Source organism: Pinus tabuliformis, chromosome 1_1, assembly GCF_031772625.1.
Source record: "Pinus tabuliformis cultivar Carrire ecotype Pingquan chromosome 1_1, CPIR1, whole genome shotgun sequence".
NCBI classification, from domain to species: Eukaryota; Viridiplantae; Streptophyta; class Pinopsida; order Pinales; family Pinaceae; genus Pinus; species Pinus tabuliformis.
The window spans coordinates 582,854,107-584,007,539 of NC_142297.1; the positions used below are offsets into that span (position 1 = coordinate 582,854,107).

The following is a 1,153,433-nucleotide window of genomic DNA, read 5'->3' on the forward strand; positions in this document are numbered from 1 at the left end:
TCATGGTTCATCCGTGATGCCAAAGCCATCAACTCTAAATCTCCTAGCTTCGAATTAGGGTCCCATACATTCATGTCTGTTAAGGCCATGTTGTGCAAATAAAACTCAGGCATCTTGGCCCTATCTTCTAGTGTGCTATGATAACAAAGATCAATGAATTTCTTGTAGTCCTAAAATGGCATGGTGCCTCTCTGTGCTAGGGTCTTGATTTGGAACTGTAGCCACTGTTCCTTGAGGTATAGGGCATAAGATTTAGCTAGCATCCTACACTGGATTGCTTCCAAAGAGAGACTAGCCATACATGCCAATTGATTCTCTCTTTCTTGCAATTGTCCTCTCAACCATGCATTTTCTGTTTCTAGTTGATTTTTCATTATGGCCTCTCTGTCTCTCAAGCTACTTAGATCTCTGCCCATCTCCTTGATCTTCTCCTCCATGTACCCAACATCTTCTACCCCCTTGGATTTGGAAATTTTCATCCATCAGTGAGTTTTGGCTCTCTCCTTCTCAAGCTCGAAGAACAGTGGAATAGAAATTTTTTTAGGTATTACCCTGCCTCCTTGAATAAACCTGTAGTAGTAGACAAGGTTAGGTTGGGGGCTAGGTTCTTTTGACTCTGGGTCCTCTTCTTTAGTTCCTTATTGTTGGCTTACCTCCTTTTCCAATTTTTGTGTCTCCTGTAGGTTCAGCAGAGTATCTTGTACGATTATTTCTACTTCCTGTAGATTCTGCTCTGTATCCTATAGGATTGCTTTTCCCTTAGAGGAGGTTGATCTAGTCATAGGCCTTCTCACATAGGTGACAAGAGACTTAGGGGAAGGAATTTTCTCCTTTTTTTTAGGTGATTCTTCAATCACAATGGGAATTTTGGTTGGTGTTTGGGGTTTCCCCTGCCTTATTCTTGTGCTTTTCCTTGTCCTGAAATATAAGGGTGTCTGCCTCTATCTTTTACCTTTTTTCTTGTTGTGGGTGCTAAGAGCAGTGAGGGCAGTTGCTGCCTCTCTCTCAATGGGTTCTGGAGACACCCTAGGTGACTCCTCCTTGTTTTCTTCCCCCTATTTTCCATTACTTTCTTCACCTATGTCTTTCCTTTCTTCTTCCTCTTGTAGATCCTCATCATCTTTATCAGTTTCCTCCTTAACATTATCCTTTGTTTCTTCATCACTCTCCTTCTCTTTCTCCTCTTCTTCTTCATCTTCCTCATTTTATTCTATTTCATCATCTTCTTCATCCATCTCATCTTCATCTCCTTCTGTTTCTTCTTTTTCTTGCTCTACTTCTTCTTCCTCTGCTTTAGTCTCTTCCTCTTCCTCTTCTTCAGTCTCTCCCTCTTCCTCTTCACTGATAGTAGGACTAACATCATATGTAAGAGCTTTGATGTCTTCCTCTGCTTGCATGTCTCTAAAAACTAACCATTGTATGGGAATTATGAGATTTTGGAGGGAGTCTTCCATAAGGATTCTAATTAACCCATGGTGAGCTAAATTTTGGGAATTTCCCTCTTGCACTTTGATGCTTGAGTCTATTAGTGATTGCAGCAGGAATTATGGTATGTTGAGCCTGTGGTCAGGGGGTGCTTCTGCTCCAATTCTCAATTCTTCAAGAAGCCTAAAATGATAGCCATAGACCATGCTATACCTACCCTCACATGAAATGTATTTGATAATTTGGTAGCTTACCTTATTCCAAGGATATGGAAGACTTGCTATCCTTACTCCATTTTTTTCCTCATTGGGTTCCTCACCTTCTAAAAAAAATTTCCTTTTGGCAACCTGGCTATCACCTTTATCTTCCTTCCTCCATGGTATTCCTAGGGGAAGTGTGGTAACTCTGTCATGAGTTCAGGGGTGAGTTCTATGGAGAGGCCTCTTGCCACAACAGTGGCATGGACTTTGGTGAGTGGAATGAGGGAGAGAGAAAAATCTCGGGCCACCTTATCATCATACCCACTTAATTTTTTGAAAAACCCCATCCAATTATGCCTTGTGAAGATTTCTAGTAACTGAGGGTGTTGTTGGATTCTCACAGTGTTCGTGGGATCCCTCTTATTAAACCCTCCTTTCACATTGGTTGGTGAGGTTTTGAGGAGGTGATATGGTTGATACAATTTTCAAATGTAGAAGTAAAAAACTGAGATGACTGTGTGGACAATTCTCTTGTATAGCTGCCAAATTCACTCAAACTAGAGGAGTTTTTGATCAATTTACTTGGAAATAGGAATGTAATTACAAAGCCTACCTCTTCATAATGTTTGTTGTGTTCAAACCCTGAGTTTTACCCTCTAAAATGCCTCTCAGCCTATCCTGTAGACTGTCTCTGTGTATCTTGTAGGAATCCTGTGTGCAATCCTGTAGGATTCCCTATGTAATCATGTAGGAATTTGGTGCAGAAAAATGATGGTGTCTTCCTTGCTGTAGGTTTCCTGGGTATGAGAGTGACTTGTGAGAGCGAGCCTCAAGGAAGTGAATGCATGAATGCATGGGGATGACGATTATTTCCTCTTATGGTCATTTGGGTTGAGGTGGTGTGCTAGCAGCTGAGGTATGGTTTCCATTTTTGGACCGTTGGTCCCCACTACCACCTCATCATTCCCCACTTCCTTATAATCAACTCCAACTTCATGCTTCCGTAGCCTTAACTGCTTTTGTCCTTCTCCTTTTTGTTTTTGAGTTGACTGTTGCCACATGTCAGAGGACAAATTCTTTTGTCTTTGTTGACTAATTGAAGGTGGCCAAGTTAACTGGCTGCCTTTCGCTTATAAACCAACATACTCATAACCTTTACATATCTTGACTACGTTATGCACATGAGAGAGTGAGCGGGATACTTACCTGTGGTGCTTAATACGTTGCTGCAGTGGTTGAAGACCAGAGGTGCTTGTTGTGTGTATTGGCTGCATGCTATTCTTCTTCCCTTTTCTGTTGTTCTCTGATGATTCTTTTTGTGGTGCAGGTACTTGGTGTTGAAGATGATGGTGGTGTTGTTGCTTTGGAGTCCGTTCTGTTCTTGGATCATCATGCTGGAAGCTTGTTGTTCTTATGATTTGTATTATGTGGGATAGGTTGCTACAGGATTTCCTACAGGATGTCCTGTAGCTGCTTCTCCCTCAGAACTCTTAATCATACCTTCTGCTGGGAGTTTGAGGATGGTGACATGGATGGAGAGGGAGACTAGGAGTGTGGAGAATGAGGAATACTCAGGTGATGCTCCCTATTGCTCTCTGTTTCCTTCTTTTTTGAAGACTGTGATTTTTTTTTTGAAACTGATTTTTTTTAAAGGGTGAATGCAGGGGTGATGAAGGTGGACATAGGTATGGTCATGGAATGATGATGTAGGGGTGTTATTTCATTGACATAGCAGGTATTTTTTTCCTTTAGGGTCGCTTCCTGTAGGATTACTGGGTCACTATGATTCCTACAGGATCATCTTGTAGTTTTTTAGGGGATCTTGTAGAAAATACAGTCCCCTTGTAAAATGAAGGAAAGGAGTGGAAAAAATGAGAGAAATGGTAGAGTGATGAATGAAAATGAGTGAAAAAAAAATGTGAGTGAAACAGGTCTCTTAGTGATCCTCCTTTTCTCTCTGATCGTCCTTCTTGCTGACCTGCAAAATAGAAATTTTCATGATTTTTCTCTTTTTTTTTTTTTTTTTAAACAATTAGGCTGCCTCTGAGGGCGTTTCATCCTAGCTATTTACCCTCAGTGCCTCAAGAGAGGTTTTCACCCAGGGATCTTTTTATTCTCTTTTTTTTTTTATGTTGACACCATTGGGCTGCCCTAAGAGGTTTTCAACCTGATAGTGGGACTCAGGCACCTCATGGAGGTTTTCACTTGAGTCCTTTTTTTTGTCTCTCAATGATTTGACAATGTAGGAGCTGAAATTTACTCCACTACCATCACTATTTTGTTGATATCATCAATGAATTCTTGTTTTGACAATGGTCTCTTGTAAATGTTCAGTCGGTGTCCATTTACAAGTAAATGAATGGCCTCTTCATCTATGGTTCTGATTTGTACTGAACCATTATCATGGCATCTTTCTACAACATAAGGTCATAGCCATCTTGTCCTTAACTTTCCCTTGAAGTTTTTATACCTAGAATCATATAACAAAGCCCAATCACCTTCTTGAAATTGCTTTTCCTTGATGTTATTATCATGCCAGCTCTTCCTCTAAAGTTGAATTACCTCTATATGTAGGAAGGTCTGCATTCTGAACTCATCCAAACCATTCAACTGGAACAATCTCTCTTTTTGTGCACTGCTAAGATCTAGATCTAGTTGGGTTGCCATCCTTGATGTGTTATACTCAAATTCAATGGAAAACAAGGCCTTTTTCCCATAGGCCAGCTCATAGGGTGTGAATCCATTGGTGGTATTCCAGGTGGTATTATAGGCCCAGGTGGCCTTAACTAATCTATATCCCCAATCCTTCCTGCTGCTGCTTACCAATTTGGTTAAGATGCCCTCCGGCACTCTATTGGTCACCTCTACTTGTCCATTAGCTTGTGGATGATAGGGAGTATATGTTCTATTCTTGATTTTGTGCTAGCTAAGCAAGTCTTCAATCATGTTGGAGGTAAACTGGTGCCTTGGTTTGTGACCAGCTTCCTTGGGTAACCAAATTTGTAAAATACATTCTCCCTTAGGAACTCAGCTACCTTCTCTTATGTTGTTGCCTTAATTGCCTTGGTTTCATCCCACTTAGTCAGATAGTCAGTGCACACAATGCTGTACTTCTTTTGTTTGTAAGGAGGGTTAATAGGTCCAATGAATTCCATGCCCCACTTGTCAAATGGCTCGAAAGTCACCTGAGGCTGTAGAGGCATTTCATCTCTTGGAGTAGGCCTTCCCATCCTTTGGCACTGATCACACTAGCTAATATATCTTTTCACATCTTGATGAAAAGTGGGCCAATAATAGCCTGCGTGTAACACTTTGAATGTTGTCCTCTTTGCTGCAAAGTGACCTCCACAAGGCCCATTGATGAGCCTCGGTATTGCAACAAGAATGTTGCAACTCCCAAGGCTACCGACTTTAATTATGAACCTGGGGTTCGTACAAACTTAAGAGGCGTCGAAACTATATGTGCAGCTACAATGTGTCCTTCCTTCACTGTAATGATGTAATGGAGTGCATGTATTGAAGTCAAATCCTAAACTAATTGCAGAAAATGAAATTTTTGAAATTGAGATTTAACCTATTGCAAGAAAGAAAGTACAAGGAAAGAGACGAAAATTCAATGCTAAATCACACCATTTCCTAATTAACTACCAAGAAACTATTCTTTGAAATAATGATAAATTATCATGAACCAAATGCTACTATCTAAGCATGCAAGAAGCATCAAACATCACTAATGTGCAAGTAAAGGGACTGAAATAAATATGTTTTTGTCTTTTTGTCTTTTCATGCAAAATCAAATATGCAAACTAATTTCCTTTGGCGATGTGGTAGGTGAATTAAGGATGTTGGAGGTTGTATGGAAAGGTTAGGAGATGGTTGGATGGTTTGGGATACCCTTGGGAGGATTTTGGTGACTTTCTAGAGGTTTTCCCTCAATTTGGCCTCAAAACAGGCTATTTCAGGAAAACCTACAGGATGTACTAGAAACCTACAAGATGATCCTGTAGGAATTACAGTGAGCCTACAAGATATAGCCGAGAGAAAAATGTGAGGTGTTGGAGGTGATGGGAGGCCTAGGAAAGGTTTGTGATGGGTGGAATGGAGTGAGAAAATTCATAGGATCACTTAAAACTCAAAACCAAAGTTGGGAGATGGATGGATTTGCTCAAAAAGCTTGGAGAAGTTTCCTTGTGAAATGATGAAATTGGTGAGGGTTTAATGACAATGAAAATCAAATCCAAATTGGATGGGATATTTTTTTTTATTAACTAGGATGTCTTAAGTCCCTATTCCAATTGGAATCACTCAAAAAGACCTATGTTAACCCATGCAAAAAAAATAAAAAACATTACTAGTCGAAAATCTAGAAATTTGAGAACTAGTGAGCTAGTAAATCTAAAAAATGCCTAACCAAATCAAGTGCAAATGCAATGGGGTAATTTTTGTTATGAACTAGAATGTTTTTTTATCTAATGCAACTAGAATCAATTTGATTGAAGCTCGTTAACATGCTCTAAAAAATAGCAGAAATTTACTGTTCTTTGCTAAAAAAAGGTCCAACAATCTAAATTTGGGAATAAGAAGACTAATCAAAGCAGCTCAATGATTACTATGAACTTCCAAAGCTTTTTCAAGGATTAAATAATGATTTTTATCCTGAAAAATAACTTACATCAACCATTTACTCAATCCTACAACAAGAAATCATTAACACTAAATCCAGAAATAAAAAGAAATAAAAACTAAAGATGCATGTGAATAAGCAATGAAAAGAAGGAAAGAAAATGATACAAAAGGGCTTTGAGGTTCCTGGGATGGCCAAGCCCAAAGAAAATTAGAGACCTATGGAGGAGAACAAGATTTAGAAGCTGAACATGACACCAATCTTCATTATTTTCATCAATAGAATTACATCCCTGCAAGAAAATACAATGGAGCTACAAGAATACAAGCTCTCTCCACAATAACACTAATGAAAATCTCCCCCTAGAGGAAAATTCAACTTGGTACTTATAAAAAATGATTAGGAATCATTCCCCATGAATGGAGGAAGCTTTCCCCACCAAAATCCCTTGATTAGTGGATCTAGTCCCCAATACTAGGAATTTGCATTAAATGACAGGGAACACATTCCTAGATTTTCTCAATCATTCCCTAGATGCAAATTTGACTTGGTGCTTATAAAAAATGATTAAGAATCATTCCCCATGGATGGAGGAATCTTTCCCCACCGAAATCCCTTGATTAGTGGATCTTCTCCCTTGATTGGTGGATCTGCTCCCTTGATTAGTGGAACACATTCCTAGATTTTCTCAATCATCGGAGTTCCACAATTTGTGCCATAATTCCATAATATCCTGTTGACTTATTATTTATTAGTGATCCTCTAGTAGTAGGGAAAAAGTCCCTAAATTATCTCCTCCTCCAACTCTTCATAATCTGCCCAATATTCTCATAATATTCCACAAAAAAAAATAATATTAGGCATAAATATTCAATTATTCATAAACATTCCTAATGAATATATTAAAGTTAAAAATAAATTATATAATGCAAAAAGAGAGGTTTAATGTGCTGAAGGATGGCCATAGGCCTTAATTTATGTTTTAAATTAAAGGCATGGGCCTTAATTTATGTCTAATTTAGAGGCCTATCATACCTCGTCGTTGAAAGTGTTTCTCATCCTCTGAGCAACTTAGTGACCTCATTGTGCCTCATCCATGGCCCTGGTGGCCTCTCCCTTGTGCATTAAGAATCTTGGTTGTAAGCTTTGCAAGGACAAGCCAAAAAACATATTTGTGCAAAGAAAAATCTTTGTTTCTTGAGACCATTAGTTTTCCTTCTTCCCCTTATTCAAGATGGTTCTTGATTGTTTTTTCAGTTTGGCAAGGTCTTACACACCCTTATCAACATTCTGCTACCTTTTTCTGCTATTTATTTGCCTTAGGACTGCCTCCTATAGGATTTTTGGGTCACTATAATTCCTACAGGATCATCCCGTAGAAAACACAGTCCCTTTGTAAACTGAAGTAGAGTGTAAAAAATGACATAAATGGTGGAGGAATGAATGGTAATGAGTGGTAAAATAAAAATGTGAGTGACATGGGTCTCTTTGTGATTCTCCTTTGCTCATTGACCGTCCTTCTTGCTCACCTGCAAATGGAAATTTCATGAAAATGGAGAGGATGCGAGCTCTCTTATTTTTTTTTTCAAGAATGAAATGGGATGGATGAATGATGAATAGATAGTGAATATGAAGTGGATGGAGGCCTTGGAGTGTTGTGGTGACCTTGGCCTTTGCAAAAATTTCTTCTTTTAACTACTGTCCTCATTCCTTAAAATGATCACCCTTCATAATTTGACTTTTCAACATTGCATGAGTGAAGGAATGAGTTGAAATTAACTAGCTGAAGGCGATTGAGATTGCTGACCAATCCTTAGCTTATAAAACCTCATCTCTCATGCATTGATAACAAATTTTTAGCTATAATATGCTCAAGAGAAGAGGTCAAGAATATTGCATACCTGTACCTACCTGATGGTTGTTGGAGAGACATGCATGCTACTACTTGTTATAGACATTTTTGGGCACTACAACCCCAAGCATAAATGTCCATAAACCAAGGGCTCCTAAGTCCGTAAAGGTGTTGTTCCAACCCCTAAAAGAACAAGGTCAACTGATTACAGCATCTCCCAGAAGTTCTCCATGAAAAACTACTCAGAACTGATCAAAACTAGACCATTTCACCTACTCCATAGTCAAAGTGCATTGCATCCCACCTGAATACACACAGTAGGTGCGATGCATGTTGAAAAACCCTTCTATGGGGTGCGATGGGCGAGAGTGGACAAATGGCAGGGTCAATCCGCAAGGTGGAGAAGCATGGAATCTTCCAGAAACTTCTCCTGTGACACTTGCCTCTCTGCATTTGACCAGGGATGAGTAAGAGATCATCAATCTCCAAGTGGAATCAAGAACTATCAGAGAGAGGACACTAATCAAATCTCAAAAGCTGACTCATTCCCCTTGCAAACATCTATATATGGATCCCTCATCCCAGAGATCCAGAGGCTGGAATTTTGTATCTTGTAAGGAAGTGTTGTTGGTTTCTTGGTGCAACATCATAGTATTGGGTGATTTGAGCTTTTCATGAGGTGAAGAAGGGCTTTCTTGCTGAGAGGATGATGCTAGGTCAGAACAATTGGTTGAAATCCTCTTTGCTCTTTCTTGATTATCAATAAAGCTATTCAAGTTTTCCTCCACATTCTTGTATGATTGATGATTTATGCATTTGTGTGGTCAATATACATCTGGTCCTATATTGTTTATGATAATAGATCTATGTTCTTGGATAGTGTTATGCTACTTTGATTCTACAGGTACTCTTTGAAGCTGGGTAGACAAGGAAGCGAGTGGCAAAGACCTACCAGAAGAGAGAAGAATCGAGCAAGGAACCAAGCGCAAGATAGAGGTTGGTCTCCTTATTCTTCTCTTATCTATTTCTCATAAAGGAAAACGAAAGTAGTTTTTAGTTTGTTTGTTTCTAAGGTAGCTACCAGCCTTAGTGGGACTAGCAGCTCTGCATAGACACTAGTTTTCCCGATAACAAAATGGTGACTCCAATGGGGAGCAAATAGATTGTTTGTTTATCTACATTTGTTTACTCTATAAACTTACAGACGGAGCCTGAAGTCAAGCCAGCTAGCCTTCGAACTGCATTTGCTATGCAAGTTCAAAGTAGATCAATGTTGCTTCAGTCTATCTCCGGGTTTTGTTTATGAATTAAACGATTGATTTACAAGCTCTCTAATTGCCCTCATGGTGGCTCTAGTAACCTCTTTAGATCTACCAGTGTGATTGATTTACTGCTCGGAACCCAGTCAAAGTCTCGTCCCTGGTCCAGCGCACTGTCTGTTATGTGAACTCCAAATGCATTGCACTTCCCGAGTGTAGTAGGTGCGTTTCATTTCAAATTCACTGTGTTACAGGTGCACTGATCAGACAAGGCCTTGTTCCTAAATTTTGGTTTCTGTGTTCATGCTTTTCAGCTATATTCAGGAGTTTTGCTGCGTCAATACACCTCTGTTTGAAACCCCTTTCCTTGTTGTTATTCCACCTCCATTGTGCAAAGAACTGTAAATGTTTTTATGTATTTTTGATTCATTTTCAGTTCTCCTTTACAAATAAGTAGCATAATTGTACTGTCGTTTCTTGATTTGAAAGTGTCACAAGTGTCGTTTTCAGTCATAGAAGAGAATTTGATTGTTCTTGATAGTCGATTACACTATTACTCTTGTATTTGATTTGAATTAATAGTTTTTCAAGTGTCGAAATCAAGTTTTCAATTCCAAATAACAAAGTGTCGTCATTGTCCTCATTTTGTTTTTGAAAAGAAGCTTGTTAGTAATTGTCGCTTTGAAAAATAATTCAGATTTGCGCTTAGCTTTCTTTTTATCATTCACACATTAAGAAGGCTGAAAACAAATACATGCACGTTCATTTGAATTTAGACTGTTTGTTGGTTTGATTTAGGATAGTGCATATAGTGCGTGCTCTTTGCTCTTTGTTGAAAGAAAATCATCTCTCTTTCCTTAGTAGCTAGGATTTTCATTGCAAAAAGAAGATTAAATGACTGTTTATCATCTTAGATTGAATTTTAGGAATTGTACATCTACATCACGCGGTGAACCTGAAAGGAAAATTTCTTAAGCAAGATCAACTATAAAATAAATTTAATGAATCTAAAAACGCTTTGGAAGCTAATGCACAACATCTAGAAGTCTAGGCTAGAGACATATTCCGGCATCGTAAAGCCTGGTAACTGTTGTTTTCACTGTTGGTTGGGTGATTCCTCCACTTTGAGACGACAAGCACCAGTACGGACTTGTGCTCCACGTATTGTCGAGTATATTTTGGGAGAGCACAATAGGCTTTATCCTTTATCCATAGGAAGCCATGTCTGCCACCCTATTGATCGCAATGCACTGAACACAACATTCGGGAAGATTGACTGCCGTACCGTAAAAAGTATTCTGCAGTTTTGCGATTGGTTTGGTAATCCCTCTGTCTAGATTCCCAGAGTAGTCCCTTTCGTTCCTTTTCAGACTCCTTAACGGAAAAGGTCCATCTGAGCACTTGTCACTTTAGGCTCATTAAAAATCAAAGGCAACTAGAGTCATCTTTTGTTTTTTCTCGACTCTTAAAAATTGAAAAAAGAAGTTGTGTCAAAGCGTCTAAAATTTATTTTAAACGGAATACACATCACCTTTCTTACGTTGATCTTAAGTTGAGAAAAATGGAGTCCACCAACCAAGGAGTTCCCCTTGGAGGAAATCCTATTCCTTCTCCTCTTGGGGAGATGTTGGTGCACCCCATATGGCCACATTGTCTCTTCCAAGATTGACAATTGACTTTTCCGTATGGCTCTTCTCAACTTCTTTCGTTCAGAACACCCTGATTCCTGAACAATCAAGTTATCAACTAAACGATATTAGAGTTACCCCCCAACCCTCTACTTCGTCCAATTCTTCCTCTCCTCCTTCCTCTTTGCTTGGTGAAGCTGGTAAAGCCCAAAATCAAGTAACTGAGAAGAAGAAGGAGAAGAAGAAGAAAGAGAAGAAGAAGAAAGAGCCAAAGGTGAAAAGGGGCAACCAAGAATCGTCTAGTGAAAATCCACACACTGCATTGACCAGGCCTAAATCGCTATGTGTCATTTGCAAAGGAGACTAATATCATCGAGATTTTCCTTGCATCCCTTAGATCTTAAGGGACTGGTCTCCTCGTTTGCACAATCTAGTGTCATCAACCTCTGATGATTATGTTGAGCATACATCGTCAACTAGTGAAAGTGAAGCCCCTAGACAAAAAGGAAAATATAAATTTCCTTGTAAATTGTGTGAAGGCGATCACGCCATCCACCGTTGTCCTTTCTTAGATGAAGCTAAAAGAGTTTTGGACGATCGTCCAGTTTCACCGTTACAGCTTCCTCCCGGATATAAGAAACTCTTGTCGAGTCCGTCACTAGTTGAAAATCCGGCTGACACACCCTTGTGGTTGGCTGAAACGTCTATCATTGAAGATAAAACATCTGAATCCACACCAGACGAAAGTCAAAAGGTCGAGGCGACAGTTGACCTGGTCGTGCCTTCAGAGGATCAATCTTCAGATGATACAATCACCGAAAAGAACAAGAATGACACCTTTTCAAATTCTCTTCATAAGCACAGACTCCGATGAACATGGGGGCAGTCCACCCATTCCTTTACCATAGGAAGGAAGTTCGTTAGAGTCGTATCCGACCGTCTATTCGGTTCCACCTCCAAGCAACCTGGTTGTTTCCTTTGACTAGAATCTACTAGGCAGACCCCATTTACCGGCTAGTGTACCATTTCGAATCATTGCTCAAATATGTAGAATGGTCATGGCCGGTACCATCATAGATGAAGGGGCTTCTGTGAGTATCCTTTCCTCAACTTCTTGGAAAGCGCTTGGTTCGCCATCGCTTTTTCCTGAGATGAGAAATCTAACAGGCTTTGACAAAGGAACCAGTCGACCATTAGGGATCCTTCTCGATGCGCCGATAACATTGAGAAGGAAAACCGTTCACATGAACGTAATGGTAGCCCAAGGACCCCTGGATTATAATCTACTCCTTGGATGAGACTATATTTATTGCATGGGAGCTGTCATCTCCTCACTCTCTAGAGTAATGTGTTTTCCGCACGAAGGAAGAGTGGTCAAGCTCGTAGACCAGCTTTCATTTCCTGGTTCACACATAGAAAATAGTCATATACCAACCCTGAATGGTCTTTTCACGCAAGGAATGTCTCATCAATCCCCAGTCCATCCTCCTGATGAGTGCGAGTGATTCGGAGGACATGATTGAAACCCAGGGGGCATGCACCCTGGTATGCTTCGGCAGGAAAACCTTGGGTATAGTGTAGGTTTCTGCAGAGGATATATGACTAGTCTGACACACGTCCATTTAGGAAAATGGGATTAGGCTGGAATAAGATTCACTCGTCAAAGTTATGTGAGTGGAGGCGTATTCACCACTCACCTTTTTCTATTTCGGTAGACATCGCCGAGGAAGTGTTTTGTCTGTGACACGGATGGAACAATCTTTGGTAACCTGGAAATTTTTCGCTATACCTGGGGGCATGCAAACCTTTTGGCATGCAAGCGAAGAGCGACCATTTATTTTTTAAATTTATAGGTCCTCTAACCCTTTAAACTCGTAGGATTGGTCGTTTCCTAACTTGCATAAAGAAAGGATGCGGAGCAAAGCTTTGTAAGGTGCAAGCTTCTGAAAAATGGCATCTTAGATGAGACAACTTTATTATACGACTGGATCGAGCAGTTTTAACGCGGAATTCAAGCTTGTTAAAAAATAAACATAAGCAATGAGCAAGTGTTTCCCCCAGTGTTTAAGCTCATTAAAAAATGAATCAATTCCTAGTAAATAGCCATCGTGAATGTATTACTTCAGCCTTTGAAGCCTTGGTCGTGTTCTCATCATCACCTCCACTTTGTATTGGCCGATCATTTACCTCCACTTGATTGTTTACCCCTTTTGAGGAACATTTGTGAAGAGTGATCTTGTTAGCCATCCTTGTGACACTGCCATGATTGGAAAATTCCAAACCTTACCTAGAATCAGTTGCTACCCGAATCTATCACTCATTCCTAAAAAACAAGTCTCCTTTAAGCTCTTTTCAACTGACTCGTAAAATATGAAAAGATTGCTGAGCCATTGGCCTCTCCAGCTCGTTAAAGTGACCAGAAGTGCTATCCCTCCTTTAGATTTTAATCTTTTTTGGACCTGAGGGATTATTACACAAAAAGATCGAGCGCTTGTTTTGTTCGGCTCGTTAAAATTACCGAACATTTATCCCTTTTGTATTATTTTATACTTTTTTGGACTTAAGGGATTAGATGACAAAAAAGGATTTTTGGAGTTTCCTTTACGTCCATTTTCAAACTCTCTAAAATTGAAAAGGACTGAGTTATCTTTGTCGTTAAACTCGTTAAAACCGAATAGCAACAAACTTGTCCATAACAGACAAGAATGAGTTTCAGTATCGCTAGGCTCGTTAAAACATAGTGATGGGTTTGCCTGAAGGGAAAATTATAGAACAAGCATATGTTATCCTCCTCAAGCTTGACAAAAATAAAGAGGTACTGGTCAGCAATGACTGGGGAAAAATTGGGAAGAAAACTTGAAGAAACTTTGTTGGTAGCAAGTCGCTCTTGAACATGACACTTTCACTCCGCGTCCGAGTCGAGTTGGGTTGTTCCATTCATTTGTCACATCACCATGGTTCCATCACACCATCCACATTTGGGGTTAATGCTACCAATCCATCATGTCAGTGTCGCCGATATGTTCAAGAGAAGTTGCTCAGAGAATTCACCTGTGTCTCACCCACTGCAATACATTTACGCTCCATTCTTTCATGACCGCCACCCTGAACCTTATATCACCAAATCATTTTCACCTCCATTAAAATCATTTGCTCTGTTTCGTGTCATTGATGTGGGATTCACTAAGGCCCTCCTATGACGGATCGCTTCTTGTCGATGTCAGCGCATTATCCAAGAAGTCGATCTAGGAACAACCCTTTCAGTACTTTGAAGATTGCATGCCTCAATGGCAAGTTTCTCACTTCCAGCGATAGGTTTACATCAATGGCCTTTGACCGAAAGATTTCGCGTGGTGTTCGACACCAAGTACCTTATTCACACCACATGAATTGTACTGTACTACCTTGAGGGTCGTCATCATTATCGGTGATTCCTCTCGCGTCTGTTAACAACTTACATCATTGGCTGGTAATCAGGTGATGTCTTTCCATGTTCGACTCTAGAACATCTCTCACATAGATCGACTTGTACTTTGAGTGAAGATAGAATGAGATTGAAGACCCCGGATCTAGTTTCATCCATCTGGGTTGTGATATATATTCAGGAAAATAAAGACATCAAATGTACATCATTGCTGCACAGATAATCATCCAATCCAAGGGATGATGGCTCTATCAGAATCATCAGTCTACACTCAGACGATTGTATGTCCTATGTACATGAAAATGAATTTATAAAGCTGAGCATGGGAATGCCCGCATCAGCTAGATCATGAAAATATTATGAAGATAATGTATTGTATTGTATCTTATTAAAGGTCACCTTCCAACTTGAAAAAACTTTGAATCCTCATGATAAATCATTTCACCCGACATCAAAAGATTAACGACCTCATGCTTTAGGGGGCAACTGTTATAGACATTTTTGGGCACTAGAACCCCAAGCATAAATTTCCATAAACCAAGGGCTCCTAAGTCCCTAAAGGTGTTGTTCCAACCCCTAAAAGAACAAGGTCAACTGATTACAGCATCTCCCAGAAGTTCTCCATGAAAAACTACTCAGAACTGGTCAAAACTGGACCATTTCACCTGCTCCATAGTCAAAGTGCGTTGCATCCCACCTGAATACACACAGTAGGTGCGATGCATGTTGAAAAACCCTTCTATGGGGTGCGATGGGTGAGAGTGGACAAATGGCAGGGTCAATCCGCAAGGTGGAGAAGCATGGAATCTTCCAGAAACTTCTCCTGTGACACTTGCCATCTGCATTTGACCAGGGATGAGTAATAGATCATTAATCTCCAAGTGGAATCAAGAACTATCAGAGAGAGGACACTAATCAAATCTCAAAAGTTGACTCATTCCCCTTGCAAACATCTATATATGGATCCCTCATCCCAGAGATCCAGAGGCTGGAATTTTGTATCTTGTAAGGAAGTGCTGTTGGTTTCTTGGTGCAACATCATAGTGTTGGGTGATTTGAGCTTTTCATGAGGTGAAGAAGGGTTTTTTTGCTGAGAGGATGATGTTGGGTCAGAACAATTGGTTGTAATCCTCTTTGCTCTTTCTTGATTATCGATAAATCTATTCAAGTTTTCGTCCACATTCTTGTATGGTTGATTATTTATGCATTTGTGTGGTCAATATACATCTAGTCCTATATTGTTTATGATAATAGATCTATGTTCTTGGATAGTGTTATGCTGCTTTGATTCTATAGGTACTCTTTGAAGTTGGGTAGACAAGGAAGCGAGTGGCAAAGACCTACCAGAAGAGAGAGGAATCGAGCAAGGAACCAAGCACAAGACAGAGGTTGGTCTCCTTATTCTTCTCTTATCTATTTATCATACAGGAAAATGAAAGTAGTTTTTAGTTTGTCTGTTTCTAAGGTAGCTACCAGCCTTAGTGGGACTAGCAGCTTTGCATAGACACTAGTTTTCCTGATAACACTGCTGACTTGATGTTGATGTGCAGGTGTTGGATGGTGATGCTAATGATCATGATGTCGCTGCTAAGCTCTAGAGGAGCTTTTTTGACCTCTGGATCTCCTTTAAAACTGCTCACTGCCAATCCTGTAGGTGTTGGTTTGTATCTTGTAGGTTTACCGAACAGTGACTTGTTTTTTCCATATCTCCCAAACAGTAGACTGGATTGAGCTGAAACGTTTTGAGCATGTTGTCATCATCATTATGCACCTCCCCATAGAAAAATTTTGTTCAATGGATGTACATATCTCGAGAAAAACTAAAAATGGCTGAAGGTGATGGAGGTTGATTTCTTGGAAACCATGCACATGAATTTTCTGAAAATTCTTGGGCATGTTACCATCATCCATATGCATCTCCTCATGAAAAAAAAATTTAAATCGATGTATGGATATTGAGAAAATGAAAAAATGGCAGAAGGTTATGCAGGCTAATTTCTTGGAAACCATGTACTAGAATTTGCTGAAATTGCTTGAGCATGTTACCATCATCCATATGCATCTCCCCTTGAAACAACTTGGCAATTGGATGCATGGTTTTCAATTTATGACAAAGACAAATTTATGCTCTATGTATTTTTGTATCCTGTAGTAAAAATAGAGCATCTTGTAGTTTTTTAGGATAGTAAGGAAAATGAGTTGTAGAAGCATGAGAATCATGGGTGGATGGTGAAAATAGATGAGGGTGATCGATTCGCATGGCCTTGGCCTTGTTGGAGCATTTGAGCGACGTAGGAGTGTAGGTTTTAACCCCGTACAGAAATTACCTACATACGAATTATAAAACACATAAAATAAACAATGCGAGAGCATAACACATAAAACACATATACATAGAGATTTTCCCCTGGATCCAAAAACCGGGACTACTAGCTTGATTTTTCATTATGTTCCTTTCAATGTTATAATACATATTTATACATGCCGAATCATCCAATACCATGGACTGAAAACCATCGCATCCAAAACCATGGACCGAAAACCATCGCGTCCAAAAACATGTGCAAAAATCATGCACAAAACCATAGGTGGGTCCACCCAACCTAACATAGGTTACAAAACCAAAATTTTTTGGGGCGCTACCCCGGACCCCATAGAGTGGGGTTACCTGCACCCCTCAAACTCCCTGTTACCCCCTCACTACGCAATCGGTGCAACGAAGGGGGGGCTCTGCCCTCCCTCTAACGTCCCGGTTAACTATGTGGGCTAGTTGTGGAAAGAATATAACACAACCCAACAAGGAGAAAGTCCAAATTTGACTTCTTTTGACTAAGCTTAACCAATTGTCCTTTTTGGTACTAACTTATTCTTGTTGCTTGTAGATGTTGGAGAGTACATGCATGCAAGGACACTGATTCCTTTATTTTTTATTTTTTAATTTTTTTTTATTTTTTCTTCTAGGTCTACTAGCCGCCTCAATGAGGTTTTCAACTAGTATGTTTGCCTAGGCGCCTCAAAGGAGGTTTTCACCTAGGATCTTTTATTTTTTCCAACCCATTAACAGCTTCATGGATATTTTCAATCAATGAGCCAATCTGAGGTGCCTCCAAGGAGATTTTCACTTGAGATTTTTATTTTTTCTTTTATTTTTCATTTTTTTTCTACCATACCCTATTTGAAAAACAAAATCACTTTCAAGTATAAGAATATTTCAATGGAGCCATGTGCACATCAAAATGATAGAAAAAATGATGTGAAGGCTTGAAATGTATGCTTTGACATGTACCTGGACTTTAGAGACCAAATGATTTGACCTTGAAAGGATCAAGCATAGTTGAAGAAGAGAGTGATGCTCCATCTTGTTGATTTTTTGAAATCAAACCTAAATATAACTTTGATGTCCTTGGTTTTCTTGCTTATTTGAATCATCCTTCATGTCTTCTTCTACCATGACCTTGAAATCTTCCTTTTTCTGTTGATTGATCTCTTAAATACATGGAGGATTTGATATTAACCATGAGGGAGATTTCTCGATCTTTGATTTTGATGTCTGATCTTCATCAAGTGCATCCCATGATTTCGTGGTATTCTCATTTGAATCTTCTTCTTCTGGATGTGTTCCTTCAATGATATCAAGATAATATCCTTTTTTCAATACTCTTCTTGAGATATGGTGAATACCATTGATCTCAAGAGGAGATGTTTGGAAGTGTTGTACCTCAGCATTGTAAGTGGGTTGAGCTACTTCAATGTGTGGGTTTGGAAATGGTGGTACAAGTAGTTGAGTGGGAGTGTATATTTGAGATGGATGTGGATGGGGTTGTGGTTGTGGTGGAGGTGAATGGTAAGGATAACATGGAGATTGGTATGGAGGATATTGAGGAAAATACTGAGGATATTGTAGATGACTCCCATAAGTTCCTTGCCAACCTTGTTACCAAGATTGGTTTTGGGGTTGATATGGCCAATGTTGCCAAGGATAGGGTGTGTTCCAAATACTTTGAGGTGGATATGCATAACCTTGAAATTTTGAATTAGGCTCTTGCACCATATCAGGCTAAATAGGCTACCATGGTCCTCTTAGAGCTACATAACATAGTTGCATTGGTGATTGATTTGCTCCATTGTCCTCTTGGTGAACTTCCTTCAAACTTTGATAATGATGGACAATGTTTAACATCATGTGATTCTGCAACACAAATATCAAAATTTTCTTTTTCTTTCATCTTGCATTCTTAACATTTCTACTTGTTTTGTTAGATTGCTAAGAATTTCTGTTTTAAAATTATCCAACAAATTTCAAAGTTTAGCTTTACTTACCGATCTTGATGTTGATTTACCTACTCTTGCTTTTCCTCTTGCTATGTATTTGCATGTTTCAAAAATTTCCTCAAATGATACTTTATATACATCACCTCTGCTCATGAGATTAAAGAGATCAATCCACTCATCCCTAATTGTTCTAAGTAAGAGGGTTTTTAGTGTGTCGAATCCTAAATGATGTAGTTTTGCCCTATTAACATTATACATGAACCTCTCTATTAGATCCTCAAGACTCTAATATTCTCTTTGATTCATTCTAAAGATTTATTCTTTAAGATCACGATCTTTATATTTTTCTATAAATATATTTTGCATATAATTCCATGATCTTATTGAATTAGTCCCTAAACTCATGAACCATCTAATAGCTCTATCCTTCAATGTTGCTGGAAACAATTTTAGTTTTTGAGTTTTTAATAAGTAACCATAAGATCTACAAACAATCTCAAATTCAAAGAGAAAGGTTTCTGGATCCTCTGACCTTAAACCATGAAATTTGGAAGAAAATATGGAGGGTTGTTATAGATCTGACCTGCAAATATATGAAATGATACCAATATACCCAATAACTATAAATAATCACCAGACATAACAAGATCTGAATATAGATAGAAATGCTTCACTTTATTAATCAAAACCCTTAAGGTAGGGCAACACCATACATTCACTCCTTAAGGAAAGAGAACACTCCACAAGCCATATGCTCATTCATACAATATTCCTTGACATCTCTCAATGGGGAGTCTCTAGCCTCTACATAGGTCTCATACATACAGTACCATGGGGCATTACTATGGTTCCTACAATAACATCTATCTAATACAATGGGCTTATTACATTATTGCTAACTACTTGCGGTCCCTTACATGATACGGGTTAACCACTTTATTTATTAGTATGGCCCATCCCACTATTACATAATTCCCTTGGGTACCTCCCTCTGTACCCCATACTATCCCCCCTAGGTATACTACATTCCACCCCCCTTAAACATGTTTCGTCCTCGAAACATAAAAAGAACACAAATAACAATATCTACTAAAAAGAGTAGTCCATTGGTACCATGCATGTGAATCTAGCCATCCAAGAGAAAGGTGAACCCTCGATCTAGCTGGTGCCTTGCTCGCTTGAGATGGAAGTTGACCCTGACAGCTCTTTTGTGTTGCTGTGTTGTGGGTGGATTGTCACCCCTCTCTATCTATCATGCGGGGGTTGTTGTCCTTGTTGCTGATTTGTTGCCATCTTGTTGGTTGTTTTCTTGCGGGGTGATGTTGGTGGTAATATGTTGAAGTTTAAACCAATGGTGTATCTTTCTTTAATTCACCACCTATTGGAGCCTGATTGGTATCTGATACATGTTTTGGTGCCTACTATTGTTGCTTATATTCCAATATTACTTCAACCGTAGATTCCAAATCTGATGTATCAGTATGTGTAACATTTTTTGCTTCAGCCTCCTTGGACTCTACCTGTTTTTCTGGTACCTAGTCTGATTTTTTTGTTTGGTTGTCGACCATCAAGGGCTCGTCATCTGATGTGTCAGTTCTTGGAACATCTTTTGCTCCAGCCTCCTTGGACTCTACCTGTTTATTGATGGAAATATCCTGTAATGTAATTTTCTTCTTTTTATACCAGAGCTTCAGGAATTTCTTCTGCACATTAATATTGATAGTACCCACCGATTCCATCCAAGGGTATCCCAAAACAACATCCACATTATCCATATCTGAAGCATAAAAATCAGAATGCAACACATACTTGTCCATAGAAATCTTCAAATCTTTATAAACTTGCACCTCATCATTATTAACTTATGTGTGCTCCATTTGTTTTGCTAGAAATTGCAATTTTTTTCCAAATTGACATTTATAAGATTTGGCTTGCAACTAGGATTTATAGACACAATGATCTTCTCCTTATGAATATATCCATGAAACTGTAATAAGCAGATACCAATAGAAAACAACCCCACATATTTCTCATTATATTGTTTTCTAGCATGAGACCATCTGTCTAAAAGGAATTTTTCAAATTCTTCATCTGGCAGGTTGGAACACTTCTTTTTGTTAAGTAATTCCCACCATGTGGCCGCCTCATCTTTAAATTTAGCCACTGCCCAAAATTTCCAATGTTTTACCCATAATGCCTTTTGTTCTTTTATGTATTCTTCAATAGTAGGGCCATTATATTTTCCTATAAAATATAGAACCGCCATGAAGAGGGTTTTGAAAAAAAAATCACTTGGCGAAAATTTGAAATGGCCACAATTTAGTCAATATTGATCAGAATCCCTATTATGACCTGTTTTTTAAATTAGCGCTATCTCCCTCATCCGAACTCCGATTCGATCGATTTTTTTTTGAAATTGGGAATTTTTTGCAAAAAACACAGATTTGCAATTATACTATGCAAATGTTGCCCCAGAACATACAGATCTAATCTGCAAAATCATCACCCCGGAAAATGTCTACAACACAGCTGATTTTTAAATCAGAAATATCTCCCTCATCCGAACTCTGATTCAGTTGATTTTTTTTTTCAAATTGGGTATTTTCACAAAAAACCCAGGTCTGCTATTAGATTCTGCAAATATTTGCCCAGCACGTACAGATCTGATCTGTAAACTCGCCAACTCGAAAAATATCTGCAACACAGCTGATTTTTTAAATCAGCAATATCTCCCTCATCTGGACTCTGATTCGACTGATTTTTTTTTCAAATTGGGTATTTTTTCACAAAGAACCCAGATCTACAATTAGATTCTACAAATATTTCCCTAGAATGTATAGATCTGATCTGCAAACTCACCGCCCCGAAAAATGTCTGCAACACAGCTGATTTTTAAATCAATGATATCTCCCTCATCCATACTCTGATTCGGCTGATTTTTTATTTTTTTTTCAAATTGGGTTTTTTTTCACAAAAAACCTAGATCTGAAATTATATTCTGCAAATTTTTCATGAAAATGTATAGATATAATCTGCAAACTCGCCGCCCCAAAAAGTTCCTGCACAAATAAAAAAAATCTGCTTTGTCCAAGAAAGTGCTCTGATACCACTTATTATAGATCTGACCTGCAAATATATGAAATGATACCAATATACCCAAAACTGTAAATAATCACCAGAAATAACAAGATTTGAATATAGATAGAAATGCTTCACTTTATTAATCAAAACCCTTAAGGTATGGCAACACCATACATTCACTCCTTAAGGAAGGAGGACACTCCACAAGTCATATGCTCGTTCATACAATATACCTTGACATCTTTCAATGGAGTGTCTCTAGCCTTTATATAGGCCTCATACATACAATACCATGGGTCATTACCATGGTTCCCTCAATACCATCTATCTAATACAATGGGCTTATTACATTATTGCTAACTACTGGTGGTCCCTTACATGATACGTGTTAACCACTTTATTTATTACTATGGTCCATCGCATTGTTACATTATTCCCTTGGGTACCTCCCTCTGTACCCCATACTATCCCCCATAGATATACTACAGATGTTCTTCATGTGCACTTTGATATCAGTATCTTTAATGGGAAATCCGAGAGGATATTCCTCATTGTCATCATCTCCATCCATTTCTTCTACGTTCTTTGACATCTTCTTCTTCTACCTGCAAAAGTGAATGGTGATATGGCTCTTACTGCACCATATGATCAAATTGGGGGGGGTGGGGGCGGTTGCGTTGGTGTTGGATATTTTTTTTGTCTTTGTATGTATGATTGAATGAAAACTATAATGCAATGCAATTTTCTACTTTTGAAATTAAATATGTCTAATGCAAATATTTTTTGTTTTTGCAAAAAGTAAAAAGAATGAATCAACTAGGGAAGAAAAAAATGCATACTTTGACACCTCCTTGGCAATGACACAAAAAAGTGATGAGACTCGGTATTGCAACAAGAATGCTGCAACTTCCAAGGCTACCTACTTTAATTATCAACCGGGGTTCGTACAAACTTAAGAGTTGTCGGTACTATATGTGCAACATACAATGTGTCCTTCCTTTGTTGTCATGATGTAATTGAGCACATGTACTGAAGTCAAATCCTAAACTAATTGCAAAAAATGAAATGTTTGAAATGGAAATTTAATCTATTTCAAGAAAGAAAGTACAAGGAAAGAGACGAAAATTCAATGCTAAATCACACCATTTCCTAATGAACTGCCAAGAAACTATGCTTTGCAATAATGCTAAATTATCATGAACCAAATGCTACTATCTAAGCATGGAAGTAAGAAGCATAAAACATCATTAATGTGCAAGTAAAGGGACTGAAATAAATCTATTTTTATCTTTTTGTTTTTTCATGCAAAACCAAATATGAAAATAATTTCCTTTGGTGATGTGGCAGGTGAATTAAGGATGTTGGAGGCTGTATAGAAATGTTAGGATATGGTTAGATGGTGTAGGATACCCTTTGGAGGCTTTTGGTGACTTCCTAGAGGTTTTCCCTCAATTCGGCCTCAAAACAAGCCATTTCAAGAAAACCTACAGGATGTACTAGAAACCTACACGTTGATCCTATTGGAATTATAGTGAACCTATAGGATATAACCAAGAGAAAAATGTGAGGCGTTGGAGGCGATGGGAGGCCTAGGAAAGGTGTGTGATGGATGAAATGGAATGGGAAAATTCATAGAATCGCTCAGAACTTAAAACCAAAGTTGGGAGATGGATGGATTTGCTCAAAAAGCTTGGAGAAGTTTTCTTGTGAAACGATGAAATTGGCGAGGGTTTAATGACCAAGAAAATCAAATCAAAATTGGATGGGACAGATTTTGTTATTAAATAGGATGTCTTAGATCCCTATTCCAATTGGAATCACTCAAAAATACCTATGTTAACCCATTCAAAAAAAATAAAAAACATTACTAGTCGAAAATCTAGAAATTTTAGAACTAGTGAGCTAGTAAATCTAAAAAATTCCTAACCAAATCAAGTGAAAATGCAATGGGGTGATTTTTGTTATGAACTAGAATGTTTTTATGATCTAATGCAAGTAGAATCAATTCAATTGAAGCTCGTTATCATGCTCTAAAAAATAGCATAAATTTACTGTTCTTTGCTAAAAAGGAGTTCCAACAATCTAGATTTGGGAATAAGAAGATTAATCGAAGCAGCTCAATGATTACTATGAACTTCCAAAGCTTTTCCAAGGATGAAATAACGTTTTTGATCTTGCAAAGGAACTTACATCAACCATTTACTCAATCCTACAACAAGAAATCATTAACACTAAATGTAGAAATAAAAATAAATAAAAACTAGAGATGCATGTGAATAAGTAATGAAAAGAAGGAAAGAAGATGATACAAAAGGGCTCTGAGGTTCTTGGGATGGCCAAGCCCAAGGAAAATTGGATACCTATGGATAAGAACAATATTTAGAAGCTGAACATGACACCAATCTTCATTATTTTCGTCAATAGAATTATATCCCTACAAGAAAATACAATGGAGCTATAAGAATACACGCTGTCTCCACAATAACACTGATGAAAATCTCCCCCTAGAGGAAAATTCAACTTGGTACTTATAAAAAATGATTGGGAATCATTCCCTATGAATGGAGGAAGCTTTCCCCACCAAAATCCCTTGATTAGTGGATCTAGTCCCCAATACTAGGAATTTGTGTTAAATGGTAGGGAACACATTCCTAGATTTTCTCATTTATTCCCTAGAGGCAAATTCGACTTGGTACTTATAAAAAATTATTAATAATAATTCCCCATGGATGGAGGAATCTTTCACCACCAAAATCCCTTGATTAGTGGATCTTCTCTCTTGATTGATGGATCTGCTCCCTTGATTAGTGGAACACATTCCTAGATTTTCTCAATCATTGGAATTCCACAATTTGTGCCATAATTCCATAATATATTGTTGAATTATTATTTATTATTGATCCTCCAGTAGTAGGGAACAAGTACCTAAATTATCTCCTCCTCCAACTCTTCATAATCTGCCCAATATTCTCATAATATTCCACAAAAAAAAAAATAATACTAGGCACAAATATTCAATTATTCATAAACCTTCCTAATGAATATATTAAAGTTAAAAATAAATTATCTAGTGCAAAAAGAAAGGTTTAATGTGCTGAAAGATGGTCATAGGCCTTAATTTATGTTTTAAATTAGAGGTATGGGCCTAAATTTATGTCTAATTTAGAGCCCATCACCCATCATGACAGGTCAGAAGGATGTCAAAGACTTCCTCCTCCTTGACACATCTTCTCAAGATTTGATCTGAGCCAATTTTGAAGAGATTTCCCCCAATCCAAGTGAAGGGGGAGCCCTACCTCACTACCTTTCTCTTCTCTTTGGAGGACAAGTTCAGTGGACACTGTGCAGATACCAAATAGTTTGCTATATCAGCAAACCATGGAGAGAGAACTAAAATAGTAAATAAGTGCTCATCCGGTAATTGGTCATCAAATATTCCTTCTTCACCTACAGGAAAATTTAATCTGGACAAAAATTCTGCAACAATGTTTTCCTTACCAGGCTTATCAATAATGGTTAGATCAAACTACTGTAATAAAAGTAACCATCTTATAATCTGTGCATTCACATCTGGTTTATTCATTAAATATTTGATTGCAGCATGGTCAGTATCCCCAAATGTTTGATAAATTGTAATATAATGCCTAAATTTGTTCAATGAATGCACAACGGCCAGGAGTTCCTTTTCGGTCACTGTGTAATTTAGTTCAGCGTTTGATAGATTCTTACTAATAAAGTAGATAGCATAAGGCAATTTTTCATCTATCTGCCCTAGGGCTGCTCCTATGGCTTTGTGTGAGGCATTAGCATGAATATGAAAGGGAAGGGCCCAATTTGGGCATCGGAGAATCGGTGCAGTGGTTAACTTGTCCTTTAGTGTGTCTAAGGCCTCTTGACAAATTTTTGACCATATAAATTCAGAGTCCTTCGCCAACAAACAAAATAAAGGAGAGGCCAACTTGCTGAAGTCCTTTATGAATCTTCGGTAGTATCCAGCTAACCCTAGGAAACTTTTGACATCTCTCTGCTTTTGAGGAGGTGGGACCCTTTGGATGATAGCTATTTTGTTTGGGTCCACCTACAGTCCTTGCTGAGATATTGAATGACCTAGCACGGTCCCTACAGTCATCAAGAATTCACATTTTTCGGGACTGAGAGACAGGTTCATTTCAATGTATTTGTGTAGTACTTTTCCTAGGTTGGACAGAGCCTCTTGAAAATCACAACCATAAAGTGTAAAATCATCCATATAAATTTCCATCGCATCATGGACTAACTCAGCGAAAATGCTTAGGACTGCTCTCTGGAAAGTGGCAGGAGCATTGCATAGGCAAAAAGGAAGGAACCTATAGGCAAAAGTACCCCAAGGACAAGCGAAGGTGGTTTTATCCTGGTCTTTCAGGATTATCTGGATTTGGTTGTACCCGTTGAATCCATCTAGGAAAGAGAAATTTTTTTTCCTTGCCAGGCCATCTAGCACTTAGTCAATGAAGGGTAGAGGGAAATGGTCCTTCTTTGTGGCTTTGTTCAACTCCCTGTAATCAACACAAATCCTCCACTTACCATTTTTCTTTGGAACTAACACCAAAGGAGAGACCCACTCACTATCGGAGATAGGGTAAATGAATCCTGCATCTAGAAATTTTTGCAGTTCTTCTTTGATTATATCTTTAAGAGATGAATTCATCCTCGTTTGGGGCTGCCAGACTAGCTTGCAACCCTCTTTGATGTATATGTGGTGAGTACACACTAAGGGGTGTACTCCCTTCATTTCTTTGTAACTCCAAGCGAAGGCTTCTAGATGTTCCTTTAGCATGTTGCATAACTTCTCTTCTTGGAGAGAAGAAAGAGATGGATTGATTTTCAAGGTTCTCTCAGGGCCGAATTATACGGTTTTGACATGGAGGGGGTTGGAATCGGCCAAGTATAGGTCAATTAGATGATTGTTTTGGGTTTCCTTTACTACATATTCTAAGGGAAATGTATTGAGAGTCAGAATTTGAAGTAGGTGTTCAATCAAATCATCTTCATCCTATTTTCCTCCTCCCATGGTTGTCTCTAAAGTATAAAGTTGGATAGAATAAACTTCATCTTCCTCCTCCTCCTCCAACCATAAAGGTAAATCATGCTCTAGAGATGGCTGAGCAGGAGGGTATAGGACTAACTTCTTAGAAATATGCCCATTCTTGATGGTCATATTCCTAGCTTTGCAGCTAATGTAAGCATAGGCAGTGGCCAACTAGGGTCTCCCAAGTATGAGAGGATAACTAGTAAGCTTAGCCTTAGGCTGGAGAACTAGGAACTCTGCAGGGTACTCCCAAGAGTCAATGGAGACCATCACATCCTCCAAAATCCCCTCAGGGTTTACTGTGGAGCGGTTTACAAGTTGTAGAACTGTTGTGGTCTTCCTCAATGAACCTTGGAGGTTGAGATTGAGCATGGTGTCCTTGGTCATCACATTAATGGCAGCCCCAAGATCAATCAAAGTGTGTGGGACAATTGTGCCATTGATGTGCACATCTTCTACATGGCTTCTAGGGTCCAAATACTTTGGACAGATTACCTGCCCCAGCATTAAGATGGAAAACTGTCCATTGTCATTAATGGTAGGGGCATCCCTTCTTCACCTCCCTGGATGCTTGAAGCACTTCTCCTAAATAAAATTATTGTAAATAGAAACATATTTTATTGCTTGGAGAAGTGGAATCTTTACACATGGATTTTTCAATTCTCCCAGAAGTCCAGTCTCTTCTGGGGTAGGCTAGAGTGGTTCAGTTAATCTCTCAGGAAAGGGTGGATTCAATTTAAGAATTCTTTCCTCTCTTTCTTCCTCAACCTCCCTAGGTGGAGGTGGAGGTTGGTTGACTACCCCTACCCTTTTTCCTAGTTGCCCTAGAATGGTTTCTAAAGACAGTCTTGATATCCTCATAGGGTAATTGGTAGATATCCCCTCTTGTTAACAAGTGTAGGGTATCCAGAAGATCTTCCCTTACTCCCCTAAGCAGGACCAACTTTAGTGACTCAGGGTCAAGTGTGCACTTGACCCTTTGTAACTAAGTTGGAATCTTTCTTCGTAATCCTCTAGGGATTCATCATTGCCTATGACCATCCTAAAACTTTCCTCTTTAGTATCCTTTGACCGGCAGTAGTCTCGATACTTGTTGTTAAAGGCTTGCTACATCTGAGCCCAATTTGTGATGCTATCCCTAGGTAAACCCATGAACCAGTGCAATGTCGCATCCTTAAGGGTAGATGGAAATAGTTTTAGCTTCTACTCATCATATGTATAGTCATAGGTTCGACATATAACAACAAAATAAAATAGGAAAGTTTCAAGGTCTTATGTGGTCAAGCCGTGGAAATGAGGTAGGGCAGATGGCTTATATTTTTCATCTTAGTGTCCCCATTGGTTTCTCTAATGGGGAAGGCACCCTCAACTCTCTCTCTATTCCCTCTGTCATTTCTGTTTTCAGCCATTGTTTCAGTAGGAATGGGTTCTTCTTCTTCTTCTTCCCCTGTAAGTTCTTCAAATATGTTAGGTTGATCCCTTAAGGGTTCCTCCAGTTCACAGACACCGAAGAAGAGGGAAGGTTGGTTGTCTGATGCAGTGGGGGTATTTGGTAAAAATTTCCCTAAGTTATCCCTATTCCTACGAGGCATGAAAGGAAATGTTTGTGGGTTGGTTTTGTGTTTTTTTCAAACTTGGAAAGTACTTTGAAGAATTGAAATTGTTGATTAAATTAAAACTACTGACTGAGTGAAAAACTACTTGCTGAATTGAAATCTTGCTTTCAAAAATGGAAAGGAAAGTAGAAAAAGTAGAATGAAAATTAGAGACAAGAAATAGAAGAAAGAAGCAGTATTCACATATTACTCAGAAACCTCCCCAGCAACAGTGCCAAAAAGTGATGAGTGCTAGTATTATAGCAAGAATTCTGCAACCCCTTGGCTACCAACTTTACTTTATCAACTCGGGATCCGTACAAACTTGGAGGTGACAGTGTTGTATACATAAGTAACAGTGATGGTTCTGCTTTTTTTCATGGTTTAACTGGCGAGAGACCACTAGGGTTTTCAAGCTAGACTTCTATGGAGTTATAAGAAGCTTGGTTTCTTGATGGAAGAAAGGGAAATGTGCTCTAAGGGAGAGCTACTCTACTACAATAATGGAGAAGATTGAAATTCAATGCTAAATCACACCATTTCCTAATTAACTGCGAAGAAACTATGCTTTGCAATAATGCTAAATTATCATGAACCAAATGCTACTATCTAAGCATGGAAGTAAGAAGCATCAAACATCACTAATGTGCAAGTAAAGGGACTAAAATAAATCTGTTTCAAATGTCTTTTCATGCAAAATCAAGTATGCAAACCAATTTCTTTTGGTGATGTGGTAGGTGAATTAAGGATGTTGGAGGATGGCTGGAAGGGTTAGGAGATGGTTGGATGGTGTGGGAGACCCTTGGGAGGATTTTGGTGACTTCCTATAGGTTTTCCCTCAATTCAGCCTCAAAACAGGCCATTTCAGGAAAACCTACAAGATTCCCTGTAAACCTACAGGATACAACCGAGAGAAAAATGGAAGGTGTTGGAGGTGATGGAAGGCTTAGGGAAGGTGGTATATGGGTGGAATGAAGTGAGGAAAGGTCTAGGATCACTTAGAAATCAACAACAAAGATAGAGGATGGATGGATTCGCTCAATGTGCTTGGAAGAATTTATAAGAAAAATGATGAAAACTAGTGGAGGTGATGGTGAAAACAAGGAATGACTATGGTGGATGGAGTGGAAGGTGGTTGTTGTCTATAAAGTATTTGTCTCCTCCGAAAGCACCTGCTCTGCATAAAACATGTATAATTCCCCCAAAGCTATGCAAACAAGAAGCATTCTCATAAGCTAGAAAAGCAGAATTAATGAACTAACTTCCTACATTATGCATGAGGAAAGTTGCTAAAAGGAATGAAATCATGGATGAGATCTACTGTAGGAGTGAAGATAGAATATATGGAAATGAAATCCTACTTTGCAAAACTCATAAAATGCTAACTTAAATACAGTAACCTCTAAAGCTTATGCAAGAAATAGAAATCTATGTTTTTGGGATTGCATAAGGGTCCCTTCCTCAAATCATGATCCCAAATGGAGGAAATGAGGCCAAGACACCCATTGACAACCTTTTGGTACTCCTTTTATCCCTTCTAACCTACTACTGAAGTAAAGCACATATGGAAGCAAACTAATAAACAACCAATCCAATCTACACCACTGCAATGAAAACACATATAAAAGCAAATTAACAATGAAGCTATGAGACTAATCTAAACATACAGATACAAGAAAGAGGAGTCTTGGCTGCTAGGGATGGGCCCTAACCCAAGAGCTTCAACCCTCTAAATTAACTCAGTGTTGGCTCAAAACAAAACTCATTCTTATTACCAAAACATAAAATTACATCAATAAAACTTTCACATGTTTGGAGCTCGAAAATAGCTTATAGTTTTACAACAAAAATTTGAATCCTAATGAGGCTCTAGGCCTCTCTACTTATACAACTGAAATCCCCAGCGACATCCTTAAAATCAGGGAGGCTCGGCTCCCAAACTCGAGATAAACTAGCTCTTTGTCTCTCACTTGCTCGACTGCCTTCTAATCCTCATGGATTGGTTGCTTGCAATCCCAGCTGGTGTGATGGATGGAGGAATATTCAAATGGGGGATAAGTAAATGAGGAGGATTGACCTCCTACAATCCCTCTCCCTTGTTCCATTCAAGTTTTAACCTTAGTATTTGCAAATATTCCTTGATTTTCTGCTTCAATCCTGCATTCAATGCATATTAGTCCACTAGGCATAATATCCAACTCCAACTCATCTCATAAACAAAATATAATCAAAAACATGTAATAAGTTGTGAGAAAAGTTGGTTTGACTAAGCTAGGAGGTGAATTAAGGCCCATATAATTACCCAATGATGAGGCTCATAACTTAGGGCTAATAGTCCAAAATTAATTCTTCCCGTAGAAGATGAGTTTTCAATTAGCAAGCAACCTTGAAAACAAAATAGAAATGCATACAACCACATGTTACTATCATTCATGACTATCTAACACATGTGCATATGACTACACTAATCAACTAACATTTATCATACATGTAACCATAATAATACTATAATGACAAGCATATCAATAACCCTAATGCTTATAACAAACATTAACCAACACACCTGCATGCCCACCATACAAACCAGTATGACGATATGCTCTTAACCCGAAGTCCATTATTGCAATTTCACTTTAATGATCTGCATCTTCTGCTCTATCTCAACCAACACATTAGTATCATAACATACCAATATAATCATGATGACCTAATTTCATACAATGACCTTATGCACAACAACCTTCACCATGAAAATGCATGCATAACAACATATACACATCGACATGCATAACAAATGCATATACAACCATACACTCATGACGACACATCCCACAACAACACCATCAACTTTCACATGGTGACATCACTATAACAATGATCAACATCATGTTAGTTTTTTGTAGCATCAGATGTGCTCTAGCCATGAAAATTGGTGGAGAGGCTAACGAACATGACTTCTAAAGAACCCAGAAACCGTTTGGTGAAATTCCACCCGGATTGTATTTTATTAAAATAACTAATATTTTTAATGAGTTTCCTAAGTCTAACTTAGGAAAATTAAAGTATTAATGGGTATTAATCAAAATATGGGTGAAAATGTTTTAGAAAACGGATTAATTCAAGTTTTTAACCTTAGACGTTGATTAGAGACTTAATCTTGGCCATTGAAGTCTCAGTGAGAAAAGTATAAGGAGGCTTGGTTTTCATTTAGAAACACACAGAGAGAATGAATTAATTTATAGTTCGAAATTTCTGGGGCTAGGAAACAAAGAAATTCGAATTAAGTGATCAGTTTGCAGTAGAGGTGTTACACAAAAATATCGTCACCATGATTATTTGCAGTCAGTATGGGTCTATCATCACTTGTACTGACCTCCTAAGCAAGTCTCAGACCTCAGCTCTTCAAGTCAAGCTTTGAAAATGAGAGAAAGACATTGAAAATCAACAAAGCTCTGGTTCCGCACTTTCTCTCACTGTTGCCTGTGGTCCCGCACCTCCTGTTTACAAAAACTGCGAACCTACCCACTCTGTCCCTAAAGGAGTGGGTGCGAACCCCTGTGAAAGTCAAAAAGGCACAAGTTTATTCTAAAAAACTCACTTTGGGTTAATTCTAGATGATTCTAGAAGGAATTTTGACGTGGATTGGTCACTCTTAGGTGGTTCATGCATCCCAAAAGAGAAGGAGCTAATCCCTTGATGAGAGGAGCTATCCCTTTGAAGGAGGGCTTTATCCCTTTGAAGGAGGACCTAGTAACTTCCCTCCATTGCACTATAAATTAAGGCATTGGGCTGGTTGCTAAGGAGGTTAGAAGTTGAACATTTTTGAGGGTAAATGCTAGTGGAATTGAGACTTCCTAGTTAAGCTTGAGAGGAGAGATCACATACCTTTTTGGCTTCATTGGGAAGAGAGTGAAACTTGTCAAAGTAGAGGAGACTTCTTGTTGGACCCTGGGAGGAGCTTGTACAACATCAAGGCACAGGTTGTAAAGTTCTTCTTTGATTTGAATTAATACAATCAGATTCATTTTTCTCAACAAATTGTCTTATGTCATTTGTTTCATGAATTCCTTGATCATCATGTTAAGTATGCTTTATGATATTGGATTTTCAGGTGCTATTTAATTTGTTTGCTTGTTTGTGTTTGCAGATTCGCAACAAGGGAACTCATTTGGATCAAAGGAGCGAGGCTTCCACAAACTTTCATTGGACCCAAGGTAGGTCTAAAACACTTGTTTGCCTCTGTTTATAAATGCATATTTAGAGAAAGATAGTTTTTGATTGGCTTGCTTGTCACTAGATATCGTTAGATTCTAGGAAGGTCTATCTTGTCTGCAAGATCGACTCATTCCGCGTGACAAGAGGGGAAGGGATAGTTTGAGAATATTGGGAAGAGAGGCAGAGATCCATTAATGGAGGCAACAAAACACCTAGAGGGACTGATGCTAGGCTAGTATAGGTCCACATAGGCTTGACACTGAACCAGGGAGAGCCAACGTAGAGGAGAAGTTTCCCTCATGCAGAAATTTGGAACTCTCGGGTAATTGTCGGAATAGCCGGGAGAGGTTGACGCAGAATCTCCAGGAGGTAGAAGAGACAACGCAGAGCTAATGCAGAGGCTGTAATGCTGACGCAGGGTTCTTTGCTCAGTTTCTTTTTGCGTGTAATCAAATTAAATTGGTGTAGGATGTAGAAGTGATTTACTTCAATATTTTTCAGCAAATAACTTGATAATGTATATTAAAATCAAGTAGGAGAAGTAAATTCAATTTTGCTACAGTACGGGTTCCTTGAGGATAGGAATTTTCACATGGTATCAGAGGATTTATTTTGAAATAGGAAGAGCAGATCCAACACTGAGCAGAGAGGCCAATAGCTGCATTTGGAAGCAATTTGAATCCCCTTGAAGGGATTGTGCAGTCCTTGCTGGGAAAGCAAAGATTCCGATAAGAGTGTTGATAGAGAGGGATGATTTCCAGTTTGTGATCTTGTAGAGGCAGAGGGAGTAATGTAGAGCCTCAATGTAGTGCTTGAAGGGCATGGTTTCTACGAGGGAAGAAATCCATCGAAAAAGAGAAAAGACACATAGAAGGGGAATTTTCTTCTCAGAGGACTTTTCTAGACAAAAGTTTGAATTTTTCACTTATCGGATAGTAGACTAGTGCTGTGTAGTGACTAGAGGAGTCAATTCGACAGTTTAGGTGAGATGGCATCACATAGCTTAGAGATCAAGACAGGTTGGAAGAATCTTCCAACTATGCCATATGGAAGATGAGAATCTTAGTTTTTCTGGAGGAGAACGATCTCGAAGCTTATGTTAAGAGTGTTATGGCTATTCCCGCAGAAAATGATATAGAGGAAAACGTATAAGGCCGAGTAGAGAAAGGTGAAGAGTTTCATACTCGATGGAGTTCGAGATCATGTGGTCTCACACTTACAAGGAAAAGATATGGCCCGAGAAATGTTGGAAGTTTTGTCTTCATTGTATGAAGGTTCTTCCAAACAACGAAAGATGTACTTAGAACAAAAGTTGTAGCGAACAATGATGCAGAAGGGAGAAGGGGTTAAATCCTATCTTCAACGTCTTAAGGACGCCTGAGACTAACTTGTTGTAGTGGGGTCTACTTTTTAGTCTACCACGATGGTAAGGACGACCCTGAATGGAGTCTCAGATGAATGGAAAGTCTTCGTCCAAAGTATATTGGGTAGGGAAAGACTACCTACATGGGAGGAGATGTGGGCAACCCTTCAACAGGAAGAATTAAGGAGGGATCTAGTAAAGGTCAATCTCAATGGAAGTAATGGGAGTGGCACAATGAGCAATGAAGAGGAGGAGAACACAACTCTATCATCAAAGGAACAATAGAAGCAGAAGCAGAAGAAGGACAATTCGGAGGTGAAATGTTTTAGATGTGGTGAGATGGGCCACTTTGCATCCCAGTGCCCTTTGAAGTAAAAGGATAAGGATGAGAAACATGATCCTAAGGCTTCTCCATAAAAAAATGACGAAGATGAGTTTTCCATAAGTGCCCACACATCTCCAAGAAGGAAATGGGAATATAGAACTATAGTCGAGAGGACTACATGTGGGCAAGATCCTTGACGAACCCACCTCTTGGATAAATTCCTTGCTATGGGAGCTCGATATTTAGCAGTAGCGAGATGGACTTTATGTTAGATGATGCAGTTGGTTGGTTGGAGAGATAGATGCAGTAGCCTGAGACCAGAGAATGATCAATGCAGAGTAAGGTTGGTAGTAGTGCAAATGGCATAGTGCAGAAGTCAGCAACAACGCAGAAGATTCAGAGGGTCAGAGACTAGTAGCAGTCAGATTCCAACATTCACATGGTATTATGATGAATACAGTTAGTTCAGTAATTTTGGATGTTTTTTAGTTGCTTCTCTTAGAAACTGAGTTGTAGTACAGATGTAGCATTAGCAGTGGCAGTGCTAGTAGCATAGCAGATGCAACATTTGAGAGGGAGCTGTAGTACAAATGTAGCAGTGGCAGTGGCAGTGTCATGGGTCGCAGTATAGTAGCAATAGTAGCACATTGTTGGTGGAAGTAATAGTGCAGAAAAGAGATGCTTTAGAGACAAAGCAACATGTAGTTGGACATTGTTGCTAGAGCACATTCCTCGCTAAGAAGGAGTGTTAGTTTTTGGTAGCATCAGATATGATCTAGCAATGAAAATTGGTGGAGAAACTAAGGCACATGGTTCCTAAAGAACCCCAAAACCATTTGGTGAAATTCCACTTGGATTGTATTTTATTAAAATAATTAATATTTTTATTGGGGTTCCTAAGTATAAACTTAGGAAAATTAAAGTATTAATGGGTATTAATCAAAATATGGGTGAGAATGTTCTCGAAAGTGGATTAAGTCAAGTTTTTAATCTTAGTCTTTGATTAGAGACTTAATCTCAGCCATTGAAGTCTCAATGAGAAAAGTATAAGAAGGAGGCTTGGTGTTCATTTAGAAACACACTGAGAGAATGAATTGATCTAGAGTTTGAAATTTCTAGGGTGAAGAAGCTCACAAATTCGAACTAAGTGATCAATTTGCAACAGAGGGGTAGGGATAGTTTGGGAATATTAGGCAGAGAGGCGGAGAACCACTAGCGGAGGAAATGAAACACCTAGAGGGACTAACACTGGGCCAGTCTAGGCCCATGCATGCCTAACGCTAAACCGAGGAGAGCCAACGCAGAGGAGAAGTTTCCCTCACACAGAAATCCAGAACTATTGGGGAGCTGCCAGAACAGCCAGGAGAGGTTGATGCAGAAGCTCCAAGAGGATGAAGAGACAACATAGAGCTGACACAGAGCCTGTAAGGATAGCATAGGGCCTACGCAGGGCCAATGCAGAGATAACCGAGGTTAGCTAGTTCTGCTACCAGATCAATTGGAAACTGCCAGGTGAAGTGAGGTAATCTCACTCAGTTTTCTGCCATTATATTTTTCTCTATAACTATATTTCTGGGAGGACATCCAACATTGTATTTATAACTACTTCCTAATAATATAAAACCCTCAGAGTTGTTGCACGGTTTTCCCGCATTGGGTTTTTCTAGGGACTATTTTGTCCAAAAATGACGGTGTTCTATGTATCTTGTTCTTTGCTCAGTTTCTTGTTTCATGTAATCAAATTAAATTGGTGTAGGCTACAGTAATTTACTTCAGTATTTTTCAGAAAATAACTTGATAATGTATATTAAAATCAAGTAGGAGAAGTAAATTTAGTTTTTCTATAGTAGAGGTTCCTTGGGGATAGGAATTTTCACACATCATGCAAATGCAACAAGCACATGGACTACAAGCATAAGGAACACATATGCAATTGACATGAATGCATGACCAATACACCCCCCATCCATTCTGAGGGGTGAACCATGTCTTGATACCACTCTGTAAAGACTCCTCCCCTCATATCTACCCACTTACATTGGCTTATCTAGGGTAAACATGAGATGAGGGGAAAATATGACAAGGCTTTACCTCCTAGGTGACCTTAAGGAAGTGGAATCGACGGAAAAATCACAACACAGACCTTCTATACCTGCTACGGGACTCCCAAAAGCCTTCCCAATCATCCCCATGACCAATCCCTGGGTCCACTGAGATTTTTAAACCATTAAACCTCTGGAAGCTCCCTTGATATGGACAAGAGTATGTTTGGGAGGCTAAACCGAGGAGAGCCAACGCAGAGGAGAAGTTTCCCTCACACAGAAATCCAGAACTATTGGGGAGCTGCCAGAAAAGCCAGGAGAGGTTGATGCAGAAGCTCCAAGAGGATGAAGAGACAACATAGAGCTGACACAGAGCCTGTAAGGATAGCATAGGGCCTACGCAGGGCTAATGCAGAGATAACCGAGGTTAGCCAGTTCTGCTACCAGATCAATTGGAAACTGCCAGGTGAAGTGAGGTAATCTCACTCAGTTTTCTGCCATTATATTTTTCTCTATACTATATTTCTGGGAGGACATCAAACATTGTATTTATAACTACTTCCTAATAATATAAAACCCTCAGAGTTGTTGCACGGTTTTCCCGCATTGGGTTTTTCTATGGACTATTTTGTCCAAAAATAACGGTGTTCTATGTATCTTGTTCTTTGCTCAGTTTCTTGTTTCATGTAATCAAATTAAATTGGTGTAGGCTACAGTAATTTACTTTAGTATTTTTCAGAAAATAACTTGATAATGTATATTAAAATCAAGTAGGAGAAGTAAATTTAGTTTTTCTATAGTAGAGGTTCCTTGAGGATAGGAATTTTCACACATCATGCAAATGCAACAAGCACATGGACTACAAGCATAAGGAACACATATGCAATTGACATGAATGCATGACCAATACACCTCCCATCCATTATGAGGGGTGAACCATGTCTTGATACCACTCTGTAAAGACTCCTCCCCTCATATCTACCCACTTACATTGGCTTACCTAGGGTAAACATGAGATGAGGGGAAAATATGACAAGGCTTTACCTCCTAGGTGACCTTAAGGAAGTGGAATCGACGGAAAAATCACAACACAGACCTTCTATACCTGCTACGGGACTCCCAAAAGCCTTCCCAATCATCCCCATGACCAATCCCTGGGTCCACTGAGATTTTTAAACCATTAAACCTCTGGAAGCTCCCTTGATATGGACAAGAGTATGTTTGGGAGGCTCCAGACACTCCCACAACAAGGCATGTCTACGTCTGGGGACTTTTCTCATCAGACTTGTGCCTGCGACTCTAGGATTTGTCCACTTTTCAAGCCCATAATCTAGGCCACTTCTCGGAAACCCCTGGAGCTTTCAAAATCCATAATTTACATGAAAACAAGACTTGCAAGCTAAATATGGCTCTAGGACTAGGCTTGACCATTCCCAACGAGGACTAACATTTTGTCAAACATTCAGCATCAATGCAATCTACATGACATGAATACAAGATAGAGCATAAATGACTGATAACTCATATGAGACTTAGTAAGCATGTCTTTCAGAATAATCACATAAGTATTATTTGGTCGATGTTTCGAACCAGCTAATGTGGTTCATCCTCAAGACAAAGGTGAAAAAATCTATAGATCATAATGAATAAATAACAAGGATGCATCATAGTCCAGAATTAGCCGTTAGAAACTATCCGTTTTAATTATTCAATAATAATATTAAAATTATTGTATAATAATTAAATAAGATATTATTTATAATACTAAATTATTATATATAACTAATTTTTACTTCAAAAAAAAGGTAAATAAATATATATAAATAACCCTATTTCTATTTCATAAATAAATAAATAAAATAGAAATATAATTATTTATTAATATGTTGCATACCTAAGACACAATCGATCTCGCTCATAAGCTCTTGCAGAGCATGCAGAGAAATATAAGCACCATGTTTGCATTGAGGATGCGAAGGTCATTGCCATGGTTGATCATTTCCACCCTAGGAAGCTTAGAGAGGCTATTGAGATTGAACAACATGCCATCAATCTCAATAGGGATGATGGGTGGAAATTAAGTAAGAGTTGGATTCAAACTCTTTTATCTTAATTAATTCCTTTTTTTTTCCAAAGTAATTTCATGTGTTAATATTATATTACATTTTTATTTTTTGCATATTACATTTTTATTTCTGGTATTCTAATTATTGGTTATGTATGGAATAGAAACAAGGTTAGTCAATATTATTAACTTAATTTTATTTGGCTATGGTCAATTTATAAATAAAAATGGTTATTAAAATCAATACTAATAAATTAATAAATAATTTAATATTGTTGATAAATAATAAATAATTTCTTATATGATTAATAATAATATTAGTAAATAATTCTATTTCTATTTTATTTATTTGTTTATGAAATAGAAATAGGGTTATTTATATATATTTATTTACATTTTTTTAAAAGTAAAAATTGGTTATATATAGTAATTTAGTATTATAAATAATATCTTATTTAATAATTATACAATAATTTTAATATTATTAATAAATAATTAAAATGGCTACTTTATAACAACTAAAAAAAGAATAATAATTAAAAAAACTAATTTCCTAACGATTAATTTTGGACTTTGATGCATCCTTGCTATTTATTCATTAAGATCTATAAATTTTTTCACCTTTGTCCTGAGGATGAACCACATTAGCTGGTTCGAAACGTCAACCAAATAATACTGATGTGATTAATTCAAAATACATGCTTACTACATTATGGGTCATAAAAGCCTAAGATCTAAAATCATATGAGACTTGACAAGAAGAATCACCACCCTACTCCCTTAACTATTTTAACATCAATTAGGTTTTGTATCCATTATCCCTTAAGTTAAAAGTAAAAACATGAAATAACCATGACTATAACTAGTTATATAACCATGCTTATAACCAATATTAAACCATGTTCTCACCAAAACCGACATTGAGATCAAAAAACCAAACCGAGCTTAGAATGCCTCCGGACTCCATCACTATCCTTAAGGATTTTTCCATCTCCTTGCCTCTCAGGCTTTACCGCAATCCACACTGGATCATTAGGCTCTAAACCAAGACTCCACCCTTAGGCTTTACCTTGTATCTTGCCAAAATTGGTCAAGGGATTCCTAGGCCTTTGGGAATTTTCCTGAGACCACCTCCACCCCAAATTCTGAAACCATCTGACAATTCCAAAGCTCAAAACCGAGAAACAATCCCATCACACCATGACTATCCAGAAAAAGGCAAGGCAAGGCTAAAAACCATTGTCATAACTTGGCAATACCATGCCACCGACAACCAGAGAACCAAATACCAACATGCAAAGCCATGCATGTTAAAACCAGCTAGGAAATCACACATGCAATATGTCACTTGCAATTATTCCTGCTACAACTACTTGATCATGTTCTTCCTTGGTTGCTCTTTGCTTTCCTTTAATTTCCTTGTCCTTCATTTTCTTTCTTTTCCCTTCCTTGCTCCAAAGCTAGTGAGAGAGAGAGATAATAATGAGAGAGCTCCAAAACTGAACTAACAAAAGGTTACACTGGCCAAACCTGAGAAAAAGCTTTCCAACTGATCCTTAGAATCCCTTTTATCAATGAGGCCTCTATTATTTTCATTTTCAATTATTTTCCTTCATTTTTATCCTCACATGAAACTTGTGACCTTTCACCTTCATTTTCTCCTAATTTCCATTATTTTCATAAATAAAACGCCAATTAATGCCTCTTGCCTTTCCAAAGCCTTTGGCATTGCCTTTGCCAATTTCCTTTGGCCATAAACACATCTAGTGATTCCCACTAGGATATTTTTCCCAAAATTCAACTTGGAATACATGCCCCATGACATTTGTCTTATTTTTTCCTTTATTAACTTTTATTACATGAAATTTTAACCAGGGGTTACACATATTTTTTAGGAATCACAAAAATTATTTTTTTCTATATTCAGAAAAATGCCTAATCAAATTTCAGTTGGAGAGCCACCTCATAAATTCAACTTGTGAATCATATCTTATCTCCTCCTTGATTTTTTCATTCAGTTTGCTAAAGATGGGATCAATTAAAAAAGTAAAAAGACTTATCCATTGGAATGGAAGAGAGCCAAAGCAATAGGTTCTAATTTTTGGGCTAAAAAGTAGGGTGTTGTTTCCAGATTCCAAGGAGAAAGATCAAACCAAAGTTCAGTAGACATTTGTTTAACAAACTCAACCATTCAAGATTTCTTTGCAACCAATTCTAGCTTTTGTTCATATTTATTTATTATTTGATTTTGTTATGAGTTGTATTATTTTATTTATTTTTTATTTTGAAAAAGATATTTTATTCAAAATTAGGCCTTGTAATTTTCCTAGTTATTGAACAGTTTGAAACAATTGAAGGATTGGAAATTTTTGGAAAAACATTGTGTATTGCTGTAAATTGTGAGATTAATATACTTCAGTATAAATAGTCTTATTTTCCCAGTTTTCAAAGATTCGTGTATGAATGATTTCATGCCTATTTTCCACTGTGTTTAAACTTCTAATTAGTCACACCTTTTGAACATTTTTCTTCAATATTTGGATAAAGTTGAATGGATTAGAATTCATGTGTAGTTGCTCAAATTTATGTTATCTAAAATTTTAATTTGTTTTTTTCACTTAACTATCACTGCAAAAATATCAGTGCTCTCTTTTGATGTTTATCTTCTATAATCTTCTACACACCTTGATGATAACTTGTCAAATAAATTGTAATTTTTCTTGCCTTTGTGTATAACAGTTCATGTAATCTCTGTTTAGCACGTATTTGTCAAAGACTCCATGCCCAATGGTCCCTTACATTTCTTTCCAAACCAAATTCATTTATATCAAACCAAATCTGGCCAATGAACTTAATGATCTGCTGCTAAAGTGACTTTGAGTAGTAGAGATAAGGAGAAATCCCTCTCCAGATTGAAGGGACAACTTTCAATCCAAAACAGTTTAAAGGTTTCCTCAGTGAGTTTACTTCCACAACAAAGGAAAAATTCTGAGTGATGACAGCTTGGCGCCGTTGGCGGGGAACGATGGTTAAATCATCATTGGGAAAGAACGATAAAGTTTCAGATCTGATTGTTGAAGGTGAACAACAATGAATTATGTATCATTCACCCCGCGACTCCATTTTGCAGAATCCAAAATTCAAAGTGTCATGGTGACTCCACTCTCAAAAGGATTCATTGCTCAAAAATTTTACTAGTGACTCCATCGATTGTTGGATGAGGAGCTCAACTACTGATTTAGTTTCTTTATCAGTCAAGATGGTAGCGTATGTGGCATACCTTGTTTCTCTTCAATATTTTAGAGAATGGACTGGTGTTTTTTCGGATGATGAATGGTACAAATATATTCATTTTTCTTTATTTTCTTATTTATACTCACGCAACATATTTAATCTAGAGGACATAATTAATTGTTTAGAGATGTTTGCTGAAGAAATTGAGATATAACAAGAAGCATAAAAAATGTCCCAAGACTTGTCCCATCAAACTAATTTGTTTGAAAACTCCTATTATCAACAAGAAGAAGACTATGAGTCAAGAGTAGATGAATCATTACTAATTCATTCAGAACAATATAAAAAAGGATACGAGGCTACAATGGATGACTTTCAAAGGCACTATGACCTTAGGCTTACGGTTAATGGTCCAAAATTAATTATTCTTGTAGAATATGAGTTTTAAATTAGCAAACAACCTTCAAATCAAAATAGATATGTTATTCAGAACTTTTCACCCCTTGAAGTGACAGATTCAGAAATTATGGAAAGCCATTCTTTTGAAAATTCTTATCATGAACAATATGAAAATGTTTTCAAGATGGGATTTTGTTGAATTAAAATGAAGGTTACTTTTTAACATTCGTATCATGCATGACGTGGCTATATCATTTGACAATGTTCAGACAACACAAAGCTTCTCCCTATCGTGAATGAAGATACTATTGAGCATAAAGTTATCTTTCCGATTGGAAAAGTTCAGCATGATGAAATAGAATAGGAAACACCCAAATATGAAAGATGCTATTTACTTTTGTTGATTAGCGAATTATATTTTTCCATACTCTCAATGTAATAACCCTGGTGAAAATTCCATGTAATAAAAGTTAATAAAGGAAAAATAATAACCATGGTTGATGGGACACTTATTCCAAGCTGAATGTTGGGAAAAATTCTAGTGATGGGGATCACTTGTGTTTGTTTAATGGCTAAGGAAATTGGAAAAGACAATGACTAAGGCTTTGGAAAGGAAAAACGACATTTTCGGCACATTTATTTATGAAAATAATGGAAATTTGGAGAATAGGGAGGTGAAAGGTCAAAGGTTGCATGTGAGGAGGAAAATGCAGGAAAATGCAGGAAAATGGAGAAAATAGAGGCCTCATTCATAAAAAGGCTTCTCAGGATTAGTTGGTAACCTTTTGTTAGTTCAGCTTTAGATCTCTCTCATTATTCTCTCTTTCTCTCTCATATTCTTGGAGACTTAGAGTTTTCTCGGAGCACTCTTGGAGGGTGTGGCATACTTGGATTTTTGGAACAAGAAGGCAAAGGAGGAGTAGGAAAGCACAAGAGGACATCGGGATCAACAACTACAACGATATTTTCTTGTAGGTATCGAGTTGCATGTTTTTTTCCTCACTAGTTTTGGCATGCATGGCATATTCATGTGGTTTGTTGATTGTGATCTGTCATGGGCATGGAGGATGGTCAAGATTGACAATAGATTGCCCAGCGTTGCCATTTCCTGGATAGCCATGGAGATTGAGGGTTTATTTTCATTATTTTGTTTTGGTTGGTTCTCATGTTTCCTTAGATTAGGTTGAGTTACTAGTCCCGTAGACTTGGTTGGACAAACACTCTGGAGCCCTTGGTGGGTTGAGTTACTAGTCTTGGAGCCTTAGTTGGAAAAATGATCTGGAGCCTGACAAAAGCTGTGGGTTGAGTTACTAGTCCTGCAACCTTGGTCAGACAAATGCTCTGGAGCCCTAGAAGGCTTGGATAGAGACTGATCTAATGATGGTTTCATGATTTCTGACTATGAGGTGGAATCACTGTTTGATGGGTTGAGGTTGATGGCCTCTGGATCTAGATGGTTTTGGGTTGATGTGTTTTATGAGATCCCACATTCATGCTTGGAATATGGCACGGGGGTGAATGGTTGAAGAGATATTTGGCTAAGCCATTCTATGGTCGGGTAGAACGTGGAAGTCCCATCTTGGTTTTGGATATTTCTTCATCAATTACGAGGTTATTTCTACTTGTATTTATATGAGTATTATACTGGCTTATATGTGGTTTATAAGGTTATGATTTCATTGGTATATATAATGCTATTATGCTGGTTATGTATTTGTTTTATGACAATAGCTATGTATGACTCTCATCATGTTTTTACATGTAAATGAATGAAAAATGTATCTATGACCTAATGGATGAAATGGCAGTTGATGTGTTGAGGCATCAATGCTACTTAGCGATTCTCGGCTAAGTATGAGACCCCTATGATCAGATATGTTATTTACACTTGTAGATTACATATTTGTGATATGTTTGACGAAATGGATGTCATGGCTAGTAGGGATCTAGTCAAAGTCTCATTCAAGTGATTGCATTTATACTGTAATTTCCTTGTTTTGTTTTATTGTTATGAAGTTATGATTCAATTTTGGGCAGTGACCTGGGATCTCGGCTTGAAAAAGTGGATCAAATCCTAGGGACACTGGCACAACACTAACAAAAAGAGTCCCTGGACATTGGTTTGGAGTCCTATGAGAGCATCCAGAGGTCCCTAGATGCTGGCATGCCCATAGCATGAGAGCATCTAGAGCTCAAGTGGTCCAGAAAATTAGTGGGGCCTAGGGGTTGGTTGGCAGAAAGGTTGGATTGGTTCTTGAGGGTCCTAATGCTGATGTTGAATGTCTATATGGTGTGTTTCTATCGGTTCCACTTCCTTAACGTGACTTCGGAGGTCGAATCATATCATAGTGGCCTATCATCGCATGTTTACCCTGGTTGGCTGGTTTCTTGTGTAGATGTGCGAGGAGGATATTACAGAGTGGTATCAAAGCATGGTTCACCCCTTAGACTGAATGGGATGTGTGTTGGTCATGCATGCATGCCAGTTGCATGTGTGTCTATTACACTTGCATTTCATGTGATTATTGCATTGCATGATGTTGATCATTGTCATAGTAATGCCACCACGTGGAAGTTGATGTTGTTATTGTGGTATGCATCGTCATGAGTGTATGACTGGTTACTATTGTTATATATCACTTACTTGCATCATTTTGTATTCTTGGTTACGTTCTTGTATGTTTGGTTACATTCTTGTATACTTGTCTACATGTATCATTCGTGTAAGCTTGGTTTCAAGAATTGATTGTTTATGCTTTATTATGTGTTTATGCATGTGTTTGGCTGGTTACGCATTGCTTATGCATGTTAATGTTTGCATGTAGTCAAGTGTACAATGATGTAGTGGTTGTTGTCATGCGTGAGGTCTTGGTATGCATTGTTAATGAGGTCATGCATGGATGACTGGACCCTGTAGAATGATTGGTTTCATAGTTATATGCTTATGTATTATGTTTATATATGTTGTCATGATTATGTTATACATGTATCACGCTGATTTGTTAATCTTGTAGACAAGGTATCCTCCCTAAGTTATAATAAGTTACTTTGGTGTATTGTGATTTGGTTTAGCTAACATGATATACTTTGCAAGAAGAAATATCAAATGGCTAGCAAGATGGTAGACTACAAAGACTCTCCCTATGAATTAGAAGAGCAGTATGGTGTTGGGAACTCTTCTGATTTTGCAGATTCATTGAGAAGCTTAAAGGAAGAAATACAGAGTTGTAAGGAAGACAGCGACAAAATCATATAGGCACAAGAGAAGCTAGCAAAGGTAAATGTAGTGATACTTTAGAGTTTTTTAGATTTGCAGCGATAGGGACCATTTCAGATTAGGCATGAGTAGGAGGACAAAACTAATGGGGCATATGGTAGTAGGTCGCATGGTGGTCACAGTCAGATGGTGGTGACACGGCCAGAGATGGAAGATTTTTGGACACTCCAGATAAGAGGAGGGATAGACACAGGTACCATTCTATTTCTGGTTCTAGTAGACATGATGATCGGTATCATTATCATCCTTATAGGAGGAGTGATAGGGGATACTTGCCAGATGAGTTTAAGGAAGAAAAGCCACCTACTTTTGATGGAGAGATGAAGAAATCGTAGGATGCAGAGGCATGGTTACTTGGTATGAATAAATTCTTTAGGTTGCATGATTACTCAGAGAACATGAAAGCCAAAGTAGATACATTTAGTCACAAAGGTAAAGCAGATATTTGGTGGGAAGGTGTGAAGAATGTCAGAGGCATACATAAAGAAGATTTGACTTGGATTGAGTTTGAGTGGCTATTCAAGAATATGTATTTGTCAGAGAGATACTTTGATGACAGGGAAAAATAATTCTATGATCTAAACATGGGGTCTATGATAGATGATGAGTACACTATCAAGTTCTTGGAGCTACTGAGGTATGTACCTTACCTCAAGGAGAAGGCCAAGATTCATAGATTCACTAGTGGGTTACCAATGAAATTCAAAGATAGGATTGAGTTTGATGAGCCTAGATCATTGGAGGATGCCATCCGATGACTCGTAAACCACCATGGATATTCCATTGGACAGTTCATCACAACATATTTGATAATATTATTATAAAATCTGAGATTCTACACCATTATAGTTTTATTTAATTTCGAGATTTCTAAAATTAACTGTAATTAGTGCATGCACGTAAAAGTAAATAAAGCAGAAAAGTAGAGAATGAAAAAATAAGCTCACACACACATAGTACACAAGATATGCTCTTTGGGAAACCCTTTCGGGAGAAAAGCCAGATGGAAGGTGAGTCTGCTTCACTCTCTTTCTCTATCTGGAAATATGATGCAGAAACAAAGAAGTAATGTTTGTGGCACATGGGATGCTACAGTGCACATATCCTCTCTATGTGCTCTAACTCCTACCTCTCCTGGATATATTTGCTCAACTATGGAACAAAATTCTCTCGAAACAATGGAATGCCTCTTCCTCGTAATGGCTCGATTATAACACAACCCGATAGCCTACTAATGGTTAAGTTTGACCACATCAAATCTTAACTAGAGTTACAAAATAGAATCTTGTAGAGTATTTTACATCACAAACATGTGGCTAGTCCCTTTTCCATGAATGATGGAGGATGATGTGACATCCTCCCGAACTATAGGTGTGAAAACAAGAAGGTCAACTTCTGAGTGGCTTAACTATTGCATATAGACTTTGATTGATGCAATTCTTGTGTTGTTGGAAATATATATGTGTGTAGAATAGCATGATTATAGTGCTATGCTAAAGCGACAAATTTTTACCGCCAAAAAATGTCATTTTATGCCTCAAAACACTCTCGAAAAGTTTTAGACCTTGTTTCGCCAAATTGGGCCCCACTGGTAAAAACAGTCCGATGAGTTGATTCCTCCACTTTTTCCACTCCAAATGAATCGAGATGGATGAAAAACAATATAATGATCTAATTCAGATCACACCTCCCCATTTTTGGAGGAGTATGGTCCCAAAAATCTTTTATTGAATGAGGTGAGGAAATTTTTCCTTCACCTCTCTGGTGTACCATTTAGCTTTGCCTGTAAGTTGTCCCTTCAACCCAATTTGCCAAAGGTCTTGTTGCCCTTGTCTTGTAGTTCTAAACCTCTTCTACAAAAATGTATCTTCTGTCAACTCTACCTGAGAATCTAGTGCCAAATCCTCCATAGAAGGTATGACCTGTTCCTCTTCCTGATCTATCATGGTGCTATAGGGATTAATGCACGGGTGTTTGGTGATGTAGAAAACCCTCAAGGATCTTCCTGAGATCCTTGACAGATAGTAATATTAGTTGCAGTTGTCACAAAGATACATGAATATCTATGTTTAACAAACAAATATCAAAGAGAGAAGGAATTATTACCTCAAATCTTAGTGTGGTGTTGCTGGAGAGCACATTGCAGCTAGGCGGAAGACCCCTAAGCCAGCTCCTGATCAAAACCTACACATAACAAAGGCAAGCATAATATCACAACATAAAACCTTAATAAACAAATGAATGAACATATAAAAGATATCTAGTTGCATATAACTAAGCCACTCATGCTAGAAGATATTAGATTAGCATATAAACAAGTTTATACTACCAACATCATGGAGTGGACAACACAATTGTAGTTCTATATTGATGTAGAAAGAGTGATTACAACCATCAGTGGCATCAACCTTACCTTACCCCTCTAGCTCCTCTCTCTCTCTCCCTTCTTAACCTCTCTTAATGCCTTAGTCTAAGACTCTTCTTGACGGTCAAATAGGAAATCCTTTCAAATGTTTTGACCTCTTTCATAATGGCCCAAGCGTTGCATATATAGCATGTACGTTTAGGGTTGCCAAGTCCTTCATGAGTTCCATTAGGCAAAAGTAGTGATGTTTCTTGCTTTAGTGCTCTTTCCCATTTGCATACTCCATCAGGAATTAGTAATTCCCCCAAACAGGTCGAGTTTTGATGTTTCCTTGCTTTTATGAGCTAACATAGGAGAGAATCTAGGGATATTTTCTCAGTCAATTCGCTCCTTTGACCCATAGAACTTGATGTAGGTTCACTAACATTGTTCCCAAGGTAGCAACTAGAGTTACCATAGGCACTAACGCACCCTTAAGCTTGTTGAGAAGCTTTATAAAGTAGGTTGATAGTGTCTAAACAATGTTAGCTTGACAATTAGGCCTGTGAACTTGGTCAGTCCTTCAGTCATCATGTATTTGTCCTATGAGTTGGTAAGGACATCATTTTCCTGTATAACAGATGCCCACTAAAGTGTGAGATCAGTGGCTACGACAATGGCCAAAATACTTTATATTTAACTATCCTTTTCTTTGGAAAAAAGAGAGAGAGGATCGGAGCTTCAGGTGGTACGGGAAACTTGATACAACACATATATATATAAAACAATTAAAATCATGTCCTGAGTCGGGCATTCCCACACTCAATAGCTATGTCAGAGTGATTTTATCATAAAAGAGATATGACGATTCTCGCCATCGATAAGCACAATGTGGAACCGGTGTCATAATAGTATCATTACAATGAGCTATCTCCAAAAAATAATAACCGCAACTTGGGAGAGGAAACAAGGCTGAGTGATGCAAGCCTCTACCTAAGGTCTTGATTTCCTCTTCACCGAACAACATATATCGATACATGTGAATATATGCATTGACGTCAAACATGCATGAAATCATTTGATTACTAGTCAATAATGGAGACCGTTAATAGACACGAGGATGGCCACCGATAATGGTGATGGTCTCCAGATGCACAGTGCAATCTAGCGAGTGCGAAAAATGTTTTTTTCTACGAACGCTCATAGAATCATTTAACCAGGAGCCAATAATGAAAACCCTTGATCAAACACAAGGTGACCTACAACTGATGTCTACAAGTACCAAGGCACTGAAGTGTTTCCGGTTCTTCTTCTTAGATAGAGTGTTGAGGTCAATAGGAAGAGATCTGTCGAAAGGTAGGCAATAAGGTGTCCTACATCAGCCGACACGAAACGGGACAAGAATGATTGTTTTTTGAGGAATCTTTTGAGCATTGGGTCAAAGCGAGAGAGGGCATGATGGTAGGATATGCTTGATGGGTTGATGAAGGAAACAGAAGATAAAGGTTTTCCCTTGAACAATAGAAGGCACAATAATGGTTTTAACCATGCAACACTAGACCCATGAACACAAAAGAGTGTTATGATATAGAGATGAAAGAACATCGGGGTATATAGGCTAAACTCATAGGATGGTAAGATTCATATTGAGAGACCTTCATAAGAAAGGTTTATCTGAGGGAGTTCCATGTTCAAGGGAGCGACTGCTGCCAAAAAACTCTTTCAAAATACGAAACATAACACAGTTGTATTGTCCACTTTCCCCATTTGATTAGTTTAGTGAGTCCAGACGGGTAAACTCATCGATCTTTTCATGTTTTAAGAGTCTGAAAAGGATCGTAAAAAGAGAGACTTTATGCCCTATCTGATTAGTTTAACGAGTCCAGACAGGCAAACTCGTCGATCTTTTCATGTTTTAAGAGTTTTAAAAGGATTGTAAAATGAGCGACTCTATACTTCATCTGTGTAATTTAATGTGTCTAGATGAGATAACTCGGTGGTCTTTTCATATTTAGAGAGTCTAAAAAGATAGTAAAGAATGACTCCAGGGTGGTCCCTTTGTCATAGTTTTTAACCGGGTGCGACAAAAGTTTAATAGTATACCTGGAAAAATTCCTTTTCTATGAGTTAATCTACCGAGTCTGGATAAAGATAAACCTATGCTCAATAGATGTTTGCCTCATTTTGTTACGAGTATGAGAAGATGGAGTAAACTCGATTTTCATCGTGAAATTTTAATGAGTCATGTGACGATAAACTCAATACCTTCATCAAATTTTAACGAGTCAAATGAAGAAAACTCAGGGTATCTTTTTTAGTTTAGTGAGCGAGGAAAAAGGAGGTAAAAGAACTTCTCATTCCTTCTTCGTAGATTTAATGAGCACGAAGAAGGGAAAAACTCAGGGATTTTTCAATTTAAGAGCAAGAAATAGTCCCAAAAAAGAAAGCGCTCATATCGTCACCGTAAATGTTTAACAAGCCCAATGATGAAAACTCAGGGTTTTTTCAATTTAATGAATGAGAAAAGTTCCTAAAAAGAATGCTCAGATCCTCTTCATAAGTTTTTAACGAGCATGAAGAAGGAACTTGGGGTTTTTTCGATTTTATGAGCAAGAAAAAAGTCCCAAAAAAGAATTCTCAATCGATCTTTTTCAATTTAATGAGCTAGAAAAAGAGGGAAAAAGAGTTGCTCAGACCATCATCATAAGTGTTTAACGAGCTAGACGATGAAAAACTCGGGGATTTTTCAGTTAAAAGAGCGAGAAAATATCCCATAAAAGAACATGCTCATAGCTTCTTTGTAGTAGTTTAACGAGCCCAAAGAAGGAGACTTGAAGTTTTTCAGGTTAGCAAGAAAGAAAAATACCATAAAAAGAACGCTCTCTCTTCTTTGTGGTAGTTTAACTAGCCCGAAGAAGGAGACTCGAGGATTTTTTGGATTAATGAGCAAGAAAAATATCATAAAAAGAATGCTCAGACCTTCTTGATCTCATGCTTGACAATAGAAGGTTTTATCCCATGCATTTCCTCATAAGACCAAGGGAAAATATCGCAGAAGTCCTTAAAATGGTAGGTGAAGCTAAGAATTTCCTCAAGATTGCAGTGGGCTCCAATCGGTATGTTTTCCACGATCTCTATCTTGACTGAAATATTGATGAGAAATGTCTTTGAAAGATTGCCCATGTTCCCTTGCGAGTCCAAATTTTTTATAGTCGTATAAGGCAAGGGAACGATTCCAAGTGTGTCATAAGACAGGATTTGAGGAGGAATCATGTCTGAATCAGATATCAAAACATGATGGTGCGAGTCCTCCTAAGGTCACTCTTCTAAACACATGATATCTCTGATAGCTTCATCTGTAGGTATGACTTGATTGAGGAGATTGAAAGAAGGAGAAATTATGGGAGGGGAAGTGGTACCATTGGCTGTGACCAAAGTGACTAGAGATTTAGATGCAGATTGAATGGCCTGGTAGGCCAATTCAACTGGTGACAGTGACATTTATTCTCCATAAGTGTCAATGTCTGAAGGGGCCGGTAGGATCCAAGGATCAGTCGGTTCGTGAGGAATGGATGAAACCATATTGACCGTCTATGGAACCGCAGGCAGAAGAAGAGGGAAACAACCCATCAGGGAAGAGCCCTTCAATAGACTGGTACTGATACTAACGTAAGAGTTAGGTACACCACCCACTAAGGGTACAGAGCCACTGGGTAACGGGGAATAATCAAGGGTGCAAAAGGACAACTGGTCCACTGTGACTATCTTTCCATCCAATGGAAATAGGATGATGTGAAAGACAGTAGACACAATGGAAATCATGGCGTAAGTCCAACTGTGACCCAACAATAGATTATAGTCGATCTTTCTATCTATGACTTCAATGTCCATTGTTACTATTTTCCCATTCAAGGTGATGGGGTAGCTAGCTAGGTAACCTTTTGGGATGAAAGTGTGGCTGTCGAAAGCTTTAAGGGATTTCGATGGCGGGGATAGGGTTGGAGAACCCAAAGCGAGCCATCATGAACCCAACATGACACAGGTTGAAGCACCTTCGACAATGACAGTTCTATGTATTCCTCGCCCTTTCGAAGATATTTGCACCTAAAATGAAAGCTGCTATGAAAGGGGAGGTTTACATTTTTCCATGTCAAAAATTGCAAGCATGGAATCCTGAGGGTCGATACCACCAATTGCTAAAAGCAAAGCTTTCTTTTGTGCCAAACAGGTTTGTAATACTTCAAGCATTGACATAGCAGATGGCGCTTGCACCAAATCTTCTACAATACTATAGTTTTAGGCAACACGTGCATATGTATTGTGCGTCGTGCGACAAAGTGCCCCTTTTGGGGGGGAAATCATAAGATCAGCAATCGGATTTTCGATATGAAGATCATTAGGCGACGATGGGTTTTGACTCGAGGAGGCTTCCTCAGCATTAGCGACTAGAGCTCCATAATATTTGGCTCTGGTTTTTAGATCTACCATTTCAAAGGTGTAAACGGTAAATGGTCCTTCACCAGCTGAAGGATGATGCAAACCATCGTTTCCCCCTTGTGGGGGTTGGGGTTGATTTGTAACAAGGTGTTGTTGCTGCTGAGCGGGGAAAGGATTATTTAGGACCGTAGGGGTCTTTCCGATGTCCTTTTTAGCAATGAAATCTGTGCATTCCTGAAGACGTGGACACATATATGTCATGTGATCTTGTGCACAAATTTTGCACGGGAATCAGGAGGAAGGATTGTATGGAGGAAGAAATCCTTTAGAAAAGAAATCCTCCGGTAAGCTTGAATCGTGGGATGTCCAAACTGATTCTGTGTGAGATCTTGGAGATTGATTTCCCGAAGATGGGGAATCTAGTTCACTGGAGCTCGGCAGATCCTCCACAGTGAGTGGGGGAAGTCCTAACAACCATCTAGATTGACGATGAGGGTCGGATGTAGCCATAGTGGATGATAATTTTTATTAGTAAATTTTACAGTGATGTTTATTAAAGTCTCTGTGATAACACTCTGGAAATCAACAAGCAGAGGAAATGACCCTGTCTGATAAGCACCGATCACTAGAGATGAAACCTAGTATCACAATGAATAAGAGAGAGAGTTGGCCAAATGTATAGTTACAATTACTCTAAAGCTTTGCCCGAACCTCAGATTAAGGGGCCAAGTACTCTTATGAAGACGAGCACCCACCCAAAAACCAAAGACAGAGTAGGTCTGTCTGTGTTAGGTATCAGGGCATCCCACCCCAGTCACCTTGTGTTAGTCCCTAAAAGTATGGCCACTAAGGATACCTCAGATCATAGACATTACCAGGGGGGACATAGTCACAAACAGTACGTTGTGTGGGTAGGATACCTGAGTCCCCGAATCAGCTCCGATATCCCTGAAGGGATCCTCAATACACAGAATACCCAAACAAGATGTAAGCAAAGGCAGACTACCTTCACTTACAGTCCGATGTTGTCTCGTATTTAGCTCTGCTTTTACTAGAGTGGTCCCAGATAGTATGAGTGCAGAAGGATTTCTCTCTTTTAATGACACTAGTTTCGGTGTATGATCTTGGGCAGTTAAATCACACTGTCTATCCCAAGATCCTAGCCTAAAATAAAGTTTGTTTACTCTAAAAAGAGTTGCTGATTAATTTTACTAGGTAGATTTTAAACATACTTCATTAGAGTCTTCGGTAGGGGTGTCGACATATGAAATTATATGGGAATTTGACTCAAATCATGCAAAAACAATGCTTGTAAATTTTCGCTTTCGATGAATAAGTTGCTTCTACAAAGGGAGAGTCATTCATATATCAATATTGATTCCATGCATCCTATTCAGTACAACACTAACATAACTGATAGAACTTCAATGCTTACTAACAACTATTGAAACCAAATAATGCAGAACTTAACCAGCTAAGCAGAAAACAGTAAAAAAATTGTATTTTTTCTTTTAATGATAACAAAACTTTAAGAAGTAAAGCTATTTTCTTTTTAAAAAAGTTTTTTCAAGACACAAATCAGTCAAAAAAGTGAAGCTACAAATCCCTTATCAGTATGTAAGCAGATTTCCCAACCCATGAGTTCACAAGGTAGGCTATTGATCAAGAAATGGTTGACTAATGCTCTGTACTAGAGGCTACAGAGAGTTAGTTTCAGCATTAACGCTCTGTTTGTGAGGGCACATAGCTTTATAAAGAACTCTTTTCATTGGTAACCTATGTTAGTGAGGGAAAACACTCAAAAATTAGGTTTTGGGGATTAGATCTAGGGTTGAGCACTAAAAGAAGGGTGTTGTATGGTCCTGAGTGGTCGAAAAGGGAATGAAGAAGTATAGGAAGGCCTGGAAGAAAGAGAGATCTAGGAACTTTCTGGGAAAAACCGGGAACTAAGTGTAGTCCCCAGTGGAGTCGCCAATTATGCTATAGGGATTAATGCACGGGTGTTTGGTGATGTAGAAAACCCTCAAGGATCTTCCTAAGATCCTTGACAGATAGTCAGATTAGCTATAGTTGTCACAAAGATACATGCATATCTATGTTTAACAAACGAATATCAAAATAAGAAGGAATTATTACCTCAAGTCTTAGTGTGGTGTTGCTGAAGAGCGCAATGCAACTAGGCGGAAGACCCTTGATTCGGTTCCAAATCAAAACTTTCACATAGCAAAGACAAGCATAATATAATAGCATAAAACCTTGATAAACAAATGCATGAACATATAAAAGATATCTAGTTGCATATAACTAAGCCACTTATGCTAGAAGATATTAGATCAGCATATAAACAAGTTTATACTACCAACATCACAGAGTGGACAACACTATTGCAGTTCTATATTGATGTAGAAATAGTGGTTACAACCATCAGTTTCATCAACCTTCCCTTACCCCTCCAGCCCCTCTCTCTCTCTCCCTTCTTAACCTCTTCTAATGCCTTAGTCTAAGACTTTGCTTGACAATCAAATAGGAAATCCTTTCAAATGTCTCGACCTCTTTCACAATGGCTCAAGCCTTGCATATATAGCGTGTAGGTAGGGTTACGAAGTCCTTCATGAGTTCCATTAGGCAAAAGCAGTGATGTTTATTGCTTTATTGCTTTTTCTCATTTGCATACTCCATCAGTAATTAGTAATTCCCCCAAACAGGTCGAGTTTCAATGATTCCCTACTTTTATGAGATGACATAGGAGAGAATCTAGGGATATTTTCTCATTCAATTTGCTCCTTTGACCCATAGAACTTGATGTAGGTTCACTAACTCTATTCCCAAGGTAGCAACTAGAGTTACCCTAGGCACTAACGCACCCTTAAGCTTGCTGAGAAGCTTTATAAAGTAGGTTGATAGTGTCTAGAAATCATTAGCTTGATAACTAGGCCTATGAACTTGGTTAGTCCTTCAGTCATCATGTCTTTGTCCTCTGAGTTGATGAGGAGGTCATTTTCCTATATAACACATGGAAGGCTCATAGAGCTTCAAATTCTCTACATTTACAACTGAGTAAATGTGCATATATGGTGGTAAACTGAGTCAATAGGATTTATCACCAAACTTTTCTAGTATCTCAAATGGACCATACCTTAGAGCCTTGAATTTCTTACTAGGACCCTACAAACTCTCATTATTCAACTATAGCCATACTTTTTCTCCCACCTTGATTGATTTCTTTATTCTATGCTGATCATTCTTGGCCTTATACTTCACCAGTGACATCTTCATTTTTTCCTATACCTGTAGATGGATCTACCTAATCTTCTCTATAAATTTTTCAGCCCTCAAAACATATCCTGTATGACTTCCTTCACTCCTCCTTGCTGCCCATATGCAATATCCAAAGGTGAATGTGGAAAATATCCAAAACAAGTTTCAAATGGCGACTTTCATGTAGAAGTGTGGATTTATCTATTATAAGAATGTTGTATATATACCAGATTTTCATCCCAGGTCTTCGGATGCTTCTGGTTGTAACCCCTCAGAAGTCGCACCAAATTCTTGTTGACTACTTCTCTCTTCCCATATGTTTGTAGATGGAATGTTGTAGATCTCTTCAACTTCATGTCCATTTTATCCCAGAATGTAGTCCAGAATGAAATGAGAAATATTGTATCCCTATCTGAAATAATGCTCCTTGGTATCCCAAAGTGTACCCATACCTGTCCAAAGAACAATTTTGTTGCTTCTTGTCTGCTGATGGTCTTTTTACAAGGAATCATAACATACATCTTGTTGAACCTATCAACTACCATGAACATGTAGTCATGTCCCTTCCTAGTTGTCAGTAAACCTCCCACAAAGTCCATGGAAATTCTTTCCCAAGGACAAGTAGGTAGAAGTAAGGGATGATACATACCCTGTTTCCTATTGCTAGGCTTGATGGTACAACAAAACATGCATCCTCTTATGAACCTAGCTACCTGCTCTTCCATCTTAGGCCAATACACATACCTCTGCAAGTTAGCCATGATCTTCCCTACACCAAAGTGCCCTACAACCTTAGAGTTGTGAACCTTTCTAATCAGCTACAAACGATCGCGTTTAGGAACACATAGCTTATCCAACCTGTAAAGTAACCCATCCTGGAGATGGAAGTCAAGGGTTTTGTTGCCATCGTGCACATGACTCTGTAACTGTTGATACACCTACTTGAATTCCTCATCTTCTAAATATTCCTTTCTGTATGCATCATGGGTGAATGGATCCATGTGCATAAGAGTCCACAAAGCTGTAATATTTGATGTGGGTGGACTTGAAAGCATATTGGCCAACTTGTTTATGTTTTCCTTTTTATACTTGATCACCAAATGAAATTGTTGTAAAAATTCCATCCACTTGTAATGCCTGGTCTGTTGTAGCTTACTATGGGCTTGCAAGTACTGTAACGGCTGGTGATCTGTGTGGATTATTGTCTCCTTTCCCATAAGATAGTGCTTCCACTTCTTCACAACTTGCACCATGGCATAGAGCTCCTTATCATAGGTAGGTTAGTTAAGAACTCACCCATGAAACACTTCAAAATGGTAGCAAACGGGCCTTCCTCCTTGCATCAAGACAACTCCCATAACATACCCACTCGCATCTATCTCCACTTCAAAGGGTCGTTGTAACTTTTTGTTAGTGCCAGAACTGGTGCTTCACTGATATGCTTCTTTAGCTCATCAAAATCCTTTTGTTGTCCTTTTCCCCACTAGAAACTCTTGCCACTTGTTTTTATGGCATGGAGCAGTGCTGCTACTGTTGAAAATGAGGCTATGAATTTCCTCAGGTACTATGCTGCCCCAATGAAACTCCTAACCTCAGTAACATTAGTAGGCACCGACCTATTCATGATGGCCTTCATCTTGGAAGGATCTATCTTCAATTCTCCTCCACCAATCACATGTCCCAAATACACCAAAGGCTACCGTGCAAACTCACACTTCTTGAGATTTTTTAGCAGCCGATGCTTCTTCAATGTTTCCAACACCTGCATCAAATGTGAAATATGCTCCTCCCAGGTAGCACTATGTAACAGTATATCATCCAAATAGACAATAACAAATGAATCTATAAAAGGGTGTAGTACATCATTCATTAATCTCATAAATATAGTTTATGCATTACATAGGCCAAAAGGCATAACTAACCACTCATACAAACCTCGCCTGGTTTTGAAGGCGGTCTTCGATGTATCTTCTTCTTTGAATCAAACTTGGTGATATCCAGACTTCACGTATAGCTTGGTGAAATACTTTTCTTGTTGCAACTGATCTAGCAGATTGTCTATCTTAGGCAGGGGGTATCTGTTCTTGAGTGTGATTTTATTTAACGCCTTGTAATCTATACACATCCTCCAAGTCCCATCCTTCTTTGGCACAGTGATGATGGGTGACCCACATGGTGATGTACTCGGTCGAATGACACCCTGTTCCAACAGCTACTGCAACTATTTCTTCACCTCACTTGCTTCTATAACAAACTACCTATACAACCCAATATTTTGTAATGGGGAGCCTGGTAATAGCTGGATCTCATGCTCCACTTCTCTCTTAGGGGGTAACCCTTTAGGCTCTCAGAACATGTCCTTGTATGCCTATAACAATTCCAATTTTTGTTTTTGTTTCTTATTAGACCCCTCTAGGGATGCCTTGCCTCTTATTGACTCCTTTATATACTGACCTTCTCTTAAAAACAATAAATCATACTTCTTGCTGTAACTGATCAATTTCTTGGCCTGGTTGGCACTTACCAGTGAAATTTTCAACTTGCATTTGTGCGCGTTGATGATGAACGATTTTCCATCCTTGATGAGCCAGTACTTGTTATCTCTCCTCATGAATATTGCATCACACATGTACATGTATGGACTCCCAAGCATGACTCCACATACATCAAGGGAAACCACATCCATATCTACTTCATCAAGAAAATCAGCACTAATAGCAAATCTAATTTGCATTGTTTTATTACCTTTAGCTCTACATCCTTATGTACCCATCCCAGTGGATATGGGTTTGGATGATCACACACTTCTAGCCCTAAATTCTTGAATAGATCTGTTGCAATGAGATTTTCCTACGATCCTGAGTCAAACAGAGCATCAATCTTTGTCTTCTTGACCAGTATCTTTACATGGAAGAGTTTGGTCATTTCTTTCTGTTCCTGTTGATGACGGCTACTCATATTCACCTCCTTCTGCACTGATGTATAGACGATCTTCTCATCCATGCCTGAGCTGATTTCAACTTGGTTGCTTGAATCAGTGGCCATGAGATTCTTCTTCTTATTATATTTCTTCTTGTTCTTTGAGTTTACCTCTGGATGAAACTTCTAGGACTTATCCTCTATATGGCCATCAACGTTGCAGTGGTTGATAGGATATTTTCATTGGTGTGTTGTGGCTACCATATTTTTATCTTTCCCCCTTTTTGCTTCTTCTTCCCCTCCTTAGAAACATCTTGTTGCTCCTTTTCCACTTGATTGCGCTCTTTTCAGGCCTATGTTCTCTAGGTACTATGCCTGTACACAAGCCTCGTCCATTGTTTTGGGCTTTAACAACATCACTTTCTCATGTAGATGGTGATGTAGACCCTCTAAATACTTGAGGATTACATCTGATTTCTTTGGAGAGATACCCAACATTATAGCCATCTTTCTGAATTTTGTGGTGTACTCCCGCACGCTTTAGCCCAACTTTTGCCTAAAGTAATGCCATGGATCCACTGGTCTTCCACGTACCCAATGGGATAAAAATATGACTTAATGAGGGTTTTTAAATCCTCCCACTTAATCACTGGAGGTTCTCCCTCCAACCTCAGGGTTTTCGTGTGGCTCTCCCACCAACTAAGTTCATAGCCCTCCAATTTCAGTGATGCAAATGAGATCTTCTGCCCTTTCTTGATCTAATGGACATTGAAATAAACTTCCAGTTGTTGCAACTAGTGGTTCAACTTCAGAGAATCAATCTCACCATGATATGGCTTGATATCAACTTTTTCTTCCACTTTAAACAGGGATTGGTTCACGACACTCGAACTGGGTTGATCTTTTCTGGGCTCTTTCTTTAGTTGGTTATCTGCATCTTCTCGATCTCCCGATCCCCCTTTTGATTTTTCCTCTGTATTCAAACTCCCTTCTTCTCCAAATATCCCCATCTTATTTCTTAGGGATTCCATGAGGAGGTTTACATTGCGGTTTATATTTGCGACTTGTTCTTTGAGCCACGAAAATGTCACGTTTGCAGGATCATGAGGTTCACTTACAGATTCATCACCCATGATTAGGGTTTTACGATTTTCGGCCTCGTCGATCTAGATCCCTGAAATCTCCACAAAATACCCAAAGAAACCGACTCTGACACCAAATGATCCGTAAACCGCTGTGGATATTCCACTTGACAGTTCCTCACAACAGATCTGATAATATTATATTATAAAATTTGAGATTCTACATTATTACTGTTTTATTTAACTTCTAGATTTGTAAAATTAATTGTAATTAGTGCATGCATGTAAAAGTAAATCAAGTGAGAGATTTTTATTTTGGGCGAAAGCGGAGGGAGTGACTAGGGTTTTGAACAGGGGGCGATAGAAGCGAGCTGGTAACGATGGAGGGGCATGGAGGAGGGAGCTCCACTCCCTCCTACAGTAACGTGGTTTCAAACAAAAGCAAAGAGACGAGTCTGAACAATTTCAGGAAACCAATGGAGGCAAAGACAAAGACAACCGGCACTCAAAAGCCAGAAAGTAGCAAATCCCTAGAAAAGGAAGGGACCCACAAGGAGGCGAGGAAGGAAGCGAAATATGGAGACAACAGTCAGAGAATGGAGAATATATCTATGACGGGACCCTGCAAGCCCAAGTCTAACATCAAACCCCGGGTGGTCTTAAATGATCCTGCATTACAGGTGCACAGGGATCACATGGCAACTTATGTGGTCATATGCAAGTTTATGGGTATATGGCCCACGGAGAAAGCGCTTTACACATGGATAAGAAACAACTGGAAACCAAAGGGAGAAATAAACCTACATCTTGGGTTTGAGGGTTTTTCATAGTGGTTTTCACTAACCTGGAGGACAAAGACAGAGTTTTCGAAGGAGGACCCTACTTCTATGCTACTGTTGGCCTCTACATGCGACCTTGGATGATGAACTTTTTTCTGGAGCAAGAAACATTCACATCGGTCCCGGTATGGATTAGATTATACTCCTTACCTTTAGATTATTGGTTGCTGGAATCCTTAAAAGCTATAGGTAATAAATTAGGGCATTTTATAAAGATATCAGAGGCAACTCTGCGTGGTAAATGTACCTCCTTCACTTGCATATGTGTAGAAATGGACTTACTGGGAGCACTCTCAGATGAAGTCATCCTAGAAGTTTATGATGAGGAATGGGTACAGGCGGTTGACTATGAACACATCCCATTCAGATGTCGTAAATGTCATGAACATGGGAACCTCTTCAAAGACTGCCCACTCAACAAAAGGGAGGACAACCTGAAAACCAACACAGGAAAAGACCCTGAAGGTTTCACCAAAGTGGGAGGTAGAGGGAAAGGAGGGGGAAAAAGTACCAAAAGAAACTTAGCAAGAACAAGATACCAAGTCATAATAGTTTCAAGATTTTAGAAGAAGAGGGGGGGAAAATGGAATGAATAAGGAACTGAAGGACATTCATACAGAGAAAGAAAAAGAGGATAGCATGGAAATCATACAGGAATACAATGAACAAAAGGAGAACCCACCAAGCACTATGGAACTTGGCAAGGACCATGAGATGACCCCAAGCGAAGGAGGTACGGAGGACCAAGACCTACAGGAGATTCTCGAGAGGGAGAACCTTGAACTAGAAAAGTTTCTAGAGTAGGGAACCAACAAAGGGATTGACTCTTTGCCACAAGAGGAGTTTGATAGAGTACAATAGCTATTCCTCTGAAGGTCTCAAACAAAGGCTGCAGGAGTCAAAAGGAACTACAACAACCAAGAGAACATAGGGGTTAAATCAATGGAGATAACTTCAGGACACTCCTCCAAAAACCCAGGCAAGAAAAGAGGAAGAAAGAGACAGAATGAACTTCTGTCAGAGTGTGGGAAACTCATGATTAATTTAGGTAAGATGAAAGATCTCACCAGTTACTCTTTCACAAACCCATCATTATGAAGCTTACAACCTGGAACATTAGAGGACTAGGAAGTAAAAGAAAACAAAGAAATCTCAGCAACAAAATAAAAGAAGAAAAACCAGACAAGGTGTTTATACAGGAAACAAAATGCTTAGTAGGCAAGATCAGAGAAATACATAGCAAATGGAATTTCAAATATGATTACCTAGAAGTCAAAGCAAATAACACAATGGGGGGGATTCTTACTTGTTGACACCTAATCCGAAACGGATGAGGTGAAGTCGGACAGTCATCTAGAAGATGAACTGATCCGTTTTGTATTTGTATAAATAATAATAGTTGAATGAATAATACTCATCCAGTTGTTTCTTGCGCTCATTAATTTCTGAGCTAACCTGGCCTGACATGGTATCAGAGCACAGGTCCCAGAAATAGCTCCTGCCTCTGCCAGGTTTCTACAGCCTCATGAAACCTACCTCTGTCCTGAGACTGCGTGCTTCTGGCGGTGATCTGAGCGCCTCTGGCTCTGACATGGAATGCGTGGAATGCGCTGTTGAATACTGCGTTGAAAACTGAGGTATCATTTTTGTGTGGCATAGACTGCGTTTTTTATCATTTTTGTGGATTGAAGAAACGCTGCATATAGAAGAACCCTGCGCTGTGGACTGCGTTTTTAATGGATGGACGTTTATAACCGTTCAAATCTCATGCGGAACCTGTTTGAAGACTGACTGCGTTTTTTTCTTATTGACTGCCTTTCTTATTGAAGACTCTCGGCATGAGTGGGATTTGATTTGATTGTGATAAGAAGCGTTCATTTATTTTATTCATACTTTACGGATTTGATCATTTTCGAGTTATGAGAGCAATGGGCTGCCTTTGTCGTGGACATTTATGGCTATTGAATATGCATTTTGCATTTCTAGCACCTAGATCTTGATTTACAGCAACTTCCCATTCTCCTTACGACGCTTCTTGTTATGGATTTGTTTTACTCTGACTATGTATGGTTATGCTCACGGCTCCCCCTGTGTTGATGGCGGATTTTCAAATAGATTTTCAGTGTGTATTCATTGCGTTGTATTGATTAACGCAGTTGTTATATTGACACCGGTTTGAGTAGTGTATAGCCATCCGTTTTTGTGCTGGCGGTTTGAATATACGTGCTATATCCATTCAATTGATCTCGGTCTCTGTCTATATAACCCTCGGCATGACAAAACAAGGTCAGGTCATCGCATGCAAAGTTGCTGTTGCATGTGGATATGGATGTAGGTATGACTGAGGTTTAACCTGGCCTGACAAAGCATTTCGCATTTTCACATGTCGCAGTTTTCAAAAGCAGTCAGAGTGATATATATATATCAGAATGTTTATTTCCTGAGGTTTAATTTTCACATTTCGCAGTTTTCAAAAGCAGTCAGAGTGATATATATATCAGAATCATTATATCAGTCAGAGTATCAAAGCTTATGTAGTATTGCAGTGATTTTCAAAGCATATGTAGTATTGCAGTGATTTTCAAAGCATATGTAGTATTGCAGTGATTTGAGCGCCCTTGTTTTGATTGAACAGTGATATATATATGTGAGCAGTGATATATATATGCTGATGGAATGTTAGAAGAAAATGCATAAGGCTATCACATAAGGATTTTTTCTCTTAGCAGAAATTTTTTTTTATCAACAGAAGTTTTTGGCAGAATTTTTTTTTTACAGAATGCATTCAATCATTTCAATGGTCGGAATAGTTCTCACTGGCAAGGAGAACTATTCTGAATGGTCTCGGATGGTGAAACACACCCTCATCTACAATGAGCTGTGGAAAGGTGTGTGTGTCGGAGAAGAAGACAGAGACCCTGTGCAGCCCACATCAGACAAAGAACTCGCCATTTGGGAAAACAAGAACAGCAAAGCCTTTGCATTGATCGCAGCATCTGTCAATGAGGAAGTAAGTCGTCATATTTCCTGCTATTCCACTGCCTTTGAAGCTATACAAAAGCTGAAAGAACTCTATGATACACATTCTGCACTTGAAGTTGTTCAGCTCATGATTAAACTCTTCACTCTTGAACTGAAAAATAATGATCCTCTTGCTCTTGCATCTGAAATAAAGTCTATAATGCATGATATAAAATCCACTAAGGTTGAGCTGGATCTATCTCTTATTTCCTTTCTCAAAGCACTCTATCCTACCTACTCCAATTATCTTGAGTCTTTACAAGCAAATGGAAACCTTAAAGATATAACCTTTGACTCTCTTGTGAAAAAGTTTGCTGAAAGAGAGAAAGCCTTTGGAAAGAAAACAGTCCCTGAATCTTCTGAAGAGACTGTTTGCCTTGCTCACAAAGAAAAGCATCCTGCTCAAGATTCTACAAGAGGAAGAGGTGGACGAAGAGGAAGAGGAAGATACTTCAGAGGTAGGGGGGGCAGACATTCTCAAGCAGAAAAGGCAGATCTCCATTGCATTCGCTGCAAACGAAATGGATCACATGATGCTTCTACATGCAAGCTACCATGGGACAAAGTTGAGCAGAGAAGAAATCAGCAGAAAGGTAAAACTGATGACTCAGACAAAGGTAAAGCACCTGAATCTGCACACTATATTGAGGCACAATGTAATATTGGAGTAAATGAAGATTTGTTTAATGCTTCACTTGCTTCTTCGAAAAATGACTGGTTGCTTGATTCAGGAGCAACCTGTCATATGACTCATAGGAGAGATTTCTTTGAAGATTTCACTAACAATGTTGATGGAGCAGTATACTTTGCAGATCAGTCAAAAATCAAGCCATCAGGGCTTGGCACAATCAGGCTTAAACTGCCTGGTCTTCCAGACTTTCTTCTGGATCATGTTCTATATCTCCCACATCTGAAGAGAAACTTGCTGTCCCTGGTCCACATCCGCCAGCAAGGTCACTCCATTCACATGTTTGATGGCAAGCTTGAGGTAAGAAAGGCATCTGACCACTCACTTGTCATGAGGGGTATAGAAGAAGAAAGACTCCTTAAACTGCAAGGAACCTCTGCTCATGCACAGCATTTCTCATATATTTCTCATCATGAAGAATGTACACTTCCATCAAGTTTATTATGGCATGCTAGATTTGGGCATTTAAACTATGATAGTCTCCGCTTGTTGAAGAAAAATGGTGTTGCTGGTCTGCCTACAATTCCTAGAAAACATAAACAATGTGATGCTTGCATTCTAGGAAAGCATAGCAAACAGTCTTTTCATGATTCACATTCAAGAGCACATAGGAAGCTTGAACTTATTCATTCAGATTTATGTGGTCCAATGCCTGTTCCTTCTGCAAATGGAAATAAATATATCATGACATTTATTGATGATTACACCAGAATGTGTTGGGTTTACTTATTGAAGAACAAATCTGATGCTTTTCAAACATTTAAGAATTTTCATAAGTGGATTGAAAATGATGCACAATCTCATATTGGGTCTATTCGCACTGATAATGGAAAAGAATATACATCAAATGAATTTGAACACTATCTTCGCCAACATGGGATTAAACATCAAACAACTGTGCCTTATAATCCTCAACAGAATGGTGTAGCTGAAAGAATGAACAGAACAATTTTGAATATGGTACGATCCATGCTTTTCTTCAAAAATGTAAAGACAATGTTTTGGGCTGATGTTGTTCTATGTGCTGCATATATAAAGAATAGATGTCCATCTAGTGCTATAAGAAACAAGACTCCTTATGAATTGTGGTATGGACATGTTCCTTCGGTCAAACATCTCAGGATATTTGGTTCCACCTGTTATGCTTTAATACCAAAGGTACATAGAAACAAACTTGGTGCAAGAAGTCGTAAGTGTATCTTCCTGGGGTATTCAAACACATCTAAAGCATACCGCCTTTATGATGAAGTAAATAAAAAGTTTGTTTTATCTAGAGATGTCATTTTTCTTGAATCATCCAAATCTGACAATGTTGTTGAGCGGCAACTTGATCGCTTGGATAGATTCACAAAACCGAAATCATTTCAAGAGTTTGATAATCAGATTCCACATCTTGAAGGGGGGATTCCTATACTAGATCAACATGTGGAATCTTCTTCTGAAGAACAATCTCCCCTGCATGACACTCCAACAACGGATGATGCTTTAAGTGATGTAATTGATAGAATTGGGAGACTCAATCTTGATTCAGACCCAACTCAATCAACAGAACAGCCTGGACCATCTCAGAAAGGTCCCCCAAAGTGGCTGACAAAGACACTTGAAAGTGTTCATCCTGATGAAATTGGAAAAACAGGAACCCGAAATTCAAACCGACAAGATGGAGGTGATGTAGATAACTCTAATTCACCTGTTGATATGGATGTTACTTATGATTGTGAATTGAACTTGTCTACAGATTTTGAACCAACTTCCTTCAAAGAAGCTGCTTCTCATGATGAATGGAAAGAAGCAATGCAGAAGGAGTATGATGCCCTCATAAAGAATGGCACTTGGAAGCTGGTTGATCCTCCATTTGGAACCAAACCAATTGGCTGCAAGTGGGTCTACAAGAACAAGTACAAAGCTGATGGCTCACTTGACAAGCACAAAGCTAGGCTTGTGGCAAAAGGTTTTGCACAGAAGGAAGGGGTCGATTATGAGGAAACTTTTGCTCCCACAGCAAAATGGGCCACCATCCGGACACTCTTTGCACTAGCTGCTTAGAACGGTTGGAAAGTCCATCAAATGGATGTAAAAACTGCATTCTTGAATGGAGATCTAAAAGAGAATGTTTTTATGTCCCAGCCTGAAGGATTTGCTGTGAAAGGACATGAACACAAAGTATGCAAACTTGTGAAGTCCTTGTATGGCCTCAAACAAGCACCACGAGCCTGGTATGAAAAACTAACTGAGCATCTTCTGAAACTCAACTTCAAACATTTTGATCTTGATGATGCAACTTTATTTGTCAAGAAAGTTGGCAAAACAGTTGTATATCTTGTGGTATATGTAGATGATCTTTTAATGACAGGGAACAATGAAAGCTATATTGCATCCATAAAGAAAGAATTAGGAAATTTTTTTGAAATGACTGATTTGGGCTATGTTCATTACTATCTTGGCATTGAAGTAACCCAACATCCAAAGTCCATATTTCTTTCTCAAAAGAAATACATTGGAGATTTGTTATACAGATTTGGCATGACAGAGTGCAATCCCCTTTCTACTCCAATGGAACAAAACTTGAAGCTCACATCTACTGAAGGAAAGGAATTTGAGGATGCAACAAGGTATAGACAGCTTGTAGGAAGTCTCATCTACCTCACTACTACCAGACCAGACATTTCATTTGCTGTTGGAATCCTCTCCAGGTTTATGCAAAAGCCTTGTGAGGGACATTGGTCTGCTGCAAAAAGAGTTCTAAGGTACTTGAAGGGAACTCAAGACCTTGGAATCAAGTATACACAGGTGGACGACTTCAACTTGATTGGATACTCTGATTCAGACTTCGATGGAGACAAAGAAACTAGGGTATCTACTTCAGGATATGCTATGAGTCTTGGATCAGGAGCTGTCTCCTGGAGATCACGCAAACAATCAGTACCAGCAGATTCCACAACAGAAGCAGAATACGTGGCAGCAGCTGAAGCAACGAAAGAAATTGTGTGGCTCAGGAAAATTCTTGAAGATTTGCAAGTAAAACAAATACAATCTACTCCACTCATGATTGATAACACATCTGCAATAAAGTTGGCCAAGAATCCAAAATTCCATGATCGTACTAAGCACATCAATACTAAATATCATCTGATCCGACATCATGTTGAGGCCAAAACAATCCATCTCCGTCATTGTTCCACAAACGAGCAAATTGCAGACATCTTCACCAAAGCGCTTGGAAGAGAAAAGCTTGAAAGATTCAGAACGATGCTTGGACTCACCAACATCCCTTCAGATTAAGGGGGGGAATGTTGACACCTAATCCGAAACGGATGAGGTGAAGTCGGACAGTCATCTAGAAGATGAACTGATCCGTTTTGTATTTGTATAAATAATAATAGTTGAATGAATAATACTCATCCAGTTGTTTCTTGTGCTCATTAATTTCTGAGCTAACCTGGCCTGACATTACTCTATGGAATCCTTAGAAATTTGAGATCTTGGATGCTGAGGCATCCAGAAACCACCTATCAATGGTTATCCAACCTTTGGGGGACAAGGATTGTTACATGATCACAAATGTTTATGTTCCACAACTTCTTGAAGACAAACTCAGGCTCCTCACCTCGCTAGAGGAGCTGAGAGAGAGACACCCAGTAATCCCCTGGATTCCGAGAGGGGATTTTAACATGATCAGATCACTCACAGAGAAAAATAAAGGGACCAAAATGCTTGGATGAGACACAATAGCCTTCCAGAACTTCTTAAACAACATGAGACTAGTGGATATGGACACAATAAATGGTACCTTCACATGGAATAACAAGAGAGGAGGAACCTCCCAAGTTGCCTTGAAATTAGACAGATTCATAATCTTGGAGGATCTCCTTCTCTCTGGTCATATCATGACAACTTTTATCCTTCCTTTCGGAGGCTCGGACCACTGGCCCATCCAGTTGGAAGCCTCATTTATTGGCACCCCGAGGAACAGACCTTTTAGGTTCGAAAATGTCTGGCTCACTCACCCTGACTTCATCACTAATATTGGAAAATGGTGGGTGGAAGACATGCCCACCCAAGGCACAAAAATGTTCCTCCTGCAACAGAGACTCAAACACATAAAGCTAAGGCTCAAAGAATGGAACAAAAATGAGTTTGGCAATATTTTTGAAGCCAAAAGAGAAGTGGAGAAAAAATTATAGGAAACTAATCAAATCCTCATCACATAAGGCTTCACAGAGGAGAGGAAAATGCAAGCTAAATCTCTACAACAAGAATGGGACAATAGATGCCAGCAGGAGGAAATATTCTGGAGACAAAAATCAAGAGTACAATTGATTAAAGAATGGGAGAGAAATACCAGGTTCTTTCACAAGTCTACCATGAAACACAGGGCAAATAATCGGATCACAAAACTCATAGATCCTCAAGGGAAAGAACTAAATACTCACAAGGAAATGGAATCTGTTCTGGTACAACATTTTCAAAACATAGTAGAGGAGACCATGTCAGACAAATCTCAATTCATCAAGAGCTTCACTCAGCATATTCCAAAACTAGTTACCAGGGAAGATAATTATAACCTCAACAGGCTAGTAATGGAAGAAGAGGTCAAGGAATTAATCAAAGAGATGCACAACGGGAAATCTCTAGGTTCATATGGTTTCAATGTAGATTTCTACAAAACATGCTGGGAAACTATCAAACAAGACATTCTTGATGTGGTGGAGGACTCAAGAAAATCAAGAACTGTTTTGAGAGCGCTTAATGAATCCTTCGTAGCATTAATCCCTAAATAGGAAAAAGCCATGACACCAAATAGATTCAGACGCATAGCTTTATGCAATGTGGTGTACAAAATCATTTCCAAAGTTGTTGCTAACATACTCAAACCTCTTCTTCCAACGCTAGTATCTAAGGAGCAGACTGGATATGTGGAAGGTAGACAAATTTTCAATAATATCATTCAAGCTCACAAATTGGTTCATTCCCTCAAGATCAACAAGCAAGTAGGTATGATAATGCAGCTGGACATGGCGAAATCTTATGATAAGCTAAGCTAGTATTACATCAGGGAAGTTCTTAAAGCTTATGGCTTTGACCACAACTGGATAAAGTGGATCATGGCTCTGGTTATCACAGCTAGTTGTTCAATCCTTCTTAATGGCTCTCCATCCAGAACCTTTAGGCCATCGAGAGGCTTCAGGCAAGGAGATCCTCTCTCCCCATTCCTCTTCATTCTCATGATGGAAGGATTGGGCAAAGAAATCAATACTGCCAAGGAGGAAGGAAGAATCTAGGGACTCAAACTTACTCAGAATGGGGACACATTGAATCATCAGCAATTTGTGGATGATACTATGCTGTAGGGCATACCCATAGTCAAGGAAGCCAAAGCTTTCAAACAAATCCTGCATGATTTCACAATGGCTGCTGGCACTAAGGTAAGCCTCACAAAATCGAAAGTTTTCTTTTTCAATACTGATATTTCTATTCAAAGAAATCTCTCCAGAATTCTCAGCTTTCAAAGAGATCATCTTCCCTCCAAATATCTGGGAATGCCTCTCACTGATAAACCTCTGAGTAAGGAAGTTTGGGAGTCAGTTACAAATAAACTGAAGGACAAAGTCAACAACTGGACTAGCAGATCCTTGAATTTAGCAGGAAGGCTAATTCTTACAAAGGTTGTTCTACAAACCATTCCAATGTTCATGTTTTCAGCCCTTCTTGTCCCAATAGGAGTTTTACAGCAAATCAGGAATATCCAAAGAAAATTTCTTTGGGGTAAAGGAGAAGAGAAAAAGAAATGGGCTCTAGTTGCGTGGGATAGTCTTTGCAAACCTAAAATACATGGTGGCTTGGGTCTCCATGACCCGGACACTCCAAGAAAATTTTTTGGGGAAAAAATTTGGTGGAGATGGCTAAAGGAAATGAGAAACCCCTGGTCTAAGCTTTGGAAAAAAAAATATGCAACAGACTGGCAGGAAAAGGACCACATTCGAATGACAGGACACATAAGGGGTTCCCATATTTGGAACAATGCTTGGGAGAATAGAGCCTTAGTTCAAAAACATAGTTTCTGGGAGATCAGAAATGGGAATCTAGCCTGGTTCTAGGAGGACAACTGGCAGCAGGAACACAACCTCTGTAGAGAAGGACTGGACATCATCAAAAATGATACCATTAATAAAGGACTGAAAAGGGTAAGTGACTTTTGGGATCAGTCAAGAGACACAGGTAAATGGAGAATTTGGAAGGTACCAGATTACAGTGAAGAGACCCCTTTGAAGGCCCAACACTAGACAAAGTTTCGAACCACTAAAGACTTTCGCAGGTCTATCACTGAATTCAATCTCACCTAAGAATACTCAAAACTCTTAGCTTTGTTCATGTGCGTAGAGATGCCAACAGAGTGGCGGACCGGCTTGCTAATGAAGGGGTGCTTTGTACAAGAGGCAACAAGTGTTGCTCATGGGAGTTGGTTCCTGCAGGACAACTGCGTGAGGACTGCTACACTCTGGCGTGTGCAGACAGGGAGCAGCACCAATACATGAAGGGGAAGCAGCCAGTTGAAAATTAAGAAGATGGTTGTTAAGGGTTTAACAAATAGGCTACATGAGAATTGGTATTTTTGGGCCTCGCAGATGGACGGAAGGCAGAGGAGAAAGAGCGCGAAACCAAAAGGAGGCACCAACAGCTTTGCTAAAGTACATGGTGGTTTTGCTACAGTTATAGTGGTTATCGAGCATCTGCATTACCATAAGTGGTTTTACAAAAATGCTTCCGATGCCACTAACCATTCTACACGTGGCCCAAGGAGGAGAGAGAATACCACCTTCATTGGGCGGGTATTCCTCACTCTTCTTTCCAGCTCGATTTCCTTCATAGCCATTGGATCTAGTGGTTGCAGATCTACGGTTGAGGTTTTTTGTTCTTGTTGGTTGGTGGGAACGGGATATCTTCCTTGCACGTTCCTGCTCAGGAGCGGGTTAAGGGATTTTGGGCAGAACAACTGCTCGATGGTTATCCACCTTGCGGATTCAAACTATTTTCACTGTGGTCTCTATTTCCGTATCGGGTCCACTTATTGGTATTTTTGGGCCCCGCAGATGGATGGTAGGTAGAGGAGAAAGAGCGCGAAACCAAAAGGAGGCACCAACAACTTTGCTAAAGTACATGGTGGTTTTGCTATAGTAACAATGGTTATCGGGCATCCACATTACCATAAATGGTTTTACAGAAATTCTTCTGATGCCACTAACCATTCTACACGTGGCCCAAGGAGGAGAGAGAATACTACCTTCATCGGGTGGGTATTCCTCGCTCTTCTTTCCAGCCCGATATCCTTCACAGCCATTGGATCTAGTGGTTGTAGATCTACGGCTGAGGTTTGTTGTGCTTGTTGGTTGGTGGGACCGGGTTATCTTCCTTGCACGTTCCTGCTCAGGAGCGGGTTAAGGGATTTTGGGCAGAACAACTACTTGATGGTTATCCACCTTACGAATTTGAAATATTTTCACTGTGGTCTCTATTTCCGCATCGGGACTACTTATTGACTTTTTGAAGGTTTGGTTTAGAAGGTTGCTCAGTTGTGTGGGTCCTTAGGCTGGTTCTTCAGCAATTGGCTCAGATCCCATTGCACAAGGTGCCAATTGTATTTTATGTAACCATTTGTTTAGCTTCATATGAATAGAAGGTCCTTTCTTGCTTCAACAAAAAAAAAAGTAAATCAAGTGGAAAAGTAGATAAAAAAAAATAAGCTCACACACACATAATACACGATATATTCTCTCTGGGAAACCCTTTCGGGAGAAAACCCAACGAGAATGTGAGGTTGATTCGCTCTCTTTCTCTGTCTGGAAATATGGCTGCAAATACAAAGGAGTAATGTCTGTGGCTCGTGGGCTACTACAGTGCACAAATCCTCTTTGTGTGCTCTATCTCCTATCTCTCTTGGCTATCTTTGCTCAACTATGGAAAAAAATGCTCTCGAAAGAATGGAATGCCTCTTCCTCCTAGTGGTCTTGTTATAACATAGCCTGATAACCTACTTGTTGGAAATAATACTGAGAGGGGGGGTGAATCAGTATTATCAAATCAAACACCTTTTCATTTTCATACTCAGATATATATACGCTACTTCAGTTATGGGAACCTACGTATATACGCAACTATGTCTAAAGCAACTAGCGTATATCCAGTAAACTTATGATTCAGTTAAACCATTAAAAGTTGATCTTTAATCAGTGCATCAGAACTTCATTAGCCATAAGAACAGTAAACAAGTGCAGTAAAACAAAACAGATCATCACACACATGAACACAAGATATAAGGTGGAAACCCAATGTGGGTGAAAACCACCTACTACAAGTCGTCTCTATCTTCTTTTAATAAGAAACTTCTTTTTACAATATTTTTGTACTGGTGCAGTCTTATACCAGTACGCAGGCTTCTACCTACAGAAGGCTACAACCTTCTCTTGTTATCCAGCTTCTCGTGGAAGGGAGCTACAACCCCCTTAGCTATTGTACTAGCTGATGTACTAGTACATAGGTGCTGACCTACAGAAGGCTAAGACCTTCTCTTTTCTTCAGGGACCACGTTTCATAAATTTTCAGATTGGATCCATCAATAACATCAATCAAACATCAAATATATCTGCATCAATCAAACTCCTTTCAACCAAAACTGAATCACACAATCACTTCTTTGAATGTTGTAACCAGAATGCAGTAACAGTAACTAGAAACCAATCCTGAACCCAGAACACTGCAGCAATAAACAAAAGTAGCTAAAACATATTTTGTGAGACGTACGCTACTTCAATATGTATAACTAGCATGCATACGCTTCTGTATTAAGGACAACCTGCGTATACGTTGTTTTGAATTACCCAACTAGTGTGCATACGCGCCTTTGCTATGCCGAACCTATGTATAGATCTATAAAAGATAATTTACCCTTTTCAATTGTTCAGACATCAATTATACCCAGATTATCAGATTCATAGATCAAGTTATGTACCAAATATAACAGATCAAAATTACACAAAGATACTTCTCTTCAAGCCTTGAGATCTTGACCCATCTATAGAACTTATCCATCTTCTAGTGCTCAAGTTCCTCCTTGATTCAGATCCACCTATGCACCACAACCCAATCACTAGTATTCTAGATCTTGGTCTTCATTAGATATTCAATACTTAAGTGAATGCCTTTGCCTAATGATCTCCTTCCCCTTTTATAGTCTTAGGCCTTACTCAATACCATGGTCCAAAACCATAGGTCCAAATACTAAGGACCAAATACCAAGGACCAAATACCATGGACTAAAATAAGTTTTCCCACGTGTATGCACTTTTTCGTGCATGAAAGTGTGTGCATATGCATACATGACTTTTGATCAGCAATCCTACGTGTATACGCGACTTTGTTAAGAGGAACTTGCGTATATCTCTTTTTCCTTCATTCTGAGATCTGTCATTTGAGTGAGTTGCCATCAAGGACAAAACCTGTGTCATAATGCCAAACTTGTGTCATAATGACAACAATCTCCCCCTTTGGACTTGATGGCAACCCCAAGTCACTCAAAGTCATTCTCTCCCTTTGTCATCAAGGGCAAAGGGCTATGCTCCCCCTGAGTACATGCTGAAATCTCTACTCTGCTGTGCTATCCATGCTCCCATTGACTGTAGGCAAGGTCTACAAAAGGATGTTCTACATGAAAGAACATGACTTTATACATCATAAATGACCTTCCTGTCACCAAAGATTCATACATACATCCATCTCCCAACCAAGTGGGGATACACAAAAAGTTTATACATGATAAAACAAGAACATTACATCATCCATACCAGACATAGTGGGGAAACCAAAATAGGATGTTACATGACCTTGATAATAAAATAAATACATGACATAGAGACAAAGTATCAACAACTATTATCAACAGCATCTGTCAATCATCATTTAGACCAGCAACCATGTTCTCCCTTTGCACCTATTCCACCTGAAACCAAAAACAACTGTGAATTTGAACTAACATCTTCTAAGATAATGCCAATAATGCATTATTAGAAGTATATATGCTCCCCCTGAACCTGTGCCAGATGGTCTTTGGCAGACCCATATCAGACTCTTTTCATCTTGAGCTTGGCCACTGTTTGTCTTCAAACCAACACATATGCGACTGTATCCACAGAAACCGGCGTATGTACGCGGATGTTTCTCATGAAACTCATGTACAACCACTTTTCTCTGAAACAAATAAATTTCAACAACAAGATGATGCATCAACTACTCCCAGCTTCTGTCTAAGGTATTCAAATGTCTCCCTGGGTAGTGGTTTGGTGAGTATATCAACAAGCTATTCCTTGGAGGGAACATACTCTAATTTGACCTTTTGTTCAAGCACTTGTTCCCGAAGAAAATGATATTTGATAGGTATATGCTTGGTCTTTGAATGCATGACATGATTCTTTTAAATACTAATTGCACTTGTATTATCACATAAAATGGAGATAGGTGGAGTACAAGTGATTTTAAAATCTTGCAAAGTTTGCATCATCCAAAGGAGTTGTGTGCAGCAAGATGCAACAACCACATATTCTACTTCAGCTATAGACAATGCAATTGAACTTTGTTTCTTGCTGAACTAAGATACTAATCTAGACCCCATAAAGAATGCATCACCATTAGTGCTTTTTCTGTCATCCATGCTTCCTGCCCAATCTGCATCTGTATATGCATGAAGTGTGAGATCTGTATCTCTAGGATACCATAAGCCATAGTTTTGTGTTCCTTGAAAATATTTGAAAATCCTTTTAACCGCATGAAGGTGTGATTCTTTTGGATTTGCCTGGAATCTTCCAACTATTCCCACTGTATGCATGATGTCTGGTTGGGTACCTCTCGGATAGAGCAGACTACCAATCATGGATCTATAGGTTGGTTGATGTACTGTTGTTGAATCATCATTTGCATTGAGGTTGCATCCTGTCACCATAGGGGTACATACTGGTTTCGAATCTTCCATGCCATATTTCTTCAAGATCTGTTTGAGGTACTTGGTTTGTGATAGAAAGATACCGTCTTTATTTTGTTGGACTTGTAAACCAAGAAAATGTGTCAGCTCACCAAGCAGGGACATTTCATATTCTTTCTGCATCACCAAAGCAAAGTTTTCACTCATGGCTTCTTCATTGCTACCAAAGATGATATCATCAACATACACAAAAAGTATTAGCAATTTATCATTATCAATTTTTAGATATAGATTGCTATCTGCTAATCTTTTTGAAAAAGCTTGTTGATGGAGGTATTTGTCCATATGATAATACCAAGCCCTTCGAGCCTGTTTAAGACCATAGAGTGCCTTCTTAAGTCTGCATACAAGTTTTGGATCATTTCCAAGGATGAATCCATCTGGTTGCTCAATATACACTTCTTCTTCTAAGTTTCCATTTAAAAAGGCAAATTTCACATCCATTTGATATACTTTGAACTTCTGAAAGCTAGAAAGAGCAAGGAACATTCTTATGGCTTCAAGTCTGGCAACCGGTGCAAAAGTTTCTTCAAATTCTATACCTTCTTGTTGAGTATATCCTTTACAAACAAGTCTGGCCTTGTTTCTAATAACATCTCTATTTTCATTCAACTTGTTTTTGAATATCTATTTTGTCCCTATGGCATTCTTATCATTTGGTCTAGGAACCAACTCCCAAGTGTTATTCTTTTCAATCTTCTCAAGTTCTTCATTCATGGCCTTGACCCAACATTCATCTTTGCATGCTTCACTTACATTTTGTGGTTCAACGGAGGAAAGAAATGCTAGATAACTTGAAGCTTCTGTAATTCTTTTTTGTACACCTGCCTCTTTCTACCCCAAAATTTTTGTCTCTGGATGGTTCTTCTTGACATACTTGGATGGAGTCTTTTCTTCTACCCTTATCTATTCCTCTGGTGCCTCATAGGTTTCTTCTTCATCAATAGTCTGATTTGATGTTGAAGGATAGTCCTCATCATCTTCAAAATATTGGATTTTATCTATTTTGAATTGTTGTCTGCTTCATCAACCACCACATCAATACTTTCAAAAAAAATTCCAAGTCTTTTATTGTAACACTTATATCCTTTACTTCGGGATGAGTAACCAAGGAGAATGCCTTCATCTACTCTAGGTTCAAACTTGCCAAGGTTTTCATCAGTCCTTTTGATGTAACATTTGCTTCCAAAAACTTTGAAGTATTTTACCGTAGAATTCTTACCATACCAAAGTTCGTGACGAGTTTGAGTGCTTTTCACCCAGACATTTGTTTTGTTGAGAATAGTAACGGTAGAAAATGTAGCTTCACCCCAAAAGGTTGCAGGAGTTCCAGACTCATCAAGCATAGCACAAGCCATTTGTTGAACCATTATGTTCATCCTTTCCACTACTCCATTTTGCTGAGGAGTCCTTGCAATAGAGAATTCCTTTCTTATTCCATGTTCTTCACAAAAATCGGAAAATTCATCCGAGGTAAATTCCCCTCCTCGATCAAACCTAAGGAATTTGATTCTGCGATCTGATTCATTTTCAACCAAGGCTTTGAGTGCTTTGAATTTTTCGAAAGCTTTGTCTTTATGCTTCAGAAGTCCTATCCAACACATCCTTGAAAAGTCGTCAATGAACAATATAAAGTATTCTTCTCCTCAAGGTGATTTTTTCCTTGATGTACCACATAAATCAGTATGGACAAATTCAAGTGGCTTACTAGCTGATCCTTCCTTCTCAGGGAAATTAGTTCTAGTTTTCTTACCAAACCGACATGATTTTCATATTGTATTGTCTAGAATTCTGATGTCAGGGAGATCATGAACCACCTGATATTTGCATCCTTTCCTTATCTGCGAGAAGCTAAGATGCCCCAATCTTCTGTGCCATAACTAATGTTCATCATTTTTTCTTATATAGCATTGTTGCTATCCTCCCTTGAGCATGTATAAATTATTTGGAGTTCTTATGCCTTTGATCATTGTTTCTCCTGTATCAAGCTCACAAACAATACATCCGTTTGATCGAAATATTACCTCATTTCCTTGATCACACATTTAACTAACACTCAATAGATTCTACTTTAGTCCATCAACATACATAACATTTCCAGCTTTGACCTTTTCTTTCAAAAGAACAGAGCCTTTACCTTTTATGAGAGCAGGGGTGTCATTTCCAAATGAGACATTCCTTTCCTTTTCTAAGGCACTATATGACTAAAGCTTTTCTTTATCACCTGTCATATGTTTTGAGAATCCACTGTCGATGTACCACTGATTTTCCTATCCTTCTACATATAAGGCTATACCACATATTTCTGGTTGTGGTTCTTTCTTTCTCCATGTTTTGGGACCTAATGAAGCTGGCTCCTTCTGAGATGTTTGTCGAAACTGACTCTTGCATTCAAAATCTTCATGACCGAAGTTGTTACAAATAGAGCATTCTATTTCATTTTCAAGAACAGAAAAGTTATTGTAGGTTATTTTTATGATCCCAGTCACACTCCTTTTATTTCGTGCTTCTCGAGTCATGATGGTCTTGTAGGCAACACATTGAGCGGCTTTGTGTCCAAAATTGTGACATGAAAAACATTGGCCATTAAAGAAATTCCCGCGATTATCAAATCTTCCATCCAGGTGATTGTAGTTTCCATTGATATTCATTCTTGAGGAAAATTGAGAATGATTTACCTAAGGTTGGTTGTAGCTTTTGTTCATCCTTGAAGTAGATTGACCTGGTTCCTTACCTTTATCAAGATTATCTTTATGAGGACATTTGGTTGCATAGTGACCGATTCCACAAGCAAAGCATTTGAAAGGTAGCTTACCTCTGAATCTTCCAGAACCCCGTTGAAGGTTCTTGATGAAGTTTGATTCTTCCTCTCCTTCTAACGTATGCCCTGACTCATTGTATTCTCCTTTGAATGCGGCTTCTCTGCTATCTGATGGCCCCCATTTTCTCATTTCAAAAGCAGTTAGGATTCTGTGTAGTTGTGACATAGTAATACTCTGAAGATTCTGCTTTTATTCTATGGCCAAAACTTTTGATTCAAACTTAGAAGACAAAGATATTAGAAAATTTTCAACTAAAGTAACTTCTTTTATCTCTTCACCCAATCTTTTCATGCGATTAACAATCTCATCTATACAGGAAATAATTAGCTACACTTTCATCATTGTGCATTTTTAGAGTTTCATATTGAATTCTGAGAGCTTGCAGTTTTGCACGTTTTACCTGATCATCTCCCTCATAGCTTAGAACGATCTTGTCCCATATTTCTTTGGCAATTTTGATCTGCATAACCTTGACAAATTTTGATTGAGATAGAGTCCCTAATAGAGTATTGACAGCCTTTGCATTTGTTTCATACTGCTTTTTACCAGCCATATCTGTAGGAGTTGCTGATGGAAATGTGTATTCTCCTTCCACGATATCCCAAACTTCTGTGCCAAGAGATTGAAGATAGGCTGTGGTTCTTACCTTCCAATAGACGAAGTTGCTCCTGTCAAAGATTGCTAGCCTAATGGATGCCTCTTTTTCGTAGTTGCTCATGATGATAGATCTTCCTTCAAGCAATCAAGCTTCTTCTGAAGGACCTGCTCTGATCCCAATTGCTAGAAATCATACTGAGAGGGGGGTTGAATTAGTATTATCAAATCAAACACTTTTTCATTTTCATACTCAGATATATATACGCTACTTCAGTTATGGGAACCTACGTATATACGCAACTGTGTCTAAAGCCAATAGTGTATATCCAGTAAACTTATGATTCAGTTAAACCATTTAAAGTTGATCTTTAATCAGTGCATCAGAACTTCATTAACCATAAGAACAGTAAACAGGTGCAGTAAAATAGAACAGATCATCACACACATGAACACAATATATAAGGTGGAAACCCAATGTGGGTGAAAACCACCTGCTGCAATTTGTCTCTATCTTCTTTTAATAAGAAACTTCTTTTTACAATATTTTTGTACGGGTGCAGTCTTATACCAGTACGCAGGCTTCTACCTGTAGAAGGCTACAACCTTCTCTCGTTCTCCAGCTTCTCCTGGAAGGGAGCTACAACCCCCTTAGCTTTTGTACTAGTTGATGTACTAGTATGTAGGTGCTGACCTACAGAAGGCTACAACCTTCTCTTTTCTTCAGGGACCACATTTCATAAATTTTCAGATTGGATCCATCAATAACATCAATCAAACTCCTTTCAACCAAAACTGAATCAAACAATCACTTCTTTGAATGTCGTAACCAGAATGCAGTAACAGTAACTAGAAACCAATCCTCAACCCATAACACTGCAACAATAAATAGAAGTAGCTAAAATATATTTTATGAGACATATGCTACTTCAATATGTATAACTAGCATGCATATGCTTCTATATTAAGGACAACCTGCATATATGTTGTTTTGAATTACCCAACCACTGTGAATATGCACCTTTGCTATGTTGAACATGTGTACAGATCTATAAAAGATAATTTACCCTTTTCAATTATTCAGACATCAGTTATACCCAGATTATCAGATTTATAGATCAAGTTATGCGCCAAATATAACAGATCAAAATCACACAAAGATACTTCTCTTCAAGCCTTGAGATCTTGACCCATCAATAGAACTTATCCATCTTCTAGCGCTCAGGTTCCTCCTTGATTCAGATCCAGCTATGCACCACAACCCAATCACCAGTATTCTAGATCTTGCTCTTCATTAGATATTCAATACTTGAGTGAATGCCTTTGCCTAATGATCTCCTTCCCCTTTTATAGTCTTAGGCCTTACTCAATACCATGGTCCAAAACCACTTAGAACCAATACTTGGGGTGCAATACCTGGGTTCAATACTTTTGGACGAAATACCATGGTCCAAATACCAAGGACTAAATACCATGGACTAAAATAAGTTTTCCCACATGTATGCGCTTTTCCGTGCATGAAAGGGAATGCATACACATACGCGACTTTTGATCGGCAATCCTGCATGTATATGCGACTTTATTAAGAGGAACCTGCGTATATCTCTTTTTCCTTCATTCTGAGATCTGTCATCTGAGTGAGTTGCCATCAAGGACAACACCTGTGTCATAATGCCAACACTACTAGTGGTTAAGTCTGACTACATAAAATCTTAGTAGAGTTACAAAATAAAACATTCTAGAGTATTTTACATCACAAACATGTGGCTAGCCCCATTTCCATGAATAATGGGGTTTGACACGACATCCTCCCAAACTATAGGTGTGAAAACAAGAAGGTCAACTTCTGAGTGGCATAACATTTGCATATGGACTCTAATTGATGTGATTATTGCACCGTTGGAAAGTTTTTTGTGTGTAGAATAGCATGAAAAGATGTTGTACTCAGGCAACAAAGTTTTACCCCCAAAAAAAATTGTTTGATGCCTCAAAATTCTCCTAGAAGTTTTTAGACCCCATTTCACCAAAATAGGTCCTCCGGTAAAAACGATTCGATGAGTTGATTCCTCCACTTTTTCCACTCCAAATGCATCAGATGGATGAAAAATAATATAATGATCCAATTTAGATCATCCTAAAACTAAAGCATTGCTATGAACAATTGAAGCACAAGTTTGAGACTAAACCAGATTGGAAAGGTAATGCCAAGAACAAAGGAAAATGGGACAAGAAGTGAGTAAGACCACATAATTCAGGTAATAAAGAGAATGTTGCACCACCTAAGAGGTTCAATGTATCAGATAGAGGACATGGACATCGATCTGAGGAGAAAAATAAGGAGCCCATCTAGTGTTGGAATTGTGGAGGTGATCATTGTAGGAGGGATTGTCCACAATACTAGGATGTTAGGCCTAAGATATACAGTGCACAAGTCGTGTAGACTGTTGGGGATGTGGGGAAGATTATTCCTTGTATTTATGCAGTCATGGACAACTGACAGGCAGAGCACCAGACATCTATTATTGAGATGGATGGTAAGCTTTGTGATCAAGTTATTTCTATTTTGATTGACCTTAGATATAATTATAAGTATATTAGTTATAATTATGGATCACAAAAGGCTCAATTCAACATCTATGTTAGTCCTAACTTGGTGGATATGTGTGGTTTGATTAAGGAATTGCATGCAAAATCTTGGTTACTACAGTTGGCTACAAGTATAAAGAAGTGAGTTCATCATTGGGTAACAGCTTGTGCATTTGATTTGAATGGTATGCCTACCACAACACATTTGAATGTATTACCGTTGGGATCATAAAGTATGTTGTTGGACATGGATTGGTTGTGTCTTCATAGATCCAAGGTAGAATGTTATGACAAAGCTATTGAGGGCTTGGATGATAATGGGCAACCAAGAATTTTGCAAGGAAAGAATAAATCCACATCAGTTAGCATGGTGACAACTATGCAATCAAAGCATAGCCCCAAGAAAGGGTGTAAGTTATTTTTAGTGGACATTTCTAGTGATAAAGGTAAGGAAGTTGAGGATGCAGATATTTTGAGCAGGTACACAACTCTACAACAATTCAAGGATGTATTTCCTGAGGACATTACAAAGTTACCACCTCATAGGGAGGTATACTTTTCTATTGAGTTGGTTCCAGGGGCAGCTCCAACATCAAAAGAACCTCACAGGATGAGCACACCTGAGTTGGTTGAGTTGAAGCTACAATTGAAGTAAATGTTGGACAAGGGGTACATTAGGCCAAGTGTGTCACCATGGGGTGCGCCGATATTGCTTGTGAAGAAGAAAGATGGTACTCTCAGATTGTGCATTGACTACGGGTAGTTGAACAAAGTGACCATCAAGAACATGTATTTGTTGCTGAGGATTGATGACTTGTTCGATCAGTTGAAGGGAGAAGTAGTATTCTCAAAGATTGATATGAGATCCAGATATCATCATGTACACATCAAAGAAGAGGACATTTACAAGACAAATTTGGCTTAACTAATGCTCCAGCTACATTTATGTGCTTGATGAATAGTGTGTTGCGTCTGTATTTGGATAAGTTTGTTATTGTGTTCATTGATGACATATTTGTATATTCTAAAAATGAGGAAGAGAATGTCAAGCATTTAGCAACAGTGTCGAGGTTTTTGAGAGAACATAAGTTGTATGCTAAGCTCAGAAAGTATATTTTCTTTCAGATGAAGGTACACTACTTGGGGCATGTTGTCTCCAAGGAGGGCATTGCAGTAGATCCAGAAACAATAAGGGCCATCATGGACTGGGTAGCTCTTAAGAATGTGGATGCAGTGATATATTTATGAGGTTGGCAGGCTATTATAGGAGGTTCATCACGAACTTCTCAAAGATTGATTATCCTATCACATCGTTGTAGAGGAAAGGCAAGAAGTTCAAATGGAAAAAGGAGTGCGAGGCTAGTTTTGAGTAGCTCAAGAAGTTGTTGGCACGTGCACTAGTATTAATGATTTCAGATCCAAACAAAGAGTTTGTCGTGTGCACATATGCTTGCAAGAAAGGACTTGGTGGAGTCCTTATGCAAGATGGATAGGTGGTATTCCATGAGTTGCAGAAACTGAATGAGCATGAGAAGAACTATCCCACGCATAATCTTGAGTTGGTAGCGATTATACATGCATTGAAGATGTGGAGACACTATCTTCTGGGTAGAAGATTTATGTTGATGAGTGATCATAGTGGCTTACGGTATCTATTTGACCAACCAAACCTGAATGGTAGGCAGACTCGGTGGTTGGTCACGATCAGTGAGTTCAATTTTGAGATTAGGTACATCAAAGGCAAAGAGAACAGAGTGATAGATTCCCTTAGCAGGTGAATATAGGTAAATCACTTAGCAGCTATGAGCTCCTATGGGACATACTTATAGGATAGTATCTTACAAGCAGGTCAACAAGATGTCATATATATGGAGATTATGCATAAGTTGTAGCAGAGTACATGGACAAGTACATGTGACAGTATAGATACATGTACAAATGTAGGTCCAAATGATGTGGACTATTGCCTTACAACATACATATTGGTCAAATTCAGAGACATGATATATGCGTTGGATAGTAGTGAGCTCAAGAAGGTGATTTAGGTCACCCAGGTTATCAGAAGACTGACCATAGTGAAGAGATTTTATTATTGGCCGAACTTGAAGAGGAATGTAGTAGAGTTTGTGGCTAGGTGTTTTGATTGTCAGCGTGTGAAGGAATAATGTAAGCACCCAGGTGGACTGCTATAGCTAATTGAGATTCTAAAGTGGAAATGGGAGGTAATTTCCATGGAATTTATCACAGGGTTGCCAAGGATAGTGAGACAACATGATTCATTTATGGCTATTCTGGACAAGTTGACAAAGTTTGCGCACGTCATTCAAATGAAGTCTACATTCTCAGCTAGCGATGTAGCACAAGTATTCATGAGAGATGTAGTCAGATTGCATGGTGTTCCAAAGAGGAATGTGTCAGACAAGGATTCAAAGTTCACTTCCAAGAATTGGAAGGAGTTGTTTGCAGTTTTGGGCACCAAGTTGGCCTTCAGTACAACATATAATTCATAGACAAATGGACAGATTGAGAGGGTCAACAGGATATTGGAGGACATGTTGAGGATGTATGTGATGCATCAACAATGAAAGTGGGAAGAGTATGTTCCACTGGTAGAGTTCGCTTACAACAATGAGTATCAAGAATCTTTGAAGATGAGTCTGTTTAAGGCATTGTATGGGCGGAGTTGCAATACTCCTATTAGTTGGAGTGATCAAGTTAACAAGGTGTTGATTGTACCAGACATGTTGGCATGCATGGAACATGAGATGCATGTTATAAAGAAAAATCTAAAGGAAACACAGGATAGGCATAAGATCTATGCAGACCAAAATAGGTTGTTCAAGGAGTTCCAGGTTGGGGAACATGTGTACTTGCATATCAAACCGAAGAAGATATCCTTGTAGATTGGATCATGTGCCATGTTGGCACCATGATTTTGTGGACCCTTCAACATTATTGAGAGGATTGGGCCAGTAGCATATCGACTTGCACTACCTCTGACAGCGAAAGTCCATGAATTTTTCCATGTGTCATTGCTTAAGAATTATGTTAGATATGTTGATCATGTGATTAACTAGTCTATATTGCAGCAAAACCAAATGGAGAATTCTAGTCGAAGTCCCAGTGTATATTGTAGAAAAAGGTTCTCATGCTCACGAATTGAGAAATATAGCAAGTTAAAGTGTAATGGAAGCACTTTTGGCCCAATGAAACTACATGGGAGATGGTGGATCAAATGCGGGCTATGTATCCTTCCTTGTTTGTCAGTTGAGGCAAAGTGGTTTTGGCATGGTGTTTTGGTATGGTGTTTTGGTATATGTATTGGTATATGTTCAGTGATGTTTTGGTATATGTACATACGTATATGGATGTAAATACCACCATGAGCTATGCTATAAAGCTCCAATAAGAGGTATGGGCGTCATGTCATTATGATGTTATGTTTGTTATGTTTTCATGTTGGTTTTCTTCTCAGCAGGTTGATCATTGTAAATATTGCATCGAATTAAGTTATAAAGCTCCATCGGCAACATATCTTGCTTATAGTAATTTTGTGGCTATAGGTGTTGTTGAAAATTGAGGACGGTGTTCCCCCAAGGGGGAGGGTTTTGGAATAGCCCAAGTGAAAATTCCATGTAATAAAAGTTAAAAAAGGCAAAATAATAACCACAGTTGATGGGACACTTATTCCAAGCCGAATGTTGGGAAAAATCCTAGTGATGGGGATCACTTGTGATTGTTTAATGTCTAAGGAAATTGGCAAAGGAAATGACTAAGGCTTTGGAAATGAAAAATGGCATTTTTGGCACATTTATTTATGAAAATAATGGAAATTAGGAGAAAAGGGAGGTGAAAGGTCACAAGTTGCATGTGAGGAGGAAAATGAAGGAAAATAATGGAAAATGGAGAAAATAGAGGCCTCATTCATAAACAGGTTTATGAGGATTAGTTGGTAACCTTTTGTCAGTTCAATTTTGGAGCTCTCTCATTATTCTATCTCTCTCTCTCATATTGTTTGAGACTTATAGTTTACTTGGAGCACTCTTGGAGGGTGTGGCATACTTGGATTTTTGGAGCAAAAAGGCAAAGGAAGAGCAGGAAAGCAAAGGAAGACATCGAGATCAACAACTACAACGGGATTTTCTTGTAGGTACCGAGTTGCATGTTTACTTTCCTACTAGTTTTGGCATGCATGGCATATACATGTGGTTTATTGATTGTGATCTATCTTGGGCATGGAGGATGATTGGGATTAACAGTGGATTTCCTAGCCTTGCCATTTCTTGGATAGCCATGGAGATTGTGGGTTTATTTTCATTGTTTTGTTTTGGTTAGTTCTCATGTTTCCTTAGCTTGGGTTGAGTTACTCATCATGGAGTCTTGGTTGGACAAACACTCTGAAGCCCTGTAACAACTTGGGTTGAGTTACTAGTCCCGTAGTCTTGGTTCAACAAAAATTCTGGAGCTTGGTAAAAGTTGTGGGTTGAGTTACTAGTCCTGGAGCCTTGGTTGGAAAAACGCTCTAGAAACTGGTAAAAGTTGTGGGTTGAGTTACTAGTCTTGGAGCCTTGGCTGGAAAAATGCTCTAGAACCATGGAAGGCTTGGATATAGACCGATTTGATGATGGTTGTGTGATGTCCGACAGTGAGGTGGGATCACTATTTGAGGGTTGAGTTGGGTGGCCTTTGGAAGCTCTAGATGGTTTTGGATTGATGTGTTTTATGAGATGCCACATTCATGCTTGGAATATGGCATGGGGGTGAATGACTGAAGAGATATTGGATCAGCCATTCTACGGATGGGTGGAATGTGGAAGTCCCATCCTGGGTTTGGATTTTTCTTCATCAATATGAGGTTATTTCACCTTGTATTTATATAAGTATTATACTACATTATATGTGGTTTATATGGCTATGATTTCATTGGTATTTATGTTGCTATTATGCTGGTTATGTATGTGTTTTATGACAATAGCTATGTATGGCTCTCATCATGTTTTTACCTATAAATGAATGAAAAATGTATCTATGACCTAATTGATGAAATGATAGTTGATGTGTTGAGGCATAAATGCTACTTAGTGATTCTCAGCTAAGTATGAGACCCATATGCTCAGATATCTTATTTGCACCTGTAAATTACATATTCGTGATATGTTTGACAAAATGTCTGTCATGGCTAGTAGGGGTCCAGTCAAGGTCTCATTTAAGTGATTGCATTTATATTGTCATTTCCTTTTTATTTTATGATTATGAAGATATGATTCAATTATGGGCAGTGACCTGGCCCTGAAAAATTGGCTCAAATCCCAGGGGCGTTGGCACAACACTGAAAAAAGTGTCCCTCAACACTGGCTTGCAGGTCTATGAGAGCATCTAGAGGTCCCTAGACGCTGACATGCCCATAGCATGAGAGCGTCCAAAGGTCAAGTGGTCCAAAATCTTAGTGGGACCCAGGGGCTAGTTGGCAGAAAGGTTGGATTGGTTCCTAAGGGTCTTAATGTTGATGTTGAATGTTTGTATGGTGTTTTTTTGTTGGTTTCACTTCCTTAATGTGACTTAGGAGGTTGAATCATATCATAGTTTCCTCTCGTCGCATGTTTACCTCGACTGGACAATTGCTTGGGTAGATGTGAGAGGAGGGTGTTACACTCAAGGACCCTTTTGTAATCATTGGGGAAGGTGGATTTTGCAACATTCATGAACTATGGAGATATTTTTGGATGGAATGATAAGTTGCCACATTTTAAGTTTTTCATTTTGCTTGGAGAAGATGAATGCATGATTCAGTAAATTATCAAAATCCTTCATTGGTTGCATTGGTAATTTTGTATCACTTGATTCAGTAATTTTTTTTGATGGGTTAGAGTAGGACTGTGTGCAACTAAGCTTGAAGATCAAGCATCCCTTTCATTTTTTAGTTTGTAGTTTCAACAATGAATTTCTAGTTTGTACAAAGTATGCAGTATTAATTAGTTTTTAGTTTTCAGAAAGTGGATGGATTTACAGCAATGTTTTCAATTAGTTTGGTTTCAATTGGAGAATATGTACAGGTTGCAGGTTGTTTGTCTCAAAGCTTGGGAATGGACTAGGAATCTAGTCTACGGGGGCTTCTTGCTGCCTCTTAAGGTGAAAACATACTTATTAGAGCCAGTTGTTATCACATTTTAGTTTTAGGATAAAGGGTTCAAAGATAATGACTTGAAACTGTTGTTTTAAATTTTCATAAAAATTTCAAGTGCGCTGACAATTAATTTGTCAACATTGGTTCGAAAAATTTAAAATGTGAGCATTGGAAAATCATATTTCCACCAAGCCTATCATCATTTCAAATATGGAATTGAAAAGTCAATTGGTATCATAGCCCATTATCATTCTACAGGTGGCACCAACAAATCAAATGGCAACACTCTATTTTACTCTATTTTTTCCTATAAAAGATAGTAACTTTGGGTGCGGTTTTCAAACATTTGGAAATGAAGTTTTGAAAACCAAAAGAGGTTTTTGTTGGGAACAGACTCGTTAAAAAACACCTCTTTCTATTTTTACACAACTATTACGGTTTGAGCGATTCAAATGGATATTTGAAGCCAATTTTCCTGGAGTTAAACAAAATTATTTTTTTCCTATATTTAGAAAAATGACTAATCAACTTTCATTTGGAGAGCCACCTCATAAATTCGACTTTTGAATCAAATATTATCTCTTACTTGATTTTTTGATTTAGTAAGACAAAATTGGGATCAATTAAAAATGTAAAAATACTTATCTATTGGGATGGAAAAGATCTAAAGCAATAGGTTCTGATTTTTGGGCTACAGGGGCTTGTTTCTAGATTCTAAGGAGAAAGATCAGGGCAAAGTTCAGTAAACAGTTGTCCAAAAAAATGAACCATTCGGTATTTCTTTGCAACCAATTTTATCTTTTGTTCATATTTATTTATTATTTGATTTTGTTATGAGTTGTATTATTTTATTCTATTTTTTATTTTACAAAAGATATTTTATTCAAAAATAGGCCTTGTAAAAGCCCCACAGGGGTAGGCGAGTTGGTAATCATAATGCGGTGAAATTCGTTAGAAAGGTGGGCTCCGTACTGAAAGTCACGAGTTCAAATCCCCCAGACTTACCCTGGAGCTATATAGAGGGGTGGGCGCAGTTTCCAGTGGTTATAGAGGTAACAATCAAAATCGACCCCGTGTAAATGAGTCGCGAGGCTGCCCCGATTGCCGATTCCACTGTAATTAAAAAAAAAATAGTCCTTGTAATTTGCCTATTTATTGAAGATTTTGTAACAATTGAAGGGTTGGATTTTTTGGAAAAACCTTGTGTGTTGCTGTAAATTTTGAGATTAATATACTTCACTATAAACAATGCTATTTCCCCAGTTTTCAGAGATTCAGGTATGAATGATTTCCTGTTTGTTTTCTACTTGTTTAAACTTCTCATTAGTCACACCTCTTAAACATTTGTCTTCAATATTTGAATAAAGATAAATGGATTATAATTCACGTGCAGTTTCTTAGATTCATGTTATCTGAATGCTTTATTGTTTTTTCAACTTAAATATTGTTGGGTGTGTGTTATATAGAGTTTGATCTGAAGGAGAAAGAATCAAACTCTACAACAGAACAGGAATCAGAAGAGGAAGAGCCACAAACTCCATCTTTGAGAAGATTAATTCGAGAAAGAAGGTAGCCAAAAAGGTATAGTCCATCTTCTTTATGTTCAATTTTTTCTTTATCTATTACTGATGATCATCCCAGAACTGTCATGGAGGAAGTGAATTCAGAGGATGGAAAACTATAGAAGGAGGCCATGGTTGATGAAATGGCATCTTTGGACAAAAATTAGGCTTGGGATCTAGTGGCATTGTCGGCTGGAAGGAAACCATTTGAAAAAAACGTGTTTAGGGAAAATATGAATGCATAAGGAAAGGTAGAGAAATACAATGCGTGGTTTGTAGCAAAAGGTTATTCCCAGGTGCCGGGAGTTGATTTTGGTGATATTTTTTCTCATGTTTCCAAGTAAGATCCTATTGGATTACTTTTATCTATTGTTGTTGCTTTTGATTTTGAGGTAGAATATATGGATGTGAAGACAACATTTCTTCATGGGGATCTGGAAGAAGAGATCTACATGAAGCAACCTGAAGGCTTTGCGGTGAAGGGTAAGAAAGAACTGTTATGTAGGTTAAAAAGTCTCTGTATGGGTTAAAACAGTTATGAAGGATCTGGTATCATAAATTTGATACATATATATGAGGACTTGGCTTCACACGAAGCAAAGGAGATCACTATGTGTATTTTAAATTAATTGGAGATCGTGTTATTTATTTGGTCTTATATGTGGATGATATGTTGCTGATTGGAAATAAAAAAGAAATTATCCAGGATTTGAAGACCCGATTGTCCTCCAAATTCGACATGAAGGATGTTGGTGCTGAAAACTATATTTTGGACATGGAAATAAAATGAGATCAGACAAAGAGAAAGTTGTAAGCAGAACTTCAGCGAAAATCACATGAGGAAAGACCTTTGTCGACGCGTTTTGAACCAGTGTGGTTCATCGACAAGTTGTTCTGACGATGAACCACACTGGTTGGTTCGAAACGCGTCGACAAACTCATGTGATTTTCGCCGAAGTTCTGCTTACAAATTATGGATCAAAAGCATCAATTCAATAAAATAGAAAGTTCTCGTTAAACTAGAGGAAATATGCTGATATAATATTATAGACGTTTAAAATACATGATAGTAAACCGATGAAGGTTCCTATTCATGTAAGTGTAAAGTTATCTGTTGAACAATGTCCCAAGACACAATTAGAGGAAGAGGACATGTCTTGTGTTCCATTTGCAAGTGCAGTCGATATCTTGATGTATTGCAATGATCTGTACTAGACCAGACGTTGCACATACAGTGGGAGTATTGAGCAGGTTTATGTCAAAACCAGGGAAGGTGCATTGGACAACACTGAAGCAGGTTTTCAGGTATTTGCGTGGCACTAGTGATTATGGTCTGTGCTACCAAGGAAGATCAAGATTGGATAGAGTTTTGGACTTTTGTGGCTTTGTTGATGCAGACTGGGCTAGAGATATAGATCGGAGAATATCTACAAGTCGATATCTGATTAACCTACTTGGAGGAGCAGTTAGTTGGATGAGAAAAATATAGTTTGTAGTGGCTCTTTCAACTATAGAGGCTGAATACAGGCATCCACTCATGTAAGAAAGGAAGAAGTTTGGTTTCAGAGATTGTGTTCAAGTATGGGGTTGGTATAATGAGCTCTAAGGATAGACTGTGACGACCAAAGCTCAATTTTCTTGGCAAAGAATCTTGCTTATCATTCAAAGACAAAGCACATTTATGTTCAGTATCACTTTGTGAAGGATATGTTTGAGGACAAAAAGGTGGTGCTGGTAAAGGTGGACACTTTGAAGAATGTTGCAGATGCATTGACGAAGTCTATGAGCACTAAGAAGTTTTCTTGGTGTAGAGAAACAATTGGTGTTGCAGGCATGCACTAATGACAAAGCTCTCTTATGACCCCCTATGTGGAAAGAACACAACAAGTGGGAGAATGTTGGGTTTTTGTTATATTTTATGTGAACCCAAGGATGGGGAGAGGACCCAAATATGGTGGGTGGACCTACCCATGGTTTTTTGCATGGGTTTTACACATGGTTTTGGGCATGATAGTTTTTGGCCGATGGTATTTTGTAGATTCGGTCAAGGGAACTAAGGCTATGTTCTAATCTAGGGTTAATGTACTGGGGCTTATGAATGATTCAACATGTATATAAATGTATTATAACATTGAAAGGAACATAATGAAAATCAATCTAGTAGTCCCAGTTTTGGGATCTAGGGGAAAATCCTTGTATATATTTATTTTATGTTTTATGTTCTCGCCATTTTTTATTTTTTGTTTTAAGAATATGTTTGTAGGTAATTTATGTACAGGGTTAAAACCTACATTTTGTATCAAAGTTATTTCAGCTTCAAGGGGATGCCTTTGCTGCTGAGGGGTTTTTATCGGGCCTATGGTAGACCATGTTCAGTGGGAGATCTGTGAGATCAATTATCACGGCGAGAGAAGATGGAAAACAATGGAAAGATAGATATCAAGAAATTTTATTTCTCGGAGTTTTGAGCTAAGGAAGCTCAAGATGGAGGATCCGTTGGTGGACCAAGATCAGTGGATTGATGTCAATCCAAGCACAACAACAACATGAATGTTGATAGAATACTAGGGGAAGTTAGATCGGAAGGCAAAGAGAAAAATATGATTGTGTCTCCTAGATTTATTATTGTTGAATGTACTTGGGGAAGATACGACGAAGGCTTTGTGGGACAAGTTAGGGAATTTGTACCAATCTAAGTCTATGGTGAACAAATTGTTCCCACCGAAAAAGTTGTATAAGCAGAGGATGAAGGATGGAGACTCAGTGATAGAGCATATGAATGCCTTTAATACTATGGTAAGCCAAATGTTATTTGTTGATATAAAACTTTTAGATGAAGATAAGTGCATCAGTTTGTTGTGCTCTCTACTAGATTCATGGGACAGTTTGGTTGTTGCAATAGGTAGCAATACAAATACCTTGATATTTGAGGAAATAGTATCATCCTTGCTATCGTAGGATATGCGACAGAAAAATATGGAGAGCTAGAATGGAGATGCCTTGTCTATACAAGGATGGTCCCAAAACATAAACAAAAATAATTCCTTGAGTGGGATATCTAAATCTAGAGGGAGATCTAAATCTCCGGGAGACCTGTAAAGGTGTGCTAGAAATGCGAAAGGGAAGGGCACTAAAAAAAAGATTGTATATCTAAACCTCCTGAGAAATGAATGGGATCTGATGATGCTCCTTCTGCAGAGGAGTAAACCACCTCATATGAAGGTGGGGACGTGTACTTGCCTTCTTCTTCAAGTACACATGTAGATCACGAGGCATTGTTGATTGACTTAGGTGCATCCTTTCACTTCACTCCTCATAGGAAGTGGTTATATGATTATGAGAAATGTGATGGTGGTGATGTTTTATTATGGAATGATAGGAAGGCCAGAATCATCAAATGTAGAAAATTCAAGTTGAAGTTGCAAGGTGGAAGGTTTAGAACACTTCTTAGTATTCTGCATATTCCTGCATTGGACAGAAATCTAATTTATGTAAGCAAGATGGATGATGGATGTGTAAAAATGGTATTCGAGAAATATACATGCAAGATGGTTCAAGGAGAGTCGATATTGATGCAGGGATTTCAGATTGGAACTCTGTACAAGCTTCTGGGTAGAACTGTTATTGATGGGTGCAACAGTTTTGTGGTTCCTGGAAGTGGAGCAGAAAATCTAGTGGTCTCTGGAGAAAAGACCATGCTATGGCATCAAAGTCTAGGACATATTGGAGAGAATGACCTTCAAATACTACATGGTATTTTTATGGTAGAAGGTATGTCTAATTTCTACTCGGATTTCAATTTCTGTGAACATTTTGTATATGGGAAGCAAAAGCGAGTGAGCTTCCCATATTGTGCTAAGAGGGAAAAAGGGATATTAGAGTTTATGCATAGTGATGTGTTTTTTCCTGTGTTGATTCCATCATCGGGTAAGTTTGTGTATTATGTCTCATTTATAGATGACTTCTTGAGGAATACATGTATATATTTCCTCAGGAAGAAGTTTGAAGTCTTTGACAAGTTTAAATAATTTAAGGCTCTGTTGGAAAATCAAACATAGAAGAAGATCAAGGTGTTGAGGACATATAATGGTGGAGGGTTTTGCAAGAAAGAATTTGAAGAGTTATGTAATAAGTGTGGTATAGCACGACAGAACGCTACTCCATACACACCTCAACAAAATGGAGTTGTAGAAAGAATGAACAGGGCATTGATGGAAAAGGCAAGAAGCATGCTTAGTGGTGTTGGGTTAGGACAATAATTTTGGACAGAGGCAATGCATAATTCATGTTAACTTGGTTAACAATCACCTTCATCAACATTGGAGGATAAGACCCCACATGAGATATGGATTGGTAAGAAGCCTTCTCTTTCACATCTGAGGGTCTTTGGTTGTGATGCATATGTATACGTTCCAAAGGTGAAAAGAACCAAGTTGGATAGTAAATTTGAAAGGTGCATCTTTATTGGGTATAAGGATGGTTTAAAATGTTATTAGCTTTGGAACCCATAAACAAGGAAGGTTGTGTACAACCGAGATGTGGTGTTTAGAGAGGTGAAAGATGTTGCTAAACATAATTTCCTACCAAAGGAACCTGAGAAGATAGAGTTTGAACTAAATGAGGAAGAATCGGACTCTACAACAGAACAAGAATCAAAAGAGGAAGAGCCACAAACTCTAGTTTTGAGAATGTCAGTTCGAGGAAGAAGGAAACTAGAAAGGTATAGTCCATATGATTTTTGTTCAAATTTTACTTTATCTATTATTGATGATGATCCCAAAACTGTCAGAGAGATAGTGGATTCAAAGGATGGTAAACTCTTAAGGCATCCATGGTTGATGAAATGGCATCTTCGGACAAGAATGAGGTTTGGGATCTAGTGGAGTTGCAAGCTGGAAGGAAACCAATTGGCAACAAATACGTGTTTAAGAAGAAGATAAATGCAGAAGGCAAGGTGGAGTAAAAATCTTGGTTGGTAGAAAAAGGTTATTCCGAGGTGTCAAGAATTTATTTTGGTGATATTTTATCTCTTGTTTCCAAGTTAGCTTCTATTATATTACTTTTATCAGTTGTTGTTGCTTTTGATTTTGAGGTAGAACAGATGGAGGTGAAGACAACATTTCTTCATGGGGATCTGGAAGAAGAGCTCTACATGAAGCAACCTAAAGGCTTTATGGTGAAGGGTAAGAAAGAACTAGTATGTAGGTTAAAAAATTATTTGTATGATTTAAAACAATCACCAAGGATGTCGTATCTGAAATTTGGTACATATATATGGGGACTTGGATTCACAAGAAGAAAGTCATATCACTGTGTGTATTTTAAATTAATTGCTGCCCATGTTATTTATTTGTTCTTGTATGTGGATGATATGTGGTTGATTAGAAATAACAAAGAAATTATCCAGGATTTGAAGACCCAATTGTCCTCCAAATTCAACATGAAGGATGTTGGTTCTATAAACTATATTTTGGGCATGGAAATTAAATGAGATCGAGCAACGAGGAAGCTCTGGTTAAACCAAAGGAAGTATGTTGAGACAATATTGTAGAGGTTTAATATCCAGAATAGTAAATCGATGAAGGTTCCTATTCATGTAGGTGTAAATTTATATGTTGAACAGTGTCCCAAGACACAAGAAGAGGAAGAGGAAATGTCTCATGTTCCATATGCAAGTGTAGTTGGTAGCCTGATGTATGAAATGGTCTATACTAGACCTGAAATTTCACATGCAGTGGGAGTATTGATCAAGTTTATGTCAAAACCAGGGTTGGAGCATTGGACAATAGTGAAGCAGGTTTTAAGGTATTTTCATGGCAGTAGTGATTATAGTTTGTGCTACCAAGGAAGACCAAGATTGGACAGAGTTTTGGACATTCGTGGCTTTGTTGATGCAGACTGGGTTGTAGATCTAGATCAAAGAATATCTACAAGTGGGTGTGTGTTTAACCTATTTGGAGGAGCACACAGTTGAATGAGAAAAATATGGTCTGTACTGGCTCTTTCAACTATAGAGGCCGAATACATGGTAGCCACTCATGTAAGCAAGGAAGTTGTTTGGTTGCAAAGATTGTGTTCAAGTATGGGGTTGGTACAATGAGCTATAAGGATAGACTGTGATAGCCAAAGTGCAATTTTCTTGGAAAGGAACCTTGCTTATCATTCAAACACAAAGAACATTGATGTTCAATATCATTTTGTGAGGGACAAGGTTGAGATAAAAAGGTGTTGATGGTAAAGATGGACACTTTGAAGAATGTTGCAGATGCATTGACGAAGTTTGTGAGCATTGAGAAGTTTTCTTGGCGTAGAGAAACAATGGGCGTTGCATGCCTAGACTAATGACTAAGCTCTCCTGTGACCCCCTGTGTGGAAAGAAAACAACAAGTGGGAGAATGTTGGGTGTTTGTTATATTTTATGTGTAAAAATAACAATAAGAAATTCTAATTTAATTTGTCCTTGAATTAAATCGAAATTTTATTATCATAACAACTTGTAATAGTGAATTAAGTTAAATTGACTTAGTTAACTTAGGAAATTCGAGTTGGAAGTCTATCTAGAGTCATGTAGAGTGATCCCTAAATTTTAGGGGCCTAGGTCAAGTTCTTTTGAGTTGTAATTAATTAACCCAATCTAACTGAGTTATAGTCAGTTAAAATGGTTCTAACTGTTGGGGGAACTAGTAGGAGTCTAGTAGTGGGGAATTGCACCAATGCATCCTTAGTACCACATAAATTAAATGAGGATTCACTCATAAATAATTCATGCATCTCAGTTTAGAGGAAGACCCAGTTGAGATTAGAGTTTAGGGACAATGTGCTATCAGTTGTATAATTTTCTAAGTTGTACAAATGGTGCATTTAATTAGTTGAGGGAATATGGATGGATTGCATAGTTATGGAGAGTGGATTTCCCAAGTAAATATAAGCTAATTCTCTTAGGAATTACGCAAGGAAGTAGGGGCTTGGAAGGAAACAGAATTGGCTAAGTGTTGGCTTGAGCTGGCTTGTGAGGCAGAGAGTTATATTGTACTAGTGCAGGAAATTTTCAAGTTGAACAAGAATTGTATTTTCTTCTTAGATCTTCTGATTAATGCAATATATAGTCAAGGTTTTTAGTAGTTGATTTACCTAGAGAAATAATGTGTTATGTGAGATTGATATTTTTCCTTTTCTGCTTATTATTTTCATCGATCAATTTTGGTTTTTGCTGAAGAATAGAGTAGATTCTTATCTTTTGTTTTAGCATATCACATAAGCTATTGAATATCCAGTAAAAATCTACATGGTATCAGAGCTGAAGACAATATAGAAGAGGGGAATTCGAGTTGTTGTGCAAGTGAAATTGAATTTTCAAGTTCATACTTCAAAGTCAGCAATATGTCATTCTACTATTTGAGACTTGAGTATGCCCTGGGGGAAGATTGAATTATATAGCTTGGAAGGACAAGATGGAGGGAATGCTAGAAGACAATGGCCTCAAGGAATTCATAGATCATGATATTCCTAAGCCTCCAAAATTTGATGCTAAAGATCCGGCTGAATGGAGAAAGTGTGTGGAAAAAGTGAGAAGGATTATCTCGGAAGGAGTTTGAGATCACATTTTATTGAGTCTCCATGGTAAGGACACTCCATACACAATGTGGAAGGCATTGACAAACCTGTTTGAAAATAGAAGTGACCATAGAAAATTGGCACTAAAGGAAAAACTCATAAAGATTAAGATGGAGAAGGGTGACTCAATTCCAAAGTACTTGACCAATTTCACTCATTGTTGGGATGAGCTTGGAAGTGTCGGGATTACTGTTGTCGAAGATGATATGGTGAGCCTAGCTCTACTAGGACTTAGTTAATGGGAGGGAGAAACTACCAGATTGGGAGCGCTTGTGGTCTGACTTGGTATAGGAAGAGATTCAGTGAAACACCAGAGATAGATCCTCACCAAAGGATGATTATGAGAAGAATTGTGCCTTAGTGGGTAAGCAAAAGAAATGGAAGGGGAATTCATCCCATTCCAAATCATATTCTTGTCAGGGCAGCAAGAAGAAGGACATGTCAAAAGTCAATTGCTTTCACTGTCACAAGCTGGGAAATTTTTCCACAAAATGTCCACTAAAGAAGGTTATTAAGAAGCCCTCAAGAGGAGCGGAATGTAAGGCTCTTGCCTCACAATTTGAACTAGACTTTATGATCATCTTTTGTATGGTATCATTGATGATGGGTAGTGTGTGGTACCTGGAAAGTTGAGCTTCTTTCCACATGACTGGTAACAAAGACCTCTTTAGTAACTTGGAGGAGAAGGATCTCCAAATGCATATCAATATGGTGGATGACGGGAGGTATAGCGCTACTGGGATTGGTACAGTTACCTTTCAAAGGGAGTCAGGTTCTCCCCTCATTTTGCGAGATGTTATGTTCCTAGTTTGAAGAAGAACTTGATATTTGTTTCCATGTTGGAGGATAGAGGCTATGATGTGATATTTAGTAAGGGAAAGGCATTCCTTCGTCACATAGTCACATGATAGGCGAAGAGAATAGGGGTTCGAGTGAAGAATCTCTACAAGTTTGAGGTAGAATATTGTGTTTCCTTGAGCACGAAAGTAGAGAAGGTGTAGAACCGAGACATTAGTGAGTTGTGGCACAAGAGGTTGAGTCACTTGCACCATGGTGCTTTGAAGATCATGAAAAAAAATCTATTGATATTCCCAAGGGTACACTAGAGCAGGTAGACACATGCAAAGGGTGTACATTGGGAAAATACACCAAAGATTCCTTTCATGAAAAAGACAGTCAAGCACAAGTGATCCTCGATCAAGTTCACTCAGATGTGTGGGGACCGTTCTCGACAACATCCACGACCAAGAAAATGTATTAATTATGTTATATTTGTTGATGATTTTTCTCGTAAGTGTTGGATCTTATTCATTTAGAAGAAAGATCAAACTTTTACAAACTTTTGTGAATTTAAACCATTGGTCAAGAAATATACTGGCAGGAAGGTTCAAGCTCTCAGGAATGATAACAATGGAGAGTATGTTTCGAATGAGTTCAAAAACTTATGTGCATCAGAAGGAATTCGACAGGAGTTGATAGCGCCTCATACCCCACAACAAAATCAAGTGGTTGAAAGGAAAAGCAGAAGCATTATAGGAGCGACACAGGCGATGTTGCATGATCAAGGCCTATCACTAAACTTGTGGGAAAAGGCATGCAACACAAATGTTTATTTGTAGAACAAAATCCTCATCGAATTCTTGGGATGAGTATACCATAATAGGCTTTTTCAGGGAAGAAACTAGATGTGGGAACTTCAGGACTTTTGGTTCATCAGTCTACTGCCATGTAAATAAAGATGCATGGAAGAAGTTTGATCCAACAACAAAGTTAAGGATATTTGTGGGGTACATTGATACACCTCACAACTATCAGGTGTACCTTCCAACCAATAGCATGAAAGTGGTTCGAAGAGATGTAGAATTCAATGAAGAGAAGGCCATGAGATATTCCCTTGAGAGGGAGCTTCAACTACATCTGGTTGAGGAGCTTCTAGCTCCTAAGGAGGAACCTCAAGATGATGTGGAGGAACCACATGTAGAGGATCAGGGAGTGGAGACACGTCCCACTCATGCAGAGTCTTCCAAAGATGGGAGAAAGCACACCAGAGAGGCTAACAAGTTATTGCATGATGCTAGAGAGAATGTGGGAGAAGCCACATCACATCGCAGGCAGAGGAGGTCACCAAAGAGGTACAATGGTTGATTGGCTCTGATGAACGGATGTGTAGAGACTGAGCCAAAATATTTTAAGGAAGCAGTGCAACAATCAATTTGGGTTGATTCCATGGTTAAGGAGTATGACTCCATTGTCTGGAACAATGTTTGGGATGTGGTCCCAAGATTGACAGACAAGTCAGTGGTGAGTTCTAGATGGATATACACGGTAAAGCAAGCAACGAATGGCAGTGTGGAGAAAATCAAGGCCATGTTTGTGGCTAAAGGTTTTTCTTAATTGGAGGGGATTGACTACGATGATATTTTTTCTCTTGTTGCAAGGTACTCATCAATAAGATCCATTTTGGCACTTTCAGTGTAGATGGGGTGGAAGATACATCATATGGATGTAAAGATAAGATTCCTCAATGACATGATTGAGGAAGAGGTGTATATTGAGTAGCATGAAGGATTTGAGACTTTCAATAGAGAGTCGCATGTGTGCCGATTCAAGCGAGTGTTGTATGGGCTGAAATAAGCACCCTGTGATTAGTACACTAGGATCAACAACTACTTCAACGAGTTGGGCTTCACCAAAAGTGAAGTAGATGCAAACCTTTACCATATTGTGGTTGAAGGTAAATTGTTGATTATTGTTTTACATGTTGACGATTTGATTATGATATGTGATGATAAGCTGATGAAGAGGATCTTGCAAGAGATATCGAAATGAAGGACTTGGGCTTATTCAATACTTTCTAGATATGGAACTAATCCAGGTGGATCTTCAATAAAGTACCAGTGGCATGGTAGAAACACTCAAAACTCAAAGTGGCAGCATCAGATTGAAGTGCTCATCGCCCCGATTCCAATGGTGTGAATGACACTCAAATATAAGTCCAAATGACAAAGTTAGAGCAAGTCAAAGTTTGAGTTTGACTGGTCTAGGTGACCAGAAGAAGACGACGTGGAAAAGCTTCAGCGAATGAGGGTGCGCCACATGGTAGGTCCACTCGGCCTCACATATCGTTTATTGACAAAAAGGAGTAGCGCTTAAGGAAGAATCAGACCTTGGCATTCCCAGTTGTGATTGCGATATCACATATAGTAGGCCGGAGGAAGAACATAAAGGTAAATCAACCCCGATAAGACTTTGTGGTGATGCAATATCACATATCACGATCGTAGATTGGAGGAGGTTATAAATTGGCCATGTTAGGACTTTGTTGCGATGTGATATCACATATCGCAATTATAGATAAAGAGAGGTTTTGGATTGGCCCCGACAAGACTTCGTTGTGATGTGATACATATTGCATATCGCAACCGCATAAAAAATTTTGTGTTTGTGAAGCGGTTCGGTTGTAATCACCGATTATGATTTGTGATAGGACTGCTCGGATGTGATATTTATAAATTGTATTCAATAAACTCGGTGGGTCCATGTTATGCAGACTTGGGTCTATCCATCGATGGAAGCCACCGATTGTGAGTTGCGATGGACTGTTGGATGCAAAATTTCATAAGTGTGTTTTATAATCCTGACAGGTCTGCCATATCATAGAGCACTGAAGCATGGGTTGGTCTATACACCAATGGTTCCTGCTGATTACGATTGTGATGGGGACTGCTAGATGTGATATGTTATATGTCATATTTTATAAGTCCGGTGGGTCCATGTATCACAGAGTGCTGTTGTTTGGGCTTGGTCTGTTTGCCGATATGAAAATCATTGATTCTCTGTTAAAGTTGCTGGGTTTGGAGAAATGTCGATTCTTTGTATTGTCTACCTTTTTCAGTTTTCAAATGAACGGTCTATTTTGATTGTTCGATGGAGTTTTCCCTATTTGAAAAGGTTTGTTGTCATGCCTTATTCGGGCCCGAGAACCTCTATTGGAAAGCACTCTTTTTCTTAACTTGGCATATGGTTAGAACTGCCGAGGTTTTGAGGGATTTTTCCACTAGCTTATTTAAAGGACCATTTGAGTCAGAGGAAAGGGGTAAAGAAGATAGCAACATAGGTTTTTAGAGCACAACAATGGTGCCTGCTCTTGGCAAGTGGCTAAAACCATTCCTCAACAATTTTGGAGATTCTGAGAAGGTTACAGAAGGCCCGATTATCTAAATGGAGTGTTCAGATAGGCATTTTTGCACTATTTTTTCTCCAAGAAGTCAGTGGTGCTATCTGTTTCTAGAGTTGGGCTCTCCATTTTCCAGCTATCTTTTAGATTGGAGGTATAAGGATGTTTATGTAGAAATATGCTTGTACTTCTCTCTTTTCATGCAACTTAATAAAAGAAGGCCTCCCCACTATTGGGCAGGACTCGAAGATGTAGTCCAAATTAGACAAACTTCGTAATAAAATATCTGTGTCATGATATTTTGTGATGATGTCTCTTTGTCTTCATTTTTCATGCTTATGGTTTTATGGTTTTTAAGCGCCGCAACTCATTTCAATTTTGATGCATCTATAAGTGAAAAAAAAATCTGGGATCAAGTGGTATTAGAGAAGGGCTTAAGTGATGTGAATTGCATGAGTGTGCTAACCAGAGATAGGCTTTAGAGGAAGAGAATCTTAAAAACGAGACATTGCAAGTATTGAGGCATGGGGGAGAGATACAATACAATTGTTGTTAGAGTGTGCGTGAATGATAGAGTTGTGCATGAATGATTAAGTGTGCAGCCATGGAGCGTGATAAGGTAATGCATGAGGATTTCCTGCGTATGTCCAAAATGGTGGATATTATGTATGCAACATCTGAGAGGCGCAAAGAGGAAGAGACTCAGGGACCAGAGAGAGATATATCATCTACCTCTTTCAGTTCTTTTCAATCATCACCTTTCTCGAATGGGGAAATTAACCGGAGGCTTCAAGAGGATAATGTTTAATTAAGAAAGCTCCTGCGAAAAGCGAATGAGGAGAGGCAGCAATTGCAGCTTCAGCTATGAGCCACAGATGAGGTCTTGGAAGAACCGAAGCACAATGAAAAAAGTCTTCGAGTAGATATCACTGGATTAAGGAGGCTTCTACAGAAAGAGGAGGATGAGACACAGAGGTTGCTATGCTAGCTACGAGCTAAGGACGAGGTCATGGAATAGCTACAACATGACTCTTGTGAGGTAAAAAGTCACTCTATGACTTCATTTGTGTTTCCTGATGACGAATTCACTTCTTTTGAAAATTATACCATATGAATTGGCACCAAATTATTGAATAAAATGGGGTATGGAGGAAAAGGCTTGGGCATTAATGGCCAAGGAATTGTCGTCCCATCAAAGTAGAAGAATTACCCTATCGAGCAGGACTTTGGTATGTTAGGAGGGAAGCTGAGAAATGCACTATTACAACTAGTGAACCATCAATGACAGATGATGAGAATCCCTCATCAGATTTTTCAAAATCGACGATGGAGGTAAAAGATGTTGAAATCCCTTTTGTGTCATCTTCACCTAGTTTTATTTCTATTGGAAATGGGGAGATACCAATTTCAGGGTCAAACATGAGACTCCTTACCAGATGAGGTACAAGGAAGAAGAAGGACTTGGTGTTAATATCCAAGGCATAAATCAGCCATTGGAAGTCATGCAAAGAGCTCGATTTGTAGGCTTGGGATACACCGAAGGAGAATTCTCAAGGGTGTCGGATACTTCTGAGACATTGTTGAGATAGTCAAGAAAGAGAATGATGGAAACACATCACCATCATCCCATGTAAGTATGCATTACAGAGAAAGAGATGAGGCAAGCTCTTATTCCCATGATCATACCAGAGACCAACACGAGAGGTATAACTAGTTTTGATATTCTAATGTTCATTTTGATTACAACCATATTGTTAATAATGAACAAAAATAATGGAATAAAACAAATTCTAGTTTTTGTGGTTTACATAACTATATGTTTGCTGAGTGTTGGAAAAGAATAGAAGCACGGAAAAAGATGAGGCATGAAAGAACCTCTCAACAACAGGAAAAGAAGAAGGTCAAGCAGATGGAGGAAGAAGGCTTATTGTAGTCATTGTGATAGAGGTGGTCATCAAAGGGCCACATGTTGGAGGGTCCATCCAGAGCAGTGTCACAAGGACAAAGCATCCATGCATGAACCAGGTGAAACAGTTGTTTGACCAATGAATAAACCACAAGGAGGCGATCCCTTCACTTTGATAAGTGAGAGATGGTTTTCTAGGTGTGGTAGAATGTCATGGTCTTATTTTTTCCAATCATGTGTTGCATTTTAAATTGTAAAAGTGATGATGTGTTTTCCATCACTTATTGCATCAACAATTATGTCTAGCCTTATTTTGTGTTGCATTTTAAATTGTGAAAGTGATGATGTGTTTCCATCACTTGTTAAAGCAATAATACTGTCTGGACTTATTTTTGTAAATCATGTGTTGTAGTTTACATTGTAAAAGTGATGATGTGTTTTCCATCACTTGTTGAAGCAACAATGATACTTTGGACTTGTTTTCATAGCTGAGGTATTATTTCCATTTTGATATAAACTTGACCACACAGTATGTGTTATAAACTTGTGGCAAGTCTGGGATGCTTGGCTTATTTTGGTCATAGAGCTAAACATGTATTTTGCAAGATATTGTACTACAAGTTTGTAGGGGATGCAGGTGATGGCTCAACACTTATGGCTCTGAAGGAAAAATTTGAAGGAGAAGGAAAGATGACTTGTTAGGATACTTGCAGTGTAGACAAAGTACATAATAGTTGTAGATTAATTAATGCTTTTGGAGGACCAAAATCTTCTCTTATTGGCAAGGATTGATCTAGGTGGATCTTTAGTAAAGTACCAGTGGCATGGTAGAAAGGCTCAAAACTCAAAGTGGTAGATTCTGGATGAACTCGGCATCAGATTAAAGTGCTCATCACCCTGATTCCAACGGTGTGAATGACATTCAAATCTGAGTCCAGATGACAAAGTTAGAGCAAGTCAAAGTTTGAGTTTGACTTGTCCAGGTGGCAAGAAGAAGATGGCATGGAAAAGCTTTAGTGAATGAGGATGCACCATGTAGCAGGTCCATTGGGCTCCGCATATCACTTATCAATGAAAAGGAGGAGTGCTTAAGGGAGAATCAGCCCCTGGCATTCCTGGTTGTGATTGCAATATCGCATATCGCAGGCCGGAGGAAGAACAAAAAGGTAAATCGACCCCGTCAGGACTTTGTTATGATGCAATATCACATATCGTGATCATAGATCAGAGGAGGTTCTGAATCGGCCCCAGTAGGACTCTATTGTGATGTGATGTCACATATCTCAATCATAGATCGAGAGAGGTTTTGGATCGGACCCAACAGGAATTAGTTGTGATGTGATACATATTGCATATCACAACCGCTTTAAAAGGTTTTTGTTTGCAAAGCAGTCTGACTGTAATCACCAATTGTGATTTGTGAAAGGACTACCCAGATGCGATATTTATAAACTACATTCAATAAACCTAGTGCTTTCGCGTTATTCAGACTTGGGTCTGTCCATTGATGGAAGCTGTCGATTGTGAATTGTGGTGGACTGCCAGATGCGAAATTTCATATATTGTGTTTTATAATCTCGACGGGTCCGCCATATCACAAAGTGCTGAAGCATGGGTTGGTTTGTATGCTGATGTTTCTCGCCAATTGTGATTGCGATGGGGACTACTGGATGCGATGTGTTATATGATTTGATAAGTTCGACGGGTCTATCTATTGCAGAGTGCTTTTTTTTGGGCTTAGTCTATCCATCGATATGAAAAACACCGATTCACTGTTAAAGCCGTCGAGTTTGGAGAAACGATGATTCTTTGTATTATCTACCATTTTGAGTTTTCAAATGAACAATATGCTTTTACTGTTTGATAGAGTTTTCCCCTATTTGAAAAGGTTTTTTTCCGTGCCTTATTCAGGCCCAAGAACCTCTGTTGGAAAACTCCCTTTTGCTTAACTTGGCCTATGGTTAGAACTGCTGAGGTTTTGAGGGATTTTTCCACCAGCGTATTTAAAGGACCATTTGAGTAAGAGGAAAAGGGGAAAGTAGAGAGCAGCGCAGGTTTGCAGAGCACGACAGTGGCACCTACTCTTGGTAGGAGTCTAGAATCGTTCCTCGACAATTCAGGAGGTTCTGAGAAGGTTGTAGAAGGCCCAATTACCGGAATGGGGTGTTTAGATAGGCTTTTTTACACTATTTTTCCACCAAGAAGTCAATGGTGATGTCTGTTTCCAGAGTTGGCCTCTCCATTTTCTAGCTATATTCCAGGTTGGAGGTATAAGGATGTTTATGTAGAAATATGCTTGTACTTCTCTCTTTTCATGCCACTTAATAAAAGAAGGCCTCCCCACTATTGAGCAGGGCCCGGAGATCTAGTCCAAATTGGACGAACTCTGTAATCAAATATTTGTGTCATGATATTTTGTGATGATGTTTCTTTGTATTCATTTTTCATGCTTATGTTTTTATGGTTTTTAAGCACTGTAACTCATGTCAATTCTGATGCATCTATAAGCGAGAAAAAAAAACTTGGATCAGGAAGTATGGCAAGGTGATGAGGAAATTTTTGTCTCTTAGGGAAAGTATGCCAATGAGATACTCAAAATGTTCCACAAGGAGAGCAGTAAATCCATGGAGACTCCTCTAGCAGGTAACTGGAGGAAGGAGGATGCTACTTTCGGTGAAGTAGTGGAGGCTATTATTTACAGGCAGCTTGTGGGTTCACTCATGTATTTGGTGAACACACAACCGAACTTGTGTTATGAATTTAACGAACTTATTCAAGTGATGGTTAAGCCGACCAAGCAATATTGAAAGGTAGCCAAACATGCATTAAGATACCTCAGAGGTAGTAATCAATAAGGTTTATGGTACAAACAGACAAAGGGAGTGAAGCTTCAAGGCTTCACCGATGTAGATTGAACAAGGAGTCCATCTGACAGGAAGAGAACATTAGGTGGGATCTTAAGTATTGGGTCAGCAGTTGTTTCTCAGTACAATAGGAAACAGAGATCCGTTTCACTCAATTCAGTTGAAGCAGAGTACATGGATGTTAGTCAAGCAACTTGTGAGGCTATCTGGATGGGGAAGATTCTTGTTGGTTTGTTTGGTCAATGGATGGATCCAACTATGATTTACTGTGATAGCCAGATTTGTATCAAACTCTCTAAGAATCTAGTTTTTTATGGTCGGTCCAAGCATATTGATATCTGGTATCATCATCTTCGAGGTTGTGCGTAGAGGAGAATTATGTTGTTGGAGTACATTCCCACAGAGGAGCAAGATGCAGATATTTTGACAAAGCCTTTGTCAAGAAGCAAATTCGACTTTCACAGAGGCGAGATCGAGGTAGTAGATAATCCCTCTCTTGTTGAGATGGAGTGTTAAAAATAGCAACAACAAATTCCAATTTGATTTTTCATTAAATTAATTTGTGAACTAAATCGAAATTCTATTCTCATGGGAACTTGTAATAATTAATTAAGTTAAATTGACTAAATTGACATAGGAAATATGAGTTGGAAGTCTAATTAGAGTCATGTAGAGTGATCCCTAAATTTTAGGGGCCCAGGTTGAGTTCTTTTGAGTTGTAATTAATTAACTTAGTCTACATGAGTTATTAATAAGTTAAACTAGTTCTAACTATTGGAGGAACTAGTAGGAGCCTAGTAGTGGGAAGTGCACCAGTGCATCCTCAGTGCTACATCTGTTAATTGAATATTCACTCATAAATAACTCATGCATGTCATTTCAGACGAATACCCAATTGATATTAGAGTTCAGGGACAATGCACTATCGATTGTATAATTTTCCAAGTTGTACAAATGGTGCAAGAAATTAGTTGAGAGCCTATGGATGGATTACACAGTTATGGAGAGTGGATTTCCCAATTAAATATATTTTAATTATCTTATGAATTACGCAAGGAAGTAGGGACTTGGAAGGCAACAAAATTGGCTTGAGATGGATTGTGAGGCAGAGAGTTAGATTTTACTAGTACATGAATCGTTCGGCTTGAACAAGCATTGTATTTTCTTTTTAGATCTTCTAGTTAATGCAATATAGATATTCAGGATTTTTAGCAGTTTCTTTCCCCAGAGAAATATTGTGTTATATGTGATAGATATTCTTCCTTTTATGCTTATTGTTAAACAAGTTCTAACTGTTGGAGGAAATAGTAGAAGTCTAGTACGAGGAAGTGCACCAGTGCATCCTTAGTGCCACACGAGTTAATTGAAGATTCACTCGTAAATGAATCATTCATGTTAGTTCAGATGAAGACCTAGTTGAGATTAGAGTTTAGGGACAGTGTACTATCAGTTGTATAATTTTCCAAGTTGTACAGATGGTGCATGCAATCAGTTGAGGGCCTATGGATGGATTACATAGTTATGGAGAGTGGATTTACTAATTAAGTATAGGCTAATTATATCAGGAATTACGCAAGGAAGTAGGGGCTTGGAAGGAAATAAAATTGGCTAATTGTTGGCTTGATCTAGCTTTTGAGGTAGGGAGTTAGATTGTACTAGTGCAAGAATTGTTTGGGTTGAACAAACATTGTATTTTCTTCTCAGATCTTCTGGTTAATGCAATATAGAAAATTGGGGTTTTTAGCAGTTGCTTTCCCTAGAGAAATTGTTTTGTTATGTGTGATTGATATTCTTCCTTTTATACTTATTTTTTTCATCGATAAATTTTGGTTTCCGCTGAAGAGTAGAGTATATTCTTGTCTTGTGTTTTAGCATATCACATAAGCTATTGAATCTACAGTAAAAATATACATGGTATCAGAGTTGAAGGTAGTATAGAAGAGGATAATTCGAGGTTTGTTTTGCAGATGAAATAGAATTTGCAAGTTCATACTTTAGCGTTAACAATATGTCATTCTACGGTTTGAGACTTAAGTATGTCCTGGAGGGAAACTCGAATTACATAGCTTGGAAAGACAATATGGAGGCAGTGATGGAAGGCAATGGTCTCAAGGGATTCATAGATCATGACATTCCTAAGCCTCCAACATCTCATGCTAAAGATCTGGCTGAATGGAGAAAGTGTATGGAAAAAGTGAGAAGGATTAACCTAGAAGGAGTTCAAGATCACATTGTCTTGAGTCTCCACAGTAACGAAACTCCATACACAATGTGGAAGGGATTGACAGACCTATTTCAAAATAACAGTGACCATAGGAAGTTGTCATTGAAGGACAAACTCAGAAAGATCAAAATGTAGAAGGGCGACTCAATTCCGAAGTACTTGACCAAGTTCACCCATTGTCGAGATGATCTTGGAAGTGTAAGGATTACTATTGCCAAAGATGATATGGTGAGCCTAGCTCTTCTAGGAATTCCCAAGAGATGGCACAGTTACCACAACTCAGTTAATGGAGGGAGAAGCCACCAGATTGGGAGCGATTGTGCTCTGACTTGGTACAAGAAGATATTCAGTGGAACACCGGATACAAATCCTCATCAAAGCCTGATGATGAGGAGAATTTTGCCTTAGTGGGTAAGGCAAAGAAAGGGAAGGGGAAGTCATCCCATTCAAAATCAGATTCTTGTCAGGGCGGAAAGAAGAAGGACATGTTGAAATTCAAGTGCTTTCACTATCACAAGCTAGGAAATTTTGCCACAAAGTGTCTGCTAAAGAAGGCTGATCAGAAGCCCTCAGGAGGAGCGGTAGGTGAGGCTCTTGCCTCACAATTCAAACTAGACTTTATCCTCATCACTTCTATGGTTTCATCGATGTTGGGTAGTGTTGTTGAAAATAGCAACAAGAAATGATAAAAATAGAATCAAGAATATTTCAATTTTAAGTTTTCCTTAAATTAAAATTGTGAATTAAAATTCGAATTTAGTCTCACCAGCTACTTGAAAAATAATTAATTAATTCATATTGAGTTAATTAGTTGGAGAAATTCAAGTTAGAAGTCTTTCTGAAGTCATGCAACAGTTATCCCTTAAATTAAGAAGATTATCCCTTAATTAAGGAGATAAGATTGAGTTATATTTTAGTTGTAATTAGTTAGCTTAGTTTACTGAGTTAAGTCTAGTTAAATTAGTTCCAAACTGATTGAGGAACTAATTGTGAGTTATCAATCAGCTAATGCATGCATGCACTCAACAAGTGTAGTCGAGATAACTGAAGATTATCTCATCATAAACTCATGCATGTCTATTATGAGAAAGACCCAATTGAGCTAAATGTCAAGGACATGTTACTACCAGTTGCATGTGTTTTCCTATAAAGGAAACTCATCCATGCAGTCAAGGTAAGGTTCGTTAAGTATTGCGTAGTTCTGGCAGGGTGTAGGATCAGTGTGAGTGATCAGTGTTACACTTGGGAATAGTAGGATCACCCGGGAAAAACAACGCAAGGAAATAGGAGGCTTGGAGGGTAGAGGAGAAGGTTTGTGAGAAGCCTTGTTTGCTTGTGAGCATCTAGGAGGATTGTACTGAGAGCTGGCTAGCTATGAGAGCTAAAGATTTGTATAATTCTGATGTATTTCACCTTGTATGATAATACAAATAGTGGGATTTTTAGCTGAGGTTTTCACCCAAGTATTTTTTGTGTTTCATGTGTATTTATTCTTCTTCTTATGGTTATATGTGTTCAGCTCTGATTCAACTCGATCTTTAAGCTTCCACAACTTTGATAGTAGAAGTAGATTATAGTATTTTGCTTTGATATATTGCATTATCGGGTTAATCTACAGTCATATTTTCTACATAGATCTCAGAGGTAGATTTGTAGAGAATTTGTAGGAAATTCTACATGGTATCGGAGCCTAGTTTATCGGAGCAGTGAACAATATACGGAGAAGAGAATTTGAAGTTTGAAGTTCGGGGTTGCAGGTGCAAATCAAATTCATCTCATACTTTAAGGTTGGTCAATGGCATTCTTTGGCTTGAGACTCGAGTATGCCTTCGAAGGCAGCTCGAATTACATAGCATGGAAAGATCACATGGAGGTTTTATTAGAAGACAACAACTTGAAGGATTTCATTGATCAAGAAATCCAAAATACAGCTTCAACTAATGCACAAGAGTTGGTTGAGTGGAAGAAGTGTGTGGCGAGGGCGAGATGGATCAACCTTGAGGGAGTTTCGAGACCATATTGTCTCGAGTCTCCATGGGAAGGATACTCCATATTCAATGTGGAAGACATTGAAGGACCTCTACCAGAGCAGTAACGACCATAGGAAATTGGCGCTCAAGGATAAGCTTCGAAGAATCAAGATGGAGAATGGAAATACTATTTCCACATATCTGAACAAGCTCACCACTTGCAAAGATGAGCTTGGAAGTGTGGGAATAAATATTGTCGATGATGATATGGTGAGCCTCGCTCTCCTTGGACTTCCAAAGAGTTGGAATAGCTACTAGGACTCTGTGAATGGAAGGGAGAAACTATCAGATTGGGAACGACTGTGGTCGGATCTCATACAAGAGGAGCACACGAGATGGTTCTTCATCTAAGGATGATTATGAAGAAAATCTGACCTTAGCAAGTAAGGCAAGGAAAGGGAAGGGAAAGGCATCCCATTCCAAATCAAATTCTTCTCATGGAGGGAATAAGGTTGACAAGTATAAAATGAGATGCTTTAATTGTCATGAAATGGGTCATTATGCAACTAATTTCCCATCGAAGAAGTCCAATAAGGGATCCTCGGAAGGATCTGAAGGTGAGGCATTAGCCTCTCAGTTGGAGATGAAATTTACCCGCATCACATGCATGGTGTCATCGATGATGGGTTGTGGTTGGTATCTTGACAGTGGAGCCTCATTCCAAATGACCGGCGATAAAAGTTTATTCAATACCTTGGAGGATAAAGACCTGAATATGCACATAGAGATGGGTGACGATGAAAGGTATAGTGTTTCAGGAGTGGGCACGATTGATTTTCAGAGGGAGCATGTACCTCTTATCACCTTGATAAATGTGAATTATGTGCCTGGACTAAAGAGGAACTTGGTATCGATCACGATGTTGGAGGACAAAAGCTACAATGTTTTTTTTAGTAAGGGAAAGGTTTTCCTTAGACACATCACCACGAGATAGGTGAAATAGATCAGTTCACGAGTTAAGAACCAGTATTCTCTTGAGGTTCAAGATGCATGCAAATCTTGAGGAGAAAGGAAAATGTTAAGATGTGGTTGAGAGGGAGATTAAATTACCTCTCAACATGCAGCCCCAGAAGAAGTCTCAGACAATTGTGGAGGAGCCATAATTGGAGATGCTAGGAGGAGACCGAGTGGAGGCATCCACTCATGTAGAGACCTCTAGTAGGGTGAAATTTTGAGCCAAGTGGGTAGAGGGATCACATGCAACCATACCTCTAGGTGTGAGGTGGCGCGATGTAAAGTGATAGTCCCAAGAATGCTGAAATTGGGTAGGGTCCACTGAGAGGTTTTATCTCATGGATCGTACCTTGCTACGAGAGCCCAAAGTACATAGTAATGGGAGGAATCAGTGGGATTGATGCAGTCAGAGATCAAAGTGACAGAGGCTAGAGTAGTCAGATACTAAAGAGCGCAGAGAAGGATTGACAACAATGCAGAAAGGTTGAGTCAGCAGAAGCGCAAAGTTTTCAGTTGATAGAGGCAATAACAGTCAGAGACTTTGATGACATATGCATCATACTGATTCAAGTTGGATGTTTTTTTTGTTTCTGGAGTTGCTGGAGCAACAACACTAGAGAGAAGTGTTGCATGCAGAACATTCTAAAGGTTTAGGATCGGGATCGAGTTGAATTCCTTTCTTGTTGAGAGGGAGTGTTGAAAATAGAAACAAGAAATGATAAAAATAGAATCAAGAATATTCCAATTTTAATTTGTCCTTGAATTAAAATTCGAATTTAGTCTCACCAGCTGCTTGAAAAATAATTAATTAATTTATCTTGAGTTAATTAGTTGGAGAAATTCAAGTTAGAAGTCTTTCTGAAGTCATGCAACAGTTATCCCTTAATTAAGGAGATAAGATCGAGTTATATTTGAGTTGTAATGAGTTAGCTCAATTTACTGAGTTAAGTCCAATTAAATTAGTTTCAAACTGTTTGAGTAACTAATTGTGAGTTATCAGTCAATTGATGCATGCATGCACTCAACAAGTTTACTCCAGATAACTAAATATTCTCTTATTAGAAACTCATGCAAGTTTATTCTGAGAAAGACCCAGTTGAGCTAAATGTCAAGGACATGTTACTACTAGTTGCATGTGTTTTCCTATAAAGGAAACTCATCCATGCAGTCAAGGTAAGTTTCATTGAGGATTGCGTAGTTCTGGCAGAGTGTAGGATCAGTGTGAGTGATAAGTGTTACACTTGGGAATAGTAGGATCACCCAGGAAAAACAACGCAAGGAAATAGAAGGCTTGGAGGGTAGAGGAGAAGGCTTGTGAGAAGCCTTGTTTGCCTATGAGCATCCAGGAGGATTGTACTGAGAGTTGGCTAGCTGTGAGAGCTAAAGATTTGTATAATTATGATGTATTTCCACCTTGTATGATAATATAGATAGTGGGGTTTTTAGCTAAGGCTTTCCCCTGAGTATTTTCTATGTTTCATGTGTATTGATTCTTCTTCTTATGGTTATATGTGTTCAGCTCTGATTCAACTCGATCTTTAAGCTTCCACAACTTTGATAGTAGAAGTGGATTATAGTATTTTTCTTTTGTATATTGCATTATTAGGTTAATCTACAGTCATTTTTCCACATAGATCTCAGAGGTAGATTTGTAGAGAATTTTCAGGAAATTCTACAAGTGTGTGGTACCTAGACAATGGATCTTCTTTCAACATGACTGGTAACAAAGAGCTATTTAGTAACTTGGAGGAGATGGATTTCCATATGCATATTGAGATGGGTGATGACGGGAGGCATAATGCTACCAGGATCGGTACAATTACCTTTCAGAGGGAGTTAGGTTCTCCCCTCATTTTGTGAGATGTTATGTATGTTACTGGTTTGAAGAAAAAATTGGTATATGTTTCCATGTTGGAGGATAGAGGCTATGATGTGATATTTAGTAAGGGAAAGGCATTCCTTTATCACATAGCCACAATACAGGTGAAGAGGATAGGGGTTCGAGTGAAGAATCTCTACAAGTTGGAGGTAGAATATTGTGCTGCCTTGAGTACAAAAGCAGAGAAGGTGTGAGCTGAGACATCAGTGAGTTGTGGCATAGGTGGTTGGGTCACTTGCACCATAACGCTTTGAAGATCATGCAAACAAATTCTACCAGTCTTCCCAAGGGTACACTAGAGTAGGTAGACACATGCTAAGGGTTTACATTGGGAAAATACACCAAATCTTCCTTTCATGACAAAGACAGTTGAACACAGACAATCCTTGATCCAGTTCACTCAGATGTGTGTGGACCATTTTCAACATCATCCACAGGCAAGCACATGTATTATGTTATATTTATTGATGGTTTTTCTCGTAAGTGTTGGATCTTCTTCTTGCAAAAGAAAGATCAAACTTTTGCAAAGTTTTGTGAATTTAAGGCACTGGTCGAGAAAGATACTAGAAGGAAGATTAAAGCTCTCAGGAGTGATAACGGTGGAGAGTATGTGTTGAATGTGTTCAAAAACTTCTGTGCATCAGAAGGCATTCAACGAGGGTTGATAACACCTCATAACCCATAGAATAATGGGGTGGATGAAAGGAAAAATAGAAGCATTGTAGGAGCGAGAGCGACACAGACGATGTTGCATGATCAGGGCCTGCCACTACACTTATGGGTTGAGGCATGCAATACAACTGTTTATTTGTAGAACAAAACCCCTCATCGAATTCTTGGGATCAGTACACCAGAAGAGTATTTTTTAGGGAAGAAACTAGATGTGGGACACTTCATGATTTTTGGTTCATCAGACTACTACCACGTAACCAAAGATGCACCGAAGAAGTTTGAGCCAACCACAGAGTAGGGGATATTTGTGGGGTACACTGATACACCTCAAAAATATCTAGTGTACTTGCCAACAAACAGGATGACAATGGTTCGTAGAGATGTAAATTTCGATGAAGAGAAGGCCATGAAATTTTCCCTTGAGAGGAAGCTTCAGCTACGTGCAGATGAGGAGATTCTAACTCCTAAGGAGGAACCTCAGGATGATGTGGAGCAGTCACATGCAGAGGATTAGGGAGTGGAGATGTCCACTCATGCAGAGTCTTCTACAGATGGGAGAAAACGCATAAGAGACAATGACAGGTTGTTGCATGATGCTAGAGAGAGTGTGGGAGCACCCACATCACAATGTAGACAGAGGAGGTCACCAAAGAGGTACATTGACTACATGTCTTTGAGACTGATCCATCCTCTTTTGAGGAAGCAGTGTAGCAACCAGTTTGAGTTGATTCCATGGTTCAGAAGTGTGACTCCATTGTCAGGAACAATGTTTGGGATGTGGTCCCAAGACTAATAGACGAGTCAGTGGTGAGTTCCAAATGGCTTTATAAGGTAAAGCAAGCAGCAGATGGTAGTGTGGAGAAACACAAAGCCGGGTTTGTGGCTAGAGGTTTTTCTCAAGTGGAGGGGATTGATTACGATGAGAATTTTTCTCCTATTGCAAGGTAATCTCAATCAGATCTATTTTGGCACTTTTTGCACAGATGGGATGGAAGCTACATCAAATGGATGTAAATACAACATTCCTCAATGAAATGATTGAGGAAAAGGTGTATATTGAGCAGCTTGGAGGATTTGAGACCTTCAACAAAGAGTCGCATGTGTGTTGACTCAAGAAAGCATTGTATGGGCTGAAACAAGCACCTCGTGATTGGTACACCAAGATCGATAGCTACTTCACTTGGTTGGGCTTCACTAAAAGTGAAGTAGATTCAAACCTTTACCATATTATGGTTGAAGTTAAATTGTTTATTATTTTTTATATGTCGACGATTTGATTATGACAAGTGATGATAAGTTGATCAATTCTTTCAAAGAGGATTTTTCAAGAGAGTTCGAAATGAAGGACTTGGGGCTCATGCACTACTTTCTGGGTATGGAAGTATGGCAAGGTGATGAGGAACATTTTGTCTCTCAGGATAAGTATGCTAACGAGATACTCGAAAGGTTCCACATGTAGAGCAGTATACCCATGTAGACTCTCTGAGAAATATTTTTTGGTAAAAATGACATAAAGATTCATTTGTCAATGCGTTTTGAACTAGCCAGTGTAGTTCATTGTCAGGACAAGATGAAGAATCAGATCATGGAAGCAATTTAAATAAATTTACAAGTCATTCCAACAGTTAAATTAAAACAACTACATTTGACTGGGTCAGAAATTGGGTAAAGGATTAATTACATAGTAATACCATTAATCAAATAAAATATATTTAAGATATTATTTTAATATATAAATTATGTTTGACATAAACTAAGGGATATGAAAAAACTAATAACCACAAAAATAAAATAAGATTAAGGAATAATGATGGGAAATAAAAATAAATATATTTAAGATATTATATTGATATACAAATTGTGAAAGATTTGGACTAAGGGATAGGAAGAAGTTAATAACCAAATAAATAAAATATAGAAAAGGGGGGACTAAGGACTAAAGAAGGGATTCTACCCAATCCTCAAAATGAGGCATGGGATATATAAAAGATAAATTACCAATGGTAAAAGATATAAAAATAAAAACTAAAGACAAAGGGACAAATAATTTAATAGAAATGATTAATAAAATAAAAACTCAAAAAATATATAAAATCAAAATTCCATCCAAAGGTAAAAGGTTGAAAATAAAAATAAATAAAATTAAAGGAAAAACAGCTAAAGGGACAAAAACTATAACAAAGGAAAGGGGACCAAAGACGAGATCCTAAATCCTCGGGGCAGAGATATAAAATAATATTAAAACCATTCAACCAAAAATTAAAAATAAAAATAAAATACAAATGGAAAACAAAGAGATAAAAAAATCCACAAGGATAAAGAAATGTTAAGAGGAAAGGGCAAGGATCCAATAGCTGCTGATTTTCCAACCGTCATCCCTATTAAGATTGCTAGGCCTCCTTTCAATTTCAATGGCCTCCCTAAATTTCCGGTGATGAAAGTGAGCAATCTTCACAATAACCTGGGCCTCCTCAATGCATATGTGATGCTTTGCCTTATCTACATGTTCCTCCAAATCCGAAGAGAGAGTCCTCCCATGCTTGATGTCAGTTCTGTGCTCATTAATCCTTTGATTTATAGAGCGGTCTGTTTCACCAATGTATGGAGTTCCACAAAAACAAGGGATAACATAAACACCCTTAATATCCTTGGGGTCTATCAGGTCCTTTACAGACTTTAAGGAACTACATATTGTGCTAAGAGGCCTAAAGGATGAGGGAACATTATGCTTCCTTAGGAGTCTCACAATCCTTTCAGTGGTCCCTTGGATGAAAGGGAGATGAAACCTTGAAATTTGATCAGAGGGGTCTTTCTTAACCTTAGGACCTTGGCTAGCTTTAAGGAAAGCTTTAGACCCTTGATGTCTAATATATCCATTATTAACAAAAACATTAAGGAGATGGTCTTTCTCTTTGTGATATTTCCCAGCTCAAAAGTTAGGTGTTCTCAACATGCTAGCTACTCGTGCACTAAGGATTTCTGACGAAAGCCACCTCTCCAAAGAGAAATACCATCTACTTAATTTTTTCATTAATAATGGATATAGTAGACATTAAGGGCGTAAAGCTTTCCTTAAAGATAGCTAAGGTCTTAAGGTTAAGAAAGACCCCTCTGATCAGATTTCAAGGGTGCATCTCCCTTTCATCCAAGGGACCACTGACAGGATTGTGAAAATCCTAAGGAAGCATAATGTTCCCTCATCCTTTAGGCCTCTTAGCACCATTTGTAGTTCCTTAAAGTCTGTAAAGGACCCAGTAGACCCAAAGGATATGAAGGGTGTTTATGTTATCCCTTGTTCTTGTGGAACCCCATACATTGGTGAAACAAGCCGCTCTATAAATCAAAGGATTAACTAGCACACAACTGACATCAAGCTCGGGAAGACCTGCTCTTCATCTTTGGTAGAACATGTGGATAAGACGAAGAATCACATATGCATTGAGGAGGCCCAGGTTATTGTGAAGATTGCTCTCTTTCATCATCGTAAATTTAGGGAGGCCATTGAAATTGAAAGGAGGCCTAGCAATCTTAATAAGGATGACAGCTAGAAAATCAGTAGTTGTTGGATCCCTAACCTTTCCTCTTAGCCTTTCTTTATCCTTGTGGTTTTTTTGATCTCTTTGTTTTCCCTTTGTATTTTATTATTTTATTTTTTTATTTTTGATTGAATGGTTTTAATATTATTTTTAGATTTATGCCCCCAGGATTTAGGATTTAAGATCTCATCTTTAGTCCCCTTTCCTTTGTTATAGTTTTTGTCCCTTTAGTTGTTTTTCCTTTAATTTTATTTATTTTTATTTTCAACCTTTTACCTTTGGATGGAATTTTGATTTTATATATATTTTTGAGTTTTATTTTATTAATCATTTCTATTAAATTATTTATGTCCCTTTGGCTTTAGTTTATATTTTTGTATTTTTTACCATTGGTAATTTATCTTTTATATATCCCATGCCTCATTTTGAGGATTGGGTAGAATCCCTTCTTTAGTCCTTAGTCCCCTTTTTTATATTTTATTTATTTGGTTATTAGCTTGTTCCTATCACTTAGTCCAAATATTTCATAATTTGTATATCAATATAATATAGTAAATATATTTCTTTTTCTTTTCCATAGTTATTCCTTAATCTTATTTTATTTTTGTGGTTATTAGTTTTTTCCTATCCCTTAGTTTAAGTCAAACATAATTTATATATTAAATATATGTTATTTGATTAAGGGTATTAATATGTAATTAATCCTTTACCCAATTTATGACCCAGTCAAATGTAGTTGTTTCAATTTAGCTATTGGAATGACTTGCACCTCTATTTAACTTGCTGCCATGATCTGATTCTTCATCTTGTCGCGACAATGAACCCCACTGGCTGGTTCGAAAGGCTTCAACAAATGAATCTTTATGTGATTTTCACCAAAAATGATTTCTTAGAAACTAGATATGGATCACAAAAGCCTAAATTTGACCATGGAGACTCCTCTAGCAAGAAACTAGAGGAAGGAGGATGCTACTTTTAGTGAAGTAATGGAGGCTACTTTTTACAGACAGCTTGTGGGTTCACTCATGTATTTGGTGAACACATGATCGGCCATGTATTATGAAATTAAACAGCTTAGTCAAGCGATGATTAAGCTGACCAAGCTGTATTGGAAGGCAACCAAACATGTGTTGAGATATCTCATAGGCACCACTGAATATGGTTTATGGTACAAATAGACAGAGGGAGTGAAGCTTCAAGACTTCATTGATGCAGATTGGGTAGGGAGTCCATCCAACAGGAAGAGCACATTAGGTGGGATCTTCAGTATTGAGTCAATAGATGTTTCTTGGAACAACAAGAAGCGTAGATCAATTGCCCTCAGTTAAGAAGAAGCATAGTACATGGTTGCTAGTCAAGTAGATTATGAGGCTATCTAGATGAGGAAGATTCTTGTTGGTTCATTTGGTCAATAGATGGATCCAAATGTGATTTAGTGTGACTACCAGAAGTGTATCAACTCTCTGAGAATCCAGTTTTTCATGATCGGTCCAAGCATATTGATATATGGTATCATCATCTTCAAGATTGTGTGCAGAGGAGAATTATGTTGTTGGAGTACATTCCCACAAAGGAGTAGGATGCAGATATTTTGATAAAGATTTTGTTAAGATGAAAATTCGAGTTTCACAGAGGCAGGACTGGAGTAGGAGATAATCCCTTTATTGTTGAGAGGGGGTGTTAAAAATAGTAACAAGAAATTCTAATTTAATTTGTCCTTGAATTAAATTGTGAATTAAATCAAAATTCTATTCTCATAGTGACTTGTAATAGAGTAGATTCTTGTCTTGTGTTTATCATATCACACAAGCTATTGAATCTATAGCAAAAATATACATTATGCATACCCAATAATAGTTGGGCGTACCCAAGGATGGCGGGTGGACCCAAAGATGGTGGGGGGACCTAGCCATGGTTTTTTGTATGGGGTTTGCACATGGTTTTGGGTATGATGATTTTCTGTCCATGGTATTTTGTAGATTCGGTCAAGGGAACTACGGTTGTGTTCTAATCCAGTGTTAATGGATTGGGGTTTATGAATGCTTCAACATGTATATATATGTATTGTAACACTGAAAGGAACATAATGAAAAATTAATCTGGTAGTCCTGGTTTTGGGATTCAGGGGAAAATATTTGTGTATAATTGTTTTATGGTTTATGTTCTTGCCATTATTTATTTTCTATTTTAATAAATTGTTTGCTGATAATTTTTGTATAGGGTTAAAACCCACAAATATCATTGCAGAAATATCAGTGCTCTATTTCGATGTTTATCTTATATAATCTTCTACACACCGTGATGATAACTTGTCAAAAAAATTGTGAGTTATCTTGCCTTTGTGTATAATTTTTCATGTAATCGACGTTTAGAAAGTATTTATCTTTTGTGAAAGACTCCATGCCCAATGGTCCCTTGCATTTATTTCCAAACCAAATTCATTTTTATCAAACCAAATCTGGCCAATGAGTTTAATGACCCACTGCTAAAGTGACCTTGAGTAGTAGAGTTAAGGAGAAATCCCTCTCCAGATTGAAGGACCAACTTTCAATCCAAAGTGGTTTAAAGGTTTCCTCAATGATTTTCCTTCCACAATAAAGGAAAACTTCTCAGTGATAAAAAACATTATGACTAAATTTCTTCACATGGTTACAAAGAAATATATAAACTATCATCGATCAATACAGTCTGAAGAACAAGGAAAAGTGTTATAACTAATTAACTAATCTTTACAAAATTTGGAAATAGGTGGCATTGTCTAACTATTACTTTAAAAACTCATTCTAAATAAAAACTCGGGTAATACGAAGAAGTTGACAAAAGAATAGTTGCTTTGACTACGTTTGTCTTTGTCAAAAGTATCCAAGTTGGCATGTGAACTTGCATTGCATTCTTTCCTCCCGTAGTTGTCTAGGATGGCTTTTTATGGTAGATATGATGTAGCACATAATTTTTTAACCAGTGGTCATTCCCACTAGGACTTAAGGAAAAAGGAGAGTGCAATGCGTCAAAATCATTAGATAAGTGAATTTATTGAAATACATTACAAATTAGCAAGGAAAGGCACAAACAAATAATAATCACCATTCTATATTCGATTAAAGGCACAAAATGGCAATAAATAATAGTAAAGTATAAGGAAATGTGAGGCGAGGCTTAGGGATATGAGTCACATAATACATTTAGGGAGTGCTTTGAACAAGTTTAATTTGGGGTTCATAATCTCCCCCACACTAAGATGGTCGGATGTCCTTCTGCTCAATCCCCTTAGCAGATTAACTGAGATGGTTCATCTTCTCTAGAATCTCTTCATGTTTCCTATGAGAGTATTTATTTTTCATTCTTTGAAAATGTTGCATTAGGTGAGTCACCTTAGTCTACTAGAGTTGGTCTTGCTTAACCAGTAGAAATTTTTGAACAACCAACTAGTCTCAAGATCTTCTCAAACGGTCATTACTTTGAATTATACCTTGATTCTCTAGTTCCAGTTGAATAAACTTATCCTTAAATTTATTAACCTTCCTCCAAAGTTTCTTTACCTTTAGATGATTCACTGAGCATATTTGATCCTTTGACGGCTCCATGTCTACTGATATCTTCATATCAACATCTAGAAACTCCTTGATAGTCTTGGCCTCTTCTAACTGAGGAGCATTCAACAATTCCCCCTTTCCAATAATTTTTGCCTTTATTATCAACAAAGGTATATTCAACTCTATGAGTTCACCCAGTAGAGACTCCACATATTCCTTTTAGGCCTCCATCTCTGAGGTCAATTCTGCAATCCTAACAAACCTTTCCAATTCAAGGCTATCATAAACTCCTACCTCTTCCTATACATTAGCTTTAGGTAACTTCAATACTGGAACCATTTCCATAAATTTATCCTCTAAGGAACTTGGTGCTTGAGCTTTCTTTTCCACTTCAATGTCAGGACAATCTAGGGGTGAGACATCATCAGTGTTTTCATATTCAAAAACATATTCCTTGACATTATTCCCATGCTTTTCCAATTCATATTTTGAAACAAGGCTCCAACTCCCTCTCCTTCAGAGTCAGAATATGGTAAATTAAGAAAGCTTTGACTAATGTCGTGACATACCTACGATACCATTTTAAAAAAAATTGACTCCTTGTTGAGGTTGATGCAGGTTCCGTTTTTCATTCCCGACTTGCATATTACCTAACTAATGAATGAGTGTGGGGCCAAAGAGGCAAGATCTTCACAACCACCACCTCATTTGAATTTCCTCCAAAATCAGATTTATTTTCCAAATTCAAATCATCAAGTTCAATCGTAGGAGATGTAGCTTTTAACCCCGTACAGAAATTACCTGCATATGAATTCGAAAACAAAAAAAATAAACAATGCGAAAGCATAACACATAAAACACATATACATAGAGATTTTTCCCTAGATCCCAAAACCGGCACTACCAGCTTGATTTTTTCATTATGTTCCTTTCAATGTTACAATACATACTTATACATACTGAAGCATCCAATGCCATGGACTGAAAACCATTGCGCCCGAAACCATGTGCTAAAACCATGCACAAAACCATAGGTAGGTTCGCCCAACCTAATATAGGGTCCCAAAAAATTTTCCCTAGGGCGCTGCCCCAGACCCCATAGAGAAGGGCTACTTGCCCCCCTCAAACCCCCTGGAAAGGAGGGGTTACCACTCCCCTACTACAAAATTAGTGCAACGAAGGGGGGGCTCTGACCCCCCGTTTAACTAGGGCAGCTAGTCATGGAAAGAATATAACTCAACCCAACAGGAGAGGTTTCCTTCGACATTTTTCTACTTTTCTCTTTCTCTTGCATTAACGCCTTTCTTTGTTTTTGCTGATGACTTTTCCCTTTAGGATTTTTCTTATTTGCAACTGGGATTTCCTCCTCCTCAGACGAAGGTTCTTTTTCCTTCTCATCCATTGCTTCCTCTTCATTTTCAAACAAGGGACCATTTAGGGTTTATTCCTCAATACTATCCTATGTTTCTTGCTATAGAGTTTTAATTTTCTTGGAGACAAGTGTGTCTATAGCACCGTTGGAGTCTTGTTCATTTCCTCCATACACTAGGTCTTCATACAAATACTCATCTTTTGAAAGCCATTTCCTCTTTAGCACAGATAATTGCCCCTTTAAGGGACGTGACAAAGATGTATGCTAGATCCACCCCAAAAAAGGAACGCTTCCCATGTCATTCCTTTTCTTTGTAATCATTCTTCTACCAATATGTTTATCGAGCCATGGTGAAACATACTGGTCTTAGCATTAGCAGGCTCAGCCTGAACATTTTTAGCCATTTTGGTTAAACTTTTCAATATGTAGAAATGGAGATTCATTTTATGCTTATCTTTAAAACAAATCATAAATTTAAGGTGATACCGAAAGTAACAATATATCTACCTTCACAAGTAATCTATTTATGGAACAAATACAAAGGTTTGTGTTCTTCACCCAAGCTTGTAGGATGCCCTTGCTCCAATTTAGGATTTTCTTCTTAGGTATAAGAAATTGGTCACATACAAACTCCTCCATTACACCTTTGAACCAACATTCACCTCCCTCCAGAAGGCTTGTACACTATGCAATAGATTCCTCTGAGATGAATAACTCCAAAAAGTTGAAGCGAGCCACTCTCTTGTTAAATTTCTCTACAAAGGCTCTCATCGTGTTAAAATTATAGATTTGAAATTTCTGATAGAACTAGAGCCATCCCGCCTCCTCAAAGTATTTACCACCCTGAGGAAATTTATTAAGGAATCCATAACTAGCAGGCTCAAATCGCGACATTGGAGGTTTTGGTGCCATGCCATCCTATGTGGGGGAAGAATTAGATACCTCAACTTTGTGTAAGGTTAGGTGAAAAAAAGCTAATACTAAAAGGGTTGAAGCAAAAGGTTTCTATTATGGGGAATATCACGTAGAAAGGGAAATTTAACTTAAATAATCAGATTGCATGGGGAAACTATGCATGCGAGATCCACCATGACAGGATAAGGTAACAACACAATAAATCAAGATCTTGAGTAAGGTAATATGTTAACAAATAGGGAATCTGACCTAATTAATTGATGCATTAAAGTAAAAATGTCATACTATGATTAGCTTACGTACCTTGGGAGTCTCGCCTACCGATGTATCTTCTCTGGTAAGTTTGTATCATGATAATTGTTACCACAAACCTTGAGATTTTGTCCACTTGTCAACCTATTATGGGAATATACTATCTTGATTATACAATTCCAACTCTTTGTTACTAGAAAATATGGACGATCCAAAACCAATTCTTCATCTGGTGAACTTTATATCCTAAAGAAAGTCTAGACTTGATAACTTCAACAATTAACTTATCACTGCGTTGGACTTTTTCTAGTAACTCTGCTTCTTTGTTCTTACGCTGTCTATCACTAATAACTTTTACAGGATAAAATGTTTCTATAAGTAGAGGATTTTGTTGCAATTCTCACAACAAATTATGGTAACTTCCCTAATTAGCCACAAGTCTAGTTGTTGACTTATTGAACATAATCACAAGTCTTCACATGTTCCACCACTTTGGTTATAATCTCCCCTCATGCGAATAAAAGAGTTGAAGTTGAGCATGTGAGAGAATCATTAGTGATGAGCCCTATTATTGCAACAAGAATGTTGCAACTCCCAAGGCTACCAACTTAATTTTTTAACTCGGGGTTTTTACAAACTTAAGAGGTGTTGGAACTATATGTGCAACATGCAATGTGTCCTTCTTTCGTCGATAAGATGCAATTAAGTGAATATAGTTGAATCATGCCTAAAATAATTGAATAAATGGAAATTCTTATCTATTTGCAGGAATGGAATTGTTACTCTACTTTGCATAAATGTAAAGGTTAACTGTTAGGCCCCTATACTACTAGTGTAACCCCTTATTGTTATTAGTATAACCCACTTATTATATTGTTGTACCCATGTAGTGCCCATATTGTTACTATTGTGCCCCATAGAAGCCCACTATTGTTATTATTGTACCCTTACATTATTATTGTTATGTCAGCTTTGATTATGTTATGACCCCTTAGACTCCTATATATAGAAAGGAGGTCTTTTCATTTGTATCATCCAAGAATTGTTCATTTATGTAATGTAAAGGAGGTTTCCCCCTCGAAGAGGCTGAATTCTAAGGCGTTGATCTATCTTTTCTATCTTTTCTTGAGCTGGTTTCATAACATTAACCTACTTGGATGAATGTAAATTCTATTCTATTTGCAAAATGTAATTGTTGCATCAAAAGGAACCTAGTCTATGAGATAGAAATAAAAATGTTGGAAAAGGAAACCCTTGATGAGCCTCATAAATGGGTAATTATATGGGCTCATTTTACCTCCTAACCTAGTCAAATCAACCATTATCTTAGCTTATTGTATGATTTTCTGATTATATTTATGCTTATAGGGTGAGTTGAGTTAGTTATTATGCCATGTGGTCTAACATGTATTTAATGCAGATTATTGATGGATTTTGTGGTCAAATTCAAGGATCTAGTGGTCAAATTGTAGCAATAACTCAAAGTAGACAAAGGAGAGGACTTATAGGAGGGAATCCCCATCATTTATTGCTCCTCACTTCAAATTCCCCTTCATTCAGCTCGGAGTACAAGCAGCCGAATCATGCACTAGAAGGCAACCGAGCAAGAGGGAGATGATTGATAGTTATCTCGAGTTTTTGGAGCCAAGCCTCCCTGATTTTAAGGAATATATTGGTAGCTTCAGATGGATAAGTAGAGAGGCCTAGGGCGTCACTAGGGTCGACTTTTTCTTGCTTGTGTAAGCTCTGCTCAAATTTCGAGCTTACTATTTTATGACAGTTTTATGTAATCTTGCTATTTTTTGATAATGAAAATGGAATCCTTTTTGAGCTAGCACTGAGTTACCTCAAAGGGCTAAAGCTCTTGGGTTAGGGCCCAATCCGAGAAACCAAGCTTCTCTTTACTTGTATTTCTATTCTTTACTTTAGTTTGTAGATTAGTTTGTTGTTAGATGTATTTCTCTTATGGTTAAGAATAGTTTGTTTTTGATGATTTAGTAGCTTTCTTCCTTTTGTGCTTTTTGTAGCAAGTTAAGCAGTGATTAGAGAAGATTTAAAAGCCTAGCAACAGTGCCTTGGCCTATCTTTCTCCCTCTGGGCTCCCAAAAACATAGATTTTCCTCATTCCTAGGACTTCTAGTGTTTGCAGCTCTCTAGTAGGTTGATAGTCCAGTTTTTTTTTGCTTTAGATCTTCTTTATCATGTTCACTTCCTGATTTTCAATAGTACTTTTGCATGCTTTCCTTTCTTACAGCATTTCCTAGCATTTCCTTCTATACATCATAGTTTAGACCATTTTAATGAAAAACTTTATTTTTCCTAAGATGCACTCATTTCATTGGTTTCTTGATTTTCTTTGTTGACTGTCAGTTTCTATGTAGAATATCTCTTACAGCAGTAGGCCAGCTTACCAGAAATCACACCTTCCATCTGATCCATGCCCTATAGGTCTCCCAGACCTCACTTCAATTCTGTCCTAGTTTCCTTCATTTTTCATAGAACTTCTTCCTCTCTCCTTGAGCAAACCCAATCATCTTTCTCTCTCCTGGTGATTCATGGTAGACCTTAGGCACCCTAACACCTCATTCCAACCTTCATCCACCTTTTCCACCCACTCTCACACCCTCAAAACAACGAAAATTTCTCTCGGCCTCCTCCTGTAGGCCTCTTGTAGTTTCCCTGTTTTCCTCCTGTAGTTTTCCTGTGTCCTCCTGTAGTTTTTCTTGTAGGCTTTATTTTGAAGGCCGAGTGTGGGAAAAGCCTCCAGAAGGCCACCTAAGACCTCCTAGGACCCATCCACACCATCCTACATCCTCCCAAGCTCCAAAACCGCCCTCTAACGCCACCTGTTCACTACCACACTCACACACAATAAATTAGATGCATGTTAAATTCACATAAAAATCCAAAAATATATTTTTTTCTTATTTACTTCCAAAAATAGCATGGTTAGATGTTGTTTAATTCCTTGAGTAGGTAATGGCATTTCTTTCATGGTTTTCATAGTGTTTTTGGCAAAAGTAGAATTAGCTTGTTAATTAGGGTTTACTAGGTTTTTCTTTACATTCCAATCTTTCTCCTTTTTGCAGTTAGAGTAGCATCTGTAGAGTAATCTTTCTTTCCTTTCATCACACATAGAGCTTCTTCTAAAATCTATAGAAGATGGCTTGAGCTCCTAGTGATCTCGCACCAGCTGACCAAGTGATAACATGTAGTGAGAACTAGTACTTGTGCATATAGCACCGACGTTTCCAAGTTTGTTACGAACTACCGAGTTAATAAAAGTAAAGTTGGTAGCCCAAGAGTTGCAACATTCTTGCTGCAATATTGGCGCTCACCACTTTTTTTCGCCGTTGCAGGGGAAGCGTCAGAGTATTATGTGATTACTTCTTTCTTCTATTTCCTATTGCAACATTCTGCTAATAGTTTATTTCGGAAAAAGTAGACTAGTCATTTCTTTTCTTTAAGTGTTGCATTTCCTTGCTTTCATTTTCAATTCAACAAATTTCCATTCAGCAAGTTCATTTCAGCTAGTTGCAATTTGTTTCATTCAATCACAATTTCAGTTTCTACAGGTACTTTCAGTGTGGGGAAAAAGAAACAAAAAACCAACCAAAAATATTTCCTTTCATGCCTCGTAGGAGTAGAGATAACTTAGGAAAATTTTTGCCCAACACCCCCACTGCTTCACACAACCAACCTTCTCTCTTCTTCGGTGACTGCAATAAAGAAGAACCCTTAGGTGAACATCTAGACATATTTGAAGAACCTATAGGGGAAGAAGAAGAAGAAAACATTCCTCTAGAGCCAATGGCTGAAAACAGAAATTCTAGGGGAAATGGAGAGAGAATAGAGGGTACCTTCCCCATTCGGGAGACCAATGGGGACACCAAAATGAAGAATATAAGTCCTTTAGCCCTACCTCACTTCCATGGTCTGAATACAGAAGATCCTTACACCTTGTTCGAGTTTTTTGTCATTTTTCGAACTTAAGACTATACAGAAGACAAGAAAAAGTTGAAACTGTTCCCTTCTACTCTCAAGGATGCAGCACTGCGCTGGTTCATGGGATTACATAGAAACAACATCAAAACTTGGGCTCAGATGTAGTAGGCCTTTAAAAACAAGTACTGAGACTATTGTAGGTCAAAAGATACTAAAGAAGAAATCTTTTGAATGACCATAGAAAGTGATGAGTCCCTGGAAGACTATGAAGAGAGGTTCCAACTTAGTTACAAAAGGCCAGGTGTTCACCTGACCCTGAGTCTCTGAAGTCGGTCCTGCTTAGGGGAATTTGAGAAGAACTTCTCACACATCATAAGATCAAGCATAGGACTTCCACCCCTTACCATCCACAAGCCAATGGGCAAGTGGAGGTCAGTTACAAAGCATTGGAAGGGATCCTAACCAAGGTAGTGAGCAACAATAGAAAAGACTGGGCGGACAGATTAGTTGAGGCCACTTAGGCCTACAACACAACATGGAAGACCACCACCCAGTTCACACCCTATGAACTGGTCTATGGGAAGAAGGCTTTGTTGTCAATAGAGTTTGAATTCAATACCCTAAGGATGGCAGCTCAGCTAGACCTATATCTCAACCATGCACAAAAGGAGAGATTACTTCAACTCAATGGATTGGATGAATACAGATTGCAAGCCCTTCTCCATACAGAGGTAGTTCATCTTTAGAGAAAGATATGGCATGACAGAAATATCAGGGAGAAGCAATTCAAAGAGGGAGATTGAGCACTACTCTATGATTCAAGATACAAGGATTTCAAAGGCAAGCTGAGGACAAGATGGTTGGGACCCTACACTGTGGAGAAATGTAATGAAAATGGTTCAGTTCTGATCAGAACCATTGATGATGAAGCCATCCCCATGCTTGTCAATGGACATCGTTTGAAAGTATACAAGAAACCCATCTCCAAGGTAGAGTTTATTGAATATTTGAATAAAACAGTGATGGTAGTGGAGCATGTCTTAGCTTCAACTTCACCCACCCACTAAAGAAAAAGAGAAAAAAATAAGGACTCAAGTGAAAACCTCCATGAGGCGCTCGAATCCCATCATTGGGTTGAAAACCTCTTCTAAGGTGGCCCAGTGATGTCAAAAAAAATGGAAAAGAATAAGATCTCTGGGTGAAAACCTCCCTTGGAGGAGCCCAGGGCAGGAAATTAAGGTGAAAACCTCTTTGAGGCACCCTAGTTGTTTTCAAAAAAAAAGAGAGAGAAAAAATGAATTTTTATTGCATTGTAGGTTTGCAAGAGGACTACAGGGATCAGAAGAAGGTGCCAAGGGGACCCTAACATTCATACTAGCATCCATCTCATTTTCTCCACACCTTCCTCCATCATTTTTGGCATCTCTTTCACCCCACTGTACCTCTTCTTCCAAATATGTGTTTTCTACAGGAGGCTCTGTTTTTTCTACAGGAGGATCCTATAGGAATTACAGAGAGCCAAAAGTGTCTACAGGAGGCAGTTTGAGGGACAAGAAAAGATTCATGAGGAAACTATAATCCTCCTTACCATATTCAAACCTCCTTTCCATCATTTCAAAGCCTGCATCACACTCCAAGCATCATTATTATTTTTTTTCCTTTCCAAGAAAAAAACAAAAAAACTGTTTTTCAGTTTTGAAAAAAAAAACAAAAATAAAAGGAGGAAAAGGCACCATTAACTTTACCTGAAGCTTACCTACTATCCCTCCATCATTCATCTCCACCTCTGGCATCATTCTCGAGCTCCAAGCATAGGGAAATAGCTAAAGTTTCAAGGGGAGAAACAACTACATGAGCCCCTGTAGGAATTACTGTAGCAACTGATCCCATAGAAGTCCAGCACCAACAACAAGGTACAACACATCTGCAGGTTGAAAAGGCACATGTAGCTCAGCTCCAGCAAAAGAAGAACTTGCAAAAAAACACAACAACACATTAGCAAGCAAAGACAACATGCATGAAGGAAAATGAAGGCATGCAACAGAGAAAGCCACATCACCTCACAGTCGATGACAACAAATACACTTGGATTACAAGTAAGTAGCTAAGTCACTCCTCTATCTGAATTTGTGTAATTAGGAATCATATGAAGGCAACGAGATGGTTGAAATCAAAAGAGGGAAAGGTGTCCAGTTAACTTGGCCACCTTCATTGATTTGACTCCACTTAATCGAGATATCACCCACATGTGCACACAGTTAACTCAAGAACAAGATGTGAAGGACAGGTAGTGGGAGGAAGAGTTAACTCCAATGCAGTAATGAGGGGATGATTACGAGGGGGGTCATGATGAACAAGAAGGTAGGGACCAATGGTCCTAATATGGGCAACGTATACCTTGTTAGCTCAACACTCATAACTGAAAACAACAATAAAAGGTAATGAGCACTCCTCCCCGCGCATTCTCACCATCTTTCTTCAGTTTCTCCTCGTAACTCAACCACACAAAAATATTTTTATGCCCCCACAGCCTCATATCCACCATCCTCCATCAATTTCCTCCATATTTTTTCTCTCGGCATCTTCTACAGGAGCACCTACAGAAAATCTACAAGAGGGACAACGGGCTTCTACAGTAGGCGAAGTGAGTCATTTTGAAGGGAGGAAGCATGATTTTTGGCATGAATTTCAGTATGAAGAGGTAGGGTTCATGAATTCCCTTTGTTGAATATCAAAATGTGAAAGATTTGGTCTCAAACTGAAGATAAAATGAGTCTTTAAGAGGGTAGAAATACATAAAAAAAAAAATCTGTTTTAAAAAAAAAACACAGTCCCCTCTGTTTTTCTATTTCACTCAAAATTATTTGTCTCCGCCTCCATATCTGGTTTTTCAAAATAAGTATAGGCAGTATGACAGGGGGGTTTATGAGAAAAGAGCCCACTAACTCCACTAGAATCCATGCACATCCTCAAGTGGTGGAAATATTTACAAGGGAAAACTGGATGAATTTCTTTGAGAAGTTTAGAGGGTTTAATGATGAAATTTCCCATGAATTTTCTCTCTCTCTAGTCCCTCAAACAAGAACTCATGCTACTATAACCATTAGAGGCCTCTTCATTAAAATAACCCCTGAATTCATCAGTAGGGTCACTACCCTTCCTCTTGGGCTGCCTTGGAGTAAAGATGAGAAAATAATTCGCCAGGCTGCCAAGAGGAAATTTTTCCAAGATAATGAAACCCCGTTACCCCTGTTGAAGAAAAAAATGGAATTAGGAGGGCTAGTGTACCATATCCCTGGGATGAGGTGAGCTACCAAGTGATCAAATACATTTCTTGTGAGGGGAGGCACACCATTTTTTATGGATATCATTTCATAATCCTCCAAGAATTGAGATATGGCATAGATTCCCCAACACATCAAAAGTTTAGTATCCCTTACTTTCTCCTTCAGTCCCTCATTGACACCAGCACCAAGGTACAAGAAGGAAATTCACACCAGCTAGCTCACCATGGCCTAATCAAGATCCTAGTAGAAGAAACCCTCCATACCCTTACAATCCCTATAGCATGGGAAGTTTTTAGAAATATGACAGCTGAGGATGGCATCAAGGTATTAACCTATGATGTCAATCTTGCTGTCAGTGAGGAGGGAGAACAACAAGGAGGAGAAGATCAAGCAAGTGGTGACATAGTAGAGCAAGAGAGGAAGGAGGAAAGAAAAGAAATAGAGGAGGGGAGAGTTGAAGAGATATAACAGGAGGTAGAAAAGGAAATAGAGCAGGAGGAGGAAAAAGAGACAGAAGAGGGAGAAAAGGAGGCAGCGAGCACAGAGAAAAGAGAAGAGTCCCCTAAAACTTGTGAAAGAGAAGCAGCAACTTCCCTCACTTCCCTCAGTACATTAGTCAAGCAGAAGCAGAAGAGGAAAAGAAAAACCTCCATGTATTTCAGGGCAAGGAAGAGTACCAGAATTAAAGCAGGCAAACCTCAGCCCTCATCAAAGACTCCCATTAACATTGAAGATTCACCATCTACCAAGGTGAAATAATCTCCTTCTAATACACCCATAACCTATGAAAGGAGGACTACAAGATCTTCTACATGGAAGGGAAAGGAAATTCTACAGGACCCCAAACCAAACCTACAGAAGGCTAAAACAGTCCTACGGGAGACACTGTCCAAACTATAGGAGACACAAAAACTTGAGGAAAAGATAGGAGGACATCCAGAGGTGAAAGCGAAAGCACAAGAGCTACAAGAACCTAACCCCAAGCCTAATCTTGAATCCTATTACAGACTACTTGAGGGAGGCAAGATAATCCCACAGAAATTTGCAATTCCACTGTTTTTCGAATTGGAAAAAGAGAGAGTGAGAACACATAGGTGGATGTAGATAGCCAAGTCCAAAGGAGATGAGGATGTTGGCCACATGGAATACAAACTCAGGGAAATGGCTAGGGAATTGAGTGCTCTTAGAGATAGAGAAGCCATTACAAGAAGCCACCTTGAGAATGATAATGAATTACCGAGGCAACTGTAGGAGAAAGATACTCATTTGGAATACATGGCCAGCTTATCCATAGAAGCATTACAATGCAGAACACCAGCCAAATCTTATGGCTTCTATCTGAAGGATCAATGGCTTCAATTCCAAATAAAAACTTTGGCACAAAGAGGCATAATGCCTTTCCAAGACTACAAGCAGTTCATGGATTTTTGTGACCAAAGCACCTTTGAGGACAAAGCAAAGATGGGAGAGTTCTATTTACACAACATGGACCTCACAGACCTAAATGTGTGGGACCCCAATGCCAAGCTAGGGGATCTACAATTAATGGCCATGGCGTCATGGATGAACCATGAAGAATTGAGGGCAACAGAAATGAAAATATTGTTAATAAAAGAGCATAATGAACCATTGATGATAAGAGTTGAGCCATCAGATCCTATGGCACTCATCAACACACACAACCTGCTTTCCAATGACCCTCAAATTGCCCCTAAATATCTATCCAATCAGGAACAAGCCATTGCACACTTTGAAGATATGCTTAGGATACTTGGGGATGACTATGTGCATGCATGCATGAGAAGATGGAACACCCTACCCCACAGCTTGCAGATCATATAATACCATTCCCCCATGAGGCTGAAGGAGGCATTGAAAAGAGTGCCAATGTACAAGTGCTCCATGCAAAGGCTGAAGGTCAATTGGATTGGCCTCAAACTGAGTCCTCCACTCATATTAGGCATGCTGGAAGGCATAAGAGAAGAAGAAGAGAAGGAGAAATGGAAGGATATAGACAAAAAGGCGGGATTTTATGGAGAACATGAGAAGACCACATCAGAAGCCTGGAATGCTCAGGAGGCCACCAAGGCCATGAAAGACTAAGAGATTAACTAGGCTGCTCAGAGGATGAGCAACACCTTCAGTAGGGGGGTGATGATGAGCCTCATAAATGGGTAATTATATGGGCTCATTTTACCTCCTAACCTAGTCAAATCAACCATTATCTTATCTTATTGTATGATTTTCTAATTATATTTATGCTCATAGGGTGAGTTGAGTTAGTTATTATGCCATGTGGTCTAACATGTATTTAATGCAAATTATTGATGGATTTCAAGGTCAAAGTAAAGGATCTAGTGGTCAAACTGCAGCAATAAATCGAAGTAGATAGAGGAGAGGAATTATAGGAGGGAATCCCCCTCATTTATTGATCCTCACTTCGAATTCCCCTTCATTCAGCTCAGAGTACAAGCAACTGAATCATGCACTAGAAGGCAGCCGAGCAAGTGGAAGATTATTGATAGTTATCTCAAGTTTTGGGAGCCAAGACTCCTTGATTTTAAGGAATCTATTGGTAGCTTCAGATGTATAAGTAGAGAGGCCTAGGGCCTCACTAGGGTCAAATTCTTTTTGCTTGTGTAAACTCTGCTCAAATTTCGAGCTTACTATTTTATGATAGTTTTATGTAATCTTGCTATTTTTTGATAATGAAGATGGAATCATTTTGAGCTAGCATTGAGTTACCTCAGAGGGCTGAAGCTCTTGGGTTAGGGCCCAATCCAAGCAGCCAAGCTTCTATTTACTTTTATTTTTATGCTTTACTTCAGTTTGTAGATTAGTTTGTTGTTAGATGTATTTCTATTATGGTTAAGAATAGGTTGCTTTTGATGATTTAGTAGCTTGCTTCCATTTGTGCTTTCTGTAGTAGGTTAAGCAGTGATCAAAGAAGATTCAAAAGGCTAGCAATAGTGCCTTGTCCTCTCTTCCTCCCTCTGGGACCATGATTTGAGGCAAAGACTCTCTTGCTGCCCCAAAAATATAGATTTTCCTCATTCCTAGGACTTCTAGTGTTTGTAGCTCTCTAGTAGGTTGGTAATCCAGTTTTGCTTTGCTTTAGATCTTATTTATCATGTTCACTTCCTGATTTGTAATAGTCCTTTTGCATGCTTTCCTTTCTTACAACATTTCCCGGCATTTCCTTCTATACATCATAGTTTAGGCCACTTTAATGCAAAACTCTGTTTTTCCTAAGATGCATTCATTACATTGGTTTCTTGATTTTCATGGTTGACTATCAGTTTCTATGCAATAGACCTATTCCAGCAGTAGAACAGCTTACCAGCAATCACACCCTCCATCTGATCCATGCCCTATAGGTCTCCCAAATCTCACCTCAATTATGCCCTAGTTTCCTTCATTTTTCATAGAACTTCTTCCTCTCTCCTTGAGCAAACCCAGCCATATTTCTCTCTCCTGGTGATTCATGGTAGATCTTCGGCGCCCTAACACCTCATTCCAACCTTCATCCACATTTTCCACCCACTCTTACAACCTCAAAATAGCGAAAATTTCTCTCGACCTCCTCCTATAGGCCTCCTATAGTTTCCCTATTTTCCTCATGTAATTTTCCTGTGTCCTCCTGTAGTTTTTCCTGTAGGCTTTCTTTTGAATTCTGAGTGTGGGAAAAGCCTCTAGAAGGCCACCTAAGACCTCCTAGGACCCATCCACACCATCCTACATCCTCCCAAGCTCCAAAACTTCCCTCTAACGCCACATGTTCGCTACCACACTCACACACAATAAATTAGATGCATGTTAAATTCACATAAAAACACATAAAAATCCAAAAATATGTTTTTTGCTTATTTACTTCCATAAATAGCATGGTTAGATGTTGTTTACTTCCTTGAGTAGGTAATGGAATTTCTTTCATGGTTTTCATAGTGTTTTTGGCAAAAGTATAATTAGCTTGTTAATTAGGGTTTACTATGTTTTTCTTTACATTCTAGTCTTTCGCCTTTTTTCAATTAGAATAGCATCTGTAGAGTAATCTTTATTTCCTTTCATCAGACGTAGAGCTTCTTCTGAAATCTATAGAAGATGGCTTGAGCTCAAGTGATCTCGCAGAGGCTAACCAAGTGACAACCTGTAGTGAGAACTAGTACTTATGCATATAGAACGGACGCTTCCAAGTTTGTTGCGAACTACCGGGTTGATAAAAGTAAAGTTGGCAGCCCAAGGGTTGCAAAATTCTTGCTGCAATACTGGCGCTCACCAACCCTAGCTTAAGATGTATGAAAAAAACTTAACTATTAAATCATTCTTCAATCACTGCAATCAAAATATATTTTGTCAACAGAGTTCATAAGGTAATCATGAAAATCATCATTATGTTCTTCAAGTCATGAATTTGTCCACTAACCATAACTGTAGAGGCGAATTTGAATGAAGAGGAGACAAGGAATAAGAGGTTTTTGGTATTACTAAATCATGGTTTTGGAGCCTAGGGGTCATTATTCAAGCCTAAGGGACAAAATCCAAGATTTTTGAGCAGATCTAGTTAAGTCTACATGTGCTACATGAGTGTTACATGAGGTGCTACAGGAGGCCCTATTTTGCAACAAGAGGATATAAATTGTCGAATTCCCAAGTAAATCAAATGAAAATGGTATGGGAATTTTTTATTTATTAAGTAAGATGTCTTAGGACTCCATTTCAAGTGGAATCACTCCAAAATACCCATGTTAACATGTGCTAAAAAATAGCAAAAAATTACTACTCTAAAAACTGGAAATTCAAGAACTAGTGAGCTAGTTAACCTACCAAATGCCTAACCTAATCAAGTGAAAATTATATGGGGTGAATTTTTTTATTAACTTGAATTTTTTTATGACCCAATTCAATTTGAATCAACTCAAATGAAGTTCATTAACATGTTCTAAAAAATAGCAGAAAATTACTACTATTTTGCTACAAGGGACTTCCAGAAATTCTAGATTTGTGAACTAGTAAATAAATTCAAGTAGCTCAATGATGAATATGATTTTCCAAATTTGTTATAAAGATGAATCATTCTTGTGCCTCTGTCAATAACATGTAAACAAACTCACTTCAATCATTTAACCAATATGACCTACAACAAAAGAAGCATGAATAGTAAATGCATAAATAAGAGATGCAAGTGAAAAAGACATTCAAAGGACATAAAGAAATTGTACAAGAGGGCTCTAGGGCTCCTGAGATGGCCTATCCCAAGGAGACTCAGAGTTATATGAAGGAAACCAAACTTTAGAAGCTAAAAATGGCATCAAACTACATCCCTGCTAGAAATGAAAGTGGAGCTGCTAAACAACAAGTTTTCTCCACAAGAAGACTAAGAAATACATGCCCCTAGAGGAAAATTCGAATTGGTACTTATAAAAATTTATGGGGAAGAATTCTAATTTAAAGGAGGAAGTTTTCCCCTCCAAAATCCCTCAAATAGTGGATCTAGTTCCCAACACTAGGAATTTGCATTAAATGACACAGAACACATTCCTAGTTTTTCTCAATCACTGGAGCTCCAAAATTTGTCATTAATTTCATGATATTTTGTTCAGTTATTATCCATCCTTGATCCTCCTATAGTAGGGAAAGTCCCTAGATTATCTCCTCCAAATCCTCATAATCTGTCCAATATTCTCACAATATTCTACAAAAATAAATAATATTAGAGACAAATATGAAATTATCTCTAAACCTTCCTAATGAACATACTAAAGCTAAAAATATGTCATATAATTAAAAAACAAGAGGTTTAATGTGCTAAAGGATGGTTAGATAGGCCTTAATTTATGTCTAATTTGGAGGCCCATCATACCCATATGCTGAAAGTATTACTCATCCTTTGAGCAACTTAGTGACCTAATTGTGCCTCGTTCATGGCCCTGGTGGCCTCCTTAACATCCCAAGTGTTAGAAAATTATATATTACAGAGAAGTGGAACACATTAAATATGGCAAAAACATAAACAAAGAAAAAACATAAAACAAGGGAGAGACATAGATATACGTGGTTCACCCAATTTGGTCTATGTCCATAGAGAAACAACCAATCCGTCCTTTATACTATCCAACAAAATGAAGAGATACAACCTACAACAAATCCACTGTAATTTCCTCTTCACTCTCACACAAAATCCTTTCTCTTTTGTCACTTAGAATACACATCTACATAGTCGCAATACAATTCCCTTTTATATAGTGATGGGTTGCCTTCTAGGGCAAAAAACCATAAATCAAACATAACTTCTACTATCAGATCATCTGCCTAATGAACGACTCATATTGACTACAAAATTACAATATTTTATAAGGAAATTTTACATCTAATTTTAGCACCCCAAACCCCACTAGGGGGGGCTCATACAAATCGTCGTTGCCCCCCTCGATGGCATTTTCGACCCATTACGAACTAGGGTCCAATGCAATGATACCTCTGAATAAAGAAGATAATCAGGCTCCACACCCAACAATATCCCACTTGGAGACTGATTATAGAAACTCCATCGTTGCTTCATTTGTTGGAAAATGACTCCACTTTGGACCTGGTTGTTTCTCATCTTCATCATCATACTTGAAGACCAATTGAAACTGAGCAGAACCTCAATTTCTCCCTCGTTACAACTTTTGTTAACATATCTGCAGGATTCTCACTATTGTATATCTTTTCCAACTTCAACTGTCCATCTTCCAACACTGACCATATGAAATGGTACTTGAGATGTATATGTTTAGTCTTGGAATGAAATTCTGAGTTCTTTGCAAGATGAATGGCACTTTGGTTGTCACTGTATAATCTGCCCAACTCCTACTTCTTACCCAATTCATCCAGAAAGCTTTGTAACTAAATCATTTCTTTGATAGCCTTTGTAGTAGCAACATGCTCTACTTCCATCGTTGAGAGTGCAACAACACTTTGTAGTTTTGAAACCCAACTGACAATTCTTCCACCTACAGTAAACACATACCATGTGGCACTCCTCCTGTTATCTCCATCACATACCATATCTACACCAACATATCCATGTAGATCAATGTTTGAACCACCAAAGCATAATGCTTGATATGTGGTACCTCTCAAATACCCGAGAATCCACTTTGTTGCCATCAAATGTTCTTTTCCTGGATTGTTCATGTACTTGCTTACAACTCCCACTACATGTGCAATATCAGGCCTTGTGCAGCCCATTTCATACATTAAGCTTCCAACTGCTAATGCATATGGAAATTTAGAAATATAATCTGTCTCTTCATGAGACTTGGGACACATCTCCTTACTTAGTTTGAAATGGCTAGTCAAAGGTGTAGTAATTGGTTTTTCATTCTGCATATTAAATCTTTTCAACACCTTTTGTATGTACTCATTCTGAGACAATGTTAATTTTCAATTTTTCCCGTCTCCAGTTATTTTCATACCGAGGATTTGTTTTGTAGCACCCAAATCATTCATTGCAAATGAATTTTCCAATTTTCCTTTGAGCACATTTATTTCCTATATGTTAGACCCTGCAACAAGCATTTCATCTACATACAATAACAATACAATATATTTTACATCATTTTTCCTTTTGAGATAAACAAAATGATCAGAGTGACATCTAGTATAACCTTGTTCAGACAAAAACCTGTCAAATTTTAGATACCAATACCTTGGATCCTGTTTTAAGCCATACAAGCTCTTCTTCAACCTACACACTAGTTTCTCCTTCCCTTTGACCTCATATCCTTGTGGCTGTTGCATATAGATCTCTTCCTCAAAATCCCCATGGAGAAAGGCCATATTTACATCTAGCTGCTCAAGATGTAAATCTTCAGTTGCTAATAGACTTAAAATAGTTATGATTGAAGTCATTTTAACAACAAAAGAAAATATTTCATCAAAGTCTATACCTTTTTTCTGTGTAAATCCCTTCACCACAAGTCTAGATTTATACCTTTTTCTACCTCGATCTTCTTCCTTCAACCTATAAACCCATTTATTTTGCAATGTTGTTTTACTTGCAGGAAACTTGACTAAATCCCAAGTCTGGTTATGTACCAAGGAGTCCATCTCTTCTTTCATGGCTAGCTCCCACTTCTTCCTAGTTTCTACCTGCATTGCTTCTTCATAAAATTATGGTTCACTAGAATCATTCAACAATACATAATATAATGAATGAAAGTATCATTTAGGGGGTCTACTTATCCTGGTATATCTTCTAACACCACTTTCAGGTGTTTGAGGTGACTATTGCTATTGTGGTTTCTATTGTTGTTCTGGATGTTGATCATTATGATTTTTAGGCACCTTTACTTTTTCCATGATCTCATCAAGCACTATGTATTCTATATTTTCTTTTTCCTATTTCTTTTCCTACATTTGATCCTTATACAAAACCTTTTCATTGAATATGATATCTCTGCTCCTAATGATTTTATGTTTTTCATAATCATAAAGCGATAACTAAAACCATTAACACCATATCCAATAAAGGTACATTTCTTTGATTTTGCCTCGAGATTTGTTCTATTTTCTTTATTAATGTGGACAAAGGCTTCACAATTGAAAGTCTTTAAAAATGAATAGTTTACCTTTTTACCTGTCCATGCCTCCTCTAGAACACCACCATCAAAGGAACTTTAAGGCCCTCTATTTATTAGATAAACAACAATATCTATAGCATTTTCCCAAAGTTGTAAAGGTAATCCTGTATGCAATCTCATGCACCGTGCACGCTCCATATTGTCTTGTTCATCCTTTCTGACACACCATTTTCTTGTGGTGTTCTTAGAACTATCTTTTCTCTGCAAATTCCATGCTATGAACAATACTTATCAAACTCTGTGCTGCAATATTCACCTCCATTGTTTGATCTAAGACACTTCAAACTTTTTCCTGTCTCATTCTCAACCAAAGCTTTCCATTTCTTTAAAGTATCAAATACATCAAATTTATTTCAAATATAATAAATCCAGGTTTTTTTGGTTGCATCATCAATAAAAGTAACATAATAGCGAGAGCCACCAAGAGATGATACCTGAGAAGGTTCCCATACATTTGTATGCAATAGCTCTAATTTTTCACTCTTATTTTCTTTCCCAACTCTGAGGAATCTGACTCTCTTCTATTTTCCATAAACACAATTCTCATCGAATTCCAAATCAACATGCTTCAAACCTGGCAATAAATTTCTTGACTGAAGAATCTGCATCCCCTTCTCACTCATGTTCTCGAGCCTATGATGCCACAATGTTGTATCTACTCCTGTAGAGGTTAAAGAATTAATATAATTAGAAATACCATTGCATAAATACAATGTACCAACCTTTTTTCCTTTTTCTATTACTGAGGCTCCTTTACTGACCTTGCAGGTTTTATCTGTAAAAGTAGTTACACAAAATTCACCTCCCAACTACCCTATTGAAATTATATTTTTCTTCAGATCTGGAACATGATTTATCTCCTTCAATATGCATTGGTCTCCATTCTATTGTTTTATGAAAACTTTACCCATTCCAATGATTTTACAGGGTTTAGCGTCACCCAAACGAACCTATCCAAAATCTCCTCGAACATAATCATGAAAATGTTTCCTATCAGGTGTAGCATGGAATGAGGCCCCTGAATCTACCACACAGACATCACTAATATTTTCTAAATAAATAATCAAAGCATCTTGCAATGCATCACCTACCACATTTGCTTCATGATTATTTTCTTGCTGCATGTCTCCTTTTTTCCCTTCTGAGACTTACAATCTTTCTTCAAGTGTGCTTTCTTCCCGCATTTCCAGCAAACTATCCCTGATCTAGAATTGGATCTGCCTTTCCTTGACTTAATATCCTAGGCTCTTTCCCCTTTCCATTTTTCTTCCCCTAGCCTCTACAATCAAAGCATTACTTGATGTCTCACCTGAGCTTTTGCATCGCATTTTCTTGCTAAGGATTGCACCAACAACATCATCAAACTTTAAAGTACTAGATCTAGAGACAAATTTACTAATTGCCATAACTAAACCATTCCAACTTTCTGGAAATGAGCACAAAAATAACAGAGCACTAACTTCATCATCAAAATTTACCCCTATAGATCTTAACTGACTAGTAACCGTATTAAATTCATTTAAATGATTAGCAATAGATCCACCTTCTAACATCTTCATATTAAATAAACACCTCATAAGAAATACCTTAATTGAGGCTGAGTTCTTTTCATATAATTTAGCCAATACTGACATTAAACAATCTGTTTTCGTTTCCTTTGAAATATTAAAGGCTATCGACACTGCTACAAACAACCATATTGTTCCAAGTTCCTTTCTGTCGAGAATATCCCATTATGTGTCTGTCATAATCGTCAGCTTCTTTGTCTTTCTGCTCAATGGTGGGTACAAATATTTCTGATATAGATAATATTCCATCTGCATCTTCCATAGATGGTAGTTTTGGCCGTTAAATTTTTCGACCCTAAAATTACCATCTTTTGCCATTTCACCCACTCGAACCAGGAACCCTTCTCTCCTACAAGTTTATCAACCAAATACACCTTCGGCTCTGATACCAGTTGTTAGAAAATTATATATTACAAAGCAATGGAACATATTAAATATTGCAAAAATATAAACATAGAAAACACATAAAACAAGAGAGAGATAATGATATATATGGTTCACCCAATTTAGGCTACGTCCACAGAGAAACAACCAGTCCTTACTTTATATTTTCCAACAAAATGAAGAGATACAACCTACAACAAATCTACTGTAATTTCCTTTTCTCTCTCACGCAACATCCTCTCTATTTTGTCACCCAGAATACACATCTACATAGCCACAATAGAATTCCCTCATATATAGCAAGGGGTTTCCTTCTAGGGAAAAAAACCCTAGATTAAACATAACTTCTATTGTCAGATCATTCGCCTAATGAACGACTCATATTGACTACGAAATTACAATATTTTGCAAGGAAATTTTACATTTATTTTTAGCTTTAGTGGCACTGCCCCTGAACCCCCACTAAGGAGGATCTCATAAAAATCGTCATCGCCCCCTGGCGGTAAACAAACGGGTGACGTTTCCACCCCATTATGAACTGGGGTACAATGCAGCAATACCTCTCAATAAAGAAGATAATTAGGCTCCACACCCAACACCATGCTACCTCAGAAGGAATTTTTGCAAATATTCTCTTACTCCAGCCTCTTCCTCTTCTTTTCCAACTCCATCTTCTATATATCCATCCTCTTCTCCAAGTTCTAATTAGGCTTGTGCTTGTGTATGAAGAAACGTCTCCCTGTTAATGTCCACAATATTTTTCCATGATACAATTTTTCGAACATTCTCCATAGCATATGTGATACTTAGCATCCTTGATGAGTCTGTGGACTCTCTTTAATTGAAACTACTCCCCCCATTATTTGTCACTATGATTTTCCAAAGTTTGGCAAACCAATACTCCCAATCTTCTATATGGGTAAAAGTGCAGTTTTATCCATACTGTTTAGAGGGAGGAAAACCTCATACTCAACTAAAAAACAATTATATTTCCTTTCTTATCTTGCTTAACTCAAAATAAACATTCTCATGCAATTTTTTTATTCTCAAAATGTTATCATAATTTTGGTTGAAGGAATGAGAGGTTTTGCAGGTTTCTTATCCACAGATGGCAGAGAAAAAATTGTACTTACCCTTCTCTTAGATGTACCTCTTCAAATCTATGGTAAAGTTTCTTAAAATCAGGCTCTTTGCAACTCTCTAGACCTTCCTATAGTACACGGTCTTCTCCTGTAGCAAATTTGTTTCTCTTGTAGAATCCTTGATTCTCCTATAACAACTATGCCTGATCCTATAACACCTGCAAATCGACTCTGTATCTCTTTTGTAGCACCTTGGGCAGAGTTTGGTAGCATCTAGCTCATCCTTTTGTACCTTAATGGGTTTCTCCAACTATTTCTTGAGAATGAGTAACTGTGCAAGTGAATTTGAGCCTCGTACTTTTATTCCCTTTTGTGGTAATGGCTGAGAGTGCTTCAGTGACTTGGTCTTTGCACAAAGTTTCTCTTTTAATCGTTGTCCCCACTCCTCTTAATCATCACCCTTCTTAATTTTGATTTTCCACATTTCATGAGTGAGGGAGTTAAATGCACTTAACTAGTTGAAGGTGGATGAGACTGCTGACCCATCCTTAGCTTATAAAAGCTCATATCTTATGCATTGACAAAAAATTTCTAACCATAAAACACTCAAGAGAAGATTTGAAGAATATTGCATAACTATACCTACTTGATGGTTGTTGGAGAGGCATGCATGTCACTGCTAAGTTGATGATCGATCCATGGTTCTATGGAGGTGCTAATTTCCATTTTTTTCTTGTGCAAAGGTATTCACATGATGTACTTGGTTCATGGAACCTTTGTTTCTTACAAGTATCTCTGTAGTTTTTGGTCTATTGTTGTTGGAGTGGATGGATTATCTGATGGTGTGCTCCTTCTCACTCTAGAAATGGCTTCATGATGCTCAAGGTGGCTAGATATTTTGCTCTGTTGGTGAAAAAAATTGATTATGGGATTTGATGTGACTGTACAGGAGGAATTTCCCTCTTGTAGCAGTGACTTAATTCTTATTTGAGACCTTATATTGCATGTGGAATTGAGGGCATGTTAGAAAAGGTACAAGGACAAGACTGAAATCATGAGGAGGTGGTGTAGGTGGTGGAAAAATTGAAAGTGGAGGCAAATTTCTCAAAAAGTGTGCACTGGCATTTGCTGAAATTGCTTTAGCATGTTACCATCATCCATATGCATCTCAAAATGAAACATATCGGCTAATGGACGCACGGTTTTTAAGATATGGTAAAAACAATTTCTTCCCTCTGTATTTTAGCCTCCTGTAGCATTTTAGGATAACGAGGAAAATGAATGGGAAAGGCTTGAAAATGATGGGTGGATATTCAAAATGGATGAGCATGATGGATTGACATGGCATTGGTCCTATTGTGGCATCTAAGAAAATGGGGAGAAAGCCCGAGTTTGACTTACGTGGACTATATTTTTGACGAATTTTTTTCTTTTGGGTGTTAAATTGTTCTTGTTGCTTGCAAAGGTTGGAGATCATCTGCATTCATCAGAGAGAGATACATCGAGCAAATTACTTTTTCCTTTTCCTTTCTCATTTTTTTTTTCCTAGGCCTATTAGCTGCCTCAATGAGGTTTTCAACTAGTAGGTTTGCCTAGGTGCCCTGTTATCTCTTAGAGGAAACCCAACTTTGGGAAAACCTTTAAGGTAACCTCTAGCCTCTTTGAGGTTGAAAGATGGCCCTTCAACCTAGAGAGGGATCTCTCCCTAAAACACAACTACTCTAGGTCACTGTAGTAGTAGATTTTACTTTAAGCTCTATGGCCAGATTTGTCTATGGAATGATGAACATTTGGTTGGGTTGTATAGAAAATAAACCATTGGGCATGGCGTCTAGGTTTATCAGATGGTGCTACAAATTTAATGAGAAAGACACAAAAAGGAGGGTAGCAATAAATCCTTTGAAAATTTGAGAAATTTGGAAGAAGAGAACTGAAGAAAACAATATTTTACCTAACTAAACAACAAGTAATAATATCTAATAGATAATGAAACTAGAGCATAATGAATCCCAATTTCAAATACTAAGTTTTCCAGACAAGAAGAAAGATTTTTAAAATAGAGAAAAAATGGACAAGGAACTACAACACAAGAATTTTCTGCAAATTCTCATCAAACACTCTATATATTTAAGATCTGCTCAAATAATACACCAAAATGTTATCTTTTTAAGTAAAAGCCAACCTCATTTCATTCTTTAGAAATTGTCTTTATAGACTTTACAACAACTATTCATAATATTATAGCTTCAGAGTTAATTGCAATAACAAAAAAATAGTAAAGTCTTCTAAGTTCATGTCTCTAAAGATCATGTTGTTTCTCAAGTCATGGCTGGAGATAAGGATCAACAAGTCGAATTTGGTGAGGTGGCATCCAAGTCAACAACTGTCCATGAGATTTTTCCTCGCGAAATCCTGAAAAATAGGACCCATTGATCCCTTTGAAATGGGTCTGTTGTGGAAAAAAACCTCTTTTGGTTTTGAAAACTTCATTCTCATTTGTCTAGAAAGTGTGCCCAAAATTACTATGTTGTACAAGAAAAACAGAGTTTTAACTGGCCATTTTTATAGAAATGTGTTGCTACTCCCATTTTCAGTGCGTTTTCCTTTTTAATTTAAATGATGATTTTTTTTTGCTGATGTGGAATGTGTCAGTGCATTTCAAAAATTGAAATTGAAATTGAAATTTTTTGTGATGATATTCCCATTATCAACGAATACCTGATAACATTGCCACTCTCGTTGTTAGCATGTTCCAGTTAATCACTTTTCTGTAGCTGATAAACATTGGTAACCCTATTATCAACACTCTCTTGTTTATTACAAATCAACACTGACACTCCTGTTGTCATTGCTTTAACATTGTTTTATTTACAAATCAACGCTGACACTGAAACTGTCAGTGCTTTTAAAAATTAACAACTAAAATTGTGATAACAATTGGCTTCACAGGGATGTTGTTGATTGTAATGGCAACAAGAACCCCTATAGACTAGAGGCCTGATCCATTGGGTTGATCCCAAATCAGCAATTGCAACTTACAACCTGCATTGTAACTTGACTTGCAACCAACTGAAATCAAACTATACAAACTAAAAATCACAATTGCACATTGTCGAAACTGAAAACTGTACTGTAAGATTCACTGCTGAAAATCAAACTGAAAAATGTTGAAAATTGAACTCAAATTTTTTGAAATAAATGCTCAAAAGGACGCTCAAAGTGTTGATCTTATTCAAAAACATCCTACTCCATGCTACTAAGATCCATTTCTAAATGAAGTGATATGAGAACTCCAATCTAACCACGAAAGTAGTGAACCTCTTAATTGTATCATATATCCATTTTTGTGGAAAAATAGGATAGGAAAAATGACTAAGGATAATAAAAAAAAATTAATTGGTAGCTCATATATACAATCCTTGGATCATGTTTCTATGAAGGTAAAGGCATCTGATGTTTTAATAAAAATTAACTCCATGTAAACTGCCACAGGATCCTGGAAAGAAAAAGAAAACTCTTTTTGGTCAAATACAGGCCCAATGCTTTCTTGAAACTGATGACGAATATTTTCTTGTAGAGAAAACATAGTTGATCGATCTATTAACTTATTATGATCTTCTTCGCTACCCTCCTATGAGTTTGTTTGATAGTTGTCATACAATGGTTCATTGTTTTCATAAGGTTGATGCAAATGAATACTTCAATATAAAGGGAATTCTACTTGTTGCTTGTGTTGATCATCCTCATCATACTTATCATATATGGGTTAATCAAAATCCTTTATCTAATAAAAAATAACCTCTTGATCTTCTATTGCTACTCCTTCAAAGACTGTGTGTGAATGATTTTTAACAAGACATTGTTCTTCATAGGAATTTGTAATAGTCAATCCTTCATCAAGTTGACAACTCAAATCATAACAAAAAGTATGTGAAGTATATAGAAAACTATCACATACATTTTCAACCTCACTGTTTAGGATAATATCTTCATTTTGATGTTGATTAGAATTTCCTATAGAATGACTCCAATAAGACAAATCCTGATGCTTTCTCTGAATCAACAAGGCTTCTTGTTCTAACTAAAATTCTTCAACAATTCTCTCTAAACAATTAATCTTATCTTCTTGATTAAAAATGTTACATGAATCGAAAAAATAAGATATAAATGAAGAGAAATATTCATGCAATTCATCATTGGAGAACATATTAATCCATTCCTTAAAACCTTGAAGAGAACCAGGGTGTGGCACATACTCTATTATATGAATTGATGAAGTACCTAGATCAGTAGCTGAGCTCACCATTCTAGAATAAATGGAGTCACTAGTGAGACTCTTGAACTACGAATCCTATTGACAATAGAGTCACCATGGAAGCTTCTAACTCTGGATTCTTGAAAATGGAGTCGCCAGAGAAAAATGTCGCAGCCAAAACTGATGTCCAAATCTCCGTTTGTCGTCAGAGATCTGATCTTCAACAATAAAATCATTTGGGGAAAGGTATGCCTTTTGTTCCCTAGCAAGGATGCCAAAATGTTATCTCTTAAATAAAACCCGTCTACGGGAAAACCTCTAAGGTAACCTCTAACCTCTTTGAGGTTGAAAGTTGGCCCTTCAACCTAGAGAGGGATATCTCCCTAAAACACAACTACTCTAGGTCACTATAGTAGTAGGTTTTACTTTAAGCTCCATGGCCAAATTTGTCTACGGAATGATGAAAATTTGGCTGGGCTGTATATAAAATAAACCATTGGGCATGAAGCCTAGGGTTATCAAATGATGCTACAAATTTAATTAAAAAGACGCAAAAAGAAAGGTAGCAATACCTCCTTTGACAATTTGAGAAATTTGGAAGAAGAGAACTGAAGAAAACAATATTTTATCTAACTGAACAAAAAGCACTAATTTCTGAGAAATAACGAAACTAGGTTATAATGAATCCCAATTTCAGATACTAAGCTTTCTAGACATGAAGAAATCTTTTTAAAACAGAGAAAAAAAGGACAAGGAACTACAACACAAAAATTCTATGCAAATGTTCATCAAACACTGTATATATTTAAGATCTTCTCAAATAATAAACCAGAAAGCTCTCTTTTAGAGTAAAATCCAACCTCATTTCATTCTTTAGAAATTTTCTTTATAAACTTTACATCAACTATTCACAAGATTATAACTTCAGACTTAATTACAATAATAAAAAAATAGTAAGGTATTCTAAGTTCATGTATCGAAAGATCATGCTATTGTTGGAGTCATGGTTGGAGATAAGGATCAACAAGTCAAATTTGGTGAGGTGGAATCTAAGTCAAAAATTGTCCATGAGCTTTTTCCTCATGAAATCCTGAAAAATAGGGTCCAATGACCTCTTCAAAATCCAAAACTATGATAGATTTTAGAAAATCGAGAGATGTTTTTCTAAATGGGTTTGTTGCAGACAAAAACCTCTTTCGATTTTAAAAAATTAGTTCTCATTTGTCTGGAAAGCATGCCCAAAATTACTCTGTTGTACAAGAAAAATAAAGTTTTAACTAGTCATTTTAACAGTGTCAACACATTTTCCTTTTTAATTTAAATAATGATTATTTTGTTGCTGACGTGGAATGTGTTAGCACATTTCAAAAGTTTTATTTTATTTTATTTTTGGCGTTGATATTCCCGCTATCAACCAATACCTGATAACACTAACACTCTCGTTGTCAGCGTATTCATGTTAATCATTTTTATGCAGCTGATAAATGTTGATAATCCCATTATCAAAATTATCCTGTTTATTACAAATCGGCGTTGACACTCCCGTTGTCAGCACTTTAACATTGTTTTATTTACAAATCAACGTTGACACTGAAACTATCAGCGCTTTTAAAAATTAACAACTAAAATTGTGATAACACAGCGGAAAGGGGGTTTTCACCTATGATATTTTTTTTTCTATTTTTGCCAACCCATTGATCGCCTCTTGGAGGTTTTCAATCAATGATCCAATCTAGGTGCCTCAAAGGAGGTTTTCGCTTGAGATTTTATTATTATTATTATTATTTTTTTTTTTTTTCATTTTTTTTTCTTTCTATCCTACTCTACTTAAAAAAACAAAATCTCTTTCAAGTATAGGTATACTTCCAATGGAGCCATGTGCACATCAAAATGACAGATAGAATCATGTGTATGCTTGAAATATATGCTTTGACAATGTGAGAGACCAACTGTTTTGACTAAGATGAGATCAAGAATTGTTGAAGAAGAGTGTGTTGTTGCAACTTAATGATTGTCTAGAACTATATTTCAATATATTTGTGATGCCCTTGGTCCACTTGCTGATTTGTAACATCTTGGATGTATTCTTCTTCCATGAAATTCATATCTTCTTCTTTTTGATGATTATTCTCTTGAACACATAGATGATCTGATGGTGAATATGATGTAACTTCCTCAATCTTTGATTATGATGTCTTCTCTCCATCAAGTGCAACCCATGATCCTTTGGTCTCCTCATTTGAATATCCTTCTTCTAGATATTGTCCTTCAATGACATTAAGATAATCTCTTTGTTGCAATACCTTTCCTGATCTAAGATGAATACCATTCATATAAAGAGGAGTTGTTTGGAATTATTGTGCCTCAACATTGTAAGTGGGTTGAGCTACTTCCTTGTGTGGGTTTGGAAATGGTGGTACAGGTAGTTGAGTGGGAGTTGATATTTGAGATGGATGTGGTTGAGGTTGTGGTTGTGGTGGAGGTGGATGGTAGGGATAGCATGGAGTTTGGTATGGAGGATATTGAGGAAAATATTGAGGACACTGTGGATCGGTCACATAAGTTCCTTTCCAACCTTTTTGTCAAGATCTGTTTTGAGGTTGAGATGGCCAAGGTTGCCAAGGAAAGAGTGCATTCCAATTACGTTGAGATGGATGTGAATAAGATTGAAATTGTGAATTAGGTTCTTGCATCATATCAGGTTGACTAGTTTGTCATGGTCTTCTTAGAGCTACATAACATAGTTACTTTGGTGATTGAATTGCTCCATTATCATCTTGGTAAACTTCCTTCAACCTCAGTAATGATGGGAAATATTTAATAGCATGTGATTCTGCACAGACAACAAAAATATCAACATCTTCGTTTTTATCATCATCATTCTTAACATTTCTTCTTGTTCGCTTAGATGGCTAAGAATTTATGTTTTAAAGCTATCAAGAAAATTTCCAAGTTCATCTTGACTTACTAATCTTGATGTTGATTTACTTACTCTTGCCCTTCCTCTTGATATGCACTTGCATGTTTCACAAATGTTTTCAAATGATAATTGATATACATCACCTCTACTTATGAGATGAAGGAGATCAATCCACTTATCTCTAATTGTTCTAAGAGTGTTTTTAGCGTGTCAGATCCTTAATGATGTAAATTTCCCCTCTTAACATTATACATGAACCTCTCTATTAGATCCTCAAGGCTATCATCTTCTTTATGGTTCATTCTAAAGGTTTCTTATTTAAGATCATGAGATTTATATTTTTATAGAAATATCTTTTGCATATTATTCCATGATCTTATTGAATTAGTCCCTAAACTCATAAACCATTTAAGAGATTTATCCTTCAATGTTGCCGAAAACAATCTATATTTTTGAGTGTTTGGTAAGTAGCCATAAGATCTACAAAGGATTTCAAATTCAAAGAGAGTTTTTCGGATCCTCTAACCTCATACCATGGAAATTGGGAAGGAAAGATGGAGGGATGTTCTTCATATGCACACCGACATCAATATTTTGAATGGCAAATCCAAGAGGATCTTCTTCATTGTCATCAACTCCATCCATTTATTCTACCTTCTCCTCCACCTCTTCTTCTTCTACCTCTAAAAGTGGATGGTGATGTGGCTCTTACTGCACCACATGATCAAGTGGGGGGGTTTGGTGTTGGAGAAGTTTTTTTTTTAATTATTTTTGAATAAGAATGCTAATGCAATGCAATTTTTATGAAATGAAATATGCCTAATGCAATTTTTTTGTTGTTGCAGAAATGGATCGATTAGGGAGGAAAACAATGCATACTTTGAAACCTCCCTAGCAACGACACCAAAAAGAGATGAGCCCCAACAAGAATGCCAAAAATCCCAAGGCTACCAACTTACATTATCTACCCAGGGTTTGTACAAACTTAAGAGGTGTCGGCACTATATGTGCAACATGAAATGTGTCCTTCTTTCATTGATATGATGCAGTGAAGTGAATATCATGGAATCAAGCCTAAAACAATTGTAGAAATGAAAATCCTTATCTATTTGTAGGAATGTAAATGTTACTCTACATTGCACAAATGTAAAGGGTAACCTACTTGCATGAATGTAAATGTTATTATATTTGCAAAATGTAATTGTTGTATCAAAAGGAAATCTAGTCTATGCAATGGAAATAACAATGCTGGAAATGGAAAGCCTAGCTTAAGATACATGAAACAAAGCCTAACTATGAAATCATTCTTCAATCACTACATTCAAAATAGATTTTTTCAACAGATTTCATAAGGTAATTATGAAAATCATCATTATGTTCTGCAAGTAATGAATTTGTCCACTAAATATAACTACAGAGGTGAATTGCAATGGAGAAGATGCAAGGATTAAGAGGTTTTTGGTATTACTAAATCATTTTTTTGTAGCCTAGCGGTCATTATTCAAGCCTAAGGGACAAAAACCAAGGTTTTGGAGCAGATATGGCTAAGTTTACACGTGATACAGGAGTGCTACAAGAGGTGCTACAGGAGGCCATGTTTCGCTATAGGAGGAGATAAGTTTCCAAATGCCCAAGTAAATCAAATGAAAATGGGATGGGAAAATTTTTTTATTAAGTAGGATTTATTAAGACTCCATTCCAAATGGAATCACTCCAAAATACCCTTATTTGCTAAAAAATAGCAAAAAAATACTACTCTATAAACTGGAAATTCAAGCACTAGTGAGCTAGTTAACCTACCAAACGTCTAACCTAATCAGGAGAAAATCACGGGTAATTTTTTTTATTAACTTTAATGTTGTTATGATCCAATGCAAGTGGAATCAACTCAAATAAATCTCATTAACAAGTTCTAAAAAATAGCATAAAATTGCTACTATTTTTTGTTAGCATTATGATACAGGTGTTGTCCTTGATGGCAACTCAATCAGAGGTATGATACAAGTGTTGTCCTTGGTGGAAACTCACTCAAATGACAGATCATAGTGCAAAAGGTCAAGAGAAAGGTATACAGAGGTTAACCTTGATGAAAGTGCGTATACACGCGGGTTATCAGAACAAAAGGCACGTATATGTACACACGCAGGTTCATAGAAGGAAAGGTGTGTACATGTTGGAAAACTAAGTTTTGGTCCGCGGTATTTGGTCTGTGGTATTTGGTCCATGGTATTTTGGTATTGGTCCATGGTATTTGGTCCAAAGTGTTGACCCTAGATATTGGGTCCAAGGTATTGGTCCTACATGGTTTTGGACCATGGTATTGAGAGAGGCCTAAACCTATATAAGGAGAAGATCATTAGGCCAAGAGGGGCAAGTGTGCAAGGATTGAATATCTGATGAAGTGTGAGATCTAGTATGCTAGTTATGGGTTTGTGATGCTTTGCTTGATCTGAATCATGGATGCACCTATGCGGTTGATGATGGATGATGGATCGGGATCATAAGGCTTGGAATGTATTATCTTTATGTGGTTTGATCATGGATAGACTAGATCTGAATTATTGACGCGTGTTTTATTGTATGAATGTTATGATCTAGGTATGACTGATGTCTGGAATAGTTGCAAGGTCATGAGTAAATATTTGTAGATCTGTACGCAGGTTGGCCTTGGTAAAAGCACGTATGTACACCGGTTTGGTTCATCATAGTAGCATATACATTATGAGATATGATATTTAAAGTTGCAGTTGGATCTGGTTATTGTTGTAGAGTTTTGTGTTCTACTCTGTGTTCTAGTGACTATGTTTTGTTGACAGGGTTTCAGTGATTCGGTGTTGGGTGATTCAGAAATGAATGATGCATGTGTAGTTGATGGTTGTTTTGTAGTGGTTATTGATTTTGTGCTTCAATGTTGTTGATGGGTCCAGTATGAAAATTGGATGAAACGTGGCCTTTAGATTATGGTGTTGTGCTTCAGGAGTATCCAATATGAAAATTTATGAAACATGGTCCCTGGAGGAAGAAAGAAGATCGTAGCCTTTAGTAGGCCGGCGCCTATGTACTGGTAAACATATCGGCCAATACAAGAGTCAGGGGATTGGAGCCCCTTCCAGTAGCAACTGGAAAACGAGTGAAGGTTGGAGCCTTCAGTAGGCCAACGCCTACGTACTAGTAAATGGATCAGCTAGTACAAGAGCTAAGGGGGTTGTAGCTCCCTTCCAGTGGAAACTAGAAAACGAGAGAAGGTTGTAGCCTTCTGTAGGTAGAAGCCTGCATACTAGTATAAGACTACACCAATACATAAATATTGTAAAAATAAGTTTCTTATTAAAGGAAGATAGAGACGAATTGTAGCAGGTGGTTTTCACCCACATTGGGTTTCAACCTTACATCATGGTGTTCATGTGTGCTTCTTCTGTGTGATGATTTGTTTTGTTTTACTGCACCTATTTACTATTCTTATGGCTTATGAAGTTTTGATGCACTAATTAAAGATCAACATTTAATGGATTAACTAAATCATAAGTTTACTGGATATACGATAGTTACATTAGACACAGTTGCATATACACGCGGGTTCCCTTAACTAAAGTAGCGTATATGAATCTGACTATGGAAATGAAAAAGTGGTTGATTTGCTAATACTGATTCACCCCCACCCCCCTCTCAGTATTTCCAATAGTTGGGATTAGAGCAGGTCCTTCGGTAGAAGCTTGATCGCTTGAAGGAGATCTGTATAACAATGGGAAAGAAAGCGCGCCAGAAGAGGAAGACAACTCAAAGGAACAATGACAGCCTACTGTTAAGTGGAAGCAAGTATTTAGATTCTGAATCACCTCAGATTGAAGATGAACAAGAAAATGAAGCATAAAATAAAATCATAGATAAACAAGATCTACTTAGCAAAAGGGAGAGTGCCCTCAAAGAAGAAATTATCAGCTTAAAAGCTCAGCTGGAATGTGCCTTCAGAGTTCGTCAAATGCTGCAGGAGCTGAATATAGAACAAGAAAAAGAGATTCTCAAACTAAGGCAACAAGAGGAAGAAGGAAGAAAGTCTGAAGAAATTTTGAAGAAGCAATGTCTAGAAAAGGAAGAACAACATTAGGTTGAGGTAAATATCTTGAAAGGTAAATTAGAAGAAAAGGATAAACTATTACGATTTCAAGACAGTACTAAGATTTTGGATGATATTCTTAGTAGTCAAAGGTTGCCTGCTATCAAAACTGGTCTTGGTGTTTATGAATCTGTTGAAGGTGAATCTAGCTTACAAGGTGAGGCGAGGAACTTTAATGAGAAATCTAAAATGATCAACAAGGAGATGAGAGGACAACCCCATCAACAGCCAAGGAAAGAAATTCCTCAAAGAAAATATTTTGCTCCTAATTTTGGAAGTGATAAACGATTATTTCCTCCAATGAATAATATGGAATGTTATGTATGTCATAATCTTGGACATGTTTCAGCCAGATGCAGAAGTAGAATGGTTCAAGACCATCACACAGAAAGATCATCACGTTCCAGGTACTTTAAGGGATATTTTTTTTCTTGCAATATGTTTGGTCACAAAGCTGTTGATTGCTACAGAAATAATATGAAACATGTAAGATGTTATGCATGTAGAAATCTTGGACATATAGCAAAGGAATGCAGGAGAAGACTTTGGACACCATACCAAAAGGAGAAAACATCATCACAGTTGAAGATATGGAAGAAAAAGGAAGTACAGCCAAAAAGATGTGGCATAGCAGAGTACACAGACATGACAGACTCAGAGGAAGATGAAAGTGTGGAACATTAGTGTTCTAAATCTCATACACAGGTTTCATGAAGACAAGTCGCATATATACGCGAGTTAGATGTTGCATAGTCGCGTATATGATGTTCTGAAGAAAAGCAGCAGTACAAAAGTCTGATATGGTTCAGTCATTATTTGATGATGGCATGGCACAGGCTCAGGGGGAGCATATACTTCAAATAATGCATTGTTGGCATTATGGTTAGAAGTCTTTGGTGATGATGCTTATGTGGCTAAATAATACATCTTGCTGGTTGGTCAAAAGAATGGTATTGCAGGTTACCGAACTGAATGCTGATGCTTATGGTGTAGATCATATGGTGTATGATAGTTGCTGATAACTATCATGGTCTTGTTTAGGTCCTTGGTATTTGTGAGTCATATGATGTATTTTGTTACCCCACTATGCATGGGATGGATGATGTAATGTTTCTTGTTTTTGAGTCATGTATAAACATTTGATATATCCCCACTTGGTTGGGTGGATGAGTCAAAAATGGTGTATTCCCACTTGGTTGGGAGATTGACGTATGTATAGAGTCATGTTATGCTATTGTAGACCTTGCATGTGCTTAGGGGGAGCATGGATGGATTGGTACATCTTGGCATATACAAAGGGGGTGCTCAATCAAAGATTTCAACAGGTACTCAGGGGGAGTATGGACACCAAAAGGTATACCAAGGGAGAGAACTTGTTGGTCTGCCTTTTTCCCTTAATGTCAAAGGGGGAGAGTGACTTGGAGTGGTGGTTTCCATCAAGTCCAAAGGGGGAGATTGTTGGCATTATGATATAGGTGTTGTCCTTGATGGCAACTCACTCAAAGGTATGATACAGGTGTTGTCCTTGGTGGCAACTCACTCATATGACAGATCATAGTGCAACAAGTCAAGGGAAAGGTATACGCAGGTTAACCGTGATGAAAGTGCATATACACGTGGGTTATCAGAAAAAAAAAAGGCCCGTATATGTACACATGTAGGTTCACAGAAGGAAAGGCACGTACATGTTGGAAAACTAAGTTTTGGTCCGTGGTATTTGGTCCATGGTATTTTGGTATTGATCCATGGTATTTGGTCCAAAGTGTTGATCCTAGATATTGGGTCCAAGGTATTGGTCCTACATGGCTTTGGACCATGGTATTGAGAGAGGCCTAAACCTATATAAGGAGAAGATTATTAGGCCAAGAGGGGCAAGTGTGCAAGGATTGAATATCTGATGAAGTGTGAGATCTAGTATGCTGGTTATGGGTTTGTGATGCTTTGCTTGATCTGAATCATGGATGCATCTATACGGTTGATGATGGATGATGGATCGGGATCATAAGGCTTGGAATTTATTATAATTATGTGGTTTGATCATGGATATACTAGATCTGAATTATTGACACATGTTTTATTGTATGAATGTTATGATTTGGGTATGACTGATGTTTGGAACAGCTGCAAGGTTATGAGTAAATATTTGTAGATCTGTATGCAAGTTGGCCTTGGTAAAAGCACGTATGTACACTGGTTTGGTTCGTCATAGTAGTGTATACATTATGAGATATGATATTTAAAGTTGCAGTTGGATCTGGTTATTGTTGCAGAGTTCTGTGTTCTACTCTATGTTCTGGTGGCTATGTTTTGTTGACAGGGTTCCAATGATTTAGTGTTGGGTGATTCAGAGATGAATGATGCAAGTGTAGTTGATGGTTGTTTTGCAGTGGTGATTGATTTTGTGCTTCAATGTTGTTGATGGGTCCAGTATGAAAATTGGATGAAACATGGCCTTCAGATTATGGTGTTGTGCTTCAGGAGTATCCAGTATGAAAATTTATGAAACGTGGTCCATGGAGGAAGAAAGAAGATCGTAGCCTTTAGTAGGCTAGTGCCTATGTACTGGTAAACATATCGGCCAATACAAGAGCCATGGGGTTGGAGCTCCCTTCCAATAGCAACTAGAAAACGAGTGAAGGTTGGAGCCTTCAGTAGGCCGGTGTCTACGTACTAGTAAATGGATCAACTAGTACAAGAGCTAAGGGGGTTCTAGCTCCCTTCCAGTGGAAACTGGAAAATGAGAGAAGGTTGTAGCCTTCCGCAGGTAGAAGCCTGCGTACTGGTATAAGACTGCACCAATACATAAATATTGTAAAAAGAAGTTTCTTATTAAAGGAAGACAGAGACGAATTGCAATAGGTGGTTTTCACCCACATTAGGTTTCAACCTTACATCATGGTGTTCATGTGTGCTTCTTGTGTGTGATGATCTGTTTTGTTTTACTGCACATGTTTACTGTTCTTATGGCTAATGAAGTTCTGATGCACTAATTAAAGATCAACATTTAATGGATTAACTGAATCATAAGTTTATTGGATATACACTAGTTGCATTAGACATAGTTGCATATACATGTGGGTTCCCTTAACAGAAGTAGCGTATATGAATCTAACTATGGAAATGAAAAGTGGTTGATTTGCTAATATTGATTCACCCCCCCAGTATTTCCAACATTTTCTATAAGGGACTTATAGAAATTCTAGATTTGTGAACTAGTAAACCAATCCAAGTAGCTCAATGATTAATATGACTTTTCAAATCTGTTCTAAGGATTAATCATGCTTGTGACTCTGTAAATAACTTGCAAAAGAATTCAATTCAGTCATTTAACCAATATGACCTACAACAAAGGAAGCATGAATAGTAAATCCATAAATAAGAGATGTGTTGGGCCTGGGATCCCCCAAGGGAAGTTTGGGGTTTAGAGCCCAGATTTTGGTCAATTTGGTAATTCCAATGTAAAGACTCCACATTTTGTGGGTGTAAAGCGTGTAGTTTGTTAAAGAGTCATATGGTTGTCCGCCCTTATTTTGATAATATAATGTCGGATGTAGAAGATCTACCCATGGTCCGCAGACCATGGGATTGTATAAATAGAGCGAAGCTCTAAGTAGTTAAGGCACCTAATCATAGAATATCTAAGGAAGAATGAGGTATGTGAGATAATTCTAAAGTGAAAAGTATTGTTTTGAGTCATAGCGTAGGAAGAGGCTTTGCAACTGAGTGCGCAAAGGCCTAGTAATCCGCAGCTAAGTGCGCAGGGCGAGTCGAGTTTGTAAATAGTGGAAGTATTAATAAAGAGAAGTTTCTATCAATTCTACGTCTTTATTTCTTGTCTTATGCATCTATCATATTGGGTATGAATTTCACTTTTAATTCTTATATGATGCGCGAATGTGTATAATTGTATTGGCTAAGTGAACGCAAGATAGAATATCTGTTTACGTGAAGATAATCAAGACTTGTTAATAAGATAAGTAAGATACTTGGAGTAGTTTAGGAGATATTGCAGTTCATTGCCTTAGTAGCGTGAAAGGATTTCAGCCCCTAGTTAGGGCTGCATGAAAGTCGATTATAACAAATCGCAAAGGTATTGAAGGGTAGAACAGTGCACGAAGCGACCTGTGTGAAGGAAGGTTTAGTTGGACTAAATCGACATCACATCCATCTCAAGGGTGTAGAAACTTGGTTCCAGCATCCCCCCATACTGCTTCAGGTGAGACTTTAGTCCACGCTTAGTGGGTTGATGCCAAAAGGGCCAGTAGTGTAGGGATTTGTTTGGCGAAATAACTCTGAACTTGGGTCAGGCCCCCATAAGCCAACAAATGTGTAGAAGACTTCCACCATGTCTTCATCAGGGCACGAATGGACCCTACGAATATGTGGCATGAGCTATGTTACTTAATGACTAATGATGTAAATTTCGTGGTCCTTGAGTCTTGGCCACCGAAGTAGCGCACTCTAGTTGGCTCCTTGGTGGAAGTAGAGAAGTCCGCCGCACAACAGAAGAAGGAAGAAATGAAATTGCGGATGGCGCAGCTAGCTGAAAAACGCAGGAAGGAAGAAGCAGTGGCTAGGGCCCAGGTGACGCGCGACACTATGAATTTGGGTGAGGAACAACAAAAGATAGCAGAAGAAGAGCGTGAAGGACAGAAGTCACCTTCGCTGGAGCCAGAAACAGACACAGAACAAGGTGGCGTGGACCTGCAGACAATGTCCACCCAGCTAAAACATCTGCGCCAAGAGATCAGGTAGGGCTATGAAAGAAGACAAAGGACTCAAAAACTTCATTTAACCCAATCACCCTCACTAAGGGGGATCTACATGATATTGGTGAAACAATGTGGGATGTCACCGCAAAGGTCCTCCAATAGTTTGAGGAGCAACACCAAATGGTATTGGGGGCTCTCCGGAAGCAAATACAGTAGTTGCAGTTGCGCACTCTGTAGGCTGGAAAAGTGTCAACCAGCCTCGTAGTTGGCACATCCATGACCAAGGAAATGTTGTGCACTGGATGACCAATGCAATAGTGCTACTAGATGGAGCACTCATTACGGAAAATGAGGCTGATAGGCCTATGGTCAGCAGCTTGAAAGGAGTTGGGTTAAACATGGTTGCGCTCCCTCGGGAGACACTATATTTTGCAGGATGGAGTCACTGCAGAACTATGCGCCAAGTAGAGTCGCACACTATAGGTAATGAGTGAGCAGTGCATGAACATTGAGCAGTTGAGCCTGCAGTGCAAGGAGGTAGTGGCGCAAAATAGACAGATAGTATAGGTGGTGGAGGAAGCCCGCCAGATGGTCCCAGAGTTGGCCATCCAAGTAGAGGAATCGGTGGAGGCGCACGTCTGAAAGTTAGCAGCAGGGGCACACGACGCCAGAGTAGAAATGGCTAGGGTTCAGCTGAAGCTGAACCTTTAGATAGCAGAATTGTAGTTGAAGACGCAGCCTTCAACTCCGCTAGAGGTTAAGGAATAGCGCACCACTGCGATCACAACAACAATGGTGACGGTTAACAATGCAGTGATAGACTGTACAAAGCTATTCGAGTAGTCGTTCAAGGTCCTCACCACCCTGTAGGAGGAATTGAACATAGAGCACTTGGAGACAAAGGCGTACGAGCTGCAGCAGAGAAACGACGAGGTAAAAGGGACCGTGCAGAAAATTTCCCTTACACAGACACTCGCAAGGATGTAGCGGGTAAAGGTGCTCAAGGAGCAGGTGGATGCTGCTCAACATAAAGAGGCAATTTTGAAAGCTTTCCTATAGCCGTGCATTGATGAGGCATATACCATTATAGCCTTTATTGAAGCAAAGCTCACGTAGCTGCAAGAAACTCAAGAAAGGATTCAAGGCAGTAGTTCGACAACAGTAGTCACCGAACAACACGTAGAGGAAGTTCAGTAGACAGCCGCTCAGTGCATTGCCAAACTTGCAACAATCCAATTAGGGTTGGGAGGTGTTCACGCAAATATCTCTGCACCTATAGAGTGTCTCTATGGTGAGTCACGATATTTGTGCTGGGGGCCTTTTGGTCCGGGATCCCCTAAGGGAAGTTTTGGGGCTTAGAGCCCAAATTTTGGTCAATTTTGTAATTCCAATGTAAAGACTCCGCATTTTGTGGGCGTAGAGCGCATAGTTTGTTAAATATTCATAGGGTTTTCCACCCTTATTTTGATAATATAATGTCAGCTATAGAAGTTCTACCCATGGTCCGCGGACCATGGGATTGTATAAACAGAGAGAAGCACTAAGTAGTTAAGGCAGTTAATCACATAATATATAAGGAAGAAGGATGTATGTGAGATAGTTATGAAGTGAAAAGTCTAGTTTTGGGTCGTAGCATAGGAAGAGGCTCTGCAGCTGAGTTCGCAGAGATCTAGTAGTCTGCAGCTGAGTCCACAGACCCCTACAACTGAGTGCGCAGGGTGAGTCAAGTCTATAAACAGTGGAAGTATTAATAAAGAGAAGTTTCTATCAATTTTGCATCCTTATTTCCTGTTTTATGCATCTGTTATATTGGGTATGAATTTCACTTTTAATGCTTATATGGTGCACAAATGTGTATAATTGTATTGGCTGAGTGAACACAAGATAGAATATCTGTTTATGCGAAGATAAGCAAGACATGTTAATAAGATAATTAAGATACTTGGCGTAGTTTAGGAGATATCAAATTTTGTTGCCTTAGCAGTGTGAAAGGACTTCAGCCCCTGGTTAGCGCTGCGCAAAAGTCAATTATAAAAAATCACGAAGGTACTGAAGGGTAGAAGAGTGCGCAAAGTGACCTACGCAAAGGTAGGTTTAGTTGGACAAAACGGACATCACATCCATCTCAAGGGTGTGGAAACTTGGTTCCAACATCCCCCCTACTACTTCGGGTGAGACTTCAGTCCATGCTCCACAGGCTGATGCCGAAAGGGCGAGTAGTGTAGGGATTTGTTTGGCTAAATAACTCTAAACCTGGGTCAGGTCCCCATAATCCAACAAGATGCAAGTGAAAAAGACATTCAAAGGACATAAATAAATTGTAAAAGAGGGATCTGAGGCTCCTCAGATGGCCAAGTCCAAAGATACTCAAATTCCTATGAAGGAAATCAAACTTTAGAATCTAAAAATGGCACCAAACATCACTATTTGAATCAATCCAAGTATACCCCTGCTAGAAATTAAAGTTGAGCTGCTAAATAACAAGTTTTCTCCACAATAAGATTAAGAAATAAATTCCCCTAGAGGTGAATTCAAATTGGTACTTATACAAATTGATGGGGAATAATTCTCCTTGAAAGGGGGAAGATTTCCCCTCCAAATCCCTCAAATAATGGATCCAGTTCCCAACACTAGGAATCTGCATTAAATGATAGGGAACACATTCCTAGATTTTCTCAATCACTAGAGCTCTAGAATTTTTCAAAAATTTCATGATATTTTGTTAATTTATTATCCAATAGTGATCCTCCTGTAGCAGGGAGAAAGTCCCTATATTATATTCTCCTCCAAATCTTCATAATATGCCCAATATTCTCAAAATATTCTACAAAAATAAATAATATTAGACACAAATATGAAAGTATCTCTGAACCTTCCTAATGAACATATTAAAGCTAAAAATATGTCGTCTAATGCAAAAAAGAGAGGTTTCATGTGTTGAAGGATGGTTAGATGGCCCTTAATTTATGCCTAATTTGGAGGCTCATCAATTGGACTACCAACCATTGATGTATGTTGCTAACCAACATGAGGTTATCCAAATTTAATGTCAATGGAAGCCAAGGTACCTTAGTACATATTGCGACGTATGAGTAAATATGTTGAGGTCGAGTCACCTGCAAGATATGGTAACTAGGAGACATTGATGTATTCCCACTAATTCCTAGTGAGAGAACATGCCATTGATGCATGTGAGTCTCAAGGTATTGTAATAATCGCTAGTCCTCCTCCCTTGATAATGTGCTAAAGTCAACGGGGGAGGAATCATTAGGAGGAGGGTCTTAGGAAACCCCTCATCAACTAACATGAGACACAAAATAAATTTCAAATATTTATGATTAGAAAATAAAAATGATAACATCTTAACAACCTAGTCATGCCACATGGTGGTTCATAATTAGGCCCTAATACTTTATTTTATTTTATTTTTATTTTTCAAATTGATTTTATTTTATTTATTATTATTATCATCATATTCTTCTTTTTTTGAAACAAGAAGAGAATAGTTAAGAAGAGGAAATAGTGGAAGGAAGATAATTTCCCTTCTTTACCTCCTTCATCCCATTGTCCTTGCAGATTTCAACTACAAATTCTTCCTTGAAGATTGACTTCAAGTAGAACTTCAACCTATGTCCATTCACACGAGAAGACATACATTGTTCATCTATGGTTTCGAATCTTGATTTGAACTAACCCATTTTCAAAAACAATATCCACTTCATATGGTCCTAGCAAGCAAGTCATGAATTTCCCTTTAAAATCCTTAAAACTAGAATAAAAGATGAGAGCCTAGCCTCCCTGCTGGTATTGCTTATGTTGAATGAATTTATTGTGCCACTTCTTTTGATGTTCCTATACCTGCACTTTCTACTAGAATTCACCCTTCTTTATTTCATCATGTTGATTTAGCTGTAACAATCTATGTATCTATGCTTCATTTAAATCCAATCCCAACTGAGCAACAATTTGAAAGGTATGAATTTGGAACTCAATTGGTAGTAAGACCTGTTTCTCGTAGACTAACTCATATGGTGTGCATCTTGTAGTACTCCTCCAAATTATTTTGTGGGCCCAAAGAGCTTCAACTAATCGGTCTACCCTATATTTATGATGGATTTGAACGGTCTTAGTGATAATGGTCGCCAATACTTTATTCATGGAATCTACTTTCCCATTCATCTAAGGGTGATAAGGAATTAGATTTAGGTGACTAATCTGGTACTGTTCCATAATAGAATTGATCAATTTAGATGTGAACTACATCCCTTGGTCTATAATGATCTCACGTGGCACACCAAACCTGGTAAAACTATCCTCATGAAGAAACATTGCAACTACCTATTCATTTGTTTGAGTTAACACCTTGGCCTCGACCCATTTCGTAACATAATCTGTGCACACCAAAATATATTTCTTCTTCCAAGGCATTGGCGTTATTGAACCTACAAAATCCAATGCCCACCTCTCTAATGGTTCGACCATTACCTATGGTTGTCATGAAATTTCATCTGCCTGAACTGGCCTCCCTATCCTTTGGAACCTATTACACTAGAACACATATTTCTTTGTTTCTTTAAATAGGTTGGGCTAGTAATACACAACTTGAAAAACATTGTAGGTAGCGCACTTAGGAAATCTCTTAAAATTTCATGCACTTCATCCTCCTGTATGCATCGTCTAATGATAAGATATGCACTTGTATAAAAAATTCATTGTTAATCCAGTAATAATAGGCACTTATATTTATAATATTATGCTTTGAATTTGTATGGGATAAATAGGTTATGGTAAGACTATCTAGGGATTTGTCTTGTTATAGGAATGATGGATGTGTCACCAACATGTTTCTCCTCACCCTGGATGGTTTTGATGGTTTTTGGAGTGGCACGATGATGCCCTTCTCAACTCTAGTCCAAAGTAGAGTATCTCATGGACCTTTGGATGCAAGACTTTGGCTATCCTTATGCGTCAGTGTGCCAAAAGAGATGGGTGAGGGCTATGTTGTTAGCTCTGGATAGTTTCTATTTTTCAGGGCTCTCTGTTTTGGTCACATCTTATCCCAAAAAGAGGAAAATGCAAAAACCATCTACTCAGTTGTTTTGGAACGATCGTGACAGGGGAGGCTTTGGTATTGAAAGTTTGAATACTTTTCATTTCTATTTGGGCTTTACATCATATACATAAGTTGGTGCTATCAGTTAAGCGGGATGGACCAGGTAAATTTACTTCTATATTTCTCCCCAATATGTATAAATATCTATGTTTTGGCTTTCGAACAACCAGAGGATATAATAGACCCCTCTTTGTTTTCTTAGGGCATGACTATGGGAGTGTCAAAGTGAATGAAGGTTAGCATCTCTAGCTCCTATTGGGCTATAAACCTAAATAAAATGGAAAATCACACTCTCTGGATGGAGGTTGTCATTCCTCTGTCTTTAAAGGGATCTATTTCTTTCCAGGTTTTCATTAAGAGCATACATGGGAAGATAGATTTTTTTTGGATAAAAGCTATAAACACCATTCATGACCTGGAACATAGTATCAAGAATAAATGGTATATCCGTGTTGAATATAAAAACCTCATTTATGTGGGGATTTTACTCCAATACTATACACAGATCAAAGACAATGGGATCTACATGAATTTGTCCATTATTTTTAATTTGTGGTTGTGTGGTGGTGCTCCAAGATACACATCTCAAAATGGATCAGTTTCGTGCAAGGAAGTTGCCAAGGGAAAGTCTTCCCTTCCTACAGGGATACCCTAAAACAACATTGGACCTTAGATAAAAAACAATCATGGTCCCTACATAGTTGAACAAATGGAGAATTCTCCCAACATGGATGTAAATATTTTAGAGGTAAACATATTATTTTATGCTCTTCAATTAAAGATTGTCATTTGTATATTTCATGGTTTTTGGCCCAAACTTGAGGCTCTCCACCAATAGATATTAATCCTTTAGACACCAAACTGTGATAGTTTACTTATGATCCAAGGGTTTTTCATTGTACAATTTGACATACAAAAGAAATGGATATTGTTTTGAATGATGGGTCATGGTTTTGGGGGTAATGCGAACCTCTTCATTACACCACGGTTCCCATAATTTGATGTTAAAACTATGGTTGTTTATGATATGTCAGTTTGGGTGAGAATCCCAAATCTCCCTGTTCCATTCTGCCACCCTAGGATCATAGAGGATATTGGGAACACACTTGGGAAATTCAAGAAAATGGACAATGAAAGGAAAAATAAAGGCGTCTTTACATTTGCTAGAATATGTGTAGAGATTGACCTCAACAAAGACATTCCAAGCCATATATGAATGAATCATAAAGTCTTCAGTTGGACACAATTTTTATATTATGATAACATGACTTTTATATGTCAAGAATGTTTTCAAACTGGCCATTTACGGAACACATTTCCCCAATGTTATAGCTCCAAATCTCACTCTTATGGTTTGTGATGCTGCACTCATGGCCTAGGGCAACCCCTCCTTCCAGACCTGGTCCTAAAATTTAAAAAACAATGTTTTATCCCTTATACACGAAATTTCCCTGAGTTAAACGCGTGTACACGCGGGTCTGTGTATACCCAACCTGCGTGTATGTATTAAAACACTTAAAAAAATAAATAATTCCTTATTTTCGGGCGGAGATCGCGGGTTTTACCTGCTGATCACCTGTTAGTGCCCGTGGCCCAACTGTTCCCAACCAACTCCTAACTAAAAAAACTACTTTGGAGATGGTATAAAAAGACATCAAAGGGAAGGCCTAAGGGAGAGAGAAAGGAGAGCAAGATTATTATGCTGAGATTTTCCCCTTAGACCAGGTCTGAACTCCTTGGTGCCTTCTGCACTTCCCCCATTTTGCATAGGAAACCCTTGTTTCCATGTGTATTTGTGATCATTCATTCTTTATATCACCATTGAGTAAGACTTGGAAGGAGCTCTTGTTGGAGGCTTGAGGCTGGAACGAATCCGGGAGGAAGCTTTGCTTGGAGCCTACTGAAGGTGTTTCAGGTGAAATCTTTCCGTTATATGTACTTTACTTGCCTTTATATAAAGAAACATGTCTTGGTTCCCGAAACAATCTTTCTTTGTGCTTATGAGATTCTTGTTTTGAATTCTTATGCAAGTAGTTACTTAAAGATTTTTATAACTAACTTTATAGCATGAAGATGGTTTATGTATAAGTATTTGTCTATGTACTGTTGTGTTCTTTGATTTGTTTGTTTTACAGGTCAAAGGAGAAGAAGGGAACTCCAAGAAGGGTTTGGACCCTAAAGGCCTTCTCGAACGTAGGACCTTAGGTACGTACCCTCAACATTATAATTTGCTTACAGTAAAGATAATGGTTGTGTGTGTGTTTCTTTGAATAAGCAATTTTCAGTCTGGTAGAGTCTTAACCCAAAGGACCCTAGGGGTACTTTCCCCTCAACCAGAATTGGTGACTCCGCTGGGGAACAACACTCTTGTTGTTCCTAGTTTGGGTAGTCTTCAAGCCAATCAAGGCTCAGCCCCTCTGTTTGCTGGCTGTGACTGTCTGATCTGTTCTTGAACTCTAAGCTTTTCCAGTTTTTTCAGTCTGTATTTTTTATTTTTCTTGAAAATCTTCAGATACGCTGTTTTGCTGGATTACAAAAGGTATATACGCAAGTTTAACTAAGTGAACCCGCGTATACACAGGTTTCCTCAGTTACAGTCGTGTGTACACGCACTCTGCATATCATTGCAGGCGCGTATATTATATAATTTTCAAGATTTATAAATTTTCTTTTTGCTGAATGTTTGTCTGGTGGTTTGGGTCAGTTTGAAGCAGTCATTTTCCAGTAACAGTCCTTTGTTTAACAGGGGGCATATTGTTCTGAACTCTCTCTAATTATAAGGAGTATTAGTCTTGTTTTCGTTGATTGCAAGCGTCATTGTTTTTTGACACACAAGATTTCTGGTTAAGAATCTTGACTGCTCTGTTTTGGCAGAGTAGGAAGGTTGGATTCAATCTTTGTGTTCATTTTGTTTTGGTGACCCTTTTGTTTGCTTAACGAAACCATTTTTGTGACCATTTGCTCCTTCGTTTTGGGAAAGTTGTTTGTTATCACTTTCTTGAGACTTGTCTTTTGATCTTTTGGACTTTCATTGCTACTTTTGATTGTCAAGAGCGATTTCAAACACATTTATTTTTGTTGGGTTTTCATCATTGTAAGGTGTCAATTCGCAAAAGTGTTTGGTTTCCTATTCTTCAATCATTAGTGTCAGTATTTTTGAGAGCATTCCTTGAAAAAGACTTCTTTGTTGTTTGAAAGAGAATCTTTTGAAAGTTTTAAGTTTCGCTTTCTTAAACTTGCTTTTCATTTGATTTCCTTTTTTGCGAAGTGAAAGTGCTTTATGTTTATCTTAGAACTTGTTTTTATTGTTTGGACGAAATGATTGGTAGCACATCATCTTCTATCTAAGCATTTTAGTGGCAAGACAAATTTGATAAGTGAGCAACTTTCCTTCTTTTTTTTTAGAGTGGTCTTAAAATCTTGCATTCACATATAGTTCTTGCATTAGCATAGCTTTGCATCCCCTTTTAGGCATGCATAGTTTTGTTAGCTTTTGTGAGTGTGGAGTTTGAAAAGAAAGAAAAAAAATTTGTTTTATTAGAAGTACCTCTAAACCTCATAGAAATTGCTCTTCATCGAAAAAAAAAAGTGCATATGCATGTAGCTAAGTTTTATTAATTTCTTTTGCGTCAAAAAACACCACTAGTTTCACTTCCGTTACCTTGTGACTTAAAGAACAGCCTAATAAAATCAAGCGCTAATTAAAATCCACTAGAACTTTTTGTTTTAGTCAGTTACACCAACAAGTTTAGGATTTTAGGGCCTTGGATTAGGCGAGTGGAGAGTCAACTCTCCAAGGCCACATAAAACGTCAAACATAAGAGTCTGAATAACGAGAGAAAATCCAATAGCGTTAGGAAGACCAGGAAAGCTCTGGATCTGGGAGTTAAGCACGAGGGTTTGTGAAGATAGGGAAGAGAGATACCCCCTCTCCTACTTGTCCGAACTTACCTCACGACTGTTCTGCCTGGCTTCTGCGACGAGTTGGTGTCCATAGTTGCCTCTCCTAGGGATCTACACAGGTGGCTGCGGAGGGGAATCCCGTGGCACCTCAGGTTGACGTTGCATCACTCTCGACAGTACTACTGGAGGGCACCCTTGCGAAACTTGGGGGCTTGCACCGGCGCAGGTTGTTGTTAGGAGGTCAGCGTAACTTCCTCTGTTACCTTTGCTGATAGGACTGGGCCGTCATTATCCCAAACTATCTTCAGAAGGCCCCTGACTCCACTTTCTTGTATTTTGGTGTCCGGTCCTCACCACCCGGAGCGGAAATACTTGGAAGTTGTTTGACTGGCTGTATCTTTAGGGACTTTATAGTGAGTGCTCTTTGCTCCTTGTATATAGTTGGCTTTAGGTATTTTTGTCTAGTCACATTTGGACTTTGTGTTCTGAGTGACTGGCTTACCACTCTACCGATCTTGAAAGGCTTTTGGTTGTTCTTTCAGAAGTTGTGGAGTTGCCTCCTCAAGGGCAAAGGTTTTGATTGCTTATCCATATTCCTTGAAAGGTTGTTTCTATATTCCCGTAGGGGAAGGGTCTTTGGATCAGTTAGATATGGCCAATATTCCTGTGGAAACCAACCAAGGTGCCCTCCCGAAAGGGGATCCTTGTGCTTTTCCTTCCTTTGGAAACGTTGGTACTCCCTTGATGGCCACTTTGAATATTCCTGGGTTGAATGTTGGACTACCCGTTTGGCTCTGGTCCACTCCGAATATTCCAAATGCTCTTGAAGCCTCTCAGTTGAATGCTTTATTTCAAGGGCATCACATGGGTGCTAATTGTTCATCTTCTTTCAAAGAGAAATCTGGGATTCCTTCTTCTCCTCCTTCTTATAACAAGAAATCTAAAAAAAGGAGAAAAAGTAAGTCAAAGAAGAAGAATAAGTCTAGCACTTCATCTTCAACATCTGCGAGTCATGTTGGAGATGAGTCTTCAGTTGTTGCAAGTCATGCTGGGGGCACAAGTCTAGTCACTGCAAGTCATACTAGCACTGCATCTTCAACCTCTGCAAGTCATGTTGGAGATGAGCCTTCAGCCACTGCAAGTCATGCTGGGGGCACAAGTCTAGTCACTGCAAGTCACACTAGCACTTCATCTTCAACCTCTGCAAGTCATGTTGGAGATGAGCCTTCAGCCACTGCAAGTCATGCTGGGGGCACAAGTCTAGTCACTGCAAGTCACACTAGCACTTCATCATCAACCTCTATGAGTCATGTTGAAGATGAGCCTTCAGCCACTGCTAGTCATGCTGGGGGCACAAGTCTAGTCACTGCGAGTCACACTAACACTTCATCATCAACCTCTGCGAGTCATGTTGAAGATGAGTCTTCAGCCGCTGCAAGTCATGCTGGGGGCATGAGTCTAGTCACTGTAGGTCATACTAGCAAAGAGTCACCGACCTCTGCAAGTCATGTTCAGGACTCTCCGCAAACCACTGCTAGTCATGTTGGTGGAATGGAGGTTGATAAGAAACCTGGACGTAGAAGTTTTAAACCTAAGTTCCCTTGTAAGATATGCAAGGGAGACCATCTTACTCATTTATGCCCTGGTATTCCAGAGGTTCAAAGGATATGGTCCGAGTCTGAAAATACTTCTGCTCCTAGATCCGATATGGTTTCTCATCAATCCCATCAACCATTGGTTGATAATGTGGTAAAGCCAGTGCAATCGCTGGCCGATTACACTCCTCTTTTGGGGGGTGAAGTGCCTAACAAAAGAGTTTGTTTGATCTCTAGTACAGAGTCTTCTAGTATAGGGGGCATTCCGGTTTCTTCGAATGTTCCCCCTCCAAGTTCTAAGAGTGTTTCCTTTGATTGGGATAGTCTTGTTGAGCCTCGTCTTCCTTCCACTGCACCTTTCCAAATAAAGGTCAGAGTGAATTCCACAAATGTCTATCGATGTATGGTGGATGAAGGATCCTCTGCAAGTATTATATCCTCTTTGACTTGGAAAGCTTTGGGTTCCCCAAAGTTGTTGACAGCTCAGAGTCAGTTGTTAGCCTATGATAGAAGGCCTGGTGAATCTATGGGTGTTCTTCCTCAATTGCCTATCACTTTAGGTGGGAAGACTGTCTTAATCGATATGATGGTGGTTGATAGCCCTTTAGACTTTAATATGCTACTTGGGCGTGATTATGTCTATGCTATGAATGCTGTGGTGTCTTCACTCTTTCGAGTAATGTGCTTTCCTCATAACGGGAATATTGTCACTATTGATCAGCTTGCATCTGATAATCACCACCCTAATTCGACTTTACTGCAGAATGCCCCTTGGTTTGTTCCAAGTGTTCAAGTAGACTCTACCCCGCCACGGGTTAATTATGTGGCATTGAGTCCTCAATGTTCAATTGCTTCTAAGAAGGATCCTTTGACTTATTATTCTCCTTCTTGGGACTTGGTCCCGGCAGTTGACCGAGAGATTCTTCCTATAGGGACATGGGACCCTTTAATTCCCTCTTTTAATACTTGTAGTTCTCATGATTTCTCAGATCTTATTTTGCCTTCACAGGAGGAACTCTTTGAAGCCATGAGTTATGACTACCAAAGGAGTCCTTGGTCCGATCCCTGCAAGGGGTTTGTCCAGAAGAACTATTATGCGTAAGCTGCAAGGCTGCGTGGTTCCCTGTACCATATTGTATATATGAGGTACGCATTTTCAAGTTTTGTATTCTATAACACAAGATCTTATATGAAGTTTATATGTGGGATGTATTAACTTCGTGTCTAGTGTTCCTATTTATGTTTACAGAACTTGGAAGATTTCTCCTTTGGAAGTTTATGGTTGGTCCGTTCTGACAGGTATTGGTTCTCGAAACTGGCATATAGGTTAGGTTTTTCCACCTGCATTGTGCATTTATCAGTTTCCTTTCCCATTTTGCCTTAGGATCGACCCCACCAAGTTATGGTGCAGAACCTTCTCATTGCTTAGAAGTATCATGACTTGTGTGGTAGAGCCTACCTTATCATGGGTGCCCTAGTTAGTACCTTTTTGTCGCTTGGCACTCATGCTGATTTTTCATCCCTAGGCTCGGGAGTCCTCTTTAGTCCCGCCATGACTTATGCGTTGAAGACTCATTCCTCTTTTCTTCTTCGCTTTGTTCTGGCCTTATACCCTAGAGGCTCCTATGTGTGTCGAGTTGTACTTCTGCATTGCATGTTGACCATTTGCACCTTTTGGCCTAGAGCCGGCTTCACTTGGACTCGTGTTTAAGCCAACTTTTGACCATGACGTCTGCAAAATCAACCTTGCATACCTTTGACTTCTGCAGCTTGACATACCCTGATCCGTGGAAGGAACATATCTCTGAGTGTCACTGACCAATTTTCACCTCCCTGCATTGAGCATAGGAACGTTCCTTTCCCAAGAACTAGATCATCTGTTTCACTGACACTCGTTCTTTCCACTGTACCATAGCAATCTTTTATTCTTTTTCCGGCTTAACAAAAAAAGACAAAAAAATTAAATATTCCAAAAAAGAGCGGGAACAGGGACATTATTTCCATTTATTGTTGGCAGCTAGAGTCAGTCGTGTCGCCCTTGAATAAAGCACTCAAAACAAAGTCTCCTCCGCATGGGTGGGATTTAGTTTGACTTAGGTATGCCATAACCTTGTTATTGAGTCAGTTCTCCCCCGATTGGTTATCTCTTCCAATCATATGGAGGGTTCGTTCGTGCCTCCTGCATGGCGAACTTATACAGAGTCATCATATGTTGCCGCATAGTCACATTGAGTCGTGCTTTTGTTCAAGGGAAGTTAGCCTAAGTCGACCTCTCTGCGGTGTCTCTTGACTCATTTTTCAGTCGGCCATCCCTGGTTGTCAGTATCATGTCTATCATCACATCAGTTATATTGGTCCTTTACTCGTGCCGGTTTGAGAAGGTCCCCATTGACTTCTTGCTGGCGGGTCTTGTCCTTATCGACGACGACACCTTGCTCTGAGGACAGGCCTAGAGCCGCACCCTGGCCCTATTTTCATTATTGATAGGTCACCTTGTGCTCAGCATCGATCAGTATCATGGGTCTTTGACTAAGTGGTTTCCCTTGTGTTCGACATCAGCATACATTATCACACATTGGGATTCGTGCAGTACCTTGGTTTCCATTTGACCCTATTGGTGGATACCTCGCCTCTATGTCAGCTTTCATTATTGGTTGGTTCAGAGGGTTTCTGCCGTGCGCTAGCCACATCTTGTGTACGCCGGAAACGTACTTCGGTTGGGTTACTACATCTTTTTCATCCGATTCCTTCCACATTATTGGCCTACGGGTTACACTCGCGCTAGATTGATGGAGGATGCCTTAATGCCTTCCTTCTAGCGGATCTTTCCCTATTGACTCCGACTCATTGCTCTGGGGCAAAGATCTAGAGTCCATTTGGCAGTACCTTGGGGTTTGCAGTCATTAGTGGCAGATCCTTCGCTATCGACAGTGGGAAACCATCATTGTCTCCTGATCGATAGATTCTTACAGGTGTTCGACTTCAGCTCATCTATTCACACTTGTTAGATTGTACTGGGTACCTTGACGCTCATTATCATTATCGGTGAGTAGTATCGTGTTTGTTAACGGTATACATCAATGACCGGTAATCAAACGATTTCTCACATGGCCGACTTCAGATCATTTATTCCCATGGTGTAGAAATGTACCACGACGGTCGGTGAAGACCTCAGGTTGTATCAGCATTCATTGGTTCACTTGACAGTTGCTCCTGTTGCAGCTAGTTGATACCACTCCACCTTATATGTTGCAGTCAGTCATGGCGACATTCTATATGCTGGCACCTGAGTTTGCAGTGTAGTACCATCCTATTCCATCATGTTCAGTTGGTACCTTTTGGGATCATTCTTTGATATCAGTGATCCGTTGCACCTTCCAGCATCATTGACAGTCTTATATGTGATATTCAGACATGTACTTGCTCATTATGATCAGATGATCCATTATGTATCTTCCAGTCATTTATACTTGTATACTTAGTGGATCCGCTTGTACTTGATATGCGGACATGCTTTACTTTTTCTGAGCATGGGTATGCCCGCCTTAGATAGTGTTTCTTTCTGATCTCCTTTTGGTGGCTTGGCAGGCTGAATTCTGGTGAAGTCCTCCTCGGTTTCTCGACAGACTTCCTTTCCATGTACTTACATAATATATTTCGGCCATCATGTTCCCCTTCTGACCTCATATATTAGGGGGCATCTGTTATAGCTCCAAATCTCACTCTTATCGTTTGTGATGCTGCACTCATGGCCTAGGGCAACCCCTCCTTCCAGACCTGGTCCTAAAATTTAAAAAATAGTGTTTTATCCCTTATACGCGACATTTCCCTGAGTTAAACGCGTGTACACGTGGGTCTGTGTATACCCAACCCGCGTGTATGTATTAAAACACTTAAAAAAATAAATAATTCCTTATTTTTGGGCGGAGATCGCAGGTTTTACCTGCTGATCACCTGTTAGTGCCCGTGGCCTAACTGTTCCCAACCAACTCCTAACTAAAAAAACTACTTTGGAGATGGTATAAAAAGACATCAAAGGGAAGGCCTAAGGGAGAGAGAAAGGAGAGCAAGATTATTATGCTGAGATTTTCCCCTTAGACCAGGTCTGAAGTCCTTGGTGTGTTCTGCACTTCCCCCATTTTGCATAGGAAACCCTTGTTTCCATGTGTATTGGTGATCATTCATTCTTTATATCACCATTGAGTAAGACTTGGAAGGAGCTCTTGTTGGAGGCTTGAGGCTGGAACGAATCCGGGAGGAAGCTTTGCTTGGAGCCTGCTGAAGGTGTTTCAGGTGAAATCTTTCCGTTATATGTACTTTACTTGCCTTTATATAAAGAAACACGTCTTGGTTCCCGAAACAATCTTTCTTTGTGCTTATGAGATTCTTGTTTTGAATTCTTATGCAAGTAGTTACTTAAAGATTTTTATAACTAACTTTATAGCATGAAGATGGTTTATGTATAAGTATTTGTCTATGTATTGTTGTGTTCTTTGATTTGTTTGTTCTACAGGTCAAAGGAGAAGAAGGGAACTCCAAGAAGGGTTTGGACCCTAAAGGCCTTCTCGAACGTAGGACCTTAGGTACGTACCCTCAACATTAGAATTTGATTACAGTAAAGATAATGGCTGTGTGTGTGTTTCTTTGAATAAGCAATTTTCAGTCTGGTAGAGTCTTAACCCAAAGGACCCTAGGGGTACTTTCCCCTCAACCACCCAAGCCAAGAAGTACACAACAAGAAGGGACTGACCCAAAAATTAAAAGGTTGGCAATATATTGATCCTCACCTCTCAGATGTTGAGGTTGAGGAAATATCGAGAAACCAACCAATCCAATAAGAAGAGGAGGCTGTAACACATCATGTATTACACTTAGATGGGGTTATAGTTGCTCATGGTGTTTTTTCTCCAAAACAAAACTTGGTAGAATCTGAAATGCTCACGGTTTCTGAACATTAGACTAATGAGACACATATGAAGGATGGTTTGTGGGGAACAAAACGTGTCCATGTATCTAAAATCTCCAAACTGGAAAAGGATAATCCTCCAGATATATCTGAGTTTTCTTTGTCTTTGGTTCAATTTGGTACCAACATGGGGGTCTGGCAGTAGGTCTAGAAAATGAAAGGTGTTAGGTCCCTTTAATACTACTGTATTTCCCCATTATTATTTTCATTGTATCCTTTATTGTTATTAGTGTGCCCATGTTGTCCCCATATTATTATTATTGTTCTCCATAGAAGCCCACTATTGTTATTGTTGTGCCGTTACATTGTTATTATTATGTCGGCTATGATTATATTGTGACCCCTTAGACTTCTATATATAGAAAGGAGGTTTTGTCATATTAATCATCCAATAATTGTTCATTTGTGTAATGTAAAGTAGGTTTCCCCCTTGCAAGGGTTATTTTGAAGTCATTGATCTATATTTTCTATCTTTTCGTGAGTTGGTTGCATAACATTTGGTATCAGAGCTTTGGATTCTAGGATTTCATTGCTTCAAACAGGTCCTCGTGGAATTTTCGCTAATTTTTTTTTCTACGAAGCTTCAGAAGCTTAAACAAAAACATATTTGATAAGAACTCTTGATAAATGTTTTTTTTTTGAATTTCAGATCTTGTCTCGCTATATTTTCGGAGATATAATCCAAGTAAGTTAGGGTTTTTGTAGGCTCCCGAATTCCATCTCAAACAGGTGATCTTGGGAAAATCATCATAATGTTCTCTATGAGCATCATATTCGAATTTCGTAAGAAGTGACCAAATGTGGATGGAATTTAGTTTTTTGGTTATAGATTTCAGGTCTGAAGGTTGAACTAGTGACACGTGGCACTTAGTACAAGTTCGCTCTATTGAACTAGTCTATAATCAGCTCATTGTGGGAGATTGGGCATAATGATTTCTTGGAGAATCAAATCTCAATCATAATTATGGGGTTGGAAAGAGGACTCAGAGGGATACCACTGGATGAAATTTTAGGCCTTGGAGATCGACCATTACAAAGATAAAATAGATTCAATATTGAGCTCCTACAAAGAAAAAAACGGTTTGTATTTTTTTAAATTTACATAAGTTTTGTTTGAAAATAAAATTTGAAATGATTCTAAGGGCATAGTGAAGCATAATACTCGTTAATTGATGCCCTGAAGAAAGAAAATGGAAACACCTAGTAAGCAACCCGAAATTTCTACTATGACACATGAAGAAGAAGAATAAATGCAACATGATATATCAAAATTACGAGACCAAATGCAATAATTTTCACCCTCACAAAGAGTAACCAAAAATGAAATGGATGCTAAGATGGATGGTTTGAATAATAGCCTAAAATTAGACATGGAAGGATTGAATAATGGCATGAAAGCTAATATGGATGACATGATATGGTTGACATGAAAGATAATATGGAATATTTTAAGAATGGTTTAAAAGAAGAAATGGAAGGTTTCAAGGAAGGTTTAACAAGGTTGCTACAAGAAATGCTTCCTAATGGTGAAAAGGTATTAGATGAAACTCACGACGAGATCAAAAGAAATGTTAATCATGATTTCATAGACTTTAACATTGAATCGAAGACCCACCATGTTCCAAAGATCGATATGAGGAAGTTTGATGGGAAGGATCCCGTAACATGGATACTATAGATGGAGAAATATTTCGATCTCCATAATGTGAAAAACACACAAAAGGTATGCATTGTAGCTTTATATTTGGAACCCAATCAGTTTTTATGGTATCGATGGCTTTGCTCTCGTAAAAAAATTGTCACTTGATCAATTTTTACAGAGGAAATGATGGCACATTATGAGGATATAAAGAGAAATGCCTTCTTTAGTCAATTGATAAATCTCAAACAAAGGGTTCAATGGTGGAGCAAATTGAGGACTTCCAAAATTGAATATAAGGGTAAATGATATTCCAAAAGAGCATATGATTGATGTGTTCATAGGGACCTTAAAGGATAACATCCAACATGAGGTTCACCTTTGGGAACCTGATTCATTGGAAAAGGCATTCAAGTTCGCAAGAAAAATTATGGCAACAAGGAATCCTACCACTCACAACTATAAATATGGAAGTGTTGTTTCCCCTAGCCTTCCACAACCTATAAGGTTGACACCACAAAAAAAGGAAGAAAAATGAGCAAAAGGGCTTTGTTATAGTTGTGATAGAAAATACACTAAAGGTCATAAGTGTGTTGAGAAGAAATTATTTTACATAGATTGTGAAGAGGAGGAAGAAAAGGAACAAGAAATGTCAAAATAAGAGGATATACACTAGGAACCAACCCTAGAGAAATAAGAAATGAATCCGACCATATCTTGTAACGCATTGGCAGGAACTACCACTCAAACTCTGAAGATAGAAGGACATATCAAGAAGAAAAAGGTACTAGTGTTGATTAATTCAGGTAGTACACATAACTTTATTCATTGTAAGATAGCCAAGGAATTGAATTGCTTCCTATATCCAACACTAGAGTGTTAAGTGATGGTTGCAAATGGAGGAACCATAAATTTCTTTGGAAAGTGCCATAATATCAAGTTATCCATGGGAGAATATGTATTGAATATTCCAATGTTTTCCATTCCAATGGGTGGTGCTAATGTTGTATAAGGAGTCCAATGGCTACAATCTTTGGGTACAATAGATTTTAATTTTCAAGAACTTTTCTTGAAATTTTTTGGGGAAGCAAAGGAAGTTGAATTAAGGGGTATCACAGGGAAACCGGGAAAGATAATCATCTCTAACGACATAAAAAAGCTTCTAAATAAAGAACATCGGAGCATAATTTCACAATTATGTTCACTAGAGGTTCCCACATCGAAATCATCTATTTCTCCAGATCTCGAAAAAGCCTTGGACAATCATTCCAAGATATTTTAGACTCCCAAAGGTGTAGAAATTCTGACTGTAGATTAACCTGATAATGCAATATAACTAAAGAAAAATGTTCTAGTCTACTTCTATACTCAAACTTGCGGAAGCTTAAAAGATTTGAGCAAGATCAAGCTAAACACAGATAACCAGAAGAATACTCAGGGGAAAGCCTCAGCTAAAAACCCCAATATCTGTATTATCATATAAGTTGGAAATATCTCATAATTACACAAAGCTTTAGCTCTCACAGCTAGCCAGCTCTCAGTACAATCCTCACATATGCTCACAGGCAAAATAGACTTCTCATAAGTCTTCCACACTACCCTCCAAGCTCCTATTTCCTTGTGCAGTTTCTCCTAGGTGATTCTCCTATTACCAAGTGTAACACTAATCATTCACACTTATCTCACACCCTGTAAAACTGTGCAATCCTCAAGGAATGAATTCCTTCTACATGCATCAGTTTTCCTTATAGGAAAATACATGCGACTGATAGTACACTGTCCCTATATTTAATCTCAACTAGGTCTTTCTCATAATAGACATGCATGAGTTAATGCTGAGATAACCTTTAGTTATATGGAGTACTTAGTTGGATGCATGCATGCATTAATTGACTAAACTCACAATTAGTTCCTCAAATAGTTTGTAACTAATTTAACTGGACTTAACTCAGTAAACTGAGCTAACTAATTACAACTCAAATATAACTCAACCTTATCTCCTTAATTAAGGGATAATCTCCTTAATTTAAGGGATAACTATTGCATGACTTCAGAAAGACTTCTAACTTGAACTTCTCCAACTAATTAACTCAAGATGAATTAATTAATTATTTTTCAAGTAGCTGGTCAGACTTAATTCAAATTTTCATTCACAATTTTAATTCAAGGACAAATTAAAATTGGAATATCCTTGTTGCCACATTTCAACACTCCCTCTCAACAAGAAAGGGATTATCTGCCACCCAATCTTGTTTCTATGGAACTCGAATTTACACTTTGAAAATGCCTTTGTCAAAATGTCAGTTTCTTGTTCCTCGGTTGAAATATACTGCAGCAACGTGATCCTCCTCGCTACACAGTCTCTGAGATGATGATACCGGATATCGATGTGCTTGGACCTATCATGAAATACTAGATTCTCAGAGAGTTTGATACAACTCTGATTATCACAATAGATCACAGTTGGATCCATCCTCTGATCAAACAAACCGATTAGAATTTCCCCATCTAGATGGCCTCACATGTTGCCTGACTTGCAGCCATGTATTTGGCCTCTACGGTGCTGAGTGCAACTGACCTATGTTTCCTACTGTACCAAGAAACTATCACCGACCCAAGGTTGAAAATCCCTCCTGATGTGCTCTTCCGATCTAATGGACTACCTGCCCAATATACATCAATGAAGCCCTATAGCTTCACTCCCTCTATCCATCTATACCATAATCCATACTGAGATGTGCCTTTGAGGTATCTTAATACATGCTTTTCCACCTTCCAAAACATCTTGGTAAGTTGAACCATAGCTTGACTCAGCTGGTTCACAGCATAGCACAAAATCTAGTCGTGTGTTCACTAAGTACATCAGTGAACCCACAAGCTGCCTGTACACAGTAGCATTTACTAATTCTCTTGAAGTAGCATCCTCCTTCCTCTAGTTACCTGCTAGAGGAGTCTACATGGGCTTGCACTTCTCCATGTGGAATCTTCTGAGTATCTCGTTGGCATACTTGCCCTGAGTCACAAACAACTCCCCATCCTTTTGCCACACTTCCATGCCAAGGAAGTAATGCATGAGACCCATGTCTTTCATCTCAAATTCTCTTGCAAGGTCCTCGTTGAAAGACATGATCAACTGATCATCACCTGTCAATATGAGATCATCAACATAAAGTACAATTATCAACGACTTACCTTTCACCATGATGTGGTACAAGTTTGCATCCACTTCTCTTTGTGAAGCCCAACTTGGTGAAGTAGTTGTCTATCCTAGTGTACCAAGCACGAGGTACTTGCTTCAGCATATACAAAGCTCTCTTGAGTCAACACACATGTGACTCACAATCGAAGGTCTCAAAACCTTCCGGCTGCTCTATGTACACCTCTTCCTCAATATTGTCATTGAGGAATGCAGTCTTCACATCCATCGGATGGATCTTCCAACCCATCTGTGCTGATAGTGCCAACATTGATCTGATAGATGAGTACCTTATGACAGGAGAAAAAGTCTCATCATAGTCAATCCCCTCTACCTGTGAGAAACCACAGCCAACAAATCTTGCCTTATGCTTCTCCACACTACCATCAGCAACTTGCTTTACCTTGTAAAGCCAATGGGAACTCACAACTGACTTGTTCTCCAGTCTCAGAACCACGTTCCAAACACTGTTACGAAGTATGGAGTCATACTCCTCCACCATAGCATCAACCTAAATCGGTTGTTGCACTGCTTCCTCAAAGGAATACGGCTCGGTCTCAACACATTCCCCAACAAGGGCCATGTATCCAGTGTACCTCTCAGGTAACCTCCTCTATCTGTGCTGAGAAGATGGTTCTCCCACATTCTCTCTCGCATCCAACAATAGTCTGTTAGCTTCTCTTCTACGTTTCTGTCCAACAGTTCCTCCACAGCTTGTAGTTGGAGCTCCCTCTCAAGGGAAACGCATGGCCTTCTGCTCATCAAACTTGAGATCTCTGCAAACCACTCTCCTTCGACTAGTAGGCAAATACACCCGATAGTTGTGGGGTGTATTAGTGTACCCCACAAGTATCCCCAACTCGGATGTTGCATCAAACTTCTTCCGTGCATCCTTTGTCACATGGCAATATATCGATGAGCCAAAGATCTTGAAGTGACCCACATCTGGTCTCTTACCGTAGAAAGCTTCCTTTGGTGTCTTCATCCCAAGTATGTGATTTGGGCTTCTATTCTGCAAATAGACTGCTATGTTGCATGCCTTAGCCCACAAGTGAAGTGGTAGGCCTTAGTCATGTAGCATCGCCCGTGTTGCCCCTACAATCATTATGTTCTCCTCTCAGCCACCCCATTCTGTTGTGGGTTATGAGGTGCTGTCAACTCTCATTTAATTCCTTCCGCTGCACAGAAGTCCTTAAACTCTCGAGAGACATATTCTCCACCATTGGCACTTCTCAAGGCCTTGATCTTCTTCCCTGACTCTTTCTCGACCAAAGCTTTGAACTCACAAAACTTTGAGAAGGTTTGGTCCTTCTTCAGCATGAAATAAATCTAGAATTTACGAGAATAATCATCAATTAAAATCACATAATACCTTTGCTTCATTGTGGATGCTGTCAAGAATGGTCCACACACATCAATATGAACTCACTCTAAGATTTCTTATGCTGGACTGTCTCGATCATGAAAGGAAGACTTAGTGTACTTTCCTAAGGTACAACCTTTGCATGTGTCAACTTGCTCAAGTTTACCTTTGGGAAGTCCTGTAGATATCTATTGCATTATCTTCAAGGCCCCTTGATGCAAATGGCCTAATCGCCTATGCCACAACTCGCCAATGTCTTGGCTTTGCACCAATTCTGCTTTTGAACTCTATGTTGCACAATCATCTACCTCTAATTTATAGAGATTCTTCACCTGAATCCCTATCCTCTTGGTCTAACCCATGGCTATGTGTCTTAGGAATGCCTTTCCTTTACTGAAGACAACATCGTAGCCTTTGTCCTTCTTCAATCCAGGCACATAATTCACATCTGTCAAGGTGAGAGGAGCTCCATTCTCCCTCTGAAAAGCAACCATGCCAAATCCTAAAACATTATACTTTCCGTCACTACCCATCTCTATGTGCATCTTGAGGTCTTTCTCCTCCAAGGTACTGAATAAACTTTTATTACTAGTCATGTGGAATGAGGCTCCACTGTCAAGATACCAAACACAACCCACCATCAATGAAACCATGCATGCGATGAGGGTAAAGTCCATTTTGAACTGAGAGGCTAATGCCTCATCTTCCGATCCTTTCAAGGATCCCTTCTTGGACTTCTTCGATGGGAAATTAGTCACATAATGTCCCATCTCGTGGAAATTAAAGCATCTCACTTTAGACTTGTCAAACTTCTTCCCTCCATGAGAAGAATTCGATTTGGAATGGGAAGCCTTCCCTTTCCCTTTCCTTGCCTTACTTGCTAAGGCCAAATTTTCTTCATCATCATTCTTGGATGAAGAACCATCTTGTGTGCTCCTCCTGATCTCCTCATGCATGAGATCCGACCACAATCATTCCAAATCCAACAGTTTCTCCCTTCCATTCATAGATTCTTGGTAGCTATTCCAGCTCTTTGGAAGGCCGAGGAGAGCGAAGCTCACCATATCATCATCGGCAGTAGTTATTCCCACACTACCAAGCTCATATCTATAAGTGGTGAGCTTGTTCAGATATGTGGAAATAGTATCACCCTTCTCCATATTGATTTTCCAAATCTTATCCTTGAGTGCCAATTTCCTCTGGTCACTACTATTCTGGTAGAGGTCCTTCAATATCTTCCACATTGAAAATGGAGTATCCTTCCCATGGAGACTCAATAAAATATGGTCTCAAACTCCCTCTAGGATGATCCATCTCACCTTCACCACACACTTCTTCCACTCAGCCAACTCTTGTTCATTAGCTGTAGCTAGCTTTGGGATTTCCTGATCAATGAAATCCTTCAAGCCATTGTCTTCTAATACAAATTCCATTCTATCTTTCCATTCTATGTAATTCGAGCTGCCTTCCAAGGCATACTCGAGTCTCAAGCCATAGAACACCATTGACCAACCTGAAGTATGATATGAATTCGATTTGCACCTGCAACCCCGAACTTCAAACTTCGAATTGTCTTCTCAGTATACTGTTCACAGCTCCAATAACCTTTGCTCCGATACCATGTAGAAGTTATGGCTATAGATTAACCTGTTAATGCAATATAACTAAAGAAAAATGCTTTAATCTACTTCTACAATCAAACTTGCAGAAGCTTAAAAGATTTGACCAAGATCAAGCTGAACACATATAACGAAAAGAAGAATCAATTCACATGAAACACAAAAGAATACTCAGGGGAAAGCCTCAGCTAAAAACCCCACTATCTGTATTATCATAGAAGTTGGAAATATCTCATAATTACACAAAGCTTTAGCTCTCACAGCTAGCCAGCTCTCAGTAAAATCCTCACAGATGCTCACAGGCAAAATAGACTTCTCATAAGTCTTCCACACTACCCTCCAAGCTCCTATTTCCTTACGCAGTTTCTCCTGGGTGATCCTCCTATTACCAAGTGTGACATTGATCACTCACATTGATCTCACACCCTGTAAAACTGTGCAATCCTCAAGGAATGAATTCCTTCTGCATGCATGAGTTTTCCTCATAGGAAAATACATGCAACTGATAGTACATTGTACCTGTCTTTAATCTCAACTGGGTCTTTCTCAGAATAGACATGCATGAGTTAATGATGAGAAAATCTTTCGTTATCTGGAGTACACTAGTTGGATACATGCATGCATTAACTGACTGAAATCACAATTAGTTCCTCAAATAGTTTGGAACTAATTTAATTGGACTTAACTCAATAAACTGAGCTAAATAATTACAACTCAAATATAACTCAATCTTATCTCCTTAATTAAGAGATAATCTCCTTAATTTAAGGGATAACTATTGCATGACTTTAGAAAGACTTCTAACTTGAATTTCTCTAACTAATTAACTCAAGATGAATTAATTAATTATTTTTCAAGCAGCTGGTGAGACTAAATTCGAATTTTAATTCATAATTTTAATTCAAGGACAAATTAAAATTGGAATATTCTTGTTTCCACATTCGTGATCATGACCATGCTATTCATTTGATTCCAGGAAGTGTTCCTCCAAACATTAGGCCTTACAAATATCCCTATGCCCAAAAGAGTGAAATTGAATGTATGATTGTAGAAATGCTAGAGGCTAGTATAATTCAACCTAGTCAAAGTTCTTTCTCTACTCCAATAGTATTGGTGCACAAGAAGGATGGATCATGACGCATGTGTCCAGATTATAGGGAGCTCAACAAGCTCACTATTAGATAAGTTTCCCGTTCCAGTCATTGATGAATTATTTAATGAATTTCATGGAGCAATTTACTTCACCAAGTTGGATGTTCATTTGGGACATCATCAAATCATAATGAAGACGAAAGACATTCTGAAAACAACATTTAGAACTCATTAGGGTCATTATGAATTCTTGGTCATGCCTTTTGGCCTTACCAATGCACCCTCTACATTTCAAGGTTTGATGAATTCCATTTTCAATCCCTTCCTTAGAAAATTTTTGTTAGTATTTTTTGATGATATACTAATCTACAACGGGTCTTGAATGGATCATGTTGACAGGTGCTCAAACTATTGGAGGAGAAACAATTATATGAAAAATCCTCCAAATGTTTCTTTGGAGTACAAGAGGTGGAATATCTAGGTCATTTTATATCTATCCTTTCTATCTTTTTGTGAGCTGGTTGCATAATAAAAGGTAAGAAGGGGAACATTAGTGCTTTGTGATCTTCCCCAATATTTACTTATTATTTGTTGTATTATTACTACTTTGTATTTACCTTCTAACCATTTGGTCTTTTTTTGTTATGCCTTTTTCATATACTTTTGACTTATGTTTTGTCACTGATGGATGGGTTGATCCATGGAGAATGTACACTTTTTAGTGTGTGTATATATAAAATGTATTTTATATCACTTATTTAATTACAATGTGGGTTTCTTTTCGTAGGAAAAAAAATAATATTGCACTTTTCACAAGAAGGCATCTTTTCCAGTAGTTTCCTTGTAGCTAGATAATTTCCAATAGCTCCAAACCAAGGCAGGTAAGTAGAAACCACAAATAATTGTTCATCAAGAAAATCTACATTTACAAGAACATTATTTCTCCATGTTGAAACCTAGAAAAGAAATTAGCTATTAAATTGTCTTTACCAGGCCAATCTACAATTGTAACATTAAATTCCTGTAATAACAGAATCCATCTCGTGATCCAAATGTTACTTACAGGTTTTTTCATGAGGTACCAGATAGTTTCATCGTCTATATGAATGAAGACCTCATAACCTGTAATATAATTCCTAAATGTATTTATAGAGTGCACCACTGTGAGGAACTTCTTCTTTATCACAGTATAATTCAATTCAATAGGGGTTAGATTTTTAATAATGTATAAATTGCATAATAACATAAGTCATGTTTTTTCCCAAGGACAACTCCCAAATCTATGTTTGAGGCGTCCATGGAAATATGAAATGATAGAGCCCAATTGGGACCCCTCAAAATAGGAGCGACTGAGAGTTTTTCTTTCAAAGTATTAAACATGTAATGACACTAGTCAATCCATAAGAAAATGATATATTTAGATAATAATTTCAACAAAGGTATAATGATATTCATAAAACCTTTAATGAAGCATCAATAATATCCTACAAAACCAAGGAAACTTCTCACCTATTTCTACGTGGTAGGAACTGATGATTGGGATAAGTCCTTGATCTTGGCGGGATCAACCCCGATACCTACAATAGAAACAACATGAATGAGCACAACATACTTAGTTAGAATCATCCTACATTTTATATTAATCAAGGCAAGATATGCTTCTTGGCATCTAATTAATACTTTTTAATATTTTCTAAAGCTTCCTTGAAGGAATCCTCGTAAAAAGTAAATTCGTCCATCTGTACATCGACATAGTCATGGATAAAATCTTAAAAAAAATGCCCAATACCTCTATTTGAAAGGTTGTCAGAGTGTTAGATGACCCAAAAGGTAAAACTCGATAAGCAAAAGTTCCTCAGGGACAAGTGAAAGTATTTTTCTTGTGATCTGCTGGAGATATCTAAATCTAGTTCTATCCACTAAACCCATATAAGAATGAGAAATATGTTTTCCTTGCTAAGGTGTCTATGACCTTATTTATTAATGGAAGAGGGAAATAATTCTTCATATTAGCTTTGTTCAATTCATTGGAATTCTACACACACACATCACTTCCCTAAAGATTTAGGAACTAGAACTATGAAGAAAACCCATTTGCTATCAAATATCGGGTAGATTAAGTTTGCATCAAGGAGATTTTACCACTCTTATTTTACCATCTCCTTGGGTGTTGGATTCATACACCTTTGAGTGATATGTCAAACAAGATGGCATCAACCTGCGTATAAATATAATGAGAATAGACTATAGGATCGATCCCCTTCATGTCCCCATAACCCCATGCAAAGGATTTTATTTGTGCCTATAGAACCTGCATTAGTTATTTTTTCTCCTCATTAGTAAGTTCACTATTGATATTCAATAATTGACTAGGACTTACTTCAATAGAAATGCAACATGGTTATATTTCTTGAGATGGTGTTTTATAGTGTTTCATAATGAGGACAAAGCTATCAAATCATTTTTTTCTTGCACATCACTTTTTAAAACTTACTCAAATGGATGATTATCAGATTCATAAAAAGCTAAATTACATAAAACAAAATTAAGTTGAATTTATTCATAACATTCCTAAAATTTCTTTACCTGATTGATCGTACACATGGGTTGGACTATTTTTTTGTCGCTTATTGAGTCATCAAACCATGGAGCTTTCTCTAATTCCATGAGAAACTATGCAGGTGGATACAAGATAATTTGTTTTACAGCTCCAATGTTGGAAATGAACATGCTACCAAACATGCATCCTATGAATGCAATTGCAATAGAAAGCCATGACCTCCCAAGGATTATCAGATGCCCTTCAGTTGTAGATTTATTTTGCACAACCATGAAGTTCATTAGATATTCGCATGAATAAAGGGAAACAATTACATCATCCAAAACTCCTTCCAAAGGATTAATCATGCATTGGTCTACCAGTTTGAGAATAGTTGGGGTAGGACGACGATCAATTCACTAAAGAAACTCCATGGTATGTGTAGTCATGATATTCATGGTAGCTCCAAGGTCAATCAAAATATTAGGAATATATACTCAATTATTATGCACTAAAACAATAGGATTTCCAACATCAAGACATTTCTTCTCTAAATTCTTTCGAGTAATTGCATCAATGCACTCCCCAACAACAGGAATAGTTGGTGGATCTTTTGTTTCCTCCCAGGCTTCTTCCTGCACAACTCCCTCACTGTTTTAACATAAATGGGTATATCCCAAATAGCTTGCAACATGGGAATTTCACCCCAAAAAATAATAATTCATTAATCACATAATGTTCAGGAGGTTTTATTGGTTTATTCTCATTCAAACTCTTATGAAAAGGGGGATTTGATGGTTGTTTTGAGGACATGTTCTCTTATTAAGGGGGTGTAGGTCTACTAGTTCTTTCTATAGGGGTATGTACTTCTTCCTCTCTTTCTTCCTCTACAATATTGGGGCCATAATTTAGAAGCACCTTTCGGGACCGTAAATGAATGTCATACACTTCTACAAGAGTAATAGCATAGGTTGGGAAGGGTTACTACTCATATTTCAAGACATGTTGGGCTTCTTTATTATTCGATTTATTGATAGGTTGAATAGGCAATTAGTTTTGCCTAGAATATTGGGTAGAAGGACATTGTAATTAAGTATTTCAAGGTTGTTGTTAAGATGCTTGCATATACTAGTTTTGCAAGAAAGTTTGAGACAGTGGATGATACTGGGGATATAGTGGATAGGGATATGGGGGTAGAGGTCCATAAAATGTTCCTTGCAAACCTTGTTGACAATATTGGCTTTAAGGTGGATGTTGTGGCCAAATTTTCCATGGTGTGGCAACATTCCAAGTTGCATACTGTAAATTAGAAAAATGTGAAAAACACATGGACATAAGATCAAAAGACATATCTTGAGGCCTAGGCTGCCACAACTTCATGGTTTCTAATGAATACAGTTGCCCAATTGTAGGCTCATCCTCATGGTATATCGATTTAAGTCTTAGTAGAGAAGTAAAATTGTAAGTAGAGTGATCTTCTACACAGAGAGTGCGGACAATGAGATTATCAAGAGAACAATATTTTCTAAGGTGTTTCGTTTGATATCTAGCACAAAAAATAGCAAGGGAGACGTGCTCTTCTTCCAATTTCTTCTTGAAACTCAAAGTTTCAAGTTGTAGACTCAAACTACTTAATATATGTGCTTTAAAATCTTCGAAAACATTCCCTAATTCCATCTTGGTTACCCCACTAGGAGTCAACTTCCAATTCTTAAGGAGATCACGAGATATTTTCATTGTTCACTCTTGTCCACGTGAAAATCTCTTGCAAAATTTAGTTATATCATCAAAAATAAATACCAATATATCTCTTATTCCCAATAAATTTAGCACTTTCATTAATTCTTCTGTCACACCCTTTAAGAAAATAATCTTCTTCATTTCAGGATCCAAGTTATGTTGCCTCGCACATTGAATATTATATAAAAATCTCTTCATATAGTCTTCTAAACTTTCATCTTCCTTGTGCACTATTAGCACTCTATATTTTTCCTAATCTGAGGAGGAAACTTACAAAGGTAACCGCAAACCACTTTTAAATTTGGGATCTAACCCTTCCAGCTTTAGGGGGGGCTCTCTCTATATGATTTATTTTCTTCTTTCAAGGTCTTATGCCTGATTTTAAAGTTTGAGATGGATTTTTCAAAATTTTGGTTGTAAAATGTGGGAAAAATCTGTTGGGCATGGAGTCATTAAAATTCTCAGTAATCAATCACAAATTAACAGAGTAGCTGAAACAGGGCGAGGTAGGAAAACTCCTGGATCTTAAGATATTTTATGGTGTGGCTGAGATGATAAAGTAGATGATCAATTAAATATAAAGCATACTCAAATGGACTTTATATTTAATCTCAGAAGGAAAACATTAAGATTGTTTAAACAAGCCAGAGTAGAGTACAATAAGTAAATTCACCTCTTAATCTTCTTACAACAATCAGGAAGGGAAATCCATATGAAAACTCAGAAAGAAGAACAAATCAACATGAGGATAAACATCACCATCGGTTTTAAACAAGAATCTTGGAACAAAACAACCTCTGCATTTCTGAAATCAATTACTTCAAGTAAAAATCCACAGCTTACATTAAGGTAGAGCTCTTTTATTCATACATAATCCAATCCTTACTAAGTCTTTTTTCAAAATATTTATAGAGTTCCTATGGAACTAACTTCAAATCTAAAAAATAAATCAATTAAAAATAATATATATTAGAAGATGTAGATATTTCTAAAATAGAACTAAGAAATAGGAATTCTAGACAAATTCAGTTGTTCTTTTGACACTTTTGAGGAAAGTTGTTGCCGAATGTAGCTACATTTCTGCTCCTTCTATTTTCCTATTCCCAAAACTATAGGATTTCTATTTGTCTTTATTCAACTAGGTCCAACAATTGATCCCATCGCTCTTCACTAGGAATTGAAAAATTTACCATTCTCTGAAATCTCTCATCTAATTTTGTGTAGGTTTGGAAAGTTGGTTTGTTTAAAAATAGATGATGGATTTGATGTTAAATGAAGAGATCATGATGTAGTCCTTCCATGGAAACTTTTTCACTTATTGTTCCTCTTATTTTAATAAACTTGGATGTATCTGCAACTATATTACATAATTGATCTTGATAATTTTCTAATGGAATCAATTTTCCATTAGAAGCTCTTAAGGTTGGGAGTCCTTTCTCCTGCAATAAAGAAATATTTTGGTTAAATATTTAACCTGCAATTCCAATTCTTTGCATTTATTTTCTAGTTGCACCATGAGATTCCTCTTTGTTAATACTCTTTCTACTTCCATAATTGTACCTATTATGTCTTGAATTTGGAGTTCTTCAATCTCTTCCTTAGTTTTAGAATTCAACATTTTAATAATTCTATTTTCTTCTGATGCCCTATGCTCTATTTCAATCTTTGTTTGTTCAATTGTTGCCTTGACATTCTGCACTAACTCCTCTTGCTCAAATATGATCTGAATGGATGACCATAATTCTGTGATATTTGCATTTATATTATGCCATATACTCCTTTTAGCCTTTGCCAACATCTGAGCTTCTAGAGACTAATTCTCATACTTTTGAATTTGTTGTGTCAGTATGAAGTTCTTTTGTACCTATGTTAGGTATGCATTATTTGTTTTATCTTGTTTTCCTCCATATTTGAGAATGTTGCCATTAACTTCTCATTTTCCTTATTTGTTAATGATAATTCTTCCAAAGCCTGGAATAGCTTCTCAGAAGAATTTGAAGTTGATGCTTGTATTGTTTGATGTACTTCATGTTGTGATAATATACCTATTGCTACCAACTATTCATTTTCCTTCAATTGTGCTTCCATGTCCTTTTCCATATTCTGGATTTGAACATTCTGTTCAACTATTAATTTGAACAACTTTTCTTTCTCTATTTCCAGATTGGTTACTTCTTTGGCCTGTGGGTGCTTTGTGGTTGGAAGCTTAATTTGTTTCCTAAGGGCTTGAATATCTAAATTTTTATTTTTAACTATCTCCTCGGCTGCCTTGACATTACTATAGGATCATATCCTAGTTTGATTATTAAATCTTCTAAAGCTTTAGTTCTAGTGTCATTGGCTAGAGAAGGCATTTGTTCTATCTTCAATTGTGAATTCATATTATTCAGAGAGGCTTGCAACTTTGAGGTAGCCATGGCTGAACTGGTCAGTGTTGAATAAATCATCTCACCTGCTTGCTTATGCAAATCGATTTGATTGATTACAAGACCTTTTTGGTATCAACAGAAAATATTGAAGCTTTGTAGTGTTCTGCACTTTTGGGGACTCAAATTGTAGGTTCTCGGAAAGCTAAATGAAATTGTCCCTTTTATGTGTCAAATGTAGACAACAACTTGTGTTGAGTGGTAGCAGTTTGTTTCCAGAATTCTGAATATGTTGAAGCCTTCAATGCTTCATTCTTCTTCTTGATCTCCCTGTATCTGGAAAAAATATTATGCTTTTTTCCCATCTGAGATGTAGAAGATACAGGTGACTGTGTTATATCTTCAACATTTAAAAAAGGAGTGACTGGAAAACCTGTTAGAACAATTGTAGCTTGATCTCGTGACTCCTTCTCTTGTGATGATTCTCCTTGAATTTTTATTATGTGAGAATTAATTTTAGTATTAATCGTTGGATCCTTCTTTCTCCTCTTAAAAACATGAAAGTATGCAACTTGAGATTTTGAATATGCAGGGGACATTCTTTCCCTTAGTCTCATGATTTCTTTGTCCTTTGGAAGAGGAGTTTGTAGAGATGATTGACTAACAATTTTTTCTTCAACCTCCTAAAGTGTGTTCTCTATCCACTGCTCCTTATTGGTATTCTTCTCTATCTCTAGTCTAGGTGTATTTGCATATGGAGTGGTCTTATTCTCAACTCTCAGCTTTGAAATTATCCCTAATGGATCATAAGACCATGTCAAGCTGAGCTTAAAATTCGTTTGTTTTAGTAATTCATAAACTTCCTTGAATGTTGCTCTAGTATTCACAATGTATGGTCCAACATGTGATTTCAATTTGAATTGTGCATTATTTTTTCTTGATACAAAATGTAAGTTATCCATATTTAGCATCTATCTAATGTACTCCAGGGTAAAAATCCTTACTGACACAAACACTGGCAATCTGCAGTGATGAAGTTCACACCCATAGATTGAATCTCTATGTAATTCTAGTAACAATACCAGTCTCCAACCTTTGCTTGTTTTGTAAGATTCATAACTCCTTTGATTTCTATTGATATTATTGGAATGATCGTGTTTTTTAGAAGGCATAAAGACATATGTAAAGATTGATCAACAAATTCACTATATGAAAAATCCTCTAAATTATTTCTGAGAAAGGGAGTCTAGTGAACAACTAATAATGGTCTTCCCCGTTCATCCACCTTCTATAGCTAAAACTTGAAACTACCTTCTTGATAGAATAACATTAGATAAACAAGGACTAACTGGTGCTTGAACGCACCTTCAAAATTAAATTTGAGAAACTGATCATGTATAACATATGATAAGTATTGACTGTAATTGAACAGAACTGAAGGCTTCTAACCAACTTAAAATACTAATAAAACCCTAACACTACCTCATCTACCCACTGGTATGTTTGATAACCTAATAGGCAAGTAACCATGGAGATGAATTGCCTTGAAATCGCGGGAAACATAGAAGCAGAGTAAGGGGGATTATTTATGGGTAATTATAAATTCTCAGGTAGGAAACATTCAAAAATATGGGCTCACTAGGGAAAAGTAATATTTTGGTATATTTCCATGAGTGCATCAGTGGAAAATGGGTGCAAAGAGGCCTGGGGATTTATCTGAAGGGCTTGACAAATTCTTTCTAGGGTAATTGAAAACAAGACTTGAGCGTTTTGGGAAACTATCACTTTGTGGCTGGGGAGGTATCTCAGATGACACCATGTAATGAATTTTGGGAAAGAATGAGTCTAGAGAAAGATAAATTAAGGCAAGAGTGATTCCCAGATACTTAGATCATCACTGTTATCCAAGAACTTTTGATTTTCCCAATTTCAAAGGTCATATAAATCAAATTTGCATTGGGCTTTTGCTATCTTGTACAAGGTATCAACCAAAGGGAACCTATCTAAATCAGGGAGAAGAGATAACCTAGGATTCCCATAGGTCATTTTTCCCTTTCCTTTGTGCGAAGACATTTTTAACTTCAATGGCTAATTTCCAAAAACAGTGTTACCCGGTCATAATTTGATCAGATGTGGAAGGGGAAAAATTTACAGAAGGCGTTGAAAAACTTGGAAATATTCAATCTAAAATTGTGTGGATGAAATAACTAGCAAAATGGGATAATGCAGGTTGATACGGGATTTTTATAACGGGAATTGAGGGTGACTAACAAAACTTTTATCATTTTGGAGCTTAGCATTCATGAATTTTATACGTTGGCGAGAGAAAATTTAAAGGCCAACGACTACATGAATGTTGGTGGAAGATTTGAAAGCTAACGAATATATTATGTGGAGTATGGGTGACATGGATAGAGTGATGGATGATGGGTGGCGAGGATGGAGTGGGAGAAAATGGGTGAAAAGAGCATCGAATGGTGGATTTTTATTTTTTTTTGGGGGGGGGAGCAGGAGTGGTAGGCGGTAAAGGGAAGGGACCCCATTAAATGAATGTGGAGTCACCACATTATCTTGGGTGGTTTTATTGTAAACAACATTTCGTACCCCCACTCGTTAAGTCCCGAAAGCTCGGGGGGTGGGGCGTCTGAACATTGTCCCCTGTCGTTGATCTAGGTGGGGATGATCTCAGCCCTTCAAAAGAGAAAGCGCTTTATGGAAAGTGACAAAACATCAAGTCACCTTTATTCCAATCCTTTAAAACAAAATTTAATATAATTTGACAATTGGCGGCATTTCAACTAGCGCACCCCTTTGGGGTTTTATTTTTTTTATATATTTTTTTTCTTTATTCTTGTTGAAAACAACAAAAATAAATGGTAAAAATAGAATCCAGCATATTCTAATTTTAATTTTTCCTTGAATTATAATTGTGAATTAAAATTAAAATTTAGTCTCACCAGCTACTTGAAAAATAATTAATTAATTCATATTTGATTAATTAGTTGGAGAAATTCAAGCTCGAAGTCTTTGTGAATTCATGCAATAGTTATCCCTTAAATTAAGGAGATTATCCCTTAATTAAGGAGATAAGGTTGAGTTGTATTTGAGTTGTAATTAGTTAGCTCAGTTAACTAAGTTAAGTCCAGTTAAATTAGTTCCAAACTATTTGAGGAACTAATTGTGAGTTCAGTCAGTTAATGCATGCATGCATCCAACTAGTGTACTCTAGATAACTTAACATTCTCTCATCCTTAAGTCATGCATGTCTATTCTAAGAAAGACCCAGTTGAGCTAAATGTCAAGGACATTTTACTATCAGTTGCATGTATTTTCCTATAAAGGAAACTCGTCCATGCAGTCAAGGTAAGGTTCCTTGAGGATTGCACAGTTTTACAGGGTGTGAGATCAGTGTGAGTGATCAGTGTTACACTTGGTAACAGTAGGATCACCCAGGAGAAACAGCGCAAGGAAATAGGAGGCTTGGAGGGCTGAGGAGAAGGTTTGTGAGAAGCCTTGCTTGCCTGTGAGCATCCAGGAGCATTGTACTGAGAGATGGCTAGCTGTGAGAGCTAAAGCTTTGTGTAATTCTGACATATTTCCACCTTGTATGATAATACAGATAGTGGGGTTTTCAGCTAAGGCTTTGCCCTGAGTATTCTTCTGTGTTTCATGTGCAATAATTCTTCTTCTAGTTATATGTGTTCAGCTTGATCTTGCTCAAATATTTTAAGCTTCCACAAATTGATTGTAGAGGTAGATTAAAGTATTTGCTTTAGTTATATTGCATTATCAGGTTAATCTACATTCAAAACTTCCTCATGGTATTGGAGCAAAGGTTATCAGAGCTATGAACAGTATACTGAGAAGAGAATTCAAAGTTTGAAGTTCGGGGTTGCAGGTACAAAGTGAATTCATCTCATACTTCAGGTTGGTCAATGGCATTCTATGGCTTGAGACTTGAGTATGCCTTGGATGGCAGCTCAAATTACATAGCATGGAAAGATCGCATGGAGGCTGTATTAGAAGACAACGGCTTGAAGGATTTCATTGATTGAGAAATTCCAAAGCCAGCTTCAACTAATGCATAAGAGTTGGCTGAGTGGAAGAAGTGTGTGGTGAGGGCATGAGAGATCATCCTTGAGGGAGTTCGAGACCATATTGTCTCAAGTCTCCATGGGAAGGATACTCCATATTCAATGTGGAAGACATTAAAGGACCTCTACCAGAATAATAGCAACCAGAGGAAATTGACACTCAAGGATAAGCTTCGAAGAATCAAGATGGAGAATTGCAATACTATTTCCACATATCTAAACAAGCTCACCACTTGTAGAGATGAGCTTAGCAGTGTGGGAATAATTACTGCTGATGATGATATGGAAAGCCTTGCTCTCCTCGGCCTTCCAAAGAGCTAGGATATCTACCAGGACTATGTGAATGGAAGGGAGAAACTGTCGGATTGGGAACGACTATGGTCAGATCTCATGCAGGAGGAGCACACGAGATGGTTCTTCATCCAAGGATGATGAAGAAAATCTGGCCTTAGCAAGTAAGGCAAGGAAAGGGAAGGAGAAGGATTCTCATTCCAAATCAAATTCTTCTCATGGAGGTAAGAAGGTTGAAAAGTATAAAGTGAGATGCTTTAATTGTCACGAGATGGGTTATTATGTGACTAATTGCCCATTGAAGAAGTCTAAGAAGGGCTCCTTGGAAGGATCTGAAGGTCAGGAATTGGCCTCTCAGTTTGAAATGGATTTTACTCTCATTGCATGCATGGTGTCATCAATGATGGGTTGTGGTTGGTATCTTGACAGTGGAGCCTCATTCCACATGACCGGCGATAAAAGTTTATTCAGTTCCTTGGAGGAGAAAGACCTCAAGATTTGTATAGAGATGTGTGACGATGAAAGGTATAGTGTTTCAGGAGTGGGCGCGGTTGCTTTTCAGAGGGAGCATGGAGCTCTTATCACCTTGACAGATGTGAAGTATGCGCCTAGACTGAAGAAGAATTTGGTATCGATCACAATGTTGGAGGGAAAAGGCTATGATGTTGTCTTCAGTAAGGGAAAGGTTTTCCTTAGACACATCACCACGAGACAAATGAAGTAGATCGGTTCACGAGTCAAGAACATGTATGCTCTTGAGGTTCAAGATGCCTGCAAATCCTTGAGGAGCAAGGAAAATGTTAGAGACTTGGTGGTTGAGAGGGAGAGAAAATTACCTCTCAACATGCAGGCCCAGAAGAAGTCTCACACAATTGTGGAGGAGCCACAATTGGAGATGTTGAGAGGAGACTGAGTGGAGGCATCCACTCATGCATAGACCTCTAGTAGAGAGAAATTTCGAGTAGAGTGGGAAAAGGGATCACATGTAGCCATACCTCCAGGTGTGAGGTGGGGCAATGTGAAGTGATAGTCCCAAGAAGGCTGAAATTGGGTAGGGTCCATTGAGAATTTTTATCTCATGGATCATACCTTGCTACGGAAGCCCAAAGTACATAATAGCGAGAGCTATCAATGGGATTGATGTAGTGAGAGATCAAAGTGATAGATGCTAGAGCAGTCATATATTGAAGAGTGCAAAGAATGATTGACAACAGTGCAGAAAGGTAGAGTTAGCAGAAGCGCAAAGTTTTTAGTTGACAAAGGCAATAGCATTCACAGACTTTGATGACAAATGCATCATACTGATTCAAGTTGGATGTTTTTTTTGTTTCTAGAGTTGCTGGAGCAACAACACTAGAGAGAAGTGTTGCATGTAGAACATTCCAAAGGTTCAAGATCGGGATCGAGCTGAATCCTTTCTTGTTGAGAGGGAGTGTTGAAAATAGAAACAAGAAATGATAAAAATAGAGTCCAGAATATTCCAATTTTAATTTGTCCTTGAATAAAAATTTTGAATTAAAATTTGAATTTAGTCTCATGAAGTGCTTGAAAAATAATTAATTAATTCATCTTGGATTAATTATTTGGAGAAATTCAAGCTAGAAGTCTTTGTGAAGTCATGCAATAGTTATCCCTTAAATTGAGGAGATTATCCCTTAATTAAGGAGATAAGGTTGAGTTGTATTTGAGTTGTAATTAGTTAGCTCAGTTAACTGAGTTAAGTCTAGTTAAATTAGTTCCAAACTGTTTGAGGAACTAATTGTGAGTTCAGTCAGTTAATGCATGCATGCATCCAACTAGTGTACTCCAGATAACTTAAGATTCTCTCATCCTTAACTCATGCATGTCTATTCTGAGAAAGACCCAGTTGAGCTAAATTTCAAGGACATTGTACTATCAGTTGCATGTATTTTCCTATAAAGGAAACTCATCCATGCAGTCAAGGTAAGGTTCCTTTAGGATTGCACAGTTTTACAGGGTGTGAGATCAATGTGAGTGATCAGTGTTACACTTGGTAACAGTAGGATCACCCAAGAGAAACAACACAAGGGAATAGGAGGCTTGGAGGGCTAAGGAGAAGGTTTGTGAGAAGCCTTGTTTGACTGTGAGCATCCAAGAGGATTGTACTGAGAGCTAAAGCTTTGTGTAATTCAGATATATTTCCACCTTATATGATAATACAGATAGTGGGGTTTTTAGCTGAGGCTTTCCCCTGATTATTCTTCTGTGTTTCATGTGCATTGATGCTTCTTCTGGTTATATTTGTTCAACTTGATCTTGCTCAAATCTTTTAAGCTTCCACAACTTGATTGTAGAAGTATATTAAAGTATTTTTCTTTAGTTATATTGCATTATCAAGTTAATCTACAGTTAGAATTTCTAGAATTCCTCTTTTTTTTTTTGTAAGCTTGGTAATACTCTCTAATTTTCGAGTTTAAATGTCCATTATTCACCCCTCTACGGGGGAAGGGTAGCACAAGATTCGAACCCAAGATCTCTGGTTCGGGGATACTTCATTCCACGACCATTTCCACTTGAGCTACCCCAAACAGACACCCTTTATTTTTATTTTTATTTTTCTTTGTTTTTTCTTTTCTCTTTCAATTTTTCCTATTTTTTCTTTTTCAATTTTAATACTAAAAATAATTTGAAATGGGAAAAATAAATTACAATATCCCATTGGATAAATATCTAGATAATCATCAATTGATCACTATATTTATAGGACTCTAACAATGGCTCCAATGGGGATGGCATCCTCCCTATGAGGTGCCAAGAACACCATAGATTAGTAGCCTTCTCCAATGGGCAGTCATTTGACCTGTCATGTGCTGAAACTGAATTTACCAATCGCAACTTTATATACATAGTAGAAAAATCATTAGAAACTTAGGGCCTTCACCGCGGGCTTCAATTTCTGATGGTAACTACCCACACTTGCAATATCTAAAGAAATAAAATGATATTTATAATGTTGTGTTTTGTAACCAGCTGAACTCAGGTGAAGTAGTGCTTGAGAAACCTGCCATTAACAGGCCCTCCTGGCAGTGTTTCTCCTGTCAAATATTCTAATAGAAATGCATTGGTTCCATAGAAAGCTTCAATCTTGTAAGGGTCGTTCCATAAACTATCAAAATTTCCATGTTTTCCCTTTTCTCATCTCTGGCATCCCATTTTAAAACTAGGTCATTTAGCTGAAAATCGTCTGCTTTCACCCTCCTATGATGAATCCTTTTGATCTTGTCCTGAATTATCTGTGTGTTGTTATAGACTTATTCTCTAGTCTGTTGCAACTGTATCATTTGGTTCATCCTTCTTTGTACATCAATTGCTTCTACTTCTATTTCTTGCAATAGTTTTACTACTAGAATTCCTAGGGAAGTAGGGAAAATGGAATCAATTCGATAAACAAATTGGAAAGGTGACATTCCAATTGACTTCTTAGTACTTACCCTATCAACCCATAGAGAATTTATCAATTTATTGTGTCGGGACTTTTTGTTCTCCTGCAAAAACTTCTTAATTATATTGACTAAGATCTTGTTAGAAGATTCTGCTAACCCATTTCCTCAAGGATAATAAGCAGTAGAATTTCCTAACACTATATCATATATTTATTGTAGAAATCAACCATTTTTTAGATTTATAAGTAGCAACATTGCCTGTGATGATTTTTTGAGGACAACCAAACCTAGAAAGAATATTACCTTCCATGAATTGGATGATTACTGAATCTGTGGCCTACCTAGTTGGAACTGCTTCTATCCATTTAGTGAAGTAATATGTGGTTGTAAGAATCCACTTGTGTTGGGCCAAACAACTAGGATGAATCTCCCCAAAAAAATATAAACCCCACCGTTGACAAGGTACTTCTACTGAAATAGGCTTCAAAGGAAAAGGTAAGAGTTTCCTTTTCCCTTACAAATTCTAACACTGATGACAAGTAGAAACCCTTTTATGTACATCAACAAATAACGTAAGCCAATAGAAACCAACTCTCAATATTTTATTTGTTATAGTTCCCCATAATAGGTGTCCTCCACAATCACCTTTATGAAAATCTTCCATCATCTTATCAGCTTCATCCTCTAACAAACAATTCAATACAATCCCTCGAGCATCCTTCCAATACAAAGCCTAGTCTAGAAAGTAGAATTTGACAGCTTTTAATGTAAGAAATATTGCTTTAGTCCAGGTCATACCTAGTAGAGCTTGTAAATGTTGTAAAACATAAACAATGTTTGTGTACCAAGGGGAATTAACAAAACTCTCATATCTATTGGACAAATTCTTCTTTACCATCTAGAGCAGTAATAAAATTGATGTCCAATGCATGCAAATTTGACTCAACCATTAATTTGGCTAACCCTTGACCCTTAATAAGCTTTGTAGGCTTAATCTCAATATCATATTCTAAAATAACAACTATCCACTTGCCTCTTCTTCCTTCAGGATCATTCTGAGTAAGGATACCCTTTACTACTACATTGGGAACAAATGAAATTATATGAGAATGAAACATATACTCTGAAATATTTCAAAGCTTTTACCACGGAAAAAGCTTGCTTTTCCATAATACTGTATTTTGAATAAGAATCTCTTAATCCTCTACTGAAGAAGGCTATGGGCTTCTCATATCCCTCCTTGTTTTTCTTCATTAGTACTGTTGCAATAGTATGTTTTGAAGCAACAGAAAAAAATAATGAAATCCTTAGTGAAATCAGGACTGGCTAAGACATGAGCATTAGTCAAGCTTGATTTTACCTCACTGAATGACCTTTTTGCTTATGCATTCCATTTTATTTCACTATCCTTTCTCAGCATGTTGATGATAACTTTTAAGGTCTCAACTAAATTTGGGATAAACCTCCTCATAAAATTCATTCTACCAAAGAAATACTGTACTTCCTTTTTGTTTCTTGGGGAGATCAATTTTCATGATAGCCTCAATTCTACTTGGGTCAATTCGAATACCATCTTTGGAAATTATATGACCTAGTATTTTACCTTCTTCCCGACCAAACATAGACTTTTTATTATTCAAAGAAATACAAAATTTTCTACATTTTTCAAAGACAATTTTTAAATGAAACAAATGATCTTCATCAATTTTAGAAAACACAATGATGTCATCTAGATATATCACAATAAATCTGTCATTTTCATCTACAAAAGCAATATCCATTGCTCTCTGAAAATTTTCCCCTGCATTCATAAGCCCAAAAGGCATCTTCACATACATGAAAGTTCCCCATGGTGTTGTGAAGGTTGTTTTGTCTTGATCATCTGGATGCACTAAAATCTGGTTGTAACCCAAAAAACCATCAAGCAATGAAATTCTACTAGAACCAACTACCCTCTACAGAACATGATCCATCTTTGGTAAGGGATAATTATCTTTGAGAGAAACTTTAATAATGTTTATGAAATCCACAAATAACCTTTTTTCTCCAGTCTTTTTCCTCACTCGTACTAGATTTGATAACCATTTAGAAAATCTCAAAGTTACAATAATCTTGGCATCAAAAAGATTCCTTAATTATTTTTCAATTAAAGGTAGCAGAACTGGGTTCACTCTCCTTAGTTTCTATTTGAAAGGTTTATGGTCCTCTTTGATAGGAATAATATGTTGAATAATACTGATATCATAGGCCTTCAAATCTTCGTATCCCCATGAAAAAACGTCAGAGTATTCTTTCAATAAATAAATTTATTTATGTTTCTATTTACGAGGTAAAGATTGAAAGAGCTTCGAAATATTTGGATTGTCTTTGGTCCCTATGCTACAATCCTCTACTTCGGCTCCCACTAGCCACATTTTGGGCTTTTGAGCCACATCATTGAAATCAAATAATTCTTCAAGTGGTACCAAACCTCTTGGTATTACATTATCTTTTAATTGTAGGACTTCAAGCTCTGCTTCATGCTCATCAAAATTTTCATTGATTTGATTTAAAATAGTTTTTTCACTATCATATTCAACACTTCTTTCTATATCAATATGTAAATTTTTAAACTCTCCCTTTAAATATTAAAAATTTTCTAACTGTTTTTCATTTTCAAACACTTTCCAGTACCTTATGTTATCCGAGACAAAAATTCTATGTTTCACCTCAATTTCATATTTCTTATTTGGGTGGAAGGGAATTTTACATGTACTTGCTGAGGTAGCCAATGCATCAGCAAACACATTTTGACTTCTAGGAATTAAAGACAACCGATACTCTAGAAAACACTGTAAAAAATATAAAACAACATATATGTATTCCCTCAATATAAGATTCTTAGTTGAATACTCACCTTTAATTTGATTTATTATGAGTTCTGAATCTCCATGGATTGACATTCTTTTCACTCCTGATTTCTTTAATAACTGCAACCCAAAATAAGAGCCTTATATTCAACTACATTGTTGGTGTATTGGAAAGAAAGCTTGTAGGAATATGTATTTGATATGCCAAAGTTTGTGTCTAAGATCCATAAACCAACTCCTACTACTTCCTTGCTGACTTCCATATCAAAATTGATATGCCAAAGACCTTCATTATTATCATTTTCTGTTTTGATTTTTAACTTTGCATCCTCTGTTTTTTGTGATTGACTTTCCATATTTGACATTTCCTCCTCTAAACATATGTCATTATATAAAATGAAAGAATCCATGTGTGAATGTACAGAATAAAGTGGGTAATTATTGGGCTTGTACTGATTGCTTACCATGTATTTCATTAGAGTCTCCCTGTACAACCTTCTTTGTTTCTTGAAAACAAGAATAGTTTCATATGTCATATCCATCTGTAAAGTTCCCTGCAACTTTTCTCCCTAAGATCTTGATAAGAGAATTCCATATTTTGGAGGTATATCATCCACAACGATATCCATGACTACACTTTTTGCTGGGATCTGTGCAAGGGTTACACATAAATCCTTGATCAAACCTAAGAATCTTACTCTACTTGAATCAAAAGAGAAAAGGTCTTTATATGGTCTAGTTATATCTAATCCAAGTTTCTCCATAATCACTTTGGGCATGAGATTATGTGAAGCACCTGAATATATCATGACATCATGCAAAATAAAATCATGAATATTAAGACTAACATAAAATGGTGGCACATTTTTATCTTGTGGTTTTCCCTCAACTTCTGGTCCAAACAACAATTTAGGTTGGTCATCACTTAAGTTCACAGTATTTGTTCCCTCCTCTATCTTTAGTTATTTTATAGATTGACTTCTATATACATCCTTTTTCATTAATTCAGTCAGAGAAACATAAATTTTAACCTTTGATAACTCATTTTCAATGTTGAAAGAAGGTTGAGGCTTTTCTACCTCTTTCTGAGTTGTTTCTTGTTTTTGAGGGGTTTCCTTTGGAGGATCTACCTTTGTTTGACTTGTATAAGGTGTATCAATTTGGATCTTTTTAGGAGGATCTACTGCAGCTTTCTTACTTCTCAAATTATATTGTTTATGTACTTCCATAATGTCATTTTGATAACCCTTTTTGTAGTCCTCTGATTCTATAGGCATCACATATTGTTGTGCTAATAAAAACAAATCTTGTTCCTCTTTGGTTAAGAAAACATTATCCATTTCTCCTTCACCAAAGATATTTATCTGATTCTCCTCTGGATCATCTATTGTCTCATTTTCTTCCTCTACATAATTTTACTGAAAAGGAGGTATGATTTGTTGTTGATCTGGTGGGTTTCTTGGCTCGCTTTGTTTAATTTGGGGTTGCTATCTTCTGAAATTTGGATTCCTGATCTGAGGAGCCCCTTGTGGTTCCTTTGGTGGAGCTCTCTTTGTTAGAGCCATTCTTTCCATCATCCTTTCCATAGTTTTCACTAAAGTGTCTAGTTTCACATCTAATGAAGAAGAATACTCTTCTTTAATGGTCACTCTTTTCTCAACTTTTAACTTTTCTCTCTTAGCCAACAAATTTGCCTCTACACTAACAAAATTTCTTTTCATCTCTTCCAGGGTAGCTGGATTTCTTTCTCAATTGATAAGCCATATCATCATCAAATCCATCTAGAAGTTGAATTAATGCTAGTCCTGGTGGAGGTTTTATTGTTGTTGGAATGGAATTATAAAGGTTGTTAAACCTATTTGAATAATCCCGAATTGATTCACCTGGAGCTCTCCTTAAACTTTCATAATCTGCAAGAATATGAAGTGGATTCTTTTTTACTTCCCATCTAGAGAGAAAATTTTGATGAAACTATTGTAGATCTGCAATACTGCCTGTTGGAAATCCTCTGTACCATTTTCTAACTTACTCTACTAAACTTTGTGCAAAGAGCTTCATTTCCACATCATCGTCATCAACTTCTTCTAAATCTATGAAATCATCCATTTTTTCTATGTGTTGTTGTGTTGTGGTAGGCTCAGTGCCATCAAATTGGGGTATGCGTTGTCCATAATTCTGTGGCATGAAATTCAATGGTGCTTGTAAGGACAAAGAGGCATAATGGGTTGCCATGACTGGAGTATGAGCGATATATGAAATTGCAGTTGTACTTGATGAGGGGAGTGGGAGAGGTGATGGGATTGTACCCTGTGAAGTTGGTATATGAAAAGTAGGAGTAACTGATGCAAATAGGACAGTGGAAAGAGGAGTAATCAATGGGGAGGTAAATCATGGAGTATAAGAACAATAGTGTCGTGATTTATGAATGGTTTTTCATCAGTTTTATTTAATTTAGTTACCAAATCCTCAAGCTTTTCAAACTGTTGTAAGATGTCCTTATCAGATTGTGAAATCACGGGTTTTTGTACTGAGATATATGGCCTCAATTTGGTCTCATATACAACTGTTTCAAGGACAGAGATTTCTGATTGTTTCTAAAAATACTATGACCAAAGGGTAAATCAAACTCAATATCCTCAATTGTTATAAAATTTTTAGGGAGTGAATTAGATCTCGACAGAGGATTATTTCTTGCTCCACTTTTGTAAAGTTTTTTTTCTAATCAACCTCTCAAGATCTGGATGGGATCAAGTGTAAATCTTTATAGAAGCTAGATCTTCAAATAATTTATTTACAGATGGGAATTTATACAAATTTTGGGTAGAAAATTCAGCCTAATAGCTTCTATTGTCACCCACAAGAAATAGTTTTAAGACTCTCGAATCAATATTTTACTAGGGACATATTTTGTTTTTGAAAAGCTTCCCTATTATGGTCACCAAAATGTTAACACTCTGTATTTTTCCTAGGATGGGGAGGAAAATTGCAAAGGTAACCACAAACCACTTTTAAAGTTGGGATCTAGCCCTTCTAGCTTTAGAGAGGGCTCTCTCTATATGATTTATTTTCTGTGTTCAAGGTCTTAGGCTAGATATTAAAGTTTGAGATATATTTTCCAAAATTTTGGTTGTAAAATGTAGAAAACGTCCATTGGGCATGGAGTCATTGTTGGAAATAATACTGAGAGGGGGGGTGAGTCAGTATTAGGAACTTAACAATATTTAATTTCCATAAACGGATTTATATACGCTACTTCTGTTAATGCAACTCGCATATATACACAAATGTGTTTAGAGCAACTAGTGTATACCTTGTAAACTTATTATTTAGTCAGTTGATCTTTAATCTGTGTATCAGAACCATATAAGCAGTAACAAGTACAATAAAAACAGAGCAGACAATCACACACAAGAACACAAGATATAAGGTGGAAACCCAATGTGGGTGAAAACCACCTGCTGCAATTCGTCTCTATCTTCTTTTAATAAGAAACTTCTTTTTACAACATTTCTATACTGGTGCAGTCTTAAACTAGTACGCAGGCTTCTACTTGCAGAAGGAAACAACCTTCTCTCGTTCTACAGCTTCTCTTGGAAGGGAGCTACAACCCCCTTATCTCTTGTACTAGCTGATGTACTATTACGTAGGTGCTGATCTATAGAAGGCCACAACCTTCTCTTTTCTTCCAGGGACCACGTTTCATAAATTTTCAGACTGGATCCATCAATAGCATCAATCAATCTCCCTTGTACTAACCAAAACTGAATCAAACTATCACTTCTCTGAATATTGTAACCAAAATACAGTAACAATACCAGAACCCAGAACATTGCAATAGTAAACAAAAGTAGCTAAAACATATTTTATGAGACATACGCTACTTCAATATGTCGAACATGCGTGCATACGTTGTTATATGAAGGCAAACCTGCATATACGTTGTTTTGAATTTTTGAACTAGTGTGTATACACGCCTTTTCTATACTAAACCTGCGTACAGATCTGTAAAAGACGATTTACCCTTTTCAATTGTTCAAACATCAGTTATACCTGGATCATCATATTTACAGATCAAGACATGCACCAAATATAAAAGATCAAAAACCACATAAAGATACTTCTCTCCATGCCATAAGATCTTGACCCATAAATAGAAGTTATCCTTCTTCAAGCGCTCAGGTTCCTCCTTGATTCAGATCCAGCTATGCACCATAACCTAATCACCAGTATTCTAGATCTTTCTCTTCATTAGATATTCAATACTTGAGTGCCTTTGCCTAATGATCTCCTCCTCCTTTTATAGTCTTAGGCCTTACTCAATACCATGGTCCAAAACCACTTAGAAGCAATACCTTTGACCAAATACCTGGGGTCAATACTTTGGTCAAGATACCTTGGATCAATACCACGGACCAAAACCAAGTTTTCCAACATGTATGCACTTTTCCTTGCGTGAAAGTGCGTGTATACGCATACGCGCCTTTTGGTCTGCAATCCTGCGTGTATACGCAGTTTGGTCAAGGGGAACCTGCGTATACCTCTTTTTCTTTCATTCTGTGATCTTGAACTGTGATCTGTCATCTAAGTGAGTTGCCATCAAGGACAACACTTGTGTCAGAGCACCAAACCTATGTTCATAATGCTAACAAACTCCCCCTTTGGACTTGATGGCAACCCCAAGTTACTCTCACCCTTTGTCATCAAGGGCAAAGGGTTATGTTCCCCGTGAGTGCATGTTGAATTCTTTGATATGCTGAAGTGAGCTGATCATTCTCCCCCTAACTATAAGAAAGGTCTGCAAAAATATTTTCTTTAAGAATAACATGACTCTATACATCATAAATGACCTTCCTATCACCAAAGACTCATACATACATCCATCTCCCAACCAAGTGGGGATATGCCAAGATTGACTCATCCACCCAACCAAGCGGGGATACACCAAAAGTTTATACATGGTAAAACAAGAACATTACATCATCCATCCCAGGCATAATGGGGAAACAAAATAGGTCATTACATGACCTTAATAATAAAAGATATACATGAAATAGAGACATAATATCTAAAACAAGACTATGATAATCATCAGCGACTATCATCAGCAGCATCTGTCAATCACCATCCAGACCAGCAACCATGATACATGTTCCACCTGAAACAAAAAATAGCTATGAAATTGTACCAAGATCTTCTAAGATAATGCCAACAATGCATTATTAGAAGTATATGCTCCCCCTAAACCCGTGCCAGATGATCAAACCCATGTCAAACTCTTTTCATCCTAAGTCTATCCCACTGATATTCTTCAAACCAACATATACGCAACTGTATCCACCGCAACCTGTGTATGTACGTGGATACACTTCATGAAACTCGTGTACAACCACTTTTCTCTGAAATAGATAAGTATCAATGGCAAGAAGATGCATCAACTACTCCCAGCTTATGTCTGAGGTATTCAAATGTCTCTCTGGGCAGTGGTTTGGTGAATATATCAGCAACCTGTTCTTTGGAGGGAACATACTCCAATTTGACCTTTTGTTCAAGCACTTGTTCCCGGAGAAAATGATATTTGATAGGTATGTGCTTGGTCTTGGAATGCATGATAGGATTCTTTGAAATACTAATTGCACTTGTATTATCACATAGAATGGAGATGGGTGGAGTACAAGTGATTTGAATGTCTTGCAATGTTTGCATCATCCAAAGAAGTTGTGTGCAGCAAGATGCAGCAGCCACATATTCTGCTTCAGCTGTAGATAATGCAATTGAACTTTGTTTCTTGCTGAACCAAGACACTAATCTCAAACCCATGAAGAATGCACCACCGCTAGAGCCTTTTCTGTCATCCACGCTTCCTGCCCAATTTGCATCTATATATGCATGAAGTGTAAGATCTGTATCTCTCGGATACCATAAACCAAAGTTTTGTGTCCCTTGAAGGTATTTAAAAATCCTTTTGACTACCTAAAGGTGTGCTTCCTTTGGATTTGCTTGGAATCTTCCAAGTATTCCCACCGCATGCATGATGTCTGGTCGGGTACCTGTTAGATAGAGTAGACTACCAATCATAGATCTGTAGGTTGGTTGATGCACTACTACTGATTCATCATTTGCGCTGAGGCTGCATCTTGTTACCATAGGAGTACATACTCGTTTATAATCTTCCATCCCATATTTCTTCAAGATTTGCTTGAGTTACTTGGTTTGTGATAGAAAAATATCATCTTTATTTTGTTGAACTTGTAAACTAAGAAAATATGTGAGCTCACCAAGAAGGGACATTTCAAATTCTTTTTGCATTACCAAAGCAAAGTTTTGACTCATGGCTTCTTCATTACTCCCAAAAATGATATCATTAACATACACAAGAAGTATTAGCAATTTATCATTGTTAATTTTTATATATAGATTGCTATCAGTGGATCCTTTTGAAAAACCTTGTTGATGAAGGTATTTGTCAAGATGATAATACCAGGCCCTTGGAGCTTGTTTTAGACCATAGAGCGCCTTTCTGAGTCTGCATACAAGTTTTGGATCATTTCCAAGGATGAATCCATCTGGTTGCTCAATATATACCTCCTCTTCTAGATCTCCATTAAGAAAGGCAGATTTCACATCCATTTGATATACCTTGAACTTTTGAAAGCTAGAAAGAGAAAGGAACATTCTTATGGCTTCAAGTCTAGCAATAGGTGCAAAAGTTTCTTCAAAGTCCATACCTTCTTGTTGAGCATATCCTTTACACACAAGTCTAGCCTTGTTTCTAACAACTTCCCCATTTTCATTCAACTTGTTTTTGAATATCCTTTTGGTTCCAATGATATTCTTATCATGAGGTCTAGGAACTAATTCCCAAGTATTGTTCTTTTCAATTTGCTCAAGCTCTTCATTCATGGCCTTGATCCAACATTCATCTTTGCATGCCTCATGAACATTTTGCAGTTCGATGGAGGAAAGCAATGCTAGATAGCTTGAAGCTTCTGTAATAGTTATTCTTGTCTATACACCTGCCTCTTTTTGACCCAAAATTTAAGTCTCTGGATGGTTTTTTTGAACGTATCTGGATGGAGCATTTTCTTCTGCCGTTATTTGCTCTTCTGGTGCTTCATTGGTTTATTCTTCTTCATCATTAGTATGATTTGATGTGGAAGGATAATCCTCATCTTCTTCCCACTCTTCAGTTTTTACCTGCTTTGGATTTTCGCCTGCTTCATCAACCACAACATCAATACTTTCAACAATTTTCCCTAGTCTTTTATTATAACACTTGTATCCTTTACTTCGGGAAGAGTAACTAAGGAGAATGCCTTCATCTGCTCTAGGTTCAAACTTTCCAAGTTTTTCATCAGTCCTTTTGATGTAACATTTGCTTCCAAAAAGTTTGAAGTATTTTATAGTAGGAGTCTTACCATACCAAAGTTCATGAGGAGTTTGAGTGTTGTTTACCCAAACATTTGTTTTGTTGAGAATAGTGGTGGTAGCAAATGCAGCTTCACCCCAAAAGGTTGCAGGAGTTCCAGACTCATCTAGCATAGCACAAGCCATATGTTGAATAGTTATGTTCATCCTTTCTACCACTCCATTTTGCTGAGGAGCCCTTGCAGTAGAGAATTCCCTTCTTATTCCATGTTCTTCACATAAGTAGAAAAATTCATCTGAGGTAAATTCCCCTCCTCGATTAGACCTGAGGCATTTGATTTTGCAATTTGATTAATTTTCAACCAAAACCTTGAATGCTTTGAAATTTTCAAGTGCTTCGTCTTTATGCTTTAGAAGTCCTATCCAACACATTCTGGAAAAGTCGTCAATGAACAATATAAAGTATTCTTCTCCGTGAGGTGACTTTTTCCTTGATGGACCACATAAATCAGTATGGATAAGTTCAAGCGGCTTACTAGCTGATCGTTCCTTCTCAGGGAAATGTGTTTTGGTTTGCTTACCAAATTGACATGATTTGCATATTGTATTTTATGGAATTCTGATGCGAGGAAGATCGCGAACAACCTGGTATTTGCATGCTTTCCTTATCTGAGGGAAGCTTAGATGCCCCAATCTTCTGTGCCATAGCCAGTGTTCATAATTTTTGTTTAGATAGCATTGTTGCTATCCTCCCTTGAGTATGTATAAATTATTTGAAGTTCTTATGCCTTTGATCACTGTTTCTCCTGTATCAAGCTCACGAGAAACACATCCATTTGATCAAAATACTACCTCATTTCCTTGATCACACATTTGACTAACACTCAATAGAATATGCTTTAAACCATCAACATACATAACATTCCCAGCTGTTACAGGGAAAAGTGTCTATTTAGAACTACTCTATCCCACTAAGGTGTGACAGCTACCTTAGAAACAAACAGATAAAAGCTACTTTTGTTTTTCCTTTATGAATTATAGATAGAGAGGAACAGGAAGACCAACCTCTGTCTTGCGCCAATCTCTTGATTTGATCCCTTTCTTCTTTGATAGTCCTTAGCTACCTGCTCCCTTGCACACCCAGCTTCACAAAGTACCTGTAAGATCACAGAAGCATAGCACTATACAAAGACATGGATCTATAATCATAAACAATCTAGGGTCAGATGTAAATTGACCATACAAATGTAACAAGCATCAATGACACAAAAGCATGGAGGAAAACTCAAATAGTTTTTATTGATAAACAAGAAAAGAGCCAAGAGGAGTTACAACCGGTTGTTTTGACCCAGCATCAACCTCCCAGCAAAGAATCCCCTCTTCACCTCAAACAAAGCTTAGATCACCCAACAATCTAATGTTTTTCTCAGGAAACCAACACAATTCCTTACAATATGAAAAATTCCAGCCTCTGGATCTCTGGGATGAGGGATCCATATATAGATATCTGTAAGGGGGATGAGTCAGCTTGTGATTTGATTAGTGTCTTCTCTCTGATAGTTCTTACTTCCACTTGGAGACTGATGACCTCTTACTCATCCTTGGTCGAATTCAGTGAGGCAAGTGTCACAGGAGAAGATTCTGGAAGCTTCCATTGCCTCTCCACCTCGCGGAATGACACTACCATTTGTCATTTCTCGCCCATCGCACCCCACAGAAGGGACTTTTGAAATACAACGCATCCTCACAGTGTATTTGGGTGAGATGCAACGCACCTAGCTAGTGGAGCAGCTGCAATGATCCTATTTTGACCAATTCTGAGCAGTTTCTCATGGAGAACTTCTAGGAGAAGCTGTAATCTGTTGACCTTGTTCCTTTAGGGGTTAGAACAACACTTTTAGGGACTTAGGAGCCCTTGGTTTATGGACATTTAATGCTTGGGGTTGTAGGGCCCAAAATTGTCTATAACAGTTGCCCCCCAAAGTATGAGGCCGTTAATCTTTTGGTGTCGGGTGAAATGCTTTATTATGAGGATCTGAAGTTCTTTCAATGCTGGGAGGAGACCTGTAATAAGATACCATACAATACATTATCTTCATACTATTTTCATGATCTAGCTGAGGCGGACATTCCCATGCTCAGCTTTATAAATTCATTTTCATGTACATAGGACAGACAATCGTCTGAGTGTAGACTGATGATTCTGATAGAGCCATCATCCTTTTGAGTGGATGATTATCTGTGTAGCAATGATGTACATTTAATGTCTTTATTTCCCTGAATATATATCACAGCCCGGATGGATGAAACTAGATCTGGGGTCTTCAATCTCATTCGATCTTCACTCAAAGTACAAGTCGATCCATGTGAGAAATGTTCTGAAGTCGAACATGGAAAGACATCGCTTGATTACCAGTCAATGATGTAAACTGTTAACAAGTGCGAGAGGAATCATCGATAATGATAATGACCCTCAAGGTACTGTAGTACAATTTACGTGGTGTGAATAAAGGACTTGGCGTCGAACACCACACAAAATCTTTCAGTTGAAGGCCATTGATGTAAACCTATCGCCGGAAGTGAGAAACTTGTCATTGAGGCATGCAAGCTTCAAAGTACTGAATGGGGTGTTCCTAGATCAACTTCTTGGATAATGAGCTGATGTCGACAAGAAGTGATCTATCACAGGAGGGCCTTAATGAATCCCACATCAATGACACGGAACGAAGCAAATGATTTTAATGGAGGTGAAAACGATCTGGTGATATAAGGCTCAGGGTGGTGGTCATGAAAGAATGGAGTATAATGTATGGTAGTGGGTGAGACACAGGTGAATTCTCTGAATGAATTCTCTTGAACATATCGGCGACACTGATGTGATGGATTGGTAGCATTAACCCCAAATGTGGATGGTATGGCGTGACCATGGTGATGTGACCGGTGAATGAAACAACCCAACCCGACTCGAACACGGAGTGGAAGTGTCATGTTCAAGAGCGACTTGCTACCAACAAAGTTTCTTCAAGTTTTCTTCCCAATTTTCCCCAGTCATTGCTGACCAGTACCTCTTTATTTTTGTCAAGCTTGAGGAGGATAACATATGCTTGTTCTATAATTTTCCCTTCGGGCAAACCCATCACTATGTTTTAACGAGCCTAGCGATAGTGAAACTCGTTCTCGTCTACAGACAAGTTTGTCGCTATTAATATTTTAATGAGTTTAACGACAAAGATAACTTGGTCCTTTTCAATTTTAGAGAGTCTGAAAAGGAACGTAAAGATAACTCCAAAATTCCTTTTTCGTCATCTAATCCCTTAAGTCCGAAAAAGTATAAAACAATATAGAAGGGATGGATTTTCGATACTTTTAACGAGCCGAACAAAACAAGTGCTCGATCTTTTTGTGTAATAATCCCTCAGGTCCAAAAAGATTAAAATCTAGAGGAGGGATGGCACTTCCTATCCCTTTAACGAGCTGGAGAGGCCAATGGCTCGGAAATCTTTTCATATTTTACGAGTCAGTTGAAAAGAGCTTAAAGGAGACTCGTCTTTTGAGGAATGAGTGATAAAATGGGAAGTAGCTGATTCCAGGTAAGGGTTGGAATTTTCCAATCACGGCAGTGTCACAAGGATTGCTAGTGAAATCACTCTTCGCAATTGTTCCTCAAAATGGGTAAACAATCAAATGGAGGTGAATGATCGGCCAATGAAAAAGTGGAAGTGACGGTGCAAACACGACCAAGGCTTTAACGGTTGAAGTACTACATTCACGATGATTTACCAAGAAATAGTTCATTTTTTAACGAGCTTAAACGCGGGGGGAAACATTTGCTCATGTCTTATGTTTATTTTTTAACGAGCTTGAACTATGTGCTAAAACTTCTCGATTGAATGGTTCCATTTTTATTTTACCATAAATAGCTTTGTTCTTTCAAAGATTGTACTGTATTTTCAAAAGCTTCATCAAATTAGTCAGAAATGAACAATATATGTTTGAAAACGAGTTAGAACACTAATATTTTACTTTGAACTACGTAAAAAGTAATGAAAAAGTGTTTTTACCTCTCATTTTACCATTTCATTTGAACTTTGGTTTGTTGGAGCTTTGGAGGTGCTTTCCCCCTTTAATTTTCATCAGCTAATTTTGGGAGATTCTGTGGACGATTCTCGGCACCGTCTGGACCAGGTAGGAGCTAAACCTGAGCTCTTCCATTTCATGGTTTCCATTTTACATTCTGAGCTTGATTCCCCTAGGGTTTGAAAAACTCGTTCTGCTTTCAGTGCACCCTCTGTGTATCGAAAGGTGCATTGAATGTTGGCCTGTCTAAAGGCTATCTGACATGCAATGCACCCATAACACTGTTGTAGGTGCGTTGGGCACAGAAAAGGAATTCAATGCACAATTTTTTATGGAAATTTTGCCTGTTTCTTACCAAAATCAGGATCTAACTCTTCTCTTGTTTGTTTTTCAAAGATCTTTGGAGTAAGATGACCATTACATGGCGAGAACGTGAGCATGAAGAAGAGGACATGCTTTCCCTACATGATCCGGTTACAGTAAACGCACTGTGGAACTGTGGCTTGCTGAAGTTCTTCCGCATTTCTAGCATGAGACAACATATCAAATTACTGCAGTATTTGCTCGATGCTTGGGATCCTATCAACCAGGTTTTCCAGATCAGGGGCAAATCTATCCCCTTGACTGTAGTAGACATCTATTTCTTAATTGGATTATCGAGGTGGGGTGCCCCCATCTCTTTATCAGGTTCGGCCCGAGGATGTGACTCCGTGAGAGATTATGTTCGCCGGTACTGTAGAGAGGGATCTCAGCCGAGTAAAGATGGCAAGATCATCATCCGTGATGTCACTGACAGGTCCCTCAGGACTATTCTGTTTACTTTTGGTAGGATGGCCAGTGGTGCGGCTCTTCATGTAGCCAACCGATCTTATATGCAGTATGCCTTGGAATGCCTCCAACCAAAGGTGTTCAACTGGTGCGACGCAGTACTTCTTGTGATGAAAGAACAGTTGACCAAGATAAAGAGTGGGAGGTTGAAGAACTTTGGGTATGGTTCTATTTTGACCGCCTTTGCCTTGGAGAAGATACCACTAATGCAACCGCAGTATATTGCACTCGATTTACCTTCATCTACTGAACCACGTATGCAGAGATGGGTTGACCATATGTCTAGGCATGCTGGTCAGTCTCAGATTTCATTTTCTGATACCTTCTTCAGGTGGTTTGATCGTCAGGAGATGGTTTATTCTGAGTATCCATATGCTGGCATGGACTTCCGAGGTGATCCAGATTTAGTACTGCCGGATGGCGAACAGTGGGGCGCCATTGGTAAAATATTTGACCATATTCCTGTTTATCGTTTTTCATTTATAATGTTCTTGTGCTTTATTCTATCAAGACTTTAATCAAACTCATGTGTACATGCAGATGTTGGTCCTCTTCATCCAGTAGTTCGCCTGAGAGTTCCTATCGCCGCCCTAGCAGGAGAGGCTGTCGGAAGGGCTATCCTTCCTGACCTTGATGTGGTCGAGACTCTCACAGCGTTACAGGAGCAGGTTGAGGGCCTCACTCTTGGTATTCCAGATGTGAGGACTGACGAGCTACCTTTGAGGCTACAGTGGCATACTACTGGTGTGCCAAGACGATGGACTCGTCTCTTACACATGATCGCACAGGTTGTGACTTGCTATCACGAGCATCATTAGACTAGGGTGCCCCCTAGCATTTTTAGTTTTTGGGGTCATTTGACCGATTTTGTCTTGGTTATAGAACATTATGTGTAAACCGTAAATAGTTATATATATTTTTGATTTTTGGAGTTTTATTTTGGTTAAGTTACATGATCCACATGCAAACATTGATGGTATGTTTCCTTTTATAAATGTTGCAAATGTCTATCTAACACATAATTTGCTAATGAGTCAGTTAATGTGTTTAAGTTTCTGGAAATGTGTTGATATTGAATAAAATCAAATTGTCTTTCCAAAATCTTAATCCTTAAGAACATGCAATAAATAGCTGGGTTTCGGACGGAATATATACCATCGAGTTGTAGTATTACGAGTTGTGAGTCTAGCCTGACAATTAGTTGGCGTATACCATGCATGATGGCATCACAGAGAAGTTCTATCAACGCGCTATATTCAGCAATGTTATTTGTTGATCGACCAATACATACCCCTCTGAAACTTACTAACTCGCCGCTTGGCTCAAAAATAGCCCAGGCTGCGAAAGATAGGTTCCGCGAACTATGACTCGCTCCGTCGACATATCCAACACATGGCTCCAATAGGTTTGACATCTACAATAAATGTAAAAAGTGGATTACTTGACCAAAATAAACACTTTAGCGAAAACAAAAACATAACAAAAGCATACAGGTTACCATTACGCATAGTAACGCTTGAGGTACAACCCATTATGAGGTTGTGCCAATGGAATTCCGTCATAATCCATTAACTCGTAGGTCCTTTTGCTAACACTCGTTTAACAATATAGGGTCCCATCCATAAAGACTTAAATTTACCTGCCCCCAATTTATCGGATTCTTGGTCGTAAAGCAAGACCAAGTCACCTTCTGAGAAGACACGGGGTTTGACATTTTTGTCGAATTGCGCCTTGACTCGTTTCTTATGGGCTTCGTTAGCCAAAGCGGAATCACAACGGGTTTCATCCAATTGGATTAATTCCAAGAAACGAGCTTCTTCTTCTGAAGTTCCGGGGAGGAGATCAATTGCGAGTTTGAGAGACGAGATTTTGCACTGGATTGGTAAGACTGCTTCCAGGCCATATACTAGTTGGAAAGGTGTAAACCCGGTTGCATTACTTACCGATGTTCGGTAAGCCCAAAAAGCTGAGTACAGGATTAGGTGCCATCTTCTTTTGTGAACTCTAATCATCCTTTGCAGCATGCGCTTTAGGACCTTGTTGATTGCTTCAACTTGTCCGTTGGCTTGCGGATAATATGGAGTAGAGCTATCGTGAGACAACCCTAGTTTGGCAGCTAATTCGACCATCATGTGATTGTGAAAATGCGATCCATGATCTTTGACTATAGCCTGTGGTACACCGAATCTGGCGACTACATGATTGAAAAAGAAGAGGGCAGCTTTTTCACTAGTATTATCTAATGTAGGCATCGCCTCGGCCCATTTGGTAAAATAGTCAACTGCGACTATGATATACCCATGCCCCCCGGTCAAGGTGGGGTTACATGTCATGAAATCGGTGCCCCATTTGGCGAATGGCCCAACAACCACTATTGGCTGCAGAGGTGCGGGTGGTCTTCTGGTTTTGCTATCGAAAATTTGACAAGCATGGCAACTTCTGACTGCGGTTATGCAATCTTTGAACATTGTTGGCCAGAAGTATCCTACTCGTAAGATTTTTTGCGCTGTAGCATATCCAGATTGATGTCCCCCACACGCGCCTGAATGACAATCATTCAGGACTTTTTCGGCCTCCTCATGGGTGAGACACCTTCTCAGAACTGTATCAATACCACGACGGTAAAGTGTATCACCGATGATCATGTAGTCTTTTGCTTGGTATCGAATACGTTTTTGTTTGGAGTGGGAGGTGTTTGGCCTGTATTTTTGGGTTTGGAGATAAATTATTATATCTCCATACCACTCATTGCTTGAAGATATCAGAAACAAACTTTCGTCCACGATTGTTTCTTCGGATGTTTCATCGTTGGACGACGATGGGAGATCGCATAATAATTCTGCGAATACTAGAGCTTTCTTCAACTTGGATTTTACAAATTCCAGATCAAACTCTTGTAGGATTGCTATCCATTTTGAATATTTGCCCCCCAGCAACTGTCGCGAAAATATATAAGTCATGGGGTTGCAATCTGACAGAATGGTAGTTTTCCGAAAGAGGACATAGTGTCGAAATCTCTGTATCGCTTGAACAGCTACAAGTGCTAGCTTTTCAACGTAAGAATATTTGCTTTCTATATCATTTAAGTTTTTACTTAAATAATATATAGGATGTTCAATTCCATCGACTTCTTGAACTAAAACCATTGCGATGGTCGTATCCGCTGCAGCCAGATACAGATTAAAATCTTTTTGATAATCAGGAGCGTACATTAATGATGCTTTCGTTAGTGATTCTTTTAAAGCATCAAAGGAAGCTTGCGCAACCTGATCCCAGACAAAGGGCACTTCCTTTTTCAAAAGACGTGTATAACCTTTAGCAAGTTCGGCATAATTTGGAATGAACCTCCTCAGAAAGTTCGCTTTCCCTTGGAGTTTCTGAATCTAAAGCAAGTTCGAAGGTGGAGGCAAATTTATGATTGCCTGGACCTTACATGGGTCGAGACAAATCCCGTCCTTCGAGACTACAAAGCCAAGTAAACGACCAGAACTAACGCAAAATACACATTTGTGTGGATTGATTCGTATCTTGTAGTGTCGACAACGTAGAAATATCACTCTTAAATGCTGCGGGTGATCAGTCCGCTTTCGCAAATGAGCCAGAAGGTCATCGAGGTATGGTTGAACGATGTTTTTGATGTCATGGAAGGTGTTTGGTCAATTTAGTGATGTCTAAATTGCAACTTTTAAATGTCAACCCGGGGCTCGTAGGCTGATGAAGTGATGTGTACTGTATGTACTTAGGAAACTATTTCTTAAGTTTTTGTCGTTTTTAACTTTTTAAGTTTGTTTTCAATTCTATTTCTCCTACAGTGATGTGATGGAAATGAAATAAAATGAGTGAAGTGTGTGTGATTGTGATGAGTCCTAAATGATTTCTTAAAACTTAAAAGTGATCTACCAGAAAGCTTTGAATAACAACTGAAATGAAATTAACTCTTGAAGGAAAATGAAAGCATCAAATAAAAGACCAATGGCATTGGCCCAGTACCTCTACTGCTGATAAAAATGAGATTGAAAATGACATCTATATTAACTCAATTAAAAACAAGAACAACTACTTTAACTCTTCAATCAAATCTTAAGCAATGTACAATCTAAGTGACAAATCACACTACTTAATTTTCCTTTAACCTTTCTGCCTTCAGCTGGATTGATCATATAAGAAAGAGTTATGAGCAAGTTAGCAATGTGAGTCTTAAAACAAAGTAAACCAAGCTGCACTTAAGTGATATTCTGGCTCCATCAAAAGTTAGTTGATTATGATAAAAAGAGCCATCAAAAGATAAACAACTTGATAAGCTACGAGCAGAAAATAAAGTGCAAACTAAAGCAATGATACTAATGGAAATAAAAAATAAAGATCAGCAGTCTAGATAAGACGATCACAAATGCCACTAGCTGTAAAAAGGGAAGTAAGAAAACTGTCCCGGGCACCTAAGAAATCTGCAAAAACACACTGATCAGTCATGGAAAAGTGCAGAAATATAAATGAGCAGAATTCAAAGTTATATAAAGCTATTGTACATGATCAAAACATAGCAATCAAAAGCATTCTGTACAACTATTATACATAAACTGATAAGAAGAAATGCAGGAAACGAAAAGCACTGTACAGGCCCTAGTAAACAGGGGCCCTCTGCCTACTCCAGCCAACTCAAAAGATCAGTTACACGCTTAGAAACAGAACGGTCTTCTCATATATTATGTAGAAAAATAAAGAGTACAGTGGGGTTCAAAATTACATATTAGCAGCTAACTAATCAGCGTTCAGATACGCTTTATTTATAGCAAAAAAACAAAACTAACTTAATCACAAACTACGCTATTCTAACAGCTGTGTGAAAAACATGTAATCTAGCACAGTCCACGGATTTAGGCAACGGTCGAGGTGGGCATTAAATCTCCTGTTGGATTCGTGTTCCCCATCATCTGCGTGGCTGAGGAAGAGGCCAACTGTGCTTCACGTGCTCCAAAACCGAACACGTAGAGCCATGCCACCGCCAATGACCTTTTTTGACCATAGTTTCCCCCTCGTTGACCATGGGTGTTTATAACTAATTTGGCTGAGCTGGAAGGACACACACCATGTCCTTGGTTCCACGCACTTGCCCATGTGGCTCTTCTGACCAGAGGACACCTGGATCATGCCGTTTAAGAAAACAGCTGCGGAAACTGGGATCAGCTGCGGAAACCCTGTGTGAGCTATGGAAAGTGCAGGTCTTGAACCAAAATTCTAATCCAACAACGCAGTCATTAGCATAATTAATAAACCATGTGAAAGTCCTAAAATACAATGATTTAAGCAATTTGATGGAGGAAATGAGTGACAAATGAGGGAAATGAATGAAAAAGGAGGCTGAGAGGATGTGAAAAGAAGTGCAGGTCTGAGGCTCAACAGAAGGCATAATTCATTGCCCTCTGAAACGTCGCCCCTGTGTTCTTCAAACCAAAGGGTAATTTTCGATATGCGAACATGCCCCACAGACAAATAAATGCAGTCTTTGACTAGTCCTGTGGGCGGATATTTATTTGATTATACCCGGAGAATCCATCCATGAATGAAAATATTTCATATCCAGCGCATTCATCAATTATCTGGTCAATGAAGGGTGTAGGGTATTTGTCTTTTGGACAAGCTTGATTTACATCCCTATAATCGACGCACACTCTAATTGTTCCTTGTTTTTTCATAATAGGGACAATATTCGATACCCAATCGGTTAGAGGAACTGGGTAGAGGAAACAAGCATGGAGAAGTTTTTCAACTTCTACCTTAATGGCAGTGGCTTTCTTGGGGTGCACCTACCTTAGCCGTTGTCGTACTGGTTTGACATCTGGATACATCTTAATTTCGTGTTCAACGATACTCGAGTCAATGCCTGGCATTTCACTGTATGACCAAGCAAAGACATCTCTGAATTCGCGAAAAAGAGCGTTATATATTTCCAGTTCTGAAGGAGAACAACATTTGCCAACATAAATATTCTCTACAACATCTGTTTTGGTTGATATATTTATGGCGATAGTCTCTTCAATGTTGGACAAGTTTCGCTCGGAATCCACCGTGTTTACAGTATTTGATAGGAAATCAAAGACTGAAGGATGATAAAGGTCATCTTGAGTATCTTCTCCACAATCCGGAAGAAGGGAACGATGGTGGGAATCATTCCATGGTGCCCCTTCAATTACCATTGATTGGACAATTCCTTCGTCGATGACATGCACTCGTGACCAAGGATCTGAAGGGGTACCATATTCTTTAGACCTATCTATCCAAACGCTTGATGAGCGTTGATTTGGGTTTGCCTCCTATACTAGGAACATTGATTGCTACAATATTTCCGTTGGGCTTGGGGGAAAAACCATTGCATGATCCATGTCGATATCGTTTTCTGAGATCTTTTTAGAAGATATCATATTGCAGGTTCCCACCGATGCTACTTCCGCCAGGTTGATTGGAGGTGGAAGGGCGAAAGTTCCCATTAGTATAGGATCTTTTAGTAGGCCTACTCTGATATTTTAAAGCGAATGGGGGCTTCCATGGATCATGGGAATGCTTCCTGTAACTTGAGAACCATTGGGGAGGAAGTTTTGTTGATCGACGATTGTAATCCCTCCTTGAAAGGGAAATGCAATCTTCCTAAAATAGGTCGACACAATAGCCGCCATAGCATATATCCATGGTCTTCCTAGTAGGATGTTGTAATCAAGATTTTCATCGATGACTTCAACATCTATTTCTACCGTTTTCCCTCCTAGTTCTACTTTCAAGTTACTTAGGATACCATATGGGGTATATTTCCTTCCGTCGAATGCTTTTAATGTCGTCGAAGATCGCAACAAGGTTGGAGATCCTAAAGTTTTCCAGCAACTCATCGACATAATGCATGTAGATACCCCCTCATCAATAATTGTTCGATGAACAGTTTTGTTGAGGGCTTTCACTTGAACAAGGAAATCTAGTTGAGCTGGTAATTGAGGATCGTATCCTTTATGGTCGAAGGATACAAGATTGGAATCCTTTGGGTCTATCCCACCAATTGCTGATAATAAAGCCTGCCTTTGGGATGGGCAATTTTGTAGTACTTCAAGAGTCGACATAGCGGATGGCGATTGGGCCAAATCTTCCACTATATTATAATGATGTGTCGCTCTAGCGCGGGGATTAAATGTCGACTTGTGTACTACTCCTTTTGGCGGTTTTATTGTCAATTCAGGAATGATGGGCAACGCAACTTCTGTCGAAGTTGTTGTCGAAATACTAGGTTGATCTTTATCCTTGTTGTTCGACAGCTGTGGATTCCCATAATCTTTATTCCTTGTCGATATCAAAGCATCATTTTGCTGTTTTGAAACCGACAACATTAGCACTTGAGACGGGGAAGCATTTCCACTTTCAACCAGATTTGTTCCTGGATTTGGAAATGGATCAGTTAACACTGCGGAGGTTTTCGAATTCTTGAAGAATTTCTTAAGCTCAGCCCTGTGTGGACAATTTGCGGTCCAATGATCCTCATCGCATATAAAGCATGGATTTTTTGGTTTCCTATCTCCAGGAGGGTTTGAAGAAGATTTTTCAGGTGATGATTCCTCCTGTTTCTTCTTCTTCCCTTTGCCTTTTTTCTTGCTCCCTGGTTGTTTGGTTTCTTTGCCTTTATCTATTGATACGACATTTACTTCCGAAGCAAGAAGTTCATCTTTTGCATTTTGACTTGAAATCTTACGGGCCTTTTTGGATGTAGCCTTTGTCGATTTCGTGTCTGTTGTGCCAATCACGCCATCGCCAGCATGAGAGTCATTGTTCGATTTAGGAGGAGGAGGAATTGAGAATTCCGGTCTAGGGGTGTCAGGTATTTTATCGTAGAGTGTGCCGGACTGAGTGTAAATCAAGTCCAGATATTGCGCACGAGCAATAACTTTATCTTCTATTACGACTCCCCCCTTTGCCACATCTTCCGTGATGGAAGGTAGTAATGACTTGATAAACCATTCAGCTAGGAGCTGATCGGGGACATATGTTTTTACCATTCTACGACGACGTCGCCACTCATGTATATGATCGGATATGTGAGTGGTCGTTGTCTGTTTGAAATTGGTAAGAAGTTCTGTTACCGTTTCGTACCTTATTGGTAACTGAAAATGGGTTAAAAAGGTTGTGGCTAAGGTACTGAAGTTGTCGAACGAAGCTCTAGGCAATTCAATGTACCATTTTGCTGCCGAACCCGTTAACGTCCTCTGAAAGAGGCAAAGTCTTATTGAATCATCATTTAGGGTGTTTGATGAACACCATAAATGAAAGGTCATCATGTGATTCAATGGATCTTCACCCGAATTTCCTTTAAATTTAGGAATATATGATGGAAGTTTATGCGGAATCGCTGGCCACCAAGGGGCGTAAGCGATTGGATCGTTTGTTAACCTATTTAAATCAGGTAACTCTAAAGTTGCCACAAAGGGTAACTACTGATTCAGGTTAAGTGAAGCATACCCAGGAGAAGATGGGATTGCCTGAGCAGTTGGTCTTTGCATACCGGCATAATGCATTTGATGCTAGTAACTTTGGTAAGGTTGGTGGGCATGACCATTGTAAAATGGTTGATTCTGACCGTTTTGAATGTACAGCTGTCCACTATTAGCAAAGATTTGTTGCTCAGAACCTTGGTATACTTGTTGGAATTGCGGTTGTTGGTATTGCACTAGCCATGGTTGTGAAGCCATGTGTTGTTGCCCGATACTAACAGTTTGACCAATGTGAGGGGTAACTGTACCCGTCTGAACCTGTGTCATTCCACCAGTCGGCGATTGTGGTTGAGTCGCAGGGTCAAGGGGCTGTTACATTGCAACCTGAGAAACCTGAGGTAGGCATACGACAGGCAGCACTTGAACTTGCGACACCGTCACAATAGCTGGCGTAGTTGGTATATTTGACATAGGTAAGCATTGTTGCATCGAATATACAACTCTTGGTTGTTGAGGTAGTATAGGTACCCAACCGCTTGAGGTAATTCCAGTATAACCTGAATGTTGTTGTGAACTCCCGTATGGATATCCTCCCAGAGGGGATAATGAAAGGGTATACTGCCCCCCGTACGGTGGTAATCCAGAACTCAAGGGAATTGTTTGCCCTTGGGGGCCGGACTGCCCAAATTGACCTCCAAATGGATCAATTTGTTGAGACTCAACATAAGAGTTTCCGGATATTACTCCAAATGAACAAACATGAATAGACCATACTGTCGAAATGGCCCCTGAGTGGGCTCCTTCTAGCGGTTGAGAGCTAGTCAAGACAAATGGTATACCAGCGAACATTGTCGGAGTGATAACAGGGAGTTCTGTCGTCGCTGTGTCAGATGACACAGTCCTAGATGTTGATGGTTTTTTAGACATTTGTAGTCTATCCAAAATATTACCTAGCGATTCTACAGGAGCTTCCGCTGGTGGTAGACTAACTTCTGATGAAGAAGGATATAGAGTGATCCTGACTCCAAATTGGGATGGAGTACTTGTTGGAGGATCTTCCACAATTTCTTCTATGGCAATCAGACCAGGTGGAAGGGGAAGACCGTCAGGTCCGTAGAATATTTCTGGTGCCGAAGAAGGTATGGAATCGGCAGCAACAGATGTTTGAAGAGCAAGACTCTCTGAACTGGTTGAAAATGGAACTGGTTTGGTAACACAAGTGTTTACTCTCAGACTAGGATCAATACCAATGTCCTTCTGTGGCTGCTGAACTTCTTCTGTAGAGGCAGGGATTCCAGAAATGTTTGGAGTAACCGGAGTCTTTGATGTTGTTGGAACACTTGTTCTAACTTTAACAGGAGATTTGGAACCAGTTAAACGAGTTCGCTTTGTCTGTACTGGCTTCGATTCCAGAGACAAAGACAGTTGACTCGTAAGCCTCCGCGAATGATGGGGTTTCAATTGACTTTCTCCCATGATTGCGGATTACTTGATCAACTAAAATAAAGGGGAAGTATGTTTCCAAATTAAATGAATTTTAGACGCTTTGACACAACTTGTTTTTTCAATTTTTAAGAGTCGAGAAAAAACAAAAGATGACTCTAGTCTCCTTCGATTTTTAATGAGCCTGAAGTGACAAGTGCTCAGATGGACCTTTTCCGTTAAGGAGTTTGAAAAGGAACAAAAGGGACTGCTCTGGAAATCTAGGTAGAGGGATTACCAAACCAATCGCAAAACTGCAGAATACTTTTTACGGTATGGTAGTCAATCTTCCCGAATGCTGTGTTCAGTGCATTGCGATCGATAGGGCGGCAGACACGGCTTCCTATGGATAAAGGATTAAGCCTATTGGGGTCTCCCAAAATATACTCGACGGTACATGGGAGCACAAGTCCGTACTGGCACTTATCATCTCAAAGTGGAGGAATCACCCAACCATCAGTGAGAACAACAGTTACCAGGCTTTACGACGCTGGAATACGTCTCTAGCCAAGACTTCTAAATGTTGTGCGTTAAGTTCCAAAGCGTTGTTAGATTCATTGAATTTATTTTAAGTTGATCTTGTTTATGAAGTTTGCCCTTCGGGTTCACCACGAGATGTATATGTAATTCCTAAAATGCAATCTAAGATGATAAACAAACTTTTTATCTCCTTTATGCAATGAAAATCCTAGCTACTAGGGAAAAGAAAGACAAAATCTTTTCACAAAGAGCAAAGAGCACACTCTAAATGCACTTTCCTAAACCAAGCCAATCAGACTGTCTATATGCAAATGCACATGCATGTATTTGTTTTCGACTTTCTTAGTATATGAATGCTAAAAAGAAAGTTGATGCACAAATCTGAATTTCTTTTCAAGCGACAGATATCAACAAGTTTCTTTTCGAAATCAAAAAATGGAGACGATCACAACACCTTACAATTTTGAAATGAATACTTGTTCTCGACACTAGAAAATTACAAATTCAGACCAAAAACAATAGTAAGAGGATAATCTACCATCAACAGCAATCAAACTCTTTCCTACGATTGAAATCGACACTTGCGACAAATTCAAATCAAAGGATGACAGTACGATTACGCTACTTTTACAAAGGAGAACTGTAAACGACTCAACAAACACACAAAAACATCTACAGTTCTTTTGTACAAAGGAGGCGGAATAATAGCAAGGAAAAGGGGTTTCAAACAGACATGTACTGATCATACGCAGCAAAATTCAAGAATAGAACTGGAAAGAATGAACCACAGAAGCCAAAACTGCACAGAGCTAGTCTGATCAGCGCACTTGTAACATAGAGAATCTGAAATGCAGCGCAGGTTGTCCACTCGGGAAGTGTGCTGAAATTCAGAATCTCTGAACAGTACCTGCGCTGGGCCAGAAATGAGACTTTGTTCGGGTTCGGGGTCACAGTTTGCAGTTCATTTCTTGGGTTTTGGCCGAGAAAAAAGCAATCAGTAATGCAACAATCAGGGGTAGATCTAAGGAGGATCCAAGAGCTATCACAAGGGCAATCAGATAGTTTGTGAATCAGTTGTTTAAATCATAAACAGATCCAGTGGATGGATTGAAGCAGCAGTTATCTACTTTGCATTTGTTATGGAAAATGCAGTTTGAATGCTACTTGTAAGTTTATGAAACAAACAACAAAGAATGATAAACAAACAAACTAATTATATCCCCAGTGGAGTCACCATTTTGTTACAGGGAAAAGTGTCTATTTAGAACTGCTCTATCTCACTAAGGTGTGACAGCTGCCTTAGAAACAAACAGAGAAAATCTACTTTTTTTTTTCCTTTATGAATTATAGATAGAGAGGAACAGGAAGACCAACCTATGTCTTGCACCAATCTCCTAATTTGATCCCTCTCTTCTTTGATAGTCCTCAGCTACCTGCTCCCTTGCATGCCCAGCTTCACAAAGTACCTGTAAGATCACAGAAGCATAGCACTATACAAAGACATGGATCTATAATCATAAACAATCTAGGGTCAGATGTAAATTGACCGTACAAATGTAACAAGCATCAATGACACAAAAGCATGGAGGAAAACTCAAATAGCTTTTATTGATAAACAAGAAAAGAGCCAAGAGGAGTTACAACCGATTGTTCTGACCCAGCATCAACCTCCCAGCAAAGAAGCCCCTCTTCACCTTAAACAAAGCTTAGATCACCCAACAATCTGATGTTTGTCTCAGGAAACCAACAACAATTCCTTACAATATGCAAAATTCCAGCCTCTGGATCTCTGGGATGAGGGATCCATATATAGATATCTGTAAGGGAGATGAGTCAGCTTGTGATTTGATTAGTGTCATCTCTCTGATAGTTCTTGCTTCCACTTGGAGACTGATGGCCTATTACTCATCCTTGGTCGAATTCAGTGAGGCAAGTGTCACAGGAGAAGACTCTGGAAGCTTCCATTGCCTCTCCACCTCGTGAAATGACACTGCCATTTGTCATTTCTCGCCCATCACACCCCACAGAAGGGAATTTTGAAATGCAACGCACCCTCACAGTGTATTTGGGTGAGATGCAATGCACCTAGCCAGTGGAGCAGCTGCAATGATCTTGTTTTGACCAATTCTGAGCAGTTTCTCATGGAGAACTTCTGGGAGAAGCTGTAATATGTTCACCTTGTTCCTTAGGGGTTAGAACAACACTTTTAGGGACTTAGGAGCCCTTGGTTTATGGACATTTCATGCTTGGTGTTGTAGGGCCCAAAAATGTCTATAACACCAGCTTTGACCTTTTCTTTTAAAAGAACAAAGCCTTTACCTTTTATGACTGTAGGGGTGTCATTTCCAAATGAGACCTTCCTTTCCTTTTCTAAGGCATTATATGACTGAAGTTTTTCTTTATCACCTGTCATGTGTTTCGAGCATCCACTGTCGATGTACCATTGATTTTTTTGTCCTTCTGCATATAAGGCTATACCACATCTTTCAGTTTGCAGTTCTTTCTTTTTCCATGTTTTGGGACCCAATGAAGCTTGCTCCTTCTGAGGTGTTTGCCGAAATTTACTCCTGCATTCAGAGTCTTCATGACTGAAGTTGTTACAAATAGAGCATTCTATTTTATTTTCAAGAGCAGTAAAGTTATTGTAGGTCCTTTTCATGATCCAAGTCATATTTCTTTGATTTTGTGCTTCTCTATTCATGATGGTCTTGTAAGCAACACATTGAGTAGCTTTGTGTCCAAATTTATGACATGAAAAACATTGGCCATTAAAGAAATTCCTGCGATTATCAGATCTACTGACCTGATGATTGTAGTTTCCATTGACATTCATTCTTGAAGAAAATTGAGAATGATTTACATGTGGTTGGTTATAGCTTCTGTTCATCCTTGAAGTAGATTGAACTCGAATTACCTGGTGATCTCCTTTAAGCATTTGCTGACAATTTTCAACCTATTCACTTCTCCTTGCTGCATCAAGATAGCTTTTGGAGGTTGATGGCTTATGTGCTTGAGATGGTTCTTCAATATATCCAAGACCTATCTTTATCAGAAGAGAACGCTGCACTTTGATAATTTCATCTAAAGTTTTTGATCCTTTAGCAAACCTAAGATTGAGAGCTTTTGTTTTCTCAATTTCTTTTCTTAGACCCACAATTTCACATTCTAACTTTTCATTGTGTTTTTCCCTTTCAGCAAGTTGGAATGTCAAAGTATCTATAATCATACTCTTTTCTTCTAAACAAATTTTAAGTTTAGAAATTTCTTCATAGAGACCATCTTCATCTAAAGCATCCAAGAAATCATCATCTTCAAAAGCCATCAGAAGTCTATAATCATTACTATTTTCATCTTCATCACTATTTGATAAACCATCACTATCTTCATGCGTATAGTAGCTCTTCTTATTTACATTTTTTTTTTCTATTCCATTTTTTTGATTCCTTACCTTTATCAATCTTATCTTAGTGAGGACATTTGGCAGCATAATGGCCTACTCTTCCACAAGAAAAACATTTGAAAGGTAGTTTACCGCTGAATCTTCTAGAACCCCATTGATGGTTCTTGACAAAGTTTAATTCTTCCTCTCCTTCTGACATATGTCCTAACTCATCGAGTTCTCCTTTACCTGAAGCTTTGAATGTGGCTTCTCTCATATCTGATGGACCCCCTTTTCTCATTTCGAAAGCAGTTAGAATTCCGTGTAGCTGTGACATAGTAATACTCTAAAGATCCTGCTTTTCTTCTATGGCAGAAACTTTTGATTCAAACTTAGAAGACAAGGATCTTAGAACCTTTTCAACTGTATTAAATTATTTTATCTCTTCACCCAATTTTTTCATGCAATTAACAATATCATCTATCGTAAGAAATAATTAGCTACAGTTTCATCATTGTGCATTCTGAGAGTTTCATATTGAATTCTGAGAGATTGTAGTTTTTCACATTTTACCTGATCCTCTCCTTCATAGCTTAGAATTATCTTGTCCCATATTTCTTTGGCAGTTTTGAACTTCATAACCTTGACGAATTCTGATTGTGACAGACTCCCCAATAGAGTATTGACAGCCTTTGCATTTGTTTCATACTGCTTTTTACCTACTGCATCTGTAGGAGTTGCTGATGGAAATGTGTATCCTCCTTCCACAATATCCCAAACTTCTGTTCCAAGAGATTGACAATAGGTTGTGGTTCTTACCTTCCAATAGACAAAGTTGCTCCCATAAAAGATTGGTGGCCTGATGGATGCCTCTCTTTTGTAGTTGCTCCTGGTGATAAATCTTCCTTCAAGCGATCAAGCTTCTTCTGAAGGACTTGCTCTGATACCAATTGTTGGAAATAATACTGAGAGGGGGGTGAATCATTATTAGCAACTTAACAATATTTCATTTCCATAATAGATTTATATACGCTACTTCTGTTAATGTAACTCACGTATGTATGCAACTGTGTTTAGAGCAACTAGTGTATACCTTGTAAACTTATTATTTAGTCAATTGATCTTTAATCTGTGTATCAGAACCATATAAGCAGTAACAGATACAGTAAAAATAGAGCAGACAATCACACACAAGAACACAAGTGATCCAGGTGGATATTGGTGGCCACCTGCCAAGTCCACCTGGACCCCCACCATTGTCTTTCTCTGCATTTTCAGTTTCCTTAATTGTAGCACAACTTACTATTTTTAGCAGTTTTTCGGGTCCTGAACTTCCAGAGCCATTTTGAGGCCCTAAACGACGTTTTTTGGGGAATCCGAGGGCAACATGGGTCCATGGAATGGACTGATGTTGCTCGTTCCAACAATGATAGTGCTCGGATAGATCTTTCTAATGAGCTATTTTACGCGTCAAACGGAGATCATATGCCAAAGTTACGACCCCGGGAAGTTGATGTACCAATTTACCCCAAACGGGGCCCACAGTTTGGCGTTTCATCTCCTAGGGTTAGGTTTTGGAATGTTAAGGGTTTTTCCATTGTTTCTCAACAATAAATAGGCCTTCGAGCCTCATTGTAATACAGTTAAGAGGCATGTAGCCATCACATCTCTTCTCAGAGATAAGCTACCATCGCCCTAGCTGGTTTATTTCCATTTCTGGTTGTAAGCATATTTCAGTATTTTCCATTAATGAAATGAAGTATTATTTCCGTTGCATCTTTGTGTATATGGTTATCTCTGTAATTTGTTGCATTCCTGTTTAAATCCGGATCAGTGGTATCAGAGCGGTCTGCTTTTTCTCTGTTTTTCTTTGCATGTCCCCAACAAGGTCGGGATATAAGGAGTTAGGGCTTGAACTGGTTGAACCTTTGCAAGACCAGCCTCACAAATCCTGACGGCCTCCCATGGCGGACGAGAAGAAAGACGAGGGGGCATGAGATCCCACCAAAATCTTGCTCGAAGAAGCCCTCGAGCGACAACGGAACGCGATGATGGACAGCTTTGCCCAGATCCTTCAGCGGCTACCCAGAAGCAGCGCATCGGCTTCCAACAGCTCCTCTGGAAACGCCACACCCTTTAAGGTACAAGTTAATTTTGAAATCCCCATATTCGAGGGTCAGATAGACGCCGATGACGTAGATAAATGGTTAAATCTGCTAGAGGGTTATTTTTCTGTTCATGAATTTTCGAGTCGGGAAAAGATTGTTTTTGCTCTTCTCAAAGTAGCCCCCCACGTCAAGGACTGGTGGGAAACCTACTGCGAGCAGAAGGATGAAAGTACTGGCTCACTATTTTCAGCTGCACCCACCTGGGATTCGTTTCGGGATGCCATCAAGGAGCAGTACTACCCTGTCGGAAGCTATGAGGATGAATACATAAAGTGGACCACGCTGCGGCAGGGAAGGGACCAACACGTGCTGGAGTTCACCAATCTTTTCCATACCCTTCGCACAAAGTTGGGTATCAAGGATTCGGAGCAACATTTGATACTCAAATACCGTGGCTGCCTGCACAAGTACATCCAGGAAGAAATACAATTCCTAAACATCCCCTCGCTCGGCGCAGCATACCGATATGCCGTCAAGGTCGAGCAGAAGTTTAAACAAAAGAAGCGAGACTTTGGATCTGCGAATTCAAAGCAGGGGAAAGGTGCCCCTAAACCACAGAACAAAGGACAGAGCCAAGGCGGGACAGCCCAAGACAACCAGCCGATGCTGCAAGCAAAGAACAATGCCGCGAAGCCGAGAAAGGACACTGGAAAATGGTGCGAGTTCCATAAGAGCTCCACTCACAACACAAGTGAGTGTCGGGCCAAACAGTCACTGGTGGCTGAGCTAAAGGTTTCAAAATTAGATGCATGTTCCGACTCTGAGTCAAAACCCGATAAGGGGTATGAAAAAGGGAAGCAGATCATTGATGCGGATCCCAGCGCCACTGTTGCTACCGCAAAGATCCAGAAAAATGAACCCCAATATCCAGAGGAGGAGGAGCGTCTCTTCCACTCCCAGATGTGGGTAAAGGGCTCGCCAATACAGTTCATTGTTGATAGCGGGAGTCAAAAGAACCTCATTTCGGCAGAGGTCATGAAGCGGTTGGGCTTACCAACCACAGCACATCCACAACCATACACCATTGGGTGGCTTCACCAAGGGCGAGATCTTCGCGTGAGCCAGCAGTGTCGCCTTCCATACAACATCAAGCCCTTCACGGATGAGGTATTGTGTGACATTTCTCCCCTTGAAGTTTGTGATGTATTACTAGGACAACCATACTTGTGGAAGCGACATGTTGTGTATGAATCAAGGCCCCGTGCTGTTATTATTACATTGGGAAAAAAGTTGTTCAGGATACCAGAGGTAGCACCACCTGCCGCCATCTCTTTTATTACTGCAAAACAATGCAGTAAGATCATTTCAAAAACCAGGAAATTTGTTTTCCTGATGATACGCCCTCAAGGGAAGAAGAAGACAGTGGCCGCGGCCTCCAAACGGGGTCCCTTTGCACGACAGCTACAGATGGACAAGATTGTGGAGGAGTACGAAGACATCTTCACCTCCCCGGCAGGGGTTCCTCTACACTGTCAAGTCAAGCACTCCATCGATCTGACCCCAGGTGTGCCGCTACTCAATGGACCAATTTATCGGCGCTCCGTTCTAGAGAACAATGAAATCAAGAGGCAGATTCAGGAACTCCTGTAGAAAGGTCACATCCGTCCGAGTTCATCACCCTGTGGGAGCCCGATCGTGCTGGTACAGAAGAAGGATGGGACGTGGAGACTCTGTATTGACTATCGGGCACTGAACAAGATCACTGTCCATAATAGGTACCCAATCCCGCGGATTGATGACCTCCTAGACCAACTAAAGGGGGCGAAATATTTCAGCAAGATCGATCTGAAGTCAGGATATGACCAGGTACCAATCGAACCCTCAGATGTGTGGAAGACTGCCTTCAAATCCAAGGAGGGCCTCTTCGAATGGTTGTTCATGCCTTTCGGATTGACGAATGCTCCTGCAGCCTTTATGAGGCTAATGGATGACATCTTACGGCCATTCACCAACTCCTTTGTAGTAGTATACTTGGATGACATTCTGATCTTCAGCCAGAGTTGGAAAGAGCACCTCCACCACATCCGACAGGTTCTCCAAACACTGTGGTAACACAAGCTATGTGCCAATTTGGAGAAATGCACTTTTGGCATGACCGAGGTTCAGTATCTGGGATACATCATTGATGAACAGGGGGTGCATGTCGATCCAGCCAAGGTCCAAGTCATTCAGGATTGGCCCTCTCCAACCACTCTAATAGAGCTCTGCACCTTTCTAGGTCTTGCCAACTTCTACCGCAGGTTTGTGCTGGGGTTTTCTCATATTTCTTGGCCCTTGAGTCAAGTCACCAAGGGAGGGGCGAAAGCCAAATTCTTTTGGTCTGAATCTCAACACAGACAGTTGAAGGATCGCCTCTGCACGGCACCAGTGCTCGCGTTACCAGATTTAAAACAACCATTTGAGGTCGAGATAGATGCCTCTGACTATGCTATTGGGGCAGTCCTTACTCAACATGGACATCCAGTGGCATATCACAGTGAAACGCTTTCATACACAGTCCGGAAGTACCCCACTTATGATAAAGAGATGTATTCCATTGTACAGGCCTGCCGACAATGGAAGCATTACATTTTGGGGAAGGAAACGGTCATCCACACAGACCACCGAACCCTGCAGTTCATACAGACCCAAGGGAAATTGCAGAATGATCGCCATCAGAAGTGGTCTACATACCTGCAACAGTTTCACTTGAATATCAAGTATAAAAAGGGCAGCACCAATAATGTTGCAGATTGCCTCAATCGACCACCGATCATGGCGCTGACCACCGTGCTCAACTCTTGTGGGCACGAGACTTCTGATTGGCCACTTCTCTACAAAAGCGACCCAGAATTCGGCCACACATACCAGACACTCTTGGAGGGTCAGCATGTTGCAGATTTTAACCTCCAGGATGCCCTATTATGCCACCTCGGTCACCTTTGTGTTCCTTCAAGCGAGCGTGCCAAGATGATTTGGGAAGCACACTACAGTCGGGCTGCTGGGCATTTCGGGGTCGAGAAAACAGTGGCAGTACTGCAAAATTATTTCTATTTGCCAAATCTTCGACAGGATGTTGGGAAGTACATCCAATCATGTACTGCCTGTGCCATTGCCAAACCGACCATTAAGAAGCAAGGCCTCTATACCCCGTTGCCTACCCCTAGTCGACCTTGGGAATCCATCTCCATGGATTACATGTCAGGCCTTCCTTCCACTAAGCATGGAAATGACTGTGTTTTTGTGGTCGTCGACAAGTTCTCGAAGATGGCCATTATGGTGGCCTGCAAGAAGAATATCACAGTAGAAGCCACTGCTAAACTCTTCTTTGAATGAGTGTGGGTGAACTTTGGGATCCCACAGTCTATCATCTCAGATCGGGACAGTCGGTTTCTCAGCACATTTTGGTCCAGTCTCTGGTCAATGTTGGACACCAAACTCACGAAGTCCACAGCCTTCCATCCTCAAACTGATGGCCAGACAGAGGTTGTCAATAGGATGATTGTGCACATCCTGCGCATGTATAACTCAAAGCATCCACGCACATGGGACGAGAGCCTCCCCTATGTTCAGCACAGCTACAACCGAGCTCTTCACAGCTCCACTGGCCATAGCCCTTTTCAGGTGGGTTTGGGATTCCAGCCACTATGCCCCATTGATGTGGCCATGCCACTTGCAACTACTCACATGAATTCAGCTCATGTCCAGTTCGAAACAGATAAGGCCACCAACTTCATTGAGCGCATCCAACATATTCGCTAGCAGGTCCATGACATTCTTGAGAAATCAAATTCCAAGTACAAGCAGCGACATGATCAACATCGGGTACCACACAAGTTTCAGGTGGGCGAAAAAGTTTGGTTGCATTTGCAAAAGGAACTCCTTACTAGAGCCTATCGGAAATTAAGACCACTCCGATATGGTCCTTACACCATTACTAAGGCTATGGGAGACAATGCATTTGAGCTCAGCATTCCCCCATTCCTTGGCCTGCACCCAGTGTTCAATGTGGACCGCCTTCGGCCATACTTTCCACCATTGCTAGACACATCCGACATTGCAGAATAGCTCAAAACCACAGAATTCAATCCAGATTGCATGGAACAAGCTGCAACTGATCGAATCATGGACACACAGATCAAGAACACTCGCCAACATAATATCCAACTGTATCAAGTTGTCAAAGCAGGCCAACTCCTTCAGCAGGGCAAGTGGCTCACCAGGGAACAAGTTCAGCAGAAGTTCCCTCATCTCATGGAGGAGCTCAGCGCAATGGGGACCATTGCTTCCTAAGGGGGGAGGAATGATCCAGGTGGATATTGGTGGCCACCTGCCAAGTCCACCTGGACCCCCACCATTGTCTTTCTCTCCATTTTCAGTTTCCTTAATTGTAGCACAACTTACTATTTTTAGCAATTTTTTGGGTCTTGAACTTCCGGAGCCATTTTGAGGCCCTAAACGACGTTTTTTGGGGAATTCGAGGGAAACATGGGTCCATGGAATGGACCGATGTTGCCCATTCCAACAATGATAGTGCTCGGATATATCTTTCTAATGAGCTATTGTACGCATCAAACGGAGATCATATGCCAAAGTTACGACCCCGGGAAGTTGATGTACCAATTTACCCCAAACAGGGCCCACAGTTTGGCGTTTCATCTCCTAGGGTTAGGTTTTGGAATGTTAAGGGTTTTTCCATTGTTTCTCAACAATAAATAGGCCTTCGAGCCTCATTGTAATACAGTTCAGAGGCATGTAGCCACCACATCTCTTCTCAGAGATAAGCTACCATCGCCCTAGCTGGTTTATTTCCGTTCTGGTTGTAAGCATATTTCATTATTTTCCATTAATGAAATGAAGTATTATTTCCGCTGCATCTTTGTGTATATGGTTATCTCTGTAATTTGTTGCGTTCCTGTTTAAATCCGGATCAACAAGATATAAGGTGGAAACCCAATGTGGGTGACAACCACCTGCTGCAATTCGTCTCTATCTTCTTTTAATAAGAAACTTCTTTTTACAATATTTCTATACTTGTGCAGTCTTATACCAGTACACAGGCTTCTACCTATAAAAGGCTACAACCTTCTCTCGTTCTCTAGCTTCTCCTGGAAGGGAGCTACAACCCCCTTATCTCTTGTACTAGCTGATGTACTAGTACGTAGGTGTTGACCTACAGAAGGCTACAACCTTCTCTTTTCTTCCAGGGACCACGTTTCATAAATTTTTAGACTGGATCCATCAATAGCATCAATCAAACATCAAAATATATTTGCATTAGTCAATCTCCCTTGTACTAACCAAAACTGAATCAAACAATCACTTCTCTGAATGTTATAACCAGAATACAGTAACAGTACCAGAACCCAACTAAAACCCAGAACATTGCAACAGTAAACAAAAGTAGCTAAAACATATTTTATGAGACGTACGCTACTTCAATATGTCGAACATGTGTGCATACGATGTTATATGAAGGCAAACATGTGTATACGTTGTTTTGAATTGCTGAACTAGCATGTATACGCACCTTTTCTATATTGAACCTGCATACAGATCTGTAAAAGATGATTTACCCTTTTCAACTATTCAGACATCATTTATACCCAGATCATTAGATTTACAAATCAATACATGTTCCAAATATAAAATATCAAAAAACCACATAAAGATACTTCTCTCTACGCCATAAGATCTTGAACCATAAATAGAAGTTATCCTTCTTCAAGCACTCAAGTTCCTCCTTGATTCAGATCCAGCTATGCACCATAACCCAATCACTAGTATTCTAGATCTTGCTCTTCATTAGATATTCAATACTTGAGTGCCTTTGCCTAATTATCTCCTCCTCCTTTTATAGTCTTAGGCCTTACTCAATACCATGGTCCAAAACCACTTAGAAGCAATACCTTGGACCAAATACCTGGGGTCAATACTTTGGTCAAGATATCTTGGATCAATACCACGGGTCAAAATACCACAGACCAAAACCAAGTTTTCCAACATGTACGTGCTTTTCCTTGCATGAAAGTGCATGTATACGCATACGTGCCTTTTGGTCTGCAATCCTGCGTGTATACGCAGTTTGGTCAAGGGGAACCTGCGTATACCTCTTTTTCTTTCATTCTGTGATCCTAAACTGTGATCTGTCATCTGAGTGATTTGCCATCAAGGACAACACCTGTGTCATAGCACCAAACCTGTGTTCATAATGCCAAAAGTCATTAAAATGGTCGGTAATCAATTACAAATTAATAGAGTAGCTGAAACATTGGGAGGTAGGTAAACTCCTAAACCTTAAGATATTTGATGGTGTGGATGAGCTGATAAAGCAAATGATCAATTCAATATAGATCATACTCAAATGAATTTTATATTAATCTCAGAAGGAAAACATTAAGAATGTTTAAACAAGCCAAAGTAGAGTACAATAAGTAAATTCAGCTCTTAATCTTCTTGCAACAACCAGGAAGGGACATCAAATATGAAAACTTAGAAATAAGAACACATCAACATGAGGATAAACATAACCATTTTTTTGACACAAGAATCCTGGAACAAAATTTCCTTTGTATTTCTGAAATTGATTACTTCAAGTAAAAATCCACAGCTTACATCAAGGTAGATCTCTTTTCTTCATACATAATCCAACCCTTACTAAGTATTTTTACAAAATATTTATAGAGTTCATATGGAACTAACTTCAAATCTAAAACAGAGATCAATTACAAAATAATATCTATCAGAAGATGTAGATATTTCTAAAATAGAACTAAGAAATAGGAATTCTAGACAAATTCCGCTAATCTGTTGACACTTTTGAGGAAAGTTGTTGTTGACTATAACTACATCTCTTATCCTTCTATTTGTCTATTCCCAAAACTGTAGGATTTGTGTTTGTCTTTATTCAACTAGCTCTAGCAATTGATCCCATCGCTCTTCTCTAGGAAAGTAGGTTTGTTTAAAAATAGATGATCGATCTGATGTTAAATGAAGAGATCATGATGTAGTCCTTCAATGGAAACTTCTCCAATTATTGTTCCTCTTACTTTAGTAAAATTGTATGTATCTGCAGCTATATTACATAATTGATCTTGATAATTTTCTAATGGAATCAATTTTCCATTAAAAGCTCTTAAGGCTGGGAGTCTTTTCTCCTGCAATAAAGCAAATTTTTGGTTAAATAGTTTAACCTACAATTCCAATTCTTTGCATTTATTTTGTAGTTGCACCATGAGATTCCTCTTTGTTAATACTCTTTACTTCAATCATTGTACCTATTATGTCTTGAATTTGGAGTTCTACAAGCCCTTAGTTTTAGAATTAAACATTTTAATAATTCTATTTTCTTCTGATGAATTGTGCTCTATTTCAATCTTTGTTTGTTCAATTGTTGCCTTGCCATTCTACACTAACTCCTCCTGCTCAAATATGATATGAATGGATGACCATAATTCTATGATATTTGCATTTATATTATGCCATATACTCCTTTTAGCCTCTGCCAACATCTGAGTTGTTAGAGACTAGTTCTCATACTTTTGAATTTGTTGTGTCAGTTTGAAGTTCTTTTGCACCTCTAATAGGTATGCATTATCTATTTTATCTTGTTTTTCTCCATCTTTGAGAGTGTTTCCATTAACTTCTCATTTTCATTATTTGTTAATGATAATTCTTCCAAATCTTGGAATAGATTCTCAGAAGAATTTGAAGATGATGCTTGTGTTGTTTGATGTACTTCATGTTGTGCTGATGTACCTACTGCTGCCAACTGTTCATTTTCCTTCAACAATGCTTCCATGTCCTTTTCCATCTTCTGGATTTGAACATTTTGTTCAAATATTAATTTGAACAACTTTTCTTTTTCTATTTCCAGATTGGTTACTTCTTTGGCCTGCAAGTGTTCTATGGTTGGAAGCTTAATTTTTTTCCTGAGGGCTTCAATATATATATTTTTATTTTTAATTATCTCCTCGGATGCCTTGACATTACTATAGGATCATATCCTATTTTGATTATTAAATATACTAAAGCTTTAGTTCTAGTGTATTTTGCCAAAGAAGAAATCCGTTCTATCTTCAATTGTGAATGCATATTATTCAGAGAGGCTTGCAACTTTGAGATAGCCATGGATGAACTGGTGAGTTTTGAATAAATCATCTCACCTTCTTCCTTATGAAAATCGATTTGATTGATTGCATGCAACTTTTTGGTATCAACAGAAAATATTGAAGCTTTGTAGTCTTCTGCATTTTTGGGGACTGGAACTGTAGGTTCTAGGAAAGCTAATTGAAATTGTCCCTTTTATGTGTTAAATGCAAACAACAGCCTGTGTTGAGTGGTAGTAGTTTGTTTCCAGAATTATGAATATGTTGAAGCCTTCAATAATTCATTCTTCTTCTTGATCTCCTTGTATCTGGAAAAAATATTATGCTTTGTTCCCATCTAAGATGTAGAAGATACAGGTGACTTTTTTATATCTTCAACGTTTGAAAAAGGAGTGGCTGGAAAACCTATTAGAACAATTGTAGCTTGATCTCGTGACTCCTTGTCTTGTGATGATTCTGCTTGAATTTTTATTATCTGAGCATTAATTTTAGTATTAGTCTTTGGATCCTTCTTTCTCCTCTTAAAAACATGAAAGTATGCAACTTGAGCTTTTGAATATGTAGGGGACATTCTTTCCCTTAGTCTCATGATTTCTTTGTCCTTTGGAAGAGGAGTCTGTAGAGATGATTAATTGACAATTTTTTCTTCAGCCTCCTGTAGTGTGTTCTCTATCCACTTCTCCTTATTGGTATACTTCTCTATCTCCAGTCTAGGTGTATTTGCAAATGGAGTGGTCTTATTCTCAACTATCATATTTGAAATTATCCCTAATGGATCATAATACCATGTGAAGCTGAGCTTAAACTTCATTTGTTTTAGTAATTCATAAAATTCCTTGGATGTTGCTCTGGTATTCACAATGTATGGTCCAAATGGGTCAGGTTCACTTACTTCTCCTCTGTTTTTTCCACTTCTTTTGAAGACTGGTAATTTGAAATTACCAGGTATCCATAATACCTCTGATCAGGCCAGATAGTACGAGCCGTGAAAGCCCTTACAAGACAAGACAAGATTGTATATCTATCCACTATCCATAAGCGGGGTTGATTGTTAGGGTATGTAGTAGCTGATACAAAATGTAAGTCATCCATATTTAGCATCTGTCTAATGTATTCCAGAGAAAAAATCCTTACTGACTCAAACACTGGAAATCTGCAGTGATGAAGTTCACACCCATAGATTCGAATCTCTATGTAATTCTGGTAATGATACCAGTATCCAACCTTTGCTTGTTCTGTAAGATGCAAAACTCCTTTAATTTCTGTTGATATTCTTGGAATGATAGTGTTGTTTAGAAGGCATAAAGACATATGTAAAAGATTGATCAACAAAATCATTGTACGAATAATCCTCTGAATTCTTTCTAAGAAAGGGAGTCCAGTGAAAAACTAGTAATGGTCTTCCATGTTCATCCACGTTCTATAGCTAAAACTTGAAACTGTTTACTTGATAGAATAAAATTAGATAAAAAGGGACTAATTGGTGCTTGAACGCACCTTCAACATTAAATTTGAGAAACTACTCATGTATAACATATGATAAGTATTGACTGTAATTGAAACGATTTGAAGGATTCTGACCAACTTAAAATACTGATAAAACCCTAACACTAACTCATCTACCCACTGGTCTGTGTGGTAACCTAATAGGCAAGTAACCATGGAGATGAATTGCCTTGAAATCGCGGGAAAAAAAGAAGTAGAGTAAGGGGGGTAATTTACGGGTAATTTAGAATTCTCACATATGAAACATTCCAAAATATGGTTTCGCTAGGGAAAAGTAGTATTTTGGTATATTTCCATGATTGCATCAGTGGAAAATGGGTGCAAAGAAGCTCGGGGATTTATTTGAAGGGCTTGACAAATGCTTTCTTGGGTAATTGAAAACAAGACTTAAGCATTTTGGGCAACTATCGCTTTGTGGATGGGGAGTTATCTCAAATGACACCATGTAATTAATTTTGGGAAATAATGAGTTTGCAGAAAGGTAAAGTAAGGCAAGAGTGATTCCCAGATACTTAGATCATCATTGTTATCCAAGAACTTTTGACTTTACCAATTTCAAAGCTCATATAAATTAAATTCGCATTGGGTTTCTGCTATCTTGTACATGGTATCAACCAAAGGGGACCTATCTAAATCAGGGACAAGAGGTAACGCAAAATTCTCATCAGTCATTTTTCCAAGAGGTAACGCAAGATTTTCATCAGTCATTTTTCCCTTTCCTTTGTGTGTAGACATTTTAATTTCAATGGCTAATTTGAAAAAACAGTGTTAAGAGGTCGTAATTTGATCGGTTGCAGAAGGGGGAAACTTTACAGAAGGTGCTAGCGAACTTGGAAATCTTGAATCTGAAATTGCATGGATGAAATAACTAGTAGAAGGGGATAATGCAGGTTGATACATGATTTTTATAACGGGAATTGAGGGTGATTAACGAAATTGTTATCGTTTTAGAGCTTAGCATTAATAAATTTTATACGTTGGTAGGAGAAAATTTAATGGCCAACGACAACATGACTGTTGGCGGGAGATTTGAAATCTAACAGCTATATGACATGGAGGATGGGTGACATGGACAAAGCGATGGATGATGGGTGGCGAGGATGGAGCGGGAGAAAACGGGTGAAAAGATCGTCAAATGATGTTTTTTTTGGGGGGGTAGAAGTGGTAGGTGGTAATGGGAAGGGACTCCCCTAAATGAATGTGGAGTTGCCACATTATATTGGGTGGTTTTATTGTAAACAAAATTTCATACCCCTTCCCTCATGAAGTCCCGAAAGGTGGGGGGGGGGGTCCGAACATTGTCCCCTATCGTTGATCTAGGTGGGGATGATCTCAGCCCTTCAAAAGCGAAAGCGGTTTATGGAAATTGAAAATACATCAAGTCACCTTTATTCCAAACCTTTAAAACAAAATTTAATATAATTTGACAATTGGCGGAATTTGAACTAGCGCTCCCCTTTGGGGTTTTAGTTTATATATATATATATATATATATATATATATATATATATATATATATATATATATATATATATATATATATATATATATATATATATATTTTTTTTTTTTTTTTTTTTTCTTTATTCCTCTTTATTTTTTATTTTTATTTTTCTTTGTATTTTTCTTTTCTCTTTCAAATTTTCCTATTTTTTCTTTTTCAATTTTAATACTAAAAATAATTTGAAATGGGAAAAATAAATTACAATATCCCATTGGATAAATATCTAGATAATCATCAATTGATCACTATATTTATAGGACTCTAATATGAACCATTTTTTAAATTTCCTCTTTCATTTCGTGGGCCTTGCAATAATTCTGATACTCCTTAAGGAAACCATGTCTCATTCCTTCGCAAGTGTTAATTCTCTTTTTCAGTAGTCCAATGAAACATCGCAAAAAAATTCTTTAAGGGTAGTGTTGACGATGCTGGACCCGCCAACATTCAGGGGATCTCCCCAGTATGAAGTCCCAACTAGACCTCACACCGTTTGGTGTAGGAGTCCCATCTGGTATGATGGCCCGATTTCCATTATCTTAAATGTTTGCCTTAACTCTTTCTTGTCAGCACGAGAGAGTGGTCGCTTTTTCTTCGAATAGCGAGGTTCGCGTGCCTAGTGAGTGCTAGTGTTACATGTGTTAAGATTCTTTCATAGCAGAGAGAGAGGATGGGAGTGAGTTTCCAGTCGGAAGGGAGGAAGTCGCAAGTCTGTTAGAGACATGTAACAAAACACAAAGGAAGATAGCATGTACAACACCCAGCAGGGTAGTTCGCACAAGTGCAACAATCATTATAACAAGTTTACGTGAAAGGTGTTGTCTGATGTCCGGGGAGGTAACCAACACTAGAAGGAAAACATTAACAACTTTTACAACACATTTTCATAAATATATGTATTAGAACAACTGAATGAGTTCAATTTTTTAACACAGGTTAAGGAAACATGTATTACAAGCGTTCAAGGTTAATCTTACAAATAGTTACAACACATGTGTGAAAACATGTTGACATGTTAGCAGGCTTCTGAATTAAGCGAAATTTCCAAGACACATCGATACACCATACATCACTAACCCCGTAGGTGGGGCATTGGAGCCACTACTCGCTCCTCAAAGAAAATATTATAGACTCTCAAGGCTATGTGGGAGGAGCCAAGGTGAAAAGTCCTTTGCATTTACAAATGAGGTGGTACTTATAGCCAAGGGTAAAACTAGCCCTTGTGATTGTTTGAATTCCCTCATGAATGTTTGACTTATCAACTCTACACGACTCTTCAGATTACAAGTGGGTCTCTTGTAATTCCACATTACATTACATTGATTGACACAGTATGGCCCACAGTAGTGATGTATCCGACAAGACTCATGACATGACTCGACATGACAGTGATGGTATATTCATGTTGCTGCTGGTGTGCATGTCGAGCTGAAATGCTACTGAGTGATGGATTTCCTCTTGGTGTATCACAACTTCACCTCTACATGGAAAGGTGTGTGGAATCCTCGATGGTCATTGGGTTTGCTTGATGTTACATGTGCACGTTGATCCTTTGCTTGTACTTTGGCATGCTTGACATGATCTGAAATTGGGCACCTAAAGGCTTCTTTTCATGCTTACAAGAATCTCTCCCACTCCAAAGCTTATATATTCCCAAGATCTAAGCTTATATTGACAATTTGCAAAATAAATAACTTGAAATAGGTGTATGCTTGTGTTTGTACTTTAACTATTAAGTGCTTTAATTTTATTTGCTTGAACTGATATAAAACATATAACAACAAATACAATGCAACAATAAGCAATCACACATAACAACAATATAATATGGAGTTCACCCAAACCTCTTGGGCTACGTCTCGAGCTCTAATCAACTCGATTAGGCTCTTTGGAATTATGGCTGAATTCTTTTACCAGTTCCACACTCAACTCCAATAGGTTACAACTAAACATTGGGCTTAGAATACCATTTTTATCCCTAGCCATTTGGCTCTCTGGCTCTCAGCTCTTGGCTCTGGCTCTCAGCTCTAGCTCTGGCTCTCGGATCTAGCTCTCGGCTCTAGCTCTGGCTCTGGCTCTGGCTCTAGCTCTAGCTCTCATCTCTGGCTCTTGCTCTCGCTCTCGCTCTCGCTCTCGGCTCTGGCTCTGGCTCTGGCTCTCGGCTCTGACTCTGGCTCTGGCTCTGGCTCTGGCTCTGGCTCTGGCTTTAGCTCTGGCTTTCTAGGCTCTGCATCTCTGATGTGCTCAACTCTGTAGGAAACCACCCCTTTGCCAATGCCCCAACCTCTAGTGGCTTCTCATCTTTCACGAGCTTCTAGTTTCGCTCGACCTCCAAGCGACCCTCTGCTTCTGAGTCACCCCGACTCCGCAGAACATCTCCTCTACGCTTACACTTAAAATTCAAGCATCTCTAAGCCTCTTGGGCTTCTTTGCACTTCTCCTAAGCATAAATCTGCCTCTCTGTGTTATTAGTGGTTCGCTCGACCTCCAAGCGAATCTTAGCAACCTTTTTTTTCGCCCTGTCAATTGAGCTCCCTGTGGTTTTTTGTAATACATCAGTTATAGTTGCCCACCATTGAAGACTGACTATTTCATTACAAGAATCTATTTACAAATGGAAAGGAATGGGCGGGCACAGGAAACCCATTCGTTTTTCCTTCCTCTGGCCTTCACTCCTGAAATAGCCAAATAACGGAAATACACAGGAAAAGCACAAAAACACACCATGGGCTTTAAGCTCGAACTTCAAATGGCCTTCAATCGCAGCTATATCCCCCTCGGGTCCATCCTGTCATTGCAAATCACGACCGCACAGGCGTATGGCCAAAAAACCCAATACATGGAAAATACACAGAAAATATGAAAATCTGGATTTCAAACTTTATGCAATCGCATTCATAAATCTCATCGGGTCCGTGCATCGATCACATATCGCAATCACAACCCTTTGTACCAGGGATCCTTCGATCGCTGATCATCGACGTCGATTGCAATCACATACCGCATTATCAGCATCGCATGACCCCTTTGCATTGTGGTTCCCTGATCGTTGATCTCTAATCAATTGGCGCTTTCGCTTATCGACGCCATCGCATGTCGACAAGTCACATGGTCACGGGTCTTTTAAACACTCCACTTGACTTTCTCCGATGTGACAATAATGCTCCATTATAACATATATGCGATACGATGAAGGAATGCGATGCGATGAACTTTAAGGGATTTTATGTTTAAAAACACATTTTCCCTTAAGTCTCATTTAATAAGAAATTGCCTCCTTTTCAAAGGACAATGGGCCAACTTCTTTCTAAAATAACTCCTTCATCCGAAGTCCATTTTGGTCCATTCAAATTGTAGTAGATTTAGATTGAAAAGATCTATACAATGAGACTATTCTCAAAATCATCCAATGACTTTCATTTTTCCTCTGTGAGGAGAATTCATGGACTTAGAAGTCTATGTTAGATCCATTTTGGATCACGCTTTCCCACTAAAAAGCTTTTGGACTCCAAAAGACTGATATACTGATCTGAACAGTAAATGAGAGTACATCACCCTCTTCTTTCAGCCTTCATACACTTGCCTTGCATAGTGCCTCTGAACCAAAGCCTTTGAAGACTCCCTTCCTGGATGTGCTTGTCCTCCTGGGAAGAACTATCTTCCTCCTTGACTTCCTGCAGAACTCCTACTGAGAAGGTCACAAAAGGTAGTTTGAACTTTTCTGCCTTGATCATTGATCCAAGGTGGCTCAAACCAATGTGAAGTTACATCTGTTTCACAAAATTTTCATTTGTATCTGTTTGTCATACTGTCAACAACAATTGTTAACAACAACAAGATAACAGACAACAATTGGATGGCCTCAACTCTTGCTTCATGAAAAGAAATAGATTTCACATCTTGTGAATTACCTCCATGTCTTACATATGCATACAAATGATTGACTAGATAAAAAGACAATAAAACATGCCTTTAAACAATTGACCCTTCAAGTCAAGCATGTAGAAAAAGAACTTTAGGATTCTTTTTCAAAGATGAAACACTTCATCATTATCTCCATCTTGGAGACCAAATCAACTTTTTGCAAGTCAATATTACATTACATGCATGTTTAAAAACAAAGTAATCAACCCTTCAAGTTAATCACACATACATGTTCAAATACAAGGAAATCATAAACATCCTTATGTTCATGCACATCATGCTTATGCATGCATTTCATCTTTCAAATTTCGCTTAAGCACACTATACTTTCAAAGCTGAAATGAATATAAGGTTGCAACAATAAAGTGAGTCTCCTACTCAACTTTTCCATTCACCTTCCTGTTAAAACCCTGCAACTTGCATTCCATCAACAAATAAATGCAAATAGATTCATTATATCAATAGGCATGCAATCTTAATTGGATAATAATTCTAACCATTTCTTACCAATCCATTTCAAAGGCGCTTCCTTTGTCTGCACATCAGCATCAACATGTGAATCATCCTGAAACACATCATTCATGAAATCTTTCTTTCCATTCCTGCCATTCTCTCTTTCCACCCTCTTCAAGTTTTGTGGAAGCATTGTTGGATTCAGAGTCCAACATTTTGCAGCAATATGTCCTTGCTTATGGTAGTAAGTGCAACACATGTGCATCCTCTTGACAACATGATTTGCCTTGTCCAATGGACCTTTAGCTTCTTGCTTTCTTTCCTTCAAAAGTTTCTTGTATGTGGCCATTCTCTTCCAACATCTGGAAACACTATGGTTATCCAAACCACAAAAGGAACCTGCAATTCTTTTCCCATGCTTATATGGAAATTTATCATGCTTTACATAATCAAAATGAATATGATTAGAACTAGATTTATACCTTTCCCTTTCACCTTTATTACCTTCATGAGGAGGTGAATTGAATGAAGAAGTAGCTCCCTTTGGAACACCATCAACCTCTTCAATGGTTTCAGAGTTTCCACAACTCTCTGGTTCAAGTGTATGCTTATGAACACCTTCTTCCTGAAAGTGATGTTTCAAGCAATTGCATTCCCCCTGAATACAATCTTTACACTTTTGAGGTAGAAGACCTGAAATGAAACTCCTTCTTGGAACTATTTCAACTGTTTTCATGGCAACTTTGGAACTTTCTCCATAAGATTTCACATAGCCATGACCCAAATACTTAAGCCTTTCCTCAACCATTATTGGCTCAACAATACCCTGTGCATGTTTTCCCAAGCCTTTTCCTTCATAGCCCATCTTGGACATTAACTTGGAACCTACGCCTCTGGTATGTTTTTCAAAAGAACCAATATAATCATTCTTAGAGGAAATTGAAGACAAACTGGAATTATTTACCTCTTCTTCAAGCTGATACTTGACTAAGGATTCTTTGGCAACAAGGAGCTGTGTCTCCAACTCATGCATCCTTTCCAGGTTCATATTTGTAATATGAAGTTGTCTTTTTATCTCTTGCAATTTTTCAGAAAGAAATTGATTCTCTTCCTTCATGGAATTCAACTGCTCTCGAAGTATGATACTCTTCCTTCCATCCTCATACATTTCTCTCACCATATCCATCATGATGAACAAGTCTTGCTTCATGTCTTCATCAAAGAATCTTGTGATGAAGGAAGAATTTGAGGACTCACTTGTAGAAGTAGTCATTATCAAAATGAACAAAAGAACTTCAAACAAGATTAACAAAGAGCTTATTCAAGCAACCTTTTGCAATGAACCTCTTTTGCTTCCAGGATTGCTTTGAGGTCCTTTGGGATAAGAATAATGCCTTCAGCCCTTCTTCCTTCTTGTCCTCTCCTGGACTTAGCTATCAATAGCTTTCACCTCTGCAAACTCAAACAACAGTCAGTTTACAAACAATCAAACAGCTAAATTCTTTCTACTGTTTGAACACCTTTCAAGTCAAACAGGCATATAGATTTCTCTATTGATCAAGATTCCTGATCTGATATCACCTGCATCATGATATAACTTGCTCTGTTATAACTTAACTCTGATATCACCTTCTTTGAAGGTGGGGTTAATTAACCTGGTGCTCTAATATAACCAGCTCTGATACCACTTGATTTGAAATGGGGCACCTAAAGGCTTCTTGTCATGCTTACAAGAACCTCTCCCAATCCAAAGCTTATATATTCCCAAGATCTAAGCTTATATTGATAATTTTCGGAATAAATAAATTGAAATAGGTGTATGCTTGTGTTTGTACTTTAAATGTTAAGTGCTTTAAGTTTATTTGCTTGAACTGATATAAAACATATAACAACAAATACAATGCAACAATAAGCAATCACCCATAACAAAAATATAATATGGAGTTCACCCAAACCTCTTGGGCTACGTCTCGTTGAGCTCTAATCAACTCGATTAGGTTCTTTAGGATTATGGCTGAATTATTTTACCAGTTCCACACTCAACTCCAATAGGTTACGACTGAACCATTGGGCTTAGAATACCATTTTTATCCCTGGACCTTTGGCTCTCTAGCTCTCATCTCTTGGATCTGGCTCTCGGCTCTAGCTCTGGCTCTGTCTCTGGCTCTTAGCTCTGGCTCTGGCTCTCACTCTGGCTCTAGCTCTCGGCTCTAGCTCTGGCTTTGGCTCTGGCTCTTGGCTCTAGCTCTCGCTCTGGCTCTCGACTCTGACTCTCACTCTGGCTCTCACTCTAGCTCTCGCTCTGGCTCTGGATCTTACTCTAGCTTTCTGTGCTTTCCAACTCTAATGTGCTTAGCTCTCTGGGAGATCACCCCTTTGCCATTGCCCCAACCTCTGGTGGCTTCTTGGCTTTCACGAGCTTCTGGATTCGCTCGACCTCCAAGCGACCCTCTGCTTCTGAGTCACCCTGATTCTGCAAACCATCTCCTCTAGGCTTACACTCAGCATTCAAGCATCTTTGAGCCCCTTGGGCTTCTCTGCACTTCTCCTGAGCATAAATCTGCCTCTCTTTGTTATCAGTGGTTCGCTCAACCTACAAGCAAATCTCAGCAACCTTTTTGCCACCCTGTCAATTGAGATCCCTGTGCCTTTTTTGTAATACATCAGTTACAGTCACCTCCATCATTGAAGATCGACTGTTTCATTACAAGAATCCATTTACAAATGGAAAGGAACCACTGGGCATGGGCAACCCAGCCGTTTTGCCTTCCTCTGGACTTCACTCCCGAAATAGCCAAATAACGGAAATACACAGTAAATGCAAGAAAACACATCATGCGCTTTAAGCTCAGACTTCAAATGGCCTTCAATCACATCTATATCCCTCTCGGGTCCATACTGTCATCTTAAATCATGATTGCACAGGCATATGGCCAAAAAACCCAATACATGGAAAATACACAGGAAATCTGAAAATTCGGATTTCAAAATTTATGCAATCGCATTCATAAACCTCATTGGGTCCATGCCTTGATCGCATATCACAATCGCAACAGGCATATTTCAATGGCCCTTTATATGGTTGTGATCCCAATCACCAATCGCCGATCACCGATATCGTCGATCGCATATCGCAATTGCAACAGCCCAATGGACTATGCTGGCTGATATATATATTGCCGATCTGATCCATCGACCCGATACATATCGTCGATGCCGATTTCTGACCCCACTTTATCACAATTGAAAGTTGCAACGTCCCTTTGTACTGGGGTTCCACCGATCGTCAATCGCCAACGTCGATCGCAATCACATATTGCATTATCGGCATCGCATGACCCCTTTGCATTGTGGTTCCCCGATCACCGATCTCCGATCAATCGGCGCTTTCTCTTATCGACACCATCGCATGTCAGCAAGTCACATGGTCATGGGTCTTTTAAACACTTCGCTTGACTTTCTCCAATGCGACAATAATGCTCCATTATAACATATATGTGATACGATGAAGGAATGCGATGCGATGAATTTTAAGGGATTTTATGTTTAAAAACACAGTTTCCCTTAAGTCCCATTTAATAAGAAATTGCTTCCTTTTCAAAGGACAATGGGCCAACTTCTTTCTGCAATAACTCCTTCATCCGAAGTCCGTTTTGGTCCATTCAAATTGCAGTAGATTCAGATTGAAAATATCTATGCAATGAGACTATTCTCAAAATAATCCAATGACTTTCCTCTTTTCTCTATGAGGAGAATTCATGGACTTGGAATTCTATGTTAGATCCATTTTGGATCATGACTTTTTTGTTAGTTCGCGAAATATCTCCTTGTATGTTCGCTAATCCATCCGTCTTTGAACACATCCTTGCATGTTCATCTATTCGTTCGTCTACAAACACATCTTTGCATGGTCATCCATTTGTGAATACATCTCCTTGCATGCATTGTTCATTCATCTGTTCAAGAACACATCCTTTTGCATGTACTCTCCTTGTTCGTCCCATCTATCGTCGCGTCATGTTTATTCATGTACCTATATCTGTAGTCCCTCATGACGAGACAACATCAAATCCATAAATCTCCTAGTCTACCATGATGCATGATCGTTCTCTTTCGGATGCAGGTGACCGGGAGAGAGGATAAGGTTGCGAAACTACACGCAGCACATTTCAAGTTGGGATGTGAACTCCAGACACTTCTGGTGAAAATTGCATAGAGGTCACAGGGAGAATGAGATGGATGATCTAGATCATCAGTGACTGTCTGGAATATCTAACTCGGCTAGATGGAATATTTGCACAATTTCTAGAGGGAAGCAGTTTGGGCAGCAAAGGACCTTGGCAACAAAAACTGTGCAATTCCTAGAGGGAGCTAGCAGTGGGTTACGGGATGGCTTGGCATAAAAAACTATGCAATTCTTGGAGGGAGATGGCAGCAAGCTGCTGGGTTGCTGGAGACAAAAACTACACAATTTCTGGGAGGTTGACCTGCTGAACACCTCTGCACAGTTTCTGAGATGAGCGAGATGCTGGGTTATTGAGGGCTTGCTCAGAAATCTGCACATTTTTCTAGATGAGCAACCGGTTGGCTGAATGGGTGGCCGGATAGACAAACTACACAATTTTTTATGGGAGACAGGAATGGCCAATTGGTGTCTGCCCGCCCTGTTTGTGCAGTTTCCTCAATCAGCCAGAGTGGGAAAGGTCTACATCTTCTGTGTAATTTTTTAGGGGAGTGAGTCCTGGGGTCACTGCCCTATCAAACTCTCTGGTTGACTAGCAGGAGGGTTGGTTGATCCACTTTCAGTCAGTGCATATTGAAATGGATTGTTGGACATGTCTACTCTGTTCTGGGTGACAGTGGATTGAGTCTATGGTAGGGTGAAGATCTGGTTGTTAGAGGGTGATCCAGTCATCCGAACTGCAACAAAATTACTAAGTGTGTGAGTGAGTGAGTTTCTGCATACACGACCTTGTGAACACACACTCAACACAACTTGACAACAAGACACCTCAAACCAACAAGACATCATATGCTCAACACGACTAACCGATGGTGCAAGCGACAAGCGCGATGCTTGTGATGGATCATTGAACAACCATGACGACACTTGCGTGACAGTGTATAAAACTTCATGTGTGAGTGCGACAAATGTTTACATAGCGAATACAACATGTACACATGAAGCGAAAACCTTGTGCAAAACCAGAACATGGTTGCAAGCATGACATTGTGACTAACATGCAAAAATATGTCCATTGAATGATCAAGCAAAGAGGGTGCATAGACTCAACACGAGCCCACGAGGTGAGCCCGTGTGTTTGCAAACATCAAGTAAAAACTCAAGGGAGGCTCCAAAATTGGATGCGGGCCAAAATTTTGGAGGGTGTTACAGTTGCTACAACACTTGGCAACACACTAGTAGAATTCTAGCTTCTTTGTTTTGGTTCATTAACATCACAGGGCCTTGATCTTTCAGGGAGTATTGAACCATTGTGTGGGTTACTTCAACTTGCCCACTTACCCCATGGACAAACACGGTTCACCTTTTTCCACCTCAGTCAAACACAACAAAAAGTTTCAGCTTGATCACAGTGTTTCGAAATCGGGAAGGGTAGTTTGGCTCGTGAGTTAAAAAAATTCAAAGTATAAGTTTTCATCTATGGTGCTACTCTACTGCCAGCAGGCCTTGACAATACCCCATCGAAGTCATGCAGGAACACATGCATTTCTCCATTTCCAACGATCCTGGATAGTACCCCGGTGGAGGTACATGCTTCACCTCTCTGCGCATGAAACCTTTCTCTTCTTTTGCCTTTGTATTTTTTCAAAAGGACTATGCAAAGGCACTTATTTATTTTTGGGGTGGAAGAGGGATCCCGACTTATTGCAAGCAGAAGAGGTTGTTCCTTCAGAGAAGCATGTAAGACCCCTGACATTAGGTTTGCTCATTTAGATTTTCCCCTTCTTCGTTTCTACTAGTTGGATGAGCTTGAACACACAGAGCAGAAGACTGAGTACAATCATGGGGTTTCCCAGTGTGGACACAGGTTCATGGTTGGACCCAAGCTCCCCTTTTAGACGGTCATATTTTCTGTCAAGACTTCATCGGCTGAAGGTTATAACCAGGCATAGAGAAGACTAACACAGGACTGGCCAAGAGTTGCAGTGTCACAAGTCTCTTTAGATCTCAGCCACATACTCATGCAAAAGCCAAAACTCAGTAGAGGGTAGCACTTATTTAAGAAATTAAAAATAGCATGATAATAAGAAAACAAAACAAAATGAAACAAAAATAGTATCAAAAGCGCAAAAAATAAAAACAAGCAATAAGAAGTAAGAAGACTATGTACATGGCGCAGGGCACGGCCCAACCTATTGAAAATAGTGCTTGAGATCTTTCCCGTTGACAGGAACATTGCCAATCCTCCTGTCAATTGATTGTATATGGTACATGTGAGGCAAGATTCTCGTGAACCAGTATCAGACTATCGTGTTCCACTACCAGAACCTGGTGGTATCCCAAAAGACCTTTAGGTGAATACAACATTCTCGATTCAGATACTGCGTGTAACATAGGTTCCGATGATGGCACGGGGAAGTTGTTTTTGTTCCGAGAATGGTTCAGGTTTCTAAAATCAAAGCATAAGCAAATCTCCCTATATTTCTTACGTATAAAACTTAAATTAGAAACCCATGTAAAATAACAGAATTTGTAAGTGATCCGAACATCCAACAACTTAGTCAGTTCTTTCTGTATAAGGGGTTTAAGTGATAGATGTGTTTTACCCAGTTTTTGTTGCAATGGATTGGATCCTTCTTTACTTGGAATCCTGTGTTGGATTATTCACGTGTCATATGTACTCAGGTCATCATATGCCCATGCAGACACATCCCAATACTATTTGAACAAGCGAACAAAGGCTTGCCATTGTTGCGGTGTGCAGTACGTACCGAGACTGACTAACTTCGGATCGTGGTCTATTCTCAGGTTGATATGTTCATTCCTCATGGTGGAAATGTGGGTTTTGTTGTTTCTTGACCCTTGACAGTGGTTCTTCAAGTCATAGAGCCTATTGAGAGAAACCACACCTTTGGGGATGGGATTGCCTTTCTTTCCATCAACTGCAGCTTACAGGGGCTGCTTATGCTCATCTTCATCAGCTTCTACATACTTAAAGGCATCAACATTTTCCATGAAGTGAAACATCTTTTGACCATCACTAGAAATGCGTAGCTTAGTTATGTTATCGGGGATAAAAGGATTATACAAAATTTCAATAGTAAATCTATCCTTAAGTGGTGACATGCTAGCAAATGCGTTTTCCAGGGCATCGATGACTGTAATACGCATTATTGGCACAATAATGATATTAAATGCTTGGAATTTAGAGATTAGTCGTCATACTTCTTGCTAGTAACTTTTGCGATGAGGTGATAAACAGTGAATGGTGTTATGCGCCTGTCATACCACTATTTCTGAATTACCTACCACTTTGAGCGCGACCATGTTGAGGCTAATAGACCTTTTCAAGCCCAACACAAGTGCTTTGTATTCAAAAACTTTGTTTGTGCACTCGAACTCCAAGTGGCTTGAAATCAAGTGTTTTTTGTTGTTTGATTCGATCAAGACACACCTGGCTCTAGAGCCATCCTATGTCTTTGATCCATCGAAATACATGGTCCACAACTTGTCTGTACACAGACCGTTTGATGTGCATGCACTACTACTATTGTTATCACTACTACTACTGTTACTATTGTTACAATGCAATGTATAGGTTTCATTTCCATCAGTTGGGCAAGGAAGGAGACCCAATTGTGTGTCTGTTGGAGTTGACGCTAGCCATGCAAGATAACACCCCAATGTTGTTTCCAAGAGGTAGTTGCCAAACATGAGCTCTGCGAAGGCCAATGGTTCATTCTCACCATTGATGGGAGTGACATTGTGCTTCATGTATCTCTCGAATAACACCTGGATTTGATTGTTTTTGCCCTTGTACAGAAGCCACAAGTGTGACCAGTCTGTAGCAAAGTATCCATTCATCATGCTAGACCAGTCTCTGCTGAGAAGTAAGCCATATGATTTTGGTATGTGCACAACAACGATTTTTATGCACTTGTCAACGTGGTCGTCATGGGATAGTCTGATGATCACATCGCGAAGTTCACCAATGGATGGAATGCACATGCAATCGAGTTGGATGATCTACACGGATGTCTTGCTCCATTGCATATTGATCTTCTTAGCAATGGAGAGCGGCATGATGTTGGCTGACGTGCTAGAATAAACCAAAAAATTGTGAGCATTACAGTTAAATATTTCAAATGATAACAACGTTCACTTCTTCCATCCGGAGTGTGTTTAGCACAGTTGTGAGTGATCTGGGAGATGTGCTTGCTCCCTTACTGGTAGAGGTTGCGCTTTCTGTAGATGACTGTCCTATTACGAGAAACAAGATGTCCCACTTTCCTTGAATCTTATCCAACTCGAACAAACTGATGTTTGCTCAAGTCTTCTTCATATCTTCCACAATGTTGTAATCAAGGGAGGGTAGACTCACCGAGATGTACGGGGTAAGACTGGTGTTTGTGTTTTCCAATGGAGTGTTCTGCAACTTTCTTCTCGTGGATGTACTCTTGTCTTCCACTGTCTTCGCAAGCTTTCTTTTTGTTTTCTTCTTTGGGACGACTGGTGGATCAACCTTCCTCATCAACATTTTCATCTTTTCTCGCATTTCCCCAATTGTAGGGGAAGCCCTTTGACTTCTGAGATTGTGTTGATCATTTTTATTTTTTGGTTGCTTCTCGATGTTTGTCTTATGTACTGCTTGTGAGCACTGATATATGTTGATCACCTGCCCAACACTTGATGCCTCATCAGATACAACATCTTCGTCATTGTTTGTGCCTCCCGACTAGACCTGCATACTGTTCACTACATTGAGTGTGTGGTTGCATATTGAGCCTGCAACTTGTTTCCAATCTGAACAAGACTCTTCTGGGTGAGCGTCTTCATGGAATGAGAAAAATTCATCATACATGCATTGTTCTAACTCGAACACTGAGCTGAATCTCTACACAGTTTTAGCTAGGAAAAAACTGCTGCCTGATGACATGCTTCCTTGTTGTTGTCGAGGCGGCAAGCTACTCGCAGATGTGTCGATTGTTCGTTGTTTGAGCTTAGACAATTTTGTTATCAAGTTCTTGACAAGACGAGTAAGGATTTAAATATCACTTGCTTCCTTGCCTTTACCCTTTCTCGCGGTAGCCTAGGATTTCTTCCTCGCGTCTCTAGAGTCCTTCGCTGGTTCATCATCCTTGATGAATCCAATTGCACACAGGTCCTTCTCTACAATGATTGCCTCTTCGCAGTTTTCTAGTAATGTTGGTTTCACAACTCGCTTGATGAACTGCGCAATGCTGGTTGGAAGTGTGGACGTGTAGTAGTCGACAATGATGGAGTCATGAGGTTTTGTGTCCACTGCAAAATTATTCAATATGTGAAAAAACCTTTGAGTGAAATATTTTACCTTTTCTTTCGACTCCATTTTCAGACTGCCCAACTCTTTGAGCAATAAGGCTGGGGTCTTGTCATTAATGAAATTTTCTAAAAATACCTGTTTGAACATAACCCAGTTATGGATGGAGTTGACAGGAAGGTTGTGATACCATACTACTACGTGGCCATCCAAGGTACATGGAAACAATCTACATGCAACGTCGTCATGCCGCACCTCGAGTGTCTGCAGCTATAGGTAGAAGTTTTCCAAGTGGTCTTCTGCCTTCAATGTGTTGTCTGGGTCATACTTTATGAGAATTCTCTCGGAATGCTTTGGCATCTTGTGCAAAGAACCTGTGAGAGCCAATGGTCCCTGAGTCATCCATTCCAAGTTTTGGTCACCCATGTTTTCTTCTTCTTCGTTCTCCTCCTCTTCTTCAGAATCTAACTATTCTAGCTCTGAGTCTATTGGTTTGTCTCCGCCCCTGCCTCCTCTGCTACCTTCCCCTCCGTCTCCTGTACTAGAATCTGAGCCCAAGATCATGAGGGTGTCTCGTTCTCCCTGTCGAAAGACTGGAGGTTCCTCTCTGTTCTCAACAGCTTCTGCCAGACCTTCAAGTGTGATAAGAACTGCTTCTTCCACTGATGATACAACAACCCCTGTGGGACTGGTTTTTGGATTTTATGATGCGTATGGAAGGTGTTGTATTCCTAGGATCAGTTCGAATGATTTTGTGAACTGACAGGTGATGGGACAAATAGAGCGGAAGTGTTGATACAGAATTTTGTGTTCACTTCTGGGAGGTGAGGAGTAACCAACTTCAGAGTCGCGCGTAGGTGAGAGGGAGTCGAGTTATTGCCTTGACCAGATGATTGATGAGTGGGGGTGAGAGGACATTCAACCATAATAGCTGGCGGCCCTCCTTCTAGCGCTAGAAATGTTGATGGTGCTGGACTCGCCAACATTCAGGGAATATCCCTAGTATGAAGTCCCCATTAGACCTCACATTTTTTGGCGTAGGAGTCACATCCGGTATGATGACTCAGTTTCCATTATCTTAAATGTTTGCCTTAGCTCTTGCTTGTCAGTACGAGAGAGTGGTCTGCTTTGTCTTCGAATAGAGAGGTTCGTGTGCCTATTGAGTGCTAGTGTTACTTGTGTCAAGGTTCTTTCACAACATAGAGAGAGGGTGGGAGTGAATCTCTAGTCGGAAGGGAGGAAGTCCCAACTATGTCAGAGACACACAACATAACAGGACATGCACAACTTTCAGAAGAGTAATCCACACGGATGTGGCAGTCACAACACACAAAGGAAGATATCATGTGCAACACCTAGCGGGGCAGTCCATGCGAGTGCAGTGGTCATTATAACAAGTTTACGTGAAAGGTTTTGTCTGATGTCCGGGGAGGTAACCAACACTAGCAGGGCAATGTTAACAGGTTGTAAAACACATTTTCATAATTATATGTATTTGAACAACTGAATGAGTTCAATTGTTTAACACAGGTTAAAGCAACATGTATTACAAGTGTTCAATATTAATCTTACAAACAATTACAACACATGTGTGAAAACGTTAGTAGGCTTCTAAATGAAGCAAAAGTTCTAAGACACATCGATACACCATACATCACTAACCCCGTAGGAGAGGTGTTGGAGCCATTACTCACTCCTCAAAGAAAGGATTACAGACTCTCAAGGCTATGTGGGAGGAGCCAAGGTGAAAATTCCTTTGCATGTACAAATGAGGGGGTATTTATAGCCAAGGGTAAAACTGGCCCTTGTGATTGTTTGACTTCCCTCATGATTGTTTGACTTATCAACTCTACATGACTCTTCAGATTACAAATGGGTCTCTTGGACTTCTATGTTACATTACAATGATTGACATAGTATGGCCCACAATAGTGATGTGACCAACAAGACTCATGACACGACTCGACATGACAGTGCTGGTATGTTCATGCTGCTGGTGGTGTGCATGTCGAGTTGCAGTGCTGCTGAGTGATGGATGTCCACTTGGTGTATCATAACTTCACCTATGCATGGCAAGGTGTGGAGATTCCTTGATGTTCATTGGGTTCGCTTGATGTTGCATGTGCATTTTTCTCCTTTACTTGTACTTTGGCATGCTTGACATGTTCGTCCGTTCGTGAAAATATCTCCTCGCATGTTCATTCGTCCGTTTGTTCATCTGTCTACGAACACATCTCCTTGCATGCATCGTTTGTTCACCTATTCACGAACACATCTTTGCATGGCCATCCGATCGCGAACACATCTCCTTACATGCATTATTCGTTCATCCATTCACGAACACATCCTTTTGCATGTACTCTCCTTGTTCATCCCATCTATCGTCACGTCATGTTTATTCATGTACCTGTATCTGCAGTCACTCATGATGAGACAACATCAAATCCATAAATCTCCTAGTCTACCATGATGCATGATCGTTCGCTTTTAGATGCAGGTGACCAGGAGAGAAGATAAGGTTGTGAAACTGTGCGGGGCAAGTTTCAAGCTGAGATGTGAGCTCTAGGCACTGTTGGTGAAAATTGTGCAGAGGTCGCTATGAGACTGAGATGGACGATCTGGATCAGCAGTGACTGTCTGCTGGATCTGGTTCGACTGGAGGGCAGATCTGCACAATTTCAGGAGGGAAGCAGTTTTGGCAGCAGAGGGCCTTGGCAGCAAAAACTGTGCAACTCCTAGAGGGAGTTGGCAGCAGGCTGCGGGATGGCTTGGCAACAAAAACTACACAATTCCTGGAGGGAGCTGGCAGCAGGTTACAAGGTTGCTGGAGACAAAAAATGTGTAATTTATGGGAGGGTGATCCGGATTTAAACAGGAATGCAACAAATTACAGAGATAACCATAAACACAAAGATGCAATGGAAATAATACTTCATTTCATTAATGTAAAATACTGAGATATGCTTACAAACAGAAAATGGAAATAAACAGTTAGGGCGATGGTAGCTTATCTTTGAGGAGAAATGTGGTGGCTACATGCCTCTGAATTGTGTTACAATGAGGCTCGAAGGCCTATTTATTGTTGAGAAACAATGGAAAACTCTAAACATCCAAAAACCTAACCCTAGAAGATGAAACGCCAAATTGTGGGCCCCGTTTGGTAAATTGGTACATCAACTTCCCGGGGTCCTAACTTTGGCATACGATCTCCATTTGACGCGTACAATATCTCGTTAGAAATATCTATCCGAGAACTACAACTTTGGGAAGAGCAACATCGGTCCTTAGACCCATGTTGCTCCCAGATTTCCCAAAAAACGTCATTTAGGGCCTCAAAATGGCTCCGGAAGTTCAGGACCCAAAAAATTGCTAAAAATAGTAAATTGTGCTACAGTTAAGGAAACTGAAAAGCTGATAGAAACCATGGTGGGGGTCCAAGTGGACTTGGCGAGTGGCCACCAATATCCACCTGGATCATTCCTTCCCCCCTAGGAAGCAATGGTCCCCATTGCGTTGAGTTCCTCGATGAGATGAGGAAACTTCTGCTGAACTTGGTCCCTGGTGAGCCACTTGCCCTAATGAAGGAGTTGGCCTGATTTGACAACTCGATATAGTTGGATGTTCTGTTGGTGAGTGTGCTTGATCTGTGTGTCCATGATCCAATCAGTTGCAGCTTGTTCCATGCAATATGGATTTAACTCTATGGGTGTGAGTTGTTCTGCAATGTCGGATGTGTCTAGTAATGGTGGAAAGTATGGCCAAAGGTGGTCCACATTAAACACTGGGTGCAGACCAAGGAATGGGGGAATGCTGAGCTCAAATGAATTGTCTCCCATAGCCTTTGTAATGGTGTAAGGACCATATAATAGAGGTCTGAGTTTCTGATAGGCTCCGGTAAGGCGTTCCTTTTGCAAATGCAACCAGACTTTGTCACCCACCTGAAACTTGTGTGGCACCTAATGTTGATCATATCGCTGCTTGTACTTGGCATTTGATTTTTCCAGAATGTCATGGACTTGCTAGCGAATATGTTGGATGTGCTCAATGAAGCTATTTGCCTTATTTGTTTCGAACTGGACATGAGCCAAACCTGCGTGAGTAGCTACAAATGGCATGGCCACATCAATGGGACATAGTGGTTGGAATCCCAAGCCCACCTGAAAAGGGTTATGGCAATTCGAGTTGTGGAGAGCCCAGTTGTAGTTGTGCTGAACATAGGGGAGGCTCTCGTCCCATGTGTGTGGATGCTTCATGTTGTACATGCGCAGAATGTGTACAACCATCCTGTTGACAACCTCTGTTTGGCCATCATTTTGAGGATGGAAGGCTATGGACTTAGTGAGTTTGGTGTCTAGCGTCGACCAGAGACTGGACCAAAATGTACTGAGGAACTTTCTGTCCTGATCTAATATGATAGACTGTGAGATCCCAAAGTGTACCCACACTCGTTCAAAGAAGAGCTTAGTTGTGGCTTTTGCCGTGATATTCTTCTTGCAGGCCGCCAAAATGGCCATCTTTGAGAACCTGTCAATGACCACAAAAACACAGTCGTTTCCATGCTTAGTGTAAGGAAGGCCGGACATGTAATCCATGGAGATGGATTCCCAAGGTCGAATAGGGGTAGGAAGCAGGGTCCAGAGGCATTCCTTTTTGACTGTCGGTTTTGAAATGGTACAAGCAGTGCATGATCTGATATACTTCTTGACATCCTGTCGAAGATTCAGCCAATAGAAATACTTCTGCAATACTGCCACCATTTTCTTGACCCCGAAATGCTCAACAGCCCGACTATAGTTTGCTTCCCAAATCATCTTGGCACGCTCGCTTGAAGGAAAACAAAGGTGACCCAAGTGGCATAACAGGGCATCCTGGAGGTGAAAATCTGGAACATGCCGACCCTCCAAGAGTGTCTGGTATGTGTGGTCGAATTCTGGGTCGCTTTTGTAGAGAAGTGTCTAATTAGCAGTCTCGTGCCCACAAGAGTTGAGCACGGTGGTTAATGACATGATTGGTGGCCGACTGAGGCAATCTGCAACATTATTGGTGTTGCCCTTCTTATACTTGATATTCAAATGGAACTATTGCAGGTATGTGGACCACTTCTAATGGCGATCATTCTACAATTTCCCTAGAAGATGAAACACCAAATTGTGGGCCCCGTTTGGGTAAATTGGTACATCAACTTCCCGGGGTCCTAACTTTGGTATACGATCTCCATTTGACGCGTACAATATCTCGTTAGAAATATCTATCCGAGAACTACAACTTTGGGAAGAGAAACATCGGTCCTTGGACCCATGTTGCTCCCAGATTTCCCAAAAAACGTCGTTTAGGGCCTCAAAATGGCTCCGGAAGTTTAGGACCCAAAAAATTGCTAAAAATAGTAAATTGTGCTACAGTTAAGGAAACTGAAAAGCTGACAGAAACCATGGTGGGCGTCCAAGTGGACTTGGCGAGTGGCCACCAATATCCACTTGGACCATTCCTTCCCCCTTAGGAAGCAATGGTCCCCATTGCGTTGAGTTCCTCGATGAGATGAGGAAAATTCTGCTGAACTTGGTCCCTGGTGAGCCACTTGCCATAATGAAGGAGTTGGCCTGATTTGACAACTCGATATAGTTGGATGTTCTGTTGGCGAGTGTGCTTGATCTATGTGTCCATGATCCAATCAGTTGCAGCTTGTTCCATGCAATATGGATTTAACTCTATGGGTGTGAGTTGTTCTGCAATGTCGGATGTGTCTAGTAATGGTGGAAAGTATGGCCAAAGGTGGTCCACATTAAACACTGGGTGCGGACCAAGGAATGGGGGAATGCTGAGCTCAAATGAATTGTCTCCCACAGCCTTTGTAATGGTGTAAGGACCATATAATAGAGGTCTGAGTTTCCGATAGGCTCCGGTAAGGCGTTCCTTTTGCAAATGCAACCAGACTTTGTCACCCACCTGAAACTTGTGTGGCACCTGATGTTGATCATATCGCTGCTTGTACTTGGCATTTGATTTTTCCAGAATGTCATGGACTTGCTAGCGAATATGTTGGATGTGCTCAATGAAGCTATTTGCCTTATCTGTTTCGAACTGGACATGAGCCAAACCTGCGTGAGTAGCTGCAAATGGCATGGCCACATCAATGGGACATAGTGGTTGGAATCCCAAGCCCACCTGAAAAGGGTTATGGCAATTCGAGTTGTGGAGAGCCCAGTTGTAGTTGTGCTGAACATAGGGGAGGCTCTCGTCCCATGTGTGTGGATGCTTCATGTTGTACATGCGCATAATGTGTACAACCATCCTGTTGACAACCTCTGTTTGGCCATCATTTTGAGGATGGAAGGCTATGGACTTGGTGAGTTTGGTGTCTAGCGTCGACCAGAGACTGGACCAAAATGTACTGAGGAACTTTCTATCCTGATCTGATATGATAGACTGTGAGATCCCAAAGTGTACCCACACTCGTTCAAAGAAGAGCTTAGTTGTGGCTTTTGCCGTGATATTCTTCTTGCAGGCCGCCAAAATGGCCATCTTTGAGAACCTGTCAACGACCACAAAAACACAGTCGTTTCCATGCTTAGTGTAAGGAACGCCGGATATGTAATCCATGGAGATGGATTCCCAAGGTCGACTAGGGGTAGGAAGCAGGGTCTAGAGGCCTTCCTTTTTTACTGTCGGTTTGGAAATGGTACAGGCAGTGCATGATCTGATATACTTCCTGACATCCTGTCGAAGATTCAGCCAATAGAAATACTTCTGCAATACTGCCACCATTTTCTTGACCCCGAAATGCCCAACAGCCCGACTATAGTTTGCTTCCCAAATCATCTTGGCACGCTCGCTTGAAGGAAAACAAAGGTGACCCAAGTGGCATAACAGGGCATCCTGGAGGTGAAAATCTGGAACATGCCGACCCTCCAAGAGTGTCTGGTATGTGTGGTCGAATTCTGGGTCGCTTTTGTAGAGAAGTGTCTAATTAGCAGTCTCGTGCCCACAAGAGTTGAGCACGGTGGTTAATGACATGATTGGTGGCCGACTGAGGCAATCTACAACATTATTGGTGTTGCCCTTCTTATACTTGATATTCAAATGGAACTATTGCAGGTATGTGGACCACTTCTAATGGCGATCATTCTACAATTTCCCTTGGGTCTGTATGAACTGGAGGGGTCAATGGTCTGTGTGGATGACCGTTTCCTTCCCCAAAATGTAATGTTTCCATTGTCGGCATGCCTCTACAATGGAATACATCTCTTTGTCATAAGTGGGGTACTTCCTGACTATGTCGGGAATTGTTTCACTGTGATATGCCACCGGATGCCCGTGTTGAGTAAGGACTACCTCAATAGCATAGTTAGAGGCATTTGTTTTTACCACAAATGGTTGTTGCAAGTCTGGTAATGCGAGCACTGGTGCGGAGCAGAGGAAATATTTAAACTCTGTGAATGCCTTTTGTTGAGATTCAGACCAAAAGAATTTTGATTTTTCTCCTCCCTTAGTGACTTGACTAAAGGGCCAAATGATATGAGAAAATCCCAACACAAACCTGCGGTAGAAGTTGGCAAGACCTAGAAAGCTACGGAGCTCTGTTAGAGTGGTTGAAGAGGGCCAATCCCGAATGACTTGGATATTGGTTGGATCCACATGCACCCCTTGTTCATCAATAATGTATCCCAGCTACTGAACCTAGGTCATGCCAAAAGTGCATTTCTCCAAATTGGCACATAACTTGTGTTGCCGCAATGTTTGGAGAACCTGTCGAATGTGGTGGAGGTGCTCTTCCCAACTCTGGCTAAAGATCAGGATGCCATCCAAGTATAACACTACAAATGAGTTGGTGAATGGCCGCAAGATGTCATCCATTAGCCTCATGAAGGTTGCAGGAGTATTCGTCAATCCAAAACGCATAACCAACCATTCGAAAAGGCCCTCCTTGGCTTTGAAGGTAGTCTTCCACACATCGGAGGGTTCGATTGGTACCTAGTGATATCCTGACTTCAAATCACTCTTGCTGAAATATTTTGCCCCCTTCAGTTGGTCTAGGAGGTCATCAATCCGTGGGATCGGGTACCTATTACGGACAGTGATCTTGTTCAGTTCCCGATAGTCAATACAGAGTCTCCAAGTCCCATCCTTCTTCTGTACCAACACGATTGGGCTTCCAGAGGGTGATGAACTCAACGGATGTGACCTTTCTGTTGCAGCTCCTGAATCTGCCTCTTGATTTCATTGTTCTCCAAAACGGAGCACCGATAGATTGGTCCATTGGGCAGCGGTGCACCTGGGGTCATATCGATGGAGTGCTTGACCTGATAGTGTAGAGGAACCCCTAGGGGGGAGGTGAAGATGTCCTCGTACTCCTCCACGACCTTGTCCGTCTGTAGTTGTCGTGCGGAGGGGCCTTGTCTGGAGGTCATGGCCACCATCTTCTTCTTTTCTTGAGGGCATATCATCAGGAAAACAAATTTCCCGGTTTTGGAAATGAGCTTACTACATTTTTTTGCAGTAACCAAAGAGATGGCGGTAGGCGGTGCTACCTCTAGTATCTTGTACAACTTATTTCCCAAAGTAATAATAACAGCACGAGGCCTTGATTCATACACAGCATGTTGCTTCCACAAGTATGGTTGTCCTAATAATACATCCAAACTTCAAGGGGAGCAATGTCACACAATACCTCATCCATGAAGGGCTTGATGTTTTATGGAAGGCGACACTGCTGGCTCACGCGAAGATCCTGTCCTTGGTGAAGCCACCGATGGTGTCCAGTTGTGGATGTGTTGCGGTTGGTAAGCCCAGCTGCTTCACAACCTCTGTTGAAATGAGGTTCTTTTGGCTCCCGCTGTCGACAATGAACTATAGTAGGGATCCCTTTACCCACATTTGGGAGTGGAAGAGACGCTCCTCCTCCTCTGGATCTTCGGGTTCCTCTTTCTGGATCTTCGTCGTGGCAATGGTGGCATTGGGCTCCACATCGATAATCTGCTTCCCTTAGTCATTCCCCTTCTCGGGTTCTGACTTAGAGTCAGAACATGCATCTCATTCTGAAAGCTTTAGCTCAGCCACTAGTGACTGCTTGGCCCAACACTCACTTGTGTTGTGAGTAGAGCTCTTATGGAACTCACACCATTTTCCTATGTCCTTTTTTGCCTTCGTGGCGCTATTCTTTTCTTGCAGCTTTGGCGGGTTGTCTTGGGCCACCCCGCCTTAGTTTTGTCCTTTGTTTTGTGGTTTGGGGGCACCTTTCCTTTGCTTTGAATTCGTAGATCCAAAGTCTCTCTTCTTCTATTTAAACTTTTGCTCGATCTTGATGGCATATCGGTATGCCTTGCCGAGCGAGGAGATGTTCAGGAATTCTATTTCTTCCTAGATGTACTTGTGCAGGCAGCTCTGGTATTTGAGTATCAAATGCTGCTCTGAATCCTTGATACCCAACTTTGTGCGAAGGGTATGGAAAATATTGGTAAACACCGACATGTCTTGGTCCCTTCCCTGTCGCAGCGTGGTCCACTTTATGTATTGATCCTCATAGCTTTCGACAGGGTAGTACTGCTCTTTGATGGCATCCCGGAATAAATTCCAGGTGGGTGCGGCTGAAAATAGTGAGCCATTATTTTCATCCTTCTGCTCGTAGTAGGTTTCCCACCAGTCCTTGACGTGGGGGGCTGCTTTGAGAAGAGCGAAAATAATCTTTTCCCGACTGGAAAAATCATGAACAAAAAAATAACCCTCTACTAAATTTAACCATTTATGGATGGAATATGTGTCTATCTGACCCTCAAATATGGGGATTTCAAAATTAACTTGTACCTTAAACGATGTGACGTTTCCAGAGTAGTTGTGGGAAGCCGATGCGTCGCCCCTAGGTAGCCGCTGAAGGATCTGGGCAAAGTTGTCCATCATCGCGTTCCTTTGTCACTTGAGGGCTTCTTCAAACAATATTTTTATAGGATCTCCTACCCCTTCATCTTTATTTTCATCTGCCATGGGAGGCCGTCGAGTTTTGCGAGGCTAGTCATGCAAAGGTTCGACTAGTTCAAGCCCTAACTCCTTATATCCCGACCTCATTGGGGACATGCAAAGAAAAATAGAGAAAGAGCAAACCGCTCTGATACCACTGATCTAGATTTAAACAAGAATGCAAAAAATTATAGAGGTAACTATAAACAAAAAGGTGCAATGGAAATAATACTTCATTTCATTAATGTAAAATACGTAGATATCCTTACAAACAGAAAATGGAAATAAATAGCTAGGGCAATGGTAGCTTATCTCTGAGAAGAGATGTGGTGGCTACATGCCTCTAAACTATGTTACAATGAGGCTTGAAGGCCTATTTATTATTGAGAAACAATGGAAAACCCTAAACATCCAAAAACCTAACCCTAGAAGATGAAACGCCAAACTGTGGGCCCCGTTTGGGTAAATTGGTACATCAACTTCACGGGGTTGTAACTTTGGCATACAATCTTCGTTTGACGCGTACAATATCTCGTTAGAAAGATCTATCCGAGAAATACAACTTTAGTAAGAGAAACATCGGTCCATGGACCCATGTTGCTCCCAGATTTCCCAAAAAACGTCGTTTAGGGCCTCAAAACAGCTCCAAAAGTTCAGGACCCGAAAACTGCTAAAAATAGTAAACTGTACTACAATTAAGGAAACTGAAAAGCTGAAAGAAACCATGGAGGGGTTCCAAGTGGACTTGGCAGGTGGCCACCAATATCCACCTGGATCAGAGGGGTGACCTGCTGAACACCTCTGCGCAATTTTTGAGTTGAGTGGGATGCTAGGTTGCTGAGGGTTTGCTTAGAAATCTACGCAGTTTTCTGGGTGAGAATCCTCCCGACTGATTGGGTGGGTGGCTGGAAAAACTGTGCAAATTTTGAGGAGAGACAAGGATGGGTACTTGGTGTCTATCTGGCCTGTCTGTACAGTTTCCTTAATCAACAGAGCATGCAAGGTTTGCAGCTTCTGTTCAATTTTTGAGGGGAGTGAGTCACAAGGTCACTGCCTGGTCAAACTCTCTAGTTGACCAACAGGAGGGTTGATTGATTAGCTTGCAGTCAATGCAGATTGAAATGGCTTCTTAGACACTTCTATGCTGTTTTAGGTGACAATCGGTCGAGTCAATTGTAGGGTGAAGGTCCAGTTGGTAGAGGGTGACGCAGTCGTCAGAACTGTAGCAAAATGACTAAGTGTGTGAGCGAGTGATTTTGTGCATACACTACCTTGTAAACACACACTCAACATAACTTGACAAAAATATGCCTCAAACCATCAAGACAACATATGCTCAACATGATTGACTGATGGTACGAGCGACAAGAGTGACACTTGTGATGGATCGTTGAATGACTGTGATGATGCTTGTACGATAGTGCATACAACTTCATGTGCGAGTGCGACAGATGTTTACATAGTGAATACAACATGTACACACGAAGTGGAAACCTTGTGCATGACCAGAACATGGTTGCAAGCGTGACATTGTGACCAACACGCAAAAAGTTGTCTGTTGAATGGTCAAGAAAAGAGGGCATAAAGACTCAACACAAGCCAACGGGGTGAGTGCATGTGTTTGCAAACATCAAGTAAAAACTCAAGGGAGGCTCCGAAATTGGATGCAGGCCAAAATTTTGGAGGGTGTTGCAGCCGCTACAACAAGTAGCTAGAAATAACTTCAAATTTTATGCATTAGTCCATATTATGACATAAGACATTGAATTGAAATAAAAAAGTGCCAAGATCCTCACTTACCAACCCTTGAAAGGAAAGCGTGAAAGTATTACTAGGGAAATTTTCTTCAATTATACATTAGCAGTTAGATCAACAATTGGAAAATCAAAATTTATCTCCTTGTCCTTCTTTGGTTGGTTCATCTCACCTTCTCCTTTAGCCATTTTATTATATCTGACAAAGCAGAATTCAGATTCCAAGGGCAGAAGTCCAATATTTGGCTAATTTTGAAGTAGTAGCCCCACTCCTCTTCCCAATATTATTTCAATAGTATGACCATTAGAGAAAGTAGTGGAGTGATCTACTCTCCCAGCTACCAATGCTTTTCCTAAATTCTCTAGCACTTCAACTTCTCTTCTCCTATTAGTGTCATTACCTACCAAGTTAGTAACAGGGCTCTTTATATTTTATCTTTACTAATTGGAGTATCAAAATTTACCTTACCTCTACATTTCCTACCTCTCCCTCAACTCATACAAGACCAACATCATCTATATCCAGTGAAGCAAGCAACCCAAAAAACATGGATGTGCCAGTTCTTACCTCTCATCTTACTGCTCCTACCACTATGTGACCTAGGATGCTCAGGTATTGCGGATGAGGGAATCTAATCAAATATTTAGCCAATAAAAACCTATTCCCTTGGAACCTCCCGACAATGATGCCAAAATTGACAGAAAATTTAATTTCTTAATTTGTGAGTTCATTAAATTATCAATCGAGGCTTGTAAGTTGATGAGGCACCCATACAATATATGCAGGATTAAATCTGAATGGTAAATTCTATTACACATTGCAACATTCAACTGAAAATTATGTTCTACTGAACATAATTTACAATTCACTTGATAAGTAGATATTCAATATTCACCAACCTTCGAAAGCAATTTTTATCCATCAATTTATAATAAAGCCCAATGACAGTAACAACTAACAACCAATTCACACTTATGTTGAAAAAATAAACAAACCATTCAAATTAAGAGGACTATAGGTCTAAGTCCTGGGGGTATCTCTCAACCCTTCAGTAGATCCCTGAGTTAATAGTCTCTTAGTATACACGAGATCAGGTCACTTAACACACAGTAACAATCCAACTCATTCAAATCAAAATGTGATACACAAAAAGGAGTCTATAATATTAACCAATTGAGTTACAAAGGAAATATGGGATAGAAATTTACAACATTAAAAAGCATCACATTAAATCTACTAAGCACATGTAACAAATGTAAGTTCATTCCAGACCAAGGGACCTTGTCTGGCTGGAAGCACTGTAGGTAAAAGAACTTTTTACTCCAACAAGTGAAACACCAAAAATGCAAATTATATTATATAGTCATCAAAATGTGATTGAGAGTTAAGAACTTAGTCTAGTCACTTCAACAATCTCACAGTAATATTATGGCTAAATTTCTTCTACTAGTTACAAAGAAATGTATAAACTATCATTGACCAATCTAGCCCAAAGAACAAGGAAAAACGGTATAACGAAGTAACTAATATTTACAAAATACAACAATGGATGAAACCATCTAACTATTACCGAATAATCTCATTCTAAAAAAAAACTCATTTAATGCAAAGAAGATAACGAAATAACCAATGCTTTGACTATGATAGTCATAGTCAGAAGTATCCAAGCTGTCATGTGAACTTAACATTGCATTCTTTCGTCCCATAATTGTCCAAAATGGCTTATTCTTGTAGATATGATGTACCGCTTAGTTTGGTAACCAACGTTCATTCCCCTTAGGACTTAAGCAAAAAGGACACTGCAATGGCTAACAATCATTAGATAAGTGAATTTACTAAAATGTAGACTAGTTTAGCAAGGAAACACATAAAAAAGTAATAATCACCTTTGTTATTCGAGATTCAATTAAAGACACATAATGACATGAAATAATAGTAAAGTGTAAGGAAATTTGAGGCAAGTCTTAGGGATATGATTCAAAAAATATTTATGGGGAGTTCTTTGAACAAGTTGAATTTGAGGTTCTTCAGTTACTGCAAAATTTAGCACCTTAGTGCAAAGCCTCACTAAGACTCCTAGATTTAGGGCAATAATGGAAGAAAAGAGATGGATGTGAATTCAAAGAGAATGAAGAAGAAAAACATGTGTTCCTCACACCTTTAACCATAGCATCCTTCTATCTTCTTGGGAGATTTAAAGGTAGGAAGCTAAACCTAGGTTCCTCAATATAAACTTGATGAAAATATTGTGGAAGGAAATTTTAGAGCCATAAAACATCAACAAATCCTTGGTGTAAATTTAATTAAAATCTAAATTTTCAACAAGAACAATATGCAATACAGAAGGAGATAAATTACATGAAAATATCATATATCATCAAATAATCACCATTGACCAATAATTATCCAAGAGAGAGAACCATCCAACAATCATCCTCCAAGAGAAATTTGCTACATTAGTACTCCATGGTGCATAAGATAGAAGAGACAAGTAGCTAGTGCATATTAATATCCAAGTGTAACAATGATCCTATAAATTCAATTTCCATTATTTATATGAGGGTAACTGTTATCACCCCAAGAAACTCTCCTAGGTTGTAGCTCGGAGATGCTCGGGAACATTACAAACTCAACTTAATGCTGGAAATGGATTAATGGAAGGAATGATGCTTGTTCAAGCCAGATAACCACTTCTACTATGCTTAACTCCAGACATGCGTGAACACCCCCAGACTACAAGGCTTTAGACCACCAATTACTCATAGTTTAAGGATTGGGTGAATATGAAGAATATTGACCACACCAGTAGATGCACAAGACCATGTGATGGCCAATTGTAGCCAGTAAAAAGGTCTGCAAATCTATTTTCTAATGAACAAACAAGATGACAATTTTCTGGCATTAGGTGACAAAAACCTGGATAACACATTCACTAATACATACAAGATTTTAACACAGAGGTAGGATGACAGCTCCTCTAATGCTAAACATTAAGAGTTCAAGAAAATTGTATAACAGGCACAACCTAAAACAAAATAGGAATGGAAAGTGAGCAATTAACAACAAAAGAAGCTTGTATTAGCTGAAAATGAAGATGAGACGCTGCAAGTATCAAAGTAGTTACAGTCTCTAGAAGTTAAACCTTACATCAAAACAACAACCATCAACCTTGATTACATCTGACTTTTGGGTATATATAGAGTTTCATTACAAAGACATTCTGCTACTCTAGGCGTGGAGGGGTCATAATTGACCACCAACTGCTTTAACTGCTTGATGGCGTTTCTGGTGCAATTTTCCTACTTCAGTGAACAAATCCGATCTTCTCAGGCGCTCTATTGTACCTTTAGGTGGCTGGTGTTATCACTCAGGTTGTCCCTTGACTCCTTAAGGGATACGACCGAGGTAACCACAAACCAATCTTTGGACTGCAGGTCCTAGCCTACCAGCAGTCAGAGAAGGCTCTCTCTTTAGGGTTTAGCTTTGTTGATGATGATTTTAGGCTAGTTATTGAGTACAAGGGGTTTTTATTTTAGTTTTGGTGGGAAGGATGATGCTTTCAAGTAAAGAGGCAGGGATAGCATGAAAGTTTTAGAACCATTGGGCGTGGAGTCAAGGAGTAGAACTGTTGGTGCGTTTTATTGGTCACAAGAGGGAATATGGAGCAAGCTAGCTACACATGAAAGAATGATTCAAGCTAAAAGGATGGAATGAAGGCTAGGAATGAGAGGCAGTTAAGAATCTCTCATTCAGCTTAGCAGAGGGAAGGTGAATGATCTCTATCTAGGAGCAGTGAAGAATCCCTAGATAACTGTCAAACATGGGTGAATTAGGGTAAATATGAGCCACAGGGAATTCATATTCATTACTAATTCTCATGAAAACATAAAGAAACAGCAGAAATTGAGCATAGAGGGCAATTAAACCAAGTCTAAACTATTCATTCTTTCTGCTATTTTAGATGGTACATCAATGGAAAACAAAGGTAAGAAACACTTATTGAATCATGTTGCAGCATAAGAATTCCACATTCAATTCTTTAAAACATTAATACACAGCACATAGTCATTCCTCCAAGCTTTTCAGCAGTCTTTGATTAAGTAAAACATCAGGTATACAGAGCGAGTCTCTCTTGGAGCTATACAACCAACCAACCCTTTAAACAGTGAATTAGGGTGGTTTTATAGATAAAATATCTACAAAATCAGATCCCAGTCAGATCCACTGTAATAAGTGTCTTTAACCTAACACATGTCTGAAATAAATGCGGGAAAATATCTTCGAGCTGCGCTGGGTGCAGCTGTATCAAAAAAGAATTTAAAGTGTTGTCTTTATGGCTCTGTGCTGACCACTTAGCCATAACTGTGCTTTGGGTTTTGATCCATGCTCCTGAGTGGTTCTGATGTGCATTAACTGTGATGGGAGAGCCTTGATTAAAGCTCCACCGTTTTCTTTGACTTTTTTGGAGGTCATTCAATGTTCACCTTCATTGGGAATTAAAGTTTTTCATTAAAAACATTCGACTAATACTCTTTTCCGCTTCCGTGATATGCTTTGGCACTGAATGTGCGCCTTTCTCACTTCTGATACTCTTTAAATTGTTGCATCTACCTTTCATGGCTACTGTCTGGCCCTCTGCTACTTTATAAACTATCTTTGCCCCTTTCTGAATGCTGCATGAAGAAATTCTGGTCATTTTGCAACTTTCGAGCCTGCTGGAGGCCGAGCCATGAAAGGGATTTCCATTTTGGCCTATTTCCCTTAGCGATGCGCGATTAGCGCTAGGCGCTAATCGCGCATCAAAAATGCCTCAGCGCTAGGCGCTAATCGCGCATCAAAAATGCCTCAGATTTTCATTCCGGGCTCTCTAGGCTGCGATTTGCGCCCTTCGCGCTTTTTGATGATGACGTCAGCATGATGTCAGCGGTGGGTCCCAATACGGCAGTGATGTGGTAGGGTGACGTCAGCAGGGTGACGTCAGCAGTACGACCAGATGATGTGGCAGTACGATGGAGGAGATGACGTGGTAGTACAGTGGCAACTACGTGGCAAGGACACGGTGGCAGGAGGCCGACGCAGGATGATGACGTCAGCATGACGTATTGCTGACGCATGAGGGGGGAAAGCGGTTTCAGGCGCACCACTTTTGTGCGCAAGCGGTTTTGAAGGAGGGGGCTCCGCCGCAGCCGAGAGGGTGACGCGTGGCGGGAGTACGACGGGAAAATCACCTATCTCCTGGGCGTTAACCCTCGGCATGTCGGGGCACAAAAAGGCCCGCCCACCATAGATCTCGAGCGTGCCATATCTAACGGTCGGCGGCACTGATAATGCGGCAGATGGTTAGATACGGGGCCCGCGGCGTTTTTTATTTAATTGTTTTAATCCGGCGAGGGGGAAAACTTTAGGAAAGTGGGTTTTTGGGTTGCATACAAGCAGGGTTAAATATTTACAAGCATGACCTTAGGATAAGGGCGGGAAACGAGTGTTGTAGGGTTAGGACTTAGGGGAAATGGTTTTTAGAGTGACCAGATGTCAGACTAGCTCCAGGTTAGGACACAGAAGGGTTAGTAGTAGCCCCAGATGGACTACTATTTCCCGAAATTAGGAAATATGGCTATAGTGCCAAAGGGAGGGGTTATTTAATATTTTTGAGGAATTTCATAGCTTTTTTGTATAATAGGGGATAAGGAAATGATACAGGGAGCTAGATAATAGGGTTAGGAGTTAATATGATACTGCGATGAAGTGTAGCGGGGAGGCTAAGTTTGTGAACTAAAACTTAGACATAGGAAGTGAATGGACTGTGAAGACATGATTTTACACAAGAAATGTGGCTTCCTTTCACAGAAGAAAGTCAAAGCTTGACTTGGTGCTGTTACAAAAATAAAGTGATAACAGGACTGGTTGGGCAGATCCTAAGGTCCTCAAGGGGATGTTAGTGAGTGATTTGGGGAATGAGAAGAAGGGGGAGTTAGACATGCCTCACTTGAGCTCCTCCAAAAGGGAATTGCCTTACCTTGTGATCTGAATAGATATAACACTTTGAAAAGATGAAATGGATCACACATCTTGATTCTGCAACCACAAAACTACTTAACCAGCCTACTTACCTAGCATTTTTTCTTCTTTTTGCATAGGTGCACTTGGACTTGCAGACCCTGATTATCCTTTTTTCTTTTGTCTGTCCTCCTATCTAAATCTACACTTATTTCTTTCAAGGGCCTAGATTAAGAAGTTGGGCTCCTTTTTTTCTCTACCTATCTACAAATCTACCAAGATTAAACTGTTTGGACATATAATGATTCTCTATATTCTAAAACAAGAAATTGAAACCTAGGGAAGCCAAGATTAGGCTGTTTGGACTTCCCTTAACAAAAAATTCTTCAAAAATGGTTAGTTTATCAAAATTGGAATACAGTAGTGGCATTTAGACTGGCACACTTTCATGGCCTCTTATTTGGCCTCTTTTAGGAAATATGGAGCATTGCAACATGCAAAGTATGACATATTTCGCATGTAAAAATGTCAATCATGAAAGATGAACACCTATTACAACAAGAGGCTAACAGTGGCTCCACTTGGGGATGGAATTTCCTTGTGAAAAGCCAAGAACAGCAGGTCAGACTGCCTTGATCTTCTATTGTGGTTGTGGACTGAAAAATTTCCTTGTGCTAGCTGCTAAAAATGTGAAACTCTGAAATAGGAGCAACCATCTCGTTCATTGAAATATTGTGAAATACATAACACTGCCTGCTTTCTTCTCTATGCTTGATATTATATACCATGTTTCTTGAGCATTGCCTTTGAAATAGATCCAAAATATGGATCAAAACTGATGTATTTCCCTTAGCTTCTGGTCTAGAAACAGTTGCTGATGTGAAACTAAACAATGCTCCTCTCTTATTGATACTGTTTGACTGAAGACTGCAAGCTGCAAACAGTTTCTTTTTACCATGAATTGTTGTGATATGACAACGCTACTCTTGCTGTTTTGCTGAGATTAATGCAGAGACAGAGCTTTTTAGAAATGGAATACTTGCATTGGTTGTGTCTTAGCAAACTTTGCTGCTGCTCCTCTAACACTCAGACTGCTTAAAAAAAAAAAAACAAAGTGCTGATATATACAAATATCAATGTACAAAGAGATATGTACAGAGCTGCATTGTACCCCTTAAAAGGGATCATGGTAATGTTTTAGCATTCGGCCATTAACAGGGCCCTCTTCAGCAGTGCTGCCCTCTACAGTTTTGAGGAAATATCTGTTATTTCCCTGAACAACAGAAATAACAAATGGCCGTTTCCATAAAAAATCAAATTTTGCATGTTTGCCCTTGTCTTCTGTTCGTGAGTCCCACCTTAGAAATTTGTCGCCAATGTAGAAATCCTCAGCCTTAGCTCTCTTATCAAACATCTTTTTGAGTTTCTCTTGCAAAATTTGAGCTCTATTATAAACTTGCTCTCTGGTTTGCTGAAGATGAATGGTCTGATTCATTCTTCTTTGAATATCATTTGGTTCTGCTTGGATCTCTTGTAACATTTTGATGATAGGAGTGCCCAAAGAAGATGGAAATCTGGCCTCCATGCCATACACCAGCTCATAAGGGCTCATCCCAATGGATTTCTTTGTTGAGAGTCTCTCTGCCCATAGGGCATTTGTGAGCTTTTTATGCTAGTTCTTCTTGTTTTCTTCTAAGACCTTCTTGATAATGTTAATTATGTTCTTGTTAGATGACTCGGCCAAGCCATTACCTTGGGGGTAATAGGTTGTGGAGTGGCCCAAGGTAATGTGAAATTTATGGCAAAAATTGATCATCTTTTTGGATTTGAAAGCAGCAGCGTTGTCAGTGATGATCTTCTCAGGGCAGCCAAATCTAGAAAGGATATTGCACTCAAGGAATTGGATAATAATGGAGTCATTGGCCTGTCTGCATGGGATGGCTTCAATCCATTTAGTGAAATAGTCGGTGGCTGTTAAAATCCACTTGTGCTAGCCTGAGGAAGAGGGGTGGATTTCTCCAATGAAGTCAAGACCCCATTGTTGAAAAGGTTTCTCGGTTGAGATGGGCTTAAGGGGCAAGGGTAACAGCTTTCTTTTGCCCTCAAAGATTTGGCATTTATGACATGAGATAGCAAACTTCTTTATATCTGCAAATAAAGAGGGCCAATAGAAACCAACCCTTAAAATTTTATCAACAGTGGACTTCCAATATAGATGTCCTCCATAGTCCCCTGCATGGAATTCTTTCATGACTTTGTTAGTTTCATTCATGGTTAAACAATTAAGCAATATACCTTCATGATTTTTCCAAAATAATGCACCATCTATGACACAAAACTTTGAAGCCTTCATTTTTAAAAATCTTTTCTTGGTTCTGGACAATCCTGTGGGAGCAAACAAGTTTAACAATACACAGCATATATCAGCATACCATGGGGATTGCAAAAAGGTTTCACTGATCTGTGGAGTCGCCAGCTCCTGTTCATTGTCCAGTTGGTTAATGTCTAAGGCTTGAAAGTTTGTTTTGGACATCAGTTTGGCTAAACCTTTTCCCTTTATGAGCTTGGTTGGTTTTATTTCTATGTCATACTCAAAGATGTTATCAATCCACTTGCCTCTTTTTCCCTCTAACCCCTCTTCGGTTAATATGTCTTTACAATAACATTTGGGACATAGGCAATCACATGTGAATATAAAATGTAAACTCGGAAATATTTGATTGCTTTAACAAGGGCATAGGCCTGCTTCTCCATGATTTGGTATTTCAAAGGGGCATCTCTTAAGGCTCGGCTGAAAAATGCAATTGGCTTTTCAGCTCCCTGATCATCCTTTTGCAAAAGGACAGCATCTATGGTGTGCTCAGATGAAAATGAAAATATGATGAAATCTTTGTCAAATTGTGGACTAGTGAGGACAGGGGCTTGGGTTAAGGCAGTTTTGATACTCTCAAAGGTTTGCTTGGTCTCAAGAGACCATTTTACCTTAGCATCCTTTTTTAACATGTTGCTTAAAATTCTTATTAGCTCGACTAGATTTGGAATAAATCTCCTCAGGAAGTTGATTTTTCCAAGGAATGCTTGCAACTATTTTATGTTTCTTGGATATGGGATTTGGAGGATGGCTTGGATCCTTTCCGGATCTATTCTAATACCGTCTTTTGAGATGATATGGCCAAGGAGTTTGCCTTCTTCAAGGCCAAAGAGGGACTTCTTGGGGTTCAAGGAAATGCCATATTTCCTACATGTCATGAATATTTGCCTTAGGTGTTTGAGGTGCTCTTGATCAGATTTGGAGAAAGGGGTTAAGTCATCAAGGTAGACAACTAGGAAATCATGTATTTCCTTGGCAAATGCAATATTCATTGCCCTTTGAAAGGTGGCACCAGCATTTCTAAGTCCGAAAGGCATCTTCACATACTTAAATGTTCCCCACAGTGTGGTAAAGGCTGTCTTGTCTTGGTCATCCGGGTGAACCAGTATTTGATTGAAACCTGAAAAGCCATCTAGCAAAGATATTCTAGATGATCCCACTACTCTTTGTAGAATGTGGTCCATTTTTTGCAAAGGGTAGTGGTCTTTCAGGGAGACTTGGTTTAAATTTCTTAGGTCTACACATAGCCTAATCTCACCTATCTTTTTTCTTATGGGAACAAGATTGGATACCCATTCAGAGAATCTGATGGGTGCTATGACACCTACTTCAAACATCCTTTTCACTTCCTTTTCAATCAAAGGAAGGAGTACGGGATTGATTCTTCTAAGTTTCTATTTGAAGGGCTTTTGGTTTGGTTTTAAAGGAATGGTGTGTTGGATCACTGAGGTTTCATAGGACTTCAAGTCCTCATAACTCCAAGCAAATACATCTTGGAATTCTTTGAACAAATCAACATATTTGGTTTTTTGATTGGGTGGTAAGGATTGAGATAGTTTGATCATTTTGGGCTTGTTTGTTGTCCCAATGTTGTGTTCTTCTATAGCAGTGTTTAGGGGCTATATTTTTGGCTTTTTGGGAACATCATTGGCATCAAACATATCTTCTAATGGAGTGAGGCCAGCAGGGAGAAAGTTATCTTTTAGATCAACGATCACGGCCTCTGTTTCTGCTATTTCCTCCAAATACATCTGTTTCAGCTCTTCTATGTTTTCATTGTCAAAAACAGTTGGGTTCAACATTTGTTTGGCTGTTCCAGCGGTTACAGCCTGCTGATTTTCATTTGTTTGATGTTGTTCATCCGTCATAGCATCCATGTCAATGTTAATATTTGAAAACTCATGCTCAAGAGTGAGGAAGATGTTAATCTGGGCATCACTTTCAAACACTTGCCAATCTTTAACATTATTTGGGATAGCAGGTCTATGTTTTATCTCAGCAGTAAAATGGTATTGGCTCAAAGGGAAGCTTGCATGTACTAGCAAAAGTGGCTAGGCTGTGTGCATGAATGTTATGATCTCTTGAAATCTTGGCAAGCTTGGATTCAATGAATGCATTGAGTATATTAGTAGCAGCAGCCTATAGGCCCTCATTCTATGGTCATTCGTAACAAAGTTTCCTTTCATTTGTTGTATGATTAAATCAAAGTCACCTAGAATAGACACTTTTGCAGATCCTAGAGCTTTGAGCAGTTTAAGGCCTAAAAGGAGAGCCTCATACTCTGCCATGTTATTGGTGCATTTGAAATTTAGTCTGTAGGCATGACCTTCTGCATGATTGTTATGTGTATTTTGAATCTAGACACCTGCCCCTGCTCCTAACTTGTTAACGGAGCCATCAAACTCTAAGTATCATGTGATTTCTTGCTTGTGGTTAGTATCAAGAGTTTCAGTCACTTTAGGATTGGGCAGATTTAACATTTCTGATTGGGGAGGTTTTTCTTGTATGCTGGTTGCCTTGATTGTTTTGATAGTTTCATCAGTATGGGCAACCAATTCTTCATCAGTGTGTGTGCTCAGTTCTAAAGCCAAGGGCTTGTCATCAGTGAGAGTATTTGTTTCATCATTTAAAAATAGAATAAAAGAATCCATATCATAATGGATTGAGTGAATAGGAAAATTTTGGGGCTTGTCCTCACTAGTTACCACATACTTCATCAGTGTTTCTCTATATAGTCTCTTTGGTTGCCCAAAGACAGATATAGTGACATAAGAGAGGTCTAATTGGAGGGATCCTTAGAGTTTTGCTCCCCAAGATCTTGATAATAGCATGCCATACTTTGGTGGAATGTCAGCAACCACCACATCCATGAGGATTGTCTTGTTGGTATATTGGACTAAGGAGACACACAAGTCTTTGATGAGGCCTAAACACTTGACTTGACTTGAGTCAAAGGAAAATAGATCTTTGTAGGGTCTTGTAACATCAAGGTTCAGTTTTTCCATTACATCTTTGGGCATAAGGTTGTGTGAGGCACCTGAGTCAAACATAGCATTGTGCAAGACTTTGTCATGTATGTTCAAACTGACATAAAAAGGTAGAACAGATCCATATGTTGATTTTCCATTAACTTCTAGACCGAACAATAGTTCAGGCTGATCATCAAGAACATTCACATCATCCTTAACCTCTGGAATTTGAAGTGATCTTTGAATTTGTTGCCTATACACATCATGTTTGGCAAGTTCAGATAAGGGGATGGATATCTTCAGTTTACCTATTTCTGCCTCTAAGTCAAATGATTTTTCAGATTGGGTTTTAGTATTTTGAGAGGCAGGCTTCCCTTTTTCTATTGGAGTATCACCATTTTGGTCTTGTTTATCGGCATTAAGGGAAGTAATTTCTTGCGGTTTTATAGTTTTAGGAGGGCTTTTTGGAACGCTGTTCAAATTTTCTTTCGAGGAAGAAGGTGGCAGAGGCTGATCATTAGAGGACTGCATGTCCGTGACATCCTCTATGGTGACATCCTTTGGATTAGGGACTGTTTTACCAGCAGTTTCTATGAGGGCAACCTTTTCTTTGATCTTCTTTGGCTGCTTGGTATCATTTGGTTTAACCTTTTCAGGCACATCTATGGTTCTTGTCCTTAGCTTATATTGTTTGTGGACCTCATACACAGCAGTATCATAGCCTTGTTTAAAATCAAAAGACTCACCAGATTTAGTTTGAAATCGATTAAAGTCATGCTCATCTTGGTCTTGTTGAGTTAGGAAAATTTGTTGCTCAGCCTTCAAATCCACCAAGTTCATGTGAGTGTCTTCCGTCTGTTCACTAGATGTAGATGCTTCAGCGTAATTTTCATGAAAAGGAGGCCTTACATCATGGTCTGGGCTAGACCTACCAGCATTTGTATTCTGAGTTTTCTGGAAATTTGGGTTCCTTATGGTATTAGGTTGTTGTCCTTCCCATGATGATTTCCTCTCAACACTCTCTACTCTGTCTCCCAGCCTGTGCATGCCACTGATAATAGCATCCAGCTTTTGATCTAAGGCTGAGGGTTCCTCTTTAAAGGTGGTTCTTCTCTCAGTTCTAGCTCTGTTTCTTTTGGCAATTAGATTTGCCTCTATGCTAACAGCAACATTTTTCATGTCTGCAAGGGTTTGAGGGGCTCTTTCCCTTAACTGATAATCCATGTCAGTGTCAAAACCATCAGGGAATTTATACAAAGCAAGATCAGGTGGAGGTCTTAAGTTCTGTGGTATTGCATTATAAACATTATTAAATCTTGCACAATAGTCCAAGACAGATTCTTGAGGGCCTCTTTTGATGGTGTCATATTTAGATAATATGTGCAAGGGGTCTTTCTTTTTCTCCCATCTGTTGATAAATGACTGGTATAAGGCTTCTGGGTCTGCTATGGAATTGGCTGTGAGTGCTCTAAACCAAGTTCTAACATCACCTGTCAAACTTTGGACGAAAATCTTCATTCTCACACTATTGTCATCTATCTCGTAGTTCTCAAAATAGTCTTGCATCTTCTTTGTATGCTGAAGGGCTGTGCAAGAACCAGTCCCATCAAAATATGTGATTTTAGTTTGATAATCCTGAGGCATAGCCCCTGGATTAGCAGGTAATTGCAGGGGTGCATATCTATTAGCCATGTTTACGGGGATAAGTGGGACAACAGGAATAGCTGGAACAGCTGTAACAACAACGGTAATGGGAGTATGTGTAGTAAATGGAGGTGTGGAAGGAGTGCTTTGAGAGGTGGATGATGAACAAGGGGAAGTGGGGATTGAACGAAATAAAACCTTGACAGGGGTTGGAACACAGCTTGGCTGAACTGTTTCAAGGCTAAAGTCAACAAAATCTTCTCTTTGCTCTAGCTTCCTGAGGTTCCTTGGTATTAAATTGGGATTTTTCAAAAATAGCTGGGGGGTTTGGGTCTGGATTTGACCTTGTGTACCGTAAATTCCTTTTGGGAGCCAGATTCTGAACTTGTTTTGGTATTTTCTGTAAACTCTTTTTAGAATTAGCAAGGAACTGATCAAATTTTGAAATAGATATCTATAACTTAAAACTAGCATGAGGATTGACTGAAGAAGCATTTATTTACTCCTGTAAATGCAAAGCAAGAACAGTTTCAAAGGCTTCCTGGCTGACATTCAGGCTTCATCTGTAGTTTTAAGGAATATGCAGCAATTGGAAAATTCATTGTTTTCCCCAATGGAGCTTTTCAACTTGATTTGTGAGATTAACTAAGGATGTCCCTAGCGTAGTCGCCATTATGTTATCACTCAGGTTGTCCCTTGGCTCCTTAAGGGATACGGCCGAGGTAACCACAAACCAATCTTTGGATTACAGGTCCTAGCCTACCAGCAGTCAGAGAGGGCTCTCTCTTTAGGGTTTAGCTTTGTTGATGATTATTTTAGGCTAGTTATTGAGTACAAGGGGTTTTTGTTTTAGTTTTGGTGGGAAGGATGATGCTTTCAAGTAAAGAGGCAGGGATAACATGAAAGTTTTAGAACCATTGGGCGTGGAGTCAAGGAGTAGAACTGCTGGTGCGTTTTCTTGGTCACAAGAGGGAATATGGAGCAAGCTAGCTGCACATGAAACAATGATTCAAGCTAAAAGGATGGAATGAAGGCTAGGAATGAGAGGCAGTTATAAATCTCTCGTTCAGCTTAGCAGAGGGAAGGTGAATGAGCTCTATCTAGAAGAAATGAAGTATCCTTAGATAACTGTCAAAAATGGGTGAATTAGGGTAATATGAGCCACAGGGAATTCATATTCATTACTAATTCTAATGAAAACATAAAGAAACAGCAGAAATTGAGCATAGAGGGCAATTAAACCAAGTCTAAACTATTTATTGTTTCTGCTATTTTAGATGGTACATCAATGGAGAACAAAGGTAAGAAACAATTATTGAGTCATGTTGCATCACAAGAATTCCACATTCAATTCTTCAAAACATTAATACACAACACACAGTCATTCCTCCAAGCTTTTCAACAGTCTTTGATTAAGTAAAACATCAGGTATACAAAGCGAGTCTCTCTTGGAGCTATACAACCAACCAACCCTTTAAACAGTGAATTAGGGTGGTTTTATAGATAAAATATCTACAAAATCATATCCCAGTCAGATCTACTGTAATAAGTGTCTTTAATCTAACACATGTCTGAAATAAATGCGGGAAAATATCCTCGAGCTGTGCTGGGTGCAACTGTATCAAAAAAGAATTTAAAGTGTTGTCTTTATGGCTCTGTGCTGACCACTTAGCCATAACTGTGCTTTGGGTTTTGATCCATGCTCCTGAGTGGTTCTGAGGTGCATTAAATGTGATGGGAGAGCCTTGATTAAAGCTCCACCATTTTCTTTGACTTTGTTGGAGGTCATTCAATGTTCACCTGCATTCGGAATTAAAGTTTTTCATTAAAAACATTCAACTGATACTCTTTGCCGCTTCCGTGATATGCTTTGGCACTGAATGTGCGCCTTTCTCACTTCTGATACTCTTTAAACTGTTGCATCGACCTTTCATGGCTGTTGTCCAGCCCTCTACTACTTTACAAATTGTCTTTGCCCCTTTCTGAATGCTGCGCGAAGAAATTCTGGTCTTTTTGCAACTTTCGGGCCTACTGGAGGCTGAGCCATGAAAGGGCTTTCCATTTTGGCTTATTTCCCTTAGCGATGAGCGATTAGCGATGAGCGATTAGCGCTAAGCGCTAATCGCGCATCAAAAAATGCCTCAGATTTTCATTCCAGGCTCTCTAGGCTTCGATTTGCACCCTTCGCGCTTTTTGACGATGACGTCAGCGGTGGGTCCCAGTACGGCGGTGACGTGGCAGGGTGACGTTAGCAGGGTGATGTCAGCAGTAGGGCCGGTGACATGGTGGTATGGTGGAGGAGATGACATGGTAGTACGGTGGTAGATACATGGCAAGGACACGGTGGTACGAGGCCGACGCAGGATGATGACGTCAGCATGACATATTGCTGACGCAGGAGGGGGGAAAGTGGTTTCAGGCGCACCGCTTTTGTGCGCAAGTGGTTTCGGAGGAGGGGGCTCTACCACAGCCGAGAGGGTGATGCGTGGCGGGAGTACGACGGGAAAACCGCCTATCTCCCGGGAGTTAACCCTCGGCATGTCGAGGCACAAAAAGGCCCGCCCACTGTAAATCTCGAGCGCGCCAGATCTGACGGTTAGCGGCATTGATAACGTGGCATATGGTTAGATACGGGGCCCGCGGCGTTTTTTATTTAATTGTTTTAATTCGGCGGGGGGGAAAACTTTAGGAAAGTGGGTTTTTGGGTTGCTTACAAGCGGGGTTAAATATTTACAAGCATGACCTTAGGATAAGGGCGTGAAAAGAGTGTTGTAGGGTTAGGACTTAGGGGAAATGGTTGTTAGGGTGACCAGATGTCAGACTAGCTCCAGGTTAGGACACGGAAGGGTTAGTAGTAGCCCCAGATGGACTACTATTTCCCGGACTTAGGAAATATGGCTATAGTGCCAAAGGGAGGGGGGGGGGGAACTTTAGGAAAGTGGGTTTTTGGGTTGCATACAAGCGGGGTTAAATATTTACAAGCATGACCTTAGGATAAGGGCGGGAAACGAGTGTTGTAGGGTTAGGACTTAGGGGAAATGGTTGTTAGGGTGACCAGATGTCAGACTAGCTCCAGGTTAGGACACAGAAGGGTTAGTAGTAGCCCCAGATGGACTACTATTTCCCGGACTTAGGAAATATGGCTATAGTGCCAAAGGGAGGGGTTATTTAATATTTTTGAGGAATTTCATAGCTTTTTTGTATAATAGGAGATAAGGAAATGATACAGGGATCTAGATAATAGAGTTAGGAGTTAATATGATAATGCGGTAAAGTGTAGGGGGGACGCTAAGTTTGTGAACTAAAACTTAGACATAGGAAGTGAATGGACTGTGGAGACATGATTTTACACAAGAAATGTGGCTTATTTTCACAAAAGAAAGTCAAAGCTTGACTTGATGCTGTTACAAAAATAAAGTGATAATAGGACTGGTTGGGTAGATCCCAAGGTCCTCAAGGGGATGTTAGTGAGTGATTTGGGGAATGAGAAGAAGGGGGAGTTATACATGCCTCACTTGAGCTCCTCCAAAGGGGAATTGCCTTACCTTGTGATATGAATACTTTGAAAAGATGAAATGGATCACACAGCTTGATTCTGCAACCACAAAACTACTTACCTAGCATTTTTTCTTCTTTTTGCATAGGTGCACTTGGACTTGCAGACCCTGATTATCCTTTTTTCTTTTTTCTATCCTCCTATCTAAATCTACACTTATTTCTTCCAAGGGCCCAGATTAAGCAGTTGAGATCCTTTGTTTCTCTACCTATCTACAAATCTGTCAAGATTAAACTGTTTGGACAGATAATGATTCTCTATATTCTAAAACAAGAAATTGAAACCTAGGGAAGCCAAGATTAGGCTGTTTAGACTTCCCTTAACAAAAAATTCTTCAAAAATGGTTAATTTATCAAAATTGGAATACAGTAGTGGCATTTAGACTGGCACACTTTCATGGCCTCTTCTTTGGCCTCTTTTAGGAAATATGGAGCATTACAGCATGCAAAGTATGACATATTTGGCATGTAAAAATTTCAATCATGAAAGATGAACACTTGTTGCAATAGGAGGCTAACAGCTGGAGTGTCGTAAATGATAAAATTTCATACCTGCTAAATGTAAGTTTCTACTCTGCTCTCGTCCTTCTTCCTCTTGGGTACACAGTGCGTTGAATGTGGTGGTTGAAGTGGAAATACACCAAGCACTGATAGACGGTCTTCTTCGTCCTTCGTGCGCACGGGATGATCAAGGCAAGAGGACTGCATGGCAGATGTATGAGTAGGACGGGGGATGGATATCAGTTGTTGGATCAAACGAATGGACGACAAAGATCTCTCGGCATGAGGTATCGGGCGGAAGCGGGAGCAGACAATCGTGAGCCGTTGGATCTCGGGCGAACAGATCCAATGGTCATCGGGCAAAGGACATGTAGGGGGGGTAACGAGCGGGGACGGAGGATGGGCGGTAAGCAGTATTTATCGCACCACCTTCAAACAATGAGCGGTATAGCTACAAGGGCAAGCGATGCCAGTCAACGTATGACGGGTGGTGGCGGGGAATAAACGAAACCACTTTTATTGTAAATTAACATCTGGGCAGTTAGAAGATGTGGGGGAAGCGACTGTCGTCTGATCGCAGAATGATCAGACGATAGTGATTTAGCCATGCAGGTTTTTCTTGATGTGATAGGGAAACAACGGATTGGGGGTGGCAGGTAGCAATGGTTAGGTTACGGCAGGGTTTTTGCGAAGGCATGCGGTTATATGGGTTTTGGGGTTTTAACACCTGGGACTTTGAAAAGAGATTTTAATGTGATTTTCAACAAAAAAAACGGGAAGCTAATACAAATGAAGGGTGAGAGAGGTAGAGGGGAAGATGAGGGTAACCATTGTAAGGCCCCCTTTTGAGCATGACCAAGGACAAAGTGGCCTCCAGCTTTAAAAAATCATGATTATAGTGCAGAGCTAACAATGGCTCCTTCTGGGGATGAGATCCTCCTTGTGAGGTCTCAAGAACTGCAGTTCAATTCCTTTCCTATGACAACCAATTAGCAAAATTTCCTAGTGTTCCATTGGGCATGGAATCTAATTGAACCTATACTAAAATAGAAAAAACAACATATTTACAATTTTAAGCCAAAAGACCTTAAATATCATAAATTTTCAGAAAGCACCAATTTATTGGGCCATTAAAAAATTCTTCTCCTCCCATACTTTTCAGCATGAAGGTATTGCTCCCTTGAATCTGAGAAATGATAAAAGGCCCTATCTAGAAAGCATCAAACTTCCCATGGTTGCCCTTTTTCTCTTTCAGTGCATCCCACTTAAGAACCAAGTCTCCAACCTGAAAATTAACTGATTTTGTCCTTCGGTCAAAAGCATCCTTGATCTTCTTCCGATGTGCTACAGACTTTTCAACCAGTTGTTCTCTGCTTTGGTGTACCTCTGCTAAATCAGTGATCCTTTTTGCCATGTCTTCTTCCTCGTTCTGCTCTTCTTGTAAGAACTTCACCACAGGGAGAGTTAACTGAATTGGGAATACAGCCTCAGTGCCATACACTAGCTTGAATGGAGAATTCCCTGTGGATTTCTTCATGGTCACCCTGTCGGCCCACAGTGTGTATTTGAGCTGAGAATCCAAATTCTTTTGTTGTCTTTCAGCAGCTTTTTAATTATCCTTATGAGGCTTTTGTTGGAAGATTTTGCTAGACCATTGCCTTGAGGGTAGTATGAGGTGGAATGAACCAGCTTAATGCCCTTTGAGTCACACATATCCACCAATTCTTTTGCCTTGAAGGCTACTGCATTGTCTGTAACTAATTTATGTGGACAACCAAATCTAGTGAAGATATGCTTTGTCAAAAACTTCATGACCACATTATGATCAGCCCTTCTAGTAGGGATTGCTTCAATCCATTTAGTGAAATAATCAGTGGCTACTAAGATTCATCTGTGTTGGCCACTGGAATGTGGATTGATTTCTCCAATGAAATCCAAGCCTCACTGCTGAAAAGGGCCACTAGCATGAATGGGTTTTAAGGGCAGGGACTTCAATTGTTGTTTCCCCTCAAATATTTGGCACCTGTCACAAGATTTAACAAATGAAAAGACATTAGAAAATAAGGTGGGCCAATAGTACCGAGCTCTGAGGATCTTGTCGGTTGTAGTTTTCCAATAGTGGTGCCCTCCACACATATTGGAATGAAACTGCTGCATGATTTCAATGGATTGTTCTTTGTCCAGACACCTCAAAAGCATTTCAGATGGGTCCCTTCAGTAGAGCAGATTTTTATGAATGCAATATTTAGCTGCCCTGAGCTTAACAGTTATAGCTTGGCTTGAACTGAGGCTTGGAGGGATTTCTAGCTTCAGCAAGAATTGAGCCACCACATAATACCATTCACAAGAAGCTAGATTTTCTGCTAGTGACTGCTTTCTCTCTGATTCAATTTCTTCTTCTTGTGTTTGACCATTTTTTGAAATTGAGCCCATGAGGTTTATGTCTAGCATTCTGCAATTTTCTTCAGCCAATAGTCTAGCAAGGCCCTGACCTCTGACAAGCTTGGTAGGCTTCAATTCTATATTAAATTCAATCAGCTTTGCAATCCAATTAGCCCTTCTTCCATCAGCGTCAGGCTGCGTTAGGACATATTTTATTAAAGCAGAGGGCACATATGCATTATCTTGGAATGGAGAATATAAATTCTGAAAGCTTTCAAGGACTTGATAAGAGCATATGCTTGTTTCTCAATGATATCATACCTCAGCTCAGCATCCCTTAAGGCTTTGCTAAAGAATACCACTGGATGCTCTGAACCTTTCTCATCTTCTTGCAATAAAACTGCTGCAAGGGTGTCATTAGAGGCGAAAGAAAACATGTGGAACTCCTTTCTGTAATCTGGGCTGATTAAAATAGGAGCTTCCATATCAACTTTCTTAATGGACTCAAAGGAGCTTCTTGCTGAATTAGTCCATTTGATCTCTGACCCCTTTCAACTTGGAGGTAATATGCTTCACAAGTTCTGAAAAATTTGGGATAAACCTCCTTACAAAATTTATCTTGCCCAGAAAGGACTGGATATCCTTCTTTGATCTCGGGACAAACAAGGTCTGTATTTCTCTTACTCTTTCTGAGTCAATTTTGACACCTGCAACGGAAACCACATGTCCTAACAGCTTGCTTCTTCTAAAGCAAACTGTGACGTTTTAGGATTGACTGAAATCCCAAACCTTATGCACTTCAGGAACACTTTCCTCAAATGTTGCAAATGGTCTTGATGGCTGCTGTAGTACACTATTATATCATCAAGGTAGATGAGGACAAATTTATCCTTCTCTCCCACAAATTTTATATCCATAGCTCTTTGAAAGGTGGCTCCAACATTCATCAATCCAAAAGGCATCTTGGAATACATAAAAGTGCCCCAAGGAGTGGTGAATGCAGTGTTCTCTTGATCATTTGGATTCACATCAAACTGATTAAACCCTAAAAATCCATCTAAGAAAGACATCCCTTTGGCTCCTGAGACATTTTGCAGCAAATGCTCCATCTTGGGTAGAGGATGTGGAGCACCTGGAAGGTATGCTTTTGACTAGCAATCTAGTGGTTTTTCAATAATAGTTGTAACCTTTTCTGCATTATGAGTTCAAAGAAGATAAAGGGTTTTGATAAAATGTGCAACAATCGATAAAGGAAGCTTAAGTGTTAATGATTGACGTTTTCTATGCAGGAAGACGTGAAAACAAAGGATCGGTGATTGAAAGCAAGAAGCAAAGAGAAAATAACTACTGTCCCGCCAACAGGGAACCGGATGCGGACAAGATCAAGTAAAATTAGAGCCGAATAGCCCAAAGAAAGAAGGCGGGATACTGAGACGGAGAACGCAAGAAGGGAAAGAGAAGAATCGAACGATTATCGAATCCCTCAGGATCCTTGATCCTGAGGGATCGCTGCTTTAAGTTATCTTTTGATTATCTAGATACCTCCGTCATTTCTGTTATATAAAGGCACCACGCCATTGAACGGGGGAGGACTGTCTTTGTAATTTTCAACTCCAGAACCAACTGTAATTATTGAGTCTCTCTGAGACCTGACTTTGTTATACTTTTGTTGATGCAATTAATATAAAAGACTTGGTGTTCATTTTGTCTCTGCATCTGGAGTAACTTCAGGCAGTGTTCCATTGACAGCCAAGGGCCCAGCTCCGAATGACACTTGCTTTTGTACTATTATACTGTGTGGTTTGTTTATTTCCATTATTTCAGTAATCTGATACATCTTCTATATGATATGCTATGTTTCGTTATAACTGACATCTGAATGAGTTCTTTTATCTCATGTCTCTGCATTGTATAAGTGGATCCATTCGAATTACGTCCTTCAGCTATTTCTGTAGCGGAATGTTTGTATGAATATTATTGTTATCAGATCCATGTGAAACAGTATTTGCAAGACTCGAAAGCAATATTACCTCGTTCAGGAACATAGTCGTATCATTCATTATTCTCAGATTGTTGTAGTAGTAGAGAACGTGTACATACGGTTGAGGATTGATGTTCCATTATTGCTGTTCCATGATTGCTGTTCCATTGTTGCTGTTCCATTTATTATTGTTGTTCCATTTACTCTTGTTGTTCCATTTCCAGATTGCTGTTCCATTTTACTTTTCGCTGCTTGATTTACCTGCCTTTATTGTTTTAGTGTGAGAGCAGGCCTAAGGCTGTCGTGAGCCTCAGCAAGACGCTGCTTCGCCCCACACCTATAAGTCCATGCTCTGATTTCCTTTCTTTATCAGTTTCTAAAGGGATAGGTTATTGTTTCCATACCCTTGACTGATCAACTGCCTTGCGTGATTTTATCTTTTGGGTTAGTTTCGTTACAGCTTAGCATCTGTTTCCTTTCAAACCATTAGGACACTATACTACCGAGCATTACTCGGACAAACAGCCTCGGATTGAGTTACTCCTTGCAATAACAACACGTTCCCGGATTGACTTATTAATGTAGGATAATTAGCGGTGTGAGAGACCCTAGTTACAGCTCTACATTTTGGCGCCGTTGCCGAGGAGGAGTAATAGCCATTTTCCCTTTACAGAGTAGTGCGCAAATCTGCTAGGGGGGAGTTGGATTTTAAAAACGGAAGGTAAGAACCTGCGTACGGAGCACGTAAAAGCCCTGCTCCACCGTCCGCTCTCTTATTAGAATTGTTGGTTGATAGGATTTAGTAGTTTTTAGAGTGCATGACTAAGCAGAAAAAGTTAGAAAAGAATACCAAAACCCCAGCCAAACTTGAGAAAGCCAAAGGACCGGTGACCCTTGGCCGAACGACCTTTATAGACGAAATCTACAAGAAAACTGAATCTCAGCCGTCAGTAGGCCTCAGAAAGACTTATTCTAAGCAGCCTACCAATTCCCTTCAGGCTACAGCATCACCATCTGGAGCCTACGCTGAGGTGCAGAGTCAGACTGTTGAACAGGACTTCCAAGAAATCGAAAATCCTGTGTCTGAACGGCTGCAAGAAGGGAACTCAAGCAACCTTTGTGAAGGAGAGGGGGAAACAGGGGAAATAGAGGAACCGAAATCTCCCTCCAGGATAATCCAGGGGTTAAATAGCCCAGATAAGGGAAGCGCAGCCAGAATTAATACTGAAAGCACCCGATTCCTTCAGATAGAAATCCCGGATAAAGGAAGTGTCATCAAGACAGCCCCTGCCAAGGCCGCCCCTTCTCAACCTAGGAACACCCTCCTAGAAATCCTGGAAGGTTACTGGCACATATTCGATCCCATGGCGCAGAATCAGCCAAATGCCCAAACTTCTACATTGCAATATCCGATAGTAGATTCTGCTGCAAATGCCCCCATGAAGGCAATTCCTCTTCTGCACATCCCAACGTTTCACGGACTGACATCAGAGGATCCTGATGTGTTCTTATTTGAATTCGATGTGTTATGTAGAGGGTATGATTACACCACTGATCCTCAGAAATTAAAGTTGTTTCCCTCTACTTTGAAGGGAGCGGCTTTGAGATGGTTTATGGGTCTAGGTGGTGGAGTCATAAACAATTAGGAGCAAATGAAAGAGTCCTTTCTCAAGAAATATCAGGATTACTGTAGGTCAAGGGAACTGAAAGATTAAATCTTCCAAATGACGGCCAGACCAAATGAAACTCTAGAGGAATATGTAGAACGCTTCCAGTATAATTTACAGAGATCCCCTTATGCATCATTACCTCTGCCTGACAATGTGTTGAAAACTACATTAATTAGAGGTATGAAAGAACAGTGGATCGAAACATTGAATATCATGGGAAAAGGAGATATTTACCAAGAGAATTTTGTCGATATCATTAATTTATGTATTAGGAGTTCAAGGGGTAGCACAAGGATAAAACCAACAGAATATGATAGGTTTGTTAGAGATAACAAAATATCAACAGAAGGGGTAACACGGGTAGAACTTGGGAATTTACTAGAAAATTTTAAAACTGATATCCTAGGGACATTAACTACTCAGCTTGATATTGTGCAGGCTAAACAAAAGCAAATGGAGGCAGAGAAAAATCTGGCAATTTTCTGCCCCAGATGCAGAAAAAAACACAGCCACAAAGAATGTCTGCTAGATACAGTTCAAGCCTGTGCTATCTGTACGAAAGACCACCTTACTGAAAGCTGCCCCTCACTTCCTGGATTGAAGGCTGTATACAAAGAAGCAGAAGAAGAATCAGAACCAGCATACTTTGTTAACCAACGCCGCCAATGGCAACCAAGGCAATCAAGTATGTTTTCGGATCCAGCTTCTTCTTTTCAACCTCCACAATACAATGCTCAGCAATATGGTATGTGGCAAAATCAACCCACACCCCCAGTCCCGAATTGGTCATCACAGCCATTTCCTTCTCCAAATCCATGGATGAATCAGACAAACCAATTCGGATGGCCAAATTTTCCCTACACCCCACCATATTGGCAGAACAATTCATACCCTCCGCAATGGATTCCCCCCACATCCCAAGGTTCACCCTGGCAGACCAATTGGCCAAGATCGACATATCAGTCAACAGTGACTATTCCACTCCCTCAACCAACTCTGCCAGCCTTACAACAAAACCCCCAGTCTAATTTAAGGCCACAACTCCCAGCCCAACCCAACCCTAATCCTAATAATCGACCAGTCCAATCCATCCAAATCATAGACACATCAGAAACTGGACTTGACTTAAGGGAGTGCAATGACCTTCAGTTACGATCTAGACGTATCATAGAAACAGAGGGAGACAAAATAGGTCATATTGAAGATCAGTTACCAATAGAACAACCGCTACAACAAAAGGATGTAAATAAGGAACAAACCCATCAACAAACAAATACATCCTCTCCTCCTTTCCCGGAACGATTAGTCATACCGCGACCAGTGCAACATCCAGACTTCGACATTCTGGGAGAGTTACAAAACCTGTATATAAAAATTCCATTCCTCCAGGCCATTCAAGATATTCCCATATACGCAAAGACCATAAAAGAACTGTGCATAAAAAAATCAATGAGGAATATAACTACTAACCCTAGAGTCCAAGTAGTTGGAACTTTATCCGACCTGTTATCAGGAAAAGAGACACCTATCAAATACGAAGATCCCGGGAACCCAATTGTAACTGTCCAAATCTATGGACAAACCCTGCCTAATGCTTTAGTCGACTTGGGAGCTGCAATCAATATTTTGACAACTTCCACCTGCCAAAAGCTTGGCATCACATCGGTAGAACCTACTTCTACCTTGTTAGAATTGGCAGATCGATCTGTAGTTCGACCCGAAGGTACTCTATATGATGTCATGGTTTCCGTAGATTCCTGGGAGTATCCAACCGATTTCCTGGTAATTAATCCAAAAACCTGACTAGATGGACATCCGCTAATATTAGGAAGACCTTGGCTTGCTACTGCCGATGCCTACATTGGTTGCCGGCAGGGAAACATGACTATAACTAAAGGACCAGATGTTAAAAATCTCGTTCTATATCTTCCAGCACAACCAAGCCTGCCAATGATCAAAACCAATCAGTATCATGTGGCATACCTTACTAACAATATCAGAGCCCCATTAACTGTACAGAAGGCTTTAGATTTTAAAGATCAAATAGAAGATGATGCTATCAATAACTTCATCAGTCAAACCAAATCTAGCTCTCACTATGATAGAAGCATCATTTGATAGTGAGCTAGAAGAAGACCCCTTAAAAGATCCACATGACCAAACAATACCTGTAACTGTTGTTGCCAATAGTAAAGTAGTGGAAATCGAACCTGGTAAGACTCTAAATATTAACGTCAACCTGACACCAGATCAAGAAATGAAGCTTGTTAGTCTGTTACAAAAATATAAGGGAGCATTTGCGTGGGATTACCCTGATATGAAGTGGATTGATCCTCAATTATGCACCCACCACATCTATATAGAGAAGGATGCAAGACCTGTTCGCCAGCCACAAAGAAGACTCAACCCCCATCTAAAAGAAATAGTAAAAACCGAACTTCAGAAACTTTTAGATGTTAATTTTATTTACCCCATCTCCGACAGTAAGTGGGTCTCTCCCTTAGTGGTGGTACCCAAGAAAAATGGGAAATGGAGGATCTGCGTGGATTAAAGGGAGTTAAATAAGGCCACACAGAAGGATCACTTTCCCCTCCCATTTATAGATCAAGTACTGGACACTTTAGCAGGGAAGAAATTTTTCTCTTTCCTGGATGGCTTCAGCGGATATAACCAAATCCAAATCACCCCTGAAGATCAGGATAAAACTACCTTTACTTGCCCTTGGGGAACGTTTTCCTATCGAGTACTACCCTTCGGCCTATGCAATGCCCCTGCTACATTTCAAAGAGATGTTCTCAGCATCTTTGCAGACCTAATAAATGACGGACTTGAGGTGTATATGGATGACTTTACACCATATGGAGATGATTTTGACCCAGCTCTGGATACCCTGGAGAAAGTCCTACAACGTTGTATCGCTACCAGACTTTGCCTGAGTCACGAAAAGTGCTACATGATGATGACAGAAGGGCTCATTCTAGGGCACTACATCTCAGCAGCTGGCATCCAGGTAGACCCGGCTAAAATTCATATTCTTTTACTCATCCCTACTCCCACTACTCAAACAGAGGTACGCAGTTTCCTTGGATTTTCTGGGTATTACAGACGATTTATAGAACATTACTCACGTATTGCTGCACCTCTATATGCTTTAACTGGAAATGTTGATTTCTTGTGGACAGAAAAATGCGACCAGGCTTTTAAGGAATTGAAGAACCTGTTATCAACAGCTCCAGTCCTTCGAGGACCCAACTGGAATTTGCCATTTCAAATCTCAACTGATGCCTCGGACACAGCAATTGGTGCAGTCCTGGGACAAGAAGAGGATAAGAAGCCATATGCTATTTACTATATCAGCAAAAATTTATCCTCTGCCGAACTTAATTATACTGTTACTGAAAAGGAATTCCTAGCTATAATACATGCTGTTAACAAATTTAGACATTATATTACAGGCTATCCTGTTGTGTTATATACAGATCATTCTGCTATCAAATATTTGGAAAATAAACCTGTTACGAATGCTAGAATAACCAGGTGGTTGATCTTATTGCAGGAGTTCGATATCACAATTAAGGATCGACCTGGCAAGGAGAACCCTGTAGCCGATTTCCTCTCACGGATGCCGAAAGTAGTCGAAACAACAGCAGTAGACGATCAATTCCCTGACGAGCACCTTTTTGCTGTTGCTGTTCGAACACCCTGGTATGCCGATGTCGCCAATTACCTCGCAGTCCATAAGTTACCAAAACACTTAACCCCTCAGGAACGCAAGCAGATTGTTCAGAAAAGCACTCGCTTTTCATGGATTGGAGGCCATTTGCTCCATACAAGGGCAGACATGCAAATCAGAAGGTGTATTCGAGAAGACGAAATCTTCGACATCCTAAAAGCTTGCCATGATGGGCCATGCGGGGGACATTTCGCTGAAAAAAGAACAGCACATAAAGTATTGCAGACCGGATACTATTGGCCTACAATCTTCAAGGATGCGAAAAAGTTTGCACAAGCCTGTGACAGCTGCCAGCGAGCAGGAAAACCTGGCCAAGCCGATGAAATGCCTCTGAGACCACAATTGGTCATTGAGCCATTCGAACGATGGGCTCTGGACTTTGTTGGGCCCATCAATCCATCATCAAATCAGAGGACATACATTCTGGTGGCGACAGACTATGTTACTAAATGGGTCGAGGCCGAATCATTACCTAGGGCTACAGAAGACTCTATGATACAATTCTTGTTCCATTTGTTTGTACGTTATGGACTTCCGAGAGAATTAATCACCGATGGTGGACCACAATCTGTTGGAAATAAATTAGCTGCAACACTTAACAATTACCATGTCCAACATAAGATTACTACCCCATACCATCCGCAAGCAAATGGGCAAGTAGAAAGTAGTAATAAGGTAATAGAATCAATTTTAACAAAAACCATTGCATCGCATCGGCGAGATTAGGCCGCTCGATTACCTGAGGCACTGTGGGCCTACAGAACCACATGGAGAAGCACTACAGGCTATTCACCCTATCAATTAGTGTTTGGAAAGCATCCAATTTTCCCCATAGAATTCGAAATCTGAACGCTACGAACTGCACAGGAAGTCGGCCTAGATATGAGTGAGGCACAAATCAATCGATTACAGCAGATTAATGAATTAGACGAAATCAGGCTCTCTGCATTACAGAATACAGCATTGATTCAACAGCAGCGGGCTAAATGGAACGATGCACTGATCAAGAATAAAGTCTTTCATGAAGGAGACTGGGCTCTGTTATACGACTCTCGGTTTCAGGATTTCCCGGGGAAACTCCAGACTCGATGGCTCGGACCATACGAAATCCAGAAGGTACACGATAATGGGACCCTTACCTTGGTCACAATTGACGGTTCTGGATATGCATTCAAAGTAAATGGCCACCGAGTTCGCCTTTATCGAAAGCCACTCAATTGGGAATCCTTCTGTCAACAGCTGCGACAAGATACTGATATGAAAATTTTGGGGGAGGAAGCGCAATCTTCCTCACCTATAGCTTAAGAAATTCATTTCATAACTTGTACATAACATCTTGTATATATGTTTCCTTGATTTTTTTTTTCCAAGTGTTCTTGCTGTTCCTTTGCGAAAAGGAACAGCACTGGTGTGTTCTTGCTGTTCCTTTGCGAAAAGGAACAGCACTGGTGTGTTTTTGCTGTTCCTTTGCGAAAAGGAACAGCACTGGTGTGTTTTTGCTGTTCCTTTGCGAAAAGGAACAGCACTTGCGTGTTCTTGCTGTTCCTTTGCAAAAAGGAACAGCACTGGAGTGTTTTTGCTGTTCCTTTGCGAAAAGGAACAGCATTTGTGTGTTTTGCTGTTCCTTTGCGAAAAGGAACAACATTTGTGTGTTTTGCTGTTCCTTTGCGAAAAGGAACAGCATTTGTGTGTTTTGTTGTTCCTTTGCGAAAAGGAACAACACTTGTGTGTTTTGTTGTTCCTTTGTGAAAAGGAACAGCATTTGTGTGTTTTGTTGTTCCTTTGCGAAAAGGAACAGCATTTGTGTGTTTTGCTGTTCCTTTGCGAAAAGGAACAGCACTTGTGTGTTTTGTTGTTCCTTTGCGAAAAGGAACAGCACTTGTGTGTTTTGTTGTTCCTTTGCGAAAAGGAACAGCATTTGTGTGTTTTGCTGTTCCTTTGCGAAAAGGAACAGCATTTGTGTGTTTTGCTGTTCCTTTGCGAAAAGGAACAGCACTTGTGTGTTTTGCTGTTCCTTTGCGAAAAGGAACAGCATTTGTGTGTTCTGTTGTTCCTTTGCGAAAAGGAACAGCACTTGTGTGTTTTGTTGTTCCTTTGTGAAAAGGAACAGCACTTGTGTGTTTTGTTGTTCCTTTGCGAAAAGGAACAGCATTTGTGTGTTTTGCTGTTCCTTTGCGAAAAGGAACAACATTTGTGTGTTTTGCTGTTCCTTTGCGAAAAGGAACAACACTTGTGTGTTTTGCTGTTCCTTTGCGAAAAGGAACAACATTTGTGTGTTTTGCTGTTCCTTTGCGAAAAGGAACAGCATTTGTGTGTTTTGTTGTTCCTTTGCAAAAAGGAACAACATTTGTGTGTCTTGTTGTTCCTTTGCGAAAAGGAACAGCACTTGCGTGTCTTGTTGTTCCTTTGCGAAAAGGAACAGCACTTATGTGTTCTGTTGTTCCTTTGCAAAAAGGAACAGCACTTGCGTGTCTTGCTGTTCCTTTGCGAAAAGGAACAGCACTTGTGTCTCTCGTTGTTCCTTTGCGAAAAGGAACAGCACTTGTGTGTTTTGTTGTTCCTTTGCGAAAAGGAACAGCACTTGAGTGTGTCTGCTGTTCCTTGTCAAAAGGAACAGCATTTGAGTGATTTTGCTGTTCCTTTCTCAAAAGGAACAGCATTTGCGATTTTCAGTGCCTCCTCTCAAAGAAATGGTATCCTATGAATGCCATTGTCATGTTTTCGTCCTTATGGAGGATGCTTTGTGACCATGGTTTCCTCAATCTTTTAGATACAGCAATGAACTTATGCCGTGAACATAAATCATGAGATACCGAAATCAACACATCATAAATCGCTATCACTATGAAGCCAGTATGCATAAAAGAACAGGAGGAGGGACGTGAACTTTTAATCTTCACTGTCATTGTCATTTACCGGTACCATTGTTATTGGTGATCTTTATTTCCCTAAAATCTTTTTTGATCACTACTTGGGAGTAAGAACGAATGATTTATATCTATCTGTTGGGATCGTAAGACTTCTTCCACCATTCCCCGCTCTTAAGGAGTGCGGAACCACCCTGATGTGAAAAAAAAAAACAAGAGAGATGCTCTGCAAAAGAAAACAAAAACAAAATATGAAAGTTGTCAAATGCAGGATAGGAGGTCTCATTCAAAGCCGGCCTACCATGATCATAAGGGTGGAAGTGAAGTGGCATTCCCATAATGGCCACCACACCAGGGATATGGTCCAAAAATAAATTAACAAGCAAATCTTGGAACAGGTGGTCTCATCGCGAGCCGGCCTGACCACGTTTCGCGCCTACCTTGTGAATGGCATTATGACTATCTGGTCACCAAGCTAGCATAATGGCCTGCATTTTGACAAAGCACTCTTCAAAATATACACAAAGGATCATGGTTCCGAAGGGTGAGATAAACAACTCTGCCAAGGTTATGAACACCTGTTGGCAGCAGAGCTCTGTTAATGGCATCGAAGTCGTAATATTTACACCAACAGGTATGATATTAAAATCTTTCTGTCTCTTATATCCTTCGCATGTATCATATGTCACACCCTGATATATTTATCGCATGAACATTACCACCAATCATGGAAACGGAACTGACAATGACTACTGGAGACTTCGTACAGTTTCCAGACGTCCAATCCCTCGGTTCCTCATTATATCACGCAGGCTTATATAAAACACGATCCACCTTTTTGCCTCGGTTTCGGCATTTCATTGTTCTTTTACAACATGGCATACTTTCATATGATGTACTTGATGATTGCACTCCCGACTGGCTGCTGCTCCTCCCTTTGACGGCTGTGGGCAGCCTATCAGATCCCGGGGGGGAAGTAACCTCATTACTCCATGGATTACGTGGCTGCATACCATTCGGGCAAAATAATGTAAAAGGAAATGGCATGATTTAACGGTATGATGCTTCCATCTCACGGAGACTGTCGTCCACGATCTCTTATTTTTGTTGCATGCCCTGTGAAGTCCTTTCCTAAATTGGCATCGATCATCCTTTTTGCGTCGTAAATACCGCAAAAAGTTGATGTTCCATTTCTGAGTCCATTTCTGAGTTGAATCATGGGCGGAAGGACGGTCCGGAGCGAACCTCACAAGCTGACAGTCTCCAATGCTGCTCGCAAAATCCTGGAAAACGCAGGATGGTTGAATTACTTCAACCGCCTGCAAGAATCAAACGAAGCAATAGCGTTGGAATTCCTGCAGAATTTGTAGGAAAACTACTCCGTAGTAGGAGGAAAGTGGATAGAGGTTACAGAGGATATCATCGCAGAAGTCTCAGGATTACCAGCTGTTGGACCCAAATGGGGGCCGAAGAAGGAGAGATTACAAAAAGCTATGGAAACTTTCCAGGACGAAGGCCAAAGCTTGACAGTCAAAGGGAAAGGAGTTCTGCCGGCAGCACTAGGGGAACCCTGGACCGAGCTAGCAAAGACAATACAAAGCTATATCACCTGCGAAGGGAGAAAAGACGTGGTAAGACCTCGTCATCTGAAACTCTTAGTTGTTTTAAAAGGAAAATGTTCTGTAAATCTCCCTGCACTTTTAAATTCGTTACTGCATGGCGCGACCCAAAGCCTGAAAAAGGCCCAGCATATAGAAACAGTCGTTAGCCACCATGGGCTGATTCGGTTGATAGTGAGCCACGGTCTCACTCAACAGCAAAGCTCTTGGGAGGAATTGGTCGCAATAGTCGAAGGGGGAGTGGCTGTACCACCCCCAAAACCTGAACAATCCTCTGGCACGCCGTAACGATTAGAGAAACGCAAGAAGTCAGCAGCAGAGAGACATGTCGCTTCAAAACGGAAGCAACCTCCCGATACGCCAGAGCAACCAGAGACACCCGCAGAACCTACTGATACTCCCGACCAACTTGAGAGGCCAAGGAAGTCAGCTCGGCTGGCCCTGATATGAGGAAGGTTGGAAATAATTCAGGGAACAACAGCCCAGCCAATTGAAATTGCAGATGAACCTCCAGAATCAGAGGGAAGACCCTCCGAAAGAAATGCTGAGCAATCGGAGGCCGAGACTGACCAGCCGGAAGGAGAAATTGAAAAAGGACATGAACCCTCTGAGGGAGAAGAGGCCACCAAACAGGGCAATCAGGAAGAAGAAATTGCACAGCCAGGGGGTAGCCCATTGCAAGACCCTCCAAGTGAGGAGGAATTGGCAGCAGTTCTGGCCAATATGGGAGAATATGGCCAGGACTCCAGCACAGGAGGTGTCCCTGACGGTCCCACAGAAAGAGAATTACCCGAGGAAATGCATGCAGAAGAGGCAGGGGGAGAAAACCTGCCTGGCTATGATAATGAAATGGAAGATAACAATCGGGGACAATCTGTCCCCAGGATGCCGGAAGATATCACAGAAGACGCAAGCCTGAAAACCAAACCCTCTGCCGAAACAAGGGAAATTGCGAAATTGAGAAAGAAGCAGCAGAGGTTGCTGGGCACTATAGCCAGACTCCGACAGCAAATTCGAATGCTGAAAGCCAGTCTGAGGATACAAAAGACTGCAGGGAAAAGGAAGAGGACCACGGTAGCAAGAACCCCAAGGACAAGAATTCGCTTTGATGGACGAAACCCCATCAGGAGACCTACTGCCGAGGAACAGTCTGCTGTTCCAAATAATAATGAGGAACAGGGTGCTGTTCCAAATGATATGGAGGAACAAACTGTTGTTCCAAATAGCGTGGAGGGACAGACTGCTGTTCCATCTGGCCTTGAAGAACGAATGGATGTCCCAATGGAACAGCAAGAGGCTCTGATGGCAGGAAGACCACAGCAATCCTTCGTTCGCATTAAGAAGGAAACATAAAACAAAGAAGTCCAAACAGAAGCACCACCCTCGGGCGTAATTCGGGTCCGAAACTCAAAGCAACGTAATAGGAAGGTCCAGGTTAAACTCCCAGCCTCTACGGCTGTGTGGAAGAAGGACCCAAAAACCAGAACCTTGCATAAAATGATGAAGGAAGCCCAGCAGGAAGCCGAGCAATTGCGAGAACAGACAGTCCCCAAGGAAAGATACGAAGAGCTCCAACAGCAACTTCGAGACATCAGTCAGTCCGAGAGCCAGGCCTTTGAAGGATGGCAGAAGGAGCAGGAAAAGGTTGCTAAGGTAACTCGTCGATTAGATAGTGTTGTTAAGCAAATGGACACCGTGTGTTCCTTATATAATGATGTTTTGACTTGTAGGGCCCCTGCTAAAAATTATGCTTTATTTTTGCTTGAACGATATCTGAGATTAAAAATAAAAGCCGTTAGGGCAGGAGCACCTATCCACATCAACACTGTTAATGATTTTATGGACTGTTGCAAGCACTATGGAGTTAGAGTTCAGAGGTTATTATGCGAGTTTTACCTGCACAATCTTGTGCTAGACCAGGAAACTGATTTAAATCCTGGCCCTTTTGTTGGTGATGTACAATTCCAAGCCTTCATCTCATTTGGGGTTAATCAGGTGAAATGGCTCAGAGCTTATAACACCTTTCAGAGACAAGAGAATAGCCTAGACTTGTGGATACGAGCTGAACCTAGAGACCCAGTGACGCTATGGAGAAAGCATAGGAGTCTCATAAGGACCCCAGGAGTCATTGAGATAATAGGGCCCATGCACGAAGACTTGATCCGAAATGGTCTGGAATATTTCCTGACTATTAAAGATCTTGCCCTCGATGCTGCAAAATTTCGATACTGGACTTCTAGTCCAAGCATCCAGCTCAGGGAACCATTCAAATATGAGAATTTTGAGCTGGCTGCCAGCCGGTTGAACCTTTATGGGGAACGGATTCTGCAAGCAGGGCCATCCTGGTTAGGGTATCGATTTCGCAGTCCAATTATTTGGCACCCTACACCCGGATATCAGGCCTTATATGAGATGCCCGCAGATCAAATAGACCAGTTCTTTGACCATCTAGTTGCTCATCACGATTGCCGGCCTCCTCACGAGATCCCTTCTCCGGCCTATTCTCTCACCGCCTTGCATCTCAACTACAATGTTTTCATGAGGCCATGAAACAGGGTAAGCAGGGGGGTGTGTGGAGCACCTGGAAGGTATGCTTTTGACTAGCAATCTAGTGGTTTTTCAATAATAGTTGTAACCTTTTCTGCATTATGAGTTCAAATAAGATAAAGGGTTTTGATAAAATGTGCAACAATCGATAAAGGAAGCTTAAGTGTTAATGATTGACGTTTTCTATGCAGGAAGACGTGAAAACAAAGGATCGGCGATTGAAAGCAAGAAGCAAAGAGAAAATAACTACTGTCCTGCCAATAGGGAACCGGATGCGGACAAGATCAAGTAAAATTAGAGCCGAATAGCCCAAAGAAAGAAGGCGGGATACTGAGATGGAGAACGCAAGAAGGGAAAGAGAAGAATCGAACGATTAGCGAATCCCTCAGGATCCTTGATCCTGAGGGATCGCTGCTTTAAGTTATCTTTTGATTATCTAGATACCTCCATCATTTCTGTTATATAAAGGCACCACGCCATTGAACGGGGGAGGACTGTCTTTGTAATTTTCAATTCCAGAATCAACTGTAATTATTGAGTCTCTCTGAGACCTGACTTTGTTATACTTTTGTTGATGCAATTAATATAAAAGACTTGTTGTTCATTTCGTCTCTGCATCTGGAGTAACTTCAGGCAGTGTTCCATTGGCAGCCAAGGGCCCAGCTCCGAAGGACACTTGCTTTTGTACTATTATACTGTGTGGTTTGTTTATTTCCATTATTTCAGTAATCTGATACATCTTCTATATGATATGCTATGTTTCGTTATAACTGACATCTGAATGAGTTCTTTTATCTCATGTCTCTGCATTGTATAAGTGGATCCATTCGAATTACGTCCTTCAGCTATTTCTGTAGCGGAATGTTTGTATGAATATTATTGTTATCAGATCCATGTGAAACAGTATTTGCAAGACTCGAAAGCAATATTACCTCGTTCAGGAACATAGTCGTATCATCCATTATTCTCAGATTGCTGTAGTAGTAGAGAACGTGTACATACGGTTGAGGATTGTTGTTCCATTATTGTTGTTCCATGATTGTTGTTCCATTGTTGTTGTTCCATTTATTATTGCTGTTCCATTTACTCTTGCTGTTCCATTTCCTTACTGTTGTTCCATTTCTTTACTGCTGTTCCATTTCCAGATTGCTGTTCCATTTTACTTTTCGCTGCTTGATTTACCTGCCTTTATTGTTTTAGTGTGAGAGCAGGCCTAAGGCTGTCGTGAGCCTCAGCAAGACGCTGCTTAGCCCCAGACCTATAAGTCCATGCTCTGATTTCCTTTCTTTATCAGTTTCTAAAGGGATAGGTTATTGTTTCCATACCCTTGACTGATCAACTGCCTTGCGTGATTTTATCTTTTGGGTTAGTTTCGTTACAACTTAGCATCTGTTTCCTTTCATACCATTAGGACACTATACTACCGAGCATTACTCGGACAAACAGCCTCGGATTGAGTTACTCCTTGCAATAACAACACGTTCCCGGATTGACTTATTAATGTAGGATAATTAGCGGTGTGAGAGACCCTAGTTACAGCTCTACAGAGGATAGTTGTCTTTCTTAGAGCATTTGTTTAAGTTTCTGAAATCAACACAGAGTCTGATTTCTCCACTTTTCTTCCTCACCACAACCAAATTGGGTACCCATTTTGAATATATGAGAGGGACTATGATTTTGGCAACCAATGATTTCTTGATTTCTTTTTCAATCAGAGGAAGGAGCAAAGGGTTTATTGGTTTGAGCTTCTGCTTGAAAGGTATGGTGTCTTTCTCTAAAGGGATTTTATGCTGGATGATCTTTTTGTCATATGTTTTCAGGTCACTATATTCCCAGGCAAAGACATCAGAAAATTGCATCATTAAATTGTAATACTCAGAACTTTGGTCAGCAGATAGATGGGTGGACATATTTATGTATCTTGGCTGACCTGGACTCCCTATATTATGCTTACATACTGTAGATTGACTTTCTTTTTGGGAAGCCTTATAAGGCACATCATTCTGGTCAAACAGTCTTTCTAGAGGAATTAAACCTTTAGGTATATGATTGTTGGGAAGCTGGACAATGCTATCATTGCCAATTTTGTTTCTAAGTTGGGATTGGGGGTCTTCTTCCAAGGCTTGATTTTCTTGGTCAATTTGCATTTCGGCAAATTCATCAATGTCTTGCAAGAATCTATTCACTTCATCATCATCTTCAAAAACTTTCCAATACTGGACATTATCAGGCAAGGATGGTCTATATTTCATTTGGACTTCATAAATTAGTCTGGGACGCATGGGAGAAATAAACATGCTAGCAGACACAGTAAGGGAATCAGCAATCTAATTTTTGGCTCTAGGGATGTATGAGATACAAAAATTGTCAAAAGTTTCTTTGAGTCTCCATACCTCATCTCTATATGCTTTCAGCCTCGGGTGCTTTGCTTAAAATGTTCTGTTTACTTGCTGAATGATCAGATCAGTATCTCCAACACCTTTATGTTTCTGATCCCTTTGTCTTTTGTTGCGTTGAGGCCCAATATCAAAGCCTCACGTTCTGCTATATTGTTAGTGACTTGAAAAGCTAGCGTAAAAGACAGATGTATGCTTTGTTGTTTAGGAGATATCAGCACCACCCCTACTCCTGCAGTCTCCCTGGAAGATGCTCCATCAAAGAACATCTCCCAAACCTAACTTCCTTTCTCTCCCTCAGCCTGAACTATTTGTTTTTTAGCTATAATAAGGCCTTCTGGGATTCTTCTATTTGGAAGACACATGCTCCAAAATCAGTTTCCCGCATAAATAGGATGATTAGAAGGATTCTTCTCATCACCGATGATGTATGCCAACTTTGCTTCTCTGTACAGTCTCCTACTTTCCCCTCCAAAAACTGGGACAATGGCATAATATAGATCATTCTGCAATGTCCCACCTAGTCTCTTAACCCATCCTCTTGACAACAACATGCCAAACTTAGGAGGGACATCTGCTACCACAATATCCATCATCATACTCTTCATGGGTAGCTGAGTTAGGGTAATAGCTAGGTCTTTGATTAATCCTAGGCATTTTACCTTCCTTGAATCAAACGAAAATAAATCATGATATGGTCTGGTGATATCAAGGCCTAACTCTTCCATGAAATCTTTAGGCATCAGATTGTGGCTGGCCCCTGTGTCTAGCAGGCAGTTATGGAGGATTTTATCATGAATGGTAAAGGAGACAAAAAAAGATGGAGAAGTATCGTCAGCGGGTTCGGTCATCAAGCTAAGCACAACTGCAGGTTTATCATCTTGCAAATTGACAGAGTCAGTGGAGGTTCGTATGGCTTCCAGCTCAAGAGCTTCAAGGATAGGCTTTCTAAACACTTCACTCTTTACAAGTTCTATCAGAGGCACAGATATTTTTAACTTCTAAACTTCTGATTAAAAGCTGAAAGGGGAAGGGGACTTGTCAGTACCTCTTACCTCTTGAGTTGGTGCCTTGAGGATAACTGGTACAGCTGCTGTTGGAAATAATACTGAGAGGGGGGGGGTGAATCAGTATTATCACATTAATAAAACTTTTTCATTTCCATAATCAGATTCATACATGCTACTTCCACAACTTCTTATGATTAAGTTAATTGATCTTCAATGAGTGCATTAGAACATTATCAACCATATTATCAATTAACAGATGCAGTAACATAGAATAGATCATCACACATAAGGCACACACATGAACACCATGATATAAGGTGGAAACCCAATGCGGGAGAAAACCACCTGCTGCAAGTCATTTCAATCTTCTTCTTAATAAGAAAATCCTTTTACAATATTTGTACTGGTGCAGTCTTATACCAGTATGGGAGCTACAACCCCCTTTGCTCTTGTACTAGCTGATCCATTTACTAGTACGCAGGCTACTACCTGCTACAATGCTCCAAAGATTTCCTTTAGCTCTTGTACTAGCTTAGATACTAGTACGTAGGCGCCGGCCTACAATCTTCTCTCCTCCAGGTACCACATTTCATCAATTTTCATACTGGATACATTGAAGCACAACACATAATCTGAAAGGCCACATTTCATCCAATTTTCATACTGGACCCAACAACAACATTGAAGCACATAATCAAACAATCTTCTGAATCACCCAATCACCAGATCCATACACATACAATGATATTATGAGAGTTATCAACCAGATCTAGTACATAAAGATAAGTCATTAATCATGCTGCTATCTGAACTCAATACCAGTAACCAAACATCAGTTATGCACCCAAAACCCTGCAGAATAGTCAAAGGCAGTTAAAACAAATTTCAAGCAGGGACCGCAACTTCACTGGTATAGATCTGCGGATATCCGCACTTCCACTTGCTCCGAGCCTGCGGATCTCCGCACCTGTACCTTCTACCTATCTGCGCACCTCCGCACTGCCTCTTCTGCTTCTCTGTGCATCCTTGTGCAGATCCGCAGCTGCGCCTTCTGTGGCGCCGCGCACCTCCGCACCTGCGCCTTCCGTGGCGCCGCGTACCTCCGCAGCTTCGCCTTCCGTGGCACCGCATACCTCCGCAGATGCACCTTTTGTGGTGCCGCGCACCTCCGCAGCTGCACCTTCTGTGGCGCCGCGGACCTCCGCAGCTGCGCCTTCTGTGGCGCCACGTACCTCCGTAGCTGTGCCTTCTGTGGTGCCACGTACCTCCGCAGCTATGCCTTCTGTGGCGTCGCGAACCTCCGCACCTGCAGCGCTTCTTCGCCTGTGTACCTACGCACTTTTCCTTCACTGTACTTGCGTACCTGCGAATATAGATAATTTCAAGACTTCAAGATTAACCCAGACTGTCAGATCTACAGATCTGATCATGCGCCGAAGTGATCTCAATCCATCAGTAGATTCGCCTTATTTAGATCTAGACATTACTCCCAAGAGATCATAGTATTTCAAATCTAGCTCCCATAAGATGTTCAACCCAAAACCTACACAAGCCAAATGATCTCCTTTGCTTTATATAGGCAAGCTCTTCCTCAAATCATGGATCAATACCACAAGCCAAAACCATAATAACACAATATCGTCGGCTAAATACCAAGGGTTAAACATAAGAAACCCCACGTGTGCTTTTCTCTGCCTTGAATTAAGTGAATTGGGGGTACGCACCTCCTGAAAAGAATAACTGTGGATATGTACGCACTTTATGTAACACTGGCCTGCGTGTACGCTCCTTCTGTAAGGTGTACCTGTGTACCCCTTATTTTCTTCAATATTTGATAGCTGATCATCAATATCTGCTGTTGACTTGAAGTACTATGATCTATCACTTGAATGGGTTGCCATCAAGGACAACACTTTAGCCATAATGCCAACAATCTCCCCCTTTGGACTTGATGGCAAAGCTTACTTGTGAACTGTCATTTGATCCCTTTGTGCTGTCCGGTAACCCATGCACTCTGTCACATCTGATATTTCTTCTGTAGATTCATCTGAATGTATACAAGTGAGATGATCTTCTATGAGAGGGTTGCCTTCAAGTACAACACATGTATCATAATGCCAACAATCTCCCCCTTTGGACTTGATGGCAACAACACCAAATCACTCTCCCCCTTTGACATCAAGGGCAAAGGGTTATGCTCCCCCTAAGAACATGCTCTCCTTGACAATAAACCAGATCTGCTGAAGTCTCTAAATGAACTCCCCCTTTGTATATGCCATGGTGCTCCAATCTGATAATGCTCTTTCTGAGAACAAGCTGAAATATCTGCTCTGCTATATAGTGCTGCTCATGCTCAAGCTCCCCCTGACTGTAAGCAAGGTCTGCAAAAAGATTTTCTACAAGAAGAACATGACTCTATATATCATAAATGACCTTCCTATCACCAAAAGACTCAATACATACATTCATCACAATGGTGATACAAAAATTTACATATGATAACATCATTCATCCCAGGCATAGTGGGGAAACATAGGCCGTTACATGACCTGAAGAGATAACTACAATAGAGACACACTATTACATAAAGACCAATCAGCTAAGATAAACATCAACAACAACACTGCATGATCTGCTTCATAGTATTTGTCAACAGCAAGGTACGTCTGCATCAACTCATTCATAACCATCCAGATCTACATGAACCAAGAGTCATCAAATGGAAGCATCTGCATCAATCAACAGATGTACGAAACAACCTATCATCATATAGGTAAGATCTCATCATCATCATGTCTCCAACAATGCAACTTTGAATAGTCAATCATGAATCCAGCCAACAATCCTCATCCATATATGTGCCAAGAACAATAACGACTCCATGCAAGCATCATTAGAGAATCAACCACAAATCTGATCCAAGAACCATGTGAACAACTCATAACCATAGCAAGATGAATCATAAGCATCATCACTAAGGACCATAATGCCAACAATGCATTAAGAACATATGATCCCCCTAAACTGGTGCCATCTGTCAGATCTTATCAAAAAGTCAGCCAATAAATGCCTTAAGACAGGTACACAGTTTTTCTTTATCTGTCCTGCGTCGCTACGCACTTCACCTTCTGCTCCCTTGCGTACACCCGCAGATATCCTTCTGCTGCACTACGTATATACGCAGAAAATATTCTATTACAGTGCGTACACACACACCTGTTCCATCAGTTGCGCCGCGTACCACACGTACCTTTTCTTCTATCGCACTGCGTAATTCTACTGTAGCCACGCAATTCTTCTTCTTCTGCTTTACGTACTTCTAATTAGGGCCGAATTGGCAGTTCACCAGTGTGCCACAGTTAGTCAGATGCCCAGATCTGATCAGATTCATTTCCAACTTCACTTTGCCAACTGCCTTTCTTCAAATAATCATATACGCGATTGTGCAGTATCCAACTCGCGTATATACGCGACTTCCCTTTATGGAGTTTGCATATGAGATTCAGGACACTGAAGTTTTGTACTTTCAGCTCCCTCTGATTCTGGTACATCTGTACGTTGTGTTGTGCCGCCTTTTTCTAACTGTACTTCCTTTTTCCTCCATATCTTCAAGCGTGATGATGACATTTTCTCCTTTTGATATGGTGCCCACACTTTGTTCCTGCATTCCTTAGCTATATGTCCAAGCTTGTCACATGCATAACATCTTACATGTTTTATATTCCTCCTGTAACAATTAGCAGCTTTGTGACCAAACATATTGCAAGCAAAGCAATATCCATAAAAGTACCTTGATTGAGATGACCTTTCTGCATAATGGTCTTGAACTCTTCTTCTTCTACATCTAGCTGCAACATGTCCAAGATTATGACATACATAACATTCAACATTATTCATAGGAGGAGTAAAGGATTTTCTTGAGGAATCTATTTCCTTGGTTGATGATGAGATGGATCTTTCATTTCTTCGTTGATCACTTTATATTTCTCTTTAGAGTTCCTTGCTTCACCTTGTGAACTAGATTCACCTTCAACCGATTCATGGAAACCAAGACCAGTCTTTATAGCAGGAGACCTTTGACTACTAAGAATATCATCCAAGACTTTAGAGCTATCTTGAAATCGTAAAATCTTATCCTTTTCTTCTATTTTACCTTTCAAGATATTTACCTCAACCTAAAGTTGTTCTTCCTTTTCAAGAGATTTCTTTTTCAAATGTTCTTCAACTTTTCTTCCTTCTTCCATTTGTTCCCTTAGTTTGAGAATCTCCTTTTCTTGTTCTTCATTCAGATCCTGCTGCATTTGATGAACTTGGAAGGCATATTCCAGCTGGGATTTTAAGTTGATGACTTCGTTGTCTTGTTTTTCAATTGCTTGATGTAGATCTTCATTCTGCTTCTTTGATTCTTCAAGATCTCCCTTTAGTGAGAGGATTGTAGCTTCAAGAGTTCCATAGTAGCTGGATCTATCTTTGAGTTTCTTGATGGTTGTGCTTCTTTCGTTGACTTCTTTTCTTAATGATGTCACTTCATGCTGCAATTTTTGACATTGGTCTTCCTTGTCCTTGAGTAGTTTTCTTACCTTGTTTCCTTCTTCTAGTTGGGCCTTTAGTTTGGTAGCTTCTTCTTTGAAGTCACATTCCCTTTTGTTCAATAGATCTTGTTGATCTCTAATTTTGTCTGTCAACCTTTTAAATTCTGCCTCTATTTGATATCTTTCTTGTTCACCCATAAGAGCAAGTTCAGTAGTTTCACTATCACTTCCATCTCTTTCACAAGGAAATATAGCTGGAACATCAGAGGATAACACATTCATACCTGATAATGATTCTGAATCTGAAGAGCTTCTTATGCCTAATCCCCAATCGATTCTTCCACTGTCATAGTTCTTCTGAGATGACTTCTTTTTCTTAGATGCTTTCTTCTTAAGCTTCTTTCCCATTGTTCCACGGATCTCCTTCAAGCGATCAAGCTTCTATCAAAGGACCTGCTCTGATACCAATTGTTGGAAATAATACTGAGAGGGGGGGGGGTGAATCAGTATTATCACATTAATAAAACTTTTTCATTTCCATAATCAGATTCATACATGCTACTTCCACAACTTCTTATGATTAAGTTAATTGATCTTCAATGAGTGCATTAGAACATTATCAACCATATTATCAATTAACAGATGCAGTAACATAGAATAGATCATCACACATAAGGCACACACATGAACACCATGATATAAGGTGGAAACCCAATGCGGGAGAAAACCACCTGCTGCAAGTCATTTCAATCTTCTTCTTAATAAGAAAATCCTTTTACAATATTTGTACTGGTGCAGTCTTATACCAGTACGGGAGCTACAACCCCCTTTGCTCTTGTACTAGCCGATCCATTTACTAGTACGCAGGCTACTACCTGCTACAATGCTCCAAAGATTTCCTTTAGCTCTTGTACTAGCTTAGATACTAGTACGTAGGCGCCGACCTACAATCTTCTCTCCTCCAGGTACCACGTTTCATCAATTTTCATACTGGATACATTGAAGCACAACAAATAATATGAAAGGCCACGTTTCATCCAATTTTCATACTCGACCCAACAACAACATTGAAGCACATAATCAAACAATCTTCTGAATCACCAAATCACCAGATCCATACACATACAATGATATTATGAGAGTTATCAACCAGATCTAGTACATAAAGATAAGTCATTAATCATGCTGCTATCTGAACTCAATACCAGTAACCAAACATCAGTTGTGCACCCAAAACCCTGCAGAATAGGCAAAGGCAGTTAAAACAAATTTCAAGCAGGGACCGCAACTTCACTAGTATAGATCTACGGATATCCGCACTTCCACTTGCTCCGAGCCTGCGGATCTCCGCACCTGTACCTTCTACCTATCTGCGCACCTCTGCACTGCCTCTTCTACTTCTCTGTGCATCCTTGTGCAGATCCACAGCTGTGCCTTCTGTGGCGCCACGCACCTCCGCAGCTGCACCTTCTGTGGCGTCGCGCACCTCCGCAGCTGCGCCTTCTGTGGTGCCGCGAACCTCCGCACCTGCGCCTTCTGTGGCGCCGCGTACCTCCGCAACTGCGCCTTTTGTGGCACCGCATACCTCCGCAGCTGCACCTTCTGTGGTGCCGCGCACCTCCGCAGCTGCGCCTTCTGTGGCGCCGCGGACCTCCGCAGCTGCGCCTTCTGTGGCGCCGCCTACCTCCGCAGCTGTGCCTTCTGTGGTGCCGCGTACCTCCGCAGCTGCGCCTTCTGTGGCGCCGCGGACCTCCGCACCTACAGCGCTTCTGCGCCTGTGTACCTACGCACTTTTCCTTCACTATACTTGCGTACCTGCGAATATAGATAATTTCAAGACTTCAAGATTAACCCAGACTGTCAGATCTACAGATCTGATCATGCGCCGAAGTGATCTCAATCCATCAGTAGATTCGCCTTATTTAGATCTAGACATTACTCCCAAGAGATCATAGTATTTCAGATCTAGCTCCCATAAGATGTTCAACCCAAAACCTACACAAGCCAAATGATCTCCTTTGCTTTATATAGGAAAGCTCTTCCTCAAATCATGGATCAATACCACGAGCCAAAACCATAATAACACAATACCATCGGCTAAATACCAAGGGTTAAACATAAGAAACCCCACGTGTGCTTTTCTCTGCCTTGAAGTAAGTGAACTGGGGGTACGCACCTCCTGAACGGGATAACTGTGGATATGTACGCACTTTATGTAACACCGGCCTGTGTGTACGCTCCTTCTGTAAGGTGTACCTTCGTACCCCTTATTTTCTTCAATATTTGATAGCTGATCATCAATCTCTGCTGCTGACTTGAAGTACTGTGATCTATCACTTGAATGGGTTGCCATCAAGGACAACACTTTAGCCATAATGCCAACAATCTCCCCCTTTGGACTTGATGGCAAAGCTTACTTGTGAGCTGTCATCTGATCCCTTTGTGCTGTCCAGTAACCCATGCACTCTGTCACATCTGATATTTCTTCTGTAGATTCATCTGAATGTATACAAGTGAGATGATCTTCTATGAGAGGGTTGCCATCAAGTACAACACATGCATCATAATGCCAACAGCTGCTAGTCTTCTCTGTTTGATATTCTATGACTCTGTTGGGATAGCAGCTTTTGGGGCAGGATACTCCTTGACATTGTTTGCTTTTGACCTCAGATTATATCTTTGCAACTCCTCAATTTGTAGAACAGCCTCTCTGTCCCACCTTTGACTGTTTTGGTCCTGCAGCAATGACTCTTCATATGCAGCCAATGTCAAAAAGGCAGCATTGCCTTTATCTTCCATGCAATGGATTTCATCCTCCTCTTCAAACTGTTCCTCCTCCATGACTACATTTTGAAAAGGAGCTTTAACCTTTTGTTCTTCGTTAGCTTCTTTCCCCTTCTGAATGATTTTCAATTGTTTATTTGCTCTTCTGAATGGATTTGGATTTCTTGAAGCAAATGTGTTCGGAAGCCTTGTCTTTCCTGAGTTCTAATCATTATTTAGCTTATACATCTCAGCAGCCAATGACTCTATCATTCTAGTCATTTTGTCTAATTTAGGTTCTGAAGATGAAGCAGAGGAAGAAGAAGCCTCGCCTCTCTGCCTCCTTCTATCAGCATGGCTTTTAAGCTTTTCTGCAGCCATGATATTAGACTCTACTTCTAGGGCTGCATCTTGCATATCCGCCAGAGTGGCACATCTTCTTTCTCTCAATAGTAGGCAGAAATTAGAGTCAAAAGAATTGGCATAGGTAAGTTTGGCAAAGGTGGGGGTAGGCTTTACTTCAGCTGGTATCTTATTATACATACAATTGAATCTTTTATTAAAATCAGGCAATGATTCCCCATTTTCCCTCTTCAGGTTACCAAACTCAGTATGATAGTATAACAGGTCCTTCTTATCCCCCCAATGCTTCAAGAATGCATCATCTAAGGATTCAATGTCTATTATAGACCTAGAGGTCAATTATATGAACCACTTTCTAGCCTCTCCATCAAGGCTCTGGACAAAAACTCTCATCCACACATCATCTTCACTGATGTCTAAGTTACCAACATAACTATAAAAAGACTCAAGGTGTTCTTCAGCTGTTACTCCCTCTGTACCAGTGAACTTGGGTATGTATTTCTGATATTCTCTTGCAGGCATGGCATTCAAAGGAACAAGCAAGACCATGGGTCCATACCTAGCAACTATAATTCTTTCCATCTTTGTAGGTGCTTGTTGGCCTGCCATGATTGGGGTAGGTGAAAGGATACTAGTAGATTGAGTGGTATGGAACAATGCAATGGATGATAGAGACAAAGGGATGTGATGGACTGTATGGGATGCTTTCTCTGGACTGAGATCTAAAGGGGAACTTAATGAACAGGGAGCCTTGTGAATCTCTGTTGATATTTCTTCACTAGCAATGCTAGGCTGTAGATATTCAAACTGTATATTCTCAACTATAACCTTATCTTGCAGAGATATATGAGTTTTTTTGGGCTTACCTGATCCTGATGCTCCTTTCTTCAATGTTCTTCCAGTAGAGTGGCCAAATAGATGATTACAACTAGAAATGTGCCCAGACTTTGTCTATCATCAAAATCTGGAACTGTGTTGTTCTCCCAGGGAAGCTGAGCTTCAATCTCCTCTTCCCAGCAATGGCGCCAATTAATGTTATCACCCCAAGAAACTCTCCTAGGTTGTAGCTCAGAGATGCTCGGGAACATTACAAACTCAACTTAATGTTGGAAATGGATGAATGGAAGGAATGATGCTTGTTAAAGCCAGATAACCACTTCTATTATGCTTAACTCCAGACATGTGTGAACACCCCCAGACTACAAGGCTTTAGACCACCAATTACTCACAGTTTAAGGATTGGGTGAATATGAAGAATACTGACCACACCAGTAGATGCACAAGACCGTGTGATGGCCGGCTGCAGCCAGTAAAGAGGTCTACGAATCTATTTCCTAATGCACAGACAGGATGACAACTTTCCGGCATTAGGTGATAGAAACCTGAATAACACATTCACTGATACATACAAGATTTTAACACAGAGCTAGGATGACAGCTCCTCTAATTCTAAACATAAAGAGTTCGAGAAAACTATATAACAGGCATAGCCTAGAACAGAATAGGAATGGAAAGTGAGCAATTAACAACAAAAGAAGCTTGTATTAGCTAAAAATGAAGACGAGATGCTGCAAGTATCAAAGTAGTTACAGTCTCCAGAAGTTGAACCTTACATCAAAACAACAACCATCAACCTTGATTACATCTGGCTTTTGGGTATATATAGAGTTTCATTACAAATACATTCTGCTACTCTAGGAGTGGAGGGGTCATAATTGACCACCAACTGCTTTAACTACTTGATGGAGTTTCTGGTGCAATTTGCCTGATTCAGTGAACAAATCCAATCTTCTAAGGCGCTCTGTTGTACCTTCAATTTGCTGGAGTGTCATAAAGGATAAAATTCCATAACTGCTAAATGTAAGTTTCTACTCTACCCTCGTCCTTCTTCCTCTCGGGTACATAGTGCGTTGAATGTGGTCGTTGAAGTGGAAATGTAGCAAGCATTGATAGATGGTCTTCTTCGTCCTTCGTGCACACGAGATGATCAGGGTGAGAGGACTGCATGGCGTACGTACGAGCAGGATGGGGATGGATATCAGCTGTTGGATCAAATGAATGGATGGCGGAGATTTCTCGGCGGGAGGTATCGGGAGGAAGCGGAAGCAGACAATCGTGAGCCATTGGATCTTGGGCAGACAGATCCAACGGTCATCTAGCGGAGGACATGCAGGGGGGGGTAACGAGCGGGGATGGAGGATGGGCGATAAGTAGTATTTATCACACCTCCTTCGAACGATGAGCGGAATAGGTACAAGGGAAACTGATGCCAGTCAACGTATGACGCGTGGCGGCAGGGAATAAACGAAACCACTTTTATCGCACATTAACATCCGGGCGGTTTGAAGACGCAGGGGAAGCGACTGCCATCTAATCATAGAATGATCAGATGGTAGTGATTTAGCCATGCAGGTTTTGTTTGATGTGATAGGGAAACAACGGATTGCGGGTGGCGGGTAGCAATGGTTAGGTTACAGCAGGGTTTTTGCGAAGGCGTGTTGTTGTATAGCTTTTGGGGTTTTAATTCCTGGGACTTTGAAAAGAGATTTTAATGTGATTTTCAACAAAAAACACAGGAAGCTAAGACAAAAGGAGAGTGAGAGAGGTAGAGGGGAAGAGAGGGTAACCATTGCAAGCCCGCCTTTTGAGCATGACCAAGGACAAAGTGGCATCCAGCTTTAAAGAATCTTGATTGTATAGTAGAGCTAACACTAACCACGTCGATTTTCTCCAAATTTAGCCTAAAATCCATGAACTAATGTTAAATTATGATTACAAGTTAGATAGGTCATAATTTGACCTCCAAAAAATAGCTAAATTAATTATATAACATAAAATTAGTAACCCACATGTGTGAGTTAAATTCCCTTCAAGGGTGACATTATCCTCCAAAAGGTGTAATGGATGGCTCCAACGGTTGCATCCCATCCCAAAATTCATATCTCCTTATCAAATGGATTCCCAATCATCAAGCAAGGATCCCTCAACCAAACTTCATACACAAATGTGCCTATGTCATCCTCCAAGGCATCAAGAGGAGGATGTCATAATTTTAAGGCTTTTAATTCCATCCAAAGGCATCCCATATCATCCTTTCCATCAAATATCCTCAAATAAAGGCAACATACATCAATTAGGTGTAATGATGGCCCGAGAACATCATACCATTTTAGGGGCACATTTTCACTCAAGGAAACATCCTATCTTGGAGGGCAACATTCAAGGTCCTAGAGATAGGAGAGAGTATCATCAAATATATCAAGGTATCCCAAGATCAACACTTCTCAATAAGTAGCTAACCTCCTCTATCAAAGTGCACTAAATCATCACCCAGTGGGGTTGGACATCCTCTTTGAAGTGTTGGAGAAGCATCATGCAATCCCATAAAAGATAGTAGTTGTAATTGGGAGAAAAAAATTACATGTACTCAAGTAATCAAGTAAGATCAACATCATGGGTTCAAGAACCATAAGAGTATTAGAGTGGTCCATATTTAATGTTAAAATTCATTAAGGTACTTCATACAAAAATCATCTTCGAATTCCTTCCATGTTTAAGATTTATACACAAGTTGTCATGCTTAGGTATGGGAGTGTTATTACAATAGTTCCTAGGCTTATATTTTCAAAATATAGGTGAAAGTGATGGTGAAATGCACTGGGGTATACTTCATGAATGGAGACATAATCTTATGCTAGGTTATATCAAACCATTTTCCATGAGTACCTTTGTAAAGGGAGTTATTAGCATTTCTTGAGTTACCTTCCTTGCCTTTTTTTTTCAAGCTCCCATACTTACATTTTTATTTTCTTTAGATGGATTGTTTAACAAGTTTTATTGATTATCATGTAATAATGAAATAACCCCTTTTTGTGATGAGCATTTTATCACTTCATCAAGGTCGAGATGCTCAAAAAGATTTCCTTTTACTTTGACAAGAGTGATATGCATGATACTCTTGGGGAAGAGTGGATGTATAAGAAGTGGTATAACTCATGCTACAACTTGGATTTTACTTTCTTTTCATCTATTTCCATGCTTTTTCATTTAACATTTGACTTATGCTCTTTGTTTTCTTACAACTGCATCAACCTTCGGTATATAACACCGCTTCTTCTCATAGGACAAGTTCGATAGTGAACCAACATGAGAAGCTAACAAATAACAATCAAAATATGGGACAAAAAAGTAGGGAAATATGAAAAATATTAAGTATGGATAACATGGAATGCTACCATCATGAAAGCATATTATTTGTTCCCCTCCAAGACAACGAAATAAAGGCCTCAAGGAAGGTCACACTTGACTAGGGGAAAGTGATAACCACCAAGGCAAAGCAAGGGAATCAATATAGAACCATTAATGTTTTATCGTCCAATTCAACCTAAAATTCATACTAGAATTCCATTAAAATATTAAATGAAAGAAATTGAATAGAAAAATGGATAATCTACCTTCACAATAGATGATCCACCTTCATTGAATGAGCAAGCTAGGTTAAAAAAAACACTAAATTGAGAATGAATGAAAGGAATATGACGATGGCTATTTGTGGGTCATGATAGGGCTGCTAGATACCTGCAAACTACATCAAAGGAGAAAAAATTTCTTCTAGTGTTATTAATACATGTGGATGGGTAACATGGATGAACTAGCCAAACAATGAAACAACCAACAACATTGGCTAAAACAAGTTGAACTAACCCTATGAAATTAAATTAGAAAACCAACATTTTCAACCTTCAAAAATAGGTCTAAAAGTGGTTGCCTCATATACCAAAAATGTTATAGAAGATTTCTAGCCTATATCCCCTTGTTAGGAAAGTAAGGAAAACTCTTGAGGTTATTCAAAACATGATCAAGTCCCTATATAGTTCACATTGTATCCTATGTCTGCAATAGCCTTTTCTCCCAACCATACCTCGTGCCTTTCATAGGTAACCCAAAGGGACTAAATATGATTTAAACTTGAGACCTCATTGGCTTCCATGTAAGTGCATATACAAATCACGCTAAACCTTGGGGCTTAAAAATAAACTATTCATAAAATATAGTTTCAGCCCTAAAAAATAGCCTATAAAGGGTTACATCATATATTCAAAATCTATAACAGTTTATAGACTATCTCCCTACATAAAGAAAGTAGGGATAACTTCCAACGTTAGTGCAAACATGCACGAGTCCCTAAATAATTCATGTTAGAGGCTTTCCAAATTTCTGTTAGAACGACCATGCTTGAACCAACCATGTGCCTTTCATATATATATCCAAGGGACTCAATTGGACTTGATCCTAAGACATCCATGAACTTTCTCAAAATAATATCGACAATTGAGTTCAATCTTAGTGCTATATATATATATATATATATATATATATATATATACATATATAGTTGTTGTTGGTACGAGGAGCCTCCATAATCAATCAATCGAACCTTCATGTTGTGCATGGAAATATGCAACAGCATATATACAAATAACTATAATATTTTCCATTTCCTTTTCAACAACTCGCAATTTGCTTACTTGTTTTCACAATTTTCATACTATTACACACCATAACTATGATTGAATCTACTCTGACCAAAAGGAAAATTTATTTCTATCTTTCCTTAGATTTAATATTTGGAATAAAATAGATATTCAAAAAAAGATATTTACTTATAGATTATATTTTCCTTGTCCTCTCTAGATATTTTTTGCCACATGCATCTACTTATCATGTCTTCATAGGTTTGTACATCAATTCCATAGGGCAGGGTTACAAACCGCTATATGATTCCATCTTACAAATTCATGACGAACCCAAAATGTCCCACACAAACCATGGTGTTTAGAAACAAATTTAAACAATGAGGCACAAATACATAAGAAGATCCAAAAAAACACAATGCATAATGTGTCTCTAATAAGACTAAAATCCCATCAAGAAATAGGCTTAGAGTTTGTTATATTGTAGCAAGAAAATATTTCATTTGAATTGTGCCTTAGTCAAATGGAGAAATTTGAATTTCCACTTCAACAAGATGAGTTAGCAAGTAGTTAGCAGGAGTGACATGGACAAATCACTTAGTTAAGTCAGTCAATTCATGTTTTGGACTAGAAGTAGAATTGTGTGCAAGTTGGTGGCTAAGATTTAGCTATCTAGAGGTGTTATCTTTAGTGAAAGTCAATTATTTGAGCTCTATTCTAGAATAGATTCAGTATGAGTTCATTTGAGTAGTTGTAACTATTGTTAACTCATTGATCTCTTAGTTAACTAGTCAAATTACTAAAAATAGCCCTAGTCATGCACACAATTCGAATTGCCTAGTGAAGTGAAAGAAAAAGGCATAATTGTAATCATTATTGTATATTAGTGAGTGTACAAAGTTTTCATGTAGTAGGTGATCCATTTCTCTTGGGATTTTCATAAGGAAATAGGAGATTCTCTATTCTTTAGGAGCAGGAATTGCACAAGGAAATAGTAGGAAGTAGGAGGCCTATTTTGGCTAAGTATTGGCTAGAGCAGACTCAGGATGAGATCAGTATTGCAGTACAAGTTGAATTTGAGCATTGAAGCTATCATTGTTCTCATTTGATATAATACAAATAGAGGAGGGGGTTTTCCTCGTTGGGTTCCCCGGTAAAAGTTGTGTTCATTGTGATTGAATGATTGCATGTTTTCCCTTCCACCGATTGAGAAAACAAAATTTGTCTATCGTTTTCATTCTAAATTCATTAGAAGCTACAAATTTCGAGTTATTTCTACATGGTATCACAACTATTGAAAACTACATAGAAACCAGGTTCCTAATAAACTCTCATAGAAATTTCAAATACCAAATTTGTGGAGTAGGTATTTCTTCAGTGCAGGAACAATGCCTTTCAAAGGATTGAGGCTTGAGTATGCAATGGAGGGAACTTCAAATTTTTGTGCGTGGAAAGATAGAAATGAAGCTATGCTTGATGAAAATGGAGTATTAGAAAACACAAAATAGATATTCCAAAACCAGGAACATCATATGCACAACAGTTGGCTTAGTGGAAGAAAGATACTACAAAATCTAGGAGGATTATCCTTGAGGGAGTCAAAGACCATGTGGTTTTGAATTTGAATCGAAAGGAGACTGATTTTTCAATATGGAAAACTCTCACAGACTTGTTCGAAAGCAACAGTGATGCCAAGAAACTGGCATTGAGATATAAGCTCAGGAACATTTCGAATGAATAAAAATGAAACTATTGTTCAATACCTATCCATATTCACTCAGGTGAGATATGAACTTGGAGGAGTTTGATAGATTATGCCATCATGTGTACTTGTGAACTTAACACTCCTTGGTCTTCTAAAGTCCTAGCACAGTTATCAAGATTTAATTAATGGAAGATACAAACTCCCAAATTAGGAGAGAGTTTGGTCTAACTTGGTGTAGGAGGAGATCAGAAGAAACACTAGAGATGGAGTCGCATCCAAAACTGACGAGGAAGAAAAATTTTCCTTAGCTGGAAAAGGAAATAAATACAAAGGCAAGAAGGTCCAAGACAAGGAAGAATCCATCCAGAACCATGGTAAGAAGAAATATCTTACTAAAATTAAATGCTTTCATTGTCATGAGTACAGACACTATGCAACCAAGTGTCCACACAAGAAATCCAATAATAAGCTTGCAACAAGAGTAGAAGGAGATGCTCTCACATCATAATTTGAGTTGGATTTCAGCCTCATTGCTTGCATGGCAAGTATTGTATGAGGTAGAGTATGGTACTTAGACTTGGGTGCTTCATTTAATATGACAGGAAATAAGGATTTCTTCAACAACTTAGAGGAGAAGGATCTACAATTACACATAGATCTTGGAGATGATGGAAGGTATAGTATAAAAGGAATTAACACTAACACCTTTAAGAGGGAGTCAGGCTCCCATCTTCACCTAAAGAATATAATGTATGTGCCTAGCCTAAAGAATAACATAGTTTATGTAGTTGTACTTGAAGATAAATGATATGATGTGGTGTTCAGTACAGGGAAGGCATATATGAAGCATGCTGTTATTGGACAAGTAAAACAAATTTGTGTTCAGGTTAAAAATCTCTACAAGCTAGAGGTGGATTCATGTGTCGCATTTAGTATCAAGGCAGAACATGTTCAGGGCCGAGATGTTTTAGAGATCTAGCATAGGTGCATGGGACACCTACACCATGGAGCTTTGAAAATAATGCAACAAATCACCACTAGAATTCCAAATGCACCCTTGATAAACATGTATTTTTGGAATTATTTATACATTGATACTTTTCTAGTTGAATAATATCCTTGTGTGCATGTGGTACCTACTGGGTTGTAGGAAAAAGCACCATCATTATCATTTGTAAACCTACCATTAGCACCCTGTTGAAGCCTCAGATTTCTACTACTCCAACATGGGTGATAACCACCCAGTCCGGACCTTATAAAGCAACTCCTTTTCCATTTGGTATGGTGGCTACGACTAGGGATGATGGGACTAGTTTCCCAATGTGGCTTTGAAAATGATGATGGGTGGTTTTCAAGTGATTGCAATAAGAATAATGATAACTAAATGATCTATTATGACATGCAAATCTCTAATTAACTTAATCTAATATAAGCCAGGGGTATTTTGTGTGATATGCAATCTAGAAAGATATTTGTTTGGTACGTGGTAATAAAGATCATTGACGTGTTAAACAAAGATGATAAAATGTAAAGATAATTTCTTTGACTTGATATTTAGTCAAAGAAATGTGGAAATTATATCGCATATATTTAATGATCATATATGAAATTAAAACGCTTTCAGCTATATAATAGTGCAATTAACACATTACAGAAAGAACATACTCCATATATAATTCATGAAACGAAACGTTATCACTAATTTAGTAAAACAGAACTGATCATACAAAATAAAAGTACCATATGTGTGAGGTTTGCTCATTTGACTAGTGACATAGATCAACTCCTTTCTTCAATCAAATTATTCTCCAAGCATACAGAAGTGCATCATCAATAGAAAACAATTTGATATTCAAAAGTAATGACCATGTTCCATAATTTTATCAAAGCATCTACAAACTTACAAAAGTGCATTCTTTGCAAATGTTTTTTGATAAAATCCTGGACCCTTTTCTAAATGCATAAGGGTACAAATACTATCTAACGAAAGTTTAAAAATAAATTACACAAAACATCTGAGGAGGTTTCAAAAAACCTTCCTCGTAACTAGTAACTAACTCTAAAAATAAAATTGATTTGATGACTCGAGGTTATGAAAATGTCTCGCTATCTGCCAACTTTTCCTTGAGGTCGCCTATGTCGAACATTGGTTTTACTTGAGGAGGTGCTCTGAATTGCGTTTGGACTTGTCTTGCAAAGATGACATCTATATGTGGTGGCAAAATTATTTTCATTGAATTGAGTGAAAAATTCAGTGTCATAATTTGGCTGTGAGGTTTGACAAGCAATTTCCAATATGCCTCCCAGTCGGTCTTTGATAATTTCGTGATTGCCTCTCTTTGGATTTTCGTCTTTGCTTTCCAGTTTTTATCCAAGTCTTTCAAATCTGGCAGTGACTTTGGATCAGCTTATTTTATCAAGTTGGTGGTGTTCAAGGTATGGTTGACTGCCTTTATTACATTCTTTGTCGCTCCTGCTGCTCTTGCTACTGTCAATTCTGACTGCTTAATCCGCACATCCCAATCCGTGAATAATATGTCTTTGTGTGTTTCTTCAATCTCTAGCATATTAGCGCGTCTTCCTTCTTCAGATTCTTACCATTCAATATCATCAGAGATATTAGTATTTAATTCATTAAACTCAGTTCTCAGATCAATTGCCTTTTCTATTAATTGATCACTATTATTCAAATAAGGGGTGATATTGGATATCTTCTAGTAAAATAGATCTTGTTGTTTTGACAGAACGGAGTTAGCTCCAATGCCTTTTTTATGAACTCATCAATAGTGGGGAAATCTTTATATTTTTCCATAGTCTCTTGCAACTCTTGGATTTGCATATTTTTTGCTGAGATATCTGCTTCGTGGCTTATCCTAAGTACTTCCATACTTTGCTGCAATTGGACTATTTCTTTTGTGGCTTGTTTGTTCACATTTGTTTTCTTGATTTCCAGTTGTTGTTAAAGATATGCTATCCTTTCTTCTCTTTCTCTTAACAAAACAGATACTTCAGTGGCCTCATCAATGGTGGCAATAACATATGCCCCTGCAAATTGTGACAACCTGGTTAAATTTTCAGTTGGATTTGAAGGAATATCCTTGTAGACTATATCCAATGGTTCATTCCCTGGTGGGATTTCATTCATTTCCACTCTCCTTCTCTTCCCATGTATTCTTACTATAGCCTTATGAACTGGACTATATAATACATCTAAAGGAGGTATTTCTGTAAACTTTAGGATAATCTCAGATGTCGAAAATGTAGGTATGATTTTCGTATTTTGTGAACTTGTCCCTTGATCATCCATTGTTTTAGACTCTGAAACTTTTTGAGTTTGTTGTGGAGTATGATATCATGTAGTTTCTTGGACATCTATTATTTTGGCAGTATCTTGGAGTTTTTTATTAAACTGGTCCCATTCTACTCCATATCACTATTTTTTCCTTTGGGATCGGTATCCTGCGTTAGGTCACTTTTGACCTGTTTCTCAGCTGACTTTTTGCTAGATTCTATCATAGCCTCTGTTTCCTGTTTCTTCCCTATGTTTTGGGATGCATTCACCTGAGTTTCTATTCAAGAATTTCGTTCCTCATTATTAATGGTCACAGTGGGCATAAGTTTGTTATTAGTTCTTAACAAATCCAAAGGGATTGTTTCAAGCCTCTGATTTATAAATTCCTGAAACCTTTTGAAGTCATTAGGATTAAAATTTACCTTTGCCCGTTGAATTCTTGTTCAAATGACTCAGTTGATTGTAATAGATCTTCAAATTCATGAACTTGATGAATAAAGGGTTTGACCTTTACTGACATAGTAAACCAGTGTGCTACTTTCTTTGGGTCAAATTACTTGGTTGGCAGAGTAGCCAACCTGAGCCTCTCTAAGTTTTGTAATTCTTTGACTACATGGTTGAAGTTCGCCAATGAAAAATCACCACATTGGATGGGAAAGGTTGGCCATAGTGATTTTTTCATATCTTTCAAAGTCTTGGTTAGGCCTTTTCCACAATTTGGTGAGCTATTTCTCTGGCTAACAGCTTGTCGGGGACATACAAAGGAAGTACATGTGGTTCTGGTGTACTACCATAAACTCTGATATATGTGAACCATTGCTCAAGAAAGTGCTTTCCTACTACAAGAATATCTATGGCGACTCCCTTAGAAAATATCAAGGCCCTTTTATCAAAAATCATTTGGTGTAATGGTAGCATAACACCATTGCATATCTTGTAAAAATGGGGTATAAAATGGGATTCTCACATTGTTTATGACTGATATGGATGACGTATGTGTCTTGAAAAGTCCATTTCCAATCCCATAATTGGAAACTTAGTACAAAAATAGATAGAGTCCATGATATAAGCACTCATAAAAAATGGAGGAAATATTTCTGTGGAGGTGGATCTATTTTGATGATATTTAGAAATAGTCGTAGCTAAGTTGTTAGATAGGATGGTAGCCCAATTCATTATATGAAAATTGATACATGCATCGATTAAAGGGACACATTCTATAGAGAACTTGGTATTATCAGGCATTCCATACAATCTACATAACATGGATGCTACATAGTTATGGGGATTTTCTAAAGAAGCTATGGGGTACATACCCATCTTGTTGTATTTGAATTTGTTTTCTAGCACTCTCCACCCCTGAATTACCTTAAAGGGTTCTTCACTCTCTTTCGCGAACATGGTCAGGAATGATCTATCATATATATCCTGAGGGTCGAGAAGATGATACATTTGTTTCAAATCTTTGGCTTTAAATGATCCCATTAGCTCCATATTTGAATTCTTGAATTGTCTGTCTTCAATATTGACATTATCCACTACCCATCTCACCATATCCGTGTATGGTAGTATCTTGGCTCTTGCTCCTATTCTGTGAAGAAAAGAGCAAGAATCATCTCTGAATTGAGCTGACAAGGGTAGTATTGAATCTATCGTTGCCTTGGTAACAATAAATTCAGGCCACTCATTTTCAAGTCTATTGTAGATAACTTCCCACGCCATTGCTCCTCCATCAGCACTGCAAACCATATCAGGAAATATGGGCGACATCTCTGTAACCTCAGATTTTGAAACACTCTATTGTTTCTGTTTTTGCATAACTTTCTGTAAGGACATCTCTTTTGAATCTTTCCTGAAATGAAAGAGAGATATATCAGAGTAAACAATAGAGGGAAATTAAGGTTGACGAGCTCTTTGAAATGACTTGAATCATGGGAAGATTTTGAACGCAATCTCTATATTAACTAGCCATAACTTGAAAATATTAACTTCTCTCCTTGAGCTGCTAAACAGTAATTACTCTGTTAACCCACTTGATATTTCATTAAAAACTCAATAAATTCCCACACTTTACGTCTAATCTACCGTATCACTACTTTCAAATGCTACAACATAGCGTTGTTTGTAGATAATGCAAAATGCGATTGAAAAACATCGCAATATCGCATTTTGAAATTTTTTAAGGGACAACACAATGGCATGGCTTGTTAAATTTCGATTTGCGAAGTGCAATCGCATATTCTTAGATTTTTGCAATCAGGAAATTGCAGTGGAGACTTTATCGGATATCGCATTTCAGGATTTTCTTTAGGATGTTAACAATTTATACATGGAAAACTGCGAGATGTGATTTGCGATGACAAGAGTTTAAGTCTAGGTTCTTTTCTAAAGGTTTAAGGCAAATTTTAGAGTTAGTGCTTATTTTCAAAAGTTAAAAAATTTAAAAGGGTCCCCATTTATATGTCAAATGTTAACTATTACTCCCTATAAATGGGGAGGTTGTTACATAGTACAAAAATTGGCGATTCACTTGGGAAAACCAGCTATTAAGGAATTTAGACTTCTGTGATCCATAACATTGTATAGAAATCTTCGGCAAAATCACATAACCAATATTTCGTCGACGCGTTTCGAACCAACCAGTGTGGTTCATCGTCAGGACAAGATGAAGAACTGATCTGGCGTAGCGAGAATAAATAGAGTGTGCAGAGATTCCAACAGCTAAATCCTAACGGCTAATTTTGACCCGGTCAAACCACTAAATTAGTTAGTTAAAACCAGCTATCTCTGATTGGTCTTTTTAAATCTCTAAAACTTTCAAAATTAGAAGAGTTATAGGAATAATAATTACATGAGATACAAACCAAACAACAATTTTCTGAAATCATAATCACTCACTTAATTTAATTATTAAACTACTTTACTCTTGTAATGATAAAAATATAAATGTTTGCATCAGTCTATACTAATATTTAACGAGATATAGTAGGTGTCTTCTACAGATTAATCTTATTGTTTACTCATTTATCATAGATAGATCCTCTACTACCAGCAAACATTAATAGCCTCGACAGGGTTATCTTTTAACCAACAATGATTCATTATCCCATCCGAAGCAATTTTCAGAATTCAAAAATGATATTCATTCGCTTTCTTTCTCATTTGGATCTTGTTTTTTCCTTTTATGTAATTTTTCTTTTTAAGTTTCTTAAAAGACATTGTCTAGGCTTGCTAACCCAATAATGACAACGCCATTCACTGGTTGTAATTAAATTGAACAAGATAGCTCTTGATGAGACCCCTTGTCCTTTGATTGATTAGATCATTGGCTATTACCCTGTTTTGATATGCAGTATTGGTAATATCAGTTTAATTATTCCCATGTGATCATGGTAAACAAGCTTGTAATGAGACTTATTATCTTTTACATTTTGCATATTTTTGAATTACACTGAAAAAAAAGAAATTTTTATCAAATGGGGTGAATCATTGGCTCTTTTTAAGTGTTTTGGATGATAATAATAGAGTTTTGATATACTCATATGTAGAAAGTCCTTACTAGGTTAAATATTATTTTCTTGATTGATAACAAAACATCTATACTTTATAAAGATAAGAGCTTGTTCATAGAATAAGTGTTTTTAGCAAGGTCGAGTTTTTCCAAAGAAGGGTTCATTTTGATACTCAAATGCTCTAATTATTTCTTTAACTTTTCCTATTTATAGAAGCGAAAAATTGAAATATTCTCGGAGACTTTATTTTGAGAAGTCAAAAGTAAATACTATTTAAATTTTATTTTCCTAAGAATCTTAAAGACAATATGATACAAAATTAGAAGAGGTTGTTTTCTAGGAAACGTATTTTTTCAAAATTTTCCCGTTAACAGGAAAAGAATCTATTCTACCTGACAAGTCTCGTAAAATAAATTTTGATGGATCAATTTTCTCAATGATTTGGAATGGTCCAAGCCACAATCTTTGGAATTTGGTTTGTTTGCATTTTTCCTCGTGTTCTTTGCCCCATTTTAAAACCAGATCACCTACTTCAAAGGTTTAATGACTGGCAGAGGTTGTATCAAAAGAGGCTTTGACTAATTGTTGATGATGGGAATGGGTGGCTTTAGCTTTTTCTCTTTATTCTTCAAACTTAAGGATCTAAAATTGTCTTGCTTGAAGAGAAGAGGAAGGACTTTCATTAATAAATTTCACTAGGGCGAGAGATGGGATTGCTATGTTTGTGGGGAGAACTGCTTATTTTCCATAAACTAAAGCAAAAGGAGAAGAATCGATTGAGGCCTTTTGTGTTATTCTATCTTCCCAAAGAGAAAATGTCAATGCCTTGTGCCAATTCCTATGATTTTGGTCTATAGTCCGCTTGATGATTCTGATAAGGTTTTTGTTTGTTGATTCGGCTAATCCATTACCTTGTGGATAATAGTTGGCTGAATATTTCAATTTGAAACCTCTTTTTAAGGAAAATTCTACCATAGAATTTCCAGAAAAATAAGATGCATTATCAAACATTAAATATGTAAGCAAGCCAAACCTGGTGATTATGTACTGATCAATAAATTCTTTAATACTTTCTGTGTTAGCTACCTTTAATGGGATAGCTTCTACCCATTTGGTGAAATAATCAGTAGCTATAAGGATGTCCTCGTGTTGCTTGGAAGAGTTAGGAACAATCTCACCAATTATATCTAATCCCCATTGTTCACATGGTTGCTGGATATTCACTGGCTGTAATGGGAATGTTGGTTTCCTTTCTCTTCCAGTTGCAGTCTGACAAGTTTTGTATTTTCTTGCATATTCATGTGCATCCTTGAATAGTGTTGACCAATAATAACATACATGCAGTATTTTGTGAGTTATGGTATTTCCTCTGAAATGACCTCTAGCTGGTCCATCATGTAACTCCTACATAACCTTTTCAGCTTCAGGTTTTTCTAGGAATCTTAATAATAATGAATCATAATTTTTTCTAAATAATACATCATCAATTAATTCATACTGATTTGATTTCAGCCTTAAAGCATGCTTTGTTTTGTAATTGAGATGCATAGGAGCATATACATTCTTTAAATAAAATTCCAAATCAACATATTGTGATTGTGCATCGTTGAGGCTTACCTCTGATATTTGCACTTCATTACCTTAGTCTTCTTATGTTGATAAATGGGAAGCTCCAGTTAGCATTTTGCAAAAACCTTGGCCCCTAACAATTCTAGCTGGTTAAATTTCTACATCGTACTCTTGAAGTGCAGTGACCCAATTTGCTCTTTTCTCCCCCACTTCTCTTTGAATCAATAATTTCCTTATTGCAGGGTAAGGTACTACTATTTTTGTATGAGTTTTGAGGAGAAAAGGTATGAAATGTTTTAAGGCTTTAAAGACAACAAAAGCTTGTTTTTCAATAGCTAAGTAGTTTAGCTCGACACCCTGTAAATTGGAACTGAAAAAAGAGATAGGTTCCTCGATGTTTTGATCATTTAGTTGTGTTAAAACTACTGCATATGATGTATCAGATGAAAATGTGTATAATACAAAAGGTTTAAGAAAGTCTGGAGTTGTTAAAGAAGGAGCATTGATAATAGCTTTTTTGATTAACTCAAATGACTCTCTTTCATTTTTACCCCATTTGAAGACTACATTCTTTCTTATCATTGATTGAAGGGGTAAAACAATCTGTGAAAAATCGGGAACAAATCTTTTTACAAAATTAATCTGGCCTAGGAATGATTGCATGGTCTTTTTTTTATGTGGGAGAGGAATCTTTTCAATTTCTTGGATTCTATCAGGATCAATATAAATTCCTTTCTTGGACACTGTGAGTCTGAAAAGTTTTCCTTCTACTAATGCAAAGTATGACTTTTTGGGATTTAGAAAAATGCCATAATTCTTGCATCTTTCAAAAATATGCTTTATGTCATTCACATGATTGTTTTTGTTCCTAGAGTAGACTGTAATGTCATCTAGGTAAATAACAACTAATTTATTAATCAGGCCTTTAAAATCAATAGTCATGGTGCGTTGAAAAGTAGCACCTGCATTGATAAGTCCAAAAGGCATCTACTGATAAGTGTATGCCCCCCACTTGGTCCTGAATGTTGTCTTTAGTCTGTCATTTGGATGTACAAGAATCTCATTGTATCCTGAAAATCCATCTAGAAAAGACATTAACTCAGAGCTTGCAACTGATTGCAATATTTGCTCCATGGTAGGCAAAGGAAATTTATCCTTTTGACAAGCTCTATTTAAGTTCCTAAAGTCAATACAAATCCTAATATCTCCATTCTTTTTCCTAATAGGGACCATATTTGATACACATTTTGAGTGTCTAACGGGAAATATTATCTTTGCTTTTAAAAGTTTGTTTAATTTAGATTTGATTTGGCTTTCAAGGTTTGGATGAATCTTTCTAAGCTTTTGTTGAACCGGTTTCTCATTGGAGGTCATTGGTATAGTGTGTTGAATTACAGAGGTGTCATAAGTCATAAGATCTAAATAATCCCAGGCAAAGATGCCTTTATATGTTTTCAGAAATTTGATGAGTGCTATCCTTTCTTTGGATGATAAACCAAAACCTAGGTTGACGTTTTGAGGCTTTTTAGATGTGCCTAGGTTTACCACTTCAAATCTCAAGGCAAAACTCTGAGTTTTGGAATTGGTAATCTTTTTAAATCTGCCTTTGAAATCATAGAGATATTCCATTTTGACTACAGACTTTGGAATTGGATTTTGATCTTGTTTATGGTTGATTTACAAGTCATATTCATGTTCATATATGATTTCTTCCTCATAAGATCCTTCCAATGTAAGCAAATCAATTATATCAGCATCGTTATTAAACACTCAAATTTGTTATATTATCAGGGATGGATGGTCTAAAAATTAACTCTATAGAAAATCTATCTGGACTAAATTCCTTTGAAGGTATAAGCTTAGATGCTACATTGGCAAGTAAATCAACACTTGCATTTTGTAATCTGGGGACTGAAGAAATGTTAAAAGAAGTGAAGTAAGAAGTAAGATTCTGGGCTAGGGATTGATAATGTTTGAGATGCCTAAACACACAATGGATTGTGTTTCTTACCTGTTTAATAACTATCTCAGAGTCTCCATATACTTGCAAATACTTGACATCAAGGCCAATGGCTTTGTATAGCCCTTGAATTAATGCTTCATATTCTACAGTATTGTTAGTGCATTGAAATTCAAGCCTGCAGGCTAGCATGGTTTTCTCTCCTTGTGGGCTGATTAAGATACATCCATCACCTGCAACATCTTCAGACTTGGAACTATCAAAATAAAGAGTCTTGAATAATGAATTATCTACAATTTTACCAACTACATCTATACACTTTGAAGCATCTATTTGCGAAAAATTTTCTATCTGAGATACTGCAACATTATCTAAAAAGGGATATCTTTGAGCATTAAAGGATCCTAAGAATGACTCAGCTAAGTAGTTTTCAATGATATTATTGGTGAAAGATACTAGCTCATTGATCCCCTCAAGATCAGTGACTGTGTACTTCATGAATTTCTCACGGTCTACTATGATTTGGTTAGGTTTACCATTATATGGCAACCACATATGAGACCAATAAATTTCAAAGTATTTGTGTAACTTTTCAGATCAATCCCTACTTAGAATTAAACCATAGAATTCAGGGATATCAGCCACTAGAATATCGATTACCTGTGAAAATTTTAGGTTGGAGGAAACCCTGATTGAAACTGACATCATTTCTCTAAGTACCTCTACTTTTGTCCTGTCCAGTTGAACTATGTACAACAGATTTTTGACATGTAATATTCAATTTAGTGCACACAGTTCTTGGCATGATGTTTGAAGAGGCCCTTGAATCAATAAGGCAATTATGGACGTTTTTGTTAAAATATCATAAGTAAGAAGAAATGGAGGAGTATGAGAGATAGATTTGTCACCTATTAGAACTAGATCTGTGGAATTTACTTTGTTTGAAGATGAAGGAGGATTTCCCATATCTTTAGCAGCTTGAGTAACTATAGTGGCCAGTAAAGGAGCTACAGGAACTACTTTTAACTCTCTAAGTAAGATTTTATGTTGTTGTTTGAGTTTAGTCAATTCATGTAATGAAATATTTGCTCTCGTGTTTTTCATATCTTCGACTATATTGTATTCCACTGTATCCGAGATTACTAAATTTTTAGAAGCAGTTGGAGGATATAATGGAATAGAATCGGTTTGAGTAGTCTTGGATTTCTTGCTTACTATTTTCTCCTTTACAAGAGTAGCAACTTTTTGTTTCTGATTTGATGTTGACATATCAGTAGAGCTTTTACTTCTTGTAGTTACTAGCATAGCTTCTGCTTCCTCTTCAGTTGGTAGAATAAAATCCCAGATTCCATTTAACTCAACTTCTTCCTCAGTTTCTGCTTCTTCTTCAGCTGATGAAGCTTCTTCTGGTTCTTGATCGAATTCAGCGTTTGAAATAGTATTTGGTGGTTGGGATGTAGAAGAAGGATTTCTTTTAAATGAGCGAAAATCTTTCTTGGGAGAAGATGATTCTGCAACCTATTTCTTGATTTTGACCATTTCATTTGACATGGTCTTTAGCACCTTTTGAAGGCCTTCAAGGTCGAAAGGGTCCTTTGGAGCTTTCTTTTTTGAATCTTCCTTGAATGTCACTTTCTTTGGTTTCCTTTATTCTATCGGCGATCTCTTTTCTAAGGAAGTGATTCTCCTTTCTACAGACAATGCTTCTTTCATGTTTTCTACAAGGGTAGCCTTATTGGCTCTATCTACAAAAATTGTGATATTAGAGGGAAGGGAGGATATGTACCACTCTATTTGTACATCTACTGCAGGTCTAGAGGCAGCTGGGATTTTGTTCAGTAACTTGTTGAATTTGGAGTTGAAGTATTTGATCCTTTCATCTGAACTTGCTTTTAGATTGGAAAGATCATTGAGTAAATATGCCATAGTCTTATCATCACCAAATTTTGCAAGAAATATTTCTTCAAAAGCATCCCAGGTTCTTATTGAGCCTGCTGAAAGGGAAAAGTACCAGGATCCTACAGATCCCTGGAGAGTATAAGGAAATAATCTGATAACAACATCATCATGCACAACTCCATTAAGGTTCATGGATAACATAAAGCTATTTAGATGTTCTTCAGTGGGAAGACCATCATCAAGATTATACCTAGGTAACCATTTTTCTGGGTTTGTTGGAAGAGAATTTGGATTAGTAACCAATGCAGCACCAGGGTTTTTCCAAGGTTGAGCAGGTTGATTGGCCATAACTTGTGTTTAGGGTTGTGAAGATAAGGAGGCAGGTCCAAAAGCAAATAGGGATGGTGAAGAACTTACTACTGGACTAGTTACTGGTAGCAACACTAATTGTTTGAGTCAAAAAAATGGATAGTTGAGAAGAGTTGGATTGAGTAGAAGTGAATGGGGGAGTATATGGAGGGGAAGATGATGTGATCTTGCTGGTATCTAATTCAGATTCTAATGTGGTAGCTTTCTTAAATCGTGAATGAATGGAAACTCAAAAGGAGTTACTCCAAGTTTTTCATTTTGTAATCGAGTTAATACACCAGTATCTTATAATAGGGAAGTGACACTTTCTTCATAAGCTTTGGGTTTTTCATATTTCTCAGTAGAAATTGATATCTATTCCAATTTATGTATTAAGGATTGAACTTCGGGAGACTCTGGAGTGTAACCTGAAGAAGGTACTTGTCTTAATACTTCAGGAGATGAGGCAGAAGTTTTTACACTTCAGATTTGTGATTTGGAGATTTTGAATGAGATCTAGAAGATGTACAAGTTCTGAAGGGGATTTGACTCTTATGAATGTTTTTCAATTGATATTTAGATTTATATGCCATTCATAGTCGGATGCCCCCCTTCTAGCGCCAAAATGTTGAAGCCTCAGATTTTTGATGCTCCAACATGGGGGATAACCACTCGGTTCGGACCTTAGAAAGCAGCTCCTTTTCTGTTTGATATGGTGGCTCTGACTGGGGATGATGGGACTAGATTCCCAATGTGGGTTTGAAAATGATGATGGGTGGTTTTCAGCCATAAGAATAATGATACTAAATGACCTATTCTGACATGCAAATCTCTAATTAACTTAATATAATATAAACCTGGGGTATTCTGTGTGATATGCGATCTAGAAAGATATTTTTTTGGTACATGGTAATAAATATCATTGACGTGTTAAATAGAGATGATAAAATGTAAAGATAATTTCTTTGACTAAATAGTTAGTCAAATAAATGTGGAAATTATATCGCATATATTTATTGATCATATATGAAATTAAAATGCTTTCAGTTAAGTATTATACAATAGTGCAACTAACACATAACAGAAAGAACATACTCCATATATAATTCATGAAACAAAATGTTATCACTAATTTAGTAAAACAAAACTAATCATACAAGATAAAAGTGTTGAAATAATACTGAGAGGGGGGTGAATCAGTATTATTATATCAATAATTTTATTTCCCAAACAGATCTATATACGCTACTTCAATGAAGTGAACTAGCGTGTACACGCAATTGTGATTAGAGAAACCACTGTATATCCAAAGAACTTGTGATTTAGACCATTTATCATGTGTTGATCTTAAACCAGTACATCAGTAACTTATTAGACATTGCAGTAAAAATAGAATAAAGAATCACACATAAGCAACACACATGAACACCAAGATTTGAGGTGGAAACCCAATGTGGGTGAAAACCACCTACTACTGTTGTCTCTGTCTTCTTTTAATAATAAAAAAATCTATTTGCAATCTTGTACTGGTGCAGACTCATGCCAGTATGCAGGCACCTACCTGCAGAAGGCTACAACCTTCTCTCATTTTCCAGCTTCTACTGGAAGGGAGCTACAACCCCCTAGCTCTTGTACTAGCCAATTCGTTTACTAGTATGTAGGCACCGACCTACAAAAGGCTATGACCTTATTTCTTCCTTTAGGGAGCATGTTTCATGAATTTTCAAACTGGATACTCTTGGATCACAACACCACAATCTAAAGGCAACGTTTCATCCAATTTTTATATTGGACCCATTAAAAACTTTTAAACTTAAACTGCATTAACCAACATTAAGTTAATTTGAACAATCAGATCACTGACACCAAAACATTGTGCTGAACCCAGAAACCTACATCATCTTTCAGAACCATCTGTAACCTCAAAAACCATGCATTAAAATGTATATGCTACTTGGCTGAACCCAAACTATGTGTATACGCTACTTCTGTTAATCAAACCTGCATATACCTTCAAAACTACGACAAACATAAACTTTTGAATCAAATCTGTACCAACTAGCAATATATTGAACATCTACTGTCAACTTACAAATCTTTACACAGATAGCAATAAAGATCACTTCTTCTCACTTATACAATCAATCAATCAAATACTAGCCTCCTTATACATTAAGTTTTACATTCATATCTAAGAAGACTTCATTGACACACAATAGTAAAAACAACAAAATTTGATCAGATAGATCAGTCAGATCTGAAAAAGAAGCTTGTCTTTTGTATACATTATTTCGAAGAGCATAACCTGCGTGTACACGTGCTTTTGAAGAGATGAACCAGTGTACAGATATGAAAATATAAAATCATAACTTTGCTGCACTTCTGAACTTCAAACAAACCTAGATCACGACATTTAAAAAATAAAACAAGTGTACACAGTCAGATCTAGCACAACCAATATCAGATCATCCAATAATAAGTAATTTTAGGTCTTATGATCCTGATCCAACATTGAATTCAAGGCGCACAAAGTATTTCAGATCAAATAAAAAACATAGCCACTGCAACATAAAATATACTTCAGATATAAGTATTCCTTAGAAACCCATACACTTGCACATAACACTTCATTAAATATTTATTCCTTGTGTACTTAGCCCTTTAATCTTCTCCTCCTTATATACTTAGATCCTTTATCAATACTTTGGACCAAAACCACTTAGGACCAATACCTTGGACCAAATACCTAGGGTCAATACCTTGGACCAAATATCTTGGACCAAATACCTAGGGTCAATACCATGGACCAAAAACTTGGTTTTCCAACATGTACGCACTTTTCTTCCTGTGGGAGTGTGTGTATACGTATATGATCTTTTTGTTTTGTCGACCAGCGTGTATATGTCTTTTTTACTAAGTGGACCTACGGATACTCTTTAAATTGGTTTTCATCAGCCTTTTCCTTTACCTTCTTTATTCTGATCAGTATACCTTACTTCCATCTTCCTGTTCTTCTATACCATTGCCCTGTAACCTTTGAATATACCTGTTTACTGTGAGTTGGATTTTACCAAAACTAAATTGACCTGTGAGTGAGTTGTCATCAAGGACAACACTTGTATCATAATTCCAATAATCTCCCCCTTTGGACTTGATGGCAACCATGATGGTGTTGATTACTGCAAGATGTAGAAACTGTTAGAGATAACAAGCAACACCAAAATTCTCTCCCCCTTTAACATCAAGGGCAAAGGGAAAAACCAAGATACTCTTCATATTTGAAAAGCTGAATATGATCATGCTCCCCCTAGGCACATGCTAAATTCTCTGATTAAACTCCCTCTTTGTACATGTTCTAATATCATTTTACATGCTATGATGCACTAACCGTCCATGTTCCCGTTAAGCGCATGCAAAGTCTGCAAAAATATTTTCCAAAAGAATAACATGACTCTATAACTCAACTATGTGAGTTTGACCTTCCTATCACCAATGACTCATACACACATCAATCTCCCAATTAAGTGGGGATATACCAAATTTGACTCATCCACCCAACCAAGTGGGGATATACCAATTGTTTATACATGACAGAAATACAATAAATATTACATCATCCATCCCATGCAAAGTGGGGATACAAATTACATCATTTTTCCAATAGGACTCATTCAAATGTATGAGAAGTCATATCACACCCTAGACTTTTACATGACTTAAGAAACAAATGGTATAAATATCTGAAGCCATAGCTAGACTCAGTAACCATAATTCCAACAATGCAGAATGCATGTGAAGGCTAATGCTCCCCCTAAGCCTGTGCTACCTGTGCATTGTTAACAAGTCATTCATCAAGGCATATTTTTCAGTCAGATAAAATTAATGAACAAAACATATCGTCAGACTGTAATCATCAACATCAGACAGAGCACCCATATCAGAGTCTGACCCACTATTTTTCCTTTCAGAAAAACATATACGCTTCTTCAGCCACATAAACCCACATGTATACGTGACTATACTTCATGAAACCTGCGTATAATAACCTTCATCTAAAAAACCGCATTTAACAGCAGGATGATGTAGCAACTACTCCCAGCTTTTGTCTAAGATATTCAAATGTTTATTTGGGTAGTGGTTTAGTAAATATATCAGCAACCTATTCTTTTGAGAGAACATACTCCAATTTTACCTTTTGTTCAAGCACTTTTTCTCGTAGAAAATAGTACTTGATGGGTATGTGCTTGGTCTTAGAGTGCATGACTGGATTTTTTGAAATATTTATGGCACTTGTATTATCACATAAAATTGAGATGGGTGTAGTACATGTGATATGAATGTCTTGCAAAGTTTGCATCATCCAAAGTAGTTGTGTGCAGAAAGATGCAGCAGCCACATTTTCAGCTTCACCTGTAGATAAGGCAATCGAACTTTGTTTCTTGTTGAACAAAGACACTAACCGAGAACCCATTTAGAATGCCCCACCACTAGTTCTCTTTTGATCATCAACACTTCCCGCCAAATCTGCATCTGTATATGTATGAAGAGTAAGGTCTATATCTTTAGGATACCATAGTCCAAAGTCCTGATTTCCTTGAAGATATTTGAAAATTCTTTTGACTGCCTGGAGATGTGATTCCTTTGGATTTGCTTGAAACCTTCCAACAATTCCTACTGCATGCATGATGTCAGGTCTGGTACCTGTAAGATAAAGAAGATTTCTAATCATATATTTGTAAGTTGGTTGGTTTACTACTGGTGATTCATCATTAGAACTGAGACTGAAGCCTGTTACCATTGGAGTACATACTGGTTTAGAATCTTCCATTCCGTACTTTTTCAAGATCTACTTGAGATATTTGGTTTGTGAAATAAAGATACCATCTTTTGTTTGTTGAACTTGTAGACCAAGAAATTAAGTAAGTTCACCAAGTAAGGACATTTCAAATTCTTGTTGCATTACTGAAGCAAAATTCTGACTCGTGGATTCTTCATTACTACCAAAAATGATATCATCAACATAAACAACAATAATTAGCAATTTATCATTTTCAATCTTTGTGTATAAATTGCTATCCGCGGAACCTTTTGTAAAGCCTTGTTGTTGTAGATATTTGTTAAGGCGGTAATACCAAGCCCTTGGAGCCTGTTTCAGACCATAGAGAGCCTTTTTGAGTCTGCATACAAGTTTTGCATCATTTCTAAGAATGAATCCTTCTAGCTGTTCAATATAAAATTCTTCTCCTAAATCTCCATTAAGAAAGGCTGATTTTACATCCATTGATATACTTTGAATTTTCAAAAACTAGAAAGAGCAAGAAACATCCTTATGGTTTCAAGTCTGGCAACAAGTGAAAAAGTTTCTTCAAAATCTATACCTTCTTCTTGGTATTACCCTTTGAAAACAATTCTTGCCTTATTTCTAATAACTTCCCCATTTTCATTCAGCTTATTCTTAAATATCCATTTTGTTCCTATAACATTTTTATCATGAGGTCTAGGAACTAACTCCCAAGTATCATTCTTTTCAATTTTATATAATTCTTCATCCATGGCCTTGACCCAACATTCATATTTGCAGGCTTCATTTACATTCTGAGGTTTTGTGGAGGATAGTAATGCTAGATAACTTGAGGTTCCTGTAAGAGTTCTTCTTGTCTGTACCCCAGACACTTTTTCTCCTAGAATTTGAGATTCTGGATGATTTTTCTTAACATACATGGATGGATTCTTTCCCTATCTATTGTATCTTCTTGTGGTGCTTCATTCTTTTCTTCTTCAATATCATTTTGATTTGATGCAGGAAAGTAATACCCATCTTCCTCATTGTCATATTCCTCTATTGATTTCATCTGTTCTGGATTTCTGCATGCTTCATCAACTACAACATCAATGCTTTCAACAATTTTCTAAAGTCTTTTATTATAACATTTGTATCCTTTACTTCTGGAAGAATAACCAAGAAGAATACCTTCGTCTACTTTGGGTTCAAACTTACCAAGTTTTTCATCAGTCCTTTTGATAAAACATTTTCTTCCAAAAACTTTAAAGTATTTTACAATAGGAGGCTTACCATACCAAAGTTCATGTGGAGTTTGAGTGCTATTTACCTGAACATTTTCTTTGTTGAGAATAGTCATGGCAGCAAATGCAGCTTCAACCCAGAAGGTTGCAAGAGTTCTAGATTCATCTAGCATAGCTCGAGCCATTTGTTGAACTATTATGTTCATCCTTTCTACCACACCATTTTCCTGAGGAGTTCTTGTGGTGGAGAATTGCCTTTTTCTTCCATGTTTCTCACAAAAGTCAAAGAATTCATCTGCTATGAATTCTCCCCCTCGATCAAATATGAGACATTTTATTTTTCAATCTGATTCATTTTCAACCAAAGCTTTTAAGGATTTAAACCTTTCAAATGCTTCATATTTATGCTTTAGAAGACCTATCCAACACATTCTGAAAAAATCATCAATAATCAAAATAAAGTGTTCTTCTCAACGAGGTGACTTTTTCCTTGTTGGTCCACATAAATCAGTATGGATAAGTTCAATAGGCTTACTTGTTGACCCTTCCTTTTCAATGAAGTGAACTCTGGTTTTCTTACCGATTTGACATGGTTTGCATATGGTATTTTCTGGGAAGCTGATATCTGGAAGATCATGAACTACCTTGAGCTGCATGCTTTTCTTGTTTGAGAAAAGCTTATATGTCCCAATCTTCTATGCCACAACCTGTTTTATTCTGCTTTGCTTAGATAGAATTGTTGTTGTCCTCCTTTGAGTATGTATAAGTTGTTTGGAGTTCTTGTACCTTTGATCATGGTCTTTCATGTATCAAGCTCACGAACAACACATCCATTTAATCAAAACACCACTTCATTTCCTTAATCACACATTTGACTAACACTCAACAAGTTATGCTTTAAACCATCTACATACATAACATTTCCAGCTTTAACCTTTTATTTCAACAAAACATAAACTTTAATTTAATGACAATGGGAGTGTCATTTCTAAATGAGACATTCTTTTCTTTTTCTAAAGCATTATATGGGTGAAGTTTCTCTTTATCACTTGCATGTGTTTGGATCATCCACTGTCAATGTACCACTGATTTTCTTATCCTTCTGCATATAAGGCTATACCAAATATTTCTGATTGAGATTCCTTCCTTCTCCATATCTTGGGATTTAATGGCATTTTATCCTTTTGAAGTGTTGGCCGAAATTTTCTCATGCATTCAGATTCTTCATGACCAAAGTTGTTAAAAATCGAGCATTCTATTTCATTTTCAAGAGGAGAAAAGTTAATATAGGAACTTTTCTTGATTCCTACTACACTCCTTTGATTTTGTGCTTCTCTAGTCATGATGGTTTTGTAAGAAACGCATTGAGCAGCCTTGTGCCCAAAGTTATGACATGAAAAAAATTGCCCATTAAAGAAGTTTCTGCGACCATCGAATCTTTTGACATTGTTTACCTGTTGGTTACGGCTTCTATTGATGTTCATCCTTGGAGTAAATTGAGTATGATTTACCTGATAATTAGTTTTAGGCCTTTTCTTACGATTGACATACTTTTCACTGGTCTTTGTTGCATCAAGATAGCTTCTGGTGGAGGTTGATGGCTTCTGTGATTGAGATGGTTCTTCAGTATATCCAAGACCTGTCTTTATCAGGGGAGAATGCTGAACTTTGATAATTTCGTTTAAAGTTTCTTATCCTTTAGCAATTCTAAGATTGAGGGATTTTGTCTTCTTAAGATCTTTTCTTAGACCCACATTTTCACATTCTAGATTTTCATTGTGTTTTTCTCTTTCAGCAAGTTGGTGTGTCAAAGTATCTATGATCATATTCTTTTCTTCTAAACATATTTTTAGTTTAGTGATTGCTTCATGAAAGTATTCCTCTTCTAATGCATCCAAAAAATCATCATTGTCATAAGCCATGAGAAGTCTATAATCTTGTTCAGTTTCATCTTCATCACTATTATCTTCATGTGTATAGTAACTCCTTTTATTCACAACCTGTTTCCTATTTCCTTTTGCATGTTCCTTCCCTTTTTCATATTATCTATATGAGGACATTTGGTAGCATAATGACCGACTCTCCCACAAGCAAAGAATTTGAAAGATAACTTACCTCTGAACCTTCCAGAACCCCGTTGAAGCTTCTTGACAAAATTTACCACATCTTCTTCTTCAGAAATGTGTCCTAATTCATTGTTCTCTTCCTTATCTTTTCCCTTTGTTGATGCTTTAAATATGGCTTCTCTCATATCTAATGGACCTCCTTTTCTCCTTTCAAAGGGAGTTAGGATTCCATGAAGTTGAGTCACAGTGATAGTCTGAAGATTTTGTTTTTCTTCTATGGCAGACACTTTTGACTCAAATTTAGAAGACAAAGATCTCAAAATTTTCTCAACTAAAGTAGCTTCATTTATTTCTTCACCCAGGTTCTTCATGCAATTAACAATCTCATCTATACATACAAAGTAACTAGCTACACTCTCATCATTATGCATCTTAAGAGTTTCATACTGAATTCTGAGAGTTTGAAGCTTATCACGTTTTACCTAAGAGTCTCCTTCGTAGCTCTGAATGATTTTGTCCCATATTTCTTTGGCTGTCTTGATATGGATGACCTTGACAAATTCTGATTCTGACAGACGTCCCAGTAATGTATTGACAACTTTGAAATTAGTTTCGTATATCTTCTTACCTGCAACATCTGTAGGAATTGTTGCTGGAAACTAATATCCTCCTTCCACAATTTCCCAAACATCGGTTCCAAGCGATTGTAGATAGGTTATGATTCTTATTTTCCAATATACTAAGTTTCTCCCATTGAAGATTGGTGGTCTGATGGATCCCATGTCTTCGTGATTATTCATCTTGAAAGATCTACCTTCAAGCGATCAAGCTTCTTCTCAAGGACCTTCTCTGATACCAATTGTTGGAAATAATATTGAGAGGGGGGTGAATCAGTATTATTAGATCAATAATTTTAGTTCCCAAACAGATTTATATACGCTACTTCAGTGAAGTGAACTAGTGTGTACATGCAACTGTGATTAGAGAAACCAATGTATATCTAGAGAACTTGTGATTTAGACAATTTATCATGTGTTGATCTTAAACCAGTACATCAGTAACTTATTAGACATTGCAATAAAAATAGAATAAAGAATCACACATAAGCAACACACATGAACGCCAACATTTAAGGTGGAAACCCAATGTGGGTGAAAACCACCTGCTACTGTTGTCTCTGTCTTCTTTTAATAATAAAAAAATCTATTTGCAATCTTGTACTGGTGCAGACTCATGCCAATACGCAGGCACCCACCTGCAGAAGGCTACAACCTTCTCTCATTTTTTCCAGCTTCTACTGGAAGGGAGCTGCAACCCCCTAGCTCTTGTACTAGCCAATTTGTTTACTAGTACGTAGGCACCGACCTACAGAAGGCTACGACCTTCTTTCTTCCTCCAGGGACCACGTTTCATGAATTTTCAGACTGGATACTCCTGGATCACAACACCACAATCTGAAGGCCATGTTTCATCCAATTTTCATACTAGACCCATCAAAAACTTTTAAACTTAAACTGCATCAACCAACATTCAGTTAATCTGAACAATCAGATCACTGACACCAGAACACTGTGTTGAACCCAAAAACCTGCATCATCATTCAGAACCAGCTGTAACCTCAAAAACCATGCATCAGAATGTATACGCTACTTGGCTGAACCCAAACTGCGTGTATACGCTACTTCCGTTAATCAAACCTGCATATACCTTCAAAACCACTGCAAACATAAACTTTTGAATGAATTTTGTACCAACCAGCAATATACTGAACATCTACTATCAACTTACAAAAATTTACACAGGCAACAATAGATATCACTTCTTCTCACTTATACAATCAATCAATCAAATACCAGCCTCCTTATGCATTCAATTTTACATTCAGATCTAAGAAGGCTTCATTAATTGACAACAGTAAAACAACAGAATTTGATCAGATAGGTAAGTCAGATCTAAAAAAGAAGCTTTTCTTTTGTATACACTATTTCGAAGAGTATAACATACGTGTACATGCGCTTTTGAAGAGACGAACCGGCGTACAGATTTGCAAATATCAACTCATAACTTTGTTGCGCTTCTGAACTTCAGAAAAACCCAGATCATGACATTTAAAGAATAAAACAGGTGTACACATACAGATCTAGACCAACCAATATCAGTTCATCCAATAATAAGTCATTTTAGGTCTCATGACCCTAATCCAACATTGAATTCAATGTGCACAAAGTATTTCAGATCAAATCACAAACATAGCCCCTGCAACATAAAATATACTTTAGATAGAAGTATTCCTTAGAAACCCATACACTTGCACATAACACTTCAGAATATATTCATTCCTTGTGTACTTAGCCCTTTGATCTTCTCCTCCTTATATACTTAGATCCTTTATCAATACCTCAGACCAAAACCACTAAGGACCAATACCTTGGACCAAATACCTAGGGTTAATACCTCAGACCAAATACCTCAGACCAAATATGTAGGGTCAATACCATGAACCAAAAGCTTGGTTTTCCAACATGTACGTGCTTTTCTTCCTGTGGGAGTGCGTGTATATGTATACAGGTGTACATAGACAGATCTAGCCCAACCAATATCAATTCATCCAATAATAAGTCATTTTAGGTCTCATGATCCTGATCCAACGTTGAATTCAAGGTGCACAAAGTATTTCAGATCAAATCACAAACATAGCCCCTGCAACATAAAATATACTTCAGATAGAAGTATTCCTTAGAAACCCATACACTTGCACATAACACTTCATAAGATATTAATTCCTTGTCTAATTAGCCCTTTGATCTTCTCCTCCTTATATACTTAGATCCTTTATCAATACCTCGGACCAAAACCACTAAGGACAATACCTTGGACCAAATACCTAGGGTCAATACCTCGGACCAAATACCTCAGACCAAATATGTAGGGTCAATACCATGGACCAAAAGCTTGGTTTTCCAACATGTAAGCGTTTTTCTTCCTGTGGTAGTGCATGTATACGCATACGCTCTTTTTTTCTGTGGAACAGCGTGTATACACTATTTTTACTAAGTGGAACTACATATACTCTTTAAATTTCTTTTCATCAGCCTTTTCCTTTACCTTCTTTATTCTGATCAATAGACCTTAGTTCCATGATCCATGGAAAATTTTAGGGGCTAATCTTCGCCCAGTGGGCTAATTTTCCATGATTTTTCCAAAAAAATATTCGCCAATTTCCAATTTTTATAAAAGACGATTCGCCCAAATTTTAGAATATAAAATTATTTTACTTAAAAAATCGCCAACATTATATAGAGACTATATATAAATCATTAAAAATTTGAATAATTTTACAAATATATCAATAAACATTTTATAATTTGTATATTAGGATTAGTGAGATTCGCCAATGTTTCTAAACTTCAATAAAATTTTCCATCCTTAAAATTTTCCTTGGAACTTCCATCTTCATGTTCTTTTGTACCATTGCCCTGTAACCTCTGAATATACCTATTGTACTGTGACTTGCCTTTTACAAAAATTGAATTGACTTGTGAGTGAGTTTCCATCAAGAACAACACTTGTATCATAATGCGAACAATCTCGCCCTTTGGACTTGATGGCAACCATGACACTGTTGATTACTGCAAGCTGTAGAAATTGTTAGAGATAACAAGCAACACCAAAATTCTCTCCCCCTTTGACATCAAGGGAAAAGGGAAAAAACAATATACTCTTCATATCTGAACAACTAAATATGATCATGCTCCCCTAGGCACATGCTGAATTCTCTGATTAAACTCCCTCTTTGTACATGTTCTGATATCATTGCACATGCTATGATGCACTAACCTTCCATGTTCCCCCTGAGCACATGTAGAGTCTACAAAAATATTTTCCAAAAGAATAACATGACTCTATAACTCAACTATGTGAGTTTGACCTTCCTATCACCAATGACTCATACATACATCATATCCCAATCAAGTGGGGATATACCAAATGTGACTCATCCACCCAACCAAGTGGGGATATACCAATTGTTTGTATATGATAGAAATACAATAAATATTACATCATCCATCCCATGCAAAGTAGGGATTCAAATTACATCATTTGTCCAATATGACTCATTCAAATGTATGAGAAGTCATATCACACCCTAGACTTTTACATGACTTAAGAAACAAATGGTATAAATATCTGAAGCCATAGTTGGACTCAACAACAATAATGGCAAAAATGTAGAATGTGTGTGAAGGCTAATGCTCCCCCTAAACCTGTGCTACCTGTGCATTGTTAACAAGTCATTCATCAAGGCATCTTTGTCAGTTAGATAAAAATTAATGAACAAAACATATCGTCAGACTGTAATCATCAACATCAGGCAGAGCACCAATATCAGAGTCTGACCCACTATTTCTCCTGTTAGAAAAACGTATACGCTTCTTCAGCCACAGAAACCTGTGTGTATACGCAACTATACTTCATGAAACCCGCGTATAATAACCTTCCTCTGAAAAACTGGATTTAATAACAGGATGATGCAGTAACTACTCCCAGCTTTTGTCTGAGATATTCAAATGTTTCTTTGGGTAGTATACTCCAATTTGACCTTTTGTTCAAGAACTTGTTCTCGTAGGAAATGGAACTTGATGGGTATGTGCTTGGTCTTGGATTAAATGACTGGATTTTTTGAAATACTGATGAAATTTGTGTTAGTGTCAGTATCTTCATCACTCTGTCAGAGATCAAATCCTCTTGTTGCATTGCATATTAGGTGTCCCACCCAGTCAGCTGCATTCCATTAGGTGCATGGATCATCTTACGGTAGTGGCTTCTCCTACTTTTTCCCTCATTTCATTTACCTGCTGGCTCATGTTTATTCATCAAAAAGCACATTTAGTCACCCTTTTGTCTTTAAGATTGCAAAAGTCTTTTTAGGACTTCATTGTCATTAGGTCTAGGGTTTCATTAGGGTTTCATCAAAAAGTGTTTCAAAATGTCCAATAATGACTAGCAAGCACATGAGGAGGCTCCAACATCAATAAATTTCATTATCAAGTGCTCAGAGATGTGTCTTTCCTCAAAACCCTATTTTGAGGAAAAACAAAGTATTTTTGCTCTTATTGTATAAATTTATGTAATTTTATTTCCTCCACATGTAAATAATTTCATCTGTAACCCTGGTCACTTTCCCTAGCCCTAGTAGCTCCAATCACCTGCAAAACAATCAAAATACAGGTCATTCAGTCCATCACAAGTTATAATAAAGTGAAAAAGCTCAAAACAAAATTCAAAATAAAGTCGTTTTCAGAACATTGTAAAAGTGGGTTTTGCAAACCAAAAATTTAAAGGCTCCTTGTATATAAGTCTTCTCTTCAATTGAAAGGTTCATTGGCATTTCAAAAACAAATTTGAAGCAAGGCAAAGTCGTGTTGGTGAGAAAGTAAGAGAAAGTGGGAGAAATCAACCAAAAAATAGGGGCGCGACGCATTGGGTAACAAGCGCAGCGCACTGGGCTACAACCTCCAGTTCAAAATTGCATGGGTGTGACGCACACACTCGACGCGACACATTGGGTTTGATGCGCGGCGCATACATGCAAGCCCGAAAACTTCAAAAACTTGATCCAAATCACTCAAAATGCGTGGATCTTCACTTGACCAAGTAGGTTGAGTCTCTATCACTATTTTTCATCCAATTTTGGTGGTTGTTTCATGGTGGTTGATGTATGGTGATTGTTTAAAAGAAATCAAACCCTATCTCTTCAAAATTTTCAAAGGAAATTGTTGCCTAGGGTTAGTATTGACTGTTTTGGCTACCAAGTCCACTTACCACTCCCTTACTCCATTTTTCCTTTGATTTCCCTATTCCCTAAATCCACACACCCCTAACTTCACTAATCCCATATCCCAAATCCCATTTCCCAAAATCCCACATGCAAATTCCCAAACCCTAGTCCTATACTAAAAACTCCCAAACTACTCTCTAATTCCCTATTCCCTTAACTAAACCCTACCCCAATAGTCCCTAAATCCCTCATTGTTTTCTCCCTCCACAGTCCCTCATATCACTGTTTTCCTTGGTGGCAAGAATCAAAACACATCACAGCTCACCTATTTCTCATCAAGGCAGCTCCAAGACAATTCATCCACTAGGAGAGATGGCATCTGATCCCTCATATGATTATGAAGAGGAGACACACAGTGACTCACCTACAGAGGTACATGCACCCAGGAGGCCTCAAAGAGGTGGCAAACATATTATAGAAGAACCAACCTCTCTTGCTGAATTACAGGCCTGCCCTCTTGCCATCTCTTGTTTCCAACACCAGTCCTGCTATGAATTTTGTGAGAAGGTTGCTAGCATTCAGTTTCATCATGAGTTGGCTCGTTTGTTTGTGCTGCATTTACATGATAATCAAGCCACTCTAGCTGGTGTCACTTTCACATTAACACCAGAATCTATTTCACTGGCAACCGGTATTCCCAACATTGGAGAGCACTAGAACAAGAGGCAGCAAATTGACGGCAACATTATGAACCATACATCAAACCTAGTTTTTTGAGATAGCTCAAGAGAGTTTTTCCTTTTCGGTACCTCAAAGACTCATATGCTCCTTTAATGAAATTGATTATGAAGTATTTCAGCTGTGAGGGATGGTTCTCCCGTTTATATGCTTATCATATCAAGCTGCTGATGCATTTTACCAAGGTGAGGATGATGAACATCTGTTACTTCATGTGCCAAAATGTTGAGAAGATTACCACTCTAGTGTAGCACAAGACTCCTCAGCAGCAGTTCAATAGTATATATCATTTTGCTCTCATAAAATTGTGGTCATCCATCAGCTTGGCTTGCAGGGCATCACTTGGGAGGACTTCATTTCTCGTGAGTTTTTCAGAGCTCCTCAGGGACCTTCAGAGGCTTTGCATGAGACAAGTGGACCTTCTTATCAGCATGAGGGTCATGAGACACAGACCGTTAGTATGTCGGTGTTCATCACTTATCAGAAGGGCACTAGACGGTTGTTCACAGCAGCCAAGCGAGTATTATCTCCATCTGGGATGGAAGGGGTCTCGCTTCCGTCATTAGCACCACAGGTTCAGGACAAAGGCAAGAGGCCATTACAAGATGAGGGGCCTTCAGGTGAGCGGGAATTTATTCTCATTGAGGATGATGATACAGATATGGGCCCACAAAGCACAAATCTCAAAGAAATCATCCAAGAGCAGCAGGCAGACATCAAAGCCTTGTCCCTCAACTTGGAGAGGGCTAAGTGGATTATAAAATACTTGGAGCAAAGGAATAAGCAACTTGAATATCAGCAGGTGATTATGGAGTTGCAAAACATTCGGGAGAATTGCCAAGCTGCCCAAAGGAGGAGGGTGGAGTTCACTTCACTTGAGCAAGAGATCAATGCCGATCGGGAGTCTTGGCTCGAGAGAGTCAATATCCACTTAGAGAGATTGTTGGAGAAGGCCAACAAGGAGAAAGACTTGTTGAGACACATGGCTTTTCATTACATGGCGAGGAACAAAGTTTGCAAGGCGAGAATCAGGAGCTTAAAGGCAAAATTGAAGAAGGCATCAAAGAGGAGAAAGGAGCATGATCGACTTTAGATATTGGCTGAGGCTTCCTTGGCCCAACAACATGCTTGATGGAGAAGACTCAGCCCAAATTTCAAAAAAATTGGGGCATTTTTTGCATTTTTGAAAATTTTGGCACAAAAGACAGGATTTTCTGGCCTATGCGCCGTGCCATGTGGCGCTCGCTTTTGCTAGGAGCCTCCAAAGCACAAAAAATCAACATTTTTGGATTTGGAATGGAAAAATATGCTTGCCTACCCATGGCCAAGAAATTTGGATAGGTTTTGAGCCCTCAAAAAGGTCAAAAACACTCAAAAAATGACCTTACTGCCCCTATTTTGACACACAGGAAGCAGTATTGGGAGATTGATTTTTGACAGAACAAATGGAGGCCAAATTAAAAAAATCCACCTGGGTTGGAAAGTAGATAGGCAGACCTTTCCAACAAGCATACTTGGAGTTAATTTGGACACCATGAAGGCCTCCAAAAGTGGGTCCAAACAGGTGCTATGCATAGAGAATCAGGCGTGGCGCATAGAGGAAATTTTGCCAGTTTGACCAAGTATTGCTCTGTTTTTCGCCCAACTTTGGCCAGTTTGACTTTTTCACTTTCTTAATGTCAAATTTGTGATGTAATTTCATGTACATTGATGGATCATGATGTAAATATGTCAAATTTTCACTTTTGTAGGTAGATTCATCAATTAAAAACTTGTTTTAAACTGAATGAATCAGTTTCCTTGTTTCTAGAGGCATGTTGTTCCACTGCCTGATTTCTAGTTCCTAGTTTAGAATTAGTTGGAACAGCTCCTAAACATGTGAGCTCGACCTCTAGAGGCTAGGATGAGCTATGTTTTGTCTATATTATGTATTTTTTCAGTCATTAGCATGGTTGGACTCTTGAGAAAGCAAGGAGCTTCATTGTACACTCATATCAGCATTTTGGCTAAGGAATTGAGACCAGGGTTTGCAGCACTCTTTGGGATCCCTGTGGCATTTTGTTTTGGTATAGTGCTTTCTTATGTATTTGTGAATTTTCTTGTGTATTATGTATGTCATTTTCCCTCTTATTTCTTCTCAGCTAAATCAAACAAGAGTGTAAGTAGAATACATTGAAATTACAGTGTTCTACTTGAAGTTTGCTTTAGTTTCTTGATGTTTTCAACTGTTTGGAGAGGATCCATGGCTTCTCTTGCCCTCTTCAACTCCTCCTTTGTCTAAATCATCCATCTCATTTGATTTAGAGTGCCAAATACAGTTGCCTACCTTGCCCCATTGAGCCCTCTGCAAGACTGAGCCTCATTCCTTGCACCCAAAATTTGTTTTTCCATTAGAGCCCACAAACACATCATTTATTCATTCAAACTTATATACATCTATACCTAGCCTAAGATCAGTAGTTAAATCAGTCATCCCAAGCCCTTAGTGATCATAATTTGCTGAGATTGACTCGGAGAGAGCCCTCTCCTAACCTGGTAGGGCTAGCTACCAGGTTGATCGTGGTTTGATGTTGGCCCTGGATGCTACCTTTTCAGCCCAAGGTAAATCTAGGCACTAACAACTTGTATTATCACATAGAATGGAGATGGGTGGAGTATATGTGATATGAATGTCTTGCAAATTTTGCATCATCCAAAGTAGTTGTGTGTAGCAAGATGTTGCAGCCACATATTCAACTTTAGCTATAGCTAAGGCAATCGAACTTTGTTTCTTGTTGAACCAAGACACTAACTTGGAACCCATATAGAATGCACCACCACTAGTGCTCTTTCAATCATCAACACTTCCTACCCAAACTGCATCCATATATGCATGAAGATTAAGGTCTGTATCTTTAGGATACCATAGTCCAAAGTCCTTAGTTCCTTGAAGATATTTGAAAATCCTTTTAACTACCTAGAGATGTGATTCCTTTGGATTTGATTGAAACCATCCAACAATTGCTACTACATGCATTATGTCAGATCTGGTACCTGTTAGATAAATAAGACTTCCAATCATAGATTTGTAAGTTGGTTGGTTTACTGTTGGTGATTCATCATTAGAGCTGAGACTGCATCCTATTACCATTGGAGTACATACCAGCTTAGAATCTTCCATTCTGTACTTTTTCAAGAACTGCTTGAGATATTTGGTTTGTGAAATAAAGATACCATCTTTTGTTTGCTAAACTTGTAGACTAATAAAGTAAGTTCACCAAGTAAGGAAATTTCAAATTCTTGTTGCATTACTGAAGAAAAATTCTGACTCATGAATTCTTCATTGCTACCAAAAATTATATCATCAACATAAACAACAATAATTAGCAATTTATCATTTTCAATCTTTGTGCATAAATTTCTATCTGCAAAACCTTTTGTAAATCCTTGTTGTTGTAGATATTTGTCAAGGCGGTTATACCAAGCCATTGGAGCCTGTTTCAGACCATAGAGAGCCTTTTTGAGTTTGCATACAATTTTTGCATCATTTCCAAGAATGAATCCTGCTGACTGTTCAATATAAACTTCTTTTTCTAAATCTCCATTAAGAAAGGCTGATTTTACATCCATTTGATATACTTTGAATTTTCGAAACCTAGAAAGAGAAAGAAACATCCTTATGGCTTCAAGTCTAGCAACAGGTGCAAAAGTTTCTTCAAAATATATACCTTCTTATTGGGCATACCCTTTGCAAACAAGTCTTGCCTTGTTTCTAATAAAATTCTCCATTTTCATTCAGCTTATTCTTAAATATTTGATCTAATTCTTCATCCATGGCCTTGACCCAACATTCATCTTTGCAGGTTTCATTTACATTCTGAGGTTCTGTGGAGGATAGTAATGCTAGATAACTGTAAGAGTTCTTATTGTCTATACTCTAGACCCTTTTTCTTCTAGAATTTGAGATACTGGATGATTTTTCTGAACATACATGGATGGAGACTTTTCCCTATCTATTGTATCTTCTTTTGGTGCTTCATTGGTTTCTTCTTAAATATCATTTTAATTTGATGTGGGAAAGTAATCCCCATATTCCTTATTGTCATATTCCTCTGTTGATTTCATCTGTTATGGATTTCTGCATGCTTCATCAACTATAACATCAATGCTTTCAACAATTTTCCAAAGTGTTTTATTATAACATTTGTATCCTTTACTTCTGGAAGAATAACCAAGAATAATACTTTTGTCTTCTCTGTGTTCAAACTTACCAAGTTTTTCATCAGTCCTTTTGATAAAACATTTGCTTCCAAAAACTTTAAATTATTTTACAGTAGGAGGCTTACCATACCAAAGTTCATGTCGAGTTTGAGTGCTATTTACTTGAACATTTTCTTTATTGAGAATAGTCATGGCAGCAAATGTAGCTTCACCCAAGAAGGTTGCAGGAGTTCCATATTCATCTAGCATAACTCGAGCCATTTTTTTAATTGTTTTGTTCATCCTTTCTACCACACCATTTTGCTTAGGAATTCTTGCGATGGAGAATTTCCTTTTTATTCCATGTTTTTCACAAAAGGCAATGAATTTATCTGATATGAATTCTCCCCCTCGATCAGATTTGAGACATGTGATTTTTCGATCTGATTCATTTTCAACCAAAGCTTTGAAGGCTTTAAACTTTTCAAATGCTTCATCTTTATGCTTTAGAAGACCTATCCAACACATTCTGGAAAAATCATCAATAAACAAAATAAACTATTCTTCTCCACAAGGTGACTTTTTCCTTGTTGATCCACATAAATTAGTATGGATAAGTTCAAGAGGCTTACTTGCTGACCCTTCCTTTTCAATTAAGTGAACTCTGGTTCGCTTACCGATTTGACATGGTTTGCATATGGTATTTTCTAGGATACTGATATCTGGAAGATCATGAACTGCCTTGAGCCGGCATGCTTTTCATATTTGAGAAAATCTTAAATGTCTTAATCTTCTATGCCACTATTAGTTTTCATCTGTTTTTCTTAGATAGCATTGTTGTTGTCCTCCTTTGAGTATGTATAAGTTGTTTGGAGTTCTTTTACCTTTTATCACGGTCTTTCCTGTATCAAGCTCACAAACAACAGATCCGTTTGATCGAAACACCACTTCATTTCCTTGATCACACATTTTTCTGACACTCGATAGGTTATGCTTTAAACCATCTACGTACATAACATTTCCAGCTTTAACCTTTTCTTTCAAGAAAACAGAACCTTTACCTTTAATGACAGCTAGAGTGTCATTTCCAAATGAGACATTCTTTTGTTTTTCTAAAGCATTATATGAGTGAAGTTCTCTTTATCACCTATCATGTATTTGGAGCATCCACTGTCAATGTACCACTTATTTCTTGTCCTTCTGAATACAAGGCTATATCACATATTTCTGATTGAGATTCCTTCCTTCTCCATATCTTGGAACTTAATGGCATTTGCTCCTTTTGAAGTGTTGGCTGAAATTTTCTTCGGCGTTCAGATTCTTCCTGACAAAAGTTGTTACAAATCAAGCATTCTATTTCATTTTCAAGAGGAGAAAAGTTATTATATGAACTTTTCTTGATTCCTGTTACACGCCTTTGATTTCATGCTTTTCTAGTCATGATGGTTTTGTAAGCAACGTATTAAGCAGCCTTGTGCCCAAAGTTATTACATGAAAAGCATTTCCCTTTAAAGAAGTTTCTGCGACCATTGAATCTTTTAACATTTTTTACCTATTGGTTGCAGATTCTATTGATTTTCATCCTTGGAGTAAATTGAGTATGATTTACCTGATAATTAGTTTTAGGCCTTTACTGACGATTGACATACTGTTCACTGGTCTTTGCTCAATCAAGATAGCTTCTGGTGGAGGTTGACGCTTCTGTGATTGAGATGGTTCTTCAGTATATTCAAGACCTGTCTTTATCATAGGAGAACACTGAAGTTTGATAATTTCATTTAAATTTTCTAATCCTTTAGCAAATCTAAGATTGCGAGATTTTGTCTTCTCAAGATCTTTTCTTAGACCCATAATTTCACATTCTAGATTTTCATTGTGATTTTCTCTTTCAGCAAGTTTGTGTGTCAAAGTATCTATGATCATATTCTTTTCTTCTAAACATATTTTGAGTTTAGTGATTTATTCATGAAAGTCTTCCTCTTTTAATGCATCCAAAAAATCATCATTGTCATAAGCCATGAGAAGTCTATAATCTTGTTCAGTTTCATCTTCATCACTATTAGATAAACCATCACTATCTTCATGTGTATAGTAACTCCTTCTATTCACAACCTGTTTCCTATTGCCTTTTGCATTTTCCTTCCCTCTTTCATAAGTATCTTTATGAGGACATTTGGCAGCATAATGACCGACTCTACCACAAGCAAAGCATTTCAAAGGTAACTTACCTCTGAACCTTCCAGAACCCCGTTGAAGCTTCTTGACAAAATTTACCTTATCTTCTTCTTCGAGAATGTGTCCTGATTCATTGTTCTCTTCCTTATATTTTCCCTTTGTTGATGCTTTAAATGTGGCTTCTCTCATATCTGATGGACCTCCTTTTCTCATTTCAAAGGCAGTTAGGATTCCATGAAGTTGAGTCACAGTGATAGTCTGAAGATCTTGTTTTTCTTCTATGGCAGACACTTTTGACTCAAATTTAGAAGACAAAGATCTCAAAATTTTCTCAACTAAAGTAACTTCCTTTATTTCTTCACCCAGATTCTTCATACAATTAACAATCTCATCTATACTTAAAAAGTAACTAGATACACTCTCATCATTATGCATCTTAAAAGTTTCATACTAAATTCAGAGAGTTTGAAGCTTAGCACGTTTTACCTAAGAGTCTCCTTCATAGCTCTGAATGATTTTGTCCCATATTTCTTTGGCTGTCTTGACCTACATGACCTTGAAAAATTCTAATTCTGACAGACTTCCCAGTAATGTATTGACAGCTTTGGCATTAGTTGCATATAACTTCTTACCTGCAGCGTCTGTAGGAATTGTTGCTAGAAATTGATATCCTACTTCCACAATTTTCCAAACATCAGTTCCAAGTGATTGTAGATAGGCTCTAGTTCCTATTGTTCAATATACTAAGTTGATCCCATTGAAGATTGGTCATCTGATGGATCCCATGCCTTCGTGATTATTCATCTTGAAAGATCTACCTTCAAATGATCAAGCTTCTTCTGAAGGACCTGCTCTGATACCAATTGTTGGAAATAATACTAAGAGGGGGGTGAATCAGTATTATCAGATCAATAATTTTATTTCCCAAATAGATTTATATACGCTAATTCAATGAAGTGAACTAGCATGTACACGCAACTATGATTAGAGAAAGCGGTGTATATTGAGAGAACTTGTGATTTAGACAATTTATCATGTGTTGATCTCAAACCAATACATCAGTAACTTATTAGACAGTGCAGTCAAAACAAAATAAAGCATCACACAGAAGCAACACACATGAACACCAAGATTTAAGGTGGAAACCCAATGTGGGTGAAAAACACCTGTTGTTGTTATCTCTGTCTTCTTTTAATAATAATAAAATTTGTTTACAATCTTGTACTAGTGTAGATTCATACCCGTACATAGGCACCCACTTGTAGAAGCCTACAACCTTCTCTCGTTTTCTAGCTTCTACTAGAAAGAAGCTTCAACCCCCTAACTCTTGTACTAGCTAATTCGCTTACTAGTACGTAGGCACCGACCTACAGAAGGCTACGACTTTCTTTCTTCCTCCAGGGACGATGTTTCATAAATTTTCAGATTGGATACTCTTGGATGACAACATCACAATCTGAAGGCAACGTTTCATCCAATTTTCATACTGGATCCATCAAAAACTTTAAAATTTAAATCGCATCAACCAACATTTAGTTAATATGAACAATCAGATCACTGACACCATAACACTGTGTTGAACCCAAAAACCTGCATCATCATTTAGCACCAGCTGTAACCTCAAAAACCATGCATCAGAATGTATACGCTACTTGGATGAACCCAAACTGCGTGTATACGATACTTTCGTTAATCAAATCTATGTATACCTTCAAAACTACTGCAAACATAAACTTTTGAACCAAGTCTATACCAACCAACAATATACTGAATATCTATTGTCAACTTATAGAGCATTACACAGGCAACAGCGGAGATCACTTCTTCTCACTTATACAATCAATCAATCAAATACCAGCCTCCTTATGCATTCAGTTTTACATTCAGATCTAAGAAGACTTCATTGACAGAAAACAGTAAAACAAAAGAATTTGATCGGATAGATCAGTCAAATCTGAAAAATAAGCTTTTCTTTTGTATACGCTATTTCAAAGAGTATAATCTGTGTGTACACACGCTTTTGAAGAGACGAACCAACGTACAAATATGCAAATATCAAATCATAACTTTCTTATACTTTTGAACTTCAAAAAAACCCAAATCATGACATTTAAAGAATAAAACAAGTGTACACAGTCAGATCTAGCCCAACCAATATCATATCATCCAATAATAAGTCATTTTAGGTCTCATGACCCTGATCCAACATTAAATTCAAGGTGCACAAAGTATTTCAGATTAAATCACAAACATAGCCCCTACAATATAAAATATACTTCATATAGAAGTATTTCTTAGAAACCCATACACTTGCACATAACACTTCATAAGATATTCATTGCTTGTGTACTTAGCCCTTTGATCTTCTCCTCCTTATATGCGTAGATCCTTTATCAATAACTCATACCAAAACCACTTAGGACCAATACCTTGGACCAAATACCTAGGGTCAATACCTCAGACCAAATACCTCAGACCAAATACCTCAGACCGAATACATAGGGTCAATACCACGGACCAAAACCCTTGGTTTTCCAACATGTACACGCTTTTCTTCATGTGGGAGTGCGTGTATATGTATACGCTCTTTTTGTTCTGTGGACCAGTGTGTATATGTTGTTTTGACTAAGTGGACCCGTGTATACTCTTTAAATTACTTTTCATCAACCTTTTCCTTTACCTTCTTTATTCTGATTAGTAGACCTTAGTTCCATCTCCCTGTTCTTTTGTACCATTTCCCTGTAACCTCTGAATATACCTGTTGTACTGTGAGTTGCCTTTTACCAAAAAGGAATTGACCTGTGAGTGAATTTCCATCAAGGACAACACTTGTACCATAATTCCAACAAAAAGTACCATATGTGTGATATTCTACTCATTTGACTAGTGACATTGATCAGCTCCTTTCTTCAATCAAATTATTCTCCAAGCATACAAAAGTGCATCAACAATAGACAATAATTTGATATTCAAAATTAATGACCATGTTCCATAATTTTATCAAAGCATCTACAAACTTACAAAAGTGCATTCTTTGCAAATGTTTTTGATAAAATCTTGGACCCTTCTCTAAGTGCATGAGAAGGATATAAATACTATCTAACTAAAGCTTAAAAATAGATTATACAAAATATCTGAGGAGGTTTCAAACAACCTTCCTCCTAACTAGTAACTAACTCTAAAAATAAAATTGATTTGATGACTCGAGGTTATAAAAATGTCTTGCTGTCTGCCAACTTTTCCTTTAGGTCGCATATGTCAGACATTGGTTTTACTTGAGGAGGTGCTTTGAATTGCGTTATGACCTGTCCTACAAAGATGGCATCTATAAGAGGTGGTAGCATTCTTTGCGTTGAATTGAGTGAAAAATTCAGTGTCATAATTTGGCTGTGAGGTTTGACAAGAAATTTTCAATATGCCTCCCAGTCAGTCTTTGATAGTTTCGTGATTGTCTCTCTTTGGATTTTCATCTTTGCTTTCCAGTTTTTATCCAAATCTGGAAATGACTTTGGATCACCTTATTTTATCAAGTTGGTGGTGTGCAAGGTAAGATTGACTACCTTTATTATATTCTTTGCCACTCCTGTTGCTCTTGCTACTTCCAATTCTACCTGCTTAATCCACGCATCCCAATCTGTGAATAATATGTCTTTGTGTGTTTCTTCAATCTCTGGCATATTAGTGTGTCTTCCTTCTTCAGATTCTTTCCATTCAATATAGTCAGAGATCTTAGTATTTAAGTCATTAAACTCGGTTCTCTGATCAATTTCCTTATTTGTTAATTGATCATTGGTATTCAAATAAGGGGTTGTATTGGACATCTCTTGGCAGAATAAATCTTGTTGTTTTGACAAAATGGAGTTTAACTCCAATGCCTCTTTAATGAACTCATCAATAGTGGAGACATATTTATATTTTGCCATAATCTCTTGTAACTCTTGGATTTGCATATTTTTTGTTACTGCTTCATGGCTTACCCTAAGTAGTTCCATACTTTGCTGCAATTGGACTATTTCTTCTGTGGCTTGTTTGTTCACATTTTTTTTCTCGATTTCTAGTTGTTGTTCAAGATATGCTATCCTTTCTTCTCTTTATCTTAACAAAACAGATACTTCAGTGGCCTTATCAATGGTGGCAGTAGCATATGCCCCTGTAAATTGTGACAACCTGGTTAAATTCTCAGTTGGATTTGAAGGAATATCCTTCCAGACTATATCCATTGGTTCATTCCCTGGTGGGATTTCAAACATTTCAACTCTCCTTCTCTTCCTCTGTCTTCTTACTACAACGTTATGCAATAGATTGTAGAATACATTTAAAGGATGTATTTTTGTAACCTTTAGGATAATCTCAGATGTCGGAAATGTAGGTATGATTTCCGCATTTTGTGAACTTGTCCCTTGATCATCCATTTTTTCAGACTCTGAAACTTTCTGAGTTTGTTGTGGAGTATGATATCCTGTAGTTTCTTGGACATCTACTATTTTGGAAATATCTTGGAGTTTTTTTATTAAACTGGCCCTGCTCCATATGCATTCATTCATTATATATGTCATTACGCATCAAAACCTCCGCCAAGTTAGCTGTAGGGTAGGGTATCTATCAGTCCTTCTATGTAAGTGTATGTCTTTCGGACCGGTATCCTGCATTAGGTCACTTTGGACCTATTTCTCAGCTAGCTTTTTGCTAGATTCTGTCGTAGCCTCTGTTTCCTGTTTCTTCCCTATGTTCTGGGCTACGTTCAATTGAGATTCTGTTTGAGAATTTGGTTCCTCATTGTTAATGGTCACAGTGGGCGTAGGTTTGTTATCAGTTTTTAACAAATCCAAAGGGATTGTTTCAAACCTCTGATTTCTAAATTCCTGAAACCTTTCAAAGTCATCAAGATTCAAATTTACCTTTGCCCAATTGAATGCGTGTTCAAATGACTCAGCTGATTGTAGTAGATCTTCAAATTCATGAACTTGATGGATAAAGGGTTTGACCTTTACTGACATAGTAAACCAGTGTGCTACTTTCTCTAGGTCAAATTTCCTGGTTGGTAGAGTATCCAGCCTGAGCCTCTCTAAGTTCTATAATTCTTTGACTGCATGGTTGAAGTTTGGCAATGAAAAAGCACCACACTGGATGGGAAGGGGTGGCCATAATTATTTTTTCATATCTTTCAAAGTCTTGGTTAGGCCTTTTCCAACAATTTGGTGAGCTATTTCTCTGGCTAACAGCTTGCTGGGGACATACAAAGGAAGTACATGTGGTTCTGTTGCATTGTCATAAACTCTAATATATGTGAACCATTGCTCAGCAAAGTGCTTGCCTACTACAAGAAGATTTATGGAAGCTTCCTTAGAAAATCTTTGAGCCCTTTTATCAATAATCATTTGATGTAATGGTAGCATAACACCATTGCATATCTTGTAAAAACAGGGTATAAAATGGGATTCCCACAATTGTTTGTGACTGAGATGGATGGGGTATGGGTCTTGCAAATTACATTTCCAATCCCATAATTGTACGATAGAGTCCATGATATAAGCACTCATAAACAATGGAGGAAATATTTCTGTGGAGGTGGATCTCTTTTGACAATGTTTAGAAATAGTCGTAGCTAAGTTGTCAGATATGATGGTAGCCCAATTCATTATATGAGAATTGATACATGTATCAATTAAAGGGACCCATTCTATAGAGAACTTGGTATTATCAGGCATTCCAGAAAATCTACATAACATGGAGGCCTCATAGTTATTGGGATTTTCTAAAGAAGCTATGGGGTACATACCCGTCTTGTCGAATTTGAATTTGTTTTCTAGGACTCTCCACCCCTGAATCATCTTAAAGGGTTCTTCATTGTCTTTTGAAAACTTGGTCAGGAATGATCTATCATATATATCCTAAGGGTCGGGAAGGTGATACATTTGTTTCAAATCTTCGACTTTAAATGATCCCATTAACTCCATCTTTGATGATCCAGATCTTGGGGGAGGCCCCCAAGATCTGAAAAATTGAAATGGACCTTGGGGGGAAGGCCCCCAAGATCTGAAAAATTGCAATGCCAGAAATAAAATGAGAGAACATACAGTAAATAAAACCATAGAAAAACTTTTTATTAAAATGGAGAATAACTGTAAAAGCTACATTGTGACGAACAAACTGTCCTTTTACAAAATGCAACTTGTTACTTATAGTATTTTTCGGTTACAATTCCACGGGTAAATTCCATGGGTGAATGAATACCATGGGTGGATGTCACAATACCATGGGTAAATACCATGCGTAAATACCATGGGTGAATGAATACCATGGGTGGATGTCACTTACAATACCATGGGTGGATGCCACTTACAATACCATGGGTAAATTCCATGGGTGGATGAATAACATGGGTGGATAAATACCATGGGTTTATGCCGTTTTCCATTCAGATCATTCCTCCCTCCTTAAGAAGAAATGGTCCCCATTGCGTGAAGTTCCTTCCTGCGAAGCCTTTGTTGAATATGAAGAGCCACTGAAGAGAAAGGTTTTATGTGGTTAACCCATAACCATGATGAACGAAGATCTAAGGATAGAGATACCCTGTAATGCCTATGACCAAATATGATACTGACAGTGTACGGACTAGCAAATGGACTTCGATGAAGTGTGGGTTTGTGGATGACCCATAACAATGATGAACAAAGATCTGATGATAGAGATACCTTGTAATGCTTGTGACCAACTATGATACTGATAGTGTGCAGCTTAGAAAATGGATTTCGATGAAGTATGGTTTTGTGGATGACTCATAACCATGACAAACAAAGATCCAAGGATAGAGATACCCTATAATGCTTGTGACCAACTATGATACTAACAATGTGCAGCTTAGCAAATGGACTTCGATGACAAGAATTTTGTGCGGTTGACCCATAACTGTGATGTTGGATGTTGATGAAGTGGCAGTTGCCTACATAGCTTGGGGTGGGAGAGAACGTCTCCAAAGAACCCAAGCTGTATGCTGCTATGCTGAAAATGATGAAAGTGAAGTAGGTGCCTACTAAAGAGGGGTGGGAGGGCACATCTCCAAAGGGAAACTCCTCTAAATGCTGCTCCAGAATTAAAATGGACATAATTCGATCATTATAACTCAAAATATTTATCATAACCTAATTTTGAAAATAGAAGGACCATTTTTCATCTTCCCATGTGTTGAAAATCCTTATTTGGATGCTCTAGAATCTCAAATTTTCATTGCAACTTTTCCGCCATTACAAAAGTTATGAAAAAATAGTTGATTTTAAATCAATGATATCTCCCACATTCGAACTCTGATTCAAGCCATTCTTTTTTTAAATTGAGCGATTTTTCGAGAGGAGCTAAGATCTGCAATCACTTTTCAAAAATTATACACCAAAATTGCAAAAAAATTATAGGAGATTTTCCGTCCACGAATTGTCGTCAAAAACATTTCTACAACATAGCTGACTTTAAATCAGTGATATCTCCCTCATCCAGACTCCGATTAGACCGATATTTTTTTTGAATTTGGGTATTTTTTTGTAAGGAATCCAGATATATTATTTGTTTTTGTAAATTTTTCACCAAAATTCAAACCTGATCTGCAAAACTCGTCGCCCAAAAAAATTCCTATAACAAATGAAAAAAGAAATATTCTTCCTGCTTAGCCCAAGAAAGTGCTCTGTGAAGAGTGCAGCACGTGCCTGAAGTTTGTTGAATATTGCTACAAAATTCTGAAACTAAAATATGCATTAAACCCTCATTCCCATGGAATTGTAACCTTCTCTGATACCACTAATCTGAATCTTGGGGGTAAGCCCCCAAGATCTGAAAAATTGAAATGGATCTTGGGGGCGAGGCCCTTAAGATCTGAAAAATTGCAATGCCAGAAATAAAATGAGAGAACACAAAATAAATAAAATCACAAAGAAAATTTTTATTAAAATGGAGAATAATTGTAAAAGCTACATTGTGGGGGACAAACTGTCATTTTACAAAATGCGACTTGTTACTTATAGTATTTTTTGGTTACAAAACAACGGGTAAATTCCATGGGTGTATGAATACCTTGGGTGGATGTCACAATACCATCAGTCAATACCATGGGTGAATGAATACCATGGGTGGATGTCACAATACCATCGTTCAATACCATGGGTGAATGAATACCATGGGTGGATGTCACTTACAATACCATGGGTGGATAAATACCATGGGTGGATGGCATTTACAATACCATGGGTAAATTCCATAGGTGGATGAATAACATGGGTGGATGAATACCATGGGTTGATGTCATTTTCCATTCGGATCATTTGAATTCTTGAATTGTATGTCTTCAATATTGACATTCTACATTACCCATCTAACCATATCCGTGTATGGTAGTATCTTGGCTCTTGCTCCTATTCTGTGAAGAAAAGAGCAAGCAGCATCTCTGAATTGAGCCGACGAGGGTAGTATTGAATCTATTTTTGCCTTGGTATCAATAACTTCAGGCCGCTCATTTTCAAGTATATTGTAGATAACTTCCCACGTTGTTGCTCCTCCATCAACACTACAAACCGTATCAGAAAATATGGGTGGCATCTCTGTAACCTCAGATTCTGAAACACTCTATTGTTTCTGTTTTTGCATTACTTTTCGTAAGGACATATCTTTTGAATCTTTCCTGAAATGGAAGAGAGATATATCAGAGTAAATGGTAGAGGGTAATTAAGGCTGAAGAGCTCTTTGAAATGACTTTAAGCATGGGAATATTTTGAACACAATCTCTATATTAACTAGCCATAACTTAAAAATATTAACTTCTCTCCTTGAGCTGCTAAACAATAATTACTCTGTAAACCCACTTGATATTTCATTAAAAACTTAATAACTTCCCACGCTTTATGTCTAATCTTCCACATAGCGACTTTCAAATGTTGCAACATAGCATTGTTCGTAGATAATGCGATTGCGAAACATCACAATATCGCATTTCACAATTTTTTAAGGGACAACACAGTGGCATGACTTGTTAAATTTCGATTTACGAAGTGCGATTGCATATTCTTAGAGTGTCATGATTGGAAAATCACAGTGGATTCTTTATCGCATATCACATTTCAGGATTTTCTTTAGGATGTTAACAATTGTTACATGGAAAACTGCAAGATGCGATTTGCAATGACAAGAGTTTAAGTATAGGTTCTTTTCTAAAGGTTTAAGGCATTTAGAGTTAGCGCTTATTTACAAAAGTTAAAATATTTAAAAGGGTCCCCATTTATATGTCAAATATTAACTATTACTCCCTATAAATGGGGGAGTTGTTACATAGTACAACACACCCTCCTCCCATTCTCATCCATTTCTTCAAGTGGCCTGTACACATAAAATACATTACAAATTTGTTAGATTCTATTTGGTTTGTATTCTCCTGTTGTGAAAGATGGGATCCTAAGGAGTACTAGGCTTGAAAAGGTCTCCCATACCCTTCTCCAACATTCTACCATCTTTCCTCACCTTCAGATCAATTTTTACGCCCTTGGAACGCTCTTGGATGCAATCTTGTAGCAATCATGTAGCATCCTATAACATTGCATAGAAACCATCAAAACATGACCAAAATTTCTCCTTAAGCCTATTTTTTGCTTCTTAACCCTTCAAAACATCTTCTAGGCCTTGGGAACAAACATGAAGAAGATTAGAGACCTCTTAGAACTCTTCTTTTCATCGTTGCAATTTATTTATGCAATTAGTGTTAGTTGTTTTGAGCATGAATTCAATAACATAGGGGTAGTTTACATTAATATTCCTTGAAATATTTGTTCGATTTTGTAGTTAGAATAGGATTTAATTTGAATGTAATAGTTTAGGATTGATTTTATGGTATTTAATTCATTCAACTAGAATAGATTTATTTTCCTATCATTTTTTCTGCAACAGATTAGTTTTCCATTTCCAAGTATTTCTTACCTTGCAAGTAGAAAAAAGTTTTCTCTTATACAATAGGACAAGAAATATTTTCCTTTCTTGCAAAGATAGGTTCAGTAAAAATCCTTCTTCAATCTTACAAAAGCGTCTATGTACACTTTAAATTGATTCACTGCCTCATAGTAGCTTAGGTAGAATTGTGTTTATTGTGCATACAACACTATCACCTCTTAAGTTTGTACAAACCCCAAATTGATAAATTAACCCTGAGAGGTTCAACATTCTTGTTGTAATACTAGATCTCATCACTTTTTGGTGTCATTTTTGTGGAGGTGTCAAAGTAGGTGTTGTTTCTAATTTGATTTGCTTTATCTTTTCATTTTATTTCCTGAAAATCAACAACTTTTTTCTTTTGCATCAATTTTTTGTCTATCTAAAAATATTAAAAAAAAACAAAACAAAACGAAACAAAAACAAAAAAAAAAAAAAAAACATTTATTTCATGCCTCATAGGGTTAGGGAAAACTTAGGGAAATTCCTGCCTAAAACCCCCACTCCTACAAGCATTCAACCATCACTTTGTTTTAGTGACTATAGACCTCCTACTCTGACCACGAAGGATTTGGAGAACCCTTTAGTTGAGAAACTAAAGATCTTTGAATAACCTACATCACCTACCCAAGAGATGGTTGGAAATAGGCAGCTTATGCTCTTTCTTATCAGAGAAACCAATGGGGAGGCCAGAATGAAGAACATAAGCCCCACCACTCTCATGCATTTCCATGACCTAGCTTCTGAGGATCCTGATACATTCATGTTTGAGTTTGTAGAACCTATGATTACACTTCTGATGAAAAAAGCTAAATTTAGTTCCTTCCATTGTCAAGGATGCAACCTTACACTGGTTCATGAGTTTACAAGGAAGCAACTTCACCACTTAGACTCAAATGCAATGAGCCTTCAATAAAAAATACAAATATTATTCTAGATTCAAGGACACTAAAGAGGAAATATTTAGAATGACTCAGTGGATAGGTGAGTCCCTAAAGGACTATGAAGAAATGTTTCAACTGAGCTCTAGGAGAGCTAACTACACCCTTGGCCCAGATTCAGAAAGCTTGTATTACTCAGAGGGCTTAGAGATGAGTTGATGGAGACCCTTCACATGTTGTCTAATTGATCCAAGATCTTTCACTTACACATGCATCGACATTACATATAACATAGTTAAATAACCATGGAACTTAAAATCCCATAAACAATATGGAAATAATCAGAAGAACACAAAAACCATGACACAATGATTTGATTATGGAGTTCGACCAATTTGGACTATGTCTCCAGGCCTTGCTCAATAGTGGGGAGGCATTCTTTTTATTAGTGGCATAAAAGAGATAAAAGTACAACAACAATAAATTTCAACTCTTATACCTCCAAGCTGATAGATGGGCAGAAAATGGAGAGCCCAACTTTGAAAATAGATAGAACCACTGAACTGCTAGCAAAAAATAGTGAGAAAACGCCTATCCAAATTCTCAATTTGGACAATCAGACCGTCTGCAACTTTCTCAGAATCTCCCTGCTGCTGAAGGCAAGGTTTCGACCTACTACGAGGGTCAGGGTTTTCTGTATACAATAAAATCTTTGTATTCAGCCAGTCCTCTCCTCCTTTATCTGACAAAATAGTCATATATATATAAGATCACGGTGGCATCCCTCAAAATTGGGGCAGTTTCAACATAATACCCAAGGTTATCAGGCATGAGTGGGCCTGAAGGATTCACGACGACCACCCTTCCACAATAGTAAGCCACTATCTAGCAACCCATTTCAACGACGTACGACTCTTGACAACGGGTTCATCGACGGTTCCAACTTATCGACAAATAGTCCAATGCCTAGACACATCATCCTGTGATAACTATGGACCCGACAGGAATATTCACCATATAACATAATGTCTTCGCGTCCAACACTCCTGTTGCATTATTGCAATCAGCGTGGAACCATTGGCGGAATGGTTAGCACTCTGCAATACCTGCGGACTGTTGGGCTTATTAATCACATTGTACAACATTTCGGGTCTGGGCCCCTTATCGCAGTATTACAATCGGCGCCTACGGCAAAATCGCAATCGACACTTTTCCCCTCAACCATATCGCAAGCACCAGCACTTTCATGCAATTGCGATATGCGATGTATATCAAATCGCAACTAAGCCCTGCAAAGGGCCGATTCGTAACTCCTATGGCCTGCGATATGCAATATCACAATCGCAATCGGGAATGCCAGGGTCTGATTCTTCCTCAAGTGCTCCTCCTTTTCACTGATATGCAATATACGGGGTCCAGCAGCATCCTGCCACGTGGCTCTCCCTTATTCACTGAAACTATGCCATGCCATCTTCTCCCTGCTACCTGGACAAGTCAAAATAAAACTTTGACTTGCTCTAACTTTGTCATCTGGACTCGGATTTAAGTGGCGTTCACACCATTGGAATCAAGATGATGAGCACTTCAATCTGATGCTAAGCTTATCTAGATTCTGCCACTTTGAGTTTTGATCCTTTTGTCATGTCACTGGTACTTTTCTGAAGATCCACTTGGATCAATCCTCCCCACTAAGAGAAGCTTTTGGTCCTCCAAAAACATTAATTAATATGCAACTATTTTGTATTCTATCTACACAACAAGTGTTCTAATAGGTCATCCTTCCTTCTCCTTCACCTTTGTCCTTCGGAGCCATAAGCGATGAGATGACACCTGCATCCCTTGTAAACATGTAGTACAATATCTTGCAAACTACATGTTTATCTCTATGACCAAAATGAGTCAAGCATCCCATACTTGCCACTAGTTTATAACACATACTATGTGGTCAAGTTTACATAAAAATGGAAACAATACTCCAACTATAAAGACAAGCCAAACATCCTTGTTGCTTCAACAAGTGATGGAAAACACATCATCACTGCAACACATGATTTACACAAACAAGGCCAAACACTATTGTTGCTTCAACAAGTGATGGAAACACATCATCACTTTCACAGTTCAAAAAGAAACACAAAATAAGGCCAAACATCATTGTTGCTACAACAAGTGATGGAAAACACATCATCACTTTTACAATTTAAAATGCAACATATGAAAAAATAAGGCCATGACATTCTACCACACCTAGAAGAACCATATCTCACTTATCAAAGTGAATAGATCATCTTCCATGTGGTGCATTTGTTGGTCAAACAATTGTTTCATATGGTTCATGTTCAGATTCTTTGTCCTTGCGACGTTGTTCAGGATGGAGCCCCCAACATGTGGCTCTACGATGACTACCTCTATCGCAATGACTACAATGAGTCTTCACTTTCCAGATCTGCTTGATTTTCTTCTTCTTTGGTTGTTGTTGTGGAAATCCAAGAAATCAACCTTAGGTCTGGGAAGGTACTTGTAGATGCTCACTCACCTTCTCCATCATAATATCTTGAAGAAGAGAAGTAAGATAGTACCCCTCAAGCCATTGTACCTCCCTATGTTGAAAGGTTGGTCCAACCTAAGCAACACACCCTAGAAGAGGCTGAAATTCTAGGAGAACTGAAGAACCTGTGTTAAAATGTCCCTCATCCAAACCATCAAAGATGTTCCCATCTATAACAAGATCATCATGGAAGAATGTTTCAAGAGGGCCAAAAGGAGGAAAAGAGATGTCCCCACTATCAATGTTGTTGGACAAATAGTTGTTCTAATGCTTGTGAAGGTCATCTTTGTAAAGTATTTGGATTCTGGTATCCCGATAGTGGATGTACATATTAACAATATTGTAGTCCCCAAAACATTGATTGACCTTGGGGTTAAAATCAATTTCATGACCAGGGAAACTATGTTTAAGCTCAACCTCCATGGATCCCTAAGGAAAACCACCATTGTGCTGCAACTTGTAGACAAATCCACATTAGCCTTCAAGGGTGTTATTGAGGATGTGATGGTTTCCATCGAGTCCTTGGAGTACCCCACTAATTTCCTTGTACTCCAACTCAAGACCAAGTTCAATGGTTACCCTCTCATATTAGGGAGACCTTGGTTAGCTACTATTGATGCTTATATCAACTATAGAGATGGAAACATGACAATAAAAAATGGGCAACTCACAAAGAAACTTGTATTTGTTGAAAATATTGATAGCGGGCGAATCAATATTTCTTCTCAATTAGTATATTTTTTAACTTCATATACCATTAATTGTTATTAGCATCAGATAAACATAAACATTCATCAACACCATTCAACAATGCATAACAATAGAGACAGTAGACACAAATATTTTTAGGTGGAAACCCCCTCCGAGAAAAAAACCACCGAATGCTTCTTAATACTTGTCTTCAAAACATTTACACCAATTTTTCATCTTCAACTGAAGGAGGCTCCAACCCCCTGATTTATAGTCTCCAACCTGTAGGACATTCCAACGCCCTGTTTACCAACCGTAACTGGGAGGATGCTCCAATGCCCTTGTTTACAGTCTCAAACCTGAAGGATGCTCCAATACCCTATTTACCAACTACAACCAGAAGGATGCTCCAATGCTTTGTGTCGAGCACCAACCTACCCTAGAACCACCCTGTCACCCTGAAGTGTTCTCAGGCTCCAACCTGAAGGAGACTTAACTCTCCTACCCTTGCACCACCCTTATAAGTCGGCATACCACATTTCATAATTGTCATACTAGATCCACTAGTTCTCGATATCAATAAATACAAACTTTGCTAAAAATTTATATCTACTTATGCTCAATATCTCTACATCACTATATTGTTATTCCTACAATCATACAATTTGTAATATACAACCATAGCCTGCAACTACAATCATCGTCACAATAAATGAAACCTGCATAAGTATCTCTCCTCAAAATATATTATTTTCTTCTTCCAATCCTCTGATCACTCTATATGCTCAGAAGTATATTAAACAACTAACCTTGTTCAATACAATAGTGTTGTAACACCCTCCTTCCACACTTACCCAAGCTTATCGGTCCATTGGGGTAAATATATGACAAATAATTATTATGATATGATTCAACCTCCTAGATCACATTAATAAGTGGAACCGACGAACCAACACTTTACAAACCTCCCTCGAGTGCTATAAGACCCCTAGGATCCAAGTATAAGAAGGGTGAGATCAAGGCCAAGAAGATCATCATTGATTCTATCAAAGATCATATTATTACTTATGTGTCCAAGCTAGAGAATTCAAAAGAGATGTATGAAAAATTGATTGGGATGTATGACATCAACAATCTCAACCACATCATTGTCTTGAAGAAAACTTTGTGACATAAAGATATCGAAGTTGAAACTATAACCAGCTACTTTATGAGAATATCTCAAATAAGAGATCGACTTCTCTCCATTGGAGAAATCATACCTGATAAAGAGCTTGTGCAGATGACCCTAAGAGGAATTCAGAGACAAGAAGAAGGAGAACCTACAATATTTGCAACCAATGCCAAGAAAGGAAAAGGGAAAGGAAGACCTTCCAAATGGAAGTCAAAGAAGCAAGCTCCAACACTCAACAATAAAAGAAGGGACTTGTCCAAAGTCCAATGCTATAAATGAGACAAATCTAGCCACATAACCCGAGATTTTCCTAAAAGAAGAAGTGATTCAAGGCCCAATACCAACAACAATGGGTATAATAACAACTTCAACAATAGAAGGAGAGGAAGAGGTCACATTTCCCATGGAAGTGTTGAAGAGACTCAACGCCCTCAAAATAAGTACAAAAATGCAAGGTATGTTGATAATGTTGCTAATACTCAATCTAAATATTTTCTCATTTTTTCTCTTTCTATCTCATCTTCAAATAACATTGACAGCTGACTAGTGGATAGTGGGGCATCTAGACACTTGATTGGGTATCATGAAATCCTCTCAAATTTGATTGATAGGGAGACAAATTTGAATATTGTACTTGGTGATAATTCTATTTATACTGTCAAAGGGATTGGATTTGTTTCTTTTCGTCTAGATTCTGGTCAAACCATTCATCTGTAGGATGTGTTATATGTGTCGGTCATGACGAAGAATCTTGTATCCATTTTAGCTATGGAAGGAAAAGGTATTAGCCTTGCATTCATTGATGGAAAATTCCTTTCATGGCCAAGGAAATCTTGCTTAAAGGAAACCTTCAAACTTGGTGTAAGAAATGAAGGCCTATATAGAATGTGTTGTTGACCATTTCATGCATTGATCCATGATAACACAAATCAAAGTGATCTTTGGCATCAAAGCTTTGCTCACCTTTATTATAGGGTCTTGCTTGGTTTTAGCAAAATGGTTATAAGAATTCCAGAGACTCAGATAGATCAAGAAGGTGTATGTTAGGGATGTGCTAGCGGAAAGAATGTCAAGGGACCATTCACTTCTAGTAGCAGCAAATCTAATGAGATTATTCAAATTATTCATTTAGACCTTTGTGGGCCCATGATGGTGACATCTCTTGGAGAATATTTATACTATGTGATCTTTGTTGATGACTTCTCCTGTAAAACTTGGATCTTCTTATTGAAGGAAAAGTATCATGTTTTTAGCATGTTCAGGGACTTCAAATCTCTAGTGGAAAATCAAACTGGAAAGAATATCAAGATCCCGAGGAAAGATAATGGAGGAGAATAAACTTCAAATGACTTCAAGTAATTTTGTAAATATGTCGGTATTAAGAGGGAATTTTCTGTTCCAAACAACCATCAACAAAATGGAGTTACTGAGAGGAAGAACAAGACCATCTTAGAAGCAACCAAATCCACGATTTATGATCAGAAGCTTTTTATGTTTTATGGGGAGAAGCAAAAAATACTATATTATATCTCCAAAATAGAAACCCGCATCAAGTATTGGGAACAAGACTCTTGAAGAATCATTTACTATTATGAAACTGGAAGTTGGACATTTGAGAATATTTGGTTTCCTTGTCAACATTCATGTACTGAAAGAGAAGAGGTAAAATCTAGAGGCTTCAGGAAAGAAAGTTACATTTTTTGGTTATTGTGAAAATTCTAAAGCTTATAGGATATATGTGCTAGGATAAAGGAACATTGAGTTTAGCTGGGATGTTACCTTTCATGAAGATGCTTCCCTTGGAAAAGAAAGGGACTCTTTTGTCCCTGCCAACACTGAGAGTAGAGATGATACTATGGATGTAGATGCAGAGCCATCCATGCTAGAGCCTTACCTTCCACATGATCCTATGGAACCATTGGATCCTTTAGATCCTCCTCCTTTTGATCATTCTTCTTCTAGTAAGAGACCTTTATGGTTTTGTGATATATTATAGGATGTAGAGAAACATTCATCCCCTAGAGGCACCTTGAGAGAAAGAAAGAAGCCTTGCCGATATTAGGGGTATGTTGCATTGATAAGCAACATCATACAATCTAAACCTATTAGTTATGAAGAAGCAGTGAAGGAACAAGTTTGGAGAGATGTCACGACAAAGGAATATTAGTCTGTTATGAAAAATGATGTATGGGAGGTTGTTTAGAGACCCGAGGGGAAGTATGTAGTGACTTCCAAGTGAATATACAAAATCAAACATGCAACTGATGGTATTAAAAAGTTCAAAGAAAGGTTCATGGCTAGAGGATTCTCTTGAAAAGAGGGAGAAGATTATGATGAGATATTTTCTCTTGCTTCCAGATACACTACCACCTGGTCTATCATTTCTCTATATGCTAATCAGGGTTGAAGTCTTCGTCAGATGGATGTGAATACAACTTTTCTTCATGGCATACTCAAGGAAGAAGTGTACTTTGAACAACCTCAAGGCTTTGAGGAACATGACAGGGAAACCCATGCTTGCAGATTGAAGAAATCCCTCTATGGATTAAAGCAAGCCCCAGGTCTTTGTATGCTTAGATCGATGGATATTTGATAAATTAGGGATTCAGTAGAAGAAATGACAACCCAAACCTCTATTTCAAGGTTTTCCAAGGTATGCCTTTGATTTTGGTTTTATAGGTTAATGATTTGTTTATGAAAGGAGCAAAGTCTTTGAGAATCCAATGTAAGAGGGAGTTTTCCTCCAAATTTGAGATGAAATATCTTGGGTTGATGCACTATTTCTTGGGCTTAGAAGTGTGGTAGAAACCTAGAGAGATTTTCCTCAGCCAAGGAAAATACGTTTTCAAATGCTTAGAGAGATTTGGGATGGTGGATTGCAAATCCATGGCTATACCAATGGAGGAAAATTTCAAGAAGTTATGTGGGAAGATATGGCACAAGATCTAGTGGATCCTTCTATGTACTAACAATTGATTGGAGCTTTAATGTTTTTGGTCAACACTAGACCAAATATATGTTTTTCCATTAACACCTTGAGCCAGTTCATGGTGGAACCTTTGCATGCTCATTGGGTGGTCGTAAAACATGTGTTAAGATATCTACATGGGACGATCAATTATCGACGGAGATATGCCTCCATTGATGATTTGAGACTACATGGATATACAAATGTTGATTTGGTTGGGAGTGCTACTGACATGAAGAGCACATCAAGGTACTACTTTAGCCTGGGATCTGTCATGATTTCATGGATGAGTAGGAAGCAAAGATTTGTTGCTCCCAGTACAACTGAGGAAAAGTATATTGCAGCTAGTATAGCTTGCTGTAAGGTAGTATGGTTGTAGAATTTCTTTGTAGAGTTGTTTGATCATGTGCCAAATATGACTGTGATATACAAATGTTTATTGGGTTGGGAGTGTTACTGACATGAAGAGAAAATCAAGGTACTACTTTATCTTGGGATCTATCATGATTTCTTGGATGAGTAGGAAGCAAAGATTTGTCTCTCTCTGTACAACTAAGGAAAAGTATATTGCATCTAGTATGGCTAGCTATAAGGTAGCATGGTTGCAGAATTTCTTTGTAGAGTTGTTTGATCATGTGCCACATACGACTGTGATATACTATGAAAATAAAGCAGGATCATACTTTTAGAGAATGCAGTATTACATGACAGGTCAAAGCACATCAAGATTAAGTACCACTACATTAGAGATATGGTACAAAGAGCAGCGGTGAGGCTCCAACACATCTCGACATATAAGCAGGTTGTAGGCATTGTCACCAAGCCTTTGTAGAAAGTGATGTTCTTATTCTTTAGATAGTAGCTTGGAGTGTAGGAGAATGTATCCCTCCTTGTGAGAGAACACTGTTGATTGAGAACATTGAGCATATGCTCTTCCCCCCATCTTTTGACCAACCATGGGCTTGGTGGGGGGGATGAGAAATGAGGCTCTTGGGTGTGAGGGTACTCCTTGGAGCCATGGACATGGCTAAGTACATACCCCAGTATGCATCCTACTCGCAATTCACCTTTGTGTCATTATTGACCAAGGGCCATATTGAGATGATTAAGCTTGTTGGAATTGCCACACATTTGGCTAGTGGGTGAGGAGACTTATGTGTGTGTGACCTATTGTAGTTGTTGCAACAACCCCTCCAAAAATTCAGAAATATTTAAAATTTTCAGAGCCCCTGTATTGCACGAGAGTTCCCGCACCCTAGGGATTTGTTCAAAAGCTCACCACACCATAAAAGCCTTGTAAGAACTTAAGTTTTCCTGCTAAGTCGAGCTAAGAGACAAAATCCAATTTAAGAAAGTCAGTGGCAATTTCGAAATGCGACTTTGGCAAAAAATTATGACCCTTGCAACTATTACAACCCAGGCGACCCACAGGTTGCAAAGGTTGCAAAGGTCACAAGCAATACCTATCACGACCATGTGACCCCGCGACCAACAAGTCGCAAGGTCGTATAGGTCGCACTTGGAACTCATTGCAACCATGTGACCCTTGCAACCTCGCAACAAACAAGTCGCAAGGTCGCACTTGCGACCCATGTGACCTTTGAATGTGCGACCAAAATTATAAATAGGTAGGTCACCCCTATTCATTTGTAATGACTCCTTTGGTCGCACGAGAGATGAAGAGGGCTTGCGACTTGGGCACCCTCACGTTTTCTCTAGGCAGGCGACCTTTCACCTTCTTGGTAGTCACTTTTTTTGACCAAGTGTCATTCCCTACCACCATGAAATTCCACATTCCACTCTAAGGGTATTTTTAGCTCCTTTTTCTTAGGTTTTTCACCTTAGACCAAAGAAGCAATTTCTTTCGCCATGTTCAGTCTTTCCTTCCCCCCTCATGATCATTCCCCGACCTTAACCATTCCTGTTTTCACTAGTAATCTTGACCATCTTTCCAGGAAGAATTCCAAGCCTCCCCTAAGCCTCAAATATTCCTCCTTAGCCCACCCAAAACTTAGGTCACACAGCCCACGACCGTGCTACAACTTTTTCCACGACTATAGTGACCTAACGACTATAGCAACCTACCGACTCCACGACCTCACGACTTCGCAACTTCGCAACCTCGTGACCCCGCGACCTAGTGACCTTGTGACTTTGCGACCTGTGACCCATACACCAAGTCGCTAAGTCAAACTCTTTTCCTTGCAACTATGCGACCTATATTCCTATGTGACCTACCATAAAGACCTCCTAGCAACTTTTTAAATTGATTTCATTTAGGCAGTTTTGGTTTAATTTTCATGACATCACTCTCATCATGGGATTGTATGTTTTACATGCTAGATGATGTGGACCTCGAGTGCATCTCCATCTCCTCCTTCGAAGACAAGATGGTGCCCCCAACTACTAAGGCCAATCACAAAAGCTCGGGAAGAAGTTCATTGGAGATCTACCAGGACGAGGAGCCACCCATCTATGGGGACATAGCTTGCAATATTAATAAAACCACAAAACTCTCCATGTATAAAATCTATGAAGAGTTCATGACGCTGGACATACGGGAAACCAAAGAGGATTTCCTGATATACCTAAATGTCAAGAGGTTGAAGCTACACAAGATAGCATCACACCCTCCGATATTTTCATGCACGGAAACTATTGATTGGATCCTACAAAATACAAATACAAATTCGTGGATGGTCAAGGACCATAATGGAGCACCCTTAGCTACAATCTCCCCTACAGATATTTCCGCCTACTACAGGCTCCCTGAGAGACATGATACTTTCAATACCTAGTGGCTCTCTGGTCTTGTACTCCTGGTTAAAGATATCCTGAGGGAATGGTGGTAGGACCCATCAAAGTTCCGGGTTAGATCAGATCAGGCATACAAGACATAGGGTTTACGGAAAGTATATCAACTAATTGTTGCTATGATGTGCCGCTTGTATGGTAAGGCAGAGTGTGATGTATTCTACAGAACTTGGGTTCCTCTCATGCATGTTTCCGCCACCCGAGGAACTATTTTTAATTGGGAAACCATTATGGCATCATCTTTAAGGACAAACATAGTTGCAGCCAAGAATCCAGAGCTAGAACAACCACCAGAATTCTACATGGCTTCATACCTCCTAGATTATGTCTGCGCAAGATGCCAATTTGAGAACTGCAGTTATAAGTGGGATACGTCAACAACTGACCCCGTGCACCACCACTATAATGTTTTTTGAGACACTGCCTACAAATGTATGATAGATGTGATTTCTGAATCTTTTATCACCCTGCTATACTAGCAGCTATTTAGTGAGGAACCACCATGCATGTCAAAGAGGGCTATGGAAACCATGGTCAAGGTAGCACATTTATTTCCCATATAAGAGGGTATGTTCATCAGAGTGTTCGGTACCCATAAGGCCCCCCATGTCTAACCAAATTTTATCACAAACAAAACACTCCTGCGGGAAGTCTGCTACCAAATGACACAGGGTTTGTCAAAGGTACTAAACAAAGGCAAGAAGAAACCAAGTCCTACCTTCCCTCTCACCATCAGAGCATATATAGTAGAAAACATCAAACAAGTGAAGGTAGAGGCTGAAGCATTGAAAGATAGCCATTTTTTAAGTCTCAACTATCGGACGTACGATCCTGAGAAGGTCGTGGCTGCCAACTGTAAGAAAGCAAATTCCAGCTGGTCATATTCACACACCAGACAAGATCATGAAGACGAGGTAAAGAATTGGTATAAAACCACTAGGGAACTCAGTCCTAGTGATCAATAGGCTATAGATGAGGAGCTGCTCGAGCATTCCCAGGAAAATGTTAATCTTCAAGAGAGAGCCTCCACAATGAAGAAGAAACATAGGGAGACACAAAAAGTCACCAGGGAATCTGAGAAGCAAAAGGGGAAAGTGGTTGAAGATATTTTGAGAGACCCAAAAGAGGAAGACATTAAAGAAGCATTGGAACAAAGAAACGCCACCTTGGCAAGAAAAAAGCAAGAGTTCAAGAGGAAAAGAGAGAAAGAGCTCAAACAATCTCAAGATTTCAATGACCAAGGCCAGCTCGAAAAGAGAAAGTGACAAGAAGAGGAGGAAAAGGATAAATAGCTATAAGAAAAGCTGGAAGAGGAAAGAAGGGCTCTGGAAGAAATAGAGAAGAAGAGATAGGAATAATTAGAGAAGAAAATACAAGAAGAAGACAACAATGCTAGAGAAGAAGAGGAGAAAAAGAGGATGGAACAGGAGCTAAAAGAGGAAGCAGAAAAGCTTAAGCAGGGAGACGAGAATAAGAGGAAACAAGTGCTAGTAGAGAAAGAAAGAAATAAATAGGAGGAAGAACTAAGGAGGATAAAAGAAAGGGAAACTAGGGGAGTCGAGCGAGGAGAGACTAGTAAAACATCCAAGCTGGATACAGAACAAAGTGAGATACCCCCATTGTATGTGCCTCCTTCTACTCCCCTCACTCGTGGGAACCTTCTCTTGCAAGAACTAGGTTTCTTAGAAGGACAAGAGGAGGAGGTCCTAGACCTCACAAAGCTCACCTTTGACGAAGTTAGCCTCAAAATTGTGCAGGAAAGAAAAAATATTGTGCTAGGAATCTAGCAGAGCCCTTGTTGGTCACCATGGCCAAGGAGATTGTACCCAACATCACTGCGAACCCAGAAATGATCCCCTCGGCTGGGACAACTTTCATTGCTACCACGAAACATAATGTGGCCTGGATGAGTAAAAATATCATAGACCTTCAAAATAGGCTTGACACATTTGAACAGAGGGCCACCAGTGGAGAGCAAGAGAGAAGGAAAGCAGAAGAAGAGAATGCAACCCTTCGTTTATTTCACTCAAGCACAACATAATTTCAGGAAACAATCAAAGGGGAGGTAGAGACCCTCAGGAAAGCCATGTTGATGGTTTACGAAGAGATTTCTAAGATGCATCACACAGTGGCCCCAATCTTGGTGATATAAACCCACAGAGAGGAAAGAGCCGCAGTGTTAAAGGAGGTTGTAATCGCTATAGAAAAATACATGAGTGGTCTGTTAAACACCCCGGAGCACCAGTGGTAGTCCCTAAGAAAATTTGGATCACGATGAAAAACGCCAAGGTTTGGCTCCGCATCAAGATTCAATCAAAGGACAAATTAACCAATGATGTGGACAGAGTATTAGCTTGCTACAGACACCTTTTTAGCAGCCTAGAGTCTATGCTCCAACTTCATAGAGTTCCTTCTATTAGAGAAGTCGGGAAAGTTAGGAAACAAGAGGATATCTCAAGGGAGGTGTGGGATTTTGTTGATACATATAAACAGGAAGCCCGTGCAATGGGCATGCCGGTCACCAAAGAAAATATTATGTGTTATGTGCTATAACCAGTAAGAATTTACACAAAAATTGTAACCTTGAATAACTAGGCGAATGCCAAATGGACCACCCTCATCCCAAATGCACTTGAATGCCTGCACATACATGATGATGATCAGCGACAGAACACCCACATTACAGCTGAGTACAACCTATGGTGCACCTACTTGATAGAGCAGCTCAATCTAGATGTACCTGAACTTGCTATTGTTAAATTGATGGATTGGATTAGTAGCTTATTTTGTGATGTGTGTAATTTGATAGAATAAGACATTTTGGAATATGAAAGGTCATGAGGAAGCCAAAGATTCATCAGGTAGATGAAGATTCATGAGGAAGTTCAAGAGTCAAGGGTAGGCTAAGAGTCACCTTCACTCTATAAATACACCCTCATGACACATTTGTATAGACCTTTTGTTGAGGATATTTTTGAGACATATTGCTTAAGAGAACTTATGCTCTTTTAATTGATGCAAGGAGTGATTGTAATATTCCACTATTGGATTCCTCAAATATTTTATGCCGTAATGCCATGAGTATTTTTCGCTTGATGGATCGGATGTTCCTGAGAGTTATTTGATGTGCGGTCTTTTCATGTGTTGTCTCATACTACAAACATTGTGTTGCTACACATGGACAATATATGATTCACTAATTCTATGTTTGTGTTGGTGAACTGTTTTGTTGGTATTAGTATAATCTATTCCTGGCTATACATTTACTTATGCTTATAGATGTTTTATTTCTATGAACTACTTTACAGTTGTTAAGCGCTTTATCTTCTAAAACATGAGTCTTATTTGAAGTTTTTTTACAATTACTTTACATAAGGTTTATGTTGTTAATAGTCTGGCTATTCATGGTATGCACATTATAAGACATTTGTCAATTATTTCCTTGTGTTTATTGAAGTTCATGCTTTCAATTGAGCCCACATCCCACTTTCGTCTGAAGTAAGATCAACACACCTGAACGGCAGCTGGGCCTACATACCGGATGGGATCCCTAAAGCAAATGGTGCAAGGTCTAGTTGTGAACCTACACCGGGGAGATCCCCTTTGCTGTTGGCAGAGAATTCCAACCGAGCAAAAGATTTGGCGCTAGAAGGAGGGCCATGGCAAGTACTAATCCACGCCCTCACACTTAAACTTCGCATCAAGCTAGTAACCAACCTCGTCCTCCCATGCCTCCTGAGATACCATACATTCCCCCTTATGGTCCGGCTTTCACGAGGCTGCATAAAGAAGTTTCCCAACCTCCCCCTCTTGAAGATGGCCCGAGAGGAGAGGAACTTCCCCTATTCGAAGTCACCAAGGAACAGCTCAGGGCCATGAGCCCTATTACTCGACAGTTCGCCAGGGGTTTGAAATGCATTCTTACAACTAACTCCTTATCCAAGCCCCGCACCTCCACGCCTCATCAAACACGTCAAGGTGTCCTCGTTAACTCCATATCGTAGTTAATCGGCCTAGTACTCGATGACTATGCAGATGCTACTGAAAGGCTCTCCATCGAGGGGTTGGAAAATCCTCCCGAAAATGAAGGGGGTGACCCTAAGAATACCTTCACCGGTGAAAACAACCGGTCACAACGGGGAGAGATAGGGAAACGATCAACGGCTCCCAGAAGATACCCCTGTCAACAATCAACCTCTGAGGGGGAATACTGAGGGGACCCTAGGGTGGGGAATCGGGGAATACCTTAGAGATCGTATAAACTTTTACAACAATCAGTGGTTCCAGAGGAACCTGAGAAACACTAGGAATGTGAGAAACACTAGGGATATAGGACACCTCAGAGTGCCTTGAGGGGAAGGCAGGTGACCTCCTCACACCAGCGGGGGACTAGGCACCATAGCAAATCGGAGGGAAATGACAATCGCCTCCTGTTTCCACCCCCACCTAGAGGCAACCTCCGCCAACATTCGTTGGCCTGGATGGCTCAATCCCCATTAAACATTAGGGGCCAACTTCATGACATGCTTCACCATTATGAGAAACACCTCCCGAAGTTCGACCCCAAAAAGGGAACCTCAGATGATGACCATATTAACAATTTTTACCTAGCATTACAAATGATGAAGGTACAATATGACGACGTGGCTTGTCCCATGTTCCCTCACACTCTAGAGAATAAGCCTTCCACCTGGTATCAGTCACTGCTTGTTGCCTCCATCTGAACTTGGGATGAGTTCTGGAAGACCTTTCTCGAGAAGTTTTTGGAAGACAAGACACCTTCTATGCTCCTCACCGAGCTTAGCACTTTGAAGTGCCATAAGAAGGAGAAGGTGAAAGATTTCAACCAACGATTCACCACCGTTTTGAATAAGTTATTGATTGATGTGGCCCTTGATGATTCCATCATGATTGATTATTACACTAGGGCTTTGCCGCGGGACATTGCCCTATTCGTTAAACGTGAAGCAAAACTCACCCTAGTAGAGAATTTTGCTATAGTGCTAGAGGTCGAAAAGGATCTTCTTTCTATTGGCACCCTATATCATGATTCCTGGGAGGAGGCAAAACCATATAGTAAGAAAAATCAAGCCTCGTCCATTAAAACCGCAGATAAAGACAAAGATTCCTTTGATTTCAAAGGACTGGCCAAATCCTTAAAGCAGCTGACTAACAAGGTGTCTAAATTAAAGAGAAAGACCAATGAAGTTTCGAGAGGAGGAAATCCCACTAAACCCTTTTTCTAGAAAACTAACAATCCCCCCCTAAAACGTCTCAAGAATCCAGTTCAAACTTCAATGTGGAAGAGATAGGAAAGGATAACTTCTTCGCTTTTCATCAGGCCTCTCACTCTGAGAAAACCTACCCCCAATGGCTCCATAACATGATCGTCATAGTCACCCAACCTTTAGAAAACCAGGCCATAGGAGAGGGTGAAGAAGAAACTAATGACCGTGAAGAGGATGACTCCCCTCCCAACGATGATGCCCCATCTGCTATGTTAACCTTCGAAGTCATTTGCGGGGAGAGGTGTTGATCGCTCAAGAGGCCATCTTGGGAGACACTCCTCTCTCGAAACCCCCCAAAATCTATAGTCTTAGGAGTAAGGGGCCTATGTCGGATGCTACGTTGGAAGATAAGAAAAGGGCTTTGTTAAGAAGGATTCTGCCACCCACTAATACCAACTAGCCATCCACCCCTTCCCCAAAGGGATGAATGATCTAAGCTCTAAGGAGTCACGGATAGTTGGAAGAGGGGACACATCCACACCCAAAGGTTCGACCAAAGTGGTGAAAACTAAAACTACCTCATTATCGCAACGCTCATCGGAAGAGGTTTCATCCATAGACTTGGATTACAATATTATTGAGGACATGAAGAAGACTCGGGCTAACATCTCATTGTATGAGTTGTGAAAGTTGACCAGCCAATGTGAGTTGATTATCAAAACATTTTCCACCTCTCCTTCCCCTTCAAAATCCCCCTCATCGATCAGAGAAAACTCCTTAGGCCAATCCCCGGCCATGATTGACCTTCAAGCCATAGTAAATGCCGCAAACACAAACTCGAGGGGTTCGACGACTCCTTTCCTCTAAACATTTGAATTGTTCAACTACAATGTGCACAACTTCCTTGTTGACTGTGATGCGTCAACCAACATCATTCCCTGGTAAGTATGCAAGACACTAAACATCCAACTTGAGAAAACAGACACTAAAATCATCCAGCTCAATAGGTCCCAAGTTCCGGCTATAAGAAAATTGAATAACGTTATTATTCGGTTGTCTTCTGATTCTCGGGTTCATTAATGCATTGAAATAATTGTCGTAGACATCCAAAAAGCCTACGGTTTACTTCTTAGTAGAGATTGGTCTTGCAAGCTTCAAGGCTACTTTGCCACAGACTGGTCCCACTTATGGCTGCCCTACAAAGGGAAGAATGACCAGATCAGAGTCAATGGCGAGTCTTGCATGAAGCACACCGTAATTGATCTTGAGCACTCTAATGAATCAATCATCTACTCCCAAGAAGAGTTGCGGGTGTGTCTCCTCGAGACACTATTCAATTGCTATCAGTCTCAAACATCGACTATTCCTCTGGATACCCAGTTGGAACTCCCAGTGCAAACCCCAGGCCATAATAATGAAATCTGCGCTTTGAATCTACACACTCTGGACCCACCCTCCCTCAGTGTTGGAATCTGGACATTATACTATGACATATCCAAGCCTCATGACGGAGCTGGAGTAGGTTGTGTCCTGGTAGACCCCAAAGAAACAAGTTCTTGATATCTTGCATATTAGAGTTCCAATGCACTAACAACACTGCAGAGTATGAGGCATTAATCCTCGGCATCAAGAAAGTCATCGATCTAAAGGTAGATTGTTTGAAGGTAATCGGGGATTCTGAAATCATCACAAGGTAGGTATGCAACATAATTCATTGTTTGTCCCCTCACCTCAAGAATTACTAGCAAGAGGTATGGCGTTTGATAAACTCGTTTAAAGATTTCAACATTATTTATGTTCCAATATTTAATAATGTTGCCGCTGACACCTTAGCTAATGCAACAGCTAGATTCACGCCCCTTAGGGATGGATTTTCTATTGAAATTGTGTATAAACCGGTTGTGCCTGATAACATAACTAACTTACGTGTTTTCAATGATGACCAAAAAATACTGGAGTTCATGAAAAGTGCAGAAGTGTTTAAAGACGCAACCATCGATGAAGAGGAACATAAAAGGTCCCTATAGGAAGAAGCAGACTCGCGGAAAGGAAACCCTATACCTAAAGGGGTGGTAATGTTAGAGAAATTGTTTTACCTATAGAATCAGTTCTGAGGCCTGACGAACACCAAGACCCATAGCTCCACCCTCTCGCACGAACAGATCCCAAGTGCGTCAACGTAGTACTAGGATTCTCCCCCAAAGAAAGACAAGTACTCATTACCTTGTTCAAAAGGTATCGTGCAATTTTTGCTTGGACATATGACAACCTGAAAACATATGATATGCAGATCATCCCTACAAAAGAAGGGGCTAAACCATTTCAACAAAAATTTAGGAAGGTGCATCTCGCATTAGAACCCCTTATCCAGAAGGAACTCAAGAAGCTATTGGATGCTCACATTATCTTCAAGGTCAGATACTCTACTTGGGTATCCAATTTGGTTCCAGTACGAAAGAAATCTGGAGAGATCCATTTGTGTGTCAATTTCCGAAACCTCAATCAAGAATTGGATAAAGACAACTACCTGATTCCCTCCATGGAGTAGATTCTCCAAAATGTCTCGGGATTGAAAGTCTTCTCCTTGTTAGATGGCTTCTATGGCTAAAATTAACTCCTAGTAGCTGAACCAGACCAGATCAAAACAACTTTCAGAACAAAGTGGGGAACGTTTTCATTTCGTCTTATGTCCTTCAAACTGATGAACACCAGGGAAACATTCCAAAGAGCATTGGATATCATATTTCGGGGTTTAATTGGGCAGAGCGTAGTGGTCTACCTTGACAATGTCACTGTTTTATCAAAGAAACGGGCTGACCACCTTCACCATTTGAAATAGATTTTCAAACAATGCCAGAAATATGGAATCTCTCTCAACCCCAAAAAGAGCATATTTGTGGTTTCTGAGGGAAACCTTCTCGAACACATCATCACCAAAGATGGAATCACTGTTGACCCTGATCGCATGAAATCTATAGCACAAATTCCCTAGCTGAGCACCAAAAAAGGTATGCAATCTTTCCTTGGTAAAATCAATTTTCTTCGCAAATTTATTTCAGATTTTGTGAAAATATTCAAACCTTTGCAGAATATGATAAAGAAAGATTCAGTGTTCAAATGGAATCAAGAAGAAAAGGAATCTTTTGATTGCATCAAAACAACGATTGTTGAGGCTCCTTCCCTTTTCAGCCCAGATTTTAGTAAGGACTTCATCTTATACACTTTTGCCTCAGACTCATCCTTGGTCGCGGTCCTCACACAAAAGGATTGAAACCATGATGAACGTCCTATATCCTTCATGAGCACAAGGCTAAAAGGCGCAGAACTCAAGTTGCAGAACTTAATTACCCAGACATCGATAAGCAGACATATGCAGTCTATAAAGCAATTAAACATTTTAGACCATACATTCTTAAAAACCACATCACAGTAATGGTCCTGCACTCAGCAGTCATATCACTCTTCGTCCAACAGGGGCTGGGTGAGAGGAGAGCCAACTGGATGACCTCCCTCCAAGAGTATGATTTGGATTTCAAACCCTCACACACAGTGAAAGGACACTGACTCTGTAAATTAACCGTCGAGGTGGCAAACCGACAGGTTCTGAAGGCAGATCAACCGTTTTAGAGGCAGAGGGCTGGGAACATAAGATCAAAATGTACCGGAACGAGCTACTTAGCTCACACAACTCCTCTTCTTGGTACTCTGATTTGAGGAAATACCTAGTGCTAGGGTCTCTACCCAAGACCATGTCCACCAAGTAGAAGAGAGTCGTTAGGCTCAAGGCTGCCTCATATCAAATGATTCAGGGAAATCTCTTCAGAAAGAACCACCTCGGTATACTGCTAAGATTTTTGGAATACGACGAAGCTTAGCGAGTGCTGAAAGATCTACATGATGGACCCACATGAGGTCATTATGCGGGTGACACCACTGCCCACAAGATCATGCAGGCAGGTTTCTACTGGCCCATACTCTTTATGGACGCACATGCCCATGCTTGGATGTGTCCCATCTGCTAGAAGCATGCAGGCAGGAAGGCTAGATCATCTTCTCCGCTCCAACCCATAGTAATTGAAGAGCCTTTCCAACAATGGGGTTGGATGTCATCGGTGAGATCATGCCAAACTTATCAAAACAACACAAGTATATACTCACGGCCACCGACTATTTCACCAGGTGGGTGGAGGCAATCCCGTCGCAGAAAGTCAACGATGATGAGGTAATATCTTTCATCAATCAATACATCATAGCCAGGTTTGGTGTCCCAACCTCACTCGTCTTTGATAATGCTACGTATTTTTCATTTTTAAAATTGTATGATTTTTCTTTGGAAAATAGTATTGTTTTAAGACATTCAGCTAAGTACTACCCTCAGGGAAATGAACTAGCAGAATCTACCAATAAAAACCTCATTCACATCCTCAATAAAACCATGCTTTCTCACCAAAGAAACTGACACAATGCACTCAGCAACGCCCTATGGGATGACCGGGTTACCCCCAAACCATCCGTTGGCACATCCCCCTAATTCCTGGTTTATGGGAAAGAAACCATATTTCCACCTAAACTGTATCTCCCAGCCCTCAAACTATCTCAAGAGTCACAAGGCTCCCCTTTCCCCTCCATTCAGAGTCATATTGACACACTCATGAGATTGGAAGAGGAGAGACTAAAGAGTAAGGAGAAATTTTCCATTCACTAAAGCCAAATTAAAAGGTGGTTTTACAAGAAGTCTACAGGGACCTATGAATTTAGTGTGGAGGATTTGGTTCTTAAATGGGATCAAGCTCATAAGGATAGGGGAAAACACACCGAGTTCCAAGCTTTATGGATTGGTCCCTTCCAAATCAAATATAAAATCGGCCAACACACCTATAAATTGTAAACCCTGGGAGGGCGAGTTGAACCCCTTCTTGTGAATGGCCAAGACCACAAGTTCTATTTTACCTAGCAGCCCCAAGGTTGCTTGTCCCATATTTACCATAGTTCCCTTTTGTTTTCCTAGCTAGTCGTTTCGTTTGGTTTTTAGTATAGTTTGTTGTTCTTTTCCTTTGAAAATAAAAGTTTGGGATGGTAGGTATAGGTTAGAACAGCCCTGCACATTGGCTTCCGCAGATGCCCTACGAAACCATTTGCTGATTGAACCTTAAGTCGTGACCAAGATAGAGTGTGCAAGATTGGCAGTGGTGGGGAACTCAATGGCACACACGACCTCTTTTTCCACTCATGTCGACCTATCCCAACTTCTTGCATGACCGATGAGTTTGAATTGTTCTAGCTCACCCGTTGTTTTGGGAATGAAGGGGGAACTGAAGAAACCTTTTGAGCATACATACATTTCGGGAAAATAATAAGGTCTCTAAAAAACCAGAAACAACCTCTTTGCAAGTCAAATAAGTCGGGATCCCTCGTCTGCCTAGGCTTTAATCCACCATCGAATAAGTGAAAATAAGCACAGACAAATAAGTGTCAATGAGCACATCCAATTACTCATAATAAGGGCTAAATGACCGAGAAGGGCTTCCTTCTTAAAGAGGTAAGGCAACAACTCTGTGGAGGTACTGACCAGGCTCGTTGGCAGTGGAGCAACGTTCATGATTTCTAGGTAGTGACTCCGCTGGGGCACTGTTCAGGCTCGCTCGCAGCGGAGCAACACCAGAGTACCATGACCACTGTACCGAAAAAAACTTTAAGCTCATACCATTAATTCAACTTCCCTTTTCCTTCCTAGGATAGCAGGAAGTAGCATCCTACCTTGTGTGTTAAATGTCGGTTTTCGCAGATTGGGATAGCCGACCGGTTTGAAGGAGAGGCCCAAGTACCATCAGCGGGACCCGCAACTCTATGGAAGCATAACTCATTCAAGCCCCCTTAAGCTAGGCCAAAAGACGTTAGAGATCTTGGAGTTCTCCTATTGAATCACCAATCGTTGTAGCTGCTGCAACAACCCCTCCAAAAATTCTGAAATCCTTAAAATTTTCAGAGGCCCTGTATCACGTGAGAGTTCCCGCACCTTAGGGATTTGTTCAAAAGCTCGCCAAACCATAAAAGCCTCCTAAGAACCTAAGTTTTCCTAGTAAGTCAAGCTAATATGCAAAATCGAATTTAAGAAAATTAGTCACAGTTTTGGAATGCAACTCTGGCAAACAATTGCGACCTGTGCCACCCGCAGGTCGCTAAGTCGCAAAGGTCGCAAGAAATACTCATCGCGACCATGCAACCCTGTGACCAACAGGTCGCAAGGTTGCATAGGTCGAACTTGGCACTCATTGCGACCATGCAACCCTTGTGACCTCGCAACCAACAACTCGCAAGGTTGCATAGGTTTCAAGGTCACACTTGTGACTGATGCAACCTATGCAGGTGCGACCAAAATTATAAATAGGGAGGTCACCCCTATTCATTTGTAAAGGCTCCTTTGGTCGCACGAGAGACAAAGAGGGCTTACGACTTGGGCGTGCGCATGTTTTCTCCAGGTAGGCAACCTTTCACCTTCCCGGTAAACAATTTTTTTGACCAAGTGTCATTCCCTGCCACCTCAACCTTCCACATTCCACTTTAAGGGGATTTTTATCTCCTTTTTCTTAGTCTTTTCACCTCAGACCAAAGAAGCAATTTCTCTAGCCCTGTTCAGTCTTTCCTTCCCCCCTCATGACCATTCTCCGACCTTAACCATTCATGTTTTTTCTAGTAAGCCTAACCATATTGCCAAGAAGAATTCCAGGCATCCTCTGAGCCTCAAATCTTCCTCCTTAGCCCCCCCAAAAACTAGGTGGCACAGCCCACGACCACGATACCACTTTTCCAGCGACTATAGTGACCTAGAAACTCCGCGACCTCACGACTTCAGGACCACGCGACCCACGCTCTAGCGACCTCACAACTTTTAGACCTGTGACCCATACACCAAGTCGCTAAGTCACACTCTTTTCGTTGCGACCATGCGACCTATTATCCTATGCGACCTACCATAAAGACCTCCTGACATCTTTTGAAATTGATTTCATTAGGTAGTTTTGGTTTAATTTTCATGTTGTCGCTCTCATCTTGGGATTGTATGTGCGACATGCCAGGTGACGTGGACCTCGATTGCATCTCCATCTCCTCCTTCGAAGACGATATGGCACTCCCAACTACTAAGGCCACTCGCAAAAGCAGTTCATTGAGATCTACCAGGACGAGGAGCCACCCATCTATGGGGACACAACTTGCAATATTAATAAAACCACAAAAGTCTCGTGGTATAACATCTACAAAGAGTTTGCAAAGCCAGACATACTGGAAAACCAAGAGTATTTCCCGATATACCTAAATATCAAGAGGTCAAAGCTACACAAGATAGCATCACACCCTCCGATCTTTCCATGCGCGGAAACTATTGACTGGATCCTGCAAAATACAAATACAAATTCATGGACAGTTAGGGACCACACTAGAGCACCCTTAGCTGCAATCTCCCCTACAGATATTTTTGCCTACTATAGGATCCCTTAGAGGCAAGAGACTTTCAATACCTGGTGGCTCTCTGGTTTTTTACTCCCAGTTAAAGATATCCAGAGGGAATGGTGGCAGGACCCATCAAAGTTTCGGGTTATATCCGATCAAGCATATAGGACAGAGGGGTTATGAAAAGTATATCAACTAATTGTCACTATGATGTGCCGCTTGTATGGTAAGGCAAACTGTGATGTATTCTATGACACCTAGGTTCCTCTCATGCATGTTGGCGCCACCCGAGGAATTATTTTCAATTGGGAAAGCATTCTGGCATCATATTTAAGGACAAACATAGTTGCAGCCAAACATCCAAATCCAGAACAACCACCAGAATTTGACACGGCTTCATACCTCCTAGATGCTCTCTGCACAAGATGCCAATTTGAGAATTGGAGTTATAACTTGGATACGTCATCAACTTATCCTGTGCATGGCCACTACAAGGTTTTCTGAGACACTGCCTACAAAGGTATGATAGATGTGATTTACGAATCTGTTATCGCCCCACTATACCAGTAATTATTTGGTGAGGAACCACCATGCATGTCAAATAGGCCTATGTAAACCATGGTCAAGGTAGAACATTGGTTTCCCATCCAAGAAGGTGCATTCATCAAAGTGTTCAGTACTCATAAGTCCCCCCATGCCTTACCCAGGTTTGTCACAGACAAAACGCTCTTGTGGGAAGTCTGCTACCAGATGAAACAAGGTTTTTCAAAGGTAGTAAACAATGGCAAGAATAAACCATGACCTACCTTCCCTCTCACCATCAGAGAATATATAGTGGAAAAAGTCAAACAAGTGGAGGTAGAGGCTGAAGAGTTGAAAGGTAGCCATTTTATAAGTCTCAACTATCGGACATACGATTCCGAGAAGGTCGTGGCCGCCCACTGCAAGAAAGCAAAGTTTAGCTGATCATATTCACACACTAGCTGAGATCATGAAGACGAGGTAAAGAATTGGTATAACAACACTAGGGAACTCAGTCCTAGTGAGAAGCAGGCTAGAGATGAGGAGCTCCTCGATCATTCCCAGGAAAATGTTAATCTTCAAGAGAGAGCCTTCACCATGAAGAAGAAACAACGAGAGACACAGAAAGTAAATGGGGGATCCGAGAAGAAAATGGGGAAAGAGGTCGAAGATATTTTGAGTGACCCCGAACAGGAAGACATTAATGAAATGGGCGTAAATCACATAAAGAGAGACATTTGTCAACACGTCGACAAATGTCTCTCTTTATGTGATTTATGCCGAAGTTCTACTTATAACTATTATGGATCACAGAAGCCTCAATTCAACAATTAATGAAATGCTGAAACAAAGAAATGTCGCCCTGGTAGGAAAAAAGCAGGAGCTCAAGAGAAAAGAGAGCAAGAGCTCAAAGAATCTGAAAATCCCAGCGACCAAGGCCAACTCGAAAAGAGAAGGCGACAAGAAGAGGAGGAAAAGGAGAAACAGCTACAAGAAAAGTTGCAGGAGGAAAGAAGGGCTTGGGAATAAATAGAGAAGAAGAGATAGGAAGAAATAGAGAAGAAAAGACAACAAGAAGAGTGCAAAGCTAGAGAGGAAGAGGAGAAAAAGAGGATAGAATAGGAGGTAAAAGAGAAAGAAGAAAAGCTTAAGCAGGAAGACGAGATTAAGAAGAAACAAGCGCTAGCAAAGCAAGAAAGAAAGGAACATGAGGAAGAACTAAGGAGGAGAAAAGAAAAGGAAACGAGGGGAGTTGAGCAAGGAGAGACCATTAAAACATGTGAGCTAGATACAGAACAAAGTGAGATACCCGCATTGGATGTGCCTCCTACTCCCCTCACTGGTGGGCACCTTCCCTTGTAAGAATTAGGTTTCTCAGAAGGACAAGAAGAGGAGGTCCTAGACCTCACAAAGCTCACCTTCAACGAAGTGAGCCTCAAAATTGTGCATGAAAGGAAAACGTATTGTGCCAGGAATCCAAGAGAGCCCTTATCGATCACCACGGGCAAGAGATTGTGTCCAAAATCACTGCGAACCCATAAATGATCACCTCGGTCGGGACAAATTTCGTTGTTGCCATGGAACACAATGTGGCCTAGATGAGTAAACAGCTCATAGACATTCAGAATAGGCTTTACGCATGTGAACAAAGGGCCACCATTGCAGAGCAAGAGAGAAGGAGAGCAGAAGAAGAGAATGCCACCCTCCGTTTAGTCCACTCAAGCACAACAGAATTTCAGGTAGCAATCAAAGGGGAGGAAGAGATGCTCGGGTAAGCCATGGCGATGGTTTATGAAGAGATGTCTAAGCTGCATCACAAAACGGCCCCAATATTGGCGATACAAGCTCACACAAAGGAAAGAGCTGCAATGCTAAAGGAGGTTGTAATCACTCTAGACAAAATACATGAGTGGTCTATTAAATACCCAGGAGCACCAGCCGTAGTCCCTAAGAAAGATTGGATCACCATGCAAAATGCCAAGGTTCAGCTCTGCATCAAGATTCAATCAAAGGACAAATTAACCAAGGATGTGGACAAAGTATTAGCTTCCTAAAGACACCTTTTCAGCGGCCTAGATTCTATGATCCAACTTCATGGAGTTCCTTCTATCAGAGAAGTCAAGCAAGTGAGGAATCAAGAGGATATCTTAAGGGAGGTTCAAGCTTTTGTTGATACATATAAACAGGCAACCCATGCAGACGACATACCGGTCACCAAAGAAAATATTACGCTTTATGTGGTAGAACCAGTAAGAATTTACACCAAACTGGTAACCTTGAATAACCAGGTGAATGCCAAATGGACCACCCTCATCCCAGATGCACTCGAATGCCTACATAGACATGATGAAGATCAGCTGTAGATCACCCCCATCACAGTTGAGTACAACCTATGGTGCACCTACTTAACAGAGAAACTCAATCTGGACGTCCTTGAAATTTCTATTGTTAAATTGACAGACTATATTAGTAGTTTATTTTGTGGTGTGTGTAATTTGATAGAATAAGACATTTTGGAATATGAGAAGTCATGAGGAAGCCCAAGAGTCATCAAGTATATGAAGAGTCATGAGGAAGTTCAAGAGTCAAGGGTAGGCCAAGAGTCACCCTCACTCCATAAATACATCCTCATTACACATTTGTATAAACCTTTTGTTAAGGACATTTTTGAGACATATTGCTTAAGAGAACTTATGCTCTTCAAATTGATGCAAGGAGTGATTATAATATTCCACTATTGGATTCCTCAAATCTTTTATGTCGTAATGCCATGAGTATTTTTCGCTTGATGGATCGAATGTTCTTTAGAGTTCTTTGATGTGCGCTCTTTTCATGTGTTTTCTCATACTACAAACTTTGTGTTGCTACGCATGGATGGTATATGATTCGCAAAATCTATGCTTGTGCTGATGAACTATTTCGTTGGTATTGGTATAATCTATTCCTGACTGTATGTTTACTTATGTTTATAGATGTTTGATTTCTGTGAACTACTTTGTATTTGTTAATTGCTTTATCTTGTAAAACATGAGTCTTATTTGAAGCTTGCTGATAGTTACTTTACACAAGGTTTATGTTGTTAATAGTCTGGTTATTCATGGTATCCACGTTATAAGATATTTGTGAATTATTTCCTTGTGTTTATTGAAGTTCATGCTTTCAATTGAGCCCACATCCCACTTTCGTCCGAAGCAAGCTCAACACACCTGAACGACAATCGGGCCTACATACCAGATGAGATCCCTAAAGAAAACGGTGCAGGGTCTAGTTGGGAACCTATACCGTGGAGATCCCCTTTATTATTGGCAGAGAATTCCAGCCCGTCAACATGACCTTTACCAAGGTCGAACACGAATGCCATAGACTTGGTTATGGTAAATTTATCTCCCTAAGTGTTGGATGTAGGTATTCTTCCACTTGATAGCTGAGGATCAAGCTAGGTCATAATCATTTAGTAGACATAGGGTGTGTGATTTTTAACAAGTTCATTTATGATTGCCATGGGCTTGGTTGTGGTAAATCGATCTCCCCTATTGTTAGTGTAGAGAAATTTTGAGCTCAAAAATGTGCATCAAAACAAAAATGTACAACCAAAATCAACTTTATAAGAACCAATAGGATTCAGGATGATGATGTCAACAATGGGGGCTGATTCACCAATTTTGGAGTAAAAAGTAAAAAGATCAAAAAATAAAAAAATTATAAAACTATTTTTTCAACTCATATTATCAACTTATCTACCAACTATTTTACTCAAATTTTGAGCAGGAACACTCATTGGAAGAAAAATTTAATTCCTCATTCAAGGAGTATCCATGTTGCATTCTATCAATGGATCTTGCAATGTGAAAAATGAGAAATACATGAAAAAACGTTATTGCAATGAAATTTTTCACGTATTTCTCATTTTTCGTGTAGCAGGGTCCATCAAAAGTATGAAACATGGATACTCCTTGGATTAAGAATTAAATTTCGCATCCAACGAATACTCTCACTTGAAATTTGAGTAAAATCATAGGGAGATAAGTTAAAAATATGAGCTAAAAAAAATAGTTTTTTTTTTTTTTTTTTTTTTTTTTTTTCCTTCTAAAATTTGATGTAATCTAATATTATTTTATTATTTCCACTATTATTTTATAATATTCTTTAGGAGGCTCATTTTAGACCTCAAAATTTTTCTAATGATTCTTCTTCTATGGATCGAGTCATCATTATTCAAATGAGATGAGATGAGATCATGGTGCAACTATCAACTTCCCTTATGTTGAGACATGTACATTTGAGATGAGACTTATGACACATCCAAAAATTATTCCATAGCTAAGTGGGAGTGTTGAAGCTGGTAGCTTCAGTCAAAATTTCATTAGAAAAATGATGAAGACAATTCATAGTATTGAATTTGACCAAGTCAGCGCTGTAAAGGACAAGTTGACCCCACAAGTGGAAAAACCACCTCCAAACATGCATATAAATATGAATTCCTTAGACTTCATTTTGGGATCTCATCACCCACAAGTTTAATCTAAAATTCGCAGAGGCAAATCCACACGTGCGAAGGAGTCAAAGGAGGATTTCTGACCAACATTGACCAACATCTTTCTCTCTATTTTGATTGTCTTTCACCTGCATTGACTTGGGATGTTTTGGATCTATTTGACTGAGGGTTTTGATTATGGTTGGAGGCAAAAAATTGTAGGAGACTTTCACTATGTTTGACCGCACTTTTCATCTTTTTTCTAGGCACGTTGAATGAGGTTGAACCTAGGTCAACTCTCTCTCCTTTGACCGAGATCTTGATTGTTGAAAGAGGAAAAAAATTGCAGGGATACAACGACCATCATTGACTGAGATATTCACTCTTGTTCTGCCTCGTTCACTTGGTTTGACTATCTCGTTGACTGCAGACTTTGACTGTGATTTGACCACTTTTGACTATGGAAGTTGCACGCTGAAATTCATCCCTTTGACCAGACTGTTGATTAGTAACATATCACTGATATTATCTCTCATTTAACTAGATTTGACTTGGTAAAGTCAAAGGTTGACTTTGACTATTTATGGATGTAAAAATTGGATTATGTATCTTAGTTGAACATTGATTGAATATGTAAGAAGAAGAATAATTGATTTGGGTTTTCCCCATTGTGGGGTTTTGCCCTAGTCTTTGACCAAAAATGTTTGTGTCTCATTGTGATTGGCTATCTTCTATTGTGCATTTTGTTTATTGTTCTATATATAATGCTTAATTTTTTTGGGGTGAATGAAATTAAATGATACATTGTTTAAGTAATTATAATAGCATAGAACTTGAGAAAAATTATCACATACATGTTCTTACCTTCATAGCCAAAGAACAAGAAAGGTTTCCCCTTTGTCTTCATGCTTGTTCTAGACACATGATGGTGAAAGATTCAATCCTCAATATGATTACATAAAATGCATACAACATCAATGAAAGTAGAAAACCATGTATTTATTGTAGCACATGTTCTACATCTAAATTGATAGAAAATAAAAATTGGGAACTAAAACTAGAGATGATGTTTAACCTCAAAACTTCATGCAATATGGATCAAATTATGTCCATAAAGAGTTTGGCAACTCAAAGAGGGGAAGAGAGCTATAAATGTTGTATATATTATATTTGATTAATTCCATTTCCAAATATTCAAGAGTAATGACATAATACGCTTTAGCCAAGGCTAATGTGCATCAACATGTGGGTAAATGGAAGTGGGTCATGCAAGGAACAATAATGGCATGCCAACTCCATGTCCCATCAACATATATCATTGATGATTATTTCTCACTTAAATTCTTTATCTCAATTATTATCATATGGGATATCATAGTGTCAAGTTATAGATTTCTTGAGTTCCATGATTATGGTTAACTTGGAAGTTAGGATGTCATTACTGATTTTTTTGTCAATGACTCATGATAATGTGCATATTTCAATAATCATTAGATATAATTCATTTTTTAGGAAAAAAATATAATAATCTCTATTATTTGTTGTATATAAAATTTAAAACACACAAAACATCTTTTTTTATTAAGTATATGTCGTATGCAAAGTACTAAATTTTTTACAAATGAAAGTAAAGCATAATAGAATGAGTACTATAACAAGGGAAGTAAATTTTTCTAAATTAAAGAACTACAGACCAATTTACTCTTTCATAAATGTTTATTATTATTTTACTTTGAATCATAATAATACATTTTCTTCTAAGTATGCTTGTATCATCATCAATTATTTGGATTTTACTTTATCACATGTTTACACTAAATAAACAAATGCAAAATTCATTGCAATTGTACTTGCAAAGAATGGAATTGCCAAAGATAATCATGGATCAAAAGTTGGCATTTGATGAGTAAATCCAGATGTTGCTTCATATAGAAACCTTGGAAAAAGGTGTCTATAAGGATCTTCTTCTCTCTTTTGTAGTAGATATGCCATTGTTGCTTCCACGTCTCCTTTAACTTGTAAATAAAAATTATGAGCATTACATTTGTCTTGGAGCTCATCTTTCCTACCTTCAAATCAAATTAGAAATATAATTATTTTCCAATTCGTCAATTAAAAAAATTAAAATCTGTTTAATTTTGAATGGAAAATGTTACTTCATTTTATTTTCATAAGAACATTTAGGAATGTATACACATGACATGATCAATAATTTGCAACTCTTTTATTAAGGAAACGACTTTAGGTTTTCCAAACAATTCATGCTTAAAAATCAATACTCTAAAGTTTTCAAAATAGGAAACTATGAATACATATATGTATATAGATTTTAATGTATCCAAATCAAAATGAAAAATAAAACCAATTGGATTTGAGACAATTAAACTTTTATGGGATATTATAAATTATACAATATTATATAAAAAAATAATTATCATGAAATTGTGTTATAAATATCATGAAAGAGTGTCAAATAATTGGATATAATGACATATATGTAATGGGATGTTTTTCCAACCACCTTGTTATAGTTAGGAGAAAAATCAAAATTCGTATGAACAATGGTGTTTTCCGGTTCTAAGACTCGCCGGTGGTATATTCATGATGACCTCGTCATAATGGGCATGCGCAAAATTTATGTGGTCTCCAAGGTGGCGACCCTTGGTGGTAGCATTGGACCTTACACCTGGAGGCGCATGATACTAGCATGGCAAGATTTCATGTCACAACAAGGTGTACAATTGATTAAGTCGAAGCAACTTAAATGCGAGTAGGTGGGAGGTATAATCCTTGCATGTGGTAAATCACCCGGCTATACGTTCCGTTCAGCTTGTTTGGAGATGGGTTTCCCCTCTCATGGCGGATTGGATGCGTCTGAAGTCACCTCTGATAGCCAAGGTAAGCTCATTTATGAGAAAATTATAGTTAACAGTCTTGGAAGGCTGGACTATGGGTTCATTCTCTACACTAGCTCACAATGGAGAGTGTACCAACGCTTATCCTTATTCTACACACTCACACACTTATGTCTTGGGTGGCTTATATTTGTATGGCAATGGTTTTAGGGTGGTAGAGGTTTTGGTTCTAGATAGTGTTCTTTGTATATCAACAACCTTCTCATGTTGCACACAGATGCGAAGGTATTTGTTTCCTAGTCTTTACTTATATGTTTAAATAATGGTCTTTCACTAGCCTTGTTACCCACCACATATGGGTAGTGTGTATGGGAGAAATGTTTTCTCCTAGATGGTCCTTAGCCGGCAGCCAACATCCCCTTACAGCCACCAGATAGCTAGATTTGCCATTTTCTCCACCGCCTGAGCCAGTTATGTGGTCTCTCAACCACTTGTCATGAATGTATATTTGAAGGTGGGCCTTCCGACCCCAAAGGTATGAACTTTCATTGGTATAGTTGAGTAATTTTCCTTACTTGACATGGGCACTTTTGGACATGGATTGGTGGGGGGATTCGATGGAAAGAGTGTGTTAGGCTTGTATTCTTGTCTCCATTGCCCGATTTCGTGGTTATCCTCGTGTCCTAGTCCCGTGAGATCTCCTTTACTGACCTTTGGGCTTTGGGTTGGCACTACATGGGAAATCCTAATTTTGGTTACGTGGTCTGGCTTCCTGTACCACCTACATCACTACCCTTCCACTCATTTCAGCCCCATTAATCTATTTTCCCATATGGGTCCACATGTGTCCATTGGGTCCACAGAGGGTTAGCCTCCCCTTCCTCTTTTCCACACCTTGGGTCAGGCTTGGAACAATGGCCCAAAGGTTGATCCAACTAAAAAGAAAAGAAAAATCATAATTTGGCCACTCTCAACAAGAAATGTACCACAAAATGTAAAAGATGGTCGAGACATACAAATTTAGCATGTGGGAAAATCCAAACATAAGCTCTATCCCTTTACCCATGGCCATCACCCTGGTTCCTATGGGCCCTAGATGTGCCTCCTCTATAACTAAGGAACCCATGATTGTCCCAACCCCTAGTGGGAAATGAACTGCCCCACCTCAAAGGTGTATCCACTGCTACATATTACACATCATGCTCTCCATCCCCTAAAGCCCTAAGACATTATAAAGAAAAATCAATAAAGGAAAAGGTCATATGAAGAAGGGTGAAAAGACAAAGGTCGGGGTAACTTATGTACCATGATTTTCTCTCTCCTACCCCTATATACCCAAGTGTGGGCATCCATTTTTATAGCTACCCAATGTACCTTGACATGTGGTATGGATGTTTCCATTAATCCCCACCCCATTCCATCATTATATTATTTGCTACCTACCTCTTGAAGGATGTACTATGGACATGCCATCCCCTATAGACATTGAAACCACCTAATAGGGTCCTTGGTTAACCCCTTTTTGAGCTTGGAGACACTTGTACTTGCCAAGGCCCACTATGGAAGGGCATGCCACCATGAAGTGACCCATTGATCCCATAACTTGTAAGCATTATTACTTGATTATTATAATAATTTGTTGTACTCGAGGGCAAGGGGACACATTGGATCTTATGCAATATTGCAGGTGGATTTCCATTTGGGGCTTGGTCTCCATATATGGGTTCCTAGCCCTCTAGAGGGCCACATTGGCACTTGTAGGGTGATCATTGAGAGACATGGGCCTCCACCATAGCCAAGATTATTTTATGGATCCACAACAACGTTCGTTGATTGCTCCTATTCCACCTTTTGGACGAGGATGATGCACTTGGTTCACCAAGTCCAGCTGACTCCATAGATTGACCATACACTTGGAAGATGTTCCAGGGTCCAAAGATTGTTCCCCGCAGCAGAAGCAGGGCTTTTGTCATCACTACATCCCTTACATATGGTCTATAAGTATTTTCGATCCATTTGGAGACCCATGAGAGTGACCTTGTGCCCCCACACCCACTTGGGAGCACCACAGGTTTCTGCATGGAGAATAAGAGGCCACCCTATTGTCCATTATGATGGGAGTCCATTCCTACATCATGGAACCCTTTTGGACTTCATTAGGCCTCCTCAAAGGCCCAACGACTCACTCAGTTGATCATTTGACTCTCTTGAGAGGCTTACTCATGTATTATTGAGCTATTTGGTGGGCTTGTCACCAAAAGTTGTTATTATGCACATTATTTTATTATAGGGACTAAATTAGGCCTAATTAGATAAATATAATTCATTAGGAAGTGTATACATAGAAGTGCGATGGAATCATTTGATCATCATCAGTTGGATTGATCATTCTCTCTTAAGAGATTTCCGCTATTCTTTTTGGAGGATGAAATTGGATGGATGGATGAATTTTGATGTTTGGATATCTTCATTTTTGTCTTGGATTTTCTATATTGGCATATGATGATGATTGGATATACTTTTTTTCACATGTAAGTGCTCTTTTAATGCTATTTTGTCATTCTTTTCTATGTCACATAAATGATGTTGGGATTTTCGCTATACTAGGCCGAAATTTTGTTGCTTTTCTTTGGTGAAAGGGTATAAATTTGTCTTTTATTAGCATTGCATCATGTTATGGGCCATGTTTGAATAAGTGAATGTTCCTAGAGATATTTCATTGAAATTTATCTTGATAAGTCATCACATATTGCACATTGAAGTATAAAGACCTTGAAGCAATTTTCCTCATGCCCTAATTGTCATGCGAAATTGTTCTAGAGGCCTCCTTGACTAAATGAAACCATCCTAATCATTGGAATCTTCTTGACTCCATTTCTCCCAAAGGAGTAGGCACTGGTCTTCCATAGGCGATCACCTTAAAGCATATTTTTCTCATATATAGGTCACCTAGGGTATCAATTATCTCAAAATCTAGCCATTCAAATACTTTGATTTGTTGTCCACAAATGCGCTGGAGTTTTCTCTATAGGGGCTCCAAATTTGAAGCAAATTTGATGGTGGGATCTCATGATATTGCAAGCCCTAGCTCGAGGACCATTTCTTTCCCTAGGTTTCCCTTGGCTAGTGACCTCATTGGGATCATTGTATTAAGATTGTTGAAAATTCTTCCTTTGATCCCCTTCTTCCCCTCAATTAGGTCAAGCATACCCTTGATTGATCAACTCGACCCCCTTGACCTAATTTTGGGTCCACTTGGTCCTGTGTGGTCACACGAACTTTAGAAGATAATTTCACAAAGACCATTTGGAATCCAAATTTTCACAAGGATCTCTTAGACTAGGTCCCTCCTTTACAAGTCTTATTTTCATACCCTAGCCCTTAAAATCCCCTAAACCCATTTTAGAGAGCTTTATGCCTTGCTTCTCAAGCAAGCAAGCCATAAAATTGAGTCTCTCTTGTGAATAAGCCCTTAGGAATCACTCTCTATCCCTTCATTGACTTATTTATCTAGTGATTCCCTTCATATTGGGTCTCCTCTCATCGATGAAAGTCTATAAAGAGTAGGGATATTTAGCTGAGGTGACAGTGGGCTATTGCTCCATTGTTTCCCTTGACCTAGTAGTTGTCCCTTTAGGATCCCCTCTTAGGACCCCTGCTAGTTTGAGCGGTAACAAGCCTCATAATTTTTGGGTCATCGTTTGGCAATACAATAGTCTCTTTTGGTGTCTATTTCATAGTGTCAAAGCACTGTTTGGTTATAGTCTCACAAAGTTCAAAACGTCTCTTACAATTCATTCCTGGGATTCCAGTAACACTGTTAACGTCTAGAGTTGTCATAGTTTCATCGACGATGGTGATATATTGTTTTCTGACTATAACCACTTGTGTTTTCTTTGTTTACAAACTCGAGTGTTTATTTATCACAAGGGTCAATGTTCTTTTTTCTTTTTCTCCACAATTCTAGGTCTAGTCCATTGTTTGAACTTGTTGCAGTCGTCCCCTTAGTAACCCCCTTCAAATTGAACCCTGCTAGGATTTCCTTTAGCTGTCCTGTCTTGGTGTGTGGAGTATAGTACCCTCGTACCTTCTCCATATGGTTTTAATTGGGTCTATGGTTGTCTCTACATTGTAATATTCAAATTCATTGGTGTAACCTTATGTTTCTTGAACCCTCTTGTTACCTCATATCACGTTGTTCAGCCCATTAGAGTTGGTAGTTATACCACAAGTGTTAGCTCTTTGTATAAGATGTTCATTGCGTTATGGCTCCACGGCTATGCCCTCCCAGCCACAAAGGTGGCGCTTCGGGGTATCCTTTGACACATCGTCAGAGATTGTTTGATTGGGAATCCGTAGCAAATTTCTTTGAAGCAGTGGCCATGGATGTCTGTAAGGAAATTATTAAGTTAGAGGCTAAAGAATTTAGGGATCGTGTTTACTTCTCAGATTTAGAGTTAGGACGCAGTAGCCTCAAGTGGGTACCAGACTCAGGGAAGTTTCATAAGCGAAGGATCCACTTCCTTCATTCCATCAATCTTCATCACCAACTAGAAACTCTTCTCAACATGGTTATTAGAGACAAGAAAGTAGACAACTACAAGCTCTTTGCAGGTTAGGAGGATATAAAGAGAATTCTGAGGGATATTAGATACAACTTGGATGATATAGTTGTTCGGCTATCTCACATAGAATGTTATGTGGTCTCAAACTTAGACACATAGTCAAATGAACACTAGGAAGGGCCCACAGTCATCAATGCTCCAGCTCAAGCCTCGCCTCAGGCCAACTCTACTGCCACATCGCTAGTCATAATCTTGGACTAAAAAGTCCACCAAGAAATTTGAGTGTTGGTCTACAATGGGTAAAATTTAGGTTGTTTAGTTCCGGGATGTTTAGTCAGTTTTGGTTTTTGACAAGTATATGTATTATGATAGATACTTTACTTTTCCAACTTGTTTCAGTTTATAGTAGCAGGACTGGATAGGCATCAAAGCTAATTGTTATGATACTCTATACTTTTGTTTTTTGGATAGTTCATTGCATCACCTGTGTTTTATTCTACGTGGTAAAAAAACCTCACTAGATTACTCAGAAGAATGTTTTCTAGAAAGTATTGAGAAAGTGATTGCAATGTAAACTTTTCTTATCTCGATATTAATAGAAATCGACTGATCAATTTACAAAAAAGAAAGACATATATGTAAGAATTTAAATGATATATAATATTATTTTTCATTTTTATTTTTGGGAAATACATCTTATTTAAAAAAAAAATGTTATGTTGATGCGCCATGATGATATATTTATATTGTTAAGGTTGTTGAAAAATGTAACTAGGTTCAATTTGTGAAAATTCCTTAAACCAAGAATTCCTACTGTAGCACTAATGATATTTCTTCTACTTGTTACATTTTACATGAACAAGTTATTTGAAGTTTCCTATGGCAAACATCAAAATACATACATTGCAGCCTACACCATTTAAATAATATGCTGAAACAAGAAACTAAACAATAGATAAAGATACACACAAATGAAAGTTATTTTTTGACAAACGTCCTCGGAAAAACCCAATGTGGGAAAACTGGTGCAGCAGATCTGAGGGGTTTTATTATTAAGCAAAATTATTTCTGAATACAACTACTGGATTCCCTTCCGACAATCCAGTTATATAGAAAATCACTTGGCAAAAGAAACTGGTGAGATTACCTCACTCTACACTGCAAGTCCCAGCTGATTTGGTAGCTGAACCATGAGTTCCTTTGCTACTTCAGCGCTACCCCTATGTGGGCCCTATGTCAGCCTCTCAGGCCCTCCATCAGCTCAACTGAGAATTGATCTACCTTCAGAATCCTTTTCCAACGCTCTTGGCTCAGAAAGGTCAACTTCCTCAGAAAACTTGGACTTCTGCATTGGAAGCTACTGCGCCGCTCTGAGTGGGGCCTGTGTGAGCCCTTCCTAGCTTTACGTCACCCTCTTTGCATTCTGCATTGCCTCCTCTATGTACCTCTCTGTTGAGTATCCTTGGCTCCAAAGAAGATCCTCTAGCCAAAAATCCCTCTTCCCATCTCTACAAAAGCTCACTTCGAATTCCTCTTCCGACAGCTGCTTTGCTTCAGAAATTTGATCTTCTGAACTCTCTGTGTGTTTTCCAAATGACCCTCAAGCTTCCTTAAATAATCTCCCGATTGAAATTCAACAGCCCAGATTAGAAGGTAATCAATGGCTAAGATCATTTTTGTCTGATCCTCATCTTCTTCTAGAAGTTACACCCGCAGTTACATTAATACCCATTAATTATTTTATTTTCCTAAGTTTAGACTTAGGGTGCCATTAAAATAATTAATTATTTTAATAAAACAATGTCCGGGTGGAATTTCCAAAAACGCTTTCTAGGTTCTTTGAAATACATGTGCCCAAGCCTCCCTGCAAAATTTGAGACTTAGAGCACATCTGATGCTACCATAAATCAACACTCCCTCTTAGCGAGGAATGTGCTCTAGCAATGTAACCTGCTAAAACATCACTCTGTTCTGGAACATCTCCTTCTGCACTGATGATTTCTAACATCTTGTCCACCAACTGCTGCACTAATGCTGCATCTATACTGCTGCTGACCCTGCCACTGTCAACACTGCATCCATACTACAACTCCCTCTGAATTTTTGCATCCGTGTTCAGCGTAGATGCATCTTGATGCTGAAGATATGACTGCTGCTAGTTACACGCTATCCCTCTGAAGTCACTGGGTTGTTGGTGCTATTGCAATGTGGTTCCCTGCACTGCTACAACTCTACACTACGCTACTCAGAATTGGCGTTCTAGCCACTGCATCTGTCGCTCCAACACTCCTTTGCACTATCTGACACTCATTCCATCCCACTACTACTGATCTAGGCTCCCGTAGCAAGGTATTGATCTGAGAGGTGGGCTACTCAAGGATCCTTCCCATCCATAGTTCTTTTGAAATATAACTCTAAATCAACCCACCTCCATCATGGAGGTATCTCGGTTGTCATGGCGAGCTCCTCCTCCTCGATCTTGGCAGGTGCAGCCTTCCAATCATGCTTCTCATCTTTTTCCTTCTTTCTGAGAGGACATTGTGTTGCGTAGTGACCCATTTCACCACACCTAAAGCATTTGATCTTTCATACGTTCTTCTTCCACCTCATTTGCTACTGTTTCCTATTCGATGCAAGGGTTGCATTCTCATCCTCCTTGGCCTTCGACCCACTCTTGCTTCTTTCGTCAAGTTTACACTTGACCAAGTCTCTCCTCAACGCCTCTTGCTTGAGAGTTGCCCACATACTATCCTAGTCTAGCAAAGCTGCCCTGCCCAGGATGCTCTAGACAAAGACTTGCCACTCTTCTAAGACTGAGTTTAGGGCCAGTCTCACCATCTCATACCCTTGAGGTGTAGGCCCCACATCTGCTAACGCGTTCTGGGTCTCCTGAAGCTTTGTGAGGAACAGATCTATGCGCTCCCCCTTCTGCATCTGTGCAGATCTCAGTTTCTGCTCTAAGTACATCTTTCACTTCTCGGAAGATCCCTCATATAGTGTAGACAACGCATCCCAGATCCCCTTAGCAGTTCCTCTGCTAGCGATGTGATAGACTACATGATCCTTCACTCCATCGAGGATCATTCTCTTTGTCTTCGCCATTTCTGCCTTGTACTTCTTCATCGAATTTGGATCTACGGGCTCAACCGCCACATTGTTGACATATGTCTTGAGGGAATGCTCATCTAGAAGGAATGACATCCTTGCCTTCCAAATGACATAGTTGGATGCTCTGTCCAATCTATCCTGATCCCTCAAACCACTAGTTGCCATCTTTGCCACGAAAATGTCAAACTGCTCCTCTCTATCTCCTATTGTTGTTTCTCAGGCAATAAGAAAATAGACTTCTTGGCAGGAAGTCTCCTGAGGAAAAATTCCCTCACTGCGCTTCTCCTCTCTCTTCTGATGTCTTTCTGCCCAGCAAAACACCCTACAGAAAAACTGCGTCCCACTAGCTCTTCCTCACGCTGAGGCTCAGCGTTGCTCCCTCTTCCTGTTGGGAATAATACTGAGCGGGGGGGGTGAATCAGTATTATCAAATTCTTTTCAATATATCTTCCAAATTTATACTTTGATTTATTCTTCAGATATTGATCATTAGATTGTATGTCAGTACCATATAATAATGAGCAAGAACAAGAAAAAAATATAATCACACCAAAGAACACCAGATATAAGGTGGAAACCCAATGTGGGTGAAAACCACTTGCTGCAATATGTCTCTATCTTCTTTCAATTAGAAACTTCCTTTACAATGATTTTGTACTGGTGCAGTCCTTTACCAGTACGTAGGCTGCAACCTGCTGAGAGCTACAACCTTCTCTCGTTTTCCAGTCTCTCCTGGAAGGGAGCTACAACCCCCTAATTCTTTTCTTCCAAGGACCATTTTTCATAAATTTTCAAACTATGTCCATGAACATCAAATAATCATCAAGGACATGTGAATCAATCAATCTCCTTTTCAATCAACCAATGAATCAACCAATAACTTCTCAGAATGTAGTAACCAGATCAGCAATACCAGTAATCTAAACCTAGAACTCTTCAGCAATAGATAAAAGACAGCCAACAAATATTTCAAGAAAAGTCCGCAACTTCACCAATAGAAACCTGTGAATATCCGCAGCTCTTCTGTGTCTAAACTGCGCAGATCCGCACCTGGTCCTTCTTCTGCTCTGCGTACCTCCGCACCTACTCCTTCTGCTGCACTGCGTACCTCTGCTCAGATCCGCACCTGCACTGTCTACCTAACAGCGTACCTCCGCACCTGGTCCTTCTGTTCCTCTGCGTACCTCCGCACTGTGCCTTCTGCTGTGCTGCGTACCTCGCACCAGTGCCTTCTGCTTCGTTGCAGACCCTCGTACCTGCGCCTTCTGCTACGCTATGGACCCCCTGCACCTGCGTTGTGGATCGCCTGCGGACCTCTGAATAGAGCCAAATTAATAGTCCTCCAATGTGCCACAGTCAGTCAGATTCACAGATCTGATCATGCGCCCGAGAGATCACGACCTATCAATAGATTCGCCTAAATTTCACCTTGATTTAGATCTAGCTTTTAAAACCGATCACCCCAAAATTTCAGATCTTAAGATATTCAAATTTCACAAGTGACTAGCCAAGTGATCTCCTTTCCTTTTTATAGGCAAGCCCTTATTCACACCATGGGACAAAACCATCGAAAACCAATACAAGGGATCCAAACTGGGGTTCAATAATTTAGATCTTATACCACGGGCCAAAACCATAGGATCATGAATGTCGGGCTAAATACCATGGGCCAGACATAAGAATTCCCACGTGTGCGCGCTTTCTCTGCATTGGAGTGAGTGGACTGGGGTCCGCACCTTTTGTTCGGATAACCTGCGGACATGACCGCACTTGGTGAATGGCGTGCCTGCGGGTCCGCACCTTTTGAACGGTGTACCTGCAAACCCCTTATTTTTCATCATTTTGAGAGCCAGAACAGGGTTTTGCCACATGAGTGAGTTGCCATCAAGTACAACACCTCATAATCATAATGCCAAACCTGAATCATAATGCCAACAATCTCCCCTTTTGGACTTGACGGCAACCCCAAGATCCTCAAAGTCATTCTCCCCCTTTGACATCAAGGGCAAAGGGCGGACCAAGATATTCTCTTCCTTCGCTGTCCATACTCCCCCTGAGTGCCTGCTGAAATTTCTGAATGAGCTCCCCTTGACTATAGACCAAATCTGCAAAAAAAATATTCTTCAAGAAGAACCATGATCCACCATACACCATAAATGACCTTGACAAAAGAGATAGAGACATATTAGAAGCACTATTCAGATCAGCATCCATGTTCTCCTTCTGTACTTTCTCATCCAAGATCTTGTACCATAATGCCAACAATGCATTATTAGAAGGATATATGCTCCCCCTGAACCTGTGCTGTTCGATCTTCGACCAATCCATAAACCAGCAATGTACGCGTATACCCCATATGAAATTCGCGTACAACCAACAATCTCTGAAACAGATGAGATTCAACAACAAGATGATGCATCAACTACCCCCAGCTTTTGCCTGAGGTATTCAAAAGTCTCCCTGGGCAGTGGTTTGATGAGTATATCAGCAACTTGTTCATTAGAAGGAACATACTCCAACTTGACCTTTTGTTCAAGCACTTGTTCCCGAAGAAAATGATATTTGATAGGTATATGCTTGGTCTTTGAATGCATGATTGGGTTCTTTGAAACGCTGATAGCACTTGTATTATCACAAAAGATGGAGATAGGTGGTGTACAAGTGATTTGAAAATCCTGCAAGGTCTGCATCATCCAAAGGAGTTGAGTACAACAAAATGCAGCAGCCACATATTCCGCTTCAGCTGTAGATAAAGCAATCGAAATCTGTTTCTTGCTTAACCAAGATACTAATCTGGAACCCATAAATAATGCACCACCACTTGTGCTCTTCCTGTCATCCACGCTTCCGGCCCAATCTGCATCTGTATAAGGATGAAGTGTGAGATTTGTATCTCTAGGATACCACAAGCCATAGTTTTGAGTTCCTTGAAGGTACTTGAAGATTCTCTTAACTGCCTGAAGATGAGTTTCCTTGGGATTTGCTTGAAATCTTCCAACTATTCCCACTGCATGCATGATGTCTGGTCGGCTACCTGTCAAATAAAGTAGACTTCCAATCATGGATCTATAGGTTGGTTGATGTACTGTTGCTGATTCATCATTTGCACAGAGGTTGCATCCTGTAACCATAGGGGTACATACTGGTTTTGAATCTTCCATGCCATACTTCTTCAAAATCTGCTTGAGGTACTTGGTTTGAGACAAAAAGATACCGCCTTCATTTTGTTGGATTTGTAGACCAAGAAAATATGCCAGCTCTCCAAGTAATGACATCTCGAATTCTTTCTGCATCACCATGGCAAAGTTTTGACTCATAGTTTCTTCATTGCTACCAAAGATAATATCATCTACATACACAACAAGTATTAGTAATTTGTCATTTTCAATTTTTATATAAAGATTGCTATCTGTTGATCCCTTTGAAAAGTCTTGTTGATGAAGATATTTGTCCAAACGATAGTACCAAGCCCTTGGAGCCTATTTAAGACCATAAAGATCATTTTTTAGTCTGCATACAAGATCTGGATCATTCCCAAGAATGAAACCATCTGGTTGCTCAATGTACACCTCTTCTTCTAAGTCTCCATTCAGAAAGGCTGATTTCACGTCCATTTGAAATACTTTGAACTTCTAAAAGCTTGAGAGAGAAAGGAACATTCGGATGGCCTCAAGTCTAGCAATGGGAGCAAAAGTTTCTTCAAAGTCTATTCCTTCTTGTTGAGCATACCCTTTACAAACAAGTCTGGCCTTGTTTCTAATTACTTCCCCACTTTCATTCAATCTATTTTTGAAGATCCATTTTGTCCCTATGACATTCTTATCTTTTAGTCTAGGAACCAACTCCCAAGTGTTTTTCTTTTCGATTTGCTCAAGTTCTTCATCCATTTCCTTGACCCAACATTCATCTTTGCATGCCTCTCTTACATTTTGTGGTTCAGTGGAGGAGAGTAATGCCAAATAGCTTGAAGCTTCTGCAATTGTTCTTCTTGTTTGTATGCCTGCCTCCTTTTGCCCCAAGATTTGAGATTCTGGATGATTCTTTTGAATATACCTGGATGGAGTCTTCTCTTCTATCCTTGTCTGTTCCTCTGGTGCCTCTTGAGGTTCTTCTTCATCTCCAATCTGATTTGGAGGGTAGTCTTCATCCTCTTCGATATTTTCATAATTTACTTGCCTAGGAATGTTTCCTTTTTCATCAACCACCACATCAATGTTGTCAACAATTCTTCCAAGTCTTTTATTGTAACACTTATATGCTTTGCTGTGGGGAGAATAACTAAGGAGAATGCCTTCATCTGCTCTAGGTTCAAGTTTTCCAAGTTGTTCATCATTATTCTTAATATAGCATTTGCTTCCAAAAATTTTGAAGTGCTTTACCGAAGGAGTCTTACCATACCAGAGCTCATGAAGAGTTTGAGTGTTGTTCACTCGTACATTTGTTTTGTTGAGAATAAAAACCGCAGCAAATGCATCTTCACCCCAGAAGGTTGCAGGAGTTCCATACTCATCAAGCATAGCACGAGCCATTTGTTGAACCGTTCTATTCATCCTTTCCACCACTCCTTTTTGCTGAGGAGTCCTAGTTGTAGAGAATTCCCTTCTTATTCCATGTTCTTCACAGAAATCGAAAAAATCATTTGAGGTAAACTCCCCACCTCTGTCAGACCTGGGGCACTTAATTTTGTGATCTGATTCTTTTTCAGCCAAGGCTTTGAAAGATTTGAATTTTTTGAATGCTTCGTCTTTGTGTTTCATAAGTCCTAACTAAACCATCCTGGAGAAGTCGTCAATGAATAATATAAAGTATTCTTCTCCTCGAGGTGACCTTGTCCTAAATGGACCACATACATCTGTATGGACTAGTTCAAGAGGCCTGCTGGCTGATCCTTCCTTCTCAGGGAAGTTAGTTCTGGTTTGCTGACCAAACTGACATGATTTTCATATGGTGTTGTCTGGAATTTTGATATCTGGAAGACCACGAACTGCCTAGTATTTGCATGCTTTCCTTATTTGTGAAAAGCTTAGATGCCACAACCTCCGGTGCCATAACCAGTGTTCATCATCCTTGCTCAAATAGAATTGTTGTTGTCCTTCTTCAAATATGTATAAATTATTTGGAGTTCTTCTGCCTTTGATCACTGTTTTTCCTGTATCAAGATCACAAACACTACATCCATTTGATCGAAATATTACCTTAGTTCCTTGATCACACATCTGACTGACACTCAGTAGATTATGCTTCAAGCCATCAACATACAAAACATTTCCAGCTTTGACCTTTTCTTTCAACTGAGCAGTGCCTCTTCCTTTTATGACTGCAGGGGTATCATTTCCAAAAGAAACTTTCTTTCCCTTTTCTAAAGCACTATATGATTCAAGTTTTTCTTTATCACCTGTCATATGCTTCGAACATCCGCTGTCAATGTACCATTGGTTTTCCTGTCCTTCTGCATAAAAAGCTATCCCACATCTTTCTGGTTGTGGTTCCTTTATTTTCCATGTTCTGGTACTTGAGGGTTGTTCCTTTGTCTACCAAAACCTGCTCCTGCATTCAGAATCTTCATGACCAAAGTTATTACAAATAGAACATTCAATTTCATTTTCAAGGGCCGAGAAGTTGTTATAGGTCCTTTTCGTGATCCCAGTCATACTTCTTTGTTTTTGAGCTTCTCTAGTCATGATTGTTTTATAGGCAACACATTGAGCTGCTTTGTGGCCAAAGTTATGGCAAGAGAAACATTGGCCATTGAAGAAACTTATGCGATTATCAAATCTACCTGCCAAATGATTGTAGTTTCTATTGTCGTCCATTCTTGAGGCAATTTGAGAAGATTTTACCTGTGGCTGGCTGTAGCTTTTGTTCATCCTTAAGGTGGATTGCCCCTGATTTACCTGGTAGTCTTTGTTTATTCTTGATGTAATTCGTCCCTGTTTTACCTGGTGATCTCCATTGGGCTTTTGCTCATTCCTCCTTGCTGCATTGAGATAACTCTTTGAGGTGGATGCTTGAGATGCTTCTCCATTATACCCCAGACCTGTCTTGATTAGTGGAGAACGTTGTACATTGATAATCTCATCCAGAGTTTCAGATCCTTTAACAAATTTAAGATTAAGAGCCTTTGTTTTCTCAATTTCTTTTCTAAGGCCAACAATTTCACATTCTAACTTCTCAAGAAATTTTTCTTTTTCATCAAGTTGGAACTGCAGAGTATCAATAATCACATTCTTTTCTTCTAAACATGTTTTGAGTCTAGAAATCTCTTCATAAAAGCCATCCACATCTATAGCATCCATGTAATCATCATCTTCAAAAGCCATTAAAAGTTTATAGTTATTACCTCGTTCATCTTCATCACTATTTGAAAGACCATCACTATCTTCATGAGTGTAGTAACTTTTCTTAGTTACATTCTGTTTCTTGTTCCATCTAACAGGTTCCTTCCCTTTGTCAGTTTTATCCTTATGAGGACATTTGGCAGCATAGTGACCGACTCTCCCACAAGCAAAACATTTGAAAGGTAACTTACCTTTGAATCTTCCAGTACCCCGTTGAAGGTTTTTGACAAAATTTGATTCTTCTTCCTCTTCTGACGCATGTCCTAACTCATAGTAGTCTCCTTTGCCTGAAGCCTTGAAATCTGCTTCTCCCCTGTTTGATGGTCCTCCTTTCCTCATTTCATAAGTAGTTAGAATCCCGTGTAGCTGTGACATGGTAAGGTTTCGTAGATTCTCCTTTTCTTCTATTGCAGAAACTTTAGATTCAAACCTAGGGGACAAAGATCTTAGAACTTTTTCAACCACAACAACCTCTTTTATTTATTCACCCAAGTTTTTCATACAATTAACAATCTCATCTACACGAAGGAAATAGTTAGCCACACTTTCATCATTGTGCATTCTGAGATTTTCATACTGAATCCTGAGGGTTTGAAGTTTTTCTCGTTTTACCTATTCATCTCCTTCATAGCTCAGAACAATCTTGTCCCATATTTCTTTTACGGATTTATACTGCATTACCTTGACAAATTCTGATTGAGATAGGCATCCTAATAAGGTACTGACTGCTTTTGCATTTGTTTCATATTTCTTCTTCTCAGCTGGATCTGTAGGAGTTGTTGAAGGAAAAGTGTACCCTATATCTATGATATCCGAGACTTCTATACCAAGTGATTGAAGATAGGCAGTAACTCTTACCTTCCAATATACGAAGTTTGTCCCATCAAAAATCGGTGGCCTGATAGATGCTTCTCTCTCATAGTTGCTAATGATGATGGATCTTCCTTCAAGCGATCAAGCTTCTTTAGAAGGACCTGCTCTGATACCAATTGTTGGAAATAATACTGAGAGGGGGGGGTGAATTAGTGTTATCAAATTCTTTTCAATATATCTTCCAGATTTATACTTTGATTTATTCTTCAGATATTGATCATTAGATTGTATGTCAGTACCATATAATAATGAGCAAGAACAAGAAAAACAGATAATCACACCAAAGAACACCAGATATAAGGTGGAAAACCAATGTGGGTGAAAACCACCTGCTGCAATATGTCTCTATCTTCTTTCAATTAGAAACTTCCTTGAAAATGATTTTGTACTGGTGCAGTCCTTTACCAGTATGCAGGCTGCAACCTACTGAGAGCTACAACCCTCTCTCGTTTTCCAGTCTCTCCTGGAAGGGAGCTACAACCCCCTACTTCTTTTCTTCCAAGGACCACTTTTCATAAATTTTCAAACTGGATCCATGAACATCAAATAATCATCAAGTACATGTGAATCAATCAATCTCCTTTTCAATCAACCAATAACTTCTCAGAATGCAGTAACCAGATCAGCAATACCAGTAATCTAAACCCAGAACTCTTCAAAAATAGATAAAAGACAGCCAACAAATATTTCAAGAAAAGTCTGCAACTTCACCAATAGAAACCTGCGAATATCCACAGCTCTTCTGTGTCTAAACTGTGCAGATCCGCACCTGGTCCTTCTTCTGCTCTGTGTACCTCCGCACCTACTCCTTCTGCTGCACTGCGTACCTCTGCTCAGATCCGCACCTGCACAGTCTACCTGACAACGTACCTACGCATCTGGTCCTTCTGTTCCTCTGCATACTTCCGCACTGTGCCTTATGCTGCGCTGCATACCTCGCACCAACGCCTTCTGCTTCGCTGCGGACCCCCGCACCTACGCCTTCTGCTGCACTGCGGACCCCCCATACCTGCGCTGTGGATCGCCTATGGACCTTTGAATAGAGCCAAATTAACAGTCCTCCAATGTGATACAGTCAGTCAGATTCACAGATCTAATCATGCGCCCGAGAGATCACGACCTATCGATAGATTCACCTAAATTTCACCTTGATTTAGATCTAGCTTTTAAAACCGATCACCCCAAAATTTCAGATCTTAAGATATTCAAATTTCACAAGTGACTAGCCAAGTGATCTCCTTTCCTTTTTATAGGCCTTATTCACACCATGGGACAAAACCATCGAAAACCAATACAAGGGATCCAAATCGGGGTTCAATAATTTAGATCTTATACCACGGGCCAAAACCATAGGATCATGAACGTCGGGCTAAATACCATGGGCCAGACATAAGAATTCCCACGTGTGTGCGCTTTCTCTGCATTGGAGTGAGTGGACTGGGGTCCGCACCTTCTGTTCGAATAACCTGCGGACATGACCGCACTTGGTGAATGGCGTGCCTGCGGGTCCGCACCTTTTGAACGATGTCCCTGCGAACCCCTTATTTTTCATCATTTTGAGAGCCAGAACAGGGTTTTGCCACATGAGTGAGTTGCCATCAAGTACAACACCTCATAATCATAGTGCCAACACTTCCATGACAAAATATCGATCTAGAAGCCCTTCCTCTCTGTGGACTCACTCAAAGAGAGACTTTCCTCGAAACTTCAGCCCTCCAGCTTGGACTGCACAAACCCCTATGGGGATTCGAACTGCTACCTCCTTGGCTATTTTAAACTCCTTCTCTACTCAACACTGGGTTCGTTGGCACTGTTCTTCTTGCTTCACCTGAACTCCCTCTGATACCATGAGAAAATTCCTTAAACCCGAGAATTCCTATTGCAGCACTGATGATATTTCTTCTACTTGTTAGATTTTACATGAACAAGTTATTTATAGTTTCCTATGGAAAACATCAAAATACATACACTGCATCCTACATGATTTAAATAATATGACGAAATAAGAAACTGAACAATAGAGAAAGATACACACAAATGACACAGTTATTTTTGGACAAACGTCCCCGGAAAAACCCAATGCGGGAAAACCGGTGAAGCATATCTAAGGGTTTTTATTATTAAGCTGAAGTATTTTTGAATAGAACTACTAGATGATTTTCTAGCAATCTAGTTACAGAGAAAATCACTTGGCAGAAGAAACTGGTGAGATTACCTCACTCTACACTGCAAGTCCCCGCTGATCCGGCCGCTAAACCACAAGTTCGCCAACTACTTCTGTGTTGCCCTTGCATGGGCTTTGCATCAGCTTAACTGAGAATTGATCTTCCTTTAGAAGACTTTTCTAGCCCTCCCGGCTCAGAAACGTCATCTTCCTCAGCAAACTCGGACTTCTGCGCTGGAAGCTACTACATTGCTCTGCATGGGGCCTGCGTGAGCCCTTCTTGGCTCTGCGTCACCCTCTCTCTGAGTATCCTTGGCTCTGGAGAAGTTCCTCCAGCCAAAGCTCCCTCTTCCCCTCTCTACAAAAGCTCACTTCGAAATTCTCTTCCTGTAGCTGCTATGCTTCAAAAATTTGATCTTATGAACTCTCTATGTGTTTTCCAAATGAACCTCAAGCTTCCTTAAATAATCTCCTCGTTTACATTCAATGGCCCAGATTAGAAGCTAATCAATGGCTAAGATCATTTCTGCTTGATCCTCGTCTTCTTCTAGAAGTTACACCCAAAGTTAGATTAATTCCCATTAATTATTTTATTTTCCTAAGTTTAGACTTAGGGTCCTATTAAAAATAATTAATTGTTTTAATAAAACTATCTCTGGGTGGAATTTCCCAAAACGCTTTTTTGGTTCTTTGGAATACATGTGTCCAAACATCCTTGCAAAATTTGAGACTTAGAGCACATCCGATGCTACCATAAATATTTAATGTATTTGAGTCATCTTGTAATGTACTTGTCAAAAGAATAAAGAAGAGAATTATTATTATTATTATTATTATTATTATGACTTATTAAAGCATGGGTTTCATGCTTGAGTCATCATGTAAAGTCCCCATTGACGACTTATAGTATTTATTCTAAGTCAATAAAGTCATTGTACTTTTAAAGAGACCCTTCTTGGAGGACTTGATCTCTTCAAAGTCTTTCAAGTTTCGTTGATGTCAGAAGTTGCCTAATGCCGGAAGCTGCTACATAGTTGAAGTTGTTGGAAAAGACGTAGAAGATCTGGGAGGTTGACTTGGTATGGAGGGAAAGTCTTGTCTCTGTCTAAGGTGAAGATTCTCAAAGAATACTATTGAAAGGAAGAGAATTTTGACTGGGTTTTCCCCTGGAGGGGGAATTTTCCCTGACATAGTGCCTATATCTGGTGTCCACTGTTTTATGTGCTTTTTCTTTGGTAATTTCTTGATGAACTAAAGAAATAAGATATAAATAAAAACTAATAAGAAGTCAAGAGCATCACAATTAATTATCAAGTATAAGAAAATCTTTCTTCTTTTCTGATTTTCTAACATGGTATTAGAGCTTTGGTGAAGAAAGAAGAAAAAGGCAGTCTCAAGCAATTAATCAAGGAATCATTCAAAAGGGTTATTCAAGGAAAGAATTCTACCATCTTCAAAGACAATGTCTAATACAATTAAGGGAGAAATAAAAATTGAAGGAGCCTCTAACTACAAGTCTTGGAAAAAGAGGATTGATCTCATCCTTGAAAGAACAAGGTTCTAGACTTGGTCAAATGAAAAGTAAAGAAGCCTACATAAGACTCTAGTGATGCTGACAAAGGAAAGTTCAAAGAACTAGAATTGGTGGCCATGACTCTAATGGTAGAAAGAATAAAAGACAACCTTGTCCCATTCATGGCCAAGATCAATCATGCTCAGGAAATGTATGAAGCCTTGTCAAATCTATTCACTATTAATAACATTGGTCAAGTAGCAAGTTTGAAGAATGAGCTAAGGACCACAAAGACGAAATAAAGAACACACAATGACCTCCTTCTTTGTAAATATAGCAAGAATCAGAGATGATCTTTTGGCCATTGATGAGATCATTCTAGACAAAGAACTTGTGATCACTGCTCTATTAGGATTGCCACCTTCTTGGGGTGAATTTGTTGCACGACTTAACAGTTGGAAGGAAGCTCCCACTTTTGAAGAACTATGGACTGCCTGCAGTCAAGAAGAATTAAGTATTCCATTAGTTGCCAATTCCGAAGATGTTTCAAATCCCTACATTGTTCAACATAACGGAAAGAAATCGAAAGGACCAAGGAATAAAGTTGACATGTCCAAGGAAGAATGCTATCAATGCCATAAGAAGTGGGTCACTACAGAAGTGATTGTCCCAACAACATAAGAAATAAAAAGAGAGAAAGAGATCAGGCTAACATTGTTGAAGAAGAAGATTTAAAGAAAGCCAAAGCCGAAGAATCTGACATAAAGGACTTGCACTACTAAGTCCTTTGTTTTTAGTCTTAGATGTCCTATTTTGTATTTTTGATGTTTTAGAATCTATAAGTTTTAACATGCTTTTGGAAAAGACATTTTATTTTGTTTTATAAGTTTATAGGTATCCTTTAAACACTTTGGAGGGAGCCCCCAACATCTCCCAAAGATAAGTATCTCATTTCCTTTCAGTTTTTGGTTTCATGTACTTGTTTAAGTTTTGATTATATTAATACTAATCACCATTCTCCCTCTAATGTCTTAATTAGAAAAACATCTTCTATACCCTCAAGGAGTATTGAAGAAAGCCACCCAAGGTAAGGTTTGTCAAAGGTATGCCTTAAACCACAAAACATTGATTTCTTTAAATGTTTTATTCATTTGACAATCTATTACTAACATTGTTATGTACAACCATATTAAATCATATTGATTCTTATTTTGGGTGATTCATCACTTGATAAATCTACCCCACTCATATTCTTAACTGATTTTATAGAACCCTAGATAGGTTCTCTGGAAAACTCTAACCTAAGGGTATGCTAATGTGAATGTCTAAAACCATAAACTACTTAGGATTATTGAAAAATTCTATTTGAAGTTTTTAATTGATGATTTCATGTTTGGGATTTTTGGTATGGTAAGGAAAACCTAACTTGTTAGGGTTGAATGATTAAGTCTAAAATCACAAATTCTTGAAGTTTTGGTAATTTTGGGTTTGCTATGTTCTTATATTGAAACCCTAACTCATTAGGGTTTGGTGGAATGTGCAAGCGAGACCCTTATAATGTCTTAGAAATGATTTCCTTGGAATGTGTGTTTGTCTGATCAAACCCTAGTCTAATCAAGTTTGTTGTATGTCTAACTCTCATTGATATTTGTCAAGTTGGGTTTGACTAACGCATGATATGAAATGCCTATGCATGATGATGAAGTCCTAGATGTATGAGTTGATCTATTTATCGGTGATAATGAATCCTAGGATTTGGAACTAAGCCCTAGTCAATGCTTGTTTCTCTAGGATGATAGTATTTGTGAAATTCTATGGTTTTGGAGTTAAATCTTAGTAGAAGTAAAAATCTCTGATGACAATGTGATAATTTGATATTTGTATAAGATCGTTGAAATCTGAGCTTTAGTTGTGATTAATGTCTGATTAAAAAAAAAACCTAAGGTTTACAACTAATCCTAGTGGAAGCTGATCATGTTGATGACTACGTTGTGAATGGCTTTGATTGATTAACTCCCATGTATGAAATCTAGGATTTGTATGAAACCCTAGTGGGAAGTCTAACATATGAATTCTGAAATTTGTTAAATTCTTTATTGATATATATTTGTTTGAATTGTTTCTAGGGTTTTCTATGAGGAAAGGTATGTCATACCTTTGGAAGAAACATTGAAACCCTAGATGTAATGAAGGTTGTTATGAAGTAGTCTAGGGTTTATGTCAAAGTCCCTAGCGAGATGTTGAAGAGTATGTGTCTCTTGTTTGTAATTAATTTTGGGTATCTGATATATAAAAGGTTGAAATGCTTTCCTAATTCTGACATGGCTAACTTCATGCTTCGATTTGGTTGTACTCGTTATCTAAGTTGTACATGTACACAATCTTCAATATGGTGAAGATGTTCATTGATAAGCATGATGTGAATGATGAAAACTCTGATGAAAATGATCGGAAGCCACAAAATATTCTCCTATGTCGAAGTAAAGAAGTTGATCTCGCAAGATTAAGAGGGAGCCTAGATAAAGGAAAGATTCCTAGTTGAGAGGGAGGGTATAGCATAGTTTTGATTGGAGAATGAAGGATATGTTGCTACATGTGAAGTAGCAAAGGAAAGTGTATGATTAGGGAATTTTTTGTCAAAGATTCGGTTGATATTTCTGTTGTGTTGAGAAGCAACATATGTTGTTTGAAAGACTTCGAAGGTTTGTATTTGATTATGTACATGTGAAAGTATATTATTGATTGGGGTTGTGTTTGTATAGGTAAATCTCACAAAGGGTTTTGATAGCATGCTAGTTACCGATCAGTTTGATCGAGACGGATTTGTGGTTTGGTTAGTCTTCGCTCGGAGTCTTCATTTTTGGGGAGTCTAAAAAATCTCAAAGTAGACTCTAGGGGGTTTCCTTTCCATAAGTAGTCTGCCAAGACTAGAATAGAAAAAAATTGTACTTGGAAAATCCCTAACTACTACTTTCCCATCCAATTTAACGAGCCGAGATCAGTGATTGCTCGGAGTCTTCATTTTTTAGGGAGTGTGAAGAGTTCAAAGTAGACTCTAGGGGGCTTCCTTTCCATAAGTATTCTACCAAGATAGGAAAAGAACAAATCTGTACTTGACATATCCCTAACTGCTGCTATCCCATTGATTTTAACAAGTTTGGGTCAGCTTGTGCTCGGAGCATTCAGTTTTAGAGAGTCTGAAGATGCTCAAAGTAGACTCCAAGGTGTCATTTTCCATAAATAATCCATCAAGTTCAGATAAAGGAATAAACCTACAATTGACATATTTCCTCTTTATTCTATGTGGGCCTACGAAGGAAAACAAAAATTAAGCCCATTGTTATATATATATATATATATATTAAAGTAATAAAAATTCAATTTGAAGAACGAGCAAGAGTTGGATCCCCCTATTAATCAACTCCATCTCTGGGTTTTGTAGGATAATAGTAGGAGGTATGTTTACTAATGCTTTGGTTGCATATGTGACTGTCCGACATTGTGGTTGTAGCTGAGATTGTATGGTAGAATTCAAGTGCCTTACCAAAAATATATGGTTAGATATATGGGGGAGAGAAATAGATGTTTCCCTTTGCCATTGATGTCAAAGGGAGAGAGATAGATATTAGCTACAAGGGGAGATTAACATCAAGGAAAACGGGGGATATTGTTGGCATTGTTATTTTGGCATTTATGTCAACCTTAGTGATGACAATCATAGGATGATATCATTTGCAATATTGACATTGATTAGAAATTGCAGTTGAATGAGTTTCCTACTCAATTGGAGCTTAATGAGTATAAGCCTTGGTAAGCGTACTAATAGATGTTGTTTCCTAGCTAAAGTCAAGGATGGAGCCTATCTTTGAAGGAAATTTTCCTATAGTATATCAACTCAAGTCTTGATGCAAAGAGTATAGCTGTATATTCCTCTCAGAGACCTCTCCAATGGTATAAGGCACTTCGAAAAAATCCAAAGGGGTAAGGACTTATGGCAATTTGAAGTTTGTATGGTTCCAAATCCTCTTAGTTCCACATGCTAACAGAAGACACATGACAAGCAATTTTGCAGTTATCTGACTAGTAGTTTTATGTCGCGACTCAGAGGTTTGGACAGAGAAGTCTATGGAGGTGTACTTGATAGACTCCATACGTATGTGCAGATGGGGAATCTTCCCATTAATTAATGTACATCGTGTTACACCATGCTTGAGTTGAGAGCACATAAGTCTTAGCTGATGACAGGAGGTGCAGTTGATAGAAGCTACTAGATAGAGAAACTTTCCAACATAGAAAATGTTGTGAATTTGATGTTTGAGTTGTAAAAATTTAATAAAGGAAAAATGTGCAAAACAACCAGACCTCGAGTATTTCCTCCATATAGGCAGTGATAGGGAAATAGATAGATGATGACATTTTATTGGATGACAAGGATAACTTGGCAGATGAGTTGGCATATAGGTGGTAGGATAGCTCAAAATGATGATGACTAAGAATGATGTGGCAAGGACATGTGGCATGCAGATTTGGCACTTTAAAATGTCCAAGTGTCCCTTTGCAGAGTGACATGTGGCACCAATCACATGGTGACATGTGGTAGTGTGATGACATAGCATGACATGTCAGCGTGCTATGCCAAAATCTAAGTTTAAGAAGTTATAAAGGTTGGCGCGGAGGCATGGTAGACAAAATTTGAGAGATGGGAAGGTAACTGATGAAAAGTTTGATGTTAATTGACAGGCAACATGCTACAAAGGTTTTAAAATTGAAGATTATTGTAGTTGACGAACTCTGGGAGACAAAGATATGTCAGATACCAGAAATAAAATTCCATGTGCAACACAGAGGATGAGGCTGAAGAACTTTGCAAAGGTTAGCACAAAGAGCATGGTGCAATAGAGAGATCCTTCATGGAAATGGTACATAATGTAAATCTCATGGCATGGGCACTTTTGAGTAACATAGAGAAATAGTGAAAAACAAAGTCCTTGGGCTTTCCTATGTACTTGTGACAAGTGGCAGACAGTTGGCATTGATTAAAAAAAAAGACAATGTGACTTAGTAAGAAAGTGTCATGTGGTAGACAGGTGTCGATGACATGGCACCTTAGTAGCATGACATGTGGTAGGTGGAAATGCCCCTATGTTGCAGGAAACGTGGTACAGAGGTCCGTTTCCATACGGAAACTGGTACGAAACGCGGAAATGAGTTTGGTATGGCCGTGAAACACGTTTCTAGCCGTACTACCACGTTTTCTGAAATGGAAACGTGGCTAGTACGGCCGGAAACACGTTTCGTGGTCGTACGACCCATGTTTCCTCATTAACTTGTGTTTTTTTAATTTGTTTTTTAATCTATTTTTAGGGTATGTTAGTGACTTTTAGTTGCTTCTAGATGTGTGTCTAAAGTTATAAAAGTGAATTTTTGCCCTAGTGTTGATATGCAATTCATCAGGAAGTTTGAGGCATACGCAGTTCATGGTAATGTTAAATTCTTAAAGTAAAAGTGATATTCTCCTTTATTTTTCATTTTCATCCTTTTACTTAAATTTTTAACATTACCATGAAATGACTCAGGATGTTTGAGAGTGGTTTCGCCCTCATTGGATTTCATATGGAGAAAGTAGAATTTTAGATCTCACTCAAAATCTAGCAGACTTATCTGTTTTTCAGGATTTCAGGATTGGGGGGATTGCAATGTTTCCATTGGATTTTATCATGTACTAGGGTATGGAACTAGTATTTAATCAAGAGAAGCAAGCCCTCTATGCAGGGGAAACTCCCAATAATCAAGATCATGTAGGGTACTAGGGTATGAAACTTGTATTTAATCAAGATCACTAAGGTCGTTCGACTATGTAGGAGGAGACTCCCAATTCAATAGTGGTCCTTCTAAAGAATGGGATGTAGATGCAAAATATCCGGATTTGGATCTCTCTCTTGCAGCCTTATAGTCTTTATTGTACTTGTAACCTCATATATTAATATAAATAAACGCTGATTTTAAGATTTGGATATATAATAAAGGTTGCTTTTGGATATTCCGATATTTTTATTTTCATTATGTGATCATTCATAAGTAAATGTGATGTAAATTAAATCTTAATGTTTAAGTGTAATAAATTATAATGTATCATTTAAGCTTTATGATTGCACACACACACACACACACACACACACACACACACACACACACATATATATTCGCATTTCCCCGTTTCCAAAATTTGGGGAGGTCGCGTTTCGTATCGCTTCCCGTTTCGCAAACTCGTACCCGTTTCCCCGTTTCGTGCAACCTAGAAATGCCCCTTTTGAGTGGCCAAGTGGGTTGAACATAAGTGACACATGGCATCACTTAGAGACTACCATGTCGTAGAGATGACATCAATCGATCATGTGGCATATCCTTGGGATTCACATCCAAGGGCCAATTTGTGAGCATTTGTGCTTTTGGTGGTAAGGTTGTGGTTCTAGCCTTCGAACACATAAAGCCTAGGTGCTGAAGGTTGAGGGAGCATAGGTATTAAACTAGTGTGAAGCTCAGTGCTCTCAACACTTAAGTCATTGGTCATGGCTCATTGTCACATGTGCTAAGGAACTAACAAGTAAGGAGATCTACTATCCTTAGGAAATTAAACTTATGGTTTTGAGGATGTGGTCTCATGCGAAAGAGAGTAAAAATAAGGGCACTAAACAATTTGAAATTTTGTGTTTCAAGCACCAAATTCGGTTAAGTGATAGTTGAATAAACACCTACTAATTATTGCAATGACTCAGCCTATTGATACAATCTAGAAACAAGATTACTAGGGGTAAAAACACAGTTCAATGCCTATTGTATTTGCATACAGTGTGCTATAAATGAAAACACAGTTTATGGAATGGTTGGTTATCCCATTAAGATCAAATGTTGTAACAGAGCCATTTTCAACTCTGAGAAATTAAATGTAGAATTATATGTGGTTGAATCCAAAGTAGTGAATTGAAGTAGCGGGATTTGTCTAAGGACAGAAGAAGTACATCCTTAAGAAATGTTCATTTAAATGAAGTTCATCCTTGAGTCGTTTATGTGTACATGAAGTCCATCCTGGAGCCCTATGAAAGTAAATGAAGTTCCTCTTCAAGCCTTGTGTAATTGACTATAAGAAATGTAGTTGTGATGTATGTGACAGTAGGGGAAATTTGGTCAGACTAAATTGAAGTGTAGGTTGCTACACTATGAGTGAGAGAGTATTACAAAGGATTGAAGGTTGACTAAGGCTATGCGTAGCTGTAGAAGTGGAGAGGAAGGCCGAGACAATAAGAGTTTGTGTATGGGTCGTGACTGTGAGTGAATGGAACAGATATGGAAAGTTGTAATTAAAGATAAATGTGAGGATATGTAGAGTAGAGATAGAGTATGCCAAGTTGAAGAGTGAAATATCAGGCTGGGTGAGAGTTGTAGCAAAGAGCAATAAGAATAATAAGAGAACCTATGGATCCCAGTCTAAAAACGAATGAATATAGGTCTGCAAGGTTCAGTAGGTTGGTTCCTATACATTAGGGAGTTGGTGCTTCCTTTAGGGGGGTGCCTAAGAAACAACATAGGGGGTTGGTGCCTCGTGCAAGTAGTGGCTTGCAAATTAGGGAGCTAGCGCTTCCCGTTGGTTGGAGCTAACAAAATAAATAAAAGATTTGGTTCTTCCTATTGGTTGGTGCCAAAAAAACAAATTAGGGAGTTTATGATTAGTGTTGTTTGGTGCCAACAAAAGATATGGGTTTGGCGTTCCTGCAAGTGGGTGCTTTCGAATCAAGGAGTGGTTTCTTCCTTCTAGTTGGTGCCAAAAAACAAAATGTAACAACAAGATGGGGTTTGCATTGACATAAAGAACAAAAGAGAATTTGTGGTTTTCTCCATTTATGGGTTTCCATGTAAAATCTTTGTGTCCTATGTGAATGATGTTTATCGTGTGTTTGTTTAGTTTATGAAGTGTTTACATGATATGCCATTGAATGGTAAAATATTTAAATCTACTAATAATTGTTAAAGTTGGCCTTAATACTAATTCACCACCCCCTCTAAGTATCAACTTAGTTTCCGACACTGTGTCACCTATCAATTGTCTGTGCAACACCTATCAATTGTCTTCGATACCTTAACACTACCTTTTCACACTACTATGTCAACTCTATCACATCAGTTGTTGATTGTACACTGATAGGTCCAGGTGGAAACATGCTTCCCGTAATCCAGCCAAAACTTCAAGCAAGGATATCTCCTAATCCCTTCAGAGTTATACCAAGTGCCATATACCATTAAAAATTTATCTCATAGGACTTTCCAACTACATAATTTGCACAGTCATTTAAGCAAGTCACCCACAAAAACATTGCCTTCAAATATAGGCCCTTGACATAAATGACCAATTTGACATCAAGGAAAATCATCATGAAATATGCTCAACAAATTCACCACATCTATTGAAGAACTAACATTTGATGGATAGGGTCCAAACCATGACCACTAGGAGCCTCCTTGAGCATGGAATCTATTGTTGTTGTTGTTGATTTGGGGTAGCATCGAATGTGCTCTAGGCCCCAAATTTTGTAGGGAGGCTTGGGCACATGTATTCCAAAGAAACTATTTTCGGAAACTCCACCCAAAGACAATTTTATTAAAATAATTAATATTTTTAATGGAGTTCCTAAGTCTAAACTTAGGAAAAATTGTGGGTGTAACTTCTAGAAAAAGATGGAGATCAAGTCAAACTGATCTTAGCCTTTGATTATGAGTTAATCTAGGTCGTTGGTTGTCCAACAAGAAGATATAAGAAGGGGCTTGAGGTTCACTTCAAAAACACACCAAGAGATCAAGACGTCGAATTTCTAAAGCGAGAAGTTCTTAGGAGGAAATTTGATTGAGGAGATTTCTTGTAGTTGATGGGCAAGGATAGCATCCGGAGAGAGAGAGAGTGATTTTCTCAGCCGGAGAATCATCAACAGAGAGAGGCAAAGAGTAATCCAACAGTGGCAGCGTTGAGCAAGAGGGGCTGATGCAGAGCCACGTAGAGGCAGCGCAAAAGCCAAGAGGGAGTTTGAAATTTGCGAAGGAATTCTAGTTTCAGAAGCCAGAAGCCGGGGTGTGAGACTAGGAGGCAAAAATCGAATCTCCTGGGCAGCAAATCGACCAACCAAAGGAATGAAATTGTCCCCAAAGAGCTTGGCATTGGGCTGACACAGATACTGCACAGAGGCAGGGCAAAGGTAGCCAGAAAATCCGGGGGCAAATCATTCTAGGGTTGGATCAGGTAGGATTTCCAATGATAGTGTGAGGAAATCTCACAGATATTTCTGCCAGTATTTCTCTCTTTGTAACTGAATAAGCTAAGAGATATTCAGATATGTATTCAGACTTTTATACTGCTTAATAATAATAAATCCTCAGAACTACTGCATCGGTTTTCCCGCAGTAGGTTTTTTCGGAGACATTTGTCCAAAAATAATGGTGTTTATTGTGTTGTATTTTCTTTCTTGCTCAGTATCTTGTTTCCGCTTATAATTTAATTAAGTGAATACTGCACTCGTATTTACTTCGATATTTACCATAGAACACAATAAATAACTTGTATGGATTAACAAGTAGCAGAAGTAACATCAGTTTGCTACAGTAGGGATTCTTGTTGTGGATTTTTCACATGGTATTGGAGCTGCAGGTGAAGTAAGAAGAGCAGAGTCGATAGATCCAACGCTAAGCAGAAGAGGGGAGTTCAAAAAAGCTGCAGGAGGCAGCAGTTCAAAACCCCCAAAGGGTTGATGCAGTTCCATGCCGGGACACAGATTTTTGAGGCAGTCTCTCTCTAAGTGAGTTGACAGAGAGAAGGACTTCTAGTTCGAATTTTTTCTTGGGTAGAGGGGGCAACACTGAAGCCTCAGCGTGAGAGGCTGCTGGGACACAGATTTTTCAGAGGGCCATTTGTTGAGCTGAAAAACTTCAGAAGAGAGAAGAGAAGCACATCGAGGGGACTTTTCCTCAAGCAGACTTCCCGTTGAGAAGTTTGGTTTCTCATTCACTGAGTACTAGCAGTGAGAAGCGGAGAGGAGATTTTCAACATTTTTGGTAGATATGGCAACCAGTGGCTTGAGAGATCAGGACAGGCTAGACGGAGCATCCAACTATGTCATTTAGAAGGCGAAAATGTCTTTCCTTCTAGATGAGCATGCCGTCAAGACGTACGTCGACAGTGTGGTGGTTGAACCTGCAGATGCAGATCCGCTGAAAAGTACAAGGTTGAGATGGAAAAGGCTAAGACGATGATCCTAGATGGAGTCAAGGATTGTGTAGTGTGTCTTGTTGCTAGCATAGAAACTGCTAAGTAGATGTAGGATGCCTTGGCCACGTGATATCAGGGATCTTCCGAGCAGTGGAAGATGTATTTGGAGAAGAAGTTGAGATCTACTCAGATGTAGAAGGGAGAGCGTGTGGATCCATTCCTCATAAAGATGAAGGAAACCCATGATGAGTTGTTTGTTATGGGGCATCCTCCTCGGGACTCAGAGTTAGTTAGACTAGCCCTCAATTTTGTCTCAGATGAGTGGCAAGCCTTTGTCCAGATTATCTTGGGTAGAGCAGCATTTCTTAATTGGGATGAGCTGTGGGCGGCTTTAAAAAAAGAGGAGCTAAGGAGAGACCTGGTCAAAGTCAAACTTGATGGAAGCAGCAACACCAGTGGGTCGAAGCCCAAGGAGGAGGAGGATAATGCAGCCCTTGCATCAAAGGGACAAGAGGAGCAGCAGAGATGTAAGAATGACGTCTCGAAGGTGAAGTGTTTCAGATGTGGTGAGATGGGCCACTATGCATATCAATGTCCTCTCAAGAAGAAGGACAAGGATGAGAACACGATCCGAAGGATGCGCCTGCAAAGAGTGAAGAGGAGGAGTTTGCCATGACAGCCGATATACCTCTAAGAGGGAGGTAGGCTGATTTGGAGTTGTAGTTCGAAAGAGCTACAGATGGGCAGGATCCTTGAGGAGTCCACCTCTTGGATCAATACCTTGCTACAGGAGCCTAGTTTTGTGGTAGTAGGATGGACTAGTGTCGGATGGTGTTGAGGAGTGTTGGAGAGATAGTTGCAGTGGCTAGGAGTGCCAGAGTCTGAGCAGCATAGAGCAGAGTTGACAGCAGTGCAGATGGAATAGAGCATAGGTCAGCAGCAACGCAGTATATTCAGAGGGTCAGTGCAAAGACTAGCAGTAGTCAGGTTCCAACATTCACGTGGTATCATACTGAACACAGTTAGTTCAATGATTTTGGATGTTTTTTAGTTGCTTCTCTCAGTAACTGAGGTGCAGTACGGATGCAGTGTTAGAAGTGGCAGTGCTAGCAGCATAACAGATGCAACATTTGAGAGGGAGCTATAGAACATATGCAACATTGGCAGTGGTAGTGTCAAAGGCAGCAATACAGTTACAGGAACAGCGCAGTAGTTGGTGGACAACATGTCAGACATCAGCAACGTAAAGGATGATGCTTCAGAGTCAGAGCAGTATGTAGTGACAGTATATTGCTAGAACACATTCCTCGCTAAGAGGGAGTGTTTATTTCGGGTAGCATCTGATGTGCTCTAGGCCTCAAATTTTGGAGGCTTGGGCACATGTATTCCAAAGAACCTAGAAATCGTTTTGGGAAATTCCACCCAGAGACGATTTTATTAAAACAATTAATATTTTTAATGGAATTCCTAAGTATAAACTTGGGAAATTAAAAATAATAATAGGTATTAATCTAATTTTGGGTGTAACTTCTCGAAAAAGACGAAGATCAAGTAAAAACGATATGAGCCTTTGATTAGGAGTTAATCTAGGTTGTTGGTTGTCCAACAGGAAGATATAAGAAGGGGCTTGAGGGTCACTTGGAAAACACTGAGAGATCAAGAGATCAAATTTTTGAAGTGAGAAGTTCTCAAGAGGAAATTCGATTGAGGATATTACTTGCAGTTGAGGGGCTGGGATAGCATCCAGAGAGAGAGTGTGATTTTCCCAGCCAAAGAATCATTAGCAGAGAGAGGCAAAGAGTAATCCAGAAGTGGCAGTGCTAAGCCAGAGGGGCTGACGCAGAGCCACATATAGGCAACGCAAAATCCAAGAGGGAGTCCAAAATTTGCAGAGGAATTCGAGTTTCAGAAGTTGGGAGCCAGGGTGTGAGCTCGGGAGGCAGAAATCGAATCTCCTCGGAAGCAAATCGACCAACCAGAGGATTGACGTTGTCCCCAGAGAGCTTGACACTAGGCTGATGCAGATACTGCAAAGAGGCAACACATAGGCAACTAGAAAAGACGGGGGGCAATCATTTTGGGACTAGATCAGCCAGGATTTCAAGTGATAGTGTGAGGTAATCTTACAAATATTTCTACTAGTATTTCTCTCTCTGTAACTGAATAACCAGAGAGATATTCATAGATTTATTCATAATTTTCTACTACTTAATAATAATGAGCCCCTAAGAAATATTGCACTAGTTTTCCCGCATTGGGTTGTTTGGGGACATTTTCCAAAAATAACGGCGTCTATTGTGTTGTATTTTCTTTCTTACTCAGTATCTTGTTTCCGCTTATAATTTAATTAAGTGAAGGCTAAAGTAGTATTTACTTCGATATTTACCGTAGAACAATAAATAACTTGTATGGATTAACAAGTAGCAGAAGTAACATTAGTTTTCTGCAGTAGGGATTCCTGTTGTGGAATTTTCACAGTTGCTTGATTTTTATGTTTATCTTTATTTATAAAATTATAACTACTTTCTATTTTTATTTTCATCTTGTTTCTATCCCTAATATTTTCTAGCTAATTCTATTTTGTTAATCCCCTAAGATATGGATTATTACTACTTTTGATGTGTCCTTTATGGTGGATGTTGGATTATAGGTATTTTACTTGTGGTGGCTATTGTATGCAACCTAGAGCTTTTTGGCATCAAATCCATGTACATATTGTTAATTAATAAAGCTTAAATGAGGCAATTTATTTAAACAAAAGAATATTTAATATAGAGATTCACATTATACCTACATACATAGTATAAGCCTCACCTTTTTGTGCATGTTTCCAAGAAAAGCTTAGGTGCAAAAGTGTGGATTTAACTATTGTATTTAGAGAGAGAGAGAAAGAGTTTTTATGTTTGAAATTTCACTAGTACAAGAGATAAAAGAGAAAAAATATTTATAATACACACATGTTTATGTTTATTGATTAATCTTTATGTTTATCTTTTTTTATAAAATTCTAACTACCTTCTATTTTTATTTTCATCATGTTTCTATTCCTAAGGTTGTCTAGCTAATTCTATTTTGTTAATCCCCTAAGGTATGGATTATTACTACTTTTGATGTGGCCTTGATGGTGGATGTTGGATTATAGGTATTTTACTTGTGGTGGCTATTGTATGGAACCTAGAAATTTTTGGCATCAAATCCATGTACATATTGCTAATTAATAAAGCTTAAAGGAAGTAATTTATTTAAACAAAAGAATATTTAATATAGAGATTCACATTATACCTACATACATAGTATAAGTCTCACCTTTTTGCGTATGTTTCCAAGAAAAGTTTAGGTGCAAAAATTTGGATTTAACTATATTAAGTGTGCTTGAGGGTGAGGGTGGATGCAGTGAGAGACAGAGAGTGTTTTGATGTTTGAGATTCACATTATACCTACCTACATAGTATAAGTCTCACATTTTTTACATGTTTCCAAGAAAAGTTCAAGTGCAAAAATGTGGCTTTAACTATTGTATTAAGTGTTTTTTAGGGTGAGGGTGGATAGAGAGAGAGTGTTTCGATGTTTGAGAAATATTGACTTGTTGGCAATAAAATTTAATTAGTACAAGAGATAAAAGAGGAAAAAGGTTGAGACAATGTGTTTAGAGAGAGAGATAAAAAAGGATAAATATTTATAATAAGCACAAACACATATTTGTGTGAGAGAGAGAGAGAGATTGAAAGAAAGAGTTATATTTGAGAAATATTTATTTGTTGGACAATAGAATTCTATTAGTGTAAGAGATGCAAGCTTTCAAATAGACAAATATTATGATTCTTGTTTCAAGCATCTATGTTTACTAAGAAAGACAAAACGAGATAAAGGGTGTACCAATGGTTGGTATTGGTTTCCCAAATAAATAATAAAGTCGACCAGGAGGTTTTGGAACCATAATTGGCATGTGTGGTTGTTGGTTAGCAACTTCACCAGATGCTTCACTCCTGCATAAGAAAAAAAGTGAGAAAAACAACATGAGGAAATATTGATTTTTAATTGCAAACAATATCTTCCCAATATGACATGACAAAAAATAACTAGAAATTCTTATACTGATATAATTAGCATAAATAATAATCAAGCCTACCATTACTATGAAAATAATATATAAATATAAAAACAATAAATACATGGCTTGATCACTTCCTATAATTCCCCTTGTCTTGAGGTCCTTAAATACTTAATGAAATTATTTCAAACATTCCTTTCGAAATTTAATGGAAATACATAGTGCAAATACTAGCATGTTTGGGAACTGGTCAAATGGGTAACCATGTGACACCATTTTTCCTTAAGCTAATAAAAAATAAGTCAGTCAATGATTACCCCACACATATTTGCAGAGGATATGCAACCCCTGCAGAGGATATGCAACCCATGCATATGATTTTGATAAGGTTTTAAGTTCATAATAATGGCTGGAATTTTTTTTGTTGCATTAAGGTTTTGTTATGATGTTCTTCACTTAAGAACTAGTACGAAAATTTCATATAAGGCTACCATACTAACCAAGAAGTGGGCAATGATGAGTTTAAAATTCATGTTTTTCCATATGGATGTGTAGTATCTAGTTGTACTTGCCAATATGAGGGTTGAAAGCTAGCCTCATGAATATATCTAAAGAATGTGTAGCAAGCTATTTAGCATTGTAGTTTTGAATAAAGGTTTGTCATGATGTCATTATATGAAGTTGATGATACTTGAAGTTTGTTGATTGGTATTATCTATTATGGATGAATGTCTCTTTTAAACTTGATTTGTAAGATTGATGAATGGATGTTTTCTTTAAATTTGATTTGAAAGACTTGGAATTTGTTTGAGAGTTTCCAGGAAATATTTGTACTGTGAAAAGACTTGCAAAATTGTTAATTAATCTCACCATATAGGTTTCACTTTTGATTTTTTACTTGAAAGGCCCAAGTTTCAATTGCTACATGCAGTTTGATCCTTTCTAGGTTTAGATTGACAAACATTGTCATTTTGCATATCATTATTTTAGATATTTTGAAGACTCTCAAGATTCCACCCTTGCTTAACTATTGATATAGTAAATGCAAACACAAGGTTAAGAGAACAACTCTTTGTTGAGAAACTTGTTTCATAGTAGTAAAAAGACAAGTTTCAAGTCCGTGTTATGTTCACCATGTTCTAGTAGTTGATGACCACACAACAACATACTCTACAATGGACCTTGCAACAATAAAACCTTTATAACAATTCAATATCCTTACAAGTATCCCCACTTTCCAATTGTAGTTCAAGTAGGACACAAAGGTTTTTATCCACAAATTTGATGGGGCCCATAATGGGGACACACTAGGATATTTGCTTTGTATTATGGAGGTATCAAGATATCAACATCCACCTAAGTATTTTGAACTTGGACTCACCTCTTCAAATATTGAGAGATGATGAATTGATCTAAAATCATACTTAGAATGCATTTTAACTTATGGATTAAGTCATGCATAATGCCTAATTTCTTATGTCAGCTACTCATTTAACCATTATCTTTGATTTTTTCTTTGTTATCCTTGATTACTCGTTTGAAAAAAAAATATCACCTCACAAACGTTTCTCTTTTTGTTTCAATATTTTTTTGCTAATTTAAAATTGATTTCGTAAGTATCTCCAGCAAATTATGGTAATGATCTCAAATTTTGGTGTTCCATACTCTTATGATGCTCTTGAAATCCTTTCAACATTGATATCTTGACTTCTTATGTGCAATCGAGCATTTTACAAAACGATCTTACAATTCATTTCAATGATCCATAAAAGTTCTTTTGATAATCAATATTTTATCCCATTCAATGTTATCAAAGCCTTCTCAATTATAAAACTTTTTCAACTTTCTAATGGTGTAGAGAATCCTGCATTGATTTCCAAGCTTTTTCTTTCTTTCAATATTTTTAATGGTCTCGCAGAGTGTCACAAGAAGTCATTTTTTTTCACTTCAATACCATCTGATACTTTTAGAAAACCAATTATTAATTTTTCTCTAATGCTAGAATGTGAAATTATTGATTTTGTTCTTTTCTCCTACAGTGTGAGAGGTTTCGAAAGCAGTTTCTCATTTTCCTCCTATATTATTGAAAATCATTCCGAAACTAATAGATTTTTTTGCTCTGATACCTATGAAGTAATTACAATAACAATCTTTAATCCTACTTTGATACTACTACAGACAACTCACGTAGTAATCATTATTACCCTTCCAATGGCTCGATTACCTTGATACTACTACAGACAACTCACGTAGTAATCATTATTACCCTTCCAATGGCTCGATTGTTCTGAATGAGTGGGCATTTAATGCCATCCATCACTACACCATTAGTTTTTCCTTTTCGATTTGACATAGCCAATTATCATTGATTGTTGCACAAGCCAAAATATTGACATCACGTTTGAATTTATTATAGTTTGGACAACCATTATAGGTTGATGAACAATTTCCACACTTTTGATTACGTTAAGTCATAGTTCAATTTGAAATTGAACTCTAGGTAGTATTGGCACATACCTATCTCATAATGGAGTTTTGGTTATTTTCGTTGTTTTTGTCCTACCTTCCTCATTGCACTTGCTAGGTAAGTTTTATTCCTGTCTGGTTACGAATTATGGGATTTATGCATTGTTTTAAAGTTTTTGTTTTGAATCCAATGGGCTAAATAGAGATTATTAAATTGTCATTGTTGATCATTACTTCTCAGTTATTCAAGAGCTTTGTGGCCTAGCTATTAAATCCCCTTTTACTAAGTCCCTTTTTATTGATATTGATATGTTGTTCTTGTGTTTTCAAATGATTTTAAGCTAAAGTTTTAGTTAGAATAAGGGGACATCAATTTTAGGCTCATCTGTTGTTTATTTTTTATATGCATTTGAAATCAAAGTTTTATTTGAATAGATTTAGGGTTGACCCATAAAGAGTTAGAGCCATTCAAAAAATCCAACCATTAAAGAATTTGAAATAACTTCGGTTGTTATTTGGCAAGGTCAACTTCATCAAGAGGCTGATCCCAAATGTCATTTAAATCACAAAACCCTTGAATAGGTTATTAAAGAAGATGCCACTTTCAAGTGGGGTGAGGAAAGTAGGATAACATTCCTACAGGTTAAAGATGTCACCACCCATTCTCCAATCAACGCTAGCCCCAATTACACCAAAGAGTTTATCATTTCCTCATTTTCTTTATAGGATACCATTGTTGGGTTACTTCTTCAAAAGAATGAAGGTGGTCATGAACAACCCATAGTGTTCATGAGAAAGAAGCTCATGGATGCAGAGCTCCATTATGCCATCATGGAAAGATAGGGTTATACTTTGGTTAAAGCATTTTTGTACCTATGTCAAATATTCTAAGATAGTGACATTTGTTCCTATTATGTGGTTAACTCAATCTTATCTCAACATGATTGTTTGGGAATGAGAGGAAAGTGGGTCTCAAAGATACACAAGTATGCTTTGGAGATTAGACCCACTAAAGTGATTAAAGTTCAAGGACTTGCAAAACTCATGGAAAAAGGCAATGAGAAATCCCTTGGAATAGATGACAAAATGTGTGCCATGGTTAATGCAAATGCTCATTCATATAGATATATTATTTATTACCTTTGAAGCTTGAGTAGTCCTAGGAACCTCCCAAAACATAAATGTAGATTGTTGAGGCTAAAGGCGTCTAAGTATTGTTTTATTTTATTGAGCAAGGGTTGGGATGGAGAAGCTTGGATGGGTTGATCTTGTGATGTCTTAAATTTGAGGAATCTCAAATCCTGATTAAGAAGTTTCACCAAGGATTATGTGGTGGCCATAAAACTATGAAAGTTACCATGCATTAAATCCTTACAGGTAGCTATTATTGGTCATCCATATTTTCAGATGTCCACAAATTCATTAAAGAGTGTTAGTCATTCCAAATTGTTGATTGTGATCTCTCTGCAATAGACGGTGGTGGGTCACCATTCCAACAAAAAGTTGGTTGTGATCTCTCTGCAATGGATGGTGGTGGGTCACCATTCCAACAATTGAGTCTTGAATTCATATTTAAGGAGAATTTTAGAAACATTCATATTTGGATTTTGACTACCTCAAACTTTCACTAAGTGGATAGAGGCCATTCCTACCTAGAAGGCCATCAACGGGATAGTGATTAATTTTTGCATAGTTGTTGTTTTATTTTTGCTATAATTATGGCATTATTCTCTCGCATCCCCATAATTGCTATCCTCAAGGAAACATTCTTACCGGATCCAATAACAAAAACTTCTTGAATATCATGAAGACGACCATAGGTAAAAAAAAATAAGATGGGATAGTCAAATAAAGCATGCTTATGGGAAGATAGAATAACAACGTAATAATCTACCGATAAAAGCCTATTTCAATTGGTATATGGGATGGAAACTACTTCGCCTATTCATTTAAAAATTCCCATATATCATATTTTGCAGCATGTTTCTATTGAATCCGATGCCTTGTAAGAAATAATTTCACAACTATTTGAATGGGATGAAAACGAAATAAGATCTTATGATCATTTCGTCAAGAGCTAAGAAATGAAAAATAAAAAAATTGATAGAAGGGCTCGAAGGCAAGATTCCAAAATTAGTGATTTGATCCTCCTTTGGAACAAAACAGGGGAAATAAATGGTAATTATGGAAAATTTGATCGTTTATGGTTGAATCCTTACATCATTGTTAAGATTGCGGGCTACAATTCATTCTACAATGGCCATCTAGACAATGAGATACTACATTGGGTATCACTAAGCAAGCTTTAAAGCTTTAAAGATGTACTACAAAAGTATAACTTAGTGTTGTGAAGGGCACATTTCTAAATTTAGTTTGGTTTTCAAATTTGATTTTGTGATTTTATTTCATTGATGTGGTGTTATTTTTATCTTTAGTTAGTTACACATTTTTCCTCCTTGTATTTCCATGATGCTATATATTGTGCTAGTGAGATGCTATTTCATTTCTTAGATTGCATGTCTTTTCATTTTGGTTTTTTTGTTATGTTAGGAAGGGACATGACTTGATCTAATTCTCTCTTTTATACTAATGTTGTATTTTTGAGCTCTCAAGTGACATGTGTAATATTCTTAGGTTTTCAAATCCTCTTGAAAAGAGCATGTTTCCCATAGTTGGAGTTAATTCTTACCCTAGCTATTAGCATGGGTACATAAACTTTTTAGTGCAATATTCATTACCATTGTAAGCCCAAGGTCACAAGTCAAAAGCCATGTATAAACCATGCGAGGCTCTATATTAGGCATCCTAGACCTATCTCTCTGTCGTTGAGTCTATATTCATTTATTTTTTCAGACCATGTCGCATCCCTTGAAGTTTCACTTAAGGTCTCTTTTGTCTCTAACTGAGTTGGATGGTTTTAGGTGAACTCTCTTAAGGACTCGTGGCTTTATAGGATCCTGCATTTGTAGGGTTGATCACTGAGGTATGGGCCAATCTAGCACATGTCAAAGTACACCAATCTCATTCCACATGGTTAGAGTCTATCAAGTCCATATGTGACCATGGCCTTGCTGCATTATTCCTCATGAAAACTCTTAAAGCATAACAGTCTTTTTAGACAACATTCACATTTCTCAAGGAGTTTATTGATTCCTAATGCAATGTGGTCCCAAAGGTCAAAACGTCAACCTAGTCTTAAATTATAGAGCATGATGAGAGGATCCCATGCCACGTGGAATTTTTTTAAATTAGAGCATCAAGTGGCTAGTTACAACTTGGTCAAAATTGGACAACAAGTAAAAAAATATTTCAAAGGGGGCATTTCACGCAGAGTGTTAGGTAGAATCATGCACACAATATGTCAAAAGTGGTCAACATGAAGAGATGAAAATTACCAAGTGTTAGATTTTGGAGAGCAGTTAAGGTGTTGCAGATGCAACATAGGAGCATGATGATATGTAATTCCAGGAGCTAATGTGGCAACACCCTAGATGACATGGCAAAATAAAGGCATAGCTATTACAAATCAATACTTTCAAAGCAAAATGCAAGTTTTGAAATCGTCAAATCAGTGAGAACGTCAGAGATCCCATGGTAAGGTGACCAAGCTGAATTGCAAAAGGAAATTCAAAGAAAATTCAAGTCAAACTAGTTGTTGGTGACAATGTTGCACGAAGCGGGGACGAAACGGGGATGTTTTTTGGAAGCGGGGACGTGGAAGCGTCATTTTCCAAAAATCTAGGAAGCAAAGCGTCTGCTATCTATCTATCTATCTATCTATCTATATATATATATATATATATATATATATATATTTGCATTTATATTCAAAACAAACATCCCAAATACCAAATTAGTTGTAGAACACATGAAACATGCATATTTTTGCATAAGTCAAGATAGATATGGCATCCATGATTCCATTGTAGTTACTAGTATGTCCATCAACCATCTATATTCTAGCAATTACAAACATAAATCAAATTTTTAAGCATATTATAAAACATAAAACATTTAAGAATATTATAAAACATAAAACATAGAGCATATTATGATTTATCTAGCAAGTGAGCAACTGTCAACATTTGTCATGTCTAAAATTCAAATAATAATGTTTACAAAATATGTCACTTGGTCACCGCCAAGACAAAAAAGGTTCTAATTCACAAGCCTACAAGTCTAATGATTAATCTATGACAAAAGTAGTAAATTGTGAATATATCCACTAATCTCTCCTCCTTCCACCACGAAGAGAACGTGGCGGCGAGCCTCCACGTGGTGGCAATAAAGAAGATGGTGCATGTGGAAGTTGTGGCAGTGGCACTGAAACTGATGAAGACGAACCCCCTGTTGTTGGTGTTGAACCATGGAACCTAGTAACCAAGGGACCAAATGGGGGTGGCATCTCAGCACAATCATCATCATCTTGGAATCGCTCAAAAAATTCATACAAAAAAAAAACACTAGTTAACAAAAAAAATTAAAAACATGAATTAGAGAAATGCTTTATAAGGAAAATTCATACCACAATGGACATACCTAGATAAGAGCATCCTCTAATTGCTCTAATCGCAACACTCCATCCTCCAAATTGGGTTCCTTTGGATTCTTGTCCCAAATCTTAAGGTCTTTATTAGTCTTTGCATCATCACAGTAATGGGACAACAATCGCAAGTTGTAATGAACATAAACCAAGCTCTCTGCCTGGTCTAAACTCAACCTATTCCTTTTAACACTGTGGATGAAAGAATAAGAGCTCCAACACCTCTCTGCAGAAGAAGTGTTTACCACCTGTGATAGCACCCGCAGTGCCAAAGTCTATAGAAGTGGAGTAGCCCCACCATGCATGTTCCACCACTCAAGAGAAGAAAAAGTCTCTCGATCTCTAATTTCATGCATGCTCCCAAATGGACCAGTGTTAAGCGTATAGTTGCTCAACTGTCTCCGTACCATGGTAGCCTCCTCCTCATCAGGGATTAATTTACTCAATGCAATCATATATTTTTTGTGAACCTCTTGATCTTGGTGTGGTTTTCTCCTACTTCCCCCCCAGGTGCTAGTGTTGAAAGCCATGATGGATGATAGTATTTAGGTGTCAAAACATATGCTAACGCATGCAATGGAACATTTAGCATTTCCCATCAGTTTTCCACCTCTGCACGAATATAATTATATAAGGTGATATCTCTAGGCTCAACAATGTCCTTAATCTGCCCCAACATGCTATCTATTTGCTCATACACCTCCCCAACTATTGGTTGATCTGAATCTCCAAAATTGATCATGTAATAAATTGGTTTGGTGAATTGCAAAACATATTTAACCTGTGACCAAAAGTACATGTCAAGAATAGTGTCCTTGGCTACATTAGCACCATCTCTGTCAGTGTTAATTTCATCCAATGTTTCAACACACACCATATTAGTTAAAGCTTGTCTCACCTTCAATAGCCACCTAAAGGTGAGGTAATAACTGGCAAATCTTGCCTTTCCAAGTTTAAGCAATTGCAACTTGGAGTAAGTGCCATAGAAGTAGTTTACCCTTGTATGCCTTGTGATGAATTTAATGAGTTGCTTCCCTCTCCTGTAAAGCTCATTAATCCACCCACATTCTTTATGTTTCACAATATCATGCATCAAAAGGTTCAATGTGTGAACCAGGCACCCAGACCAAAAGATGTGTGGATGAGTACGCTAAATAATTTTTCCTGCTGCCTTACAATTTTCTGCATTATCTGTGATCACTTGAACCACATTATTCAGAACAACATCTTTGATTGATTGCAATAGGAGATCTGCAATGTTTTGTGAAGATGCACTAATGGAGAAGGAGTCATGACATGTAATAAATATTGCATCACTAGCAGAAACACCAAGAACATTTATCAAATGTTGCTTTCTAATATTTGTCCACCCATCGGATACAATGGATACCCCACAATCTACCCACTCATTTGTAAAACGTGTCAAAGCTCTTTGAACCTTCGCTTTTTCTCTTTTTAATAACATTGTTCTAGCTTTATCATAGTTGGGGGACTTGTATCCTTTTGGGGTTTCATTGATGGCCTTTACCATTTCATGCCAATAGGGAGAGCGAAGCACATTGAATGGTACACTGCAAGCACAAAGAAATCGGACTATCTTTCCATCCACATCATCCCTCCCAGCAACATTAAGGAAATCCCCTATTGTTCTTTTACCTCCAGAACTTTCAGAAGTACCATGAGGAGATGAGCTACCAAATCTAGAGGTTGCACTTGATTCAGAATGCGTTTTTTGTTTCTTGCTTTTTTGTTGTGCAGCCTCCTCTATTTGGATGTATTTTCTTCTTTGTTCAGATGAAATGTTTGGGCAAATTTGCATCCCCACAACACCCTTTTTATCATCACTTTCCATCACCCCACAAAGATGCCTCCTCACATGGGTATATGAACCACTAAATGGTTTTCCTCCATGACAACCATGAGCGCACAAAAATTTGTAGCTTCCACCACCCTTTTCCCCCTTCAAGTTTGGTCACATAGTTCCACAAGGGTGTTAATGCAGCTTCCCCTCTAGTGTTTCAGTTTCCCCTTCAAGTTCAACTTCATCCCCTTCCTCCTCATCATACATTGGGTCATTCATATTGGGACCACTGTCCTCTTGCACTTCTTCTCTTCTATTCCTACTCCCCCTTGCCATCATTAAAACCAAAAGTGGAATGATACATAGAAGCCAAAAGAACACCATCTTGGAATATGGATATAGGTGGTGGACAACCTATAAGTAAATGAGCAAGTAGAAACAATGGGAAAGAGTAGGAGAGGGAGGAGAAAAATACAAAAAAATGTCAAAAAAATAAGGGAGTTTGGGGTTTGCACTTACCTCTTTAGCTCTTGTAGATGAAGTCCTCCAAGCTCCTCCTCCTTCTCCTAGCTCCTCCTCCTTCACTCCTCCAAGCTCTCCTCTCTTCTCCTCTCTTCTCTTCTCTTCTCTTCTCCAACTCTCATAAACTCAAAGTGAGTAAATGAGGGATGAATGGGGGCTTTAATCCCTTCATTCCTCACCCTAACCCAAGGTGGACCCACCCCCAACAAGCCAACATACACAAAAATTAAAAAAACAGTGATTTTTTGGCCGCGCGGTGGAAAAAGATGAAGTGCGTATGGAATCGTACGCGATCCATACGATTCGCCCTCCGAAGCACGACGCTTCGTACGGTCAAAACTCCATATGAACGCGCTTCCGACACACGATTCCAGAATTTCCAGGAAGCATGTTTATCAGTCCGAAATGCATTTCGATTTTTCCGAAGCACATTTCGGATGACACTTCCCCCATGCATCCATACGGATCGCGTTTTGGGGTTTAGATCCGGGGGGACGTTTCCTGTAACACTGGTTGGTGATGACTTGACTAGTCATTAGAGTCAAGATGGACTAGTAAGTTAGATGAGGGACCAAAGAAATAGTCGTTATAACAAAGTTTCCTTAGAAATTACCTGGTCGATTCACCAAGAGGAATTCATACAACTTTTTAGATCAATTCGAGTTGGTTAAATAACCAAGGAAGAGGAATGTTGGAGGACCAAAGCTATTATTTTTAATATTGATCACCAAAAAGCTCTTACAAAGGAAATTTGTTGGCCTACTTGTGGACTCCAGTCCAATTCAATCCCATTGAGGGAAATACTTTATTATTTTTGTGATATTTCAAGAAGTAAAAATGTTAAGTATCCAACTTGTAGATGAATAGAAATATTTTATTCAAGGAGAGCCCTACGAGCTATTATCAATTTTGTTATAAAGCCTAGGCTCTCCTCATTTGTAAAGTTGTTGTTTTCAATTAATACAAGTGCTATCATAATAAGGAGCTCATATTTTGAAAGCTTATATGTAACTTTGTTTTTACTTTCTTCTTGATGTATGATTCATGTATAATATTCCTAACTTGTTCTAGGGATTAATAAAACTATTCCATGACCAACAATTTTTCCATTGAGGGACTACCTTGCCATGTGGATAAAATTAAGGGGGAAACTCCACTTGAGTTTGTGGTTTTGCAGGTAAGTGAATCCAAGCAGTTGATCCATCTCATTGAGGGAGCTTCATTTTGTCTTCAAGATTCATATTCTACCGCACACATAAATTGGGGTTGGATACACCACTTCAAGGTGAGGTTGCTTGTAGGAGAGTTAGAAAGTCACCAAGAAGGGTTGAGAAACAGTAAGGGAAACTTCCATTACAGACCAAACACACTCCCTTGGAAAAATACATATAAATCAACTTAGAAAAGTATTGACTTCACACTCCAACAAAAGGTAGGATCCAAAAGGGCACAGGTATATCACAACCATCTATTTCCAAAAATCCAAAAAATTCTTTTATTCTTATGTAGTTAGAGTAGGATATCAGCTTGCTAGTTTTTCTTCATTTTACCTTTTAGCTAACTAAAATCTTGGGGATCATAATTGATTCAATTGATAGATCTTACCAAGATAAGGTACAATTTTTTATTACACACTATTTTACAATTGTAACTAGCCATTGGCATGTGTAGATATGAAGATTAAATTATTGTACCAAACTGATGTATATTTTCCTATAGATTCACAAGCTCGTGTAATCTACTAAAACAAGAGACAATAATCTACTTCTACTTTCAACCAGTGGAATCCAATAGATTGATGAAAACAATATGAATAAGAAGAAGACAAATGAATGGCACATAACAGAATATTTTTTACTAGGGAAAGCCACAGCTCAAAACCCCGCCTCTATGTATTGCATTAAATCAGAAATATGAGTGAAGCTTCAAAGCTTGTTCTCACTAGAACAATTCCGCACAAGTATGCTCAACTCTTTGCCTCACAAGCCCACTATTAGCCAACACTTAGCCAATTTCCACTGTTTGCCAAGCCCCTATTTCCTTACGCAATTCCTAGGATGAATAGCCTATATTTAAAGGGAATTCATGCTTCCAAAATTGCGCAATCCTAATTAGGTCCTCTTCCTGATTGCATGTGGGATATTTACACATAGTAAATCATAAAACAGATAGTACACTGTCCCTGCACTTTGGTCTCAACTGGGCCTTTCTCAAAGCTGACATGCATGAGTTTCTGATAAGTGAACCTTCAGTTATCTGGAGTAGCACTTGTGGATGCACTAGTGCATTAACTTACTGCTAATCCTCTACTAGTTGAACAAATAGTTAGAACTAGTTTAACTGACTACAAATCAGTAAACTAAGTCATCTAATTACAACTCAATCTAAACTCATACTGAACCCCTAAAATTTAGGGAGAATATATACATGACTTCCAAATCGAAATTCCCAAGCTAACTAAGTTAATTAAACTTAATTAACTATTTACAAGTTGCTATGAGAATAGAATTTGATTTTAATTCACAGTTTAATTCAAGCACAAATTAAACTGGAATTTCTTGTTTCCATTTCTCAACACTCCCTCTCAACAAGAAAGGTATTATTTGTTACCTCGATCCTATCTTTGTGAAACTCGAATTTACATCTTGACAATGCCTTTGTCAACATGTCAGCATCTTGCGCCTTCGTGGGAATGTACTCTAACAACTCGATCTACCTCAATACACAATCTCTGAGATGATGATATCGAATATCAATGTGCGTGGACCTATCATGCTAAACTGGATTGATAGAGAGTTTGATACAACTTTGATTATCGCGGTAAATCACTGTTGGATCCATCTACTAACCAAACAGACTAACCAGGATCTTCCTCATCCAGATGGCCTCACATGTTGCCTGACTTGCAACCATGTACTCTGCCTTTGCCAAACTGTGTGCAACCGATCTTTGTTTCTTGCTGTACCAAGAAACTGTCTTTGACCCAATATTGAAAATCCCTCCTGATGTGCTTTTCTGGTCAGATGGACTCCCCGCCCAATCGTCATACGTGAAGGCTTGAAGCTTCACTCCCTATATTCACTTGTACCATAATCTGCACTGAGTAGTGCCCCTGAGGTATCTCAATACATGTTTTTCCGCCTTCCAATACAGCTTGGTAGGCCTAACTATCGCTTGACTCGGTTAGTTAACTACATAGCATAAGCTACCTGTAAACAGTAGCTTTGACTACCTCTCTCGAAGTAGCATCCTCCTTCCTCTAGTTATCGACTAGAAGAGTCTCCATAGGCTTGCATCTCTCTATGCGGAACCTCCTAAGTATCTCGTTGGCATACTTGCCTTGAGACACAAACAACTCCCCATCATCCTGCCATACTTCCATGCCCAGAAAGAAATGCATGAGCCCCAAGTCCTTCATCTCAAAATCTCTTGCAAGATTTGATCAACTGATCATCACCTTTCAGTATGAGATCATCAACATAAAGTACAATGATCAACAATTTACCTTCCATCACTATGTGGTACGACTTCGCATCCGCTTCACTCTTTGTGAAGCCCAACCTAGTGAAGTAGCTATCTATCCTAGTGTACCAAGCACAAGGTGCTTTCTTCAGCCCATACAACGCTCTCTTGAGTCGACACACATGTGACTCACGGTAGAAGGTTTCAAAACCTTCAGGCTGCTCTATGTACACCTCTTCCTCAATCGTGCCATTAAGGAAGGTTGTCTTCACATCCATCTGATGTATCTTCCAACCCATCTGCACTGATAGTGCCAATATAGATCTGATCGACAAGTACCTTGCAACAGGAGCAAAGGTCTCATCATAGTCAATCCCCTCTACCTGTGAAAAGCCACGGGCCACAAATCTAGCCTTATGCTTCTCCACACTACCATCTGCAGCTTGCTTTACCTTGTAAAGCCAACGGGAGCTCACCACGAACTTATCCTCGGTCTCGGGACCACATCCAAAACACTGTTACGAACTATGGAGTCATACTCCTCCACCATGGCATCAACCCAAACCGGCTGTTGCACTGCTTCCTCAAAGGAAGATGGTTCTGTCACAACACATCTGCTCATAAGAGCCATGTATCCAGTGTACCTGTCAGGTGACCTCCTCTGTCTGCATTGTGATGTGGGTGCTCCTACAATCTCTCTAGCCCCTGACAACAATCTCTTCGTCTCTCTGATGTGCTTTCTCTCATCTATGGAAGACTCCTCCTGAGTGGATGTCTCCACTCAATCTAAGGCTCCTCAATCTTACCAGCTAAAAGCTCCTCAACTGCATGTAGCTCAAGATCCCTCTCAAGGGAAACTCACATGGCCTTCTCCTCATCGAATCTGACATCCCTGTGAACCATTGTCATCCTATTGGTTGGCAAGTACACCCAATAGTTGTGAGGTGTATCAGTGTACCCCACAAATATCCCCAACTCTATTGCTGTCTCAAGCTTCTTCTTTGCATCTTTGGTCACATGTTAGGGTCCCACCCTAACCCCCTTATTTATGTCATGGGATCACGTCATAGTCAAGAGTCAATAAAGCCCATATTAATTTGTAAGTGGTTAACCCGCAATTAATGACGGGACCACAGTTAGTTGCAAATGGGTCGTAGTATTAGATAGATGGTATTAATAAAACCCACGGTATTGGCCCGTGGTATTGCATGTATGAGTCATATATAAAGGATAGAGACTCCCTGCGAGGAGTATCGTGTCTTATTTTGTAATCGAGCTCTGCTCTATTGGAGGTTGCCCCCTCGAAGAGGCAAGTGAACATTACTCTCTGAATAATAAAATCATTGCTATTCTGTGTTCTGGGTATCTTTTCTTCGCATATTTTGTATTGGGTATCATTTTGCAGGTTAAGAGCATAACAAGTGTATCATAGCACTTTCCAGGGCCGGTGGGATCTCCAATTCTTAGCAAAAAACATTTTGGCTAGAGACGTGTTCCGACGTCTTTAAACCACGGGATCTGTCGTTGAGCGCATAAACCTGTGGATTTGGGGAGGCATGCACGCAAGAAATACAAGAGGTGGTCACGTCTGTTGGACTCCCTTGTAACCCCTGTGGGTACCCCTTTGAGTAGTAGAGCATTAGACAGAACCGCGCACGGACTGTCTTCCACGTACCCTCTGGGTATATCGGAAGCCCCTAGGCTCCCTTGAAACCTCGCCATAGATAAACCGTCGGCCGTCTTGTGGCTACAGTACACCGAGAACAGCACTCGGAGAGATTACTCGCCCGTACGATAGGGTAGTCGGGTTGTACGGCTAAGGGTACGGTCGATCCTCCTTAGTTAGAGCCCTGAAACATTGGGCCGAGTACTACTGCCAGACCCTTATGTATATTGCGATCTGTAGCACCTGACACTCCTCAAGACCATAGTTCCCTTTTCTATCGGGGGATCGCACATCATCTATTCTAGATCCGCTGGTGCAATGGGGTGCAACAGCAGCCGACATCAGTCCCGCAGTCTCAAGTTCGCAGATCAGTCATTCTGATCTATTAGAGCCAGCCGATCCGCAGCAGCAGTCTGTTCCGCCGCCCAGAGCTATCCGATCCGCCATTCAGATCTCTCAAATCCACCAGATCAGAGTTGTTGTGAAGGGTTCCTATACCGAGGTATAATTTTCGCAGGACTTTTGGCCGCATTGACATTTTGAGGATTTGGCGACTGCACTATTGATCAGGAAGGAGTAAAACTTCATTAGGAGTTTGCAAAAAAAAAAAAAAAGTCTGAGATCTTCTAGGGCGCTTATTGGTGATCTAGCCCATCAGAATCAGGACGACGAGCTGAGCACGGTGGTACCATTCAATTATTAGTGAAAATTTTTAGGTGGTCCCAAATTTTCATCAGGTTGGTGTATGGTAGAAACTAGAGCTCAAGCAATGGCCAATGAAAGAATGGACAAACTTGAAGAATCCGTCCAATCCATCAATAAGCAGCTTACCGGACTATGTCTCCAGGTCCAGCAATTAATCCCGAAGGGCAAGGAGCAAGCCCACGAGGAGTATAATGACAATGAATACAATGAGGGTGAGTCTAGCCACTCTCCTCACGTCTGGCACACCCACCCACCACCCAGTCAGCGACCTCCCAAGTTGGATATGCATAAATTTGACAGTTCTCACCCGTCCGCATGGATAGCACAAATGGAGCAGTATTTCAAACTGAATCATATCTTAGATGATGCGACTAAGCTTATTTTGGGGAGCATGTACTTGGACAATGAACGGTGGCAATGGTGGGAATGGCATCAACGTTGCAATGGACCTTTCAAGACTTGGACCCAATTTACCAAAGCTCTTCGAGACCGCTTTGAACAGGAGGACTCTTTTTTGGGTCATCTTACTAAGCTCCGACAGACAGGCACAGTGGATGAATATATTACAGCTTTTGAAGCCTTAGCCTTCCGCACTTGGGGTCTCTCAAATGTGTTCTACACGGAATGTTTTATTAGTGGTCTTAAAGAAACCATCAAAGCTCAAGTCTTACTGCACCACCCTCCCACTTGGACAAAGGCTTGCAAGGTAGCCCGTAACGTGGAACGTGCATTAGCAGCCCAATACAGTCGCCCAAATTTCCTCGCTAAAGGTCGTCCCCCACAGGCTCACAACACGACTCAAACACTTAAGGTCCAAAAGGTGTCACCTGCGGAAATGGCTGAAAGAAGGAAGCAAGGACTATGTTACTACTGTCATGAAAAATACTCCCGAGGTCATAAATGCAAGGAGCCCAAATTTTTTCAAATATATGCCACTGACTACAACTCAACAGAGGAAGATCCACCACTTGAGGAACATGAGGCGCTAGAAGAAGACAACCCAAAGGAGAATGTCTCTGACGAACCAGTTATTTCGCTGCATGCGTTGGCAGGGATTTCTTCCCCTCAAACTCTCAAAATCAGGGGTTTTCTTAAACATCGCCCAATAGTAGTCTTGATTGATAGTGGAAGTACCCATAATTTCATCCATCAAAAAATCGCAGAAGCAGTGCATTGTTTTGTACGAGCAGTTTCTAACTTCCAAGTCCAAATTGCGGATGGGGGCACAATGAAATGTGAAGGCCGCTGTGAAAATGTCAAACTTCAAATGGGGGATTATCAGTTGAAAACCCACATGTTTGCCATACACATGGGGGGTTGCGACATTGTCCTCGGCGCTGAATGGCTCCGCACTCTTGGGCCAATCACAATGGATTTTCAGGAGTTATATATGAGTTTTAAACAGAACAACTACACACATACCCTCCGTGGACTCCAGGCGGGAGCCCTCTATCATTAGCTCGCATCAGATGGAAAAGTTGTTAAAAAAGGGCAATCATGGAGTGGTAGCTCAATTTAATACCATCCAGGTCGTTGAAACCAAGTCTCTGCCAATTCATCCTGAGATGCAACAGATTTTAAATAACCATCTGCCGGTCTTTGACAAGCCTCATGAGCTTCCACCCTCGCGAGGGGAACATGATCATAACATCACCTTGGTTCCAGGGGCCCAACCCCCAAATGTGCGGCCATACAGATATCCGTTCACCCAAAAGAATGAAATAGAAAAAATCATCAAGGAACTTTTGGAAGCGGGTGTCATTCGTCCCAGCATTAGTCCTTATTCATCCCCAGTGGTCATTGTGCTCAAGAAAGATGGGGAGTGGCGGATGTGTCCCGACTTCAGGGCCCTCAATAAGTTGACAGTCAAAGATAAATTTCCCATTCCGATGGTTGAAGATTTGCTCGACGAACTCAATGGGGCTCAATTCTTCACTAAGTTGGATCTTCGCTCAGGCTACCACCAAATTCGCATGAAGGAAGTCGACATTCCCAAGACTGCTTTCCGAATTCATGAAGGCCATTATGAGTTCCTGGTCATGCCATTTGGTCTTTGTAATGCCCCCTCTACTTTTCAGAGTCTTATGAATCACATTCTCAAACCATATCTCAGGAAATTTGTCCTTGTCTTCTTCGATGACATCCTCATCTATAGTGGCACTTGGGCTGCACATCTTCAGCATGTAGATCTACTTTTACACCTGCTCCGCAAGCATAAATTATTTGTCAAGATGTCCAAGTGTTCGTTTGGCATGGAAGAAGTTGAGTATTTGGGCCACATTGTGGGGCGTGAAGGTGTCAAGGTGGACCCCAAAAAGATCCAGGCAATGCAAGAATGGCCTCAACCTAAGACCTTGAAGAGCTTGAGAGGATTTTTGGGTCTCACAGGCTATTATCGTAAATTTGTCCGCAACTATGGCCGCATAGCGAAGCCCCTCACTCAACTCCTAAAGAAAAATTCCTTCTTCTGGAATGAGGAAGCACAAAAGGCATTTACCGCTCTAAAAAACGCCATGTGTTCCACTCCAGTCTTAGCACTACCTGACTTCACCAAATCCTTTGTCATTGAATGTGATGCTTCGGGAACCGGTATTGGGGCGGTCTTAATGCAGGAAGGGCGACCTTTGGCCTTCACAAGCCAACAACTAAGTGGGAGGAATCTGGGCCAATCTACCTACGAAAAAGAAATGATGGCCATCTTACATGCAGTCGAGACCTGGCGACCTTACTTATTGGGGCGACGTTTCCAAATCCGCACAGATCATCACAGTCTTAAATATTTTTTGGAGCAACGCGTATCCTCCCCACAACAAAATAAATGGCTCGCCAAAATGCTGGGATATGATTATGAGATCATTTACAAGAAAAGGAAAGACAATAGTGTAGCAGATGCATTATCTCGCCAATTTGAGGAAGAAAGTACTCTGCTAGCAATTTCCCTCCCCATTCCAGAATGGATTGAAGAGGCTCGCAAGGAATGGTTTTCACACCCCGGGCTATCCCAACTCATTTCTCAATTGCAGGTAGATCCAATTTCCACCAAGGGCTACTCGTGGCAGGATGATATTCTTCGCTACAAGGACAGAGTCGTAATATCCCCAACATCCACCCTCAAAGGTCGCATTTTGGCAGAATTGCACTCATCGCCCATTGCAGGACATTCGGGCTTTCAGAAGACGTATGCTCACACCAGAAGATCATTTTTTTGGACAGGCATGAAAAAGGACATCCTTACTTTTGTAGCAGAATGCGATGTCTGTCAACGCCACAAAGGGGAAACCGTCAACACACCGGGCACATTACAACCACTGCCCATTCCGACATCAATTTGGACGGAAGTTTCTATGGATTTCATTACAGGTCTTCCAAATTCCGGGAACAAGTCAGTCATCATGGTGGTTGTGGACCGACTATCGAAGTATGCTCATTTCTACGCCCTACCCCATCCATTTACACCAACTTTGGTCGCTCAATATTTCATGGATCAGATTTTCAAATTGCATGGCATGCCCACTTCTATTGTGTCCGATCGCGACCCGATCTTCACCAGTAATTTTTGGCAGGAACTCTTCAGGATACAAGGCACTCAACTAAAACTCAGTACTTCCTATCATTCGCAAATGGATGGTCAAACTGAAGCCGTCAACAAATGTCTAGAAACCTACCTTAGGTGTTTCACTTCAGAAAAGCAACACTTTTGGGTACAGTGGTTACCTCTCGCTGAATGGTGGTATAACACCAACTATCATGCCACCACCAAAATGACTCCCTATGAAACAGTATATGGTCAACTTCCGCCTTCCCCTACCTCTTATCTCAAGGGGTGCTCCAAAGTACAAGCAGTGGATCAACTCCTACAACACCGCCCAACCATGCTCGCCCATCTTAGAGAGAATCTTCATCAAGCTCAGAACCGCATGAAGCAACAAGTAGACCAGCATCGCTCAGAGCGCCAATTTCAAGAAGGGGATCAGGTCTTTTTGAGGCTGCAACCATATAAGCAAACATCACTCAAAGACAAGGGTTGTCAGAAGCTATCTCCAAAATTCTACGAACCATACCAAGTACTTCAGCGCATTGGAGAAGTGGCTTACAAGTTGGCTTTGCCACCTACTCCAAAAATCCATCCAGTTTTCCATGTATCGTGCCTCAAGAAAGTGATCAGGAACAATTGCCGAGTTCAAACCAGTCTACCTGAATTGGACGAAGAAGGGTCAATCTGGCTTCAACCCGAACAGGTTCTAGACACAAGAGACAAACACCTGCGCGGCCGCATGATTAAGGAAGTCCTCGTCAAATGGAAAGACACCTCTCCGGAAGATGCAACTTGGGAACCAGCCACTATTCTTCAGCAGTTTCTGCAGCTTCAGCCTTGAGGACAAGGCTAGTCTTAAGGGGGAGGGCATGTTAGGGTCCCACCCTAACCCCCTTATTTATGTCATGGGATCACGTCATAGTCAAGAGTCAATAAAGCCCATATTAATATTTGTAAGTGGTTAACCCGCAATTAATGACGGGACCACAGTTAGTTGCAAATGGGCCGTATAATTTGATAGATGGTATTAATAAAACCCACGGTATTGGCCCGTGGTATTGCATGTATGAGTCATATATAAAGGATAGAGACTCCCTGCGAGGAGTATCGTGTCTTATTTTGTAATCGAGCTCTGCTCTATTGGAGGTTGCCCCCTCGAAGAGGCAAGTGAACATTACTCTCTGAATAATAAAATCATTGCTATTCTGTGTTCTGGGTATCTTTTCTTCGCATATTCTGTATTGGGTATCATTTTGCAGGTTAAGAGCATAACATCACATGGGAATATACCGATGACCCAAGAATTCTGAGTGACCAACACTAGCCTCTTACCGGAATAAGCCTCCTCTGGTGTCTTCATCCCAAGTATCCGATGCAAGCTATGGTTCTTAACATAAACCGATGTGTTGCATGACTCAGCCCACAAGTGTAGTGGGAGACCTTTATCATGCAACATCGCCCTCGTTGCCCCTACTATGCTTATGTTCTTCCTCTCGACCACCCCATTCTGCTGAGGGTTATGGGGTGTCGTCAACTCCCATTTAATCCCTTCCGTTGCACAGAAGTTCTTAAACTCGTTTGAGACATACTCACCACCGTTATCACTCCGTAGAGATTTAACCTTATTACCTGACTCTTTCTCCACCAATGCTTTAAACTCAGAAAACTTTGTGAATGTTTGATCTTTTTTCTGCATAAAAAATATCCAGCATTTTCGAGAAAAGTCATCAACAAATATAACATAATACCTTTGTTTGGTCGTGGACGCTATCGAGAATGGTCCATAAAAATCTGAATGGACTCGCTCTAGAATAGCCTTTTCTCAACTGTCTCTGTAGTGAAAGGAAGACTTGGTGTATTTACCCAAAGTACACCCCTTGCACGTATCAACTTGCTCTAGTGTAACTTTGGACAAACCGGTGGAGATCTGTTGCATGATCTTCAAAGCCCCATGATGCAAGTGACTCAATCGCCTGTGCCACAACTCACCAATGTCTCGACTCTACACTATCTTTGTTTTCATGCTCAAAGCAGCATAATCCTATACCTCTAGCTTATATAGATTCTTCACCCAAATCCCTATTTTCTATACTTGACCCGTGGCTATGTGTCGAAGGAGCGCCTTTCCTTTCGAGAAAATCACATCATAGCCTCTATCCTCAAGCATGGCAACAAATACAAGTTCTTCTTCAACCCGGGCACATATATAAGATTCTTCAAGGTGAGTGGAGGCCCATGCTTCCTCTGAAAAGTAATAATGCCAAATCCAGTAGTACTATACCTCCCGTTGTCACCCATCTCGATATGCATCTGGAGATCTTTCTCATCCAGGTCAATGAATAACTCCTTTTCGCCAATCATGTGGAATGAAGCTCCATTGTCTAAGTACCATACACTTCCCATCATTGATGACACCATGCATGCAATGAGGGAAAAGTACAATTCGAATTGAGAGGCCAAAGCCTCACCCGCCACTCTTCCTAACTTCTTCTTGGACTTCTTGAGTGGACAATTTGTAGCAAAATGGCCCAACTCATGAATGAAAGCATTTCACTTTCGTCATGTCTTTCTTCTTGCCTCCATGAAAAGAATCCGATTTGGGGTGGGAAGCTTTCCATTTCCCCTTCTTTGCGTTAATCGCTAAGGCACAATTCTCTTCATCATTAGTCTTTGATGAAGAGACATCCTTGGTGTTCCTCGTGATCTCCTCCTGCATCAAATCCGACCACAATCATTCCCAATCTGGAAACTTCTCCTGACCATTGACAAAGTCCTAATAACTATGCCAACTCTTTGGGAGTGTCAGAAGAGCAAGACCCACCATATCATCCTTGGCAACCGTGATTCCAACACTTCCAAGTTCATCATGACATTAAGTGAATTTGGTCAAGTATTTTGGAATAATCTCACCCTTCTCCATTTTGATTTTTCGAAGTGTGCCTTTCAATGCCAATTTCCTTTGGTCACTATTGTTCTGATACAAGTCCGTCAATGCTTTCCACATAGCATATGGAGTTTCCTTGCCATGGAGACTCGAGACAATGTGGTCTCGAACTCCCTCAAGGATTATCCGCCTCGCCTTTGCCACACACTTCTTCCATTCGGCCAAATTTTGTGCATCTGATGCTGTTGGCTTAGGAACATCTTGATGAACGAATTCCTTCAAGCCATTATCCTCCAGCATAGTGTCCATTATGCCCTTCCAGGCTATATAATTTGAGCTACCTTCCAAGGCATACTCGAGCCGCAAACCGTAGAACATCGTCTGCCGATTTTGAAGTATGTATTGCAAATTTGAATTTCACCTGTAACCCAAAACTCAAAACTTCGAAATCTCCTCTAGTATATTGTCTTCAACTCTAATACCATGTAGATTTTCCTATATATTCACAAGCTCATGTAATCTACTAAAACAAGAGACAAGAATCTACTTCTACTTTCAACCAACGGAAGCCAATAGATCGATGAAAACAATATGAACAAGAAGAAAACAAATCAAATGCATATAACACAATAAGTTTTCTTGGGGAAAGCCACTGCTCAAAACCCCGCCTATCTATATTGCATTAAATCAGAAATATGAGTGAAGATACAAATCTTGTTCTCACTAGAACAATTCCGCACAAGTATGCTCAACTCTCTGCCTCACAAGCCCGCTATTAGCCAACACTTAGCCAATTTTCACTGCCTGCCAAGCCCCTATTTCCTTGCGCAATTCCTAGGATGAATAACCCATATTTAAAGGGAATTCATGCTTCCAAAACTGCGCAATCTTAATTAGGTCCTCTTCTTGATTGCATGCATCATATTTACAACTCAATAAATCATACAACTGATAGTACATTGTCCCTGCACTCTAGTCTCAACTGGGTCTTTCTCAGAACTAACATGCATGAGTTTCCGATGAGTGAATCTTCAGTTATCTAGAGTAGCACTTGTGGATGCACCAGTGCACTAACTGACTACTAATCCTCTACTAGTTCAACAAACAGTTAAAACTAGTTTAACTAATTGTAACTCAGTAAACTGAGTTATCTAATTACAACTCAATCTAAACTCATACTAGACCCCTAAAATTTAGGGAGAACATATACATGACTTCCAACTCGAAATTCCTAAGCTAATTAAGTTAATTAAACTTAATTAACTATTTACAAGTTGCTATGAGAATAAAATTCGATTTTAATTCAGAGTTTAACTCAAGGACAAATTAAACTGGAATTTCTTGTTGCCATTTCTCAACAACCAATCTGCATAAATTACAACAAGTTCTACAATTATCCAAATAAGCAACGTCACTCTAGATCCTTGTTATTTTCTCTAAATTTTTTAAAAACAATATGTTAATTATTTATAGTATTTTTCTTTAATTTCCAGCCATTAATAATTCCACATTTTAAACCTTGGAATTTTTGGATGCATAAACACATAAACTTTCACCCAAAAATCTAAAAATTTAAATTCCAACCTATTGAAAATTGAGTTTTGAGTCAAATTTGGATAGAGGGGAGGCCCCAATAACCTCTATATTAAGTATCTAACCCTTCCACCCCATAGATTAACCCTCTAGGAATGTTTAGGCACTTGTAGGGTGGATATAATAGTTAAATTAGATTGTTGTCCCTACATTTTACACAGACTTTACAATCTTTCACACCAGACAACAACTTGCTTCAAGTCATACCCTAAACTGATCACAACAAATGAAAGATAACATCATTTTTAGTTAATATGTTCATTGTAGAACAAAACTAATAGGTTACATGCTATATGTTTAGTGAATTTTCACTATTGATATTCATTGTTTAAATTTTTTTACTACAATGACAATTTTACAGCTAGGCAGTGAGTTTTTGAGGGTCATTTAGGGGCTCCTCCCTTTGTTTCTTTAAAGGATGTGGGCCTAAATATAAGGGGCTTGGGCATAGGTAACAATGGGTCACTGCCCTATGTGTGCCTCACTGGTAAGTTGCCAGGACCTAATAACATTACTAATTTCATAAGTAAATAATAATCTTTGAAAGATTACTGATAGCATTCTTGGATAAATATACCTCTTGGATGAAGCTACCTAATTGTGATTTCTATCTTAAGACCAAACTTTATGGGAATTGAGATTCTTTGGAGTATAAGATGACTATTACTTTATTTAAAGCAAAGTTTATTAGTTGATTTGCTATTGTAACATTAGTTGGAACTTAATGATAGTCGATTCTTTTGATTCACTTTATGTTTTACATTTATCATTTTTATTATATATTCATATTATTTTTTAATCAATAACATTTTATTAAAAATAATATTTAAATTTTTATCTGATATAAAAAAATGGTTAATTATTAAATTTAGAATATTGATTAAATGTTTTTTCAAACTTAATTATTCTTAATTCTTTTGATTCAACTTTATGTTTTGCATTTTTGTCATCTTTATCATATTATTCCTTTGTTGAATAATATTTCAGTAGAAATGAGCCTTGGAATTTTGTTTTAAATATAATTTGTGGAGGTCTTTTTGGCTTGGCTTAAGTGTGCCTTATTATGGAAAGTTAGTGGATGTTGTAGTGGATAGGCAAGTATGCACTCCCAGGAAGCATTTATTCTTGAATATTGAGGTGATAGATTTTTTTGTTTAGAATTTTGAAAAGGCTAGATTTTAGGTAGAAAATGCTAACAGTTAGGCACAGCACTTGTTCCAAGGTGTATAAAGGTTAAGCATTGACTGATTAATTAGAGTGTTGAGATTATGTTGACATGGAATTTAATTATTTTAACAATCTTAGAGTGCACAAATTTTAAGCATGGATTGATTAATTAGCTTGTTGATGGTTATGCTGACATGGAATTTAATTATTTTGACTTTTTTCTTAATTCTTTTAAGTTTTAGGTCTATAGTGTAGCAATAACAGATAATGATGGTGCCTCTTTTGGTATTTATATGTTCTATATGTTGGATTATACTTGTAGCTGATTATGATGTAGCAATTTTTCTAGACATAATGATTTAGTTAGGCCAATAAGTGCATTGGGTTAGGAGATTTTGACAGAGTTGTAATGATAAAGATAATGTTTTCATGATTTAATGATGCTTGCTACATTTTATTGAGAAACCACTTTTTCCAATACATGATGTTATAGGAATTGGGTTGGAAATTGAACTTGAATGAGGAGGATAACAACCATTTCCCCATCCATTTTAGATAAATCATGTGTACTAATTTCAGATAAGAATAGATATAAAAATAAATAGGAAAACACTTTTAGATGGAAATAAAAGTACAAAAGATGTGAAGAGATGTTCACAAAAATATTGAGCCATATAGAGTAAGAACAGGAAAATCTTGACCACTAAATTGTAATTATAAACTTATTTTTCATATATTTTTTAAAAATATATTTAAAAAAAAAATCAATTCAATTCTTCCCCAAATTCATATATATAAATATATATTTATTTAAGATTGATATAAAATTTCCTTTATTGAATATATTTATAAATATATAACTCATTTTAAAAATTAGTAAGATTAAGATTTCTATCCTTTTGGTTAAATATAGATGCTTCAAATTTTCAATGTCAATAGATAAGATGTGGTTCTGGAAAATGTCAAATTCACAGAGGACATGGGCATATTAAAATACTATCCAGAATTATAAGTTGGGGTTCTGGAAAATGTCAAATTGACAGAGGACACGGGCATATTAAAATACGACCCAAAATTAATGTCAGTGAGAAACAGTAAGGGTAAACATTTTTGGATATACTATAGAGCATGATTGCTGAAAACTGCTTAATAACGAAAGCTTGTACTTTGGTGAAAACTCATAAGACCAATGCTAAGAGAAAGTTATTATAGTTTTGTTAAATTAGAAGGTCAATAGCTAAGTATAATCAATGGTAATCATAGACATAACCCCTATCATAACAGGTAATGATAGAAGTAGAACCATTATACATAAGGTATTATACAAGGGCTATAGGTATGCCATTACTTATATATGATGGAGCTAAGATATAGGTATTGCTACTACTTTCTCACAGAATACGAGCTTACTTGGAGTCCATGGTTTAGTGTTTACATTAAGCTAGATATGAGCAGAGTACTAAGTGCATTGTAATGACACATATATGGTTATGATTAGTCTTAGTTACAGTGTTTAGTATAGATGCTTAGTGATAAGTATTGGCATAAGGATTGAGCAAGAGGTTATCCATAAAGCTCGAATATGATAGAATGTTGTAAGTACTAGTTACATATGGATCTCAAAGCAATGCTTGTAATATACACTAATTTATCCATAGCTCTTAACTCGCTATAGTCTAATTAAGGTTGTTAATGTGATAAATAATGTGAAATTTAAATCTAATTTAAATATAATAATAATAATAATAATAATAATTTAAGAGAATTATTTTTATCTTCAACCTTTTTATTATTATAAAAATAACAACTTTTACATCCCAATTTACATGAAAAAATAAGAGGGTTCCTTCATTTTGCTCATGCTAAAGCCATGTGGAAAGAAATTGAAGTAATTGGAAAGAAAAGTCCGAAAGAAATTGAAGTAATTGGAAAGAAGACCTATCTAAGGCAAGTACTAGGATGCCATAATTGGATCAACCATTGCACTGGAACATTTATCGTTTGAACATCAAGCCTCTAAATCTACACAATTTAGTTGAAAATTTGAAAATAATCACACGTTACAAACCATAGAAAGGGTTACTATCAAATTCATACCTTAAAATTGGAAAACCCTTAGTTAAATGTTCCATACATTCAGTGTAAAATGGTATCTTCTTTAAATCATTGTAATCAAGAAAAACCTGACAAGTAACAACCAAATAAGAATTAGGCTGGTTCTTTTCTTAAAATTTTATGAGATTTCTATCGCTTATCATCAATATTAATAATTTTAATATATCTCCCTGAAAAATCTTTCAATAGATAATGTACTTGGTTTTCAAAAACTGGAGAGCTATCAAATATGCCATTAAAATTCAAATATTTTTTTTATATGTCATTACATAAAATGAGCTTCATAAGAGAAATCATATTATCTAAAAATGGTGGTTTTGATATACACCATTAAATATAAAAATAAAATCTGAATATACATATCAAAGTTTGATTTATAATGTTTACCTAACTAAGCAATTGGACACCATAAGAAAGAAATAGCGTATTCTCACAAAAATATGGATGATGAGCAAGTCATGCGTATTCTCACAATAATATGGATGATGAGCAACACATAATGACTTCGTTTTTTATGGCTTTTTGGAATATATGAAAATTAGACTAAAGAGGTGGATGACATGTCTTGAATGTACAAGTAGTTAAGGGAATTATGTAAAGTTATATTTAAAAAAACAAAAAACATTTAAAGATGTATTTTTGAAAAAAATAAAAAAGTGAAGTAATTTGGAATTTGGAATAAATTACAAAATATGAATTAAAAAAGCATCATTGTTCATGAGTAAAGAAAGTATGTTATAATGGAATTGTTAATAAATAAAAACATTTATTATACAGAATTGTTATAAGAATCTTACAACATTTTATCAAAACAAATGTATTGAAAATATATTTATATTTATTAACTACAAAACATTCATGGAACTTGGAATTACAAATGATAAAAATAGAAAAGATAATGAGTGATTGGCTATCTCTTTTTCAATGGGATTTCAATTAAATTAAACATAAAATCAGCAAACCCTCAATAAAATAGTTAGTGCAACTTTGAAGAGGAAGAAAAGGAGAGCATTGAAGATGAAAAATAGGAGAGTTAATGATGGTATTGTTACTCACAATTTTATGGGTGATATCTCTAGGATAAATATTTTTCTCCAAGATGGTCTTCAACGGGCAGGCAGCCCCTTTTCTCTGCCACCTGAGCTAGCCATGTGGTCCCTCACCCATCTACCATGATCGTATGTTTGAAGGTGGGCCTCTTGAACCTAAAGGTATGCCATGTCATTTGGTAATTGAGTATTGTAGTTTGCTTATCATGGACACTTCTAGGCATGGATTAATTGGGGGATTCGGTGGAAAGAACGAGTTAGGTCTGTGCTCTTGTCCCCTAGACCCCTTTTGTATGTTTACCTTGCATTCTAATCCCATGGGATCTCTTTTACTGACCATTTAGCTTTAGGGATGGTATTTAATGGGAAACCCCGATTTTGGTTGCGTGGTCTCACTCCTTTATCCGCTTATATTAGCCCTTTCCACTCATTATCACCCCATTCATCATCTCTCCCACCTGGGTCCACATTCCCCTGATTGGGTCCACATAGGGTTAGCTCGCCCCTTCCCCTTTCCCACACCTTGGGTCAGGGCATGGAATGATGCCCAGAGGTTGATGCAGTGAAAAAGCAAGATAAAAGCATATTTGGCCACATTTGACAGGAATATGTACCACAAAATGCAAAATATGGTTGGGACAAACACATGTAACACGTGCGAAAAAGCCAATACATGAGCTCTACCCCATCATCATGGCCACACCCTGGTTCCTACAGGTTCTATCAACCTCTTTCATCATAAAGGAACTCATGATTGTCCCAAACCTTGGTGGGCAATGAACCGCCCTACCTTAAAAGGGAGTATTCACTGCTATATCATATACATCATGCTCTTACCCCTTGAGCCTCGAGCAACTAATCAAAGAAAATCATAAAAAGGCAAAAAACATATAAAGAAGGGTGGAAAAATCAAGGTCGGGGCACCTCATGTACCATGATTGCTCCCTCCTATACATTATAAACCCAAGTGTGGACTTCCCTCTTATTAGCTACCCTTGTACCCTAGAATGTGACCCATGGTTGCTCCTTCTCATCTTCTACTTCATTCACCTATCTGTCACATTCCACCGCCTTTTGAAGGACATACCTTGAATATATTATCCCCTTTAGATGTAGAAACCACTGTGACCCAGGGTTTCTCCTTCTCATCCTCTACTTCATTCACCTATCTGTCACATGCCACTACCTTTGGAAGGATGCACCCTGAATATATTATCCCCTTTAGAAGTAGAAACCACCTAATAGGATTCTTGATTAACCCCATTTGGAGTTTAGGAGACATTGGCACATCTCGAAGCCCATTATGGAAGAGTAGACCATTATGAAGTCCCCACCTCTAGTCCATGATTGGTAAGCTTATTTACTTGATTTCTCTAATGACTTGTTGTACTGGAAGGCTAGGGGACACATTGGATCTTATGCAGGATTGCACATGGTCTCCATCTTGGGTTTGGTCTCCCTATACGGGGTCGTAACCCTCCAGAGGGCTACATTGGCACATGAAGAGTGTGCGTTGATGTTAAATTTTGGTATGTTCTATGCTTAGAGCAGTTTACTTCAATTTTTCATATTAGCCCAATGACAATATTCAGATTAGCAATCACATCAGCACGATAGTGAAGTGCAAATAGAACATAAACATAAATCGCAGAACACAAGCCAAGACAAGAGGACACAAGATGTGGCACCACTTAGGGAAAAACCCAAATGTGGGGAAATCCTTGATCAAATCTTCTTTAGTCTTCAATAGTTCAGCAGAGAGATAGAGATAGAGTACAATGATTTTAAGTCAATACTTGACTTGCCAAATAGAAGATCAAACATCAGAGATCTTCACTATGAAGATGATACAATGATATATCAAATCTGACACCAAGGACTAAAGATATGTAGCAAATGATAGGTCTAGAACAACTCAACCAATTACCCAAAATATTGAAGCTTTCCTTCTATAAAACTCTTCCTCCTTTGCTGCTTCACTGATCATGTCAAGGCTACTAATGGCACCTTTCATATGCACCAATGATTGATGCATTTCATGGCAGACCTGGTCACTAGATTGGGCACAAACATCATGTGCTACAACACTCTAAACAAACCCCACAATCCACCTATTGACTGTGGTTTGCCTTCACACATTTTCTCCAACTGTCTGCTTCCTGAGGGGTTGCTATCCTTCTTAACACAACACTTTAAATGCTTCCAATTGTTGGCTATGGTGTTGATTTGGGGTAGCATCAAATGTGCTCTAGCCACGAAAATTGGTGGAGAGGTTGGGGCACATGAGATCTCCAATACCCACAAAGGGTTTGGGCAGATTCTAAACAGTTTAGGAGATACTAAAATAATTAATATTTTTTGGAGTCCCTAAGTCTAAACTTAGGGAAATTAAAATATTAATGTGGATTAATATAAAAATGTGTTAGAATGGTCTAAAAGACATGGATCAAGCCAGATCTAATCTTAGTCGTTGATTAGGGACTTAATCTCGGCCGTTGATATGTCAACGAGAAAAGTATAAGAGGAGGCTTGAGGGTCACTTGGAGAACACACCAGATGATCAGTCATTCTATTCTCTAGAGCGAGCTTTGCTAAGAGAGATAGAATCAGTGATCAGAGTTGCATCTGAGGGGCATTGAGTACAAAGAGATAGAGAGGCAGATATAGTGTCGGAAGATCAGCGCAGGAGCGAGAGAGCATGACGTAGTAACAGCCAGGGCTCACGCAGGGCCACGCAGAGGTAGCCAGGAGCTGCGCAGTGCTTCAGAGAGGACAGCGTTGCTGACGCAGAGGGCCAGAAGGCTGACATAGGGCCTCCTGAGGTTGACGCAGGGCCAGAGCTGAGTAGAGAGAGGCTGACGCAGTTTAGTAAGGCAGATGCTGGGGCAAATTGGAGCCGAGGAGCTACGAGAAGGTTTATCTAAGGTTTCAGCCGAGACATTTGTCTCAAACTGAGAGGCACTATTGCCAAGGAAATTATCTATTGGGTAAGATGGATTTGGCACCCAGATTGTACTTTGAAATTGCTTAATAAGAAAACCCTCAAATAGCTGCACGGGTTTTCCCTTCCGGGGACATTGGTCAAAAAATAACGGTGTCATTTTGTGTGCTTGTTTCTGTTTCCTTCAGTTGATGATCTGTAATATGTTGAGCATGCACTAGTGTTTATTTTCAGTATTTACATTGTAAATAACTTGTTAAGTAACGGAACAAGTAGGTAGGAATAAATCAGTAAAGTGCATGGAGGGTTTCTAACTGGTAGACTTAGAAACTTCAACATGGTATTAGAGAATGGTTGCAGATCATAGAAGAACTCAAGGCATCAGTCAAGTAGAGCAATAGCAGCAGAAAACAATTATCCTGAGTGACAGAAGTTGTTTCTAGCAGAGCAACAACAAGGGAAAGGTGATGCAGTGCCTACATCATCAAGGGTGAGCAAGGAAGAGGCAGCACAGAGGCTAAGGGAGGCAAAGGGAGACTTATGCAGAGCCACGTAGAATCTAGGAGGGATGACGCAGTCGGCTGAGGCAGTCGGGTTGCTGGTGTCAGAATTGCGCAGAGCCTAGGAGCTCTCACCTTTAGGTTGCTGGGGTTTAGGAGGCTATGGGAAAATTTCAGAGTAGAGTTGGTGAGGTACTGTAGTCAGAACAGTACCTGGCAGGGCAAGGCCAAGAGGAGGGAGTTTCTACCGAGGGTTTCTAGCCGAGAAATCCAAATCAGTGGTGCGGTTGCACAGACGATCAGAGTAGGGGGCATCTCGACATCGGCAAAAGGATTTCCAGGAGGGAAATCGAGATTGAGAGGGAGTCACATCAAGAACTTCCAGGAGGGAAGTAGAAGAGCATCATGGCACTACACGGAGTAAGAGACCAAGAAAGGTTGGATGGAGTGTCAAACTTCGTAGTCTAGAAGGCTAGAATCTTATCTGTACTTGACAGAAATCATGTCAAGCACTTCACCTTGAAGACAATAGCTATCCCAGTCGACCTAGTTGAGAACAACAAGTACGAGGAGGCAATGGCGAGGGCCAAGAGCATCATCCTTGACGGGGTCAAGGACCATGTAGTACCACACATTGCCAAGAAGGAAACGACAAATGAGATGTGGGAGGCCCTAAAGAAATTGTACCAACATACTTCAGTGCAGAGAAGAACGTTACTAGAAAATCAGTTGCGGTCATATCAGATGAAGAAGGGAGAACCAATTGACACCTTCCTCGGAGGAATGAATGAGATCTAAGATCAGTTGACTGCTATAGAAGCCACATCGGATCAGGAATTCATGGTGAGGATAGCCCTGAATGCTGTCTCAGAAGACCGGGAGGTATTTGTCCAAAGTATACTAGGCAAAGGGACACTTCCACCTTGGGATGAGATGTGGGCGGATCTTCACCAAGAAGAGATCAGACGACAGTCAAAGGTGGGAAGCAATGGCAAGCGGATCAGAGTCAAGCAAGAGGAGGAGGATGTTGCCCTAGCATTTGAGGGAAAGGAATAAAAGCAGAAGAAGAAGGATCTCTCCAAGATCAAGTGCTTCCACTGTGGGGAGTTGGGTCATTATGCGACCCAGTGTCCAAGGAAGAAGAGTAAGGGAGAGTCTTCTGAGATTGAGGCAATGCCAACAAGGGAAGAGAAGGAAATGGAGACAGACAACGACTGTGCCATGAGTGCACACACACCACTTGAGCGGAAGTGGGGAGACATCGAGTTGTAGCTAAGTGGACTATAGGCAATGAGGGGCAGGATCCTCGAGGTACCCAATCTCTTGGATTATACCTTGCTACGGGAGCCCCGAAGAGGAGTAGCAGGAATGGCTGATGTGGGTAGAGATGAATGCGGATGAAGCGGCAGAGAGAGCTATAGTGCAGGAGTCCCAAGATAGCGCGAGGCTAGCAGGCTGCAATAGTGCGAGAGGCACGGGAGTGTTGCACCAGTGCAGGATGGCACAGAGAAGTGTGCAACAGTGCGAGATACAGGGAGTTGTTGCAACAGTGCAGAGGTCAGAGAGGGAGCACTTGTCAGCGGCAGAGGGAGCTTCAACATCAGGAGGGTCTCTAGCCCAACAGAGAAGTCAGAGTTGGGAGATCAGTTACTTACTTCTCAGTAATTGAGTTGCAGTGCAGCAGTAGGCAGCATGATGCAGCACGATGAGAGGAGTTGCAGTGCGGATGTAGTGTTGGGAGAAAGGACCAGCAGCAGCACGAATGCAGAGGGATTTGTCGTACAGATGTAATAGTGGCAGTAGTAGTGGCAGTGCCATGGGCAGTAGTACAGGATACAATAGTGAAGAGGATGTTGGGTAGGAAGGCATAACATCAGCATAAGAACCAATGCCGGATGATCAGGGTAATGCTTAGTGAGGAGTATTGCCAGAGCAGAGTCCTCGCTAAGAGAGAGTGTTGATTTGGGGTAGCATCGGATGTGCTCTAGCCACGAAAATTGGTGGAGAGGTTGGGGCACATGAGAACTCCAATAACAAGAAAGGGTTTGGGTAGATTTTAAACAATTCAGGAGATATTAAAATAATTAATATTTTTTGGAGTCCCTAAGTCTAAACTTAGGGAAATTAAAATATTAATGTGGATTAATGTAAAACTGTGTTAGAATGATCCAAAAGACATGAATCAAGCCAGATCTAATCTTAGCTGTTGATTAGGGACTTAATCTCGACCGTTGATATGTCAACAAGGAAAGTATAAGAGGAGGCTTGAGGGTCACTTTGAGAACACACTAGATGATCAATCATTCTATTCTCTAGAGCGGGGTTTGATAAGAGAGATAGAATCAGTGATCGAAGTTGCAGCTGAGGGGCATTGAGTACAGAAAGACAGAGAGGCAGAGATAGTGTCGGGAGATCAGCGCAGGAGCAGCCAAAGCTCATGCAGGGCCACGCAGAGGTAGCCAAGAGCTGTGTAGTGCTTCAGAGAGGCCAGCGTTGCTGATGCAGAGGGCCAGAAGGCTGACGCAGGGCCTCTTGAGACTGACGGAGGCCCATTCAGGGTGACGCAAGGCCAACGCTGGGCAAAGAGAGGCTGACGCAGTTTAGTAAGGCAGATGTTGGGGTTTCTGGGGTAGATTGGAGCTAAGGAGCTACCGAAGGTTTATCCGAGGTTTCAGCTGGGACATTTGTCTCAAACTGAGAGGTACTACTGCCAAGGAAATTCTCTGTTGGGTAAGCCAGATTTGGCACCCAGATTGTACTCTGAAATTGCTTAATAAGAAAACCCTCAGATAGTTGCACTGGTTTTCCCGCATTGGGTTTTTCCGGGGACATTGGTCCAAAAATAACGGTGTCATTTTGTGTGCTTGTATCTATTTCCTTCAGTTGATGATCTGTAATATGTTGAGCATGCACTAGTGTTTATTTTCAGTATTTACATTGTAAATAACTTGTTAAGTAACGGAACAAGTAGGTAGGAATAAATCAGTAAAGTGCATGGAGGGTTTCTAATTGGTAGACTTAGAAACTTGAACATATGGCCTACCCCTAAGCTACAGTCTCAATCAACCCTTAAGCTACAGTATCTTTCTCCTCCTTTCAGCAGCTTCTTCTGCCCTTCAATTCAAGCTCACGAACAATACTAACATGGCCAAGTGATTGAACACGCTGTCACCTCCAGCAAATCAACACAGATCCTTCATGTTGTAATACTAGGTTCAACCTTCTGATTAGGGCCTTACAAACTGTGATTAGGAGGGCTGTGTATAAGGCCTTTTTGTGACAACAATAAGGAGCCTTTTTTACTTGCATATGTGTCTTCTTGACAACAGATTAGGGTAGCTGTTGCTACGGAACGTGACCTGCATTGAGGGCACAAGGGACTATGTATAAGGGCCTCTTTAAACGTCATATAAGAGCATTTGATTAGGCCTCTAGTTGCTGTAGAGTAAGGCCTGCATTTAGAACATAAGGGCACCTCCAAGACAGCAGCCATACATCCTTTGTGACTGCAGCTAGAGCATGCTTCATTGACTTCGTTTTAGACTTCTTTTTGACAACATCTAGGGCTTCCTTTGACAACGATGAAGTTCCCTTAGATAGCATATAGAAACCCTCTCCTTGTTGCTAGAATATCCTCCTCTTGACTGTAGATAAAACCCTCATTGATTGCGTAGAGGTGTCTCCTCCTAGGACTGCGTAGATCCTTCTCTGTTGCGTCTAGGGCTAGATCTTCTCTAGGGAAACATATTCTCCTATAGATCTCTCCTACCACCAAAACCCAAACAAGTGGAGAGAGGTCACAAGAGATGTGTGATAAAATGACTTGAAGACCTCTTCTATTTATAATAAAACGTTGAGGACAACTGGGGGTAATTTGGTTGCTGGCCAACCTTGACAAATTGTCACATAACACAAATAAATTCATATCTCCATGAATACATGTCGGAATCGGATGATCTTTAGATCAATCCTACACCTCACGACGAGAGGAATCCAAGAAAAATATTATCTGCCATAAATAAGAAGACCCACATGGAGTTTGGCCCCAGTTGCCAATTTTAACACTCTCTCTCAACTAGGGAGAATTTCACCTGCTAATCCATCTACCAGTCCATACTATCTCTGCCATCAGTGCACTGCTCTACTGAATTATGAAGAAGAAGAAGTGATCGAGATTGTATCATACCATTCTCTACTGACCCAAAGTCAATTCCAAATAAAGAGAGTGTCTCATACCACTCTTACTAATCTGAAATCAGTTCAAATAAAGAGAGTGTCTCATACCTCTCTTACTGATCCGAAATCAGTTCAAATAAAGAGTGTCTCATACCACTCTTACTGACCCGAAGTCAGTTCCAATTGATCCCAGATCAATATCATCCTAGCATAGGGAGTACAGTAGTACACGATACGTCCATTAGTAGTACTATGGCCCCTATCCTCATTTCCCTTCTCATTGGAAAAATGATAGATACTTCCCATCAGTCCCAGACTACATGCGTAGGATGTCTCAGCAGGAGAAGGACGAACCACTCATCTTGCCTACATGTTGCGAGGGGTATCCTAGGGGAAGGTTGAACCATTCACCCTATACACAACAAATCACTAGGGTAAGGTTGAACCACTCACCCTATGATTGTGTCTTAGCGGGAGAAGGATGAACCACTCATCCTGCCTACATAGCAAACCACTAGGGGAAGGCTGAAGTTCTGAACCACTCACCCTATGGTTGCTCATCGCTCCAAGAAGTACCCCCAAGCCCCCTAGATCTCCCAGAGCTAAATGTCCATATCATACAAGACCCTCAGGAGAGGGTCTCTCCATGACTCCTAGTCATTCTCAAAAAGTCAAGAATTTGACCTTTCCCAGGGGCTTCATGAGAATATCGGCGACCTGCAGATCAGTCCCAATGTGATGGAGCCTTATTGCACCTCGCTTACCATATCCCAGATAAAGTGGTACCTGATGTCTATATGCTTGGAGTGATCATAGAACATGGGATTCCTCAACAATCGAATCCCACTCTAGTTGTCATAAAGGATCATGGTGGTATCCAGCACATGTCCAAACAACTCACTGAAGAGCTTCCTCAACCAGACAGATTCACACGAGGCCATACTCGCAGCTATGTATCCGGCCTCAGTGGTGCTCAAAGAAACCAACTTCTGCTTCCTGCTCATCCAGGATATCGAAGCAGAACCCAAAAAGAAACAACACTCAGAAGTGCTTTTGCGATCCTCTTCACTGCTTGCCCAATCAGCATCAGAATACCAATGCAGCCTCACAACTCCAACAATGTATCTTAGTCCATGAGTGATTGTGCCTCGAAGATATCTCTGAAGATTCTTGGCACCAATCTAATGTGAGTGATGAGGCTCAGCCATACGTTGGCTCAACATGCTAACTATAAAACAAATATCTGGACGGGAATTCACCAAGAACATCAATGCTATTATGAGTAGATGAAAATGTTGAAGTTTCTAAGTTTACTTAGTTAGAAACCTTCCATGCACTTTATCTAATTTATTCCTACCTACTTGTTATTTTACTTAACAAGTTATTTACAATGTAAATACTGAAAATAAACACTGGTGCATGCTCAACATATTATAGATCAGCAACTAAAAGAAATAGAAACAAACACACCATATGACACCATTATTTTTGGACTAATGGCCCCGGAAAAACCCAATGTGGGAAAACCGGTGCAGCGATCTGAGGGTTTTCTTATCAAGCAATATCAAAGTACAATCTGGGTGCCGAAACTGGCCTACCCAACAGAGAATTTCCTTGGAAGTAATACCTCTCTGTTTCTGACAAATCTCCTAGCTGAAACCTCGGATAAACCTTCCGGTAGCTACTCAACACAAATCTGCCCTAGAAACCCCAGTGTCAGCCTCTCTCTGGACTGTGTCAGCCGCTCTCTACCCAACACTGGCCCTGCGTCAACCCTCTAGCCCTCTGCATTGGCAATGCTAGCCTCTTTGAGGCTCTGCGCAGCTCCCATTTTCCTCTGCATGAGCGCTTGCTGGCTCTGCATCACTCTCCTTGGCTACTGCGCTGCCTTCCCAGCACTATCTCTACGTCTCTGTACTCAAATTCCCCTCAGCTACATCTCCTGATCACTAATTCTATCTCTCTTAGCAAACCCCGCTCTAGAGAATAGAATGTTTGATCACTCTGGTGTTTTCTCCAAGTGACCTTCAAGCCTCCTCTTATACTTTTCCTGTTGACATATCAATGGCCGAGATTAAGTCCCTAATCAATGGCTAAGATTAGATCTGGCTTGATCCATGTCTTTTGGACCATTCTAACATAGATTCATATTAATACACATTAATATTTTATTTTCCCTAAGTTTAGACTTAGGGACTCCATTAAAAATATTAATTATTTTAATATCTCCTAATCTGTTTAGAATCTTCCCAAACCCTCTCTGGGTATTGGAGATCTCATGTGCCCCAACCTCTCCACCAAATTTCGTGGCTAGATCACATCTGATGCTACCCCAAATCATGACTTCCTCTTAGCGAGCACTGTACTCTAACAATACTCCTCACTAAGTATTACTCTGATCATTTGGCATCAGTACCTGTGCTGATGCTAGGCCTTCCTGCCCAACATCCTCTGCACTACTGCATCCTGTAATGCTACCCATGGTTCTTCCACTGCCACTGCTGCATCTGTACGACAACTCCCTCTGCATCCATGCTGTTGCTGGTCCTTTCTCCCTGCACTACATCCGCACTGCACCTCCTCTCATCATGCTGCATCGTGCTGCACTGCAACTCAATTACTAAGAAGTAAGTAACTGATCTCCCAATCTAACCTCTCTGTTGGGCTAGAGACACCCACTGATGATGAAGCTCTCTCTGTCACTGACAAGTTCTCCCTCTCTGACCTCTACGTTGCTGCACAACTCCCTGCATCTCACACCATTGCACACCTCTTTGTGCCATCCTGCATTGGTGCAACACTCCAGTGCCTCTCGCACTGTTGCAGCCTGCTAGCCTCGCGTTGTCTCAGGACTGCTGCACTATAGCTCTCTCTACCACTCCATCTGCATCCGTCTCCACGCACTCAACCAGTCCTGCTACTCCTCGTTGGGTCTCCCGTAGCAAGGTCTAATCCAAGAGGCTGGGTACCTCGACGATCCTGCCCCTCATTGCTTGTAGTTCGCTTGACTATAGCTCGATGTCTCCCCACTTCTTCTCAAGTGGCGTGTGTGCACTCGTGACACAGTCATCGTTTGTCAAAATTTCCTTCTCTGCCCATGCTGGTGCTGTCTTAGTCTCAGAAGACTCTCCCTTACTCTTCTTCCTTAGACACTGGGTCGCATAATGACCTAGCTCCTCACAGTGGAAGTACTTGATCTTGGAGAGATCTTTCTTCTTCCGCTTCTCTTGCTTTCCCTTAGATTCTAGGGCCACATCTTCCTCCTCCTGCTTGACTTTGATCCCCTTGTTGTTGCTACCTATCTTCGACTACCATCTGATCTCTTCCTGGCAAAGAGTTGCCCACATCTCGTCCCAAGGTGGAAGTGTCCCTCTGCCCAGTATACTCTAGACAAATACTTCCCAGTCTTCTGAGACAACATTCAGGGTTGTCCTCACCATTAGTGCCTGATCCGGTGTCGCCTCTATAGCAGTCAACTGATCTCGAATCTCATTCAATCCTCCAAGGAAGGTGTCAATTGTTTCTCCCTTCTTCATCTAATACGACCTCAACTAATTCTCAAGCAACATTCTTCTCTGTATAGAAGTATGCTGGTACAGCTTCTTGAGAGCCTCCCACATCTCAAATGTCATTTCCTTCTTGGCTATGTGTGGTACTACAAGATCCTTAACCTCGTCAAGGATAATGTTCTTGGCCCTCGCCATTGCCTCCTCATACTTGTCATTATCATTAGGGTCGACCGGGATAGCTATTACCTTTAAGATGAAGTTCTTGACACAATTCCTGTCAAGTACAGATAAGATTCGAGCCTTTCAGACTACGAAGTTCAATGCTCAGTCCAATCCATCCTAGTCTCTTACTCTGTGTAGTGCCATGATTCTCCTCTACTTCCCTCTTGGAAGTTCTCTGTTGGACTCCTCTAAGTCTCTACTTCCCATCTGGAATTTCTCTTCTGGACTCCCTCTGAGCCTTGATTTCCCTCCTTGAAATCCTTCTGCCGCTTGTCGAGATGCCCCCTACTCTGATCGTCTTATGCAACAACACCACTGATCCGGGTTCCTCAGCTAGAAACCCTCGGTAGCAACTCCTCTGGCCTTTCTCTGTCAGGTACCATTCTAGTACCTCACCAGCTCCACTCTGCAATATTCCCACAGCCTTCTAAACCCCAACAACCTGAAGGTGAGAGCTCCTAGGCTCTGCAAAATCCCGGCACCAGCAACCCGGCCTCCTTAGCCAACTGCGTTACCTCTTCTCGGCTCACCTTTGATGATGTAGGCACTGTGTCACCCTTCCCTTGTTGTTGCTCTACTAAAAACAACTTCTGTCACCTCAGGACCACTATTTTCTGCTATTATTGCTCCGCTCGGCTGATATCTTTAGTCCTCTTGTGATCTGCAATCATGATCTGATACCATGTTGAAGTTTCTAAATTTACTTAGTTAAAAACCCTCCATGCACTTTATCTGATTTATTCCTACCTACTTGTTATTTTACTTAACAAGTTATTTACAATGTAAATACTGAAAATAAACACTAGTGCATGCTCAACATATTACAGATCAACAACTTAAAGAAATAGAAACAAACACACCATATGACACCATTATTTTTGGACTAATGTCCCTGGAAAAACCCAATGTGGTAAAATCGGTGCAGCTATTTGAGGGTTTTCTTATTAAAGCAATATTAGAGTACAATCTGGGTGCCGAAACTGGCCTACCCAATAGAGAACTTCCTTGGCAGTAATACCTCTCGTTTCTGAAAAATCTCCTGGTTGAAACCCCGAATAAACCTTCCGGGAGCTACTCAGCACAAATTTGCCCCAGAAACCCCACCATCAGCCTCTCTTTGGACTGTGTCAGCCCCTCTTTTCCCAGCATTGGCCCTGCGTCACCCCGGATGGGTCTGCGTCAATCCTCTGGCCCTCTGCATCAGCAACACTGGCCTCCATGAGGCTCTGTGTGGCCCTGCGTGAGCCCTGGCTGGCTCTACGTCACTCTCCTTGGCTACTGCGCTACTCTCCTGGCGCTATCTCTACCTCTCTACCTCTCTGTACTCAAATGCCCCTCAGCTACATCTCCTGATCACTAATTCTATCTCTCTTAGAAAACCCTGCTCTAAAGAATAGAATGACTGATCACTCTAGTGTTTTCTCTAAGTGACCCTCAAGCCTCCTCTTATACTTTTCCTATTGACATATCAACGGCTGAGATTAAGTCCCTAATCAATAGCTAAGATTAGATCTGGCTTGATCCATGTCTTTTGGACCATTCTAACACAAATTCATATTAATACACACTAATATTTTATTTTCCCTAAGTTTAGACTTAGGGACTCCATTAAAAATATTAATTATTTTAATATCTCCTGATCTGTTTAGAATCTACCCAAACCCTTTCTGGGTATTGGAGATCTCATGTGCCCCAACCTCTCCACCATATTCCATGGCTAGAGCACATCTGATGCTACCCCAAATCAACAGAAAATCAGAGGCATTTCCCAAATCAGGTCCGGCAACGCTACCACATAACTTCTTCAAGTTAAGCTCCAACGAGGTAGTCACAGGCTTGCAGTCCACCATTCCAAATTCAGAATCCAGCTCCCTCTTAATTTTGCAAATGAGAGGGTCTGTACCTGCCACAAAGAGGTCATCCACATAAGGTACCAGAATGAGAGGTCTATCATCCATAACCTTAAAGCAAAGGTTTGGATCGGCTTCACTCCTAGTGAATCTTAGCTTCATCAAATAGCTATCAATCTTCTCATTCCAAGCTCGGGGTGCTTGCTTCAAACTATAGAGAGCTTTCTTTAACCTATATACATGAGATTCTCGATCATGAATCTCAAACCCCTTGGGTTGATCCACCTCTGTGGTCTTGCTATTACATGCGGGGAATGGTCCCCTTGTAAGTTTTCCTTCGGTACATCTCGAACATGTACCTTTATTCTCCTCCTTGAATTCAGGCATCCCTGTCACCATCGGTCTTACATCGGGTAGGGACTTACAATAAAGATGGGTAGACCTCCGGTGCCATTGAAGAGATGTGACACATGACATGGTACCCTGCAACTTGATACAAATTTCCAACCCTGAACCTAAGAGTAAAAGCATCTTTAAAACTCTTTTTCCAAACACGTACTTTTCCATCGATGAATGCCACCTTGAAACCTTTTTCTTCCATTGCAGAAATGCACACCAGGTTCTTCTTGAGATCAGGTACATAAAGAAATTCATGTAAATGAATTGAGTTGCCCTGATCTAATTGAAGAGTAACATTCCCTACACCCTTTACGGGATAGATGGCATCGTCTTCAAGAATAATCTCCAATCTTGTTTCCTTCCCTATCAGATTAGAGAGCGCTTCCTTATATCCGATGAAGTGCCTTGAGGCACCACTATAAATAAGCTAATTTCCCAACAAGTCCAGAGGAAAGGTAGAGGAGAGGGCCAATATAAGATCATACTCCTTTTGCTTATCAGAAACAACACTTGATTCATCATACCTAGAGTTCCTTGCTTTCTTGGAGGGCCAGCCATTTACTTTGATGTCCTGCATTCCTTTTTCCATTGCCATCATACCTGTCATTCCTTCGATTGAAGTTGCCCCTGGAATGATTGTGATGATCATCATGTGATGTGTCCCTTCTATTTGGACACTCCCTCGCATAGTGTCCAAACTTATTGCAAGCAAGGCATCTGCCCTTCGTTCCACCCTTAGATTCAGACTTTCCATTGAAGTGACCTTTAGGTAGGCCACCAGATGCTTGTCAATGGAATCTCTAATAATCTTCTTCGCTTCGACTTCACCCTTGGTGTACTTGTTCTTTGGAGTAGTCGGTGCATTTGATGGAGGCTCAGGGATTTTACGCTTCATGTAATCCAACACTTCTTGCTCTTCCAATTCAGCAGGCAAGTGGGATGAGGAACCCATTGAGTCTTTTGTCCTTTCCAACTATATTTGGTGATTGCTCTTTCACTCTTACTTGGGCTTTGTCTTCACCTCAGCTCTGATACCATGTTAAATTTTGGTATGTTCTATGCTTAGAGCAATTTACTTCAATTTTTCATATTAGCCCAATGACAATATTCAGATTAGAAATCACATCAGCATGATAGTAAAGTGCAAATAGAACATAAACATAAATTGCAAAACAAAATCCAAGACAACAGGACACAAGATGCGGCACCAGCCAAGGACAAACCCCAATGTGGGGAAACTCTTGATCAAATCTTCTTTAGTCTTCAATAGTTCAGCAGAGAGATAGAGATAGAGTGCAATGATTTGAACTCAATACTTGACTTGCCAAATAGAAGATCAGGCATCAGAGATCTTCACTATGAAGATGATACAATGATATAGTAAATCTGACACCAAGGACTGAAGATATGCAGCAAATGATAGGTCTAGAACATCTCAACCAATTACCCAGAATACTGAAGCTTTCCTTATATAAAATTCTTTCTCCTTTGCTGCTTCGCTGATCATGTCAAGGCTGCTAATATGGCACCTTTCATATGCAGCAAGGACTGATGCATTTCATGGCAGACCTGATCACTAGATAGGGCATAAACGTTGTGTGCTACAACACTCTAAACAAACCCCACAGTCCACCTATTGACTGCGGCTTGCCTTCACACATTTGATCCAATTGTCTATTGCCTGAGGGGTTGCTATCCTTCTTAACGCAACGCTTTAAATGCTTCCAATTGCTGGCTATGGCTTGCGGCCTAGCCCAGCAGTGGGCTAAGACTTAGGTCCCTTTGATTAGTGCCTCCATCAGCTGGTAAGCTACAGTCTCTTGCTCCTCCTTTCAGCGGTTTCTTCTGCCCTTCAATTTAAGCTCAAGAACAATACTAACATGCCCAAATAGCCTTGATTGAACACGTTGTCACCTACAACAAGTCAACACAGATCTTTCACGCTGTAATACTAGGTTCAACCTTCTGATTAGGGCCTCACAAACTACGGTTAGTAGGGCTATGTATAAGGCCTTTTTTTGACAACAATAAGGAACCTTACTGACCTGCATATGTGCCTTCTTGACAACAGATTAGAGCAGTTGTTGCTGCAGAACTTGACCTGCGTTGAGGGCACAAGGGAATGCATATAAGGGCCTCATTAAGCAGTGTATAAGGGCATTTGATTAGGCCTCTAGTTGCTGCAGAATAAGGCATACGTTTAGAACATAAGGGCACCTCCAAGACAGCGACTATACATCCTTTGTGACTGCGGCTAGGGCATGCTTCATTGACTGCGTTTTAGACTTCTTTCTGACAGCATCTAGAGCTTCCTTTGACAGCGATGAAGTTCCCTTAGCGTATAGAAACCCTCTCCTTGTTGCTAGAAGAGCCTCCTCTTGACTGCATATAAAATCATCCTTGACTGTGTAGAGGTGTCTCCTCCTAGGACTGCGTAGAGCTTTCTTTGATTGCATCTAGGGTTAGGGCTAGATCTTCTCTAGGGCAATGTATTCTCCTATAGATCTCTCCTACCACCAAAACCCAAACAAGTGGAGAGAGATCACAAGAGATGTGTGACGAAATGAATTGAACACCTCTTCTATTTATAATAAAACGTTGAGGACAAGTGGGGGTAATTTGGTTCCTGGCTGACCTTGATGAATTGTCACATAACACAAATAAATTCATATCTCCATGAATACATGTCAGAATCGGATGATCTTTAGATCACTCCTACACCTCACGACGAGAGGAATCCAAGAAAAATATCAGCTGCCATAAATAAGAAGACCCACATGGAGTTTGGCCCTAGTTTCCAGTTTTAACAGTTGAGAACCATGGGCCTTCACAACAGCAGACAACATTCCAGACAATAGGTATTTGTCCAAAGTATCTTGGGTAGAGACACCTTGCCAAGGTGGGATAGGATGTGGGCCGATTTCCAGCAGGAGGAGTTGAGATGAGACCTAGTGAAGAGCTCCATCAGTGGCAACAGCAGGTGAAGGAGGAGGATAATGTGACCCTCGCACCGAAGGGTCCCAGTCAGGGACAAGGGGAGCAGTGAAAGAAGGACTTGTCAAAGGGTAAGTGCTTCAAGTGTAGCGAGTTTGGCCACCACAGTACCGAGTGTCCTCTCAGGAAGCAGGACAAAGAGGAGAAGAAAGACCAAGCGACAGCCCATGGCAAGATTGATAGGTTGTTCTCCAGGTTGGAGGAAGACTTCGCCATGTTTGCAGACATACCCCCAAGTTTGAAATGGGCTGATTTGGTTTTGTAGCCCTAGAGCGCTACAAATGAGCAAGATCCTTGAGGAGGTCCACCTCTTGGATTAGTACCTTGCTACGGGAGCCCACAATATTCAGTAGCAGGATGGATCAGTGGCAGTAGATGCAGTCAGATGCTAGAGTGACAGATGCAGAGTCTAGTTGCAATCAAATGTTGGGGAACACAATGCAGAGTTAGCAACAATGCAGGTGGCACAGTGCAGAGTCAGCAGCAACACAGATGCCTCAGTGACAACGCAGATACTAGCAGCAGTCAAAGACTCAGGTGACAAATGCATCATACTGATCACAGTTGATTCAATATTTGGGATACTTTTCAGTTGCAAATGTTGTAGTTGCAACAACAATAGATTAAGAGGGAGTTATAGTGCAGATGCAATGTTGGCAGCAGTTTAGTAGCGTTGGTAGCAACACAGATGCAACACATATCAGATTTGTGTAGTGGTTGGTGGGTAGCAGTAGCCAGACATTAGCAGTGTGACACGAGATGATGCAGAGACAGAGTGTTGCTATAGGAAGCAACAACACTATAACACATTCCTTGCTAAGAGGGAGTGTTAGTTTTTGTAGCATCGGATGTGTTCTAGCCTTGAAATTTTGTGGAGAGGCTAGAAATGTCTTAATTAGATTATTAGTCAGTTTTTAAATATTTCCTAATTCTAAACTTAGGGAATATGACTAATTAATCAGAATTAATTAAGTTAAGGTGTAAATGTTCTAGAAACTCACATGGATCGACTTCAAGTTAATCCTTGCCATCAATTAAAATCTAATCTTGGCTGTTGGAGTCCCAACATAGGATTATAAGAAGAAGTCGATGGGGCTTGGAGAAAAAACTTCAGCAATTCTATTTCATGTGCAGATTGATCTCCATAGTAGCAAAAGTCAGTGAGATCGAAGCAGTGAGAGAGGGGAAAGAACAACGAAGCCGGAGGAAGGTTTCCAGTTTTGGTGAGTGCATTTGCAGAGAGGCATAGGAGCCATATAGAGATTGACACAGAGCAACGTAGTAGCCTCTAGAGGCAATTTCGAATCTGCTGGGAAAAGCAAAGTTTCAGTGCCAGAAGCTAGGAAGAGGTTCTAGAGTCCAGGAGAGATATTTTCCTAGACAACAGCAGACCAGACAGCTTGAGGAGAAGCTGGTTTGAACTGAGTGCATAAGTGACTGTGCTAGGGTGACGTAGTGGTTGTGCAGAGCTAGTTTGGATAGCTAAATTTAAGCTAAGGTCAGAGCCCATATTTTCCCGTGGAGTGAGGAGATTTCTTCACTAGATTTTCTTGCCAATTTTTCTCTGTAGGATTGCCAGTTTTGGAACCCAATTGTACTCAGATTATTTCACTGTTTCTTAATAATAAAACCCTCAACTACTGCACCGATTTTCCCAAGTTGGGTTTTTCCAGGGACTTTTGTCCAAAAATAACTGTGTTATTTTATGTGTGTGCTAAGCATTTCTTCCAGCATTTATTCTTCTGCAGTTTTATTTGTGTAGGTTGTAGTGTGAGTTATTCAATATTTGTTGTAGGAAACAATAAATAAATTGTTAAACTTAATTAACAATTAGGACGATAATTTCCAATTGCTGCAATAGGGTTCAAGATTCCGAATTTTCACAAGCCAACGACGGGTGGAAAAGAGAGAAGCACACACAGTTGAGGGAAAATTTTTCTCAGGGAAATTCTAGTCTCAAAAGTTCAATTTTCCTTGATGATTAGCAGTAGTTGTGAGCAGATCTTCTCATTCGAGAAGGGAGTGTGAGTAGCTGAACAACAGCGAAGCAGAAGGCAATAGAGAGTTTTCAACGGTTCATTGAGATGGCCACTACAGGGCTTCATGATCAGGATATGTTGTATGGAGCTTCCAACTATGTCATCTGGAAGGCTAGGATGGCCTTCCTTCTAGATGAATATGGCCTGAAAGCTTACATAGATAATGTAGTGGTAGTTCCCCAAGATGAAAATCAGCAGAAAGAATACAAGAAAGAAATGGCACAGGCGAAGCGACTAATCTTGGATGGATTCTGGGATCATATTGTCTCACATATAGCTTACAAAGATACTACCAAATAGATGTGGGATGCTCTCTCCACGTTATGCCACGGAACTTCCAAGCAGCGGAAGATTTTTCTTGAGGAGAAGTTGAGATGCATCAGGATGCAGAAGGGGGAAGGCATTGAATCTTTCCTTACCAGGATTTAGGAGGTCCATGACCAGCTGTCAATTGTTGGGGCATCACCTCAACCCAAGGAGCTAGTGTGATTGAAACTCAATAGTGTCTCATAGGATTGGCAAGTCTTTGCCCAAAGAATATTCAGCAGAGATAGACTACCAGAGTGGGACGGGATGTGGGCCGATTTGTAGTAGGAGGAGTTGGGACGAGCTCTGCTAAAGAGCTCCATCACTAGCAGCAACAACAACGGATCAAAGGTGGTGAAGGAGGAGGAGAATGTGGCCCTTGTATCAAAGGATCCCAGTGAGGGGCAAGGGGATCAAAGGAAGAAGAAGAAGGACCTATCAAAGGGCAAATTCTTCAGGTGTGGTGAGCTTGGTCACTACACTACCCATTGTCCTCTGAGGAAGAAGAATTCGCGGCCTCAACATAAATCGACAGGTTGTCCTCCAGGTTGGAGGAAGAATTTGCGATTTTTGCAGATATACTTCCGGGAGTGAGGTGGGGTTATTTGGAGTTGTAGCCCCATAGAGCTACAGACAGGCAGGATCCTTGAGGAGTTCACCTCATGGATCAATACCTTGTTGCTTTAGGGTAGCATCGGATGTGATTTAGCCATGAAAATTGGTGGAAAGGCTAAAGCACATGAGATATCCAAGACCCATAAATGGTTTGGACGGATTGTACCCAGTTTGGGAGATATTAAAATAATTAATATTTTTAATGGAGTTCCTAAATCTAAACATAGGAAAAATAAAATATTAATGGGTATTAATATAAAACTGGGTTAGAAGGTTCCAAAAGACATGGATCAAGCCAAATCTAATATTAGCCATTGATGGAACAACGAGAAAAGTATAAGAAGAGGCTTAAGGGTGAGTTGGAGAATACACCAAAGTGATCAGTCATTCATTTTGCTAGAGTGGGGTTGCTAAGAAAATTTGAATCATTGATCAGCAACGAGGGGCAATGAGTACTAGGCAAAGAAGCTGGGACAATACTAGGAGACCAATACAGAAGTAGAGAGACCCAGAGTAGCAATCAGTCCAGGCTACGCAGAGCCCAACAGAGGCAGCGCAAAGGCCAAAGAGACTACGTCATCCACGTAGAGGGCAGAGGGAGTGATGCAAAGGCTCCCAAAGGCTACACAGTGCCTTAGAAGGCTGACACAGAGGGTCCTAGGACTAATGCAAGTTAGCAGGAGGCTAACGCAGAGGCCAGAAGGGCCAGCACTGAGCTTCAGTTATGCCAGAGAGGGTTTCATGGGACAGGTTTTCTGAATACCTATTTACGGATATATAGGTATTTCTATCGTGTATTTTTCTCTGTCGGGTGAGCCGGTTAGGCACCCAGTTGTACTCAGATAGAGCGCATAATAATATAACCCTCTGAATAGCTGCACCGGTTTTCCCACATTGGGTTTTTCTGGGGACATTTGTCCAAAAATAATGGTGTCACTTGTGTGCCTTTTTTCTTTCAGTTGTTGATCTATAGATGTTGTGATTGTATTGTGTTTATTTCGGTACTTAAATGTATAAAATAACTTGTTCGAATTTAGATAAGTAGAAGATATAAACTAGCAGAATACAGATTAATTTTCTAACGAATAGACTTAGAAAATTCAACATGGTATTAGAGTGTGGTTGCATATCAAAGGCAAACTGAAGGCATCAGCTAAGCAGACCATTTACAACAGATTCAGTTGTCCCGAGTGACAAAGCTGATCCTTGCAGAAAGCAATAGAGGAAGGAGTGATGCAAAGGGACTGCATCATCAATCTAGGCCAGAGAGAGGCCAGTGTAAAGGCTGAGGAAGGCAAAATCAGGCTCATGCAGAGTCATGCAGAGGCTAGGAGGGCTGACGCAGTTGGCTGAGGGAGCTGATTTTCTAGTGTCGGGATTGCGCAGAGCCAATTGGCTCAATCCTTCAGTTGTTGGGGAATAGGAGGCTATGGGTAGTTTACAGAGAGACGCTGGTGGGGTACTGTGGTCAGAACAGTGCCTAACAAGGCAAGACCAAGGTGGAGGGAGTTGCTGCAGAGGTAGATTTCCATCCAAGGAATCCAGATCAGTGTTGCAGTTGCACGGACGATCGGAGTGGGCCAACTTGACGTTGGAAGAAGGATTTCCAGGAGGGAAATTGGGACTCAGAAGGAGTCCATAGGAGAACTTCCAGACGGGAAGTAGAGAGACTCAAGAGGAGTCGAACCGAGAACTTCCAAGTGGGAAGTAGAGAGACTCAGCAAGAGTCAAACAGAAGACTTCCAGGAGGGAAGCAGAGAGACTCGAAGGATTCGATAGAAGAGCAGCAAGATGGCCGTGAATGGGCTGAAAGATCAAGACAAGTTGGACGGAGCGTCCAACTTTGTAGTCTAGAAGGCCAGGATCTTGTCCGTTCTAGAAAAAACATCGCATCAAAGGCTTCGCCTTGAGAATGATGGCTATCCCAGTTGACCCGATAGCTAATGAAAGGTACGTGGAGGCAATGGCTAAGACAAAGTGAATCATCCTTGATGGGGTCAAGGATCATGTGGTACCACATTTTTGCTTAGAAGGAAATGACAAAGGAGATGTGGGACACTTTGAAGACATTGTACCAGCATACTTCTGTGTAGAGGAATATGCCCTTGGAGAATCACCCAAGGGCATACCAGATGCAGAAGGGAGAGGAGATAGATGTCTTGCTTAGTCGGTTGAAGGAGATTCGTGACCAGCTAACTTCCATAAGGGCCACGTCGGATGAGGAATTGATGGTGAGGACCGCACTTAACGCAGTCTTCGAGGATTGGGAGGTATTTGTCCAGAGAATACTAGGCAGGACGAGTCTTTCGAGTTGGGAAGAAGTGCGGGCAGCTCTTCGTCCAGAAGAGATCAGACAGTTGACTAAGGCGATGAGTAGCGGAAAAGGGGTCAGGATCAAGAAGAAGGAAGAAGAGGATGCAGCTCTAGCATCTATGGGAAAGCAATAGAAGAGGAAGAAGAAGGACCTCTCCAAGGTCAAGTGCTTCCATTGTGGGGAATTGGATCATTTTTTGTATCAATGTCCAAGGAAGAAGAGTACGGGAGAGGCTTCTGACTCTAAGGCAGTGCCAACGAAGGCTGAGAAAGAAGTCAAGGAGTATGACGATTGTGCCATGAGTGCTCATGTGCCACTTGAGAAGAAGTGGGGAGACATCGAGCTGTAGTCAGGAGGACTACAGGCGATGAGGGGCAACATCCTTGAGGTACACAACCTCTTGGATTATACTTTGTTACGGGAGCCCCGAAGAGGAGTGGCAAGATTGGCAGATGTAGGTAGAGACAGATGTAGATGAATCGACAGAGAGTGCTATAGTGCAGGAGTCCCCAGACAGTGCGAGGCTAACAGGTTACAACACTGAGAGAGGCACAGGAGTGTTGCACCACTGCAGGATGGCACAAAGAGGTGTGCAACGGTGAGAGATGCAGGGAGTTGTTGCAGCAGTGCAAAGGTCAATAGAGGGAGCACTTGTTAGCGACAGGGAGACTTCAGCATTGAGAGTGTTTCTAGCCTGTCAGGGATGTCAGAAGTTGGGTGGATCAGTTATTTACTTCTCAGTAACTGATTTGCACTGTAGTAGCAGTATGCAATATCGCAAAGCAACATAATGAGAAGGGGATACAGTGCAAATGTAGTGTTGGGAGTATGGACCTGCAACAACACGGATGCAGAGGGAGTTTCTATACAGATGCAATAGTGGCAATGGCAGGGCCATGGGCAACAGTACAGGATGTAGCAGTGTAGAGGATGTTGGGTGGGGAGGCTTAGCATCAGCACAGGTACCGGTGCTGGATGATCAGACTGATGCTCAGTGAGGAGTATTACTAGAGCATAGTACTCGCTAAGAGGGAGTGTTGATTTTGGGTAGCATCAGATGTGATCTAGACATGAAAATTGGTGGAGAGGCTAAAGCGCATGAGATCTCCAAGACCCATAAATGGTTTGGACAGATTGTACTTGGTTTGGGAGATATTAAAATAATTAATATTTTTAATGGAGTTCCTAAGTCTAAACTTAGGAAAAATAAAATATTAATGGGTATTAATATCAAACTGGGTTAGAAGGTTCCAAAAGTCTTGGATAAAGCCAAATCTAATCGTGATCGTTGATTAGATATTTAATCTTGATCGTTGTTGGATCAACGAGAAAAGTATAAGAAGAGGCTTGAGGGTCAGTTGGAGAATACACCAGGGTGATCAGTCATTCATTTTGCTAGAGCGGGGTTGCTAAGAAAAGTTGAGTCAGTGATCAACAACGAGAGGTAACAAGTACGAGGTAGAGGGGTAGGGACAATACTGGGAGACTAGCATAGAAGCAGAGAGAGCCAAAGCAACAATCAGTCTGGGCTACACAGAGCCCAGCAGAGGCAGCGCAGAGCCTAGAGAGACTGCATCATCCACACAAAGCGTAGAGGGAGTAACACAGAGGCTCCCAGAGGCTACGCAGTGCCTTAGAGGGCTGATGCAGAGGGTCCTGGGGCTGACGCAGAGGCCAGAAGGGCCAGCACTGAGCTTCAGTTGTGGCAGGGAGGGTTTTGTGGGACAGGTTTTCTGAATACCTATTTCTGGATATAGAGGTATTGCTGCCGTGTATTTTTCTCTGTCAGTTGAGCGGTTAGGCACCCTGTTGTGCTCAGATAGACTGCATAATAATATAACCCTCTGAATAGCTACACCGGTTTTCCCGGATTGGGTTTTTCCGGGGACATTTGTCCAAAAATAACGTTGTCACTTGTGTGCTTGTTTTCTTTCAATTGTTGATCTGTAGATGTTGTGACTGTATTTTGTTTATTTTGGTATTTAAATGTATTAAATAACTTGTTCGAATTTAGACAAGTAGAAGAAATAAACCAGCAGAATATAAATTAATTTTTTAACAGATAGACTTAGAAAATTCAACATACCTTGCTACAGGGGTCCACATTATTCATTAGCAAGATGGATCAGTGGCAGTTGATACAGTCAGAGACCGCGTGACAATTGCAGAGACGAGTAGCAGTCAGATGCTGGGGAGCCCAATGCAGAGTTGGCAACAGTGCATATGGAACAGTGTAGAGTCAGCGATAGTACAAAGTCAGCAGCAACGCAAATTCTTCAGTGACAGAGCAGATGCTCGTAGCAGTGAGAGACTCGGGTGGAAAATGCATCATACTAATCATAGATGATTCAGTATTTTGGATGTCTTTCAGTTGCAGATGTTGCAGTTGCAGTGACAATAGAGTTGCACTGCAGATGCAATGTTGGCAGTAGTATGGCAGTGTCAACAACAGAACAAATGCAGCGTATATCATAGTTTCATAGTGGTTGGTGAGCAGTATGGCCAGACATCAGCAGGATGATAGGAGATGACTCAGAGACAGGATGTTGTGGCAAGATGTGCAGAACCAAAAAACATTCCTTGCTAAGAGGGAGTGTTAGTTTTTGTAGCATCGGGTGTGTTATAGCCATGAAATTTGGTGGAAAGGCTAGAATACATGAGATTTCCAAAACCCATAAATCATTTCTGGAAATTCCTCCTAGAAGTGTCTCAATTAGATTATTAACCATTTTTTTTATATTTCCTAAGTCTAAACTTAGGGAATATGGTTAATTAATCAGTATTAAATGAGATAAGGCAAGAATAGTATAGAAACTCACATGGATCGATCTAGAGATGATACTAGCCATCGATTATGTTTTAATCTTGGTAATTGGTACTCTAACAATGGATTATAAGAGGAGGTCGATGTGGTGATGGAGAATACACTTGAACAGTTCGATTTCTTGGCAAATCAATTTCCAAAAAAGCAACAGTCAGTTGCCGAAGAGAGCTAGAGATCGAAGTAGTGAGTGAGGGGCAGGGACAGTGACCTGGAGGAGACGAGTCAGAGGCTAGACATCATAGTGATTGCCCATTCCAGCGTAGAGGGTGACACAAAAGCTTCAAGAGGCCAAGTTTTCTGTAGGCAAGTTGTGTCGGGATTGCTTGTCTAGGAAGGGTAAATTCCCTTCAATAATTTTTCCTAGATTTTCTTGCTGTGGATTGCCAGCTTTAGGCATCCAGATTGTACTTAGACTTCACTACTGCATAGTAATAAAAACCCTCATTGCTGCACCAGTTTTCCCAAGTTGGGCTTTTCCGGGGACTTTTGTCCAAAAATAATTGTGTTAATTTTATGTGTGTGCTAGCATTTCTCGGCTTCCATCGCTTTATTTTTCTACAGTATTTTATTTGTGAGGGTTGCAGTGTGTTTATTTCAATATTTGTTGTAACATATAAATTGTTAAATTAATTAACAATTAGGAGAAATAATACCAATTTCTGCAATAAGATTCCATATTGGAATTTTCACAGTGTGGTTATGGGGATTTATTCTATATCATCAAAATCAACTAGGACTTGTACTTTACCTCATCTGCACCCATTTGGAGGAATTGAACTTGGGTTTCTGTGTTAATACAAGACAAATCACGTCGTTGCTTGCTGCTAGGCTATACACATGGGCCTTATGTAGCAAATTTTGGTCTCTAGCAGAGCTTTTTCTACCATTGTGTGTTCCTCTATAACTTTGGTTGCCATAAGGCAGCTCTAGCGAAAAACACAGGGGAAGGTTATTAGTTACTACAATTAATCACACACCAATTTGAAATTAGAGTTCCTGCACAAACTGCGAGTAGCTAGATGTCCCTGATGTTATATAGAGTCCCAGTATTTTGTTCAAAAATTTATGTGCTACAAGGTGATACTAGAGATAGATGGCCATCCTGATCAAGTTTAGGCTGACATCTTGCTGTGCTGATTTTGTGTAAATATCAAACTTTGTAACCATAATCACAGAAAGATCCATAAAAAATGTGCAGATATGGTATCATTCTGTTGTTGATTGAACGCGTGTTTATTTGCTGGTTCTTCGAGAAATGGGTCAGCCATGGATATCTTGTTCTTGATGTGTCGCTGATTTACTATTATTTTTGTATTAAGATTCAGTTAAGATTAAGATTGGCCTTGTGCTTATGTTAGTAAAACACGTGACACAACACATAAACAGGAGATAATATTCTGGTATGTTCACCTAAATAACCAACTCATGGAGATCCTCCCCCGTAACTATAATTTTGTCTTTAATCTTCATAACAACGATCTTTCAAAAGGGAATGAAAATAATAGATTATAATGGGTTCCCAAGATGGTACCCATTAGCACATTCTCCTTTCCAGCACTCCCTTTTTTTCATAGTCCTATTGCCAAAGATTTGTCATTAAGCCAACACAATAGTTATAATTTGGTAGCAAGGTTTAAGTTTTAACTAGTCATAATAGTATTTATTTTCATCTTGTTTTGGAGTAAATTAGTGAGAATTTCTTTGAATCTAAATGGAATTTGTATTTATAAAAATAATATCCAATTCAACTATGCTAAACAGATCCTTGCAATAAGGCCATACAAGTTTCTCTCTAGAATTTTAAATGCATTGCATACATTAAATGCACCTTTTGCTATATGCATTGCACTGTTTTCCTTGGATTGAGCATTTAGGTGTGTCCATGTCTGTTATTGTTATGGACCATTAAACAAGATTTATACACTATAAAACATAAATATCTCATGATCATACTGCACGTTCTTGAGAGGACCAAAGAAATTCATTCTTAAAATACGGACAATCAATTATTAAATAAGTTAAAAAGAAGAAGAAACAAGAACATATTACAGAAACGAGGAAGATGAACAATAACAGTCCAAAAAATTGTCCTTAGTACTATTTTCAATGCACTGGTAAGCAAACAAACCTCAACAATATCATCTTCCCCCACAATACCGAATGGAATAATAGTGGCCTCAAATCGTGCTGCCATTCGAACAAACTCTGCCTTCTCAGGCCAAAAGAGCTTGCATTGCTCACCCTAAATAATCAAGGAGGCAGAAAGTTATACAAGTAATTTATCACGATTCCAAGTACTAAGAGAGGAAACTTGAAAAGATCAATAGTTCAAATTACTTCTTAGAACAATGACTCTTTTCAGATGTGCAACAAAAATTGGGTCAGAAAGATGCTAGGTTATGACTATGAAATTATCTAAAAAAAGGAAAAGAAAATGAAATGGCAGATATATTTTCAAGGAAAGAAGAAGAGACCAAGGACTTATTTTGTGCTATATCAATTCTACAAGTTAATCAGGTGGAATATGCAAGGACAGAATGACAACATGACCAGAATATAGGGTGGCTTATTCAACAACTACAACAAGACTCGAACGCATTAAATAAATTTGTGTAGAAGAATGATTCATTTTTGGATAGGAGTTTCTTTTATTTAGGTCAGAATTCCTAACTCAAACAAAAGGTCCATTTGGAACAACTAAATTCTCCTATAGGGGAACACTCGGAATTGAAAACTAATAACAGAATAAGAGAGAATTTTTCTGAAAGGGTCTTAAAACTTATGTTCAAAAGTTGATGGCAGGGAGTTTGGTTTTCCAACAAAGCAATGGAAAGATGATCAAGACTCTAGATCTTCTAAAACCGTTAACTATACATAGTCAACAATGGGAAGAGGTCTCAATTAATCTTATCATTGGTCTACCAAAGGCGGAAGGTAAGAATGCCATCATGGTGGTGGTGGTGGATCAATTCATAAAGCACGCACCTTTTTTATCACTTTGTCATCCATTTAAAGAAAGTATAGTAGCTATAGCATTCATGAAAATAGTTTAGAAGCTACATGGAAACAAAAAGATTATTGTGAGTGATAGAGATCCAATTTTCACTAGTATTTTTTGATTGACTTTTTGTAGGTACTCAACTAACTCATAGCTCCTCTTACCATCCCCAATTTGAAAGGAAAACTCTGATTTCCAACAAAATTCTTGAATGTTTTCTCCATTTCTTTGGATATGATAAATAGTGACAATGGGTCAAATAGTTATTGTTACCCACCAAAAGTCGCTAACCCCATAGGAGAAAGCTTTTCTCCTATCTTGGACAAGAAGCTAACCAAAAGCCCTATATATTGCTGAATGATGATGATATGCCACATTCCTCCATCATTTGCATGGGTCATACTTCTCTCTCCATCCAACATTCCTCTTGAATGATGGTGGGCTACCACTCGGCAAGTACGTTAACCATTTTTCAATCACGTGCTCTTACTTAATGTTCTGGACATTCTAACATGGATAAACGGGTGATTTGGATGATTGAACAATCTTGACTGTAAGATTGTTCTCTCACCTTATTAGATGGGTTAGTCTTTAGCGCTAGTCCAATGAGATCACCTCTAAGGCCTCAGGGTTATAGGAGGGGCACTACTTGGGAAACTTGGATTGAAGTAGTCTGTCCATAACTATTCCATACTTACCATTTTTCACTGTTCCCATGATATCACATCCATCTTGTTACCCACCCAAAGTGGGTGACCCCATAGAAGAATTTTTCTCTTGGTCATCTCTTCCAGCCGACAATCAACAACTCCTAACAGCCATCAAGTAGACGATGTGATGTACCATTCTTATCTCCACCACCTGCATCAGTTGTATGTCTCTTCGCCCATTTTTCAAGAGCACATGTTGGAAGGTGGGCAATCTGACCCAAAAGGTACTTTATTCATTATGAAATTTGGTGTTTATGCTTGTTTCTCATTTGGGTATTTGGCATGGATTATGGGGTGACTTGGAAGAAGGAAGAGTTTTGACTATGGTTTTGTTCTCTCACCTTAAATGGGGGGTTAATGACCTCCCCTAATTGCCCAAGTCTTTAGGAAGGGAACTAGTGGGAAACCCTGATTGAGATAGCATGTCCCATCTATCCCTTTTCCATACTTGTCACTTCCCCTCCATACATTACAAGCCCTATACTCCACCTCCCATCTTCGGGTCCACTTTACCATGGGTCCACTAAGATTTATCACACACTTGCCCCTTTTCCGCATATCTGGATCAAGCTTGGAAATTTTTCCCCAAGAGGTTGATGCAGCTAAAAGAAAAAGAAATATCATATCATGCCCACAAGCAAGAAAGAAAAGAAAGAAAATTATAAAATGCAAAAGATCGGCGGGACATTAATGTTGATTTCTAGTAGCAGTGGATGTGCTCTAAGTCTCAAATTTTACAGGGAGGCTTAGACACATGCATTCTCAAATACCCATAAATTGTTTTGAGAAATTCCACCTAGAGACAGTTTTATTAAAAGAATTAATTATTTTTAATGGGACCCTAAGTCTAAACTTAGGAAATTAAAATAATTAATGGGTATTAATCTAAACTGTGGGTGTAACTTCTAGAAGAAGACTAGGATCAAGCCATTGATTAGAAGTTAGTCTTGGCCATTGGTTGTCCAACAAAAAGATATAAGAAGAGGCTTGAGGGGCACTTGGAGAACACATCGATTAGAGTTCATAAGATCAAATTTTTGAAGTAGAGCAATTGTCGAAGAGAAATTCGAAGTGAGATTTTGCAGTGAGGGGTAGGGATAGTTCCGGTTGGAGATTTCTTCTAATCCAGGAATACTCAGCAGAGGAGGTAGAGACAGATCCGGGAGAGGCAGCACAGAGCCATAAGAGGCTGACACAGGGCCACATAGAGGCAACGTAGGTTGACGCAAAGGTAGTGCAAAAACCTTGAGGGAGTCCGAAAGTTGTTGGAGGGTTCGATTTTTGTAGCTGGAAGCTGGAGTGTGAGACCAGGAGAGCAGAAGTCAGAACCTCAGACGTAAATCGATCAGCCAAGAAGAGTGACACAGATCCTAGACAGTGTGATGTTGGGCTAACGCAGACACTGCGCAGAGGTAGCCAGGGGCTGTTCATTCAAGGGTTGGATTAGCTAGGACTTCCTGTGACAGTGTGAGATAATCTCACAAATCTCTTTGTTAGTGATATTCTCTGTAACTGGGTTGGCGGGAAGGCATCTAGAGATTGTATTCAGAAATTAATGCTACATAATAATAAAACCCTAAGAGTTGTTGCACTGGTTTTCCTGCATTGGGTTTTTCTGGGGACATTTGTCCAAAAACAATGGTGTAATGTGTGTTGTATTTATTTCCTTATCAGTTTCTTGTTTCCACTTATAATTTAATTGGTGAAGACTGCACTGTATTAGTTTCGGTGTTTACTGTAGGAGACAATAAATAATTTGTTCAGTAATTAACAAATAGAAGGAACTTAATCAGTTGCTGCAGTAGAAATTCGGGTCTTCCAAATTTTCACATGGTATCAGAGCTAGATTAAACAAGAGAACATTGTCAGAAGAGCCCAGCATTGAAGGAGGAAGGGAGTTTGAAATTCCTGCAAAGGCAGCAATTCAAACCCCCAGAGGAATTGCGCAGTTCAGGCCAGGAGGGTAAGATTTTTGTGGTAAATCTCTCTCAGAGTGAGTCAAAAAAGAGGTAGGATTTCTAGATCGAAATCTGTCAGCAGAAGAGGGAGAAGCATAGCATTAGATTCAGTGAAGAGGGGTTCTTTGGTGGGACATAGTTTTCTGCAAGCAATTGTTGGGAAGAAAGACGTTAGAGGGAAGAGAGAGACATGATTGAGGGAATTCCTTCTTAGAGGACTTCCAGCCAAGGAGTCTGAATTCTCACTTGCTGAGTCGCAGCGGAGAGGGGAAAATCTACAAGCTCCAACAGGGAGTGCGTAGGCTAGTTTAGTGCTGCATAGAGGAGAGAGGAAGCTATTCAACTTTTTCAATTAGCAGAGATGGCAGCGAGTGTACTGAGAGATCAGGATAGGGTTCATGGGGCATCCAACTATGTGATATGGAAGGCAAGGATGTCATGCCTTCTAGATGAGAATTTTCTCAAAGTCTACGTCGACAGTGTAGTAGCTAAGCCAGCAGATCCAAATCTGCTCAAGAAGTACAAAGGAGAAATAGCGAAGACAAAAAGAATGATCCTCGATAGAGTGAAGGATCATATAGTCTGTCGCATCGCTAGCAGAAACATTGCCAAGGAGATGTGGGATTCATTGTTGATGTTGTATCAAGGATCTTCTAAGAAGATGAGATCTATGCAGATGAAAAAGGGGGAAAGCATTGATTCGTTCCTTGCAAAAATTTAGGAGACCCGAGATGAGTTGGCAGTGGTGGGGTCAACACCTCAAGGTTCTAGATGGTAAGACTGGCCCTAAATTCAGTATCTGAGGAGTGGCAAGTCTTTGACCAAAGCATCCTAGGCAAAGCGACCTTGCCAAATTTGGATGTGATGTGGGCAACTCTTAAGCAAGAGGAGCTGAGGAGGGACTTGGTCAAGTGTAAACTTGATGGAAGCAGCAGTAGTGGGTTGAAGCCCAAGGAGGAGGAAGAGAATGCAACCCTCGCATCTAAGGGGCAGCAGGAGCAAGGGAAGAAGAAGAAAGATGTTTCAAAAATCAAATGCTCCAGGTGTGGTGAACTCGGTCACTACGCAACACGGTGTCCTCTCAGGAAGAAGGACAAAGATGAGAACCATGATCCGAAGGTTGCAGCCGCAAAGATTGAGGATGATTTCGCCATGTCAACGCAGGCATCTCCGGGAGGGAGGTGGGGAGATTTAGAGTTGTAGTTCGAAAGAGCTACAGATGGGCAAGATCCTTGAGGAGCCCACCTCTCAGATCAATTCCTTGCTGCGGGAGCCCCAATTAGTAGTAGCAGGATGGACCAGTGTCAGTTGGTGCAGAGGAATGTCAGAGTGACAGTTGCGGTGGCTAGTACCGCCAGAGACTGAGAAGCGCAGAGCAGAGTTCACAGCAGTGTGGATGGCACAAAGCAGAGGTCAGTAGCAGTGCAGAGGCTTCAGAGGGTCAGTGTAGAGACTAGCAGCAGTAAAACTCCAACAACGAGATGCATCATACTGAACACTAGTTCAGTAATTTGGGATGCTTTTCTGTTGCTGATGCAGTAGCAGCAACAATTGGAGAAGGTTGTAGTGCAGATGTAGTATTGGCAGTGGCAGTGCCAGCAGTAGCACGAATGCAGAATTGAGAGGGAGTTGCAATATGGATGCAGTGTTGACAGTGGCAGGGTCAACAACAGTACAGATGCAGCATTTGCGCAGTAGTTGGTGGACAAGATGTCAGACATCAAAAACGCAGAAGGAGATGTTACAGAACAGAGTGATGCTTCAGCAAGGTGCATTGCTAGAACACATTCCTCGCTAATAGGGAGTGTTTATTTCTGGTAGCATTGGATGTGCTCTAAGTCTCAAAATTTGTAGGGAGGCTTAGACACATGCATTCTCCAGTACCCAGAAATCGTTTTTGGAAATTCCACCCAGAGACAGTTTTATTAAAAGAATTAATTATTTTTAATGGGACCCTAAGTCTAAACTTAGGAAATTAAAATAATTAATGGGTATTAATCTAAACTGTGGGTATAACTTCTAGAAGAATGTAGGTTTTAACCCCATATGGAAATTACCTGCATACGAATTCTAAAACACAGAAAATAAACAATGCGAGAGCATAACACATAAAACACATATACACAGAGATTTTCTCCTAGATCCCAAAACCGGGACTACCAGCTTGATTTTTCATTATATTTCTTTCAATGCTACAATACATATTTATACATACCGAAGCATCCAATACCATGGACCAAAAAACCATCGCATCCAAAACCATGGACCGAAAAAAACCATCGCGTCCAAAACCATGTGCGAAAATCATGCACAAAACCATAGGTGGGTCCGCCCAACCTAACGTAGGGTCCAAAACCAAAATTTTCCAGGTCGCTGCCCTGAACCCCATAAAGTGGGGTTATGGGTACCCCTCAAACCCCCTGTGGCCTCCCCCCCTCTAACCCCCGGTTAACTACGTGGGCTAGTCGTGGAAAGAATATAACACAACCCAATAAAGAAGACGAGGATCAGGCCAAAATGATCTAAGCCATTGATTAGAAGTTAATATGGGCCGTTGGTTGTCCAACAGAAAGATATAAGAAGAGGCTTGAGGGGAACTTGGGGAACACATCGAGTAGAGTTCATAAGATCGAATTTCTGAAGCAGAGCAGCTGTCAGAGAGAAATTCGAAGTGAGCTTTTGCAGTGAGGGGTAGGGATAGTTTCGGTTGGAGATTTCTCCTGATCCGGGAATACTCAGCAGAGGAGGCAAAGAGAGATCTGGGAGAGGCAGCGCAGAGCCAGAAGAGGCTAATGCAGGTTCACATAGAGGCAACGTAGGCTAAAGCAGAGGCAGCGCAGAAGCCTTGAGGGAGTCTGAAATTTGTTGGAGGGTTCGATTTCTATAGTTGGAAGCCGAGGTGTGAGACTGGGAGAGCAGAAGTCAGAATCTCAGAGGCAAATCAATTAGCCACAAAGAGTGACGCAGATCCTAGATAGTGTGACGTTGGGCTGATGCAGATGCTGCACAGAGGCAACACAGAGGCAGCCAAGGGCTGTTCATTCAAGGGTTGGATCAGCTAGGACGTCCAGTGATAGTGTGAGGTAATCTCACAAATCTCTTTGTCAGTGATATTCTCTATAACTGGATTGGCCAAAGATTGTATTGAGAAATTACTACTGCATAATAATAAAACCCTCAGAGTTGTTGCACCGGTTTTCCCGCATTGGGTTTTGCTAGGGACATTTGTCCAAAAACAACGGTGTAATGTTTGTTGTATTTCTTTCCTGCTCAGTTTCTTGTTTCCGCTTATAATTAATTGGTGAAGACTATAGTGTATTAGTTTCGGTGTTTACTGTAGGAAACAGTAAATAATTTGTTCAGTAATTAACAAATAGAAGGAACTTAATTAGTTGTTGCGGTAGAAATTTGGGTCTTCCAAATTTTCACAATTAACATTAGCACGTGGGAAAAGGCCAAGCATGAACTCTACCCTTTATCATTATGGCCATCACCTAGTTTCTGGGGCCAATGTTGCCCTACCACATCATTGAAAGGAACCCTTGCATGTCCCAACCGCTGGTGGGCAATGAACTACCCCACCACTAAGGGGGTAACCACTGGTGCACATCATTCAAAGCATGCTCTCATTTCCTAGAGCTTCAGGTAGTAATACAAAGGAAAATCAGGAAAAAGCAAAAGGCAATAAGAGGGTGGAAAAACAAAGGTTGGGGAAACTCATGCATCCACGATTGCTCCCTCCTAACATATGTACACCCAAAATGTGGAATTCCTCATCATTGCTACCCTTTTGACCATGGCATTTGGCCCTAAGACCCTTTTTCCCCTCCATTCCATCATTATTCATATGAAACCTATTGATTGAAGGATGTAGCAGGGACTCATCTTTCCCCTTAGGCGTTGGGAACACCTAATAGTGTCATCCATTAACCACTCCTACCTAGGTAGGTAACACTATTATGTGATCAAAGCCCCAAATTTGGAAGGGGGGCTTTGCATGAAGTGTGATTCGCAAGTGGTTTTCGTCATGGGTTAGGCAACTTAACTGGGACTCAAGCCCACTATAGGAGCATAATGAAACCCTACAGTTGAACTTGATAGTTATGGGACTCCTTTCACTTGCAAACAATCATTCATATCCATGGGCACCCTCAGAACCTCAACAAGCTTGCACTTTGCCCCATATTATTCATGATATGATGCACTTGGACTAGCATGCCCCAACTGACTTAATAGTGATCACATGGTTTGGCAACTGATCTTAAGCCTAGATTAGGTTTGTCTCATGTTGATTTGGGGTAGCATAGGATGTCCTCTAGCCACGAAAATTGGTGGAAAGGCTATAGCACATGAGATCTCCAAGACCCAGAAATGGTTTGGGTAGATTCTAAACAGTTTGGGAGATATTAAAATAAGTAATATTTTTAATGGAGTTCCTAAGTCTAAACTTAGGAAAAATAAAATATTAATGGTTATTAATATAAAACTGTGTTAGAAGGGTCCAAAAGTCATGGATCAACACAAATCTAATCTTAGTCATTGATTAGAGATTTAATCTCGGTCGTTGATGGACCAACGAAAAAAGTATAAGAGGAGGCTTGAGGGTCAATTGGAGAACACACCGAGAGAGATCATGAACTCGATTTTCTGGGGCAGGGTTTGTTGAGGAAATTGAGTAAGAGATCTGAGTTGTAGTTGAGGGGTAGTGAATACATAGTAGAGAGGCAGAGTTAGTACCAAGAGGATCAACACAGAGCCGGGAGAGGGACACGAAGCTAGCTAGAGGGCCAGCATGTGAGAGGCAGAGGGTCTAGGGGCTGACGCAGAGGCTCCAAAAGTCGACGCAGAGCCCAAAGAGGCTGACGCTAGACCAAAGAGGCTGACGTAGTGCCTAGAGGCAGCGCTGGGAGCATTTCGTGGGACAGACTGAAAGTTGGAGAGCTGGATAGGGTGATACAGTCCCAATCAGAGTGACGCAAAGCAAAAGAAGCTGCATTATTGCTATGGGATCGTTCATCTGGTGATATAGCCGGAATATCTGTCTTCGATAGAGAGCTACTACTGCCAAGGGAATTCTCTGTTGGGTGAGCCATTTCTGGCACCCAAGTTGTATCCTGAAACTGCATAATAATAAAACCCTCTGAATAGTTGTACCGGCTTTCCCGCATTTGGTTTTTCCAGGGACATTAGTCAAAAAACAATGGTGTCACTTGTGTGCTTGTTTACTTTTAGTTGATGATCTGTATGTGTTGATATTGTACTTGTATTTATTTTCGGTATTTACATGGTAAATAACTTGTTGAGTAATTGAACAAGTAGGAAGAAATAAATTAGATAGTACAGGAAGAATTTCTAAGGGTTAAACTTAGAAATTCCAACATGGTATCAGAGCATGGTTACAGATCACAAAATAACTGAAGGCATCAACCAAGCAGAGCAGTAGCAACAGAAACAACTGTCCCGAGTGACAAAAGTTGTTCATAACAGAAAGCAGCAAGGAAGGGTGACACAGAGGGCCTGCATCATCAGTTCGAGCAAGGAGGAGGATCAGCACAGAGGCAGAGAAGAGCAGACCTGACCTACACAGTTCTCGGTCATCTTTCTTGGTCAAGAAGGATCGACGTTGTGGCCAGGAGGTGCAAATTTTGCCAATGTTGGGATTGTGCAGAGTCTAGAGGCTCAGACCTTCAGATTACTGGGGCATAGGAGGCTGTGGGTAGTTTGCAGAGCAAAGTTGGTGGGGCACTGTGTTCAGAACAGTACCAAAAAGGGCAAGACCAAGGAGGAGGGAGTTGCTTCCAAGGATTTCTAACCAAGGAACCCAGATCAATGGTGCAGTTTCACAAACGATCAGAGTGGGGCATCTTGACATTGGCAGAGGGGTTTCCAGAAGGGAAATCGAGACTCAGAGGGAGTCAAACCGAGAACTTCCAGACAGGAAGTTGAGAGACTCAGCAGGAGTCGATCAGAGGACTTCCAAGAGGGAAGTAGAGAGACTCGGAAGAGTCGAAAGAGGAGTAGTGAATGGGCTGAGAGATCAGGATAGACTGGACGTAGCTTCCAACTTCGTAGTCTGGAAGGCGAGGATCTTGTCCATTCTAGACATGTATCGCATCAAGCACTTCACCTTGAAAACGATAGTGATCCCAGTTGACTTGGCTGAAAAAAGAGAAGTATGAGGAGGCAATGGCTAGGGCTAAGTGCATCATCCTTGACGGGGCCAAGGATCACGTGGTACCACATATTGCCAAGAATAATATAGCAAATGAGATGTGGGATGCCCTGAAAAAGTTGTATCAGCATACTTCCGTGCAGAGGAAGATGTTACTTGAAAATCAGTTGCGGTCATACCAGATGCAGAGGGGCGAGCAGATAGATATCTTCCTCGGGCGATTGATTGAGATCCGGGATCAACTTACTCCCACAGGGGCCACACCAAATTAGGAGATATTGGTGATGACCGCACTAAACGCAGTCTCAGAGGAATGGGAGGTATTTGTCCAAAACTTACTGGGCAGGTCGAAACTTCCAAACTGGGAGGAACTGTGGGCAATTCTTCGTCAAGAAGAGATCAAACAGTTGACCAAGGTGGGGAGTAGCGGTAAAGGGGTCAGAATCAAGAAGGAGGAATAGGAGGATGCATCTCTAGCATCTGCGGGAAAGCAGGAGAAACAGAAGAAGAAGGACCTCTTCAAGGTCAAGTGCTTCCACTGTGGGGAACTGGGTCACTATGTGAACCAGTGTTCGAGGAAGAAAAGCAAGGGAGAGGCTTCTAAGACCAAGGAAGCACTAGCGAGGGTGAAGAAAGAAGTGGAGATAGATGACGACTGTGCCATGAGTGCTTATGCATCGTTTGAGAGGAAGTGGGGAGACATCGAGCTGTAGTTAGATGGACTACAGACGATGAGGGGCAAGATCCTTGAAGTACCCAACCTCTTAGATTATACCTTGCTACAAGAGGCCTGAAGAGAAGTAGCAGGACTGGCAGATATCGGTAGAGACGGATGTGGATGGAGCGACAGAGGCTGCTACAATGCAGGAGTCCCGGGACATTAGGTTTTAACCCCGTACATAAATTACCTACATGCGAATTCTAAAACACAGAAAATAAACAATGCGAGAGCATAACACATAAAACACATATACACAGAAATTTTCCCCTGGATCCCAAAACCAAGACTACCAGCTTGATTTTTCATTCTTTTCCTTTCAATGTTACAATACATATTTATACATGCCGAAGCATCCAATACCATGGATTGAAAACCATCGCGTCCAAAACCATGGACTGAAAACCATCGCGTCCAAAACCATGTGCGAAAAACATGCACAAAACCATAGGTAGGTCCGCCCAACCTAATATAGGGTTCAAAACCAAAATTTTTTGGGGCGCTGCCCCGGACCCCATAGAGTGGGGTTACCTGCACCCCTCAAAACCCCTATGACTCCCCCCACTACGCAATTGGCACAACGAAGGGGGGGCTCCGCCCCCCTTCTAACCCCCCGGTTAACAATACGAGATGCATGGAGTGTTGCAGTAGTGTAGAGGTCACTAGAGGGAGCACTTGTCAGCGACGAAGGGAGCTTCAACATTGGGAGTGTTTCTAGCCTGAAATAGATGTCATAGTTGGGAGGATCAATTACTCACTTCTCAGTAACTGAGTTGCAGTGCAGCAGTTAGCATTGGCAGTGCTATGGGCAACACGATGCAGCATGATGAGAGGGGATGCAGGGCAGATACAACATTGGAAGTGGCAAGGCCATGGGCAGCAGCACAGATGTAGAGGGAGCTGCCGTACAGATGCAGTAGTGGCAGTGGCAAGGCCATGAGAAGTAGTGCATGATGCAGCAGTGCAGAGGATGTTGGTAAGGGAGGCCTAGCATCAGAACAGGGACCGATGCTGGATGATCAGGGTGATACTCAATAAGGAGTATTACTAGAGCATAATCCTCGCTAAGAGGGAGTGTTGATTTGGGGTAGCATCGGATGTGGTCTAGCCATGAAAATTGGTGGAGAGGCTATAGCACATGAGATCTCCAAGGCCCAGAAATGGTTTGGGCATATAATAAACAGTTTGGGAGATATTAAAATAATTAATATTTTTAATGGAGTTCCTAAGTCTAAAATAGGAAAAATAAAATATTAAGGGGTATTAATATAAAATTGTGTTAGAAGGGTGTAAAAGTCATGGATCAAGCCAAATCTAATCTTAGCCGTTGAATAGAGACTTAATCTCGGCTGTTGATGGACCAACGAGAAAAGTATAAGAGGAGGCTTGAGGGTCAGTTGGAGAACACACCGAGAGAGATCAAGAACTCGATTTTCTGGGGCAGGGTTTGTCGAGGAAGTTGAATGAGTGATCTGAGTTGCAGCTGAGGGGCAATGAATACATAGCAGAGAAGCAGAGTTAGTACTAGGATGATTAGCGCAGAGCTGGGAGAGGGACGCAGAGCTAGCTAGAGGGCCAGCGTGTGAGACGCAGAGGGTCCAAGGGCTGACGCATAGGCTCCAGAAGTTGACGCAGAGCCCAAAGAAGCTTACGCTGGGCCAGAGACGCTGACGTAGTGCCTAGAGGCAGTGCTAGGAGCATTTCGTGGGACAGATTGAGAGCTGGAGAGTCGGATAGGGTGACGCAGACCCTATCAGAGTGACGCAGAGTAGCATAAGCTACATTGTTGTTGTGGGATCATTCATCCAGTGATTTAGCCAGAATATTTGTCTCCGACTAAGAGGTACTACTGCCAAGGCCATTCTCTATTAGGTGAGCCATTTCTGGCACCCAGGTTGTATTCTGAAACTACATAATAATAAAACCCTCTGAATAGTTGCACCGATTTTCCCGCATTGGGTTTTTTAGGGGAATTAGTCTAAAAACAACGTTGTCACTTGTGTGCTTGTTTACTTTCATTTGAGATCTGTATGTGTTGATACTGTACTTGTATTTATTTTCAGTATTTACATGGTAAATAACTTGTTAAGTAATTGAACAAATAGGAAGAAATAAATCAAATAGTACAGGAAGAATTTCTAACGTTTAAACTTAGAAATTCCAACATCTCACCCATTGGGACATGGAAGGGTTAGCACCAATCCTCAGAGCCCTCAATGATGGAGCAGAAACAAGCTATTTCACCACCAGGAGACCCATGAGAACAACTATTGTTCCCCAAACCCAACACTGGGGTACACGGGATGATTTGCATGGAAGTCTAGGGGCCAACACCTAGACCTTGAATTTTTGAGCCTATGGGTTATTATTATGTTTTAACATTGGCTATAAGGTCGAATTATGACCCTACTGAGTATTTTCCCATTATTTTATTAGTTGAGGGGCTAATAGGTTAAAATTAGACATCATTGGACACATATATATTAGAGAGACCTCATTTAATCTCTCTCATCATCAACTTTGTGAATTCGGACCTCTTTAGAGAACTCACACTTGCTTCTTGTGGGTGAATTGGAGATCATAGGATGCACTTTGATGTTTGGAAGCTGATTTTTGGATATTCTTTGGAGCTATTCTTGGTTTAATGGAAGGATATATTGCATGTTATCTTGTAAGTGAATCCTGTTGTTGAATATCTTTTCTTGAATGTCTAATGCATGGAATTATTGATTCTAGGTTAATTTTTTGTTCCCTGATTTGTTGAAGATCAATTTATTGAAGAATATCTAAATGAATGTTGTATGCATTACTCATCATAACATGTAATGAATGTTCCTAGTGGTGATATCCTTGTATCTCTCCCATGAAACTCCATTATGCCATTGAATGGGTAAATGCTGGAAATTTGATAGCTAGGGTATCAAATCTCAGCTTCCTTGGAGACAAATTTGGCTTATCTTAAGCATCCTAGACTCCATATTCCAATAGGACAAGGCACTATTCCTATCACTTGGTGATCATCTTGAAATTTCCCCCTTCAATTTCTCTCAAATTTAGTTCTTTTAAGGCTAGGAAGGAGAATCTAGGGCTTAGAGTGAAATTTTACGCAGGAGGGTTTTTGGTGCTTTGAGAGCCTAAACATAAAGAGGTAGTAGGTCTTCACTACATGACCTATCATTCTAATGGGAATCTACTTAAATTTCATCCATAAAAACTCTTGCCCTAGGTGTTTCCCTGAGAGGGAAACCCTAGTTTCTTCTCCCTCAACTTGAGGACTTTCTTGAAGGTTTCATGAGCCTTGTAATTGTTGGAATCCATCACAAGGAACCTTTTCTCTTTGGTCTTTAGCTTTGGAACTCTCATTATTGTCGAATAATTCAAACCCTAGGTCTTGCACCTCCCTTTCCTAGATCTTATCATTGAGAGCGAATTGCTTCCTTAAAGAAGCCTTTGAACTTATATTGTGTCTCTTTCTTGAATGAGCCCTAGTGAGTGTGAAATTTCCACAAGTACAGTTATTGGATATTATTCTGCTAACTTATGCAGTTTATTTGTCTTCTATAATTAGCTTACTACAAATAACAGATAACTCAGTATTGCAATCTTCGCAAATAAAAATGCAGCGGAAAATAAACTATTGGAACTAAGAAAATAATGCTAATGTGCATGTTTTCGCATAGAATGTCTAGGCACCGCGACAACACTCAGATTGTGGGCTGTCACCCTGATCCCCAATCTCTCCGTTTAAGTTGTCTCCCTACAACAGGCTAAGGGGGGTAGACGCTATGGAAAAATGGAATGAAGAAAAACTAGTTGGGAACCAACCAGTTAGGGAGACATAGCGAGGCGATCAAGTACTTGATTAAGGTTTAGCAAGACTTAGGATTTGATTTGATTTTAAACGAATAACACTAGTGCCTTATGGAGTCAACGATCTTGCTAGCGAAATGAAGACCAAGTAATCGATTAGCAACTGCTGCTTAGGAAACAGAGGTATGCAATCTATTATAGTTCCACGCCAAGATTCTTTAACAATCACTTGAAAGCATTTGTAAAATGTCTAGCATGTAACGAGCATTAAATAATCCAAGCAATGACGATAGATAGATGCAAGATATTCAACAGATGCACAATGCATTAGCAATTAAATTTTAAGAAATTTAAATACTTTACACAGCCACGAAATTTAAATGCTAACCGATTTAGATCCTAGAATTTAAATGATTATTCTTAGTGACCCAACTCTAGGAAATTTACCACTTTAATATAGTTAATCTTTATATATGAAAATTTAAGCACATTTAACTATAGAGAAAAAGAAATGATGATACCACAAAATTCTCCTTTAGATTTTATCCTTGACAAATTTGATTAGTCTTTAGGAAAACTTTTTGGTGTGCTAAGCAAGACTAAATGTGACCAAAATAAATGGAAAAAGATTTAATAATTTTTTAATGGGCCAGAGGCCACATAAAAATTTAAAACCTTTAGATGTGAAATTTATTTTGATTTAAAACTTTAGGATGTCACATTAAAAATGAAAAGAAGCCCCTTCCCCTTTTTTATTTTTTTATTTTTAATGTTTAAAAACTTTTAAATGTTTTAGATTTTAGATTCTTTTAAATTTTGTAATTTTTAAATATTTTAGGATATTTTAGATTTTTTTAAGATTTTAGATTTTTTAAAGTTCATAATCTTAAATCAAAAATAAAAATCATAAATTACAAAATAAAATTGAAATGAAAACAAATCAAGTTAAAAGTGAAAATCAAAATCTATTTTTTTTTAGAACTTTTAATTTTTAATGAGGCAAACCTAAAAATAAATAAATAAATAAATAAATAAAATTAAAAGGACCTAACCATTATATACAAATGAAACTAAAAAATTTATATACACCCTAACCTAAAACTAAATCAAACACATATAATAAAAAAAATAAAAAAGGGTCGAATGTCTCTTATGTTTTTTGCAGCTGCAAGTACCAATGGAAAAAGAGGGAATATGTAGGATTTTTTGCAAGTCGACGGATGGAGGAGGAACTCGACGGGAAGCAAATAGAGTTGTGGGTTAAGGAAAGGGTTTTGGTGTGGATCTGACAAGGATTTGACAGAGCAGCATGGGAGATATGAGTTGCGTAGAGGGAAAAGAGCTGGACGAAGGAATGGCTATGGATAGCTGCGGATTAGGGAGCTATAGCAGCGTAGGAGGGATGGAAGCACGCTGGTGGATCAAAGCAGCAAGAGGAGGAAGGCTTTGCTGCGGTGAGGAGTTTGCTACAGATAGCATGCAACAAAAATCGATGGAGGATGGAATGCAAGGAAAGGGTAGTGGAAGGAATGGAGGTCTGGAGCAGAGAATGCGTGGAAGGACAGGTTGTGGACGGAGCTGAGGGTAGCCACAAGGATGAACGCGTAAGGGTATGGCAGCATGGAGACAATACCCAGGAGCAACGACCGAACAGTGGGGTTGAAGGTGTAACGATGGGAGCCAGATGATGGAGTTTCTTGCGGTTTGATAGATGCAGAAAACTGCAAGGGTTTTTGCAGGTATATGGTAAGGAGTTGCATGTAGAAGAGAGGGCGGATCTGATGGGTAGCGAGAATAGCGAGGGTCTTACACAGTTTTCCCAAAAATTTCGAAATTTTCCTGCAATAAAAAATGAAAACCACAGGGAGCAGCGGACAGGTGACCCAGAAACCCCTCAAAACTTTCCAGAAATCTTAATAAAAAATTTAAATCCTTTTACTTCAGATATCTTTGAAACCCTTATAAAATTTTCCAGATGAAAAAAAATTATTAAATTTAAACCCTAGACTGCAAAATGTCCGAACAATATCCCTAGAAAACGATTTTAACGAATCCCAGAGATCTAGATCTTACCCTCCAGGGCCTAGATCTGGACTCTATGCAGCTTTTAGCTTCAGATCTGCACTACAGGACAACAAGAAACACTCAAACGATATATACAATGTCCCAAAAAAACCTAAAACCCAGAAAACCCAAGTTAGAAAACTAAAAATAATTACAGATCTATGTACATGAATGACAAATCTATTAGATCTAGGGAGTGTGAGTCGAACACCTCTCCCAGATCTGATAATATGAGGCTCTCACCAGCCAGATCTATCGATTTAGCACAATTTTTTTTTTTGAATTTTAGAGGAGGTACTGAGCTCAAAACCCTTCATGCATTACCCATAAAAAATATATCTTATGATAAGCCCGGGATCAAATTAAAGCAGGTCTCTTCAGAAAACACAGATCGGGAGTTGGATGGTTGAGCCAAGAAATTCCTCGAATAACCAATGATCTAATAATCAAGGACTTCCTGCAAAACTCAATTTAACCATCAACATAGAGCGAGAAATCGATAATAAAATTCGAATAAATAGAGATTCCTGCTATTATATTCAAAACTTAAATTATCATTCAAACCTGAGCAACTGAGCAAGATACATGTACTCAAATCACTCTTCAGAAAGCTACATCAATGGCTAAAAAGAAATATATACATGAAAATGACACATCTTACAATATTTTCACGAAGAGTAACACCAGCAGAAATTAACCCCAAAGTCTTTCTTTATTGTTCATAAAAAGATTACAAGAGAGCTTTTTGCTTAGTACACGATCAGAAGATCAGATCCTCCTAACTGACAAAATGACCTCCTATTTAAAGATAAATCCTCTAATGGCTAGTTCAAGTGATCCTCGTCAAAGCAATCTCGACCGTCGATGGGGATTAAAATTTCTTTTAATCTCATCTGTCGAAATTTTAAATTATTGAGGAAATTCGAAATTTTCAATTAAATGAATTTTAATTAATTCAAAAATTAAATTTTTGAATTAATTTCTTCAAAATTTTTACTTTGACTCAACCCCAGGGACCAAAGGCTTAAAAGTTAGCAAAATAATTAATTTACCTTAGTCCTGAGACCTTTTAAAATTTGAATTTTAAAGGACCCACGAATTTTGCCTTTAAAAATTTAAAGTTACCTAGGACCTATAATTAATTAAATTTCTGGCTTAGGATTTTAATTAAATTTTTGACCAGAAAATTCAATTAATTAACCTATGAGAGGATAAATTATTTTTCCAACCCTCAAGACACTTTACATCATGATTTCACATTTTTTACATTTCAAGGGGAAAACCCATTTGAAAAAGACCCTCATAGACTACCCAGTTCTATGACACAGATATAATCTAGCAGATCAAGCAATTTGTAATAAAATAACCTAACCAAATAGTTAGGATTATTCCCGAATCACTTTTACATAGACTCGATCTAGAACACTAGGACTCCCCTAAGATCCCAGTGGAAAAATCCATTCCGGCTTTGGGGTAAGGCTAAAGGAAAACTCTGCTGACCATCTGAGAATGGATCGGTGAGACAAAAAACCTCCCGGAATGTAGATCATCACCAGAAAAATAGGTTTAGCTATGCAATTACATACAGTTTGCACATTCAGAAAGGGATTACAATATAACATGATGAACACACTGATGATGATAGTTGAACGGCACAGACACGTCGGTCAGGCACTATCTCTTTCGCAAAAAAAATGGGGTGTACTGCTATGGGTCGTTGACACGTAGTGGTCAACATCTGGCTCTAGTTGGGGACACATTGCTACAACGGAGCAATGTGAGAATCCAGAATCTACATCCACGCAACACACAATATAAAATAAGTAGCGTCTATCCAAGAAATCACCATATAACGTTAAGCACAGGAAATATATAAGCTCTTCATTTATTAACTAGTCTAATAACATTAAAAACACAAATCTAACTACAAAATGAAATACTAAAATAACAGGGCATAAGGTTTGAAATACAATACAAAGATACCCCATGGCATCAGATGTGTTCAATATAGTGCATACTGGCAGCTATTTCTTGAATGTGCCATGTCCAATTCTGCATACAGTAGGACTTTTTCCTATCCGAAAAATTAAGTTGTTCACGACCATATGATGCATCAAATCGCTTTCTCATTTTCTTTCTCTTGGGATTTTTTTTGTGGCAGGCTGTATCACTGATGACGTGGAACATTCTGCTTCAAAACTCTTAGATGAAGTATGTAAGATATGCATGACATGTCTTTCTTCATTCTGCATCTGCTTTGTCAAGGATTATGGATCAGTCGCATAGGTATCATGAGTTATAACTTGACCCTTTTTTATTTCTTCTTCGATCATGTCATTCTTAGTTAAATCTTCGTTAATGGAGTTAGCCTCTTTCTCGGGATCAATGTTACTTGGGAGCGGGAGCGGAAGCGGGGAGCGGGAGCGGAAGCGGGAGCGGGAGCGACCATTTTCAAAAGCTCCCGGTTTGGGAGCGAATCCCGGAGCGATTTTTTAAAAATATATATATATTTTATATTTTTTAATTTTTGATACATATATGTCAACAAAAACATGTAGAATGATGAATTAGATATAAAAAACATAAAAAAGCATAGATTGAACCATATGACAACAATCATCTAGAAGTTATAATCTTCATCAACCACGTCCGCAAGTTAGTAACATAGTAACATACAACATATTGAGTCTCATGATTCATCAATCTTAAAGTTTCAAGCTTTCAAAATTCAATATATAACATTTATCATCATTGATCACCAAAGTTGTACTTGTAAGCTAAGTGTAACCATTACAACAAATAATATCTAACATGAAATGAAATGTTATAAAATGAAATGAAATGAAACAACTTTCAACTTTCATGAAGCATCATATTCATAATTCATTACTAATGAGTTATAATTGCCAACTTCAAACTTAAATTGTCATATATTGTTTAAAAAAATATCATAATAAATATGAAAGAGTCAATAGTTATAAAAGCTACTAGAAACTAGAAAAGAGAAGTAAATCTATTATCTATTTCTTATGCTTGGGCCTCTTGCCACCACGAGAAATGTCTAATTTTTTAGTCTTGTTGCAAAATCAAGATCTTTGTCATTAATATCACCCTCCAAGCATTAATATCCAGAGGTATCTTTGTCATTACCTTTGTATCTGTATAGGGATCTTTGTCATTAATATCACCCTCTAAGCGTTAACATAAGATAGAAAAAGCATAGCATGTCAAGTCAAGATTTTGTTTGAGTGATGCGTACATTTTTAGAAGGGTCATGATAGAGGAGTTCGACAACCAATGTCACTAACATCAAGGTACATAGAGGGATTGGTACTCTTGATTAAATATGAGTTCCATACCCTAATACATGACCAAATTCAATGGAAACATTGCAATCCCCCAATCCTGAAATCTTGAAAAACTGATAAGTCTGCTGGATTTTGAATGAAATCTAAAATTCTACTTTCTCCATATGAAATCCAATGAGGACGAAACCACTCTCAAACATCCTGAGTCATTTCATGGTAATGTTAAAAATTTAAGTAAAAGGATGAAAATGAAAATTAAAGAAAATGTCACTTTTACTTTAAGAATTTAACATTACCATGAATAGCATATCAATACTAGGGCCTAGACTTGATCATTAAGTTGCCCCACTCAAAAACTATTTGTTTCTTTCAAAAAAAATTTCATTTCGAACATTACTACAAAAAAAAAAATGCAAAAAAGGCAAAACGCTCCCGAAAACGCAGGGAGCGAATTTTTTTTTTAGGGAGCGCGCTCCCAAAATCGCTCCCTTTTCGGGAGCGATTTCGGGAGCGCGCTCCCGACCCGCTCCCGAGTCGCTCCCGCCCGGAGCGCGGATCGGGAGCGGGAGCGAGGGGGGGGGGGCGCTCCCCCGCAACACTGCTCGGGATGTTCACAACAAGACGGGACTTGTGATTTCCTCTCTTCCAGCCTTTTATGTAATGAACCCATTTCTCTGGCATGTCTTACTATTAACTTCGCTTGATTGAGTTCAGTTTTCACGAATCTTTCTTGTAGAGTGACATGATTAGCTTGCATAGCCTTTATTTGATTCTGAATAATGGACATCTGATTAGAATGATTAACTTCCATTATTTTTAATCTGTTCTTGATGATATGTATTCCATCTGTATTTATGACACATGGTACTTGCTTTTCTTCTATGACCGATAATCTATTTTGAAGAGATATTTGACCAACTTCCATGTCCTTTATAATTTTATAATTTTTTGCTTTCATGCCCATGAAACAGTTTTGCATATAGTTTATCTCTTTCTTATGATTTCCCTGCTGATTATTATAATTGAATCTCATGATGGTCATTTCTTCATCCATAGTTGACAACTTGTTTTAAATCACACTTATTTCTTCCTAATAACTTGCTTCCATGGCAGTCACTGGATTTGAATGATTGAATTCGATGATCGTCATATTTTCCTCTAAGGCTAATAACTTGTTTTGCATAGAATTAATTTCCTTGTCATGATTAGCTTTCATGGTTTCTATTGCCTTAGCATGCTGACTTTGCATGTCGTTTACGTGATTAGAGTGTTTAATTTTCATGATTTCCATTTCCTTATCACGTTTCTCCAGGTGGGTGTATAAAGTTCTCATATCCTTGACGTAATCAGTTGCAAATTTTTCTTGATTAAGCTCCATATTTTTTACCAGCTGCATTAGTTCTTCTATAATTTGCTTATCATTTTCCCTTTCATTGTCGACACCGATTTGAAAACTTGTACCTGCTTTTCCACTGTCATGGATTTGACTTGCAAAATGGTACAAGTGGATGGCACATTCTGATATGGAGAATTGTCTTGAAATCATTCATCGATAGATGGATCCTTCACAAGATCACTTTCATTTTGTTGCATAATTCTAGGGGCACAAGGCGAGCTACTTTGATAACCATATCTATCTTTAAAAGTATTGAAGATGTCTTGCAAAGAAGCGAAAGAATCTTCAGGACAATTATTAAACCAATTCAAACCATCACCCTCTAAAGAAAAGGCAAATAGACACATTTTGACATCTTCGTGATCATACTGGGGAGAACTACAATATATGAGCATTGTATGAGTAAACCTGCATAGATGCTTTCTAATAGTGACTGAATCACCACCCAAGAAAAAAGAAAATTTATGAATGGCCACTACCAGAATATCATGGAGAAAATCAGTAAAATGACACGAGGTAAACGAATCATCCATGATGACTTGCTTGAAGGAATAACGAGAGACCAAATGGATGATAGAGAGAGACCCCTGCTCAAGAAAATCAAGAGATCCACAACAAGTAAGCTTTTAGTAGAAATTCTTGTAAAAAATGAAAAAAGTGGAGTCGCCACTTGAACATGAATCTAACTCTAGGATCCAAAAGGCAACAAACAACCGGATATAAGGGAGGGCTTTTTGTCTGAGAAATAATAAATGGAAGAAGTGGAGTCGCCACCCAAACAAGAAACGAACCGAAATGTCCAGGTGCTAAAGGTGCAGATGAAATGATTAATGAGACGACAAAAGATAGGGCGATGAAAAGATCAAATGATGCCAGGAAATGTTGTGTCGCTTAGCCGGCTAATGAATGGCGGAAAAGATGAGATGATTTAAAACGATGTTGAAGAAACCAAGGACATAAAAAGCACTGTCCCTGGTGGCAATGCCAAGTAGTGTTGACTTTGCTGGCTCGAATGAGACATGAAAAAGATGAAAGATGAATGTCAAAGAGCCAAGGCCCAATAAATCAGTCCCCGGCAACGACGCCAAAAATGTTGGTGTTGCTGGCTAAAATGAATGATAAAAAGATGAAAGAATGATGAGGGAATGTCGTTGAAATGCCAAGAATAAAATATCCCCAAGAGCGGCGCCAAAAAATGTTGTCGCACAGAATGTCTAGGCACCGCGACAATGCTTAGATCGGGGGTTGTCACCCTGATCCCCAATCTCTCCGTTTAAGCTGTCTCCCTACATCAGGCTAAGGGGGGTAGACCCTATGGAAAAATGGAATGAAGAAGATTTAGTTGGGAACCAACCAGTTCGGGAGACATAGTGAGGCGATCAAGTACTTGATTAAGGTTTAGCAAGACTTAGGATTTGATTAGATTTTAAACGCTTAACACCAGTGCCTTATGGAGTCAATGATCTTGCTAGCGAAATGAAGACCAAGTAATCAATTAGCAACTGCTGCTTAGGAAACAGAGGTATGCAATCTATTATAGTTCCATGACAAGATTCTTTAACAATCACTTGAAAGGATTTGTAAAATGTCTAGCATGTAACGAGCATTAAATAATCCAACCAATAACGATAGATAGATGCAAGATATTCAACAAATGCACAATGCCTTAGCAATTAAATTTTAAGAAATTCAAATACTCTACACAACCACGAAATTTAAATGCTAACCGATTTAGATCCTAGAATTTAAATGATTATGCTTAGTGACCCAACTCTAGGAAATTTACCACTTTAATATAGTTAATCTTTATATATGAAAATTTAAGCACTTTTAACTATAGAGAAAAAGAAATGCTGATACCACAAAATTCTCCTTTAGATTTTATCCTTGACAAATTTGATTATTCTTTAAGAAAACTTTTCAGTGTGCCAAGCAAGTCTAAATGTGACCAAAATAAATCGAAAAATATTTAATAATTTTTTAAATTTTTTAATGGGCCAGAGAGGCCACATAAAAATTTAAAACCTAAAAATGTGAAATTTATTTCGATTTAAAACTTTAGGATGTCACATTAAAAATGAAAAAAAGCCCCTTCCCCTTTTTAATTTTTTAATTTTTAATGTTTAGAAACTTTTAAATGTTTTAGATTTTAGATTCTTTTAAATTTTGTAATTTTTAAATATTTTAGGATTTTTGAGATTTTTTTAAGATTTTAGATTTTTTAAAGTTTATAATCTTAAATCAAAAAATAAAAATCATAAATGACAAAATAAAATTGAAATGAAAACAAATCAAGTTAAAAGTGAAAATCAAAATCGATCTTTTTTTTTTAACTTTTAATTTCTAATGAGGCAAACTTAAAAATAAATAAATAAATAAAAAAAAATAAAAAAAAATTAGAAGGACCTAACCATTATATACAAATGAAACTAAAAAATTTATATACACCCTAACCTAAAGCTAAACCAAACGCATATAATAAAAAAATAAAAAAGGGTCAAATGTCTCTTATATTTGTTGCAACTGCAAGTACTGACAGCAAAAGAGGAATATGTAGGATTTTTTGCAAATTGACGGATGGAGGAGGAACTCGATGGGATGCAGATAGAGTTGTGGGTTAGGGAAAGGGTTTTGGTGTGGATCTGACAGGGATTTGACAGAGCAGCGTGGGAGATATGAGCTGCATAGAGGGAAAAGAGCTGGACGGAGGAATGACTATGGATAGTTGTGGATTAGGGAGCTGTAGCAGCGTAGGAAGGATGGCAGCACGCTGGTGGATCGAAGCAGCAAGAGGAGGAAGGGTTTGATGCGGTGAGGAGTTTGTTGCGGATAGCATGCAGCAAAAATTGATGGAGGACGGAATGCAAGGAAAGGGCAGCGGAAGGAATGCAGATTTGGAGCAGAGAATGCGTGGAAGGGAAAGGTTCTAGACGGAGCTGAGGGGAGCCACTGGAATGAACGCATAAGGTTATGGCAGTGTGGAGACAATACACAGGAGCAAAGGCCGGACAGTGGGGTTGAAGGTGCAATGATAGGAGCCAGATGATGGAGCTGCTTACGGGTTGATAGATGCGGAAAACCGCAAGGGTTTTTGCAGGTATATGGTAGGGAGTTGCATGTAGAAGAGAGGACAGATCTGATGGGTAGTGAGAACAACGAGGGTTTTACACAGTTTGCCCAAAAATTTCGAAATTTTCCTGCAACAAAAAATGAAAACCCCAGGCAGCAGCAGACAGGTGGCCTAGAAACCCCTCAAAACTTTCCAAAAATCTTAATAAAAATTTTAAATCCTTCTGCTTCAGATTTCTTTGAAACCCTTTAAAATTTTCCAGATTAAAAAAAAAATATATTAAATTTAAAACTTGGACTGCAAAATGTCCAAATAATATCCCTGGAAAACAATTTTAACGAACCCAAAAGATCCAGATCTTACCCTCCAGGGCCTAGATCTGGACTCTGCACAACTTTCAGCTTCAGATCTGCAACTACAGGACAATAAGAAACACCCAAACGATATACACAATGACCCAAAAAAACTAAACCCTAGAAAATCGAAGTTAGAAAACTGAAAATAATTACAGAAATATGTACATGAACTACAGATCTATCAGATCTAGGGAGTGTGAGTCCAACTTCGCTCCCTGATCTGATAATCTGAGGCTCTCAACAGCCAGATCTATCGGTTTAGCACAGAAAAAATTCATTTTTTTTTTTAATTTTAGAGGAGGTACTGAGCTCAAAACCCTTCATGCATCACCCATAAAAAATATATCTTATGATAAGCCCGGGATCAAATTAAAGCAGGGCTCTTCAAAAAACACGGATCGGGAGTTGGATGGTTTAGCCGAGAACTTCCGTGAATGCCCGATAATCTAATAATCAAGGATTTCCTGCAAAACTCAATTTAGCCATCAACATAGAGTGAGAAATCGATAATAAAATGTAGAAAATTTGTGATAGGTTAACCTGATAATGCAATATAAATCAACATAGAATACTAGAACCTACTTCTACTATCAATTTGCGGAAGTTTAAAGATCGAGCTGAACAATATAACCAGAAGAAGAAGAATCAATGGCACAATACACATGAAAAATACTTTGGGGAATGTCTCAGATAAAAACCCCACACTATTGAAAAACTTTGGAGAACGTAGTAACCAAGCACAATGAAAAAATTGCGCAAAGCTTCTGAGATATGCAGGGTCTGACCCTAATGGAGGCCCGCAGAGGAGGGAGCTCCACTCCCTCCTACAAAGATGCTGTGGCCAGCAGAGGCAAGTCACATCTGGGAAATGTCAAAGGTTCAGTGGAGGAAGAAAGAAAAAATAAGGAAAAGGAGACAGATGGGGCAGAGTCCAAGGAAAAGAGCAACACAAAGGACAAGGAAGAAGAAGACAAAAACCAAGGAAAAAAGAGGACGTTAAACAAAAGGGACCGTGTAGACCCAGAGCAAAAATCACTCTGAGAGTAGTTTTAAATAATCTGGCACTGCAGGAGCACAGGGAACATATGGAGACTTACACCATCATTTGCAAATTCATGGGAGTATGGCCCACTGAAAAGGCTTTGCAGACCTGGATCAAATATCACTGGAAACCTAAGGGTAGCATCGATCTACACCTTGGGTCAAAGGGTTTCTTCACAATGGTGTTTACAAACATTGAAGAAAAAGATAGAATATTCGAAGGAGGGCCCTACTTTTTTGCAGCAGTGGGCCTCTATATGCAGCCTTGGGTGATGAACTTTGTTCCTGAGCGGAAAACTTTCACTTCAGTTCCTGTCTGGGTAAGGCTTTTTTCTCTACCTCTGGATTATTGGCAAAATGAATCACTTGTGGCTATAGGCAATAAACTAGGTCATTTTATCAAAGCCTCGAAAGCCACCAGAAGGGGTAAATACACTTCCTATGCAAGGATTTGTGTGGAGATGGATCTTTCAGGAGCTCTTCCGGACGAAGTTATCTTGGAAGTTTTAGATGAGGAATGGGTGCAAATGGTGGACTATGAGCATATTCCGTTCAGATGCCGTCAATGCCACGAACATGGACACTTGATCAGAGACTTCCCTCTAAGTAAAGCAGAACACAAAAGTAAACTAAAAGCAAAGAAGGACACTGAAAACTTTCAGAAAGTATTAAGCAGAGGAAAAGGAAGTAAAAGAGAACCAAAGCAACAACATAATGAGGGGCAAAAGGCCAGTCAGAATAAATTCCAAGCTTTGGTTGAGATGGAAGACATGCCAAACGAAGACCAGTCTATGGAGGAAGACCCTAAAGAAAAGGAGAAAGGGGAAAAGTACACTCCAACACAAAATACTAATGATAAGGAAGAAACCATGATGAATGAAACAGAGCTAGAGATGGACCAGGAAATGACCTAGCGTGAAACAGATCTGGAGGATCACGAACTTCAGGAAATTCTAGAGAAAGAACACCTAGATCTGGAAGGATTTCTGTAGCAGGGAACCACAGCGGGGATAGATTCATTACCTCAAGATGAATGCAATAGAATACAGCAGTTGTTTTTGTGGAAAACTCAAGAAAAGGGGGTAGTTAAAGGAAGAAACATCGACGTGCAGCAGTGTAGAGGTGTGAAAATAATGAAATCAAATCCAGGATTAGCAACCAGAAATGCAGGTAAGAAAAGGGGCAGAAAAAAGCAGAAGGAGCTATTAATGGAGTGTGGAAATCTGATGATAGACTCAGGGAAGATGAAAGACCTGACTAGTTACTCCACAAATCTTTAATTATGAAGTTTACATCTTGGAATATAAGAGGTCTAGGTAGTAAAAGAAAGTAGAGAATGCTCAGTTCTAGAATGAAACAAGATATGCCGGATATGATCTTCATTCAGGAAACGAAGTGTTCCATCCAAAAAATAAAACTAATCCATAGCAAATGGCTTCATAGATTTGAGTTTTTAGAAGTTAAAGCAGATAACATAGCTGGGGGCATTCTCACTCTCTGGAACCCCAAAAAAGTCGAAGTATTAGATGCGGAGGCATCCAGAAACTACTTATCAATAGTCATTCAACTAGTAGGGGTCTCTAAAACCTTCCTAGTCACTAATGTTTATGGTCCTCAAAGAATAAGGGATAAGCTCAGATTGCTAGAATCCCTCATTGATCTCAGGGACAGACAAAAGGGTATCCCTTGGATCATAGGAGGGGATTTTAATATGATCAAATCTCTTTCGGAAAAGAAAGGAGGAACCAGAGTGCTAAACAAAGGCTCATTAGCTTTTCAATCGTTCACAAAGAACTTGAAATTGGTTGACTCGGACTCAGACAATGGCCTTTTTACTTGGAACAACAAGAGAGGAGGGGAAGCTCAGGTGGCCTCTAGGTTAGACAGGTTCATGATATCAAAGGAACTTATGCTTAAAAATAATGAAATTACAGCAAAAATTCTTCCCTTTGGAGGCTCGGATCACTAGCCGATTCAATTGGAAATTAAGGGTTTAGATGCTCCAAAGAATAGACCCTTCAAATTTGAAAATATCTGGCTCTCCCACCCGGATTTCTTGAGTAAAATCAAAAAATGGTGGATTGAGGACTTGTAGATCCAAGGATCTAAGATGTTTATCCTGCATAAAAGACTAAATCATATTAAGTTTAGACTCAAAGAATGGAACAAGAAGGATTTCGGTAACATTTTTGTGAATAAAAAATCAATGGAAACCAAAATTCAAGGACTCAACCAGGAGTTGATCCATGAAGGCTTTAACTATGGCAAAAATGAACAGTCTAACAAACTTCACCATGAATGGGAAAACCTATGTAAACAAGAGGAAATATTCTGGAGACAAAAATCCAGAGTGCAATGGCTCAAAGAAGGAGAGCGCAACACAAGATTTTTTCATAGATCCACCATGGCCAATAGAGCATTCAACAGAATCTCGGCAATAAAGGATAAGAAGGGAGAGACTCAGAACACACATAAGGATATTGAAAAGGTGCTTGTTCAGCATTTTCGAGACATTTCACGAGAAAACAATCCAGACAGGGAAGAATCAATAAAGGAAATCACAAGATATATCCCTAAGCTGGTGTCTAGAGAGGACAATATTAACCTAAACAGACCAGTAACTGAAGAGGAGGTTAGCGAAGTGCTCAAAGAAATGCAAAATGGCAAAGCACCAAGCCCAGATGGTTTTAATGTGGATTTCTTCAAATCTTGTTGGGATATAGTTAAACTGGATATATTAAATGTTGTTGAGGATTCAATGGGTAGTAAAACTATTCTAAAAGCCCTCAATACCTCCTTCATCTCCCTGATACCCAAACAAGACTCGGCTCAAACAGCAGATAAGTATAGACCCATAGCTTTATGCAATGTAGTATACAAGATAATATCCAAAGTAGTGGCTAACAGACTCAAACCTCTCCTCCCTACATTAGTGTCAGAGGAGCAATCTGGTTATGTGGAGGGCAGGCAAATTTTGAACAACATTATTCAAGCCCATGAGGTGGTTCACTCTCTCATAAGCAAAAAGCAAGCAAGGATGATCATGCAACTGGATATTGCCAAAGCTTATGATAAGGTCAATTGGGTTTATATCAAAAAGATACTCACAGCCTTTGGGTTTGATCACAATTGGGTCAGATGGGTAATGGCTCTGGTAACTACATCCAGCTTTTCAATTTTGGTTAACGGCTCTCCCTCTGAGATCTTCATTCCTTCTAGAGGCCTTAGACAGGGAGACCCGCTCTCTCCCTTTCTCTTCATCCTTATGATGGAAGGACTTGGCAGGGCTATCAAGCAGGCTAAAGACATGGGAAAAATTAAGGGTCTTCAAGTAACTGAGAATGGTCAGATACTTACTCACCAACAATTTGTAGATGACACCATGTTGCAAGGAATTCCCATAGTCAAAGAAGCTGCCGCCTACAAGCAAATCCTCAATGTTTTTGCAAGGGCAACAGGTATGGAAGTCAATCTTTCAAAAACAAAAATTTTCTTCTTTAATACTAACATTGCTCTTCAAAGAAATATCTCAAGGACCCTTGGATTCCAAAGGGACTCTCTTCCCTCAAAATATCTGGGAGTGCCTCTCTCAGACAAACCAATGCTTAAAAGTATTTGGGAACCTGTGCTAAACAAGTTGCTGGATAAAGTTAAAAAATGGACCTTTAGAGCCTTAAACTTGGCTGGAAGGCTTGTTCTGACAAAGGCAGTTCTATAATCCATCCCAGTTTTCATGTTATCAGCCCTTCCAGCGCCCAAAGGAGTCTTAGAGCAGATCAAAAATATTCAAAGAGATTTTCTATGGGGTAAGGAGGAAACCAGGAAGAAATGGGCCTTGGTTTCCTAGGACAAAATCTGCAAACCCAAAAGCCATGGGGGTCTAGGCTTAGATGATCAGGAGATTCTTAGTAAAGTGCTAGGAGCCAAGCTTTGGTGGCGATGGGTGCAAGAGCCAAAAGCCCATTGGGCAAGGATCTGGAAAGAAAAATATGCCAGCTCTTGGCACACAAATGATCTCATAAGAATGTCTGGAAACATAAGGGGCTCTCACATCTAGAACAGGGCTTGGGAGAATAGAAGCATTGTGCAACAACACAGTTTCTGGGAAATCAGAGAAGGTGATCAAGCACTCTTTTAGGAGGACAAATGGCAACAAGAACCAGTGTTGTTAAAAGAGGACTTTTAAAGTCTCAAACAGGAAACAGATTCCCAAGGGTTAAACAACGTAAGAGACTTCTGGGATACCTCAAAGGTACAGGGAAAGTGGAGAAGCTAGAGTAACAATGACTGTAGAAATTGTAAAAATTTTCTGTTTTCCCACCCCGGTTTTCAGTTTCTCCTTATTTCTCCCATGTAGTTAAATGCCCATTCCCATAACCATACATTTAACAGACTGAAAAAAATAAATATGGCTGAAAACACAAATTCTAGAAATTTTTCAGAATGCTGGAAATTGCAGAAATAAAAATCAGCAATTAAAAACAGCCATTAAAACACATTAAAACACTGATATTTTTGGTCAACTTGACCCTGGAAAAACCCCCTACAACTCTTGGGGAAAACCAGTTTGAGAGCTCTTCTTTATTTCTGAAAATTGCCTTTTTACAGTGAGAATTATTCAGCAAAAAATCAGCAAGCAAATTTACAACTTATCTCCTTTCCCATGCCTCACAGCAATCTGGAAATTACAGCAAACAGGACAGCAATAAATGTTGTACGACCTCCATTTTGTGTGCAGAAAAATCAGCAAACTGCTCCTCGATGTTTGTGCAAAAATCTGCCTTTCACTATGTGCTGAATCAGCTGTACAAATCTGCTCAACTGCTGCCTTGGAATGTGTGCCAAGCTGCTGTCTCCTTCTCCTTCCTGCTCAGAAATCTCTCTTGCTCTCTTGCTCTCCTTCTCCCAATCTGCTCATGAAAGAATGAATGACCTTTTCCTCCTTTTCCTCCTTTAATATAACTCCAAGTGACTTTTGGGTGATCCAAGTGACTTTTGGGTGATCTCTAAATCCAATGGCTGAAATAGATTTAGATCAATGGTTGAGATTAAATGCTCATTTAAATCTCACTTTCTATTTTTTAATTCACCCCACTTTAATAAAGACCCACTTAGTCATTTATTTCCAAAGTCACTTTTCCTTTCTAATTTTTCATTGACTTTATAAAAGTCACTTTAAAATTAGACTTAATAACTTTATCACTTAAAGTCACTTTTAAATTAGATTTAACTTTATAATATTATAAAGTCACTTTAGGAGAAAAATTAAATTCTTTTGGACACTTTTCCCTAGGCCAAAGATCAAAGCCTAAGGGAACCACCTGTCCTCCGGTACCAAATTTCAACACTCCCTCTTACTGAGGAAGGTGTTCCTCACCACACCCATCTTGTCTCTGAAGTAGACATGCTTGCCCCGTGGTAAGGCTTTGGTAAGGATATCTGCAACCTGCTCATCAGTGGAAATATACTCAAGCTTCACAGCTCCCTTCTGAACATAGTCTCTGATGAAATGATATCTGATCCCGATATGGTTTGACCTGTCATGAAATACTGGATTCTCCGTGAGTTTAATGCAACTCTGATTATCACAGTAAATCACTGAAGGTCTCAACGGCTGACCAAATAAGCCAAACAACATCTTGCGAAGCCAGATAGCCTCACAACTAGCTAGACTGGCTGCCATATACTCTGCTTCCGCTGAACTCAGTGCTACTGACTGCTGCTTCCGGCTGAACCATGACACTACTGCTGAACCCAACCCAAAACAACACCCTGAAGTGCTCTTCCTATCAGAAGCACAACCTGCCCAATCAGAATCAGTGTATCCTGCCAATCTCACTCCATCTCCCTGCCTGTAGTCCAGACCATAATCCACTGTCCCCTGCAAGTACCGCAAAATGTGTTTTGCAGCCACCCAGTGAACCTTCCTAGGCTCACACATAAACTGACTCATCGTGTTGACTGCAAAACAGATATCTGGTCTAGTGTTGACCAAATACATCAAGGAACCAATCAGCTGCCTATACAATGTGGGATCCACCAACTCGGAATCCGAAGCATGAAGCTTCTTCCAGTTGGTGATCATCGGTGTCGACATGGGTCTACAATCCTCCATGTGGAATCTGCTAAGGATGTCCACAATATACTTCCCCTGCCCCAGGAAGAAATGCCCCTCCTCCTGCCACACCTCCAAACCCAAAAAGTAATGCATCAAGCCGATGTCCTTCATCTCAAACTCCGCCGCAAGATCTCTCTTGCAGTGCTCTATGAGTCTCTCTGCACCTGTAATGATCAAGTCATCCACATACAGCACCAGAATGAGAGGCTCCTCACCAATCACAATAAAGTAAAGGTTCGGATCTGCCTCACTCTTTGTGAAACCCATCCCCTGCAAGTATGCATCTATCCTGGAGTACCAGGGAGCTTGCTTCAGGCCATAAAGGGCCTTCTTCAGTCTGCACACATGGGACTCCTTCCCATGCACCTCAAAGCCCTGTGGCTGCTCAATGTACACCTCCTCCTGTATGAAGCCATTGAGAAATGCGGTCTTCACATCCATCTGGTGGATCTTCCAACCCATCTCTGCTGCTATCGATATAATGGAGCGGATCGAAGTATATCGAGCCACGGGAGCGAAGGTCTCCTCATAATCAACTCCCTCTACCTAGGAGAACCCTCTAGCCACAAACCTCGCTTTGAATTTCTCAATGCTGCCATCTGCAGCATGCTTTACCTTGTAAAGCCATCTGGAAGTAACCACGGATTTGCCCTCAGGCCTCGGCACCACCTCCCAAACATCATTCTTCATGATAGAAGAATACTCCTCCTGCATGGCCTCTCTCCAGACCTGCTGGCTAGCTGCCTCCTCATAGCTAGAAGGCTCAGAGTCAAGGATGCTGGTAACCATCGCCATATAGCTACAGAACCTCTCAGGTGGTCTACTCTCTCTGACCGGCCTCTTCGGCTCAGCAACAGATGTGGCATCTCTCAAGGTGTCCTGAAGCCACTTGGGCTTCCTCTTCCCTGAGCATGCTTCTCCCATAGGAGAATGAAACTCCTCCTCCTCATCACCATCAGTAGCCTGAACTCCTGACTGTCTGTCTGCTGTCCTCCTGCCTGCACCTGAACCTATAGAAGCTGAGGTACCGTGTGAACTGTCCATCAGTGGACTCCCTAGTGAACTGCTCTATGAACTGCTCTGCATGCTGCCCGGAGCACCACCCCTTTGGCTCGGCGAGCCACTGCTCACTGATGGACCTGACATCCTCATAGATGTACCTCCGGATCCTCCTGATCCTTGCGACTGACTCAACTGCTGCTGAGGGTCTGGCTGATCCAGATACTCTAACTCCCGTGACCTCCTAAAGGCCCTGTCCTCCTCGAACTTCACATCCCGTCTGACAACAACTCTCCTCTGTGCAGGAATGTAAATCCAAAAGGCCTTTGAGGTCTCACTGTAGCCCACAAAGATACCCTTCTCTGCGGTGGGCTCTAGTTTGGTCCTCTCCTCCTTGGGTATATAGGAGTATGTAATGCATCCAAAGATATGAAAATGACCAATATCAGGCTTCTTCCCAGAGAAAGCCTCCTCCGAAGTCATGTGCCCCAAGGGACGATGCGGACTCCTGTTCTGCAAGTAAACAGCTGTGTTGTAGGCCTCTGCCCACAAGAACAATGGCAACCCCTGATCATGTATCATGGCTTTGGCAGCCTCTATGATGGATCTGTTCTTCCTCTCCGCAACCCCGTTCTGCTGGGGGTTGTAAGGAACAGTGAATTCCCTCCTAATGCCTGCCTCCGCACAATAGTCAACAAACTCTCCAAGGGTGTACTCTCCTCCATTGTCCGACCTCAAGGACTTGATCTTTCGACCTGTCTGAGTCTCCACAAGAGCTCTGAACTCCTGAAACCGCTTGAAGACCTCACTCTTGGTCTTCAAAAAATAAATCCAGGTCCTCCTGGAGTGATCATCAATGAATAACACATAGTACTCATATCCACTCAAGGAAACATGAGACATCCGACCGCTCACATCGGAATGAATCAAATCAAGTATCCCCGTCGCTCTGCTGTCACTGCTGGGAAAAGGGGATTTGGCAAACTTGCCCATCGCACAACCTCTGCAAGTATCAAAGTGATCAATACTGAAATCTGGCACACCTGTAGTGATCTGCCGCAATGTCCTCAAGGCTCCATGATACATATGTCCCATCCTGCGGTGCCAAATCTCACACAGCTCAGAACTGCTAGCTCTACTGTCGGTACTACTGCTTAATGCCAAAAGGGGCTGGAATGCAAACTTGTACACCTTTGCATGGCGTACACCTATCACTCTAGCTGAATCAGCTGGAGCGTCCCTGGGATACATCAACACCTGTCCTCCCCTGAACAGTACCTCATATCCTCTGTCCTCCAAAGCTGAGACGGATATGAGGTTCTTCCTCATCCCTGGCACATAAAGAACCTCTGACACCTTCAAGGGAGGTTTGGACTCCCTCTGAAATGTCACTGTCCCCACCCCGACTGCTCTAACAACTCTGTCATCACCGAGTACTACCTCAATATCAGTGCCACTCTCTGAAAGCTCTGAGAAGTACTCCCGGACTCCTGTCATGTGACGTGAAGCCCCACTGTCCACATACCAGATACCTGAAGATGCTCCGCTAATCGAGGGAAAAGCATGCTCCCTCTGAACCTGTGTGGCAGGTGATCCTGTACTAGAGGACTCACACGTAGTGAACGCAAACTCTCGGTCAAAACGACCAGCAAAGTCCTCAATCTCTGCTGAAGCTGCCACGTCCTGGTTCTTCCCCTTCTTCTTCTTCTCCGGACACACAACTGCATAGTGTTCCATCTTTTGACAATTCCAACACTTCACCTTGGAATAGTCCTTCTGTGAGTTACCCTGTTTACCTTTACCTTTGCCTTTACCCCCACCACTGCTTGTGGAAGCCTGCTTCTTCCCTTTGCCTTTCTTGCCTCCTGCCACCAGTGCTACGTCCTCATCCTGCTCAACTGGCTTGGCTGCCCCAAGCTGTCCTTTCCTGATCTCTGTCTGAATACAATCATCCCAAAACCTCTCCCATGTGGGAAGGGTCTCACATGCACAAACCCCATCAGCAAAGTTCAACCATGAACGGGGGAGGCCATTCACTGCAATACGCACCAACTCAGTGGATGGAATGGCCTCTCCAATCGCTGCCAACTCATCTCTCACATTGGTAATCTTTGTGAGATATCCAGCTGCACTATCATTCCCCATCTTAATGTTCTTCAGCTTCTCCTTCAGGACCATCTTCCGGTTCTCATTGGTACTCTGGTAGAGATTGGACAATGCTGTCCACATCTCATGGGCATTGCTCTTTCCTCTCACATGAGGAATGCAATGGTCTTTGATTCCGTCTAGAATCAGCCTCTTACCCTTATTGTTCTTCTTTTTATACTCAGCCAACTGAGTAACATCAGTGGGCACAACAACAGGGTTCTGTGCGGTATGCACCATGATATCCCAGACTTCTGCCTCCTCAAAGATACTCTGCATTCTCTCCTTCCAAACACTGTAATTTGTATGCCCATCCAACCTATCCTCCACCCTCAATCCCAATGACATCCTGCTGTCCTAAAACTGAAAAATAGCACTGTTGTAGTAAAGATAAAACTGCTGTTTACGAAAAAAATCAGCTTGCTGGAATTTTCTGAGTGAAAAATCAGCAACTGTAATTTTTTCTTTTGCTGTCCCAAACTGCCCTTCAGCACTCAAGCTCCGATACCATGTAAAAATTTTCTGTTTTCCCACCCCGGTTTTCAGTTTCTCCTTATTTCTCCCATGTAGTTAAATGCCCATTCCCATAACCATACATTTAACAGACTGAAAAAAATAAATATGGCTGAAAACACAAATTCTGGAAATTTTTCAGAATGCTGGAAATTGCAGAAATAAAAATCAGCAATTAAAAACAGCCATTAAAACACATTAAAACACTGATATTTTTGGTCAACTTGACCCTGGAAAAACCCCTTACAACTCTTGGGGAAAACCAGTTTGAGAGCTCTTCTTTATTTCTGAAAATTGCCTTTTTACAGTGAGAATTATTCAGCAAAAAATCAGCAAGCAAATTTACAACTTATCTCCTTTCCCATGCCTCACAGCAATCTGGAAATTACAGCAAACAGGACAGCAATAAATGCTGTACGACCTCCGGTTTGTGTGGAGAAAAATCAGCAAACTGCTCCTCGATGTTTGTGCAAAAATCTGCCTTTCACTATGTGCTGAATCAGCTGTACAAATCTGCTCAACTGCTGCCTTGGAATGTGTGCCAAGCTGCTGTCTCCTTCTCCTTCCTGCTCAGAAATCTCTCTTGCTCTCCTTCTCCCAATCTGCTCATGAAAGAATGAATGACCTTTTCCTCCTTTTCCTCCTTTAATATAACTCCAAGTGACTTTTGGGTGATCCAAGTGACTTTTGGGTGATCTCTAAATCCAATGGCTGAAATAGATTTAGATGAATGGTTGAGATTAAATGCTCATTTAAATCTCACTTTCTATTTTTTAATTCACCCCACTTTAATAAAGACCCACTTAGTCATTTATTTCCAAAGTCACTTTTCCTTTCTAATTTTTCATTGACTTTATAAAAGTCACTATAAAATTAGACTTAATAACTTTATCACTTAAAGTCACTTTTAAATTAGATTTAACTTTATAATATTATAAAGTCACTTTAGGAGAAAAATTAAATTCTTTTGGACACTTTTCCCTAGGCCAAAGATCAAAGCCTAAGGGAACCACCTGTCCTCCGGTACCAAATTTCAACAGAAATAACAACCTCATAACAACAGAAGCAGAGGCACTGAGAAGCATACTAAAACAAAGGATGATCTTGGTCACAGAGGGGCAGGATCAATTGAGATGGGGCAACAACAACAAAGGTACCTTTAATCTCAAAGAGGCAAAGAATATTCTCCTTGGGCTGGAGTCCAGTGTTCCAGAAAAATCCTGGAAGCAACTCTGGTTTTACCAAGGATGGATGAAGATCAAGCTTTTTATGTGGTTGGTTGACCATAAGAAAATATTGACATGGGACAATATTAGAAAAAGGGGTGTCTTGGGGCCTTCCAGATGTCAACTTTGTGAAGAGCATGAGGAGACTATGGAACACATTCTCAACTGCTGCTCTTACACCACCTGGCTATGGAATTCTTTTTCCAACATTTTCCAACAAACAGATAGGGACAAAGGGAGTATCACTAATACCCTAAATAAATGGAGAAGGATCTTTTCGGAGAATGAGGCTCTTAATTTGGCCTGGGCTTTCACACCAGGATTCATTATCTAGAATGTGTGGAAAGAAAGAAACAAAAGAATCTTCAAGAGTGAAAAGGCCAACCCTCAGAAGCTATATGATTTGATTTTGAAGCAGATTAGGGAAATAGTCAGTACCACAGTGCACAATATCCCAGAGAATCCTCTCTCAAAAAAGGAGTTGAGAACTCTCAGATTTCTGGGATTGCAAGAGATCATTCCCCAAGGGCTTGGAAAAAAGGATATGACAATGAATATAGAGAAATATTTCTGGCACCCTCCTCCGAAAAACTACCTGAAATTTAATATTGATGGAGCCTCGAAAGGTAATCCGGGAATAGCTGGTTTTGGAGGAGTTTTAAGAAATGAAGAGGGCAGAATCATTTCAATCTTCCACAGCCATTTAGGCAAAGAAACCAATAACATGGTGGAATTAATGGCTCTGGAGCAATGCCTAGAGATCCTGATTCAAAATCGCAGCCCAAATGTCATTATAGAGGCAGACTCCGAAATAACCATCAACTCTGTAAAAAGAATTAGCTGTGGTTCTAAACCGGAGAAAGTCTCAAATCATTGGAGACTAATCCAGGTTTATCAACGGATTCAAGCACACCTTCAGGGACTTTGTACTGTTAGTTTCAATCATGTGCGCAGAAATGCTAATAAGCTTGCGGACATTCTGGCCAACCAAGGTGTGAACAATGAGGATTGCAGGATGGAGAAGAAGTGGCAAGAAATGCCCCAGAACCGTTTAAAGGTACTCTGCAATGAGCAAGCGGCAGAGGACATTGAAGTGGTTTGATATCGTGGGAGGGTTTCATGCAGGAATGAAGTTTCCCCAGCCAATGATTCCTCTGCCTCTTAGTTTGGCTTTTCTTCCGAAGTTTTTCCTTTGGGCACCACTGATTCTCGAATGGATTCAAGACGGAGCTTTTTGCTTCATCAGGGCAGTCTCGGATAATGGGTCCATGGTTAGAGCGGAAGTGGCGGGAGGTGCGTTCCTATAATCACCGGAATAGTTTTCCTTGCCGAGTACGAGTGGATTATTGCACCTCGGTGGTTTTCCATTGATCACGTGAAGCTCACATGGTAAGCAGTTTTACTTTTTTGGCCGCGATTCCATTGAGCATCCAACACGTGGCATTGGTTGATTTTGTTTACCACCCTTCATCGCGGATTAAAGTTCGGCTGTGTGGGGGGAAGCGATATGGCTCTTGGCCATTGGATCCAAGCGCCTGGATCAACGGTTGGGAAAGAGTCAGTAGTTTGGTGGGGTCAGAAGGATAGGCAAACCCTTTGGCGGGGTTTTTGAGGCAGAGATTTTTCCATATCAACTCTTAAGGTGGCCCCCGCTGGTTGAGTTGACCGGAGGATGATTTTGTGGGTTTTGTGTTTAGTAAGGATCTGTTTGTCCAAAGCTCATGGTTTTGGACGGCTTATGTACATTATGTAACCATATTTTGATTTAATGATATAGAAGGTTTTTCTCTTGCTACAGCAAAAAAAAAAAACCCACACTATTGTATTAGCATACATGGTGGAAATACATGAGAATTATACAAATCCTTGACTCTCACAGCTAACCAGCTCTCAGTACAATCCTCACAGATGCTCACAGGCAATCTTGGTTTCTCTCCAGCCTTCCTCTCTACCCTCCAAGATCCTATTTCCTTGCGATGTTCCTTGTGGATGATTAGCCTATTACTAAGTGGAAAAGCAAGCCTTCAAAACTACAAAATTCTCAAGGATGAATCCTTGACTACATGCATGAGTTTTCACCATGAGAAAACACATGCAACTAATAATTCACTATCCTTGAACATTAATCTCAACGGGGTCTTTCTCAGAATAGACATGCATGGGTTTCTAATGAGGGAATCTCAATTAACTGGAGTAGCACTAGTTGAGTGCATTAATGCATCAACTAACTGTTAACTCACTTTTAGTTCCTCAAATAGTTTGGAACTAATTTAACTAGACTTAACTCAATAAACTGAGTTAACTAATTACAACTCAAATATAACTCAATCTTATCTCCTTAATTTAAGGGATAACTCTTGCATGACTTCAGAAAGACTTTTAACTTGAATTTCTCCAACTAATTAATTTAAATTAATTAATTAATTATTTCCAAGTAGTTGTTAAGACTAAATTCGATTTTAATTCACAATTTAATTCAAGGACAAATTAAATTGGAATATTCTTGTTGCCATATTTCAGCATAAAATTCAGATAAATAGAAATACCTGCTACTATATTCAAAACTTAAATTATCATTCAAACCCCAGCGACTAAGCAAGATACCTGTACTCAAATCACTCTTCAGAAAACTACATCAATGGCTAAAAAGAAATATATACATGAAAATGACACATCTTACAGTATTTCCACAAAGAGTAACACCAGAAGAAATTAACCCCAAAGTCTTTCTTTATTGCTCATAAAAAGATTACAAGAGAGCTTTTTGCTTAGTACACAATCAGAAGATCAGATCCTCCTGACTCACAAAATGACCTCCTATTTAAAGATAAATCCTCCAATCGCTAGTTCGACTGATCCTCGTCAAAGAAATCTCGACCGTTGATGAGGATTACAATTTCTTTTAATCTCATCCATCGAAATTTTAAAATATTCAGGAAATTCGAATTTTTCAACCAAAAGAATTTTAGTTAATTCAAAAATTAATTTTTTGAATTAATTTCCTCAAAATTTTGACTTTGGCTCAACCCCAGGGACCAAAGGCTTAAAATTTAGCAAAATAATTAATTTACCTTAGTCCTGAGACCTTTTAAAATTTAAATTTTAAAGGACCCACAAATTTTTCCTTTAGAAAATTTAAAGTTACCTAGGACCTATAATTAATTAAATTTCTGGCTTAGGATTTTAATTAAATTTTTGGCCAGAAAATTCAATTAATTAACCTATGAGGGGATAAATTATTTTTCCAACCCTCACGACACTTTACATCATGATTTCACATTTTTTACATCTCAAGGGGGAAAACCTATGCTGCACGGGTTCCCGAACCCGGGGGTGGGGTTCTCGAACCCGTCCCGGGTTCTCGAACCCAAGTACCGGATTCTTGGATGGGTGCTTCTGAGAAGAACCCATAAGAACCGGGTTCTTCTATAAAGAACCGGGTTCTCCATTAAAAAAAATTGGGTTCTTTTGTCTTGACAGGTACGAAGAACCCTGATGATGGGTACTTGGAACCCCAAAATCGGGTTCTTTGGAGTTCATTTTAATTTTAATTTTTAAATTTTTAATTAATTTAATGGGCTTCCCCTAATATTCCAAGTAGCTAGTTCTGCATCTTTCGAGAGGAATTGGAGTACTTATGTCTTTATCCATTCAGTAAAGAGAAATAGGTTGGGCTCAAAGAAGGCAGAGAACTTAGTGTACATTCATAGCACACTTTGTCTCATATCTTGAAAAGATCTTCGTTACAAGGAGGGTCCTTTCAAGAGATGGGACCAATACACAGATGATGTTATGTGTGTGGGTGAGGAGATACAACCAGATGGCCTTATTGAGCTACCTCCAGTTGCTATGGATGAGAGAGCCTCGAGATGAGAGTGATTCCTACCTGGAGAGCATGCTAACTGAAGATCTGAGTGATGTTGATGACATGGCTTGAGGAAGCCATTGTTCACTATTAGCTATTTTTATTTTAGTATTTTAAAATTTCCTAGTTTTTGTTTGGAGATGCCTTAAGGCAAATTTTGAATGTAGAATGACAATGGACATATATCATGATTCTTATTAATATGTAAACTCCAATTCACACTTGATATAACACTAGAAATTTTGAAATTTCATTGTGAATGTTGAATGTTCAATGATGTGCATGCTTAAATATCTAAAGTTTAAATCACAAGTATTTTAGTTTTCTTGTTTAAAGTTGAAAAATATACAATTTCACATATATTATAATTTATAAAATATAATATTTATATATTATATATATAAATGATAATGTACCCCCGACGAACCCACGCACCCTATTTCAAAAAATGACATCCCCGTTCCCGTCCCCGTCCCCGTACCCGTCCCCGAACCCACGTTTCCTGGCAACATAGGGGAAAACCCATTTGAAAAAGACCCTCATAGACTACCCAGTTCTGCAACACAGATATAATCTAGCAGATCAAGCAATTTGTAATAAAATAACCTAACCAAATATTTAGGATTATTCCCAAATCACTTTTACATAGACTCGATCTAGAACACTAGGACTCCCCTAAGATCCCAGTGGCAAAATCCATTCCGGATTTGGGGTAAGGCTGAAGGAAAACTCTGCTGACTATCTGAGAATGGATCGGTGAGACAAAAAACCTCCCGGAAGGTGGATTGTCACAAGAAAAATAGGTTTACCTAGGCAATTACATACACGACACAGATCTGCTGAGCTTATTTACAATTTACACATGCAGAAAGGGTTTACAATATAACATGATGATCAGGCTGATGATGATAGTTGAACGACACAAACATGTCGATCAGGCGCTATCCCTTTTGTGAAAAAAGGGGGTGTACTGCTATGGTCGTTGACACGTAGTGGTCAACAACACACACACAATAAATTTGACACCATTATTTTTGGACAATAGTCCCTGGAAGAAAACCCGTAAAGGGAAAACCAGTGCAGCAGATGAGGGTTTATATTATTCATTATCAAAATAGAGAATTACAACTAGTTGTCGTAGAATGGAAAACCTCTGACATACAAATTTTCTCAACTAGCAAAATAATTTGGGAAATTACTTTTCCCTCCAGCAAATCGAACTGGCCTCCTCCTAGCCACTCGCACTCTCTCTAGCACTCGCATTGCTGCTCATAATTGCGCAATGCAGCCACTAGATAATTCACACAGCCTTTGGGACTCACTCCCTACAAGTCAATCTACCTTCCTCTACCTTGTAAAGCTACTCGCACCTCCTCCGGCAATTCTTCTAGCAACTGGAAGTGGAAATAATCCTCTTGCCACACGCACTAGGAAACTAGCTACTCACAATAGCTTAATTGACCTCCTCTGCTGGAAAACTGGGCCTCCCTTCTTGACATTGGATTGCTAGAAAACCTCCTAAGAATTTCTCTGGAAATTCTTACTGCTAAAAACCTCGCTACTGGCTCTCTCTAGATGGAACTGTGCCTTTCTCTCTACAACTAGCTAATTCAAAATGCCTCCCCTTGTGTCTCAATTGTGTGTGTTTTCTCCAAACCTCATCAACTTTCTCTTATAATCTTTTGTTGAGCAACCAACGACCATGATCACATCTCAATCGATGGCTATGATCATCTTGACTCCATCAAGTGACTTTTCCAGAAGTCTTTAGGGCAAAATTGATTTCCCTCAATTAATCTGATTTAATTAACCAATTTTCCTAAGTTAGACTTAGGAAATATTTAATTATTGGCTAATTAATCTAATTGAGGTGTTTCTAAAGCTTTTCTCATGAAACCTTTCTGGGTTTTGGAGATCTTGTGTTCCTTGTCCTCTTAGACACCATAGATACTATGCTATTTCTATCTCTGCACTAAGCCACCTACTCTAATGTCAACTTTGCACTGTGCTCCTCAGTATTTGACGACTACTAGTCTGCAACTATCATTTTGGTATTGACTAGATCAATTTCCACTGATCCATCCTTCTATTGAATACTGTGGGCCCCGTAGCAAGGTAATGATTCATGAGGTGGACTCCTCAAGGACCCTGCCCAATCTCTGTAGCTCTCTGGGGCTACAACTCCATGTCACCCCACCTCACTCTTGGAGGTATGTAGGCCATCATAGCGAAGTCTTCCTCCAACCTAGAGGACAGCCTATCTATCTCAGCATGTGTTGTTTCCCAGTCTTGTTTCCCCTGTTTGTCTTTCTTTTTGAGAGGACACTGGGTACTATAGTGGCCAAACTCAACACATCTGAAGCACTTGACCTTAGATAGGTCCTTTTTCTTCTTTCTATGCTCTCATTTCCCTTGACTGGGACCCTTAGATGCGAGGGCCACATTCTCCTCCTCCTTCATCACCTTCTGTCTGTTGCTACTGTTGCCACTGATGGAGCTCTTTAGCAGAGCTAGTCTCAATTTCTCCTGCTGCAAATCGGCCTACATTTTGTCCCATCCTGGTAGTGTGTCTCTACCCAATATACTTTGGACAAAGACCTGCCAATCCTCTGAGACATTCTTGAGTGCCAATTGTACTAGCTATGAAGGTTGAGGAGCTGCCCCAACCACTAAAAGCTGGTCTCAGACTTCCTGAATCCTAGTGAAGAAGGGATATGTGCCTTTCCCCTTCTGCATCCTGATGCATCTCAGCTTCTACTCTAGGAACATCTTCCGCTGCTCAGAAGTACCCTGGTATAGCGTGGAGAGATCATCCCACATCTCTTTGGTTATTCCCTTTGCCACTATATGTGAGACAATATGGTCCCGAACTCCATCCAGGATCAAATGATTCGCTCACACCATATCCTTCCTATATTCCTTGAGTTGATCTGCATCTTGAGGAACTTCCACTACATTATCAATGTAGTCTTTCAGGTCATATTCATCTAGAAGGAAAGACATTCTAGCCTTTCAGATGACATAGTTGGAAGCTCCACCCAACCTATCTTGATCTCTATGCCCTATAGTGGCCATCTCTGAAATTGTCGAAAACTCCCTCTTTCCCTGTGCTTGGCTGCTGCTCTGCTATTCGCACTCCCTTCTGGAATGTGCAGATCTACTAGTTGCTACTACCAATTTGCAACTGGAAATTTGAACTTTTGAGACTCGAAGTTCCCTGAGGAAAATTTTCCCTCTGCTATGTGTGCTTTTCTCTTCCAACTGACACAGATTCTGTTTCTGCAACCTGCAGCAAAACCCTCTGTGTCCAACTAGGAATCTGCTCAGCCGAAATCTGAGCTGCAATTGCTCCCTTTGATTGCTGGAATTACAATCCCGGGCAATTCGACTTTTCTGCACTCTTGCAACTGAAAATTGAATTTTTCTCCCCTAGCAATTCAGCCTGCCTGTCTGGATACTGCGCTGCCTTTGAGAATTTCGCCTTGCTACTTCCTCTGAGCAGAGAAATTCTTTCCTTCGCTTCTGAGCTTCTAGCTAATCACTTATGCTCTGATACCATGTGAAAATTTCAAAACTGAAATACTATTGCAACAACTGGAATTTATTTTTATAATTGTTAATTATCTTAACAATTTATCTGCTACGACAAATATCAAATAAATCACACTGCAACCTCCACAAATAAAATACTGTGGAAATAATAGTGCTGGAAACTGAGAAAAATCTAGCACACACAATAAAAATGACACTATTATTTTTGGACAAATGTCCCCGGAAAAACCCAAATTGGGAAAATTGATGTAGCAGTGAGGTTTTTATTATTATGTAGCAGTGAAAATCTGAGTGCAATCTATGGTTGCCCAACTGGAAGTCCAAACAGTAATAAAATCTAGGCAAAATTATTTTAAGGGAATTACCCTTCTTCCACAAGCAATCCCAACACAACTTCCTTCAGAAAGCGCGGCCTCCTAGACCCTCTGCATCAACTCTTTTGCTGCTTTGCACAAACCCTATGACGTCAAGCCTCCAACCTGCCTCTAATGAAGTCGTTCTACCTATCTCTGTTGAGTGAATTGCCTCTCCGACACTCTGGACTCTATGCCCGCCCTTTGGAACTGAGAACAAATTTCTCTCTAGCAAATCGAATAACTCAGTCCTCTTGCTGCTGCCTCTCCAGATCTTGGAAAACTTCCTCCGGATCACTATCCCTGCCCCTCACTATCTCTGCTGCCTCACTGAAGCTCGAACTCTCCAACAACTAACTAATACTACTCTGGAAAAGCAAATTCTCCAAGTGACTTTGGTACATTCTCCATCACCACATCAATCCCTTCTTATATCTTCCTGTTGGGACTCCAGTGACCAAGATTAAATCTTAATCGATAGTTCAAATTATTTCTGAATCGATCTGTGTGAGTTTTTAGAGAATGATCACTTTGACTTAATTAATTCTGATTAATTAGCCATATTCACTAAGTTTAGACTTAGGAAATATTTAAAAATTGGCTAATAATTTATTTAAGCCATCTCTAGGTAGAATTTCCAAAAACGATTTTTGGGTTTTGGATATCTCATGTATTCTAGCCTCTCCGCCAAATTTTGTGGCTAGAACACATCCGATGCTACAAAAACTAACAGATGCCACTTTTGCTGCCTCTGCATTGCTGCTATCATTGCAATAGTGAGTCTCAATCTCACTACTACTTTAATACTTGGGCTCCTGTATCAAGGTTAATGATCCAACTAAGAAATCATAGACACAACAATTGGTTTTGATATACTAATCAACCCTCCTTGGGTACGTTCTAGATCTCCTTGTTGCTCCTTCCTTATACCCTGCTTGATCTGGCATACTAGAGTGTCATGCTCCTCCTCCTCCTGAGGACACTACTGCTATAAGTGCAAATTCATTTTCTAGTCTAGAAGACAAATCCATGATCTCTGTTGAAGTAGTTGTTCACTTCTCCTTCTTGTCCTTCTTCCTCTTAGGACACTGGTTGACATAGTGACCAAGTTCACCACAGCCAGAAGACTTGACCTTCGACAGGTATTTCTTCTTCTTTTCTCCTTTTGAGTCTTGTCCCTGGTTGGAACTCTTCTTCACTTTTCCTTTTCCTGCAAGAGATACATTCTCTTGTTCCTCCACCTTCGTTGTATTTCCGCTGCTACTAGTAGTGCCCTCAACCAAACTAAGCCTCATCTCCTCCTGAGTAAAATCACTCCATAGATGATCCCAATCTGGAAGCTTGTCATGCCCAAAAACCACTTGAAAGAACGTACACCATTCCTTGGTGAACCCATTGAGTGCTATAAGCAGTAGCTTGTGATTTGCTGGCTTCTCTCCTACTGCAGTGAGTTAGTCTCTGACAGACTAAATCCTGGTGAGATAGGTGGTTACATATTCGCCTTTGTTCATCTTGGCAATCCTCAGCTTTTCTTTGAGAATCATCTTCCAATTCTCTAATGGATCTTGGTATAGAGTGATATCATCTCACATCTTCTTTGTTGTTCCCTTCTCTGTGATATGTGGAATGGTGTGATCCCTGACTCCGTTAAGAATCATCCTCTTTGCTTTGGCATTGTCCCTCCGATATTCATGAAACTATATGGGATCTATTGGTATAGCGATAACTGCTATAGAAAACTCCTTCATGTTAGTTTTTATAGCATCAAACAGGTTTTCTAGTCTCAACTTTGTTGATTTTGGGTAGCATCGAATGTGCTCTAGCTCTGAAATTTTGTGGAGGGGTTAGAACAAATGAGATCTCCAAGACCCATAAATCGTTTGGTGAAATTCCACCCAGATTGTGTTTTATTAAAATAATTAATATTTTTAATGGGGTTCCTAAGTCTAAACTTAGGAAAATAAAAATATTAATGGGTATTAATGAAAATATGGGTGAGAAGCTTCTAAGAGATGAGGATCAAGTCTAATTTAATCTTAGTCATTGATTAGAGACTTAATCTCGGTCATTGATTCATCAATAGGAAAAGTATAAGAGGAGGCTTGAGGGTCAGTTGGAGATACACCAGGCAAATACTCAGTAACCCGAGGGAAATCAATTCTCAAGGAGTAAGAATTTGATTTTAGAGGGAAAGTTGCAGGGTGAAGGAAGAGGAGGGAATCAACATTAGTCAGAGACTGAGGAGGAGGCGATGTAGTGCATCAGAGAGACAGCGCAGCTAGGGACGCAGTTCTCACACAGTCCTCACATAGATGACGCAGAGAAGGTTGGAGGGTCTCTAGGGTGTCAGAATTTCTCCAAAGTGAGGAGAAAAATTATCTCAGGTGTTTTCTCAGAAGTTTCTCTATGTTCTGCAGAATCATTCCTTGTAAAGAGATTGTTGTTGAAGATTAATAAATAAATCCTCATCTGCTGCACCAGTTTTCCCGCATTGGGTTTTTCTGGGGACAATTGTCCAAAAATAATTGTGTTGATGTGATTGATTCTTGTGATTGTATTTCTCTATTCTTTTCTCTATGCTAGTATGTGACAACTACAGTATAATTTATTTTGATGTTTATTGAAAGGTTTTGTAAATAACTTATTGAGGAAAATAAATAGGAGAAATAAATTAGTTACTGCAGTGGAATTTCGTGTTTGGAATTTTCACAAACTTGGGTCAGAGAGGTTAAAGAACACAAGATATCCAAAGCCCAGAAAAGGCTTCAGGAGAAAACAGATGGCTCAATTAAGCTAATTGATCAATAATTAAATATTTCCTAAGTCTCACTTAGGAAAATTGATTAATTAACATTAATTAATTGAGAAAGGTGAGAATTCTCTAGAAACTCACATGGATCGAGTTAGAGATGATCTTACCCATTGATGGGGATCTAATCATAGTTGTTGGTTCACCAACGAGAGATTATAAGAGCAACTCGATGGAGATGGAGAAGACACACTTGAGAGGTCGAGTTCCTTGGCAGGTTGAGCAATCTAGCTCCAACAACAAAGAAGAGAAGAAGAGTTCAAGCCAGAAGGGACGCAACGACTAAGAGGTAGCAGAATACGAAATTCTAGAGGAAGTTTCCAGTTCCAAAGAGACAACAACAAGAGGTAGAGTTATTCCACAGAGAGTTTGCACAAGGACTGCACAGGCAACTTCAGTGAGCAGTTCAATTTAGCTGAGGAGGAGGTCGATTCAGGTTCCAGAGGCCGGTATAGTTTTCCAGAGGGATAGAGAGTCACTTCTAGCAGCAGCAGCAGGCAAGATGGCTTGATCAAAGGTAGTTTCGAGCCATACGTGTGCGGGTTTGCGCAAGCACTGTGCAGAGGGCCTGCGCAAGCACTGTGTAGAGGGCTTGCGCAAGGGTTTGGATGGCCAGTTTTTTTGAGGTTGTTTGTGTCGGCATTGCTCGTGGAGAGAGAGAAAATTCTCTCTAATTATTTTTGTACATTATCTTGCTGAGCATTCCCAAGTTTGGGCACCCAGATTGTACTCTGATATATATGTGATAGAGAATGAGAATGTATGTATTAATGAAATTGTGATATAATTACAAAGAGAATTTGATGTTGTTGCTAGGATTTGAACTTACCTACTAAATCATTACATGCTAATTCTTGCATGGGTAGCTGATGAAATCCATGGTTTACAATACTGGATTGAACTAGGGTAATGGATGGATGGTTAATGACAACCTTGTATGCTTGATGCACTTTAATGATACTTGATGCCAGGGTTGAACAATGAAAAGAGAAGTTGTATTGATAGTTAGGGATTGGTATTTAAACCTAAGAAGCAGAGGACATTTTTTGGGGCAATGCATAGTGATGTGAATGTATTGCAGAAGTTTGAATACTTAAGGTGGTGTTGATGTCTATGCTACAACTACGGTTTGAGAAGTGTTTGTTCTACAAGTTGAGATGATGACCAGTTAGAGCTTGGGTAGAGGCAAAATTGTTTATGACAGTTGGAATTGACAGCTAGGGTTTAATTGTTTCAACAGAAGAAGTTGTTGCTGCTGACGACTTTGTGCCAGTGTTACAGATTAACAAAAACCAACAAATTATTTTATTCATTTTATTCAACACAGGGGATCCAATATGAAAATATATGAAATGTGGTCTACTTGTTGAATAGGGTTGCAGGGTGGTGCAAAGCAGTAGAGTGGAGTCTCCTTCAAGTTGGAGCGTACGTTGGCCATTGGAGTGTTCTTCTAGTTGGAGCTGGTAAATAGTATGTTGCAACATCCTTCAAGTCAGAGCCTGTAAACTAGGACATTGGAACGTCCTTCTAGTTGTAGTTGGTAAACAAGGTGTTGGGGCATCCTTCAGGTCGGAACCTGTAAACTAGGGCGTTGGAGCGTCCTTCTAGTTCTAGATGAAAAACAGGGTGTTGGAGCATCCTTTCAGTTGGATTTGGTAAACTAGGGCGTGGGAGCATCATTTAGGTTGGAACCTATAAATCAAGGAGTTGGAGCCTCCTTCAATTGGAGCTGAAAAATATTGATGTAAATTATTGAAGACAAATATTAAGAAGCATTCATTGGCTTTTTTCCCCGGAAGTGTTTCAACCTAAAAATTTGTTTTCTATTGCACTGATGTGTGTGCATTGCCAAATGGTGTTAATGGCTGTTTATGTTTAACTAATGCTATTAATGTTTACTGCTCTGAAAATTCTAATTGAAGTAAGAAATATTGATTCACCCCCTCTTAATATTCCCAACAAGCACAACTATGATGAAGATCGAAATTGGTGTGGAAAAGCTACCATAAGTGTAGTAGAAGAAAGAGGAGAAAATATGAAGGAAATCATCACAGTTGTTAAATGTTTTGTGATACTAGAAGAAGAGATGAAAAAAAGGAAAGATGATGCTTTTGATGTTATAGATGTTGAAAGATATGTCCAATTAGTAGTAACTAAACCACAAGAAGATGCAGATAAAGAATATGAAAACGAATACAAAGAAATATTGAAGAAGAAGACCAAAGTAAAGTTGAAGCTAAAAAGGAAGAAAAAGTATCCAGAGTATAAAGTCTAGACCAAAAGGAAGAAAAATCTTGTATAACATAAAGCCAAGGACAAGCTAGACCAACATGTTGATTTTTGGTAGCATTGGATGTGCTCTAGCCATGAAAATTGGTGGAGAGGCTAAGGCACATGAGATCTCCAAGACCCGGAAATCGTTTGGGGAAATTCTACCCAGAGGGAGAGATATTAAAATAATTAATATTTTTAATGGGGTTCCTAAGAATAAACTTAGGAAAATTAAAATATTAATGTGTATTAATATAATATGGGTGAGAAAGTTCTAAATAACGAGGATCAAGCCAGATCTAATTTAGTTGTTGATTAGGGACTTAATCTCGACCATTGATTCGTCAACTGGAAAATTATAAGAGGAGGCTTGAGGGCCAGTTGGAGACACACCAAGTTAATCAGTCAATTCAATTTTCTGGGGCAGGGTTTGTTGAGAAATCGAGTTAGTGATCTATTGCAGTGAGGGCAGTTCGACAGAAGGTAGAGAATACACAGCAAAGAGGCAGAGAGAGTGCTGAAGAGACAACGCAAAGGCAGCCAGAGCTAACGGAGAACTAACACAGAGGCTTGGAGGGCCAGCGCTGAGGATGCAAGAGGCCGAGAAGCTGACGCAGAGGCTAGCAGAGCTGACGCTAGGCAGAAAGAGCTGCACTGTGGTGTTTCTGTGGCGCAGACTGAGAGCTATGAAGCAAACGTAGAGTCGTAGAGGGTGACGCAGTACCTAGAGGGTGATGCAGTTTTGGAAGGAAGCTTGGAGCAGCTTTCGTTGTCCAGCTAAGGAACAGTCGAAATCACTGTGGGGCCAATCATTCGGTTGCTGATCAGCCGAAATATTTGTCTCCGGAGCAAGGTACTTCTACCAAGGAAAATCTCTGAAGGGTGAGCCATTTCTGGCACCCTAGTTGTATTCAGAAAACTGCATAATAATAAAACCCTCATATCTGTTGCACCGATTTTCCCGCATTAAGTTTTTCCGAGGACAATTGTCCAAAAATAACGTTGGCCCTTGTGTTGTCTCAGTTATTTTAGTTGTTGACTTGTATATGTGTGAACACTACATTTGTGTTTATTTTGATATTTATATTAATAAATAACTTGTTAATCAAAAGAAAAAGTAGGAGATAATAAACTAGATAATGCAGTAGGGATTTCTGATGTGTCAGATTTAGAAATTTCCACATGGTATCAAAGCGATTGCAGATCATAGGAGGACTGAAAATATCAGCAGAAAATCTGAAATTTGTAGCAGAAGTAGTTGTCCCAAGAGATAGCGTTGTTCCAGAGTAGAAGCAGCAAAGAGAAGAAGTGACACAGAGCCTGCATCGGTATTTTGAGCTAAGGGAAGGGCCAGTGTAGAGACGGAAGGGGGGGAAATCAGGCCTACACAATGCCCAGTCATCTTTACCATCCATAGAGGATTGACGTTGTGGCCAGGAGGAGCTGATCCAACTCTCACTGTCATTGCACAGAGCCAGAAGGGCCCAGTTTCTTCAGTTGCTGGGGCTAAGGGCGCTGTGCAGATTGTGATTTGAGGAGCTAGTGGGACATTGTTTTTGTCGGTGCAGAACAGTGTCTAAGGAGACAGAACCAAGGTAGTGGGAATTACTACCTCAATGGATTTCTAGCCAAGAAATCTAGATCTGAGTTGCAGCAGGCAAAGGAGGATTGGAGAGGACTGATTCGACAGCTGGCCAGAGGATTTCTAGGAGGGAAATTAGGACAGGACTGATTCGACAGCTGGCCAGAGGATTTCTAGGAGGGAAATTAGGACTTAGAGGGAGTCCAGAAGAGGAGCTGAAATGGAAGTAAATGGATTGAGGGATTAGGAAAGGTTGGACGGCACTTCCAACTTTGTCATCTGGAAGGCCAGGATCCTGGCAGTCCTGGATCAACATCGCATCAAGGACTTTTCCTTGAAAGTAGTGTCTATCCCAGTTGACCCAGCTAAGAATGAGAAGTATGAGGATGTGATGGCGAGGGCGAAGTGCATGATCCTAGACGGGGTCAAAGATCATGTCATACCACATATTTCTGAGAAGAAAACAGCAAAGGAGATGTGGGACACCCTGACCACCTTATACCAAGGCTCTTCCATGCAGTGGAAGATGCTATTAGAGAATCAACTGAGGTCATATCAGATCTATTAGGGAGAGCAGATAGATCCATTCCTTCTCAAGTTGCAGGATATTCGCCACCAGCTTACTTCCGTGGGGTCTACACCTGATCCAGAGTTTATGATCAGGACTGCCCTGAATGCAGTCTCCGAGGAGTGGGGGACATTTGTCCAAAGTATTTTGAGCAGGGCTACTCTTCCCGGTTGGGAGGAAATGTGGGCAACTCTTCGACAGGAAGAGATCAGGAGGATTACTAAGGTGGGGAGTAGTGGTAAGGGAGTTCGAGTCAAGAAAGAGAAGGAGGAGGATGCTACTCTAGCATTTGCGGGACAACAAGGGAAGAGGAAGAAGAAGGATATCTCCAAGGTCAAGTGCTTCAATTATGGGGAGCTGGGTCATTATGCATCCCATTGTCCCAAGAAGAAAAGCAAGGGAGAAGCTTCCGATTCAAAGGTAGCTCCAACTAAGGCGAAGAAAGAGGTCGAGACTGATGACGATTGTGCCATGAGTGCTCATGCACCTCTAGAGAAGAGGTGGGGTGACATCGAGTTGTAGTCAAGAGGACTGCATGCTACAGACAGGATCCTTGAGGTGCCCAAACTCTTGGATCACATACGGCTACGGGAGCCCTTAACGACAATAGCATGATAACAGGGGTTGAGTGGAGCAAAGTGTGATGGAGCAAAAAGGGAGGGCTAGAGTGCAGAAATCTGAGGCAACACAGTAGAGGTTGCGGCAGTGTGAGAGGCACAGAGGGGTTTGCAGCAGCGCAGTGGCAGCAGAGGGAGCACAGGATAATAGCTGAGGTAGCTTCAGCATCACGGACTTCCAGTCTGACTAGGATGTCAGTATTTGGGAGAAGATCATTTACTTACTTCTCGGTAACTGAGTTGCAGTGGAACAGCTAGTAGTGGCAGTGCTATGGGTATCATGATCCAGCATGTTAAGAGGGAGCTGCAGTACAGATGTAGCAGTGGCAGTGGTAGTGTCATGGGCAGCAGTATAGGAAGCAACAGTGCAGGGGATGTGAGGTAGCAAGCCAAGCATCAACACAAGTACTGGTGTAGAGGATCAATGTGATGTTTCCATGGTGAAGCTTACTAGAGCACATTCCTTGCTAAGAGGGAGTATTGATTTTTGGTAGCATCGGATGTGCTCTAGAAATGAAAATTGGTGGAGAGGCTAAGGCACATGAAATCTACAAGACCGAGAAATCGTTTGGGGAAATTCCACCGAGATTGAGAGATATTAAAATAATTAATATTTTTAATGGGGTTCCTAAGTATAAACTTAGGAAAATTAAAATATTAATGTGTATTAATATAATATGGGTGAGAAAGTTTTAAATAATGAGGATCAAGACAGATCTAATCTTAGCCGTTGATTAGGGACTTAATCTCGATCATTGATTCGTCAATAGGAAAAGTATAAGAGGAGGCTTGAGGGTCAGTTGGAGACACACCAAGTTGAGTAGTCAATTCAATTTTTTGGGGCAGGGTTTGCTGAGAAATCGAGTTAGTGATATGTTGCAGCGAGGGGAAGTTCGGCAGAAGGCCGAGAATACATAGCAGAGAGGTAGAGAGAGTGTCCAAGAGACAATGCAAAGGAAACCTCGATTGACGCAGAGGCAGCTAGAGCTAACGCAGAACTGACGCAGAGGCTTGGAGGGTCAGCGCTGAGGACACAGGAGGCCGAGAAGTTGATGCAAGCAAATGCAGAGCTGACGCTAGGCAGAAAGTGCTGCGTTGTGGTGTTTCTGTGGGGCAGACTGAGAGCTATGAAGCAGATGTAGAGCCGTAGAGGGTGACGCAATCCCTGGAGGGTGATGCAGTTCCAAAAGGAATCTTGGAGCATCTTTCGCTATCTAGCTGAGGAACAGTCGAAGTCACAGTGGGGCCAGTTATCCAGTTGCTGATCAGCTGGAATATCTGTCTCCGAAGTGGGGTACTTCTACCAAGGAAAATCTCTGAAGGGTGAGCCATTTTTGGCACCCTAGTTATATTAAGAAAACTACATAATAATAAAACCTTCATATCTGCTACACCAGTTTTCTCGCATTAGGTTTTTACGGGGACAATTGTTTATGTGTGAAGGCTGCATTTGTGTTTATTTCGATATTTATATTAATATATAACTTGTTAATCAAAAGAACAAGTAGGAGATAATAAACTAGATAATGCAATAGGTATTTCTGATGTGTTAGATTTTGAAATTTCCACACAACATGCAAAACAAGTTTTTGACTTGATCTCAAGCATTTTAAGCCTTATCGGTACTTAGAACAGCAAGTATTCATATCATGATTGTAAGTCCATATATGCATTGTTGAATGCTTAGTTTAATAGTCATCGTTAAGGGGGATTAGATATCATTTTGGGATTCAACTTCGTTAAGTAAGTCATTCACGTATGACCATTTCCATGAGAGGTAGTCGTAACTGACTAATTTCTCATGATTTTTGAATAGTTCACTTAGCACTCATTGCATCGGGTGATGCTCACAGGGGTGAAGAAGTGGGATTGAAACTAGTGAAATGAATCACATAGCATCAATCATCACTTCCGGGGCTTGCACCCGGTAACCAGGACTTCCCAGGAGGTCACCCATCCCAGAACTCCTCTGGCTCAAGCGCGCTTAACTGTGGAGTTTTCCCCACAATCAAGCCCACTTAGCTTGCTACCCCATTTGCAAAACCTTAGCAAGTATTGTGCCTCATGAACCATTCAAGTAGAGATCCCTTGACTCTTTTTGAAAACTGCGTTAAGTAAGTCATTCACGTATGACCATTTCCATGAGAGGTAGTCGTAACTGACTAATTTCTCATGATTTTTGAATAGTTCACTTAGCACTCATTGCATCGGGTGATGCTCACAGGGGTGAAGAAGTGGGATTGAAACTAGTGAAATGAATCACATAGCATCAATCATCACTTCCGGGGCTTGCACCCGGTAACCAGGACTTCCCAGGAGGTCACCCATCCCAAAACTCCATCCCAGTAAGGGGGATTGTTAGATATAATTACTCCCAATTTATAGTAGTTTGCATATGTTGCATGTAGAGTCTAGATTTATGAAAGAAATTACAATGCATGTAAGAGCTAAAATTAGTGTGGATATTATAAGCATACTAAGATCCTTCTAAATAATATCTCTACAAGATTTTGTATCTATTCATTCTTTTATTCTCAAGTAATTCAATACAATTGGAATTCTTGAGCTGCAGCGCTCTTGTGTACATCTCCATCTCTCACTCTAAGACCAAAACGTTGAGCTTTCCTCACAGCTTGTCCCTATTGTTCCCCCACATCCCATGTGAAGCATTGGCTTCCATCCTACAGCTTGAGACTCAAAATGTATTTGGGATTCAACTGTGTCAATCCACCGAAGGGACTGACTAGGTTAAAGACATTCACGTTGAAGAGAGCTTGAAGTCCAGTATAACCTTTGAGGCTTTCATGGCCCCTCATGGCTCAAAATTTCAAAGCAAGTCCTCTCAAAGGTTGTTGGTCTCATACTACATTCGTGTGAAGCAACTTCAGACGACCAAGAGACTGTTCAATTAGGGTGTCATGGTAGTGCGATATTACTTGAGGAACTTTATAACTATACTGATAAATGTTCTGCCTTGAATATTGTTTGTGAATGCAATATTAGACATGTATTCTCATCTATCTATGATGTGAAAATCCCACCTGTGTTCCAGAAACTTTTAACCTTTAATTGTTGTAAGCAAATACATCATCCTCGGATATATATAAGAAGAAAAGTTTCAGAAGATAAAACATGGTTAACAACTTAACATAGAGGTTGGCTCTTGACTTCTGATCCTATTTCAAACATTTGGATGCACTTCTTCCTCTCTTCACAAATAGTTAATTTCATAGACTAATTATGTAACATTTTCTTGTGTCTACTTTTAAAACTAAAACAAACTTTCTAAACATATTGTAACTCGCAAATCTTATTCTTTCATGTTAAACTCTTAATAAAATAAATAGAAATTATAGTTTCCAACAAGTATTTCAATTTAATATCTACCTTCCGATGTAGGGCTTCACGAGCACCTCCAGGGTACAAAAGAATAAAGGAGTTGGATGATAAAAGCCTCAGTAAATTCTTTCCTGAAACGGGCACTGCACCATGTAATCTTAATAGATCAAATGCATGTGGTTCTTGCAACACTTCTTCCATAAAGTCACCCATCGCCACTGGGTGTGCTATTCCACGAACCAATATATTCTGTTGCTTAAACAACTCTGAAACAAAGACACCAGTCTCAAATCCGAACAACAAGTGTATTCCTACAAACAAAACAGGTCCTTCTTGGGGAAGTCCCGAAAGTCCTTTAACAATTTTCCCATGTTGATTTGTAGAAAACATAACTGGGCTGGTTAGCATTCTCATTATCCTGTATCCAAAAAGAATAGATATAATATTAATCAAGGCATTAACAACATTTTTTTTCTCAATGAGAAAGTCTAATACCTAGACAACTCCAAATTGGCATGTTCTGCCAATGTACATTGCCAACTTCTTACTTATTTCATATCAGAGGAGGTCATCCAAAATTTTCAAATAGGAAGTTTGAGAAACTGACAGAAGAAATGGCACCGTGTATTCTAGACAAGTAAAACAAAGCATAATCTAGAAAAAACTGAACAAATTAGAGTCTACAAGAGGAATGCATTTCTGAAATCCTTAAGGGTCTGTGCTAGGAAGTTTACCCCATTTTTTTATAGCTTTTTTCCCATTCTTCTCGAGTTGGAGGTACAAAATCAGAAATACAATCATGTGCTCGCGAGTGGCGGTAAAACGAAACGCCCTTAATTATTGTTGATAAAGAAATGTCTTCTTCCTACATTCAAACTTTGGCACAAGCTTGAAAATTGCATCAAGTCATTCAGGAATGGAACCTTTGTTAAAAATGCATACTACAGTACCATTGGATAAATGAGAAAATTTAACTTACCAATAAAAGAGTATGACCACTGTCTTTGAAATACCGGATCTTGCAGTTTTTCAAAACACTTTTGAGCCGAAGTGCCTCCTCCCTGCTTGGCAGAAACTCATCCTTCCCACTAAATGGCATTGAAAGAGAACCATGAATAAGTAGTAGAGATCTACTTCCTAAAACATTATGATCACAAAGAGGCAAGGGCATATCTGAAATTATATAAGAAAAATTATAAAATTATGCATTTTACATTCAAATCATAAAAGTGATGAAATGCACTAAGATTAAATCATCTTTAATAGTATATCTTCAAAATGGTACTACTGGTACTTATCAACAAAACCAAACTGTAGCATATCAAGTTGAAGGAAACTCATTCTATATGGCTTATCTCTTATTTTCCTATTTAATCATAACATAAAAGGTGCTAGGGTATTTTTCTACTTTTGCAAAACACTTTGATGACAAAATCTGGAATATTAAGAATGCAGGTGTAAGTCTATACCAGATTTTTATTACTCAGCTGGTGCACCCTCTTATTTTCAACAAAGCAAGTTCCCTCTCCATCCATCACTCAACCCCATTCACCCAATATAAAGAGGCACCTGTACTCTTTCTTTCAACCTCCATTGGTTCTCCAAATTCAATTTTTTGAGTAGCAAGCCCAAACTCTTCAAGCCCTACTTCTCAGCTCTATTGCTTCATTTTCTCAGCACTCCATCATCATAAAGTCATATACTAAGGGTGCTGATTACTAGATCTAACACTCTATTTTGCTGGCTGTTGAGGCCTGGTGTCTGACAAAAAAAATACATGCAAACTGCTTGACAAATTACTTGTGTGTTTCCAGTACAAGTGTGTGTGTGTGTTTTTTTTATTTTATGCCTTGTATGCTAGTTACATACTCATAACTGAGAGTAACAGTGTCTTAATAGATATCTGGAAAACAAATTTTATTAGCATAAGGATTTTATTCTCAACTAGGGTTTATGATTTTGCAAATCTGAGCTTTTGCTGAGATTGTCTGACAAATGTTTGACAAAATATCTCAACAACCATTGTTATCAGCACAACAGTATTGATTCAAATGATTGAACAATGGTTCTAAATACAAATTAAAGCTGGGAAAGTTCATTGAATGCCTTGGAAACCAATGTTTATCAGCGCAAGGCTTCACTCTAAATCTGGGTTATTATATTTCCAAATCTGATTTAGATTGCACACTAAGAGTTTGTGAAAATCTGTGTGTGGACTTTCCCCTGTTTTCAAATCAGTATTAAAATATCATATTGTTCTGATGATGCTTGAGAAATATATGAAATATGCTAACTGTTTGTAGAAAGTTATGAATGAAAGAAGTGATTTGTTCTTAAAATACAGAAAACTTATTTGGGAGGCTGTATTATTTTATTCTATATTTTCCTAATTATGTATATCCATTGCACCAACAACTGAGCTATTGTGTTCCGTGTCTTCTAGTGCTTCCAAGCGTTAATTCCAAAATATTACAAGAAGGATATGCATGTAAAAGGTTGTTATTAGATCATTTGAAAAAAAGTGTGTAAGAATTTCTTCTAAGACTGCAAGTTACACATTAGTTGGATGTTTGAGGTGTGAAATTTCCTGAATCTAACACATGAGAAACCCCTATTGCAATTACTGGTTTACAATCTCCTACTTGTTCTTTGCATTAACAAGTTATTTAATTGCATAAACATCGATGTAAACACTATTGCAGCCTAATATACAGATCATGAACTGAAATACACTGAGACAACAACACAAGAGACACCGTTATTTTTGGACAATCGTCCCTGGAAAAACCCAATTCAGGAACACCGGTGCAGCATATAGAGGGTTTGTATTATTAAGCAGATTACGTGAATACAACTAGGGTGCCAATAATGGCTCACCCAACAGAGAATATCCTTGGCAGTAGTACCTCTATCCGGAGACAGATATTCCGGCAAATCAGAAAACGAATGATCAAACCCCACAGTGACTCCCGTTGTTCCCTATGTTGGACAGTGAAAGCTGCTCCAAGCACTACTTTGGAATTGCGTCACTCCTCCAGAGATGTGTCACCTCGACAGTGAGCCTCCTTGCTCAGAAATTTGATTTTGTTGATCTACTCCCAGTCTGTCCCACAGAATCTCCCCAATGTTGCCTCTGTGGCCCATCGTCAGCCTCTACAGCTTCGGCGTCACTTGCGTCAACCCTTTGTGTCCTATGCGTCCGCCCTTTTAGGGCCTGCGCTGTCTCTCCTGGCACTTTGTTGCCTCTCTACTATGTATTCTTCAGCCTCGGATGAAAATCCCTTGTTGAACTGCCCCTCGCTATAACTCTGATCACTAATTTGATTTCCTCAGCAAACCTCGCCCCAGAAAATTGAATTCTTTGATCACTTGGTGTGTCTCCAACTGATCCTCAAGCATCCTCTTATACTTTTTATCCATGTTACTTGGGAGCGGGAGCGGGAGCGACCATTTTCAGAAGCTCCTGATTTGGGAGCGAATCCCGGAGCGATTTTTTAAAAATATATATATTTTTTATATTTTTTAATTTTTGATACATATATGTCAACAAAAACATGTAGAATGATGAATTAGATATAAAAAACATAAAAAAGCATAGATTGAACCATATGACAACAATCATCTAGAAGTTATAATCTTCATCAACCACGTCCGCAAGTTAGTAACATAGTAACATACAACATATTGAGTCTCATGATTCATCAATCTTAAAGTTTCAAGCTTTCAAAATTCAATATATAACATTTATCATCATTGATCATCAAAGTTGTACTTGTAAGCTAAGTGTAACCATTACAACAAATAATATCTAACATGAAATGAAATGTTATAAAATGAAATGAAATGAAACAACTTTCAACTTTCATGAAGCATCATATTCATAATTCATTACAAATGAGTTATAATTGCCAACTTCAAACTTAAATTGTCATATATTGTTTAAAAAAATATCATAATAAATATGAAAGAGTCAATAGTTATAAAAGCTACTAGAAACTAGAAAAGAGAAGTAAATCTATTATCTATTTCTTATGCTTGGGCCTCTTGCGACCATGAGAAATGTCTAATTTTTTAGTCTTGTTGCAAAATTAGGATCTTTGTCATTAATATCACCCTCCAAGCATTAATATCCAGAGGTATCTTTGTCGTTACCTTTGTATCTGTATAGGGATCTTTGTCATTAATATCACCCTCTAAGCATTAATATAAGATAGAAAAAGCATAGCATGTTAAGTCAAGATTTTGTTTGAGTGATGCGTACATTTTAGAAGGGTCATGATAGAGGAGTTCGACAACTAATGTCACTAACATCAAGGTACATAGAGGGATTGGTACTCTTGATTAAATACGAGTTCCATACCCTAATACATGACAAAATTCAATGGAAACATTGCAATCCCCCAATCCTGAAATCCTGAAAAACTGATAAGTCTGCTGGGTTTTGAATGAAATCTAAAATTCTATTTTCTCCATATGAAATCCAATGAGGACGAAACCACTCTCAAACATACTGAGTCATTTCATGATAATGTTAAAAATTTAAGTAAAAGGATGAAAATGAAAATTAAAGAAAATGTCACTTTTACTTTAAGAATTTAACATTACCATGAATAGCATATCAATACTAGGGCCTAGACTTGATCATTAAGCTGCCCCACTCAAAAACTATTTGTTTCTTTCAAAAAAAATTGCATTTCGAACATTACTACAAAAAAAAAAATGCAAAAAAGGCAAAACGCTCCCGAAAAGGCAGGGAGCGAAATTTTTTTAGGGAGCACGCTTCCGATCCACTCCCGAGTCGCTCCCGCCCGGAGCGCAGATTGGGAGCGGGAGCGAGGGGGGGGGCGCTCCCCCGCAACTATGCTTTTTATGTTGATGAATCAACGACCGAGATTAAGTCCCTAATCAACGGCTAAGATTAGAACTGGCTTGATCCTCGTCACTTAGAACTTTCTCACCTATATTTTATTAATACACATTAATATTTTTATTTTCCTAAGTTTAGACTTGGGAACTCATTAAAAATATTAATTATTTTAATAACTCTTCATCCTTGTGGAATTTCTCCAAACGATTTCTGGGTCTTGGAGATCTCATGTGCCTTAGCCTCTCCACCAAATGTCATGGCTAGAGCACATATTATGCTACCCAAAATCAACACTCCCTCTTAGCGAGGAGTGTGCTCTAGCAATACTTCCTCATCGAAGCATTACTTTGATCCTCTGCATCAGTCCTCTGTGCTGCTGATTCTTGGCCTGATGCCCTTCATCGACTACATTGTTGCTTCCTGTACTGTTGCCCATGACACTACCACTGCCACTGCTACATCTGTACTGCAACTCCCTCTCAACATGCTGCCCATAGCACTGCCACTGCTAACTGCTGCACTGCAACTCAATTACCGAGAAGTAAGTAACTGACTTTACCCAAAAACTGACATCCTGGTCAGTATGGATGCCCCGTGATGCTGAAGCTACCTCTGCTGCTAATTTATTCTCACCCTCTGCTGTAACTGCTCTATGTGCCTCTCGCACTGCTACAACATCCACTGCGCTGCCACAGACTTTGCTACTCTAGCTCTGCCATTGTCGTTCCATCACACCTCGCTCACTCGTCATTTTGCTACTGTCGTTAAGGCTTCCCATAGCCATATGTGATCCAAGAGGTTGGGCACCTCAAGGATCCTACCCCTTGCATTTAGTCCTCTCGACTACAACTCTAGATCATCCCACCTCTTCTCTAGAGGCGCATGAGCACTCATGGCACAATCATCATCAGTCTCGACATCCTTCTTCGCCTTTGCTGGAGCAACCTTTGAATTGGAATCTTCTCCCTTGCCTTTATTACTGGGGCACTGAGAGGCATAATGTCCCAGCTCCCCACAGTTGAAGCACTTGACCTTGGAGATGTCTTTCTTGTTCCTCTTTTGTATCCCTTGTTGTCCCGCTGATGCGAGAGCTGCATCCTCCTCCTCCTCCTTCTTGATTTCAATCTCCCTTACTGCTACTCCCCGCCTTGGTCAATCTCCTGAGATCTTCTTGTCGAAGAGCTGCCAACATCTCCTCCCAACTGAGGAGAGTCACTCTGCCCAAAATGCTTTGGACAAACGTCTCCCAGTCCTCAGTGACTACATTCAGGGTAGTCCTGACCATGAACTCTAGATCTGGTGTAGACCCCACGAAAGTAAGCTGGTCGCAAATCCCTTGCAACCTGAGAAGGAATGGATCTATCTCCTCTCCTTTCTTCATTTGATATTGCCTCAGATGATTCTCCAACAACATCTTCTACTGCACGGAAGAGCCCTAGAGGTCAGTGTCTGTCGCATCTCCCTTGTTGTGTTCTTCTCAGCAATATGTGTTATTACATGATCCTTGACCCCATCTAGGATCATGCATTTTGCCATTGCCCAGGCCTCCTTATACTTCTTGGCTGCATCAGCGTAACCAGGAGATCTACTACTTTCAAGGCATAGTCCTTCATGCGATGTTTATCTAGGATTGCCAGGATCCTAGCCTTCCGGATGACAAAATTGGAAGCCCCATCCAATCTGTCCTAATCCCTCAATCCGTTCACTACCACCTCTGCTCCTCTTCTCTAGACTCCCTCTGAGTCCTGATTTCCCTCTCAGAAATCCTCCGGCCAACTGTTGAATCACTCTTCTCCAATCCTCCTTTGCCGATGCAACCCGGATCTATATTTCTTGGCTAGAAATCTGTTGAGGTAGTGCTTCCCTCTACCTTGGTTCAGTCTCCTTAGACACTATTATGCACCAACAGAAATATCGTCCCACGAGCTCCTCAAATCAAAATCTACACAACTCCCTTAGCCCCCGCAACTCGAAGAATCTGAGCCCTTCAGGCTTTGCGCAATCTCTTCGTGGGTTGAATATGCTCCTCCAGGCCAACTGCGTCAATCCTTCCTGGCTCAAAAAGATGACGTGGCACTCCATGACCCTGATTTGCCCTCCTCTGCCTCTGCGCTGGCCCTGATGGCTGACGCAGCTATTGCATGGGCTCCTCCCAACTACTGTGTTTCCTTCTCCTGCCTCAGAATGATGATGTAGGCACTCGTGAGCCTCTGCATCACCTCTCCTACACTGCTTTACTCCTCCGTCTGCCTCTTCGGCTTTGGAACAACGCTGTCTCTCAGAACAACTGCTTTTCTACTACAAATTCTCGGATTTCTCGGCTGGTGTCTTCAGTCGCCTATGATCTACAATCCCTCTGATACCATGTGAAAAATCCTGAATCTAACACATCAGAAACCCATATTGCAATTACTGGTTTACAATCTCCTACTTGGTCTTTCCATTAACAAGATATTTAATTGCATAAACATCAATGTAAACACTATTGCAGCCTACACAAATATACAGATCATGAACTGAAATTCACTGGGACAATAACACAAGGTACACTGTTATTTTCGGACAATCGTCCCCTGAAAAACCCAATTCGGGAAAACTAGTGCAGCATATAGAAGGTTTGTATTATTAAATAGATTTCGTGAATACAACAGGGTGCCAGAAATGGCCCACCCAACAAAGAATAGCCTCGGCAGTAGTACCTCTATCCGGAGACAGATATTTCGGAAAATCAGCAAATGGATGATCAAACCCCACAGCGACTTCGACTATTCCCTATGCTGGACAGCGAAAGCTACTCCAAGCACTTCTCTAAAACTGCGTCACTCCTCTAGGAGCTGTGTCACCCCGACAATGAGCCTCCTTGCTCAGAAATTTGATTCTGCTAATCTACTCCCAGTCTGCCCCACAGAATCTCCCCAGCGCTGCCTCTAAGTCCTAGCGTCAGCCTCTACAGCTTCTATGTCACCTCCATTAGCCCTCTACGTCCTCTGCGTCAGACCTTCTAAGGCCCGTGTTGTCTCTCCCAGCACTTCACTGCCTCTCTACTATGTATTCTTCAGCCTCAAATGAAAATCCCTTGTTGAACTGCCCCTCACTGCAACTCTGATCACTAACTCGATTTCCTCAGCAAACCTCGCCCCAGAAAATCGAATTCTTTAATCACTTGGTGTGTCTCCAACTGACCCTCAAGCCTCCTCTTATACTTTTCTTGTTGATGAATCAACGGCCGAGATTAAGTCCCTAATCAATGACTAAGATTAGAACTGGCTTGATCCTCGTCACTTAGAACTTTCTCACCCATATTTTATTAATACACATTAATATTTTTATTTTCCTAAGTTTAGACTTAGGAACTCATTAAAAATATTAATTATTTTAATAACTCTTCATCCATGTGGAATTTCTCCAAACTATTTATGGGTCTTGGATATCTCATGTGCCTTAGCCTCTCCACCAAATTTCATGGCTAGAGCACATCCGATGCTACCCAAAATTAACATGAGGATTGGCTAGAACTTGAAATTTAAGCTGGAAACTTTATAAATAGTGCTCTTCCTCTCATAAATCATTGCATGCTCTCTTGCAATCCCCCGTGATGGTAAATTCCCACCTCAGGTAGCACTTTAAAGATTGATGAAGTTACATTATATAAGTAGACATTTCAATGAATGGTTTTATGACCTTTAAATGTTGTATCTCGCAACATATTCATGGAATTTGCTTAGCACTTGAACTGTTGTTATTCCCCCCTTATAATAGCTGGAAGTTTCAAAATCGGTGTGCTTCTTTATTTCTTATCGTTTAACCCAGAGATCGAGAATTCTATTTGCATTTCAAAGTTTTTCAACTCTGAATTGCAAAGAAGCAAGCTTGGCACTGGAACTAACAAAGTTCGTTCTAGCAAGTTAAACACTCTAGAAAACTTGGAATATGTAGATCTCCATTCAGATACAAGAATATATGTTAAAATGTATGAATAAGAATGATCATACAATTGAGAGTGAGGGCTTGCTTATATACCAAGCAGGTATCTCTTTATGAACGGTCATGTCTCCTTAGACATGTCTCTTTGTTTAACTAAATATTGTTTATTTACATATTATTATGTTTATTATTTATTATCTATATTTATTACTTTTACATAAATTATATTCATAACACTTCCTTCCTCTTCAAAAAGCTTTGTCCTCAAAGCTTGTTGATAAAAAGGCTTGATCTCTTTTTCTGTTTCGAATGTCTTCTCATCTCAGAACTGTCATATTCATTGATACAAGTTGATATGATCCTTGGAGTGATATATAAAATTGTCGCATGGAGAAAGGATCTGACCATCCTAAATTAATCTTTTGTGGAATCTTTCAAATACTAGAAACTTGTGTTGAATCGTCACCACTGCACTAAATTGTGTGCACTTTAGTATCCTTTTGAACATAAGTTTGTTGTTTTTGTTTTGAGAGATACAGATATGCAGACTAATTGGAATGATTGCTTTTGTAATTCGGATGTAGATAAGGAGTTTGTCTTTCCCTTATCATGTGTGAGGAAAGATTCAGATTTACTTCAGGTTTTGATGTCGTCGAGTTGGTTACAAAATCTTCACCTGGGTTTTTCATCGTTGGAATTGAAACTTTTGAGTACGTCCTTACTTCAGTTGGGTTTGAATTTGTCTGCATTGTGAGATTAATGGGATTTATGCTTGTTTCCTTTTCTTTGACTTGGACTGTTACATCTAAAGACTTTGATACTTCTTTCGTGAGTAATTCTTCTAACTTGATTTTTAATGATTTCTTATCATCCTTAAGTTTTTTAATTTGAGTGAGTAGACTATGATTATGGTTTCTCAGACGTAAGGGTTCTTTGGTTTTTGATTCATCAACCTTATTTTCAATGTCTTGACTTTTAAGCTTTTCATCTTTTAGATCTCTAATTTGTTCCAATAACCTTTGATTCAAGTCTTTTAAATGCAAATTTTCTTCTTCATTCTCTGATAGAATCTCGTTGAATTTCTTCTTGACACATCCCTTTTCTTCTTCTAATTTTTTCTTTCTTTCCTTGGACTTCTTAAACTTCACAAACAATTTTTGGCTATGGTCCCTTAGACACAAAGTTTCCTCGTCATATTCTGTTAATTTTTGTTCTAGTTTTGCAAGTTTTTCCTCTTTTTTTGTCATTTGCATCAGTGCATCATCTTGACATTCTTCCACATTAAATAATTTTCCACATGTTGGAAAACATAATTCGCAATTTTTATGAATCCATGGATATTTTGTTGAAGAATCTAGGGATTGACATAATTAAGTTGATTCTTCTTAAACATGATAACAATTTGTGAAGTGTTTTACAATTTGTCTTAGCTTGATCTTCTTTGCATTATTAGAGTGTGTGTTTACTTCATCAAACTGCTAACAAAAACAAAAGAGACAAGAACACAAATGATTGGCTTTCTGCCAGGGCCAAAACCTCTCCCTCTTGGAGAGGAAAACCCATGCGTAAATTCTTCTTATATAGATTTCATTGACAAATACCAAGACCATGACCCTTGACACACTCTGCCCCTCCAAGACCAAGATATCAATCCTTCCTTCTGTTGCTGCTGAGATCATCATGATTGCTGCACCAGTCAAGCTATCAGTGTTGCATCGCTAAGATTTTCACTCGTTGCTTCTTCATCATGTCACTATGACTTTCAATATCAAGGACATCACTGAGATTAGATCCTAAGTGTACATGTGCCATAATGAAATCTTTTTACAATCATGTGCAGTGATAGTCCTTTCTTATTATGATAAGACTGCTTCTTCTAACTATGCCGAGATTATGATATTGCTTCTTCTCATCATGAAGATACTGCTACTTCTCATCTACACCAGGATTGTGATAGTCATAAGGAATATGTTTGTTTTTTCATCGAGACTAAGATCTCCTTGGATCGAGGCCTACTCTGTTGTAATGCCAAGACTATTATGTTCCTTCACTATCACTGTCACCATTGATACTATGTCTCACCTGTTGATTTGGGGTAGCATTGAATGCGCTCTAGCCACAAAAATTAGTGGAGAGGCTATAGCACATGAGATCTCCAAGACCCAGAAATGGTTTGGGCAAAATCTAACCAGTTTGGGAGATATTAAAATAATCAATATTTTTAATGGAGTTCCTAAGTCTAAACTTAGGAAAAATAAAATATTAATGTGAATTAAAATAAAACTGAGTTAGAATGGTCCAAACGTCATGGATCAAGCCAAATCTAATCTTAGCTATTGATTAGAGATTTAATCTCAACCGTTGATGGACCAATGAGAAAAATATAAGAGGAGGCTTGAGGGTCAGTTGGACAACACACCAAGAGAGATCAAGAACTCGATTTCTTGGGGCAAGGTTTGGTGAGGAAATTGACTGAGTGATCAGAGTTGCAAGTGAGGGGTAGTGAATACATAGCAGAGAGGCAAAGTTAGTACCAGGAGCATCAGTGCAGAAGCTGGGAGAGGGTTGACATAGAGGCAGCTAGAGGCCACGCAAAGGCAGCTAGAGGCCACACAGAGGCAGCCAGGAGTTGTGCAGCGCCTAAGGAGGGCCAGCGTGGGAGATGTAGAGGCTCTAGAGGCTGACGCTGGGTCAGATAGGCTAACGCTGGGCCAAAGAGGCTGACGCAGACCCTAGAGGCAGCGCTTAGATATTTCGTGGGACAAATTGGAGCTGGAGACCTGGTTAGGGTGACGCAGAGCAGCAGAAAGTTGTATTGTTGATGTGGGATCGTTCATCCAGTGATTTAGCCAGAATATCTGTCTCCGACTGAGAGGTACCACTGGCGAGGGCATTCTCTGTTGGGTGAGCCATTTCTGGCACCCTCGTTGTATTATGAAACTGCATAATAATATAACCCTCTGTATAGCTGCACCAGTTTTCCTACATTGGGTTTTTCAGGGGACATTAGACCAAAAATAACGATGTCACTTGTGTGCTTGTTTCTTTCAGTTTATGATCTGTATGTGTTGATACTGTACATATATTTATTTTCAGTATTTACATGGTAAATAACTTGTTAAGTAACTGAACAAATAGGAAGAAATAAATTAGACAGTACAAGAAGAATTTCTAACGGATAGACTTAGAAATTCCAACATGGTATCAAAGGCAGGTTGCAAATCACAAGATAACTGAAGGAATCAGCCAAGCAGAGCAGCAGCAGTAGAAACCATTGTCCTGAGTGACAGAAATTGTTCCTAGCAAAAAACAGTAAGGAAGGGGTGACGCAAAGAGCCTGCATCATCAGTTCGAGCCAGAAGGAGGATCAACGCTGAGGCAGAGAGGAGAAGACCTGACCTATGCAGTGCCCGGTCATCTTTCTTAGTCAGGAAGGATCGATGCTGTGGTCAGGAGGTGCAGATTGTGCTAGTGTCGGGATTGCACAGAGCCTAGAGGCTCTAACCTTCAAACTACTGGGGTGTAGGAGGCTGTGGGTAAGTTGCAGAGTGAAGTTGGTGGGGTACTGTGGTTAGAACAATACCTAATAGGGCAAGACCAAGGAGGAGGGAGTTGCTGCCGAGGATTTCTAGCCAAGAAATCCGGATCAGTGGTGCAACTGCACAAATGATCGGAGTGGGGCATCTCGACATTGGCAGAGGGATTTCCAGAAGGGAAATTGAGGCTCGAAGGGAGTCAAACCGAGAACTTCCAGACGGGAAGTAGAGAGACTTGAAAGAGTCAAAAGAGTGGCGAAATGACAGTGAATGGGCTAAGAGATCAGGATAGACTAGACAAAGCTTCAAACTTCAAAGGCTGGAAGGCCATGATCTTGTCCATTATAGACAGGTATCGCATCAAACACTTCACCTTGAAAATGATAACGATCTTGGTTGACCCAGCTGAAAATCACAAGTACGGGGAGGCAATGGCCAGGGCAAAGTGCATCATCCTTGATGGTGTCAAGGATCATGTGGTGCCACATATTGCTGAGAAAGAAACAACAAATGAGATGTGCGAAGCCCTGAATAAATTATACCAGCATACTTCCGTGTAGAGGAGGATGTTACTTGAAAATCAGTTGTTGTCATATCAGATGCAGAAGGGAGAGCAGATAGATGTCTTCCTCGGTGGATTGAAGGAGATCCGTGATCAGCTAACTTCCATAGGGGCCACACCGGATCAGGAACTGATGGTGAGGACCGCATTGAACGTAGTCTTAGAGGATTGGGAGGTATTTTTCCAGAGCATACTGGGCAAGACGAACCTTCCAAATTGGGAGGAGATGTGGGTGGCTCTTCGTCAAGAAGAGATCAGACAGGTGTCCAAGGCGGGGAGTAGCGAAAAAGGGGTCAGAATCAAGAAGGAGGAAGAAGAAGATGCGACTCTCACATCTGCGGGAAAGCAGGAGAAAAGAAAGAAGAAGGACCTCTCCAAGGTCAAGTGCTTCCATTGTGGGGAACTGGGTCACTATGAGAATCAGTGTCTTAGGAAGAAGAGCAAGGGAGAGGCTTCTGAAACCAAAGCCGCACCAACGAGGGCGGAGAAAGAAGTGGAGATAGATGACGACTGTGGCATGAGCACTCATGCGCCACTTGAGAGGAAGTGGGGAGACATCGAGCTGTAGTCAGATGGACTACAAGTGATGAGGGCAAGATCCTTGAGGTACCCAACCTCTTGGATTATACCTTGCTACGGGAGCCCCGAAGAGGAGTAGCAGGACTATCAAATGTCAGTAGAGACGGATGCGGATGGAGCGACAGAGGGTGCTACAGTGCAGGAGTCCCTGGACAGCGTGAGGCACCAGTGCAAGATGCATGGAGTTGTTGCAGCAACGCAAAGGTCAGTAGAGGGAGCACTTCTCAGCGACAGAGGAAGCTTCAACATTGGGAGTGTTTCTAGTGTGACAGAGATGTCAAAATTGGGAGGATCAGTTACTTACTTCTCAGTAACTGATTTGCAATGCAACGGTTAGCAGTGGCAGTGCTATGGGCAACACAATGCAAAATGATGAGAAGGGATGTAGTGCCGATGCAACAGTTGCAACAGCAGGGCCATGGGCAGCCGCACGCATGCAGAGGGAGTTGTTGTACGGATGCAGCAGTGGCAGTGGCAGGGCCATGGGTAGCAGTACATGATGCAGCAGTGTAGAGGATGTTGGGCGGGGAGGCCTAGCATCAGCATAGCGACCGATGTTGGATGATCTGGGTGATACTCAGTGAAGAGTATTACTAGAGCACAGTCCTCGCTAAGAGGGAGTGTTGATTTGGGGTAATATTGGATGTGCTCTAGCCACAAAAATTGGTGGCGAGGCTATAACACATGAGATCTCCAAGAACCAAAAATGGTTTGGGCAAAATCTAACCAGTTTGGGAGATATTAAAATAATTAATATTTTTAATGGAGTTCCTAAGTCTAAACTTAGGAAAAATAAAATATTAATGTGAATTAATATAAAACTGAGTTAGAATGGTCCAAAAGTCATGGATCAAGCCAAATCTAATCTTAGTCGTTGATTAGAGATTTAATCTCAGTCGTTGATGGACCAACAAGAAAAGTATAAGAGGAGGCTTGAGGGTCAGTTGGAGAACACACCAAGAGAGATCAAGAACTCGATTTTCTGGGGCAGGGTTTGCTGAGGAAATTGAGTGAGTGATCAGAGTTGCAGTTGAGGGGCAGTGAATACATAGCAGAGAGGCAGAGTTAGTACCAGGAGCATCAACGCAGAAGCCGAGAGAGGGTTGATGCAGAGGCAGCTAAATGCCATGCAAAGGCAGCCAGAGGCCACACAGAGGCATCCATGAGCTGCGCAGAGCCTTAGGAGGGCCAACATGTGAGGCGCAGAGACTCTAGAGGCTAATGTTGGGCTAGATAGGCTGACGCTATGCTAGAGAGGCTGACGCAGGCCCTAGAGGTAGCACTGAGAGATTTCGTGGGATGGATTGGAGCTGGAGAGCTGGATAGGGTGACGCAAAGCAGCAGAAAGCTGTATTTTTGTTGTGGGATCGTTCACCCAATGACTTAGCCAAAATATTTGTCTCCGACTGAGAGGTACTACTGCCAAGGGAATTCTCTGTTGGGTGAGCCATTTCTGGAACTCTGGTTATTTTCAGAAACTGGATAATAATATAACCCTCTGAATAGTTGTATTGGTTTTCCCGCATTGGGTTTTCCTGCAAAAATTAGTCCAAAAATAATGGTGTCACTTGTGTGCTTTTTTCTTTCAGTTTATGATTTGTATGTTTTGATACTATACTTGTATTTATTTTCAGTATTTACATGGTAAATAACTTGTTCAATAACTGAACAAGTAGGAAGAAATAAATCAAATAGTACAGGAAGAATTTCTAACGGATAGACTTAGAAATTCCAACATCACCATTATGCCAAGTCTGTCTTACTGTTTCATGCCTCTTCATCAGAAGTTCAAGTATGCCTGCTTCCAGAGATGTGAGGTCACTTTCTTGCTCTTTCTAGCCATCCAAGACCTAGTCTGTCTGCCCTTAAACCCATCTGAGGTGCAGACAGACCTTTGATCTCTTGACTGCGGCTCCTTCATGCTTGATTGCGGCTACCTCACTTGACTGCGGCTACTGCGTCTCCTCCGTGCTTGACTGCGGCTCTCTCTTTATCACTGCGGCCACCCTCTACTGCGGCTCCTCTTCTTGACTGCGGCTTTATCTTCAAGCGAGTTTTGTTATGCTCCATTAGGCTGAGGTCAAGACTGCACCTAAACTCCAAACGAGGTGCAGTCAAGTCCTAACTGTGGCTCTACTCCTCCACATGAAATTTCAGAGCCTTCCGAAATTCTTTTGTATGTTTTTCATTGACCCTTCATGGGTATTTATAATGGTCATCCCATATATGCAATCCGACATGAACTTTCGAACCGACGTGACCCTTTCTTTAAGCCAACACGTCATATATTTATTTATTTAATTTATTTTGGAGCCGACGTTACATTCCTTTGTTGTTTTTCTTGCAGATTTCAGTGAGCTTGATCTTGGAGGGTTCTTCTTGGTCTTGGAGAGTTGGTTTTACAACAATACATTTTACATAGGCTCTTAAAGAGCTTCTCCATTCATGACATGACTCTTTGACATACAAACAAAATCCTAAATACATCAAGAAGAAGTCCTTGACCTAGTTACACTTCTTGCTCATGAAACCCATGTAGCAAGATTACAAAAAAATAATTTATTTCATTTTATTACATCAAATACAAAGATCATGTCATTATGAAGACCGAACCTAGTTACACTGTCTTCAACATATTCAATGTATGTTATACAAAAAGGACATTTAATCCAAAATAATGCTTGTTGTGTGAGGCTCATTTTTTGTTCCTTCTTGAATTCTTTTCTCAATTCACTTTATAATACTTTTAATATATATATATATATATATATAACCTTTTCTTTCTCTTAATTTCCTTTTTCACCTTGATATATAATGGTTTCCTCCTTTATATATAGTAGCTTGGAAATATAATGTATTTTTACTTATAACTTTACTTCTTTCCTTCCTTTTTTTTATTTTTATTTTTATTAGAACTTCCTGTTGACCACTACGTGTCAACGACCCATAGTAGTACACCCCCTTTTTTCGCAAAAGGGATAGGTGCCTGATCGATGTATTCATGCCGTCCAGCTATCATCATCAGCTTGATCATCATCTTATAATGTAAACCCAGCTTGCATGTGTATAATGTAAATAATTTCAGCAGATCCGTATCGTGTATGTAATTACCTAGGTAAACCTACTTTTCTAGTGATGATCTACATTCCAAGAGGTTTTTTGTCTCACCGATCCATTCTCGGATGGTCAACAAAGTTTTCCTTCAGCCTTACCCCAAAGCTGGAATGGATTTTGTCACTGGGATCTTAGGGGAGTCCTAGTGTTCTAGATCGAGTCTATGAACAAAGTGATTTGGGAATAATCCTAGCTATTTGGTTAGGTTATTTTATTACAAATTGCTTGATCTGCTAGATTATATTTGTGTCGCAGAACTGGGTAGTCTGTGAGGGTCTTTTGCAAATGGGTTTCCCCCCTTGAGATGTAAAAAATGTAAAAATCATAATGTAAAGTGTCTTGAGGGTTAGAAAAATAATTTATCCCCTCATAGGTTAATTAATTAAATTTTATGGCCAAAATTAATTAAAATCCTAAGCTAGAAATATGATTAATTCTAGGTCCTAGGTAAATTTAAATTCTCCAAAGGTAAAATTCGTTGGTCTTTAAAAAATTAAAGTTTAAGAGGTCTAGGGACTAAGGCAGATTAATTATTTTGCTAAATTTTAAGCCTTTGGTCCTTGGGGTTAATTCAAAGTCAAAATTTTGAGCGAATTAATTCAAAATTTTAATTTTTGAATTAATTAAAATGCATTTAATTGAAAAATTCGAATTTCCTCAATAATTTTAAATTTTGACGGATGAGATTAAAAGAAATTTTAATCCTCATGAACGGTCGAGATTGCTTTGATGAGGATCACTCGAACTAGCCGTTGGAGGATTTATCTTTAAATAGGAGGTCATTTGTCAGTCAATAGGATCCGATCTCTAGATCGTGTATTAAGCTCTCAAGCTCTCTTGTATACTTTTATGAGAAATAAAGAAAGATTTTGGGGTTAATTTCTGTTGGTGTTACTCTTCGTGGAAACACTGTAAGATGTGTCATTTTCATGCATAGATTTCTTTTTAGCCATTGATGATAGCTTTCTGAAGAGTGATTTGAGTACAGGTATCTTGCTCAGTCGCTGGGGTTTGAATGATAATTTAAGTTTTGAATATAATAGCAGGTATCTCTATTAAATCTGAATTTTATTATCGTTTTCTCGCTCTATGTTGATGGCTGAATTGAGTTTTGCAGGAAAGTCTTGATTTTTAGATCATCGGGCATTCGGGGAAGTTCTCAGTTGAACCAGCCAACTCCCGATCCGTGTTTTCTAAAGAGCCTAACTTAAATTTGATCCCAAGCTTATCATAAGATAATTTTTATGGGTGATGCATGAAGGGTTTTGAGCTCAGTACCTCCTTTAAAATTCAAAAAATTTAATTTTTTTTGTGCTAAATCGTTAGATCTGGCTGTTGAGAGCCTCAGATCATCAGATCTGGGAGCGGAGTCGGACTCACACTCCCTAGATCTGATAGATCTTCCATTTATGTACATAGATCTGTAATTATTTTCAGTTTTCTAACTTGGGTTTTTGGGGTTTTAGTTTTTGGGTCATTGTATATATCGTTTGGGTGTTTCTTGTTGTCCTGCAGCTGCAGATTCGAAGCTGAAAGCTATGCAGAGTCCCGATCTAGGGCATGGAGGGTAAGATCTGGATCTCTGGGGTCCATCAACATCATTTTGGCAGGGTTTCTATCCAGAGCTTTTGCAGTCCAAGAGTTTTAATTTTTTTTTTTAAATCTGGAAATTTTACAAGGGTTTCAAAGAAATCTAAAGCAGAGCAATTTAAAAATTTAATTAAGATTTCTGGAAATTTTTTTAGAGGTTTTGGTGGAAGTTCTGGGCCACCATTTTGCAGATTGATTGGCTGCCTGGTTTTGGGGTTTACTGTGCATTTTCGATTTTTTTTTAGGGCCCTTGCTGCCATTTATCAGATCTGCATCTGCGGCTCCCATCACCAAACCCTCGTCGTCTCAATAATCCTCATCTCTACATACTAACCAACGTCCTCCCTCTTGTTGTTGCTTTCTTCATCTTTCCTCATTTCACTGGCATGTGTAGCTCCTCATCTGCTGCTCATTGTACTCCCATCGACCTGCAAAAAAGCCCTACGATTTTCGCTCAGCTCAAACCCTCATTCGTTGCTCCTATCCTCCATAAGTTGCTAGCCTCAGCGTGCTTCCAATCCACTGCCTCCAAACCCGCAAGCAGCTCCATCATCTGGCTCCCATCGTTGCACCTTCAACCCCACTCTCTGTCCTTGCTTCTGCGTATTGTCTCCACGCTACCTTTCCCTTCCATGCATTCTTTGCTCCATCCGTCCGTAGCTGCTCCCTCTTCCAAACCCGTGCAATTCTAGCCCAAGTTACCTCCGTCTAGCCTCCTTCTTCACCCGCATCTCCTCTGCGTATTCATTTCACTGCCTTCGTTCCTCTTCCCACTTTCTCTTCCACGTTGTTCGCCCATCATCCGTCCAAGCCTTGAACCTACGTATCCCCTCCTCTGTTGACATCATGAGTCCCTCTATCCCTGTCCATTGCTGCTCAACCTTCATTGCCGCTGTCTACCAGCTCCTCTGCAGCATTCACCTGCACATACGCACAACAACAAAATTTTCAACTTTTCTCTTTTTTGTATGGGTTTGGCTAAGGTTTAACGTATTCACAAATTTTTTTTTAAGTCTCATTTAACTTTCGAATTAGGGTTGGTCTCCTTTTTATTTTTGGTTTTAGTTTTCATTATTTTTTGACTTTGATTTTATTTGTTTTATTAAATTTAAAAACAATCTAAAAATTTTTAAATCTCAAAAAATTTAAAATTTTCAAAATATACAAAGTCATAAAAATAAAAAACATTTAAAAAATCTAAAAACTTTTTAAAAATTAACTTTTTCACATTTTATTTTTCTTTCTTTTATTTCTGATTTTAAAAAATTCAATAAATCCTATATATATATATAGATATATATATATATATATAAATCCTAAAAATTAAAAAACATTAAAAAATTCTAAAAAAAATTAAATTTGTGACTAAGGATTTAAAATGAAATAAAGGGGTTTTCGCTTAAACATTAAAATTTTTAATGTGGCCTATGGCCCATTAAAAATTTTGATTTGATTTGTTTTACTTCTTTAGTTATCGCCTAAGGAATAATTAAGATTTGAATTTGAAGTTCCTTAGTGTTATTAAATGTATTTTTCTATGGTCAAGGTGCAATAAACGTTTTAAATCATATTTGCCTGTTGAAGAAAGTTAATTGAATCTAGATCTGGGTAGTTAATGAAAATCATTTTAAATCTGGAATCTCTTGCATGATACAATTTTGGGTGTTTATATTGATTGTCATTATTCGTCACATATTGGAAAAGCATTCTAGATAATTTGTTTTACTTTATCTACAGTTAATTTAGCATAAAGGCACTAGTCTATAATTGTTCTTATCTTGTGGCCGTGTCTTGTTTACGTTGGCGTTTGATCTATTCATCTGGTTTAATCGAGATTCATTTAGGTCCATCAAGTTGTCCATCATTAAAATCTCTTAGAGTCTGTTTTTCACAAGCTATCCTCATCCATTTACCTAGACACTACTCCCCTTGACTTGTCTAGGAGAGAGTCTAAACAGAGTGAGTAAGGATTTAAGAGTGACAACCCTTACTCTGAGCATTGTCACGGTGCCTAGACACTTTGTGCGACAACACTTCCAATTAAATTCCGTTTTAATAAACTCACTTTTAAATAACCCTTTTCCCTTTTATTTGATAATCTCTTTTATATACTTTAATAAATTGATTTTATGATTTTTGTCAGGCCAGGAGTAACTCCAGACTTGGCAGAAAAACTGATTCATTTATTTCATGAGGTAGCTATTGTTATATACATGAATGTGACTGATCAGTTCATCTTCTTGATAACTGTTCATATTCCAAATTCACCCAATCGCAGAGGATTAGGTGTCAACATTCCCCCCCTTAATCTGAAGGGATGTTGGTGAGTCCAAGCATCGTTCTGAATCTTTCAAGCTTTTCTCTTCCAAGAACTTTGGTGAAGATGTCTGCAATTTGCTCATTTGTGGAACAATGACGGAGATGGGTTGTTTTGGCCTCAACATGATGTCGGATCAGATGATATTTAGTATTGATGTGCTTTGTACGATCATGGAACTTTGGGTTCTTGGCCAACTTTATTGCAGAGGTGTTGTCAATCATGAGTGGAGTTGATTGTACTTGTTTTACCTGCAAATCTTCAAGAATTTTCCTGAGCCACACAATTTCTTTCGTTGCTTCAGCTGCTGCCACGTATTCTGCTTCTATTGTGGAATCTGCTGGAACTGATTGTTTGCGTGATCTCCAAGAGACAACTCCTGATCCAAGACTCATAACATATCCTGAAGTAGATACTCCAGTTTCTTTGTCTCCATCAAAGTCTGAATCAGAGTATCCAATCAAGCTGAAGTCGTCCACCTGTGTATACTTGATTCCAAGGTCTTGAGTTCCCTTCAAGTACCTTAGAACTCTTTTTGCAGCAGACCAATGTCCCTCACAAGGCTTTTGCATGAACCTGGAGAGGATTCCAATAGTAAATGAAATGTCTGGTCTGGTAGTAGTGAGGTAGATGAGACTTCTTACAAGCTGTCTATACTTTGTTGCATCCTCAAATTCCTTTCCTTCAATAGATGTGAGCTTTAAGTTTTGTTCCATTGGAGTAGAAAGAGGATTGCACTCTGTCATGCCAAATCTGTTTAACAAATCTCCAATGTATTTCTTTTGAGAAAGAAATATGGATTTTGGATGTTGGGTTACTTCAATGCCAAGATAGTAATGAACATAGCCCAAATCAGTCATTTCAAAACTTTTTCCTAATTCTTTCTTTATGGATGCAATATAGCTTTCATTGTTCCCTGTCATTAAAATATCATCTACATATACCACAAGATATACAACTCTTTTGCCAACTTTCTTGACAAATAAAGTTGCATCATCAAGATCAAAATGATTGAAGTTGAGTTTCAGAAGATGCTCAGTTAGTTTTTCATACCAGGCTCGTGGTGCTTGTTTGAGGCCATACAAGGACTTCACAAGTTTGCATACTTTATGTTCATGTCCTTTCACAGCAAATCCTTCAGGCTGGGACATAAAAACATTTTCTTTAGATCTCCATTCAAGAAGGCAGTTTTTACATCCATTTGATGGACTTTCCAACCGTTCTGAGATGCTAGTGCAAAGAGTGTCTGGATGGTGGCCCATTTCGCTGTGGGGGCAAAAGTTTCCTCATAATCGACCCCTTCCTTTTGTGCAAAACCTTTTGCCACAAGCCTAGCTTTGTGCTTGTCAAGTGAGCCATCAGCTTTGTACTTGTTCTTGTAGACCCACTTGCAGCCAATTGGTTTGGTTCCAAATGGAGGATCAACCAGCTTCCAAGTGCCGTTCTTTATGAGGGTATCATACTCCTTTTGCATTGCTTCTTTCCATTCATCATGAGAAGCAGCTTCTTTAAAGGAAGTTGGTTCAAAATCTGTAGACAAGTTCAATTCACAATCATAAGAAACATCCATATCAACAGGTGAATTAGAGTCATCTACATCACCTCCATTTTGTCGGTTTGAATTTCTGGTTCCTATTTTTCCAATTTCATCAGGATGAACACTTTCAAGTGTCTTTGTCAGCCACTTTGGGGTACCTTTCTGAGATGGTCCAGGCTGCTCTGTTGATTGAGTTGGGACTGAATCAAGATTGAGTCTCCCAATTCTATCAATTACATCACTTAAAGCATCATCCGTTGTTGGAGTTTCATGCAGGGGAGATTGTTCTTCAGAAGAAGATTCCACATGTTGATCTAGTATAGGAATCCCCCCTTCAAGATGTGGAATCTGATTATCAAATTCTTGAAATGATTTTGTTTTTGCGAATCTATCCAAGCGAACAAGTTGCCACTCAACAACATTGTCAGATTTGGATGATTCCAGAAAAATGACATCTCTAGATACAACAAACTTTTTATTTACTTCATCATAGAGGCGGTACGCTTTAGAGGTGTTTGAATACCCCAGGAAGATACATTTACGACTTCTAGCACCAAGTTTGTTTCTATGTACCTTTGGTATCAAGCATAACAGGTGGAACCAAAGATCCTGAGATGTTTTACCGAAGGAACATGTCCATACCACAATTCATAAGGAGTTTTGTTTCTTATAGCATTAGATGGACATCTATTCTTTATATATGCAGCACATAGAACAGCATCAGCCCAAAACATTATCTTTACATTTTTGAAGAAAAACATGGATCGTACCATATTCAAAATTGTTCTATTCATTCTTTTTGCTACACCATTCTGTTGGGGATTATAAGGTACAGTTGTTTGATGTTTGATCCCATGTTGGCGAAGATAGTTTTCAAATTCATTTGATGTATATTCTTTTCCATTATCAGTACGAATAGACCCAATATGAGATTGTGCATCATTTTCAATCCATTTATGAAAATTCTTGAATGTTTGAAAAGCATCAGATTTGTTCTTCAATAAATAAGCCCAACACATTCTGGTGTAATCATCAATAAATGTCATGATATATTTATTTCCATTTGCAGAAGGAACAGGCATTGGACCACATAAATCTGAATGAATGAGTTCAAGCTTCCTATGTGCTCTTGAATGTGAATCATGAAAAGACTGTTTGCTATGCTTTCCTAGAATGCAAGCATCACATTGCTTATGTTTCCTAGGAATTGTAGGCAAACCAGCAACACCATTTTTCTTCAATAAGCAGAGACTGTCATAGTTTAAATGTCCAAATCTAGCATGCCATAATAAACTTGATGGAAGTGTACCTTCTTCATGATGAGAAATATATGAGAAATTTTGTGCATGAGCAGAGGTTCCTTGCAGTTTGAGAAGTCTTTCTTCTTCTATTCCCCTCATGACAAGTGAGTGGTCAGATGCTTTTCTTACCTCAAGCTTGCCATCAAACATATGAATGGAGTGACCTTTCTGGCGAATGTGGACCAAGGACAACAAGTTTCTCTTGAGTTGTGGCAGATATAGAACATGATCCAGAAGAAAGTCTGGAAGACCAGGCAGTTTAAGCCTGATTGTGCCAAGCCCTAATGGCTTGATTTTTGACTGATCTGCAAAGTATATTGCTCCATCAACACTGTCAGTGAAATTTTCAAAAAAATCTTTCCTATGAGTCATATGACAGGTTGCTCCTGAATCAAGCAACCAATCAGTTTTCGAAGAAGCAAGTGAAGCATTAAACAAATCTTCATTTACTCCAATGTTACATTGTGCCTCAATATAGTGAGCGGATTCAGGTGCTTTACCTTTGTCTGTATCATTAATTTTACCTTTCTGTTGGTTTCCTTTCTGCTCAATTTTGTCCCATGGTAGCTTGCATGTAGAAGCATCATGTGATCCATTTCGTTTGCAGCGAATGCAATGCAGATCTGCCTTTTCTCCTTGAGAATGTCTGCCCCCCCTGCCTCTGAAGTATCTTCCTCTTCCTCTTCATCCACCTCTTCCTCTTGTAGAATCTTGAGCAGGATGCTTTTCTTTATGAGCAAGGCAAACAGTCTCTTCAAAAGATTCAGGGGCTGTCTTCTTTCCAAAGGCTTTCTCTCTTTCAGCAAACTTTTTCACAAGAGAGTCAAAGGTTATATCTTTAAGATTTCCATTAGCTTGTAAAGACTCAAGATAATTGGAGTAAGTAGGATAGAGTGCCTTGAGAAAAGCAATAAGAGGGATATCTAGCTCAACCTTAGTGGATTTGATATCATGCATTATGGATTTTACTTCAGATGCAAGAGTGAAGAGTTTAATCATGAGCTGAACAACTTCAAGTGCAGAATGTGAGTCATAGAGTTCTTTGAGCTTTTGTAAAGCTTCAAAGGCAGTTGAATATGATGAAATATGGCGACTTACTTCTTCATTTACAGATGCTACGATTAATGCATATGCTTTTCTGTTCTTGTTATCCCAAATGACGAGCTCTTTATCTGATGTAGGCTGTACTGGGTCATTGTCTCCTTCTCCGACACACACTCCCTTCCACAACTCATTGAAGATGAGGGTGTGTTTTATCATCCGGGACCATTCAGGATAGTTCTCCTTGCCAGTGAGAACTATCCCTACCATAGAGATGATTGAATGCATTCTGTAAAAAGAACTTCTGCTGATATACAGTGAAATTGTACTCAAAAGGGCACAAAATTTCAAATACTTTTATGTACTGTTTCTTCAAATCCCTTCAAGGATCCTCATATAAACAGCCAGATGTTTCAAACTAGAACCAAAGAGCTGGGATGCAGAGGTTGATCTACGTCTTTAGATAAAACTAGCCATTATAAAAGACATATGAAGAAATCAACTTGCTGGTTTTTCTTCTAAGAGTATAGCAGCAGTAGTTCCATGGCTTTAATGTGAAATGCAGGTAGATATATACGTCAGGAACAATATAAAATAACTAACAGACTTATATGAGACACAATACGCAGCTAGTAAAAGCTGTAATGCTTATCAACTGCTTCAGACATCTCCCAAGTGCATTTCATTCCCTTAGGGAACACAACCAAATCTGCGGGTCCAACAACCTGATTATCGTGGCAAACAACCCGTTATGCATCAGTTTTCACTAGTGGTAAAGGGAACCATATTCTTTTATGTTTGGATTAAGTAAAGGACGCTTCCGAGGACTGATTTTTTTTTTCTTTTGAGCGCGTTCATACTGACGGTACAAGACATTCTAACGCCATAGAAATGCGTAATTACTTTTACTCTTCTCTAAAAATACATTTCTATATTAATTTCAAAAAAAAAGAACCTGAAGAAATTTCCAAAAATTCACACAGACTACTCCAAAAATTCACACTCTGACTACGCCAAAAACTTAAATACTACTCCATGAACGAGGACTTCGAGGCCCCCGAACAGGTATCTTAACCCACACAAACTTCTCGAACACTCTGCAAACAACTCCTCTGCACAGACTTCTGCAAAGGGTGGCTCGAGATAATCCCTCTGTGCGGACTCGACAGAATTGGCCATAGAATTGGCTACATCTCCTGTATTCACACGCACAGCCGCTCCTCCACAGCAGAAATACTCTGCATGGGTTCTCGCATACTCAACGAACTTTAAACCTCTGCGACCTCTCTCCTTGTGTCCAGAATATGTATAAGTAGAAATAGAGTCCGCATACAACAGTTGTAATGACTCAGGCCAATATGAGACTCGTCGCACAGGAGGGTGAACTCGACCTTGGCTGCTACAAGCTCGGATCTAGGGCCTAGCAAATGGCTTGAACTGTAGAGATCTCGTGGAACACAAACCGTCGAACCACTTGAGAATGAAATGCGGCCTTACGTTGTAGAAATGATTTCAATGGATACTCGATTCCAAATCTCCGTTCACGTAGAATGCAACACGTAGCTCTCAATTGATAGCTGGAGGCAGAGCAACGCTCAGGACAGAGCAGCGCTCAGGAGAATGCAATGCAATGGAGGCAGAGCATTTCAGGGCAGAGGGAGTGGCAGAGATAAGGGAGTTACAACTATTTTTAGAACCTGGGACCTGTGCTCTGATACCATGTCAGGCCAGGAGTAACTCCAGACTTGGAAGAAAAATTGATTCATTTATTTCATTAGGTAGCTATTGTTATATACATGAATGTGACTGATCAGTTCATCTTCTTGATGACTGTTCACATTCCAAATTCACCCAATCGCAGAAGATTAGGTGTCAACAATTTTTAATATGGTAACTTTGTATTAATAGGGAGTAAACCGTCACAATACTTCCACTGATTGCAATGTAGTTGTACGGTTGAATCTAAATGTGTACGGATCAAGTTAAACGACTGTGGCCACTGAACAATTGATTGCAAGATTGACTTATCACAACGACTTTTATCAGAAAGGTCGTGCTTGTAAAAATTATGTGGCTATTCAAATTGGTTAGGAGATAACCCATGACAAATTTATTTCGACAACAACAGTGGATTGTACGGTGACTGGTGTGTGCAGCTTAGTGTCATCCGTTGGAGTAAAACCAGTCCACGTTTAACACAGAAAACCAGGCTAGCGAGGGATTCGCAATTCCTAGTTGGCTAGCATGGGATTCATGATTCCTAGTTGGTGTGGACGAAGAGCAGAGGCGGATAAATAAAATATCGCGTTTGCAAATGGGTAATGCAGAATCCTGGTGCAAGAGTAGACAGGGGCAGTGGCGGGAGTAACAGAAGGCAACGTCGAATGTGGCGGTTGTCAGCGGTGGAGGATAAGGCCATTCCAGCAGTGGAGGAGAAGGAAGCTCGCACAAGTAGATTCAACTGGTCGGCTTCAACGATAGTGGCAACCCGCTAGGTGACGGCTGATTCAGATGCCTGCGACGGTGGGTGTAGCAGGTCAACGATGGCTCTGTGGTGGTCGTGTCGAGTGGCTATGGCACATGTGTGGTAAAACCACGAGGGTTGCAGTCAATCAATGACAACAGGTGAGTCGAGTTGGTCTCTTTTTTTTTAGGTTTTCGATATATATATTGTTTTTTCTTATAAAATTTTATTTAATTTTATTTTTTTGTAACAACTTTCGATTTTATATTTTGTTTTTAATTTTTAAATAATTTACTTTTTCTTTCTTTTTTCTATTTTTTTCTAATCTCTTTTTTATCCTTTTCTTTTTTTATAATTTTTTTTAATATCCTTTTTTCAAATATATGTATTTGATTTTTTTTCAATATATGACTTTTGCGATTTTTTTTAATTTTTTTTACAATTTTTTTAAATAATATATATATATATATATATATATATATATATATATATATATATATATCTATTTTAAATGGCCAATGGATAGGATCAGAGAACGTGGCTCTGATACCAAATGGAACGAACAAAGTTCGTTGTAGTAGGTTAAACACTCCAAAAGACTTGAAATATATAGATCTCCATTGAGATACAATAATATATATTAAAGTGAATGAATAAGAATGATGATACAATTGAGAGTGAGGGGCATGCTTATATACCAAGCAGGTATCCCTGTATGAACAGTCATGTCTCTTTAGACATGTCTCCTTGTTTAACTAAATATTATTTATTTACATATTATTATGTTTAATATTTATTATTTATATTTATTACTTTTACATAATTATATTCATAAGAGGCACCATACTAATTGATGAATACCTTGGTGAAAATTCTCAGTTTCTTTGGGTGACATAATTGTTGAATTTTCTACAAGATATACATTAGATACAATTTTCTATCAAATAATTACTTCCTAATGATTTTCACACAATATTCTTGTGCCACTGATATCATTGAGCAATTACATTTCAGAAAACACAAATAGTAAATGTTGTGGAAACAATAATGATCATAGAAAGATAGCCATGCACAATAGAGACAACAATTTTACCCTGGGAAACCCAACCTTGGGAGAAACCCAACAACTTTTCTTTAGGAGAAATTATTCTTCAGAAAGATTTACAAAATCAACAATTTTGTCTAGAAATCTGTGCCTGTAATCCAAGTGAAAAATACCAATCAAACCTAGTCAATCTCCAGCAAGTCAATGTTGGTCAAACTGCAATCTACCGTCAAATTTGGCCCTGCAGTCAAAGTTCGGCCCAGTGCCATGCAGTCAACCCTACAACCTACAGTCAACAATCTTGTGGTCAAATCCTCACGTGCAACCTGCAGCTGGTAAAACTTCGGTCAACAATCCGCACGTGTAACACTCCTTTGCTCATCAATCTGCAGTCAATCCTCAATCAAAGAGCTCGGTCAAGGCCTGGTCAAGTCGGCCTAAAACAACTCAATCTTATCCTCCCATATGCAACCAAGATAGAGTGATAAAAGGTAGAAAAATGATCTCCAAAGTAGACTTCTCCTTTCTCAGACTTTCTCTTGCTTGGTGAGAGAATGAGGCATCACAATGCCTATGTATACAAGTTGAATTGGGTGTGTACCACACAATCTAGAAAGGGTCCTAGGAGGGGTACCTAAATGGTAACTAATAGACCAAATGGAAACAACGAGACAAGGACCCGTTGTCAACTCAGACAATATCCCTTGCTCTTTACGGACTTTCACTGATGGGAGGAGTCCCGATATGAAGGAAATCACTAGAATGATGAGGTCAATGAGTAGATATGGTGTGATTTCTAAAGCCCATTCAAAGGAAAGACTCAACTAATGGTTTGCTTGCTTTAAAATCAAAATAAGGGCTCTCCAAGAAAGGCTTATTATTAGGAGGCTAAGACCTAGGTGAAAAGGATAATCAATATGGTAGATATATCTAGATCAAGGCTTCCTAAAGAAGGAAAAGGACATCTCTTAGGCTTTTGTAGAATTGTGATATTCCCACTTAGCAATATTGCTAATGGGAAATATCAATTTTGCCAGTTTTGTCACATTTTGTACTTTCACTTAGGAAAAGTGGGTTGTGGGATCCCACTTGAAGTTTTAGAGCTAAGGCAAGGGATCTACATAGGAGAAAGGGAAAAATCAAATGGCTAGTGGATGGTGGGAGCCAAAACAAAGAGGGAATACGCTCCCCTCTTGGAAATATGCACTCTTGGAGGGATAGGATGAAGGGAATCGATGGTTGGGTCCTATTGACCACTCTATGAGAATGACCCCATAGCAGTGCACCCATTTTTCCATTAAGGGGTATATCGTGTTCGAGTGTTCATGCCTTTCATATTTCATCATCAATCAGTAGTTTTGTAAATATGTCAACCCATTCTGCATATGTATAATGTAAATAATCCTAGTATGACCACGTCTGTATGTAACAACCTAGGTAAACCTATTGTTTTGGTGACGATTTCCATTCTAGGAGGGTTTTTGTCTCACTGATTCATTTGTGTCTCTAGACACAAGTGATCAGTAGAGTTTTTCCCTCCACCCTCACCCTAAAGTTAGGGTGGATTTTGTCGTCAAAATCCTAGGCGAGTCCTAGTGTTTCAGATCGAGTCTTTGTAAAAGTGACTTGGAAATAATTTTAGCTAATTGGCTAAATTATTTTGTTATAAGTCACTTGGTCCACTAGATCATATTTTTTGTGTCGCATAAATTGGTAAATATTGAGGGTCTATAACGAACTGGTTTCCCCCTTCATGTATTAAAATGTAAAATCTTCATGTAAAAAATATTTAGTGCATGGTCCCTCATAATTAGATACCACGGCTAAATATTAGAGGGTTGGAAAAATTATTAATCCCCTCATAAGTCAATTAATTAAGTTTTCTGACAAAATTAAATTAAAATCCTAAGCCAAAAATTTAATTAATTTGTGTCCTAGGTAAAATTAAATTCTCTAAAGGTAAAATTTGTGGGTTTTAAAGAAATTAATTTTTGGAGGTCCCTGACCAAAGGAATACTGAAAATTTCAAAAGATTTTGGACCTTTAGGCCTTGGTAGTTAAGTCAAAGTCAAATTTTTGGGGAAATTAACTCAAAATAATTATTTTTGAGGTAATTAAAAAGGAATTAAATTAAAAATTCGAAATTACTCAAAAAATAAAATAATTTCAATGAAGGAGATTAAAAGGTAATTAAATATTTTTCAACTATCGAAATTATTTTGACGTGGATCAAGTGAACTAGCAGTTGGAGAATTTATCTATAAATTAGAGCTCAATGTTAGTCTATTTTATCCAATCATTGAATCATGTACTAGCTTTTGAAGCTCTTGTAAAAAATTTCTGGAATAATACAATGAAAAGTCTTTGGGGTCTCACTTGATGGCAGTATTCCTCTTTGGTATCTTATGGTAATGTGTGTTTAATTTTTTGTTGATCTTATTTATAAGATGCTGGTTAATAGCTCTTGTAAATCAATTTATTGCACAGGTGTCTTGCTTAAATTATTGGGTTTTAAAATAGCATTAATATTTTTATTCGATTGGAAGGTATCTCCAATCTTTGAAGATTTAATCATTATTTTATACCTCTATTAATTTGACAGCTTATATTTTAATTGTGTAGAAGTCATCTTTATTCAGAGATTTTGGGCATTTGGGGAAGTCCTCGGTTGGACCAGCCGACTCCCAAAACTTAAGATCTGGAGAGCCTTCCAGATTAAAACTCCGAAATTATCTAACAAAATATATTTTGCAGGGATTTTCTGGGCTAGTACCTAAAACTTAAAAAAAAAAAAAATTATCTTCAAAATATTCTGATAAATTGTTAGATTTGACTAGAAATAGTCTCAAATCTACAAATCTAGGAGCGGAGTTGGACTCGTACTCCTAAGATCTGATAGATCTGTAAATTATTTGTATAGATTTGTAATTAAATTTTGTAGGTCTGAAGTTTTTAATATCTAGGTCTTGGAATTTCATTTTATATTGTACATATTGCATTTTGGGTATGTACAGATCTAGACCCCGGAGGGCAAAATCTGGCCTGAATACCATTTTGCAGGGACAAATTATTCAAAGAGATTTTCAGTCCAAGGGTTTCAAATTTAGATCTGAGGATTTCATAAGTAAATTCTAAGAAAAATTCAAAGCAAAAATACATCAGTCTGAAATATAATTTTCTGTGAATTTTTTATTTTTATTTTTTAGGGCCCTTGGGCTACCATTTTTTTACACCTTTCTGCTACCTTGTGGCTCTTAATTTGTTGCGTGATTTTTTCCCTAAATCGCATCTTCTATCCTCTGCGTTTTTCTTTATTTCTTCTCCCTCTTTCCTCTGCCTCCATTTTTTTCCTCTCTCCCTTTGCATTTTCCTTCTCCTCTTTTCTGCTGCGTATTCCCTCATCTCCCTTATTCCTCCTCATTTCCCTCATCCTGTTCCCTCTTCCTTTTTGCATCCTCTATGCATACCCTTCATTCTCATGCCTTCATTTTCTTCTCTCCTTATTTCTGTGGCCTATTCTCGCTGCCACCTGCAACCTCTCCTTACCCGTGCAGCCATCTCCCTCTTCTCCTCCCTAAACCTGTTGCCTTTCCTTTCCTGCTCATTCCCCTACCTATCGCTTCCTCTTCAGCATCTCCATCGAACCTACCCTCGTCCACCTTCCTCGAATTCGTTTTTCTTTCACCGTATTGAGTTTTCCCTCATAACTCATTCGATTTAGATTTTTTTTAAGTGGCCTTTGGCCCATACAAAAATCTAATTCGATTTTTTTTTCTTTTCTTTTTTTGGTCAAATAAGAGTGGAGCCTTCAATTAACCGAAAACATGATACATATAGTACACATCTTTACAAGTGTAAAGACTAGTGAAAGACAGACCCGTTGATGAATACAAACAATAGGGTCAACATACCCTAAACATCACACAGCAAAATTTACCCTCTTTTACCAAAAGACTAACTGCAAAAAAAACCCCGTCGTCGGTCTGATTCTAGATCCGGCGGTTGACAAAGCATCGCTTCGAAAACTTTCTCGCCCTTTAACCGCTTTCCGGACCCGATAATGCCAATAAACCAATGGTCTATAAACATCGGGTCCGCTCCTATCCTTATCCTCCCTCCACTTTAAAACCCGATAACCAATAAAAAGGCATCGCTTCAGAAACTTGCTCACCCTTTAACCACTTTTCGGACCCAATAACGCCAATAAACCAATGGTCTATAAAATATCGGGTCCGCTCCTGGCCTTATCCTCCCTCCACTTTAAAACCCGATAACCAATAAAAAGGCATCGCTTCGGAAACTTGCTCGCCCTTTAACTGCTTTCCGGACCCGATAACGCCAATAAACCAATGGTCTATAAAATATCGAGTCTGCTCCTGGCCTTATCCTCCCTCCACTTTAAAACTCGATAACCAATAAAAAGGCATCGCTCCGGAGACCTTCTCTCCATTTAACCGCAATCTGAACCCGAAAACATCAATAAACATGTGGTCTATAGAAGTTCGGGTCCGCTCTTCGCCTTAACCACCCTCCTCTTTGGAACTCAATAACCAATCAAAAAGTAATGTGCCATAGACTTGCACCCTGCTTAACCTCCATCCGGACCTGATAATGAAAAGGAATCTTTGTTCTATAAAATTCGGGTCTGCCCTTAGGCTTAACCTCCCACCACTTAAACACCTGATATCCATTCGATGAACGGGGCCACTAAAATCCTACGGTCGGTTCCAGGATGTCCGTTGATCTACCAAATCTAATGACTCATGTGCATAATTACCCCACCTCTTCATCCTTCTCTTCACTTTTTGTATCTGTCCTTCCTTCATCTTACCTCTTCCTCCTGGCATGCTTTCCTCTCCCATTGTTTGTGCCATGCTTTCCCCTCCCATTGGTCTTCCTCCTGCTCATTCTTCATTGGTCTGGAGATTCACCATGTCTCTGTCTGCCTGTCGCTGACAGTCATCGCGCAATTTTCCAGGGGTTATCGACTGCCAATCATAACAAATGTAGCGTTCCTTACATAGCACACCTTCATTCGCTAGACGATCAGCTAACATATTGGCTTTCCTTCTCACATGAACAAAGCTAACTGTTCTTAGGGTTTGCAAGTGGGAATGAATACGCTGAAAGACCTGCGAGAGCCTCTAGTGTTTCGACACTTTTCCATGTGCCATTCCATTACACATTTTCTTGGCCGCATTAATAACCAGTTCAGAGTCAGCTTCAATGATGGCATTGTGTAAATTTGCCTCCATCAGGATTTCTAGGCACTGCTCTAAGGCCATAAGCTCCGCCATGTTATTTGTGGCAGTCCCTAAATGACTATGGAAGATATTCTTTATGCACCCCTGCTCATCTCTTATAACACCACCATAGCCAGCCATCCCTGGGTTACCCTTAGAGGCCCCATCTATATTGATTTTCAAAAAACCAGGAGGAGGAGGTTGCCAGATATCTTTGCCAGCAGTTGTTTTGCTCACACCCTTGCCCTCGCCTTGGGGAACCAGAGAATGGAGACCCAACTGCATCAGTATGCAAGCATCTTGGGCTGAAGGGAGGTCCTCAGGGATTTTCCAACTAAGGGCTCCCACTGTATCTTTAAGTTGTCGTAAAATTTGGACAATGATACTCTGGGTCGAGCCTATTTTGTTCTTGAAAATCCTGCAATTTCGTTCTTTCCATACATCCCAGATAATAAAGCCTAGAACCAGAGTCCAAGCCTTGTTAATGATTTCATTACTTGAGAAGTTTTTCCTCCAATTCTTCAAAGTGTTTGTGATGCTGAGTCTATCCCTATCTGATTGCCTGAAGACTGAGGCCGCCCAATCCCACATGATAGAGGTGAAGGGGCAGAGGTTTAGTAAATGTTCCATCGTCTCCTCCTGTAAGCCACATAGATGGCATTTAGATGGGCCAACAAATCCCCTTTTCAGAATATTCTCCCATGTGAGAATTTTCTTTTGGTGAACCAACCACATAAACAATTTGATTTTCATCCATTGCGGGTTCTTCCAAAGGTCATTCCAAATCTGATCAGGGTTTGGATAATCAAAACCTAGGGCCATGCATTTAGCTTCTTTGGGGTTAAAAGTGCCTTTGGTGTTTCGACCCCATCTCAGTTGGTCAGACATGGAAGACACCAAAATTTTCCTCTGCTCCAAGTCAAGAGCAAGGGAATCTGCCTGAGCCCTCAAAGGACTCTCTTCACTATAACCAAGATTCTTCCACCTTCTCCATTTATCCTTGTCCCGTTCCTGATCCCAGAAGTCACTTACTATAAGTAAACCTTTGTTGTCAGTGTCATTTTTGAGAGCGGTTAATTTTTCTCTAAACAAATTTGGTTCCTGTTGCCAATTATCCTCCCAAAACTGAGCAACTTTCCCATCTTAGATCTCCCAGAAACTATGTTGCTGGACAATGGCTCGGTTTTCCCAAGCAAGGTTCCAAATGTGGGAGCCCTTGATAAGTCCTGACATTCTGATATGATCCCTCTCCTGCCAGTTATTTGCATATTTCTGCTTCCATAGCTTAGCCCAAGGGGTAGCCGATTCCTTGAGCCACCTCCACTAGAGTTTGGCTCCTGAGACTCTGTTGAGGATTTCAGGGTCATGAAGCCCCAAACCACCGTGGGCCTTAGGTTTGCAGAGCTTGTCCCAAGCCACCAAAGCCCACTTCTTATTTTCTTCCCCTTTGCCCCAAATAACATCTCTTTGAATATTCTTGATCTTTTGCATAATTCCTTTAGGAGCAGGAAGAGCTAACAACATGAAGATGGGTATGGCTTGTAGGATAGACTTTGTAAGCACTAGACACCCTGCCAAATTCGAAAACTTGCAAGTCCATTTCCTGATCTTGTCCTGAAGTTTGTTAATTACTGGCTCCCACACTCCCTTGCTCAGAGGTTTGTCCGTTAGAGGCATACCAAGGTACTTAGAAGGTAACTGATCCCTTTGAAACCCTAGAATTCTGGTGAGGTTTCTCTGAATAGCAATGTCAGTGTTAAAAAATAAAATTTTTGATTTGTCAAGGCTTACCTCTGTTCCAGTAGCCATATCAAAGTCATTCAAGATTTGTTGAAAAGATTTGGCTTCCTTGACCTTTGGAATGCCCTGTAGCACAGTGTCATCACTCATCCACAAATTGTTGGTGAGTTGAAGCAGCTCCATCTATGGTCAGTTTTAGTCCCTGGATTCTTCCTTCAGCACTTGCACTTTTTATTGCTCTACCTAGCCCTTCCATCATGAGGACAAAGAGGAAGGGGGAGAGCGGATCTACTTGTTTGAGACCCCTGGAAGTCATAAAGGTTCTTGAGGGCGAGCCATTAAGCAGGATTGAAAAACTAACCGAGGATACCAGGGCCATAACCCATCTAATCCAGTTGTGGTTGAAACCATAAGCTCTCAGCACTGCCCTAATATAAGACCAGCTTAGTTTGTCATAGGCTTTCGCTAGGTCAAGCTGTATGATCCAGTGTTGTTAAAAGCGCGCGTTTTTTACTGAGCCGATTAAAACCTGCATTTTATACGAAAAAAGCGCCGGTTTTTTTTATACCGCTTTTTTTTGAAAAAAGCGCGCTTTTTTGAAAAAAATCGTGTTTTTTTCGAAAAAAGCGCGCTTTAAACCGAAAAAAGCGCCGAGGGCGCAGGCAGCGGGGTTATAACAATGAAAATCAATTTTTTATTTGTCATTTCTGACTGTCGCCGCGCGGAGGAAGAGGAGAAGCCTTGAGGAGAAGAGCTGAAGGGTTTGGGTCCACTTTGGGAGCGAATCCAAGTGTTTTTAGGAGAAATCCAAGACAAGATCACCAATTTGTCCATAAAAACGGTATGTAGATTAATTTTTTTTTGTTTTCCTTCTTTAAAAACTTTGTTTTTCATTGTTTTTAGTTGGGAAACTTCATATGGGCACCATTTTCCTTTTGTTTTCATTGTTTTTAAAGAATTTTTTGTAATTTTTCATTGATTTGGGATGGGTAACTTGGTATGACTATGGGAACCAATTTTTTTTTTTTTTTTTCATTTTTTTTAAACATTGTTTATGTTTTTTCATTGTTTTTTGGCATTTGCCATTTGGTTGGGTAACTTGGGTTTGGAAATTGGGATTTTGTAAATTTGTAACTTGTAATTTTGTAAATGCTAAATTGTAATTTGTAATCCTAAATTCCTATTTCCTAATCCTTATTTTTCCATAGGTTTGCAAATTCAAAATTCAAAAACAAACATGCCAAGGAAATTGGATCCTTTCTGGGAATATGGTGAACCTTTTGCTCCGAATGATAGACAAAACTTGTATTGCAAGTTGTGTGGAAAGGAGATACGCGGGGGGTGTACAGGTTGAAGTATCACCTTGCACAAATCCCTGGACGTGATGTGGGGCCCTGTATAAATACAAATCCTGAACTTATCCAAAGGGCCATGAGAGCATTGGGAGAATTAGAGCACACTAGAGAGGCCAAAGAAGAACTCAAAAGGCAACTAAAAAGGTCAGCTGAAGGAAGTGGGCCAAGTGGCACTGGTTCTACTGCAGCGTCAGTCAATCCGGTAGCTGCATCATCATTTTTTGTTCCTCGAACCACACCTGGTTCACAACCAACTATCGGTTCAATGCTAAAAAGAACTGAAAAAGAACAAGCTGATAGGTTGATGGCAAAATTTCTCCTCTGGAGTGATATTCCTTTCAGCATTGTAAGGAATAATCCATTTTTCCAACCTGCTGTTGATGCTATTGCCAGTGTTGGCCTGGGGTACAAAATCCCTTCTTATCATGATTTCAGAGGCCAGATTCTTCAATATGAAAAGCGTGACCGCACCCAAAGATTGGAGGATTTTAGGGCATCATGGGCACAAACAGGATGCACTGTTATGTCAGATGGTTGGACTGACCAAAAGGGGAGAACCCTTATAAACTTCTTGGTTAGTTGTCCCAAGGGGACTATGTTTATCAAATCTATTGATGCAACTCATCAAATCAAAGATGCAAGAACTTTATGTGATTTGCTGGATGTGTTTATTTTGGAGGTGGGTGCAGAAAATGTTGTCCAAGTCATAACGGACAATGCTGCAAATTATGTTGCTGCTGGTAGAATGCTTATGGACAGGCATCCTACTTTATTTTGGACACCTTGTGCTGCCCATTGTATTGATTTGATGTTAGAGGACATAGGGAAAATTCCCTTTGTCAAAGATATTGTTGACTCATCAAAAAGCATCACAAAATTTATTTACAATCATACATCTATGTTTAGCTTGATGAGAAAATGCACCAACAATAAAGAGTTGGTGCGCCCTGCCATTACACGGTTTGTGACGAGTTTCATATCTCTTCAATCCCTCTTGAATTCTATGTGGGATTTGAAGAGAATGTTTCTTTCAGAGGAGTGGCGTGCTTCGTCAATGAGCCGCAAACCAGAAGGAGAGGCAGTATGCAGACTAGTTTCATACCAGGAAGACTTCTGGGCGGGAGTGCAGGAGGTGTGCGCCGTTACTGAACCTTTGGTAAAGGTTCTTCGGTTGGTTGATGGTGAGAAGCCCACAATGGGCTATTTGTATGAAGCCATGGACAGGGCCAAAGAAGCCATTCGGTCCTACTATGATGATAAGGGAGATGATGGGTTTCAGAAAAAACTCCTTCTATGGGAAGTGATTGATGAGCGATGGAACAACACACTCCATCGTCCCATTCATGCTGCTGGGCTTTTCCTGAACCCTGCATTTTCTTATGCATGTGGGTTTGATTTTGATGCTGAGATCATGGATGGATTATTATCCTGTGTCCAGAAGATGGTGAGATCTCCAGAACAACGTATAGAGATCTCTAAACAAATTGAGACATATAAGATGTCAGGTGGCACATTTGGCTTTGAGATGGCTGTCACTGATAGGACGATTAAAATGCCAGGTATTTTTTAGTTTGTACTTTGTAACTTTGTTTCAAATTTCATTGTCTCTTCAAATTCCATTTTTTTCTTATGTTTATTTAAAATTTTATTTGTAATTTTGTTGTAGACGCATGGTGGAAGAGTACCCCTTTTGCAAAATCTTGCCATACGCATCCTCAGCCAAACATGCAGCTCCTCAGGATGTGAGCGCAATTGGAGTGTATTTGAAAAAATACACAACAAGAAGCGCAATAGGTTAACACTTAAACATTTAAAATATTGCAAATTTCCAAATAAATTTTTGAATTCATTAAACAATATTTTTTTGATAATATTAATTATTAATTATTATTTCATGAACTTTGTACAGGTTGGAGTCCCATAGACTTAATGACATGGTCTATGTCTACTACAATCTTTGATTGTGGGTGAGGCAACTAGAGAGGACACCTGATATGGATGCCATTTCATTGGATGGGATTGACACCACTGCTGAATGGAGGGTTGAGACCGAGAGGCCTCTCATGGATCCCACTGATGATTGGTTAGTGTAGGATGAGGGGGAGGAGGAGGGGGAGGAGGAGGAGGAGGAGGAGCAGGAGCAGGAGGAGGAGCAGGTGGAGGAGGAGGAGCAGGAGGAGGAGGTGACACCACCTACCCGGGCTACCACTACCACTAGTAGAGGACGTGGTCTCCGTCTACATCCTGTAGCTGCTACTACTAGTTCTTCAGCTTCTAGAGCACGTCAGACTCCACTGCCATTTCCACCAGCACAGGCACCAGCTTCTACATCTAGAGGGAAAGAGAAAGCTGTGAAATTTTCTCGCAAGAGGGGCAGAGGAAATCAATAGGATTAGACTTTCATTTTATTGTATATGACATTATGACATGATGAGATACATTATCATATTTTTTGTTGATATTTTGAGGCTGAGTTGGGACTCAGGACTTACTATTCAGGACATGATTCAATGTTATGTGTGATTTTAGCACTAGAAATGATATTAAACATCTTATATATTAGTTTTTTTATCATATTTATGTGTCAATGTATTTATTTTATGTTGTAGATGGTTTAGATATTAAAAAAATTGAAAAAAAATGAAAAAAAATGAATATTTTTGTGCCAAACGCTTTTTTCCCGCTTTTTCCCTGCTTTTGCCGATTTTTTCCGCTTTATTCCCGGCGCCGATTTAATCCTGCTCGCGCTTTTAACAACATTGGTATGATCATGCCAACTTGCTTATTGCTCTTAAGTGAGTGAACCACCTCATGAGCTTGTATGATGTTATTGAGAATCTGTGTTCCTTCCACATAACTGGTTTGCTCCTCTGAGATAAGAGCTGGAAGAAGGGGCTTGAGTCTATTAGCAATTACTTTGCAAATAGTCTTGTACACCACATTACATAAAGCTATGGGTCTGAATCTGTCCAGTGTCATGGATTTTCCTGCTTTGGAATCAAAGCTATGAAAGAGGCATTAAGAGCCTTCAAAACAGTTATGGATCTTTTGGAGTCTTCCACTACATCAAGGATGTCTTGTTTGACTATTATCCAAGATCCTTTGAATAAATCCACATTGAATCCATCCGGGCCCGAAGCTTTCCCATTTTTCATCTCATTGATAACTTCACGAACCTCATCTTCAGACACTGGCCTGTTGAGATTACGATTGTCTTCCCTTGTTACAAGCTTGGGAATATACTTTGTGAAATTGTTAATGAACTGTGACCTATCTAAGAGAGGCTCCTTTGCAATGCTAAGGAAGTGTTGTACTAGGACAGATTCCATTTCTTTGTGGGAGACAAGCTCTTTCCCTTGAAAATCTCTGAGTTTTGAAATTTTGTTATGTGCCCTGTGATCCAAGGTTGATTTATGAAAAAACTTTGTGTTTTTTCCCCTTCTCTAATCCATTGCACTCTTGATTTCTGCCTCTAGAATATCTCCTCTTGAATGCACCTATCTTCCCATTCCTTCTGAAGAGACTTAGCCTGAGTTTTCCTTTCCTCGGTATAACCATCTGTGATTATGATTTGATTAATCCCCTGAAGTTTTTGTTCAACTTCTCTTTTGGCTTTAAAAATATTGCCAAACTCTTTCTTGTTCCAATCTTTGAGTCTGGATTTGATGTGTTTAAGTCTTTGTTGCAGCATAAACATTTTTGTGCCTTGAATGGGAAAATCCTCCATCCACCATTTGTCAATATTGTTGGTGAAGTCAAGGTGAGAGAGCCAGAAATTTTCAAACCTAAAGGGTCTGTTCCTCTGTGTACCCATAAAAGCAGCTTCAAGCTAGACAGGCCAATGGTCCGAGCCTCCAAAGGGAAGGATTAGAGCTGACATGTCAAGGCCTATGAGAAGGAGGTCCTCTGAGATTATGAATCTGTCTAGTTTAGAGGCAACTTGAGAAGCCCCTCCTCTCTTGTTGTTCCAGGTGAAAGTGCCATTTATTGTTTCAATATCCACTAGTCTCATTTTGTTTAAGAAGTTCTGGAAGGCAATGGAGTCTCTGCCTAGTGTTCTGGTGCCTCCTTTTTTCTCTGTAAGAGATTTAATCATATTGAAATCTCCTACCAGAATCCAGGGGATAACAGGATATCTCTCTCTCAGCTCCTCAAGGGAGGTGAGAAGCTTGAGTTTGTCTTCTAGTTTTTGAGGACCATAGACATTTGTAATCATGTAAGTTTCCCTGTCACCCAAAGGTTGTATCACCAGCGATAAATAGTTCCTAGATGCTTCCGCATCCAGGATTCCAAGTTTTTGGGGATCCCAAAGCGTAAGAATCCCTCCTGCCGAGTTATCAGCCTTAACCTCCAGATAATCATACTTGCTTAACCATTTGTTATGCATTTCTCTCATCCTGTCCATCGAACATTCAGTTTCCTGAATAAAAACCATATCTGGTTTTTCTTCTTTTATTCTACTGCTCAGATTTCTTTGTTTCCTTTTACTTCCTAGGCCCCTAATGTTCCAGGTTGTAAGCTTCATTAAGAAAGGTTTGTAAAGGAGTAGCTGGTGAGATCTCTCATCTTACCTAAGTTAATCATGAGTTTTCCACATTCGATCAGCAGCTCATTCTGTCTCTTTCTTCCTCTTTTCCCACCCGGATTATTGGAAGAGTGTCCCAGCGTTTCCTCCATTGTTTTCATCCCTCTATTCTCCTGGCTGTCATGGTGTCTTTTGACTCCAGATCCCTTTGATTGGGATCTTGTAATATTCCTAATTAGCTATGGCTAATTGGAATATTCGATTTTGCTCAATTTTGCCTTCTATAGTTATTTGTAAATAAAAAGGTGAGGAAAAGGGGACATAACTCACTTTTAGAATAAAAGTCACTTCCTAGTAAGCACAATGTTGTGACTTAAAGGGGAGCCAAGAGAGCCAAAGGACCTTGCAAAGATGGGGCCCACGCAGACACTTGGAGGGACTGCGCAGATGGGAAAAGGAACACGTGGCAAGAGGAGATTACATTGGAGGAGGTGAGCCTTCGAATTGAGAGAGGCCAATGCTATAAAGGAGAGAGGAGCCTCCTCATTTTGGCATTCAGTTATGAGCATTTGAGCTAGTCACTTCGACTTAGAGCAAGCTGGCTGTTTAGCTAGTCTGCAGCACTGTTTAGTGCATTGAGTGTCTCCGTTCGGAGATCTCACCCTTAGCCCCGGGGGACTTCGAGTGCCTACTCGAGCAAGGTCTTTCCATCAGTATTTTTGCAGCAGTTTCATCAGCGTTTTGGCAAGAGGATCGAGCATCTTGGATGACTGCGCAGTCTTGAGAGGGATGACGTAGTTCTTTCTGGCAGGAGTTCTGGATTGAGGTTTTGCAGGGGGATTTGTGCTGGGAGATTGAGCAAGGGATCAACCCTTGCATATTGGACGATTATGGCTGAGTTTCAGGTAGTATTTTGGTGGGTTTTATTCAATGGCAGCGCAGAGCCTTGAGGGATTGCGTGGGTGCTCAAGGGGGCGATTTTCGGGGGTCGGCCATTTCAGAAAAACTTTTTGGGTTATTCTGGGTTTCTTGAGTAGAGTTCGATTCCAGAGTTTCAGCATTTTCTGAGGAGGGGAACAGCCCCAAATCCTCATTTGATTTCCAGCAACAGCAACACGGTAGTTCTCCAGCAGCCTGGACGCAGTTCAGAGAAAGGCCATTCCTTTGCTATTCTGAGTGTATTTCTTCACTTACCTTGTGCAAGTCGAGGTGCCATCTTTATGATCACCTCCTGTACTCATTCTATTACTCAGTATAATAAAATGGCTTAGCATTTCTCTCTGCATCCCTTGAGTATCTGTTTATATTTCATGTTTATATTATTATATGTTGCACCATTGTTGTTTCCATCACTTTGAGCTTCCCGGTTATTATATCATTTTTACGTATTTGGTTGGAGTTTACTGGGGTTTGGGGAATATCTCGGAAACGGGATATTACAGATCTCCAGAGGAAGAGTTGTTGAACCCTATCAAACTCCTCCTTTGGCAGGGAGTCAACCCCTTTGGCAATACCTTACTCCAGAAAATTTTCTAGATCTAAGTTCTCCCTCTCAAGGATTTCCTGCAGTTCGTTGTCCTCCGTTCCCACCCCACTTGGGGTCATTTCATGGTCCCTACTGAGCTTCACAATGTTCGGTAGATCATCCTTTTGCTAGTTGTTCTCTGGTATGTCCTCCATGCTGGCATTCCTATCCTTCTCATTAGTGTTAATCTCCAATTCCTGGTTTGCCCCATTGTTTCCACCTTCTTCTTCTAAGATTTTGAAACTATTGTGACTAGGTTGCCCATTCTCGTAGATTTTCTTTTGGTACCTCTTTCCTCCTTTCCCTTTGCCCCCCACTTTAGTGAAACCCTCGGGATCTTTGCTTGTGGTGGTTTTTGTGTTGTTCTCCAGTTTGTTTGATGGGAAGTCTCTGTAAAGGTGCCCCTGTGTTCATGACACTTATGGCATCTAAATGGGACATGTTCATAGTCCACCGCCTGCACCCATTCTTCATCATACACTTCCAAAATGATCTCGTCCGGAAGTGCTCCAGATAAGTCCATTTCCACACAGATTCGGGCAAATGAAGTGTATTTGCCTCTTAGGGTCGCATCTGATATTTTTATAAAATGACCTAATTTATTGCCGATAGCCTTTAGAGACTCCGACAACCAATAATCTAGAGGAAGGGAGTATAGTCTTATCCATACCGGTACTGAAGTGAACGTTTCTCATTCTGGTACAAAATTCATCACCCATGGTCGCATGTAAAGGCCTGCAGCGACGTAGAAATAGGGTCCTCCCTCGAACACTTTGTCTTTATCTTCTAGGCTTGTGAACACCACCGTGAAGAAGCCCTTGGATCCAAGGTGAAGGTTTATTTCCCCCTTTGGTTTCCAGTGATTCCTTATCCATGCGTGTAAGGCCTTCTCTGTTGGCCAAATCCCCATAAATTTGTAGATGACCGCGTGTTCTGCCATGTGTTCTCTGTGCACCTGTAGTGTTGGGTCGCTTAAAACGACCCGAGGAATTATGGTCGACTTGGGTTTACAGACCCCTGTCGTGCTCGTGGGTGCAACTTTCTGGCTGCTACCTTCTTTCCTCTTCTCCCTGCTATCTTCCTCATGACTTTCTTTCTGTTCCTGAGGTTTGATGTTTCCCATGTTCATATCCTCAGTTATCAGCTCTGGTGGTTTCTTAAATCGATGCAGACCCATTCCCTTGCTTCTGTTCGCAGCTATTTGACTATAAGAGGGAGCAGAACTCCCTCCTCCACGACCTGCCATGGTTACCACCTCCAAACCCTAACCCAAGACCTAGTTCAGGTTGTAGAGCTCCTCAACTTTCCAAGTGAAATCGTTGTAATATTGTTTTGATAATTACTTGGGATTAACAAATTCTTGGAGTGACTTCCTCAACCATTATTCAATGCAATCTTTCTTTTGATTTTGTTTTTCTTTTCATTTCAATACAAAATTTTAATTTTTTAAAAGTGGCCCCTTCCCATATAAAAAAATAAAATTTTCCACATCAAAATATTTATTGATTTATTGGTCCTTTAAAAAATTAAATTTTCGATTTTTTACATTTAAATCAATTATCACATCAAATTCAATTAAATTCAATAAATGCATGACTAAAGTCCTGTTTGGAATTTTGTGACAAGGGTTTTTAGGCCTTTCAAACTTAAAACAAAAAACAAAAGACAAAAAAAAATTGGTAATTTTTTATTTTTATTTTTCCATAGTCAAGCCAGCTTAATTTTTTGATATCTCTAAAGTTTGACTATAGGGAAAAAAAATATTTTATGAATTGAAGTTACTTAAGGAAATCATTTTAATTCTAGAATTGTTTAGAAGTATTTGTTTGATTAACATTTAAATTTCTTAGTTTTTCCTGGTAATTAATTTTCAAAATTTGAGTGTTTAAGCCTTTTGCATGCTAAGTTTCATGACCATTGGCATTGGATTTTGAGTATTTTTTTTAATCGCTATAAGTGTGGGTTTATTTATTTGAATTATTGATATTTCTTTCATATTTAATTTTGAGAATTTTTCAAGTAATTGTTGAATACTTTATTGTGGACTTGTGGAAAATTGTATATCTTTCAGTTCTCGAGTATTTTGAGCATCTATTGGCATTCTTGAGGAGAGGGTGATATTGAAGAATTGTGAATACGTTTTTTTTTCTCTTTGAGCTATGATTGCATTGGAAAGAATCTAGATAAACTAAAGTGATAAGCTTGTGATTTAATTTCATATTGGGCATTATACTATGATCTTTCAGTCACTATCTTGTGAAGTGAATATTTATTTTGGCAATTATGGCTTTGGCATATAACTCATAAATAAATCGTGATATAAACGCTTTCAATCCTTGATATAGCTTCATCTCGCTCCATCTTCTAATCATCTCGTGCATTTTCATATTAAGTTAGTTTTGCATAATTAAAATTTACTTCCAAGCATAAGCTTGGTTGATAGAAAGATAGGTACCCATCCATATTTGCTTGAGAACTCTGGTTTTAATAGTACTTAAAACAGTGACTTTGCAGTCGTCAGAGCCACAACTCTCTGCAGCGCCGGAGGCACCGACCATGTTAAATTTTTGGGAGAGGTATCATTAATCACACCTTAGTGTGATGCACCTTATCTTCTCTCTGCCACTTACTACAGAATCAGGCTAAATATAGAAATGATTGAAGGGTCTACACTCTAAACTTAGATAGGCATTTAACTAAAATTAACCAAGATTCTTGCATCTCACATTAGTTTTAGGATTTGCATTTCTTATAAAATAGTTATTCATCCAAGCAGAAGTTGCTCATCAATTACTTGGTCCTAAATTTCCTAGCAAAATAGTTGACTCCATAAAGCACTGGTATCAATCATCTAAGCTTAATTGAATCCTATAAGGCTTGCTAAATCTAAAACAAGTACTTGGTTGCTTAACTATGTCTCCCGAACTGGTTGGTTCCCAACTAGTTCTCCTTCATTCCATTTCCATAGGGTCTACCCCCCTTAGTCTGCTCTTGGGAGACAACTTAAATGGAGAGATTGAGGATCAAAGTGACAACCCCCGATCTGAGCCGTTGTCGCGGTGCATAGACATTCTGTGCAACAACAAGTCCCACATGAGAAAATTGGAAACACGATGACAAAATAGGAGGAATTCATTTTGGGCAACTTTGATCATTTGAACATTCACTTTAACTAGCACACTTGAGTTGGAAGCCAAGTCTGCATGTGTTGTTGAACACAATAGATTTTCAGGTGAGAATCTCACCCTTGCTTCGGTGGACCTCGAGTGCCAGCCCTACGAGGGAGTCTTCATCACCTTCAATCTGATCTGGGAGCCTTTTTCAGCGTATTTGTGTAGTTGGTTCAACAAGGACTGCGTGGGTCTTTGTAATACCCTTTACGTGCCACACATGGGGCATTGGGAGGAAGAGGAGTTTGGGGTTGAGACTTACGGAGGAGTTCTGGAAGGGGATTTTCTAAATATCTCAGCCATTTTGGGAGCCTTCAACAGTGATATTTACAGGTGGGTCGAAATACCTAGTAGCTAGGGGAGCTAAGGGAAATTGGGCCGAAATTCTTGGGTCAATGTTTGACCAAACCCTTTTTGGGTTTGTGTGTTATTGGAGGAGAGGTCAGGATTAATTTCCCAGAATTTTCTGAGCACCGGAAGGGGGTAAAATCAACCATTCTTCACAGCCAACAATTTAGTTTTCTAGGTGTTCAGTGCAGAGCCATATAGGGGACAACTACACAGCAGTTGGGGCACTTGCTTTCATCACTTGGGCTATGCTAGCTTGCCTTGGGCAAGCCCAGGTGCATACTTTCCAAACATCTATTGTAACCCCATACTTTGATAATAAAATGGCTCAGAGCAGTGTAGTTTTTGGCTTCTTTCTTGGTGTCTGATTTGTGTGTGATTTTTGTGGGTGTTTTTACTATGCATGCTTTGTTTATCATTGTAAAATTTCCTTAGGGATATTACAGTGGTATCAGAGCACATAGTCTTGGCTCAGCCTATGGGAGCATCTTAGTATATGACACCAGAGGATAAGAAGAACGTCACTTATAGGAGGTACAGGTATAGAAGCAAGGAAAGGAAGTTACAAATCACTCCTGATCCAGTGACTGTTGAACAAGAGGTTGAGAGGCCAAATATGGAAGAGACAAGATGAGTAAAGAAGAGAAGTTTGCCCAACATCTTCTGAAGGCCATCAACGATCTGCCTAAGGGCATTGATGAGTTGCAACAACAGAATTGCAGCAACAATAAGGGAAAAGGGATTGAGGGAGAAATCTGTTTGGTGAAGGCTCGGGCACTTCGCACCACCGGGCAACAAATCCACCCAACGCACCACTTATTACCAGCACACTGCCCAAATCTAACATCTAGTGCTGGAGGGCGGCAAGCGTGGGAGGAGATGTCCATTAGGGGCTATTTTGTGAAGTATCAGTCCTATGGGCCCAATTTCAGAGAGGCCATCACGTTTAGGGACTTCTGCCAACTCAAGGGCAACAATAGGAGCAAGGGAAGAAGTGGAGGAGGCTACACACATGGCACTGAACTTCAGCACACGACAGGGAGGTTATTCCTCCCAACTTTTGATGGTTCGGCCAAGAGCTCATCTAAGGCATGGGTTGAGAAGTTAGATGTTTATTTTCAGCTCAACCATATGACAGAGGTGGAGGAAATCAAGATTGCCATGCTGCACTTAGAGGGGGAAGCCCATGATTGGTGGTTCCATGGATTAACCACTATGGGACATGCGGGAGTCACGACCTATGAGGATTTCACCTAGAGGGTATTGGAGCGTTTTGAGAGGAGAGATCCAAAGGAGCACTTTGGAGAGCTGACACGACTCAAGCACACTAGGAGTGTTGAGGCCTAAATCTTCGAGTTGCTGAGATTGTCAGTGATAGTGCCCAATTTATTAGAGGCTAGGAGGGTTTTCATGTTCTTGGAGGGGATAGCAGAGCCACTGAGGGGTTTGGTGAGGTCCAACAGGCCCACCACTTTGCAGGACGCAGTTGGTAGACCTCGGGACTTGTAGGATGCTCTACCTAGGGCCAAAATGTAGATACCGCTCAGACAAGTGTTCCAGTAGAGGGGGAGAGACACTAGGGATCCACCACCGAGAGCTAACCAGGCGCACTGAGCCACCAACATTGTTGCTAACTCTGCACTGAGCCACCTGCACTGTTGTCAACACTGCACTGCGCTCCTCAACACCTGACTGCTACTAGTCTGCCACTGTCACTCGAAATTTGACTACATCTCTGACACTAATCCATCCAATTATTGAATACTATGGGCCCTCGTAGCCAAGTAATGATCCATGAGGAGGATACTCAATGGACCCTGTGCAACTCTGAAAATCTGGGACTACAGCTCCAAATCGCCCCACCTCACTTCTGGAGGTATAATTGCAAACATAGAAAAAGCTGATCTACTCATTGCTACTATAATAATGAGTTTGATCTCCCCGGATCTTGAAGTACTAGTGTCCATAGGGATTCTCCCTCTGAAACTAGACTCCCTCTGAGTCTCGATCACCAAATGGGAAATATCTTTGCTCCCTCCTGACAACTTGCATTGTCCTCCTGCAATGGAAACTGGACTGTAAATCTCTGTGCTGGGAATCTTCTAGCTGGAACTGCACTTGCATATTGCAACTGGGCAATTCACACTACCTGTGTCACTGCAACTAGTTCTGCAATTGTCTCCTGGGTACTAACTACAACTAGCTATGCAACTGTCATTTGAATGACTAGTTGTGTCTGTTGACATTGAATCTACTATTGCGGTACTGTGAGCCCCTATAAGAAAGGTGATGGCCCGCTGCAACAATCTGGAAATGATCTGACTGATCTCCTTGTTGCAACTACACTGGACCCTACCCATTCGTCACACTGGAGTTTCATACTCCTCCTTGATCTAGTGCCTCACTCTCTCCCTTTGAGCCTAGTCCCAAGCTAAGACCCTTATTCATTCTGTAACTCACACTAGACAACTTGTACTTCCTCTAGCATCTGCCTCGGGCAACTAGAATTCAATCTGATGCCCAGCTATGCATTCTGGCTAAATCGCACGACCTCCTCTAGAAATCTCATACGATCCCTGCAGATTTGAAAAATCTGCGAAACTAAAAAACTGGAGAAATAAACCTCGAAAATCTCCCTCTTTCCCTCTACTCGGCTACTACTCTACTACTCTCACTCCCTTTCGGATTGCGCAGATCTGCTAGCTGCTATGGCCAATCTGCAATGGAAATTCGAACTTCTGAAACTTGAAGTTCCCTGAGAGAAATCTTCCCTCTGTTGTGTGTACTTTCCTCTTCCACCCAACATTGATTCCGCAACTACAAACTACTGCAAAACCCTCTGTGTCCAACCAATAAATCTGCTTAGTGAAAATCTGAGCTGATGTTGCTCCCTTTGGCTGTTGGAATCACTATGCTGGGCAACTCGAATTTTTCGCCAACATGCAATTGAAAATTGAATTTCCGCCACAACAATTCGGCCTACCAGTGAATGAACTGCAGCCTCTAGAAATTTTGACTTGCTGCTCCCGCACAATTATCTCCTCCGCTTCTGAGCTTCCCGACTAATCACTCATGCTCAGATATCATGTGAAAATTTCAAAACTGAAATCCTATTGCAGCAACTGGAATTTATTTTTCTAATTGTTAATTATTTTAACAATTTAACTGCTATGTAAAATATCAAATAAATCACACTGCAACCTTCAAAAATAAACTACAGAAGGAAATAGTGTTGGAATATGATAAAATTCTAGCACACACACAATAAAAATAACAGTTATTTTTGGGCAATTGTCCTTGGAAAAACTCAACTTGAGAAAATTAGTGTAGCAGCTGAGGGTTTTATTATTAAGCAGCAGTGTGCTGATTTGGGGTAGCAACGGATGTTCTCTAGCCATGAAAATTGGTGGAAGGGCTAAAGCACATGAGATCTCCAAGACCCATAAATTGTTTGGGCACATTCTACCTGGTTAAGGAGATATTAAAATAATTAATATTTTTAATGGAGTTCCTAAGTCTAAACTTAGGAAAAATAAAATATTAATGGGTATTAATATAAAACTAGGTTAGAAGGTTCTAAATGACATGGATCAAGCCAAATCTAATCTTAGCCATTGATTAGAGATGTAATCTCAGCCGTTGAAGGATCAATAGGAAAAGTATAAGAAGAGGCTTGAGGGTCAGTTGGAGATACACGAGAATGATCAGTCATTCAATTTTCTAGAGCAGGGTTTGCTAAAAGAAATCGAATCAGTGATCAGAGTTGCAGCGAGGGGCAGTGATTACGAGGTAGAGAGGAAGAGATAGTGTTGAGAGACCAACGCAGAAGCGGAGAGGCAGACGCAGAGCCAGAGGGAGCCACGCAGAGGCCAGTAGAGACAGTGTAGAGGCCAGAAGGGCCCGCATCATCCATGCAGAGGCTGCAGGAGTGACACAGAGAGCCAGAGAGGTTGTACAGAGCCTCAGAGGGCTGACGCACAGGGTTTTAGGCTGACGCAGAGGCCAGGAGGGCTGACACAGAGCTTTAGATTGTGTTGGAGAAGGTTTCGTGGGGCAAATTTTAAGAATATTTGCTTCCAAAGAGCGGTATTACTGCCGGATTATTTTTCTCTTCGGGTGAGCCAGTTGTACTCAAGGAAAAATTGCATAATAATAAAACCCTTAGAACTGTTGCACCGGTTTTCCCAAGTTGGGTTTTTTCGGAGACATGTTGTCCAAAAATAACGGTGTCACTTGTGTGTTTGTCTATTTCTTTTAGCTATTGATATGTAGATGGTTGAGACTGTATTGTGCTTATTTCAATGTTTATATGGTTAAATAACTTGTTAATAATTAAACAAGTAGGCAAAATAAACTAGAGAATACAGATAAAATTTCTAACGGGTAATACTTAGAAATTTCAACATGGTATCAAAGCATTGCAAATCATAGGAGAGCTGAAGGCGTCAGCTAAATAAGAGAATTTGCAGCAGAAACAGATGTCCCAAGTGACAGAAGTTCTTCCTAAGCAGAGGGCCGCAGAGAAGCGTTGACGCAGAGGACTTGCATCATCAGTTCGAGCCAGAGGGAGGCCAGCGCAGAGGCTGAGGAAGGCAGAAGAGGCTGACAAAGAGCCACGCAGAGACCAGGAGGGTTGACGCAGTTGGCCAAGGGAGCAAATTAGCCTTTCCAGGATTGCGCAGAGCCTAGAGGCTCAGTTCTTCAGCTGCTAGGGCATAGGAAGTTGTGGGCAGATCAGAGAGAGTGAAGTTGGTGGGGTGTTGTTGCTGCCGAGACAGAACAATACCTAACGGGGCAAAACCAAGGTAGGAGGGAGTCGCTACCTAGGCGGATTTCTAGCCAAGGAATCCAAATCAGTGTTGCAGGAGCATAGGAGATCAGAGAAGTGCGTTTCAATGGTTGACAGTCAGGTTTCCAGGAGGGAAATCGAGACTCAGAGGGAGTCTAGCAAAGAACTTCTAGAGGGAAGTAGAGACATGGAGGAGTCGAAAAGAAGAGCAGAGAGATGGCCATGAACGAACTGAGGGATCAGGATAGGCTGGATGGGGCGTCCAACTTTGTGATCTGGAAGGCCAGGGTCTTGTTCGTTCTGGATAGGCTTCACATCAAGGCCTTTGCCTTGAGAACTGTGGCTATCCCTATCGACCCAATGGATAAAGAAAAGTATGAGGATGTGATGGCCAAGGTGAAATGCATAATCCTTGATGGGGTCAAGGATCATGTGGTCCAACATATTGCTGAGAAGGAGATGGCAAAGGAAATGTGGAATACCTTGAAGACATTGTATCAAGGCACTTCCATGTAGAGGAAGATGCTACTGGAGAATCAGCTACGACCATACTAGATGCAGAAGGGGGAGCAGGTAGATCACTTCCTCAGCAAGTTGCAGGAGATCTGGTACCAATTGACTTCCATAGGGGCCACGCCAGATCAGGAGTTGATGATGAGGACCGTGTTGACTAATAAAAGGTGCCTTTTAAAAATCCTAATTATCTCACATTAATTATCAACCCAGGCAAGTCCTCTTATTTCAGTATGTGGCTGCTCTAAGTTCAAAGAGTAATGTTTCCTAAATTGCAATATAGATCTTCTAATACAAGAGTTAATAAATTCCAATTGCAATTATTAAAGAAAACTCAATCCTCTAATGAAATTAATCTTACAGTTATTCGAGTAACAACAACATCAGTTGAGAGTACAGTAGCAATAACTCTTCTCTTCTGAACTAATTTTAATCTAAATCAAACTCAATATTCATTAAATAATCCTAGTAGCAATGATATCAATCTGAGAGTCCAATAGCAATAATCAAACTCTTTACAGTTGATTAAATCAATCTGAATGCTTATCTAAGTAACTTAATCTGTAATGAAGAAAAACGGAATCAAACGACAGTGCTGTAAATCATATAAAGTAGAGATATACTGTCAATACAGGAAATAAATAGCGAAGGAGATAAAATCACAGAAAGCAAGAAAATTATCAAACCAATCACACTTGCAAGAATTGGAAATGTATGACACAAAGAAAGCAGTTAAATCCACCAGAGGTTGGGCCCTTAGCCGCCAGCGAACACTGCTAAGCTACTTCAGATAGCGCGAGGGAACAACAACTTCAACTATGTATTAATCATCGAATGTAAATAGCAATACAATATAACCGTGTTCTCTCAACAACAAGAGTCTGTAATTAAAATTACAATTTCAATAATAACAAAGATTCCTCCCTTTCTTCTTACAATCATCTCCTTTTATAATCAGAAAGGGTAAAAGATAAATGGTAAATGCGATCCCTCAGGATCTCCCAATCCTAAGGGATTCGCAACTGATTTCTAACTTTATACATCATTTCCTTTCTCGCTCTGATCCTCCTAATTCGCCTTTAGCCTTGTTCGCAACCGCCGTGTTCCTCCCTTTGCTTGTTGGTTTTTGCTGTTCCTTGTTTAGGGAACAACAATTGTCCCTTTTGTTGTTTTCCTGCATAAAGAAAGGTAAAAGTTAGCTAAATCGTAACTACAAATAATTCCTTCATTTCTTACCATAATTCCTTAATATATTAACGCATTACGATATAGAAAAGATAAGAATAAAGGAAAAGGTTGATGAGATTAATAGTAACTACATACCCATTTCATGACTCAAGAGACCGCCCTAAACGCAGTCTCTGAGGAGTGGGAGACATTCGTCCAGAGCATTTTGGGTAGAGCGAATCTTCTAGATTGGGAAGAATTGTGGGCAGCTCTTCGCCAAGAAGAGATTAGACAGCTGACCAAGACGAGAAGCAGCAGCAAAGGGGCCTGGGTCAAGAAAGAGGAGGAAGAGGATGCAGCTCTGGTATCTGTGGGAGAGCACGGGAAGACGAAAAAAAGGACCTCTCCAAGGTAAAGTGCTTGAACTGTGGGGAACTGAAGCATTATGCGAACCAGTGTCCGAGGAAGAAGAATAAGGGAGAGGCGTCTGACTCCAAGGCAGCATCAGCGAAGGGAGAAAAGGAGGTAGAGGAGGATGATGATTGTGCCATGAGTGCCCATGTACCTCTAGAGAAGAGGTGGGGAGACATCGAGTTGTAGTCGGGAGGACTACAAGCGGTGAGGGGTAGGATCCTTGAGGTACCCAAACTCTTGGATCATACCTGGCTACGGAAGCCTCGAAGCGACAGTAGCAGGATGGCGGATGTCGTAGAAGCGGATGCGGATGAACCAATAGAGAGTGCTAGAAGTGCAGTAGTCCTAGGCAGCACAGACGGGGTTGCAGCAATGCGAGAGGCACAGAGGAGGTTGCAGCAGTGTTGGATGGCACAGAGAGGTTTGCAGCGATACGAGAGGCACGGAGTTGTTGCAGTAGCGCAGAGGCAGCAAAGGGAGCATAGTGTAGTAACAGAGAGAGCTTCAGCATCAGGAGAGTTTCTAGCCTGACAGGGATGTCAATAGTTGGGTGGATCAGTTACTTACTTCTCAGTAACTGAGTTGCAGTGCAATAGCAGTAGCAGTAGCACGATGTAGCATGATGAGAGAGAACTGCAGTGCAGATGCAGTGTTGGGAGAAAGGATCGATAGAAGCACGGATGCAGAGGGAGCTATCGTACAGATGTAGTAGTGGCAGTGGCAGAGCCATGGGCAGCAGTACAGGATGCAGCAGTGCAGAGGATGTTGGGCGGGGAGGCCTAGCATCAGCATAGGTACCGATGCCGTATAATCAGGGTGATGCTGAGTGTGGAGTATTACTAGAGCAGAGTCCTCGCTAAGAGGGAGTGTTGATTTGGGGTAGCATCGGATGTGCTCTAGCCATGAAAATTGGTGGAGAGGCTAAAGAACATGAGATCTCCAAGACCCAGAAATGGTTTGCACAGATTCTACCCAGTTAAGGAGATATTAAAATAATTAATATTTTTAATGGAGTTCCTAAGTCTAAAATTTGGAAAAATAAAATATTAATAAGTATTAATATAAAACTGGGTTAGAAGGTTCTAAATGACATGGATCAAGCCAAATATAATCTTAGTCATTGATTAGATGTGTAATCTCAGCCGTTGAAGAACCAACAGGAAAAGTATAAGAAGAGGCTTGAGGGTCAGTTCGAGATACACCAAAGTGAGCCGTCATTCGATTTTCTAGAGCAGGGTTTGCTAAAAGAAATGAAATCAGTCATCAGAGTTGCAACGAGGGGCAATGAGTATGAGGTAGAGAGGCAGAGATAGTGCCGAGAGACCAGCGCAGAAGCAGAGAGGTAGACGCAGAGCCAAAGGGAGCCACACAGAGGCCAGCAGAGACAGCGCGGAGGCCAGAAGGGCTTGCGTCATCCACACAGACGCTGTAGGAGTGATGCAGAAAGCTAGAGAGGTTGCGCAGAGCCTCAAAGGGCTGATGCAGAAGCTAGGAGGGCTGACGCAGAGCTTCAAATTGTGCTGGAGAGGGTTTCGTGGGGCAGATTTTCAAAATATCCGCTTCCAAAGAGAGGTGTTATTGCCGGATTATTTTTCTCTGTCGGGTGAGCCAGTTTGGCACCCAGTTGTACTCAAGCAAAAACTGCATAATAATAAAACCCTCAAAACTGCTGCATCGGTTTTCCCAAGTTGGGTTTTTCCGGGGACGTTTTATCCAAAAATAACGGTGTCACTTGTGTGTTTGTCTATTTCTTTCAGCGATTGATCTGTAGATGGTTGAGACTGTATTTTGTTTATTTCAGTAGGCGAAATAAACCAGAGAATATAGATAAAATTTCTAACAGGTAATACTTAGAAATTTCAACACAATGAATTCTGAATACAATAATCTAGATGGCGAATGTGGCAATCCTACAGATAAAAAATAATTGGCAAAAATCTGGTGAGGAATTTTCCTCACCCCATAGGCAAATCCAACATTGAAGACTGGCCTCTAAAACCCTCTACAAATTGCACTGCATCACCCTCTATGTGAGCTCTACGCAGACTCTAATTTGTATGACCTAGATCTCAATCTCAGTTGCTTCTTTTGTTTGTAACTGACTTTGGAAACACTTCTCTCGGCCTCTGCAAAATTCTTCTGCCACCCGAACACTAAAACAACTTCCTGAATGTCAAATCAAATTGCCTTTAGAGGCTACTGCGCAGTCCCTGCATCAGACTCACTTTGGCTCTTCTGCCTCTTTGCAAAATGCACTCACTTATTTTGGAAATCTTCCTCTAGTCTCATTATCCCAACCCCTCACTGTCTTTGCTTCCTCACTAAAGCTCGAACTTTCCAGCAAATGACTTCTGCTACTCTGGAAAATCGAATTCTCCAAATGACTCTAGTGTATTCTCCATCATTGTTGAAAACTCTAGGGCAAAAACAAGAGGCGATTTCTATAGAAATGATAATTTCTTGTGAATATTTTCTACTTCTTTTGATTAGATTCTTCTTTAGCTTGATTATTATAGTTTTCTTTTCATCAAACATCTATCAAACTATGAACAACAATGAGACAAGGGACACAAGATGTAGGCGATCAGCCAGGGCCAAAACCTCTCCAAATTGAGAGGAAAACCCAAACGAATTCTTCTTCTTATAGAATCATTAATTGATGAATTCCAAGACCAAGACCCCTAACAACCTCTCCAAGACCAAGTCACAAGACCTTTTGCACAACTTCTGCTTCTTGCCCTAGTCAACACAAGTCAAATTGACTTCTTCTACTCTAATCTCGGCTTCTTTGAAATTTCGTCCCTTATCCACAGTCCTGCAATTCTCGGCCTGCCTGAAACTTCTACAATTTCACACGTGTGGGCTCATTGGAAGAGTTTGGTGATACTTTCCTTCTTCGCTTGACTTGTAGACTTATTTTGGTTATTTCAGCTAGCAAGAACATTGGTTTGGTGACCTTCTTCTTGGCTTCTTCAAGGGTTGAGGTAACCCTAATCATTGTCACACGTGTGAGGAAGATGACCCAAAACAGTGCCAAAAACTCTTCGCTTTCCTTCCCTTTCCTTTCGCTGAATATGAGGCTTCTTTCTAGTGTTTTCTCACACTTCCTAAATTTCAGATGCTTGGATGGATGCTTATCAAGTGAGGCCGAGTCCTCCTTTATATAGTAGTTTGTCCATGCAAAATAAGCTTACTTGCGCTAGTGTGTAGGCCGACATATTCTTCTAGAGTGATCTCCATTTCCTTTTGATTGGAGTACTTGTGACAAGGTCATGGAGGGTTTATCACTCAAATAAATTCTCTTTTACAATGTGTTTAATGAATGTTGACTCATGCCTTCAATCATCCTTTCAAAGGAGGATATACTTTTCTTTTGATCATGCTCATGAAGTAGAGCAACTATCCATACTATTTGCAAATATATGACATGACTCAATTTTATCAAAATACAAGAATACATACCTCATATTTTCCCTTTTGGTCATCTATACTTCCTTCAGCAGCTTCCTTGATTGAAAGGAACTTCAATCCCTTGACCTGCTTCACTTCTTTTGACATCATACCATCATTCCATCAATCCCATGCAAGTTGGAATTCTCGGTGAAATGCTTTTTCAGTAGGTGAACCTTCCAATGAAGATTCCAACAGAGGATATTGATCATCCTAATCCTGCAAATGCTCCTTTTGAATGATGTATGATGAGCTCTATACTAGATGACTTTCTTTTTCGCATATGTACTACTTATGCTTCTAATGAGGCTACCAAGAGTTACATCCTTCTATAGGTGATAGCCATAGACTTCTATTTCAGCTATCTTTCATGCTTCTTTATGATGATGTCACGATATCTTGCTTTCAATTTTATGCTTCTATGATGTCATCTCCTAACATGATGCATCCTATCACGCTTCTAATGATTCTTACCATGATAGTTCTATTTTACAACAAAAAAATTTGAAACAAAAACTTGAAAAGGACTAGATGAGGAAAACTATCTCAATCATAGTAGAGATCTTTTACTTCCTCCTTTTTGGTTTTCTTCTTTTCGAATTCTTCTACCTCTTCAGTGATATGAGCTTCTTCCGTTCCTCTTTTGTTGTTGTCCTTCTTGAGCTTAGGATAATCTCTCTTGTAGTGCCTGTTACCCACCACTTCGTGAGTGATATCCCCAGGACAGTTTTTTCTCCATGATGAACCTCAGCTAACAGCCCCTTGCAGCCTCCTACTAGCTTGTTGTGCCATTTCTCTGCCACCTGAGCCAACCATGTGGTCCCTCACCCACCTATATTAATCGTATGTTTGAAGGTGGGCCTCCCGAATCTAAAGGTATGTCTTGTCATTTGGTAATTGAGTATTGGGTTTACTTATCATGGATACTTCAGGGCATGGATTGATGGGGGGATTTGGCGGAAAGAGTGGGCTTAGTTTGTGCTCGTCCCCTTGATTCTACTACTGGACCACCTGGAACTGTCTTCGGACCTGGAACTAGAACCCACGCCTTTTCTTTCTTAGCCGTTGGGCCAACCTATGCCCTCGATAAAGGTGTTGGGTCAATTTCTTATGCTTCAACTGAATCTGCGACTGTAGGATATGGACATGGTATAACTGCCTCTACGACCTTTCTCTTTGTCTCTATATAATATGGCTTTTATGCTAGCTAGGCTAGAATAGAAAGGGATGTTGTGGGTACTGGTTCAACTTAGTCAACTGAATCGACAGAAAGGGTTGGGTCTCGACCTGGAACTTATGAATATCCTCTTGCCTCTCTTTCTGTTGGGCGAAGTAGTGGTCCGGTCCTGGATCAACTGAATTACTTGCTGGATCTACTAGATCATCGATATCTTTTGGATGTTACCCTTAGATCTTAGTCCCATGAGATCTCCTTTATTGGCCATTTGGTTATAGGGTGGTACTACTTGGGACACCCCGGATTTGGGTGCATGGTCTTGCTCCTTTATCGTATATATTACTCCCTTTCCACTCACTATACCCCCATTCATCATTTCTCCCACCTAGTTCCACATTTACATTCTGGGTCCACATAGGGCCAGCCTCCCTATCCCCTTGCCCACACCTTGGGTCAGGCCTAGAATGATGCCCCGGAGGTTGAAGCTGCTAAAAGAAAAAGAAAAAACATAATTGGCCACATTTAAATGGAAATTGTACCACAAAATGCAAAAGATGGCCGAGACAAAAAATAATTAGCATGTGGGCAAAAGCCAATACATGAGATCTACCCCAATCCATGGTCATCTCCCTGGTTCCATAGGCCCTAGATGAGCCTCCTTTATCATTCAGGAACCCATGATTGTCCCAACCCCTGGAAGGCAATGAACCGTTCTACCTAAAAAAGGGGTAATCACAGCTATATCTTACACATCATGCTCTTGTCCTTTGAGCCCCGAGCAATTAATTAAAGGAATTCATAAAAGGAAAAATCATATAAAGAAAGGTGTAAAAATCAAGGCCGGGGCACCTCATGTACCACGATTGCTCCCTCATACACATTACATACCCAAGTGTGGGTGTCCCCTTATCTAGCTACCCCTATGCCCCAATATGTGGCCCAGTGTTGCCCCTCTCATTCCCTATTCCATGCTTCTTATTTATCACTTCCCAGCCCCATTAGAGGGATGTATGTTGGACATACTATCCCCTTTAAGGGCTAAAACCACCTGATAAGGTACTTGGTAAGTTGGTTATCCCCCTTTGGAGCTTGGAGATGTTGATTTCTGGTAGCATCGGATGTGCTCTAAGCCTCAAAATTTGCAGGGAGGCTAGGACACATGTATTGCACAGTACCAAGAAATCGTTTTGGGAAATTTCACCCAGAGACAGTTTTATTAAAATAATTAATTATTTTTAATGGTTGCCTAAGTCTAAACTTAGGAAATTAAAATAAATGAAGGGTATTAATCAAACTGAGGGTGAAACTTCTAGAAGAAGACGATGATCAAGCCAAAATAATCTGAGCCATTGATTAGAATATAATTTGGGTCATTGGTTCTCAACGGGAAGATTATAAGAGGAGGCTTGATGGGCATTTGGAAAGGACATCAGGGAGAGATCAAGAGATCTAATTTCTCAGATAGAGCAGCATAACATTTGCTAGAGAGAAGATCGAAGTGATTTCTTACAGTGAGAGGCAGGGATAGTTCTGGTTGGAGATTTTCTTGATCCGAGAATACATTGCAGAGGAGGTAGAGAGAGATCTAGAAGAGGCAGCGCAGAGACTACATTGGGTAGCGTAGCCTAACGCAGAAGCAGCGCAGAGACTACATTGGGCAGCGTAGGCTAACGCAGAAGCAGCGCAGAGCTTGAGAGGAGATCCATATTTTGCTAGAGAAGTCGAGTTCGGAAGCCAGAAGCGAGGGTGTGAGATCGGGAGGGCAAAAATCGAAGATCCATAAGCAAAATGATCTGCCAGAAGGAGTGATGCAGACCCCAAAAGCAGTGACATAGAACAGCGCAATGATTGCACAGAAACTGCGTAGAGGCTGCTAGGGGCTAACCATTCAATGGTTGGATCAGTCTTGGATCGCCAGTGATAGAGTGAGGTATTTCTCACTAATCTATTTGTCAGTTTGTTTCTCTCTATATTGGATAGCTAGTAAGGCATCCAAAGATTGTATTTAGAAAACTATTGCTTAATAATTCAAACCCTCAGTTGCTACAATGTTTTTCCCGCATTGGGTTTTTCTGGGGAAATTTGTCCAAAAATAAGGGTGTCATATGTTTTGTATTACTTTCTTGCTCAGTTTCTTGTTTCCGCATTTAATTTAATTGGTGAAGGCTGCAGCATATTAGTTTCGGTATTTTAAATAATTTGTTTAGTAATTAACAAATAGAAGGAACTTAATCAGTTACTACAGTAGAAATTTGATTCTCCAAATTTTCAAATGGTATCAGAGTTGCAGGTGAAGCAAGGGAGCAGAGCTAGAAGAGCCCAGTGTTGAAGAGAAAGAGGGAAGTCGAAGTGTTGCGTAGGCAGCAAATCGAATCCCCAGGGGGATTGCGCAGTCCAGGCCAGGAGGGCAAAATTTTCGAGGAAAGTTTCTCTCTGAGTGAGTCGACAGAGACAAAGACTTCTAGATCAAAGTTTGCTAGTGTCAGAGGGAGCATCGCAGAAGCTTAAACGAAGAGGATTTTTCTGGTGAGGTGCAATTTTCTGTAGCAGTTGTTGGGACAGAAAAAACGTTAGAAGAGAGAAGGAGACACTACCTTGAGAGAATTTTTTGTGAAAATTTCTAAATAGAAATCCAATTGCAATGATTAATATTATTTCTTCTACTTATTAACTCATAAATAAGTTATTCACAGTGTTTCTATAGCAAATATCGAAATAAATTCTACTGCAGCCTTCACAATTAAAATATTGCGGAAAGTGAATGCAAAGAAAAATACTAGCACAAGTATAACCACGATGACACAATTATTTTTGGACAATTGTCCCTGGAAAAACCCAATGTGGGAAAACCGGTGCAATAGATGAGGGTTTCTTTATTATTCTTCAGCAAAAATCTCATGTACAAGATACAACTAGCAGAATAGAAGAGGATTCTCTATGAGAAATTTTATAGACACTTCTCGACGAGTTTCTGATCTAGGAGAGGACCTGTTGCCCCCTCTGTGTCTCACTGCATCAGCCCCTGCGTGAGAACTACGTAGTCCTTGCATCAAACTGCCTCTGTGCTATCCCTCCTCTGTGTCACAACCTCTGCGATGTCCTCCTTATGCTCTATGTCTTTTGCTCCTGACCTCTTGACTGATGTTGATACCCTCTCCTCCTTCTCACATGCAACTCTCCCTCTAATTTGATTTTCTCTTGCCAAACTTCGACCAGTGAGAAAATCGATCTTACTCGGGTAACAGAGTATCTGCCTCTGGTGTGTTTTCCACATGCACCTCGATGTCCTCCTTATAATCTTCCAGTTGAGAACTAATGGCCCAGATTAGATTCTAATCAATGGCTCAAATCATTTGGAATCGATGTTCGTCTTCTTCTAGAAGTTACACCCACAATTTAGATTAATACCCATTAATTATTTTAATTTTTTAAGTTTAGACTTAGGGACCCATTAAAAATAATTAATTATTTTAATAAAAATGTCTCTGGGTGGAATTTTCCAAAACGATTTTTGGGTATTGTGGAATACATATGTCTAAGTCTCCCTGCAAAATTTGACACTCAGAGCACATCCGAAGCTACAAGAAATAAATATTCTTCCTCAAAGGACATCTAACCAAGAAGTCTAAATTCTCATTTGCTGAGCAGCAACAGGGAGCAGCAGATCTACTAACTCCAGCAGGGAGTGCGTAGGCCAACCCAACAATAGCACAGAGGAGAGAGGAGGAAGTTCTACATTGTTGATTTGGAGTAGCATCAGATGAGCTCTAGCCATGAAAATTGGTGGAGGCTAAAGCACATGAGGTCTCCAAGACCCAGAAATCTTTTTGGAAAATTTCATCTGGATGAAGAGTTATTAAAATAATTAATATTTTTAATGAGTTCCTAGGTCTCAACTTAGGAAAATAAAAATATTAATGGGTATAAATAAAGATAAGGATGAGAAACTTCTAAAAGATAAGGATCAAGTCTATTTTAATCTTAGCCGTTGATTAGGGACTTAATCTCGGTCGTTGATTCATCAACAGGAAAAGTATAAGAGAAGACTTGAGGGTCAGTTGGAGAGAGACTGAGGGAGACCATTCAGTTCGATTTTTGGAGCAGGAATTGCTGAGAAATTCGAACTAGATGACTGGATTGCAGCAAGAGGTAACGAGTACGTAACAGAGAAGCAGGGACAGTGCCAGAGGACCAGCGCAGAGATTAGAGAGGCAGACGTAGAGCTACTCAGAAAGACGCAGAGGCAGCTGGATTGCGTAATCACTGGAGGGCCTGCGTGGGTGACGCAGAGAGGCCAAGTGCTGACACAGTGAGGAAGAGTGCTGATACAGAGGGTCTGGGAATTGTGCAGAGGTTAGATGGACTGACCCTGAGCCTAGGGGAAATGCTGGAGGATTTATCTCTGTTGGGTGAGCCAGTTTGGAGCCTTCCAATTTTCAAGAGGCTGCTCAACATCAAGTTTGGATGGATGCAATGGTAGAGGAATACAACTCTATAATGGTGAACGATGTCTAGGAAGTAGTGCCCAGGCCTCAAGACAGGTCGATGGTAGGTTAGAGATGGATCTACAAAATTAAATACGCTGCAAACGGAAGTGTAGAAAAATACAAAGCCAGGTTTGTGGCTAAGGAGTATGCTCAGAAGGAAGGAATTGAATATGAAGATACCTTCGCCCCAATAGCCAGGTATACATCTATTAGAACCGCGATATCTCTTGCAGCACAGATGGGATGGGATATTCAACAAATGGATGTCAAAACGACATTCTTGAATGGGGTAATAGAAGAGGAAGTATACATTGAACAACTAGAAGGCTTTGAAACACATGAGAAGAAGTCTCATGTATGCAGATTGAAGAAAGCCTTGTATGGGATCAAACAGGCACCTAGAGCATGGTATGGGCGAATTGGTGGCTACTTGCAGAAGATGGGGTTCGTCAAGAGTGATGCAGATCCAAATCTCTACTATCTGGTTGTAGAGAATGAGCCTCTAATCCTAGTATTATATGTGGATGATCTCCTCCTGACAGTATCATCTAGGGTCATCAAGGACTGCAAGAGGAATTTAGCCACAGAATTCGACATGAAGGATTTGGTACAGATGAATTATTTCCCAGGGTTGGAAGTTTGGTAACAGAAGGGGGAGATCTTCCTTGGACAAGGGAGATATGCTACAGAAATTTTGAAGAGATTCAAGATGCAGGACTGTAGGCCTATGGCTACTCCAATGATCACCAATTGGAAGAAAATTGATGCATCAAAAGACAAGGATGTTGATTCCACCTTAGACAGGCAGCTCGTAGGGTCCCTAATGTATTTGGTCAATACCAGGCCAGACATTTATTACATTTTCAACACCCTCAGTTAGTTCATGGTGAAACCGAAGGGGGCACACTAGGCAGCAGCCAAACATGTTCTCAAATGTATATAGGGATTTCACTAGGCAGCAGCCAAACCGAAGGGGGCACACTAGGCAGCAGCCAAACATGTTCTTATGTGATTTCATATCATTGAGATGATGTTTTTATGTGCTTTAATTTAGTTACATATTTTGCCTTGTCATGCCATACTTTCATTTTTGCTATTTACTTTAGATTCTATTTCATTTCTTAGATTAGTTGTCATTTCATTTTCATTTTATTGTCATCTTAGGAAGGGATGAGACTTCGATCTTGTTACCGCTCAAACTAGCAGGGGATCCTTAAAGGGAAAATGCTAGGCCAAGGGAAACAAATGGAGACTTAGCCACTGTCACCTCAACTAAGGCTCCCTTCTATTTACGTACTTTCACCGATGAGAGGAGACCCGGTATATTATGGAATCAATAATGAAGGATAAGTCAATGAAATGATGTGGAGTGACCCAAACAATCCCCTTCCCGGAAGAGTTAGAAGGATAAGGCTTGCTTGCTTTTCTAAGCAAAGTATAATGTCTTCTAGGGAAAGGATAGGACAATTTGAGGGTTAGGTTTATGGGATATGACTTATGAAGGAACTTCCCAATCCCTAAAATCCTTATTGTGATTGCTATCCCAGATGGTTCTTGAAGAATGATCTTTTGAAAGGAACGGAACCACATGGGACCAAATGGACCCAGTCTAGGATAAGGGGAATGATTATAATAACCAATGATGTTCTTATCCTATACAAGGTGGGGAAGGGATCAAAGAAAGTATTTTCACTTGAAGTTATTGATTTAATCCTATGAGGTACTAGCCTTGGGGATGCTAAGGCAAATTTTGATCTTAGAGCTAGGGCTTGGATTTTCTCCCAATTACACTGTCTGAATAGCTTCAAAATTGGAGGAGAGCTTGAGGAAACACCAGCGTAGGATACCCTAGGAGATCGAACTTTTTGGACTGCTAGCTTGTCGTAAAATTGATGCCCTAGGTAACCCAACTTGGTTAGACCTTGAAGGAGGTGAAAGAATGTGATTTTTTGTGACCACCTTTTGGTAGATCATGCCTTAATCTTTGGGAAAATGGAGTCTATGATGAATATGAGTACAATTTCTTGATTCCTAGTCAAGAAGGCCTCAAGATCACTTCGCTAGCCTTCTAGGTCAAGGAGAAGTAATCTTACAGCTTTTATACTTCGATGTGCAAAGGAAATGGCTTATCAAGGTCAAATTCTTTGATAGAATTACCCCTAGGAGATTTCTCTCATATTACATGGCCCATACATTGAGAGATGCTATAATAGAGACAAACTCTACAATTTTAAGCAGTAAATGCATGCAACAATTAGGCCTAGAACAACGAAAAACCCTGTCCAATGTATATGACAAAGTAAAGCAAGAATAACATTAAAAGCATGTACTTACATGTAACATATTATATCCAAGCATTGAAAATTGACATGAGAGAAGCTCCAAGAGAAGATAGACCAATATCCACACATCAAAATTCATCCATAAAACTCCAATTCATCCTCTAAGAAAAGTGTGAAAATCTCAAGAGAGAGAAAAGATCCAATCCAAAGTGATCATGAACAAATGAGTTCATCTCACTTGTATTTATACACAACTTAGGAGTTCGAATTATCCTCCTTGACCTACATAAGCCCCAAAAATAAATTAATGTTCTAATAATTCAACTTTTGGTGACAAGCCCACCAAACTAGCTCATAAATGAAAAAGTAAACCTCTCAAGAGGTCAAATAATAATCTATTCATGTCATAGGGCCCTCTAAAAGGCCTAATTAGGTCCATCGGTGCCACAATGAAGACTAGGACCCTCAAAAGCAATGTACAAGGTGTTGGCCCCTTATAATAACCTGTGGTGTTCCAAATGAGATCTAGGGGCACACAAGTGTCCTCATGGGTCTCCAAACAAATCAAAGATTCCTGTAGATCACCTACAAGGGATAGGATAATGGTGTAGGTGATGCCACATCATCGTGCAAGTCTTGGATCATCTGCCAAGTGTATGGTGTAAATCTGGGGCCAACTGGGCATGATGGATCAAGTGCATCCTCCTCATCCAATAAGTGCACCACGAGCAATCTATGAATGACTATGGAAATCCTTGGAGTGAAATCTGCTGCTGTGGAGTCCCTTGGCTCTCAACACTCACCCTACATGTGCAAATGTAGCCCTATCGAGGATTAGGACCCTGTATAGAGAGACCAAACCCAAGATGGAAACCATCTACAATCCTGGATACAATCCAATGCGTCCCCTAGCCTTCCAGTACAATAAATCATTAGAGAATCGAGTAAATAAGCTTACTAGTCATGTACCACAGGTGGGGACTTCATAATGGCCTGCCCTTCAATAATGGTCTTCGGGATGTGCCAATGTATCCTAAACTCCAAATGGAGTTAACCAAGTACTCTATTAGGCAGTTTCTACTTCTAAAGGGAATAATATATTCAAGGTACATCCTTCAAACGTGGTGGCATGTGACATATAGGCAGTGTTCCACGGGGACTCGCCCCCCCCCCCCTTAGGGGTCTAGTTTCCTCGCTCCCCCGCGCTCCGGGGACTTGGGGACAAGTAGGGGACGTTTCCCCACGCTCCCAAAATGGAGGAAACTCAGGGGGACGTGCCAGGGAAACGTTTCCCTTCCCTGAGGGGACGTTTCCCCACGCTCCCAAAAAAATGGCCTTGCTTATAGTTTATGATTTAATAGACCTAAAGTGGTACAAATCTACTCATGTTCTGTATGGGGATAACGTCTTGTGCTGTCTTTTGGTTTCAACAACCGTTATTTTAGAGGGTCAGTATCATGGAAATTTGTTGGACCATATAGCACGTACATGAATTTTCCCTTTTAAAACTTCTCCTTTTTTTCTCAATTGATCGCTGGATTACAGTGGGGAGATAACTGGAGTGACAGGCAAAGAATATGAGACATTCAGTTTGTGTTTTTAATTTGCATGACTTGACATTTGACATACAAACTATGGAAGCAGTACCTATGTTATGTGGGAAATAATTGGGTGGACTATAGACTAACATGCGTTTACTGCAAGCATGACAAAATACTATGGGCAGCAAGAAATCTCAGGAACTGTCGTTATATATGAATTTATACAGTTACAAAATTTACACAGTCCACAGTTGCTCAGCTTGAATTCTCAGGTCTGAAAATTATTTTCACCCTTGAAATACACTACTAGTTTGAAGTTTGAACTACATGGCATTGCTCTAATAAGAGTAGACAAATTATCCATGCCATCGTTGGTCACCCAAGTTGGTTTGTAGATGGTCATCCTGCAGTCAACTTCATTTGATAGTAAACTGTCAGAAACTCTTTCATGTGATCTTCTCATCTCTCCTGGAACTAAAACTCTTCTTTCAGCATATGGTGTACTGTCTATATTATATATAATATAACAAACTTTCTAGCTGTTGGATCCAATACAGCTGGACAACCCATTGTAGTTGCCCCTTCTACTGCCAATGCAGTGTTCCTGATCTGTTCATTTACCTTTTCACAGAATTCAGTGGCTACCTTATCAAGCTGAAGCTCTCCCTCTGTCTGACCAAAATCTAAATTAGAATTTGACCAAGCTGAATTAGAATTTTAAATTTATTATTTTATATGATATTATAAATTTGGATAATGTCAAATGATATTCATATCAATGATCATGCTTTGCAGCTTTTCAATTAAAACCAAATTGTCATAGTGGACTCAATTAATAAATTATGTTTTATATTTATAAATTTTTAAGACCCTGACGCTCCCCCACGTTTCCTAAAAAATGGGAGGGAGCTTTTGCATAGGCCGCTCCCGCGCCCCCTCGCTCCCTCGCCCCCTCATCCTGGAACCTTGGTGGAACATTGCATATAGGTGAATGAAATAGGAGATGAGAATGGGCAACCCTAGGTCACATGCTGGGGTACAAGGGTAACTAATAAGAGGGAAGCCCACACTTGGGTTTATAATCTATAGGAGGGAGAAATCGTGGTACATGAGGTTCCCTGACCTTGATTTTTCCACCCTTCTTTATATGCCTTTTTCCTTTTTATGATTTTCTTTGATTAACTACTCGGGGCTCAAGGGGTTAGAGCATGATGTATAAGATATAGCAGTGAATACCCCCTTTTAAGGTGGGGCAGTTCATTGCCCACCAGGGGTTGGGAAAATCATGGGTTCCTATATGATGAAGGAGGTTCATAGAACCTGTAGGAACCAGGATGATGTCCATAATGATGGGGTAGAACTCATGCAATGGCTTTTCCCCACGTGCTAAATATGTTTGTCCCGACCATCTTTTGCATTTTGTGGTACCTTTTCTTATTGAATATGGCCATATATGCTTTTATCTTTCTTTTCAGCTGCATCAACCTCTGGGCTTCATTCCAGGCCATGACCCAAGATGTGGGCAAGGGGAAGGGGCATGCTAACCCTATGTGGACCCAGTGGAGGAATGTGGACCCAGGTGGGAGAAATGATGAATGGGGTAATAATGAATGGAAAGGGGGGGGTTGTCCCCTTGTAGTAACCTGTGGTGCTCCAAATGACATGTGGGGGCACACAAGTGTCCTCATGTGTATCCAAACAAATCAAAAATGCCGGTAGATCGCTTGCAAGGGCTAGGATGTGGTTTTGGTGATGCCACATCATCGTGCAAGTCCTAGATCATTTGCCAAGTGTATGGTGCAAATTTGGAGCCAACAGGGCATGATGGATTAGGTGCATCTTCCTCGTCCAATAACTGAACCACGAGCAATCTCTGAATGGCTATGGGGATCCATGGAGTGCAATCTACTATCGTGGAGGCCCATGGATCTCAACACATACCCTACATGTGCCAATGTAGCCCTCTCGAGGATTACGACCCTGTATAGGGAGACCAAACCCAAGATGGAAACCATATGCAATCCTGCATAAGATTCAATGCGTCCTCTAGCCTTCCAATACAACAAGTCTTTAGAGGAATCAAGTGAATGAGCTTACCAATTCATGGACCATAAGTGGGGACTTCATAATGGCCTGCCCTTCCATAAAGGGCTTCAGGATGTGCCAATGTCTCCTAAACTCCAAATGGGGTTAACCAAATACCCTATTAAGTGGTTTCTACTTCTAAAGGGAACAATATGTTTAAGGCATGTGACAGATAGGTGAATGAAGTAAGGGATGAGAAGGGGCAGCCCTAAGTCAAATGCTGGGGAACAAGGGTAGCTAATGAAAGGGAAGCCCACACTTGGGTTTATAATGTATAGGAGGGAGAAATAGTGGTACATGGGTGCCCCGGCCTTGATTTTTTCACCCTTCTTTATATGCCTTTTTCCTTTTTATGATTTTCTTTGATTAACTACTCGAGGCTCAAGGGGTTAGAGCATGATGTATAAGATATAGCAGTGGATTCCCCCTTCTAAGGTGAGGCGGTTCATCGACAACTAGGGGTTGAGACAATCATGGGTTTCCAAATGATGAAGGAGGTTCATAGAACCTGTAGGAACCACGGTGAAGGCCATGATGATGGGGTAGAGCTCATGTATTGGATTTTTCCCATGTGATAAATGTATTTGTACTAGCCATCTTTTGCATTTTGTGGTACATTTTCTTGTTGAATGTGGCCATATATGCTTTTGTCTTTTTTTTAGCTGCATCAACCTCCGGGCTTCATTCCAGGCCATGACCCAAGGTGTGGGCAGGGGAAGGGGCAAGCTAACCTTATGTGGACCCAATGGAGGAATGTGGACCCAGGTGGGAGAAATCATGAATGCGGTAATAATGAATGGAAAGAGTGTAATATAAGAGGATAAGTGAGCGGGACCATGCAACCAAAATCAAGGTTTCCCATGAAATACCATCCCTAGAACCAAATGGTCAGTAAAAGAGATCCCACGAGACTAGAATCCAAGGTTAATCCCTAAAAGGGTTCTAGGGGACAAGAGCACATACCTATCCCATTCTTTCCAATGAATCCCCCCATTAATCCATGCCCAAAAGTGTCCATGATAAGCAAACTACAATAATCAATTTCAAAATTGTTGGAATTTATAAGTTTAACCCATTAGAAATTCTTCATGTACTATCCGGTTTAATTCTTCCTATTTGTTCAATTACTTAACAAGTTATTTACCATGTAAATACTAAAAATAAACACAAGTACAGTATCAACATCTACAGATCATCAACTGAAAAAAAACAATCACACAAGTGACACCATTATTTTTGGATCAATGTCCCCGGAAAAACCCAATGCAAGAAAACCAATGCAACTATTCAGAGGGTTTTATTATTATGCAGTTTTCAGAATACAACCAGGGTGCCAGAAAAGGATCACCCAGCAGAGAATGCCCTCGGCAGTAATACCTCTCCTCGAAGACAGATATTTCGACTAATAAATCACTAGATGAAAAATCCCACAACAACAATTGCAGCTCCCACTGCTCTGCATCACTCTGATAGGGATTGTGTTGCCCTACCCGACTCACCAACTCCCAATTTGTCCCACGAAATCCCTCCAATGCTGCCTCTTGGCCTTGCATCTGCTTCTGGAGCTTCTGCATCAGCTCCTAAACCCTCTGTGTCTCAAACGCTAGCCTCTTCTGGCTCTGCGCAACTCCTGGCTGCCTCTGCGTAACACCCAACTGCCTTTGCGTCAGTCTCTCCTGGCTCTACACTGTCTCTCTGGTACCAACTCTGCCTCTCTGCTATGTATTCACTGCCACTTGCTATTGATCATTGATTCTATCTCTCTTAGCAAACCTCGCTCTAGAGAATAAAATGATGATAACTCTGGTGTGTTCTCCAACTGACCCTCAAGCCTCCTCTTATACTTTTCTCGTTGGTCCATCAACGACCGAAATTAAATATCTAATCAACGAATAAGATTAGATTTGGCTTGATCCATGACTTTTGGACCCTTCTAACCCAGTTTTATATTAATAACCATTAATATTTTATTTTTCCTGAGTTTAGACATAGGAACTCCATTAAAAATATTAATTATTTTAATATATCCCAAACCGTTCAGAATCTGCCCAAACCATTTCTAGATCTTGGACATCTCATGTGCTTTAGCCTCTCCACCAATTTTCATGGCTAGAGCACATCCAATGCTACCCCAAATCAACATAAATGACAAGGCATACCTTTAGGTTTGGGAGGCCCACCTTCAAACATATGATCATGGCAGATGGGTGAGGGGCCACATGACTAGCTCAGGTGGAGGAGAAACGACACAATGAGCTAGTTGGTGGCTGCAAGGGGTTGATGGCTGTCGGCTGAGGACCATCTTAGAGAAAAAATTTCCCCTAGGAATATTACCCACAAAATGGTTAGTAATAGGAACGAAGGTGATGGCTATAATGATGGGGTAGAGCTCATGCATTAGATTTTTCCCACGTGCTAAATGTGTTTGTCATGGCCATCTTTTGATTTTGTGGTACGTTTCCCTGTTGAATGTGGCCATATATGCTTTTATCTTTCTTTTCAGCTGCATCAACCTCCAAGCTTCATTCCAGGCCATGACCCAAGGTGTGGGCAAGGGGAAGGGGCATGCTGACCCTATTGTTGAAATTCTAAGTCTAACCCGTTAGAAATTTTCCTGCACTATCTAGTTTATTTCCCCTACTTGTTTAATTACTGAACAAGTTATTTAACCATATAAATACTGAAATAAACACAATGCGGTCTCAACCATCTATAGAACATCAACTAAAAGAAATAGACAAACACACAAGGGACACCATTATTTTTGGACAATCGTCCTTGGAAAAACCCAACTTGGGAAAACCGATGCAGCAGGTCTGAGGGTTTTATTATTAAGCAACTTTTCTTGAGTACAACTGGGTGCTAAACTAGCTCACCCGACAAAGAAATCAATCTGGCAGTAATACCTCTCTTCGGAAGCAAATATTCTGAAAGTCTGCTCCACGAAACTCTCTCCAACGCCTCTCTGAGACTCTGCGTCAGTCCTCCTGACCTCTGCGTGAGCCTAGAACCCTCGACGTCAGCCTACAGATGCTCTGTGCTACCTCTCTGGCCCTTCGCATCACCGATGCAGGCCCTCTAGCCCTCTGCGCAATCACTCTGGCCCTCTGCATGGCTCCTACTGGCTTTGTGTAGCCTTCTCTACCTCTGCACTGATCTCCCGGCACTATCTCTACCTCTCTGCTATGCACTCATATCCCCTCGCTACAACTCTGTTCACTAGTTTGATTTCTCTCAGCAAACCCGCTCCCAAAAATCGAACTAACTAATCAACTTGGTGTATCTCCAACTGACCCTCAAGCCTCCTCTTATACTTTTTCTATTGAGTCTTCAACGATCGAGATTAAATCTCTAATCAACGGCTAAGATTAGATTGGCTTGATCCATGTCATTTAGAACCTTCTCACCCAATTTTATATTAATACCCATTAATATTTTTATTTTCCTAAGTTTAGACTTAGGAACCCATTAAAAATATTAATTATTTTAATATCTCTCTGACCGGGTGGAATTTCCCCAAACTATTTCTGGGTCTTGGAGATCTCATGTGCTTTAGCCTCTCTAGCGATTTTCATGGCTAGAGCACATCCGATGCTACCGCAAATCAACACTACGATAGCGAAGAATGTGCTCTAGTAATGCTCCACCACTGAACATCACTCTGGTCATCTGGCACCGGAACATGTACTGATGTTTGGCCTTGCTGCTCAACATCCTTTGCACTGCTGAATCCTGTAATTCTGCCCATGGCTCTGCCACTACCACTTCTACATCTGTAAGACAACTCCGTCTACATCAGTGTTGTTGCAAGTCCTTTCTCCCAACACTGCATCTGCACTGCAACCCTCTCTCCTCATGTTGCATCGTGCTGCCTATAGCACTAACACCACTACTGTTGCACTACAACTCAGTTACTAAGACAATGGTAACTGATCTACCCAACTACTGACATCGTTGTCAGGCTAGAAACCTTCCTGATGCTGAAGCTCTCTCTGCTACTATCCTGTGCTTCCTCTGTTGCCTCTGCGTTGCTGCAACAAACTTTGTGCCTCTCGCACCACTGCAAACATCTTTGTACCTTCCTTCACTGCTGCAACCTCCTCTGTGCCTCTCACACTGCTGCAACCCTCTCTGTGCTGCTACAAATCCCTACACTCTAGTACTCTCTGCAACTCCATCCGCATCCGCTTCTACCGACATCCGCCATCCTGTTATTGTCACTTCGAGGCTCCCATAGCCAGATATGATGTAATATCCCTAATTAGCCATGGCTAATTAGAGTATTCGATTTCGCTCAATTTTGCCTTCTATAGTTATTTATAAATAAAAAGTGAGGGAAAGGGGGACATAACTCACTTTTAGAATAAAAGTCACTTCCTAGTAGCACAACGTTGTGACTTAAAGGGGAACCAAGGGGGCCAAAGGACCACGCAGAAATGGGGGCCCACGCAGACACTTGGAGGGACTGCGCAGATGGAAAAGGAACATGTGGCAAGAGGGGATTACGTTGGAGGAGATGAACCTTGGGATTGGGAGAGGCCAATGCTATAAAGGAGAGAGGAGCCCCCTCATTTTGTCATTCAGTTATGAGAATTTGAGCTAGTCACTTTGACTTGGAGCATGCTAGCTGTTTAGCCTATCTGCAGCACTATTTAGTGCACTGAGTGTCTCCGTTCGGAGATCTCACCCTTAGCCCCGGGGGACTTCGAGTGCCTACTTGGGCAAGGTAGTTTCAACAGTCCTTTTGCAGTAGTTCTGATCTTTGGCATTGAGGTGGGGTTGAGCATTGGAGGACTGTGCAGTCTTGAGAGAGAGGGATGCAGTTCTTCTGGGGGCAGTTTCGGATTGGGGGTTTGTGGAGGAGTTGAGCTGGGAGATTGAGCAAGAGATCAACTCTTGCATATTGGAGGAGTTTGGCAGAGTTTCAGGCAGTATTTTGGAGGATTCTACTCAGTGGCAGTGCAGAGCCTTGAGGGATTGCGTGATTCCCCAAGGGGGCGATTTTCGGGGGTCGGCCATTTCAGAAAAGCTTTCTGGGTTTTTCTGGGTTTTCTGAGTAGAGGCTGATTCCAGAGTTTCAACATTTTTTGAGGATTGACTTTTCAACATTGCATGAGTGAAGGAGTGAGCTGCAATTAATTAGTTGAAGGTGGCTGAGACTGCGGGCCCATCCTTAGCTTATAAAACTTCATCTCTCATGCACTGACAACTAATTTCTAACTATAATATGCTCAAGAGAAGAGGTCAAGAATATTTCATTCCTGTAACTACCTAATGGTTGTTGGAGAGACATGCATGTTGCTACTGAGTTGATGTTGATGTGCAGGTGTTGGGGGACCTATATCAACCTTCCTAAAGAATATCTTACTAGTGTTCCACCGGGACTCCCCCCCCAAGGGGAACAGCTCCAAATCCTCATTTGATTTCCAGCAGTAGCAGCAGCATGGCAGTTCTCCAGCAGCATCCAAACAGTTCAGAGAGGGGCCATTCCTTTGCTATTCTGAGTGCATTTCTTCGCTTGCCTGGCGCAAGTCGAGGTGCCATCTTTCTAATCACCTCCTGTAATCATTCTATTACTCAGTATAATAAAATGGCTTAGCATTTCTCTCTATATTTCTCGAGTTTCTGCTTATATTTCATGTTTATATTATTATATGTTGCACCACTGTTATTTTTACCACTTTGAGATTTCCGATTATTATATCATTTGTACGTATTTGGTTGGAATTTGCTAGGGTTTGAGGGATATCTCGGAAACGGGATATTACATATGATCCAGGAGTTTGGGTACCTCGAGGATCCTGACCCACACCTCTTGTAGTCCTCCTGACTACAGCTCGACGTCACCCCACCTCTTCTCTAGAGGTACATGAGCACTCATGGCACAATCGTCGTCATCCTCTACCTCCTTCTCCACCTTAACCAGTTCTACCTTGGAGTCAGAAGCCTCTCCCTTATTCTTCTTCCTGGGACACTGGGTTGCATAATGGCCAAGCTCCCCACAGTTGAAGTACTTAATCTTGGAGATGTCCTTCTTCTTCCTCTTCCCTTGCTGCCCCGCAGATGCCAAAGCCGCATCCTATTCCTCCTCTTTCTTGACCTAGGCTCCTTTGCTGCTACTTCCCACTTTGGTCAACCGTCTGATCTCTTCTTGGCGAAGAGGTGCCCACAATTCTTCCCATATTGGAAGAGTCGCTTTGCCCAAAATAATTTGGAAGAATGTCTCCCACTCCTTGGAGATAGCATTCAGGGCAGTCCTCACCATTAACTCTTGATCTAGTGTGGCCCCTATGGAAGTCAGTTAGTCCCGAATCTCCTGCAGCTTGCTGAGGAAGTGATCTATCTGCTCCCCCTTCTGGATTTGATATGACCACAACTGATTCTCCAATAGCATCTTCCTCTGCACAGAAGTGCCTTGATACAATGTCATCAAGGTATCCCACATTTCCTTTGTCGTATTCTTCTCGACAATATGTTGAACTACATGATCCTTGACCCATCAAGGATTATGCACTTTGCCTTGGCCATCGCATCCTCATACCTTTCGTTATCAGCTGGGTTGATTGGGATAGCCACGGTTCTCAAGGCGAAGGCCTTGATACGATGTCTATCAAGAACAAACAGGATCCTGGCCTTCCAGATGACAAAGTTGGATGCTCCGTCCAACCTATCCTGATCCCTCTATCCGTTCATTGCCAACTTTGCTCTTCTTTTCAACTCCTCTGAGTCTCTACTTCCCTCCTGGAAGTTCTCTCTTTAACTCCCTTTGAGTCTCTACTTCCCTCCTGGAAGTTTTCTTCTAGAATCTCTCTAAGTCTCGATTTCCCTCCTGGAAATCCTTCTACTAACAGTCGAATCGTACCTCTCCGATCCCCTTTTCTCCTGCAACACTGAACTAGATTTCTTGGCTAGAAATCTGCCTAGGTAGCGACTCCCTCTACCTTGGTTTTATCCCATTACCTACTATTCTACATCGACAACTACAACACCCCACCAACTTCACACTCCACAATCTACCCACAACTTCCTATGCCCCAACAACTGAAAAAACTGAGCCTCTTGGCTCTGCGCAATCCCGACAAGGCTGAATTGCTCTTCTGGCCAACTGTGTCACTCCTACCTGGCTGCGTAGGATAACCTAGCTCCTTGTGAGCCCCTTCTGCCTTCCTCTGCCTCTGCGTTGGCCTCTCTTTGGCTTGGAATAATGATGCAGGCCCTTCTGCGTCACTCCTTCTCCGTGCTTTCTGCTTAGGAACAACTTCTGTCTCTCGAGAGAGTTGTTTCTGCTGCAAATTTTTTGATTTCAGTTGATGCCTTCAGCCCTCCTATGATCTGCAACGCTCTGATAACATGTTGAAATTTCTAACTCTAACCCATTAGAAATTTTCCTGCACTGTCTGGTTTATTTCACCTACTTGTTTAATTATTGAACAAGTTATTTAACCATATAAATACTGAAATAAACACAATGTAGTCTCAACCATCTACAGATCATCAACTGAAAGAAATAAACAAACACACAAGGGACACCATTATTTTTGGACAATCGTCCCCGGAAAAGCCCAACTTGGGAAAACCGGTGCAACAATTCTGAGGGTTTTATTATTAAGCAACTTTTCTTGAGTACAACTGGGTGCCAAACTGGCTCACTCGACAGAGAAATCAATCTGGCAGTAATACCTCTCTTCGGAAGTAGATATTCTAAAAGTCTACTCCACGAAACTCTCTCCAATGACTCTCTAAGGCTCTGCATCATCCCTCCTGGCCGCTGTGTCAACTTACAGATGCTCTACGCTGCCTCTCTGGCCCTTTGCGTCACCCACGCAGGCCCTTTGGCCCATGCACAGTCACTCTGGCCCTCTACATGGCTCCCACTAGCTCTGTGTAGCCTTCTCTATCTCTGCATTGGTCTCCCGACACTGTCTCTACCTCTCTGCTATGCACTCACTTCCCCTTGTTGCGACTCTGATCACTAATTCGATTTCTCACAGCAAACCCCACTCCAGAAAATCGAACTCACTGATCAAATTGGTGTATCTCCAACTGACCCTCAAGCCTCCTCTTATACTTTTTTTTTTGAGTCTTCAACAGCTGAGATTAAATCTCTAATCAATTGCTAAGATTAGATTTGGTTTGATCCATGTCATTTAGAACCTTTTCACCCAGCTTTATATTAACACCCATTAATATTTTTATTTTCCTAAGTTTAGACTTAGGAACCCATTAAAAATATTAATTATTTTAATATCTCTCTAACCGGGTGGAATTTCCCCAAACTATTTATGGGTCTTGGAAATCTCTTGTGCTTTAGCCTCTCCACCAATTTTCATGGCTAGAGCCTATCCGATGCTACCCCAAATCAACACCTATGTGAAGCCAGTGGAGGAATGTGGACCGAAGTAGGTGAAATGATGAATGGGGTAATAATGAATGGAAACCGGGTAATACTAGTGGACAAGGGAGCATGACCACACAACCAAAATCAGTGTTTCCCATGAAATACCATCCCAAGCCAAATGGCTAGTAAAAGAGAATCCACGGGACTAGGATCCAAGGTTAATACCTAAAAGGGGTCTAAGGGACAAGAGCACAGACCTAGCCCATTCTTTCGGCTGAATCCCCCCAGTAATCCATGCCCAAAAGTGTCCATGATAAGCAAACTACAATATTCAATTTTCAAATGACAAGGCATACCTTTAAGTTCGGGAGGCCCACCTTCAAACATACGATCATGGAATATGGGCGAGGGACCACATGGATGGCTCAGGTGGTAGAGAAATGGCACAATGAGCTAGTTGATGGCTACAAGGGGCTGCTAGCTACCGGTTGAGGGCCATTTTGAAAGAAAAAAAATTCTCCAAGGGATATTACCCACAAAATGGTGGGCAACAGGTCCAACTCTCTCCCTATATTTGATGTTTTATTGTTGAAATTTCAGGGGTTGAAATTTCTAAGTCTGACATGTCAGAAACTCCTACTGCATTATCTGGTTTATTATCTCCTACTTGTTCTTTCCATTAACAAGTTATTTATAAATATAAATACCAAAATAAACACAAATTTAGCCTCAACACATATACAGTTCAAAAACTGAAATAATTGAGACAATCACACAAGGGACACCATTATTTTTGGACAATCATCCCCGGAAAAACCCAATGCGGGAAAACCGGTGCAGCAGATATGAGGGTTTTATTATTATGCAGTTTCTGAATACAACTAGGGTGCCATAAATGGCTCACCCAATAGAGAATTCCCTCGGTCGTAGTACCTCTCTTCGGAGACAGATATTTTGGCTAATCAGCAACCGGATGATGAACCCCATAGTGACTGTTCCTTAGCTGGACAACGAAAGTTGCTCCAAGCTTCCCGCTGGAACTGCGTCACCCTCCTTCGGCTCTGCGTCAGCTCACCAGCACTAATTTTGCCAAACAAAAGTAACCCAATGCTACCTCTTGGCCCTGCGTTAGCTCTGCTAGTCTTTGCACAGCTACTGCAGCCTCTGCATCAACCACTTAGCTATCTGCGTCAGCCCTCTGGCCCTTTGCATCACTCACGCTGGCCTCCTCAGCCTCTACGTCAGCCTTCCCAAGCTCTACGATGTCTCTCTGGCACTCTCTGCCTATTTGCTATGTATTCTCGGCCTTCTGCCGAACTACCCCTTGCCACAACAAATCACTGGTTCGATTCTCTCAGCAAGCCCTGCTCGAGAAAATTGAACTCACTGATCAATTTGGTGTATCTCCAATTGACCCTCAAGCCTCCTCTTATAATTTTCCTGTTGAGTCTTCAACGACCAAGATTAATTCCCTAATCAATGACTAAGATTAGATTTGGCTTGATCCTCGTCATTTAGAACTTTCTCACCCATTTTAAATTAATACACATTAATATTTTAATTTTCCTAAGTTTATACTTAGGAACCCCATTAAAAATATTAATTATTTTAATATTTTCTCATATGGGTAGAATTTATCCAAACGATTTCTGGGATTTGGAGATCTCGTGTGCTTTAGCCTCTCCGCTAATTTTCATGGCTAGAGAACATCCGATGCTACCACAAATCAACACTCCCTCTTATCGAGGAATGTGCTCTAGTAATGCTTCACCACAGAAACATCACACTAATCTTCCGCACCGGTAGTGCTGATGCTTGGCCTGCTGCCTCACATCCAATGCATTGCTGCTTCGTGTACTGCTTCCCATGACACTACCACTGCCACTGCTACATTTGTACTGCAACTCCCTCTCATCATGCTGCCCATGCTGCCCCTAACACAGCCACTGTTAACTGCTGCACTACAACTCTGTTACCAAGAATTAGGTAACTAACTTCTCCCAAATACTGACATCTCAGTCAGTCTAGAAGCCTCGTGATGCTGAAGCTGTCTCTGCTGCTATCCTGTGCTCCCTCAACTGCCACTGCGCTGCTGCATACACCTATGTGCCTCTCGCACTGCTGCAACCTCCATTGCGCTGCCTCAGAATTCTGCACTCAAGCACTGCCTTGCTGCTCCACTACACTTTGCTCCTCCTCACCCCTATCATCCTGCTACTATCATTAAGGGCTCTCGTAGCCGAATATGATCCAAGAGTTTGGGCACCTCAAGGATCCCGCCCCTAGTATGTAGTCGTCCTGATTACAACTCGATGTCTCCCCACCTCTTCTCTAGAGGTGCATAAGCACTCATGGCACAATCATCATGAGTCTCAACCTCTTTCTCCGCCTTAGCTAGAGCTACCTTTGAATCGGAAGCGTCTCCCTTGTTTTTCTTCCTGAGACACTAGGATGCATAATGTCCCATTGCCCCACAATGGAAGCACTTTACCTTGGAGATGTCCTTCTTCTTCCTCTTCCCTTGTTGTCTCGCAAATGCTAGAGTCGCATCCTCCTCCTCTTTTTTTATTTGACCTCCCTTGCCACTACTCCCCGCCATAGTCATCCTCCTGATCTCTTCCTCGCAAAGAGTTGCCCACATCTCCTCCCAACCGAGAAGAGTAGCCCTGCCCAAAATACTTTGGACAAATGTTTTCCACTCCTCGTAGACTGCATTCAGGGTAGTCCTCACCATAAATTCTGGATTCGATGTAGACCCCATGAAAGTAAGTTGGTCGCGAATCTCCTGCAATCTGAGAAGGATTGGATCTATTTGCTCTCCCCTTTGCATCTGATATGACCACAGTCGATTATCCAATAGCATCTTACGCTATACAGAAAAGCCCTGATACAAGGTCGTCAAAGTGTCTCACATCTCCTTTGTTGTGTTCTTCTCAGCTATATGTGGTATGACATGATCTTTGACCCCGTCAAGGTTCATGCACTTCGCCCTCGCCATTGCATCCTCATACTTCTCATTCTCAGCTGGATCAACTAGGATACCCACGGTTCTCAAGGAAAAGTCCTTGATGCGATGTCGATCCAGGACTGCCAGGATTCTGGCCTTCTACATGACAAAGTTGGAAGCCCCGTCCAACCTATCCTAATCCCTCAGTCCGTTCACTGCCATTTCAGCTCCTCTTTTAGACTCCCTCTGAGTCTCGACTCCCCTCTTGGAAATCTCCCTCTAAGTCCTGATTTCCCTTCTGGAAATCCTTTGGCCAACTGTCGAATCGCTCCTCTCCAATCCTCCTTGCAACTGCAACTCGGATCTGGATTCCTTGGTTGGAAATTCGTCAAGGTAGCGACTCCCTCTACCTTGGTTCCGTCTCTATAGACATTGTTCTGCTTCGACAGAATCAACGTCCCACCAGCTCCTCAGATCACAATCTGTCCACAGCTCCCCAAGCCCTAGCAACCAAAGAAACTGAGCCTTTCAGGCTCTGCGCAATCCCGACAACAGCTGAATCTGCACCTCCTGGCCATAACGTCAATCCTTCTTGGTTGAGAAAGATGACTGGGCACTACATAGGTCTGATTTGCCCCTCTTTGCCTCTGCGCTGACCCTCCTTCTGGCTCAAAATGATGATGCAGGATCTGCATCACTTCCTCTCTTGCTGCTACTGCTCTAGAACAACGGTGTCTCTCGGGACAATTGCTACTGTTGCGAATTTCAGATTTCTGCTGGTGCCTTCAGTCCTCCTATGATCTGCAATTCTCTGATGACATGTTGAAATTGCTAAGTTTGACACGTCAGAAATTCCTACTGCGTTATCTGGTTTATTATCTCCTACTTGTTCTTTCCATTAACAAGTTATTTATAAATATAAATACCGAAATAAACACAAATGCAGCCTCAACACATATACAATTCAACAATTGAAATAATTGAGACAATCACACAAGGGAAACCGTTATTTTTGAACAATCGTCCCCGAAAAACCCAATGCGAAAATACCGATGCAGCAGATATGAGGGTTTTATTATTATGCAGTTTCTGAATACAACTAGGGTGACAGAAATGGCTCACCCAATAGAGAATGCCCTCAGCAGGAATACCTCTCTTTAGAGACAGATATTTTGGCTGATTAGTGACCGGATGATGAACCCCATAGTGGTTGTTCCTTAGCTGGACAACGAAAGTTGCTCCAAGCTTCCCTCTGGAACTGCGTCACCCACTAGAGACTACGTCACCCTCCTTCGACTCTGCGTCAGCTCACCAACACTAAGTCTACCACACGAAAATCACTCAGTCCTGCCTCTTGGCCTTGCGTCAGCTTTGTTAGTCTCTGCGCAGCTATTGCAGCCTCTGCGTCAGCCACTTAGCTATCTGCATCAGCCCTCTGGCCCCCTGCATCACTCACGCTGGCCTCCTCAGCCTCTGTGTCAGCCTTCCCAAGCTCTGCGTTGTCTCTCTGGCACTATCTCTGCCTCTCTACTATTTATTCTCGGCCTTCTACTGAACTTCCCCTCGCTACAACAGATCACTGGTTCGATTCTCTCAGCAGGCCCTGCTCCAGAAAATCGAACTGACTAATCAATTTGGTGTATCTCCAACTTACCCTCAAGCCTCCTCTTATACTTTTCATGTTGAGTCTTCAACGGCTGAGATTAAGTCCCTAATCAACGATTAAGATTAGATTTGGCTTGATCCTCATCATTTAAAACTTTCTCACCTATTTTATATTAATACACATTAATACTTTAATTTTCCAAAGTTTATACTAGGAACCCCATTAAAAATATTTATTATTTTAATATCTTCTCACTCGGGTATAATTTCTCCAAACGATTTTTGGGTTTTGGAGATCTCATGTGCTTTAGCCTCTCCGCCAATTTTCATGGCTAGAGCACATCTGATGCTACCACAAATCAACATCAGGTGACTGGTGGAAGATTATAAGGTTCTCAAATCCTCCCTGGTAGAGTATGTGTGCCACAGTTGGAGCCAGTTGTTACCCCTCATCCAACAGGGGTACATATGAATATTTTGCAGTATTTATCACCACCATTGTAAGCCCACGATCACTAGTCAAAAGCAATGTAAAAACCATGTGAGGCTTTGTATTAGGCATCCTATACCTATGTCTTTTGAGTCTGTATCTCACTATCTTAGTCGGATGATGGTTGGCCCTTGAAGCTTCACTTTGGGTTATTCTCATCCTATACAAGATTGGAGGGCCTTGAGTGGACTCTCTTAAGGACTCATGGTTTTATAGGAGCCTTCATTTGTAAGGGTGATCATCGATGTATGGTCCAGTCCAACATGCATCAAGGTGTACCTATCTTACCACATGGTTATGGTCTATATATTTTATAGGGGGCCTTGGATTTGGTGCAATATTCCTCAAACATCTCTCATGCATGGTAGTCTCATATTGACAGTTTTTACATTTCCCAAGGTAGTACAAATTTCTCGATGTGAAGTGGTCCTAGTGGAAAAAAAGTCAACTTCGTATCAAATTGTTCATCTTGATGAGAGAAATCCATGCCACATGGAAATGGTGTAGTGGCTAGTTACAACACGGTCAAACTTGGTCAACATGTCAAAACAAGTCAAGGGGGGCATTGGGCAGAATGATGCATGCATTATGTCAAAAATGGTCTACTCAATGAGAGGAACAAAAACCATGTTTCAATTTTCCAAATCCTCAAGGGCATAAAAATTCATCCACTTGAGCATGATGACATGGTAGGAAAAGTTTCCAAGTGGCATAACAAGGGCATATTTTGTCAAAATTTGATAGTAATATGTCAAAATTTATCTATAGAAAAAGGGGAACAAAACCCATTTCTCGATTTCTCCAAATTCCCAAGGTAGTTAGAGATCTAGCATAGGGCATAATGGCATGAAAAAGAGTGATGATGTGCGAATGTAGGGCATAATCTAGTCAAATGTGTGAAAATTCCTGAATCTAACACATCAGAAACCCCTACTACAATTTATGGTTTACTATCTCCTACTTATTTTTTACATTAACAAGTTATTTAATTGCATAAACATCGAAGTAAACACAAATGCAACCTTCACAGATATATAGATCATGCACTGAAGTAAACAGAAACAATAACACAAGGGACACCATTATTTTTGGACAATCGTCCCCAGAAAAACCCAATGCAGGAAAACTGATGTCATAGATATGAGGGTTTTATTATTAAGCAGATTTCATGAATACAACTAGGGTGTTAGAAATGGCTCACCTAACCGAGAATATCCTCAGCAGTAGTACCTCTATCCAGAGATAGATATTCCGGCAAATCAACAACCGGATGATCAACCCCACTGTGACTCTGACTGTTCCTTATGCTGGACAACGAAAGTTGCTCCAAGCACTGCTCTGGAACTACGTCACTCTTCAGGAACTGCGTCACCCTCTCCCAGCTAAGAATCTGCTCATATGATCCCAGTGATCTCCACAGAATCTCCCCAGCATTGCCTCTGAGGCACAACGTCAGCCTCTACGGCTTCTGTGTCTCACTGCATCAGCCCTCTGTGTCCTCTGCGTCAGCCCTTTTAGGGCTTTCATTGTCTCTCCCGACACTACGCTACCTCTCTGCTATGTATTCTTCAGCCTCGAATGAAAATCCCTTGTTGAACTGCCCCTCGCTACAACTGATCACTAACTCGATTTCCTCAGCAAACCTTGCCCCAGAAAATCAAATTCTTTGATCACTTGGTGTATCTCCAACTGACCCTCAAGCCTCCTCTTATACTTTTCCTATTGGTGATTCAACGACCGAGATTAAGTCCCTAATCAATGGATAAGATTAGAACTGGCTTGATCCTCGTCACTTAGAACTTTCTCACCCATATTATATTAATACACATTGATATTTTAATTTTCCTAAGTTTAGACTTAGGAACTCATTAAATAATTAATTATTTTAATATCTCTTCATCCAGGTGGAATTTCTCCAAACGATTTCTAGGTCTTGGAGATCTCATGTGCCTTAGCCTCTCCACCAAATTTCGTGACTAGAGCACATCCGATGCTACCCAAAATCAACAAAATGAAGCAAGACCCAAATGAAATCAGGTCAAGTTACAACAAACCCATGTGACATAATTGAAAAATTCATCAAGGCACTGGAAAATTGGAAAAAAATGGTCAAGCTTGAGTTAGTAAAAGAAAGTCAATTCAAACTAGTCATTGGACAAGTCAACTAGATGTTAGAGGGTCTAACTAGCCCCTGGAGGGTCTTGTTGGAGATATTTTCTCTCTCTTAACTCACTCTAATCAAGTCTTCAACCATAGACCGTTCCATCTAACTCTATTATCCCAAGGAATGAGAAAGAAACTAGTCTAATTTAGTCCGTTAATCTATTAAAAAATATTAAACCCCAAACTATTCCTCTCTCTAACTCTGTAAAGTAAATTAAGGTTAGGTTATCGCAAAATCTGCATTTAATAGCAGAAAATATCTTCAACCTCATAGTACTAGGGTTAGGCACTGCCCCAAGGGTTAGCTCAACTAATCAAACAAGTGCCTCGCCATTCGGGAGGTCACAAGGTCAATTCTCCCCGAAGCCCTTGGGGTTAGGCCTAGCTATTGGCCGTGGGGCTCGATACCCTTGATCAAGCTCAGATATTTTCGTGGACGTGGCAGCCACACAGTGACCATGGGTGTCCATGAACCACCAAAAAAAAAAAGAACTAGGGTTAGGCATTGCATCTAATCAAATAAAAAAGAAAAATATCATTTTATAGGCATTTTTTAGACACCCTTTTAGCGTTGATGTCTAGGATTTTGTAACTATTTTAAGCATTTTTATCCGTTGAAAAATTGTTACAGCCTTTTCCCTCATTTATTCATTTATAGTCTTTGTTTATTTATTGTTCTTAATCATTTATAGCCTATTTTGTTATTGTTGTCATAAATTTTGCATGTTGTAAATTATGCTTATTAAAAACCCTAATTCATAATAACAATAATTAATTTAAAGAAAACATGTGTTTGGGATCTGTTATCACCTAAGTGTGGTAAAATTTTCCAACCACACAAGATATAATCTTTAAGGTGCAACGCTCAGAGCAAGGGTTTCACCTAATCCCTGCTCTCTCTGTTTAAGCTCTCTCCAAGGCAATCTAAGGGGCGTAGTCCTTAAAGATGGTTATTAAAGGAAAATTTGTTGGAAACAACAAGTCTAGGATACTAAGGGCAAGGAAATTATTATTAATTAGAGCAAGTGCAAATATTTATGAGAAATGCGTAAAGATTTGATTAAGATCAATATGGCATAAAAAGATATTGTTAGGGTCCCACCCTAACCCCCTTATTTATGTCTTGGGATCACGTCATAGTCAAGAGTCAATAAAGCCCATATTAATATTTGTAAGTGGTTAACCCGCAATTAATGACGGGACCACAGTTAGTTGCAAATGGGCGGAAGTATTAGATAGATGGTAAATAGGCGGTAGTATTAAATAGATGGTATTAATAAAACCCACGATATTGGCTCGTGGTATTGCATGTATGAGTCATATATAAAGGATAGAGACTCCTTGCGAGGAGCATTGTGTCTTGTTTTGTAATCGAGCTCTGCTCTATTGGAGGTTGCCCCCTCGAAGAGGCCTGTGAACATTTCTCTCTGAATAATAAAATCATTGCTATTCTGTGTTCTGGGTATATTTTCTTCGCATATTCTGTGTTCTCAGTATCTTTTCTTCGCTTGGGTATTGCTTTGCAGGTTAAGAGCATAACAAGTGGTATCAGAGCACTTTCCAGGGCTCGGTGGGATCTCCAAATTTTAGCAAAAAAATTTTTTGGCTAGAGACGTGTTCTGGTGTCTTTAAACCACGGGATCTGTCGTTAAGCGCATAAACCTACGGATTTGGGGAGGCATGCACGCAGGAAATACAAGAGGTGGTCACGTCTGTTGGACTCCCTTGTAACCAATGTGGAAAAAGTCGAAGTCGGGATTAATTCGGCAAGGGTCCAAAAGTTGAAAAACTCGGCAAAGTCGGGAGTTTTTCGAAAAAGTCGGCAAAAAGTCGGCAAAATTAAAAAAATACAAAAATATTCATTTTTAAAAAAATCCGGACTTTTTCAATAAAATCCCGACTTTTTCAATAAAATCCCGATTTTTTCAATAAAATCCTGATTTTTTCAAAGAAAAAAAAATCATTAAAGAAACTACCACGATTTTTTGGAAAAAGTCCCGATTTAATCCCGACTTTTTCGATTTAATCCCGATTTTTTCGTTTCTTAAAAAGTCGGCAAAAAATCGGCCGATTTAATCCTTTTCTTGAAAAAATCGCGTTTTGGGGAATAAATCCCGATTTTATCGGGACTTTTTCCACACTGCTTGTAACCCCTGTGGGTACCCCTTCGAGTAGTAGCGCATTAGACAAAACCGCGCACGAACTGTCTTCCACGTACCCTCTGGGTATATAGGAAGCCCCCTAGCTCCCTTGAAACCTCGCCATAGATAAACCGTCGGCCGTCTTGTGGCTACAGTACACCGAGAACAGCACTCGGAGAGATTACTCGCCTGTACGATAGGGTAGTCGGGTTGTACGGCTAAGGGTACGGTCGATTCTCCTTAGTTAGAGCCCTGAAACATTGGGCCGAGTACTACTGTCAGACTCTTATGTATATTGCGATCTGTAGCACCTGACACTCCCCAAGACCATAGTTCCCTTTCTATCGGGGGATCACACATCATCTATTCCAGATCAGCAGCAACAGTTTTTCCACTATTCAGATCTCTCAGATCCACCAGATCGGATATTCCAGATCAGCAGCAGCAGTTGTTCCACCATTCAGATATCTCAGATCCACCAGATCGGAGTAGTTGTGAAGGGTTCCTGTACCTGGATATAATTTTCGCAGGACTTTTGGCGACATTGACAGTTTGAGGATTTGGCGACTGCAGTATTGATCAGGAAGGAGTAAAACTCCGTTAGGAGTTTTCCAAAAAAAAAAAGTCTGAGATCTTCCGAAGTGCTTATTTGTGACCTAGCCCATCAGCATCAGGACAACGAGCTGAGCACAGTGGTACCATTCAATTTCTTAGAAAAAAATTTTAGCGGTCCCAATTTTTCATCAAGTTCGTGTATGGTAGAAACTAGAGCTCAAGCAATGGCCAATGAAAGACTAGACAAACTTGAAATAGATATGAACGAGCTCAAAAATACGCTTGATGACCTATCGAGCCTGGTACGGCAAGCACTCGATAAGGGCAAGGAGCCAGTTCTTGAGGTACCCTATAATGACCATATACACCATGAGGGTGAGTCTAGCCACTCTCCTCACGTATGGCACACCCATCCACCACCTCCCAAGTTGGATAGTCAGCAACCTCCCAAGTTGGATATTCAGAAATTTGATGGTTCTAACCCGTCCGCATGGCTAGCACAAATGGAACAGTATTTCAAATTGAATCGTCTCCAAGATGATTGGACTAAGATTGGAGTGGGGACCATGTACTTGGACAATGAACGATGGCAATGGGCGGAATGGCATCAACGTCGCAATGCACCTTTTTCGAGTTGGGCCCAATTTGCCAAAGCTCTTCGAGATCGCTTTGAACAGGGAGACTCCTTTTTGGGCCGTCTCACTAAGCTCCGACAGACGGGTACAGTGGATGAATATATCACCGCTTTTGAAGCCTTGGCCTTCCGCACTCAGCATCTCTCAGATGAGTTCTACACGGAATGTTTTATCAGTGGTCTTAAAGAAGCCATCAAAGCTCAAGTTCTACTCCACCACCCTCCCACATGGACGGAGGCTTGCCAGGTAGCCCGTAAGGTGGAGCGTGCCATAACAGCCCAATACAGCCGCCCCAATTTCCCCACTAAAGGTCGTCCCCCACAAGCTCATACCACGACTCAGACACTTAAGGTCCAAAAGGTGTCACCTCAGGAAATGGCCGAGAGAGGGAAGCAAGGACTATGTTACTACTGTGATGAAAAATATTCCCCAAGGCATAAATGCAAGGAGCCCAAGTTTTTTCAAATAGATGCCACTGACTACAGCTCCACCGAGGAAGATCCACCTCTTGAGGAACCGGAGGCGATCGAAGAAGACAACCAAAAGGAGATTGTATCTGATGACCTAGTTATTTCGCTCAATGCGTTGGCAGGAATCTCTTCCCCTCAAACTCTCAAAATCAGGGGTTTTCTTAAACATCGCCCAGTAATAGTCTTGATTGATAGTGGAAGTACCCATAATTTCATCCATCAAAAAATCGCCGAAGCAGCGCATTGTTATGTACGGGCAGTCTCTAACTTCCAGGTCCAAATTGCAGATGGGGGCACAATGAAATGTGAAGGCCGCTGTGAAAATGTCAAACTTCAAATGGGGGATTATCAGTTGAAAACCCACATGTTTGCCATACACATGGGGGGATGCGACATTGTCCTAGGTGCTGAATGGCTCCGCACCCTTGGGCCAATCACAATGGATTTCCAGGAGTTATATATGAGTTTTAAGCAGAACAACTCCACACATACCCTCCGTGGACTTCAGGCAGGAGCCCCCTCTATCATCAGCTCGCATAGGATGGAAAAATTGTTAAAAAAGGGCCATCATGGAGTGGTAGCTCAATTTAATGCCATCCAGGTAGTAGACACCATGTCTCCGCCAGTTCATCCTGAGATGCAACAGATTTTAAATAAACATCGGACGGTCTTTGACAAGCCTCATGAGCTTCCACCCTCGCGAGGGGAACATGATCATAGCATCACATTGGTTCCAGGGGCCCAACCCCCAAATGTGCGGCCATACAGATATCCGTTCACCCAAAAGAATGAAATAGAAAAAATCATCAAGGAATTGTTGGAAGCAGGTGTTATTCGTCCCAGCATTAGTCCTTATTCATCCCCAGTGGTCATGGTCCTCAAGAAAGATGGGGAGTGGCGGATGTGTCCCGACTTCAGGGCCCTCAATAAGTTAACAGTCAAAGATAAATTTCCCATCCCAGTGGTTGACGATTTGCTGGACGAACTCAATGGGGCTCAATTCTTCACTAAGTTGGATCTTCGCTCAGGCTATCACCAAATTCGCATGAAGGAAGTCGACATTCCCAAGACAGCTTTCAGAACTCATGAAGGCCATTATGAGTTCCTCGTCATGCCATTTGGTCTCTGTAATGCCCCCTCTACTTTTCAGAGCCTTATGAATCACCTCCTCAAACCATATCTCAGAAAATTTGTCCTTGTCTTCTTCGATGACATCCTCATCTATAGTGGCACTTGGGCGGCACATCTTCAGCATGTAGATCTACTCTTGCAACTGCTCCGAACACATAAATTATTTGTCAAGATGTCTAAGTGTTCGTTTGGCATGGAAGAAGTTGAGTATTTGGGCCACATTGTGGGGCGCGAAGGTGTCAAGGTGGACCCCAAAAAGATCCAGGCAATGCAAGAATGGCCTCAACCTAAGACCTTGAAAAGCTTGAGAGGATTTTTGGATCTCACAGGCTATTATCGTAAATTTTTCCGCAACTATGGCCGCATAGCGAAGCCCCTAAAGCAACTCCTAAAGAAAAATTCCTTCTTCTGGAATGAGGAAGCACAACAGGCATTTACCGCTCTAAAAACCGCCATGTGTTCCACTCCTGTCTTAGCACTACCGGACTTCACCAAATCATTTGTCATTGAATGTGATGCTTCGGGAACAGGTATTGGAGCGGTCTTAATGCAGGAAGGGCGACCATTGGCCTTCACCAGCCAACAACTAAGTGGGAAGAATCTGGGCCAATCTACCTACGAGAAGGAAATGATGGCCATCTTACATGCAGTCGAGACCTGAAGACCTTACTTGTTGGGGCGACGTTTCCAAATCCGCACAGATCATCACAGTCTTAAATATTTTTTGGAGCAACGCCTATCTTCCCCTCAACAAAATAAATGGTTAGCCAAAATGCTGGGATATGATTATGAGATCATTTACAAGAAAGGGAAAGACAACAGGGTAGCAGATGCATTGTCGCGCCAATTTGAGGAGGAAAGTACTCTGCTCGCAATTTCCCTCCCCATTCCAGACTGGATTGAAGAGGCTCGCAGGGAATGGTTTTCACATCCAGGGTTCTCCCAACTCATTTCTCAATTGCAGGTAGATCCTAATTCCAGCAAGGGCTACTCGTGGCAGAATGATATTCTTCGCTACAAGGACAGAGTCGTAATATCGCCAACATCCACCCTCAAAAGTCGCATTTTGGCAAAATTGCACTCATCTCCCATTGCAGGACATTCGGGCTTTCAGAAGACGTATGCTCGCACCAGAAGATCATTTTTTTGGACCGGCATGAAACAGGACATCCTTACTTTCGTAGCAGAATGTGACGTCTGTCAACGCCACAAAGGGGAAACCGTCAACACACCAGGCACATTACAACCATTGCCCATTCCGGCGTCAATTTGGACAGAGGTTTCCATGGATTTCATTACAGGTCTTCCAAAGTCTGGGAACAAGTCAGTCATCATGGTGGTTGTGGACCGACTGTCGAAGTATGCTCATTTCTGTGCCCTACCCCACCCATTTACACCAACCTTGGTTTCTCAAACTTTCATGGATCAGATCTTCAAATTGCATGGCATGCCCACTTCTATTGTATCCGACCGTGACCCAATCTTCACCAGTAATTTTTGGCAGGAGCTCTTGAGAATACAAGGCACTCAACTCAAACTCAGTACTTCATATCATCCGCAAACAGATGGTCAAACCGAAGCCGTCAACAAATGTCTAGAAACCTACCTTAGGTGTTTCACTTCAGAAAAGCAACACCTTTGGGTACAGTGGTTACCTCTGGCGGAGTGGTGGTATAACACCAACTATCATGCCACCACCAAAATGACTCCCTATGAAGCAGTCTATGGACAACATCCGCCTTCCCCTACTTCTTATCTCACGGGGTGCTCCAAAGTACAAGCCGTGGATCAACTCCTACAACACCGCGCAACCATGCTTGCCCATCTGCGCGAGAATCTTCATCAAGCTCAGAATCGTATGAAGCAACAGGCTGACCAACATCGCTCAGAGCGCCAATTTCAAGAAGGGGATCAGGTCTTTTTGAGGCTGCAACCATATAAGCAAACATCACTCAAAGACAAGGGTTGTCAAAAGCTCTCCCCAAAATTCTATGGACCATACCAAGTACTTCAGCGCATTGGAGAAGTGGCTTACAAGTTGGCTTTGCCACCTACAGCAAAAATCCACCCAGTTTTCCATGTATCGTGCCTCAAGAAAGTGATTGGGAACAATTGCCGAGTTCAAACCAGTCTACCTGAATTGGACGAAGAAGGGTCAATCTGGCTTCAGCCTGAACAGGTTCTAGACACACGAGACAAGCACCTGCGCGGCCGCATGATTAAGGAGGTCCTCGTCAAATGGAAAGACACCTCTCCGGAAGATGCAACTTGGGAACCAGCCACTATTCTTCAGCAGTTTCTACAGCTTCAGCCTTGAGGACAAGGCTAGTCTTAAGGGGGAGGGCATGTTAGGGTCCCACCCTAACCCCCTTATTTATGTCTTGGGATCACGTCATAGTCAAGAGTCAATAAAGCCCATATTAATATTTTTAAGTGGTTAACCCGCAATTAATGACGGGACCACAGTTAGTTGCAAATGGGCGGAAGTATTAGATAGATGGTAAATAGGCGGTAGTATTAGATAGATGGTATTAATAAAACCCACGATATTGGCTCGTGGTATTGCATGTATGAGTCATATATAAAGGATAGAGACTCCCTGCGAGGAGCATTGTGTCTTGTTTTGTAATCGAGCTCTGCTCTATTGGAGGTTGCCCCCTCGAAGAGGCCTGTGAACATTTCTCTCTGAATAATAAAATCATTGCTATTCTGTGTTCTGGGTATATTTTCTTCGCATATTTTGTGTTCTCGGTATCTTTTCTTCGCTTGGGTATTGCTTTGCAGGTTAAGAGCATAACAGATATATAAAGATGAGAGACTAATGGCTTACAAACAATGCTCAAATACAAATCGAGATAATTGCAAAAGTAACTTGATATTTCAAGTCACAATAACAACAATGGTGCAGGACAAGTGTTAGATGAATGCAATATCTATCTATGTGAAATGCAAGGATCTTGGTAAATTTTAAGTTATGTGCCTAGACTATGGTGAATACCTTCTCCTTAGTTGTCAAAACTTGTCTTAGAACAAGGTTGTTGGGAAAAGTGCTGGGGAAGGAGGCTATGGTTTCATTAACGATACCTACCCAAGACTTCTAGTAACCTAAGTGCCTCCATTCCTACAAGGGACTCGGCCACAAGAAAACTACAAGATCACTTGTTCTAAGCATTGTTTAAGGGTTAAGATTATTAAATTGAATAATAGAGAAGGTTGTCCTAAAAATTTCTATCGAACAAGCTTATGCTTGGAGGTAAATTTTAAATATGCAAGGCTAAATCTAGAATGCAAATGATGATGTAAGTGCTTCAATGAGACACAATTAAATCAGGATCCTTCAAGAAGAAATACTAATCCACGAGATAATGATGAACACTTAGAGCACAAGATCAAACAAATAACCACTGAAGCATATAATGTTTACTCGATGAAACAAGAGATGACAATTAGAATTAGGATGTTAGAGTAATGACTCAAAATAAATGTGGAAAAAGTCGAAGTGGGGATTAAATCGGTAAGGGTCCTAAAATTGAAAAAGTCGTTAAAGTCATTAAAAAAATACAAAAATATTCATTTTTTTAATTAAAAAGTCGTTAAAAAAACTACCTCACTCACGATTTTTTGGAAAAAAATCCCGATTTTATCCCAACTTTTTCAATAAAATCCTTTTTTTTTAAATAAATTAAAAAGTCGTTAAAGAAACTACCTCACTCACGATTTTTTGTTAAAACTCCCGATTTAATCCCGACTTTTTCAACTAGGAAAAAATTGCCAAAAAGTCGGTCGATTGAATGGGCTAGTCTAAAAAATCAGACTTTGCCGATTTAATCGCGACTTTTTGGCGACTTTTTCCACATTGCTCAAAATGCCTTATATAAAAGTTCTCTTAAGATGTTCTTCACTTAAGTTAGACAATGAAACCAAGTGAGATTTATGTGATGAAAGCACAATTAGAAGATGGCAAATGAGATTGCTAAAAAGAAGATAGAAAACCTACTTTAGATCTACAATTGCAAGAGAAACAAAGACCAGATATTTCAAGTGCACTTAGATCAAGTAGCCAATTAAAGAATGCAAGCTAAGAGATTAGATCCAGGATGCAATGATTATTAATGCAAGATACAATGAAACTAGAAATGCAAGAGAGACAAGTTAGCAAGTTAGATCTAACACTAAGAGAACAAAAACAAGAATGCCTCCGTTTTAAATAAGGAGGCAGGATACGATGGGATTGTGATCCCAAGCTCCCTCAAGAAACAAGATCATTTTTGTTATTAATGCTACAAAGGAAGAAGCCTTTTGGATAGAGAAAAGGGCTCTTCTACTCAAGGAGCTTTACAATGATGAAAAGATTTACAATAACCAATCTCTCCTCAAGATACAATGCTGATCCGCTTATGATTTTGATTTCAAACCCTCCAAAACTAATGCTTCAGACCTCGAATGGATCTGGACCTTCAACAAGGATGAATTGCAGTCCTCCAGATGCTCTCAGCCTACGTGAAATGAAGGCTAGAAAGCTCACAGCTAGCCCAAAAATTTGATAAAAATTTAAATTTAAATATATTTAAAATTATGGTGAATTTTTTTAAGGCTCAAGGTCTGAACTTCCTGAAAAAAAATAAAAAATAAAATAAAATTGTAACCCTTCCTCCAAACTGTGTTTTCACCAGTGGACAGAGGTACTATTGGAGCTCTCAGCCATGAGGAAAAAATGCTCACAATCTATGGCTTCTTCAAGAATTTTGCAATTGGAAAATAAACCTTCAAAATTGATTTCTTGCCAAAAATGTGAATGAGAAACCTTCCAAAAAAATCAATTAGCTCTGCAAAAGGTTAACAAGAGTCAACGTATGAAATCAAAGGTAGTAATTAAACCCTGGAGGGCTTGCAACCTCCTTAAAAATTTTCAATAAAATTATAAGCCACAGAAAATTCAAAAAAAATATTGTGCTAAAGTGAGTTAAGTGACCTCCAAGAAGTCAGTCTTATGCAAAATAACCTCTGTCCCTTGGAAAAATTTTAGATAAAATTATTTGAGCCACAAAACTGTGATAAACAACTTGTTAAACGAGAGGAGGCCCTCCAAGCTAACAGACTCACCATACAAAATTTGGCTTGCAAAAATGATCAAAACCCAATCGAAACCCTGTAATAAATAATTTACAAAAAAATTCCGAATTGGAAAATCCTTGAGAAAATTTCGATCTAGATGAAAAGGAAGCCTCCAAACCCTTGCGGCCTTGAGGAGAACCTCGAAATGATGGATGGCCCTCCAAAAAATTTCGATTTTGCTTCAAAACCCTAATCATCCAAACTAGGAGGAGAATGGCTTAAAAAAATTATGAATTCCTTTCAGGTTCAATGAAATCAACCTACAAAAGAAATATGTACAATGAATCCGAACCAAACTCCAATTTTCTCTTCATATCTGCAATGAAAATTCAACGAAAACTCAACCAAAATATATACAAGAAATTTATAGATACAAGGGTTAGAAAATATTTACAAATAAAATACAAGACTAATCTAAAGGGTATGAGGACACCTCCACCCTTTGATTAGCTAATGGCTCTTTAAATAGCAAATTATTCAATGACGACTTTAATTTTTTTTTGAGAGAATTTAAAGATAGATTTTTTAGATCTAGAGCAAATGGCAAGAAAACCCTTTTCTTATTTTGAATGATAAGTCTTCAAATGATCCCACAGCTTATATGCCTCGAATAGTTGGTTAATTCAACCGAGAATGTCCCCGAGTATTCAAGATCTGATCAGCAATAAGTTTCTACACACTTGAAAATATTTTTGTTAGATCCACAAGGATTTGGATAGCACAATGATAGAGGAGTCTAAGGGTTTAACTGAAAACCAATAGTTCTACTCTATCCAAAGTGTTTCTCCAAATCTAAACAACAATGTAAGATAACTATACAACGATGAATCTCCAAGAGATAATGGGAATGACAATATTAAAACATTAATAGAACATAAAGAACAATAGATCAAAGAGATATTACCATATGACTAAAGAATAACATCATAGCTTTGCCCCAAAGACTGTACTTTATTGCTCAGAAAAAATATTACAAAGTAGTTCAGCTTCACTTAGCCAAGAACTCAATATTTTTCATTATATAAAATGAGGAGCATAGAGCTTCCTTATATAGCAAATATGAGAGGATTAAATCCCTCCAAGTGGAAAAACAGCTAGTTTGGTTGACCCATGGCTTGGTCCCTCTAGAAAAATTTCAAACCCTTGATGCTAGTGCACAGATCTAGAGGAAAAAATTGTTTGCCTTGATTGATGAGCTGGGTGGACTATTGTTTGGCTTTGGAGTGGTTTGGACCACTGGATCATCTTGAAAAAATATTTTTCTCGAAATTTTCTCCTTCAAATATCTCCCTTGGACCAAGAAATTTGATTTTCTTGAGAAATTATTTTTTCTTGGCCCAACAAACTTCTTGTGGGATTTTTTTGCCTTGGAAATGAGAATTTTCTCATCTTTTAACTTAATTCCTTTTTGGAAAGTCCACTTTCATTTTTAATTTATTTTTCCACTTGGAGAGAAATTTATTTTCTCTCAGTTTAATTTTCTGACCATTTTTTGGCTAATTATTTTTCCATTTACTGTCGGAAAATAAAAATAATGACTCTAGAGGAGTTTAAGCATTTTTTCCACCCTAAAAGTGTGTCTAGATCAGTGTAGATAATATCGGCGAAATATCGCTGAATAGCGTAAATATTGCGATGTTTTCGGCGAGCCGAAATATCACCGAGAAAATATCGCGATATTTTCGGCTCCCGAAAATATTGCGATATTTCCGAAATATCGGCGACATTTTGGCAAAATATCACGCGACGATATAAAATATTGCCGGGCGTGTTTTGCCGTGGCTACAAAAAGGAAAAATTGGTTTTTTTTCTTCATTTCTGAATCTGAGTGTTGGAGAAAGAAGGGAAAGAGTTTTGTGGTGCTTGTCAAGGAGGGTTTGAGGATTAAACAACGATTATCACCACCAATTAATATTTTTTTGTGGATCAAAGATTGAAGAATAGTGAGACAGACTTCATTTCTTCCATTAACATGTATGTTCTTAAAAACCCCTATGTTAATGATTTTTTCATAGATTTAGGGTTATGCTTGCTTGCCTCTTTGCCTACCAACATTTTGTTTCTTTGTTTTTTTCCATTTGCTATGATTTTCATGCCCATGAACAAATGCAAGGGTTTTCTCCAGATTTGGACAGCAAGCTTTATTTTTTTTTCAACTTTCTTATGCACCCTCTTATTGCCATTTTTCATTCACATTGCAAAATGCAAATAATGTAGTAATTTTTTTTGAATGAAGTGGTTATTACTTATTATTTTTTCATTTTGTGTTGGGGGGTTTAATGCCAATTTTTTGTTTTTTTTTTGCCCTAGGTTTGAATTAGTTCACTACAAATGTCAAATATGCCAAAAGCCTTGGACCCATTTTGGGAGTATGGGGAGGTTGTTGGTGGGTCAAATCAGGCATATATATCATGCAACTTGTGTGGGAAGATGTCAGGAGGGGTTACACGATTGAATTACTCTCTGGTTAGACTCTCTGCATATGATGCAGATGTAATGCCTTGTATGGTTTCTAGTGCAGAGGTTATGCAAAAATTTCGTGAATCAATTGCTGAACAAGACAGAAAGAAAGCTGCTAGGGAGAGGCCAATGGTATCAAATAGATAGCTGCTAGTTTTATTTTTTTTGCAACTTTTGCTACATACAAGTTTATAACTCATGATGATGAAATACTTTTAAAGTTTTATATATGTGATGTTATTTTTTTGAGTCCTTGATTGGACAATTATCACTATTAGGGATCACCAGGATATGTGATGTTATTTTTTTTGAGTCCTTGATTGGACAACTATTAGGGATCAATAGGATTTGGTATCGCCTTTGAAGTTTGATGTATCATTTCTATTTGACATCATATATATCAATGCCTTCTTCATATTTATGTGCCAATGTGTTTAGTTCATGTTGTTATTGCTTTATATGTTTAGAAATCTGAAAAAAATGAATATATTATGCATTTTTTATGCTTGTCGATATTTTGCCAATATTTTCGCTGATATTGCCGGTAAGATATTTTCTGGACCCTCTCTGATATTTTCCCGATACCGATATTTTCAACACTGGTCTAGATAGAAAGTTTATGGGTTAAAGTATAATTTTAAGAACTCATACCCCCTATAACTTCTATAAACAATACTTTTTTACATCTTTACGTCGAATATTACATAAAAATCTCATTTAGAAGGCGAATTTTGACAATAAAAGTTTACCTCTAGACACAACCAAATTCTGCAAGACTTTAGACATGATCTAGTATGACATTATACATCAACTCTATACACTAGGACTCACTTAAGACTTTACCATCAAGCTGCACCCTAGCTTTGGGGCATGCTTGGGAGAAAAACTCAACCAATTATTTGCAACTGGAAAACACAAATAATTAGCCGAGGAATAAAAAATCCCTAGAATGAAACTCTTTAGTAAAATATTAAGCTTACCTAGGTATTTTACATGGATTCATAAACATACTAGAATCATTTTTACATAATAGCCCACAGGGCTGCAAAGTTTGGATTACCACTGAAGACTGGACACTGCAACGATGATGATGAATTCTGAAAAATTGACTGCTCTAAACTGTACTTTGCTATAGGGTAGTTTACACTTGAGTGGTAAACAAGATCTATTTGAGCCTCTCTATGAATATCTTAGCCCTCTAACCATAGGTCTTTTGAACTTGTTACCTCATCTCACCCGAAACCTTTTTATTGAACATTATCCTTGGGTGTTTTATTTAGCGAGATCCTTGGAGGGTATTTAACCTAGGAATTCTTGGGTTACTTAATCCCAAAAAACCACTAGGGAAACCTCCCTTGTGAAGATAGTGAATACTACCCATCCATAGAACAGTAGAGGAATACTTACTAAGGTGATAATGGTGGTTGATCCCATTGTTGCCCTTAATCTAGAGTTCTTAGTAAAGCTTTGCACTAAACTATGTATTCTCAAGGTGTGTGTGGATCATCAACCATTGAGTAAGGTTACATTAAAGATGATTAGTCTTTTCCTCACATGGGTGATTTACAGGATAGCTTAAGAGGAGCCACACAATTGTCTAGAATCAATTTAAGAAGATACCATCAAGTTAGAATTGCAGAGAAAAGATGTCTTCGAAGATGCCTTTTGGTTTAACAAGTGGACCAGCTGTGATAATGATGAATAGAATTTCTAGAGGACAATTAGGAAATTGTGATTAATTACATTTTAATTCTTAACAAAATTGATGACTACCATGCTGCACACTTAACCATGTCTCATAGGAAAAGATATGTCAAAATTTTCAAATGACTTCTTCAAAAAGGATATGCAATAATGACTTCCAACAAAACTACTTTGCCGTCTACATACTGAATGTCTTTTCTAGGCGTGAACACCCTTATTTTGACCAAATTCTAATTTCTATAAGATTTCATCTTTATTTGTGCAAGGTTCTCCTTTGTTAACCAAATATGTAATGCTACTTTGATTTCTAAAATTGAAATAAATAAATTTCAAATTTTTTCTTTTAGTTAGCAGTTCAAATTCAGTGACCTCAGAAGTTATAGGTGAAGTGTCTTATAGATTGGAAGGCAAGTGCTGTGATAAATTTCTTTACTTTGCATTTTATATGGAATGGGAGTCCATTTCTCATGGAGAAAGACGGAATTCTGATCAATTCTTCACTCTAATATTTTAATCGGTTCAACAGGCTTCTAGTGAGCATATGCCCAAGCTTTAATTTGTAATTGGTATAGAGCATTTGATTTTACCTCACCATCAATAGCACATTATGCTTTACTGCATGCAATCTAAGATTTGTATAGATCTCTGCTGATTGAAGCATTCTGAACTTCCACAGTAAGGATTCTCGTGGTATTGTTTTCACCAATGTCTGCAAATAATAGAACTGTTAAGTATAAAGAACTAGTATTCATAGCAAAGTAACCAAGATCATAAGAAATAATAACTATGAAAATGAAAATAAGGTAATATACAATTTAGCGGAATTGTTTTTGCCATTGTCTGCAAACAATAGAACTGCTAATTATAAAGAAGTAACATTCATGGCATGGTAACCAAACTGACAGAAAATAAAATAAAATCATAGAATAGAAAACAAGGTAATATACAATTTGATTGAAAGGAGAAAAGATAAAATACATAAGATATAATTATATATTAGAATGTTGAAGGAGATTAGAAGGATGAGATAACCTATCATTACATCACACTTGCCTTGGAGCACCTTCTAGATCATAAATCTGACAAAAACCATGTTAAACTTTCAACTGTTAAGTGAAAACTATATAGAGATCTGGCGGGGGAGGAGAAAATAGAGAAATATGCAAGTATTGAACAAAAATTAACTAAACCAACAGACCTGTGAAATTCAAAGCATAAGGACAAGAACCTAAAATTACCTCTAAACTATCTTTGCAAAAGGCTCAAAGGAAAATAACAATGATTGCTAGCATCTACCTCAGTCCAGGGCATTCTCTAGAGTATATTTTCAGAGATGTTCTTAGGGTGGACATTCCTATTCCTTACTTGAGAGTGATACCCAATGACTACCCTCCCCTTCTTACATGCAGTCTAATTCTCTACTACTATGAGATTGTATTATCGTTGACTCCCTATGATATATAGAGATTTCTTTTTATTTTTTTATTTTTTTTGGAAGATGAGTTTTGCACTTCCCCTATCACCCATTTTGGTAGGTTGTACTTTCTAATCCAATCAAGCTATTTTTGTCATCAATGGGTATTGTTACCCACCATTTTGTGGGTGATATCCTTAGGGGAATTTGTTTCTCCAAAATGGTCCTAGCTGGCAGCTGATGAGCCTCATCATTGGGTAACTATATGGACCTTAATACACCTCCAAGCTTATTTAAATCAACTCTTCTCATAATTCCTTACATATTTTTATTAAATTTTGCTTAATGAGATGAGTAAAAGTGAGATGTTATGCCTAGTGGACTAATGAGCATTGATTGCAGGTTTTTGAGAGTAAATCATGGCTATTTTGGTTAATTAAGGGCAGAAATTCGAATGAAACAAGGAGGAGAGATTGTAGGAGATAGATCCTCCTCATTTAATCCTCACTCATTCGAATATTCCTCCATCAAATCATACTAGCTCGGAGTTGCAAGAAGTTGAGTCATGAAGATCAAAAGGCAGTGGAGCCAGTGACAGTTAAAAAGCCAGTTCAGCTTGATTTTGGGAGCCGAGCCTCTCTAGATTTAAGGAAGTTGTTGGAGACTTCAGTTGTATAAATAAGGATACCTAGAGCCTCATTAGGATTCGGATTTTTTATGTAAGAGCAATAAGCATTTTTCGAGTTCAAGACTTGTGGAAGAAATTGTTATGTAATTTTCTGATATGATAATGAGAATGAGAATTTCCTTGATCCAACACTAAGTTGACTCAAAGGGCTGAAGCTCTTGGGTTAGGGCCCAACCATAGCAGCAAAGGCTCCTCTTCTTGTATTTGTATGCTTAGTTGATTTCATAGATTAATGGTTGAATTGTCTTTAGCATTATTTCATTGCAAGTAGTTGTGGATTTGATTAGTTTGCTTCCATTTGTGCATTGCTTTAGTAGTAGCTTAGGAAGATAAAGGAATATCAAAAAGTTGATAGTAGGTAGCTTTGGCCTCACTCCTCCCTTCAGGGACCATGGTTTGAGGAAAGAACTCCTATGCAGCCCCAAAAAGATAGAATTCTGATTTCTTATGGAATTTAGGGTTTTCTGCTACTTAGGCCAACATTTTATCAGTTTTCAAGAATAGGATTCAATTGTTATTTCTAATATCTTCAGCCTTGTATTAGATCTCATAATGTTTCACATTATTCTGTAAGTTTTTTCCATGCATGAAATAGGCAACTGGATAATGAAATTATGTTTTCTTAGTTGATTGGAATCTTTCTTGTTTGACATTATTCATAGATAAATGACAGTGATTGATGCAGTGCAGAGAGATCTCATGACTGGCAACCCCATCCTAACCTCATCCATCCATGATTATCCCTTTTTCCACTAAGCCCTCACCAAATTCATCATTCCATAAGAACACTTCTCCAAGTTTGTTGAGCAAATCCAACCATCTTACAAACTCTGTTTTGAGCTCTGAAGGAGTCCTAGCCACTCCCTTGCCTCATTTCTCCCACCATTCACTTTCCCTAGGACCTACACCACCTTCCAAATCCTCCTCTTGCTCTTCGTCAAATCCTGTAGGAATACAGAGGATCCTGTAGTAGCATTAAGACATCCTGTAGGAGGCATTAGGACATCTTGTAGAATGACCTATAGTGGCCTGTTTTGAGGCCGAATCGTGGAAAAAGCACCTAGGAAGATAGGAGAAGACCCCTACTTGCTTCCCAAGCCATTTGACCATTCACTATCATCCCTTATCCACCTACCACATCACCAAGAGGATTTATCATTCACATTTTCACAAAAAAAAAGACAAAAAGGAAAAAAGAGCTATTATGTTCATTTACATGCACAACAGTAGAATTTTTGGTTATTTCAAATTGCATGCCTAAGAAAGTAGGGTTACACACATTTTAACTTAGAATTCTTTTAAAGCAAAGCCTCTTAGCAGTAGTTAGATGAATGGTGTGTTTAAGAATTTGATCTCAGTTTTTCCTTATTACAATAGACAGGATTTCTGTTAGTGTAAATTTCCCTTTTCCTCATTGGTAATCAAGCTTTTTCTGAATCAATAGAAGGCTGGTTTGAGAAACCATAGTGATCTATTGCCAACTTAGTAGTGACAAAGAGCGGACCCATCGCATCTGTTTGTGTATATAGCACTACCACCTCCAAGTTTGTACGAACCCCGAGTTGATAAAGTAAAGCTAGTAGCCCCAGGAGTTGCAGCATTCTTGCTGCAATACTGGTGCTCATCACTTTTTGGCGCTGTTGTCAAGGAGGTGTCTGAGTAAGATGTGATTTCTGCTTTCTTTCTTCCATTTCTTATCTCTGGCATTCTACTATCAGCTTTATTTCTGCAAAAGTAATTGTAAGTTAGTTTGCTTTCTTTTCCATTCTGCAAGTGAGATTTCATTCAAGCAGTTTAGTTTCCATTCAGTTTTTTATTTCAATTCTGCAATTAGTCTCAAAGCTTGAAGAAACCACAAAACAAAACAAAAACACTTCTTTCATGCCTCATAGGAATAGGGATAACTTAGGAAAATTTCTACCAAATACCTCCACCACTTCAAACAGCCAACCTTCCCTCTTCCTCAGTAGCTGTGAATTGGAGGACCCCTAAGGTGAACAACCAGAGATTTTTGAAGAGGCTACAAGGGGAGAAGAAGAAGGAGAACCCATTCCAGCTGACCTAATCGCTGAAAATAGAAATGACAAAGGAGATAGAGAAAGAATTGAGTGTGCCTTTCCCATCAGAGGAACTAATGGGGATACCAAGATGAAAAACATAAGCCCCTCTGCCCTTCCTCATTTCCATGGCCTAACCTCAGAAGATCCAAACACTTTCTTGTTTGAGTTCGCTGTTATATGCAGAACTTATGATTACACCACTGATGAGCAGAAGGTGAAACTATTCGCATCCACTCTCAAGGATGCAGCTTTGTGCTAGTCCATGGGTTGCCTGAGGATAGCATCACAACATGGGCTCAAATGCAACAAGCCTTCAACAACAAGTATCGAGACTAATGTAGGTCCAAAGACACTAAAGAGGAAATTTTTAGAATGACCTTGGGGCATGATGAATCCCTAGAGGATTAGGATGAAAGCTTCCAGCTTATCTACAAAAGGGCCAAGTGCACACTTGATCCTGAGTCATTGAAGCTAGACCTACTCCGAGGGGTAAGGAAAGATCTTCTGGATACCCTAAACCTGCTAGCAGGAGGGGACATCTACCAGCTACCCTATGTAGATATCAAGACTGTCTTTAGGAATCATTCTAGGGCAACTAGGAAAAAGGGTAGGGGCAGTCAACCAATGGCCGACCCATCCTCTTCCAACACATCCATAAAAGGTGAAATTGGAAATATGCTAGAAGATTTCAAGAGCGAAATGTTGCAAACCCTTGCCCTATAGATGGACACAATGCACATAAAGAGAAAGCAGGAGGAAGCAGAGAGACATTAGCCATCTTCTGCCCTAGATGCACAAGGAGGCACCCTAGGAATGAATGTCCATTAAACATGATCGAAATTTGCTCAATCTGTGAAGAAAACCACTCCACAGAAAAATGACCTTCTCTACCTAGACTAAAAGCTGTGTATCAGGGAACTCAAGGGGTGACTGAACAACTCTACTACATAAATCAAAGGGGACCTCATGGGCCTCAGCCATACCAACAGGGCATGCAAGGGTCATCACAAGCATATTACAACCCTAACCAGAACACATCCATTCCCTCTTGGGGACCACTTGCTCATCCCTCTTGGTCTACACCTCCTCCTAGGTCTTTTGCACCTCAGTACCATTCCCAGCTGACCAACTAATCATTTCAGCCATATACTCTGCCACAGCCTCAGTGGAATGCACCACCCCAGGGGTGGAGGCCTCCATACCAGTGTTGATAATATTGGTATCGGGAAAATATCGGCGAGGGTGCAGAAAATATCTTATCGGCAATATCGACGAAAATATCGACAAATATCGGCAAGCATAAAAAATGCATAATATATTCATTTTTTTTCAGATTTTTAAACATATAAAGCAATAACAACATGAAATAAACACATTGGCACATAAATATGAAGAAAACACTGATACATATGATGTCCAATAGAAATGATACATCAAAGGCGATACCAAATCCTGCTAATCCTTGATAATTGTCCATTCAAGGACTCAAATGTGGAGAACCAATACAAAATAACATCACATATATAAAAGTATCTCATCATCATGAGTTATATGTAGCATAACAAATAAAACTAGCAGCTATCTATCTGAAATCACTGCCCTCTCCCCCTTTTACGGGAAAACATGATGGTCTGTTTTCCAGGCCTGCTCCTAGTAGTAGAAGGCCCTGACCCTGCCTCTGCACCTAATGTCAAATAATGAGTGCTAGGTAAGGGGCTATGCTCTCCTATATCTATAGCAGATGGTGTTGACGTTGATGCTCCCGCAGTGTCCTCCTCCTCCTCCTCCTGCTCCTCCTCTGAGTGTTGCTGCTCCTCCGACTTCGAGTCCTCCTCTCGCTGCCCCTGTTCTAATGGATCATCTGCCACTGGCTCTAACCATGAAGGTGATTCCTCCAAGATGAGCTCCTCAGACTCCACCCTCCACGGAGACAATACATCAATATTGTCTAAGGAAATGGCATCCAGATCCATTGGTGATTCTATTTGCCTCACTCGAAGTCGGATGTTGTAACGCACATACACCAAATCGTTGAGGCGTGCAAACTCCAACCTGTAAGAGTGTCAAAAAAAGTAATGAGTCTTGACTCTTGACTCTTGACACTTGAAGGTCATAAATTAAAAATTAAAAATTACAATAAGTGTAATTGCTCAACTAAAGGCTTGAGCTCAAAGTTATACCTGTTGCGCTTTTTTGCATGTATTTTCTCAAATACACTCCAATTGCGCTCACACCCTGAAGAGCTACATGTTTGACTCAAAATTCGTATGGCCAATTTCTGCGAATTTGGTGCCCTTGCACCATAGCTTCGCCACCAAATATCTACAACAAAATAATGAAATAAAAAATTCAAAAACTTAAAACATAATTAAACTTTCAAATAAAAGTTACATAATTGAATTTTAAAAAAAATAGAATTAGAAGTAAGGAAATTCTAAATTGAAAATTCTAATTTCTAATGAGTGATGACTTGTCACTTACGTGGCATGAAGAGGCTCCTTTCCCTAATAGTATCATCAAAGCCAAATAGGCCAAAACAATCCCGATAAGACTGTATCTCGCGATTGATTTTGCTACGAAGCTCAGGATCAGGTACCATCCTCTGAATACAGGAATGGAGCCCTTCCATCACCTCGCCATCAAAATCAAAGTTGCATTTGTATGAAAATGCGGGGTTGAGGAAGAGTGTTGTTGCATGAATGGGTCGATGAAGCATCTTTGTCCACTGGCTATCAATCACATCCCATAACATCATCTGCCTATCAAGGCCAACAGAACCCTTCTCTGCATAATAAGAACGAATGGCCTCCTTGGCCCTATCCATGCCCTCATACAAATAAGCCATTGCAGGCTTCTCCCCATCCACCAATCTGAGAACATTTACTATAGGTTCACTAACTGCACATGTTCTTCTACTCCATGCCAAAATGTCTCAAAGTACACCATTTTTGCAATGGCTTTCCCGTCCTGTCTCCTATTGTATCTACAATTACGCCAATCATCAGACGCAAACATTTGCTTCAACTCGAACTGCCATCGAAGCAAAGACTAAAGAGTAATAAAGTTTGTGGCAAAACGTGTGATGGCAAGACGCCGCAACTCCTTGTTTCTAGTGAACCTCCTCATGAGGCTATGAACAAAAGCATGGTTATAAATAAACTTGGGGATGCTCCTAGCCATATCAACCGCCTCCTTGATGAAGGAGAGTTTCCCCATATCCTCAAGCAACAAATCGAGACAATGTGCTGCACACATAGTCCAGAACAATGTGAGATGCCTCTCCATAAGCATCTTGCTGGCAGACACATAATTAGTTGCATTGTCTGTTATGACTTGCACCACATTCTGCACACCAATCTCCTGAATGAACCCATCTAACAACTCACATATCGTTGCTGCATCTTTGATATGTTATGATGCATCCAACGATTTAATAAACATGATACCTTTAGGACAATGTACCAAGAAATTTAGAAGGGTCCTACCCTTCCCATCTGTCCAACCATCAGACATCACTGTGCATCCAGTAACTTCCCATGTCTTTTTCAACTCCGCTAATCTAGAGTTGATGTCCTGCTTTTCTGCTTGAAGAATTGGCCCCCGCAACTCCTCATATGTGGCACTTTTGTACCTTGGGCCCACAACAGCAATAGCATCACACATTGGCTACCAAAATGGATTGGTTTTGGTGATGCTGAGAGGTAAGTCGCTCCAGAAAATACACCTCCCCATGACTCTATCTGCTTCTTGCTTCTCCTTTTTTTTAACAAGCGATTTTATGCCAGGTTGTGCTCCAGGGCCTATTCGTGGAACAAAAAATGATGACCTTGTAGTCGCACTAGCAATAGCAGGTGATGATGTGCCAGCTGTGAAGCCCCTCCCACTACCCTCAACATCAAAATCAGGAGAAGATATCCCGAAAGATCTACCTGCACGTTCAACTTTGTTTCTTTCTGCCTCTTCCTTATTTCTATCTTTTTCATCAATTGCCTCAAGAGATTTTTGTATAAGCTCCGGACTAGAAACTGTACAAATCCCAACATCATGTCCACTGAGTCTAGCAAGATGGTATTTCAGTCGTGTAACCCCACCTGTCATCCTGGTCCCACACAATTTGCATGTAAGGTATGCACGATTTGTCCCACCATCAGGGTTCCCATACTCCCAAAATGGGTCCAAGGCTTTTGGCATATTTGTATTTTGTAGTGGGCTAACCTCAAACCTAGGGCACCAAAAAAAATTGGAATTAGTAACTTAATAAGTAATGCTAATAACACATCATTTTACAAAACAATTTTTTTGCTACATTATTTGCAATTTTGCAATGTGAATTGAAAATTCATAAATTCATTTGAAATTTCATAAATTCATACATAGAATTTACTTTTAGAAATAGGAAAACGGTAAACCTACCTCATTGTTCACAACTTCACATTGCACAATAAGAAACTAATTTCTAAGGTGAAGAAAGTTTATAGAGATGAACCCCTAATATATAATAAAATTAATAAATTGCCTCTGCAGCTATGAACTCAAAAAAAAATGGAGTTTGCTCTCCAAATATGGAGAAAACTTGAAAACTTAAAAACTTAAAACCCTTGCATTTGCTCATTGGCATGAAAATCTTTTCAAATGGAAAAAAAAAATCAAGAAAAATGATTGTAGGCAAATAGAGAAGCAAGAACAATCCTAAAACTAACAAAAATTCATTAAAATAGGGGTTTATTTGAACATACCTGTTAATCGAAGAAATGAAATTGTCTCACTGTTCTTGAAGCTTAGATCAATGAAATCTTCATTGTTGGTGGCGATAATAGCTATGGAACGCTCAAACCCTCCTTGGCAGCAAGCACATAGCTCTCTCCTTCCTTCTCTAGCAATCAGAAATGAAAATGATTCATAAAAAACCAAAATCCGAATTTTATAACCCGTGCGGCGATTTTCTATTGTCTCCCGGTGATAAATTAGGTCGTTGCACGATATTTTGCCGAAATATCGGCAATATTTCAGAAATATCGCAATATTTTTGGGAGCTGAAAATATCGCGATATTTTCTCGGCGATATTTCGGCTCGCCGAAAATATCGTGATATTTACGAATATCGCCGATATTATCAACACTGCTCCATACAACAATGCTCCAACTTTATTGCCTTCACCGCCTACTCAACCACAACTTTTACACCCTGCTCCACCTAAACAACCTTAGATGTATGCCTAGCCAAATCCGAACCCGAACAACAGACAAGCACAACAAGTGTACAGTGGAGAGACACCTTATCCTGCTTATGCTGTGGAGATTCAGGAAATTAACCTAAGATCTAGGAGAGTACTCCGGGACAACCAACCTCCACCTCCACCTAGGGAGAGTGAGGAGGAAAGAGAGGAAAGCATGCCTAGAGTGAATCCACCACCCTTTCCTGAAAGAATAACTTATCCAATCCAGCCTACCCCAGAAGAAAATGAACTTCTGGGTGAATTGAAAAATAATCTGTGTCAAAATTCCACTTCAAGCCATCAAGGATGTACCTATTTACAACAAATTGTTTAAAGAGGAGTGCTTCAAACATCCAAGGAGGCGAAAAAGAGACACCCCTACCATTAATGTCATTGGACAACTGTCCAACTTAACGTTGGGGCAGGTAATTTGCCCAAAGTATTTGGACCCTAGAAGCCCAGTAGTAGATGTGCATATCAATGGCACCATTGTCCCACACACTTTGATTGATCTTGGGGTTACCACTGATGTAATGACTATGGACACCATGCTCAAGCTCAATCCCCAGGGTTCATTAATAAAGACCACAACAGTCCTACAACTTGCAGACCGTTCCACAGTAGCCCCTTAGGGGATTGTTGAGGATGTGATGGTCTCCACTGACTCTTGGGAGTACCCTGCAGACTTCCTAGTTCTCCAGCCTAAGGCCAAGCTTAGTGGTTATCCTCTCATACTTGGGAGGCCCTGCTTAGCCACCGTCAATGCCTACATTAGCTGCAGGGCTGGAAATATGACTATCAAAAATGGGCATCTGTCCAAGCAGTTGGTCTTGTACCCTCCTACTCAGCGATCTCTACAACATGATTTATCTTTATGGCTAGAAGAGGAGGAAGAAGATGAATTCTACTCAGCCCAACTCTATACCTTAGAAACTGCCATGGGAGGAGGACAACCGAATGAGGATGATTTTATTGAACGCATACTCCAAAGCCCAACTCCCAACAACTTGTCCTTAGAGGAAGTAGTAAAGGAAACCAAGAGCATCGATCAGATTGATCTATGCTTAGTTGATTCAAACCCTACCTATGTCAAACAATAGAATTTGACCCTAAAAGAACTTTGAAAATCAACCCCTCTTTCTGTATACCAAGAAGAAAAGTTGTGCAACATGCTAAGGGAACATTTGGATGCCTTTGCTTGGAGTTACAAGGAAATGAAGGCAGTGTACCCCTCGGTGTGTACTCACCACATTTATATCAAATAACGTTGCAAACTAGTCTGACAACCCCAAAGGAGAATGAATCCAGCTCTCAAGGATATAGTAAAAGAAGAACTGCAAAAGCTGCTGGATGCAGGATTCATTTACCCTATCTCAGACAGTGAGTGGGTTTCTCCTTTGGTGTTGGTTCCAAAGAAAAATGGGAAGTGGAGGATTTGTGTCAATTACAGAGAGTTAAACAAAGCAACAAAGAAGGACCATTTCCCTCTACCTTTCATTGACCAAGTGCTAGATGGCCTGGCAGGGAAAAAGTTTTTCTCTTTCTTAGATGGGTTTAGCGGGTACAATCAAATCCAGATTAGCCCAGAAGACTAGGATAAAACCACCTTCACCTGTACTTGGGATACTTTCGGTTATAGGGTCCTTCCTTTTGGCCTATACAATGCCCCTACCACTTTCCAGAGAACAGTCGTGAGTATCTTTGCCGAGCTAATCCATGATGCAGTAGAAATTTATATGGATGATTTTACACCTTATGGGTGTGATTTCCAAGAGGCTTTGTCCAACTTGGGTAAGGTGTTGAACAAATGCATTGAAATGAACTTGTCCCTTAGTCCCAAAAAATGTGAGTTCTTGATGACTACAGGGATTGTTCTAGGTCATTCAATATCCCAGAAAGGACTGCAGGTGGACCCAAATAAGATAGCCATCATCCAAAGGGTCCCACCTCCGCAAAAACAAAGGGATGTCAGAAGTTTTCTAGGTTTAGCTAGATACTATAGGAGATTTATAAAAGACTTCAGCAAGTTAGCTTCTCCTTTATTTGGGTTATTGGCCAAAGACTCTAAATTTTTATGGTCAAAAAGCTGTCAAGAGGCCCTGGACACCCTAAAGGACAAGTTGACCACTGCACCTATTCTCTGAGGCCCAAATTGGGCCCTTCCTTTCCATATACATGTTGATGCCTCTCACAAAGCCATAGGAGCAGCTCTAGGCCAGATAGATGAAAAGTTACCTTATGCCATTTACTTCATCAGTAAGAATCTGTCAAAGGCCGAACTGAACTATACAGTGACTGAAAAGGAGCTCCTAGCTATTGTGCATTCATTGAACAAATTTAGGCATTACATTACAGGTTACCAAACATTTGTGCATATTGACCATGCTGCAATTAAATACTTGATGAATAAGCCTAATGTAAATGCCTGAATTATTAGATGGTTACTTTTTATTACAACAGTTTGATCTGACTATTATTGATAACCTTGGCAAGGAGAATGTTGTTGCAGATTTTTTATCCAGATTGACTTTGCTTGCAGGGGAGGAAGGAATGGTTGATGATCAGTTACCGAATGAATGCTTATTCGCCATTTCAATTCTCTCTCCATGGTTTGCTGACATAGAAAATTACTTGGTGTCTGCACAATTTCCACCGAACTTGTCCTCCAAAGAGAAAAGCAAGATTGTGAGGAAGAGCGCTCCATTCACTTGGATTGGGGGCAACCTCTTCAAACTAGGCCCGAATCAAATTCTGAGAAGATGTGTCAGGGAGGAGGAAGTCTTTGACATCCTTCTGACCTGTCATGATGGGCCTTGTGGAGGTCACTTTGCAGCCAAGAGGACAACATTCAAGGTGCTACAAGCTGGTTATTACTGGCCCACTCTTCACCAGGATGTGAGGAGGTATACTAGTCAGTGTGATCGGTGCCAAAGGATGGGAAAACCTACCCCAAGGGATGAAATGCCTCTGCAACCTCAAGTGACTTTCAAGCCATTTGACAAGTGGGGCATGGATTTCATTGGACCCATTGACCCTCCATCTAGGAAAAAGCAGTACATCATTGTGTGCATTGACTATTTAACCAAGTGGGCTGAAGCCAAGGCCATCAAAGCAACAACAGAGGAGAAAGTGACTGAGTTCTTAAGGGAAAATGTATTTTATAAGTTTGGGTACCCTGAAGAACTGTTCACTGATCAAGGCATCTAGTTTACATCTCACATGATTGAAAATTTGTTAAGCCAGCACAAGATCAAGCATAGAACATCCACTCCTTACCACCCACAAGCTAATGGGAAAGTGGAGGTGACCAACAGAGCGCTGGAGGGCATTCTGACCAAAGTGATTAGCAGCAGCAAAAAGGATTGGGCAGATAGATTAGTTGAGGCCACTTGGGCCTACAATACCACCTGGAAGACCACCACTAGATTCACTCCTTATGAGTTGGTCTATGGGAAGAAGGCCCTATTGTCCATTGAATTTGAATACAACACCTTAAGAATGGCAGCACAACTAGATCTAGATCTCACCAGGGCGCAACAAGAGAGATTGCTCCAGCTGAATGGGTTAGATGAGTTTAGAATGCAGGCCCTCCTGCACACAGAGGTGACTCAAGTTCAAAGGAAGATCTAGCATGACAAGAACATAAAGGACAAACAATTTCAAGAAGGTGATTGGGCTTTGTTGTATGATTCCAGATACAAGGATTTTAAAGGCAAGTTAAGGACTAGATGGTTAGGGCCTTATGTCATAGAAAAATGTCATGATAATGGTTCAGTACAGGTAAGAACCATTGATGCAGAGGCCATTCCTTTACTTGTCAATGGGCACAGATTGAAGGTCTACAAGAAGCCCTTGTCAAAGCAAGAATTCATCAATGGCATCAGCAAGACAGTGATGGTAGTGGAGCAAGTCTCAGCTTCTACCCCATCAAGTCACTGAACAAATAAATAAATAAATAAAGAGATAAAAAATAAAGAGACTCAGGCGAAAACCTCCATGAGGCACTTGAATCCCACTGTTGGGTTGAAAACCTCTTGAGACGGCCCAATGGTGTATAAAAAAAAAAGAGAAAAAAAAAAGATCTATGGATGAAAACCTCTTTTGAGGCACCCAGAGCAAGCAGCTAGGATGAAAACTTCTTGGAGGCAGACTAGTTGTTTTCAAAATATATATATATAAAGAGAGAAAAGAAAAAACTTTGAAAATGTTGTTTGCAAGTCAGCAGGAGGAGAATCAAAGCAATAAGAGAGGAGCAGAAGGACCTATACAATTCATGTTTTCATTCCTTCATCCCATATTCTTCATCATTCCATCATTCCCTCCATTTATGAACTCATCCAGCCCAGTTTACATGGGCTCTGTGTTTTCTACAGGATTCCCTGTAAACCTACATGATTCCCTGAAAACCTACAGGATGATCCTGTAGGAATTACAGTGGCATGGGAATCCCAAGAAAGTGACCCTAGAGCAAGGGAATGATCAGCCTGTGTCAAACCATAAAATGTTTACTTCACCACCTCATCACTATGCCTCTCACCATCATGATTACCCCTAAAATCATCCAATAAGTCAATTCAAAAATATTACAGTTTTCAAAAAAAAAAAACAAATAGAAGAGGGTAAGAACAAAGGACAAGGGGACAATACCTGAAGGCTATTCCTCTATCCTACCAATCACTAGACCCCTTCTCTACCCATACAACAATCCTCATGCTCCAAAAGTAAAGGAAAGAATAAAAGTTTAGGGGAGAGACAGCTACAGGACATCCTGTAGGTTTCCTGTAGGAAATCCTGTAGCAGCCTATCCCACAAAAATCAATTTCACAGGTTGCAGCCATCTTCAGCATAGAGATCCTATTGTCAAGGAAGCTCCTCCCGGGCTTAACAACAACATCAGCATCACCCTCCAGTACCTACACATCAAAGGAAACACGCATCAAAGGAGTGTTGATTTGGGGTAGCATCGAATTTTCTCTAGCCACGAAATTTGGTGGAGAGGTTGGGGCACATGAGATATCCAATACCCAAAAAGGGTTTGGGCAGATTCTAAACAGATAAGGAGATATTAAAATAATTAATATTTTTAATGAAGTCCCTAAGTCTAAACTTAGGGAAAAAAATATTAATGTGTATTAATATGAATCTGTGTTAGAATGGTCCAAAAAGGCATGGATCAAGCCAGATCTACTCTTAGTCGTTGATTAGGGACTTAATCTCGGCCATTGATATGTCAACAGGAAAAGTATAAGAGGAGGCTTGAGGGTCACTTGGAGAATACACCAGAGTGATCAATCATTCTATTCTCTAGAGCGGGGTTTGCTAAGAGAGATAGAATCAGTGATTGGGAGAGCAGCTGAGGGGCATTGAGTACAAAGAAACAGAGAAGGCAGAGATTGTGCCGGGAGAGCAGCGCAGCAGCCAAGGAGAGTGACGCAGAGCCAGCAAGGGCTCACGCAGGGCCACGCAAAGGCAGCCAAGTGTTGCACAAAGCACCAGGAGGCCAGCATGTCTGATGCAGGGCCTCCTGGGGCTGACGCAAGGCCAGTGTGAGACAGAGAGGGGCTGGTGCAATCCAGATTGGGCAGACGCTTGGGGTTGCAGAGCAGTTTTGTGCTGAGGAGCTGTCGGAAGGATTTTTCGGGGTTTCAGCTAGGAGATTTCTCTCAAACTGTGAGGTATATCTACTAAGGAAATTCTCTGTTGGGTAGGTCAGTTTCGGCACCCAGATTGTACTCTGATATTGCTTAATAAGAAAACCCTCAGATAGCTACACCGGTTTTCCCGCATTGGGTTTTTACGGGGACATTGGTCCAAAAATAACGGTATCATGTGGTGTGTTTGTTCTTGTTTCTTTTAGTTGCTGATCTGTAATATGTTGAGCATGCACTGGTGTTTATTTTCAGTATTTACTTTGTAAATAACTTGTTAAAGAAAAATAACAAGTAGGTAGGAATAAATCAGAAAAAGTGCATGAAGGGTTTCTAAACTAAGTAAACTTAGAAACTTCAACATGGTATCAGAGCGTGATTGCAGATCATAGGAGGACTAAAAGACATCAGTCGAGCGGAGCAATAGCAGCAGAAAACAGTTGTCCCGAGGTGACAGAAGTTGTTTCTAGCAGCGCAAAAGCCAAGAAGTGTGCGCAGAGTGAGCTAGAGCCACGCAAAAGAAGTTGGGAGCTACACAGAGCCTCAGAGAGGTCAACGTTGTTGACGCAAAGGGCTATAGGGCTGACGTAGGGCATCCCAGGGCTGACGCAGACCCATCTGGGGTGACGCAGAGTGTAATGGCCGTACTAAATAAAGAGCCATTACTGAACTGTTTGAAATAGTATTAATTAATTTGATGAAGTACTTACCTGGTCTGCTACTGCTGTTGCGATGAGGATGCTGCAGAACTTCTGCGGAGCTCTCGTTACCGAATGACCAAAACCACCCAGCCAAATCGAGTATACCTAGATACTCGATCCAGTATGCTTCTCAACCGATGCATACCGTTCCCCCGTGCCCAGAAACTTCAAAACAAGCAAGGCTCAATAGTTCCGAATCAATAGTTCTGAATCATAACCAGTATGTGTAAATTCCCTCTCCTTCCTCCTCCAACAACACCCGAATCAGTTTCTTTCCCACTCACAGCAAATACCCTCTCAAGGCAAAGAACGGACCCCCCTTCTCTCCTTCGGCCTCTCCTTATGTACCCTTTATTAGCGGTGGTTGCTCCCTCCACCTATGAGCCCACCGCTTCCCCTCTCAATGACACCTCTCAACATGCAGAGTCGTATCTTATCTTCAGGATATTTTAACATGTGCCATTTCACTTTGATTAAAATTTTTATATGTTTAATTAAAAGTCCTAAGTCCTATGTTTAATTATTTGTCCTATGCTTTATTTTGATTAAATTTATCCCTTTAATAATTCACTCACATACTTTATTAAAATTTCTCAAATAGATAATTATATAACCTGATTTTTAAGACTTTACATAATTCTTTACATTTATTTTCTTTATAACCCTTTTTACTTTATACTTTTAAACTTAATATCATTGGTAATCGCTCATTAATCATGAGGCATTAAGTAATATGTGCTGATGGGTGAATGCAACTTTTCTATATGAAGGGGTGTCAGGATATTTAATATTTTAGGTAACTTAGAATATAGTTAATAGTGCAGTGCATGCGATACATGCATATGTAGCTATCATATGCATGCATCGTATGCATGCTAATATTCTCGTGCTCTCTATATTAATGATGGGTCACTACACAGAGCCAGTGTGAGGCAGAGAGAGGCTGACACAGTTCACAGAGAGGCAGTTGTTGGAGTCTAGAAGGCTACAGAAATATTGTAGAGTGGAGTTGGTGAGGTACTATAGTTAGAAAAGTACCTGACAGAGGAGGGCCAGAGGAATTGTTGCTGAGGTTTCTAGCCGAGGAACCTGGATCAGTAGTGCAGTTGCACAAGATGACCAGAGTACGGGGCATCTCGACAAGTGGCACAAGGATTTCCAGGAGGGAAATTAGGACTTAGAGGGAGTCCAGAAGAGAACTTCCAATCGGGAAGTAGAGACTCAGAGGAGTCGAACAAAGAACTTCCAGGAGGGATGTAGAGGAGCGTCATGGCACTACACGGGGTAAGAGACCAGGATAGGCTGGACGAAACATTGAACTTTGTATTCTGGAAGGCCAGAGTCTTATCAGTACTTGACATGAATCATGTCAAGAACTTTGCCTTGAAGGTTATAGCAAGCCCAGTCGACCCTAATGAAAATGAAAGGTACGAAGAGGCGATGGCGAGGGCCAAGAGCATTATCCTTGACGGGGTCAAGGATCATGTAGTACCACATATAGCTGAGAAGGAAAAGACAGTTGAGATGTGGGAGGCTCTCAAGAACCTGTACCAGCATACTTCTGTGCAAAGAAGAATGCTACTCGAGAACCAGATGAGGTCGTATCAGATGAAGAAGGGTCAATCGATTGACACCTTCCTCAGAGGACTGAATGAGATCTGAGACCAGTTGACTGCTATAGGAGCGACACCGGATCAGGAACTTATGGTGAGCACAACCTTGAATGTTGTCTCAGAATATTGGGAAGTGTTCTCCAGAGTATCCTGGGCAGAGGGACTTTCCCACCTTGGGACAAGATGTGGGCAGCTCTTCGCCAGGAAGAGATCAGACAGCAGTCGAAGGCAGGTAGCAACAACAAAGGGATCAAGGTCAAGCAGGAGGAGGAGGATGTGGCCCTAGCATCTAAGGGAAAGCAGGAGAAGCGAAAGAAGAAAGATCTCTCCAAGATCAAGTGCTTTCACTGTGGGGAGATGGGTCATTATGCGACCCAGTGCCCAAGGAAGAAGAGTAAGGGAGAGTCTTCCGAGACTAAGGCAATGCCAGCACGAGCAAAGAAGGAAGTTTTGACAAGAGATGACTGTGCCATGAGTGCACACACGCCACTTGAGCGGAAGTGGGGAGACATCGAGCTGTAGTCAGATGGACTACAAGTGATGAGGGGCAGGATCCTTGAGGTACCCAGCCTCTTGGATTAGACCTTGTAATGGGAGCCCCGACGAGGAGTAACAGGACTGGCTGAGTGGGTAGAGACGGATACGGATGGAGTAGCAGAGAGAGCTATGGTGCAGGAGTCTCGAGACAGCGCAGAGCTAGCAGGGTGCAGTAGTGCGAGAGGCACAGGAGTATTGCACCAGTGCAGGAAGGCACAAAGAGGTGTGCAACAGTGCGAGATGCAGGGAGTTGTTGCAGCAGCGTAGAGGTCAGAGAGAGGGAGCACTTGTCAGCGGCGGAGGGAGCTTCAACATCAATGGGTGTTTCTAGCCCAACAGAAAGGTCAGTTGGGAGATCAGTTACTTACTTCTCAGTAACCGAGTTACAATGCAGCAGTGGGCAACACGATGCAACATGATGAGAGGAGGTGCAGTGCAGATGCAGTGTTGGGAGGAAGGACCATCAACAGCACAGATGCAGAGGGAGTTGCAGTGCAGATGCAGTGTTGGGAGGAAGGACCAGCAACAACACGGATGTAGAGGGAGCTGTCGTACAGATGCAGCAGTGGCATTCGCAGAACCATGAGCAGTAGTGCAGAGGATAGTGGGCAGGAAGGCCTAGCATCAGCACAGGTACTGATTCCAAATGATCAAAGTAATACTCAGTGAGGGGTATTGCTAGAGCACAGTCCTCGCTAAGAGGGAGTGTTCATTTGGGGTAGCATCGAATGTGCTCTAGCCACAAAATTTGGTGGAGAGGTTGGGGCACATAAGATATCCAATACCCAAAAAGGGTTTGGGCAAATTCTAAACAGATCAGGAGATATTAAAATAATTAATATTTTTAATGGAGTCCCTAAGTCTAAACTTAGGGAAAATAAAATATTAATGTGTATTAATATGAATCTGTGTTAGAATGGTCCAAAAAGGCATGGATCAAGCCAAATCTAATCTTAGCTGTTGATTAGGGACTTAATCTCAGTCGTTGATATGTCAACAGGAAAAGTATAAGAGGAGGTTTGAGGGTCACTTGGAGAATACACCAGAGTAATCAGTCATTCTATTCTCTAGAGCGGGGTTTGCTAAGAGAGATAGAATCAATGATTGAGAGAGAAGCTGAGGGGCATTGAGTACAGAGAAACAGAGAAGGCAGAGATTGTGCCGGGAGAGCAGCGTAGCAGCTAAGGAGAGTGACGCAGAACCAGCAAGGGCTCACGCAGGGCCACGCAGAGGTAGCCAAGTGTTGCGCAGAGCACCAGAGAGGCCAACATGTCTAACGCAGAGGCCCAAAAAGCTGACGCAGGGCCTCTTGGGGCTGACGCAGGCCAAGAAGGCTGACGCAGGGCCAGCGTGAGACAGAGAGGGACTGGCGCAGTCCAGATTGGGCAGACGTTGGGGTTGCAGAGCAGTTTTCTGCTGACGAGCTGCCGGAAGGATTTTCCGGGGTTTCAACCAGGAGATTTCTCTCAAACTGTGAGGTATAGCTGCTAAGGAAATTCTGTGTTAGGTAGGTTAGTTTCAGCACCCAGATTTTACTATGATATTACTTAATAAGAAAACCCTTAGATAGCTGCACCAATTTTCCCGCATTGGGTTTTTCCGGGGACATTGGTCCAAAAATAATGGTGTCTTGTGGTGTGTTTGTTCTTGTTTCTTTTAGTTGCTAATCTAAATATGTTGAGCATGCACTATTGTTTATTTTTAGAATTTACTTTGTAAATAACTTAAAGAAAAATAACAAGTAGGAATAAATCAGAAAAAGTGCATGAAGGGTTTCTAAACTAAGTAAACTTCGAAACTTCAACAAGGAGGCCAATATAAAAAAAAACATATGCAAAAATTACATAGCAAAGGGACATCATTCTCCAACAAGTAGCATCATTAAGGCATCTTAACACAGGTATGTCATCTCACTTAAGCTCTCTCGTTAGCATAATATGATCAAGTGTAGGATTGTGTAAGAGTTTGTTTTATAAGCAAAAGGTGGCCAGTTAACTTGGCCACCTTCGGCCAATTGACGAGGAGAATATGGTTAGATCACTACACACGTGGAAGCAGTCAAGTCAGAAGACAAAGGAGATGGGGCCAAAAATGGTTAAGTTATGGATGACCGAAGTAGGAGATGATTATGGGTAAGGAGGAATGATGAAGTGGTAGTTGGACCAACAGTCCAAAAGTGGGTGCTCGTACTTCGGTAGCCAGCACACCATCCCGCACAATCACCCATATGAGGAAATAAAACACTGATTCCCATGCAAAGGAGGCATTTGCAATCTCAAGGATTCATCGAAGCAAGGTTGCTCTCGACTCTTGGAGTAGTGTCTACAAGAAAGACAGTGAGCAGTTTTCAGCGCAGGAGCACCTACAAGATCCTACAGGAAAACCTGCAGGGTCCTACAGGATACAGAACAGTCATCTACAGGATTAGCAGTGGGCATTTAGAGAGGAAAGATCAAAGGTTGGCTTCATCAGGCAGTAACCAAGAGGTAGGAGCTATACCTTCCCACATTTTCCAAGTTAAAAAATATAGAAAAACCCTCCATTTGGTTAAGGAAATCACAGTCTAAGGGAATTATATACAGAGTTGCCATTTAAAATATCTCACCCATTAGAATTTGGAATTAGACCCATACAAGCCTCCACAATTATCAGAGGAAAAATGACAGGGGGATTTAACAAGAGGGAATCCACAAACACGATGAGAATTCATCAGCAACCTCCTGTAGTAGAAATCTTCACAAGGCACAGTTGGATGGGTTTCTTTGAAAAAATGAGGGGGTGCAATGATGAGGTGGCCAGAGACTTTGCTCTCTCACTCATACCACTAACTAGGACCCATGCCACTACTGTGGTGAAAGGCCTCTCAGTAGAAATCACCCCTGAAGTCATAGGCAGAATCACCACACTTCCTTTAGGGTTGCCTTAGAGAAAGGAAGATAAGGGTAACAACCAACTTGCAAAGAAGAAATTCTTTTTGGAAGGAGAGGAGGCAATGGAGGACAAAAATGGGGTTAGAAGAGAAAGCCTGCCATACCCTTGGAATGAAATTAGCTACCACCTCATTAAATATATATCATGTGAGGGGAGATACAGTGTGGTATATGGATACCATTTCAGGATTCTCCAAGAACTGAGATTTGGAGCAGACACACCTCCTCAAAACAGACTAGGCATACCCTCCTTTCTTCTTTAATCAGTGATATATATGAGCATCAAAGTGTAGGAAGGGAAACATCAACATCTAGCCCATCATGGGTTAATCAAACTTATCCTAAAAGATTCCCTCCAAAACCTAAGACTCCCTATTACATGGACAACTTTCAGAGACATGCAGGCAGAGGGAGAAATAAAAGCTCTTGAATATGACAAAATCCCCACTGCTAGTGAGAGGGATGAAGAGGAAATAGAGGAGGAAGAAGAGGAAGAAAAGGAGGAGGAAACTGATGAAGAGACAACAAAAGATGCAAAAGAAGAAACTGATGAACAAAATGAGGAACTGGAGGAAGAAGAGGAAGAGAAAGACAAGGATGAGAAGGAGAATGGAAAAGAGGAAACAAAGGGCAAGGAAGAACAAAGGTCTACAATTCAAGGCAAAGAAGGGGAAGAATCACCAAGGGTATCTCCAGAACCCACTGAGAAAGAGGCAGCAACTGCTCTTACTACCCTAAGTACACCTATCAAGCAAAAAGGGAAGAGACAAAGACAAACCCCATTGTACTTTAGGACAAGAAAAAGTACAAGGATCAAGTAAGGAAGACCTCAAACACCCACCAAAATTCCTATTGTCATTGAAGACTCACCAAAGCAGCAAGAAAAGATAGCTCCTCTTGTGAAAAATCAAGGAGAAGGATCATCAAGACAAGCCTCTCCCAAATCTCCCATCACTTATGTTAGGAGGCCTGTTACCAGGTCTGCCTCATCAAAGGGAAAAGGTCCCCTATAGGAGACGCAGAAATACCTACAAGAAGCAGAGGCCATCTTACAAGAAACTCTGCTAAACCTACAGGAAACTCAGAAAATGGACCAAGAAGGTATCACTCAACAAGAAACAAAGAAGGAAGATCCAGAACTGAGGGAACCTATTCCTCAACGCAACCTTGACTCTTACTACAGGTTTATTGAAGCGGGTAGGGTCATTCCATAGAAATTTGCCATCCCTTTATTCTTTGAACTTGAAAAAGAAAGGGCAAGAATACATAGGTGGATGCAAATTTCCAAATCTAAAGGAGTGGAGGATATAGGCCACATGGAGGAGAAAGTAAAGGAGATGGAAAAAGAACTGAGCAACATAAGGGGCAAAGAACTCCTGCAACCTCTGCGTGGATGACGCGGGCCCTTCTGGCCTCTACGTGGCTCCCTCTGGTTCTATGTCTGCCTCTCTGCCTCTGCACTAGTCTTCCAGTACTATCTCTGCCTCTCTGCCTTGTACTCAGTGCCCCTCGCCGCAACTCTAATCACTGATTCGATTTCTCTTAGAAAACCACGCTCTAGAAAATTGAATGACTCATCACTCTGGTGTATCTCCAACTGACCCTCAAGCCTCCTCTTATACTTTTTTCTGTTGGGTTTTCAACGGCTGAGATTGCATCTCTAATCAATGGCTAAGATTAGATTTGCCTTAATCCATGTCATTTAGAATTTTCTAAGCCAGTTTTATATTAATACCCATTAATATTTTTATTTTCCTAAGTTTACACTTAGGAACCCATTAAAAATATTAATTATTTTAATATCTCCTTCACCGGGTAGAATTTCCCCAAACCATTTCTAGGTCTTGGAGATTTCATGTGCTTTAGCCTCTCCACCAATTTTCATGGCTAGATCACATCCGATGCTACCCCAAATCAACAACAACAAGAGAAGCCACAAAAAGACCATGATATGGGACCCAAAATCTATGCACTTGGGACAAATTTGAGTTTCATGGGGGTTACAATAAAATCCCTTCTCAAGCTAGAAAAACTTGCTTCACTCCTCTCCAAGGTGGATCAGTCAGATGGGAAGAGCTTGATTTGGGCTCTAAAACCAACCATGCTTTCCTTAGTACAACACAAGTATTTGGAGCACCCTTGTGAAGGGGTCAAACTGTCATTTGCCTCTTGTCTCAGTAGTATCATAATGTTGACTGCACCTATACCCCCTTACAATGATGACATTATGAGGAGTCTTCAAGTTGATAGTGGAGACCTTTCAAAACTTGGATAATAGTAAGGACCCCACCTTTGGGAAGAAGCTTGAGATTCTAGAAGTCATGGCCATGGTTAGAACATATGACATCATGTTTGATCTAGAGTGTGATGACCTGATTCTTTAGATGTTCCAATGTTTCCTCAGCATCAATAGACATCATCAAGACATGGTCAAAACACGTATGCAATCCATTTTGTCATGTACAGGAATTTGTGATGCCATTTGCAGGGAGTTTCAATCTAGATTGTTTACCATTTGGAGGAGAAAACAATTCGTCTCACTTGTTTCTTATGAACTAGACAAAAGGTTGGTTGTGCAGAATATTGGGTTGTTCAAAAGATAGTTGACCAAGGAGGAGTTACTCAGGTTTAATGGATCATGCATCCAGAAAGCTAAGGAGAAAGGGTCTTTGCTTCATCTGCAAGGAACATTGGGGGCCTGACCACTCATGTTTGGGTGACACTGACGAGATGATAGGGTTAGATTAGGAGATTCCTTCCGACTTTTAGGATGAGGATTCTTCTTCTATAGTTGAGTCCATGGGTTTTTATGAGGATACCTCTGAGGAGCATGAGAATTCATATGGAGTTGTTGACAGTAGCCCTAGTATGCATCTATGTGAGATGGAGGAGTATGATGAGAAATGGATTGTTCCCATGGGGAAGGACGATCAATGAGAAAATGTGAAAATTTCAAATCTGAAATCCTATTGCAACAACTGGAAATTATTTTTCTAGCTATTAATTAATTTAACTATTTATCTACTACAACAAATACCAAATAAGTCATATTTCATTCTTCACAAATAAACTACAGAAGATAGTAGCATTGGAACTAAGAAATATGCTAGCACACACATAAAAATTGACAGTTATTTTTGGACAAATGTCCTTGGAGAAACCCAACTTGGGAAAACAGGTGCAACAACTGAGGGTTTTTATTATTACGCAACAATGAAATTATTTGAATACAATCTGGATGTCGAATACTGGGAATCCTACAGAGAAAATATTGGCAAAAATATCTTGAGGGAAATTACCCTCACTGCGAGCAATCCCAACACTCGACTGCCACTAAAAATTAAGTCGTCCACCTAGCTCTGTGCAGCTTCTACATCACCTCTACGCAATTTGCTACACGCTCAACTCAAACAAACTGAAGATCAATCCATCCTTCCTATTACTGACTGGGAAAACGCTTTAATGGCCCTCTCGAACCTCTGCCCAACCTCTAGGACTGAAGACATCTTCCTTTCTTAGCAAATTAAACCGCCCTCTTAAGCTTTTGTGTTGCCTCTACGCAACTTCCTAGAGAAATCTCGACCTTTCTCTGCAATGCGCTCACCAGATCTAGAAATCTTCCTTTGGCTTCATTGTCTCTTCCTTTCTTTGTATTGATTTGGGGTAGAATCGGATGTTCTCTAGCCCTCAAATTTTGCAGGGAGGCTTGGGCACGTGTATTCCAAAGAACCCAGAAAGTGTTTTGGGAAATTCCACTTAGAAACGATTATATTAAAATAATTAATATTTTAAATGGAGTTCCTAAGTCTAAACTTAGAAAAAATAAAATATTAATGGGTATTAATCTAATTGTGGGTGTAACTTGTAGAAAAAGATGAAGATCAAGTCAAAACGATCTGAGCCTTTGATTAGGAGTTAATCTAGGCCATTGATTGTCCAACATGAAGATATAAGAAGGGGCTTGAGGGTCATTTGGAAAACACACCGAGAGATCAAGAGATTGAATTTCTGAAGTGAGAAATTCTTAGGAGGAAATTCTGATCCAGGAGATTTATTGCAAAGAGGGGCAGTGAGTATCTGGAAGAAGGAAGTTTTCCTGGGTCGGAGAGTACGAGGCAGAGAGAGCGCAGAATGATGTCCAGAGAGAGGTAGACATTGGCCCATGCAGAGCTGACATAGTGGTAGCGCAAGCATTATAGGGAAATCGAATTCCTACAGAGGAAATCGAGTTTCGGTAGAAGGGAGCCGGGATGTGAGACCGAGAGGCAAAGATTTGGATTTTCCAGCCAGCAGAGGATCCAGAGAAGGAGCAGTGTGATACCCAGCAAGGGTGACGTAGGAACTGCGTAGGAGTGAAGCAGTTCTATGCAGAGGCTCCAATTCAACATGATCAGACTTAGATTCTCCCAGTGACAGGGTGAGATCATTTCACAATTCATTTTGTCCAGTTTCTCTCTATATCGGATTGCTAGTAGAGCATCCAAGAATTGTACTAATATTTTCTCCTGCATAATAATAAAACCCTTAGATCTGCTGCACCGGTTTTCCCGCATTGGGTTTTTCTGGGACATTTGTCCAAAAACAATGGTGTCATTTGTGTTGTATTTTCTTTCTTGCTCAGTCTCTTGTTTCTACATAATATTTAATTAAGTGAAGGCTGCAGTAGTATTTACTTCGATATTTATGTAGAACACAGTAAATAACATGTATGGATCAACAAGTAGGAGAAGTAACATCAGTTTGTTGCAGTAGGAATTTCGGTTGAGGAATTTTCACACTTTGTCTTTGCTTCCCTATTGAAACGCAAACTCTTCCAACACTGCTCGCTCTCTGGAGAAAATTGGGTTCTCCAAGGAAATCGCACTCTACAAGTGTGTGTTCTCCATCTATCCATCGATTGGGACTTCAACAGCTAAGATTAAAACATAATTGATGGCTGAAATTATTTCTGGATCGATCTGTGTGAGTTTCTAGATGATTCACACCTTTCTCAATTAATACTAATTAATTAACCCCTTTTCCTAAGTTTAGACTTAGGAAATAATTAAAAATACGTTAATAATATAATTGAGACACTTCTAGGTGGAATTTCCAGAAACAATTTTTGGTTTATGGAGAACTCATGTGTTTTATCCTCTCCACAAAGTTTCGAGACTAAAACACCTCTGATGCTATAGAAACTAACACTCCCTCTTAGCGAGGAAGGTGTTCTCTCCAACTCTAATGTTGCACCTCTTTCCACAACACCTTGTTTCTGTACCACCCTCTACCACGTTGCTGATGTCTAGCCACTATCAATGTTAGCCACTACCCACCAACCACTACGCAACTCTGACGTTGCATCTCTGCTGCTGTTGACACTGCCATACTACTGCCAACTATGTGTCTGCATTGAAACTCTCTCTCATCTGTTGCCACTGCAATTGCAACAACTGCAACTGAGAAGCATCCTAAATACTAAATCAATTGTGTCTGCTGCATCTGTCTCCTGAGCCCTGACTGCTACTAGCCACTGCACTGTCCACTGAATAATCTGCGCTGCTACTGAGCCTCCTACTCTGCTGCCAACATTGCACTACACTCCTCAGCATTTGACTGCTACTAGTCTGCAACTGTCACTCGGGTATCTAACTGCATCACTGACATTGATCCATCCTGCTATTGAATATTGTGGGCCCCCATAGCAAGGTAATGATCCATGAGGAGGAAACCTCTCTGCAATTCTTGACTATAGCTCCATGTTTCCCCACCTCACTCCTAGAGGTATGGCTACCATCATAGCGAATTTTTCCTCCAACCTAGAGGACAACTTGTCTATCTCGGCTAACACTGCCGCCTGGTCCTGCTTCTCCTGCTTTTCCTTATTCCTGAGAGGACACTGCGTACTATAGTGACCGAACTCACCACATCTGAAGCACTTGAACTTTGACAAGTCCTTCTTCTTTTCCCCCTACCCCTGACTGGGACCCTTCAATGCTAAAGCCTCATTTTCCTCTTCCTTCTCACTCTTCACAACCTTACTGCTGCTTCCGCTGATGATATTCTTCAATAGAGCATGCCTCAACTCCTCCTGCTGTAGATCAGCCCACATCTTGTCCCATCTTGGCAAAGTGTCTCTACCCAAAATGCTTTGGACAAATACCTACCAATCCTTCGAGACACTATTTAGTGTCGGTCATACAAGCTCTGTATGTTGGGGCGCCTACCCAATGGTTGTAAGTTGTTCTCTGACCTCCTGAATCCAAGTGAGGAATGGATCTATATCCTCACCCTTCTGCATCCTGATGCTTCTTAGCTTCTCCTAGAGAAACATCTTCCACTGCTCAGAAGAACTCTCATATAGCTGGGAAATACCATCCCATATCTCCTTGGTCGTGTTCTTCCCAGATATATGTCAGAGTATATGATTTCAGACTCCATCCAATATCATTTGCTTTGCCTTTACCATTTCTCTTTTGTACTCCTTCAGCTGATCAAGATCCTGGGGTATTGCTACCACATTATCTTTATAGGCTTTCAAGCCATATTCATCTAGAAGGAAGGACATCCTAGCCTTCTAGATGACATAGTTGGAGGCTCCCTCCAACCTATCCTTATCTCTAAGCCTAGCTGTGGCCATCTCAAAAAACCTTGTTGAAAACTCTCTCTTTCCCCTTGCTCGACTACTAGAATTTCTATTCGCACCCCCTGCTGGAGTGAGAAAATATGCTCATAGCTACTGCCAATTTGTGACTAGAAAAATGAACCTCTAAAACTCAAAGTCCCCTAAGAGAAATTTTCCCTCTACTATTCGTGCTTTTCTCTTCCATTCGACATTGATTTTGCTATTGCAAACTGTTGCAAAACTCTCTGTGTCCAACCAAGGAATCTGCTCAGCGAAAATTTGAGTTGTTGTTGCTCCCTTTGCTTCCTAGAATCACTATTCTGGGCAAATCGAATTTTTTGTCACCCTGCAACTAAAAATTGAACCCTTGCCCTAACAATTCGTACTTCCTGGCTAGGCACTGCGCAGCACTAGAAAATTTCGGTCTGCTGCTCCCTCTGAATAATGAAACTTTCTTCTTTCACTTCTGAGCTTCTTGGCTAATCAATCACGCTCTGATACCATCTGAAAATTTCAAGTCTGAAACCCTATTGCAACTACTGGAAATTATTTTTTCTATTTGTTAAATAATTTAACAATTTATCTGCTACGGCAAATAACAAATAATACAAACTTCAACCTCCACAAATAAATTTTGGAAGATAATAGCGTTGGAACTGAGAAATATGCTAGCACACACATAAAAATTGACAGCTATTTTTGGACAAATGCCCCCAGAAAAACCCAACTTGGGAAAACCGGTGCAACAACTGAGAGTTTTTATTATTATGCAGCAGTGAAATTATTTGAGTACAATCTGGATGTCGAATACTGGCAATCCTGCAAAGAAAATACAGGAAAAAATATCTTGAGGGAAATTACCCTCACTCCGAGCAATCCCGACACTCGAATGCCATTGAAAATCAAGAGGTCCACCTAGCTCTGCGCAGCTTCTTCATCACCTCTGCGCAGTCTGCTACACAATCAGCCTGGAAAAAATAAAGATCAAGTCGTCTTGCCTGCTACTGACTGCAGAAACGCTTCTCTAGCCCTCTGGAACCTTTGCCCAGCCTCTGGAACTGAAGACGTCTTCCTTTCTCGGCAAATCTAACTGCCCTCTAAAGCTTTTGTGTTGCCTCTGTGCAACTTCCTGGAGAAATATCATCCTTTTTCTGAAATGCACTCACTGGATCTGGAAATCTTCCTTTAGCTTCTGGCTTCACTATCTCTGCTTCTCTACTAAAGCTCGAACTCTTCCAGCACTGCTGACTCTCTAGAAAAATCAAACTCTCCAAGGAAATCGAACTCCACAAGTGTGTGTTCTCCACCCATCGACCTCCTCTTTAATCTCCAGTTGGGACTCCAACGACCAAAGTTAAAACATAATCGATGGCTGAGATTATTTCTAAATCTATTTGTGTGAGTTTCTAGATAATTCCACATTTTTTAATTAATACTGATTAATTAACCCCTTTTCCTAAGTTTAGACTTCGGAAATAATTAAAATACGCTAACAATCTAATTGAGGCACTTCTAGGTGGAATTTCTAGAAATAATTTCTGGGTTATGGAGAACTCATGTGTTTTAGCCTCTCCACAAAGTTTCAAGACTAGAAAACCTTCGATGCTACAGAAACCAACAACAAACTGGCGAGATGAGGAACTGGTGATTCAGCATGGAGAGCAAATAGAGGAGCATGAGTCAGCTGAGGAGGATGATATGCACAGTATGCATGATGATCCATTTGTCGAAAGCTAGTTGGAGGTTCATGTTGAGCCCATGATAGAGGAGGATGAGCAACCGCCTTTTAGACCAGCCATTGAAGAGGAGCAGACAGATGCATAGGCAGCTAGCAGAGCTGCAGTACTTTCAAGCAGCAACCTTCTCTAGGAGTACATAGACAGGGCTTGCAACATAGTTTTCCCACTTTTCCCACTATAGAGAGAGGGAATATGTCAACCTCTAGGGAATGTGTCAGCCTCTTCTGCCCTATGCGTCAGCTTTCCCAACAGTTCTGATTGTTCCCGACAGTTTCGGCTTCTGCCCTCTGTGTCAGCTTTCCCGACAATTTCGGTTGTTCCCGGTAGTTCCTGGCAGTTCCGGTTGTTCCCAACAGTTCCGACTTCTGCCCTTTGCGTTAGCTTTCCCAACAGTTTTGACAGTTCCCGGTAGTTTTGGCAGTTCCTGACAATTCCGGCTTCTACCCTCTGCGTCAGCTTTCCCGACAGTTTCAGCAGTTCCAAACAGTTCCGGCTTTTGCCCTCTGCATCAGCTTTCTCGACTGCTGCGCTGATCCTCCCAGCACTATCTTTGCTTCTATATTTACTATCCCTCAGCTACAACTCCAGATCACTCTTTCAACTTTGTCAGCGAACCCAGCCCCAGAAAGTCGAAATATTGATCTCTTAGTGTGTTCTCCAAGTGACCCTCAAGCCTCCTCTTATACTTTTCTCGTTGACAAATCAATAGCTGAGATTAAGTCCCTAATCAAAGACTAAGATTAGATCTGGCTTGATCCATGACTTTTGGACCATTCTAACACAATTTTATATTGTAGAATTGAGGCATCTGTGATCCATAACAAGTATATGATAGAGGATTCAACGTAAATCACATTATTAATCGATTGTCAAAGCGTTTCGAACCAACAAGTGTGGTTCATCGTCAGGACAAGTTGAAGAACCAGATCATGGCTGCATGTTAAATAGGGGGAGAGAAGATCATCCAACAACTATATTTGACTAGAAACAACTATAATAGTCCAGGAAACGGCTACATTTGACTAGGCTAGACCAAAGGATAGGGACAACGGCTATATTTGACTTGACTCAGCCGAGGGATAGGGATAGGGAGAATTAGTTTAGATAATTTATAAGTTAGTTATTTTATTATTAATGATATCAATGAATTGTATTTAATTAACTTAGATCCTTTCAACAAATAACCCTTTGGAGAAAGAATATATTACTATTTAAGATAATATTTATAATTAATTTTATTCAAAGGCTCAAATATTAAAATTATATTATTAAAAGATATGGAATGAGTCAATTAATGATTTGTAGAAGAAGAACTATCTTATTTAGTTAAGTTAATATTTATAATTTGAGGGTTGAAATATTAATATAGAATCAAAAGTATAAATAATTTGTTAGAAGAATAACTACCTTATTTAGTTAATTAATTTATTTAATAATAACCCTTCATATTATATAAGAAGTAAATGTTTATTAAAAGAAAAACTAATTTTAGTTTTTTATTCATTTCTCTTATAACCCCGAGGAGAAATGAGATAATATTTATAATTAAAATATTCCTAAGTTGCACGAAACGGGGAAACGGAAACGAGTTTCCGAAACGGGAAGCGAAACGAAACGCGACCTCCCCAAATTTTGGAAACGGGGAAACGCGAATATATATAATAATATATATATATATATATTAGGAATTTAAGAAATATGTGCAATCATAAAGCATATATGATACATTCTAATTTATTACATTATGATAAAATTGTCAATGCATAGACTAATAGTATCTAAATTTACATCACATTTACTCATGAATAATCACATAATGAAAATAGAAATATCCAAAATCAGCCACGAGAAATTTCTAATTTTTTGTCTCGTGGTTGATTGGGAGTCTCCTCCTACATAGTCGAATGACCTTAGTGCTCTTGATTAAATACAAGTTTCATACCCTAGTACCCTACATTCTCTTGATTATTGGGAGTCTCCCCTGCATAGAGGGCTTTGTTCTCTTGATTAAATACAAGTTCCATACCCTAGTACATGATAAAATCCAATGGAAACATTGAAATCCCCCCAATCCTGAAATCCTGAAAAACAGATAAGTCTGCTGGATTTTGAGTAAGATCTAAAATTCTACTTTCTCCATATGAAATCCAATGACGGCGAAACCACTCTCAAACATCCTGAGTCATTTCATGGTAATGTTAAAAATTTAAGTAAAAGGATGAAAATGAAAAATAAAGGAGAATATCACTTTTACTTTAAGAATTTAACATTACCATGAACTGCATATCAACACTAGGGCAAACAAATGTAAGAGATCTACATTAGAAAAAAAAAATTAAAAAACAAATGTTTTTTTGGGGGAAACGTGGCCCGTACGGCCTGGAAACGCGTTTCCGGCCGTACGGCCACGTTTCTGTTTCAGGGAACGTGGCCGTACGGCCGGAAACGCGTTTCCAGGCCGTACGGTATGGGGAAACGCGTTTCGTTTCGTTTCCCCTGGAGAAACGCCCCCTAGGGCCACGTTTCTTGCAACTTAGAAATATTCAATATTGTAATATTAATTGGACTAAATGGTTTATTAGAAGACTAAGAAATGAGAACAATTGTTGATAGTTATTGATAGTTATTGAGAAATAGTTATAATTATATAATAATAATAATAAATAATAGTTATAATGTTAACTAACCTATAATAATAATAGTTATTATAATAATAATTAAGTTAATTAAAAAGGAATTATAAAATATAATAAAATTTTACAAACCTGGGCTTATTACCAACTAGAAGGGAATAAATTTTATATTAATTCACATTAATATTTTATTTTCCCTAAGTTTAGACTTAGGGACTCCATTAAAAATATTAATTATTTTAATATCTCCCAAACTGTTTAGAATCTGTCCAAACCCTTTCTGGGTATCGGATACCTCATGTGCCTTAGCCTCTCCACCAAATTTCGTGGCTAGATCACATCCGATGCTACCCCAAATCAACACTCCCTCTTAGCGAGGACTATGCTCTAGCAATACTCCTCACTAAGTATTACTCTGATCATCCGACATCGGTCCCTGATGCTAGGCCTGTTGCCCATCATTTGCACTGTTGTATCTCGTACTTCCACCCATTGCTCTGCCACTGCCACTACTGCATTTGTATGACAACTCCCTCTGCATCTGTGCTGCTGCCCATGGCCCTGCCACTGCTACTGCTGCGTCTGCATTGCATCCCCTCTCATCATGCTACATCGTGCTGCCCATAACACCGCCACTGCTAACTGTTGCACTGCAACTCAGTTACTGAGAAGTAAGTAACTGATCTCCCAACTCTGACATCTCTGTCAAGCTAGAGACACTCCCGATGTTGAAGCTCCCTTTGTCACTGACAAGTGCTCCCTCTCTGACCTTTGCACTGCTGCAACAACTCCCTGCATCTCGCACCGTTGCACACCTCTCTATGTCATCCTGCACTGGTGCAACACTCCCGTTCCTTTCGCACTGTTGCAGCCTGCTAGCCTCGTGCTTTCCTGGGAATCCTACACTTTCACTCCCTCTGCTGCTCCATCCTCATTCGTCTCTACCGACATCTGCCAGTACTGCTACTACTCATCGGGGCTCCCGTAGCAAGGTATAATCCAAGAGGTTGGGTACCTCGAGGATCCTGCCCCTCATCGCCTGTAGTCCGCCTGACTACAACTCGATGTCTCCCCACTTATTCTCAAGTGGCACATGAGTACTCATGGCACAATCATCATCCCTCAAGGCGAAGGCCTTGATATGATGTTTATCTAGAACGGACAGGATCCTAGCTTTCCAGACCACAAAGTTGGACGCCCCGTCTAGCCTATCCTGATCCCTCATCCCATTCATGGCCATCTCTCTACTCTTCTCTGTCGACTCCTTCGAGTCTCTCTACATCCCACCTGGAAGTTCTTGGTTCGACTCCAACTAAGTCTCTTTACTTCCCATATGGAAGTTCTTTGTTCGACTCCTCCGAGTCTCTCTACTTCCTATTTGGAATTTCTCTTCTAGACTCCCTCCGAGTCTCGATTTCCCTTCTGGAAATCTTTCTGCCAACCGTCAAGTTGCCCCTCTCCGATTGTTTGTGCAACTACACCACTAATCTGGATTCCTTGGCTAGAAATCCACCTCGATAGCAACTCACTCCCCTTGGTCTTGCCCTAATAGGTACTGTTCTGACTACAGTACCCCACCAGCCTCACTGGCAGCTTACCCACAACCTCCTATACCCTAGCAACTGAAGGATTGAGCCACTTGGCTCTGCGCAATTCCGACACCGGCAAATCAGCTCCCCTAGCCAACTATGTCAGCCCTCCTGGCCTCTGCGTGAACCTGATTCTTCCTCCCTTAGCCTCTGCACTGTCTTTCTCTGGCCCAGAATGATGACGCAGTCCCTCTGCATCACTCCTTCCTTTGTCGCCTTCTGCAAGGATCAGCTTTATCACTCGGGACAACTGATTTCTGTTGTTTCTTCTCTGCTCGGCTAATGTCCTCAGTTCTCCTATGATCTGCAACCACCCTCTGATACCATGTTAGAATTTCTAAGTCTGACACGTTAGAAACCCTTCATGCACTTTACTGATTTATTTCTACCTACTTGTTCTATTAATTAACAAGTTATTTACTATGTAAATACTAGAAATAAATACAAGTACATGCTCAACACATTATAGATCATCAACTGAAGGAAATAGAAACAAGCACACATGTGACACCATTGTTTTTGGACTAATGTCCTTGGAAAAACCCAATGTGGGAAAACCGGTGCAGCTTTCTGAGGGTTTGATTTATTAAGCAGTTTTAGAATACAATCTGGGTGGCAAATCCGGCTCACCCAACAGAGAAAAATCTCAGCAGTAGTACCTCTCCTTCAGAGATAGATGCTCTGGATAAACACTCCGACAACTCCTCAACTCCAATCTGCCCCACGAAAAAGCCCAGCGTCAACCTCTAGGGACTATGTCAACCTCTTCTGCCCTCTGCGTCAGTTTTCTCGGCAGTTCCGGCTGTTCCCGGTAGTTCCGTCTTCTGCCCTCTGCATCAGCTTTCCCCGCAGTTCTGGCTGTTCCCGGAAGTTCCATATTCTGCCCTCTGCATCAGCTTTCCCAGCAGTTCCAACAGTTCCGGCAGTTCTGATTGTTCCCGGCAGTTCCAGCTTCTGCCCTCTGCATTAGCTTTCCCGACAGTTCTGGCAATTCCCGATAGTTCCAGCTGTTCCATCTTCTGCCCTCTGCGTCAGCTTTCCCGGCTGCTACGTTGATCCTCCCAGTACTATCTCTGCCTCTCTACTTCTGTATTCACTTCCCCTCAGCTACAACTCCAGATCACTCTCACAAATTTCTTAGCAAACACAGCGCCAGAAAGTCGAAATCTTGATCTCTTGGTGTGTTCTCCAAATGACCCTCAAGCCTCCTCTTATACTTTTCTCGTTGACAAATCATCGACCGAGATTAATTCCCTAATCAACGGCTAAGATTAGATGTGGCTTGATCCATGACTTTTGGACCATTCTAACATAGTTTTATATTAATTCACATTAATATTTTATTTTCCCTAAATTTAGACTTAGGGACTCCATTAAAAATATTAATTATTTTAATATCTCGCAAACTCTTTAGAATCTGCCCAAACCCTTTCTGGGTATTGGAGATCTCATGTGCCTTAGTGTTAACTTATGGTATGTTCTATGATTAGAGAAGTTTACTTATTTTATTCTTATTAGCCACTGATTAGTAATCACATATACATTAAGTAAAGTGCAGATAGAACATTAAACGATCGACAAAAAACAAGCCAAGACAAGAGACATAAGATGTGGCGGCTAGCCAGGTACAAACCCCAATGCGAGGAAACCCTTTGATCAAATCTTCTTTTATCTTCAATAATTCAGTAGAGGGAAATAGTACAAAATCAGAATTCTATAATTTTATATCAGTAGCAGCAAGCCCTAGGTCAGCAAAGTCAAACTTGGTCAAAGGAGATGAAATTGAGCTCCAATATGCTTGGTCAACTAGTCCTCGAACAGCCTGAAGAAGCAGCCCATAAATAGCCCCAAAAACATAGTCAAACTGTTGTTGACTGAAGTCAACTTGCTGTTGACTAAAGTCAACCTGCTGCCCCACACTAGGGTAGTCAACGCTGGTCAAACCAGAGGTCAGATTGCCTCGGTTTGCATGCCAAAATGTGTGGCCTGCCTAAGAGAGGTAGCCACACCAAAACCGCACTCTTCTAAGGTCAACGCTTGGTCAACGCTAGTCAAAGAGACCTTCAGCAGCTTCTACGTCTTCCTTGCCCTTCTACGTCTTCCTTCCCATGTGTGAGTTGCTCCTTGTGTAACCCAAAGCTAAGGAGAGAGAGAGAAGAATGAGTGAGATGAGATGAGTTGATAATGAATCAACGTCACTTGTACTTATATGATTTGTTGGGCATGTGTGCCACACATTTAGCTGTTGGACGACCTTGACAAATTGTCAAGTAAATACAAATAAATTCATATCTCCATAAATACTTGTTGGAATCGGATGATCTTTAGATCAATCCTACACCTCTCGACAAGAGGAATCTAGGAAAAATATCAGCTGCCATAAATAAGATGACCCACATGGATTTTGGCCCTAGTTGCCAATTTTAACACTTAGCCTCTCCACCAAATTTCATGGTTAGAGCACATCCGATGCTACCCCAAATCAACAATTTCCATGCTTTGGATTGGTGGGAGATCATGAGTTGATATCCTATTGACGAAGTGTCATTCTTAGTCAGGAGCATAGTACAACATGGGCCCTTATAGATAAGTGATACTACATTCTCCCATTGGTCGTAGGATGTAGGTTGACCACTCATCAGCGTTCCAACACAGCATCAACATAGTGGGATTGACCTTGGTTTATGCCAGGGGTTGGATTGGAGAGAGGTGATGAGTTAGTTTTCTATTGGTGGAGCAGCATCTACGACCAAAGATAGAACATAGCTACAGCCATGGGGTATGTGCGATGATGATTTGCCATGGTGGCTTTGGGATCCAGTTGGATCCATTGATGGTAGGTTGAGTCGAAAATTGGTTTGGGATCTAGGTATTGAGGGATCCATTCACGGTTGGAGGCACAACGTAGCACAGTGGTTCATATGGGATCCTGGTATCAGTTTGCAGATGCCTCTGTGGTGGACAGATACAGATTGCTTGAGGGCAAACAATTTTCGAGCGGGAGGATTTGTCATGTCCCCATTTTTATTTTCCTCTATAAAACAATCAGGATGGATTTCCAAGGTATGTGATGGCCAAGCCACCAGAGCAGGATAATGTCATTAGGGAGGAGTTTTTATGGGATCTAACGAAATTTTCTTAGCATATTCATTATCATGAGCAATTCCACACAACTTGTTTCTGCTTCTGTGGCTTTCTGATAATTCTCATAAAACAGGGTTATTATTGGGCATAACTTAATTAATTACGCTTTAGGTGGCATTCTAAGAGAAATATTTGATGGAACACCTTAGGGTAATATCTCATTGGAATCAGAATGAGAAGATCTACAAAATGAGATGCTAAGAAATGAATTCCAGTTGCCAGAGAGAGTAGGTGGGTGTTATCACCAAAAGATTGATCATCTAGCCTAATTTACTAGATGGATCGAAGTACACCATGTAAAGTCAATTTTACCATAGTAAAATTGCTTTCACTGTGAGAAATAACTTAATAAACCACCTTTTTTAAGTAATTTATAGTCAAACCCATGAAGAATAATTAAATAAATCACTATTTATTGATTTTCTTCTAGGAATAATTAATTAAACCATTTTTTTATTATTATTCCTTGTCATATTTGACCCAATCATGAAAAATAAACAGATAAATCATTAATTATCTTATTTTTCTACAAGAATAATTAATTAATCACTAATTAATTATTATTCTTTGTTAAATTTGAATAAATCCCTTAGGAATAATTAAATAAATCCTTATTTGTTTATTATTCCTTAACTAATTCCTTGAGATGATAAATAAATCATTTATTTATTTATTATTTCTAAATAAAAGTTTAAATATTTTTTCCCTCATAAACAAATATAATAAAATATTCCGAGTGGTTATTCCAAGAATGAGATCAATAATATTTTATTATTGCTCATTATTTGAGGATAACTCAATATTTTGTTATAAATAGAAGGGTTTTCCATTTATTATTCACTTTTGATTATTTTCATTGTTACACTCACTGTTGTAACTCTGATTATTTTCATTGTTACACTCACTGTTGTAACTCTGATTATTTTCATTGTGGCACACCATATTTTTGTTGGGTTTATGCATTATAGAGGAGAGAGACTCTACATAAGCTGAAGACGTTTGAGGATAGCCAAGAACCCATCCCATAGAGGGGGACTCGTAACATTTATCTGTTCCCTTCACGGATGTTATTATTAAATTATTCTTTACATATCTAGTTTCCATTAGACGATTGCGGTTATTACTCTTTCTTTCCTTGTTTAACTATGACCGGAGCATAGATCAAAATTTTGGCAAGTTTTATTTCTATCAATAGCTACGTACAATGTTTAGCAGCCATTTATATTGTTGAGATTTTTTTCATCCACAATCTTAAGTGAGTTCTTTTCATACATCATTGACAAGAAAACACTACAACAAATTGGCAACTCCACTGAGTTTTATACTTCAGATCTAGAAACCTGGGTGACCTTTGGTTTTTAGCTTAGGGTTTCTTATTTTTTCAATTCTCTTGATGTTTCCTAGTTTTTTAACCCTAGATCTGATAAATTTCTAACTTTCGCAAACTTTTTGGTCGTTTCTGCATGTCATAGGAACCAACCGCGACAAAGGCGACACTTTTTTCCGAGATTTGTCGATTGGGATCCTCAGAACATAAATCGCAGTTTTCAGCCCAAAAAGTGCGTCTGGGCTTCAGAACGCACCTTTTAGCCCAAAAAGTGCGATCCCTGCAGAGAAACAAGTAAGATGCTTAGGGTTTATCACACTTTAGTAAATGCATTTAATAAACACTTTAATAAAAGTTACAAAATTCTTTTTAAAATGTTATAAAGGGTTTATGGTATAGGGTTTAGGGTTTAGTGTTTATGGTTTAGGGTTTATAACAATTAGGTAAATGGTTCTAATAAAAACTTAAATAAAATGTTATAAAATGCTCAGGGTTTAGGGTTTAAAATGTTATAAAATTCTTAGCGTTTAGAGTTTAGGGCTTAGGGTTTATAACACTTGAGTAAATTCTTTTAATAAACACTTTAAAAAGAGCTACAAAATGCTTGTTAAAATGTTATAAAATACTTAGGGTTTAGGGTTTAGGGAAAGTTTAGTAAATACTTTTAATAAACACTTTAAAAAAAGTTACAAAACGCTTGTTAAAATGTTATAAAATTATTAGGGTTTAGATTTTATAACACTTGAGTAAATGATTTTAATAAACACTTAAAAAAAATGTTACAAAACACTAATTAAAATGTTATAGAATACTTAGGGTTTAGGGTTTAGGGTTTAAAATGTTATAAAATTCTTAGGGTTTAGGGTTTTAAAAAGTTACAAATCATTTGTTAAAATGTAATAAAATGCTTAGGGTTTAGGGTTTATAACACTTTAGTAAATTCTTTTAATAAACACTTAAAAAAAGTTACAAAACGCTATAAAATACTTAGGGTTTAGGGTTTAGGATTTGGGGTGTGAGGTTTACGGTTTACGGTTTATAATGCTTTAATAAATTCTTTTATGAAACACTTAAATAAAAGTTACGAAATAGTTTTTAAAATGATATAAAATGCTTAGGGTTTAGGGTTTATAACACTTTAGTACATGGTCTTAATATAATTAAATAAAATTTACAAAAAAAAAAATTAAATGTTATAAAATCCTTACGTATTAGGGTTTGGGTTTATGGTTTATGGTTTATAACACTTTAGTAAATGCTTCTAAGAAACTCTTAAGTAAAAGTTACAAAACTCTTTATAAAATGATATAAATCTCTTAGGTTTTAGGGTTTATAAGACCTTTGTAAATGCTTTTAGGCTTTAGGGTTTATAAGACTTTAGTAAATGCTTTTAGGGTTTAGGCTTTAGGCTTTAAGAATTAGGCTATAGGGTTTGGGATTTGGGGATTATGGTTTAGGGTTGATAAAGCTTAACTAAATTCTTTTAATAAAAGTTACAAAACATTTTTTTAAAATGTTATAAATTTTAGTGTTTAGGGTTTATGGTTTGGGATTTAAGGTTTAGGGTTTAGGGTTTATAAGGCTTTAGTAAACGATTTTAATAAAAACTTAAATAAAAGTTACAAAACACTTTTTAAAATATTATAAAATGCTTAGGGCTTAGGGTTTAGGGTTTAGGATTTGGGGTTTAGGGTTTAAGTTTAGGATTTATAACACTTTAGTAAATTCTTTTAATAAACACTTAAATAAAAGTTACAAAATGCTTTTTAAAATGTTATAAAATGCTTAGGGTTTAGGGTTTAGGGTACTTTAGTAAATGCTTTTAATAAACACTTAAAAAAAGTTACAAAATGTTTTTTAAAATGTTATAAAATGCTTAGGGTTTAGGGTTTAGGGTTTAGGGTTTTTGATTTATAACACTTTAGTAAATGCTTTTTAAAATGTTATAAAATGTTGCGGGTTTAGGGTTTAGGCTTTAAAATGTTCTAAAATTCTTAGGGTTCATGGTTTAGGTTTTATAACACTTCAGTAAATTATTTTAATAAACACTTAAAAAAAGTAACAAAACGCCTTTTAAAATGTTATTAAATACTTAGGATTTAGAGTTTAGGGTTTATAAGAGTTTAGTAAATGCTTTTAATAAACACTTAAAAAAGTTACAAAAATCTTATTAAAATGCCATTAAATGCTTAGGGTTTAGGGTTTATAATACTTTAGTAAATGCTTTTAATAAACACTTAAAAAAAGTTACAAAACGCTTTTTAAAATGTTATAAAATTCTTAGGGTTTAGGGTTTAGGTTTTAGGGTTTGGTGTTTAGAGTTTCGGGATTATAAGACTTTAGTAAATGCTCTTAATAAACACTTAAATAAAATTACAAAATGTTTTTAAAATTTTATAAAATGCTTAGGTTTTAGGGTTTAGGGTTTATGGTTTAGGGTTTACAGTTTAGGGTTTAGGGTTTAGAACACTTTAGTAAATTATTTTAATAAACACTTAAATAAAAGTTACAAAATGATTTTTAAAATGTTATAAAATGCTTAGGGTTTAGGGTTTAGAGTTTAGGGTTTAGGGTTTAAGGTTTAGAGTTTAGTGTTTAGGGTTTGGGGTTTAGAGTTTAGGATTTAGGGTTTAGGGTTTATAATACTTTAGTAAATTCTTTTAATAAACACTTAAATGAAAATTACAAAACACTTTTTAAAATGTTATAAAATTCTTAGGGTTTAGGGTTTAGTGTTTGGTGTTTAAGGTTTAGGGTTTGGGTTTATGATTTAGGGTTTAGGGTTTGGGGTTTAGTATTTAGGGTTTAGGTTTTATAATAATTTAGTAAATTCTTTTGATAAACGCTTTTTAAAATGTTATAAAATGCTTAGTGTTTAGGGCTTAGGGTTTGGGGTTTAGGGTTTAGGGTTTATGGTTTAGTAAATGATTTTAATAAACACTTAAATAAAGGTTACACAACGCTTTTTAAAATGTTATAAAATACATAGGGTTTAGGGTTTGGGGTGTAGGGTTTAAATTTTATAACACTTTACAAAATGCTTTTAATAAACACTTAAATAAAATTTACAAAATGATTTTTAAAATGTTATAAAATGCTTAGGGTTTAGGGTTTAGTGTATAGGGTTTATGGTTTAGGGTTTATAAATAGTTAGATAAAAGTTAGAAAACTCTTTTTCAAATGTTATAAAATACTTAAGGTTTGGGGTTTAGGGTTTATAACACTTTATTAAATGATTTTAGTAAACACTTAAATAAAAGTTACAAAACACTTTTTAAAATGTTATAAAATTGTTAGGGTTTAGGGTTTAGGATTTGGGGTTTAGGGCTTACGGATTAGGGTTTATAAGACTTTAGTAAATGATTTTAATGAACAAAAATAAAAGTTATAAAACACTTTTTTAAATGTTATAAATTGCTTAGGGTTTAGGGTATAGGTTTTGGGGTTTAGGGTTTAGGGTTTTCTGTTTAGGGTTTATGGTTTATAACATTTTAGTAAATGCTTTTAGTAAAAACTAAAAAAAAATTACAAAATGCTTATTAAAATGTTATAAAATGCTTAGGGTTTAGGGTTTTAAAAAGTTACAAAACGCTTGTTAAAATGTAATAAAATGCTTAGGGTTTAGGGTTTATAACTTTAGTAAATTATTTTAATAAACACTTAAAAAAAAGTTACAAAACGCTTGTTAAAATGTTAGAAAATAATTAGGGTTTAGGGCTTGGGGTTTAAAATGTTAGAAAATGCTTAGGGTTTAGAGTTTATGGTATAGGGTTTAGGGTTTAGGGTTTGGGGTTTAGGGTTTAGGGTTTATAACACTTTAGTAAATGGTTTTAATAAACACTTAAATAAATGTTACAAAACACTTTTTAAAATGTTATAAAATCCTTATGTTTTGGGGTTTGGGGTTTAGAGTTTAGGGTTTATAACACTTTAGTAAATGCTTTTAATAAACACTTAAGTAAAAGTTACAAAACGATTTATAAAATGTTATAAATCACTTAGGGTTTAGGGTTTGGGGGTTTAATGTTTAGGGTTTAAGGTTTAGAACAATCTAGTAAATTCTTTTAATAAACACTTAAATAAAAGTTACAAAACACTTTTTAAAATGTTGTAAAATGCTTAGGGTTTAGGGTTTAGGGCTTATAACACTTTAGTAAATTCTTTTAATAAACACTTAAATAAAACTTACAAAACGCTTTTTAAAATGTTATAAAATGCTTAGAGTTTAGGGTTTAAGGTTTAGGGTTCAAGACGATGCGTATGTGAACCTTATTTCTCAGGTTGATGCGCCAGGTAATGCCACCGCATCATGTAGTCAGTCTTCCTCTTGTCTACCCATCTTCCAAACTAACGAGGACACCGTGGAAGCTATGTCTACCCCTGATTACCCCTACACTTAATTAAGGGGGCATTTCTTCAAGGATTATGAAGGCCATTTCCTTCCTAATTCTCCCCATACGCTCTACCTCCAAAAATTTCGCTCATAGCACATCCCTTTGATTTGCATGTCTTTATTTCTGCCATGAAGTTAGGTAGATTGCATCGTCTCATCAATTGTCTTTTACACCTTTCAAATGGATCCATCATCCACACCGTATATCGGTCATTCCGACGGTGCAAGTCGTTTCTCCCGGAATCTAGCTTCGGCAGCCTAGGCCATTTTTAGCCCCTTGCATACGTTAGTCCTTTCAAACGATGTCTGCATTGGATCTGCCACCAATAATTAGGTCGAACATGATGCAGTGATATGTTTGTTAGTCGATGCCTTCGCTCATCGCATCCTTCATCTTCATGTTCGTTTAGATTTCTTGCTACTTGTCATGCAATTGAATGGTGTGTATCATGTGCATAACCAAGTCCTATTTAGAAAATATCTACAAGTGAAGCTATTGGTACATGAATTTGAAACCATTACTTTCAGTCATGTGCCTAGAGCCCAAAATCACTATGTAGATACCATTGCAATCAACATTCTAGATTGGCATTTATCACATGTATACCACAGAAGATAACAAATCAAATGGCGAACCATCATCGTCATATAAAATGCATAATCATATTATGTATCATACAAGTGTTTGGAGCCCTTAGCTGTAAATACATCTGGTCCGCCCATAACATACTAAGGGGGGGGGGCACATAGGCCCCTACATCTCATTATCATCCTTTGGAGGATCTCGTGCCAAGTTGGGTCGAGATGCTTGAATCCATTTTTCGAGCACTCGGAACACAATGGCGCTCCACAAACTCCTCCTGCTAGGGGGCATCATTCCCACCTTTGCATACCAGATCAATCCCCTCCATCACATATGTGTGTGGGAATTATCTCATGCTTGGGGGCATGATGGTTTTCCCCTGGCCATCTTCTCAATTAAGTCTCGGCCTAGATCCCACTGGATCTAGGTATGGTCGATTATCCTCCCATTCCTTGGATAGTTTATCCTATCGGCCTCTCCAGCGAGCCATATGCACATCGCATATCGTAGACATTTGATACCATATCTTCAAATGTTCTACTCCTTTACCACCTAGTCCCCATGTTTGACTTAGTGGGCGAGGATGATTCTAGACCTCCTCTAGTAGTTCATTCTTGTTTTCCTCTTCCCTTAATTCTTCACCAGGAACCATCGTTCCAAGAAGCATTAAGGCCATCTTTAGACAAGTAAGGCCATTTGCCTGAAAGTCGTAGATCCCGATTCCAACGGTAGGTTTGTCCACTACGATTTAAGGCCTTTTCCTCCTCTCCAAATTCACCACAGCTCACTTAGAAAATGAACCCACATTAGAGGGAAAACACCCTTTTATAAGAAAACCCATAGTTTTTCTGTCGCCCATTGCGACTAGACTTTAGCTCAGTTTGATGAACCGTCAGCACCATTGGAAATCTCTCACCAAGATCTATAATGGGTCTTCCTTAGTTTTGATGATTTGACACTTCACCAGGAAGCGTTTTTTCCAAGAAAGGTCACTTCATCACCTCTCAAAATCGAATTTCGTCATAAAGCGACACTAATACTTTGAGGTCCACCTCCTCTTAATACTTGTCGTACCATATGTTGATTTTCGTCATGAGTAGCCATCATTTACTCATGTTTTCATGGTCCCCACCGGACCTAGTCTGTGTGGCAGCGTCATCGAGTCACCCTTGTTCAGAGCATCCGCGATGAGTCACCCTTGCATTCTTGGAGTCTATTTCCTGCCCCATCATATCATGTCACAGTCTTCCAACCATAGTTACATATCGTTCATCTCGTGTTTCCCATTTTGGCCTCCAATCATACTATCCCCATCCCCTCCGGAGTTGAATCAATTGTTGCCAGGTCAACCATGCACTTTATGCTCTGATAAGGGTAGCCCTCTATTTGTCCCTCAATCCCACTTTTTGTCCATTATCCCTGGTGTCAGTCCATCAGTCACATTACTATTTTCCTTCGTGCTTTAGTTGAGGATCCTCATTGCCTCATCTATCGCGGGCCCTATTCTGTTGACATCAAAGCATTTATTCCAGAAGAACGACTTAGAGGGTGATGTATCTCGGTTCCATCTTCCATTCTTGTTTGGAACCTTGGATCGAGCAGAGGGTCTCATTATTGCCCTTTGACTTGGTCGTTTCATATTCATGATCCATAAACTTGATGGTCTAGTGATGCAGCAGATTGTACCAGTGATTCCTTGGTGTGTGTGAGATGTTTCAGACCTCATGAGGGGGTGGTACTTTAGGTAGCCCCCAACATGCCTGGATGCATACCTACTATGCTACAGCCTCAGATGCAATTCTGCAGAGTTAATGGGTTCGGTTCCTACCGATCGCAGTGTTCATAGCATGCACGTCTCCTCCAGATGATCCATTCAGTTTTGCAGAGCCCTTCCTTGTTTAGCAGGGCTTCTCCGGTTGTTCTACCCTGCCTCCCACCCATTTTTTTTAAGGAAGGGGCTTTGTATCTCATGTACTCGGATATTATTGTATTTAGTCCTAGCTCATGTTTTTTCCAAGTGCATTACATATATGGGACACATTGTATTATTTTCTGGCTCTGTTATGCCAGCATGTCATGTACTATTCAGCATGTACTTCATTGCTCAATTTTATATTTCTGAGCGAACCATTATTATTGTACTAATTTATCTCGGCGGGTATAGGTATGCCTCCCTTGCCTCATTTAGGTCCGGTACCACAACATAAAAGGAGACTTACATTAGTCTCACCCCCTTTGTCCCTATCCTCTTTCAAATTCAGCTTCATTGGTCTCTTTCTCTCTCTCTCTGGCTCCCCAGTGTTGTCTAGTGATTGTGTCTTTACAATGTACTTCAGTCATACATTTTTCTCCTAACACTCGTACTTTGGGGGGCAATCTGTTATCACCAAAAATTTGATCATCTAGCCTAATTTACTAGATGGATCGAAGTACACCATGTAAAGCCAATTTTACCATAGTAAAATTTCTTTCGCTGTGAGAAATTACTTAATAAACCACCTTTTTAAAGTAATTTATAGTCAAACCCATGAAGAATAATTAAATAAATCACTATTTATTTGATTTTCTTCTATGAATAATTAATTAAACCATTTTTTATTATTATTCCTTGTCATATCTGACTCAATCATGAAAAATAAACAGATAAGTCATTAATTATCTTATTTTTCTACAAGAATAATTAATTTATCACTAATTAATTATTATTCTTTGTTAAATTTGGCTAAATCGCTTACGAATAATTAAACAAATCCTTATTTGTTTATTATTCCTTAACTGATTCCTTGAGATGATAAATAAATCATTTATTTATTTATTATTTCTAAATAAAAATTTAAATAGTTTTTCCCTCCTAAACAAATACAATAAAATATTCCAAGTGGTTATTCCAAGAATGGGATCAATAATATTTTATTATTGCTCATTATTCGAGGATAACTCAATATTTTGTTATAAATGGAAGGGTTTTCCATTCATTATTCACTTTTGATTATTTTCATTGTTACACTCATTATTGTAACTCTGATTATTTTCATTGTCGCACACCATATTTTTGTTGGGTTTATGCATTATAGAGGAGAGAGACTCTACATAAGCTGAAGACGTTTGAGGATACCCAATAACCCATCCCATAGAAGGGTACTGGTAACATTTATCTATTTCCTTCATAGGTGTTATTATTAAATTATTCTTTACACATCTGGTTTCCATTGGATGATTGGGGTTATTACTCTTTCTGTTGTTGTTTAATTATGATCGTAGCATAGATCAAAATTTTGGCAGGTTTTGTTTCTATCAATAGCTACAGATCTACAATCTTTAGCAACAATTTATATTGTTGATATTGTTTGTCATCCACAATCTAAAGTGGGTTACTTTCGTACATCATTGAAAAGAAAACACTACAACAGTGGGTGATTTACCATTTTCATACTTAAAAATGACATTAATTAGTCATTTAGTTAAAAAGGAGGAAAATAATTAATTGGAGGAAAAAGGCCAAAAGTGACTTAAGTGAAAGAAAATTAAATTAAAAGGTCGCTTAAGATAAAGTCAAGGGAGGAGCTCCTAGAATAGTAATAAAATAATAAAATAAGATGCTTCTAGAGGCTTGGAGATCTATCTATGGAATCTTAAAAGGAGGGAGAAGAGATCATTTAGGATATCTTGGAGTTGAGTATTTTTATTGTGGATAGGTTTGGAGAACCGAGAGTTCCCAGCGTCAGCAGTAGCCTAGGAAGAAAACCCTCAGGTGATTCAATGAGAGTGAGCGAGTACCCAACTCTCTCCTTAGTGAATTCACTCAGAACTCACAGGTTGTGCTAATAAGTTCAACTATTTTGGAGCCCTGATACATTTACAATTAATATTTTTGGGAGGCCACCGTCATCCATTTCCAGCATTATCTATACTCTTTTTATATTAATAAAATAAGGTTGATATTTCTCTGCATGTTTATCTAGTTTATTCTTCAGTTGCAGAAAATATTTTCCAGTTTTTGTCGTTGATTTTATGGTTCGATCTACATAACTTGTTATTCAAATTGACGGTGCACATTTTTGAAGTAATATCCAACAAATTTATAATTTGGAACATTACATTGCCACCCCAGTTGGATCATTTCCAGTGCTTTTCCTAAAGATCTAACTAAGTTTATTTGTAGTCTAAGTTCTTCCATGGTTATGTTGTTCTCGAAGGGGGCCAAATTATATTCTCCAAGAGGCCGCATTTTTCCTAGCTTCAAGAGATCAATTTTGGAAAAGAAAACACATACTCTAAGGGTCGAGTTTCGGCTTGAAGAAGAGGGGTCGAGTACCATCATTGAAAGAGGGTTGAATATACCAATTTCAAGGGTCGACTTACTGTGGTTAGGATGGCTAAGTTTTGTGAAATTTTCAATTCTATTGCAGCAACTGGAAATTATTCTTCTAAACGATTAATATTAAGTGCAATTTATTTGCCACGGGAAACAACGAATAAAATCACAATTGCAATTTTCACCATAAAAACAATGGAAAATAAAATGCTGGAACTGAGAAATATATAGAGTGCACAAAGTAAAAATGACACCGTTATTTTTGGACAAATGTCCACAGAAAAACCCAATGTGGGAAAATTTGTGTAGCAGATGAGGGTTTTATTATTATTATGCAACAACAAAATTTTTGAGTACAAATATGGATGCCAGACTGGCTATCCTCTAGAAAAATATACTGCCAAAATTATTTGGAGGAAATTCTTCCCTTCTGCAACCAAACTCAAATCCTTTGTTCCTGCTTGCACTTCCTCCCGACAACTCACATTGGCCAGAAATGTGCATTTCTTGGCCTAGATAATTCGCATTGCCTGTTAGCTAGCTCTGGATGACTATTCCGGCCTCCCTCTAGACCTGGAAGTGACTCGATATTCCTTTCGGGTGATCTCCCAACCTCTAGCAACTGAAACAATCACCTTCCAATACTTCAAACTAGGGTATATGGCTGCTTGCACTGACTGCTCATCCTCTCTATAGAAATATTTTTCCTCCCAGCGACTGCTGCTCTACTGCTAAGAAATTCTGCTGGAAATGACTTTTCTGCTCCGTCAATCTCACTCCTGCCTCCCTTCTGGCTCCAACTTCTCTCCCTCGCTTGATATCTGCAACTGGGTAGCTCGATCTGCCAAGGAACTCAAACTACTAGGTGTTAGACTTAGGAAATATTTAATTATTGATCAATTAACTTAATTGAGCCATCTCTAAGAGTTTTCTCTTGAAACCTTTTCTGGGTTTTCGAGATCTTGTGTTCTTTAGCCCATCTAACCAAAGTTGAGACTAGAACATCTGCTCGATACTACAAAATAACACTCTTGCTTAGAGAGGAAGGTGTTCTCTCACTCTCTCATAACATCTCCTCATACATGTTGTTGATTTCTGATCACTGTGACAACCTGCCACTGTTCACCAAGCCACTGTGCATACTGTAATTCATCTGCCACTCTGTAACTGAACCACCCCGCATTTGCGTAATTGCTGCTGACACTGTACTATACAACATGTACCGCTACCAGCTCTGCTCTGCACTACAACTGATCTTATGTTGTTGTTGTTGCTACAACCACTGCAACTGAGAACAATCTATGAACCTCATCTCACACTACTAATGCTTTTGCGCTACCACTACGCTACTGCAACCACTGCAACTGTGAACAAAATCCTCTATCAACTGTTTCCCTGTAATGGCTCTGCAATTGTCTCTTGAGTACATGACTGCAACTAACCTCTACACTGTCCACTAAGTAATTATCTGCGCTGCAACGTTTCTGTGCCCCTTTGCATCTAACTGCAACTAGCTATGAAACTATCCCTCAAGATTTGACTGAGCCATGCTGACACTGATTCAACTACTACTGAAAACTGTGGGCCCCTATAGCAAGGGTAATGATCCATCAGGAAACAACTATTTGATGCTATCCTCAAGGGATCCTGCCTAAATCACTGCAACTCTGAGGAACTAAAGCTCAATGTCTCCCCACCGCTCACCTAGAAGTATAGTTGTATACAATGCAAATTTATCCTCCAACATGGAAGACAAATCTCTACCGACGCTACTGCTTTCTCATGTTTCTCCTTCTTTTCCTTTTTCCTCTTCTGACACTAGGTACTATAGTGACCAAACTCACTACATCTGAAGCACTTGATCTTGACAGATCCTTTTTCTTGTTTTCTCCTCCCTGTGAGCCTTGTCCCTGGCTGGGACATTTCTTTACCTTCCCCTTTAATGCAAGGGCTACATTCTCCTCTTCCTTCACACTCTCAGTCCTCTACTACTGTTGCCACTGATATTGCTCTCAACTAGAGCAAGCCTAATCTCCTCTTGCGTAAAATATGCCCACAATCGATCCCAACTTCGTAGATTATCTCGTCTAGTGATACCTTGGATGAAGGTATTGGAAATAATACTAAGAGGGGGGAGGGTTGAATCGGTATTTACAATTCAACAATCTTCATTTTCCAATCAGATTTATATACTCTACTTTAGTGAAGTGAACTTGCGTGTGCACGCAACTGTGATTAAAGAAACCAGCGTATACCCAGAGAACTTATGATTTAGTTAATTCATCATGTGTTGATATTTATTCAGTGCATCAGTACTTTATTATACAGTAACTATGTGCAGTAATAACCTCATAAAGCATCACACATAAGCAACACACATGAACAGCAAGATTTAAGGTGGAAACCCAATGCAGGATAAGCTTTGGCACAAAATGGAGGAACTTGGGGTTCCTAAACATTTGAGAGCAACTGTGCATACGCTGTATGGAGAGGTGAAAGTCAAAATTAAAACTTCAACAGGCATTTCTGAAAGTTTTAGAAGCGATATCAGGGTCAATCAAGGTTGCCCACTGTCTCCTACCCTTTTTGGTCTATATATCGACAAGCTTGAGGAGTGGTTAAATTCGCAAGGGGGTGATAGTATCTATTTGGGCAAGTTTGTTAGAAGGCTTCTTTTATATGCAGATGACCTTATTCTGATTGCTAAATCGGCTCTTGGTTTGCAAGAGCACTTACTATCCCTTGAGCATTTTTGTAGAAGTGTGGGGATGCAAGTCAATATCAGCAAAACGAAAGTAGTGGTCTTCTCTAAGAAAAGAAAACATAACCAACATAAGTTCTACTTTGAAAGCAACATTCTGGAAGAAGTTGCTGATTACAAATCCCTTGGAATTGACTTCAACAAAAATCTAAGCTGGAATGGTTGTAGAAAGAAAAGAATTTTGGGGAGTTGGAAAGCATTTTATGCTTTTCAAAATAGGTGTACAGAGGCAGAGTTATGGGACTGGAAAACCACTCAAACCCTTTTTGGGCTTCTAGTTATTCGGATGATTCTCTATCGTTGTGAACTGCGAGCTAGCAGTAAATACAACATGCAGTGGAGACAAATTGAGAAAATTCAAAAGCATTTGATTACAAACAAATTTAAGATTAAAAGTGCAGTTCCTTATGATATCTTGTTAATTGAAATAGGGACTGCTCCTATTGAAGCAATTGCTATGGTGCGAGTCATAAGGTATTTAAAAAAAATTGAGAAAATGGAAGAGGTAGATGGCCTAAGTCTGTCCTTAATGATAGATTGTGCAAGAGCAAAAAAATTTGGATGCAACAAAATAACAAATGGTTTAGTAAATGGGGTATTTGCTTGAATGCGTGTCCCATAAACAGCAAAGAGATAAAAGATTTTGTTATGGAAAAGTTCCACAAACATACTTGGGATAAGGAGCTAGGAAGAAAGAAAACTTATTATATTGAAGTGTTTAATCCCACTCATAGTCATCAACCAAAAGCATACATAGAGGCCAATATCTCTTGGAGAGCCAAAATTCTTATTGCTCAGTTAAGGACTAATTCTCATCAACTCCGTTGTGAAACAGGGCGCTGGAAAAGGGCAAAAGAAGTGTGGGAGGAAAGAGTATGCATTTTTGTTCTTCCAAAAAAGTGGAAACATAAAAACATTTCATTTTAGAATGTGAGGCCTTCAAAGACAACAGGGAAAGTTATGCAGATATGTTGGCAGCTAGCTCTTGGGATAATCTATTTAGCGAGGGGTTTGTCAAGAAACTGGGAGCATTTATTTTGAAGCTTCATAGAAAAAGGGCCGAATACATCAAGAAGATGAAGAAGCAATCTGTCCCATAGGCTATCTTTAGCCTCGTGGACATTAAAATAATTTCTTTCCTTCTTTCTTTCTTTCTTTCTTTCCTTCTCCTCAAATAATATGCAAGTGGACCACGAACTACTAGTCACTTCACAATGTGTATAAGGTGTGAATAAGCTCATGCAAACTGCAAGTGGAATCTTCTAGAAGGGCGCACTATCTAATGGCCTAGAAAATTGTGCACGTGTGAATGCGATATTCTATGAAGAGGATCGGTGAATAGATGGTCAAAAACCTAGGGTGCATGCTCAAATAATCCCCTAGTCAACTCAACATTCAACAACTTCCTCAAGCTGCATGCTAGAGGATAAGAATGGTTAAAATGACAATTTAGTATGTGTGAACAGCTCTAATGTTAGGAAAAAACGAATTGGCTATTTTGAGTGACTTTCCTCAATATGTGTGCCACAGGGGAGTGCTAGCTTCATGTTATGTATCACATAGACATAAATATGTGTTTCCTGGTGATAAATCAGCTATAAAATTACGAAATAAATTTTAATTAAGAAGTAAATCATTAGAACATTAATATGCTAATAATTAAGCACTCAAACTAAGGTTTAGGATTTAATTACAATATCTCAACCTAGTTAGCCATGTTCCCATTGGAAAACGTGGAAATATGAGAAATGAGATGATAATATGGTATAAAACTCTGGGAATTATAATAAACAAATGTCAGGTGTCTCCTAGGAGATGGAAAGTGGTAAAAGTGTAAGTGAAATGAAAATTTTACCTAGATAAAAGGGAAAAATGTGATGTGATGGAAAGTGGTAAAAGTGTAAGTGAAATGACATTTTACCTAGATAAAAGGGAAAAATGTGATGTGATATATAAACATTAACTACCTAGGCAAATGATGAAGTGTGATGAAATTGTAAGGTTGAAGAAGATTCCACATGGGAAAAAAGTGAAGATATGATTGCACCAAACAAGTTATGTAGGTGAAATTATCTAAATGTTATGAAACATGAATAATACTAGGAAGACACTGGGCAACTACACCACCATGGTAGAAGATATTCAAAATTAAAGCATGAACTAACCATACAACACAAAGTGAAAGTGACTTGAACACGACTAGGTTACTATCACAAAATCGGCCCATGAAGAGCATGATGCACAACTGAAGCAACTTCTACCAACATTCTATCCTTAGGAAGGTCCTGCAAAAAGTCTGTACCATGTCATCAAAATCATATGTGCAACCCTCATGTATTATAAGTGGTAAGAGGGACCATGTGGACCACCCCTCCTAATAAAAATTGAATACATCATGTGTAAACACAAAATTAATACCATACGAAAGATTCTTTAATGTCAACCATAGTGCATCAATTGCTAGAAACCATGATGTGCTCTAGGGGCAGGATCAAATAATGTGCAAGTAATTAACGTTAATTTATCTACAAGAAGTTAATATTAATATAATTACAAGGTTCAATTTCTATTGTGAAAGGTTTATATGACCATACCCAGAATGCTTCTTGTGTAAAAGGGATAATTGAGTAAAACTCCTCAGTCAGAATTTCCATCAAAGAAAACCAAGGGCAAAGAGGCGATTTGCTGAAGCAAGTTGCTGTCTCGACCATGAAAGCAAAATAAACATTAAATCTTGATTATATCAATATATATTAGTGATAATCATAAGAATGATTTGAATTGAAGGAATACCAGGATTCACCAAGACCAGGACAAGATCTATATCAGGATTATTTGCAGCAAGAGCCAAGCCCAAGGATCCACCCAAAGATTCTCCAACTAAATAAATTGGTCTTGAGGGTGCACGTCTAAACTCCCTTTTCAATGTTTCCTCAACAAAGGTCAAAATTCCTGTCATAATCCACTCAAAACGGGAGAAAATAAGTGAGAAAAACGGTTCAAATAAGGGTACTTACTGATTATAGCTTAGTTCGACATGCAAGATAGAATGCATTCATGGATGTGCAAAATTATGTTTATATTACAAGAAAATAATTCATAATAAGCAACTGCATTTTCTTTAATAGTAACAGATAGTTCAAAAGCACATACATATTCATCTGCTAGCTTCATTAGTTTGAGTAGCTAATAAATACTTTTGAGGACAATCTTCAAAGCAACAAATAACTATTTCTTAAAAAGATTGCAAAGTTATCATATTCTTCACGGTTCTATCCCAAGACAAAGTGTACATTTTGAATCATTACCTCATTTGTTCACTAAAAGTGCAAAATATCAAACACAAGTCACAACTACATGACTTGGCATAACCTTTCGTTTGTTCATATTTATAATATGGTGAAATAAATCAAGAGTAAATTTCAGTTGAAAGAAACATTTTTAACATCCACGACACTTCTTATCTGTGTTATCATTTGTGTTGTGATCTATGATATAAACAAGATGGATCCTTGCTACATCACAGTCTCTTTATGCACATTGTGCATGCCTCAAAGAGAGAGAAAGGGATAATAAGAAAGAAACTATCCTGATATCTTTCAGATGAATGTCTTACATAGAAGACAAGCAAAAACATATAAGAAAAACATAGGTAATTTTTTTATTCGAAAAATAGGATGACTTTCAAAAGTAAGCACTTGAATAATTTGTCCATATTAGAGAGTGTTACAACAAAAACTGGCACCTAAGGTGAAAAAGTCCCAATCATCAAGGTGTAAGCTCAAGTTGAATTAAGGAATCTTTCCCCTTGTCATTACAATTGGGGGGCCTTCCCTAAGGTAAATCTAAGTCAAATTTCTAAGACGTGAATGTAGCTTTCAAGTACTCAAGTCAAAGCTTATTTGAAATTAGTTGAATTGTGTTTCAAATTGCCAACTAGATGCAAGCATAGTATAGGATAATGTAATGTCCCTTTTAAAGAATGGGCCAATTCTAGTGGCAAATTAATGTTAGTTTTTGTAGCATCAAATAGTGTTCTAGTCTCAAACTTTGTGGAGAGGCTAAAAGACATAAGTTCTCCAAAACCCAGAAATTGTAGAGATTGTTCAATTAAATTAATTGACCATCATTTAAATTTTTCCTAAGCCTAACTTAGGAAAACTAGTTAATTAATAGTAATTAATTGAGAAATGTGATAATTCTCTAGAATCTCACACAGATCGACTTGGAGATGATCTCAGCCATCAATTAAGTTTTAATCTTGGTTGTTGGAGTCCCAACTAGAGATTACAATAGGAGGTCGATGGGTAGATGGAGAAACACACAAGAGAGAGCCACTAGTGTGTGTTCCTTCGGCAGTTCGAGATAGCCAGCAACAGAGTTCGAGCCAGAGAGGATGCAGAGCTAGAGAGGGTCAGAGACAGTGATCCGTAGGAAGTTTTCCAGTTCCAGAGAGGCAAAGAGAGAAGGCTAAATTTATTTCTCAAAGAGGTTGCACAAGCCCTATGCAGAGCCTCAAAGAGGTAGTTCGATCTAGCTGAGCTGGAGGTGGATCAGAGGTTGGGAATATTTCTAGAAGGTCGGGAGGATTTTTTCTAGAGCAAAAGGAGGCAAGACAACTTGAACAATAGTAATTCCAGGCTGAGCGTGTGACAAGTTGCGCAGAAGTGAAACAGAAGCCTGCGCAGAGGGTTTGGATGGCTCACTTAGAGTTGTCAATTTGTATCAAGATTGCTTGGAGAAGAGGGTAATTTCCCTCAGTTGATTTTGCCAGTATTTCTCTCAGATTGGATAGCCAATTGGGCATCCATATTTATTGTACTCAGAATTTCACTATTGCATAATAATAAAACCCTCAATTGTTGCACCGATTTTCCCACATTGGGTTTTTCTGGGGACAATTGTCCAAAAATAATTGTCATATTTTATGTGTGTGCTAGCATTTCTCAATTTCCAGCATTTTTATTTCCACAATGTTTATTTTATTTGGTGAAGAAATTACAGTGTGAATAATTCGATATTAATTAGAAAATTAATAAACCATTAATTGATTAGGAGAATTAATTCCATTTGTTGCATTTCAAGGAATTTTCACATGGTATCAGAGCATATTTGATAGATGGGAGGCTCATGTTGAAGAATCAAGGGCCATTCTATCTAGTGTGATTCTTCTTGACTTGATAAAAATTTGTGGAGTCTTTTTACTTTTCTTGTTAGCTTAATAGTATTCTTCTTCTTATTAATGCATGTGTGCGTACTTCATCAAATTTCTACCAAAAACATAAGAACAAGAACACAAGATGTTGGCTCTCTTCCATGGCCAAAACCTCTCTTCTCTTGAGAGGAAAAACCTTTAGTAAGTTTCTCTTATTGAAGCTTCTTATTCATCAATGCCAAACCCTAGACCCTTGACTAGAATGTCCTCCAAGCACAAGTCAAGTCCTTTCTCCTTTTTTATACTTTGTTCCCCAGCACTTCCTTCTTCCGGCACTTCGTTCCCTAACATTTCGTCCTCCTCCTTTTGGAATTTTGTTCTTCTTTCAACTGTTGGTAAACCTTGTTGCACTTGCTCTAGATAAGATGCTTCTCTTCTATACTTAGAGATATCCTTCACTTATGTAGACACCTTCCTTCAAATGAGATCCTTCTTGAGATGTAGGTGTAGACTGAAGTGACTGTACAACAGCCCTAGATTCTCGCACATGTGGGAGTTTTACTTGATGTTGTATGTTGATTTTTCTGAATCTAACACATCAAAAACTCCTACTGCATTATTTGGTTTATTTCACCTACTTGTTTATTTCTTAACAAGTTATTTAAACATATAAATACTGAAAATAAACACAAATGCATTCTCAACCATCTATAGATCATCAATTGAAAATAACAAACAAACACACAAGGGACACCGTTATTTTTGGACAATTGTCCCTGGAAAAACCCAACTTGGGAAAATTGGTGCAGTAGTTCTGAGTGTTTTATTATTAAGTTGTTTTCTTGAGTACAACTAGGGTGCCAAATTGGCTCACCCAAGAAATAAATCTATTTGGCAATAATACCTCTCCTCGGAAGCAGATATTCAACAAGTTTTCTCCACAAAAATCTCTCTGGTGCTTCTCTAAAGCTCTGCGTCAGCCCTCCTGGCCTTTGCATCACTCAGAAGCCTCCTACATCAGCCTTCTTCTGCTTTGCACTAGCTCTCTAGCCTTCTGCATCACCCACGCAGTCCCTGCTAGCCTCTGGCAGTCACTCTGGCCCTCTATGTGGCTCCTAATGCCTCTGCGTAGCCTTCTCTGCCTCTGCGCTAGTCCTTCGACACTATCTCTGCCTCCTTACTATGTACTCACTGCCCCTCGCTACAACTCAAATCACTTGTTAGATTTCTCTCAACAAATTCCGCTCCAGAAAATCGAACTGACTGATCAATCTTGGTGTATCTCCAACTGATCCTCAAGCCTCCTCTTATACTTTTCCTGTTGAGTCTTCAATGGTCAAGATTAAGTCTCTAATCAACAGCTAAGATTAGATTTGGTTTGATCCATGTCATTTAGAACATTCTCACCCAGTTTTATATTAATACCCATTAATATCTTAATTTTCCTAAGTTTAAACTTGGGAACCCCATTAAAAATATTAATTATTTTAATATCTCTCTACTCAGGTGGAATTTCCCCAAACCATTTATGGGTCTTGGAGATCTCATGTGCTTTAGCCTCTCCACCAATTTTCATGGCTAGAACACATCCGATGCTACCCCAAATCAACACTCCCTCTTAGCAAGGAATGTGCTCTAGTAATGCCCCACCACTAAACATCATCCCGATCATTCGGCACCAGTACTTGTGTTGATGCTTGGCCTGCTGCCCAACATCCTCTATGCTGCTGCCTCCTGTACTGCTGCCCATGGCTCTGCCATTGCCACGGGTACATCTGTACTGCAACTCCCTCTGCATCCGCGCTGTTGCTGGTCCTTCCTCCCAACATTGCAACTCTCTCTCATCATGCTGCATCTCACTGCCCATAGCACTACCACTGCTAATTGCGGCACTGCAACTCAGTTACTGAGAAGTAAGTAACTGATCTACCCAAATACTAACATCCTTGTCAGCCTGGAACCCTCCTGATGCTGAAGCTACCTCTGTTGCTATCTAGTGCCTTTTCTATTGCCTTTGCGCTGCTGCAAACACCTATGTGCCTCTCGCACTGTTGTAACCTCCTCTGTGCCTCTCGCACTGTTGTAACCTCCTCTGTGCCTCTCACACTGCTGCAACCTCCATTGCGCTGCTTCAGACCTCTGCACTCTAGCACTGCCTTGTCGCTCCATCCGGATCTTGTTCCACCTGACATCCTTCATCCTGCTACTCTCTCTCGGGGCTCCCGTAGTCGGATATGATCCAAGAGTTTGGGTACCTTAAGGATCCTGCCCCACATCTTCTGTAGTCCTCCTTACTACAGCTCAATGTCTCCCCACCTCTTCTTTAGAGGTGCATGAGAACTCATGGCACAGCCATCATTTGTCTCGACTTCTTTCTCCGCCTTAGTCGGAGCTGCCTTGGAGTCAGAAGCCTCTTCCTTATTCTTCTTCCTGGGACACTAGGTTGCATAATGACCCAACTCCCCACAATGGAAGCACTTTATCTTGGAGATGTCCTTCTTCTTTCTCTTCCCCTACTGTCCCGCAGATGCCAAAGCTGCATCCTCGTCCTCCTCTTTCTTGATTCGACCTCCTTTGCTGTTACTTCCCACCTTGGTCAACCGTCTGATCTCTTCTTGTCAAAGATCTTTCCACATCTCTTCCCATCCTGGAAGAGTAGCTCTGCCCAAAATGCTTGGGACAAATGTCTCCCAATCCTCGGAGACTGCATTCAGGGCGGTCCTCACCATGAACTCCTGATCCGGCATGGCCCCTATGGAAGTAAGTTGGTTCGAAATCTCTTACAACCTGCCGAGGTATAGATCTATCTGCTCCCCCTTCTACATCTGATATGACTGCAATTGATTCTCCAGTAGCATCTTCCTCTACACGGAAGTGCCTTGATACAATGTCATCAAGGTATCACACATCTCCTTTACCGTATTTTTATTGGTAAAATGTTGTACTACATGATCCTTGACCCCATCAAGGATTATGCACTTTGCCTTGGCCATTGCATCCTCATACATTTTGTTATTAGCTGGGTCGACTGGGATAGCCACGGTTCTCAAGGCGAAGCCCTTGATGCAATGTCTATCCAGAACAGACATGATCCTGGCCTTCCAGATGACAAAGTTGGACGCCCTGTCCAACCTATCATAATCCCTCAGTCCGTTCATTGCCATCTATGCTCTTCTCCTTGACTCCCTTTGAGTCTCGACTTCCTTCCTGAAAGTTTTCTCTTAGACTCCCTCTGAGTCTCGATTTTCCTCCTTGAAATCCTTTCCTAGACTCCCTCTGAGTCGATTTCCCTCTTAGAAATCCTTCTACCAACAGTTGAAATGCTCCTCTCAGATCCTCTTTGCACCTGCAACACGGATCTGGATTTCTTGGCTAGAAATCCTCCTAGGTAGCGACTTCCTCTACCTTTGTTTTGTCCCGTTAGGAACTGTTTTGCTTCGACAGCAATAGCACCCCACCAGCTTCCTAATCCACAATCTTCCCACAGCTCCCTAGGCCCCAGCAGCTAAAGAAACTGAGCCTCTTAGCTCTACGCAATCTCGGCAAGGTTGAATCGCTCCTCTGGCCAACTGCGTCACTCCTACCTAGCTGAGTAGGATGACATGGCTCTTCATCAGCCTCTTCTGCCTCTCACTACCTCTCACTGCCTCTACGCTGACGCTCACTCTGGCTCAAAATGATGACACAGGCCCTCTGCGCCACTCCTCTCCTGCCTTCTGCTTAGGAACAGCTCTGTCTCTCTGGATAGCTATTTCTACTACAAATTTTCTAATTTAGCTGGTGCCTTCAGTTCTCCTGTGATCTGCAACGCTTTGATACCCATGTTGATTTTTTTGAATCTAACACATCATAAATTCCTACTGCATTATCTGGTTTATTTCACCTACTTGTTTATTTCTTAACAAGTTATTTAACCATATAAATACTGAAAATAAACACAAATGCAGTCTCAACCATCTATAGATCACCAACCGAAAATAGCAGACAAACACACAAGGGACACCGTTATTTTTGGACAATCGTCCCCGAAAAAACCCAATTTGGGAAAACCGATGCAGCAGTTCTGAGGGCTTTACTATTAAGCAGCTTTCTTGAGTACAACTTGTTGATTTGGGGTTGCATCAGATGTGCTCTATCCACGAAATTTGGTGGAGAGATTGGGGCACATGAGATATCCAATACCTAAAAAGGATTTGGGCAAATTCTAAATAGATCAGGAGATATTAAAATAATTAATATTTTTAATGGAGTCCCTAAGTCTAAACTTAGGGAAAATAAAATATTAATGTGTATTAATATGAATCTATGTTAGAATGGTCCAAAAGACACGGATCAAGCCAGATCTAATCTTAGCCATTGATTAGGGACTTAATCTCACCCGTTGAGATGTCAATAGAAAAAGTATAAGAGGAGACTTGAGGGTCACTTGGAGAGTACACCAGATGATCTGTCATTCTATTCTCTAGAGAAGGGTTTGCTAAGAAAGATAGAATCAGTGATCGAGAGATCAGATGAGGGGCATTGAGTACAGAGAGATAGAGAGGTAGAGATAGTGTCGGGATAACAGCAGAGCAGCCAAAGAGAGAGACGCAGGAGTAGCCAGTGCTCACGCAGTGGCAACTAAGTGTTACGCAGAGCACCAGAGGGGCCAACATAGCTGACGTAGAGGCTCAGAGAGCTGACGCAGGGCTTCCTGGGCTAATGTAGGCCAAGATAGGCTGACACAGGGCCAGCGCTGGGCTAGGAGAGGCTGACGCAGTCTAGATTGGGCAGGCGCTGGGGTTTCAAGGGCAAATTGGTGCTGAGTAGCTGCCAGAAGGATTATCTGGGGTTTCAGCCAGTATATTTGTCTGAAACAGAGAGGTATTACTGCTAAGGAAATTCTCTGTTGGGTAGGCCATTTTCGGCACCCAGATTGTACTCTGATATTGCTTAATAAGAAAACCCTAAAATACCTGCACCAATTTTCCCGCATTGGGTTTTTCCAGGGACATTAGTCCAAAAATAATGGTGTCATGTGGTGTGTTTGTTCTTGTTTCTTTTAGTTGTTGATCTGTAATATGTTGAGCATGCATTGGTGTTTATTTTCAGTATTTACTTTGTAAATAACTTGTTAAAGAAAAATAACAAGTAGGTAGGAATAAATCAGAAAAAATGCATGAAGGGTTTCTAATCTAAGTAAACTTAGAAACTTCAACACAACTAGGGTGCCAAACTGGCTCACCCAACAAAGAAATCTATCTAGCAGTAATACCTCTCTTCGGAAGTAGATATTAAACAAGTTTGCTCCACTAGAATCTCTTTGATGCTTCTCTAAAGCTCTGTGTCAGCCCTCCTAGCCTATGCATCACTCAGGAGCCCCTTGTGTCAGCCTTTTGCTACTCTATTGCTCTGCGCTGGCTCTCTGACCTTCTGCTGCTCTGTGCTGGCTCTCTGGCCTTTTGCATCACCCATGCAGGCCCTGCTAGCCTCTGTGCAGTCACTTTGGCCCTCTGTGTGGCCCCTATTGGCTCTGCATAGCCTTCTCTACCTCTGCGTTGGTCCTTTGGCACTATGTATGCCTCTCTGCTATGCACTCACTGCCCCTCTCTGCAACTCAGATCACTTGTTCGATTTCTCTCAGCAAACCTCGCTCCAGAAAATCGAACTCACTGATCAATCCTGGTGTATCTCCAACTGACCCTCAAGCCTCCTCTTATACTTTTCTTGTTGAGTCTTCAACGGCAGAGATTAAGTCTCTTATCAACAGCTAAGATTAGATTTGGCTTGATCCATGTCATTTAGAATATCCTCACCTAGTTTTATATTAATACCCATTAATATTTTAATTTTCCTAAGTTTAGACTTAGGAACCCCATTAAAAATATTAATTATTTTAATATCTCTCTAACCGGGTGGAAGTTTCCCAAACCATTTCTGGGTCTTGGAGATCTCATGTGCTTTAGCCTCTCCACCAATTTTCATGGCTAGAGCACATCTGATGCTACCTTAAATCAACATTTTATACCCTTCTCTCCTTCGCTTGAGTACCCTTCTTCTACAATTGAGTAGGAGGCGTTGTAGGCCTAGATTTAACCCCAAACAATGAGAGATGGTTGACTATTTGTTGCTTCTATCGTAACTGCAAAGAAAACCTTCCTTTCCTCGCACGTGTGGCTGTAACTAGCCCTAGAACAGTCCTCTTAGGCTCGGTTATGTATCCTTCTTCTTCCCTGCACTTGGATACCTCTTCTTCGTCCTTCGTTACCCTTTACTTGCCTCTTTACTTCGCAGATTTCAGAGATGTGAATGCATTGTCTTTGGAGGAGTGGACAACCTCTATATATAGAGGACTGTCCCTCCTTTAGGCTGACTTGAAGGCCGACTTGTTGTTTGTAGGCCAACTTGCTATCTTTGCTTCAGATGGCTTCTTTGGTGGTGTTACATGCTTGGAGGAGACTTGAATTTGCTTGGAGGGTTATTCTTTGACTCTTATACAAACATATACATGGTGTAACATGCCCTTAAGGTCTTCAACATTTTCTTTTGACCATTTGACTCACCTATAGCACTTTAACATGTGCTAGACCTATTTCAATGAGCAAGAAACTCATTGACATATATTATAAAAATAATATTTCTTTTCTTGAATAAATACAAATATCAAAAGTACATTTATGAAGACTGAACCTAGTTACATTTCCTTCAACACTCCCTCTTAACTAGGGAGGTATTCATACAACATTACAAGGTGTTTGGCTATGTTTCAATCTTGAAGAATTCACATAAGAGAAACCGGATTTTCAATCCATCTGTTATAGCATCATAGTAACCAACATTGCTTCCAAAGCAAGGCCTTGACTGAATTCTCTATCTCTCAATAGTTCAGAGCACAATGTTGGCGAGACCAATGAATTATAGAAACCCTAGTCATTGTCTCTCAACGTACATACCTACCGGGGTGTTCACTGAGTATGACCTTCTAGGACTATTCTTGTCTTGGGTTCCTAGCCCTCAAATAATATCGGTCCTCTTGCCTACTCTTGTCTTGGATGCCCTACACATTCTCAAAGAGTATCAGATGCTAGATGATTACCGAATCCTCCAATTCTTTCTTCCTAAATGAAGACAAGAATGTTGTGTCTATCACTTCCTCTCAATTGAGGAAGACATGCCCAAGTATCCTCTCACAAGGTACTTGTCCAAGTTCCTTTGTAATTGGGAACTTGTTATAACTCCCTCTTACCTAGGGACTTGTCCATTCATCAGCAACTTCTTCTTCGTGGATCCTCTAGATGGTTGATCTCCTTCTTTCCTTTGATGTCATGAAGTCTTTGTTCGAACTTCTTCCTCGTAGGGCACCATCCATCGATCACTTTCCTTCCCGGCTTGTCATGTCATAGCTTCCTTCGTGGAAAGTGGCCTTCTTGTCATATATCAGGTTCTCTTGTCATCTTGTCTATGCTTCAGACTAATCTTCACATGGATGCTTCTTTGTGCTTGCTTGTTCCCATGCTTTGATCTAGTAGCCCTTTATGACTTCATCCTAATATTTCTTCAACATTAAATGGTGCTTTTGTTGGATGGCTTCTTCATCATGACATCTTCGTAGAGTAAAATCAGTTATCTACACCTTTCGTATCTCCAAGGCCTTCATAGGTGTCAAGGGTCCTTTGATCTTTTCCTTTCTTAGTCAGAGTTGTCCTGCCTTCTTTGAGAGATGTCTTCAAAGGATCTTTGTCAAATAGTGATTCTTTGTGATCACGGTGTTCTTCACATTCTTGATCTCTTTCCTCATTTGCTTCTTCTTAGATAGATAGGTCAACCACCTTCTGATCCTTGTGAGAGAACTTCTCCATTGCTTGCTTCTAGGACTAGTCAGCATTTCTTCTTAGTCAGCAACCTTATACTCCTTATGTGAGTATTTCCTTTTGTTGACCTTCATTGAATTGTAGTACATACCTTCGAGCATGTCATTGGTGAAAGAGATTCTTTCCTACTTGATCATGTTACAGAACTATTCCCATGACTCAATAATATACATATGATATGACTAAACTTGATGCATACATACCTCATCTTGATTCTCCTTTGATCATCTTAGCTACAATTGATTGTCCATGGTGTGGGCCTTCTCGCTTCATCTTAGTTTGCCTTCATATCATCCCTTTGCTTGAATCCCATGAATGGGACTCCCAATGAGACATTTGCTTTTGTTTACGCATCTTCTTTTGAAGATTCCATCAGAGGATCTTGAAGATCCTTACCCTGCAAATGTTTCTTTCTTTTTGATGATGGAGGTCTTATAAGATTCTTAATCATGATCAATTTTCTTTCATTGTGGATGAGGTCCTTGTTGACCACTACCGGTCAACTACCCATGCAGTACACCCCCTTTTCTTTGCAAAAGGGGGTAGCACTTGATCGACATGTCTGTGCCATCTTGCAGTCATCAGCAGCTTGATCATTTATATTGTAAACCCAGTCTGCATGTATGAATTGTAAATAATCTTAGCAGATATGAGTCGTGTATGTAAATTGCCTGGGTGGACCTAACTTTCTAATGATAATCTACGTCCCGGAAGGTTTTTCGTCTCACCGATCTATGATCGACAGAGTTTTCCTTCAACCTAACCCCAAAGCCGGGATGTATTTTGTCATTAGAATTTTAGGAGAAGCCTAGTGTGTTAATCTACTAGATTATAGTTGTGTCGCAGAACTGGGTGGTTTAAGAAGGTCTATGTTAAATGGGTTTTTCCCCTTAAGATGTAAAATTGTAAAATTCATGATGTAAAGTGTCTTGAGGGTTGAAAAATGTTTTAATCCCCTCATGAGTCCTAAGTCCTAGGTCCTAAGTGATTTTTCCAAAGGCTAGGTTCGAGGATCCATTTAAGAAATAAATTAAAAAATAAATAAATCGCTGAAAAATAAAAAAAAATTATAAATTATAAAATATAAAAATTATAAAATAAAGCAAAAACCCTAAAATAATAAAATAATAATATTTTGAGTGAATGCATGCAAAATATCATTTTTTAATAAATTAACAAATTCGACGGATGAGATTAAGAGATGTCTTGATCCTCATCGACGGTCGAGATCATTTCGACATGGATCACTCGAACTAGTTGTTGGGATCATTTCCTTTAAGTAGGGTGCTAGGGGTCATTTTCAGATCATTGGATCTATGAGTCTGGTGCTGAAGAAGCTCTCTTGTAGTTCATTTTTTTTTGTGCAATAAAGAAGACTTTGGGGTTAAAAATCTTGTTGGTTTTACTCTTCTGAAAATGCTGTAAGATTGTTCTATTTTTTCTGCATAATTTCATTTTCAGCCATTGATGATAGCTTTAATGAAGATTGATCTAGGCACAGGTATCTTGTCTGATCTTTGGGGTTTGAATGATAGTTTAGATTCTGAAATATATTGGCAGGTATCTCCATTTGATCGGGGTTTCACTATTGTTTTCTCCTTCTACATTGATGGTTGATTTTAAGCTGTGCAGGAAATCCTTTTTTCAGATTACCAGGCATTAGGGGAAGTTTTCGGCTGAACCAGCCAACTCCCGGGTTGTGTTTTCTGAAAGAGCCCAGCCAATTCTTGATCCCGGGCTTATCATTCGAAATATTTTTTATGAATGCATGCAGGGTTTTCTGAAGCGTTTTACATTAAAATCAAATTTTGATAATATTACTGTGATTATTGATAAATCTGGCTTCTTAAGAGCTTTCGGTTTGTAAATACTGTAATTCTTTTGCTGGATCTAGGGTTTCATTTTTGTTTATACATAATATAGGGATTTGCCCTTTTCTTCAGCAGGTTGCAGGGTGTTCTCTGAAAGTTTCGAAGGGTTTTACTTTAAAATTTTGCATATATCTGCTGGGTTTCTGTTTTCTACTTGCAGGTTACAGGCTTGAGATAAGATCTGGAGGAAAAATTTAGTTTTGCAGAGTCATCATTCGTTGTCTAGCCCTGCAACTGCAAGCAAAAATATATACAATACAAAGCCCGCGATCAAAACATATCCCTTGCGTTCCTCCGCTGCCTCATTTATCTTCCTCTGCCTACTGCCGTTCTCCATTCCTCAGGCTACAATCACTGCAAATCTTGCCAATTATACTGGCCGTTTTCGTGGGTGCGTTCTGGCATATAATCCTCAGTATACACGTTTGGAGTCTCATTGCATCTCCAGATGGCAGCTACGTCCTGCTCTCACCTGTGATAAGAAATATAAAAATAATAGACTGCGTGTCGCTACCCTGTTTGCAAGCATTTAAAGGTCCTTTCTTATCTGCCGTCAAGGTCATCCGCAGACAGATCCGAGCCCATCACTCAGCTGACGTGCGGTTTCGAGTTTCACTTCTACTTCTTTGAGATATGCGTTGGATCGACTGCATGAGACCAACAGCATGAGCATCAGGTAAAAGGAGCATGGGTTGAAAGCCGCTCACGTGCCAGGTAAAATCTGATTTGTATTAAAGCCGCAGATTTCTTCACGCTGTGGCATCATTTTGGTTTCAACGTAAACCGTAAATTCAACGTGGTTTCAGTTTATTTTGGATTTCTTTCTAATAGCGTAAGTCTGCCCGCCTCCTAACTACAGCAGTAAGATTTTTTCTTTTTGATTGCAGCGTGAGTCTATCTGCGTCTTGGCGTTTTAGGGTTATACGATTTCAATCTTTGATTCGGCTTTTGATAGCGTAGTTTTATTTCTCAGTTTTAGGTTTTATAAAATAAAAATAAAAAAAAATCGATATTCATTTGCATTAGTTCTTTATTTTTGGCTTATGGTCCTGTATACATTGGTCTAGTTTAGATTTAGATTTTTTTGTATATTCTCATTTCATCATAAATATTAGACTTTAGGTCCTTTTATTTTTGTTTAGTCTTAGATTTAAATTTGTTTTGTTTATATATATATATATAGTCTCATTCATAACTTTAGATTAGGTTACATTAGATTCTTTTTTTTTTTAGGTTTTGTTTATTAATTTTTAGATTTAGTTTTTTTTATCTTTTAATTTATTTAGTTTAATTTTCTTTTAAATCATAAAAAAAAATAAAAAATAAAAAAAATATTGGACTTTATTTCATTTTTAAGCTTTAAATTTTTGCCATAATTCAAAAAGCATAAAAAGGCACTTTTTTTTTTTTTTTGAAAATTTTTTGCCAATTTTAGTTTCAGCTCGTCACATTTTATTTTTTGTTGAGATTCAAATATTGATGCGGAATGAATGTTCATCATTTTAGACAAGTTTGCACATGGATAGCTGCACATGATATCTGGTTAATGATTCCTAATTGCGTGGCTGTTTAAAGCATTGATCGAAATTTTCTTAATTGATGGATATCGTTATTGAGATTTGGTCGTTACAAGAACTTTGTGGTTTTAACAGATATCTTACGCTGTTCTAGTCGTTTGATGATAAATGATTGTTGTTCATGGGTTGTATTTCTATATCAATCTAGCAAGCAATCGTTTAAACATAAATCGTATAAGGCACTGGTTCTCTAAATTAATAAAATCATTTTAGTGCTTCGTGTCTCCCAACCCAACTGGTCGACAGTTGATCTCCATCACCTCATAGGGTCTACCCCCCTTAGCCGCGGGAGACAGGCTTAAACGGAGAGATCGGGGATCAGGGTGACAGCCCCCGGTCTGAGCGTTGTTGTGACAATCTGCGTGACAACATTTTTTGGCGTCGTTGCCGGGGATCATTTTATTCTCGGCATTTCAACGACAATCATCCTTCTCATTTTTCATCTTTTCATCTGGCGCGGCAACGCCAACATTTTTTGGCGCTGTTGCCGGGGACAGAGTTTTTCTGTTCCTAGCGTTTCATCGACATTCATCTTCTCATCTTTCTCATCTCTCATTTGAGCTGGCAGATTCAACCTTTTGGGTTATCATTTGGATCTTTCATCACCTTATCTTTCGTCATATCAGAAACTTCTCTTCGATTTGTTTCTTGTTTGGGTGGCGACTCCATTTTCTTATTTTCCCAGACAAGAAACCTCTCTCATATCAGCGTGTTTGTTGCTTTTTGGATCCTAGAATTAGATTCATTGTTCAAGTGGCGACTCCACTTCTTTCATCTATTAATTTTCTTGAGCAGAGATCTCGTTCTATCATCCATTTGATCCCTTATTATTCATCATGGATTATTCATTTAAACCATGTCATTTTACTGACCGTCTCCATGATTTTCCGGAGGTGGCCATTTCTAAATTACCTGTGTTCTCGGGTGGTGATTCAGTTGCTGTTAGAAGGCATCTAGGCTTGTTTACTCGTATAATGATCATATATTGTAGACCCCCTCAGTTTAATCATGAAGATATCAAAATGCGTCTTTTTGTCTTTTCTTTAGAGGGTGATGCTTTGAATTGGTTTAACAATTTTCCTAAGGATTCTTTCACTTCTTTACAAGACATTGTCAATGCTTTTAAAGATAGATATGGTGATCCAAACAGCTCGCCTTGTGCCCCTAAAATTATGCAAAAGAAAGAAAGTAATCTTATAAAAGGTCCAGCTGTTGACGAAAGATTTCAAGATCAGAATGTGTCATCCACCTGTACTATTGCAGATCAAGTCCATGATAGTGGAAAAGCAGGGACAAATGACAATGAAAAGGAAGATCAAAGGCAAATTATACAAGAACTAATGATGCTGGTAAAAAATATGGAGATTAATCAAACTAATTATGTCAATGATGTGAGAACTTTATGCACCCACCTGGAAAAACGTAATAGGGAGATGGAGATTATGCAAAATCAGCATGCTAAGGAAATTGAGGCCATGAAGACTAATCATGACACAGAAATTAGATTCATGCAAAGCAAGATGTCAGGATTAGAGGAAAATATGGCGACAATGAAAGCTAATCATGATAGCGAAATTAATTCTATGCAAAACAAGTTATTAACTATGGATGAAGAAATGACTATCATGACATTCGATCATAATAATCAGTTGGCCACCATGCAAGCAAATCATAAAGAAGAAATAAACTCCATGCAGTATTGCTTGATGAACATAAAGGAAAAGAACGATAAAGTAATAAAAGATATGGAAGAAGACCATGCCAGGCAAATCAGCGCTATAAAGGTTGAACACTCTAGTAAGATGGATGCCATTAAAATACAGGTTCAAAAGTTTCAACAATGGCCAGAGGATGAGAGAAACCAGGGGACATCAACAGATCAGGAGCCTTCTCATTTGTTGCAACAAGTTCCATCTTATTATGAGGAGGTCATTGGTTCAATTGAAAGGTGGCTAATTGAAGGTGATCCAGATAAAATTAAAAATGATAAAGATCAGATGCAGGATAAAGAAAGACATGTCACGCATATCTTACATACTTCATCTGATAGCTTTGAAACAAAAAGTTCCACGTCATCAGTAATACAGCCTACTACAAAGAAAAAGTGCAAGAGAAAGAAAATGAGAAGAAGATTTGATGCATCAGACGGCCGCGAGCAGCTTGATTTTCGGATAGGAAAAAGTCCTACCATATGCAAAATTGGACATGGCACATCCGACAAGCAGCCGACAGATTTTCCTGAAAGCAGGCAAATGCTCAGTATACCCTATATTGAACACATCTGATGCCAGGGGCATCCGCTGTATCTCTAACCCTACTCCTTGTTTTTCCACATTTTCATTTCTGTTTTAGGATTAGATTTACTTTTCTAGATAGTTAATAAATGAAGAGCTTTTATCTTTCCTGTGCTTAATGTTATATGATGATTTTTGGATGGACGCTACTTATTTTTATCTGTGTGTTGCATGGATGCAGATTCTGGATTCTCACATTCCTACAGTGCAGCAACGTGTCCCCAAGTAGAGCCAGATGTTGACCACTACCGGTCAACTACCCATGCAGTACACCCCCTTTTCTTTGCAAAAAGGGGTAGCACTTGATCGACATGTTTGTGCCATCCTGCAGTCATCAGCAGCTTGATCATTTATATTGTAAACCCAGTCTGCATGTATGAATTGTAAATAATCTTAGCAGATATGAGTCATGTATGTAAATTGCCTGGGTGGACCTAACTTTCTAATGATAATCTACGTCCCGGAAGGTTTTTCGTCTCACCGATCTATGATCGGCAGAGTTTTCCTTCAGCCTAACCCCAAAGCCGGGATGGATTTTGTCATTAGAATTTTAGGAGAAGCCTAGTGTGTTAATCTGCTAGATTATAGTTGTGTCGCAGAACTGGGTGGTTTATGAGGGTCTATGTTAAATGGGTTTTTCCCCTTAAGATGTAAAATTGTAAAAGTCATGATGTAAAGTGTCTTGAGGGTTGAAAAATGTTTTAATCCCCTCATGAGTCCTAAGTCCTAGGTCCTAAGTGATTTTTCCAAAGGCTAGGTTCGAGGATCCATTTAAGAAATAAATTAAAAAATAAATAAAAAAATTAAAAATAAATAAATAACTGAAAAAAAAAAAAAAAAAAAAAAAAAAAAAAAAAAAAAAAAAAATTATAAAATAAAGCAAAAACCCTAAAATAATAATATTTTGAGTGAATGCATGCAAAATATCATTTTTTAATAAATTAACAAATTCAACGAATGAGATTAAAAGATGTCTTGATCCTCATCAACGGTCGAGATCATTTCGACATGGATCACTCGAACTAGCCGTTGGGATCATTTCCTTTAAGTAGGGTGCTAGGGGTCATTTTCAGATCATTGGATCTGTGAGTCTGGTGCTGAAGAAGCTCTCTTGTAGTTCATTTTTTTTGTGCAATAAAGAAGACTTTGGGGTTAAAAATCTTGTTGGTGTTACTCTTCTGAAAATGCTGTAAGATTGTTCTATTTTTTCTGCATAATTTCATTTTCAGCCATTGATGATAGCTTAATGAAGATTGATCTAGGCACAGGTATCTTGTCTGATCTTTGGGGTTTGAATGATAGTTTAGATTCTGAAATATATTGGCAGGTATCTCCATTTGATCGGGGTTTCACTATTGTTTTCTCCTTCTACATTGATGGTTGATTTTAAGCTGTGCAAGAAATCCTTTTTTCAGATTACCGGGCGTTAGGGGAAGTTCTCGGCTGAACCAGCCAACTCCCGGGTTGTGTTTTCTGAAAGAGCCCAGCCAGTTCTTGATCCCGGGCTTATCATTCGAAATATTTTTTATGAATGCATGCAGGGTTTTCTGAAGCGTTTTACATTAAAATCAAATTTTGATAATATTACCGTGATTATTGATAAATCTGGCTTCTTAAGAGCTTTCGGTTTGTAAATACTGTAATTCTTTTGCTCGATCTAGGGTTTCATTTTTGTTTATACATAATATAGGGATTTGCCCTTTTCTTCAGCAGGTTGCAGGGTGTTCTCTGAAAGTTTAGAAGGGTTTTACTTTAAAATTTTGCATATATCTCCCGGGTTTCTGTTTTCTACTTGCAGGTTACAGGCTTGAGATAAGATCTGGAGGAAAAATTTAGTTCTGCAGAGTCATCATTCCTTGTCTAGCCCTGCAACTGCAAGCAAAAATATATACAATACAAAGCCCGCGATCAAAACGTATCCCTTGCGTTCCTCCGCTGCCTCATTTATCTTCGTCTGCCTGCTGCCGTTCTCCATTCCTCAGGCTACAATCACTGCAAATCCTGCAACTTATACTGGCCGTTTTCGTGGGTGCGTTCTGGCATATAGTGCTCAGTATACACGTTTGGAGTCTCATTGCATCTCCAGACGGCAGCTACGTCCTGCTCTCACCTGTGATAAGAAATATAAAAATAATAGACTGCGTGTGGCTGCCCTGTTTGCAAGCATTTAAAGGTCCTTTCTTATCTGCCGTCAAGGTCATCCGCAGACAGATCCGAGCCCATCACTCAGCTGACGTGCGGTTTCGAGTTTCACTTCTGCTTCTTTGAGATATGTGTGGGATCGACTGCATGAGACCAACAGCATGAGCATCAGGTAAAAGGAGCATCAGTTGAAAGCCGCTCATGTGCCAGGTAAAATCCGATTTGTATTAAAGTCGCAGATTTCTTCACGCTGTGGCATCATTTTGGTTTCAACGTAAACCGTAAATTCAACGTGGTTTCAGTTTATTTTGGATTTCTTTCTAATAGCGTAAGTCTGCCCGCCTCCTGACTACAGTAGTAAGATTTTTTCTTTTTGATTGCAGCATGAGTCTATCTGCGTCTTGGCGTTTTAGGGTTATACGATTTCAATCTTTGCTTCGGCTTTTGATAGCGTAGTTTTATTTCTCAGTTTTAGGTTTTATAAAAATAAAAATAAAAAAAAAATCGATATTCATTTGCATTAGTTCTTTATTTTTGGCTTATGGTCCTGTATACATTGGTCTTGTTTAGATTTAGATTTTTTTGTATATTCTCATTTCATCGTAAATATTAGACTTTAGGTCCTTTTATTTTTGTTTAGTCTTAGATTTAAATTTGTTTTGTTTATATATATATATAGTCTCATTCATAACTTTAGATTAGGTTACATTAGATTCTTTTTTTAGGTTTTGTTTATTAATTTTTAGATTTAGTTTTTATCTTTTAATTTATTTAGTTTAATTTTCTTTTAAATCATTAAAAAAAAATATATATATAAACATATATATTGGACTTTATTTCATTTTTAAGCTTTAAATTTTTGCCATAATTCGAAAAGCATAAAAAGGCATTTTTTTTGAAAATTTTTTGCCAGTTTTAGTCTCAACTCGTCACATTTTATTTTTTGTTGAGATTCAAATATTGATGCGGAATGAATGTTCATCATTTTAGACAAGTTTGCACATGGATAGCTGCACATGATATCTGGTTAATGATTCCTAATTGCGTGGTTGTTTAAAGCATTGATCGAAATTTTCTTAATTGATGGATATCGTTATTGAGATTTGGTCGTTACAAGAACTTTGTGGTTTTAACAGACATCTTACGTTGTTCTAGTCGTTTGATGATAAATGATTGTTGTTCATGGTTTGTATTTCTATATCAATCTAGCAAGCAATCGTTTAAACATAAATCTTATAAGGCACTGGTCCGCTAAATTAATAAAATCATTTTAGTGCTTCGTGTCTCCTAACCCAACTGGTCGACAGTTGATCTCCATCACCTCATAGGGTCTACCCCCCTTAGCCGCGGGAGACAGGCTTAAACGGAGAGATCGGGGATCAGGGTGACAGCCCCTGATCTGAGCGTTGTCGTGACAATCTGCGCGACAACAGTCCTATACTAGGTATGCTTTTTCTACATGAATATTTTGAGCTATATCTACCATGTTCCTATATTCTAGAAGATATTTCTAACCATGCATTTTGTTCTCATTTATAAATGCTCCTTCTACATGAGTATTTTGAACTCTATGTACATCATGCTTCTAGATTCTAGAAGATGTTTCTAGCGATGCAATTTTATTCTATTCCTACCTGCTCCTATACTACTCAAAACTTTGAAAGAAGACCTTAAGTAAAGAAGTAGACTTAGTCATAGTAGAGATCCAGAGGATCTTCCTTCTCTTGCTTCTTGTCTTCTTCTTTCATTTCTTGAGTCACATGAGCTTCTTTCCTTTTTCTTTTGTTGTTGTTTTCCTTCTTCGGTTTAGGACAATTCATTTTGTAGTGTCCATATTCTTGGCAACCATATCATTGGATTTTGGTCATATCTTTATTGTTTGTTCTTTGTGGACCAAATTTGCCAAATTTTCCCATTCTCTTGGCCATGGTAGCAAATGCTTGCTCCTTTGATCCCACATATTCCTTTGCTTTGAGTCTTGTTTTCACTATCTTGCATAGAGACCACATTTCACTTAGTGGGGTGGCTTCCTTCTTGGCATATATGATTGATGTGAAATTGCCCCAATCCTCAGGTAGAGCATTGAGTACTACAGTTGTCATTTCTCTATCAAACATGACTTCCCCTAGCTCTTGAAGTTGATCCCTCATCTCAGAGATCTTCATGAAGTGGGGAGTTATTCCTTCCTTTGATATCTTCATCCATGAAGTAGGGATTATTCCTTCCTTTGATATCTTCATCTTGTACAATTCATTTCGTAGAGATATCACTTCTCCAGCTGTGGTTACCGAGAATAGCTCTACTAGTTTGTCATAGATTTCTTTGGATGTCTCCAACTTGGAGACATAAGGAATGATAGAGTCTTTGATGGATTCTATTAGAATCCTTTGAGCTCTTCTCTCATCCTTATTATACTTGTCTAAGGATTGAGTTTGTTCCTTAGCAGGAATAGTAACATTCCCTTTGATGTGTTCTAGAAGTTCATTCTCCTTGAGAAGTAAATCAGTCCTCTTCTTCCATGCAAGAAAGTTATTGGTACCTACCAATTTGTTGCTTTCCTTGCAAAAAGACATTGATGTATATTCAGAAGGGGACATATACTTACTTGATAGGTTTAGAGATGTAGTGGACTTGCTTTCTCCTTGAAAACTTGATGTCTTTCCTTCCTTAGATATTGATGTTCTTCAAGTTGCTTTCTCCAAGTGGACTTGCTTGATGATGAGAGTTGCTTGATGACTTGTAGCTTGATGTAGGTCCTGCTTTGATTTTCTCTTCTTGTAGGTGCCTTTGTTTAAGGCTCTTCTTCTTGCTTTGTAGTCTTCATTGATGAATGATAGATGGTAGACCTTATTTTCCTTGAAGTGATTGAGACTTCTTGGCTAGATGCTTCAAATTTTGTAGATGTTCTTCCTTGATGAGTGTTCTTGAGATGCCCTTTCCTTGATGTGTCACCTTAGCTCTGATACCATGTTGAAGAATCAAGGGCAATTCTACGTAGTGTGATTCTTTTTCACTTGATAACAATTTGTGAAGTCTTTTTACTTTTCTTGTTAGCTTAATCTTCTTCTTATTATTATTAATGCATGTGTGTGTACTTCATCAAATTTCTACCAAAAACATAAGAACAAGAACACAAGATGTTGGCTCTCTGCCACAGCCAAAGCCTCTCTTCTCTTGAGAGGAAATGTTGACTTTCGCTAGCATTGGATGTGCTCTAGCTCTGAAATTTTGTGGAGGGGATAGAACACATGAGATCTCCAAGCCCAAAAATAGTTTGGTGAAATTCCACCCGGATAGTATTTTATTAAAATAATTAACATTTTTAATGGGGTTCCTAAGTCTAAACTTAGGAAAATAAAAATATTAATGAAAATATGGGTGAGAAGCTTCTAAGAGACGAGGATCAATCCTAATTTAATCTTAGTCATTGATTAGAGACTTAATCTCGGTCGTTGATCCATAAACAGGAAAAGTATAAGAGGAGGCTTGAGGGTCAGTTGGAGATACACCGGGTGAGCATATGGATCAGTCAGTTTAATTTTCTGGGGCACGGTTTGCTGAGAGAATCGAACTAGTGATTCATTGCAGTGAGAAGGGCAGAAACGGAGATTTGGATCGGAAAGTAAGTCTGATCCAAAGAGTACGTGGTAGAGAGGCATCTTGAGCGACAGGAAGACAGCACAAAGGCCTACGCAGCCCAAGAGGGGCTCACGCAGTGGCAGTGCAGAGTGTTGTGATCGTCTATAGTCCGATATTTTGTTTGAGAAGTGAAGATTTGAGCCGGGAGGGATGAACGACAGTCTTCATCCAGCATATCGATCCAGCAGTTGGGGTGACGTAGTTCTCTAGAGGCATGACTATACCACATCCAATGCTACCACAAATCAACATTCTCCCAGCAGCTGCTCTCCTTCAGAAAATCGACCTTCTGAACTCTGTGTGTGTGTGTTCCAAATGACCTTCAAGCTTCCTAAAATAATCTTGTCGTTGACAATCAATGGCCCAGTTTAAAATATAATCAATGGCTAAGACCATTTCTACTTGATCCTCGTCTTCTTCTAGAAGTTTCACCCACAGTTAGATTAATACCCATTAATTATATTATTTTCCTAAGTTTAGACTTAGAGTTCCATTAAAAATAATAAATTATTTTAACAAAGCTGTTTTTTGTTGGAATTTCCCAAAACGCTTTCTGAGTTCTTTGGAATACATGTGCCCAATCCTCCCTGCAAAATTTGAGACTTAGAGCACATCGATGCTACCATAAATCAACACTCCCTCTTAGCGAGGAATGTGCTCTAGCAATGCAACCAGCTGAAGCATCACTCTTTTCTGTAACATCTCCCTCTGCGTTGCTGATGTCTGACATGTTGTCCACCAATCACTGCGCAAATGTTGCATCTGTACTATCGCTGAACCTCCCTTTGAATTTCTGCATCCATGCTGCTGTTGGCACTGCCATTGCCAACTACCTCTACACTGCAAACTACTACTGCTACTGCATCAACAATGGAAAAACATCCTAAATTACTCAACTGATTGTGTTTAGTATGATACCATGTGAATGTTGGAGCTTGACTGCTGCTAGTCTCTGCACTGACCCTCTAAATCTACTGCACTGCTGCTGACCTCTGCTCTGGGTCATCTGCACTGCTGCCAACTCTGCTCTGCGTTGTTCAATCTTTGGCACTCCTAACCAATGCAACTATCTCTTTGATACTCCTCGGCACCATCCGACACTAGTCCATCCTGCTACTTCTGATCTGGGTTCTCGTAGAGAAGAATTGATCTGAGAGGTGGGTTCCTCAAGGATCCTACCCATTTGTAGCTCCTTCGAACTACAACTCCAAATCAACCCACCTCCCTCCTAGAGGTATATCGGCTATCATGGCAAACTCTTCCTCCTCGATCTTCATGGGTGTAGTGTTTGGATTGTGCTTTTCATCTTTGTCCTTCTTCCTGAGAGGACATTGTGTTGCATAGTGACCCATCTCACCACACCTGAAGCACTTTATTTTCGAGACGTCCTTCTTACGTCTCCACTACTCCTGCTGCCCCTTCAATGCAAGGGTTGCATTCTTTTCCTCCTCCTTGGGCTTCGACCCACTACTGCTACTTCCATCAAGCTTACACTTGACCAAGTCTCTCCTCAGCTCCTCTTGCTTGAGAGCTACCCACATCTCATCCCAGTTCGACAAAGTTACCCTGCCCAGGATACTCTGGATAAAGATTTTACACTCATCTGAGACAGAATTGAGGGCTAGTCTAACCAACTCAAAATCTTGAGGTGTAGACCCTACAACTGATAACTCATCTCGGGTCTCCAAAAGCTTCATGAGAAACGGGTCTACACGCTCCCCCTTCAGCATATGAGCAGATCTCAGCTTCTCCTTTAAGTACATCTTCTGCTACTCAGAATATCCCTGATACAACGTAGACAATGCATCACACATCTCCTTAGTGGTCTCTTTGCTAGTGATGTGACAGACTACACAATCTTCACTCCGTCGAGGATCATTCTCTTTGCCTTAGCCATTTATGCTCGGTACTGCTTCAACGGATCTGCATCTGTAGGCACATCCACCACACTATCAACATATGTCTTGAGAGCATACTCATCTAGAAGGAATGACATTCTCGCCTTCCAGATGATGTAGTTGGATGCCCCATCCAACTTGTCCTGATCTCTCAAGCCATTGGTTGCCATCTCTACCATGAAAATGTCGAACTGCTCCTCTCTGTTTCTTACTTCTTCTGCTCAACCAATAAGAAAACAAACTTCTTGGCAGGAAGTCTTCTGAGGAAAAAATTCCCTCAATGTGCTTCTCTTCTCTTTTGACGTCTTTCTGCCTAGCAAAACGGCCTGCAGAAGAACTGCATCCCACTAGCTTTTCCTCATGTTGAGGCTTCAGCGTTGCTCCCTATGCCATGACGATATTTCGATTTGGAAGCCCTTCTCTTTGTCGAACTTACTCAGAGAGAGATTGCCTCGAAATTCAGCCCTCCGGCTAGGATTGCGCAAACCCCTCTAGGGATTTGAACTGCTACCTCATGCAGCTTCTTCAACCTCCTTTTCAGCTTAGCACTGGGTTCTTTGGCACTGTTCTTCTTGCTTCACTTGCACTTGCTCTAATACCATGTAAAGATTACTAAACCCGGAATCCCTACTGATTTCCGCTCAAAAACACTCGTGTGCTAAACAACACTTGCAGACTTGGCTTCAGCTCAAGCATGCCATGTCAAAGACAAGTTTTTTGGAAAATGAATGAGCAAAAAAATGGGTGCCTTCCCTTCCTTTTTGTCAAAATGCCTCCAACATACTGATGTGGGCCCATCTCGATTTCCTCCCACCGAATTTCCCTCCAAGGCATGCGTATTCTCCATGTGGACCGCAATCTCCATGGGTGCCCCCCATGCTCCACTAGTGGCTCGATACTCCCTTCCACATCTAATGTTTTGGGCTTGATTTTAATCAAAATTCAATGTGGTGCCTCTATACTCACATTTCCTAAGTGCAAACATGAATTAAGACAAAATTTACCAAAATTGATATTTCACTTAGCAATAATGCTAAGTGGGAATATCGCAGCATGTCCCAACCTTAATGAGCGATCAACTACCTAATCTTAAGGAATAACTTGAATTCTATATCATAAAAATAAAACTTCAACCCTTGAGCTATGCACCAAAATACAAAGCATTATCAAAAAGAAGTAAAAGGCACAACAAAGGAGTGGATTAAGTACACTGAGAAGGGTAACTCATGCATCCAAGATTGTTCCCTCCATTACATCTAGACACTCAGGATGAAGACTCCCATTAGCTGGTCCCCTAACCATCACAGTTAGCTATGAAGTCTTTCCTTTTCGTTGTCACTTACACCAACAGGTATTGATTGAAAGGTTAACCTTGGAAATGCCACCTCCCCTTGGGAGATGGAAGTACCTAATAGGGTTGATTGCTAAGCCACCCCTATAAAGGTAGGGAACACATTTACGAAACTTGGTCTAGTTATATATTTGAACGCTAAGTCACGAGACACGGAGGAGACGTAAATACGAGTATTCAATACGAAACGCAGCGACCCAGAAACAGGACACGAGGGACACGTTTTATATATATATATATATATATATACCGAAATATAGTATTAATTGTATTGCAAGTGGAAATGTAGTATTTAAAACTGTTAAAAATAAACAGTAGGTACACTCAGCACTGCATGCTAGCTCGAATGAAAACCTAGTGGCCTGTGGGTTGAAAATCATCTGACATAAATGATAATCATTATTATATTATCGTAACATAATCATTTGATTAGATGACACTGGGCAGTGGACAAACTTATTTATATACCGGCCCTGGAATTTGACAGCGTAAGCTGCATAGTGCACACACAATCAAACACATTTTTTATGGGCTTGCTGCTTAAGTTTAATTGCGTCTATGGCATTATACATATGGTCTACGGGCCACAGCTTACCTGAACCAGTGAACCTCACACATGCTGCCAAGTTGCCAAACCTTCCAGCGGCCAAACGGCTCCATGAGTCCACAGAGATGACTCGGCTCCACACGATGATTATACATTGACGGAGAGTGACGACATCAGAGGAAAATAGCAAAAGAACCCCGAAAAAATAATTGCGTGGGCTTTAAACCATTGATTTCGTGGGGTATGTATTCAACTGGAGAAAAAACGTTAGGGCAACATTTTTTAGACTCTGAATACTCGTTTTCCATGACTAGGACACGAAGAAAACAACTGAATATGTTCTATGTTTTCCAAGACACGTTAAAAAACGTTTTCGACACGTTTTAGGGCCATTTTCATGTCCAACACGTTAAATACGGGACACGGGACCTTGGAGGACGTGTCATGTGACTTTGTTTGAAGGTGATCCCAGTTTGAAGCATTAACATGCCCTAAACACTTAAGTATGGTCCTCTTAGGTGCATTTATGATCTTTGTCTTTAATGAATCACTTCTTTCACTTGAGTATGAGTTGGTTTTTCTAGGTGTTCCAAAGTAGTAGAGACCTTGAGAGCACCCTACTCCACATGATGATGAGGCCATACATCACATTCCAAAGATCATGATGACTTAGAAGATGAATCGTTTCCCGCTTTTGACAGAGAGTTGGGCCTTTTGATGACTTGAGCAATTGATATTCATCCCAGAGCACACCTAGGAGCTAGAATGCTAGGCTTCTCTTTCCTAGCATGGAGGATTCTTGATGATGTACCTGTGGACCTAGCGTGCCCCTAGGTTGTCCTTGACACCACTTGAGGGGCATGTCATGATTCAGGGCCTAGATGAGGATGGTCATCCTTAGAATGATTAAGGAGTGTTTGTTGCACTTGATGGATCCCTAACGCTAGAGAGAGGAGGCACCACTTTTCTCACTTGACACTGTGGAGATGACGTATACCACCCACGACTGGAATTTGTACTTGTGATGCATGATTTGGTGATTTTTCTAAAATGGAGGATGATCATGATGCTTCGAGACATTTTTTGCTTTGTTTTTCCTTGATGGAGCATTTGGAGCCCTAAAAGGGCATTATGTCATCACCTTTTTAGTTCTACCACTCACATGTATGGGATTAACCTAGCATATTATGTTGTAAAGCTAGTGGGTAGGCTTGTAACCCAATTTCTTTTTTGCACTCAAAAATCAAACTTGTGTGGGAGTTTTTAATTAAAAATTAAAAGAGCTAAACCTCATATAAATAGGGAGTCACCTCTTTCATTTTTTTCATCATCACTTGTGGAGATCTCAACCTCTCTTTAGATATTTCAGCCTATCCTTTTGTACTTCCCTACTTTGTGGAGATGTGATCTTTTGTGGATATATGGCTATTGGAAACTAGTGCTTCTTGTGGAGATGTCATTTTGGGATAAAGAAGGCTTGTTCTTGGATATCTTGTGAGTATTTTTACTAAATATCTTTTATAATTATTGCATGTAATAAATATTGCTATGGTTTCTATGTTTTGGATCCTTAGACTATGAAAATTGACAAGTATAATTGCAACAACTAGAAATTTACTCCTCTAACTATAAATTAATTATGCGGTTTATTGCTACAACAAATATCAAATAAATCACACCGCAATTTTTCACCATAAAAATAGTGCGGAAAATAAAATGTTGGACACTGAGAAAATGCTAGCACATACATAAAAATGACAATTATTTTGGGACAATTGTCCCTAGAAAACCCAATGTTGAAAAACCGGTGTAGCAGCTAAGGGTTTTATTATTATGCAACAGTGAACTTCTGAGTACAATCTTTGGATGTCGAAGTACTGGCAATCCACAAGAAGAAATCTGACTAAAATATTAGAGAGGATTTTTATCTCTCTCCACTGACAATCCCAGCTATTGGTTCCCTCTGAAGGCTAGTCATCCAACCTCTTCGCAGACCCTTCTGCACTACTTCTACGCAGGTCCAACACATGTGTGGATGGAAACACCCTCACAATAAGTCATCCTGCCTGTCTTTGCTACTGGACATGACTCTCTAGCAGTCTGGTAAATCTCCCCGGCCTATGGATGCTGAATTGATCTTCCCCACAGCTAAATCGAATTTCTTATGAAGATGTCTGCCCAACCTCGCTATGGAATATTCTGTCACTTGTTGCTCAATGGAACTGGAAAACTTCCTCTAAATTCACTATCTTTGCCCCTCTGCGTCCCTTCTGGCTTGAACTCTCTTCCTCTGCTTGACCTCTAAAGATGGATAGCTCGACCTACCAAGGAATTTGCTCTCCTAGTGTATTCCTCTCCAACCCCATTGACCTCCTCTTATAATCTCCAGTTGAGTCTTCAACGACCACGATTAAATCTTAATTGATGGTTTGGATCATCTCTAAGTCAGTCCATGTGAGTTTCTAGAGAATTCTCACCTTTCTCAATTAATTCCCATTAACTAATCGATTTCCCTATGTTAGACTTAGGCATTTTCAATTGTCGATCAATTAATTTAATTGAGCTATCTCTAGGTGGAATTTCCAGAAACGATTTATGGGTTTTGGAGACCTCCTATGTTTTAGCCTCTCCATAAAGTTTGAGGCTAGAACACCATCCGAAGCTACAAAAACTAACACTCCCTCTTAGCAAGGAAAGTGTTCTAGTGCTGCACTGCTACAACACCCTATCTCTGCATCAGCCTCCCATACACGTTGTTGATGTCTAACAACTATAGTTGCGTACCACTATCCATCAACTACTGTGCTATCTATGATTCATCTACTACTGGTTATGGTTGAACCATACTGCATCTATGCTGCTACTGACCCTGCACTATACATCTTATACTGTTTCCAACTCTGCATCTACATTGCAACCCAACTAACACTCCCTCTCACTATTGTTGTTGTTGCTGCAACTACTGCAACTAAGAAGTATCTGAATCAACTGCGTCTCTATGCTGCAATTGTCTCTTGAGTCTCTGACTGCTACTATCCTCTGCACTGTCCACTGGGAACTTGCGTTGTTGTTGACTTTGCATTGTGCCTCCTGTACTACTATCAACACTGCATTGCACTCCTCAGCATCTGACTGCAACTACTCTGCAACAGTCACAATTGACTGCACCAACTGACATTAATCCTCTTGCTACTAAATATTGTGGGCCTCTATAGCAAGGGTAATGATCCGTGTGAGGAATAAACTGCAATTGCTGCTCCTCTATGGACCCTTCCCAGCTCTGCGCAACTTTGGAGTCTAGAACTCAATGTCTCCCCACCTCTTGCCAGGAGGCATAGCTGCATACAAAACGAATTGTTCCTCCAACTTGGAGGACAACTGATCTATCTCCGCCGAAGCTTCTGATTGCACATGCTTCTCCTTCTTGTCCTTCTTCTTCTGAGGACACTAAGTGTTGTAGTGACCGAACTCACGACACCTGAAGCATTTGATCTTGGACAAATCCTTCTTCTTCTTCTTCTCTCCTTGCGAGCTTTGTCCTTGACTAGGACCTTTTGCTTTCCCTTTCAATGCAAGGGCCACATTTTCTTCATCCTTCACACCCTTCGATCCTCTACTGCTACTACCGCTAATGGAGCTCTTTACTAGAGCTCGCCTTATCTCCTCTTGTATGAGATCTTCTCACATACACTCCCAACTAGCTAACGGATCTCGTCCTAGAATTCCTTGGACAAAGGTCTCCCATTCCTTGACGACACTGTTGAGGGATAAACGCACAAGTTATATAGCTGGAGGTGACTCTCCTACGGCTACAAGCTCATCCCGAATATCCTAAATTCTGGTGAGATAGGGTTTAATGCCTTCACCCTTCTGCATTCGAACATTCCTCAGCTTTTCGTTTAGGAACATCTTCTGCTTCTCGGAAGGATTCTGATATAGTGAGGTAATGGCATCCCACATTTCTTTGGCTGTATTCTTGGCCACAACATGTGAGACTATATGATATCAAACTCCATCGAGAATCAACCTCTTCGCCTTGGCCATCTCCTTATTGTAATTCTCTAACTGATCAATTTCTGTAGGTACAACTATAGCTCTTTTTGCGTACATCTTCAAACCATACTCATCTAGAAGTAAAGCCATCCTAGCCTTCCAAATACAATAGTTTGATGCACCCTCTAATTTGTTTTGATCTCAATGTCCTATTGAAACCATCACTGCAAAAACTCGACCTGGCATGGAAATCCCCCTCTTTCACCTGCTTGTCTACTAACACTGCTACTCGCACTCCTCCCTAGAGTGAGAAAATATTCCTCCTACTACAACTGGAAATTTTGGATTTCTGAAACTAGAAACCCTTTGACAGAAACTCCCTTTGTGTGTGTAACTTCTCTTCCACCCGACATTGATTCTGCTATTGTAAACTACTGCAAAACCAACTGCGCCCAAACATGGAATCTGCTCTGGGAAAGTACTGAGTTGCTCACCCATTGCATGCTGGAATCACTTCTCGAACAAATCAACCCTTCCCACACTCAACAACTAGAAATTTGACCCCCTCTCCAACAATTTGCACTGTCATGCTAGGCACTGCGCAGCCCCTAGTAAATTTGTGTTGTGGCTCCCTATGAGCCACAAAATTCTCCCTCTTCGTCTCTTCGTCTCCTTTCCATCAACTGTGCTCTGATACCATGTGAAAATTTATAGGTCTAATTGCAGCAATTGGAAATTTATTCTTCTAACTATAAATTAATTATGCAGTTTATTTGCTACGAAAAATATCGAATAAATCACACTAATTTTTCACCATAAAAATACTGCGGAAAATAAAATGTTAGAAACTGAGAAAATGCTAGCACACACATAAAAATGACAATTATTTTTGGACAATTGTCCTAGGAAAAACCCAATGTGGTATAACCGGTGCAGCACTTGAGGGTTTTATTATTATACAGTAGTGAAATTTTGAGTATAGTCTTTGGATGTTGAAGTCCTGGCAATCCACAGCAAGAAATCTGAAAAAAATATAAGAGAGAATTTTTCTCTCTCCACTAACAATCCTAGCTACTAACTCCCTCTGAAGGCTAGTCATCCAACCTCTGCACAGACACTTATGCACTACTTCTACGCAGGTCCCACACACGTGTGGCTAGAAACACCCTCATAATAAGTCATCCTACATGTCTCTGTTGCTGGAAGTGCCTCTCCGACATTCTAGAAAATCTTCCCGACCTCTAGATGCTAAATCAATCTTCCCCACAACTAAATCAAACTGCCTATGAAGCTGCCTCTGCAATCTCTCTGTGGAATACTCTGTCACTTGTTGCTACTCACCAAAACTGGAAAAGTTCCTCCGGATTCACTATCTCTGCCCCTCTGTGTCCCTTCTGGCTCAAACTCTTTTCCTCTTCTTGACCTCTAAAGCTGGATAGCTCAACCTGCCAAGGAACTTGCTCTCCTTGTGTATTCTTCTCCAACCCCATCGACCTCCTCTTACAATCTCCATTTCAATCTTCAACGACCACGATTAAATCCTAATCAATGGTTGATATCATCTCTAAGTCGATCCATGTGAGTTTCTAGAGAATTCTCACCTTTCTCAATTAATTCCCATTAATTAATTGATTTCCCTAAGTTAGACTTAGGAATTTTTAATTATCGGTCAATTAATTTAATTGAGTTATCTCTAGGTGGAATTTCTAGAAACAATTTCTGGGGTTTGGAGCTCTCTTGTGTTTTAGCCTCTCCACAAAGTTTGAGACTAGAACACCATTCGATGCTACAAAAACTAACATAGACTTCCCTTGAGAACCTCCTATAGAGTTTTTCTCTAGTAAATTTATCCCCTCATAAAGTGATAGTGGTTAGCAAGTGAAAACCTAGGGTTTTTCCACTTACTCCCTTTAAGGATTTGATATTTCCATGGCTAAAGTCCCTTAAGACTCCATCACCCAAGGATATAGATCATAGAAGGCACTTGCATCGGTATTGGCCCTTAAAGGCAAGCTGTTAGGGTTAGGGTTTAAGGTTGAATTCTACTAGGGCATAAGCATTGAAGTAATTGGAGGTCTTTCTACCTTGTTAAGCATTTAAACATCAAAATCTAGCAATTTGCATGGCTGAAAGTGCTTCCCTAGGGATAATTGCTAAAATTTCTAAGTTTGACAAGTCAGAAATTCCTACTGCATTATCTGGTTTATTATCTCCTACTTGTTCTTTCCATTAACAAGTTATTTATAAATATAAATACCGAAATAAACACAAATGCAGCCTCAACATGTATATTGATCGACAATTGAAATAATTGATACAATCACACAAGGGACACTGTTATTTTTGGACAATCATCTGCAAAAAAACCCAATACGGGAAAACCAGTGCAGCAGATATGAGGGTTTTATTATTATGCAGTTTCTGAATACAACAAGGGTGCCAGAAATGGCTCACCCTTCAGAGAATTTCCTTGGCAAAAGTACCTCTCCTTGGAGACAGATATTCTGGCTAATCACCCATCGGATGATTGATCCCACAACAACTACAACAACTCCTTAGCTGGATAGCGAAAGCTGCTCCAAGCTTCTCCACTGCTTTACATCACTCTCCAGGGATCGCATCACCCTCTCAGCTCCAATCTACCCCACGAAAATCTTCAGCGCTTCCTCTTGGCCTTGCGTTATCTCTGCTAGCCTCTACGCAGCTACTGCTACCTCTGCGTCAGGCCTCTGGCCCTCTGTGTCACCCACGCTGACTTCCTCAGCCTCTATGTCAGTCCCCGCTGCCTCTACGTCAGCCTTCCCAGGCTCTGCACCGTCTCTCTGGCACTACCTATGCCTCTGCTATGTATTCTCGGTCTTCTGCCAAAATGCCCCTCGCTGCAACAGATCACTGGTTCGATTCTCTCAACAAACCCCGCTCTAGAAAATCGAATTAACTGATCAATTTGGTGTATCTCCAATTGACCCTCAAGCCTCCTCTTATACTTTTCTTGTTGAGTCTTCAACTGTCGAGATTAAGTCCCTAATCAATGGCTAAGATTAGATTTTGCTTGATTCTTGTCTCTTCGAATATTCTAACCCAAAATTATATTAATACACATTAATATTTTAATTTTTGTTAAAATTGGCAACTAGGTCCAAAATCCATGTAGGTCATCTTATTCATGGCTGATAATATTTTTATTAGATTCCTCTTGTCGAGAGGTGTAGGATTGATCTAAAGATCATCCGATTCTGATAAGTATTTATGGAGATATGAATTTATTTTGATTATGGAATAATTATCAAGCCGACCAGCAACTCATGTAGGCTCAGAAGCCCAACAGTCGCATCTATTCAATCATCAACATTTGTGTATAAATACAGGAGGAATTTTCCTCATTTGCACTCACTCATCTCATCACATCTCTCTCTCTCTCCTACGCAGAAAAGAGGCTCTTCTCCTACTGCGCAGAAGGAGACTCTTCTCTCACACGTGTGGAAGGAAGACACAAAATTTAGGACTGCAACTGCAGATCGGAAGTTTGACCAGCATTGACCATCAGACTCTCTCAGAACTGCGCTGTAGGTGGAACTGACTCTCCTCTGAAGGCCGCATTTTTGGTGAAGGAATCAAGCCGATCTGACGGTTGGTTTGCAAGAAATTGTCTGCCCTAGTTTGGCTGATCTAGGGTTTGCTACTGCTGCTGTAAATCAGATTTATGTACTATTTCTCTCTTCTGAATTATTGGAGATAAAGGAAGATTTGATCAAAGGGTTTCCCCACATTGGGGTTTGTCCTTGGCTAGCCGCCACATCTTGTGTCTCTTGTCTTGGCTTGTTTTCTGTCGATCGTTTAATGTTCTATCTGCACTTTACTTTATGTACATGTGATTGCTAATCTGTGGATAATAATAAGAAAGATAAGTAAATTGCTCTAAGCATAGAACATACCATAACTTAACATGGTATCAGAGCTGAGGTGAAGACAAAGCCCGAGCAAGAGCAAGAGCAATCATCGAAGAGAAGATTGGCAAGGCTATCCTAAAAGAACTATGGGGTCCTCAACACTCTTCCCTGCCGAAGACAAGCTCCGTGAGAAAGCTGACTATCACGGATGGAAGATGTCTCTCGATCATAGTTGCGGGGGAGCGCCCCCCCTCGCTCCCGCTCCTAATACGCGCTCCAGGCGGGAGCGACTCGAGAGCGGGTCGGGAGCGCGCTCCCTAAAAAAAATTTCGCTCCCTGCCTTTTCAGGAGCGTTTTGCCTTTTTTGCATTTTTTTTTTTGTAGTAATGGTCGAAATGCAATTTTTTTTGAAAGTGACATTTTCTTTAATTTTCATTTTCATCCTTTTACTTAAATTTTTAACATTACCATGAAATGACTCAGGATGTTTGAGAGTGGTTTCGTCCTCATTGGATTTCATATGGAGAAAGTAGAATTTTAGATTTCATTCAAAATCCAGCAGACTTATCAGTTTTTCAGGATTTCAGGATTGGGGGATTGCAATGTTTCCATTGAATTTTGTCATGTATTAGGGTATGTAACTCGTATTTAATCAAGAGTACCAATCCCTCTATGTACCTTGATGTTAGTGACATTGGTTGTCGAACTCCTCTATCATGACCCTTCTAAAATGTACGCATCACTCGAACAAAATCTTGACTTGACATGCTATGCTTTTTCTATCTTATGTTAATGCTTAGAGGGTGATATTAATGACAAAGATCCCTATACAGATACAAAGGTAATGACAAAGATACCTCTGGATATTAATGCTTGGAGGGTGATATTAATGACAAAGATCCTGATTTTGCAACAAGACTAAAAAATTAGACATTTCTCGTGGTGGCAAGAGGCCCAAGCATAAGAAATAGATAATAGCTTTACTTCTCTTTTATAGTTTCTAGTAGCTTTTATACTATTGACTCTTTCATATTTATTATGATATTTCTTTAAACAATATATGACAATTTAAGTTTGAAGTTGGCAATTATAACTCATTAGTAATGAATTATGAATATGATGCTTCATGAAAGTTGAAAGTTGTTTCATTTCATTTCATTTTATAACATTTCATTTCATGTTAGATATTATTTGTTGTAATGGTTAAACTTAGCTTACAAGTACAACTTTGGTGATCAATGATGATAAATGTTATATATTGAATTTTGAAAGCTTGAAACTTTAAGATTGATGAATCATGAGACTCAATATGTTGTATGTTACTATGTTACTAACTTGCGGACATGGTTGATGAAGATTATAACTTCTAGATGATTGTTGTTATATGGTTCAATCTATGCTTTTTTATGTTTTTTTATATCTAATTCATCATCCTACAATTTTTGTTGACATATATGTATCAAAAATAAAAAAATTAAAAAAATATATATATATTTTTAAAAAATCGCTCCGGGATTCGCTCCCAAACCGGGAGCTTCTGAAAATGGTCGCTCCCACTCCCGCTCCCAAGTAACATGGCTCTCGATCTAAACTTAGAAGATCAAGGAGTGTTGGACCATGTGAGAAGCAATATTGTTGAGCCTCCATCAAATGCACCCGCTGCTACCAGGAACAAATGGAAAATCAGCGAAGTCAAAACAAAGAAGATCATCCGGGACTCTATCGACAAGCACTTGGTGGCCTACATCTCCGACCTGAACACCTCCAAGGAAATCTACGATAGATTGGTGAGTTTATTTAAAGTTAATGATGCAAATCAAGTCTTGCTTCTTAGAAATAAGCTGAAGGAAATTAAGAAGGGTAAAGATGAGAGTATGCAAGCATACTTCTTAAGAATCATCAAGATCAGGAACGATCTCCTATCTATTGGGGAGATTATTACTGATAGGGAAATGGCACTCACGACTCTTGGAGGAATACCATCTGAATGGTACGTGTTCAGGACTACTCTTCTGAACAATAATGTAATTCCTGGTCTCGAGGAATTAATGGCTAGATGCATTCAAGAAGAAACAAGGGTAGAAGAACAAGAAATGCCCATGCCTAAAGGTCCTCATGCTGCCTTGTCTTCTCATGCTAAGAAAAGAAATAATTCCAAGACTAAATAAAAAATAAAGGCTCGACCTAAGGGTGGAAGAAAAGGACGATGTTACATTTGCGATAAAGCAGGTCAATATGCAAGGGAGTGCCTTGATAGAAGGGACTCACACTGGGACGATGATCAAAATCTCTCTCATGGAAATCAAAGGAATGGCAAATCAAATAGCAAAGGTAAAAGGAGTGTTGGAAATCAAGGAAGAGGACAACCATTCAAGAAGGCTAGAAATTTCAGGTATGAATCCAACACTGTTGATAATAAGCAGGATGAATATTATCTACCAACTGCTCTATCTACCTCTCCTCCTTCGGACTCAATGGGAATTTGGCTCATTGATAGTGGTGCCTCAAGGCACTTCACTGGTTACAAAGAAGTTCCCCATAATCTGATAAAGAAAGAAACTAACCTGGAAATTGTCCTTGGAGATAATATGAAATATCCCGTGAAAAGTGTAGGCAATTTCTCTCTTAAATTGAATCAAGGTAATACGATCCACTTACAGGATGTATTATATGTACCTAACCTCAAAAAGAACTTGGTATCCATCTTGGCAATGGAAGACAAAGGCTACAAGGTGACCTTCAACAATGGCAAGGTACATATATGGAAAAATAATGTTAAAGATGCCTTCACTCTTGGGTTTCGAGTTGATTCATTATATCAGGTCGGTGGAAGTCCATTAGGTGTCATGTCTTGTGACACATCTCTTCAGTCCGAACTTTGGCATCGGAGGTTTGCCCACCTTCATTATAAAGCTCTAGCCGATGTAAGACAAATGGTAACAGGGATGCCCGAATTCCAAGTAGAAAAAGAAGGTGTATGTCTGAGATGTGCCAAAGGAAAGCTCAAAAGGGGACCATTCCCCTCAAGCCAAAGCAAGACCTCTGATATATTACAACTGGTTCACTCAAGACATATCTGGTATGATCCCTATGAACTCCTTGGGAGGATATTCATATTACCTTAATTTTACAGATGACTATTCTCGAAAGACTTGGATATACTTCTTGAAAAAGAAGGATGAAGTGTTCTCTTGGTTTCAACACTTCAAAGCCTTGATCGAGAATGAAACCGAAAAGAAGATCAAGATCTTAAGGACTGATAATGGGACTGAATATGAATCTAACAAGTTTCATGAATTTTGTAAAGAGGCTGGCATCAAGAGGGAGACTACTACAACATATACTCCTGAACAGAATGGTGTGGCAGAAAGGAAGAACTGTACGATTGTGGAAGCTATCCGTGCCATGCTTCATGATCAAAGACTTCTGAAGTTTCTATGGGCCGAAGCTGCAAACATCGCCGTATATGTACAAAACCGATGCCCTCATCAAGCATTGGGTTCCAAGACTCCTGAAGAAATGTTCACCGGTAAGAAACCTAATGTATCTCATTTTAGAATTTTTGGAAGCCCTGTATATTTTCATGTGCTGAAAGAGAAAAGGAATAAATTGGGTGCATCTGGAAAGAAAGGAATCTTTGTGGGCTATGATGAAAATACTAAGGGCTATAGAATCTATGTAGCCAGTCAAAGGGAAGTCATGATTAGTCATGATGTCACCTTTGATGAAGATATGGCTCTCAGCAAGGTGGAAAATCTTCCGACTTTGAGGAGCTCTCAAGAAGCCGACACCAGGGAACCAAAAGAAAAGGATGATGAAACAATGCCTGATGTGGAAGAACCCATGGATCCTATTGATCCACTTGAGCCTTCCTCTTCTAGGAAGAGGCCCTCTTGGCTTAGGGGGCTACTCGATGATGCTGAAGGACACACTGCACCCTGAGGAACCTTCCGTGAAAGCAAGAAACCCAACAGGTATCAGGGATACCTAACCATCATGAGCACGATCATACAAAATGAGCCTTCATCATTCTCAGATGTCGTCAAGCATCAAGTATGGAAGGATGCTATGACCAAAGAATATGAGTCTATTATGAAGAATGATGTTTGGGAAGTAGTTCCCAGACCCCAGGACAAGACAGTTGTCACTTCTAAATGGCTTTACAAGATAAAGCATGCAGCAGATGGAAGTACAGAAAAATATAAGGCTCGTTTTGTCGTTCGTGGCTTCTCCCAGAAGGAAGGTATAGACTATGACGAGATATTTGCACCTGTTGCCAGATTTACCACCATCCGCTCAATCATAGCCCTTGCGGATTCACAAGGATGGAACCTACATTAGATGGATGTCAAGACCGCGTTCTTGTATGGTTCGATCAAAGAAGAGATCTATGTGGAGCAACCTAAAGGATTTGAGATTTATGATCGAAAATCTCATGTATGCAGGTTGAAGAAGGCTCTCTATGGGCTGAAGCAAGCACCCCGAGCATGGTATGAGAGGATCAATAGCTGCTTGATGAAGCTGGGATTCACTAGGAGTGAAGCCGATCCTAACCTCTACTTTAAGGTTGAAGATGACAAACCTCTCATACTAGTGTTGTATGTGGATGACCAATTTCTAACAGGTGCAGACCCTCTCATTCACAAATGTAAGAGGGAGTTGGCTTCTGAATTTGAAATGAAGGACCTAGGACTGATGCACTATTTCCTAGGACTTGAAGTCTGGCAGAAGCCAAGGGAAATTTTCCTATCTCAAGGAAAATATGTGGTGAAGATATTGGAAAGATTCGGTACGGTAGACTGCAAGCCTTTAACTACCTCGATGGAGCTTGACTTCAAGAAGTTAAGCGGTAGTGTTGTTGGACCTGTTTTACGAAATGCTATCGATTATCGGCAACTCGTCGGAGCATTAATGTTCTTAGTGAACTCCCGTCCAGATATATGCTTTGCAGTCACACATTAAGTCAACATATGGTTGAACCTCACCACATACATTGGATTGGTGCCAAGAATCTGTTAAGATATCTTCGTGGCACAATTACATATGGGTTAAGATACACTGCCAGAGATGTGAGACTACTTGGATACACTGATGCTGATTGGGCAAGTAGTGTGGTGGATCGTAAGAGCACTTCCGGAAGTTGTTTCTCCTTGGGATCTGCTTCGATATCCTGGATGAGCAGGAAGCAGAAGTCGGTGGCTATGAGCACTACCGAGGCAGAGTATATTGCTACTAGCATGGCCTCTTGTGAGGTACTCTGGTTGCGAAAGCTCTTCAGTGAGCTATTTGGATTTATATTGGATACCACCGTGATTCTATGTGACAACCAGAGTGGGATTCGTTTGTCAGAGAATCCTGTATTTCATGATTGCTCCAAGCATATCTATATCAGGTACCACTATATTCGAGATATGGTGCAGCGGGGAGCTATAAGGCTCCAACATATCGGTACAGATGAATAGGTTGTCGACATTCTAACAAAGCCCCTAGGAAAGGTCAAATTTTTGACTTTCCGAGAACGACTTGGTGTCGTTCAGAAACCCTCTGATGAGGGTCCTGTATGATGTATGGAGCTCTTGTAGCTCCGGGGGGTGCGGGGTACTTCTTGGAGCGACATATGACCACAAGGTAAAAGAATCAAAACTTTCTCTGTGACACCCCGTGGCGACTATGTAGCAGGATGATTAGTTCTCCTGTGAGGTCTAGATGATGTGTTCTCCATGACGATTATGTAGCAGGATGATTAGTTCTCCTGTGAGGTCTGGATGATGTGTTCTCCATGACGACTATGTAGCAAGATGATTAGTTCTCCTGTGAGGTCTGGATGATGTGTTCTCCATGACGATTATGTAGCAGGATGATTAATTCTCCTGTGAGGTCTGGATGATGTGTTCTCCATGACAATTGTGTAGCAAGATGATTAGTTCTCTTGTGAGGACAGGATTGATTAGTTCTCCTATGAGGATAGGATTGATTAGTTCTCCTGTCGAGGTATCCTACCCATGCAATCTGGGACTCATGGGAAGTACCTCTCATCTGATCAATGAGTAGGGAAATGAGGATAGGGACCATAGAAGTACCGATGGATGCATCGGTGTATCTACCATACTCCCTATGCTAGGATGACCTTCATTGATCTGGGATCAATGATACTGGTTTGGGACCAGTGATAGGAGTTGTACCCACTATGACACTAACTTCGGGTCGGTTGAGGACTGGTTTGGGACCAGTGGTACACACTCTGAGACTGACTTTAAGTTGGTGGAGGATGGTATGATACATCCTCGATCATTTCTTCCTCTTCATAATTCGAACAAAGAAGAACAGAGCAGGGGTCAAGCTATACAAAGTAGTGCATTTGATGGATGAATAGTAGCAACCGACAGAAGAATTGCAGATGGAGTTCTCCCTAGTTGAGGGGGAGTGTTAAAATTGGAAACTAGGGCCAAACTCCATGTGGGTCATCTTATTCATGGATGATAATATTTTTATTAGATTCCTCTCGTTGAGAGGTGTAGGATTAATCTAAAGATCATCCGATTCCGATAAGTATTTATGGAGATTTGAATTTATTTTGATTATGGAATAATTATCAAGCCGACCAGCAACTCATGTAGGCTCAGAAGCCCAACAGTCACATCTATTCAATCATCAACATTTGTGTATAAATACAGGAGGACTTTTCCTCATTTGCACTCACTCATCTCATCACATCTCTCTCTCTCTCCTGCGCAGAAAAGAGGCTCTTCTCCTACTACGCAGAAAGAGACTCTTCTCTCACACGTGGAAGGAAGACGCAAAATTTAGGGCTACAACTGCAGATCAGAAGTTTGACCAGCGTTGACCATCAGACTCTCTCTCAGAACTGTGTTGTAGGTGGAACTGACTCTCCTCTGAAGGCCACATTTTTTGGTGAAGGAATCAAGCCGATCCGATGGTCGGTTTGCAAGATATTGTTTGCCCTAGTTTGGCTGATCTAGGGTTTGCTGCTGCTGATGTAAATCAGATTTATGTATTATTTCTCTCTGCTGAATTATTGAAGATAAAGGAAGATTTGATCAAAGGGTTTCCCCACATTGGGGTTTGTCCCTGGCTAGCCGCCACATCTTGTGTCTCTTGTCTTGGCTTGTTTTCTGTCGATCGTTTAATGTTCTATCTGCACTTTACTTTATGTACATGTGATTGCTAATCTGTGGATAATAATAAGAAAGATAAGTAAATTGCTCTAAACATAGAACATACCATAACTTAACAATTTTCCTAAGTTTATACTTAGGACCCCATTAAAAATATTAATTATTTTAATATCTCCTCATCTGGGGAGAATATCTCCAAACGATTTATGGGTTGTGGAGATATCATGTGCTTTAGCCTCTCCACCAATTTTCATGGCTAGAGCACATCTGATGCTACCACAAATCAACAATAATGTCATCAATCCTAAGAAATTCTAGGGCTAGAAAAACCCTAATTTTGTGTTAATGCTACAACTTAGGGTCACTTGAAGGTTTGTGGATCATCTTGTTGATTATTGTGAACGGAATCCTATTGCAGCAACTGGAAATTATTCTCCTAATTGTTATTTTAAATTAACAATTTATTTACTGTTTCCTACAACAAACACTGAATAATACACACTACAACCTACACAAATAAAACTGCGTAAGAATACATGCTGGAAGAAATGCTAGAACATACACATAAAATAACACAGTTATTTTTGGACAAATGTCCTTGGAAAAACCCAACTTGGGAAAATTGGTGCAACAATGAGGGTTTTATTTTATTATGCAGCAGTGAAATCTGAGTACATCTATGGATGCCCAACTAGCAATCCAAACCGCAAGAAAAACTGGGAAAAATACTAAAGGGAATTACCCTTCTCCCACAAGAAATCTCATGCTCGGCTTTCCCTACCAAAACTTGGCCACCTGGAGCTCTGTGTCAACCTTTGCCCTGCTACGCGTCGCTGGCTAGATGGCTTGCTTCGAACTGGGCTCTGATGAAGTCGTTCTGCCTTTGGTTGCTAAGGAAATCGCCTCTCCGGTCCTATAGGACTTCTTCCCAGCCTCTGGAACTAAGAATGATATTTCCTTCCCCTAAATCGAACTGTCTAATTGAAGCAACTGCGCAGTCCCTCAACGCTGCCTCTCCAGGATAACTTGGCCCTCTTGTTGCTGTTTCTCTGGATGTGGAAAATCTTTCCTCCAGATCACTGTCCCTGCCCCTCACTCACTGCTTCGATCTTTAGATCTCTCTCCGGAAATTGACTGCTACTAGTCTGGAAATCAATCTTCTCTGAAATCGAACCTCTCAAGTGTCTTCTCCAAGTGCCCATCGACTTCATCTTATAATCCTCTATTGGGACTCCAACATCCAAGATTAAATCTTAATCGATGGCTAAGATCATCTTGAATTCAATCCATGTGAGTTTCTAGATGATTCTTGCCTTCACTTAATTAATCATATTTTCTAAGTTTAGACTTAGGAAATATTTAAAAATTAGTTAATAATCTAATTAAGTCATTTCTAGGCAGAATTTCCAGAAACAATTTCTGGGTTTTGGAGATGTCATGTATTCTAGCCTCTCCACAAAATTTCAAGGCTAGAACACATCTAATGCGACAAAAACTAACACTCCCTCTTAGCGAGGAATGTGTTCTAGTGCTCTACTGCCCATCCTGTAGCAGCACCCTGTCTCTGCATCATCTCCTGTCACGCTGTTGATGTCTGGCTGCTGTTGCCCACCAACCACTACGTAAATCTAATATGTCTTGCATCTGTGCTACTGCTGACACTGCTAAACTGTTGCCAACACTACATCTGCATTACAACTCCCTCTCATATGTTCTTGTTTGCAATTGCAACAACTGCAACTGAGAAGCATCCTAAATACTGAATCAACTGTGATCAACATGATGCATCTGTCTCCCGAGTCTCTAACTGCTACTAGCTACTGCTCTGTCTACTAAAGACTCTATGTTGTTGTTGACTCTACACTGTGCCAACTACACTACTGCCAACTGTACACTACGCTCCCCTACATCTGACTGCTACTAATCTGCAACTATCACTTGGCCTCTGACTGCATCTACTGCCACTGTTCCATCCTACTACTAAATACTGTGGGCCCCTGTAGCAAGGTATTGATCCATGAGGTGGACCTCCTCAAGGATCCTGCCCATCTGTAGCGCTCTGGGGCTAGAACACCAAATCTCCCCACCTCACTCGAGGAAGTATGTCTGCAAACATGGAGAAGTCTTCCTCCAACCTGGAGGACAACCTATCAATCTTGGCATGAGTTGCCTCTCGGTCTTGCTTCTCCTCTTTATCATTTTTCCTGAGAGGACACTGGGCATTGTAGCGACCAAACTTGCCACATCTAAAGCACTTGACATTTGACATCTCCTTCTTCTTCCTCTGCTCCCCCTATCCCTGATTGGGACCCTTTGATGTGAGGGCGACATTCTCCTCCTCCTTCACCTGATTCGATCTACTACTGCCATTGATGGAGCTCTTCAATAGAGCTTGTCTCAAGTCCTCTTGCCGCAAATCGGCCCACATCCTGTCCCACCTTGGCAAGGTGTCTCTGCCCAAAATACTTTGGACGAATACCTGCCACTCCTCGAAGACACTGTTTAGTGCCAATTGCACTAGCTCTGTGGGTTGAGGCACTGCGCCAACCACTGACAACTGGTCTCGGACCTCCTGAATCCTAGTGAGGAAGGAGTCTATGCCTTCCCCATTCTGCATCCCGATGAGCCTCAACTTCTCTTCTAAGTACATCTTCCACTGCTCGGAAGTTCCCTGGTACAACGTGGAAAGTGTATCCAACATCTATTTTGCCATTCCCTTGGTCGCTATGTGTGATACTACTTGATCCCGGACACCATCTAGGATCAATCTCTTTGCCCACGCCGTCTCTTTCTTGTACTCATTCAGTTGATCTGCATCCTAGGGTACTGCTACCACTGCATCAATATATGGCTTTAGGCCATAGTCATCTAGAAGGAAGGACATCCTTTCCTTCCAGATGACATAGTTGGAATCTCCATCCAACTTGCCTTGATCACGAAGTCCAACAGTGGCAATCTCAGCAAATGTAAAAAATATCCTCTTCCCTTCTGCTCAACTGCTGCTCAGCTATTCACACTCCATTCTAGAGTGAGAAAATCTACTCACAACGATTGTTGATCTATAAGGAAAATCGAACTTCTTGAGACTAGAAGTTCCCTGATGAAAATTTTCCATCATTGTGTGCTCTTCTTCCTTCCACCCAATGCTAGCTCTGCTCTAGAAAACCGCTGCAAAACTACTTTTTCCAACTAGAGATCTGCTCTGCAAAAATATTGGGTTGCTCCCTCTGCCTCTAGAATCCCTCGACTGGGAGAGATCAAATTTTTCTATCCCTTAGAAAAATAGAATCTCCCCAAGAAACTCAGCCTCTTGGCAAAGTGACTACGCTGCCCTCTGGGGTTTCGATCTGCTGCCCACACTGAATAGAGAAACTCCTTTTGTCTTCACTACTGAGCTCTCTGGCTGATCAACTGCGCTCTAATACCACGCAAAAATTCTGAAAACCGAAATCCTATTGCAGCAAATGGAAATTATTCTCCTAATTGTTATTTTAAATTAAAAATTTATTTGTTGTTTCCTAACTCACACTACAACCTACACAAATAAAAATATGGAAGAATAAACACTAGAAGAAATGCTAGCGCACACAAAAAATAACAGAGTTATTTTTTGACAAATGTCCCCGCAAAAACCCAACTTGGGAAAACTGGTGCAGCAGTGAGGGTTTTATTTTATTATACAACAGTCAAATCTGAGTACATCTATGGATGCCTAACTGGCAATCCAAACAGCAAGAAAAATTGGGCAAAATACTGAAGGGAATTACACATCTCCCATAAGCAATCTCTGGCTCGATTTTCTCTACCAAAACTAGACCTCCTGGAGCTCTGTGTTAGCCTTTGTGCTGCTATGTGTAGCTGGATGGACGGCTTGCTTTGCACTAGGCTCTGATGAAGTCATTCTGCCTTTGGATGCTGAGTAAATCGCCTCTTCGGCCCTCTGGGACTTCTTCCCAGCCTCTGGAATTGAGAACGATATTTCCTTCCCCCAAATCAAACTGTCTGGCTGAAGCAACTGCGTAATCCCTCAGCGCTACCTCTCTGGGATAACTTGGCCCTCTTGATGTTGCCTCTCTTGATCTGGAAAATCTTTCCTCCAGATCACTATCCTTGCCCCTCACTCACTACTTCGATCTCTAGCAACTCACTGCTATTACTCTAGAAATCAATCTGCTCAGAAATCAATCCTCTCAAGTGTCTTCTACAAGTGCCCATCGACTTCTTATAATCCTCTATTGGGACTCCAGCGGCCAAGATTAAATCTTAATCGATGGCCAGGATTAACTTGAAGTCGATCCGTGTGGGTTTCTAGAACATTCACACCTTGACTTAATTAATTCTGATTAATCAACCATATTCCCTAAGTTTAGACTTGGGAAATATTTAAAGACTGGCTAATAATCTAATTAAGCCATTTCTAGGCGGAATTACCAAAAACGATTTTTGGGTCTTGGAGATCTCCTGTATTCTAGCCTCTCCACAAATTTTCAAGGCTATAACACATATGATGCTACAAAAACTAACAATGATATCATTAAAGCAAACCTTTTCTCTCTCCTTGTATGCCTAGTGCTACTTTTGAGTCATGCATTGAAAACCCCAAGCTACAAGTCCATCTTTATAGGCTTCTTTGTAGGTATGTTATTACTTATCTCCTAAAATTGAGCCTTGTCCTTAGTTTGAGTATCTTGAGTAAGCCTAATGAAGTGTTGCCTTTGAACCTTAAACCTAGAATATCCTTTAGGTGACCTATATTGGGAACCCTCCCATGTGGTAAATTCCACTAAAGATTAGGAGGTGGATTACTAAGGTGATAGTGGCATCCACCTCATTGTTGTGTCTTAGTTTTGCCTTTGTCTTGCAAGGAATCTCACAAGACCTACAATATTTCGAGGCAACAACGACAACAGAGGGGAAATGCTTCATGGCAAGGTGCCATGGTCATGGGACTAGCTAATGGAGGTCCATCATCCTGAGTGTATATATGTATGGAGGGAGCAGTGGTTGAGGCATGAGTCACCCCTTTTCTCAGCCTCCTTTTCCACCCCTTGAGTGTGCCTTTTACTTCGTTTTAAGTTTTGATAATGCTTTGATAGGGAGAATGCCTCAAATGTCCAAGCTTGCTTTTAATGATATAGAATTTATTTACCCTTTAATGATGAGTCATCTTCTTTCTCATCAGGGTTGGAACATGAAAGGGTTCCTCTATTATGTGATGGAGCATCTAGTGCTCAGGAGCTGGGTGATGGCTAATGGGGTTGGGGGAGGGGAGATGGTAGAGCTCATGCTAGGCTTTTTCCCACACACTAATTAATGTCCCTGCCATCTTTCATATTTTAACTTTTCTTTTCTTTCATGTTGGTCTTCTTATGTTTTTTTCTTGTAGCTGCATCAACATCCTGGGTAAATTTTTTGGCCCAAACTCATGGATGAGGATATGAGGGTGCCAATCCCAATGAATCAATGACAATAATCCTGAAGGATGGACATGAAATTAGAGGAATGGTGAAAAGTGGCAAGTATGGAAGGGCGACTTCAATCCAAGTTTCCTAAGTAATGCCCCTCCTAGGACCCTAAGGCCTTGAAGGAGGTCCCATTAGACTAGGGTGAAAAACTAACCCCCCTAGTAAGGTGAGAGAACAAGTTTACAATCAAGATCGATCGATCATCCAGATCACCCCTTAATCCATGTCAGAATGCACAAAACATTAAGTAAAAGCATATGATCGCAAAATGGTTAAAGTACGTGCCAAATGGTGACCCACCTTCTTTCAAGAGGAATGCCGGATGGGGAGAGGTGTCTGACTGGTGCAAATGGCGGAGGAATATGGTATATCATCATATACTAAGCAATGTAGGGCTGATGGTTGGCTGGCTATCAAAAAAAATTCTCCTATGGGGTTACCCACTTTTGGTGGGTAATAGGCATGAGTGTAGAGAAGCCTACAAGCCGTACTATTCCTCATAGAAAAATATGTTATTTTTCTTTATATCATGGTTGTTTCTAATGTCCCTGCAGCTGTGAACTTCTATACTCTTCTCATTGCATGCACATTGTAGGGTTGTCACAACCTTAGGTTGGACAGAGACCACAGGCTATCCAAATAGTCGTTCTCTTTTGTCCTCTATGATCAGTTTCTCTCTTATTCTTTGTTGTCCAATATTTTAATCTGGACTTAACATTTGGATACTAGAGAATGGATTCAAGGCCCCAACTATTGATTTAAAGTAGATTCCATGTGTTTGGGCCAAATCCATGACTTTGGGACAAAATCCGTTCCCTTGGGGCATAAAATATGCATTTGAGAACAAGAGCATGCATTTTCAAGGCATAAATATGCATATATTGTCAAAACCATGCATCTGGACCTTAATCCATGGAGTTAGGACACAAAGCATGAGTTTAAGGCAAAACTTAATATGCTGGTGACCTAATCCATATACTTAGTTGTAAATTATCTATTTGGAGCCCAAACTACATACGTAGTTACAAATTCATATGTTGAGAGCCAAATCCATGGGATTTATTCTAAGGTATTGACTGATAAAAATCCTAGTAGATAGTGCCTAGATCAAGGGTCTGGGGATAAAATCATGCATCTAGGACAAATCTCTTCACTTGCAGCTTAATAGTTTGGGATCTAATCCATCGAATTTAGGGCTTAAAGCCTTATATTTGGCATTAAATCCATGCATTTGGAGCCTAATATGTGTGTTTGAGGTACAAACCATGTCTTTGACGTAAAATTTGTTTATTCAACAAAACGAATGAAACTAGAGCCTAAATCATGCATTCAGGATCAAATCAATGGGATGACGGACTAAAACAAGTATTTAAGAATGAACTCATAATTTAGGACCACATCCATGAATTTTGGACCAAAATGCTCTTCCTGAAACCAAAATACTGCATTTGAGGCCAAACCCACACATCTAGAACCAAAATATGGCATTTCAAGTTCAATCCATGCATTTGGAGCCAAAACGGTGCATTTGAAGCCCAAATGAATTATCTTGAGGCCTTTAAATAGATGAGTATGACAGACTAATTAAATCATTATGGATCAAATTTATCAAGGGTCAAATTAATCAACTAGAATGCCAGTTAGTTTATAATTAAGGCCAAAACCATCCATTTGAGGGACAACCCAAACCCGTGCATTTGAGGGACATAGCATTCATTTTGAGCCAAAACTATACAATTTTTTCTCAAAGTTAGAACCATTAGCTTGCTTCCACCCTACTGTAAAAAATGCCAGAATAAGTATCCCTGTCCCTTGTAAGCAGATCCATGGAAAAGAACTGTGAGAAAATTGCTGCATCTATCCCTTTATAAATTTAATAAAAGGAATTGGTTGGACTTGTTTTTGTGCATGCAACAATCATTTGAAAAAGTTTTTCTCACCTTTCCACTACAATGCACAGGGAAAAGACAGCAACGGCAATGCTTTAGATGTAATTTCTAAGACAATGATCTGTAAAGACCCCAGATATTCCATAGAATTATTTAGGAAAGAAGTGATTTCACATAACTATATCATTCTGTACATGAGATTCTTCCATCATGTAATTCATACACATTTTATTTATAAGTGATACTTACAATTTCCTTTTTAATTGTTATGTTGAGTTAGTGTTTTACCAGAAGTTCTTTGGCAATCAATTCATGACTTGAATGGTAGCACATAATTCTTGTACAACCAAACATAAAATCTGAGATATAGATGCTCAATGCTAATGGACAATCAAAATAATGTGTGGAAATGAATGAATATAATGATTGAGCCTAGATTCTTAAGTTTTAGATGCTGAGGAAAGGATCTTATCAAGTAAATTGACCAGGTCTAGATTTTTAATAGAACTCCCACCTCCCATCAAAAAATATCATTTGTATCTCTTTGTCCAGTAATGTAAATACAAGATGCATTTTTCCAGAAAAGAGAAATGACTTTCTGAATTCTCTTCTGCTTCTATTTCCCATCGTGCTTCTTGCCCCCCGTTGCGATTCCATAAACCTAATTTCCTTCCTCTCACATATCCAGCCCCCACTTCAAATGACATATATGCTCAACAACATTTGTATTTAGTAGATAAAAAATGTATAGAGGGCTTATACCTTCAAAGGATGTGCGATCCATTGATGGAATATGCAGGCATAGAACCTCAAACAATCTGCATACAAAAAAAAAGAAGATAACGGTACTTTAAAAAAGAAAAACTCAGACTGACATTAATTATACTTAAAAAGAACGCTATTATCAGATTTCATTCAGATATTCATTAGATGCTGGGGATATTACACTTGAGAGAAACTTACTCTCCAAGAGACTGATGATGCGATGCCATTCCCAAACCGGTTCCATCTATGCCTGCATATTTACATAAGATTTGAGAAATATGCTGCAAACAGATCTTTAAAGGATTTAATCCTAATTTACAAACTTATAGTTGTTAAGTATTCAATTATAAAATTTTGTCAATAACAGCTTCGCTCACTAGTGAGGATGATGGACTATTAAGCCATCCACAAGGGTTCCATTCTTTTTATGGTATGCCACTGAATCACATGTTAGAAAGGGATGAGATCGGTTGCAATTCCCAACCAATTTTGGTGGAATAGATACCCTTGAGACCCACCACCTCAGCAGAAGGGAATCTGTGTTATGTGATGCAACGGTGCAACCTCAAATCTTTGGGCATGTTTCTCAAAGAAACTTCCAAAAACAATATTTATCAAATTTTCATACAAGGACTGTCCATCAATATTTATTAAAGATGGGGAAGAATGATCCCTTCCCCTGCGTTGGGAAAATATTGAGAACTGGTAAGGATGTTATTTAAGCCCACAAGACCCTTTGCTTAAAAGATTCAACACAACATTGTAATCTTTTAATGAATCTCCAACGGTGAATAGTGTCTGCAAAAGTTGTTTAAAATAATTGGTCCTTTCTTTCTCTTTTATGGCCACAAGTCTGTCCAAGCAAAAAAAATAACTTCTAAAGACGAAAGTACAAGCATTCATTGCATTCCAGTGAAGTAGGTGTAAATATTATTGCAGAATGTTTTATTTTTGGTTCTTTTCCTAATATATCATTGTGGGGAAGGATACCCTTGAGCCATTCTCAGCAGATGTATAAGTTCAAGCCTCAAAATATAGTTTCTGAATAGGTTCTTGATTAAAAAGTATGATTTGTCCAAATAATAATAGTTGTTTTTACCATATCTGGGAAAAATTGTCACTTACTATTATTACCCTGTCAAACTCAGTTCAGCCCTGCTGCCAAGATTTGACTCTGTCAGAAAGTGAAACTCACTGACAGTGAGTCTGATCGACATGCAAAGCATGGGTTACTTGGTGCACAACAACTCATACTTCGGGGTGGATGAAAAACAGATTTGTAAACTGCCATGGATATTCTATTGGACAGTTCATCACATCAGAGCTGATAAATTAAACTGAAATTTATATTATGAAGGTTAAATTCCTTAAAGATTCCAAATTTGTTAAGTATTGATTTTCTACTTATTTGTGAAATAGATAAAATGAAGAACATAGAGAGAAACAAATACAATCACAGACCATCAATGATGAACACAAGGATTTTCTTTGGTAAACACTTAAGAGAGAAAACCCAGCTAGAAGGTGAGGTTGCTCTGCTCTCTTTTCTATTATGGAAATAATGCAAGGACAAAGGAGAGGGCACTCTCTATGGAGTTCCCTGATACCTATGGCCTATTAGACTACTACTGAACACTAATCCCCTTTGTTAAGCTCTCTCACTCACACTCCTAGTTACTTTGTTTTAATGTGGAACAAGATATAACAACAAAGAATGGAACCCCTTCTCCTCCTAGTGGCCTAGTTTTAACATAACTCGATAGCCAACTAGGGGTCAGGTTTGACTCCACCAACTATCAACTAAAGTTACAAATTTGACCCTCCTAAAGTCTTCTTCATAGCTCATACATAGCTAGCCCCTTTTGCATGAGTATGGGGACTGATGTGGCATCCTCTCGAACTATGGTGATCAAATCAGAAGTTCAACTTCCGAGAGGCATAACTTTTGCATACGAACTCTAATTGGCATATTTCTTGCACCTTTGGAAAGATCTCTGAGTGTAGAACATCACCTAGCAGTTTGGCACAGTTTTTGGACCCCCAAAAACTTCATTTAATGTCTCAAAATAGACTGAGAAGGTTTCAAACCCCAATTCTCCAAACTAGGACTTGTCGCTAAAATTAAAGTAGTGAGCTAATTTATCCAAATTTTCCACTCTGAAAGCATCAAGATAGATGACAGCTAATATAATGACCCAATCCATACAAAAAAATCATACATACTAAATATAAATGCCAAAAGAAAAGAAAACTCCTTTTTTAAAGATTGTTTGCTGTTGAGGGGGGGGGGGGGTGCGACTGGTGGCTCTACAATCTGAACTAGGGTTTGAGTTAGGGTTTGGTCGCTGGTAACCATGGCGGGTCTTGGAGGAGGGAGTTCTGCTCCCTCCTACAATCAAATAGTCGCGAATAGAAGCAAGGGAACTGGGTCTTGGAGGAGGGAGTTCTGCTCCCTCCTACAATCAAATAGTCGCGAATAGAAGCAAGGGAACTGATCTGCATTTCTTCAAGAAACCAACAGAGGTGATAACTGAGAATATTAACACAGGAAATATCAAACCTCACGGATAGAAAGAAAATCATGAGAAAGATAGCAGGGAGAAGACGAAAGAGGATAGCAGTCAAAAAGTTGCACCTATGAGTGTGACAGGGGTTTGTAAACCCAAATCGACCATTATTCCCTAGGTCGTTTTAAGTGACCCAGCGCTACAGGTGCACAGAGTTCACATGGTGGAACACGTGGTTATATGAAAATTTATGGGGATTTGGCCAACGGAGAAACCCTTACATGCATGGATAAGGAACCACTGGAAACCAAAGGGGGGAAATAAACCTTCACCTTGGATCCAAGGGCTTCTTTACGGTGGTGTTCACGAGCTTAGAAGATAAAGACAGAGTGTTCGAGGGAGGACCCTATTTTTACGCTGCTGCAGGCCTTTACATGCAACCATGGGTGATGAATTTTGTCCCAAAACAAGAAACGTTCACTTCAGTACCGGTATGGATAAGACTATACTCCCTTCCTTTAGATTATTGGTTGCCGGAGTCTTTAAAGGCTATTGGCAACAAACTAGGGCATTTTATAAAGATATCATATGCGACTCTAAGAGGTAAATACACTTCATTCGCCCGGATTTGTGTGGAAATGGACTTATCTGGGGCACTTCCAGACGAGATCATTTTAGAAGTGTATGATGAAGAATGGGTGCAAGCGGTGGACTATGAACATGTCCCATTTAGGTGTCGTAAGTGCCATGAACACGGGCACCTATATAGAGACTGCCCATCAAACAAACTGGAGAGCAACACAAAAACCACCACAAGCAAAGATCCCGAGGGTTTCACTAAGGTGGGGGGTAAAGGGAAAGGAGGAAAGCGGTACCAAAAGAAAATCAACGAGGACGGGCAACCGAGCCACAATAGTTTCAAAATCTTAGAAGAAGAAGTTGGAAACAACGGAGCAAACCAGGAATCGGAGACTAATACCAATGAGAGGGAAAGAGATGCTCGCATGGAGAATATACCAGAGAACAACCAGGAAAAGGATGATCTACCGAGCATTGTGGAGCTCAGTAGGGACCATGAGATGACCCCAAGTGAGGCGGGAACAGAGGACCATGAACTGTAGGATATTCTTGATAGGGAGAACTTAGATCTAGAAAAGTTTCCGGAGCAAGGTATTGCCAAAGGGGTTGACTCCCTGCCAAAGGAGGAGTTTGACAGGGTTCAACAACTCTTCCTTTGGAGATCCCAATCGAAGGGTTTTGGAGTCAAAAGAAACCATGACAGCCAGGAGAATAGAGGGATGAAAACAATGGAGGAAACACCGGGGCACTCTTCCAAGAATCCGAGTAGGAAAAGAGGAAGAAAAAGACAGAATGAGTTGCTAACCAAATGTGGAAAACTCATGATTAACTCAGGTAAGATGAGAGATCTCACCAGTTACTCCTTTACAAACCTTTCTTAATGAAGCTTACAACCTGGAACATTAGGGGCCTAGGAAGTAAAAGGAAACAAAGAAATCTTAGCAGTAGAATAAAAGAAGAAAAACCAAATATGGTTTTTATTCAGGAAACTAAGTGTTCGATGGACAAGATCAGAGAAATACATAGCAAATGGTTAAGCAAGTATGAGTATCTAGAGGTTAAGGCAGATAACTCGGCAGGAGGGATTCTTACGCTTTGGGATCCCCAGAAACTTGGAATCCTAGATGCGGAAGCATCCAGGAACTATCTATCGCTGGTGATTCAACCTTTGGGTGATAGGGAGACTTACATGATTACAAATGTCTATGGTCCTCAAAAACTAGAAGACAAACTCAAGCTTCTCACCTCCCTTGAGGAGCTGAGAGAGAGATATCCTGATATGCCCTGGATTCTGGCAGGGGATTTCAATATGATCAAATCTCTTACAGAGAAAAAAGGTGGCACCAGAACACTAGGCAGAGACTCCATTGCCTTCCAGAACTTCATAAATAAAATGAGACTAGTGGATGCTGAAACAATAAATGGCACTTTCACCTAGAACAACAAGAGAGGAGGGGCTTCTCAAGTTGCCTCTAAACTAGATAGATTCATAATCTCAGAGGACCTCCTTCTCACAGGCCTTGACATGTTAGCTCTAATCCTTCCCTTTGGAGGCTCAGACCATTGGCCTGTCCAGCTTGAAGCCACTTTTATGGGTACACCGAGGAACAGACCTTTTAGGTTTGAAAATGTCTAGCTCTCTCACCCTGACTTCACCAACAATATTAACAAATGGTGGATGGAAGATTTGCCCATTCAAGGCACTAAAATGTTCATGCTGCAACAAAGACTTAAACACATCAAATCCAGACTCAAAGATTGGAACAAAAAAGAGTTTGGTAATATTTTTAAAGCTAAAAGAGAAGTTGAATAGAAACTCTAGGGGATTAATCAGATCATAATCACAGATGGTTTTATCAAGGAAAGGAAAACTCAAGCTGATTCTCTTCAAAAGGAATGGGAAGATAGGTGCATGCAAGAGGAGATATTCTGGAGACAGAAATCGAGAGTGCAGTGGATTAGAGAAGGGGAAAGAAACACAAAGTTTTTTCATAAATCAACTTTGGATCATAGGTCACATAACATAATTTCAAAAATCAGAGATTTTCAAGGGAAAGAGCTCATCTCCCACAAAGAAATGGAATCTGTCCTAGTACAACACTTCCTTAGCATTGCAAAGGAGCCTCTCTTAGACAGGTCACGGTTCATTAACAATTTCACAAAGTACATTCCCAAGCTTGTAACAAGGGAAGACAATCACAATCTTAATAGGCCAATGTCTGAAGATGAGGTCAGTGAAGTTCTCAATGAGATGCAAAATAGGAAAGCTCCTAGCCCGAATAGATTCAATGTGGACTTCTTCAAAGAATTCTGGAAAAAAGTCAAACAAGACATCCTTGATGTAGTGGAAGACTCCAGAAGATCCAGAACGGTTTTGAAGGCTCTCAATGCCTCTTTCATAGCTTTGATTCCAAAGAAGGAAAAAGCTATGACACCAGATAGATTCAGACCCATAGCTTTATGTAATGTGGAGTACAAAATTATTTCCAAAGTGATCGCTGACAGACTCAAGCCCCTTCTTCCAACTCTTGTCTCAGAGGAGCAAACTGATTATGTGGAAGGAAGACAGATTCTCAATAACATCATACAAGCTCATGAGGTGGTACACTCTCTTAAGAGCAATAAGCAAGTTGGTATGATCATACAACTTGACCTAGCGAAAGCTTATGACAAACTAAGTTGGTCTTACATCAGGGCAGTGCTGAGAGCTTATGGTTTCAACCACAACTGGATTAGATGGGTTATGGCCCTTGTATCCACGACTAGTTTTTCAATCCTGCTTAATGGCTCACCCTCAATAACCTTTATGCCTTCTAGGGGTCTCAGACAAGGAGATCCGCTCTCCCCCTTCCTCTTTGTGCTCATGATGGAAGGGCTAGGCAGAGCGATAAAAAGTGCAAGTGCTGAAGGAAGAATCCAGGGACTGAAACTTACCATAGATGGAGCTGCTTCAACTCACCAACAATTTGTGGATGACACTATGCTGCAGGGCATTCCCACGGTCAAGGAAGCCAAAGCTTTTAAACAAATCTTGAATGACTTTGCTATGGCCGCTGGTACAGAGGTAAGCCTTGACAAATCAAAAGTTTTCTTTTTTAACACTGACATTGCTATTCAGAGAAACCTCACCAGAATTCTAGGGTTTCAAAGGGATCAGTTACCTTCTAAGTACCTTGGAATGCCTCTTACGGACAAACCTCTAAGCAGGGGAGTGTGGGAGCCGATAATTAACAAACTTCAGGATAGGATCAGGAAATGGACATGAAGATCTTTGAATTTGGTAGGGCGCCTTGTGCTTACAAAGGCTGTCATGCAAACCATACCCATTTTCATGATGTCAGCTCTTCCTGCTCCTACAGGAGTTATGCAACAGATCAGGAATATTCAAAGAGATTTTCTTTGGGGCAAAGGGGAAGAGAAAAAGAAATGGGCTTTGGTAGCTTGGGACAAGGTCTACAAACCTAAGGCCCATGGTGGTTTGGGGTTTCACGACCCTGAAACCCTTAGCAGAGTTTCGGGTGCAAAACTTTGGTGGAGGTGGCTTAAAGAATCGGCAACCCCTTGGCCAAGCTTTGGAAACAGAAATATGCAAATAATTGGCAGGAGAGGGATCATATCCAAATGTCTGGGCTTATCAAGGGCTCCCACATTTGGAATCTTGCTTGGGAAAACAGAGCCATTGTCTAGCAGCATAGCTTCTAGGAGATCCGAGCTGGGAACCTAGCAAGATTCTGGGAGGACCGCTGGCAGCATGAACCAAACTTGTTTAGGGAAGAACTAACCACTCTCAAGAATGACACTGACAACAAAGGTTTATGCATGGTAAGTGACTTCTGGGATCAGGTAAGGAATAATGGTAAATGGAGAATATGGAAGGATCTGGGCTATAGTGAAGAGAGCCCTTTGAAAGCTCAAGCGGGCTCTCTTGCTCTAGACTTCGAACAGAGAAAGATTTTGGTATCATCGTCGTCTAAACAACTGAGATGGGGAAGAAACACAAAAGGTAACTTTAACCTCAAAGAAGCTAAACGAATAGCCCTAGGGTTTGATTATCAAAACCCTGATAAGGTATGGAAGGACCTTTGGCAACACCAGCATTGGATGAAAATAAAGTTGTTTATGTGGTTGGTTCAACAAAAGAAAATTCTAACTTGGGAAAATCTTTTGAAAAGGGGTTTTGTTGGCCCATCCAAATTCCATCTATGTGGTTCACAAGAGGAGACGATGGAACACTTACTCAACCTCTGCCCATTCACCTCTACCTTGTGGGATTGGGTGGCCTCAGTCTTCAGGCAAACTGACAAGGACAGACTCAGTATTACCAACACTTTGAAGAATTAGAGAAAAGACTTCTCAGGCAATGAAATCATCAACAAAGCTTGGACTCTGGTTCCAGGCTTCTTAATCTGGGATGTCTGGAAAGAACACAATGGCAGGATTTTCAAGAATAAAACTAGCTCAACCCAGAACATTATTGCACAAATATTAAGACAGCTCAAAGACACTGTTGGAGCCCTTTTAGGGAGACCTCCTGAGGACCCTACTCTGCCCCAGGACGCTCGTATACTGCTGCAGTTGGGTCTCCATTCGCTAGTTCCCCAGAGCATAAACAAGGGTGTGAGCCAGATAAATGCTGGTAAAGACTTTTGGCAACCTCCTCCTCATGGTTTCTTGAAATTCAATATAGATGGAGCCTCTAAAGGTAACCCAAGGATGGTTGGTTTTGGAGGGGTCATCAGAGATGAGCAGGGGTGCATTAAGGATATCTTTCACAGTCATTTGGGGACTGCCACTAATAACATGGCGGAGCTCATGGCCTTAGAGTAGTGCCTGGAAATACTAATCGAGTCAAATTTACATAATGCCATCATTGAAGCAGACTCTGAATTGGTTATTAATGCGGCCAAGAAGATATGTAATGGAAAAGCACCTGGAAAAGTTTCAAAACATTGGTGGCTTTTGCAGGTCTTTCAGTGCATTCATTCCCACCTACAAACCCTGAGAACAGCCAGCTTCATTCATGTGCGAAGAAAAACCAATATGCTAGTTGATCGCTTGGTGAATAAAGGAGTGTTTTGCAAAGAAAGTTACAGCAGGTATGCTTGGGATTCGACACCCTCGGGGAAATTGCGTGAGGATTGTCAAAGACAAGTGGCCAAAGACATGGAGTACTTCCAGACTATTAGGAATGAACAAGAAGGAAGACTAGTGGAAGCAGGAGTAAGCGGAAGCGAAAGTCATTCTTAACCGTTGATCCCTCAAAAATGCTTAAAACAGAGCTTTCTACAGGGGAGGGGCACTTGGTAAACAGCAGGCTTCTTAGAAGGTCGTCGACCACAAATCTTGATAGCCTTCGTCATCGAATGGCTATCGGGTGGGAAAGTGATCGAAGGTTAACTATTCAAGCGGACCCGAAGATTTTTAGATCAGCGGTTCATAATCTTCATTGGGTCCGTAAAGAGGGTAAAGATCATGCAAGTTTCTGATCTGATATCTCAGAGGACCGTCAGATCAACAGGGGCCTAATCGTATGGATATCGGGTTCTAAAAGTAATCAAAGGTTAAGTCTCAGACCGGACCCGAACATTTATAAACCAATGGCTCATAATCCTTATCGGATCCGTGAACCGGGTAAAAGGGGCGCATGTTTCCGAGGCGATAGTGTTCATGACCGTCGGATCTTACGGGATCTGGATCGAAAGGATATCGGGTTTCAACATGGGAGGAGGTTAAGTCCAAGAACGGACCCGAAGTTTTATACATTGATAGTTTATTTACCCTGTCAGCTCCATAAAACTAGTAAAGGTCACACATATCTCCAAAGCGATTTCTTTAACGACCATTGGATCACTGGGGGTCTTATTGAATGGCCATCGGGTTGGATAATGGGCAGAGGTTTAGATGTAAGATTTAGGTATAAGGTTTCGGGTTGTGTAGATGGTTAATCTTCATCAGGTTAGCCCTTGTTGGTCTTTACACTTGTAAAGACATGTAAAATATGTAATATTTCTTGTGGTTAATAGAAGGCTTTACTCTTACTTGACCAAAAAAAAAAATTGCCTGCTGTCGAGTTTTTGTTGAACCCAAATTGAACTCTTACCCCCTAGCCTAACGGAATCACTTGGCAAGCCAAAATTTTCAACATTGATTTTGTCTTGAGAGATCATCTTACAGTTGAATCTAAGCATAAAGGAGCATCAACTAAGTTTTTGACCTATTAGTTTCTAGAGGTTTAGATGAGTTGTCAACACATAAATAGACTATATGTTGTTTCACAAAAAAGTGTAATACTACTCAATCCTTCATGATCTTGACTCAAAAATCAAACCACTTCCGGAGTGCAAGAATCAATGAAACTTGTGATACTATAATTTCCCAAACTAAAATATTTGGCAAATTCTTGGAATTTAACTCAACAAAAATTACTTCATAAAATTTTATTCATTTAATAAAACATTGCCATGTAAAATGGGACAAATAGAATATGACAACAAAAATAATCTCAACTTTTATTATAATAAACTGCGATTTACATGCAAATACAACCAATATAGTTGAGATGAAAAAGTTGGCCTCAAGAATTTGCTCCAACGTTGCACCAGCCCTCCAAAATGGGACTACAACTGCTACGCTCTCCTGTGAATTCTAGATGAATTCACCAAGGGGAGAGATGGGTACTCATCCACTCTCATTGAATCACCCGAGAGTTTTCGTCCCGGGGCTACCGCTGAAGTTGGGAACTCTCGGATCTAAAAACCTATCTACAAGAAAATACTCAACTCAAAGATGTCCCAAATCATATCCTTCTCCTCCTTTAAAGACTCCATAGATAGATCTCCAAGCCTCCGAAAACATCTTATTTTATTATTTTATTATTATTCTAAAAGCTCCTCCCTTGACTTTATCTTATGTGACTTTTAATTTTATTTTATTTCACTTAAGTCAACTTTTGCCTTTTTCCTCCAATTAATTATTTTTCCCCTTTTGAATTAAATGACTAATTAAAGTCATTTTTAATCTGGTAAAATGGTAAATCACCAACCATACTCTCTCTGACCACTGGAAGTCACTTCTCAACATCTCGTCCTGTAGATATTTTCGTTCCAGTTCTAACGAGCTATTACACTAAGGCATTCCATCAAATGGTCCTCTTGGAATGCTGCCTCACACGTAATTAATTAAGTCAGGCCCAACAATAATTTTGAATTGTCAAAATGTAACGGAACTACAGGAAAATTGTGTGAATGATGGAATATGCCAAGCGAATGCCATCAAATCCCATAAAAACTACCAAAAACCTCTTCGATACCCCTGATGATGTAATCCTGCTCCTGTGGCCTAGCCATCACCTACCCTGGAAATCCATCCTGGCTATGCTATACAGGAAAATAAAAATGGGGACATGACAGATAACCCTCGTAGTTTTTGTAGCATCGGATGGTGTTTTAGTCTCAAACTTTGTGGAGAGGCTAAAACACATGAGTTCTTCAAAACCTAGAAATTGTTTATGGAATTCCACCTAGAAACAACTCAATTAAATTAATTAGTCAATAATTAATTATTTCCTAAATCTAGCTTAGGAAAGTCGATTAATTAATAGGAACTAATTGAGAAAGGTGAGAATTCTCTAGAAATTCACATGGATCAACTCAGAGATGATTTAAGTCATTGATAAAGATTTAATCATGGTTGTTGGTTCCCCAACGAGAGATTATAAGAGGAGGTTGATGGGGTAGATGGAGATCACACCCAATTGCAGATTCTCAGTGATAAAGGCAATTCAGTTTTTCCAATAGAAAGTGATTCAGCAATGATATCGAGCCAGTGGTCGAGTAGCAAGTGGAAAAGGGGCAGAGTAGCATATTTTCGAAGGAGTTTCCAGTGTCATAAGAATCAGGAGAGGAGGCCAAGTTTCATCTCCGGGAGGTTGCGCAGAGGCTACACAGAAGACTCAAAGAAGCAGTTCGATGTGGTTGAGTAGGAGGAGGTTTTAGGTGTCGGAAGCCGAGAAGATTTCCAAAGGACCTAGCCAATGACTTCCAGCAGCACCTACAAGGAGAATAACTAATTCAGAAGCAGTTTCGGAGGAGTGCAAGTTTGGCCCTCGTAGGGTCTGTGCAGAAGGTTGACGTAGGGATTGTTGAACCAGTTTTCTATGGCTAGTTGGGGCCAGGATTTCTTATGGAGGGGGGTAAAATTCCCTCAATAATTTTGTAGTATTTCTCTCAGAGAGGATTGTCTGTTTGGCATCCATTTTATTGTACTCAGAATTCTTGTTGTTGCATAATAATAAAACCCTCATTTGTTGCACCGTTTTTACCACATTGGTTTTTTCCAGGGACAACTGTCCAAAATAACAGTGTCAATTTGTGTGTGGTTGCTCTAATATTTTCAGTTCTGCATATTTTATTTCCGCAACGTAATTTTTATTTGTGAAGAATTGCAGTGTGGATTATTCATTGTTTGTCATAGCAAATAAATTGTTTAATAATTAACCAGTTAGAAGAATAATTTCCAGTTTCTAAATTTCAAGGAATTTTCACATGGTATTAGAGCGATTTTGATCAAATCGATAACTTAGAAGTGAAGAGGGAGAAATTCGTTGTTCAGAGAAAGCAGTAGCACAATTTCTCTAGGGTCTGTGTAGAGCCTAGCCAGGCAGTGCGAGTAGCAGAGTAGAAGTTTTATTCCTAGTTGCAAAGTGGAAAAAAAAGTTCGAATTTCTCAAAGGAGAGCTCCAATAGGCAGAGGTAGAGCCAAAAAGTAATTTCGAAGAGCCGCACAACAAAATTGTTGAGCAAATTCAAGCAGAAGAGGAAGAGAAATTGCACACACAAAAGTCCAAAATTTCCAGTTGTAGTAGATAGTAGTAGCAGGCAGATTTTCTCTCTCTAGGGAGCAGTGTGAGTAGCAGTGCTAGAAGCCGAGCAGGTGGAAGAGGGAGATTTCCATCCTAGGTCGATGTTTTTTTCAATGATGGCTTTAGCAGGACTCGGAGATCAGAACATATTAGAGGGTGCATCAAACTATTATATCTGGAAGGTTAGGATGGTTGTAATGATCCACCTCAAGTTATAGGGAACGTAGAAATATTAGCATGCATACGAGACATGCATATAGTAGCTACATATGCATGCATCACATGTACTTCACTAGTACACATACTGGCTAACATTGGAAAATGTCTAGGTTTAAGGTAATGAATTGATTATTGAAGCAAATTCCTAACTCACTAGAATATAATGAATATATCAAGTGGGGTACTTGATAGGTATACCACCATTATATATATATATATAATGGAATCATGGAATTATATATATATATATATATATATATATATATATAATGGAATGATTCCATTATATATATATATATAATTCCATGATTCCATTATATATATATATAATGGAATCATATATATATATATATATATAATGCATTAATAGAAATGGATAAATACAATGGATTTGAATTAAATTTACTTAATTTATATTTTAATTAAATAACTTTATTTATGAGTTAAATAAATCACTTTATTTAAAAGTTAATAAATTACTTTATTTAAATAAAGCACCCATTTTATTCCCATAAAAGATACTTATGAAGTTGTTGACATAGCTCAAGTATTTATAAATGAAATCATTAGATTTCATGGAGTTCCTAAGAAAATCATATCAAATAGGGATTCACAATTCACTTCAAAGTTCTGGACTTGTATGCAGACAGCTTTAGGAACTCAACTAAATTTAAGTACAACTTATCATCCTGAGACTGATGGAAACACAGAAAGGGTGAACCAAGTACTAAAATATATGCTAAGGATGTACATTATCGATCAACAAACACATTGGGAAAAGTATTTCCTTGGTTGAATTTGCATACAATAATAGTCACCACAGTTCGATCGGAATGCCTCCATTTGAAACATTATACGAAAAACCTTGCAGAACACCATTATGTTGGGACATGTTAGAGGGCCAAGTGATAGTGGGGCAAGAATTAATTCAAGATATGGAAGAACATGTAAAACAAATTAGACAATGGTTAAAGGAGGCATGGCTTCTAAAGCTCGAAATGGTGTATCATGGCATGATGAATTGATTTCTGAAATTTGGGAAAGAAATTCCATATTGCAAAGCTATTGGAAAATGTTTTTTGTAAATCCTTGATACTCTAAATTGAAGTTTAAAGATGTTGTTGAACTCGGCATGGCATCTGATAGTTGATTGAAGTATTATTGATTTCATTTTTGAAAAACCATCTGTATATATATGATGTGCATAGAAACTAAATAAATTCATGATTGAGCTACTTCACTCACATAGAGTTGCCACGAGCATGATTTGAAATATCTGCATGAGGTATTATATTTTGAGAATGAGATATTTCTCCTATGGTATGTGTCTACATAGATGTATTGCTGATATTTGAGATTATTGTTGATAAGCACATTTGGATGTTGCTTTAGTATGAGATCTGCCATGATATCTTGGATGAGAAGTCCATAGCATGACCGAGGTTGATCATGATGCTGCTAGCATGGCTAGCTGTGAGGTAGGATACAGAAGAGCCTTAGAAAGATGTTTGAGCATGATCTAGATATGACATGGTTACATATATATATATATATATAGTTGGGATCAAGATACTCTCACATATTGAGACAATGCAACTGTTCGAAACAAGCTCAGGCTTGTGGTTGGCACCTCCTTGAGAGGGAGGATGATTATGGTATCCTTTTGTGATTTATATGATTATATATGATCTGACATGATATTTGATTTGATGTTTTGTATGAACAGGAAATAACGGCAATTGAGACAAGCAGATTGTAGATATTCTCACAAAGGCATTACCAAAAAGAAAGTTCTTGGTTTTCAGCAAACAACTTGGACTGATGGATGTATCCCCTCCGAATGAGGGGCAGCGTTGATTGAGGACATTGAGCCAACTCTTCCTACCCTGTTTGAGCTCCCAGGGTGAGGAATCGAGATAGAGGTCTCCTGAGGTTGAGGGAAATTTGGAAAATAGGGCGTTAGCCCTATCTGTTACCCATAGGGTTGAGGGTTTTACTCCCCTGTCTGGTCTTTGCAGAGTATACCCCAGTTGGCATCATACCCACAAGTCAGGCTTGTTGGGAGTACCATTCCTCGTCTGGCCAATGAGTTGAGAGTGTACTTGGGGGTGTACAACCTAAGGCGATTATGATGTAGGTGTTCTACCACATGACTATTCAGGGTCATTGTTGGGAAGATCGGTAGGCAATAGGATTCCGAGTTGAAGGTAAAACTCCCCGATGAAATTCCAGGGTCGAGGGTGTACTCCCTTGTGAGATCCATGGTCGAGGGTTTACTCCCCTGTATGATGAGTTATACTATTTCTTGGTATGGGTGGAAACTATTTCTCCCCGGTGTGATTCCAGGTTGAGATGTGCTCCCTAATGATATGCTCTTCGATGATAATTGATGATGATCTGGGTAGTATCCCACTGATAGAGATTCCAGATAGAAGCCTAATGGATAGAGGGTGGTAACCTGAGCTCCCCTCCAGTAACAAATTCTTCTTCTTCTAGATTCGAGAATGTTCAGCATACGAGCAAGAACAAACAATAAATAAACAGGAATAAGCAAAGGATAGATCGAGATGTAGAATGATGATTTGTGATGATGAGACACTTGAGATGGACATGGCATGACGACTACATGATAGAGATGATCTGTGATGATACGTGATGACACTCGAAGATTCCAGAATTGCATATTGTTCGATGGACAGATATTGGCCAGTGGAATTCTCCCTAGTTGAGAGGAAGCGTTAATTTTTTTGCAATTGTGGTAAAATTCCACCTTGGATAGCTCAAATGTCCAAGATAATGATTGCATTAGATTCATATTTTCGAGAGGACAAAAATCGACCTAAAGATTACCCAATTTGATCAAGCAGAAGTTGAGTTATGAATTATTTTATTCATACATGTATTATGGAATGGGTCGGCCCTAACCACATGAGTAATTACTTGGGTCAGTCTTAAACCCAAGTGAACCCTCAGGAAATCCTATAAATAGAAGAGACCTCAAGATCATTTAGACACATCTTTTCTTCTCTTTTGTCTTGATTCACGCAGGTTCGACGGAAGGAATTTGCACAAGGGTTCGAAATCATAGGCGAAAGGTTCGCTTTGTGTTAGGGTTTTCTAGATCTCAGATGTTGGCACAGAACAGGGAATTTTGGTCCCTGGACGCTGGCACAGAACAAGGCATTTTTATCCCTGGCACTGGAATAGAACAGGGCATTCTGGTCCCTACACATTAGCACATAAGCCTATGTGAGCGACCAGAGACCCTTGGATGCTGGCACAGAAGCTTATGGGAGCGACTATGGCTTCAAAGGCAGATCTGGAGGTATCAGTCCCCGGTCACTCTCACAAAGTGGTCCTGAGAGCAACCAGGCTGTCCCGGACACATGCACAGTAAATTCAAGGGAGTGACCAAGGGTTTTAGGTGTGTTTCACCTTGTTCGCATGCACAAAGTCTTCCAGAGAGCAATCGAGCAGTCATAGTCGCCCTCACACAGTATCCAAGAGAGCGACTAGGGAGTTGCAGTCGCACATAGACAGTCTGATGAAAGAGACCAGAGTTCAGATCTAGGGTTTGACATCTTGGCTTCAGTTGACTTCAGTGATCTAGTAGATCTGGGTTTATCTCTGCTGTTATACAGATATGTAGATATGATTTGTTAGTATCTGTTGCAAACATATGTATTGGGCTCATTGGCAGTGACAGCAGTGCTCAATAGTGTTCGACATAGTGATAGCAGTATACAACAGTTAACATCAATTTGTGACAACACATTACAACCATCAGTATGAGGGTGTTGATTCCTAGCATTATTAGATTTGTTTCATAGATATCATTATTTTTTGATGCATAGATAAAGTTATGGATCATTATACTCTCTTTTGCTACATCATTTGATGATGATCTAAGAAGAAGAAGATTTGCAAGGGTTTTCCCCATAATGGGTTTTGCCCTAGTCGCGGACCAATCCTGGTATCTCTATATGTGTGCATGCTTTCTTATATTGTTCCTTTTATGTTCTGCTGCATTGATGATGATGGTGATGTTGTTTCTTTCTATGTAATTGCATATGCTGATGTATAATGGTGTAGATCTGGATAATGTAATGATGATAAGGGGTGAACTTAATGTATTAATGATGAAATGCAATTATCAAAGAAAAGAACAATGTTGCCCTATGAAAAATTAACATGTTCGAATGCAGAAGGGTGAAGGCATTATTGTTGCACAGATTATCTGGGCAGCACGACAATGCTCAGACCAGGGGCTGTCACCCTGATCCGCGATCTCTCCATTTAAGCTGTCTCCCTAGGCTAGGGGGTAGACCCTATGGGATAAAGGAACACCAACTGGAAGCAGCTGGCTTGGGATACACAGCAAGACAGATTAGCACCTGAGAAATTAATGTACCAGTGCCCTTATGGAGTTAGTGATTAAATAATTGTTTATTAATGCTGCAGAAATATGAACTTTGTAATTCCACAATTAACAATCATTTATCATCAAATAACCCAAGCAAATGCAAGATATTCAATAAAAGCACAACGCTTTGACCATGCTCCGACAATTAAATTTCCAGAAAAAATCAAATACTTTGAGCATCCACGAAATTTAAATGCTAACCAGATTCAAATAGTTAATCTCCAGATATAAACATTTAGGGTCATTTAACCACAACAGAAAAAGATTTTAAAAGGAATTTTCAAAATTTAATTTTTGTTTCTTTTTTATTTTTTATTTATTTATTTTAAAACCCAAAAAAATAAAACAAAACTAAACTAAATGCTAAAAGGATATCATAAGGAGGACTAATATATAATCTATATATATATATATATATATATAACAAAAATATAAAGTTTAAAAATCTGAAGTCAGAAAAATCAAAACTAAAAATTAAATCCTAATTAAAAGAAAATGAAATTTAAAATAAAAAATCTAATTAAATTCTAGAATCTAATATAAAATTTAAATCTAATGTTAATTTAAACTAAGAAACAAAAATACAAATAAAATATTTAACTAAAATTTTTATACGTGCAGCCTACAAAAGATTGAAAGGAAATCATGATTTTTTGTTTTTCTTTTTGGTTATATGTGTGAATGCAGGTGTATGGAGGAGCTCGACGCAGGTTGGAGAGCGAGACGACAGCAGAGTGAATGGGGTTGCAGGTTAGTGGATGGCGGGCGTGAAGACTGCGTGCAACGTGAGAGGCGAACAAGGCAGCGTGAGGGATTTCTTTGTTTTGCAGGTGGCTGAGAATGGAGCTACGGGGCACGTTGAAGAGGGAAGGAGACGCAGCTCTAGAGGATCACGCAGGAAGAATGGGCAATGCAGATAGCACGCAGATGTGTGGAGAGTTGAAGTGATGGCAGCGAGGGAGGGAAATCGCTGAAGGAAAAACGCGTCTCAGGGACAAACTATGGATCAAAGGATGCAGGCAGATCGTGAAGGGAGCTACACAGAAGACTAAGGAGTAACTGTGTGGTAGAGTGAAACAAATCACTGCGTGAGGACTGACAATGGGTTAGAACATTCAATCAAGTGATGGCAAGTGTTAAAATTGGCAACCAGGGCAAAACTTCATGTGGGTCATCTTACTCATGGCTAATAATATTTTTATTAGATTCCTCTCGTCGAGAGGTGTAGGATTGATATAAAGATCATCCAATTCCGATAAGTATTCATGGAGATATGAATTTATTTTGATTATGGAATTATTATCAAGCCGACCTACAACTCATGTAGGCTCAAAAGCCCAACAGTCGCATCTATTCACCCCCCAACATTGTGTATAAATATAAGAGGACTTTTCCTCATTTGGACTCACTCATCTCATCACATCTCTCTCTCTCTACTGCGCAGATATGAGTCTCTTCTCTACTGCGCTGAAATGGGTCTCTATCTCTCACACATGTGAAGCCGGAAGCTGTTGAATTTGAAGCTACAACTGCAGAAGTAAAGATTGACTTGCGTGGCCTAGAAGATCTCCTCTTTGGAACTGCGCTGTAGGTTCATCTGAACCTCCTTTGAAAGCCGCAACTTTTGGTGGTGGAATGAAATCAATCCGACGAACGGTTTGCAAGATATCGACTGCCCTAGTTTGAAGCCGGAAACTGCTGAAACTGAAGCTGCAACTGCAAAAGTAAAGATTGACTTGCGTGGCCTAGAAGATCTCCTCATCTGAACTACGATGTAGGTTCATCTGAACCTCCTCTGGAAGCCGAAACTTTTGGTGGTGGAATGAAGTCAATCCGACTGTCGGTTTGTGAGATATGGTCTGCCCTAGTTTGACAATGAAGCCGCTAATGTTGATGCTACTGATTTAGGGTTTGCTACTGCTGATATGAATCAGATTTATTGTACTATTTCTCTCTGTTGAATTATTGAAGATAAAAGAAGATTTGATCAAAGGGTTTCCCCACACATTGTGGGGTTTGTCCCTGGCTAGCCACCACATCTTGTGTCTCTTGTCTTGGCTTGTTTTCTGTCGATCGTTTAATGTTCTATCTGCACTTTACTTTATGTACATGTGATTGCTAATCGGTGGAATATAATAAGAAAAAGGAGTAAACTGTTATAAGCATAGAACATACCATAACTTAACATGGTATCGGAGCTGAGCTGAAGACAAAGCCCGAGCAAGAGCAAGAGCAATCATTGAAGAGAAGATTGGCAAGGCTATCCTAAAAGAAGTAGAACTATGGGGTCCTCAACACTCTTTCCTGCTGAAGACAAGCCCCATGAGAAAGCTGAATATCACGGATGGAAGATGTCTATCGATCTAACCCTTGAAGATCAAGGAGTGCTGGACCATGTAAGAGGCAATATTGTTGAGCCTTCATCAAATGCATCTACTGCTGCCTGGAACAAATGGAAATATGGAGAAGTCAAAACAAAGAAGATCATCCGGGACTCTATCGACAAGCGCTTGGTGGCCTACATCTCTGATCTAGACACCTCCAAGGAAATCTACGACAGACTGGTGAGTTTATTTAAAGTTAATGATGCAAATCAAATTTTGTTTCTTAGAAATAAGTTGAGGGAAATCAAGAAGGGTAAAGATGAAAGTATGCAACCATACTTCTTAAGAATCACCGAGATCAAGAATGATCTCCTATCTATTGAGGAAACCATTACTGACAGAGAAATGGCACTCACAACTCTCGGAGGATTACCATCTGAATGGTATGTGTTCAGGACTACTCTTCTGAACAATAATGTAATTCCTACTTTCGAGGAATTAATGGCTAGATGCATTCAAGAACAAACAAGGGTAGAAGAGCAGGAAATGCCCTTGCCTAAAGGTCCTCCTGCTGCTTTTTCTTCTCATGCTAAGAAAAGAAATAATTCTGGGTCTAAATCGAAAAGAAAGGATGGATTTAAGGGTGGAAGAAAAGGACGATGTTTCATTTGCAATAAAGCAGGTCACTATGCAAGGGAATGCCCTGATAGAAAGGACTCTCACCGTGACGATGATCAAAATCCCTCTCATGGTAATCGAAGGAATGGAAAATTCAACAACAAAGGAAAAAGGAATGTGGGAAATCAAGGAAGAGGGCAACCATTCAAGAAGGCTAGAAATTCCGGGTATGAATCTAACACTGTTGACGATAAGAAGGCTGAATATTATCTACCAGCTGCTTTATCTACCTCCGCTCCTTCGGACTCAATGGGAATTTGGCTCATTGATAGTGGTGCCTCAAAACACTTCACTGGTTACAAAGAAGTACTCTATAATCTGGTAGAGAAAGAAACTAACCTGGAAATTGTCCTTGGAGATGACATGAAATACCCAGTGAAAGGTGTAGGCAATGTTTCTCTTAAACTGAATCAAGGTAATACGATTCACTTACAAGATGTATTATATGTACCTAATCTCAAAAAGAACCTGGTATCCATCTCGGCAATGGAAGACAAAGGCTATAAGGTAACCTTCAGCGATGGTAAGGTATGCATATGGAAAAATAATGTTAAAGATGCTTTCACTCTTGGGTTTCGAGTTGATTCTTTATATCAAGTCGGTGGAAGTCCGCTAGGTGTCATGTCTTGTGACACAACGCTTCAGTCCGAACTTTGGCATCGGAGGTTTACCCACCTTCATTACAAAGCTCTACTCGATGTAAGACAGATGGTGACAGGGATGCCTGAATTCTGAGTAGAGAAAGAAGGTGTATGTCCAGGATGTGCCGAAGGAAAGCTCAAAAGGGGACCATTCCCCTCAAGCTAAAGCAAGACCTCCGATATATTACAATTGGTTCACTCGGGCATACCTGAGGTTGGCATTAAGAGGGAGACTACTACACCACATACTCCTGAGCAGAATGGTGTGGTGAGAAGGAAGAACCGCACGATGATGGAAGTTGTCCGGGCCATGCTACATGATCAAAGACTTTCGAAGTTTCTATGGGCTGAAACTACAATCACCGTTGTATATGTACAAAATCGATGCCCTCATCAAGCATTGGGTTCCTAAACTCCTGAAGAAATGTTCACCATCGGTCAAAGGGAAGTCGTGATTAGTCATGTTGTCACCTTTGACAAAGATATGGCCCTCAGCAAGGTGGACAATCTGCTGACTTTGAGTAGCTCTCAAGAAGCCGACACCAAGGAACCGAAAGAAAAGGATGATGAATCAATGCCTGATGTAGAAGAACCCATGGATCCGATTGATCCTCATCCTCATGAGCCTTCCTCTTCTAGGAAGAGGCCTTCATGGCTTAGGGGGATACTTGATGATGCTGAAGGACATGCTGCACCCTGAGGAACCTTCCATCAAAGTAAGAAACTTAACAGGTATCAGAGATACCTGACCATCATGAGCACGATCATACAAAATGAACCTTCATCATTCTCAGATGTCATCAAGCATTAACTATGGAAGGATGCTATGACCATAGAATATGGGTCTATTATGGAGAATGATGTCTGGGAAGTAGTTCCCAGACCCTAGACAAGACAATTGCTACTTCAAAATGGATTTACAAGATAAAGCATGCAGCAAATGGAAGTATGGAAAAGTATAAGGTTCATTTTGTTGCTCGTGGTTTATCCCAGAAGGGAGGTATAGACTATGATATTTGCACCTGTTGCCAGATATACGACCATCCGCTTGATCATAGCCCTTGTGGCTTCACAAGGATGGAACCTACATCAGATGGATGTCAAGATCGCGTTCTTACATGGTTCTATCAAAGAAGAGGTCTATGTGGAGCAACCTGAAGGATTTGAGATTTATGATTGAAAAACTCATGTATGCAGGTTGAAGAAGGCTCTCTATGGGCTGAAGCAAGCACCTCGAGCATGGTATGAGAGAATCGATAGCTACTTGATGAAGCTGGGATTCACTAGGAGTGAAGTTGATCCTAACCTTTACTTTAAGGTTGAAGATGACAAGCCTCTTATATCGGTGTTGTACGTGGATGACCTCTTTCTAACAGGTGCAAACCCTCTCATTCACAAATGTAAGAGGGAGATGGCTTCTGAATTTGAAATGAAGGACCAACGACTTGAAGTATGGCAGAAGCCAAGGGAAATTTTCCTATCTCAAGGAAAATATGTGGTAAAGATATTGGAAAGATTTGGTATGATGGACTGCAAGCCTGTGACTACCTCGAGGATCTTAACCTTTAGAAGTTATATGGTAGTGACATCGGACCAGACTTGGGAAATGCCTCTGAGTTTCAAAAACTCATTCGCATTGATGTTCTCGGTGAACCTCCGTCCGAACATATGTTTTGCAGTTAGCATTGTGAGCTCATATTTGGTTGAGCCTCACTGGATTGATGCCAGGAATCTTCTGAGATGTCTTCAGGACACAATCTCTCATGGATTAAGATACACTGTCGGAGATGTGAGACTACTTGGATATACTGATGTTGATTGGGCAGGCAGTGTGGTGGACCGTAAGAGCACTTCCGGGTACTGTTTCACCTTGGGATCTGCTTCGATATCCTGGATGAGCAGGAAGCAGAAGTTGGTGGCTTTGAGCACCGCCGAAGCAGGATATATTGTTGCTAGCATAACCTCATGTGAGGCAGTCTGGTTGCGAAAGATCTTCAGTGAGCTGTTTGGATTTACATTGGATACCACTGTGATTCTCTGTAACAACCAGAGGTGGGATTCGATAATTGAGGAATCCCGTATTCGTCAATTGCTCCAGCAGATAGACATCATCTGGGATATGGTAAGTCGATGAGCAAGGAATCTCCATCACATTAAGATGATGTACAGGTTGATACACCTTGTCAAAGCCCCGAGGAAAGATCTAATCTGTGATTTTCCCAAACGACTTGGAGTCGGCAAGAAACCCTTGTACAAGGATCCTGCACGTTGCATACATTGAGCTCTGGGAGCTCTGAGGGCTTGCGGTTCCTACTGGAGCAACATATGACCACATGGTGACTCACCCTCCCCTAGTGGTGCACACTGGAACAAGATGATTCGCTCTCTTGTCGGACAAGATGATTCGCTCTCTTGTGGAACAGGATGATTCACTCTCCTGTGTAGCAGGATGATTAGTTCTCCTGTGAGGCCTGGATTGATGTGTTCTCCATGGCAGCCTGGATTGATGTGTTCTCCATGGCAATTGTAGCAGGATTGATGTGTTCTCCTGTGAGGACAGGATTGATTAGTTCTCCTGTCGAGGCATCCTACCCATGCAGTCTGGGACTCATGGGAAGTACCTCTCATCTGATCAATGAGTAGGGAAATGAAGTCAGGGACCATAGTAATACCGATGGACGCATCGTTGTAACTACCGTACTCCCTACGCTAGGATGACCTCCATTGATCTGGGATCAATGATACTGGTCTGGGACCAGTGGTAGGAGTTGTACCATACTATGACGCTGACTTCGGGTCGGTTGAGACTGATCTGGGATCAGTGGTACATACTCTGAGACTGACTTTGAGTCAGTGGAGGATGATATTGGTCTGGGACCATTGGAGTTGTACTCACTATGACGCTGACTTTGGGTTGGTTGAGACTGGTCTGGGACCAGTGGTACATACTCTGAGACTGACTTTGAGTCAGTATGATACATCCTCGATCATTTCTTCTTCTTCATAATTCGAACAAAAGCAGAGTAGAACAGAACAATGCAAGAGCAGAGCAGAACAGAACAGAACAAAACAGTACAGATCAGTGCAGGGCAGAACAAGACAAAGCAGAATAGGCAAAATAAAGCAGAGCAGGGCAAGGGTCAAGCTGTACAAGGCAGTGCATTTGATGGATGAATAGTAACGACCGATAGACAGATTGCAGATGAAGTTCTCCATGGTTGAGAGGGAGTGTTAAAATTGGCAACCAGGGCAAAACTTCATCTGGGTCATCTTATTCATGGCTAATAATATTTTTATTAGATTCCTCTCGTCGAGAGGTGTAGGATTGATATAAAGATCATCCAATTCCGATAAGTATTCATGGAGATATGAATTTATTTTGATTATGGAATTATTATCAAGCCGACCTACAACTCATGTAGGCTCAGAAGCCCAACAGTCGCATCTATTCACCCACCAACGTTGTGTATACATATAAGAGGACTTTTCCTCATTTGGACTCACTCATCTCATCACATCTCTCTCTCTCTACTGTGTAGATATGAGTCTCTTCTCTACTGCGCTGAAATGGGTCTCTCTCTCTCACACATGTGAAGCCGGAAGCTGTTGAATTTGAAGCTGCAACTGCAGAAGTAAAGATTGACTTGCGTGGCCTAGAAGATCTCCTCTTTGGAACTGCGCTGCAGGTTCATCTGAACCTCCTTTGAAAGCTACAATTTTTGGTGGTGGAATGAAATCAATCCGACGAACGGTTTGCAAGATATCGACTGCCCTAGTTTGAAGCCGGAAACTGCTGAAACTGAAGCTGCAACTACAGAAGTAAAGATTGACTTGCGTGGCCTAGAAGATCTCCTCATCTGAACTACGCTGTAGGTTCATCTGAACCTCCTATGAAAGCCGAAACTTTTGGTGGGGGAATGAAGTCAATCCGACTGTCGGTTTGTGAGATATGGTCTGCCCTAGTTTGACAATGAAGCCGCTAATGCTGATGCTACTGATCTAGGATTTGCTACTGCTGATATGAATCAGATTTATTGTACTATTTCTCTCTGCTAGATTATTGAAGATAAAAGAAGATTTGATCAAAGGGTTTCCCCACACATTGTGGGGTTTGTCCTTGGCTAGCCGCCACATCTTGTGTCTCTTGTCTTGGCTTGTTTTCTGTCGATCGTTTAATGTTCTATCTGCACTTTACTTTATGTACATGTGATTGCTAATCGGTGAAATATAATAAGAAAAAGGAGTAAACTGTTATAAGCATAGAACATACCATAACTTAACAGCAAAAGACAACAAAGAATGATGCTACGTGGAGAGTGAGGGGTCCGTCGAGAGCAGCGAAATGAAGACGCAGAGGAGGAGAAGAATGGCGTAGAGAAGGTAATCGAAAGGAGCCGCGTAGGGATGGAGATGAGATGGCTGCGGGGTGAGCAGCAACGCGCTGTGGATCTGGAGTTCTATGGTGTGGAGGGGAATGCTGCACGCAGGCAGAGAGAGAACCGATGAGGGCAGCGTGAGTGGAGTTGCGGATCACAACATGCAGGCAGAAGCCTGTGCGTGGATGGGCTTGACAGAAATAAGGGAGAGAACTAAAAGATGGCAGCAATCCAGCAGCTTCACACAGCCTCCCTAAAAAATTTCGAAAATTTTCCTGCGAAGATGAAACCCTAGCAAGCAGATAGCTTGGACAGACCCTCGACTTTCTTCAGAAAAATTGAAAACCCGTTGAAGATTATCCCTGCAAAAATGATGCTGAGGCCAGATCTTACCCTCCAGGGCCTAGATCTGGCTTCAGATTAAGATTATATCTTCAGATCTGAAACCTGTAACAGCAAAAGCAAAACACCCAGAAATAATATTCACAAGGATTAAAACTAAAACCCTACAAACCAGTCAAATAATTACAATATCTACAGATTAACGACTCTAAGCAGCCAAATTTGTCAATAATCCACAGAAATATTTTCAGAATTTTAGATTTACTATGAGATGCTTCAAAAAACCCTCATGCATTCAGAAGAAAAACTCGAATGATAAGCCCGGGATCAAAACTAGCTGGGCTCTTCAAAAAAAAGTGCTTCTCAGGAGTTGGTTGGTTCAGCCGAGAACTTCCCCAAACGCTTGTTGATCTTCACAATCTAGATTTTCCTGCACAACTTACTTCAACCATCAACAAAGAGGGAAAAAACAATACTAAAATTCAAATCTAATGGAGATACCTGCCATCACATTCAGAAATTCTACTATCATTCAAACCCTAGTGACTAAACAAGATACTGTGTTTAAAATTACTCTTGATAAATCTATTATTAATGGTTGAAATTAAAATCATGCAAAAAAATGAAACATCTTATAGCATTTTCAGAAGAGTAACACCAACAAGATTTCAACCCCAAAGTCTTTCTTTATTGCACAAGAAAAAGATTACAAGAGAGCTTTTTTCAGCACAAGACTCACATATCAAATGATCTCAAATGACCCCTGACACCCTATTTAAAGGAAAAGTTCCCAACGGCTAGTTCGACTGATCCATGTCAAACTAATCTCGACCGTCGATGAGGATCAAAATCTCTTTTAATCTCATCCGTCGAAATTTTAAATGCATTTTAATATATTAAAAAATTAAAATCTTGCATTTATTTCCTCAAAACTTTGACTTTTTATTATTTTATTATTTTATTTTATTTTTTAATTTATTTTTAAATTTTCATTTTTTTATTTTTTATTTTTTAGTTATTTTTTAATTTTTTTAATTTTTTAATTTTTTATTATTATTATTTTTATTATTTATATCTTTTATTATTTTTATTGGACCCTCGAACTTAGCCTTTGGAAAAATCACCTAGGACCTAGGACTTATGAGGGGATAAAACATTTTCTAACCCTCAAGACACTTTACATCATGACTTTTACAATTTTACATCTCAAGGGGGAAAACCCATTTGACATAGACCCTCATAGACCACCCAGCTCTGCGACACAAATATAATCTAGCAAATCAAGCAATTTGTAATAACCTAACCAAATAATTAGGATTATTTCCAAATTACTTTTACATAGACTTGAAGCACACTAGGATTCCCCTAAGATTCTAATGACAAAATCCATTCCGGCTTTGGGGTTAGGCTGAAGGAAAACTCTGCCGACCATGGGTCGGTGAGACAAAAAACCTTCCGGAATGTAGATCATCACTAGAAAATTAGGTTTACCTAGGCAATTATTTACATGACATAGATCTGCTAAGATTATTTACAATTTACACATGCAGACTGGGTTTACAACATAATATGATCGGGCTGATGATGACAGTCGAATGGCACAGACATGTCGATTAAGCGCTATCCCTTTTGCGAAAAAGGGGGTGTACTGTTATGGGTAGTTGACACGTAGTGGTCAACAGGCATCACCTCCTATCTCACTAGAATTCAAGATATTCGAGATGAGCTTGCAGTTGTAGGAGAGTCACCTCCACCTACATAACTTGTGTGTTTGGCCCTCAACAATGTCACCGAGGAGTGGGAGACCTTCGTCCAGAGCATTCTGGGATGAGATCAGTTACCTGGATGAGACTGGATATGGGTAGATCTCACACAAGAAGAGATGAGGCAAGCTCTAGTAAAGAGCTCCATTATTGGCAGTAGAAGTAAAGGATCGAAGGGTGTGAAGGAGGAAGACAATGTGGCCCTTCCATCGAAAGGGAAAACAAAAGGTCCCAGTCAAGGATACAGCTCATAAGGAGAGAAGAAGAAGAAGGATCTATCCAAGATCAAATGCTTCAATTGTGGCAAGTTTGGCCACTACAGTACTGAGTGTCCTTAGAGGAAGAAGGACAAGAAGGAGAAGCAGGATCAGGCGGCAACATCCGCAGATATCAATAATCTTTCCTCTAGGCTAGAGGAAGATTTCGCTATGTGTACAACTATACCCCGGGAGAGAGGTGGGGCAAAGTAGAGCTTTAGTCCCAAAGTTGCGGAGATTTGGGCAAAGCCAGCGCAGATGCGACAAGGGGATCAGTTCCAGATTGTTACAGAAGGACCATACCTTTGCTACAGGGGCCCACATTATTGAGTAGCAGGACGATTAGTGTCAGTTGGTGCAATCAGTTCCAGAGTGACAATTGCAAACTAGTTGCAGTTAGATACTGAGGGGCATAGACCAGTGTTGATAATAGTGCATAAGACAGCATGGAATCAACAACAACGAAAATTTCCCAGTGGATAGTGCAGAGGCTAAAAACAATCAGAGACCCAATGTAATGATCCTTAATAGGAATACAAATGATAACAAGCAAATAATACATGTAGCAAATTACAAAAATGAAATATTCAGCAAACACCCATATAAAAGCTGCAAATAGAGAACTTCTGAGCCATTTTATTATATTTCTGCAAGTCAAATACAATAGATGATGGAATGGTGCACCTGGGCTTGTCTAAAAGAACAAGCAGGACCAAACCCAAGTAGGAAAATGGTTGATCTAAAGGCTTCCCAGCTACTACACCAATCTCCACTATGATGCCCAGAAACTACTACTCTGCTAAAGTTCGAATGGCTAGAAGGTGCAATGAAACTGCCCAAAAATTTATATGCTTTTAACCCTAGACTCCTTAACACATATTTCATTAAATTTAGAATTATACAATGGATCTAGAATTTAAAAATAACCAAATAACTCAATTCTAGTGTTGCACCTATAATAATTTTTTTCCAAATTTAATGAAATATGTGTTCCTTGGCCAAAACCCACAAAAACCCAGAAATTGTTTGGCTCGATTTGGACTTCCCAAAATCGACCCCCAAAGGCACTATTCAATCCCCAACAATTCTACATTGTCTGCTACAAAGATATGACTTAAAATCCCACCTTTGGTGCTCAGAAAATTATGAAACTTTATATTTGGAATCCCTGTCAAAAACCCAGAAAAACCCAGATATGATTTTGGTTGGTTTAGAATTCTTATTTTCAAACCCCTTGGAGCCTCACCTTAGCTCTAGCTACCAATTTCGACTTGCTGGAAACTACCTGTAAATCCACCTGAAAACTTCTCCAAAATGCTGAGTTCACCTGTTCTATCCAATCCATAACTCCCCAAATGATCTCTTGGCCCAACTCAATTGCTCCCAAGTACCCCGAAAATTTGTTGTGTGGCCTCTGCGCTGTCCCCCAGCCCAGCGATTCGAATTGTTGGAATGATAGCTCAGCTGGCTATAAAATCCAGCAAGAATGTTGGTCTAATGCTGCTACATCAGCTCACCAACTCCCGGACAAGCAATCGGATCTCTTCTTGCCTCAATCTCCCTCTGCGTGTTTCCTGGCTGCCCAAAAATACGCATTGCTTGCTCTACGCTGGTTGGTGGTGTTATGTCACTACCTTGGAACTCCTCAAATCCTTGTAGAACTGCCTCTCTAGGGCAGGCACGGATGATCCCCCAAAGTAGAAGTTGAGTCTCCCGCTTGAGAGATTCGTGGCTAAACAAGCGGTTGACTCAGCTAAATAGTAGAGTGAATAGTCAAGTGATTTTGTTTGCAAGATGTATGAATGAATCCCAAAATGAGAGCTTCTCCCTCCTTCTAACTCCTTGGGCCTCCCTTGCCTCATGTGGGCCCCTCCATCCACCTATTCGACTTTCCCTCCAAGCTATTCGAATGGGCCAATTTGAATTCCCATGTGGATGGCCCCCACATTCCACTAGCAACCAAATTAAGTCGAATTGCCTCCTAAGTCCCTAAGTCAAAAATGATGGATTCTCTTCCTTAAGCCAAAATTGTGAAAAATTGTGTAGCAAGACCCTGTTACAAAGGTGTTTGAGAAGGGACATGACACCCAAGAGATAGTTGCAGCACAGAGACACAGTTGATTCAAATACTTCTCAGTTGCAACAGCAACAACAACAGTGAGAGGGAGTGTTAGTTGGGTTGCAATGCAAATGTAAAGTACACAGTAGTACATATTATACAGTGTAGTGTCAACAACAACACAGATGCATCATTGTTCAATTACAATGAGTAGACGATGAATTAGAGTTAGCACAGTGGTTGATGGACAATGGCAGGCAGCTACAGTTCTCAAACATCGGTAGTGTGTTTGGGAGGATGATGCAGAGACAAGGTGTTCTAGTAGTGCAACACTAGAACACCTTCCTCGCTAAGAGGGAGTGTTAGTTTTTGTAGCATCAGATGGTGTTCTAGTCTCAAACTTTGTGGAGAGGCTAAAACATGATTTATTCAGAACCCATAAATTGTTTCTAGAAATTCCACATAGTGACAGCTCAATCAAATTAATCAGTCAACAATTAATTATTTCCTAAGTCTAACTTAGGAAAGTCAATTAATTAATAAGAATTAATTGAGAAAGGTGAGAATCCTCTAAAAACTCACATGGATCAACTCAAAGATGATTTAAGTCATTGATGAGGATTTAATCATGGCCATTGGTTCCTCAATGAGAGATTATAAGAGGAGGTCGATGGGGTAGATGGAGATCACACCCAGTTGCAGATACTCAGTGATCAAGGCGGTTCGATTTTTCTAGTAGTAGGTGATTCAAAAGTGAGATCGAGCCAGTGATCGAGTAGCAGGTGGAAGAGAGGCAAAGTAGCATATTTCCTTATGAGTTTCCAGTTCCGGAAGAGTCAGGGGAGGAGGTCGAGTTTCATATCCAATAGGGTGTGCAGGAGCCTCAAAGAGGCAGTTCGATTTGGTTGAGCAGGAGGAGGTTTCAAGTGTCGGAGGTCAGGAATATTTCCAGAGGGCTTAGCCAGTGACTTCCAACAGCAGCTACAGGTAAAGCGACTGATTTAGAAGCGTTCCATAGGAGTGTGAGTTTGGCCTACGCAGGGTCAACGCAGAAGGCTTACATAGGGATTTGTCAGAGCAGTTTTTTGTGGCTAAAACATGAGTTATTCAGAACCCATAAATTGTTTCTAGAAATTCCACACAGTGATAGCTCAATCAAATTAATCAGTCGACAATTAATTATTTCCTAAGTCTAACTTAGGAAAGTCAATTAATTAATAAGAATTAATTGAGAAAGGTGAGAATCCTCTAAAAAGTCACATGGATCAACTCAGAGATGATCTAAGTCATTGATGAGGATTTAATCATGGCCATTGGTTCCTCAATGAGAGATTATAAGAGGAGGTCGATGGGGTAGATGGAGATCATACCCAGTTGCAGATACTCACTGATCAAGGCAGTTTGATTTTTCCAGTAGCAAGTGATTCAAAAGTAAGATCGAGCCAGTGATCGAGTAGCAGGTGGAAGAGAGGCAAAGTAGCATATTTCCAGATGAGTTTCCAGTTCCAAAAGAGTCAGGGGAGGAGGTCGAGTTTCATCTCCAAGAGGGTGTGCAGGAGCCTCAAAGAGATAGTTCGATTTGGTTGAGCAGGAGGAGGTTTCAAGTGTCGGAGGTCAGGAATATTTCCAGAGGGCTTAGCAAGTGACTTCCAACAGCAGCTACAGGTAAAACGACTGATTTAGAAGCGTTCCATAGGAGTGCGAGTTTGGCCTACGCAGGGTCAACGCAGAAGGCTTACATAGGGATTTGTCATAGCAGTTTTTTGTGGCCAATTGGGGCCATGATTTCTTGTGGAGGAAGGTAAAATTCCCTTAGTAATTTTGTTAGTATTTCTCTTAGAGAGGATCGCCAATTTGGCATCCATTTTATTGTACTCAGTTTCTGTTGTTGCATAATAATTAAACCCTCATTTTCTACACCATTTTTCCCACATTGGGTTTTTCCTGGGACAATTGTCCAAAATAACGGTGTCAATTTGTTATTGTGATTGCTCTAATCTTCTCAATTCCACATATTTTATTTCCGCAATGTAATTTTTATTTGTGAAGAATTGCAGTGTGAATTATTCGTTGTTTGTCGTAGCAAATAAATTGCTTAATAATTAACCAGTTAGAAGAATAATTTCCAATTGTCGCATTTCAAGGAACTTTCACAATATTGTATGAGAGTTAAATGTGTGATTTTCATCACATGACATATTTTCAAGGGTAACGTATAGGGATGTTGATAGACTAGAGATACAAACCTTTCATTTTTTTCTAGGACATGGTACATCTTGATTGGGCATATTTTTTTATTATGGATCCTCTTACTTCACCATCATGTTGCATGAGATGTTGATTTAGTGGGTTATGTGATGGAGTACCTAGATTCATGTTTCTTACTTCATGGTCACACTTGACACTTCATATGGATAGTGATGGTATAATCCTTGGGGCTACGATATTGGTGTTTTTATCTTCATATTCCATGCCTTATCTGGATGAATTTATTTGATGATGGTGTTAGCTATATGGAGGCTTGTGTTGAAGTTGTAACTAGGTTCGGTCTTCATAATATAAATTTATCATTGATGTGTTTATTATATTTATTATATTTTTGTCAAAGCATGCTATTCATGCTTAGAGTCAAAGAGAAAAGAAAATTTTATTTGAACCATGTCCCATATGGACATGTCTAAGAAAAAGAATTTGAATTTTATTTTTGAGTCATAAGCCCACAAGATGACCAAGTCGGGCCTCCTTGGACAAGTTGGCCTAATGGCACCTATTTGACCCTCCTAGACAGCTATATATAAGAGACAGTTTGACCTCTTGGAGAGCTCATTCATTCATCACAACATATAGTATCTTCTGCACCTAACAAAGAAGAAACAAGAAAGAAGTCAAAGGAGAGAGAAGGAAGTCAAGACAGAAAGAAAATTGAAATTTCTACCCAATTGCAGCTCGCATGTGTGAAGAAATTGCTGTGGAAAAGGGCCTAATTTTCCGAGGAAATTGCAGGTCGGAATTCAAACACTACTACATGACTGAAATTCTAAGTTTGACCATATTTCGAAGAAGTTTGACCATCGTTGACTTTGACTTTTGGAGGAGACTTGGAGGAGGGTTTGACTTGGTATCTTTGTGGCAGTTTTGTCTTGGTCTTGGTATTGGATATCTCTCATTTGATATGATTCTATAAGAGAAGGATTGTTGAGTTTTCACCTTGTGGGTTTTGCCCTGGCCTCTGGCCTAATTTCTGGTGTCTCTTGTCTCATTGTGATCTTTATGTTTTGAACATTTGTATAAATGCTTGATGAAGCAGAGATAAGAAGTAATAATAAGACATCTAATATTCACAAGTAATTATCAAGAAAAGGAATTAAGTGTTCAACTACATTGCGCTTGGTTTCTCAACACGATTTCAGAGCTAAGGTGAAGGAAGGAAGCTTGAAGATCACAAATTGTTGACACTCTTGATTGAAGACATCTTTGTAGCAACTCTCTCTTGTTGATTTTGGGTAGCATCGGATGTGATCTAGCTACGAAATTTTGTAGAGGGGCTAGAACACATGAGATCTCCAAGACTTAGAAATCGTTTGGAGAAATTCCACCTGGATGAGGAGTTATTAAAATAATTAATATTTTTAATGGGTTCGTAAGTCTAAACTTAGGAAAATAAAAATATTAATGGGTATTAAAAAGAATATGGGTGAGAAACTTCTAAATGACGAGGATCGAGTTTGTTTTAATCTTAGCCATTGATTTGGGACTTAATATTGGCCGTTGATTCATCAACAAGAAAAGTATAAGAGGAGGCTTGAGGGTCAGTTGGAGATACACTTGAGAGATCATTCAGTTCGGTTTTTCTAGGGCAAGGTTTGCTGAGAAAATCAGACAAGTGATCTGTTGCAGTGAGAGAGGCAGTAGCAGAGACTTGGATTGGAAGAGAGTTTTGAGCCAATGAGTAACTGTCAGAGAGGCAGCAGTAGCATTATAGAGGCAGCACAGAGGCCTACGCATCCCAGGAAGGGGCTCACGCAGAGCTAACACAGGCCAAGAGGGTTCTTGCAATGGCAGTGCGAGATAACCAAGGGAAGTTCGAGATTTTGCTAGGAGTTTGATGTTCTGAACCGGGAGGGCTGAAGTCGAAGCTTTTGAGGGAAAATCAATCCAGCAGAGAAGCGACGCAATCTCCCAGAGGCAAGATGTTGGCCCACACAGAGAAGATTGTGATGGGATTTTCGCAATGCTTGCTGGAGTCATCCATTTAATGGATCAGTTGAGACTTGGAGAACGAGGTAAACCCTCATATGTATTTCTTGCTGCCATAATATCTCTGAAAGGTTAACCACTATGAGAGGAAACCTATTGTACTCAGATTTTGCTTGCTTAATAATACAAACCCTCTATGTGCTGCACCAGTTTTCCCGCATTGGGTTTTTCAAGCGATGATTGTCCAAAAATAATGGTGTCCCTTGTGTATTTGTCTCATTCTATTTCATTTCATGATCTGTATGTATGTGTAGTCTGCAATAGTGTTTTCTTTGCTATTTAACTAATTAAATAACTTGTTGAATGTTAAAACAAGCAGGAGATGATAAACCAGTGATTGCAGTAGGATTTATGATGTGTAGATTTAGAAATTTTCACATGGTATCAGAACATTGCAGATCATAGGACACTGAAGACATCAGCCAGGAGATCCAGTGAATTTGCTGCAGAGAAGCAGCTATCCCGAGTGACAGCGTTGTTTCAGAGGCAAAGGAGCAACTGAAGGAGTGACGCATAGCCAGAGAAGTGATGTAGAGGCTCACATAGTGCCTGCATCAGCATTTCTAGCATGTAGAGGGTGACGCAGTACCCGAGAGGAGTTCATGCAATGACTGCATCAACTCTCTGGGCCAGCGCAGAGACTGAGAGGCTCAAATCAGTCAGTTGTCAGGACTGGAGGAGCAGAGGAGGTTCGATCAGTAGAGCTGGTGGGATGCTGTTGTTGTTGGTGCAAAACAATGTCTGTGGAGACAAATCCAAGTAGAGTGAGTCATTGCCTTGACAGATTTCTAGCCAAAGAAATCTAGATCTGGGTTGCAGTAGCAAAGGAGGATTGGAGAGGAGTGATTCGACATTTGGCCGAAGGATTTCCGTGAAGGAAATCAGGACTCAGAGGGAGTCTAGAGGAGCTTGTTCCTTAGAGGGTTTCTTGCGCCAAAGAAATCCAGATCCGAGTCTTGCTGGATTAGCAACAGGAGAGGGAGAAGAGAACCAGTCCTATATTTTTTGAGCAGAGATGGCGGTCAATGGACTGAGGGATCAAGACAGATTGGATGGAGCATCCAATTTTGTCATCTGGAAGGCCAGGATCTTGGCAATCCTAGACAAACATCGCATCAAGGACTATGCCTTGAAAGTAGTTGTTGTTCCGGTCGACGTTGATCTGCTGCAGAAGTACGAGGAGGCCCAAGCGAAGGCTAAATGCATGATTCTAGACGGGGTCAAAGATCATGTGGTACCACACATTGCTAAGAAGGACATAGAAAGGGAGATGTGGGAAATGTTGACCACCTTGTACCAAGGGACTTTCGTTCAACGGAATAGGCTACTATTGGAGAATCAGCTGAGACAATACCAGATACAGAATGGGGAAGAGATTGATCCCTTCCTTCTCAGGTTGGAAGGGATTCAAGACTAGTTGACTTCTGTGGGGTCTACACCAGATCTTGAGTTCATGGTCAGGACTGCCCTGAATGCAGTCACCGAAGACTGGGAGACATTTGTCTAGAGTACCTTAGGCAGAGCTTCTCTCCCCAGTTGGGAGGAAATGTGGGCAGCTCTTCGATAGGAAGAGATCAAGAGGCTGACCAAGGCAGGAAGTAGCGGCAAAGAAAGCCCGGGTCAAGAAGGAGGAGGAGGAGGAGGATGCGGCTCTCGCATCATCGGGACAACATGCGTAGCAGAAAAGGAAGAAAAAGGATATAACCAAGGTCAGATGCTTCAAGTGTAGTGAACTAGGACATTTCGCCGCTCAGTGTCCCCGGAAGAAGGGCAAGGAAGAGGCTTTTGACTCGAAGGTTGTTCTAGCAAAGGATGACAAGGAGGATGATAATGAGGATTGTGCCATGAGTGCTCATGCACCTCTGGAGAATAGGTGGGGTGACATAGACTTGTAGTCAAGAGGACTGCATGACGGGCAGGATCCTTGAGGTGCCCAAACTTTTGGATCACATACGGCTACGGGAGCCCTTAACTACAGTAGCAAAATGATGGGTGTCAGTTGGTGCGAGGTGTGATGGAGCGACAATGGCAGAGCTAGGGTGCCAAAGTCTGAGGTAGCGCAGTGGATGTTGTAGCAGTGCCATAGGCACAGAGCAATTTGCAGCAGCACAGTAGCAGCAGAGGGTCAGCACTGATTAGCAACAGAGGTAGCTTCAGCATCACAAAGCATCCATGCTAACCAACATGTCAGTTTTTGGGTGAAGTTTCAGTTACTTACTTCTTAGTAACTGAGTTGCAATGCAGCAGTTAGTAGTGGCAGTACTATGGGCAACATGATGCAGTGTTTTGAGAGGGAGCTGTAATACAAATGTAGCAGTGACAGTGGCAGTCATGGACAGCAATACAGGATGCAACAATGAAATAGATGAAGGGCCAAGCACTAGCAACATAGAGGACCAATGCAGTGGATCAGTGTAATACTTCTATTGAGAAGTATTGCTAGAGCACATTCCTCGCTAAGAGGGAGTGTTGATTTTGATATGGGGTTGATGCACTATTTTCTAGGATTGGAAATATGCCAAAAGAATGGGGAGATCTTCCTTGGGCAAGGGAGATATGCTACAAATATTCTGAAGAGATTCAGAATGAAGGATTGCCGACCCATGACGATGCCCATGATCACCAATTGGAAGAAGATAGATGCATCAAGGGACAAAGAAGTCGACCCCACCTTGTACAGATAGATCATTGGGTCGCTCATGTATCTGGTTAACACTAGGCCAGACATTTGTTTCACTATCAATACCCTTATTCAGTTCATGGTAGAACCTAAAAGGGTACATTGGGCAACAGCTAGGCACATTCTTAGATATGTGCATGGAATAGTCAGATATGGGTTGAAATATACCTGATAAGACGACGTCAGATTATGCGGATTCACAGATCCAAATTGGGCAGGTAGCTTAGCGGACAGCAAAAGCACCTTCGGGCACTGCTTCATTGTTGGATCAGGGATGGTCTCTTGGTTCAGCAAGAAGCAGAAGCCAGTAGCACTGAGCTCAGTTAAGCTGAATATATGGCAGCCATCATAGCTACGTGCGAAGTTATATGGCTTAGGAAGTTGCTCGTGAGTTTTTTCATGAAGAAGATGGGAGCGAACAATGTTTACTATTATAATCAGAGTTGCATAAAACTCTTTGAGAATCCAATATTTCATGATATATCGAAGCACATTGATATCAGATGTCATTTCATCAGAGACTACGTTTAGTGTGGGGCAGTCCAGCTACAGTATGCTCCCACAGGAGATCAGGTAGAAAACATACTCACGAAAGCTCTAGGGAGAGATAAGTTCATCCAATTCATGGAATAGATGGGTATGGTGGAGAACCTATTTTAGTAACAGAAACAGATGGATTCTCAGTTGCAGTAGCAGCAGATGAGAGGGAGTTGCAGTAGTTGGCAGCAGTACAGCAAGTTCAGCAGCAGCACAGATGCAGCGCATATCAAAGTTGCGTAGTAGTTGGTGGGCAACAATTGCAAGAGATCTGTTAGCGCTTGAAATTTCACCTCAGGCTGAGAAAGGTAAACCTCAAGGCTACATCAAACCATTCAGCCTCGTAGCTAGCCCTACGGGGCAGGAGAAGGCTCTCTCCGGTCAATCTCGGTAGATCTTCAATGGGATGAGATGACCAACAAGGTAACACTGATATTAGGCTAGTAAACTGATTAAAAAGGTTGATTTGGGGTTTTTTGGGTTTTTGGTGGCAATTTGAGGAATTGCAATTTTGGGTGCGGGGATTGGACACAGTTTTTGCAGGGGGTTCCTTGGGGCGAGGTAGGAAACAGTATTGATGCCTTAACTTGAGATGGATGATCAGGAATGAAAGATGAGGAGCTAAAGAGAGCAAACAATGACTTTGAATTCCCTTTAGACAGTAGAAAACATGGAAATTAAACAAATTTAAAAGCAGAGCATGGCTAGCATGAATTCATACTTTAACACTTCATTTGTTTAATGTGCAGCAGTAAAGAAAGGAAATGAATCACATAACAAAGCTTACAAGAACATGAAGAAACACACCATCAACACATGAGTCCACAAGAATCCCAAAGATGACTGCAAAACCCTGGTCTTCCTTAGCCAAAAATTGCAGAGATACAAGTGAAATAATACAATGATAGCTTCTCCCTCAAGAGTCCAACCATGAAAATGAGCAAGAAAGTACATAATATAGATGATCTAACCTCTTTCCCTGCCTCCATGGGTCGAGCTCACTATCCTAGGAGCTGTTTCAACCACCTCTAAACTAAGCACTACAAAATAGGAAGTCAAAACAACTTGCCTCTATAAACTTGGAAACCAGTTCATACATCACATATTTACCCATTACATAAATGAATCTTCTAGAAGTGTTAAACAAGAGTAAAAGTATCTAAAAAGTGTCACAATTACATCCAAGAGGACCATCATTAACCTCAAAAAGTCAAAAAGAGTCAAATCTGCGTTTTATGGGCTGAACAAGTCAATTCTAGCAAAATCTGCTCAACGGGTCGCGCCCCCCTGCTCAACGGGTCGCGCACCTTTGGAGCTCTGTTTGAGGCACTTGCAGGTGTCAGAATTGGGTGCAGGATAGCTCGTTGGAAAGGTCTGTGAGTCTACTTTCCAACCCAACTGGAATTTTTGGATTTGGAGGTCATTTGCCCTGTCAAAACGTAATTCTCCCAAGACTGGTTTCTGCAACTCAAAAAAGGGGCAGAAAGTCAAATTTTGCATGTATTTTGACCTTTTGGAGGCCCAAAACTCCATAAAAACTCAAGTCCATCCATAGGCATATGTAACTTTGCATGACAAATCTAGAAATGCTGAGTTTTTGCAAAAAGGATCTGCCATGACAAAGGGTCTCACCGGGGGTGAGACCCGTTGAGGAGCCAAAACCTGTAAATTTCCAAAAATTGCCAAAATTACCCAAAATTTTCAGAATTTTTTGGGATTTGAGCTGTGGCTAGGCTAATGAGTGCCATTATCTTTGAGTGAAGCCTCAGCCAAGATATGGAGGGGATTTGGCTTCTTTCTCCGTTTTTGGGCCTCGGTCAACCTCCTTGGATCCGGCGATTGTAATTTTGGAATTTCTCTAAAACCATGACACCTGTGCAAAAAGTGAAGGAGGTTTTTCTTCTTTGGCATGTTATGGACAAAAACCTCTCTCATTTTTCCAAAATTCATCTTTTATTGCTCTGAAACATCATTTGAGTGCAACTTGTCCCGATGTGTGAAACAAGGGATTTTGTCGAAATGGAGCGAAATGAAGGGGATAGGGGGATTCTAAATTCTTGGGGAAATTTTTGGGAGTGGGGAGGGATGTTAGGGAGCAGAGGAAAGTGGAATCTCAGAGATTGAGCAAGGGGAAGAGGTCCAAAAGGGCAAAACACAGGCCAAACCTAGAAAATTGCCAAGTTGTAGCTAGAAACTAGGGTTTGCGCAAAAATGAGGAATTTGGTGGATCTAAGGGATGGGAAGTGTTTGATAAGGTATTTTAAGGATAGGGGAAGGTGTATGAACATCAGGAAACAAGTTTTGCCGGTGATTTAACCATCCAAGAAAAATTGCCTTCAAAACCCTAGGAGAGGGAAATGAGCTTGCCTAGGCACAACTGAAGCATGAATAAGGTGTAAAATGACTCATTAGACACTGACATGATAATGAAAACCCTCTGAATGATGATAGGCTCAGCTGAATGATGACATGGACTGACATTTGGGCAAACCCTAGACCTAATGCCTAGTGACCAAATTTTGCTTGAAGACTCACTGAAATGACAAAATTTGACCTTGACACTCTGAGACCACTTTGTAAGAGCATATTTGATCACTGTAGGAAGGCTGGAAAGACTGACACTAACAAGATCAACAACATGACAGGAGATGGCACAGAGACAGTGTGTTGTGATAGCAGTTGCAATGCTAGAACACTTTCCTTGCTAAGAGAGAGTGTTAGTTTTTGTAGTATCGGATGTGTTCTAGCCACGAGATTTGGTGGAGAGGTTAGAATATATGTATTCTCCAATATCCAGAAATCATTTATGAAAATTCCACCTTAAGACGACTTAATTAGATTTATTAATCAGTTTTTAATATTTCCTAAGTCTAAACTTAAAGAAATATGATTAATTAATCAAAATTAATTAATTCATGGTGTGAATGTTCTATAAACTCACACAGATTGACAAGGAAATAATTTGGGCCATCGATTATGTTTTAATCTTGGCCATTGGTGCTCCAACAGAAGATTATAAGAAGAATTCGATGGGTAGATGGAGAACACACTAGTGTAGTTACTCAGTTTCCCAGGCAGATCGATTTTCTCAGTGGTTGAAGTTCAGCAGAGGAGATAGAGCCAGAGGGTGAGTTGCAGGAGAGAGAGAGAGGGTATCAGCAGTGGTCTGGGAAGTGCAGGACGAATTCAGGAAGAAACAACATGAGGAGAGACGCAGTCCACTAGAGAACTGCGCAGAGGGTGACGCAAAGACACCAGCGTATGGGCAAAGGGCCCATCTCGAGGTCAGGGAGTCACTGTGGAGACTGAGAAATTTGTTACTAAATTTCTCTTAGTATTTTTCATTTGTTTTGTTGTCTGAATTCTTGTACTTAAATTACTGTTGAAAAATTAATAAAGAAAACCTCATCCGATGCACCGTTTTCCTGCATTGGGTTTTCCCGAGGACAATTGTCCAAAAATAACTGTGTTAATATCTTTATGTGTGTGCTAGAATTTCTCTAATTTTCCAACATTTATTTTTCTGCAGTATTTGTTTTGTGAAGGCTGCAGTGTATATGTTTCAATATTTGTCATAGGAAACTGCAAATAGTATGTTTAATCAATTTAACAAATAGAAGAAATATTATCAGTTGTTGAAGTAGGATTCCGAATTTCGGAATTTTCACATTGTAGCCATTTCTAACTTGTCCTCTTGCAGCTACTTGCGGGATTCATCTTCAAAAAACTACTTACAAGTTTGCATGCAAGACCTTGGGACTTGAATTTAGATACTGCTTCTACCTTTAGGCCGAGTTCTTCTTGGACAACGTCATGTTCTTCTTGAGGGAGTCCAAGTTCTTTTAGCCATCTCTCTCTCTCTCGGCCGTGGGCATTGAAGAGGCTTAGTCTCTCTTCTTCTTCTTTAAAATCTGAATTTTGTTGAGCTTTTTTGGGCCTCAAAATTGCCGAAGTTTTAAGCAAGGAAAGGTCTATGGGTTGAAGCTAAACTGTTAAGACTTTCCTTGGGTTTTAGAGAAGACGTCATGGTCTTTTCCTTCTTGCAACAATTAATAAAATTTCTGATTTTGGAAGTGTGGATTTTACCCATTGGTATCCCTATCTCTCCACCTTTTGGAGAGGATGGGTGGTTTGATTTTTGCTGGTTTATTTCACTTGCATGCATCTCATTTAATTGGGTAGTTAACACAACCATGCATCACACTCATTCTACATGTTTTTTAGTTTGATTTACTACATGTTTTAAGTCCATAACAATTTTATATTTTTTGCATGCAAGCACTTTTAACTTGATTTTATTTGGCTTGAACATAGTTCCAAGTTTACTTATGCTTCACCATTAAACACATCTTACATGCATCAAGTATTTTAGCAAATTTTCCTCCATAAAAAAACATTTTATTTCATGTCAGGCAAGTACATTTCAAGTTTAAGTTTAATTTTTTATTCTCTAGTTAATTTACTTACATGTCCCAAGCATCACTAAAATTTACCTCCAACTTAAGTTGGTTGAATAGACATTTTAGCTACCCTTTACCTCTATGGACTCCTCACTGAGAGATCCAAATCTTTGGGCGAAGGTGATGTCTGAGGATTAAAGTCCAATTGTAACCTTATTTTAGAGGTAATTAATAAAATAAACCAAGAGTACTATTTCATCACATTTACTTTGCAAATTTCTCAAATTTCTTGCTATCTTGATGATTTAAAGTTTCACATGCAAATTTTATTTCAAGAAGAACTTTGGATGCAAGCTTTGTAATCTCTTAATTTTGCAACAAGTTTAATTTTCTTGTACTTGGAAATTGGCTTGCCTTTGTAACTCCATTGCATGTTGTCATTTTGATGATCATGGATAATTGATTTCACTTTCAAGTACTCTTATTTTGGGTTGAAAACTTAATTGCATGTGGTTATCTTCGTCTAACATTTGAGTTTTTTCTATCAACTCATTTACATTCTCATAAGTAGATTACTAATTGTTTCTTTTTTGGGAAAGATATCTTCACATGCTTTGACTCATAAATTTGTTTATCTTAAAAGCATTTATAATATCCTGTGCTAAAATTTTCTTGTTTCACTTTTTAGAATTACTTTTGCTCTCCATTTGAAATAATTTCACTTCATTTAAGCAAATGCAATTTCATTTTAAAGAGCAATACTTTGAAGGCACTAGTTTTCATATGCTTTATGCTTATTTTATGTATTGATGGTTATTGCTCATATCACTTTTTGCTTATAAATCTTAAGAAGTAATCTATTTAACTCTAACAAATCTCCTAGAAACTCAGATATTTAACTTAGTTTTCCTTTAGGGACCACCCCCCATAGCTAACCTAGGAGATATCTTAAACGAAGAGAGTTGGGAATAGGTGACAACCCCTTCTCTAGGTTCCTTGCCACCAACCACACCTTGTAGAGTTAAAGGCTTTTCTCACTAACTATAGGTAGGTGTATGCAGCAAGGTCAACAGGAACCAAGGTGATGGCCATGAGAATGGGGTAGAGCTCATGCATCGTTTTTGCACACGTGGTAAATGTGTTTGTCTCATCCATCTTTTGCATTTGGTGGTACATTTTCGTGTTGAATGTGACCAATTATGCTTTTACTTCTTTTTTTTTCAGTTGCATCGACCTCTAGGGCATCATTCCAAGCCTGACCTAAGGTGTGGGCAAGGGGTGGGAGAAGGCTAACCCTATGTGGACCCAATGGAGGGATGTGGACCTAGGTGGGAGAAACATTTGATGGGGTTATAATGAGTGGAAAGTGGGAAATATAAGTGGATGAGGGAGTGGAACCACACAACCAAAATCAATGTTTCCCATGAAATACCATCCCTAAAGCCGAATGGTCAGTAAAAGAGATCCCATGGGACTAGAATCCAAGGTTAATATCCAAAAAGGGTCTAGGGGACAAGAGCACATACCTAGCCCATTATTTCAGCCAAATCCCCCCATTAATCCATGCCCAAAAGTGTCCATGATAAGAAAACTATTAACACATGCCAAAGCCCATTCATCCTTTTACCACATGCCACCACCTTTTAAGGATGTACTTTGAACATATTATACCCGTTAGAAGTAGAAACAACCTAATAGGATACCTGGTTAACCCCATTTGGAGCTTGGAGACATTAGCACATGCCAAAGCCCATTACAGAAGGGCATGCCATTATGAAGTCCCCACCTGTTGTCCATGGTTTGTAAGATATTTTACTCAATTTCCTTGATGACTTGTTGTACTGGAAAGCTAGGGGACGCATTGGAACTTATGCAGGATTGCAGGTGGTCTCCATCTTGGCTTTGGTCTCCCTATATGGTGTCCTTACCCTCCAGAGGGCTACATTGGCAAATGTAAGGTGTGTGTTGAGAACCATGGGCCTCCACAGCAGTAAAAAACACTCGATGGATCTTAGAGACTACTCAAGATTCACTTATTAGACGAGGAAGATGCACCTGGTTCACCTTTGCCCAACCAGCTCCACATTTGTACCATGCACTTGGAAGATGATCCAGGACTTGTATGTTGATGTGGCATCATTTACACCATCATCTGAGCCCTTACAGATGATCTATAGGCATCTTCGACTTACTTGGAGACCCATGAGGTTACTTGTGTGCCCTCACAGCCATTGGGAGCACCGCAGGTTTATTATGTGGAGAACAAGGGGCCAACCCCTTGCCCATTACTTTTGGAAGTCCAACTCATCATTTTGGCACTTATGGACTTCATCGGGCCTCTTAAAGAGCCCAACGACATGCATTATTAATTATTCAACCTCTTGGGAGGCTTATTATTTTATTTATGAGCTAGTTTGGTCGGCTTGTCACCAATAGATAGTTATTTGTGCATTATTTTAATTGATGGGCTAATGTAGGCTCAAATTAGGTAATTCAAACTCCCAATGAGTGTATAAATAGGAGAGACATGAATTCATTTGTATCATCACATTGGATTCAATCATTTTATCTCTCTTGAGAATTTCGCATTTCTTTCTTGGAGGATGAATTGGAGCATGGATGAATTTTGATGTTTGGATTGGAATTTCTTATCTTGGAGCTTCTTTACTGGCAAATGTATTGATGGTTAGATATGTTCTCTTACATGTAAGTACACAAATTTAATGTTATTCCTATTTTACTTTGTCATGTGCATTTCAATGCGATTTTCACTATAATAAGCTAATTGTTGCATTGTATAATTGTGAAATTGTGGAATTATTGTTTCTATATAACATCTCTCAATGTATGGGCCATGTATGTTGAATGAATTTCCTAGGGAAAATTCTACCATTGAATTTATCTTGATAAACTATCTTTTTTTCCAAAGAGAAGTATAAAGCTTCAAGGTCACTTCTTGTCCTAAAGGGCAAGCGAAGTAGTCCTTGAGGCCTCCTTGACTGGAAAAACAAAGTCCTTTCTCATTATTCTCCAAGACTTGATTCCCCCCAAGGGATTAGGCACTGGTCTACCAATAGGTGGTCACTCAAAAAACCATTTTTCATCACCTTTCCCCTTCTCTTCTAGGTCTAGCCAAGTTGGGTCACCTAGGGCATCATTTTCCCGACAAAGTAGCCATAGGAAAAGTTCAATCTCCTAGCCTCTACTGCGCTAGTTTGTCCTCAAGGTACCTTGATCGACGTGTCCATACCATTCGACTATCATCATCAGCTTGATCATGTTATGTTGTAAACCCAGTCTGCATGTGTAAATGTGTAAATAATCTCAGCAGATCTGTGTCATGTATGTATTTGCCTAGGTAAACCTAATTTTCTGATGATGATTTACATTCTGTAAGGTTTTTTGTCTCACCGATCTATGATCGGCAGAGTTTTCCTTCAGCCTTACCCCAAAGCCGGAATGGATTTTATCATTAGAATGTTAGGGGAGTCCTAGTGTGCTAAGTCGAGTCTATGTAAAAGTGATTTGGGAATAATCCTAACTATTTGGTTAGGTTATTTTATTACAAATTGCTTTATCTACTGGATTATATTTGTGTCGCAAGACTGGGTAGTCTGTGAGGGTCTATGTCAAATGGGTTTTCCCCCTTGAGTTGTAAAATTGTAAAAATCATGATGTAAAGCGTCTTGAGGGTTAGAAAAATAATTTATCCCCTCATAAGTCCTAGGTCCTAGGTAATTTTATTTTTTTTCAAAGGCTAAATTCGAGGGTCCTTTAAAAAATTAAATTTTAAGAGGTCCAGGGACTAAACTTAAATGATTATTTTGCTAAATTTTAGGCCCTTGGTCCCTTGGGTTAAGTCAAAGTCAAAATTTTGAGGAAATTAATTCAAAAATTAAACTTTTGAATTAATTAAAATGCATTTAAATGATAATTTCAAATTTCCTCATTATTTTAATTTTGACGAATGAGATTAAAAGATTTTTTGATTCTCATCAATGGTCGAGATCGCTTTGACAAGGATCACTCGAACTAGCCGTTGGGAAATTTTTCTTTAAATAGGAGGTCAGTTGTCATTTGAGATTATTCGATCTCAAAGTCGTGTGCTAAAGAAAGCTCTCTTGTAATCATTTTTCATGTGCAAATAAAGAAAGACTTTGGGGTTAATCTCTGCTGGTGTTACTCTTCGGGAAAATGTTGTAAGATGTTTTATTTTCTTGCATAGATTTACTTTCAGCCATTGATGTTAGCTTATTGAAGATTGATTTAAACACAGGTATCTTGTTTGATCACTAGGGTTTGAATGATGGCTTAATTTCTGAATATAATGGTAGGTATCTCCATTAGATCTGAATTTCTCTGTCGTTTTCTCCCTCTATGTTAATGGTTGAATTAAGTTGTGCAGGAAAATCTTGATTTCGAGATCATCGGGCGTTTGGGGAAGTTCTCGGCTGAACCAGCCAACTCCCGAAAAAGCATTTTCTGAAGAGCCCAGTTGGTTTTGATCCCGAGCTTATCATTAGAATTTTTCTGGTGAATGCATGAAGGGTTTTCTGAAGCACCTCATACTAAATTTAAAATTCTAAAAATATTTCTGTGGCATACTGACAAATCTAGCTATTTAGAGCTTTCAAACTTTGAATATTGCAATTATTTAGATGTTTTTTGGGTTTTTAGTATGATCCTTGCATATATTGTTTCTGGGTGTTTGTTTTGTCATTGCAAGTCGCAGATCTGAAGAGGAGATCCTAGTTTGAAGCCAGATCTAGGCCCTGGAGGGTAAGATCTGGCCTCAGAATCAGCTCTTGCAGGGACATTTGTTTCAGATCTAAAAAATTTCGTGGGGTTTTTAGTTTAAAGTAGCTGATTTAAAAATCTCTAATTTAAGGTTTCTGAAGAGGTTCAAGGTTTTCCAAGCCATTTGTTTGCTGCTGCCTGGGGTTTCATTTCATAGAAAATTTTCGAATTTTTTTTAAGACAGGTTGTGGGATTGCCGCTTCACCTCCACGTAGTTTTCTCCCACTAGCAGCATTTTCTCCCTCTGTGTTTTTCTTCTCAGCTATCCGCAGCAATCACTTCCGAAACCCTTAGCTCACTCCACGCGTTTTCTCTCCCCATTCTCACACTGCTCCCTCAACTCGCCTTCAGTTATGTGGTCTTTCCCTCTCCTCATCAACCCGCAGTTGCCTTAAGTTTCCATTCCTGTTGCCATCCCTCAGACCTGTATGCACACGCAGCAAAACGCATTTCCAAATGCTGCTATCCAAAACCTCCCTTCTTATTGCTGCCCTCATCGGCTATCTCTCTGCCTGCATCCTCCATTCGTCGAGCCCCTCCACATTCCACACACCTGCAACAAAACTCTTGAACCCTCAACCTTCATCCTACGTGACTTCCATACTTGCTCTCCGCTGCCCTTAAAACCTGCAAACCCTGCAACGTTCCTCCATCGTACCCATCTCCCTCACTTCAAATCCGCTGCCATTTCTACGTTCTTTGATCCATGCATATCCCTCAGTGATCAACAAGCGGATTCCTGCGCCCATCTTCCTCAAGCGCTCGACGCCAGCCTTTAATCACCTCCATCGTGTTGTTCCTCCCGCCGTCACAAACCTGCAGAACCAATACGATATACACCGTTTGATCTTCTTTTTTGTGTTTCATTTCTTATGTGTGCGGGTTAGTTTAGGGTTTTTCTTCATTTACATTTGAGTCCAGTTTATGTATATTGGTTAGTTTAGAAGTTAGATTACATTCAATTTGTTAAGTTAGCATATATTTTTGCTTCATATAGTTAGGTTTAGTTTTGTTTCTTTTTATTTTAAATAATAAAAATAAAAATATTTAAAAATTTAAAAAAAAATTGAAAAAAGAGTAATTAAAATTTGAAAATTCCTTTTGATGTATTTTTGTGGTATTAGTATTTATCATTTTACCATAGCTAAATGTGCTTAGATTTTATCTGAAGATTAGCTATCTGAAAGTGGTGATTCATTTTATGAACTGGTTAGCATTTTGTGGTCATTTAAAGTATTCTATCTTTTGAAAATTTGATTGCTAGAGCTTTGCTAGGTTATTAAAATTGATCGTGGTTGATTGAATGTTTTAATGCTCATCGTATGCTAGAATATATTCAAACAATTGTTGAAAGATTTGTTTGTATTTATATTTCCTAAGCAGTGAATCAATTATTCGATTTCCACTTCATCTAGCAAAGGCACTGGTACAAAACATTTAAAGATCTAATCAAGTTTTAAAATCAATCAAGTGATTGTTTCCCTCGTTGTGTCTCCCAAGCCAGCTGATTTCCAGTTGGTCTGCTTTTATCCCATAGGGTCTACCCCCCTTAGCCTAGGGAGACGGCTTAAATGGAGATATCGGAGATCAAGGTAACAGGCCCCGGTCTAAGCGTTGTCGTTGTGCTTAGACACTCTATTCGACAACAAAACTAACTTGGTATTTTGGAAAGTGAGAATGAGAGCATATTTGCAGTCTCTTGGAGCTAATGTATAGGCAATCGTTGAAGGAGGATATCAATATCCATCCTCCATTCCCACATATGATGCAAGGAAGAAATAGTATGAGACCAATGCAAAAGTAATCAATGTTCTCTTAGGAAGCTTGGCATAATCAGAATTTGTGAAGGTTATGCAATTGAATATCGCAAAAGCTATACGGGACAAGATTATGCTATGAATGTGACACTAAGGTAAAGAGTGCTAAACTTCAAACGTTTAGAATTCAATATGAGACTCTATGGATGCATAATGATGAAAGTATTGCAAGTTTTTTCCTTAGGGTAGATAAGATCATTAAATCAATGAAAAATTGTGATGAAGTAAAAGATTCAATTATTGTTGAGAAAATTCTAAGATCTCTAACCCCAAAGTTCGATTCCAAAGTCTCTTCCATTGAAGAAATGCAAGATTTGAAGAATCTCACTATTGAACAACTCCATGGGATTTTAACAACTTATGAAATGAGAAAAGGGGATGCATCAAATATCAGCGAAGGAGCATTCAAAGCTACATACAAAAGGAAGGAAAAGGAAGAGCTTAAGGAAACATGTTACATTTTAAATGAAGAAGAAGTGAATTTTAAGAAGAAACTTCAAGTAGGAACTAGCAAGTTTAGAGATAAGCTTCCTTTCAAATGTTTTTCATGTGGAAGGTGTTAGCGCTTGGAATTTCACCTCAGGCTGAGAAAGGTAAACTTCAAGGCAACATCAAACCACTTAGCCTCGTAGCTAGCCCTACGGGGCAGGAGAGGGCTCTCTCCAGTCTATCTCAGTAAAGATCTTCAATGGGCGAGATGACCAATAGGAAAACACTGATTTTAGGCTAGTAAACTAATCAAGAGGTTTAAATTTGGGATTTTTAAAGTTTTGGTGGAAAATTGGGGAATGGAAATTTCGGGTGCGGGGATTGGACACAGTTTTCGCAGGGAGTTCTTTGGGGCAAGGTAGGAAACAGTATTGATGCCTTTGATAGAGATGGATGGATGAGAATGACTAGTGAGGAGTTAAGGAGAGCAAGCAATAACCTTGAATTCCCCTTAAACAGTTGAAAACATTGATATTAAGCAAACTTAAAAGCAGAGCATGACAGTCATGAATTCTACTTTAACACTTCATTTGCCTAATTTGCAGAAGGAAAAGTAAGGAAATTATTCACATAACACACTTACAAGTACAAAGAGAAACACACCATCAATACATGTGACCACAAGAATCCCAAAAAGGACTGCAAAACCCTGGTCTTCCTTTGCCAAAAATTGCAGAGATACAGTGAATAATACAATAAGAGCTTCTCCCTCAAAAGTCCAACCATGAAAATGAGCAAGAGTGTACATAATATAGATCATCTAACATCTTTCCCTGCCTCTAGGGGTCGAGCTCACTATCCTAGGAGCTGTTTCAACCAATTCTAAACTAAGCACTGAAAACTAGGCAGTCAAAACAACTTGCCTCTATAAGCTAGGAAACCAATTCATTCATTTAATTTTCACCTATCTCATGAATGAATCTTCTAGAAGAGATACATAAGTGTAAAAGTGTCATAAAATTACATCATTTACAACAAGGAGGATAAAAATCAACTCCAAAAAGTCAAACATAGTCAAAACTGCGTTTTGCTGAGCTGTAGGCTGAAATCCTGAGCAATTTGCCTGACGGGTCGCGCGCCTCTGACGGGTCGCGCGCCTGGTTCAACGGGTCGCGCGCTTTCCCAACTCACACAATTCGCTCAAACTCTCTTGGAAACAATTTCTCTATCACTTGAATGCACAATGAGGCTTGATGGAGGGAGATTAGGGCTTTTATAGCCTTGTTTGAATTAATTTCATGTCAAAACCCTCTTTCTAATGTTTTTCATGACACTTTTTAAACTTTGAATGCTGCTGACTTTTTGGTTTCCTTTTGTCCTGAAATTGGTTGAATTGATGTTTTTCCTTAATAATTTTTGCAGGGATAGCTTCTGAAGAGTCTTGGTAAAGGGGACCAAGGTTGCGTGTTGCCTTTCAAAGAATTTTTGAATTTTTACAAAATTTTGAGAAATGACCTTGGCTTTAAAAACAAGGTTCTTAAATCCAAGGTAAAAATTAACTGTACAAGATGAAATCTTTTAAAGAAACATTTTGAAAATCATCCCTCTGGCTCGCTGGGCACTTATTGACCTTCAGAGACATGACCTTGAAGATAAATTTGACCTAAACCCTAGACCTAGAAATTTTGACCTCAAGACAAGACAAATAACCTTGAAAAAGTTTAATGACTAAAACAACTTGATCCAGCAGTGCCAAGAGGGGAATAAAGACACCAGCTCCTCCATCAGGGTTATGGCATGCCTAATGGAATGCAAGACACTGATGAGACACCTACTTATGCAAATGCAAAGAGCTTTGATCGCTGATGGAGGGCTACTAGACCGACTCTAACATTGGCTCCAATGGGGATGGTAACTCCTTGGAGGTGCCAAGAACCTCAAACCTCTGAGAGAGCAGACCAGTGCTTTCATTCATTGGGCAATGGAGTCAAAAACTCAAGCTGAAATGCATGACTGAAAAACGATGACTTGACAACACAAATTGACTCTCACTCAACTAAAAACTGACTCAATATTTAAACACAACCGACAAACTGGAAATGATGCTCAAAGTGGAGCTTATTCATTAAAACCTACTCTAACAGTTTCATTCATCACCTGATCAAGTGAAATGAAACAACCAGTGCAACCAAGTAAGTATCCCATCTGTCGTTCGAATTCTCCGCAAGTGCTCATTTATGAACAACAAAAGAGAACTACTGAAAGGCAACTCCCATGACAACTTAGAAACAGATCCGTTGAATGATATGGATTCACTATCCACCTCCAAAAACACTGCATAAGGATCTTGAAATTCATGCACACTGGAACTTAGCTCATCTAATGGATTACTTCTCGTTTCCTCATACCATGAATGCAAACTTTGACCTGAGCCTTGTGACGAGACCTCTGCTGAAAATGAGAAAGAAACTGGCTGCCGGATCAAATTCATATCAGCACATGTTTCAAGCTCACCTGTACTCAATGGAAAAAGACTTTGACTGCAAACCTCATTCAAAACATCAGCTATTGGATCATGAAAAACTTGAAAAGACTGTTGTAATGTATCCATTGAAAATGCATGACATCCTTCTAGTTGTTCATCTTTTTCTTGAGAGATTTTATGAAGATTTTGCCTTATAAACTGAAATGCTTCGAAACAAAAGGGTATAGAATCTTCCTGCATCATCAAATCATGTATTTCATCTTCCGCAACTTCATCTGTAATCTGCCCTTCAATTTCATTTGGTGGCTGCAAATCTGATGCTACAGGCTGCTCAAGAATTTTGTTATCTGTCTTATCCTCAACATTAACACTGAGAGATTGCTGATTTGTTATAGGCTGTTCATTTGAAGATTTACTATGCAATCTACCCTTAAAAAACTGAAATGATTCAAAACAAAATGGTACGGAGTCACCTTGAATCATTAAATCATGCGTGTGCACTTCCAAGTCTTCATCTGCAATTTGATAATCAATGGCTTTCGGGGGTTGCAAATCTGAATATGAGAAGTCTTGAACAAGGTTCTCATTGCTCTTTATATGATTCAAATCAAGACTTGTTGACATTTGATTTCTGATTGCATGGTAGTTATCTCTGATGAAATGAAACGAATCAAAACAAAAAGGCAAAGACCATTCACTTACTTCAAACTTTGATGCACTTTCCTCATCATTGTCATAGCTGTTATGCATCATTTGATCATTGTACTCGAGCTGTTGTAAGTGAACTTCTTCCTCCTCCCACAAACTAGCTGCTGATTTGTCTGTAAGATTAGTTTCTTTTTGGAGAACATAATCATCATCATACTGATCAAACTGAGGCAAATCATCAGTATAAAACACATCATCAAGCATACATGTCATATCAACAGATCTCTCTTCTCCAAGATGATCTACAAAACAATCATTATCGGATCTATGACAACTAGGATCAGAAACAAAATGTTTTGGATCAGCAACTTGTTCTTCTTCAATCAGCGAGCCATGAGCTTGAGCATCATAAGCATTTCTTGCGGTGACCTTCTCCATCATCTTTTCCACTGCACTTACCAAAATGTCAAGCTTCACCTCTAGAGATGTCGATTCGGCCGGATCTATGTTTTTCATCTCTTCTTCTTTCAACCTTGCCCTTCGGATCAGCAGATGAGCCTCTACATTTACTGCACTGTTTTGCATCTCGTGAAGTATTGCAATATCCCTTTCTCTCAGCTGAAACTCCATCTCCGGGTCAAAGGCACCCGGATAGTGCAAGAGAGCAGATCTAGGAGTAGGCCTTATATCAGCTGGCATCGAATAATAAACTTGGTTAAATCTGGCTGAAAACTATTGTACTGTCTCCCCTGGCAATCTTTTCAGCTGGTTATACTCTTTTACAATCAAGAAAAGGTTCTGCCCGATCATCCACCTGTCGAGAAAAACTTTGACAAACTGCTGGAAATCTGAAATGCTTGCATCAGGCAGGGTTTTAAACCAACTCTTCACTTTGGCTTGCAAAGAAAGAGCAAAAAGCCTTATACTGACATCTTCTTCATCAACTTCAAAAAGATCTAGAAAATTCTCAAAATTCTGCACATGTTGCTCAGCATTGACATTCTTACTTTCACCATCAAACCTCGGCAAGTATAGATCATAGTTTTTGGGGAAAGCACGGAGAACAGAAGGTAAAACAAGAGGTTTATACCAATCTGGAATTTTACAAGGTGTAGGGGTATGTACAGCAGGTATAGAATTAGTTTTGGTCTCTTGAGACTCATCAATTTGAAGATGGTCATCATAAGATTTAGAAGAAAGGTCTTGATCAAGCTCAACGGTATAAAAATCTTTGGTATTCACAATCTTCAAAGGGAAAGAATCAACTGCAGGTCGAGGATCTTTTCTCAAGCATAATATACCTTGCAAAGAAGTTTTGACATTCTCGGGAAAAGAGAAGAAATAATTTATGACAAAGAACAAAATGTCTTGGATGAAATTCCAACTTGAATACCTGATCTGCCCATGTTGTCCTTTCATGTTTCTGTTGGTCGGGATCATCCTCCAGTGGAGTCTTTGGATCTGATCTCGAAACTGATTTAGAGTCACCGGGTGAATGATTTCAGCCTTTCAAGTGTCTGATCGTTGTCCACCATCAACAATCAGATCTGAACTTGATACATGTACTGGGGTGAAATGCAAATGAAGTGTTGTATTCACAAGCTCACGGAGATTGACTGAAGCAACGTTTATCTACTTCCGCTAATGCAAAGCAAAAGCGTTTCGAAGGCTACCTGGCATAACTTCAGGCTCCGTCTAAGACTTATGAAACCAACACATCAATCAACAAGCAATTTGTTCTCCCCAGTATGGTCGCCAATATGTTAGCGCTTGGAATTTCACCTCAGGCTGAGAAAGGTAAACTTCAAGGCAACATCAAACCACTTAGCCTCGTAGCTAGCCCTACGGGGCAGGAGAGGGCTCTCTCCGGTCTATCTCAGTAAAGATCTTCAATGGGAGAGATGACCAATAGGAAAACATTGATTTTAGGCTAGTAAACTGATCAAGAGGTTTAAATTTGGGATTTTTAAAGTTTTGGTGGAAAATTGGGGAATGGCAATTTCGGGTGCGGGGATTGGACACAGTTTTCGCAGGGAGTTCTTTGGGGCAAGGTAGGAAACAGTATTGATGCCTTTGATAGAGATGGATGGATGAGAATGACTAGTGAGGAGTTAAGGAGAGCAAGCAATAACCTTGAATTCCCCTTAAACAGTTGAAAACATTGATATTAAGCAAACTTAAAAGCAGAGCATGATAGTCATGAATTCTACTTTAACACTTCATTTGCCTAATTTGCAGAAGGAAAAGTAAGGAAATGATTCACATAAAACACTTACAAGTACAAAGAGAAACACACCATCAATACATGTGACCACAAAAATCCCAAAAAGGACTGCAAAACCCTGGTCTTCATTTGCCAAAAATTGCAGAGATACAGTGAATAATACAATAAGAGCTTCTCCCTCAAAAGTCCAACCATGAAAATGAGCAAGAGTGTACATAATATAGATCATCTAACATCTTTCCCTGCCTCTAGGGGTCGAGCTCACTATCCTAGGAGCTGTTTCAACCAATTCTAAACTAAGCACTGAAAACTAGGCAGTCAAAACAACTTGCCTCTATAAGCTAGGAAACCAATTCATTCATTTAATTTTCACCTATCTCATGAATGAATCTTCTAGAAGAGATACATAAGTGTCATAAAATTACATCATTTACAACAAGGAGGATAAAAATCAACTCCAAAAAGTCAAACATAGTCAAAACTGCGTTTTGCTGAGCTGTAGGCTGAAATCCTAAGCAATTTGCCTGACGGGTTGCGCGCCTCTGACGGGTCGCGCGCCTGGTTCAACGGGTCGCGCGCTTTCCCAACTCACACAATTCGCTCAAACTCTCTTGGAAACAATTGCTCTATCACTTGAATGCACAATGAGGCTTGATGGAGGGAGATTAGGGCTTGTATAGCCTTGTTTGAATTAATTTCATGTCAAAACCCTCTTTCTAATGTTTTTCATGACACTTTTAAACTTTGAATGCTGCTGACTTTTTGGTTTCCTTTTGTCCTGAAATTGGTTGAATTGATGTTTTTCCTTAATAATTTTTGCAGGGATAGCTTCTGAAGAGTCTTGGCAAAGGGGACCAGGGTTGCGTGTTGCCTTTCAAAGAATTTTTGAATTTTTACAATTTTTACAAAATTTTGAGAAATGACCTTGGCTTTAAAAACAGGGTTCTTAAATCCAAAGTAAAAATTAATTGTACAAGATGAAATCTTTTAAAGAAACATTTTGAAAATCATCCCTCTGGCTTGCTGGGCACTTATTGACCTTCAGAGACATGACCTTGAAGATAAATTTGACCTAAACCCTAGACCTAGAAATTTTGACCTCAAGACAAGACAAATAACCTTGAAAAAGTTTAATGACTAAAACAACTTGATCCAGCAGTGCCAAGAGGGGAATAAAGACACCAACTCCTCCATCAGGGTTATGGCATGCCTAATGGTATGCAAGACACTGATGAGACACCTACTTATGCAAATGCAAAGAGCTTTGATCGCTGATGGAGGGCTACTAGACCGACTCTAACAGAAGGGTTGGTCACTGTGCTTCTAAATGTCCTTATAAATAAAATCATGAGAAAGCGAAGAATTCTTTAAGAGGGAACGTTAAAGGATGGTTTGATAACAAGAAAAGTTTTTATACTCACGAATATAGTGAATATTCTACCAATAATGAGGATGTTGAATCTGATCAAGATTGTCAATTTCTTATGGCATTTGACAAAAAATGTGTAGATAAATTTGATGATGTTTTTATTGATGCTCTAGAAGAAAAGGATATCTGTAAGGAAAATACTCTTGTTGAAGAAATAACAAACATCAAATTATGTACGAGACTGTACTAAATAAGACTCGCGTATATACGTGCCTTGTCTATATAACACCTGCGGACAGATCTCATACTATTGAACACTGAGGAACCATACAAGACCATTTCACAAGTTACAGATTACTGAACAAATCAAATATTTTTTAACCAACTACAGACCATAGATCATATACCCAGTCAAATTTATGTATCATTAAAACTGATCAATTCAACCAAGTCACTTCAATTTTCACAGTCAAACATAGATCATCATGATAGATACATCATCGACAGACAATAGCGAGTAAACTAGACAACATCAACTATAAACATCAATCATCAGATCAAACCCTAGTTGGTGTATGCGACTTCCACAAGGAATATTGGCATATGTACGCGCTTACTATGCACAACACCCACGTACAAATCTGAACATACTGAAAATTATCTCACAAAATATATACACGACCCTACAGAGATGGATTCGCGTGTGTATGCAACTATGCCCAAACATACCTGCGTACAAATCTAAAAAACTTTCGTTGCAAACATATTTCACTTTTCACAACCTTTACTTTCAATACTACAAACTTCTGAATAAATCATTTAGATCACAGTATCACAATTTCATCAATATTAGCTACTTAGACATTTGCAGTAACTCAATCAAGCACATAAGTCAACATATTTCAGATCTTTCAGATCTAAGTCTTCTCCTTGTTCCCTGGTGCACCCCTGATTCAGATCAAATCATTCATAGACAACCCAATACTTGTACACCCAACACCTTGATCTCCATCTCTTTATATAGCTTTAGCCTTAGTCAATACCTTAGTTCAATCCCTTAGTAATGTCGTTGGTATTCTTTTACGGGATCAAATAACCGTTGTCACTGTTGAAAAATGTGTAACTAGGTTCGGTCTTCATAAATACGAAATGTACTTTTGTTTCTTGTATATTGTAAAATGAAAGAAAAAATATTATTATTTATTTTGGAGGATGGGTTTCATGCTCAAGGTATTTTATTTTATAAGTCAAGCACCCATTGAGTGCTTCTAGGGTTTGTCTTAGGTCAAGAAGTCAAAAGAGTCATTTTCATAAGTTGAAGACTCCTTCAGGCACATTGTAACTAGTAAAGAAAATTATTTTTGTCATTTAAAGAGTCAAAATACCCTCCAAGACCAATTCGGCCAGGCAGCTGGCAAGTCGAGCTAAAAGGAAGAGCCACATCCACCTTGAAGAGGCTATATATAGGAGTAAACTCTACCTCCTTGAGACACATTCATCCATCACTCATTCTAGTGAAAACGGAGTAAAAAGAAGGTAGTGAAGAAGGAAGAGGACGAAGGAGAATTTTGTTTGGGCTATTTCTCTCTCACACATGCTGAGGACTAGGGTTTTAACAACAGATCTAGGGTTTTTAATTTCAATCTTGGAGAAAAGAAGACAAGAAGGTCAAGAAAAGGTCACCAAGGGTCATCCTCAAGCTCCAGAAGTTAGGGAAAGGCAAGTGAAGGTCAAAGGAAGGATCAAAAGGTATATCGAAGCTCACATGTGTGGCAGCAGCAACTGCTGGGGGGGTTGAAATTTTGAGATTTGTAGTGGAGGCCGAAATTCTGTAGCTGGAGGTCGAAGAAGTGCTACTAGAAGAGATATGACTGAGTTTGATTGGATCAAGGTTAACACATCATCCGGAGAGGTTGGTCTTGTTCTTGGAGGGTATTGGGTTCAGTCTTAAGGTCTTGGAATTTGTCAATTGAAGAATCTATAAGGAAGAGAAGAGATTTGCGGGTTTTCCTCTCAAGTGGAGAGGTTTTGGCCCTAGCTTGCAACCTATATTTTGTGTTCTTATTCTTCTTGTTTTGGTAGTTGTATGATGATACACACACATAATAATAAGTAACAAAGATAATAAGTAAAAAACATCACAAGCAATTATCAAGTAAAGAGAAATCAATGTACTCATTTCCCTCTAGATTTCTCAATAGTCGCACCCATTACTATGGGCCAATACCATGGTAAATACCCCTGGTATCCATATTACCATGGTGCGGATTTTGTACGTGACTTTTCTTCACAATACCTACATATGTACGTGACCTTTCTTTTCGGGACCCACATATACTATCTCAAACTTTTCTTTTATCATTGTTTTGTCTCTGAACTAACATTCCTTTGTCCATATCACTTGTAGCATCTCTATCATTCTGCATAACCATCCTATTATCACAATGTTGACATATTTATCAAGTACGTCGCCATCAATGACAACACATTAGCCATTATGCCAACAATCTCCCCCTTTGGACTTGATGGCAACCACTTTGGTGTTTGGTCACCACCTACAACTACCAAGATTTCTTACCATTCTTCTCCAAACACCAAGCTTCTATGAAAATGAGTTAGATTTGAAAATGAAATGCCTTAGATATGATAGAGGAGGAGAGTTTATATCAGATGAATTTTTCCATTTCTATGAACAACATGCCATCAAAAGACAATTTTCTATAGCTAAGACTCCTCAACAAAATGGAGTAGCAGAAATAATGAACAAAACAATCCAACAAATGGCATGTGCCATGCTTTATGAGTTAGGAACACCGCATACGTTCTTGGGGGAAGTAGCACATACAACCATGAATATTATTAACAAAGCTCATGTTCAAGTAAACAGTGATAAAACTCCATATGAACTATGGTATGGTAAGCCTGCAACTGTCAAACACTTTAGAATTTTTGGAAGCAAATGTTACATAAAGAAAAATGATGATAATCTTGGAAAATTTGAATCTAGAGTTGATGAAGGAATCCTTCTTGGATACTCTTCTATAAGAAAGGTATATAAATGCTATAATAAAATGCTTCAAAGGATTGTTGAATGCATATGTAATAACCATTCACACACAGTAACTAAAATCTGAAATACAGAAGCCTGAAGAATTAATTTGTACTTACCTTAACTGCTGCTGATTCTGCTACTGATCTGGTGATTCTGCTGCTGGTGATGCCGTGTCTATTTTGATCCAATCTCCGGGAGACCAATACCACCCAACCAGACTGAGCAAACCTAGCTGCTCAATCCAGAAAGCTGCTCAACAGAAGCTCTCTGTCCGTCCGTGCCCAGAACCTCAGACGGCTTAAAGCTCTTCCAATAGATAATTATCTTCTCCTGGTTTTCTCCTGGTGAAATTCTGCTTCCGGTTCTCTCTGCCCCTCTCTGGTTTTTTTCCCCTTCTCTCGATCCAGGCTGCCGGTTTTTATCCATGGGCCTGGCGGTGGCCGCCTTCCTACCTGCAGCCACCGCCTTCCCGCGACTTGACACGCCCTCCATGCAATTTAACCTTCAGATCTTTTCCTGGCAAAAGGGCGCTCTGCTATAAATTCTCAGTTGGTTGGACGCGCCCCTTATTAATGGATCCTTTAATGATTCTTTTAGGTACGCTAGCATAGGTTGTGTTTTACGCTGCATATGTATATTCATAAGTTTAGCTTATATATATCTTATAACATTTGGATTATATATATATTATAAAGTTCCATTATATAGTATATAAAATTTATAAAGTTCAATTATGTATTTTGTAAATTTAATATATATATATATTATAAAGTTTAATTATATATTTTATAAAATTTAACTTATATATATTTATAAATTTAAATTGTATTTATAAGACTTAACACATTTATTGTTTAAATTTCATCACATTTGTTTTATTATAAGGTTTAAAACTTTATATAATGGATCAATTTAGCTGGGTCGTTACAGCATAGGTGTTGTAATTGACGAAGCATCCATGGGGATCAAAAGAGAAGAACCAACAAATAACAAACCTCTCCCTACTACAAGCCAAAAGGTTGTCGGAGAAAGAAATAGAGAAGCATCAGAAGAAGGAAATGAAGATACAGATACATCAAAAAAGACTCCTTCAAGGTATGTTCAGAAAAATCATCTTAAATCTCAAATTATAGGTGAAAAGGAAGCAGGAATACAAACTAGAAGAACTCTTGTTGGAACTTCTAGTTACTTAGCCTTACTATCCACAATTGAACCTCAAAATGTGAATCAAGCAAGAAAAGATGAATGTTGGGTTAAGGAAATGCATGAAGAACTTGATCAAATAGAAAAGAACCATACATGGGAATTAGTACCAAGGCCTCATGATAAAAATATTATTGGGACAAAATGGGTGTTCAAAAACAAACTGAATGAAAATGGAGAAGTAATTTGAAACAAAGAAAGACTTATATGCAAAGGCTATGCTCAACAAGAAGGGAAAGACTTCGAAGGAACATTTGCACCTGTATCTAGACTTGAAGCCATAAGAATGTTTCTTGCATTTTCAAGTTTTCATAACTTTAAAGTATATCAAATGGATGTTAAATCTGCATTCTTAAATGGGGATCTAGAAGAAGAGGTCTATATAGAACAACTTGAAGGGTTCATTCTTGGCAATGATAAAAATATTGTGTGCAAACTTAATAAGGAATTGTATGGATTAAAACAAGCTCCTCGTGCATGGTATTATCATCTTGACAGTACCTTCAGCAACAAGGGTTCAAAAAGGGGTCTGTAGATAGCAAGCTATATATCAAAAACTCTTGACATCATATTTGGAAGCAATGTAGAGTCTATGAGTCAAGGATTTGCTTCAGTTATGCAACAAGAATTTGAAATGTCTCTACTTGGTGAACTAACATACTTTCTTGGTCTTCAAGTTCAACAAACTGAGAATGGTATAGTTCTTTCTCAAACGAAGTACCTCAAACAAATTTTGAAAAAATATGGGATGGAGGACTGCAAGCCAGTATGCACACCAATGGTAACGGATCCAATCTTAGTCAAAATGATGATTCTCCTTCAGTCAATCAACTAGAATACAAATCTATGATTGGCAACTTTCTCTACCTTATAGGTTAAAGACCAGACATTATGCATGCAGTTGGAATCGCTACACGATTTTAAGAAAATCCTAAGGAAACTCATCTCCAAGTTGTTAAGAGAATATTCAAGTACCTACAAGGAACTCAAGATCTTGGTCTATGGTACCCAAAAAATGCAGATTTTACACTTCATGCTTACACAAACGCAAATTGGGTAGGTAATATTGATGACCGCAAAAGTACTAGTGGAGGAGCATTTTATTTGGGACCCCGCTTGATTTCATGGTTCAATAAGAAAAAAAGCTCCATCACTTTATCTACTGTTGAGGTAGAATATGTTGTTGTTGCATCTTGTTGTACTCAACTTCTATGGATGATCCAAACATTGCAAGACATTCAAGTCACTTGTCCTCAACTAGTACCTATTCTCTGTGATAATACTAGTGCCATAAGTATCTCTAAGAATCCTATCATGCACTAAAAAACCAAGCACATCCCAATCAAATATCATTTTCTAAGAGAATAGGTGCTTGAACAAAAGATCAAACTGGAGTATGTTCCTTCAAAGGGATAAGTTGCAGATATATTTACAAATCCACTTCCACATGATTCCTTTGAATATCTCAGACAAAAATTAGGAATGATTCTTGCTTCATCACTCTGCTAATTATTCTGACAGGTATGTCATGTTCAGGGGGAGCTGTGACTATAAATTACTACAGTTTACTTTTTGTACACAGATGATGTGAAGGACAGTCGCATATGCACGCGGTTTTTGAGTTAGACAGACGCGTATAAATCTCAGTGATTGATAAAATGGCTCAGATTCAGGGGGAACCTCCTATATGCATTCACCATTTCATGTTTGGTCTTTGGTTTCTGATATTGGTTTGTTGCAGTTTGTTGGTTTAGAGGAGCAACTATTATAACCCTAAATTCCCTTTTTGGCATTATGGTTTCATAAGCATGTCTTGTTGCAAATATTTTCTCATGGCTGGATATTTCTATTGTTACTGATGGAAATTTATATGTTGTTGATCTGTCACTAGTTATCAATAACGCATATGATAAAGTTTATCTATTGACATTCTTTATGAGGAGGATGTTCATGTTACTTCTATGATGTTGCTATCAAATATTCATGTTGCAGGTTCCTATATGGTATATGGTGGTTGTTGATGAATATCATGATCTTACAACCTCATTGAAGGTCTTGGTTTTGGTTATATATATCTTGTATGTCCCTTGATGTAAAAGTTCATGCAAAGGCCCATGTTGTAAATCATTGTAAACTTCTATCATGGGCTACTGGGGTCAATTCATTCATGTATGTAATCCCATTATGTTGGGACATTGATATAGAGTTGGGTCAACTATGTAACCCGACTGTGTTGGGTGATTGATGTAATTATGAGTCATTGGTGATAGGAAAGGTATTATTTGGTTGAGACATATAGTCTTGTGCTTTTATTGTATATCTTTATAGGTTCCAGCATATGCTCAGGGGGAGCATGGTCAGTATGTAGTTTTCATATTCAACAGATCAGACCTACAGTGATATTCTCTACAAAGGGGGAGAGAAGCCTACATTCAACATTGGTCAGCCCTTTCCCTTGATGTCAAAGGGGGAGAGAAGCTTGGTGTTTGGAGAAGAATGCTTGTAGAAGCTTGGTAAGAAGTCTTAGTATTTGCAGGTGTGTTTGCAAGTGGCGACCAAACACCAAAGTGGATGTCATCAAGTCCAAAGGGGGAGATTGTTGGCATTATGGCTAATGTGTTTTCCTTGATGGAAACCTACCTGATAAAGATGTCAACATTGTCATAATAAGTGATATGGACAAAGGAATGTGATGGATGATAAAAGAAAAGTTTGAGACATATGGATTCAAACTAGATTTAATTAATACCCTTTACTTAATCACATTTCCTAAGTTTAGACTTAGGAATACATTAAAAATGATTAATTATTTTAATTAAACCATCTCTAGGTGGAATTTTCCTAAACGATTTTTGGGTCTTGGAGAATGCATGTGTCTTAGCCTCTCTGTAAAATCTTGAGGCTAGAGCACATTCGATGCTACAAAAATCAACACTCCCTCTTAGCGAGGATTGTGCTCTAGTGTTGCAACCCACTAAAGCATCACTCTGTCTCTGCACCATCTCCTGCTTGCTGTTGATGTCTGCCTCTGCTACCCATCAACTACTACGCAACTTTGGTTGTTGCATCCATGCTACTGTTGGCCCCGTTGAACTGTTGCCATCACTGCATCTGCACTGCAACCTTTTCCAACTGCAACGGAAAAGCATCCAAAATACTGAACCAATTGCGGTCAGTATGATGCATCTATCACTCGAGTCCTGACTGCTACTAGACTTTGCATTGTCGCTGAAGTCTCTACGCTGCTGCTGACTCTGCTCTGTGCCAAATGCACTGTTGCTAACTCTGCATTCTGCTGTCTAGTATCTAACTGCTACTAGCTACTACATCTGTCACTCTAGCACCTGACTGCACAAACTGCCACTGATCCATCCTACTATTGCATGCTATGGGCTCCCGTAGCAAGGTATTGATTCATGAGGTGGACCTCCTCAAGAATCCTGCCCATCCTGTAGCTCTCTGGAGCTACAACTCCAAATCACCCCACCTCACCCCTGGAGGTAACTCAGTGATCATGGTGAAATATAATATACTCACTGTGGTTGCTACTACTTTGTTGATGATTCTGCACTGTTGTTGCAACTACTGCAATAATGAGTCTGATCTCCCCAGATCCAGAAGTACTAGCTTCGAGAGGGTTTCTCCCTTTGAAACTAGAGTTCCTCTATGTCTCGATCTCCCTATGGGAAATCTCTTTACTCCCTCCTGGCAACTCACAGTCCTCCTACACTAGAAACTAGACTGCAAAGTTCTGCGCTAGGAATCTCCTGGCTGGAACTGCACTTGCATAATGCAACTCGGAAATTCACACTGCCTGTGTCACTGCAACTAGTTCTACAACTGTCTTCTTGACTGCAACTAGCTATGCAACTTTCATTTGAATGAATAGCTGCATCTGCTGACACTGTGATCCTCCTGCCACTGATTCTATTGGGCTCCCGTAGCAAGGACACTGATCAATGTGAGAAATCTACAACAACTGGATCTAATCTGTTGCTCTTCCATGGGTCCTGCCCACCTGTAGCCATCTCTAAAAATGTCAAATTCCTCCTCTTCTCCTCTGCACAATTGTTGCCCAGCTATTCGCACTCCCTTCTAGAGTGAGAAAATTTGCACACAACTACTGCTGCTCTGCTAGGAAAATTCAAACTTCTTGGCTAGAACTCCCCTGAGGAAAGAATTCCCTCAGTGTGTGCTCTTCCTTCCTCCTGACGCTAGTTACACAAGCAAACTGCTGAAAAATCTACATCCCAGCTGAAGATTTGCTCTGCAAGGAAACTGCTGCTACTCCCTCTACCTTTGGTACTCTTCGATTTGGAAAATTTTATTCTCTGTCGACTCACTTAGAGAAGTAAAATTTCCTCTAAAAACTGACCCTCCTGGCCAAGGAAATACACTACCCCTCAAGTTTCGAATTGCTGCCAATGCAGAAATTCAACCCTTCTTCTCCCTTTCTACTCTGAGCTCTCTAGCTTACGAACTGTTCTCTGAAACCATGTGAAAATTCGAAAACCACGAATCCTACTGCAACAACTAATTAAGTTTATTCTATTTGTTAAATAAACTGAACAAATTATTTACTGTATCCTACGGTAAATATCAAAACTAATACACTGCAGCCCTCACAAATACAATATTGCAGAAGAAAAATACTACACAGGAGAGAAATAAACACACACACAAGTACACCGTTTTTTTTGGACAAAAGTCCCCGGAAAACCCCAACAAACCGATGCAGCAACTGAGGGTTTTATTATTATGCAGTAGTATTTTGAGTACAAATCATTGGATTCCCAAACTGGGTATCTAATGCAGAGAATAAACTGGCAAAGAGGTAGTGAGAAATATTCTCACACTGTCATTGGCAATACGACACTGATCTAGGCTTTGGATGAGCTGCCCTATGCTATCTCTACAGAGTCTCTACGTGGGCTCATGCAGTCACTGTGTCACAGCTCAAGGGACTGCGTCACCCTCTCCTTCTGATCTTCTACACACTGGAAACTTGACTCCCTGGCCTTCCGGACTCACACCCCGACTTCTGGCACTACATCTCGACTACTCCCCAGCAAAATTTCAGACTCCCTCTGAAGCACTGTGCTGCCTCTCTGGACCTCTCGATGCCTTCACTACCTTGCACTCACTGGGACTGGAAAAATGCTCCTCCAGTCTACTATCTCTGCCCCTCACTGCAAGAATATCACTTGATCTCTCTCTAGCAACTCACCACTGCTACTCTTGAGAAATTTGATCTCTAGATCTCACTATCTCGGTGTGTTCTCCAAGTGCCCACAAAGCTCCATCTTATAATCTCTCGTTGGAGCACCAACGGACAAGATTAAAACATAATCGATGGCTAAGATTAACTAGGGGTTGATCCTCGTCTTCTTCTAGAAGATTCACACCAAATTTAATTAATACCCTTTAATCAATCACATTTCCTAAGTTTAGACTTAGGAATACATTAAAAATGATTAATTATTTTAATTAAACCATCTCTAGGTGGAATTTTCCCAAACGATTTCTGGGTCTTGGAGAATACATGTGTCTTAGCCTCTCTGCAAAATCTTGAGGCTAGAGCACATCTGATGCTACAGAAATCAACAGTCGACACTTGTGTCGTAAAGGTACATCTTAAGTGTCACACTTGGAGATAAGTGTCGCTTTACTGTCGTTTTGTTGTATGCATGTTGGTTTTGGGTACTGTGTATCTTCTTGCTATGTGCATGGGTGTATATATGTGTGTGATCACGTTCAAGACCTGTTACATGCTTGTATTCTCTTGTCGCATTAATCTCACACTTAGTCAATCTTGGAGTTCATCCCTGTCCTCACATCTTGCGCAACTCATGAGCACATTCAAATTCTAGTTAAGTGATGAGCGCATTGTGTACTCCTAAGCCTCAATGATGAGACCCTTACCTCCTAGACCTGCGCATTGCGCCCATCTTGAGGACAACCTCCTCAACTGCGCATTGAGCAACCTCTGAGCAAAAACCCTCCACCTTGCTGCTTACACTTGTCCACTGTGTATTCCTTGATCCATCCTATCTTATATTGTGCACTGCACATTCTTAGTGGATAGTAAGGCCATCCTCTCCTTCAAGCATTGTGCATTGCATAGTCACAGTACCTAAGATTGCTATCCTTGCCTCCTGGACTTGCCCAAGGCGCAATCCATGACTTACCTCTCCCTTGTCATTGTGCATTGCACAATCACAATATCCAGACCCTCACTCACTACCTCCTAACTCTATGCACTGTGCCCAAGAAGGCCTCTCCCTTCAATCATTGCACACTGTCCCATCACAGTCAACATGTTGCATAAGGAAACAAGGTAGACTAGGTGATTTTGGGACTGATGTTTTCTTGTGATGAGTGAGCTTCACTTGTAGGTCTTTTCATCTCAACATGGCAAGATGTTTCTCAAGGAGGAAATCAAGGAGAGGTTGCAAGAGGATACTTAGGGAGATGAGATACAAAGAGATCATCGTGCAGGAGTAAAGGAATCTTGGGCCACATCAAAGAGATGACAACTCATGTTGACTTAGAAGGTTCCAACACTTATCTAGATCCTTTGGAGGGTGAAGATGAAGTACAAGTCAAATCTATCATGAAGAACTAAAAACATAGAAGCAAAGAGAAGAACCTTACACTGATACACTATAATAGAATCTTATGTCACAGTCGCCAAATTATGGCTTCTCAAAGTGCCATCACAAAAGTCTTATGTTGTCCATGTATTTTGCCACAATTTGTTGAATGTAATTTTGTATTTCCAAAGATGACAAAATGTAAAATGTGTGGAAGCCCAAGGGTCACATATGGAATGTGGAAAGCCACTAGGAAGTCCTAGAGTCATGTAGGAGCTCAAAGGTCACATAGAAGCTCAAAAGTCACATGGGAGCTCAAGATTCGTGAGGGAAGTCAAGAGTCATAGGGGAGGTGAAGAGTCACCTCATTTTGTTATAAATAAACCCTCACAGCTCAAGCAAATGACTTTTCACCTTGGCTTCTCTAGCTTGGCATAGGAGAGAAGATCATTCTTTGGAGGATTCCACTATTGGAGCTAGTGTTGCATCATTGTAATTGCATAGTGGAACTTTCACTTAATATTTGAAGCTCTCAGAGTTGGCGCACTTTCATGCATGTATCGTGGATGTTGTAAGACTATTCTTTTAATGTTTGTGGTATATGTTTGTTTTCATACATACTAAATAAAATGAACTATTTCATTGGCTTTGGTATACATCTTGTTGAATGTGCATTGTTACTTGCTTTCATGATCATTGTTACTACGTGAACTATTTCGCAGGGTACGATTCTTTCTATGCTCCCATGTGTGTTTACTAGAATAGTACTATTACTTTTCTCTTAAAGAATCACTCTTTCTACTCTGTTCGAGAAAGAACTTTATACACATTGCAATTGTATGTTTCACAATGTCAACTTACTTGCTTATCTCAAAGTTTCTGTGTAATCTCTTATGTTGATAATTGCAGCCAAGGCAAACTTTTAAGTTATGGTGGCCGGGCCTATTATCCAGATGGGGCTCCTATCCCAAACGGTGAGAGGTCTAATTGGGACTTCATACCGGAGACCCTCTTACTGTTGGCAGGTTCCAACACTGTCAACAGGTATATTGTAGGAATAATACAGTATGGAATTTTGTACACTGATTCCAAAGATAGCCATCTTATTAGTTACATAGATAGGGATTTTGCATAAAGTATTGATGATAGAAAGAGTACCCTAAGATATGCATTTCAACTAGGTACAGGACTAATTTCATGGGCATCCAAGAAGCAGCCCATTGTCTCCATTTCATCAGCAAAAAAACAGAGCATGTAGTGGCAACAGGAGCAGCATACCAAGCAGTTTGGTTAAGAAGATTGATAAGTGATCTGGAGCCTAAAAAGAAAGAAACCCTTATTTTCTACGATAATAATTCAGCTATTGCACTTTCCAAAAATTATGTGTTTCACCGCAAAAGTAAACACATTAACACCCATTTTCACTTCATCTAAGAGCTAGTCAACAATGATAAAATCAATCTTTGGTTTTGCAATTCCAAAAATCAGTTGGCAGACATCTTTACAAAGCCATTGGCAAATGCAAGCTTTGAATTTCAAAGACAGAATTTACGAATTCTCTGTGCTGAAAAGTATAATGAAGATGAAGTCAAAATTAAGGGGGAGTGTTGAATGTAATTGTTGACTACATCATCCAGCTGTTAAGTAGTTTACATAGTCAATAGTTTTGGCAGTGTAGTGCATTCAATGCACAAGTAGTAGTTTGCAAAAATGGGTAAGACTGTATCAAACAAGGTATACCATATTAGATTGAGTCAAACAAGTAGTTCTATATATTCTCTATATAACCAGTTTTTGGTGTAGTGTGGCAAAATGGTATATTGATGTGAGAAGAACTCCATTGGTTTTTCAATTTGGGTAACTCTATGTTTTACTGTGTTTTTTCATTGTTCCTCTTAAATTACCACACACACAAATTGTGCCAAAGTGATTATCCAAGCTAACTACCATTGATAAGCTAACTACCATTGATATTCTTGTGCATGGGTGCCTAGAATAATTTGCTTAAATATTGACACTCGACCTAGTTGGTAAGAATTGATGCATACCCGTCGCACTTGTTCAAATTCGGCAGACACGAGCCAACACTTTTTCAGATTCAGTCGGTTAGATGCCACTTAAACCACCAGCTGAAAACTTGGCTTGACTTTTAAACGAGTTGAGTTTACTAATTTTGGCCAAATTTAATCAAACCTTGTCAAACATGCCAAGACTCGCATGGTTTGAACAAGACTGGGTGAACTTAATCGAACTTCACTAAGCCTTTGGTGAATTTGATCAAGGACCATTGAGTTTGATCAAGACTCAGTTACTCAACCAGTTTCAGCCAGTTTGGCCATTTTAACTTTGGAAGAACGATCATTTTGTCTTTAAGTAACATTGGCCTAGGCCTATCAGTTTTTCTACAATTTTCCCCCAAGTCTGAGACATATTCTTACTCTTTGGTTTTTCTTCCCCAAGTCCAGGTTATGAGACTAAGCTGATAGCAGCAGTATACAGCACTGTTGCAAAACTCTCCAATTTCAGGTGACTTCTCTAAGTTTGTCAGGTCACTAATTTTTCTATGTTCTCCTGAGTTTTCATGTCCAAGTTTATGATCGCCTAGTTTTGCAGGTTTTCCCCATACTTTTCCAGTTTTCCCAATTTCCCAAGTTGATGACCCCACCGATTTTTTGTTGATGCTAAGTTTTGCAACATTCGTAAACGCTCAGAAAGTCCTGGGCTATTGTCTGGTCAAAGTAGTTGCTGATTAAAAACATTTTGGATGGCGCCTATGCATATCAGGCCAACTGTATTTCAAATTAAACAAAAGATGCTTAACAGAACATAATAACTTTGGTCAATGAGAAACACCTATATTTTCAATCCTATATGTGAGATCATTCCTTCACAGGTGTTTTGAATATTGAAAAAGAAAAAGAACCTGGAAGATAGAGAAGCAAAGGAGCATTTGGCGGAGGCTTTCCACAATCGAGAGGAGTGAACCAGCGAGGAGGACCGCACTGACCAGATTGCTTCATCATCTTCTTCGCCTGCTTCACAATCTCTTCCACTCTCTTCCCAACCACTATACTTCTTTGACTCCGACAAGAGAATATTCTGAGTTTGAAGGTTTTTCTGTTTGGTAACTGCTTTGAGTTCGAGTACTCAGTGAATTTTCTTCTGTAATGTAACTGTAACTGTCTTGGGTGCTCTCCAAAAGCACAGAGAGATATAGGATCGGCCACTGTTGCCATCTTCACTGCCAATTCTGCTCGCTATTGCTTCGATGTGATGTGTATCTTCAATGTTTTCGATGGTGTTAATGTCTCTGCATTCTTCTGGGGAAATAGAAATGTAAAGATAGAAAGAGCCACCCACCTCAAAGATACGAGTACTATTTTCATCCAACTCTCTGAATTATTCCTATACTCCAAAACCAGCGTGCAGAACACCATGCTGGCGTATTACGTTTCATTAAATAAATGACCATGCTGGCGTATTCCGAGATATTCGATGGAATATATTATTGGCGTATTCCGAGATATTCGATGGAATATATTATTGATCGAAGAAAGACAAAATTACTTGATCGAAGAGAGCGTGAACACATCAACACAAATTACATGATGCAATTGACTAAAAAATTACGGAACACAAATTACCGTGCCACTGTAACGTCACTGGTCTTTCAAAATTAAAACACAGAACACCTCCCCATTTAAATATATGAACACATAACACCTTCCAATTTTAAATGTATGAACTCTTCGTAAAAGCAAGAATATAATTTTAAAATTTTAAATTCCGTGGTCATTCATGACTTACATGAAGCACAATATATATTATAAAAATGGGTTATATTTTCAACGACTGGTTTTATCATACAATCCTAAAATTTATAACAAATTAATCGTTGCTTTCATTATTAAATAAACTCTTAAATTAATCGTTGCTTTCATTATTAAATAAACTCTTTCATGAGTATTGATGTCCATTATAATTAATTTTTAATTTTTTTTAACGAGTTACTTAAATTTTGGTTTGAAATCTCCGGATGCGGGTGGTTAACGCGATGGGACGGGAGATGGAAGCAAGCCACATGCCGATCCATGGGCATCACGTGGCCTTCCATGCGAGAGGACGGAGGACGGCACACTCCTGGTTTAAATTGAAGGGACGGGGGATAGCAGATGTGAATGCCCAGAGCATTGATGCAGTTATAGCGGATGGGATTTCGAGGCGGGTTGGTGACGATGGCGAGCTTATATCCGGCTGGGAGCAAGGAAATATGGTTATGCAGCACTTGGCTGGCCTCTCTGGTGTTGAGACGGCCCCCTCGCAGGCGGTGGAGTATATTACAGTGCTGGTTCTGGTTTGCGACGGTTTGGCTCATCTGGCAGTTGGCAGGGAGGCTCAAATCACCATGGTGAGACCCAGACAAAGGTTGTTGAGCCGTCGTGGTTCCTCCAGAGGCGGGGGCTCGAGCAGACCTGTGAGGAATGAAGTGAGGCACTGCTGCCACTGTAATCTGGTCAGCTCCATTGGAGCCGCTCCCCTGCTCTCAGGCCATCATCTGGATGCAGAGGCTTCCAGCTCGGCATCCTTGCCAACCTTCGGCTCCACGATTTTCAACTTCACCAGCTCCACAACAAATCCGAGAATTAGTGCTCATGTCTCCATTCTGTTCATCGAGAGCCCTCCGGAGGTGGATGACCCCATGGATGCTCAGGAGCAGGGGACGTAGGACCACCAGAAGGATGCAGAGCAAGCTCCGACTACTGAGATGGAGCAGGATGACAAGAGCCGGGCCATCATTGAAGATACTTCCAAGCAATCCCAAAATGCTCCAACAGCCACTGCGGGGGAAGTGGAAGCGACCTCGCCTACCCATGTTGAGCAGGATTACTACGGCTGGTACCCAATTGTGGAGGAGAAAATGGATGAGCCGAGCGAATAATCTCGACGGTGCCCCTGCTCCACCTAGGCGCAAGCACGCTGCCGTCTCCTGGTTTGTTGTTGTGTCAGTCTATGGTTTTTGTTTCAGAATATCAAAGCTGATAGGTTTTTGTGTCTCCCCTGCACGGGACGACCTGAACAGTCCTTTTTGTGTCAATGGTGTTAGTTCTTTCTGTATCCCCTGCGCGGGCTTGTGTGTCTATGGACAGTCTTAGTTTTGTCTCAGTTTTGTCTATGTCTGGGCAAGAGCAAACGGGTCTAACCTGATGTATTTTGTACTCTGTAAATATTTAATAGAATAGTTTTGTTACCGAGAAAAAAAAAATTGGTTTGAAATAATGTGCAATGAGCTTTGTCAACTCTTTTTAATTCGATAATTTGCATGTGATTTGTTATCGTGTTTATCTTGAGGGGTTCTTTTTTTTTTCTAGAAAAAGATTTAACTGCAAAACAACATGAGGAAAGAAGGGAGGAAATTTTAAAGGTTAGGGCAGCAAGAGATGAAGACAAGAGAGCATGGATTTATAAAGGCAAAGCTGTGATAGTGTGATTTGGACCTCCTTCCAAAACAAAGCAGCAAGATGGTAGTAAAGAACATGCAACAAACTCTTCAACAGGAAATCAGTAAGCAAGGTCAGTATTGAAAGCAGGGACAAAGACTTAAATGTGAGTCTTGCATGTCAAAATAAATAGCAATCAATTCATACCCAGGGTTCCTTAAGATTAGTTTGTTAGAATTGCAAAGGTTACCCATGGAGACAAGGACCTGGGTTAGGGCCTATTGCAGAAGATAGAGACATAATTTGCCTCATAGAAACACATGAGCATGAAGGGTGCAAGACAAAACTATTTGAAGGACACTAGAAAATGGCAGTGTGGAACAAGGCAGCAGGGAATGGAAAAGGGCATAGGGGTATCGTGGTTTTAGTAAGGGAGAAAGAAGGTCGTCTCATTCAGTTAGAAAAAGAATACTCAAATAAGCAATTCATTTGGTTTAAAATATCAGAAAATGGAAACCACATCAGAATTGCAGCATGTTATTTTGCGCCGCAGGTTTCAAAAATCTACAAAGGTAGAGGGCTTGACCACAAAGATCCATTTGCAGCCTTAAAAGCGGATATTGCAACATATTCACAGCTAGGTGAAGTCCTTATAGTGGGTGATTTCAATGTTAGGACTGCAAGTGAGCAAGCTAGCATTCTTTGTTGTAAAGATGATTGTAACCCTATTTGGCTTACAGAAGAAAGTAATCATTACAGGGAAAGAATTTCAGAGGAAAAGGGTTGTAATCTCTTTGGTGAACAATTTCTTACTCTATGTGGGGCCTTTGATTTAGTCATTTGTAATGGCTTGACTATATAGGCAAAGTCCAGTAATTTCACTTGCAATACTTACAATGGAGAAAGTGTGGTAGATTATGTAATTTCCTCACATGGTTTATGTGAGAAAATGGAGAAAGTTTTGATTGGAGATCAACTGTGGGACTTGAAATCAGATCACAAACCAATTTATTTATGTTTCTCTTGGATTGGAAAGAAACAATGAGAGTCAAAAATTCAGCATGTCTAACAAAATCTCCCACAGGGCAAAATTCTTTTGACCCCAGAAAATTGTAATACATTCAAAATGACACTGGAGAGGCTCTTCGAGAAGGAGAAAATTACAATTCACAGCCTTCATAGTCATGAATTAACACATTTAATTCAATGCACACTTGCAAAGTGCAAAAGAGCAAAAATTAAGAAGTCTTAAACAAATTGATTTCCGGTTAATGCTTGGTTTGACAAGGAATGCAAAAAGGCAAGGAGAATGTGGAAAGAGTCAAACAAGGATAACATAAAGCTCAAATCTTACAAGTAGTTATTAAGCAAAAAAAAAGGTCGATTTCATGGTTTCAATGAGGGAAGAACTAATCTTCCTTGGGAAAAATAATCCCAAATTATTTTGGAAGGAGCTCCAACCAAAAAAGATACAAATTGGAAATAATATTACAGCTTTTAAATGGTTTGACTATGCAAGACAACTCTATGAGCAGGTTCCCAAGGTTGACCCTCCTCCCTTGGTCAACACTGATACTAAACTCTTCACGATACAAGAGGTAGAGATGGGTATCAAGAAGTTGGGTGTTGGAAAAGCAAAAGACTTAGCTGAACTCCAAGCAGAAAATCTAAAGTGGGGCTCAAATATTCTTACACCTCACATTACAAAAATCTTCAACAACATCATACAACAAGAGCTCCCCACAAATTGGACAACTAGTCTGGAAATACCTCTTTTCAAGAGTGGTGATGTCAATAATCCCTCCAATTATAGGACCATCATGATAAACCCTTTGTTTGCAAAGCTATTTGGAAGTATGCTAGAAAACAAAATTAGCAAGTGCATAGAAGGAAGAGATAAGTGTGCTAAATGGCAAGCAGGTTTTAGACCTAAACATTCCACAGTTGATCAATGTATAGCTTTAAGGCACATCATTGAAAAAGTTTGGGAGAAAAAGGAGGAAGTCTTTTGTTGCTTTGTTGATTTCAGAAAAGCGTTTGACTTGGTTCCTAGGGATAAGCCTTGGCATAGAATGGAGGAACTTGAGGTTCCTAAACATTCGAGAGCAGTTTTGCATAGGCTATATGAAGATGTGAAAGTCAAAATTAGAACTTCAGCAGGCATTTTTGAAAATTTTAGAAGTGATATCGGGATCAAGCAAGGTTGCCCACTGTCTCCTACCCTTTTTGGTTTATATATCGACAAGAATGAGAAGTGGTTAAATTCGCAAGGGGGTGATGGTATCTATTTGGGCAAGTTTGTTATAAGGCTTCTTTTGTATACAAATGACCTTATTCTAATTGTTAAATCGGCTCTTGGTTTGCAAGAGCACTTACTATCCCTTGAGAATTTTTGTAGAAGTGTGGGGATGTAAGTCAATATCAACAAAATGAAAGTAGTGGTCTTCTCTAAGAAAAGAAAACATAACCAGCATAAGTTCTACTTTGAAGGAAACATTGTGGAAGAAGTTGCAGATTACAAATACCTCAGAATTGACTTCAACAAAAATCTAAGCTGGAAAGGTTGTAGAAAGAAAAAAACTTTAGGGGTTGGAAAGCATTTTATGCTTTTCAAAATAGGTGTAGAGAGGCAGAGTTATGGGACTGGAAAACCACTCAAACTCTTTTTGGGCTTCTAGTGATTCCGGTGATTCTGTATGGTTGTGAACTATGGGCTAGCAGTACATCTGACATGCATTTGAGACAAATTGAGAAGATTCAGAAGCGTTTGATTACAAACAAATTTAAGATTAAAAGTGCAGTTCCTTATTATATCTTGTTAAGCGAAAGAGGGACTACTCCTATTGACGCAATTGCTATTGTGCGAGTCATGAGGTATTTAAAAAAAAATCAGCAAATGGAAGAGGGTAGATTGCCTAAGGTTGTCTTTAATGATAGATTGTGCAAGAGAGAAAAAAAAACTTGGATGTAGCAAGATAACAAATAGTTTAGTAAATGAGGTATTTGCTTGAACGCGTGTCCCATAAACAACAAAGAGATAAAAGCTTTTTTTATGGAAAAGTTCCACAAGCATACTTGGGATAAGGAGCTAGGAAGAAATAAAAATTACTATATTGAAGTGTTTAATCCCACTCATAGTCATCAACCAAAAGCATGCATAGAGGCCAATATCTCTTGGAGAGCCAAAATTCTTATTGCTCAGTTAAGGATTAATTCTCATCAACTCCGTTGTGAAATAGGGCGCTGGAAAAGGCCATAGGAAGTGTGGGAGGAAAGAGTATGCATTTTATGTTCTTCTGGAAAAGTGGAAACAGAAAAACATTTCATTTTAGAATGTGAAGCCTTCAAAGACAACAAGGAAAGTTATGGAGATATGTTGGCAGCTAGCTCTTGGGATAATCTATTTAGCGAGGGGTTTGTCGAGAAGCTGGGAGCATTTATTTTGAAGCTTCACAAAAAAAGAGTCAAATACATCAAGCAAATGAAGAAGCAATATGTCCCATACGCTATCTTTAGCCTCGTGGACGTTAAAATAATTTCTTCTTCTTCCTAATTATAAAATATTGAGTGACTTTTATTTATTTATTATTAGTTTATAATAAAAAATTATTAAATTAAGTAAATTTTGTAATATTTTTTTATAATTTAAATGAGGTTGGGATTTAAAAACATTTCAATATTTTTTATAAACGTTTTATTCATTATGAGAAATCCATGTTTGTTAAAAAATTAAGTAATAAATAATATTAATCTAATTATATAAATTTCAATAAACATCAAAATTCATATTTCATCGTATCAAGATTTAAAAAATAATTAAATTATAATTTTATTTTTAGGTATTTCTTTTGGAATAAAATTTCCTGAATTATATGGATGATAGAGATATAACCTCCAAAAATTTGGTTATAATATTTTTTGAAGAATTCACGAATGAATTAAGATTTTTGATTTCATCAGCGAGCCAACCAACTTTCAATATTTGTTGTTATGTTACATGATTTTTTTACTACCTAACTGTCTTATATTTAGTACAAATAGCATTTTTTTATGGCATAATAGTTTTTGTCTCTTATAAAAAAGCACTTCTAAAATTTTGATGTGATCTAGATTACTACCAGTGCCATCTTTTTTGTGTGACACTTTAAGCCCTTGTTATTGTTGTAGAAAGTTGTAGATTTTCCTTGGTGATCTAGTGTCTACATAGGGCTCGCTCATGTACTCTATTCTTATTAATAGAATGGATGTTTTCTTCCTTACAACAACAAAAAAACAACCCCCAAAGAACATTTTTAGAAAATTATTTTTTTTGGAGGTTATATCTGTACTATCCACCTAATAATTATTGATAATTAAATTAAAATTTTTAAAGTCTATTCCAAAATGCCCGATAAAAAATCTAACCATTAAAAATCAGTTATAAAGTATTAATATTAAACTAAATTGAGTAAAAATCAATAATATAAAAAGAATCCAAAAAATATTAACTTATTCACTCAAATAAATTATATTATAAGATAGTGTAAGAAAAAAACAAACTTTACAAATAATTAATAAAGATAAAAATGAAAAATTAATATATTGAATAATATAAACAAATTAAGTTAATTGATGAAAAAAATTACACTTGAGAATTAATTGATATTGATGATGATGATTAACGTCCATTAAGAACAATATGGTTTATTGAACCTTAGGAAGGTAAGAAATTGATCGAAATTCTTTAACATGTTATTTTTATGCTTGATCACCATAGTTTTGTTGCCTTAATAGGTCAAGAAGGTTAGTAGTGTGATAGATATTTTGAAAATTAGGACAAATTTGATTATAAGTTGTAGGTCAAAAAGGTTGGTAGTGTGACAAATATTTAAAAAATTAGAACAAATGTGATTATAAGTTGGGAAATCTAAGATAAAGTGTTTTTCATCTTCAACCCTCTTAATATCACACAAGTGACTGTCTTTCTTCCTATGTTGTTTTGGAAGTAGACCAGCTTCTAGTTTCACTATGAAGCTCATGAGAATTAGTTCATCTTAGCAATGCTCATTATTTTCTTAATGCTAGTTAAGGCATATAAATATATAGCTTTCAAGATTAGGGTTGATCACCTTGTATAATACTTAATTTCTTTTTTCCCTCTAACTCTTTATTGCTCCATAAAATTTCCTTAAATTTGGAAATACTAATATTTTTAATGTTATGTTTATTCTGCAAGATGATCTCATTCTTTATCCCCCAATGATCTAGCCAAAATTGGACATCCTTATGTCATCCTTTCTTGAGCCAAATGTGGGAGTTTTGGCAAGATTTAGAAGAAATTTTGGAAAGCCTCTTGGCTTCCATGTTGTATAACTTCTTCTTATGCATGATATACCTAGTCATAACCATGCTTTCAATAAGGGAAAGGCTAGTTTCAATCAAGAGGATAGGGTATGGAGTGCATCCTTTAATCTTGAGGTTGTAGGTTATAAAATTCTTTTGAAACTGTTCAATCTTCCTCCATGACTATCAAGATGTTCTACAACCCCAAACGTCACATCCATATGAAATAATAGGGGTGACCAAAGTCTTAAAGAGGAATTTTTTTTATCCCAAATCCAAATATCTATTGACTTACAATTGTTTTCGAGCCCATAGTAAGCTTGCCATCCTTCACTTATTCTTTTCTCAATGTTATAATTCCAATTGAGTTGATGATTAATGTCAATTCTCATATATTTGTATGAAGGAGCTTCCTCCAAGTAGTTATTATATTAAATGAAATTGTCGTAGGTAATCTTTTTGGATTTAGTTATCATGACTTTAGTCTTGTCAGTGTTAACATTCATATCAATCTTGGTGCAAAAATATTGGAGGATTCTTAGTTGATTACCAAGATCATCATGGCTCCGTGCCACAATAACAATATCAACAATATAAAGGAGAAGAGTTATGATAATACTAGTGAGTGTGGGGCCAACACATCTTGCACCTTGTAAACCTCTTCACTCTTATCAATGTAAATGCTAAAAAGTGTATGGTATAAGGGATACCCTTGCTTGACTCTGATGTTGCAATTAATTTCTTCTAACCAACCCTCAATGGTTTTAAGCTTGGAAATAACATTCTCATACAACCTTGTCACAATAACCCTGAATTCGAGAGGAAACATTATCTGCTCCAGCCTCTTCCATAGCTTCAGGAACAATGTCAAAATATTTTCTCAAGTCCACAAAACAATAGAAGAAGTTAGACATAATATTACGACATTTCTCTACAATGATCCTAAGAGTAACAATATGGTCAATAGTTGAATGATGTTTCTTAAACCCAACTTGGCCTTTAGCTCTTTTACCATGGCTTGCAAGCCATGGGATAATTTTCTTTTCTAAAATAAGTTCATACATCTTGGCTAAAATTTGACTGATCATAATAGTTTTATAATTAGAGGGAATGTTTTTATCACCACTTTTAAAAATAGACACAATGAGGCTCTGCGTCCAAGGCTTAGGAAATCCTTGCTTCACTGTCAAATTGATGAGCTTGTCTATGTGAGGGATAAGGACAGACCCTCCCATTCTAAAAATTTCAACTTGACAACATTCAATATGCTTAGATTTCCCATTAGTGAGGTGCTTAACCACAAATTCAATATCTTCCAATGAAAAGATGTTATCCTCTATAGGAGAAATCAAAATGGTTCCCCCTGGAATTAGGAGATACATAAAGGATTTTGAGGTAGATATTTCAATTCTTTAAGTGAATCACTTTATTTTCTTTGGATTTACAATTATAACATTTCTCATAAACTTTTTGGGACCAACTTTAGAAAGGTGAAGTAATTTCTCTTACTTCATATTTATATAACATCTCTTATTTATTTTAACGGGAGCTTTGTACAAATTTATTTATCAAATTTTAAGGTTTCACTAGGAGCATCCCTTATCAACTTTCTAGCAAAATTAAAATCATTATCATACTAAGGGTTGGTAATTATATTATTATTTTTATATTTCACCTCATTAGAGAACTTGCCAATAGCAGTGCAAAGGGTTGTAGTAAAATTATGATAGAGGTGTTCAATGTTATCCTCATAAGTTAAAAGGTATAAATCTATTTTAAAATCCTTCGAGAAGAAATCCATTTTACTTTTGTCAAAGAGTAGGTGCCTTTTCTTATCATAATTCTCTTGGATGTGGCTAGTGTGCATGTTAAATTTTAGAGTTAAGGATAAAGGTCTATGATCAGAATCAAGGTCATGGTCATTTAATATGTCAAAATTTACAATTTGATTGGAGATATGGATAACATATATCACATAATCCACAACACTACTACCAAGCCCATAAATACAAGTCATCTAGTTGGAATTTGGCCACTTAGTTATGCCATTACAAATTATAAAGTCGTGGGAACTATAAAGCTTGACTAATTTAGTACCAAATAAATTATCACTCTGATCTTCAAAGTTCCTTTCAAATCTACTAGCTATATCAAGGTCCTCATCTAGCCAAACATGAATATGGTTGGAGTCATTGCTTCAAATAATAACTTGGTTAGTTACATTTCTAACATTGAAGCCTCCTAACATGATCAAGAGCTCAAAATTTGTCAAAATTCCAAAGTGTCAGAATTTTGATAAGTTTAAATTCATATTAAAGAGCTCATCATTATGAATCCAATGGTGCAAACAACACTCAAATCCAAGCTCGTATGCAGAAGTTAGAGACGGTCAAAGTTCAGGGTTGATTTGATGACATGGCAAAGGTCCTAGCCAATCGAGAGGTGCCAAGCGTCACTCTGCCATTGGCCCTCGTAAATCACACATCATGTTAGGGTCATATAATTTATAGGATCTCAAGGTGATTAAGCATTTCATAGTTTGCAGGTTTCAAATTGTTCATAAGATGTCAAATTTCAATTGATTTCATTAAAAAGAAAAAAGAAAAGAAAAGAGAACCTGAAATGTTGTTCAAATCATACAGTTTAAGCATGATTGAACAAATTTCAATTTATGTTCATAGGTTAGAAAATAAATATTTTCCAAACAATTTAACCTTGACAAATCACTAGCTAGGTAGAAATTGAATTTGGTCCAATTGTTTAATCTGGACCAAAGGGGAGAAATAAGTGATAGAGTAGGTTAGATTTTTAAAGAAAAAGATATGCAAAAAAAAAGAAAAAAAGATGGAAGTGTCTGTAGGTCTAAGTGCACCCTGCAAATGGAAGAGAAAAAAAAATGTTAGGCTATGGAATAAGGGTAAGTAGATTCAAAGAAAAGAGAAGGGATATCAAAAGACATTTTTCAAAAGTTGGAAGTCAGTTTCCAATATTTTCCTAAGGTTAGAAGAAAATTCCAATCTTTTCTAAGGTCGAAATAAGGAAATTTATAAGGAAGGGGTCTTATATCCCATTAATAATCATTCCCCCTTAAACCTTATTTATTTACCCCTTTGTCTCTATAGTTCACCCCATTTATCTCCCGACCCCACTACTGTACTCACCTGTCATATCATGGCTAATCAACCTACCATCTTTCACCCCATCTCCTCTCACTCCACCTGATCTAACGGCCCACGTCCCTTTCTGGCCCCCCCTCACCCTCCGAAAGTTAATCCCGGGGGTAGTCCGAAGTCAGCGGTTTCCGCCCCCATACATGTCACTCCCTCATGAGTTCACACCCCCCCTCTCATACCACCTACCACTCCCTAGGCCCCCCTATTCGATACCATCCAAACCACTCACCTATTCGACCGTTGGACACCCACCACCTCATGGCGCCAAACCGTCCCATCCACCCAATCACTTCCATTCCTGCCATTGGGAAATAAATGGGTTGGGCTGTTAGCCAATGGACCCGCGCCAAATCAGGCCAATCCAACGGCACGATTACAAATAATAAAACCACCAATTCACACTGATTTCAAATTTTAACTATTATTGTTCACTTGCAGGCGTCTTTCCACTCCATTAAGCCATTACCAAGAATGCACAGTGAAGCCAAAGCACAGTAATACAGTGCAAGATTACTCATTTTCTTGCAGCGATCATCATTTCCCACTCTTGAATCCCATTTCTATTTAAATCCCTATTCTTTCTCCCTCACTGAAATCCCACTTCTTTTATCCCTTTTTGTTACAGATTTAGCACAGGACAATTTTTAGAGGAAAGCTGCAGAGAAAATAGCAATGGCACCAAAGAAGAAAGAACCAGAAGTATTCAACCCAATGGTGCACCCACCACTGGATTTAGATCATTTACCATTGGCCGACAGGGATTTCAAGATCCATGAAACCCTCTCAGAATTTGATCTATTTAATATATATTGCTGGTGGGAGGACAAATTCATGGAGGAAATGGATGACATAGGCCTTTGGGACACCAACCTGCCTTTTTATATCTTCCCTAAAACACATAGTTTCCCAGAACTGATCAGGAAGTGTCATTCATGTTACAAACCACAGCAAAGGGCGGTGATGGCCCCAATAGGACATATTTATTCACAAATGATGAACAATCCATCGTGCAGATGATGCAGGCCCCGGTTATTGAAGGATTCCTTCCTTTTTCACATGAAGTTCTGATTCCAATGTACCAAAAACTTGATTTGTCCAAGAGAGCTAAAACATTAGAACTTTTCATGGTTGTGAACACACCTCTGCCAAGCAAAAACCCTCCTTATTCCTCCTCTGTTTTCCCTGAAAAAACTAAACATATTGCCATAGTTCTATCCTATTTACTTGGCTATTATTTTGACCAATGGCTTGATGAAGCTATTATAGCTTTCCTATCTATCCTCTCAACTGAATCCAAGCCTTATGTCCTTTTCAACTTCAGCCAATTTCTAGCAAATACAATCCATGAACAACTTGTCAATTTTTTCACAAATGAAGGTTTTCATTACTCCTCAATGTTGGTTTACATGTTTTTGTATTTTTAAGCAGACAGGTTCCAGTTTTCATTAAGAAAAATGAATGAGGAAGGTGAACCTCAATCAGTGATATTTTGGACAACATTGGTAATGAAATATCAAAAAGACTTCAATTACAAGACATTTTTGGAAATGTTTGTCCACCCAGCAATGAGCCTCCTCAGTGGGACTACAAAACCAAGGATAAATGAAGATATAAAGAGAATTATGCAATTGCCTAATCAAGCCAAAACTAGTGATTGGTACTTGTACCAAAACTACACTGAAATAAGAGTGTATGGTTGTGAGTTGGCCCCCTACAAGCTGCCAAAGTTCCTCCCCATGAGGATATTTGCATTGGAGTACATAAGACAGATGGTTAATTAAGATGAGATGCATTTTGTATCAGCGAAGACGAAATCCCATGATCCAAGATCTTTTGTTTATAGATGTATTAAAGAATTACATGCATAAATTGTAGCTTAAACATAGAAATTTAATGTGCACATGAGAGAAGAGGAGAAACACATAAAGCATGAAAGAAGACAACAAGACTTGATAACGGAGTTCGTCCAACTTGGACTATGTCTCTGGGCCCTGCTCGATCAATGGGGAGGCCTTCATTCATTAAGTGGCATGAGAAAGAAGAGTACAAGCATCAGTTACAAAAAAGGAGTCTTATACCTCCATATTGAAAAATGGCCGAAAAATGCAGAATTCTGATGGAGAAATGAACAACGCCATTGCATTCGTGGCATCGAGAAATGCTGAAACCATATAAAATTTGTCAAATTTGACAAAGTGAAAATTTGGCCCTCCTACAAAAATCTCCCTCCTGTCCTAGGCACACTGATGAACTGTGTTTAAATAAAAAACAGGCGGACAGACTTCACAAGAGTTCCATTGGCGAGTTGGTTTATGATCCGGTTATTATGGAGGAGGTCGGGCAGTCAAACCCTGCCTCATCCTTTTTTTACATAACGAATTGTTTTAATGGGAAGGGAGGTCGGGTTGGGTCCACCTTGGGCGGCCTGCCCATCTCACCTATCCCTTTGTTTCAGTGGCCCATACACATAACATGGCGTGGTCTTTCGATTGGGTCCGTGCCCCAAGGGCCAACCCACCTTTATTGCAATGGCCCCGACGGTGATGAATGGTGGTTCCATGGGAGGGGGGAGGGGCCAAGGTTGGTGGCCCGCCCTCTGTTAATTTGTTGCGGTGATAAGGCTTGGGGTGCCAGGGTTGGTGGCCCGCCACCCCCTTTTAATATTTTTTTTATTTATTTAAAACAATATGACAATTTTGAAAAATCCAGATTTTGACCGAAGGAGTCATTTTAATCAGGTGACAATTTCGCTTGGAATCTGGCTAGAGTTGGTCAGATTTCGTCTGCTCGAAAAAGTCCGAATTGTGTCTTCATTAATCCTGCCCATTCAACAGAAAGTCAGCCCAACTTTGACTGCCTCTATCTTCCTCATCCGGACTCGGATTGGAGTGTTGTTCGCACCGTTGGATTCAGGGTGACGAGCACTTCGATCTGATGTTAAGTTAATCATCTTTCTGCCACTTTGAATTTTGAGCCTTTTCAATGCCACTGGTGTCTGAAGATCCACCTGGATAAATCCTTTACATTGAAGAGCTTTTGGATCACCAAAAGCTTTATTAGTCAATTGGCAAGTGAGGGAATTGTTCCCTCACTCTTTCTTTTTCCGGCCATTTTGCCTTGCTAGGGTGCATCCCCTTGAAACCAACTCGAAGGTATTCCACATCTCCCCGTTGTGAAGTCCTGGTCCTTCTGTCAAGGATGATGTCTTCAGGTAACTCATCAAGATACTTTGGTGCAAAGTCATCAACTATAGGAATTGTGCTTACCTCTTCGGTGTCCATAATCAATGGTGGCTCATACAGCTTTAAGTTTTCCACATTCGCTACAGATTACATTTGCATATATATCGGCAAATCGAGATGGAAGGCATTGTTTCCAATCTTCTCCAAGATGGTGAATGGACCATACCAGATTGGTCGCAACTTCTTCCCCCCTCTCCTTTCATCCTGTCCTTGCTGATATGGAAACACACTTTGTCGCCCACTTGAAATTGATGGTCGACTCAGTGTTTGTCATGTCAAGCCTTGTACCGGGCTTGAATTTTTTCCAACTACTCCTGTACTGCTTGGTGAATCAACTAGACTCGCTGAATGAATTGCTGCGCTTTTTCCCTGTCACCACGCCCACTGGAGTCATCTTCCCTTCCAAATATCATACCAAAAGGATCTTTTGGTAGGTAGCCAAAACATATCTCAAATGGTGAACGATGCATAGATGAGTTCACTGCTCGGTTGTAGGAATGTTGCAAATATGGAAGCTGCTCATCCCACAACTTAGGATGTTTCCTACAATAGCCTCGCAACAAGTGTACCACAGTGCGGTTGACAACCTCTATCTGTCTGCTAGTCTGTGGATGAAATGTCGTGCTTCTTTTCAACTTGGTGTCCATCATCTTCCACAAGCCAGTCCAAAACTCTCCGAGAAAGCGAGAGTCTCGATCTGACACAATTAATGTGGGCAACCCAAAATGGACCCAAACATGCTGAAAGAAAAGATAAGAAGTCTGCTCTGCAGTGATCTGCTTTTTACAAGGCATTAAAGTACACATCTTACTAAAACAGTCAACGACGACATACAAACATTCGTGACTTTTTCAAGACAAAGGCAAACCTCTTACAAAATTCGTCGACACCCTTTCCCATGGATGACTCGGAATAGGGAGTGGTGTGTAGAGCTCAAATTTTCTATTAGAGGGATTTGAAACAAAACACATCACACATCCCTTTACGTAGAGAGTCACAATGTTCTTCATATGAGGCCAAAAACAAAATCTTTGTACATGACACAATGTTTTTTCAACACCAAAATGACCAGACATAAGGGAGGTGTGGGCCTACTGGATTACATATACCCTTTCTCCTGTGGGTATGCACAATTTTCCAAGGCGATACAACAATTTCCCCTGCAAGTGATAGTTGTCCACCTGTGAACCATGGGTTAGTTTTGCATAAATCTCCTTAAAGTCATCATCGTTAGCATATTGTTCAGCATAACTTTCAAAAGATAACGAAGCATTATGCAAAATAACAGAAGCAGAATTAGGAGGGCGAGATAGCATATCAACCACTTTGTTGCTAGTCCCCTTCTTATACATTATTACCAAATGAAACTGCTAAAGAAAACCCATCCACCTGAAATGACGAGATTGCTGCAACTTGGTTTGTGACTAAAGATACTGCAAGGGTTGATGATCTGTATGGATGATGGTCTCCTTGCCGAACAAGTAGTGTTTCCACTTTTTCACACTCTGAACTAAGGCATATAACTCAGTGTCATAAGTGGGATAGTTTATCACAGCCTAAGAAAACTTCTCTGAATGGTAACATATCGACTTCTTTTGATTCATCAGTACAACTCCCATGGCATATCTGCTGGCGTCTGTCTCGATCTCGAATGGCTGTTGGAGATCTGGTAAGGCCAAGACCGATGCGACGCTAATCTTTTCTTTCAATGTTTCAAAGGACTTCTGCTGCTTTCCTCCCCATTGAAAGACTTTCTTTACACTTGTCAATGCATGTAAAGGTGTTGCAATAATAGAGAAATTGGCAATAAATCTCGTCCAATATTGTACTGCACCCAAAAAGCTGTGAACCTCGGTTACACTAGTAGGCTTAGGTCAATTTACAATTACTTCAACTTTAGAAGGATCAATTTTTAGTTGACCATGACCAACAATATGACCTAGGTAAGCCAAAGAGGTTTTCCCAAACTCACACCTTGACAATTTTACATATAGTTTTTCTTTTTTCAATACATCAAGCACTTTCTTCACATGGCATACATGTTCATTCCAACTTTTACTAAAGATAAGAATATCATCTAGATATACAAGAACAAATTCATCAATGAAAGGCCTAAAGAGATCATTCATGATCCTCATGAAAATAGTTGGAGCGTTGCAAAGTCCGAATGGAATCACCATCCATTCGAACAACCCCTGTTTGGTCTTGAATGCAGTTTTCCACACATCCTGCTCTGCAATTCGGACCTGGTGATAACCACTACGCAAATCCAATTTGGTGAAATAGATAGCATTCTTTAACTGATCTAATAAGTCATAAATGCGGGGAAGAGGGTAACAATTTTTCACCGTGATTTTGTTTAGTGCTCGATAATCCACACACATCCTCCATGTGCCATATTTCTTCGGCACTAAGAAAATCAGTGAGCCGTATGGAGAAGTGCTTGGTCTGATGACCCCTTGGTTCAATAGTTCCTGCACCTGCTTTTTGATCTCCTCCATCTCAATGGTTGACATCTTGTACATGCCAATATTTGGTAAAGGAGTGTCATGCTGCAAATGGATCTCATGTTGGATTTCCCTCTTCGGAGGTAATCCCCTTGGTTCCTGAAACATCTCATCATAGTTAGAAATTAATTCACATAATTCCTTTTTATGCACATGATCACAACCCTAGAAAGCATTGGATAATTCTGCATCTTCCCCCTTACAACCATAAGCATGCAACCCTTACTGGAATTCACCAACCTCTTCATTTGTCCTGCACTTACAAGGTTGGCATTTATTTTAGTTTGATGAGCCCTTACAATATATTCTACCCCATCTTTTGTCATTTGGTATTTGTTTTCATGACGGAAGAATATTTCCTTTCTATCATATAGATGTGGACTCCCTAACACCATGCCGCAGATATCCAATGGTATCACATCAAGTTTTACCTCATCCACTAACTTAGAAGCGATCACAAATTTAGCCTTGCACTGCTTAGTTACATTCAGTTTTGATTTATCATGTATCCATCCAAGTGGGTAAGGTTTTGGATGTGGTTTGGTTTCTAAGCCTAACTTCTTTACCAAGGACTGTGAAATTAAGTTCGCTTAGGATCCGGTATCAAAAAGAGTTTCCAATTTTGTATGATATATGATAACTCTAATATGAAGTAGCTCAATTCTCTTCCGTTCATTAGGAAGAGACTCATCTATTGAACTAGTGCCTTCATGTGATTTGGAGTATATCTTTTTCCTATTGTTGTGATCAATGCTTCATCTCCGAAATCGGATCCAAGGTCTTGCTGCACAGTTTCCATTGTCTTCTGCTTGCTTTTTCCTCCATACTTCTTTGGTCTCTTTTTCGGGTACAGGTTCCAACAATGATCGTCGTCATGACCTTCCTTTTTGCAGTGGGTGCAATAAGGCCTTTCTCCTTCATATTTCTTGGTTAATGTCGTCCTCTTCTCCTTTCCTTTTCCTTTCACTTTGGGTTTTCCATTTGGAGGTTTGAAAGGTGGTTTCTTGAAATGATCATCTCTTTAATTTTTGCCCCTGTTCTCAAGATTGATGGCCTTTACACTCGCTGAGTCAATAGTAGTTCGTTCAAACAATAATAATGAATGTCTAAGGTAACTATGTAATGATCCAATATACTTAGTTACTACTTCAGGTGAGTCAAGTGCAATGCCCAAATTAAGTGCTTGTTTTCTAAATTCCTCTGTAAAGCTTTGAACATCCTGACCTCTGCCTTGCCTTAAGTATTGCCAATCCATTAAGGCTTTTTGTTTATAACCCAAGGGATAGAATTGTTCCTTTAATGCAGAAATGAAACTAGGCCATGAGGAAAGAAGATTACCCACACTCTTATTGCTTCGCAATTTGCTCTCCCACCAAACGAGAGCGGTGCTACTTAGTCGAAGAGAGGCCAGCTGAATCTTTGCCTCGTCCTCTTCGATTTGTTGAATCCTGTAGTAGATTTCAATCTGCCTAATCCAGTTATTAAGCTTTTCTGCATTACTTTCATCGTTAAACATGGGAAGATCAAATTTGACATCTAATTTAAAGAAAGGTTTCACTCGTGGAAGGAGAAGGATGGGTTCTTCTCCACCATTTCCATGCACTGAACCTTGTTCTTCTAGAAACTCTCTTTTGCTTTCTCCAGCCTTGAAAGCAACTGACCGAAAGTTTCTGCCATTGTATAGAAGGTTTTGCAGAAATTGCACTCCTCTTCATGATGAGCCTCTTCATCTGCCATGTTTCTCCTTCGATTTGCACGCCCCGCTTGGGGATCGAAATACTTTAGTTTCCCTTTGCCTCTTCAGAGTCTGTTCCTTGTTAGCATACAAACATGAAATTCACATCTAAAAAGACCTGCTCCGATACCACTTGATCCAAGATCTTTTGCTTATAGATGTATTAAAGAACTGCATGCATAAATTGTAGCTTAAACATAGAAATTTAATGTGCACATGAGAGAAGAGGAGAAACACATAAAGCATGAAAGAAGACAACAGGACTTGATAACGGAGTTCATTTGACTTGGACTACGGCTCCAGTCCCTGCTCGATCAATGGGGAGGCCTTCATTCATTAAGTGGCATGAGAAATAAGAGTACAAGCATCAATTACAAAAAAGGAGTCTTATACCTCCATACTGAAAAATGGCCAAAAAATACAGAACTTTGATGGAGAAATAGACAGCGCCATTGCATTCGTGGTGTCGAGAAATGCTGAAACCATATAAAATTTGTCAAAATCTGACAAAGTGAAAATTCAACCCTCCTGCAAAAATTTGCCTCGAACTGTGTGCGCTCCCTCATCTCCTGGGCGCACTAATGAAGTACGTTTAAATAAAAAATGGGCGGATGGACTTCACAAGGGTTCCATTGGCGAGTTGGTTGATGATTGGTTATTATGGAGGAGGTTGGGTGGTCAAATCCCGCCTCCTCCTTTTTCTACATAAAGAATTTTTTTAATGGGAAGGGAGGTCGGGCTGGGCCCACCTTGGGTGGGCCACCCACTTCCCCTATCCCTTTGTTTCGGTGGCCCATACACATAACATGGCATGGTCTTTAGGTTGGATCCGCGCCCCCAGGGCTGGCCACCTTTATTGCAACGGCCCCAACGGTGATGAACTGTGGTTCCGTGGGAGGGGGGAGGGGCCGGGGTTTTGTGGCATGCCCCTCCGTTAATTCATTGCGGTGATAAGGCTTGGGGTGGCAGGGTTGGTGGTCCACCACCCCTTTTTAATATTTATTTATTTATTTAAAACAATATGACAATTTTGAAAAATCTGGATTTTGACTGAAGGAGTCATTTTAATGAGGCGATAATTTCACCCAGAATCTAGCCAGAGTTGGCCATATTCCATCCACCAGAAAAAGTCCAAATTGTGTCTTCATTAATCCTGCCCAGTCAGAAAAAAGTCAACCCAACTTTGATTGCCTCTATATTCCTCATTTGGACTCAGATTGAAGTTCCCTTCGCATCGCTGGAATTGGGGCGATGAGCACTTCGATCTGATGTCAAGTTAATCGTCTTTCCGCCACTTTGAATTTTGAGCCTTTTCCATGCCACTGGTGTCTGGAGAGCCACCTGGATCATCCCAATTCAGGATCAAGTCCCAAATTGGTCCCTTCATTTGCAACAACAGAGCTGCAGGAGAGGAGGCATAGAGAAGATTAAGAGAGATGAATTTCACCAATAGCTTCACATGATCTTATGACCCATGGGACATTATTTCAAAGAAGAGGGTGGAAAACGAGTCCACTGCCTACATCCACACTCAAAGGCCTGAAATTGAGAAATATATGAAACAAATAGACTGGAGGCCAGATACATTACAGGGGGCCGAGGAGCAAGTAATTTCCTCTTCCAGTGCACAAAATCCATAGAAGCAGGAGAAACAAATTACTGAAGAAAGCTCTGAGAAGGGAAAAGAACAAGAGCAAGGGATAACAGGGAAGAGGTCCAGGGAATATTAGTCACCAGGAACTGATATTTCCATGAAAGAATTCAGGTTGAAGTATAGGAAGAAATCTAGAAAACACATGGACATAGATAAAGGGTCACCACAACAGATGGTGATCAACATTATTGATATTACAGATTCCTTGCCAGCTGGAGGACAATCATTTCCTTCTACTCCGATTTCAGAAAGACAACAATCTCTTCAAGTGTCCTCGTCTTCAAAGGTGACTGAAGAGAAAAAAGAGACAATCTTTGATACCTTCAGAGAAATCAAAATCAAAAATCAAATACTAAAGAAGAGCACCTATGCTCAGTTTTGGAAGTAGAGTGCAATTGCACAAGGTAGACTTCTCTCTGCCTTTGACTCAGAGAAGGGAAAAATGCATATGGCATTTTTGGAGGCACAAACATCAGAGCCCAAAACTCCAGCAGACTACAAGCAAACTTCCTTTGAGTTTGATGTCAAGAATGTCCATCCAATTGATCAACTGGAGATGCACAAGCAAACAGGGGAAATGATTTCATCTACTTTAACCAACACTTTTATGAATTTGTTCAAAATGTAGGTGGCCCTCTTAAACACTCAGTCTCAATTGAAGATGGAGAGGATTTCGTCATTGTCAAAGGACACCCGGATTAAGTCTATGGAAGACTTAGTAATACAAATTGGATATGATCCCTCAGATATAAAAGAAGCTGAAGAAGTAATAAAGAAGAAAGAGTTAGACATTACAACTCTGTAGAAGCAACTCAAGCTACCTACTACACATGACCCACTGACCAAGGAAATAGAGGAAACATAGAGAATAAAGGTTGACATGATGAAACTAATAGTGGAAAAGTCCATCCAAATCAAACAGATGGAGACAGAGATGGAAAAGATGGTGCAGGAGAAAGAAAAAATATCACAGATGGCTAGCACAACAGTGGAGGCCCTTCCTCTAACAACCCTACCCATGACTACTCTAGTAGGTGCAGCCATAAGAGCAGGAAGAAATGCAGAATAGTTGGAAAGATCTATGGAAGGAATGAATCTGCAGAATGAACAAATCAAGAGGCTGGAATCCCAAGTTGGTGTGCTACAAGATCAAATTAAAAGAGCTTAAAAAAATCACTTGGTAGAGATGTAGAGAGCAAAGGCATTGATAGAGAAGCTTCAGAAGTCAGAAAAATAATCCTCCATTGGAAATAATCTAGGGAGGGTTAAGGAGATTGTTTGGCACAATATAATAGATCGTATGAATGAAATTTGGCCTAGCATCCAAATTAGTTTTTAGCAGAAAGAGTTAGTATAGAAAGCCAAAGAAGCCATTTCAGCCACCAATACAGAGTTGGGAGATATGCGAGCAACAACAAGTAGAATTATCAAATTTCTGAATGCAAGAAACAAATATGAGTTGGAAGACTTGGGAGTAGTAGACAAGACAGAGACCATACTACAATTCTAAAAGGTGTTGACAAAGAAGAGTTTAAATGTGCATCTTCAAGAAAAATGCCAAGTTCTAGAGCTGACAGTCAACAGTTTTTTCAACAAAATGCAGCCTCTACATCAAAAAGGCCTTCCCTCTCTGTTTGTTATAAATGACAAACTCATTGATAGAGGGGATTATGTCAAGAAATTACAGGGCATAGCCATAGATGCTGCAAATCTGTCCAGCATCAAAGGCAACATAACAATACAGGCTTTAATAGAAGCAATCAACAATCAAATTTACATTGAACATGAGTTTAAGCATGTGCTTTTGGTCAAGCCATCGTTTTCCAAATATATTGATGTTGATGAGGTTTATCGAAGATTAACCAAGATCAAGATCCTAGAGGGGGAAGCGTGGAGTGACTTATGTGACTACCAGGAAGAACGAGACAAGGATGACTAGAGTGACCATACAGGCATGAGTTAGCACCAACCATGTTAGCAGAACCACTCCATTCAAATTAATACTTCAGGCAACAACATCCCAGAAAAGAGGGACACATGTCCCATTTTTCTTGGCGTGGCCACTCCTTTGCTACATTAGTCAATTTTTCCCTTCATTGTAATAAATGATAGATTGCCAAGTGTACAAGGCAAATCATTGTAGGTTTTGTTTAAGTACTCCATGCATTGGGAGTATCAGGGGTTGGACCCTAGTCATTGGAACGATTTTTCTATTTGGAGCATTGTAATTTTGAGTTGGAGCATCAATAAAAAGGACAATTTACAGGATACTTGATCTGTTTTGACCTGGTGATGTTTTCTTTCTATGTTTAATGTATTTCTGTTTATCCATCCATGCATCTTTAATTCTTATTGTAAAGCATAAATTATAGTTTAAGATATGCTGTTGGAGCACCTTACTCCTATCTGTGTTTACAATCTATATGTTTTCCTCTGAAGTACGATTAAAAAATACTTAAATGCTTTTTAATCTTGACTAATATCATTTTTTCTGTGATTCCATTTATCACTCTGCTCTAAAGATCTAGTAGGAATAGTTAGCTTGCCCTGTAAATGCTCTATAAGATTGATGCTACCCCCAGCCTGTGACTCCATAGCCCAATGGAAAATATTAAAAAATGATCTTTCTCCAACCAAATGAACAAACAAATAAACAATATTTTTACTCTTAATATCTAGCCTAAAACATTATAACACTAAAAACAAAGTTAAATCATAATTACATAGAGAGAGCCCTCTTTGAGTCCAGGAAGGCTAGGTCCTAGACTCATAAGTGGTTTGATGTATCTTTTGTGACTTTTTCCTTGCCAATCTTCGAAATCACAGAATGATAACACATCACAGCGGAATGTGGATCACATTTCAGAATCGGTCCCCCACATAATCATATATGTGTCACCGACGATAACAAACGATTGCGATAAGTCCTGGATGCGGGATTTTATATGTCAAAGTTTAAATCCCCATCAAGTCTGCCCAAAACCACATTATATGCGTTCAAGCACGGTTTTCATAAGTTGTGTTTGTGACAGATTGTCAGACGTGATACTTTTATGTGTTGCAAATTAAAGTCCTGGTGGGTCCATCATATCGCACTAATTAGGTCCCCGCAGCCAGTTTTTGATTGCGATGAGCACCCTAGATGTGATAATATTATATGCCACAGTTTAATACTCTAGTGGGTCCGCAATATCGCTAGTTCGCATATTTCATGTGTTAAAGTCCTGTGTAATGTGTATTACCCCTGGCACACCGATTGTGATATTCGATAGACAGTGGAACCGTAGCCTTAACCACCAGACCACCACTCCATAAGTGACCACTCGACCTTTAACCGTGAGATTGGAAAGAATGATGGCAGAACCGCTGATTGTGGCAGAACTGCTAGTTTTGTCTGTGGATAATGAATTTAACTGGTAGTAAGCCAGATTTGGAGGAGAAAGTTGTGGGGAGGCTGGCAGAAGTCATAACTAACGAAATTTTCGACCAAATGGGATGTAAAAAGAGGCTAGATAGCCATTTTTGGACATTCTGAACTGATTGGAACATGATTCAAGATCAAAGGAGCACTTCTGGATATGCTTTTTGTAAAGTGAAGCCTATGGGTGCCCTGGTCAACCAGAGTGTTGATTCAGTTTATGGAGGAGTTCCAAGATGGAGATAACCTTGTAGGGGTATTCCAACCTCCATATGTTTTCTGTAGCAACCATTACAACAATGTTGTATCTGTTTTTCTTCTTTTCTCTATATGTGTATGGAGAAAGAGACTTGTTTAAGTGCTTCAAGTGGATTGTTGTACTTGTTTATGCTCTTGGAAGTTAGAGTATGGGGTCTTGATTTGAGAGCCCTTAGCTTTCTGATTGTTTCATGACTAAATGTAGGTTGTCATATGTTCATAGTGAGAATTATTTGCAGAATAATGTGTCCTTGAAGGAGAAACTAGCCATTATTTTTGTCAGCACATTTATGTACTCTTTATCTGAAGAATTGTGAGCATAATGAGAAGGGGTCAAGCCTTTAGAGTTGATCCAAGGAGATGTATCCTAGGAGGGGTGAACTCCTTTATCACTGGCTCGTGTATTATTGTTTGATGCATGCTTCCATTGAGTGTTTTGGTTTAATGTTTTACGTTTTCTTCATGAAACTATTTTTAACAAAAAACACATAAAATTCATGCTTTTACTTGCTATTTTGGAGTACAACCTATTGTACCTCTGAGATAGTTGTAGGTCAGCTACCAATGCCAGAGCATCTAAAATGATTGTGTTTGGGGTTTTTGGTTTAAGTTTTTGGAAGACCAATGAATGAAGACAGATGTAGAATTAAAGTAATTAATCCTTTGGGTTATATTAATACTTCAACAAAGGGTTGCTATAAAGCATTACACAATGATATATATCAAAAATAGTGGCGAGTAGAAGACAACAAAAAATATGATTATCACAGTTTCCAAACTGTAAAACAGAACAATCATAAGTTGGAAAACCTTCTAAACTACGTTCCAAAGGTTCAAGTCAGTATACTTAATGCTTACACAAGATGATGATGATTTATTGATTAGAGGGGATTAACTAAACAGACAGTTCATTAATCCATTCTCTTAATAGATGATCACTTCAGGAGCTTATAGGAAGTAATTGAGACACAATTATTCCTACCTAGATATCTCTATAAGTCATAAGCATATGAAGAAAAACACAATGATTGATAACTGGAAAAACTTACATGATAACACAAAGTTGTTTAAAACCAGATTCAGAATCCTCTGCTTTGTATTAAGGTTCCAGAAAAACATAGTACATCAAGTGTCTGCAAAAGCTTCCTTCAAAGGTGGCTTCCAGGTTCAAAGTAGTATTAACAGTCAAGACTTTACAAGCAATGAACTATGAATCTTGAACTTCAAACCCATAACATCTACATAAGAGTGTTATTTATACAATAATAAAACTAAAAATATCCTAAAACTGAATGAGATTTATTCTAGGAAAGGAAAAGATCTTCATGCAAGAAGATAGGAGCAGCTATTGAACTGCTTCTTGCTTGTCCCCTTTTATTCAGGTTGTGCTGGCTTTGTTGGTTGATATTTTACCCTTTAAGCTGTTAAATTGTTTGAATCCTTCGCGCTTGGTTGATTTATTCATTTAATCCTTCATCTGATACTCTTTAAACTCTGTAAATATCCTTTAACCCTGCTGAGTAACCTTTACTGTTTCTTTTTACCTTTACAGTGCTTTTAAGGTTTTTACTGTGTTTTTCAACAGTAAATCACTTCAGATTTTATGTTACAGGGTAAAGTAATCTAATATGATCACTGTGTTTGTCTTCAAATTGTATGCAGGCTTTTCTTTGTAAGCCTGGAATAGAAGCTTTACCTGCAAAACACATAAATTATTAAGAAAAACAGAGGTGACAAAGATGGTTGTAAATGGCTTTTTTGAGCTTGAAAGGACATTGGAAGGAGTCCAGAGTGTATCGGAAAGTCAAATGATGGTTTTAGTGGTCGCAAAGGCAGATGGAAGGTTTACTGTGAAAATAGGCGAAAACAGAGCAAAATGGTCATTTTGGAATTTAAACGGGAAAGACAGTTTTCCATTTAAATTATGGTGCGATAGTGAACAGTAACCACTTTTTCATTTTGCAGAAGGTGGTTTTCATCGCATCGCTTATAAGGCGTGGGTGGTTTTAGGAGGGGGTTACCCGAAATAACTTGAGCTTGACACGTAGCAATGAAGGACGATGGAATACCACTTTTCGGGTGGGTAACGCTCGTACAGAGAGCTAACCCAAAGTCACCGAGGGCCGTTGGATCTGAACACATTGGATCAGACGGTAGCGGAGCGAAGGAGTAGTATGGAGGGTACGAACAATTAAATATGGCGGTAATGGTTGTATTATGGCTTAAAACCCATATTAGCGGTGTTTTTATGGTTAAACGAAGGTTTAGTTATTTCTTCATTTAAATCATAAAAAACGATTTAACAAAGAGATTCTTTGCAAAATGCATATGGTGGACTTGAAATTTTATGAACTCAGGCGGATAATGATATCGGGTCCGGGTTTATATCGCATATCGCAATCGAAGTTTAGCGGAGGACGACCCATTGCAAAGGAATGTGATAGGTGCCGGACGCGACATGGGAATAAACAATATATGATATGTGATTGAGTTCGGGTCCCAATCGCAATCGGGGATCTCAACTAACCGAGGTTTATGCTATTAATGGGACTTGCGATGTGGGGTGGATGTGATATGGGTATTGATTATAATATATATTTGGTTGGGTCCGGTCCCATCGTTGATCGCATATCATAATCGGGAAGGTGTATTCATATGAATGGCTTTCAATGCGACAATATTGCGATGTGATATTAAAATACATAGTTTTATTATAAAACTAAGGTTTCGGGATATTTAATGTTGGACAGCGGATCCCACCATAATGGATTTTTGGGGCTTAAAGCCCAGTTTTGGATCAATGTAATGTAAAGATCCCGCAAAATGCGGGTGCGGAGCATGAGAGTCTACGGTAGTCCGCCCTAAAATATTGTAATTTAATTTAGAATGTGTCAGCCTACCCATGGTCCGCGAACCATGGGAATGTATAAATAGAGTGAGGCTCTAAGGGTAGAGAGTAGTTTTTACTAGTTTTGATCTTAAGTGATATGGATTTCTGAATGTGAAATTCACTCCGAGTTTGTAAGTCCGAGTCGTGGTTGGTAGTAGTAAGAGTAGGCTCTGCAACTATGTGTGCAGAGGCCTGGTAGAATCTGTAACTGTGTGTGCAGACCCCTACAGCTGAGTGTGCAGGGCGGAGTTGAGGTTGTAACAGAACAAAAGTGTAATAAAAAGATAAGTTGATTCTAAAGTATTGTGCATCTGCTCGTAGATCTGTGTGTTTATGCTTTTGTTATATTATTATGCATCTCTTTATAGTTTATGGTTGCGTGCACTTGTTATGAATGTGAATGATTAATAAGACTACTGGGCCCACAAAATTAAGTCAGATCTATAATAATAACATAGTAAGGGTAAAGGATCTAGACAACGCCTCTTCGCACTCTATACCCAAAACTACGTGAAGGTCAGACAACTGCACAGAGCAGTGCGAGCGCAGGATTGGATCGCGACCTTTCCAGACCTCATCAAGACAACCCTAGGGTGTGGAAACCTAGTTCCAACACCCTCCGATACTACCTCGAGTGAGATCTCAATCCACACTCCGCGAACTGTTGCCAAAAGTGCCGGTAGTGAGGGATTTGTTTGGCTAAATCACTTCTGAACCTGGGTCAGGCCCCAATAAGCCAACAAATGGTTCTGTTGTCGGGACCGGGATCTACCTAAGGGATGTCTGATGTCGGAACACTGGAACCCCACAAAAAGGGAAATTGAAGAGTGGTTGGATCAGAGGCTTCACGAGTTCATGGTACAGGAAAACAGAACTCCGCAGATATCTGAGAAGAGGTGGCTGGATCACTATGTATATACAGAAATCCACAAGATATTCTTCGTGTCCTTCTCTTCTGAACTATATGATTGGATCACGAGGTTAGTCGACAGCCGGGGAAGGTATAAGCTCGATCAACCGTTAGTTTGGACTCCGGAGTTAGTGCACAGACTAGAGGCATCAGAAGATAAGATCGCGCGGGTCGTGGACCATTGGCTCGACTGGATAATAGGAGGATTTATCACTGAGTTTGCGGTAGATATGACTGTGAGCTATAGCGAAGCAGAACGACGTTTTCTCAAGGGACCACGAGGTAGGTATATCAAATCCCTGAATACCTGGATTAAGATGTTGTTATGTGAAAATCAGGTTATGCAAATACATTGATGGTGGGAATGACGCGGAGCGGAAAGGCCTACAAAGGTATCGAAGGATTAGGAAACAGTCCCTTAATTTCCCCTCCGCGAGAAAGCGAGGAAGAGCACGCTTAGGTTTCTCCGAGAAGTGTGGCCAGTTTGATAAGGCAGCACATTCCACAGTTATCACCTCCACTTTTGCCATCACCTGCTTCACCTACTTCACCTCCATCTTCAACCACTTGACCTCCACCAAACCGGCAGTTCAACATGGCGAGCACAATCAAGCTACCCGTATTCAGAGGAGTAGGGAATGAGGATCCAAATCAGTTCTATTTCATGGTAAGAGCAGTGTGGGAAGCACATGGGGTCACAACTGACAACATTAAGAAGGCCACCTTGGTAAGCGCACTACAGGATCGTGCGTTGACATGGTATATTAAGCACTTGAATGATCACCCAAATGCAGGAATAACGGAGATCCAGAATGCGCTGAACAGAGAATTTAGTCGGCTGAAATCAGAGACACAATCAATCATCGAGTTTAAAGAGATCACGATGCTTCCAAGAAAGATCCCCTGGGATCTGGATCAGAGGTTGAAGATGACGATCCATGAGGCTAATATGATACTGACAGATGCGCAACACCGCGCGTGGTTTGTGGCATCTTTGACACCACACCTGAGGACAGCGTTGTCACAGCAGAAGCTTTCAACACAGGCAGAAGCATTGGAAATGGCAATGAGGTTGCATGAAACACCGATACAGGATCCGGGATTGGGAGTCCAACAAATCCATGCACAACTACAAAATTTATGCTTGGATATGCAGAGTTTGAAGCAGGATAGGACGCCGCAACCAGAGGTGCGCGAAGAAGTGTGGTGCATAAAATGCAAGGGCCAGGGCCACGCCAATGATCACTGTCTAATATTCGCGAACTACTTGGCAGGAGGGGGACCAATGCCGTTGAGACGAGAGGCATAGGTGGGGCCAAGTGCGGCACCTGCACTCTGGTGCGTGATCTTTCAGGTGGGAGGAAAGCACATGGCGGACAACTGTCATTTGTTGCAGAAATATACACTAACCCCCCAGCAGCTATTTTGCAATTTGTTTAGATCGGTGGGCCACAATGAGCATACTTGTCGAAGCTACAAGTTAATGTTGGATTGAACCCCAACCTATCGGATGCAGATAGAAACACGAGCCCTCAACCCAGCAGCGGGGATGGCGCGTGGGGGATTTCAAGGGCGAGGTCAAGGACGAGGGGGAATGGGGCCAGGAAGGGGCTGTAGATAGTTAATCTGTTATAATTGCGGGGTACCAGGGCACTACGCTCGTGATTTTACCAATCCGACGAGACTATCTTGTTCATACTGTGCTCAATTCGATCATGAAGCAGTAGATTGTCCTATGCTGATCACACAAATGTGTGAGAAAGGGGTACTACAGCCTACTCTGACTCAGAATATCCAAATGATGAGGTCTGAACCGCGTGAAGAAGACCCAAATGTGAATATGGTGCTTTGAAGTGGCACGATGACAAGGGAAGATAAGGGGAAGCAGCCCCAGGAAGATACATGGGTTCACAAGGCTCCTACAAAGGAACCTGAGTTTGAATTGGAACGTGCAAGGGAGACACTTATGGATGCTAAGAAGAGCTTCACGGAGGCCTCTAATTCAGGTAGTAAGGATCAGCCAAAGCTGAGAATGGATCCTTCTACGCTTACTACCTTTTTAGAGACATGCAAGAAGCTGTTGTGCGACAATATGGAAGTTAAAGGACTACAAGAGCTAATCACTAGGTGCACAGGGCCGGGTGAACCACGTGTAGTCTGGAAACTTGGAAAGCATGCATTACGCATCGGGAGAGAAATGAGATTGACGACACAGATTAGCGAGTATGAAATGGATCAGGTAACCCTGGACTTGGGTTCGGATGCGAATGTATTACCCAAACAGACATGGGAACACATGGTTTAGGTCTTCATTGCAGTGGTCCTCGATTCAATTACGGATGGCGAACAAACAAAAAATCTTGCCCATGGGGAGGTTGTAAGGGGTAACAGTGGATATCGAAGGTGCGAGCACGAAGACGGACTTTGAGGTAATAGAGATTGTGGATGACAGTAACCCTTACTCCACATTTCTAGGAATAGACTGGGCCACTAATATAAATGGAGTCATCAACATGAAGAAGTGGAAGACGATATTTGAGAAAAAGTCTCTACACGTAGTAGTTTCGCTGGATCCAGTCGAAGGAGCACGCTACACTGAACCTGTAAGCGATGATGACAACGATGATGAACTGGATTGCATTTACCAGATAATAGCGCAAGACCAGGATCAGGTGAACCCGACAGTGGACGAGAGAATCTCATGGGAACGTGACAGTTCCTGTACTTCGGATTCAGATGAAGAAATAGAGCGCTGACAGAACCGGTTGCACGAAGTAACAATGTTGAATTGCAACATGATGATTAGATCACTATGGCACGTGATGACCGAAGCAAGGGAACTGCCAACATATGAAGGGGCAACCAGAGTGGGTGAATTCTTAGACAAATTTGAAAGTGTAGTACCAGAATAGCAGCAGTGCGGTGTGCTAGAACAGGCGTTGCGCGCGACACCTGCATGATGGGGGAATATACATCAGAAGACTATGGGGAACTGGTGCGAAGGTAGAAGACGGATGCGCTTACGACCTAGAAGTCCCCAGTGACGAACGCGAGCTGGGCAGCCAGGACGCAATAGTTTGCACGCCCATTTGTGTCGATGGGTGCAGACATGTGCTGTGCAAGCACCTCCCAGACTAGGGATAAAAAATCAGGGAACATGACGCAAGCCACAAAAAATTCACTTTGGAGCCTTCACAAAGCTATATGGGATCATGAACAAAGTTTACCAGGCAGGGCGAACTGATTGGGACCTGTTCGTGCCAGCAGTCTGATGGGCATATAGGGCCATGTGCAGGAACCGGGGCGCGGAAATGGTTCCGAAGACGACGAGTGGAGTCAAGGTCGTAGTTTTGGGAAAGAATCCTCACACAATCACTCCCACAATTGCAACAGGATGCGAGGACCTGGGTAAAGGAATTAGGTAGTTACAGGAAACCGTTCGACGACGGAGCTTGAAACTTTGTGCACTCGATGAAGATTGGGCACGGATGAAGAAGAAAAGCGTGACATTGGACAAAGAAATCAACAACCTGAAAACCGAGGTTGCGCAAGTGGGCCGTGAGAAACTAAGCATGATGGGACCAAGTATCACTAGCCCTACTACTACATTAGGAGTTGCAACCCTACTACCATGGTTGCGACTACATCGTACTAAACAGGGGAGCATACCATACAAAGAAGAACGCGACGCGAGGGTATTTGAAGGGTGCCCGCGGTCCGGGCTAACCAGAGAAGTGAAGTCTCGCACCAGGGGTGCGACCACTTGACTATCTGTAGGAAGCACAGTCTCAACACTCCAAGCAGTTGAAAGAAGGCGCGGGACTATAAATGAGTCTGTAGGAGAGCTGCACGGGAAGGAGGTTCCGCGCAGGGCTAGTATGTCACAGGGGTCACGGTCGCGCGCAAGGGGTTGCGCTACTGCGTGGGCAAGCTGGGAGGTGACCGTTGATGTCACTGTTCATGACAAGAGGTCCAATTTAAGGTAGAAAGGAGTGGGCGACGGGCCATTAAGACAGGAATTAAGAACTAGATTCGGGACAATCTGCCTCTAAGAAGGTATTAATGACTTAGAAGTGGAGGGAATGGTCAAATTCAAATTCAAACGTGGCTATAAAAACCATTGGGGTAGCTTCGAGGCAACACTTGGTTGTTTAATATTTGCACTAGTAGAGAGCATTGAGCACCAAGCTACCTTGCCACCCATGAGTACGCGACCAAGCGAATCTCGTATAACAACGATGACGGCTGCAAGAACCAGAGTGAGATGCGCAGAGATTACCCCAGAGCCCCGTGTGACCTAGGAGGAGCTTGGAGACACATCAACTGCACCAGAGGTTCCAAAGTTCCCACGCACACTGCGACCATAGAAAGACAAGCAGATAATGGGGCCAGTCTGGGTATCACCACGGAACCCATGATTCAGTAAATTGTCAATGGCAGAGAAGGGAAAAGCTGTCACCATCGAAACCGAGGAGGAGGAGGAAGATTTGCAAGCCCTGATCGCTCAAATTGAAGCACAGGACGATGAGGCGGAAAATGTTTCCCAAGTACCTTCGGCGATAAAGTTACCCCCCTACATGGCCTCGTGGAAAGGGACAGCCAAGATACTGAAGGACCTGGAGGCCACGAAGAGTGTGCTCTAGACCCCGTTTCTTCCAGATGAAGTAAGGTTTGACGGTCCGTCGCTAGGACGGGTACCGAATATAAAGTTTGAAGACTGGGACCTCGTGGACAGGAAGAAGTTCCCACAGTTGGCCGAGGAGAAATTACTGCAGCAGAAATGGTTATGTAGTGTGGAGAAGGCTGGGTTACTCCATCTACGATGGATACCCCACTACCACTGCACGCCCATCACAATTTTTTTCATCTGGAAGCTACTGTGTCTAGTGCATGATGGGTATCTATGGCTGGAGGAGCCGATTCCCATCATGGCCAACTTAATTTACCAGATTTCTCAGCTACCCATCAAAGGAAACAATCCCGCAACCATAGCAGGAGAGAGCAGCGACTTGGGCCTCGCAGAAGCTATGAAGGCCAAATATAAGCTAGAGAAGAGGAAGAAAGGGTATGTAATAGCAAGCATCAAGGACTGAGGGGTGCGCATTGCCACCCAGCTGCTGGCTGGCAAGCTCATGAGGAAATGTCACACATATGAGGTGCCAGTGTCTGTAATTGCATTGGCAGAGCAGTGTGCAGAGGGGGTCCAATTCAAATGGGCATAGTTTCTCTGTGACGAATTTTTGACAAATTGTAGGGAGGCCCAAGAGTAGGATAAGACCTTCCACTACGTGTGGTTGCTCTTAACCATCCTGTTGGTTGTAGGGGAGCTGCCGGAGGATAGCCAGTTCCCCACCATTGAGAAGAACCTACCCGAAGCCGCGAGGTACACCTCTCTCTGGGTGACAAAAGACGCGACGAGGGTTCGCAAGATCAAGGTGTTTTGGGTGTTCATGGAGGCGAGCATCCGAGCATGGATCAATCACAGGCTGCGCTTGTCCCTGATAATATACAACAGTTTGCAAAGCGCGATCGCGGTTGAGGCAACAACGACAGCACATATGGCACAAACCACAACTGCAACCACCGAAGAGACCGAGGAAGGCAGGGAAATGTCCACAGAGCAGGACATACAGGGGGAGGCTGAGACAGAGGAACGCACAACAAAATTGACCCAACTCAAGAGGTCGCGCGTCTAGGAGAAGCCAACCACACGGAAGAAGACAAAGACAACGAAGACCTCTAAGGGAGCCCTTCTTGACAGTGGCGAACCAGTTCACGATGTCACTAAGGATGCTCTTGAAGAATTAATGACAGAGCAGACAATTGTGTTGGGGGCGCTTAGAGCACAGTTGCAAGCATTACAGGTGCGACCCATAGGAGTGATGACATCGCACCTTGCGCAAGGTGCATTTGAAGCTGAGAAGATGTTGCCTGCCCGCTCAATGAACACTTTGTTGTTACCAAAAGGTGTCGTCCTAGTAGAAGCCAAAGGTGACAGGAGGGGTTGGGGGCTAAATTTGGTCACGCTTCCCAGAGAAACCCTATACTAGCTGCAGGATGGGGTAACTGCTGAACTCCGCGCCAGGGAGGGTTGCGCTCTCCAAATCTTGAGCGAGCAGAAGGTAAATTTAGGACATCTCAGCCTACAGCACGACAACCTGGTCGCGAAAAACTAGGGATTAGAACAGGTCATGGAGGAGGGCTATAGCAGCATACCAGAGTTGGCCGTGTCGGCGACACTCCCCATCGCGGAAAAGATTCACCACTTCGCAGCTGGAGTCCGCAAGACCTGGGAGGAGGCTGCGAAGGTCTAGTTGGAACTAATCTTGCAGATTGTGGAGCTGAGGCTGAAGGCGCATCCCTCTACACCCCCGGAAGTCAGAGAGCAGTGTCACTGCACCATTCAATCGTGGTTGGAAGTGATAGAGTGCGTTGTACAGCACTGCACGGGATTGCTGGATCAGTCCCTCCTTACACTCATGTTACTGCAAGAAGGCCCAACGCTGTAGCAGTTAGAGACAGAAGCGCGGGAGTTGTAGTAGGCTTATGACAATGTCTGGGGGACCGCGCTAACGGTCACCCTCACTCAGCGATTGGCCAACATGAGGGAGGCTCAGGTTCTGAAGGAACATGTGGACGCCGCATGCTAGAAAGAAGCAGGGCTTAAAGCATGAATCTAGCCTTGGCTCGAGGAAGAGTTCATGGTCACCGCCACGATCGAGGGAAAGCTGGCCCAGATGTAGGATATATATGCACTAAGGCAAGAGGGTGCCTCTGACAACACTGCATCAGAAAGTCACACACACTTGATACAACGGACAACGGAGGAATGAGTGGCAGACGTCACCGAAGCGCAGAAATTGTTGGATGGCCTTCACGCGAAGATCACCGCACTAGCTGAGTGACTCGAGACGAGTCACGATGATTGTGTTGGGGGCTTATTGGGCAGCAGATCCCCCCATAATGGATTTTTGGGGCTTAAAGCCCATTTTTGGGTCAATGTAATGTAAATACCCTGCAAAATGCGGGTACGGAGCACGAGAGTCTAGGGTAGTCTGCCCTAAAATATTGTAATTTAATTTAGAATGTGTTGGCCTACCCATGGTCCACGGACCATGGGAATGTATAAATAGAGTGAGGCTCTAAGGGTAGATAACAATTTTTTCTAGTTTTGATCTTAAGTGATATGGGTTTCTGAATGTGAAATTCGCTCCGAGTCTGTATGTCGGAGTCATGGTTGGTAGTAGTAAGAGTAGGCTCTGCAACTGTGTGCACAGAGGCTTGGTATAATCCGCAGCTGTGTGCACAGACCCCTGCAACTAAGTGTGCAGGGTGGAGTTGAGGTTGTAACATAACAAAATTTTAATAAAAAGATCAGTGGATTCTAAAGTATTGTGCATCTGCTCGTAAATCTGTGTGTTTATGCTTCTGTTATATTCTTATGCATCTCTTTATAGTTTATGGTTGCGCGCACTTGTGATGAATGTGAATGATTAATAAGACTACTGGGCCCACAAAATTAAGCTAGATCTATAATAATAACACAGTAAGGGTAAAGGATCTAGACAACACCTCTTCGCACTCTATACCCAAAACTACGCGAAGGTCAGACAGTTGCGTGGAGCAGCACGAGCGTGCAGGATCGGATCACGACCTTTCCAGACCTCATCAAGACATCCCTAGGGTGCGAAAACCTAGTTCCAGCACCCTCCCATACTACCTCGGGTGAGACCTCAGTTCGCGCTCGGTGAACTGTCGCCGAAAGGGACGGTAGTGCGGGATTTTTTTGGCTAAATAATTTCTGAACCTGGGTCAGGCCCCAATAGGCCAACATTTAATAAAGAAGTTAATAATATATGGGAAAGTGAAATTTTAGGGTTTTAATACTATAGTTAGTGTTAATATGGAAAATGAGTGGAAAAAAGTGTAAATATATGCGAAAAGGGGATTTATAGGCGAAAAATGGAAATATATGAAATATGAGCGAAAAAGGGGCAATACACTAAGTAAAGTGCTTTTTAATGATTTTTTTACTTTTCATATATGCGTCAATACTTAGGGAAAACATATTTTTGTGAGTTTTTTATGTAAAAAGGGATTTTACATGGGATTTTGACTTTTCCTAGACAAAAAGGGTTTTGACCTTAGGAAAAGGGGTTTTGTGGAAAATGAGTGAATATCAATGTATGAAGTTGGGAAGGGGTAATTAGTGAATATAGGGATGAATGGGAAGTTAATTAATCTATGTTGTAAACCTTATTTTTCTTTGTGTAATTGAATCATGGACACAGAAACATATGGTGAAACATGATAATGTACCTTTAGTCCAATGAATAATCAAACTTCTGCAACCTTTCTCTACTTACCCTTTTCTTATCCTATCATTTTTTCTTCACTTAATGGGTGCATTTAAGCTAGCAAACCCTTTTCCTTTCTTTTTATTTTACAAAAACAAACTATCTAAATCTACCCTTATAACCTCCAAGGGCTCAGATTAAACTGATGAGCACCTTATTATTCTCTACCTAACTACTAATCTGCCAAGATTAAACAGTTTGGTCAGATCTTTATTCTCTAACTATAACATCAAATTTAAAGCATGAAGCAGTCAAGATTAAACTATTTGACTGTCATGGGTTGTGGCATTTAACACAAGCTGCACACAACCATTATTTTGTAGAAACATAGTAGTGGCATTTAGACTTGCTCACTTTCAGAGTTTATTTGTTTTCTTTTCATTCTAACCTAACATTTTCTTTTTGCCTTGATTTTTTAGAGCATCTATCCTAACATTTTCTTTTATATGGACATTATCATTAATATATTTTCTCTTACTAACATTTTATTCACTCTTGTTAAGTCCATATCCTAACTAACATTTTTTCAAATATTATATCTTATCAAAACCCAAAAAAAAAATGCTACAACACAACCTCAAGCACATTTTTATATTATGATGAGGGGAATTAGCATAACATAACTAATTTGCTCCAATTCTAATCAAGTTGGTATCAGAGGTTAGGTTTTCTTTGTGCAAGAAGGAATTGACTGTTGTTTCCAAGTAAATGTGTTTTGAAGCTCATTGAGGAGAAATTTTTGGAAAGGAGAGCAAGATTATTTCAATTTCTACCACTAAGTTCTACCTCAAATTGCAGCAAAAGCTTCAAACAAAGCATGTCCCAAGGAGGAGAGCCTGCAAGAATGTCACAAGATGTGAAGGCTTTTAGAAAGGCTTTCTTAGACATGGAAGAAATGGTGAAAGTCCTTTATGAAGAGAGGAATACCAATTTTCAAGGTGAAGGATATAGACCTCCAAGAGGAGAATGTTCTCCAAGCGAACAAGGTGACAAGAATGGCGATAAACCACCATCTTTTCCATAATTTTCATGTTTTTCTACAACTATTATTCAAGATGCTAGTGTAGAAAGTCCTTCAGAGAAGGCAGATGGACAATTTTGGACCTTCTATCTACATGATGTGGAAGATGAGGTTCTATCAACACCCAAATCCAAGGAGATGAAGAGTCCAAAGGACACGTCTTGAATTAAAGGGTAATTCAAAAACATATTTGTATGCCAATCAAAGGATGCAGCAAATGGTAAGAATTTACATGCTTCTTCCTTATGCGAAAGTATTGATGTAAATTCATTTGCGGCCTTTGAAAAACACAGTAAAGGCATTGGATCCAAACTCTTGACCAAGATGGGTTACAAGGGAGGAGGCCTTGGAGTAAATCAGCAGGGCATTAAAAATCCAATTGCAGCCAAAGAGAGGCCTAAATATGAAGGCTTAGGCTATGTCACCAAAGAAGAATGGTCTTCTAGTGATGATTCATGGGTCATGTGTTCCTATTTCCGTAAGGGAGGACACGAGGAGGCAAGATGTTGGAGCCTACACCCAGAACTGGTTCCTACGAGGTTCCTTAAACATAAGGAGGATTTAAAGGGGAAAACGTCTCTAGAGAGAGATGAAAGTGTCAAGGAAGAAATAAAGCTTAGTTCTTTAAGCCACACGAGTTCCTCACGCAGACAGCGTAAGCCAAAATACAACAGAAAGAGGTATAACAAGTCCGTTCATTCGAATTATGATAATTCAAATACTGTTAATTCAAATGTTGTTAAATGAAATGCTTTTCATGGTGGAACACAAAACATGGATTTGAATAACATGTTAAGAAAAATGTTTCCATGCACTTTTTGCCTTCATCTAACCATTGTGTAGATAAGTGCGATAAGAGGAAAAGAATCATTGAGAATATGTCTGTGTCTATTGGAATTGAGACCGAAAGAGGAAAATCTCATTCAAATATAAAGTCAAGTGAGCCGAGAGGAGCTCAAAAGAACTTATGTACTCACTGCAATATCTGTGGGCATTGGGTCGACAAGTGTTGGGAATTGTTTCCACATCTTCATCCTGGTAAGGGAGAGCAAATAATGCAAGCACCAGAAGAGGAAGCGGCAATAGAAAAAGTGGCACAAGATGTGACCATCGCTGAAGTAGCTACAAAATAAGAGAAAGTTCAAATAGAGGGTTCATTCACCTGGTTAGGTAAGAAATGGGTGGACTATTTGTCCAACTGAAGTCTGTAAGTTTCGGTTTTGCACTATTTGAATATCCCCATAGTTGGGTAATTTGTAAAAGTGATGTTCATAAATAAATCACTTATATGCAATAGTGTTTATCTTTAAGCATTACATTGCTAGTTTAGTTGTTGATAGTCAATTTGAATGGAGAAATTTGGGAGTCAAGTTTATTCCATTTTGTAAAATTCTTTCTTGAAAACATTTTGTAAAAATAATTTTAAGGTTGTTGTATGAGTAGTTGCAACACATCTAGGATGTTCCAAATGTGTGTAGCACTCGAGTTATACAAGTATTCACTATGTGAAGCTTGTTTTGCGTTCATTTGACAAAGTCTTTTAGGATCTTATCATTGATAACAATTTTGCAGATAATCTTCTTGGAATTCTTCTTGGGAAGGATGTTGATGTGGATGGCCATAGTAACATGGACAAGTCAAGAAGGTCATCAAACTTGAATTCTTTGATTGCATAGCAAAACATGTAATTTGCAGGATATTGTACAACAAATTTCCAGGGGATGCAGGTGTCAACTCATCACTTATGGCTTCGATGAACAAAGGAGAAGGATAAGGAAGGATGGCATGAAGGATACTTGTGGTGTAGATAAGTACAAAGTGTTGCAGATTATTTAATGCTTTTGGAGACCAAAATATTTTTAGTAGGGAAGAGTGATCAAGAGCTCAAAATTTGAAAGTGTCAGAATTTTGATAATATCAGCTTCAGATTGAAGAGCTCGTCATTCTGAATCCAATGTCATGAATGACACTCAAATTCGAGCTCGTATGCAAAAGTTAGAGCTAGTCAAAATTTAGGTTTGACTTGATGACATGGTAGGATTGGATGACATGGCCAAGGTCCTAGCAAATCGGGAGGCACTAAGTGTCACTTTGCCATTGACCCTCATAAATCTCACATCACAGTGACAGGCAGATCACATTATAGAATCAGCCCTCGGCGCAAGGCAGGTTGCGATGCGATGCGATCACAATCACATATCACATAATGTTAAGAATCGGCCCCCGACACAATCATATATGTGTCACCGATGATAATAGCCGATTGGGATAAGTGATGCATGTAGGATTTTATATGTCGCAGTTTAAATCCTCGACGGGTTTGCGCAAAACCACAATATATGGGTTCAAGCACGGTTGGGATAAGTTCTGATTGTGATAGACTATCGGATGCAATAATTTTATGTGTTGCAAATTAAAGTCCCAGTGGGTCTGTCATATCGCACTGATTAAGTCCCCGTAGCCAATTGTCGATTGTGATGAGCACCCCGGATGTGATAATCTTATATGCCACAGTTTAATACCTTGGCGGGTCTGTAATATCGCAGTTCGCATGTTTCATGCGTCAAAGTCTTGTGTAATGTGTATTACCCCTGACACGTTGATTGCGATATTTGATAAATAGCGGAACCGTATCCTTAACTGCCAGACCACCACTCCAAAAGTGACCGCTTGGCCTTTAACCACGAGATTGGCGGAACCCCTAATTGCGCGAAACTACTACTTTTTTTCTGTGGATAATGAATTTAATTAGAAGTAAGCCAAATTTGGAGGGGAAAATTGTGGGGAAACTGGCAGAAGTCATAACTAAGGCAAATTTCGACCAAATGGGATGCAAATAGAGGCTAGATAGCCATTTTTGGGCATTCTAAACTGATTGGAATAGGTTTCAGGATCAAAGGAGCACTTTTGGATAGGATTTTTGTAAATTTAATCTTATGAGTGCCCTGGTCAAGTAGAGTTTTGATTCAGTTTATGGAGGAGTTCTAAGATGGAGATAACCTTGTAGCGGTATTCCAACCTCCATATATTTTCTGTAGCATCCATTACAATAGTTATGTAGTTGTATTTCTTCTTTTCTCTATATGTGTATGGATAAAGAAACTTGTTTAAGTGCTTCAAGTGGATTTGTGGATTTGTGTACTTGTTTATGCTCTTGGAAGTTAGAGTATGGGGTCTTGATTTGAGAGCCCTTAGCTTGTTGATTGTTTCATGACTAACTGTAGGTTGTCATATGTTTAGAGTGACAATTCTTTGCATAAGAATGTTTCCTTGAAGGGGAAACTAGCCATTCTTTTTGTCAGCACATTTATGTACTCTTTATCTGAAGAATTGTGAGCATAATAAGAAGGGGTCAAGCATTTAGAGATGATCCAAAGAGATGTAGCCTAGGAGGGGTGAACTCCTTTATCAATGGCTGGTGTATTATTTTTTGATGCATGCTTCCATTGAGTGTTTTGGCTTCATGTTTTAAGTTTTCTTCATGAAACTATTTTTAAGAAAAAACACATAAAATTCATGCTTTTACTTGCTATTTTGGAGTACAACCTCAAGCACACTTTTATATTCTGATGAGGGGAATTAGCATAGAATAACTAATCTGCCCCAATTCAGATCATAACAAGATGATATTACCTTCATTCCTTAGATTATGAGTATCCTGATCTAAGGTATTATAGGGGAAATTCTTATGTAGATTATTTTTCTTATTGAAGGTAGAGTTCATATGTACAAAATAATAAATTGTGATATAAATCCTCTAAGTGTTAGTGTTAGATATTTCAATATAAATGTATCGATTGAGGGATTCTACCCTATGAAGCCAAGTGTTAAGGGAAACAATGTTTTTTATATAACAACATATACCTCCAATTATTTTGTGAGAGGATTTCTTGTTCCATGCCAACCATATAATGAATCCCTATATGTGAGGGATGTTAGATTCCTCATGTTCCCAAGTTTCGACTAAGAAAACAATATTAATTTCACTCAAGATACAGCGTAACATAGGATATTTATGCCATCGAAACCCATGAAAATTCAAAAACAGGATACAAAGTGTTCCAAATTCCTATTTATAACTCTCATTTTGGTCTCTGTCCCTAATAATAGCTTTTCTATTTCTAATAATTCCCCATTTTCCTTCTTTTATAACTTTCTTTACCTTTTGAACTTCTTTCCTTAATCTAGCTTGGTTGGTTGGAATTACATCCTCATTTATAAAGATTCTTGTCCCTTTTAGCCTAGGAGATTGACTAAGTATGCCAAATTTATGGTCACTACACCTTATCCTAATCTGCATCAATCTATATATATGCTTGAGCATCTTTTCCAATCTTCTTGCTTCTATGAGATAAGTTGTTTCAATTTGTGACTTATTTTTTAGTTCTTCGTTTACATTTCTAATTGGTCTTCATTTTTCTTCTCTTTTATACCAACAATTATGAGATTTGATTATGTTTTATTGTGACATGATCTAGATCAATTAGTTTGTTTGTTTCCTCTTTGATGATTTTGATATGTAATTTATTCTCTATGCTACTTACAACCACATTTCTATTTATTTTTTATTTTAACTATTTAATATCATCTCTCAAGATGTAATTTTCTTCAATTTTTGCTTGTTTTTGGTTTTCCATTTATTGTAACCTATCTTTCATTTTTTGTAGTTCAGTTTGAAGCCCCAAAATTTTATTATCTAACAATCTAAATTTGTTATCAAGCATTGCAACTAATTCTAGTTTATGTTCCATTTCTCTTTATTCTCTTTTTTTCTCCAATGAATCAATGTGATCATAGAGACTTTCTAGGGTGACTTTGCTCAGCCTCCCCTTGCTAGATGGAGGTTTTGACTTGAAGTACACATAATTTCAACAAATAAAAAGTAAAAGTAAAAGTAAAAAGAAAATAAATAAAAAGAACTTATGACCTATGTTTTTAACAAATAAAATGAAAATATATAGTAAAAATAAATAAAAAGAACATATACACTTAGGTTATGAGCTACAACAATTAACCAAGTGAATCATTTTCACCACCATAGTTTAATTGTAATCAACATTCACTTCAGGTAAAATAAGCTCACAACAGGTCTGATTCTTCAAAAAAGTTCACCTAGAAAATTTCACCATAGGTTCCATACTCCAAGAAAAATTCATGGTAGGTCCAAAAATTAAAAATTCACCAAATGTTAGAGAATTATAAATTCACTCAAGATCCAGAATTTGTCGCAAGCCCAAAAATAATTAATATGAATGTATATATATATATATATATATATATGATGTTAAAAAGATATTAGAAGGAAAACATTAATAAAATAGAGAGTATATATATAATAGTTTGGAGATTTCTGTGGTGCAATTTTTGGGATTGAGAGATCGGAAAATCCACAGTCTGCATTTTTATGTCTAGGTTTCGAGTCTAGAACTCATCTTCATGCCTGAATCTACAAAAAAAGAGAAAAAGATGAAAGCTATAAATATGAGATGTAATGCTACTAGGATGGGGAGTCAACCAACTCATTAGAAAGGAATCTCATTATTTAATTAGAATTTTAATTATAAGTTTAATAATAAATCCCTTTTTGACTTTTGAGTTAGAATAGAAATGTATGATATATTTTTATATTTAATTTTAATTTTTTTTGTTATAAATATTTTTTGACTTTTTGATTTAGAATAGAAGTGTATGCTTAATATTTCACTTTATTAATTATTTTAAACTATGATAAGATTTAATATACCTATTTTTTTTTAACTATTGTTAATACATTTTAATATAAATCTTATTAATAATTAATAAATTATAATAATTTTAATATATATCTTTTGTTATCTGGTAATGGTTGTACACAACATATATGTGTTTTGTGTAAGGCTTTGGTGGTTCTGGGCCTACTTTAGGGTTCTCCTTATGTCTGTCGGTTATCTTTGATGTTGTGATAGGGATAGACACGACTTTGTAGTCTCTAATTGTTTGTCATATTTGAGGCACAATGAAATTGTCAGATCTTATATGAGTTTTAGATTTTAGACTTCTGTGGGAGTTTTTTGATTCATGATCCGGATTAACCACAGTTCTCAGTTCATTCTGCCAACGTTTCAAACCCCAAAGGGGGTCCATCATCAGGACAAATAAGAAAGAATAAGAATGAGAGATTATTGGTAGAATGAACTTATATGAGTTTTTGGGGGGTTGTTGTTTGTTTGTTAGTGTTAGATGATGACTCTCAATGGGAAATATTGTTTGCATTTGTGACTAGAATACGTTGGTCAGATAATCAAGCCATCTTTGGCCTTGATCCATATGTAATCCATTCATCACAATCTTTTCTTTTCTTTGATGTCAATGGAAGTATGAGGAGGCCATATTGTACCCTCTATGATCAGATTTGCTATCTATGTAAAACGTTTTTTTAAGTAATATAAATTATTAATTCACAAAAATTAAAATAAAATAGAGAGTATATAATTTGATTTGTTCTAATGTAAAATTTTTATGAATTTCCCCCCTTTTTGATGTCAATATAACAATAAAATATTATTCATTATTAGTCTATGACAAAGAAAAAATATAACTTGTAGAGATATATTTAAACCACAAATCTAGCAAAGGGCTAAGAGAGATCAAATATTTTGAGGTGCATATTTCTTTTAGAATGAAAAACTTGAAAAAAGGTTTCCACATCAAGAGATTTTATCCCATTGGTTTCTGGATAGATCCTTGGCGAAGATGGATATATGTTTAAATTGAATTTTTAATGTATAAATGGATTCAACAACTTTAAAATCTCCTTCGGCATTTGGATTGAGTAAACTACATAACTTAAACTTAATACCAACAAACCTTTGCCAAATTTCAAACAAAATTGAGATATACTTGAAAAAGGGCCCAAATGTAGAATAATGAAACTAATTTATCTCACACACACACACACACACACACACACACACACACACATATATATATATATATATATATATATAGATATATATATATATCCCTATGGGGGTGGAGGAACATGGTTATATTAGGGAGGAGGGCAGGGACTAGCCCCTCTTGATCATTTGAACAAGGGACATGTGGTGTTTCTAGATAACATGCAGTACAAGTTGCCTAAAATTTTTGAGATCACGGAAGGTAGCCTTATATGCGGGATGACGAGAATGACATTATTGTTTGAGAGCTTGGTTATGGGCATACATGAGGGTGGTGGAGGCTGTGAAGAGTTTCCACATGTTTCCAACTTGTGCATGCTTCTTCATCTTCAGCTCTTTGTGACAAAATACCTTGAATGCAAGTGGAGAATCCCCTGTGGTGATGTTGGTTGTTAGATGCGCTAAGTTTGAACTAGAAAACTGGAGTTTGCTCTACCATTGGGTGGTCTTTGTGTAGAGGGGATGCTTCCTGAATTGGGAAACTAGTGGAGGGTTTCTGAATTGGGGCTCTAACGTAGATACTCTAGTGAGTCTTCGTAGATGCTCCTTTGGTTCTCATGATATTTTTATTTCATTTATTCGAATGTTAGAGCTTTGTAGTTGTGTATGTACCTTGCTACTTTCATTTTTAGTTGAGGGATAAAGGCCTCAAGGTTAATTTTTTCTGTAATTGGGGGTTGTTCGCAAGTTCTTGGGTTGTGATTAGATTTGGGTATTCGAGAGTTGGGTCTAGTAATTACGAGCTCCCTAGAAAAAGATGGTGATTGGGGTTTAGGGGGTTGCAAGTGTGGAAAACACATAGTCTTGTTGTGGGTGTTTCCATGTTTCAATATTCTCGCAGTGAGTGGGAATTCCCAACAAGTGGTGGATTGTAGTAAATTTTGTCTTTGACCTAAGAGAATTAAGGCTCTAGGTTTCTTCTCAATTCTTCTGGAACAAATCTCCTGTTCTGGGGAGTGTCGAGTCACTTTGGTTGGGATTTCAATTGTTGAGAGGAGGGAGTTGACATTATTCTATGGTGAAAATTTGGAAGGGAAAGGTGGTAGCTTTTGTTGGGGGTTACCTTTCCTAAGTGAGGCCAGGGTTTGGTATTGTCGGATCTCTTCTGTTGGATACCATGGTTAGGAGTTGTGATCGGGTCTCTGCACATTGTTGGATGTCTGAGAGTGGTTGTAGTGGGCTAGGTTGGTTTTATCATGTATAGGAAGAGTGGAAAAGTGGTCAGTCCTAGAGGGAAGAGAGGTGAGCATAGAGGGGAAGTAGAGGATGTGGGGGGAGTAGGTAAAGTAGTAGAGAAGTTGGAGGAGGTGGCCATCAACCATGCCCCCTCTCTTCATTGTGTTGACCTTCCTCCTCCTTTTGATACCTTGGATTCACATTTCAGAATGTCACCCATCTCCTGGAATAATTGGGACAAAATTGCCGTGATGATCGTAATGAGTTCATTGGCTTCATGAATTATTTGTAACAAAATCAATGGAATATGCATGATAGTTTGGCTTCACTTTGAAGGGACCATAAGAGAATGTCTAAGTGTTTGCATCACCTAGAAGGAGAATGGATCACATTGAATTTCATGTTCATGGCAAGCTAAGGCCTGCATTTTTGCAGGGTAATGAACTAGATAATCCAACTCCGACTAATGCTCCCACTCCTTAATGTTGGTTTGCATCTCCATATTAAGGGTATTCTGGGCCCTTTGGTCTTTTCGTTTTTGGTTCCTCAATAGGTTTTGGCACTTTGTAATAAGTTTTTATGCTTCACTTCTGGCCAACAAATTTGGTAGGAGTGAGGCTGAAAGAAAAGTAAAATTTGTGCAGCCATGTTGTAATTTTTGCATGACTTAATAAAAAAAAATTTACTGACAAAAAAAATATTAACCATAATATATACATAATTAACATTGAAATATTTTATTTATGAACAACATTGTCTACGTGAAAATGTTTATTTGTTATCAATATATTTCTAAATACATGCCAATATTACGTAACCTTGCACATTAAAAGATTTTACTTATGACCCACACTGGATTTTTTCCTAGATCCATCTTAAATCCAATTCTACCAAGCATAGAGAGCGATTAAGTCTAGAGTTAAGTTGGATCTAAGGCGATACTCTTGCATTCCATAATGGATTTCCTCAAGCTTTTAAATAGGCTTCATTATAACAAATACCATGGGAAAAATAATGGGTTGTCAAAATTATTGACTTTAGTTATTTATCAAAATGTTTAGATAACATAACATAACACCAACATGACATTATAACATCTCTTCCATATTGGCTTGGAGAGTACCTTTTGATGCAATTATCAATATTTTTTTAAATACCACATATCAATTTAATATTAGGAATTATATGAATTACACGTTTCCTTTTTATTTGAAAATAATTGAATTTTTTTCCTTTTCAATTACTTTTATCTTTCGTAGATATTCAAATAATTTATTTAAGTTCTATATTGAAATATTTTTAAAAAATATTTAAATTATACATCTTCTTCACATTTGAAAGTGAAAGTTTCTCACTTTTAATTAATTTCTATTTCGTTTGGAAGTAAATTGTGTCCAAGTTTAACTTTATATCAAATTTAGAAAGAGATCAAATAATTAGTGGGTCGAAATTTTCATGGTCATTTATATTTATGATAGTTCGTTTGGAAGTAAAATGCATCCAAGTTTAAGAAACGATTGTTTAAACTTGGATGAATTTTCATTTGGAAAGAATTATTACGAATATGAGTGATTCTGAAAATATCCAGGAACTAATTACTTTATTTTTATATAATTTAATGCTATTTAATATGAAAATTGAAATACTTTATTCATGGCTAAGAGTAAGAGTGAAATATTTAAGAAAATATTTTTTATTTATTTAAAAAGTACATGTTCTGTAAAATGCATCTCTTAACCCAACAATAGATTTTTTTTATAACTATTATTAATTTCCCTTACAATGTCTAATGTTATGTTACACACACACCAATCATATTTTAAAAATAAGACTTTTAATTTATTCACCAATCAGATTTTAAAAATAATACTTTTAGTTGCCTCGAGAGGCACGTCCTACAAGTACGAGGGAGATATGTAATTCCTCACATAAAGAAATACCCTTTATATATATATAAAACAATGTTCACTATAATATAATAAAAATGAATATGTATGTTTGGTTAGTATTAATTAAAAGCATTATAAAAAAATGAATAATCCCACACTTGGTATGGTCACTTAGTTGAGTGTTGATGTTACAACCCAATATGAAGGAGATGTGATAAAAAAATTTCACTCTCGCTCTTATCCATAAATAAATATTTCGATGTCCATGTGAAGTCACATAATTTTACATCAAATTTAAAGAGAGATACAATACTTAAAAGTATCTAAAAAATTGGGTGGCAGGAGGGGGAGGAATTCTCATTAATTCCAAATGAAATATCAAAGACAAATATTCTTGGGGCCTGTTGTAGTGGCTATAACCACCCTCCAAAATTTTTCCTTAGCTTTGTTTTGGAGCCTCCCTACCAACCATCCTTAGTAGCATGTCTTGCATTGTCAAGTACATAGGCTTCAACTGATTGTCAGTGGATTGCCAGCCCGTGCATGTCAGTTTTCTTCACTCCCTTCATAGGCTTCCATTCCAGACTTAAGCTAATTGCTAGCTGAGAAGCTCCCTTAGAAAATTTCTTAATTCTGGAGGGGAACCAGTCTTCCCTCCAGAAATTTCGCAAATCTGCTGGGCAATCTGTTAGGCTCCAAAATTTCGTCGAGCAGTCAGACATGCTTCCTTGAGAAAACTGCGCAATTTGGCCCAACATTGTTGCTTAACCCATAATTTGCACAATTCTGGGAAGCAGTCAGCTACTCACCCCAAAAATTGCGCAATCCCTCAGGGACAACCAACCCATCTCAGCTCATAAACTATGCAAATCCCTCTCACAGTCTTGCAGGTTGTTTCATGTGCCTTCAGGTTGACCGGTTCCACTCGAGACCCAACAAACTTGCTTTGCATGCATGGGCTGCTTTTTTGGAAATAGAAAAAAAGAAACATGCAAAAATCATTCCAAGATTTTAGGGATCTATTTTTAGCAGCTAGAGATTACATGCAAAGATCGTTTTAGAAGCTTCCCTCCAAGTGTCGCTTTTTACTAGATTTGTGGAATGCGCATGATAAGCCTCAAAATTATTTATTCGACGCTACAGAGGTCATTCTTCACATCGATCTTGGAGCTTTGACATCCCACAACACATCTAGGAATATTCAGTACATCCAACTCAATTATTTCTGGGTAAGTCCGCTTTACATGTCTTTTGCAACATTTTTGTCGCTTTTTTTCCGTTTTGGCTTGTGTGACTGTTGTCTGCTTGATTTCTATGAATGCTTGCTGTCATTTGCATGCATGTTAGCCTACACAAGCACTGTTTTAGTTTTCGTTAGCATCTCAATATTGTTGCATGCATGACACTGTTTTTACACTAACAGTCGTTGATTTGGTGACCCGTTTCACACGCATGCATGTTTTCCCATTTTCTGAATCTTGCATTCATTGTTTGCATGCATGATCATTCACTCTTGCCTACACTCAGTCTCGCCATGCATTCATATCTTCACATGTTTTAAGTGGCCCTTTGGCGGGTTTGGGCAACCTTGGCCCAGGCCTTGCCTTGCCCGGACAACATTGCGCATTTCTGAGAGGGAAAGCTCTACCTTCCTCACAGAAAATGCACAAATCTGGCCATAAACTATCCTCCATGCTTGCTTTGCACAATTCTGAGAGGCAATGCTGTGCTGGCCCTGAAAAGTGTGCAATGCAGTCCTTATGCCTACATGAATTGCTAGCTAAAATTGCACATTGTGCAATCTTAACACCCAGCAGGTCAACCTGGATTACGCATTGCGAAATTCCAACAGTCAACCAGCCTCCCAATAGTCCAGACCTCCTTTTGGGCAGTTTCGGAAGTTAGTCTCTTGGCCTCCCAGTGAAAATTGCGCAATCCTTGCCATCAGTCTCCCAGGTATGTTGCATGTCAATCCTCAAGTTTGCTTTGTTTTCAACTGACAGATTCCTTTCCATGCATGTTGCCATATCTCTAGGTATAGAAGGTGTTCACTTGTCTCTCAGCATTTAAGGTTCAATGGCCTCCAAGAGAGCAGGGTCAAAGGACACTAACGAAAGTGCAACTGGAGAAGCAGTTGAGCAAGTGTCTATGAGTTTGTCGATTTACAAAGACACCAAGCTGATCGTAGACAAAGACATCAAGATGAAATGACAGGACATCAATGATGCATTCACAGGCACATTTGAGGAAGATCTTGAAGACTGCAGGGTCTATGTGAGCATTCACAAGTTCAGCTTGTACCGGATTGCATGCAGGTATCCAACGTTTCCAAGCGTGGACATGATACATTAGATTGTCTCGCACACTAATCCTGAGATGATGGTGTTAAGCAGTGTTAGCAGGATAGAGCTTGCTACATTCAGGGCACATGACTATGAGCAAATGTAGCACTTTCTGAAGCCAGTAAACATAATGGAGACACCCTTCAACATACCCACCAGTAGTGCAAACTCCAGGTATATCTTGAAGAGCTAGGTGAAGGATCCAGCCAAGTTCAGGATGACACCCAACCAGATTTACAATATTTAAGATACTACGGAAGGCATATTAGTACTTATTCATCTTCGCATGCTGCTTGTACAAACAAGAGAGCACGAAGACCTTCCTGCAGGGTTGGGTGATCACGTTGGACCAACTGGCCAGTGAAGGAAACCCATGCAACTGGTTTGACATGTTGGCTCTGTTAACACCCAGGTTGTTCCCTTTGATTCCCAAGGGAATATGGCCGGGGTAACCACTAACCAATCTTTGGATTACAGTTTCTAGCCAAACTGTAAACAGAGAGGGCTCTCTCTTTAAGGTTTGTCTCTGTTTTGTGAAGGTTTTAGGCTAGTTATGAATTCAGGGTTTGGTTTTATGTTTTGGTTGAGGGATGTCTTCTGTACCTAAGGTGGAAATCTGCAGATAGTTCTAGTCCATTGGGAAATGGAGTCTGTGGCTACAGGTTGTCTGATATATTAAGTTGAGTTGCTGAAATTGCAGGGCCATTCAAATACATCATGAAACAAAATTTAAATTGTGATTATGAGCTGTGATTAACCAGTGAAAAGCAATTAAGAATTTTCCACTAAGCTGAGGGTGTAGGAAAGAGATATATTACACAAGAGCAAACTTGAATTCCTGAAACAACAATCACTGTGAAAGATATAGCTTGGAGGTGTAGCAGTTAAGAATTACACCTTATGACTATAACTGAAGAAAAACATTTATAACAGCTTAGATTGAGTTCAGGGTATTCTGTGAATAAATCCTGAAACTATTCTTTTTCTTTGCTATTAACTTATGAAACACAGAGACATGAATGAGCTATGAAAAGATAACAAAACACATAACGAAGATTTTTTAAAGAGAACTTATTGTGCCATGAAGTACGTAGGAATCCTGTAACTTTCAGCAAAACACTAGAATGCCTCAGATAACACAGAGCTTTGGAAATTCCATCACTTTTGTATTAATACTCTGGAAATTTACAGCATAAGAAACTCTAGAAGAGAAATCAACAACAACCCCTGCAAACTTATGCGAGGGGGAATATATACAAACGGTGATACAAAATATCTCAGGCGTTGAGTCATCTGAGAAATAAATATTTTCACCAACTTGTACAGAACAGCAGATAAAAAGTTATTACAGCTTTGAATACAACATAAATTCTCTTAAATTCTGTCAGAAGACTTTTTGACCTTTGGAGGCCACTGAGTCGGTTGAATTTTCTGTTATAAATGATGAATGACGTGTCTTTGTAGCTCTGTCCTCCTGTAGCTTTTCGGCCTTGTCACCTGTGACTGTTAGTGCTGCTTTAGTGGCCGAATAGTTTTGCTGAGTTGGCTCAGCCCATTCTTCTCTGTGCATGTTGATTTTATCAAAATGTTCATGTGTATGATAACTTATATTTTTAAATGAAAAAACTTGAATCCAGGCACTGGTTACAGTATTGTCTGTATCATTTTGGTCCAGAATTCCTGTGTGGGCAATTGATGTCTCAAGATTGCCTCTAGAGTCTCATCTGCCTCTGTGTATTTGTAGAAATTTGGAGGCACTTCAAACAAATGTTGGATTTCATTCATAATGAAAAATAAATTCTCAACCCTGTTGTAGAGACTCTGCCCTGATGCTGGCCCTGATTCTTCTGAAGTGCTGGGTCTTTCTATAATCTGATTTGTAGCAAATGTGTTGACCCTTTTGGCATAATGTTCATGAGAAAGTAGTCTGCCTGCGCTGTTCAGTAAGCTAGGAAGACCTCTGTTTTGCAATGCCACAAATTTGTCCGTGAACTTATTAATCTCTGTCTGCATATCCTGGTTTCTTCTTTCCAGTGTTTGTACCAGGTTTCTCAGTGTGAGGACCCTCTTTATTAGTTGGATGGTTTCAGTTCTACTGGAGATTCCCGTTGCTGCCAACTGAGCACTTGTTCTGTTATTAAGCACATTAATCATTCTGTTGGCAACCTCAAGCATATTGCCTAGAGATGCCCTTGCTCTTTGGATTTCTCTATGTGCTTTCCCTATGAGCTCTATCTGCTCATGAATGGTCTCAATGTATTTCCATTGATCAGTGATTGATTGGCCAATGTTGGCCCATAAAACTATCCTAAGCTCAGCTATCACTTTGTCAAGTGTGAGCTCCTTCTCCAGCTCCTTTATCTTATCTTTGAGAGCCTTTATCTCTCTTCCTTTCTCCGCTACAGTCTGCTTGGATTTATCATATCTTTCATTGAGCTTGGCTAGACTCTCCCTGGCCTCATTTAGCTCTGCCATTTGGGCTTCCAGGGCTTGGATTTCATTCTTGAGCTTCTGCATATCCAGGCTTGGAGCCTGCTCTGTTGTTGGTGCAGTTGCTGATGTAGATGGTGTTGTCTGTTCAGTAGGAGGAGCCGTAGTCTGAGGAGGTTCCTCCAGATTAAATATTTCTGGAGGAGGCTGAGATGTTTGTCCTCCTTCTTTTTGTTGTAATGCTGCCTGTAATGCAACCTGTGCAGCCTCTGATTCTCCCAATTTCTCTTGTGTTTGGATCAGCTGTTTGTATAGGGACACTAGCATAGCTGCTGCATCTTGGTCATGTCTCAGCTGGGCAACTTCTCCAGTTTGTGGGTGAATGGTTGCTGGGACTTTTACCATTTTCCTCAGTGCTGCCATATCTGCATCTCTCAACTTCAATAATGCTTGTACAACCTTGATGTCCTTGGGATCATGCCCAAGTTCTATGATTATCTCCTCTAAGGCTTTGATTCTGTTGTCCTTTGCTTGAGAGGATGCTCTCTCCAACTCCAGTTGGGCAGCTGTATTATTTAGGCTATTTTCTAGCCTGTAGTTCTCCAATGTCTTATCTGCCAAGGAGGTATACACCATCTCACCCGTTTGCTTATGTAATTCGATTTTATCCATTGGGTGGATGTCCTTGGAAAGGACCTCAAGGTTGGTCCTTATGTAATCTGCAGCTGACTGCGGCTGCAACATGGCTGGCATAAAGTGGCTCATAATCATCTTGCCCTCCTGGACACCAAATGCAGACATTAGTCTTTGCTGGTTAGTGGGACCCATTTTCAACAAATGATTATATAGCTGTACTCTTATGGGCTCATTCCTCTTCTTTATGTCAATGAACTGCTGCTTGATGCCCACCTCAGCTCCTCTTTGCTGGCTTGAGGAGCTGACTTCTCCTCCCACTGTCCTCTCTTGTTCCTGCTGGAAGGAACTTGCAGATGCCTCCATGCTAGGTGGGCCCATGCCCAAAGATTGCCCTATTGGCATTTCTTCCTCAGAAAGGGGATTCATTCTGTGTCTTTTCTCCCCATGAGTTGTTGATGTTGTGAGGGGAGTCTCTCTGTCCCTCTTTCTGCTTATGTCTTCTTTTTGTGGGGTTTGGAGGACTGAGGCCTCCACTGTTGTCTCCTGCCTAGGAGGCAGAGTGTCCTGAGCTTGCTGCTCGGTGGATTTTGGGGCCTGTGATGTTTGCTCTTGTTGCACCGGCTGTTCTTTTTCGTGCTGCCCCCCTTGTTGCTGTTGTACTTGTGGCTGTTGCTGAACTTCCTGTTGCTGTACCTGTTCATGAGGTGGCTGCTCTGGCTCCATCTCTTTCTCTTTGCCTTTGCCAGAGGTTTGATCAGTAGCTTTGGCTGCTTGCTGATGTGCTGTGGAGGACGAGGCAACTGCTCCCACTTGAGTGCCTGGAAGAGCAAATACCTGTGCACAAAGCTCTAAGTCAGTCATCTTTTGGATATTTTTAACTACTCTCTGATTTAAATCTTCTTGTGTGACAGCTTCCTCTAAGGTGCCTCTCCTCCACTTTATTTGATTTGCATATTTTTCTATATGAGGCAACCTTACGTGGTCATAACTGGCCAGCCTATACTTGACCCTTCTTAAAGTTATGAAGTGATTGGGGTCATAAGGTTTCCAAAGGAAACTGGTCTGTAGGCCAAGGGATTCTAGCATTCTGTCTGCTTCTTGCCAACCTTCCTCCCTTTTGTTATAGATGAAGTGGCCTAATTGGTTTCTTACTTTGAGCTGTGCCTTCTTGCCTTTGGCTGAAAAATGTAGTACATCAACATTCCCAAACTGCCTGAAGTATTCAAGGGAAAACAGTCTCATGGGCACATATTTGGGCAATCTGTATGGGGGCAACTCACAACCATATATTATGATGACTGTGTGGTGTTGGTAATAGTACCAATCCCCAATGCTGTATACCTTGGACAGCTAAAGAATCCTCTGCATCTCATTAGTTAGTCTAGGAGGAGGTGAGCTCATAAGCAGAGACATGGCTGGGTGGATGAAGAGGTCTATAAACTCACAATAAGTATATGGAGAACAAGATCTGCAGTGGAAGGCAGAGGACCAATAAACCACTGACCTTGGATTTCCTTGTGCATCCACTCTCTTCATAGCAAAGTGAAACTTCTCATGTTGATAATACAAAATTAAGTGGTAGATGTAAGAGGTGTATCTGAACACCCTTTCTCTTGCCAAGTTCATGAATTGCTCATGTATTTTGTCAGATATGTAGGTGGCATAGTCATAGCAGATGGGAGAATTGCCAGGGGAAAACATGAGCATCATCACCAGCACAGTTTCATCAACAAACTCAATTGAATTATAGCCCAGAATGGGACTGATCATATCTACAAGGTCCCTGCCCAATTGGTTGAGGTAAACATGAGAAATGGGAGGGTACTTCACGGTGTCAGAGTCAATGTATAATTGATTTAGTTTGGTGACCTGAGCATCTGTCAATTTAGCTCCTTGCTTTATCAGATCAGACAGTGATAAAGGAACTAATTTCCTCTCAGTTTTGAAGTGCAGCATCTCTCTGATGGCTTCAGGGGTGACATAGAAAACAACTGAGCCTGAAGGGTCAATCACAGCCCTCTGAGTGGCGTCGTAGCATTCAGCACATAGGTGGATTAAGTTAGGAAACTGGTTGAACTAAGGGAGCTTGAAGAGAGGGAGGAAAGAATCCCAAATGCCCAATACATCTGTTCTAGTCTCATGTTTAATCTTTAATTCGTTTAACAAGTGGATGTGGTACTTGCTGTGCATTAGCATTTCCTCTGATATCTGATAATCCAGGTCTGCTAATGGTTGGCATTCCAATTCTCTCTGAGGGGCATTTAATGGAGCAATGTTCAAGGCTACAGGAGCTACTGGTGCATCCATGGTTACTTTAGGCTTCTGTTTGTATGCACTGGTGTTACTATGCAGAGCAACACAGAGGAGTATTTTTGCAATATAGAGGTGAATTGCAAGGAAGAGAGGGTAAATTGTAACAGCAGCAATTGGAATACTGCACAGAGCACTGATAGGGCAAATGCTTGGCTTTAGAAACTCTCTATACGGTGAATTGGTGCAGCTTGGGTTCTCAGTTCACGAATGCGCGAACCAACTGTATGTTTTGTGCAAACTCGGGTAGACAAGGCTCTGCAGGCGAATTTCGACTTAACAGTTGAAAATGGAGGCTTGCCACAGGGGATTTGCTGGTAAATTATAAGCTTGCCCACTCTTTTAATTTTGTTTTAGACAATTACGGACACAACCGAGCGCAAGGGAGGTAAATTTGATAAATACCTGGTGAATTGCTTGGCAAAGTTTGCAAATGCAGGTGGGAAGGAAGCACTGGCGGTCTCCTGGTTGATTTCAACTGGTCGACGATGGATTTGGACGTAAAATGCATGCAGGGGGAGTAACAGTCTTTTTCGCGAAATTAACAAAAAACATGAATTTTGGCCAAAATATAGACTTTTGGGTTATTTGGCGCCTTTTTAGGATGACATCAGCATGACGTCATCAGGTGGGGTCAAGGTTGGATGACGTCAGCATGATGTCATCGAGTGACGTGGCACCTTGGGAGCGGTCCACGGGGATGGTGAGGTGGCAGGCAGGTCAGAGCAGTGGCAGACGGGGGCGTTGACGCGGTGGTGATGCAGCAATGACGTGGTAATGACGTTGGCATAGCGGGTTAACGGAAACCGGAAACAGTAAGCGGTTTGATATCGCACCGCCTTATATACGGAAGCGGGATTGTCAGAGGGTGCTCCGATACGATTTGGGGGTGACGCGTGGCAGAGGCCTGACGTCACCCTCTGACAGATTTCAGACGGTAACTTTCGGACGTCGGGCCCGGTCCGAAATGCATGAGAGCCGTCGGATGTAAAGGGCCAGATTCGACGGTCGACGGATCGTTAATGTTCCAGGTCAATATGGATGTGGGCGGGGTTTAAAATAATATATTTTTTGGAAGATGCGCTCGGCGGGAACCTTTGGAGTTTGGCAAATTTATATGGTTTTCAATGTATTTTTATAAAAAAACGCGCATAGCGTCCAAACTTTGGGTAAAATGAAAAAGTGGGTTTTTCATGTGTTTTCGCAAATAAAGCGGGTTATGGGTGAAAATGGGATTTTTTACAAGGTTCTTTTGCAAATGAAGGGGTTAATGGTTTAGATAACTTCTGAAGGGGAAAGAGGGGTTGGGTTTGGGTTCTTAAACTGACCGGATGTCAATTTAATCCCAGACAGTGAACATATGGCTATAATGCCAGGGGGGAAAGGATATTTATAGAATGCTTGGGGTTTATACACCATAGTGTTTATAATAATAGGGAAAGGGTAACATAGGGGATTTACATAATAAGAAGTTAGGGGTTAATATGAATGGAAGAAGTGAATGAGGAGTGATATCCCTAAGTTTATATGAAAACAACTTAGCTTAGGGAGTAGATCAAAATGAAAAGAATTTTAGACAAGAAATGTGGCTTTTAAAGGAATAAGAACCAACACAAAACCTTAAATTCTTTCATGAACACAACTGATGAAGGGATGTTAGTAATGAAAGTGAAAAGGGAGAAAAGGGAGTTAGTCATGCTCCTTTGCTTTGTTGCAACATGATGGAGAAGAGGAGCTTCTCTATCCACTGATGTTCCTTTATTTTAGACCAGCAGGATTCAGTTGAAATGAATGACATTTCTGCAACCCCATCTGCCTACCCATCTACTTGTCTAGCATTTTTTGTTTCTTCAGGGAGGGTGCACTTAGACTTGCAGACCCTTATGTGCCTTTTCTTTTCTTTTGGCTTTTTATTTTGATTCTCTATCTCAGGCTACCCTTATTGCTTCCAAGGTCCCAGATTAAGCAGTAGGGAACCTTACTTTCTCTACCTAGCTACTGGTCTGCCAAGATTAAACAGTTTGGACAGACTTCTTTCTCTATTCTACAACAGAAAATTGAAACATGGCATGATCCAGATTAGGCTGTTGGATCATCCATCCAAAAATTGAGTCAACATCAAGCTTTTGTACACACCTTGTCTTCTGATGGAAATATGGGATCTTTGAATCACCAAAGCAGAGCATATTTGGAACTTTTATTTGCCAATCATGAAATATGAAACCTATTGGTATAGGTAGCTAACAGTGGCTCCACATGGGGATGGTTTTTCCATTTGAAAGACCAAGAACAGCAGGTCAGAATGCCTTGGTCCATGAGTTCTCTTACCAAACTTGGAGTACTTCTCTTTGAAATCTCAAAATTGTGCTCTTCCCCTCTTGGTGCATCTCTGAACTTATTTGCCTTTTGCTGATAACTAATAAAACTTGAGAAACTGCATTTTTACATGTTAACAGAAATTAATATATACACCTGAATATGTACAAGGGAAACTTAGGCTACACTCATGGGTAATAGTCAAAATAGTGCTTCAACATCCTGCCATTTACAGGACCTTCATCCAAATCAGTTTCATCAAGATTCCTAAGGAAGTAAGTATTATTTCCTTGCACTTCTTGAACAGCAAATGGTCCTCTCCAAAGGGAATCAAATTTTCCATGTTTTCCTTTATCTTCCCTTCTTGAATCCCACTTGAGGACTTTATCACCTATGTTGAAATGTTCAGCCTTAGTCCTTCTGTCAAAGGCTTTCTTCAACTTTTCTTGTAAAACTTGAACTCTATGATAGACTTGGTCTCTGGTTTGCTGCAAACATATAATTTGATTTACCCTTCTTTGCACATCATTTGGTTCTGCCTGGCTTTCTTGAAGAAGTTTCATGACAGGGATCCCTAGTGATGAAGGAAATTTGGCTTCTAATCCATAGACTAATTCATATGGGCTGACCCCAATTGATCTCTTGGTTGTTAGTCTATCTGCCCATAAGGCATTGACCAGCTTCTTATGCCAATTCTTCTTATTTTCTTCCAACACTTCCTTTATGATGTTTACAAGGCTTTTATTTGATGATTAAGCAAGGCCATTTCCTTGGGGATAGTATGTAGTAGAATGGCCCAAGGTAATGTGAAATTTGTGGCAAAAATTCACCATCTTCTTAGATCTGAAGGCAGCAACATTGTCTGTTATTATCTTATCAGGACAGCCAAATCTAGAAAGAATATTGGTCTCAAGGAACTGAATGATAGTGGAATCATTTGCTTGTCTGCATGGAACAACTTCAATCCATTTAGTAAAGTAGTCTGTAGCTGTTAGAATCCATCTATGTTGGCCTGAAGATGAGGGATGAATTTCCCCAATGAAATCCAAGCCCCATTGTTGAAAAGGTCTCTCTGTTGCAATAGGCCTTAAAGGAAGTGGCAGTAACTTTCTCTTTCCCTCAAACACTTGACATTTATGACATGAGGTGGTAAATTTCTTGACATCAGAGAAAACAGTGGGCCAATAGTAACCAGCCCTCAGTATCTTATCCACAGTGGACTTCCAATACAAGTGTCCACCACAGTCACCTGCATGAAATTCTTTGGTGACATTGTTAGTCTCATTCTCAATCAGGCAGTTCAACAGTATACCCTCATGGTTTTTCCAAAGCAAATTTCCATCCATAACACAAAATCTTAAAGCTTTCATTTTTAGGAACCTACATTTAGTTCTGGACAATCCTGGGGGAGCACACAGGTTTTGTAACACATAACAGATATCAGAATACCAAGGGGATTGTTCAAAGGCTACATTGATCTTTGGAGTCGCCAGCTTCGGTTCATTGTCCAGCTGGTTTATGTCTAAGGCTTGGAAGTTTGCTTCTGTCATTAGTTTGGCCAAACCTTGCCCTTTTATTAGTTTTGTAGGTTTTATCTCAATATCAAATTCCAAGATGTTGGCAATCCATTTTCCTCTTCTTCCCTCTAAGTTTTCTTGAGTGAGTATGTCTTTCACAATGGGACTTGGCACATAAGCTATAACATGGGAATAAAGGATGTAAATCCTGAAGTCTTTAATGGCCTTGACCAAAGCATAAGCTTGTTTCTCCATGATCTGATATTTCAGAGGTGCATCTCTAAGAGCTCTACTAAAGAAAGCAATGGGTTTCTCATTTCCTTGGTCATCTTTCTGTAATAAAACAGCAGCAATAGTATGCTGGGAGGCAAAAGAGAAAATGATAAATTCTCTATCAAATTGAGGATTTGTTAAGACTGGGGTTTGGGTAAGGGCCAATTTTATACCTTCAAAGGCTTGATTTGCTTCTACTGTCCATTTCTCTTTTGAATCCTTCTTTAGCATGTTGTTTAATAATCTGATCAGTTCTGCTGAGTTTGGGATAAACCTTCTTAAGAAATTGATCTTCCCTAAGAAAGCCTGCAATTCTTTGATGTTTCTTGGGTGGGGCATTTGTAAGATAGCCTGTATCCTGTCTGGGTCAATTCTTATGCCCTCCTTTGAAATGATATGCCCTAACAGCTTACCTTCTTCCAAACCAACTAGAGACTTCTTGGGATTCAAGGAAATTCCATATTTCCTACATGTTAAGATCTGCCTTAAATGCTTCAAGTGTTCTTGGTCAGATTTTGAGAAAGGTGTGAGGTCATCCAAATAAATGACAAGAAAGCCATGAATCTCTTTGGCAAAAGCAATATCCATTGCTCTTTGAAATGTTGCCCCTGCATTTTTCAATCCAAAAGGCATTTTTACATATTTGAAAGTTCCCCATGGGGTTGTGAATGCAGTTTTGTCCTGATCATCAGGGTGCACTAGGATTTGATTAAAGCCTGAGAATCCATCAAGTAATGAGATCCTTGAGGCTCCTACCACTCTTTAGAGAATGTGATCCATCTTAGGTAAGGGATAGTTGTCTTTGAGGGACACTTGGTTAGATTTCTAAGATCAACACAAAGTCTTATCTCACCAGTTTTCTTTCTTGTAGGTACCAAATTAGAAATCCAATCAGAAAACCTGATGGGTGCTATGATGCCGGCTTTAAACATTTTTTGCAGTTCTTTTTCAATTGAAGGGAGAAGCATGGGATTGATCCTTCTTAATTTCTGCTTGAATGGCTTTTGATTAGGCTTGAGAGGGATAGTATGCTGGATAACCGAGGTGTCATAGGATTTTAAATCCTCATAACCCCATGGAAAGACATCTTGAAACTCTTTGAAGAGGTCAATGTATTTAGGTTTTTGATCAGGAGGTAAGGATGCAGACAATTTTATTATTTTGGGCTGCTCAATAGTTGCAATGTTGCATTCCTCAATAGCAGCATTAAGGGGCTGCATTTTTGGTTTTCTAGGGATATCATTTGAGTCAAAAATGTCCTCCAATGGAGTTAGGCCTGTTGGAAGAAAATTGTCTTTCAGCTCTATGATCTCAGCCTCTGTAGCAGCTATTTCTTCATAACTGGTTTGTTGAATTTCTTGTATGTTGTGTTTGTTAAAAATTGTTGGATGTAAGATTTGGTGAGCTGTCTTGGGTGATATTGGCTTGTTATTCTGTTCACTCTGTATTTGTGATTGACTTGCTCCCTCAGTGTCAATGTTTAATCCTGCAAATTCTTGTTGCAAGGTCAAGAAATTATTTATTTGTGTATCATCTTCAAATACTTGCCAATCTTTAACATTGTTTGGGACAGAAGGTCTGTGTCTTACCTCAGCTGTAAAACAATGGCTAGGTTCAAAGGGTAGTTTACAGGTGCTTGCAAATGTGGCCAAACTATGGGCATGCAGGTTATGGGTTCTAGGAATTTTGGTAATTTGAAATTCGGTGAAGGACTTTAGTAGTTCAGCAGCAACAGATCTGTAAGATCTCAGTCTTTTATCATTGGTGACAAAATTACCCTTTACTTGTTGGACAACTAGGTCTGAATCTCCTAGTATTGAAACTTTTATGGCTTGTAAGGATTTTACTAGTCTGAGGCCTAGTAAGAGAGCTTCGTATTATGCCATATTGTTGGTGCACCTGAAGTTTAACCTATAGGCTCGGCCTTCTGCATGACTGTTTTGTTTATTATGTATCCAAATTCCAGCTCCTGCCCCTAATTTGTTGACTGACCCATCAAATTCAAGAAACCGTAGGATCTCTTTTTCTAGGGGAGACTTAATAACTTCTCTGTAATCTGGGATTGTGAGTTGAAGTTCTGGTTTTTCATTTAGTTTGTCTTTTAGGACAGTCTCATCACTTGATTGGATCAGCTTTATTTCTAGAGCAACAGCTTGTTCATTAATGTCCTGATCTTGTTTGAGTGTCTTGGTTTCATCATCATTTGTGAGACCTGAATTATCATTGAAGAGAATATATGAATCTATATCAGAATGGACAACATATATGGGAAAGTTTTGAGGTTTTTCTTCACTGCTGACCATGTATTTCATAAGTGACTCTCTATATAACCTCTTGGGTTGACCAAATACTGAGATGGTTGCATACGACATGTCTAATTGTAGGGAACCTTGGAGTTTAGCCCCCCATGATCTTGATAACAGCATCCCATATTTGGGTGGGATGTCAGCAACTACAACATCCATTAGAATTGTTTTATTTGGGTACTGAACTAGGGACACACAAAGATCTTTTATCAGACCTAAACACTTAACTTGGCTGGAGTCAAATGAGAATAGGTCCTTATATGGTCTTGTAATATCTAAATTCAATCTTTCCATGAATGATTTAGGCATCAAGTTGTGAGAGGCACCTGAGTCAAACATTGCATTGTGTAGTATCTTATCATGGACATGTAGGCTGACATAGAAAGGTAAGATCCCTGTAACTGCTGTCTTTCCATCAACCTCTGGACCGAAAAGCAATTCTGGGGTGTCATCCAACACATTGACATTATCTTTATTACGAGTAATTTGAAGGGACTTCTTGATTTGTTGTCTATAAATGTCATGCTTGGCTAGTTCTGAAAGAGGAATAGCTACCTTTAATTTCCCAATTTCAGCTTCTAAGTCAAAGGGTCTTTCAGATAGGGTCTTTGTGTTTTGGTTAATAGCCCTTTCCTTTTCAATGGAATCCTTGATGCCCTCCTCTTGATTCTCTTTTCGATCTTGAGGCTTATCCCTTTTACTTGTCCTTTGAGAAATGTTGCTTGGGTTGTGTTGAAAGGGTGTTGTATCTGCTGGTTGCTGTTTTGAGGGGGATGTTTCAGTTATTTCCTCAACAGTTACCCCATCTGTAATTAGACCAGTTTTGTCACTTGGTTCTGTGACAATAGCTTTCTTAGGCTGTGGAGTGTCCTTTGTCTTGTCAGGCTGTGTCACATTTATAGTTCAGCTTCTTAGCTTGTATTGTTTATGAACTTCATAAACAGCTGTGTCATATCCTTGTTTAAAGTCAAATGACTCACCTGACCTGGTTTGGAATTGCTGAATGTCATCATCCTTATGATCTTCTTGACTCAGAAAAACTTGTTGCTCATCATTCAGGCCCATCAAGTTGATGTGGGTGTCATCTGTTTGCTCATTCGGAGTGGATGCCTCAGTATAGTTTTCCTGGAAAGGAGGTCTTATGTCTGGATCAGAAACGGCCTTGCTCACGTTTGGGTTTTGATTTCTCCTAAAATTGGGATTTCTGATAGGGTTATTTTGTGGTGCTTCCCATGATGACTTTCTTTCAACTGATTCTACTCTATCACCCATTCTCTTCATACCAGTGAGTATTGCATCCAGTTTTTGATCAAAGGCTGAGGGTTCTTCTTTGAATGTGGTTCTCTTTTCCAATCTTGCCCTGTTTCTTTTGGCAATCAGGTTAGCCTCTACTGTGACAGCAACCTTTTGGGCATCTTCAAGGGTTTCAGGAGCTCTTTCCTTCAACTGATATGCCATATCAGGGTCAAAACCATCCGGAAATTTGTACAAGGCTAAATCAGGAGGAGATCTTAAATTCTGTGGTATTGCGTTATATACATTGTTGAATCTTGCACAATACTCTAAAACGGTCTCTTGAGGACCTCGTTTAATTGTACCATATTCACCAAGTATGTGCAGGGGATCTTTCTTTTTCTCCCATCTGTTAGTAAAGGCTTGATAAAGCTCATCAGGAGTTGTGATGGTATTTACAGCCAGTGATCTAAACCAAGTTCTTACATCCCCTGTGAGGCTCTGAACAAAGATTCTCATTCTCACACTGTCATCATCTATTTCATAGTTCTCAAAATGGTCTTGCATCCTTCTGGCATGATGAATTGCTGTGAAAGGGCCAGTGGAGTCAAAATATGAGATCTTGGATTGGTAGTCCTGAGGTAGAGCTGCAACATTAGCAGGCAATTGCAGGGGTGCATATCTATTAGCCATATTTGCAGGATTTATAGGATTGACAGGGATAAGTGGGATAGCATGAACGACTGGTACAACAGGGGTAGTGGGGATGGTAGAAACTAGAGTGTTGGTCAAGGGAATATGTGTAGTGGATGGAGGTGTGAACGGAGGGCTTTGAGATGTGGATGGGGAACTGGGGGAATCAAGGGTAGATCGAAATAGAACCTTGATTGGAGTTGGAACATGGTTTGGATAAGCTGTCTCAGGACTTAAATCAGCAAGAGTTTCCTGTCCTTGCTGCTTCCTAATGATTTTAGGAATTGTGTTAGGATTTTCAAAAACAGTTGGTGGGTTGGGGTCAGGATTTGACCTTGTATATCACGGATTCTTCTTGGGAGCCAGCTTTTGAACTTGTTTTTGAGTATGTTTTTTGGAATATTTTTGTGTCTACAAGGGCCAGACAAGATTTTGGAGTGACTGTGTATATCTTAAAGCTAGCATGAAAATTGACTGAAGCAGCTTTAAGAAATATACAGAAATTAGAAAATCCTGAGGAAGTCCCCAGTGGAGTCGCCAATTATGTTAACACCGAGGTTGTTCCCTTTGACTCCCAAGGGAATACGGCCGGGGTAACCACTAACCAATCTTTGGATTACAGTTTCTAGCCAAACTGTAATCAGAGAGGGCTCTCTCTTTAAGGTTTGTCTCTGTTTTGTGAAGGTTTTAGGCTAGTTATGAATTCAGGGTTTGGTTTTATGTTTTGGTTGAGGGATGTCTTCTGTACCTAAGGTGGAAATCTGCAGATAGTTCTAGTCCATTGGGAAATGGAGTCTGTGGCTATAGGTTGTCTGATATATTAAGTTGAGTTGCTGAAACTACAGGGCCATTCAAATACATCATGAAACAAAATTTAAATTGTGATTATGAGCTGTGATTAACCAGTGAAAAGCAATTAAGAATTTTCCACTAAGCTGAGGGTGTAGGAAAGAGATATATTGCACAGGAGCAAACTTGAATTCCTGAAACAACAATCACTGTGAAAGATATAGCTTGGAGGTGCAGCAGTTAAGAATTACACCTTATGACTATAACTGAAGAAAAACATTTATAACAGCTTAGATTGAGTTCAGGGTATTCTGTGAATAAATCCTGAAACTATTCTTTTTCTTTGCCATTAACTTATGAAACACAGAAACATGAATGAGCTATGAAAAGATAACAAAACACATAACGAAGAGTTTTTAAAGAGAACTTATTGTGCCATGAAGTACGTAGGAATCCTGTAACTTTCAGCAAAACACCAGAATGCCTCAGATAACACAGAGCTTTGGAAATTCCATCACTTTTGTATTAATACTCTGGAAATTTACAACATAAGAAACTCTAGAAGAGAAATCAACAACAACCCCTGCAAACTTATGCGAGGGGGAATATATACAAACGGTGATACAAAATATCTCAGGCGTTGAGTCATCTGAGAAATAAATATTTTCACCAACTTGTACAGAACAACAGATAAAAAGTTATTACAGCTTTGAATACAACATAAATGCTCTTAAATTCTGTCAGAAGACTTTTTTACCTTTGGAGGCCACTGAGTCGGTTGAATTTTCTATTATAAATGATGAATGACATGTCTTTGTAGCTCTGTCCTCCTGTAGCTTTTCGGCCCTGTCACCTATGACTGTCAGTGCTGCTTTAGTGGCCGAATAGTTTTGCTGAGTTGGCTCAGCCCATTCTTCTCTGTGCATGCTGATTTTATCAAAATGTTCCTGTGTATGATAACTTATATGTTTAAATGAAAAAACTTGAATCCAGGCACTGGTTTACAGTATTGTCTGTATCATTTTGGTCCAGAATTCCTGTGTGGGCAATTGATGTCTCAGGATTGCCTCTAGAGTCTCATCTGCCTCTGTGTATTTGTAGAAATTTGGAGGCACTTCAAACAAATGTTGGATTTCATTCATAATGAAAAATAAATTCTCAACCCTGTTGTAGAGACTCTGCCCTGATGCTGGCCCTGATTCTTCTGAAGTGCTGGGTCTTTCTGTAATCTGATTTGTAGCAAATGTGTTGACCCTTTTGGCATAATGTTCATGAGAAAGTAGTCTTCCTGTGCTGTTCAGTAAGCTAGGAAGACCTCTATTTTGCAATGCCACAAATTTGTCCGTGAACTTATTAACCTCTGTCTGCATATCCTGGCTTCTTCTTTCCAGTGTTTGTACCAGGTTTCTCAGTGTGAGGACCCTCTTTATCAGCTGGATGGTTTCAGTTCTACTGGAGATTCCCATTGCTGCCAGCTGAGCACTTGTTCTGTTATTAAGCACATTAATCATTCTGTTGGCAACCTCAGGCATATTGCCTAGAGATGCCCTTGCTCTTTGGATTTCTCTATGTGCTTTCCCTATGAGCTCTATCTGCTCATGAATGGTCTCAATGTATTGCCATTGATCAGTGATTGATTGGCCAATGTTGGCCCATAAAACTGTCCTAAGCTCAGCTATCACTTTGTCAAGTGTGAGCTCCTTCTCCAGCTCCTTTATCTTATCTTTGAGAGCCTTTATCTCTCTTCCTTTCTCAGCTACAGTCTGCTTGGATTTATCATATCTTTCATTGAGCTTGGCTAGACTCTCCCTGGCCTCATTTAGCTCTGCCATTTGGGCTTCCAGGGCTTGGATTTCATTCTTGAGCTTCTGCATATCCAGGCTTGGAGCCTGCTCTGTTGTTGGTGCAGTTGCTGATGTAGATGGTGCTATCTGTTCAGTAGGAGGAGCCGTAGTCTGAGGAGGTTCCTCCAGGTTAATTATTTTTGGAGGAGGCTGAGATGTTTGTCCTCCTTATTTTTGTTGTAATGCTTCCTGTAATGCAGCCTGTGCAGCCTCTGATTCTCCCAATTTCTCTTGTGTTTGGATCAGCTGTTTGTATAGGGACACTAGCATAGCTGCTGCATCTTGGTCATGTCTCAGCTGGGAAACTTCTCCAGTTTGTGGGTGAATGGTTGCTGGGACTTTTACCATTTTCCTCAGTGCTACCATATCTGCATCTCTCAACTTCAATAATGCTTGTACAACCTTGATGTCCTTGGGATCATGCCCAAGTTCTATGATTATCTCCTCTAAGGCTTTGATTCTAATGTCCTTTGCTTGAGAGGATGCTCTCTCCAACTCCAGTTGGGCAGCTGTATTATTTAGGCTATTTTCTAGCCTGTAGTTCTCCAATGTCTTATCTGCCAAGGAGGCATACACCATCTCACCCGTTTTCTTATGTAATTCGATTTTATCCATTGGGTGGATGTCCTTGGCAAGGACCTCAAGGTTGGTCCTTATGTAATCTGCAGCTGACTGCGGCTGCAACACGGCTGGCATAAAGTGGCTCATGATCATCTTGCCCTCCTGGACATCAAATGCAGACATTAGTCTTTGCTGGTTAGTGGGAGGCATTTTCAACAAATGATTATATAGCTGTACTCTTATGGGCTCATTCCTCTTCTTTATGTCAATGAACTGCTGCTTGATGCCCACCTCAGCTCCTCTTTGCTGGCTTGAGGAGCTAACTTCTCCCCCCACTGTCCTCTCTTGTTCCTGCTGGAAGGAACTTGCAGATGCCTCATTCTGTGTCTTTTCTCCCCATGAGTTGTTGATGTTGTGAGGGGAGTCTCTCTGTCCCTCTTTCTGGTTATGTCTTCTTTTTGTGGGGTTTGGAGGAATGAGGCCTCCACTGTTGTCTCCTGCCTAGGAGGCAGAGTGTCCTGAGCTTGCTGCTCGGTGGATTTTAGGGCCTGTGATGTTTGCTCTTGTTGCACCGGCTGTTCTTTTTCGTGCTGCCCCCCTTGTTGCTGTTGTACCTGTGGCTGTTGCTGAACTTCCTGCTGTTGTACCTGTTCATGAGGTGGCTGCTCTGGCTCCATCTCTTTCTCTTTTCCTTTGCCAGAGGTTTGATCAGTAGCTTTGGCTGCTTGCTGATGTGCTGTGGAGGACGAGGCAGCTGCTCCCACTTGAGTGCCTGGAAGAGCAAATACCTGTGCACAAAGCTCTAAGTCAACCATCTTTTGGATATTTTTAACTGCTCTCTGATTTAAATCTTCTTGTGTGACAGCTTCCTCTAAGGTGCCTCTCCTCCACTTTGTTTGATTTGCATATTTTTCTATATGAGGCAACCTTACGTGGTCATAACTGGCCAGCCTATACTTGACCCTTCTTAAAGTTATGAAGTGATTGGGGTCATAAGGTTTCCAAAGGAAACTGGTCTGTAGGCCAAGGGATTCTAGCATTCTGTCTGCTTCTTGGCAACCTTCCTCCCTTTTGTTGTAGATGAAGTGGCCTAATTGGTTTCTTACTTTGAGCTGTGCCTTCTTGCCTTTTCCTGAAAAATGTAGTACATTAGCATTCCAAAACTGCCTGAAGTATTCAAGGGCAAACAGTCTCATGGGCACATATTTGGGCAATCTGTATGGGGGCAACTCACACCCATATATTCTGATGACTGTGTGGTGTTGGTAATAGTACCAATCCCCAATGCTGTATACCTTGGACAGCTGAAGAATCCTCTGCATCTCATCAGTTAGTCTAGGAGGAGGTGAGCTCATAAGCAGAGACATGGCTGGGTGGATGAAGAGGTCTATAAACTCAAAATAAGTATATCGAGAACAAGATCTGCAGTGGAAGGCAGAGGACCAATAAACCACTGACCTTGGATTTCCTTGTGCATCCACTCTCTTCATAGCAAAGTGAAACTTCTCATGTTGATAATACAAAATTAAGTGGTAGATGTAAGAGGTGTATTTGAACACCCTTTCTCTTGCCAAGTTCATGAATTGCTCATGTATTTTGTCAGATATGTAGGTGGCATAGTCATAGCAGATGGGAGAATTGCCAGGGGAAAACATGAGCATCATCACCAGCACAGTTTCATCAACAAACTCAATTGAATTATAGCCCAGAATGGGACTGATCATATCTACAAGGTCCCTGCCCAATTGGTTGAGGTAAACATGAGAAATGGGAGGGTACTTCATGGTGTCAGATTCAATGTATAATTGATTTAGTTTGGTGACCTGAGCATCTGTCAATTTAGCTCCTTGCTTTATCAGATCAGACAGTGATAAAGGAACTAATTTCCTCTCAGTTTTGAAGTGCAGCATCTCTCTGATGGCTTCAGGGGTGACATAGAAAACAACTGAGCCTGAAGGGTCAATCACAGCCCTGTGAGTGGCGTCATAGCATTCAGCACATAGGTGGATTAAGTCAGGAAACTGGTTGACCTGAGGGAGCTTGAAGAGAGGGAGGAAAGAATCCCAAATGCCCAATACATTTGTTCTAGTCTCATGTTTAATCTTTAATTCGTTTAACAAGTGGATGTGGTACTTGCTGTGCATTAGCATTTCCTCTGATATCTGATAATCCAGGTCTGCTAATGGTTGCCATTCCAATTCTCTCTGAGGGGCATTTAATGGAGCAATGTTCAAGGCTACAGGAGCTACTGGTGCATCCATGGTTACTTTAGGCTTCTGTTTGTATGCACTGGTGTTACTATGCAGAGCAACACAGACGAGTATTTTTGCAATATAGAGGTGAATTGCAAGGAAGAGAGGGTAAATTGTAACAGCAGCAATTGGAATACTGCATAGAGGACTACTTAGAGCAAATGCTCGGCTTTAGAAACTCTCTATACGGTGAATTGGTGCAGCTTGGGTTCTCAGTTCACGAATGCGCGAACCAACTGTATGTTTTGTGCAAACTCAGGTAGACAAGGCTCTGCAGGCGAATTTCGACTTAACAGTTGAAAATGGAGGCTTGCCACAGGGGATTTGCTGGTAAATTATAAGCTTGCCCACTCTTTTAACTTTGTTTTAGACAATTACGGACACAACCGAGCGCAAGGGAGGTAAATTTGATAAATACCTGGTGAATTGCTTGGCAAAGTTTGCAAATGCAGGTGGGAAGGAAGCGTCGGAGGTCTCCTGGTTGATTTCAACTAGTCGGCGATGGATTTGGACGTAAAATGCATGCAGGGGGAGTAACAGTCTTTTTCGCAAAAGTAACGAAAAACATGAATTTTGGCCAAAATATAGACTTTTGGGTTATTTGGCGCCTTTTTAGGATGATGTTAGCATGACGTCATCAGGTGGGGTCAAGGTCGGATGACGTCAGCATGATGTCATCGAGTGACGTGGCGCCTTGGGAGCGGTCCACGGGGATGGTGAGGTGGCAGACAGGTCAGAGCAGTGGCGGACGGGGGCGTTGATGCGGCGGTGATGCAGCAATGACGTGGTAATGACGTTGGCATAGCGGGTTAACGGAAACTGGAAACAGTAAGCGGTTTGATATCGCACCGCCTTATATATGGAAGCGGGATTGTCAGAGGGCGCTCCGATACGATTTGGGGGTGACGCGTGGCAGAGGCCTGACGTCACCCTCTGACAGATTTCGGACGGTAACTTTCGGACGTCGGGCCCGGTCCGAAATGCATGAGAGCCGTCGGATGAAAAGGGCCAGATCCGACGGTCGACGGATCGTTAATGTGCCAGGTCGATACGGATGTGGGCGGGGTTTAAAATAATATATTTTTTGGAAGATGCGTCCGGCAGGAACCTTTGGAGTTTGGCAAATTTATATGGTTTTCAATGTATTTTTATAAAAAACGCGCATAGCGCCCAAACTTTGGGTAAAATGAAAAAGTGGGTTTTTCATGTGTTTTCGCAAATAAAGCGGGTTATGGGTGAAAATGGGATTTTTTACAAGGTTCTTTTGCAAATGAAGGGGTTAATGGTTTAGATAACTTCTGAAGGGGAAAGAGGGGTTGGGTTTGGGTTCTTAAACTGACCGGATGTCAATTTAATCCCAGACAGTGAACATATGGCTATAATGCCAGGGGGAAAGGATATTTATAGAATGCTTGGGGTTTATACACCATAGTGTTTATAATAATAGGGAAAGGGTAACATAGGGGATTTACATAATAGGAAGTTAGGGGTTAATATGAATGGAAGAGGTGAATGAGGAGTGATATCCCTAAGTTTATATGAAAACAACTTAGCTTAGGGAGTAGATCAAAATGAAAAGAATTTTAGACAAGAAATGTGGCTTTTAAAGGAATAAGAACCAACATAAAACCTTAAATTCTTTCATGAACACAACTGATGAAGGGATGTTAGTAATGAAAGTGAAAAGGGAGAAAAGGGAGTTAGTCATGCTCCTTTGCTTTGCTGCAACATGATGGAGAAGAGGAGCTTCTCTATCCACTGATGTTCCTTTATTTTAGACCAGCAGGATTCAGTTGAAATGAATGACATTTCTGCAACCCCATCTGCCTACCCATCTACTTGTCTAGCATTTTTTGTTTCTTCATGGAGGGTGCACTTAGACTTGCAGACCCTTATGTGCCTTTTCTTTTCTTTTGGCTTTTTCTTTTGATTCTCTATCTCAGGCTACCCTTATTGCTTCCAAGGTCCCAGATTAAGCAGTAGGGAACCTTACTTTCTCTACCTAGCTACTGGTCTGCCAAGATTAAACAGTTTGGATAGACTTCTTTCTCTATTCTACAACAGAAAATTGAAACATGGCATGATCCAGATTAGGCTGTTGGACCATCCATCCAAAAATTGATTCAACATCAATCTTTTGTACACACCATGTCTTCTCATGGAAATATGGGATCTTTGAATCACCAAAGCAGAGCATATTTGGAACTTTTATTTGCCAATCATGAAATATGAAACCTATTGGTATAGGTAGCTAACAGGCTCATAGGCTGAAGGAATAGGTAACAGGGGCTCGACAGTTGTCCAAAGGTTAGCAAGCAGAAATACACATGTTGACATACATCTTGGATGCAATCTGTGCGCATCAGAAGTTCCCAGTCTTGAATTGGGCATGGACATCAGTGGAAATCTCTGTGAACACTTACTGCAAACTATTTTATGAATGCGGTTTCCACAGATTCATCACACAATTGCCAGGCCATTTTGTCACCCTAGTGTACAAGATGATATTTGAGTAGGATTCACCTTGCATGTCGAAGGAAACAATGGAGACAATGATTGACATAACGGATTGTTATGCCTCACTTTTTGGCACCTTCATACGGATGTACAACGTGGAGAAGCCTCCGCATGTTTTACCGAAGTTTGCCATGGACATGCTCGTCATGCAAGAAGTGTCGTACCACATCTCGACAGGACTGTTAGCTAGACTGCATCGAAAGAAGAAGGCACCCTGGCCCACTCTTCCATTGCAGATCAGTTTGTACGAGATACATAATCCCAAACATGCTGATGTCGAGACAAAAGAGTTCAAAATATTTACTCTCAGCACTAAAAGCTTCAATCCGTATGACTCGCATTATTTTGTAAAGGATCACTGCACGAGAGTGCAATTCCCTTGGATCCACGAGGCTTGCCATTGCGCTAAGGAAGACCCATTGAGATATTGTCACAGCTTCTCCAAGCCCAATGAACTGGTCAACATCGTTGTGGAATGGTTAGAGAAGTAGCATTTAGGAGAGCACCATCATCAACAACAACATAGGGTAACATACCTGTGCATGAAAAAGGCAAGAGGAAATATTGTTGACAATGTAGAGGTAGAACAAAACTGCAAGTACAAAGCAGACCCACTTGTAGAGAAAGAAGCTTTGGAGATAGAGGCGAAGAGGTGACATCGTGACAAGAGAAACACGCAAAGGAAGAGAGATAAACAAAGGATGGAGGAAAGAGTGAAGGAGTTACAAGAGTTGAAGCAACGACTCTAGGAAGAACAAGAGCTGCGGAGAAAGGAGAAGGAAGCATAACAGAGATAGACATAGCAGGAGGCGTAGCATTCACATATTGATAAAATTGTGCCCATACAGGGGATAGACTCATATGAGCAGCTGGCACAAAGAAGATAGGGTGAGTAGTCCCAGGATCACGAATTCGCTCAAGAGATTGAACAAATACTTGAGTAGATGGATATGGAGATGTATCAGCCAGAGTTAGAGAAAGACATCGACCTCATGCCTTACAACCAATATGTCGACCCAATGACTTCACCAGATTTGGAAGCAAAGAAAATCCTGAGCGACCAAAGTGATATTGAGATCCTTGGAGACAATCCGAAAGCAGATGTGAGCAACATATCATTCGATCGGTCGCAACATAGAGTTGTGAAATCATGCGGAGTGTCTACTCCGGATGTCTACACATCTCCTACGGAGTGTTAGGAATGAGTGATCGTATCTGATATGCACAAGCATCTAGCAACATTGGTTGATGCTACCAGAGCATATACTGAAGCCACTGGCTCAGGTGTTCACTTCTTGATAGCAGAGAACAAGCGAATGGGTAAGGAGATACAAGTGACCAAGCAAGGAGGAGAACAAGTTACAACATCTTCCAGATCAGAGTTAAAGAAGGCAATACTGGATTGATGAAGCCTAAGGTGGTAGGATTGAAGGCATGCATCCAGAGTCAGACTCAGAACTATGAGGAACTCCCATAGCTCATCACTAGTTTGCAGTCTTCCCATGCATGGGTTTTTAGAAGCATGGATGTTATTGCGCGTGCGCATGTGAACCCATCTATTGGGACACTCACCAAGGAAACTATAAAGAATCAAGTCCGACTAGAGCTGGACACATACTTTGATGAGTTGATGTGCATATCCACCAGCGCAAACTTGGCGATGAGCGCGGACACTATGCATCAGTATGTCGCTGGTCAGACAACACTCAAGACGATGATGCGAATGTTATTAGACGGGTTGGATAGAGGAGCCAAATCAGTGTACTCAGATGCAATAGAGGCAAGAGTTCGTTTCCAGAAAGAAGTCAGCATGGTTTTCTCAAGCCATTTTGTCTCACATGGGTACATGTGTAGATTGTATGTAATATCTTGTAAATTGGAAGTCCAAGTGTCGATAGTTGAATGTAACAGTCATGGAGTAGTTGAAGAGTCATGAGGGTAGGTGAAAAGTCAGAAAGGGGAATGTCAATGGTCACCCCACCCTTTGCTATTTATTGTACCTCATAACTCATTGTATATCCTTTTGGTCAGCCAAGATTCCAATAGGAGTATCTTAGAGAAAGCTTGGAGAGTATTTTAACTAGCCTTGAGTTCTCCATAGTGCAGAGCTAGTAGATGTCTTTGGAGGAGTAGGCGGCAGTGACTGTAATGTTATGTGATCGGGACTAGTGGTTGGTCATGGTTGTACTGTATGATTGGAACTTTCACTTCTTAAAATAATAGAGCCAACACGTTTCATGCATATGTTGTTATGTATTTTAGTTAACTTGGTTACTCTAATGATATATGTATCTATTTTCTTATGCATGTATGTATAGACTCTTTCTGTATATGTAAGTATGAATCTTAATAAGATGTGTTTGTTGGTTTAACCATCACTTTAAATTGCTTTAGCTTCCTTCCAGTTCATGATGCATCTTTGCTCTTGTGTTCCCTTCCAAGTTGTGTGTTTACACATGTTTCCAAGGGTTGCACTCATTCCACCTTCCGTGTGTTAAAAACATTCATGCACCTTCCTTGGCTTGCTGTGCATGTCATGCCCTTGCTACCAACAAGGAAATTTCACTTACCTCTGTGTGCAACCGCGGAAAAGACGATACCGTATGACCCACTGCTGGGACTCCTACACCAAATGGTGTGAGGTCTAGTTGGGACTTCTTACCGGGGAGATCCCCTGATATGTTAGCGAGTCGAGCACCATCAACATTTCTGGTGCTAGAAGGGGTGCCAGATGAAAAGTTGTGTCCTCTCATCCTATTTTGAATCTTCACACATCTATCATGGATATTATTAGACTCGTGCCTCTGTGATGCTTTTCGGATGCCAAACCTCTAGACATCATGAGGGAGTTTTCTGATCTCTTGTCTAATTTCACATATGATGGTGAAGGCAAAGTAGCATGACCTGAGTACTTAGAAGACTTCTATGCATTCCTTGTAGACGAGTTCTATGTAGAAGAGGCTAGCGTGTTGCTTGCATACACACTTTGTGAATCCCCACAATTGTGGTGCCGAAGTCTGTCGCCCGAAAACATACACTCAATAGAGTAGTCTTGTGATCTCATTGAATCTAATTTCCATCATTTTGATCTAGAACCTCTTTACAAAAAAATGTTAAAACAACAGAAGACTCCTCAAGAATCACCTCAGGATTTTTGGGAGTGCTTCCATGTATTGTAGTTTCAAGCTGTGAAAAGTCAGATGAAATTCCAGTATCTCATGGATAGATTTGAAAATTGTCTTACCAAATCTGTCAATCCCAAGAATAAGTTCAAGCTAAAACCCTATTTAGCATACTTCGGTGATGGATCTGCACAATCACAAATGGAAATGGTCACTGTCACAAGTGACTATCCACCGTCCCCTCATCAAACAGCTCCACCACCGCAGAGTGTTGTGGGAGAACACACACACACACATATTTGTTCAAATTTCACATCCTTCCAGCATCACTTCTCTCATTTTTCGCGCTGATTTGGTTGCGAAGCCCATGTGTTGTCACATGCATGTCTTACCTCAACCTCCGTCTCCATGTTCTGTTCATCTTCCAGATTACACTGTCTTGTGTTCTTCCATTCCAAACTCTACAACTGTCATGAATGAGGATCAAGCTATCGATGGAGTTGGTGTTGTACAACCAACCTGCGCTGTCATTCATGAAGAGTATGGCTAGGATCCTGAACATCAACCTTCGATGAAGGATGATTCCCTTCTGTCCACACCTTCTCTGTTTTTCCCTGACATCTTTGGTGATTCTACCATCCCTGATTTCGCATGTGTATCTCCATCTATGGATGCACCCATTGTTGATCATTCGCAAAACACACTGGATGTTAGTCCATCATCCGACAACAGAGAGGAAAAATCATTCCTTAAAAATGCACTTGATTTTTCATTTGATTTTTCTGAAAACATAGAGGGTGGAAATTCTTGCTTCTCATTTACCCCTCTGTGTGATTCATCAAATCATGAGGTTGCTGACAAACATCCTAAATTTTCTGATCTTGGTTGTCGTGATCTCTCTACTTCTCCATCTGATCACAATGTTGATTAAATTGTTTTTAATATGTCTAAGACACTAGTCTATGATGATCTATCTGTCGATGAAGTCGAAACCCCCACAGACCATCAAGGCACTTCAACCCGAGCTGATGGTTATGTTAGGCCCTCACTGTCCTGAGGTTGGTTTCACTTCCGATCAGGAAATTGCTGAAACACCCAAGGCTCCTCATCACTCGTCTGTATGCATTGAAGATCAATCTCACACATAGATTATGCTTCCTTCACTCAAACTAACAATCCTATCACTAATGTATTTGAGGAATCTTACATAGCAAGCACACGTGCACGATGCAATTTGTCTTTGTTTCTTTCGTTTGCTTGCATGCCATAGTCAAGAGTATGTGTATGCTTAACATTTGCACGCAGTGTTGTACATCACCATGGTAAGTCCACGATTTCATGTCATGCACTTGCACTCACTTATGTTCTGTGGATGCATTTAAACTTGGAGTGTGTCTATCTTCATTGTTATATCTTTCATGTTTGTTGGTTCAGACAACTATGTTGGTCACGAACCATGCCTTCACCAACATGGGTCGACCAATGCACTGGTGGCTGCATTGGAAGTATCAGTTCACATGAGCAGACCCATGTACTGTTAGCTTAGGAGTAGGAGTAGTGTTTTCTTTTGGTTTGTTTTCTTGCATGCATGTTTTCTTCTTAGTTTGATTTGCTTGCTTGCTTTTTTGCTTACTCGCTTTACTTACACATTTACTTTTGCTTTTACTTTATTTTGTTGTTCGTATGATAGTTTCGCATGGACCGTGTGTGACTCTTGAAACAAGCTAGGTAAAGTACAAGAGGACTTGTGCAGTTATCAATACTTGGTTATCTGTTGTCCTGCCTCTGTATGAAGAACTTGTTGTATTTAGTCCATGGTACATCAATGGGAAATATGTGTTGTTAGCAGTGAAGCTTGGTGAAAACACAACTCTTGCACACTAACTAGTATCACCTACTCTAGTCGGTTTTTTTGGGTTAACCCTTGTCAGTGCAGTCAAGTAGAGTAAGGTGAGGGGGAAAACCTTAACAAACATGTCATAGGTATATACAAACTACTTCTCTAAAGGAGAAACCTCTTATGCTCTCAATAAGTTGGGATCCTTCTTCCGCCTTTGAAATGAATAAGTGTTATGCACAGTTATAAAAAATAAAATTGAAAATGTGAAAAAAATCAAAAAAATGAAAAATGAATAAGGTGAAAGAAAAGAAAGGATTCCTACGCAGAGAGGTGATACAAGTAAATCCACCGGGGTACTGACTAGTCTCGCTGGTAGTGGAGCGATGCTTGTCTTGCTGTGTGATTCCGTCGGGGTATTGTCCAGGCTTGCTGGCAGTGAACCAACACTAGAGATGAAACTAAAACTATAATGATCATATGGATTGTTCACCAATATACCCATCATCCCCAATTGAAACAATTGTGTTGGCTTGGCTTGGAATGTATGTCGACCGACCAAGAGCTTAGCAGATGATACATATTACAATCAAGCAAGTGTGGAAACCAAGACGAACATAGAACTGAACATTACTTTCAAAGGTGCTAGACTTGCTTTTCATGAATAGGGTCCATTCGAAGAGTTGGAGTTCTACCAGTGTGTCGCCAAGTGTTGTAGTAGCTACAACCACCCTTCAAAATTTTGCCTTAGCTTCGTTTTGGAGCCTCCCTACCAACCATCCTTAGCAGCATGTCTTGCTCTGTCAAGTACATAGGCTTTAGTTGATTCTCAGTGGCTTGCCAACTTGTACATGTCAGTTTGCTTCACTCCCTTCACAGGCTTCCATTCCATACTTAAGCTAATTTATGGTTGAGCAGCTCCCTCATAAAATTTTGTAATTTTGAAGCGGAACCAACCTTCCCTCCAGAAATTGCGCAAATCTTCTCGGCAGCCTGCTAGGCTCCAAAACTGCGCAGAGTAGTAAGGCATGCTTCCTTTAAAAAACTATGCAATATGGCCCAGCACTGTTGCTCAGCCCCGAAATTGTGCAATTCTAGGAAGCAATCGCCTTCTGACACCAGAAATTGCGCAATCGCTCAGGGACAACCAATGCAACTTAGCTCAGAAACTACACAAATCCCTCTCCGAGTCTTACATGTTGTTGCACGTGCCTTCAAGTTGACCAGTTCCACCCGGGACCCAGAAAACATGATTTGCATGCATAGGCTGCTTTTCCCGAAATAGCAAAAAGCAACATGCAAAAATCATCCCTAGATTTTAGGGATCTATTTTTAGTAGCCATAGTTTACATGCAAAGATCATTTTAGAAACTTCCCTCCAAGTGTCACTTTTTCCTAGATTTGTCGCATGCATGTCATAAGCCTCAAACTTATTTATTTGATGCTACAAAGGTTATTCTTCACATCAATCTTGGAGCTCTGACATCCCACAACTCATCTAGGAGTCTTCGACACATCTAATTCAGCTATTTCTGGGTAAGTCCACTTTACATGTCTTTTCCAGCATTTCTGTCACTTTTTTTGTTTTAGCTTGTGTGAGTGTTGTCTTCTTGATTTCTATGAACGCTTGTTTTCATTTTCATGCATGTTAGCCTGTACAAGCACCATTTCAGTTTTCGTTAGCATCTCACTACTGTCGCATGCATGACACTGTTTTTACACAAATGGTCGCTGATTCGACGACCCATTTCACACGCATGCATGGTTTCCCATTTTATGAATCTTGCATTTGTTGTTTTCATGCATGATCATTTACTCTTGCCTACACTTAGTATCGTCATGCATTCAGATCTTCATATGTTTTTGGTCGCCCGTTAGCGGTTCTGGGCAACCTTGGCCCGGGCCTTGCCTTGCCCAGACAACATTGCACATTATGAGAGGGAAGGCTCTCCCTTCCTCCCAGAAAATGCATAAATATGGCCAGACATTGTCCTTAAGGCTTGCTTTACGCAATTCTGAGAGGCAGTACTATGCTCGCCTAGAAAATTGCGCAATGCAGTCCCTGGGCCTGCATGCCTTGCTGGTTGAAATTACGCATTACGCAATCTCAATGCCCAATAGGTCAGCCTAGATTGCGCATTGCACAATTCCAACAGTCAACTAGGCTCCCGACAGTCCATACTACCTTTTGCACAGTTACGGAAGTCTGTCTCTTAGCCTCCCAGTGAAAATTGTGCAATCCTTGCCATTAGTCTCCTGAGTATGTTGCATGTCAATCCTCAATTTTGCTTTGTTTTCAACTAATAGATTTCTTGCCATGCATGTCCTATGTCTCCAGGTATACCATGTGTTTGTTCGTCTCTCAACAGTTCAGGTTCAATGGCCTCCAAGAGAGCATGGTCAAAGGATACTGATGGAAGCGTAACTGGAGAAGTAGTTGAGAAAGTGTCTATGAGTTTATCAATTTACGAAGACACCAAGATGATCATAGACAAAGACATCAAGATGAAATGGCAAGACATCAATGATGCATTCACAGGTACATCTGAGGAAGATATTGAAGACCGCAGGGTCTATGTGAACATTGACAAGTCTGGCTTGTACTGGATTGCATGCAGGTGTCTCGCGTTTCCATGCACAAACATGATACATTGGATCATCTCACACACGGATCCAGAGACAATGGTGTTAAGTAGTCTCAGTGGGATAAAGCTTGCTGCATTCAGGGCACAGGAATATCAACAGATGTACCACTTGTGTTGGCTGGAGAAATCATTCTTGCGGACAAGATCGATCTCCCTAGTATCAACACATATCTAGCAACAAGTAGGACAAGAAAATCTACCTTTCTCTAAACATATTGTGATTCATTAATAAAAACGAAAGACGTGTTTTAGACCCTACCTTAAATCCAACGCTAGTTTGTGGCAGCCACGCTTCGACCGTCCGAAAGAGTTTCCTTTTGAGAACCTGCAATCACAAACAAGCACACATCAAATAACACCTGCATAGCTAATATAATAAATCATGTTCATCATGGTGATCAAGGAATCCATGAAATAAACCATAAAACATAGCTTATTGAGAAAAATAAACTTGATTGTATTAACTTTGAAATAGAAGAACTTTACAACCTTTGGTGCCTTGATGCTGTACAAGCTCTTCCCAGGGTCCAAACAGAAATCTCCTCTACTTTGACAAGCCTCACTCTCTTCCAAATGAGATCAAAAGGTATGTAATCTCTCCTCTCAAAAGCTCAATTAGGAAGACTAAGTTCTAGCAGCATTTACCCTAAAAAATATTTAGCTTTCAACCTCCCAAGTAACCAGCCCAATGCTTCATTTTATAGTGCAAAGGAAGGAGGTTATAGGTCCACCATTGAAGGGATAGAGTCCTCCTTCAAAGGGATAAGCTCCTCACATCAAGGGGTTAGATCCTTAAGGTATGGGATGCATGAACCTATAAGGAGCGAACTTGCCACCTCAAGATTCCCTCTAGAAGCTTCCAGAAATGACTCAAAGTGAGTTTTTAAGAATGTACGTGCGCCTTTTTGACTTTTACAGGGGTCCGCACCCATTACATAGGGACAGAGCGGTTAGGTGTGCAGGGGTAGGTGTGGGACCGCAGGTAATGCTAAGAGAAAGTGCGGAACCAGAGTTTTAGAGATTTTTAAGGTCTTTCTCTTGTTTTCAAGGCTTGATATGAAGAACTGAGGTTTCAAACTTGCAAAGGAGGAAGGTATGAGTGGTGATAGACTCACATAGATTGCAGAATGTCAAGGTGACAATTTTGGTGCAACAGATTGCCCCCTAAAGTGTGAAGTCTGTAATAGATGAGGATAGTTTTGTCATCTAAGAAGAGTGAAGTACTTTATCATTTCAAGGATCTTCATGTGGATACCCTGGTCGGAACCTGTAAAAACATTCAATGAAAAATATATATATGAACATATCATCGCCGAGGTAGGCATTCCCATACTCAGATCGTAACTGACTAGAAAACTATCTAAATTTCCCTGATACAGGAATGATTTTGTAATACATCACAAGTATAGACATATGTAGACACAATATGGGTGCAACCATCTGTTTATGAATAGTCCACTGTATAATGAATAACAAAATTCCTCGCAACCTGGATGGTGGAAACTAGATCCAGGGTCTTGATTTCCACTTCTCGAACTAGTACGATTCTATCCATGTGAAGGAATGTGTCGAAGTCGAACATGGTAGAAACCACTTGATTACTAGTCAATGATGTGAATTGTTAAAAAGTGTGAGAGAAACCACCAGTAATGTCAAAGGCCCTCAAAGTACTCAGTACAATCCATGAAATGTGAATAGATGAGTCGATGTCGAACACGTCACAGAATCCTTTGATCGAAGGTCAATGATGCAACCTGTCGTCAAAGGCGAGAAACCTGCCATTAGGACATGCAAATTCCAAGGTACTGACGATTTCTAGAACATCTTTCTAGATAATGAGTTGGAGTCGACAGAAAGTGATCCATCGTAGGCAAGCCCACAACATGAAATCATAGATCAAGTTGTGAAGAAATGTATTTGGCGAGGACTAACTCAGGGATGGTCAAGATGGCTGACAGATATTTTGCAAATGAATGGTTTATTTGAATTGACCTCTTGAACACATAACGACACTGCAAATGGTTTGGTGACAATTGACCTGTTGTGGTCACCAACAACCCCCCTCTTCGTTTGATATTAGTAATAACATCAAGCAAAGGGGGACCCTTAGCCAAAAATCCAAAAAATATTTTTGTTTGAAAATTCTTTTGTATCAGCTCCCTAAAAGCTATATCGCGTCGCAACGGAAAAAGGAGCGCTTGCCCAAAGCGCATAAATACACTAAAAAGGAGCGACGCGAGAACCCATCGCATCGCGCGCATTAAGAGCGTTTGAAAAAGGAGAACCTAAAGAAACGCCGACGGCCGATATGCGACGTCGCACGTCGCAATGCCACACGAGCAGCACAAAATGACAAAGTGAAAACCTTGCGATGTTGCGATCTGCGATCTGCGACCATGCAAAGCTGCGATCTGCGATATTAGCAAGCTGTGACCATGCAAAGCTGCGATCTGCGATATTAGCGATCTGCGATCTGCGATATCTGCGATCTACGATAACACTTAATAACGTCGTAGCCATCGATACTGTGATACCAATCGCAGAAAAAACTCATCGCAAGAATTCTTCGACATACACGGTAGATCCAAAAATGAAAGCGTGCCTTAAGGGAAATTAATGACCGCATGCTCGAATATCCAGAAATGATTGCATCACATTTATCAAAGAGTCAAGTTATGATGAATGTCATTAATTTCGCATTCATTAGAATTTAATGCTTTCATGTCAATCTTTTCGTCATTTCCCTTCTTCTTTGCGTAAACTGCAAGACATGCAACTTATGTAAATCTATATGCATGAAACATCTAAGGAGAAGGGAAGAGCGCCAATAAGACAACAAAGAGAAGATGCCTCTGCAATTGGATGTCGCATGCAGCAGAACCGCGGATTCCATAGTATTGCCCAACAGGCACTGATGAAAATAGACTGTCCAAGACTCAGAGTCAAAGGCGCACAAAAGCAGCGTGTTTACAAAAGATCCTGAACCTCAGACTTGGTAAAGCAGAGAAAGAAGCGCAAGAGAAGAAAGACGCTCCAGAAAAGCCTGGAACAAAGAACAGAAACAGTTCTCGAAACAGGGGATTGTCCATACAGCGCAGCTTCTAACTCATTGAGTCATTCGCACGACCAGAAACCGAAATAGCAATAGCAAAATCAGTTCGAAAAGAAACTGGGTTGTACTAAGTGTGCGCACAACGAATACACCCAGCTAGAGAAAGGTTTTCGAAAATATCTTCTAATCTAACAGAAAGAGGTGCCAGTGCTTGTTGTTTCTAATTTTCAAGCTCGAACAAAAGGAAAGGACAACCAGCCGACTCTTTCAGGGCGAACAGCGCATTGCTTACAACACTAAGGAGCAGATACAGAAACGGTTAGAAATTAGATTCAGTTTTTAGAAATAAATTTGTTTTTAGTAAAAGGGCGGTCATTTGAAGCCGTTCCCTGAATTTGTGTAAAGTAAAATTAGTCGGTTACTAGTATTTAACCCTTCTCGTTGCATTGGAGAAGGGTCCGAAATATTGTCAAAAAACTTGTCCTCAGAACATGCACTTTTGCACCCTCGGAGGGGGTTTTTGATGAATGGACAGATCAAGATTTATTTATGTTTGCATTTTAATACCTGCTACTGATGTTGCACTTCTGTACTCTTTGTAGGCATTAGAAGCAAGTAGAAATAGATCATTATTGCTTAAGGTCTGTAAGTTTAAAATCAATCATAAATGGTACTTTTATCTCTTGACTAGTTTCTGCTTGCATTCTTAGATTAATATACAGCTGATGTTATTTATATGTTAACGTATGAATGAGTGGACTACCATTTGGCACTTTTGTACGGTGGAGTCATTGATTTGTGCTTAATACATGAATAGCTGATTATGCAATATGCTGTTCACAACCGTTTTTCTTAACTTCTTACGCAAGATGGTTCATCTTAATTGATTTATATTCTCATAATAGCTGAATAATCTTCATTACTAGTTATTCTGTGAAATCTTTCTAGATTGCATAATGGAAAAATTCTATCCCGGGTTAGTGTAGATTAGATGTATTGTTTTTGTTAGATTAAAGTAGTATAAAGTCATTTCAGAATTTAGAATTAGATTAGTTAAGGAATAATTACAGATTTTCTACTATCATTTTCCACACACACACATCACCATTTTCTACACACACACACACACCCCTTAGAACGGGAAGCTGGTCCCGTCATCCCCAGTCGGACCCGCTACACCAAACGGGCACGGAGCCGCCAACCAGGTTCTCGACCGGGTGGGTATCCCCCTTGTTGTTGACCTGATTTCGGGGCCCTCAACATATTTGGCGCTAGAAGGAGGGCACGAACTATGAATGGCACCTAAAGCAATATCCAAATACCATTCTGAGAGTAATACACCCTCATCAACTCCCTCGACTTCTCCAACATGGTTAAACCCAGAATTTGAAGTCGCTCGAGTATCCACCACTGCTACATATTCGAATATATCAGACCTATCTATTATTGAATCCCTTGAAATTCAAACTTTGATTCGTAAACTCCAGGGATTCTCCATTTTTAACCAGAAGTCTGATAAATCTAAAAGCAGCGTGACTTCGCAGTACAACCCTGCTCATCCCCTTACCAGATTAAAGAGTGAAAAATTTGGCATACAACCAAGTGAACTCCCTCTTCCTACCAGAAAAAGAGCAAGGAAAAAACCTCAAGAGTCTAACAGAGAGACTCTCTCATCCACTTCGTCCATATCAACTCCCTCACCGCGAAGTCAACCACCCACTTTTCCATTCCAACTCACTCACCCGTCTTCCACAAACCTTCCTCTTCGAACATCAAAGATCCTGATTTCTTCACCTTCTCAGCATCAGGGGTCAGTTTCTGCACTTCCATTAGCTAGCAGCTCCACGATGGCAAATCTCCATGGAACAATCCTGGGGCGGTTTTAATGCCTCCACCCCTGAGCCCTATACCGGCCCATCCAGAGAAGTGGCTACCTAAATTCAACCCAGAAGCAGGTATGCTAGCCGAAGAACATATCAATAATTTCATGCTTTCTGTTAATCTCAACGGAGTTACTAACGAAGACACTGTTGTCCGACTCTTCCCTTATACAATGCAAGGAACAGTCGGGTCATGGTACTTTTCGTTACCTTCCGGATCCATCACAAGCTGGGACATTTTTCAAAGTCAGTTCCTCACTAAGTTTGGTGATGACCGATCTATGGCGACATTGATTAATGATCTATCTAATCTTAAGGCTGAGGCTAGAGAACCCATTAAAGACTTTAACTTACAGTTCAATAAAATCCTCAACAAAATCCCCGTTTCTTCACAACCCAGCGAGGAAGTAAGATGTGAATGGTACATCACGGCTTTACCTCCAAACTTGGCTATCTTCGTAGATAGGGCAAACAAGACCACATTAGTTGACAACTTGACAGAAGCGTTAGCAGTGGAAAGACGCGTGGTAGCCCTAGAAAAGAGATCTGCTATAGAAGAACGTAAATCAAAGAAGATCTCTTTCAAAGAAGACACCAAGAAGAAGCAAACGAAAGATCCTTTCGATTTGGAAGGGTTACAAAAAGTGTTGAAAGCCATGTCCAATGAGATGGTCGATATCAAGAAACAAGTAGCAGAGACTTCTTCGAAAAAGCCCTTTAGGACTTTTAAAAGAAATCCTCCCATGGAGGTAAAACCACCCAGTGTTGTCTCAAACGTTGAGTCTGAAGAAGACGAAGAAGAAGAGAATACCACTGAAGGGCAGACCGACGAGGAAGAAGTTGTAGAACTTCAAGGAATGCGGGATTTCATCCTCCCACAGGAAGAGGATCAAGAAGCACTTCCTGTTAGCACGAGAAGCAAAAATCAGCTTGATCCTCCCCAAACTACCCCAAAACAAAAGGGCGCAAGCCCTGCAACAAAAGAAAAGGTCGTAACCAAAAAGACAACTGCTAAAGCGACCCAGTTTAGCCCAGTCCCATCTGAACAAGCACCTCCATCAAGAACACTAATAGTGTCGGATGAAATGGATTATAACATTATTGACGACATGAAGAAGACTAGGGCTAATATCCCTCTGTATGAATTGAGTAAACTGAAACACTAGCAGAAAATCATGATGAAAGAATTACATGTTGTGCCTACTACACCTTTACCTACAGCTATGGCTTCCCACAATCTGGGAAGACCTCCAACCAATACGATAAATAAAATTGATCCAAATGACATCGCCTTGATTGGAGGGAGATCAAGGTCTCATACTCCTCCTTTTCTTCTCACATATGAAATCTTTAACAAAAACGTGCACAATTGCTTGGTTGATTCTGGTGCTTCAACGAATATTTTACCCAGGTCAATATGTGCCAAATCGAATGTGCAACCTCAAAAATCTGCAGTACGTATAGTTCAACTTGATCGATCCCAGGTCGAAGTGATTGGTGAACTTAATCAGGTAACCATAAGATTGTCGACTAACCCAAAAGTGTGTCAGGTTATCGACATTCTGGTAGCCGATATCCCTGAGTTCTATGGCTTGATTCTTAGCAGGGATTAGTCGGAGAAACTCCACGGATATTTCTCAACCGACTGGTCGCACATGTGGTTACCATACAATGGTAAACCAAATCAGATAAAGGTTGAACGAGAGTTGCACCAAAAATACATAGTGACAGAACTAGAAGGAGAAAATGAAGCCATCACATACAATAGCAGCATTGTAGGCAATTACGCAATAGATTCTTTCCTAGGCAATTTCAGTGCTCATATTTCACCATACTTAGAGAATTCAGTTTTATCCCAAGTTGAAAATTTCTCCCAAACTAATGACTCAAAATGTTTTAGTTTTTTAGATAATTCTGTAAATACTTCTTTATTTTGGAAATTATATTTTGACGGATCTAAATCCAACGAGGGGGCAGGAGCAGGATGCGTTCTGATCAACCCAGACGGGAACAAGATTATGCTCACATGCAGACTTAAGTTCGATTGCACGAACAACACAGCGGAGTACGAAGCCTTGGTTCAAGGCCTATACAAAGCAATCGGATTGAATGTTAAGTATCTTCAAGTCTTTGGAGATTTTGAGATCGTCGTAAAACAGGTACGTAACACCATACATTGCCTGTCTAGTCATTTAAAGCATTATCAATCGTTAGTGCAAGATCTCACTGCACATTTCATAGCATTTAACATCTCGTCAATTCCAAGAATTCAAAACGCAAGCGCAGACCTGTTAGCTAACGTAGCCTCTCGACTTATCCCTTCCGAAGATTTTAGTCTTGATAGGTTTTCAATAGAATTAATTTTTAAACCTTCCATTCCTGACAATATCACGAACTGGAGAGTGTTCAACGACGACCCAGACATCGTAAGTTTCATCACCTCTGAAGGATCCTACACAAACCAGATAATTGACGAAGACTGTCATGATCACCAGATACAACAAAGTAGCACTGATAATGATATACCCAAATCGGTGGTCAAATTAGAAGACTTATATGACTTGAAAAGTCGGTTCAAAAGGTCGGCTAATGCCAAGATTTATAGTTCAACTCTGAACTACGAATCAGTCAACCTAGGAACCGACGAAAAGCTGCAAAACATTAATCTAGGCCAGGGCTTAGCCCCTGAAGAAAAATCAGCATATATCCGCCTTCTGAGACAGTACAAAAACGTTTTTGCCTGGAACTACGATGAGCTGAAGACTTACAACACTTCCATCATTCAGCATGTTATCCCTATGACTGACAACGAGAAACCTGTCCAGCAGAAGCTCAGGAAAATACACCCTAACCTAGAAAACCAGATAAAAACTGAGCTTAATAAGTTGTTGAGAGCCAGAATAATCTTCCCCGTTAGGCATTCCAAATGGGTATCCAATATGGTGCCCGTTAGGAAGAAAAACGGAGACATTAGAATCTGTATCGACTTCCGAAATCTCAACAAAGCCTGCCAGAAAGATAACTTTCCCCTCCCACCTATGGAGAAAATTCTACAGGCAGTAGCAGGCTCAGAATTAATGTCATTCCTGGATGGATTTTCAGGATACAATCAAGTACTGGTGCATCCCGATGATCAGTTAAAAACTACGTTCCGAACCAAGTGGGGAACTTATGCATATCGGAAGATGCCATTTGGTCTGATCAACGCCGGAGCTACCTTTCAAAGAGCCATGGACATCGCGTTTAAAGGATTGGTCAATAAATCAGTAGTGATTTACCTGGATGATATAACAATGTACTCCATAAAACGAAACAACCATCTCCAAGATTTGAAGCAAATCTTTCAAAGATGCTTGAGGTATGGGATTTCGCTAAATCCAAAGAAATCTTTCTTTGCATTAAGCGAAGGGAAATTGCTCGGATTCATAGTATCTAAATCTGGTATTCACATTGAACCCGACAGAATCAAGGAAATTTCTGAAATATGCATACCTCATAACAAGAAAGCCATGCAATCCTTCCTTGGACAGATCAATTTTGTCAAAAGATTTGTCCTGGATTTTTCACGTATTATTTCCCCCTTACAAAAAATGATAAAAAAGAATTCAAATTTCAAATGGGGTCTAGACGAGCATGAAGCGTTCAACTTAATCAAACAAGCCATCATCAACGCTCCATCTTTGGCTACCCCAAATTTTTCAGAACCTTTCATCTTATACACGTTTGCCTCAGAAAAATCTTATGCTGCGATTTTAACTCAAGCAAATCACGAAAAGGTAGAAGCTCCAATCGCATTATTTAGCTCGAACTTACAAGGTGCTGAAATCAATTATTCTGACGTCGAGAAACATGCATATGCCGTTTTCAAAGCAATCAAATATTTCAGACCTTTCTTGCTAAAAGCCCATACCAAAGTCATAGTACCGTTTCCAGCGGTAAGAAACCTCCTGATACAGAAGGATGTGGGCGAGAAGAGAGCGAATTGGATCACCGCCTTACAAGAATACGACCTTGAGATCAAACCGGCACACATCGTAAGAGGCCAAGGCTTCTGCAAGATGTTAGCTGGAGCATCGCAAATCCCTGAGAACTCGTCTGAAGAGGTACACGCGTATGAGGTAAGCCTAAACGACGCAGAATCATTATATGCTGACACCATTTATTTTCTTAAGAACGGGTATGCTCCATCACGTCTGGATCATACCAAGAAAAGAGCTCTGAGATTAAAAGCTAAGCAATACCAGCTCATAAATGATGTCCTGTTTAAAAGGAATTATGATTATGTACTTCTTAGGTGTCTTGAGAAAACTGAGGCCGAAAAGGTTTTGTAGGAACTCCATGATGGACCAGCAGGTGGACACTATGCCGGAGATGCGACTGCACACAAAATCTTGCGTGCAGGATATTATTGGCCCACGCTGTTCAAAGACTCATACAATCACGTAAGGAAATGCCAAATCTGCCAGACTGCTGCAGGAAAACAAAGGAAAGTGTCCATGCCGCTACAACCGGTCAACATCGACCAACCATTTAGTCAATGGGGCTTGGACATAATAGGTGAGATCGTTCCTCACTCTTCTAAGCAGCATAAGTATATCCTTATGGCAATTGATTATTTTACCAAATGGGTAGAAGCAGTTCCGCTCAAGACAGTTCATTCTGAAAACATTATTGAATTCATAGACCAATTTATCATAACTAGGTTTGGATTGCCAACGACCTTAATGTTTGATAACGCTTCATATTTTTCTGGAAATGCTATGACTGAGTTTGCGCTCAAAAGAGGGTTCAAACTGAAATATTCTGCCAACTACTATCCGCAAGGTAATGGGTTGGCTGAATCAACAAACAAAAATCTAATCAGAATTATCAAAAGAACAGTCGACCAAAACCAAAATAATTGGCACAAAGTGCTGTTAAATGCTTTATGGGCTGATAGAATCACAAAGAAAGCTTCGATTGGCACTTCTCCCTTTAATTTAGTTTACGGGCGGGAAGTGGTTCTTCCGACTCACTTAGCCATTCCCTCTTTGTCTTTAGTACAGTACATCGATGAAGTACCTACTTCCTCATTACAATTAAGACAAATGGAAATAATCAAACTAGAAGAACAAAGAGAACAAGCTAGGAAAACCCATGCACATCACCAAGCGCTAATAAAATCTTCTTTTGACTCAAGCATCATAACCAGAAAAAACTTTCAGATGGGTGATTTAGTTTTGAAATGGGATAAGGCACATGAAGAAAAGGGCAAACATACGAAATTCCAGAAGCTGTGGCTTGGCCCTTTTCAGATTGTAGAAGTCGTAGGCCCGTCCACATTCGTGTTGCAGGATCTGGCAGGTAGGAGAGATTCTTTACCTGTCAATGGATTGATCCTTAAATTATATTTTCCATAGAAGAGAAATTCTTCTAATTTTTGTAGGATAGATTTAGTTTTTTTTTATATTTCATTTTGTTTTGTTTTTCTCTTTTTGATGAATAAAACCCGTTGTAGATGATCATGTGAAAAGGATTCATGAAAAGAGCACGCCAATTCTCTATCAGATTTTGATTTCGCTTGTACAAATAGCAAAATTTTTGAAAAATCTGAATTTTATTATTAACAAATAGAGTTAACTTCACCTTGATTACGATATTAGTTTCAACCTCAAAGAACTTTGACGAAGGCAACCTTTGGTGAAAAAATTGTTTTGTATCAGCACCATGAAAGGTATCATCAATAATAAAATAAGTACTCTCTGCAAAGCTGTTGCTTTCAAAAAACTCTATTATTGTCGTCCAGAGCTTTCTTAAGGAAAAACAATGACTTCCTCCCTGCTAAAAGGGAATTGCAGCATTCAGAGAAATAATCCAAGCAAAACACTATATCTCAAAGAATAAGAGGTCTCATCACGAGCCGGCTTATCATGATCACAGATATTATAACTTGCTGACTTTGCCAATACTGTCTATCAAAACAGGGCAACGACTTAAGATTGTTGCAATCAAAAGACAAGAGGTCTCATCACGAGCCGGCTTGTTCAGCAAAAGTGTAAATCAAGTGAATGACTGTGTCATAATTTGGCCACCAAACCAAGACATTGTTCTTTAGAGAATTAAAAAAGGAAAAGTGTGTCAAAAAGGATTTTTCTCTGGAATGTTGCGAGTAACCTCAAGCAGGAAAAAGGATCATTGTTGGATAACATGGTAACCTTGTCGAGTCTATGGACGCTTGCGGGCAGCAGAGGCTCTACCTACGACAAATGAGTATACTTTTAAGCCAGTACGTAGAGAAGACCTTATTTTATCTTTAATCAAGACCAAGTAATGTTTGGTGCGAATGCAAGAAAAATCCTGAGGAAGCAAGCAATTGAGATTAAAAAGGCTGAGACAAAGTATCGTTGACAAGGTGAGGGGGTCTACTCTATCTGTTCATAAAAAAATTTAGACATATAAGAATTTTGCTGTTTCGGAAGTGAACGGTCAATAGAAATGCAGAGATAACTGGTTCTTCACAGTGAATCGCCATTGTTGTGGTCACCAACAACCCCCCTCTTCGTTTGATATTAGTAATAACATCAAGCAAAGGGGGACCCTTAGCCAAAAATCCAAAAAATATTTTTGTTTGAAAATTCTTTTGTATCAGCTCCCTAAAAGCTATATCGCGTCGCAACGGAAAAAGGAGCGCTTGCCCAAAGCGCATAAATACACTAAAAAGGAGCGACGCGAGAACCCATCGCATCGCGCGCATTAAGAGCGTTTGAAAAAGGAGAACCTAAAGAAACGCCGACGGCCGATATGCGACGTCGCACGTCGCAATGCCACACGAGCAGCACAAAATGACAAAGTGAAAACCTTGCGATGTTGCGATCTGCGATTTGCGACCATGCAAAGCTGCGATCTGCGATATTAGCAAGCTGCGAACATGCAAAGTTGCGATCTGCGATATTAGCGATCTGCGATCTGCGATATCTGTGATCTACGATAACACTTAATAACATCGCAGCCATCGATACTATGATACCAATCGCAGAAAAAACTCATCGCAAGAATTCTCCGACATACACGGTAGATCCAAAAATGAAAGCGCGCCTTAAGGGAAATTAATGACCGCATGCTCGAATATCCAGAAATGATTGCATCGCATTTATCGAAGAGTCAAGTTATGATGAATGTCATTAATTTCGCATTCATTAGAATTTAATGCTTTCATGTCAATCTTTTCGTCATTTCCCTTCTTCTTTGCGTAAACTGCAAGACATGCAACTTATATAAATCTATATGCAGGAAACATCTAAGGAGAAGGGAAGAGCGCCAATAAAACAACAGAGAGAAGATGCCTCCGCAATTGGATGCCGCATGCAGCAGAACCGCGGATTCCAGAGTATCGCCCAACAGGCACTGATGAAAATAGACTGTCCAAGACTCAGAGTCAAAGGCGCACAAAAGCAGCGTGTTTACAAAAGATCCTGAAGCTCAGACTTGGTAAAGCAGAGAAAGAAGCGCAAGAGAAGAAAGACGCTCCAGAAAAGCCTAGAACAAAGAACGGAAACAGTTCTCGAAACAGGGGATTGTCCATACAGTGCAGCTTCTAACTCATTGAGTCATTCGCACAACCGGAAACCGAAATAGCAACAACAAAATCAGTTCGAAAAGAAACTGGGTTGTACTAAGTGTGCGCACAGCGAATACACCCAGCTAGAGAAAGGTTTTCGAAAATATCTTCTAATCTAACAGAAAGAGGTGCCAGCGCTTGTTGTTTCTAATTTTCAAGCTCGAACAAAAGGAAAGGACAACCAGCCGACTCTTTCAGGGCGAACAGCGCATTGCTTACAGCACTAAGGAGCAGATACAGAAACGGTTAGAAATTAGATTCAGTTTTTAGAAATAAATTTGTTTTTAGTAAAAGGGCGGTCATTTGAAGCCGTTCCCTGAATTTGTGTAAAGTAAAATTAGTCGGTTACTAGTATTTAACCCTTCTCGTTGCATTGGAGAAGGGTCCGAAATTTTATCAAAAAACTTGTCCTCAGAACATGCACTTTTGCACCCTCGGAGGGGGTTTTTGATGAATGGACGGATCAAGATTTATTTATGTTTGCATTTTAATACCTACTACTGATGTTGCACTTCTATACTCTTAGTAGGCATTAGAAGCAAGTAGAAATAGATCATTATTGCTTAAGGTCTGTAAGTTTAAAATCAGTCATAAATGGTACTTTTATCTCTTGACTAGTTTCTGCTTGCATTCTTAGAGTAATATACAGCTGATGTTATTTATATGTTAACGTATGAATGAGTGGACTACCATTTGGCACTTTTGTACGGTGGAGTCATTGATTTGTGCTTAATACATGAATAGTTGATTATGCAATATGCTGTTCACAACCGTTTTGCTTAACTTCTTACGCAAGATGGTTCATCTTAATTGATTTATATTCTCATAATAGCTGAATAATCTTCATTACCAGTTATTCTGTGAAATCTTTCTAGATTGCATAATGGAAAAATTCTATCCCGGGTTAGTGTAGATTAGATGTATTGTTTTTGTTAGATTAAAGTAGTATAAAGTCATTTCAGAATTTAGAATTAGATTAGTTAAGGAATAATTACAGATTTTCTACTATCATTTTCCACACACACACATCACCATTTTCTACACACACACACACCCCTTAGAACGGGAAGCTGGTCCCGTCATCCCCAGTCGGACCCGCTACACCAAACGGGCACGGAGCCGCCAACCAGGTTCCCGACCGGGTGGGTATCCCCCTTGTTGTTGACCCGATTTCGGGGCCCTCAACATGACCCAAAGCTAATACCCAGAAACTGGCTAAAGACTTTCAATATGGTTTGATTAACTGTTAGGCAAAGGATTTCCCAACCCATGTGAACAAAAAGTGTCGTGTTCAAGAGTGGTTAACTGCTTTTCTAGACACACAGTATAACAAACAAGTTCAATTTTCTCTCTTTCCCCCACCGTTTTTGGCAAGTACCTCTTTATTTTTGACAAGCTTGAGGAGGATAACATTTTCTTGAATATAAGCTCATCCTTCAGATGAGTCCAACTTAGTTTAAAATTTGAACCCTAAGAAGGAGTGGTCCGTTCCTGTTTAAATTTGAATAGGTCCTTTACTGTTAAATTTTAACGAGTCTAGTATAGGAAAAACTCGGTGTTTTTCAATTTTAGGGAGTCAGAAGAAAAACTTAAGAAAACTCCATGGTTGTCATTTTTCATAAATTTGTTTCCCCCAAGCCCGAAAAAGTATAAAATGATACTTGAGAGAACTGCTTGATCATTATGATCAAGGAGTACTTTTCATAATTAGTGGCCCTGATTTGAAAAAGTAAAAAAGAGATTAAAGACACGTCGTTTTATTACCAATATCGAACTTGAAACGACAAAAGTCCGGCAATCTTTTCATGTTTATACGGTAAGAAAAGATTTGTAAGTGGACCGTCCTTTTAATTTCATTTTTACGAGTTTAAAAAGAAAAACTCAGTGATCTTTTCATATTTTACGAGTCAGAAAAGAGCTTTAAAGAGGACTCCAATGTTTTTCATTGAAAATGATCAATTATCCCTGAAAATCCAATATTCTTCACAAAAACTCAAACATTACTCATACCTGTTTAAAATAAATAAAAATGTATTAAAAAGTTACCTTTTCAAAGTGAAAAATAAACAAATTAAAAATTCATTTATTCAAAAAAGCTTATAAAAAGGGCTTTTGTAAATTCATTTTTACCGTTTGATTTCAGAGAGAGCTTTTGGGTAAGAAACTTCTTGTGAAGATTGCGGAAAATCCAACCGTTGGAATCGAAAACCGTCAGCTCCAGGTAATCCACATCATCTCTATCTTGCATTTCAACCGTTTAATTTTCATTTTAGGGCTTTAAAATTGATTTTTTAGGGAAAGTTTGATTAAAAAATCGCTCGCGGGGGGTCCGCAGGTGCAACATGTGGCGCCTGCGGACCCTGACTTTTTCGTACAAAGGAAAAAGTCAGGGTCCCGCACCTGCTCCTAAGGACAAGTGCGGACCTACGCACTATCCCCCACTAAGGAGTGTAAACCCGGCAAAATACGTTTTAAAACATCAATTCTTTCCATTTTCTGCCCAAGAAATTTTGAAACCAAGATGTTCTAATCTGCCTTTTTTGCAATGTAGATATACAAAATTCTCATTTGGCAGGAATGGGAACACGAAGATGTGGATCTAGCCGCATTAATTCATCCACCTACAATACAGGCATTAAAAACATGCGGGCTATTTAAATTCTGGGCCATACCCGACATGAGGGCTCAGGTAGACTTTTTGCAATGGCTGGTAGACAGGTGGAGCACACAGGACCAGTGTTTCATAATTGGTGGCCACCGGCTCAAAATCGAGCTAGAGGACATTTACTTCTTGACTAGTTTGCCCAAGAGAGGCAAAGGATTATCTCTATTCGGGAATAGGCCAGGTGGCCAGTCTATCGCTAGTCTCTGACTAGAGTTTTGTAATGACCAAACAGCGGACAAACGGATAGATATTAAGACTATCTCCCATCCTGAACTTAAAGTGATTGCATTTACTATCACCAGACTATGCGGGAGCGCAGCATTGCATGTAGCTACTAGATTCCAAATGTGAATGGCAGTAGCCTGTTATCGAGGCACCATCTTCAACTGGTGCGAAGCTGTGTTGGCGAATGTAAAAGGCCAACTGACTAGAGCAAAGAACGGGCAACTAAAAAACAGTGGATATGGTTTCTTAGTTGTGAGCTTTGGCCTAGAGAGGGTCCCTATGTTGGTCCCACAACATCTTTCCGTTGAGGCTGGACTTCCCCGAGAGCCTAAGATTATGCGCTGGGTTGCAGTGATGGCCCGTCATCCTGAGGAGGGTACAAAGGTTGTCCAATTTCCACCTGAGTATTTTCGTTGGTTGGGGAACCAACTTTTCGTGATTCAGGACTTTCCATATGCTGGGATGGATTATCGTGGTGATCCAGACATGGCTCTTCCACCAGGAGAGCAATGGGATGATTAAGGTAAAATCATTTTCAACATTTTCTAAAAAAATTTAACTAATTTTTTTGTTTTTAAATCGTCCAAAACTGATAGTAAAATGTTTTAAATGCAGATGTGGGTCCACGGCAACCAACCGCTCTCCAACCCTATGAGAGAAGACACCCAACTGCAGCAGCACTGACCCCACAGGACTAATCAGTAGAGACCTTGACCGAATTGGAGAATCATCTAGAGCGTTTGACAGTAGATATCCCAGAGACTAGTATAGATGATATTCCACTTAGGTTACGGTATTATGTGATTGGGGTCCCAGGACCTTTTAGGAGGTTCCTTTATAGGGTGGCCCGAGTAGTGGTTTCTTATCGTGATCATCATCAGGGATAGGATGATCGCCTTTGTAGACTCATACGACATTTTATATCTTTTTGTACTATCATTTTTGCAGATCATAAAGTGTTTTTCAACCTATGATCAAAGACGATGTATATTTGACACACTTCTATGCTATGACATATCACTATTACTAGCTATCTTCTATAACATGTTTATGGAATGTTTTTAAATTTACTGTCTTGATTATTGCAAATGTCTATTTAACATTCGAGAAGCAACTGCATCTGCTAATGTATTTAAATATCTTGGAATAAGTTGATATTCAATGTAGTCAAATTCACATTCCAAGAGACAAACTCTAAAAAATAATCTTAATAACACTGGATTTCTAATGGCATAAACCCTGTTAAGCTGTAATACAACGAGTTCAGAATCTAACCTAACAATCAAACTCTGAATCCCAAGTGAGATGGATTTAGATAATAACTCAATCACTGCACTATATTCTGTAATGTTATTTGTTGTTTGACCGAGGCTTACCCCATGCATAGATACTAACTCGTCAGAGGGTGAATAGATAACCCAAGCTGCAGAAGAAATATTCCGTGTACTACGACAAGCACCATCATCAAAACCAATGTATGTTTGAAGAGACGCCGACATCTGCAATATCAAAGGTGAAACCAAGATAAGTAGGAATAATGATAAAAACACTCTCTAAACTAGGGACACTTTCTAATCTAAAATACACCAGCTAGAAAGAAACTATTCTAATAAAAAACTCCACACCACACTTTAAGAATAATATCTTTTCAGATAAAGCCCATTTCTGGGTCTACCTAAAGAGACACCGTCAAAATCTACTAATTCATAGGCCCCTTTAGCCAACTTTCACTTAACAACAAAAGGACCATGCCACATGGGTACAAATTTTTCAGCCCCTAGCTTATCGTTTGCTTGATCGTATAGTAAAACTAGGTCTCCTTCCGAAAAATTACGAGGTGTAACATTTCAGTCGTACTGAGATTTTATCCGTTTTGCATGAGTCTCGATTGCTAATGCAGCATCACGTTGATTCTCATCTAGCTGAGCTAAGTACAACAAACGTTTCTCCTCTTCGGAAGTGGCTGGGAGTAATTCTATGGCTATTTGCAATGACAAAATTTCACATTCAATGGGTAACACTGCTTCCAACCCGTAAACTAGTTGAAAAGGAGTGAAACCAGTTGATGTTTTGATTGAGGTTCGGTATGCCCAAAGCGCTGAAAATAACATGTTATGCCAATTTGACTGATGAATACCAATGATTCGTTGGATCATAGTGACTAGAACTTTATTGATTGCTTCAACCAGACCATTCGCCTGTGGGTAATATGGAGTAGAACTATTGTGATGCAAGCCAAGTTGATCTGTTAGTTCAGTCATCATGATGTTTCGAAAATGACTTCCATGAGCAGTGATAATCGCTTGAGGAACACCGAATCTGGAAATTATATGATTGAAAACAAAAATTGTAGCAGTTTTTCTGTCTGCTGAAAATGTAGGCATCGCCTCGGCCCACTTGGTAAAATAATCTACCGCAAGGATGATATACGCATGCCCCCCCGGCCGAGTCAGGGTTACATGTAATAAAGTCGATACCCCACTTTGCGAAAGGACCGACGACAATTATAGGGTGGAGAGGAGTAGGTGGATCACGCATCTTTTGATTAAAAATTTGGCAATTGTGGCATTTCCGGACTGCATTGATACAATCTTTAAATAGGGATGGCCAAAAATAACCAGCGCACAATATCTTTTGGGCTGTGGCATACCCAGACATATGACCGCCACATGCTCCAGAGTGACAGTCATTCAGAACCCTTTCAGCTTCTTCATGAGTTAGATAACGTTGGAAAATAGAATCCGCTCCACGACGATAGAGTGTATCTCCAATAATATTGTACTGTTGGGATTGGAAACGTATTTTCCTTCGCTGAGATCGTGAGATTTCAGGCCAAAAAGATTGGGTTTGGAGATAGACAATTATATATCCATATCATGGATCAAGAGTACTGTTAAGAAACAAGGATTCATCCGTAATGGGTTCTTCCGCCACAGTTTCAGTATCAGTACGCGGGAAATCACACATCAGTTCCACAAAAACCAAAGATTTCTTTGCCTTGGATTTTTCAAATTCCAAGTCAAATTTCTGCAGGATAACTATCCATTTGGAATACTTGCCCCCTAGCAATTGTTTGGTCAAAATATACGTCATAGGGTTACAGTTAGAAATTACTGTGGTTTTGCGTAATAAGATGTAGTGACGAAATCTTTGGACAACTTGAACAGCTGCCAAGGCCAATTTCTCCACTTGCGAATATTTAAGCTCAGTTGGATTCAGAGTTTGACTAAGATAGTAAATCACATGTTCATTTTTGAATTCATATTCCTGAACTAAAACCATCCCAATGGTGGAATGAGAGGCGGTGAGGTACAAAAAGTAGTCCTGGTTGTAGTTGGGAGGATGCAATAACGGTGCATGGGTCAATGCGTGTTTAAGTGCATCAAAATATTTGTCATCTATCTCATCCCAAAAGAATGAAGTGTTCTGTTTCAACAACCTGGTAAAACCTTTTGTTATCTTGGCGTAGTTAGGAATGAAACGACGTAAAAAGTTTGCTTTCCCTTGCAAGCTTTGGAGTTGGCGAAGAGTCGAAGGCAGAGGTAATTTAACAATAGCTTCAACCTTCGAGGGATCGACACGAATGCCGGATTTTGAGACAAAAAATCCTAGTAAACGACCCGTTTCTATACAGAAAACACATTTGTGTGGATTCAGCCGAATTCGATAATGCCTACATCTCATAAAGATTGCTCGTAAATGAGTGAGATGATCAGCTCTACGTAATGAATGAGCAGGTAAATCATTGAGATAAGGCTGCACAATGTGCTTGATGTCATGAAATGCGTAAGACATAGCCCTTTGAAAAGTTGCTCTGGCGTTCTTCAATCCAAAAGGTAATTTGCAATAAGAAAATGTGCCCCATGGACAAATGAAAGCAGTTTTAGGTTGATCAGCAGGGAGTATGTTAATTTGATTGTAACCAGAAAAACCATCCATAAAGGAGAATATTTCACTGCCGGCACAATCATCAATAATTTGATCGATATAGGGGGTTGGATAATTGTCTTTAGGACAAGCTCGTTTAATATCCCTATAATCAATACATATTCTTATCATTCCTTGCTTTTTGTTAGCAGGAAAAATATTTGATACCCAATATGTTAAGGGAATTGGATAAATGAAATCTTCTCGAAGTAATTTCTCAACTTCAGCTTTAATAGCAACAACTTTTCTTGGATGTATCTGACGCAAACATTGCCGGACAAGTTTAGCATCCAGGTAAGTTTTAATTTCATGGACAACAATTGATGGATCGATTCCTAGCATTTCTTCGTATGATCAGGCAAACACGTCTTGAAATTCTTGAAATAGGGCTTTATAAGTCTGGATTTCCTCATCCATACAAGAAGCACCTATATGAATGTTTTCAATAATTCTGAGTTTCACTGAAATGTCAATAGGAACCATTTGAGAAATATTTTCCAAATGAAACTCAGAATCAGGATGTTGCAATGGATTCTGTGGTTCTTTGACATAATCAGTGGTAAAAATAGATGAGAAATCATTTTCAAAATGATCAAGCTTAGGTAAAAACAAAGATCGATGATGAAGATCTTCCCATGGTAAATCATCAACAGACAAAAGTTCACGAATCTGCTCATCAGTATGAACAGGATCAGAAAAAGTTGTTGAATCTGAGGTTGAGATTGAAAGTGACTCCCCATGGACCACATTCATTGGGTCGATTTCAGTTGAACGTGAGTCGGAAAACGATTGTACAGCCTGATATGCAACTTCAAAGGGACTCAAAGGCATTGCATCACCAAATGAGTCCACCTCAGAACCGGAAGGTACGATCCAAGGATCATCAAAAGCAATAGTGTTCGATGAAATCATATGAATGGTTGCAAAAGAAGGCGATACGTTAGGAGGAGGAAAGGAAAAAGTTCCTAGTAAGCCAAAATCTTTAACCAAACCTACCCCAACATCCTTATAAGGGATAATTGTTTTACCGACATGTTGAATACTATAAGAAGAGGCTGGGTCGGATGAAAAATAATTTAACTGGTCTATTGTAACAGTCTTTCCATTATGAGGAAACTTAATAAGCCGAAATACTGATGAAACAATAACAATCATAGCGTAAGACCAACTGCGACCCAAGATAAGGTTGTAATCTAGAGGGGCATCAACCACGTCCACATCTAGATTGACAATTTTTCCTTCTACCCCTATAGGTAAATCCTGCAAAATGCCAAAAGGATGAAACCCTCGACCATCAAAAGCCTTTAGAATCATCAAGGATTGATTGAGTGTAGGAGAACCAAGCGATCTCCAACACTGGATTGACATAATACACGTTGAAGCTCCCTCTTCAATTACAGTCCGAAAGCAAGGTCTATTTTTGACTAACACTGGGATCTGGAAAGCCATTTGATGAGGTAGGCAAGGTGTACTAGTTTCTAAATCGAAGATGATAAGATTGGAATCTTGAATATAAACAGCTCCTATAGCAGACAATAGAAATTTACACTATGTTGGGCATGATTGCAGCACCTCCAAAGCCGACATTGCTGAAGGAGAAACAACTAAGTCTTCAACAATGTTATAGTTCTGAGCAGCTCTCGCATGTGGAATGAAAGCTGACTTCCGAAGTATACCTTTAGCAGGCAGTTTGATTACTAAGTCTGGATTAGGTTTCTCAACCTGTAGCGGATTAGAACCAGAAGGAGTTGAAGTTGATGGGTTTGAATTAGAAGATTTTGTTCCCTTACCACCAACAGGATTCTTACTACCGTAATCTTGCAATCGCGTCGCAATCCTGACATGGGACATCATCATAATGGGTTCTTCTAAGGCATTTGAGGAAGAACCTATCATCTGACTATCTTGACTAGGAAAAGGATCCTTCAAGACAGCAGGCGTTTGAGAACCTTTGACGATTTTCGAAACCTTAGCTTGATGTGGACAATCTCTTGTAAAATGATCCTCGTCACAAATGAGACAAGGATAGCGAGGTTTACGTTTCTCATCAGTAGGTTCGTTTTTATCTAATTTCTCTTTTGAGTTTTGTTTATTTTTCTTCTTTCCTTTCTTTTTACGGCCAGATTTTGATTTGGCCACAGATGATTCTACGACATGAATATCGGCAGGAATTTCAGTGGAAGATTCTCCTATCGGGGAATCTGGTAAAGTTATAATAGGAGAATAATTCTTTGTAGATTTCTTCTTACTTTTGGTACTAACTGAACCAATCATACCATCAGCGGCATGAGACCTTTAAGGAGCTGCAGTTATTTGATTTTGTTTCGGAAGATCGGGGATTTTTTCATGTAAAGTACCTGACTGTGTATAAACGAGGTCCATGTACTAAGCCTGAGCAATTACTTTCTCTTCAGTAACAACTCCTGCCTTAGCTACATCCTCAGTGATTTTAGGTAATAATGATTTAACAAACCATTCCGCCAAAATTTGATCCGGAATAAAAACTTTTACTAAACGTCGTCGACGTCACCATTCATGAATATGATCTGAAATATATGTGGACATTGACTGCTTTAATGAGGTTAATAATTCCGTGCCGTTGTCGTATCTGACAGGAAACTGAAAATGAGTTAAGAATGAAGTGGCTAACTGACTAAAATTATAAAAAGAGCTTCGTGGTAACTCAATGTACCACTTGGCAGCGAGACCAATTAGAGTGCGTTGAAAAAGACGTAAGCAGATTGAATCGTCTATAATGGAATTGGATGCACACCAAAGGTGATAAGTCGTCACATGATTTGACGAATCCTCTCTTGACTTACCCTCAAACTTCGGGATATCATTGGGCAAGTTATCAGGCATTGGCAACCAATACGGAAGATAATAAATTAGATCCTTCGTAAGGCGCGACAAATCAAGTAAATCCAAAGTTGCAATAAAAGGTAACTGACGGTTAGGGTCTTGAAAACCTTGGGTCACAAGACCAGCTCCAAGAGGAGGATATCTAGGATAGCCTGGAATTGGATTTGCATTAGGAATATTATATCCTCTCGGAAAACCAGGATTAACCAGAGTAAACTGGGGTTGTTGAGGATGTTGATAAGTATATCCAGGGTACGGTTGATAGTGATAAACTGGATTTTGCACAGCAGCACCGCATTGATACTATCCCTGGTACGGTTGATAAGTGAATTGTGGTTGACTTGTGACAACCGTACTTGGCCCAGGTTGTCCTACAGGCATCTGAACCGAAGTCTGAACCATAGGTCCTGACTGTGGTAAAGAGGTCTGAGGAGTTGATACAGGAACAGTAGAAACCAGAGCTGCCGATACTCCAGAAGTAGGTGGGGTAGATTGAACAGAAGCTACAGTAGTTGCAACAGCAGTTTGGGGCGGAGTCTGAGGTGAACTAGGCCCAAACTGATGAACTACAACAGGTGCAAAAGTTTGAATAGTAGGCTGGACAGGTCGATGGGTTGAACCAGAAACCAAAGGTTGTCCAGATTGATATGACAACTGCACATTGGGTTGCAAAGTCTGTTGAGACGAATCCCACACCACGTTCATTCCGGGGTATGGACCCATAAAAGGTTGAGCATATTGAGGACTATAACCAGGTTGAGGGTAGGACTGATAATTGAAAGGTACATTTCTAGCTCCTTGTACAAACGATTGACCAGAAGGTGGTTGGAAACCTTGAGCTGGGTACTGACCTTGAGGTTGATAACCCTAAGGCATGTACCAAAACTGGGGTTGACCTTGAGGTATATGTTGATACTGGGGTTGACCTTGAGGCATATACTGAGTCTGGGGTTGAACTTGAGGTATGTACTGGCCCGAAGGTATGTACTGTCCTTGAGGTTTTCCCCCAGGCGGTATCTGACTACCTTGAGGTTGCCCCCCAAGTGGTAATTGAGTACCTTGACGTTGCCCCCCAGGCAGTAACTGACTACCTTGAGGTTGCCCTCCAGGTGGTAATTGACTACCTTGAGGTTGCGGATTTTGAATAGCTTCAGACATCATAAGAATTTCCTCTACACTCAACGACGTAGTTCCGTTATTACCAGTTGGTATCCCATGTTCAATGGGTTGAGGAGACGCTCCTAAAAAAGTACCAGAAAGTGACTAATACCCAGATGGAACAGAAGGACCGCCATACAAAAATGTTTCCAGTGTTTGGGAAAACATGGATGACCATTTTGACATGTTCGAAGGAGGATAATAACCTTTGGGCGTAGGGTGAAAAGGAATACGAGGTGGTGAAGAAGCAAGACCCGGATTTTCTAAAATTTTCATCAATGATACGTACCAAGCGTCACTTCGAAAAGGACTGTAGAAGATTGATTCACACTCCCTAAGTTCTAAAGTTGGTTGATTTTCAGGGAGAGTTATATCTTCATCCAAACTAACAAGTTCTTCAATAGAAATGAGTCCAGAAGGAAGATTTTGGGTAATGAAACTTCCTACCCTGGGTGAACCAGGACCACTAGAAGCTAGAGAAGCAAATCCTGAGGATGGAGTAGCAGTAGGTTCAGTTTCAGGTTCAGAAATTTCAGGTTCTTCAATTAATTCACTAGTAGGAGAAATACTACCAGTAACTTCAGAAAATGAAATCGGTTCAGAAATATACTCTGTTTCTTGAACTTGATAGTGAGGGTGAATAATTAAGGAAGATTCTCCGGCTTCCGGTGACCCAACTCTACTGTCACTAGGTGATACAAGAGCTCGTAGCCCTTCAAGCTGACTTGGTGTATATTCGGGAGGTTTCCCCCGAAGCCTACGGGATTATCTCGGTAATTTAGCCACAATTAAATATTTAATTACTTCACACGCAAACAAAGAAAATCTCAATAAAACCACCTAAAGTCTCTAAAGGACCAAAAAATTGAATCACACGCCTAAAAAAATCTAAAAGTTCAAACCACACACAAACAGTAACTTTCCATACCGAAAACACTAGTTGGTGATGAAATCCAACGTCGCAGAATTCAATACAGAAATGGCGGTTGGAACAGTTACCCCGACAACCTGCTTAATGAAACAGACTGGCACAAGTTTCTTCATAAAACCATCTCGAGTGAAGAGAACCCCCTAGAGAGTCCAAGTGAGTCTAGTTGACATCTACTCCAGGTACAGTGAGACCCGTCCTTCACAGTCACCTAAGGAAAGAATCTTAAGATTATGGTCACTAAGGTTACCAACAGTAACAAATGCAATTGGGGGAACAATCTACGATCCAATCTACGCGCAAGGGCAAAGTAGCAAAGCTCAATCCCCTTGAAGGCTCCTCGACATGATGAGTCCGAGGTTTACCAACAAGTGACCCCAGGCTCCTCGACAATGGTTAATCCGAGGTTTACCATTTTTAATACGCGCAAATCTGCTATCTTTCCCAATGAGACAGACTTGATTCTCTCAAAGGTTCAGACATGATCTCGTGATTGACTCCTTTAAGAGGAGCTTCCCAGATTATATCAATTACAATTGGATTTATTTCCTACTGCAAGATACAACTACTTGTTTGTTTTAACTATCTTGGAGAGTTAATTACTCCCTACTCCAAGATACTAGCCTAAGCTATATTGGTGATAAGAGCCCTATAAATAAAAAGATTACTAGATTAATTTTAATTAAACGTTATTTTTATTGGTTGTTCCTTAAGTCAATAGGTGTGGAGATGAAACTTTTATGGTGTGAAGACTCGAGTCCAAAAACACTAAAAATGCACCTAAAATGATAAACAATTCATTTTTCTTTTCAATGAATCTCTAGCTAAAAGAAAGAGTTGAGAATGCAATTCCTTGGAAAGCAAAACTTTCCTTCAACATATAAATGAAAAGAAAAACTTTTTTGTCTTTTTCAATAAACTCAAACGAAACTACTAATTATGCTCACAAAATAAATCCCTTTTCTTTTCAACACTCAAAACTACAGAAAACAATTCTTTTAAAAGAGAATCTACGATTTCTAGAAAAACACTCAAAACTATGAAAAATCTAATCTTGAGATCCAAGAACTTCTAAAAACCTAATCGAAATAAAAGCTTGAAATGTTTTTGAGGACATTTTACTTAGTTATTCAGTAAACTAAGGATTAATTCGTTCAGAATAACAAATAAATCAAAAAACATCCAACTATGTTTTCTTTTATAAAAATGAAATTCACAACTTATGACCAAGTTCATTCAAAGATTTGCACAGAGAAACGAAATCTATTTCTCACCAAGGGAATATTTCACAAACCAGCCAAACTCATCAAGGAGACAAAAAGATACCATGGTGATCTAAGGTTTCTTAGGCTTCTAATCTTTGGGTCACTACAGAGACCGAGTGAAAACCAATCCAGGTATGCAAAACTTCTAGAAATTCATCTAAAACAACAACACCAATGGAACTTACTCACAAGAGACCTTTGACAGGACACATGTAGATCTGGGCAGAGACTAAAAGTAACAAAATAATCCTAAACTTAAGTGGGTAAAAATATTTTAGGTTTTTCAAAAATTTTGACAGGGTCCGCAGGCTTCTAGTATAACCAGGTGCGGTACCGCTCTGTGTAGTAAAGTAACAGTGCGGAGATGTCCGCACTGTAGTATAAATAGAAGGTGTGGTCCTCTTGAAATTTTCGAAAAAACAAAAAAGAATCCAGAACCTAAACACTACCCAATCCCACACACATCAAGAAAAAACCAGAAACAAAGACAAGTTTCTCAAGTCAAAGACAAAGGAAAATCAAAAAACCAAATTCAGTTCCCTAGTGGAGTCGCCAATTTGTTGGCCGGATAAATCGTTCTTGCGGACAAGACCGATCTCCCTAGTATCAACAGATATCTAGCAACAAGTAGGACAAGCAAATCTACCTTTCTCTAAACATATTGCGATTCATTAATAAAAACTAAAGAGGTGTTTTAGACCCTACCTTAAGTCCAACGCTAGTTTGTGGTAGCGACGCTTCGACCGTCCGAAAGAGTTTCCATTTGAGAACCTACAATCACAAACAAGCACACATCAAATAACACCTGCATAGCTAATATAATAAATCATGTTCATCATGGTGATCAAGGAATCCATGAAATAAACCATAAAACACAACTTATTAAGAAAAATAAACTTGATTGTATTAACTTTGAAATAGAAGAACTTTACAATCTTTGGTGCCTTGATGCTGTACAAGCTCTTCCCAGGGTCCAAACAAAAATCTCCTCTACTTTGAAAAGCCTCACTCTCTTCCAAATGAGATCAAAAGGTATGTAATCTCTCCTCTCAAAAGCTCAATTAGGAAGACTAAGTTCCAGCAGCATTTACCCTAAAAAATATTCAACTTTAAACCTCCCAAGTAACCAGCCCAATGCTTCATTTTATAGTGCAAAGGAAGGAGGTTACAGGTCCACCATTGAAGGGATAGAGTCCTTCAAAGGGATAAGCTCCTCACATCAAGGGGTTAGCTCCTTAAGGTATGGGATGCATGAACCTTTAAGGAGCGAACTTGCCACCTCAAGATTCCCTCTAGAAGCTTCCAGAAATGACTCAAAGTGAGTTTTTAAGAATGTACTTGTGCCTTTTTGCCTTTTACTGGGGTCTGAACCCATTACATAGGGACAGAGCGGTCAGGTGCACAGGGGTAAGTGCGGGACTGCAGGTAATGCTAAGGGAAAGTGTGAAACTAGAGTTTTAGAGATTTTTAAGGTCTTTCACTTGTTTTCAAGGCTTGATATGAAGAACTGAGGTTTCAGACTTGCAAAGGAGGAAGGTATGAGTGGTGATAGATTCACACAGATTGCAGAATGTCAAGGTGACAATTTTGGTGCAACAAATTGTCAAAGACAATAATCATAATGGAGACACCCTTCAGCATACCCAGTAATAGTGCAAACTCCAGGGATATCTTGAAGAGATGGGTGAAGGAGCCAACCAAGTTTAGAATGACACCCAGCTAGATTTACAAGACAAAGATACTGCATAATGCATATCAGTAATTGGTCATCTTCTCGTGCCACTTGTACGACCAAGAGAGCACAAACACCCGCAGAGTTGGGTGATCACGTTGGACCAACTGGCCAGTGAAGGCAAACCATCCAACTAGTCCGACATGTTGGATCTTTGGCTGAAGGAACAGGTATCAGGAGCTCGGCAACCACTTAAAGGTTAGAAAGAAGAAATACACATGTCCGCATACATCTTGGATGCAATCTGTGCCCGTCAGGAGTTCCCAAGCTTGAAGTGGGCATGGACATTGGCAGAAACCTCTGTGAACACGTACCGCAAACTGTTTTCTAAATGCAGCTTTTGCGAAGTCATCACACAGTTGTCAGACCATGTTTTCACACTCGTGTACAAGATGATATTTGAGCATGATCCACCTTGCATGTCGAAGGAAGAAATGGAGGCACTGATTGACATAGCGGATTGATATGCCTCACATTTTGTCACCTTAATACAGATGTACAACGCGGAGAAATCTCCGCATGTTTTACCAAAGTTTGCCATGGACAATCTTGTCATGCAAGAAGTGTCGTACCACATATCGACAGGACTATCAAGTAGACTGCATTGAAAGAAGAAGGCACTCTGGCCCACTCTTCCATTGCAGATCGGGTTGTATGAGATATGAAATCTCAAACATTCTGATGCCGAGACAGAAGAGTTCAAAATATTTACTCTTGGCCCCATAAGCTTCAATCCGTATGACCCACATTGTTTTGTAAAGGATCACTACACGAGAGTGAAATTCCCTTGGATCCATGGGGCATGCCATTAGGCTGAGGAATACCCATAGAGATATTGTCACAACTTCTCTAGGCCCAATGAACTAGTCGGAAACACTATGGAATGTTTAGTGAAGTAACATCTAGGATAGCACCATCATCAGCAGTAGCAGAGGGTAACATACCTATGCATGACAAAGGCTAGAGGAAGATTGTTGACAATGCAGAGGCAGAACAAAGCTACAAGTTCAAAGTAGACCCACTTATGGAGAAAGCAACTTTGGAGATAGAGGCGAAGAAGTGACAGCACGACAAGAGAAACTCACAAAGGTAGAGAGATAAACAGAGGATGGAGGAAACAATGAAGGAGTTGCAAGAGTTGAAGTAGCAAATTCGGGAAGAACAAGAGTTGAGCAGAAAGGAGAAGGAAGCGCAACAGGGATAGACACAGCAGGAGGTGAAACATGCATAGATTGATTAAATTGCCCCCATACAGGTGATAGACTCATCCGAGCAGCTGAGACAAAGCAGACAGGGTGAGTAGTCACAGGAGCAGGACTTCACTCAGGAGATTGAACAAATACTTTAGCATATGGATATGGAGATGGAGCAACCACAGTTAGAGCAAGACATCGACCTCATGCCTTAATACAAAGAGGTTGACCCATTGACTTCACCAGATCCGGAAGCAGAGCAAGTCCTGAGCGACCAAGGTGATACTGAGATCCTTGGAGACAGTTTGGAAGCAGAGATGAACAACATATCATTCAACGAGTCGAAACATAGAGTTGTGCAATCATGAAAAGTGTCTACTTCGGATGTCCACACATCTCTTGCATTGTCGCACGGAATGAGTCGATCTTGCGGACAAGATAGACCTTCCTAGAATCTAAAGAAGACCTAACGACAAGCAAACCAACCAAACACTATCTTTCTCTAAATATGCTTTAATAAACAATAGCAAACAAGTGTTTTTAGGGCCTACCTTTGGTCCAATGCAAGCTTGTGGATGCCCTCGCTCCTTTGATCCAAATGAGCTCCTTTTCGCGAATTTGCAAACACAAACAAGGAAAACAAATTAAATAGCACCTGAAAAACCAATTGCATAAAACATATTTAACATGAAAGTCAAGGAGTCCATGAAACAAATAACATAAGATACTTGTTGAGAAAAATGAGTTTGATTGTATTAATTCAAAAGAAGAAGAACTTTACAACCTTTGCCTTGACGTTGTACAAGCTCCTCTGAGGGTCCAACAAGATGTCTCCTCTACTTTGACAAGTTTCACTCACTCTCCAATGGAACCAAGAGGTATGTGATCTCTCCTCTCAAGCTCAACCAAAGAGTCTTAATTTCACCAACATTTACCCTCAAAATGTTCAGCTTCTAACCTCTCTAGTCCTCACCCCAATGCCTGTATTTATAGTGCAATGGAGGGAAGTTACTAGGTCCTCCTTCAAAGGGATAAAGCCCTCCTTCAAAGGGATAGCTCCTTTAGTCAAGGGATTAGCTCCTTCTCTTTTGGGATGCATGAACCACCTCAGAGCGAACAATCCACGTCAAAATTCCTTCTAGAAAACTCTAGAATTAACCCAAAGTGAGTTTTTTAAGATAAAACTTGCGCCTTTTGACTTTCACAGGGGTCTGCACCTACACCGTTAGGGACAGAGCGGGTAGGTATGCAGCTTTTGTACACAGAAGGTGCAAGACCACAGGTGACCATGAGAGAAAGTGCGGAACCAGAGTTACATTGATTTTTAGTGTCTTTCTCCCACTTCCAAAGCTTGATTTGAAGAGCTGAGGTCTTAGACTTGCTTAGGAGGACAGTACAAGTGATGGTAGACCCATACTAACTGTAAATAATCATAGTGACGATATTTTTGTGTAACATACTGCCCCCTAAAGTGCGAAGTATGTAGTAGATGAGGATTTCATTTATCATATAGTAAGAGTGAAGTACTTTATCATTTCAAGGATCATCTTGTGGAGATCCCAGTCGGAACCTGTAAAAACATTTAATGCAAGATATATATATATATATATATATATATATGAGATCATATCATCGCTGAGGTAGGCATTCCCATACTTAGATCAAAACTAACAGAAAACTATCTACTGCTCTGATATAGGAATGATCTTGTAAAACATCACAAGTATAGACTCATGTGAACACAGTATGGACACAACCATCTGTTTATGAATAGTCCACAATACAATGAATACAAAATTCCTCACAGCCTGGATGTTGGAAACTAGATCTAGGGTCTTGATTTCTACTTCCCGAAATAGTATGATTCTATCCATGCGAATAAATGTGTTGATGTCGAACATGGCAGAAACCACTTGATTACCAGTCAATGAAGTAAACTGTTAGAAAGTGTGAGAGAAACCACCAGTATTGCCAATGGCTCTCAAAGTACCCAGTACAATCCATGAGATGTAAATAAATGTGTTGATGTCGAACATATCACGGAATCCTTCGATTGAAAGTCAATGATGTAAACTGTCGTCAAAGGCGAGAAACCTGCCATTGAGACATGTAGATCTCAAGGTATTGACGATTCCTAGATCATCTTTCTAGATAATGAGCTGATGTCGATAGAAAGCGATCCATCGTAGGCAAGCCCACAACACGAAATCATAGATCAAGCTGAAGAGATTTAGTTACAAGGACTGACTCAGGGATGGTCAATATGGATGACAGATATTTTACATATGAATGGCTTATTGGCAGTGACCTCTTGAGCACATAACGACACAACAAATGGCTTGGTGACAATTGACCCAAAGTTAATACCTAGAAACCGGCTGAAGACTTTCAATGTGGTTTGATCAACTGTTAGGCAGAGGATTTTCCAACCCAGGTGAATAAAAGTGTCGTGTTCAAGAGTGGTTACAAAGTATGACAAACAGATTCATTTTTCTCTCTTTTCCCCCACCATTTCTGGAAACTACCTCTTTATTTTTGACAAGCTTGAGGAGGATAACATTTGCTTGATTATAAGCTCATCCTTCGGATGAGTCCAACTTAGTTTAGATTCGAACCCTAAGAAGGAGTGGTTCGTTCCTGTTTGTAATTGAACAGGTCCTTTACTGTGAAATTTTGACGAGTCCAGTATAGGAGAAACTCGGCGTTTTTCAATTTTAGAGAGTCTGAAAAAACTTAAGAAGACTCTAGGGTTGAACTTTTTCGTAAATTTGTGTCTCCCAAGCCCGAAAAAGTATAAAATAATACTTGAGAGAACCGCTTGATCTTTTACGACCAAGGAGTACTTTTCGTTATTAGTGTCACTGATCCGAAAAAGTAAAAAAGCGATCAACGACACGTCGTTTTATAACCAATATCGAATTTGAAACGACAAAAATCCGGCAATCTTTTCATATTTTTACAGTCGGAAAAGGGCTGTAAGTGGACCGTCTTTTAATTCCGTTTTAACGAGTGTAAAGGAAACGCTCGACAATCTTTTCATAGTTTAGGAGTCAAAAAAGGGCTTAAAGATGACTCTACTTGTTTTTTCGTTGAAAATGATAGGTTTCGCCTGAATAATCCTTAATTCTGCACAAAAACACAAACATTACGTATACCTGTTTGAAATGGATAAAAATGTCACAAAATACCTTTTTAAAGTGAAACATAAACAAATTTGCGATTTATTTACTCAAAAAACTTATAAAAAGGGCCTTTGTCGATTCATTTTTACCATTCGAGTTTGGGTGAGAAAATAGTGCTTTTGCTTAGAAAACTTCCCGTGAAGATTGTGGGAAATCCAACCGTCAGAATCGAGCGCCGTCTTCTCCAGGTAATCCACATCATCCTACTCTTCATTTTCAACTGTTTAGTTTTTTGATTTAGTCCTTCATTTCATTTTTTTGGAGGATTTTTAGGCGCAAAACCCGCGCGCGGGGGTCCGTAGGTTTACCATTGCAGACCTGCGGACCCCGACTTTTTCTCCATTGGGAAAAAGCTTGGGGTCCACACCTTCCGTGTAGACAAAGTGCGGACCCATGCACTGTGTCTAACTCGGAGGGTTCGTACCCCGCCGCAAGCGTTTTGAACCCAAAAATTCCCAAAAATGGACCAATCAAAATGTTTTCTAGCAATTTAATTAATATTTATACTTGATGCAGAGAGTATATCATGCTAGATTGGCATGAACGAGAGCATGAGGACGTGGATACTGCCGCATGGAATCATCAGCCTTCACTTGATGCTTTGAGGGCGTGCGGATTGTACAAATTCTAGACCATTCCTGGCATGAGGGCTCAGGTGGATTTCTTACAGTGGCTGGTTGAAAGATGGTGTTTTTTCATTGGCGGCCACCGGCTCGAAATCGAGCTGGCGGACATTTATTTCTTGACTGGTTTTCCTAAGAGAGGCGAGGACTTGACTCTGTACGGGACTAGGCCAGGTGGCCAGTATGTCGATAGTCTCCGGCTAGAGTACTGCAACAGCCAGGCTAAAGACAAAGGGATAGACATAAAGACCATATCCCGTCCTGAGCTCATGGTGATTGCGTTTACTGTCACCAGACTTTGCGGAGCTGCCGCATTACATATTGCCACCGGATCCCAGATGCGTATGGCAGTTGATTGCTTTCGAGGCACCATCTTCAACTGGTGCAATGCTGTGCTGGCCAATGTGAAAGGCCAACTGACCAGGGCCAAGAGTGGACGACTAAAGACCTTTGGTTATGGGGCTTTGGTCATGAGTTTTGGCCTGGAGAGGGTTCCTATGCTGATCCCACAACATCTTACTATTGGAGCTGGGCTTCCTCGAGAGCCCAAACTGATGCGATGGGTCGCAGTCATGGCCCGTCACCCGGACGAGAGGACAGAAGTTGCTCGGTTCAAACCTGAGTATTTCCAATGGTTGGAAAACCAGGTCTTTTCCATTCAGGACTTCCCTTACGCTGGGATAGATTTCCGTGGTGACCCAGACATGGCTCTTCCACAAGGAGAGCAGTGGGATGAGTCAGGTAAAATCCTTTTCAACTTTTCCTATTTTAAATTTTTTTATTTTTTCCATTGTCTCAAAACTGATAGTAAAAATTTCAAATGCAGATGTGGGTCCACAACGACCAGCCACTCTCCGGCATTTCGAGAGGAGGCAACCAGTTGCACCCGCGCCAGCCCCACAGGACGAATCGGCAGAAGTTTTGGCCAAGTTGGAGGGTCATCTCGAGCGCTTGACAGGAGATATTCCTGAGACCACTATAGACATTCCTCGTCGACTTCAGCGCTATGTGATTGGAGTCCCAGAACCTTTTAGGAGGTTCCTTTGCAAGGTGGCCCGTGCAGTGGTTTGTTATAGAGATCATCACCAGTGATAGGATGATCGCCTTTTGTGGGCACATGTGACATTTTGCTTTTTGTACTTATCATTTTTGCCAATCATAAGGTGTTTTTCAACCTATGATCGAAGACGATGTATTTTTTGACACACTCCTATATATATATCACTATTACCGGCTTATCTTGTAAATCATGTTATGGAATGGTTTTAAATTTACATGTATGATTATTGCAAATGTCTATTTAACATTCGAGAAGCAATTGCATCTGCTAATGTATTTAAAGACCTTGGAATATGCTGATATTCAATATAATCAAACTCACGTTCCAAGAGACGCACTCTCAACAATAATCTTAATAACACTGGATTTCTAATGGCATACACTCTATTAAGCTGTAACATAACGAGTTCAGAATCCAACCTCACTATCAAACTCCGAATCCCAAATGAAATAGATTCAGATAATAACTCAATCACTGTACTGTACTCTGCAATGTTGTTTGTTGTTTGACCGAGGCATACCCCATGCATATAAACTAACTCGTCAGAGGGCGAATAGATAACCCAAACTGCGGAAGAGATGTTTTGTGTATTACGACAAGCACCATCAGCAAATCCAATGTATGTTTGGAGAGGCATCGACATCTGCAATATCAAGAGTAAAACCAAGATAAGCAGGAATAATGACGGAAAAACACTCTCTAAGCTAAGCACACTTGTTTTAAACTAAAACACACTAGCTAGAAAGAAAAAATATCCTAACTAAAAATCTCCATACCCCATTCTTTTAAGCATAATACTTCTTCAAGTAAAGGCCATTTCTGGGTTTACCCAAAGAGTCCCCATCAAAGTCTACAAATTCATAAGCCCCTTTGGCTAGCTTTCGCTTGACAACATAGGGACCATGCCACATAGGAACGAATTTTCCAGCGCCTAATTTATCATTAGCTTGATCATAAACTAAGACTAGATCCCCTTCCGAAAAATTTCGAGGGGTCACATTTCGATCATACTGAGCTTTCATTCGCTTTGCGTGAGTCTCAATCGCCAATGCGGCATCACGTCGATTCTCATCTAATTGAGCTAAGTATAACAAACGCTTTTCCTCTTCAGAAGTAGCTGGAAGTAACTCGATGGCCATTTGTAGTGACGGGATTTCGCATTCAATGGGTAACACGGCTTCCAAACTATAGACTAGTTGGAAAGGAGTGAACCTTGTTGATGTTTTTACTGAGGTTCGGTACACCCAAAGCGCTGAAAATAGCATGTTGTGCCAATTCGACCATTGAATCCCAATGATTCGTCGGATCATGATAACTAAAACTTTGTTGATGGATTCAACCAGACCATTCGCTTGTGGATAATAAGGGGTTGAACTATCGTGACGTAACCCAAGCTGGCCTGTAAGTTCGGTCATCATAACGTTTCGAAAATGATGCCCATGATAAGTGATTATCGCTTGTGGGACAACAAACCTAGCAATTATATGATTGAACACAAAAATTGCAGCTGTTTTTCTGTCTGCCTCGAATGTAGGCATCGCCTCCGCCCACTTAGTAAAATAATCTACCGCAAGGATGATATACGAATGCCCCCCGGCCGAGTGAGGGTTACATGTAATAAAATCGATACCCCATTTGGAAAAAGTACCAACGACAATTATAGGGTGGAGAGGAGCAGGTGGAGCGCACATCTTACGATAAAAAATCTGGCAGTTGTGGCATTTTCGGACCGCGGTAATACAATCTTTAAACAAGGACGGCCAGAAATAGCCAACGCGTAATATCTTTTGGGCTGTGGCATACCCAGACATATGACCGCCACATGCTCCAGAGTGACAGTCATTTAGAACCCTTTCAGCCTCTTCGTGAGTTAAGCAACGTCGAAAAATAGAGTCCGCCCCACGGCCATAAAGAGTATCTCCAATAATTTTGAATTGTTGGGAGTGGAACCGAATTTTCCAACGTTCCGACCTTGAAATTTCTGGCCGAAAGGATTGGGTCTGGAGATAGACGATGATATCCCCATACCACGGATCTAAAGTGCTGATTAGAAACAAAGATTCGTCCGCAATGGGATCCTCTGCCACAGTTTCCGTGTCAGCACGCGGGAAGTCACACATTAACTCTGCAAAAACTAAAGATTTCTTAGAATTAGATTTTTCAAATTCCAAGTCGAACTCCTGCAGGATAATGATCCATTTAGAGTACTTGCCCCCTAGCAATTATTTGGTCAAAATGTAGATCATAGGGTTGCAATCCGAAATTACCGTAGTTTTACGTAGTAAAATGTAGTGACGAAAACGTTGGACAGCTTGAACAGCTGCCAATGCCAATTTCTCCACATGTGAGTATTTTAGCTCAGTTGGATTTAACGTTTGACTAAGGTAATATATCACATGTTCCGTTCCGAATTCATCTTCCTGAACTAAGACCATTCCAATGGTGGAATGGGAGGCAGCGAGATACAATAAGTAATCCTGGTTGTAGTTGGGAGGATGCAACAACGGTGCATGGGTCAACGTGTGTTTGAGTGCATCAAAAGATTTCTGAGCTATCTCATCCCAAGAGAATTGAGTGTTCTGTTTCAACAACCGTGTAAAACCCTTTGTAACCTCGGCGTAGTTAGGAATGAATCGTCGTAAAAAGTTTGCTTTCCCCTGCAAAATTTGGAGTTGGCGTAGACTCGAAGGAGGAGGTAAATTGATGATAGCTTCGACCTTCGAGGGATCAACGCGAATGCCAGCTTTTGAAACTACAAATCCCAGCAATTGACCTGTTTCTATACAGAAGACACATTTGTGTGGGTTCAACCGAATACGATAATGCCTACACCTCATAAAGATTGCTCGTAAATGGACGAGGTGATCAGCTCGATGTAATGAATGAGCAAGCAAATCATCGAGATACGGTTGCACAATGTGTTTGATGTCATGAAACGCATAAGACATCGCCCTTTGAAAAGTTGCTCCGGCATTCTTAAGCCCAAAAGGTAATTTGCAATAAGCAAATGTCCCCCATGGACAAATGAAAGTCGTTTTTGATTGATCGGCAAGTAGAATATTGATTTGATTGTATCCGGAAAAACCGTCCATAAAGGAAAATATTTCGCTGCCGGAAAAATCATCAATGATTTGATCGATATAGGGAGTTGGGTAGTTGTCCTTTAGATAGGCTCGATTAATGTCCCTATAATCGATGCATATTCTTATTGTTCCCTGCTTTTTGTTAACCAGAACAATATTCGATACCCAATCCGTTAACGGGACCGGATAAATGAAACCTGCTTTCAACAGTTTTTCAACTTCTGCTTTAATTGCAGCAGCTTTTCGCGGGTGAATCTGACGCAAACGTTGTCGGACGAGTTTAGCGTCCGGGTAAGTCTTGATCTCATGAACAACAATCGCGGGATCAATTCCTGGCATTTCCTCATAGGACCAGGCAAACACATCGCGGAATTCTTGAAATAGGGCCTTATATAATTGAATTTCGTCATCTGTACACGAGGCACCTATATGAATGTTCTCAACAATTCCGGGCTTAACCGAAATGTCAATGGGAATAGTTCAAGAGATGTTTCCCAAATTTGAATATGAATCGGGATGTTTCATTGGATTCTGAGGTTCCTTGACATATTCAGTTGTAAAAATTGATGAGAAATCATTTTCAAAACGATCATTCTCGGGTAAAAACAAAGATCTGTGATGGAGATCTTCCCATGGTAAATCATCTACACATAGGATTTCATGAATTTTCTCATCAGAGTGAACAAGTTCAGAAAACGTTGTTAAATCCGAGGTTGATGTGAAAAGTGATTCCTCACAGACCACATTCATTAAGTCAATTTCGGTTGAACACAGGTCGGCAAAAGACTGCACGGCTTCATAGGCAATTTCATATGGACTCAGAGGCATAGAATTACCAAATGAGTCTATTTCAGATTCAGAAGGAACGATCCAATGATCGTCATTAAAAATGGTGTCTGATGTAATCATATGAATGGTTGCAAATGAAGATGATGCGTTGATTGGAGGAAAAGGAAACGTTCCCAGTAAACCGGCATCTTTAACTAATCCTACTCCAACATCCTTATATGGAATAGTCGATTTACCGACATGTTGAATACTCTCCGAAGAGGCTGGGTCGGATGAAAAGTAAGCCAGCTGGTCTATTGTTACAATCTTTCAATTATGTGGAAACTTTATTACTCGAAAGACCGATGAAACGACCACTGTCATAGCGTAAGACCAACTTTGACCCAAGAGAAGGTTGTAGTCTAGAGGGGCATCAACTACCTCCACATCTAGACTAACAACTTTTCCTTCAACCCCTATAGGCAAATCCTGTAGAATGCCAAAAGGATGAAACCCACGGCCATCAAAGGCCTTAAGAATTGTCGGGGATTGATTTGGTGAAGGAGAACCAAGCGATCTCCAACACTGTATCGACATAATACACGTTGAGGCTCCCTCATCAATTACAGTCCGATGAATAGGCCTGTTTTTGACTATCACTGGGATCTGGAAAGCCATTTGATGAGGCAAACACGGTGTACTATTTTCTAGATCAAAGATTATCAGGTTCGTGTCCTAAACGCCAACAGCTCCTATAGCCGACAAAAGTAATTTACGCTGTGCTGGGCATGATTGCAGCACTTCTAAAGCCGACATTGCTGAGGGTGAAACAGCTAAATCCTCAAAATTGTTATAATTCTGAGCCGCTCTCGCATGTGGATTGAAAGCTGACTTTCGAAGTATACCCTTGGCGGGCGGTTTGATTACTAAGTCTGGATTAGGTTTCTCGATCTGTAGTGGATCGGAACCAGGAGCTGAGGTTGATGTATTAGAATGAGAAGATTCTGCTTCTTTACCATCAACAGGACTTTTACTACCATAATCTTGCGATCGAGTTGCAATCATAACGTGGGACATCATCAATATGGGTTCTTCATTGGCACTCGAGGAAGAACCTATCATCTTACTGTCTTGACTTGGAAATGGATCCTTCAAAACAGCAGGAGTTTGAGAACCTTTGACGATCTTCGCAACCTCTGCACGATGAGGGCAGTCTCTTATAAAATGTTCTTCGTCACAAATGAGACAAGGATAATGAGGTTTGCGCTTTTCATCATTGGATTCCGCCTTTTCAGGTTTCTCCTTTGAACTTTTGTCCGTTTTATTCTTCTTCTTTCCTTTCTTCTTCCCACCGGATTTTGATTTAGCCGTAGATGACTCTACAACGTGAATATCGGCAGAAACCTCTGCAGAAGAATCTCCTGTCGAGGAATCAGGCAAGGCTATGATAGGAGAAGAATTCTTGGAAGACTTCTTCTTACTTTTAGTGTTAACCGTACCAATCATACCGTCAGCGGCATGAGATCCCGAAGGAGTTGCAGTGATTTGATTTGTCTTGGGAAGATCAGGGATCTTTTCGTGTAACGTACCTGACTGAGTATAGACCAAGTCAAGGTACTGTGTTTGAGCAATCACTTGCTCCTTAGTAACAACTCCGGCTTTAGCAACATCTTCAGTGATCCTTGGCAGCAGAGATTTTACAAACCACTCAGCCAAGATTTGATCCGGAATAAATACCTTCACTAAACATCGTCGATGTCTCCACTCATGAATATGATCTGAAATGTACGTGGATGTCGATTGTTTTGGCGAAGTTAACAATTCCGTGCCATTGTCATATCTGACTGGCAACTGAAAATGAGTTAAAAACGAGGTAGCTAACTGACTAAAATTATAAAAAGTGCCTCATGGTAACTCAATGTACCACTTGGCCGCGAGACCAATTAGAGTGTGCTGGAAAAGTCTAAGATGGACCGAATCATCTGTGATGGAGTTAGATGCACACCAGAGGTGGTAAGTCATCACATGGTTCGACGGGTCCTCTCCTGATTTACCTTCGAACTTGGGAATGTCATTGGGCAACTTATTCGGCATTGGTGGCCAAAACGGAAGATAATTAATCGGATCGTTCGTTAGGCGCGACAAATCAGGTAAGTCCAAAGTTGCGATAAATGGTAACTGCCGATTAGGATCCCTAAAACTCTGGGTCATGAGACCAGCCCCAAGAGGAGGATATCCGGGATAACTAGGAATAGGGATCGCGTTCGGGATATTGTATCCTCCCGGAAAACCAGGATTAACCGGACCGTACTGGGGTTGTTGAGGTTGTTGATAAGTGTACCTAGGATACAGTTGATACTGATAAACTGGCTGCTGGACAGCAGGACCGAATTGGTACTATCCCTGGTACGGTTGATAGGTGAATTGTGGTTGACTTGTGACAACCGTACTTAAACCAGGTTGTCCTACAGGCATCTGAACCGTAGTTTGAATCGTAGATCCAGACGGTGGTAAAGATGTCTGAGGAGTAGATACAGGAACAGTAGAAACCGGAGCTGTCGATACTCCAAAAGTAGGTGGGGTAGATTGAATAGATGTTGCGGCAGTTGCAGCAGTCGTTTGAGATGGAGTACGAGGCGTAGTAGGCCCAGACTAAGAAACTACCGAAGGTACAGAAGTTTGAATATTATACTGGACTGGTTGCTGGGGTGTATCAGAAACTAAGGGTTGTCCAGTTTGAGATGACAATTGTACACTTGGCTGCAACACCTGTTGAGTTTGCGATGGATCCCACACTATGTTCATTCCGGGGTACGGACCCGTAACAGGTTGAGAATATTGATGACCATAACCGGGTTGAGGGTAGGATTGATAATTGAAAGGTACATTTCCTGTTCCTTGAACATAAAATTGACCTTGGGGTGGTTGGAAACCTTGGTTCGAGTACTGACCTTGGGGTAGATACCCCTGAGGCACGTACTGATACTGGGGTTGACCTTGAGGTATAAATTGATACTAGGGTTGACCTTGGGGTACATATTGAGTCTGGGGTTGACCTTGAGGAACGTATTGTACCGTAGGTATGTACTATCCTTGAGGTTGCCCCCCAGATGCAAATTGTGTACCTTGAGGTTGCCCCCCAGGCGTTAATTGAGGCTGCCCCCCAGGCGGTAACTGGCCACCTTGAGGTTGAGAATTGGGAATAGAACCTGACATCATAAGAATGTCTTCTACGCTCAACGGCTTTGCACCATTGCTTCCAGTGAATAACCCTTATTCAATGGGTTGAGGAGATGGTCCCGAAAAAGTACCAGAAGTGACTGATACCCAGAGGGAACAGAAGGACCGCCGTACAAAAAAGATTAAGGCGATTGAGTAAACATGGACGACTGACCTGACATATTTACGGGAGTATAAAAACCTCTAGGATGATAAGGAGCACGAGGTGGTGAAAAACTTAATGCTGGGTTTTCCAAATAATTAGTCAAAGAAAGATACCAAGTAGTACTTCTAGGTGGACTGTAAAAAATTGATTCACGCTCCCTTAGATCAATAACAGGTTGATTTTTAGGGATAGAGATGCCTACTTCTTCTTCCGGAGCAAGTTCTTCAATAGCTATCAAACCAGAAGGAAGATTTTCGGTGATTACTCTTTCTACCCTAGGTGAATTAGGACCACTAGAAGTTGGAGAGAGAAACCCCGATGTTGGAGTAACAGGTTTAGATATCTCAGGTTCTTCACCTATATCACTAGTAGATGAAAAGCTACTAGCAAGTTCGGAAACCGAAATAGATTCAGGATTATAACCTGTTACTAGAGTTTGGTAATCAGGATGTACAACCAATGAAGACTCTCCTTCTTCAGGTGACCCAACTTTACTACCACTAGGAGTTACAAGGACTTTCAAGCCTTCAAACTGGCTCGGGACTTCTTCAGGAGGTTGGCCCCGAAGTCTACAGGACTTCCTCAGTAAATCAGCCACGGTTACAAACTCAGGAGACTGGCCCTGAAGTCTACGGGACTGTCTTGGTAATTCAGCCACAGTTAAAAACTTTTAACTACTTCACACGCAAACAAAGTAAAATCTCAATGAAAAACACCTAAAACCTCTAAAGAACCAAACAAATTTGAATCATACGCCTAAAAACAATGTAAACTTTGAAACGGGAACTGATACTGTTACCCATTTTGTAGAGATAGCAAAAAATGACCCGATTTTCAAAAGTGGTGATGCAGAATACACATGTTTTTTTTAGAACATGGTTTTTGGAACTTTAATTTTTTTCATGTGCATTAAGTTTTAGAATGGTAGTGATTTTCATGCTGATTTTAAAAAGTGAGTATTCTGCATCACACCCTTTTTTTAAAAGACCTATTTTTTGACTTTAAATTTTCTAGTGTGTGAAATGTAAATAATTATTGCGTAACCCTTTTTTTAAAAGACCTATTTTTTGACTTTAAATTTTCTAATATATGAAATGTAAATAATTATTTCATAAATTTAATAATTTTGGAAGTGATATTCTTCTTCATATTTTCTAGTTTTTATTTTTTTTATTTTTATTTTTGTAGTGGGGCTTTTATTGATTTGCATATTTAAAGAAAAAGGTCGATATTTTACATTTTTGATATTCTACATATTTATACATAATTAATTAAATTTTCAATCCACATGAAATAATTGTCTCTAAAAAACAAATATAAAAATATATATAAAAAAGACAAAAACAAAAAATAAAAAATGTTAAAAAAAATTTATATCATAAACCATAAAAGAATTTGGAAAAAAAAACAATTATATATATATATATATATATATAAAATTAAGTAAGTAAATAATATATATATATATATATATATATATATATATATATAAACAAAAACTAGGAAAAAAAAATAGAAACAAACTAGTTTAAAGAAAAAAATCGAAAAATAACGAAAAAAGTTTAAAAAACTAGTGAAATTAATATTTAAAAAAAAAAAACAAAACATGTAAAAAAATAAAATCTCACAAATCATAAAGAATTTGGACAAAAGAAAAAAAATTAAAATATATATATATATATATAAGTAGAAATAGAGAAATTAAAAAAAAAACATTAGAAAAAACTAGGAAAAATAAAAAAATAAAAAAATAAAAACAAACTAGTTTAAAAAAAAAATAGAAAATTAACGAAAAAAATAAAAAAACTAGTAAAATTAATATTAAAAAAACAAAAACAAAATTAAATTATAAAAAAAATAAACCAAAAAAATGGTTTTTTTATTAAAAAAAACAAAAATACAATTATCTTTTATTAAATATACCTATTTTATTTAAAACTAAATAAATAATTTTTTTTTTTTAAAACAATCTTGTTTTTTATTACAAAAAAAAAAAAAACAATTTTTATTATTATTATTTTTTAATTTAAAAATTCAAATTATTAAAACTATATTTTATATTTTCAAAAAAAAAAAAATTAAACATACATTTTATGTTTAAAAAAAAAAATTAAATTAATTTTTTTTTTTAAACCATCTTTTTTTAATTAAAAAAAATTATAATGTTTTTTTAAACTTATGTCAAAATATAAATCATAAAAAAAAAAAATAAAAAAAAAATTCAAAACCAATTTTAATTTTTTAATTTAAAATTTAAAACAAAATTTAAATTTATTTTTTATTTATTAAAACAAATTTTTTAAAACATATTAAATTTTTTTAATTAATATTAAAACATATTTAATTTATTAAAAACATATTAAATTTTTTAATTAATTTTTTTAAAACATATTAAATTTATTTTTTAATGTTTTATTTAAAAAATAAATAAATAAATAAACCCCCGCCCTCCCGCCGCCCCCTCCCCCGCCCACCCCACCCTACCCCCGCCCACCCCGCCCCCTCCCTGGCCCCCTCCGCCCACCCCTCCCTCCCCCCGCCCCCTCCCCGGCCTCCTCCATCCGCGCAGGGCAACCCCCGGGCCGCCAAGCCCCGTCGCCCGTCGGGCAGGGCGGGGCGGCCCGGGGGTGGTGCTGCGCACGGCAGCGCCCGCGAATCGACCCGCCGCCCGTCGGGCGGGGCGGGGCAGCCTCGGGGTGGCCCTGCGCGGGTGGAGGAGGTCGGGGAGGGGGCAGGGGGAGGGAGGGGTGGGCGGGGGGGGGCCGGGTAGGGGGTGGGGGGAGGGCGGTGTGGGCGGAGGAGGGGGCAGGGGTTTTTTTTTTTAATTTTTTTAAATAAAACATTAAAAAATAAATTTAATATGTTTTAAAAAAATTAATTAAATAATTTAATATGTTTTAATATTAATTAAAAAAATTTAATATGTTTTAAAAAATTTGTTTTAATAAATAAAAAATAAATTTAAATTTTGTTTTAAATTTTAAATTAAAAAATTAAAATTGGTTTAAATTTTTCTTTTTTTTGTTATGATTTATATTTTGACATAAGTTTAAAAAAACATTATATTTTTTTTTAATTAAAAAAAGATGGTTTAAAAAAAATGTAAATTTAAATTTTTTTTTTTTTTTTAAACATAAAATGTATGTTTAATTTTTTTTATTTTTTTTGAAAATATAAAATGTAGTTTTAATAATTTGAACTTTTAAATTAAAAAATAATAATAATAAAAATTGTTTAATTTTTTTTTTTTTTTTTTAATAAAAGACAAGATTGTTTAAAAAAAAAAAAAGTATTTATTTAGTTTTAAATAAAATAGGTATACTTAATAAAAGATAATTGTATTTTTGTTTTTTTAATAAAAAATAACCATTTTTTTGGTTTATTTTTTTAATAATTTAATTTTATTTTTGTTTTTTTAATATTAATTTTACTAGTTTTTTTATTTTTTCGTTAATTTTCTATTTTTTTTTAAACTAGTTTGTTTTTATTTTTTTTCCTAGTTTTTTTTTAATTTCTCTATTTCTACTTATATATATATATATATATATATATATATATATAAATTTTATTTCTTTTTTCCAAATTTTTTATGGTTTGTGAGATTTTATTTTTTTTACATTTTTTGTTTTTTTTTTTAAATATTAATTTCACTAGTTTTTTAAACTTTTTTTCGTTATTTTTCTATTTTTTTCTTTAAACTAGTTTGTTTCTATTTTTTTTTCCTAGTTTCTGTTAATATATATATATATATATATATATATATATATATATATATTTTATTTCTCAATATTTACTTACTTAATTTTATATATATATATATTTTTATAATTGTTTTTTTTTTTCCAAATTCTTTTATGGTTTATGACATAATTTTTTTTTAACATTTTTTATTTTTTGTTTTTGTCTTTTTTATATATATTTTTATATTTGTTTTTTAGAGACAATTATTTCATGTGGATTGAAAATTTAATTAATGATGTTTTGTTTTTAGTATATATTTTTATTTATGTTTTGTTATTTTTATTTTTTTTTTTTTTTGTGTTTTTTCATTGTTTTAATTTTAATTTTTAATTTTTGAAATTTTAATGTTTTTTGGGGTCATGATAAAATATTTTATGCTATTATTTTGAAATGTTGAAATTTCACCCTTGAAAAAAAAATGTTATCCCAGCATCAACACTTTTCGTTTTGAGGGTGTTTTTTGCACAAAATTTACCATTGAGAAAAAAAAAATGTTATTCGAACATCAACACTTCGTTTTGAGGGCGTTTTTTGGACAATTTTTCCACCAAAAATTGGTTTTCACCGTCATTTTTAAAACATGTTGAAAATTTAGCTTGGAAAAAAAAGGTGTTATTCCAGCATCAACACTTTTCGTTTTTAGCACTGTTTTTATGTTTTTTCGGGGTTTTTTTGCCAGAGTTCCCGTTTTGAGTTTATAGTTCCCGTTTCAAAGTTTACATTGTTTAAAGAATCTAGAGATCAAACACACACAAACAGTAACTTTCCGGACTGAAAACACTAGTTGGTGATGAAATCCAACGTCGCAGAATTCAGTACAGAAATGGCGGTTGGAACAGTTACCCCGTCAACCTGCTTAATGAATAGACTGGACCAAGTTCCTCCACTTAACCGTCTCGAGTGAAGTGAACCCCCCAGAAAATCCAAGTGAGTCTAGCCGACGTCTGCTCCAGGTACAGTGGGATCTTCCCACCACTGTCACCTTAGGAAGAATCCTAAAGAATATGGCCACTAAGGTTACCAACTGAGAAATACACCTGGGGGAACAGTCTACGATACGATACGCATGCAAGGGAAGAGTAGCAAGCTCAATCCCCTTGAAGGCTCCTTGACATAATCCAAGGTTTACCAACAAGTGACCCCAAGCTCCTCGACAATGGTTAATCCGAGGTTTACCGTTTTTAATATGTGAATATCTGGCATCGTTCCCAATGAGGAAGGATTGATTCCCACACTGGTTCAGACATGATCTCGTACTTCTCCTTTAAGAGGAGCTTTCCCAGAGCATAAATGCAACAATTGGATTTCTTCCTACCACAAGATACAGCTACTTGTTCGTTTTTACTGTCTTGGAGAGTTAATTACTCTCCTACTCCAAGACACTAGCCTAAGCTAAGTTGGTGTATCAGAGCCCTAGAAATAAAATGTTACTAGGGGAATTTTACTTTAAGCGTTAATTTTAGTGGTTATTGTTTAAGTCAAGAGGTGACAGAGATGAAACTCGTGGTGTAAAGACTCGACTCAAAATCACTAAAAAGATGCACCTAAGATGATTTAAACAATCTTTTCTCTTTGATGAACTTCTACACTAAGAAAGAGTTTGAGAATGCAAATACTTTGTAAACACAAATCTTTCTCAATTAAACAAATTTAAAGAAGAGTTTTTTCCTTTCCAAAGCACTCAAAACAAGACAACTAGCTATTTCACAAAAATTTCCCTTTTCTTTTCAAAGCACTCAATCACTACAAAAGCAAACTTTTTCCAAAAGAGATTTTTTTTTATATTTTCTAAATAAAACACTCAAAACTAATGAAAATGACTAACTTTGAGAGCTACAAACTATAAAAAGCTACTTGAAGTCAAAGCCTACTAAAAGTCTTTTTGAGGATGTTTTACTTAGCTAAATGTGAGCTAAGGACTAATTTATGCAGAATCACAATTAGTCAAAAAATAACCAATCTCTCGTTTTCTTTTTTTAAAAATGAAAATTCCAACTTTCAAATACAAGTTTTTCGAAATTTTGAAATGAGAAAACACAAAGCGGATTCCTCAACAAGGGGAGATTTCATAAATGGTCAGACTCATAAGAAGACTAGTAGACACCAAGGTAATCTGAGGTCCCTACTGCTTCTAAGCTCAGAGCCACTACACAACCAAAAACGAAAAACAAACCCAACAAGCAAAATTCCTAGGAATTCCACCTAAAACCCTAATGCTAATGAAATTAAACCAAGGAAAGTTTTTGACAGGGAACAAGCAGGTCTGGGCAATGGCTAAAACCTATAAACAAATTCTAAACTGATAAAAAAGAGAAAAATTTAAAATTTTTCAAATTTTTGACAGGGTACGCAGGCAACCTGTTTACACAGGTGCGTCCACGCTCTGTGCACAAAGGAAAAGTGCGTACAGGTATGCACTGTGCCTAACTCAGAGGGTGCGTACCTCTCCCAAAACTATGAAAAATAAAAACTGAGTCAAAATTAACTAAATTAACCCAATCCCACAATCATCAAGTCAAAAACAGAAACAGAAAATACAGTTTCTCAGGTCAAAGTATAGACAAGGAGAACAATCAAGTCCCCAGCAGAGTCGCCATTTTGTCGCACTGAATGAGTCGATCTTGCGGACAAGATAGACCTTCCTAGAATCTAAAGAAGACCTAACGACAAGCAAACCAACCAAACACTATCTTTCTCTAAATATGCTTTAATAAACAATAGCAAACAAGTGTTTTAGGTCCTACCTTTGGTCCAACGCAAGCTTGTGGATGCCCTCGCTCCTTTGATCCAAATGAGCTCCTTTTCGCGAATCTGCAAACACAAACAAGGCAAACAAATTAAATAGCACCTGAAAAACCAATTGCATAAAACATATTTAACATGAAAGTCAAGGAGTCCATGAAACAAATAACATAAGATACTTGTTGAGAAAAATGAGTTTGATTGTATTAATTCAAAAGAAGAAGAACTTTACAACCTTTTCCTTGATGCTGTACAAGCTCCTCCCAGGGTCCAACAAGATGTCTCCTCTACTTTGACAAGTTTCATTCACTCTCCAATGGAACCAAGAGGTATGTGATCTCTCCTCTCAAGCTCAACCAAAGAGTCTTAATTTCAGCAGCATTTACCCTGAAAATGTTCAGCTTCTAACCTCTCTAGTCCTCACCCCAATGCCTGTATTTATAGTGCAATGGAGGGAAGTTACTAGGTCCTCCTTCAAAGGGATAGCTCCTTTAGTCAAGGGATTAGCTCCTTCTCTTTTGGGATGCATGAACCACCTCAGAGCGAACAATCCACGTCAAAATTCCTTCTAGAAAACTCTAGAATTAACCCAAAGTGAGTTTTTTAAGATAAAACTTGCGCCTTTTGACTTTCACAGGGGTTCGCACCTACACCGTTAGGGACAGAGCGGGTAGGTACGCAACTTTTGTACACAGAAGGTGCAGGACCGCAGGTGACCATGAGAGAAAGTGTGGAACCAGAGTTACATTGATTTTTAATGTCTTTCTCCCACTTCCAAAGCTTGATTTGAAGAGGTGAGGTCTTAGACTTGCTTAGGAGGATAGTACAAGTGATGATAGACGCATACTGACTGTAAATAATCATAGTGACGATATTTTTGTGTAACATGCATATTTTTTGGAAAGAGTGATTGTATCTGATGTGCGCAAGCATCCAACAACATTGGCCGATGCTACTAAAGCATATGCCGAATCTAATAGCTCGAGTGTTCGCTTCTTGATAGCAGAGAATGAGAGAATGACTAAGGAGTTATAGACGACCAAGCAGGGAGGAGAACATGTTACATCATTCGCCAGAGTAAAGTTGAAGAAGGAAATACTGGATGAAGTATTTTCCCTTGAGGCTGTTATGCAGATGTTGTATTCCAGATTTGGTACCATGCATAAGGCAGTTGTCCATCTCAATGGTTGGCAACAGTGTTGTGCTAGGAGAGCACGTATCTTGTCAAACCTGCATACTGTTGTCAATCACATGCAAAGATGGACAATGAGATACAAGGGATCCCTGTTACACTTGCCCAAGTTGATGAAGCCCAAGGTGGTAGAGTTGAAGGAACACAGCCGGAGTCAGATCCAGAACTATGAGGAACTCTCGTAGCTCAGCACTAGTTTGCAGGCTTCCTATGCACGGGTTTTCAGAAGCATGGATTTTATTGTGTGCACGCATGTGATCCCATATATTGGGAATCTCACCAAGGAAGAGACAAAGAATCAAGTCTGACTGGAGTTGGACGCGTACTTTGATGAGTTGATGCACATAGCCACCAGCACAGACTTGGCGATCAGCACAAACACTATGCATCAATATGTTGCTGGTCTGACAACACACAAGACAATGATGCACATTTTATTAGACAAGTTGGACAGAGGAGACAAACCAGTGTACCCAAATTCAATAAAGGCAAGACTTTGTTTCCAGAAATATGTCACCACAGAGTAAACGGACACCATCGCAGACTACCAAGCTTGGCATCAGTTTACCACCATCGACCATCATGAGGATGTCGAAGAGTTGGTCTTGCCACAATTCTCTGAGTCTTAGTGATTTCTTGCATGGATTGCTCAAGCCATTTTTGTCTCACATGGGTACATGTGCAAATTGTATGTAACATATTGTAAAGTGGAATGCCAAGTGTCGATAGTTGAATGTAATAGTCATAGAGTATGTTAGATTTTAAGCTTTTGTGGTTGTTTCTTGGAGTAGCATGATTTGGATTATCCACAGTATCATGTTCAATCTGTCGACGTTTCAAACCCCAAAGGGGGTCCATCATCGGGAGTCGCCATGGGTTCTCCACTCTCACCTATTTTCGCCAACCTATACATGGAGTACTTTGAAAGAAAAGCCCTTGACTCATACCCTTTGAAACCAGCTTGGTGGAAATCTTCATGCTGACTCATACCATCATCCATCCCAAAAATTTGGCGTCTTAAACACTCTAGCTATTAGGGCTCTTAGGATTTCTGACCCTGATCACCTAAATGAGGAGATTGAACATTTAACCTCGGTCTTCAAAAACCTAGGATACAAAGAGTTTAGTATTAAAAAAGCTATAAGAAGAGCTCAGGATAAGATCCTCTCTAAGAGTCCTCCTGAAAACGAGAAAGATAAAGAAAATTGTGGGAGAGTATACCTTCCATTCATCTAAGGGATTACGGATAAGATTGCAAAATTTTTAAGAAAGAATAACATAAACACTCAATTTACAACATGTGGAACAATAAGGCAAATGATGAGGTCAGTCAAGGATAACATTGATCATCGAGAGCTCAAGGGTGTGTACAAGATTGATTGCTCTTGTGGCAAGAGTTATATTGGGGAAACAGGTCGGTCTCTAAGAATAAGACTTAAAGAGCACGGAGCTGATATAAAGAATGGGAGATCCTGTACATCAGCCCTTGCGGAGCACTCGTCCAAAACCAATCATCATGTGTGTCTAGAAGATGCTAAAATAATTGCTAGAGAGGATAATTATCAAAAGAGGAAAATCAGAGAGGCCATCGAAATTATGAAATTTCCTCAGAACCTCAACAGGGACAATGGGAGTGAGATTAGTGGAAATTGGCTTCCCCTGATTAGACAAATAAATCCCTCGAAACCTTTAGAAGCGTAGTATCATAAGTTTTCAAAATTAATAAGATTAATAAATTTAATAAGATTAATGAAATTAATAAATTAATAAATTTAATTTAGTTAAATTAAAATAATAGAAATAAAATTACATTAATCAATTAAAATAGTTAAATTTATTAAATTAATTAAAATAAATTAATAAAAAAATAAAATAAAATAAAATAAAAAATAATAATAATAATAATAAAAAATTTGTTTTAATTAATTAAATTAAATTAATTTTAAAATTGAAAGTTAAATAAAAATTAACATTTGATAAAATAAGATAAATTAAAAATTAAAAATTAATTAATTAATTGATGAATTCATCGAAATAAAAATTTACTTATTTATCAATTAAACGATTAGGGTTAAACAAAATTATGAATTAAATTAATTAATCAAATAAAATTAAATTAATTAACTAATTAATTGAATTAATTAAACAAGAATGTTTGTTTATTTATTACTTAGGATTAATTAACTAAAATAAAATAAAAATAATAATAAAAACAATAGATAGAGTTATAATTAATTAATTGATTAATTAAAACAATTTATGAATTAATTATATTAATTAAAAGGTTTTTTTAGATTCTTAGGTTAAATAAAATAAAAATAAGAAAATTAATAGAAAGGACAATAAAACTAACCTATAATCAAGGGAATAAAAAGGATTAATAATCTACATATTAAAATCAATTAAGTAAAACAATTAAAATAAAAATAAAAATTAATTAATTAAACTAAAATTATTATAATATTCATATGTATATATGAGGGTTGGCTTCTTTATATAAAATTTATCAAGATTTAGGTTTATTTATACTCTGGTCACATGATTCTTCTCTCAAAGAACTATCAATCATATTCTTAAAATTAGTCCTGATGATGGACCCCCTTTGGGGTTTGAAATGTCGACAGATTGAACATGATATTGTGGATAATCCGGATCATGCTAGTCATAGAGTAGTTGAAGAGTCATGAGTTTAGCTGAACAATCGCAAAGGGGAGTATCAAGTGTCACCCCACCCTTTGCTATTTATAGTACCTCATAACTCATTGTATAGGCTTTTGGTCAGCCAAGCTTCCAATAGGAGTATCTTAGAGAAAGCTTGGAGAGTATTGTAATGAGCCTTGGCTTCTCCACAGTGCAAAGCTAGCACATCTCCTTGGAGGAGTAGGTGGCAGTGACTGTAATGTTCCGTTATCGGGACTAGTGGTTGGTCATGGTTGTATTGTATGATTGGAACTTTCACTTCTTAATATAACAGAGCCAACATGTTTCATGCATATGTTGTTATTGTATTTCAATTAACTTGGTTACTCTAATGATATATGTATCTGTTTTCTTACGCATGGATTTATAGACTCTTTCTGTATATGTATGTATGAGTTTTACTGAGATGTTTTATTGGTTTAACAATCACTTTGGATTGTTGGTTCACCTTCCTTCCAGTTCGTGATGCATTTTTTTCTCGTGTGTTCCCTTCCAAGCTACATGTTTACACTGGTTTCCAAGGGGCGCACTAATTCCACCTTCCGTGTGTTAGAACCATTCATGCACCTTCCTTGGCTTGCTGCGCATCTCACACCCTTTCTAGCAACAAGTACATTTCACTTTGTGCGCAACCGCGGTCAAGGCGATACTGTACGACCCACTGCTCGGACTCCTACACCAAACAGTGTGAGGTCTAGTTGGGACTTCCTACCAGGGAGATCCACTGACATGTTGGCGGGTCCAACACCGTCAGAAGGGCCTAGGTAGGAATACAAACAATCAAGATGAGTCTTATAGTATGTTTCTAGGAATTTCCTTGGCTCAAAAAAAGGGCATTAGAAAGATCCAAGTCTTAGGAGACTCAATGCTGATTATAAAACATTTGAAATACAATTCATCTGCAAAAAAATCAATCTAAATCAAACGATTTAGAAGTCCTTAGGTGTGATTCCCCTCTTTGATTTGGTGTCGTTCTTTCACATCATAAGAGGGAATAACCAGGAAGAAGATAAGCAAGCAAATTTGGCTTGTCAATTGACTGCGAAAAGAAGCATAGTGAATGAGAAAGAGGAAACACTATGCATTCCCTAATCATAGTAATGGGTTCCAAACATTGGTCTGAGGTCGACATTCTTGGCTCGACCAAGAGTTTATGAATTCAAATAAATATCAAAATCTTAGGGATTGTAAATCAATATCCCTTAGCCCCCCCACTTTCCATTCATTCTCTTTATAATCCCCCCTCGAGCCTTCCTCCCCCTCCCCTCTTCTCTCATTTCAATTCTCCTCCCTAGCCATCCTCTCCCTTCTCCTTCCCATTCCGGCAAGCCTCCATTCCATTTCGTTCCTACTCCACTCCATTCAGTTATGATTCTCTTCTCCATTGCGTTCCATTATGATACTCTTCTCCATTACATTCCATCTCCAGCTTCCTGGTCCCTGTCTCATTGTCCTTTACTCGGCCTGACTGTTCCTCACGCCTCATGGAATTTAAAGGATAACCTCGCTCTAGCAACGTGGTTTCTCCCATCACGAAGGTACTACACTTGGTTCTAGCAGATCTCACAGCATGAGAACCCAACCCCCATGACATAGAAACTCTTGCAATGGTCAGAGATTCAGCATAAGAGAAGGTAAGATAATGGGAGAGTGTGAGAAACATTTAATTCCTCTGCTCTGAATTTCTCATACCGTGTGTGGGAGGAAGGCATGGGTTAGGGCAAAGGATGATGAGAATAGATGGGACATTATGGTGGATAGATGGGAAATTATGGCGGAGAATTGGGATCTCAGCTTCATGAGTACCAATATTTAATCCTGCATTAAAACTGAGACCGACACCTTCTATAAATGGGGTAACAGTTCGATCTGATGTCATAGTTTCTTGTTAATTTCTGCTCAGGTGGTCCCTACGAAGGCATGACAGCTGAAGTTGGTGTCACTGAGAAATTGTTGTGGGTTTCGAGTCAAAGTGCTAGCCATCAGGGTGGTCTCTGGTGGTGTATGCAGTCGAGAGGGGAAGATAGGTGCTGATATGCTGAGTGCTATAAAGATTTGTGCTAGTAAGCTATTGGGAGCGGGATACCCCAAGGGCAGCTTTGGGGCTAAAATACATGTTTGAGTCAAATTTTGTAATAAAATTGTAAAGACTCCGCATTTTGTGTCCGCAGAGCACGAAGGTGTCATAAGTCATAAAGGGTTGTATGCCCTTAGTTTTGTAAAGTAAAATCAGCTGTAAGAAGATCTACCCATGGTCTACGAACCATGGGATTGTATAAAAAGAGCTAAGCTCTAAGTAGTTAAAAAGAGAAATCATGTAAGAGAGTCATAGCTCTGAAGTAAGAAGTCTAAGTTTCGGGTCGTAGCGTAGGTGGAGGCTCTATAGCTGAGTGTGCAGAGGCCTAGGGTAGAAGTCTGCAACTGAGTGCGCGGACCCCTGTAGCTATGTGCGCAGGGTGGATAAAGTTTGTAATCACTTGGAAGATATCAATAAAGAGAAATATTCTGCAATTTATGTGTCTTTGTTCTGTTGATGCATCTTGATATGTTATGTATGAATTTCCTTTATTATGCTTATATGATGCACGAATGAATGTAATTACATTGGAAAACTGAACGCAATTAAGGATATCTGTTTATGCGGTGTTAACTATAATTGTTTGATAAGATAAGCAAGTCACTTAGACTAATTTGGGAATCTGCACAGTACGTTGCTATAGCAACGCGAAAGTACCTGAGCCACCGGTTAGGGTTGCACAAAGGTCGATCGTACCCTTTCGCGGAGGTATTGAAGGGCGGAATAAGGGGTTAGTCTGGCAAGCCCTAGAGTTAAGTGACCTATGTGAAGGCAGGGATAGAGGGAATTAACCAACATCACAATCATCTCAGCATGCATAAACTTGGTTCCAGCATCCCCCCATACTGCTTTAGGTAAGACTTCGGTCCGCGCTCTGCGGGATGATGCCGAAAAGGCCAGTAGTGTAGGGATTTGTTTGGCTAATTAACACTGAACCTAGGTCAGGCACCCTCAAGCCAACAAATGGTTCCGTTGCTCGGACCCAAAATCTGCATAAGAGATGTGTGATGTCGTATTACTGGAATCTAACTAAGAAAGAGATCAAAGACTGGATAGATAGGAAGATCCACGAATTCAAGGCGCAGGAGAACAAAAACGTGCGACTGACAAAGGAACAATGGTTGGACATATACCTATATACAGAGATCCAAAAAATATTTTTCTTCTCCTTTCCGATTGAGCTATATGAGTGGATCATGAAGCTAGCAGAAAACCAAGGAAGGTGGAAACATGACGGTCCTATTGTTTGGACCCCGGAGCTAGTACAGAAATTGGAAGCATCTGAGGACAAGATTGCCCGTGTTGTCGATCATTGGCTCGATCACATCATAGGAGGATTTGTAACTAAATTTGAAGTTGACACCTCAGTCAGCTACAATGAGGCGGAGCGACGCTTCTTCAAAGGACTGCGAGGTAGGTATGTGAAATCTTTGAATACCTGGATTAAAATGATATTGTGCGAAAAATGGGTTATGCAGCTACCTTGATGTTTGGAGCTATGTGAAGCAAAAAAAATTACAGGAACGAAGGAAAAAAGGGCCCTGAATATAGTCCATTGATTTCACCTCCACGAGGTGACGAAGAAGGGATAATGTAGGTTTGTCCACGAAGTGCTATTCAGTTAATAAGACAAGGATTCCTGCGAATACCACCTCCACCTCCACCACCTCCAACTTCACCACCATCACCTGCTACTTCACCGGTACCACCCCCACCTCCACCACAGTTCAGTATGGCAAATTCACTGAAGCTTCCATTATTCAAAGGCTTGGGGAATGAGGACCCGAACCAATTCTAGTTCATTGTAAAAGATGCATGGGAAGCTCAGGGTGTTACAGATGATGACATGAAGAAGGCAACATTAGTTAGTGCTTTCCAGGATTGTGCGCTAACCTGGTGCATCAAGTACTCTAATGATAACCCGAATGCTAGAGTGGTAGACATCCAGATCGCATTGAACAAAGAATTCAATAGGACTAAATTTGAAGCATAGTCTATTGTGGGGTTCAAGGAAATTGCGATGCAACTAGGCGAGACAACTCAGGAATTAGATAAGAGATTGAAGTGTAAAATCTATGAAGCTAATATGAACTTGACAGACGGGAAACATCAGGAGTGGTTTGTGGCTTCGCTCCTGCCACACTTAACGGTTGTGCTATCACAACAGAAGATAACGACTCAGGTGGAGGCCTTAGAGATTGCAATGAGACTGTATAAAACACTGATGTAAGATCCAAATCTGGGGGTTTAGCATATCCATGCATATTTGAAAATTCTTTGCCTTGAGATGCAAAGCTTAAAGCAGGACAGAACATTCCGACCAGAGGTGTGACAAGAGGTATGGTGTCTGAAATGCAAGAGTCAGGAGCATGACAAAGACCATTGTCCGGTCTTTGCGAACTATATTACAGGAGGAGGACCAATGCCTTTAAGGCCGAAAGCTCAAGCAGGACCAAGCGTGGGCCTACATTGTGGTGCGCTATCTGTCAGGTAGTAGGAAAGCATGCCACAGATAATTGTCACTTGTTGCAAAAGTTTTTACAGACATCGCAGCAGCTGTTCTGCAACTTATGTAGGTCGGTAGGGCATGATGAGTGTAATTCTCGGTGTTATGAATTGACGATGGATAGAACTCCTGCTTATAGGGTTCAGGCAAAAACACGGCCCCCTAACCAGAGTGCAGGGATGCCGTGGACGAGGCCAAGATAGAGGAGGACCTGGCAGAGGTCGGGATAGTTGATCTGCTACAATTCCAGAGGACCAGGACATTATGCCCACGTTTGCACTAACCCAACACGTCCGTCGTGAAAGTATTGCACTCTGTTTGATTATGAAATGGAAGACTGTCCTACGCTGATAGCTAGGATACGAGACAAAGGGGCTCTACTAACTCTGCCAACTCAAAACCCGTAGATGATGAGGTCTGAGCCACACGAAGAGGATCCAAACGTGAATATAGTGCTCCGAAGTGGAATCACAATGGGAGATGACAAGGGAAAATAGCTCGAAGATAGTACATGGGTTCACAAAGCTCCGGTGAAGGAGGTTGAGTTCAATTTGGAGCGCGCATGTGAAACCTTCATGGAAGCGAAGAAGAGCTTCGCTGAGGCCTCCACCTCAGGGAGAAAGGACAAGCCTAATCAGGAGATGGACCCTTCTATGCTTACAAATTTCCTGGAGACCTGCATGAAGCTACTGTGTGATACCAAGGCTGTGAAGGGGCTACAGGAGCTCATAAATAGATGTGCCAGAAACACTCCTGCTGAGCTGCGTGTAGTACGAAAGATTGGCAAGTATAAAACAAGGATAGGACTGGAGATGAGACTGACTGCACAGACAGGAGAGTATGAAATGGATCAAGTTATTTTGGACCTGGGGTTAGATGTGAATGTCCTACTGAAGCAGACTTGGGAATGAATGGGGAGACCTGCGCTGCAATGGTCTCTGATTCAGCTAAGGATGGCGAATCAACAGAAGATCATCCCCATGGGGCGATTGCAGGGGGTGACTGTGGATATTGAAGTGCAAGCACGCTGGATGAATTTGAAGTAATAGAGATAGTGGATGACAAGAACCACTATCCTGTGCTCCTTGGAATTGATTGGACTACTGACATGAACAAGGTAATCAACCTAAAGAAGCGCAATATTATGTTTGAGAAGAAATCGCTACGTGTAATAGTACCCCTAGATCCTGCTGAAGGATCACGCTATACTGAACTAGTTTGCGATTATGAAGGTGATAACGATCTAGACTGTATCTATCAGATAACCATGCGAGACTAAGATTGGGTGAATGGACGAATTACATGGGATCGCAAGAGTTCCTACACCTCAGACTCCGATGAAGAGTTAGAGCACTGGCATAATCAGTTACATGAAGTGAATAAGTTGAACTGCAACATGATGACCCGGTCGCTGCATTGTGTGTCCTCATAGGTAAGAAATCTGCCTACTTATGATGGCCTAAATGATGTAGATATATTTTTGGATGCATTTGAAAGGGAGGTACCAGAAAAGCAGTGCTTCCAGGCGTTGTACTGGGCACTGCACGCTACGCCTGCAAGATGGTGGGATACGCATAAGGGAAGCTTTGATGATTGGCAATAATGTAGGAGGATGATGAGAACAAGATTTTGGAAGCCGAAGATGCAAATGACAGATAAGTATGATGGGCAGGATGATCCGCGTGCGCATCTGGTCAAATGGGCCCATGCTTATGGAGAGAAGCCCCAACCTAAATGGGTGCACTTGTTCTGTCACACCCTGGATGTTGTCCCGATGAATTGATATGTAGAAACAGAGGTTCGCCATGGTACAGGTGAATGGGATATTCTATGTGAAGGATTCATAATGAAATTTAGTTTTGAAGATGGGTTTGAATGTATTGATGAGGCACTACAAGAAATGAAAGCATCAATCTTTAGGATACCGCAGGATCCTTTAGAACTGATTTAGCCTGAGTGGGCTACTCAGCTGAGTCATGCACTAGAATGCTACAATGTAACCGCTGAAGAAGAGGATGAGGATCTGCGAAAGATTAACATCTCAGAAACAGAGGGTCACCGTGAGGTTGAAGGTCCGTAGGTAGAGAATTCTCATATAATCGCGTCGTTGAAAACGAAACAAGTAAACATTGGTACAGAGGCAAAACCCAAATTCGCTAAGGTTGGAGATTACTGGGACAATGCGATGGTCGATAGGGTCGTTGAATTGCTCCGTGAATACCAGTATTTATTCCCAACCAAGTTGACAGATCTGAAGGGGATAATCGAGGACCTGGGTGTTATGAAGATCACATTGAAACCCGATGCGAAGCCGGTTAAGAAAATACCTTACTGTCTCAATCCAAAGTATAAGGAGAAGGTCCGCTTAGAGCTATACAAGATGCTCGCGACAGGCATCATTGAACCTGTAGAAGAATCTGACTGGGTAAGCCTAATGGTGGTATAGAAGAAGAAGCAGAAGGATGAAATAAGGATATGCGTGGATCTCAGAAAGCTAAATGAAGCTTGCGTACACAATCCTTTCCTGACTTTGTTCACTGATGAAGTGTTAGACAATGTAGGTGGCCAGGAAGCATATTCCTTCACTGATGGGTTCTCTGGGTAACACCAGATCAAAATCGCGCCAGAGGATAGGAGCAAAACAACCTTCACGACTAAGTGGGGCTGTTTTCAGTACACTGTAATGCCATTTGGATTGAAAAATGCACTTGCGATCTTTTCAGGTGTAGTCGTTGTTGCGTTCAAGTAATTTATTCATAAGTTCCTGGAAGTATATTTTGATGACTGGACTATGTTTGGGGTGGTAAAACGCCATGTAGCAAGCTTGCGCCTGATGCTGGATACCTGTTGAAGATACCAAATCATGCTAAATCTAAAGAAGTGTCTGTTTTGTGTTCCTTTTGGGATCCTGTTGGGTCACATGGTTTGTAGACAGGGATTGATGGTAGATCCCATGAAGATCACGATGATACTGAACTTGGAAGCACCAAGGAGTGTGAAGCAGATGCGTGCTACCTTAGGACACACGGATATTATAGAAAGTTTATCAAAGGCTATGCCTAGATTGTCGTGCCTATGGAGAAATTGTTGGAGAAGGATGTTACATTTTGCTGGAACAAGGATTGTAGGAAGAGCTTGGATGTATTGAAAGAAAAATTGGTCACTGCGCTGATTCTAGTCTTCCCAGATAGGAAGAAGGAGTTTCATGTACATGTCAACACGTCATGTATAGCGCTGGGAGTAGTGTTAACACAAGATGGTGGAGGAGACTTCGAACATCCTATCGCATTTGCAAGAAAATTATTATCCAAGGTGGAGAAGAACTATTCCACCACCGAGTGCGAAGGGTTAGCCATGGTGTATGCACTCCAGAAGTTTAGGCACTACTTGTTGGGTGGCCATTTTAAAATGTATACAGATCACTCCACGCTGAAATACCTGGCCAATAAGCCTGTGTTAGGGGGGAGAATCTGCAGGTGGCTATTATTGTTCCAGGAATATGATTTTGAGGCTATTGTGAAGCCTGGAGAACTGAATGTGGGACTAGACCATCTGCCCCGCATTGAAATAGGGGAAGAAACCACTAATTTGGAGGAAGGATTTCCTGAAGCGTAGCTATTTGTAGTGCACATCGCGGATGGTCATTTTGAAGATATAATACACTTCCTAATGACAGGAACTCTCTCGGAAGGATACACTATCCAGTAGAAGAAGGAACTAGTGGTGTGTGGGGCATATTTCTCTATCATGGCTGGGCATCTATAGAAAATGGGGTCTAATGAGATATTGTGGTGATATGTACCTGAGTTTGAAAGAAGCATCATCTTCGTGGATGCTCATGGGGGCGCCGCGGGAGGACATTATGAAGGAAGAGCAACTACACAGAAGATTCTACGTGCAGGGTTGTGGTGGCCAACCCTCCATCAAGACTCAAAAGTGTATTGCAAGGCATGTGATGTGTGTCAAAGGATTGGCATGCCATCACAAAGGGATGAGATGCATTTGAATCCATAGATGACGTTGCAACCCTTTGAGAAATTGGCGATAGATTTTGTGGGACCCATTCAACCCAAAGAAAGATGGGAGCAAGGTACATTATCACTGTGACAGAATATTTGACTTGTTGGGTGGAGGCACAGCCTCTTAAGGATTGCATAGGCGTGATTGCTGCAAATTTCCTCTTTGAGCACGTATTGATGCGATTTGACTGTCCAAAGATCTTGATGAGTGATTGTGGTACACACTTTCTAAATGAGACGTTCAACACGCTGACAGAGGAATTTCAGGTATACCACCAAAAGAGCACACCTTATCACCCGCAGGCTAATGGGATGGTGGAAGCGTTCAACAAAGTGCTTGAAAACGCACTGACCAAAGTTTGTAATTCTTAGCGAAGTGATTGGGACCTACGCATACCTATAGCACTATGGGATTATCGAACGACATGCAAGAAGTTGACTGGAAAAACCCCCTTTAGGCTTGTTTATGGTGTTGAAACGGTAATGCCTATGGAATATATTGTGCCTAGTCGGCACATAGCTGTGATCACAGGTATGATGGATCGTGGAGCCCTGGAGGAAAGGTTCGCACAACTGGATGAGCTTGAGGAAGAGAGATTTCTAGCTGGATTTCACCAACAGGTCCAAAAACAACTCGAGGAAGAGAGATTTCTAGCTGGATTTCACAAGGAAAATTTAGAATGCACTGGTTAGGGCCCTATATCATTAAGGAAAATACCGATGGAGGAGTGGTACAACTGGTCAAATTGAACGGGGAACCCTTCCCTGGAAAGGTGAATGGTAATTGCTTGAAGCCATATACCGGTGGTCCGGCCATGTGACTAGGTGACGGTAGCACAGTCTTAGCGCTCCAGGCAGTTGAAAGGAGGCGTGGGACTATAAACTACACTACTCGGGTTGGGGAGCTGAGCGATTGGAGGATGGTGCGAATCAAGGATGTGTCACAGGGTTTGCGACAGCGCGGAGGGAGCTGTGCTACCCACGGAGAAATCATGCAGGTCGGCCGGAAAGTGACTGTTAAAGTCACTGTTCATGATTTGATGGTTGAAATGCAGCCAAATGGAGCAGGTGGCCAGCATTTAAGACAAAATTTATGGCTCAAATCCTTGAAAATCTGCCACCAATCCGGCATTAATGAACCAAATTTGGGGGGAATGGTCAGATTTGAATTCAAAATGCCTTATAAATTACAAGTGGTTGTCCAGCGAAAAACACTTGGCATTTTGAGAATTGAGTTGTTGAGATCTAAGGCACCCATGAATCGATAATTCTTCGAGGCTTTCGAAGAGACTCCCGCATGTGCAAACTTGCCAGAGATGTCACGAGCATTGTTAGAAAGCGTTATGTCAACACCTGCAGAAATTATAAATACCGAAGAAGTAGTAGAGGAGGCAGCACATGAAATGGAAATAGAGGTAGAAGTAGTTGCTCTAGAGGTCGTCGAGGTGCTTGCTGAAGTCCCTAAATCACCAAGAACATTGAGACCGAAGCTGACCCCAACTAAAGAGACCGTGAAGGATAAAAAGGGCAAGCAGCCTGCCATACTGGTGCACGCATCGCCAAGGAGAAACCCACCGAAGCCCACCACACAGGAGAAGGGAAAATCTACAAATTTGGAGCCAGAGGAGGAAGACATTGAAGACATCCCGATGGATGATGAGGATGTGGGAGTCGAAGTAGAGGAGGTCGAAACCTAGGGTGCAGACCCTATTACTTGGTTGCTGGAGTATGTCCCTCCGTGCAGGCCCAAAACCAAGGTACCAAAGGACATCGATGAGAGTAAGACTCCCTTGCAAACCCCTCTACTACCAGACGTAATTGTTTTTGACAGACTGCGCTTGGCACAAGTGCCGCTGTTGAAACTTGAAGACTCAGACTTGGTCGATCATGAGAAGTTCCCACACCTAGAGACAGAGTAGATGATGCGTCGTATCATTGATACAAACTCTGGAATGACCACATTGGAGTTGCGGAAGTGGCTCCGAGGAGTAGACAAGGCAGGGTTGCTCAACCTGCTTTGGGTGCCGCACTATAACCGCACCCCGGTGACAGTTTTATTCATCAAGCAGCTACTGTGCTTGGTGCATTATGGGTCTCTGTGGCTGGAGGAGCTGATACCCATCACAGATAGGTTGATTCACCGGATAACGTGGGTGCCATATACATGAGAGAATCCATCCATGATCTTTGGCGAAAAAGGTGGTGAGCAAGCTCTCACAGAATCAATGAAAGGAAAATTTAAATTGGTAAGGAAGTCACACAGATATGCTGTATCCAGCATCTGCGACCCCGTTGTGAAGGTAGACACACAGACCTTAGCGGCGAAGGTGATAAGGAAGTGTCGCGCCAATGAGGTGTCGGCGCTTTTGGTCGCGCTCGCAGCACAGTGCGCTGAAGGATTCCAGTTCAACTGGTCAGACAACCTTTGTTGAGAGATCCTGGTGAATTGTTGTGAAGCACAAGAGCTCAGCAAGACATTCCACTATGCATGGATCTTGCTGTCAATTGTGCTAGTAGCGTGGGAGCTACCAGAGGACAACCAGTTCCCTTCAGTTGTGCCAGACCTCCCAAAACTTCTTGAGCCGTTTTGAGGCCCTAACCGACGTTTTTTGGGAAAATGGGGGGAGTTATACTCCTCAGATAGATCTTTCTAGCGAGGTATTGTGCGCATCAAACGAAGATCATATGCCAAAGTTACGACCTCGGGAAGTTGATGTACCAATTTACCCAAATGGGGCCCATAGTTTAGCGCTTCATCTCTTAGGATTAGGTTTTTGGATGTTTAGGGTTTTCCATTGTTTCTCAACAATAAATAGGCCTTCGAGCCTCATTATAACACAATTCAGAGGCATGTATCCGCCACATCTCTTCTCAGAGATAAGCTACCATCGCCTGAGCTAGTCTTATTTCCATTCTGTGTGTAAGAATATTTCAGTATTTGATATTAATGAAATTAAGTATTGTTTCTAATGCATCTTTGTATTTACGGTTATATATGTAGTTTTTTGCGTTCCTGTTTAAATATGGATTAGAAAGTTGTTGTGGCTAAATTTAGCACCCTATGGCACAAGTGCTACAGGGGACATAGAAAGCCTCCTAGAGACAGCCTATGTGTTGATTGTAGACCAGTGCCTAGGACATATTAAATAGAGGAGTTCTTGTAAGTTTATATGTGAGCGGGTTGCAACACTCCAATTGTCAGGTAAAAAGGTATGAGGGGGGGCTTGGTTCATTCCTCAAAAGGTATGAGTTATGGATTTCAAGTACTCCCTCACACACACAGTTCTCAGTAGTATCACATAGAATAGCGGAGGTTGATTACTTCAAAGGGGATTACAACTTAATATGCTTTGTTGAGTAAATGAAAGAGGATTAGTACAAGGCATAAATCATCATATAGAGCCCAAAACATCTAGAATTCTATATTGAACACATAGAGCTGCAAGCATTGGGAAATTCTACACTTGTTTGAGTTACAAGCGGAATTAATGGATTGGAGAGAAGATGGGTGCTATGATTCTTATAGAGTAGTTTAAAGATATACTTCAGCCCTTCATATAGGCATTATACATTAATAAATCAATACACATGGATCTGTAAGGAAGCATGAAATAATTTTTAGTAGCTATTGTAACACACATGCAGAGAAAAATATGAAAATAATGGAATTAACAGAAGGAAAAAACATACTGTAATGCTAAAAAGGAGGAATCACCACCATTTCTGTGATAGTTTGAAGATCTTCCTGTGTATAGTAATACAATATAAGATAACAATCATTCACTTACAAAGTTATGAGCCAAAATATGGTATCACAGAGTTTCGCCCTCACGGGTGAGAAATTTTGGAACCCTTGTATAATATTGCTTCCCCCTATTTATAAGAGTAGGGGGAGCTAGAATTACAGTCTACAAAATATCTGAGCCTGAGCCCTAGTTGTCATGCTTGACTCGCTATCTCGATCAGTGTTAGGCTTTGTTGCCCCAAAAAGATTATAATTGGAATCCAATCCCTTTCTTGGAAATAAATAGAAATAAAAGCACAGAGAAAGAAGACGGAGAGATGAAGAAGGAGGTATCCCCTTGTTGTTCCAATGGAGGCCCCTGATCAAGCCACGTCCCTACTATCATCATGCTTCTCACTGCTAATGATATGGTTCACTTCTGCTCGGCCGATTTATATCAATTCTGCCTTAATTGATTGAGTGACCTACTCAGTGGGTAGGAAGCAGAGTGGGAGAGTCATGTGCCCGAGCGGTCGTTTTCTGTGTAGGAGAGTGGAGCACCATGCCATGCCATTAAGACTTCCTGAGTTCCCTCACACTGATCTGCAGCAGCACCATGCTCCATTAAAGTCCTTAGTTGTCATCCCATCCACCCATTTAAATCTCTGTGACAATGCTCTTAGAACAACACGTTCGTGGGCCTTTATCATTAGAAATAGACAAACAGATGGGCGTTTTTAATTTCCCCTTTGACCCCTATGCTTTCAGTTTATTCATTCATGTGATCGGGGGCCTGAACCAAGCACTTAAGGCCTTGACTTGTTGTGCGAGGGCCTTTTTCTTTATAAAACATAAGTCCCTCATCGACCGATTTCCCGGATGGGACAACTGTATGAAATGTGGCTTATGAAATATCGCATCTGGGGCCTTTTCCCTTTGTTATCGATTTCTCCCACATATTAGCGCTTCAACTCTATTTTTCCCTATTCTATGCTTTCTCCTTGGCGTGGCCCAACAGTCCAGATGCGAGGTCCTTATAGACCCTGCCCTAGTCATTTATCACATCTAGGGGAGGAGTCCTGCATATCGCAATCGCACTGCACCATTTTCTTAAGCCTTTACCCCTTAACTGTTGTGATCACTGATCTGCGGGGTGGCGTCATTACTGCCACATGTTACCTCATTTTGTCGGCCTTTTCCTTTGTAAATTGTTTCCTCGGCCCTCTGGCGATGTTACACAAAAATCGTAAATCAGTGGTTTGTAGGTATTTAAAGTCTTAGAACCCTCTGATATAATGAACTACAAGACTACTGTGATGCGGGGTTGTCGAGATGCGGGATTGCACTACATGGAGGAGAGAGAAAAAGGGGAGGCCCAACCCCTGTTTTTCCATGATTTTCTTTGTTAACACATTCATACCCTTCCTCGGCAATGCAACAATATATCACAAATCGCTCCCCGCACGGTTTGGTGTATGTTGTAACTGAGAAACTATTGGATCTATGGGATGCAATATGCGATATCGGCGTTTGAGACTATGATATGCCGATAGCCTTAGTTGTGTGCCCTGGGACCCTGCAGATAGCCGATAAATGCTAGGCCCTGATGTTATAGACATTTTTGTGCCTTACAGCATGAAGCATGAAATGTCCATAATCAAAGGGATCCAAAGTCCCTAAACATGTTGTTCTTACCCCTAGAGGAACAAGGTCAGCAAACCACAGCACTTCAAATCAGTTCTCCACCTGAAAACACTCAGAAACAGGCTATTTTTGGATCATGTCAGCTGCTCCACTGAGCATCTGCGCTGTATTGCAATTGCTCCTCCTTGTACCTGCGCTGGAAGTCAAATCTAATGAAGGCTACCTGCGCTGGGCGAGATTGGCCAAGTGGCACAGTCATTCTGCAAGGTGTCAATTGCCCAGGAAGCTTCCAAACTGACACTTGGTTCAAGAGATTCGCCCTGTGATGAGTAAGAGGTACTTGATCTCCATGTGTAAGCAAGGATCTCCAAGTGCACTCAAGAACTAAAGATTAACTGAAGAGGGAGAGGACACAAGGCAGCTTTATGTCAGTCTCAAGCTGACTCATCCTCTCTTCTTCTATCCTATATATAGAGCTCTTCTATGAGGTCTAAGGAGGCTGGAATTTTGTGCAAAGCAAGGAAGTGCTGTTGGTTTATAGTTAGGGCTATTGGGTGATTGCTTTTATAGAGGTGAAGAGGAGATTTCTTGCTGCTGGGGAGGTGCTGCTGGATTGGAGCCATTGATGGTTGTAACCTTCTCAGAACCCTTTTACTTCTATCAATAAAGCTTTGAATGTTCTCCTATATACTTGTATTGCATTGATGTATTGTATTTACTTGTATATTTGATTCACTCTAATCCATGCATCAGTTATGAGTACATGTTTCTTGTAGTTTCCCTCTCGTGTTTGTGCAGGATCTGTGTGTAGCTGTTCCGGCAAAGGAAGCAGGGAGCTGGGAACAAGAGACAAAGAGAGAGGATAGGATCGACAAAAGCGAAAGACAACGGTTGGTCAATCTTTTCTTCCTTCTCTGTACTTTCATAAAGGAAAATAATCAAAGCTTTACTTTCAGTTGTTGCTAAGGACTGTCACCCTTAGAGTAGGGATAGGGTCATCCGAGTCGGATACTTTTCCCCACAACAAACTGGCGACTCCACTGGGGAGCCTAGTATCTTGTTGGTGTTTGTAGTATCTTTGCTATTCATTTCCTGAACCAAAGAGTACCGAATCGAAAAGCTTTTGACTATATCAAAAGCGAAGTAGAGGGGCTGCTACTCTTGCTCATTTTGAGCAGATTCATGATTTGAAGAGCTGATCTACAAAAGACTCTTGTACTCTTTGTGATAGCTTTTCATCCTCTTGATCATCCCTTAGCCTGTACTTGACCTATAGTTTTTTATTTCAGCAAAAACAGTGCATTTTTGAGCTTTTTATGACCCGGAAATCCTTGTGAACGCAACTCTCGTGTCCCAGAGCAGGCTGTCCACAGGCAGTCTGCATTACAGCGCAGGTACTCCCTTCGGGAACTGCGCTGGAAGTCAATTTGACAGACCAGAGCCTGCGCTGGACCTGTTAGCCAGTGTCTTCCAGAGGTTTTCCATTGTGTCTTAGCCCTGATTTCACTGATTTTTTGCTGCTGATTGCTGGTCATTGTACTTGCTGTAAACCAACTTTCCTTGACATTATTCTGCCTCAGTTGTGTGATGAAACTGTGATTGTTCTTTCAGTATTTCTTGTTTTAGTTACAGTTTCCCATTGTGGAAATCAAACCAGTATAGCTGTGACCTCTTAGATCCTGAACTGTAAAAGTGTCTTTGTGATCTTAAGAGCTAGTTTTATTACTGTTCATGGCTGTTTGAGTTTGTTTGTTTTTCATTTTATGGTTTGAATCTATACATTTCCAGTGTCTAAACAAGTCGATCTTGAGGTGTCTTTTGATTTTGGACAAGCTTGTTTACTTCTGCTTGAAATTAGATTCAAAAGTTATACAACAGTTTTCCTTTCTGTCTTACATCAACATTAAGGATAACGAAAAGAAATACATGCATTGTGCATTTTGCATTTGACTGTGTGCTTGACGATTTAGGAAAATTTGCATTTTAGTGTGTGTTCTATGATCTGTGCGAAAAGTTGTGTCTTTCTTTTCCCTCAGTAGATTAAGGTTTTCAAAGTTGAAAGATTGAAAAGTTTTGCTTCTCATCTTAGATTGCATGTAGGAAGTTGTATATATACATCTCGTGGTGATCCTTAAAGGCAAACTGCTAAGCAATATCAACATTAAAATAAACTCAATTTACATAACAACGCTTTGTAACATAACGCAAACATCTAGAGGTCTAGGTAGAGACGTGTTCTGGCGTCGTTAAACGTAGTGACTGTCGATCTCTACGAAGGTGGGTGATTCCTCCTGAGAGTCGGTGGCACTAATACGGACTTGTGCTCCCGCGTACCGTCGCGTATATTGGGAGACCCCTATAGGCAATTATCCTTTATCCTTAGGAAGCCGTGTCGGCCGCCCTACTGATCGCGATGCAGTGAACACAGCATTCACGAAGATCGACCACCCGTACCGTAAAACGTATTCTGTGGTTTCGCGAAAGGTTTGGCACACCCTCTGCCTAGATCTCCAGAGCAGTTTCTTTTGGCCTTTTTCAAACTCTATAACTGAAAAAGTCCAACCGAGCATTTGTCACTTCGGGCTCGTTAATACATCGAAGGTGACTAGAGTCATATTTAGCTTTTTCTCGACTCTTAAAACATGAAAAAGCAAGTTTGTGTCTAAAAGCGTCGTTAATAAAATTTATTTTAAGCGGAACATAATCACCTGTTATTCCCACGTTGATCTTTCAGTTGAAAAGTATGGAGCCCACCAACCAAGGAAGTAACCTTGGCGGAAGTCCAAATCCCTTCTCCTCTTGGGGAGATGTTGGTGCGCCTCATATGGCAACATTGTCACTTCCAGGATTGACAATCGGCCTACCTGTATGGCTCTTTTCAACTAATGTAGTCCAGATCGCCACTAATCCTGAGCAGTCGAATCAACAGTCAGAACAATCTAGAACTACCCACCAGCCTTCCACTTCTTACGATACTTCCTCTGATCCTTCATCTTCGCAAGGTAGAGCTGGCAAGAGTCAGCCTCCCAAGGAGAAGAAGGAAAAGAAGAAGAGAGAAAAGAAGCAGAAGGAGCCTATGGCGAAGGCGACTGGGGGCAAGCAGAAGAAAACTGACAAAAACCCACACACTGCACCGACCGGGCCTAAATCGCCATGTGTCATTTGCAAAGGGACCCACTTTCATCGTGATTGTCCTTGTATTCCCCGGATACTAAGGGACTGGTCCCCAAGGTTGCACAATCCGGTAGCATCAACCTCTGATAGTCATGTTGATTGCAGTCCGTCAACTAGCAAGAGTGAAGGACGAAGAGGGAGACCAAGATCACCCTGTGTATTGTGTGAAGGCGAGCATGCCATCCACAAATGTCCATTCTTAGATGAGGCCAAGAGAGTTTTGGAAGATCGTCCGGTTTCACCGTTACGACTTCCTCCTGGATACCAAAAACTCGTGCCTAATCCCTTGATAGTTGAAAATCCAGTTGACCCGCCCAAGTGGTCGGCTGAAGTGTCGGTCATTGAGAATGAACCTGCTGAATCCAGACCAGACGAAAGTCTAAAGGTCGAAACGGCAGTTGACCCGGTTCTTCCTTCAGAGGTCTCATCGTCCAATGACCCCGTCATTGAAGACCCATCTTCAAATGACACCGTCGCCGAAGAGTCATCTTCATGCGACACCTTCACTGAAGAGAATAAGGATGACACCATCCAGGTTCTTTTCATTAGCACCGACTCTGATGAGCGTCAGGGCAATGCGCCCATTCCTTTGTCGCAGGAAGGAACATCATCAGAGTCATATCCGGCCGTATATTCGGTCTCACCACCAAGCAACCTGGTTGTATCCTTTGATTGGAATCAACTAGGCAGACCCCGGTTACCAGCCAGTATACCATTCAGAATCATTGTCCAGATCTATAGAATGATTATGGCTGGTACTATCATTGATGAAGGGGCGTCTGTGAGTATCCTTTCCTCTGTTGCTTGGAAAGCACTGGGTTCCCCAGCGCTTTTACCTAAGTTGAGAAATCTCTCAGGTTTTGATAAAGGAACCAGTCGACCATTAGGAATCCTCCCCAATGTACCTGTTACATTGAAAGGGAAGACCGTTAATATGAACGTGTTGGTCGTCCAGGGACCCTTGGATTATAACCTACTCCTTGGACGTGACTATATTTATTGCATGGGAGCGATAGTCTCCTCACTCTTTAGAGTAATGTGTTTTCCACACGAAGGAAGGGTGGTCAAACTCGTAGACCAACTTTCGTTTCCGGGATCTCGCATCGCAAATAGTCAAATACCATTCCTAAATGGTCTGTTCACTCAAGATTCGCCTCCACCCCAAGTCCTCCTTCCCGATGAGTGCGAGTGATTCGGAAAGAAAGACTAGGACCCAGGGGGCATGCACCCTGGTCTGCTTCGGGCAGAAGAAACCCTGGGTATAAGGAAGAATTTCCGCAGAAGAATATGACTAGTCCGTACCCCGTCCGAAAGAAGGAAGAGGGGTTGTTCTGGAATAATACTCTTTTGTCAAAGTTATGTGAGTGAGATAATAGCTTCTCACTCCCCTTGTCTAGATAATCAGGATACCGAAGATGAGGACCATTTGCTGTATCAAGTAGTAACCATCTTTGAAGTCAAGCCTCACCCATTAAAACATATGTTTTGAAGGATAAGTAGGGGCAGCCTCCAAAGAAAGAGATTCTATTGCTACATCAAGTGGCCACCATCTTTAGTAACCTAATGTTAGACATCGCCGAAGAAAGAGATTGATTTGCGGCAGCGAATAGAACCCTCTTCGGATAATAAGAAAGAAGCAAGCCTCCCTCAATAATACCAATGTTTTATCTTTGAGTAGTGTTCTTCTCTTGTCACAAATAGCTGTTCGTTAAAAGTTGGGCCGACGGGAAGCCTGAGTACCGCATAAGACCCCTTAAAATAACGAGAAGACTAGTATCGTTAACATTAGATTGGCAAGATGACAAGTAGCTGTAAACACCCAAAGAAAAGCAGAAGTAGGGGAGAGGAGGGGCAGCCTCGAAATTCTGTCCTATACCTGGGGGCATGCAAACTTTTGGAATGTAAGCAAGGGGCGACTATTTATTTTTTAAATTTTTAGGTCCTCCCTTTAAACCTGTAGGTCTAACCCTTTAAACTCGTAGGATTAGCCGTTTCCGACCTTGCATGAAGAAAGCCTGTGGGGCAAAGGTAAAAACTTGCCAAAATTGGAGCATAGCTTCGTGAGATAAAGCTCCTTAAAAAATAGTTATCTCACAGGAGGCGTTCTTATTATGACTGGTATATCGAGCAGTTTTAGCACATAGTTCATGCTCGTTAAAAAATAAACGCAAGATCCGAGCAGTTTTAGCACATAGTTCATGCTCGTTAAAAAATAAACATAAGTTATGAGCAGGCTTTCCTTTAGAGTTCAAGCTCATTCAGAAAAAATGAACCGGTAAATAACCTTTTGAGATCGTAAATTCATCAGCCATAAAAGCCTTGGTCGTGTTTGTGCACCGTCACCTCCACTATTCATTTGGCTGATCATTCACCTCCATTTGTGTGTTTACCTCTTTTGAGAAACAGCTGCGAAGAGTGATTTCACCTAGCCATCCTTGTGACACTGCCGTGATTGGAGAATTCCAACCTGTACCTGGAATCTGCTGCTATCCCTGTTTATCACTCGTTCCTCAAAAGACGAGTCTTCTTTGAGCTCTTTTCATCTGACTCGTAAAATATGAAAAGTTTGCCGAGTTTTGGCCTTCCAGCTCGTTAAAACGACCGGAAGAGCTATCCCTCCTCTAGATTTTAATCTTTTTTGGACCTGAGGGATTATTGCACAAAAAGATCGAGCGCTTGTCTTGTTCGGCTCGTTAAAAGTACTGAACACTCATCCCTTCTGTATTGTTTTATACTTTTTCGGACTTAAGGGATTAGATGACGAAAAAGGAATTTTGGAGTTAACTTTCTGTACCTTTTCAGACTCTCTAAAAATGAAAAGGACCGAGTTTTCCTTGTCGTTAGACTCGTTAAAATGATTAAATAGCGACAAATTTGTCTTTAGACGAGAACGAGTTTCCCTATCGCTAGGCTCGTTAAATCATAGCGATGGGCTTGCCCGAAGGGCAGGTTATAGAACAAGCATATGTTATCCTCCTCAAGCTTGACAAAAATAAAGAGGTACTGGTCAGAAATGACTGGGGAAAAATTGGGAGAACATCAAAGCTTAATGGTAGCAAGTCGCTCTTGAACATGACACTTTTCTTCCGTACCACATCGGGTTGGGTTGTTTCATTCACCGGTCTCATCACCATGGTCTTCGCCAAACCATCCACATTTTGGGGTAATGCTACCGATCCATCGCATCAGTGTCGTTATATGTTCAAGAGAGGTCATTCTGAAAGTGTCAACCGCGTCCCATCCACTGCCATACATTATCCTTCATCCATTCATGATCGCCACCCTGAATCATATGTCACAGTTTGTTTTCACCTCCACTAAAATCATTAGCTCCGTTCCGTGTCATTGATGTGGGATTCATTAAGGCCCTCCTTTGACGGATCGCTTCTTGTCGACTTCAGCTCATTATCCAAGAAGTTGATCTAGGAACAACCCCATCAGTACTTTGAAGCTTGCATGCCTCAATGGCAAGTTTCTCACTTCCGGCGACAGGTATACATCAATGACCTTCGACCAGAAGATTTTGCGTGGCGTTCGACGCCAAGTCCTTTATTCACGCCACGTGAATTGTACTGCAGTACCTTGAGGGTCATTATCATTATCGGTGATTCCTCTCGCGCTTGTTAACGGTTTTCATCATTGACCGGTAATCAAGCGATGTCTTTCCATGTTCGACTTCAGCGAAATTCTCACATGGATCGACTTGTACTTAGAGTGAAGATCGAACGAGTTTGAAGACCCCGGATCTAGTTTCATCCATCCGGGCTGCGATACATATTCAGGAAATATAAAAACATTTGTCATGTACATCATTGCAGCAGATGATCATCCTATTCAAAGGATGATAATTTCAGCAGAGAATTATCAGTCTACCATCAGACGATCGTCTGTTCTATGTACCAAAATGTATTTATAAAGCTGAGCATGGGAATGCCCGCCTCAGCTAGATCATGAAAATAGAATGAAAAATAATGTATTGTATTGTATCGTATTACAGGGCACCTCTCAGCACTTGAATGAACTTCGGATCCTCTGGATAAAGCATTTCACCCGATAAACGACCTCATACTTTAGGGGGCAACTGTTATAGACATTTTTGTGCCTTACAACATGAAGCATGAAATGTCCATAATCAAAGGGATCCAAAGTCCCTAAACATGTTGTTCTTACCCCTAGAGGAACAAGGTCAGCAAACCACAGCACTTCAAATCAGTTCTCCACCTGAAAACACTCAGAAACAGGCTATTTTTGGATCATGTCAGCTGCTCCACTGAGCATCTGCGCTGTATTGCAACTGCTCCTCCTTGTACCTGCGCTGGAAGTCAAATCTAATGAAGGCTACCTGCGCTGGGCGAGATTGGCCAAGTGGCACAATCATTCTGCAAGGTGTCAATTGCCCAGGAAGCTTCCAAACTGACACTTGGTTCAAGAGATTCGCCCTGTGATGAGTAAGAGGTACTTGATCTCCATGTGTAAGCAAGGATCTCCAAGTGCACTCAAGAACTAAAGATTAACTGAAGAGGGAGAGGACACAAGGCAGCTTTATGTCAGTCTCAAGCTGACTCATCCTCTCTTCTTCTATCCTATATATAGAGCTCTTCTCTGAGGTCTAAGGAGGCTGGAATTTTGTGCAAAGCAAGGAAGTGCTGTTGGTTTATAGTTAGGGCTATTGGGTGATTGCTTTTATAGAGGTGAAGAGGAGATTTCTTGCTGCTGGGGAGGTGCTGCTGGATTGGAGCCATTGATGGTTGTAACCTTCTCAGAACCCTTTTACTTCTATCAATAAAGCTTTGAATGTTCTCCTATATACTTGTATTGCATTGATGTATTGTATTTACTTGTATATTTGATTCACTCTAATCCATGCATCAGTTATGAGTACATGTTTCTTGTAGTTTCCCTCTCGTGTTTGTGCAGGATCTGTGTGTAGCTGGACCGGCAAAGGAAGCAGGGAGCTGGGAACAAGAGACAAAGAGAGAGGATAGGATCGACAAAAGCGAAAGACAACGGTTGGTCAATCTTTTCTTCCTTCTCTGTACTTTCATAAAGGAAAATAATCAAAGCTTTACTTTCAGTTGTTGCTAAGGACTGTCACCCTTAGAGTAGGGATAGGGTCATCCGAGTCGGATACTTTTCCCCACAACACCTGACCCATAGGTCACCGATATGTGATATCGACGATCGACGATCGTTGTTTCACGCTCCGTCAGTGATCCATACATGTCTGAATGCTGATATGTGATATGAAATGAGCCTCCTGAGTCCCGATTGCGATTTTTCTCCATACTTAGCCATTTTCCTTGTTTTCTGAGTTTCTAAAAGGAATTCTTCAATAGGGTCTAACTTTTAATACAGGAACCCTTTTTTGGACTTCTATATACCACCGGAAACCTTACTCCAAGCGCTACGCAATGGAGAGGGTACCCTCAAGTTTTGATAGCTTCTGTGCCTCAGAATTTGGCATCAAACATCATTGTTATTTGGATTTTGAAGCATCTAGCGACTGAAAAAGCAATGGGTGACAACAAATGTCTTCATAAATCTTCTCATATAGCCACTTCAAGGCCTGGACCAGGGTTGCTCTAGAAAGTTTAAAGATTGCTCCAAGATCCCTTCAAAAATGTACATAAGGGATTGTTCGAAGAGTCTTAAAAACTTATCATAAATCTACTTCAAAAGGGAGCCCAAATCTCCCTTTTCCATAGTCTAAAATTTGTCACAGTGTCCCAAGTGTAGGGCTACAATCATCCACAAGAGGCCGAATCTGAGTTGTAGGGGGCGAACTACAGAAAAAGATAAATAGGTTGAATTTCAGGTCTTTCATAGACCAAACCAAAGAGAGAGGGCTTATTAGTTTCTATAGCATAGGATGTGTTATAGCCAAGAAATTTTGTGGATAGGCTAGAATACATAAGATCTCCAAAACCCAGAAATCATTTTTGGAAATTCCACCTAGAAATGACTTAATTAGATTATTAACCATTTTTTAATGTTTCCTAAGTCTAAACTTAGGCAAATTGGTTAATTAATCAGAATTAATTAACTCAAGGTGCAAATTATATAGAACTCACACGAATTGATCTAGAAATGATCTGAGCCATTGATTATGATTTAATCTTGGCCGTTGGAGTCCCAATAGGAAGATATAAGAAGGGATCGATGTGGTGGTGGAGAATACACCAAAGACACTTAGAGAATTCGATTTTCCAGCGTAGCAGTGGTCAATTGTCGGAGAGTTCAAGCTTCAGTGAGGAAATAGATTCAGTAAGGGGTAGATACAGTGATCGAGAGGAAGTTTTCTAGATCCAGAGAGGCAGTAGCAAGAGGCCAAGTTATTCCCAGTGAAGTAGCGTAGAGGACTGCACAGTTTCTTCAGAAGAGAAATTCAACTTGGTTGGAGGAAAATTCGATTCAGCTTCTAGAGGCCATGGAATTATTCTAGAGGGTCGGAGAATCAGTTTCCTTAGCAGAAACAGGTAGAATGAATTCATCAAAGGCAGTTTCGGGCTAAATGTCCAAGGGTCTGCGCAGAAGCTGACGCAGACGATCCAGGAGGACAAGTTTTCTGAGCTAGAGTTATTTCAGGATTTTCTTGTGCAAGAAGGGAAATTCCCTTAGATAAATTTGGCCATATTTTGTTGTTGCTTTGATTTCCACTTGGGCATCCATAGATTGTACTCATATTTCACAGTTGTATAATAATAAAACCCTTAGTTGTTGCACCGGTTTTTCCAAGGAAATTTGTCCAAAAATAACGGTGTCATATTTTTATGTGTGTGTGCTAGATTTTCTCAGATTTCAGCGCTATTTTTCTTCCACGGTTTATTTGTAAAAATTGCAATAGATAATTATTCGATGTTTGTATAGGTAAATAAATTGTTAAATTAAATTAACAATTAGAAGAATAATTTCCAATTGCTGCAATAAATGAAATTTTCACATGGTATCTAAGCGTAAGTGTTAAAATTGGAAACTAGGGCCAAATTCCACCTTAGGATGGGCCATATGATGGATATGATTATTGTATTTGATCTGGATTTAAACAGGAACGCAAAAAATTACAGAGATAACCATATACACAAAGATGCAGCGGAAATAATACTTCATTTCATTAATGGAAAATACTGAAATATGCTTACAAACAGAAATGGCAATAAACTAGCTAGGGCGATGGTAGCTTATCTCTGAGAAGAGATGTGATGGCTACATGCCTCTGAACTGTGTTACAATGAGGCTCGAAGGCCTATTTATTGTTGAGAAACAATGGACAACCCTTAACATTCCAAAACCTAACCCTAGGAGATGAAACGCCAAACTGTGGGCCCCGTTTGGGTAAATTGGTACATCAACTTCCCGGGGTCGTAACTTTGGCATACGATCTCTGTTTGACGCGTACAATAGCTCGTTAGAAAGATCTATCCGAGCACTACCACTTTGGGAAGGGCAACATCGGTCCATGGACCCATGTTGCCCCCAGATTTCCCAAAAAAACGTCGTTTAGGGCCTCAAAACGGCTCCGGAAGTTCAGGACCCGAAAAATTGCTAAAAATAGTAAGTTGTGCTACAATTAAGGAAACTGAAAATGCTGAGAAAGACAATGGTGGGGGTCCAGGTGGACTTGGCAGGTGGCCACCAATATCCACCTGGATCATTCCTCCCCCCTTAGGAAGCAATGGTCCCCATTGCGTTGAGCTCCTCCATGAGATGAGGAAACTTCTGCTGAACTTGTTCCCTGGTGAGCCACTTGCCCTGCTGAAGGAGTTGGCCTGCTTTGACAACTCGATACAGTTGGATATTCTGTTGGCGAGTGTTCTTGATCTGTGTGTCCATGATCCGATCAGTTGCAGCTTGTTCCATGCAATCTGGATTTAATTCTGTGGGTTTGAGCTGTTCTGCAATGTCGGATGTGTCTAGCAATGGTGGAAAGTATGGCCGAAGGCGGTCCACATTAAATACTGGGTGCAGGCCAAGGAATGGGGGAATGCTGAGCTCAAATGCATTGTCTCCCATAGCCTTAGTAATGGTGTAAGGACCATATCGGAGTGGTCTCAATTTCCGATAGGCTCCAGTAAGGCGTTCCTTTTGCAAATGCAACCAGACTTTGTCGCCCACCTGAAACTTGTGTGGCACCCGATGTTGATCATGTCGCTGCTTGTACTTGGCATTTGATTTCTCAAGAATGTCATGGACCTGCTGGCGAATATGTTGGATGCGCTCAATGAAGCTGGTGGCCTTATCTGTTTCGGACTGGACATGAGCTGAATTCATGTGAGTAGCTGCAAGTGGCATGGCCACATCAATGGGGCATAGTGGCTGGAATCCCAAACCCACCTGAAAAGGGCTATGGCCAGTGGAGCTGTGAAGAGCTCGGTTGTAGCTGTGCTGAACGTAGGGGAGGCTCTCGTCCCATGTGCGTGGATGCTTTGAGTTATACATGCGCAGAATGTGCACAATCATCCTATTGACAACCTCTGTCTGGCCATCAGTTTGAGGATGGAAGGCTGTGGACTTCGTGAGTTTGGTGTCCAGCATTGACCAGAGACTGGACCAAAAGGTGCTGAGAAACCGACTGTCCCGATCTGAGATGATAGACTGTGGGATCCCAAAGTGCACCCACACTCGTTCAAAGAAGAGTTTAGCAGTGGCTTCTGCTGTGATATTCTTCTTGCAGGCCATCATAATGGCCATCTTTGAGAACCTGTCGACGACCACAAAAACACAGTCATTTCCATGCTTAGTGGAAGGAAGGCCTGACATGTAATCCATGGAGATGGATTCCCAAGGTCGACTAGGGGTAGGCAACGGGGTATAGAGGCCTTGCTTCTTAATGGTCGGTTTGGCAATGGCACAGGCAGTACATGATCGGATGTACTTCCCAACATCCTGTCGAAGATTCGGCCAATAGAAATAGTTTTGCAGTACTGCCACTGTTTTCTCGACCCCGAAATGCCCAGCAGCCCGACTGTAGTGTGCTTCCAAAATCATCTTGGCACGCTCGCTTGAAGGAACACAAAGGTGACCGAGGTGGCATAATAGGGCATCCTGGAGGTGAAAATCTGCAACCTGCCGACCCTCCAAGAGTGTCTGGTATGTGTGGCCGAATTCTGGGTCGCTTTTGTAGAGAAGTGGCCAATCAGAAGTCTCGTGCCCGCAAGAGTTGAGCACGGTGGTTAGCGCCATGATCGGTGGTCGACTGAGGCAATCTGCAACATTATTGGTGCTGCCCTTTTTATACTTGATATTCAAGTGAAACTGTTGCAGGTATGTAGACCACTTCTGATGGCGATCATTCTGCAATTTCCCTTGGGTCTGTATGAACTGCAGAGGTCGGTGGTCTGTGTGGATGACCGTTTCCTTCCCCAAAATGTAATGCTTCCATTGTCGGCAGGCCTGTACAATGGAATACATCTCTTTATCATAAGTGGGGTACTTCCGGACTGTGTCTGAAAGTGTTTCACTGTGATATGCCACTGGATGTCCATGTTGAGTAAGGACTGCCCCAATAGCATAGTCAGAGGCATCTGTCTCGACCTCAAATGGTTGTTGTAAATCTGGTAACGCGAGCACTGGTGCCGTGCAGAGGCGATCCTTCAACTCCCTGAATGCCTTCTGTTGAGATTCAGACCAAAAGAATTTTGCTTTCGCCCCGCCCTTGGTGACTTGACTCAAGGGCCAAGAAATATGAGAAAATCCCAACACAAACCTGCGGTAGAAGTTGGCAAGACCTAGAAAGCTGCGGAGCTCTGTTAGAGTGGTTGGAGAGGGCCAATCCCGAATGACTTGGACCTTGGCTGGATCGACATGCACCCCCTGTTCATCAATGATGTATCCCAGATACTGAACCTCGGTCATGCCAAAAGTGCATTTCTCCAAATTGGCACATAGCTTGTGTTGCCGCAGTGTTTGGAGAACCTGTCGGATGTGGTGGAGGTGCTCTTCCCAACTCTGGCTGAAGATCAAAATGTCATCCAAGTATACTACTACAAAGGAGTTGGTGAATGGCCGCAAGATGTCATCCATTAGCCTCATAAAGGTTGCAGGAGCATTCGCAATCCGAAAGGCATGACCAACCATTCGAAGAGGCCCTCCTTGGATTTGAAGGCAGTCTTCCACACATCTGAGGGTTCAATTGGTACCTGGTGATATCCTGACTTCAGATCGATCTTGCTGAAATATTTTGCCCCCTTTAGTTGGTCTAGGAGGTCATCAATCCGCGGGATCGGGTACCTATTACGGACAGTGATCTTGTTCAGCGCCCGATAGTCAATACAGAGTCTCCACGTCCCATCCTTCTTCTGTACCAACACTATCGGGCTCCCACAGGGCGAAGAACTCGGACGGATGTGACCTTTCTGCAGGAGCTCCTGAATCTGCCTCTTGATTTCATTGTTCTCCAGAACGGAGCGCCGATAAATTGGTCCATTGGGTAGCGGCGCACCTGGGGTCAGATCGATGGAGTGCTTGACTTGACAGTGCAGAGGAACCCCTGCCGGGGAGGTGAAGATGTCTTCGTACTCCTCCACAATCTTGTCCATCTGTAGCTGCCGTGCAGAGGGACCCCGTTTGGAGGCCGCGGCCACTGTCTTCTTCTTCCCTTGAGGGCGTATCATCAGGAAAACAAATTTCCTGGTTTTGGAAATGATCTTACTGCATTGTTTTGCAGTAATCAAAGAGATGGCGGCAGGTGGTGCTACCTCTGGTATCCTGAACAACTTATTTCCCAATGTAATAATAACAGCACGGGGCCTTGATTCATACACATCATGTCGCTTCCACAAGTATGGTTGTCCTAGTAATACATCACAAACTTCAAGGGGAGCAATGTCACACAATACCTCATCCGTGAAGGGCTTGATGTTGTATGGAAGGCGACACTGCTGGCTCACGCGAAGATCTCGCCCTTGGTGAAGCCACCCAATGGTGTATGGTTGTGGATGTGCTGTGGTCGGTAAGCCCAACCGCTTCACGACCTCTGCCGAAATGAGGTTCTTTTGACTCCCGCTATCAACAATGAACTGTATCGGGGAGCCCTTTACCCACATCTGGGAGTGGAAGAGACGCTCCTCCTCCTCTGGATCTTCGGGTTCATTTTTCTGGATCTTTGCGGTAGCAACAGTGGCGCTGGGATCCGCATCAATGATCTGCTTCCCTTTTTCATACCCCTTATCGGGTTCTGACTCAGAGTCGGAACATGCATCTGATTCTGAAACCTTTAGCTCAGCCACCAGTGACTGCTTGGCCCGACACTCACTTGTGTTGTGAGTGGAGCTCTTATGGAACTCGCACCATTTTCCAGTGTCCTTTCTCGGCTTCGCGGCATTTCTCTTTGCTTGCAGCTTCGGCTGGTTGTCTTGGGCTGTCCCGCCTTGGCTTTGTCCTTTGTTCTGTGGTTTAGGGGCACCTTTCCCCTGCTTTGGATTCGCAAATCCAAAGTCTCGCTTCTTTTGTTTAAACTTCTGCTCGACCTTGACGGCATACCGGTATGCTGCGCCGAGCGATGGGATGTTTAAGAACTGTATTTCTTCCTGGATGTACTTGTGCAGGCAGCCACGGTATTTGAGTATCAAATGTTGCTCTAAATCCTTGATACCCAACTTTGTGCGAAGGGTATGGAAAAGATTGGTGAACTCCGGCACGTCTTGGTCCCTTCCCTGCCGCAGCGTGGTCCACTTTATGTATTCATCCTCATAGCTTCCGACAGGGTAGTACTGCTCCTTGATGGCATCCCGGAACGAATCCCAGGTGGGTGCGGCTGAAAATAGTGAGCCAGTACTTTCATCCTTCTGCTCGCAGTAGGTTTCCCACCAGTCCTTGACGTGGGGGGCTGCTTTGAGAAGAGCAAAAACAATCTTTTCCCGACTCGAAAATTCATGAACAGAAAAATAACCCTCTAGCAGATTTAACCATTTATCTACGGCATCGGCGTCTATCTGACCCTCGAATATGGGGATTTCAAAATTAACTTGTACCTTAAAGGGTGTGGCGTTTCCAGAGGAGCTACTGGAAGCCGATGCGCCGCTTCAGGGTAGCCGCTGAAGGATCTGCGCAAAGCTGTCCATCATCGCGTTCCGTTGTCGCTCGAGCGCTTCTTCGAGCAAGATTTTGATGGGATCTCCTGCCCCCTCGTCTTTCTTCTCGTCCGCCATGGGAGGCCGTCGGGATTTGCGAGGCTGGTCTTGCAAAGGTTCAACAAGTTCAAGCCCTAACTCCTTATATCCCGACCTTGTTGGGGACATGCAAAGAAAAATAGAGAAAAAGCAGACCGCTCTGATACCACTGATCCGGATTTAAACAGGAACGCAACAAATTACAGAGATAACCATATACACAAAGATGCAGCGGAAATAATACTTCATTTCATTAATGGAAAATACTGAAATATGCTTACAAACAGAAATGGCAATAAACTAGCTAGGGCGATGGTAGCTTATCTCTGAGAAGAGATGTGATGGCTACATGCCTCTGAACTGTGTTACAATGAGGCTCGAAGGCCTATTTATTGTTGAGAAACAATGGACAACCCTTAACATTCCAAAACCTAACCCTAGGAGATGAAACGCCAAACTGTGGGCCCCGTTTGGGTAAATTGGTACATCAACTTCCCGGGGTCGTAACTTTGGCATACGATCTCCGTTTGACGCGTACAATAGCTCGTTAGAAAGATCTATCCGAGAACTACCACTTTGGGAAGGGCAACATCGGTCCATGGACCCATGTTGCCCCCAGATTTCCCAAAAAACGTCGTTTAGGGCCTCAAAACGGCTCCGGAAGTTCAGGACCCGAAAAACTGCTAAAAATAGTAAGTTGTGCTACAATTAAGGAAACTGAAAATGCTGAGAAAGACAATGGTGGGGGTCCAGGTGGACTTGGCAGGTGGTCACCAATATCCACCTGGATCAGTATTGGATTCCTTTTTTCAAGATGTCCAATTTTGATATAAATATCTCTCATTATGACAAGGAGAAGTGGAATTTTGAATTTATTCTCTCTCATGCACAAAATATCAAGGTTGGCCTTAGTTAAATAAAGCTCAATAGATGTGTCTCAACACCCTCAACGAATTGTATAAATAGGAGTTTCCTCTCTCCTCATTTAGACATCACTCATCACATAACACAACTCTCTCTCCTCTCTTGATTGGTTCGTACAACTTGGAGACAACCTCTCTCTTCTTCACACGTGTGGCGGGAGGCTGAATTCTTCTGGGACAAAACATGCCAAATTTCAAGAAAACATACCAGCATTCACCAGGGCTCATTTGACCTTCGTTGACTTCGGTTATCAGGGAAGAATTTCGATCTTTGAAGGCCACATTTATTGCCACAAAAATCGAAAAGTTTGGGATAGTTTGACTAGCGTTGATTTTAGATTTGACTGCACAAATTACAACAATATTTCTCTCTCCTTTGACTAGGTTTGACCAAACTATTTTACGCTGACTTTGACTCTCCTGGAAGGCCGAATTGGATTTTTGTTGACTGAGTTTGTTATAGGACATTTTGGTGCTACTTTGACCAGTGTTGACTTTCTGGTTAGGGCTGCAGTTGACTGTTCTTGACTACTGATTTTGACAGGGTTGTTTTGGGCAAGTAAATTTGATATTTGTATTCTATCTCTACTGAAATATTGAATAATAATAAGAAGATTTAATCAAAGGGTTTTTCCCTGGAATCCGCCAAATCTTGTGTCCTCTTGTCTTTGCTTTTCTTCTGCACATGTTTTTATGTTCTATCTGCATTTACTATCAATGTGCTTAAGTTAATGTGATTGCTACTGGAAATAATTGGAAATTGTCATTGGGATGATAAGGAACATTGAAGTAAATTATGCTTAAGCATAGAACATACCATTGTTATCTAAAATTAACATGGCATCAGAGCTCAGGTAAAGACAAAGCCCAAGCAAGAGTGAGGAAAATCAATCACTAAGGGAAATTGTTGGATAAGAACTTTGATCCGGATTTAAACAGGAATGCAACAAATTACAGAGATAACCATATACACAAAGATGCAGCGGAAATAATACTTCATTTCATTAATGGAAAATACTGAAATATGCTTACAACCAGAAATGAAAATAAACCAGCTAGGGCGATGGTAGATTATCTCTGAGAAGAGATGTGGTGGCTACATGCCTCTGAACTGTTCTGAACTGTGTTACAATGAGGCTCGAAGGCCTATTTATTGTTGAGAAACAATGGAAAACCCTTCACATCCTGAAACCTAACCCTAGAAGATGAAACGCCAAATTGTGGGCCCCGTTTGGGTAAATTGGTACATCAATTTCCTGGTGTCGTAACTTTGGCATACTATCTCCGTTTGATGCGTACGATAGCTCGTTAGAAAGATCTATCCGAGTATTACCACTTTGGGAGGCAACATGGGTCAATGGACCCATGTTGCCCCAGATTCCCAAAAAAACGTCGTTTAGGGCCTCAAAACGGCTCCGGAAGTTCAGGACCCGAAAAACTGCTAAAAATAGTAAACTGTGCTACAATTTAGGAAACTGAAAAAGCTGAAAGAGACAGTTGTGGGGGTCCAAATGGGATAGGTGGGTGGCCACCAACATCCACCTGGATCATTCCTCCCCCCTTAGGAAGCAATGGTCCCCATTGCGTTGAGTTCCTCCCTGAGATGAGGAAGCTTCTGCTGAGCTGGGTCTCTGGTGAGCTGTTCTGCAATCTCTGCTGTGACCAGAAATGGTGGGAAGCATGGTCGGCGATGGTCCACATTGAACACTCGGTGCAAGCGAAGGAATGGAGGAATGTTGTGCTTCAAAGCATTGTTTCTCGTAGCCTTGGTACTGGTGTAAGGACCATGTCGGAGTGGTATGAGTTTTTGATGGGTTCTGGTAAGGCGCTCCCTCTGCAGATGTAACCAAACTTTGTCGCCCACCTGAAACTTGTGTGGTACCCCTGTGGGTGAGGAGAAGTTGTTCCTGTGTCTTGTCATGACTGTATCCCTTTGCTGCTGCTGCTGCATGGAGGAACCCTTCGTGGGGGTCATGGATGTGATGGCAATCTTCCCCTTACTTTGGGAGTGAACCAGACAGATGAATTTCCTGGTCTGTGAGATGAGCTTGCTGTCTTTCTTAGCGGTGATCAAAGATGTGGCGGTAGGTGGGGCTACCTCTAGTATCCTGTATAATGAATTATTCAAAGAAATAATGACAGCACGAGGCCTTGACTCATACACAGCATGTCGCCTCCACAAGTATGGTTGGCCTAATAATACATCACAAACATCCAGAGGTGTAACATCACACAATACCTCGTCTATGAAGGGCTTGATGCTGTAGGGAAGGTGGCACTGTTAGCGAACTTTGAGATCTCGTCCTTCATGAAGCCACCCGCTACTGTACGGCTGCGGGTGCGGTGTAGTCGGTAGGCCCAACCACTTCATGACCTCTGCTGAAATGAGGTTCTTTTGGCTACCACTGTCGACAATGAATTGCAGCGGCGAACCCTTCACCCACATCTGTGAGTGGAAAAGACGCTCCCCCTCTTCTGGATCTGCAGGTTCATTCTTCTAGATCTTGGCGGTGGCAACAGTGGCACTAGGATCCGCATCAATGATCTGCTTCCCTTTGCCATTCCCCTTGTCGGGTTCCGGTTCAGGGTCGGAACATGCATCTGATTCAGAAGCCTTCAACTCGGCCACCAGCGACTGCTTGGTCTGACACTCACTTGTGTTATGAGTGGGACTCTTGTGGAACTCACACCACTTTCCTGTGTCCTTCTTCGGCTTCATGGTGTTGTTCTTTTCTTGTGGCTTCGACGGGTTGTCTTGGGTCACCCCGCCTTGGCTTTGTCCTTTGGGCTTCGGATTTGCAGATCCAAAGTCTCGCTTATTCTGTTTGAACTTTTGCTCGATTTTGACAGCGTATCGGTATGCTGTGCCGAGTGAGGGGATGTTCAAGAACCCCATCTCTTCCTGGATGTATTTGTGTAGGCAGCTGCGGTATTTGAGTACCAGATGCAGCTCAGAATCTTTGATACCCAACTCTGTGCGAAAGGTATGAAAAATGTTTGTGAACTCTGGCACATCTTGGTCTCGTCCCTTCCGCAGTGTGGTCCATTTGATGTATTTGTCCTCATAGCTTTCGACAGGGTAGTATTGCTCCTTGATGGCATCCTGGAAGTCATTCCAAGTGGGTGCGGCTGAAAATAGTGAGCCTATACTTTCATCCTTCTACTCGCAGTAGGTTTCCCACCAGTCCTTGACGTGGGGGGCTGCTTTGAGAAGCGCGAAAACAATCTTTTCCCGACTTGAAAATTCGTGAACAGAAAAATACCCATCTAGCAGATTTAACCATTTATTTAGGGCATCTGCGTCTATTTGACCCTCGAAGATGGGGATTTCAAAATTAACTTGTACCTTAAACGGTGTGGCGTTTCCAGAGTTGTTGTTGGAAGCCGATGCGTCGCCTCTGGGTAGCCGCTGAAGGATTTGCGCAAAGCTATCCATCATCGCGTTCCTTTGCCGCTCGAGCGCTTCTTCGAGCAAGATTTTGATAGGATCTCCTGCCCCCTCATCTTTCTTCTCATCCGCCATGGGAGGCCGTCGAGATTTGCGAGGCTGGTCTTGCAAAGGTTTGACCAGTTCAAGCCCTAACTCCTTATATCCTGACCTCGTTGGGGACATGCAACGAAAAACAGAGAAAAAGCAGACCGCTATGATACCACTGATCCGGATTTAAACAGGAACACAACAAATTACAGAGATAACCATATACACAAAGATGCAGCGGAAATAATACTTCATTTCATTAATGGAAAATACTGAAATGTACTTACAACCAGAAATGGAAATAAACCAGCTAGGGCGATGGTAGCTTATCTCTGAGAAGAGATGTGGTGGCTACATGCCTCTGAACTGTTCTGAACTATGTTACAATGAGGCTCGAAGGCTTATTTATTGTTGAGAAACAATGGAAAACCCTTCACATCCCGAAACCTAACCCTATAAGATGAAACGCCAAATTGTGGGCCCCGTTTGGGTAAATTGGTACATCAATTTCCCGGGGTCGTAACTTTGGCATACTATCTCTGTTTGATGCGTACGATAGCTCGTTAGAAAGATCTATCCGAGTACTACCACTTTGGGAGGCAACATTGATCCATGGACCCATGTTGCCCCAGATTCCCAAAAAAACGTCTTTTAGGGCCTCAAAACGGCTCCGGAAGTTCAGGACACGAAAAACTGCTAAAAATAGTAAACTATGCTACAATTTAGGAAACTGAAAAATCCGAAAGAGATAGTTGTGGGGGTCCAAATGGAATAGGTGGGTGGCCACCAACATCCACTTGGATCAAACTTGGAGCTAGTCCCAATGACGACTACATCTTACTTCAAATCCGAGGACAAGCTTAAGGACAAATCCGACTATCATGCATGGAAGATGTCTCTAGATTTGACTTTGGAAGACAAAGATGCCATGGACTATGTCAAAGGAAGAGTAGTGGAGCCTCCTTCAAATGCATCCGCAGCTGCACAAAAAAAGTACAAGAAACGTGAGGTTAAAGCTGAGAAAATTGTTGATTCTATTCACAAGCCTTTGGTTGCCTATTATTCTGATTTGGAAACATCTAAAGAGATGCATGACAAGATGGTTGGGATGTTAAAAGTAAATAATGCAAATCAAGTTCTCTTTCTGAAGAACAAGTTGACATACATCAAGATGGATAGAGGAGAATCCATTCAATCCTACTTCATGAGGAATACTGAGATCAAGAATGATCTCCTATCTATTGGAGAAGTCATTGGTGACAGGGAGCTCACTCTTATTGCACTTGGAGGCCTTACAAGAGAATGGGATGTGTTCAACACTACCATCCTCAACAATGACAGGATTTTAGGATTTGATGAATTATTGGTTAGATGCACTCAAGAATAAATAAGGATGATGGAAAGAGACAAGCCCTCCAATGGAAACAATCCTACCGCCTTCTCTACTCATGCTAAGAGGAATAACAATGTTGGTACAAGAAGACAAGGTCAAGGGTTCAAGTCGGGATTCAAAGAAGGAAGAAAAGGAATATGCTTCAATTGTAACAAGTTTGGCCACTTTGCTAGAGAGTGTCCTTACAAGAATGATACTCCAAGAGATGATGAAAACCATAACAACAACTTCAATGGAAATGGAAATCAAAGGAACAATAGGTTCAACAAAAAAGGAAAGAGGAATGCTCCTGCTGCTCGAAATGGGAATGATCGTCCTACCAAGAAGTCAAGAAACTCTAGGTATGAAGAACTTAATGTTGGTGAAAAGAAAAAGAAATTTTATCTTATTTCTGCCCTCACAACCACCTCTCCTCCTAATACATTAGATCATTTGTTGATTGATAGTGGTGCCTCAAGGCACTTCACTGGGTAGAAAGAGGCTCTCTCAAACTTGGTTGAAAAGAAAACAAATATGGAGATTATACTTGGGGAAAATGGCACTTATCCCGTGAAAGGAATTGGCACCGTTACTCTTCAGTTAAATCAAGTTCAAACCCTTCATTTATAAGAAGTATTATATGTACCTGATATGAAAAAGAATTTGGTCTCTATTTTTGCAATGGAAGATAAAGGTTTCAAGGTGAAATTCATTGATGGGAATGTTCGTGTTTGGAAAAGGAACCCACGAGATGCATTCACTCTTGGATTCAATTTCCTATTTTAGAGATAGAGAATAGAAATCTATCCAAACTGCTTAAACTTGGAAAATAAGTAGATAGGTAGAGAAGCAAAGGAGCTCAACAGTTTAATCTGAGCCTTGGATGAAATAAGTGCAGATTTAGATAGGCTTATCATGTAAAGAAAAGAAAAGATGAAAAGGGTTTGCTAGTCTAAATGCACCCATGGAAAAAGAATAAAAAATGTTAGATACAGTAGGCTGGGTAGGTAGTTTTTTGGTGTTGCAGAAGCATACGTGTGGTTGATTTTTGTCTCTCAAGTTGTTCATCTTACTGTTACCACAAGTACCATGGTAGATGTTTGGATACAGCTCAAGCAAAGCATGACTAACTCCCCTTCTTATTTTCCCCAATCATTTACTAATTTCCCCTAGAGATATTAGGATCTGCTTGATATCCTCTAAACCACTTACCTCATTCCATTTCATAAATGGCCTAAGTCAATCCCTATTTTACTTAGGGAAATGGCCTCATTTCTTGTATAAATCCCTATTTTTCCCCTTTTGCCTAGGTTCTGTGACATTATGCTTAGCGCGCATTTACTTTCAATAAGTTTCATATTAACAAATTAACATTTATTATATTAAATCCCTTGTAAATAGACCCCTTCCCGTATTATGTATTTATAATATAATCCTCAAAATGTTATATATCCCGCCCAAGTTTACTATAACCATAGCACTGTTTTTGTCTGGGATTAATAAGTTCAACTGGAACTTATTATGAACCCTTTCCGCCACAAATAAAGGAATAATTAACCTTCCGGGTTAATTATAGCCAAAACCCGACAACCAATGATATTGCACCCAAAACATTAAAACCATTATATATTATATTGGGCCCCCGCGCATTAATCGTCCGTCACCTCCAACGAGCACCCACCGTCAGATCAACGGCCCCAGATCCAATGGCCGATATCTGTGTCGCGCCCCACTCTGTCACCAAGAATTAATGCCCGGAAGACTGGCGGTATCGCCGCCTGTACCAAGACGCATGTCGACCGCCCACGTTGCTCGCGGCCTTCCCGTCTTAAACCACTTTACCCCATAAGCGGTCTGGGGTAAAACCACTTACCACCCTCCCACTGACCCCTCGCTGACGTCACTACCACGTCACCATCCCGTACCCCCCGCTAAATGACAAGGTGTCCCGTCATGTTGACGTCATCCGCTCAATAAATGCCAAAAATTACCCGCCAAACCGAATTTCGTTAAAAAACGACGAAAATATCATTTTTGCTGTAATTTTCTTTGTTCACGCTCCCATGCAAAATAATGACTGGAGCCACTGTACCAGCTTTCAACTGCCACCCGACCGAAGAGACCATAACAACGTGCTCTGCAATCCATCATTCGACCTGCAGTTACTCAATTTGCCTCCTTAATCCAGGTATTTATCCATTTTACGGTAACCCTGTAAATTTCAGTTCTTTGCTGAAAATTCTGCCTCGGAAAGCCAAATTCGAGTTTAAAACAATCCGCAGCTACCATAAAGGGACACCAAAACCACTATTTAAAGTCCATCCTTTCCACATAAAGCCCAAATTCCAGATTGAATAGAAAAAGAACCAAACATGGAGGCCCCCACAACCCTGAATGTCGCACCTGTGAATGCACCTCATAAGACTTAAACTATCTGCCTCTTGCAGACAAAGATTTTCAAATAAAGGACTTAACCACTGATTATAATCATCTTCAGTCCTTCTGCCAAATTAGGGATATTTATCTAAGAAACTCTGATATTTTTGGACTGTGGGAATAAAACCTTCCCATGTACTTCCTTCCCTCAGTCCATGTTTTCCTAGACATCATTCACCAATGTTGTGCCAACTATGACCCTGTCCATAGAGCAGTTATGTCTTCTTCCCAAACTATCCTTTTTTCCATAACTGCTCAAGCCATCAATGATATGATACATTTCCATTCCACTGAGCCTCTTGCTCCTCTTTCCATGGGATTTTTGCTGGAAAAATCTTCTCAATTTCCAACTCAGAGATAACTCGTATTGCTCAAATGTTCATGTCACCAAAGCACCAACCTACAGGCCCTCCTCCTTATCTGCACGCTTTTTTCACTGAAACTGGTAAACTTATTGTTGACATGATATCCATGGTTTTGGGATTTAGGTCCAGTGAATATGTGGATGATATCACCCTTGTTATATTATCAATCTTTACTCCAGGATAGCCCCTTGCTGTCAAGTATGACTATGCCACTTTTATTGCCAACAAAATCCATGATCAATTCATAAAATTGGATAGAGAAGGAGTCTTCAAATACACATCTTTTATATACCATCTGTTGTTATATTATCAGCCAGACAGCTTTCCATTTCCCATCAGGAAATTAGACTCAAAAGGAAATCGGAGGTCTGTGATCTTTTGGAGCTCAGTCTTCCACAATACTTATGAGTGCCCTTATACTTATAGTGAATTCATTGACTTATTTGTACACCCAGCCTCCACTCTGTTGATAGGATCTCCTCCTCCGAGGATCACTGGTGATATGAAGAAGATTTTGTAACTTTCTAAATAGTACATGATAGGTGACTAGTACCTATACCAAAATTACATAGAGATCAGAATGTATGGGTGTGAACTTTTCCCTTTCAAGTTGCCTAAATATGTGCCCATGAGATTATTTGCACTAGAGTATTTTAGACAGATCATCAATGCAGACTTGACCCATTTTTGTAATGTAAAGAAGAAGGCCCAGCTGAGAATCAAAAACCAGTTAGGCCCTTATGTTATCCATTCTAGAGATGCATGGAAAGATACTGAAAAGATCTTAGAAGACCACCTTAGATTGAAGAAGAGTTTTCAGTGGGTTCCATATGACCCATGTAGTTTCATAAGTGACAGAAGGGTAAGAAACAAGTTATCAGTGTATGTACATCATAGGATCCAAAAAATTGAACAATATGCAAATCAGGAAGAATGGGTAGAAGGGACATTAATAGAAGAGATTACTGAGCAAGAAAAGATGGAAAAGGCCATGAAAAATCTTGAAAAAACCCTTGACCTGGACTCTTTTGGATAGGTATCTTTCAAGCTGCCTCAACAATCAGGAGTTGGAACATCCTCTGCTGGAACTTCTCAGCAACCTGCACATAAAACCAGCACATCAGTCACAGGGACTTCAAAGGGTAAAGAGGTAGATACCACAGAGCATCCTATAATGACAGATCAACCAACAATGTCCAAAGAACAGGAACAAGTGCAAATTCCTCCAGTCCAAACTAGAGCACCAGAAATTCCTGCACTGCAAACTCCTCTAAATGAGGAAAGAATCAAGAAGAGAGATAGAGAAGAGGCCACACCTATCAGTGGACCTGCTGAACAGCCAGGGGCAAAGAGGCAAAGACTGAATCCTCTACCAGAAGAGAAAATTATTGAAGAAACGATAGATAGTCTAAGAGGTGAGAGGGTAGTCAGCCAGCAGACTTCCCCAGTGGTAGATACATCAATTAACTCACATAGGCAGGAGTTAGAAAGGCAACACAGTGTAGAGGTATCGTCCACCAGGCCACAAAGCAAACAGGCCTTAGACATTAAGAAAACTTTCACAGATATAAAGGCCAAGAATGATCCCGTGAGAATTGAAATCTATAATCAATACTTGAAAATGGCCCCCTCAACCCAGTAAAGATTGATGTCTACCTATGACATTAAAGAAGGTAAAATGTTAATGAGTTATTTTAAGCCAAAGGTACAGCAACCCCAGTCGGCAGTCGATTACATCAGAAAAAACTTGGAGGTCCTAGCCAAAGACATTCATCCACTGGACCAAGTTGAACTTCACAAACAGACTGGGGAAATGGTTTATTCCACACTAACTGGCCAAGAAATGTTGGCCCACTAGTTACAAAGTTCCTTAGACAACACAACAGCTCAGTTGAATTAGGAGAAGGCTTCTTCTTTGGCCAAGGATAACATAATCAAATCCTTAGAAGAGATCATCATGGAACTGGGACATGACCCCAAAGATGCTAAAGGCATAAAGGCACCAATCAAGAAGAAGGAAGAGGACATTGCTGCCCTGAAGAAACAACTAAAGCTACCTCCTTCAAGGCACCCTCAGACTGCAGAAATCATAGAGCAAAAATCAGAGGAAGACATGATGGACATGCTCATGAAACTCAATGAAAGATTAACTGATACAGAGCAGACACTTGAAAAAGCATTAAAAGAGAAGCAGGGAGAGTCGACCTCCCAGCCACCTAAGGTAATCCCTACAATCACAACTGTAGTCCCCTCAACAGTTGGACCAGCATTGGCCCCAAATGTCCCATCAGTCACAACTGAAGTAATCACAGGTACATCATCAATAGGAGCAGCACTAGGAAACATTACTAATATGAGCACAGAAGAATTGATAAAAGCCATGGAAGAATTGAGACTCCAAGTATCGAAGCTGAAACAAGTAAAGGAAAAATTGGCAAAAGTAGAAAAGAGTTATGATAAATCCAAAATAAGTGTGGCAGAGAAAATAAGAGAGGTTAAGGCATTAGAGAACAAAGTCAGAACATTAGAGAAGGATCTCACTATGGACAAGCCTCTGGCAGAAATCAAAGGAATTCTTTGGACCAACATCAATCAATCCCTAAGTAATGTTTGGCCATCTATCCAAGCAATTTATGAGCAGATTGACTTAGTGAATGCAGCACATGGAGAAATTCAAAAATCAAGAGCTTTATTAGGACAAATGCCTGATCAAGTCAACTGGCTCATACATTTTTTGAATAACAGAAATAGGGAACAGCTGGAACAACTTGGCATCCCAGACAGGACAGGCACCATTTTGGAAATCAAAAGAGTTCTAACCAAGAGAACTTTAATGCAGAATTTGGAAAAAAGATGCCAGGATATGCAAGTAGAAATTAATTCTTTCATGGAAAGGTTTACAGTTTTGCAGGATAAAGGGCTACCAAGTCTTTTAGGAGATAATGACAGTCTTATGAAACACACAGATTATGTACATAAGTTGAACAAATATGCTATTGATTAAGCTAGTTCATCAACAAGTGCTCCAGGAGTAAAAGCACTCCCCACAGGCCAAATTCTCTATGATAACTTAGAAAATTTATTTTATATTGAGCATGAGGTAAAACATTTGTTTTAGCTCCAGCCTAATTTTTTCATATATAACAATGTAAACTTTGAAACGGGAACTGATATTGTTACCCGTTTCGTAGAGATAGCAAAAAAGTGACCTGATTTTGAAAAGGGGTGATGCAGAATGCACATGTTTTTTTTAGAGCATAGTTTTTGGCACTTTAATTTTTTTATGTACATTACGTTTTTGAATAGTAGTGATTTTCATGCTGATTTAAAAAAGTGAGTATTCTGCATCACCCCCTTTTTTTAAAAGACCTGTTTTTTGGCTTTAAATTTTCTAATGTATAAAATGTAAATAATTATTTTGTAAATTTGATCATTTTTGAAGTGGTCGTTTTCTTCACATTTTCTTGTTTTTTTATTTTAATTTTAACCTTTTTTTTAATGAGGTTTTTATTGTTTTGCATTTTTAAATTAGGAGGTCGATATTTAGAATTTTCGATATTCTACATATTTATACATCCTTAATTAATTTTTCACTCCACATGAAATAATTGTTTCTAAAAAACAATATTTTTTAACAATGGACATAAAAATAACCATTTTTAACATAAATATAACTAAAAAACTACACTTTTTGATTATTTTTTGCTAGAATTGACATGTCAAAATCACAATTTTTATACGATAATTTTAACTGAAAATGGTTAAATAATAGCTTTTTTTTTATGAATTTCATGTCAAAAAAATAATAATAATCACTTTTTTTTTCAAAAAATAATGATTAACTTAAAAATCAATGCGAAAATCACATATTACAAATATTAAACGTATAACAACCCTAATTGAGTGTTTATTCTTCTCATAAAATGTCAAAGTCAAAATATTGCAAAGCTTGATTTCCAAGCATAACTTAAATTTAATCAACAATGTCACGTAATCCAAACTCTTCGTCCTCTAGAGTTTCATCATTGTCTTCTTCCACAATATTTTCTGTTTCCTTTTGCTCATTTTCCTCTCCTAATGGGTGTTTGATGTCTATGAATATCCCAATGTATGTCTTTCCAAACATTCCATGTAATGGTGGTTGGGGTTCCTTTGCCTTTTTTGCCACACGTGATTCACTAAAGTCCCCTTTCTTCAACCCAATTTCTTGCATTGCATCTGGAAGAAATTGAAGAGCATTAATTCTTTGCTGAATGAAAGGCTGAAATGTTTAGAAATTTTCTTGAATAACTATTTCAAATACCATTTAAGAAAATATGGTAATGCAAGCACATACTCAACGCCCATGTCACCTCCTCAACGCCCATGTCACTTTTAGAAAATAGAATGTATTTATCATTCTACTCAACATTCATTTTTACCAAAATTCAATATTTTCACAAACATGAAATCACTTTAAAACATTTTATATCAATTTTTAAAATTAATAAAACAAACTCAACTAATTTAATAATGGTGAATTTTAATATATAAAAAGTACTCACTACATATCATCCACTACCAATGTTAATCAAGTGAAGAAAAAAACACTATAATTCATCCAAACACAATTAATTTTATATTTATTAAAAAAAATCAAAATTATATATGTTCAAGTCTACATGTGAAATTCATTTATATGATTAAGACTTGCTTACACACTTGTTTCCCTTGTAATCAATTTCCGCCCTCCTCTATTCTTATTTCATTGCCTTCTTTTTGAATCTTGAACATTGGTTTTGTCCCATCCTCTTTTTTCTCCTTAGATATTAGCACTTCTAGGTTTTCTCAGGCTTCCACCCCCTTATTTTATCATACCCATATTTCCTTATTTTCACAATACACCTCTTAAAATATTGTGCCATGGAATATCAATCATCTAAAAGGAACTTTCCAATAGTCCAAATGTTGATTGAATATTTATTTTCCCCATTACATGGATATGTCCTTTGGATGGAGTTCCAAATCAACTAATAGTTGAATAAATATCCTATCCACCATGGTTCAATACTCTTATTCAAGGTTGATGTATTCCAATGAAGTCCATTTCCAATAATTTCCAATAAATGATTTCAATAAATGATAACAATCCGTCTCATAATCACCCACATCATATGATTTTCCATATTCATCAAATCTCGCTCCAATTCAAAATGTTATGATTGTAGAAAGTGACATTTTTGTAGTTGCTTTTCTTTTCTGTAGCCGAATCACAGGTTATCATATCTCCATACATGGTATACCAAAACTAAAAACCAAGGGATGTGGAAAAATAAGTTTATGGTTTTCCACCTAGAAGCCATGCATGCCATCATTGAAGCTTGGTCAATGTCACAGTAAAATAGTCCTAAGCGGTGGCAAAGTAATGTGATAAATAATAAATTTGTTGACGCAACATGAACGATTAGATCCCACAAAATCGAGTCATGTAATCTACCAGAGATATTCATGCTCTCGTCATGAATCTCTCATATCAACAACTCAATCCTTGTAACCCACACAATTTGTAATTCATTTATTTTGTCCCGAATTAAAGTAGTGGAACTCTCAAACAATTATTGTCTTCTAACTTTATAAATACTTGCGATTCCTTTTATGGAAGCAAGTCAGATGTTTGGTAACACTTTGAAGTTAATATAATATTTTTTGGTCTTTTAATTCCTCGGTGTATGATGCATTGTTCATGATCTATTTCAGAATTGTAGTTATAGCATTTTAAAATCTCTGAGTTTACTCTAATAATCTGCGACCCAACTAGGAAGGCCCCCTGTGATGAGGACACACATTGTCTTTATTAGTTTTATTTCTTATCATTGTGAATTTAATTTTATTTTCTTGCAGAATAGATTTCAATAAATGATAACAATCTGTCTCATAATCACCCACATCATATGATTTTCCATATTCATCAAATCTCGCTCCAATTCAAAATGTTATGATTGTAGAAAGTGACATTTTTGTAGTTGCTTTTCTTTTCTGTAGCCGAATCACAGGTTATCATATCTCCATACATGGTATACCAAAACTAAAAACACGATAAAGAAACATGTTTTCTATGGGAAGACTCGGCGAAGGCGATTCTGAGAATCGTCGGGTGGTGGGGCGATTCTGAGAATCGCCCCGCCACCGCCCCGCCACTAGTGGTGGTGGCGGGGCGATTCTCAGAATCGCCCCACCACCAAGCCGTAGCCGTAGCCGTGTGGTTATTACCACGGACATGCCGACGATTAATTTAATATAAATATTCGTTCGTTTCTGCCGTCTGTAAAAAGCGTTGACTCACTCCGTCCCACAATCGTATTGCTACGAGGGCGACCGACGAGCTTGAAAATCATTTTAACATTGCGAACGAAGTAACACGCAGAGGCAGGGAAATAATCCACATAGCATTTTGCGCAGAGAGTTTCGGGTGGAGACGGCGCAGAAGCACGAGGACGCGGATTGTGCTGTGTGTGTTTAATATATACAATAAATAAACAACAACTCGGCCACTTTTCAATATACGCCGAAAGTGTAGTTGTTTATATTACTCAATATACACGAATAATTATTGCTGGTTCTTATCTGATCACGCGTCATCCGTTTAGGAAAATAAGAGAAGAAATTTCACGCAAAAATCTGAAACTTGAACGTCATGATCATGAATTTAGTGACAAAGCCAACTCCCCATAACTAAGTTGAAATCCCTTTGGCATGCTCCATTGAGCCCAATCGGTGTTCAGAAGAGCAGTTTACACAAAGATTGTTCAATGCATTTCCTGCAACAAAGATTTTCGCAAACAGGGATATCGTTCAACAATAACAGGTTTCTTTTCGCAGCGATATTATTCAACAATAACAAAATTCTTTTTGCAGGGATATCATTCAACAATAACAAAATTATTTTCGCAGGGATATCATTCAACAATAAAAATATTTGTATGGAAGTAAAGAATGTTAAACTAATTAAACCAATTGTTCGCGAGATAAAATAATCCTCACCAGAGCACAGTTGCAGTTGCAAAGCAATAATTAGTTTTAAGGTGGTGGGGCGATTCTCAGAATCGCCCCATCTAACTCTATTTCCTCTTCATCAACTCCAGCGGCCAAAATTTCTCCAAAGAACTTGTCAAAGATCACTGCTATAATTTCACCGTCTTCATGGCGCCAAATTAAAGTATTTGGAGTAAAAGTCGATTGTTAAGGAGAGGACCTTTAGGTGCTCGACCATAAGGACCTTTAGGTGCTCGACTGATAAGGAGAGGATGCATAAGCAAGCTCGACTGTTAAGGAGAGGACCTTTAGGTGCTCGACTGTTAAGGAGAGGGAGAGGGCTTCTTTCTCCAGCAGCTATTGCTAAAGTCGGGGTTGGGGGTTTTAGGCTATACATAGCTGGAATTAAAATTTTGGTATCATTCATTTAGCCGTGACTCTCATAAAAGTGGATCACTGACCTAATATCTTATATAATGACCTAATATCTTATTAATGTTTAGGAAAACAAAATCATCTTTGATGAGTTTGTAAAGTGTAGCATTCACTGATATAGAATAATTTGGCCCCAAACACCATATTTTAGATTCTGACATTGACTGACCAGAGTTGTCCAGTGTGAAATAACTTCTCATATGTTCAATGTTAAAATTGTTTGTGATACATACAGTTGTTGGGCTCCAAAGACCAAAAGAATGTGGCACTGGAAGAAGTTTCACGTAAAATCATAATGACTGGCAGTTCTTGGGACGCGAGAAACATAGTAACAAGAATATCTTTCACAAAGCAGAGAACTGTGAAAAGGTTATCCTAATAATCAACACGACTAATATCTTTCACAAAGCAGAGAACAATGAAAAGGCTATCCTAATAACCAACACGACTTTTAAATATAACAAGCAATATAAGTGTCAGTCTTCAACCTCAACTAATAGTGTGAAATGTTTTTATAGAATATGGCAAATGTAGAGTTTATTTTTAAATAGTGTGCTTATAGCATGGAAAAACTTCTCAAATGTAGCTATGGATGTTATAATAGTTTAAAGCGCATATGATTACTGTGGACTCTCAGACCAAAAAAGAAGGTCCCACTGGAAGAAGTTTCCATAAAACTATGTTTCACTGTACGTTATTATAATGACTGCCAGCTCTTACAGCACCAGTAACATAGTGACGAGAACATATTTCACACAGCAGAGAACAATGAAAAGGTATGTTATAATCAACTCAACTTTTGTATATAGCCAGAAATATAAGCGCCAGCCTTCAAATTGAACCAATAGTGTGCGTTGTTCTTATCAAATATGCCAAAGGTATAGCATATTTTAAAATCGATTGCCTATGGCATCTATAACTTCCCATATGTTATTTGGTTTGAAGCGCATATGACCATTGTGGGCTCCAAAGCCAAAATGAACGTTGTACTGGAAGAAGTTTCACATACAACTGTCCGAAGTTATTACAAAAGACCGAGAGTTCTTACAGGAAGAGAAACGTAGGAATGAGAAAAATCTATCTCACAGAGCAGAGAACAATAAAAATCAGCTCAAACTTCTGTATAAAGCCAGCAATATAAGTGTCGGTCTTCAAATCGAACCAGTAGTGTACATTATTATGATCAAATATGCCAGAGCTATTTCGTACTTGCAATTTCGCTTTTACTCCAAATACTTTAATTTGGCGCCGTGAAGATGGTGAAATTATAGCAGTGATCTTTGACGAGTTCTTTGGAGAAATTTTGGCCGCTGGAGTTGATGAAGAGGAAATAGAGTTAGATGGGGCGATTCTCTGTGAAGATGGTGAAATTATAGTAGTGATCTTTGACGAGTTCTTTGGAGAAATTTTGGCCGCTGGAGTTGATGAAGAGGAAATAGAGTTAGATGGGGCGATTCTCAGAATCGCCCCGCCACTGCCCCGCTGCCACTGAGAATCACCCCATCTAACTCTATTTCCTCTTCATCAACTCCAGCGGCCAAAATTTCTCCAAAGAACTCGTCAAAGATCACTGCTCAATGATTTTGATTTTGACTTGGGGTTTAATTCTATTTTTACGCTGCACGTTGTTTCTGTTTTTACAGTGTATGCTACTTCATGTACATAATATGGAGTTGGATTCTGATACATGCAATGGTGAGCAATACAACAAATTTGGTTGGTTTTTGGAAAATATACGAGTAACCTTTTTTTTTCATGCTTAAAAGCGGCGCAACGTCAACGTTATCCTCGTGGCAGAATTCCCAATTGTAATCTCAATTTCCTCATGTAGCTTCTGAAGGTTGGCAATACAGTTGCAATATTTTTTTCATGTAGTTTATGCAAATTGGATAGAGGTCGCAAAACATTTGGCCATCAAGTGAAATTATAGTAATGGCTTTTGGAATAAATTGATAAAAATCTTGCGCAATCTTTGAGGATTGGTAAGCTAAGGATTTCGAAATTTGCTTAAAATTTGCATATATATGGTGAAGATCTGATTAATTTTATATAAGATATCCTTAATATGAATTTTTTAGTTGCTACTTTCAAGTTGTTTTGATACTAGTTGACCGTCTCTATAAACTATAGATGTTATGTGATATCTTCCTAAAGTTGAATTATTCATTTCACATCTAGGTTTTAGTTAAAATTATTGGTAGTCTATCAAGTAAAGGCGCGAGTTAAATTCACTCTGGAATCTAAAATGGGCATTGTACAAAGGTCCTTTGTAGCATATTTGGTTTCTTCAATAGTCCAACTCGCATGTGATTACATTGACTGCAACCGTCTATTTGGTTTATTCAAGAGTTCAACTTGCATGCGATTACATTACCTTTAACGTCGGTTTCTTCAATAGTCCAACATGCATGTGATTACATTGACTGCAACCCTATATTTGAATTGGTTTATTCAAGAGTTCAACTTGCATGCGATTACATTACCTTTAACGTCATCCATTTTGTAGAAACAAGAGAAATACCTAATGTTCATACCAAAATTCACATTATAAAATGGGTTTTTTTTTAAGGGACTTCTTATGATTATTAATATTGAAGTTCACTTTCCAAGGATCGTGATAACTTAACTTGGGTCTATAAACGTATTGTTTAAAGACAAGGAATCCAATATAAGTTGTTTTTGAACTTTAAGGGAATATAAAATGTGAATGTGATTACATTGACTGCAACCCTCTATTTGAATTGGTTTATTCAAGAGTTCAACTTGCATGTGATTACATTACCTTTAACGTCATCCATTTTGTAGAAACAAGAGAAATACCTAATGTTCATACCAAAATTCACATTATAAAATGGGTTTTTTTAAGGGACTTCTTATGATTATTAATATTGAATTTCACTTTCCGACGATCGTCATAACTTAACTTGGGTCTATAAACGTATTGTTTAAAGACAAGGAATCCAATATAAGTTGTTTTTGAACGTTAAGGGAATATAAAATGTGAATTTTTATTCAACTTCGCTTCGTCACATGCCCCTTCAAGATCATGCATTTAGTAGAAGCAAGAAAAACTCCCTATGTACTATTGTTGATCTTCACACCTTATAACACATTAAATAATTTTTATAAAAAAAAATGCATAATCACCTTTCGTTTTGAAGGTGTTTTTGGCACAATTTTTGCACATAAAAATTTGATGTTAGTAACATTTTTTAAAAATGTTGAAAATTGACCCTGAAAAAAAGGCCATCATTCCAGTATCAACACTTTTCATTTTCAGGGTGCTTTTTGCACAATTTTTTCACAAAAAATTCGTTTTCACTGCCATTTTTAAAACATGTTCATAATTGACCCTAAAAAAAAAAAGCATCGTTCCAATATACACACTTTTCATTTTTAGCACTGTTTTTCATGTTTTTTTGGGGTTTTTTGGCTAGAGTTCCCGTTTTGAGTTTATAGTTCCCATTTCAAAGTTTACATTGTTATATACAGAAATTGATGAAACACTGAGGAAACTTCAGAGGCACAAATTGCCAGAGCAACAATGGTGGGAAGACATGTTGGGGATTTTGTAAATTTCTCTTAGAGTAAAACATAAATTTTGGGTTATTTTTCCGCGATAAAGTGAACAGAGATGAACGAGGATCAAACGGGTCAAAGTGTATTAAAACAGGATTGAAGAATATCTGACAAAGAAAGAGCAGCCAGCACAGAGTGCCAGTGGAAGACAGCTGTAAACCGACTCGCAGAGCCTGCATCCAATACATCCGATAAAGATGGAACAGCCAGCACAACATCAATTCATTGTTTCCCTGTTTTCGAGACTGTTTGTCTCTATCTTTTGTAAAAAAGGGATTAGTCATCACTAGATATTATCTCCATCAGATATTTTGTAATATTTTTTGTAAAATGTTTTGTATAAATACCCCCCAAACGAATTATTTGGGGTTGGTGGGTATTCATAGATTTTGCTGTAATACTGAAACTTTGGAATAAAAAAGCTGTTGGAACCATCTTTTGTCTGGCCTACTGGATGATGAATTGATGCATAAGACTTGTCACAAAATTCTTGAATCAAACTTCGGATCAATAAGTCCCCTATATCTCATGTTTTACAGTTTTCTTGTTTTCTATATCATCTGTGTTTCATAATCTGAATGGTAAAGAAAAGGATTAATTCATAATTTTCTTAAATTGCACTCTGTCTTCAATCTTTATTATTCTCTGTGTTTTCTTCAGAATTAGTATAAGCAGTTAATTCTTAATTGCTCCTTCTTCATGGTTCTTTCATGTTGTATATTTGCTAAGGAATTCTTAACTGCTCCTTAACAGTAATCATCCATTTTCCCTCTTTCAATATGGTGAAGTATTCTTAACTGCCCTTCACCCATTTGAGTCCATTCCATCTGATCTCAACCTAAATTTGTTCCATGTTTGACTACCTTGCTCTGTGGTACCATCCTCTGTTAAGAAACCAAATCCAGAAAGCCATCCCTCTTTGACTCCATCATGCCCAATGGACCAAAATATTTAGTTTGCCTCACTATTCTATTGAATTCCACCATCCAAACTCAAAACAAAACCCTTGAACTTCATAACTAGCCTAACACATTTCAAAACAAAGTTAAATCATTAAGAGAGAGCCCTCTCTGGATGCAGATTGGCTAGAATATGTATCTGAAAGATTGGTCTATGGTTACCTCGGCCGTATTCCCTTTCTTACAACTCTGGGGAATAACCTGAGAGATAACAAGAGGAAGGTTCTATGGGGCCAGACCCTCAATTCATAGATAGTTTTCTAGCCATAAGGTCCATGGTAGAGGAAATATACAGGGATTATAGGAAACATAAAGATGAAGATTCATCGGGCTCCAAACAAGACAAAGGGGAAGATGAGTCTCACTTCCATGACCACTCAAAAGGCAAAGGGAAAGAAGAAATATTTCTCACGCCTCCTAATAGCCTTGAACATAAAAAGAAGGCATCTTTGATTAAACTAGATGTCAAATTTGATTTACCTATATACGATGGAGAGTTGAATGTATAAAAGTTGGACAATTGGATTAGAGAAATTGATGTTTATTGCAGAGTGTAGAGTATCGACTCAGACAAGAGCAAGATTCAGCTGGCAAGCCTACGCCTTGGAGGCACTGCCTTGGTTTGGTGGGAAGGCAGGACCCAAGATGACATGAAAAGACATGGTAAGACTATCTCTGTCTGGAGTGAATTTTTTTCTGCAATCAAAAAGCAGTTCTATCCATTGGCCTACATGCAGCAAGCCATGATGAGCTGGCAAACTCTTCGACAGTTGAAAGGGCAAAGTGTAAAAGGATACACTCAAGAATTTAGAAAGAGAGCATTGATTCTAGGAATCTCATTAGACTCACTTGAGACTCTGTTGAAGTACATTGGTGGTCTACACAGCTACATGAGGCACACTATCCTCATGTTTAATCCCACTAGTATAGATGAGGTATCTGTACAAGCTACTCATCTGGAAGCTAGAGGAGAGAATGGAAGTCCAGAAGTTGGGGATCATCCCAACCCACTACAAGTAAGAATAAGGAGAAAAGAAATCAGAAATGGAAAGCAAGGAAGGCTAACACTGCACAGAAGAGCAAGTCTTCATGCACCCACTATAAAAAGGATGGGCATGATGATGAGAACTGTTGGATTCTGCATCCGGACCTGAGACCTAAGAAGTTCGAGGGAAGAAGAAGAAGACTGTTGCAGCTATTCAGAAAGATTTGGGGTCAGACTCAATGTTGTGGGGAAAAATGCCTATGCAGGACGATCCTATCCACCTAAGGTGTGACAGTGCCTTAGCAACAAACAGAGACAGCTATTCTAGTTTTCTTCCTTTATGAATTAAGAATGAAGAGAGATAGATGGACTAACCGGTGTCTTCCGTTTGTCCCTCGATCCGGTCTCTCTTCTCTTTGAGGGTTCCCAGCTACTTGCTTTCTCGCTCGCCCAGCTTCAAGAGGTTTCTGCAAGATCACAAGAAGAGAACACTACACAAGACATGGATTCATATTCATAACTAGTTCAGGATTAGAAATAAACTAAACATACTAATGCAATCATACATCAAAGATACATCAGTATATAGGAGAAACCAAGATATCTTTATTGATGAATAACAAGGTTCAGGAAGAGATACAACCCAGAGGGCTCCAATCCAGCATCTCCTTCCCAGCAAATGGAATTCCTATCTTCACCCCCTTCAAAGCATTAAGCACCCAATAGTTCCAGCCTCAAACCAACAGTAATTCTTTGCAATAACAAAATTCCAGCCCCTAGATCTCATGGAGGAGAGATCCATATATAGATGTTTGGAGAGAGGATGAGTTAGCTTGAGATCTGACTAGTGTCCTCTCCCTCTGTCAGTTCTTGATTCCACTTGGAGGTTCTTGCTTCCACTTGGAGATTGGGAACCTCTTACTCATCACCAGTCGAATTCACTGAGGCAAGTGTCATTGAGGAAGATTCTGGAAGCTTCCTGGGTCTTGACACCTCTTGGAATGAACTTGCCATTTGGCAATTCTCGCTCAACGCACCCTGGTATTGCTTCTACCTGCGTTGCAGTGCAGGTAGCCAGTGTTGGCTTTGACATTCAGCGCAGACAGCTAGTGGAGCCACTGAATTGATCCTGAATTGACTTTTTTTTGAGCAGTTTTTGGTGGAGAACTTCTGTGAATTGCTGTGGTTTGTTAGCCTTGTTCCTCTAGGGGTAGGAACAACATGTTTAGGGACTTCGGATCCCTTAGATTATGGACATTTCATGCTCAATGCTGTCAGGCACAAAAATGTCTATAACAGTTTCCCCCTAAAGTATGAGGCCGTTTATCGGGTGAAATGCTTTATCAGGAGGATCCGAAGTTCATCCAATGTTGGGAGGAGACCTGTAATAAGATACAATACAATACATTATTTTTCATATTGCTTTCATGATCTAGCTGAGGCGGGCATTCCCATGCTCAGCTTTATAAATTCATTTTTCTGTACATAGAACAGACAATCGTCTGGTGGTAGATTGATAATTTTGATGAAATTATCATCCTTTGGGTAGGATGATTATCTGCTGCAATGATGTACATGTCAATGTCTTTATCTTTCCTGAATATATATTGCAGCCCGGATGGATGAAACTAGATCCGGGGTCTTCAAACTCGTTCGATCTTCACTCTAAGTACAAGTCGATCCATGTGAGAATTGTTCTGAAGTCGAACATGGAAAGACATCGCTTGATTACCGGTCAATGAGGTAAATCGTTAACAAGCGCGAGAGGAATCATCGATAATGATAATGACCCTCAAGGTACTGCAATACAATTCACGTGGTGTGAATAAAGGACTTGGCGTCGAACACCACGCAAAATCTTTCGGTCGAAGGTCATTGATGTATACCTGTCGCCGAAAGTGAGAAACTTGCCATTGAGGCATGCAAGCTTCAAAGTACTGAAGGGGTTGTTCCTAGATCAACTTCTTGGATAATGAGCTGATGTCGACAAGAAGCGATCCGTCAAAGGAGGGCCTTAATGAATCCCACATCAATGACACGGAACGGAGCTAATGATTTTGATGGAGGTGAAAACGATCTGTGACATATGATTCAGGGTGGCGGTCATGAAAGGATGAAGGATAATGTACGGCAGTGGATGGGACACGGTTGACTTTTTTGAACGACTTCTCTTGAACATATGGCGACACTGATGCGATGGATCGGTAGCATTACCCCAAATATGAATGGTATGGCGAGACCATGGATGTGACCGGTGAATGAAACAACCCAACCCGATTGAGGTACGGAGGAAAAGTGTCATGTTCAAGAGCGACTTGCTACCATCAAAGTTTTCTTGAGTTTCTCCCAATTTTTCCCCAGTCATTGCTGACTAGTACCTCTTTATTTTTGTCAAGCTTGAGGAGGATAACATATGCTTGTTCTATAACCTGCCCTTCGGGCAAGCCCATCGCTATGTTTTAACGAGCCTAGCGATAGTGAAACTCGTTCTCGTCTAAAGACAAGTTTGTCGCTATTTAATGATTTTAACGAGTCTAACGACAAAGATAACTCGGTTCTTTTCATTTTTAGAGAGTCTGAAAAGATACATAAAGTTAACTCCAAAAGTCCTTTTTCGTCATCTAATCCCTTAGGTCCGAAAAAGTATAAAACAATACAGAAGGGATGAGTTTTCGATAGTTTTAACGAGCCGAACAAAACAAGCACTCGATCTTTTTGTGCAATAATCCCTCAGGTCCAAAAAGATTAAAATCTAGAGGAGGGATAGCTCTTCCGGTCGCTTTAACGAGCTGGAAGGCCAAAACTCGGCAATCTTTTCATATTTTACGATTCAGATGAAAAGAGCTTAAAGAAGACTCGTCTTTTGAGGAATGAGTGATAAAACGGGTTAGCAGCAGATTCCAGGTACAGGTTGGAATTTTCCAATCACGACAGTGTCACAAGGATGGCTTAGTGAAATCACTCTTCGCAGCTGTTCCTCAAAATGGGTAAACAAACATATGGAGGTGAACGATCGGCCAATGGAAAAGTGGAGGTGACAGTGCAAACACGACCAAGGCTTTAATGGCTGATAATATTACATTCACTGTGGTTATTTACCGGAATAGTTCATTTTTTAACGAGCTTAAACGTGGGTTGAAACACTTGCTCGATCTTATGTTTATTTTTTAACGAGCATAAACTATGCGCTAAAACTGCTCGGATCTTGCGTTTATTTTTTAACGAGCATGAACTGTGTGCTAAAACTGCTCGAATCTATATGGTCAAATTTTGATTTTTTACCATGACTAGCTTTGCCCTTTTCAAAGATAGTACTGTATCCTCAATTGCTGCATCAAACTAGTTAGAAATGAATAACATTTGCTTGAAAACGAGATTAAAAACCATAATATTTCGCTTTGAACTACGTAAAAAGAAATTAAAAAGTGTTTTTACCTCTCATTTTACCATTTCATTTGAACTTGGTTTGTTGGAGCTTTGGAGGTGCCTCTTCCCCCTTGATTTTCATCAGCTGATTCCGAGAGATTCTGCGGACGATTTTCGGTGCCGTTTGGACCAGGTAGGAGCTAAACCCTAGCTCTTTCTTTTCATGGTTTCCTTTTTCCATTTTGTGCCTGTTTTCCTGCTTCCTTCAGCCCCTGGGGTTTTGTTAGGGCGCTCTGCCATCAGCGCAGCTGGTTCACTCGAAACCTGCGCTGAATGTCAAGCTGCATAAAGGCAGTTTGACCTTCAACGCAGGTGGAACACTGGCTAGTTGCGTTGGGCACAGAAAAATAGTTTTGTGCATAGTTTTTGATGAAAATTTTTCCAGTTTCTCATCAAATCCAGGATCTAACTCCTCTCATGTTTGTTTTTCAGAGATTATCAGAGCAAAATGACCCTTACATGGCGAGAACGAGAACATGAAGAAGAGGACATGATTGCCCTCCATGATCCTGTCATGGTGAACGCGCTGCGGAACTGTGGTCTGCTGAAGTTCTTCCGTATCTCTAGTATGAGAGCACAGATCTCCTTACTATAGTATATGCTTGATGCTTGGGATCCTATCAACCAAGTATTTCATATTAGGGGCAAATCTATCCCCTTGACCGTGGTAGAAATTTACTTCTTGACTGGCTTGTCGAGGCGGGGTGCCCCCATTTCTTTGTCAGGTTCGGCCCGAGGGAATGACTCTGTGAGAGATTATGTCCGCCAGTATTGCAGGGAAGGATCTCAACCGAGTAGAGACGGCAAGGTCGTTATCCGTGAGATTACTGACAGGTCTCTCAGGTCCGTTCTGTATACTATTGGTAGGATGGCCGGTAGTGCATCTCTTCATGTTGCCAACAGATCCTATGTGCAGCACGCCTTGGAGTGTCTCCAACCGAAAATATTCAACTGGTGTGATGCAGTACTTCTTCAGATGAAAAGTCAGTTGACCAAGGTAAAGGACGGGAAGCTAAAGAACTTTGGATTTGGTTCTATTTTGACTGCCTTTGCCTTGGAGAAAATACCACTGATGCAGCCTCAGTATATCGCACTCGACTTGCCTTCTCCTACCGAGCCACGCATGCAGAGGTGGGTTGATCACATGTCTAGGCATGCTGGTCAATCTTAGATTTCTTTCATTGATACCTTCTTCAGGTGGTTCGAGCGTCAGGAGATGGTCTATTCTGAGTATCCATATGTTGGCATGGATTTCCGAGGTGATCCGGACTTGGTGCTGCCGGATGGCGAACAGTGGGGCGCTATTGGCAAAATCTTCGACCATATCACTGTTTAATGTCTTTATTTATAATGTCCTTGTGCTTTATTCTATCAAGACTTTAATCAAACTCATGCATGCATGCAGATGTTGGTCCTATCCATCCAGCAGTTCGCCCGAGAGCGCCAGTCGCTACCCCAGCAGGAGAGACTGCTGGGAGGGTTATTCTACATGACCTTGATGTGGCCGAGACCCTTACAGTTGTGCAGGAGCAGGTTGAGAGCCTTACTCTCGGCATTCCTGATGTGAGGATCGACGAGTTACCTTTACAGTTGCAGCGGCATACTACTGGCGTGCCTAGACGATGGACTCGTCTCTTACGCATGATTGCACAGGCCGTGACGTGTTATCATGAGCATCACTAGGCTAGGGTGCCCCCTAGCATTTTGATTTTTTGGGTCATGCGACCGATTTTTGTCTTGGTTACAGAACATTATGTATAAACGATAAACACTTATATATATATATATATATATATATATATATATATTGATTTTCGGGGTTTATTCTGGTTGAGTTATATGATCCATATGTACAACATTGATGATGTGTCTCTTTTTATAAATGTCGCAAATGTCTATCTAACACATAGTTTGCTAATGAGTCGGTTAATGTGTTTAAGTTTCTGGAAATATGTTGGTATTGAATTAAATCAAATTGTCTTTCCAAAATCTTAACCCTTAGGAACATGCGATAAATAGCTGGGTTGCGGACGGAATATATACCATTGAGTTGTAGTATTACGAGTTGTGAGTCTAGCCTGACGATTAGTCGACGTATACCATGGGTGATGGCATCAGAGAGTAGTTCTATCAACGCGCTATACTCAGCGATGTTATTCGTTGATTGCCCAATACATACACCTCTGAAACTTACTAACTCGCCGCTTGGATCAAAAATGGCCCAAGCTGCGGAGGACAGGTTCCGCGAACTACGACTCGCTCCGTCGGCATATCCAACACATGTCTCCAGAAGGTTTGACATCTGCAATAAATGTAAAAAGGTGGATTACTCAACCAAAACAAACACTTTAGCGAAAACAAAATACAACAAAAGCATACAAGTTACTATTTAAGCATAGTAACGCTTGAGGTACAACCCATTACAGGGTTGCGCCAGTGGAATTCCGTCATAATCCATTAACTCGTAGGCTCCTTTTGCTAACACTTGTTTAACAATATAGGGGCCCATCCATAAAGAATTAAATTTACCTGCTCCCAATTTATCGGATTCTTGGTCATAAAGCAAGACCAAGTCACCTTCTGAGAAGACACGGGGTTTGACATTTTTGTCGAACTGCGCCTTGACTCGTTTCTTATGGGCTTCGTTAGCCAAAGCGGTATCACGACGGGTTTCATCCAATTGGATTAATTCCAAGAAACGGGCCTCTTCTTCTGAAGTTCCGGGGAGGAGATCAATTGCGAGTTTAAGAGACGAGATTTCACACTGGATTGGCAAGACTGCTTCCAGGCCATACACCAGTTGGAAAGGTGTGAACCCGGTTGCATTTCTTACCGATGTTCGGTAAGCCCACAAGGCTGAGTACAGGATTAGGTGCCACCTTCTTTTGTGAACTCCGATCATCCTTTGCAACATACGCTTCAGGACTTTGTTGATCGCTTCAACCTGTCCGTTGGCTTGCGGATAATACGGGGTAGAGCTGTCGTGAGATAGCCCTAGCTTGGCAGCTAATTCAACCATCATGTGATTGCGAAAATGCGATCCATGATCTGTAACTATAGCCTGTGGTACGCCGAACCTGGCGACTACATGATTGAAAAAGAAAAGGGCAGTTGTTTCACCAGTGTTATCTAATGTAGGCATCGCCTCAGCCCATTTGGTAAAATAGTCAACGGCGACTATAATATACCCATGCCCCCCGGTCGAGGTGGGGTTACATGTCATGAAATCGATGCCCCATTTGGCGAAAGGCCCAACAACAACTATTGGCTGTAAAGGTGCGGGTGGTATTATGTTATTTCTATCAAAAATTTGACAAGCATGGCAACTTCTGACTGCGGTTATGCAATCTTTGAACATGGTTGGCCAGAAGTATCCTGCTCGTAAGATTTTTTGTGTTGTAGCATATCCAGATTGATGCCCCCCACACGCGCCTGAATGACACTCATTCATGGCTTTTTCGGCCTCCTCATGGGTGAGGCACCTCCTTAGAACCGTATCGATACCACAACGGTAAAGCGTATCACCGACGATCATGTAGTCTTTTGCTTGGTATCGTATACGTTTCTGTTCTGAGTGAGAGGTGTTAGGCCTGAATTTTTGGGTTTGGAGATAAATGATTATATCTCCATACCACTCATCGCTTGTGGATATTAGAAACAAACTTTCGTCCACGATTGATTCTTCGGATGTTTCATCGTTGGACGACGATGGGAGATCGCACAATAATTCTGCGAAAACTAAAGCTTTCTTTGATTTGGATTTTACAAATTCCAGATCAAACTCTTGAAGGATTGCTATCCATTTTGAATATTTTCCCCCCAGCAACTGTCGCGACAATATATAAGTCATGGGGTTGCAATCTGATAGAATGGTAGTTTTCCGAAAGAGGACATAATGTCGAAATCTTTGTATCGCTTGAACAACAGTGAGTGCTAGCTTTTCAACGTAAGAATATTTTCTTTCTGTATCATTCAAGTTTTTACTTAAATAATATATAGGATGTTCAATTCCATCGACTTCTTGAACTAAAACCATCGCAATGGTCGTATCCGCTGCAGCCAGATACAGGTTAAAATCTCTTTGATAGTCCGGGGCATACATTAATGATGCTTTTACTAGAGAATCTTTCAGAGCATCAAAGGAAGCTTGCGCCACCTGATCCCAGACAAAAGGTACATCCTTTTTCAAAAGACGAGTATAACCTTTAGCAAGTTCTGCGTAATTTGGAATGAACCTCCTCAGAAAGTTTGCTTTCCCTTGGAGTTTCTGAATCTGAAGCAAATTTGAAGGTGGAGGCAAATTAATGATTGCCTGAACCTTGCAAGGGTCGAGATGAATCCCATCCTTAGAGACTACAAAGCCAAGTAAACGACCAGAACCGACGCAAAATACACATTTGTGCGGATTGAGTCTTATCTTGTAGTGTCGGCAACGTAGAAATATCGCTCTTAAATGCTGCGGATGATCAGTCCGCTTTCGCGAATGAGCCGAAAGGTCGTCGAGGTATGGTTGAACGATGTTCTTGATGTCATGGAAGGCATAATTCATTGCCCTCTGAAACGTCGCCCCTGCGTTCTTTAAACCAAAGGGTAATTTTCGATAAGCGAATGTGCCCCACGGACAAATGAATGCAGTCTTTGACTGGTCCTGTGGGCGGATATTTATTTGATTATACCTGGAGAATCCATCCATAAATGAAAAGATTTCACATCCGGCGCATTCATCAATTATCTGGTCGATGAAGGGTGTAGGGTAGTTGTCTTTCGGACAAGCTTGGTTTACATCCCTATAATCGACACACACTCTAATTGTCCCTTGTTTCTTCATAACAGGGACAATATTCGATACCCAATCGGTTAGAGGAACTGGGTAGATAAAACCAGCATGGAGAAGCTTTTCAACTTCTGCTTTAATGGCAGCGGCTTTCTTTGGGTGCACCTGCCGAAGCCGTTGTCTTACTGGTTTGACATCAGGATACATCTTAATTTCATGTTCAACGATACTCGAGTCGATGCCTGGCATTTCATCATATGACCAAGCAAAGACATCTCTGAATTCGCGAAAAAGAGTGTTATATATTTCCAGTTCTGAAGGAGAACATCCTTTGCCAACATAAATATTCTCTACAACATTTGTTTTAGTCGAGATATTTATGGCTATAGTCTCTTCAATATTGGATAAGTTTCGCTCGAAATCCACCGTATTTACAGTGTTTGATAGAAATTCAAAAACTGAAGGGTGGTAAAGGTCATGTTGAGTATCTTCTTCATAATCTGGAAGAAGGGAACGATGGTGGCAATCATTCCATGGTGCCCCCTCAATCAACATTGATTGTAGGATTCCTTCGTCGGTTGTATGTACTCTCGACCAAGGATCTAATGGGGTACCATATTCTCTAGACCTATCTACCCAAACGCTTGATGAGCGTTGATTTGGGTTCGCCTCCCATGCCCGAAACATTGATTGCTACAATATTTCTATAGGGCTTGGGTGCAAAACCATTTCATGATCCATGTTGATATCGTCTTCTGAGATCTTCATGGAAGATATCATGTTGCAGGCTCTTACCAACACTACTTCTCCTATATAGATTGGAGGTGGAAGTGCGAAAGTTCCCATTAATGTGGGGTCTTTCAGTAGGCCTACTCCAATATCTTGAAGCGAATGGTTGCTCTCATGGATCGTTGGAATGCTTCCCGTAACTTGAGAACCATTAGGGAGGAAGTTCTGTTGGTCGACGATCGTAATCCCTCCTTGAAAAGGGAATGCGATCTTTCTAAAATAGGTCGACACAACAGCTGCCATGGCATAGATCCACGGTCTTCCTAGTAGGATGTTGTAATCAAGATTCCCATCGATGACTTCAACATCTATTTCTACTGTTTTTCCACCTAGTTCAACCTTCAAGTTGTTTAGGATACCATACGGGGTATATGTCCTTCCGTCGAATGCTTTTAATGTTGTCGAAGATCGCGACAAGGTCGGAGACCCTAAAGTTTTCTAGCAAATCATCGACATAATACATGTAGATGCCCCCTCATCAATAATTGTTCGGTGAATAGTTTTGTTGAGGGCTTTCACTTGGATAAGGAAAGCTAGTTGAGCTGGTAACTGAGGATCGTATCCTTTGTGGTCAAAGGATACAAGATTGGAATCCTTAGGATCAACCCCACCAATGGCTGATAACAAAGCCTGCCTTTGGGATGGGCAATTTTGTAGTACTTCAAGAGTCGACATAGCGGATGGCGATTGGGCCAAATCTTCCACTATGTTATAATGTTGCGCTACTCTGGCGCGAGGATTAAATGTCGACTTGTGTACTACTCCCTTTGGTGGTTTTATTGTTAATTCAGGAATGATGGGCGGTACAACTTCTGTCGAACTGCTTGGTTGATCTTTACCTTTGTCGTTCGACAGCTGCGGATTCCCGTAATCTTTGTTCCTTGTCGAAATCAAAGCATAATTTTGTTGCTTGGAGATCGACAACATTAGCACTTGCGACGGGGAAGCATTTCCACTATCAACTAGATTTGTACCTGGATTTGGAAACGGATCAGTTAACACAGCTGAGGTTTGCGAACTCTTGAAGAACCTTTTAAGCTCAGCTTTGTATGGACATTCTCTCTTCCAATGATCCTCATCACATATCTGACACCCCAAGGGAGGAGGTTTCCTATTTCCAGGAGGGTTTGAAGAAGTTTTTTCAGGGGATGACTCACCCTGTTTCTTCTTCTTCCCTTTGTTTTGCTTCTTCTTGCTTCCTAGTTGATTGGTTTCTTTGCCCTTATCTGCTGATACGGCATTTACTTCCGAAGCAAGAATTTCTTCTTTTGCATTTTGATTTGAAGTCTTACGGGCCTTCTTGGAGTTGGCCTTTGTCGACTTCGCGTTTGTCGTGCCAATCACGCCATCGCCGGCATGAGAGTCATTATTTGATTTAGGAGGAGGAGGAATTGAGAATTCCGGTCTAGGGGCATCAGGTATTTTGTCATAGAGCGTGCTAGACTGAGTATAGACTAAGTCTAGATACTGCGCACGAGCGATAACTTGCTCTTCTGTTACGACTCCCCCCTTTGCCACATCTTCCGTTATAGCAGGAAGTAACGACTTGATAAACCATTCAGCTAATAGCTGATCGGGAACGTACGTTTTTACTATCCTACGGCGACGACGCCACTCATGTATATGATCGGATATATGAGTGGCCGTTGTCTGCTTGAAGTTGGTTAAGATCTCCATTCCCATTTCATACCTTATTGGTAATTGAAAATGGGTTAAGAAAGTCGTGGCTAGGGAGCTGAAATTGTCGAACGAGGCTCTAGGTAATTCAATATACCATTTTTCCGCTGGACCCGTTAACGTCCTCTGAAAGAGGCGAAGCCTTATCGAATCATCGTTTAAGGTGTTTGACGAACACCATAGATGAAAGGTCATCACGTGATTCAATGGATCTTCACCTGGATTTCCATTAAATTTAGGAATGTCCGAAGGAAGTTTGTGAGGAATCGCTAGCCACCAAGGGGCGTAAGCAATCGGATCGTTTGTTAACCGGTGTAAATCGAGTAACTCTAAAGTTGCCACGAATGGTAACTGTTGATTCAGGTTAGGTGAAGCATACCCAGGGTACGATGGAATCACCTGAACAGTGGGCCTTTGCATACCAGCATAATGTAATTGATGTTGGTATGACTGATACGGTTGGTGGACTTGACCACTGTAAAGCGGTTGGTTTTGACCGTTTTGAATATACGGTTGTCCACTGTTCACAAAGATCTGCTCCTCAGAACCTTGGTACACTTCCTGGAATTGTGGTTGTTGGTATTGCACCAACCATGGTTGCGAAGCCATGTTCTGTTGTGCTATACTAACCGTTGGACCAAGGTGTGGGGTAATTGTACCCGTTTGGACCTGTGTCGCCCCACCAGTAGGCGATTGTGGTTGAGTCACAGGGTCAAGGGGCTGCTGCATTACAACCTGAGAAATCTGAGGTTTACATACAACAGGCAACGTTTGAACTTGCGACACTGTCACAATTGCCGGTGTGGTCGGGATGTTCGACATAGGTACACATTGTTGCATAGAATACACAACCCTTGGTTGTTGAGGTAGCATAGGTACCCAACCATTTGATGTAACTCCAGTATAACCTGAACACTGTTGTGAACTCCCGTATGGGGAGGGGGTAATGAAAGGGCATACTGCCCCCCATACGGTAGCAATCCAGAACTCAAGGGGATTGTTTGTCCTTGGGGACTGGATTGCCCAAATTGACCTCCAAGTGGATCAACCTGGTGAGTTTCAACATAAGAGTTGCCAGATATTATTCCGGTGGAACAAACTGGAACGGACCACACTGTCGAAATAGTCCCTGGGTGGACTCCTTCTAGCGGTTGTGAGCTAGTCGAGACAGATGGTATGCCGGCAAACATTGTCAGAGTGACGGCAGGGAGTTCTGCTGTCACTGTGTCATTCGACACAGTCTTAGATGTTGACGGTTGCTCAGACATTTTGAGTCTATCCAAGAGATTACCTAGCGATTCTACGGGAACTTCCACTTGTGGTAGACTAACTTCTGATGTCGAAGGAAATAGAGTGACCCCGATTCCAAAATGTGTTGGAGTACTTGCTTGCGGATCTTCTACAATTTCCTCTATCGCAATCAAACCAGGTGGAAGGGGAAGACCGTCAGGTTCGTAAAATATTTCTGGTGCCGAAGAAGGGGTTGATTCGACAGCGACAATTGTTTGAGGAGCAAGACTCTCTGAACCGGTCACAGATGGAACTGGTTCAGTAACACAAGTATTTGCTCTCAGACAAGGATCGGTGTTACTGTCCCTCTGTGGCTGTTGAACTTCTTCTATAGAGGCGGGGTTTCCAGAAATGTTTGGAGTAACCGGTATCTCAGATGTTGTTGGAACACTTGTTCTAACTTTGATAGGAGATTTCGAACCGGTTAAACGAGTTCGCTTTGTCCGTACTATTTTCGATTCCGGAGACAAAGACGATTGACTCGTAAGCCTCCGCGAACGACGAGGTTTCAATTGACTTTCTTCCACGATTGCGGATTACTCGATCAACCAAAATACAAAAGGGGAAAGTGTGTTTCCGAATTAAATGAATTTTTTAGACGCTTTAGACACAACTTGCTTTTTCACTTTTAAAGAGTCGAGAAAAAGCTAAAGATGACTCTAGTCTCCTTCGATGTTTTAACGAGCCCGAAGTGACAAATGCTCGGATGGAATTTTTCCATTATAGAGTCTGAAAAAGGCCAAAAGGAACTGCTCTGGAGTTCTAGGTAGAGGGTGTGCCAAACTTTTCGCAAAACCGCAGAATACTTTTTAGGGTATGGGCGGTCGATCTTCCTGAATGCTGTGTTCAGTGCATTGCGATCAGTAGGGCAGCCGACACGGCTTCCTAAGGATAAAGGTTTTATGCCTATAGGGGTCTCCCAATATATACGCGACGGTACGTGGGAGCACAATCTGTACTGGCGCTATCGTCCCTAAGGAGGAATCACCCACCATCAACGAGATCGACAGTCACCAGGCTTTACGACGCCGGAACACGTCTCTAGCCTAGACCTCTATGTTGTGCGTTATGTTGCAAAGCGTTGTTAAGTTCATTCAATTTATTTTAGGTTGATCTTTTTAAAGTTTTCCTTTCGAGGTTCACCACGAGATGTATGATACAAATTCCTAAATGCAGTCTAAAGATGATAAGCAAGATTTTTATCTTTTCAACTTATGAAAATCCTAGCTACAAAGGGAAAAGAAAGACACCATCTTTTCTCAAAGAGCAATCAGCACACTCTAATGCACTTTTCCTAAATCAAACATGCAAACTATCAAGATGCAAATGCACAATGCAGGTGTTTGTTTTCCGCTTTCTTAGTATTGATGCCTACAAAGAAAGCTTTTTGCACAACTTTGAATTTTCTTTTAAATGACAAATACAAACAAGTTTACTTTTTCGAAATCAGAGGGTAGAAGAGATTACAACACTTAACGATTTTCGAAATGAACACTTGTTTTGACACTTAAAAGAGACAAACTCAAACCAATAAGCAAAAGCAAATGTATAATCAACTGCAAACAACCAATGAACTCTCTCCTAAGATCACAATCAACAGATCTGAATCAAGGGCTACAGGATGACTATTTCACTCTTGCAAAGGAAGACTGTAAATGACGCCACAAACACATAAAAACACTCACAGTCTTTTTGTACAAAAGGAGGCGGAATTTAAGCAGAGAAAAGGAGTTATCAGACTGGTACCTATGCTGGTTACAGGCTGCAAAAATCAGAGATCAAAACAAGGCAAAACAGAGCAGAGAACCCCAGCTGCACAAGGCCTAACTGGATCAGCGCAACCTCAACACAGGGGTTTTGACATTCAGCGCAGGTAGCCCTCACGGGACCTGCGTTGAAATGCAGAACCTCTTCACAGGGTTCGCGCTGAAGGAGAACGAGAGTTTCTCACTGGGTTCTGGGTCACAGTTTGCTGATTAATCTATGGTTTCAGGCCAAATAAAAGCAACAAGCAAGGTACAATCAAAGGGATGCTTTGAGGGGGTACTAAGATCTATCACAAAGGATCATCAAATCATTTATGAATCCATTGTTCAGATCATAGACAAATCCAGTGATTGGATCAAAGCAGCAACTGTCTACTTTGCATCTGAGAATAGCAGATGCAGTTCGATTGTTGCTGTTGAGTCTATGAAACAAACAATGATGGATTTACAAATAAAATGACTAAACAGATCTCCCCAGCGGAGTCGCCAATTTGTTGTGGGGAAAAATGCCTATGCAGGACGATCCTATCCACCTAAGGTGTGACAGTGCCTTAGCAACAAACAGAGACAGCTATTCTAGTTTTCTTCCTTTATGAATTAAGAATGAAGAGAGATAGATGGACTAACCAGTGTCTTCCGTTTGTCCCTCGTTCCGGTCTCTCTTCTCTTTGAGGGTTCCCAGCTACTTGCTTTCTCGCTCGCCCAGCTTCAAGAGGTTTCTGCAAGATCACAAGAAGAGAACACTACACAAGACACAGATTCATATTCATAACTAGTTCAGGATTAGAAATAAACTAAACATACTAATGCAATCATACATCAAAGATACATCAGTATATAGGAGAAACCAAGATAGCTTTATTGATGAATAACAAGGTTCAGGAAGAGATACAACCCAGAGGGCTCCAATCCAGCATCTCCTTCCCAGCAAATGGAATTCCTATCTTCACCCCCTTCAAAGCATTAAGCACCCAATAGTTCCAGTCTCAAACCAACAACAATTCTTTGCAATAACAAAATTCCAGCCCCTAGATCTCATGGAGGAGAGATCCATATATAGATGTTTGGAGAGAGGATGAGTCAGCTTGACATCTGACTAGTGTCCTCTCCCTCTGTCAGTTCTTGATTCCACTTGGAGGTTCTTGCTTCCACTTGGAGATTGGGAACCTCTTACTCATCACCAGTCGAATTCACTGAGGCAAGTGTCATTGAGGAAGATTCTGGAAGCTTCCTGGGTCTTGACACCTCTTGGAATGAACTTGCCATTTGGCAATTCTCGCTCAACGCACCCTGGTAGTGCTTCTACCTGCGTTGCAGTGCAGGTAGCCAATGTTGGCTTTGACATTCAGCGTACACAGCTAGTGGAGCCACTGAATTGATCCTGAATTGACTTGTTTTTGAGCAGTTTTTGGTGGAGAACTTCTGTGAATTGCTGTGGTTTGTTAGCCTTGTTCCTCTAGGGGTAGGAACAACATGTTTAGGGACTTTGGATCCCTTAGATTATGGACATTTCATGCTCAATGCTGTGATCCGAATTGGATCCATGAAAATTATCAAAGTTCTATGGCTGTATCAAATTAGGACAAACTTTAAAAACTTGTGAACAAAGAGCTATCAGGAAGGACATCTAGATAGTGGCAGTTTGTAGTCATCAAGGAACGACGAGGACCTTGGTCGAAGCGCACTGACCGAGGCCCATAGAGACCGCGCAGGACACAAACTAGCAGTTAGGAAGTCCGGATCAGAAAATAGAGGTTGTTTCTGATGCGCGATTAGCTCTAATCACGCATCATTGGGAAAAACCCCTTGAAATGGAAAGGCCCTGAGTGCTCGGTCACAAGGGAAACCGAAAAAATGGGAAAAGAAGTAAAATCAAAAGGCGGTTCGTGCGCTCCAAAACCAGTGGAATATCAGAGGCGTGTTGGGCAGTGAGCGGAATTGTCAGGAGACCTAGCAATGCCATACAGCAAATGACGCGTGTCCGGCGGATGAGAGAGAAAACAGCTCTCATCACGGGCTAACGTCTAAGAAAGTCAACCGTGCGATAAGAGTGAACACTGTAGGATCTGGGGGCTCCAGATCTAATGGTGGAGATTGTGCCCAATGAGAAACCGGATCTGGAGGAAGAATTAAGCTGTGGTATATAAAAGTTTGAAGTCCAATTTGACCACTGAGTTGGCGGATGAATCATTTCACAACGTAACCGAAATACCGAACCGTTTGAGGAAGAGCTAGCACAGTTCGTGAGAGGACAAGTGGCCACTTCCCTGTGAGACATTACATAGTGGCGATGACGCAGAGGCAGGGAATTCCAAGTGGTCAGCAGCAGGCGATCCGAAGAGGCAGAAGAGGAAGTGAACAGTCATGAGACGGATTGGCTTTAATGCATGAACAGACAAAGAACAAAAGAGAGCGAGAAAGAGAACAGTGAAGAATAAAACAAGACAGTGAAGCAAGAAGCAAAAAATAGAGAGTCGAGCTGACCTGCAGAGCTAAGGCAGCATCGAGCAGACAGAAGCATTGAGAGGTTCAAGCCATCCCTGAGAGGAGATCTGTTGGGGAATTGAGTACCAAATTGGACTCATCCCATTCAGACAAATTGAGGTCAAGACTTGGTAAGGAAGAGTCTGTGCACTCTAGTGGCTTCGGGAATCCAAGAACCACCCTACTAAGCATTATTTGTTTCAGGAGACTCAAATTCAGCTCCTCATTGTAAAAACTCTGCTTTAAAGACACAATAATAAAAGGCCACCACTGAAAGCTGGACCGGAGACGTAGCCTAGGAGGATTGGGTGAACTCCTTATTAATTTGTTGTGTTCTTGCATTTGCTTACTGTGTTTCTCTTACTGTTTTCCATTATCCAGTTTCTGTGTATTTTGCAATTTGATTGATCCGTTGCCTAAGATAACATAGACACACTACAACACATGAGTCTGTAATACCCTCATTCATTCATTAACTAATTAACTGAGATCACTCACGAGTGATTTTCAGATCAATAAGTTTTATTTTTCTAGGCATATTGGCAGTAGCAGCTAGTAGATCTGTGCATGTCATAAGGGAGTGCTAATAACAGTTCCAGAAGCCAAGCAGAGGGAAAGAGGGAGATTTTCGAGGTTTATTTCTCCAGTTTTGAGTTTCCAAATTTTGCAGCTTTGTAGGGATGGCCATATGAGATTTCTAGAGGAGGCCATGTGAGTTAGCCAGAATGCGGATCTGGGCAGAAATTCGACTTCTAGTTGCTAGATGAAAATGTTAGAGGAAGTACGAGTTGCAAAGAATGGAAGGGTCCCAACCAGGGACTAGGCTTGAAAGGAGATAGTGGGGCACCAGATCCAGGAGGAGGAGTATGAGACTCCAATGTCCTAGATAGGCAGGGTCCAACACAATTTCAATAAGGAGATCAGTCAAATTAGTTCCAAATTGTTACAGCAGGAGCAACACCTTTGTTACAAGAGCCCATAGTATCATAGTAGCAGATTTAGTGTCAACAGGAGTTGTCAATCACTTAGATGACAGTTGTATATGTAGTTGCAGTCAGTACACATGAGACAATTGCAGAGCTAGAATTAGTGACACAGGTAATGTGAATTGCCCAATTTCAGTATGCAGGTGCAGTTTCAGCCAGAAGACTCCCAGTGCAGAGCTTCACAGTCCAGCTTTTAGTGCAAGAGGACAGTGCAAGTTGCCAGGAGGGAGTAGAGAGACCTCCCATTGGGAGATTGAGACTCAAAGGGAGTCTACTTTCAGAGTGAGCATTCATATGGAAACTAGTGCTTCAGGACCTAAGGAGATCAAACTCATTATTGCAGTAGTTATATTAGCAGTGTAGAGATAGCAACAGCAATATGAGTAGATCAGAGGTCATAGTTGCGGAGTTTGCGCAGGATCCTTGAGGTTTCCACCTTGTGGATCAGTACCTGGCTATGGGAGACCATAGTATTTAGTAGTAGGATGGATCAGAGGTAGTTGATGCAACTAGTACCAAAGTGACAGTTGCAGACTAGTGGCAGTCAGATGTTGAGGAGTGCAATGCAATGTTAATAGTAGAGCAGGAGGCTTAGTGTAGAGTTCGCAGCAGCGTAGAATCTTCAGTGACAGTGCAAATTATAGTAGAAATCAAAGTATCGGGGGATGGATGCATCATACTGACACAGATGATTCAATATTTTGGATGCCTCTCAGTTGTAGTTGCAGTGTAGATGTAGTGTTGGTAGTAATATGGCAGTGTCAGCAACAAGACAGATGCAACATCAGAGTTGTGCAGTAGTTGGTGGGCAACAATAGCCAGACATCAGCAGTGTAACAGGAGGTGATATAGAGATAGGATGTTGTGACAAGATGTGTAGCACTAGAGAGAACATAGTCCTCGCTAAGAGGGAGTGTTAGTTGTTGTAGCATCATGTTGAAGAAAAATGTAACTAGGTTCGGTATTTGTCATTGTAATTTTGATCTTTGTACTTGTCAAGTAAAAGAAATATTATTTTTATAAAATTATATGAATGAGTTTCTTACTCATTCCATAGGTCTAGGAAATTCAAAGAGTCAAGATTATGTCAAATATCTCTTTATGAGCATTTATGTAATGTACATGGGTCAACCTAGATTCAAGAAGCCCTCCAAGACAAGCACCATTCTTCAACAAAGAAGACTACAAGAAAAGCGATGAAGAGAACATCATGTCACCCAGCAAAAATGAATTAAACAACTAAAAGATGATATGTCGAATCATATAAATGACACAACAGTTCAATTGGTGATGTCGGCTCAAATACAGGGTCAAACCACTATAAATAGGCATGTAAAGTTCATAATTACAGTCAGATAATTTCAAATATCTTCGCAACTTCGATGGTGCAGGAAATTGCATTCCCCTTTGATCTCGGATGGGTACAGGATGTTGAAGTTTCTAATTTTACTTAGTTAGAAACCCTCCTTGCACTTTATCTGATTTATTCCTACCTACTTGTTATTTTCCTTAACAAGTTATTTACAATGTAAATACTGAAAATAAACACTAGTGCATGCTCAACATATTATAGATTAGAGAATAAAAGAAACAGAAATAAACATGTCATATGACACCATTATTTTTGGACTAATGTCCCCGGAAAAACCCAATGTGGGAAAATCGGTGTAGCTATCTGAGGGTTTTCTTATTAAGCAATATCAGAGTACAATCTGGGTGCTGAAACTGGCCTACCCAACAACGAATTTCCTTGGCAGTAATACCTCTCAGGTTCTGACAAATCTATTGGCTAAAACCTCGGATAATCCTTCCGGCAGCTACTCAGCATCAATCTGCCCCAGAAACCCCAGCGTCTGTCCAATCTGGACTGTGTCAGCCTCTCCTAACCTAGCGTTGGCCCTGCGTCAGCCCCAGGAGGCCCTGCATCAACTACACTAGCCTCTTTGGTGCTCTGCGCCACACTTAGCTGCCTCTGCGTGACCACTGGCTGCTCCTGCGTATTTCTCTCTAGTTGTTCTACTGCTCTCCTGGCACTATCTCTGCCTCTTTGTTTCTCTATAATCAATGCCCCTCAGCTGCTCTCCGATCACTGGTTCTATCTCTCTTATCAAACCCCACTCTAGAGAATAGAATGACTGATCACTCTAGTGTGTTCTCCAAGTGACCCTCAAGCTTCCTCTTATACTTTTACTGTTAACATATCAATGGCCGAGATTAAGTCCCTAATCAACGGCTAAGATTAGATCTGCCTTGATCCATGTCTTTTGGACCATTCTAACACAGATTCATATTAATACACATTAATATTTTATTTTCCCTAAGTTTATACTTAGGGACTCCATTAAAAAATATTAATTATTTTAATATCTCCTGATCTGTTTATAATCTTCCCAAACCCTTTCTGCGTATTGGAGATCTCATATGCCCCAACCTCTCCACCAAATTTCATGGCTAGAGCACATATGATGCTACCCCTAATCAACACAGGACTGAGTTTCTTCATATAAAAGTAAGGATCAGACTTCAGATGGGCAACCTCACAGTAATCTCGGTTGGGTGCCACTAAAATGGTTACAGTCTCGACATAGGTAGAATGATAAGAGTTTGTTTCAGCATGCTAGACAGTATCATGAAGGCCTCAGTATAGGAAGAAAACACAGTCACAAAATCTCAACATAACTAGTGATGACAAGGATCTTAGGGATCCGACAATAGCATACACAGTCTCAACATAAGTATGATAGAAGGATCTCACAGCGATTCATTTATCTCAACATAAATTAAGGTGCAGTCATGATCCTATCACAGCCATGATCTCGTTCTTGATGGAGACATAGTCACAAAGGCTATGATCTCAGTGAAGGTATAATTATGATGAGATTGTCATGATATCGGTGGATCTACATGCAGCTCTCCTATACATATCACATTATGAAGATCCCATTGATAAAGACTGCGATGATGGTGCAACAATGATGACAATCTCAATCGTAACAAAGGAAAAGGATTTGTGTCTTGGTCTTGGAGTGGCATAGAGGGTCAAGTATAATGGTCTTGGTGCTCGTCAATTATGATCTCTATAAGAAGATTTATGTGTGGGTTTTCCTCCCCAAGAGGGAGAGGTTTTGGCCCTGGAAGAATGTCAACTTCTTGTGTTCTTGTCTCTTTGTTTTGCTAGCATTTTGATGAAGTAAACACACAAGATCATAATAAGAAGAAGATCAAGATAAGATAAATAGTAAAAGCATTTCACAAATCATTATCAGGTATAGAGAAATCTATCTAATGCTAACTATCCTAGATTCTTCGACATGGATGTGTTCTAGTCACAAAATTTGGTGGAGAGGCTAAAGTACATGAGATATCCAAAACCCATAAATCATTTCTGGAAATTCCACCTAGAAATGACTTAATTAGATTATTAACCAATTTTTTAATGTTTCCTAATTCTTAACTTAGGAAAATTGGTTAATTAATCATAATTAATTAATTCAAGGTGCGAATTATCTAGAAACTCACAGGTATCGATCCAGAAATTATCTGAGCCATCGATTAAGATTTAATCTTGGTTGTTGGAGTCACAACATGAAGATATAAGAAGGGATCGATGTGGTGATAGAGAATACACTAGAGACACTTGGAGAATTCGATTTTCCAAAGTAGCAACAGTCAGTTGTCGGAAAGTTCAAGCTTCAGTGAGGATGCAGAGTCACTGAGGGGCAAAGACAATGATTTGGAGGAAGTTTTCCAGATTCTGAGAGGCAAAAGAAAGAGGTTGAGTTATTCCTTGTGAGGCAACGCAGAGGACTCCGTAGTTTCTTCTGAAGAGAAATTTGATTTGGCTAGAGGAAAATTCGATTCAGCTTCCAGAGGTTGGGAAAGTCTTCTAGAGGGCCAGAGAATCAGTTTCCTTAGCAGAAACAGGAAAAACAACTTCATCAAAGATAGTTCCAAGCTATATGTCCAAGTGTCTACGCAGAAGTTGACGAAGAGGGTCTAGGAGGATGATTTTTCTAAGGTAGAGTTTTGTCGGGATTGCTTGTGGAGGAATGGAAATTCCCTTAGATAATTTTGGACAGATTTTCTTGTTGTTTGGATTGCCAGTTGGGCATCCATATATTGTACTCAGATTTCAATGTTGCATAATAATAACACCCTCATCTGCTACACCGGTTTTCCCAAGTTGGGCTTTTCCAGGGATATTTTTCCAAATAACGGTGTCATATTTTTATGTGTGTGTGCTAGATTTTCTCAGATTCCAACGTTATTTTCTTCCATAGTTTATTTGTGAAAATTGCAATAGAGAAATATTCGATGTTTGTATAGGCACATAATTTGTTAAATTAAATTAACAATTAGAATAATAATTTCCAGTTGCTGCAATAGATGAAATTTTCACACGGCTGAGGTTTGTCGTTGCCTCAAACCAAGACTTCCACATGCTGAAACTGCTAGTCCTCAAGACTAAAATTTGTTCTTTAAGAGTCTAAGTTCTTATCTAAAAGAAGGTCTAAAAGCTGTTCCAAAAATATTAAGTTTTGTGCCAAGAATGTCTCAAAAACCATAACCCAGGAACCACAAAGACCAAAAAACAAATCCAAGTGTTTCTTCTCCACTTTTCCACACAAATTCTCTTCCTTCGGTTCGAATTTTTCTTTTGCACCTTTCACCAAGTTGCTAGCTAGCTGGGGAATATGTTACTTGTATTTATACTTGATCAAGTCAAATATAAATAAGACCAACCTATGTTTAGTTTGAGCCAACTTTTTCTGAGCATAGCCAAATCGGACTCCTTGTATTTTAATTCTCTGAGTACATTCTTAATAACTGTTTCAAGGACTCCACAGTCAAGCCTTTGTTTATCTACAAATGATTGTAATTTTTTTGCTTCCCCAACAATTTGTAAACAAAATTGAAACGACTAAAAACCCATATCATGTAACACCCAATAGTAATATTCATTGTGATCATGGTATCCTCTTGAATAGAGAGTATGCGTTGAACACGCAATGTTATATGTAACTTCATAGTATTGCATCCATCTATTCCTTTGTAAGACTGTAGTCTCTTCGTGTACTATTGGTTTGATGATTATGCTGAAGTACCTCCAGACTTTAACCCATCACGAAGATACATGTAAGACAAAGGTCATACTCACAAACTACACAACTTTCGTGAAGACCTATGGTGAATATATTACAGTAAACATGTTCATAACTTCATATGGATTCACAACAGCCTTGGGAATCTCCAAGCTCTGTGTTGGTTTTCCTTGAATACTACCTTCCACTTCCTCCTCCAGCATTTGCTCTTTTTGAATTCTAGATAGACGCTGCAAATTAGGTACTAGAGACAATGAACCCTATCATATTTACTCAATGCAGACTCCTTTTGTTTGGACCATCAATAACAATAATGACGACATCTCAACAATATCCCCCTTTTCCATTGATGGCAATACTCCTTTCATTTCTCCCCCTTTAGGTATTCTCTCTCACCCTTTGACATCAACAGAAAATGGGGTACTCCCCCTGTCTGCATCTTCTCCATATGACCTGCCAGCTATTCCCCTTTCTGTATTATCTCCTTTTGCAAATATTGTTAATGACTAGTGCATCTATATATTTAGTGCAATCAATTAGACATCTCAACAATGGTTCATGGTATTTCAAATAGCTCTTTAGGTCAACAAGTGTAACAAATATATTGCCTTGGCTGTTGCAACAATGTCACCATGGCATCCATGTGATTTAGAGGAAATGTAACGAACCCAACAATAAGATGTTCCCAAAATGAATATGAATAGGGGATAGGAAGACAAGGCCCAACCAAAAAATGTTGAATCCGTTTCTTTATTATTCCCTGCCGCAACAGGGTAATAATGTATTCAGAATGCATTGATGTTGACATTAAATCTGAATTGACTCAAAATTAAAATAAGTTTTCTAATGTAAACATTAGAAAAAAAATTAATTTATTTTTTAAAATTTATTTTTATGTGATTTCATTGGTTAATTTTGTTCACCTCTTATTTTCTCATGATTGTATCCACTAACTTCATCTGCAAATAATAATACGACCGATATCGCAAACAATACTGTTATTTAATATCTGATTACTAATATAATATTTTTTATATGTTGTGTGCCACCATTTTCATACTATAACAAGGCTGTATAACTAGCGTTTCCCTGCCACTTAGTTCAATTATTGAATTTTGAAATGTATGAACTAACTATTGTATTTGAACAAGGGCTACTTTGTAGATATTCTTGCTTATTTTAAGTACCCACGTCCACACCAAATTACTAGCAAGTGTTATAGACTTCAAATATCTTTGTGGATATTTATGATGTAAGTAGGATAAAAAAAGTTCAATAATCTTGATAAGCGTAATTTCAAGATGCATGTAGGGACTGCCACAATTCTCTTCCAATCATGGATGATGGAGACCTTGAAAATCAATTGGAAGTTGTTGAATATGTTGAAGATATATATAATCAATTGGAAGTTGTTAAATATGTTGAAGATATATATAATCAATTGGAAGTTGTTGAATATGTTGAAGATATATATAACCTTCTACCGGAAGATTGAGGTGTGTCTCTCTATCAATTATTGCAGTTTTTTGGGAATGTTAAGGTAATTTTTTTATTTTCTTTTCAGTAAAAGTTTGTAGCACCATATGTCCATATGTCCAGACCATTAGTTGCATACCTCTAGATTATATGACAAGGCAAGTTGAAATCAATGAGAAAATGAGGGCAATCTTGATTGATTGGTTGATAGAGGTAAAAATCTATTCCTGTGCTAGTTTCATTTGTTGTCAAACTTGTATCTACAAGACATTTATATTGGCTATTTCTTAGGCTTGATATTGAAATATTAAATTGGCATAGAACATTTCACTTTGGGATTCCTGGTGCATTGTAAACTGTTTGGATAGGCTTTCATAAATGAGTCAGAAAGTTGAAGACACCAATCTATATTATTTGGAAAATTGGCTTTGCAGTACAATTTAAAGTAAGAGTAATTAAAATTATTTAAATAATTCACCAAAGTTATTTTAATTATTTTTTGATGTTTTAAATTTTCATCTATTATTTTTTTTTAAACTTTATCTATGATATTAAATTTGTATCATTATAATTTTTTTTTAATGTTTTAAATTTCCATCTATTATTATTTTTGTAAGCTTTATATACGATATTAAATTTGTATTATTAGTAGTGAGTACTATTGCTTAGTTTAAATAAGAATACATATAATTAAAATATTAATAATTTTGTTATTAAATTTGTTTAAAAAATCATAATAAAACAAATTTAATATCGTGGATAAAGCTTAAAAAAAGAATAATAGATGGAAATTTAAAACATAAGAAAAAATCGACCACGACGCTTTGGATTGACGGTGAATGGGTGTGTTGTTAAGGCACTCCTTGCGATAGGTCACCAGTTCAAATCCCTGTGGGTACTTAGGTTAGTGTAATAGATAAAAAAAAAAAAAAAAACATAAGAAAAAATCAAAATAACTTTTGTGAGTTATTTAAATACTTCTAATTGCTCCCACTTTAAAAAATCAAAACAACAATAATGTGGATTGAAAAATATAATACTTAATACTTTAATTAAATTTATTTTATTATTTTAGATTAAAAATTATAATAAATATATTAAATTAGGCAACATTATAAATAAATATTTTAATAATCTTTATACTATCTAAAAATTCAAAGGCTCTTCAATTTACATATTAATTAGAAATTCACTTTGCAAATTAATTAGAAATGTCATATTTAAATTTAAGCTATTTCATGTTATAAAGATATGAAATATCTATCTTTATGAAACCAAGATACCAAACTAAGAAAAGCACCATATGATATTGAACTGTTAGGTAACATAAATTTATTTACATAAATAATTTCTCAAATAAATATTTTATATACTTTATCATAAATACAAAAATAAATGTATTAACAAATACTTCTAAATTTTAGCACATATTAATTTAAAATGTCAATTTTTTTTTAATAAATTGGTCAATGCAAGTCATTCAAACAAATTTGTAAATACTTTTTTAGTATTTTGAAAACAAATTCACAAATTCGTCGCTGTCGTGAATAGGGTTGTCTGCTAAAATAGAATTCATCGTGCCCCTTTTTTATTTGTTAAATAAATTTCAAAACTTTTAAACTTAATGCTCTCCTACATGGTTGTGATCTTCATCATCCATTCAGATGCCTCTCTTCACACTTGCACAGTCGGTATTCTTTGTGGTCACGGTCACTTTCAAAGTTTGGGCTTGAAAAAAATTGCAACGCTCAAAAATTATCTTTGACTTTATGTGAAATGATGGAGAGGAATAGTTGCTTTACAAATACATTCATTTTTTTTTTACTTTTGCCAAATATACAACACGTGCTCCAATTAATATCAATAAACAAATCACGCACTTCCTGATATTCTCTGTATGAGTTTATTTGTCAATTGTTATTATTGCTTGAGTTTGTGTTGATTAGCTGGTATATAGAATGACGTGGCATTTTTACTAAATTGATTGTAGAGTTGGTATATAGAATGAAGTGACACCAATACTTTTATTGTGGGTTGTACTGTATTATTGTTTTTTATTAACTACAATGGTACAACAAGTTACAGATTTTGTGGTACAATGTAATCATTATAAAATAATAGGTGAACCAATCAAAATTGAAATAAATATATTTAAAAAAATAAAAATTCAAAAATAAACATTAGATAAGATCATTTAATTTTTGGTAAATTTAAAATTAATGTCAACATCAATATTTTTTGAATACATTATTACTGTGCTATGGCAGGGAATAATAACGCTTCCAAAATAATGCTTCTGCTTCTGTCAATATAAAGTTGTTAATAATGCTTTTGCTTCTTTCAATATAACACAATAATAATAATATTGCCAATAATGCTTCTCTAATGATATATAATTTAATGCACCATAATGAATTCATTCACCTTGATATAATGCAACAAGGCACCATAATATAGCATATCTCATTGTAAACTCCAACAATCATTAATACGACAATGACATAATTCAATGCAATAATGTTGTACCACCATAATATATATCATCATCATGCCACCATATATCAACGTCATATATATGCACTGTATTAACCAAACCTATATGCAGGATTGATAATGGATAACAATAATTCATTCCTTGCTTGATAACACACCATTGTCATCGCTGAAGATTCAGGACCATTGGCATATCTCTAGCCCTCTGTCCATTTGTCTTTTGGAAATTGTCATGCATTACCTATCACCTAACAACTAGCTTCTGATGTGTCTATCCACCTATGGCCAAATTGCTACACTTCAATTCCTCCGCCAAGCCTTCGAATCACATAATCATTATGCCTTTGTCCAATCTAGCATCTTTAATTACACTATAACATATTTTTTCTCCCATATGTAACATTGGTCCGTTGTATAATATGACATTAACATTCTACATTCATATAACCACTGTAATACTTCAGTGTTTTATTAATCAATCGTTGGAAATACAATAGAAACTCAATGCGTAATGGCATATCACCCAAGTCAAGCACTACTCCAATACATGAAAACAATGTGATATTGACAAATCAATGTTATCATTAATGCATCTTGGCATACCTCTGTCCTCTAGCTTATTCAACGCACCTACTTGATCATCAATGTAATGTTGCACATGCTATTTAATAAATACCTTTTCATATTCTACTAACAATGTCTGTCATCTACATATGGTTCCCTTAACAAGTGTCTCTGGCAGTGCAGGTGCTCCAATTAATATCAATAAACAGTTCACGCACTTCCCGATATTCCACGTATAAGTTGATTCGTCAATTTTCATTATTGCTTGAGCTTGTGTTGCTTAGCTGTATATAGAATGATGTGACATTTTTATTAAATTAATTGTAGAGTTGGTATATAGAATGAAGTGACACCAATACTTTTATTGTGGGTTGTATTGTAATTATTGTTTTTTATTAATTACATTGGTATAACAAATTACAGATTTTGTGGTACAATATAAAAGTTGAACCAATCAAAATTGAAATAAATATATTTAAAAAAAATAAATTAATTTTTTTCCGAAAGTAAATATTAGATAAAATCATTTAATTTTTGATAAGTTTAAAATTAATGTCAACATCAATATTTTGTGAACACATTATTACCCTGCTGTGGTAGAGAATAATAATACAAATAATCATATGGTGAATAGAGCGAACAATATTGTATTTTATATCTGATTACTAATATAATATTTTTTTATATATTGTGTGTCGTCATATCACTTCACACATGTCTACGACACTTTCCGAACCTATCACTTCAAAACTTCAAGCGTGTTTTATGACACTTTCGAAAACACTTGGGACTGAACACAGCTCGATACACAGCCACATATAAAAAACACGGGTCATTTTAGTAGTAGAATGGCAAAATATCTTCCTTGTGAGATTTGCTCAAGAAGAATGTCAATATCTCATAGCTTCTTGTGAAAAATGTCGTCACCAGACTAAAATTGTTTTTATATTCATAGCTCGCGGTGAAATTTATGCTATAATATGTCCATATATTCATAGCTCGCGGTGAAATTTATGCTATAATATGTCCATATATTCATAGCTTATAGTAAAATTTGGATTATAAAAATGTTTTGGATTCATAGTTACATTGAGCAAAAAGATATGGTCCAACTTTATAAATAAGGAGTTGAGCAAAAAGATATGGTCCAACTTTATAAATAAGGAGTTGTGTTTTCTTCCTGAAGCACTTGTGGTTTGGTTAGTTTTAGTTTTAGAGATGGGTTTGACTTTCTTCCTAGGCAATGATTACAATGTTAAAATACTTAGTAAGGATGTTTTAGTTAATGTTTAGCTTTTGCAAGAGTCTCGCCTTTCTCTATTCAATTTTGATTTGATAATTTCTCCTAATTTAATAATTAAACTAAGCGGCAGGGAATGCTACCTATGCGACCTTGTTTTCTTTTTGACAATTTTTAATATTTCACATGACTATTTCAATATTTTCAAATCACTTTCAACAAAGCACAAAGCACTGCCACTTATTTCCATTGAACTGACTTATATAGCTTTCTATTTTATGAGAATAAGAATTTTAGGTAATCATAGGAAGCTATATGGATTGTTTGACTGTATTGTTTCCAGCTATGTAAATATGACAGTATTGGTTACTATGTCTTTAATAATGATAGGAACAAAAATGAGCCATAGGATTTGGTCAAGATACCCCTTTCTGGCCACGGTATTTTAGGGGAACAGTTGTTGTATAGACAACAACAAAAGATAGGTCAACTGTGTTGCAAGTTCCTCTTACAAGCTTGAGGAACTTGTCAAGCCTGTGTTGTATGGTTTGAAGAAGAGTTAGTCTTCAAGAGCCTTTCAACAGATTGTTGTTGTATTGTAGTTGTTACATTGTAAGAGATACCCATTGCATTCAGCTTCAAATAAGTTTTCTCATCATGCAAATGCATCTTGCGACTTGTAGAATAGAAATTCCTAGAGGAAGATAATTTGTCCTTGAAATGGTGCAGCCCAGCATTGTTGTCTTCTCCCTCAAAAAGGCATATGTTAGACTGTCATTTCATTTTTCTGACTTGCAAGAAGATCAAATTTCTTGGACACTTTAGGTCCTCCTTGAATGATTATGTCTCGAAATTCTATTACATCTAAGCCAGAATTTCTTAACACTGATTCTGTTACTCTCCAAGGCAAGATAGTACTTAAATCATGTGTGTCAATACTTCCTTTAGCTTTCTTGAACTGTGCATGTACAAGTGAAACCCATTTTTTGAACTTCTTCTGACAATCCAAGTTCTTCATAAGCCAATCCACTTGAGGTTTGCTCCAACTAACTAGTTTTTGCCCGCAACTTGCTTCTTTTCTGAATCCATGAACAACTTGATGCCTTTGTGACTAGACTTGAGGATCATAGCAACATGATTAAGAGCCTAGCACAGAAATTGCAAAGCCTGCAGGATATTATGCTCAGGCAGGGGATCCTTCATTCTCATGGGTCCCAAAAATTTGAGTCTTCTCACCTGATTGGTACCTTGGAGCACTCGACGTTGAAGATAATTCAACAGTTTAGGACAAAATCATGTTCTTCTATTTTTGGCTCCTCTTTTTTCCTTATCCAAACTTTGGTGGAATTTTCTTCATGCTTAGTAGCTAGATTTTCCTCTTTGACTAGCTTAGGAGACCATATCATGTTGCTTCGACAGTATCATGCTATTTGTTCGAAAGGAAGGCCAATGCCTTTATTTGATTGGCCTATGGGGTCATACATGCAATATGGGAGAGAGTTTTAATGAATATTAGGGGGTGGTAAGCAGCCAAGGAGACATGCACAGCCACAACAACAATTTGGTAGTGAGATCTCCAATTTTGGGGAGAGAGAGTCTATCTAGATCCACTATTCAAGGTAGTAACTTAGGGTGGCTCCTACTTAAAGACTGATCAGAAAGGTAAAGAATCATAGATGTCTAGTGTCTAATGTATTAATCTGGAAGGTAAGAAACACAAAAGGAATTTGGAAGGTAGGGAAGGAGCCTACAACCTCAATCCTTTCCAGTAAGGTAGAGTGAACAATACCTATAGCTCAAGGCTACTATGTTACTAATGGTTCTCCCTTTGTACAGATTCAAAAGAAGTGGGTGAGATCCATGTTTCTGAAACACTAACTCCAATTCTAATCACCACAAATCAATTTAAACTAAACTTTTAGAAGTCATGGAAAAATGCCATAGTCATGACTCATTACACAGATAGAACCCTGGATTCTTACTTTTCATATTGTCTCAATGCAGCACATTCGATCTAATGTAGAATGTGCTTTTGGAGGACACGCATGTACAATCATACCAAAATTTTTGGCCAGATTTGAATGTGGAACCTCTCCATCAACAAATGAGATGCATTCAAGATCATGTCGCAAAACCTATTATGAGAACTTGGTCACGAGATACTTCAAAGAGAGTCAAGTAGGACATTGGATTCACCCAATAAATGTGATCACTATGATAGTGCCTCCAATCTCCAATATTGCATAAACAACGTTGCTAAACTTCCGCTAGGTGGTTGGGGCACACTAAAGGAATCAGCCATGGTCTTCTCCAAGAGATTTGAATAATGTAGAGCAAATGGATATGATTTCTCTGCCATTGGTCATGCAATGATAGGTTGTTTGTGATATATATATATATATATATATATATATATATATATATATATATATAACACCAAGGAAAACCCCATAGGGAACCCAAAGATGCTTCTGCACACTCTTGGATGGAATCCCACGTAAACCTAGTGGCATAGACTAGTGCACCTCACTTAGGGGGATTTGAACTAGGCACCTACAACATCCAACAACATTGGCTACAACTAGTTGAGCTAATCCCTCAGACTTAAATGGGAAAAGAGATATTTCCAACCTTGGACAATAGGTTGAGAAGTGGTTGCATCATAAACCCAAAGGCTATAGAAGTTTTCTAGGCTATCTCCCCTTGTGAGAAAAGCAAGGATAATTCTTGAGCTTGGTCCAAACATGCATAAGGTTTTCTAGGCTATCTCCCCTTGTGAGAAAAGCAGGGATAATTCCTGAGCTTAGTCCAAACGTGCACAAGTCCATAGATAGTTCACACTAAACCTTTCCAAATGTCCATAAGAGCCAATGTGCTTGACCCAACCTTGTGTCTTCACAAGTAACCCCAAGGGACTTAATGGGATTTGATTCCAATACCTCCATAAGATTTCGCACAAGAGCATATATTAATCAAGCTAAACACTTGGACTTAAAAATATATTATTCATAAAAGATAGTTTCAACCCTAGACAATAGGTCAAGAAGTCACATACCTGAAAGCTATAATAGTTTTCTAGCCTATCTCGCTAGGTTAATCCAAATGCATAGTCCTTGTATGGTTCATGCCAGAGCCTTTCAAGATTTCCAAGAAATCTAGTGTGTTTGAACCAACCCTATGCCTTTCACAAATAACCCAAAGTACTCAATCAAATTTGATGCCAAGACCTCCATAAACTTTTGCACAAAAGCATCAACCAATCGAGCTAACCCTTTAGCTATATATATATACTCACCACTAGTAAAAAGAGCATCCCAAAATCAACTAATGGAACTCACCACCAATAAGAAGAGCATTCCAAAATCAACTAATACAACCTTCATACTATGCACAAAAATATATAACAACCCGTATATAAATAACTAGAAAGCACTCTATCGCCTCTTCAACAACTCATTGATGTCCCACTTACATATTTTCACAATTTGTGTATCTTACATGCTAAAAATGCCACTAAATCCACTCTAACCAATGGGAAACTTTATACTTATCTATCCTTACATTTGAGAATAAAAAAGATATTTAGAAGAAATATTTGATGTATAAATTATATTTAGTTTGTCATCCCTAAATATTCGCTGCCATATGTAACTACTTAGCATGTCTTCATAGGTCTGCACATCACTTCCATAGAGCAAGGTTACGAACTACTCTGATACCATGTTACTATTTCATGATGAGCAAAAGTAATCCAAGAGGAATGGTAGCGTTCAGAAAAACCTTTAAACAATGAGGCATATCTTCAAAAGAATATCTCAAAAAGCACAATGCATTGTGTCTCCAATGAGGCTAGAGTCTCAACAAGAAATAAGTTTAGGGTTTACCCCTAAGACTCCAAAGGGTGGGACCACAATAACCCCTAATGTAAGGTTTAATAAACACCTCAGGTTGAGTGCACAATAAATATTCTAATAATGAATATCATCACAATCACACCTAGTGTACCATAATGATTATCTAGGCTAGCTACCATTGTGATTCTTGTACCTAGGATTATCTAGGCTATCTACCATTAAGATTCTTGTGCTTAGGTGCCAAATGTCCTCTGTTTAACTATTGACAAGCAACCTAGTTGGTGAGAATTCATGCATACCCCTCGCACTTGTTCAAATTCAAGCATGGCTAGGTTGGTGGACACAGGCCAGTACTTTTTCAGATTCAGTCAATCATGGTTAGATGCCACTTATACTATGAAGTGACAATTTGGCTGAATTTGAAATGAGTTGAGTCCACTCAATTTGGTCAAATTTGGTCGAGCATAGTCAAACTTGCCAAGAGTCCCACAATTTGGCCAAGACTTGTGAGACTTGGTGAATTTGATCATTGGCCGATGAGTTAGATCGAGACTCGGTTACTTGACCATTTTGACAAACTTTGGCGGAACTCAATCACTTTACTAGTTTGAGAAAGTTTGATCTTTTTTAGTGTCTTTAACTAACATTGACCTATAATCTTGACTTTTTTATTGCCCTAACAATTATGTCAAAAATTTTATTGTTAAATTATGTTAAAAATTTAAAAAGTCAAAACATACAAAAATTAGACTGTGTTTTAAACAACTTTATAGTCTAAATCTTTTTCATTTTGGTCTTTTTCCAGTCAATTTTGTTCAAAATCCAACAGGGGTTTGATGGAATCATAAGTTTGAGAGGTGAAAATTGTATAATACGAGTGCCACTTTCCACGCGTTGAATTCATTTATGCATTTAAAAACACATTTCAAACAATATAAATTATGATTTTGTCAAAAATTTAATCGTTGGATTCTAGTGAAAAAAACCAAAATGTAGAAGAGCTAGATTGTGCCTTAAAGAGAACCATAATATAAATATTCTATGTTTTGGCCATTTTCCAAAGCATATTTTCGATCAATTTTCTCTAAATCTAGTGGGGATTTGTTGGAATCACAAGTTTGAGTTGTGAAAATGGATTTTAAACAATATAAAACCACGATTTTGTCAAAAAATTATTGTTGGATTCCGGCTAAAAAAACCAAAGCGTAGAAGAGTTAGATTGTGCGTTTTTTTATATATATGATAATGACCCCATGACTAAGCAAGAGCCCAGATGTGTCATATTGACCACGAACAGAGTGAAAAGTTAAAACTCCCTAGAGCAGCCTACTCCTTGAACCTAATCAACACAAGCCGTCATTTCAGGGAATGAACACGGGCGCTAAAGAAGTTAACAATGCACCTCAACAGACTACACTTTAAGTGTCATAATCTAAATCTTTTGTGGATATATTTTCCAACCATTTTTACTTAAAATAAAGTAGAACTTTATTGGAATCACAAATTTAAAATATGAAATTTAAATGCTACAATAAATTTTCCCGGCCTTAAATTCCTGTATGCATTCACAAACACTTTTTAAATAATATAAAACCATGAATATGTCAAAATAATTGGATTCCGGGTACTTTTTTCCAGTTGCTAATTTTTCTACGTTCGTCTGAGTTTGTCGAATTCAAGTTTATGCTTAGCGAGTTTTGATCGTTTTTAATACTTCCCAATTTGATGACCCCCACCGATTTTTTTTTTTTAACCACATGGTGAATCGGTAACTATCAAGTTTAATCCACGGGAGACCCAGGATCAAACCTCATTGCTGCCACTATAACACCAAGAGCATAACCAACCACCTGCAAGTCGGGTATGCTAAGATCCTATGATTTTAGCAAGAGCAGACCCAGCGGTCAGGGGGGGTCCGCCCCTCTAGCCGCCACCACAGCAGGTCACTGTACTCCATGAGATTTGAACTTTGGTCTCCCGAGCTTCGCCCGTTTGACTTACCGTTAAACCACACATCACTGCACTAAAAGGTAGTGGGCTTGGCCCGGTTCGGTTACTACTCGCACGACGAGCTACGACCTTGCTCGGGATCGAACACAAGACCGGTCCGTCATGACAAGGCCGACTTTACCACTACGCCGCCTCCACGATCAAAACTCGCTAACCATAAATTGGTATCTTAGCGAGTTTTGATCAGCAAAATTGGTATCTTTGATGATCTTTCCTTTCGCTATTTCCATCTGGGAGGAGGTATCTTTCTTCCTCAAGATTACTCTGCATGTCGACAGATCCTCTATAATTTTATGTCTTCGCTGTTGGTTTTCTCGACATCCAGAATACAGAGCAATCCCACTTTATATCTTCTGCGGTATTTGGTTTTGTTGGAACGTGTGTATTTCTTTTTGGGGAGAATATTGTCCCGGATTTGAGATCCACCACACTTAGAATTGTGACTTATTTCATGGAAATTGGCCCTCGGAAATTTATTTGTCACAAGCGCGGTTGGACTCATAAATCCTTGACAATATACATCTTATTGGTTTCTTTGACGGTGACTCTGTGAGTGGCGTGTGTGGATGTGATGCCATTATCATCTTTAGTCCTTCCCAGATTTTCCACTTCTACTGGTCCGGTAGCTTTGGCACCAATATGACAACAGAGGTGTTGGCTTTATAGGGTCTTGCGTTGTGCTTCATGGCTTGCAGTTGAAAGATCCTAATTGCCAGTGACTCGAAGGTTGCCATGGACTGGGCCATGGCGCATCACTCTCTTTCTGTGTCTTCTTTAACCCGCTAGCTCGATCAAATTTCATGCATGAAGGCATCCTTTAGCTCCATATCCTTCTGCCACATTTATCAGGAGCAGAACGCTTTGGCAGATCAACTTTCCAAACGCCGCGTCTCTGTTTCGACTGGGCAGATTCAGTTTGAATGCCTGGTCAATGGCATGGCCATCAGCTCAGGGGCTTCTTATATTAGTGAAGGCCCTGTCTTTTTGCTTCTCGTTTCTTTTTGTCCGACTCTCCTGTATTGACAGACTGTTTGTTCACGATTACTCTGTTTTTAGTGGCAGGCCTCTACTTTTTGCATTTCCATAGTCTGGCAATATGCCATGTACTGCACATTTTACGTTTTTCTTGCCTCTCATATGGGAGGTCTCGCACTTGATATCTGGCATTGTGATGTATTTTGTATCTTGCTGCGGTTATGTCTGTTATAGGTAGTATTATGATACTCTGGCCTATGTAAGCTCTTTTGTTTAATTAATGAAAGATGATGTTTTTTCTATTGAATTTTTTTTTGCAAAATTGGTAAACACTCAGAAGTCCTGGGCTATTGTCTGACCAAAGTAGTTAAGAAGAAAGGATTGTGGATGCGGCTTATGCATATCAGACCGTCTTTCAAAATAAATAAAAGATGCTTAATAGAACATAACAGTTATTTTTATGAGAAATTAGTCAATTAATTATAGATAAATGATTTACTTAACATACTTAATTTAAAAAATAATATTTAATAAACCATAAAATTGCTTATAAATAACTTACTTAACACACTTGAATCCATAAAACTGAATATTTAATAGACCATAAAACTGTTTATGCATATCAAGCCGTCTTTCAAAATAAATAAAAAATGCTTAATAAAACATAACCGTTATTTTTATAAAAAAATTAATTTTAATATTTAATAAACCGTAAAACTGCTTATAAATAACTTACTTAACACACTTGAATCTAAAAAATAATATTTAATAGACCATAAAACTGCTTATGCATATCAAGCCGTCTTTCAAAATAAATAAAAGAAAGAAAGAAAGAAAGAAAGAAATTATTTTAACGTCCACGAGGCTAAAGATAGCTTATGGGACAGATTGCTTTTTCATCTGCTTGATGTATTCGGCCTTTTTTTTGTGAAGCTTCACAATAAATGCTTCCGTCTTCTCGACAAACCCCTCGTTAAATAGATTATCCCAAGAGCTAGCTGCCAACGTATTTGCATAACTTTCCCTGTTGTCTTTGAAGGCCTCACATTCTAAAATGAAATGTTTTTCTGTTTCCATTTTTACGGAAGAACAAAAAATGCATACCCTTTCCTCCCACACTTCCTTTGGCCTTTTCCAGAGCCCTGTTTCACAACGGAGTTGATGAGAATTAGTCCTTAACTGAGCAATAAGAATTTTGGCTCTCCAAGAGATATTGGCCTCTATGTATGCTTTTGGTTGATGATTATGAGTGGGATTAAACACTTCAATATAGTAATTTTTCTTTCTTCCTAGCTCCTTCTCCCAAGTACGTTTGTGGAACTTTTCCATAACAAAAGCTTTTATCTCTTTGCTGTTTATGGAGCACGCGTTCAAGCAAATATCCCATTTACTAAACCATTTGTTATTTTGTTGCATCCAAGTTTTTTTGCTCTTGCACAATCTATCATTAAAGACAACCTTAGGCCATCTACCCTCTTCCATTTGCTCAATTTTTTTAAATAACTTATGACTCGCACCATAGCAATTGCTTCAATAGGAGCAGCCCTGTTTCACTTAACAAGATATCATAAGGCACTGCACTTTTAATCTTAAATTTGTTTGTAATCAAACGCTTCTGAATTTTCTCAATTTGTCTCCACTGCATGTCGGAAGTACTGCTAGCCCACAGTTCACAACCATATAGAATCACTAGAAGCCCAAAAAGAGTTTGAGTGGTCTTCCAGTTCCATAACTCTGCCTCTCTACACCTATTTTGAAAAGCATAAAATGCTTTCCAACCCCCCAAAGTTCTTTTCTTTCTACAACCATTCCAGCTTAGATTTTTGTTGAAGTCAACTCCGAGGTATTTGTATTCCGCAACTTCTTCCAGAATGTTGCCTTCAAAGTAGAACTTATGTTGGTTATGTTTTCTTTTCTTAGAGAAGACCACTACTTTCGTTTTGCTGATATTGACTTGCATCCCCACACTTCTACAAAAATGCTCAAGGGATAGTAAGTGCTCTTGCAAACCAAGCGCCGATTTAGCAATCAGAATAAGGTCATCTGCATACAAAAGAAGCCTTATAACAAACTTGCACAAATAGATACCATCACCCCCTTGCGAATTTAACCACTCCTCAAACTTGTCGAGATGCTTAATAGAACATAACAGTTATTATTATAAGAAATTACTCTGTTAATATTTAACACACTTGTATCTAAAAAAATATCTTATAAAAGTTGAATCTAAAAAATAATATCTTATAAAACCTAACCTCTTTAGTCAGTAAGAAACACCCATATTTTCAATCCCATATATGAGATGATTCCTTCACAGGAGTTTTATATATGAGATCACTCATTCACAGGTGTTTTAAGTATTGAAAAAGAAAAGAACCTGGAAGATAGAGAAGCAAAGGAGCATTTAGCGGAGGCTTTCCGCAGTCCAAAGTAGTGAACCTGCGAGAAGGACCGCCATGACCGGATTTCCTCATCATCTCCTTCGCCTGCTTTACAACCTCTTCCACTCTCTTCACACCAACTGTACTTTTTTCACCCGAACAAGAATTTATTCTGAGTTTGAAGGCCTTTCTGCAATGTAGGTGCTTCGAGTTGGAGTATTCAGTGAATGGTCTTCTGTAATTTAACTGTGACTGTTTTGGGTGCTCTCTAAAAGCACAGAGACACGTAGAATCCACCACGGTCGCCATCTCAATTGCTATTCCTGTTCGCTATTGCTTTGATATGGTGTGTTTCTTCAAAATTTCCAGTGGTTTCAGTGTCTCTGCCTTCTTCTGGGGAATAGAAATGTAAAATATTGAAAACCACTCACGTTCGCTTGCCCTGACAAATCAACCCAAGATCCCAACGTGTACCTTAATTGCTCATATTTGCGTATCAGACCCGCAGCCTGGAGGGCCAAGCACAACGTCATTCGTTGTCCTGCGGTCCCTCCGCTAACCAAATCGTAAATGAGATGTCTCATTTGGGAATTTTCCCATGGTCAATGAAGTATCCAGATTCTTTTTTCTTTGAATAAAACGGTGTTTTCAGTTCTTTGTGGGAAGATCGGGTGGTCGGTACAATGTCTTGTAATTTTTCCTATTCAGTTTTAAATTTATAAAGATATTTTTTACTCTTGTGATAAGGTTTAACAAACAGGTTGTTACTTATTAGTCTGTAGGGTTATAGGGTTAAGTTATAAATTTTTAGTATATTTTATTAATTAATTATGAATATATTTTTAGTGTTATAATAACAGTTATTTAATTTAGGTTGTTATTTATTAGTCTGTAGTATTATATTATTAATGATAGTATAAATAACGATTCTATAACAATCGAAAACTTTAACAATGTTAAATTTGAACTTTAATGAAAGTAAAAATACAATTCTTTAATGCTGAATTAAAATTTAAAGAAATCATAAAGAATGTAAAAAACTTAATGCCAAAAAAAATACCTCCAGCTATTAATGCTAGTTCACACTCTATATCAGATAAAAGAAAAAATTCTCTGTAGCTTAATACTCCCCCACACAGCAAAACAATAAATCTGAAATTGGTATCTACAAAATAACACTCTTTCCATTTCATATCTCTAATACCCATCCTTCGCCCCTTCCTTCGCCCCTTGCATGACTTCGCCTCCAAACCCAAAAGATCCCCACTTCATGGCCGCTCCATACAACATTTTACAATCGCACAGCCCTTTCTGTCAGAACTCACAAGTTACAACAACAGCCCTATATACACACACATCGGCAGCCTCGTATTGACTTAGTATACCACTGGAAGGTTATTGAAATGACCCCGAAACTATTTAAGGACGTGTGCATGTAAAACAAACATCAGCGAAGGGAGTCACTGAAAAAAAACAAACGGCAAGCTAGATGCCAAAAATCTCTCATCTGTGTGGCATTTCCAAGCTCCGTCCACTCTATTTATGGTGTAAAATTGAAGGGATTGAGTTAGTGAGCTTGGGTATCAAACAGAAGTATATATAGCCAAGTTTTTATCGAGCTTCTGTTGGCTATGTATCAAGTGTTCCACAGATCATGGTAGAGAACTGCAGAATGAGTAATGGACAATTCTAGAAGCTCCCAACAAGAAATTAATTTACTATAATTAATTTCCGTAATTTAAGGAAATCATTGCAGTTGGTTCCCAAAAATTAAGGAAATGACTGCTGTTTACTTCAATAATTGTAGACATCCAATAAAAAAACGTAAAAGAGCTAACAGTTAAATTATAAAATTTTTGATATATTTTATTTATTAATTATGATTATATTTTTAGGATTATAATAATAGTTATTTAATTTAATGTTAAATCTCACATTTAACTTAATTTTTATCATAATTAAAAAAACAAAAAAATGATATTCTTAATATTATAATAACAGTCATTTGATTTAATCTTAAAAATCTCATTAAACTTAATCTTCCCCATGATTTAAAAAAAAACAATATTCTTTTTTCCATAACCCAATCCAAGATAATCCCTATAGGTAGCCCAGTTACTTGAATCTCCCCTGCAAGTCATTTGTCCATTATCATAAAACACATTCAATTCTCCTTCCATCAAATCAAGCTCGCTGTAAGAGAGTTGACGGGGCTGTCCGGGTTTCTTAGTCTAAGAATGTTACGTGGAAAAAATTTAAAAAACCAACCCAGGTACAAAACACCCAGCTGACATAATTGGGAATATATCCCTAATTGGTACTGCATGCTGGAAGTATAATGGGTCAATCACTGAATTAGCGGATTTTTTACCTAACATTATAAGAGACTAAGAGAGGCTCCGGGTAAAAAAATTGAATCGGCCTGTGGATGTTGATGGGTTGCCGTTGTTGAAGCAACGATGTTGTAATGATAATGTAATAATGATTTTTTTGGGTTGTTTTTTTTTAATTGAAAAAAATTGAATCTAGATTAAGTTATAGTAGGTGGTTTTTCTAAATTTTAAGGTTATTATCATTAAAAATTATTTCAATTTATTTCAATGAATAAAAATATTTGAATTGAGGCTTCTGTGATCCATGTCAAGATTAAAAGAATTTTTTGGGTAATAGCCGTCTATTTAACATGCATTCTGGATCTGATTCTTCAACTTGCCATGACAATGAATCACACTAGTTGGTTCGAAAAGCTTCGACAAATATTTTATCATATGATTTTAGCCAAAAAATTCTCTTAATCATGAATAAAAATCTTGAAAACATAAAAACAAAAATATCATTACGTTATACAAAATAATCTATGAACAAATCTTAATTTAAAAAAATCCCCTTATATCATTAAGTTATGATAATTTATGAATATAATAATAAACTAAATTTCAAATTGGAGACCATGTACACAACGCTATAAATATTACAAAAATTTTGAACTTAAATTACTTTAAAAAGATGATTGTTACATTGACTATAAATTATAAATTAATATTAAAATTCTGTTGAAAGGTGTCTTTAAGATTTTTTTTGGATAACCTGGGCACATGAAGACAAATTATCAGCGTGTAAAGGTAAAATCGTCAGTCTGCAGATTTAAAAACTGATTGTATAAAATTTAAATTTATCCAATGTTCATTTATATCATAATGTCTGGATATTGGTTTTTCTGTTTAAAAGTTATCGAAATTCTGGTAATATTTTGAAAAATCAGGGATGTAAATCCAAGTTAAAACTGTCAAACTTTAATTTTTTTTTTTTGTACTGAAAGTTATGGAAATTCTAGTCATATTTTAAAAAAATCATGGATTTTGTAAATCCAAATTAAAATTGTCAATGTTTTTGATGGGAATCCATTTCCACCATCAAAAACATGATTTAAATACTGTCTCTACAAGATTTTTTGAATTTTTATGCCACCCACTTTTAGCCATCCGGCAATTCCTCCAACTCTTATTATAATAATAATAAAAATATTTTCACCCACCCACATTTAATACCCAAAAAGACCATAAACTTTATTAATCAATATAAAAGCTGAAAATGTGCATATATAATTTCAATATAATAATAAAACATATTTATATTAATATATTATCAAGTGTAATAAAACATATATTATCACTTTGGCGGATTTGGACACATGATTGTAAATTTTAATATTTATAATTAATTAAAAAAAATAATTAAATATGTGATATATATTAGCAAAAATTCATTTAAATCTAGGATATATTAAGTGTTTAAAGGATCAAATTTTTTAATGGGTATTTTTTTTGAATGTTAAATATAAGGGAAAACTTGGAAGTCAAAATATTTTATTCATCTAGACTCTTGGTAGATTGGAAGTTAAGATGGATATATGTTGATTTTAAGAAACACACTGATTATATATATAAATCATATTGAGTTCTATGGATATATGTTTTCTACTTCCAAATATGATTGAGGCATGTATTAACATTTTAATGTGCTGAGTGAGAATCATAAATAAAATATTTCAATGTCAATTATGTATATACTATATGAAACGAATATGTCAATTACGTAAATAATTCGTTTTATATAGTATATACATAGTTGACATTGAAATATTTTATGTATGATTATTATTCAGCACATTAAAATATTAATACATGCCCCAATCATATTTGGAAGTAGAAAGCATATATCCATAGAACTCTCTATGATTCACATTTTGCACAATAAAATGTTAATGGAGACATAGTTGACATTGAAATATTTTATTTATGATTCTCATTCGGCACATAGAAATGTTAATACATGCCCCAATCATATTTAGAAGTAGAAAATACATATCCATGGGATTCTCTATATTATAAATATTCTTTTAAATTATATATATATATATATATAAACTTTTTTAATATTTAAAATGCAACATGTCCACTCTATATTAAAAAAATCAATGAATTACAAATCTCCCTAATGAACCTATTAATGGAATAAGATCTTTCTCTCTCTCTATATATGCTTTGTTTTATATAGTGTATAAATAGTTGACTTTGAAATATTTTATTTATGATTTACATTTTACACATTAAAATGTGAATAAAAAAAACATATATTCATAAGACTTTCTCTCTCTCTCTCTCTAAATTATTATAAATATTTTATTTATAATTCAAATTCTACACATTAAAATAAGAATACATGCCCCGATCATATTTGGAAGCAAAAAACATATATCCATAGGACTCTCTATATAAAAACTTATTTTTGTTTTATATATATATATATATGATTTTATTAATAATATTTAAAATATAACTTTATATTAAAAAATTAATAAATACAAATTTCCCTAATGATTTTATTAATGAAATAAGAATTCTCTCCATATATATATGATATTGAAATATTTTATTTATGATTTATATTCTACACATTAAAATATTAATATGTGCTCCAATTATATTTGGAAAGAGAAAACATGTATCTTTGGAACTCTCTCATTTTCTATATATAATTATTTTTGTTACAAATGTTTTTTAAAATGTTACCTATCTGTATTTATTGCTATATATAGACAAACTACTACATATCTATTCCATATTAAAAAATAAATGAATTACAAATCCCTTAAAAAAAAGTATTAAAGGAATATATATATGTGTGTGTGTGTGTGTGTGTGTGTGGGGGTGTGTGTGGGTCAAGTTAAGATTTTATTAGTTAAAAAATAAAATATTATCACATATATATATAAAATATTGACATTGATATTTTATGTATGATTTATATTCTATATATTAAAATGTGAATATATACTTCAATTATATTTGGAAGTAAAAAACATATATTCATAGGATTATCTATATATTAAAAATTATTTTTGTTATAAATATGTTTATCAATGTTTTATTTATGATTCATATTCTACACATTAAAATGTTAATACATGTCCCAATCATACTTAAAAACATTAAATATATATCCATAAGACATTCTCTATATAAAAAGTTATTTTTATTATAAATATTTTTTAAAATGTTGTATATATATATATAGTTTTGTTATTAATATTAAAATATTACATGTCAACTCTATATTAAAAGTGAATAATTAAAAATAAAAATCTCCCTAATGAATTTATTAAAGAAATAAGAATTATATATATATATATATATATATATATATATATATAATTATAATTATAATGTTAGTTTTATATTTTGCATATTAAAATATTAATGCATACTCCAATTATATTTAGAAGTAGAAAACATATATTCATAAAACTATTTCTTTTTCTAAATATTATTTTTTTTTACGAATATTTTTTTAAAATGTTACATTTCTTCCTCTCTCTTTTCTATATAAAAACAAATTATTACATATCAATTCCATATTAAAAAATGTATAAATGAATTATAAATCTCCCAAAAAAAACTTATTAAAGAAATAAGAATTCTCTCTCTTTATATTTATATATTTATACATTCTACACATTAAACTGTGAATACATGCTCCAATCATATTTGGAAACAAAAAACATATATTCATAGGACTATATATGTATATATATAACTTTTTTTCGTTATTAATTTTTTGAATGTTATATATCAATTCCATATTAATAACGCAATAAATTACACATATCTCTTACAATAAAATGTGAAAATATAAGGAAAAATTTAATTTAAGTTATTTTGTTTTTATTTATATAAATTTGATATAAAACTATATTATTTAGTATGAACATTGACATATTTGATTTATGTTAATATATTTTTGTTTTAACTGTTACATGTCACTTAAATGTAGAATTAATTACATATCATGTAATATCAATTACATTATTTTTACATGGTATTGTGAACCTCATATTAAGTTAGTGAAGGGATTACATATCTCTTTAATATTAGAAAGTATTTTTTTTTCTTTACTTTCAATTATTTTATCACTCTAAAGGTGGATGTAAAATTAAAGTGGAAATTGAAGTATTTTACTTATTGCCATGTTTTTTTTGTTATTACTAATTTTTTTAATATGTTATTGTAAGTATTGTTTTTATTATTTTTAAATGTAACTTTATGTGACAACATCTCCCCCATATTGGGTTGTAGAAGGCCTCTGGGCACAATATATATATATATATATATATATTGAAAATAAAAAAATAAAATATAAAATATAAATAACAAATTCTTTTGGAAACAATCACATAGGAGAAATTTCGTCCACGCGTTTCGAACCATCTAGTGTGGTTCATCTTCAGGACAAGATGATGAATCAGATCTAGGCAATGAAATAAATAGATGAAAAGAGCAACTAACTAGCCGTTAGAAAAAACAACTAATTTATATATATATATATATATATATATAATTTTCTATTTTATTACTATATTTCTATTTTTAGTTAAAAAGAATTTTAATTATTATTAATATTATTATTATTATTATTTTGAATAAATCACCTTAACTTAAAAAAAAAAATAAAAAAAAAATAAAAACAAATAATAATTGTAAATTAATTATTTATTATTATTATTATTATTGGTGATTTTTATTCATTTATTTATTTTATTTTATTTTAACTTAAATTTATTTATTCATAATAATAATAATAAATAAATAAATAAATAATAATATTAATATTAATAATAATTAAAATTCTTGTTAACTAAAAATAGAAATATAATAATAAAATAGAAAATTGAATATATATTTTTTTCAAACTAACTGTTTTTTCTAATGGCAAGTTAGTTGCTCTCTTCATCTATGTATTTCATTGCCTAGATCTGATTCATCATCTTGTCTTGAAGATGAACCACACTGGATGGTTCGAAACGCATCGACAAAATTTCTCCTATGTGATTGTTTCCGAAAGAATTTGTTATTATTAATATGGATCACAGAAGTCTAAACTCAATATCAATATATCTATATATATATATATATATATAAAATAAATAAATAAATAAATAAAATTGTATTTTATATTAAAAGATTATAGAAGCGTACATACTCTATCTTCTTTATAGAATTCAACTTCTAATCTCTGAAGAGAAAAGATAGGCAAATGGGCAATGCTTATTTGTGGCTTTGTGTGTTGTGGAATGGTCATTTTCACGTTGTAGATTGCCATTGGCTTTAGAGGGCAAGTGATGGCTTAGACCTGTGGAAACTACCCATGATTGGGCTTGTTATGAGACAAATTTCAAGGACCAAAGACTTAATAAGGGTTTCAAAGATTATATCACCAACATATGTATGACAATATTGGGGAGGTTGTGGCAGGCAAGCCCATCAGGGTTGATGCCCAATTACCGTTTATATCTCGGTTATCCTTTAGCTCTTGGCTCATGCACATGGTCAACCCTAATGGTAATGCGGTTTGCAGAGGAGTGGTTTCCTACTCTCATGTGCAAGTCATTTTCACAAGGAGATCTTCCCCTCTCTCTCATATCTTATTTAAACGAAAGATAGGAAGAGTTGGAACATGAAGTCTTCCCTTTTCTAGATTGGGGATTCATACTCAGTAATCCTTGTAAATACTCAATGTTTGTTTTATGAAGGGAAGATTCTTCAAGATTTTTCCTAGATGAAGGACTAGAACATCTCAAGAAACCCTACCATAATCTTGAACCTAAGGCAACGAGGAGGTGCCCTAGGACCCAAAAACTCTGGTGGATATGTCTCCTACATGGATGGAGCGCAAGGAAAGGCTTCCAAACTAGTGAATCCACCTTAATGCAACCTAGGACCCTAAGTTGTAGAACAAATGAAACAAGTGCCTACCATGGAGGTTAATCTACCAAAAGTAAACTGCCTTTTTTTTGCTCTTTAATCCAAGGTTATGATTTGTAGGTGTAATGGTTTCTGGCTTAGATCTGGTGCCTTACACCAAAGGGTATTTTCATCCTATACCCCCAATTTTGATATTAATTTCTGCTCCAAGGGTTTATTTATTGTCCAATTTAATACACAGTAAGACCTAGAGAAAGTAGTGAATGATGGGCTCTACTTTTGGGGAAGAGTTGGGCTCTTCATCACCCCTTAGTTCTCATATTTTGATGCCACACAAATGGTTCTCTCAATATTACTGGTATGGGTGATGCTACCAAATCTCCCTCCCCCCCCCCTTCTGGCACCATAAATTTCTAGAGGAAATTGAAAATAGCTAGTGAAAATTCAAAAGGACAGACCTCAAAAGAATAAAGAAATGCATATTTACCTTTGCCAGAATCTACGTAAAAATAGACCTCAAAAAAGGTATTCTTGATGACATTCATCTTAAACATGAAATTTTTTAGTGGATCTAAGTATTAGATTATGAAAACATTACTTTTTTTTATTGATCCTTTGGAACTCCTCTGAAAAAGTTGAACAATTTCATCATAAGGTTCCTTGGATATATCTCCTTTCCCTGGAAGATTTAAATCCCACATTCCTCTAATTAGAATTGTTTTAAGTGTATCCTTGTCTAGATTGTTATGTTGAGATCTTTGAATATTGTATTGAAGGTTCTCAAAATACTCTTTCAAAATTTCATCTAATGCCTGAGTTATTCTGAATACCTCTTCCCTCTGATCTCTAGAACGACAATAGTCCTGATACTTTTGTGAAAAGGCCTTCTTCATCCCATCCCAAGAAGTAATAGATTCCCCACCAAGTCCCATAAACCACCTTAGTGTTTCTCTCTTTAGTGTAGTTGGGAACAATTTTAATTTGTGTTCATTGGTGGTATAGTCATTACTCCTGCAAAGGAAATCCAATTCAAAAGGAAATGTATTTGGATCTTCTGTAATTGTACCCCAAAAAGTATGAAGTGCATAAAAATGGATATTCTTCATTGGGGCTTGCCCCTAGAGATTTCCAATGGGGAAATCAAAGGTGGTGGCAAAGCTACCTGCCATTTGGTTCTGCCTAAAAGCTTGAGGGTTTTGTATAGTTGTTACAAGTGACTCCCTTAATGGAGGAAATTTCTCTCTTTTTGGTGATGGGGGCTACTCAAGATTTTCAAGCTCTTCAGGTTTCTCAAACTATTCAAGTTGTCTAGGTGGTCCTATTGATTTCACAACACCCTCTGCAACAGAATGCTCAGCGAATTGTTTAACAACACTGCCTAAATTTAGGATATACTAACCAAGTGGTTGTTCTTCAGGGCTTGATTCTAAATCGCGTTCACAAGTATCCCCTTGTTCTTCTATAAAGCCTTTATATCCTTCCCCTACTGATAGATATGGACTAGAAACTCTTGGGCTTGTCTCTGAGATCGAAGGTTTATAAAAAATTTCCTCCTTAATATGGGAAGCTAACAAAGATGACTCAGGGGATGATGGCCTCTGTAGAGTAGTTTTACATGATCCTTTCTTCTTATTTGTTGTTCCCCAAGCAAATGATTTTGCCTTACCTTTTGAGATGATCTCTTGTATCTATGTTACTCTACCCAAGTCATGATTCTTCTTCTTTCTCCCTCGTCCTTTTCTACCTGCACGGTTAGTTTCTTTGGGGAAACAATATTTTTCTTCTTTATTATTAATGCAATGCAATCTTATCTTCCCTGAATCCTCATGAGGTTGAGCCTACTTTAGTATTTCGAAGAGATGTGTAGGTTATTACTTCTTGTCTTACTATCCAAAAACCTTAGTGCTAGGAGCACATCTACCACACATTCAATCAATGCATGCAAACAAGATAGTCACACATATGCACCTCTAATAGCTTCCTTGGCAACAACGCTCAAATGTTGGGTGGATAAATTGTCCTTTCATTTAGAACAACTAATTTGAATCATACATAAATTGTCAATTCGAGTAGGCTTTTTGTTTCAAGGCTATTGTGAAAAATATATGCATGAACAAATGGAAACTAGCGCTAACCAAAAATCAAAACCAACCGGTGTAGGTATCACTCTCATCACTCCAACACACTTGTTGTTACACCCCAAACCTTTCTCACACTTCAAAAGGAAAAGAAACACACATTGTAGAATAAATCACACTCTGTCACACTATCCTCTTATTAAAAAAGAAACAACACTTCTGGAAACCTTTCAAAACTTAACAATTGTTGCAACACCCATTCAATCAACTAAACAAACCAAAGAACTATAACAATAATCAAATAACCATCACACCAATGGAGGGACCTATCCAGGACCTATGTTATTACGCAATGATAGAGGCTACAATCTTGCAACTACTCAATGCCTGAACAAGATATGTAACATTAACAGTAAATCACACATAAATCACAATTGAGAAAGATTAAATGTATTACTACAATACCTCTCTAACTAGTGATCCCTGCTAAGAAGGAGGACCCTTCCTCCTTAGTAGGGGATGGTGAATTAAACAACACTTTAATCTTGATTTGCATTAATGAAATTTGCAGTATAGGATTAGGGACTCCATTAAAAAATATTAATTATTTTAATATCTCCTGATCTGTTTAGAATCTTCCCAAACCCTTTCTAGGTATTGGAGATCTCATACGCCCCAACCTCTCCACCAAATTTCATGGCTAGAGCACATCTGATGCTACCCCTAATCAACACAGGACTGAGTTTCTTCATATAAAAGTAAGGATCAGACTTCAAATGGGCAACCTCACAGTAATCTCAGTTGGGTGCCACTAAAATGGTTACAGTCTCGACATAGGTAGAATGATAAGAGTTTGTTTCAGCATGCTAGACAGTATCATGAAGGCCTCAGTATAGGAAGAAACCACAGTCACAAAATCTCAACATAACTAGTGATGACAAGGATCTTAGGGATCCGACAATAGCATACATAGTATCAACATATGTATGATAGAAGGATCTCACAGTGATTCATTTATCTCAACATAAATTAAGGTGCAGTCATGATCCTATCACAAACATGATCTCGTTCTTGATGGAGACATAGTCACAAAGGCTATGATCTCAGTGAAGGTATAATTATGATGATATTGTCATGATATCGGTGGATCTACATGCAGCTCTCCTATACATATCACATTATGAAGATCCCATTGATAAAGACTACGATGATGGTGCAACAATGATGACGATCTCAGTCGTAACAAAGGAAGAGGATTTATGTCTTGGTCTTGGAGTGGCATAGAGGGTCAAGTATAATGGTCTTGGTGCTCGTCAATTATAATCTCTATAAGAAGAATTATGTGTGGGTTTTCCTCTCCAAGAGGGAGAGGTTTTGGCCCTGGAAGAATGTCAACTTCTTGTGTTCTTGACTCTTTGTTTTGGTAGCATTTTGATGAAGTAAACACACAATCTCATAACAAGAAGAAGATCAAGATAAGATAAATAGTAAAAGCATTTCACAAATCATTATCAGGTATAGAGAAATCTATCTAATGCTAACTGTCCTAGATTCTTCGACATGGATGTGTTCTAGTCACAAAATTTGGTGGAGAGGCTAAAGTACATGAGATATCCAAAACCCATAAATCATTTCTGGAAATTCCACCTAGAAATGACTTAATTAGATTATTAACCAATTTTTTAATGTTTCCTAATTCTTAACTTAGGAAAATTGGTTAATTAATCATAATTAATTAATTCAAGGTGCGAATTATCTAGAAACTCACATGTATCGATCCAGAAATTATCTGAGCCATCGATTAAGATTTAATCTTGGTTGTTGGAGTCCCAACATGAAGATATAAGAAAGTATCGATGTGGTGATAGAGAATACACTAGAGACACTTGGAGAATTCGATTTTACAAAGTAGCAGCAATCAGTTGTCGGAAAGTTCAAGCTTCAGTGAGGACGCAGAGTCACTGAGGGGCAAAGAAAATGATTTGGAGGAAGTTTTCTAGATTCAGAGAGGCAAAAGAAAGAGGTTGAGTTATTCCTTGTGAGGCAACGCAGAGGACTCCGTAGTTTCTTCTGAAGAGAAATTTGATTTGGCTAGAGGAAAATTCGATTCAGCTTCCAGAGGTCGGGAAAGTCTTCTAGAGGGCCAGAGAATCAGTTTCCTTAGCAGAGACAGGAAAAAAAACTTCATCAAAGATAGTTCCAAGCTAGATGTCCAAGTGTCTGCGCAGAAGTTGACGAAGAGGGTCCAGGAGGATGATTTTTCTAAGGTAGAGTTTTGTCGGGATTGCTTGTGGAGGAATGAAAATTCCCTTAGATAATTTTGGACAGATTTTCTTGTTGTTTGGATTGCCAGTTGGGCATCCATATATTGTACTCAGATTTCAATGTTGCATAATAATAACACCCTCATCTGCTACACCGGTTTTCCCAAGCTGGGCTTTTCCAGGGATATTTTTCCAAATAACGGTGTCATATTTTTATGTGTGTGTGCTAGATTTTCTCAGATTCCAACGTAATTTTCTTCCATAGTTTATTTGTGAAAATTGCAATAGAGAAATATTCGATGTTTGTATAGGCACATAATTTGTTAAATTAAATTAACAATTAGAAGAATAATTTCCAGTTGCTGCAATAGATGAAATTTTCACACGGCTGAGGTTTGTCATTGCCTCAAACCAAGACTTCCACATGCTGAAACTGCTAGTCCTCAAGACTAAAATTTGTTCTTTAAGAGTCTAAGTTCTTATCTAAAATAAGGTCTAAAAGCTGTTCCAAAAATATTAAGTTTTGTGCCAAGAATTTCTCAAAAACCATAACCCAGGAACCACAAAGACCAAAAAATAAATCCAAGTGTTTCTTCTCCACTTTTCCACACGAATTCTCTTCCTTCGGTTCGAATTTTTCTTTTGCACCTTTCACCAAGTTGCTAGCTAGTTGGGGAATATTTTACTTGTATTTATACTTGATCGAGTCAACTATAAATAAGACCAACCTATGTTTAGTTTGAGCCAACTTGTTCTGAGCATAGCCAAATTGGATTCCTTGTATTTTAATTCTCTGAGTACATTCTCAATAATTGTTTCAAGGACTCCACAGTCAAGCCTTTGTTTATCTACAAATGATTGTAATTGTTTTGCTTCCCCAACAATTTGTAACAAAATTGAAACGACTAAAAACCCATATCATGTAACACCCAATAGTAATATTCATTGTGATCGTGGTATCCTCTTGAACAGAGAGTATGTGTTGAACCTGCAATGTTATATGTAACTTCATAGTATTGCATCCATCTATTCCTTTGTAAGACTGTAGTCTCTTCGTGTACTATTGGTTGGATGATTATGCTGAAGTACCTCCAGACTTTAACCCATCACGAAGCTCTCGAAAACATGTAAGACAAAGGTCATACTCACAAACTACACAACTTTTGTGAAGACCTATGGTGAACATATTACAATAAACATGTTCATAACTTCATATGGATTCGCAACAGCCTTGGGAATCTCCAAGATCTGTGATGGTTTTCCTTGAATACTACCTTCCACTTCCTGCTCCAGCATTTGCTCTTTTTGAATTCTAGATAGACGTTGCAAATTAGGTACTAGAGACAATGAACCCTATCATATTTACTCAATGCAGACTCCTTTTGTTTGGACCATCAATAACAATAATGACGACATCTCAACAATCTCCCCCTTTGCCATTGATGGCAATACTCCTTTCATTTCTCCCCCTTTAGGTATTCTCTCTCACCCTTTGACATCAACGACAAATGGGGTACTCCCCCTGTCTGCATCTTCTCCATATGACCTACCAACTATTCCCCTTTCTGTATTATCTCCTTTTGCAAATATTGTTAATGACTAGTGCATCTATATATTTAGTGCAATCAATTAGACATCTCAACAATGGTTCATGGTATTTCAAATAGCTCTTTAGGTCAACAAGTGTGACAACTATATTGTCTTGGCTGTTGCAACAATGTCACCATGGCATCCATGTGATTTAGAGGAAATGTAACGAACCCAACAATAAGATGTTCCCAAAATGAATATGAATAGGGGATAGGAAGACAAGGCCCAACCAAAAAATGTTGATTCTGTTTCTTTATTATTCTCTGCCGCAACAGGGTAATAATGTATTCAGAATGCATTGATGTTGACATTAAATCTGAATTGACTCAAAATTAAAATAAGTTTTCTAATGTAAACATTAGAAAAAAAATTAATTTATTTTTTAAATTTTTTAAATTTATTTTTATGTGATTTCATTGGTTAATTTCGTTCACCTCTTATTTTCTCATGATTGTATCCACTAACTTCATTTGCAAATAATCATACGATGGATATAGCAAACAATACTGTTATTTAATATCTGATTACTAATATAATATTTTTTATATGTTGTGTGCCGCCATTTTCATACTATAACAAGGCTGCATAACTAGCGTTTCCCTGCCACTTAGTTCAATTATTGAATTTTGAAATGTATGAACTAACTATTGTATTTGAACAAGGGCTACTTTGTAGATATTCTTGCTTATTTTAAGTACCCACGTCCACACCAAATTACTAGCAAGTGTTATAGACTTCAAATATCTTTGTGTATATTTATGATGTAAGTAGGATAAAAAAAGTTCAATAATCTTGATAAGCGTAATTTCAAGATGCATGCAGGGACTGCCACAATGCTCTTCCTATCATGGATGATGGAGACCTTGAAAATCAATTGGAAGTTGTTGAATATGTTGAAGATATATATAATCAATTGGAAGTTGTTGAATATGTTGAAGATATATATAACCTTCTACCGGAAGATTGAGGTGTGTCTCTCTATCAATTATTGCATTTTTTTGGGAATGTTAAGGTATTTTTTTTATTTTCTTTTCAGTAAAAGTTTGTAGCACCATATGTCCATATGTCCAGACCATTAGTTGCATACCTCCAGATTATATGACAAGGCAAGTTGAAATCAATGAGAAAATGAGGGCAATCTTGATTGATTGGTTGATAGAGGTAAAAATCTATTCCTGTGCTAGTTTCATTTGCTGTCAAACTTGTATCTACAAGACATTTATATTGGCTATTTCTTAAACTTGATATTGAAATATTAAATTGGCATAGAACATTTCACTTTGGGATTCCTGGTGCATCGTAAACTGTTTGGATAGGCTTTCATAAATGAGTCAGAAAGTTGAAGACTATTATTTGGAAAATTGGCTTTGTAGTACAATTTAAAGTAAGAGTAATTAAAATTATTTAAATAATCCACCAAAGTTATTTTAACTATTTTTTGATGTTTTAAATTTTCATCTATTATTATTTTTTTAAGCTTTATCTACGATATTAAATTTGTATGATTATAATTTTTTTTTAATGTTTTAAATTTCCATCTATTATTATTTTTGTAAGCTTTATATACGATATTAAATTTGTATTATTAGTAGTGAGTACTATTGCTTAGTTTAAATAAGAATAAATATAATTAAAATATTAATAATTTTGTTATTAAATTTGATTAAAAAATCATAATAAAACAAATTTAATTTTGTGGATAAAGCTTAAAAAAAGAATAATAGATGGAAATTTAAAACATAAGAAAAAATCGACCACGACGCTTTGGATTGACAGTGAATGGGTGCGCTGTTAAGGCACTCCTTGCGATAGGTCACCAGTTCAAATCCCGGTGGGTACTTAGGTTAGTCTAATAGATAAAAATAAAACATAAGGAAAAATCAAAATAAGTTTTGTGAGTTATTTAAATACTTCTAATTGCTCCCACTTTAAAAAATCAAAACAATAATAATGTGGATTGAAAAATGTAATACTTAATACTTTAATTAAATTTATTTTCTTATTTTAGATTAAAAATTATAATAAATATATTAAATTAGGCAACATTATAAATAAATTATTTTAATAATCTTTATACTATCTAAAAATTCAAAGACTCTTCAATTTACATATTAATTAGAAATTCACTTTGCAAATTAATTAGAAATGTCATATTTAAATTTAAGCTATTTCATGTTATAAAGATATGAAATATCTATCTTTATGAAACCAAGATACCAAACTAAGAAAAGCACCATATGATATTGAATTGTTAGGTAACATAAATTTATTTACATAAATAATTTCTCAAATAAATATTTTATATACTTTATCATAAATACAAAAATAAATGTATTAACAAATACTTCTAAATTTTAGCACATATTAATTTAAATTGTAAATTTTATTTTAATAAATTGGTCAATGCAAGTCATTCAAACAAATTTGTAAATACTTTTTTAGTATTTTGAAAACAAATTCACAAATGTCGTGAATAGGGTTGTCTGCTAAAATAGAATTCATCATGCCCATTTTTTATTTGTTAAATAAATTTCAAAACTTTTAAACTTAATGCTCTCCTACATGGTTGCGATCTTCATCATCCATTCAGATGCCTCTCTTCACACTTGCACAGTCGGTATTCTTTGTGGTCACGGTCACTTTCAAAGTTTGGGCTTGAAAAAAATTGCAACGCTCAAAAATTATCTTTGACTTTATGTGAAATGGAGAGGAATAGTTGCTTTACAAATACATTCATTTTTTTTTACTTTTGCCAAATATATAACACGTGCTCCAATTAATATCAATAAACAAATCACGCACTTCCTGATATTCTCTGTATGAGTTGATTCGTCAATTTTCATTATTGCTTGAGTTTGTGTTGATTAGCTGGTATATAGAATGACGTGGCATTTTTACTAAATTAATTGTAGAGTTGGTATATAGAATGAAGTGACACCAATACTTTTATTGTGGGTTGTACTGTAATTATTGTTTTTTATTAATTACATTGGTACAACAAGTTACAGATCCTGTGTTACAATGTAATCATTGTAAAATAATAGGTGAACCAATCAAAATTGAAATAAATATATTTAAAAAAAATAAAAATAAAAATAAAAAAAAATTCAAAAATAAACATTAGATAAGATCATTTAATTTTTGGTAAATTTAAAATTAATGTCAACATCAATATTTTTTGAATACATTATTATTGTGCTATGGCAGGGAATAATAGCGCTTCCAAAATAATGCTTCTGCTTCTGTCAATATAAAGGTGTTAATAATGCTTTTGCTTCTTTCAATATAACACAATAATAATAATGTTGCCAATAATGCTTCTCTAATGATATATAATTTAATACACCACAATGAATTCATTCACCTTGATATAATGCAACAAGGCACCATAATATAGCATATCTCATTTAAACTCCAACAATCATTAATACGACAATACGACAATGACATAATTCAATGCAATAACGTTGTACCACCATAATATATATCATCATCATGCCACCATATATCAACGTCATATATATGCACTGTATTAACCAAACCTATATGCACTGTGTTAACGCACACTCAATAATTTGTTTCAGGATTGATAATGGATAACAATAATTCATTCCTTACTTGATAACACACCATTGTCATTGCTGAAGATTCAGGACCATTGGCATATTTCTAGCCCTCTGTCCATCTGTCTTCTAGAAATTGTCATGCATTACCTATCACCTAACAACTAGCTTCTGATGTGTCTATCCACCTATAGCCAAATTGCTACACTTCAATTCCTCCACCAAGCCTTCGAACCACATAATCATTATGCCTTTGTCCAATCTAGCATCTTTAATTACACTATAACATATTTTTTCTCCCATATGTAACATTGGTCCGTTGTATAATATGACATTAACATTCTACATTCATATAACCACTGTAATACTTCAGTGTTTTATTAATCAATCGTTGGAAATACAATAGAAACTCAATGCGTAATGGCATATCACCCAAGTCAAGCACTACTCCAATACATGAAAACAATGTGATATTGACAAATCAATGTTATCATTAATGCATCTTGGCATACCTCTGTCCTCTAGCTTATTCAACGCACCTGCTTGATCATCAATGTAATGTTGCACATGCTATTTAATCAATACCTTTTCATATTCTGCTAACGATGTCTGTCATCTACATATGGTTCCCTTAACAAGTGTCCCTGGCAGTGCAGGTGCTCCAATTAATATCAATAAACAGATCACGCACTTCCCGATATTCCACGTATAAGTTGATTCGTCAATTTTCATTATTGCTTGAGTTTGTGTTGATTAGCTGTATATAGAATGATGTGACATTTTTATTAAATTAATTGTAGAGTTGGTATATAGAATGAAGTGACACCAATACTTTTATTGTGGGTTGTATTGTAATTATTGTTTTTTATTAATTACATTGGTATAACAAATTACAGATTTTGTGGTACAATGTAATCATTGTAAAATAAAAGTTGAACCAATCAAAATTGAAATAAATATATTTAAAAAAAATAAATTAATTTTTTTTCGAAAGTAAATATTAGATAAAATCATTTAATTTTTGATAAGTTTAAAATTAATGTCAACATCAATATTTTGTGAACACATTATTACCCTGCTGTGGTAGAAAATAATAACACAAATAATCATATGGTGAATACAGCGAACAATATTGTTACTTAATATCTGATTACTAATATAATATTTTTTTATATATTGTGTGTCGTCATATCACCTCACAAATGTCTACGACACTTTCCGAACCTATCACTTCAAAACTTCAAGCGTGTTTTATGACACTTTCGAAAACACTTGGGACCGACCACAGCTCGATACACAGCCACATATATATGGAATATGAGAAATTTGAGCAATGGAGCATAGCTATTACATGTGCCCAATACACAGCCACATATAAAAAACACGGGTCATTTTAGTAGTAGAATGGCAAAATATCTCCCTTGTGAGATTTGCTCAAGAAGAATGTCAATATCTCATAGCTTCTTGTGAAAAATGTCGTCACCAGACTAAAATTGTTTTTATATTCATAGCTCGCGGTGAAATTTATGCTATAATATGTCCATATATTCATAGCTCGCGGTGAAATTTATGCTATAATATGTCCATATATTCATAGCTTATAGTAAAATTTGGATTATAAAAATGTTTTGGATTCATAGTTACATTAAGCAAAAAGATATGGTCCAACTTTATAAATAAGGAGTTGTGTTTTCTTCCTGAAGCACTTGTGGTTTGGTTAGTTTTAGAGATGGCTCCGACTTTCTTCCCAGGCAATGATTACAATGTTAAAATACTTAGTAAGGATGTTTTAGTTAATGTTTATCTTTTGCAAGAGCCTCGCGTTTCTCTGTTCAATTTTGATTTGATAATTCCTCCTAATTTAATAATTAAACTAAGTGGCGGGGAATGCTACCTATGCGACCTTGTTTTCTTTTCGACAGTTTTTAATATTTCACATGACTATTTCAACATTTTCAAATCACTTTCAACAAAGAACAAAGAACTGTCACTTATTTCCATTGAACTGACTTATACAGCTTTCTATTTTTTGAGAATAAGAATTTTCGGTAATCATAGGAAGCTATATGGATTGTTTGACTATATTGTTTCCAGCTATGTAAATATGACAGTACTGGTTACTATGTCTTTAATAATGATAGCAACAAAAATGAGCCATACAATTTGGTTAGGATACCCCTTTCTGGCCACATTATTTTAGAGGAACAATTGTTGTATAGAAAACAACAAAAGATAGGTCAAATGTGTTGCAAGTTCCTCTTACAAGCTTGAGGAACTTGTCAAGCCTTTCTTGTATGGTTTGAAGAAGAGTTAGTCTTCAAGAGCCTTTGAACAGATTGTTGTTGTATTGTAGTTGTTACATCTGTAAGAGATACCCATTGCATTTAGCTTCAAATAAGTTTTCTCATCATGCAAATGCATCTTGCGACTTGTAGAACAAAAAATCCTAGAGGAAGATAATTTGTCCTTGAAATGGTGCAACCCAGCATTGTTGTCTTCTCCCTCAACAAGGCATATGTTAGACTGTTATTACATTTTTCTGACTTGCAAGAAGATCAACTTTCTTGGACATTTTAGGTCCTCCTTGAATGATAATGTCTTGAAATTCTATCACATCTGAGCCATAATTTCTTAACACTGATTCTGTTACTCTCCAAGGCAAGACAGTAGTTAAATCAGGTGCGTCAATAATTCCTTTAGCTTTCTTGAACTGTGCATGTACAAGTGAAACCTATTTTTTGAACTTCTTTTGACAATCCAATTTTTTCATAAGCCAATCCACTTGAGCTTTGCTCCAACTATGTAGTTTTTGCCTGCAACCTGCTTCTTTTCTGAAGCCATGAACAACTTGATGCCCTTGTGACCAAACTTGAGGATCATAACAGCATGATTAAGAGCCTAGCGTAGAAATTGCAAAGCCTACAGGATATTATGCTCAGGCAGGGGATCCTTCATTCTCATGGGTCCCAAAAATTTGAGTCTTCTCACCTGATTGGTACCTTGGAGCACTCAACCTTGAAGATGCTTCAACAGTTTAGGACAAAATCATGTTCTTCTATTTTTGGCTCCTCTTGTTTCCTTCTCCAAACTTTGGTGGAATTTTCTTTGTGCTTAGTAGGTAGATTTTCCTCTTTGACTACCTTAGGAGACCATATCATGTTGCTTCAACAATATCATGCTATTTGTCTGAAAGGGAGGCCAATGCCTTTATTTGATTGGGATATGGGGTCATACATGCAATCTGGTAGAGCGTTCTAATGAAGATTAGGGGGTGGTAAGCATCCAAGGAAACATGCACAGACACAACTGCAATTTGGTAGTGAGATCTCCAATTTTGGGGAGAGAGAGTCTATCTAGATCCATTATTCAAGGTAGTAACTTAGGGTGGCTCCTACTTAAAGACTGATAAAAAAGATAAAGAATCATAGATGTTTAGTGTCTAATGTATTAATATGGAAGGTAAGAAACACAAAAGGAATTTGGAAGGTAGGGAAGGAACCTACAACCTCAATCCTTTTCGGTAAGGCAAAGTGAACAATACCTATAGCTCAAGGCTACTATGTTACTAATGGTTTTCCCTCTGTGCAGATTCAAAAGAAGTGGGTGAGGACCATGTTTCTGAAACACTAACTCTAATTCTAATCACCACAAATCAATTTAAACTAAACTTTTAGAAGTCATGGAAAAATAGATTAGTCATGACTCATTAGATAGATAGAACCCTGAATTCTTACTTTTCATACTGTCTCAATGCAGCACATTCAATCTAATGTTGAATGTGCTTTTGGAGGACACGCATGTACAATCATACCAAAAAATTTGGCTAGATTTGAATGTGGAACCTCTCCATCAACAAATGAGATGCATTCAAGATCACGTCACAAAACCTATTATGAGAACTTGGTCACGATATACTTCAGAGAGATTCAAGTAGGACATTGGATTCAACCGATAAATGTGATCGCTATGATAGTGCCTCCAATATCCAATATTGCATACACAACGTTGCTAAACTTCCGCTAGGTGGTTGGGGCACACTGGAGGAGTCATCCATGGTCTTCTCCAAGAGATTTGAATAATGTAGAGCAAATGGATATTATTTCTCTCTCATTGATCATGCAATGATAGGTTGTTTATGACATACACACACACACACACACACACACACACACACACAGATATATATATATATATATATATATATATATATAACTAACACAAAGGAAAACCCCATTGGGAACCCAAAGATGCTTCTCCACACACTTGGATGGAATCCCAAGTAAACCTAGTGGCACAGACTAGTGCACCTCACTGTTGAAAATAGCAACAAGAAATGATAAAAATAGAATCCAAAAATTCCAATTTTAATTTGTCCTTGAATTAAAATTGAATTTAGTCTCACCAGCTACTTGGAAATAATTAATCAATTCATTATGGATTAATTAGTTGGAGAAATTCAAGTTAGAAGTCTTTCTAAAGTCATGCAATAGTTATCCCTTAAATTAAGGAGATTATCCCTTAATTAAGGAGATAAGATTGAGTTATATTTGAGTTGTAATTAGTTAGCTTAATTTATTGAGTTAAGTCTAGTTAAATTAGTTCCAAATTGTTTGAGGAACTAATTGTGAGTTATCAGTCAGTGGATGTATGCATGCACTCAACCAGTGTACTCCAGGTAACTGAAGATTCCCTCATCAGAAACTCATACATGTCTATTTTGAGAAAGACCCAGTTGAGCTAAATGTCAAGGACAATGTACTATTAGTTGCTTGTGTTTTCCTATAAAGGAAACTCATGCATGCAGTCATGAAAGGTTCCTTGAGGATTGCACAGTTCTGACAGTGTGTTAGAGCAGTGTTCCACTTGGTGAGGTGAGAATCATCCACTAGGAACAACGCAAGGAAATAGGATCTTGGAGGGCAGAGGAGAAGGCTTGTGAGAAGCTTTGATTGCCTGTGAGCATCCATGGGGATTGTACTCAGAGATGGCTAGTTGTAAGTGTTAAGGCTTTGTATAATTCCTATTTATTTTCACCTTGTATGATAATACAGACAGTGGGGTTTTTAGCTGAGGCTTTCCCCAAAGTATTTTCATGTGTATTGTGCATTGATTCTTCTTCTTCTTGTTATATATGTTCAGCTCGATCTTGCTCAAATTTTAAGCTACCGCAAATTGATAGTAGAAGTAGACTATAGTATTTTGCTTTGGTTATATTGCATTATCGGGTTAATCTATAGTCAGATTTTTTACATAGGTCTCAAAGCGAGATTTGTAGAGAATTTGCAGAATTTCCACATGGTATAAGAGCTCGCTGATCTATAGAGAAATTTCTACATGGTATCAAAGCCAAGCTTATCAGAGCTATGGACAGTATACTAAGAAGAAAATTCAAAGTTTGAAGTTCGGGGTTACAGGTGCAAATCGAATTCTTATCATACTTCAAAGTTGGCCAATGGCATTCTATGGCTTGAGACTCGAGTATGCCTTGGAAGGTAGCTCGAATTACATAGCATGGAAAGATCGCATGGAGGTTGTATTAGAAGACATTGGCTTGAGGAATTTCATTGATCAAGAAATCCAAAAGCCAACTTCAACTAATGCACAAGAGTTGGCTGAGTGGAAGAAGTGTGTGGCGAAGGCGATACAGATCATCCTTGAGGGAGTTCGAGACCATATTGTCTTGAGTCTCCATGGGAAGGATACTCCATTTTCAATGTGGAAGACATTGAAGGACCTCTACCAGAACAGTAGCGACCAGAGGAAATTGGCGCTCAAGGATAAGCTTCGAAGAATCAAGATGGAGAAGGGTGATACTATTTCCACATACCTGAACAAACTCACCACCTATAGAGATGAGCTTAGCAGTGTGGGAATAACTAATGCCAATGATGATATGGTAAGCCTCGCTCTCCTTGGCCTTCCAAAGAGTTGGAATAGCTACCAGGACTTTGTGAATGGAAGGGAGAAACTGCTAGATTAGGAACGACTGTGGTCGGATATGATGTAGGAGGAGATTAGGAGGAGCACACGAGATGGTTCTTCATCCAAGGATGATGATGAAGAAAATCTGTCCTTAGCAAGTAAGGCAAGGAAAGGGAAGGAGAAGGCTTCCCATTCCAAATCGAATTCTTCTCATGGAGGGAAGAAGGGTGACAAGTCTAAAGTGAGATGCTTTAATTGTCACGAGATGGGACATTATACGACTAATTTCCCATCGAAGAAGTCCAAGAAGGGATCCTCGGAAGGATCGGAAGGGGAGGCATTAGCCTCTCAGTTCGAAAGGGACTTTACCCTCATTGCATGCATGGTGTCATCAATGATGGGTTGTGTTTGATATCTTGACAATGGAGCCTCATTCCACATGATCGACGATAAAAGTTTATCCAGTACCTTGGAGGAGAAAGACCTCAAGATGCGCATAGAGATGGGTGACAACGAAAGGTATAGTGTTTTAGGAGTGGGCACAGTTTCTTTTCAAAGGGAGCATGGAGCTCCTACCACCTTGAAAGATGTGAAGTATGTGCCTGAACTGAAGAAGAACTTGGTATCGGTTGCGATGTTGGAGGACAAAGGCTACGATGCTGTTTTTAGTAAGGGAAAGGTTTTCCTTAGACAGATCACCACGAGATAGGTGAAACAGATCGATTCACAAGTTAAGAATCTATATGATCTTGAGGTTCAATATGCATGCAAAGCCTTGAGGAGAAGGAAAATGTTAGAGACTTGGTGGTTGAGAGGGAGAGTAAATTACCTCTCAACATGCAGCCCTAGAAGAAGTCTTAGACAATTGTGGAGGAGCCACAATTAGAGAAGCAGAGAAGAGACCGAGTGAAGAGATCCACTCATGCAGATACCTCCATTAGGGGGGAATTTCGATCCAAGTGGGTAGAGGGATCACATGCAGCCATACCTCTAGGTGTGAGATGGGGCGATGTGAAGTGATAGTTCCATGAAGGCTGAAATTGGGCAGGGTCCATTGAGAGGTTTTATCTCATGGATCGTACCTTGCTACGAGAGCCCAAAGTACATAGTAGTGGGAGAAATCAGTGGGATTGATGCAATCAGAGATCAAAGTGACAGAGGCTAGAGCAGTCAGATACTAAAGAGCACAGAGAAGGATTGACAACAGTGCAGAAAGGCAGAGTCAGCAGAAGCACAAAGTTTTCAGTTGACAGAGGCAATAGCAGTCAGAGATTTTGATGATAGATGCATCATATTGATTCAGGTTGGATGCATTTTTTTATTTTTTTTGGAGTTGTTGGAGCAACAACACTAGAGAGAAGTGTTGCATGCATAACATTCCAAAGGTTCACGATTGCGATCGAGTTGAATTCCTTTCTTGTTGAAAGGGAGTGTTGAAAATAGCAACAAGAAATGATAAAAATAGAATCTAGAAATTCCAATTTTAATTTGTCCCTGAATTAAAATTGTGAATTAAAATTGAATTTAGTCTCACCAACTGCTTGGAAATAAATAATTAATTCATTATCGATTAATTAGTTGGAGAAATTCAAGTTAGAAGTCTTTCTGAAGTCATGCAACAGTTATCGCTTAAATTAAGGAGATTATACCTTAATTAAGGAGATAAGATTGAGTTATATTTGAGTTGTAATTAGTTAGATCAGTTTACTGAGTTAAGTCCAGTTAAATTAGTTCCAAATTGTTTGAGGAACTAATTGTGAGTTATCAGTGAGTTGATACATGCATGCACTCAACTAGTGTACTCCAGATCACTGAAAATTCCCTCATTGGAAACTCATGCATGTCTATTATGAGAAAGACTCAGTTGAGCTAAATGTCAAGGACAATGTACTATCAGTTGCATGTGCTTTCCTATAAAAGAAACTCATGCATGCAGTCAAGAAAGGTTCCTTGAGGATTGAGCAGTTCTGACAGTGTGTTAGAACAGTGTTCCACTTGGTGAGGTGAGAATCATCCACTAGGAACAACGCAAGGAAATAGGAGCTTGGAGGGCAGAGGAGAAGGCTTGTGAGAAGCTTTGATTGCCAGTGAGCATCCAGGAGGATTGTATTGAGAGCTGGCTAGCTGTGAGAGCTAAGGCTTTGTATAATTCCTATGTATTTCCACCTTGTACGATAATACAGATAGTGGGGTTTTTAGCTAAGGCTTTCCCTAAAGTATTTTCATGTGTATTGTGCATTGATTATTCTTATTTTGGTTATATGTGTTTAGCTCGATCTTGCTCAATCTTTAAGCTTCTGCAAATTGATAGTAGAAGTAGTATTTTGCTTTGGTTATATTGCATTATCGGGTTAATCTACAATCATATTTTCTACATAAGTCTTAGAGCGAGATTTGTAGAGAATTTGCAGAATTTCTACACTCACTTAGGGGGATTTGAACTAGGCACCTACAACATCCAACAACATTGGCTACAACCAGTTGAGCTAATCCCTCGGACTTAAATGGGAAAAGAGATATTTCCAACCTTGGACAATAGGTCAAGAAGTGGTTGCATCATAAACCCAAAGGCTATAGAAGTTTTCTAGGCTATCTCCCCTTGTGAGAAAAGCAAGGATAATTATTGAGCTTAGTCCAAACATGCACAAGGTTTTCTAGGCTATCTCCCCTTGTGAGAAAAGCATGGATAATTCAGGAGCTTAGTCCAAACGTGCACAAGTCCCTAGATAGTTCACACTGAGCCTTTCCAAATGTCCATAAGAGCCAATGTGCTTGACCAACCTTGTGTCTTCACAAGTAACCTCAAGTGACTCAATGGGATTTGATTCCAATACCTCCATAAGATTTTGCACAAGAGCATATATTAATCAAGCTAAACACTTGGACTTAAAAATATATTATTCATAAAAGATAGTTTCAACCCTAAAAAATAGGTCAAAAAGTCATATACCTGAAAGCTCTAATAGTTTTCTAGCCTATCTCCCTAGGTTAATCCAAAATGCATAGGTCCTTGTATAGTTCATGCCAGAGCCTTTCAAGATTTCCAAGAAAGCTAGCGTGTTTGAACCAACCCTATGCCTTTCACAAATAACCCAAGGTACTTAATCAAATTTGATGCCAAGACCTCCATAAACTTTTGCACAAAAGCATCAACCAATCGAGATAACCCTTCAGCTATCTATATATATATATATATATATATATATATATATATATATATATATATACACACACACACACATACATACTCACCGCTAGTAAAAAGAGCATCCCAAAATCAACTAATGGAACTCACCACTAGTAAGAAAAGCATTCCAAAATCAACTAATACAACCTTCATACTATGCACAAAAATGTATAACAACCCATATATAAATAACTAGAAAGCACTCTATTTCGTTTTCAACAACTCATTGATGTCCCACTTACATATTTTCACAATTTGTGTATCTTACATGCTAAAAATGCCACTAAATCCAATCTAACCAATGGGAAACTTTATTCTTATGTGTCCTTACATTTGAGAATAAAAAAGATATTTAGAAGAAATATTTGATTTATAAACTATATTTGCTTTGTCATCCCTAAATATTAGCTGCCATATGTAACTACTTAGCATGTCTTCATAGGTCTGCACATCACTTCCATAGAGTAGGGTTACGAACTACTCTAATACCATGTTACTATTTCATGATGAGAAAAAGTAATCCAAGAGGAATGGTAGTGTTCAGAAACACCTTTAAACAATGAGGCATATCTTCAAAAGAAGATCCCAAAAAGCACAATGCATTGTGTCTCCAATGACGCTAGAGTCTCAACAAGAAATAAGTTTAGGGTTTACCCCTTAGACTCCAAAGGGTGGGACCATAATAACCCCTAATGTAAGGTTTAATAAACCTCAGGTTGAGTGTGCAATAAATATTCTAAAAATGAATATCATCACAATCGCACCTAGTGCACCATAATGATTGTCTAGGCTAGCTACCATTGTGATTCTTGTACCTAGGATTATCTAGGCTAGCTACCATTAAGATTCTTGTGCTTAGGTGCCAAATGTCCCCTGTTTGACTATTGACAAGAAACCTAGTTGCTGAGAATTCATGCATACCCCTCGCACTTGTTCAAATTCAATCATGGCTAGGTTGGTGGACACAGGCCAATTTCAGATTCAGACAGTCATGGTTAGATGCCACTTATACTACGAAGTGACAATTTGGCTGGAATTTGAAATGAGTTGAGTCCACTCAATTTTGTCAAATTGGTCAAGCGTAGTCAAACTTGCCAAGAGTCCCACAATTTGGCTGACTTTTGAGACTTGGTGAATTTGATCATGGGCCGATGAGTTAGATTGAGACTCAATTATGTTGAAAATAGCAACAAGAAATGTTAAAAGTAGAAATTCTATAAATAGCATTGCTATAAATAGCATCTTAGGTACCAGTGTTGGAAATAGCAACAAGGAATGATAAAATAGAAATGCTAAAAATAACATTGCTATAAATAGCATTTCGGGATAGATTCCAATTTTAGTTAGTCCCTGAACTAAAATTGAGAAGTAAAATTCGAATTTGATCTTAGTAGCTGTTTGTAAAATAATTAATTAATTCATCTTGAGTTAATTAGTTGTAGGAAATCAAACATGAAGTCTATGTGAAGACATGCAACAGTTTCTCCATTTATTGAGGAAGTTATCCCTTGATTAAGGAGATAAAGATGAGTTGTACTTTGAGTTGTAATTAGTTAGCCGAGTTATGTGAGTTAAGTCTAGTTAGATTAGTTCCAACAGTTTGTGGAACTGATTGTGAGTTCAGTTAGTTAATGCATGCATGTATGTAACTGTTGCACTTCAGATAACTAAATACTCTCTCATAAATAACTCATGCATGTCAGTTCAGTCAGAGACCCAGTTGAGATTAGAGGAAGGGACAATGTATTATCAGTTGGAGGATTTTTCCTATATAGGAAACTCATCCATGCAGAAGGAATTATCTCCTTCAGGACTGCGCAGTTACTTTTGAGTTTAATGTGTTGTGTGAGAGGTAAATTCACACAGGTGGCAGCATTGGACCCCAGGAGAAATTGTGCAAGGAAATAGGAGGCTTGGAGGGCAGAGGAGAAGGTTTGTGAGAAGCCTTTGACTATCTATGAGCAGCAGAGGGATTGTACTGAGAGTTGGTTAGCTTGTGAGCTAAAGCTTTGTGTAATCCGGACATATTTCCACTTGTATGATAATACATAGATCGAGGTTTTTAGTTGAGGCTTTCCCCAGAGTATTCTTCTGTGTTAATGTGTGATTTCTTTCTCATTCTCAATTATATGTGTTCTATTTGATCTTACTCATAATAGGTTAAGCTTCCGCAAGTTTGTTGTAAAAGTAGATCTGGTATTTTGCTTTAGTATATTGCATAATCTGTTGGTCTACAGTGGGAAATTCTACATGGTATCAGAGTCTGGTTATCAAACGAGATAACAATATACAAATAAGGGAGAAGTTCAAAGGTTGAAGTTCCTGATTATAAAATTCGAATTCTTATCACATCTCAAATTTCACCAATGGTGTTCAATGGTTTAAGACTCGAGTATGCCCTTGATGGCAGCTCAAATTATATAGCCTAGAAGTTAGAGGACAACGGTCTAAAGGAATTCATTGATCAAGAAGTCCCCAAGCCAGCAACAACTAATGCTACATAATTGGCAGAATGGAAGAAATGTGTGGCTAGAGCGAGGAGGATTCTTTTGGAGGGAGTTCGAGACCACATAGTCTCGAGTCTCCATGGGAAGGAGATACCATTTTCAATGTGGAAAACATTGAAAGATCTATATCAGAACAGTAGTGATCAGAGGAAGTTGGCACTGAAAGACAAGCTTCGGAAAATCAAGTGTGAAAAGGGCGACACGATCTCTACATGTCTGAACAAGATCACCACCTGCAGGGATGAGCTTGGCAGTGTAGGGATCACAACAACCGATGATGACAGGGTGAGTCATGCTCTCCTCGGTCTTCCTAAGAGCTGGCATAGCTACCAAGACTCGGTAAATGGAAGAGAGAAACTACCAGATTGGGAACGACTTTGGTCGGATATGATGTAGGAGGAGATAAGAAGAAGCACCAGAGATGGTTCTTCATCCAAGGAGGATGAAGAAAATTGCGCCTTAGCGAGTAAGGCAAAGAAAGGGAAGGACAAGGATTCTCATCCCAAATCGATTTCTTCCCATGGTGGGAAGAAGTTTGACAAATCAAAAGTGCGATGCTTTCATTTTCATGATGCGTGCCATTATGCTACGAATTGTCCACAGAAGAAATCCAAGAAGGGATCCAAGGAACGATCAGAAGGTGAGGCACTGGCTTCATAGTTCGAGTTGGATTTCACCCTCATCGCATGCATGGTTTCATCGATGATGGGTTATAGTTGGTTTCTTGACATTGGAGTTTCATTCCACATGACCAACGATAAGAGTTTGTTCAGTACCTTGGAGGAGAAAGACCTCCAGATACTCATAGAGATGGGTAATGAGGAAAAGTATAGTGTCTCAGGTGTAGGCACAGTTGTTTTTTAGAGGGAGCATGGAGCTCGCATTACCTTGACAGATGTGAAGTATGTGCCAGGACTGAAGAAAAACTTGGTATCGATCACGATGCTGGAAGACAAAGGCTATGATGTAGTCTTCAGTAAGGGAAAGGTTTTCCTTAGACACATCACCACGAGACAGGTGAAGCAGATCCATTCACGAACCAATAACCTATATGCTCTTAAGGTTCAAGATGCATGCAAAGCCTTGAGGAGAAAGGCAACTGTTGGAGACTTGGTGTTTGAGAGGGAAAGTACATTACCTCTCAACATGCAGTGCCAGAAGAAGTCTCAGACAATTGTGGAGGAGCCACAATTGGTGAAGCAACTTCAGGAGGTTGTGGAACAGCCACAACTGGAGAAGCCAAGAGGAGACCGAGTGGAGGCATCCACTCATGCAGAGACCTCCAGTAGGGGGAAATTTCGAGCCAAGTGGGTAGGAGGATCACATGCATCCATACCTCTAGGTAGGAGGTGGAGCGATGTGGAGTGACAGTCCCAAGAAGGCTGGAATAGGGGCATGATCATTGAGGCACCCAACCTCTTTGATTAAACCTTGCTACAGGAGCCCCGATGAGCAGTAGCAGGACTGGCTGAGTGGGTAGAGACAAATGCAGATGGAGTGGCAGAGGATGTTTCTAGCCCAACATGGAGGTCAGTTGGGAGATCAGTTACTTACTTCTCAATAACTAAGTTGCAGTGCAGCAGTGGGCAGCACGATGCAACATGATGAGAGGAGGTGTAGTGTGGATGTAGTGCTGGGAGATAGGACCTACAACAACACAGATGCAGTAGCAAGAATCAGTGTGATTGATGCAGTCAGAGATCAAAGTGATAGAGGCTAGGGCAGTCAGATACTGAAGGGCATAGAGGTGTAGATTTTTTCAGTCGACAGAGGCAATAGCAGTCAGAGACTTTGATGACAGAGGCATCATTCTGATTGAGGTTGGATATTTTTTTGTTCCTAGAGTTGCTGGAGTAACAACACTAGGGAGAAGTGTTGCATGAAGAACATTCCAAAGGTTTAGGATCGGGTTCGAGTTGAATGCCTTTCTTGTTGAGAGGGAGTGTTGAAAATAGTAACAAGAAATGCTAAAAATAGAAATGATATAAATAGCATCTCAGGTATCAGTGTTGGAAATAGAAACAAGGAATGATAAAATAGAAATGCTAAAAATAGCAATGCTATAAATAACATTTCGAGATAGATTCTAGTTTTAGTTAGACCCTGAACTAAAATTGAGAAGTAAAATTCGAATTTGATCTTAGTAGCTGTCTGTAAAATAATTAATTAATTCATCTTGAGTTAATTAGTTGTAGGAAATCAAACATGAAGTCTATGTGAAGACATGCAACAATTTCTCCATTGATTGAGGAAGTTATCCCTTGATTAAGGAGATCAAGATGAGTTGTACTTTGAGTTGTAATTAATTAGCTCAGTTATGTGAGTTAAGTCCAGTTAGATTAGTTCCAATAGTTTGTGGAATTGATTGTGAGTTCAGTTAGTTAATGCATGCATGCATGTAACTGCTGCACTTCAGATAACTGAATATTCTCTCCTAAATAACTCATGCATGACAGTTCAGTCAAAGACCTAGTTGAGATCAAAGGAAGGGACAATGTACTATCAGTTGGAGGATTTTTCCTATATAGGAAACTCATCCATGCAGAAGGAATTATCTCCTTCAGGACTGCGCAATTATTTTGAGTTTAATGTGTTGTGTGAGAGGTAAATTCACACAAGTGGCAACATTGGACCCCATGAGAAACTGCGCAAGGAAATAGGAGGCTTGGAGGGCAGAGGAGAAGGTTTGTGAGAAGCCTTTCACTCTCTATGAGCAGCTGAGGGATTGTATTGAGAGCTGGTTAGCTTGTGAGCTAAAGCTTTGTGTAATCTGGACATATTTCCACTTGTATGATAATACAGAGATCGGAGTTTTTAGTTGAGGCTTTCCCCAGAGTATTCTTCTATATTCATGTGTGATTGCTTTCTCATTCTCAGTTATATGTGTTCTATTTGATCTTGCTCATAATCGATTAAGCTTTCGCAAGTTTGTTGTAGAAGAAGATCTGGTATTTTGCTTTAGTATATTGCATAATTTGTTGATCTACAGTGGGAAATTCTAGGTTACTCGACCATTTTGACAAACTTTGGCGGAACTCAATCACTTTACCAGTGTGAGAAAGTTTGATCTTTTTTAGTGTCTTTAACTAACATTGACCTATAATCTTGACCTTTTTATTGCCCCAACGATTCTGTGAAAAAAATTATTGTTAAATTATGTTAAAAATTAAAAAAGTCATGACATAGAAAACTTAGACTGTGTTTTAAACACCATTAGTCTAAATCTTTTTCATTTTGGTCTTTTTCCGGGTATATTTTCCGGTCAATTTTGCTCAAAATCCAACAGGGATTTGATGGAATCACAAGTTTGAGGTGAAATTTCCACCAAAGTGTTTCCACTAGTTGAATCCATTTATGCATTTAAAAACACATTTCAAACAATATAAATCATGATTTTGTCAAAAATTTAATCGTTGGATTCAGGCCAAAAAAACCAAAATGTAGAAGAGCTAGATTGTGCCTTAAAGAGAACCATAATATAAATATTCTATGTTTTGGTCATTTTCCAAGCATATTTTTCCATCAATTTTCTTTGAAATCTAGGGGGATTTGTTGGAATCACAAGTTTGAGTTGTGAAAATAGATTCTAAACAATATAGAACCAGGATTTTGTTAAAAAATTATTGTTGGATTCCGGCAAAAAAAAGCCAAAACGTAGAAGAGTTAGATTGAGTTTTTTTTGTTTGTTTTTTTTTTTTAATATGGTAATATGACCCAATAACTAAACAAGAGCCAGATGTCTCATATTGACCACAAACAAAGTGAAAAGTTAAAACTCCCTGGCTAAGCACGTCATTTCAGGGAATTGAACACAAGCCTTGAAGAAACTAACAATGAACCTCAACAGACTACCTGTTAAATGTCATAATCTAAAAGAACAGACTACCTGTTAAATGTCATAATCTAAATCTTTTATAGGCATATGTGGAGCTTTGTTAGAATCACAAATTTAAAATATGAAATTTAGATAATCAAGTGCTACAGTAATTTGGCCTTAAATTCCTGTATGCATTCACAAACAATTTTTAAATAATATAAGACCATGATTATGTCAAAATAAAATAATTGGATTCCGGCTTAAAAAAGACAAAATGCAGAAGGGTTGGACTGCGCTTTATAATTGTTTTTGAGTTGCTAATTTTTCTACGTTTGTCTGAGTTTGTCGAATTCAAGTTTATGCTTAGCGAGTTTTGATCGTTTTTAACTTTTTCCCATCCCTCCCAATTTGATGACCAATAGGACAACAGAGGTGTTGGCTTTATAGGGTCTTGAGTTGTGCTTCATGGCTTGCAGTTGAAAAGATCCTAATTGCCAGGGACTCGAAGGTTTCCATGGACTAGGCCATGGCCCATCACTCTCTTTTTGTGCCTTCTTTAACCCACTAGCTCGATCAAATTTCATCCATGAAGGCATCCTTTAGCTTCATATCCTTCTGCTACATTTATCGGGAGCAGAACGCTTTGGCAGATCAACTTACCAAGCGCGGAGTCTCTGTTTCGACTGGGCAGATTCAGTTTGAATGCCTGGTCAATGGCATGGCCATCAGCTCAGGGGCCTCTTATATTAGTGAAGGCCCTGTCTTTTTGCTTCTCGTTTCTTTTTGTCGGACTCTCCTGTATTGACATTGACGGTTTGTTTACGATTACTCTGTTTTTAGTGGCAGGGCTCTACATTTTGCATTTCTATAGTGTGGCAATAGGTAGCCGTTATATCCAGGGTTGTTCAACACTGAGTGGACGCACCCGAAGGCATCAACATCCCTCGGCTTATTTACTGACCTAACCCCAAGAGCTTTCGGGATTCCATTCGACCCTGTGACCTCCCATTAGCAAGGCACTTGATTTGACCAATTGAACTAACTCTTAGGACTGGAAATATCCCATGTTATATTAACAATCATACAAAAAATAATATTCTTAATATTATGGTAACAGTCATTTGATTTAATCTTAAAAATCTCATTAAACTTAATCTTCACCACGATTTAGAAAAACAATATTCTCTTTTCCATAACCCAATCCAAGATAATCCCTATAGGTAGCCAAACCAATCCAGGTACAAAACACCAAGCTGAGATACTTGGGAATATATCCCTAATTGGTAGTGCATGCTAGAAGTATAATGGGTCAATCACTGTAGAAAAATTACAATTAGCGGATTTCTTACTTAACATCTATAAGAGGCTCCGGGAAAGAAATTTGAATCGGTATGTGGACGTTGATGTGTTGCCGTTTGTTGACGCAACCATGTTGTAATAATTAATTGGGAAAAAAAAATTAAATGTAGATTGAATTATAATAGTTGGTTTTTTTTAGACCTTAAAGTTTTGCAAATGTTATTAAAAATTTTCTTCTTATTTCAATGAGTAGAAAATTTGAGAATATGAAAATAAAAATATTATTATGTTATACAAAATAATCTATCAACAAATCTTAATTTTAAAAAATCACCTTATATCATTAAATTATGATAATTTATGAATATTATAATAATAATAATAAAATAACTAAATTTCCAATTTTTTGAATATTATAATAATAATAATAATAAAATAACTAAATTTTAAATTGGAGACCATATACACAAAGCTATAAATATTACAAAAATTTTAAACTTAAATTACTTTTTAAAAAATGATTATTACATTAATTATAAATTAATATTAAAATTATGTTGAGGTGTTTTTAAGATTTTTTTTATAACGTGGGCACATGAAGACAATTTATCAGCATGTAAAGTCAAAATCATTAGTCTGAAGATCTTAAAAACTCACTTTATAAAATTTAAATTTATTCTTATCACAATGCTCAGTGTAAGGATATTGTTTTCTGTTTGGAAAGTTATGGAAATTCTGGTCATATTTTGAAAAAAATCAGGGATTTTGTAAATCCAAGTTAAAATTGTCAAACTTCAAAATTTCTTTTTTTCTATTGAAAGCTATGGAAATTCAGGTCATATTTTGAAAAAATCAGGGATTTTGTAAATCCAAGTTAAAATTGTCAAACTTCAAAGTTTTAGGTGTGGTTTTTGATGGTTCTAATCCATTTCCACCATCAAAAACATGATTTAAACACTGCCTTTACAAGATTTTTTGAATTTTTTTTATGCCCGGCCACTTTAGCCCATCCAGGCAATTCCTAAACTTCCGTAGAAGACTCTTATTATAATAATAATAAAAATATTTTCACCCACGGACATTTAATACCAAAAAAGATAAACTTTATTAATCAATATAAAAGCTAAAAATATACATATATTATTTCAATATAATAATAAAACATATTTATATTAATATATTATCAAGTCTAATAAAAAATAATTAAATTTATATTATCACTTTGGTAGATTTGGAAACATGATTGTAAATTTTATTATTTATAATTAATTAAAAAAATTAATTAAAATTTTGATATATATTAGTATAAATTCATTTAAATTTAGGATATATTAAATGTTTAAAAGATCAAAATTTTTAATGGTTTTTTTTTAATGTTAAATATAAAGGAAGACTTACAAGTCAAAATATTTCATTCATCTCGATTCTTGGTAGATTGGAAGTTAAAATGGATATATGTTGATTTTAAGAAACACACTGAATATATACATATATATATATATATATGTATATATATATATATATATATATATATATATCATAAAGAGTTCTATGGATATGTGTTTTCTACTTCCAAATATGATTGGGGCATGTATTAACATTTTAATGTGCTGAATGAGAATCATAAATAAAATATTTCAATTCAACTATGTATATACTATATAAAACGAAAAAATCCGAATCATAGAGAGTTCTATGGATATATACTTTCTACTTCCAAATATAATTGGGACATGTATTAACATTTTAATGTGCTGAGTGAGAATCATAAATAAAATATTTCAATATCAATTATGTATATACTATATGAAACGAATATGTCAATTATGTAAATAATTCGTTTTATATTGTATATACATAGTTGACATTGAAATATTTTATTTATGATTCTCATTTGACACATTAAAATGTTTTTTTTTCTCGTTAAAACTATTCTATTATATACATAAACAGATAACAGTTACATCATTTCAAAGCAGAAAGAACCAGCTGCCAGGAAGTAATGGCAGCTTGGAACAGCTGGGACTACAATGTCCGAGGACTTAACTAGACCAAAAATAAACCAGCCCTCGTAGGGGCGCCAGCAGAGCAACAGACTAATCGCGCACAGGGGAAACAAACACTTCCCAACCACAGAAAAAAGATTCCAGAACCCAAACATAGACAATTTGCCATCAGCATTGGCATAAAGACAGTAACATAAAACCAAAACATAATCAAAACAGCGAGAGAGGCCGAAAGTCCTAACAGATGTGCCGCAGAGACCTGGAACGAAGGCGCCGCTATTCTTCAGGTTCCTCCTCAACCACCCGACACCACCCGTATTCCTCCACCTCCGTTGCAGTTGGAGCGGTTTCCATGTTGACATCTTCTTTTCGGCTGATCATCTCCTCTTGAGCCAGAGGGCTTTTTGAGACATTCCCTGGATCTGCAGTGGGCGTCTTCATGACTTTCTCTGAGCCATCAGCTAGCTGCTTCCCCCGACTGCCTTGAGTATCGCTTGGCACATTAAAATGTTAATACATGCCCGAATTATATTTGGAAGTAGAAAGCATATATCCATAGAACTCTCTATGACTAGCATTTTGCACATTAAAATATTAATGGAGACATAGTTGACATTGAAATATTTTATCTATGATTCTCATTCTGCACATAAAAATGTTAATACATGCCTCAATCATATTTAGAAGTAGAAAGTACATATCCATGGGATTCTCTATATTATAAATATATTTTTTAAATTATATATATATATTATAATTTTTTAATATTTAAAAGGCAACATGTCCACTCCATATTAAAAAAAATCAATGAATTACAAATCTCCCTAATAACCTATTAATGGAATAATCTCTCTCTCTCTATATATATGCTTTGTTATATATGCTATATATATATGCTTTGTTTTATATAGCATATAAATAGTTGATTTTGAAATATTTATTTACGATTTATATTTTACACATTAAAATGTGAATACACTCCCCAACCATTTTTGAGAGAAAAAGCATATATTCATAGGATTCTCTATATATTAAAAAAACAATTATTATCAATATTTTATTTATAATTCAAATTCTACACATTAAAATATGAATACATGCCCCAATCATATTTGGAGACAGAAAACTTATATCCATAAGACTCTCTATATAAAAACTTATTTTTGTTTTATATATATATGATTTTGTTAATAATATTTAAAATATAACTTTATATTAAAAAATGAATAAATACAAATTTCCCTGATAATTTTATTAATGAAATAAGAATTCTCTCCACATATATATACATATGATATTGAAATATTTTATTTATAATTTATCTTCTACATATTAAAATATTAATATGTTCTCCAATCATATTGGGAAGTAAAACACATATATCCTTGGAACTCTCTCATTTTCTATATATAATTATTTTTGTTACAAATATTTTTTTAAATGTTACATATCTGTCTTTCTTGTCACAAACTACTACGTATCAATTCCATATTAAAAAATAAATGAATTACAAATCTCCTCAAAAAAAACTTATCAAAGGAATATATATATATATATATATATATATATATATATATATATATATATCTATATATATATATATATATATATATGGGGTTAAGATTTTATTAGTTAAAAAAATAAAATATTCACACACACAGATATATATATATATATGTGGTTAAGATTTTATTAGTTAAAAAATAAAATATTAACACACACATATATATATGGGGTTAAGATTTTATTAGTTAAAAAATAAAATATTAACACATATATATAAAATATTGATATTGATATTTTATGTATGATTTATATTCTACATATCAAAATCTGAATACATACTTTAATTATATTTGGAAGTAAAAAACAGGACTCTCTATATATTAAAAATTATTTTTGTTATAAATATGTTTATCAATGTTTTATTTATGATTCATACTCTACACATTAAAATGTGAATACATGTCTCAATCATACTTAAAAACATTAAGCACATATCCATACGGCATTCTCTTATAAAAAATTATTTTTATTATAAATATTTTTTAAAATATTATATATATATATAATTAATTTTGTTATTAATATTAAAATGTTACATGTCAACTCTATATTAAAAAGTGAATAAGACAAATCTTCGTAATGAATTTATTAATGAAATAAGAATTATATATATATATATATAAAATGTTAGTTGTATATATACATTGTAATATTTTATTTATCATTTATATTTTACATATTAAAATATTAATGTATACTCCAATTATATTTAGAAGTACAAAACATATATTCATAAAACTATTTCTTTTTCTATATATATATATATATATTTTATGAATATTTTTTAAAATGTTACATATGTTTCTTTCTCTATATATATATAAACAAATTATTACATATCAATTCCATATTAAAAAATGTATGAATGAATTATAAATCTCCCTAAAAAAAAGCTTGTTAAAGAAATAAGAATTCTCTCTCTTTATATTTGTATATTTATATATTTATACATTCTACACATTAAAATGTGAATACATGCTCCAATCATATTTGGAAACAGAAAACATATATTCATAGGAATATATATATATATATATATATATATATATATATATATATATATATATAACTTTTTTTTATTATTAATATTTTTTAAATGTTATATATCAATTCCATATTGATAATGTAATAAATTACACATATCTCTTACAATAAAAAGTGAACATATAAAAAACGTTTTAATTTAAGTTATTTTGTTTTTATTTATATAAATTTGATATAAAACTATATTATTTAGTATGAACATTGAAATATTTTATTTATGTTAATATATTTTTGTTTTAAATGTTACATGTCAATTAAATGTAGAATGAATTACATATCATGTAATATCAATTACATTATTTTTACATGGTATTGTGAACCTCATCTTAAGTAGTGAAGGGATTACATATCTCCTTAATATTAGAAAGTAATTTTTTTCTTTATTTAATGGCTCTAAAAGTGGATATAAAATTAAGGTGGAAATTGAAGTATTTTAGTTATTGCCATGTTTTTTTTGTTATTACTAATTTTTTCAATATGTTATTGTAAATATTGTTTTATTATTTTTAAATGTAACTTTATGTGACAACATCTCCCCCATATTGGGTTGTAGAAGGCCTCTGGGCACAATGCTATATATATATATATATATATATATATATATAATTAAATATTGTATTTTATATTAATGCTATATATATATATATATATATATATATATATATATATATAGATATATATATATATATATATATATATATATATATATATATATATAAAATAAAAAATTAAATATTGTATTTTATATTTAAAGTTTATAGAAGTGTACATACTCTATCTTCTTTATAGAATTCAACTTCTAATTTCTGAAGAGAAAATATAGGCAAATGGACAATGCTTATTTGTGGCTCTGTGTGTTGTGGAATGGCCGTTTTCACGTTGCAGATTACCATTGGCTTTCGAGGGCAAGTGATGGCTCAGACCTGTGGAAACTACCCATGATTGGGTTTGTTACGAGACAAATTTCAAGGACCAAAGACTTAATAAGGGTTTCAAAGATTATATCACCAACAGATGTATGACAAGATTGGGGAGGCCGTGGCAGGCAAGCCCATTAGGGTTGATGCCCAATTACCCTTTATATCTCAGTTATCCTTTAGCTCTTGGCTCATGCACATGGTCAACCCTAATGGTAATGCAGTTTGTAGAGGAGTGGTTTCCTGCTCTCATGTGTAAGTCATTTTCAGAAGGAGATATTCCCCACTCTCTCATATCTTATTTAGATGAAAGATAGGAAGAGTTGGAACAGGAAGTCTTCCCTTTTCTAGATTGGGGATTCATACTCAGTAAAAAATCTGAAGCAAAGCATTGAGAACAAGTTAGGCATCCTTATAAATACTCAATGTCTATTTTATGAAGGGAAGATTCTTCAAGATTTTTCCTAGATGAAGGACTAGAGCATCTCAAGAAACTCTACCATAATCTTGAAACTAAGGCAGCGAGGAGGTGCCCTGAGACCCAACAACTCTAGTGGATATGTCTCCTACATGGATGGAGCACAAGGAAAGGCTTCCAAACTAGTGAATCAACCTTAATAAAACCCAGGACCCTATGTTGTAGAACAAATGAAACAAGTGCCTACCATGGAGGTTAATCTACCAAAGGTAAACTGCATTTTTTCTTCTCTTCAATCAGGGTTGTGATTTGTAGGTGTAATGGTTTCTGGCCTAGATCTGGTGCCTTACACCAAAGGGTATTTTCATCTTAGACCCCCAATTGTGATATTAATTTATGCTCCAAGGGTTTATTTATTGTCCAATTTAATACACAGGAAGACCTAGAGAAAGTAGTGAATGATGGGCTCTAGTTTTGGGGAAGAGTTGGGCTCTTCATCACCCCTTAGTTCCCATATTTTGATGCCACACAAATGGTGCTCTCAATATTACTGGTATGGGTGAGGCTACCAAATCTTCTCCCCCCCACCAACACCTTCTAGCACCATAAATTTCTAGAGGAAATCGAAAATAGCTAGTGAAAATTAAAAAAGACAGACCTCAAAAGAATAAAGAAAGGCATATTTACCTTTGCTAGAATCTGTGTAAAATAGACCTAAAAAAAGGTATTCTTGATGACAATCATTTTAAACATAAAAAAATTTAGTGGATCTAAGTATTAGATTATGAAAACATGACTTTTTTTATTGATCCTCTAGAACTCCTTCAACAAAGTTGAACAATTTCATCATAAGGTTCCTTGGATATATCTCCTTTCCCCAAAACATTTAAATCCCGCATTCCTCTAATCAAAATTGTTTTAAGTGTTTCATTGTCTAGATTGTTATGTTGATATCTTTGACAATTGTTGAAGGTGCTCAAAATACTCTTTCAAAATTTCATCTAGTGCCTGAGTTATTCTGAATACCTCTTCCCTCTGATCTCTGGAACGACAGTAGTCCTAATACTTTTGTGAAAAGGCCTTCCTCATCCCATCCCAGGAAGTAATAGATTCCCCACCAAGCCCCATAAACCATCTTAGTGTTTCTCTCTTTAGTGTAGTTGGGAACAATTTTAATTTGTGTTCATTGGTGGTATAGTCATTACTCTTGCAAAGGAAATCCAATTCAAAAGGAAATGTATTTGGATCTTCTTCATTGGGGCTTTCCCCTAGAGATTTCCAATGGGGAAATAAAAGGTGGTGACTAAGCTACCCGCCATTTGGTTCTACCTAAAATCTTGAGGGTTTTGTACAGTTGTTACAAGTGGCTCCCTTAAGGGAGGAGATTTCTCTCTTTTTGGTGATGGGGGCTACTCAAGATTTTCAAGTTCTTCAAGTTTCTAAAACTATTCAAGCTGTTCAGGTGGTCCTATTGATTTCACAACACCCTCTGCAATAGAATGCTCAACAGGTTGTTTCATAGCACTGCCTAAATTCAGGATATACTAACCAAGTGGTTGTTCTTCAGGGCTTGATTCCAAATCACGTTCATAAGTATCCCCTTCTTCTTCTATAAAGCCTTTATATCCTTCACCTACTAATAGATATGGACTAGAAACTCTTGGGCTTGTCTCCGAGATCGAAGGTTTATAAAAAATTCCTCCTTAATATGGGAAGCTAACACAGATGACTCGGGGGATGATGGCCTATGTAGAGAAGTTTTACATGATCCTTTCTTCTTATGTGTTGTTCCCCAAGCAAATGATTTTTCTTTATCTTTTGAGATGATCTCTTGTATATATGTTACTCTACTCGAATCATGATTCTTCTTCTTTCTCCCTCGTCCTTTTCTACCTACACGGTTAATTCATTTAGGGGAACAATATTTTTCTTCTTTATTATTCATGCAATGCAATCCTAACTTCCCTGACTCCCCACGAGGTTGAGACTGCTTTAGTATTTCAAAGAGATGTGTAGGTTATTACTTCTCATCTTACTATCCAAAAACCTTAGAGCTAGGAAAACATCTACCACACTTTCAATCAATGCATGCAAACAAGCTAGTCACACATATGCACCTCTAATAGCTTCCGCGGCAACAACACTCAAATGTTGGGTGGATAAATTGTGCTTTTCATTTAGAACAACCAATTTGTATCATACATAAATTGTCAATTTGAGTAGGCTTTTTATTTCAAGGCTATTGTGCAAAATATATGCATGAACAAATGGAAACTAGCGCTAACCAGAAATAAAAACCAACCGATGTAGGTATCACTCTCATCACTCCAACACACTTGTTGTTACACTCCAAACCTTGGTCAAACTTCAAAAGGAAAAGAAACACACATTGTAGATTATAAATCACACTATGTTGCACTATCCTCTTATTAAAAAAGAAACAACACTTTTGGAAACCATTCAAAACTTAACAATTGTTGCAACACCCATTCAATCAACTAAACAAACCAAAGAACTATAACAATAAACAAATAACCATCACACCAATGGAGGGACCTGTCTAGGACCTATGTTATTACATAATGATAGAGGCTACAATCTTGCAACTACTCAATGCATGAACAAGATTTGTAACATTAACAGTAAATCACACATAAATCACAACTGAGAAAGACTAAATGTATTACTACAATACCTCTCTAACTAGTGATCCTTGCTAAGAAGGAGGACCCTTCCTCCTTAGTAGGAAATGGTGAATTAAACAACACTTTAATCTTGATTTTCATTAATGAAAGTTGCAGTATAGGATTACAGTGTTGGTACTCCCTCCTCTAATCTCTATCTATGCATGCCTCGTAGGAAAAGAGTACATCATTTTATAATTTCATATTACATTCCTATTTTTGAAAAGCAGGATCATCATGAGAATCTCTCGATTCTCATGTGATCCAAATTGAGATTATACAAAAATTGTATTATAGCAAATTATCTTAATTGAAACATAGGTTTAACATTTTTTCTAAATTACAATGATATATCAATTAGAAATCCTAATTGTTTCAATTAAGTTAGTTGTGATGTCCATGAATATCTCCTTTCAATGGTCAAATTGGCTCTGACAAAGCTTTTGTCCAAATCAGTCTTCGCTACCAATCATAGGAGAACTGAGTATCCAGAATAAGCTCGATGTTGTAGCAACAACGTCAGAAGAGCCTTCGTTCCATCTTTAGCAAGGAATAAATAGGGAGATATTGTCCTGTAACAACATCTCAACAAGAAATACCACCTAAAACAACCCTTCATCAATTCATTAATAAAATATCCTAAGCAGTCAAATTTTATGTCAAATTACAAGCAAAACTCGATAATAGGGATGATATGCAAAAAGGGAACATACTTGGGTCAATAATGATTGACAAAGTGATAAGGCATGGATTTTAAAGTCAAAATGGTAGGAAAAGATAGGAAAAATGCATACAAAAGGATGCCAATTCTACATCCCAACACACATGTCAAATCTAGACTGAGTACAAAAGTAATTACACATCTCCCCATACTAGGATGTAGAATGCACCTCTCTATGCAAAGACAAACTAGAGAATTTCAAATTTATACGATATTTAGTATTCATCATTTAATTTAGTTATCAATTAAAGTCAATCCTAAATAAGGATGAAAATTGAAAGATATATAATATAAAAAGTAAACATGAAATATTATTGATGAAATAAAACTAATTAATTAACAAATGAAAGAGAAACAATGAACTGTTTTGTTGACAAGGCATTGGATGATAAGTTTCCAAGAGTGGCCACACTTGTAACCATCTTCTTGACTAAAGATGTTAAGATGTTTTCAGTTTCTAGTGTTTCCTTAATGAAGCGTGATTAGTAATGGGGTGTTGATGTTAAAACTTGGAATTGATTGAATCAGATGAGGTGTTTGGTATTGTAGAAATGCTCAATGATAATAGATTTAGCAACATGGTTATGGAAGGTATTAGTAATATTTTCTCGAGACAAGTTTGGATAGACCTATCAATTCAACCAAAATAGGATTTGTCACATGAATAGGGAATTTGGTAGACACCTTGAGATATAAGAGATTATATTTTCCTTAATGATTCTAAATAATTATTTAAAGGTTTTGTGAGGTTTGAAAAGAGTTGAAAAATGTATTCTCTTTATCAAGTTAAAATATGAACTTATGCAAATTGGACCCTCTCAACATAACCCAATGTAAAATAATGATTTGTTTTGTACAATCAATATTTTTTCATTTCTTTGAATCAAATATTTATAATCTATTCTTTTGAAGCTTGTTCTAGTTTTCCCGTGGGGAGACCATACCAAATACAAAACTTCAACTATTTCAAAATTTCAAAATATATTACCATAAAAGAGTTGAAAACAAAGAAACTAAAGGACATCTAAACTTATTTATTTGAATCGGTGGCCTCAATTGGATTGGGCTCCTTGTTTCTATCTGGGGAGCAACCTGGATTAGGTGGAATTCCCATGGGCTTCTCGAGATCACCCAACCTTTGATCCATTGCATCTATCTTATGTCTTTGCATTTGATTTAGAGTCAGAGGGATGTCCTCAATTTTTTTTTTTTAATTTCCACAAGATCTCTCTTGATGAGGAACTTTAGATGCAAATAAATTTCAAAGACATACATGTATTAATTATATTGACCTCTAGTATGCCTTTCATCTAGAACCCAATCCATCGGTTTTGCTAGATCTTTTATGTTTTTGAGGGTGCACTTATCGTTAGTTATTTCCCTATATGTCTAAGTGATTTCCTCTTGAATTGGTAAGGGAGTGAGTTATTTGTATCTAGCAACCGAAATTTCAACTCTCACTTGAGCCCATGAGTTCTCCCTTACCTGATAATAAGCCACTCTATGACACACTTGTGCTCTCAGTTAGAGAAAGTTGTGTACCAAATGAGTAAATTGAGCCAAAGAGTAAATAGAACACCAACTTGGCCTAAAACTAACCATTGAAGGGATGTTTAAAATATTAGTGAGGTCAAGAATATCTAGGGCCCCTTACATTGAATGATGCCATAGTCACTCTCTTCATTTCGAGATGTTCTTTACCCAGGACTATGGGAAATCTTGCTCACAAAGAAGAGCCATTCAACCTTGTAGTTTCATGGGAGGACCAACAATAATACAATTACAACAATAAAACCTTTAGAGATGCAAACAGATGTATGGTGGTTGAGATCAAACCCGTTTTGTCTTGTGTTGAAACCATCTATAGGTGACTTTCCTAGGAGGGAGGGGATTAACTATAAATATTTTTTCAGGCAAGGCAACTTCCTTTACAAACCAGACCGAACAACTTGAAATTACTAGAAAATCCTATAGTGAGCCCAGGTCACATGGATAGCAAGGGAAATAACACATCCTTTCCTTCTCTTCCTTCGTATCCTCCTGAGAGTGGAACCTTTCCTTCTCTTCCTTCGTATCCTCTTGAGAGTAGAACCTTTCCTTCTTTCCTTCGTATCCTCCCAAGAGTGAAACCAAAATGCTCAGAAACCCAATTTGAGAGCCAGACTAAGTGTTAGAGGGCACTGAGCTTCAACTACTTCATAACAATATATAAGAAACACCAGACTGTATAGAGCTATAAGACCTCCATCCTAATGATAATACATTGTGATCAATCATTGACTAGAGTGAAATGATGAGAAGTATTTCTAAAGATCGAAATCTTACAACTATCGCTCACCATTTGATGCCAATTAAATGTAGAATTGATGAGAAGAAGTAGTTTCGTAGGCTCACTTGGCCTGATACCAACTTCATTAGCATTTTCATATTTCCGTATACTCCGTTCCATCCTTCTCATGCTAAAGACATGATGTAAATTTACTATGTGAATTGTTGGGTGGTGGAACAAAAGGTTGCCCTATGTGCTTTACATGTTGCATGCCAAACATTGAAGGGGGCGTTCTACCATGCCCCACTAGCATGTGACCTAGTGGGATGGTAGCAACATGGCTCCCTCCTCCTCACTACTCAGGCACCCCATTGGGGGAAAGTGTAAAATAATGATTACAATGGTTAGAATTGTTATTTTGATCATTCAATTTTCTGCATCAACAAATCCTCACTTCTTTTTTTTCTAGATTAATCATGCCCATTTTCTTGATTTTATGTATCCCTAGTTATTACACGTTTTCACTTTCTTCTTATTATTTCTAACAATGGTCTGATCATAGTTTTCTCTATCAAATCTTTTGACTATTCTTCAAGATATATCTTTTATTATGCCTCTTATTCGAATTCGATCATTATATTATTTTTCATTTATCTCAATAGTTTCAAAGTGGAAAAATGGAGGAATCCAAGTCCCAATTTGGTGAATTGGGGTCTAATACATTTCAAGGCCATTTTGAGGCACTAAATGATGGTTTTTGGGGTCAAAACGTTTCTCTTGCGACAAATTCTCCAACGTTTCTCTACATCGAAGACACTTCCAATGGTGCAAGAATCATGTCAAATGAAGTTCATATGCAAAATCTATTCCTCTTGCAAGATGACCTTTTTTTGTTGATCACCATGGTATAAGTGAATGCCACATCATCACACGTTTCTTGTGCATATGGGGCTAGCCACATGTGGAATTTTAACAAGATTCTAAACTATCCTAATTTGGAACTTTGGTTGAGGGTTGAAGAAGTAAAATCTTACCCCTAATTGGTTATCACACTATGTCAAATATTAGGCTACTTGGAGGAATAGGGATTCCTTTCTATGTTATTATATTTTATTCCATGTTTGAGAAAAGAGGGGGTTATAGTTATATAGCAACCTTATAGACCATAGGTATCAAGTAACTCCATAGAGAGTACCTCTTCCTCTGCACTTGTATATTTTCATACCAGAGAAAAGATAGCAATGTAGCCTCACCTTATAGTTGAGTTTTCTCCCCAAATTTGTCTTGATTGTGGATGATGTGTGTATTTATTTCTATTTTCTATTTCATGCATTTCAACTATTTAATTAATCTATACATAATGAGAATAATTAAATAATTTGAGATATAAAGGAAAGTAATCTTCAATATATATTTTAGGAATTTATTCAACTTGTTTTAATGAACTATTCTAGTGGAATATGCATGAAAGTTTATAGATCATATTATAATTAGAGCACATTACTTTGTGGTATTTTAAATAAGTTGCAATGGACTTGCAAATTGGTTTAAGCAGAAAGTTGCAGAACCTTATCCATATCCATGGCCGAAGAGCCTATTCACAATAACCCTCATGATCTAGCAAAAGAGAGATTTGCGAGTTTTGAAGTGCAATTCATTAACATCAGTCATATATGAACCTCCTCGTGGTGGCTCTACAATTAATATTGGACCATTTAGAGATGATGTAGGCTCCAAATTAGAGGTTAGAATAGAAGGAAAATTCAAAGATCACACATACCTAGAAAAAGAGTTGAAAAAAATCCAAATAAAGAACATTCAAGCTCAAGTGTCGCAAACCCTTTACAGTCTATATTCAATATGGAAGTAAGAGTGGGCATAAATCCATATTAGGGTGAGATCAGTACATTGAATGGTTGCAAAAACTAGAATTTTATTTTATCATTCACCATATATATGTAGAGAAAATAATTCCAATAGCTAGATTGAATTTAGAGGTCCATGCTCTAACATGGTGGGAAAACCATACAGTAACACTTAGGTTGGAAGGATATCTTATAGTGATTGGGTGGGAGGACTTTATAACGATCGTTAAGTTACACTTATACCATGTTGGGTATGTAGGGGACTAATGGATTTGATGGCACTACTTTAGGTAGAGGTAGGGGCAAAGTGTATAAGAGTACACCATTGAGTTCAAAACGATGGTTATCATGTTGGGTATCTCTCCAAAGAACCTAGATGTACTCCTTAAGTATATGGGGGGTCTAAATATCCATCTATGAAAGAAAGTGATGCTTTACAACCTAATAAAAATGGGCAGGGAATTTGTACAAGCACATTATAGGAAATAATAGGCTATAAGAAAGGGAAACCAAGTGGTTCAAAGTAGAAATAGCATTAAGAAACTTCCAAGGAGGGGAAGAAGAAGTGGAAAGGGAGAAGGGATAACAAGAAATAACCACTGCACACTAGTGCAAGGATACCAACAACCCCTATAACCATTGCAACATTGATGGTCATAGTAACAAAAATTGTTAGAAACTACGTCGAGAGCTAGACTCGAAGAACCAAAAGAAGAAAACAAAGAAAAATAATATTGTAGCCACAAATTTGAGTAATCAGGTTGAAAGAAACTCTGGTGTGGATGAGAATATTGTCAAGAAGACCAAGGTAGATGCTATATTCAACTTAGGTTCACTAATTTTATAGCAGTGGACCTAGTCAACAAACTTGGATTGGAGGTCCATGATCATCCTAACCCATATCCATTGGGATGGGTAAACAAGGATGTAGAGATCAAGGTAAAAAAAAATGTAAGATTAAATTTGTTGTAAGTGTTGATTATATTGATGAAGTAGAATTGGATGTATTATCACTTGATATATGTGGATTCATATTTGGGATTCCCTACATGCATATGAGTAGTGAAATCTTCATGCATAGAGATAAGCAGTACAACCTTGCTATGGATGGGAAATCCTTCATCATCAACACACACAAAGGATGGTTGAAGATTTCACTAGTAAATGCAAAATAAGCCAAGAAGATGATTAGTTTTAGTAAGAAATATATATATATATATATATATATATATATATATATAAAATCATTCTAGCGGTGGGTCAATAAGAGCAAAGGAATTCCTAGAGGGGTGTACTAAAGAAAAAAACATTGGCTATAAGAGTTGCTATAGGTATATAGGGGAGTTTTATGAGAGCTTAAATGGCTACCACCCAAGAGGGAAGTGGAGTAGGAAATCCAATTATTTCTAGACTCTCCATTGCCAAATAATGGGTTTTATAGATAATATATCTTGGAATCAAATGAAGTAAAGAAGAAATTGTATTAGCTACTAGAGTAAGGTCTGATTTGATGAAGCACCTCATATTATGGTTCACTTATTATAATTGTACCCAAGAAAGATGGAATTTGGTGAATGTGCATTGATTACAAAGCACTAAATAAGATTATGCTCAATAAAAAGTATCCTCTGCCCAATATTAATGATTTTTATTTTTTATTTATTTTTATTTTTTATAATATATATATATATATATATATATATATATATATATATATATATATATATATATATATATATATATATATATATATATATATATATATATATATATATATATATATATATTTATTTATTTATTTATTTATTTTTATTTATTATTTATTATTATTATTATTATTATTTTATTTATTTATTTTTATTTTTTTTCAGTTACAACACATGAAATACTTCACCAAGGTGGAGCTCAAATCACGGTACCACCAAGTTTGAGTCAAAGTTCGTTTATGGAAGTTATAAGGTCGCTTTCAAAATTAGGTAAGGTGTATATGAATGGTTAGTCATGCCATTTGGTTTATCCAATGCACCAACTACATTTATGAGATTGATGAATGATGCATTACACCCATATCTAGGTTCATTTGTTATAGTTTATATAGATGATATATTGGTTTATAGTGCTACCTAGGGGAGCACATCTTACAAATTATGCAAGTGCTAGAGACTTTGAAGAAGCATGAACTGCTACAAAACTTCACGAAATGTGAGGTTTTATAGTAATATTTGTTGTATTTGGGTTATGTGATTGGTGTAGGGGAGCTTAAGATAGAACTTGTGAGGATGGATTCCATCCTAAAGTGACCAGTGCTTACGAATTTCTCTAAAGTTAGGAGTTTTATTGGGGCATAAAATACTTAAGGAAGTTCATAGCTTCATTTTTAGAAGTAGTTATACCACTTCATGCCATAAAAACAAATATTAAGAGATTCCAATAGGTGAAAATTCATTAGAAGGCATTTGATGAGATGAAAAAAATCATCCAAGCACCAGTTCTCGTGCTACTAAAGTTTCATAAACCCTTCTAAGTGGTTAAAGATGCAAGTGGGTATGCCACAGGAGCAGTCTTGATGTGAGAGAAAGTCATATATGCTATCATTTTGAAGTATTACATGGGGAAGTTCTCAACTACCATACCTATGACAAGGATTTATATGCGTTGGTACAAGCTGTCAAAAAGAGGAAACACTATCTTATGGGAAAAGAGACCATAATCCACATAGATCACGGACTTCTACATTACTTAGAAGCAGAGATTAAGGTACACTAGACCATACATTACAAGTGGATGGGGTTCTTACAATAGTTTCATTCATTCATTAAGTATAAGAAGAGCAGGAGAAATTGGTTGGCATACATGCTTTGAAGGCTTCCCACATAAAAAATTATAGCTTTGGGAACTTTGATGCACATGGAACCTTTCACCCATGATGCATATAGAGAGTCATATATAGAAGATGATGAATTCAAGGAGGTGTTTCAAGAGATACAAGGTTAGATTCATGATCTGTAAAGTGCCATGGATATTCCATTGTATAGTTCGTCACAATAGATCTGATAAACTTATATTTAAAAATTTGAAATCTATAGTATGAGGGTTTATTTCTCTTTAGATTTCTAGATTTGTTAATTACAAATTATTTCATACACATTAAAATTATAATTATGCAAAAAATACAAAACAATAAAATAAAAACTCACAAACCACCATTGACACAAGGTATAATTTTTGAGAGAAAACATTGCTGGAAGGTGAGGTCGCTCTAGTCTCTTTCTCTGAATACAGAATTCCTGCAAGTACAAAGATGTCAAGCATATGGCCTATGGGCTACTACAATAAACACATCTTATTTTTGTGCTCTCTTACTATACTTCTTGACTTCTTTTCTCGTTTATGGAACAAAATACACTCGAAAAGAATGGAACCCCTTTTCCTCCTAGTGGCCCAGTTATAACACAACTTGATAGCCTATTAATGGTTAGGTTTGACTCCAACTCTTAACTAGAGTTATAATATAGAATCTTATAGATTCTTCTTCATCATGATCACATGTCTAGCCCCTTTTCCATGATTAATGGGGGTTGGCATGGAATCTTCTCAAATTATGGTAGTCAAAATAGGAAGGCTAATTTCTGAGTGGCATAAATTTCGCATACACACTTCAGATAAGGAGAATATTACACCATTGAAAAGGCCTTTGTGTGTAGAATAGGAAAAGATAGTGTGGCACTAACGTGACAAATTTTCACCCCCTAAAAGTTTCCGTTTAATGCCTCAAACTACTCCTTGAAGGTTTCAAACCCTAATTTTCCAAACTAGGTCGTACCGATACAAATGGTCCTGTCAATTGATTCCTCCACTTGTTTGACTTTAAAAGCATCGATATGGATGAAAATTAATATAATGATCTACTCAATATCAAGTCATGTGGATGATGGCGATAACACAATAAACTATCATATCTAGAATGGGGTGCTCTATAATTTCGACAAGCTTTATGTTAATTAAGGTGTAGAAATTCCTGTAGATTCACTTGCTCATGTAATATACCAAAACAAGAGACAAGAATCTTCTTCTACTCTTTATAGTGGAAGCCCATAAACATCGAGCAAAAAATAATCAATATAGGAAGAGAATCAAAGGCACATAACACAATAAATATCAGGGGAAAGCCACAACTCAAAACCCCACTTTCTGTTTTGTATTAATCCAGAAAATCAAGATGAAATTACAATGCTTGTTCTCTCAAGAACAGTCCCAACACTCAGCAAATTTAATCTCCAACTCATAAGCAATGCTATAGATCTGACTCAAAAATATATGATAATAGAAATAACTCAATAAATAACAAGATCTAAATATAGAATAGAAATGCCTCTTTATTGATATCAAACCCTTAAGGTAGGGCAACACCATACATTCACTCCTTAAGGAAGGAGAACACTCCACAAGCCATATGCCTGTTCATACAATATTCCTTGACATCTCTCAATGTGGAGTCTCTAGCCTCTATATAGGCCTCATACATACAATACCATGGGTCATTGCCATGGTTCCCTCAATACCATCTATCTAATACCATGGGCCCATTACATTATTACTAACTACTTGTGGTCCCTTACATGATACGGGTTAACCACCTTATTTATTACTATGGCCCATCCCATTATTACATTATTCCCTTGGGTACCTCCCTTTGTACCCCATATTATCCCCCCTAGGTATATAACATTCCACCCCCCTTAACATGTTTCGTCCCCGAAACATGGGAAGAACACAAATAATAAGATCTACTCAAAAGAGTAGTCCACTGGTACCATGCATGTGCATCTAGCCATCCAAGAGAAAGGTGAAGCCAGTGCCTCGCTCGCTTGAGATGGAAGTTGACCGTGGCAGCTCTTTTGTGTTGATGTGTAGTAGGTGGATCTTCGCTCCTCGCTATCCGTCATGCGGGGGTTGTTGTCCTTGTGGCTAATTGGTTGCCATCTTGTTGGTTGTTTTCTTGCGGGGTGATGTGGGTGATGATATGTTGAAGTTTTAACCCACGGTGTCTTTTTCTTTAATTCACCCTTTACTGGAGCCTGACTGTTATCTGGTGCATGTTGTGGTGCTTGTTGTGGTGTCTTATCTTCCAATATTACTTCCCTCATCTGATGTATCAACACCTGCAACCTTTTCTGCTTTAGCCTCTATTTGTGTTTGATTGTCGATCATCACTGGCTCATCATCTGATATGTCAGTCCCTGGAACATCTTCTGCTTCAGCCTCCATGTACTCTACCTGTTTATTGATGGAAATATCATGTAATGTAATTTTCTTCTTTTTATACCAGAGCTTAAGGAATTTTTTTTGCACATTAATATTCATAGTACCCACAGATTCCATCCAAGGATATCCCAAAACAACATCCATATTATCCATCTCTGAAGTATAAAAATCACCATGCAACACATACTTATCCATAGAAATCTTCACATCTCTATAAACTTGCACCTACTCATTATTAACCTGTGTGTGCTCCATGTGGTTCGCTGGCACTTGTAATTTTTTTGCCAAGTTGACATTTATGAGATTTTGCTTGCAACTCGGATTTATAGACACAATGATCTTCTCCTTCTAAATCAATCCATGAACCTGCAATAAGGAGATACCAGCAGAAAATAACCCTTTAGGTTGCTTGGTTTCCTTCTTTCCTGTAAAAATAAAATCTTTGCTAGGTTGTGTGTCTGTCTGTGTGAGCTTATCCACAAGATTAGATTTACGGTCAAAGTGGTCACGAATAGTTTTTGCGAACATCTGCCAAGTAGTTGTCCTTGGATGGCATTTTTTATGACACTGCCACCATTGCCATCTTTCGTGGTCCAAGTACATTTTTCCCACACTCAGCTGAGTCTCATCATCATAAATGTAATTCAATTTGAAATATTTCTCCATTTGTGCTAGCCATTTGGTTGGATGAGAGCCATCAAATTTATACAAGTCCCTCACATTTTGATCTAGGACCGGCATCACAAAAAAAAAATTGGCGAAAATTTGAAATTGTCACAGTTTAGTCAATATTGCTCAGAATCCCTATTATGACCTGTTTTCGGAAATGGAACAACCATTCTGCATCTGCACATGTGATAGAAATCCCGATCCAGGCACTAGAATTGCTTATCCACGCTGCAACTGTCCTGCCGTCACAAAAAATCGCTGAAAAAAAAGAGCTGATTTTAAATCAGTGTTATCTCCCTCATCCGGACTCTGATTCAACTGATTTTTTTTTTTGAAATTGGGTATCTTTTCACAAAGAATCCAGATCTGCAATTAGATTTTGCAGATCTTGCACCAGGACATCTAGATCTACGCCACAAACTCGTTGCCCCGAAAAATTTTCTGCAACACCACTGATTTTTAGATCAGCAATATCTCCTTCATCCGGACTCCAATTCAGCCAATTTTCTTTTTTGAAATCAGGTATTTTTTCACAAAGAATCCAGATCTGCAATTAGATTTTGCATATTTTTCCCCAAAACATACAGATCTAATCTGCAAACTTGACGCCCCAGAAATCCTGCAAAACATAAAAAAAAATCTCCACTTTTACCCAAGAAAGTGCTCTAATACCATTTGTTATAGATCTGATCCAAAATTATAAGATAATAGAAATAAACCCAGAAATAATAAGATAGAAATAGATGGAAATTATTCACTTTATTGATCAAACCCTTAAGGTAGGGCAACACCATACATTCACTCCTTAAGGAAGGAGAACACTCCACAAGCCATATGCCTGTTCATACAATATTCCTTGACATCTCTCCATGTGGAGTCTCTAGCCTCTATATAGGCCTCATACATACAATACCATGGGTCATTTCCATGGTTCCCTCAATACCATCTATCTAATACCATGGGCCCATTACATTATTACTAACTACTTGTGGTCCCTTACATGATACGGGTTAACCACCTTATTTATTACTATGGCCCATCCCATTATTACATTATTCCCTTGGGTACCTCCCTTTGTACCCCATATTATCCCCCTAGGTATGTTACATATAACAAGCAAGCTCAAGGCCAAAGCTTAGCCAATTCACAAGCTCTCCAAGTCTCTATTCCAGTGTGTAATTCCTATGAAGGATAGCTTGTATTTAAAGGGAAATAAAGCTCTAAAAATAGCGCAATCCCTCAAGGATCAGTTCCTGAATGCATGCACTATCATTGCAACTCAGAAAAATCTAAAACAAATAGTACATTGTCCTTGCACTCTAGTCTCAACTGGGTCTTTCTCATAATCAAAACGCATGAGTTTCTGATGGTGGAATCTTCAGTTAATTAGAGTAGCACTAATTAGGTCACTAGTGTCCCAACTGACTGTTTACTCGCTATTAGTTCCTGAAATTGATTGGAACTAATTTAACTGGACTTAACTCAATAAACTGAGTTAACTAATTACAACTCATTCATAACTCATCCTTAACTCCTATAAGTTAGGGAGAACATATACATGTCTTCTAAAAGGCTTCCAATTCGAATTTACTAAATTAATTAAGTTAATTAAACTTAATTAATTACTTTCAAATTGCTATGAGAAAAGAATTCTATTTTAATTCATAGTTTAACTCAATACCCCTGCTTTAACTTCACCCAAGCAGCTCGATCTTTTCACAACCAGGCTGAGCCACCTTCACCCAAGCTCGTAAGGGCACGCTCTATGGATGCCTGTCGGAGCTACGTGTGGTACTTGCATTATATGCGCATAGAGAAGTCTGGGGTCGAACCAGATCTCATTAGCATTGCTAAGGAGAAAGGCCAAATATCGTCCCTCGAGGGTCATGTCGAACCGGCTTCTCTCGGCTATGACAGGTGGTGACCAGCCAGGAAGGGGGCTCCGCATCAGCAGGGGGTACAAACAACGGCAACGGCAGCAGTGACCAAGAATCAACTTCTGGCTCTAGCAACAAGAACAGGGGTGAAGCCAGCCACTCTATGGCCGGAGACTACCTTATGGCAGTCTATAAAGCTAATACTAAGGCTATTACTGGAGCTTACTCTAGGGAACTTACTACTTATTAGTGCAGAAATTAAGCTAGAATTTCTTGTTGCCATTTATCAGCACTCGCTCTCAACAAGAAAGGGATTATCCACTACTTGATCCTATCTCTATGAAACTCGAATTCACATCTTGGCAATGCCTTTGTCAAGATGTCAACATCTTGCTCCTCCATTGGAATGTAATCTAACAACATGATCTGCCTCAATACATAATCTCTAATATGATGATACCGGATATCTATATGCTTGGACCAATCATGAAAAACTGGATTTTCAGAGAGTTTGACACAACTCTAATTATCACAGTAAATCATTGTCGGATTCATCTGCTGAAAAAACAAACCAACCAGGATCTTCCTCATCCAGATAGCCTCACATGTTTCTTGACTTGCAACCATGTACTCTACGTCTGCTAAACTGAGTGCAACTGATCTCTATTTCCTGTTGTACCAAGGAACTGCAGCTGACCCAATACTAAAGATCCCTCCTGATGTGCTCTTCTTGTAAGATGGACTCCCCACCCAATCTGCATCGGTGAAGCCTTAAACCTTCACTATCTTTTTTCATCTGTACCACAACCTAAACTGAGTAGTGCCTCTGAGGTATCTCAATACATGCTTTGCCGCCTTCCAATAAATATTGGTAGGCCTGACCATTGCTTGACTAAGATGGTTAACTGCATAACACATATCTAGTTGTGTTCACCAAATACATGAGTGAACCAACAAGCTGCCTGTAAACAGTAGCTTCCACTACTTCTCCTAAAGTAGCATCCTCCTTCCTCCGGTTACCAGCTAGAGGAATATCCATGGGTTTACTGATTTCCATGCAGAATCTCTTGATTATCTCATTAGCATATTTTCCTTGAGAAATAAACAACTCCCCATATCCTTTCCATACCTCCATGCCAAGAAAGTAATGCATGAACCCCATGCCCTTCATCTCAAACTCTTTTGCAAGGTCCTCCTTGCAAGATTTGATGAGCTTCTCATCACTTGTCAGTATGAGATCATCTACATAAAGTACAATGATCAAAATCTTACCTTCTACCACTATGTGATACATTTTCCCATCCGCTTTACTCTTCGTGAAGCCCAACCCATTGAAGTATCTATCTATCATGGTGTACCAAGAACGGGGTGCTTGCTTCAACCCATACAACACTCTCTTGAGTCGGCACACATGCAACTCATGGTCCAAGGTTTCAAAACCTTCGGGCTGCTTTATGTACACCTCTTCCTCAATCATGCCATTGAGGAAGGCAATATTCACATCCATCTGATGGATATTCCAACCCATCTGTGCTGATAGTGTCAAAATAGATGTGATTGACGAGTACCTTGCAACAGGAGCAAAGGTATCATCATAGTCAATCCCCTCTACCTATGAAAATCCACGGGCCACAAATCTGGTGTTATGATTCTCCACACTACCATCTGTAGCTTTCTTTACCTTGTAAAGCCAACGGGAGCCCACAACTGACTTTTCTTCCAATCTCGGGACCACATCCCAAACACTATTTTGAACTATGGAGTCATACTTCTCCACCATCGCATCAACCCAAACTGGCTGTTGCACTACTTCCTGAAAGGAAGATGGCTCTGTCACAACACATGCACCCATAAGTGCCATGTATTTAGTGTACCTCTCTGGTGACCTCCTCTGTCTGTGTTGAGAAGAGGGCGCTCCCACATTCTCCCATGCATCATCCAACAAACTATCAGCCTCTCTAGTGCACTTTCTTCCCTCTCTGGAAGACTCTTCCCGAGTGGATGTCTCCACTCCTGGAACCTATGCATGTGGCTACTCCACATCAATCTAAGGTTCCTCAACCTTAGGAGCTAAAATCTCCTCATCCACATATAGATCAAGCTCCCTCTCAAGGGATACTCGCATGGCCTTCTCCTCATCAAACTTGACATCCCTGCGAACTACTATCACCCGATTGGTTTGCATGTACACCCGATAGTTGTGGAGAGTATCAATGTACCCCACAAAGATCCCCAACTCTGTTGTTGGCTCAAGCTTCTTCCATGCATCTTTGGTCACATGGAAATAAACCGATGACCCAAAAATCCTGAAGTAACCAACATCTAGCTTCTTACCAAAATAAGCTTCCTCTGGTGTTTTACTCTCAAGTATTCGATGTGGACTACGGTTTTGAACATAAACCACTATGTTGCATGCCTCAGCCCACAAGTGTAGTGGTAGGCCTTGATCATGCAACGTCACCCTTGCTGCCCCTATAATACTCCTGTTCTTCCTCTCAGCAACCCTATCCCGTTGAGGGTTATGAGGTGTCGTCAACTCTCGTTTAATCCTTTCATTGCATAGAAATTGTTAAACTCATTGGAGACATATTCTCCACTGTTATCACTCCATAGAGATTTAACCTTCTTTCTTGACTCTTTCTCGACCAATGCTTTGAATTCACAAGACTTTGTGAATGTCTGATCCTTTCTCTGCATGAAAAATATCCAACATTTACGAGAATAGTCATCTACCTATGTTTGGTGGCAGATACTGTCGAGAATGGTCCACACACATTTGAATGGACTCTCTCCAGAATAGACTCTACTCGACTGTCTCTATCTCTAAAGAAATACTTGGTGTATTTTCCAAAAGTACAACCCTTGCATGTATCAACTTGATGAAGCATACATTTGGGAAGACCTGTAGAGATTTGCTGCAATATCTGTAAAGCCCCATGATGCCTCCATCTTATAGAGATTCTTCACCCAAATCTCTATCTTATTTACTTGACCCATGCCTATGTGTTGAAGGAACTCCTTTCCTTTCGAGAATATCACATGATAGCCTCTATCATCAAGCATGGTGAAAAATACCAAGTTCTTCGTTAGACCGAGTACGTGCGTAACATTCTTCAAGCGAGAGGAACCCCATGCTCCCTCTGAAAGGTTTTAGTGCTGATACCGGTAACAATATGCTTCCCATCGTCTCCCATCTCGATATGCATCTGGAGATCCTTCTCCTCCAGGTCACTGAATAACTCCTTATTTCCAGTCATGTGGAATGAAACTCCACTGTCAAGGTATGAGACACTTCCATCATTGAAGACACCATGCATGCAATGAGTGAAAAGTCCAATTTGAATTGGGAGGTCAAAGCCTCACCCATCGCTCCTCCTGAGGACTTCTTCAATGGACAATTTGTAGCAAAGTGACCCATCTTGTGACAATGAAATCATTTAACTTTCGTCATGTCCTTCTTCTTACCTCCACGATAAGAATCTGATTTGGAATGAGAAATTTTACCTTTCCCCTTCCTTGCCTTAATTGCTAAGGCACAGTTCTCTTCATCATCAGTCTTTGATGAAGAGCCATCCCTGATGTTCCTCTTGATCTCATCTTGCATCAAATCCGACCATAGTCGTTCCCAATCTGGTAGCTTAACCCAACCATTGACAGAGTCCTAACAACTATGCCAACTCTTTGGGAGTCCAAGAAGAGCAAGGCTCACCATATCCTCCTCAGCCACTGTGATTCCAATACTTCCAAGTTCATCTCGACATTGAGTGAACTTGGTCAAGTACTTTGGAACCATCTCGATTTTCTCCATCTTGATTTTATGAAGCTTATCCTTTAGTGCCAACTTCCTTTGATCACTGCTATTCTGATACAAGTTTGTCAATGTTTTCCACATAGCATGTGGAGTTTCCTTGCCATGGAGACTTGAGACAATGTGGTCTCGAACTCCCTCAAGGATTATCTTCCTTGCCTTTGCCACACATTTCTTCCATTCGGCCAAGTTCTATGCATCCATAGTTGTTGGCTTGGGGACTTCTTGATCAATGAATTCCTTCAAGCCATTATCTTCTAGCATAGCCTCCGTCATGTCCCTCCAGGCTATAAAATTCGAGCTTCTTTTCAAGGCATACTCAAGCCTCAACCCATGGAACCGACGCTAGGGACAGTTGTAATCCCTGCATATCAACACGAGGAGGACATGGGGCATTAGCGTCAGTCTTGTAAACTAGGATAAACAAAAGATTTTTGGGAAATGATGTAAAAGGGAATTGTTCTGCTCATGAAGAGGGACAAAATGGGAGTTTCTTCATGATAGGAAAGCGTGTCAGGTACACTGTAGAGGTCTTCCAGGATCATAAATGGGGAGTACAGTGATAGTGACAAAATGCTATGTAACAGATGCCCCTAAAGTGTGAAAGCCGAGCTATAGTGAGAGGTGAAATGCTTTACAAGTGGAAGCGGGGAACCAAAGTCCATCATCGGAAAACCTGCAAGCAAGCATAGATACATATACATCACTGAAAACTCTGAATAATAATACATGAATCGTGGTATGGACGTGGCCATCCAGAGAATGAGCATGTAAATGGATCCAAGGCATGGGCGCAACCATCCAGCAGAAAGGATCATAATGAAACCAAGATATGGTCACAACCACCCAATAATGAGAACGATCACATATATAAACTCATGGTATGGTTGCAACCATCCATATGAAAGAGACATGTATATCAACATGACCATGTCACATCGCCTTGAAACCTGGACTTGTGTAATCTTATCCAGAGTCTTGCGCTCCAAATGACCCGATCAAAGTACAACTCCATCTGCCGATCCTGAAGTATGTATGCAAATTTGACTTTCACCTATAACCTAGAAACTCAAAACTTTGAAATCTCCTCTAGAGAGCTGATTTTAAATCAATGATATCTCCCTCATCCGAACTCTGATTTAGCTAAATTTTTTTTTTGAATTTGGGTATATTTTCCCAAAAAATCCAAATCTGCAATTTGTTTTTGAAAATTTTGAACAAAAATTCTCAGAACTACTCTGCAAACTCTCGGCCCAAAAAATAATCTTGCTCTGATACCAGGTAGAAAAACCTGTAGATTCACACGCTCATGTAACCTACTAAAACAAGAGACAAGAATCTAATTCTACTATTTACAGTGGAAGCCCATAAACATCAAGCAAACAATAATCAATAGAGGAAGAAAATCAAAGGCACATAACACAATAAATATCGGAGGAAAGCCAGTCAAAACCCCACTATCTGTTTTGTATTAATCCAGAAAATAAAGATGAAATTACAATGCTTGTTCTCTCAAGAACAATCCCAGCACTCAGCAAATTCAATCTCCAACTCATAAGCAAGCTCAAGGCCAAAGCTTAATCAAATCAGAAGCTCTACAAGTCTCTATTCCAATGTGTAATTCCTATGAAAGATAGCTTGTATTTAAAGGGAAATAAAGCCTCTAAAAATAGTGCAATCCCTCAAGGATCAGTCCCTAAATGCATGCACTATCAGTGAAACTCAGAAAAATCTAAAACAAATAGTACATTGTCCCTGCACTCTAGTCTCAACTAGGTCTTTCTCAGAATCAACATGCATGAGTTTCTGATGGTAGAATATTCAGTTAACTAGAGTAGCACTAATTAGGTCACTAGTGTCCCAGCTAACTATTTACTCACTATTAATTCCTGAAACTGATTGGAACTAATTTAACTGGACTTGACTCAATAAACTGAGTTAACTAATTACAACTTATTCATAACTCATCCTTAACTCCTATAAGTTAGGGAGAACATATACATGTCTTCTAAAATACTTCCAATTCGAATTTCCTAAATTAATTAAGTTAATTAAACTTAATTAATTATTTTCAAATTGCTATGAGAAAAGAATTCTATTTTAATTCACAATTTAATTCAAGGACAAATTAAACTGGAATTTCTTGTTGCCATTTCTCAACAAAAGGAAGATGATTTCATTTGATTATAGAGGCTTACACCTCTAAGGTTGTGGGGCACTTTGGTGTTGGGAAGATAATTTTTAACTTAAAAAGGTATGTGTACTAGTCCATAATGCAATAAGATGTAGCAAAGTTTTCTACAGTATTATGCTTTGCTGTCATAGTAATCTCAGTAACAAGTAGTAGATTTTATACCATCCGTTACCTATACCCACTCACCATTAGTAAAATATTTCCATGGATTTAGTAGGAGGTTTACCAACAACTAGGAAATGACATCACTACCTATTTATGGTAGTTAACAGGTTCAACAAGATGTGTGTTCCCATGTCCTATAGAAAGACCATCAATGGGAAAGAAGTAGCAAACTTATTCTTTGAATAAGTTTGGATGCACTTTAGGATACCAAGCAACATAATTCCAGATAGGGAAAGTAGATTTCTAAGAGCGTTTTGGACTACAATGTGAGAGAATATAGACACGAAGTTGAATAGGTCAACAATAGTCCATCGAAAAATAGATGGGAAAATAGAAGTAGTTAATATGAATTTGGTGTAGCTTTTGGGAGGATACAATTAGAAGCATTTGAACGTCTGGGATGAAAATCTAATTTATATACAAAAAATTTAACAAAGTAGTCCACAATTCTACTAGTAAGTCCCATTTTGATACTTTCTTGGGCTATTTGTCACCTTCACTCTTGGATGTTCAATATGGACAACAAGGAGTGAGGGAGGAGCTCATAAGAGATGCATTAAGAATAGAAAAAAATGTTGGTAAGATTAGGAATATCCTTTTACAAGTACAAGAGAAATTTAAGACATCACAAGGAAATTATAAGGCCATGCATGTTCAACAGCGAAAAAAGTCATTTAGAGTAGGAGACAAAATATGGTTATAACTCAATAAGGAAAGGCTAGAAGGTTCTAGTAAGAAAATCAAGGATCCATGCTATGGTCCCTTTCAGATATTGGAAAAGGTGGAGGATAGCGCCTTCAGACATAGTCTACCTACCATACATGCATTTATACTTAGTGATGAATGTGAAAAATCTCAAATTCTATGAACCTTCCATGTTGGATCAGGAAGAGGAGTAGATTCTAACTTCCATAGAGGATTTAACATCAAATTCTCAGCCAAAGTTAATATAGGACACAATTTTATAAAATAGGTATATAACGACAAGACAAAGACAATATGACCTTCAGTAGATTGGATTGAAAGGACCAATTCTAGCCCAAGCTAAATAGTACTCCATGGAAATGCAGGGGAAATTTTCCTCACCTCATTCAATAAATCCAAGTAGAGAAAACATCATTAGGATGAATGAAGTATTTTCATGTTAAATGTAGCCTAATTATCCACTTTGAGGGTATAAATTGCATCCATTAAAGCATATTAAGCTTGGAAACCTTGGGTCAAACCATAAGCTATATGTACCCATTTGCACATTTACACTTATTAAAAGGATTAAATTAATTCCAGTTCCAATTATTCTACCATGTTTTTGAGCTACCAATGTACAATTTGTGAAATATGAAATTAGTAATAGGGTCTACACTTTTCAATGATAGCTTTATTTTATCTCATAAGCATGAATTCGACCTTGAATCTTGTCCATGACTTATAGAAATGAACCTGTGATCGTAACGAACTCTAGCCTAAGATATATCGTTCTAAAAGAATCAATAAAATGAGAACTAAGAGGACCCTTGTAATGGTTTTCCCTAAAAAAAAACAAAGGGAGATAACCAAACGCAATATTAATTGGTAGCTAACCTAGTGTACAAGAATTCCCATACCAACAAATAAATATTTTAATGGTCACTTGTGATTTTCAAATGCTTTGGGTCTTACACATGCACTAGATATGAACTTTGGTAGGAGTAAGAAATCAGATTTGGAAGTTGATATTTGTCTAGGTTTTCTAACCCAATAGGGATCCTTCAAGAATAAAATTATGCAATAAATGATGATCCTCTAGCTTTCTTGGCATTCCATTACTTAGGTACCCCACTTAGTATGTAAAACTTGAGCTTGTTTAATACAAATGATCTTATTACTCCTTCCTAGTCCTTCAAAACTCAACATAGCATAATTAACCTTGTGAAAACCACTTTTCCCTATAGTCTAACCCATTGGAAGTATCACAAGAGCTTCTTAAGCCACTTGGGAAGGGAGAAGACATGAAGATTGATAGACAAGAGTTTCAATAATGGCTTTGGAGTAGATTTGGAATCTTGATGGAAAGGATAAAGGTATAAAAACCCTTTTGTCCACCTTAAAAATCCTTTGTGAATGTCCCACAACTTTTGGAGAGGTTTGAAAAGAAAAAGATGTGCCAAGGAATGTAAATACTTGAGATTATTGATTCCAAAACTAACCTTTTGCTATAATATAATCAAAAGATGCATATTGGGAAACACGATAACATTGTATTTTGGTTGCCTAAATTTTAGAGCTAAAGGGTTCATTCAAAATATAATTACATCTCAATGTGTCGTAGGAAATGGAATGCCCCAAAACAATCCCTTAATAGTCATGTGGTAGAGTTGGTAAGCCATATAATTTGTGACCATTACATGGAGAATAGGGGCCAAAGGGGAGCCTTTCCTAATTGAGTGGGAAAGCCCAACACCCTTCAAGTTAGTGTGGTTGAGAAATATATGTAAATTTATCAACAAAAAGGATCTCAAGGGATTGAAAAACATTAGGATAACCCCTAGGATTGAAGAATAGGGCCATTCTTATATCGATTGGAAATTCTAGAGTGTTTTGGAAATATGATGAATATGAGTGAAGTCAATTGTTTGACCTCAATCATGTCCATAATATTTTTGGAATATTATATAATATTGAATCAAGTTATGCTCAACTAAAGCATAACCAAGTGAAGGTCATTCTACTTTATCATAAGCCTTTTCAAAATCTAAGTTGATGAAGAGTGATTTTAGCCTACGACTATGAACCCACTCTATCTCTTGCCACATTGTAATGACATATCTAGGATGAATTAACCCCTAATAAAGCCTATATATTATGGTCTGATAATATTTGGGAGAATATATTGTATTCTTAGAGCAAGGGCCTTGGCTAATGTCTTGTAGGATGAATTGTGCAAGGTAATTAGGTGCTAACTAGTAATGATATATGGATCCACAACTTTGGAGACATATTTGAGAAATCCTTGGTTAATGAAAATCATAGGAGTTTTTTTCCACACATATTTTGATATATGTAGAGTAGGTAAGGTCCAACACAAGCCTAGTGGATTTGAAGAATCCACACAAAAACCCATGATGCCCTTAGGAATTATCATTACTCATTGCCACAAGGGATTGTTTCAATTCAATCAAGGCCATCACTTATTCACATTCTTTTCTATTTTGAAGATGCTTATGTTAGGACAAGGTTGATGTATATCTACATGGATAACTTCCATGTAATAGTCATACTTTAGGACTAGAAAAATGCGATGGTGCATCACAAATATTTGCTTAATTTCCTAAGGATCGATAATACTTCGAAAAAATGTTTTTAGTGCACGAAGCTTCTCATAGGCCTTCTTAATTGCTATACTTTTGAAAAAAAAAATCATGGGTTGATATCTAGTCTTGAACAAATTAAGGTTAGTCAAATATGAGCATCTAAGGTGTTGGGCATGACTTTTTACTTATTTTCTGCACCTTTATTCCCCAGTTTTGATCCTCTTATCCTCTAGGCCCATGAACTTTACATGATTAATCACCTTTTTTCTCACTTTTACAACCTATTCCACTATTATGTTATTTTGCCATATTTTACTGAATAATACGATAATTTATTCCTTTTTGTGGCTAACTAGGGTGAGCATTGGAGGAGTGTTTTGGAAGTTCTTCTCCTTTTCAGGTGTTTCTCGTGGGAACAAGGCTATGAAGTAAACAAGCAACGCTGATCAACTTCAGAGCAGGATAGAGTAGTTCGTTGTTACACCCTGCATGTTATTATAGGTTGCTGTTACACATTGAATGTTGTTACAGGCTATTGTTACACTATGCATTGATACAAAGGACCATTGTTACACCAAGGGTGCTGTCACCAGTGATTTTCGTTACATCTCGAACTTCCATTCACTCACAGGATGTTGTTGCACCGGAGCTGGAAAGTTGTGGGTACTATTCCACATAACAGTTGTCGGGCATTTAGGAGTTGTTTATTTTAGAAGCAACAGACCCAAGTGGTTGCAATCCTAACCGATATATTTGAGAAGTCTTTGTATTTAGAAATAGGTTGCAACTAATTTTATTTTTTATTAGCATGAGAATCATGAGATTCTCATGATTGATCTATTCCTAATTTCGGGGATGTAATAACTATAAAAGAATCTCGATTTCCTATGTATAACGAAAGAATATAGAAAAGCATTGTTACTCTGATTTTGTAACTTTTCATTATTTTTAATATTAAATCACTACAGTGATGATCTTACTGCTCTTCATCTGATTTGTTAATTAATCTCGTGTTGTTCTTGTACCCCTGCTAGGGAGGAAGGGCCCTCCTCTTTAGCAGGGACTGCAGTAGTAGATGTAGTGTACATTATTGCTTCGTTTATTGACATATGGTTTTCTGTTGTTGCTGTACAAATTGTGAATTACATTCACTTCTGTTTCGGATTATATTGTGTTGTTACACTGAGTTGATTAACAAAATGATAGTGACCAGTTGGTGTAGTTGTTAGTTACTGTGTGGCGCACCCTTACTCTGGTAGTTGAGAAGTGTGATTTCAATTCTGTGGAGTGTTTTTATTTCTACATGAATGATTTAAGTTTTGCAATTTGATTCAGCGACATATTTTACTGTTCTTTCCATTTTTCATGCTTGGTTGTAGTGTATCGGCACAAACAGTGTGAACTCCATTGAAACAACAAGACCTACCCTGGGTTGACAATTAAATGTTGCAGTCACGGTCAATTAGGATTGGTTAAAACAACACTACATAAGGCTCCCCAAACTTCATCCACCTTAAAAAAATGGAGTTTTACCACTTAATATTGAAGTACAAAATAAAATGGCATTATATGAAGATAATGGGAAGCCTTTGAATAAATCCATGGGTTCTTTCTTCTGATAGCAACAATAATCAATATTTATTGTAACATCCCTGGTGAAAATTCCATGTAATAAAAGTAAATAAATGAAAAATACTAAACAGGGTCGATGGCACACTTATTATAAGCTAAATGTTGGGAAAAATCCTAGTGATGGGGATCACTTGTGATTGTTTATGGCTAAGGCTTTGGAAAGGAAAAATGGAATTTTTGGCACATTTATTTATGAAAATAATGGAAATTAGGAGAAAGCAGAGGTGAAAGGTCACATGTTGCATGTGAGGAGGAAATTGAATTCTAATACTGGAAAATGAAGAAAATAGAAGCCTCATTCATAAAAATGCTTTTGAGGATTAGTTGGTGACCTTTTGTCAATTCAATTTTGGAGCTCTCTCATACTCTTGGAGACTTATAGTTTTCTTGGAGAACTCTTGGTGGGTGTGGCATACTTGGATTCTTGGAGCAAGAAGACAAAGGAAGAGCAGGATAGTGCAAGAGGGCATCAGGATCAGCAGCTACATCATATTTTCTTGCAGGTACTGAGTTGCATGTATGTTTTCTTCACTAGTTTTGGCATGCATAGAATATGCATGTGGATTCTTGGTCATGATCTGTCATTGGAATGGAGGATTTCCTGGATTGATAGTGGATTTCCTAGCCTTTCCATTTCCTGGATAGCCATGGTGATTGTGGGTTTACTTTCAATATTTGTTGTTGGTTGGTTCTCACATTTCCTTATCTTGGGTTGAGTTATTAGTTCCTAGAAGCCCTGGTTGGATAAACACTCTGGAAGCCCTATAACAACTTGGGTTGATTTACTAGTCCTGGAAGCCTTGGTTGGACAAATGCTCTGGAAGCCCTGTGTTGGAAAAAAGCTCTGGAAGCTCGACGACAGGTGTGGGTTGAGTTACTAGTCCTGGAAGGCTTGGTTGGAACAAACGCTCCGAAAGCCTTGGAAGGCTTAGATGGAGACCAATCTGATGATGTTTTTGTGATGTCTTTGTGTGAGGTGGAATCACTGTTTGATGGGTGGAGGTGGATTTCCTTGGGAAGCCCTGGACGAGTTTTGATTGATGTGTTCTATGAGATCCCACATTCATGCTTGGAATATGGCACGGGGGTGAATAGCTGAAGAGAGTTTTGGCTCAGCCATTCTATAACGTGGAAGTCCCATCCTGCGTTTGGATTTTGTGTCATTAATGAAAGGTTATTTGTCCTTGTATTTCTATGAGAATTTTGATGGATTATATGTGGTTTATATGGTTGTACTTTCATGAGTGTTTCTGCTATTATTATGTTGGTTATGTATGTGTTTTATGACAATAACCATGTATGGATTTCATCATGTTTTTACTTTTAATTGAATGATCAATGTATCTATGACCTAATGGATGGAATGGAAGTTGATGTATTGAGGCATCAATGGTTCTTAGCGATTATTAGCTAAGTATGACAGCCCTATGCCCAGAACTATTATTTACATAGGTAGATTACATATTCGTGATATGTTTGACGAAATGCCTGTCATGGCTAGTAGGGGTCTAGTCAAGGTCTTAAACAAACATTTGCTTTAATATTGTCATTTCCATGTTGTTTTACTGTTTTGAAGAGATGGTTCAATTCTAGGTAGTGACCTTGGCTCTGGGCTTGAAAAAGTGGCTCAAATCCCGGGGTCGCTGGCATAGCACTGACAAATTTAGTATTTGGTCATTGGAAAACAAGCTTGTGAGAGCGACTTTGGGTTTCTAGACGCTTTCATGCCTATAGCATGAGAGTGACTGAGGCTTAAGTTGTCCAAAATTTCAGTGGGACCCAAGGGCAAGCTGTCTAAAGTATTGGATTGGTCCTTAAGGGTCCAGTAGCTAATGTTGAATGTATGTATGGTGTGTTTCTGTCGATTCCACTTCCTTAATGTGACTTAGGAGGTCAAATCATATCATAGTGGACTCTCATCGTATGTTTACCCCGACTGGCTGGTTTCTTGGGTAGATGTGAGAGGAGAGTGTTATAGAGTGGTATTAGAGCATGGTTCACTCCTCAGACCGGATTGAATATGTGTTGGTCATGCATGTATGTCAGTTGCATGTGTGTCTCTCACCCTTGCATTCCATGTGCTTGTTGCATTTGCATGATGTTGTTCATGGTTGTAGTGATGTCGTCAAGGGAATTTGAGTTTGTTATTGTGGAATGCATCGTTGTGAGTGTATGTCTGGCTACATGTCAAATTATATCACTTACATGTATTGTTGTAGTATGCTTGGTTACATTCTTGCATGTTTGGTTACATTCTTATATGCTTGGTTGCATGTATCATTCATGCAGGTTTGATTTCAAGTATCGTTCACTCATGCTTGATCATATGTGCTTATGCATATGTGTAGTTGGTTATGTATTGCTTATGCATGTTCATGTTTGCATGTGGTCAAGAGTACAATGATGTAGTGGTTTTTGTCATGCAAACAAGGTATCCTCCCTGAGCTATGCTAAGGTACGTTGGTTTATTGTGATTTGGTTTAGTTGACATGATATACCTTGCAAGAAGAAATATAAAATGGCTAGTAGGATGGTTGACTACAAAGACTCTCCCTTTGAATCCAAATAGAAGTATGGTGTTGGGAACTCTTTTGATTTGGTAGTTACACTCAGAAGCTTAAAGGAATAAATAAGGAGTTGTAAGGCAGATATCGACATAATCATGCAAGCACAGGAGAAACAAGCAGAGGTAAATGCAGTGATACTTCAGAGTTTGTCAGATTTGTAGCGACAAGGACCACGTCGGATCAGCTATGAGCAGGAGGATAGAACTAATGGGGCATATGGTAGTCGGCCACATGGTGGTCAGAGGTCAGAATAAGATGACACAACTAGAGACGAAATATTGTTGGACACTCCGGATAGGAGAGGGGATAAGCACATGTATTGTTCTAGTTCTGATTCAGTTAGGCATCATGATCATCATCGTTATCATCCTTACAGGAGGGGTGATAAGGGATACTTGTTAGATGAATTTAAGAAAGCAAAGCCACCAGCATTTGATGGAGAGATGAAGAAACCATAGGATGCAGAGGTATGGTTACTTGGCATGCATAATTTTTTCAGGTTGCATGAATATTCAGAGAACATGAAAGCTAGAGTGGCTACACTTAGTCTCAAAGGTAAAGCAGACATTTGGAAGGAAGATGTGAAGAATGTTAAATGTATTCATGAGGAGGATTTGACTTGGAGTTATTTTGAGTGGCTATTCAAGAAGAAGTATTTTTCATAGAGATACTTTGATGATAGGTTGAATGAATTTTATGAGCTAAATATGGGTTCCATGACAGATGATGAGTACACTAGTAGATTCTTAGAGCTACTGAGGTATATACCATATCTCACAGAGGAAAAGGCCAAGATTCAGAGGTTCATTAGTGGGTTACCAATTTCATTTAAAGACAGGATTGAGTTCAATGAGCCTAGATCATTGGAGGAGGCCATTCAGAAGCTAAGGCATTGCTATGAACAATTGAAGCACAGAACTGAGACTAAGCTAGACTGGAGAGATAATGAAAATAAAAAAGGAAAATGGGACAAAAAGCAAGCAAGGCCTCAGGATATAGGTAACAAGGAGAATGTTGCACCACCTAAGAAGTTCAATGCATTGGATAAAGGACATGGTTTCCGATAAGGAGAATAAAACAAGGAGATAATATGGAAACCTATAGAGTGTTGGATTTGTGGCAAGGATCATTGCAGGAGAGATTGTCCACATAATTAGGGTGGTAGACCTCAGATATATTGTGTGCATGAGGAAAAAACTGTTGGTGATGTTGGTTATATCATTCCATGTATCTATGCAATATTGGATAACAAACAGGCATATCATTAGGCATCTATCATTGAGATGGACGGTAAGATTTGTGATCAAGTTATTTCTATTTTGATTGATCCTGGATCTAATTATAGCTATGTTAGTCCTGACTTGGTGGATAATTTTGGTTAAGGAATTGCATGCAGAGTCTTGGTTAATACAATTGGCTACAAGGACGAAGAAACAAGTTCATGATTGGGTAAGAGCTTGTGCATTTGATTTGAATGGTATGCCTACCAAAACACATTTGAATGTATTACGTTGGGATCATACAATATGTTGTTCGACATGGATTGGTTGTATCTTCATAGAACCAAGGTAGATTGTTATAACAAAGCCATTGAGTGTGTTGATGACAGTCAAGACTTAAGAGTCTTATAGGGTAAGAAGAAGGCTACATCAGTTATGATGGTGACAACTATGCAAGCAAAGCATAGTCGCAGGAATGGTGTAAGTTATTTGCAGTGCACATTTCTAGTGATAAGGGTCAAAAAGTTGAAGATGCAGATGTGTTGAACAGGTACCCAATTTTACAACAGTTCAAGGATGTATTTCTTGAGGAAATTACAAAGTTTCCACCTCATAGACAGGTATAATTTTCTATTGAGTTAGTGTGAGGGGCAGCTCCAGAATCAAAAGCACCTTAGAGGATGAGCACACCTGAGTTGGTTGAGTTGAAGTTGTAGTTGAAGGAAATGTTGGGCAAGGGGTACATTAGGCCAAGTGTATCACCTTGGGATGCACCGATATTGCTTGTAAAGAAGAAAGATGGTACTCTCAGATTATGCATTGACTACATGAAGTTGAAAAAAGTAACCATCAAGAACATGGATCTATTGCTGAGGATTAATGAGTTGTTCGATCAGCTGAAGGGAGTAGTAGTGTTCTCTAATATCGGCTTGAGATCCCGATATCATCATGTACACATAAAAGAAGAGGACATTTACAAGACTTCGTTCAGGACTAGTTATGGGCATTATGAGTTTTTTGTAGTTCCATTTGGCTTAAATAATACTTCAGCTACATTTATGTGCATCCATATTTGGATAAGTTCATTATTGTGTTCATTAATGATATACTGGTATATTCTAAAAAAGAGGAAGAGCATGTCGAACATTTAACAACAGTGTTGAGGTTGTTGAGAGAGCATCAATTGTATGCTAAGCTTAGCAAGTGTATTTTCTTTTAGACTGACGTACACTACTTGGGGCATGTTGTCTCCAAGGAGGGCATTACAGTAGATCCAAAAAATATAAGAACCATCATGGAGTGGGTAGCTCCTAAGAATGTGGATGAGGTGAGATCCGTCATGGGTTTGTTAGGCTACTACGGGAGGTTCATCAGGAAATTTTCACAGATTTCTTATCCTATCACATCATTGTAGAGGAAAGGTAAGAAGTTTGAATGGACAGAGGAGTGTGAGGCTAGTTTTGAGCAGCTCAAGAAGTTGTTGACACATGCACCAGTGCTAAAGATTGCAGATCCAGACAAAGAGTTTGTAGTATGCATAGATGCTTGCAAGAGAGGACTTGGTGGAGTCCTTATGCAGGATGGACAAGTGGTATGCTATGAATTGCAGAAGTTGAATGAGCACAAGTAGAACTATCCCACGCATGATCTTGAGTTGGCAGCGATTATACATGCATTGAAGATGTGGAGACACTATCTTTTGGGCAGAAGGTTCACATTAATGAGTGATCACAGTGGTTTACGATATCTATTTGACCAACCAAATATGAATTGTAGGCAGGCTCGGTGGTTGGTTACGATCAGTGAGTTTGATTTGGAGATCAAGTATATCAAAGGTAAAGATAACAGAGTGGAAGATGATCTTAGCAGATGGATACTAGTAAATCACTTAGCAACTATGAGCTCCTATTGGACATATCTATAGGGTAGGATCTTGTGGGCAGGTCAGCAGGATGTCAGATATATGGATATTATGCACAAGTTATAGTAGAGTATTGGTACAGGTACAGGTAGTGGTACAGGTATAAGAAAAAGTGATGGTACAAGTATAGGTATAGGTGATGGTACATGTACAAGTAGTGGTACAGGTATAGGTACATGTAGTGCTACAAGTGCATGTGCTGAGGATGTGGATTATTGCCTTACAACAAATGGATTGGTCAGGTTCAGAGATGGGATATATGTGTCGGACAATAGTGAGCTCAAGAATATGATCTTGAGGGAGTTTCATGCGAAACCTTATTTAGGTCACCCAGGTTATCATAAGACACTAACATCAGTGAAGATATTTTACTATTGGCCGAATTTGAAGAGGGACACAAAGGAGTTCGTGGCTAGGTGTTTTGATTATCAGCATGTGAAGGCAAATTGTAAGCATCCAGATGGACTGCTATAGTCGATCGTGATCCCAGAGTGGAAACGGGAAATCACTTCCATGGAATTCATTACAAGTTTTACGAAGACAGTGAGACAACATGATTCCATCATAATTATTGTGGACAGGTTGACAAAGGTTGCACATTTCATTGCAATGAAGTATGCATTTTCAGCTAGCGATGTAGCACAAGTATTCATTCGAGATGTAGTCATATTGCATGGTTTTTCGAAGAAGATTGTGTCAGACAGGGATGCAAAGTCCACTTCCAAGTTTTGGAAGGAGTTATTTGCAGGTTTGGGCACAGAGTTGGCCTTCAGTATGACTTATCATCCGTAGATAGATGGACAGACAAAGGGGATCAACATGATATTAGAGGAAATGTTCAAGATGTATGTGATGCATCAACAATGAAAGTGGGAAGAGTACCTTCCATTGGTAGAGTTCGCATACAAAAATGGGTATCAGGAATCCTTTAGAGTGAGTCCTTTTGAGGCATTTTATGGACGGAGTTGTAACACTCCCATTAGTTGGAGTGATCTAGTTAACAGGGTATTGATTGGACCAGATATGTTGGCATACATGGAACAGGAAATGTAGGTTATAAAGAAAAATCTAAAGGCAACACATGATAGGCAGAAAATTTGTGTAGATCAGAACAGGTTGTTCAAGGATTTCCAGGTTAGGGAACAGGTGTACTTATGCATCAAACTGAAGAAGAGCTCCTTGCGGATTGGATCGTGTTGTGAAAATTTCTAAATCGAATAAACTAGAAATCCTATTGCAGTAAACTGATTTGCATTACCTACTTGTACTTCAGATTAACAAGTTATTTTCAGAACTATTTAGAAAAATATTAATGCAAACACACTCTAGTCTACACCAATACATAGATTAAGTACTGAAAAATAAATGAGACAAACACACAAAGGACACACTTATTTTTGGACTAAACATCCCTAGAAAAACCCAATGCAGGAAAACTGATGCAACAGTTCTGAGGGTTTTATTATTAAGAAGATTTCTGAATACAACTAGGGTGCCAAATCTAGCTCACTCTACAGAGAATAAACTTGACAGAAGTACCTCTATCCAGAGACAAATATTTTGATGAATCTAGAAACAGGATGAAAAAGCCCCATAGGTGGCTGCGTTGTTCCGAGTGATGGGCATCGATGGTGCTCCAAGCTCTGTGCTGGAACTGCATCACCTCCTTTAGGAGCTGTGTCACCTCCCGATGAGCCTTCCCAACTCAGAAATTTGATATGTTGAATTGTTGCTTGACCTGCCCCACAGAAACCCCAGCGCTTCCTATAAGTGACTACGTCAACTCCTCTAGCTTCTGCATCACCCTTTCTGGAGCTATGTTATTTCTCCTGGTGCTGATCCACCTCTCTGATATGTATTCTTGGCCTTGGACTGAAGTCCCTCTGCTGAACTGCCCCTCTCTGCTAGAGATCTCCTCAATCGATTTTCCTCTTGAGAACTTCTCACTTTAGAAAATCGATTTTCTCTATCTCTTTGTGTGTGTTCTCCAACTAACCCCAAGCCTCCCTTTAGCCTTTTCCTATTGAGAAATAAACAACCGTGATCTAATATCTAATCAATGGATAAGATTAAATTAGACTTGATCCTTGTCTCTTAGAAGCTTCTCACCCATATTTTCATTAATACCCCTTAATATTTTAATTTTCCTAAGTTTAGACTTAGGAACCCCATTAAAAATATTAGTTATTTTAATAAAATACAATCAGGGTGGAATTTCACCAAATGATTTCTTGGTCTTTGAGATATCATGCGTTCTAGCCCCTCCACAAAATTTTGGAGCTAGAGCACATCCGATGCTACCCAAAAATAAACACTTCCACTTAGCAAGAAATGTGCTATAGCAATACCTCCCAGTAGAAGTATCACACTGATCCACGACATCAGTCCTTTGCGCTGCTGATGCTCGGCCTGCTAGCCCTCATCCACTGTGCTGCTGCAATCTGTACTGCTACTCATGATAGTGCCACTGTCACTGCTGCATCTGTACTGCAACTCCCTCTCAATATGCTGCATCATGATGCTCATAACACTTCCACTGCTAACTTTTGCACTACAACTTAGTTGCTGAGAAGTAAGCAACTAAAAATCGACCCAAAAGCTAACATGCTAGTCAGTTTGGATGCCCCTTGACACTGAAGCTACATCTGGTGCTAATATGTTCTGACCCTCTGATGCTATTGCGATGTTGTTGTATCTACTTTGTGCCTTCCACATTGCTGTAACACTCCACTGTGATGCTTCAGACTTTGGCACTCTAGCTCTGCCACTGTTGTTCCATCATCCATCACATCAAGTGACTCCTGTCATTTTGCTACTGTATTTAAGGGCTCTCGTACTGTATGTGATCCAAGAGTTTGGGCACCTCAAGGATCCTACTTACATGTAGTCCTCCCTACTACATCTCAATATCGCCCCACCTCTTCTCTAGAGGTGCATGAGCACTAATTGTGCAATCATCATCGTCTTCTTTGTTAGCTTGCGCTGGAGCAACCCTTGAGTCAGACTTCTCTTCTTTACCCTTCTTTCGAGGACACTGCGTGGCAAAATGACCCATTTATCCACATCTGAAGCATCTGAATTTGGATATGTCCTTCTTCTTTCGTTTTTGTTGCCCTTGTTGTCCTGCTGATGCGAGAGCCGCATCCTCCTATTCCTCCTTCTTGATTCTAATCCCTTTGCTGCTACCTCCCGCCTTGGCCAATCATCCGATCTCTTCTTGTCGAAGAGCTGCCCACATCTCCTTCCAATTGGGAAGAGAAGCCATGCCCAAGATGATTTGGATAAAGGTTTCCCAGTCTTAGTGACTGCATTTAGGGCAGTCCTGACCATAAATTCAGGATCTGGTTTAGCCCCTACGGAAGTTACCTGGTCATGGATCCTTTATAACATGAGAAGGAAGGGATTGATTTATTATCCCTTCTGCATATGAAATTGTCTCAACTGACTCTCAAGCAACATATTTCGCTGAACGAAAGTTCCCTCATACAATGTGGTCAAGGCCTCCCACATTTCCTTTACTGTGTCCTTCTTAGCAATATGTGGGATCACATGATCCTTGACCCGATCCAAGATCATGCACTTTGCTTTTTCCTGAGCCTCCTCATACTTCTTGAGAGGATCAACATCAACCGGAATAACAACCATCCTCAAGGCATAATCCTTGATGCGATTTTTATCCCAAACTGCCAGGATATTGGCCTTCCAGATGACGAAGTTGGATGCTCTATCCAACCTGTCCTAATCACTTAGTCCATTAATGACCATCTCTTCTCAAATGAATGTCAAACTAGTTCTCTTATCCCTCTTTCGTTGCTGCCGTAGAAAAACTTGAATTTGGATTTCTTTGGCGCTAGAAATCCTCTAAGGAACAATATCCCTTTGAATTTTGATTTCCTTCATGGAAATCCTTCTGCCAATCACTTTTGAACCAACCCTCTATGATCTCTCTTTGCTGCTGCTTAGCACTAGATCTAGATTTATTGGTAAGAAATCTTTTGAGGAACTGATTCCCTCTACTTTTCTTCTTCCCCACTAGGTATTGTTCTGCACCAAAAGGATCAACACCCCACCATCAACTCCAAATGAAATCTACGATGCACCTCTAGCCATGAAAACTAGAAAAATGAGGTTCTACAGTCTCTGTGTTGGCCCAGTAACCATTGTGTTGCTCTCTGCAACAACATCGTCACCCAATCAGGTTGACGTAGGCTCTGCGTGAACCTCCCTTGGTGACCGCGTCATCCCTCCTCTACTCTTTCAGCCAGAAACTACGTTGTCTCTCACGACAACTGTCTTCATGCACAAATTTTCCTCTGTCCTTTCATTGATGGCTTTAGTCCTCCTTGATTTGCAATCGCTCTGATATCATCTGAAAATTTCCGAATTGAATAAAATAGAAATCCTACTGCAGTAAATTGATTTTCATTACCTACTTGTTCTTCAAATTAACAAGTTATTTTCAGAACTATTCAGAAAAATATTAATGCAAACACATTGCAGCCTACACCAATATATAGATCAGGTACTGAAAAATAAATGAGACAAACACACAAAGGACACACTTATTTTTGGACTAAACATCCCCGGAAAAACCGAATGCGGAAAAATGGTGCAACATCTCTGAGGGTTTTATTATTAAGCATATTTCTGAATACAACTAGGGTGCCAAATTCGGCTCACCCAACAGAGAATTAACCTGACAGAAGTACCTCTATCTGGAGACAGATATTTTGGCAAATCCAGCAACTGGATGAACAAACCCCACAAGTGACTGTGTTGTTCCTATTGCTGGGAAACAATGGCTACTCCAAGCTCTGTGTTGGAACTACATCACCTCCTCGAGGAGCTGCATCACCCTCCTAGTGATCCTTCTCAGCTCAGAAATTTGATATGTTGAACTGATGCTCGATCTGCCCCATAGAAACCCCAATGCTGCCTTTAAGTGATTGCGTCAGATCCTCTAGCCTTTGCGTTACCCTTTCTGGAGCTGCGTTGTCTCTCCTAGTGCTGCGTTGTCTCTCCTAGTGCTGCTTTGCCTCTCTTCTATGTATTCTTGGCCTTGGACTGAAGTCCCTCTCTCGAAATGCCCCTCTCTACTAGAGATCTCCTCAATTGATTTTCCTCCTGAGAACTTCTCACTTTAGAAAATCAATTTTCTCTATCTCTCCGTGTGTTCTCCAACTGACCCCAAGCCTCCCTTTATACTTTCGCATTAAGAAATCCACGGCCGTGATCTAATATCTAATCAATGGCTAATATTAAATTAGATTTGATCCTCGTCTCTTAGAAGCTTCTCACCCATATTTTTATTAATGCCCATTAATATTTTATTTTTCTAAGTTTAGACTTAGGAACCCCATTAAAAATATTAATTATTTTAATAAAATACAATATGGGTGGAATTTCATCAAACGATTTGTGGGTCTTGGAGATCTCATGTGTTCTAACCCCTTCACAAAATGTCAGAGCTAGAGAACATCTGATGCTACCTAAAAATCAACACATGTGCCAAGATGTCACCATAATTTTGTGGACCCTTCAGTATCGTTGAGAGGATTGGGCCAGTAGCCTATTGAATTGCACTGCCTTTGACAGTGAAATTCAATGATGTTTTCCATGTGTCATTTCTTAAGAATTATGTTAAAGATACTAATGTGACTGACTAGTCTATATTGCAGGTGGAACCAGATGTAGAATTCCAGCTAGAGCCTCAATGTATATTGTAGGAAAAGGTGCTCATGCTCCGGAACCGAGCAATCGAGCAAGTTAAGGTGCAGTGGAATCACTTTGGGCCTAATGAAGCTACATGAGAGATGATGGATCAGATGCGAGCTATGTATCCTTCCTTGTTTGCTGGTTGAGGCAAAGCGGTTTGTCTTGGTGTTTTGGTGTGATTTTGGTATATGTTGTGGTATATGCTTTGGTATATTCTTTGGTATATGTTTTGATTATGTTGGTTTAAGTACATGTGCATATGGATGTAAATACCCCCATGAGCTATGTCATGAAGCTCTAATAAGCGATATGGGTGTCATTTCTTTATGATGTAATGTTGTTATGTTTTCATGTTGGTTTGCTTCTCAGCAGGTTGATCATTGTAAACACTGCATGGAGATAAGTTATAAAGTTACATCAACAATATCTTTTGCTAACAACAGTTTTATGGTTATAGGTGTTGTTGAACACCGTGGACGGTGTGCCCCAAAGGGGGAGGGTTTTGTAACCATCCTGGTGAAAATTCCAGGTAATAAAAGTAAATAAAGGAAAAATAATAACCACGGTTGATGGGACACTTATTCCAACCTGAACGTTGGGAAAATCCTAGTAATGAGGATCACTTGTGATTATTTATGGTCAAGGAAATTGGAAAAGGCAACGAATAAGGCTTTGGAAAGGCAAAATGGCAGTTTTGGCACATTTATTTATGAAAAGAATGGAAATTAGGAGAAAAGGGAGGTAAAAGGTCACAAGCTTCATGTGTGGAGGAAATTGAAGGAAACTAATGGAAAATGAAGAAAATAGAGGCCTCATTCATAAAAAGGCTTTCGAGGATGAGTTGATAACCTTTTGTTAGTTCACTTTTGGAGCTCTCTCAATACTCTCTCTCTCTTTCTCATACGCTTGGAGAATTAGAGTTTTCTTGGAGCACTCTTGGTGGGTGTGGCATATTTGGATTCTTGGAGCAAGAAGGCAAAGGAAGAGAATGAAAGTGCAAGAGGGCATCGAGATCAATAGCTACATCAGATTTTCTTGCAGGTACTGAGTTGCATGTATGTTTTCTTCACTATTTTTGGCATGCATGGCATATGCATGTGGATTGTTGGTCATGATTTGTCATTGGCATGGAGGATTGCCTAGATTGACAGTGGATTTCCTAGCCTTTCCATTTCCTAGATAGACATGGTGATTGTGGGTTTACTTTCATTATTTGTTTTTGGTTGGTTCTCATGTTTCCTTAGCTTGGGTTGAGTTATTAGTTCCTGGAAGCCCTGGTTGGACAAACGCTCTGGAAGCCCTGTAACAACTTGGGTTGAGTTACTAGTCCTAAAAGCCTTGGTTGGAAAAACAATTTGGAAGCTCTTGGTGGGTTGAGTTACTAGTCCTGGAAGCCTTGGTTGGAAAAACTCTTTGGAAGCCCTTGGTGGGTTGAGTTACTAGTCCTGGAACCCTTGGTTGGAAAAACGCTCTAGAAGCCCATCGAAAACTATGGGTTAAGTTACTAGTCCTGGAAGCCTTGGTTGGAACAAATGCTCTGGAAGCCTTGGAAGGTTTGGATGGAGACCAATTTGATGATGGTTTTGTGATGTCTGATCGTGAGGTGGAATCACTATTTTATGGGTGGAGGTGGATGGCCTCTGGAAGCCCTAGATGAGTTTTGATGGATGTGTGCTATAAGATCCCACATTCATGCTTGGAATATGGCACGAGGGTGAATGGCTGAAGAGATATTTGGCTTATCCATTCTACGGTCGTGTGGAACGTGGAAGTCCCATCCTGGGTTTGGATTTTGCATCATTAATGAAAGGTTATTTCTCCTTGTATTTCTATGAACATTTTGATGGATTAAATGTGGTCTATATGGTTGTACTTTCATGAGTATTTCTGTTGCTATTATGCTGGTTATGTATGTGTTTTATGAAAACAATCATGTATGGATTTCATCATGTTTTTACTTGTAATTGAATGATCAATGTATATATGACCTAATGGATGGAATGGAAATTGATGTATTGAGGCATCAATGGTTCTTAGAGATTCTTAGCTAAGTATGAAACCCCTATTCTTAGAACTGTTATTTAAACATGTAGATTACATATTCGTGATATGTTTAACAAAATGCCTGTCGTGGCTAGTAGGGGTCTAATCAAGGTCTTAAACAAGTATTTGCTTTAATACTGTCATTTCCATGTTGTTTTATTGTTATGAAGAGATGGTTCAATTATAGGCAGTGCCCTGGGGTCTGGGCCTGAAAAAGTGGCTCAAATCGAGGGGTAACTCGCATATCATTAACAAATTTAGTCTCTGGTCGTTGACAGACAAGTTTGTGAGAGCGACTATGGGTTTCTAGACGCTGTCATGCCTATAGAATGAGAGCGACTGAGGCTTAAGTTGTCTGAAAGTTCAGTGGGACCCAAGGGAAAGTTGTCTAAAGTATTGGATTAGTTCATGAGGGTCCAATAGCTGATGTGGAATATCTATATGGTGTGTTTTTGTTGGTTCCGCTTCCTTAACGTGACTTAAGAGGTCGAATCATATCATAGTGGCCTCTAATCGCATGTTTAACCTGGTTGGTTGGTTGCTTGGTTAGATGTGGGAGGAGGGCATTACATTTATGAAGGAACGAAATGAAATCCATATATAAATAGGAACAAAAAGATACAACAAAAACCAAACTTCAATTCCTTAGTAACAATTTACTGAAAATTGTTTACATGTAGAATGGAAATAAACTAGCTAAGACGATGGTTGCTTATCTCTGAGAAGAGATGTGGTGGCTACATGCCTTCTGAACTTTGTTACAATGAGGCCCAAAGGCCTATTTATTATTTAGAAAAAATGGAAAACCCTAAATATCCAAAAACCTAACCCTAGGAGATGAAGCGCCAAAAGTTTGTGGGCCTCGTTGGGGTAAATTGGTACATCAACTTCCTGGTGTCATAACCTTGGCATACGATCTTCATTTGACACGTACAATACCTTGTTAGAAAGATCTATCTAAGGACTACAACTTTCAAGTGGAAATCCACATAAGATTCTGAGAGTTTTTTTGTTTTCCAAAAGAAAAAAAATGTTGTTTAGGGCCTCAAAACAACTCTAGAAGTTTAGGACCTGAAACACTGCCAAAAATAGTAAATTGTGCTACAATTAAGGAAACTGAAAGAAACAATGGTGGTGGTCCAAGTGGAATAGGCGAGTGACCACCAATATCCACTTGGATCAAGCAAGAAATGGCTAAATAAGGACTAAACCCTTGAAAGAAAGCCATGATTTGGCTTATCACATCATTCCACTAGTCTATCCATGCATCTTTTCTCCAAGGTCAAGGTATTAAGTTTCAGATCAAAAGGATGGACTGAACATAAGTTGGGTATTGAAACTACAAAACATTGAATGAGTATCAATTATGATGCAACATTGTTCTAACTACACCCCATGAAAGAAAAAAGGTAATCGACTTGTTATTAGAAAGAATGGTTTTCAACAACACTTATATGAGCTTCTTTCCCTCCTATTTAGAAACTTAATCATTGGTAGCGTTAAAAATCAATGGAATTAGTTCTTTTAAACTTGTTAGGGTCATAAAAGCCAACTCTAGCTTTGATATTGCTCTAGGCCACACTTCCTCTTTGTCATATGTAAACATGGTTGTTGTTGAATTTATCATTATGGGACACTGCATAATCTCCACATAGGAGCTATTTTAATGCGGAAAAGTATTATATGCCTTCATTAGATATCTCAACTCTAGCATTAACATCATTTGGTGCATAGAGATTGGCATGGCTCAGAAACTTTGGCATCAAATTTGAGGGGGACCCATACTAACTAATGTGACAAGTTATGTCCCATGTGAGTAATATTTACAACCAGTTTTTACTACTTGAATGTAGTCTTTCTATCAATAACATCTTCATGGTATTGAAAATATTTGCATCGCGGTAAATATAATATAAGTCCAAAGTTAAGGAAAACCCAATGACCTTAACTTCTTATAGGAATTATACATCCACATGAATTTGTCTAATCATCACCTTCCTAAGCAAGTTAGCGAGACCCATATATTCCATGCATGTATTTCATTTTGAAATTTCAACAATAATTTCCATTTCCTCTCCATCCTTATGATTAAGAAGTTAATAAGCATTTAAGGAAATAAAATATAGCTTATCCAATCCTTGGTTAACCTATCCATGTAGGTTTTTTTTTGGCACTCATAATTTTATTATATGGTTAAGGTGCAAGGCTACCCATCTACCCTTAGAGGAAGGAATTGAGATCTATGGTTACACACCATGAGGTAGAGTGGATTTAGAGGAGACATCAAGGCCCTTCACCATGGATGAAGTGGTCAGCTCTGGGGATGTTGGGATAGACTTAGTCATGCCCTTAGTTGAAACCATAGGCACCACATTGCCCTTTATACTCCTCTTTGTCACTTGAATCCATTTAAGAACATCAATATATGTTGACAATTTTTGGTTTTGCAAACCTATGGATACTTTTGAAGAGGTGTTCAAGGAATCAACTTTGGAAAGAAGAAGGGAATACCTAACCCTTTGCTTAGATATTTTTCATTAGTAGTGAGTGTTTGGGAGGTTAACATACCTAATAGGTTTGGAAATTTTGTTTCAAGTTCATTATGGAATCACAGGAAATTCAAAGAGGTTTGCAATAAAAAAAATAAAAAACAATAAAACCCTAAAGACCAAAACCTACTCATTGCCTACATTGACCACCCTGCGTCAACTACCCTATAGTAGTAAACATTTTTTTTAAAGAATTCCATCATGTTCGAGTAGTGAGACATCCATATATCATCATCATCTGTCAACAATTTTTCTCAAAGTTGTAATTCCAAATTCTGCAGCTCTGTGTGGCCATTGTAAAAACGATTCTAGTATGTTTATGAAGCGATGTAACATTTTGGTAAGCCTTTGATTCTTAGAAAAGAGTTTCACTCTAGGGAATTTTTTACCCTCCACTAATTATTCACGTTTTCTAACCCAAATAATTCGCAGAGTTTTTCTCCCACACATACCCCAAAGCTAGAGTGGGGCTCGATGGTAAGGTCTTAGGTGTAGTACTAGTGTTATCAAGTCTTTGTAAAATCTCATACAAGATCATTTGTCATTTGTTGCAGAATTTGGTTGTGTCTAGAGATCATGTTTTGATTGTTAAAATTCCCCCTTTTTAATGGGATGTTCATGTAATAGTTGATGTAAAAAGTGTTGTCTATTAATATTTTAGGTGGATGATTAATCATAATTAGACACCATCGCCTAAATATTTTTTAAGACCAACTTTGGGGAAGAAAATATGTTTAATCGCCTCTAGAGTCATTTGATTTATTTTCTAGCAAAAAATGGTAAACAATTAGTCAGAAAATGGTCTAAAAATTAAAATGAGAGAAAATTAAAATTCTCTCCAAGTTGAAAAACGAATTTTTGGAGAAAGTGGGCATGCGTGAGGAAGATTAAATTTGAAGTACTCATCTCCAAGGTAGAGAAATCCCACAAAAAATTCCTTGGACTAGAAAAAATAATTTCTCAAGGAAATTCAATTTTCTCGGTTCAAATGGTTAAAATAAATGAGGGAATTTCAAGTAAACAAATTGGGAAATATTTTTGAGGCCTTCTATCAAAGGAGGAATTTGATTTTTTAAGAAAAATCAAACCTTTGGACCATGGTGGTAAGTCAAGAAGCATTTTTCAAGGAAAAAAGGTTGGAAAAAATATTTTTGGACCAAGATCAAAGCCTTCATCAAAAAATTTGAATTTCTTCTTCCAGATGAAGGGACAAAATTAAATATTGGCATGGATCAAGCATCAACTAGCTGTTATTCTCTGGGATCAAGTCAAATTTGTGCACTTCCTTGGACCTATTCGTTTTCCACTTGGAGGGGGATCTAGATCTCTTGTTTTTCTATAAATTGAGCATGATGCTCCTCATTGCAAGAATCTTTGGATGGTGTAATTGGCTTTGGAATCTCTGTAATATTTTTTTTGATCAATAAAATCAAAGTCTTTGGGGGCACAACTATGTGTGTATTTCTTCAACTTCTTGTGGTAAATTTTTTCTGATATTGTGCTTATGTTTTGCTAGTGTTTTAAATTTGTTTTTACATTAGCTCTTGAAGATTCATCGGTGTATAATTATCTTGCATCATTGTTTATAGTTGGAGAAACACACTAGGTGGAGCACATCTATTGGTTTTGGGTTAAACCCTTAGACTCCTCTATCACTTTGCTATCCAAATCTTTGTCTATCTAACAAATATATTTCGAGTGTGTATAAATTTTTATTTCAGTCAAATCTCTAGTACTTGGGGAAGTTTTAGCTAAAACAACCAACTACTTGAGGAACAGGGACTGAAGAATCCATAATGTGACTTATAAAAGCTCATCATAAGATTACATTGGAGGGACTTTCTTCCCAATTTCTCTACCAAGACAATATATTTAATTTTTTTTTTATCTTATCTATTTCCAAGTAATTATATTATATATTTGCTATTTAAAGAGTTATTGTCATTGTAAATTTGTAAATAAATTTGTAAGTAGACCTTGTGTAAACACTTCTCCTAACCCTTATATAAATTTCTTCTCTTGTATATAGAGCCATTTAGGGTTTGAATTTGATATTTTTGCAGAACTAGGAAGGAAGTCTAGGGTTTCTATTTGAAATTATTTTGCAAACACATTTATTTGAAGATAAAAAAGAAATCGAAGTTGTGAAGCCTTTAGCCCTCACATAGCCTAGATGGCTAGGTTTTAGGGTTGTAATGACGTTTTTTGAAGGGCGTCAAGCAGTTCATCAAGGCCGTTGGGGTTTTAAGGCTTCTCTAGTTCTTTCAAGGTTCATATCTGTGATTTTGGTGGCCTCTTTCCTCAAGAAAAAATCCTCTAAGGAATCTACTGGTCTATAAGCCCTAACCTCACTGTAAATCATATTTTTGACAAGGGTTTTAGATCACAAAAATTGCAAATAATTTTTGGTAATTATTTATCTTTTTTCTTTTTCCTTATTTGGGTGTGATTTTGTAGGCATATTGATCAATTTTTGGCCCAAGATTTGATTACAACTCATGTTATTGCTAGTCCGAGGGATATTAGCCATTCTAGGCCTAGTCATAAGTCCTAAATGCCTCTTTTAACCCAACTACACAAATATTTAAGGCCTATTCTATTTATGAAGGATTTCATCTCTGATTTTTAGCTAGAAATTTGCCTTCCAAATTTGATCACTTGGAAGTTGTCTTGAGGCCTAGTCGTAGGCCTAATTAGGCTTAGTTTCATTGACCATAGAGATTTTTAAGGGTCTATTACTTAAAGGACTAACACATTATGTTTTGTGGGCCTTCATTCATAAATTCAAGTGATTTTTCATGACTGGTTAGGGCTTGTAACCAACCTATACCTGATCTGATTGTATAAGGGCTCATTCTGGGCCTGTTCACAGGTCTATTTAGGCTCATTTCCATACCTGTAGGCTTGTTTAGGTATCCTTTTTTGGTTGCATATAATTAAGAGACTAATCCTTATCATTTTGAAGGCTTAAATCCATTATTTGGAAGGGTTTGTCATTGGTCTGTAAGCTAAAAATGCAGTTACATTATGATATAATAAATTGAAGACATTTGAGACAGTAAACTTCTGTAATTGATAGCGATTTTTCAAGATAATTCTTCCATTAAATCACATTTCAGATTCTTGAGTCGACGTGTTTCGAACCACTAAGTGTGGTTGAAGGGTATTGATCCATTTGTGAAAGTTTTTTCATTGGTTTTTAGGCTAGGGCATTGCCCTTTGGATTCTAGTATTGATAGATCGCTATTTTAAAGGGAAGTTATAGACCTATTAAGGCTTACATCCACCCCTGTCGTTAGCCTAAGGAACTGATAAAACCTCTTTGATGTGAAGCACAATTTTGTGGATGGTTTTCACTTTAAATTTCAATAATAAGAGGCTTGAAATAATCATAATGAGTCACACATAATCCATAAAAATTATAGTAATACTCTTCTTGTCTGTCTTTGCTTGGTTGTGGGATTTTGGTCACTGATCTTCTTGGAAATGGGGTTTTCTAGAGGTATAGTGCAAACTGATATCACTAAAGCATGTTGTTGATTTTCCTTTGCTTTCATATTTACACTTGATAACCATAGGAGTAGTCATTTGTAATAAAATTGCTTGGTATTACAAGGAGCTTCTGTCTTTCTTTCTTTCATAGTTTAGATACTAACCCTCTATACTCTCATTAGAATCTCATTGCATAGTTCAAACCTAATCTAGTTTGCATCATTTCCTCACAGTTAGCAATCTCATATGTTGTTAGTTACTTGTGCTTGCACCATTGATATTTCCACTTATCTCTAATTGATATATCACATTGATTGAAGAACACTCTAACAAGCACTCAAACTAAAGCATTTGATTTTACTGTCTCTATTGTCATTGATTCATTGAGAAGTCCTAAAGTGATTCATTGGTTATTTGGAATCCTATAATCTTGTGTTTTGAAGTGATATTTTATGTAAGTGATATGATATCTCTTACATTGAAACACCTTGAAGCATAATTTCATCTCATGGAAGCAATCTTATCTTGTTGACAACTTGCATCTCACATAGTATAGGTTGCATTCCATCTAGCATATCATTGATTTGTAAGCACTTTTAAATTTTACTTGCGAAGTTATATTTCTCTTTTAATTGCCATCTTGTCATATCATTGTACCTTTAAAGTGGAATTATTCTTTCATCTTGTATTACAGGTCATTTTTTCATTCATGTATCAATCTTGTATCTTACACTAACATTTCCTTGTAGTATTGTTGTTCCCATGACTTGAAAATATCCAACTGTGCAAGTCTTTCATTTTGGGCATTGTATTGAAGGCACTGGTCTTTGAGCACTTTATCTCTTTGAATGTCATTACAATCTAGTCTAATTCATTTTAATATATACATTTCCCACCAATAATCTCACTTTCTAATCCAAATCAAGTTGTATTAACAATAATTTCCTTGCCCTTAGTCTCCTAGGACTTATTGTTCCAACAAGTTTCCCGTTTCCATATACCCTTAGGGAATACCCCCCTTAGCTTGTGTAGGAGAGAGATTAACAGAGTAGGGATGAGAGTGACAACCCCTACTCTGAGCGTTGCACTGTAGGTGTACCGTTTAGGTGACAACAACCTGCACTAATGGATTTTTGTCTTTGAATGTCAAAATTGACAATGAGGGAGGAACCAACATCGGTTAAATTAGCCTAGGGAGGATTCTAGGAGTTATGTTGTTTTGACGATGCTGGACTTGCCAGCATCAGGGGATCACCTCGGTCTGAAGTCCCAACTAGACCTCACATCGTTTGGTGTGGGAGTCCCATCCAATATGATGGACTGGTTGCCATTATCTTAAAGATTTTCCTCAACACTTACTTGTTAGCACATGAGAGGGGTTCGCTTTGTCTTGCGAGAAGTGAGGCTCGCGTGCCTGGTGATTGCTAGGGTCACTTGTGTCAATGGTTGTTTCATTGTAGAGGGAAAGGGTGGGAGTGAGTCCCAAGTTGGTTGGGAGGAAGCCCCAACTTTGTTAGGAACACACAACACAACAGGATGTTCATAACTTCCAGAAGAACAGTCCACATGGATGTGGAAGTCACAACACACAAGGGAAAATAACATATACAACACTCAGCGGATGAGTCTGCATTAGTGCAACGATTGTTATAGCAAGTTTTATGTGAAAGTTATTTCTGATGTCGGAGAGGGTAGCCAACACGGGCAAGACAACGTTAACAACATATACAACACATTTTCATTAACATATATGTATTACAACAAGTGAATGAGTTCAAGTGTTAAACACAGGTTAAATCAACATGCATTACAAGTATTTAAGATTAGTCTTATAACAGTTACAATACATTTGTGAAAACATGCTCGCCTGTTAGCAGGCTTCTGAATTAAGCAAAAGTTCCAAGACACATCGTTACACCATACATAACTAACCTTGTGGGCGGGGCGTTGGAGCCACTAATTACTCCTTAAAGAAAAGATTACAAACTCTCAAGGCTATGTGGGAGGAGCTGAGGTGAAAATTCCTTTTTCATGTACAAATGAGGGGGTATTTATAGCCAAGGGTAAAACTGACCCTTGTGGTTGTTCGACTACCCTCATGACTGTTTGACTTCCATGACTTTTTAACTTTATATGACTCTTCATACAACAAGTGGGTCTCTTGGACTTCCACGTTACATTACATTGATTGACAGTATGGCCCACAATAAAGATCTGGATGACATGACTCGACATGGCAGTGCTGCTATGTTCGTGCTACTGCTGGTGTGCATGTCAAGCTGCAGTGTTTCTAGGTGATGGATGTCTTCATGGTGTGTCACAGCTTCACCTCCGCATGGCAAAGTGCGCGGAGTCTTCGATGGTCGTTGGTTCACTTGATGTTGCATTCACACATTGCTCCTTGCTTGTATGTTGGGAAGCTTAATAGGTTCGTTCGTTAACGAAAAGTGCATGTTCATCCGTCCATTCGTTCGTGAACACATCTTGCATGTTTACACGTTCATTCGTCCGCGGACACATCTTTGCATGATCATTCGTTCGCGAGCACATATCTTTGCATACATCGCCTGTTTGTCCATTGGTGAACCTATTCTTCTACATTTGCTCCCTTTGTTCATCCCATCCGTCAGTAGTTGATTTGGTCCATTTTCATTTCGATGCAAGTAATTTGCTCAATATTGATTTATGCTTCCTTTTCGCTTGCTTCTTCTTTCGCCCTCGGCTCGTACATCGTGGAAGGAGTGCCTTATTCTTCCTTACTGGAGTGCCTTATTCTTCCTTACTATAGAGATTCTTTTCCCAATCTCTATCGACCCATTTGCCACATTATATATGTGCATGCGGTTGTCCAGATCTATCCATTTGCCACATTATATATGTTAGCTTTTCCATTTGCACTGGCTTGATAGGTTACACTTGATAGCGTGGTCCCCTTGCTTGACCGTAGCATCATAATCAATATCCATACAGAACCATGTCTTGTTTGTGTACCTATGTCTAAAGTCACTCACAACGAGACGACATCATATCCATAAACCTCCTAGTCTACCATGATGCATGATCATTTCGTATGCAGGTGACTGGGAGAGGTGACAAGGTTGCGAGGTGGGATAGAGGCATCGGGCACTTGTTGTGGGGAAAAATGCCTATGGAGGATGATCCTATCCACCTAAGGTGTGACAATGCCTTAGCAACAAACAGAGACAGCTATTCTAGTATTCTTCCTTTATGAATTAAGAATGAAGAGAGAGATAGATGGACTAACCGGTGTCTTCCGTTTGTCCCTCGATCCAGCTTCTCTTCTCTTGGAGAGTTCCCAGCTACTTGCCTTCTCGCTCGCCCAGCTTCAAGAGGTTTCTGCAAGATCACAAGAAGAGAACACTACACAAGACATGGATTCATATTCATAACTAGTTCAGGATTAGAAATAAACTAAACATACTAATGCATTCATACATAAAAAATACACCAGCATATAGGAGAAACCAAGATAGCTTTATTGATGAATAACAAGGTTCAGGAAGAGATACAACCCAGAGGGCTCCAATCCAGCATCTCCTTCCCAGCAAATGGAATTCCTATCTTCACCCCCTTCAAAGCATTAAGCACCCAATGACCCCAATCTCAAACCAACAACAATTCTTTGCAATAACAAAATTCCAGCCTCCTGATCTCATGGAGGAGAGATCCATATATAGATGTTTGGAGAGAGGATGAGTCAGCTTGAGATCTGACTAGTGTCCTCTCCCTCTGTCAGTTCTTGAATGCACTTGGAGGTTCTTTCTTCCACTTGGAGATTTGGAACCTCTTACTCATCACCAGTCGAATTCCCTGAGGCAAGTGTCATTTTGGAAGCTTCCTGGGTTCTGACACCTTGAGAAATGAGCGTGCAACATGTCCATTCTCGTTCAGCGCAGGTAGCCAGTGTTCCATTTGACATTCAACGCAGGTAGCCAGTGCTGGCTTTGACATTCAGCGCAAACAGCTAGTGTAGCCACTGAAATGATCGTGAATTGACTTGTTTTTGAGCAGTTTCTGGTGGAGAACTTCTGTGAATTGCTGTGGTTTGTTAGCCTTGTTCCTCTAGGGGTAGGAACAACATGTTTAGGGACTTTGGATCCCTTAGATTATGGACATTTCATGCTCAATGTTGTAAGGCATAAAAATGTCTATAACAGTTGCCCCTAAAGTATGAGGCTGTTTATCGGGCGAAATGCTTTATCAGGGGGATTCGAAGTTTATCCAATGCTGAGAGGAGACCTATAATAAGATACAATACAATACATTATTTTTCATACTGCTTTCATGATCTAGCTGAGGCGGGCATTCCCATGCTCAGCTTTATAAATTCATTTTTCTGTACATAGAACAGGCAATCGTCTGATGGTAGACTGATAATTTTGATGAAATTATCATCCTTTGAGTAGGATGATTATCTGCTGCAATGATGTACATGTCAATGTCTTTATCTTTCCTGAATATATATCACAGCCTGGATGGATAAAACTAGATCCGGGGTCTTCAAACTCGTTCGATCTTCACTCTAAGTACAAGTCGATCCATGTGAGAAATGTTCTGAAGTCGAACATGGAAAGACATTGCTTGATTACCAGTCAATGATGTAAACCGTTAACAAGCGCGAGAGGAATCACCGATAATGATAATGACCCTCAAGGTACTGCAATACAATTCACGTGGTGTGAATAAAAGACTTGGCGTCAAACACCATGCAAAATCTTTCGGTCGAAGGTCATTGATGTATACCTGTCGCGGGAAGTGAGAAACTTGCCATTGAGGCATGCAAGCTTCAAAGTACTGAAGGGGTTGTTCCTAGATCAACTTCTTGGATAATGAGCTGATGTCGACAAGAAGCGATCCATCAAAGGAGGGCCTTAATGAATCCCACATCAATGACACGGAACGGAGCTAATGATTTTAATGGAGGTGAAAACGATCTGTGACATATGATTCAGGGTGGCGGTCATGAAAGGATGAAGGATAATGTATGGCAGTGGATGGGACACGGTTGACTTTTCTGAACGAATTCTCTTGAACATGTGGCGAAACTGATGCGATGGATCGGTAGCATTACCCCAAATATGGATGGTATGGCGAGACCATGGATGTGACCGGTGAATGAAACAACCCAACCCGATTGTGATACGGAGGAAAAGTCTCATGTTCAAGAGCGACTTGCTACCATCAAAGTTTTCTTTAGTTTCTCCCAATTTTTCCCCAGTCATTGCTGACCAGTACCTCTTTATTTTTGTCAAACTTGAGGAGGATAACATATGCTTGTTCAATAACCTGCCCTTCGGGCAAGCCCATCGCTATGTTTTAACGAGCCTAGCGATAGTGAAACTCGTTCTCGTCTAAAGACAAGTTTGTCGCTATTTAATGATTTTAACGAGTCTAACGACAAGGATAACTCGGTCCTTTTCATTTTTAGAGAGTCTGAAAAGGTACATAAAGTTAACTCCAAAAGTCCTTTTTCTTCATCTAATCCCTTAAGTCCGAAAAAGTATAAAACAATACAGAAGGGATGAGTTTTCGATAGTTTTAACGAGCCGAATAAAACAAGCGCTCGATCTTTTTGTGCAATAATCCCTCAGGTCCAAAAAGATTAAAATCTAGAGGAGGGATAGCTCTTCCTGTCCCTTTAACGAGCTGGAAGGCCAAGGACTCGACAATCTTTTCATATTTTACGAGTCAGTTGAAAAGAGCTTAAAGAAGACTCGTCTTTTGAGGAACGAGTGATAAACAGGGTTAGCAGCTGATTCCAGGTACAGGTTGGAATTTTCCAATCACGACAGTGTCACAAGGATGGCTAGGTGAAATCACTCTTCGCAGCTGTTCCTCAAAATGGGTAAAGAAACATATGGAGGTGAACGATCGGCCAATGAAAAGTGGAGGTGACGGTGCAAACACGACCAAGGCTTTAATGGTTGATGATATTACATTCACTGTGGTTATTTACCGGGATAGTTCATTTTTTAACGAGCTTAAACGCGGGTGGAAACATTTGCTCGGCCTTATGTTTATTTTTTAATGAGCATGAACTATGTGCTAAAACTGCTCGGATATTGCGTTTATTTTTTAACGAGCATGAACTTTGTGCTAAAACTGCTCGAAATTATATGGTCAAATTTTCGATTTTTACCATAACTAGCTTTGCCCTTTTTCAAAGATAGTACTGTATTCTCAATTGTTGCATCAAACTAGTTAGAAATGAATAACATTTGCTTGAAAATGAGATTAGAAACCTAATATTTCGCTTTGAACTACGTAAAAAGCAATAAAAAGGTGTTTTTACCTCTCATTTTACCATTTCATTTGAGCTTGGTTTGTTGGAGCTTTGGAGGTGCCTCTTCCCCCTTGATTTTCACCAGCTGATTCCAGGAGATTTTGCGGACGATTTTCGGCGCCGTCTGGACCAGGTAGGAGCTAAACTTTAGCTCTTTCTTTTCATGGTTTCCTTTTTCCATTCTGTGCATGTTTTCCTGTTCCCATGAGCCCCTGGGGTTTTACTAGGGTGCTCTGCCATCAGCGCAGGCAGTCCATTCAAAACCTGCGTTGAATGTCAAGCTGCATGAAGGCAGTTTGACCTTCAACGCAGGTGGGACACTAGCCAGTTGCGTTGAGCATAGAAAAACAATTCTATTGCACAGTTTTTGATGAAATTTTGCGAGTTTCTCATCAAATCCAGGATCTTACTCTTTCTCTTGTTTGTTTTGCATGGACTTTTGAGCAAAATGACCCTCACATGGCGAGAACGAGAACATGAAGAAGAGGACATGATTGCCCTCCATGACCCTGTCACGGTGAACGCGCTGCGGAACTGTGGCCTGCTGAAGTTCTTCCGTATCTCTATTATGAGAGCACAGATCTCTTTACTGCAGTATATGCTTGATGCTTGGGATCCTATTAACCAAGTATGTCAGATCAGGAGCAAATCCATCCCTTTGACCGTGGTAGACATTTACTTCTTGACTGGTTTGTCGAGGTGGGGTGCCCCCATTTCTTTGTCAGGTTCGGCCCGAGGGAATGACTCCGTGAGGGATTATGTCCGTCAGTATTGCAGGGAGGGATCCCAGCCGAGTAGAGACGGCAAGGTTGTTATCCGTGAGATTACTGACAGGTCTCTCAGGTCCATTCTATATACTATTGGTAGGATGGCTGGTAGCGCATCTCTTCATGTTGCCAACAGATCTTATGTGCAGCACGCTTTGGAGTGTCTCCAACCGAAAATATTCAACTGGTGTGATGCAGTACTTCTTCAGATGAAAAGTCAGTTAAACAAGGTAAAGGACGGGAAGCTGAAGAACTTTGGATTTGGTTCTATTCTGACTGCCTTTGCCTTGGAGAAAATACCACTGATGCAACCTCAGTATATCGCACCCGACTTGCCTTCTCCTACCGAGCCACGCATGCACAGATGGGTTGATCACATGTCTAGGCATGCTGGTCAATCTCATATTTCTTTCACTGATACCTTCTTCAGGTGGTTCGAGCGTCAGGAGATGGTCTATTCCGAGTATCCATATGTTGGTATGGATTTCCGAGGTGATCCGGACTTGGTACTGCCGGATGGCGAACAGTGGGGCGCTATTGGTAAAATCTTTGACCATATTATTGTTTACTTTTCTTATTTATAATGTCATTGTGCTTTATTCTATCAAGACTTTAATCAAACTCATGTGTGCATGCAGATGTTGGTCCTGTTCATCCAGCAGTTCGCCCGAGAGCGCCGGCCGCTGCCCCAGCAGGGGAGACTACTGGGAGGGTTATTCTCCGTGACCTTGACGTGGCTGAGACCCTTATAGCTGTGCAGGAGCAGGTTGAGAGCCTTACTCTCGGCATTCTTGATGTGAGGATTGATGAGTTACCTTTACAGTTGCAGCGGCATACTACTGGCGTGCCTAGACGATGGACTCGTCTCTTACGCATGATTGCACAGGCCGTGACGTGCTATCATGAGCATCACTAGGCTAGGGTGCCCCCTAGCATTTTTGAGTTTTTGGGTCATATGAACGATTTTTGTCTTGGTTACAGAACATTATGTATAAACGATAAACAACTTATATATATATTTTGATTTTCGAGTTTTATTCTAGTTGAGTTATATGATCCATATGTACAACATTGATGATGTGTCTCTTTTTATAAATGTCGCAAATGTCTATCTAACACATAGTTTGCTAATGAGTCGGTTAATGTGTTTAAGTTTCTGGAAATATGCTGGTATTGAATTGAATCAAATTGTCTTTCCAAAATCTTAACCCTTAGGAACATGCGATAAATAGCTGGATTGCGAACGGAATATATACCATTGAGTTGTAGTATTACGAGTTGTGAGTCTAGCCTGACAATTAGTCGGCGTATACCATGGGTGATGGCATCAGAGAGTAGTTCTATCAACGCGCTATACTCAGTGATGTTATTCGTTGATTGCCCAATACATACACCTCTGAAACTTACTAACTCGCCACTTGGATCAAAAATGGCCCAGGCTGTGGAGGATAGGTTCCGCGAACTACGACTCGCTCCGTCGGCATATCCAACACATGTCTCCAGAAGGTTTGACATCTGCAATAAATGTAAAAAGGTGGATTACTCGACCAAAACAAATACTTTAGCGAAAAAAAAATACAACAAAAGCATACAGGTTACTATTTAAGCATAGTAACGCTTGAGGTACAACCCATTACGGGGTTGCGCCAGTGGAATTCCATCATAATCCATTAACTCGTAGGCTCCTTTTGCTAACACTCGTTTAACAATATAGGGGCCCATCCATAAATAAATTTACCTGCTCCCAATTTATCGGATTCTTGGTCATAAAGCAAGACCAAGTCACCTTCTGAGAAGACACGGGGTTTGACATTTTTGTCGAACTGCACCTTGACTCGTTTCTTATGGGCTTCGTTAGCCAAAGTGGCGTCACGACGGGTTTCATTCAATTGGATTAATTCCAAGAAACGAGCCTCTTCTTCCGAAGTTCCGGGGAGGAGATCAATTGCGAGTTTAAGAGACGAGATTTCACACTGGATTGGCAAGACTGCTTCCAGGCCATACACCAGTTGGAAAGGTGTGAACCCAGTCGCGTTCTTCATCGATGTTCGGTAAGCCCACAAGGCTGAGTACAGGATTAGGTGCCACCTTCTTTTGTGAACCCCGATCATCCTTTGCAACATACGCTTCAGGACCTTGTTGATTGCTTCAACTTGTCCGTTGGCTTGCGGATAATACGGGGTAGAGCTGTCGTGAGATAGCCCTAGCTTGGCAGCTAATTCAACCATCATGTGATTGCGAAAATGCGACCCATGATCTGTAACTATGGCCTGTGGTACGCCGAACCTGGCGACTACATGATTCAAAAAGAAAAGGGCAGTTGTTTCACCAGTGTTATCTAATGTAGGCATCGCCTCGACCCATTTGGTAAAATAGTCAACAGTGACTATAATATACCCATGCCCCACGGTCGAGGTGGGGTTACATGTCATGAAATCGATGCCCCATTTGGCGAAAGGCCCAACAACAAATATTGGCTGTAAAGGTGTGGGCGGTCTTCTGGTTTTGCTATCAAAAATTTGACAAGCATGGCAACTTCTGACTGCGGTTACGCAATCTTTGAACATGGTTGGCCAGAAGTATCCTGCTCGTAAGATTTTCTCTGCTGTAGCATATCCAGATTGATGCCCCCCACATGCGCCTCAATGACACTCATTCAGGGCTTTTTCGGCCTCTTCATGGGTGAGGCACCTCCTCAGAACTGTATCGATACCACGACGGTAAAGCGTATCACCGACGATCATGTAGTCTTTTGCTTGGTATCGTATACGTTTTTGTTCTAAGTGAGAGGTGTCAGGCTTGAATTTTTGGGTTTGGAGATAAATTATTATATCCCCATACCACTCATTGCTTGCAGATATCAGAAACAAACTTTCGTCCACGATTGACTCTTCTGATGTTTCATCGTTGGACGACGATGGGAGATCGCACAATAATTCTGCGAAAACTAAAGCTTCCTTTGATTTGGATTTTACAAATTCTAGATCAAACTCTTGAAGGATCGCTATCCATTTTGAATATTTGCCCCCTAGCAACTGTCGCGACAATATATAAGTCATGGGGTTGCAATCTGATAGGATGGTAGTTTTCCGAAAGAGGACATAATGTCGAAATCTTTGTATCTCTTGAACAGCAGCGAGTGCTAGCTTTTCAACATAAGAATATTTGCTTTCTGTATCATTCAAGTTTTTACTTAAATAATATATAGTATGTTCAATTCCATCGACTTCTTGAACTAAAACCATCGCAATGGTCGTATCCGCTGCAGTCAGATACAGGTTAAAATCTCTTTGATAGTCCGGGGCATACATTAATGATGCTTTTACTAGAGAATCTTTCAGAGCATCAAGGGAAGCTTGCGCCACCTGATCCCAGACGAAAGGTACATCCTTTTTCAAAAGACGAGTATAACCTTTAGCAAGTTCTGCGTAATTTGGAATGAACCTCCTCAGAAAGTTTGCTTTTCCTTGAAGTTTCTGAATTTGAAGCAAATTTGAAGGTGGAGGCAAATTAATGATTGCCTGAACCTTGCAAGGGTCGAGTCGAATCCCATCCTTAGAGACTACAAAGCCAAGTAAACGACCAGAACTGACGCAAAACACACATTTGTTCGGATTGAGTCTTATCTTGTAGTGTCGGCAACGTAGAAATATCGCTCTTAAATGTTGCGGATGATCAGTCCGCTTTCGCGAATGAGCAGGAAGGTCGTCGAGATAAGGTTGAACGATGTTCTTGATGTCATGGAAGGCATAATTCATTGCCCTCTGAAACGTCGCCCCTGCGTTCTTTAAACCAAAGGGTAATTTTCGATAAGCGAATGTGCCCCACGGACAGATGAATGCAGTCTTTGACTGGTCCTGTGGGCGGATATTTATTTGATTATAACCGGAAAATCCATCCATAAATGAAAAGATTTCACATCCGGCGCATTCATCAATTATCTGGTCGATGAAGGGTGTAGGGTAGTTGTCCTTCGGAAAAGCTTGGTTTACATCCTTATAATCGACACACACTCTGATTGTCCCTTGTTCCTTCATAACAGGGACAATATTCGATACCCAATCGGTTAGAGGAACCGGTAGATGAAACCAGCATGGAGGAGCTTTTCAACTGTTATAGACATTTTTGTGCCTTACAGCATTGAGCATGAAATGTCCATAATCTAAGGGATCCAAAGTCCCTAAAAATGTTGTTCCTACCCCTAGAGGAACAAGGCTAACAAACCACAGCAATTCAAAAAAGCTCTCCACCAGAAACTGCTAAAAAACAAGTCAATTCAAGATCATTTCAGTGGCTACACTAGCTGTTTGCGCTGAATGTCAAAGCCAACACTGGCTACCTGCGTTGAATGTCAAATGGAACACTGGCTACCTACGCTGAACGAGAATGGACATGTGGCACGCTCATTTCTCAAGGTGTCAAAACCCAGGAAGCTTCCAAAATGACACTTGCCTCAGGGAATTTGACTGGTGATGAGTAAGAGGTTCCAAATCTCCAAGTGGAAGCAAGAACCTCCAAGTGGACTCAAGAACTGACAGAGGGAGAGGACACTAGTCAGATCTCAAGCTGACTCATCCTCTCTCCAAACATCTATATATGGATATCTCCTCCATGAGATCTAGAGGCTGGAATTTTGTTATTGCAAAGAACTGCTATTGGTTTGAGATTGGGATCATTGGGTGCTTAATGCTTTGAAGGGGGTGAAGATAGGAATTCCATTTGCTGGGAAGGAGATGCTGGATTGGAGCCCTCTGGGTTGTATCTCTTCCTGAACCTTGTTATTCATCAATAAAGCTATCTTGGTTTCTCCTATATGCTGGTGTATTTTTTATGTATGAATGCATTAGTATGTTTAGTTTATTTCTAATCCTGAAATAGTTATGAATATGAATCCATGTCTTGTGTAGTGTTCTCTTCTTGTGATCTTGCAGAAACCTCTTGAAGCTGGGCGAGCGAGAAGGCAAGTAGCTGGGAACTCTCCAAGAGAAGAGAAGCTGGATCGAGGGACAAACGGAAGACACCGGTTAGTCCATCTATCTCTCTCTTCATTCTTAATTCATAAAGGAAGAATACTAGAATAGCTGTCTCTGTTTGTTGCTAAGGCACTGTCACACCTTAGGTGGATAGGATCGTCCTGCATAGGCATTTTTCCCCACAACAAATTGGCGACTCTGCTGGGGAGATTTGTTTAGTCATTTTATTTGTGTTTCTATCATTGTTTACTTCATAGACTTGACAGCAACAATCGAACTGCATCTGCTTTTCCCGGATGCAAAGTAGACAGTTGCTTCTTTGATCCAATCACTGGACTTGTCTATGATCTGAACAATGGACTCACAAATGATTTGATGATCCTTTGTGATAGATCTTAGTACCCCCTCAAAGCATCCCTTTGATTGCACCTTGCTTGTTGCTTTTATTTGGCCTGAAACAGTTGATTAAGTAGCAATCTGTGACCCAGAACCTGTGAGAAACGAGAGTTTCTCCTTCAGCGCAGACCCAGTGAAGGGATTCTACATTTCAACGCAGGTCCCGTGAAGGTTACCTGCGTTGAAGGTCAAAACCCCTGTGTTGAGGTTGCGCTGAACCAGTTTGCACTTGTGCAGTTGGGGTTCTCTGTTCTGTTTTGCCTTGTTTTGATCTCTGATTTTTGCAGCCTGTAACCAGCATAGGTACCAGTCTGATAACTTCTTTTCTCTGCTTAAATTCCGCCTCCTTTTGTACAAAAAGACTGTGAGTGTTTTATGTGTTTGTGGCGTCATTTACAGTTTTCCTTTGCAAGAGTGAAATAGTCATCCTGTAGCCCTTGATTCAGATCTATTGATTGTGATCTTAGAAGAGAGTTCATTGGTTGTTTGCAGATTGATTATATATTTACTTTTGCTTATTGGTTTGAATTTGTCTCTTTTAAGTGTCGAAACAAGTCTTCATTTCGAAAATCGTTAAGTGTTGTAATCTCTTCTACCCTCTCTGATTTCGAAAAAATAAACTTGTTTGTATTGATCATTTAAAAGCAAATTCAAAGTTGTACAAAAAAGGTTTCTCTGTAGGCATCAATACTAAGAAAGCGGAAAACAAACACCTGCATTGTGCATTTGCATTTGATAGTTTGCATGTTGGATTTAGGAAAAGTGCATTAGAGTGTGTTGATTGCTCTTTGAGAAAAGATGGTGTCTTTGTTTTCCCTTAGTAGCTAGGATTTTCAAAGTTGAAAAGATATAAAGCTTGCTTATCATCTTTAGACTGCATTTAAGAATTGTATCATAAATCTCGTGGTGAACCTTGAAAGGCAAACTTTAAAAAGATCAACCTAAAATAAATTGAATGAACTTAACAACGCTTTGTAACGTAACGCACAACATAGAGGTCTAGGCTAGAGACGTGTTCCGGCGTCGTAAAGCCTGGTGACTGTCGATCTCGTGGATGGTGGGTGATTCCTCCTGAGGGACGACAGCGCCAGTACAGATTGTGCTCCCATGTACCATTGCGTATATATTGGAAGACCCCTATAGGCATAAAACCTTTATCCTTAGGAAGCCGTGTCGGCCGCCCTACTGATCGCAATGCACTGAACACAGCATTCAGGAAGATCGACCGCCCGTACCCTAAAAAGTATTCTGCGGTTTTGAGAAAAGTTTGGCACACCCTCTGCCTAGAACTCCAGAGCAGTTCCTTTTGGCCTTTTTCAGACTATATAACAGAAAAAGTCCATCCGAGCATTTGTCACTTCGGGCTCGTTAAAACATCGAAGGAGACTAGAGTCATCTTTAGCTTTTTCTTGACTCTTTAAAAGTGAAAAAGCAATTTGTGTCTAAAGCGTCGTTAAAATTTATTTTAAACGGAACAATCACCCCTATTCCTGCGTTGATCTTTAGGTTGAAAAAAAAATAGAGCACACCAACCAAGGAGTTCCCCTTGGTGGAAATCCTAGTCCCTTCTCCTCTTGGGGAGATGTTGGTGCGCCCCATATGGCCACATTGTCGCTTCCAGGACTGACAATTGGCCTGCCGGTCTGGCTCTTTTCAACCAATGTCGTTCAAACCACCACTATTCCTGAACAGTCGAGTCAACAGTTAGACCAGACCAGGGTTGCCAACCAGCCTTCTACTTCATCTAACTCTTCCTCTCCTCCTTGCTCTTCGCTTGACGGAACTGGTAAAACAAAAAACCAAGTTCCTAAGGAGAAGAAGGAAAAGAAGAAGAAAGAGAAGAAGAAGAAGGAGCCAAAAGCGACTGGGGGCAAACAAGTGTCGTTTGACAAAAATCCACACACAGCACTGACAAGGCCTAAATCGCCATGTGTCATATGCAAGGGAGACCACTTCCACAAAGATTGTCCCTGCATCCCTCGGATACTAAGGGACTGGTCTCCCTGTTTGCACAATTCGGTAGCATCAACCTCTGATAGCCATGTTGACTGCTCACCGTCAACTAGTGAAAGTGAAGCCACAGGACAGAGGGGGAAAGCTAAATTTCCCTGCAAACTGTGTGAAGGCGATCACGCCATCCACCATTGTCCCTTCTTAGACGAGGCTAAAAGAGTTTTGGAAGATCGCCCGGTTTTACCAGTGCAACTTCCTCCTGGATATCAAAAACTCCTGCCAAGTCCTTCACTAGTTGAGAACCCGGCTAGCCCACCCAGGTGGTCAGCCGAAGCACCTATCATTGAAGATGAACCGTCTGGATCCATGCCTGACGAAAGTCAAAAGGTTGAGACGGCAGTTGACCCGGTTTTACCTTCAGAGGCTCTATCTTCGAATGATACCGTCACAGAGGAGAATAAAGACGACACTGTCCAAATTCTCTTCATTAACACAAACTCCGACGAACAAGGGGGCAATTTGCCCATTCCTTTATCGCAGGAAGGAACTTCATCAGAGTCATATCCGACCGTCTATTCGGTCCCACCACCAAGCAACCTGGTTGTCTCGTTCGACTGGAACCAACTAGGCAGACCCCGGTTGCCAGCAAGCATACCATTCAGGATTATCGTTCAAATATACAGAATGGTAATGGCTGGCACTATCATTGATGAGGGGGCATCTGTGAGTATCCTTTCCTCTATTGCTTGGAAAGCGCTTGGTTCGCCAGCGCTTTTGCCTGAAATGAGAAATCTATCAGGCTTTGATAAAGGAACCAGTCGACCTTTAGGGATCCTCCCCAATGTGCCCATTACATTGAAAGGGAAGACCGTTCAAATGAACGTGATGGTCGTTCAAGGACCCTTGGATTATAACCTACTCCTTGGACGAGACTATATATATTGCATGGGAGCCATCGTCTCCTCACTCTTTAGAGTAATGTGTTTTCCGCATGAAGGAAGAGTGGTCAAGCTCATGGACCAACTTTCGTTTCCCGGATCACGCATCGCAAATAGTCATATACCATCCCTAAATGGTCTATTCACGCAAGAAGTGTCTCAACCCACGGTCTGTCCTCCTGATAAGCGCGAGTAATCCGGGAGGGTATGACTGGAACCCAGGGGGCATGCGTCCTGGTCTGCTTCGGCAGGAAAACTTTGGGTATAGGGTAGGTTTCCGTGGGAGAATATGACTAGTCCGTACCCCGTCCGTGAGTGGAAGAGGGGTTGTTCTAGAATAAGATTCTTTTGTCAAAGTTATGTGAGTTGACGGGCATCGTCGCTCACCTTTGTCTATTTCGGTAGACACTGCCGAGGAAGTGTTTTGTTTGAAAGATTAACGAGACAATCTTTGGGTAACCTGAAAGAGCTAAGCCTCTCTCGTTAAAACAAATGTTTTGACGGAAGAGAAGTAGAGGTAACCTTGAAACTCTGTTTTATGCCTGGGGGCATGCAAACCTTTTGGAGTGCAAGCAAGGGGCGGCTATTTATTTTTTAAATTTTTAGGACCTCTAACCCTTTAAACTCGTAGGATTAGTCGTTTCCGAACTTGCGTAACGAAAGGATGCGGGGCATAGCTTCGTGAGGTGAAGCTCCATAAAAAATAGAATCTCAATGAGACACTCTTATCGTATGACTGGGTAATCGAGCAGTTTTAGCACAAAGTTCATGCTCGTTAAAAAATAAACGCTAGATCCGAGCAGTTTTAGCACATAGTTCATGCTCGTTAAAAAATAAACATAAGGCTGAGCAAATGTTTCCACCCGCGTTTAAGCTCGTTAAAAAATGAACTATCATGGTAAATAACCACAGTGAATGTAATATCATCAGCCATTAAAACCTTGGTCGTGTTTGCACCGTCACCTCCACTTTTCATTGGCCGATCGTTCACCTCCATATGTTTGTTTACCCATTTTGAGGAATAGCTGCGAAGAGTGATTTCACCTAGCCATTCTTGTGACACTGCCGTGATTGGAAAATTCCAACCTGTACTTGCAATCAGCTGCTAACCCTGTTTATCACTCGTTCCTCAAAAGACGAGTCTTCTTTAAGCTCTTTTCAACTGACTCGTAAAATATGAAAACATTGCCGAGTCCTTGGCCTTCCAGCTCGTTAAAGGGACAGGAAGAGCTATCCCTCCTCTAGATTTTAATCTTTTTGGACCTGAGGGATTATTGCACAAAAAGATCGAGCGCTTGTTTTATTCGGCTCGTTAAAACTATCGAAAACTCATCCCTTCTGTATTGTTTTATACTTTTTTGGACTTAAGGGATTAGATGACGAAAAATGACTTTTGGAGTTAACTTTATGTACCTTTTCAGACTCTCTAAAAATGAAAAGGACCAAGTTATCCTTGTCGTTAGACTCGTTAAAATCACTAAATAGCGACAAACTTGTCTTTAGACGAGAACGAGTTTCACTATCGCTAGGCTCGTTAAAACATAGCGATGGGCTTGCCCGAAGGGCAGGTTATAGAACAAGCATATGTTATCCTCCTCAAGCTTGACAAAAATAAAGAGGTACTAGTCAGCAATGACTGGGGAAAAATTGGGAGAAACTAAAGAAAACTTTGATGGTAGCAAGTCACTCTTGAACATGACACTTTTCCTCCTTACCACAATCGGGTTGGGTTGTTTCATTCACCGATCACATCCATGGTCTCGCCATACCATCCATATTCGGGGTAATGCTACCAATCCTTCGCATCAGTGTCGCCATATGTTCAAGAGAAGTCGTTCAGAAGAGTCAACCGTGTCCCATCCACTGCCATACATTATCCTTCATCCTTTCATGACCGCCACCCTGAATCATATGTCACAGATCGTTTTCACCTCCATTAAAATCATTAGATCCGTTCCGTGTCATTGATGTGGGATTCATTAAGGCCCTCCTTTGACGGATCACTTCTTGTCGACATCAGCTCATTATCCAAGAAGTTGATCTAGGAACAACCCCTTCAGTACTTTGAAGCTTGCATGCCTCAATGGCAAGTTTCTCACTTCCGGTGACAGGTATACATAAATGACCTTCGACCGAAAGATTTTGCGTGGTGTTCGACGCCAAGTCCTTTATTCACACCACATGAATTGTACTGCAGTACCTTGAGGGTCATTATCATTATCGGTGATTCCTCTCGCGCTTGTTAACGGTTTACATCATTGACCGGTAATCAAGCGATGTCTTTCCATGTTTGACTTCAGAACATTTCTCACATGGATCGACTTGTACTTAGAGTGAAGATCGAACGAGTTTGAAGACCCCGGATCTAGTTTCATCCATCAGGCTGCGATATATATTCAAGAAAGATAAAGACATTGACATGTACATCATTGCAGCAGATAATCATCCTACTCAAAGGATGATAATTTCATCAAAATTATCAGTCTACCATCAGACGATTGTCTGTTCTATGTACAAAAAAATGAATTTATAAAGCTGAGCATGGGAATGCCCGCCTCAGCTAGATCATGAAAGCAGTATGAAAAATAATGTCTTGTATTGTATTGTATTACAGGTCTCCTCCCAGCATTGGATGAACTTCGGATCCCCCTGATAAAGCATTTCACCCGATAAACAGCCTCATACTTTAGGGGGCAACTGTTATAAACATTTTTGTGCCTTACATCATTGAGCATGAAATGTCCATAATCTAAGGGATCCAAAGTCCCTAAACATGTTGTTCCTACCCCTAGAGGAACAAGGCTAACAAACCACAACAATTCACAAAAGTTCTCCACCAGAAACTGCTCAAAAACAAGTCAATTCAAGATCATTTCAGTGGCTACACTAGCTGTTTGCGCTGAATGTCAAAGCCAACACTGGCTACCTGCGTTGAATGTCAAAGGGAACACTGGCTACCTGCGCTCAACGAGAATGGACATGTGGCAGGCTCATTTCTCAAGGTGTCAAAACCCAGGAAGCTTCCAAAATGACACTTGCCTCAGGGAATTCGACTGGTGATGAGTAAGAGGTTCCAAATCTCCAAGTGGAAGCAAGAACCTCCAAGTGGACTCAAGAACTGACAGAGGGAGAGGACACTAGTCAGATCTCAAGCTGACTCATCCTCTCTCCAAACATCTATATATGGATCTCTCCTCCATGAGATCTGGAGGCTGGAATTTTGTTATTGCAAAGAATTGTTGTTGGTTTGAGATTGGGATCATTGGGTGCTTAATGCTTTGAAGGGGGTGAAGATAGGAATTCCATTTGCTGGGAAGGAGATGCTGGATTGGAGCCCTCTGGGTTGTATCTCTTCCTGAACCTTGTTATTCATCAATAAAGCTATCTTGGTTTCTCCTATATGCTGGTGTATTTTTGATGTATGAATGCATTAGTATGTTTAGTTTATTTCTAATCCTGAACTAGTTATGAATATGAATCCATGTCTTGTGTAGTGTTCTCTTCTTGTGATCATGCAGAAACCTCTTGAAGCTAGGCGAGCGAGAAGGCAAGTAGCTGGGAAATCTCCAAGAGAAGAGAAGCTGGATCGAGGGACAAACGGAAGACACCGGTTAGTCCATCTATCTCTCTCTCCATTCTTAATTCATAAAGGAAGAATACTAGAATAGTTGTCTCTGTTTGTTGCTAAGGCACTGTCACACCTTAGGTGGATAGGATCGTCCTGCATAGGAATTTTTCCCCACAACCCTGGGTTCCAGTCATACCCTCCTGGATTACTCGCGCTCATCAGGAGGACAGACCGTGGGTTGAGACACTTCTTGCGTGAATAGACCATTTAGGGATGGTATATGACTATTTGCGATGCGTGATCCGGGAAACGAAAGTTGGTCCACGAGCTTGACCACTCTTCCTTCATGCGGAAAACACATTACTCTAAAGAGTGAGGAGACGATGGCTCCCATGCAATATATATAGTCTCGTCCAAGGAGTAGGTTATAATCCAAGGGTCCTTGAACGACCATCACGTTGATTTGAACGGTCTTCCCTTTCAATGTGATGGGCACATTGGGGAGGATCCCTAAAGGTCGACTGGTTCCTTTATCAAAGCCTGATAGATTTCTCATTTCAGGCAAAAGCGCTGGCGAACCAAGCGCTTTCCAAGCAATAGAGGAAAGGATACTCACAGATGCCCCCGCATCAATGATAGTGCCAGCCATTACCATTCTGTATATTTGAACGATAATCCTGAATGGTATGCTTGCTGGCAACCGGGGTCTGCCTAGTTGGTTCCAGTCGAACGAGACAACCAGGTTGCTTGGTGGTGGGACCGAATAGATGGTCGGATATGACTCTGACGAAGTTCCTTCCTGTGATAAAGGAATGGGCAAATTTCCCCCTTGTTCGTCGGAGTCTGTGTTAATGAAGAGAATTTGGACAGTGTCGTCTTTATTCTCCTCTGTGACAGTATCATTCGAAGATAGAGCCTCTGAAGGCAAAACCGGGTCAACTGCCATCTCAACCTTTTGACTTTCGTCAGGCATGGATCCAGACGGTTCATCTTCAATGATAGGTGCTTCGGCTGACCACCTGGGTGGGCCAGCCGGGTTCTCAACTAGTGAAGGACTTGGCAGGAGTTTTTGATATGCAGGAGGAAGTTGCACTGGTAAAACCGGGCGATCTTCCAAAACTCTTTTAGCCTCGTCTAAGAAGGGACAACGGTGGATGGAGTGATCGCCTTCACACAGTTTGCAGGGAAATTTAGCTTTCCCCCTTTGTCCTGTGGCTTCACTTTCACTAGTTGACGGTGAGCAGTCAACATGGCTATCAGAGGTTGATGCTACCGAATTGTGCAAACGGGGAGACCAGTCCCTTAGTATCCGAGGGATGCAGGGACAATCTCTGTGGAAGTGGTCTCCCTTGCATATGACACATGGCGATTTAGGCCTTGTCAGTGCTGTGTGTGGATTTTTGTCAGATGGCACTTGTTTGCCCCCAGTCGCTTTTGGCTCCTTCTTCTTCTTCTCTTTCTTCTTCTTTTCCTTCTTCTCCTTAGGAACTTGGTTTTTTGTTTTACCAGTTCCGTCAAGCGAAGAGGAAGGAGGAGAGGAAGAGTTAGATGAAGTAGAAGGCTGGTTGGCAACCCTGGTCTGGTCTAACTATTGACTCGACTGTTCAGGAATAGTGGTGGTTTGAACGACATTGGTTGAAAAGAGCCAGACCGGCAGGCCAATTGTCAGTCCTGGAAGCGACAATGTGGCCATATGGGGCGCACCAACATCTCCCTAAGAGGAGAAGGGACTAGGATTTCCACCAAGGGGAACTCCTTGGTTGGTGTGCTCTATTTTTTTTCAACCTAAAGATCAACGCAGGAATAGGGGTGATTGTTCCGTTTAAAATAAATTTTAACGACGCTTTAGACACAACTTGCTTTTTCACTTTTAAAGAGTCGAGAAAAAGCTAAAGATGACTCTAGTCTCCTTCGATGTTTTAACGAGCCCGAAGTGACAAATGCTCGGATGGACTTTTTCTGTTATAGAGTCTGAAAAAGGCCAAAAGGAACTGCTCTGGAGTTCTAGGTAGAGGGTGTGCCAAACTTTTCGCAAAACCGCAGAATACTTTTTAGGGTACGGGTGGTTGATCTTCCTGAATGCTGTGTTCAGTGAATTGCGATCAGTAGGGCGGCCGACACGGCTTCCTAAGGATAAAGGTTTTATGCCTATAGGGGTCTCCCAATATATACGCGATGGTACGTGGGAGTACAATCCGTACTGGTGCTATCGTCCCTCAGGAGGAATCACCCACCATCAACGAGATCGACAGTCACCAGGGTTTACGACGCCGGAACACGTCTCTAGCCTAGACCTCTATGTTGTGCGTTATGGCTCAAAGCGTTGTTAAGTTCATTCAATTTATTTTAGGTTGATCTTTTTAGAAGTTTGCCTTTTGAGGTTCACCACGAGATGTATGATACAAATTCCTAAATGCAGTCTAAAGATGATAAGCAAGCTTTTTATCTTTTCAACTTATGAAAATCCTAGCTACAAAGGGAAAAGAAAGACACCATCTTTTCTCAAAGAGAAATCAGCACACTCTAATGCACTTTTCTTAAATCAAACATGCAAACTATCAAGATGCAAATGCACAATGCAGGTGTTTGTTTTCCGCTTTCTCAGTATTGATGCCTACAAAAGAAAGCTTTTTGTACAACTTTGAATTTGCTTTTAAATGACAAATACAAACAAGTTTACTTTTTCGAAACCAGAAAGGGTAGAAGAGATTGCAACACTTTACGATTTTCGAAATGAACACTTTTTTTGACACCTAAAAGAGACAAACTCAAACCAAAAGCAAAAGTAAATGTATAATCAACTGCAAACAGCCAATGAACTCTCTTCTAAGATCACAATCAGCAGATCTGAATCAAGGGCTACAGGATGACTATTTCACTCTTGCAAAGGAAAACTGTAAATGATGCCACAAACACATAAAAACACTCACAGTCTTTTTGTACAAAAGGAGGCGGAATTTAAGCAGAGAAAAGGAGTTATCACACTGGTACCTATGCTGGTTACAGGCTGCAAAAATCAAAGATCAAAACAAGGCAAAACAGAACAGAGAACCCCAGCTGCACAAGGCCTAACTGGATTAGCGCAACCCCAACACAGGGGTTTTGACATTCAGCGCAGGTAGCCTTCACGGGACCTGCGTTGAAATGCAGAACCTTTTCACAGGGTCTGCGCTGAAGGAGAAACGAGAGTTTCTCACTAGGTTCTGGGTCACAGATTGTTGATTAATCTACGGTTTCAGGCCAAATAAAAGAAACAAGCAAGGTACAATCAAAGGGATGCTTTGAGGGGGTACTAAGATCTATCACAAAGGATCATCAAATCATTTGTGAATCCATTGTTCAGATCATAGACAAATCCAGTGATTGGATCAAAGCAGCAGCTGTCTACTTTGCATCTGAGAATAGCAGATGCAGTTCGATTGTTGTTGTTGAGTCTATGAAACAAACAATGATGGAAACACAAATAAAATGACTAAACAAATTTCCCCAGCGAAGTCGCCAATTTGTTGTGGGGAAAAATGCCTATGCAGGACGATCCTATCCACCTGAGGTGTGACAATGCCTTAGCAACAAACAGAGACAGCTATTCTAGTATTCTTCCTTTATGAATTAAGAATGAAGAGAGAGATAGATGGACTAACCGGTGTCTTCCGTTTGTCCCTCGATCCAGCTTCTCTTCTCTTGGAGAGTTCCCAACTACTTGCCTTCTCGCTCGCCCAGCTTCAAGAGGTTTTTGCAAGATCACAAGAAGAGAACACTACACAAGACATGGATTCATATTCATAACTAGTTCAGGATTAGAAATAAACTAAACATACTAATGCATTCATACATCAAAAATACACCAGCATATAGGAGAAACCAAGATAGCTTTATTGATGAATAACAAGGTTCAGGAAGAGATACAACCCAGAGGGCTCCAATCCAGCATCTCCTTCCCAGCAAATGGAATTCCTATCTTCACCCCCTTCAAAGCATTAAGCACCCAATGATCCCAATCTCAAACCAACAACAATTCTTTGCAATAACAAAATTCAAGCCTCCTGATCTCATGGAGGAGAGATCCATATATAGATGTTTGGAGACAGGATGAGTCAGCTTGAGATTTGACTAGTGTCCTCTCCCTCTGTCAGTTCTTGAATCCACTTGGAGGTTCTTGCTTCCACTTGGAGATTTGGAACCTCTTACTCATCACCAGTCGAATTCCTTGAGGCAAGTGTCATTTTGGAAGCTTCTTGGGTTTTGACACCTTGAGAAATGAGTCTGCCACATGTCCATTCTCGTTCAGCGCAGGTAGCCAGTGTTCCATTTGACATTCAACGCAGGTAGCCAGCGTTGGATTTGACATTCAGCGCAAACAGCTAGTGTAGCCACTGAAATGATCCTGAATTGACTTGTTTTTGAGCAGTTTCTGGTGGAGAACTTCTGTGAATTGCTGTGGTTTGTTAGCCTTGTTCCTCTAGGGGTAGGAACAACATGTTTAGGGACTTTGGATCCCTTAGATTATGGACATTTCATGCTCAATGCTGTAAGGCACAAAGATGTCTATAACAGCACTGTTGATGAAAACTGTGCAGGAGTCATTGGGTGATGAAGATGGGAAATTTGAATCAACAGTGACTATCCACGGGGTTTGGCTCAACTGGAGGACAAATCTAAGCAGTTTTTGGGAGGAACAATCCGGGCTATGGAAAGGCTGGGCAGGAAACATTTTGCACAGTTTCTGGAATGAGTGGGCATCGAGAGCTAGGCAGCAAAAACTGTGCAATTCTTGATGGGAACTCGCAGTTAGTTGTTGGGTCACTAGCAGCAAAAACTGAACAATTCCTGAGGGGATCTGGAAAATAGCTATTGGGTCACTTGCAGCAAAAAGTGTGCAATTCCTGAGGGGAACTGGCAGTCAGCTCCTGGGAGCTTGGAAGCAAAAACTGTGCAATTCCTGGAGGGAACTAGCAGTTAGTTGCTGGAGCTTGGCAACAAAAACTGCGCAATTCCTGAGGGGAACTACCACTCGCCTACCAGGAGTTGCTGGCGGGAAAAATTGTGCTGAAGCTGGGAGGCTGTCCTACTGGTCACCTCTGTGCATTTTCTAAGCCGAGTGGACTGTTGGGCAGTAGAGGACTTCCTCATGAAAACTACGCAATTTTCTTGGTGAGTAGTCGGTTGACTATTAGGAGGGCTGGCTGGAAAAACTGCGCAATTTTCTGAGGGAGATAGGGACGGGCACTTGGTGTCTGTCCAGCCTATCTGCGCAACTTTCTCAGTCAATGGAGTGGGCAAGGTCTGTAGCCTCTACGCAATTTTTGAGGGGAGTCAGTCCGGGGGTAGCTACCGGGTTGAACTCTCCGGTTGACCAACATGAAGGTTGATTGATATGCTTGCAAGTAGTGCAACTTGAAATGGCTTGCTTGGTTTTTCTACGCTGTTCTGGGTGAAAATCGATCAAGTCGATGGCAGGGTGATGGTTCGACTGTTAAAGGGGAATCCAGCCGTAAGAAATTTAACAAAGCGACTAAGTATGTGAACAAGCGAGAGCAAAAGATGCATACATGATCTTGCAAACACACACTTACATGACTAGATGACGAGATGACTCAAGCCATCTAGACACACATGCTCAACATGACTAACCGATGGTGTGAGTGATAAGCGTGACACTTTTTATTGATCATTGGTCGACTGTGACAACGTTTGCGCAACAATGAATTTGACTCTGTGTGTGAGTGCGGCAGATGTTTTCATAGTGAACACAATAAGTACACATGAAGTGAATACTTTGAATATAACCAGAACATGGTCACAAGCATGACTTTAACATCAACATGCAAAAACTTGGGTGAAATGATCAAGCAAGGTGGGTGCGAAGACTCACATGAGCTCACGTGGTGAACTCGAGTGTATGCAGTCATCAAGTGAAACTCTCAAGGGAGGCTCCGTCATTGGGTGCAGGCCAAAATTTTGGAGGGTGGTTGTAGCTGCCACAACATGTTGTTAATTTACTAAGAACACGACAATATTTTTTAATGATAATTTTCATTTCTATTTGTTTATCTTTATCTTCACAATTTTGATACATTAAATTTTTATTGATACCATATACATTTAATTTATATATTTATAAACAATTATAATAGAAATATAATATTTCAATAAAATATAAAAGTTAAATATACAAAAGAAGCTTATATAAATTAAAAAAATTATTTTAATATTTAAATTTTGTTGTCATTTTTTATTTTTGAACATGCGTGTGCGTTTATGTGTTAATGTTTTATTTATACCATACTTTGAATACCCCTAGTAAATTTTATATATTTTGTTTGCTTTCTTGTTGAATTTAGTTTTACGGACTATGGGCCCATGCTAACGGCCAAGTATGAAATATAATGTATATAAATGATCTTTTATTTTTATATTGATAAATATTATATATGGTCAACCTTGAAAATTATAGTGGAAAAAGTTGCTAAATAGAATTTCACATTTCAGACAATTAGAGGATAGTTAGGAAAGGACCAAGAAGGGCTATGGGTAGAGGTAGCTGCATTCTCAGATTCCTCTCCCTTGAGATAGATTATCTCAGTTAGGGAAAACTTTTGCCAAGAAGGTGAGAAGGGAAAAGCCTGAGGCAACCTTATTGTTTGGAGCTTAGTTGGAGGAGGCCCAAAAATAAAATAGCTACTGAGCCTCAAATTCCTTAGAATAGGAAGTTGTTAGAGGAAGACATGACACTACCAGGAGGAATCTTGTGCTGGATTAAGTGTGGCCTTTGTCAAGAAAACTATTTTGGATGTGAAATTGGCTCGAGGGGGGTTTGGTTGATGGAACCAACTCTCATTGATTGGGACGAGCATTATTTTTCCCACTTTCATTTTCGTGGCAAGGAAAATTGATTAAAGTGGATAAGTGAAGTGTTTTGAGTGATTTCTTTTATATGCATATTTCCATTATGTTTTGCAGTTGCTCCGTTTATGTCTGAGACTGTAGTGTTGCAATATTTGCTATTAAAATTGAGTTACGTTAGATCCAAGCCTTAATGGATAGATTATAGACATATCCCTCAACTTGGTAACAATCTTCAACTCCATTATAAAAATATAAAAAAATTAGGTCTGAAAAGAGGGATAGGTCCTAGAGCAGGCCCTACCCAAATTTCTAAACTAGGTTTATAACATGCATACTAAATATAGTCGAAATAAATTACAAAATGTGCAAATAACCTAACATTAATCTATACATCATTCATAATACGAGAGGTTGCAATCTATAAACATGATACAAACTATGGAAGAAAAGGGATAATTTTTATGTTTTTTTGGAAGGAAGTTGTGTAACGCTCTATAGACTAAATGGAAATATCACAAGACGATGTTATAGATCTCATAAATGTATTGAAAATAAAATTTCTTTAAGAGGCATAATGTCTCTCTATTGAAAAGAGTAAAAATTTCTATAAATCATATTCTATAGCACACATAACAAAAGAATCTCAAATATAAAAAGAGAAAATGCATTACAAGCGTTTAACCATAGAAGGACCATTGAGCATAACTGAAAAATAAGAATTGTATTACAAGTATTTAACCATACATGCTATCACTAATGGAATGTGGACTGCCAAAGAACATCCTTAAGAAAATATAACTTTCTTGCTTATGAACTGATAAGGTTCTAAACACACATATGCGACAATAAATAACCAAGACAACCTTCCAGGTAATGTAAACATAACCAGTCTGCTACAAATAACTCACAACTGGGAATGGAACCCTCGGTATCGGGTTACAACGATAACAAAAGAAAACCCTACAAGGTCGCAGGCCAAAAATTTAAATTACATAAAACATAGCTTCATTAAAGTGTTGGTTGAACAATAACATTGTTCTGTCAAAACAAAGGCCTATCTCAGAAGGTGCTAGTAACCACATGCTGCTTCTTAGCGTAAACCTGGAACAAAAGTAAGGTAAGAAAACCTAATAAGAACCTGAGCCATGTTGCCAAGTTGTAAAGGCTTCTCAATAGTTAATACTTTAAGATGATATTCATTCTAGCGAAAGGAAGAGACTAAACTTGCAAAAGTATCAAAATAGAAGGAAACTTGTTAATGTTTGTGATACTACAGAGGGGTAATATCAGTGACGAAATTGAAAAACACAATCTCACTTGTTAACGAAAGACCTAGAATCAACCATCAAACCCATGACCCTATATAAACAGGGAATTATCTCAGAAAAACCATAGAGGAAGCCAAGTTCTAGAGATATCAGTAATCACCTAGGGTTTGAGAATGGGTGTGTTTACCTGTGCAGCTGATGTACGTGCCAAATGAAAACTGGTGGATGTGCTCGTCAGTGGAAGCTCCTCAAAAACCCTGGGGATTCCACTGGAGATGTCTGGAAATTTAACTTGAATTAAAGAGAAAAATAAACAAAGACATGCAGACGCAGAAAAAAAATGTAAAATTTAAAAAAAGGATTATACCTAAACTTTAATCCCGAAGAAATCACCCTATGAATTGGAGGAACCCAAAAAATAAAATAAAAAAAATCACCATACTTTGTCATGGTGAGGACCCAACAAAATCAAAATACTTAATAGTGGCAGGATGGCCATCATTTGCAGGTGGTCAATACTCTGGACTGGGAAGCATGGAATTGCATAGTTTGCAACTGAGAGTAGTGAGGCGTAGTGAGAGAAGGGATAGTTTCCCATAACAGTACAAGCAAACTCTCCACCTTCGATCCAATCCCCAAACCAGAGAGCATTATTGATCATGTTACAACTCAACTGCATAAATTTCTATAACCTCATTGCATTACAGCTAGCCATTCCAAAACATTCGGTGGTGTAGAGATATACATATATATATATATATCAAAATCAATGTTCACATAAGTTGAATGACCCCGATGGGCCTTAATAAGCCCTCAAGTTAATCAACATAATGACTAGGCTAGGGATAAGAAGTATACATGATTGCATCAATGACTAGGTGTAGACCATATTATTCCCTGCGGTGGATCACTATTGTTTTAATGTAATCTCCTACATACCTCGATTGAGGGTATTGTGATTATAAAAGGCGATCATTATATATGTATATAAAAATGTAAGGAGAAACATGATTCCAACTGTCGTATGTTAGTTTATTAGTAATGTTTCGGTGGGTAACGTGAAGACCATCCATGCAGGAAGTTAAGTATCAAAATGTAACGATAATTATAAAACCACAATAATTACCATAAGTAAAAAATAAATTACATGTTGGGATATGTGGAAAGGTATGTTATAGGTGGTATTAGAGCCACATGTTACAACATTGTGGTCTATTAAAGGGAAAACTCGGAAAATAGCAAAACTATGTTTTATGTTTCACAGAAAGGAAGAGGAGTTGGTAACATGGCCACACTGCTTACACGACCAAGTTATGTACCCTTCTCACGACCCAATCCAAAATTGTGAGTGCAGTTAGGGGACGAACCTTGGTCCACATCTACAATATTGTTTGAAATAGTGTAGCAGTTAAGAGCATAAATAACCAGTATAAGAACTGACAATGAGAAACTTATGAGGGATCAAGAAAGAATAATTAAAATCCTAACTGATAGGAAGAATCAAAGGACCCCAACCCCAAATCCTGAAAATGGAAACAAAGTAGAATCATATAGGAAGGGAGACGATAATGTTCCTGAGAAAAGTTTTACACATGAATATGAAGCTGGTAAGGAAGCTTAGGAAGAGGAATATGAAAATATTTCTTGAGGAAAACCATATAAACCAATGAAAAGACATAAAATGGAGCTTCAAGGGGTACTTAAGAAAATCAAACTCCCAATGTTCAATGGTGAATCTGAGGAAGGAAAAAAAGGGTGGTTAGTAAATATTAAGAAGTATTTTTAGATTTATGAGTATGAAAATAATTTGAAGGCTCGTCTAGCAATTTATCAACTCTAGGGGAAAAGCAACTTTATGGTGGGAAGAAATTGTTGAAAAGTGTAACTAGGTTCGATTTTCATAATGACGTGTGAAATTGTAATTTTATGTAATTGATTAAAATAAGAAAAATAAAATTACTGTGATGCTTGTCTCATGGGTTTCATGAGCAAGGAATTTTATTTTAGTGATGGCTCCCATTGTGAGCCTTTAGGATTTGTCATCTAGTCATAAAATTCAATTTGAGTCTATGTCATGTATGAAGGACCCTTCTTGGGTGTGCTACATTTTGTATGAGTCATTAGATAAGGTTCAAATTCTTCCAAGACAAGCACAAGGCATCTCCCTTCAAGTTGGCTCCAAGAAATATAATAATACCTCTCCAAATGAGACGTCGGCCCAACTTGCAGTCATGTCGACTTATTATGATGGAAAACAACTATAAATATGTCAGTTTGGATTCCATTTCAGAGCATAATTTCATAGAAGTATTTCGGTCAAGGTTTGAAGTTTGCAAGTAATGCAAAGGTGATCAAGAAGGGAGCCTAAACATCAGCGAAGGGAGAAGGAAGTAGAGTGAAGTTCTGAGCTTTAGTTTTTGGGTCTATTTTAGGGTGGTCTTGCTGTCACGCATGCGAAGAAAGAGGAGATCATTTGTTGTAGTAAGGCTAAGATCCAAGGTAACCAGATTGAAATAAGTTCAAGTCTTAAGGAAGGCCAAGTCAAGCTAGAAGGAGACTCAAGGTATAAGAAAATGCCTTATGTACAAGTTAGGATTTTTGAATTAGGATTTCAGACCTAATTCTAGGAGGCCGAAGGTTTGAAGTAGAAGGAGGTCGAAGTGGAAGAGGAGCCGAGACAAAGGAAGGAGTACAAGGTTGACTATCATCAAGGGACTTTGTGTCTTGGTCTTGGAGTGGAAAATAGGTCAAGGGTCTTGGTCTTGGTCTTGGTATTCATCAATTGGAATCTCTATAACAAGAATAAATTTTCTGAGTTTTCCTCTCAAGAGTGAGAGGTTTTGGCGTTAGATGAGAGCCTATATTATGTGTCTCTTGTCTCTTTATGGTTTATGCATTGGTAGCTATTTTATGAAAAATAACACTAATAATCTAAGTAAAGGAAGATCCTAATCTAAGAAAGTATGAAGCATTCACAAGCATTTACTAATCAAAGAGAAATCACTTAATCTCTATGCCCTATATTTATCAACATGGTATCAGATGTAAGGTGAAAAAGTCAAGGAAGGGCATCTTATCAAGGGACACTCAAGGATCAAATCTCGAGGAAGGCATCAAAGCAAATATCATCTTTACGATAAGATCTACAAAGGAAGCATTATAACCCTAGTTCGAAGAAGAAGTCTACAAAGAAGTATTGAGATCATAATCAAGAAAAGAAGGCCAATTTGAAGAGATATATGAATCAAGGTCCTTACCATCGAATAAATCACCAAGAAGTCATCATTTATCTTCATCAAAGGATCCAAAGAGATCTCACTCTTTGTGGGATTAAGGATCACTCTTGAAGAAAACTACCTTCATTAAGGAGATGGTTTCTACTCTCTATATTATCATCAACATCAATGAAGAAACAAGGAGAAGGAGCATCCTATCAAGTAAGTATTTGAATCTGTCAAAATATATTTTTGCAAGGAAATAAGCAAATCGGTTGGGGATTCAAACTACCTTGCATGGAAGAAAAGGACAGACCTGAATCTCATTGAAAATGAGTTATGGAACATGTCGAATGATCTATCACTAAACCAATAAAGGAAGATGCTCAAGCTCTTGAAAATTATATGAAAGGGGAAGTTAGGGCTCAAAGGATTCTCATAGAATCTATCAAGGATCCCCTCACCCCATATGTATCCAAACTTGAAACTTCAAAAGAAATCTATGACAAAATATTAGAGTTGTATTCCACAACCACTGCTAGAGAAGTCATCTCATTAAGGAAAGAACTCTACAAGCTGAAGATGTCAATAGAAGATAGAATAACCTCATACTTTATGAGGATATTTGAAATCGGGGATCAACTACAAGATCTAGGGGAAGTCTTGTTTGATAGAGAAATGAATACAGTTGTATTAAATGCACTACCAGAGGGGTGGGGTAACTTTAATTCAAGTATTTATGGGAAGAAAGAATCTACTCATGTGCAAGATTTAATAATCTAGACTAAAGGCCAAATCTGATGTGGGAGCAGGTGAGAAAAATCAAGCATATGTTGCAATGGAAAAAAGAAAAGGAAAATTTGGAAAGTTTGGTCCCAAGAAAAAGAATAAGGGCATGGCTAAAATATAATGCTACGAGTGTCAATAATATGGGAACTATAGGACAGATTGTCCTAAGCTCAATAAGGACAATAAAAAAAGAGGAAGAGAAGAAGCCCACATCACCGAGGAAGTGGAGGAAGTTGAAAAGAAGAAATCCAATAAGAATGAAGTAATAGATCTCCACTATTGAGATAGTCTTCCTCACCTAAGTTATTTTCAAGTTCTTAGGTCTTCTGTTCTAAGATATGGCTATCATGATTCACTAAATGGGATGCATTAAGGCATCATAGAAGAATTAAAAGCAAGAGCTTGAGATATCATCATAGAGAAGCATGAAAGATGGTTAGAATCTATAGAAGTCAAGGATATATCTCTTGGGAATATCATTGGAAACATAAGTGGAAAGGTCATCTATTTCAAGTTTCATCATACATTTGTCAAAATGAAATATTTGCTGACGGGGACACTTTAGATCCTCAAGATTTTCTGATGGAATCTTCATTGAAAGGTTCACTAATCATGAGGGGAAGCAAGTTTTTCATCAAGAATTCTAAACTTGTGGAATTTGGGATGATGGTATGATGACATAAAAGTGAAGAAAATCAAGGGATTTAAGCTCTTTCAATCAAGGAAGATGTTGTAGGAAGTCTGGATGACCCAAAGGAAAAATGAAGTATGTATGCTTACATTTGATATTGTAAAAGTCATGTGATATGGTTGCAGATATCATGAACCAATGCTCTATCTTAAGAGCATGATCAAAATCAATTATCTCCTCCTTCAAAGGGATGTAGGAATGCACGGGTCACACATTCACTAGATGAAATCAACATAATAGGTCCTCATATGAAGTTTGAGGTGGTTGACTACAATTGAGTAACTCTGATTGAAAGCTCCTCAGAATTAAATGTGTGAAGAAAGGAAGGAAGAGACCATGGAATATGTAACCATGGTAAAGACAATCAACATCTGAAAGACCAAGAAGATTTGACTATGATATCTCCCTGGAAGATATGAAGACTATGATGGAGTCTAAAAGAGAAAGAGACCCTTAACAATATATATCTTTGGGAGATGTGTTGATATGTATGCAGGATGTTGATGCAAACTAGAAGATGTCATGATGAAAGGCCATCACAAAAGTAATGTCAATTTTAATGTTCATTCCTTTATTTTTGAGCAAATATCTAGATGGGTTTATGCAGGGTTGCCAAGGGAATATCTATGGATCTCTTCCACCACTAATGCACATGTAGTAGGATGAAATATCCTTAAGTAGACATGGCATGAAGACAACACCATTGCATGAAGGAAGGCCAGATATGGACAGATGGATCACTTTCTGATAATGATTTGGCTGACTCATGGATGAAAGTGATGGATGGCCGACGCCCTATGTAGAAGTCCCAAACACAAAGACTCCTAGATAAAAAAAAAAGAAATTCATGACATCGTGAGGAGAAGTTCTTCAAGTAGTTAGTTGTCGCATAATCTTCACCTTAGGAGTTGTTGTAGGTACCTAATTAAGAGGGAGCCTAGAAACAAGTTTCTTACTTTTTAAAAACTTGGAAATTCCTAAGCCAAGAGGGAGCTAATGGGTACATTCCTTTATTGGAATAGATATGTCCTCCCTAAATACGAGGGAGAGATAGACACATCATTCTTGTCTTCACTTGAAAAGAAATTATGGAGGATTGTGTAAACATCTGGCATTTGATACTCTTTGAGGATGAGTTAGGGAATCCAAGATAAGAGTAATTGTAGAGGACCAACATTCTTTGACGACTTGGAATCCAAGATAAGAATAGTCCTAGTGGAACACACCTTGAGAAACCAGGTGGGGTATGTTCCGAGAGAGACAATGATGAGGGTCTTTATACATCATTAGTCTCGCCAACATTATGTGCAGATCTCGTGGAGAGATATATTTGTTAGTCAAGGCCTTGCTATATGAAAATGTTGGTTGATATGATGCTAAACATATGGGTTACCAATCCGACTCTTCTTATGAGAAATTATTCTAATTGGGAATGACGAAGTACCTGGAGAGCACCAGTATTGCAGCAATAATCCTGCAACTCCTAGGCTGCCTACTTTACTCTTATCAACCCGGTAGTTCGTAACAAACTTGGAAGCGTCGGTGCTATATGCACAAGTACTAGTTCTCACTGCAGGTTGTCATTTGGTCAGCCAATGCAAGATCACTAGGAGCTCAAGCCAACTTCTATGGATTCCAGAAGAAGCTATATATGTGATGAAAGGAAAGAAATATTACTTTGTTGATGCTATTCTAATTGCAAAAAGGAGAAAGAATTGAAATGTAAAGCAAACCTAGTAAACCCTAATTAACCAACTAATTTAACTTTTGTAGAAAGCACTATGAAAACCATGAAAGGAATGCCATTACCTATTCAAGGAAGTAAACAACATCTAACTATGCTATTTTTGGAACTAAATAAGAAAAAAACATATTTTTGGATTTTTATGTATTTTTATTTGAATTTGACATGCATGTAATTTATTGTGTGTGAGTGTGGTAGTGAATAGGTGGTGTTGAAGGGCAGTCTTGGGACTTGTGAAGATGTAGGATGGTGTGGATGGGTCCTAGGAGATCTTAGGTGGCCTTTTGGAGGCTTTTCCCACACTTGGCCTTCAAAAGAAAGCCTACAGGAAAATCTACAGGAGGACATAGGAAATATACAAGAGGAAAACAGGGCAACTACAGGAGGCCTACAGGAGGAGGCCGAGAGCAGTTTTAACTATTTTGAGGGTGTGAGAGTGGGTGAAAAAGGTGGATGAAGGTTGGAATAAGGTGTTAGGGCACCTAAGGTCTACCATGAATCACCAAGAGAGAAAAAAATGATTGGGTTTGCTCAAGGAGAGAGGAAGAAGTTCTATGGAAAAATGCAGGAAACTAGGCAAGAATTGAGGTGAGATTTGGGAGACCTATACGGCATGGATCAGATGGAGGGTGTGATTGTTGATAAGCTAGCCTACTACTGGAATATATTTGCTACAAAGAAATAGACAGTTAACCAAGAAAATCAAGCAATAAGTGAAATGAATGCATTTAGGAAAAACATAGTTTTTACATAAAAATGGTCTATACTATGATCTATAAAAGGAAATGTTGAGAAATGTTGTAGGAAAGGAAAGCATGAAAGAAGACTATTGCAAATCAGGAAGTGAGCATGATGAAGAATATCTAAAGCAAAACAAATCTGGACTATTAACCTACTAAAAAGCTGCAAACACTAGAAATCCTATGAAGGAGGAAAATCTATGTTTTTGGGGCAGCAAGAGGGTATTTGCCTCAAATCATGGTCCCAAAGGTAGGAAGAGAGGCCAAGGCACTGTTGCTAGGCTTTTGAGTCTTTTATTTATCACTGCTTAACCTGCTATAGAAATCACAAATGGAAGCAAACTACCAAATCATTAAAAGCAACCTATTCCTAACCATAAGAGAAATACATCTAATAGCAACCTAATCTACAAACTGAAATAAAACATATAAATACAAGTAAAGAGGAGTTTGGCTACTTGGATTGGGCCCCAACCCAAGAGCTTTAGCCCTCTGAGGTAACTCAGTGCTAGCTCAAAAAGGATTCCATCTTTATTTTCAAAACAATAGCAAGATTACATGAAATTGTCACAAAAATAAGCTCGAAGTTTGAGCAGAGTTTACATAAGAAAAAATCCAACAAAAATTCGACCCTAGTGCGGCCCTAGGCCCCTATACTTATACAAATGAAGCTACCAACAACTTCCTTAAAATCAGGGAGGCTTGGGTCCCAAAACTCAAGATAATCATCAGTCATCCTCCACTTGCTCGGCTGCCTTCTAGTACATGATTCGACTACTTGTACTCCAAGCTGAATGAAGGGGAATTCGAAGTGAGGAGTAATAAATGAGGGTGATTCCCTCCTATAAATCCTCTCCTTTGTCCACTTCGAGTTATTTCTGCCATTTTTCCATTGGATCCTTGACTTTGACCTCGAAACTCATCAATAATCTGCATTAAGTACATGTTAGACCACATGGCACAATAACTAACTCAACTCACTCTATAAGCATAAATATAATGAGAAAATCATACAAAAAGATAAGAGAATGGTTGATTTGACTAAGTTAGGAGGTAAAATGAGCCCATATAATTACCCATTTATGAGGCTCATCATGACCCCCCTACTGAAAGTGTTACTCATCCTCTGAGCAACTTAATCAATCTCCTCATCTTTTATGGCCCTAGTGGCCTCACTAGCATCCCAGGCTTCTGATGTGGTCTGCTCTTCTTTGCCATAGAATCCTGCCTTCCTGTCTACTCTTTCCACTGCTCCTCCTCTTCTTCTTCTCTTTTTCCTTCCAGCATGCCTAACAACAGTGGGGGACTCAGTTTGAGGCCAATCTAGCCGACCTTCAGCCTTTTCATGGAGTGCTTGTACATTGGCACTCTTTTCAATGCCTCCTTCAGCCTCATGGGGGAATGATATTCCCTGATCTGCAAACTATGTGGTAAGGTGTTCCATCTCCTCATGCATGCATGCACACAGTCATCCCTAAGTAGCCTTTGCATATCCTCCAAGTGTGCAATGGCTTGTGCTTGATTGGTGAGATATCTAGGGGCAATCTGAGGGTCGTTAGCAAGCGGGTTGTGTGTGTTGATGAGTGGCATAGGATCTGATGGCTTAGCTCTTATCATTAGTGGATCATTCTGCTCCTTTACCATCAATTTGTTTATTTCTGCTGCCCTCAATTCTTCATGGTTCATCCATGAGGCCATGGCCATTAGTTGTAGGTCCCCTAGCTGGCATTGGGGTTCCACACATTCATGTCTGTGAGGGCCATGTTATGTAGGTAGAATTCTGCCATCTTTGCCTTATCCTATGATGTGGTTTGGTCACACAGATCCATAAACTGCCTGTAATCCTGGAAAGGCATTGTGTCTCTTTGTGCCAGAGTATCTATCTAGAATTGTAACCATTGGTCCTTGAGATAGAGGCCATAGGGTTTTGCTAGTGTTATACATTGCAATGCCTCCATGGATAAGCTGGCCATGCATTCCAGCTGAGTTTCCTTCTCTTGCAGCTGCCTCCTTAACAATTCATTTTCATTTTCAAGGTGGCTTCTTGTAATTGCTTCCCTGTCTCTGAGAGCACTCAACTCTCTGCCCATTTTGTCAAGTAGTCAGTGCACACAATGATGTATTGTTTTTGCTTTGAAGGAGGGCTGATAGGACCCACAAAGTCCATGCCCCACTTCTCAAATGGCTCAAAGCTCACTTGAGGTTGCATGGGCATCTCATCCTTTGGAGTAGGTTTCCCCATCCTCTGACACCGGTCATGCTGGATAGTATATCTCCTCACATCCTGATGAAGAGTGGGCCAGTAGTAGCATGCTTGCAATATCTTGAAGATAGTTCTTTTTGCTGCAAAATGACCTCCACAAGGCTCGTCATGACAAGTCAGGAGGATGTCAAAGACTTCCTCCTCCCTGACACATCTTCTCAAGATCTGATCTGGGCCAAGTTTGAAGAGATTTCCCCCAATCCAGGTGAAAGGGGTGCTTTCCCTTACTATCTTGCTCTTCTATTTTGAGGACAGGTGTGGTGGGAACTGTGTTGAAACCAAGTAGTTTTCTATAGCAGAAAACCATGGAGAGAGTACTGAGATAGAAAACAGATGTTCATCTGGAATTTGGTCATCCACCATTCCTTCTTCACCTGCAGGCAAATTTACTCTAGACAAAAAGTCAACAACAACATTTTCTTTACCAGGCTTATCAATAATGGTAAAATCAAACTGCTGCAGTAAAAGCAACCATCTAATAATGCGATCATTTACATTTGGTTTGTTCATTAAATATCTAATTGCAGCATGATCAGTGTGCACAAAGGTTTGATAGCCTGTGATATAATGTCTGAATTTGTTTAAGGAATGCACGACAGCTAGGAGTTCCTTCTCGGTCACTGTATAGTTTAACTTTGCCTTTGACAAGTTCTTGCTTATAAAGTATATGGCATAAGGTAACTTTTCATTAGTTTGTCCTAAGGCTGCTCCTATCGCTTTATTCGAGGCATTTGTATGAATGTGAAATGGCAGGGCCCAGTTTAGGCCTTTGAGAATTGGGGCAGTCACTAACTTTCCCTTTAAGGTATCTAGGGCTTCTTAACAGTTTTCTGACCATATGAACTCAACATCTTTGCCTAAGAGGCCAAACAAAGGAGAGGCTAGCTTGCTGAAATCTTTAATGAATCTCCTGTAATACCCAGCTAAGCCTAGGAAACTTCTGACATCTCTCACCTTTTGAGGAGGTGGGACCCTTTGGATGATAGCAATTTTGTTGGGGTCCAATTGCAGTCCTTGCTGAGATATTGCATGACCTAACACTGTCCCTTTAGTCATAAAAAATTCACATTTTTCCGAACTGAGGGATAGGTTCATCTCAATACACTTGTATAGAACTTTTCCTAGGTTAGATAAAGCTTCTTGAAAGTTAGAACCATAAGGAGTAAAGTCATCCATCTATATCTCTACTGCATCATGAACTAATTCAGAAAACATACTCAATACCTCTCTTTGGAAAGTGGCTAGAGCATTGCACAAACCAAAAAGAAGGACCTGATATGCAAAGGTACCCCGAGGACAAGTGAAAGTGGTCTTATTTTGGTCTTCCGGGCTGATTTGAATCTGATTGTACCCCCTAAACCCATCTAGGAAAGAGAAAAACTTTTTCCCTGCCAGACCGTCTAACACTTGATCTATGAAAGGTAAAGGAAAATGGTACTATTTAGTGGCTTTGTTCAATTCCCGATAGTTGACACAGATTCTCCACTTACCATTTTTCTTTGGCACTAGCACTAAAGGAGAGACCCATTCACTGCCAGAGATCAGATAGATGAATCCTGCATCAAGCAATTTCTGCAATTCTTCCTTAACAATATATTTTTGTGTTGGATTCATCCTCCTTTGAGGCTGCCTGACTAGTTTGCAATCTTCCTTGATGTATATATGATGAGTACAAACTGAAGGGTGCACTCTCTTCATCTCCTTATAACTCCAGGCGAAGGCATCTAGATGTTTTCTCAGTAGGTTGCATAGTTCCTTCTCCTGGGAAGTGGATAGGGATGGATTGATTTTAAAGGTTCTTTCTGGGCCGAACTCTATATTATTAACATGGAGAGAAGTAGGATCAGCCACACAGAGATCAGTTGAGGGGTTGTTTTGGGATTATATTAATATGTCCTCTAATTGTGATACACTAGGAGGTGGATTCTGAATCAATTTTTCGATCATATCATCCTCATCTTGTGGTTTCAACCCATGGAAGTTTCTAATGTACAAAGTGGTGCAGAATAAACTTCATCCTCATCTTCCTCCTCCAACTAGAGAGGTAGATCATGTTCTAGCAAGGGTTGGGTAGGAGGATATAGGATTAACTACTTGGATATGTGCCCATTCTTTATGGTCATGTTCCCAACCTGATAGCTGATGTAGGCATCAACTGTAGCCAACCAGGGTCTTCCCAGAATGAGAGGATACCCAGTGAGCTTTGCCTTTGGTTGGAGAACTAAGAAATCAATAGGGTACTCCCAAGAATCAATGGATACCATCACATCTTCCATAATCCCCTCAGGGATCAGGGTGGAGCGATCTGCTAGCTATAGCACGGTTGTGGTCTTCCTCAAGGAGCCCTGGAGGTTAAGTTTGAGCATTGTTTCCTTTGTCATCACATTAATGGCAACTCCCAGATCAATCAAGGTATGTGGGATCATGGTGCCATTGATGTGGACATCGACTACTGGGCTTCCAGGGTCCAGATATTTTGGACAGATTACCTGCCCTAACATTAGGTTGGACAGTTGTCCTATGACATTGATGGTTGGGGCATCTCTCTTGCGCCTTCTTGGATGCCTAAAGCACTTCTCTTTGATGAACCTATTGTAGATAGGCACATCTTTTATGGCTTGGAGAAGTGGTATCTTCACACATAAATGTTTCAATTCTCCCAGGAGTTCAGTTTCTTCTGGGGTAGGCTGGACTGTCATGGATAGTCTCTCAGGAAAGGGTGGAATTTATTTAGGTTCACTTTCCTCTTTATCTTCCTCAACCTCCCTGGGTGGAGGTTGGCTATCTGGGAGAACTTTCCTAGATTGCAAGTTAATTTCCTGAATCTCCACAGCATAAGTTGGGCATGATGGTTCCCCACTATACACTTGCTGAGCCTGTCTGTTGTTCGGGTTCAGATTTGGCTGGGCAGGCATTTGGGGTTGCTTTGGTGGAGTAGGAGGTAATGGTTGTGGTTGGGTAGGTGGTGGAGGAAAAAGAGCGGGAAGAGAGTTGTATTTGGGCCTCCACCCCTGATGAGATGCATTCCACTGAGGTTGTGGCTGAGCATAGGATTGAAATGAATGGGTGGTTGGTTGGGCATGATATTGAGATGTGAAGGACCAAGGAGGAGGCATGGACCAGGAAGGATGAGCAAGAGGGCCCCAAGAAGGTATGGAAGTGACTTGGTTGGGGTTGTAGTATGCCTGAGATGTCCCTTGCATCCCCTGCTGGTATGGTCTAGGTCCATGCGACCTTCTTTGGTTTATGTAATAGAGCTGTTCAGTGACTCCCTCAGCCCCTTGATATATAGCTTTAAGTTCGAGCAAGGAAGGGCACTTATCTGTAGAATGATTCTCTTCACAAACTGAACAAACCTCTATAGAGTTCAATGGGCATTCATTCTTAGGATGCCTCCTGGTGCATCTAGGGCAAAAAATGGCCAAAGCCCTCTCTGCTTCCTTTTGTTTCCTTTTGATATGTAACGTATCCATTTGCATGGTAAGAGTCTGTAGCATCTCACTCTTGAAGTCTTCCAGCATGTTTCCAATTTATCCTTTAATGGATGAGTTAGAGGAAGAGGTACTGGCTATGGGTTGACTCCCTCTACCTTTCTTTCTGGCTGCTCTAGAATGGTTTCTAAAAACAATATTTATGTCCTCATAGGATAGTTGGTAGATGTCTCCCCTGGCCAGTAGCTGGAAGGTTTCTAAAAGATCTTCCTAAATTCCCCTGAGCAAGACTAGCTTCAGAGACTTAGGGTCAAGTGTACACTCGACCCTTTTGTAACTAAGCTGGAACCTCTCTTCATAGTCTTCCAGGGACTCATCACTTCCTATGGTCATTTGAAAAATTTCTTCTTTAGTATATTTTGACCTACAATAGTCTTGATACTTGTTGTTAAAGAATTGCTACCTCTGAGCCCAAGTTGTAATGCTATTGCTAGGTAATCCCATGAACCAACGCAGTGATGCATCCTTGAGAGTAGTAGGGAACAGTTTCAACTTTTGCTCATCTTCTGCATAGTCATAAGTTCAAAATATGACCACAAACTCGAACAAGAAGGTGTCAGGATCTTCTGTGGTCAGACCATGGAAATGAGGTAGAGCGGAAGGGCTTATATTCTTCATTTTTGTGTCCTCATTGGTCTCTCGAATGGGAAAGGTACCCTATATTCTCTCTCCATTCCCCTTAGCATTTCTGTTTTCAGCGATTGGCTCCAAAGGAATGTTTTCTTCTTCTTCTTCCCCTAGAGGTTCTTCAAATATGTCTTATTGTTCACCTAAGGGTTCTTCTTGATCGCAACTACCAAAGAAGAGAGAAGGCTGGCTGTGTGAAGTAGTGGGGGTGTTGGGAAAATTTTTTCCTGAGTTATCTCTATTCCTACGAGGCATGAAAGGAAATATTTTTTGGTTGGTTTTTGTTTCTTTTTTTCCCACACTAACAGTACTTGCAGAAACTAAAATTGATTGAACAAAACAAATTTCAACTAACTGAAATGAATTTGCTGAAATGGAAATTTGCAGAATTGAAAATGAAAGCAAGGAAATGTAGAATTGAAGGAAAAGAAAGGACCACTCTATTTTTGTTGAAATAAACTATTAGCAGAATGTTGCAATAGAAAATAGAAGAAAGCAGTAATCACAGAATACTCTGACGCTTCCTTGGCAACGGTGTCAAAAAGTGGTGAGCACCAGTATTGCAACAATAATGCTGAGGGCTACCTACTTTACTCTTAACAACCTGGTAGTTCGTAACAAACTTGGAAGCGTCGGTGTTGTATGCACAAGTACTATTTCTCATTGCAGGTTGCCACTTGGTCAGCCGGCACAAGATCACTAGGAGCTCAAGCCAACTTCTATGGATTCCATAAGAAGCTCTATATGTGATGAAATGAAAGAAAGATTACTCTACTGATGCTATTCTAATTGCAGAAAGGAGAAAGACTTGAAATGCAAAGCAAACCTAGTAAATCCTAATTAACCAACTAATTCTACTTTTGTAGAAAGCACTATGAAAACCATGAAATGAATGTCATTACCTACTCAAGGAAGTAAACAACATCTAACTATGCTATTTCTAGAACTAAACAAACAAAAAACATATTTTTGGATTTTTATGTGAATTTGACATGCCTGTAATTTATTGTGTGTGAGTGTGGCAGCAAATAGGTGGTGTTGAAGGGCGGTCTTGGGACTTGCAAAGATGTAGGATGGCGTGGATGGGTTCTAGGAGGTCTCAGGTGGCCTTCTGGAGGCTTTTACCACATTCAGCCTTCAAAAGAAAGCCTACAGGAAAATCTACAGGAGGACACAAGAAATATATAGGGGGAAAACAGGGCAACTATAGGAGGCCTACAGGAGGAGGCTGAGAGAAGTTTTCACTATTTTGAGGGTGTGAGAGTGGGTGAAAAAGGTGGATGAAGGTTGGAATAAGGTGTTAGGGTGCCTAAGGTCTACTATGAATCACCAAGAGAGAAAAATATGATTGGATTTGCTCAAGGAGAGAGGAAGAAGTTCTATGGAAAAATGCAGGAAACTAGGGCAGAATTGAGGTGAGATTTGGAAGACCTATAGGGCATGGATCAGATGGAGGGTGTGATTGCTGATAAGCTTGCCTACTACTGGAATAGATTTGCTGCAAATAAAGAGACAGTTAGCCAAGGAAATCAAGGAATAAGTGAAATGAGCATTTAGGAAAAACAAAGTTTTTACATAAAAATGGTATAAACTATGATCTATGAAAGGAAATGCTGAGAAATGTTGTAGGAAAGGAAAGCATGAAAGAAGACTATTGAAAATCAGGAAGTAAGCATGATGAATAAGATCTAAAGCAAAGCAAAGCTGGACTATTAACCTACTAAAAAGCTGCAAACACTAGAAATCCTATGAAGGAGGAAAATCTGTGTTTTTGGGGCAGCAAGAGGGTCTTTGCCTCAAATCATGGTCCCAAAGGGAGGAAGAGAGGCCAAGGCACTGTTGCTAGACTTTTGAGTCTTTTCTTTATCGCTGGTTGACCTGCTATAGAAAGCACAAATGGAAGAAAACTACCAAATCATCAAAAACAACCTATTCCTAACCATAAGAGAAATACATCTAACAACAACCTAATCTACAAAATGAAATAAAACATACAAATACAAGTAAAGAGGAGCTTGGCTGCTTGGATTGGGCCCTAACCTAAGATCTTTAGCCCTCTGAGGTAACTCAATGCTAGCTCAAAAAGGATTCCATCTTTATTTTCAAACAAATAGCAAGATTACATGAAACTGTCACAAAAATAAGCTCGAAGTTTGAGCAGAGTTTACATAAGCAAAAATCCAACAAAAATCTGACCCTAGTGTGGCCCTAGGCTCCTCTACTTATAAAAATGAAGCTGTCAAAAACTTCCTTAAAATCAGGGAGGCTTGGCTCCCAAAACTCGAGATAATCATCAGTCATCCTCCACTTGCTCGGCTGCCTTCTAGTGCATGATTCGACTGCTTGTACTTCGAGCTGAATGAAGGGGAATTCCAAGTGAGGAGTAATAAATGAGGGGGATTCCATCCTATAAGTCCTCTCATTTGTCCACTTCGAGTTATTGCTGCCATTTGTCCATTGGATCCTTGACTTTGACCTCATTCTCATCAATAATCTGCATTAAGTACATGTTAGACCACATGACACAATAACTAACTCAATTCACTCTATAAGCATAAATATAATCAGAAAATAATACAATAAGCTAAGAGAATGGTTGATTTGACTAGGTTTGGAGGTAAAATGAGCCCATATAATTACCCATTTATGAGGCTCATCAGTACCATTATGAATACCTCCCTAGTTAAGAGGAAGTGTTTAAAAGTGTAACTAGGTTCGGTTTTCATAATGACATGTGTAATTATAATTTTATGTAATTGATGAAAAGAAGAAAAGTACAATTATTGTGATGCTTGTCTCACGGTTTCATGAGCAAGGAATTTTATTTTAGTGATAGCTCCCATTGTGAGCCTTTAGGATTTGCATATAGTCATAAAAGTCAATTTGAGTCTTTGTCATGTATGAAGGACCCTTCTTGGGCATGTTTCATTTTGTATGAGTCATTAGATAAGGTTGAAAGCTCTCCAATACAAGCACAAGGAATCTCCCTTCAATTCGGCTCCAAGAAAGATAATAATACCTCTCCAAATGACATGCCGGACCAACTTGTAGTCAAGTTGACTTATTATGATGGAAATAAACTATAAATAGGGAAGTTCAGATACCATTTCAGAGTAGAATTTCAAAGAAGTATTTCGGTCAAGGTCAGAAGTTTGAAAGTAATGTGAAGGTGATCAAGAAGGAAGCCTAAACATCAACAAAGGGAGAAGGAAGTAGAGCGAAGTTCTAAGCTTTAGTTTTTGGGTTTGTTTTAGGGTGGTCTTGTTGTCACACATGTGAAGAAAGAGGAGATTATATTTTGTAGTAAGTCCAAGATCCAAGGTAACTAGATTGAGATAAGTTCAAGTCTTAAGGAAGGCCAAGTCAAGCTAGAAGGAGACTCCATCACAAGCGAAGTAAATCAAGGCATAAGAAAAGGTCTTATGTACAAGTTAGGATTTCTGAATTAGGATTGCAGACCTAATTCTAGGAGGTTGGAGGTTTGAAGTAGAAGGAGGTTGAAGTGGAAGAGGAGCTGAGACAAAGGAAGGAGTACAAGGTTGACTATCATCAAGGGAACTTGTGTCTTGGTCTTGGAGTGGAAAATAGGTCAAGGGTCTTGGTCTTGGTATTCGTCAATTGGAATCTTTATAAGAAGAAGAATTTGTATGGGTTTTCCTATTAAGAGTGAGAGTTTTTGGCCCTGGCTTATAGCCTATATTATGTGTCTCTTTATAGTTTATGTATTGGTATATGTTTGATGAAAATAACACTAATAATATAAGTAAAGGAAGATCCTAATCTAAGTAAAAAGCATTCACAAGCAGTTACTTCAAAGAGAAATCACTTAATCTCTTTGCCCTATATTTCTCAACAAAAATCAAGGTTGTTCATGGAATTGATGAACAAGGGATAATGTGAGATAGTTTTCAACAACATTTCAAAAATAAATACCTTACTATGCTATATTATGATGAGAAAGTGAAGGAGTGTCATGACCTCAGATTGAGTCAGTTGTCGATGAATGAGTATGTTGCAAAATTCACCTCTTTCTTGAGGTATGTTCCTTATATACATGAAGAAAAGGAAAAAGTACATCATTTTGTAAGTAGTCTAATAGTGTCCATGAAAGAACACTTGGAGTTTGATGACCCCATACCATGGATGAAGTTATCTATAAGGTGTGAATTTGATATCAACAACTGAAACAAAAGGGAGAAAATAATAAACCATAGTCAAGTAAGAAGGGGCATAAGTTTCCTATGAAAATAAAAGAATACAAAGATTGTTGGGTCTAATATTTTCAACAAAGGGAAGCAAGGTAAATTTTTTGGAAAGGGCCAACAAAAATCCCAATCTTAGACTAGATCCAAACAATTGGAATCACTGAGTAAATTTGATTTTAGCAAAGGAAAAAAGGGCAGAAATACAGTGTTGAGGTTGTGGGGGGGCACACTACTTCAGAGACTGACCTTACCGTGAAAAGATGGAACATGTAAAAAATGTTCAAAACATCTACTATAGAAGACGTGGTAGGAAGTTTTCCTAAGATCAATGCTTCCTTGAAGGACCGACAAGTTGAGCACCAATCCACAAAGATCAAGTTTGAAGGTAAAATTTACAATCATGTTGTATCAATTTTAATTGACCCCAACGAAAGTTTAAGCTATATTAGCCCCAAGATAGTGGAATTATGTCAATTGAAAGTTAGTAAATTCAAGCATCTATGGCTAGTGCAGTTAACCACTGGAGCTAAGAGGAAAGTAACTATAAAAGTTGAGAAGTGTCCTTTAGTACTCGTTGGACAACCAATAGAGGAAAATCTAAACATTTTACCCCTAGGCTCTTATGACATTTTGATTGGTATGGATTGGCTTGAAAAACACTAGTCCATTGTAAACTGTAAAGAAAAAACGAGTAGCTATGTTAATGAGGGATGTTTTAGGTAGGAGATTAGAGGGATATAAATACCTATAATGTTAAGACAAATTACAACCTCACAATTGCAGAAATGTATTAGGAAGCGCTGTCAATTTTTTGTAATTAAAGTAGAATAGTCTAAAAAAAAGACAACAAATTTGGAAAATGTTCCTGTTGTCTAAAGTTTTGTATATGTATTTCCTGAGGAGATCCCTCCATTATCCCCTAAACGAGATATTGAATTTATAATTGAATTAATTCCAGGGGCCACCCCAGTGTCTAAGGCACCCTATCACATGAGCATCCTGGAACAGACTGAGTTGAAAATGCAATTGCAAGAGATGTTAGACAAAAAGTACATCCAGAACATAGTTATGGATGAAATGAGAAATATTGCCTCAAAACAAGTACTCGAGCCCAAAAACCCCAAAAAAACATGAAAAAACAATCCAAAATTGAAAAGTGTTTATTCCAAAATGATATTTTTCATTATTATTTATTCTAGAATAACAAAAAAAATTGGGTTACAATTTTGACATTTTTTAGTAATGGAGTTAAAGAGAAAATATCTGGACTTTGAAAAACTATAAAATTCCAACAATTCTCAGACATGATTTTAAAGATAAAAATATCATGTTTTCAATCCTGATAATTCCAACTATTTCCATCCATGTTGTTAAAGATAAAATATCTTGACTCTAAAAAACCTTGAAATTGTAATTGTTTTTTACCATAGCATTAAAGATAAAATATCATAATTTAGAAACACCTTAACATTTTGACAACTTTTCAACCTTGTAATTAAAAACCTTCACTTTGTAACACATTTCAACCATTAAATTATGGAAAAATTATATGACTAAAACAATTTTAAAAAATGAACAAGTAAATGAAAGATTCATTATTCCAAGAGTAATTTTTACTAATGGATTTAAAGATAAATATCTGGACTTTGAAAAACTGTAACATTCTAAGAATTTTCGGATATGATGTTAAAGATAAAATATCATGTCTCTAATCTTGATAATTCCAACTATTTCCATCCACGTTGTTAAAGATAAAATACATTGACTCTTAAAAACCTTGAAATTGTAATTTTTCAACCATAGCATTAAAGATAAAATATCATAATTCAGAAACACCTTAACATTTTGACAAATTTTCAACCTTATAATTAAAAACCTTCAGTTTGTAACACATTTCAACCATGAAATTATGGACAAATTATATGACTAAAACAATTTTTAAAAATGAACAAGTAAATGAAAGATTCATTATTCCAAGAGTAATTTTTAGCAATGGAGTTAAAGATAAAATATCTTGACTCTAAAAAACCTTGAAATTGTAATTTTTTTCAACCATAGCATTAAAGATAAAATATCATAATTCAGAAACACCTTAACATTTTGACAAATTTTCAACCTTGTAATTAAAAACCTTCAGTTTGTAACACATTTCAACCATGAAATTATGGACAAATTATATGACTAAAACAATTTTTAAAAATGAACAAGTAAATGAAAGATTCATTATTCCAAGAGTAATTTTTATTTCAAAGGATAAAACTATAGCTCTTTTCAAATTTTAGCCTAAGACAACTTATCCTATTGTAAGAAAAACCTAAAAATCGACCATCTAAATGAAGTGTTCTTTTTAATGAGGCATTAAAATTTCAACAATTTTAAAACTATCTTATACCAAATGATAACAATAAATAATATCATGACAATATCACTATATAATTTTAAAAATTAACATTAATTTCTAATATTTATTTACTTTTAATCAAAATATCAACTTTCCTAGATTGAATATCACATACATTAAAGCATATAATCCAAAAAACATAGAAATGACCCATAACTTCATGTAAGATCATATGGAAGTCAAAAATATTTATTTCAAGTTACCATGCAAACATCTCTAAAGACATGAATTTATTTTAATTAAAATATTAAATCCAACAAACATAGGAATGACTCATAAATTCATGTGAGATCATGGAAGTCAAAATATTTATTTCAAGTTACCATGCAAACTTCATTTACATAAAATTTCTTAGACATTTATTCAAAATCATCCATAGGATCTGGCACACCATCAAAATCTACATCTTCAAATGAATGACTGGATGAAGATGAAGATGACTCATATTCTTCTCTTTCATCAACTAGAGCCCCATCTGAGTCAACATGCATGCCACTATTTCAGGTTTCAAAAGTCTTCTAGACCTACGACTAGGTTCAGTAGACTCCCATCTCAACACTGCTCTTTCTAGTAGCAACTTCTTCAAAATATGTATGGTCTTGAAGCGAAGAGTTCCTCTCTTTGTTAAATTGAAGTCATAGACAAATATGTCAACATCCTCCAATTTTAATAGTTCTGTGTAGCGACGATTTATATTTGTACCCTTTCTTTTTCTCTTTCTGTGAATTTTTTTATCAACTACCATCTCTGGCTTGTACACACCATTGAATGGGTGGGTACTTGTGGCATACCAATGTACCTCAACAGCTGTAATATCTTCATTTTATTTAATGAATTTTATAACCTTCACAACCCAAAATAGATAGCCAAGTGGATCTCCATCTACTAATACTGTTATCATGAAACCCTCCTTAACATCCTGCACAAAACCCCTGTAAAGGTCTTCCATGGCTTCACGTTGTGCACACGATCTTCTAGAACCAATATATATTTCTCTTTCCTCTTCCTGTTGAGAATTAATA

General features: G+C 39.2%; 1 protein-coding gene across 4 annotated transcripts; it reads right to left on the bottom strand.

Moving 5' to 3' along the window:
* Positions 1 to 265,623: 265,623 nt before the first annotated feature.
* LOC149214593 (phytyl ester synthase 1, chloroplastic-like) lies at positions 265,624 to 801,731 on the bottom strand. Of its 4 annotated transcripts, none has more exons than XM_089392337.1 (13): positions 801,179 to 801,731; positions 732,935 to 732,986; positions 732,734 to 732,789; positions 684,068 to 684,226; positions 683,869 to 683,972; positions 631,967 to 632,088; positions 534,917 to 535,025; positions 534,672 to 534,802; positions 533,986 to 534,355; positions 478,508 to 478,621; positions 450,624 to 450,709; positions 424,008 to 424,117; positions 265,624 to 265,946 (listed from the first exon to the last, which is right to left on the bottom strand). In XM_089392337.1, the coding sequence occupies exons 1-13, from the start codon at positions 801,489 to 801,491 to the stop codon at positions 265,915 to 265,917; spliced, it is 1,758 nt and encodes a 585-aa protein (XP_089248463.1). In that variant the 5' UTR covers positions 801,492 to 801,731; the 3' UTR covers positions 265,624 to 265,914. The 4 variants fall into 4 exon arrangements, with proteins under 4 accessions (XP_089248463.1, XP_089248465.1, XP_089248462.1 ...); XM_089392339.1 differs by having other exon boundaries at positions 265,624 to 265,937; positions 801,179 to 801,730; XM_089392336.1 differs by lacking the exon at positions 265,624 to 265,946 and adding an exon at positions 390,164 to 390,535.
* Between the last annotated feature and the right edge of the window lie 351,702 nt (positions 801,732 to 1,153,433).

Excerpts from the sequence above, each read along its gene's own strand:
- LOC149214593 (XM_089392336.1), bottom strand. The coding sequence starts at position 801,491 with ATGGCAACAGTGGCCGATCCTATATCTCTCTGTGCTTTTGGAGAGCAC. Across the intron at positions 732,790-732,934 it reads CATCATCAGTCTCTTGGAGA|ATTGTTTGAGGTTCTATGCC; the intron begins GTAAGTTTCTCT and ends TTTTGTATGCAG. Across the intron at positions 684,227-732,733 it reads GGATCGCACATCCTTTGAAG|GAATTTTGACCTTTGTTGAG; the intron begins GTATAAGCCCTC and ends GGATTATGACAG.